At 32.3% G+C, this 1153433-nt stretch overlaps 1 long non-coding RNA gene, 1 other non-coding gene and 6 pseudogenes across 2 annotated transcripts; 4 read left to right on the top strand and 4 right to left on the bottom strand.

The window, feature by feature from the left end:
• Positions 1-92432: 92432 nt before the first annotated feature.
• LOC118609672 lies at positions 92433-92551 on the top strand (annotated as a pseudogene).
• Positions 92552-241725: 149174 nt separating this feature from the next.
• On the top strand, positions 241726-241844 carry LOC118609640 (annotated as a pseudogene).
• Positions 241845-313260: 71416 nt separating this feature from the next.
• Positions 313261-1000848, top strand: LOC107509434. Its single transcript, XR_001596541.2, has 5 exons — positions 313261-313352; positions 324025-324072; positions 391811-391929; positions 726701-726737; positions 1000035-1000848. It is a non-coding gene; the product is annotated as an uncharacterized LOC107509434 (long non-coding RNA).
• On the top strand, positions 421579-421698 carry LOC118609841 (annotated as a pseudogene).
• TRNAV-CAC lies at positions 474430-474503 on the bottom strand. Its single transcript has one exon. It is a non-coding gene; the product is annotated as a tRNA-Val (tRNA).
• Positions 674150-674268, bottom strand: LOC118609879 (annotated as a pseudogene).
• Positions 694354-694471, bottom strand: LOC118609503 (annotated as a pseudogene).
• A 128181-nt stretch (positions 1000849-1129029) lies between the features above and the next one.
• Positions 1129030-1129147, bottom strand: LOC118609869 (annotated as a pseudogene).
• Positions 1129148-1153433: the final 24286 nt, after the last annotated feature.

Genomic DNA, 1153433 nt, shown 5'->3' with positions numbered 1-1153433 from the left:
GTGAGGCCAATTTTCTCTATTACCGAAATGTTTATATGATATAACAATGCTCTTAGGAATTCTTATCAAACATGAATATGAACTAAGTATTATAACATAATAAGCTCCTACTCCCCTAAAAACCACAAGGACTGTCAATAATTATAGTGTAATTACATATGTGAAATGTATACACATTCACACACAAAACACATATGTGCATATATGTGTCAACAGTCATATGATGTCTTATTACAGTTATAAGAAAGCTTCATTATGTTATAGCTTTCTATAAAATAAGTATTATTACTTAAATTTTATTATTACCAGAAAATTACCTCTTACATTATAGCTCATATAGGAAAAAATAGCTTTTGAATTCACTAAAGTGCAAAAACATTTTTCAAAAGGCAATAACCTTCCTTGAATAATGAATCTTAGTAGAAGCAGTATAAGAAAACATCTGAAAGATGGCAAAATATATATTTTAGTATTATATGTATAAGTACAAGGTAAGGTGCTGATCTTAACTGTCAGTATAGATTTTTTGTTTCAATTTATAAAGACCAAATTCTCATTTTTGAAGTGAGTTATCATTGCATATCTTCATTTAAGGTCAAGTAAAATTTTGAACATGTTAATCAAAGAGAATACTTATTGTCATATCTCACTTCTGACATTTAAGAAAAACTCTTCATGCAAATTAAGTATGTGACTAAACTACCAAGAGAGTATATCAAATACTTAACACAGAATACAATGAACTCCTCTATATTGACTGAAGTCCTTCATGTGCCTCCTCTCAAGTGCAAATTAGACTTAGATTTCTCTTCTTTGAAGTAGTGTTACTCTTGTCCACATGCTGCTTAAAGCATACTGATGTCTATCATGAATCAAAATTAAAATATTTCCAGGCACAGGGTTTTTATTTTTTATAAAAAAATATATTTAATCCAGAAGGAATATTAAATTCATCAAGCTATTTTGTGTAACTTATAATTGGCTTTTTAAAAACTTGAAATATCAGTACATTTTTTCCCTAAGATCATCTTTCGCAAATACTTGACTTTGTTATTATCTCTGATTTTTAATGATTAACTACCTATTTTGCTCTAATTTACAGTCTATTTATTAGACAAATTGTACCTCATCAAATAGAAACCTTAATTGGATGTAATTGGGATGGAAGTATTCTCAGTCTTGTTTTATAAATCTTAAAGGCGGGAGATAATGCCAAATTAGCACTAAAACACATGCTGTTATGCACCTTTCTCTCCATAGCAGTGCCCTTGGCCAGGAGATTCTGGCAGTCAGATATTACAACTGCTTACTCTCACCAGTTTACATTGCTAGAGTGACCACTCCAAATCTAAGAGTCTTTAATTTGTTTAAGGGTCCATTAGCAATCATGTACAGCAGAAAACAGTACCTGTTTAATAAAAAAAAAAAAAGTGTTTTTCCAAACCCAAATAAATAAGTAAAATCAGATTCCTAGATAATGTTAGAATGTCAGAGAGAATAGGGCCTGCTTTTTTCTGGTTTAGCAAATATTTGTTTAGCTCTTACTAAGACCTATTATATCACTGTGTGGTTAACTCAAAAGTGCCCTTGGAAAACTCCTTCCGATTCTATTCCTTCCATGTCTAAGATTTATCTTTAATCATATTATTTTTTTCTCTTTTCAAATTTAATTGTCCTTTAATTCACTAGAGAGCTTCACATAATTTCCAAGAATAATATTGTTGCTTAGTTCTATGGAGTCATATCATTAAGTTGTTATTTAATTTCGATATAACAGTTATCTCCTAGTATGGTCCAATAAACAGAAGAAAAATGAAATGTTATCTCTTATTTTAAATATTACCTTAATTTCTACCAAGTGCTTTATTTGATAATTATTCTGGTATCAAAAAATAACTTGGTTGTTAATGTTTATCCAATATAAGCCCATGAAACACCTAGAAACCTTCAAAAAACACAATAATAAAAAATTTCTTAACATTTCTATAAAATGTCATACATACTGTTGCAGGTCAGGTTCTTTGGGAAAGAGACTCTGAGATGAAGATTTGTGTGCCTGCAGTTTATTAGGGAGTGCTCTTAGGATCAATACCTGGGTGGAAGAAGGAAAATCAAAATTGAGTAGGAAGAAGTTGAGCAGCTATACAGTCACAATAAAGGCCTCCATTGATTCCTTCAACAGTTTTGGAGCCAGGATGGCTTATAGTATTTTCCTTAAAGCACAGTGGCTGCTGGATCTTTATATTCCACAGCATCCAGTGATGGGACACAGAGGATCACAGAAAAGGGGATTTCATCTTAGACAAGGATATCTCTGCAGAAACGAGCAATCACCGGAAGAGACAACACCATGGCATGACTGTCAATGGTCCCAGCATCTGGAGATATGTATGTTTTGATTTTGAAAGGTGGAGGGCAGTGGTATCAGGGTAGAACATCATAACATCTGTATGTATCTGGATTGAACAGTATTCTTTTTACTTAGATTTTTGAAATTAAGAAGTCAGGACACATTTGCTTACTGAGCATCCAAATACTTCCTCTTTGACATCACAGAAATCTTGGTGCCCTAATAAGCACCAACATATAATTCATCTAAATAATACATTCTTTCTTTTCTTCCCTTTTTCCTCCTCCTATTCTTGATTTTTGTCCCTAATCTTATTTGTGCACTTTGTTTAAAGTAAAGTGAGTAGCAGCCAAAGAACTGCTAAGTTAGGCATATGTCTCTTGTTAAAGGAAGGAAAGTGTTTCTCCAAAGTCAGAGTGGGTATAATTAAGCAGATAGTGAGTAGCCACTGAAAAATGGACAGCAGTGTGAAGCAAGAGAACATGCTGGCTCCCTTTTCCAATAACATTGCAAATATAATTCCTTTTTTTTTTTTTTCAATTTAAATCTAACTATTCAGGTATATATAGTAGTTAAGATAGATCAATAAAAATTATTCTGGATAAATCAATTATTCATCATAAAATACACCAGTAGAAAAAAAAAGCAGAATAAATAAATGATTGGGTGTTGAAAATTTTTAAATTTGAAATATTGAAAAAGAGTTTGAGATAAAAGAATCACTCTGCATTAAATAATTATATTCTATGGAAATGCTCCTACTTAGCAGAGCATCACTGGGCACTTATCTTGAGGAAGGCTTTATCTCTGTGAAAAGAGGCAAGTTGGGGACTAGAACCCAGAGCCCTGAATATTGAATCAGGAGTATAGTATGTTTCATTGTCTCAACCAAAGTGTAAAGATTTAGAAATGGCCAGTAAAGGTCAAACCAAGAAATCAATATTTTTCTAGTCGCTCAGGTCGAATTAGTAAAGTTGGTGATCAAATATGGGGCAGAAAATCATAGACCATCAATAAATCTATCAAAAAAATAAACGGCGCTTTGGAATACAAGGGTATTAGCAGGGCTGTGAGAACACGATACGAATTCTGAAAACACCCTAGCACCTAAATATTCAAACACTGAGCTATGCCAACCTTTCAGGACTTGTCTTTAAATAACAAGGGATGTAGAGGAAAATGTAAGTTGGTTTTTTATAGTGCACTTAAAACTGGATATTTCCTAAACACTTTCCATAATCATATCCTTTCATTTTTATAAAAAATAAGTAAGTATAACTATCTTCATTTTGTATTTGAGGAAACCGACTTGGGAAGTTAAGTAACTTGTCTAAGTGGACATAGCCGGTGAGTAATAAAGCAGATTTCAAATCTTATATTTACAGACTCTAAGGATGTGATTAAGGAGGCCATGAACTAATTTTTTTCTCTCCATTTTTCCCCAAGTTCTTTTTAAAAATGAATTTAAAACATATAAATAATATCATAAATATTTTATTTCACTCCAAATCTATAGGATAAATTTTGACAGTGTTAACAATTGTCAGAATTGCAATCATTTTTGTCACAATATCTGTAATGTAAACATCCGCCTGGCAAAATTTGAAGAAGATGTACCAACCAGACTTTATGATTACAGGATGTCTTTATGTATATAGGACTCAGCATATATTGAAAAATATTGCAGAAAGAAAAACACTGGATACCATTTATATTTATTTCCATATTGAAATAAAAAGCTACGGTGCTACTATTTGGTTGGCCTGTGTGAAGCCAGCAAAGTTAAAGACAAATGTATACGTTTTCAAGAATAAAAAGGCCCCATTTGAAAAGGTTGAAATATTACTCAAAAGATTTTGTGTGAAGTAAACTTCAGAGTAGGTGTTACACAGTAAATTAAAAATTTGGAGGCCCATGACAAATTTATATATCCTGAAAATGACTTAACTGTTTCATAATTTAAGTAGAAGAAGGAAACAAAACTACTGTCTCTGCAAAATGATGTCATAACTTCTGAATCACTAGTCTTTCTTCAGTATTTTGAAGAAGGTCTTGGTAGATTTCTCAGCTATGCCACTTCCTCTCATCATGCACCTGCATAAATGCATCAGTACTTCTCAGCCTCCATCTAAGGACATGATGAGTATTAAAATAGAATTTCTACTTTGTGGTGCTTTTTTGCAAACAAGAAAGGCAGTTAATATCATCAAAGCTATAAATTATTTCTTTTCTAAGTAAATCTTAGAAAGAAAAGTGTTCATACTCCGAGCTCACATGGACAACATGTGGCACTGTGTATCACATCTAATTTTGCTGTATGTATAAAGGATGTGGTTCCAGATATCTTTGTGACTCATGGCTTTCTATGTGAATATTCTTTGTCATCAATGCCTTTGCTAATGAGATCGAATGCATTTTTCCTGTAGATATGAAATCTTAACTTCATAGTCATGGGTAGGAGAAATCTTCAATTAAGAAAATCCCTGAAAAAACTGCAGGACAACATATAATATTCTTGTCTCATACATAGATGATCGGTGGCTTTTTAAAAATAGGGCATGTCTTAAATTTTTTTTTTCATATAAATATTAGCCATTTTATGAAAAAGGATTACTTAATTTTAGAGTAATTCAAGATGAAAAAAATCTTTTAGTGCTTCGCTGTTTTAGGTAATTTTGACCACATCAATGAGATCCAGCTTTCTCTTTAAGACCCTGAGGCCACCATTATGGGTGCTGTTAAAGAATCATGTAGTCTTTGCCATGCCGCCACTCCGGAAGAGGAGATAGCTCAATTATGCAAACTTCACAAAGCTGGGAAAGTACTTCTGCAAGACGGAATTGATAACTACAAAGTCTTGTCAATTTCTTTGTGGACAGGAATCTCCAGATACCTGAAAAGAAAGAATATTTTAAAATATTTCCTTCAAATGACTTTAGAATTGAGACATGGATTCATAATATCTTCCTCGCTAATAGAGACAGCGTTTATAATGCAGCCCCTAACCTAGTTGACTTTAGCACTAAGGATATAGGAAACAGGAAACATTCTGATATTAATTCAAATAGTCATGAAGAATTCTGGCATTATTTGATACAATTCTACTTTTAGCTGAAAAAAAGTTAAGTATGAAAGTTCTGAGTGTACTTGAAGCTACACTCACTTGCGGGTTAGGTTTTGCATTTCCAAGATCATAAAATATGCAAAATATTATATTTGTTCTATATTTATTATTATAAGAAGAAGGAGGTACTTTCAGCAAAGTACCCAAGGAAATCATCACCCAAAAGTGCTTCACTGTTCAACATGATGATTCTTCTATAAAATATACATATATACAGTGTAATTATTAAAATAATATGCATATCATCTTATGATTAATAATAATAATCCTATGAGTTCTGACTTCCTCATTTTAAAAATAAGAAATAATTTACTCAGGGAAGTTACTTAATTTGCTTAGGGTAATACAATTGATAAGTAGCAGATTCAGGATTTGAACGCGTGTCTTGAGCTCCAAAGCATCACTGTGCTGTTCCCTTAAATTAGAGTTAAAGAAGGGTTCACATAGCACTGAGGTAAGGGCTAAATCTAACTGAAGCTTCAAGGGGGGTTAGTGTTTAAACTGTGACTTGAAATGAGAATGGAACTTAATTTAAAATGAAAAGTCATCCAATTAATAGTATGAAAATAAGCAGAGACTAAGAAGTGTGCTTATGACGACACACTGAGTCACCTGATGTAGCTTTTTATATGAGACTTTGAAAAATTATTATTATATCCATCTTATTTCAAAAAATGAGGAAAGGAAGAGCAGATAATATTGGGTTGGGGAATTTTCCACATTATGTTATAATTAACTTAGTTTGAATAAAAGGAAGTATTAGAAGGCATATGCTTAGGTTTTAGATATCTTTGGGTTATAATGTTCTAAAAATTAAAGAGAATTTTTGAAAATGGAAAATGTTAAAATTTTGAATACAATTAAAGTCTGTCAGTTTAAATACGATAGCTTTGAGTTGTTGATAATTAACCCCTATTTTTTTTCCTGCATTGAGTCACAGTCATTGCTGAGAGGCCTCCGACAGGCATTCAGTCCTTCTCCCATGCTGGCAGAACTTTATCTCATTCACTTGCTTTCCTCTCCCTAAGACTCAGAGGTTCATCCTTATTTGTATAAGTCAGTCATTTAGATCTCACAGCCTTTAACAGCTGGTTATTTACACATAGGTATTTATGTCAATTTTGACCAAAAAAAAAAAAAAGAACAAGAAGAAAACTGATACAACCAACTTGTTACCAGGGGAGAGATAAATCAACATGCTGCTGATGGAAAAACAGGAGAAATGAGAGAATCTGAGCTACTTGACAACACAGATGCAGTAAAGGAAAGTACTCCTAAGTAAACCTCACTGCTTGGTGGATCCTTACTTGGAATGCTAAGATATATTCCTTATTGTTTAAAGGGTTTGAGATAGAGTTTTCTGTGCCATGCAATGGAAAACACCATAGCAGATATATGACAGTAGTAAGACTAACTTCAATGAGACCAAGCTCTTTCTTCTACTATTAAAGCAGACTGTCATTTATTATCAAATTAGAGCAGAAAACTTGCAATACGATGCAAAACATTAAGTGAGTAATAAGGTATAACAACAAATTAAGAAGAAAAGCAGATATTTATGCTAAGAAGGTGGGCTCAGAATGGTAATTAAGGGTTTTCAATAATAGAATATTAGCCTTGTGTTTTAGAAAGACAATTCTGTTAGAATCTCTGTAGAAAAGCATGAAACTACAGAAATATATTTAAAAAAAATGTTAAATTAAAGACAACCATAGGTTCTTCATAGCCACAGAGAAGACCAGAAGACTAAAGATGGCTGCACGTTTGACTCTTCCCATCTTGTAAGGATGGGCTGCATTCCCCTCTCACTTGAATTTGAACTAGCTTATAACTACATTTGACCAACAGAATATGACAGATACTGTGAACATATGGCAGTTACTAGTCTTGCCTTCAAGTCCTGCCTTCAAGAAGACTGACAGCTTCCTCTTTGCATTTTTTTTAGGAAGCTTTGGTTTGCCATGTCAGAAGTCCACTGTCCTAGAAAGTTCGTATGTAGAGTCCTGACCTGAATGATCCAGATGAGCCCATTCTTCCAGCTGTCCCAAATGTCAGGGATATGTGTAAAGCAATCTTGGACTCTCTGCACCAACTCAATAACTAGTTCAATACTACCAAGTAATCCCAGATGAAACAATGTTGGTAGAATTGCTCAAAGGCCTAATCTTCAAAATGGTGAGGTAAACTGCTTGTTCGATGCCTCTAAATTTTGGTAATAGTTTTTCTTGTTTTGGGTTTTGTTTAGTTTTTTTCTTAACATATTAATAAATAACTGAAAATAATTATAGATATAGTTGCCTATATCTATACATTGTGTCGTAATTTAGACTCAAATTACCAATAACTAAAAATAAAAGAAAAATAAGCAAGATACTCAAGAGAAAGTGAAAATTGACAAAATTAATTGATAAATTAAATTTTGAGAGGTGATTCAGATGTCAGAGATGAGCACTGGATGCTAACCTACAAAGCAGGATACATTTTATCAATTGTCCTAACCAATATGTGGAACTGAATAGAAAGACTACATTTTTAAGAAAGAGCTGTAAAATATGTTTCACATTTTCCATACTGTTTGAGAATTCAATGGACTATCAATGGAGAATTTAGAGGTCAAAAGATAAAGAAAACTGGGGGTAACATTTGGAAGTCACAGGTAAGGCAAATTGTTCAAGCCATCGTAGTAGTTGGTTGCACTAGGGAGGGTAGACTGAGGAGAGAAGAGACGAGAGAAGTAGGTACAATTTTAAAGGATATTCAACTTCAAGAGACTGTAGGAGTTGTAAAGCTTATTACAGTCTTTTCTCCTTATTAAGATAAAGTTCCGCCTTTTCTTACCATGACCAACTCATAATTTATTCAAGGTCTACAAATTTCCTTATAGGGGTTATAATGGCCAGCATTTTTCTAAGGTCTAGCAGAGTCTTGCAGAAATCCTTAGACCTTGGAAAGTCCTGAAATGATTTAAATAACTTTGGGTCATTTCTAATTTTCCATTCTCTTTCCTAGTCTCATGAGCCAAATTTATTAGATTAATTCTTGAAGAGCTTGTTCAGATCACACATTCATATAACCATTTGAACTGTTTTATAATAAGAACAAATATAAATTTAAATAAGAACAAAGCAGACCATTACTCAACATCCCTTTCTTCTGTGTACAAAGATGTTACCAAGTTATTGAGACTCAACACATGGACATAATCATGTATTAAATTCTATTTTAATGCATGTGTAAAGGAATGGTTGAAGAACTGTTGCTGTAGTTTATTCAAGTAAAAGTATACATATTATGGAATTTTGTTCAAAATTATCAAAGATAAACTCTGTTTTCTTAGGTAAATTTTTATATACATAAAAAAGCTGGAAATTAGCTAGAAACAATGTGGAATTTTGTTATTTTCTGTGATTATTTATCTATAGAAAAATCACATACTTAATAAAATTAAAAAGTCAAGTATGTAACCTGAATTATTTCTCAATCGAACTACACTTTCATTAAAAACCTGCATATTTTATTTAGGCTGCTATTTAATCTCTATATAAATTTGTGTTAAATAGAATTATATATTTTATTTTATTCCATTTTTCCTAAATGTGAACTATTTCTACAGTATTTAACATTTCCCTGTAAAGTATTTCAATTTCAGTATAATTTAGATTAAAAAAATTGGCTAATCCATAGCTCACTCAAGAATTTTTTAATTACTTTTCTAAGAATAATTTTAGATAAAAGTTTGATTTTATGATGAACATTCTTCTGACAGAAATAAATGATACTGCCAAAGGTAAAGTACTCTCTTATTAAAGCAAATTACCACTTCAGGGTGTCTGAAGCCTCAGCAATTCGATGGCCATACATATAGCTGAATATGGAAGATTTTATACATATTTTTTGATGATTATGGTCAAATCAGTGTGAATGGTGACTAACAATCAGGACTGTAGACCTGGATGGGAAATAATATTGTCATTAGTGGCATCCTCTCATAGCACTAACATCATACTCTTGGCAAAAAAAAAAAAAAAAAATCTATATTGCATTTTGCAAATACAAAAATTAGGTGTTTCTTTTGTTTTTTTGTTTTTGTTTTTGTTTTTGTTTTTTTTTTTACTGTCCACTTATAAATGCCTCTCATTGCACTTAAAACTGAAAATTTCCATCCAGAAGTCTTTCAGCGTAAGATATCTGGTATTTTTTTCATTGTTTGTCTTCACACGCACATGCACACACACAGTCTAATGATGAAAAAATGACAGGACTTAATTCATAATACATGGTCATTAAAAAAAGATTTCCTACAACTCCAGAAACCTCCTCAGAGGGAAACGAGGACACATTTTGTGGCTTAACGCTTAGCCAGTGATAACTGCTCTCTGTCTGTTTTCACTTCTGAGTGTGATAACTCCCCACTGTTTCTAACAGCCTTTCCTGTTCAAAAGTTCAGTCGTGGGCATGCACAGCATCAATACCTCTAACAACCACCTCGGTATCTCCAGGTCTGGCTCCCTAAACTTGGAAGCTAGTCAGTCCAACTAGATAATGGCTTTACTATTATAGTGATTCCAATTTGCAGTGAACTCCCGAGATATCTGACTACAGTAGTCCCCTCCTTATCCTCAGTTTCACTTTCCAAGTTTTCAGTTACCTGTGATCAATGGCAGTCCAAATAGATTAAATGGAAAATCTCTGAAATGAACAATTTAAAAGTCTTAAATTGTGTGCATTTCTGAGTAGCATAATGAAATCAGAGCATTCAGCTACCTCTCAGCTGGATTGTGACTCATCCTTTTGTCCAGCGACTCCATGCTATAGATGCTCCTGGCTTATTTATCATTTAGTAGCCATCAGATTAAGCATCCTGGTATCAGAGTGTTTATGTTTATATAACCCTTATTTTACTTATTAATGGCCCCAAAGCACAAGAGTACTGATGCTCGCAATTCAGATATGCCAAAGAGAAACCGTAAAGTACTTCTTTTAAGTAAAAAGGTGAACATTCTTGACTTAATAAGATAAAATAATACTATCCTGAGAATGCTAAGATCTACAGTAAGAATAAATTTTCTATCCATAAAATTTTCTAATTTATAAATTAAACTTTATCATAGATATAGATGTATAGGAAAAGAACATAGTGTATACAGAATTTGGTACTATCTGTGGATTTAGGCATCCACTGGGAGTCTTAGAACTTATTCCTCATGGATAAGAAGAGGCTACTGTATTCCTTGCTTCTTCAGTGTGTCTCACTCTTAAATCTGTCTCAGACTTAATTCCTTTTTATATCCACAGTGTTCTTCCAGAAGAACCAGAGAGAAACAATAGAGAAGAAACCATATTTAAAATATTTCATAATTTTCCAGAAATAATCTTAAAAATAATCTGAAAAGTTGAGAAACATAATTTAAAAAGTCATAAGTAAAAAGAAATTACCAAGCTATATTGAAGTAAACCTACAAATAAAAGTCAAGGAGAATATTATAAAAGCAACCAGAGTGAAAAGACAAATTCCCTATAAAGGCATGCCAACCAGAATGAGAGCAGTCATCAAAACAGTAGCAACATAAACAGAGGATAGTGGGACTATATCTCTAGAATCCTGAGATGGTTAGCTATTAACCTGGAATATTAAAAATTGCTAATATATCATTTAAGAAAGAATGAAAAATGAAAACTGAGATATTAGTACCATCCTCAGAAAACAAACTTTATGAAAGACTGTGAAACCTGAATACACCTATATTCACTAAAAAGGTAGAATTAGGAGGCACATGCAGGTGTACTCAGGATAAGTCCTGTCAAAAATTCAAGAGAGAATAATCATAGTTTGACACAAACTATGCCAAAGAGAAGAGTATATTATTTTATAGTTCATTTTATATTGGTTATAACTCTACAAACCACACCTAAAAATTGTATGAGAAAGTAAACTAGCCAGGATAGGATATGCTGATACTGACAGGACTAAGGGTGAAAAATTGGGCCTAAATACAACAAATGTTATTTTCTCATTCAAACCCAGTCCACAGAAGATTTGGTTTGCCAGGGTATCTATCCTTCCAAGATGTGGCTCCCCAACTTTAACTTGAAGCAGGAAAAGGAAGGATACAAAGAACTCAGACCCTTTCTGTGATGTCTTGACCTGGAAGTGACATGCCTCAATTTTGTTTACAGGTTATTGGCCAGAATTTGTCACGCAGCCCCCATCTAATCCCAAACAGCCTGCAAAGTAACTAGAAAAGACTGGGAATATTTAGGGCATATTACTGCTTTCCCCACACCAAGAAAAGGTCAAACGTGATCATGAACTTAGATAAAATAATCCTGAGTTTCTCCCTCCAGGAATTATTAATAACCTTGATTAATAGTCTTAGGTAGGTATAAAGATTCTGCAGGGCCAGTGAAAGACATAATTCTTGTGAGCGTTTTTTAATTGTCAGTGTTTTACGTACATCATCCCATTCAACCCTCAGAGCAACCCTTTCAGGTAAGTACAATATAATTACTTACTATTACAGATAAGTAAATTCCATCTCAGAGATTCTAAGTTACTTGTCCCAAGTCACACGAAGCAGAGAGAGAACGTAAACGAAGATAGTCTTTTTCAAGAGACTGCATTTACAGCATTGGGATGAAAACCCTGGTTCCATTACTTTCACATAATCTTGGGCAAGTGATTTAACCTTACAGAACTTTAATTTCCTTCTCTGTAAAGGGAAACAAGCATACCAAAAAAAAAAAAAAAAGAAAAAAAAAGAAAAAGGGGTTTACATGAGTATTAAGTGTAGATAGTTTTGAGGATTAAAGGCATTAAACAAGGAGGATTAAATGTATATAAAATTTGTAACCCAGAGTCTAGCAATAGTGGACAATTATTCAATGTTATTTATTAATATCCTGTTAATGTGTGAACTTTTTATTATTGTGATTTACCCCATGCTGTAAATGTGAATTATTAAATATAAACTTATGGATGTAGATATACCCATATATCTATATCTACATAGACAGATTTTTCTTTTTTTTTTTTTTTTTACCAGAAGGTTTCAGACAACTGGCAATCTAATAATGATCCCTCACGTTTTCCTGGAAAGGCTGCAAACTAATTCTAAATTTCCTCCCAGTCAGCAAGTCCTGGGTTCTTTGTGATCATATTAACATAGTATAGATTATATTTACGGTCCCTTTTCAAAGTTTCCTATTTTAAGTAATTCCTTCTGTATGCATAAAATTTCAATTGCTGTTTTTTATAAGATAGCCACAGAGAACAGGAGCGCTTTTAAAGATATGGGCTGTGAAATTGCCATTATCCTGGGCTTGACCCTAGAATCATTATTCTTTCAACTAGATAAATTTTACATATGACCGTAGTGACTATGATGTGATTTTTTTTTATTCAGCATGTATGTGTATGAGATAATATGAAGAAACTAGGAACTCTAAGATGATATCTTACACATTAAATCCCAAACTTCATTGTTTCAGGTCCTATATTTGATTTCCTTGACTGAAGAATAAGCTAAGATCATAGAACATAACAGAGATAGAATAAAAATTGTTTTTAAGTATAATTTATGTAAATCATCTACATTTAGGAAAATATTTTATAATATTAAAAATATATACAGAATAAATGCAATTAATTTAGTTTTACAGATAATTAATGATAATTTCAGTATTTGTGGATTATTTTCAATATCTGAATGCATTTGATTTTATGTTCTTACCTCTGATAAATTTGTTCAGGTAAGATCTAGCTCAACTGCTTCACAGGACCTGATACTCTGGGCACATATCCTTGATCACCTTTTAAATGAAGAATATCTGTCAGAGAATAATATTTAAATTACACCAACATGCAGAATTAGGAGCTTTAAAGAAATAAATAGACATCAGCACAATCTTGTCTCATCTCATTCATATTTTGCTGCTGTTCATCATCCACCCTCTGCTGCCATGGTAATTATTTATGCTGTGAATTATTGTCATACAGTTAAATACAGCTTGGGAACTGACAAGACCAATCTATTTTATTTACCATTAACCAGTCATCCCTCTTAGAACCAATAACAGTAAATTATATTTCTGTTAAGCATTTATTGAAAACATTGCATATTATCACTCTCCTTCTTAGAAGAGAGGTACCAAAATAAATAAAACAGCTGGGGTTCCTTTTTCTCTAATATCTTATAAAATATGTATAAAATACCCTCAAACATATTCCATGCCACTACGATAAGAAACAAGAAGTGAAATTCTGATTTTCATCCCTATGGCAGCCTCTCCCTCAGATTTTCTCAAATCGGTTTCTCTTTACCTCACAACTAAGTCCTTCCTTCAAATGCATCTCATCTGTGGCCACTTCTCTCCATCGCCACTGCTGCTGCTCAGGTGTGAATCACTACTGCCTCTGCTCAGATTGTTGATATAAACTTGGAACTCATTCTCCAGCTACTGTTTCTGCCACTCTTCCATCCACTCTCAACTTGGCAAGCAGGGTGACACAATTAAAACAAAATCCTTCAGCTCGAAACCTGACAATGGCTTCTTTGCTCTCTCAGAGTAAATCTAACGTCAGCCTCAAAGTTTCCAGGTTAGAGGAGCTGTGCCCCTCTTCATATGCCTCATTCTGTAAGCTTCTCCCACTGGTTCCCTCTGCTTCAGCTACACTGCCCGCTTTCCTTCAGTGCTCTCCTACACTGTCCCTCAAAAATGCACTTGCTTTTACTTCAGTGGGTGTCTTTCCCTTCAGTATGTCAGTGTGGCTCCGTAACCTCTTTTACCTCCTTACTCATATGATTCCTTACACATATGATTCCTTCTTTTGAAGACTTCATACGTTTTTTCAAATTTCTTGTGCTCACACATACATACACATTCACTCTCCCACTTCCTCTAAATCCTTCATGCTTCATTTTCCTGTATAGTACTTATCATAAACTATCTTGCTGTAATCATACTTATTTATTTTTTATTAAGGTCTCTTTTTCCTATCTCCCAAAACTGAAGTGGAAGCCACTCCAAGGTAGGGATTGTTGTCTGTTCTATTCACTAATGAATTACCTACAGGAACTCATGCCTGTCACATATCATTACTCATTACTTGTTGAATGAATGAATGAATGAATGAATGTGCGGCTGAAAAATTGAAACCTCTTTCTACTATGAGAATGATAATGTCATTTTCCTCTATGAAGCTTACGAACTTGTCTTCGTGTGAACTCATCTTCCCTCTTTATGTCCTGTTATAATTTTTCTCTGTTCAAAAGCAAATTTGTCTACCCTTGCTGTACCCACGAGAATATACTTATCTAAATAGGAATGCTATGCTTTGACTTCTAAACATTTTCTCAGTTATTAGACATCTTTTCAGTTTTCTACTCCCCTTTATCCAGCTTGAATTACATTACCCAACTGTAACTAACCCTTTGCCAGTATCCTAACTTCCTTGCCACTCTGTGTTTTCATTATCTCCATTTACGAAATAATCTTAGATGACCCAACTCAACAATGGACATCCTCCAGGCTTGAATCTGGGCATTATTGGAGAATTCACAAACTCAGTCTTACTGGAAGTCCTACTAGATGATTCAGGTCAGTACTGACCAACTCTGTTCTTGATATTTTTATTTGCATGTCTCAAAACACTTAACATGTAAATGATAGTACAGCAAACATTTAGAGAATACTTAAGGTATTTCTAGTGAAGGCCCATAAAGGATTCAGAATAATTAAGAGTAACAATTGAAGAGAGTCCAAATCTACCATAAGATATCTATGATAATCAAATTCTAAGCTTTCTCCTACATGGATTCTTTTATACTTCTGTGAGACTTTAATTAGCTTCAGAACTAAAATTTCACAATTGATATTTTTTCATTATTAAAGCAAACAAGCAACATTGGTAAAAATCTCAAATGAATACACTTGCGATGTGGCTTATGAAACAATTTAATCAAAAATTAAAACTAATATTTAACTAGTTTATTATTGTCAAATCTGAAAAATCATACAATGTATGTTCATTACCTTTCTGGGAAATAACATATTTTAAATATTTATACAGCTGAAGCTGACTCTTCTTCCCCTGTAAGATCTTTTATGTTTAATAACTCACCAATCTTCTTCAGTTCCAGATCTTAGAGACTTAACCCTCAAACAAAGCAATCTCACAAAAATTAAAGGCCAAGAGCACATTGCACTCCAATTGTGTGTCACATCCCTCAGGTGCCTATGGGTTTATTTCTCTAACCTACTGCTTATTTTGCTTTTATTGTCACATTTTATATAATAAGGCAAAACATATCTAACCAATAAAATCAGTAAACTATTATTAATAAAATGAATCACTACTATGTAGCAAATGGAAATAAAAACAAATAACATTAAACACAAATTTAGAGTTGAATGAAATCTTATTAAATTGTATAAAGAAATTTGATTAACACAATTGGATTGATACCAAATATTAACTGATACAATAATTAATAGAATAAAAGTCTATGGGTTTGCTCAAAACTTAGTCCAATTGATGTTTCCAAGTCATTTCAAAATATCTTAGACTTCTGGAGCTCTCCTTACTAAATCGATGATTTCACCAAACCTATAGAGAAAGTTGACAGTGAACCCAAGCCTTCCACTGCCTCTGAATTTTTTTAAATTGTGTTTTTGAAACTTCCTAAGGTAAATGAAAAAATTCATTTTCATTAATAATTGTGTCTTCAAAAAAATAAAGTCAAATTCAAATTCATCCACATAAAGAACAAATTTATTTTTTTAGAGAAAATATTAGAAAATAACCCTTTCCTCAATCAAGAGTTTCCATTTTATCATACTTAAATAAAATTTTAAAAGATTCATGTTTATAGTAAACATATACCTATATGAATATAACAGGAAACATATCTTAATCATTTTACTCCTTTTATGGTAACACAATACTCATAATAATAATAAATATATAATATACAATGTTATTATTATTTATAGCTATTTCTCTTTACTCTGGCTCTAGGTCTTTATTTATAAAAGATAAGTTTATGGTATATGTAGTAAATTCTTATTTCTGATCTGACCAAGATAAGAAATTTATGGCTAGTTCATATCGTCACACAATTGTAATTCTACCTCAGTCTTCCTTTCCTATCGACTTCCTTTCCTCAAACTTTATCAGATGTCCTCTAATATTAAGGAAGATCTGAAGCCAACTATATATGTAAATATATCCATATATATATCCATATATATATATGGATATATATATAAACGATTCTGAAAATAAAAGAAAATTTTAAAAGATTATTTAATAATTATACCTTTAACTAGCATCTTTTATTTTTCCATACAGTCCGGATTAACTCAGTATTATGTAAAAAAGTATTAAAAGTTACCTTAGGCGCTTACTGACTTAATGCCCTCTGTTATATAAAAAGATGTATTTTATCTCAACAAAAACTTCTCTTTGGTCTTATTCAAAAATAACTGCTTTCAGAAAAGTTTTATTTGCACTAACTACTTTATGATTTAATATTCGACTTTACCACCTATAAAAATTTCCATAAGTTTGACAGTATATATCTTTCTATAGAATTATGCTACTCACATTAAATATAATTCTCATCAATGTAGTTAAGTGACATATTTATCAGAAGAAGCCCAAACCCAAAACAGAGGTTTAAAATATAATTATTTTTACTGTTCTCTCTCTATATATATTTTCTATAAGTTTCCTCGTGTTTCCTAGGGGTAAGCCCATGACATAATGCAGTGAATCCTTTATGTATATATTTGAGAAGTAAAAAATAACAGATTGAAGAGTAATCTCCTGCAAAGCATGAAAACTGGTCAAGTACTCGTCAAGTACTTAAAACTGGTCAAGTACTAGTCAAGTACTAGTCAAGTACTTAAAACCATCAATTGCAGCAGACTTCTGATGTGATGAATTAGGTCACCTGTCAAGCTACATGGGGCGACCATAAGCTTGGACACCATGGGAAGGGCTATGCTCTCCAAACCATGAGAATGCTGAGATAATAGGTCAGGTCACTGACCTGTCTCATCATATATCTATAATAGCAGGACTCTGACCACCACAAGAGATCATATGATGCTCCTCTTCCCATGAATGATAAACTGGCAACACTGGGCTACAGACAAATATTTGCTACGTTATGATGCTGTTGAATCCCAGGCCCTGGAATACCAGGAGCAGGGCTGGTGCTTCTTCAATATTATAGCTTAAATAGTCCCACCTCCCCTCCCATAGCTGATGCCTGTCCCTGTTGGATCCCTGTGTGTTGAGTAAGATGCATTCTTGTAGGAGACCTGCATACTCCCTGTGTTTCCTGCTTCCATGTGTTTCTCTCGTAAACATGCCAGCAGGCCAAATGTGTGTGTGGTCAAAGAACGTGTATTTCTAGTCATTAAGTGGCAAGACTATGAGGAGCCGATTTTAGGTTCAGTGGCGAAGTCTATGCATTACTCAGAGATCCTGGACTTGGAGATGTATCGAGTGACTGGATAGACTCTCAATTAGATCACTTGAAGTAGAAAGTGAAAAGGTACTAGGCATGAAAATGAGAGTGGACACAAATATTTGAAGGCAAGAGGAATGAACCATACTTGTCTGGTCCACTAAACTTCATTTTCACTTTTTATATAAACAGAATATGGCTGCCCATCTAAGCACTGCACATCTCATATTCTTTTGTAGTTAGGCATAGTCATGTGACTAATCTTTTCAAAGACATATGAGCAAAAGTAATGTATGCTTCTGCTAGGTCAGAGTGCCTGGCCAAACTTTATCCCACTTTACTAGTGGAAAGCATTCAATGCTGAGGTGTTCATAGATGATAGATTCATATAAATGAAGCCTGGGTCATCGAAAGATCATATGAAAAACAGTTCTCTTGGAACCGTTATGTAAGCAAGAAACAGATTTATGGTGTTGTGCCTTTAGGTACATGAGTATTTGTTGTTTCAATTTACCTCACCCTAACATACACAGTAGCTTCCTTTTTCAACATAGGTGTTGAATTCATTAATATCCTATACTCAAAAGTAAGTAAGCAAATCTAGATCAAGTTAATTGAAAGAAATTTGAATTGTCTTCTTAAAAAAACAGATTTTATACTATTTATTATACTTGTTGGGAGACCGGATGGCCCAGATTCAAAACTATGAGAAGAGCAAGTTTAATTTAGGTAAAGCAGGAAAACACATGGCATACCCTGAAAATGCAGAGCATAGAATTAAAAAATAAAAAGAGGGTTAGTATTAATGCAAAGAGGGAGGTAATTCTAGAAAGGTAGCTCCTATTAACTGACGCTCTGATTTTCCAAAACATTAGTTAGTAACAAAGTCTAATGATGAGATAATCTAGCTAATTTCAATATTAGGTGTACTTTAATATGTGTGCCATTATAAGTCACCAGCTCATTAGCTCTCACTAATATTTTAGACTTTAAAGTCTTCAATTAGAAGGCAGTCTAGGACAGCTTCTATGTCTGTTTCCTTCCTTCCTTCCTTCCTTCCTTCCTTCCTTCCTTCCTTCCTTCCTTCCTCCCTCTCTCTCTCTCTCTCTCTCTCTCTCTCTCTCTCTCTCTCTCTCTCTCTCTCTCTTTCTTTCTTTCATAATCCTTTCCCTGATTGGACTTTTAGATGGGTATGTATGTGTGTCACATTTGCAACAATTCACACTTCTAAATCTTGGAGCTCCCATCCACTTAAGTAGTTTGCTCTCCTAGGATTTTTCTCTATATTTAGTCACGCTACCAGTCTCCAGTCTCTTGTGGCTACATCATCATGTATCATCACCACTGGTCCTAGCTCTGCAGCCCCTCTACCTTACTGTCTTTTTGTTCCCTTGATGGCCAGCTCTCTCCATCCTCCTGAGGCACATGGGACATTGCCAATGTCCTCAGACTTCCCATATTCATATCTAATATAACCTTACCATTTTTTAATCTATTTTTTTTTTCCATCTGAGGACATTATCCTCCCGTAATGCCTTCTCCAGCCTGTATACTCTCCTCTATAAGAGATTTTTTCCCCCATAAATTTACATATGTAAATTTTTTCTTACTGGACAGACTGCTTAAACTTCCACCCTGTATCTCTTCCTATCTTTACAGCAGAATTCCTTAAAATAATTGTGTAGACTCAATGTCTCAGAATACTCTATTCTCCAATTCCCTCCAAAAATGTTTTTAACCCAGATTCTATATACTCACTCCAAATTTCTCTTGTTCTAGTCACCAATTGCTAAAACTTCATGCTGCTAAAGCAAATGGTAAATTCACATTCTTTATTTTTTATTTTAACCTAAGAAATGTACCTTCGACATTCTTGGAGAATTCTGTGCCAGAGCTGGCTCTCACTGCCTTGCAAGAGCCGATTAGACATATGTCTTCCCAGAGACAAAACTTTGTTCTCTAGGACACAACACATTTCTTTCTGTCTTGTGGATAGCTGCTTCTCCATTTCTTCTGCTACTGAAACAATTTTTATATAGTCATGTGCAGGGCTGTCCTTGAAATTCTTTTCTTTTTATACTCATTTACTTGAGCAGACTCATCTAGTTTCATGTCTTTAAATAACATCTATTTTATAATTATTTCAAAACATATATCTAAATCTTCTCTGAACCACACATTGTTGTACTCAGCTGTCAATTCCACATCTGTATGTAGACATTAAGTAAACTTAGCATGTCCAAAACTCAAATTCTTGCTCTTTCCCACAAACTTTCTCCTCACTCAGCAAATGTAAATTCCATCCTTCAGTTTTTCATGCTCAAAATCTTTGAGGACATCCATTGGTTATAACCATTTCTAGTAAACTCCATCTTCAGATCCTTTCATAACCCATCAACTTCTCTCTCATTTATAGGAATCATCTCCTGTATCCCTTATTGCCACTCTTGACCTTGGCTTTTCACAAAAGGCAAGCCTCAGCATCTTGAAAACTTAAAACAGATGCTCTAAATTTCTTTGCTCAAACTTTCTAATGGTTTCTTGTCTCAGAGTAAAGAGCACTTATAAAGAGATTAGATTCTTCATTATGCTCTTTTCCTAGATCTTGGAAGAACTGAGCTCTTGAGACTAAGTAACATAATAATTTTTGGACAAGTATGAAAAGTTGGAAGGTGATACTAGTATTTATGTTGTCAAGGGTCAGTGATGCTTAAATGTTTACTTAGAGAAGTAAATGATATACAATTATGTTTGAATCCTGTGTTTATGTCACTCTTTCTATATATTATAGTCCATTATACATGATATCTTGTCACATTTATTTCAGCAAATTTTTATTGAACATCTATTATGTATCAAACATGTTAACAATAATATATAATCTATAATATGTTTTATCAGCCATTTGTCATTGTCGAGTCCTGTTAACATGTTCAAGGGTAAGCTAACTTATTTCTGAAATGCTTCAAAATGTTTTTTTAAGGTCAAAATGACATCTCAATATATTGCCAATTTCTGCTCACTGTGTTATAGACACTTTAAAATATCCACTTATCTATGCTCTATTTAAATTATCTTAATAAGAACATTTGTTTATTAAATATGGTTTCACTCATTGTTATATTTATTGTATCCTTATATTAGATAGAGTGATTGTGCCCACATGACATCAAATCATTTGGATGAAAAAAAAATTCAAATTATCCAGATGTTGAGTTTAAATAATATCAAACATCTGGTGTTGCCAAATAAATTTTTCTTGATTCTGCAAAGCTTAAGTTTGAGAATAGAGACTTAAATGTCAGACTCAAAATATTTCTTAGTCTAAAATTAACATACAGGAATGTGTGATATGCTGGAAAGAATTCATTTCAAAAGGTGCACCAATGCAAAAATGCAAAACCTCATACTTGACAACCACACCTGAAAGAATCATTCTATTACCATACAAGCAAAAAGATTTTCATTTACACATTACTTTTTAAAATTTCTTGTCATTTATTTGACCTATGATCTTAACCATCTGCTTAGCTTCTCAGTGTTAATAACCGCCCAATTTTCAAATTACAGAATATCATTTAGTTAGAAGGGTCCAGACCTCAGTTTCCAACTTAATGATATCTCAGTGGTGGGTGGGTGTGTGTGTGTGTGTGTGTGTGCACGCGCGCACGCGCGTGTGTGTGTATCAAAAAGAGCACGGAGATTTGATTTGTAAAGGCATTTTAAACATAAAATTTGCAAAGTAACACTGGAGATAACATGTTAATTTTTCTAAAGTTTAAAAAGTTCAAATATCTTGGAAAATCAACTGTTTGATATTAATATATCTATCACAAATTTGATATACAATCTACTGACAATTGCTTTTATTTGATGCAAAGCTCAAAGTTTAAATTTGTCTCATATGTACATAGCACCATTTATTGCTGAGTACTATTCTTTTATACTGCTAGACAGAGAGATCTTTTTCATAAGGCTAACATTATATTTAATTGTGCCTTAAGTCTTATTCAATCCTACTGGATATTTGTCTACTTTTGTGCTATTACAATGCTGTGTTAATTACTTTACTTTTTAATAAGCCTAGCTGCATAACAAAGAAGAAACAGTGATCATTCTGGAAGGTAGAAATACTTTATCATGGATATAGATTAGAATCGCCAGTGCATCTTAATAATAAAAAGCAACCAACAACTGGTCACTTTTTAAATGTTTTTAAAAATCTGTGTAGACAATTTATCTTTTTTTGTCTGAACACGAATTGAATTTCTGTCCTTATACTCCTTCCCTCAATTCATTGTCTCTATTTAATTATTTTCTCTACTAGGGCATGTACCCCATAATCTATCTTCAGGGGTGTCTTGTCTAAATTTGGTAATTTTTAATTCCATGTAAATCTTATAATTAATTTAAAAATTCAAGGTAACAAGTTTACTGGGGGCCTTTTATATGTCACATAGCTGAAAACAGGCAGTGTAACTGGATAAACAAAAGCGATAATGACCAAGACAAAACAAATCTACTGTAATTTTTCACTAAGATTGCAATAAATTTATAGATTATTTCAAAACGGACAACTTTATCTTATTAAGTCATTCCAACTTTTTATGAAAAATATCTCTCTATACAATTTGCTCTCATTTATTTTCTCAATACCAATTCATATTTTCCTGCTTAAAGAGTTTGTATATTTTGCTACATTTATTTTTAAAGTATTTAATTTTTTGATGCTATTCTAAATGATATTCCTAGCAATCTCACTAAAATTATTACTTATAAAAATTATCTATAGAATCCTTTGGAATTTCTACCTAAGAAACTGTTCCACCTGAGAATAATTTTGAAATTAGATATAAATATGAAAACAAATCAATAAAACACCAAGAGAAATATAAAATGTTATTTTTATGATTTTGATGTTGGTGACCTTTTTAACAAAACACACAAAGCAAAAATCACAAGGGGAATAATTGATACAGTAAACTGTGAATTAGTTTTCTATACTGATGTATACCAAAATACCAAAAACTTAGTGGCTTAAGAAAACACTCATTTATTAGCTCATAGATCTGTAGGTCACACGTCCAGTTATAACAGATTAGGTTCTCTGCTTAGTGTCCCACAAAGTTAAAACAAGGTGTCAGCTGGACTGAATTTTGGTCAGGAGTTTAGGATCCGCTTCTGAGTGCATGTGGTTGTGTCAGATTTTAGGTCATTGTGGTTGTGGAACTGAGGTCCTATTTGCTTGCCGGTGGTGAGAAAAGGCCACTCTCCGCCTTTATATCCTCCAAGAGGCAGAAACTTTGGATCCATTTTAGAATTCTGCTCACCACCAACTATATCTAAATCGATTACATTCTTTCATTAACAGCCACTCCTAAGAAGATGAGAAATCAAGTGAAGATTTATGCAGTTTATATAACCACAAAGGGCTTATATTCCTAAGTTATAAGGAACCTCTAGAAATCAGTGGAAAAATATGGTGAATCTTATAGAAAATGATAGAGAATCTGATAGAGAGTTACGTAGGCTTTCTATAATAGAATTCATCCAAATGACCTTTAAAATATATACAATTCTTTGCAGCTATTAAACAGGATCAGATCATCAAAAGTACTCACAGGGTATATTTGCATAAACTTCACTAAAGTTAATAGATACAGTAAAGGAAGAAAGCACCAGCAGGTATCACAATCATCTGAAACTTTCAGGTGCCGCTCTCAGGGTCCGTTTTCAATCTCACAGGGTAAGCTTCGTCTTTAGATTGTTAACCACCAAGGTAACAAGTTTACCTAGGGGTCTTTTATATCAGTGGTCCTCAATCTTTTTGACACCAGGGACTGTTGCTCTTTTGAAAATCTAATGCCTGATGATCTGAGGTGGAGCTGAGGTGGTGATGCCAGCCCTGGGGAGCAGCTTCGCTCACGTGCCCGCTACTTGCCTCCTGCTGTGCAGCTCAGTTCCTAACAGGCCACAGACCAGTGTGTACCAGTCCACAGTCCAAGGGTTGGCGACCTCTGTTTTATATTGTCACATAGCTGCAAACAGGGAGTGTAACCAGATAAGCCAAATACAAAACATCCATCTACATATTTTTTCATGAATATTGCATCCATACTGGTGTGAAATGTCTTCAGGCTGGTTCTCACATTCAACTGCATGCTATAAATCACTAGCTAATATGTTTCATCCTGTTCTTGGCTAAAAATCATTACCATGATTCCAGAAATCATTGGAGAAAAGCCTAGAGTTTCTATGGACTAGCTGCAAGTTAATCCTCTTTTTATACTGTATTCAATTTCATTATTAGAGAAATATAAATTAAAACCTCAACTGGATGTCAATGTCCACCAAATAGGTTAAAATGATAAGACTGATATTAGCAAGTATTAGAAAGGATGGAGAATAATAGGCACTGTTATAACACAGCATCTGTGAATATAAATTGATAGGACCACTTTGCAAAGGAGAATTTTGCATGATATAAAAGTTGAAGGCAAGCATAGTTTATGAACAAAATTTCCGCTCCTACATATATGCCCCCCAAAATGTGTGCACATGAATTTCTTCTGATATGTAAATTATAATAGCTGATGATTACAAATAACCCAGATGTCCATCATCACGAAAATGTTTAAATAAATTATGATATATTCAAACAATTGAATACAATATAACAAAAATAAACCAACTAACTGTTCTAAGCACAATGTAGGAGAAACTTATGTGCATAACATTGGATCTAAGAAGTTAATGTAAAATAATAGATGAATCTGTTTATACAAAATTCAAAACAAGACAACACTAAAGTATAGTGATTAAAGATGAATGTATACTTGGTACATGATAAATGTAAGCAAGAAAAGAGTAAGATAAAAATTTGGGGAGGAGTAGGGTGTTGATGGTGATAGATAGTTGGATGCAAAAATGAGGAAGGCTTGGTGGTGGTTTTACAGATATTTACTTTAAAATAATTTGTTGAACTGTATGCCACAATTTTGAGCACCTTTCTGTTATGTGTTTATTACCTATAATTAAGAAAGTATAAATTATATAATTTATTTAAATTGTAGGAATTTGTATTAAATATGTAATGATTTTATGCCAATTTGACTTTATCTCTCAATAAACAAAATAACAATATTTAATGCCTAAATAAAGAGAGATGTAATCAAATGAAATTATATTACTTACCGATTCTAGCACCAGAAGTCTGAATTTGCAATATATATTTAAAAATGGTCACCCCTTAAAAATGGTCACCAGCTTTGGGCAGGGCCGACTGCTCATCTTTATGATTTGTTAAAATAACACTTGCAGAAATTAAAAGAAACTGCCTTGCAACATTGTATTTGCTTTGCTTTACTTTTTTCAAATTAAGTTTCAGCCTGAGTATCAGGAGTATCTCCTACTCAGAGGTAAATGACCCTTGTCCCACAAAGTCTATGATATTTGTCACAACATGAAATAGGTTTTGACAGACATTTTCCATTTGTCTGCTTTGAAATGCATCACTTCTCCTCACCATCCCAACAGATTTGACCAGACACCACGATTAGTCTTCTGGTGCCTGCAAAATCTCTTCATTACTGCACTCTCTACCCAAGGTAAATCATTAAGTACTTTTATGGTGCTGGTTTGAAAATCATTTTTAAAAAGTAGCATGGAAAACTTTGCTGCCTTAGATGCTTTTGTTGGATGTTACCTTCCTGTTAAATAACATGACATTTTTAGAGAATGTCATAGACCAAATGTTTCTGTCCCTCTACCCCAATTTCATATGTTGAAGCATAATCCCAAATGTGATGGTATTTGGAGGTGAGGTTTTATCCAAGTGATTAGGTCATGAAGGCAGAGCCTTTATGGATGGAATTAGTGCCCTTATAAAAGAAACTCCATAGAGCTCTCTCACCACCTCTGCGAGGTGAGGACACAGTAAAAAGGTAGCTATCTATGAACCAGGAAGTGGGTCCTCAGCAGACATCGAATCTGCAGGTGCCTTGATTTTGGACCTTCGGCCTGTGGAATGGTGAGCAATAAAGATCTGCTTTATTAGTGTGAGTGAAAAAGGGTCTATGAAATAAACTTGACAAATCTAGGGTGACCACATTGCAAGTCTTATATGCTCAGTGATGAAAAGTAACCACGCAGGATGGTCTGATCACAAATTCATAAATAGGCAGGTCATAGCGGGTAGACATATCCCAGTTTTATAGCTTCTTTTGTTAAGGTCAGTCGTTACCTGCCTATTGTTTTCATGGAACTAGAATAATATACCTTTAAAACGTCAGAGTAATTTTCTTTTCTGGACCCCTCAAAAGCACAACCGCAGGTACCTCAGCACAAGATCTCCAGAACATGAGACTACAGAAACCTTTATTAGTATTTTGTTCCCCACATATCATCTCTAGGTACATCTCTCTCTCTCTCTCTCTCTCTCTCTCTCTCTTTCTCTCTCTCTCTCTCTACCTCTCTCACACACACACACATAAATTTTTTATATGAGAACAATTTAGAATGTTAATGTTATAATTTTTATTCCTGATTCTAGATGCCTAAATAGAAAACATTTACTTTGATCTATTACCTCAGATTAGAATAGTAAAACCAAAATAGTAAGTTAAGCATTGTTTTATTTTTTTTGCCTGTTATATCATTGTCAACCAACAATTCAGAAACACTTAAACTGTGCTCTGGAGAGAACAAAGAAAGGCCAGGTTTACAAAGGGGAATGTAATTCTTTCATGCAAATGAAAGATTGCTGTCTCGGTTAACAGATGATTAGTTGGGATCTAAGGTGGCTTTCACATGGACATGTGTCTATGTCGCAGCTGAACCAGGATGCTTATGGCTCACCCTTGAGCCAAGCTGAGTAACAGGTTTAGCAACTTAGGTAGCTCTGAGAACTGAATCTCAACATGTGTACAGGTCCCACTTTCCGAACAGTCTTCTGTTTAAGTGACAGCTTAGTAATGTTTATTCCATTTTTTTCTATTACTGTTATTACAGAGATCTAATTTTGTGCAGAGGTGGGAATTGAAAGTCTAAAATGAAAGAAGGCTTTGGGTGATCCGTTAGTGCTAAGAAACAATTATTTTGCTTCAGCTGATAAAGCATGTGAGATGAGAGAAACAAAACAGTCTTTGTCAATTTAAGGACATTTAATTCTTTCAGGCCCTCTCTCCAATCTTGCAATAAAGAAAGAATCGAAGTTATTGTCTTTTCCCTAGTAACTTGTCTGACTAGCTATACCTTATTTAACTTTTATGTTCAAATATAATAACAGATTTAAACAGGCTGCACACGTCACTCTCCATCACTTCCAAGTGTTCATGTCCAAGGGTCATTTCTCTCTCATACTCTTAATGGACTGAGCACCACCCTCCCACTCCAGGCCCCCTCTTAAATAATCTTCCCTCCCATTCTAGGGTCAAAGATATTTCTAGTTTACCTCCACTCACTGGCCACTTCTCTAGAATTCCTTTGATAAATCATCCTACACTTGAACTTTAAATATTGGAGAACCTCTGGGTTCCAATCTTCTTTTCTGAAGATTCTCCCTAGCTGTTTCATGGAGTCCCACTGTTTTAAGCACAGTCTAAGAGCCAGTTCATTCTGTTTACATATCAAGCCCCAAATCTTCCTCAGTTCTAGGTTAATATATTCAAGTTCCTATATGACATGTCCGTTTGAATGTACAAAACAAACCTCAAACTTGACACGTTCAAAATTGAAGATTTGTTTCTTTCTCCGTGTCTCAAATATATTCTTCTGTGTTCTATTTGGCATTCAGGAACATAGTGATAGGTCCTAAATTGTCTTTTGTTAACCAGCGTGTAACAATTTTTTCTTCTCACTAAATAAAAATTAATTAATGGCAGTCATTCCTCAACAAAAATATGTTAAAAGATATATCACTTCTGTTCAAAATCTTTGCCTGTTTGTCTAAAGAAGTATGAACATAGATAATTAATTCAGGGATCTATTAAATCTGTATAACCAAATAGAATACTTTAAATTTATGCATTTTACAAATCCCTTTCTCTCTCTATGTTCTGTTCTGGGCACATTTCTGAAATTATCCTCCAGTTTCCTAATTTTCCTTTACTGTGTGAGTCTAGGGTTGTCTCTATCTAGGACATTTAACTCATTTTATAAAACATATTTTTGTTTCAAGAATTTCTAATTCATTAATTAGACATGTTTATTGTTTTAACATTAATGTTTATTTTGGCAGGATTTACTTTCTTAACAAATTTAAGAATGCAATGCAGTATTTATTATTTTTCATATCCATTTTTCTTTGCTTATTTTTTGTTTTTTGTTAAATATTTTTTACTTTTTATATATGCTATTTTTGTTTATATTTTGAAAATCTTGAGCTCATATGTTTTACAACCATTTTTAGAGTGATTTACTTATTCTTTCCTTTTATTTTATTGAATTTATTTTCTGCTTGTTGATTTTGTCAGCTAACTTTTGAAATTTTCTTCATACATTTTGGAATTTAGTTTACATGTTTGAATGGAGTAAATTTCCTCTCTCTAGTTTAGCAATTTTTTGTTTGTTTGTTTCTTTCTCTACATGACACCACAGGGTCCCCAATCCTGATTCATACTTGCACTACTTCTATTAACTGTGGCCATAGTGTGAATTCGGTAGCTAAGTCAGCTGCCTGGCACGGATGAAGTCTTTGGTTGGCATCCTCCTCCATTCCTAGGTAAACAGATTCATAGAAGCCCTAATAATAGGTAGGGCTCAGGAGCAGCACTTTACAGCATCCTTTCAAGGGAAGAGGGATTTTACAAGATGTCTTTACTTCAGACGGTGCATCGGCTCCAATTCCACATGTCGTATTGGTTAATTTAAGTTCCTGGGGAGATAAAACTCAGGTGACTTTCTCTTGCTTCTATTCCCAGAGCAAGCCTGCAGATCTAATTTTACTTGTTTGCTTTTTTCTGTTCTGTTTCTTGTCCTTGCAAGCTTTTATTTTTTGACTGCACATTTTATTCTATTCATCATTGCTATGTATTTGAAGCCGAGAAAAAACTCAAAGTGTGAACTTACAATACCATTTAAATTAAGAGTTTATTTAGCATAAAAATTTTATGCCAAAGGATGACAGTGCTAGTTTTGTCTTTGCTCTTTACATAGAAATCATAATAATTACTTAAATAGCTTTTGCAATGCTTTGGATCAGGTGCTTTCATTTTGAAGAGTCTCACCTTTTGTGAATAATGTACACTAGGTTGGTTTCTCACCCCTCATAATTTTTCCACTACCAAATAAGTGTTTTTATTTTTTATGCAAAAAGAGTGGGATAATAAAGGCTAGTTATCAGAGGATGACATTCAGAAAAAAAAATCCAATAGTTATTAATTTATTAACCTGTTCTGTTACACTTCTATTTAAAACATAAAATTTCTGCCCAAATTTTATATGTTCCATAACAAATGCTTACACTATTTTATACATCTTTCTTTAACCCAAAAACACTAAAAATGATCTTAAAGTGACTCTGTGCTGCCTGGCTTTGTTTATGTGAATAGCCTCAGGACCTGTGCACATTGGAGACTTGACAACTTTAATTATTCTACACATTTAATTGGTTAGAATTTAATTATTCTAGTGTTCCCAGAGGGCTGATGACAGGTGAGATATTAAAAAATAGTAAATAAATGGGTGTATGTCCAGTCTGTGACTCCGTCAGTTTGTAACTAGCAATATTTTAGAATTCATAGAATATATCTTATCGTCATTTAGCAATTCTTTAATTTTATTGTTTTCCAGATTAGTATCTGAAGATCAGTGAGTGCAATGTATAATACATAAATATATATTATTTTATGTGTATAATATATTATTATGTAACCTATAAATATATAATTAAAATTTTTCATTTTGAATTAATTCTGAATTTATAGAATATTCACAGGAAAGGTAGACTTTTCATGTACCCTTTTCTTCACTTATTTATATTCCTCTGCTGTATGTAGCATTTGAAAGTAAATTGCTGATGTGATGTTTCTTTATCTTTAAGTACTTCAACAAGAACTATTTAAAATAAAAACAATTTACTTACCCACGGTACAATTATCAAAATCAGAAAATTAATGTCAATTAAAATACTTTTATCTAATCTACTTTCTTTGTTTTAAAGAGTGCCATTTATTCTGGTAATATCTATTATACATAATATGAAAAATAATTTTTTTCCTGGTCTAGCATCCAGCTCACTTGTGACACATGGTTCGTTAATGTCATTTAATCTACAACAATTTCTCAGGTTTTTTTTTCTGTCTTTCATATCTTTGACTTCTTTTTAAAGCGAACAGGACTATTATTCTGTTGAATGTCCTTAATTTGGCTTTCATGATGTCTCCTCATTATTGCATTATGCATTTTTGGCAGGAATAAAACAAAGTTAACATCGTTAACTCTCGTCAACATATTATAGCCCTAGATTTGTGATGCCTCGTTTTTCCTTTATTATAAGGTTAACCAATTATTTGATTAAAGTGTTTTTTTTTTCACTTTAAAGTTTCTGTTTTCGCTTTATAATTAATACATATATTATGGAGAGATACATTGAGACCATGCAAATATCTTATTCCACATTGTAATTTCATCCACTGGACTAGCACCCAGAAATTTTTGCCTGAAACAATTATTACTATGATATCAGATGATGATTTTTCTAATTTTATCATGCCTTCTACATTCATTTGTTGGCATTCTACCATGAAGAAAACATTTCTCTATTTACCCAGTTAGTTATTTACTTAAGCTTTTATTTAATTATGTATGTATGGACTCATGGTTTATTTCATTCAATGAGTTATAATCCATTACTATCATTATTTATATTGATAATCAAATTGTTCCAGATTTGGCCTTTAAGCTGGCTCCTGTGTCCTTTGACATGTCACCATTATTCTTTGTGTAGTCTTCTATTTTCTGGTACAAAAATATGACCCAGGTTTATTTTACATATTTTTTCTAGTTATAGCCCAGAAATTAGTTATGTTTTCCAAGAAGCTCTGAAACTCTTTGTGGAAAATGTATATAGAAACCAAGTTATGAGCACTAGGTATGCTCACTACTGCTGGGGTATCATTGCCTCTAGGTCTTCTTTCAGCAACAGAGTTATCAAATATGCATACCTATAAGTAAGGCTCTTCATCCATTTCACAACTGCAAAGTGTTCTATTGCATGAATGTATCCAATCAATTCTGCATGTGGGCTTTTAAGATTTTCCCAACTCTTAGAAATTATAAACCATGTTATAATGAATATTCTTGTGTATTTTTGAAGTATATCTTTAAAGATAAATTTCTAGAAGTGAAAATATTAGTTAACAAGTAAAACATATGTAATTGTTACATGTTACCAAGAGCGTAATATAAATTTTCATTCTCACAAGCAATTATGAGGGTCCTTCTTTTCCTACAGCATCTCCAGCAGAATGTGTCCTTATGCTCTTTAAAGTTTTTGCCATTCACTTAGGTGATAAATGGTATGTCAGGCAGTCTTTATTTCCACTTCTCTAATTATAAGACTAAAGACATTTTCCTATATTAAAGACCCATTTTTATATCTTCGTTGTGAATTGTTGGTGATGCTTTTGCTCATTTTTCTATAGGAATGTTAACCTTTTTATATAACTTCAATTTTAGAGTGCTTTTATATGCTAGGAATATTAGCCCTTTATGTGTGATATACATTGGGATTTTTCTTCCAGTTTTCCAGTTGTCTTTTGACCGCGCTTATAGTGAATTTTATCCAAAACAGGTTTGTTTCTTATGATTAAATTCATTGATCTTTTATTTTCCTTTATTTTGCTTTTATTTTACCTGAATTTCAAGTCCTAGTTAGAAAAACGATTTTTGTTACATTCAAGTTATAGAGAATTACGTCACTGTTTTCTTATGGTTTTTGTAAGGTTTCTTTCTTTTTAAAATTTGTTTACATTTAAATCTCAGATTTATATGGAATTTATGTTTATATATATTGTGAGATTTGAAACTAAGAGTACACATTTTTCAAATGGTCAAACAATTGTCTCAGCACTATTTATGATAGTCTATCTTTAATCTGAGGATTTAGGTGCTGTCTTTATGAGATACTAAATTTCACATGTACCTAAGTCTATTTCTAAACAATCTATTTTGTTGGATTTGTGCAATTATCCACTTATGTAATCATACTACAATGTTTTCATGTAAAGGATTTATATATTAAAACATCATGCGGTACAAATTTCATCTCATAGTATTTTTCCCCATTATTTCTTAACTGTTTGTGTGTGTGTGTGTGTGTGTGTGTGTGTGTGTGTGTGTTCTACTTTGAACTTCATTCTCAACCTTTTCTGGTCCTTACAAGAGTTTCTTGATATTTTTATTTGGATTATATTACATTTATAACTTAATTTATGAAAGCTGACATCTTTGTGACATTGCTAAGTCATTTTATAGAAGAATAAAAATACGTTCCTTTTTTTAAAAAAATTCTCTTTTGATGTAAAATTTATTCAATGAAATACACAAAACTTCTATGGGCTCATTAGATTCTGAAAAAATATTTACACCTATGTATCTCATATCTTTCTCAAAATATAAAACAATACCATCACCTCAGATGGTTTTCTTCTGCCTCTTTCAAGTTAATATCCTCGCCCCACTCTGAAAATAAGCATCTGACTCTTTTCACAACATGAATTAGTGTTCAAAGTTGCTGCCTGTATCAATAGTTTTTTTGGTAATTATATATTTTAAATAAAAACAGTTGTTTAAATATGCTAGTTTTTTCACTGGTGGGTGCTAAGGTTGTTTGCAGTTTCGAACTATTATAAATAAAGCATCGTGAATATTCTTATACAGGTTCTTAGTGAACATATTTTTTATTTCTCTTGTCTGTCTAAAAATGGCATTACTAGGTAATGAAGCAAGTCAATCTTTAATTTATAGGAAATGTTGTAAATTGTTTCTCTAATGAGGGTACCATTTTAAATTTTCACCAACCATTTCTGAGAGTTCTGTCTGCTCCACATTCTTGCCAACATTGATTTGTCAGTCTATTTTATTTTTAGTCATTATTGTGATACGTTACGGTGTCTCATTGTGGTTTTAATTCACATTTACATAATGATAAAGTTTAAGTAATTTTCAACTGTTTAATGGTCATCTGTATATCTTCTTTTTTAAAGCATCTTTTTCTTTTATACTTAGTTATAGGAGATATGTGTACATCTTTTGTCAGATATATATTTTATGAATTTTTTAATGCTAATGCTTTCATATATATATTTTAAAGATGTCTTTTAATAAGATATTTTAAAATTTTAATGAGGTCTAGTTAATCACTTTTTCTTTTATGGTTATTACTTTCTGTGACTTAAGAAACTTTTCTTTTTCTTTAAGTTGCAAAGATATTTTCTTATATTTTTCTTTAAAGCTTTGTGGTTTTAACTTTCATATTTAGGAATATGCTTATCTCGAATTAATTATAGGGAACAAGATAGGAATGGAGATCATTATTTCTGCATGGATATATGTTATTCTATCACTATTCTTATACAAATCATTTGGTTTTTGTGCTTTTGTTGTAAATCTACTGACCTTATAAGAGTAGATTTGTTTCTGAATCATCTGTTATTTTCTATTGATCTATTTTTGATACTTATACAAATGGTACATTTTATCATTCTAGATTTATAATAAGTCATGAAATCAAATAGTTGCATTCTTATTTTTGTTTTCAACTTAAGATTATTTTATTTTATTAAGTGACTTGGCATTTCTAAATATGCTTTAAAAATCTTGTCAATTTCTTCTTTAAAAAGAGTTTCTGAGATTATAGTTAAGATAAATTCAAATATATTTATCAATATGGAAAGAATTAAAATCTTGATAAAATTTGAACCATCTAGTCTATGAATACTATATATCTCTCCACTTATGTAAAACTTTTTAAAATTTTTCTTAGGAATATAAGAATTTTTTCCCTAAAATATATAAGAATACTATAAAATATTTAGTTATGACTTTATCATAGAAATGTTATCTTTAGTTAGGAAAACAGGAAACTCTTAATATCAGTTTAAAATGTTGTGGAATGAGATGAAATTATATTTAACAAGCTTCTACACAGACAAAGGCTGTGCATAGCTAATACTTAAATTCAGGTTCCAGATTATTGTGATGATATACAACTTTGCAGCCTCTTGAAAGCCCTTCTGTAACTGATCTAGATTTAAGTTTGATTGTCTGATTATTGCTATACTTGTGTGTGACCTTGTGCTAGGTGACACAGGGCAAATCACTTTCTGTCTCTTTCCTCAACTCTAAAATAGTGAGATGGTGGTGTGGCTGTCAGAATTGAAAATATAATACAAGCAAAGGCTTGGAGTAATGTTTGAATACAATAAAGCATCGATAAAGACCAACTGATATCATTATTATTTTCTTTTTTTCCTTCAGCCTGCCAAATCTTTATCTGCTTTAGAGCCTTCCTGTTCTTCTTGCTTATTTACTCAGCTCCTCTCAGGGAGAATTTCTTTTCTTCCTTCATATGATAACTTCAATATTTCTTCCTTGGAAAAACCTCCCAATCATTTCATAGAAAGGAGAGCTCTCAGTTCTCTATCTCAATAATCTGTTTGTTACCACCAAAACAATTAACATTTTTTCAAAAAACATTTTTTAAAATGTTTTGTTTTACTCTGTATAATTGTTTTTGATGTCTCATGTTTTCATTAGACACTGGGCCTATATTTCTAAATACTATGGTATGTTGTCTGTCTTATATAGATATTCAGTTAATATTTATCAAACAAATGAATTTTCAATGAGAAATAAGATAGCTCTCATTTTAGAAATTTTGATAATGGTTCCCAAGTAAAAATTTCATATCTTAAAATTAAATTCTGAGTATTATATGTGAGTTCTTATTTTGAAATATCACCATAGACTGAGATAAGAAAAATAAAAATGTTATTTCTATTCTTTACGATAACCTATAACTGAGACATGACTCTAGAGATTTTAAAGATGTCCACTATTATCAATGACAGGGCCATTTTTTCTCCAGAATTAACTCTTGAAACACAATTCTTACAAAAATTATTATTTTTGTTTGTTTCAAATGCTGTTCAGAATAATTATTTATTCAACAAATACCTATTGACTTTGTTTTAGTGTACTAAGCACTCTTTTGAGAGCTAAGAAAACATAACCGAACAAAACAGAATTCACGTTATAGTGTTATAAAGACATAGATGTTTTTCAAAAGAATATTAAAAAGTATCTGAGTAAAGACTTGAAGGATGTGACCTCTTATCTTTTGAAATTAATTTTCTATTCCTTTTCTTTTAAGCCTCGCCATATGCTCTGGCCACATAGGATAACTCAAAGTTCTAATATAGTCTGCATTTTCCCACTTCTGTCTTCTTGATTTTACTTTTTTCCTCCATCCAGAATAGATTTTGCTTCTTTCCACTTCTCTGTCACAATCCTACAATATCCTCTCTCATCCTGTGTTCCTTTAGGCACTACCTACAGATCAGTCAGAACTATATTTATCACTGATCATGTCACTCACATAGTTATAATTCTTCAAAAGCTCATCTCAGTTCTGTTGATAAAAGACAAAATATTAACATAGCCTACATGTATATTACATAAAACATGGAGAAATAATGTAATATTTTTTATCAATTGCTTTACATACCACTATAATACTTTTCTCCCCTGCATTTTGTGTACTCTGATTGACACTTCTCATGACAATTTTGTATTGGTCTATAGATAGAAAAAAAAACTATATTTTCATCTCGCATTATGAATTAATTTTTTGAATTTTTGATAACTGGGACACATAAAACACATAATTTCACATTTAAATGTTCTGGCTTCTATCGACGTAGCCCTTTAAAGATAAATTCTGATAAATTGTATTCATAGAATATCCACTGAAGATTATGGTGCATTTATAATTATATATATTGCATTATCAAGTATATTTTTGACATGAGAATATTGTATCTTTGACTTTCTTTTTAATTTTACATGCTTGAAATTTGAAAGAATTTTCCACAGACCAACTTCTTGTATTGCATACTTCAAACCTAATTTCTCTTTGATCCTCAGACTTCTAGTTCTGGAAGTCGCAGTACATGATTGTATAGTAACATGACCTTGGTCTTGCAACTTCGTGTCATAAGGCTGGTGAGTTAGCAGAGTGGTAGTTGGAGCATTTAGTAAAATGCTTTTTATTTCTAGCTGTTACAGATAACAATAACTATACACAGAAGTGATCTTGAACCCCATAAATGGACTCCAATATGCCTGAATTAAATCTGTTCACTCAATTTCCTCTTAGCTAAATCCTTAAAATGGTCTTTATGCCACTCTTGGAGGAAGAAGGACAGAATGGAAAGAAACAAGACTTATAGTAGATAATGATCAAACAGCTTTCTTTTGAAACAATTGTAAGCACATGGCCATGTAAACACATTGTTAGAACCCCTTGCTGATTTTGGGAGAGGCCCACTTTGGAATTGAACTTTACTGAACTTTAAGAATCATTAGCTTTATAATAAACCTATCTCTTGTGAATTATTTTAGATGTATTTTCCTGCTATTTCACTCCAACATTAAGAAATTAAGCAAAGATTTTGTTACCTAAAATTTCCTTTTAGGATAGGTAGATTTTAGTACTTCAGTTGGTTTTTCCTATTTTCAGAGACCCAAATACAAGGGGAATATTAGTATTTATTATCTAAGTTGTTTTATTCATTTGCTTTTCTATAAGTCTTCCTTTAATCAAGATGAAAAAGATTGCCTATTTTCATGGGATTTTGCTGCCACCACAAGTTATAGACCATACAGTCTCCTGAATTAGGGAAAGGGGGTCCTCTACTTTTACATCGTGAGATGCAAAGCAAGTGATGTTTCTAAGAGAAGAACGTGCAGAAAACAATTGACAAATACAAGAAAACAACCTCAGGTAAAATATAACTGTTTTTATTAAGTGGATAAGCTTTTCGATGGCCTTCAGAAGGTGTAGCTGCTCTGCTGTCATATTCACAGTCTTTGAACTATACTTACTAAAGTTGCTATGTTATAGATAATGACAGTAACAAGGGAATTCTAAACACAGGATCCTAGTCAATCCTATCTCATAAACGCCAGTCTCATAGTAGGTTTCTTTCTTTATTTCCTTCTTTTTTCTTCTTCTTCTTTTTACATACGTTTACTGCATTATTTAGCATTTTACATCTATTTTCATGAGAGAAATCAACCTCACACTTCCTTTTCTTATACTGTCTTTGCCATGATTTTTATCAGGGTTTTGCTAGCCAGATTTAGCAAGTTAGGAAATATTCCATGATTGTCTACTTTGTGAAATATGAATGCTATAGACTAAGTGTTTGTGTCCTCTTCAAATTTATGTGTTAAATCTTAATGCTCTAATATGATTATATGTGGGGTTGGACCTTTGGGAGATAATTAGGTCATGAGGTAGAGTCTTCATGAATCAGAAAAGTGCTTTTATAGAAGAGGCTCCAGCGATATTCCTTCCACCAGGTAAGGACACATCAAAAAGATGGCCCTCTGTGAATCAGGAAGCAGGCCCTCAGCAGACAGTAAATCTGTCAGCACCTTGATCTTGGAATTCCCAGCCTCTAGAACTATGAGAATTTTTCTTGGTTAGAGGCCACCTAATTTGTGGTATTTTATTCTAGCAGCCTGAATAGACTAAAACAACAAGTTTTTAATTTAAAAAATAATATAATAGGAGCTCATTAGTTGATGACAGATTTGAATTATCACCTCAGTTTTCTTCAGTCATTTCATCCTCTCCAAATTCCTGCCTTTACATTAATGTCTTAATCTTATTTCTAATTTCACAGCTACTGTAACAGACTTCTATGAAGCAATTCTTTATTTTCCACGATGTAGCCTAAGTGAATGATATGGTTTGGCATTTTTTTCTATAGCCTTTTTGAATTTTATCAGAGAAAAAGGAGCAGTATTCTAATGTACAGTTTCAGAGATTATATTTAATCAGTGTGGAAGAACTTGTGTGTGTGTGTGTGTGGGGGGTGTTAGATAGTGGGTTTTTGATTCTACACTTTTCTGTTACCTACAAGGACGTTGGATAGTAAATTACACCATTTCTTCATAATCCTGGCCCCACATTTTGCCACAGACATAAACATTGGAAGTTTCCCAAATACGATCCAAAAGTGTAATGAAACCTGATACAGATGGGGTGTGAAAAGGAGTGACTTTTCTTATGGGACAAATAGCTTTTTTCCTTGACTCTCTCAGTCTTCCAGATTGTGAAGCCTATATTTACAGAAAATGTAAAAGGGAAATGCGTGATTTGCCTCCCACTACCCCAAGCACTCCATTATTAGTACCATCACAGATAAAGTCAGAACAGAGGTAACCAAGAGAAAAATTAATAAGGGTGTGAACAAATACAGAACTGATAACAAAAAGGGTGATTTTATAATTTCTTGTGTATATTTAGAAAAGAAAAACTTTCAAACAAATATATTATTTTTGTGTTAAGAAGAAGTTTTCTTTTTAAAGCATCATATAGTGTATATTGCCATGAATAACATGCATATAAGCAAAAGTAGGCAAACATTTGATTATGTAAGCACAGATAAATATTTGTCAAGCCTTGTATTTTTGGAAAATAATTTTTTCATCTTTCCTTGGGAGAGGTACTTTTGAGCACTTTTCATAAATACAGTTAAATGATAGGTTTATACTTTTCCTCAGATATCATTAATAAAATTCCATGTATTTAAAAATATATTGTAAAAAATTGAATTTATAACATTTGTAGTTCTTTGATTTTTTGTAATGATTCATTATATATATCTTACCCAGGATGTAAGTTCTGTGAACTCTTATAATTGTTTATTATTCATATGATGCTATCTATTTAAGCAAATATTAAGTAAATATTTGAAAACTTGAGTTGAATCAAATCAGGCAGATTTTTCCCTTGCAAAATATGGAGTTTTATTCTTAGTTACATATTATTTTGACAATGAGCTTGCTATCCACTAAAAATCAGCTCAACATTTAAAAAAATAGAAGACAAAACTTAGCCTTAATTTAAAATAAAGAATAAGGATTACAAATGTTTCTGGGTAAGACCAGATAATAAATAATTTAAGCTTACTCATGTAAGCTTATTCATGTTGTCACATGAAATCAGCTATACATGATATGTAAAACAATGTGTGTGATTGTGTTCCTACAGAACTTTATTAACAAAAACAGAAGACAGGCTACATTTGGCCACTTTTGGCCAACTTCTGGGCTACAATATGACACACTTGACTAAATAACTAAGAGGTTAAGCTCATCTAGTAGGGAACCTACTACACCTCCTTTTCTTTTCTGTTTTTTCCCCTCCATCAGGGTCAGGTTTTACTAATGTTTGACTGAATATCACATGTTGAATGTTTTAATTATGTGTAATGCAACCATGCACCAAGTTAGTCATGCTCTTCTTATTTTTATATATTCCACACAGGAAACTTATAGAAATGTAACATATTCTAATTACATTTAATTTATAATACATATAAGTTTCTTCTAAAAGTTTATTGCTACTTCATAATCTGTGAGATAAAACTTACTAGCAGCTCTCCATAGAGAATGAAAACAGCAAACGAGTTTGTTTTGTTTAAATTAATAATGAATAGTATCAATTAATTCAACATTAACTTGTCAGTTTTGTACATTTTCCCCTTTCAGTTCAGAGAGTCACATAATTTGTTTTAAAAGTTGTTCGCTTATTGTGTCTATTTCACTGGACTCTCATTTCCTAGATCCACTGTCATAGGGTACTATGTTTTAAAAATTTCATTTCAAAACACTACACATAAGTAAAAATATTTTTTTAAAAATATACAAAAGAGGAATTCAGAGATAGTCAATGATTCCTAGATACATATACAAGGCTCTTTCATTTGACCTTCTATGTGGATGAAATTTCTAAGAAAGAAAGACCCTGACCATTATTCCCACACACATGCACGCACTTTTATAAATATATCATCTTTTAAAAAAATATCTTTTGTTAAGAATTTTAATATTTTATTCAAATAAGGCCATTTTTCTTAGAGATCTGTGATAAAAATTTTTTGTCATTTTCATTCTTGATAATTTTATGTAGATTATATATTTGCTATTAAGCCTATCCTTATTTTGGGAAATACTACAATGAATCATAATAAGAATTACATTGTTATATTGTCAGACTTTTTTTCATCAATAGCACTAAATTTGAAAAATTTAAAATGGTCAAAATATGAAGTGTAAACACTAATCTATAAAGTACACTGTTTTGGAAAAATTAAACTATTTTTATATGAACTAATTACTAATTTTCTACCAAAGAAATAAGTTTTTTAATACATTTTTATTATACTATAATTATGCTTTATAGGGAAATTATTTATTTAATATGAGAAAAATGTTTAAAAGTACTGATTTGAACTGAGTAATTCATTAAGAATAAATTATTTTGAAAAAGAGGAGTGGCAACTGCAAGATGGCAAAATAACATATCTCTTATGTATATCCTTCTCAACAACAATACCTTAGTATCCATCTCAAAGGTGTCTTCATGGAAACTTTGGGATCCAGATAGAAGATTTAGAAACTTTAGGGCAGTCCAAGACCAAGGAGAGCCCTTTGGAGAAGGCAGGTGAGCACACGGGCAGCTGACTCAGTGACCATGGTCTTGGCTATAGAAACAGAAATGCTTCTATACCTCTGAGAACTTGTTTATAATCCTGTTTAGCCTTGCATCTTTCACCAGCACCATTGCACAAGGAGTCACACCCTCCTGCACATTGAGTGATAGACCACAGTACAGGCTATGGATTCTTAAGTGCTCCAAAATTGGCTCTAGTACCTCTCAGCCACAGTTAAGAAGCCCCTGGAGTTAAGTTAACTAAACTTAGTCAGACTGTACATTTTAAAAGAACCCTGAACTGGGCTCCAGCATGTCCCATCACAGTCTGAGAGCAGTTTTGCTGGTACAAGAACTCTACAGGAGGCATTCTCAACTGTGCCCTTGGAGATTCTGAAAGGATACTCCCAAATGCACCCCTAGTAATCCTCAAGGGTCCTGTATGCAGCTCCAATTCCATCACAGCTGCAATTCGGCTGAAGACCTGACAGCCCTGAGAGACAGTCCTGGCTGAGCTCTTAGTGATTCAAAAGGGCTTATACAAGGCTCCACCCCCTCTTAACCATGGTCCAGGGCCAGTCTTGCCCCCCTATAGACCCATCCAATGACCAAAAAGCATGTTTTCCAGGGGCCTGGCAAGAGCCACTCTTGCTTCACACCTGATAACAGGCGAACTGTCTGAGGGCTCAGCTGTGGACCCAGAAGCAGACGCCCGACACGGTGCCATCCTAATAAACAAGAGAATGGAGGGAGGCCCATCTATCCAATGATCAGATAGATTATACACCTGCTTGAGACCCTAGTAACCTGTCCACCAGCTGCAGACCGCCATCACTGACCCAGAGACAGCCTCATAACTGGCTCTGACCCAGCTCAAATACAATTCCAAAGATAATTCTATTTGTCCAGGGGATAGCAGGGGAAGGTCTTTACTTGCTAGAACCAGTCTCTGTAGACTGAAAGAGGTGTTTACTCTCTCAAATGCACAGATACCAAGGTAAGGCTACACTGATCCTAAAGAATCAGGCAAATATGACACCACCAAAGGAAACTAATAAAGCTCCAGTAACCAACCCTCCCAAAATGGAGATCTACAGTAGATATAGAAAATGCATCTGACAAAATTCAGCACACTTTCACGATAAATTTTCTGCCTAGAGTAGCTAGGCAGAAAAAGAAATAAAAGGCATCCAAATTGGAAAGGAAGAAGTAAAACTGTCATCATTTGCAGATGACATGATACTATATATAGAAAACCTTAACGACTCCACCAAAAACCATTAGAACTAATAAATGAATTCAGTAAAGTTGCAAAATACAAAATCAATATAAATTAATCTACTGCATTTCTGTACACTAATAATGTACTAAAAACTATAAGGCATGGATGAAAAAATTGAATAAGATGCAAATAAATGGTGAAATATCCCATGTTCATGGTTCAGAAGAATTAATATTGTTAAAATATTCATAGTACTCAGTCTTCAATATTCTACGCAATCCCTGTCAAAATTCCAATAGCATTTTTCAGAGAAATAGATAAAAAATTATATAATTCATGTAGAACCCCAAAAGACCTCAAATAGCCGAAGCAATATTGAGAAAGAAGAACAAAGCAGGAAACATTGCACAGCTTGATATCAAATATACTACAAAGCTATAGTAATTAAACAGCATGGTACTGGCAAAAAACATGCACATAGACTAATGGAATAGAATAGAGAGTCTAGAAATAAACTCCATCATTAGGCTCAATGAATATTTTATAAGGGAGAACAATTAGGTAAAAATAGTCTTTTCAATAAATGATTTTGGGACAATTGTATATTCACCTACAAAAAAATAAAATTTGAACCATCTTACACCACTTACAAAAGTTAACTAAATGAACCAAAGCCTTAAATGTAACACCTGAAATGATACAACTCCTAGGGGAAAAAAAAAAAAGAAAAAATCCACTTGACATTGGTATTGACAATGCATTTTTGGACATAAAACCAAAAATACAAGCTACAAAATAAAAATAAAGAAATAGGTCTATGTCAAAGTAAAAAGTTTCTTTACAGCAAAAGAAAATCAATGTATTGAGAGGATCTTGAGGGCATTAAGCAAAGTGAAATAAGTCAAGCAGAGAAAGACAAATACAGTACGATGTTACTTATATGTGGAATCTAAAAAAGAAGAACTCAAACTAATAGAAACAGAGATAGTGGCTGTCAGAGGTTGATGTTTGGGGAAAATGGGGAATTATTGATCAAAGGGTTCAAACATCCAGTTTAAGATGAGTAAGTTCTGGAGACCGAATGTGAAGATGTGGTGGCTATAGTTAACAATACTATATTATATACTTTGCTAAGGAAATACATCTCAAATACCCTCACCACAACAATAATTATAATTATTGATTTGATAGATGTATTAACTACCTTTATTATGGTAATCATTTTGCATTATATATGCAGATGAAAACATCACAATGTGTACTTTAAACTTACTCATTGTTAGATGTCAGTTATACGGCAATAAATCTTGGGAAAAAATAAATTATTTTAACTTTTACTTATAAAAACATATGTATTAGAGTATTAATCAAAAAATTAATAAAATGCTCACCTTTATTATAAAATTTGGAGGCTATAAAAATTTTAGCAAAAAATAAACAATGGGATTAAGAATATTTAACAAATATAATTCCAGCAGTAAAATGTAATTCACAGTTATAAAAATTCAGATTTGCTCATAATTCTGAATTTTGAAATGATGGAGAAATACTTTGTGTGCATAATTATCTAATGTTGTAAAGGCTATCTTTTTAGTGTATTGTGTTAATTTCTGAGTTACCCTGAATTGTAACACTTAAAATATAATTATATTTTAAATATAATTTTGAAGTATAAAACTGTTACTCATTGCCGTTGATAAGTCCTGATACTAAGACCTGTTCAAAACAGAGTTAAATAGAGATGCATTTGTAGATGTTCTAGGTTAAATAAAACAGAATCTGTGGTATAGACATGTAGGTTTTTCCCTTTATTTTTTCTTTCAAAATCTTTCTTTTATTGATTGGATACTTGCCTCCATGGAAATGTTATTTAATGCTTATATCATGTTATGTAATTTTTGCATCAAACTCAGTAAAATGTCAAAATTGTACAAATTATCTAAGCTTCTGATATAATATAAAAGACTGTATCACCTCAATCAACCTTAAGGGAATATGGTTAAATAAGACATAGAACATTTAAATAGATTTATTTTCATACGATAATAGCCTATTTCCACATAATTATTTAGATTATACATATAGATAGTCAAGCATTTCATTAAGACTAAACTCTTTCAAATGAGTAATATTAAAATATAGGAAAGTGATTTAGGCTAATAAAATATCCAAACTGCCCTCAAATATACTTTATACCTTTAGTTTGAGAAATTATATTTTTTCCTGAGCATAAGTTTCAACAAGAGATTTTATAATATATCTGCTGTAACTGAATGTTGTTGAAAATTTAGCAGATAAACACTGAATGAGTTTCAGAAGTATGGATGACAAATAAAAACAATGTAATCAAAATTATGTTCTTTAAAGCTATAAACATTGTTTCCAGTGAAAAAAGATTAAATAAGATTCAATTATGAGATGCAAAAATAAAGATGGCTACTCTAATAATATAGACTACTCTTATCATTTGGATGTATAATCATATTTTGAAGTATGATTATTTTGAAAATTTTATCAATTTTTGACATATTTACTATAGAAATACCTTAATTTATTAATTTAGGAGTTCTACATACAGAAATGATGTTTTCACTAAAGAAATATTTCTGTAGTATATTTTAAAATTTCTTTTTAAAGTAAATCATATCATTTTAAAAAATTTATACTACTTTTCTTTTTGCAAGACTTCAAGGCATTTAGCAAGCAATAACATTAACATTCTTTTAACATATTTACACTACATTCCTTCCATCCAAAGATATTTTTAAATTACCATGAAATCTAGTAATTATTTATATTTTATTTAATATTTAATTGTTTAATTATATTTGTGAATTTTCATTCCTATTTTATTATGGTCATTTTACTGTTAATATTAATTAGAATAATTATGATCTTTTCTAATATTAGCAATAAGAGCTCATTATTAAAATTTATCTAAGTGAATCCTTATGTCAAGAGTATTCTCAGTAAAAAATATATTGACATTTTAACCTTAAACACCTGGAATTTGATCTTATTTAGAAATAGGGTTGTTACTGATGTAATCAATTTAAGATGAGGTCATTCTCAATCAGTATGGGCCCTGTCAATGTCTGGTGTAAGAAAAGGAGGAGACAGAGTGACAGATTCACAAGGAGAACACCATGTGATAACGGAGGCAGAGAATGGAGTTTACAAAAGGTGGATAGAAAGAAAGACATTTTATAAAGTGAACAGAAACTAAGGTACTATGGGTGATATCAAACAGAATAAAATATGTGTAACTGAAGCCCTTATAAACAGAGGAAAGAAAGAAAGATGATGAGGTAAAAAATAATGTTTATAGAAATAATACAAAATTTTAAGTTGGTGAAGAAAAAAAAGGTGACAGATTAAAGAATTTCAGAAAATACCTAGCAGGATATAAAAGAACCCATGCGTAGGCAAAGCATAGCCAAGTAACTGAAAATCAAAGATACATTTTTAAAGCCCTGAAAGAAGTATGACATTTGAAATAAGACAAACAGTATAATAATCCACTAACAGCTCAACAAATTATGGAGGTAGTGTAATAACATCTATAAATTGCTGTGAGGAAAACAACAGAAACAAAAATAAAACCTGTGAACCAAGAATATCTTCAGTGAAAATATTGGTAAAGAGTATGGTAAAAAAAAAAAGACATTTTTAGATTTTAAAAATTATGAATATTAACTTGCAGAATTCATCACCAGCAGATCTGCACTACAAGAAATGCTAGAGTGCTCTGATTGAGAGGGAGGAGTAGGAAAATGCTATGCTTGCTTCCTCCCATGACCACATTAGAATTACAACTAAATTATAAAACAGTCAGCCTCAGGAATCATTTGAATACTGGCTGAAAAGGACTCCTATAACTAAGGATATAAAGAAGAGGCCACATATGGACTGATAAAAAGTCTGGAAACATGGAATAGACTGGCCCCTTGCCCCTCTCTGGCAGTTGAGCATCAGAAAGGGTTATCTCCTCTGCAGAGTCCTTTTTACAGTATTGAGGGGCCCCGGCCTCACACCAGCCTCCCCATCTCAGAGATTCAGTGCCAGAAAGAGGAGTCTCCATAAAATCTGGCTGTGAAAACTGGTAGGAATTCCAACTGTCTGGATGAGATGAAGGGCTGCTTAGAACACAGATGTCATCTTATAGGGCCCGCTCACAAACTCACCCATCACCAGGAAGTCATCCTGGATTCTGGTGGAGGGATGGCAACTTGGGAAGTGCTAGAGACATATAGGGAAAGACTGAGTTGTGTAGTTTCAGGAGAGGGCTAGAGGGACAGCTGCCATTATCCTTGTGTTGATATCTCTTCCCATACTGCCTCCAGGCACACGCCATGTTTCTTCTTTTGAGCCCTGTCCCCACAGGCCAAAGCTAATTTGCATTGGCCTGGTGAACTTGGTTCACTTCACTCCAGCCCCACCCAACTCAAGCACTTTCAGTTACTGAGCAACAAGCTCCACTCCTCACACTGCTGGAGGCTCCTTCCTCAGCAATCTGCAGATCTCTGCTCAAATGCTGCCCCAAACACTTTCAGTGGTGGGCAACCAGCCCCAATCTGAGCTAGAGTTTTTCTTGGATGAATTTTGGGGTCTGCCGTTCCCAGGCTGTGGGAGCAGATCTCAGTGTGATCTGAGGCATTAGAGAGTGGCCCAAGCTCAGCAATGGTACCAAGACCAAATCTGTATTAACCTAGTGAACACCAGTGACCCCACCCTGGTGACTCCCTGGGACCCAGCCTCACCCAACTTTTATACTGCCTGATGCTTTCAGTGGCCTAAGCCTTATGAGCAGCTGTCAGGCAGCCTCAGGCCTTGGGAAGCTTCAGGCCTTTTAGTGAGCTGCCACAAGCCTACCTGGTACTATTGGCAGCTGACGTTGGTTCACAGCGTGGCCTCTCTCAGATACCTTCAGGTCTAGCAAAGGCAAAGACCAACCACGGATAATTCTATAACTCCAATCAGTTAGGTCTGGCTCATCCACAGAGAGCAGCTGACCTTGGCCTTCATGAGAGCACCTATCAAGATGCCTCACAGACAACATATCTGGAGACTGGCTTCACACCATAACAGAGCCCACCCTGATTAACCTCACAAGCAGCACACCCAAAGAATGATCTCAAACAGACCGCAAGCCTGATGGGGCAAATCTCACTCAATGGGATCAGCCCCCACATGGCAGCTCATATGCTGTGGGAGTACCCAGTCCTCACAGCCAGTCAGCCTGAGAGTCAGTCTCACCCACTAACATAACAACAACAATCAAGGCTCAACTACAACAGGAGGGCACACAGAACATAAAAGGGGCACTCCTGGAGCACACAGTATAGGTGATCAAGAAGAGTGCACACTGGGAAACACAGGGCACTTATTATAAAAAGCCACCAGGCCAAGACTAGGAGATGGAGCAAATCCATCTAACATACAGAAATGTAAACAGAGAGAGAAACAAAAATAATAAAACACGTCCCAAATGAAAGAACAGGAGAACTCCAGAAAAAGAACTAAATGAAAGATAGGCAAGCAATCTATAAGATACAGAATTCAAAACACTGGTTATAAAGATGCTCATTGAACTTAGGGGAAAAAAAGAGATGATGAGAGGATCTTAAAAGCTGCAAGAGAAAGACAACTGGTTACTTATAAGGGAGCTCCAATAAAAATGTTAGCTGACTTCTCAACAGAAATTTTGAAGGCCAGGAGGAATTGTCAAAAAATATTCAAAGTGATGAAAAGTAAGAAAATACAACCAAGATTATTCTACCAGCAAGGCTATCATTTAAAATTAAAGGAGAAATAAAAAGCTTTCCACACAAGAAAAAGTTAAAAAAAAATTCATCATCACTAAGCTAGTATTATAAGAAATGTTAAAGGGACTTAACATAAAAAGAAGGGGGGAAATAAAAGAATATTAATATGAATGATAAAGTGGCAATAACTATCTTCCTATCAATGATCATTTTAAATGAAAATGCTCCAATGAAAAGACATAGAGTAGCTAAATGACCATGCATATGCTATTTGAAAGAGAACCAAATCAGATCAAATGACACACAGACTGTAAATAAAAGGGTAGAACAGATATTTCATGCAAATGGAAATGAAAAAAAAATAGCTGAAGTAGCCATATTTATATTAGACAAAATAACCTTTCAAATGAAAGCTATAATATAAAACAAAAGGATATTGCATAATGATAAAAAAATTAATTGAACAAGAGGATATAACCATAGTAAACATTAATGCACCCAATGTAGGAACACCTAAATATATAAAGCAAATATTGATCAACATAAAGGGAGAGAATGACAGCAATACACTCAAAGTAGGAGACTTTAACATCCCATTGATACCAATGTACAGATCTCCCAGACAGAAAATCAACAAGGAAACAGTGGCCTAAAATAACACACTAGACCAGATAAATTGAATTAATATTTTTAGAATGTTTCGCTCCAAAGCAACAGAAAATACATTCTCCTAAAGTGCACATGAAACATTTTCCAAGATAAACCACATATTAGTCCATAAAACAAGTCTTAGTATATTTAAGGAGATTGAAATCATATCAAGTGGCTTCTCTGACCACAATGCTATGAAACTAGAAATCAATTACAAGGAAAAAACTGAAACATACGCAATCAAATGGAGGCTAAATGACATACCACGAATGAGTTAACAATTAGATCAAGGAAGAAATCTAAGGATACTTTGAGACAAATGAAAATGAAAGTGCAATAACTCAAAATCTATGGAACACAGTAAAAGCAACCTTAAATGGGAAATTTATAGCAATACAGGCTCATATCAAGAAATAATTAAATTGTTTCTTAATTTAATATTAGGATTAATAAAATCAGATCCTAACTTAATATTATGCTGTCAAAATAAAACAATTTTAAAATCTCAAATTTAAAACTATTTAAAAATATCAAATAACAAAACTATTTTAAAATCTTAAATAAACAATCTAACCTTATACTTAAAAGAACTAGAAAACCAAAAAAAAAAATACAAAAAATCAATGAATCCTTTGAAAAAATAAACAAAATTGATAAAACAGACTCATCAAGAAATAAAAGTACCTAAATAAATAAAATCAGAAATGAGAGAGAAGTAATAAGTGATACCACAGAAATAAAAAAGTATTATAAGAAGATACTTAGGAGCATTTATATGTCAACAAACTGGGCAATCTGGAAGAAGTGGATATATTCCTAGAAATATACAATTTTCTGAGACAGAGTCAAGAAGAAACAGAAAATCTGAACTGACTGATTACTACCAAAAAAATCAGTAATCAAAAAACTCCAAACAAATAAAGGTCTTGGACTGGATGGCTTCAGAGGTGAATTTTACCAAACATTCAAGGAAGAATTAACATGTATTCTTCTCAAACAATTCCAAAATATTCTAGTGGTAGGAAGGCTCCCAAGCTCATTAAAAAAAAAAAAAAAAAAAAACTGAAATTGCCACATTTTAATAAAAATATGTAGAAGAAAACAAAATAGAAAACAATAATAGAGGAAATTATCAAAGATCAAAATTGGTCTTTTGAAGTAATCAAGAGACCCATGAAGGATTGTGTCTTTTAATTTAAGAATGAAGACACCAAGTTAGTCTAACCGATCAATAAAAATGAACCTAATATCAAAAAAAAAATAGATCCACACAAATATGGAAACAAAACATGAGGCCAGATTTAATATTTCAGATAAAACATTGGAAAAAATGGATTCAATAAGTAAATGGTGCTAATAATTTGGTTACCTATATGAGGAAAAATGAAATTGGATCCTAATTTAATATTATGCTGTCAAAAGAAAGCTATTTTAAATTTAGAAGAAATATAGGAGAATTCTTTTATGATTGAGAAGGATACTACAGAATTTCATAAACAAGAATTTTCATAAATCAACTTTTGGTAAGCATGATTGTACTTTGTCATCAAATATAACAGAAAAATGAAAACTCACAGTCTTTTCACAAATTAAAAGAATATATGTATAGCACTTTAAACTGAAACAATTAAAGTCCAGAAATATAAAATGATTTAATGCTTTGTTATAAACCAAGAAATTTGGGGGGAGGAAGCTTTAATGAGAGAGAATACAGAGTAAAAGACACATACAGATATTTTACACAGAAAAGAGAACATATTCCAAGAATGAACATTTGCACTAGAGCTCAACTTCTTTCGTAATTAGGAGAATACAGATTAAAACCATAACAGATCTTTTATCACACTGACCATACTGACAAAAATTAGGAACTCATAGACTTAGCGAAAATTTCCTAGAATTCTGGAGCAGAAATGTTCATTGGACTCTAAAATGCAGCATATGGAATACAGTCAATAATATTGTAATAAGTAGGTATGATGTCATAGAGGTACTAAACTTATTGAGATGATCACTATAAAGTATGTAAATGTGTGGTCATTCTGTTGTAAACCTGAAACATAATATTGTATGTCAACTGTAAATTAAACATTAGAAATTAAAAATAAATACATAAATAGAAATAAAATAAACTTTAAAAGAAACCTCTGTAAAATGTAATTAGTCAGATAATCATCATATGCAATGGAAGCCAGATAACAATAAAACAAAACCCACAAAACACTAAGAAAAACAGTTCAAAACTTAGACCTCTATGTCAATTAAAAGTGTCCATTAAGCTGTTGCTTATATCCTATTTCACTTTAAAAAAAAAATGTTTTGAGAAACTGCTTAAGCAAAATAAAAGTGACATCAAGAACATGAAAGATATTCTTTGCAATAATATTAGAACCGATCAAGGAGTGACACAATAGAAATTTTAGAATGAGAGCCGAGTTAGTGTTTTAGATATTAGTTGACATAAATTAGAAAATAACTTATTTAACCCAAGAAGGCTATCTTTAAAAAAGAGAAATAAAATAGTTTTTATTTATATTTAAAAGATGGGGTAAGCGAAAGCCTGAAGAATCTTAGTGATTTGGTAAAGAAGGCATAACAAAAATAAAAACAAAAACTGCATGATGAAATCATAATCCACAATAGAAAAAAAATGTGGCATTATTTAGCAAGCAGTCTTATAAGAAATGAGGGCAATGACCCTGATGACAGGAACAGAAGCCATGTCATTGTAACATTCTCCATCTAGTTATGATGTAGATCTCATGATATTGCTTGTGGGTGTGGGTCAAGGAGAGATTCTGTAGTAAGTAATGATTTGCGACATCCTTTGCTAATATTAAACTCTGCCACTATTTTGTCTTGGATATTTCCTTTGGGCTGCATAATAGAATATAAATCTTTGAAACTTGATAAGATAAATTAAAGTTTAAATTTTTAGATGATAGAATTTGAAAGGTGATTGGAGAAGTTGGGAAAAAGAAAGAAACCGCAAAATTCTTGTCTTACATGATGAGGAGTTTAAATATAGATAGATGATAGATAGATAGATAGATAGATAGATAGATAGATAGATAGATAGATAGATATAGATAGATGATAGAAAGATAGATGATAGATTTGATAGATAGATAGATAGATAGATAGATAGATAGATAGATAGATAGATAGATATAGATATATATAATGTATGTATGTTGTGGACTAAATATTTGTATTCCTCAAAAATTCATATGTTGAAGCCCTAGTTCCCAAATAGGATGATATTTGGAGATGGGGCTGTTAGAAGATAATTACTATTAGATGATAGCATAAGGATGTGGCTTTCATAATAAGATTAGTGTCTTATCGATAGAGGCACCAGAGAGTTTGCTCTTCTCCCTCCCTCACTCCCTCCCTCACTCACTCACTCCCTCCTTCTCTCTCTCTCTATCTCTCTCCTTTCTCTCTCCACACACACACTTGATCTTGGACTTCTCAGCCTCCAGAACTGTGAGAAATAAGTTTAAGTTACCCAGTCTATGTTATTTTGTTACAGCACCCATAGCATATTAAGACAATAATCTAAGTATTTTATTTAAAATTACAAAGGTGATGATTACAAAGAGTAAAATTGACAATAAAAACAGTTAAATAATAGAAGAGATAAGAAAAGTTGAATAAAGTTTTTAAAACCAAATGTTTCATTGCAGCCTGTACATGAATAATTTGTATAGCTGGTAAATCAAAACAGTATTATAACTATAATATTTGGATAAACAGTTAACCATTAGAATTAAAAATACAAATGCTAAAAACGATTGAATTTTAAACAGTTGCATGCATCACTTTGAATCAAAAAAGGAAAACAAAACATACAGAATTTAGCATTACCACCACTATGCGAGGGGGAAAAAAAAATTGTATAAACATGGATTACAAACCCCTGAAATTATAAGAGCTGCATTTTCTAATTCCCCTGCATCTCATCATAATACATAACAGTGTTTTGCACATGATGAGGATTAACAGATAATGTTGATTTATAAAGTTTATGTTGATAGAGGGATAGATGCTTCATGAATACCACACAAGAGTTGTGATCTTTGTGGTTTACTTGGTTCGAATGCTTAGGTAAGGGCAAAAAATTGATCAGTTTGGAGTCTAGCTCATTAAATTAATGATGAAAGCCAGGGATATGGGGACCATAGATTCTTCCATTTCCCTTTATAAACAAGAACAACAATAAAGTTGCCTAAGACTTTAGGGGGAATAAAAAATAAATATTAAAACCTAGATTTTTCTTGAGAAAGTTAACTCATATGCATATAGAGCAGAATCAATTTTTAAATTCTATTTCTTCTTAATTGACTTTAATTGCTAATTCTTGTCAACAAGGACAAACAGACCTTGCATTTTAAATGAAGTGATGCAAGCCATATTAAATGCTGCCTTGAAGTTTCCAAACCATTTCATGTGTGTAAAGCAATAACTATAATGGTCCTTGCTTCTATAGTGAAGCAAAAAGCTTCATACTATATTCTATATTTCAGATATTCTCAGAAAAAATATAAATGCTACTGAAAAGATTATATTCTATGAAAGTTACACTTTATATGAAATCGTGATCTTACATTACAAATTAATATGATTTTAGTATCTCAATATTATTTTTGCCTCTACTTATCATTATATTATGTCTTATGTCTTATATCTTAAGATAATAATCAACCATTTTTAAACCTGTTGAAACAAACTCTCTAAGCTGCTACCATAATATGAAGCCCATGAGGCTTAGCATACAAATGGGAGGCTTCGAATCCTTTATTTCATGTAAAATCTAATAAGAATATACTCCTGATTGCTATCACTGTATCTTTCAGACTTCAATAGTAATCTCATCTAATGCTTAGCAATCACAGTGATCAAAAAATTGTCAACAAAGAGAAATAGGAAGCTTTGAATATTTATTAATTAACTCTAATAAAAAGTCAATTAAGAATATGTGAATCACAATTAGGCTATAACATTAAGGCTTAATATCAGTTTCTTTCTATAAAGTTTCCATTCTTTAGCCAGAAAAGCACAAGAGAACAAGAAACCTGGTAAAACCAGGTAATTGTTCTTACTGTTCTATCTCAGGTCAACTAGTGCAAATTCAATTCCATGTGGCCTATCAGAAATTGACACTCCTGTCAGGTTTTGCCTTTTAAAGATTTATTAAATTATAGTTAAAATATCATCATGCTAGTTGAATAACATGTGGATAGAGCAAAATAGTTTTTGAGGATTTAATACATGAAATATATCAAATGCATAACAATGTATAGTGGAAAGGATGCTTCCTTTGTCAGAAAATTTCTAATATGGTTTTAGCTTTTGCATCATACATAATATTCCATTAATGTGGGTATATATTCTATCATCTATCCTCTATCTATCCATCCATCCATCCATCATCTATTATTTATCTATCATCTATCTATCTAGCTATCATCTATCATCTATATCTATCATTTACCTATTTGTCTCAGTGCTAAAGAGTATTTGACATTTTTCATACTTTAGATTTCTTTATCAAAAATCTTATACTTTCCTAATGTATATGTCCTTTATATTTTATTTGTAAAAGTCTGCCTTTGATCTTACTACTAATGATCATAGTTAGAGCTTCATGGGAATTGAAGTATAGATATTTTACAAGTAAAGAACAAAATTATATATACAAGGAAATACTGTTCTCTGTGTAAAGTTTAATCAACATCCCTGGTACGTTTTGCTCCTTAGTTGCTCCCATTTTTCACACATGATTATTAAAATAATTATTGTGACCTCATAAAAATATATGTTTTTATGATGGCAAATAAAACACAGTACAGATTTCATATTTTCTTTAGAGTTTTTAGTTGTATATAGGAATTATCCTCATTAAAAAGTAAGCTAAAAATGATTGGATTAATGTTAATGATACATACTTGCAGGCACTTAGTGAAAATATTAGCTATAAAAAGATGAACATTTTTTGAATGACTAAATATCCAGTCTATATACATGACACATTTGATGATTATATTAAGCAGAGAACTTTAAAAAAAAATGTGTTATTACATAGTATTAAGTTAAAAGAAGTGTAGATTACCAAAAAGAATGCTCAGGATAATTCAGATGTTAAAAAATGGTAATAATTTTTTAAGGGGTCAAATATTTGATGATGGAAAGAAATCTAACACTGGGTGATAAACACATAATACAATATATATACAACTTACTGTTGAATGATACACTTGAAACTTATTTGATTTTGTTAATCGATGTCACCTCAATAATTTTTAATAAAAAAAAAATTATGCCTTGAACACCCTTCACTGGGCAGAATAAGTCACTTAAAAAAAGGGAGGGTAATAATTTGATCAATTAAGTATAAATAACAACCAGAATTTTCACCAAAATGTTACTACAAATGTCTCTGGATAGTGAAATTTTGATAAACTTTATCTTTTTAACAACTCACATTCTTGTTTTTCCTTAAAAATATGTTAATGCAAAAATTATCAAAATGAAATATTTCTCTTTGACTTCTACAAGAATTACATGTTCAAGCCACCTTGAAATGTAATAGAGATTGAATTATTATTCCCCAAAACTGTATATCGCATTTAAAATACTCAAATAGATATCATAGTGGAATATCTTTATCTAAGGTAAGGAATTTTACCTTTTGAAAGGAAAACTATATTACTAACGAATTACTGATTTTACTTTCCACAGTGCAATTCTTTCTATGACCTCGGAAAAGGGCCCTCCAAAGCTGCTCCTGGGGAAAAGAAGCCATGTAAGTTCTGCTGCTGAAATTAAAGATGAATTTCTTTTATAAGGTCAGGATGAGTAATACGCAATTACGTCTTCAGGGTTGAGTTTAAAAGTACTTGGTGTTTATATGACCTTCCATGAGTAGTTTAGTATATTTATAAGTACTTGCCATTCATTTGCCTTTTGTCATTGACTAAGGATTGACCTATGTCACTTGTCACTGACACCTAACACCAAAATGAATTGAAATTCTGTCTTTAGAAATAGGTTTCCTTGATACTGTGACATTTATAAATGGGCCTTTAAAGACTACACTTTTTCTTTATACTTTGTTTCAATTTCCTGTCACTCTCAAGTGGAGATTTTTATAATACTAAATTTATCACATCTTTCCAAGATCATTTTTCGGCTCTAAGCTTGTGGTGTACACTTCATCTCTGCAGGAATCTATATTTACTTTCTCCCCCTTCAACTTACAATAAAATATATATAAAAGCACTCTCAGGATGGGATACGGCATTCCTTTATAATGAATCATTGGTTTTAACATCCAGGTTAATTAGAAGGCTTATCATGATGTAGGTTTTAAAGATAAGCCATTTTTGGAAAATGTCAACCTCCATCTCTTTCCTTTGTTTTGTGATATAGAAGTTTAGATAGAGGAAAATATTTAATTGGTTTTGTCATTATTTAAGGTACAGCTTACCTACAGTTCTTTTTTTCTACCCATCCTGTCTTGAATAGCTTTTATCTATCTTATTTCCTCTTTTCCCTTTTGTAAAGGAATTTATGGCAACTTTAAGCTTTTCTCTGCTATGTGAATTATGTCGCTTACTGCCATCATTTTTGCACTTTCTGCTTTTTCTTAACACCTTTGTAATTTTTTATAGTCTATTATTTTTCATGAAGACAGGCAACTCAGATTCTTTTGACACAGTTATACAAGTTCTAAGATTCTTCTGTCATGTCATAAATAATCCTATGATCACTGACTCTGTAACAAGTCAAATTAAAGTATTAAAAATTAAAAAAAAAAAAGAAAGAAAATCTCAATTTTGGAGATTGGTAATTATTTTCACAAACTTAATGCAAAATAATTAGCACTTTCCCTCATATATATTTCAATGTGTTGCTACTATTACTGAACAAAAATGTCAGTTTCCAAATTAACTCACCAATTTAATAGCATAGTTAATTCAGTGTTTAAATCATACATTTTTGTCTATACTTCAGTTTATTAGGTCCCTTTTAATATGTATAGTCCAGCACTATTGCCACAAGAAAATAACGTCTGGAACTTAAATGTCCATTGGGCACAACTATCAGCATTTTTCCTCTGCTGAGGTCATGAACCCAATTAATCCTCATTGCAGAAAGGATAAAGAAAATACCAGTGATCATACATACTAAATGTTATCCAAATCTAATCTAACAATCATTGCTGATTAAACTTGGTATACCCTAAAGCCTAAGAAAGTTTTAGTAGGCATATAGATTTCTCTATTTTAATAACATCTACTCTATATGCTTTTGAAAATCGGCAAAAATGAAACTGCAATGTTACAGATAGGATTAAATTTTAGTGCATAAGCCATATTGAGTGAATATATGATAGTATGTCATGGCTTTATAGGAGAATACACATTATCTTTACTTAAAATAAAATTTACCTGTTTTTCTCCAATATCTTGTATATAAAATTGATAACCATGGAATTAAATTTAGTAAGTTCATTAATAAAAATATGGAAAGGAAAATAGTAAACACCTACTAAGATGTAATATCTCTAACTCTAGACTTTCACATCATTCTTAAATTATGTTAGTCAATAAATTTTTGCTGAACTTTATATAATTATACGTAAATTTATGCATGTAGCTGTATAAGATTTTAGATAGCTGTAGTTGTAGTTTATATATAATTGTATGCCTATTACTTCATATATATATTCATATTATAATAAACCTTTCATAACCATACTCTCTAGTATGGTTCTCAAACCTATGTCTGTTTTCTTTTGGTTTTCTTAACCAGCAGTTCAACTATTGGAATATGTAGTAAAACATATTATACCTAGAATTAGATCATTCATGCTTAAAGCGTCAAATCTAAACTAAAGTCTTTTCTCATTAGAATTAGCTCATTCTATTCTATTTCTAGTCTTACTGCTGCAGAATCTGTCCAATTATCCAAATTAGAAATGAAAAAGTCATTTTATATGCATCCTTTTCGTTCCTTAGTCACACCTAATTATTTATCAAATATTCCCCATTCTTTATCACAAATATTACTCAAATCTTCTTGCCCTTTCTTGGATTATTGTACCACCCTTCTCAAAACTTTTCCCACTTCCAGCCTGAGCATTTCTCAGTTAGTCCTCTTCACAGTGGATTCAAATTGCTCTGTGAAGTATAAATAAGTAGTTCTTAATTCTTTATGGGATAAAAGTAGTTTCTTTTCTTTGAGAGGATAAAATTAAAAATTTTAAAACAGCCTATAAGGACCATCAAATCTGGCTCCTGTACCACTTTCTAGTCTATCAATAAAAATTCTCAAATCTTGAGTTTATTCATAACAACCTCATCATAGCAAGCTCCTTATTTCATGCTTTTTCTGTGATGGGAAATTCTGAAAGGTGTTAACATATCATACAAAGGTCTTCACTCTTAGACTATCCCTATTGGATCTCTCATCCCCAAATTTCCATTTCAATCTCCAGATATCTGACTTAAGATTCTTCATTAGTCTTTGGCTGATTCTTAAGCTATATTGTCTACAGAATGGGATTCTAGGAAGCATATCATAAAATAGCTCCTGGGAGACTAAAATCTGAACAGCCATTTCAAAATTTTTATTGTTGGAGAAATAATAGAATTCTGACGCAGCCAAAGTGAAAGACTTTTGAGAATATGTCAGGCATTCATTTGAAAGGTTTCATCATAGGAGTGAGGATCATGGCTTAAAAATAATTCTCTTCTTTAGGAGTAAGATCAAAATTGCATCTAACCATAGTCTAACAAAACCTATATCCAAGGCTTAAAATGATAAAATAAATCCACTGGCATTTCAACTAGTATCTGGTAGTAATTTGACTGTCAGCCAAAACAGAATATAACATGATCTAGAGGAAGTTAAATTTCAGAGAATCTGTTGAGTATCATGATATACAGTCCAAATAGAAAATTATTATGAAAAAAATATCAGTAGAAAATTGATCAGTAATCTAAAGGTTAACACATAAATCACAAATGTACAAGATGACCCAGATATTAAAATAAGTAGGCAAAGATTTTCGAACAACTATAACTAATATATTAAGTAAATTAAAAGAAAGAATAGACAATGTGGATGAAAAAAATTGTTAACAACAGAATAATAGAACCCAAATGAACCAATTCAACAAACCTTCTGGAAATGCAACATCCTACCTGAAATGAGGAACACATAAGGTGAGTTTAACAGCAAATGCACCTAGACAAAGATAGGATTAGAAACACTTGAAGGCGGTTAAAAAAACAAAAAAAAGAAAGTAAACTAAAGCAGAGAAAAACATGAAAATAATAGGGAAAAAGTCAAATATATACATTTTAGAGAATCAAATTGTCTAATACATTATAACTAAAGTTTTAGGAATTGAGGAGAGTGATAATAAGATAAAAACAATACTTGAAAAAAATTCTCAAAATCTGATAAAAGATATTTGCCTACTGATGGAAGAAACTCATCAAATCCCAAGCAGAATAAATACAAGTAAAACTTCATTCATTTATATTGTAGAAATGTGCTAAAAATAAAAGATTAGGGAGATAAAGAACAAGAAAGTCAGATGATTTCTCATCAGAAATTACAGAAAACAAAAGATAATGAAATGAAATAATTAAAAGAATGAAAAAAATAATGTCAATATATAATTCTATATCTAGTAATCATATCTTTAAAAATTAAAGCAAAATAAAGATGCTATCAGAAACAAAAAACTTACACTTCATTAACAACAGGACCAATGTATAGCAAATACTAAAGATAAGTCATTTGGAAGCATGGGAGCATAAGAAGAAATGAGCATCACTCAAAATTATAAATGTATGAATAAATATACGAGTATTGACTATTTAAAGTAATGAGAATAAATATAATAAGATTATTTTTATTGTTTTATAAATAGAAACAAAATATATGACAAAGACAAAAAGGCAGAAGGAGATTAAATATCTTCAAATATTATACTATTTTGTGCATTGCTTGAGATATGGAAAAGTATTGATTTCATATAGACTGAAATAAGATAAATACGTATTTTGTAATTTTTTTGTAAACAACTAATATAACAATATTAAAAACTATAACAAAAAGCTTATAGAGACAAGTAAACAAAATAATAAAAATATATGATTAATATACAATGAGATAGAAAAAGAGGCATAAAGGAACAAAGGCCATCTGAAACAAATAGAAACAACCAGCAAGATGTCAGATAGCAATGGAGAAGGTATTTATGGGTCCTTCTGGTCAGTTGTCAGCATTATATTTCTTAATATGGGTTAGTATTCACTACAGATTTCCCTTTGATATTTATTTGGGTTTGCAGTTTTAAAAAAAGTAAATAATAAACAGAAATTTTAATATCAGTGGATCTACATTCATGCACAGCCATAATCATCTACGGTTGAATAGAAAATACCCAAATTAAAGAAGGCATGGATTGCCAGGGTGGTTCATTCCTCAACAGGCCTGCTTCGTGTTAATTTATTGCCTGTCTTTTGTAATACATTTTCTGATCTCTTCCCTAAATTATTTTCTTTGTGAAAGACATAAGCTCTTGTTTTCTTCTAAACTTTTTCATGAAACAAATTGCTCATGGAATAGCACAAACCAGTTTTAAATTTGCCTGCTTCTTCATTCAATAGTTGACTTCATGGAATGCCTATAATATGAAACAACAATTCTATTACCTACTGGTAGTAATTGAGGAGGAAATGACTAGTTATTTCTTCCAAATATTTAAGTTTAAACAAATACTGCTCTTCTTCACACAAAGTAGTTGACAGAATGGCTGAATCATATATATAAGTCAATATAGTGGTGATGATGATGGCAATGTTTGTTGAATCCTTCACCTGCTCTAGGTCGGATATGGTTTGGATGTCTGATAGGTGTGGCGCCACTCCTCTGGTTCTTCCTGTAGTCCTCTGGGTGTACTGCTGTTGCCTCCATTTTATACGTGGGGAAACTAAAATCCAGAGAGGTGGAGTGACTTTCTTAGGGTTCATAGCAGGTAAGTGCCTTACTTCACTAAGTGATTCAAGTTACATCAGAGTAAAAGCTTAAAGTCTGTATCAGACAGATTTTAAATTGTACCTGTGCCATCTTAACAATATTAATAAAAGTCATGTACTTGTATAAGCAGTAATACTGAAAATATTTGTTATAATATGAAATGAAAAGAGTTTTATAAGGTTAAAAATTAAATAATATTGTAATATATGTTATTTTATACATCATATGTGTGATAAAAAGAGAATTATCATAGGAGAAAAAATATAAAAGCTTGGTGCCTATGCTCTTATTTATATAACATCATTTAACCAAATATGTTGTTTTTCTTTTTGGATATTGTATCTTTCTCTATACAAGAACTGTGGTCTTGAGATTCTGTGGCTTTTATAAAATAATTAGTGACTCTAAGTGGGAAATGGAATTTAGATAGAGAGATTTACAACTTAGACCATATGTTTTCCAAGTAGAATGTCAAAAGTATTTATTTTAATGATAAAATATCTCCTAGTAAAATATCCAAAAGTGAATCTGTTTTTAAAACTTCATTTTTTGAGTTATGTGGCCAAGATTTAAAACAAACTATTTGGAACATATATTGCTAATTATACATTTAATCATTTTAGACTTACCCATGTATTCTGAAAATGCTAAATAAAATGTTATTGAGAGAATATAGCTAAAGTAATAAATAACTGACATTTCTACTTTCAACATAGTTTAAATAAACTTGACCTACTTATATTGAGTAAAAGATAATATAAATTCATAGTTAGTTTTGCTAAGACTTCAAATTTTAAAGGAAGAAAAATTATACAGATACAGTGAAATGATGAAATTAGAGTATTTTTGGCTTCTGTTGTCTCTAAAATATGAAAAGTCAAGTTGAATGGGAACACGTGTATATGGGGAATGGGAGAACTGTAGACCTTCTTAAAATGTGAGATGTTATTAAATGAACAGTATTAAACAGTAAAAAAAAAAAAAAAAAGATATCAAGTTAGTTATTGAAGTATCATGTGTTCTGGCTACTAGAGCCTGAGAAGGGAACAGAGGGCAAAAGTGAATTCTCACTGGGAACTGTTGTGCTAAATACCCAGTCAGGTATTAGGACTCGTACAATCTGCATGTACACAGCTCAGATATAGTCAAGCTGATCTTTTGGTTAGGAAGTAGAGGAAATTCGTTCAGTTCTGGGGAAGCAGAAGTGGGCCTCTTCTTCGGGAGAAGAAAATAAATGAAAAATAAAGAAGGAAAAATACAAGCTTACATCGAAATTGCTCAAAATAAAGCACGTCAATAACCACAATCTAGTTTTAGAACATTGTCAACATTCCAAAAGGAAATCCCATACTCATTGGCATCTCCAGCCTCTAACTTCAAGCAACTTCTAATCTATTTTCTGTCCCTTCAGATTTGCCTGCTCTGGACATTTCATAGAAATGAAACTGTGGGGAATGTGATCTTTTGTAACTGGCTTCTTCTACTTCCTATACTGTTTTTAAGGTTTATCCATGTTGTAACATGTATCATTACTACACAACTGTGAATATACTAAAAAACATTGAATCGCGTACTTATAAACTCTTTGAATTGTGAATTATATCTCAATGAAGCTCTTAAAAAAATGGAGCTTCTCATAGGGAAGTGGCTAATGCTAGTTCAAAGACAGGCTTGAGGTGTTCTGGCTTCTTCTGGGAAGAAGTAGCTAGTAGCTTTTCCTGAGGTGGTAGAAAGCCAAGGAATTGGGGTAATTAGGAGGATTCAGGTTAGTAGTACTTTCTTATCTAAATGCAATTATCAGTTGAGTATGCAAAATGATAAACCCAAGTATTAGCAACTCAAAATAAATCATTAGGAGAAGTCAAGTTTCTAAGGATCTTATGAACAGAAATCATGTAGTCAATTAAAAATAAAACCAGATCCAAACAGGAAATTAAATGCTTGATCAGCTTGTTTGAAATTTTGTAAAACTACCACCTACATTTGGAAAGCTTATTACATTCCATTCACATATAACTCGAATGAATGACTTTGTTTTTCTTCTCTTCGGTGATACCACATTCAATATAGAATAAAAAAATGGCAATCAGAAAATGTAGGATGTGAGGTGAATAGTTTAATCCATATAAAAATTTGGATATTTGATCCAATATTTAGTATTGCTACTGAATCTCACTTGGCTTTACGTGAAATGCACAAATAAAATAAACTAAAAGACTGACAACACAAAGAAAAATATTTATAAATGCACTTTGAACATTCTAAAGGAAACAGAAAAATAAGTTTGCAACTAAAATGTGTAAATCAAAATGTAATTGTTGTGGTATGATCAAATCCAAAACCCACAGAGCCAATTGAGATGAATTGTGAGCCTTTGTTAGTCGGCCGGGGACTGACTCTCTACCATGCAAGGTTAGAAGAGATCAGCCCCAAGCTCCCAGAAGAGGCAGTTTATATAGCCACCAGCACATCCCTGAGTAGATCACCGCACCCTGGTTAACAGTTGGCCGTTAGCATATCCTTGATCAGATTACCCTGGTTAACAGCATCTCCTTGATCAGATTACCACACCCTGATTAACAGAATCCTTGATCAGATTACCACACCCTGGTTAACAGAATCAGAAGTAAATACTTAATGCTGGTTTACTGGAAAATTGTCCACTCATAACAGTAATAGCTTATTTTATAAATTGGTTCTTATAGCACTTAGACACTGCAGTAAAATTATGAACCTACCAATATTATTCCATTTAAGGATTTCAGTCAAAGTTAGAAATCTGTCATGATTCATGATATTAATTTGATTATACCTATCAATATTTAAATTAGGTTTTAATGGGATAATTTAATATCGAGGCATATATTTATTTATATACATAATAATTATATAAATATATATTATTTTTCATTTAAAGGCCTTTTGAAAATTGGACTAACCCTAGATATTGGTTATAAAATATAAATAATAATATTAGTATCCATAAAAATTGAGTTATATGAGATTGCTAACTAAACCTCAAAGGTCTGCGTCTTCTTATTCAATAGTTTTTTTTTTCCTCTGTGCTTTATTGATTACAATTTTCTATTACATGTATAGAATGTTATCTATACTATTAAGTACATTATGCTTTTTTTTTCTCTTTTTAATTCCCCGCCCCACCCCGCCCCACCCCGCCCCACCCCGCCCTTCTACCCCTGGCCTACAGATGTTTGTTTCCCTTTAAGAACTGGTATCCCTTTAAGGCTCGGTATCCCCTCCCACACACTCGCACTGTGCACCCGGGGCCTGGCACACCTGGGGTATGGCCCATGGCTCTAGCTGGGGCAAGAACCCAGGACCTTCTATGTGTAAAGCAGACGTGTTAACCACACTACACTATGGAGCCACTCCACGAGAAGCGTTTTTAAGTCTCTAGTTCCTCCCTTTGTGTCTTTTAAGATAATAATACAATGGGAACACACTAATTATTACATCATTTGAACCAATATGCTGATCATTTAATTTCAAACATTTTAATGAAAACCTAGTATAGGTCATTAGTAAAGAGAGTTTAAGCCAACGAGGGGCTTCAAGCATTTTTATCTTCTCCTCTAGTTAAAATCCTCTCCTCTGCGATAAAAATAAGCATTTATTTCCCAATTCTAACCCTTTGAGACTCAGCAAATTCAGAAGATTGGGACTCAAATCAGAAAGAAAGATTGTGGAGAAATCAATTTTTTTGGTTAGCATTTTGTTTTTCATTTTCTTGTTTTGGTTTGTTTTTCATTGAGATAACATATGGTAAGAACTAAGTTACTTATTGGCTCTCAGTTTATGCTTCCCTGTGTTTTCTTTGTACTTCATTCTATGTCTCAGATGAGCAGAATACAGATGATAAACCAGCCTAAGAATAAATTTCTTGTGCTAAATTTTAACAAATTGCTCATGCAACAACTTCAACCGGGGATTGAAAAAGTCCAACTTCCTAAATTCATTATTTAAAAAAAAAAAAAAAACCCTGGGGAATTCTACCCAATGGCATTGTAATGCGAACTGCAACTACAAACGCAATGTTATATATTTAGTAGTCACATAAAAAAGTTAAGAGAAACAAGTGAAAATAATTTAAATGTATTTAACCTAATATATAAAAAGTATTATCATTTAAAAATATTACTGATATAAAAATTATTGAAATATTTTAATTATTTTTTCATATTAAGTCTTCAAAATCATATTCGGACTAGCCACAATTCGAATGCTGATGTCAAGGTTAAAGTGAAGCCATTGATTGGGAAAGAATAAAATCCTATAAATCAGATTGAGGATATATGGAAAGACTCTGATGAAACTGGAGACATTAAGTCTCTAAATTTTAATGAGTCTTCATTGCCAATGAAAGTGCCCGCTCCATGCCCAGTGGTAGTTGCTTCTCCAACCCTCTCTGAGCAGATTAATCCTGCATTGCCTGAGAACTTTGTAATGGCCTCCCCTGAAGCATTTGCTCTGCAAGACAACCCTGACATTCCTCGGGTCAGGTACAATGTGTGACTCATGAGGAGGTGCACTACATTCCAAAAGAACTATTTGAATTTCTAATTCATATAGACATAAATCTGGGGAACATATGTAAGAATGGATAATGAGGGTATAGTATAATAGTAGAGAGAACATAAAGTTGGATCGGACCAACATTATTGATATGGGCTCACTAAGCAGATATTCTGCATTTAATGTTACAGCTTGGGAATTAGGAAGAACTCTAATTGGTTGGCTGAAACTTATTATTTCAAATGGTAAGTGACCTGCCTTGTTTTAATAAAGAGGAAGGGATTCAAATGCTTGGAGACACTGAATGTTATAATGAGTTTGTCTTTTAAGACATACTCACCCACACTGGGAATGTCCAGAAGACATACTTGTCACAAATACTATGAAAAATAAATTTGTGAGGGGAGTCTCAGAATCCTTGAAGAGCTCTGTTATCATTCTTCTCTCTAGGCCTTACCTTACCATAGGAACTGTAGTCACTGAATTAGGACACTTCAATGCAAATTGAGTAATGGATCACAAGGTGACAGGAGCCACATGGCAGTATTCAACCACCAAAGGCAAGGTGGGTGTGGTTACCATAATGAAGAGCAGAGTCAAACAGTAATCAGAATAGTCTGAGTTGCACAGACTATAGCACTGGCTAATTGCTCCTGGTTTTCCTAAAAGTGAAATAGATAAAAAGACTGCTAAATTCTTACTCTATCTGTATAATCAGAAAAACTCTAGGTCAAGTGAACAGAAGTCCAACCTGAACAGGAAAAAAACAGTGGGTCATGGCTGCTTAAATCAATTCCTAGCTTTGAGCTAGTTTATAGACCTAAAACCTCTTGAATGAAGGGAAAGCCAGGTCCCCTTGAGGAAGGACCCTGGTACACTGCCAAAAATGTATTCTCTTCTTTTTTCCCCCAGGCTTTTTCAAAGTGTCCTGCAGCCTTTTCCCAAACTAACTGTGCAATGGGGAAAAAGAAATTACCAGACCTTTTGGAGACTATAGGACTCTGGCTCTGAACTGGCACTAATTCCAGGAGACCCAAAATGGCACCTTAGTCCACCAGTCAGAGTAGGGACTTATGGAGATCCGGGGATCAATGGAGTGTAGCTCAGGTCCATTATATATTGGGCCTGAACCCAAATTGTGGTTATTTACTCAATTCTGAAATGCATAGTTAGAATAGATATATTCAACTGTTGGCAGAATCCTACATTGGTTCCCTAACTTGTGGATGAGGACTGATATGGTGGGAAAGTCTAAATAGAAGCCACTACAACTGCCTCTACTTAGGAAAATACTAAAGCCTTACTATGTCCTAGAAGGAATGCAAAGATTAGCGACACCATCAATCTTGAAGGATGTTAGGATGGTGATTCTCACCACATCCCAAAGCGTACCTACTTTGACTGTGCACAAGATAGATGTATCTTGGATAATGACAGTGGATTATCGTAAACTTAACCAGGTGGCGAGTCCAATTACAGCTGCTGTACCAGATGTGGTTTCGTTGCTTGAGTAAATTAACACATCCCCTGGAACATGATATACAGTTATTGATCTTGCAAATTCTTCTTTCTTGATATCTGTTAGTTGACTACCAGAAGCAGTTTTCTTTCAGCTGGCAAGGCCAATTCATACACCTGTACTGTCCTTCCTCAGGATTATGTTAACTCTCAAACCTTATGTCACCATTTAGTTTACAGGGATCTTGACCAGCTCTCCTTCCCATGAGGTATCACACTGATCCATTGCAGTGATGACATTACTCTGAATGGACCTATTGGGAAAGAAGTAGCATTGATGAAAAGCCAAATATCTATAACAAGTCTTTGTTAATTTTCCATCATCACAAGTACATGAACAAATTTGCCACATTTGGCCATCGGTATATTGTTGTTTTGTTGGGAATCATATTCTTAGAGCAGATATAGTTTTTTCAACAAGTGAGGATGGAGAATGAAATATCTTTGAATTACTTAGAAAGTCTTTTCCTTAATTTTTTTTGCAGTAGTAACATACTTTCCCTTTTTCTAGTTGTAATCCTGGATATGCAGTAAAAATGGACATTGTGATCCTACATTTTTTCCCCTGTGACTGATCCATTCCTCTTCTTGAGTTCATTGGTTAATAAAGTTATTTCATAATCTTACAATCATATTTAGGATTTTACTATCACCTATTATATGTTTGTTAATTTGATTGCATGAATTACAAAGGAAAGTTAGAGGATAGTGCATCCAGCCTCATTAACTTTTAACCATTATAACATAGAAAATCACTGAAATTTTATAATCAGCAAAAAAGCAGAACCAGTCACTGTGGTACTGAAAGGATGAGACACAGCATTACACTCTTTGTTAATATATTAATGAACAAATGGAGTCAAGGTCAAAAGGTGAATATGAAAAAAGAAAGAGGTTTGTTTTGCTTAGGGAATGGAAGAAGGAGAAGTAAATCTGCTGGAATGTCTGTCTGCTTCCCACAAAAATGTCATGGCTTTAAGAAGGTAAATGACCTCTGCTTTATTAGTTACGAGGAATCTGGAGTTAACTGGAGCTGATTACTTAGAATAGGATCTTCTAACTGAAGTACACCTATACTTAGAGGTACCCAGACTTTCAGAGCAATATCTTGGAATGAATAGTTCTAGGAAATTCTTCAACTTCCATTTACACAATTTTCTTAAATTGATCAGCTTTAGCTTCCACATTTTTTTTTAGCACTTTCTTTTTAAAATTGCCTTGTCACACTTTACAAAAGCAGCACAGACCTCTCAACTACTTTGAAGTATGATGCATTGCCCTGTGGTATACAAACTTTTTTGTATATAACAGGCAATTCAAAATATTTCTGATGGAATTAAAAAGTGAAAAACTTAACACCTGGGTTATACATTCTTTGCAAGCCAACTGGTTTCTATTTCCTTGCTTAAAAAAAAAAAATGAAGAAAAATTTGAGTTATTATCCAGCAGATGGTTAAAAATATTTTTTTATTACAAACTACCATGAGATTTTTTTGTATTTAACTTTGGAGAAATTCAAAGTTTTGTGTTATTATTATTTTAAAAAATTCAGATTTTCATCAATTTAAGTGAAAAATGCTTCTCAGCTTTTTTATATTTATATTTTTCATATTTATGGAACCATAAAAGACCCCAAGTAGCCAAAACAATCTGAGAAAAAAAGACAAAGCTAGAGGTATCACATTCACTGACTTCGAATTATATTACTAAGTAACAATAACCCAAACAACATGGTATTGGCAGAAAAATAGACACACAGACCAATGGAACAGAATCGAGGGCCCAGAGATAAACTCACATGCAGACAAGCAGATAATTTTGACAAAGGAGTCAAAAACATACAATGAAGAAAAGAAAGCCTCTTCTATAAATGATGCTGGGGAAATTGGAAAGCCACATGCAAAAGAATAAAACTAAGCTGTCAACATACACTAAAATTAACTCAAAATGAATCAAAGACCTAAATATAATACCTGAACCAAATTCCATAGAAGAAAATATAAGTACTAAACTCATGGAACTTGGTTTTAAAGAGGATTTTATGAATTTGACCTCGAAGGCAAGAAAAGTAAAAGCAAAAATAAATGAACAGAAATATATCAAACTAAAATGCTTCAGCAAAAGAAAACATCAACAACAACAAAAAAAGGCAACTGACTGAAGAGAAGATATTTGCGACAACTCTGATAAGTGGCTGATATACAAAATATATAAAAAACCCATTCAACTCAACAACAATAAAAAAACAAACTTATTAAAAAATAGAGGACCTGAATAGATACTTCTCTCATAAGGACATACAAATGGCCAACAGATATATGAAAAGAAGCCAAATTTCAGTAGCTATTAGAGAAATGCAAATTAAAAGCACAATGAAATACCACCTCACACCTGTTAGAGTGGCTACTATCAATGAAACAAGAAATATCAAGTATTGGGGAGGATATGGAATAAAAGGAACCATTGTTCACTGCCGGTGGGAATCTAAAATGGTATAATTTCTATGAAAAACAGTATGGAGATTCCTCAAATATTCAAAAGAGAGCTACCATATGATCCAGTAATCCTTCTTTCTGAGCATCTACTCAAAAAATTTGAAAACATTTATTTGAAAAGATGTAGGTACCCCTATGTTCATTGCAGCATAATTCACATTAGCCAAGACGTGGAAACAACCTAAGTGTCTTTTGACAGATGATTAGATAAAGTGGATGTAGTACATATAAAAAAAATGGAATCCTACTCAGCTCTAAAAAGAACTATATTTTGTCATTGTAAAACATGGATGGATCTGAGAGTATTATGCTAAATGAAATGTCACACAGAAAAAAATCAGGAACCATATGATTTCACTTATCTGTGGTATATAAAACTGAAAACAACAAATAAACAAGACAAGGAAACAAAAACTCATAGACACAGACAAGTTTAGTGGTTATCAGAGGGAAAAGAGGAAAGGAGAGCAGTAAATAAGGGTAAAGGGGGTCAAATATATGGTGACGGAAGAAGATATGACTTTGGGTGGTAAACACACAACGCTATATACAGATGCTGTATCATAGAATTATACACGTGAAACCTATATAATTTTATTAACCAGTGTCATCTCAATAAATTTATTAAAATAAAAATATAGAAAAATGAAGAGAATTGATGTTAAATAGTATTGCATTCAAACAATAACTTCTCTTCATTAGTATATATAAAAATTAATTTGAAAAGAAATAGCATAGCTATTTTCACCTGTTTAATAGATATATTTCAAATATTTTTTTTAAATATTAATTAAATTTAATAATATCTTAATATTTTGTTGAGATTAATAAAAATTATAATGATAAATTAATCTAGAACAGATATTTAAATTTTATTATCATGAGCATTTAAAAATACATATAATTCATGTACATCTTTTTTGTTTCAGAAAAGTATAATAATATAATCAATAACAAACTTGAGCTCAAAATTCTGAAGTAGAACTATGAAGAAAGAAAAACTAATATGAAATTTTAAGATTTTAAAGAAAATCTTACACATATATTTTTTGAATCGATGATAGTATCAAAAAGTGAGTATCTATTATATTTTGATTCTATTAGATACATTTAAAATAGTGATGTACAGTTTATATCAAAGTGCCAGTATTTGTAATTTGCCTAAAATTAGACAATTTGCAACTATTTGAATTATAACAAATTTTAGATGCCAATATAGAAGTATGTGAGGAGATACATAGGCTTTAAAAATATTTTAATTGGTCAACCACACAAGTAGTGGTGGCAAGTGCCTTACAATACTAAGGATACAAATCAAGAGTGTGCAGCTTGCAAATGAAAAAGAGTCATGGGCATGACCACACAAACAGCAAAGAAAAGATGAAAAATTTACTCTGAGAAAAGGTATTTTAATGTTAAAGGAAATGGAAGATGATTAAATGAGTAAATAAAACCTTCTTTCAACTCTTTGAAGTATAATTGGGTGAAAGTGAGGCAGAGGAAAATAAGCTTAAGATTCATAGTTAGAATTTCAGTGTTATTACATATTAACTGTTTAACTTTGGGTCAATCACAAAACTTATTTAAGTCTTAACATTCCCAAATATAAAGCTTATTAAAGACTGAATAGGGTAATACAATACACTCACCCCCATTACTCTTAATAAATATTTATTGACTTAATAACAACTCACACAATTATGAATACAGTATACTTTTCGTTGTTTTCTATTGGAGACATACATAGTTTTTGTCAGTGCCCCAATTAAAGGATCTTAATTAGGAATTGTTTGGATAAGCAATCACAACTCTATGTGGACATCCCCAAGCATCTGGTCATTGGAGTAATGCCAAGAAAAAGAGAGAATATTCATCATTTCATATACCTGAACATCTCTTGACAGAACGAGGAACGTATTGATAAATGCCAATCATGTGTTGAATACCTAAAGATATATTATTAGATGTGCTAAACTCTCAATGCTTAAAATACCTATTATTTTGCAACTATATGTAAAATATTTAAGGTGTATCAATCAGATGTTTGATTTGTCATAAGGGGACCTTACTCATTATTCTCTGCCCATCAGGAGTGCAAATTACCCAGTGACAAGGTAGCACACTATACCCATACTTTTGCCAGATTGAGAATAAATATCAAAGGAGATAGTATGTTTTCTTATGAGACCAAAGTACCAAATGTGAATGAAATATTTCCAAGTGTTGCTCAGCAACTGACAACATGTTCAATCAGAGTTGTGAGATGTACGAGTATATTACTTAAAAAATTATTCTACCTGTCATGTACTCCAGGTAATAGTAATTTGACTTGAGCAGCAAAATACTTTCATATCTGTTAGCAAATACCATTTAACAATAGTATTTTTTTTTTGCAATAAAATAACTTTGATACCCTGAAAATTGTTATTTCTTCTCCTAAATTTACAACAATAAAGCAAAGCATTCATTATCATTCTCTAATACTTGGTAACATAAAATTGTATTTATATAACCATTTCAAAATGCTTATTTTTTTTCTTCTTTTGCACTTTTCAGATGCTATTGTCCTAAACAGTGTTATTCTATACTGAAATTTAATAGACAAATGTGAAATTATTAACTGGACCTCAAATAGCAGTTTTCAGTTTTTTAATTACGAGACTTTGATATGAACCTAATGCTAACAAAGAAACTAAGTAATCTTTTTGTTTATGCAAGGTCATTATCTATATTAAACTCTGGAAACATGTAAAAGAAAAACTTGTCTTTGGCTGACAATTGAAAACTCTTCTGCATCCTTAAGTGAGAGTTAAAAAGAATGACAAAAGAACGTGTTAAATTAGCTAATCGGATAATCAAGACTTCTCTTTTTGTGTGATATTTTTATGAGAAAGTTTCAGTTCTTTCTATTGTACAAAGTAGGACAGTTCACCAACAATGATAAAAGTGTGGTTTACTCTAAATTATTTTTCATAAATGCTCTATGATTCAGCTTAAATCATTAAAAAATTAAAGATAATATATACATGATCAAAATGTTTATTTCATATTGTGAGAAGCAAAAATCAAAGCTTTGTTTATTCTTATATATTATTTATTTATTTATTTATTTATTTTCATTAAATTTATTGAAGTGACATCGGTTAATAAAATTATGTGGGTTTCAAGTATACAATTCAATAGTGCATCATCTGTATATTTCATTGTGCATTCACCACCCAAAGTCAAACCTCCTTCCATCACCATATTTTTAACGCCCTTAACCCTTATCCTTCTTTCCTCTGCCCTTTCCTTCTGATAAGTTTTAAATTGTTGTCTGTGTCTCTGAGTTTTCGTTTGTCTTGTTTGTTTGTTGCTTTCAGTTTTATATTCCACCTATGAGTGAAATCATATAGTTCTCACCTTTTTCCATCTGACTTATTTTGCTTAGCGTGATAATGTCAAGATCTACCCATGTTGTTACAAATGGCAGTGTTTCATCTTTTCTTATGGCTGCATAACATTCCATTGTCACAAACATAATACTTTAAAAAATAATTTTCATGGTGTTACACTAACTTTATTGGGTTTAAACATGAAATTAGAATTTCATAATAGCCTAATAGCTCCAAAAGCAACACCAGTACCTTTGTTAGTCTTTATTTTTTTTATAGCTACTTTTTACCATCTTTTCCCAGCAAAATATTCAAATGTTTCATTTTTTTCTCTAACAATTATCTTGTTTATTGACTTACACTCAGTAAGACTGCAACAGTTTTTAAAATCAAATATCCAAAGCAAACACTAAAAATTCATAGAAAGTGATATTAACAATTAATAGTGTCAAAGTTAAAATCTTTGGTGATATATATATATATATATGCACTAATAGTATCTTTTAGTACATGATAAACACTCACATATTAAGTAGCTATGCTAAACTATTGTGCAAACTATTAATAATGTATTGGTAGTTAAATATTATTTTTTAAAGATTAATTATTAGCACATGATATCATATTGTAATAGTAATACATTTCTATATAAGCAAACTCAATTGAATAACTTTCTCATAGATTCAAGCATCCATAAAACTGGATAAGCTAAGAAACTGGACAAGTAATGAAGTTCAAAATTACTTTTTCATATTGTAAAGTCAGTCCTAGGCAAACTGTTACTGGTTGAGTAACTCTTTTTAATGGTGGTGCAAGCTAGTTACAACAAAGAATGTTTAATGGAAACAGTTTTTTATGTTAGTAAGTGTCAGGAATCTCTTGTTACTGTCCTTTGAGACAGATAATTGACTTCTTGCAAAACCAGAAGTTTTTAACTGGCTTTGGTCTTTCTATTGGCTGTTCCCAGTTAAGAAACAATTTTGAAATAATTTTTCCTGATTAGCTTTTTCATTCTATGGGGGAAAGAAAAGGTTGCCGAAGTCACTATATTGCTTGGTAAATCACTTTAATCAGATCTATTAACTCTATTCCCCTTCTTTGCTTATCAATAAGTAATTTGTGTTAAGTAATTTCTTTAAAAACTCCACTTGAATGTTATTAGAGTTTAAGATAAACTCCTCTCTTCTGGGCCAGTATTTTATTTTTTTAATGTAATGGAAAATTTGAATTACAGAAATGTTGAAAAATTTTTAGAGTGAGCACCTATAAATGCTTAGATTCTATCTTTAAAGTATTTGATACACATTAGGTGATTTAGCACATATAAAATCCATCCATCTCGTTTTTGAAGCAATAAAAGTACATTGCAAAAATCTATACACTTACACCAAATATTTCAGTTTTCATAACGTTAATTGAATTAAGTATTGCTTAGATTTTTTTCTTTATGTAGAAAATTTTTGTAGTACAAAGAAATGCACAAATCTTGAGTGTTCATTTGCTAAGTTAGACAAATATGTGCATCTTTGTTATCAAGATATAAAGCACTATGCCTCCCTAAGAAAGTTCTATCCTGCTTTTTTCCAGCAGCTCACCACTGCAATGCACTCAATTTAAACCAGTTCTGGAAAGCTGACAAATTAAAAGTTAAAAAAGATACTTTTCACAATAAAAGACAATATAAGTAGGCATGATTTATTGAAGTTTATCAGCCTCACAATCTTTGGATTAATCAGGAGAATGTTCTCAATGAAAAACAACAATTCCAGAGATAGTTTTATCTGAATTACTAATATTTATTTTTCAATTTATTTATTTTATAACATTCAAAAAACATAACCTTGGAAAATCACTTTTAAATGGTAATATTATGCCATCTGCCTAAACAAAATGCTATAGTGTAGTCTGTAGACAAATCTTTACAATAGGGTTGAGAACAGATTTTATTGCTGTAGTGAATGGCTTCTGGACCAGAAAATGTGTACCTTGCTTTTAAATCTTTTATAATGTTCCCTTTCTTATTCCTACAGCTAGGGTTCCTCATTCTTTTCTTAAAGTGTTGTTCCCTTTATTGACTCAAAGATTACTATCAGATGTCACCTACACTACTTAACCATATATCATAATGCCCATTAAACTATGTGCCTATGAAAGTATGGAAATAATACTAAATAATGCTGGGCACAGAGGCTCAGTGCGCCCATGCATCAGGACAAGTAATAAAACGTTTTACTGACTAGAGATGTGGTACTTGAAGACAGGGTTACAAAAGTTCCCCAGTGCCCTCTTTAACAGAATATGTCAAATGATTTCATTGGATGTTGTTCTCATGTAAGCCAACAAAATGGGAGATATACCTAAACTATCCTTTCTTTTAGTAATTTGTTACTTTGAGAGAATCACTTGAGTTAAAGAATTTGCTGACCCTAATTGTGTTCTTTCGTCCTTTTCATGGAATGACACAGCTGGGTGCAGGACAGAACTGCAAATCTAGGGTGACTACTATAAACTGTGAGAGCATGACTATTTGATTTATGTATGGCAGGGGAACTTTTCAGCAGTCTATTATTACAGACTAGTACAGAGTGAAGTATCTCTAAAATCAACTAGGAGATGATGAATTTGCAATCCAAAAAGTTTGAGAGCTAAACACTAGTCAAGGTACTCTTCCAATTCTTATGTAGCATTACTTTAATAATCATAGTCAATGTTGCAAAACAGGCAAACATTTTTATAATTTAAAAAAATTATCTAAATTAATAGATTTTACTTACATTTGAATATTTGTTAGCCCCCATGATCACAAAAAACTTTTTAAAATGTGCTCTAAGTATTTTATTCTAATTTGAGGGATAAAATTGATAAAAATCACTCATAATTTTATTTATTCATACATTTTTTATCATTTCTTAGCCATAAATATTAACTGATGTTGGTAAATATAGGCAATACAAGATAAAATTAAGCCATTATCATTGAAATGGTTACTTTGGTCATCATTCAAGTTCTCCAAGTACATGGTAGAATTTTCTTTTTCTACCACTTTGAAGTTAAATATGACTATCTAACTTGCTTTAGTCAATGAACCATGAGCAGAGGCGATGTGTACCACCTCCAGACAGAGATTTCAAGGTTCAGAATGGGGTTTTCCAAAGTCTCTTTCCTCCTGCCCGGGTGCCTTGCAATGCTACAGATGTAATTATTCCATCATTCTGGGCCTTTGCAGGGAGAAGTGGGTTGTTGGAAACCCCAACCAAGCCAAGATGTGCGTACAGCAGAAGCAGGAAATAAGCCTATATTAGGTGTTGCTTGTTTCTACAATATAACCTAGACTATCTTATCTGATCTCACTAATTGGTGCTGCCATAATAAAACATAACAAATATGGCATTGTCTTCATGTTAATTGGAAATCAGGGAAGAAAAAGATATTGCTTGATAGATGCTGGTGATACATAATATATAGTAGAGAAAGATTTGGTAAAATGTTGCCTCTGTTAACTTGGCAAGAAGACCATACACCTAAAAAAAATTAGTGGCTCCAGGGGATGAAAAAGTAGAATGTTAATTTTGTATCCATTGATAGGGCTGCATTTGGAAAATGCAATATAAAATAGAGCCAATCTAAGAAAAAAGATTCTGAGTTAATAGTAAGAAAAAAAAAATAAAGTGCAGAAATTTCGGAACTTGCAGAGTTTGAGGTGGCAAATGTTCCTCAATCCCAAATGATAAATGATAAAGCTGAACAGGTATTTAAGAGTCAGGGCTGATTACAACTCATCCTTCTGGCAAATATCGAATCATTGTTATAGTCATCGGACCCATTGTTAAAACATCTAAATAAATTAAGATGCCTGAAAACAGAGACAGTAATAGTGTGGTATCCAGTATATCCTTTGAATTCAAGAACTGTCTTGGAGAAAGTCTCAATATGGGACTCTTAAATCTAAGTCTCTTAAAGTCAAGGTATCTACAATTAAGTTACAATAAAAGTCATGAGGAAAGAAAGCGATACATGTAGCAAATCTAAGAATTGTATAGAAATAGCTTTGGATTTAGCTTTTAGCTCATGGAGATAAATAGAATAAAGTAAGTAGTCAAGTAGTTTTAATAGAATTGTCCTATTAAATAAATAAATAAATAAAGGCATACATAACTCACAAGCCATAATTAAGACTGTGTAAGACTTCTAGTGTCCAAAATTCAATTTACTAAAAGCAGTCTGAGACAACCAATCACTTTAAGGAAAAAAAAAAATCTAATGTCCATAACCCACAGACAAGGAGAATAACTGGGTTCGAAGCATCTTCTAGTAGGTAGTGTTAAGGGACAGGGATAATTGATGGACTGGGGAGTCCCTTTTAGGAAAAAGAAAAATATTTGAGGCTTACTTAAGATATATTATCCACCAACAAGGTTATGGACCATACAAACAATACCTGGTGAGATATCAAAATTCCTGTGATCTCCCGTATCACATCTTGCCTGGTGGAAGTGTTTATTGTGGTGGCATCTGCCCCAGTTCCAGCATTTTGCATAGATGTGCGGGGCATCTTATTTTTCATACATTTAGTTCATACGTTTCTAGATGGAAGAAAAAAAATATTCCTTTTAAAAGTATTAACTTCATTTTGTACCTCTCAATTTTAATAAATTAGCACATACGCCAATGAACACAGGATAGTTAATATTTTGTGTTGATTATACTTAAAACACACATTGCAGCAATATAAACACCAACTTTAGAAAAGGAATCAAATACATGTTAAGATCATTATTTTTGTCCATTGTTTCACATAAAAATCAATGAGAATTCATTTGAAAGGAGTACAATGGTTATCTAAATATACTAAATTTGAAGTGAGCTGAAAAAAAGTAAAGCATTTTCTTTACAGAAAAAATGTTTAGTAATCAAACTTGGCATATAACCCTGAAATTTTCAAGTATTTTTAGTGCTTTTGCAAAATATGGTACAAAATCTTATTGTGTTGCTTTTAATATTTTCATTACAAGTAACCGAATAGCAACCACATTGAAAAATCCATAGGGAAGTATTTTCTCACCAAATACTTTATAGCATCACCACATTTTTTGAAAATTAGAAATGACCTTACAGGTCATAACACAGTCTACTTATTTTTATTTTATTTTTTTTTGCCTTCCCTACCTTTTACACTGGCCAATAACTAGCCTAAATTTACTAAATTTCCTGAGATTTAAAAAACTAGTGCAAAATGGGCTCAACTTTTCTAATGCCAACAGGTGGCTAATGAAAAATTGGTAGAAGCTGGCCCAGAAAATATTCAACGACAAAGTATAAAATGCTATTTTACTTTCCCCAATAATACAGGGTTGCTTAAAAACGTGCCTTTATTCCATTTAAAAATATATGCTCTAAACTTTTTTCCCCTTTAATCCACCATACAAGGCCACATGCAAACTACAAAAGAAAGCACCTTCTATATAGTATTAAGCAGGCACTTAGGAATGCAGTGAAAGATCACATGGTTTCCGAGCGGATGAAATCCTTAACTCCATTAGTGCCACAGGCTGATTAAATCAACCCACATTACATTTCAAAGGTGTTTCAGCCAATTAAGCCAGCTCAATTTATCTCTGCTTTCTGGGGTCATAAAGACTTTAGAAACAAATTTCAGTCTGGCCTGTTAGTGAAATGACTTGTAGAGTTGTTTTTAAATCAGGATGGCTAAATTAATATTAATAAAAAGTTTATAATGATCTGTATTTTTTAAAAAATTCAAATCTGCAATGATGTGGTCTTAATTACATTCAGAAAATGCAGTTTTCTTTCTTCCTCTGAGCAGACAGAAAGCAGTGAACTGAGCAAACCAACCAACTGGAACAGAGGAAGAAATAAGCTGAATTCATTTTCAGTCAGGTGACTTCATTGTGGAACTACTTTCTTGTAGCATTCAGTTCCCCTGAAGGATAATTCTACCTAGCAGCACACAGGAGAGGGTGGATTTGATTTCTGAAGTAACATATATCTAGTTAATGCAGTTTAGCCTATTAGGTTGTGCAATTTCTAGAACTATACATATATTGCCTCTGATATCCCTGCCCAAGTCATCAAGTTCACTACAAAGCACCATCTATCATCGAATCTTTGACCAAAATGAAAACAAAGAGCTAGCTGGGTATCTATAAAGATATATACACACACACACACACACACACACACACACACACACACAGAGCAGCCAGTGCCACATGAATAAATATCTATTTATTTCTATTTCATTATGATAAAAAGAACATGAATTTTTATTGTTCGTGATAGAGTTTATAAAAAATTTAAATATTTTATAAATTTTTATAAAGAAGGAGCTAAATTTTTACCGAAGTTTGATCAGTTAACCTTATCATAAAATCATAAAATATAATTTTCTACAATGAACTCACCATTAGAAATTTGAATAAAGTTAAGTCTCAGGTCACTCATTACAGCACCTCTCATTTATAAATAATCACTGGATTCAAGATTGGACCTCGATGGTCTTAAAATCGATTTGTTTACTAATTAATAAGAGTATAAGTCTGTCTCCTCAGAAGGAATATTCATATACATAGCAGCTTACACAAAATAAGATTTGTTGTTGTTGTTGTTGTTTAATTTCTTTATTTTTCATGTAACACTCCATGTATAGTAGATACAGGGCTGATACGATAGCTTTGTTTGAAAAATCCACCAAGGGACCAGCCATGTTCTATCTTACTGCTCCATTGTTCCTATGTCATTTTCCTCTAAGTCATTGTCCAAGTTTGTAAGCCTACCAGTTCTGCATTTCAGCCAGCAGAAAGGTAAAAAAGAAAAAAAAAAGAACACTTTTTACGTTTAAGAACACAATTCAGAAAATGTGTATTTCATTTGCATTTATATGTCTTTTAAATACATGTCACAGGAAAATATCTTGCTGCAAAGGTAGATGAAAAATGTTGCACTCCTTGGCCAGTCTTGTACTCAGACTCTTATTATCATAGGATAAAGGGAGAATATAAGAAGACTACTAGCAAACTCCCCTACAAACTGGAAATATGTAATCACCTTAAATAGGTAAATAAAAAGAAAAGATGCTCTAGTAATTCAAAGAAGGATGATTTTGTAGAGTATAATGTATGTGGGCTTTATTCCTATTGAGTCTCTAGTAATGAGGTGTTGCAAAGTGCATCTTCTGATAAAGCTGCAATCTGCAGTGCTCCATAGACTAACCACCAACAAATGCAAACTGACACTACTGAAATGAATTAGCGTGCATATCAACAATCTCCTAATGGCTTTCGTTCTTTCTATCACATTTGACCTTGTCTTTTCGAGGCATTTCATAAATGATTAATTATTCATTTTAGAACTTGATCCTTGAACAACTTAACTACTTCCCGGAAGCAAATATAGATGTGTATTAGAGCATCAGAATCAATCAATTATTCATTGATTGTGTGCCTTGTATTTGCCTAGTTTGTGCCCATCTCTAAGTTAGGCAGTCTGTGAGATATAAAAATAATGGAATATGTGGTCTCTGACCCCAAAGGACTTAGAACTAGAATAAAATAAATACTAAACAGGATGTTCAGGCTAGGGTTATTATGACCGACTGACTGTATTAGTGTCTGTCTTCATGGTCTTTCATTCAAGCTTGTGAGTCCAGGCCAAATAACAATCTATCTCCAGAATAGTTGGGGTGAAAACATGATTCAAAACAAACAAAAAATCTGATAATAAGCAGCAATGAAAAATTGGTAATAGTGAAGAAAAATCACAGATCCACATTTTAGATTAAGATTTTAATATACTATTGTGACTATACAACAAGAATTGAAGAAACAAATCCAAAACTCAGATATGAGTACCTCAATAGGTTACCGATGGAAAGAAAGAGAAATTAAATGAATAATCAATCACATGTCGGAAGTGGAAGATGAAGGAACAACAGAAAAGGAAAGGAAGACTGGAAGCAAAGAGTTATATCTCAGAGAGTAGAGTGTTGAGACCTGGGACATTTGGTCAGAGAGTCAGTTACAAATCAAAGGAATGAAGAGAAGAAAAATCTATGTTTAGGCTTTCTGAGTATGCTAAGTTTTGACTCATCGAAGGGTGCATTCTCAATACCTGAGGTCAGTAGGACTTCAATAGATTGGAGCCTATGAGGATCCTCGTATTCTTTTCCTTTAAAGTTACAAATGTTCTTTACACATTCTTACATGGAACAGTTATGCTCACATAGCTTGGTCTTGAGGAAATGCCACTAATTTTCTCTGTGGTCAAAGGGCCAACAACTGAATCTACCATGATATAGGAATGTCATCCAATGGAAAAAAGCAAAGGACGATTCTGTCAGGGAGTAGATTTAGTGGGGATTTTATCAGTTCCCCTTTGCAACTCCTCTTGAGTTGCTCCTTTTATGGATTGCTTTATTTGTAATATTTGGCACGATTCCTGATATAGCTAAGGCATCAGTGAGTTTAAAATAAAGGTTGTTAGACTACATACTGAGTGTTATTTGATGATTAAGGATTGAATGTTTGGAGGCAAATTTAACAACTCTCACAGAAATATGGTTGGTCATTTGAGAGAGAAGAGCATATGGTGGGGGAGATGAGGAAAACAGACATTAAACAAATTAAAGGGGGTGAAAAATCTCATTGCAAAATGAGTTCCACAATTTCTTGGTCTGTACCAAATCCCAGGGTTATTTGGCCTTTTTTTCTATGAAGCCCTTGGAAACTTGTTTTGGTCCTCAAAAAGTTTGAAAATGATGTTCCTGGATGGTAAGCTGACAGATGGATACAAAAACTTAAGAATTTTGCTTAGGTTTTAAGTTCATCCAGGCAATTATTTTTTATTTACAAATCGATCAAATTTTAATATTTTCTTTAAAAACCTTTTTAAAAAAAATTGGTCTCATTTTAAATGTTTAGTTAGATACCTTATCCATTTCTAAACTGCACTAACAATTTAGGCTTGTTTTAGTTTCAAGTATACAATACTTGAAACTATATAGACATCTATATAGTTTGTAAAACATCTCCCCTATTGCTCCTTCCCTCCCCTGTCTCTCCACCTAGCCAATGTTTATTGCTAAATGTATTCCCTATGCCTTGCTCCCCATCCCTGTGCCCACGCTTCGGCTACAAATTTGTACTTCTTTAACCCTTCACCCTATTCTTCCAGCCATCTAACTCCCTCTCCCCTCTATCACCAAATTATCCACTATTTTTATGAGTCTGTTTTTGATTGGTTTGTTCTTTTTATCCCTTAGATTCCACATATAAGTTTAATCATGTAGTGTTTATCTTTCTCTGTCTGATTTAAATACCTTCTAGGTCCATCAAAGCAATATGTTTTTCTATCTCCTTCCTTTTAGTCTGTGTGTGTCTTTTAATCTGAAGTGACAGCATGAAGGGGTCTTGTTTTCCTTTCCATTCATCCACTCTTTTAGTTGGAACACTTAATTCTTTTCCATTTGAGGTACTTATTGATAGGAATGTAGTTGTTACCATTTTTACTCCTGATTTTGATATGTATTTTTTTCTCTTTGAAGATGTCCCTCAAAAATTTCCTATAATACTGGCTTGGTGGTGATAAATTTCTTTAGCTTATTTTTGTCTGTGAAGCTCTTTATCTGTCCTTCAACTGTAAATAATAGCTTTGCTGGATAAATTATTCTTGGTTGTAGATCCTGGGTCTTCATCCTGTTGAATACTTTGTCCCAAGCCCTTCTATCCTGCACAGATTCTTTTAAGAATCAGCTGCCAGTCTTATGGGTTTTCCCTTTTAAGTAACTATTTTTCCCTTGCTACTTTTAATAGTCATTCTCTGTATTTAAACTTTCACACTTTAATCATGATGTGTCTTGGTGTGGGCCTCTTTGGCTCCATGATTTTTGGAATTCTCTGAGCTTACTGAGGTTTTATGTCCATTTCCTTCATCGGGTTAGAGAAGTTTTCTATCATTATTACTTTAAACAGCTGTTGAATATCCCAATTTTCTTCAATTATACCGATCTGACAGATATTTGGACTCTTAATAGTGTCCCATATGCTCCTTAAATTATTTTTATAGTCTTGGTATCTTATCTCTTGCCATTCTGATTGTGTGTCCTTAGCTTTCCAATCCTCTAAAATAGGGCAATTGATCCTTTTCTTTATTCGTTTTGTTTATTTTTTTGTTTATTTCATTTAATATACTTCTCATCTCAGATTATGTGTTCTTCATTTCAGACTGGTTCACTTTTATAATTTCCATTTCCATTTCTATTTTTATGTTTTTTATCTCTTTGTTGAAGTTCTCACTGAAAATACTTCCCAAAAGTTCATTGAGCATTTTATAACCAGTGTTCTGAACTCTGCATCTGTTAGATTACTTCACTCCATTATTTCTGGTTCTCTGTTCTGTTCTCTTATATGGTTTCTGCTTTTTTGTCTTCCGATTTTGGCTGCCTTTCCATATCTGTTTCTATGTGCTGAGCAAAGCTCCTAAGTTTCCCAGTCTTATCGGTGTGGATTTGTGAAGAAGGTGTCCAGTGGCACAGTCCTGAGAGGGGTTCAGCTGCAGGCCAAATTTAGCCCAAACCTCTACCCCTCTGGGGCCACCTGTTAAGATTCAGGAAGCAATCCCAAAATGTTGTGTTTCGAGTTGCCTCAAAAGGCCACACCAGAAATTGGGGTCAGCTGCATCCAGTGTGAGTGTAGGTGCTGCTCAGCAAAAAAGCACCTGACTCACTGAGGATATACTTGGATGTGGTTGAGTGGATCCACGAGTTGGGAGGGGTGCGGTTTCAGGGAATCCTCTGGGCTGAGCAACCTCTATTACCTAATTTGATGACCTCTTGGCTATGGCTGCACTTTGGGCACTGGTAATGGGGAGGGCTCAGCAGGGAATAATGGATACCTCTGGCACTTTTGTATAGAGCAAATCTCACCTTGGCCCTCATTCCGATACTGTCTCCCTGTAAGTCTCTGTTGCCCCCTGTGCGCAGCTGAATGGGCACTGGTGCTCAAAGTGAGCAAGTCCGTCACTGCGAAAATCCACTCGCAGACACGGCCCCTTTTAGAGGCATCTGCTGCTGCCATAGCCTCCGTCTCACTCAGCCTCTGCAGACCAGGTAGCCCTGTGGCCTCACCCCGTCCTATGTTCTGCCACTGCTTTCTTAGATTTCTCCCTAGTTGTATGGCTTTTTCATCAAGATCCCAAGCGATTTTTCCTTGCTGCTGCTCCTTGTTTCCTTCACAACTTTAATTTGGTCGCCACAGGGATGAACAGAGCCTCTATCATCTACGCCATTTTTTTTTCCTTCTAATTTAGGCTTTTATTTAAGGTATTGAACTACATTAAATCAGCATACAAAACATTCTTGGACAGTAATTATTTTTAAGTGAAACATGTTAAAGAAATGTTTAACTCATTAAAGATGGAAACAGCAGAATTATGAAGTTGGTTCAGAAAGTATAGGGGTCATACAAGAAGAAATAGATAATCTAAATAAGCCTATATTTATTTATTAAAGAACTTGAATCATTAATTAATAACCTTACGAAACAGAATATACCAGGACCAAATGTGTTTACTAGTGAATTCTATCAAACATTCAAGAAGAAATTTTACCAATTCTCTGAAATTGTTTTCAGAAGCTAGAAGCAGAGGGAATACTTCCTAAGTCATTTTATGAGGCTAGCATTACCCTAATGTGAAAACCAGACAAAGGCATTTAAAGAAAAATATAGATCAAAATCTCTCATGAGTATAATGCAAAGTTCTCAATAAAATTTTAGCAAATTTTTAGCAAGTCCAACAATGTATAAAAAGAATTACACACTACGACTAAGTGGGAATTACCGCAGGTATGCAAGGCTGGTTCGACATTCCTAAATCAATTAATGTAATCCCTTACATCAACAGGTTAAAGAAGAAAAATCACTTCATATCAATAGATGCAGAGAAGCAAGCTTTTGACAAAATCCAACATTCATGCATGACAAAAACTATCAATAAACTAGGAATAGAGGAGAATTTCCTCAGCTTGATAGAAAATATCTTAAACAAACCTACAGCTAATATCATACTTAATGGTAAGAAAATCAAAGCTTTTCAACTAAGATCACCAAGTGCTTTTAACACCATACCGGTAGCACCAACTAAGGCAACAACAACAAGAAAAGGAAATAAAAGTTATGCAGATAAGAAGAGGAGAAATAAAACTGTCTTCGTTCACAGATAATATGATAGTTTATGTTGAAAACCTAAAAGAAAATAAAAAACAAAAACAAAAACTTCTGAAACTCTTAGGCTATTATTGCAGTTGTTGTATAAAAATTTAATATACATAATCAATTTCTTTCCTATATACCAGCAATGAACAACTAAAAGTCAAATTTTACTTTAAAAATACAATACAAGTTACATGTTTTTGTATAAACCTAATAAAATACATATGACGCCTATATGAAAAAACTACAAAACTGATGAAAATATATCAAATAACTAACTAAATAAATATTACTTATTAATGGATAAGAAGACAATGTTGTTAAGGTGTCATATCTTCCCAAATTGATGGGTAGATTTAATGCAATCTCAATAAAAATCCCAGCAAGTTACTTTGTACATATTGATGAAATGATTGTAAAGTTTATATGAAGAGCCAAAAGATCCAGAACAGCCCATATGATAATAAAGAAAAAGAACAATGTTGGAGTACTGACACTGACTTCTCTTACTATGAAACAGTAATCAAGACTGTGTAGTGTTATTGAAAGACTAGACAAAAAGATCAATGATGCAGAATAGAAAGCTCAGTAATACACCCACAGAAATACAGTCAACTAATCTTTCACAAAGAAGCAAAGGAAACACAATGGACTATAATTTTAATAAATAGCGCTTAAATAACTATCCATATTATTACACACACACACACACACACACACTCTCCACCCTTCAAAAAAATTAACTCGAAATCTACCAGAGACCTAAATGTAAATGCAAAACAGAAAATCAGACAACCTTGGGTTTGGTGATGACATTTCAGATGTAACCACAAAGGAACAATTCATAAAAGAAAACTGAGTAACTAGACTCACCTAAAATTAAAATATAAAATTTCTGCTCTCTGAAAGACACTCTCAAGAAAATGAAATGACAGGTCACAGACTAGAAAAAATCTTTGCAAAAAAGATATGTGATAAAAAGTGAATTAAAAATATACAAATATCTCTTAAAATTCAACAATAAGAAAATAAACAACCTATGTTGTCACAAATGGTTAAGGTTTCATTCTTTTTTATGGCTGAGTAAGAATCCATTGTATATATGTAAACATAGAGGGTGTTATGCTAAGTGAAATAAGTCAGACAGAGAAGGACAAAAACCCCATGATTTCACTTATATGTGGAATCCAAAAAAGAAAAATGAACAAAGAGAAATAGGACTCACAGACCCAGAGAACAAACCAATGGTTGCCAGATGAGAGGGATCAGGGGGCTGGGTGAAAATGGTGAAGTGATTAAGAAGTACGAATTGGCAGTTACGAAATAGTCTTGGGGATAAGATATAGCATACATAATATAGTCTATAATATTGAAATAACTATGTAAAGTGACAGGTGGGTACTATATATATTTAGGGGATCTCTTCATAAATTATATAAATGCCTAACTACTATGCTGTACACATTTAACTAATATAATATTGAATGTCAACTATAATTGCAAAATAAAATTTAAAAAGAAAACAACAAAATTAAAAAGTAGGTCAAAGACCTTAACAGATAACTAACCAAAGAAGATATACAGCTATCCAATAAACATATGAAAAGATATTCCAAGTCATATGTCATCAGGGATTGCAAATTAAAACAAAGAGATATCATTACACATCTATTAGAATAGTGAAAATCCAGAACAATGACGTCACCAAACGCTAATGAGGATGTGTATCAACAGGAACTCTCATTTTTTGCTATCGGAAATGCAAAATGGTACAGCCACTTTAAAAGAAAGTTTGGTGATTCCTTAAAAACTAAACACATTCTTACTATATAATCCAGCAATTACATGACTTGATATTTACCCCAATGAAATGAAAACCGATGTCCACAGAAAAACCTGCACATTAATATTTATATTCATTATAGCAGCTTTATTCACAATTGTCAAAATTAGAAATGACAAAATGTCATCCATAGATGAATAAATAAATAAACTGTGGTACATTAGACAATGGAATATTTATTCAGTGTAAAAAAAAAGCTATCAAGCCATGAAAAGACATAGAGGAAAATTAAATGTATACGATTAAGTAAAATAAGTCAATCTGTAAATGTTTCATACCATGTGATTCCAACCATATGGCATTTTGGGGAAAAAAATATGGAGATAGCAAATTTATCAGTGGCTACCTATGGTAGAGGGGAAAAGGATGAATGAACAGAATACAGAGAATTCTTAGGGCAGCAGAACTACTATTTGATACTATAATGGTTGTTACATGTCATTATAAACCAATAGAATCTCCAAACCCATAGAATGTATAAAACCAGGAATGATCCCTAATATAAACTACAGACTGTGGATGATAATGATGTCATTGTAGGTTCATCAATTATACAAAAATGTTCCATATGGGGTCAGATGCAGATAGTGGGGGAGCCTACACAAATGTGGGGTAAGAAGTATATGGGAAATCTCTGTCTTCCTCTCAATTTTTCTGTGAATTTAAAACTGCTTTAAAACATAAAGTTTATTTTAAAAGAAGCATAGAAAATATAGTTGTATATATAGTCGCTAAAAGGAAGAAAACTAGAATAAGATTGTGAAACTACATAAAACACTGATTAATACACTATAGGGTAAAATAATTGTAGCTCTTTTCTGATCTTTTCTGTTACACAGAAACCATTTGCACGTTTATAGAACAAAATTCATTTATATTGTTCCCAGACAAGAATCTGCTACATTGCTATCTTTTTTTAACAAATTAATTTCTATATTTACTGAGTTGTACAATGTATTAATTAATTGTAAATAATAAGTAAAACAAAGATACATGCCTATAGAATGAGATAATATTTGTATTGAATTGTTAGGCAATGGCACAAAATGGCATAGTCATCTTCTGTCTATTTCCAAGTTTCAGGGTATTTTCCTTAACAGTGAACCAGTCCCAATGATTTCAAAAATATCTCCAAAGGTTTTCTTTTAAAATACCTGGTGGCACTGTTTTAAACTTTCTTTTTCTTTTCTTTTCTTTTCTTTCTTTCTTTCTTTCTTTTTTTTTTTTTAATACATGTGCAGCAGAAGGTGCTATTTGACATACTTTGTAGTGTGGTCAGTAAATCGAAGTCATACAATGTTGATTAACTACTAAGACCATAGAGGTAATTTCCATTTAAAGATTTTTGTTCTAAGAGATATTGGGTCCCTAGTGAGTTTCATAAAATCTTCTGCATCTGCATAAAAATACGTTCTGAAATTTCTAACTCAGTCCCCTAGCAAATTCTGACACTTGTCCATGTGACATGAGTTCAAGAGCCTGTACTATTAGTTTTTCCTGAAGTATCAATAATTAAGAGTGGTGGGCATAGTTTTATCTGTGAAGCTCTGAGATTGGTCATTTAGTGGTAGAATACATTGCTAATCTGTAGCTTTTAACAGTAACTTTCGGAAAGTGTGAGAGAAGAGCAGAAACCACCTACAGGTTACAGACCTGGATGGTTGTGTCAAATGTACTACACTAACCAAAAATATTAAGAATGAAGGATAATAAACTTTGTTAGGTACAATCAGTGATTGGTTCAAAAAGTTTTCATTAATATTTCCCTTGAAAGTCCATGAGACACATTTTAGGAACAGTGAGGGTACTCCTGAATTATCAGGGCCTCACCTTAAGTTACACAATCTCTGTAACATGCTTATATTAATGACGATTTACCCAAGTTCAAATAACCTAAGGAAGGATGAGATTTTCTTTGGATATGATTGCTCTTCAAGAAGTCAATGAATTGCTGAGCTAAGAAATATGAAACATACCAAAAAGGTATATTCTCCGCTTTCTATTTGTTTATAATGTAAAACGTTATCCATCTGGAAATCTTAAAGATTATTTATAAAATGTGAAAGACATCTTGACTTTTTTTTTTAATTTAGAGATTCATCCCAGAAAGACAAAATCATTAGTTATTAGAATATAGTAGTTAATATGATTAAAAAATAAAGTTCCTGAAAACAATGAAAAGTTGTAGTTTTCTACCTCAAATTTAGAATGACAGCGTATATTTAAAAATAAAAAATAAGAAAGCACAACAATCATAAGTAATTTAGTTCTTTCAGAAGCAAGAAATTTTCTATTTTATTGTTTATTTTAAATTATTGGAATATTAAATAGTCATCATAAAGCATAAAAAATTATTCTGGGGAGATACAAACTGGAAAGATTACAGACAGGGCAAAGACTGACTTACTATCTCATATTATGAACATACTGGGTATTCTAAGACAATTGATAATTTTAAAGAAAAGGTTTAATCTTAAATTATGATTTGCACCATTAGGTATGCATATGTGTTTGACATGAACAAACCTATCTAATTTGAGCAAATTTGCTAAAATCAACACAAGTTAAGTTTTCTATTTGCAAACCTTCTATGACCTTTTATATTCATTCAAATTTTAGTTTCACTATCTTCTTTCCATTTGTAAGACACTTCTCTTTGAACAAAACTATGCTTTTTCTCTATAAAACACACACGCACACACATTCTTTTAAAAAAATTAATTTATTTTCATTAGTTCAAGTATACAGTACATTGGTTAGACACCTTTATAATTTATAAAACGATCCCCCCAACTTCACCCTCCCTCTCCTGACCCTCCACCTAACCAACGTATTAATGTTAACCGCATCCCCTATGCTATGCTCCCCATTCCCATGACCATACATCAGCTATGAATTTGTACTTCTTTAACCCTTCACCCTATTCTCCCAGCCTCCCAACCCCTCCTCCCCTCTGTCTGTCACCAAATTGTTCACTATATTTGTGAGTCTGGAAAAACACATTCTTGACTCAGTATACATATTTCTATTTCTATGTAGCTCCTAATATAGTCTAAATCACTCATATTAATTTAACTTTTAACCAAAGTAACTGACTCTTATTTTATTAGGAGTTTGGTAATTGAGAACCATCTAATATGCAAGCATTTTAGAGACAGCAAAGCTCGGAAGCTCATGAGTACATAGGCAACAGCCTGCAGTCACATACCTTCCAGTCACAAATGCGAAAAGACAAAAGAAGAACAATATTACTTAAAATAATGTGGAAAATATAGTTTTTTATAACAATATGTAAGATATTATAATATGTAAAATTATAGATACAGATATGCATATATGTGTGTGTGTGTGTGTGTGTGTGTGTGTGTTGTGTGGGGTGAATGCGTGGGTGTTTGTGTGTGTATGTTGCCTAGTAACTGATATTTTAGTATTCTCTCTTAAAAATTATACCGGTATCTACAATTTATTCATTGTTTAATTCTACTAATATCATTGTGAATTAATACATTTACCTAAGGATCTTAGAAATTATATTTCAGTTGACTCATAAAGCATAATTACTCTTGATGGTGAAAAGGTTTTAAAAATCATAATTCTAATTTTATCAAAAAGCAATTTTACATCTTTCTTGGTTGTAAACATTATACATAAGTAAGATTAGCTTATCTAGTCAGTAAGTATGAGGAGTTTAAGAATTAGATTATTTAGTTTTGCCATGAAAAAAAGCAGAAGCAAATTTTATTTGAAAAACTACGAACTACATTCCTATGTTGTACAACATGGATAAAAACAAGATTTCCCCAGGGATTCATTTGATTCACATAAACATGGATTATTACATAAAAACCACTTTTGAGCTAACAGTTTTTGTGAGAATAGTTTTTCTTCTTTTCAATATATAACACATTTTAAGTATTAAACATTTAATTTTAAAAATGTTTTTCTCCTATATTTGATGCAGGTATAAACTATTAGCTTCTGCAAAGCAATAAGAACATTGCTTTTTTACTTAGAGACTTTATCGTCTAATTTACTAAAACATTCCAGAGAGGAAATATGTCCAATTCACAAAATGAGAGATGAAAGATTTTTTTTTCCAGTCATGGACACACAGACCATAGAGAACTTTGCATTTTGTTTTACAATTGTGGCCATGGTTAAAAGTGAACACGAATGCAAAAATTACACCAATCTAGGTCTTCAAGAACTGTATCTTTTCTAATGGGACATATACCATATAGACAAGAATGGCTGATTCTTTGTTTTCTCACATCTGACAGAGAATAGATCCCCATCTCTGCATTATGGAGATAGTTGATTCACTGAACAATAAAGCCAGTTTTTCAATCATCATAACCACTAAAAGAAAATTATATACTGGTCATGAGGAAGCTAGACTAAATCTAAACTTGTCGATATCAGAAGCAAAAGCACAAACAACAGAGACAGAAGAAATTTCCAAAGAGAAAGTGTCAGTGAAGGTGAAGTTTTTTGCCACTTGGTATTCATTCCAGGGACACACACAAAAAAGTGTTTGAGTCCAAGAATGCCATGTCTTAACCAATACAGTTTAAATGACTTTGCAGCTGAAGCGTCTTGGGTCTCTCAATGCGACCTCCATCGACTGTCAAAGATGATTTCCAAAAAGTTGAAAACATGATTCTCCCACCAATATAAACCAATCATCAGTCAAAAATTTACTTAACTCAATAATGAGAAAACCAACAATCTGGGAAAGCTCATTGCTTAATAATTTTTACAAACCTGAAAAATCTCATTCATAAAGATGCTGCATCTGAAGATGTTTTAGCTCTAAAATGAACAGCTTAGAAGGGTTTTATTTAAAATATCAATCAAATAAAATACTGAATTCTACTTTTTAAATGTGGTTACAAAACTAAGAACTGAAGTCACTTAGACATTATACATATAAAATCCCAAATACCAACATATTTAACATACCTCTTAACTGTGGAATTAAATGTAAACTAATTACTTTGTCTACTTACATACATTTGCTACTTCTATCCAGTTTAATTAATTAATAGAATTTTCATTTCTGTTGCGAATATATTAAATTGTCTTTTTAAAATTCTAACTAGAAATTTTTTAGTTGATGGGATATTAAAGCACACATATGTACCGTTCATCAAATTTTAAAGATTTTAGATGCTACCCAAACTTGCATGTTCCCATATTAACACTATGCAAAACTTAGAAATATTTCAAATGATATCCAATATACTTTTGGGTTATACTTTTAAACTAATGTTCCAATTTTGTCTACAATTTAAAATATTTAAGCATAGGTAACATTAAGCTAGAATTACACAGGTTAATTTAATTTAAGGCATAGGTGCAATTAGATGCTTTAATTGAGAATTCAAATCTGCGGAGGGATTATCTGTTTGAAAAAACGCCATACTCCAAAGGTGACAACCACAAAGCATGTCATTTCTCTTTATCTCTGATTAGCACCAGATGGTTTGGCTTAAATTAGAACTATTTGTAGTGATATAATATATTTGTATAATATATACGTCAGTATAATGAAGATTAGTTTATAACATTCTTAAGTAGGGAATGATGTCAGTTTAATGTAAACCTTTGTGTTAATTCGGATGAGAAATTTCCCATCTTGTTCATTTTTGGACCACTAAATTATAGCAGCTGGACATAAAGTACACTAAGACAGCTAAACACAGCAAACTTTAGAAAAACACAGTACTCATCATGATCCTACTCACCCTAAGTTCTTTCTCTTGGCTCTGTTGGGCCACGTGGTAGTTTCTGAAAATTCTTATTGTGTTCTTATCTTTGATCCTACCTAACATGGCTTAGTAGCCTCAACCCTTTTTTCATACATCCTTCATGAGCTAACTTCAACTTGTTTTTAATGGTAAATCTAAAATTTAGTATAGTATTAAGGTATTCAAATTTTAATACACCTTTTTTTACTTGCTCGCTTGGTTGATTATGTATATTTACATATACAGAAGAATTTGCTGTGAAACCTGTTTTCAGTATAACCTAGTAGCAAGTTTAAGGTAAAAATGTTCTTGCTAGTTTACGGCTATGCTACCCTGAACAAGCCCGATCCCTTCTGATCTCAGAAGCTAAACAGGGTCGGGCCTGGTTAGCACTTAGATGGGAGACCACCTAGGAAGACCAGGTGCTATAAGTGAAAAAAATAAAACAAAAAAATAAGGGATTGTAAGCTGACAAGGTCCTTACGATCTGTGAGGTTAACCAAGGATTTCTTTGCCTAAAAAAAAAAAAAAAAAAAAGTTCTTTCTTGCTAAATTCTTCCAATTAATTACTATCATTATACCCCCCCCCCCAAATAAGTCAATAATTGTGCCTGTTAAATTGGTATGCATCATTCTGAGTTTAAAAATCTGCGATTTTCTGTTAGGTATATTTTTAAGGAAGGAACATACTCTCTTAGATTTCTATGATTTCAAAGAAGATATGTCCAGTGTAGTCACTGGTGCTATTTGTCAAATGTTTCTGGCCTGTGCCTTCTGGCCCCCTGGTAGTTGTGTGGGCCATATGTCTAGTTCTGGCCAATGAACTGTGAGCAGAAATAATGTGCATCACTTCCAAAATAGAACACTTAATTGCTGAAGCAAGACCCACCTACAGAGCTCTCTTTAACCTTTGGCAAGGTGATTGACATTCTTCAAGACAGTTGCTGTTCTGCCAGCTTGAGGCCCTCAGTTGTGAGCAGCCTGGATCTTTGAGTTACTGCCATTAGCAATAGATGTGAAGCAAATATGAGAAATTAATCTTTGCTCAAGCCTCTGAGATTTTAGTTTTTCATTAACTGCAACAGCATAAGCTAGTTTATCTGAACAGATATAATGTAACACTATACTATATGTCAGAGACACTCTCTTAACTCACAGGCTAATATTAATTAGTCACTTTATATATTTAAGTACCTAGAATTCTTATTTTTAAATTAGAAAGTAGAATGGTACAGGTACAAAGTCAGTCTCCAAAACTAAAGTATAAATGTTAGAATAACAAATATATACCCAAATGCAGTGCAATTAAATAAATAAACCATTTTCAGAAAATGTTGTATTGCACATTTAGATTGTACCTATACTTTTTAATGACTTGATGATAAATTCAGATATTAAGATTATTTACATTTTACAAAAGCCCATATTAAATGAAATAGTTTTTATAAATACAGCACAAATCAATTTCAATACATTCGTGAAAATCGTATGTTTATAGTAATTAAGTTTTTAATTTTTTTTAGCACAGACATTTATATGCTTGGATGAAAACTAAATGTTCTGCAATCAACGTTTAAATGTTTCTATAGTAACTATACATAACATAATCAAAAACTTTCACAATGTAATATGCTTTAAAATTAAAAGAAAAATGTTAAACATTTTGTTTTTGTTATATAATATTTTAAACCAACTTCTGAAAGATTAAATTATTCCCAACGTAAAAGAATGCATGTTCAGAAAAAATGACAAATGACATGATAACTCATTTTTTAAATCAGAAATGGTTGACCTATCTCTTTTTTGGTGGGTTTTATTACTCAGCAATATTAAATTTCTTTCTTTGACCTCTTTTTTTTCCTCAGAGACCTTCACTTAGAATAATTAAGTTTCTTAACTATTTCTGGCCTATGGATTTTAATATAAATCTAACACTTGGATTTTTCTTTGGACAACTCATAGCAGTCTCTCGGAAGACAGCTTAAATCTTGGCTGTAGAACTGATTTGTGCCTCTAGGGCAGGTTACTTCAAACCCTCCATGAAAAGGCTTTACATTTACATTTAATTTTTTAATTAATAAAGAAAAATTTGGAACTATATATTTTTAAGTGTTTTCGATGATTTGTGTCTTCCATGGAATTTTCCCACTTTAAGTAAAATTTATAGAAAAGATGGTTTATATTTTCTTCTAATTTCTGTGCAATCTATAGTGAGCGATGCCCTCTCTTTAATTTGTTACTGATAATTGTGTCATTAAGTTTTTAAATCAGTTTAACTAGAAACAATAATTTTATTTCAAACAGATTTTAGATTTATTAATTTCTCTTTTTCTGTCCATATTTAGTCATTTACTTTGTGCTCTTTATTATTTACTTCTTCATGCTAATTTTGACTAATTTGTTCTATTTTTAGCTCAGTAAGGTTGAAGCTTAGATTATTGATTTCAAACTTTTATTCTTTTATAATATAAGCTCTTAAACCTAAAAAATTATGAGTAAGCACTGTTTTACATTCATACTACAAATTTATTATAATATTCTGACTTCAATTTCATTAAGTTAGAAATAGTTTCAAATTTCCTTGAACACATGATTTATATTAAAGTATTCTGTTTGATTTTCAAATCATTAATTTTAAATTAATTTTATTAAAGTCATAGAACAGCCTTTTTATTATCATATCAAATTTTTGAAATTTGTTTAGACTTGTTTTATAAACTGTTTTGTTGGATATTCCTTACCTACTGAGAGAAGAGTGTCAAAATCTTAAAATATAGTTATGGATTTGTCTATTTTTAGACTGTCAGCTTTTGCTTCTTTTTAAAATCTATTTTGTCAGTACATATGGATTCAGAATTGCTATATCTTGCTGACAAATTGCTCTATCTTGTGATAGAAAATGTTTCTCTTTCTATCAGTTCTTGTTCTGACATCTGGTTTGATATTATTCTAGCTATGCCAGCTTTCTTATGACTAGGATTACATGCAATAGCATTTTTTGTTACTGATTTTCTTTCTAATCTTGAAAAATTATCTACATGCTTGTAAGTTATCTTAAATCTATTTTTACCTCTTAACTAAACTGTTTTATTTTACAGAATATGCATTTATTTTAGACAACACATAATTAGAACTCATATTTTTATCCAGTTTGAAACTTTCTCACTTTTAATTGTGTAGACCATTTATACTTAAGGGAATTTTCCATGTGTTTGGGTTTAACTCTAGCATTTAAAAAAATCCTCATATGTTCTTTGTTCTTTTTTTCCTCTTCCTGAATATATTTTTAGGATGGCATTTTTATCTCTCTGGTTGGCATAATCACTATAACATTTGTCTCATTTTATGTTTTTTAGTGTTTATTTCAGGATTTAAGATATGCATCCTTGTATTATTATAACCTACTTCCATAAAATATAATCACAATTCACTTAAAAGAACTTCAACAATATAGGTGCAGTCCCCTCCTATTATTTGTTTTATTGTTATCACATGTTTTACTTGTATACATTATAATTCCCAAATTATTTGTTACATTTGTTTTAAATAATTATTATTCTAACAAAAATAAAATTAGAAAATTATATTTGTTTATTTACCTTTTTCAGTATTCCTCTCCTACTATATAGACCCCAATTTTCACCTGTCACTGTTTCCTTCAGCCTGAAGAAGTCCTTTTAAAAATTTTCTTGTGGTTGAAGTTTGCTGACAACAAGATCACTCATATTTCTTCATCTTAGTCTTTATTTGCTATCAATTTTTAATTTTCTGGCTTTATAATTGTGGGTTTACAGATTCTTATTTGATAGTTTAAAGCTTGCATAGTTTTTGACAAGAAAGTTATAGAAATTTGTATCATCGTCCTTCAGTTCATAATGATTGTGTGAACATGCGCATCCAGGTGCGTGTTTTCTTGGCTGCCTTAGAGCTTGTTTTCAACAAATTGATTATGATGTGACATGGCACATTCTTTATTATTTTTGTTGTTGTTGTCTGTAGTTTGCGATGCTTCTTGGATTCCTAAGTTTATGATTTTCATGATATGTGAAATATTTTCAGATATAATTCCTTAAATATATTTTAGGCCCCTGCCTTTTCTTAAGACTTCAATTACATGTTTGTTATTGTCCCACAAGTCACTCAGACTCTTTTCTTCTTTCATACTTTTTTAGCTATGGTTTTCATTTTGAGTATTTTCTATTAGTGTGTGTTCATTTCACCAGTCATTTTATGGAAAGGATCTATTCTGCCATTAATCCCCTTTAGGAAAATTTCATAGCATGAATTGCATTTTATATCTTTTAGAGACTTTGTCTGCTAATTCGATTATTCTTACCACTTAAATTTTTTTCATTGTCAGATTTCTCTCTAGTTATGGGTCACATTTTTTTTTTCTTTCTTGGATTATTTAGTAAGTTTTAAAATGCATTGTTAACAGTATTCACCGTAAGCTGCTACGTGCCAAATTCTGTTGTATCCTTTTTAAGTATGTTGGCCTTTATTCTGACAAATGGTTCAACTGTATCTAGATCAATTTAACCTTTACTGGGCTTGCTTTTAAGTTATTTATTAACTTATTTTTTGGTGGAGGACAGGAGCGTTTCATTATTTTAGAGTTGGGCCTGTTTTAACTTTTTTGTGAAAGTCTGACCCATCTTTGGTTTTCTCTCTGTGCCTCATGTATTCAGCGTATTCTTGCCATCCTGGCTATTCAAAACTCTAAAAATTCCTTTTAAGTCTGGAAATATGTTCTTTCTCCAACATTTTTTCTTTTTTGGCCTTATGGAGTTTAATTCTGCATATGTACAAACTGGTATTTATACAAAAACTCAGAGGTCTTGAATTTTTGAAATTGTTCCTCTGTGCAGCTCCTTCTTTCAGGTACACCGACTCACAAATTTTTGCTGCCTTCACTTTTTAAACACTAATTTTAGTTTCTTCAACTCAGAGAAACTGCTAAGTTTGGGTTTTCTCTCCCCACACTACAGTCTACAAACTGTCCCCAGGCTCATTGTAAGGATCATCTATCTGTTTCCTTTCATTCAGGGATCAGTTCAGCACTGCCTGTTATCCAATGACAGACAACTGTTGTTTTCTATAGTTTGTCTAAATTTCTAGTTATTTGTGTGAGTGCGTAAATCTCACGGGAGTTATTCCTTCATGTGCTAAAGGACAAATCTACAAAACACCACTTTAATTTAATATTTGTGTGGATTACTGAACTTCAGGTTCTTTTTGAAGGAAAATATATTTCTATGTCTAAACAAAATAATATAACATACTAAGAGGCTTTCTTATTTAAAGTCAAATGTAAGTATTTACTCAATATTTGTTGCTAAACTAGGATTCTTGATTTTATATGTAATTAATTCTTCTATGCTCTGACTTTTTCTAAGTTTGGGTTTATTCAAGGAAACTATTGCTTCAATTTTACCTTTTGATAAAATTTAAAGTATGAAAAGTTGAAGAATTGTTTTAGTTAAATGGGTTGTGTTGAGGACAAGTGTTACTTCAGTTAAAACTGATTTGATAGATTCTACCAGAGTACCAAACTTCTTTTGGCAAGTTGTCTAGAAGTTCATAACCTCTAACATGAGCCCATTTAAGGATCAGGAACTTTAATGATAGTGACAAGAAGGATAAATATTTAATTGAGGTAATCTGATTAAGGGGTTCCTTATGTTTTCAGAAAATCATATGTGGAAAAGCATATGTCCGTGTGAATAATTTTAAAGGAGGGTAGTTTTATTTGACACCAAGAGCAGAGAAGAAAAACCTAACAATAGAGCTCCTTTGGTTTTTATAAAGTTAAGGAAACCTAGGGAGAGTCTCAGTATCTAATTCTCAGGGTAATATGGAATGGGCAATTGTAAAGGCTCACCAGCCACTTGAAACCTTGTCATTCTGACTTGAGGTTTTCAGTATAGTGTCACAATATATAGTAGTTAATTTGTGGCAAGTTTCATCTTTATCTACACTATGATTTCATGTGGCCAGAAATAATTTTTTTTTCAGATTTTTCCATTAAAATATCAAGAAAAATATAAGCTGAATCCATGAAAATAAAACTCTAATTTGAGGTGATATTTGTTATTTCAAATGTGATGTTACAGACCAGGACTCATAATCAAATACCATATAATGAGTAGACTAGTTGTCTTCATTAACCCTAAGATAAGGAAAGATCCGCCTTTTTCCCCCTAATTCTTTCTTTCAGTAAGATGGGGTGACATAGACGCTTGACAGATTGACAGGCAGTCAAGCCCATGTTATGTTTCCCACCTGAAATAACATTGCATTTTAAAAAATATTTTTAATAATAATATTATTTTTATTTTTTTATTAAATTGATATATTTGCATGGCATTGGTTAATAAAATCATATGTTTCAAATGTACAATTAAATAATACATCATCTGTATATTGCTTTGGGTGTTCATCTCCCAAAGTCAAATCTTTTGTCACCTTATATTTGTCCCCCTTTACCCATATCTACTTCTCCTCCTCCCCCCTTTCCTTCTGGTAATCGCTCAAACATAGTCTGAGTCTATGAAATTTTGTCTGTCTTGTCCATTTGTTGCTTTTAGTTTTATAGCCCACTCATTAGTGAAATCATAAGATTCTCGACTTTTTCTGACTTATTTCACTTCATTATCTCTAGATCCATTCATGGTATTGCAAATGGCAATATTTCATCTTTTCTTATGGCCGAGTAATATTCCATTGTATGTATGTACCATATCATCTTTATCCAATCATCTATTGAAGGACATTTTTGTTGTTTTCATGTCTTGGTCATAATGAATAATCCTGCAAGGAATATTGGAGTGCATATATGTTTACGGATAAATATTTTCAAATGTTTAGGATAAATATTCAGAAGAAGAATTGCTGGGTACTGAGTCAGACATGGCACTCTGGCAACAGAAAAAATAAAATAAAAAAGGAGAAATTTAAAGTAAGAGAACTGTTCAGATGCAGTATTCTATGTCAAAGTAAGAGTCTATATTGTTTTTTACAGCCAAGATGATGCCCAGTTGTAGCAGTAAGGACCACAGACCCACATTTTAGATTAGCACTGTCATTTACTGAAATCTGCTTATAGGACAAAGAAATTAGTAGTATGAAATTATAAATTAATAGTATGAGATTACTAGTATGAAATTATAAATGCTTTTTAATATCGTTATAAGAAACACATATGTTTAAGGAGTTATAACTCATAGTTAATTGATCAGTCTTCCATGTTCCCCTTCTAAAAAATGTCTTTAGGCATTGGTCTTTTTTGATATATAACACATATCCAGAGGTTTATTTGTAACACAAGGGAACCCTGGGCACTTCTGGCAGAAGAGAAAGGGAAAACAGATAAAGAAAGACAGCTACCCCATAAGTATATATGGGTTCCTCAGTCCATTTTTGAAACTGGATGTTATAGATACCACCTGATCATATTTCCTCCCCAAATTACTTTCTAATTTCCCTGTTTCAACAACATAGAGTAATTCTCAAACCATGATTCCAGAACTATTTTACTAAAAATCAAAACCTCTGAAGAGTAGCAGAATATGTCACCGTAAATATGTCACTTTGGCATACTGATTATTCTGAACTGTATATACTTGAAAAATGGCAAATACAGAGAGAGGCTTCCTCTGAACTCTCCTTATCTGACTAAGGACAGAAGGAACTAATTATTATGAATCTCTTTTTGGGAGTTTCATCAACCAGGAAGGAATGACTCTTGTCATAGGAGAGGAGACTAACAGTTGACATTACACCCAGATACACTTCGCCCTAAACTATCGAACCTCCCATCTAATTTCTCAGCTAAGAACCTGGACATAAGGGAATTTTTTTCTCCTCCACATCACAAATAATTCCCTTGATATAGCATTACAGCGTGAGATCAGGCTACAGTGGCTCAAATCTTTAATACCATGTTTATTTTTTATGCTATATCTTATTCATATGAACAGACATTTATAGAACAATAACTACATGTGAGTTACTGTTCTAATTACATCACAATATTTAAATTCACTTAACATTCATAAGTAAGAAGTAAAATAATTCCCCTAAGTTTACACAGATAGTATATGATAAAACAAGAATGCCAACCCAGGCCATTAGACTCTACAATCCCTTACACGAATTTATAAGGTCACACATAATATTGTGAAAACAATATGATCTCAATAAGCATGTGTTGCATAATAATTCCTGATTTCAAATAGGCTGTTAATTACTATACATTATATACTTAAATGTTAAAATTAATATGTGTGTTACTGGGCACTATTTTTAGATTATTAAAGATGTTTTATTTACTTACAAACATAGAAATAATCTAATCATTGTATTAAGAAAAATATAATTTTATTTTAATATTAGTTAGACCTAGTAAGTTATGAGTAGATGAGTAGGACCACTAACTTAAAATTTTCTAAAATATCACATCTCATTTTAAGCAACTTTAACAATTTACAAAGGATTTAGGACTCCTTTTAGAATTCTATTATTGCACCACTCTTATGTTTTGGTAAAATCACTTAACCTTTTTCAGTTCCTACTTCTAAAAAAGAAAGATAAATAATTCTTAAATAGTTCAAGAGGCAATTCTCAGAGAAGTAAACAAGAGATTCCACACATTTAAAGAATTCTAGAGCTACACTTGACCTCAAGAGCTCATTTCTTCTCTTAGGAATCAAGTTTCTTGTAGATATATATTTTAAAATGTTTTTCTCTGTAACTTTCAATGTTACCGAAAAATAGCTATAAGGAATTAGACAAAAGGAAAATATGTACCTGAGACCATTTACATATCCTTTTTTTAAAAAACATCAATTCTGATTCAATATTTACCTAAGATTTATACTGACTTATTCTTACATTCTATTATCCAACATTTAATCTTTAGTTTTGTCCTTAACAGCTCAGTAATTTTTTTATTATTATCCCTTTTGGAGTTACTTTTCTGCCCATCATGAAAATTTTCCTAACAAACTCTTCATCAAGACAAAGTATATTTAGGTTTTCTCTTCTTGGTCTTAAGGTACTCTTTCAGTATCTTGCAACTTTACTTATTTTATCTTCTATTTGCTTTGCCCCATTCAAATGAGGCTCTTAATGCAGTCTTTAGTCTCTCCTTCTCTTGTTTCTAAGGCTTAACCTCTGTTTTTAATACTTATAATGATATCCCTTTCAGTATAAACCTCAATCTAAACCTTGAAAACCTATAAAGTTTTATCACATGTCTTGGATATATTAATGTACAGCTAATCGAGTCTTCAACTCCTTGAGCCTTTACTCTAAACCCTCTAAAGATAAGTAATTTATTCTAACCACCATATATCACTTTTCTTTGCACTCTTGAAATATTACAGTATATATATAAGAATGAGAGTATAAGATAAAAGAGACTATAATCTAAAAAAGAACTTGTAATGGCTATGATGAAATAAGAAATGTAGGATGTGAAGATAAAATGTTGAACCTTGATGACTAGACAACCGATTATACTAATAAAAAGACAGTTGAATTCTAGATGGGAACACACTTAGTGGGAAAAATTGTGGTTATGTTGAATCTGAGTTGCTGGCAATGAAATATGGCATAACAGTTTTATAAGTGTTAGAAATTTATGACTAGAATTTTGAGAATGACAAAAGGGTTGAGAGTATAGATCTATTTATTTCACAAAGAGATAAGAATTGAAGTTATAGAAATAAGTGGAATTTTAAAGGAAACTAATTTTTAAAAGTGAGTGAACCAAAGGTAGGATATTAAGAAATAGTGACATTTAGAAAAGAGTTAGAAAAAATTGTCACAGATAGAAAAAAGTAGAAGAATGCAATATTACAAAGCAAACAAACTCTTTAATCTGAAGTATATACTCAAAAAAATAAAGCTAAGGTGCCTACAACAAAAATAAAATTAAAGATAATTCAGGAAGTGATACCTGTCAACCAGTCTGTTTCCTTTAAATAGTATTTTAACTCTCCCTCCCTAATTATAAGGAGAGAAGTGATACCACTATCGATGAATGATTTTATTAAACTTGGGACATTTTAAGAGAGATATCTTGGAAACTGAGTGTTTTTAATAAGTCATAATGCATTTTAAAAAATCGTGCCCAGTTCCTGGCCTTTAAAGCATCTACGTGGTCCACAGTACCTGACTTTTTAACAAAGGCTGGTCTATGAACTTGTATTCATGACCTACAGAGCCAGGTCATTCCCAGATCAATACAGTGACTTCTGATCTGCCAATGGCACCCTGATGATAGGAATTTATCTACGTTCCAAACCAAGCTACAGAAATGGCTACATTTCATTAATGTTAGAGTTACATCCAGAAATCCTGGCTATCTAACTGCCTAGTTTTTATTTTTTGAACCTGAATTTGACCTTGCTATTATCAATTTGTTGTTTCTGTTTCAAAGTAACCCTTTTTGTCTCCTCTTTGGTGCGAATAGATACTGGTCCTTAAAATGTACTTAGTTTTTCAGCTGGTATTGAAGATTTCTCAGTAGCGAATGCTAAAGAAACATTGTGGGAAGAGCTCTGCTTCCCAATTATGGTGAATTTGCTTGATAGACTCCTGCACTGCCTGTAGCTTCCCCAGTTCACAGCTCCTGAAATGTGTGCAGTGTGGGTGGCTTCTCCAGTTTCAGGCACCACACTAGATAATGGTCAGCAGGCCCCATATGCCAGCAACCTTCCCCATCATCCCCTGGACAGTTTTGCATCAGAGCACCACCAGATATTCCAGGCCCTAGAAGATGAATAACTTTCCCAGGATCTAAAGGATGGACTTCCAGCAAGTTTCAACAGCATTCAACACAGCCAATTTTCTGCCAGCACAGGAGGCATGGTGGAGTTCCCTCCCATGAGGTCTGAATTTCAGCCTAGTATAGGAATGTATGTGGAGCTTTTCCTTGGGTGTTCAGGTGAACTTTAGGGCTAGTAACTTCTCTAAGTATCTGAAATTTCTGCACTCTTTAGAGTTCTCTTTACTTATTAGCTAATCCCTCATTATTCTAACCTCTTGTTATAGTTTATAACTCTTTATATTAATTTGTCCCTTTATATTAAATACTGCATAGTTTTTCTCTTGTGATTGAACTCATACTAGTACATTGACTAAATGACACCCTAGTATTGAATTTATGAAACTTTATTATATTCTATTGGAGATTGTGCTAGTTATCATAATTAAATAGCATGATCTCTTCAAATCTGTATCTGCCATGGATTGTACATCTAAATGTGAAAGTTAAAATAATATAGCTTTTGGAAGAAAATACCAGGGAATATATTTATGGCTTTAGAAAAAAAACACAAAGATTTCTTACACAGAACTATTACAGAAACCATTAATCATAAAATTTTAAAAATAATAAATTACGTTAAGTTCAAATAAGAACTTTCATTCATCATGAGACACCATTAAATGATGAAAAATACAAGCTGACTTGCATTCAGTATATAAAAACAACTCCTACAAATCACTACAAAAAGCCGACAGCACAATAGAAAAATGAGCAAAAAGACTTGACATTTTACAAAACATGATACATATCCAAATGGCCAATAATCATATGAAAATGTTTCAACTTCATTGGTCATTAGGGAAATATCAAAAAATTTAAAATGTGATATATATTACTACTACAACTAGCAGAATAGCTAAAATGAAAAAATAATAAAAAATATGGACAATACTAAGTACCAGCAAACGTGAGAAGCAACTGGCATACTCACAAATTGTTAGTGAGAGTGTAAATCGGTGCTTTTCCAAATTGTTTGCCAATATCTACTAAAATTAATATGTATAGTGTATCATTCAGCATACATTTTTACCAAAAGTATGTACTCAGATGTTTATAACAGCACTTTGTATAATATCCCAAGATTTGAAATAACCCTTCTGTCCATCAAAAACCAAATTGTAGTATACTTAAGCAATCAAATGCTATATAGAAATGGGAGCTACTAAACTATCCTATGTACAAGAGGCCAAAAAGAAAAAAAAAAAAACTGAGAACAAAAATGAACCTTTGTAGAAGTATTTGGAAATGGACAAGATGGGTTTTGTAGGTGCTGGTTATATTCTGGTTCTTTCTCTAGGTGGTAGAATGACAAGCGTGCTGATATTTTGAAATTTGCTGGATCCACTTATGATTTGTAGTTTTCTGAATATTTGTTATATTACCAGAAAAAATTAAACAATCCTAAGAATAAATTTATTCTTCCATAAAATGAGAAAGATCCTTGCACATGTAACATATGATATGCCTGTCTGGTTCTCTCAAGCTCTGCAACCCCCCAAGGTCATAATACTCAATGAATTATTATTAATTTCTAATTATCTTTATTGATGTTACTTTCTAAAAAGCCCTTTAATTGACATTAGTCACTTCTTTCTTTTATTCATTGGGCCTATATACAAGTAACCACTTAGTTATCTGCTGACAGTCTGAAACTTTCCATTTCTCACAGATTTATGTGACAAATAATAAAGTTATATTACTTTGAGAAAATTATATAATTTTTATCAAAAGCATCCAGAAAGAAGTCTTATATAACTTTTCATAGAATGTAATAACAACAGTTCTTGCCTTAGACAGACTATACTTAAATCAAGGTTTAAGTGCAAAAAAGTAAGCATGTGAATTAAAGCACAAGTAATAAAAAGAACTGATATATCAAGCATGTAAGAATTGTTTCGTTTTGCACTACGTAGGCTGTTTAGTTAGAATATCAGGACCAATAGAGAGTTTAAATTTTAGGGTCTCAATTCCATGATGAAGTGCATTTTATGATGAAGATGATGTGGTGCTCATTTGGTGGATTAATGTGTTGTGATGGTTGCTATGCTTGCAGTCTAAAGAATGACTCGCTACTAATCTATTTATTATTTATGGATTACATAGTGGGTCATCAGAGAGAGGGAAGAAGAGAACTTGCAAACTAAAATCAATACAAATAATAGCTTCTCACAAGAGAAACCCCAGGGGCTTAAGTAACTCTCTCCTCTCTTTCCTCTAGTCATCTTGTCCTCACTTTTTTCCATTTTCTTTTTGCTCTAAACTATATTCTCTATGGAGGAGTGTTTCACTGTTTTGCTCTATTATAATCTTCAAAAGTAATCATTAGTTTTTTGCCCTGCATTTTTCTAAATGATTCATTTTAAATTAAAAGGGTACCAAGCAGAATATCCTTTGATTACTTCTATACTTTGCTATAATTTGTAGAAAATAAATTTTGTGCACTATATACCTTCCAAACCAGGAAGATAGCCAAGTTAATAAATCATCGCATATGCTAGGATTTATATTTTATTCTCTCTAATAACTTTAAGAGATAGTTTACTCTGTTCCTACTAATTTTGTCAGACATTTAAAGAAAATAAATAAATCTAGAGAATGTCTATATTATATACTTACACTATTTTTTTGTGTGTCTCCATGTAAAATCTAAAGAGTTTTTATTTTCCTGAATAGGACTATACCGACTATGGTTTGACATCAATGTAAATAGTACCTCAGTATTAACATTTATTATTAATAGAGTGCTACAAAAGAAAATAAACTGAGCAAATACAAAATGTATTAGCTTGAACACTAAAAATAAGTTTTTAAAGCAGTTTTTTCAATATTTTACTTCCATTCACTAAGTTTGGGTAATAATTTAAGTAAGTGATGAGAAACAGGGTTTATAATTCCATTTGCTTGAGGGAAGTAAGTGCTGATCAAAATAAAAGAAGAAACCTCTGAGTTATACCTTTAATATAGTTTATTAGTGAAAATATCCATAATAATCTTCACAAAATATTACAAATATACTTTTCTTCAATATAGTAAAAAAGTATTGTGTATAATTATATTTGCTTGAATTTATTCACATCAAGCACTTTGGCATATGTATTTACCTATATTCTTTACTTAATCACATTTGTAACTGAATTATCTTCTTGATTTAGTTTATTTTATTGTTTTCTAGTTAAAAATGGGCACCTGAGTTGATACAGCAACAAAAGCTGGTGGAGTCAAGGTATGAAAAATAAGAAAGACATTGATTTTGATTCTGAGCAAGTTAGAAGCCATTAAATATATTATTTTCACTGAGGAAAAAGATATTTTACTTTTTAAGAATTCACTTTAGCTGCTCATTTGTCAATAGACTGAAGAGAATAGAGAAGCTGAGATAACAGGAAAAAAATGATGGCTAGAGTTGGTAGCAGCACAGATAATAAAAGTGTCTGGGTTCCTGATATCTATTTGAAGGGTTTACTGTATCCAATAGGATTTCCTGGTGACTTGAACATGTGTGGGAAAAAGGTGAGTTAAGAAAGACTAAGATGATTGACTTGAACTTTAGAAAGATGAAATTTCTGTTAACTCTGAGAGAAAAACAAGTTTTTTTTTTTTTTTTTTTTTTTTTTTTTTTTTTAACATATTGAGATGCCCATCAGATGCCTATTGGACATCCAAATAACAAACTTATAGGGTTCATTACAAGATTCCAGAGCAGGGAAGAAGAGTCAGTTAGAGGTATAGATTTCTCAAAGATATGTTAAGCATTATACTACATTATTGTTTAAATGTTACACTGAAAGGGTAATAAGGTTTTGGAAATTTTACTTAGCATCTTGGTTCTGTCAGCAAGTTAAGTGTATTCATATTTGAGAAGAATTAAATGAGTTTTACTATTAGTATTGTCTTAATATTCCCACGGTTTACAAATCTTTTAAAAAGTTAATAAGTCTTTAAAAATATGTGATGTGTATGAGATTACTTCACCTTTTGAAGAAGCTGTGTAAAAATAACAAGGTTGGAAAACTGTTAATCATATTTTTGATTTCCATAGCACTTTAAGGTTGTGTGAGAAATGCCTTTATCCCAAATAATTAAAACAGCTTTTTCATAGACATAGTGCAAAGTATTTATATTTTTCCTTACAAACTTGTAGTACATTATATATCCATATCATTTTCATGTAGAAAATTGATAATACAGTTTGTTATATATATAGCCTCTTCACACACTGAATTACAAATACCGAACCATTGCTCCTAGGGGAAATATGGGGCTTGTTCCTGTGACTCTCTGGTCACATTTTCATCAACTGATCAATATAAAAATTTGTTTTATATGTGTTTCTGTTCACAGACACCTTATTTAATATATGCTGTTGACTCATTTAGATTAAACTTATGGCCAACATTATCATAGCTAATGTCTGAAGGAAACTTATCTAAGGCATGTACTCATGCATTTTCTCCATAAGACACATTACAGCCTTCTCGTTCTCAGGACCACTAGAAAGCACTTCAGCATTACATTTGAAAGCCATTTTAAACACAAAGTTCCTAATAAAAAGCTCAGAATTGTGAAAAACGTGGCACTAAATAGACCATGAAAAGAACATATTTGTAGTTTGAAAGCTGAAACAAGAAGGCAGACTACCATATTGTTTGACCTTAGCTAGGACATATACATCATCAACTCATATTTTTAACTGCTCTGAGCATGTCAATAAATGACTGTGAAAGAACTGCAAGTATTGATTTTAGGGTTGCAAATAAATTTAAACGAGTAGGCAAATTCAAATAGAATTAGTTAATAATGAGAATTAATTATTCATATATGCATATATTCTTATAGTCACATCTAAATATCCATCTACCTATCTCTTCCTCCTCATAGACAATAAAGTATCAAATAATCTGTAAGAAAATGGAAAAACAATTAAAGGCATTAAAAAAAAAGGCCAGTATTATAAAATCAGTGCTATACTTAGTCAAGGAAAATGAGAATGAGTAAAATAATGTTGGTCTATAATCTTATGTGTCTTTTCAAACCAATATTCTTCATCATTCAATATAATTTTTTCTTATAAACATCACAGGTCTGTTGCCTCTGCTAATTGCATAATATTTATTTCACTCTAAAAATATGTTCCTACTATTATATATGCAATGGTAGAACATGGTATGTTGGTTGATTTTATATTAATCCCAGTTACCAAAATTATCATAACCTCCTTCACTCTCATATTTTATTTTAACAATCCCATACTGTCTTAAATTATTGTTCACAGTTTATCTGTACACAAAGAATAAGATCAACTTTGAATTTTTAGAATTTTATAAAATATATTTGGACACCTGAAAAGAAGGCGGCATAATTCTTGATAATTTGTCTTATATATATAAGGAAACCTGAATGATAAAATATGATAATCCACAAACATTTCAAATTAAGTAATATCTGATTATTAATGCAATAACATAAGCCATGTACAATGGTAATTTTTTTAGTTATTTCATAATTTAAAAATTTCCTGTGTAAACCTTTCATTCAAATTACTTTAGTTACCTTTGTTCAAATTTGGCAATTAATTATGTCTCAATTTGGACTGTTATTATTGGTGGCAATCTAAATACGTCATTGCTCCTGTGGTGTGGAGGGAAACTCAGTTCTTTCCACTGACATAGTAAAGAATTACAGATTAGTGAAATTTAGGGAAAGTAAAATTTATTGAAGTATATTTCAAGAGAGAAATGAGAGACAGCCAAGAGGGAGATGCAGCACCATATAATTCGGGAAGTAAACCTTATATTGCAGCTGTGATAAATGGTTATAGCGTGGTGCTAAATAATTGGCATACAAGGTCATTTTGGATGACATTTTACTGTTATGTAACTCCTTGTTTACTGAGCATCTGGTTACTTAGAATTCAGCCTGTTTTAATTAGATTCATGAAGTTCCAGGCATATATATGATAATATAATGATGGTATAATGAGGCTAAGGTCAAGGAAAGACAATGTACTCACTGCACAGGCATTTGTGGCTGACCTAAACCCATGGCTATTTCTGTGGTTTTTACTTCCTTGTATTTTAGGATGTAAGGATATTTTTAAGCACAAAATGGGTATTTCTCAGAGGTTTTAAGGGAGGTCTCTGGGTTGCGCCTTCATCCCCCCATCACTCGTGTGTATCTATCTCCCTAAGAGAATCATATCAGTATAATTATATGGACTATTTTATAAATAGAATTTAAGGATCATTGTATTAATAGAAATGATGTATAATTTTTCATTTGTTCCATCTGATATCTAAAGCTGATTTCTAAAGCTTTCTTTTCTACTAATTTTTACTCTCATTCTTTGCTCTACATTTATATTCTCAGACAGTTTTACTCTATCTAGTGTTTAAGATTTCAGGTAATCCTTATATTTGCATGCCTCTGTACCTACAACTACCAATTCAGACCAATTTAGATGGAGAGAGAAGAAAGACAATTTACATAACTAAATACTTTGAATCACAGAGTCTGTAGAGTAATTTAGTTTCATTACTTTAAATGATTTTTGGAAATTCAAAGTACCTACTAGATATCATACTTAAATTTGTAGTTAATTATCATATAAAAACACCAAACTAAGAATGTTCACTTCTACTTAAGTTAGAGTTATGTTTCTTGCACATCACTTAGTTATAGTGCTTGCAGTTTTTTAATTAACTATTCTTATGCTTTATTAATATTATTAATTAAGCATGTCAAATTTATATTTTATATCAAACAATATCTGATTACTATGCATTTGCTTCAAGAACTTCAATCAATGCTTATATAAATTATCAAAAATTCAAAAGTAAGAATTAATTATTAAGGATTTTCTAAAGTTTATTTTCTAAACTTTATTCTCTAGCACTATTTTTCTAACTATATATATATATATATATATAACTATACAACTACATATATACATATATATGAATGAATCCTTTGCTCTCTATTTTCCAAGAGTTATTACTTTCTTACTTATCCTTTGATGATGATTTTGCTTCTAACTCTCTTTTTGGGTGATCGTTTTGTCTTGATACCTATTGGCCCATTGGACAATTAGTGCCACATCAAAAAAAAAAAAAAAGTGTTCTCTACTGGATATTTACTGAAAAGACTTGAAAACTCATATCTGAAAATTATCTACATAAAGATATTCATAGCAGCATTATTCATGTTGGCCAGGACATAGAAGCAACTAAAATGTCCTATGATAAATGATTGGATAAAGAAGCTGTGGTACATATATACAATAGAATATTACTCATCATAAGAGGAGATGAAATACTGCCATTTGTGCTAACATGGATGGAACTTGAGATAATCATGCTAAGTGAAATAAGCCAGACAGAAAAAGTTAAAAACCACATGATATCACTTATATGTAGTATATAAACATAAAATCAGCAAATGAACAGGATAAACAGAGACTCATGGATGGACAATAGACTAGTGGTTACCAGAGGGTAGAGGGGACATGGGAGAGGGGGAGAGATGGGGTAAAAGGGGTCTAATATGTGATGACAGAAAGAAATCTAATTATGAGATGTGAACACACAATGTAAAATATATATATATATATGTCTTATTGTTCAAATGTACAGCTGAATCACCAATGTTACTATTTTTAAAAAGTGTCTCTATAAGAAGAAATTTCAGAAAAATGTACGGTGAAGAAATAGTATGGCAAAAAAAATTTTTTTAATTGTCACTGCAAGAATAAGTATGAAGAGAGGCTGTAGACTGAAAGTTCACAGAGAGAAAGTCAGACTGAGAGAGGTGTATGTAGATGGCTATTATTCTACATTATTTTCTTCCATTTATTAACCATTAAGTTCTCTGGGAAGAAAATGTGTATTTTGTTAATATAAATTATTTGATTCATACTGTCGATTTTGTCACCATTTGATGAATAGTATAATTAAAATATTAATCAGTGATTTTACTTTTCTTTAAATTTAAGACACATATCATTTGGAAAAAGTAATTATAGAAACTCTGTTCTTGATTATAAAACCTAGAAGTGTTTTGTTAAAACGATATCTTGATTAAGCCATATAAATCATAACTCAATATTTTTATCAATGGAATCAAGTATATTTTTACAAAGTCAAAATCAATAGCTGAAATAAATTAATGACGAAATAGCAAAGACCATATGGCAAATTCGATTAAATTAATTAAGAATTTAATTAGAAACAAACATGTGCTTGGCAGTCTGTTAAATATTGAGGAACATATGAAATAAGCACAGAACACATAACATGTTCTCCAGATACATAAAACAGCATTTTAAAAACACATAATACACACCTGAAATAATTATAAACTAAGATAACTTAGAACTTTGGAATTAGAGTGACTTGGTTATAAAACTTAGAACCACAACTTCTAATTCTGAAACTTTGGAGACATTACTTGGATTTCTTAATCCTCAGACCCTCATCTGTACAATGAGAGTAAAAAAAAACGCATCAATGGGTTACTTCAAAATAAGATGAGAAATGGCTATTTTGTCTAATAACTGGCATTGGTAGACATTTTTTTAAAAAGGTAAAAAATGAAAATATGATAGTTCATATCAATCCACAGTAATGGCTACAAAGTATCTAATCATATGGAGATGTATTGATGCAACTGTTAAGATGGAAGATTATAACTACAAGATTGTTATACATAGTGATATGAAAATTAGTCATAACTTTTCAGATTAGGTGAAATTATAAATGACATTTAGTTTATGGTTTATTTGGTCTTTAAGCTCTTCTGTATTTTCTGAATAGTTTTTATAACAACCATGGATTATTTTTTAATCAAAAAATTAAATAATAAATGAAATATATTGTATTTGTCATAGTTGTCCACAGAAACAGAACCAATGGGAGATAGATAAATGATAGATGGATAGACAGATAGATAGATGATTGATAAATAGATGATAGATAGGTAGGTAGGTAGGTAGGTAGGTAGATAGATGGATAGATAGATAGATAAATAGATGATAGGTAATTTTTTAAGAGCAATCAAATATGGAAAAGTTATCAGAGAATTTATCTTCTCTACTATTCTATCATTATAGAAAATATAGTGTACTCAGGGTAAAACCTGGAATTAACCCAGCACAGCGTATAATATTTATTTAATAAATATTTGTCGAGTTAAATAAATTGTCTGTTATGACTTTGAGCATATAAATTCACTCTGAAACTAAGAGGAGTAACAAAGGACTTACAAAATCCTTCTAGCCACAGCCTAGGAGTGTCACACACACTTCTGCAGCCCCTTAGTAGATATTGTTTAAATAAATGAGTAAATGAATTATAACGAACTTGATGGACTGTAGTGAGGATTAAAGAGATACCGCATTTATAGCACCCAGTCTAATACTGATGGATGATAACACTGACTAAATGGTCCCCATTCCTCACATCCTCCAATGAGCTCCATCTTTTCTCTCAATTTAAATTCAGTGAGATGACTTTTGGAAGACTGTGTGAGAAAGATTTAACTTAGCAGTCTTGGACATTCTCAAGAAAGATGTGTATTCAAGACATGAACTGCGATGATGGAGATGAAACTGTGGGCCCTTAAAACATTGTGTCTGATGAGTGTTTTGCATGCTTGAGGCTGGTGCTCAAGCCTCCATATCCATCCTATTTTACTTTCAGCAACATCAGGCATAGTGAATACTATCTCTTTCAAACATTTTGTATTAGTCTTCTCGAGCTTCCATAACAAAATATCACAGACTAGGTAGCTGAAATAACAGAAATTTATTTTATCACAGTTTTGGAGGTTAGAAGTCCAAGACCAAGGTTTCAACAGAGTTGGTTTCTTGTGAGATTCTAATCCTGCAAACAGGTGCCTTCTCATTGTGTGCTCACATGCTTTCCTTGTGCAAGCAAGGGGGGAAGGGAGGAGAGAGATGTGTCTCTGGTGTCACTTCCTCATTTTATAAAGATACCATTCATACCAAATTTGGTGGCCATTATTTATTTTTTGATTTCATTTAACCTTAAAGGTTCTATCTCCTTATATAGTCACATTGGAGGTAGAGTTTCCATGTGTGAATATTGGGGGGATGTAATTCAGACAATGACATTTTTATGTCCTTAAGCTTCTATAAGACACACTCTTTTTTGATGTTTCTTGTCCTTTCACAGGGCTGGCTTCATGGATGTACAAACTGTGCAGTTATACAGAATTTCTTACTTAAAAGAGTCCTGCGTTTGATTACATTTTCTGCTATTATTGTTCTAAAGTTACCAGTAAGTTTTTATTAATAAATTTTATTTCGTACAGAATTTTTAGGCTCACAGCAAAACAGAGCGGAAGGTACAGAAATTTCCTATATCCCTCCATCTCCATACACACACAGCCTCCTCCACTATCAGTATCCCACACTGGAGAGTAAATTTATTACAATCAGTTGACCCACAGTAACATATCATTATCACTCAAAGTCCATAGTTTACTTAAGGGTTTATTCTCACACATTCTGCGGATTTTGACAAAATTGTATAACGACATGATCTACCATTTTTGTATCATACATAATAATTTTGCTGCCCTAAATATCCTCTCTGGTTCCTGCCTATTTATCCCTTCCTTCACCCTAATCCACAGCAATCAGTGATCTTTATACTTTCTTTACATTTTTGCCTTTTCCAAAATGTCAGATAGTTGGAATCATAAGTATGAAGCCTTCTTAGGTTGGTTTCTTTCATTTAGTAAGTGCATTATATTTCCTCCCTGTTTTTTCATGGCTTGATAGTTCATTTCTTATTTGCACCGAATAATATTTTGCTATCTGAATGTAGCACAGTATATTTCTCCATTCATCGGTTGCACAACATCTTGGTTGCTTCCAAGTTTTGACAGTTATGAATAAAGCTGCTGTAAATATCCATGTGTATGTTTTTCTGTAGACATAACTTTTCAATCCTTTAGGTAGATACTGAAGAGTGCAATTCTGGAGCGAATGCTAAAAGTATATTTAGTTGTATAAGAGACTGCCAAACTGCATTTCAAAGCGGCTTACCATTTTGCATTCCCACCAGCAATGACTGAGAGTTCCTGTTGTTTCACATCCTTGCCAGCATTCGTTATTTAGGATTTTCACCATTCTAATATATGTGTAGTGGTATCTTGTTTTAAATTGCCATTGACATAAAATTTCACAATTTTCATAAGTTTACTCATCATCTGTATATCTTTCTGGGTGAAGTTTCAGTTTTTATGTTTTTTTTTTTAAATTTTCTTATTGTTGAGTTTTAACAGTTCTTCACATAGTTTGGATAACAGTCTCTTTTTGATATGTCTTACAAATATTTTCTCCTATTCTGTGGCTTGTTCTTTCATTCTCTAAAGATTTTCTTTCTAACAGTAGATGTTTTTATTTTAATGAAGTTTAGCTTATGGATTATTTCTTTTATGGATTATGCTTTTGACATTCTATGTAAGACACTGCCATACCCAAGGTTATCTAATATTTTTACTATGTTATTTTCTAAGCATTTTGTACTTACAGTTGACTATATTTATGTGGGTCTATTTCTGGACTCTCTATTTTGTTCTGGTTTAGATTTCTGTAGCTTTACAGTAAGTTAAACAATGTAAGTCCTCCAAATTTATTCTTCTCCTTAAATATTGCATTGGTTATTATGGGTCTCTCCATATAAACTGTAGACTCCATATGTAGATATCCACAAAATAACTTGTAAAGATTTTGATTCATACTGTATTGAATCTATAGATCCTGTTGGGAAGAACTGCCATGTTGACGATATTGCAACTTGCTTTGCATGACCATGGATTATCTCTCCATTTATTTTCTTTGATGTCTATCATCAGAATTTTGTAGTTTTCTTTATTTAGATATTATTCATATTTTGTTAGATTTATACCTACGTATTTTTTAATGGGGATACTAATGGTAAATGGTAACTTTTTAAAGTTTAAAATCCCACATGTTCATTACTAGAAAGTGATTTATTTTTGTATATTATTGTTGGACTTATTGTATATTTATTTTTGTGTATAAACCTTGTATTCTGCTATAATCACTTATTAATCCCAGTAATTTTTATTGATTCAGATTTTCTACATAGATAATCATGTGATCTGTGAAAAGACACTGTATTTTGAGATTTCTATTATATATCTTTAATGTTTGATTGAATTGACAAATATAAGAGAGAGCTATAATATGTTTTTTTTTGTATTTTTAAAGACACTTTCGTTTTTTCCTTCCCTATATATATATATACTTTTTATTTCCTGTTCTTGTCTTATTGCATTATCTAGGACTTTCAGTAGGCTGTCAAAAAGTAATGATGAGAGGGGACATCCTTGCTTTGTTCCTGATATTAGGCAGAAGTTTTGTTTCTCATCATCAAGTAAAATGTTAGTTATAGGTTTTCTGTAGATTTTTCTTTTTATTAAGTTGAGAGGAAATTCTGGTCCATTCTTAGTTTACTGATGATATTTATTATGAGTGTGTATTGAATGTTGTTAAGTGCATTTTCTGAATTTATTGATATCATTATGTTTCTTCTTTAGCCTTTTGATGTTATGGATTACATCAGTTCATTTTCAAATGTTAAACCAGTGTGCATGGCTGAGATTAATCCCTCTTGGTCATGGTGTACAATTCTTTTAATACAATACTGAATTCAATTTGCTAATATTATGTTGAGAATTTTTACATATACATTTATGAGAGATATTGGTTTTTAGTTTTCTTGTATTTCTTTGTCAGGTTTTGATATTAAACTAATGCTACCTCATAGAATAAGTTATAAAGCATAATTTTTGAAGAAGGAGCCCCCATTTTAATCTTACCCTGGGCCTGTCAAATTATGTATGCCAGACTGTTAGAGCACAGAGAGGCTCTGAGTTCTCTTTGAGTTCTGTGAGTTCTGAGTTCTCTCTTTCTCTCTCTCTCTCATATTCATTTTTCTATAGCTTCCTCTGTGATCTCATCCATGAAGACCTTTTAATCACTTATCCTATGATGACTCTTCCCAAATGTACTATGCCTAAATGCCTACTTTGTCTTCACTCTCAGATATAAAAAAAAGTCTGAAATATTATGAAAAAAAAACCAAATGCATCAATTTTTTGAAGATTTTTTATCATCATAATAAGATAAACATCCATCTAAATATGTATATCAAAAAGAAAATAAGCCTGAGAATAATTTCTTAAAAATTCTTTTATAAAATCATGTGCCACATCCAATTCAACAAAATGTCCTGTCAGCTGTACCTTTCAAACTAATCCCAAACCAGACCACTTTCATCATTTCTACTAATATTCTGATATAAACTACTGTCAGCTCACAGACCACATATAATACAAATTCATTTATATGAAATATCCACAAAAAGCAGATTCATAGAGACAGAAAGCAGAGGAGTGGTTGTCTAAAGCTGGGAGTGGGAATGGAAATTAACTGTAAGTGAGCATGAGGAATCTTTGGCAGATGGTGGAGGGTTGGGGAAGGTGAATTAAAACTGATTCATGACAATGGTTAAGCTGCTAGATAATTAATAAAAATCAATGAATTTTATACTTGAGATGGGTGAATTTCATGATATGTGAAATATGCTTTAATATGCTATTTAAAAAATAAAATCCTTAACTCGTTTATCTTTTTCTAAACTTCTACTTACAGAATGCCTTCTCTGCTCAACAGTTAGATTAAAAATGAGAAAAGTCACTTCATTTTCCAGTGACTTCTCATCACCTTGCTTAGATTACAGATTTCATATTCAGTACTTCTCCCGGCATACTCCACTTGCATGTTATTCGTTTTTATTTCTAAGACTAGTTAAGCTTATTCCTTTTTGGCTCTCATATTTGTTATTTCCTTGCCTCTTTGATTGGCACAGTCTTGTTTCTCAGGCCTTATGTCAAAGCTCGGAAGAGATCTCAGATTATTTAGGTACTATAGAGCCCCTACCCAAACTCCAAACACCCTCTATCACTTGTTTTAGCTAATTTTCTCCATACCATCTGTTATTTTCTGAAATTCTTATTTCTTTGTTTATTGCTCTAGATTTACTTCTTCCATTAGAATATGTTTCTTGAAGGCACTTATTCTGCTTATTTTGTTCACCACTAAATTCCTAAATTCCTAGTACTCAGAAAAACATCTGATATTTGTTAGGGGCTTAGTAAATACTTTTCGATTGACAGACTGAGATTAGAAATGACACACAAAAAAGTAAATTAAAAAGACATCTTTAATTAAAAGTAATGTAAGAAACCTAGCTGCACATTTCTTCATAAATATGTCATTTTTTATAAGGTCCACAATATAAATGGTTCTTTAAAATGTTACCCATGCCAATTTTTTGGTCTACATTCTTCATCATTTTAACTTTAATAATACTACTTCACAAGGATAGTATATTATATCCCTAAATTTCTTTATAAATGGTAATGAACATTAATTCATTAGTCATTATCAATTGATTTGTTGAATTAATTTAATTTCTAAAATTTCATTTTTTAAACATAATTAATATGTCCAAACAGATTCTCAAACCACATCTAATCATATCTCCTATGCATATTTTTTGTATATTTCTAAATTTATAAAGTTAAAAATATGTTCTGCTAACACCTAACTTATTCATAGTCTCTCACTTTTCCTTATAGATCTCAAAAATATTAAAAATGTTTTTATGATAATGTACTTTCTCATCGTTATTCAAAAAGCTTACGGGTTATCAGAATAAATGCATTATTTCGCTTCCTTTTTTTATATATCTTGATTTTAATTTTTATTAATAATATTGGGATAGCAAGTAGTTCTGTGTTTTATCACACTATACTTTATTGTCATATTTGGAATGTTTATAATTAACCAAAGAATATGTCTCAAGTTTAAGTTTTATATATTATGCTACTTGGAGAACTTCTAATCCTCATGCAACAAAATACCAACAAAGTGATGAAAGAACAGTAGTTATCTTTTTACTGTTATTTAAATGAATTTTATACTTTTGCTGTCTTCATTAGGAGATATAAGAGAAGATACTTTAAACACCATAAAGCCCCATTTAAATATTTGTTTTATATCTTTAAGAAGTATAACCTATAGAAAAATAATCACACTCCATGAATAGCAATTTTTAAATTCTCAGTATTTGTGTTTGCTATCTTATCTCTTTCAGTAACAGCAAAATGGAATCGAATTTGAATTCTTCTATAGAGATATCTAGTCAATATTCTCAAAATAACAAAATGTTAAAAAATGACAGCTTATCCAACAAAAAAGCCATATAAGTATTCTTAGTTTCATTCTTTAAAAATCTACCTTTAAATTTGAAGTTTTATTTTCATATATAGGTAATTATATTCACAGAACAGCCTTGTGTAATTTGATGTTTTTCCCTTGTAGTCTGCTTGTATAATCATATTCACTCAAATTCCAGCAAAACAAAACAAAAACAAAAACAAAATTATGGTTTCATGTGAGTACATTAGACATTATTTCTTGTCAAATGGAGGTTTGCTAAATACAGTTGTTTGATACTTGCTCAAAATAATTGAAAAAAAACTTAGATAAATGATTAAATAGATCTTTATTTTTACTTTGTTAGGACAGGAAAAAATTCCTATGGAAAAAATGTTATTGTTTTTTCTCTGAATATAACTTATAATATATATGAATACTACGTATCTTTTGTATTTGTTTCCTTTTCCTGTTTGGTCTACATTCAAATCAGTTATACTGGGTTTACAAGGTTAACCTGAAAATATCAAAATATAGTTTTGACTATATGGTAGTTTGTTTTAGTTGCAACGTAACTTTATACATTAAGAGAGTAACTGAGGTGGGAACTCATCATTTTTACAATAATAGCAACAACAAGTGTGTGTGTGTGTGTGTGTGTGTGTGTGTGTGTTCAAGGGCTTCTTTAACAAATTATCACAAACTGCAACATTTGAGACAACAAAAATTTATTCTTTTACAATTTTGAAATCAAGATGGAGGCAAGGTTGGTTCCATTTGGAGGCTCTAATGGAGAATCAGTTCCATGGCTCTCTCCTAGTTTCTGGTAATTACCAGCAATTCTTGATGTTCTTTGGCATGTAAATATATTAATCCAATCTGCATCAATCATCATATCTCATTCCTTGTTTGTTTTCATGTCTAAATTTCCTGCTTCTTATAAGGACATCAGTCATATTGGTTCAGAGCTCAAACAAAGCCTGTTTGATCAGATTGCATCTACAAAACCCTATTTTCAAATAATGTTAGATACTGAGGCTCTGGGTAGATGTAAATTAAGGGGGGTGCCTTTCAACCCAGTACAGTCCATTATCTTGTCCTTGAAATTCACATCCTTTCTATGTGTAAAATACATTTACCCAATTCCAACATCCCCAAAAGATTTAACCCATTGAAGCATTAACTCAAAATCCAAAATCTATCTAAATATCAGCTCAAAAATCTTGTCTTCTAAATTGGGTATAGGTGAGACTCTGCTTATTGTCAATCTTGAGACAAAATTTCTCTTTGGCCACTGGGGTGTATAACTAGAAAAGAATTTATCTGCTTCCAGAATACAATGTTGGTGCAGGCTTGGACTATATATTCTATTTCCAAAAGAGAAGGAAATGGAGGGCTTACTGGTCTAAAGCAAGTTTGTAATCCAGCAGGGAAAATTCTATTATGTATCTAGGCCTGTGAGTGATCTCATGAGGCTCGATGTCCCTTCTTTTGAGTTTTCTGAGGTAGTCCATCCTCTTAACCCTCTACGTCAAATGACTTGTCCTTTCTGGCTTGGACATCCTTGTCTCCGTCCTTGGAATCATCTTTCCTTCATTTTTTGTCCCATCGGTCTTGTTCGCAGTTCATGCTAGTAGTGTTTGCTGATATTAAATACTCAAAAGCCTTCTTGGTCTTCCATGGCTATTAAGGGGATCCACACCACTAGATATGACAGCCCTCCACACATCTCTCCTGGATAATCCCATCTCTATTCCTGACTTCTTTTGAGATTGTTATTGGATCCATAAATCACACAGATAATCTCTTTAACAGAGGCCCTATTTCCAAGGCATATTTTCTATATAGGCTAAGGATTTTCCAAATCATCAAGGGCTGATTCTTTAGTGCTTAGCAATTTCTTCTTTACCTTCTCTCTTTCCTTTCACAGTTTCAATAATCAGCAAAAACAATTAGGCCTCACCTTCAGCACATTGCTTGGAAATTTTCTCAGCTACATATCCATGTTTGTTACATACGAGTTCTACTTACCATCCAACAGAAGTTAATTCAGCCATGTCTCTGTCAATTTATAACAAGGATCATCTTCCAGTGTCCAATAACATGTTCTTAATTTTTGTATGAAATCTTAGCAGAGTACTTTAATATTCATATTTCTGGCAGCATTTTTTTTTCATGATGATACATGTTTTTCTCAGACAAGAGACATTTTCTCTACAGCTCTTCTATCTTCTTCTGTAACCTCACCAGAATTGCCTTTAATATCCCTTATTTCCACTAACAATCTCTTCAAGGCAATCTAGGTTTTTCTATTATAAGCATCACAATTCTTCTAGCTCTTGCTCCTTACCTAATTCCAAAGCCACTTCCACATTTTTCTATATTTGTTACAGTAGCACCCTACTGCCTAGTACCAAAATCTATATCAGTTTCCAAGAGCTGCCATAACAAAGCACCACAAACCAGGGGGTTTAAAACAATAGAAATTTATACTGTTAGAATTGGAATGCTAAAAGTATAAAATTAAGGTGTTGTCAGGGTTTATTCCGGCTGAAGACTCTGATGGAAAATCTGTCTTATGCGTTTTTCCATTCAAGGATGGTAGTTGTCAGCCATCCTTGGCAATTCTTGGACTGTAGACACATCACTCCAATCTCTGCCTTTGTTACCATATGGTGTTCACTCTGTGCGTCTCTATGTCCAAATTTACTTCTTGTTATAAGGAAAGCCATATCTTATAATTAAAAGAGGGCATTATTCAATCCAGAACAGTATATTTTAGAGAAATAAGTATATCTAATAATATGACATGTGACATGAATTTAAAGATAGCTGGGGAAAAATGACATACAATAATTTGGTGCCTTCACTTCTTATAAAATAAAACTATTATAATAAAAATATTTGACTATTTTACTAACAAAAATTACTATTGATTGCTGGTGATCAAACAATAAAGGTGAATTAAGTGAATTAACATTAAAATTTAATTGAAGAAATTGACTTGAATTGGGCAGTAACTCACATTTAAATATTTCAAGTGTTATGCTATTTACTCTGTCTCTCCCTCCCTAACCCACATAGGTTATTATTTAGTCCATTTTAACAAATAAAGAAGTGGAAGATAAGAAAACAACTCTTATTTACGTTATTTGTATGGGAATCAGAAGGCAGATCTAAGATATGTTTTAGCATGCTAAATAAACTTGCTTTGCTATGCTATTCTTCAATCATTTATTTTGCTCTTTGCTATTTCTTTTAGTTATTAAATCTTTCTTCTAGTCCTGGATATATTTTACTTCATAAATTTCTATATTCCTTTCTAACTTGAAGGTTGTCTTGTATAAGGTCTACTGAACAAAGACAGCATGATAATATTGATAGAATTAAAATTCAAGAAACAAAATATTAATGAAGATCATATATTGAAATGCTGATATAGAAATTTAGATCTATGGAGGCTTACAATTATGATTTTATCAAATAAATTATTTAAAAGTCAGTTGGTCTCATATTCACTGTGTATTAAAAAAAGAACCATGCTTTGGGCAAAGAAGAATATTCATCAAAATTGAAAGTAAGATTCATGCCATTATTAGTGTTTTCCTTGGGGCCATAGTGCTACTTACTGCAGTGTCTTCTATTAGCTCTTCATGGTGTTCTTGGAAAATGATGATAAGTGAGGGTGTGGGTCTGTGGTCGGGCTCTGCAGAAAGATAAAAATAGAATTTGTGGATTTATCTACCAGTCAGAGAGTTTCTGTAGTAACTTAAAACGACTTATGACCATGGTTATTACATTAATTTCCATGATACCCCAAGTGATATTATTTTTAAATATCATTTTTGTTATTTTGAGAGAGAAACCTAAGATTAATCAATTAAATAACTTGTGCACAGGACAAACACGTCCTGATATGGGAACGATATTCTAGAACAGGATTAATTCTCCTATTTTGTAAAAGTACATTAAAGGCGGAAATCTAGCTCTGAATGGGCCTCCTAAAGTCCCATGGGCTTCCACTGCAATTTGGTAAAGTAAACACTCTAGACTTAGTCTGAATATCTGGATAGAATCTAGTCTCTAGCTAGGTTATTTTTTATCCAGTTCATGATCTTATGCAAGTTGTTTAACTTCTCTGAGACTTAATTTCTACCTAAAAATTTTGTTACACTGTGTTCTGGTGATTGAATGCACCTTATGTACACAAAAATGCTGAGCTGAACATTTTGGCACATAACAAGCATTCCTGGAAACATCCAAATCAGTTCATACATCCATACATGCCTCCAGGAAATCAGATTGCAAGTCACAGTTAGAAGTCTATTTCTACCTTTAATGACCCTCAGGGTAAATCTCTGAAAAACACTTATTTAACAAGCCTATTGTTCTCAGCCTGTTGTGCTTGAAGTACATTAAAAAGCACCTGTTTGGCTGCTGTAGAAAATCAAGACTAAAGAACGACTAACCCAGTAAGTCGACCAGAGACAGGAAATGTTACTAGAGTCTCTTTCAAACTGGGATTTACGTATGCTCCATAAAGTGGACAAGCCATACATGTAAGTCTCAAATACAGTAATAGTCAACAGCATGCTAAGGGTAAAGAAAAGTGTAATGTGAACGTCAGAGCAATTCTGCCACAGAAGTTATACAGACCCACAAATGATAGGTTGAGTGGTTTTTCACTTTATCCAACTAAAGATTAAAAGAGTAATTATTAACCATTTGTGAATTTTCTTTATATAAGATTGATATAATTAATATGTATAAACATTTCATTGTAAAAATCTAAGTGCCTGCCTAGTAATCTTCAGACTTGAATGTAATTTTAAGATGATAAGGTTCAGGGGAAAATATTTTAGTATTATTTTCTCTATTAAGTATATTTTATTTATTAAGTATATTTTATCTACTAATCCTGTAAACTGTGCTTTTGATTCAGAATTATGAAATAGAGAAACATATATAATGTATAATTTTATATAATTCATTTTACAATAAAGTCATATCCTTTTTGGATTTTAGAATGCAAAGCTTCTCTTAAAAATGTTTTCCTACTTTAAAAGAATGTCGAATTCACATCTGCAAACCTTTCATATAAATTTTATTTTTATGTAAAGAGAAAAAACAACAAAATATAACTGTGTCTATTCTGAAATGTCGTTTTAAGATTAAACAGCAACAATAAAAAAAAAAAAAAACACTCCTCCTCCCCACTCCTCACCCCCACTGACCTCAGGAAAACAAAGAAAATAAAAAACAACTTTGTAGCCAAATTCAAAAGGAAACATTTTTAGGCAGGGTAGATAGGGAATATATTCTGTAAATTAAGATGAGTTAAAATGTTTTAGTTAAGAATAGAGGGACATTGGTTCACAGAGCACTCACCAAGAGCTGCCTCTTTAGTTTCCTGTCATGCTACACCTGATGATCTAGGGATGTTTCTCACCTCAAAGCTTATTTGCAATCTAAGTGCAATATATATTGATTTAAAAACAATTTCAGAGCTGAAATTTTTTTCCCAAGGAATTTTAGTTTGTAATTAGCCCCTTGTTTCTGGGACTCTGAGTTTGCATATTTTTAAAAAATCATGATAATTTTCACTAATAATTAAAACTGTTATTATTAAAAGTTCATGCTATTCCCAATGTTTTCATAGACCAAATAAATTACATGTGTCTTAAAAATAAGTACTTGATCATCATACTAAAAGCAAAAACTATGTTTGAAGAAAAACTTAAATTAGTTTCAGAGACAAAAAAATCAAAAAAATCAAAAGTTACTATCGTGTTATATTCAGTAGAACTTGAAAATTGCTTGCATTCTTTAATTATTTAGATGGGTGTAGATGACTTAAAATTACTGGAGGGAATAATGTCGACGATGACTATGGTAGATGTGAAGAATATGACATAAATTCTATGTTAAACCTCTTATATACTTAGAATAGTATAATTCTGACAAAGAAACTGAATGTTAAAATGAAAACAAATTGTTGTTATAAATAATGGTAACATAATAAATTCTTTACCTATGAATTTATTTAAATTTTATGAACCAATTTACATTTTCATTATACATTACCTTTTAACATAATAAACACCATTAGATTTACTAGCTGCTATGTAAATATGGAAAACCTTAGTTTTAGGAGATTAGCTCTCTAGAACATCTCAGAAAACATAATTATATCCTGCCATTAACATACATAGACACACAAACAGACACACACAGACACACACACCACACACACAGACACACACACACACACACACACACACACACATATACCCCATAAGTGGCTTTGGGGTCAGTAGGTCATATCAAGGATATAGAGCATAAGACAAATTGAAGGTGTGGTGGAGAGAGAGAGAAAGAGAGACAGAGAAATGAGGAAGATTTAATCCAAATATTAAAGAGTATAACTAATGCACTGTGGTTTGCTATTCTATCTCAGAGAAGAAAAATAAGTCTATTATGGGTTTACAAAGTCTATAAAAAAGGGAAAGAATTTTCACACAAAAGATAATAAAATAGAAGACGAAAGCAAAAAAAAAAACTGCCAAGAAAGGAAAATAAATATGGATAGAATTAAAAGGTGTAACAAGTATGGCAATATTAGACACTGATGGAAGAAATCTTGGAACATAGAAAAAGTGAGATGAAGCAATCTTGTTGGTTGTCCTGCTGCCCTGGGAGTTTGAGGTGATTTATGTCCGTGGGTGTACGCGGGGAGGTGTGTCCATTGAGGATGGGGAGAAAGGATGTCTGCACTGCAAGAGACATTGAACTGAGACTCTTTATAACGAGGCCGAATGCAGTTTGTTCCTAAAAGTTCTGGTTTTGCAGGAACCCAGAAACAAAACATCTATTGAGTGAGAATTTTATCATACTAGGGCACCCACACAAGTCTCATCTTTACCCATGTATATACTGTAATGTATAAACCAAGCAAGGATAGGCACAGTAGCTTTTGTTTGCACAACTGGCTTGTCCTTAATGAAAGATTGTTTCAGAACCGTGAGCATGCCTAAGAATAAAAAGGGATTCCTTTGTAGACAGCTATAATTTTTACCCTGAAAAAACAGGGTTATTATTGGGGAATATATTTGTTGTCTTCTTGTTTTCCAGTTACTTAATTGGTATAATTCGTGAATTAGATTTCTATTTGGAAGTTTATATACTACCTTAGGAAACGTCTTGAGAAAAACCAGTCTATTGTCCATGACTTCCAATCATTAAATTATCTTAAAGATTATGTTTTGAATTCAGCTTATGATAGCATTCTGTTCAAAGGAAAACATTAATGAAGATTTGGATATTTATTCTAAAACGTCTTCTGTCGCAGCCGTCATTCCTTCTTGGTGTCATTGCCACACTCAGACAGCAGCATTAAGGTGATTAATGGAAACTTAAGGTCTCCATCTCCAAGGTATCTGGGAGTTAGTCATTCTTTAAACCTTCCTCTCCATTGACACTTTGAACTTACCTATGATGATATAAATACTTATCACATTGTTTTATGTCTATTTTCTTGTCAGACAACCTCACTGAAAGGTGAGCTCCTTTAAGCAAATTCTGCATTTTTCATCTTTAAATTCCTTGTGACAAGCGCAAAACTTGATAGAGCATTCTGGATTTTGGTTTTCATTTTTCCTTCAAGTGGGTTCAAGTAGGATCAACTTTTTAAAAAATTAATATTATTGTTTTAAATATAAAAATAGATCAGCATATTTGAGAATACCAGAAGTGAATTTAACATGTTCAGACTTCAAATCTGTTTGCATTTTAAAAAAGAGAAATTTACATCAAATGTTTTTTATATATTGATGAGTGCTTAAACTCTTTACAAGTTCATACAACATCTTAAATTTTGAGAGTTGAAATACTCCTTGTTAAGCACAAAGCTTTTAAAGGAATTTAAATTTTTACTTTTTTGTGAATAAGCACAATTTCGTAAACTAATCTTTCAATTTCTCTTTCTACTAACCCTTTTATTAAATGTTAGGACAGAAAAATCTTGTTTTCTTAGTCTAGGACTTCCAAAATTAGTGTCAAACTAATCATCCACAAGGCAAACAAGTGATTTTTTTTCCCCAAATAGTCTTTGCTAAAATACTTGTGAACATTGATAGCTTAAACCAAGATGAACCAGTATTATTACAATAGGCAGTCATTTTCAGAAAGTTTAATAAGCAAAAATTTAATCTGTAGGGTCTACAATTTCAAAAAGAACCATTATAATTTATCAAAAACCTAACATTCCTGGAAACATTTATATTAACACACATTTCTGCTTTCCCTTACCTACATCCTAAACCAGAATCTGAACTAGAGCTTCTTATACTTGCTAAAGACCAGCTGTTTAGAGAGGGTTCATTTGATTTAAAGCAATTTAAATTTGCAAGAAGACAACAGAAAAAAAAATTAGAAGGATGAAGTTACCTCTCTTATTCACCTTAAAAAAGTGATTATGTTGATAGTTCTTCAGTTTCTTTGGGATTTCTTTTTTGTTTCTTTGTTTTCTATTAAGAGCATTTTCTAATTTTTTGTTGTTGTTTATATTTTAGTAAGTAAACTATAAACTAATTCTGATAGAAACTTTGGCTAAGAAGTCTAAATTGCACTGTTGTGTAGGGCCATAAACATTTTTCTGGACTTCAATTAGAAGATGGCCTAACCTTGTTAGAACATGGTCCAAAAGAAAATGTGTCAGATTATGAGAACTTGAAAAGGGCAATGAAAAAACATGGCATAGTTAAAGAACTACTGTGAACAATGATGCTGATTAAGCATGTAAAGTATACTAGGTTATCTTTTTGTGCTTCTTTGCAGCAACTGAAATAATGCCATTTAGTGTCATCATGATATTTCTGCTTATCCAGATGTCATATAAATTCAATTAATTTCAACAGTATCTAGGTCTTCAAGGACCATATGCTATCTCTAGGGGTTTCCTGTGCAATCTCCTTGCCAGATATGAAACCAGAGCTATGAACCAGGAATTTTCTGACTTACAATTAATTATGGTATATTTGGTCTGATATAATTATCCACAAGAAGAATGCAAACTTGCTTCACTCAATGTATGATATAAGGATGTAAGCAGTGCAGTAATTTGGATGATCTTACATTATGCTTACTTCATTGTGCCCTATCATCCTTAAGGTGCTCTGCTTTAATGTATTTTATGTGTGAAATTAGAAATATGTGTAGCAAAGTGAGTACATTCCTCCTTCAAATAGTTTATTGTGTTTCCATAACTGTTAATAACTTCTCCCTATGATGACTATCTCTTATTAGGGAATCCAAATATTTTTCTTGTTACAAATCCCCAATTCATAACTATGAGGGTTAATTTTATACATCAACTTGACCAGATTAAGGGATGTTCAGATAGCTGCTAAAGCATTATTTCTGGATATGTCTATTGAAGGTACTTCTGGAAAGGATTAGAATTTGATTGAGTAGATTGAGTAAAGAGACCTGCTCTCACCAATGTGGGCAGGCATCCTCCAGTCCATCAATGACCCTAGTGGAACAAAAAGGCGAAGGAAGGGTTGATTTCCCATCACTTCCATTTTCTTGTGAATTTCACTTTTTTCCTTTGTTTTCCTATTGACTATGTCATATCTAATGGAAAATTAAATTTTCACCTTTCATCATTTAAGAAAGACTACAATAGATGGACTTTAGTCTTTGACTCTGTAATTAAATGAAAATTGAGGAATAAGTCCCAAATATAAATACAGTAATTTTAAAGGTGCATTAAATCATGAAATATATTTCATAAAGATTTTTAAGCAAAAGAAAATTTGAAATTTCAAATAAAGATAGCATCTACCTGATTGACCCATGGATGGCATTGATGGTTTTCATTCTGTTTAGTGGTTCAGCTCACAGTCAGTGATAGTATTTAATGTAAGATGTGCTTTTACTACTTGTGGGTCTCTTATATTTTTTGTTTATATATATATGTATATATACATTTCTAATTCTAAAATTTTCTGTGGACTGATACAGTGGTATTCTTCTCATTGGTTTAATCCAGCTTGCTATTTTTATAAAATATAATTAGATAAGAAGAAAAGGTCACATAAGAAAAATACTTTATGAAAAGTAAAGATTTCAAATATAGAAGGGTAGTGAGCACGTCGAGCCCTTTTCAAGGAATATATCCTTTCTATTTAGCTGTCTCCAGATAAAATGGCTATAGTGAGACTTCAGTGAACCCTATGTTCTTCTGGAGTGAGTAGAAATGGCTGAAAGGAAATAGGTGCAGGGGAACTTGGAGAAGCAAATTGAAACTAAGACTTCGAATCTGTGCACATTACAATATTATTCTCTGGTTAATATTCTGCTTTATATTAGAATTAAATCTAAAGTGATTAGTAGCACTTAAATTAGAGACTCTTCCTGTGATGACACTGGTAGCTTGAGAGAAAATTATGTTAGGAAAAAGAAGTTTGGTTTGATGAAGAACAGTTACAATATTATATGTCAGTGTCTGTATCAGTTTATTACTTGGAAAATAACTGGGAGGAAGTAGTATCTTAGTATTTTCATTTAAGGTTTTCGTATTGGAAATATTAATTCATTTATAAAAACTAAAACCATAAAATTATTACATGTCTTGATTTCAGTTCAGTTTACCCTAAAATAGAAAATCTTCTAGTTTGCCTTTTTCTGATCCAAATGCAGAAAACCACAGTGCCATTTCTCAAAGGTAACAACCCCTCCATAGCTCTGCTGAAGACTTTATTAGATTTAATACTGAGAGCTCACAGTCAGCTACTGCCAGTGAATCCCTTGAAAGCTGGAAACTTGGATTATCTTTTGTCTACATTTCTATTACACAGACTGTTGTTAACCTTCCATTCCCAACCTGAACCTACTTAATGACATCGCCAACCAACTGCTGCGCTTCTGAGAGCCTCCAGCAAAATAAAAGCTGTATTTCACGTCTTAGGTGTAGTGTAGATTTCCAAGGAGAAAGGTAACCTGATCTCTTAACATTCTGTTTGTACTTGCAAAGTATAGCACATCTGCATTATGATATTCCTTCTGGGAGATCAGCATGTGGATTATTCTGCACATTTCGGAGGTAATTAAAATATTTTGAATTAGAGTCCGGAAATCAAGGAGTTCATGGTCAGGAGCATTATCACTTCAGAGAATAGAAAATGTGGTATACTAGTTACTAAATCAATAGAAATAATAGGATGAGTAAGTTAGGTGCTCTTTGTTGAATCTTCTGTTTTTCTGCTTTTCTTATATTTGCTTGCCGGTTATATAAAAGATAGCAAGTATGGCAAAAACTCAACTCTTTATCATTCAACTTGAATTTTCCTGGTTTTAGATACTGCAAACACAAACACACATCAAAATGCTCCAGGTTTACATAAGGATCATAATAATTTATTACCTATATCACATATTAAAAGTAAAACAGATGTTTATAAATTTTCCCTTTTAGATATATATAAGTTAAGAAAGGTTGTCTCAATATAACAGAAAATATGAATTTATCTGTTGATAAAAATGACCAGTCATTTAATGGAATAGCTCTTGTGTATCCTAGAGTTGCATGCTCTTATTAAACATGAACTATATCTATTTTTAATAATATTATGTTTAGTTATCACAAAAGATTATTGTATTTAAACAGAAATTCTCTGTATATAATTCAATATTCTTATTCCATATTTAGAGATTATGGTTGAGGAAGTATTCTTATCAGGATATATACTTAACATGAAGAAAACATAAATAGGAAAGCAACAAGAAACAATATTATTCAATTTCCCTGTAACTTCTGATCTTTTTCACAATGGCATTCCAAGTTACAAGTATCTTTCCAATAACAGGAGATTTCTCTCCTTTCACATCATATCATCCAAAACCAAAATACAAGAAAGGTTGTGCATTATTTACAAGACTGATCTGCCATTGTCCTAGACAAGAACTTCAGAAGCAAACTCAGTATGGACTTCAAGATTCACCCACCATAACACATAGAGAATTCATGGCATGATAACTAACATTTTATAAAATACAGAAACACAAACCATTCTTTGTAACCATGTTCATACTATAAACTGAAATAAATAGTTTACCTTGAATAAAAAATTATACTATTGGTATAGAAAACTAATATTATTCATAGATACATTCCCATTGGCTATATGATTACTCAAAAACTTTCTCCCATTTATGGCATAAATAATAAATCTTAAAATTATAGAGCAAAAAATCAGAAATTTAAAGGTAGGAGAAACCAAAATCAGTTTTTGGAACACTTATACTTTCTTCATAAAAAAAAATGCATATTGGGGAGTTCAAGTAACTTGCAAAGTTAAAAAAGAAACGTACCTAAACCCAGGTCTTCAGTTTTTATACCATAGTGAGTAATTTGTAATTTATTCTGTTACTAATATTCAGAGCATAGCATCAGTTTACTTATATTGAAATTATTTATCAGAGGATTTTTAATTTTATTTTTCTTAATATTAATGTTATAATATTCTGCATTAGTGGGTAATAAAGTATATATTGCTTTATTAGAACTTCAGCAAGGACAAGATGCACCTTCAATACCAATTAGGTAAGCCAAAGAAAAAGAAACATATTTTCCCCAGTTCCTCCTGATAAAGCGGTAAGTATATGTAAAGATGTTTTAAATATATAAGTGCTAATTTTCCCAAAGAAATTTTCCTGCAATATGAAGGTTTAAAGAACTATAAATATATTTAGTAAAATAATCATAATAGTTCAAATGTATTTATCCCTACTGTGTGTTACAAATTGTGTTACTTTGTGCCAGAAACTCTTTTATAATTCACAACAACCCCATGAGTTAGGAACTAATTTTATTCTCAGCTAATAGTTGAACTGGCTGAAGAACAGAGATGATAAATAATATGCATAAAGTTACTCAACTGTGAGGGTGGGAGCTGACAGAGTAATCCCAGCCATTAGACACTGGGCAACACTGCCTCTCATGATGAAATAAAGCTACATGTATTCTTTTAACAGAGGACAATTTTCAGTGGGGGATTTTTATTCTTCTCGATTGAAAATCTTTTACGTAGATCAATAGCTCTACAAAAGAGACATAATATTTATGATTGCATATATTTTAATGTTTAGATCAACAGTCTTTAGGATATATTCTCCACAACACTAGTTTCATGAAATGTTAAAATGTACTACTTGAGGAATGCTATCCATAATAAAGCAATCTGAGAAATTTGGGATTAAACAAAATTAAACAGGTTTCTGTACTGTGGCAATTTTAGAAACTTTAACATGTGAATATACATTATTATTCTTCAAGAGTAACAGAATATGTTTAATTTACCATTTGAATACATTTGATAAATGAATACTATTGTACTTATTTACATAATTAAGCAAATTTATTACTTCTGCAAAATATCTGATAGCGGTAAGGTGTGTTATAGTTCTACTACTGCTCTAATTAGGGGGAATTTGGTTTGGGAAAACATTGTTTACAACTCAAGATTTCTATTTGTAAGTGATTAGAGAAGCACATCACTTTTTTCTAGGTTAGAGATATTTAAAACAACCTCATATAATTATAACCCTTTGGATACTTATTTCATGCTGAAATGAAAGAATTTAGAAATATTTTTCAAACTTCATCACTCTTGATTTTCAAAATTTGCACATGCCTTAATGTAATTTAAAAAAAAAAATCAAAACCCTGAGATACAGTGTGGTACACATCATTCATCTTAAGATGTTAAAACTCAAAATCCAAACATCTACTTGAGAATATTACTACTCTGCTTCATTTATTAGCAGTGTGAAGTTTTATATTACCTATGAACATTTTCTACTCGAAGTACATTTATCTTATTTAAAAAATTAATTTAAACAGTGGTTCTCAAATTCAGAGTGTGTTGGAATCACCAGGGAAGCTTGTCAAAACATTGCTCGTTAGTAGGTCTGGGTTGGAGCCAGAGAACTAGCATTTCCAACAAGCTCCCAGATAATATCGATACTGGTGAAGCACACTATCAGAACCACTGTAAAGTTAATCCTCCACAAGAATGTATATAGCAAGACATATCTGTGATTATATTATTTTTAAGGATTATCATTCGAATGAGATATTCTAATTTTTTTTGTTTCTCAAATTAAATAACATTAGATATTCAATTGAATTCTGATACAGTACTTAATTGTAACACTTTAGATCAACTCACACATCCTATTACTTTTCAGACTAATGAATTGGTAAGATTTGAATTATTTGGAAAATATTGCACCAAAAATCAATTTTGTGTTTAGTGTGGGATACATTTTAAATAAATTATGAGCTGCATAGCATGAAACATGACTCTAGTCTCACTTGATTAGGTTATTGATGATAGAATAGCTAGAACTGTTGCTAGATGAGTCTGCCCACTCATCTCTCTACCACCATATTAATGTTCTGTAAAAGAAAAAAAAAAAAAGTCATTAACTTCAGAGACAAGCTTCCCAAATCAAACAGAATTTCTAAGCATATGGTCAGGAAGAGCTGATTATAGCAGAAAGGATGAGAATCTATTCCTCATTTTTTCATTATTATGTCTAGAGACAAATCATAAGCTCTCCATGCCTAAATATTCTACTTGTGAAAAGGTTTTTCTTGGATGAGTTCTAAAGTCTCCTGTATTTCTGAAATATGCTCACTCTTTGTTTATGCTCCTATAAATATTTTCCAACTCACTTGATCAAACACTGTGGTATTCTGACATTGGTCATGCTCAGTTTTACTTATTTAGTAAAATAAATTAATTATGTGCCCTCTAATTGTAGCAGCAATAACAAAAAATCAATTGGAAGTCATTATGAGATTGTAATTACATTTAGGCAGGCTCTACTATAATTCAAAATTCATGTTGCTTAAGTAAATGGGAACTTCTAATAAACTGTCTCTCATTAATTTTAGAAAGATTTAGCAATTATAACGATCATAGTTGTATCTATATATTTGCTACAAGAATATAGGGAAATAGCAAGCATAGTGATTAAATAGACAAGAGCAAAAGAAATAAATATGAATCTCAGAGTCTTTTCACTAAAGTCATGTATAGTTTATGAACATATAAAGGTATCTAACTTTTTAGATTACTTCACTTGGATGAAGCAATCATAGAAAGAAAATGTCCTCCCAAATGTCAGTTAATGTTTGATCAAGTGTAAAGTTGATCTATATGTGAGGAAGAGTCATTAGAGATCCAGAAAGAAATCAAATCATAAGCATATTCAGGTGACTGACCATGTAAGATGTTTTAGATTAGGGTCAGAACCTTAAGTCTAAGTTAAATACTTTCCTTAAAGGAATACTCATCAATTTACAGTTAGCTTGAGTGTAACCCACAATCCAGGAAAAAATAGCTGTTGATATGAGTATGGATCATAATTCAAAAATGACATTTACTAAAAGAGTAAAATGACAGAACAGAAAAAAAGCAAAATTATGGGAATTTTTAAAAACCCAAGTGCTTTGATTTAGAGCTATAATTTCGATACCACAACAATAACAACAACAACAAACAATTTATCAAACCGTATTTTGGCTAAAACTAGGTGGCTTGAAGAATATATTATTTTGATCAATTTTCCAGCCATTTGTTTTTTAGATATTCCAATAGTATAATATTAATTTTTTATCTTAAGTTTTTGGTAGTATATTACTATTTTATTACTAGGCATTTTAATTTACCTGGTTCTGTTGAGATTAGTGATTTTTTTATAATTAATAAAACTCAAATAACATTTAAAATAGCTACAATTATAAATTTTATCTGATTGAATAGTTCAGGATATCTCCATTGTGTTAACCACATAAAAAAAAATAGCTGGCAGTTTCAAAATATTAAAATGTGTAAGAACAAGAAGAAAAGTTCAACTATTATAACCTATTTTAAAAGAGAAATCTAATTAATATACATGTTAAATAAATAAAAATGTATACACTAAATGCATACAAACAACGTGTTGTTTTACTGACTAAAACAGATAATTAAACAATGAAAACAATACAATTTTAGAACAATAAGAATACAGAGCATGAAATACCCTGGGCATAGTCTTGTTGATGGAGAACTTTTAGAATCTACATTGATAATGAAAACGAATGGCACAGAAACTGAAATCGATAGAATTTGTGAAGCAAATCTGAAGACAGAAGATACTGGAGATAAATGACTGAAAAATAAATAAAAGTGAGCTCACATACTCTTCCCCACTCCTGTAAAGACACAATTCAGATACATGCATGGTTTCATATGACAATTGTTTTAAAAGATCCATAGTAATGAGTAAATAAAGGAGTGTCCTAGGGACTCAAAGAAATAAACAAACCCAGAATGTAAAATCTTGCCAGAAAATAAACTCAGTAATATATAAAATTATGGGATAAAAAAATAATTATTAGAGTATTAATGATAATAATGTATTTAAGATAGAGAATAATATTATTAATTTGGGCTTTTATAAAAGAAATGTAGCAATACATTCCCAGGCATTCATTGTTTATGTCATTAACCAATTTGAAAATGTTTTACCTGCACTCTGTGGGAATACCGAGTTGAACTTAGAGAAAAGCAAAAATCTAGTCAGCTTGTCATATAGAGGAAGGATCTTATATTTTCTAGAGGACAAAGGTGCACAAACATTGCTCTAAAATATTGATGAATAAATTAAATTCATTTTTTTTATTAATTAAAATAATTATTTAACTACCTTGAATCACAGGTAGTTGTTGAGATTCTGTAAATAAACTTAAAATTTTAAAACACAATAACATTTCTATACCTAGCAAATGATGGGTGTTATGTAGCTATCCAGTACAAAGTGATCTCACTCTCTGGGAAAGGTCTGTGACATCAGAGTCTTATCAGGCTATTTTTTCCTGTATAACCCTGTTACTCTATTGAAGGCTAAAATTTTGTATTCAGTATGTGTATGCAGTGAGACTGACACGAGCCAGACCAATAAGAAGTTCGATATTTTGGATTTTTCAAACTGGAACAGGAAAAAAAATTATTTCCTTTTCATAAGCAGGAACAGAACAATGTAAATACCTAGTCAATTAATAAGCTTATCTAATGATAGATTCTTTACATTGTGTAAGAGAAATAAAGTCAAGAAAGATAGAAGTAAATTACAGATTAAGAGAGAAAGAGAGAACTTTCCAAAGCTCCAGTGGTTTTACAAATATTGTATTAACTTAATTAATAAATACAATTTGGCTTATGCTAGCAGACTTGCAACAGCAAATCGTGTTGAATACACCATGGCGTATTGCATACCTTTTACCATATAATTATAACGTGGAAAAGTGCTATCAAAACTATCCCCAAAATTTTGCTTCTGACAATGAGTAGGAAATGTTCCACACATGTTTGGAAATTAAATGACACATTTTGATAATCTGTTGTCAAAGTAGAAGTCACAAAAAATTTGAAAAAAAAAACATTTTAACTAAATGATAATGAATATACAAACTTTCAGAATGCATGCACAGCTTAGAAAAAAGATTATAACTAAAAGTCTCTATTTGAAAGGAAATAAGAAAACTCAAAAAATCTATATTTTGGCCTCAGACACTACAAAACTGAGAGCCAATTAAGTCAAAATATGAAGGGAGGAAGTAATAAATAAAAGAGAAGAAAATATGAAATAAATAAACAAATGTTGGAGAAAATCTATAAAACTAAAGGCTGCATTTATTTTTAAAAGATGAATAAAATTGATAAATATCTAGCAATAATTGTTAAGAAGAAAGACAAATTTTTATTTAGACTGGAAAGTGGGGAAATAGTTCACATTATGTAGACATTAAAATAATAATAAAAACAATGTTATGAAAAGAAATATATTTGGATAAATACAAACTTCTAAAAAGGAATTTGAAATTAAAAATATTTCCACAAAGAATTCTCCAGTCCCAGATGGCTTTACTAGTAAATTTTTCAAACTCTATATGGAAAAGTATCAATTCTACTCAAACTCCAAGTGAATAAAGGAGATGAGACCATCATTATAAAACCATATTATGAGAACACCATTAAACTGATACCAAAAGTAGAAATGGATATTAAAAGAATACTATGCAGTAATACACCTCAGGGACATAGAAAAAATCCTTAACAGAATATTAGCAAACCTAATTCAGAAATATAGAAAAAGGACAAGCATTCAAAACCAAAGTGGGTTTATTGCAGGAATGCAAGTTTGTATTAACATAAAAAAAATTAAATCTTGTAATTCAGCATATTAACAGACTAAAAACATGATAAGAAATGATTATTTCAACAGGTTAAGAAAAATCATTTGATTAATTTAGCCCCTACTCATGATAAAATTTATTATCAAACTAGGTATAGAAGAAAATTTCTCAGCCTGATAAAGGGTATCCACAAAACACTTACAAGCTAAACATCTCATTTAGAAAAGTAGATAACATACTTTCTGTCTAGGAGAAGAATGTAACAATGATATCCACTCTCACCACCTTTTTGCAATGATACAATAAGACAAGTTTTGAAAGGCATATAAATTGGAAAAGATGATGTAAAGCTAAACTTGTTTGCAGATGACTTAGTTGTGCATTAGACCATTCTAATGAGTCATATATAAGCTAGTATAACTACGAATACATTTAACAAGTTCAAATAACATTAGCTGTATCTATATACTAACAATTTACATTTGAGGAATCAAAAATTGTATATTAATAAAATATTCGGGGATGTATTCAATATAATGTGTTCAAGGTATAAAGGTATAAAATATCACTTAAATAAATTGTTATTTATACCATGTTCATGGATTGTACAACTCTTTATATATAAAATGACATATCTCCCCCAAAGTGATTTATAAATTCAAAATAATTCTAATCAAATATGTTTCAAGGTTTCTTTTTTATTTTATGACAAGCTGGTTCTAAGACATTTTTAAAAAGCAAAGTTAAAACTTTCTTCTGAAAAAAATTAGAGGCTTACCTATCTGATTTCAAGTTGATACAAAAATTAAAGCAGTGTGATATTCATGAAAAGGTAGATGTATCTCTCTAGAAGAAAGACCCAAAGAATTCTCTGCTGAGTTTTTATAAAGATGACAAGGTAATTCTGAATAAATTCTTTGTGACATTGTGTTAAAAAATATTTATTAAACAAAACACAAAAATCAGAAACTTAAAAGAAAACAAATATTGATATAATGTCATTCATAATCTAAGACACTACATCCTTAAGGAGAATCTTTTCTACTCTTGGACAAGTGACAAATTCTTCCACCAATAGGTAGTCTAAAGCCCTGGATGCCCATGAGAGATGGTTCCTGTCTGTGCCTCGCTTGTGTTTTTACTCTTACACTCAGCATCAGGGAGAAGACTATTCCCTCAAAGAGATTTTCTATTAAGGCCTATCCATTGAGAACTGTCTAGTTCTTAATGGCTGCAATTTTGGATATTATAGCAAATCCAACTTTTTCACATATAGCTCTTTCCCTAAAACATTCACACATGACCAGAGGACCAGGGATATAATCAACACTCTTCTACAGTGATCTAAACTTTGGAAGTGAGTCTTGTTACCCATCCAAATGTCTCCTTTGTGTGCTGTCCTTTTCTGTTACTTCTGTAACCTGCTCTCCACCAGTTTTAATCTTTTCATCCCTATATATTATGATTACTTGAATTACAAAGAGAAGGGCTGACGATGCTGATATCATTTATTTATGGATTTAGTTCATATTTTGTAAAACGCAGCCATAAAAATTCATGAGAGAAACACACCACCATATTCTATTCAGTACAGAAAAGACCCAGATATCCATGATATGTGGAAATATCAATGATATGCTATTGCCTTGCTTTAAAAAATGTTATATCACATTTCAATCAGAGAAATTTAGACAAGGTCTAATTTAAAAGTTCTTATACAATAGCAACTACTTCTGCTGATGATAAAAATGAAATAGGGTCTATTATAACCATATTAGAGAGCAAATTTAGAAAATGACTAGAAGATTATAATTGCATTAAAATTTATAAATTAAAAGTCATAAAGTTTTCAAAAGATAAAAATTTATAAAATAAAAATGGTAAATTCAATAACCAGTTGGAAAATTTATTTGTAAAAAAGCTTTGGCATTTTTAGTGTCATGTTTATATTTCTTTGTACATTTATATTTTGGTGCAATGATGTTGCTAAAAAAGGGAGATTGTATTGCAAGTTAAAAGGTCATAGAGTTTATTATATAAATCAATCAACCAACCAATAAGTATTGAGTTCTAAGAGGAGAGAAAGAATGAACATAAAAGATGACCTTTTAGTAAATTTCTCAGTCATCCTTGTTACAATTTGATCAAATGACTATTTTTTTTTATGAACATGGAGCTTATTGCCTAAAGTATTCGAGTATAAATTTTAGTTGGAGTTATTCTGATTGACTTGAAAAATGACTCACAATTAACTAGATCTGAAAGGGAATGCTATGTGCACAAATAAGGTTGTATGAAAGAAAAAAATCTTAGGAAATAAGAAATAGAAGTGACCGCAATAGGGGACATAGGGAGGATATTGAAAGGAAATAAGAAATATGGATGACACATTATGCTCTGTGAGCAGATTTATTGACTGAGTTTATTAATATTTCTTTAAAGTGTCATAAGAATCATATTGGGGGATTCTTTAAAAAAGCAATTGTCACAAGGAGGGATTTTATGATCACTAAAGATAGAGAATCACTCTTTAAGTAGTGGAGAACTGGAGGGTTTTCAAACAGAAGAATGGCAGAGAAGTGGGGGAATAAATATGCAAGAAGGAACGAGAAATGCTTCCACACCCAAAGAAGTGTAGACTACATAGAATAAAATCCACTTCTGAATTAGAGGCTATAGATCATTACTGGAAACATACATGTCTTTAATCCCTTTTTTTTCTCTCAGACTTTGTTGCATAGGATAATCCTATAAAAATAAAGCCAGAAAAGCATGTTTGGACAAATCAAAGAATTACCATAACAAACACTTCCAAATAAACCACATAATTAAATGGAGTATTACATCACTATCCTTTCTCCTTTCAAATGGTTCTCTCAGGAGACATATTATCTTTCAATCAATTTTGATTTTATAAATTTCCTACTTGATTGAAATTAATTTATACTTTCACCAACCAGAGGATCTAGTTGTATCTCCAACATATTTTTTTGGTGGATGGGATCAAAAATGGAGAAGTAAGTTTTGATGATTCAGTAACTAATGCTCTGAATATACAAAACAAAATAAAATTTTTGAGCATTTTATCTTTTTATAATTCATTTTTTAAAATACTGGTAAGAACAAATATAAATCTCAGTGGGTTCCTAGCAGAACAAATAACCACTAAAAATACTCTTTTAATTGTCACAGAAAACATACACGACAAGCATTTGGCTCAGACAGAAGCCAAGTTAAAACTTCTAGAACTAAACAAAGAATTTCTGTATGCAAATCATCTTTCCACCAAATAATATTAGTTACTGAGCTTTAATAAATTTGGGACTAACTGGGTAGCTTTGTTATCTAGCTGTAAATACTTGTATTTAGTTCATATGGCATAAATTTTATTTCAGTTTGTCTTAAGTCTCTACCAGTTTCAAGTGATCTATAGATATGTCAAGATTACTTAAAAAAAAAAACTGTTTTACACACGAAAAAGTGTCATTAAAATCAAATATATAATATTTTCCAGTGAATTAAACTTAGTACATTTTTGCTTAAGAATGTTTAAAAATGACATAAGAAAGTCATTTCATACAAAAGGTTGATAAAATTTACTTCTTGAAATTTCTTGCTGTAAACGGTTTTATAAATTTTTTTCCCAGTTATGGTAGGCAGACTCTAACATACCTATCTTCAATCCATACCTTCATGTATTCACACCTTTATGTAATTCTCTCTCCTTGAGTATGGACTGGACTTGTTAATTTGGTTGATATGCCATAGAAGAAAGTATCTGAAGCTTTAGGAAGTGCATTGTTTTTCTTTACTGCTACTACAAATAGTACAAACTTAAAAATGAAAAAAATGTAAATGCATTATCTTAATAGTCTGGGTAAGTTTTAGCTGGTTCATGTGCTCAGAGTCTCACCAAACTGCAATCAAGGTGATGTCCATGACTGCACTTCTCAACTAGTACTCATTCAGATGGCTGGCAAAATTCAGTTCCTGCAGATTATGACAGAGGTCTCTATTTTCTTGATAGTGGTTGACAAGGGATTGTTCTCAGGTCCTAAAGTCTACCCCGCTCCACAGGTGGTTTACTAATATAGTTTTTGTTGCTTTAATTTTCTCAGTCTAGCAGAACACCCTCTACTTTTAAAGAGTCCATCAAGAATAACCCCGCCTTTGATTAATTCAAAGGTAACTGATTGGGAAACTAAATGATATCTGAACATTTTCTTTTGCCATATAAAGTGACATAATCATGAGAGTGATATCTCATCATTTTCACAGGTTCACATTTAATTAGAGGTGTCATTGGAAGGCTCATTTTAGAATTTGCCATATCCAAGAAAATGAAATTCTACAGTGGATTAACATAAGACCTGCTTCCACCATGTGGAGTCCACAGGATATGCCTTTCATCATGACAATAAGAAATAAATTTAGCAACAAAATGCTAGCATCATCTAAAAGTTCTGTAATGAATCTACTCTATCGCTCAAAAATTACAATGGGAATTGCTACTCTCAAAGTGAGGCTCCTAAACACAATGGGGTGATGAGATCAGAGGTGATAGTTGCCAAGTAGTAGCACATAACAGTAAGAACAAGGTACGTGTGGTTATCATAACAGGTACAGCCAAAGCAGTGATCAGAATAATCTGACCTACAGAGATCATTGGCATTGGATCGTTGATCCTAGTGTTTCTAGAACTGATATAGATGGACAACCTACAAAGTTTTTCTGTCAATACAGAAAAAACTTTAGATGTAGTAAACAGAATTCTACTTTGAGGTACCAAAATAAAGAGTCAAAAGCCCTCAATACATGTCCAGGTGAGTTGAATCCCTACAATGATGTAGAAGTAGAGATAACCTGAAGGACTTCGCTGTACTGTCAAATGTTTATACTGTTAATCTTCCGGCAAACTTTTCTTAATTAAATTTGCATCTATTCACTAGGGTGATTATACAGGGGAAGGGGAAATAATCAGACTTTTAAGGAATTACTGCTCACTGGCTCTAAACTGACCTCAGATTTAAGAGATATAAAACTTCATGGTAGTCTATCAATCACATTAGGGGACAGGGAAGTTGGAGATGAATGAAGTTTGGCTTTTTTTCCATCTCACATGAACCCAGTAAACCCCTAAACCTACTTTTTAGTTATGTCCTTAGTTTTAGAATACATAATTGGACATACTAATGATCATACTCATAAAATGGCAGAAATCTCATATTAGTCCCCTGGTCTATAAAAAATGAGAGTTATTATGTTAGGAAAGATGAAGTGGAAGCCACTAGAAGTGCCTCTACCTATGAAAATAAGTAAACATAAGAGAATACTACATTACTGGAAGAATTACAGAGATTAGCGTAACAGTAAAGAAATTTAAAAAAAAACGCAGGAGCAGTATTTCCTACCATAGCCCATTTCAACTTGCCCATTAAGACTATATGAAAAAAGACGGACCTTGGAAAATGACAGTGGATTATTATAAAGTTTATGCTGTAATGACTCCAATTATAGTTTGTGTGCCAGATGAGGTTTTGCCACTTGAGCAGATCAACACATTTCTTGGCACTTGGCATGTACCTAGTGATCCAGTGAATGTTTTTACTTTGTACATGTTAATAAAGATCTTCAGAACCAGTTTGGTTTTAGCAACACACCTTCATTATCTTATCTCAGAGACATATCATCTCTTTGTCATATTTTAGTCTGCAGGAACCTTGTTTGACTTTCCCTTCCAAAATACAATCCTTTGGTCCAATATATTGATGATTATTAGGTTGATCGGACCTGCTGAGTAGGAAGTAGCAACTACTCGAGACACATTGGTAGGACACTTACATGCCAGAGAGTGGGAGATAAAGAGCACAAAAACTCTTAGCCTGCCACCTCAGTGAAAATTTTGAAGTACCAGTGGTCCTAGAAATGTTGAAATACCCTTTTCAAAGTGAAGGTAAGTTGCTGCATCTGGTTATTTCTACTAGCATACTTGAATATGTGTATGTTGCCTCCAAAATCGAAAGAAGCTCACTAAACATTTTCCTCAGCCTTAAGTGTGCTATTCTTACCCATTTACCAAGTGACTCACAAATGCTGCCATTTTTGAGTAAGGTTCAGCATAAGAGAATTCTTTACAACAAATCTAGGCCACCAAGTGAGTAGTCTTCCCTAAGGTTGTGTGATCCAGCAGATTTGGTGGTGTTTGAAGCGTAAGTAGGGCATAAGGATCCTGTTTGGAGTTTTGGGGGAATTATAGCTCAGACTCTGGTTAGTGTGAGACACAGGAGATATTTTTATAAAGCTTTGGAGAATTTAAGTAAAGCAGTAGCCATTTTGTTGCTCTCATGCTTCTTTCTGATCTACTGACTTACCTCCTCGGCAGCACTTAAGGTCTGAAACTGCTCTACCTTTTCCTGGATGCCCCTATTCACGGGGCAGCTATGTACGCTTACTTCCATGACAAAGGTCTCAGCCTATTCTGGACCCTCATCCCATCACAGTCAGAGTCAACAGATAGTGATATGGGCTTCTGTCCATCCTCGTGGACTGCAGCTAATGGTTTGGTTTCCAGCTTGCTCTTGGTCTCCCTTACTCCTTACATCCATCTGCCCTTCCCAATTGCTTGCCTTTCAAGACCCAGTATCAGAGAAGAAAACAACAGCTTTATAAAAAGTGCATAAACAGTTCCTATAATTTCACAAAAATATATCCCTGCGAAACATAATTTTATATTATTATTTTGAACTGGTTGGACCCTGACCGGTACATACAATAACTCAGCAAGCTATAAAGCTAGAAATTTCAAAATTACTAATTTCATTCATTTTACTGCTTTTGATAATCTGCCACATAAATGTTTAGTCATCATGTATCAGAGCAAACCATTGTCCTACATACGTAAAGCTGAGTTTTGATAGACTCTTTCCTTGCCCAAATTCTAGTCAGGCTCCTCTGAGCTCTCTTTTTGAGTAGACCCCAATCTTGTCCTAAGAAAATTGCAGATTCTCAACACAAATGATTTTGTTCACCCCCTCCTTGCCTCCTCAACACACAACACACACACAACACACTAAGAAACTTGAACAAACACTAGCATGGTTTCTAACTGTTCAAGGCCACATCCCTAGGGTAATGATTTCAGCTCCCTTAAGTTCTTGCTTAATAAAGCTCAAAGCTGTCAGAAAAATAGACTGCTTCAGCCAAAACCTTTAAACTGCCTCCTAGAGCAGTTACTCTAGAAAGCTTGCATTATAAATTCTTTCTTCGGCCCTTTGATATATAAATCTTCTACCACTCATAACTGTTTCAAGGGAACTGATAGATAACTCTTTAAAATGCAAACATTCAGGGAGATAATTCTCGCTTTAACTTCTTATAAGAACATGAGGGCCTGGCTTAAGTTGGGCACCATGCTCCAGCTTGAACTGTTGCCTCCTGTAATGATGGTAGGAGAAGTTTGTTTCTTCTCTGAATGTGAGTTAATTAAGAAACCCAGATGGCCTGGTTGCATGAACAAAACCCCTTAACATAATTCAGTGTTTTTTCCTTAGCAAAGCCCAATCCTTTGTATTGGTGAAGTTGAGTTCAGTTCACATTGCATACTCTTCTCTCTTGCAATAGTTTTTACTGATTGTAATCTATCCTTACCCCTTTAACAAGTGTCTGGCTTTGTTTATCTTTGACAGTTTATTTCTTTCAAGATATGTATATTGAGCTACCATTTGAATCAGTGTGGGTTTAAGATACGCTATGGCCCAAACTTAAATTTAGAGATGTGCTTAAATCATAACTTTGTCACATTTTAGGGATAAATTAGAAAGCCTGGTTTGGTTCAAAGTCTTTTAGACATTTTCATAAAGTACAGAAAATTGAACCTAACCATTATTCCCAAGTTAAAAAGAATTCGATAAGCAACAAGAGTAAGACTAGTACTAGCTGGCTAAAATATATATATGTCAGAGGATACCACATTCCCTAAATGTGACAAAGGCTTAACAGAGAGAGGATCATAGGAATTCCAAAGTTATTTTTTTCATTTTTGGAACTTATAACATTTTCCAAAATATGAATATTATGAGTCTATAATTGTAAGTTTCTAAGTAGCTATTGTCTTAGTTAGACATAATTAAAAACATGCATATATTTACAAAGAAAAATGGAAAAAGCCTTTGGTTTTGCTGTATACAAGTTGTTAATTTTTAAAAAATACCAATTTAATTTAGATTACAATAAATTTAGGTAAATAGATTTTCTTTTTATTGCCCATTGACATAAAAGATTTTTACTTAGGAAAAACTACTTCTTGCTATATCCAGTAATATATATTTATGTTGATTTGTTATTTACTACAATGAAATTACAGATTTATATATAAATTGTGGGAAGAGGGTAAATGACTCCAGGTTGCACTATAGCCCCTATAAATAAAACCTTATAAATAAAAACTTTTCTGACTTATCACTAGTGTCCTTTTAGCCAACCACCTGGCAAACTAGAAGGATAAAATATCAGATAGGTAAATTTGAATAAAAAATCAGATATGTCGACTCCTTGACTAATGACTTCTTAAAAGTTCCTCTTGGATTTGATGCAATCAACATTAGTGGTCTTTTCATTTTCCTTTTCTACTGATTTTATGAATACTATTTTCTTTAAACTAAGAGGTCAGTGAGAAACAAATCGTGTCTAATGCTTAATAAATTAGTATATGAATGTCTGTGTGTATGTGGATATTGATCATACAGTGTCTAATATTTTAAACAATTACTGAACTGTTTTTTTATATTTTAATACATAATTTAGACACATTAAGACATTTCTCCCAGTCTTTGAATTGGTATTATTTCATCATAAGACTTTCAATTTAAATCCAGTGTCTCACAAGTCTAATATTGGGCTTTACTGTTGTCCAAGTACATTTCTACAAACTAGTGGGGGAAAAAAAGAATTAGACTCATTTAGGCCATCACTAGTACAGAATAGCTTATGTCTCTAATTTAGTAAAGAAAGAGAATTAATATGTTGTACCCAAGGCAGTTTCTGATTGAACACATGTGAGAACATCTTGATTTCTAGAGGGAACATTATCTTTAATGTAGAGTTCAATATTTCTAGCCTGGACTTCGAGATAATCATGCTAAGTGAAATAAATAAGACAGAAAAGTTGAAAATCAGATGATATCACTTATATGTGGGATATAAACCTAAAAGCATCAAATGAACAGGACAAACAAACAGATACTCATGGACATGGACTATAGACTAGTGATTACCAGAGAGTAGAGGCAGGGTGAGGAGCGGGGAGGTAGATACATTAAAGAGATCAAATATAGGGGGGTAGGGAGAAAGTGAAGTGGGTAAAGGGGATCAAATATATGGTAGCTGAAGGAAACTGGACTTTGGGTGGTAAACGCACAATAGAATATAAGATATCAAACTATAATGTATACCTAAAAATTATGTAATTATATTAACCAATATTGCCCCAATAAACAATACAAATTGATTTTAAAATATGATGCAACTTACTTTTATTTTGAGCATCTTTTCTGCAAAAAGCACAATGTTGGTTATTTCTATGTAAATAAAAATGTTTAGGGGGTCAATTCAATATAAAAATTTCCTTTCTTCCTTTTAGGCAAGATGACACCTAAGTTCTGGGTATCATTAACATAGTGGTCACCTCCATAAAACCTTAGTGGTATGGGATGGTTACTGTAAAGAACTGACTTTGCACTCTCTCTTGAGTTTACATTAGTTGTCATATGACAAAAATGTACCCAGACATTTTTATATGTCCCCAAAGAGAAAGTGCAAGTTAGCTGACATTTTGGCTAGTGAGTGTGCCCAATAGGGACATAGTCTGTGACTTAATGGTGTAAGAGTCAGCTGAGGCTAGGACTAGGGAGGAGGCATGGAGCCTTGGGGAAATCTGTAGCACCATCAAGGGCAGAGGTAAACTGAGAGAACAGAGGAATTCGCTGAACCCCAAATAAGGTGTGAGACAGAAGTATGCATGATTTACCTGTTCTCCATTACTCTCATTCCTATTTTCCATGCAAGGTAGAGGGATTTATGTCATTGCTGAGATTGGGAGGAGAATGTTTGCATAGGCCCATCCTAATAATGTGGCTTTGTAATGGGCTTGCACAGTTTGTGTTTTTTCTTTGCTCGATTTCCTTTATAAAATGAGCCAAGAGAAGAAGAAATCTGTGTTTCTCAGTTTTCCTGTTTGTGATTTGGGGAAATTTCAACTGAAGAGGTTTTGGAAATGAAAATATGGACAAGTCTCATTTCAAAAACCAATTTTCCACGATTTGTTTGATCCTTATTCTATTTGTTCAGAATGTTGGGAGAAGCAAAAAGTAATAATCAGCCTTAAACACCAAAACTTAGTAATGGATTAGTTTATTGAGTCATTCATTGATTCACTAAACATATTTTTATCAAGCACTTACTATGTGTTGAGATATGAGTTACATCCTGAAGACAAATAATAAACAAAAAACCTATGTGATTTCTATCTCATGATGTCTATGGCTTAGGAGAAAAGATTGATATTGGCAAAATTGCAACAAAAACACATGTAATTTCAAACTGAGATAATATATTGCAAGCACGTTACAAAAGAAATTGACCTTGATTGATTTTTGAGGGAAAGGAGTAGAATTTCAGGGAAGACTACCTTACAAAAATGATCCCTAAGGTGAAATTTGCAGTATGAGTAATAAACTAGGTACAAGTCTTGAGGGAAAGAATTACAGATAAAAGGATCAGCAATAGTTAGATGCCACAATCAAGTTCATTTGTATTGAACTAATGAGCCAGATGGCGTTCCCAGAAACTGGTGATCTTAAAGGAGGCCCCGCGCACAGATTTTAGGTAGTTTACTGAGAACTTTGAAAATAATTTTTTTCAACAGAGATCAAAATGTTCTGTGGCCCTGATGATGGCAGAAAAAAAAAAAAACACAGAATTTTCAAGCAACACAGAAATGTTGGTGTGGCTTAAGAGTAGAGACTGAACAGAAAAGTGGAAAAGAAGCAATTAGAGTTAGAAAGAACACAGACCTGGAAAACGATAATAAGAATTGTGTTTTTTATTATATAAACAATGCGAGGCAATGGAAGAGTTTTATGATCATATTTGTCTTTTGAAAATGCCACTCTTGTTGAAATGTGGGCAAGGAATTAGGAGGTGAAGAGTAATGGTACAATAGATACAAGGAGATTAGAGTGTTTCTGTTGCCAGATGATAGATAATAATAAACTAAGGTAACAACACATGTTTTAGAACTTATAAACTGTAAGTCAGGAAAGCAACTATATCATGATGAATAACTATGTTTCTGACTTGGGCAGTTTAACTCATGATTGTACTATTCTTGTATACAGTCATGGTTTAGGAAAAAGGATGTCAGTATGGTTTTGTATATACTTAGTTTCAATTGTATTATATATATGTAAGTCAGATCAAATTTTATATAGTTGAAGCTCATAGGAGAATTTAGGAGTCCATATATAAAATTAAGTTATCATGTAATAATGAAAATAAATATGAATATACATAAAAGTGTTCTTGTAAAAATAACTTGGACTAAGTCAAGATTTAAATTATAGTCAAATTTTAATGATCAGGTAGTAGACAATAGGTATGTAAATAAGAAAGGCAATGATCAATAGGAAACATATAGGAAGAAAGCAAGGAGTAGGTGAAAAGAGAGAGTACTTCAAAATAATTAAGTGGTCAACATATTTTAATGATTTAGATTTCAAATAAGAGAACTGAAAAACATTCATCGTGTGTACTGCCATGAGGGTCATAGAAAGCCTTAGCAAAATTATTTTTAGAGGAAGTCTCTAGGAGATAGAATACTGATATGGGTTAATGAGTGAGGAGTAAGTGAGAGGTAAACACTCACATACAGTGAGTACAGACAATTCTTTCAAAAAGGTTGGCTAAAAAATGATAGGCAAATGATGAAGTGATAGCTGGGGGCCAAGATGAAGAGAAATTGGAATAGTTGCTTTTATTATTATTGAAGATATCATATGGTTTAATTTTACAAAAAAGAGAACATTGAATTTAATTAAATTTAAAGAAAGATTGATTTTACAAGTTGTGGTTGACTACTGAGGTGAAGAGAGAAGGAATTACAATTCAAATCTCAGGTAGGGGGATGAGGCCACATAATTATTTTCTCAGACATTCAATAAGTTCCTACTTAATGAGCATAACTGAGAAATGAAAATATCAGGTTTTGGGGAACATTTCTATTGATTGTGAGCTTGACTGGGACCACAGTAAAGGAATAAATCATCAGAGAAGAAACTTTATAACCATTTTACATTCAACTTTTAGAAGTAACATGACTATTATTCTAAAGCTATTTACTAAAGTAGACTCACATTTTCATTTGTAATCAACTTCATTTCAAACATAAAACCATATATAATATTGTCATTGCTAAATAAAGTTTTTCATCAAAAGGCAGATGAAGTAAATATATAAACAGACACCTAATTGAACTGTAAAATTTTATTATTGCTATTGTGTTCGATATACTTTGTTGAATTTTAGTATTAGAAGGCTTTCAAAGCATAGCCACAGGAAAATATCCTGCATTACAAATGTATATTCAGAATTCCTTAAATGTAATTATTTACACCAAGTTCTCTAGAGAAATGTTTGACTTTTTTGTCTTCATAACTGTTTTTTATAGAAATTTACATAGTAGAGAATTAGAAATATTTACTTTGACCTCGAATTGTAACACAAGTATTTTGCTATATTACTGAAGGATTACAATGATACTGTTGCTTAATTTATTAACAGAAAAAAATTAAGTAACACTAAAATATATTTTTTTTAAAAAAATGGTAAGTCCACTTCAACTTATCTGTCAATAGAAAATCTAGTCTATATTCAGAGAAGCTGCTGCCTGTATATTACAAGGTATGATGAAAGAGTTTTGCTTTTAGCAAGTGCAAAGGGGAAAATTAAAATGCCGTAAAATGTATGAAACTTGAAAAATATGCATTCTAGCTTCATTGACAAGGGAAATTTGTCAAACTTTCAATTCTATTTATTAACCACATGGCTTTACAGTGCGAGGTTTTATCCTTCCTTTTAAGTTACCTTATAAACTTGGCATTCTATTTAACAAAATACCCTGATGATATAATTATATATTTTTCACTTACTAGTTAAGATTAACTTTCATCATTTAATTTTACATTATCCTTATTGTGTTAATGACTTACCAAAAACAGACATAGTTCCTAAGTTTACAGTTTGGTGCTATCTAAATACTCTGTTGTGGGCTGGGCATCATAACTGGGAAGTCTGGGAATGCTAACAGAAACAGGTGGTATTTTCAGATGGAAAACAACTACTATTGAGTTCATTTATATTAGGTAATTACACTTCCCATTACCTTTCCTGGTGGCCAGATTGGTTGTTACTGCACAGGGAATACATATGTAAAAATGTGTTTTCACAATTACCTAACACTTATTTGGTGGCAAAACTGAATCTAGAATGTGAAAATTGCAGATTGTGATCAGACAAGATTTTCTGGCATCTAAAAGTGTGCAAGAAAATTAAAAAATTCTCACTCAACATATATCAAGATATACTCCTTCTTCACCTATCAGCAGGGCCTTAAGCAATAAGAATATAATCTTTTATCATAAGTAATATAAAATATCAAATTCTAAAGAACCAAGCATGTTCTATCACAAATTATTTTTTGTTTCCTTAAAATTAAACATTGAATATTACCAGTGAACATTATGCTTTTTGATAGAGAGATCTATTGATCAATAGATTATAACCTCAACTAGCTAGTGATTCTGAGCTTTATTCTTAATTGACGATGGAATAAACATTTTCTTTTGCAAGGGCAGAGTAATAAAGATCCATCATATTGAGGGTGGATAGAGCTGCATGGAAGTAGTATGAGACTGGACTGTGCTTTAACTTAGAGATTTACGGGTCCATTATCAGTTAATGTATTATGCTCAGTATAAAAGCTATTGAATAAAGATAATTGTTATTCTTAAATTTCATTCCTATATTTTGATTTTATGTTAGATTTTTATGAGAAAACCTAGTATATTTAATTTGGAATACTATGGAAAAATAAGCAAGACAGGAGATAAATGAAGACATGTATATATTGACAAAAAAAATGTTTATTTAGTTCCCTCTCACATATAAATAACTCTTCCCTATTTCTAATCCCTTCCACCCCTCAAACTCTGCTAGATTAGCTCTGCGATTAATAGACCATTGCAGGAACTGTGATTTCTTTCTCCCTTAATTTTATTTTTTATAATCATGAGTTTCCTCGTATTGTTCACATCTTGACCTCAGGTATGCACACATTTCTTATAAGTTTCAGACATCTCACAAAATTAATGCTTTCAGTATTTAGGGAATTCTTTTTGTCCTGATATCCATCTGTTTTGACTATTTTACGTCAAAGGCAGCAGTTTGCATTCTATAAAGAATCATTTTGTCAGTAGTACTGTTCTTTATTGAAAGTAATGTGCATTCTCTCTTTAAACTTAATTATAACTATTTATCTACCTTTCACAGAAATTTTAAAAAATATATATTTCTGACTATGTGGCTTTTTCTTTCCACTTAACCAACTATTTTTCAAATGTTCTACCCCATAGGCACTTTCCTTCATTTCCCTTCCTTTCTTGCTTAAGTCACCTGTCGGTACATTTAAGATTTTCTGTTATCTCCTCAACAGAAGGGGCCTCAGGCTGTAACTTGACAATGGTACCCAAAGGTACTGACATCTCAAGTTGACTCCACCTGTCACCACCTTCCCAGTCTTCTTATTCTAAGCCGCGAATGATTGAAGTGTTTGGTCTAATGATGTTTTAACATTTATTTAGGGCTCATTTTGTGTCAGGTCTTTAACATTTAAAAGATACAGGTCCTCCCTCCAAGGAGCTTACATTCCAAGATATTAAGAAAAGACAGGTATGCAAAGGAGCTCTTTGTGAAATGTATTTTTCCCAAGTGCAAGAGAACATAAGTGGAAAGAAATACAGAAACATTAAAGGAGAATTTATGGCAGAAGTAGAAAAGACCACTGTCTCTCTATTGTCATTTTAACTTTAGAGACAGATAGTCTTAAACAATAGAAAATAATTTATGTAAAAGAATCAAACTTGTTTTAAAAAACTGTATTCAAGTGTTTATTGTTACGTTTCTATAATTCTCAGTGTAAATACTTATTTGGAGATAACATAAGATGACTTATTTCAGGATAAATCTACATAAAAACAATTTATTATTTGAAAAATTGGAAAGACTTCAATGTTATTATACTTAGGAATGAATCTTAAAATAAGATAAATACTGAAATCTAGTCTGAGAACCAGTGAAAGGATGGATTTAAACTTTTCCTTCAGTTGTATTCAGACTGCAGAAGAAAAGTTAGTATGACAGCATCGGCTAGGAAAACAGCATTGAAAAGCAACATTATATTTTTCGGTTCATGATTTATCATAAAAGAATTATAGGTATTATACAAGAATGTCTTTCTACAACAGGGAAGTATAGGTCGTCAGGAAACTACTATCTGAAAAAAGAGTTAAGAAAAAAATTTGAAATACAGGAAAAAACAATCCTAGATGAAATGATAAGAAAAGAGAGTATGAAAAACAACATGGTATGACACAGAAAACATAAATCTCAGGGAAACATGAAAATAGTTCCTATAACCCACAATGTCTAAAAAAAAAACAAACAAACTCTAAAGATAGAATTTTTATTAAGGGAAGCAAATATAATGAAATATTCTAGGATAAATATCAGGAAATTTTTTCACTATGTGGCTAAATAGTATATTTTACAGCTTTGTCAACCATATAGATCTCTTTAGCAAATACTCAATCTGCCTATATAGTGTGAAACAATTATATACAAAACATAGATAAATGAGTGTGGCTATACTTCAATAAATCTTTGTTTTCAAAAGCAAGTGGCTTGCCAGATTTGTTTTATGGGCTATAGTTCTCTAACCTCTATTCTAGAACCATTGAAGTTATTTGCAAAGTGGCTCCACATTGGTGATTTTGATCCTTCACTTGTATAGTTTAATTATACAGTATTTTATTTTAATTTTTTTAAAAGAGGTAGTTTTTCTAATTAATAAGTTAAATCATTAAAACCATTTATACTTCAAATATAAAAATTGCTATATATAATATTTTCTCAGTTAAAAATAAGGACTGTAATTATAAATAATGAATCCCTATAATTTTTTAAATGTGAACAATATTAGGCCAATTAATAAGTTTCAGGCCACCAGCAAGTTTGCAAAATAGAATACATTGAAATATCAAGTGATTTAGGCTATATATAAACACATATATTTATTATAAGATCTTAGTATCACCTCATGTATTTTTTCCCACAGGGCTCTCTATAAACAATCTTCCCACTGTACCTTAGATCCTTTTGGCTTGACTATGGACATCCATCATTTTCCAAGACAACTCCTTGCTATGTCATGGAATATTAGCCATACTCTGACTGAACTTGGGGTAATCACCTAAGGTAAGCATAGGAGAATGGTTGGCGAGCCTTTAATTGAACTGAGGTTTTCAGGTCACTGTAGGCCCATGAAAATGAATAATCTGAATAATCTTATAACTCAGCTGTCATTTTTTCAATCAGCAGATATCCAATGTGCATATTCATGCTGTAGCTATACCCATTTCTCTATAAGATATGTTTATTGAAACAGATTTGACACTTATAACAAATTAAGAAATAGTCACTGTAGTAAAGGCAGCCCTGTACCAAGCTGAATTTAATCCCTACTGTGAGAAGAGACTTGGCCTGGTTTCTCAAAGTCATGGACCAAATGCTTAAATGACAATCATGTACTTTAACCAATAATAGACATAGCACTTCGCACCTTAAATTCAGATTTAAGAGAGGAAAGTAGATCTCTGACATTTCAGAGACATATTTCTGTTAATAAACCTAATTTGAGTTAACAAATTCTGGTTATAAACCTTACAGTTTCCTCCAAGAATAATGAATCTACTGATTTTATACATATGCAACTAAGGAACCTTAATAAGTGATTTTTCCCAAACCAAAGGAAATTTGCCAAAGGTACACAAAATCTCTCTCTACCTCTAGATATATAGACTGTGGCAACTTTCAAATGCATGCAGTGTAGCTCCATAAAGATTAAGACTCAGTATTCACCAGGATTCCAGCTGCAATATAATTAGAATAAACAAGTATTGACAGCAAATTTCCTAATGTAATCTCTGAGGAGAAACTGAAGGCTTTGAAGGGAAGCTTGTGTCAAAGCATCTGGAAGTTATCACTTTAGTAATGTCTTTAAAAGATGAACACGCCTTACAGAAAACCAAATGGAACTAATAAATAGTTTAAACACCTATTCAAATAGAATATCACATATTTACCCCCTCTGTTTCCTCTGCTTGGAATTCCCTCCCATGCTTCTATGAAATCTGTGTGGTTCCCTCTCTCGCCTCCTCCAAGTCGTCACTCAAATGACTCCTTTGTGAGATCTTCTCAAGACACTCTCTCAGAGATCGAATCCTCCTCCCCCACTTTCTTTGATATGTCATTCCTCTATCTTGTTTTATTTTTCTCATTGCATTTATCATCACCAAATTTTATTTAACTTGTTTATTATATGTTCCCTCACCCCACAACTCTGGACTAGAATAAGTGCTGCAAGGAAGCTAGGCCTTAAGTCTTATACATAGTAGGTGTTCAATAATTATTTAGTAATTAATTATTTAAGTAAATAGGAAGCTCTCTTTCACACAAGAGCCTAAGGCATTCCATTTCTTTTCACCAAAATTTAATATAAAGTTAGGATTTGTGGGGGCATATGCAATTAAGAAATATGCATTCCTTCTATTTCAAGGCCATCGATTATTTTTTCTCTTTCCTAACTTAGAGTTTTCTTTAATATTTGATGTTTAATAATGATACAGCAGACAACCACTCAAATGTAGTAGCATTTTATCAGAAGTCCACATAAGTTCTGTAAAAATCAACTTTGTCTACTGGAATGGGGAGAATAATGAAAAATATTTAATTATCATAAGCCATTCTATCAATGTTTCCCTTAGCCTATCTTAGTCCTTGCAATGCCAGTAGTGTTAAGTATCTCATCTTACTGTATAGAGTGTTCTAGTGTATCTGCCTATATTAGATAATACATATAATTTAATCCCTTAACACAACCTAGAAATGTATAAGTAAAATATTTCAATAAAATGGTTTAAAATGAAAAAAAAAAAAACACTACAGAATAAGTTTAAAAATTGGAGCCATGTAAAAAAGCCCGGGAACTATATGAAAAAGGTACAAAAACTTATTGAAGGTCACAAAATATCTGAACAAATGAAAAAGTATTATGTGTTTTTTGATGGAAAGACTTAAAACAATAAAAATCTCAGTTGCCCTCAATTACTATAAAAAATATGATCCAAGTTCAATTAGAATCTCAATAGTTTTTTTCAATTGGATAAAATAACATAAAAATTTATTTGGAAACACGAACACCTAAAAGTGACAAGGAAATGTATGGATAAAGAACAGTGAGGAATAACTTTTTTTTTCTTTCTGATTTAATGTTGGAATATGAAGAAGAGATGCTTTTATATACTACTGTAAAAAATATGCAGGGCTATAGCCTCGGAAAGAAAAATGGAAATCTCTAGAATACAGACAATTCCTAGCTTATGATGGTCCAACTTACAATTTTTATACTTTATGATGGTTCAAAAACAATTCACTAGTAATTGCATTTTAAATTTTAAATTTTGATCTTTTCCCAGATAAGTAGTACATGGTAGATATTCTCTTGTGATGATAAATAGCAGAAGAGAAATGATTTTGCTCAATAGCGGGCTAATGTAAGTGTTTTGAGCATGAATAAGGTAGGCTAGTTTAAGCTATTATTTTCAGTAAGTTAAGTGTATTAAATGCATTTTCAATTTGTGATATTTTCACCTAAAGATGAGTTGATAGTGATGTAACCCCATTGTTGAGGGCCATCAGTAATAAAAACACATAAATACTTTGATTCAGTTATGCTATCCTGGAACCCAATCCATTGGAATAAATGCCTTAGTCCATAAGATATACATATAAGAATGATCATTATAGCACTGTTAAAAAGAAAAAAAAAATCAAAGGGAAAAAAAGGCTTTCTAATATCATGGATAAGGCAATCATTGGAAAAATTATGGTAATTCAAATCATGGATCATCATAAAGATATTTAAAATAATGAATTCTATATTAATTGACTTGGATAAATTTAAATTAGAAATTATTTAGTGAAGAATATGATATGCAGAAACACGTGTGTGATATGACAAAGCATTTGAGCTTGTATATAATCATATAAACATATGTATATATGTATACTTTTAGACGATTATACAAACAGATAATAAATATGAAAGCTTACATTCAATATGGGTAAAGTTGAGGTAGCCAAAACTAGGAAGAATGAGCAGATATAGGTATTAGGGCAAAGAGGGGGACAAGTGTAGCCACGTGAAAAAAAGGGAAAATGGAGATGGCATTAAAAATAAGGTATATATAATATTAACACAGTTATGCATTAATATAAAATTATATACACACTCATTAGCCATTAGGGGAATGCAAATCAAAACCAGAATGCAATAAACTTTTTACACATCAGGACAGCTATAATCAAAAAGGCTGATAACAACATGTATTGGCAAGGTTGTGGAGAGCTTGGAATCTCCACATATTTCTGATAGGAATAAGTGTAGCTGCTTTGGAAAACAGTCTGGCAGTTCCTCAAACTGTAAAACATAGAGTTACCATATGGTCCAGAAATTTCACTCATTGTGAAATAAAAACACATCTACATAAAAAAATGTACACAGATATTCGGAGCACATTACTCATAATAGCTGAAATTGGGAACAAAACAAATGTCCATCAGCTGATGAATGAATAAATAATTGTGGTATATGCATACAGTGGGATATTATTCAGCCATTAGAAATGAGTAAGTTACTGATATATGCTACAACATGGATGAACCTTGAAAACATGGTAAGTGAAAGAAGCCAGTCGTAAAGGGACTGCCTTGTATAATTTCACTGATATGAAAGGTTCAGAATAAGCATGTCAACAGAGATAAAAATTAGATAATTGGTTGCCCAGGGGAGATAGGGTGATTGGAAGTGATTGCTAAGGGGAGCAGGATTTGTTTGTTTGTTTGTTTTGGTATACAATGAAAACTATATAAAATTAATTATGGTGACATATACACAACTTTGTAACTATACTAAAACCCACGGAATTTCATACTTTAAATAAATGAATTGGATGGTATGTGAATTACATCTTAATAAAGCCGTTCAAATATTCATACATATAACATATAAATCAGTCTTTGTTAGAGGAACAGTACCCACAGATTATGTTAAACTACTACGACTAAATTTAAAATTTACTTATAAAAAAATAAAAGGCTATTTCAATCAATATTTCTCTTGCTATCATATTTTCAAAATTATTTTAGCTTTATTCAAAGAACTCCCAATTGAAAACTTTAAGATCTTAATCCATGAACAAACACAATATTGGTATCATTGACTATATGTTTAACATCTTGGTTTATTTTACAATTAATATAACTATTCAACTTCCTTGCTGTTCCACAGCTCCAGGCAATGGTGTACATGTCCTGTCTCCTGAAAGCCAATTGTGTGTCTTTTTTTCTAACTCTGCTTAATGACATCGCATTGATAGCTTGAAAGAGGATACAGTAGCACATATACATCACAAAAATTCACAAATACTAAAAGCTTTCCCCTACCACATAACATATTGATTTATCAGCATACCATTGGGTATAGGTAAAGAGGCCCAAGGTGGTGAAACAGAAAAGCATTGAGGGCCATACAAGAAAGAAGGCTTCTAGCTTGACATTAGTAGGTGGAACAGCAATCCCCTAAAAAGGCTTGTTAAACTGACCCATTTCTACAAATTACTGCGCTACTCCTTCTGTCCTGCTGTAGCTTTTTCTTTTAGAGCAGGGGAAAGAGGCTCACTCTTCCCTGAAACCAGTTAAAAGGAGTGCCAAAATAACCACTTGAATGTTTGACAAGCCCCTGCCAAAGTAAGAGATACAAATTTCATTCTACAACCGGGTGCAGAATTGCTGGATGTACATGCTCACCCTGGTGTCACCATCAGGGCACATTGTGCTCAAGGAGATCGTGGGTAAGTGTTCTGGGAAGCTCGGAGCATGATGCAGCTTTCTTTCAGACCATCTTCAAATATGGGAACGATGTGGAGAGTTTTCCTACAGGCTCCCAAAGCTCTGAGTAAATACTTGAATATAATGATGGAAGTCCATTTTGCTAGGTTTCTGAATGAAGGAAGCACTATGATATAAGTGCCAACAGAGCTTTAAGGCTCCAAGACTAAGTATGCCTGAAAAGAAGTAAGGACAATTCCTGTATCATGTCTATTTTCTGTAACCCATAAGGGTGTAGAAGACCTCAGAGTCATTTCTAAATTTGTGGGCTAAACTAATGGGCCTGCCCAGGCGGCTGCTGGGCAAATGATGGAATATCCAACTAATGGAAGTATTGAGGGCACATCTTTGCAAGTGAAAAGAGTAGTGGCTGGATCCCCAATAGTCAGGAAGATGGATAAAACTGAGTACCCCTCAAGAGGGCATGAATACAAACTTAATGGAGGCCTCCACATAAGCAAAATCCATCAACATCAAATAGAAGGATGAATGAACTAGTCTCAGACAAAGAATGTCTCCCTACCAGCAATATGATAATTATGTAAGAGGACATTTTTTTTTTTCCAACGAGAAGAAAGGGATGAAGGCACCCCACTGTGAGATCCTGCTCCCATACTACCTCTGTGCAATAGTAAGCCCACAGATGAAGCTTGGCTGGGAATTAGCCAAGAGCCAAAATTTGTCAAGTTTGTGGTTGAAGTTTTGGAAATAAACAGAATTAAGACTTAATAGTAATTGAAAGTGGTATGAAATTTATGGAATCTGAGGAAGCTGTCATTAAGTAACCCCAAATTCAGTGGGAAATCTAGATTTTACATAGTCTGGTAAAAGGCAGTGTCAGTGCAAAATAAAATTATTTCATGTTTACATCCCAATGAGTTATTCAATAACCTGGCCACATTATTAATTATTATTCTCCTTCCCAGCTCGATTCTGTCCATCAGCTTTTAAAGATAATTGGGGTTTTTTTTTTTTTTTTGACTAAAAACACAACAAAACAAATACTTTTTTCCCTCTTTTGTGTTAAAGTTTTATTCAGAGTTTATCTCTTCTTGCCATTTTCAGTAAGTATTTTTTTTTCTTTTTAATTCCTACTCAATATCTTTTTTCTCTCTCATCGCTGCGTTAAAGCAGATCTTTACCTCTCTGTGGTTAAACGCAAAAGACACTGTCCAATCATCACCGAACTCAGACTCTCAGTAATGCCTAATATCATTGAGCATTGCCATTACCTTATTTTATTTTGTAATGTTCTGAAATATTAGAACAATGTTGTAATACTGTATAATTAGTAATAATTTCTTAAAATCTTTTTTCTTTGTCCATTATCAAATTTCTACATTTGATCCTAAAATATTCTCTATTATTAAGCTTTTCTTCTATAAATACACTCTCCTCTAAGATTTCAAGAACAAGTCTCCCCTGATATTTCTACTATTTATCTGATAACTTCTTCCTTTTGTCCTTTCAGGCCATTAAATATTAGATTCCTTATAATATACTCCCTTAGAGCTTTTCTTCTCACTATAGTCTGTGATCTCACCCATGTCTGACTTTGATTATTACTCTATATTAAATAACACTTCAGTTTTCATCCCACAAACTACAATCCATTGAAATATATTTATTCTAAGCAGTTTTTTCCTTGTTTACTTTTGATATTTCTCTGACCACTGCATTAAGTATAAACAGTATTTCTTTTTGACCTCTGCTATGGAGTTTTCTCACTGCCATACAAGCAACTGGTTTTCTGGATTTTTCTTATTAATTATTTTTATATAAGATATTTCTAAATTATATTATTATTTGCACTTGGACAACATTTCCTTCCTTTGTTCGTGTGCATGAGAGATTTGTAGTTGAGAAATTATTTTGTAGTCAGAGCTATCTTTTTGAAAGTAAAATATTAGACCAATTCTTTACTTTAAAATTTTAAGCAGCTTTCCGTTTTTCTTATGCTGAAGCCCCAAAATCCCTAACATGAAAAACAACATTATATAACCCATATAAACCCTATACGTACCTGTTCAGTCTTATGTATCAATATTTTCCTCTAAGTTTTCCTCATTCTCTTCATCAGGTTTTTCTTTTAGTACCCACAACCAGGACTTTTTTTTTTAATTGTTACTTCTGCTTACAATATTCACAAGTCACCACCACCTTTAATCTTTACAGATATAACATATCGGTTCAAATATGCTGTTCTCAAGAAAGCCTCTATAGATTTCTGTTCCATCTTCTCAGGAAAACATTATTACAGTTGATAAATGTAACTGTATGATTATCCACTAGTCTGTGAAGAACACAGGGTCCAAAAAAATGTCTGATTTTACCTATGTTTTCACCCTCAACCCAACATAGCTCTTGTGTCAGAGGGATGCTCAGTAAAAATCCAATGAACACATAAAAAAAGGAGGAGAGGTCAATAAATGTTTTTTTTAATCATCCAAAGCCTAATATAATTTAGATTATGTAGATTTTCTACCTAGGGAAATAATATTGAATGACTATAATACAAAAATCATAGGCCTTATTTAATAAATATATCCTAATTCCAACAAACGCACATTTGTCAACTGGTCATGTAGTTTTTGGAAAAAGAATTTTTTAAACTAGACCACAGAGAAAACCTAAAAATGTAACAAAACTTTGTCATTTTTTTTGTGTGAAGTAATAAAACTACATTGTATAACAAAATAAGGAGCAAAGAAAAATGGGATTATTAAGAATTTTTTTAAGCTGATAACCAATTCTCAACTCAAAGATAAATCCCAAAAAGTACAGACTATTTTGCAATTATACTAGATTCTAAAACTTAAGGAAATATAATCAAAGTAATACACTGAGGGAAAAATTAGTGCCTTTTGACTCTGTAATGAGTACTCAATGGAACCTAAATTTTACATTTTTACCACAGTTACCATTCAAAAAATTTAATCTTCAAGAGGTTACTACTCAGTCAAGTGCTATTTAATAATAATCAGTGAATCATAACCTAGACAATTTAAATAGAAAGGATACAAGTTGTTAAAACACAGCTACAGCAACTAAAAATGAAGGATTAGTTTCTTTAATGTAAAGAGAGTTCAAATCAATAAATAAGAAAACTCTAAGGCCAAAAAGGTGAAAAAATAAAACACAGAAAAAGGCAACTACAAGGTGAATAGCAAGGTGATAGGAAAACAGGGAGCTTTAGAACTGAAGAATGATGGTAACCACTTTAATCCAAATTTTTTCAAATATCCTCCCCAGAGAACATAAATTTAATAGGGAGTACATATAAAACCATACACGACTCTCACCTTCAGGATTATTAGGAGACAGGAAACATCACAAAATCCAAATTATCTATGAGTAGTGAAATAAATTCTAAATCCCAATAGAGCTCTCTTTGCCATGGTAAACCTATAGGTGTGTAGAGCAAGGCAAGAGAGGTTTAAGAGAGGGCACCTGAAAGAGGAGAGGAAATAAATGTTATAGGCAAAACACTGAAAAAGTAAGTCTCCAAAAGTTCATAGCTAAGCATGAAAATTGTTGAGACAGGTCTGGGACATGCAGTACACAACCATGACGATGAGGAAGAGTGTTAAAAATGAGAGGGATTGAAGTGACAGCTTTGACTATGCAGAGCTTCTGAGGTAAAAGCAGATAAAGAGAGAAGAGTGTCCCTTGAATACATGGCAGTGAAAAAAAAAAAGGTCAAAAAGGAGAGAAATTTAAAAATCTGCAGAAATCAAAGAGAAATAAAATTCTCCAAAATGCCTCTTCTTCTTTTGCCCACCACTGTCAAGTTCATCTAGTAAGAAAACTGAACATTGCTACATCACAGAGAGGGCCTTCTCTCGATCATATATATATAAATAAAATAATTATTAAAGGTTACTAAATGAAATCATACTGCAAGGAAGAAAAAAACAGGAAATATAAGTTATAGCATTTTAACTGATAAAAAATAACTCTCTAGAGTACATAGACAAACTAAAAATAAAACAGAAGCATAAGAAATATATAATTCCACATTCCAAACTGAATTAGATATCTTTAAACAATCATATAGAGATAAACAAATACACACACAAATATAATCAGACATGCATAAACCAAGAACAGACATGTACCAAAAAGAAAAACAGCAGGAAAAAAAAAAAAAAACGAAAGTTGATCAAAGTCAGGAAAGAAATTAAAGATAAAGAAAAAATTATATTAGAATAAATTAAAATTGACCAGGAATGCCAATATAACTTATATCTTAGCAAAATTATCAAATTTAATGTCAAATATAATATTTTCAAGGGCTGCCGGCAAAAATTTAAATACTTACAAGGATAAGATAAGTAGGTTCCTCCACTACAGCCTGTTTTCTGCTTCTCTTTGTGCTGCTAGTGTCCTGATTTAATTGGAAATTGGTCGTTTCCAACCCGCAGCTGAGAAGACTCTAATGCTTGTCATGGCCAATGAAAAAACAAGAAAGGGTTCAAGACAAAGGATACAATCATATTAATTTGCAGGTGGCAGGGCTGAATGGTTATATGGTTTAGTTTAAGACCAAGAGGCATATACCAGTTAGTAAACTAATGAAAATCTACTGTGAATGACAGGATTCTAATGAGACAGATTAGATTTGCATTTGAGGGGAAGTAAATCAATGAAACAGAGACAACAACACAGTTGGAAATGGAGGGTGAAGAAATAATTAATATGTTATGGTAGCAGAAAATAGTGGATAATAAAAAAATAATATTTTACAATTTTGTTCCTGCAAACAATGTACATCCTTAATTAATAAATAATTTGATACCATGTTATCATGACTACTTTACTACAGTTTTCTTTCTCCATCCCAATTTGTTATTTTACACAGGTAACTGATGTACAGCCATGAGCATACTGATTTTTTTAATTTCTGTTTTTTACTAAATAACCAAGTGCATATTTTGATGGACATCACATAAAAATGGGATAAGAAGGAAATCCAATTCTACAAAAATGTGTCTTTCTCCTTTAGTGCCCTCATGACTCACAGCATCTATCAGACCTTGTTCTTCCTTCTCTATAGTAGATGCAGGAGGCAGCAATTTGACCTTTATCTTTGGCAGGTGTGCTCTGGCATACTCCTCACCACTGAAACTGAAACAACTTCACTAAAGTGCTATGTCTTGAATCTTTCTGAGATTTCCTTGCCATCCTCTGAGCCCATGTCTTACCAAGACTACAGCATTCAAGTCGCCTCCTGCTCATCTTTCCTGTTCAGCACAATGTTATCAACATGATAGATAAATATGAAATTCTATATGATGTCCAGATGGCCTGACTTCAGATTTTATAATAATAGAGTGCAGGAGTGTTGATATGGACCTGAAGAAAACCTCTGAATAAATAAGGTTGTCTATGGAATGTGAATGTCAACTTTTGAGTTCGGGAATAGAAAAGACCTAATCTTTTCTATTAGTTAATTGAAATAAAGCATGGAAATGTCTAATAATTTTATGGCAATATCAACTGTTGTTCCTAGGTTTATTATATTCAGAAAAATAAAGTTGCTTCTTCTGGGATTTTGAGATAGAGATCGTTCCTGAAGCTGATTTTCACTATGAAATTTATTTCAGTTTTTTATCTCTCAATTTGGTATAATTGTGGCATTTGAAGTAATTGTCAGAAAGTTGAATAGTGTCTCCAGCTGTCAGACATTTGTAGAGGAAAGGGTTTCTCTTCTCCACATCTAGATGCAGAGCTTCATACGCATCTCACTCATTTCCTGGGTTCCGCACCATAATAGAGTTTCAATTTGCCTCAATATATAATTTGTTATCTCTCTACTCTAACATTATATTAGGTGTCATGTGGAGATAAACTATAATTTTAAGGGTAAACAAATTATATTACACAGACAATATTGTTATAGTGCTAAAGAACCCAAAATATACTAATTATAATGCGTAAGATGATGCCCACATGAAATTCCATGTACGCTTACATTAAGAAATTATTAGCACTGCTCCTGCGGTTTCAGCCCTGATACCATCACTGAATTTCCACTCACAAGTGTCCACTGGCTCTTCTCCTACATAAGAAGAGTAATTTACCTTGTTTATCCTATTGGAAGGGATAGGGTCATGCTTATGTTCTAGAAGGACGCAGGAATGAGTGATAAAATAAAAAATTCACCACATTTAACCAAGCAGAACCCAGAATTTCTGGCAATGTTTCTTTTTTTCCTTTTTACACAAAGACAGATGACAGACAGACACACACTTTATTTTCACCCAATTTCCTTCTCAAAGTACCACACTTACTGAACAGATTTTCTGTATTGAATGTTTTGGCTGACTCATCCTCAACTCATTACTTAACATTTCCATCCTACTTCTTCACTAAGTCTGTTCTCACTGAAGTCTCTAACCACCATATCACTCAATCCAACGGACACTTCATCACTTATATACACCAGCAGTTGACCTATTTGTTCATGCTATTTTGTTTTATGATACCATTTTATATTTTCTTCCACAATACTCCATAATCCAAGTTTCCCCAAATTCTCATGCTCATTTTTTTTCAGACTTCTTTGCCAGTATCTACTCACCTAACTGATTCTTAAAGATTAATTCAAAAATTTATGTCTGTATCTAAGGGCTTTTTTTCATCTTACTTTCTTCTCTCTTCCTGTTTCTTTCTACTTTTTCATCCAAGGATAGCTATTCATTTTTTACTTATGGATTTCATGATGATCTGGACACAGACAACTCAAATCAAATATTTTAAACTCAGATCTCTCTGCTGAACTCTAGACCAGCATACCTAGCAATTAAGAAATCCACAACTTGCTGCACACACTTCAAATACAGTAACATTTCTAAACTAGTGTATCACCTTCTGAATTCCTTATAAGGTATATCATTAAATTGTACAACTGTCCTCAGTATATGTTGAAGCCGAAAACATGCAACATTTTTATTCTCATTCCCACAGCCTCATTAATATTACCTTTTAAATGTCACTCACTCCTTTTTACTGCCTACTCTAAGTCATAATTTAAAAACTATCTTTGGATATTTTACTAAATTCTATTACATATCTGCTTAAAATCTTACAGTAGTTTTCCATTGTCTTTAAGAGAAAGTCCAATATTTTTAACAGGGCTTGATAGAGTTTGTCTTTGTTCATCTATCTATAACCTTCTTCTACCACTCTCTTGTTTGTTCTCAATATTTATTCACACCCAACTCTTTCAATATCTTAGTCATTTCTGAGTCTGTTTTTAACTCCATGGTTTGGGACCATCTAAAACATGTACTTGAAACTTCCTTCCTTCCTTGTATTCTCAACTTAAATGACAGGACATTTTTTTCTATTTCTGGCAACTTTAAACTACTGTGATATGCATTCATATAACACCCTGCACTTATACCTTAGAAAGATGTTTCACTAGATTGTATTTCTACAGCACTAGATTGTTTAATCTTATTAGTAAAAATGACTTGAGGTAAGCAAGACACTACTACCTCTTTCTATGTAAAACCCTGAGAGTGGGTGGTCTAATGGATGCTAACTGCTTTATCTCTTTCGATACAAAAAAATACTGACTTATTCAAGACAGAGAGAGTGCACCAAATAAACCAATAATGACAACAAATAGACACACACTGATAATGCAGAGGAGGAAGTAATTATGTCTATGCAAGAGGAGATGTGTGGGCTCAATAAATGAGAACTTACAAATTGCATTAGTTTTTGAAGGATTAATAATGAACGATAGTCTAATCAGAAAACAAGGTAAAGAGAACCAAAAACAATAGGAAAAAAGACAAGAAAAAAGGCATGTAGTTATGGAATCACATATTAGATTTTAGGGAAAAAAATAATTGATATATATATATATATATATATATATATATATATCTCACTATATGGAAAGAATAAAGTGACAGGTGATAAATTCAGAAAAAGTTAAACATAGATCATGAAAGTCATTAAATGTCAGGTGAAGGTGTTCTGATAAGTTTTGAGCTATAATGAAAAATATAATGCTAGCAAAAATACAAACAAAATTTCTGCTTTATAAAAAGTCACTTCTTTTTAACTATGTGGGTGATGAATTAGAATGACAAATATGTGAATGATGCATACTAAAGGTAAATACGAAACACATTCAATGTTAATGTGAAATGTTAAGATTTTGAAACAGGACAGTGCTAACCTGGGTGGGAAGAAGGGAACCAAGTACAAATATATTTAACAAGACTTAAGTACCAATTGAATATAGGGAATAAGGGAGTTTTCTGAGTCTAGAAAGACAGAACATTTGTTACTATATGCAAAACAAAACAAAACAAAACAAAACAAAACAACAACAACAACAACAAAAACAGTACCAGTAATGAAGATACCCAGGTCAAGAAGAGAAACTAAATGTTTGTGGATAGATGAGTTGTAAAATCAGTTCAGTATTAAATCTCTGGACCTTAGATGCATATGAGATGTCACATACACTAATGAATATGCTAGTATGAACCTGAAGAGAGCATTTTGTTAGCTTTTTATTTAGCTATAACTAACAGAAAACCTTTCCTTAAACAAGTAGATGCATATTTTCAATAGATTAGGCTAAGTCTTAAAATTGGCAGTTCAAGGGGGATATGGCATTCTATATTGCTACTGAGAACCTAGGCTTTTTCAAATTCCCTTACTACTTATAGTCATAGGATGATTGCTGTAAATTCAGAGGTTATACTTGTTCCAGGAAAGCAGAAGGAAGTAGAATGAAGGACAAGATGTGAAGCACCTTTTCATGTGTGTGTGTGTGTGTGTGTGTGTGTGTGTGTGTGAAGAAACTCCTCCCCAAGAATTTCTATCTATACTTCTTTATCCAAAATTATGCTACTTGGTCCTTCTCTTGCTACAAGAGACTGAGATATTGAATATATTAGCTTTCTGTCCTCTGAAACAAATATTAGCCAAAAAACCTCATGTGACTTGGAATTGATGCTGAGTGAGTAAGCCATTAGTCTTTGCTACATAGAAGATACCTAGAAACATAAAGATACATAGGATTAAACAAACTGGTAGTATGTAAAATTTTGTGATTGTGAAATTTAAAAAAAGATAATTGAAAGACCATGAAAACAGTATTTTGGCCAATGGATAAGGAGTACACAAAGTAAAACAGGAGGTAATTATCAAAAAAGCTAGAAAAAGAGTCATGATATAGAGATGTCAAATAGGCAATAAAAGAAAGAGTTTTATAAAAGGAGCATCCAGGAATTTCAGCTTTGAAAAATATTGAAATATAAACATTAAATTTGTTAACTAGGAGATTAACTATTACTTTTGTCAAACAGTTTTGTGTAAATTTAATGTAATAGCAGTTTTGAGTGGTTAGTACAGTCACTGTGCTGGATGCTGAGAATAAAATAATAAAGAAGACACATATGGTTCCTGCCTGACATCATCAAAATGTGCATTAAAGGGGAAAAGACAGGTATATACATTAAATTTAATGAAAACAATGAATAAATGAAACAATGAAATAAGATAAAATGAATAGATTAAATCAGCAAAGAGCTAAGATAAAAAATCGAATTAAGTGGGGCTCTCATAAATGATCTCCCTGATGAGATGTAAAGAAATGGACCTAAGTATGTGAAATGTGGTGGAAAGAAAGAGATTCTCTTGCTAAGCAGGTGGTGGATAAAAATACCTCAAGGTGGGAAAGGCATGACGTGCTTGAGAACCTAAAGTCCACCATGGTTAGATCATAATGGAGACAAAAAGTGGAAAAGATAAGGTTGAAGACAGGCTTGAGCCAAATCATGCCAAACTTCTTAGGCCACGTAAAAGACTGAATTTTATTCCAAGTGAAATATAAAATTTTTTATTGGTTTTTAAGTGAAGGCAATCATATGGTATAATTTACAATAGAAGTATTTGAAAAGGGACAAGAGTGAACAAAAGGCCAGTCAAAAGGTTGCGTAGTACTCTAAGAAAGGCTGGTAGCTTGGATTAGGGTGATGGCATTGAATATGGCAAAAAGACGGTAATTTGAGATATGTATTAAATAAACAAGTAACTAAGATTAAGTTAAAGTGAAAATTATGAGCTATTTTCTAAGGTTAGTTTCCCTGAAGGAGACCCTGATATAAAGATCTGAATTTAGAAAGCTGGGGAGCACATCTAAGGGTGTAAAAGAAGCAGGTTTGGGCAGAGAGAGTAGTTGGCCTTTGATGCAATTGCTACAGAGGCCTCAGCCAATTTCATGGGTGCTCTGGAATTGGATAACACTTTGGAATTATCCAAATGAAGACAATGGACCTGACACTTGTATCTGATTGATTTATTTGTTTGATATAGTTGTTTGATACGTGTTGCCCTGTGGAGGAGACAGACCTGGATAAAGCAGCTTCCTTGATAGAAGTCAGTTCATAGAAAGAGAGATGCCTATAGCCATCAGTAACAAATAGTCCTAGAAATTGGGGAACAATGGATTTAAGAGGGTCTAGAAGAAAAGATTTGGATTGTACATCACAATATTCACTATAGTGCTACAACCTACAACCCACATCCCCCAAATATCTGTGGCTAATTCAACCGATTTATTTATTTATTTATTTATTTATTTATTTATTTATTTATTTATTTTCAGAAAAAGCCCTAAGTGAATGTTCTAGGAAATGCTTCTACATGGGTCTCCTCTGAGAGTTCGTCTTCATAGTAGATGCAGAAGAGTCCCTGAACATGTCCCAAATCTCCATACTTCTGGCTAACTCCTTTGATCTCTTTTTCATGAGCCTTATTTTCTACACTCTGGTATTTTCCTTCGTTTCTATTATCTTTCTTGGCTACACCTGAAATCGGTATTAGAGAATATGCACTCCTTAGTGACTATATAGCTTTCAGAAAACAGTTCCTGCTTGGACAAAGTAGAAGGGTGGGTGACAATGATTGTTTTTAGCCTTGGAAAGTTAAAAAATTTTTGAGTTCAGGACCATAGTTTGTTTGTTAATAAAATATTTCCAGAAATGGAGCAGGCATCTGATTTATTTCGTTTCAGAGAGTTCTATGTGCTATTAATCACCCATCTGTTTCTTTGCCCGACATTTTTCTCAAGCCTGCTTTACTTTGCTTTCTCAATCTCATAGCTCTCTTTCAAGTTAATGGTGACTATTCTAAGATTATGTGGAAGAGTAGGAAGAAAGACCTTATTCTGAACCTATTTTCACCTGAGTTGCTTTATTTCACCAAAATGCTGTTTCTGAGACCTAGTCACTACAATCCCTTTTAAAGCACAACATCTATTTTTTAGAATTTATCAACTGTCACCTTTTCTAGCCCTACAAGGCTCTAAATTTTTTAACCCACCTATATTTCTTTACATATTTGCTTGCAAATTGGCCAGGTCCTTTCTGAACTCATCTTTTTCTGTTCTAAAACCTTTAACAACCAGGCAATAAACACTTTTAAGTTCTGTCTTCTGATCTCTACTCTACAGATGCTAGCCAGCAGGCACATGTTCCAGAAGTGACAGTTATATCACACATTTTGCTACTATCTTTTCAGTCTTTGGTGTCAGTCTCTTTGCCAGCCGTCTTGCAGCTAAGCCAATGCCATATAATTTAGCTATGCTACCTTTACTTTATTAAAGTAGATACAGTAAAGTAAATTTTCTAGGGACTAACTTTTTTATTTGGGTAAACACTACCCACTATAATAAACAGCATTCACATCTTAGTGTCTCAGTACAGTAAAGATTTATGTCATATTGAGCAATGAATATGCATGTGCAGATAGGAATCCTGTGTGTGTGTGTGTGTGTGTGTGTGTGTGTGTGTGTGTTGGGGGGAGTCTTCTTTAAATTACAACTAAAAATTCTAAAGGTTCCATTTCAGGCCCTAACAACTCAAGAGCATTTCTCTTCTACCAAATATTAAGAATAAAATTTGAAGCATTGTAGAAGTCACACCTAGTAAAGGTATCATCCCTCTACTTATTTTCTATTGGCCAGAATTCAGTGTTAATGATCTTACATGAATGCAATGTAGTGAGTGTCTGGAAAACATAGACTTCCTGTCAATTCAGAGAAGAATGAATAAGTTTGAACATATACTATTATTTATGCCACCTAAGGTATTTTGAAGATAGAATTGATGTGGTCTTTTTGATGGATTGTATATGAACGGATCTATGTTGGTATGTTTTGCAATGTGGAAGACCTTGAGGCCAAAGAAGCATGAAATGAAATCAAAGGCTTCTTATGAATTATTATCATATTGGTGGATCAATGGCTTCAAAATCTCCATGGATTGGCATTGGGAATACTTGAATGGGTCACTTGAATGAATAATGGCAGTGGTAATAAAGCTACATTTTGAAATCCTAATTGAAAGTGAAAGCAAGTTCTGGAAATAAGCAAGAATATTAAGAAAAACTGGTTGCTAAGTATACAGTAATAATGACTACAGGTGAAGTGTTCAATGAAGTCTAACAGAGTAAGGAAGAATATTATCATGGTAGGTAGATGGGACAAAACCTAAGGTCCATGTTTCTCAACTTGTTTTTTTTGTATTCAAACTTTTTCTTCAATAGCCTCTTCAAGTGCGAGTCACTGTATATGTAAATATATATGTGTATATACACACATTATATAAAATACATATATCTACATGAATGTTATTATAACAATGTCAATCACACAGAACATTGAACTAGAAGGTCATATCATAAAACATACACTGAGGTACAACTAGATACACATCAGAATAGGAATATTGAAATATAAAGGAAAATTTAAACAAAATAAGTCTCATCTTATAAGAGATCATGATTAAAGTATAAAGCTAATTGAATAAGGTACTTATGGGATGTGTCCTTTGATAATGTGAATTATTTTAATGTTGAGCAAATGTTATATCATAATCAGTATTGTACTAGTAAACATATTTCAAGCTACCAACATGACTTCACTGAAGGCAGAGTTGGGAGGCCACGGACACAATTGGCTTTTGCGGGAGCCAACTCCCGTACACCACTGGTTGTAATTACAGTTAACTATTTTAGTGCTACTTTGAGTCTTCTGATATTTTAAAATTGTTAGCCAGATATTCTGGCATTCAGGATGTTACAAATGTGAATTGTTTCAAAGCCAGTGGTTCTTCATAAGTATTTTTTTTTAATGTAGAAAGTTTAGAAATAGAAGCACAATAAGTAGAAAATCTTGAAGAAATAAAAATGAGTTAAGGGAAATGATTAAGACTCATCCAGGAGAAAGAAAAGAAGTACAGATAGAGAATGACTTTGTCTCAAACACAGAAAGAGGGATGTTTTATCCTTTGAGGCCAGAAGTGAAATAATAATAATGGGTATGAATTTATATGTATGATGGGAAATAATAATGGGTATGAATTTATATGTATGATGGGGAAAAAAAAAGTTATTTTTTTTTTTTTTTTTTTTTTTTTTCTGTATCCATGAAACATAAAACAAGACCATCTGCTATCGAGGTTGGAGTTTACTATGGCTTATTTCTCCAATTTTACCAACCAACATTGTCCCAATTGTTCTTGTTCACCACATACTTGCTTTTATTTGCTAAAATCAATTGTAACTTCTCTGCTCGAAAAGCCTTCAAACATTCTATTCCTTAGTCAAGAATTACTGTCCCTTCCATCTCTGTTGGGCTAACTTCTGCTCAATGTTATGGTTCCAACTTAAATATTACCTCCTCAAAGAAGAATTCTGTGGCTTCCCTTCCAAATTAATTTATCCACTATATTATCTAGTATATTATAAAAATTTTATAGTACTTATTTATTTACTAATTTTTATTTATTTTTGCCTTCAATTTATTATTCTTTCTACATAAGTATTATCTTGCATATCACTTTCTCTTCAGTGTCTGAACTTAACTAATATTTATTGAATGAATAAGTGAGTAAATAAATGAATGAATAAATAACCAAAATAATGATCAAGACTACATGGTATAATTTAGAACATTAACTGAAGATATTAAAAAACAAAAGCTTATGAAGAGCAAGAAACAAAATCTCATTGGTAATTCTTACAAAGAAGTGTCACTATAAATAAGGTAGATGTGTTGATATGTTTGACAATTCAGTACTTTTACAATACTTATTCACACGCACTTTCAGACTTTTCTGGAATTTGCGACTATAAAAAGAGAGGAAGGAAATTTAACTTTGGGTGGTAAACACACAATGCAATGATGTATTATTGTACACTTGAAATCTATATGATTTTTTTAACAAAAAAATTAAATTAAAAAAAGGGAGGATTTATGGAACTTCTCAAAACCAACTCCCAAAGATATCTATGAAAGATAGGCAGTAGAGAGTCCATCTCAGGGCCTGCGATAGATTGGATCCTCTTAAAATCCAGACATAATAGAAGTACAGAGGAAAAATGGTAAATAGAACACATATAAACAGGAATCTCATAGTTTATCTCAAATAGTTTTTCTTACTTTTTGAAGCTCATTAGACAATGGCAAATACGATAAAAATGCAGAAAAGGAAGGCAATGGTGGGAAGAATAAAGAGGAAGACATGATTTGGATACTGTAACCAAGAAATTGAATGAACAGTCTATGCTCTATTCCAATTTTGTGTGTAACTATTTTTATAAATTCAAGAAAAACAATATGAATTAAAAATGATGATGATGATGGTGATGATGCTGATGGTGATGATGATGATAATGATGGCGATGGTGATGATGATGATAAAAGTTAACCCTATATAGTACTCACTGCTTGCTACGCACTGTTATAAATGCATTTCATTTTAGTAATCCATTTAAGTTTCACAATACTACGAATTATGTACTACTATTAGCCTGATTTAACAGTGGAAACTGGATTACTAATTTTGTGTAATTGTTAGAATTAGTTCATCTAGAGTAAAATAAATAAATAAATTTTTGACTAACCCAATCTTTGAATCTTGAGCATTTTTTAAATGGCCAAAATGTTAGTCAATTTAAATAAAAATAAGTCAAATATAATGAAATTGAAGTGCATTTCAATTTTCTTTACACAGAATGTCATGGAATCTTACTCTGTAAAGAGCATAAATGTTAAAACACCACACCTCTATGCTCTTAGAGAAAAAGTTATTTAACCTTTCGAATCAATACCAAAGCTTTCTGTAGTACTGGCCATTGACATGTGTTTCCTGTAAATTTTTATAAAATCAAAGAATCTTAGAACCTGAAATAATTCCACTTTATAAAGTTTTAAAGGTTAAAGCCATAGAATGACTTGAGTATTTATAAGAGTAAAAGAGTGTTTTCTAAAGCAAAGAAATCACTGTAAGTTATTCAAAGGTCTCCTCTTCCTCAAGCTAGCTTCTGTAATTGGATTCTGTAATTGGATTTGTGGGTATCGAAGTAACTGATGGGGGCAGAGAAGAACCAATGCCACTTTTTATATTTATCTTGAAATATGTGCTCCATTTTATTATGTCACTTAAAAATAAATTCCTTAACAGAATTAAATAGTAAATATGTAAACTAGGCTATCTCGCAGATTATGTATAACAATGTAAAAGAAACTACATAAACACCCTTATAAAGTAAACTGTATGAACTGAAGCAATATTTACCACTTAACCAGTGATTATTTATGATATTTTATTTATAATTATTCTATACTTTTAACACATGCTTTTATAGAATTGAGACTACCATTAGACAAGGCAAATACCATATTTTAAAAAAATATTAAATTCTTTTAAAAAATTCTGAATTTTTAAATATAAAATATCTTTACCTATATTACCTGCTAGCTAGTGAACGACACACTAGTTATCATGAGATATAAGAACTGGATAAACAATTATAAGCTGAAACATTTTTAGAATCAGATTGACTATCTTAGTGTTTTATCTATCAATATTAGCATAACAGGGGATATATCCAGATTTTTTATGGCAAAATATTGACTTTTACATCAAGGATATAATCTAGTGTAAAAGGTAGTTTAAATCAGTAGAAAGAGTACATTTATAGAGATTCTCCTTAATAAATTTAGTAAAATAATAGTTGGTGTTACTTCTTAAATGAAGAGAGATAGGTTAAATTGACAAAAACTGATATAAAAGTCAAAGGAAATAAATCTTTCAAACTACTGCTGATATTGCTTATTTTTAATTGCAAAAAGTCAAGAGGCTTGCAAAAGTCTTACAAAGCAGTGTTAATTCATATGCCCAGATGCCCATTAGAACCACCTTCTTAACCTCTGATGGAATGTTTTTGGGACTACTAGAATTTGAATTAGAGAATAGTGTGTTATCTAGTTGGTGATTTGAGTAGGTCTGGATACAATTGTTCATGTCATTGAGAAAATGTTGCTATGCAATGCACTTATATGTTGCTTGTTAGGAAGTAAATCAGAAAAAGAGTACATCCATAGCCTCCTCATACTGGGTCAAGTGGAGAATAAAATCTAAATAATAGACTGGTAAAATAACTCTATGTCCTTGTTACTCTGAAAATTCCAGAGAGGTCATGATTATTTACAGCAGTTTTCTTATAATACTGAACTTCACTAAAAATCTCTATGCCACGCAATCAATTATATGTCTTAAAGATTAAATTTTCACAGCCAGTTCATGATTTATTAAATAAATTTCTCTGGATTCAGAGTGTTAATTAGTAATTATAGTAGTATTACCAATTAGATAGACACATTTTTAAAAACCTTAAAATGTTAAATACTTGCTATTAATATTAAAAAGGAACAGATTGAAGACTGACTATAAGCTGAAGAACTATAGGAGAAGTTTTTTCAAAGATCGTTTGATATTTACAAGTGCTTACTATACAATAAACATTGTTTACTGTCTCATGTGTAAGAAAATTGTGAATGTGGCACAATATTATAAGGGCTAATATTTGTAATTTAAAATTTGCATAGAGTCAAGTCATTGACATTTAATATATTTTCAAAAGGTTTTGAAGTGAATTGAAGATCATTTCACATTTCCACACTAAAATGTTGTATTAAATGCACGGTTGATTTCCTTGATCACAAATGAAATAATGGAAAATTAAATAACGCCTAACTTGACCAAGGTAATTAGAACAAGCTGAATTATTTTACATTATGAAAGAAATACAATTTAAAGTTAAGTAACTATATGATGATCTAAAAAATATTAATTTTAAAAGATAATTAAAGAACATTAAAATTTAAAGGCATTAAATGTTAAACAGAGAATGTCTTAGGTTGTTATCAAACATACAAAGACAATAAAATAAATGTATTTTTTCCTCTCTTTAATTACACTCCTTTCACTTCCACCCCTGCCCTATGAATGTTGCCATTTCCCCTTAAGAACTAGACCTCTAAAGGCGGGGCGTCTCCTCCCACAAGCTTGTGGCATGCACCTGGGGCCTGGCACCCTCTGCTCACTCAGGAAGTCTGGAGCACCCAGGGCCTGGCACACGTGGGGGGCCTGGTGCATCCAAGGTATGGTCCGTGTCTCCACCTGGAGCATGAACCCAGGACCTTCTACATGTACAGTAGATGTGTTAATCACTACACTATGGAGCCACCCCCATAATGTATTTTCTTTAATAAGAGAAAAACTGAATAAATGACATGGTTTCTTTTCAGAGTGAGTACAAATACAAAATATGTTTTGGTGGGGGCTTTTTATGTTCCCACTTAAGACATTTAGCATATTAGATAATATCAAAAAGAACCAGGAGCTCCTATGGAATAAAAGCTAGCATTTAATAGTTGCTCATCCTATTCATGCGTTAAATCCCAAGAACTTTCCCAAGAGATAGAATCAGAAAATTGAGCTGACATAGATTGAAATTTGATACAGAAATTAAACTAGCAAATCCTTTTGGCATACCATAAGGAACATGAACTTTGTTCTTAACAGGGAAAAGTAAAAGTATTTGAGCATTAGCCAGGGAATAAGCTTAGTAGAGAAAGAAACTCTAAAGCTCAATGCTCTATAAGGTTCTTGTGCTCTTGTAAAAATTTGAGAGCTATAAACTTGAATTTCTTGAGATAAAGTACTATTAAAAAATACTTAAAATACAAGTCAAATATAATTGTAACCTTAGAGGTTCTGTAAAAAATTTTTTTTCTAAAGTCTACTTTGTTCAAGATTCCACCCATTAATTTAAAAATTTTAATAGTAGTTGGCCACAATGGTTAGAAGGAAATGATACCAAACTCGAGAGTACCAGTTTGAGTTTAAGCCAACCTCAAGAGGTTTGGGTAGGGATTTGTAAAATATTTAGAGAACTAGAATGCCTGCAACAGAATATATAAGCCAATTTAAGATCTGTGAGAGATTTTATAAAAAAAGGAGTAACATAGATTAGCAATTTGATGGAAGAAGTCAAGAATCAAAGAATATTGGGTTTTTTTTGAACATTGTATTTCCCATATTCAGATCTTGAATATATAAAAGTTACCAAAACATAAATTATGCAAAACACTTAATTAGAAATAAAACTATAACTTAAATATTCTAATTTCACATTTGTCCATAAAATATAAATAAATATAGGAATTATTATACATAGAGTTCTTTACTCAAAACGTGTCAATTCAGATACTTATAGGTATGCAGTTAAGAACTTTTTTTTTTTTTTTTTTTTTTAATTCTCTCACAGTTCTGGAGGCCAAAAGTCCCAAATCAAGGTGTCAGTAGGCTTTCTTGGTTGGCTCTGGGAGAAAATTCCATTCCTTGTCTTTTCTATCTTCTGGTGGCTAACATCATTCTTTGGTGTTCTTTAGCTTGTAGCCACATCTACTTTTGTCTTCCCATCAGCTTCTGCTCTGTGTGTGTTATTTCCCTAAACTTGTCTTTTATAAGGACACTCGTGATGGTTTTAGGGTCCATCTGGATAATACAAGGTAATTTCTTTTTCTTTTTTTTAAATTTTATTTATTTCTTTCTTTTATGGTGACATTGGTTAATGAAATCTAATAAGTTTCAGCTGTACACTTAAACAGTAAGGTATATATATATAGGAAATGTGTTCATCTCTCATAGTTAGATTTCTTTTTGTCACCACATATTTAACTCCCTTTACCCCATCTACCTCTTCCTCCCCAATACCCTCTGGTAACCACTAGTCTATTGTTCATGTCCATGAGACTCTGTTTGAAATAATGTATCTGTAAGAAAACATCACCAGAGCTTGCTCAAACACACACACAAAAAAAGGCTGAATAATTGCCTGCTGCTACATACCTATTGTTATGCGCTAAATTATGTCTCCTCCAATATTTATATGTTGAAACTCTAATCACCAGTACCTCAGAATGCTATATTTGGAGATAGGACCTTTATAGAAGTGATAAAATTGAAATGAGACCATTAAGGTGGATCCTTTTCTAGTCTGACTGGTGTTTTTATCAGAAGAAGACATTTGGACACACAAAAGATACCAGGTATGCATACACACAGAAGACATACCAGGTAAGAATATGACAAGAAGTAGCCATCTGTAAGTCAAGCGGATAGACCTCAGAAGAACCAAACTTGCTGTCATCAATGTTGAACTTTGGCCTTCCAAACTGTGAAAAAATAAATTTCTGTTGTTTAGCCACCCATTTTGTTATGGCAGCTCTAGTAAACTAATACACCAATGTGAGGTTAATTCTTGTTATTCACAGACAGTATGTTCTATAAAATTTCTGCAAACACTAAATTAGTGAACACTTAACCATTAGTCTTAAAAGAAATACAAAGCTTGGTTTCTGCAAGTCACTATAATTTTCATATAATAATTAATATATAACTTTTTAATGTATATTTTCGTTTAAATGAACTTAACAATATTATTGTTGATTCATTAACATTATGCTCATGACCCACAACACTATAACTCATCCCTGAACAAACCCTCTTTAACACGTGTATTATCTCCAAAAGGCACATCACGTCATCCTGCACTTAGGAACATTAGGCAGCAGTTCAGCACCATGCTTGGGGGCCATTTTAAACAGCGAAATCACACAAAAATATGCATATAATTATGAAAAAATGTAGCACTAAATAGACCATAAAAAGGACACTCACTAGTTTGTAGGATGATAGCTGAAACAAGAATGCACAGATTGACCTTTTATAATCTCTTCTCTGTTACCTTTTCTAATGAAAGCCGATAGAAATAGAGGGATCTGCTCAATAAATTTTAATCCAGTCTCCCGCTGATCATTGTTACTGACTTTTATTTTATCCAACTGTATCAGTGACTATTCTAAATATTTTCAAGAGATCAAAATAGGGCCAACTCTCTTTAAAAATTGAGAAATTGTTCGTCAATTATAAACACAATTTTAACATTTAAGAAAGAGAAAACATCCTAAGAAACTTGAGATTCTTTAAAAATTATCTAAATGAATACCTTGACAGTAACATATTTAGTTTCTTTTTGTATTAGTGGGAGAAATAAAATACAAAGATTTTATGTCTATATCTAAAAATGAAGATGTAAAAAATGTTTTTTGTCTCTGTTTAAAGTAAAATCTATGTAATGAATTTTAAAGTTTATATTTTACATTTGGTCTTGCTTTTTTTTTCAAGGATGGTTAACTATAGGAAGAGTTTCAACTTGGAAAATAAAAAAAATTGCAATAATGTTAAAAAAATGTATCTTTACCTCAAACACATAAGATAGAATTAAAAATATGTCCATGAATGGCATAATTATAGCAAAACGAGTAAATTTATATTTGATTAGTAGACCTGCAAATAGAAATCAACTTTTTAGAAAATATTTTCATAATATATTTCAAGACTTACAAATTGTCAATAACCTTTAAACAAGGAATTTATTAAGAAAAGGGTAACAAACATAATAAACAGCAAAATGCTGGAAATAGGTCAAAAGTCCAAAAGCAGAAGAAAGAGTTGTCAATTCCTAATAAATTTGCAAAATGAATCAGACAGTCATTAACACAATAAATATAAAGATATTATATCTGAGTGTAATTTTTTTAACTTTGTGGATATTGGGACTAGATTGAGCCTCAAATCAATAAAGCCAGGCATCCCTTCACAATTCTCATTTTATACTATGTATTAAACTTGTCTCTTTTGAATGTCACGTCTGCCTTCTTACTGCTACAGTTAGGCCATACATTTTGCCCCAACTTTTCTGGTAGCCAAATGGTGTTGATTCAGTGGATTAAAAGCTCAAAAGTAGCATTAACTTTCTAACATAGAGTCTTAGGTCCCAGAAATACTTGTCCCATACATCATTATAATGAAAGCTACTTTAATCATTGAATAGTGAATTATATGCTATGTAGCAATGTAATAACTCTAAATAATAACATTTGGGATCGTCTCCACCGCTCTTATCAGTACCTGGCTTTTTCAGGCCAAGTTGATACATTTCATTGCATTGGGGACAATTAGGTTTACTTTTGAGAGAGCATAGAGAAAAGAAAAGCTAGTGTTCCTTTTTTGTTTTATATGTATTCCAAATTGAATTTGTAACATCAAAAACAAAGTCCTAAGTTGTAGATTATAACAAAATATTGCATAACTACAGAAGAATGAAAATAACAGAGGATGTCAACCACTGAGGCTATAGTGTGGAGAAAGGTGGAGATCATGCTTGAAATTACAGCAGGTGGAGAATAGGAGGTGTGTCGTTTGTCTCTTTTTGTTTTTCACACATGCACATCAGTGGTTATAATAAAGGGAACTTCCAAGACTTGTCTTTGAGTAGAACTGGAAAGTGAAAAAACTCTCACTCTACTGTGAATGAAGGTATTTTAAAGTAAGAAATTTCACACCCCGAACAAGCCCAATTCTGTCTGATCTTGGAAGCTAAGCAGGGTCGGGCCTGGTTAGTACTTGGATGGGAGACCACCTAGGAAGACCAGGTGCTGTAGGCATAAAAAATAAAAAAGTAAGGGATTGTAAGCAGACAATTTCCTTGTAATCTGTGAGGTCAACCAAGGGTTGCCTCGCCTAAATCAATCAATCAATCAATCAATCAATCAATCGTCAGAAATTTCATAGATTTCTTACTATGTTCTCCACTGATGATTAATCACAGCAAAGTGCAATTACTTGGTGATGGGGAACAAGGCCGCCTTAATGTGGTGGAGACTATGCCCTAATGGATGAATTAGCTTAACTTAGAACATCATGAATGATCCTTAGAACATCTAAATGAATCATTCATTCTATATGCTTGTCTCTAGAAGTCTAAAAAAAAAATGCTATTTTTACTCATGATTTAATTTAAATAACTGTGCTGATTATGTTGCAGTATTAATATAAAAATTTAGAAATTATTATGGAACAAACAGAAAAAAGTGAGCCCAATTCCAAGGTCTATTTATACAACTATTTATTGCTGCCACCTAGGGGGCTGACCAAGTAATAGACCAAAAAAAGGGGAGGGAGAAGGATAAAGTCCACACTCCCCTAATAATGCAGCGCAAGGCCCCTTTGGAATTATAGTTGTGGGTTAAAGATTTATCTATAAAATGGATTTCAGAATGCCCGGATGTCACTTGGAAATAGGAATGGAGGCTGGTAGTTAAGCAGGTCATTCAAGGTTCACTCTTGCCAAACGAGGATAAATATGTAGATTTCTGCTCTCAATTGTTTATAAAAATGATTAATTAATTTGCTTCACCTTCAATTTTGTTATTTCAGATGTCTGTTGACTATTTTCTTCAAATATTTATCCTCACTACTGCTAAAAAATGATTTTAACAGATAATTTATGTAATAGAAAAAAATTTTATTTTGCCTAGTTTCCAAACAGCTTCCCTCCATTTATTCACACCCTCACCCCACCCCACCATAAGAATTACCAGGAGAATACTGAGTAGAACATTTAAATCTCAAAGGCACTGGGACAGAATGCAACTTCTTCCAAGAAGAATTTTTGTTTCCCAAATCTAAAATTTTTCAGTAAAATACCTACAAACCTTTTGAGATGAATAGGGGAAGATTAGAGATTGGTAGAAAGGATAGGTGAGCTTTTTAAGTGAAGACTCACTTTGTAAGACCAGTTGTACAAGTTGTCCTCAATTTGTAGGACAATTTTTTTTAAATTGATTCCTCAAATAATTGGGTTGCAACCTGAATGAGTTCAAGGTACTGCCCACCCATCCAACTACATTATCTTCAGTTTGTTACTTTATATCACGAAGAAGATCTTCAAAGAAGATAAAAATCAAGATTCCTGTGTTCCAGATTTAGAGTTGTGTGTCTCTGGAACATTTTTTCTTTCCCTCTAGGTACATGGTTTCATTTAATTTAGGAGAGAAGTCCAAAAATAAAAATTCTTAACAGAATCTGAATATCAGCTTCCAACTTAGCCAACCTCTAAGTACAAAGCTATTTAAACAAATGAACAAAAAAATCTTTCAATATCTCGTCAAGTTTTAGCAAAGAAAAATGGTAAATATTCCTGGTAGTTCTGAACAACCAACTGCACACAATAGACATCTTCAAAGATGGTGCAGAAGACACTACCCTCCCAAGTTCCAGAGCCTCTCCCAAAGATAGACAGAAGAAAGAAAGGCTCAGATGCTCGGAAAGCGGACAGCAATCAGTAGGACCTGAGCTGCAAATGCAGTACAGAGCTCAGTTACATTTGGAAATATTTTTGAAGCTCCCAATGTGATAATTGCCAAGCCCAGTTCTTAGCACACAAGAAAAAGACAAACAAGAAGGCAATAGTTGTCTCTGGGAAAGGATCAGTAATGAACAGATCTGAATTTCCCTCATGCCGCAGTGGTTTACTTTGAAGCTTTGTAAGTCTCCTCACAGCTGCCACTGGTTGTGGACTTTAAAATTCCTTTTATTTATTTATTTTTTTGAGTCACCTAATGGCTGCCACCCACTGCAAACCCCCAGCATAACTATCTAGGAACCTTTCTGGGACCCTAAAACCTTTCTGAAAACTTTAACAAACCCCAAAACTCTTCTGGTAATTTTAATTAACCCCATAACTTTTCTGGGGCCCCAAAACCTTTCAGAAAACTGTCTACCTATCTACCTATCTATCATCTATCTTTAAGTTTATTTGGGTTAGAGAGCTACATGCAAAAAGCAGAGCTCAAATTATAGAGTGATTTACCCACAGACCTTGGTAAAGATGAGTGGAAGAGTAAAATCAAAGAACTAATTTGACGCCTCACTTGTGCATCTTGCTCATTAGTCCATTATCAGTAGGCTTCAAATTCTATTTTTTTTTTTTTGTGGCCAAAAACTTTAAAAATTATTAAAGAGGGCAATTTAGGTGATATAATCAAACTTTATTGAACACTTCAGAGAGTAGACAGTTTCCTTTCAAGGAACTGTAAAATGGGGTAAAAGATAAGAGCCTTTTATAGGACAAAGTAAAAAATAAAGACTGGCCTCATAGAACATATCTAATTGGCTGGAGCCACAGAATCAGTATTGTTTTCAATCTTGTTTGGGGTGAGAAGACCCAGAGGTGTCTTGGCATTGGGGATCGGCTGACCAGATAGCCAGTATATCTGGTCAAGGGGAACATTTACAGGGATAGGAACATTATCTAACTTTTGGTTTGCTGATGTGGCACCTGAGGCAGGAGCAGCTTTATCTGGGTCCTAGAAATTTACTTCAACACCACTTATTATATTGGTCAATGTCACAAAAAATAAGAATGCTAAAATCAGGTGTGGTTCCTTGTTTAGATACTTATAAAATATGCTTCTAATAAACAAAATAGAAACATGTCCAGCCAAAATAAAGGTTTTCTATTAATGTGACATAGATATAAGTTCACCTGGCAGCTGTATAATCTTGGTCACACACAAGAGACAGGTTTAGATTGTTTCTTAGGATTTTAAAATTTGGAAAACTTTTCAATTTCCAAAGTTATTTTCACAAATGTTTCTCACAAATAAGATTTTGGAAATTGTTGAATAACACTGTGTTCAGGATTACACGGAATTGAGTATTAGTAATATGGTACTACATGTTGCCAGTTATGATTACAATAATGAGTCCTGGTGATTTGGATGATAGTATTTTATGAAAGTTTCAAAGCCTAATATACCTGTTTGCCTAAATAGAAGACCACTCATCCTTAACACCTATAACATATAAATGCCAGATAGGATATGCTGGTATACTCTGCATTTGTATGATCAATAGATTAGTTGACATTTCTTTGAATCCTCACACTGAAATATTGACATTAAACTCAATAGGTCCACAAACTAAGTCTTGACTTCTCTCCTTGGCTATCTCTTCAAATCCTACTTTATCAGTAAATAGTAGCACTATTCACTCTGCTGCTTAATCAGGAACCTAAGCAGTGTTAAGTCTTTTCCTCTCTTTTTACTTGCCACATTAACCAATAAGTTAGACTTTTTTCACATTCTCAGTATATCGCAAAATTATCAAGTTTGCTACACCTCATTACTAGCATCATGGTTACACTCATTGTTATTTCTTACCTGAACTATGGTAATGGCTTTATAATTTATTGCCCACATCTGCTCTCGGCCCCAGTCTAATTATTCTCCACATATATTAAAAGGAGTAGTTTTTTCCCAAAGATTATCACCATGCCGTGCATATGCAAGCTTGTGATTCATATCATTCTCCTTTTCTGTTGGTTCCTCATCATTTAGCTCTCAACTCAAGTGTCACCTCTTCTGAGATGCCTTCTTGATCTCTCTCAGCGGGTCATATCTCTCCATTAGCTCTTTTAGCACCAATCATCAATCTTTCTGAGAAATGCTAATATTACCATTTTATATTGACTGCATGATTACTTAATTGATATTTATCTTTCCCATTAGATCAAGCTCACAAGAGCAGGGCCATGCCAATTTTTCATATTTTACCTCAGTTCTAAGAGCATCTAGGTCTTAATGGATGTTCTAAAAATGTGTTAAATTAATAAGTATACACTAATTTCTCACTTAATGTAGTCAATAGGTTCTCGGAAACTGTGACTTTAAGCAAAATTACATTCAAGGAAACCAATTTTAACTAGATTAATTGATATAAACAAGAGTTAAATTCTTATGTTTCTAGTCACAAAAATATCACCAAATTTTTAAATAAAGATCCGAAACACTTTTAATGTTAAATATCGAAATAAATATGAGCTATACATACATTTAAGAGACATTAATAAAAACAAGCAAAATTATTCCTTTCCAAACAACTCATTCTAGTTCCGGGTCATGGGAGCTGGAGCCTCCACCAGCAGCTCAGGGAACAAGGAGGGACTACCTTGGACAGGACACCTTTCCTTGTTTTTGAAAGATCTGTTGTATATCACTTATATAAGACCCCAAAGATTTGGCAATTATCTAACCTTTGCTTATGTCTTCTTTTTATTTGTCCACTCTACATTACTGACACTGAGCTTCTTTCACCTGCTAGAACGTTTTTCCCATCTCAGAGTATTGCAAAGCCTGTAATTCTACCTAGAATGTTCTTCCTGTAGTTCTTGATAAGTGGCTTCTTCTCATCCTTCAGTGGAGATAATATTATCTCATATTTGAATAGGTAGGTCTAGGCACAATTAACATACTCTAAGTATAAATCATTTTAAAACAGGTTTTGGCCAATAATTCAGCCATGAGAAAAAGAGTACACCCATAGAACATCCAAATTAAGCAAGATAATTTCTGGTGAACTTCAGCATAAGTTGTAAGTGTGGGGAGAATGCAAGTTTATTTAACTAAATATGTTATGTTGCTGAATAGGGCTTTTTAGCTATAAACCAGCTCTTTATTTTGGGAAATGACATTTGGCCAAAACAGTTTATCTGAGGCCTTTCCTTTTGGCACAATTTATATGATGTTACCTGCTATTCCTTAAATCCATTTGGCATCAGTAGAATATTTCTTTTCAGAGCATGTGCTGTGGATTGAGACATACCTGGGTTCTAATCCCATTTCTGTACTAATAATAGTTGTGTAAGTTTGGACGATTTGTTCAACATTTCAGTTTAAAATGAAGAAAAAATATTTAACTCTTCTGAAAATTAGGTAACATTACTTATAGGATTTTTATCATCACATCCAATTTATAGCCATAAACTAGTGTCACCTGCATATAGAACTGATATTTTGCTTCTGTATGATAAGATCCAGAGGGAAAAGTACTAGACAGTGGATCAGCTGAGCAGGTTCCTGGAATGTTAATCTACAAGTAGAACTAGGATTTCTTTAGAATTCTAAATATTACTGAAAATATAGAAAATTGAATTTATCAGAACACATCTCAGGTCTGCTTTCTATGTGCCAGGCAAGGTTACAAGCTTTTCTTCTATATTCTATTGCTTAAATTCTTCTGCACAGTGAATACAAATGGGACACATGCTTTGGTTAGTCATCTGAGGCATACTGAAGAGCCTTTGAAATAAACTGTTCAGCAAAGTGCAAAGTTTTATTGGAGTTGAGTGAGATATGCAAGTTTAGGGCAAAAGGGGAATTTCTAGGGCCAACATATTAAGAGAGTGTTGATATCAGAGAGTGTTGAGGTTCTGCTCTGGCCTCTTCTGTGTTGCTTGGTCTCTTTCCAATGAAAAAAGAGTACACACATAGGATACCCAAATGTTGAATGAATATTTAAATAATTATGTTTAATGGGGGTACCATTATTTCTAATACACTTTCATTACTTGGTACACTTTTAAATGCAAGCATCTGACTAACTTGTAAAATTCTGTTAGTAAATTATTAAAAGCAAATCTTTAAAAGAAGTTTAATGGATTATATTCTTTTTTTAAAAAATAACTGAAAAGTATTAGAGAATTTATCAAATAAACATTTATACCAACCGTGACTGAGAGTAATAATAAAATGTAGGTCATTCATAAATACCAATAGAGGATTTTGGAATTAAGTTTATTAAACTTAGTTTGCAAATGATGCCTATCCATTGAGAATTCAACAAAAGTCAGAAACACTCTCATTTTAGAATTATCTGCCTAGGTTTGAACAATTAAACAATTATCAGAGTAGTGGCTAATCCACTCTACATAAAATACTGGCCTGCAAATCTTTAATTAACAATGTCGTCAAAAAGAAAATTAATAATAGTAGAGAGAACATATATTAAGAATACAGATTTATAATTTGGGAAAATCAAAAAATTGTATAACAATCTTATCCTAAAGTAAAAAAGTCTAAAAAGGTTTTTTATGTATAGAATAGTTTTTCAAAATGATTACAGGATATATTTAAATCTTATCAAAATTAAAAAATTATTAAACAGATAATTTTTTTTCAAAGTGAAGCATTTATCTGTGATAAATGATATTCATTTATTTTAAATTACTTGATTTAAAATTATTTACATTTATTTTAATGTGATAGTGGGAAAGAAGATTGATATAACTTTATATAATACCCTATTAGAAGAAAAAATTGGCTTTTCTAAATTTAAAGTTTATAATATCCCATAAATAAATAATGAGGAAATAGTGTTTTACTGCTTCAGACATAAAGCTTAGCAGTAAATTAAATAATAATACAATAATAATAATGCTATCAACATTTGTGGATCACCTCTACGTTAGCTCCTCCCTCACTAACCCCCTTTGGGGCCCTCTGGTCTCCCTGTCCTGCATCTTCAAGCTGAGAGGACTCCCCTTACCTACCTTACTCTCAGTCTCCCTTTGGCTGGAACGACTAGCTTCTTGGAGGAAGCCCTGAGCTGCACCACCCACATTGGGCTGTGTTATCATTGTCTTTTCACAGTAGTCTCTTATCTGCATTTCTATTACCTATGGTGAACTGCAGTCCAAAATATTAAATAGAAAATTTTAGAAATAAGCAATTCATGCTTTAAATTGCACACCATTCTCATTAGCTTGATGAAATCTCTAGAGTTCAACTTCGTTCTGCCCTGAACATGACTCTTCCCTTTGTCCAGCATGCCCATTCTGTAGATGTTTCCAGCCCATTAGTCACTGAGTAGTTGCTTCTATGAGGTCGATTGTCACAGTATCAGTGTTGGTGTTCAAGTGATCCTTATTTTACATCATAATGATCCCAAAGCACAAGAGGAGTGATGCTGGCCATTTGGATATGCCAAAGAGAAGCTTCTTTTAAATGAAAAGGTGAAAATTCTTGCTTCAATAAGGCATTTTGTCATCTCAAGAGAAAGGATGAGTACAGGACAATAATATATATTTAATCATAAGATAGAGTCAAAATTGTTATATTGTATTATTAGTTATTGTTGTTAACCTCTTACTGTGCTTAATGTATAAACTTTATCATAGATATGTATGTATAGTTAAATACATAGTATATATAGGATTCAGTACTATCTGTGATCTCAGGCATCCCATGAATGTCTGGGACTGTATTCTTGGTGAATAAGGGGGACTACTATATTCTGAAATGAGAGATTATTATTATTTCTTTTGGATTAAGGGGGATGGATTGTGTCCAATTCCCTCCCAGGTACCCCTGACCCCTTTCCTTTCAATTGCCACCTGGGTATGGCCCAGCCTGGCGCTGATGGGCTTTTTGTTCAGCTGTAATGGACACCTTAATCTCATAATCATTTTCTGATACCTTCATACTCTTGTCACTAGCAAAAAGAAAAAAAATCCCACAAGATTTAGAAGTAAATTAAATACTAATTATAATGATATCAACGTTTGTGGATTTCTTCTATGTTAGTCACTGTGATAAGAGTTTTTCTTCTACTCTATGTGTAAGTGAATCCGCACAAAAATAGAGAAAGGTATTTCTCATTGGTAAATTAGGAAGCTGAATGTTGTATACTTTGACTAACTTAACAACAGAAATATAACTGGTATGTGACTGAGATAAATTATTAACCATTGTTTTGCCTAGGGCTTATCTCCACATCAGTTTGCTATATCATAATGAAAATGTATTATGTAGAGATCATTCATTAGAATATTATAAAATGACAAATTCTTATAGAATATATTGTTTTCAATAGATATAATGTATAGTAAATAAATTTGTATATAGTAATGCATTGTATCAAAGAAATTCTCTTTAATATATGTATGTATATTATAGTATTATAGTATATAGTATTATAGTATTGCTAGTTCTTGTTTTCCTGGTTCACAGTATAAAAAGCAAGAAGATATTCCATAAACTCAGAAAATACGTTTTAAAAATATCTTCTTGACTAAACTTGTGAAATACTTTTTAGCAAATATAGTATAACATTATTAAACTATTTTTGGTTATTGTTACAAAGCTGTCTTAGCACATAAGTTTTGAGATAAAAATAGTCACCAAAGTCTTGCTACACGTACTTTCAGACCATTTGTTTATTTTTTGCTAGTTCTTGTTTGTTTTAATTTACAAGTAACCATCTAAGCAAACTAAAGCAGGTTTATAAGATATGCATTGTAAATTAAAGTCATCATTTGAATCTCCAATGTTTAGATCAAGGAAATATTGGTTCTTGACATATGCAGATAGAACAAAATTATCTTCTTCTCATTCTCAGCCCTGCTTTGCAAATAAGGGATGTATACAATTTAAACTGTATACAATTTTGACCTCAAATTACAAACCATTAACTTTAAGAGCTATAAATACAACCTCTTTATAAAACTCTTAAATAACCTCTTTAAAATGCTCAGAATTTCTGGACATTATCCAAAAAACCAATTAAAAATGTAATGAGGGGTTCTAGAGATAAAGTTGTGCTGCTAAAATTTTTGTCACAAGGAAGGAAGGTATTAGCTACAGTGAACAAACTTACATATCCTTAGCACGATTACCTCCTAAAGTCTTTCTCTTAAATACATAGTAAAGGAAACGCTCCATTTTCATTATATAGTTCATTTGTATTGATTCAGCACTGCATTACCATTGATACATTATATTGGATTCATAGAATTATAGAAATTAGAGTTGTAAAAAGCCAATCAGCCTGTCTTGCTCACCTCATCAGTGAAGGATTATTTGGTGTGACTTATTCTTTAGTTGTTTAGTCAAATTTTAAATGAGTTAAGCAATAGTGCTTTTGGGAAATGACCTCAATGATAAGAAAGCTTGGTGCATGCAGTTTTCATCATTATCACTAAAAAATTAGTGTTTAATCATATCTTAGTCATTGAGATTTCAAGAATATAAGTCATTGTCCCTAGTATTTGAACTTTCCCATTAAGAACGAAGCAATGCTGTAGCATATTTAGTACTAAATACTTCTGACAGAGTAAGAAATATTATCCAAGTGACCGAAGTAATATACATTTTAAAATTGTATTAATTTACTACTATGTAGAAGAGGTTCAATTTTTAAAATATAGAATATATTATCAAAAAACCTATTGTGTGGGAACTTAAATTCCCTTAGTTATGTTATGACTTTTCAAAAGTCTGACCTGCACAAGATTTTTCCATGACTTTTTCCTCATCCTCAGTTAGCTAAAATAATTCCTACAACTTCATCATTTCACTTATTCATTCTGACAATTCTTTGTTTCTATCTTTGGATATAAAAAAAAAATGGCCACGGAATCTTCAAAATATATCAGAGCAATCACTATAGGTTAATTTTCTACAAATGACATATTCAAGAATATTTTCTTTAGTAAGATGAAAGTTGAATAAATCCCCTGATCCCTCATCAGACTCTAAGTCAGTCTACGTTGATGAATATTTTGTTACAACGATTGTGTCTGTTTCCTAGATTTAGCATTGAGTCTGAAATGGGGAAAATGAGAATTGCTCTCAAATCCAGCTGCAATCAATCATCTTGGAATATACTCTGGTCCCTATGAGTGACACAACATAATAATTAAAATCCTCTTCTGTCAGAAATTGAATAGATTCAGAAACAATTTTGATAGAAATAGACTTCTTAACTTTTAATTTTCAATTGTTCCTAATGAATTTCCACAAGCACGATTTCACTCATTTAATTCTTTATTCTTTCTTACAGAAGTGAGACTCTTCAAGCATGGGAAATTATTATTTTTTTTTCCATTTTTATTTCCCTCTGCTCACACATTTCATTATATTTATATCGCATACTAGAGGTTTTGACAGAATCATGTGTTTGGGGACTCTCGGTGTCTCTCTATTACTCATATGCAACCACCTATTGTATATAAAGTAATCTTGATATAGTTTAAAACTTAATTAGAATGTGTTCATTTCAAAGTAAATTAATTTTCACAAACTTATTTTATCTAGTATCATCATTCTCATGGTAACTCTGTCTTAAAATTTAAAAATTGTCTCTGTCACTAACCCATTTCTCCCTTGCAATCAGGTGTCTCAACATTGTTATCCATTATTCAGTGATTCTATCTCAAAATTATTCAGGTCAGTAACATCTTTCCTTATCATATAATCTGATTTTTTCTTGTAATTTTTTCCCTTAAATCTACATTGAAGAAATTTAAAAAAAAAATTCTTACTTTGGTTCAAAATAAGTTCTCTTTCACATCTTAAATAACCATAAAACCATTAAATAATTAACTTAGCAGTAACCACATTATAGTGTCTGGTCACTTTCTCCTTTCAAATTTCTAAGCTTAGGTATTCCAGAGAACTTAATATTTCGATGAACTTTAGATAAAAATAGATTTTTGTAAAATGCAAAAAATCCATGTGAGCTGGAGTGGATGAGAAGTTTTAAGAGAGAGTTCTGAATGCATCTTTTACCCCACAGAGTGATCAAGGAGGCCCTGAGAAAAATGAAGCAAAGGAAAATGTTCTCCAAGAGAAAATAACTGAAAAACAGCTGCAAAGAAAAATGTCGTCTAATTGACACATGTGCCTAAGGATGCTCATTAGTATTCTTTAAATATTTCATTAAACTTGACTGAGTAGTTAGTAAATGTAAGAACTATATAGAGAGCCATTTCTTTCTTTAATATTGAGTGGAGTAGATAACATTTCTTCTGAGAGAGCCAATAGTTTTTATATAATAAATATTTTCTTCAAATTGTTTGCATATTTAAAGAACTAAACAATAACCACCAAGAACAAAATTGTATTCCAAGAGTTTAACAACAAGTTACCTCACGAAGTCGATTGTGATTCAGTCAGAGTGATTTATGTAGACACTATATCATTGATGATAGAAAGAGCACTAGACTAGCCACCTACGGAGATTCATATCCTGAGTGTCTCGTCTGAAAGCTCTTAGTAATATACGATACTGTGGTGGGAGTAAATGAGCTTAGCTATATAGTAAATAATAGCTTGCATTAGTAAAACTTGTATATATAATAAAGAATACCTTATAAAATGTTTAGAGTTACACAAAAGTTAGTGAAACTTGATTTATTTATTTTAACTTCAAAAGTATGTTGTTTTTTAGAGCAGTGATCCACACCAGGGAGAGTTTTATCCCTCAGAGAACATTTAGCAAAGTCTAGAAACAATTTTGGTCTTCAAAACTTGGAGTATGGAGAAGATACTGGTATGTAGTGGGTAGAAGTCAAGGATTTTGTGAAGTATCCTATAACACTCTGGATGGCTCCTTCCCCCCACATGAAATTACCTAGTCCCAGGGGCAATTCTGTCAAGGTTGAGAAAAGCTGGTTGAGAGCATTTAGGAAGTGATTCATGAGTGATTTTATATATATATATTTTATATATATAAGTATACTTTATATAATATATATGATTAGTATATAGATATATAAAGTATACTAATTATAAAGAGTGGATATGAATTGAATAGAGAGGAAGTATTCTTAGATACGGAGAATGAACGAGTGATAATGTGGTTCTAAAATGAACCTGTTTCTAAAAAATTGATTGTGGAGAAAATAATAAAATAATGAGATGAAGCAGGTTTGTTTATGCAAATGTGAGAGTGTCTGTAATATCAGGTTGTGATTGAGAAAATGACTATGTAGTTGATGTGGAGACATTTAAGACTAGCAAAATTTTGAGAAATTTATATGTATAAAGGCAAACAAATATTGAAGCAAAACAAACAAACAAAAGAAAAACTAGAAACAAGGAAAACAATTAGAAGACTATAATAATAGGTTTTTGTAATATTTGTGTTAAGGAAGACCTGGCAATGAAACTGAATAGAAGAGATAGTTGAAAAAATGAAGAAATTCCAAAGGATTATAAGAAGGATAGACCGAGGCCCGGGGGGGAGGGGGCGGGGGGGAATGTTACTAGTTTACCTAAGAAATGAATATTTACTACTTTATGCAATAGAGCAGTATAATCTCTACTGATTGCTAGACAAATTCCATATACCATGATGATTTTTCCGAGGAACCGAAACTCTACTTCTCAGAGCTTCACATTTTAATAAGGTAAATAATGCATAATATCTAGACTATAATATTCAAGATACCATGAGAGCTCAAAGGAGTAAGTACACCCATTTTCATTCATAGTTAAAGAAGTTTTGTGAGAGAGAACGAAAATAAAACTTAATCTTGAATTAGCAAGAAGTCATCATCTCTGAGATCTCCTATTGTTAACCATCTCTAAGTCTTTACATTGCTTCCCCAAGGAGTAAAACAATTTTGAATGTTCTTTCTTATTGTGAACTGCAGAATATTTAGGGTAGGTGCATTAATCTTTTTGTCCCTTGGCTCCTCAAACAGGCATACTATTCTTGCCTTACCTTCCAGGACACAGAAAAAACTGGAGGATAAGTACTCATATTGTCATATTATTCTGAAAATAATATTCTCTTGCCTGACCATAAAAAATCCTGCAGCCCTGCCCCCATGCTGCCTTCCTGAAACCATCTTGTTCTCTCTACACCCTATCCATCTCATCCATAGCTTGAAGGATTTCATCTTGGCAGTGAAAAAAAATTATGTGAGAGGCAAGAAGAAAACAGTTCTGTCACATAATATGTACTTTCAAATCTTCCTGTCTTTATCTCTTATAAGTTTTTGAAACGAAAGGCCAAAATAAGAAGGAGCATTTTCTCTCACTCTGCACCAGAATCTCTACACCTCCTAAGACAAAAAGAGACAGTCTTTTTTGGGAGGTGCCAGCAGGAATACTGTCTGCGAATATTTCACAAATTATCTCATCCAGATACCTATATCATCAATTTGAATGAGAACTGGCGTTACTGACTTGTTTTAGGAATGCTCTCATACAGGCTAGGGGAAAGGACATTTAAAGTGTTAAATGCTTTGTTATTCCTTAGCAGGTTCTGTCAAAGAGAGTCATTTAGTATGAGTTCAAAAGGTCTTTCTCAGTTTCTTTATATTACCATTTCTGTCAATCTCCTTGCCATTCTTTCAATCAGCTAAGCTAGGAATGTATCAGTCTTTCACAATTTTATTTTCTTGTTCTATTGTGTAATTTTCATGTTCTTCTGGTACTTTCCTTACAATGTATCTTTGTTATAATCCTTCCTTTAAAAAAAATCCTTTCTCAAGATAGCATTTTATACAACGGAATGTGTGTGTATGTCCTAAGTGCATTTTAATTTTTGGTCTCTCCTCCAATTCAACCTGTAAAATACCATCCATCCAACAGAGTAAATGTAACTTTAATTTTACTATATCTTAAAGTCAAAATGTTTAAAACAGTTGCTATACAATTGTGGTGTGGGTTTCTTTTTCATTCTCTTTGTTTTTTTTCTCATTGTATAAGTGCCAACTGAACTCAAACTATTCATATTAACACCTATTTTGTGAAATTAGATAGAACAATGTATGAAAATTTACTACAAGACTATTCACAAAAAATGTATTTCAAGTTTTAATTTAAGCTTTCTCATTATTCCCATTATTATTTTACTTTTTTGAATTATCCAGAATTTTTTAGATTCTAAAATATTAATAAACCTCTAGAGTTCATAATTATCAATTCCTTTTTATTAAAAAATTGGGTATTTATTATCATAAGGCTACACAAAACTTTTAAAGATTTATGTAAAATAGAATTATGAAACGATAAGCTTGCTAGAACATCTAAAAATTATAGTAATATCCTGAGCAATACAAATTATCAATCATCTGTTTATTTGGATATCTAATGAAAAATTATTTCTTCCTTACATCCACCAAAGACCAATAGGAAAAATCTCTTTGGCAAATGCCACCCTATTTTAACTCACAGTATTAAATTTCTAGATCTGCCACAACAAATTAATAAAAAATTAATGTATCCTGTAAAAACAGAAATTCTATTTTTGTTCTGGAGGCTAGAATGTTTGAAATCAAGGTGCTGGCAGAGCCAATGTTTCTAGGGACAAACCCTTGCCTCTTCCAGCTTTAGGCAGTTCCTGACATTCCTTGACTCATGGTGACATGACTCCAACCTTGGCCTCCATCCTCCCATGGCCTTCTCCCCCAATTACTGTCAAATCTTCCTCTCTTTTCTTGTAGAAGTATACCAGCCACTGGATTTTGAGACTTGACCTAAATTCAGCAAGATCTCATCCTGAGGTCCTTAACTTAATTACACCTGTAAAGACCCTATTTCTGAGTAAGTTTAGATACACAGGTAGGGGGTTTCGATGTAGACATATATTTCTGAGGCAAACAATTTAGCTCAGTACACCCATGGAGGATTAAATTTGAACTAATGGCTTTACTTTACTACTATCATCCCTCAGGTGGGATTATCCATAAGGAATATCATCGATCTCTTTTTACTATCTGTTTAGTATTTAATAATTTTTACTATTATATAAAGCCAATTGTAACATAGTTCTAAGTGCACATTAGTTGCGATACTTTCTGTTTTATGATGGTTCTAATTTTCTACATCATATATAGTATATAGGTGAATATAATTATATGTGTGTATCTATAAAATAGTTTATTTTTGTAAGAGTGAGAGCAATTAAATGAATGCGATTTTTAAAAATTTCTTTGGCCAAAAAGCTCTGATGAACTTTATTAAAATAAATTTGCTACCTTAGGAAACCATCTGTAATTCCCTTTAATGACATTCCACTTCAGAAATTCTTGTTATGTTTGGGAGAATTTTTCATATCACTATCACTGCCAGGGATAATAGATGCCAGATACTCACTTTCCCAGCCTGCCTTGAAGCGAGATGGTAGGCAAGTGACTTTATGCTTCACCAATGAGATCCCTCCAACACAGTCTTTGAGTTATAAACCAGGAATGGAGAGGCAGATACTTAGTTGGGGAGGTGGGGACATTTAATTTTCAGAGGCAACAGTGAGAGTGATTATAGCAGCAGAATTCCATGCCCAAATGAGCAGCAATAGAGACACAAACTATGGTGAATCTCACTGTGGTGACATTAGTATGAGCTTCGTAGCCCTGCAGTGTTTTCTGGAGTGTTATTCCTTGAGATATAGCCTTCAAGCCTGGTTATGGGCCTTCCAAAAGATTATGTGGGCTACCTGTAATTGTTTATTAGATTCTTTTTTTGTATTGCTGGAACAAAGAATGATCATGGACTCATCAATTTAGCTGACTTCGTTCACTGGCAAAAACAAATAATCCGGTGTATCAATAGGAAATGCACGGAGAATGGAGAGGGATCAAAATGTAATAGCTTCTTGTAACACAAAGAAGTGAGTAAATCCCTGATTTTTTAATCAAAAACTTCATTTATATAAAATACATTTTCATAATATGTGATCTGTTCTTCCTGACATCTAAAACTTGTCTTGATATAAAAGGAATATCTTTATTTTTATAGCTTGTCAATCTGCATAAAGAATAATAAATAAAACAGTTATAAATAAAGCAAAACAAAATGTTTTTTGGTGAAAATGATTATATGGCTTAGGCATAAGAGCTGATGTCATCACTGTTGTAACTTCTTTAACTTTTATAAACCGTAACATTTCCTGAAGGTTTCTCCCATCCTTCATAAGTATTCTATTCTTTTAAATCTTTTTCCTAATAATATAAAAAGTTAACATAAATAATTTAAAATTTTATTTAATTTCACTATATATTCTTTTATTTTGATTCCAGTATTATAAACAAAAATTAAGAATCTAATATCATGCAACATATATTAATAAACTGTGGAAAAGTAAACCAAAGAAACTAATTACAATTCTAAAAAACTTTTTGAAATCAATTGTTAGAGTATGTTCTGAGTTCCAAACTATCAAGATATATGTGAAGTTTTGTAGTATAACTGGAAACTGAAACTGGAACGTACTGGAAAACTGAATTTATTAATTAAACATCTTTTGTATAAGAATGTGAAGCAGAAATGATGACAAATTGTCATTGCCAAAGCTGAGAAATATATTTTACATAGTTGAAAGGGTGAATATTTAAGAATAGACTTTCAGATTGAAAACATAGCTTTATTTTTGTAATTTTTGAAAAACTATGTAAATTATTTTCACAGAAACATTAGAAATGAAATTAAAAATGACAATTCTTTCAATATTAAATGCTGGAAAATAAAATAAATACTTAATTAAAAATTTAAAGAAAATCATTTATGTGTTAAAATCAGCAATGAAAAGTAGTGCTTTGGAATCTATCCTTACACCTATACTGTCTGAACATATAAACAAGTCCACTCTGCAACTATCTGAATCAATGACTCATTAAGATCCTTTTAAGAAGAAATCAATGTATTTTAAATTTCTACTACATTGAAAATATATAGGCTGTTTCAACAAGCACTTAGAAAAATTTCTCCATAAACACTTTTATTAACATATTTGCCGGGTACTATATCTTTTGATATTTCAACCTTTTTCACTTTGCCAACCAATTCTTATTATTTGATGAAGAGAAAGATTCCACAGCTCCTGCATTTGGATTTAGTTTTCTTACATTTTTCTTTTTTTCATTTTGTGAACATTGATTTTTGAAGAGGGCTAGATTAAAAAGAGTGATTTGTATTCACAGTTGACATCAAACAATGCCTTCCTTAACCAAACATTTTCAAGCATAAATCTTGTCTTTTATAGATATAAAAAGAGAAAAATAATGCAGCTATAACAATAGATATAAATAAGGGCTTTTCAATAAGAAAATCTCTAAGTTTAAAGTATAACTTCTAAATTAAAAATTAATTTATATAGAAAAGTAATTTTGGGCAAGACCTTTCAATAATTTTTAAAATAAATTATAAAAAACACAAATTCTATCAATAAAAGTAATTAGCATTTATTTATTAATTGATATATAAGAATATTTTATGGACTTCAAAATTACTTAAGAAATAAGGATTGATTAATATTCTGTTTGCCCTTAAATAGTTGGGGAGAGGCAGACATGTAAAAACACAGTTACAGATAAAGTGGGCAATTTTATTAAAGAAATTTGTACAAGGTTGAGTCATAACCTGAAAGGAAATGATCAACAGTAACTGAATCTGAAAAAGCATGTTTCTTAATGAAATCTGGTAAATTAATTAGTAATTTAAGAATTAAAATTTTAGGAAATGAATTTTAAGTAGAAAGAACAGGATGTGTAAAAGACACAGAAGCGTGAAACAGTATGTGTGGAACTATGGATTCTTTACTTGTAATGTCTAAGACAAATATACTACCCTGTTTCTTTGTTAAATTTTTATTGAGATAAAATTCTCATATTGTAAAACTTAGTATTTTAATCATTTAAAAATGTTCAAATCAGTGGTTTTTAGTACATTCACAATCTTACGCAATTACCATTACTATCTAATTCTAGAACATTTCATTAACTTCTAAAAGAAACTCCTTCCTGTTAACAGTTAATCTTAATTCTTCCTTGATGATTGGCAACTAATAAACTACTTTCTGCCTCAGGCTTTACTTACTCTGGACATGTCATATACATGGAATAAGACAACATATGGCCATTTCTTTCTGGTTTCATTTACTTAGCATAGTATTTTAAATATCCATTCATACTATGTATCAGTACTTCTTTCCTTTTTTTTTTTTTTTTTTGCTAAAATAATGATCATGTATGGTTATATCACCTTTTTTATTCATTCATCAGATGATGGGCAATTGGGTTATTTCTAGTTTGGGGCTATTATGAAAAATGCTGTTATATACATTTCTGAACTAGTTTTCATCTGAACATATGTTTTTATTTCTCTTGGACATATACTTAGGAGTACAGTGTTGAGTTCACGATACCTTGATTTTAACATTTTGAAGAGCCGACAAACGTTTTTTGTGCAGAGACTGCACTACTTTACATTCCCACCAGCAATGTACAAAGGTTCTATGTTTTTCATGGTTTCTGACATTTGTTGTTTTATTATGATTATTATTTTTAAATTATAGTCAAACTAGTGAGCATGAGGTGGTATTTCATAGAAGTTTGGTTTACATTTCCCTAATAGCTTAAAAAGTTGAGCATCTTTTATGTACTTAGTGACCATTTCTATGTGCTTAAAAGAAAGGTCTATTCAAATTTTTTCCCATTTTTTAATTGGCTTGTTTATCTTTTTATTGTTGAGTTATAAGAATTCTTTCTATCTTGTGGATTTTAAACCCCTATTATATATATGCTTTGCAAATATCTTCTTCCATTTGGAATTGTCATTCACTTTCTTGATAGTGTCCTTTGGCACATAAGTTTTTACTTTTTATAATGTCTAATTTATCAAATTTTTGTTTGTGTATTTGATGTCATATTTAACAAACCATTATCCAAACTCACAAATATTTACACGTATTTTTGTTTCTAAGAATTTTATAGATTTAGCTCCTACATTTAGCTCTCTGACCCATTTTGATTTAATTTTTATATATGGTAGGGATTAAAATTCATTCTTTTGCAGGTGGATAGTGTTGGAGAGGAAATGTTTTATTCTACCTTTCAAAGTTCTTCTGGATGGACAAATAATCAAATTGACTTGAGACCAATTAGCAGGGGAAAAAAAATTAAAGTTTAATAATAAGTATACTTTCTGTATACTTTGGGGAGACACAAAATCATTAATTCTCCAATATGTCAGACACCATCACCTTAAATACCACCTTTAGCTAAAGACAAAAGATGTTGGGTGCGGAGAGTTAGTATAAGAGGTTATTAGGAAAAACACAGTAAATTAGGGTAAAATTGTTATGCAGATTTAAGTTCATACCTTCTTTAAGAGAGTGCAGGCCCCGGTACAGTGAAGAAAACATTCTTACTAGTGGAGATTACCCTTACAAATGTAAATATCCTTCTACAAAAGATAACTTCTGCTGATTTTCAGAGCTTCTCCCATGTCTGCTGTTTCTTAAAATTAAGGAGACTCATATAATCATTGTCTCAAAAGGGCATATTTTGGGGACGCATACTCTGTTCCCCTTCAATAGCTAGTTGTCTTAGCACCATTTGAAACAGTCTTGGCATACTTGTTGAAAATCAATATTTCGCACATGTATGGGCATATTATTGAACTTTCAATTATATACCATTAGTCCATCTGTTTATCCTTATGCCAGCATCACACTGTTTTAATTGCTATACTTTTGCAGTAAATTTTGAATTTGAGAACTGCGAGTTCTCCAAAGTTGTTCCTCTTTTGAAAGATTATTCTGGCTATTCAGGTCTTTTGCATTTCTATTTGAATTTTGAGATCAGCTTTTTTATTTTCTTCAAAATAGTTGGAATTTTGATAGAAATTGCATTTGATCTGTGGATCAACTTGGTAAATTTTAACACTATTGAATTTCAAATTATGAATACAAGGTGTCTTTCCATTTCTTTAGGTCTTTAATTTCAACAATATTGTTAGTGTAGAAGTCTTGCCTTTCTTTTAGTGTAGTATTAGTGTAGAAGTCTTGCATTTCTCTGTTTAAATTTATTTCTAAGTATTTTAATTTTTGAATCTCATGACATAAAGAATTCTATCCTGTCATTTTTCATATTGTTTATTGGTAGTGTATAGAAATAAAATTGATTTTTGTATATTCATCTTATGTCCTGAAATGTAATTCATTTATCAGCTCTACTCATGTGTACATAAGCAGGTGCGTATAGGGTTTTCTATGTATAAGATAATGTTCTCTGCTATTTTTGTTTCTTTTAGTTATTTCTTTTCAACTTGAATGTTTTTAATTTCTTTTTTCTTTCCCAATTGCCCCGGCTAAAATGAGCAATACAGCATAAAATAGAAGTGGGGAGAGAGGGCATCTTTGTCTTGTCTTCTGATTTTGAAGGAAGCTTTTGGGCTTTTGACATTAGGTATTAGGTCAGCTGCAGATTGTTCAGACATGCCTTTTATCAGATTGATCAGATTGACAAGTTTCTCTTTTTTCTCCTGTTCTATTGATTGGTTTTATCACACACAAAATTTTGGATTTTGTCAAATGTTTACCTGGATTTATTGCGAAGATCATTTTTTCCCCTTTTAATATAACGTGAAACATTTTTTGCTTTTCGTATATAATCAAAACCTTGCTTTCCTGGGGTAAATATTAATTGATCATTGTGTACAATTCATTTAACATGGTACTAGATTCTTTTTTAGATTATCATATGAGAATACTATATATTCATGAGAGATACAGTCTGTTTTATTTTCTCATGATATCCTAACCTGGCTTTGGTCTTTGGGTAATACTGGCATCATAGAATGGGTTAAGGAATATTTCTTTCTCTCCTATTTTTTAGAAGAGATTGACAAATATTAGTGTTAAATTTTCTGTGAATATTTTGTAGACTAAAGTCTCTGTTCCACTAGCTTAGCCATCAGCTCATCATTGGACAGTTTAAGGTCTTAAACTCCAGAAACTCACAAATTTCCCAGTTTTGTTGAGGGTCAGTGTATATGTTTGGACCTGACTGTAATACTTAGCAAGGCAGTTTACAACTTTACTTTAGTTTTCACTTTCATGTTGTGCAGAGCCTGAAGGTCAGCCAGAGGTGAGAGTTTAAGGCTTTCTCAGATTTTTCTTGAGCTTGTGTATAGCTTTGGGGATTCACATGACCCTCTTTTTGTTTCATTTTATTTAACTTTATTGTCATGATAAACTTTAACATGAGATCGATCATCTTAATAAATTTTTAAGTGTACATTATTTTTCACTCTAGGTATAATGTTCTATAGCAGATTTCTGGAGCTTATTCATCTTGCTTGACTGAAAATTTATGTCTCTTGATTGATAGCTCTTCATTTCCCTCACTCTCCAGCCCTGGCAACCACCACTGCACTCTGTGATTCTATTAATTTATCTATTTTATATACCTCGTGTAAGTGAAATGTTGTGATATTTGCCTTTTTGTAACTGGCTTATTTTACTTAGCATGATTTCTGAACTATATAAGGAACTTGTACAATTCAGTAGTAAAGAAAACTAATAACTTTATTAGAAAATAGGCGAAGGACTCGAATAGCCAATAAAGAAATACAAATAGCTAACAGATACATAAAAAAATGCTCAAGACCCCTAAATATCAGTGAAATAAAAGTTAAAACCACGGTGAAATATCACCTCACACCTGTCAGAATAGCTATCACCAGAAAACAAAAGGTTGCGAGTGCTGGCAAGGATGTGGAGAAATTGGACCCCTTATACACTGTTGGTGGGAATGTAAAGTGGTTTAACTGCAATGGAAAACAGTATGAAGGTGCCTCAAAAAATTACACATAGAACTGCCACATAATCCAGCAATCTACTTCTGGAAATTTATTCAAAAGAATTGAAGTCATGATCTTGCAGAGGTATTTGTATTCCTATGTTTATTGCAGCACTATTCATAATAGCCAAAACGTGGAAACAGATTAAATGTCCATTGCATGTGGAATAACATACCATTGTATGTGGTAAATGCATACAATGGTATGTTATTCCACATGTAAAAAGAAGAAAATATAGCAATATGTCATAACATGGGTGAACCTTAAAATCAGATGGCCTTCTCGATTCCCAGGTATATGTCAGAGTTTTTCAGAGACTTTATTTCCCAAAGTATCTTATTCTATAGCCTTTCCTCCCAAATGTTTTGGTTAGTCTATCGTTTTCCCCAACAGTTATTTGTTGCTTTAGGCAGCCAAGGCTAGAACATTTTCTGTAAATATTTTGGACAGCGTCACCACTCCTAGTCAAGTGAGTTAAAGATGTGCCCCCTTTGAGCTTTCTTCCAGGTAGTTTCCAGAAAAATTACACAAAAATATTTTGTGAATGACATCTGGCTGCTTCCTCAGGCAAAGGTACCAGGAATGTAAATATTCCACTGAACTGGGGAGCAAAGGATGGGAACAGGGTTAATTATTATACCATAAATTTTGTTCTTTCAGAAAACCAGTTTGGTATGAGGGGGTCGGTTTGTTTATTATTATTATTAATATTATATTTTTTGAGTGAATGCCAGCTTGCCACAGCCCTTGAGTTAAATTGCAGAATCATAAATATTATTTTTGATATTTTTTTTCCCTAGATTTGTCATTGCTTTTATAGAGGGGTAAAATTTTAGTGTTTCTTAGGCTGGCCTTTTCTCTGATATCACTCTACTACTTAGTTCCTTAAACCCTAATTATTATTTTGTAGTGGGCTAAAGCACCATCCCTCTATAATTACCACCAAACAAGCACAGTTACTGCTTCATAGGGAGAATCTGCATAGAGCAGCCAAGAAAGAGCATGTTTCCCATCCTTCAACCAAACACATACCAACTTCTGCTCTGCAGCACAGCGGGTCTGTCCAGGGGATCTGTAGGTCACCTTGACCTTGTCTAGGGATCTGACTATATTTGGATTAGTCTGTGCATCAATATATGCCCCAGAGGCTGTTGAAACCGATAGAGTAATCAAATAGCAATTAATGGAGACTCACAGCTGGTATGACACCAATAGGGACACACTGGAAGCTGTCAGAGGGTATCAGGGAAAGATAGTCAGAGAGTCTGGCTGAAACCACAGTCACCCCTGGTGGTCTGGAATATCATACAAATGCCTGAGGAAATTTCTGAGTTTCTAGTCTCTTGCTGAAGAGAGATTAAATTCATAAATTCCCTGAAAAGTGAATGTAGACTCCAAGCCACACTTTGATTCAACAGTAATTGGTGAAAATCTTTCTAGTTCAGGGAACTTAAGCACAACTTCTGACCTATCAGTGGCAGACAACTAAATGGCTATGATCCTGAGGTGATGCCTGGTAAGTCAGTTTCAAAGATAAAATGAAGGAAAAATATTTGGTTGCAGATATCATAGTCTACGTGCTGCAGGGAATGGTAGCAGTACGTTTTTTGTAGATGTCATTTCCAAATGAAGGAAAGTAACACATCGATGGCTACCTGAATGCATGCTGAAGTTTGTCAAATGATTTCTCTGAATTTTTGACAGGATCATGTGTTATTGTTGTTAACCTGGGGTGGGGGGGGGGTGGAAAGCCAAAAAGAGAAGCAATGAACAATTACTGGGGATCAAAAGGAATTGCCGAGAAAAGGAAGAGAAATAATTACATGGATAGAAGAAAAAAATTCCTATTGCTGCTAAAAACCTGAGTTACTCTTTAGTTATAGATGGCAGGTTACTGATTGTATCTTCAGAAAGAATTTCCATAATCATCAGTCCTTGTGGTCAGGATGTATGCCTTTCCTTACAAACAGTTGTGAAAAAAAATGTTGCTATGGCCCAGTCCTAAGATCATTTCATTCAGTTCAAGCATTCCAAATGTTCAAGGAGCAAGATGTACCATGTAGTTCCACTGGAATGTCTGCTCTGACTTTATTTTAAAATGACTGTGTTTATGTCATTTTCACACTGTTTCTCTTTTGTGTCTGTTATAATGGTAAATTACATTATATGATTTTCCATGTTGAACCAACCTCGCCTTTCTGGGATAAATCCATTAGGTTATGACATAATATATCACAATACACTACTCTTTGTATGTATTTATGTCTTGCTGAATTCAATGTGTTAATATTTTGATAATAAGTTTTTTATCTCTATTCATGAGGGATGTTGGTCTATAATTTTCTGATTTTTAAATGTCTGTTTTGCTAATGTAATGTTTACCTCAAGAACAGAGTTGGAAGTATTTACTCTTCTAGATTCTGGAAAATATTTTGTAAAATTGATATTTCTTCTAAAATGTTTGGTAGAATTCACCAGGAAACACATCTGGCATTTTTTTCTTTTTTCTTGTTTGTTTTTAGAAGAATTTTGATTATCAGTTCTTATTTCTTTAGTAGATATAGAACTTTTTACTTAAATCTTGTGTAACTTTGATGGTTTGTATCTTTTGCTGAATTGGTATTTTTCAACTAAATTCTTGAATTTATGTATTTAGAGTTAATTATAGATTTCTTTATTATTCAATTAATATCTTTGGGAGCTATACTGATTACCTTCTTTTTCACTTATGATGTTGGTAATTTGTCTCCAATTATTATTCTTGGTAAGTCTGACTAGAGGTTGGTCAAATTTATTGAAATTTTCGAAGAATCAATATTCAGTTTCAATTTTTTTCTATTCTTTTCTATTTTTATTGCATTGGTGTTTTTGAACTATCATCATTTCCTGCTTACTTCTCTTCTATTTTGTTATTTTTCTAGTTTTTTAAGATAAAAGCTTAAAATAGTGATTTAAGCCCTTTTTAAAAAAATGTTGGCACTTAATGCTAAAAAATTCCCTCTAAGCACTGCTTTACCTTTATCTTACAAATTTAACATGTTATATTTTCATTTTTATTTAGTGATAAATATATTAATATTTCTTTGATGTCATCTTTAACTCATGGGTTATTAGAATGTGTTAACCTATGGGATGCTTAGAATGTGTTATTTAATTCTAATTATTTTGGATTTTCCAAATATCTTTCCACTTTGGATTTCTAGTTTTTTCCTTTTTGATTCAATAACTTAGTTGATATTATTTACAAATTTTTTTAAAGTTTATTTTATAGTCTAGAACTTAGTCACACTAGGTGAATATTCCATCCACTTTAAAAACATGTATATTCTGCTGTTATTGGGTATCTTATGAATATCAATTAGGACAACTTTTTTAATTGTACTGTTTAGGTTTTCTAATAGCCATATTAATTTTTTGCCTACTCACTTTATCAATTATTAGAAAAAGAGTGTAACTTCTCTTGTAATTGTGGAATTGTCTATTTATCTTTTCAGTGCTGTACGTTTTTGTTACATATTTTGAAGCTTTGTTTTTAGATGCACACACATTTAAAAAGTTTATGTGTCTTGAAGAATTGACCTGTTTCTCATTATGCAATTCTTATTATGTCCATTGTTAATCTACAATAATATCCTTCTTTTGAGGTAAAGTTTATCTGATATTAAAATAGCTAAAATTTCTTTGGTTTTGTATTTGCATCATGCATTTTCCACTTTTTTTTTTATTTTTAACTAGTGTTTGTCTTTATATATAAAGTGAGTTTCTTATAAACAGCATATATTTGGGTCTTCCTTTTTTATCCTGATAGTCTTGTTTTAATTTGTGTTTAGATCATTCACATTTAATGTTTTTATTGAAATATTTGGGTTAAAATCTTTAATCTTTTAGCTATTTTCTAATTATTCCATAGGGTTTGTTGATTTTTCCTTGTTCTGTCTCTCCGCTTTTTGAATTCCTATAATGTGTGTTTTAGATAATTAGTTAATTTGTCCCACATGCTTAGTTGTTTTGATTTTTTCATTACTTTTTCTTTTTGGTGTCAATTAGGATAATTCCTACTGCCCTACATTCAAGATCGCTAATTCTTTCCTCCTTTATGTAATGTCTCCCAAAGAGTTTGTCTTTCTCTTACTCTGCATTCTTTATCTCTGTTACTAGTTTTCATTTTTAGTATTCCATTTAATTCTTACAATTTCCATCTCTCTTGAAATTTTACTCAGCTGATTTTGTGTGTTGTCCACCTTTTTCCTTTAGGGCCTTTATTTATTAATTATAGTATAAGTGTCCTATCATACAGTGCCAACATCTGTATCATATTCCATTGATTGTTTTCTCTTTTGGAGGTATGTTGCATTTACTCATCTTTTCTTGTGCTTCATGATATTTTCTCAATGCTGGATCTCTCCTGTAGGACGGTAGAGACTAAAAAACACAATTTTTATTCTTGGAAATTGGTATGCATTTCTTTCTTCTGGGCTTTCAATGTGGCCGTTTACATTAATCTTGTCAACAGTTGAACTTGGCTCAAGATTTGTTGTCACTAGGATTACCACCAGTGCATTACAAATTCAAATTCCTTTATTTAGACCATATATTTAGTTGAGGACCATTAAATTAGAATATTTTTTTTTCTCAATCTATGGAAAACAAACATTTAGGTTTTCCTTTTGCATTAAACCTCTGAAATAGTGAGCCCTTTACAACTATGACAGCAGTTTTCCACTGTTCTATTTTACTGAAAAGTTTGTTGGCTTGGTGGTGTAGGTTTGGGAGGTATTATTTATTGTTCTAATTAATGTTGATTGAGACAGGCACATTGCCCTAGGGCCTTAGGATAAGGCTTTCCCAAGTACTACCAACCTTCTAGGTGTAGCTCTGACTCCAGAATGAATATCTATCTGCCTTACCACTAGTAATAGACAATTTTATTTTTTTTCCACTTCTCTCAGCTGTCATGAGTTTCCACTGTACCCTAAAAGTGACAGTGTTTCTTATTCTTTCCCTCAAATAGGGCTTTTGCTTCATAGAGGAGTGTTATGGAATGAATTGTTTTATGTGCCTTCCCTCTCGCTCCCCACAGTTTAAGGCCCTAACCCTTATGGTGACTGTATTTGGAGTTAGGGACTTCAGAGATAAGGTTAGAAGAGGTCTTAAGGGTGGGAACCTAATCCTATAGGACTGGTGTTCTCTCGCTCTTGCTCTCGCTCTTTCTCCCTCTCCTCATTCTCAGAGGAAAGTTTATGTGAAGACAGAGAGAAGGTAACCATTTATAAATCAAGAAGAGAGGCCTCAAAATTAAAGATACTTTACAGACACCTTGATTTTGGATCTCTAACCTCCAGAACTGTGAGAAAATGTGTAAGCCTCCCAGCTCGTGATGTTTTGCTAGAGCAACCAAGGAACCTGAAACAGAGAGACAGAGGAGATGGACTGAATAGAGTTTCACAATGCTTCCACGGTGAATGCTCCGATCATGCCCAAGATTTGCACCACAAGCAAAGCTTTCTTAATACTCATTATTTATACACTTCCCTATGTGTGTCAGGTAAGACTTGTGGAGAAAAAATCTTCAGGGGTGTACTAAGCCTCCTCCTAACACCTGTGGTCTCAAAAGTTCCTGTTCTCTATTTTTTTCTCTCATGCACTAAACCTCTAACAACTGGTCAACTATTCTAGCTCAATTCTTGGGCTAGAATTGGGTGTGACTATGTCTCTGCTCAAGTAAAGCAAGTGCTCACATCTCATCTCTCCATAAGGTGCCTCTCTTTCCACAGATATTGGGTTATTTGGTAGTCTTGTGATCTTGTTTCTCTGTAGATTCATAACTGATTATAAATATGACTTTGTTTGGCTTTTGTCTGGTTATATCAACTCTAAATCTCTGAGCAGAAACAAGTCTCATTTGTTATATATTTGTCTTTTTGTGCTTGTCATGGATAATATGTTCAGATATATATTAAAGATCACTAATTTTTTAGCTATTTTTAAACTGCTATTTTAAGAAAGTATGAGATTTTTTCTTTTATTTGTAACATTTTTATTTCTTTTAGAATAATTTTATTATAGAATCTAATTTTATTTTTTTCTAAAATCTCTTACTCCTTATGATTTTGATTTTCCTTTATATTTTTTATAATTTTTTGCATACATAATTTAATATCTGAAACAATAATCCCAATATCTAATACTCATGGGTCTTATTTATTTCTTTTTTCTTTATCGTTTCTCACTCAGATCTCTTTATTTACTTGTTACATTTTTGTAATGATGGATTAAGCAGTTAATTCTATAAAGCTGAACTATCTATCTTCGAATGTCTAGAATAAAGCATTTTTGATTATTTTAATACCCTAATGTATTGGTTTTCTCAATATTGCATTTGAAATATCACTAATATTTCAAGAAATAAAATATAAATAGATATATAAAATGTAATTAAATATAAACTAGCTTGTTATAGTTTTATAACTATCATTTGCTTAGTTTTAATTTTCACTTTATTCTATGTTTCTAACAGCTTACTTTTCACAGGATTTATTGTTTTTATGAAAAGTGTTGTAATAGACCAATATGGACATCTAATTCTGCTAAGTTTCAGGTATACTTGTATAATCATTATTGGAATAGCTTTTCTAGTTGTTGATCTATTAATTTTTTTCTACCTTTCAATTGATAACTATGATAATTTGCATTTTAAGGAAAATCTTTTTTTAACTTAATTTTTGAATACATTGTTACATAACTGTTCATAATATGATCATAGCCTTTTAAAATTGCATCTACTATTTAGTTCCTTCATCTTTTGTTACATTGTTTGTGATGGTTATTATTTTTTAAAATTTAAAACATTTTAAAAATTAAATTTGGGAGAGAATTCTTTTAATCAGGTTTTAAAAAAGAACAGCTCTTTATTACTTTTCCAATTGTACATTTTATTTTCTGTTTTATTAACTGTTGGGAGATTAATTTTTATTAATTAATTTATTTTGTTGTTCTTTTCTAAGCTACTTGAATTTTTGATGGTATTAATGTCAATAGTCATATTTTAATTATTAAAATGAAATTTTATGTCATTAATATGGTAACAGTACCCACTTGACCAAAGATAATGAATGTATACATATAATGCATTAATTTAGAGAAATAATTTTTTTGTTTAGCCAAAATCTTTATTAAAGATGTATATTATCCATAATAAAATGGGAAGTACAATACCTACAAATATGAGTGGTATGATCTTGATCTCAGTTTCTTTTGATTTCAAAGACACTTCAGCTGAGCCTTGTAAGAGTCAATGGATAGCATCATTAAGGTGTTTTTGAAGAGTTTTAGTTTACAAGTAGGTAAACCACTTAGAAGGATTTTGATAAGTAAAAATAGGATAGGAGGAGACAAATTTCTTGCTTTAGGTGAAGTAGCGAAAATATTGAGAAAGGCCTAGCTATGAGAGTTTCTTTAAGTGGGAGAAAATGTTATTATGTGCAATTTTTTTTCTAAGAAAAATGGATAATATTTAGTATGATGTTTCAAACTCAATGGCAGAGCTCATTATGAGTGTTATTACAACAAAACTTAGTCAATTCCTAAGTCATTGCTGGATTTCAATTTCCTTCTTCTCTAGGTTAAACTTTGCTAGAAATGTTAAGACCAGAAAAAAGAATATGAAAACATTTAGGCAAAATACTTACATCTGTAATGTATCCCAATAAAAAAGTTTTTTTTCCAGAAATATTATTAAATACTTATACTAAGGTTTTTATGTTTATTTCCCACTTGCTCACATGCACTAAGAATGTGTTCTAAAAATAACATTATAGTAATATTATGCAAACTATTTATAGACGCTCTACAAAACTTCATAGACAATTAAGAAAACAGTAAATATCAGTTGAAAAAACAAGGATTCTGCTTTCAGGAGCTAATTTTTTATTCACATGAGATGAAAATGTTTTTGAGCTTCCGTTGTTAGTTTTAAAATCTATAAATATATCTATATATATCTATCTCAAATATTTTAAGAATAGAATATAAACTTTCTATTAAGTATATTTTTAAATTGTAGCTCATATTTAAATAATTATTTAGTGTTTATAAAATGTCTTTTTATATATTTTTAGATTCCAATTTTAATGGTTCAGGCAGAAAGGTAAGCTAGATGTTATCACCATTGCACAGCAAAGTAAGATGAGACTGAAGAAATGGACTCGGTTCTGATCTCGGTGTTCTGACTTCACTCCAATGCAGAAAAAAGAAGTGTATTTAGCTGATAGCATTAAAGTATATGAGAATTAAGTTTTCAGTGTCAGTGATAAATTTGTTTATACAAATAAATATTATTCATTTGAAAAGTAAGTACTGAATTAGTTGATGTTTACATAACAAAATATTGGAAGAGACTAGTTATATGTGATTATGAGTAATCTGCATGTTTTATTACAAGAACATTATTTGTTAAATTATTGAATTACATGTGTTATAAGTATGACCAGATACATTCTTGTATATAAAAAATATGCAAACTAAAAAGTATCATTACTAAAATATAAAAGGAAAAATATGCTAAAAGAAATTTCAGTATCTTTCATTCCGAAGTTGTCTTCTAGTAGACTTATCTCTATACTATCACAAAATTTACATAATCAACATAAAAATAATCATTCTTCATTAGACTCTATAAAATATGCCTAATTTGAAGCAAAAAGAAAAATTGCAATTTAGCCAGAATCCTTCACTCTCTATGTCTGATCACCTTTGATATCTGATCAGTTTTTTCATCCTCCACTATTTTCCAAGGGATGTCCAATCCCCCTGACCTGCCTTTAGCAAGAATCCTGTTAGATGGGCTTAGCCAGAATCTCTTCTTACTCCTAATGTTTCTTCTTGTACTTTACCATCCAGTGATAGTTTCTTCCTCATCCCAGCACTTTGGCTATAAATTCACACTTTCCTTGTGGTGCTTGAAGTTGAGCTCAATCTCTCTCCCCCACAGCCAAACTCCACTGCAGCAATCCTTATACATATCATGATAGTTTCTCTGAATAAAGTCTGCCTGACCATTATTTAACAAGTATCATGAATAAATTTTTCTTTAACACTACATTTCTGCAAATGTAGATACACTGGAGATTTCACATTATTAAAATTATTATATTTGTAGTGTAGGAAACACTATTGTTAATAAGAGCAGGAATACATAATCCAGTGTATCAAAGGAAGAACCAGTGAAGCACATGTCCTGTAATCTTACAGAAGAGCTATTTGATATGCTGAGAAAAATGTATTAACTTTAAGGTACAGATGTATCTATTTTGCACTATTGGATCAAAAATGAAAAACACTATGAAGTATAAAATTTGCAAAGAATAATAAATTTTATAGAGGACAAAGAACAATAAAACATTTATTTAACTGTCTAAATTTAATCAACATGAAAACCACCAGTATTTCCCATGTTTTCACATGTTTCTCATTAGTAAAACTGGCTTCTTATGGGCGTCTTGAGGTTGACGACTTCAGAAAAACAAAATAACAAATAAAATGTGTTAAGGTAGCATTAGTGCATTTGAGAATTATTTTCCACTTCCTTTTCCTTCTAAATACATAAGATTGTGCTTCTGGCTCCCCTAAGGTTAGGTAGAAATATGTGACTAAATCAAAGAGCTGTGAGCATATTTGAGATTTGTCACTTCCTGGCTAGTGCATTTAATGTTGTTCTAATACCCTCCCAAATTTCCTCTTTCTCTGACAGAGCTGCCAGCAACAATTGAAATATTGGCTGTTCTTTCAGCCTAAGTGTCTAGGTGGGCAGAACTCCTCTGCTAACCAGAGATGGACATGTAACTCACAAGAGTGGTTTAAGATACTGAGATTTTGAAATTATTTATAACAATAGAATAATATAACCTATATATATTGGCATTCATATCACCTCTGCTCATATGGAAATTACTGTTGTTTGAAAAATACATAAATAATAAAATACATGATATTGTGGTATAATAATTAGCTTGAATCTCTTTAAAAAACAGTAACAAGTGCTAATTTTGTAATATGTGGAATTGTGAGAAAGATTCACCATTTAGAATTTCTTTTGGAGTAAAACTGCTATGCTTCCTAAATACAAATTCAGTTGAATTATTCCACTGGATTTATCTAACAACTTTTATTTGAGTGATTTTTTTATTTAACAGTCCAAATGTAAGTCAACTGATTTTGAGAGGTAAAGTGTACTTAATGCTCTAACATTTTTTCTGGCCACACCAGTGCCTCTACCTCTCAAAGAAGGAGATTCTATTACTTTCTTATGAGCTCAGAATTTGAGCAATTTGAGAAATTTTGTTGCAGTAACTTTTTTTTCAGACTTTCTAGTATGCCATATTATTGAAATTAGAATAATGTTAATGAAATGTAGTAAATATAAATGTATCTGTATATTTATATCTGAATCTCTATCTTTATTAGCTATCTATCTATCTACCTATCATCTATCTATCATCTCTCCATCTCTCCAAATATTTTGTTTAGGAATAAGAATTTTGATAGTGTCATATATCCATCAACCGAGTAAAAAAAAAAATCAAAAAGTAATCCCCAAATTACTTTGTGTCTTATCTGTTTCAATTCAGGCAAGATTGATTATGATTACGATCTATCTATACTCAACGTCCACTGTGAAGGCTCAGGGATACACATCTTCACTGGCATCTAAATTGTTCATATGAAAATTTTGTGTGGTTGATTTGAGTTAACCCTGACTTTAAAATGGTGGGAACCGACACTAGAAGTTATATATTGGTTACAAAAGATTATAAACCAAATAAGTACTTGACTCATAATTAAAAGCAATTTTTGTGACTAGAAGATCTTTTCAGGAGAAAAGGAAAGGAAAGGAAAGAGTGTAACTGTCAGCTATGTTTCTGCCACCCAAATGAGCAAATGTGGGGTATTTGGATTTGATTGCCTGTTGCTCCTCCAGAGTCTCCTCCCAGCTCCCTATGTCCATCACTGGAGCCAGGTCTCAGCAGGCTATGGCATCATTCCTGATTACTGCTGGGCCTTTCTGTTCTGGTTCTGGTCTAGAGTGATTTAAAAAATAGCTTGGATAGGTTTTAAGTTTTAAAAAATTCATTTAAACTATCACAATGGTGTTGGGTTTTGGATGGGTAAAAAAAGAACAGTCCAACTGACTAGAAAGTTTTGCCTGTTGGTTCTTTTCCTATGTCATAAATATCATTTGTTTGGAAAACGTATCCATTTTACTCAATGTAACAACTAGAACAAGAGTCCATCTTCTTACTATGAATGTAAGAAAATCGTTATTTCCTAATTTACCACTAATACTAGGTATTGCTAACTTTAAAAATGTAGCCAGTCTTATATGGTGAAAATGGCACATTGTTTTCCTTTCTGTTGTTCTGAATATGGTGCGATTAATCAGCTATCATGACTTTACTGACCATTTGTACTCATACTTTTTCCTATTTATATTTTATTTGGGGATGATGACTTTTCTTTATTGAGGTTTAGGAATTCATTTTATATTATGGTTGTAAATCTATATCCTATTGCATAAATTGCTGATATGTTTTGCCTATATAGAACCTGAGCATTAATTCTAGATCTACTATTTCACTAACAGAAGTATAGGTGTTCACATCTGTGCACTTTCTCTTTCTTAACCTCTGGGATTCCTCGTTATGTAAGGCTCTTAAACATAGTGTCTGGCACTAAATATGCAATATAAAATTATTAGCAGTTATTCTCTTTTGCTTTCAGTGAAATCATCCTGAATTAGAGTGAAGACTTCATTATGGTAGCAGATCTTTCTAAAGGTAGATTCTCTGTAAACACAGGGAAGGAGAAACCTTCTAAATATATGTACTTTATAATTAATTGAATGAACAATTAGTTTCCCAGAATTATTTCTGATCATTTTAGTCTGTTGATAGCATGGTTAGAGTTTCTGTGTCTTTAGTGGGAAGAATGAATTTTAAAGATAAATTTAATTTTATAAGGTTTGAGTGAAAGATTCTCTACTTTGCATTGTTTTCGATCTCAACTAAAATTTCTCTTATTTGCAGTGCCATTAGATATAATTTAGGGTATTCTAGCATCTTTATGGATTTATTAATTTTCTTAATATTATATTCTCATATTTTTCTTATAATTATGTTCTAGTATTACATAGAAATTTAGGAAAAAATTTTGGTAGACATGCTTAAACACTATCTTGAATTGAATATTTAATTATTTGTCTTGGTAACCAAAATCTCACTTTAGTTTTTTTTTTAAATCATGAGAGGATGAATAAGGTACAACTATGTATTGTGATAGAAAACAAATTTCAAAAGGTACAGGAGATATATATATATATATATGTAATTTATAAAAAGATGAAAATACAATTAATTCATTGCAAATAATTTAAAAATTTTTGTAAAGGTCTATTTTCTAAAAAAATTAGTAACGACCTAATTAGATCAAAAGAATCAGAAAACCAATTGCATTAAAATTTTTTAAAAAGAAAAGTGATCTCAGCAAGACAAGGGAGTAGAAAATACCAGCCATTATCCTCCCACAAAAACAATTAGATAGTTATTCATGAATATAAATATCTCTAGAAATATCTCTAGGAGGGCTCAAAAGTCTAATTAAAAACAACAGTCACTCACCATATCAAATAAAAAAGAAAAATGACCTGAAAACAAAATAAACAGAAAAAAACCTTTGAAATGTACATGAGATATCAGTAGGATGTCCAAGAACAAATTAATATGGCTTTTATCTTTAATTACCAGATAGAATATATAACATAATATTCACAAATACATCATAAATATAACTACATGAAGGTAAGTTTGCAAGAAAAATGTTGAAGACAGACATGATGAACATCCTTCGACTTTTATAAAGAGTAGAAGAGAGCAGATAAATAAAGAAGGATGTGATTAGGCATAAGAAACTCATATTTCAAAAATACCATGTTGGTTTTATTGTGTTTGTCTCTTTAGAATCACCTCCTTCTTACCCCTTGCCTCATGAGCAAGTCCACGGTGGACTATATTCATAGGGCTTCCTTGCCCACTGACTTCCGGATGGGTTTGGCTAATGAGAATTGCTGGCAAGCAAGTGGTGGGAGAATGAGAGTCTTACTATTTATTGCTGTGGCCCTGCCTAGTTTATTTACCTCAAGTTGCAATGTTTTTTGTTTTTAATTTATTTAGCTTTTCGTGACATTGGTTAACGAAATCCAATGTTTTAGGTGTACAGTTTAACAGTAAAGAATATATATATTTTTTCCATTGTGTGTTCCCCTCCCATAGTTAAGATGTCTTTGTCATCACATAAGTTGCTATAAATTTTAACAGGATTTAGATGCATCTCTCAAAGCAATGAATCAACATGCCGCCCTCCCAATTCTAGGATATGCTCACTCCTCTCTTGTGGCCTGAGGGTGATAAATCCTTAGTACTGTTTCCCAGCACCCACTTCTCTATAAATATGACTAATTATGTAAAGATTCTTTAAAGTATCTTATTTTAAACATACCTTCTGCTTCTAATTGCAACCTTGACTGATTTAAAAATAATTCTCTAAAAATGAATTTATAATTTTATCAAAATTATAACCTCTTTATACTTGTTAAAAGAAATCTCCAGGTGAAAATATGGTACTTAAAAAAATTAGAATTGCATATGTAGACTTGCACTGTCACATATTAAATGTAAAAAACATAATAATTGAAACAATGTAGTAACAATTTAAAGAATAGAAAGATATGTGTGATGTGTGCGTGTGTGTGTGTGTGTGTGTGTGTGTGTGGGTGTGTGATAGAAGAAGAGAGAGAGAGATTGAATGTAGCGTTGTAATATTATCTACAGACTTTTCCCATATTAACATTGAATGTCTGCAGCTAATCTAGTGGTGAAATAGAAATAATAAAACAGAGAAACAAATTATAGTATAAATAGAGCTATATTTAAAATCATGAGAATTCCAAAGTCTGAGCCCTGGGAATTTATACCTTAGGAGGATGAGGAGATAAAAACAAATTTTGTATCGGAAGCAGTGTAAATATCTAACGATGGTAATCGTATACATAATGCTTGATATATTCAGTTGAGATCGTTGTAAATAGCTATTAAAAATAAGATTTATAAAATGATAAGAAAAATATTCATAAATATAATTTAAGTAAGTAAAACAGGTGACATCTTAAATATGCTATCATTTCTATTAATCTCTTTCTGTATATATTTTGATACATGTATATGCATTATACATAAATGTTATATTGTAAGGTGGATTTACTAGATTAGTATATGATTATATTTTCTATATTTTCAGACTTGTTTACAATAAATATTTACTGTTATTATAATTACACAATAAATGGAATAAAATACAAAATTAAAAATAAAATATGAAACCAATAGAATAAATATCAGTATTTGTTCAGAAAAAAGCTTTGTAGAACTATCTAGACCAGGTAAGATCAAAGAAACCTAGAATAACAAGCATTTTGGTGCCAACTGTTAGTTAACTAAGCAAATAAAAATCATAGGTTTTGTGTTATCAATGTTTTACAATAAAATTAAATTTGAATTTTCTTTGTAATTATTTTGCTTATCTGAAAAAGAGGACGCCCCTTCTTAGAATCTACATTATAAACATATTGTGAACAACCAGTCCTTCAATGGAAGTATACAACGCATTTTTAGGAAAAAAAAATTATTAAAGTAAAACAATTTTTATGAATCCTATGAAGTTTCAGCTTACTTGATTTTCACGAGGTGATCACAAGTATGTAACTACAATCTAATTGCAGAAAGAGAACTTTCCCCACACCACCGAGACCTCCTTCATGCCCTTTCTCAGACACAGATGCCTACAAGTAACTATAGTGTTCACTTCCATCATCGTTGATTAGATTTCTTTTCTTCTGGTTTTGAACTTTATGAAATGGAATCACTGATGTTTTGTGTTGCATTTCCTTCACTAAACATTAATTTGAAAATTTTCTAATTTGTTGTGTTTAATAGTAGTTTAATTTGCATTATTCTATAGCATTCTACTTATACGAATAATATATTAACACTCTTTTATCCATTCTTTTCTAGATGCATATTTGGTATGTTTCTAGTGTATAGCTTTTATAAATTATGCTGCTGTGAACCTCCTGGCATATGTCTTTTGGTACAGTTATTTACACATTTCTATTGAGTATATGCCTAGAAGTGCGAATGTTGTGCCATAGTAAATGCATTTTCAGCATTCGTAGATAGTGTAAACAGTTTTTCTAAAAAACTATGAAATTATACTCTTATCCACAGAGTGTTTTAATTCTTCTTTAATAGCACTACATGCTATTGTCTCTTAACTCTTCTGGTGAGTGAATAGTGGTATCACATTGTGTTGTAATTTTTGGTTATCCAGTGAGTTACGTGGTTAAGTAAATTTTCTTGTTTATTTACAATTTGTGTATCATCTTTTATAAAGAACTGGTTCAGGTCTCTGGGCCATTTATCTATCGGATTTTCTTTTGTTTACTTATTGATTCAAAGGTGTCTTGTGGATGTGAGGTTTCTGTGAGCTATATACATTTTTCTCTGAAAGAGGTTAGCTTGTTTGCTCTCTTGATGATATCTTTCGAGGCACAGGAGTTCTTCCTCTTAATAAAGTCCAATTCATCTTTTAGAAAAATATACAGTGCTTTTGGGTTTCTCTTTAATAACCTTTCCTTGCCCCACAATCATATGTGTATTGTTTTATGTTTTCTTCCAGGGCTTTATTAATTCACGTTTATAAATAATGCTTGGATATTAACTTTATTTATGATATGAAGATAAGAATGAAGATGTATTTTTTCCCATATGGGTATTCAATTATCTCAGCCATTTATTTAAAAAAAAAATCCATGTATAAGTGCGCCTGCACAGTTCAAACCCACATAGTTCAAGGGTCAACCGTGATCATTTTATACACCTACACAGATGTATATATGCATAGATCCTTATCTCAACCAACCTATCTCTCTATAAGGGTTTGTATATGTATACACACCTTTGTGTGTGTGTGTGCATGTATCTATAGATAAAATTCCGTACACATACACATTCTTATATATGTGTGTTATATACATGTAAACTACATGTGTACTTATACATATAGCTTGTTACTTTTTGATTGTAAATAATAAATTATTTTTCTTACTGCCATGAAATGCACATTGAGTTAAACATACTTAACACTGATGAACAAATTTAGTTACTAAAAGAGTGAGATAAACACAGCTCTGTTACCTTTTATAAATTTTGAGTTTTTTGAATATTGTAATCTTTGCAATTGCTATATAACATAGATAGGGCAGATGTACTGAATATGTTAAAGAGATGACTCTTCTACATTAGAAGTCCTGTGGCATCTAAGACAATACAGGAGAAAGGGTTTAATTTATTCATCAGATACTGATTCTACTGCTTCTAACCTCACTGATTTTAAAATTAAATGTTAAATTACTAATTCCATAATAACAATGAACAGTCTTCATAATTCACTCTGGATGGTAAAGTGAATACAAACACACATACCTAGTACCAGTATCATTTTCAAAGATGTTTGGATGACAGACTCTTGTTATCTTTACAGTTTTTGACTTTGAACAATAGTAGGCACAGCCAAGTCTAGGCAAGCAGTAATTAGTCTAGTGAAATATTAATAACAAAAGTTAATATTAGGATTTGCATCTTAATTGTTGAACTTAAATGACCTCTAATATCTTTTCAAGCTGAGAATATTTAAATAATGCTCTACTAAAAATATAAGCCTCAAAATTAAAGAATTAGTTAAATTATTGTAATGTTATTGAATATTACCATTACATAGAAAATGATAAAAAAAAATCAGTGTTCTTAAAACATTTATTCAGGATTATTAAATAAAATTATGCAAAACATTAATGACAATTTTTCTTAGAAAAATTAGACCTGAATTATTATTATTAACCTCACCAAATAATACTAGAAACAGTTCATAGTTTTTCTATTATTCTTATATTTCTCCAAACTTATTTTTTGGGAATGCAGACATTCACCAAGTAGCCAGGCAATTGCTTATACAGTCATCACAATGTGACTAGAGGGTGGATCAATGTAAATAAAGTTTTGGACTTGTAATTATTTGAATTTGGATCACAACAATGTTTCTTACATTTATATACAAATAACTATTCAAATTGGTACAAAAATCAAGGCCACAATAAAAGTCAATACCTTATACATCAACACTTAATTGCTTTTGACTGCAGTTTAATCTCATTTTAGTCTTATAATTACACTTTGATCAGAATGCACATTTCAAATCCATCTGGAGTTTTGTCTTGGATTTAAATCTCTCCTGCACAAGTCCTTTTTCTTTTTCTTTTTATAATAGACTTCATTTTAATTATAGAAGTAGCTATTGATGTGAACACACCTACTTATTTTGAAGATGATTTTCCTGACTGTATCAGAAAATAATGGACTATCATTCATAAATTGCATACCTTATTTTATTATCTCTCTCAATACCTTATGAGAAAATATCATCCTGACCATGCTCAATTTTCTTTCTAAAATGGAGATAAAAATATTACTGATATATTAGAATAAAATATAATAATTTATAGAGCAAAAAAGAGTTCCAGTAGGGCTAATGCCTAATGAATGAGGAGAGTGATAGAAGTGAAGTTAGAGAGCTGATGAGAAATGGTGGTGAGAAGCTATGGTACGAGACAAAATCATTTTGAAATTTTATTTCTAAAAAGGCACCATGAAAAGGAATAAATTGAAAGTCTAGTAATCAAAAAAAAAAACTATATTGAAATAAAAAAGAAAAACAGATTATACCATGCAACTATTAGTTAGTTAATATTTAATGGGATCTGGCTGATTAGATAATTAATGTGCTAAAACAAAGAACTAGAAAAATATCCCAAAATGTAATAATGAGAACTAAGACAAAGAAAAATATGAGATATAAAATATAAATTGAGAACCTGAAAGATTAGTCATATAAGAAATCCAGAAGGAAGAATAAATAGGGATCACTTGATGGTATTGGTAAACATAGTTGATCCCTTAAATGGAAACCAACAAAAATTAGAGATTAATAAGATTCTTATAAAATCCATGTGATTATTGTAGACTGTTCTCATTAAATAAATGGTTAAAAAATACCTTATTCTCATCTCAGAGAACTTCCTAAAACATAATAAAGAATTTTCCTGAGTTTATTTGGCTAGACTATGTAAAATTTAATTTAAAAGCCATGTTTTTATTCTCCTTGCTTCTCAAAAGCTACTTTTTAAAATTACTGTACCTGGAATCACATGCTACATCAAGACATTCCACAAAAGTCTGTGTCACATAACAAAACCTACATTAACCTGCATGAAATTGTGCCTCATTTGCTCACTTTACAGACTTGTTGCTATTTGTTATGTCTGCGCCTTCTTCTGCTTTCACTGCCACTGCTTGCAGACTGATTTCTGAGGGTGGTGGGGTGGCGGTGGTCCTTATTCATTTCACAGTAATTAATGCTGCTGTGAATCATAAGCATCTGACTCAAGTGCTGCACATTCCTCTCTCTGATCTATACATACTGCTGACCATAAAAAAAAAAAAAAAAAAAAGAGAACCTTATTCACAAATCTTTATTTTGAGTAAATCCTCCAACTAATAAATCAGCTAATAGCTTTCTAATTTTTTGGCACAACAGACTGTTTACTGCTTTTTGTTTAAATTGTTTTTCAGGTTGTCCATGGAGTCTCCAAATAGCAAAAATCATTTCCTAAAAGTGGCTAAACAATCATGAATTTTTTCTATTCAGATAAGAGAAGACTTTCTGCATTCTAGGTGTTTTATAGAGATCTTACAGATATATGAAGGCAAAATAAATAGCAAAAGCATTAACATATCTCCAGGGCCTTTAATTTCATCCATATAGTACATTATGATTGTTCCTGATTAGCCAAAGTATTTAACCTAGAAAAAAAATATAAAATATCAAATATTTCTGGAGAAAGTGATTTTATAGTTCACAATCATTGAAATATGTTTCTATTAATATGTTACACATTGTTAACACAAGAAAGATTGCATTTTTTATTTATCAGTTGTCTTAAGTATGGTAAAAGGGTTTTCACAATATTTTTGTATCAAATAAAATTTAGAACCCATTAAACAAATATAATTATTTTAGTACCCTTTTTAAAAATTATTATTAATTAAGTAGAACAGGAAACTTTTGTGATATTTTTTGGTCATTCTAAAAAACCAAAAGATGCTTTACTTAAAATAGATAATATGAGCTTTATTTTTCTGAACCTGGAGGTTGAATTTGGGAAAGACAGAGTGAAGATATTTTAAAGGAGACAAAGTAATGCACTTAAGATATAAATATCCAAAAAACAAAAAAGCAGTTAAAATGAACATTTTCACAATGTACAGCAATAAGAAGCAATTATTCATAAAGTTTACCTTTAAAAGTAAAAATTCAAGATCATGCCAAAAGTATACAAAGTTAAAATATTGGGATAAAAAAAAGGAAACTAGGCACAAAATAACTAGTCATTACAGAAAAAATAATTTTTTAAATTATCTCTTCTTTTATTGGATACTATCAAAGCTACAATTTCCAGTAAATGATTAATAAGCCACCAGTTCTGTTGTAATCATAATAACATAGACATTTAAATTTATCCACACACTCACATAGATCTGTAAATATGCATAAATAAACAAATAAATAATCAATTTAAATATTTCAATATTTTAACAGTTATCACTATTTAAAATATAGCTATATTATTTTATAATGTATTTACCATTAAAAAACATGAAAATTTTCTTAATAAAGAGATAAATCATTTTCTTGTACACACATTCATATATTTCTGTAAAATAGCTATTATTGTGGTTTTAACCCTTGTAGAATGTTTCAAATATTCATATTAATTAAAATCTTTAATCAAAGCAATTCACTTTGTTTTCTCCAAACACAAGAGAAAACTAAATGAGTGGAAAACATGTACTGTCTAATTACTTTTCCATGATCAAACATTTCATATCACTAAATTTTAAGGTTGCAAAAATAAACATAATTATAATAACATTCAAAGGACTTTGTAAAAGTGTTGTTATACCCTTCCTACAAATAAGAATAAATTACAATGAGGTTCAATGGTCACTGAATTGTATCTTATTTAGAAAGTGGAAAGATATCTTAAGATTATATTTTAATTAACTCATTTTAACATTTAGCTAAGGCTTGAAAGTCAAAAAAAGGACCTATATATACATTTTTCACCAACACTTTAATTTTTCATTATTTGTATTATTATGAGAATTTCACAAGCTTAAGCTCTTTCAAACTATCCTTTATTACAACTCCACATAGCTAAACCTAAATTTATATAATTTAAAAATAATTTTTAAAATTTATTTATGTATAGATTGTATATGATCTTTTATTGTGGTATATTAGTTTCAGGTGTACAATATAGTAATTTGACATTTTTATACCTTACAATGTGATCATCCCACTAATTCTTGTTATTATCTGTTACCATGGAAATTTATCGCTCATACCCCCCTATTCCATTTAAAAATCCTAAATATAAGAAAACAATGATAACATACGTGATTCATAAAATTATTATAATTTTAAAGGTGTTTATAAGTAATCGAACCCTATTCTAGTCATAAAATATTGTGAATACATTATTTTTATATAACAAAATTTGGGAAGAAAGATGGAGTTGTTTTTAAATCAATGTTATTCATTTTCTTTAATTTTGTGAATTGGATATCTATTATCTCAATTACATCCAATATTATTATAATATAATTTATAAACTTCAAAATTAATAATGAAATTTTCAGGACTCTTGGAATCATGCCAAAAATCTATGTCCTGTTCTTATTTTGAAACATAGTAACTGAGACTATAATTTAAAAAGTAAATCTCAGTTGAACTATTTTTCTCCTTTGAGTTAAAGTTTTTAGGAAGAAATTATTAAAAGATGAGGAAAGATGTATAAAGTATTATACATTTGATTTTATTTTTAGCAAGGATGTGATGATTAATTTTTTACTCTTTCCTTTACAATAGTGACAAATATCTATGTCAAAAAGTTGAGATTTTGTTTTTCTCCTTGCCAAATAGTTATTTTCAGCAAATTTTTTGTAGAGGTAAGAGAGAAGTAAAGGAAAAGTAACAAGGACATGTCTGAATTTTTTAATAAACTTTTTCCTTTCTGTCCTGGGATTTGAGAAATTCTTAACAATGGCACTGAGATCTGAATGTGACCCAGATTTAAGGTCTATATTTCAGTTACTATCTCCTTCAAACGGAGATTGAATTTTTAAGAAATACTGGCTATATTTATTGCTAGAACAAACAAAATAAGACCAATTCTATAATCTCAATGAAGTAATCAGAACCCAGGAAACTTACCTTGAGGTTATGGGAAGAGTGGCCTTCTCTTTGAACTAGTAGATTTGCAAGAGGTCTCAGATATATATACTATTTACTTTTTACCCAGTCAAGAGCTCTGGTTCATGACATGTCACGATTCATGAGGGTGAGGCTTTCAGACAAATCTTAGTGGAACTACGAGTTTGGTTAAAGTCCAGCAGTCAAAAAAAACCCAGGAACGTGCTTGTAGACAAAGAAAGATGAATTTGTTAACCTGCTGTAGAAAATAAGAATTTACCACAGAAACAATGAAGTATCTCAGTAAGAAGTAGTCATGCATATTATTATGACTTTTCATAGGTAGGTATTTTTTGGTAGAATTAAAAGAAAAGGAATTCTGTTCTGAACTGAGAACTGTCGGAAATTGTTGCAGTTAGGAGATTGGATATATTAATAATTTTTATCGAGAAGTAGAAAGAACAATGCAAGGCTAAGGTTTTTATCAGAAATGAAAGAGTAATCATACATGTTAGCAGGAACAGCAGTATGTTTGATTATTTATTGATGGTACAGTTTCCTTGATTCTGTGTTTAGACATGATTAAAGAGTTATCTCGCTTTTTTCTTGTTCTACCTACCATGGTCAAATGGGTCTGTCTGATTATTGTTGATATTCTTTAGAAACTATTTGAAGAAGAGAAATAATCGATCAAATGATCAAGAAGAAACATCATGGCCTAGCAACTTGTTGCCATGGGCCAGGTGTTGGCTATCAGAGATGTTGTTCTTGTTCTTTTTCATTTGCTTTTTTTTTTTTTTTTAATAATGCTATTCTCAGATTATGCAATGTGTTTGTGAGATAATAGAGAAGGTGGATTTCAGGATGCCTCTAAAATTTTTATGTATCTCACGATATAAATTCAACCCTTCACTATCATAAAAATTTTTATTTTAACTACAAGTCAAATGAAATAATTCTGCTAAAATCATGATAGCAGAACCAGACTGACCTAAAGTGGAGACCCAAATCATGTAATCTGTTCTGCCACATCTACTGTGTTTACTCCAGGATTTATTTTTCCTCTTTAGCTTTAAATCCTCTCAGAAAAATCTACCTCACTTTAGGGAACAATATCCAACTCATTCCTTTTATGGTGAGTAATATGTATACTCTCAATACTCTCTATGACCCACTAACCCAGTAAAGTACTACTGCCTTGGTAGACTTCTGCATCAAGTAGTTAAAATTAATTTGCTTAGTTGCTTTTGTAAATTTAGATAAGATAGATGACAGATGTTAGATAGATGATAGATATATGATAGATAGATAGATACATACATACATACATACATACATACATACGTACATAGGTACATAGATACATAGATACATAGATACATAGATACATAATCAGAAGGAATAGATTCAGGAATACCATTTAATTAAGTTGATGATAGAAAGAGAAAGAAAGAAAGAAAGAAAGAAAGAAAGAAAGAAAGAAAGAAAGAGAGAGAGAGAGAGAGAGAGAAAGAAAGAAAGAAAGAAAGAAAGAAAGAAAGAAAGAAAGAAAGAAAGAAAGAAAGAAAGAAAGAAAGAAAGAAAGAAAGAAAGAAAAGAAAGAAAGAAGAAAGCAAGCAAGCATAGTGAAACTGCTGTAAACCAAGGATGGAAAGTCTAAAATCAGCAATTGGAGGTGAAAGGAGATTGCCTACAAAGAAACTTCAATTAATCTAAGAGCTGAATTTTCAAGGGCAAAAAGGGAAGTGAAGGAAATTGTTATATCTTTAATGTGTTGAAAGAAAATGCATTTCAACCTTGGATGTTGTAATCAGTGAAACCATCTTTCAAGAACAAGAACAGAACAAGGACAGAACAAACAATAAAAAAATTCTCTGACAAACAAAAACAGACATTTTTCCACTTTAAATAGTCAATAAATATTAACAGGTACATTTACTTATGAAATAGTATAAAAATGAATTGAGAAAAAATAATGAACCTCACAACTAGACAAACTGAAAAAGAAGAAAAAACAGAAAGCATAATTAAGTTATTAGAAACAAATCAAAATGCTGAGTTTAAGACATGCAGAAAACATAACATAAAAATTTTAAAATAAATCCTGAATAATATCACACTAAGTATATATTAAATAAATGATAATGCATAATTATTAATATCAAACACATAGAAATTAATGCAAAAGTGTTAGCATTATATGGATCAAAACATAAGATAACTCAAAAAAGCTAGGAAGATACATGGATTCACAGGAACTCACATTCATTTGAAATAGAAAACATACTTCTAATTCCTGGATCAAAATATAATTATAATTCAAATTAAAAAGAATTTGTACTAAACAAGGTATATGCTACAAATCAAAACTTTATAAAACGTCAGTTTGTCAGTTTTTTTTTTTAAAGGACAATACCTAGTGATGGTAAGGATCTAGAACAATTTGATAAAATATGTAGGGATAGACGCCAGACAGAAGATAATGCATATAATTCCTTAGATATTAAGATCCAAAATAAGTAGTGGTGTCCTTCATGCTGTGTGGATTAACTGTGAGAGGACTGGAGGAGCCTGTTGGAGTAATGGGATATGTTATATCTTCATCTGTGCAGTGATTACACCACTGTATACTTTTCTAAATATTCATTAAGCTAGAAGCTCAACATTGTGCACTTTGCTTTATAAAATTATACCTTAGTTAAAGAATTAAATAAAAATACTTAAATGGCTGGAGTATAGTGGCTTAGACAAAATAAGTGAGAAAACTCTAAAGCAGAACATAGAGGAAAACAAAAAACATATAAGAAAAGAAAGGAATTTTTTAATCGTTATAAGCATACTATTTAAACAAAAAGGTAGAAAATAGAACAGTAGAGGAAAACTGTAGAAATCAAAAGAAGAAAATAATAATGACAAATCAAAATTAGTGAAAACAATTAGAATAAAAGTGCAGAATTATTTTTATAAAGACTAAAAAATTACTAAAAAATTCCTTCAGGTTTATAAAGATAATAGAAAATGTACAAAAAATGAATTTTCAATAATGTAGGAAGGTTTACTATAGATTTAAAGTTATTCAAGTCTTAAAAAGTATATTCGATGAGAATAAATTGAAAAACTAAAATGGAAAAAAAATATAACTCCCCCAGCTTGACTCAAATAAAACAGAAAAACTGAGCATTTTTGTAATTATTAAAAAATTGAACTTTTATTTAAAATCTTTTTACAGGAACTTAACAGACCAAAACAATTTCAAGGTCAAATTCTACCACTCCTTGAAGTAACAGATGATGCTAATTTTATACAATTTATTCTCCATATTAAAGAAGAAACATAACATATTATGAGGTTAGTATATCCTTGATGGTCAAACCAGAAAAGAACATTATAACAAAGAAAAAATATAAGCCATGTCATTCATGGATATAGAAGCAAAAATACTATAGTCAGTATTAGCATTTGAACAAAGTAACATGTAAAACAGATCTGACTTCTGATCAATTTAGAGTCAAACCAAGAATGCAATATTGGTTGAACATTTCAAAATAAAATGATGTAAACAGGCAGATTTGAAATTAAAAAGAAAGATGTAATTATCATAATAGATATCAAGAAAAGAATAATAAAATCTAACATCTAAAGAATAATAAAAATCTCCCAGCAAGCAAAGAATAAAGGTATTTATTTACAAAGTAAAGGCTGTATCACAAAATTTACTATAAACATTACACTCAGTAAAATTTTACTGTATTTTATGAAGATTAAGATCGAGATGCAGATGCAAACTATTTATACTTTTGCATATCTTTTGTTTTTTAGATCCTTAGCAGGATCTAAAAAAGGATGAAACAAAATTATAATTACTTGCTAGTGAAATTATTGTGTATATAGCACATGTGAGAAATTTATGGATGAATTACTTGGGTTATTTGGTTGCACAATTGATTAACAAAAAATCAATACATATCAACAATCATTTCTTTATATTCTAATATTTTCAAAGTATATTTTAATATCTTGTCAACATCAATATTCTTTACAACAGAAATAAAAATATCAAGTATCTAGTAGTAAATCTAGTAAATGATGTAAGAGGCCTGTAGGGACACAATTATAAAACTTTTTTGAACAATATGGAAGAAAATATGCGATTAACTATCATAAAGGACAATTTTCCCCAACTGAACCAAAAGATAAAGTTAAATATAATGTAGTATATTTACAAATTAGAATATCATATTGTTAAAAAGGAAAGAACTATAGATGATTTCATAAAAAATGTTAAATAGCAAAATATAATTTTGAAGAATAAAAGCAAGTCAGAGAATGATTAATATTGCAAGTGTGTTTGTAAGTGAAAAAATGGCACAATTTTAAAAATAAACATTTTATTTGCAATTATAGACCTATATTAGTTAGCTTACTTTTAACTTCACCCAATACCCTAAACTAATTATTTCAATATTCGTTTATTTTATATGTAATTGTCTGAAGCATGTGTTCCTCTTGGATGAGTATCTTTAATTTGCATAGCAACTCTTTCCATTTACATGGAAACACACCATTTTCTTAACCACCTTGGTCCAGAAATGGCACATCACTTTTACTCAGATTGCATTGAAGGAAGAACTTGTCACATTGCCCTACCTACATACAAGGGAACTGCCAGATACAGTCCTTAAGCAGGCAGGTGCTTCATAAAGAGGGCTTTACACTAAACAAGGGGCATGCAGTTTTTGGATACCTTGTAATAAGATACAAATGAAAAACTAAAAAGGAAAACAGGAATAATATAAATGTGAACTTAGCTCTTATCTTGAGACAAGGTTGGAAGCAATCACAATGGATACAGTAGTCTTTTCAGGCTACTTTATATATTTGGGGGAAGTACATAACCATCTATATTATTATTGAAGATGTGCATAATTTCTACAAATAGTGTATATATGTATAAGTACACATTTGTATGTATACACATACATATATTTAAGCAAGAGACAAAAGATAGAGGCAAATACAAAAATATAGTAATAAATAGCACGAATTGTAACAATTGTAATAAATTATAATAATACATAATATAATTATAAGAATATATAATACAATTATAATAAGTACAAATGTAATTATAGTAATAAATTGCACTTATTAGAGACTAGGAATTGTTCTAAGCACATTAAATGTTAGCTTTATTGATCATCATAATAAATGTATAATACTAGCAATATAATTCCCACCATATTAAAGATAAAGTGATTCAAGAAGGAGAAAAATTTGCCAAAGTAGCACAGCTCAAATGAACCAAAAGTTGCAAAGCTAGAAAGTGGCAAAGAAATAAACCATTAACTACCATAAATATGACAATTTTTCTGAAATACTTTAATGAGCAGACACATTTCCCTTCCAGATAAGACTTTTTCCAAATGTTCTTTGAATCCCATCCTTATGCCTTCTTCACGCTTTACTTCTCTGAGCACTTGCCTCATACCCTCTCTTCTTGATGATTTATCACACTGTCTTCATTTCAATATATCATATGGAATCCCTTACTTGCAACAAACACAAATTCTGTTTTTTGAACCCCTTTCTACTATGGTACAAAAGAGACATAACCCTCATTTAGAAAGAAGGAATATGTACAGAGATTTGTTAATTGACATTCAAAGGATCACAAAACCATTGTATTCTTTAGCCTGGACAGAAACACGAGTCAGATTTCTGGCCTATTCTATAGTTATATCCAGATAGTATTGTTCAATCAACAACATAAGCATGGAAGAATTGCTTAGGTTTAAATATTACCTACATATATTGAATTTCGTTAACCAATGTTACCATAAACAAACAAACAAACAAACAAACAAATAATTTTTATTTAGAAGTTAAACAAATAAATATACCTACACAAATACAGGTGCTGTTTGGGGAAAATCTATCATGGTTTCTCTGAACAACCCTTAACCTTTCTGAAAATCAACTCTTGTTATATCGTTATTGATGGCAAAATTAAGATAATATTCCCTAACTTTTGAAAAGCCAATATTATTTTCAATGCCTTTGTCTTTTTAGTCAACAAACTGAAATACATAAATTGCCTGAGCAGGAACAAGCCCTTAAACGTCTCCTATACAATAACAATTTAATCACTTTTGCTGATGGTAACTTTTGAGTGTCTTTTTTGTTCCATTGCTTTATTTTTGTTTTCCTTCAAGCCAAAATATCAAAAAAACACTATTGTTAATTATATTTTTGTCAGATCTTTCAGAAACAATTGTTAACTGTATATCTGTAAGATCTTTCAAACTTACAAAACTTTTTAAATTTAATTAGAACAATATCGCTAAATAAAGCCATCCATAGAACAAATTAGGCTTCAAAAGATTTCCATAAAATTTTGAATTTGTTTCTTGGTATTCTAATACTATTTTAAACATTATAATATGTGTACTCATTGTTCTTAATCTTCTCTTTTCTAATCTGTGTTTCCTAAACTATGCTCATGACTATGGATTGATATAGAAGGAAATCCTGGGCCCAGATTGAATAGTCTTATCATTGAAAAGTCTTCACGATTAAAGCAGTCTGGCGTAACTAAGCTTATATTATCAACTCAAAAAGTTAATTTTTAAATATAAAAGATATCACTTTATATATTTCCAGTCATCCATGAATGTCACTCTGATTACTTAACAAAAGAAAATTAGAGTTGAGAATTTTCACTAATGAATAATGTGTAAAAGATATTTTACCATTGATAACAGCTATTAAACATTTCCATAATGAGAGACAGCTCTGTGTGTGTGTGTGTGAAAACTTTTAGGGAAAAAAAATATAAACTGCTGAAGCAAGTATTTCTATCAAATTTTTAAAAAAGTTCTTTGAGTCTCTAAAACAATAAGCAAAAGTAAAGATAATTTCAAAAAACAAAATGTTGGAAAAATGAGAAAATGTCAGCTTGTTAAAATTTGAAGTTTTTTTCTATGATTAAAATTGTCCATTAAATATTAAGATTTTCTCAACTATTTGAAATGTATTTGGATTTCATGAGACAAGATAAATAACTTCTTTCTCTCATTTCTTGAAATATTTTTATAAATCAGTTTTAAATAGTTTAGCACAATAATAACATGGCCAAAAATCTGCAAATGGATTAATCACTTAACTTTAAAATATTTACTAATTTTTAATAATCTACTTATATAGTTCATAAAAATGTTTAAGATAAATGGTTGTTTTGGATGAGTCTGAAATATATCAAAAAAGGATGCTTCAGTTATGAAAAAATTCCAAGAAGTACTTATAAAATATTTGCTGCAAAAATATCTGAGTTCTTTATATAAAATGTCACATTTGTAATATTTAAAAATGTTTTATAACTATCGAGGATAGTTTTATGATATTATTAAATTTCAACAAATTATTATAGAGAAAAGAAAATTATGACCAGGTTATTCGTTTGATTATGTTTACACATGTTGAAAAGCCAAATTTCACATTGCATTGGTGAGAGTATAAATTATCTCCAACCAATATAAATATTTAATGAGTTAATAATATTAACTTCATTAGTGAAAGTGTCTCATCTAGATGGCATAGTACTTCTTAGATATTATATATTTTCTGTTTACATTCAGATAAGATATAGCAATAATTCATACATTCTTTTTTCATGATGACATTTGAAAAAACAAAGGCAAGTATGGAGATAACTCCTCTCAATACCCTTCAACCAGTTATAACAAATCTGATTATTTTCAATATTTCTTTAAGATTTTTTTAAAAGAAACAAAATGGCACAGATAAAATTAATCCCTTCTCCAGTGTACTCATCAATTCCATTGTCTCCATTTCCAAAAGAAATCTTTATTTTGTATGTAGTTTTTATATAGCTATATGTATACATATCTATAAACTCTCATACATTGCTTTGAAAAGTTATGCAAACAACACTGTACTAAACCTTTATTTTTTTGTATCTTTCTTTTTTGAGATTTAGTAATGATGTTTACAATTTTAATTTTACTACAATACTTTATTTTATTGTAATTTATCCATGGCATAACAATATCTCCATTTAACAATTTTCTTATGGATGGGTATTTTTACCATATTGTAGCTAATATTACAGTGACTATTATTTTTAATGCCTAACCATGCATATGTTTGAGTGCTGGAATTTCTAGAATTGGAAATGCTCGATTATAGGCTATGCAGCTTCCCTGACTCCTGCTTCTCTAGATAGATATTGCTGAATCACTTTTCAAAGTGATTGATCGACCAACTCATATTTCAACTAATGTGAGAATTCTTGTGTCTACATGTATTGGGATGAACAAACTTTTAAAATTATTGTATATGAGAGGGATTTCATCTTCTTAAATGTGCATTTTTTTCTGATCAGTAATGTGATTGTCTCATTTATGTCCTATGACCATTCAGGTTTCTTACTTTGGCAACTTCTTTGTATTATTTCCCCATGTTTCTTTGGATATGTTTACTTTACTTATAACCTTTCTTGGAATTCTTATATTCTGGTTTCTGTTTCTTTTTATGGTATCTAAATATTAAATGTTACCGTCTAGATTTCCATTTTTTCCTTCTTCTGAATATATTTACTTACCAATCTAAAAGTCTTTTTTTAATTTGAACAATTGGGAACACCAGTACCTGTGAACATTCCAGATTATAAATTTCAAGCATTATATTCTGAATACTACCTTCCATCCAGGTCCAATGCCAACTCCGTAGATCCATATCCCCACCGTGTGTTTGTTTTCACCTTCATTAATTTCCAAGGTCAAAGTTTACAGTGAGTCTCTTGTGTACACCCTTTTTTTCTTCCATTTCCTGTAAATTGCTTGGTAAAATGCAACCATAGTTAAGATTCAATTCTCTAGCTCAATGTGGCTAGAAAATAATAAAAAAATGTGCTAAATATTCTCTATTTAAATTTATGGCAAATGACCTCAAGTTGACTGTCATTCAGACTCATGTTGAATACTACATAATTTCTAAATATTGCTGATTTTCCAGCTATTTTTATGTTATGGATTTATAATTTAACTCGGTAGTCATCAGAGAATATATTTTGTAAGAATGTATTTTCTTAAAAATATCGACTTTATGTTCCAGAATACCATCTATCTTGGCAAATATTCTCTATTCACTTGAAAAAAATGTGTATCCTGTGAGTGTTCAGTGGAGTGTTCTGTAAAATGTCAATTGGATAGTATTAGTTGGTTATATTTTTCAAGTATTTTTTATCCTTACTAATAGTCTGTCAATGTGTTTTATTAATTATTTTGAGAGTGGTGTTATGAACTTCGTATTCATCCATTCAGTTTTATCAGCGTTTGCTTCATATATTTTGAATTTCTGTTACTTGGTACATGAAAGATTAGTATTGTTAATTTCTCCTGATGAATTGATCACATTTTCTTTCTCCTCTTTATCTCTATTATTATTGTTTGTTCTGAAATCTATTTTGTTATTAATAAAAATAATCTAAATTTTATGTTCATTAATTTTAGCATGGTATGTTTACATATTTTTACTTTTGACCTATTTGTGTCTTTATAGCTAAAGTCAACTTCTGGTAGGCAATATGAAGTTCGTTCCTATTTTTAATTTCAATATTACTTTCTCTGTCTTTCATTTGAGATGATTAAACAACATATATGTAATGTGATTATTGCTATGTTTGTATTTAAATCTATAATATTGTTATTTGTTTTATCTCTGTTGCATCTATTCTTTGTTTCACTTTCTCTTTCTCCTGCTTTCTTTTGAATTAATTAGTACTTTTTATGGCCTTATTTTATGTCCTGTTTTGATTTATTGCCTGTAACTCTCTTTTTCTACTGTTATTTTCTATAATGTTTATAAGATACATCTTAACTCTTCACAGTTTACTGTCAAGCGATAGATTGCCACTTAACATATAGTATATTCTTACAAGAAAATACTTCTATTTATCGTTTCTTAGACTTTTTGTTGCTACTCTCATACATTTTACATCCGCAGATATTGTGAACCCTACAATACTTTGGTTTGTATGTGTGTGTAGAAACAGTGAATAAAATTTTGATGATTTAAATAATAATAATAATAAATCTTTATATTTTCTCATGGATTTATGATTTTTAATGTTCTATGTTTCTTTATATAGATTCAAGTTTCCATGTGGTATCATTTTCTTTCTACTTGAAGGATTTCTTTTAATATTTCTTTCAAAGGAAGTTACCTTTTAATAGATTCTTTTGTGCCTAAATAAAGTATTTCACTTTCATTTTCTAAAATATATTTTCTCTTAGTAATTTTCCAATTTTTCCTAGTATTTTAGAGATGTTGTGCTACTTCATTCTACTTACATTGAAAACTTTGGGCCATTATATATTTAAGTATTTTCTGCCACCCATTTCCCAGCACTGTGGAAAGCCAGTTACCCCATACTTGACTGCTTGAAGTTGTTTCACACTTCACTGATATCTGTTGATATATTTTTTTCATTCAGTCTTTTTTCTCTCTGATTCACTTTTGGTTAGATTTATTTTCTATGCCTTCAAGTTTATTAATCTTTGCTTCCAAAGTATCTCATCTAACATTTATCACTATTAGTGTATTTTTCATTTCTCACATTGTAGTTTTCACAATTGAAAATTTAATTTGAGTCTTTGTTATTTGTTTTATATCTCTATTTAATACATTCAATCTCTGATCTAGCTTCTTAAAGTAATATATTATAAAGGTATAATCTATTTTTTAAGTTTGCGTCTAGTAATTTTATTATTTGTGCCATGTCTGAGTCAATTTCGATCTTTTTTTTTCTTGCCACAAGTTATAATTTCCTGTTCCTTTTATCTGATTCATAGATTTTGATTTGGTGACAGATAACATGATTTTTATATTGTGTTTTCTGGATATTTTTGCATTCCTGTATAGATTCTTGAGCTTTGCTTACTAATTTACTTGGAAACACTTTTGTCCTTTTGAGTTTTGTCTATGAGCATTCTTAGGTCAAACTAAAGCAGTATGTAGTGTTGTGTTTCCTCCCACTACTGAAGCAAGATCTTAGTGCTTTGCTCAGTGTCCCGTTAATCTGGGGGCTTTGCACTCTGGTTAAAAGGAATAGGTACTAGTCCAAGCTTATTTGAGTGTTAGGCACCAGGCTCTCCTAGTCCTTCTAGGTGGTTCACTTGCCAACCTCTGTCCATTTTTTCACATACTTGTACTCATTAGTACATAATTGTATACTTGAAGAGGACCTTCTGCAAATTCTGGAGTTCTTTCTTTCCACACCTTTCCTTCTCTGGTACTTGGGCCTGCTGACTGTATACACTTTAACTTGCCTACACACTCAGTTCTGTGTTAGGGAACTCATGGGTCTATCCTATGACCTTAAATATCTCTAGGCAGCTTACTGAACATAGAACAGCTGCATGAATCATCTTGTTTGTTTATTTACCATCTTTGAGAGATCACTATATTTTATTGCCTGTTATCTAATTTTTTGAGAGCCACTGGTTCATATAGAAAATCTGAATTTTTAGTTGTTCAAGGTTGGGGGTAGAAAAAATAATTCTGTCCCAGTTATTTCATTGTGGAAGGAATTGAAAACTTGCTGTATCTCTTGAATGGCTATTTGGTAAGATAATTGCTTCCACATTGAAATACATTTTTTCTCATCGTTTATATGTGTGTGTGTGTGTGTGTGTGTGTAGCTCCATTATCTTTTAGCATTAATTGCTGCAATAGAAATATTGTCGTTAAGCCTGATTATCATTACACTAGTTAATACATTTCTTTTTTCTGATATTTATTTAAAAATCCTTTCTATTCCTTGTGTTTAGTATCTTAACATGTGACTGCCTGTGTGGAATTTTTTTCCCTATAAATATACCAAGTGTTATCTCAATATAATGCCTTCCTAAGAAACATATTCATGTTGGAAATTTTGAGTTTTAACTTTGAATATCAATTCTTTGTTCTTCCCTCTATTCTCTATCCTCAACCTTCTCAGAAAAATATTAGCTTCTGAATTTATACCTTCCACTTACCTGTTTTTTTTTTACATTTTAAATATTTTTTTATTTTTTGATGCTTAATTCTGTGTGATTTTTCTCAATTTTACATCTCAATTTACTATTTTTTTTGTAATGACTGGAGACTATTCCTTCAATGTATTTTTCAATTTAAAGGCTGCACTTTTCATGTGAAATAAATTGAATTAGTTCACTTTCATATTCCAATTAACTTGCTTCATTTGATCATGTTATTATTTCATCATTTCTTATTTTTATGGATGTAATTTCTTCATCTAATTCTTTGAAAATAAATTTGAAATACTAGAATTTTCTTTATAATTCATGTCGGTGTTTTGTTATAATTTTATTGCTTTTATACAATCAGATATCAATTTTTACTTTCTTTTTTTGTATATTATTTTTAAATGGCAGGTATTTACATTTTTAGTTCACTTTTATTTTATTGTGTTTATGTGTCTTTTTGTACTTACCCTTTCTTTAAAGGGATTATAGGGCTGTGTTGCTTATGGACAATTATACTTTGCCAGCCTCATGCTGACAGTTATATGTTATAGACAGAATCTCTGTAACAGATGATAATTATTGTTTATCTTTGTATTATTTTTTTCTCTTTAGACTCAGAATTCAGTAGCTAGCTTACTGAGAACTGATGCGACCACAACGTGCTTCATGCCTTGAGACAATCTTTGGTACCAACTATAACATGAACCCCTTCTTGAATCAAAACTCTATAACATTTTCTTGCTTTATGACACAGTAGGCTGAATGCTCAGTTTCAATTACTACTTTGTCTATTCCTTTTTTCCCTAATATATGAAGATATTGTTTCTGAATCTAGATATATATAACACATATATATTATATATACATGTATATTATTTATACGAAATATGTATTATATATATTTATCTACTAAAATTGATATGGATATCAAAGTATAGACTTATTATATACCATTATTTCTATAAAATCTTTAACCAAATCGTCATAATGAAACTGATATGCCAATTAACAATTGTATGAACACACTTTTATTCATTCTAACATTTTTCAAAAAACATTGAGAAAAAAGCGCTGAGAGAAATTAATGACAAAGTTGACTTTCTAGCCTCTCCTGGCTTTTTAATGTGAATTCATTTTGTGAACCAGGAGACAGAAATTAATCATTTTTTATTGAAATAATATGATTTCTAAAAAACAGTTTTTTCAAAGTGAAAAATATAAAGGAGTTCAGCTATTTATAATGTGAAACACAGAAAATAGACTAAAATACCTTAGTTATCTAAAGATGTCTACTTCCAAAGAATTAGTTATAAAAGTATTTCTTCAAACTTCTAACATAGAAAGTGTGTATCCAATTAACCATTGCCTTGAAGGCTTTTATACTTACACCTCTTGAGGTAGAGGTCAAACAGAAGAGTTAATTGGAAATTTCAAAGTAGAATTTTAGGACAAATTAAAGTATAGCTCTCAGAAATCTGATCTGTTATAGATATCTTGTAATTTGCTTGAAGCTATATTCCACCAATGACTTCATGTAAAGTAATTTTATATTGACTAACAACACAATATACTGAAAGATATTTTAGTTAAATTATCTCATTGAATGTATGGTCTCAATATGGTAAGCTTGTTTAATGATGGCTCAAAAGTGGAAAAATACACAGTGTTAAGAAAACTGCCAAATTGTCATTTAACTTTACCAAAAGTATAATCAGCCCCAAGCACAAAGTTAAGTTCTGATAGGCAGCTCAGCTACAGGCTACTATTTAAAAAGATAACTTATGGATGCCTAAAACTACTGTTATCTTGAATAATTTATTACCACCAATTTCCTCTATCCCATCAAATTTCACAATAAAAATTGCTCTTTCCAAATAAGGCAGTGATATTAGCTTGTTTCCTATCATTTAGTCACTTTAAGAGTCTCTCAGGGATTACCACACAACCAGACAAAAAGCAGAAGTCGAATTAGCTTCTTAACTGTGTGCTTAGGTCAAAAAACATCCTGACTCTGTTTAATAGTTCCTTTGTCTTTGGCATAAACCCTCCTTTTAATTGAAAGAACTGGAAAACAATCCCTGAAGAGTCCCTTCTTCATTCTGCCACTTTTCTGTTATAATTATCTTTGTAGAGTATAGCTGCCCAGATGTGTGAGGATGTGTGCTCAAGCAGTATTGCCTTTAAACAAAGACAAGGAAATCCTAGACATCAAACTATCCAACATGTACACATACACACATATACAATGGATATCTCTGTCACTGGGGATTCAGTTGACTCAGTAATGGTTCGATGCAACTTGTAAACCTTCAGGTCCATGAAACGCTTCTCAAAATTTCTTGCCCTTTGTCCTCAAAACAATAGCTTACTATGTACGAATGCCATTTACTTGTGTTATTGCTTATGCTCCTATACCTCTTATAGATAGACTCTAAGTTGGTGTTTAGAGAGGGATTAAGTAGCTAAAAAGCTTTGGTAACATAATCTTTTTTCTCTGAAGGAATGAAATTGATCTTTCTTAATCAATTACTTTTTATTAGAATTGTTGAAAGTTTATTTTTTTATCCATATTTTTATCCAATTGGTGACCTTGGGTATTTCCACAAATCTGCACAATTGAAGTAGGTAGTTCAAAATTTTGTAACATTGAACAAACTTTTGTTTTATTTTTATATATATATAAATTATATTACTAAGAGGTATCCCTATTGCTTCATGCCATGTTACTTATTCACTTTACCATATAATCTTGCATTTTGACTGACTATATCACATTTTATTCATATACTCACTCGTCTTAGGTTTTTCCATGTTTTTGTTCTCTGAAGAGTACTGCTACACTCATTCTTGTATATTTCTCCTGTTTTATATGTGAAGGACTTCTCCAGGATAATTGAGAATCCCAGGATGATTGGGATTGCTACAGTAACATGTGAAATATGATACTAGTTTTTGATTCCCTCAATAAGATGAACATTGAGTGCTAAAATTGTGAGTAGCTTTATTTCTATAAACAAGTTAGTAAATTAAATTATATCTCAATATACATAATTAAATTTTGTTAAATTTTATAGCATGTTATAATGTAATAAATTTCAAAAAAGTACAGTCATACAGCAGAGAAAGAAGACTATGGCATGTTGCAGGTAGAGAGTTGGCACTAACAAAGAAATGGTTAGGGTAGGCCCTAGTAAGATGGTACTTGAACTTTACTTGAAGAAAGTGAGGGAGTGAGCATGAGAAATAAGCCATGAAGAACCTGGAGGAAGACGAAAGACCTTAAGGCAGGTTTATTTCTGCCTGAATTTTTGAGAAAGAGCAGAAATCATATAGGTGCAGTGGTATGAAGGAGGGAAAATAATAGGAAAAGAGATCTCACAAATAACAAGAGAGAGATCTGGGCAGCTCATATTAGAGACCATTGTGAAGACTTTGGCTTTTACTCTGTGTAAAAGAAGGAGTGATCCATTGATGTTAATCTGAAGAATTATATGATCTAACATGTTTTTAAAGGACCAGTCTGATATTACACTTGAGGAGTGAGCATGGAGAGCATGTGAATACAAAGCTAAAAATAAATCTCAGAATACACCTTTTTATATTTGTTGTAGTGTGTCTTTGGGAAAGAGGTGCACAAGTATATTATCACTGGACTTTCCACTTCTTCAGATGAAACAATATGTAGGCACATGTATTTGTAAAATAAATGATCCTAACTTCATTAATCATTGAACAGAATTACACACATGAAAAGATATCACTAAAAACTTGACTTAGTCATAAAATAATTTTTTGTACCTAAAAGATGACTGGTGAATTTTAAGGGTTAAAATAGTACTGCGATCTGACAATTGACAGACGATGTCATTGGTCATGCAAGAGTGAACATCAAACTGGGGAAATATTAGGTCTAATCTTCAAGGCATCTGAATTTATTATTGTAGTTAAAAGAATCTCTGTTCTGCTCTTGAATCTAGATGAGATATTTCTCCAAGGTCTGAAGAGAAAAGTTTTTCCTAGACTCTATTACTTTTCCTAAAGATTTATTTTATTTTATTTTTGCTGCAGACGTCATTAGAAAAGTTTTTGTCCTTGAAAGATTAGCCAAGTCAATAGATTTCTATTTGAAGTGCAAGTGCTCTCCAGCACTTCAGCTATAGGTGCTTATTTTTGCAGTGGTATGAGACATTGTTCTTGTAAAAATTTTAATCTGTATGATAGAAAAACAAAAATAAATATCATAGAGCTTATTACTTTCTGCCAAAAGTTATTCGGATACTGTCGAATGATGAGGTTAGTTCTTTGAACAGTTAAAGTCATTCTTAAGATTCTTTGTGATACAAGTAATAATTACAACGGATTAACTTTAAAAATCAGTTAATGAAGCTGAAACCTCTGAATGTATTATTTTGATGATTTCATGGAAAGTGAAAAACATGTACAAACTTTTAGGCAGTTTCATGAAACATTAGAATATTCGTATTTATGGAGAATTCATGGAGATGACTTTCTTTAGTATATATTGGGAAAGGCTAGAAAAATTAATATAATTCCAATATATATCATACAGTTTTGTGATATAAGATACTTGTTTCCTGAATGTATTTCTTTTTCATTTGTTTATTCCTTCCTTCCTTCCTTCCTTCCTTCCTTCCTTCCTTCCTTCCTTCCTTCCTTCCTTCCTTCCTTCCTTCTTCCCTTACTATCCCTCTTTTCCTTTCACCTATCTGTGTATCTATATATCTATGTATCTATCATCTATCTATCTATCTATCTATCTATCTATCTATTTATCTATCTAATCATCTATCTTCTATCAATCTAATTTCTCTTGTTCATATATAGAATATAAAACCTAGGGAAAAAGTGTAGAGTTAAGGTACTTTAGAACTAAAAAGTTATAGAAATAAGCAAGACTTCGAAACTCCAAAGGGGACCATTGGTCATTAACATATTGCCTATATTAAAAAAGTAAGAAACCAGATAATTTGTTAGAAGTACATCCTACTTGCTACCCCTTCCATTTTCCTCATGCATAGTTGCAGGACCGCCTAGACACTGAACACAATCCAGAAGTTCTGTCCAGACAGAAAAACTATCTTGACAACTGCTGTAACTAACAGAAAGGGATATGAATGTCAAACAACTTTCTTTCTTCCCTCCTTTTTTATTTGCTGTAATTAACTTAATTACAAAGTTGATGAAGGTGTGAAGTAATGACCCCAGGACCACTACAGTCATTCTCTTTGACCATGTAACCACCCAAAATTTAGTATTGTTAAATTTACTGCTCTGTGTGAAATTAATTAATTAATTGATTGATTGATTAATTAAAGATTTTTTTTTTTTAGCAGTGCATCATTTACTGACACATGAGCGCTATTTTGATTAGAAAAATCCACACTGTAACATTTGGTCAGCAGCAGGATTATAGAAATCTTCAAAACCAGACATGGTCTCTCAACTAGGGCACCAGCACATAGTGGAGACAGAACCAATAATGCTATTGACCACAATGATGAAGCCAGAAGATGGGGTACAGAGATGCACCTTACATTTCTTTTGGTAGATCTGTTGGAATTGAGGACAGGAGTGACAATGGTTAAAGTTCAGTAATGCAAGTGACAGTACCATCCCTATCACCCTTTTGGTGCTGCTGAGCTGCCAGCTTTCTGGTCCCTTGCTGCTTCTGATTCTAGTGAGATTTCAGAATCTTCTTCCACAGGTTTCTCATTCTTTGAGCCACTTTATGTATTTCTAAATTTATTTTCTTCATATGTGACCAGAGTCCGTTTCTAACACCAACAGCCAATAATGCTCACTGATGTAAGTGTTAAGAAATGTTTTCTAGATATTGATAACTTTTATTTACAATTTGCTGATTTTAAAAAGCTTTTAGATTTTTTTTTTAATTTAAAAAATCTGGTGCCGTGATAATTTATACAACATTTTTTTCTAAAAATTTGAGCAAGAATTGTGATTGCATTGCATGGGTAAAATGGATTTTATTGAATCATATTGTGCTCTATTTCAATTTGATGATTTTTGAGTGAGTCATCTTAAGTTGGCTTCTCACAGTTATTTGAGTGTTTTTGTTAACTGTTTAATAATATCATATAATTTCACTTATGTAACTTAGAAATACTTATTCCAGTTTTGAAACTTCACAAAGTAAAAATAATCTGCACTTCATTTTAAGATAAATTTATTTTTTAGAGGATAAAAACAAGAAAACTATTTTACAAGAAAGAAGTAATAGTTCCATCTTCTTTCTCTTCTGTGACTTTTAAACTCTTAAAGTGGAACCAAGTATCTACAAACACGAGGGAGACCTGACCTTTCTGTGACAAGTGTAGAGTAAGTAGATGAAACTTAGGGGGCAGATTTGAAATGAAATATCCTAAAGATAATTGAGTACATTTTTCAGACTAGGGGAAAATGCCTGTGTAGTGTATATTTTTAGCTGAAACTCATTTTTTAACCTAAAAATACAGAAGAATGGCTATTGTTGCAAGTTTTCAATAGAAATGCCTTAACAATCATTCTTTTTGAAGCATTTCCCTTAGTTGCACAGATAATTGGCAATAACAAAGTGATTATTATTACTGTATTCATTTTTTTCATATTTAACATATCCTGTAGGGGAATCAATACTAAACTAAGTACATTTACTTTTTATTTAAACTTGTACTTTCACCTTTGCTTAAACCAGAACATTTAAATTAATGGAATGGTCAAATCTGTATGAATAAAAGGAAAAATTGAAAACCAGGATGTCCTCGATTTCTTAGTTCAAATCTCATATGATCTCTTCTTATGTCATTGTATAAATTTGGCCTTCATATGACCAAGTATAAAACTGGTCCAGGACGTGGTTTCATAATGTAGCGGTTAGCACATCTGCTTTACACGCAGGTCTTAGATTTGTGTTCCAATGCAGCCACTGTCTGTGGTCTACTGCCATACTACCCTGAACAAGCCCATTCCCATCTGATCTTGGAAGCTAAGCAGGGTCAGGCCTGGTTAGTATTTGGATGGGATCCTTCCTGGGAAGACCAGGTGCTATAAGCATAAATAATAATAATAAATGAAAAAAAAAAGTCCAAATCATAGTAGGTTCCCTTTTTAAAAAACAGAATGCTAAGCTAAAGCTCATGAGCATATGAATTATAACAATGGCCTCATGACCAGGATGGAGACAGTGCCAAGTGATTTGGAATAGAAACAGTTACATATGATATGCTTTGTTCATCCTGTGCATAATTTGCTGGTGATGTTCAATGTCAAGATGCTCTTTACAGAATGTTGTTAAGTACAGCTGTAAATATGTGCTGTATCTTTTAAATCTTGAGTTTTATTGCCATTTTATATAGTAAAGTTGTGAGACTTTCACTAGGGATTTGTGTCAGGTTTAAAACATGTCCTTGAAAGAGTTTAGTAAAAAAAAAAAAAAAAAAATGGAGATATCCAAATCTATGATACTGGAAGGGTTTCATCAAAATCTAAATTGAATAAAAGTAGATTATAGCATAACCTATGATTCAGAAGTGCAATAAAAGAAGGTAACAGAGAAAAATGCAATTGAGGAGTTAGCTATCTAGAACTAAATCGTAAACTGGTATCTTATAAATGGAAATAGCTACATAAATTAGTTATTTGCATCAATAAAGCAGAAACTGTTTTTTATTTGAGTTAACAAAACATGTGTCCTAAGATTTCTTATTCACTTCCATAAATTAGTTTATTCAAATTATGTGTATTGAATTCCTATTATGTCCAATGTTCAATGATGGATTACAGAATTGAATTAAGCATGAGTAGTGATTCAAGGTGAAATTATCTTTTGGGTAATAAGCTGATGTGACATTGTAAATTGAAAGTCAATTTTACGTTTAATTATCCCTCTAGACTTAAGATAGCCAATCAAAATATTACTACTTTTAGTCAATAAATAATTATGATAACAAAACAAAATATATCTTTAGCTAGAAAAAATAAAGCTTGAAAGATACTGCACTATATAATAATAATTCACTACAAAATTAAAAATTCCAAATATAGAAATGTTTTGTTTGCTTTATGACACACGAATATCAGTAAACTTAAATTAACATACATATAGTTTAACATAAAAGTTTTAAAATTAAGGTTAATGCTGCACTAAATACAGGACCTTATCATCTTTTGAAAGAATTCTCATAGTTGAAGTTTAATATACAGAGCACATAATGAAGTTATCATACATAAACTTTATTTCAAGTTTCTTTTGTAGATTTTTATTTTCTTTAAATAATTTAAACATGTAAGGGAAAATCATAATGAGCAAAATATTTTTTATTTAATTAATGTATATTTTCCCTCTTCACTTCATAAGTATGTATTTCTTTTTCTCGCCATCCCTGTGAAGTAGGTAAGTATTATTATTTTCATAATTAAGATGATAAATAGAGAAGTCCAGAGGTTATGGCTGAGGCCACTGATATAATCAATGGCAGATTCACAATATGTGTAAGTCTTCATAAGCAACTTTGTTCAGAAGCCACAGGGTAAAAGTATGTGACTCTCTCTTTTCTTACTCATAAATTTTTCTATTGCTTCCTACTCCTTTTCAAAGTCTTAAAGGAGATTTATACAATTATGTTTCAAAATAGATTTCTAAAATTATCAGTATATAAAAGTATATAAAATTTGAAAACGTAAAAATTATAGAATACACTATACTGTACGAAGTAGTTAGAGAATCTTTATTACTTTGGATCAATTGAGATACATATTTGCAAGCACTCAAGTATAATTTTAGTTCATATCTAAGGGAAAAATGATTCAAACATAATGCTTTAAAATGATTTTTTTAATAGTCCAGAAAGAACTGTGATCAAGAAAAAATTCAATTTGTTTAAACTAGTAGTATTAAAACTGATGTATAAATGCCTACATACACACAGAGAGAGACACAAACATATGTTTCTGAATAACACAATGGAATGTACAATAAAATTCTGAAATCTCTATAATAAATGAAGATATGGAAAATTTATGGTGATTATGAATGTCTAATATTTCTAAGTGGGCTAAGAGAATGAAACACAATAATTTTCTTTTTGACAAAGAATAAATTAAATCACATCATTTTTCTATTTGACAAGTGATTATTTTTCATATAATGTATATTTTTCATATAACATTTTGTCAGATCTTACATCAGCTACTCAAAGCTCATTTTTTAATTAAAATTCCGATGAGCTACAAGCAAAATGAAAATTAGTGAGCTGGAAAATTGAGGTGAGAAACTCTCCCATAAATTTTTAAGAAAGCTTAGTTAGAAACAAAATATGAGAAAAATAATCCATATGAAGGGTAGAATTAGAAAGAACAATTTCCCTCTAAGAGGAGACTTTGTAAAGAGGAATAATAGGAAAGACAAGAAGAGTGTGCATTTATAGAAGTAATATCAAGTATAGTATTCCATAGGTCTAGAAAATATATAAATTTTATAGTTTTTGTTCCCCACAAAAAAGTACCTGAAACACAGGGGTGCAGGAGATCCCAGGAAGCAAAAATGAAGGAGTTAACAAAATGAGATAAAGAGAAATTGATTTGTAATCAAACTGAGGCTCATTCTTAATGACTCTGAGGAACTTCACAGGACATGTTTCAGACTTGGGGCTGAACTTCTGAAACTTGTGGATTGCCCTTGGTAAGCTGAACAAGCCATTTCTCTAAGGCAGAAAACCAGAGAGATGCGACGTGATCCTAGGGTGAGTTGCTGCAAGGCCATAAAGAGTCTGTCCACCACAGCTGCTTCTAAAATTTAGGAGATGACCTGCATGACTCAGAAAAGCATCTAATACCCTTACACTGAACAGCTGGTTTGTAAAACTCTAAAAATGAAAAGAAAGAAATATCTTGTACTGAACACATGCTAGGGAAATTTAAGAATATCAGTGACAACCTCAGAAAGAAAATAGGAATAGATTACATAAAAGAAAAGAATGTGGGGTCGACATCAGGTTTCTCAACTATATCTGAATAGAAGAATAAAATGAGGTAATATACTTAAATTGCTGTAAGTCAAACAATTTATGCTATAATTTAAATTCATGAGTGCTAAATAGACTCGAGGCATTCAAGTCCTTAGAAAACTTCCTGTACACAGAACATATCTAAAGGAAAAAAATTATTTTATAAACAAGCAATGACTTATAAATATAAATATAAGACATCAGTGTTTGGGAGCACTAGGAAAACATAAAAGATAGGTTAAGTTTTTAAACATAGTTGGAGAGTGAATATAGTGATTAGGTTTTAACATTGACAAGGAAAAAAATGGAAACACAGGTCAAAAACCATTAGAAGGAAAATATGACAGGCATATTTTTACCCTAAAATTTAAATATTGCTAGTATTGTGAAGTTTATCACGTTTTAAAAGAATGTATATTGCGTGCACACACAAACATACAGTCGAAGCACCAATAAATGAGCATCTCCAGTCTCAGATTAAGAAATAGAACAGTTGTTGGACTTTAGTGGCCCTTTAATCTTGATTTATCTGTTTTTTTTTTCCTCCCCTGGAGGTCATTATAACTATAAACTCAATAATTTTTACTTGATTTTTACGGTTCTACCAAATTATCTATCTTTCTATCTACTTATCTATCATCTATCTATAATTTTGCTGCTTTTTCAATAAAGGCAATTCTATATTTTACATCTTGTTTTTTTTTTTCAGATTTCTAGTACATTTTGAGAATCAATCATGTTTATTTATACGTCTTTATTTTTACATCTATGTAGCATTTTGGAATATGATTATACCATAATGTAATCTTTCATTCTACTATTCTACTAATCTGTTAATGACAATTTAGGAAGATACTTTTTTTTTTTTCTTTCTATTCTAATCAATGCAGCTATGGATAAAGGGCTTCTAGTACAAGGTGGGTTTTTTGTTTGTTTGTTTGTTTGTTTGTTTTGTTTTGTAGGAATTTTACTGTAGGGCAATGTTAAAGTAAAATATATAATGGAGATCAAATTTGAAAATTCCCTAAGCAGACAAAACCATTTAAACTACGTAAGCAAAACTAAATCCAGCTTATTTCATAAACATAAGGGAAACTTAACTTAGGTTATTTATTGTAAATGCTTCTGATAATCATTAAAGAAACTTAAATCATCTTGCTAAAGTGCTATAATATAACACTTTTAACCAATCCCCTGCCATCTGGAAACCCCATTGTAATAACCAATCATTGTGAAGGTTAAACCACTTCCTCATTTTCACTTTATAAGCCACCCTGTAATGTCCTGACTCAGTTTTGGATGTGAAGATGTTCAGCTCTTAATTTGTTATTCTATGCCCACTGAACTTTTACTAAATGCTATTTTATTGATCTGAGTTTCATTTTTCTGTTTCTGGATTTCTGACGTTACACATAGGTTCAACTTTTCTAAATATTTCTAAATTGTTTTACAATACAATTCTACTAGTTCATACTCCAAAACCAGTGGTCCATAGTAAGAGTATCCATTTTACCACACTCCAGACTTCCTGCATATGGTTATGTTTTATTATTGTTTTAATGAAAAGAAGTTATAAATTTTAATTCAGACAAAGTAATCAATATTTTAAATTACATTTTGTGTCATTTACATTTGATTTAAGAAATCTTTACCACTCATGGAGGAGAAAATACACTTCTATAACTTTTAAGGGTTTTGTGTAGTGCTTTCGCTTGCCACAATACCACATAGTTAGTAATTTATTCTTTATTTTTCAGGAAAGTCTTGGCTATTTCTTGCCCTTCATCCTTTCATAAATTTTATAATCAGGTTATGAGTTCTAAAAGAAATACCATTGAGGTTTTGATTATGATTACATTCATCTACAGATCAACATGGGAAGAAGCGACTTCACAGTATTGAGACTCGCAGTCAAAATCATAAATTTCTTCCATTATTTACACCTGATTTGATGTCTTTTAATAAAGTTCTATTCTCGATAAATAAATATTCTCCTATAACAGTCTGTGCATCTTAGATAATTTGTAAAATAGCTATGTGATTGCTATTTTTAGATATTAAAAATATCAGTGCTTGTGTATCACAATGCAATTAACTTGATATTGATAATCCAAAAAACTGCATATTTTTGTGTTTATTCTAAGTTTCTATGTGGTTTCTTTTAGGTTTTCATGATCCTAAAACAATGTTTTCATTTTTTCATTTTCAATTTTTCTTTTTTTGTCTTAATGTCGAGAGTGTATACTATAATATTGAATAGACATGGTGATAGTGTATCTGGTGTAAAAGTAACTGTTTTAATGCTTTACTATGAAATATTACCTTTGCTTTGTTATTTTGCAATGCTCTTATCAGGGCATTCTATTTTAAATTTCTAATAAGTTATTTTAATTACAAATGAATATTGATTTCTACCGAAAGTTTTTTTGTCTATTGAGATAATTACATAATTTTTATTATTCTCTTCTTTTATCTGTTAATGAGAATCAACTCACTGCATTAGGTTTACCTTTTCCTTTATTTTTAAATTCATGACAGGATTCATTTTGTTAATATAATACTGTATTTTAATGACTAAGATGGTAGGTAATTTTCTTTTCTTCTATTATTTTTCTCTTTAGGGTTTGAAATTAAGGTTTTGTTAGCTTCATAAGACAAGATGACAAATGCTCCTGTCTTCTCTATTCTCTATAAGAGTGTATGTAAGAGTGGAATTATTTGTTTTTTGAAAATTTGATAAAACTTCCTTCTAAGGCCTTGTGAATCTAGTGTTTCATTTGTATAAAGATTTTAAGGTATTTGCTGAATTCTTTAATTAGTATAGAATTATTGTAGTTTTCTAGTTAATCATGATTCAATCTTAGTAGGCCATTTCCAAATTTATTTTTATTTCATCAATTTATTAGCATGACAGTTGTTATATATTTTCATTCTATTTTAATCTCTGCAGCATCTGTATTATTTCTCCTTTTTCATTCAAATATATACATATATTATTTGTCTGTATGTGTACTTGTGTGTCTGTATGTGCATGTTTATGACTAGCCAAGTGTTTATGTATTTTATTATTTTCAAAGAACTAAAGGACAAACTGGCTTATGTTGCAAATATAATAAATCCCAAACTTTTAGTGGTTTAAATAGATTTAATTCCTTATAATTACAGTCCTACCAACAGTGCACAAGGTTTCCCTTTTCTCCACACCTTCACCAGCATTTCTTACATCTTGCCTTCTTGATGATAGCCATTCTACAAGGCAAGAGGCAATATACCATTGTCATTGTGATTTTCTTTTTCCTGATGATTACTAACGTTGAGTATCTTTTCATGTACCTGTTGGTCTTCCTTGAAAAAGTGTCAGCTTAGATTCTCTGCACAATTTTGTCTTTTTTTTTTTTTTTTTTTTGCTTTTGAGTTTTGTGAGTTCTTTATATATTTTGGTTATTAACTGCTTATCAGATATACAATTTGCAAATATTTTCTCCTGCCCTGTAAGTTGCCTTTTCATTTTATTGATAGTTTTCTTTACTGTACAGAAGCATTTTACCTTTTCTGAATAAAACTAGGTTTTAAAAACTTTAACTTAGAAGTCATTTCTCTGCATATATGCCATTTTTGTTCATGTTCATCAATCATTTTAACCTCACAATTAAACATTATCATTACTCTTTACACAGCCAATATTTGTTTGGGCTGATTCACCTAGTTGTCATTTTTTGGTTCTATGAATCTTTTCTTCACCCAGACCCTCTACTTGGGATCACTTTCCTTGTTACTGCAGTATATCTCTTTATTTTTTTTAATCAACCATTCATTTCAATAAAATTACTTTTTCTAAGGGAAAACTATATACTAACACTGAAAATTTTTAAAAAAGTTAAATGTACCTTAAAATACATCACTATTAAAATACATCACTCTAGTCGAGGGACTGGTCAAGAACTATACTTTATATTCAAAGTGTTATGGAAAATTGTGCAGCATATCCTTTACATTTATCCTAAATGAGGTTATATTAGTGATAAATGTTATTTTGTTTGCTTGAGTAATATCTATTTTTCTCTTCAACTTGAACAGTTGTTTTGTTTCATGCAGAATTTTAGATTGACAGCTATTTTTTTCTCAGCACATTCTTCATGGTATCCTACTGACTTATGGCTTCCAAATGATACTGTTAAGAGAGAGGGAGGGAGCAATTGGGAGATCATTTTATGAGCTATATAGATGTCTAACCAATGTACTGTATACTTGAAACTAATTAAAATAAATAATATATATATATTTTTTTTTAAAGAATCAACTCTCAGGTTAGTTTCATTCCTTGGCAATCAGCATTTTTCCTTGACTATTTTAAAGATGCTTTATTGTTTATATTTTGTAGTTTTGCAAAGATATGTTTATTTGTGGCTTTCTTTTAATTTGTCAAAATATTTTTAATGTATTAGCTTTATATGGGGCACTCTTTTGTACCTTTCACCCTGGGAAGACGATACTATCTTCCTTTGAATGAAGATATGACTTTCAAAATGAAAATTAAAGTATGGTTTAACAAACATCCTCCAAGTGAATACTTCGGAGTTTTCTTTCATCCCAAGGCAGAAGATATATTCAACAGGTAAAAACCACATGCCAAAATGATATAACAATTGAATGAACCATCGCTTTGACAATCTTTTCTAATCAACAACTTCAGCCTCTCAATGGCTAACAATAGCAAAAATTTATTTTTCTTATTGATGCACTTTGATAAAGCCTGGCTCTATTGAACTCAGCTAAAATCAGCTGAGCTTGGCTTCATGTTGTCATTGTGTACAGGTCTGCTCTCATGCATCTTCTTTATGGGACTAGTGACTATTCAAGGGATGTTCTTCTCATGAAGGAACTCAGAAGTACTAAAAACATATCAAGCACATTTAAACTTCCTTTCATAGCATGTTTACTAAAATTTATTTATCAAAACAATCTACATGACTAAACAAAGTCAATGTATAGGAATATATTTTCCACCTAGTCTCCTAGAATGACTTCGGTAGTTACTGGCAAGGCTGTGAATGTAAAACTCTGATGAGGAAGTAACAGATTAGAAAAGAATTCGTCTACCACAAGTATATTAAGCATACTTTGGAATGAACTTTCAATATATATAAATATATATATATGTTTATATAGATCATGTATATACTATATGTAAGACATAACATATATTATATATTTATATATAAGAATTTTATATTTCTGGTCACAGTATTCTTTAAGACACTAGTCTTCACAAGACAATAAATGGGACAACATCCTTTATATCACCCAGAAAAACTAAACCAAACAAATAGCCAAGCCCAATAGAAAAGAAATTTAAAGAAATGTAAGGACCCATGATTTATTGTTACACATTTCAGATTCAAATTACATAAAGATATATTTATGTTTCTTTTTTATTGCATATCAGGAATTACTGTTTAAAACTATAAAGAATAATAATAGCATATCTAGAGAAAACTTTTAAATATATATGACATATCATAAATACTTTAATAATTATATATGTGAAAAGTAATACATACAATCTTATATGGAAAGATTTAGAAATTTTGGAGAAAGATCTCAATTGTGTCAAAATTAAACTATAGCTGTATAGCAAGTGAATTACAACAGTCATGTTTTATTTTGCATTCATGTTTAAAGTTCATCTTAGATTAACTATGATCTTGTTATATATGTTTTTACTTTGGAGCCCAGGTGAATAGATAGCTACCCCTATCTAGGACACTTTTGTTCTTGTTGAAGAGGGAAACAAACAAACAAACATGGTGGAAACATGATAGCTCTTAAAACTTCTTTTCGGAAATGGCGCGACACTTCTGCTCATGATTCATTAACTTAAGCAAGTTACATTGGCAAGAATAATGTCGATGTGGTGGGAAGGTATCATTTCCTACAGGAAAGAGAACTGAAGGATTTTATTAGTTTCCTATTGATGTTGTAACAACGTACTACAAATTACTGTCTTACAGATTTATTATCTCATAAATTTATTATCTTACAGTTCCGTGATTGAAAAGTCTTAAAATCAAGGTATCAACAGACTACATTTTCTTTGGAGGAAGTAGCGAGGCATTCATTTCCTTGCCTAATTCATTTTTTCAGAATTATTTGGCTAGTGGCCCTTTCCTTTCTCTTCAAAACCAACAACATAACATCTTCAAATCTCTCTCTCTTTCTCTACCTCTCTCTCACACACCTTTCCTCTGTCACTACACATCTTCTTGTCTTACAGTGACCCCTCTTACTTCTCTCTGATAAGGACTTTGTGATTACTTTAGACCTACCTGTAGAATCTAAAATAATCTACCTAGATCAAAATCTATAAACTATCATATCTGCAAAGTTCCTTTTGCCATATAAATTAACATATTTACAGTTTCTAGGGATTAGGGCATAGCTATCTTTGGGAGACCATTATTTATTCTGAGGAACAGTGGAGAGGAGATAAATAATTTGAAAATTAAACAATTTACATAGCCTGTCCTCTTAGTCAAAAAAATTTACTTTTCTGCCATTTTCATGCAAATATGCTCAACTCAAGTAATATATTCAAGAGTTTTGTCTATAATCAGAATCAGTGTTTAGGATCATATATTTTCTATGTCAGATTTGCATGTGGTTTTCTTGATCCAGAGATCAAAGAATTAATAAGATATACTCAATAAGCACAGAATAACTTCAATAAACAGTTATTCAAAAGAGGGAAATGAAAGTTGCAGAACACACACAACTCTATAACAATTCTGAAATCTCACCCTGGTCCACTGCTTTTCATGGAACTTGCCTCAGCCTTCAAGATTTTTTTTTTTCAATATCTTACTTAGTTCTAGCCAAAGAAGGCATTAGAAAGAAGTCTTTCCTTGGGAGTTGAACTATTTTCCATAGGAATTTGTGGTTAAAAGTCATTCAGCAGTGGATTCCAATCAGCTTTGTGTTCTAGTAGCCATATCCAAAGTTTTGTTGCAAGTTTCTTTGTCAAGTCTCAATTACAGGTACTTTAAACTTAAAAGGAGAGCTATTCCTTAGGCTTTTTCTTCTGAACCACTTTCGACTAATTGGAAATATTCACTGGTATGAACTTAATTAGAGTTAGATTTAACAGAGGAAATAAACTTGACTTGGTTCTTACCACAGGGCTGATTTTCTATTTTGCTACATGATGGTCTTCTCAGATTTGTTTTTCACAGTTATAAGATGTTACATCTCTCCATTCCAAAAGTCCCAGAATATAGATGCACTGAATTTCTTTTAACCCTTTTTATAAAGATTTGCTTTTCTAAACTCATCTTGTAGCACCCTGTGTAATGTAGCCAGTAGTAATTAACATTCTGTTTCCTGACTCTCAACTGAAGCCGTAGACTCATTTAGTTCAGTCTTCTGAGTTGCTAAAGGAGGTGCTTATAGAATTTCTACCAACACAATACATGGGCTGAGAGTTTTCTAGTCTTCAAACAAAATTTTTTTGCTATTCATCATCTAGACAAGAGCCCATGCTTTTTTTTTAAATGTAGAACCACACTGCTAATAATATTTTCTATCAGTACATTTAGTCTAGGTATAAACACAACCAAATCTCAGTAACTTAAAACTACATATGTCTACTTCTAGCTTATTTTATGTATTCATGGGAGATCAATTTCTCTCGACATTCCTTCGTTGTGCACTCAAGTTACGGAACTCACTAAATTATAAATTATTTAATTACAAGAAACTTATTTGTTATCTAGCACAAGTTTTGGTACATAGTATGCCTTTGTCATCTACATTTATCTTATATGTGAGAGATTTTATAGTTATAAAATTTACAGAAATAAAAAAGAAACATTAAATAATACGAATATGTGACTATGTATGTGTGCGTGTACACACGTATATATACATATATATATGAGTTTAAACACAAAAGTTTGCATTGTCAAATCAGATTCACATGAACTATAGTCATTACCTGTGTGAAATATTTTCTAATAATTTTAAAGTAACATGTAATTATGCATAGTAAAAGCAAGAAGACTGAGACATCAAGAGCAAGTCCTCTGGTCTTTTTTCGCCCTGCCTTGGACCAGAGCTCTCTGGCCCAGAGTAATAGCTGAGAACTCTAACGAGATTTATCAGATGTCTCACACACAAATAGAATTTTGATTATACAGTTGCAGCTTATACACTTGTAGCTTACATGATATTTTCCAAGGAGAATGCCTTGTAAATATACAGATTCTAAGTTTGTTTTCCAATAAGCAAAACTTAACTGTAGGCTGTCTGCTAAAAGTATTCCATAGATAAAGACTTTCCTCATAGCAGTATAATTAGTCTATTTGCCAAGAGGTCCAATTATCAGCATGTTTTCAGGAAGATTAGCCTGGGTCACCTGCTTTCTTTCTCAGAATGTCCTACAGGGAAGGAGAGGAAAATGGGTCATGGTCCAGTTGCTTTAATTCCTTAAACTTCAGTAACTTCAAAACATCAGAAATAAAAGTCTAAGGACTAATTTATATGTGTAGAAAAAGTGTTATAACATAGTAAGTATATTTATGTAGTTTAATAAAATATTCTAGATTCTAGTAGATATGCAGGCAAAAGTTACAGATAACAATTATAATTTTAAAAACACAGCTAAAGAACAATAAAATTTGCTTACTACTGTCATATAAGCAAATATAACAAGAAAATATTGAGAAATTTGTATTTCTTTTTTACCTTATATCACTGTAAATTAATAAAATGGCTTTATAAGTCAATTTACCAGTATGCTAAAGAGATAGGAATTATGTGTACTTCTTGATTAAGAGATGTAATTATTGTTAATTTATCTTCTGGGATAAATATAAATATAGATAAAAACAATAAGGCATAAATATAAATATTACAATATCGATTATAATAGTGAAAAATTACACTAGCCAAAATAAATTTACAATATGAGATTAGGTAAGTATATTAACATGTAGCAACTACACATCAGCATGAAAAACTAATTATCATTGATACCCTGTGTGTAAATAAATTCCTAGTCTACATCTCCAACCTTATTTCTAGTTATCTATCTTTATTTTCTGTCCTTTATTGTAAGACATCATACAACTTTGATGAGTATTTTAAAATTGCTTATTGTGTATAATAAAAGTATATATTTATATTTAATTTTGGACAAGAGGTACTAAAATTATCTAGAAATAAATGAATAAAAAAATGAACTCAAATTTAATGCAAAGAAATATCCAAAGTTAAGGTTCCTCAGGGCTATAAGGATATGCTCATTCCAGCAACACTGATGTGGTCTTAAAAGTATGCAATATTTAGATCACAAATAATTTTATTTTGTTAAAATTTTCTTCTCTTTTATTTTGAGTTCAAAGTGAGTGATAAGTCAGTGTTAACAAACTTCAGTATTAGAAATGTATGTCATCTCCATAATTTGATTAAAGTATCATTGCTTTACAATAGCTTAAATTTATTTTATAATCTTGGAAAATTCTAAGCACAGAGTAGGCTGACTATAGACCTTTGCCATGTTTGATTGGCTTCAACAATATGGTCAAAGATAAATGATAGTGATTATAATAGACTTTTGATGATTCCAATGATTTTGTGACAATTTGAGTTGAATAGTGTTGGAATTTTCATTTAAGTGATATTAAATTGTACATTATTATTAAAATATACTTTATTCCAAAATTTGTAAAAAGTAACTTTACAAACTTTCCCTTTCTCCATGTTGATATAAATACATTCAAAAACAAAAAGTAGACATAAAAATAATGTTTTATTGCCGGTTTTTTTCATATTCATCTACACAAAGAAATTCCAAATGCAGAGCTTTTAAATTTCAAATGCAAATGTTTATAAACTAAAAATATGAGAGAATTTCAATTCAAGTAAAAGTTTTCAGAATATTTCAGTTCATACATAATTGCTATAAACCTCTGATATAATTCATTCTGCTTTTACTTTGCTATTCCCTATATGCTGAAAAGGTAGAAAACTATAAATTACATTCTAACTCTAGGAATAGAGTTACACTGACCTAAATAGTTATAGCACAATCAAAACTGTAAAATAACTGCAACCATTTTTTTTTAGAAAAAGAATAAAGCTTTCAGTGTATTGAGATACCTAATATAGAAACTATTTTAATACTACCCACTTAAATTGTTTTCTTTTCAGTGGAATTATTCAAAGGTTGCTCATAAAACTCTTTTGTTTGGGGCAGGCAGTAGAGAGATGATGACATAAATATTATCAGCAAAATATGTATAGTGGCAGAGCATAATTTTGTAGAACTGAAATTGATTAGATTTTCAAATTGTAACAGAGGCTGGCTTAACAAGTTAGAAAACAAAATATTATTATCATAAATCTATAGCTTATTTTTGCTATACAACACATTTCTTATCACCCCCTTGGTGGCATTTCCATAGCTTTTGTTTCAGCATTAAGGTTATTAAACTTGTCTTTTCTGTTCTCATTACTAGAATATTTTATAGGTAAATCCACTCAAGGAACCTATTGTGCTTTCTGATCAAAGTGGAAAGTGATGCCAGGCTATAATAAGCAATTTAATTTTTAATGAGCTTATTCATGCCCAAGGTCATAACAAAGGTAAAAAAAAAAAAAAGTTAAAATAAAACTACAGCAAAACACTAATGATAATGCCCTAAATATGACCAGGGCAAAATAATATTTGGCAGAGAATACTTTCAAAGTTTCCCGGGGCTAATTTTTAAAATTTTGCTTTAGAATAGTAACTTAGCTTAAGTAAGGTATAGCATAATAAATAATACAGACATAGATAAAAATGCATGAGACTTTCTTCCTAAAATAAGTAAGCTAAGCTGTTTCTGAAATTTAAATTTCTAAGCTACAAATAGTTAAATATATTTTACTAAAAGCTATATTGTTAGCTCAATGTTATTTCTTATTTAAAAAAGATAAAATGCGGCACATTGTTTTTCTTATAGCAGGCAAAATATAGGAATACTTTACTCAATTTGGTCTATTGTTTGTAAATAATTAGTAAATAGTTGAGATGTAACAGTAAAAATATTTTGAATAATAAATATTGACTAAGCTAGATATTTTTAAAATAATAACAACTATTTTAAACTGTAATATTTTTTGTTTGAACTTTGTTGTTATATTATTTTAATTTAAATTACATGCTAAAGAAAAATTTTAAAACTTGGTTAACTTATTTTCATAAAAATTAAGACCATTTTTTCTTAATAGATATGCTATGCCACATTTATATATTTGATTTCTTCAAAACCTATTTTAATTCTTTCATGTTAATAGGTGCTAGGCAATGGAAAAACTTTAAAAGTAACTATAGTCCAATAAAGATCTTTCATATATTGACCCTAGCATTCCACTGATAAATGATGAAAAACAACTATCAAATCTGGAGAAGAATAGGACAAAATTGAGGGAAAATTTTTTAGCTGGTATCTTGATTCCTTTACTCATTATTTTAAGATTCAGTAATTTTATATGTTGACATTACACACACACACACACACGCACACACACGTATATGTATAGTGGAAGAGCATAATTTTGCAGAACTAAAATTGATTAGATTTTCAAGTTGTCAGAGAGGTGTACTTAACAAGTTAGAAAACTGAATTTTAATATCATAAATCTATAGTTTATATATAAACTAATATATATATATAAATAATAATTTCAGTTGAAGCAAGGGATTGTTTTTGGTTTGCCCACCAAAAGGTAGGCATAGTTGTTTTTCTTCCCTGGTTTTATAGTCAATTTGTACTTTTATGAGTAAAAGAAGACAAAAATTAACCATAACCATAGTTCATTGACTTGAAGGAACTAGGTCACTGCAGGAAGCCAGAAAATGTTCAGGGAGTGATTTCATCAAATAAGATTAGAAATTTACTATTTCAATGTTAATTTTTTTTCATATCCTGATAGTTTAATGAAAAACAAAACAAAACAGAAACCCAACATATGAATATATCACCTTTGAAAGATTATAGTTTCTTTTAAATATGGAATAAATTTATTTAACAATCCCTAAATATTGGGATTCTACCTCTAAATGGAATTCTACTTCCAAATAGAGTTCAATTTTTTAAAATCTTCTGGTTGTCATCCTTGACTTCTCTTTTTCCCACAGTCCACATCTAATTCCTTAGCAAATCCTGATGGTTCTATTATCAAAAGTGTACTCAGAATTTGAACACTAACATTTCCATCATTGCCACAATGGTCCAAGCCACTATCTGTTTTTGCTTGTATCATTACAAAACCTCCTAACACATCTCACTTCAGCCTTTACCTGTCGCATTCCCTCAAGAGTCTTTTTAGCACTGCAGCTAGATAAAAACGAAAAACAGATCCAGTCAAAAACACCCAACAGCTTTCCATTTCACTCAGATCAAAAATTGAAGTCCTTAGTGGTTATCTTGGGCATTACAGTTAACACCTTAAACTTAAAACAACCTATGGAACCACTTAGAATAATTAAAAAAGAAATTTGAAAAAAAGATAGAAGGGAATAAAAATGGTATGCTACAAAAAAATCAACTAAATATAAAAACAGTCAGTAATGAAGAAATTGAGAATCAGAAAAACAAAGTATAAACAACAAATACCATCAAAGGACACTATCAAAAGAGTGAAAAGACAACCACAAAAAGGGCAAATATTTGCAAATCATGTATCTGATAGAGGTAAGTATCCAGAATACAGAAAGAACTACAATTCAACAACAGAAAGACAAATACTTCTGTTAAAAAATTTGCTTCCAGGATCATTAAGGTTGTTGGCAGTTTTCATTTCCCGGTGGCTATAGGACTAAAGTCCCTGTTTATTTGTTACTTGTTAGCTGAGGCCATTCTCAAAGCCTTGCAACATAGTCTCCTCTATCCTAAATGCCAGATGTGGAATATCTCTCCCTGGTCAAATCCCCCTCATGCTTCTTTTAATTTTTAACTTCTTCCTCCGTGACCAACTGGAGAGAAGTCTCTGCTTCTAAAGATCTCATCTGCATAGGTCAGGCATGCCTAGAAATCTCCCTTCTTAAATCAGTTGTGCCAAATCACATAACCTAATATGGTAGTAAAATTAATCATATTCAGTCTCAAGGGGTTATGTAGTTTTTGTATACCCAGGGGCAGGAAACTTAGGGGCCATTTTAGAATTATGTTTACTACAGGTTGTCTTTGGTTATTTCCCTACTGTTAATCATCTGAATCATAGAGAAGATAAATCCATTTTAGATATAATTAATTAAACAACTGCTAAATTATTGGATGCATACATGTGTATGTTTGCCTGTGTGTGTACACATGCCTGAGGGTGGTTCATGTTTTTTTGTTTGTTTGTTTGTTTGTTTTGTTTTTAGTATTTATGCTAAGGCCAAAAGAATCATAATATAATTAAGATACCAGAGAGGATGAGCTTACAGGATAAATTTTATGTGTTTTTTTTCACCAGTTACTTGAGATAACTAGCAGTTTACCCAAATATATACAGAAATTTATAATTATAACAGTCATATGTTCACTTTCAGAATCTTAATGTTATATAATATTTATGAAGTGCTATAAAATCTAAGAAAATTCACACTTGAAATAGTGCTTTTTAAATGTAAATCTATAACTTCAAATAATAATATTATATCTTATAATATGTTCATGTTTATATAAAATGGAATTCCCTGTTTGTGTGATTAAGTGTAACATTGCTGATAAATGCAGAGTAACAATTTGTTTTACAAAATGTGTAATGTATAATGTGTATATGAGAGAAGACTGACAATATTATTTAACTATGGGACATAACTAAATTTTATCATTTGTTATTTTTTTATGGCTTTATTTCTTGAAGTATGTATGTGTTGTGTGTATGTGTGTATAAAACAAGACAACATATAGATTTTTGAATTGAAAATGATTTTAAATATCTTCTTGTGCAACCTCATAATTTTAGCTAGTCTAATCATATGATTTCATAAATCGATGAGTACAATCTAGTCCAATCCAAAAATTTCATAAATAAAAAACCAGAAATAACCTTACAGAAATGGCATACACTAATTACTATATAAGACCCCAGATTCATAAATTTGAGGTTTCTCAGCTTTGGTATAGACCCCATAGTGATTTGGTACAGACCCCAAAAGGTTATGCCAATGGGGTCTGTACCGAATCACATTGCTCTGAAGAAGAAAACTGTAGCCTAGGAAACCTATACAGTTATTGATTTTTAAGTCTGCTTCTGACTCAGACACCTTCTGTTTGCATTCTAGACCAAATAAATATACTATTTAAAAAAATCACTTGATTTATACTTAATGGAACATTATTATGCCCTACTAATCAGCACTGTAGAGTAATAGTAAAGACAAGTGAATAAAGAAATGTTTAATACTTTGATAAATTTCATGAAGAGAATAAGCAAGGTTTCATAGGGAAAAACAGGAAGTGAGAAATGAGAAATGCACAGTTATTTTTGTGTTCTCATATAATATTAAACACAAATCTATTATATTTTTATAATTTATAATTATATTAATATACAATTATCTAAATATATAGTTATGTAGTTTATATTTTGTAATGATTGCATTACAAATTAGTTTTTTTTTACTTTCCTTATCTATTTGCTTATGAGCTTATTGAGGATAAGGAGTAGCCCTTGTCATTCGTTTATCCCCAGTGAGTGATATTCGGGGTTTAATAAATATTTCTAACAATAGTAAATTAATGGATAATGTCACTATCCTTATAAAAATCACTTATCTCAAGAAATTTTACATTTGAAGTTTTCTTTCCAACTCATCTAAATATATAGTCTCATAGAGTTGTTGAAAATTTGGGAAAAAAATTTACCGATTTCACAATTCGTGACCAACGATAATATAATGCTATTTATTTCAATTAGACTAGATGCATATTTAATTTCAAAGTGTCCAAGCAAAAATACCAAGAAGAGAATTACAATATTCAAATTAAGATAATGGTGTCTTCAATAGGAAATGAATCCCTTCTGTTTTAGAGGCCCTTAGGACACAGATATCATTCATAAAGAACATTTTTTTTATGGAATAAATATGGACAATATTAGTGGAGGGAATCTAAAAGAACTCTATGCCTTTGATCTTTTATTTTCTTCTTCAAGATTTATGCTAAAAATTAAAATTATGTAACTTACCTGTTCTTGTTATACATGTAGAAAATATGAGCAAATTTTAATACATAATTGTCAAAATAGTGTCATTGGTAACCACTTAGCTAATTTGACATGTTGAGTCTGTTATCTTTTTTGATTGAGTAATATTTTTTTTTCTCATTTTTATTGTCATTTATATACCGAAACCTACTTTTGGTGGAGTTATTTTCTTTCCATTTCATTTTCAGTTTCATAACCCTGATGCTACTTAAGGTGAGTTCTCAATATGTTGTAGTTTATGCTCTAGTGCCTTCCTTCTTGCAGAAGAGCTCGACTGGTTTTGCTCATGTGTATATTGCCTTTTAAGTCAAAGGCTCTAATACAGTGTTAGAATTGTTTTCTTACTCAAGTGCAAACTTTATTTTCTAGGTATATCATTTGAAGACATTTTTCTATGTTTCTGTTTTTACTTATGAAACAAGTAGTCATATCTGTGCCTATGCTGTATTATCTACTCTGAATTTACTTGTATACAGTGAACTGGAGAGAGCTATTTACACTTCTTAAGATGAATAACATCATTCCTGAAGCACTTAATTATTTTACTTCTTTCTGATTGTATTAACCTTTCTTCATATCAAAGAATAGACTCAGTAAAATTATAAAGTACATCACAAAAATCAAAAATATAAAAATTTTAGCTCCAAAATAAAAGGACTTTTCATGTTTTACAGTATCTTGAAGATCAAAGCAGAATAACTTAGATGATAGGGAGCAGATAGACATAACCAAATTATTCAAATGATATTTTCTTTCCACATTATAAGTAAGATGCTCTTGATATATGTACAGCTGAAATACACATTTTATATTGTTTTCCCCAAACATACAGGATTGCTTTGTGAGAGTCACATAATAATTACATATATACTGAGACTAATGGAAACAATAAATTAAAATATTTTATTAAATACTAATAATAAAGCAGCTAAAAGTGAAAACTAGCATTGGACTATTTATACTTGTGTTCCAATCAAGTCATTTATTAATTGTGTTATTTGGGGCAAATTAGCTAGTTTTTCTGTGCTTTGCAGAGATGCTGTAATACCTGCTCATAAGGCTAACAACAAAAAAAAGGAAACAATTCACTTATTCTGTAATTTTTATTCAAGTTGAATATAAAATTAAATAAAGAACCACCATTGATTTTACACCACTAGAAAAAAAGCAAATGGTTCCAATTTCAACATTAAGATCACCTTACAAAGGTAACATACAAGTCAATGAAGAAGAAATGATGATTCTTTTTGAAGACAATCCTTCACCAATAATGATGAAAATTACTGGTTATGGAAAGTACAAAATAAAGAGAGAATAGTAATACAAGCTAAATATCATTAAAAAGTAATTTTAATTTTTTTATGAAATTTACCAGACTTGAAATTACAAGTAGTAGAAAATATAACTATCTAAATATATTAAACTTTCTTTTTAGTTTTACAGGAGTCTCATATGCTATTTCAGGATAATAAATTTTAGTGAAATTCAGAAAATTTTAAATTTAAACTCATAGATTTGACACTTCTGAGGAAAGATCTGTAGAATCTGCTGCACAAGAAGGTAAATTAAGCTAAATCTGCTTTAAGTGATGTACATTTGACTGATAATCTCAATGTTTCTTTTAAGGAAGAAAAAAATAGCCATTACTTTATTTCAAAACCACAGTTTTCATTTTAGTTTTTATCTTACTGTAAACATTCCTCAACATACTACAATTCTGTTCACATGTCTTATACTTAAGTGAAAGTCATCTTTGTCTTTTCATTAGTAGCTCTTTAATGTCAAAAGAATTCCAATTTCCCCAGACTTTATTCACTGGATAGCCATTGAACATATAATTTGGGCCAAAACAACATTCCTAAAATGTATACGGAACCAGAAAAACTCCAAATAGCCAAAAAAAATTCTGAGAAAGCAGGACAAGTCAGGAGGCATCACATTTCTCTATTTCAAGCTATATTATAAAGCTATTATCATCAAAATAATACACTACTGGCATACAAACAGACAAATAGACAAATGCTACAGAATTGAGATCCCAGAAATAAACCCAAGCATATATGGTCAACTAATATCCAACAAGGGAGCCAAAAATACTCAGTGGACAAAAGGTGATATTTTCAATAAATAATGCTGGAATAATTGGATATTCACATGTAAAACTGGACACTTGTCTTACACCAGTTACAATTATTTTGAAGTGGATTAAAGACATAAATTTAAGACCTGAAACATTGAAACTCCTAGAAGAAAACATTGGAAAAATCTTCTTGACAAAGTTCTTAGCAATGTTTTTTTGAATATGACAGTAAAAGTGCAAGAAATAAAATAAAAAATAAACAGATGGTACTACATCAAATTAAAAAGCTTCTGCATAGCAAAAGAAACCATGGACAATGTGAAATTGCCTAGAGAATGTGAAAAAAATATTTGTAAACCATTTATCTGAGAAGGAGTTAATATCCAAATTCATACAACTCAATGCCAAAAAATTTTTTAAAAAATGAGCAAAGGACATGAATAAACATTTCTGTAAAGAAGATATATAAAAAGCCAACAGGTACATGAAAAGATGCTCAACATCACTAGTCATTAGAGAAATGCAAATTAAGCCGAAATGAGATAACACCTCACACCTGTTAAATGGCCATCATAAAAAAGGACAAGAGATAACAAATACTGGTGAGGATGTAGAGAAAAAGGAACTATTGTACACCTTAGATTATATTGTAAATAATACAACCGCTATGGAATATAGTGAAGGATCCTCAAAAAATTAAAAAAGAACTATCATATAATCCAGTAATTCCACTTATGGAACATATTAAAAGGAAATAAAAGTTAACTCAAAAAAAAAAAATCTGCACCTCCCATGTTCATAGCAGCATTATTTACAATAGGCAAGCATAGAAACGACCTAACTGTCTGTGGATGGATGAATGAATAATGAAGTGTTAGGATACAGATGTTTGCACTCATTAAAAAAAAAAAAAATCTGCTTTCAGTATCCTGAAGGAAAGATGACAAGCATGTAACCAAACAAAATGACTAATATTATTTCAAATATTAACAAAGGTTATGAGCTGATTTTAAAAAAAAGTCATATGATATATAGTGATTAAAAAGAGTTGGCAGTAGTATACATGTTGTCAAAGGAAAAATCTCCCTGTGGAGGTGGCAACATAGTCGATAATTGTTGAAAAGGTGAATGCAAACATAGAAAAGGAGATAGTGGGTGTAGGTTTGAGTTGGGCTTGTTTGAGATATAAAAGAAAGGCATATACTTGAGATGCAGGGAATAAAGGAAGAGATAAATTAGGGTCATACAGTTTTTTGGTTTCTGTTTGTTTGTTTTGTTGTTATTTTGTCTGCTCAGTATCTAAAACTTGCTTTCTACAAAAAAAAAAAAAAAAAAGGCAGGAATATATACTCCCTCCCTTCCCTGTATCCTAGTAGTAAATAGGGGCATTGTAAATCTATGCGTAGGCAATAAAATGTCTCTAGAAAGGGACTGTAACATTGGACAAATGATGAATAAATAAAAGGAGAATTATAGAGTGGCAGGAGCCCCAAGTCCTGGAGCGGGAGTAATGGAATCTAGAGGATGCTGCCAAGCAGATGTGGTCTGACCAAACTGTGTATGCTGAGTAACCTTGGCAGTAGTCCTACTCACCAGAATCTTAGTTTCGTCCTTTCCCCTCCACCCCCTGAGCTTTGTTCTTTAATTTCTGTGATTTACCTGAGAACCTTTCCAATTTCTTTAATTCTCTCTTTTTTCTTAACTTAAATAAGCAAGAATCAGTTTCTATTACTTGCAATCCAGAACTTTGACTGATAAATCATTTTAGAATGCCGTTCACTATGACTAGTGTATTAAAATTCATTCCTTTTCTGAACCTAAAATGATTATCTTTGCAATATTTATTATACTTCCCCAAATGCTATATAATCAGTTTTTCACCCTAATGTCTTTATGCATGATCCTTTCTTTGTCTACCTATGAGCAACTGCTCTTCCAAAACCTTTTCTTATTGCTACCAAAAATCAATGTTATTATCTGTTTTTTTCAATATTATGTTGGGAGGTTAGTCTAAGTTGTGCTACATTTAATAAACATCTCCAAAATCTCAAGGGCTTGGCTACTTTTATAAAGTCCTACGTGAGTTCTAATAATGGCCAAGAGCAATGATTCACCTTGTGGTACACTGGTAATCCAGGTAATCCAGACTTCTGTACTAACCACTACGGAGGAATAGAGAAACTTGAGAATCATAAAGGAGATTCTCACAGCTTTAACCCTGGAGTGGCCCACTTCTATCTGGCCACATTTAATGGGCCAGATTAATAGCCAAGGGGCCTTGGTTTACTGCCCGGGGTCTGGGGGGCGGGGCAGGGATGGGGGAGGATGATAGTTTTTATAATGTTCAGGGAGAAGTAATATGATGAGAAATGGTGAATAGATGACATTGTGTTTGACTCATGTGTGCTTGTTTCCTTAATTTTCTAGATATAGCATTGTATTATAACTGCAAGTAGGTTTGTGTCTTCACTACACATGGATTCTTCAGAGTAGGGATCATTACTTATACCCCTAAGGCCTCAATACTGACTGCAATGCTTGGCTCACAATGAATACCCTATAAATGCTTATTTAATTAACAGATTTATTGAATGAAAAGATGATAAATGAATGTTATTTTTCCATGGTAATTTTCTATATTATAATTCTATGATAAGAACCACCATTCACTGAATATAACAGAATCAAAGTGCTCTGTAGGGACTTCTGTTTCTACCAACATAGTGAGTTAAATTCTCTGAAGACCATTCACCAATTGCCAATATTCTATTTTCCAAATATACTTAAAATAACAGGTAGCCTAATACAGTTACTATCATTTTAAGTAGAGGTCATTTACTATATATAGAAACTATAATAAAAATAAAAAATCGAGTAATAAAAATAATACAGTGGAAATATAGAAAATAAATATATAAATGCATTATTATTAAAATATTTTTAAAACATATATTAAAAACCAAAGATTCTTTTATGTATTTTTTATTAAATCTTTAATGAGACAAGTCAAAGATGAATAAAAATTAACTCCTTAAGAACAAGAAATGGATCTAACATGTATTAAATATGGAATGATTTAAGAAATTTTAGTATTGCTCCTGAATTAGCTGTACCTATGTCTACCTACCTCGAAATATTCCACTGTAGTATAGTTATGTGATTAAAAACAGGGTGCAGAGTAATATATATGATGCAATTCCATTTTAGAGAGAAGAAGGAAGCAAACACTGTAACAAAAAGAAATCTTAAACTAATTTTTTTTTTGTGATGGTATGAGCATGGAATAAAGAAAAAATACCAAATAAAAAAATCCAAATAAAATAAAATCTGTTTTCAATTAGATATTTATGTTTAAAATTTTAAAATGTTTCTTTTAATAACTTAATTTTACCATTAAACCTAAGTATATTTTATTAAAAAGAGTCGATTATAAAAATTATTATTTAGAAACTATCATTCCAGTCTCTTACATAGATTTACACACACACACACACACACACACACACACACACATCATCTATCTTTTACTACCAGGCATTTCTCAGTCTCTGATTTATCCAGTTTTGTGGTTTATTTGAACCATGAGTCAGTTCTTCTCCGTAAATCCTGTGTTACATTTTTTCATAGACTCTGGAAGAATCCTGTAGAGCATAATCTAGTTTAGCATTTCCAGTGTGTACAATGTGCTTTACTTATGTCTATATGTCCAAGACATTCACTCTCAGGTTGACATATCTTTGAAATAGCATAATTTTTTTTTCCAGTCAGTTTCATATCATTTCAATTAGTCTCATTTCTTAGAAATCTGTGTCCTTGGAAGTTAAGGCAAAATAAAATTCCATTTCTAAAATATTTGTTTAATTTAATAAACACATAATGTTCTTTGATTATGTTTTCTGTCAGTATGCTCAAGATAGAAAGAAGAGATAATTTGAACTGTTACTTTCCTGCTGTATCTCTGGATTTCTAGTATCATTTCCAATTCATGCTAGTGGATTAAATTGGGCTTTGCTCCTGTACTGTTGTTCCAACCGACTGGCAATGTGAGTCAAACCTTGCTTTTGGCTTACCTCCACAGAGATAGTTAGTCCAAGATACATCTTTAGTTTAAAACTCTGGAACAGTTTTCCCCCTCCCCGCCCCCCCACAAACATGTATATTAAGGCCATGACTTGCCTATTTCAGTTCAATTTTTAGGGTTTCAATGAAGTTATAAATAAACATTAAGAATGACAATTCTACTTCTGGTTCTGGATAAGATGATGTAAGAATGTTCAACCCTACCTTTTCCATTGAATATAGCTGTAAAACCTAAACAGAATGCATGAAACAGCCATTACAGAGCTAAGCAGGAGGACTGGGAGAACAAGAGTTCAAAGTATTCCTCAGCCAGTGATGAGTTTATCATTGCTGTTTTTCTGAATCCCTGGCTTGAAGTCACAGGCACGCGTGAGTGAACACACTGGTGCAGGGAGAGCCCCAGGAGAAATCCTCCAGCACTGGCCCCAGGAATGAGGAAGGGCACAATCAATGCTCAGAGTCAGTACAGAAATATAGTAAAACCTTAACAGTATGCTTTATTTCAAGCAAATTTTAGAATAAAATAGTAATACAAAACAAAAAAATAGAAGGTATAACAAGATCATTTTTATCTAGCATCTATAAAATGATAACAGTCTAAACTTCAAAGCTCTGGAAGAAATCACAAAGAAAAAGAAAATTAGAATTAACCAAATAAAAAGTTAAAACCTTCACAGGAGGAAAAGATAAGTAACAAACAAGGAGAGACTTGGCAGTGATTTTGATTTAATTAAATAATATTTTAGTTTTATTTTAATTTTTCAGTATTAAGAAATTGAATTAAAAATCCAAGAATGTTTCTTGTCTTTTGCACTATTTTTTTTTCCAGTTGCTCACACTGAAGTCAAATAAATACAAAATTCTAAAGTAGCTTGTCTATGGCAAAAAACAAATACAAAAACACCTTTGAGTGTCTCATGTCTAAAATGACATAATTCAATCAGAATTCCATATAAATCATAACTTTAGACAATTTTTTTAAAAGAAAGGACAAAAATTGGAAACAAACGAATCAAGAACACTTTGAGGAACAAAAATGATACTTGATATTTACACGAAAAATGTTTCCAATGAAGTGGCATTCTATAATTCAGGGAGGAGGAATACTCTAAAACTTCAACTTTAAAATGATGAAATGTTGCAAGGTAAAAACGATTTTTTACTTCTTAATAAATGTAAAAACCAGTAAAATTCTGGTTTCCAGGGAATCAATAGGGAATGAAAATTTTAATGGGACTGTAAAGAACTATCCAAAAAAGTTCAGGATCTCTTCTTATACAAGAAAATTCCTGTCCATTTCTGTAAAATTAGTTTTGATGTTAAGACTCAATTTCAAAGGTGGAAGTACTTTGTTTTTCTGAATGAATCTTTTTAAATGAGATACCGATACCCATAGGTATGCACAGTAGTTGTTTTCCCTAAATAAATATGAATTTTCAATTAAATTTAGCCATGTATAATTACATCCTGAGCATTAATGCTGGAGAGACTGACCAAGGAAAACTTATGAAATAAAATTCTCCTCAGATTTCTCAGGAACAAAAGTTTTTTAGACTACCTTAGTTTGCACATAGGGTAGTAGTAGTGAGACAACGGAAGGAAGAATAATGGTGTACGTTTTCTCATGAACCCTTCGGAAACGGTCCAGTGATTGTATAAACTTTCTCAATGTATGCTCTCTTGAAGCACACTTCTTCCCTTGTAAAAAAGCCCACTACAGAAATGAACATTTTCTTTGCTTTCACTGTCTTTTTATTCTTTGTGACATATATTGACACAAAGCAATATAGATTTTTGTTTTGCACATATAATTGTGTGTGGTTATTTCTATATTTTAATCACCAATTCATTTAAAAACTAAACAATTCACTGTATCTGTGGCCTTCATGTAGACAATGTTATAACTATATCAAGGCCGATTGCACTCAAGTAAGTAAGGGAATTAATTAGTTACAAATATTATGTTAGGTGTTGCAACATGTTAGTATTGTTCAAGACAAATTATTCTAATGAAAAAAAGTCATTGCAGAAACAAGAAAAAAAATAAAGATGATAATGCTGTATGCAGTGCACCAGTCTCAGGCAAAATAATGGATTAAATAAAGATTATTCAAAAAGTCATCTAAATGGGTCTCCCTTTTTGTTTTTTAAAAAAAATCTTTCGGCTAGCTTCTGGCCTTATCTGCTTGCTAGCCCAGTGCTTACTGACACTTCGGTCACATCCCATTAGGGTTTGCCTCTAGACTTCACGTGTCCTCACTCACCCGCAATAACTACAGCTGTTTTTTCCCAGCCCTTCAAGGACTTACTCGGTGACTGGCTGGCTATTGCTGAGAAAACCACATTAAATTGTCAATAACACCTTCATCTCTTTCATCTTCTGGAAAGAATGGCTACAAATTAAGATCATTTCAGTTTCTCTAGTGCAAAGCTAAGCTTTTATTGTTTTTGCTGTTATTGTTGTTTTGTTCTTGTATGTAGGTTGGGAGGAGGACGATAAATTAAGGAGAAATATAAATATTTAATCCTATATTTTATATTCTGAGGCTTTAGAGTAGTTACAAAATACTAGATAAGTGTAAATATTTGGTTTTCCAGCACAGAATTTAAAATTTTGAAGTCGAATGTCATAGGTGAGGTATGGCTTTCATAGGCCACTACAGTCCTTACCTACTGTGCTGGCCTGTTTATACGACTGCCTGGCACCTAAATGTATGCACATGTGCAATGCCTGACACAAACCTAGTTATCTCATATGTAAAGGCTATACTTACCTTCTGTAATTTAAAAATTTACTGATTAAAAATTATTTTATTTTATCATTATTTTTTAATTTTTTTAGGTGAGGCAACCCTTGGTTCACCTCATAGATTGCAAGGACCTTGTCAGCTTACAAGCTCTTATTTTTTAATTTTTTTACGCCTACAGCACTTGGTCTTCTTAGGTGGTCCCGCATCCAAGTACTAACCAGGCCCGACCCTGCTTAGCTTCTGCGATCAGACAGGATTGGACTTGTTCAGGGTAGCATGGCCATAGAAAAATAAATAAACCAGATAATAAGTGTCGATAATTAAACCGTGTTAGATGAGTGCCATAGGTTTGGAATTATTTGTTTTCCGGTTTACTGTCTCTATGAATGAAGCTATCTGGAAAACAGACTCTAAAATAAATTTCCTTCTTTTGCCTTTGCAGGGTATCATTGCAAATAATATTTTTCCTGTGTTAATTTCTATCTCAGCCTGGTCAGCCTGGTTCTATTAAACGTACACAGTATATACATCCACTATGACACTGTAAATAGAGTCAGGAGTAGGGTAAGGTAAGCAAGGTATCTAGGGCTCAAAATTTAAGGAGGTACTTACACTCAGGTGTGGACTGTGCACTCTCAGAGCCTTAAGTGTGTCCTTAAAATTTGGGCTCTAGGCACCTCATTTTTGAGAAGGAAATGAGAGAAATCTTACTTCTAGAAGTCATTATAAATCTGTGGTCTAGCCATAATTAGCTTAGCTATATTTATAATGATTTAATAAAAAGTTCTCAATTACTATATCAACAATAAGTTCAGTTTTTTAGAAGAATAGAGATATAGTGGTCTGATACTTGTTTTTAAACCCATATCAAAAATTGCATCTCTGGGTACATTTTTTTTTTCTAATAAAGACTCAAGGACACACATATTAGTATTCACTCACTTTTCTTCTCCTTCTAGGCTTCCATTGCAGTCTAAGCCACCATCATCTATACTAAGACTTGTTCTGTAGCCTTTCCATTTGCATTCACTGTGGAGGAGAGCCCATTCTCCTCAATGCTTCATGGGACATTGTACAGTTCTCTTTCACTGTATACTAATAGATCCATTTGTCATTTTGGACTTCATTGTAGACAAGGACTCAGCATTCTCCTGTACAGTATTGACATTAGAAGCACAGGTGAGGAGCCATTGTCAAGTTGCGGACGAGGGTATAAAAAAAACTGGCTCCTAATTCTTAAGAATTATCAAAAACAACTAATACAGGCATTGCTAAGTGAATGAAGACTTGGATTCTGTAAGTGGAACACTATCTTAGTGAAATTTGAGTTATTAATATTACCATGACTTCATATGTGCCTATATGCTAGTAAGATCTGAGTTCATACGGGTTACATTTTAAAAATTAACCCTCAATAAAGTTCAACTCATTATTTATCTTTTTAAAATAGTGCTAAGTGCTTTGAATAATGTAGTTGCTTAATATGTTTTGTACAGTTAATTGCTGAAAAGTTTTAATATACGAAAAATGTGTTGGAAAAGCGAATGTTAAAAAATTCTACATTCTAGGTTCGTTTGCATAAAAACTAAAAAGAAATATCTATTTTTATGTCTTAAAAACCTAGGAAGCACTTATTGTTCCCCAATCCATTGAAAAAAATTGATAATTAAGTAAAAGTACTTTTAATAATAAAATAATTGACTGCCATAAAATATTCTACTGAACTTCCCTAACAATGAAAATGCATAATTTTCTCTTCTGTTTAAAAATATGTTTAAAGTTCTTACTATGAGGTAAAATATAATTATAAACCATTTTACCTTACTACTTAGAGTTATTTTAATATTTGTACAATATACTTGATATGTACAAAAATGTATATAAAATAAATGTACACTATAAAACATAATTATAAAATAGGCAACAATGATTACTCACTTAAACTAAGGTTTAGAAATTCACTGATGATAATTGTGTTTTCGTATGTTCTTGCCATTTCCTTTAAGAGAGTTATCACAACCCCTGAATTTTTTTATTATTCCTTTTAAACACTATTTTTAAATGAGCTTTTTCAAAAATGAACACCTAGAAATAGAATAGCTGAGTCATAATCTTTACATAAATTCTACTTTGCATGATAGTTCTAAATTGTTTTCTAAAAGGGTTGGATCAGTTTTTACTTTCATCAACAGCTCTAAGGGTTTGAATTGATTGATACAGTCAGCAATTCTTGGAATTATGAGATGTCTTACTTTTGCCAATTTAATGAGTGTAAAATTGTTTTTCATTATGGTTATAATTTCATTTTCCTGACCAAAAAAAATCTATATTTTGTCATAGATTAATTGGCTATTTTTTTGTTTTTTAAAAATGCCATTTCATATTTTTTTCCAATGTCATTCTATTTCTTTTTTGTTTTTTTTCTGTCTGGTTGGTAGGTGTTATACATTTTGGATATTAATGCTTTTTTGCTGGTATGTGCCTATATATCTTCTTGCAGTTTGAGTATCTCTTGTGATGCCTTGTGATAAATAAAATGGCTTAATTTTAGTGTAGTAAAATTTTAATATTACTGCCTATGTTATAAATATTTTTCTTTTAAATAAATACTGCACTAAACCAGATCCATCTAGTCTATTATATTTAAAATTATTTTTGAATTTTAAATGCTAAATTCATTAAGAATTTTTTATGTTTAAGATGTAATAAGAATTCAGTTATATTATTCCCCACCCTCCCAATTTGAATAATCCATATTTTCTCAGGATATACAGTGTCACCTTGTCATATACCAAGTGCCCCTACATATGTGGGTCTTTTCCCTACATTCTTATCAATTTTTCATCAGTTTAATTAGTCTATAATTTTACAATTTTATAATCTGGTAAGGTAATTATCCCCATCTTATACTTCTTCAGGAGTGGTTTATTTAGACCTTTACTTTTCCATGTAAATATAAAATCAACTTTCCAAGTTTCTTAAAAATTCCTGTTGTAATTTTGATCGTAACTGTCTATAGATCGATTGTGGGCATGAATGTTAGCTAAAATTGTTTCTTTAGTCATAAATACAATATGTATCTCCATTTATATTTGTCTTCTTTAATGTCTTTCAATTAAATTTTATCATGTTCTCTCAAACCACTTCCACAATTTTTGTTAGATTATACATACAGACAGACACATACACATTTCCTAGGTGTTTTGATATATTATATATAATTTTCATTAAGTTGAAAACATTTCTTAAATCCTTATGATTTCTGACCTGAATTATTTGAGATATATAAATTTCAAATTATATATGGGTTTCTTTTTATATTTTTGTTACTTATAACTACCATACCTTCACATGATCAGAAAACATAATATGTATGATTCTATTTGAAATTTGTTGTGGTTTGGTTTATAACCAAATACATGTTTAATTTTTATAATGGTGTTGTAATTGAATGAAAAAATTATGCATAAAGCATTGAGATGATTAATTTTATGTGTCATCTCGACTAGCCACAGGGTGCCCAGATTAAACGTTATTTCTGGGTCTGTCTGTGAGAATGCTTTCAGATGATATAAAATATATTGATTTCTCCAATGTGGGTGGGCATCTTCCAATCTCTTGAGGATCTGAATAAAACAAAAGGCAAAAAGGAGAAAGGAAAAGGAATTTGACTCTTGCTTTCTGACTGTCTGCTTGAGTTGGGATATTTCATATCTTCTCAAACCCTAGAACTAGGGGTCACAACATAGAATCTCTGGTTTTCAGGCCTTAAGAAACTGAATAAATTATGCTATGGTTTTTCCCAGGTATCCTACTTAAAGATGGCAAATTGTGGGCCTCCTCAACCTCCATAATGACATGAGCCAATTTCTCAAAAATCTGTCTGTCTATCAATGTATCTATGTATCTATATATATTATCTATCTATTTATCTATCTATCTATCTATCTATCTATCTTTCTAATCTATCATCTATTTATTTATCATCTGTCATATATACATTTGTATAATTATATATTTGTATAATTATATAAATTTGTATATTATAATCCTGCTACCTTGATATAATCACGTATTAATTCCAGGAGTGTTTTTTGTCAGTTCTCTTGTATTTTCTACATAGACTATCATGTCATGTGCAAACAAAGACAAATTTTTCCCAATCCGTATATCTTTTCTTTCCTTTGTGTTCTTATTGCATTTAGAACTTTCAGTAGGATCCTGAAAAAGAATAGTGAGAAGGGATATCCCTGCCTTGCACCTGATCTAAGTGGGAAAGCTTGGAGTTTCTCAACATTAAGTACAATGTTTAACATTTTGTTTAAAATGTATTTCTTGTAAACGTAGCTTGATTTTGTTCTCTTTACCAATTTGACATCTCCCTATTTTAACAGGCCATTTCATTTTTTTTATACATACTGTGATTACCCATGTATCTGGACTTACTACGATGATCTATTTAATCTGAGTTCATTTTTTTTCCTATCCTTACATTCTTCTCCATGTAATTTTAATTAATTTAATTTAACTTATCATAATACTTACTTGAATTAAAGACTTTATTTTAGTACTTATAAATTAAAAATTCATACACATTCCATTTAACAAATTGTACCATTAATCAATATATCTACATACATAATTCAAAATAAAAAAATTAGAATACTTTATCATTAATAGTACTCATCAAAATTTTACATGCTATTATTTTTTAATATTTAACTCCATCCATATGACTTATTTCCCAAATTAGAAATGAATAATATTGTTTTATGTAGTCAATATTTGTTTGGAATTACTCACATGTTTATTAATATATTTGCTAATTGTTCTTTTTTAATCTTCATTTACCTTGAAGATTAAGGCTTTTCTTTCTTGAAATTCATCCATCAACAGTTTATTTAGCAAATTTCTCTTTGTCTAATTTTTTTTCCATTCTAACCCTTTTTGATGTATATTTTCACTGCATATGTAATTCTAGACTAACAAATGCTTTCGCTTGGCAGTAAAAAATTATATATATATATATATATATATATATATATATAGTACTATCTCCTTGATTCCAAAATTGTTTTTGGAATTGAACTATCAGGGTAATTGTCTGTTTTCTGTAAGTTAATATATGTTTTCTTTTTTTGTTCTTTTGAAAACCATTCTTTAAATGTTCAATAATTTTTACTTTGATGTGTATAGGTGTGAGTATTTGTAATTTGTGCTATCTGGGATTCATTGTGCTTCTTAAATTTGAGTTTTTTATGTGCTCCTGCTTCTCAACTTGTGTGTTGTATTTTCAAAATTACCTCACCCTAATTTTTTTCTTATTTCTTGTAGATCTACCATTAGATGCATCTTATTCTGCTCATATTTTCCATCTTAATTGTTTCTTTTTAAAAAATTTCTTTTTTATATTTGTAAATTTGTTTGCGCAAAGAATCACTTTAAGTATTTTTTCAGCCTGGAGTTTCATAGAATGGCCAGTAAAAATGACCAGTTTATCCAAGCGAGGGAGGACCTGTATTTTCACAAGTTTATGGATCCCCAGACAAACACTAGCCTGAAAAAGACAGCTTTTTCGCTCATTAATTTTCTTTTACTAAAAGGGAGATTATTTTATTGTAGGCCTCCTTTTTATTTAAATTTGTAAGCCCTTGGTTTATTCAGGAATTTCATATTTATATTGGTCGAGACTAAATTTAGTGATCTGCAGTAGAAGCCCCAAATTTCTACCAAAGAAGTATCTTCTACCAAAATAATAATAACAATAATAATATTCTCTTAGGGTTAAAAAAATGTGAAAGCAATTACTTTAGGATAGATGTGATGATTCAAGAGTTGTTATGAAACCAATTTTCTTCTATATTTATGCTCGACCAGCTTTAAAATCAGGCATTAATAACCAAGGCTACCGAATTGCAAATGACAGATACATCCCTTTGTTCCCCATTGCTGGCAGAAAGAAGGGAAAGCAAGAGGAAAATATGCTAACAGCTGTCTCCTATACAGAGATTTAATAGGATACCCACCTAATAAATACACTGATAAATCATTGGACAGAGTTTATGCTTTTATCATTACTTTTCTCTGGGAGGATGGTTGGAAATTTAGTCTTTAGGTGTGCACATTGCCAATCAAATAAAATTGGAGTTCAATAGTTAAGATTAATGGGAATAATATATGAGATAGGCAACAAGCGTTCTCCGTTATGTGGAAGCGTTCTCCTGTTCACTGCAGTCATTGATCTTAAGACTACAAATCCAGGATACTGTCAAAGCAAACAAAAAACACCTTCCAAGAACCATTATACTGTCAACTTTACCTTAAAACTAGGAATGAAAGGTCCCATCATGTTTTGAAACCTTATTTACTTATAAGCTTGGCTGTATACTTAAAAAGTTGTTTGTAATATTTTATCAAGGGCTTTGTTGCAAGACTACTTCAGAATCCATTCATCTTCCACTGAATGTAAATTATGTGATTCTAAAAACCTAATATTCTGTGTGAATATTTAAGGGAAAAATACCTATTCCTCATCACTTTAAATGAGAAAAATTATAATGCATTGTACTTCAACCAAACCCCACAACTAGTTTCCTAAATCATTACTACATGCAAAAAAAATGCTTACTTATAAGTCACAAAATATCATGTTTGGATGTTAAAAATGCGTAAAACTTTGCTTCCTGACCATCAAACAATTAAATTGGTTGTTAAATTCATTTCGTATGCAGTAAAATGTAGAGTTTGCATGTAGCATCATAAACATTTTGTTTATGATATGGAAAGGCCAATAACACATAACAATACATAAATTTGTTAGAAAAACTGCATGTAAAAATTTATAGTAAAATGGTAATTTTCTGTAATAAACTATAATTCACCAGTTGAGTTGGAAATTTAAAACTTGGAGCAGGGAGGGTTGAAAAGTTATTTTCTCTGGTTACAGAAGTTTATGATACAGATGAGTTAGGTGAAGAGGCAGATAGCTTACTTGAGGTAAGCTATCAAACTCAGAAGCATCAATACAGCTTCTCTGCCATTCTGGTGCTGTGTAAAAACTTGTAAACAGAAACGTTTTAAGGGAGTTGGTTAAACATTTAGGATGAAAAAATTATAAATCAAATTTTGTTTCTTTGCACTGTCAATTATAACATCCAAACTTCTTTCTATACCACTATAAGACATTAATTTAAAGAAAGAATTCCTACCTTACTGCCATAACATTCAAAAAGAACATTTATTATTACATCTACATAACTCATCCACTATAATACCTCTCTAATTTCCAACATTGTCTGAGATTCGAGTCTTGTTTTGTCCATTAATGTGCTTTTAAAAATCTCTACATGTGATTCTGACATTCTACTAATTGTTTCTGAAATGTAATTCAAGATTTATTCCTCATATAACTTGTTTTCAATGTGTCATTGTGTTTTAAGGATGTAAATATATATGTTGTGTATATATATATAAATTATAATCAACAGACATTATGATAACAATAAATCAGATGTTGGTATTTTTTGACAAGACCTCAAAGAATTTGGTCAAAAAGTTGTACTAGGAGATATATGTATATATATGTACACTCTGATATTTGGCTAATATAAAAACAATAGTATCTCATCAAGATGGAGTCACATTCCTCCCAGGTCCTCTTTCTTACAATTAAAATCCCCAGGTCATAAGGAAACACAGGAGAATAGAAAGACTGAAATGTAAAAGAAAGGACTGCCTAGACCACTTGGGACCTGAGGAAGGATGACACAGCACTGAGTTCCCCGAGTCTTTTATAACAAAAGCCTTTACAATAAGGACCATGGAGGAAAGTGTACTTCCACCTTGTCTTTCTGAAAGAAAGAGGCATTAGTAAGAGCTCCATTTTTGTAGGATCCATAAGGAAACTGAACAAACACACTCAGTGGCCTTTGTTCTATACTTTAATAAGAGAACCTTCTACTAAAAACTACTTAAATTATATTCAGTCCCATAATACAAAATGTTAATAAGAGAACCTTCTACTAAAAACTACTTAAATTATATTCAGTCCCATAATACAAAATGTTGAAGATACAACTAAAAATCACTTGTAATAAAAGGTAGCAGGAAAATTACAATGTGAATGAGAAAAGACAATCATCAGACACTAGCACCAGATAAATCAGATGTTGGCATTTTTTTGATAAGACCTCAAAAAAGTTCGTATAAAAAGGCTTTTAAAAGTAATTATTAATTATATTGAAACAAATGAATAGAAAATTCCAGGAAATGAATATAAATGGTAAAAACGAGTAGAAATTATAAAACTAAAAAATAAAATAACTGAAATAAAAATCTCACTGGATGGGTTCACTAGTAGAGCAGAGATGATAGAGGATAGAATCAGCCAACTGAGGACAGACCAACAGAATTGACTTCATCTGAAATAAAAGAAAGAAAATAGAATGAAAAAAATCAAGTCTCATAAGACAATAATGAAGGAGCTAACATTTGTATTAGCAGAGTTCTAAACATATGTAAAAGAGAATGAGAATAAAAGTATTTGAAAAAAATATAGCTGAAACACTCTTAATTTTATGAAAAAATAACCTACAGATTGAAGATGCTGAGTGTTTTCCAAATAAAATAATACTAAGAAACTAAACCAAAATACATCATAATTATACTTCTGAATACTAAAACCAAAACAAAATAAATCTTTGAAAATAACCAGAGAGTAAGTAACAAAATGTTAGTCATGGGGGAATATCAATTGAATGAAAATGGTTTTTCATCTGAAACCATGGATGAAACTGCATACTGAAAGAAAAAAAAATTGTCAACCACATTCAGAAAAAACATATTTCCGGAATGTGAAGGGGAAATAAATACTTTCTCAGATGAATAACAACTAAGAGAATTTGTAATATGTAAGCATCCCTAGCAAGAATAGCTTTTAAAATTTTCTAAACAGAAAAGATATTATATCAGAACAATGCTTAAAATTTCAGAAAACAATGAACATCATAATGAATAGTACAATAGAGGTAAAAATATAATAGAGTATCATTTTTCTCATGAGCTTTCGAATCACATTTGATGGTTGAGGCAAAAATTAAAATTTAATGTGGTGCTCAATATAAGTAGAGAAAATAAATAACATAACTATATTTTTTTAAGTGGGTAGGTTAAAAGGACCATACAAAATTTATTCTCTGACCATAATGGAATCAAACTAGAAATCAATAACAGAAAAACAAGAGGAAAATTTCAAACACTTGGAAATTAAACAGCATACTTCTAAATAACCCTTGGGTTAAAGAGGAAGCCTCAAAGGAAATTTTTTTAAGTATGTGAAATTAAAGAAAAATGAAAATATAAGATGTTGAAAAATGTGTAATACAATATAATACTGGAAGTTATAGCCAGCAAAATCAGGCAAGAAAATGCATTAAAAAAAAAAAAAGTACAAGTAGAAAGAAAAAAATAAAAATACCCCAATTTTAGACAATATATTTTCTATGAAATCTCCTAAATTTAAAAGGTGAGTTCCACAAAGTTAAAAGATATAGGAACAACAAACAAATATCAATCACAATTATGGATACTAAAAATTAATATATAGACACAAATTTAAAACACAATACCACTGCTAATTATTCTAAAGAAGATTAAATATTCAGGTATAAATCTAGCAAAAACTTACACAGAATTTGGATCTGAAATTATAAAAACCTAATAAAAAGTCAACATGTACTGAAGAAATAGATAGAGATAACTTGTTTATGATTAGAAAAGTCAGCATAGAAAAGACGTCAGCTCTCTTGAAGTCAATATAAAGGTTTAATCTAGCTCTGCTCAAAAATCCTGCAAAGTATTTTTTTTTTTTACCAGATCCAGACAAGCTTATTCTAACACTTATATGAAAGGGCACAAGACACAATAGCTAAAAACATTTCGAAAAAAGAACAAAGTGGAGGAATCAGTCTACCTGATGTGAAGGCTTATTATATGTGTAGCAATCAAGTCAGTGTGGTATTGCTACAGGGATAGACATACAGATCAATGGGAAAAAATGTTAGAACCCAGATGGAGGCCCTCAAAAATATGCTCAACTGAATTTTAATAAAGGTGCAAAAGTAATTCAATGGAGGAAAGAAAGCCATATCAAAAAATTATGTTGGAACAGTTGGAAATACACAGACTTAAAAAAATAAAATTTAACCTAAACATCATGTTTCATATGAAAACTAACTAAATATCAATCACAAATTTAAATGTAATCTGTAAAATTATAAAACCTTTTCAAAAATAGAATATCTTAGAGGCCTAAAACAATCTGAAAATTTCTTAGAATTGTCTCTAAAAGCACAACTTTTGTAAAAGTACAAATTGACAAATTGGAGCTCATCAAAATTCATTTTCTGCCCTTAAAATATCCTGTGAAGAGGATGAAATTACAATCTATAAGCTAACAGAAAATATTTGTAAGCAATGTATCTGAAAAAGAATTTATATCTAGAATATGTAAAGAATTCAAACTCAACAAAAATAAAAATAAAATACCAAAAATAAAAATAAAATTAGAAACTAGGCAAAAGGAATTAAAAAACATTTAACCGAAGAAGATAGACAGATGTTTAATATCATTAGCCACTAGTGAAATGCAAATTAAAACCATAATGAGATATCACTATATCAATATATCAGAATGGCTAAAATAAAAATTCGACTTTTGGTGGTGAATGAAAAATGTATTTTTTGATATTCTGTTAGATTTTAAACTGAACTGAAATTATTTCAGGTTTAAAAAGACCCCAAGTGATAATCATTTTAAAATAATTCTGTTTTGGACAACTTACGAGAAGAAAAAAAAGTTCCGTGTGTTCAGGAAGGATATATTTTCAGCCCAAGCCTCAGAGCATTGTCACAGCTCAAGTTGCAGCAAACATAAGCTTACGATAAAAAAAATCACAAAATATGAGGAAATAAAACACTAAATGAGGGCTATTTGAAAAAAATAACAATAAATTCAGACTCTACAAATCTGTATAGATTAGATTTTTGGATACATAACCTTCTGATTGGTGGAGCAGGAAAATACTGCATGTAGCAGAAATTAGATTTAAAATGCACTTAGATAAGCAGCTTCAAGGCCATTCTACAGGGAATAATGGTACCTGGCCAAGGGTTGATACTCAGAGGTTGGCCTGTTTTTCCAGTAGGGAAGCGAAGTGAGTGCCTGTGGAGAACAGGGAGAATAAAAAAAAGAGTGGTACTAGCTAGCAGTAACACAAAAAGGCTACACCCTACGGGATTTAGGGTAAACATATTATTGCATAGTCTTAGACAAATACACACAGGACAGAATTTGTATTAAAAGTGGGAGGAGAGTCTAAAGAACATAGCTGAAAAGTATATAAATTTTCTAGATTTTCTTCTAAATACTTAAAAATTTAGAACAAGCTTGTATCATTGTTCTTTATGACCAATGTATCACACTATTGTTAACTCTCTCAAGATTTTTATACAGCAGACTGATTATGTGATCTCTACCTAATAATAGAGCAGTTCTTTAGTATATTTTTAAATGCATTGAAATGTGATAAGGCATAATATAGAAAATACATGTTTCTTATATAAAGACAATATTAGTAATGGGCTGGTAGTCTTAAATATTCTGCTAAGTGCGATGACCTCTTTTGAGTGATAAATTGTTGAGATTAGCTCTCTAATTCATTAAAGTCAATTCTTTTGAAAATGGTAATAGATATTTCAGTGAATTAGAGCATTAATCTAACAATCTGCCAAACAAGCTAACCTGATAGTTTGAAGCTTTCCTAAGTATAATGTAATTTTAAACTAAGAGAGATCATATCCCATGAACAACAAATTGAGATACTCTATGTAACTTAATTTTGAATGGTAATTATATTAATGAAATAAGATTTTTAAAGCATTTCAAGTCCATACATTCCTACAAAGAACTGTTTAATCAACCCCTAAAGCAGGAGCTAGTTTAATTTTCTAAATTTCATAAAATACTTGTCTTTCATAAATTCTTATCAGTGACAAAGTGATCAGTCCTTCCTAATCTACTTTTTCAAAGCTTCTTTTTATTTGTGCCATCTGGGCAGAAACCCACACACAGGTGTATATATCTTATTAGTGGAGCGTGTCTTATAAATAATCAGGAGAACTTGCTAAAGTTGATTTAGAGAATGCAAATGACTGAGAAAAGAGTCAAGTATCAAGGTTATATTTATTAAATTCAACGTGATATGATTTGGTTCTGTTTGGAACAAAGGCACCACACAGTTTCTGATTCAAAGAGGCAGATTCAGGTATTTCAGTAGGTTCTAAACATCATAGCTTTCAGCAAATAAAATAAAACACAGACATAAATGTAAGTGAGAAATGATTATGGATTGTAAATGTGAAGAAATATCTTTAAAAAAAAAAAAAGCTGGGAACATGAACCCTGTGAGTAAGTGTGTGTGTGTGTGTGTGTGTGCGCGCGCACTCACACACACACATGGTGGGGGTGGAGGCGTAGAACGTAAAGTAGAGGAAGATTAAAATTTTCTAATTTATGTGGTTTTCACATTATTCTAATAATTCTGCTAGAATTCTGTTAAGTGACTTTAGGCTATAACATTTGTTCAATATCCACACAAGTGGATCCAAAGACAAAATTCCACCTCATATTTGGGATCGGGCTTAGTGACTTCAACTTGTCTCTTTTAAGAATTTTCCCTGAGGTAGACAGAATTCACCTACCTATACAAGACAAGCACCCCCTGGTGGATGCTGTGTGTTTCCTTTGCTTAGAATAGTACTTGGCATATAGTTTCTGACTAGATCTGGTGTGTTCAGGGTGGCATGGCCGGTTTGTTTGTTTGTTTGTTTTATGTCTACATCACCCAGTCTTCCTTCCTAGGTGGTCTCCCCCATCCAAGTACTAACCAGGCCCAACCTAATTAATAATATTGTGCCCTCCTCCTTACTTCTTGCTTGGGTTTGCAAGATAATCCACAGATTACAGCTGAGGGGTGATTCTTGAGAACTGAATAAGAACCATCTTAGGAAATCCTATGTGGGAAGAGTTATAGGGAAAGGTTTACACTGTAGTCTAAACAAAAGATCCAAAATCACCTATGGAGAAACCAGATGTGAAAGTCAAGACATTAATAATATGTAAAATAACTAAAATATTTATCAAATACTTACTTTATTCTTGACAGTGTTTTTTTACTTTAACTCATTTAACCCCATAATAACTTTATTAAGAACCATTATTAATACCCCCCCCCCCACCAATTTTCACATGAGGAGGTACATATTATCAAAACACCTTGCTCAAGGATGTACAATTCATATGTCTCACCTCTGGGATTTATAGAGAGGCAGGCTGATTCTAGAGCTTGTCTAATGCAGCAGCATTACATATTTGGACACAGTGCTTTTTAAAGACACACTACTTTTTAAGAAAGCTAATTAATAAAATAACATGCATGAAAAAGTAGAGTAGAGGTACCTGGCAAGCTACAGAAAATTTTGGAATATTTTATTGTTTGATGGCTTGTATCTCTGGAACAAAAAAATCTTTAATGACTCTCACATATTTTCCAGGGCAGAAAGAGTGGAAAAATTGCTGAGTTGTGACACTACGCAGCACTGCAAAAATCATGCTGAAAGAGATACTTTATGAGCTCGATACATATTCAATTTGGCTAGCAACTAGAACCCTTGCCAGCCTGACTGGAGAATCAGGCTCAGCAATGGTTGAAGGCTGAACTTGACGGTTGTGCCTTGTAACCACTGGGCACATAATATCCAGGAAGTGGCTGCATGGTTGCCCAGATACTTCTCCATGTCTGCATATATCTACATGTCTCTTGGAACACCAATGTATAGGTGCAACCGTTTTACCTTGAGATATGCTCACTCTGTTGGCATCAATTGTGCCAACAAATTAACGTTGCTTTTTAATATCTTCCTCTTTCAAAATGGCCTGTTCCATTGTAATGAACAGGGCAGCATGTAATGAGCTATGTCTCCCACAAACAAAATACGTTCAGTAGTTTGGGGCCATTCATCCTCAGATGTCAATTCAAAAATGTCTCATGAATGGCATGATTCCCACAAAACACTGGCATTTAGATCCTTCTACTTTATCACAGAACCACTAGAGAGCTGGATTACACAACTCATCCATGCAAGTACGTCAAATATGAAATCAACATCAGCCAACAATTTCCTGAAGTATCCTCAAAGGGGGATGCAGAAAGGACTGTTCAGTTACCTGCTTCCCATACTTAGTATGAATGTGGAATGGTATGTATATGTGATTATAATTATCACATATAGAAATTTTCCTACAAATTGCCATGCTGAGCATTAACAACGAATTGCATCTAGATAAGGAAAACAAACCTTGATAGAATAGCTCTAAATTCTTTAAAACATGTGGCGTAGTGTTGGTATGAGAAACTTTTTGTAAACTGAAGGGGATGGCATCAATATGCTTAGACACCTCTTTCCCAAAAGACTGGGAGACATTTTCCCCATTAATATTGTGTTCACTGGAAACAGTGATTATGGAGTGAACGTTCATGTCATAACAAGAAGGTCTCTATTACCTGAGTGTCAAACAAAAATCTGGCAAATAGACCAATTCCAAAGAGAAAGTCAGAGCAGTTATATTACACAGGTTCAGAATCATCAATTAGGCAAAGAAATAAATGCAGAACAAGTATGGAAGCAATAGTGTGCTGAAAATCACCAAAGATGCTAGTATTTTGTTAGTTCACCTTTAGGGATTGCAAGTATATCAGATATATATTTTCATAACAGCTTCTTTGAGATATAATTTATATTTATATCTTTGGTGTATTTTTAAGTGTGCAACACAGAATGTTGCATTGACCACCACAATTTAATTTTAGAACATTTCATCACCCCAAAAGAAACCTCTATACCTACTGGTTGACATCCCACATTACCTTCTTTCTCTGGGTCTCAGCAACTACTAGTCTATTCACCACTATGGATTCACCTATTCTGGGTATTTGATATAAATGAAATCAGAAAATATGTGATACTTTGTGATGACTTTCTTCATCTAGAATGTTATTCAGGTTCATCCTATAACATATGTCAGTACTTTTTATTGCCAGGTAATATTTCACTGCATGGAAATTCCATTTTATTTTTTCCATTCATCAGTTGGTAGACATTTGGGTTGTTTCTATTTTTTTTTTAGCTATTATGCCTAGTATTGCTATGAACATTTTAAACATTTTTGTGTGGAAATACTTTTTTATTTTTCTTTAGTAAATATAAAGGAGTAGAATTATCAGGTCATATGGAAACTTTACAATTTGACATTTTGAGAACGTGCCAAACTATTGTCCACAATAGCTATTTCATTTTACAACCTCACCAGCAATATATGAGGGTTTCAACTATTTGGTATTCTTCCAATACCTATCATTATCTGTCTTTTTAATTTAGCTACTCTCCTAGGTGAAAAGTGGTGTATCATTGTGGTTTTGATTTCTATTTCCCAAGAATAAAGGTATTGAACAATTTTTCATGTGTTTATTGGTCATTTGCATATCTTCTTCTGACCATTTTTAAATTGCATTTGTGGTTTTTGTTGAATTTTAAGGGTTCTTTATGTAATCTGGATACAAGTTCCTTATTGGATATATGATGTGCAAATATTTACCCTATCTTGTGAATTGTCTTTTCACTTTCATGATGATGTCCTTTAAAGCATAAAATCTTCAAGTTTGATGATGTCCAATATATTTATTTTTTTGGATCTTACAATTCTGCATTATATCTGAGAAATAATTGCCTTGCCTAAGGTTATGAAGACTTACTCCTATGATTACTTTTTAAAATTGTTATAGCTTAATCTATTTTTTAGCTTAAATGTATTAGATTTATGACCAATTATATAAAGTGACGAGTAGATTTCTTCATGCCCTAGCTACAAAAAGAGAAAGAAAAGAGGTTGTACCTCAGGTGTACCAGCTGAGACTGCTGTCTCTCAGACTGACCATTCAGACTTGAAGGAGCCAAAACCAAGCACATATACTCTACTTAATTTTGTGTGATGTGACCATTGTTATCTGGCTAAAACTATAGAAATAATAATAATAATAATAATAATAATAATAATAATAATAATAAAAACAAGGACCTTTTCCCATTTGACTCAATTGAACTGAATCATAATTCTCTTTTCTTTCTCTATCAATTAATACTCAAATATAAACTACCTTGGAACAGATACAGTAGATTCACTCTTTTAGTATCCATTCTAACCTTACCTTTCTGTAGGTACCGAAATGCTGAAACAGACCAGTGAAGTGAGAATCTTGCATGTCTTATGTTCCACTGTGCAGATACCTCTGCAGTAGCCTAAAATGTGGCAGTGAGCATCCTAATGAACATGAGTGGCTTGATCTATAAGTGACTAGTGTCACAGATACATTCAGTTGTTCAAGGCAACCACGTTCCACTATTTTTAGCTTCCAATCACTAACATCAGAAGTTCTGAGCAGGGGCAATGACCCTAGTAGTGTCATTGGCAGTCTGATTCTCTTACCTGTGCTGTCCCTAGCACTGTGTTTCCTGGTTGTATGCGACCCAATTGTAATGCTCTGGTTCTTTAATAAATCCTTTTTGATTCAAGATAACTTAAGTGGGTTCTATTATTTGCAATTAACGACCATGATTAATATAGTCCTCATTACCACCACCCACCCATACTCATAGCCTGGGCTGGCAATCTGTTCTTTAGCAGTCTATCATTACATAATTCTTTTTAACTTCCTTGGTCCTGGCCTAACTTTCTAATCCTACCCTCTGCTTCTACCTTCTAAATCATTATGAATAAATGTTTCTATGCTATTAATGTCAGTATCCAAATGTTCTATTTCCTGAATAATTGTTTGACTATCATGTTCTCTGTTCTTCTAGTTCACTTGGTCAACTAATTGCATTTACTAGTTCAACCATCTTGATACTTTTATTTCCATTACTATTTTTTACTATATTTTATCTTCTGTCTTCACTACTTTCGATTTCTGAATTCAATTATAAGGTCTATTATTTAAATTTTTTTCTTATTCTCCTGACTCTTTTTCCCCTCTGGACAGCTGAACACAGCTATAGAAAATTATCTAGCTTAGCAAGTTGATACCACTCTGAATTCAAGATCATTCACCCTAAGTAGATTCTCCATATGGCATATCGTCCAACATTTATTTGGCCAAGTTGTACGATAGTATATCCAACTATGATTTCCTACGTTTCCCACTTACCAATATCGAACATTATCAGTAGGTGATCTCCAACTACGTATTCACTGAGAATGCAGAAACCTTCTAAAATCTACCAAAATATTTTCCCCTATAACTATAATTTTACTAGAATTTAATTTCATCTAATTATCTTCTCATTTATATACTCATAAAAATCTTTCATTCGTATCTTGAAGTGTTTTACTCAAATAATATTTCAGAAAGAAAGGAAAAAAGAAAATATGGAATAAAAATCCATAGGCACCTCTTTTTCATATGTTATAAGATGTTCCTAACAGCTCTCCAGGGTTCTCGATGTCCAGCTCAAGCAAAGAGCACACAGTAAATGATTCACTGTCTCTGGCAGAATTGGGGAACATATTAGTTTCTGCGTTTCCCCCCCTCCCAGGTATTTCACTAGGTAAAATATTTGGCCTTGAATAAGAGTGGCTATTTTTTGTTAAAGTTTACTAGGTGTTAGTGTTGGTTAGATTTTTGTGAGATAAGTCTAGCACTAGACTAAAGGGGTGGAAAAATACGTTGAATCATGTTTCGTCAACAGTCTTTCATATTTCAGAGATGGGCAGCACACATGATTGAACAGAAGTGCTTGCAAATAAAAAGGACTACTCTAAGTATTCTTAGCTATCTATGAGAGGAGAAATTCAAAGTGTAGGTGCTATGTCTCAGTTTAAACCTCCCTGTCCTATTTGCGATATATCAGAAACATCTCAATCCCTTGATAGAAGTGGAAATTTCTTGGTATGTATTTATTTTATGCCTGTTCAACTACTCTGGAGAATTTTGACCATGCCAGTATTTTTGAAGTATTCAGATCCTTTCTATAGACCAAGGCTTGGAAGATTCTGTCAGTTATTGATGTGGTATTATTTCAACAACATATTTCTAAAATAGCAAAAAATAATTCTATTTCTAACAGACACATCCTATAATAAGCTATCACACAGGAATTCCTGCCATAAAAGAACAGAAGATGGTTTACGTTGAACCTCTGCTGGTTTTATATTCAGTTCTCAGGAAGCAGATTCTCAAAAAAAAAAAAAAAAAAAAAAATCAGGTTACTAAAAATACCTCATTTATACAAATCTAGAAAAAAATATTTATAACATATTTTTAAAGAAAGCCGTCCGGAAAACTGAAAAGACAAATACCGTTTATTGAATGGCTTGACCTCATCTTGGACCTTTTGACATTTTAGGGCCATGAAACCGTCTTAGTCATGGTAGCCATACTGATAATACCTTATTAGATGCCTAACTAGGATGGCCAACTTGTCCTGGCTTGCTCAAAATTTCTCCAGTTTTAAAACTGAAAGTCATCTATTCTGAAAACACCTTAGTTTGGGATGAACCATGATGATTAGCTACTCTAAGCTGTACCCTCTTCATCTTTGAACACCTTGATTCTACTTGCCTATGTTATTTTTTTCCTGTTATACTGCCATGTAGTTTATTCAAAACAATCATTTCATTCTTAACATCCTTGGTTCATGTTAAATCCAGTAAGGTCCTAATTAAGGCACTTATATGCTCAATGAGTCTCTATATTACCAGCCACTTAGGACTGGTTATAAGAGACGTGTGTGAACAGTTGTTGGAAGAATAAATAAAGTGCTCAACTTCTATTCTGCTGAATTGCTGTCCACTCACCTAAGAAGAATTTTCCTGTAGAATATTTAACCAAGTTTCCATTTATGAGAAATATTACCATAGTAGCCTCTGTCTACTACCACCACTCACTCAAGAGATACTCAAGAGATAGTTTTATGAGAAGCTATTCATTACATGGCCAAAAATAGTCTAAATTACAACCTCTCTTCCTACCACTGGTTATATCAGTATCTTTAGAAACTGATCTAGAGCTAAGTTTTTAATCTCATCAAACTCACCTCAAGGATTTCTCCAACTATTCAACAGGTGTCCATCCAATAAAAAAGATTTAGTCCAGATGAAGGTTGGTGACTAAGAGAGTAAAGTCTAACTTGATAATATCTCTTAAATCCTGTAGAAATAAGTGTGCTGTCAAGTAAGGAAACACTTCATGGATCATGAAACTCACTCCTAAAATACCCAGAATAGGCTCATTCTTAGATTTTTCTTGACTTTTCACCTGTGATCCTCATTTACTTATTTATTTTGTTTCTGCAGTGACCCTACATCTTTTGAGGCCAACTGAATAATCATTCCCCGTCCAAATTTTGAATCCAGTCAAATTTTGCTTCTCCTTTCTAGCACATCATCTTTATGGTTCTGGAACTGGTAACAAGATAAAGGAATTTCCTTTACCTCTTCTGTATGGGCAGTCTTTACCAGACAAGTCTTGGCAACCATTAATCTGATTTCCACTTTCAGAGGTATCCATTATTCATTAGCAACATTGTTTCATTTATCTGTTAGTCACATTTTATATATCCCAATTTATATGGACACTTAACAATAGCCAAGAAAAGATTTTTCACAACAAAATGATTTTGAAATAATTTTATGGCAAACATAAATATGGTCATGGATTATGGTTTCCACACTCTTGCTCTGTCCCTGAATATATTTGATACTACAAGCAGAACTTATGTGCCATGCAAAAAAATTTAATACTATTCATTTAACAATACAGCACCTGTGAAAATTAGGCATGGAGCTAAAATTATCATTAAGAAGTAAAAAATTACTCTGAATGATAGCATGTCTTTAGCTTTACTATCCTCCATACAAATTGGAACTATAATAGAAAGAAAACACTTTTATTTATGAAAGTTACCCTCTAGTTATTAGTCTTAAAATGTATGTGTAGATGTGTGTGGATATATTTTTCCTACCAGAGATGAAAAATGTAAGAAACACATCTTAGTTGTCCATAGAAAGAAAAGCTCTGAACAACATGGCTTTCTTCCTGAATGCTAAAAGGGTATCCGCATTTTGGAGGTTGCCAGGAAATGATGAGAATAGTGCTTCTAATAGTGCCAGTAATGTTGCCAGACATTATTATCAGTGCTTTATATTAATTTGTTTCATCCTTTCAACAAAATATGCCATTATTATTTCTTATTTAAAATCCATATACCATATATTGTTATTATTCCTTATTTAAAAATGAGTACAGGTAGAGAGAAAAATGTTAAAATTTTGTTCAAGTACACAGAACAAGTAGTGAAGTAGTGAAGCCAGGGCTCAAACCCAGAGTGTCTGGCTCTAGGGTCCTCGTCCTGAACCATGGTACCATAGGAGGCATTGCTTCCTTATTGCTTAAAAAAGTGTATGCAATTTGTATTTTTAGTGTTTAAAAGAAGTAGCTGCCCAATGTTCAGGAGATGCACAGGAGAAATTGAATGACACTCTGATTTATGATAAGGCAAATGAGTAAGAAAGTCCTGACTCTGCATTTAAGTCTTGTTTGTCTCCTGGGGAGGTGGCAGAATAAGGCTGGAGAAAATGAAGAAAGGCCAGTTGGTGGTATTCGCTCCCAGATTTCCACCCAGCCCATCCAGTACTAATGGTAACTCTGGTGCTCTGCTTTGTAGCAACTGCAGGGAAAAAAAAAAAAAAAGCATTTATATTTCCCTGCTCCAAAGGTGAGCTGGGGCATCCATAGTTATGGGTTGTTTGTGTGTGTAAAATTTTTCCTGGTTCAGAGATGAAACTCTAATGGATTTTTTATTGGGTGCTTCTTATTAAATTAAGGAATTCCTTTTCATTTTCAATTTTCTGAGTTTTTTGTTTGTTTCTTAATTATATGGTTGTTTAAGCATATCAATGCTCTTTCTGAATCTATTAAAATGTCTTTATTTTTTCCTTTGTTAGTGATGAAATTTATTGATCTATTTTAAATAATAAATTACAATTTTAGAATAAGCTCCAACTGGACATGATGTGTTATCCTTTTTAGATATCACCGTATTTGAATTGTTAATATTATGTTTAAGATGTTTGCATATAATGTTATTGGAGAAACTGGGTCTCTAATTTTTATTTAATGTCCTTATTAATGTTATTTAATGGCCTTGATGGGAGTTTGGCATTGATTTTTTAATTTCTATCCTCTAAATACATTTGTGGAAGATTAATATTATCATTTAAATGTTAAGAATTCCCACTGAAACTATTGACATAAGAAATACATGTGTGTGAAAAAGTTTTAATGATAATTTAAATTTCTGAAAAAAATGTAGTCAATGTTGAATTTCTATATCTTCTTGTGTTTTTGCTTTTGTTTAGGCTCTTCAAGGACTTTGTCCATTTAATTTAACTTTTCAAATGGATTAGCCTAAGGTTATTATAATATCTTTCTTTCTTAACTTTTAATGACTGCAGTATTTATATTGATGTCCCTCCCCTATTAGTGATAGTGATAACTGGTGTATTGTTTCTTCATAGGGATTTTATCAATTTTGTAAACTTAAAAAAAATGTTAACACTTTTTGGTTTTCTCTATTTGAGATTATATATATATATCATAGAGTTTAAGACTTTATCGTTGGGAATAGCATTAGATTTAATAGAAAAATTGTATTTACAGAAGATAGGGCAGAGTTTCTCCCCGTTGCCTCTATTATTGACCTCTTTCATTAGTATGCTGCATTTGTTACAATTAATGAACCAATGTTGCTACCTATTATTAACCAAAATCCATAGTTTGTAAAAATTTCCTTAGTGTTACCTAATGTTCCTTATCTGTTTGAGGATCCAGTCCAGGATCCTACATTACATGTACTTTTCATGTCTCCTACTTTCTATATTTAATTTTATATTATTGATTTCTGCTTTTATCATTATTATTTCCTTATTTATACTTTGAGTTTTATTTTCTGTTTTTTTCTTTTTCAAGTTGTTGCTCATATCATCATTTTAATTTTTATCTATTAAGTGCATAAGAATTATAAATTTCTAAATACTGCTTTAACTGCTTTGCACAATTTTGATGTGCTGTATCTTCATTATCAATTTCAAAATATTTTCTAATAATTCATTTTGTATTTTCTTTTTGAAACATGTTTTATGAAATGTTTTGTTTAATTTATAAACATTGGGGTATTCTAGTTATCTGTTATTCATTTATAGTTTAGTTATGTTTGTTCTTAAATGCATACCTTATATGATTTTAACCAATTGAAATTTTGGAGAATTTTCTTCACGGCAAGATATTATTTATTTTGGTGACTATCTTATATATGCTTGTAAAAAACACAGATTCTGCAGCATTTGAAAATAATGTTCTTTGACTATCAATTAGATTAAATAGATAAGATGACTCATTCTTCAGAAGTGTGTCAGCCAGTTTCCTCAGCCACCCCAGGGTCATGTTCAAATTGGTCAGGATACAATGATGAAACCACATGGACTTCCCCCTGTCAAAATTATTCTAGCTCCCACTACTGATAAATACCTACTCTGCAAACAATGTATGATGATGCTGAGCTTCTTATAAAACCCTGCTCAGTGGAGGTGAGGGATCTAGAAAGTTACTTTCCTCTCTTTCCATCACTGAGGGGTGGGGAGCAGCAATTTATCTCATCAAATAGACACTCATTCTTTATATGTTCTTTAATTTTTTTTGTTGGAAATTTCTATGTTAACATTATCATATGTATACTGCCATAATGCCTTACATTCCTCAGACCCTATAAAATACTATTTTTGACCAGGAAACTCATTTTGTATAAATAATAATGTTATCCTCACAGAATCCACTAAATTTTTCTCATGCTTCATTTAAATGTAGCATTATAGAATTTTGGAGCGGCCTATAGAAGACAATATTATGGCCCCAGCCAGGAGACAACACTCTCTGATATAAAGCAGTTTTGCTAAATGTGGCTTATGTTCTGAACCAAAGTCCAAAGAACATGCAGTTTCTCTAAAACCAAGAACATATGTGTTAATAGATTAAAAGTGGGGATGACTCCTATGACTATTATTTCTTAGAATCTGCTAAAAAAAAATTTTGCTTCTCTCTCTACAGCATTGTGCTCTCCTAGTTCCAAAGGCAAGATGCATTTGCCTGTTGACACAACAGTGGTACTTTTTTATTAAAAGCTTGCCATCTGGCCATGAGCATTGTGGGTTGCTAATGCCATTGAAACACAGGAATAGAAGGCTATCTCTGTACTGGTTGGGGTGATGGATCCTGATTTACTAAGGAAAAGTATGGCTTCTATTACACAATCAGGGCAAGGAATATGATTATGAAACCCAAAGGAGTTTTTCAAATATTTCCAGTAGTAACAGTTAATGGAAAACTATAATGACCTATTGTAGCAGGACCCCCAACAGCACATTCCCTTCAGGAATGATTTTGGGTTCACCACACTGAGCAAACAACAACTTAATGAGCTTATATAATCAATCTGGGGAAACAACACTCTCACATATTAAAAATATAATTTCTTCTTAAGACATGTTATAAAATTATGAGGCAAAGTCTATTTGAACTCTTAATAGATGAGAAATGAAAAATTAAGATGGGCTATTCTGGAAGACAATTAGTTATTTTTACATTTATGAGTTTTCTATTAATCTATTTTATTAATAATAGAAATAACACTAAAATATATCTTTTTATTCTGTCAATTTTAAGTTGATACACTCAATAATGAAAGAGTATAAACTAAATGAATATTTTTAATAACATTTTCATTCTTCTGAGAGAATATTTTACTTGTGCAGGCTGCAAGCTTCCAGATACCCTTAAGATAGTTCATCAGGAATAATTATTTGACATTTATAATTTCTGATCTGGAAATAAAGCCAAAATAATTTATCATATGCAATATATATTTTAAAAAGTATCACTTATTTGTGTTTGATAATTACCATAAAGAAAAATCAAGCCTGTGTCAAGGAAATTCTGTGTAAATTTGAGCATTTTTCTATATAAAAGAGACTTTACTGAATAATCAGTCAATTACCTAATGAATGAATAATAGATAAGTTAAAATGGTCAATTTCTATTCTCAAATATTTTCACTAATGTACCACTCCCAGTCCTCATAGTAAGAAAATTAAAAAGGCATAGAAGTATAATTCAAAATTATACTTCCATTTAAAAGTAAATAAACTTACTTTGAACACTCATGTTTTATCTGAAATAATCATAAAACTTTACATCTTACTTCATAATGTAGTTGCATTTATTATAATAGGAAATATTTTAAATTACTTACTATACAGTAAAATAAACTCCCTAGAAATGTATGCCACATTTATTATATAACTTTGTGTATTTCTAGGAATATGGCCATCCACCAAACTAATACTTTTTTAAAGTTTTTAATTGTGCAAAGTAATAACATACATTTTTCTCCTGATATAAAGAATTTTATGACCAGGAAATAAAAATCTCGAAAGCATAATGTTCTAATGAACACATTGTAGGTAGGATACCAACATGCTATCAGTTTTATGCATTGAATTTGAAAAGGTGTAATATATGTAACACATTTAATATTAAATCAAAGGAAATAAGTTCTTCATAAAATACAGTACAGTAAATGTATAGTTACTTAATGAAATTATCACAATCTATATTGCTGAGTAAAACACAAAATCAAAAGAATTGCTGGAACTTTAAAAATATGTGTCAAAATTGAAAAGAAATTCTGTTGTGGTATCTTACCTCTCTGTTTTCATTTGAGCTATAGCTCACTCAGTTGAGCTATATGCCTCACTCAGTTACATGCTTGTCTTGGTACTTGATTTTCTTCCTTTGTTGGTAAACTTCTACTCATGCTTAAATCTTAGTTGGGAATAACACATCCTGAAAAAGGCCTTTTCTGAACCTCTATTTCTTTACCCTTTCTGACTGACACTCTATATCATCCCATAATTTTCAGTTTTTCCTGCCAGACTGTAAACTCCATGGAGAAGGAACTACATCTTTTGTTAACACTTGCATCTTCATTATTAAAGACAGCACTTGCCACTTGGTAGATGTTCAATAAACATTTTAAATGATTGAATAATCACTGAAGTACAATTCGAATCTCAGCAATACCAGAATTAATAATTATATTATAATAATATGATAGAAATTTAAGTGAAATTTTAACAGCATCTTTTTTCTTTTTCATTGACATCTTAAAATGAAATGAAAGTTATGTAACAGAAAGCGAAGCAGTGATTCTATACACTACTGTTATGGTTACATAAAAAGAAAATGAGAACCTCCATGTTGTCCATGGCAGTTATAATGAAATTTACAAAAATGTATTCAAATAAAGCCAAATGCTTGAGAGAGCAAAGAATTATGTAGATCTGGCTGTAATTTGAGAACTACATTCATTTTTAAATGCTTTGCTTAAATTGAGACAACCTAGTCTCTGATTTCTTTTTTTCTTGTTTAACATGTGTCTAGTATCCATTTATAATGCCCAATTTTGAGTAGAATATTAGCTACGCTGTATAGCATTGTTTCTCTCTGGCCTACTTGTCCTTATTCTTCTTTCTTGTCTTAACAGAAGTGAGATTTTGATGCTAGAATGCTTATTATATCCATTCAAAATGGATATTGAATGTCTACTATATGCTAAAAAATTTTTAAGAAGCCTCTTGATGTATTGATGGCTCATTCTCTTGCTATTTTTTTTACACTGTGGCTCATACATTATTACATAATGCTGATGTAATTGTTTTGTAGTGTAAATATGATGAAGTCGATGTGAAGCATTATACCATATAGAAGACCAGGTCCCAGGACTACTTCATAGCTTCTTGATGTGGTCCATAGCTTAAAGGTTTCTTAAAGACACACTGTGCGCCCTCCAGGAAGACATGCTGGCCTTCTTAATTCTATATTATTTGATGACATTTCCCTAGATATTGGGATCAATACAAAATGTTGTGTTTATTGTAGTATTTAATTTCAGTCTCTTATTAGTCATGTACATTATATTCAGAGAAGATACATACATGTGCAGTTTTCCTCCATTTTTTTATTATGGTATAGTTGACATACATAAATGCAGAAATTTAAAGTGTACTCTTTGATAAATGTGATGTGATTTTATGCGTAGACATCTATGAAAAGAACCATCAGTATAATCAAGACAGTGAATATATTTACCACCTCTAAAAGTTTTGTGATGCCCCGTTATAATCTACATCTCACAGTCGTCCCCTCTCTGCCCTGCCCAGGTAACCACTCATCTGCTTTCCGTTATTATAGAATAGTTCATCTTTTCCAGAATTTTATAAAATGGAATTATACAGTATGAACTATTTTAGGTCTTGTTTCTTTCATTCATCAATAATATCTTGAGGCTAGTTTATGTTTTCCATATATTTATGTTCATTTCTTTTTATTGTTCAGTTGTATTACATTGTACAAATGTGCAACAGATTATCCTTTCATTCGTTTATAGACATTCAGTTTGTGTCTAGTCTAAGACTACGATAAACAAATATCTTCTAGATATTTTTATTTTTATGTCCATGACCCATTTCGAGTTAATTTTTGGATGCAATGTGAGGTGTAGATCAACATTTATTTTTTTTGCAAATGGTTATCTAGTTGTTCCAGTACCATTTGTTGAAAGCCTCAACTTATTTGCCTTTTCACCTTTGTCAACACACACACACACACACACACATACACAAATACGAGTCTGTTTCTGCATTTTTGATTATGTTCTATTGACCAATTTGTTTATCTTAATATCAATATCACACTGCCTTGGTTACTGTAACTTTATAATAAATCTTGAAAATATGTAGAGTTACCCTCTATTAACTTTCTAGGACTGTCATAGCAAAACATCACAGACTGAGTGGCTTAAACTACAGAAATTTATTTTCTTACAATTCTGGGGGCTGGAGTTTTGAGATCAAGGAGTCGGTAGGGTTGATTTATCCTGAGGCCTCTTTCCTCAGGATAAACATATGGCTTCCTTCTTGCTGCCTCTTTAAATGACCTTTTCTCTGTGGATACTAATCCCAGGTATCTCTTCTTCTTCCGATGAGGACATCAGCCCTGTTAGATTAGTGTCTCCACTTATGAACCCGTTTAGCCTTAATTATTTTCTTAAAGGCCAGATCTCCTAAAACAGCTACCTTGGGGGTTAAGGCTTCAATATGAATTTTGAGAGGAGATAATTCAGAATTCAGTCCATAACACCTTCCATTTTTTTCTTTTCTTACTTACTTTTTGTTTTTCCAAAGTTCTGTTGACTCTTTCAGTCCTTGTCATTTTTATTTGAATCATTGGGTAGCTTACCAATTTCTACCAAAAAAAAAAAAAAAAAAAAAAAAAAAAAAAAAAAAGAAAGAAAGAAAAAAAGAAAGACAATTTAAATACCGAGACTTTCAACCCAATATTTGCTTTATATAACCTGATAATCTATATATTTTAATTATAGTGGTTAGGTCATTTACATATAACATGATTAGATCTAAATTTATCATCATATTGTTTTCTATTTCATCTGTGCATTGTTCTTTATCTTTTTCTGCCTTCTTTGGAGTACTTTTTATTATCCCATTTCATCTCCTTTGGTGGCTTTTTAAATTGATTTTTGAAAAAAATAATTTCAGTGGTTGCTTTGTTATTTTAGTTATTGCTTTGAGATTTATAGTATAAAGCTTCAACTTTTCACAGTCTACTTTCAAATGATAGTATACCAATGTATATATAAAAACTTTAAAATACTATTCTTTTATTTTCTTTCTTGGCCTTTATGTTATTATAATATATTTCATTTATATATGTTATAAACTCCACAATGCATTATTGATATTGTTTTAAAAGTCAATTGTCTTTTAAATAGTTTTAAATAAGAGGAAATACATTATATATTTTCCCATGCAATTATCATTTCTCCTGCTTTTTTATATAAGTCCTTATTTCCAATCTACCTGAAGAATATTCTTAGACATATAATTTCTTGCAAATCTCCTGGTGAAAATAATTTTTATATTTGTTAGTTTTATATGTGTCAAATTAGTCTTTTTAATGGCATTTTAGCTTTGCATAAAATTTTTGCTTGGTATAGACTTTTTTCTTTTTCTACTTAAAATATTGTTCCACTGTCTCGTTTACATGATTTTGTATAAAACATCTACTATCACTTTTATTTTTGTACTTCTGTGCCTAATGTGACCTTTTTCTCTGCCTGTTTCAAATTTGATTTTTCTCTTTACTATGAACTTTGAGCAACATGATCGTAATGTGCCTATATATCATTATATTAGCGTTTCTTATGCATATTGAATCTATAACTTTATAGTTTTCATCAAATTAAGAAAATTTTTGGCCACTATTTCTTCAAACGTTGTTTTCTGTCATATTATTTCCCTCCTGCCTTATGTAGATGCCAATTATGTGCATATTCCACATAAACTAGACCATCTGAAGTTGTCCCATAACTTTCTGATGCTATTTTCTTTTATTTTTTATTATTTGTACTTGCTGTATTTCATTTTGGATAGCTAACTTCATGAAACTTTTCTTCTGCAATATTTAATCAGCTGTTAATTCAATCCAGGCTATTTTTCATCTGACAGTATAGTGTTCACATTCAAAATTTCATTTTAGGTCTTTTTTATATCTTCCATGCCTTTACCCTTTAAACATTTTTGAATAAAATTAAAATAACTATTTCACATTCTTTTCTACTAATCCTGAAGTGGCCCGTGAACCATCCCCAGCTACTCTTGGCTACAGCCTGGGAGCTCCTCGAGGTAAGCCTGCCAAACTCAGTCAGAGCATAGGTCCTGAAAGGGCCCTGTTACTGGGTTGCCTGTCCTAACCACAGTCCATAAAAGTCTTGCTGACACAAGGACACTGTAGGAGACATTCCCCTCTGCTGAGACTGCCCTCCTCCCAAATCTCCAGAGATTCTAAAAATCTTTGTACAGGAATCCATATTCCTCACAGCCATAGGCTGCCAGTACTAAGACCTGTTTGCAACCCTGGAGATGATGAAAGGGCCCTATACATGACTCCAGAGCTCTTCTAGCCACGATTCACAAGCAGGTCCACTGGCACAGGGACCAAGCAAGAGACATGCAAATCTATGCCCTCAGAGATCCTGAAAAACCCTATACTTGGTGGAGCCCTCATAGCCACTGTTTTCCAGCAGTTCTGAGGGGTGAGAGGTACAGCAGAAGACGCTCCTATCTGCAACCCTTAATATCCTAAAGGGCCCTATACCTGGGCTCCAGCCCCTCATAAATATGGCCCATAAACAGTCTTGCTGCACAAGGATCCAGTAGAAGATATTCTTGGTTCCACCCTTATTGATCTTGAAGGGCCCTATACTGGGATCTAACCCCATCATAGCAAAAGTTTATCAGCAGACCAGTCAGCCCAGGGACCAGTAGGAGACACTTCTGTCTGTGCCCTTGGAGATCCTGAAACAGCTTGTACTCCATTCCAGGTCCTCCTAGATGCAGTCCATGAGCTTTCCTGCCACACGAGCACAAGATAGGAAACACCCACACCTGCACCAAGAGATTCTTAAGGGGTACTATACATGGTACCAGCCCTTCTAGCCATGGTTAGGGACCCATTTAGCTCACCCAGGTACCTGGAGGGAAATATGCCCAGCTGTGCCTCTAGAGCCACGTCTGTAGACCTCAAACTTCATTGCAAAACTTGAAACAGCCCTCAGGCTTGGTTTCAGCTCCAGTCTTTCCCAACAGGAAACCATTCAGTGAGTAGGTAGCAACCTTCCCAGGAATCTGATGGGAGCTAGACCCCCTATGTACCTGATAATAGGCCAGTTATTTGAGGACATAACTGTGAACCCTGAAGCATATGTTTGTCTCAGCCCCAACTTATTGAACAAATGAGGGACTGAAGGCAATCCCATCAACGCAGTGACTTGACAGGACTTATGTCCACCTAAGCCTCTGATAAAATACCCTCCAGCCATGGACCCCATGGCAGACCCAGAAGGAGCCTCATACAGAGCCTCACAGTACTGCTAAAGGAGCCAATAGTACTGTGATGTAACCCCATCAGCCCAGGGAACAGTCTGGAAGAGATGTTTGCTCCTTCAAATGCACAAATATCAATGTGAAGCTACACAGATTATGAAGAATCAGGCAAATTTGACACCACCAAGGGAAATGAATAAAGCTTCAGTAACTGACTTTAAGAAATGAAGATATATGTATTACTTGACAAAGAACTTAAAATAATGATGTTATAGAAACTCAGTGAAAGAGAATGCATATAAACAAAATCAGGAAGCAAAGCATAAACAATTAAAATTTTTTGCTGTTCTATAATTATTAAATATTTCATGTCATTTTACAGCTGTTAGACTTATTTTCAATCACATTATTGTACACAGAATTCACAGAATTCATTAACAAACTATGCTTTTACATCCAGAGTTTTCAGTAGCACAGCTAGATAAAAAAGAGGGCCACAAGGTACTGTGTGTGAAACCCAGGTCTGATTATTTAGATAGATGTCTAGAACATTACTGGTTTATTAGTCTTGTGTTGGAAAAATAATAAATTATTCTCAGGAAACTCCCTCTACCAGGTATTCATCATACTGCGACAGTCCTGAGTTCATACTTGAAAGATTTCTCCCAGGTTCTTCTTGCTGAAACAATTCTGGCAACATACCTTACACACACACACACACACACACACACACACACACACACACATACACACACACAAAATAATCATATGAGATTGTAATATTAATTAACCTTTTGTGATAATCATTGCTCAATATATAAATGTATAAAGTCATCACTTGGTAAACCTTAAACCTACATGATAAAATATATCAATTATATATCAATAAATTTGGACAATAAAAAATTTTTTTATAACAACAATAAATAGACAAATAATTTAATTAATAATAATGGAAAAGATTTGGAGGGGCATGTTTCTAAAGAAGAAATGCTAATTGCCAGTAAGCATATGACTAGATGATCAACATCATTAGTCATTACTGATTGCAAACCAAAACCACAATGAGATGTGACTTCATGCCCATTAGGGTGGCTAAAATAAATAAGATGGACAAGAACAAATGTTGATGAGAATTTGAAGAAATTATAATTCTCATATTTTGTTGGTGGGACTATAAAATGGTGCAGCTGCTTTGAAAACAATTGGCAGTTCCTCAAAATGTTAAGCATAGAGTTACCATATGAACTAGAAATTCTGCTCCGAGGTACATACCCCCCCCCAAATTTAAAACAGACATTCACACAAAAACCTGTACATGAGTGCTCATAGCAGTATTATTCAGCTAAATGATAGAAACAACCCAAATGTTCATCAACTGATGGATGGATAAACAAATGTGGTATGGCTGTACACTGGAATATATTCAGTCATAAAAAGGAATGAAGTACTGATACATGCTGCAACATGGATGAAACTTGAACACAAACAAATTGAAGAAGCCAGTCACGAAAGATAACGTTACACGTTTCTATTTATAGGAAATATCTAGAAGAGGCAAATTCAGAGACAAAAATTAGAATAGTGCTTACCACAGACTGGAGGGAGATGAGGAGGAATGAGTGACTCCAAGTAGGTCCGGGGTTTCTTTGGGAGAGATGAAATATTCTGAAATTAGATAGTGATGGTCGCACAATTGTGTGGAAAGATTTAAAACCACTCAATTTTACACTTCGGTAGGATAAATGTTAAGATGTGTGAACTATATCTCAATAAAGCTGTTGTTAAAAAAAAAAAAAGGAAATAGAAGGAAAACATGAGGCAAAGGTGGGAGTTTGAGCATGCTTTAGGAGAATATTCCAAGCAAAGATGAAGGTGGTAGGATGCTAAGAGTATAGAGTGATGAGACAGTCAGGAGGGAGTAGCAGTGAAGATATTCAATGGGACTGTGAGGCAGGTGTTTGACAATGTATATGTGTGTGTGTGTGCGTGTGTGCGTGTGTGCGTGTGTATGTGTGTGTGTGTGTGTGTGTTGGGCAGCAGATTATTATAAGTTAAGTTTTGAACATGGTACATGTAGGATATCTTTTAAACATCCAAGTGGAGTTATCAAGTAGGTAGTTGAACATATAAGTGTGTAGTTGAAGAAATTCTAAACTATAGAGACTACTTTGGGAGTCATTATCATGGAAATAGTATTTAAAGTTGTGCTACTACTTTATTTCTTTGAAGGAGTGATGTGGATAGAGAATAGAAGCCACCTAAGGTTGAAGACCTGGCCATCTCCAGTGATGAGATTGAGGCCAGTGAGCTAATTTCATTTATCACTTTCCTGACGTTTACTGGTTTGATACAGATACCAATAATTTCAATTTTTCCCTTATTAATTTAAAGTTCTGCTTTTCTATTTCACTGATTATCACTTTCTTTTCTTTGCTCATGTATCTAAGACCCATATGATTCAGTATATTTGAAAACAAGAAGCTATCTATTCTTTTCTCTAAGATTCTCTATTTTGTCGATACTTACAACTGTCTCAATAGAATCAAGCTTTTTGAACACCTTTTTTTTTTTTCTTCTCTGCACTTCTCCACACACCTCTCCCAGATGACAACTTTGAAAAACATTCATTCATCCCTCCACCCATCTCTCTCCTTCCCCAAACTCCTAGGTTTTGCTGGGTTGTGTGATACTTAGAATGCCATTAACAGTATGTCCCTTTATTAAGAAAGTTCTATTTTGTAATTGTATTACATATTCCTTGGCAGTCATTCATTATCCACTAGATTAATTATCAGTGCTAATGACAACATATGCCCATGACAACATAAAATGAGGTACTCTTCTCACATTTCTCTGCTTTCTTTTCCCCCTCATCTTAAAGTTTCTACTTCAGATCAATTCTTTACTAGTTAAGAGTCTTTTCTCAAATACTTTCCTCAGGTAGAGCATATAAATTATATACTCTGTGATTTCCTATATAGTCTCAAAATATTTCTTTCTCTCTGACACATGATTACCATCTTGACTGGGTATAGGATCCTCGGGTAGCACAGTTTTATGTGTTTGTCGATGCTATTTCATTGTTCTCTTCACTTCCAATGTTGCACAAGAGAACCCCAAACACAAGTAAGTGCTCCCATTGTAAGGAATCTGTACTTTCGCCTGTGCTGCTTATATTTTTTCTTTGTCCTCATCATTCAGGTTTACAAGATTTGCCAAGTGTGTTTCTTTTCTCATCAGAACAGTCTGGAACTCAGCGAGCCTGCTCAGTCTATTGGGCCAGGTCTTTTTTCATTACAGAAAAATTATCCCCTATTATTTAATTATTGCCTTTGTTCCATCTGTTCTGTTTCATCTTTCCAGAATGCCTATCAATTTTATTATGCATTTCCTGAATCTGTGCTACAGTCTCTTTCTTATTCTTCAGGATTTCCATCACCTTATATTTTTGCCCTTGATCTTCCAGGGCCTAAATTAATAGTTTCTTCCTCCAAATAGCCTATTAATGTTTTGTGTGCGCTCGTGTGTGTGCGTGTGTGTGTGTGTGTGTGCGCGCGCGTGTGCTTGAGCGTGCGCACATATGTATTGCTTCTGTGTTTCCTCAAGTACTTTCATTATTACTTTAAGTTTTCATCTCACTCCTCTAGGAGGTATATTTTGAACCTTGAGACTGATGTTCCTTTGTTGTCCTGCTATACTCTCCAAAGATATCCAAATTCCAGGAACCTGTGACTATGTTTTTGTAGATGACAAGAAGAACTTCGCATATGTGATTAAGTTAAAGTCTTGAGATGGGCAGATGATCCTGAATTAAGTGGCTGGGCCTGATCATTATAAGAGTGATCCAATGATCCTTATAAGAGTGAGAAGAGTTAAAGTTAGAGGAAGCTACATGACAACAGAAGGAGAGGGAGAGAGGTGATGTGAGGACAGAAGCCGAGGGGTAAGGGGTCAGATATTTCAAGATGCTACATGGCTGGCTTTGAAAATGGAGTAAAAAGCCATAAATCAAGGAGAGAGCAGGGAAATAAAACAGATTCTACCCTAGAGCTTCCAGAAGGAATGTAACTCTACTGACACCTTGATATTTGCCCTGTAGGACCCATTTCAGACTTCTTTCAGAACTATAAAATAATAAATTTATATTGTCTTAAGCTGCTACGTTTGTGATAATTTGTTACAGAAGCAATCGGAAACTAATACAGACCCTCTCAAACATGTGTCTATTTTTTTTTTTTGTTCAGGACATTGGGGCTCCGATGTGGATTTGAGTTTACTTGTAGGGTCAGCAGTCACCAAGTAATAGAAAGTGGTGTAGAAGTAGTCATAGCATAGCCCATGTTGGGGACAACCGAAGAAGCTTCTTGGCATCTGGCTTCCATATACACTCAGTCTCAAGCCAGTTTAGTAATCTGTCCATGGCTTCCTTCTATCTTGTTCTCTTCATAATAAGAGAAACTCAACATTCTAACATGGGGCCAATATTGATCTTTCTTATGGGGTTTTAAAAGTATCTGCTTTGTAAGCTCTTTTTCAAGAATCTGCTGCTTACCAGGCTTTGCCCTAGGTGTCTGATTTAGTTTTCATGTGTTTATTGAATCCTCGGGAAAATAAGCCCCACACCAGTTTTCTCTTGGAATCCAAAAAAATACCTTTTTTCCTCATTTCATTTAGCTATGAATTACTTCTAGAAAGTCAGGAGAAACAAAGAACTTGAAATTAGAATCGGAAGAGAAGTATTGTCTGTTTCAGGTGGTAAATTATAACATTTTATAATGACAAAAATAATAAAACTGTGGAATAATAGGATATCGCTAGAAATCCAGATCAACTGGGATCCAGAAAAAGGCATTTAAGTGACCTTCAAACTATCCAAAATATTCTAAGAATATTTTAGAACAAAATAAGTAATTTGTATCCATAATGACACTTCATATCATAAAAACTAAATATTTAAATGTAAAAAAAAAATGAATCTACAAAAGTCATCATAGAGAATTTGAGAGAATTATATACAATGCTGAAATAGAATTTTCCTAAGTGTGATACAATATTCAAAGGCCATAAATAAAAACAGTGAGTTTGACTATTTTTTTATAAAAAATTGTATGGCAAAGAAATCACCATAATCCACGTCTAATATATAAACAGCTTCCGCATACCAGTAAGAAAAAATGTAACAGCCCAACTAAAAATAGTTCACACTATAAACACTACAAATGGAAATTAAAAGAGGAAAATGACCAAAGATACTCTAATAAGTTAATATCAAATTATAATGAATAGCTTTTCTATCTTTTAGATCGTCAAAGCTTAAAAAGTTTAGTAACACCTATTTTAGCCAGTGTATGTTGCAGTCATTCTCAAAATTTCTCATGGATGTCTAAATATGAAATACCTATCAATAGGAAGGTAAGGTTTGTTTGTCTCTGTATTTCTAATGTTCAAAACATTCTATAACACAGGACAAACTCGATTTATATTAAAAAAAATACCTAAAAATCATGTTCTGAGAGTGTTTACTATAATTTATTTACTAAGAAAGGGACTATTCTAATGCATTTATAAAAAAAAATTGATAAATAATTGAAACAAGAGCTATGCCAATTAACTCCCAATCGAAAATGTAATTAATTATACACAGTTATTCTAGAACATTCTAACTAATCAAGACTTTACCATAACTAATCCTCTTGTCTTTGGGAAGATTCAGATCAGATCATCTCAATGCAAAATACATTTTTTGTATTTTCATTATTTTTACTAAAAGATATTTTTCCTTCGATGTAGAGATTTTCTTCTACTAGCAATGTGTTTTCAAAATTTTATGTAGAAGTCACAATTATCAGCAAGGTACAGTAATTAATAAGCTCACATAGCATACTATTTATTGACAACACTGATTATTAACTTACTCAGAGAAAAATCTTCTGTTTTTCATGATCATCATTGAAATTCCAGTAAACTGCATCAGTAAATTACACATAATATAAAATTTAAAAAAATATATTTCTAAATTCTTTATCTTCATGTGTCTGAGTAAAAGAATTTCAGCCTATATTATCACACATTAATATGTATAATTAAATCTCGTTGCAACATATTTGGAGATGAGTATATTAAAAATAATAAGTAAAAATTTAGATCCTTGACCCTACAAATAAAGTATTTGCGACATTATTTTTTTAATTGAACTTTCCAAATACTTTTCTCTGCTGTGGACATGATTCTTAATTAAAACTGAATATATATTAAAAAACACAATAAGTGTAGATTGTGAATTTCTATAATTTTAATATAGAAAATACCCTCTGATGTAAAGTCCAAACTAGATTTAATTATATATATATATTTATTTCTTTTTCAAAATTTTAAGATAATCCTGTACTTTCAGATAGAATTAAAATCAGTTTAAAATAATAAACTATTTTATTCCTTTCTCTTCTCCTTTTAATTCATTGAAAGTAAGAATAACCATAGTGACATGAATGTATATATTGTATGGTAGATATTATCTTAGTAACAAAAGAGAGTGAGAGAATATGTGGTATATTATGATCCCTTTCCAAATATATTAATAATAACAGAAAATGAATAAAGAAGTCTATTGTCTTAACACATATCTATTTGTTAGGCAAACACCTGCATTAAATGCAAAGCACTCTGTCATTGATATGCTTACCATTTTCTCCTAATGACCTTGAAGCTTAATGAAATTCACATGAAAGATTTTACTATGCCTGTTTAAAGAAAGCAGTTAAAAAGATGCAGATAGCTTTATAAAATTGAATTTCATTTTGTTAAAAATAAAAAGTCCTCTGTTCTCATCTATTGAGAAAGTAAACTGCTCCAACTCAAAGCAGTTTACAAGCAACTTTCATGGTCTTTGTTGTAATATGGCATTGTCTACTAGATTGACAAGTGGTGCAATGCTCTTTGAGGACTGATTTCTAAGGATGTTAAGAGCATGAACTTTATTCTCTTTAAATACCTTCTTAAATACAAGCTTCAAAACAAAGTCAACCATTGATCCAACTGTTTAAAAAAAGATCTCAGTGTTTGACAATGGAAAACACTACAAAGAAGAAAATGTACATTAATCTACTTTATTGTTTTCAGTTGACAGAAGTAGAGGTACAGAGCTGTAGAACAATGAGATATGTGTATGCTTTGCTCAGCAAGGTAAATCTACATATAGTCACTAGTGGTTAAGATAAAAGAAATCTTTAGAGTGCCATATGCTGACATTTGGAAAGAAATCTATTTAATCTATTAATATCTCAAACTTTCCATGAGCTTTCAGAACATTTAGAGACTTCTTGATTTGTGATTCCCCTATATAACATGAGAATATGATTTCTTTGGGTTAAGAAAAGCTTTCAGCACAAGATCAAAAACAAAATAGGTTTTTATGAACTTTGCCACCTGCTCCACTGGGACATCTCCTGCCATGGTAACTCCCCTGGGGCGCTGTTGCCAGTTGTGAATAAGATTCCTTTAATTTATAAGAATAATCATATTTGTACAAAGAGGAAAGAAAAAGTGCATGCATAGACCTGAATTTTATTGCTTATCTTCTCCTAAAATAGAGAAAATCCGAATAAGGAGAATCATAAACTTACATTAATCTAGTACTATTTATTTCACAGTGTAGAACTCCTCGTCTAGAATCCTTCCTATATGATGTGTCCACATGTGTTAATAGAGGTGTCTAAACCCAAAGGACTTCTTATGTTTCGCAGTGCATAGTGCAGAAAATACACAGAGCAATGTCATGTTGAGCCATATTGGGGCCTAAGACAAATAAAATATTGGTAATACTGACCAGTTTATATTTAACATTTGGACATTTTGTTCATAATGTTTTTAAATTAATTCTTATTTAAAAATTGCATTAAAATAAAAATAGATCAATTGGATTACATCAAACTTTTGTGCATCCAAGGATACTCTCAATAGAGTGAAATGGCAACCCATAGAATGGGAGAAAATATTTGCAAATCATATATTAGGTAAGGGGCTAAGATTCAAAATATATAAAGAACTCCTACAATTCACCAACAATAAGACAAACAACCCAATTTTAAAGTTGGTAATAAACTTGAATAGACATTTCTCCAAAGAATATATACAAATGGCAAAAAAAAAAAAAGCACATGAAAAGATGCTCAACATTGATAATCATTTGAGAAAAGCAAATTAAAATCACAAGATAGTACTTTACACCTATTTGGAGGGTTATTATTAAAAAAAAAAAAACAGGAAACAGAAAGAGAAAAAGAAAAAGGAAATACATTAACAAAAAATTAAAAAAAGAAGAGAGAGAAGGAAAAGAAGGAAGGAAGGAAGGAAGGAAGGAAGGAAGGAAGGAAGGAAGGAAGGAAGGAAGGAAGGAAGGAAGGGAGGAAGGGAGGAAGGGAGGGAGAGAGAAAGAGAAAGAACAGATGTTGCCATGTTGAGGGGAAATCATAACTCTTGTGCACTGGTGAGAATGAAAATGCTGCAGCAGCCATGGAAACAATATGGTGTTGCCTCAAAAAAAAAAAAAAAGCCACAGAATTACTTTATGAATTTCACCTCTGGATATATATATCCCGAAAAATTGAAAGTGGGAACTTGAACAAATATTTGTACATTTATATTCATAGCAGCATTATTCACAATAGCCAAAAGCTGGAGGTGATCCAAGTGTCCATCATAGGATGAATGAATAAACAAATTGTGATATATACGCACAATGAAATATTAGCCAACTTTTAAAAGGAAGAAAACTCTAGAACACATGCTACAACACAGGTGAACAATGAAGACATTATATTAAAAGAAATGAGTCAGTCATTAAATTTTCAAATATTGCATGATTCCACTTATATGAATTTTCTGGAGCAGGCAGATTCACAGAGGCAGAGTGGAAAGGTGGTTGGTTGCCCAGGGCAGGGGGGGGAAGGGTATGGGGAGGTCATTGTTTAATGGGTAGAGTTTCAGTTTTGAAAGATGAAAAAGTTCTGGAGATCGATGGTAGTGATGGTTGCACAATAATGGGAACGTACTTTATGCCATTAACACAAAATCATTTAAATGGTAAATTTTATGTTATGCATATTTTACCACTATTTAAAAAATATAGCATTTAAGTATTACTTCATTCATTTATTTGTGGTTCAATTCTCACTTCATTTAAAGTATATACTGAGGAGAATGCTTCATGCGCTAATCTTTGTCTTCATCCCAGATAGTTATTTCAGTGTTTGTTTTCTTATAGAGGATACAATAAAATTTTCTTATCTGCTTTCTTTTCGTTAAACATCTTTTGTGTTCTTTTTTATAAGTTAAAATAGACTTCAGGACATGTTTCCATAGTGTAGTGATTAGCATTTCTGCTTTACATGCAGATGGTCCTGGGTTCGCACCCCAGTGGAGTCATAGTCCATGGTCTATGGCCATGCCCCCTGAACAAGCCCAATGTCTTACCTTAGAAGCTAAGCAGGGTCTGGCCTGGTTAGTACTTGGATGAGAGACCACCTAGGAAAACTAGGTGCAGTAGGTATAAATAGTAGTAAAAAAAAGATAAAATACAACTTCAGTTGCTAATTGAAAAATCTATGTTGGGTTCTGGTAACAAGGATATCATTTGTGATATTCAATTCTTTCTTGAGTTTGATTTCTCTCCTCCTTTCTCATTCAAAGCTTTGAAAATTTTAGTCTTAAAACTTATTTTAGCAGAAATAAATATTAAAAGTAATATTTGAAAAAAGTTCTCCAAAAGCTTTGAGAAATTTTACCTCTTGAAAAGACATTGCTTGGCTCCTGGCATTATTAACATGCTTATTTTTTAATAACTAAAATTTTTATTAATTAACAATAATTAATGGTTAACGTTAATTAGCTTGTTGGATCCCTCTGTCAATTATGGAGAACATTTTGTGATTGGCTTTATTTATACATAAATATTATACACACATCATTCCATATAAGAGATAATGTTTATATTACACATTGATAAGTATTATATTTAAAATGCATTTCAGGGACCACTATTAAAAAGAAAAATGTTAAATAATCTTTTAAAATATATAGATCCCTTCATTTATGTTAAACTCTCATGAATTTATGTACTTGTAAATTGTATTTAAGAGCACAGGACTTTTTAGTTGTCCTCACTGAAAAAAAGTACCACTAACTCCCTGAATTGTAAAGTAAGAATACCATGTGTTTAAAACTTTAGATTTTCACCCTTGTTTAATGCCAAATTATTCCCACTACAGCATTCACGCAAAATCAGATTTTAAAATGCAGATGTTAAGGCCAAGTGGGAATTTAGAACGTAAAGTTTCTCTTCTTACTGGGATAATTTTTATAGAGCATTCAAATACCTTTGAAACTCAATCTTTTGCATCTTAAGTTCTACTAAGTGCCCATTCTTCTACTGACCTTTCTAAAAATTTCTCATCTTAAAAACTACTTTTCTTATTCTATCCCTTTCATGGAAACTTCTGAAATCAGAAGGCTCATATTAATTTTTCCCTTTTTGTAACTGCTTTCATAATATAATAACTATTTCTTAACAGCTAACAATAAGATATCTTATTTTTGAAGATAGCATATGACTTTTTAAAATAACAGGGGTTTCCATAATAATGGTGAAAACAGAATCAACTTAGGTAAAATAGAGTAGCTTGACTTTTTTACCCTGTCACGTCCCAGTTCTCTAGCATTCTATTTGCAAGGCTATCATCTTCCTGAATTGTATTGATTCTTCTTTCATATATTCATTTAATAAGTATGTACTTTTGGCAACTGCTGTGTGACAGGCACAGCACTAAGTGCTGAAGATACAATGAAAATCCCTCTCGTGGAATTTATAGTGCAGAGCTGAAAAAATATATCCATTACATAATTTTAGATGCATGAAATTATAAGTTGTGGTGTATACTCTGCTGGAGAAGCCACAAAAACAAATAAAGGAGTCCCAAAATCATTCAAAGAGTTACTTGTCATCCTTAGCAAATGACCTTGTGTGGGGCTTGAGTTAACCTAGGTGGAAGGCAGGAGGAAATGGCTGTGTCTAAAGCAAACAGGACATTTGCAAGGGTCCTAAGGAGGAAGGAAGAAACTCAATAACCAAAGAATCAAATGTAGTCAGTTTGAGGAAGGAAGGATTAGTGAATATGAGGCTAGAGATCTGGACACCTTGACTTTAAGGATGACTATATTCAAGAGCTTGTATCCAAGGATTAAGCACAATCACATTTGGCACACAGTTGGTAATTTGTCTTCACACGGATAAAGAGAAATGGCACTGTTCTCTCTGGCAAATTAACTTTCTCAGTGCCCAGAATTTCTATAACCTTAAGTTCACTATCAGTTAATCCACTGCCCTTCTTTTTTTCCCCTTTGGGGTGGAATTGAAGAATTTGTCCAAAGGCTTCCTGATCTTTGCCCGAACTTCATCCCGAATGTAGTGATTAAAGATGCCAGAGGTAGAGAAAACAGGCTGAGTTAAGGGATCTGGTGGAGGGTACATCCTTCTCTACTTTGACAGGTGAGGCAAGCATAGGAAATGTAAGCCTGGAGAGATGGATAGAAAATCATTGATTTATAATGTGTAAATATGAGTATAAAGTCAATGATGAGTATACCATATTAGGAATTTTTTAATAGGAACAATAATTATAAATGCTGAAAAAATTTAAAACCAATACATGGTATATATTAAGAATACATTTAAGTGATTTTCAGTAGCCATTTTGAAAAACGTAAATTTATATTAGCCCTAAGCATTCAAAATTTCAATGCTTATATGTATTTTTACTCCAGGGTTCAAAATAATCTTTGTTATATTCGAATTTTAGTTTCCACATCTGTAACGTAGATAATCACATACTATGGTGAATCAGGCTAGATGTTAATGTGTATGCATACACATGCATGTACACACACACACACACACACACGAAAATTGGCAGCTAATTATACGCAAGGCTTCTGGCAAAGTATGTGTGGTTTGCCAGTGTGCATTCACTATTTTTAAAAAATTGCACTATTTTTTTCACCAAATAAAATTATGACTAAAGTGTACATTATAGTTGGACATCATAGTTTCAACATGCTGAAAGAATGAGTATTTTTTCCCCCACATTTTCCCAATTCAGGATTTCACCTGTTCCTTGTTTGACCTCTGGGGGGCTTACTCCAGATGTCAATGAAAATGTAAGGTACGTAAAATATCAGCTCTCTAAGTAGTATTTTTGTATGCTTACCAGGGAAATTTCTGAGTAAAGATCTAAAACGTTAATGAATAAATATCTAATGGATACATTTCAGAAAAATAGGAAGATATTCTTGGACACAAAAGAAAGCAAAAACAAAAACAAAAAGTAAGTGTATACTGTAAGAAATAATGGTAAGCACTGTAGCGTCGCAGTGTTTCTATACCTGGAGCGCTAGTAGGAAATAACCCAAGACTGTTAGGACTTTGGAGGGCAAATCGCTGAGGAAAGGAACCTTGTTTCCAGGTCTAGGGCTGAGATTTGCATTCTAGCTTTTGGGCTGGTGCTTGAGAGAGATACAGGTTCTTTTTTAAAATCTAGCTCTATTCTAGAACGACTGTCTTTTGATTTCTTTCCGTTTTCATGACTGAATCATGAACGGTTAAAAAGCCACCAAAACAACACAACAAACAATAACAAATAAACAAATAAAATGGGTTTACCTAATGGAAAGCCTGGAAGGGGTTTGCGTTAGGGAAGCTTCTCCGAAGTAGGGTCGGGAAGAAGCAAGCGGAAGACCGATTTCATTGAATCAGAACTGGGCTCTTTCCAGATCAGCTTTCAGGATGAATGGATTGGGGGAGGGCGGCGGGATTTAAGGTCATCTTTCCCGCAGGTTTGGGAAGCAGGTAGACTCTCACTGAAAAACGGTGGCACCAGCGATCAATTGTTGTTTGAGAGCTCATTTGGGACCGAAGGGTAGCAGCAAAGCCATTGGCGCTCCGGAGCTTGTAGGTAGATGTACAGCGTGCCAAAGGCTTCCCAACCCGAGCCCGGAGGCTGTGGTCTGGAGACACCTCTTTCATTCCTACAAGAGTTAAGCCCACCCAGTAGCGGCGCAGGGTGCTGCACCAGCGTTGACAGCACCTTTCCTGGGGGTCCAGGAAGAGGGGTAGGGGAAGGAGTGGGGGAAGCCTAACCGCCTAGCACTTAAACCACCATTAAAAAAATGCAAACTCGCGTCTTCCGTGGTTAAACGGTAGCGGAGCGCATCTGAGCGTCCCCGAGGGGTTAGGACAGGCTGAGGGGAGAGCGGGAGAAGATGCGGGAGGGATGGTGGTGGTGGTTGGGGAGGGGGTTGGGGCGGGAGGGGTGCCTGAGTCTTCTAGCCTCTGGGGCGGAGGAGGCTGTTGGGTCCGATGCACAGAGGCCCGGGAGGGAGGTCGCCACTCAGGGTTCTCCCCGCTTCCCGCTCTGCAGCCTCAGGCGCGCAGCGCACAGTCCAGGGGCAGGGAGCGTCCTCCCCACAATCCCACTGGCTCTCGTTTCCCCACCACGGCCCGAAGTCCCTGTGTCCTCTCCCTCTCCCGGCCCTGCCCATGCTCCTGGGTGCCGGGGCTGTCGTCCCCGCGCCCCTGCCCGGCGCGCACACACCGGGCCAGCCGCAGCCTCCGCCAGTCGCGCGCAGCCCCGCCACGCTGGAGCTGGAGCGACACGCGGCTGGCCTCGCAGACGAGCGGGAGGAGGCGGAGGGGGCGGGAGGAAGGCGCGGGGAGGGGGACGGAGAGAGGAGGAGGAAATAAATAAATAAAACAATAACCTCCGCGCCAATAAGAGCGAGGGAGAGAGAAAGACGCTGCCAGAGAGCCACCAGCGCCTGTTCGCTCGCCTCTGAGAGGCTCTCCTTGCGCGCGCGCGCGCGTGTGTGTGCGTGTGTATTTGCTGGGACTGGACCTGGAAAGTTCAAACTAAACGTGTTGATCTCGCCGGTTGCCGAGGCCGCGGCGGAGGCTGCCCAACTTCTCTGGGCCAAGTGACTGGCCGTGTCAGCGTCCTTGGCGCAGCAGCGGCCACTCGGCCCTGCGCCCAGGCGCGGCGGCGGCGGCGGCGGCGGCGGCGGCGGCGGCTGCGGCTCCGCGCACCGGGAGGGAGCCGGCCGCCAGGGCTGGACTCTCGCCCCGCCACCTCCAGCGACGCGCTCTCCTCTGCCTCCGCGCCAGACCACCGCAGAAAGGTACGTGGCACTTTCATGCGCAGCTTTAACCCTAGCACACCCTGCGTGTATTTTTGGTTGCCTAGATTCTTCCCTTTCCAGGAGTGGTCACCATTTGTCAAACTTTACCTCCGCCTCGCACATGCCGGTGGCAGCCGCAGCCGCCCTCCCTGGCAACGTGGGCACCCTTTGCTGAAGGGAACCGAGTGGGGGGAGGGTCCACTCAAAGCGGTGTTTCCCGTCTGGATTAAGATCTGGTTCCCAAAGTCGCAGGTCTTACCTTCCCGGGGTGTCCTTTATTATGATGTTGCCTGTGATGCTTGTAATGGTTTTTCTTGGCCCTTCCGCACGGAAGGACGTGCAAGTTTGCAGAGAAAGGTACATGTAAAGCAGGGGAAGTTTGCAGCGACTTGACTCCAAGAGAGGAGTAACCCTTTCTTTGCAGCAGCAGCCATGGTTTTGAAGCAGCGGCGGCGGTGGCAGCAGGGACAGCGGCCTGGCCGATGGCGGCAGCTGCACTTTGTCCCGTCTGTGACTAGGAGAAGGAGGAAGAGTGCGGCTGCCTCGTCCAAGGGTGCGACACTGGAGTTGCCCGCGAAGATGCTGCGGAGGAAAAATCGAAGGGCTTCCTGACTGCTTAGTAAAATCATGTCTGGAGAGGCACTATTTTCTGCAGTATTTATGTACTTACTGATAGGCGTGCTTTAAAAATCTCTTATAAACTTTTATGCATATAGTTTTTATTTCTAAATTAGGTGAACGACTATGGGATCTCTAGGATAAATGTCCAAATCTGTAGAGTTGGAGCAGTGCACGAACCTGCAATGAATATCCTGGTTCCTTTGCGTTTGTGTGTTATCACCTACTGTGAAGTGTATCTTTCTTGTCTTGGTATTTTAGTGACAATTGTGGGTTCTTAATTATATTTTTTTTACTATGATCTAAGACCTCTGAGTGAAACAAAAATTTAAAAGTCACAGTAAGTTTCTCAAGCAACGTGCCTGAGCCTTTGAAGCCACCTGCTGAATTAGTTCACGTTACTTTTAGAGGTTAACACTTGGTGCAGGTGATGTCGGCATATCCAGCAGATGGAGCAATAGAAAACTGTTCTAGAACTTGCCTACCACTCATTTATCCCAATTCAATCAAGATGGTACCAAAAATGTATATGGAGTTCATTTAAGGATAGACAGTGGATTTTCTTTCCATATATATATATATATATATATATATATATATATATATATATATATATATATAATGCCTACTGAAATATCATTGGAGTATATCTGTAGAAACTTCAATTCTTTAAGCTTTTTTTTTTTCTTCCATAAAGCATTAAAATAATAGTTTCTTGTACAGAATCGAGTTTGGTATGAATTGGAACCTACATTCATATTTGTGGGTGATTCAAATGGTAAGCAATGCAGTCTGATTAAAAAAAAAAGTCTGTTGTGTCCTAATTTAAAAGACTGCATAAACTTTTATTTATAAGTAAGTAAATATCAGTTTGAATACTTTTCAATAGTTTGAATGCAACTGAGTTTGTTTTACAAAGTTAAAATAGGCAGATACAGTTATATATTGGAATAATTAACTCTACTGTAGCTCAAATTGAAGGGTAAAAGTTGATAAAACTTTTTAATCTTTCTGGTGAACAACTGGTTTTCCTTCCCTAAAAGTACATGAATTTTGAGACTGCTATGTGTTGAGCACATTCCATCATACACTCAGATAAAAAGGCAAAAATCTTCAAAAGCTACGTTTTTGTATATATCCATCAGAATCTCTCTTCCAACATAAATTTTAAAAGTTTATAGTCAGTCATGCATCTACCAATATAACTTTGAAGTTAACAGGAAAACAGGCTGCCCATTTCACAGACAAAGCAGAAAAGGCTTAAGAAAATTCAAGGCTTTGTTTCACTTTTTCAAGAAATAGCTGGTTCCTGAATCTAGTCTGTTTATCTCCAGCCTTTTGCTCCTTTCATTGTATTTTGCTGTCGATTTTAATGTGGCATACAACTATGCCTAACTAGTCTGGAAGAACCCAATGAGGTCTTATTTTTATTTCACTATTTAGCAATTTATAAGTTTCAACTGTGCATGAAACATTTTAAAGACCCTAGAGGCAGATGGATTGCTTTTGGAAAATGTACTACCAGTAATCATTAGAAACTTTTCATTGAATGCACATGTTTATGAAATATGCGTGATTGTTTTCCAAATCATCAAATAATGTCTTTAGAAAAATACTTAATTGTGCATTCTAAAACTGTATTTCCTTTACTTTCACATATTAGGGAACGCTCAAAACTCCTCATGTTGTAAAATAATAAAATTGCCTTTCTGAAGGAACTGATTTTATCCTGCCTGCTGCCAAACAGATCAAACGATTATAAATTTTTCTGAATTTGTAACATTCCATGCCTCTTCACATATGCAAAAGCAAAATATTTTCAGTGAAAGATGCTGAATGTGTTAGGCCATGCTTATATAGTTAACAATATGAGAAACAAATATTTGCTAATATCACTATTAAACATGTTAAATTTCTCAAATATGGTGACTCTTGCTGATAATTTAAAAGTCAGCTAGTAAGAGCAATGTTAATTTAGTAAAATAATTTAGAAGTGAGTATATTATGGTCATTGCTGATGTGATATACACTTTTTAAAGAAAACCAGGCGTGTTTATAGGGTTTTCCATACACTCAATCTCAAAGGAATGTTAATAAAGTTAATATAATTTGATACAATGTCGATGTATAGAGAGCTAAATTATATTTTGGAATTTAAAAAAATTACTCAATACTCGCTACATACAGTAGTAAGCTTCTTCAATTAGTTTATTTGATTGGCAGAATCAAGCAACACTCTACAAAAGCTGGGTTCAAGTTTAAGGGGGGGAAACCTTGAATAGATAGATAGATAATAGCATTAGAGCTCTTTTTAATAACAGTGGTAGTGTTTTATATTGATGAATTTTGGAAAATACATTAATCATTTACTTTTTAATCCTTATTTTTAAAACTATAGGATCACAAATGGGATCTTTAAAAGAATCTGTTAAATAATGTGTCTGTATTTAACGTAGGCCTCATAATAATAGTTGAAGTTTGACATTCACCAAGAGTTTGTACTTGTTATTATCATGATTTTAATACACTTTCTGCAATATATGTAACTTCATTCCATCTTGTCAGGACTTTGTTATGTTATACCTGTATTAGGTAGTTTTCTTCCAACAGCATAATATATAGTTAGTGGCTTTAGATTTAAATATGTTTAAACTGAATTAAGCTTTTAAAAAACATATAGAGGAATTGAGAGATTATGAAGAAGCTGTGAGTTTTGTTTCTTTCTCCGCTAAATTACTTCTAAGAGATAAAATAGGTTTATCAGTCAGTGAAGATCAAACAAAAGATGAAACCTTTTTATCCTTTAATTTCTATCTTGTTACCAGCCTGTTTGACTTTACAGTGTATAAAATATGATTGAATATGACTTTCACTTATAATTTCTAGAAAATGCATATATATTTGAAATTTGGATTTTATTGGGAGGTTGGGGTACCATTTGTTCTAAATTAGAAGAGTTTTAAGCAGTGTCTATAAATAAACAATTGTATTATAGGAAAATAAGAATTATTCTGGATGAGCACGGCAGTTAAAAATGTATTTTGGTATATAAGTCAGCAGAAATAATGAGAATCTCAAAATTTATTTCAAATGATATTTTTAATTTTTAGTATTACTCCAATTTAATCTTTACTTGTTAATGATATATTGGATGCTGATACCTTTGCATTTAAGAACTCTTCATTATAATCATCGCTTTATAAAACTCTAAAAAAGAATAAATATAGCTTAATTATATATATGTATACACACACACGTATACACATTTCTAACATAAGTACAGTTTTGCTCTTAAAGATGCATTTTATTTTATGGATTATACAAAATTCTTTTTGAAGTCCCAAGGACTTTAGATTATTTCCTCTAAATGATTGTTTTGGGCATTACTAGTTTTGCATATGACTTTAGAGATATTTGATCATAGAACTATGACTGGGCAAGCCACCCTACTATTCATCCAACTACCATAAAACTTGTAATTAATCCCTACATGTAGCAAATTGTATGGATCATTTATTTAAAGGTTAAAACCATTGGATAAGACAGATGAACACAGGTATTTCTTTGTAATGGTGGAAAAGGATCTTCCGTGTTTTTATAGAACCTGTTTTTAGAAGTTATTACTGAAAAAGGTGGATGAATCAAACATTTGCATCAAATTAGTGAAACATTAAGGATTTAGCAGAATCATTTATGAATTATTACAATAAGCTTATCTTTCCAGTCATTTTTTTTTTTTTCTAGAGGTAGGAGATTTGAAAGGGATGGAGAGAGGCTCAATTCAAAGATAAAAAGCATAATCATGAAAGAATTCACTACCCGATATTAGAAGAAGACAGTTCTCTAACTAGTATTTACATTATGCTAGGGATACATTTTATGATTTTTATTGTTTTACAACACCACCATGCACAAAATAATTATATTCTCTTTTCTAATATGAATATTTTAAAGATTGTGAAATGTTTGACCAATTCTCGGAATTTCATGCCTAAACCAAAGGCAGCAATAATACTGTTGGCAAATTGAAAGACTGAATAACAGTGTTTAAAAATAAGTTGAAATTGATATTACTTCATATATACCTCAAAAATCTGCATCATGACTACTAGTGATTTTATTAAGAATATAAATCATAATAGTGTCCTATTTATCTCTTAATATTTAGTGAAGTACGGTATGCTTAGGAATCAACTAGTCTTTTGCTGGACTTTGGTAATATATATTGATCATCACTGTATGACAGAGATCTTAGATGCTAACATCAGATTTAGAACATTATTGTGTAAAACAGATAACCGAAAAAAAGACTATGAGCCTATAGAATTCACTGAACTAGATTCTCAGGCAAGTAAGAACAGAAAACATCCATTCACCAGCCTGTTATGAGGGTAAAAACAAGGTAAATGAGAACACCTGCTTAGCCCATGGCTGTTTGCCCTCTAGTTTATAAAATGTTTGTTAAATAAACTTGATTTTAACATTCTTTTAAACGTAGATACATTTAATGAGAACTAATTATGGTTACAATATATCGATTTATTAGTGGATGCATTAATACTTAATATTTTTTTTATCTTATAGCTCAATTAGTTATCCATTAAGTGTTAACTGAAGCAGAAAAATTTATTCATATTACTTTTTTAAAATAAAAAGTATTACAGCAGTTATATGGTAATATCAGTATGGACTGGTTTGGGATAGTTACTAAAACTAAGAAGAATTGTTGATACAGTTTTCAGAAATTCTATCATTTTGAAGATAAATATTTCTACATTTAATCTGTGATTATATACAAAATCAACAATAGCGTAAGTAAACAAACCCATATTTCAACAAATTTGACAACTAAGAATGACAAAAATGGACTTTATTTTGTGTGCGTATTTTAAACTTTTGTGTTAGCTAGTATATACTCTCGGTACAATAGACTATCTGTTGAACACGGATTTAAAAATTAAGAGGTTATATTATTGAAATATAAATATATCAATATATTTTCCATTCCTAAGCTTTGTTACTGAAGAATGTGGTATTTACCTAAATTTAGAGTATCAATAGGCTCGATAAACATTATTCGAAGGAGAAAAATTAAATGCTCTGTAATATTAGGCTCCTTTTATTTTTGATTTACTCTTATATTTAAAAAACTTACATTGATATTTATCTTTTAAATTCAAATAGGTACAAGAAAATCCAAGAGGTGAAAAACTGGAGACCATTTGTTTTATCAGGGAATGTGTTCAAAGTTATTCTTTTCATCATGTTATAAAGTTATTTTATTTTAATTTAATGTGTTACATAAAGATTCCTTATGTAGAATAAATTTCTGTTATGATAAAATTAAATACAATAAAAATACTTTGTATTCTCCTTTATTCACACTTTCACAATAAAACAATATTTTGCTTATTTTCAAAGTACAGTTAATAATATTTTACTTATTGCTAATTTCATTTACCTTGATTCAAAAAAAATAAAATTATATAAAGTATTAACAACCTTAAAATATGTTTTTTCTGAAGTTATTTGTGTAAGTCAAATTTGTTATATTTCTTTAAAATTTTATTGGTCACTCGGACCAAAGCTAATTAAAAGGTTGCTAATTTTAATATAATTATGGGCCAGTGAGATTTCTTTTGTGTTTATTGTCTACATCTTTTAGAAATCTAGTAGTTGCATTTTAGTTAAATGATGTGTCTTATCAATAAGTTTGTAGGAGATATTATAATTTCTAAGATTTTACCTTAAACACAGTTAACAATAATTAATTTGAACAAAGATGAAAACGAAATTTAATGGGTGGCATATATGCTTGAAAATAAATTTCAGTTACATGAAAAATTTGTGTGACAACTTAATCCAAATTATATAAAATATAGAAATATAAATATTTGGCTTTATTAATTTTGAGGGAAAATAACTTTGAAATAATTGAGTGCAGAAAACAAGATTAGTAATAGTCTTGAGTTTTCAAATTATTGGTACTGATTTTGGTAAGATTTGTATCCAAAATGTGTTAATAACATTTACATAGAATTATTTATAACTTTTTCAAGAAAAATATACATTTCAATTAATATTGTTTTTAGCAATATTAGTAATTTCCAACTTTGTTTTAAAATTTCAATTTACAGTACTTAACAAGAATTCTCTTTTTTTGATAGATGTAAATAAAAGTGTGTGTGTACCAACAGTGCAAGTTAAACAAATTACCATAATGATCATTCTTCTAAGAGAAAAAAACGAAACAAAGAATTTGAGATTTCAAAATATTTTTGAAACAATTCACCCTCAAATCAATTTTGGTATTAATTGTATATAAATAAGATTATCTACTTAGTGCTCTATATAATAGTTAAATGTTGGACAAAATGATTTGTGAAAAATAAAGATTAAAAATGTAATTGCATGGTGATTAAATTATTTGCTTTTTCCAGTTTTTGCAGCTTGGTCATTACATTTTTGTTAATTTTATTTGATATCGCCTCGATTCAAATTATTAAATATTTGCAGCTTCTACCTCTCTAGCTCAGCTTTTCACAACTCCAGATAAATTATGAAAAGATAATTTTTAACTTATGTGACAAACACAAAGGTAATGACCTTAAGAGGCAATGGTTTTGCTAGTTGTATAATATCACTTAAGGAATTATAAAGGATATATACATTTAAAAGTCATTTCTGATGTTCTAGCCAATCGTATGTTGAAAGTCTTATTTAAAAAATATTTCCCATTGAATAATGTTAAATACTATTAGTATCGTTTAAAATATGAATAATGCTCAAAACCTTTTAGTAAATAACGTTGGTAATATACAACCAATATAAAAAAATAGACTTGTAAGCAAAAGAGAAAGACACCTCAAAAATCTCTAAGATTTCAAAATAATGGATCAGAAGACACAGCATAACATGATATCAACTGACAAAAAGAACTCTACCGAAAGGAATAGAATATATTTCTAAGGTAGCAGCTCTAATCTTATTGACAGTGTTAACAATAATCTGAGACAAATGTTTCTGATGTGTATGGAAAACACACAGTCAAACAATACCAGACTCCAAAGGGCTCAGTTTGATAATCCTCATGTGGATGCCCTCCAGGGAAGAAGTTGGTGCCAGCTTTCTGAATGCTTAATGCTTGGTCTGATGGCATTAACCTCATGTCATGTAAATAAAATAACATTCTAATTCAGCGCTCACCAAACAACCTTCAGATAATCTGTTTACCCCTGTGCATTTTCTTTAGGGAGAGAAGGTGTGTGGGCAGCTCTTTCAATATCAAGGCCAATAACTGTTGTATTTCTATTATAAATTAATAAATTGGCATATTGGATTATACACTTTATTCCCTTGTAAGTGTTGTCAGTATATCATCCTCATATCTAATTAGCTCTGCAACATTGATATGTAAAGTTAACCAAAACCTGTAAGTCTGAGTTAATCACAGTAGTGCCACCCCAGGAGGCATATCTATCAGTGAGAACTTTCTTTCAGACTACAGAGACAAAACATGGAGTACAAGAGTACCTCTGCTCCTTGTTTAATGAGTATGAATATAAGGAAAACAAATTATTTAGGGAACAAAATCAGAAAAGAGAAGCTGAGAGAACTAACAACATTACGGAATGAAAATACTTCCAGCGGAAATATTCGTATTGTGACGTTTATTGGGGCTTTTAGTTAGTTACACTCACAGAACCAATATTCAAGATTTATAATATAGTCTTAATGATACTTAATTCTTAATTGGAATTTAAAAAATCAGTTTCAAAGATAAATCACTTCTTAAAATTCATTGCTTACTCTATGCGCATTTTTACAACTTTCACTTTTGCTCACCTTTATATATTTTTTAATATTTTCTTTATATATTTTGAACCAATTCATTCATCATAACCACTATTTAGTCTTCCTTTATATGATTATGATTAAACCACAGTTTCAGTATTCCTTTTCTGACATCTGATATAGTTCGTAAAGTGTAATAGTGTACTAAAATACAAATACAAAAAGTTGTATGAGAAGATAAATAAAATTTACATTATGATGTGTGTATGTATTATATGTTTATTGTCATATATTTATCATAGCATCTTAATATACAATTTTTAAAATTATAAGTATCTATGCCATTAAGTGCATTGCTACTGCAACATCATTTTAGAAGGCACATATAATTTTTTATTTTGTGGATTTAACAGGTTATTTAAGAATTTCTTATAGTTGGATGTTTAGCTTCTTTTTACCATTTTTATAATAGAAAAATGCTAAGCAAACACTTTTATTCTTGTTTGTATCTTTGTTGACATCTAAAAACATTTATTTAACATAAATTCTCAAAAGTAAAATTATTACATGAGAGGGTATGCCTGGATGTTTTTGATTTTTAAAATAATTAATATAATGCAATAGCTTTCATAAAAACATGCTCTTAAGTAATTGGAACCACTGTATTATTGTAGTGGACTCTTAAGTAAATCATTGTTTGAAAAAAATTTAGATATTTTCTTTTATACACATAACACTAAATTCACCTGGAATCTACAATTTGTTTTTCAGTCACATCTGTGTGATATTGGGTGAGTTATGTATATCTCTTAGTCCAATTTCCTCAGCTATAAACCAAGGAGTTTGTAACAATGCTTAAGAGAACATTGTCAACACTGACATTTTGTTATTCTAACTCTACTTCTGTTTTTGGAAAAAAAGAATAATATGTAGTAATAAAAAGTCTATATATTTTCATGATTTATCAGCATTAATTCATGCCAGTCGCAAGGTTGCAAGGATTTTTTTGTCATTATATTTCAGTAATATTTAATAATAGAGCCAATTATTTGGACTGAAGCTCAAATTAGCCTTCAATTTAACATTATTTTAATCTCCTCAGGTAAATAGTTTCATAGCTGACCACATAATATTTTGGAATATAGGCACTTAGATAGTGGGCATATATCTGCAATTAATTCCCTATGATATTTCATCATATTTCTGCTGTGGAAATAATACGCATGTGTGTGTTTACACGTTTATTCTCACACACACTCACACAAATTCTAGTTGTCTATTACAAGCCAATAGTCAAATACACTTTTCATTTGTGTAAATAAGTTTAAAGATACTTAAATATTTAAATTAATTTTAAAATTTATTTTAATTTAATTTTTAAAATATTTTTTCTCAATCAGTTTAAATTTCCAGGAAAAAAAAAGTTTATGTTTAGATATTTCTCTAGGTTAAATAAAGTTTAGAAATACTTTTACATATCTATTAAACTAACTTATAAATTAAATTTGCCCTAGTTTGTTGCTTTAAATCCAATTACTTTGGCACCTTACCTGAACCTGATCATCTAGGACCATATTCTCAAAAATAATTTGTTTCTTCTTTCTGTGCCTCTTTTCCTCAGGATCTGTAAAAAAATGCTATCTTTCCAGAGGTTTTTACCTTTAAAAGATACATAGAAATATTTAAGCAATATAATTTCTAAATGTATATAAGGCTATATGTGGGGAATATTTTTTTATGATTGTAGAAGATATCAGGAAGGGTTCCTTAGGTTCTTCTTGTCTACCATTTGGACCTCTAAACCAAGGTAGGTTGTGTGTGTGTGTGTGTGTGTGTGTGTGTGTTTAGGAATGAATACAAGTGCACATAATAGACATTTACAGAAACCAATCACACAGTTATTATTAGTTACAATCCTTAGTCTCCTAACTTCAAGCACATGGAACAAACAGGAATCATAATCTCCACTCATTTAAAAGTTTGTTGATCCCTGCCATCGTGAGTTTAATCCTTTATAGCAGAGCTTCCAGGATATATTCTGTCACTTTACTTGTTTGTAAAATAGGTTAACAGGAAAGAAAAACTAGTATATTCCAATGAATTGCAATTAAAGGGCACATTAAAAAGCACATTCTTTACACTAGTCATATAAATACTTTCGATGTATGTAGATATAAAATTAGAAACCAATCTTAAGCTGCAGACAAATTTTCGATTCATCATGGTATAATAACACCGATTGTCTGGCCTTTTCTTACAGAGTCGGCAAGCAGTGACAGGTTTCCAAAGCATATGATAGAAGTCTCAGGTAAGAGAGTGTTGGAAATTATGGGGTATCCTAGGCATGTATATCATTCACTGTGAGCTTTTGGTCAGTTGTGCTGCCGCCTTTTGTTGTTAAAACTAGTTTTTTTTTTCTTTTCGATTTTTGTTCTCTCTTCTTTACCTTAATACATGGTTTTTCTAAACTAGAGAACCCTAGAGACTGTGGGATTGCATAAATTCCAGTTAGGCTCAAGTGATTAGAAGGACTTTTCCCTTCGTGTTTACTGCCTTTTACGAACCACGTCATTTAAAGATAAATAAGCGCAAATGATAACAGGTTAGTTCGTAAACTAAATGGCCAATACGTGATTGGTTTCTAACCATTTTCCTCTAAACAGCCTCAAATACTTTGTGTATGTCCTTCTCAGCAAAAGCTGAAGAAAACTGGTTCTTCAAAATTATATTTTTACTCCTTGCCTCCCTAAAATAAAGTCATATGGTACTATTACAGTTATTAATTTTCAAATGTATGTGAGTTTCAGGCAATGTGTTCTTCTCCCTATTAAAAAAGCTTTAAACCTTTTACTAAGGAGAAGTTTTGTCTCTGACACGTTAGCTCCATTGTTGCTAAAGCCCAACCTTGGCTTGACCCAAAACTTCTCTTCTGCCAGAAGACAGGTCATACACTGCCTTCCTATTCTTTTGATCACCCCGCCCTCTTTATCCTAGCCCTTAAATGTTGAGGTCACTCTGCTCAATCCCCTTTTTTGAGATTTCACTTCCCTCCTGGCATCTCATCCAGCGTTCTGTCCTTAGGGTAATCATCCACATGATCATTTTTAATAAGTAGCTAGGTGAGTATGACCTTGAGAATAATTCAAAAATACTTCTCAGCGCTAGATCTTCAGAGGAAACCAAATACAGTTCACCGAATTAGGGATTTGGGGCAAATTAAAAAGGTAGTGTTTGAGTTTACGAGCCTTCCTATATGGTTTAAAGAATGCAGTGGCTATTAAAAGTTTTTGCAGATGCTATAGAAATATAAGATTATCAATAGGAAAATGTAAATTTTTATATTTTTTTCTCATAATTCATTTGCATATCATTAAAAGTACGTCATATTAAATGAATTCTTTTACTTTCAGAAAAATAGATTTTTTCTTACTTCCATAAAAACATTGTTTGATCAACAATATACTTTTAAATATCTTGTCAGTAAGATTCCTTAGGCTTATATTGCCTCACAGACCATTCAAAACTTTAATACAGGAAGCAGTTTGCTCTAGATCCAGTGAGTCAACCAAATTTTAAGCAAAGTCTTGTTCCCATAACCTAACATTCATGTATTTTAACATTTTCCTTCAGGTATTCACCCAGATTTTGTTTCCTTGCTATAGTTGATTGGGAAGTCAATTGTAAGAAATTTTGATCACCTCTTTGGTAGATGTGGAAGGAACAGTAACTGCTTAGAAAGAGATCAAAGCACTGAAAAGAATTACTGAAAGGGATGGTGGCTTTATTAGTTTCCTAGGGCTGCCTTAACAAATTGTCACAAACTGGTTAATTAAAAGAACAGAAATTTATTTTGTCACAGTTCTGGAGACCAGATGTCTGAAATTAGGTTGTTGGCAGTGTTGAATACTCCTGGAGGCTCTGAAAAGGAATGGCTTCTATGCCTCTTTCCTTGATGTTTCTTGGTATGTAGATGAAACAATCCCTTTTCTACCTCCACCTTCATATGGCCTTCTCCTCTGGGTTTTCCCCTTTGTCTCTGTCAAATATCACTCTTCACACTTTTTAGGACACCAGTCATTGGATTTAGTGTTTACCCTAAATATAAGATGATCTCATCTTGAGATTCTTAACTGCATCTGCAAAACAAGCTTTCTTTTTCTAAATAAGGTCACACTAATAGGTACTGAGGGTTAGGAATTGAGCATATCTTTGGTGGGGCGGAGACATTGTTCAATCCATAACAGCAAAAAGAGGCAACCTTGGTAGGACTTAAAGGGTTAAGTTTAGACAGGCCATTTAGACTGGGTCACTGCAGAAATTGTCTCCATAGGCGATAAAACATAAAGTTAACAGGGTTGTGAAATCTTTACCAGAGATAAGAGATAATGTAAAAATCTAAACTCAAGATTAATTTAATTCAGGATCATACACACTAATATGAAACCTGAACACAATTTAGAGACTCTAGCATGAGACATGCAACCTAGCAAGGATAAGGATAAATATCCCTGGGATAATTTTTACCAATGGCATTTTTGGTGAGATTTTTGAATCTGTCATATGCTTGAGACAGGGGCTTCATTCAGTCATTTCTGATAAAGATTTCTTTCCTTTAATCAATTCTACATAGCAAAGAGAAAAATCAGAGGCTTAGCAATCAAATAGAACTGAGGTAAAGTTTGTCAGTTATTAATGCTCTAAGCTTAGATGTGCTATTTATTTACTTTGAACTTGAACTGTTGTATCTGAAAAGAGAAATGATAAGAATTATTTTTCATTATTCTTGGGAAGAAAAAGATCTGTCCCCAGTGCTGTCCTATAGAACTTTCTGTGATGATGGAAATGTTCTCTACCTGTGCTGTTCCAAACAGTAACTATTAATCACAAGATGAACACTGGGAATGTATTTCAATTTAATTAATTTAAATTTAAATAACTACTTATAGACTATCACATAGGACAGAAACTCTGGCACAACTTCTGGTGTCTGAGAAAGATTCTCTTTCTTTTCTCTCTCGGTCTCTCGATCTCTCTGTCTAATCTCATTCGCTCCCCATTATAGAGAGATGATAGATGATAATAGATGATAAATAGATAGATAGATAGATAGATAGATAGATAGTTAGATAGATAGATAGATAGATAGATAGATAGATAGATAGATAGATAGATGATAGATAAATGCAGTTATTTAAATTTGAGGGGACCAGAAACTAGTACATATATTTTGAGCTTAGTGAATTTTAAATACCCTCTAATTAATACAATAACTTTTTTTCTTTGCAGAACAATGAATATTGAAAAGTCCTATGACCTTTGAAACCATAGCACTATAAAAAGAGAAAATATAACATAAATTATTGCTTAGACTTCCCCTTTCATGGTTTAAGTAATAAAGTATGAGGACTTAATTTGATATACTTTGACTTGTTTATTACTCAATGATGTAGAATTTAAGGACATTATTATAGTAAATCATGAGTGTTAATTCAGAACACATCTTGTACTTCCCAATATGTGACTTATGATTTAAATATTCGTTGCTCTCTTTTCTAATTTTAATCATTTTATTTTAATTATTTCCATTGACTTGGGTTGTATGTAGCTGCAAAATACAAAATTTTATGTAATCCCTTACTTGAAAAGTAATTGGAGATGGAGAAAACTTTTTGATTATGCTCTGAAATCCTCCACTAAAACCATAAAGACATATCCACTTCCCTAATTGCATCCATTATAACTTAATTTATGACATAGAATTAAAATAAGTAGCATACAACTGCCAAATGCACAAGAAAAAAGTGAAACACAAAGAGCAGTTGAATTTAGCATGCTTTATTTAGTTTATGAAAGATTAATACACAAGAATTAAATTATAGAAAGAATGAGTTTACTGGTATAAATAAGATTACCCAATAGATAGATAACAAATTTCATACTACACAAAATTTATTGTCAAATAAGCTATATATCCTATTACCATACACTTAGCCACTCACATGCATGTACACATACACATGCCAACAAATAAGTCCTGTGTAAATTATGAAAAATTAGTAATAATAAACCATTCTCTGGTTTTAAAATAATGTAGCAAGTTTAGAAACAACTAAACAAAAAAGAAGAAACTAAAACTGTAATTGCAGACTGTGGAAAAGAATGCTACATATAAAATCTTTGGGTATAGAAGACAAAACTGTAATTAAAAGGAACTTGGTATCTTACATACTTAATTACTAAAGAAAAAGTAAATGAATTATTCAATTAAAAATCTAGAGAAAATAAAAAATGAAAATATAAGAAATAATTTAATAATCTAAAAAGGTAAATTAATGGATTAGTTTAGAAAAATTTGAAAATAATTTCAGAAACTTTTTATATCAATAAATGTGATACAAAACATTTGCTTGACCAAAAATATATGAGAATATATGAAAACATATCAAATCAGGAATGATTAAGAGAAACCTGCATCAAATTGATATCTTAGAGGCTACGAATTAGAAGAATTGTCTCAGTAAATGGTATAAAATATAAATTTACCACTAAGAAGACTGCTATTGAGCCATCCTCTAAAAGAACTACTACAGCTGGTATAATTATTGTTGAATTCTTTATGTAGTCAAGTATCCTGTGCTATTTTAACTACTGGAGAGTATAGATAACGGAGAAACTTTTTCTAATTTTTATAAATCAGGCTGATCTATGCCAGTAAATTGGAAAACTCATATAACCATTAAAAAACAAGCAAAAGTGAATTTAAATGTCTGTTTCTAATAAAACTACTGTTATATATCACTATATAATACTATTACATAATTTTTAGGCTAAAGAATCAGAAAATGGACTCTAGAAATATAAAAATTGGAAACAGTGAAGCTATGTTATTATTATTTAGGTGATAATAATTACTGAAAGCCTAAAGCAAATAAAATATAATTAAAAAAAAAGAATCTTCAATAAATTGGCCATTTGCAAAATGAAAGTTGATATATGTAATGCCAAAATATTTTTGAAAATGTACCAAGAAAATGTGAGAATTAAAAACTTCAGCTAAACAAAATGTGTAGCTATAAATTCAACTAGAAATATTCAGCATTCAGTTGAAGTAAAATGTAAGGCTATGAAAAACAATGAGACTTCAATGGAGGGACATACTTAAATTGTGGAGTTGTCAGTGTAAGGGCTTTGTTTTCCAAAGGCTTAGGTGGAATACTGGTTCCAGTGTTTACTGGTTGCTTTATTATTGATAAGTACTGAAATTTATTTGCTTTAATTTCCCCATCTACAGAATGACATTATGATAATATCCCATTGCAAAGTTGTGGTGTTGGATAAAAGATAGTATGATGTTAAGTGTTTAGGAAAATCATCGTATACATACTAAACACTTAATTACCTTTGCTATTTCTTCTACTATGTCTACTCATGCCTCTACTGCTACTACTAGAACATTTGGACATTAAAGATATGAATTCTCTAAAAAAATTAACCAGTGCAGTAAATGTAAAATCAAGCCATATCATACTAGGGTGTTTTTAAATTGTCAAGTGATTTTAAAGTACCTTTTAAAAAATATGTATAAAACAAATAAAGGACTATTAGGAAGTATTGGAAGAGGTTTTATGCCCTGATAGAGATTAAGATCCATTATAAAGTTATACAATTTAAAATAGTATGATAATGGAAAGAATAGAGCCCCAGACAAGTATATCTATGCATACATGAAATGTTAATATGTGATAACAAAGACATTTAACATCAGTGGAAAAATTGTCTTAATAGCCCAAGGTAAATATTTTTATAGGCAAATAGATTTGGACTTCAGAAAATGCATAAAATTGATCAATAAAAATACACTTAACTTCACTAGTAACTGAAGAAATGCAAATAAAACATACATCTTATATTTCTATTTTGATGTGCCTTTGAAAAATAGAGCACTGCAATCTCTGTACTTCCAATTATTAGGGAATGTGTGTTTTCCACAGTTAGGAACAAAGATGAGGAATGGATTTGGGGAAGGATACAGGTTGGAGATGGAAAGAGGGTGAAGGATGATGAAAGCAGCAGAGGCTTTTTTTGTAGTTATCACTTGTAATAAAGATTTATAAATCACTGATTTTACAGTTTGACACAGCAGTGTCAAAAGACCATGCTTTGCTTCTTGTCTATTGTTAAATACTAAAATATGATAAAAATGCTGTTTTGGCCAGGGTGTAGAGAAATAGGCATATATACACTCTTGATCAGAGTATAAGGTATGTAGTCTTTCTGCAGGACACTTTTGTAATACTGATCAAAAAAATGAATACACTTTACTATAGAAATTTTCTTTGTAAAATGTATTTCACTGAAATAATCTACTAATTGTGCAGAGGGAAATATATAAAATCTACTGGATTCATATGTTATTTTCTGCATTGTTTAGGAAAATAACCCAGATGTCTAGGAGCAAAGGATTATGTATACGAATATGAAACATATGACAATGAAATGCTCTGCAGACAATGGATGCCGTAGATTTCTATGTACTGAAATGGAAAACTGCACAGCATATTGCAATTGTAAACAATATTTATGTTCATATGTTTTTCGTATATGTGTATATGTTATGTCTTCAGAGGGAGCTTTCTTAAAGGACATCCAGAAAAATGCTAACAGTGAAAATCCCACCCTCTGTGGCATTTGGGTGATTTAATCATTTTTATATGCTTCTTTGTGAAGATTCTTCAAGGGCATGTATTGTAATTTTTTTAAATGAATGTTATCTTGCCTAATCATTTAACCAATTCTGTCAATCAATTAATGTGCTCAGAATCACATCACTGTGATGTGAGTAGCTCTCAGGCAATAGAAATTTTGATTAAGACCAAAGGAAAGAATTTTTTAAACTTAGGATGCCCAGTAGGAGGGAGGGTTTGTACAACCTGTTTGCACTGGAACTTTGGACTAAGAAACCAAGTGCAGGGGAGCTGGGAGAGGCTCTTGAAAAGGAGGTAAATTACGAGCAATAACAAAAACTGTGCAGTCTCCCCAAGATCTAGTAGCAAGCATTATCTATCCCAGGAAATCTCATGGACAGCTGTTCTTATATCCAAGCCTAATTTTATAGATCAGTGTCCCTTTGGAAGGTATTTAATTCTGACCTTTTGGTTTCGTCACACTTCTTCCACTGTGTCTGAACTTAACTCCCAAACCCCAGTCTGGCTACAGTCCAGTCTTTTCCATTTAAGTAGTGACAGCACATCTAAGTTCTGCCCCTCTTTGCCTGTGACAAAAAGCAAAAAAAAGGATATTTATTAATTAATACAACATTTATTAATGTGCCACGCTCAGTGCCAGATGCAGGAGACTCAGATCCTGGAAGTCTGGTCAGAAGGAAGGTGTTTAAATAGATAGTTAGAATGCAGTTGGTAGTGCTAAGCTGGAAGCAGGTGCAGCCGGCATTTACATGTAATGTCCAGAACTGGCACTGTAGAAAGCAGATTAGTGTTTGCCTAAGGTGGGGTGGAGCCGGGTTGAAGAATGTGGAGGGATTGTAAATGTTTATGGTGCTCCTTTCTGGGTGATGAACATTTTCTGAACTTTCATTGTGTGTCGCTTTAAATGGGTGAGTTTTATGGTAAATCATTTATATTTAAATAAAGATATCAACAAAAAAGTCACCTGAATAAGCATTTTACCCGACTGTGTGGTGAGTGTGGGGACAAGGTCTAGGCATTGCCAGGAAAGGAGGTGGTGGAGGGTGTCATCTGGGCTTTAGATTAATCAGGATTTAGGCTGGTGAAGGAATCAGGCAAGTGTGATCCAAGCACATGCCAGAGAAAGTACAGAGCACGCATTGTTTGACATCTTTGATCAGTGTTGAATTGAGGGCTGGGGAAAGCTATGGACAAAACGGACTGTATTACAAAGAACCTTGGTCCTATGGTAAGAAGTTTTAAACAAGTTTCCCTAGTGTGCGTTCATGAGGTTGCCATTCATTGGAATAATGATGTCTGTTGTCTTTTTTTTTTCCTAATGGATTATTTCAACCAAGTGTGTATAAGATTTGCCTAAGCAGCTTGTTTAAAATGCAGACATCTGAGATCCATGCTCAGAGATTTTGATGTGGAGGGGGAGTTAATTGGGGGCGATATATCAGCTTTTAAATAAGCATCCTTCATGATTATGATGCAGGTTGTCTGTGTATCAGATTTGGAGAAATACTATTTAGAAAAATCTCAAAAATATATATTTTTTATATTCCAAATGCTAAATGCTTTACATAATGTATAATCACAGTCATAAGCATTTAGGTGCTGAAGATATTAGATAGTGAGCCAGTTCTGTATTCTTTCCATTCAAATTAAATTGGAATTACATATTTTAAGGGAAAAAAAAATGTTCCTGCTATATACTGCCTGGAGATGTTATGGTCTGTTTTGTAATACATGGCATACAAATAAAGGTGGTTGTCATTTGTAAATGTGGAATGGAACAACGGCAATATTAACACACAAAATGCCACTTTTATAGTCTGTGACATGTAAAATTATTTGCAGATATAATTTATTTAATAATAGATATAAAAATCTTCATGGCTGGGGAGAATTTAGTATAGGATTCAAATTCTATGCTTTCTTTCCTACAGGAGAACTTATATAGACCTGCATTTAAAATGTTCATCAAGCGTAATACCATGAATATGTTTTGAAGCAACTTAACCTGCATTTCATTTAAGCCATGATCACATTCATTGTATTTCTTTTAAAAGGAAGACACATATCAAAACTGTATTGCAAAGCTTCCCCCTGCCATGCCCTCCTCCCCCGAGAATGTTTACTATAAACTATTGATCTGGAGTGATTGTGGGGAAAGGTATACCATTGTTCATAGGAAATTGAGTCATGATACCTAGTTTTAGAGTTACATATATATCCTTAAGGCTTTCCTCCCTTCAATTAGCTATATGTATATATTTTTTTTCTTCAATACTCTTCAAAACTCTGTCTTGGGGAAGTAATATCTCTTGATTGTGGCCTCAGCTAATTAATCTAACTCATTTTCATTAAATATTATTTTGCTATTATGGCCATCATTCTTAATTGATTTTACTTTCCCTTTTTGACTATGCTTTTCAAGAGGTATATATTACCAAGAAGATGTCTAATTACTGGGAAGATTTGTTAAACATGAGAACTCCAGATGACAGGGCTCTAATAAAGCCAGAATGTGAGACAACCACATTTACTCTTATGAGCAGGAAAAGTAAGGAATATGAAAGATTCAAAGAAACTTACCTTGTGAAAAAATTCTTTCACACATGTCAACATTTATTATTTAAAATTTCACCATTAGAAAGAGATTCACTCTGAAGCTTTATCTCTAGGTAGAAGAAAATATCTTTACAAAGGCAGTACTCATTCGGTTAAAAAATATTTATTTTTTATTCCTACTGTGGGTCAACCACAGAGACTTTGTATAGATTGTATCATCTTTTAACTATATCACACTGTCTTTTTTACTTTAACCTGCATCATTATCATTGTTTTAGATGGCAAAATTAAAGACATGAGAGTGTAAAGTTATCAAGAGGCCATAGTTAGTCAGCAGTCAGGACATAATTTAAACTAAGATGTTTAATTCTGAAATGAAAGCTGTTTCTATACCATGATATGTGCATCTTAGGAGAAAGAGTGCTAATGAACTTGAAGAAACAAACAGGCTCTGAGACTGGTTGGAAAGGTGATAAATGGTGGATAGTGGACATTGGTTTAAGTAATACCTGCAACTGGGAAGAGATGAATCAAAAGACTAAGTAATTATTCAAATTTTCTTGACTCTCCCTCTTTGTAAAATGTCAGAACTGGAAGGGACTGAGAAATTGTTTAGTCCAGCCTTTCTTATTTTTCTAAATGAGAACAGAGGTTCTCAATCTCCGAAGGTCAGAGGTGCCATTTATGGTTTCCATTCTCAGAGGCACCGAGGAGATTCAGGGAGGAGGGATATCCAAAATCCAAAATCTTTGGCAGTAAGTGAGGTCTCTGAGAGGAAAGGAGTCAGATTGTAAATCCTATTACAGAGAAAAGTCTTTTCAGTAGTGTCTGAGTGCCATTTAGCAAAGAAAATGTAACAGAGTCTGCTAATTTTATCTACTCTTAAAATTATAGCATAATTTTATTTAAGCTAGATTTTTCTCTGAAGAAGAAATCTTGAACTTATCAGTTTTATTGTCTTATAGAAATACTGCAGTAGTTACAATCTCAAATACAGTTTTAAATATTTAGAAAAACATCTTTAAAACTTGTATAGTGTGAAAAAATAGATCTTTTTCATTGATAATATATTTAATTGAGAATGCATTTCATCATTCTTTCAGGAAACTTTATTAACCTGCAATTTTTGATAGCATCATAGTAGTTTATATAAAAATTTAAATTTTTTCCTAATAATTCTATTTGACAGAACTCTGTATGTATATGTACATATACATATACTTATATTTTTATAATATAACCTCTTTCACTTTAAATTAATTTTTTTAAAAAAGCATTTCATATTTGTTTTTGGAAAAATGGAACAATTTTATTTGCTCACTGATGCTCTGTATGCTATGCTGTATACATACTATGCTCTCTCTCTGTATGCTCTCGGTACCTTTTTATTCCTCACTATTATTTAAAGAATCAAAACATGACCTCTCCCTGTAATTCTGGAGGCCTCTTATCCAAAGTATTTCTAGCGAATTGAAAGCTTCCCATAGTCAATAATCACTTCATCTATCTTATCTAGTAGTTCAATGATCACATTAAGGTGCTTTATTGTGGGACATTCTCTTTGATACTTTTCTTCTCTCTTGTTGAAATCCAACAGGCCATGAATCACTGCTTATTACTCACTTAAAAATAGACAGACTCAAGGTGGATAAGGCCAGTGACCTTAGAACTAATATTAGTTCACTTAGAGTATCAGGATTGATGTAAACCTTGATGTCTGTTATTGGATTTCTTTGATTTTTTTTTTTACAAGGTTATCTCAATTCCACAATTCTCCTTTTCATTTTATTTTATTTTATTTTTCGAATGTATTGTTTACATTTTATTTGTAGGAAAAAAATAAGTAAGGCTTATTATAGACTAGTACAAATATTTATAGCAAATACGGCAATAGAGTTTCTTTTATTACATAAATCCCTGAAATATTCATAAGCAATCATTAATAGCCTATAATTAAATAGATAAAGAGTATGATCAGATAATTTACACATCTTTTTTTTAAAAAATATGTTACTAATAAAAATAAAACATGTGATTGGTATCTCAGTATTGATTCGGTTTCGCCCCTTAAATGTTTAGAGGGAAGGACTCTAGCTCTTCCAATAACTAGAGGATATCTGTTTAGTTTTTAATTGTCTATAGGGGTACTGTAAGTGGAAATCGTGGCACATGTCAGTGTTTTTTAGTACTTATGTCTTTAAGTTATTGCTTTTAGGTGGAGATTTCTTTGGATTCTTTACTCCCTTTCTTGCTCTTTTTTTCTTTTGCACCTAATTTCAGGCCGACTATAGAGGATAATCCTACTATGGTTTATGTTTGCTAAGGATTATTGATCTGGGAGTACCACTATGGTTTATTTCTAGTAAGGATTATTTATCAGCAATAATAAATGTTTCATTACTTTAAAACAACTTTTGGGGAAGTGAAACATTAAGTGGAGCTGAAAGACCATGTAATAGGTATTATTTAAGAACTTTGGCATATGCTAAAGAGTTAATAAATGACTAAAGCATACAATTATGAAATTAAACTGAATCCATGAAATATGCAAGCTCATATCAATGTAAAAAATCCATGTAGAAGTTCATAGTTTAACCAAAGAGCTTTTGAAATGGCAGCACTCCCCTGAAGAAATGTTCACATATATTGCTCGACAAATTTATAAATGTACTTTTAAATATGCAACATATTTAACATTCACCCAGAAAACTACATTTTCCCTATAGTTTCTAAGTGCATCTTATCATTCAAAAGCATTTTGTCATTGCAATTTTTTCCTTGAGATGCTGTCCTACTGTAAAAATTTTCCAAATCATTCAGTTGTCTTCCATTCCCTTCTCACCAACATCTTCTAATATTTATCATTTTCAATGTAGTAGTTCCAGTGAAGATAGAGGAAAGTAAAGTCTTAAAAAGAATAATTTATAACTCTATCTTTATTAGCATGATTTATTTTGTATTTTTAAGATAAAAGTTCTGTACATGGAGATTTTTATACATATTAATCAAACAAGATAATATTTATAAAGATAAACAAAACATTTGGAAATGGACTGTTTTAACTCAAAGTCATAGTGTAATAAATTTTACTCTTTACTTATAAAAAGTAATATTTTGTTTGTGACTTATAATGTGTTACGTTCAAAAGACTTATAGGAATATAGAAAAAATAAAGGGTTTAAAATTGGGAGTTTAATGGAAATAACTACTGTAAATGTAGTAATGAGGATTAAGGTAGTATAAAATTTCTGATTTTATCTAGTTTCATTATTATCTCTGACTGCATTTTATTTGTATTTCTACGAAGATACAAAAATGACAACTTTGGATTTTATCTTTTTACAACTTTGGCTCACTCACCGATAAAGTTTTTAATTATAAGTGAAGTAGCTCAAAGTCAAACAGAAATTAAAAAAAATTAGAAGGACTGTGATCCTCAAAATAAAAATAAGTACCTCAAATCATTATAGTTTGCCTATAAATATACTCACATAAAGATCTCAATAAAGTAGAAGTTGACATTGGAAGCCCTTCTAATGATTTTCCTTTACCAGAAGGTATAATTCAATTTTAGAACAATTCAAATAAATCACAAATTATATTCTTTAACGTTTTTTAAAGTTGTCCTTTTAAATAAAGCATTTATCTAAAAAGTCAATATCACCTACAAAGTATTATTCATTTGTTCTTTAATTCTGTGACACAGTAAATGTTTTTTCGGTGTTTCCCCTGTGCCAGCACTTTTTTAGGCATGTAGCCTACCTTTCTTATCAATGTTACCTCTGGTTGTGGAAACCTGTACAACTAAGTAAAGAAGGAAGGTATCCGTAGTCACAGGCATGGCAGAGTCTTAAATTAGGGCAAAGTAATCAAGTGGCTAGATGGCTATTTTTCATTAGTTTATTAGAAAAGCACTTGCTAAGGGGATGATATTCAACAGTGACAGGAAAGATGAAAAGTTGCCACTTATGAAGATTATAAGAAAGAGATCCTGGAAGAGCTTTTAAAGGGCTCAGTGGTGGTATCAGAGATGGGGATGAATTATAAATTACTTTCAGTTTAGATCTGGCACTAATGAAGATAAAAATAGTCAGAAATAAGATAAGTGAATATGTAGACCTCAGTGGAAAATTCTTGAAACAGTTAACACCACTTCTTCCTCTATTATACCAAGGAAGACATTGCTAATCAACCATAAAACTATTTTCTTGTAAGTCTGACGTGCTTTCTGAATACTTCTCAACGACACAGCATCCAGAGAATCAGAACTGGCTGAGGAGATGAAGCAAATACTTTGTTCTTGTTCTTATAGCCTGGGTAAAATTGTGGTTCAAACTTTTTTTTTTTTTTTGTAAGCCCACTTTCCATACTATTTCATGAATCTCTAGGCTATAGATTTATTAGTCCTCTGATTTTTACTGAATAGTGTGGTTCATAATCATTGCTTTACAGGACTAGAATCACTTGGGATTTATTTCAAACAGCGTAAGTGTCCCAGCCAAAATGATTTTAATCCGAGTCTCTGGTTGCAGGGCTCAGGCATAGATATTCCCAAAGTTTCCCAGACAGGTAGCCAGGATGAGAACTAGTGCTATATTCCTGTGTCTCATATTGTTTTAATTAGTATATTATTAAAATAACACAAACAAAAAAACAAAGCAAAAACCTTTAAGGCTATAGGATAACCATACACCAAAGACTAATTATATCGTTTCTTTGATAGCATTCTACAGTGCATATCCTGTCAATATCTTTTTGTCTCTAAACTCTTATCAACATTTCAAATGCATATAGTCTCCAGCAGAAATATAATGTGAGCCGCATATGTAATTTTAGATTTTCTAGTAATCATATTAAAAAATTAAAAGATTAATTTCTTTAATAAACGCATCAAAAATATTACCATTTTAATATTTAATAAATGAGATATTTTACAAACCTTTTAAATACTATGTCTTCAAAACGTGATGTATATTTTACATTTTCAGTACTTGCTACATTTCAAGTGCTTGATAGCCGCATCTGGGTATTGGCCACTAGATTAGAGAGTACAATGTAGGCTATTAACCTTGTATTTCATATTTTAATCTTGATATCTGCTAATGTGCTACCGGGTTACATTAAAATATGTGCAATTCAAAGTTCACTCCCAAGCAACCTGTTTCTGCAATGGTAGGAATTTTGTCTCATTTGGAAATGTATTTTGTTCCGAGAGGGCTTTGAGCCACTACACAAAATCATACCATGTAGATCACCTTTTCCTACAACAAGCAGTTCTGTTAGTGTGGTAAAGTAGCGTGCGCGCGCGCGCGCGCGCACACACACACACACACACACACACAGACAAAATGTTTGTTAGTTGCAAATCAATACATTATCTAGATCTACAGATAGTGAAAACCAACTCATGCAAACCTCCGAGATCTCAATCAACGCAGTGTGTAATTCTCAAAGGACTGAAAATTGATTACCTCCTGATATTTCAAAGGCTCTAGCAAAACTAGATGTTCTCTGAAAATGTAGCACCTTATCACACCTCTGAAGACTTATTAAACTCTCTAAATATATTTTTGCTAAATTGGCAGAACTGCAATCCCTCAGGGCACTTTTAACTTCTGAGTCCCAAAACCTCATAGAGACTAGTTACAGTTAAATATAAAATAAGATAATAATCAATAAAATCCCTTTATCCTTTTACTTTACTGAGTATTTGAATGAAATAAGCAAAAAAAAGTGTTCAATTTTTTGTGGCATTTTCTATATTAGTCTTTTTAATTCTTGCATTCCTTCACATAGTATTAAAGTTGTGGCTTTTATACCTATCATATATTATTATATTATATATTATATAGTTATATATCTTATATATAATAATATAATACACAACATAATTTCAGATAGAACAGAGCTGTTCAGTCTGTTATAAATTAAAAGACAAATGGCTTATGAATACCTAAACTTAATTTGTTGATATTTTCAAATAATCATATAATTTGTTTCTCAATGCTTTATGTTCATTCTAAATATTTTATTTTAAAAATCATTCGAGTATATGTTTTACAGTTTAATAATGGGAAATATCAAGATGCATCTCAATTAAGTAGAAACGAAATGTTTGTATGCTGATTAGTCTATTTGGATTTGTTAAACTAGCTATTAGAAAACAATTCTATATCATTTAACCTAACAAATAATATACAGCCACTGATGGTAAGGTGCTGCCTTTGGAGGTAACAGGTCAATGTGGTAGTATGGTAGACTTTACTAAGTGAACTAGGTTTAGGGGAAAATATAATACAAAAGAAAAAAAAATCCTGATCATTCGGGATTCAAGATATATAATATCCCACTACATCCAGAAGAAAATAAAAGTGTTATGATCCATGAAAAAAATGTTTTCCTAGAAATAGTAGTGTGTCTGTCTATTATCTGTCTATCTATCATCTATTTATTTATCCATCTATCATCTATGTATTTATCTATCAATCTATCATCATCTATCATTTGGAAGAAAATAAACACGTTAGATTCACCAAGTAACTCTATTTCTAAACCAAGATATTTATTATCTTTGAAACTATAATGGTAAAATGATAGAAGACATTTAAAACAAATTAGTTTTATTGATTTTTTCTTCAATATTTTATCATAAAATTTGAAACATCACTGAAACAGCTTAAGAAATGCTTTTGTGGGGCTATACTTTTAACAGTAGGAAGAGAAAAGCTTTATTCCTTTTACCTGCATCTTTACAGAGGGATCATTGTTATACTGGTAATTCCTTAATAAGGCAAAAAGGAGCACATTATAAATGAGTAGTTACTTTTAAAAATTCTAAAAAAATGTAATTTGTTGAAGCAAACACAAAGAGTCAGCTAATACTAATTATTGGCCAGAAAAATTTATTTAATATTCAGTTTAATTTGTAATACACCAAACAATTGCAAATGGATTCTATCTTGTCTCTTTAGAATTTTAGAAGAAGACTGTGTCCTGCCTGCTTTTCAGAGCTTTGTTCTTCTGCCTTTGGGACTAAATCACAAAGTTCAACCAGTAAAGCTTTGCATCCCACAGGACACAGCAGGCATTGATAGTGCACTCTAGCTGTAATTCTATAGTGACACCGAGTTGGCAACTGACAGAAATCTCTTGGGCAAAAGTGACAAAGCTGTAATATTTTCACAATGGACTGACTTATGTCTTTGGAAGGTCTGTTTGATTTCAAAGGACATTTTATATTTTTCTGTTAAGATGAAAAAATATGAGGCTGTTGTGATGAAAACCATCTGACTGCATAATAAGCACTGCAATAAATAAAATTACAGAGTTTCTTTTCTGAGTTATTTATTGTTAGAAGCTGATTAAGACTATTTTGAAGTGTAGATCAAGCACTATTTATTTTTAGTACAGAGTGGATATGAGGTTATCTTTATTTCTTTCTGATTAATGGAGAATAAATTATTTAGAAAATAGAAGGTATTGCCTATTCCTGTGAAGATTGAAGAACGCATATATTTTCGTGAGATGATAAATTTATTATTTATTGTTAAAATAATAAATATTGAGTAGATTATTTCATAAAGTATTTTGTTTATATTCAGGTTTGAAACAAAGCATGTAACGTCATTTAATTTTTTTCTGCTTAGCTCTGTTAGTTTTACTTTTCAGTTAAGGGTATACTGAATTCTTAAAATGAGTAAACTAGGCAATGGTGGCAAGAACACTATTATTCCAATTAAAAGACTTTAAAAATTTTTGAAAATACAAAACTCCAAATATATAGTTTAACTTCTTTCTGTGGCACTTACCTTCAGTAAAATATGATGAGTAAGTTTTAAAATATTACATTCATAGTTGTTTATATGACATATATTTTAAGAAGAAAAAAATAATTTACATTTTCGCTTCATCATTCTTGGTTCAGTATTGTGAGTGGTTAACATTATGTTATTTCGAAACAGAGAGTTGCTTATTAGAGCTTACCTAAATTTGAAAAATATTACAAATAACATTAACATGGGTTCTTTTAAAATTTGAAATATATGTATATTATAGAGAGTTTAATTTTTTAAAATACTAGTTACAGCATTTTAAAACAGCAAATATCATTTCTTGCTTAACTACTTAGGGAACTAAAATGAATCTTTTATTTATTTATTTCTTATATGGAATCAACATTGTTTCAAAATTTATCTAATGATCAAGGTTATCATGCTGTATTCATATTTCTTTAGAGTCAGAAATATATTTCTCCTTCCTTTGGGCTTCCTTTGGACTTCCTCCTAGCAATGGCTTTTTAATGGCTGGCCTGATAAATGAGTTGGTGTTGTCCAGAAAGCTAGAAATAAAATTGCTTACCACACAGATTTCACTGTAAACAACATACTGTGAAATGGGTTTAACTCAGCAATTTTATTTATGGTGGGAAATAAGGCCTACAAATGCATCAAAGGTGTTTTTAAAGTTTTACCAAAAGATTTGAATTTCTACATTAAATCTAATTATGTTATCGCCCATTTGTATTACAGTTAACTGATCATTGATGTGTTGGTTCCCAGCTGGGACTGGTACTGCACTAGTCTAGACATTTGGAAATGTAGGAGGGTCCTTTCAGTCTTGTCGGTAATAAGGGAGCACCTCTGACATTAGCTGTTAAGGAGTTAGGAGGCCAATCACTAATCACAAGAGCCCTGCACCATGTCAGTTTCCTATGGCTGCTGTGACAAGTACTGCAAATTTAATAGTTTTAAACAGCCCAAGTTTGTTCTCTTATAGTTATATAAAAAACCAAAGGTGGTCTCACTTGTCTAAAATCGGTTTTGGCAGGGCGCCATTCCTTTCTAAAGACTCAAGGGTGGAATCAATTTTCCTTGCTTTTTCCATATTCTGGAAGACACCCACATTCCTTGGCTTGAGTACCCCTTTCTTCATTTTCAAAGCCAGTGATGTATGTCACTGCTCATTCTTCTGTCTTTATAGCTCACTGGGAAAGATCTTTCACTTTAAGAATCACTGTGATTAGAATTCCCCACTTGGATAATCCAGGTTTATTTTCCTACATCAAGTTCTTGACATAAATGCATTTGCAAAGTCTGTTTGGCCACATGAGGTAACATATTCACAGGTTCCAAGGAATAGGGCATTTTGGGCAGAGGGCAGGGTGGAGGGGCTTGGGTTATTCTGCCATTACACGCACCATGAAGAATTTTTAGAATCAGTAGCTTGTGCACTGAGGAACACTGCACTGGAGGACACTACATGGGACCACCAAGTAAGCCAATGACCTTCCGGTTTTTGTTGTTCCAATTTGATGTCACTTAGATAATGCTCAGGATCTGCTCCACTGTTTTCTTATGCTTATTTGGTAGCTTCTTCCTGAGAAGATAAAATGGAAACATTAAATGATGAATCGGGATAGCTCTAGCTAAGCAATAGATGTAGATATCTACATTTAGGGTTCTCTTAAATCCCTGAAGAGATCGCTATTGCCAGCCTGTCTTCCATAGATGCCTCTTTCTCCAGATCATGTTATATGGATTCTTGCTATTCACCTTTTAAATATATGTCAGGGGACACAGTAGGGAAATAATAGAAAAAGGGGGAGAAGACATATGAGACAGATATCCTTAACTATTTAATTTCTGGGTAAAGAATTTGAATTCAATCTGTGATAGTTATTTTTTAGAAGAATCACCTACATTTCAAGTTTAACTCTTCATGATTATCCTACAATTTTGAACATTTCTTTTTAATTAGAAATATTTACATATCATTAAATTAATTATGCCTTTTTGTCCTTTGAGAATTTTAAAAGACTTGAGGCTCCAAATAATATTATTTATTTTTTTCTAAATTTGCAGAATAAAAAAATTATTAATGAAAATGGCCATTAATATTTTGCTAGGGTACTGTTTTTAGAATACTAGAATTATATTATTTATTATAATTATAATATAAATTATATTATTACTATTAACCGCATATAATAAAATTTGGCAATTCACTATTTTCAAAGATATTTTAAATGAATCATCTACTGTAAGTCTTACAACCATAATACAACTATTAGTATTTCTGTTTTACAGGTAAGTGAACTGAAATTCATAATAATTTTATTCAATAGTGATACCTTTGCTCATGATGAAGCCAAGTTTGGGACTGTTTTGTGTCCTATTCTTTGTCTGTGTTAGAACAGTTGTAGAACTTTGTTTTTACAATTGTTGATTACTCATTAGATGATATTAGTGGTCCTTATTTACTAATAATCTGAACACATTTTTGAGATGCTAGCTGGTATAATTATACTTGTTTATAATGGTATGTTTGCTGTTTAAATATATCCTTAGACGGTCTGTAATTTTATTTGGTAAGTAATTCAGTGGGCTGAATCTTTAGGCTTAATATTTTTTACATATGAAAATATAATTGCTGTATAAAGCTAGTTCCAGGGTTATATTGCTGAGGAAAGTCAGAACTAGCTCAATTAATGCTGTGAGAATTACATTGCCTCGATTAGCAATTAGCCAATGACCATTAGGAGGAGGAGGAAGGAGATTCTTCTTAGAGATTTCCTTTGTCCTTGATATTCTCTCTTTTTCATATTTGGAATTTTAAACTAAAATCAATTTTCTTAATTTAATTTTTTAATTACAGTTGACATTCAATATTATTATATATTAATTTCAGGTATACAGAATAGCGGTTAGACTTTTTTATAATTGATGAAATGATCCCTGATTAGTCTAGTACCTACCTGGCACTTTACATAGTTATTATAATATTGTTGACTATATTCCCTCTGCTGTACTTCATATATCCTCATGACTACTTTTTATGTTTCAGGCACCTTATAAATTATTTTAATAAGCATGTTAATAGGGACTTCATATAAGTAAATTGGGATAAAAACTTTGAATTTTACTTGTACAGTAATTGATTATTCAGTATAACTAAAACGTTGTTATAATTGAAACTTTAAAACAATCAATAATTTCCAAATACAAACATTGTGAAATCAATTGATTCTCTTCTCTTTATATTCAGTGATTATTAACTCTTTTGCCCAGAATTATTTTTTTAACTTGTCACTATTGGTTGAAAAAATGCTGACTAGGAAAAATTAATCCAATGAAATCAAATGAAATTAAAACAATTGAATTTAAACTTGCTTGGTTTGGTGTCACTTATCTTTTTATTTTTACTTTTTTACTTATGACTTAGATGTTCTTTTAACAATCAACTTTTCCTTGTACCCTATTTTAGCATAAAACTACTAGAAATATTATGAGGCCATGATTAGTCACTAATACTTATTACATAAGAGAATAAAACAATTTTTCACATATGTATCAGATATTAATAAATAACACCTCTTTTCTGATATTTTTCTTATGCTTTGTTTCAAATGTTTATATGTATTTTTTGCTTTCTTTTGTTTAACGTGTCTGACAGCAAATCACCATGTATTTTCTATTTATTGGTAGAAATGAATATTATATAATGTTTTTAAAGAATCAAGAATATATTTTTTGTTTTATTTGATTTTTATTAGATCACCCCTCAAAAATATTTTTTTCTTAATTATATTTATATCAAACAATAGTACAGGAAATATTTCAATTTATTTAATATAGATCATTAAATTTAGAGATAACATTTAAGTCACAGTCATTAAATAAAAGGATAATTGATCAAAGTTAATGAAGAACTTCAGTTCACATGGCATCTCCTTTTAGACAATTCTCAGTTTATGATGCATTTAAAAATATAGCTTTATACAGTTCTTTTAATTCAATTAACATGTTAATATTATCCAGCCACTCTGTTCCAAAATGGTGATGATTAATAGGTCTTTGTGTCCTGAAACCTGAAATCTGTATGCTGTACCACTGGCCAAGAAGATGAGGAAGATGCATTTCAAATGAGTATAATTTTATTTTCCTTAATCAAAGGTTAATCCTTAGCAAACCAAATGTGTCTAACATGTTTGGTTGTTCATAAAAATTTGCTCTTTCATTACATTTCTTAAAATTTAAGACAATTACAATAAATAGTGATAGCACCTTTATGTACATTTTTCTCATAATTTTTAATATTAAAAAATCCAGCTGATTAATCATTTATATAACCAGTTTATGAATGTAAGTGGTAACTTGGAAGATGACATTTGGAAAAATAGACTGTTCTCCCAGACCCATGAGGCTCACTGAGCATGAAACGACCACTGGCACCATGGTGGCCTCGTATTATCAAGTAACTGGAGTGAAGTCGATATACCAGCAGTGGATGGAGTCGGGTTCTGGCTCATAAAATACACCTTTTCATTCTCTGGTACGTTCTGGTTCAGAAAAGCTACCATATGTAGAGAACTGTATGCATAAATCTTAGAATGTAATTTCTCGCAGTTTATCCTTTATGAAACCCAGATGGCAAAAATGAAGGCAATATTCTTAGTATTTACGAAAAGTTTATTTTCATTGAATTTTGTCACATGTAATCATTATTATTTTTAGCTTCAGTTGTTTATACACATCATTTCAACCTGTCATTCTTTTATGTCAAATATTCCATATTGTAAACCAAGATTAATACTCATATAGCACCTAAGACTGCTTTAAGAATATACATTAAATATACAGTACATTTGAATTTTGCGGAGACTTAGAACAAATAATAGACCTCGTTTTTTTTCTTGATATTGATTAGTCATCCAAAAAATATTTATTGAAAGGCAAACATGTAAAGCACACCATGGTATTAATTATTTTTTAATCCAACTTCCAGTTAGATTGAGCAGGTAAAAGCATGTTATGGTATGTAAACACTTAAACATTTACATCTGAAAGAGCTTTCTTTTAGGGACAATAGAAAGGAAGGAAAGTTTTTGAGAAAAATCAAAAGGAGTGTCGTATTTATCCTAAATCTCAACTTCTGAAAAGTTTCACTGTGTGGGACAAAGTTGCAAGAAAGCCATAGATAATTTCTATTTTTATTTCAGAATTCCACTTTTCACTGACTTACACTTTCCTCCACTGTGGGTCAACACCAGAGGTGCTTAGTGTGTGAAAGAAGTGAAATTATCTTTGATCGCAGGAGCTGTAGCCACATGGCCCTTAAAAATCTTCCTGAGTGTGCATCCTCATCTTTTGTCTTTCTGGGAATAAGGGCACTGAGTGAGGGTGGCACTGACTCTCAGGGAGTCTCTGAGTAGCTGTAGAATAGTCTTATTCAGAGACTTTGGGGAGTCTCATTCTTAGACTATCAGTATACACAATTGGTTTTAGAAAGTGAGATATAAGGATGAATTTGTCTTGATTAGTATTTGATGATAACTTTGAAAGCGAATTTTTTTAAGCCAGTGAAACACTTTTTTCTATCACTCTGACAATTAAATGTAAATCGTACTGAGAAAGTTAGTGTTAAATATGAAAATAGACATTGTCTTACTTTGGAAAGGGACTGAGAACAGGTTAACAAAAAGTTTCTTTGAGCTACATAATATTGTATGCTTCCTGTGACTGAAGTAATTTATTTTACCTTTGGGTCTAAAAAGTTTTTAACGTTTTCAAACTGATTTCATTAACCATTATTTGGAACCACCTGGACAGTACATATTTGTCATAATTTTATTCAGTTAATGGGTTAAGAAATTTTTTAAATGATAGGAATATTTGACTTCTTTTTGAAGTTTTTGAAAATAATATTTATAGTTCTCTTCGCTTACTAAAATATTTGACATATACTCTCTTGCTAAAAATTTTTACACATATTTATATATGTACTTGTTTTTAGTGTTGTTATTTTGACATTTATTTATATATATTTCCATAATTTTGTGAAGGAATTCCTTGACATATAGTGTACATTTTTTTCTGAGTATATAAGTAATAGATTTCTATTGAAAATACCTTGGAAAATTCAGAAAAATTATAAATAAAAGGAAATAAATCCTACGTGTAATTCTGTCACAAAGATGTAACAGTTAATTTTTTAATCAAGGTAAAACTTTTGTTCATTTACTTTGTTAGCATAGATGTATAACCCAGAAAAATTATACATTTCAATAAGTGTTAATTTAAATAAGGATATTCAATAAAGGTTATATTCACTACAACAAGTATTTTTTAAACATGTACTGTGTACTTTGCACTATGTTATGTACTCTAAACATAAAAGCAAGGTGTCAGATCAGACAGAGACTTCATACTCACAGACTTTATAATTTAGTTAAGAGAGATCAGACAAAAGAGATATAGGACATTGCAAAATTAAGCATTGATATAATTAGATTATATGAATGAAATAGAAACGTATATATAACTTCCAATTAAATTTATGTACTTTAAGATTATTTTAATAAACTTTATCAAAAGTACTTTAATTATGGTTACACTTAAGAATAATACTACATAGACAATCTGTATGTTCAGCTCCAGTTTCTTGTCAAAATAATATAGCTGTTATCAGTAAAATTTAAAGGGACATTTTCTAAGTTTGTAAGCTTGGGAGCTTAAGGAGAAGGAAGAGAAAGTGTCTTCATTAATTCCCTCTGGTACACTTAATCATAGTTACAGTAGTTTTGGAATCATAGAGTTAGAAGAAATATTCATAATTATTTCAAACTCTCGACTTTAGAAATGAGCTAGTAGGGGCCCAGAAATGTTACCCTATCGCATCTAATTCTTTCAGAAAGATGGTCCCATGATATAATTGTCATCTTTAAGATTGTAAAATCCATGTGCATAGGGATTCTTTTGGCTTATTCAGTGGCCAGAATAGTACCTGGAATGTGGTCAGTAAAGCAAATGAATATTATCATATCTCTGTAAAACTATATCATTGGTTTAATTTTATAATATTGTTCACATATTTATTAATGCACGATTTTATTTAGTATATGCTTTTAGAAGGCCTAGTCATTGGTAAATACCCTGTTGCATCTGCAATTGCTAGAGTAAAATATACATTCTTTGTTTTTGTATAACCTGGAGCCTAATGTCTACATCTAATGTGTAAGTAGTTTTTGTACAAACGTTGTCAAATTAAATGTATACAGCAAGGGTCTAAGTATTCTTTTTAACATCTTTCTTTGGGATATATTAATTTTCGGAGAATCTATTGCCATCAGCCTTATGCTATTTTTCCTCATTAAAATATCTGTTAAAAACTATTTCGGTTAGCACAATATTTATCATGGCGACATAGAAAGTATATAACATGGCAAGCCTCCCCTACTCTCACCGTTTCCAAAAGAGAAAATCCTTAATGTTAAGTTTTGTTTCACTTCCTCATGATAATTGGAAAGATGTCTTTTGACAATAAGGATGAGTAACAGAAAGAGGTAGATTCTCTTTTTTTTTGGCACTCAGGTCTTCACAGGATGTTTCGGCATTACAGTTGAACTTCTTTTGTGTTCCGGCTCCCTAGATAGATAACTCAGCAATCTATGAATCATTAAAATAATCTTGACAGTCTCCATTCAAGAGTATGGAAATTTTAGGTGTTCTTTTCTCAAAACCTGTAACTTTTATCTTTGTTCTCCCCACATATTAATTAATATATTTGATCCCTTTATTTTTTTTCACTTTTGAAAGTGACACTCTTGAGATTTTGGGAAAAAATTATACCTTATATTATGGCACCTCTTCAATTCTAATGATAGTATTTCTGTAGTTTGCTGATGATGCATATATATTAAAAGTCTTTCATTTGGTATGATCAAAATGCTATTATATATATACTTCATATTTATAGCTATATCTATGTCTATATCTCTATCTATCTATCTATCTATCTATCATCTATACACACATACATATAATGACTATATAATGGAGAAATTATTTTTCAGTATTAAAAAATAAGGTAAAACAGACACAAAATTCCCGTGATGGATGATTTAATTTGTGTGTATCACATCTCCAAAATAATTTCTGAAGAATTCATCTATTTTAGGACTTTGAAAAGAATGTAAACTTGCACCTTGTGATTTGATTTTGGGTGAACCATTGAATAAAAAAAAATAACTTGTCCCATGATCCTCAATGGGAGTCCATTGTTGGTTACTTCATGGGTAAAATGAGGCCTGTGCTGATATATTAGGAGGAGAGTAATAATCACCTACAACAACTGTAGCACCTGCTTACTCACAAAGCCATCCTAGAGTATCTAGAGTATCAAAATATTTTGACTACTTAGCATTTTTTTCTCTCCTCTCAGAGATGTTAAACCCTCCAAACAACTATAGGATTCTTGGAGAGTTGAACACAAGACTTGAAAAAACAAATTTGTGAGGGAAACTAATATTTTCAGAACTTAGCTCTGTGATATAATTTTCAGAAAACACTGATGCTGTGCCTTGTCTGTGGGTGACACATTCTTGCCTTATGCCTTTTTTACTCTCTTTTCTTTTTCGTCAGAGAACTATGCTCATAGCTGCCAGCCTGGAAAATGTATTCTGAATAAAGCTCACATTGAGATATAGGTGTCTGATTATGTATACTTCTATTAATATTTTCATTTAGCTAAATAATATGTAGGAAAATATTAGTAAAGTAGTTTACTAATATCAGGCATCAGACACTCATATGGTTGATTTGGAGGTAGAACTACTTTCCAATCGTTCCACCCCACATGGGGCGCATCAGGTCTTTAGAGCCCTTGTCTCATGCATTTAGTTAACTTCGATTTTGCATAAGTACAAAAAACATTTTCATCAAAATGCTTTGTTATCCGTGATTTTCCCCCAACATTATAAATAGGATATCTACTCCTTATTAGGACAGCTTTAATTTACCAGAGGCAATGGAATAGATGGTCAGTTTTGAAGTACAAAACAATTTAAAAGTCCAGTTTCTCTTTAATCTCTACTGTTTTACATAGATGATAAAATGAAATGTTTCCACACTATTGTTAGAGTCATATGTTTACTGACACTTTATTCTTATATTAGTTGACAGTAATCAATTATTTCAGAAAATATTTTAAAGGTTATATTAATTGACTTTTGCAGACGCCATGTCTTTGCAACTTTATATTTCTTATCCGACTTTAGAACTTAGTATATTAACACACAAAGGATCGCATCTACATCATATAAAGTCATGAGACATGCTTTGAAATCTCCACGACTTGGGTCAAGACTTTTGTGTCCTTTTTCTTCTCTTTGTCTTCCTCTCTATACATGTGGACTGAAAAGTGCAAGTGTCTGGTATCCTAGGTCCTATTGATTATGCAGATTGTATGGACTGGCCTTTTAATCATTTATACTTTTTAACAGCCTCAGCATCCAGAATAAAACAACAGCTGCAAGCATTAATATTTTGTTTTACCAGTTGCAAGAGGAATTTAGTAGAAATTATTTTAGTAGGTGTTTGTAACAGAAGTGAGTAAAGTTAATTCATTTTTAAAAATGATTCTCCAAATGTCAATATCTGCCCAGAAAAAAAGAGGAAATCTCCATAATGTTTGCATTATTTCTCAAAAACTATTTTAATTATTTTGATTCAATATACCTTTTCTCTGAAAAGGTATAATTTTATGCAGATACCATCTAAATCAAGACAAATGCTATTTATAACTGTAGCAAAGTTAGTGCTGTATGATTAATTACAAATACAACCGTCATATATTAGAACCTATAACCTTGCGAAACAGAGCAGAGAGCTATAGAAGTAAGCAATGAAATGACTGGATGCGTTAGTATCATTTAGATATTTCAGAAAGAAAATTGAAATGTGATGTGAAATTTCTACTCATAAACTTGTAGAAGTAAACGTGTCCTTGAAATTTAGTGGGTAGAAGAATGATCTGGTAGAACTTCACATGAATCTCCATGACATCTCTGCAAGATTTTGATTCATGAGTATAGAAAGGGCCCAACAATCGACTTTATTTATTTATTTATTTATTTATTTATTTATTTATTAAACTTAATTTTATTCTTAGTTGCAAGTATATACCATATTGGTTAGACATTTATATAGTTTAAATCTATTTTTTAAATAAATCATAATATAGAAACCATTTTGAAACATCAATATGTGAATAATTTCTCCCATTCATGGGCTTTTTTTGGATGTTTAAAATCAAACAAATGCTTATGTGTATGATATGATATTTATTTTAGAAACTGACCTCTATCAGTAATACCAAAGAAGGTTTTGTTGCTCTTGTTTTGCATTCAAATGGACCATTATAAACATTTGGAAATGATTACCAGTGTTTTGGAGAACAACATGTATTTCCTAAGTGACAGCTTTTTACTTGATACTTTGCTAACCTGTGGAAATCAAAAGCTTAACCTAAAATCTCTGACTTCTAGAGGTGTTTAATCTAGTTAGGAAATTAAAGCACCTAGCGAAAATTTTGAGACCAAAAGTTTATAAAATGATATGTTCTGAGATTCTCAAAACCGTATTGGTAAATTCAGAGAACAATAAATTAGGAATCTAAAAACATTAATTTCGTTACTCTCTGTACCTCTGAGTTCTTTATGTTCATCTTAACCTTTGCACTGATTCTACATTGTCTCTGTTAAAATCCATATGAAAATACTTTTCTGTTACATATCATTAGCTTATAGTGTTTGTAATAACTTATATAATTAAAATGTTATAAATAATTCAATAAATATATGGTGGTATGATTACTTAAAGTTTTAAGTGGTAACAGCTAATATATATTAAAAGGCTAAGGTAATAGGAGAATATATGGAAAATTATTGCAAAGGGAAGACTTCAACAAATGGAAGTGGTGAACACAGCTGGTCATATATCATACATGAAGGTATAACTCTAGAGAGCTGCCTTTGGGGAAATTCTAAAAATATTCTTAATTTTAAAATAGAAGGAGAAAGCTTTTCCACATGCTGTAATTTTAGATATTATTATAATGTTATTTTATTGTCAAGATTCTTTATATATTTATATATAAAACTTAACTGTCAATTAATAGCAATGGGGTATTATATGTGCATAAGAGAATGAATGATGATTACTGAGGGAAACAGTTAAAATTTCCTTGAATTATTACATGGAAATGTCAACTTTAACACTTTCTTCATGTAAAGTTTTATGTTAAATTTATACACATTAATTATATTGAAATAATTGTAGAGACCTTAATCTAGCCTTTATTTTTGCTAATATTTTTAGTAGTGAAAAATTTTATGCATCTAAAATTTAGTACATTAATTAGTAAGTGTTTTTTGAATAAGTCTACCTGTGAAGTACCACATTAAAAGCTTTATGCAGTGACATGAAAACACAAGCTGAAGTACTAATGATTAAGAAATTCACAATCTAGTTGTAGGGATAAGATAAACACAAGAATATTTATGTCAGTAGAACCACTATGTAATTAGTGTCAACGAAATTGACCAGATAAAAGTTATAGCCATGAAGAGATGAGCCCATTTTCTGTAGTCACTTTCAAATACTAGGGGATTCTTTTTCTTCCCATTTCTATGTCCTTTGATCCTGGCATTGATTGTCTAGTTCTCGCTTGTGTTCCTGTAATCAGCTACTGACTCTTCTTGTTTCTCCCCACCGACCTACCTACGTTTCTCATTAATTTCTACACAGTCCCTTTATCCACCTTATGTGCCTAAATTTCTAATTGCTGAGCTCTGATATGCATTGAAATTGTCCATGTCTTCCTTTCAGACACTTATTGTAAGACAGTTTGCCTGAGGCATGAGTACAAATTGACACACCCATTTGTTCACTAATTGATGAGATTATATAACACCAAATTACTATTTTCAGATAACGCACACAGACCACAGACTACGCATCTCTTTATTTGAGTAAAAAGTGCCACTTTTTGAAGATGATTCCTAAGGCACAACATCTCCTCCGACAATGAAGTGAACTGAAGGTACTTCGGGATGACTTTATAATTTAAAACTCAGAAATGGGTCAATGATAATACAGATGGAGAGAAAAAAAAGATATTGCAAGTAGGACTCCTTTGTTGGGAAGTAGGAAATGTGGATTGTGAGAATATGGCTTTGGTTTAAGATATATCTTACCTCATATTCTAGAGAGGATCAAAGTGGAAACCTTAAGAAGATATCTAGAAATAAACCTGGAGCTCAGAGAGGACTGCCTCAGGCACATGTGTAATTTAAGAATTGGCTACACCTGTACTGTTGGACAAACTATGATAGTGTGTGAAGTATCGAAACTCGATATGAAAAAATGGTATATCCTTGAACGTTTTCAGGAGCAATTATACGTAGTCTTAGATTTAAATCCAAGTTTTTATATTTGCTGTGTAATTTATGTATAGTACTCACTTTCCCCATTTAGGACCAAGACAAATCTAAGGCTGTTCTCATGTTTCAATGAAACATTGTATTCAATGAAGCCGTTTGTCCCAGGATCTGAGGTACTATTTATGTGGAGTCTTCTATCAAATACAAATGATTAAGATTCAGTGAGTACTTACCTTGTGCCGTGCATACCTCTGTTCCTATACATGTATTTACTCACTCAATCTGCACAAAAGTTCTTTGAGTTTTGTGTTTTAATCGGCTTCATTTTACAGATGAGCACACTAAAGCAGAGGAAAGTCAACACACATGCCAAGATCCTTACTGATGGTGGCGTGAGACCCCGGCCAACCAGACTTCCAGACTGAGCTCTGAACCATCACTGACTAATGATAAAATTGTGTTTAGAAAGTATATTTTAAGAAAATAGGAAAGCAGACTAACAATTAAAGAAAAATTGGTGACCTAAGCAATATGCTGTCTTGGAATAATAAAAAAAAATGTTCCTAATGATATGCTCCTGAGGGGAATGAGTCTGAATCCCAGCGAGAGCACTAGGCAAAAAAGAAGAATTACCAGAACCTAAGAGCAGTTTGAAACCTGGATATAAATGAAGCTGCCTAGGGAGAGAAAATTTGTTTTTCACAGAGTATCCTAACAGTTCCCACTGTTTTCATCCTTATACTTTGAGTCATGTTAATTGACTCATCTGCAGCATTTGACCCATTTGTTTTCTTCCTATCTTGCTGGTCACTTCTAGGTTTCCTTATCTGGTCTTTCTCTTCTCCTGACATCTGGATGTTGGAGTACCCTAGGGCTCAGTTCTCAGCTCTTTTCTCTGTCTTCATAGACAGTACTAGAAATCTAACTGGTCTTATGAAAGAAATATCTGAGCATTTTAAGAGAAATGTTGTGCTGGGTCTAGTTAAGGTTGAAAGGAGCATGTTTCTTGTAGGAACAAGTGCTTGACATCAAAGGGAAGTTTTGCCAAGAAGGAGTAGTGCACAGACTAAGTTGTTCAGGATTTGGAAGAGATTTAGCAAGAGAGCAATCTGGCCTATTGGCCTTATACTTCAGCCTTTATATAAATGTGAGCTATTAAAAAAGGGTAAGTGTAGACAGAAGGAAGCACCTGCTAACATAACTGCTCTTCTTAAGTTTTAAATTTTCAAATAAATCTTAATGTGGTTTCTAGGCTCATAAATTTGGCAGAGCCAAATTTTTATATGATTACATTTGTGTGAGCACGTGTGCAGGCACATACATGTGTGTGTGGGTGTGGGTGGGTGTATATGCAGAGAGAAAGAGAGATGTAGTCTGTGGTTATATTGAGGTAAATAGATTGACTAGCGCATAGTAAACATATGATAAATATTTGAATAGTTATTACATGATGAGTATTTGATGAATTGGCTTATTTGATCTACAGATTATTAATAATTCCAATCATTCTTAGAAGTTCTAAAATAAACTTTTCTAGAATGATCTCTCTAACTAACCTTAAAAAGCATTGGTAACTTGTGCTACAGCCAAATGCAAGAATTCTAGTATCCCTTTTAGCTACTTTAAATTTTAATTCTACTAACACTAATTCATGGTTTAATTAGCCCAGATATATAGTCTTTAAAACTTGACCAGTTTGAGCTTAATTTAATATGGCCGTATACAACTTCAGGAGAATGTAAAAAAAAAAATAATAATAAGAAAATGCAATGAAAAATTTATTTAACTAGAAAGAAAGTTCCTTTTTTAGGGAGGAGGAGTGGTAAATACTGTTCCTTATTGCTCTCTTCTTCTTCAGGGTACTTTACCAAAGTGTTAAATATATAGGATAATTTAGCTAGTTTCGTTTTCATTTAGTTATCTTTATGAAACTACAAATAAACACTTAACTCTTCCAAAAAGTACGTATGCGTGAAAATCCACCTGCTCCCAAAACTGGGGTGAGGACTCTGTGTCATAGCACTCGTCTCCTGTCCCTGTGTCTGTTATTTTCCAGAATAATCACATGAAGACCAAACAGCAATTATATCATTATTCCTTCTCTTTCCTCGTCTCTCATCTCTCTCTGTCTTTTAGTCTCTTTCTCTCTTTTTTCCTCCTACTCTATTTCCTCTCATTCCTCTCTAAAATCTTTCTGTCTTAACCTCCCTTATTTTCTCTCTCCCTCTATCCTTTTCTCTTCTCTCTCTCCAATCTGCTTCTCTTGTAATATTCTATCATGAGGCTGATTTTACATACTCAGAACCTCACCAAAAGAAAATGGAGGCTTCCCCACAGCTTCAGTTAAAAAAAGGACACCAGTCGACCTCCCGAAAGAATAGAAATACCGTAGCCTGAATACAGTGGCCAGGTACAGATGTGCCAGTTGAGCCAGCCTGGATAAGATGCCAACCCCAGCGGCCACCGTGTTGTGCATATGAGATCTCACCAGTCAGGGAACCAGGACATTGAGCAGAGGAGTATTTTTAGTAAACCTCATCAATCGAACTCTCTAGTCCCTTAGTTGCTTTGTTTTTCCCATTCTATAAGTCTCTTCAGAACTCTTCATTACCTGTGGAGCCTGGACCTCATATTTGATAAAACGATTTCACCCACATGGTATAGAACGATGTCCTACGTATCCATATCCAGTAACATGACATTGATAACAACATTCACTTACTGTATTCTTATACCTAGACATTAATCCATTTGGAAAAAGTCACAAAATTGTGCATTTGAGACCTATCATAAATTCATTGTAGTTTCGGCTAGATATTTGACAATGCTACTCAAGTCCTTTGTCAGCTCACACTCTCTTTCCATCTATAGGGATCTTGAACTTTTAATAGTCTTCTCAAAATTAGGTCTCCTGACCCCTTGACAGATGATGTTTTTTTCTATAATTTACTAAGAAAATTTCAAGCTTCCGCAATGGTCTTTTTATTTCACTTCTCCCCACCACATCCCCAATAATATTTACAAACCTATGTCCATCTATATCTTTTTAATCTATTTCCTTTTAGTTTTAGGAGACAAGAGCTGCTTCAAAGCAAACTAATTCACTCTTAACGCAAATGTCTCTTGCATCTCCCAAGGCCTTGCCCAATTCATCTGTTCTCTGTCTTGTGTCACCATTCACTTTGTCCTAAATTTTTCTCCTCTAAGCAATCTCAACTCTACAGTATTTAAAAGCAGACATAACCACCCTCCCCTGGCAAGCACGTGCCTGTGCACACACACAAACCTCCCACGTTCCCCTCTTTAGTGCTCTCCCTATTACTTTCATAGAATTTCTTGCAAGAGCATTTTTCAGTCGCTGCTTCTAAACTTTCAGTGCTGATCTCTGCCAACCTGCTGCTTTCTGCCCTCACATCCTAGCCCACACAATTATTTTAATGGGCTTCTAACAACCCCTTATTTGCTAAATCCACTGGGCATTTTCAGTTATCTGCCCAGACTTTCTTTTGACTTTTATCTCAGTTATACCTACTTTTCTTTTTCAAACTCTCTGTACCTGTGGCTTCTGTGACACCATACTGTCAAAATTAGACTGATACCTCTCCTGTTTTTCTTCTGTCTCCTTAGGACACATCATTTTTCATTGCTCCAAAATTTTATTGCTTCCCTTTTTGTGATTCCATTACTTTCACATTGATCTTCTCAACCATCGTATTCTCCCTGGGATCTGATTAATACTGTAATATCTTGGGCATTTCCATCCACATGGATGTGTTCCTCCATAATTATCTGGAATTTCCAAAATCAAACTCATCATATTTTTCCCCCTAAACTGATAGCTTCTTATATTTTTCCTTTCGTAGTTATAATAGCTAGCTACTATTTATTGAGTTCATAGCATGTGCCTGACACTGTGACAGGTATTTTATATGAATTATCTCAACTAATGTTACCAAGTCCTGTAAAGCTGATGGCACTTTATTTTCATTTTATAGTTTTGGAAACTAAGCTTACATGTGTTAAGTAATTTTTCCAGAAGTCACGTAGGAGGTGCGGCATTGGGTGCACACTGTGGACGACACATGTTGACCATAAAGCACTGCCCGTGAGCGGTTGTGAACTTCTCTAACCTTCTGTTCTAAACAGCACCGTATTTTATCATTTTACTTTCCCAGTATTTTTAAACTTATTATTCTCCCACATATCTCCATCCTATCAAAATACCCTTATTTATATGCTCATTATCACTAAACTAAAATAGTGCATCAATATTTTTACTTCCCTCAGAATTGTACTTTGCAAATACATTATTCCAGCAGCCTCCAGGGATTTAAAATGTATATTTTTAAAAAATACAAAAACATACACAAATCTGAGGATGTTCTTCCCTGCTCAAAGCATTTTGTTGGTTTTTGCTGCTATTGAGATAAATTCCAGACTCCCAAACGTAATTTGCAAAGTCCTGTTGATTAAGTCTCTGTGCACACACATCTTCAGCCTCAATTCCACTGCTTTTTTATTCCCAGCTTCTCCCTTTGCTTTAGTAATGTAAATAGCTCTGCTTCCTCCTACAACCCAGGCTGCCACTCAATTATTTGTCTTTGCTCTTGCTAACATCTCTTGAAAGACCTACTCCCAGCCTCTTCCCCTTGAACTCAAGTAACTCCCATTGTCCTCTGCCAATCATCTGTCTGATACCTGCTCTTTCTAACTGATATTTTCCTGTTTCCAGAAAGCTTACCTTGACTTCTAGAATAAAATAACAGAATATTTTTTTTTATTTCTATACTAGCTTTTGTATGTTTCCATTAATGAACTTGAAGTTTTGTTTTATAATTATCTATTTTTATCTAGACAGGTCTCCTCGAACTCAGGTCCTGCATTCTTTTTAATTCTTTGCCTAGCCTTAAACACCATATTTTCTTAGTTGTTATTTAATTTTTCCTCAAGTAACAGTATTACCTCATGAAGGACACAATCTTTAAGTTGGATCTTGAATAATAGGTTTAAAAATTGTGGAATAAAGGAAGGGAAGCACATTTTAACATATGCTTGACCAATGTTGAGATTAATTTGATGATATCTAGCCTTCACATTTATAATACTCCATGATTTTTCACACTGTGTATTCTACACTGTATTTTTTATGAACCATGCATATTTAGAAGTTAAAATAATGAATGGAGTATGGAGACAAAACTGTTTCCTAAAATCAGTTAATTTTGTGATTAATTATAAAGTGCTTTAAAAACAGCACTGGGTGAGATGGCATCTGTGGTTGGCAAGAGACATGCTGTGGATAATTTATTATTAAAGACCTTTAAAAATTTAAAAACCCAATTAACAAAAACCTTATAATTGAAGGGTAAGAAAAATGCTTCTTTAAAAAGTGGCAATAAGCTTAGCAACACTACACAACCTCCAGGCAAATGCTGCTCTCAAATAATAATAAATTATCTGCCTATTCTTTGTGCGAGTTAAGTACCATCAAAACAACTTCACTGATAACACCTCAGGCTATCATCATGTTAGATTTCTGTAGATAATAAAGGATGGGAGACTAATGTAGGGAAAATCTACAGAAAAGAAAAAAACTCCATTTTAATTGGTGGCAGTCTTTAGTTCTGTTTTTTGTTTTGTTTTGTTTTGTTTTGTTTTGTTTTGTTTTGTTTTGTTTTGTTTTGTTTTCCTTTCTGGTCTGAAACAATTACTCTGCTAATGGCACTATGGCAAGAATTAAGTAGTTTAAGTTCTTGCTACCCACTTAGGACCAATTGTCACCCTTTTCTAAACCTGCCCATTTATAAACCTACATCAGATACTAAATGAGGGAGCTTGCATCATATGTAGGTATTCACAAGACCATACATCCTCTGGCTTTTGCACATGAGCCATTTTTTGCGAATAATGATATAATGATAGTTCCAAAATATCATCTTGTTCATATCAGCTTTTAAATATAACAGTTAAGGATTGCTCTTTAATGTTAAGCAGGACCGATGGGTAAAAAAAATATATATATATATATATATATTCATATATAGTGTGTGTGTGTGGCAATGATAAGAAGATTGGGTCAAAAATGGTATTAAGGAAAGAGGAAAGAATGGGAAGCAGAGATCTGTAATATTATAGAAACTCATCACCCCTTAAAATGTGTTTTTATTTAAAAATTAAAAAGAGATTTTATATGAAAATTTTATTACCAAATTTATTAAATCCTGAAATATTACCCTACATTTTATTTTTTATAATTTTCTTATTGATATTTCTTATGACTTATTTAATAAAATATTTTAAAATTAGTTTGGCTCCGTAGACTCCCTTAGTTTGTCGATTTCTTGGAGAAATATTTTTATAACATATAATCATTAAAATTGCAAAAACCTTAAAATTAATAAAGTTAAATTGATTGGATTATTTTAAGTATGCATATATATGTCTAACAGTCCATTCAGTATTATTACTCAACCTTTTTATAGAGTTTTATTTTTTCTGATGTAGCTTGTAAGTAAAGGAATATGTTAAAGATAACACTTTAAAATGTTTTGACTGTTAAGATAAAATATGCTGATGAACTGGAAAATAAAATATTTCAGAGAACAACCAGATTGGAAGAGAACATGTTGTTACTTCCAGAAAAGTATAATTTCCCAAGAAACAAAACAAACGAACAAACACATATACAAACATCAAATTAGTAGAAAGTGACTTCGAGGCTTGGCGGCCATATTGGAAATGAAGTAATACTATGTTACATCGAACAGGCTCATTTGAAGATAGAAAACGTGACTCCCTCAAGCTTAATTCTCTGATTAAACAAAGGTTTATAGAGTCTTTATTCTTGTCACAGTACCTATTTTGAAAGTACTCAGAATCTTTAAAAGGAGACTTAATTTAAAAAAATTTTTTTTTTTTAAGGATACATGCCCCATCAAATGCCGTAAAAGTCTCTATTATTAATCATTTCTTTGTCTAACAGTAGGAAGCTTATTTTTGGTAGAAGTTGCTCAACATACATAGAGAAATAATTTCTGCTTTCCTCTAATTGTTAACTTTCAGTTTAAGTACAAGTAGAGGACAATAAGACATTTTGCTAAATTTCTTGTTGCCTAAATGGGTGTTATGGGGTGTGTGTGTGTGTGTGTGTGTGTGTGTGTGTGTGTGTGTCTGTGTGTGTGTCTGTGTGTGTGTATCTGTGTGTGTGTGTGTGAGAGAGAGAGAGAGGGGAGAGGAGAGAGAGGGAGAGAAAACCTTTGTATGATTTTATGGCACAAAATAGCATATTTTTTTTTATTACAAATACTACTGAGAACTGGAAAACAAATTTATAATGCTGTGGCAAAATTTAAGCATAACTTTAGTAATTCACATTATATTAACTTAATATTTGTAATAATTTGTTGATATTAAATGAAAGTTCACTATTACAAAAAATAAAAGTGTTTTGTAAACATTGTGGCTTAAGAATATAAAACATATTTTAGAAAAGATGGTTTGATATCACATTTGGAGCAGCAATTTGTAGGCAAAAAATATTTGTTAATTAAAATTTACTTATTCGAAAACTCACACCCTTTACTCAGCATCGTATCATACTTAATGTTGTTTTAAATAATACTTATATCTATTTAAAATATGTCTTATTTTTTCTACTTCAGAAAATCTCTACTAGTCAGTAGAGAATTGACTAATTTTTATCTATTTCTCATCCAAAATTTATGATATCTGAAAAAAGTGATACATTTATCATCTTTATTTTTACATCTTTGCTCTCCTTAGTTTTTGAGAGATAAATAAGCAAAAAGAAATAATCAAACACAACAAGACAGAGAGAAAATGGTGATTTGAAGTATTACTATAAAATCAATTCATGAATAATTAGGTTATGTTGCAGCTGATACAAAATTTTATTGTAATCGTGCTTGTTTCCATTATCTAGGAAGTGCCAGATTTCTGTAATAACTTGATTACTTTAAGAGAAATCCCATTTTCATCAACGTATCCCCTAATCCCATTATTTTGGTCCAGATGATTAAAGAATCAGTAAGAAATCTTGATATGTATTTCTTCATATCTTCTTCCTTGGAGATCCTGTGATTTATAAGGTTTCAACTTTTGTCATTTCTTTCTTATCCTTCCTTAGACCTTGTATTTGGTCATATACTGATGAGAAAAGCATGTTTAAACACAAATGCATAATTTTTCTGTACACTATTACTCCACCTCCCAATTTTGCTTTTGCCAGATCTGCATGTATATAGTGGGGTTGTGCTGAGAGCACAAATACAGTAGTGACATGACTGTGGGCCTTACTCTTGTATAGTTCTCAGCCACATCCCCTTCATGCTAACTCTGTATTCATCTATGAGCTCTTCCAGACCTAGGAAAGTTCCCAGGCATTTCCAACCTTAGTTGATGCACTGTCTCCTTTAATATAGGGTATGGTAATAATTAAATATTTATTCTGAAATTTTTTTTTATTTTTTAACATTTACCTTGACATAAAGCCTAAGAAAAAAGATATTCAAATTTTCAATATTAACTATTTAAAAATTTTTAAAAAGATACCTTATCTAGAGTATATATATATATATATATGTATATATATATCTATGTTATTTTTCATAGCAAGCGTCCCATAAAATAGTGTTTATATAGTCTTTATTTTAATTTGTGCTGTTTAGAAGTAGATGTATAAGTTCTGTGTTCAGTTCGTAATTCATATTTTAGTCCAGGTTGTACCCTCAGTTTGTCCTGTGCCCTCGGGAGAAGCTCTTCTATCTTGTTTTTTTTTTTTTTTGTTCTCCTCATTTGTAAAATATGGGCATTGGACTGGATGCTCTTTCAAATCTCTCACTCCTAGAGTGCATGATTAAATAAAAAATCTATGTATGAACTCAAACATCAGATAAAGTTGCAATTTAAAATTTCCCATGTTGAAATAAAGGCATTATAAAGTCATCCTTAAAACAACAACAACAACAACAAAAAAAAAACTAGTGGTTTTACCAAACCAAAATGCATTTATTTAACACATTTTGAGATATAAGGAGTTTCTAACTCTGCTATTTATAATCATACCATTTAGTTATTACAGGTAATGGAAAGATTAACATAAACTAGCCTGAGTGAAAAAAAATATATATGATTGGAAATGCCATGTTCCCATTTTTTAAGATGTGAGAATTTGAGCCAAGAAACAGAACTGATGTGTCCAAAGTATATTTCACATTAAAAGAAGAAGTTTATTGTGAAATGTGTTTGCTTATACCAGAGGAAGACATTTTACTCCTATAATAGTTTAGCAAAAATATGCTTGGAGTTTAAATACGTCTGAGCTTTCTCCTGCCCCTCACCGCTCCGTCTTGAGAATGTTCTGCCTTTACTCAAATTTTTATTAAACACATTTATTGGGTACATTCTATGTGCTGTGTTCAGTGCTGAGCTTTCATACTTCAACGGTGAGTTGGCAGATATGGCTTCTGACACAATGGCCTTGAAGGCCACATAGCCCCCCAGAAATATTCTATGTGCTTCCTTAGGGTATGCTCCAGGAAATGGTTGTGGCTAAAGTTTTCCCATATATTTGAAGCAATTCCTCAGTATTTAAGGAAGAACGCTTTCTTTACCCTTAGAATTACACTTAGAATACTTTATAGAAAGAATGATCTGGATTCCCAAAGTTTCAATTCTTTAAAAATAATCATATTTCCTCATGCTAGCAGACTGATTTAGAAGAGTTGAGTGAACAAATATTTTCACCTCTTAAGCTCATAGTTGTCCCCTACCCTCAGAGCCCTGCTCTGTACCATGACCGACCAATCATTGTCCCTAGTCTCTTCTATATACTAATGATTTGCTTTATTTTCTTGGCCTTATTGTTTTTACTTATTCTTACATATAGTTCCTACTAGTACTTGTTAAAAACACACTGCCTTAACAGTTTTCTCTAACATTGAATCTCAAGGAGAAACATAAGAATTTGGTCCTTTCTTCCTGGATGATGGGCTCATGGACTCTTTAAGCAGATTTTTCCATCTCCTCCCTAGCACTATTTAGCCTTTGGTACTTTCTGTTAACAATAACAATAAAAAAATATGCATAAAAGAGATCTTTACAAGTCAACTGGTTACATAGGGTTATGCTTTTTATTCAAATAATTTCTTCATTCCCCCTAAGTCTCTGAATTGAAGCTTTCTCCTTATTTAATGAGAGAAATATTGGTGGAGAAAATGGGAAACATTGCTTACATTAATTGTGTGACACTTTTTCTTATATTTTAAGAAAATGAAGGAAACAGAAGGGAGAAGAGTGGATGAAAACAGGGAAGAAATGGCAAGTTAGAGAAAAAATAAATAAAAGAAGGAGAATGTCCAAGATATTTAAATGGCAGGAAAGAGTACTGCAGATGTGTGGCTTTGACCAGAAGTAAAGGATAAAACAAAGTTGTGAGAAGCAGGAAGGCAACTGTCTGTGTTGTTCTTCCACCTCAAGTACTTACTAGGGCTTCCAGCAAAGAGCTGGCAGCATGCACGGTACTTTTACTCATGTCTGGAGACAGCTCAATAAAGCAGTTTTTCATTTTCCAGAAACGCACCAATACACTGATATTAAATGAGAGATGTGATAACTCCCACTCCTGTTCTGCCAACCACAGGCTTGACCCTGATGCCATTTCAATCATTTCTATAGCCACAGAGGGGCAAATTGTAACTCTGGCATGCTCTCTCATTGGTGCCATGACTTTAAGAGCTTCAAAATAAAAATTTAACAGAGGTAGTTAAAATTTAACTATGCATACTTCAGTCAATAGATCATAATTTTATAGGTACTTGACTTTCTTTTTGACTTTCTTTTTCAAGAAAATAAATATATCTTGTGCCAACCCATAGCTTGTATTTAGGGAAAGATTAAATCCAAAGGAGTAAAAGGAATTTAGTGTTTTGAAAGATCTCTGTCATACAAAAAAAAAAATGTTATTACTAAAATTAGTAGTTGTTGGAATAATTTGATGAAACTGTAACCACCAATCAAATTTTAATTGTTTGCAATCTTCTCAAAATATGATATCATGCCTGTGAGTAAATATTTTATTTTAACTCTAGCTGACTTGTCAAATGTACAGAAACCTTATTTGTGTTGTATGACAAATCTCAAAGTTAAATTAGTTCACATAACTTTTACAGAATATAATCTTTAAAACTTTAAGATACATACTTTTCTCTATTCTAATTTTAAGCATTTTTTCACCTTTTAATTTTTTTTTAAATTTTAAGTAATATAATCAATCAAAAGCTAGCCACACTTAAAGACAAATGTATTTCAAGTAACTGCTATGATATATATTTGTATATTTTGGTTTTAATGAGTAAACAAGCTTACATCAATCAAAGTATTTATGAGTAAAACTTTATTGATATTTCCACTGGAGGTACTATTTAGGTATATAGGTATGTAAAGATATAATAGCATTTAAAAATATTTTTAAAAAATGAAACCAAATCACGTATTTCCTGTTAGTACAAACTAGATTGTATCTAGTTCTTTAAATCCAAAAGCTCAATTTAAGATAATTTGAAAAATGTGTACGGGGGGAGGGAGGGCGGGGGGAGGAGAAATCTGTTTTTCCTAGACCCAATGAAATATTTTAGATTTAAAATCAGCATTTTTTCCTAAATATGTTCACCTACTCAAAAAAAATGTGGATTTATAATTTTTGTATCTTTTTCTACAAATAGTTAATGAGTGTCTAAGGGAACTACTTGCCTTCAGAGTAATTATTATCTTGTGCAAGTTTTGTAATATCCTGTATCTGTAGAATATGATAGAGAGTGAGACTTTTTAAAGAAAGTTACAAAAAATTGTTCTGGGAGTTCATAGGAGGTAGATTATTTAGTTTTAGCATCTGATACAATTTTAGAACCAGCTAGTCTCCCTTTATTTTAAAGATTGTGAAGCACAGGCCAAATGTTCCCTTTTTTTTTTTTTTTTTCAAAAAGTGCTTTAACTAAATTGAAACTTCACTTATTTGTTTTAATTAGAAGAAAGGATGACAGAAGTATCATGGGACAGTACTAACTCTGCAATGAGAAGACCAGGCTGAAACATCAATAGGATGTTGCATTGGGAATGCCAGTAAATTACTTCAATTGGCCTCAATTTCCACATCTGCAAAATGAGAGTTTGCATTACATTATTTATAATGTCTCTTCTAGCTTATAATTTTTATGATTACATAAAAGACTATTAGGAATAAATGAAATATCTGCTATGATTAAATGACAAGTATAATTTAAAAAGATATCCATGGGGTTTTTGTTTGTTTGTTTAAATTACTAAGCAGAACATACTTCAAAGTAGATGTACTCAACCTAATTGTATTTATAATTAGTATCATCAGATGGCATATAACAATTAATGTGCTTTTTCCGAGGGGTTTTACCATTCCTCCTGTTACATACTTTAAGCTACTCATTTGTTTATCATATTATTAAAGCTAGCCTTTGGGCCAGAACATGTTAAATGATCGCAAATCCCAAATTTAATGAAGTAGAAATTAGTGACATTTTATTTCATTTTTCTCATAACATCATACGATAAAAATCACAGTGCCATTTTATAGTATCTGGAGGATATGATAAAGTACAGCGGCCATTCAAATAAAATCCGTATACCATAGCTGAGGCTGGAAGGCTGACAGATTTATTAATGAGGACTCTTTATAATTGAATTACCTAGTGTTTTATTTAAGTAATATGTCGTCCAGTTAGTGACCATTTATTAAGTACATAATATTTTCCAGGAAACAAAGTAGGAAAATGGAGGAAGTGGAAATGTGAAGTAGATTATAAACATAGGACCTTGGAATGAAGATGAAAGTGAAATCTTAGTTATAGCAATGAGAACACATTGGGTGGTCATTATGAGGTGGATAGCCTTTAGAACGATGTGCCTGCACTAAAAGCAAATAACACTAGTAGCATGATTTACTTAGTCCTGAGCCTTTAGCATTTATCCTGGAGCAAGTAGATAAAAATGGAGAACTGGTAAGTGCTCAGTTCATCGTTGCTAATATCTATTGATAACCTTTTTTATGGCTTATACATCGTTCACCTATATAATTTTATTTGGTGCACAAAACAAATGCCTATTTGCATGTCATTTCTCGTTCATTTATCTGCACAAGGATTTCAGTTTAAGCCTATATTTGATTTATTTATGATTTAAGCCTATATTTGATTTATTTTTGATTTATTAATTACAGGATAAATCATCCTGCAGGAATAAAATTTCAGCATAAAGAGGATGGCCCAGAGAGGGAGTCTTAGTCTTCAGGGGGAGATAGAATTCTGAATGCAACATGGTGACTGATAATTATTTATATGACAAGCTGCCATTGGACCTGAGGTTCACAGAAAACAAGAGAACTGTAGGCAATAACTGAAATTATATTTTTATAAACCTTTTGAGGTATTAATATCATTTTGGTATGTCTCTAAAATAATACACTAAAAAGAGGACAGAACAGGTTTGTGTTAGTTAGGATTCTCCAGAGAAACAGAACCAATAGAATGAGTAGATGATAGACAGAAAGATGGACAGATAGACAGAGAGATGATAGATAAATAGGTAGATAGATAGATAGATAGATAGATAGATAGATAGATAGTTAGATAGATAGATAAGACATTTATTATGGCATTATCTTGCATAATTTTGGAAGCCAAGAAGGCTCACATTTTACCATATGTATATTTGAGAATCGGGAATGCCAGTAGTATAATTCAATTGTAATCCAAAGCCCTGAGAATTGGAGGTCTAAGAACCAGGAGCTCCAACGTCCGAGGGCAGAAGCTGGATATTCTAGATCAACAGAAGAGGGAGAAAGAGAATTCACCTTTTCTCTGCTGGGTGTGTTTGGAAGTATAAGCTGGGGCTTCCAGTTTCACTGTCCTAAGCTTTCCAGACATAGGAACATAGCAGGTTTGGGGACCATCAGAAGAACTAAAATGATTATGATGCACATCCCCCTATGGAAACCTAGGTCAGAACATGTAGTTTTCCTCTGCATTTGTTCAATCAGTTTGTTCTTCCCAAAAACATGTTCATGATTTGGCTTCTACCTCCAGTCTAATCCTGATTCAAACGTAACCTTCTCAGTGACGACTTCCCTGCTCAACCTATTTAAATTCCAGTATGTCACATATCATGGCTTTTAATGTCCTTCTAGAATTTGTCGCTCTCAAACATATCATTTTTTTCACTAATTTATTTGTTTTCTGTTTGTCACCCACCGCCACTACCCTACTAGAATGAACATCCCAGAAGATGACTTGTTTTTATCTGTTTTGTTTTCCGCTATGTCTAAGTACCTGACATAGTGCCTGTCACAGAATAGACATTCATTAAATATTGTTTGACAAATGTAGTAATGAATAGAAATTTTAGTACTCTGAAAAAATAGCAAATTGAATCCAATATGATGGTAAAAAGCTGTGCACTCACATCGAAGATGCTTTATCCCTATAAGATAGTTTTCTTCAACCACTGCAATAGCATCTTGAGTCATCTTTATGCTTCTACTCTCCTTTTACAGCACATATTTCACCAAGAAATATAATATTTGGTATCTACCCCAGATTCTCCTAGAGCTCCGATGACTCGTTGATAAAACCTGGAATCCTCCTCCAGCTCTAGACTCTGCCAGCCTCTCCACACACTCTCCCTGTGACTCAGCCTTCTCCTGCCTTGCTGGCTTTCTTCACAATCCAGGAATCTGCCTGGTTATTCTACCTCATGGTATCTGTGTTTGTTCTTTTCTGTCGAGAACAAACATTGGTATGGCTGGCTTTTGGGTATCAATTCTGTCTAAAAATTTGATATTTCAGAATTTAACATTTTAAAAATGAAGACGTATAAGGAACATGTTAGCATCTTGGATAATAGTAGATATGTACATTTACATATAAATATGTACCTATGAATATCTTTAACTTGAAAACATTTATGTCAAAACTTCATTTGTACATCAAAAAAATCATTAAGCACCTTTTATGCAATAGACCGGAGAATTCATAGGAGTAATAAATTTCAATCATTGTAGTGAGGGAAATATAAAACAACTCTCCAGTTTGTTAGAAGACTACAATAATATCTAGTATTTTTGGAGTATTTATACTATGTTAGGGACTATTTATAATAACAGTATCTTCCCAACAAAACTTGATGTAGGTATTAGTATAATCATTTTATAGATGTGAAAACTGGAAAGCTAATGGTTTTCAATTAATTCTTCAATATCTGACATATAGAAAATGTGTTCCTAGGGCAAGTGGGCATGGCTTCAAAGCTCATGCTGAGTCTACAAGGTAAAAGACTTCTCAGATGGGAAAGGAGCACAGTGGGAGGTAAGGGGTTAATCAGAGCACTCTGTGGTCAGAAAAAGCTTTCTACAGGAGATGACATTAAATTATATCTGGAAAGACCAGCGAGTGCGAAAACACAGATGGGGCTAAGAAAAATGATTCTTTCTCGAAAGTGCAGGTTCTTCAAAATAGAATATAAAGAGTCTGAAAGAGAGTGGACAAAAGTATAATTTCAGCAAAATTGTACATTGACCACAGTATAAGAACAATTGTAATGAAGCAGAAATCTTTAGGAAGCCTTGCACTATTCTAATAGAAAGATGATGAGGTTCCTGAAACAAGAAACAGGTACTACAGATGGAGAGAAATAAAGAGACTGGATACATATTCAGTAGGTAAATTTAATTGGAATTACAGATTGCTTAGATGTGGTAGAGGTTGGAGTTTAAAATAAAACCCAGGGTTCTGGTTAAGATGACTGAGGACTGTGTGCTGTTAAGGAATTGAATAAAAGGAAAAGGTTTTGAGCAAAACACATTTCCTATGTTATTTTCCAGTTTTAAGTGGAGGAATATTGACATATTCACTAAACCATTTGAATTACAAGTTTAGAGCCCAAAATATAGTTTAGCTGTGGCTCCGAAGACAATGACCTGGTTTAAATCCCAATCTGACCACTACTGTTTTGTTATTATTTGTTATCTTGGTTGTTACTGAAAGAGACTTAGGCAGATACACGGATTTATGAGTGTGTTAATATCTTAGTAGGTGAGAGTTGACGACCTGGGATGAATGAGATCAAATAGGAAGACTGAATAGCAGGAGAAAGAAAAACTAAGAATGAAGTCCTTGGGAACACCTGCTCTTTAAAAATAGATAGAAGCGAAATAGGAAAATATACTTTGGAATAATTAGTCGAAGTAGTGGAAGAAGACAAGGGAGTGAGCGTTGCTTAAGATGCTGCAGGAGTTGATTAAGTAGTGTGTGATTAACATGTTAAATAATGCAAAGTCATAAAGAAAAATGAGAGTAATTTGTCAATTTAAGGTAGCAGAAGGGTTTCAATAGAGTGACGGGGTCAGAAAAGGGTCAGAAACCACATTGCAGCAGTTCAGAAATTACTGGGAGGTCTGGAAGTAGAGACAATGAGAATATACTAATCATTTAAAAAATATAAAGGCAGTGCACATAATTGCTAGAAAAGGTCATGGAAGAGATAAGAGGAAAGAGAATCTAGGGGCAGGTAGATGAATCACATTTTACAACTTCCAAAATGTTATGATGACTTGGTTTATGTCTTGTTACAATCTTTGTAGTCAACAAGATGGTTGATTAAAAATGAGACTGAAAATACAAGTATCAATAGCTATATCTGTTTATCATGTGTAGTAATGTATAGAGAGGAAATATACAGTGTGTTCAAAGTCAGAAAACAATGTACTTATTTTTAGTTGTTTTAACAGCTTTATTGATATATAATTTACATACCATAAATTTCAACCATTTAAAATGTACAACTCAATGATTTTTAGGATTTAAAGAGTTGTCCAACCATTATCATAAACTAATTTCACTCCTATCTGCACTCTCCTCACCCCAGCCATAGGCAGACACTAGGCAATATGTGGTCTTTTGTGATGGACTTATTTCACATTGCATAATATTATGAGGTGTATCCACATGGTAGCATGAATCGGTACTGCATTATTTTTTTTGGCAAATAATATTTCATTGCATTGTATATGCCACACTTATGTATCCATCAGTCAATGGACATCTGGGTTGTTTCTGTTTTAGGGCTTTTTTGAACAATGCTGCTATGAGCGTTGGTGTACAAGTTTTTGTGTGGATGTAAGTTTTCATTTGCTTGGCTCTATAACTAGTTGTTGAATTTCTGGATCATGCAGTAACTCTATGTGTCACCATTTGTGGAACTGCCAGACTATTTACAAAGCAGCTGTATCATTTTACGTTTCTTCCAGCAGCGTATAAGGGTTCCAATTTTCCACATTATCTTTTCCCCAACCCTTATTATTTCATTTTTATTATAGAATGAACTTGATTTTATATAATAGGTAAATTGCATGTTATATAATATGTTCAGTATATTTTTCTTCAAGCTGTGCATATCTTTTCAGTAAAGTGACCCTAAATTTAAAGCCATCAATTCAAACATTAATCAAAAAAAGGTGCCATAAATTCTGTGCATTATTCTTTTTGAGATTCTTGATTGGGGGATGTTTTGTAGGTTACTTAGAATACACACACACACACATACACATATGTATATGTGTATGCATGTATATATAGACACGTGTGTGTGTGTGTGTGTGTGTGTGTGTGTGTGTGTGTATGACTGTGTGCTAGTGATAATGAGAGATTCACTTTGGCATTTGTGGAGGTGTTGATAGCGTAATCTAATTTGTAAGAACAGTATTAGCATCATTACCATTGTTGAGTGGTTTGCGGAGTCCTGGACAGCTGTTTCTGAATCAGAGTCCACTGTTATCAGATGGTGGTAGTAGTATCTTTGTTATACTTCTTCTATTAGATTTTTGCTAAGATCCTGGGGATGTTAACATTTTTGTTCCTGTGCTTTTTGGGAACCCAGTTCTTCTAACTGTTGATTCTGAGAGCTACTCTAAAATTGTTCAATATATTTCCTTTCTCTTTTAATCAGGGAAGATCAGTGTTTCTTGTTTGTAACTAAGAATTCTCAGTGATAAACCTATGGTCTTATTTATATCACTGATGAGAAAGGGCACAAAAACTGCATTTTTTTGTCTCCCTTGGAAAAAGTGATCTCAAAGGTTACATTAACTCAGCAAAGCCGAAGATCTCTGACAGCTATCCATTACAAAAATGCATTATCTCAGATAAATAAAACTGTTCACATAACAGTGTGTATATACATAAATATTCACAGCAACTATATTTGTATTAGCACAAATTGGAAATGAATGAATGTCCTTCAACAGGAGAATGGTTAAATAAACTGTGGTATATTCATAACCTAGAACACTACTCAACAATACAAAAGAAACAGGCTATTAAAATACAATAACTTGGGTGAATGTCCAGAGAATTGCGATGAAAAAAGCTCATTCTAAAAAGTCGCACTGTATGATTCTGTTGTATAACATTGTTGCATATAAAAAATTATTGTCACAGAGAATAGTGTTTGTCAGGTCTCAGGAATGAAGAGTGAGACATGTAAGGAGGTTTGTAATAAAAAGACAACATAAGGGATCCATATGACTAATATGTACTGTACCTTGACTGTATCAATGTCAATATCCAGATTGAGATATTGCATTGTAATTTTGCAAGATGTCACCACTGGGGGAAACTGGGTAAAGATACATAAGGTATCTGTATTATTTCTTATAACTCCATGTGAATTTTTAATTACCCCAAAGTACAAAAAGTTTAATTAATAAGTACATTGAAAGTTATGTGCTTTATTATGAGAAAAAGACCTGATCTACAACAACTATCACCTTATTGTTTTGATATGCAGATTTTCTAAAACAAAACACATATCACTATGTATCATACAGTGTTGCTTATTGCATTAACAATTTTTTTTTTAATCACAGGCAATTTGAGATACTTTAGTTTCTTGGTGCCCTGGAAAAAACTCAGCTCGCTGAACTTTGGGAGTCAGACAGATAAAGAAATTTTGAAAAAAAGCCTCCTTCACATTCATCTCAGATCAGTAACATTTCATCTAATATTTTGAATATCAAAGGAAATTAAAGCTGCACAATTTCTCTTTGACAAGTATATGAAAGAGCTAATAACATCTATCAGTTATGTGCATACTAACACCATTAACAAAGAATAATTTTGGGGAAGGCTCTTTTGAAAATTTTAGGGATAATTTATTTTCTTAAAAAATAGAAATGTCACCAATGAAAACACCAATTGAAAGAAAAGTCTCATATTGTTGTGTACAGTGGAAACTATTACAGGCTTGACATCATATCTGATTTTTGTTATTTGATAAAAGAGGAAGCTTAAGCTCTCCTTCATGATTTTTCATGAACTGCTTTGTCATCTGAGATTCTGACAAAAATTCTTGAAAGCATATTTGCTGCATTAACATTTGTCAACATATTTAATGTTAGAACCTTCTTAAGACTTTTGCTAAGAAATGAAATATAGTGGAATATCTAAGACTTTCAAGAAAACAACTTGGAGTACCTGGTTGAAATTCAAGCAAATTTTTTTTTTTTTTATGTTTTATTTTTTTTTTTTTTAGGAAAAAAGATGCAGCATAATTCTCAGGCTATTATAAGGAGAATGAATTGGTCTAATAATGCTTGGACTATTTGGCTAAACGATAAGATAAAATCACCTTTAAGGTTTTGTGGTCATTAGTATAGTGATACTGAAAACAAATATGAACTCTTTGCCACTGTTCAGGAAGAGATCAGGACAGACGTCAGTTCAGATCTACCCATGCTAGAAAAGTTAAGCTTCATGTAGGTCAGGATCAAAATCAGTAAAGACTTGCTGGTTTATCATCTGCAAACTCTGTACAGACACCTTAAACCTGTAAATCATTTAGAAGGTAAATTATTAGGTGACCTTATATATGAAATATAAATTCATAATACTTTCTTAACGACATAGGAACAGCAAGGAAGAACTTGCTGAAGATATTTTTTTTTTTTGAAACTTTCTATATAGGTCAGTATAATATTTTCAAAATTAATTTTAATTAGTTTTAAGTATACAGTACATTGGTTAGACATCTATATAATTCATAAAATGATCCCAATTGCTCCCTCCCTCTCCTGACCCTACACCTAGCCAACGTATTAATGCTAACTGCATTCTCTATGCCATGCTCTGATTTGTACTTCTTTAAACCTTCAGCCCATTCTCCCAGCTCCTCAAATCCCTCCCCTCTATACATCACCAAATTGTCCACTATATTTATGAGTCTGTTATTGATTAGTTTGTTGTTTTTATTCCTTAGATTTGCATATAAATAAAATTGCATAGTGTTTACCTTTCTGTCTGACTTAAATACCTTATAGGTCCATCAAAGCAATATTTTTTCCATCCCCTTCCTTTTAGTCTCTGTGTATTTTTTAATCTGAAGTAAATCTCTCGTAGGCAGAATATGTAAGGGTCTTTTTTACTTATCCTTCCAGTCACTCTATCTTTTGGTTGGAGCACTTAATTCTTTTCCATTTAAGGTACTTATTGATAGGAATGTAGTTGTTACCATTCTTTATTCCTGTTTTTGATACATTTTTGTTTCTTCTTAAGAAACATTTCCTGTAAAACTGGCTTAGTGGTGATACATTCTTTTAGCTTATTTTTGTCTGGGAAGCTCTTTATCATCTGTCCTTCAACTCTAAATGATAGCTTTGTTGGATAAAGTATTCTTGGTTATAGATCCTGGATCTTCATCCTGTCAAACATTTTTTGATAAGCCCTTCTGTCCTGCACTGTTTCTTTTGAGAAATCAGCTGCCAGTCTTATGGGTGTTCCCTTATAAGTAACTATCTGTCATTCTCTTGCTGCTTTTAATATTCTTTCTTTGTATTTAAACTTTGGCATTTTAATTATGATGTGTCTTGGTGCGGGCCTTTTTGGATCCTGATTTTCGGGACTCTTTGAGCATTGTGTGGTTTTACATCCATTTTCTTCACCAGATTAGGGAAGTTTTCCATCATTATATCTTCAAACAGCTGTTCAACATCTTGATTTTCTTCCATTATGCCGAACAGATGGATATTTGGACCCTTAATAGTGTCCTATATGCTCCCTTAAATTATTTTTATAGTCTGGGCATCTTATCTCTTGCCATTCTGATTGAGTGCCCTTGGCTTTCCCATCCTCTAGATAGGGCATTTGATCTTTTCTTTATTCACTTTATTTATTCCTTTGTTTATTCCATTTAATATACCTTTCATCTCAGATAATGTGTTCTTCATTTCAGACTGGTTCCCTTTTATAATTTCCATTTCAATTATTATGTTTTTCTTTTTTTATCTCTTTGTAGAAGTTTTCACTGAATTTATCTACACTTCCCAAAAGTTCATTGAGCATCTTTATAACCAGTGTTTTGAACTCTGCATCTGTTAGATTACTTGACTCCATTATATCTGGATCTTTGTTCTATTCTCTCATGTGGTTTCTGCTTCTTTGTCTTCCCATTTTGGCTGCCTTTTTGTGTCTGTACTAAGCAAAGCTCTTAAGTCTCCTGGTCTTATTAGTGTGGGTTTGTGAAGGTGTCCAGTGGCATAGTCCAGAGCAGGGTTCAGCTGCAGGCCAAATTTAGCCCAAGCCCCTACCCCTCTGGGGCCATCTGTTAAAGATTCAGCAAGCAATCCACAGATGCTGTGCTTATAGTTGCCTCAAAAGGGTACACCAGAGACTGAAGCCAGCTGGCTCCAGTACAAGTCTAGGTGCTGATCGGCAAGGAGTACCTGAGTCACTGAGGATAAACCTGGATGTGGTTTGAGTGGGGCTGTGAGTTGAGGGAGGTGGGGTTTCAGGGAAGCCTCTGGGCAGAGTGACCTCTGTTATCCAGTTTGGTAAAGTCACAGCTATGGTGATGCTGTGTCCGTGCACTGGGAGTAGGGAGGGCTCAACAGGGAACAATGGATACCACTGGCACTTCTGTACAGAGCAAGTCTCACCTCAGCCCTCACTCCAACAATGCCTCCCTATAAGTCCCTGGTGTCCCCTGTGTTCAGTGAAATCAGCACTGGTGCTCAGAGTGAGCAGGTGGGTCACTGTGGAAATCCACTTGTAGACACGGCCCCTTTAAGAGGTTTCTGGTGCTGCCACTGCTGCAGCTTCCATCTCACTCAGCCCCTTGAGACGGGCAGCCCCATGTCCTTGCCCTGTCCTACCTTCTGCCATTGCAGTGTGCTTTTTTAGATTTCTCCCTAGTTATATGGCTTGTTCATCTAGATTCCAGGTGATTTTTCCTTGCTGCTGCTCCTTGTTTCCATCACAACTTTGATTTGTTCGTCAGAAGGATGAACATAGTCTCTATCATCTATGCCAGTTTTTTCCCTCCCCACTCAAGATAGTCTTGATTTAAGGACAAAGAAAATAATGGAGCATGGCTTCCATTTACAGACATGTGGTCCTCTGACATGAGGCTCTAACCCTCCAGCAGGGTGTGCCATAGGAATGCCAGTCTTATGGGTTTTTAAAAATATATTTTTAAATTACATGGACTTTATAGTCAAGGTTTTTTAACTCATGTGAAAATAAAAAGTCAAAAACGATCACATGGTATTGTTGAAAGAAACCAATGACATTATAATACTATTGAAGAATATGATTCCAGTTTTATTTAAAAACACTAGCTATAATTATGTGTAAATAGACCCATGCAGGGTTTTTGGTTCTTAGGGACAAATTTTTCATGATACATCAAAATGTTAATAGTGGGTGTCCCTGGGGAGTGAGAGTGGAGGAAACTATTATATAGCTCCATTGCTTTTGTAATTAAAAGTATTACATGTATGAATACTACAGTTGGCATACGTGTTATCAAAACTAAGTCTAAAATTTGAATATTTCAGCTTATTTTTAAAGAAAATAAACTTGCAGAATCGCACAGAAATTTACTTTTGTGAATAAATAAAATTTGTAGATTTTTTTTTGTTTGTTTCACTTTAAAGTTTAGAATAATTTTATTTTTTAGAAAGAAGCAAATAATTGTATGAAAAATAAAAAGATAAAGACACAGTTACTTAAAAAGATTATATAATGAACTCTGTCCATGTGAAGAAATAAGCTTTCTAAATGACTTAAATAAGTAAAATGTCTAGGTTCAGCATTACTTTCATTTTAGGTCATGTACTCATGCTGCTTTGTAATAGTCTCAAAGAGAATCAAGGCCCCAACTGATTAAGAAACACTGATACACAGGATATCAAAGTGGAGTCTTCATCTTTATATTTCCATCTACTTTCAACTTCAAACTCTACTATTTCTAGTCATCAGGTTAACGGATTCCTTTTTAGTTCTATACTCAATGTTGTTCTTTTCCTTTTCTTTTTCTTTTTTCTTTCTTTTTTCTTTTTTAACATAGGAACATCCTCAATATGAGCACTAGTTAAGATTTTTATCATAACTATATGACCCATTATTTCATAAGGCAAATAAACCTTGGTGTTATTATTATACTTGGTGAAGTATTTTTATCTGAAGAGCTATCTCCAGTATTACATATGAATTGACTGGCTCAGCACTGTACACAAAATATAGAGGAGTTTAGAGATAGGCCTAGTTTATTACCTTCATTAGTAATTTGGGTTAAATATGTGCATATTTTGTATAATAATGGTTCTTTTATATTGATATAACAATGCTAACAATAAAAAATATCAAAGTGGTTGTTATAATCTGTTGTCAGGAATAAGAAAGTTCAGTAAAAGTCAGTTTTAAATAGAATACGTGTGAGAGAAAACTAAACATGCAAATCAATGTAGGAAATATCAGACTAACCCAGGAATCAGGGTTCCACTGAGTTGACTGAGATTCGCAGTTTTTATCTGGAATAAGTCTCTTGTTTTTGCTTTTTTCCAAAGTAAGATGCAGTAAAGGGAATCCATTTACTTAACACTAATCAGATGTTTGAATGTTATGACAGCAGGTTTTAAGCTTAGAAAATAAATGCCTCTTTTGTAGATGAAATATGTTAAATAGAAAAGAGGACAGTCAGTAGACCAGGACCAAAGTCAGTTTGGATAGGAAAACCCAGTGTGCCTCTGGGAGCGTCACAGGTGTTCTCTGTGCCCCAGCATTCTCACTCCATAAATCAAAGAAGAGGGAACAGTTAAAAGAATCTTACAATAATATTTTAAACCTAAAATTGTGTGATCCTTCTTAAAGCACATAATATATATCTATATGTTATTTTTTTTTTCTAAGGAAGAATGTGAACATTTAAAAATAGAAATTTCAGTGTAATCAAAATGAGTTTTAATGTAATCATTATAATAAAAAATGTGATTAGAAGTTAATAGAAAAGATGACATTAGCTTTCAGTTTTTATTATCAATTGTATTTTTAGAGAAGTAAAATTTTTAAAATAAGAATAAAAATTGTATGCAATTTACACAAAAATTTCCTCACTAAAGTAATATGAATTCAACCCTTTCTAATTCCACTAAAACAACAATTAAAATTTAGGTTTATCATGCAATTCAATTAGGTTTATTTAGATAAAAAGAAAATTTCAGAGATTTTGTTAAGTGCTTTATATTTTATAAAATGCTTTAAGATTTCACATCAGTCTTTTACTGTATTTGTTAATATTTGATAAGGGATTAGACAAGATTGTTCTTGTGAATATGTTTTTATATCGCTGAGTGAGCTATTGAGAGAGAATCCATTGGCTAATGTAGTCTAGTCCAAATTTGGATAAGGTCATTGAAACTACACTGGAAGATAGCCTTACAATTACAGTCCTGCCCGGGACTACCAGGATTTGACATTACCTTTATTCCAATCGGACAGAATCTAGCACAAAAGAAAACAGCAGGTTAAAAAGACATAAGAAACACAGTTATAAGGGAAGTTTTATGCTTAAAGGTAAAGAGAGTGGTTTGAATTTCTGAAAGATGAGAGAATAAGCCACTTAGATCTTTCAAAGTACTGAAATAGTCATTTTTTTTTTTTTTTTTTTTTTTTTTTTTTTTTTTTAAGTAAAAGCAATACTCAGAGCTTCAGATAGTTCAGAGAACTTCATCCTGGAGCTGCTCACACAGTCACACCAAGGATTACCAGATGTTGCAAGACACTCTGTCAGCTGTCAGGAGATAAGTCTATCAGATAGAATCAGTTTGAGTGGGAGCAAGTGCTGCAGTGTGTCACTCTGGGACATCTCAGCATCTCTGATGTACCCTGACTTATGTATATAAGCAAAAGAAAGGGAATGATCGATTGTGCTGTCGCTCTTGAAATGCATCTATATTGTTGCTAACTCACTGTTGTCCATGGCTGCAAAGAAAAAAAGGTATCGGAGTCTATTCCAGAAGTTCTTTCCTTTTCATTATGACCTCTCTTAAGGACTGTTGCTGGAACCACCACTCATTTCCTCTGTTAGTAGAAATCACAATGTACTTCTATTCGTGTTTTAAGGTAGTCCTGTCAATTGGTTGTCCTTTTTTTATGCTAGGTGCCTGTAGTCTCAGTACTTATCAGATAACTACTGTGGTACATACTTGCCAACAGATTTCACATGTTCCTAAACATGCAGCTGATCATTAGCATGAGTGTTGTGCCCTGTTTCATTCCCTGATATCTTAGGAATGATCATGTTTCATCTTCACATCATTTTTCCAACCCTACAGGTTCAAATTATATTTGATTTCTGTTAATATTAATGGGTAAAATGTAGATATCACTGTTTGATTGCTGTTGAAATTGTCTGTCATTTGTAACTTACTAAAAGATAGGCTTCAAGTAACATAAAGGCAGGGTATGATGAATTTTGTAACATATGATACTTGCAAATCTAACTAATATGCCAGGGTTAGCTTTGTAAGATGTTTAAGGACACCACAGAAAGACATGCATTGTGGACTTCAGATAGTTATGGGCACTTTTGGTTTCGCTATTGATAGAGAATACACTGAAGTCAGTTATGGAAAAGCATTATTTTATCAGGCTTTCAAATAGGATAGGAGAGGATACAGGATTTCTGAAACATTAATAAAAAAAGTAATGAGGGCTGACATATAGTTGAGGAAAATGTGTTATATGTAAAAGAATTATGTGGACCTAGTGTAAATATGAAAAATTTTATAGTTGAGCTTTTGTTTTTGCCTCCAAACTCAACAAATGTAATTTTAACATACCTACTCTCTAAAAAATGCTTAATATTAGTTATACATATACATATTTTGCTTTTCTTTACCCTGCCCAAGAAAATAAACACCTACAAAACAGAACTATGTCTTATGTAGCATTATAAGCAACTAGTCACCTAGAATATTGTTTGAATGTTGTATTTTCAATAAACATATGTTGATTGTTAAACTATTATTCCTCGGTATTTATTCTAATATTTGTCATGATTTTTATGCACAGATAATTTATTTTTGACCTTATAACATCTAGTTTCTCCCTGCCACTGCAGCCTTGCTTTGTTATTTTATTTTTATTTTTATAGTGCTTTTCCTGTACTAGTACCAATATTCTGAAAGAAAAGAATAATTTTTTTTTTCTAAATTTTAGTATGGCTTCCATTTTATCCAATTTAAGTCAGGAAGATTCTTATTATTTTCACTTTATAATCCTTGGATAGATGTATAAACTCTTTCAAAAAGTATGATATCTAGGTACTTTAAAAAATAAATGGAGTTTTTAATAGCTCCTTGGTTAAATAAATTTTTCTTCTCAAATCTTCCAGAAAATATCAGAACTTATGGAGGGAGGAAAACATAATCTATCATACTTGGTGTGGGAACAGAGAGTCTTGTGCTTTTATTTCCATCTCTGACATATCGTGTGTTTTCACTACTAAAGTATGGAGGTACGATAAAATATATTCACAACACAAGCCATTTTCAGTTACTCTTCATGAAGAAAGGAATGCAGTAATTTTTCCTAAACTCAAAGGTCGTGACTGTGACCTCACACAACTATTGTTTGGAATGCAGCGATGATTAGACCAAAAGATCCTGGTGAAAAGCAGGGTTTTGTTACATGCATTTCCACAAGAATTACGGTGAGAAGGAGACAAAGTACAAGGCTAGGTTACAGTACAGTCATCTGACCGCTGACTTGATGACACAGTCTTTTTGCTATAATGAAAATTTTAAAGTAATAGTGTGGGACAGGAAATTTCAAAGCAGTGCACTAAAACTCTTGCCATTAATTTTATGAGATTTTAAGTTAGTTTTGATTTTTTGAATTTTTAAATCTGTGGTATTGTATATAAAAACTGGCTAGCTGAGCAGATTTCCTGTCCACATGCTTCTAATGCACACAAAGAGATAAAGAAATAGATAACATATTGATAAGAACGAAAATCTACTTTTGATACAGTAAGCTTATAAATTAATTGTGATCCAATACAACTGGCCCATTCAAATTATTGGTAAGCCACATCAGTGTATTTAAAACAAGTCCTAAATGGTGATAAGTAGCAAAAGCATTCTAACTGAACAACCATTTTAATAATAAATATTTGATGAATAAGATTATAGCTATTTCGGTGAAGATTTTGTTGGTTTCTTTTTAAAAAGTGATAGATGGTAACATGTATTGACTCTACTATATATAGTTTCCCATATATTTTTCAATTACAGTTAAGATTCCCTTTCCTTAGGTTTTCCTTTTAATTCTAACACCTGACACATCACTATTGATACAATACTGTTTTTCTTTGTTCAATGGGTTTGATGATGAATGCGATATATTCAGCATTATAATTCATATTTAAGAGAATAAGCTAGCATGTTTTAATATTAAATCCAAATTTGAAAGTAAAAACAAGCAATATTACTAGCTTTTAATTTAAACAATTAAAATAATATTTAAACAATTAAATATAAGGCTCTAGAGTTGTCCATTTTACAGCAGTTGTTATGCAAAACTTGTTAATTCATATTTAGATAGTTTTCATTAAGATAACATTTGCTTTAGAAGAAAATTATTTTGATAACCTTTCCATAGTTGCAGCTCAGAAGAGAGGTAAGGCTTTAAAAAAAAATCTCCTAAGGAAAAGAAGTTATTCTAAACCTATATTGGAAATGTAATGTTTGAACTATCCTTAAAATGGACACATTCCAGAAAAATAAAATAATTAGTGGTAGTAGAGATAATATATTGCTTTGCACTATTGCTAGCATCAGCCATTATGAAAGCCACAGCTTACACACTATTTCCTCAATTCTAAGATGTCAATATCTGTAAAAGGTACCATCGATTTAACATCAGCTTTCCTGAGGAAAAACAGAAATAGCTGGCAAGTTTCTTTTAAAATCTATTGTAGGATGCATCCTAATTTAAGATATGTTAAAATGCGAAGAAATATCGGTATTAGAATTGAGAAAATGTGGGAACATATCTGTGTATTTATAATCTATGATATTCCAAATGAAACCCTCCATTTTGCTGCTGACAACTTTCATCCAGAATAAATGTTCTTATCTGAAACTATTACAGCTTTGCTGAGGTTGTTCTAACTATGTATATAATAATGAACAGGTATAGTCTAATATCAATTGATTGTATGATCACTTTTCCTTCTGTAGTCAAGTTGCTAAATGTATGAAATATATTCTCAAATACTTCACTGTATGGTAATATCTGTTTCTATGTCTGAAGAATATCTTTTAGGACATAGGAAGTTTAAAACTTACTTTGAAGAAATAAAAATCATGAGAAGAAATAAATCATTATTAAATGAACTATTACAATCAGAGTTTTTCTCCACAATAAAATTTGCTCATGAAAGTTTTTGGTGGAAAGTAGAATCTTATTTTATGAAATAATTTATATTTAAAGCTACATTCTTGATACTTAAATACAACATAAATTGAATCACTGAGACAAAAAAAAAAGTGACATTATTAATAAAATAAATCAAACATTTTCATTAGGACATGAAAGCTTATAGAAATAATAGAAATACCTTTTTTTTTTTAAAGATCTGTTATCTGTAGTACTTTTACCTTGGTTGTATGATTTATATAATGCATTTAAAATTTTGTTAATAATTCAAAGTTTATACATAATACCACATAACAATTTCCAAAAACACAGAACCTTGCATACTTTTTATGACACTTAAATTGAAATGCATAATCAAAAAGGAACCCACATACGCTGCTGGTGAGAATGTAAATTGGTGCAGCCACTATAGAAAACAGTATGGAGGCTCCACAAAAAAATTAAGAATAAAGTTACCACATGACCCAGGACTCCTTCTTCTGAGTATCTATCCACAAAATTTGAAAATATTTATCCATAAAGATGTCTGCCCCTTGATGTTCATAGCAGCATTGTTCATGGTGCCAAGACACGGAAACAACCAGTGTCCTTTGATAGATGATGGGATAAAGATGTGGTACATATATACAGTGGAATATTACTCAGCCATAAGAAAAGATGAAATACTGCCATTTGCAACAACATGGATAGATCCTGAGATTATCATGCTAAGACAGAGAAAGTTGAGAGCCATATGCTTTCACTCATATGTAGGATACAAAACCGAAAGCAACAAATGAACAAGACAAACAAACAGACTCATGAGCGCATGTGTGTAAGTAGTAGATTTAGAAGTGAAATAACAAGGTCACAGGAGCAAACACCTAAAAGCCAAAATCTTTTGGGTACTCATTTAAAAAAATAATTTTTCAAAACTTTTCTTATTGTATAAATAGCAATTTAATATTAAAGGAAACAATAAAAATGACAGAAAAATCCACTCATTTCCCATTGTTTTAGTAACATAATTATAATCTTATTTACATATCCCTTTATTCTTTGTTTACACATATTCTTTTTTTTATTTACATGTATTCTTCATGTGTTTTTACTTATAATAAGAATGCAATTTCGCATTCTACTTTTTAAAATAGCATTTTAAAATGTAGGACCTTACGAGATTTTCTTTTGCAATAGTTAAATCATATTCTTTTGAGATTGTTTTAAGTATTTTTAGACAAGTAGGGTAATAAAATATATTTAAATTTATTTCCATAGTATATAAGAACACAGCAATGGAACATTTTCATGTTTTAATTTTTATATATGGGTCATATTGTTAAACTGCGATTTACTCAAAAAAGAAATAGTAGGTCTCTGGAGATTAATAATTATAAAATTACTTAAAAGAATTGCACCTAAAAAGTATCAGAGATAAAAGAACATGTAATTTCAAGAGTCTTCCCTTAATCCAACATAGGATCATATTAACTTCAATATCTACATGCTGACCGAGAATTCCTATCCTGGAAAAGTAAACATCTAAGAACGATTAGGAAAAAAATGCAATTGGAAATAGGGAGACAAATTTGTAGGGAAAATGAAAACTAGAAAGCCAAGAAACTGGCTCTGGCATTGAGAGATTTAATTTAAATTCAAGAGATAATGACTACAAACCAACTCTATATTATTCACTGTGGGGAAGGAGGGAGGTAGTTAAATCTCCAACTTGCAATTTAATTGTAAAGAGCTTGAATGGTTAAATGTATGGTATGTTTATATTATTTACAAACAATCACATACGTATACATAGAGAAAAATGAGGTATCCAAAGAAAACACGTTAGTAATAACAAAATTTAGAAATCATAAAATTAAGGTAATGGATTTGACTATTAAAATATAAAACTTCTGAATGGAAAAAAAAGTAGTAAAGGTCCTAAATGCATTTGAAAGAAATGCTATATATGTGTGTGTGTTTATATATGCATATGTATACATATCTGTACATATATATATGTATGTTATGTATGTATATAATAAAATGTTATAGATCTACATGTACATACAGCTTGTGTAAAGCAATGAAAAAATGTACAACAACTCATTAAAAAAGTAGGCAAACGAATAGGGTATGGGGCAAGATGTTAAAAAAGACATCTAAAATATTGAACCTAAAGAACATTAAATAACTTATACAGTGATTAGCAATGATTTAAAAGGTAAAGTTGTATTTACTGTCTTCAAGTAGATTAGGAAGGTTGAATTTTGTAATACTTTATCCATATTGGAAATATGTATACCATTTGTCACATCAGTTCTGCTACTTGGATTTGAAATGGATAAAATATTGGGTCATGTCTGTCTGTCTGTCTGTCTATCTATTCATCTATCTATCTATCTATCTATCTATCTATCTATCTATCTAGATAAGTACACACAGAGAGAATGTTCATTGCAGTGCTATTTTTAATACTCCTAAATCAGAAACAAATGTGGTATCATTATATAATGGAATATACTTACAAAAAACAATTATGAGGTTAAAATATGTAGGTCAGTCTTTATTATCTTGAACAATAGCCAGACTGTATTTTGTAGTGTGAAAAGGCACGTCATAAAATAAAATGGTTGGTTTTTGTAAAGTAAGAATATTAATATGATTATTTTTGATATATGAGGGAAAATATCTGTAAAGTTATCAAAGTATAAATCAGATCAATGGGAGAAGGATTTTCTTTATTGAAAGTATAAATTAGGGTGAGAGAAAGATTATATTACATAATGTGATAAGGTCCCAGAGAGGAATATTTGAGCAGAGACTAAAGGAAAGCAAGGGAGTAAAGACATGAAGATAGAAGTAGGGAGAATTGTGAGAAGTGAGTCCTGGAAAAAGCAAGAAGCAAGTGTGAAGGTGCTAAGGCAGATATGTTTGTCCTTGTTTAGGTGCATTAAGAAGACATGTGAGTGAGAGGGAGACTAGGCCAGATAAAGGGAGGTCTACGAGGCCAATGCAAGGGAAGCTGGGAGCCATTGGATGAATTTAACAGAAGTATGTCATGTTCCAAGCTACCCTTAATGCGGCTTGAAAATGGAGTCACAGACAAGGACAGAAATATCTAATATCTTCAGGAGGCTATTGTAGTAATCTAGGCAAAAGATAATGGTGGCTTATACCAGGTTGATAGTTTGGGGAGTGTTGAAAAGTGACAGGATTCAAGATCTATTTTGAATGCAGATTCCAAATGGATTGCTGATTATTCCAGATGAAAGAAAGACAAAAATAAATAGTTTTGGACTTAGAGGCTATGTTTTTAATTTTTTTTAAATTTGAATTCATGTAAATTTGTATTTAAACAGCCACATGTGGCTACTATTACCATATTTAATCTAGCCTATGAGGATGAGAAGAGGACGGAAGAAGTCAAGAATGAGTTCTTGAGCACTTCAAGTTCAGGCCTTAGACCTAGAGATGTGGAGGAACCAGCAAAGGAGACCGCAAAGAGTGACAGAAATGAGGAACAAGGGCTGAGAGAGTGTGGGTCTGTTGGATAAGTGACGAAAACACTTCAGGAGAGATTCAGGAGGGAATGATCCATTGGGCCAAATGCTGGCTTCAAGTTATGTCAGATGATGACTCAGGATTGATCACTTGATTTAACAGTGAGATAAGACTTTTTGATCTTGACGAGTATTTCGTGATGGTTGTGTGAGAGAACAATGCCTGATTTGAGTTGGTTAATTGAAGAGACAAACTGCATTTTTTTCATGTGTGTTGGTCCCATCTTTTCCACAATTGGATTGCAATCTTTGAATGTATATTTCACTTCCTTTTAAAATTTGTGTAAATAATTGTCTGACACAACATTTTTTTTTATTTTAAAGTATTATAAACATAAATGTTTTCATCATAATTGTAATATTATTATTACAAATGTCCCATCATTTCAGAAAGATGAACTAGTTTTAAAGAATCAAAAAAGTGTTCAAAGCAAACAAAAATATCTAAAATATAAAATAGATGAAAATTATTTGGTTAGGAAGATTTGCAAATAATCCATATTTTAGAAAAAGGGTTGGTCAAACTCAGATTATAATTCTAGTGTTACCTGTACAATTAAAAATATTGATCATCCAGGAATGTCTAGTAACTTTTAAAACCAATGATTATTATAAAAAAAAAAAAAGGGCACAACTTTATCTAATTGTGCAGAAATGTTCGGTGAAAGGTATAATAATGCTTATGATCACTTAAATAAAAAACAATACTATCTAATTTTACATTATTATGCTTAAAAGATAAGATACCGAATATGAGTACTGCATTGTTCAATTAAAGAAAATGATCAAGATAAATATTTATCATTCTCCAATTTCACATTTTAATATGCAGAGGACACTTAAACTGTGATACATGAAAAACTGATAAAATTGCAAACAATGTTCCTGCTGTGATGTGTTTTTTTAGTATATGTGCTATCGAAGTGAGCACTATGATGTGCTTTTTAATTGTTTTTCAATATTTGTGGGAAGAATATTTTATTAAATGTAAAAGAAATACATAATCTGAGTGAAAATATAGTAACATTCTGTCATTGAATGAAAATGAAATCAGTATTTGTGTTTCATTCTGAAAGTAAATGATTGGAAACTCAAATAAAACTTTAATTAACAGCACTATATCCAAAGCTCATTATAGGATGTGCAAATTTTAGCTCTGTATGATCTAATGCTTAGAAACCTTCATTTTCAAACAACTCTTTTTGAAGCAATTACTTGAAGTCACAAAACTTCAATGAAAAATAGTAAAACATTATTCAGAAAACATATCTGGCATATTGGGCAGAAAATGAAATATAGATCATGTGAAACTCTAAAAATTGAAAAATATCCCAAATTCTCTTATGCAGTCCTAGCAACTGTACAAATGAAAAACAATAGAAAGGTTCACAATCATAAGCATGCTACACGAAAAGAATTGTATTTCTTCAGTGATCCTATAATTTTCAAGTAAGCACCACTGGATTTAATTCGTAAAACTACTAACGGAAAATAATTCATCTCCAGCCAATTCAACATTTTGACAACTTTATCATTTTGAGTCAATGTGCATTTGGCCTTTATCCCTCATTCTCAATCTTGTCAGTGCTGTATCTCTCCAGGCTGATCCTTGAAAAAAGATTTTTTTTGTGCTTATTCTGATTGTTAAATGTCAAGTCTCCCCCCCCTTTTTACAAAGGTTTTATCAATTACTGATCTAAAAAAAAGATTAGATAAAATCTTAGATATTAAAACTAATATCCAGCAGAGATCTTGAAAAAAAGAATTCACATGAATAAGTCAAGGTTAACTTTAAAATTTCTTAATGAGGAAGTGACATGCTTCTTGACATTACAATTTGTGCATTCTTCCAATTTCTTAGCCTATTGTTTGAACATGCCTGAAATAGGCATGTTCATATTTCTCTTGCTATAACATCTGAAGTTTGCCCACAACTCTCTACGTCATTGATTGACATACTGGATTTTGTGAGAGCCAGAATTTCTTTAGTCCTCGAAAGAAATATGAAATTATAAAGTAAACATACAAACAAACAAGAAACTATAGCAAGAAAAAGGTAACAAACTTTCCTCATGTGAAATTGTGATTAATGGTCATGTGAAATCTATATAAAATTTTAATCCGGAATAGTGATATGAAATGATACATATATTTTTAAGTTATTTAAATTATTCTGAATTCTGTGTACACCAGTCTAACCATTTTTTCCCCACATATAGACAGTATAAACCATTAACTTGGTTTACTTTGAAAGAATAAATCTGATATGCTACAAATATTTTCTGTCCATAATATGAATTTACTTGATGTGGATTAGTACAGTGCTAATTAGAAATTTATTTATATGTATTAACATGGATAATATATGGTTGGATAGAATCACCTTACTTAAGTATTGATTTAAACCGCTCAATATATAAACATTTTTTATGTATTTAAATTTTATTTTAAACCTTTCTTAACATTTACTCAGAAAATCAGGAGTTTTTAATACATACAAACGTGTGTGTTCCTTCGTTTTTAGAACCTTCAAAAATATACATTTTAAGTATATTATTTTCCTGAGAATCACATACTTAATTTTTATTTCTCATGTATATTCTATGATTTAACTCAGAAATCATCATTTTAGCATGTTGACATTCACATCCTTATTATTAAATGTAATGTGAATATGATACTTAAGAAGATCCAATTCTTATCCACTTTATTCAGTACTTTTTCTTACTATATAAAATATCCATCACATATCTGTCCATTACATTTTTAAAATTTGAAGTATTGTCTGTAATGTCTTATATATCATGAGATTCTTCACTCAGTTGGTTAAAAACTTCTCACTTTTGGTCAGAAATAGTTCAGTCACAAAATAGTAAAATTTAATGAAAAGAATATGGGGTTAACATTGTTATAATACTGGTTTGACTCTTACTAGCCAGCTACATGACTTCGAGAAAATCACTTAGCATTTCTTAGCCTTATTTTCCTAATAATCATTATGAAGATGATATTAGTACTTATTTCATACATGAATTAAAATGTTGACCTGATATGTTTGACCAATTTATAGAGGTTAGTTTCTGTTATTTTATTGTTATTGTTATTACTTTCATACAAACTTGAGTGCACATTTTTAGCTAAATGTTTAGTGACTCTTGTTTTGGATTTTAGTGTGTGAGAGTGAGATAGACACTTTTTAAGGTAGCAATGATGTCTCATGAGGCCTGAATAGGATGCTAGGGTGAAATGGACACTATTCTCTGCATACTGAATCCCAAATTGGAAGCCAGAATGCGGTGTTTATTTTTGACCATTATTTGTGTTTTTAGTGGTGGCATGGTTCCTAGACATGCTTACCAAAATATAATGAAGCCAGAACGTTGATGCTTTAGTTGAATATTCTGGGAATTTAAATACCATTGAGAACATTGTTACAAGCAGATGATATACTATGCCCAGATATCCGGCAGACAGCTTGCAAATATGTCCTGGAAATCTGACCTCTTTATTACATGGAAATTTCCTGTATTATAGTATAGAATCTTCTAATTTCAAAATTCTATAAAAATATCTATTTTTCCACAAATCACAGATTTATAAATAAACTGTGGATACTAACTTTAGAAAATTTAACACACACAAAAAAATTGCTGGGCCACATGAAGACTTACTTATACTTTTGGCTCAATAAATATATACAGAAATTAAATATCAGTTAATAAGTTAATACTGTTAGTCTATCAAATCATTTTTAAATAATTTGTTTGAATGAATCTAATAGTGAAGGATTGGCAATGTAGGCCTAGTGGCAAACAGTAACTAATCTCTTCTTTTAACCCTCTCAACCATTACTTGTTCAAAAAGCTTAATTTGAGCAATAGCTGCAGAAAGCATCAAAAAATCCATGAGAGAGTTTTGAGTTAGATGTTTGGTTTATAAATAATGTCATTTAGAGCCTGCTGTTTTTGGTTTTGTTTTGTTTTTTTGTTTGTTTGTTTGTTTGTTCATGGAAACGAATCTTCTAAATATGGTCTATATGAGAATTTTACATACTAGTAAGACCCTTATTCTTTCTCAGCATATGGAAGTTTAAGAGCCATTTTGGTTGTGGGTGGCATAGGATTTCAGGAGCCATTTGGATGCTGCAAGCCATCCCTGTGGGATAGCAACATATCCACCAAGATTAGAAGAGGATGCTGAGGATGAGACTCCTTGTTAAGTGCAAAATGCACCTCGAAAAGAGGTTATAATACAACAGAAGAAAATGAAGACTTTTCATTGATTGTTTCCTACAAGCTAAAAGAAAGGATCAGAGCACAAGTCATGGGTGAGAATGAGAGGATAAGATGGAAAGGACAAGAATACCGAATAGAGTAACCACTATCTCCCTGCCTCCACCTCTTTTTACCTTTGGTTCCAAGTTAGAAATGTTGTATTCTTCACCAGGTAACCAAGTAGGCTATAAAATTCTTATCTTGATTAGACATGTTGAACAAAGGCAGTATAGTAATTTTACATTTAGTTTTCTGTTGGGTCTTAGGAGTAAATATTGCTACCAGTATCCTACTGTAGGCTTACGAAACAATTGATAAGCACTTCATAGTAGGATCGAAATATTAGGATCAAAGTTATTTTAAAATTGGTCAGAGATTCATTGTAATTTTGCCAAATTTGGTGTAATGGTGTTCTTTTTATAACAACCCTCATGAACATTTCTAATAGCATTGTCAGTAGTTTCCAGTGATCCTGACAATAAATCCTTGAGAAGGATTTAATATCACTAAATTCATTCACCTAGAATTTGTATATTTGTCAACTAACATACAATGCCAGACTTAATGGAAACTGAAACATAAGACCCTGAAAACCAATGCATTCCTCCTCAGTCATCAAACAAAAAGAATTTCCATAAAGACTACCTTGTTAGTCTGTGATGGACTCTTTACTTCACAATTTTTGTGTAGAATTATTATGAATATCCTTCGAAGTTCGAGAACAACAAAGATTAACAATTATATAATCAGGAACAGAAAAAACAAAGTCATGCACAAGAAGCAAAAGTGATATAAAAAATCAGACTGGACAGACCAACAAATCAGTCAAAGCTCCTGCTGACTGACATTAGTTAGTGCTTATGTTCAGAGCTAAAAATTGATTTGAGACACAGGTCTTTTATCAAGTTATTTATACTTTAAGCTGCCTCTCCTCACAATGAGCAAAATTACATGGGTTACATGGGGTGACTTCTGCTGCAGTTATTTTCTGTGACAATCCTGAAGGTTCACATGAGATGAGTCCACCAAGTTCTGACTTTAGGAGGTCGGTGTTATAGCTTTTCTACTTAAAATAACTTTTGTTTATTTTCCATTTAAAGCAGCTGTACCTTGAAACTCTGTAGTTTTTATTACTAGATATTAAGTTTATTACAATTAAAACAGCTTAAAACAGGTTAATATTCTTCAAAGAGCCTTTCCTTTGAACATCAATTCCATTAATGGTAAGATTTCAATTGCTAGTTAAGCTATAAGCAACTTCCTCATACATAGATTTGTTCCTCTCCCTTTGCAGATTGGAGAACACTGAATCTGAAGATACTCCTACTTTTCTTGTTTATTTGTTTTGTCTAGAGGCAGCTCATTTAAAAAAAAATGTGATTTATTTTTATAATTTTCTTTAACGAATATCTTACAATAGTTGAATACATGTTATTTTTGTTAAACATAATATGAATATGTATAACCTAATTGGATATCAAAGGATAAAATTGACTTCTCTATGACTGTTTCAACACTAAAAGTTAGTTTATTAACGCATCAAAATATTTTTAGTTGGTTTTATGATAATCACTTAATTGGCAGAAACACAAAAGAATGTATCTACTATTACCTTCCCTAGTATCCTTAATATACTTAACTTTATAGAAATATATGTGATTAAGATTACTTTAGAGATTCATTTTTCACCTTACAGGGGAAGTAAAGGGTGTGATATTTAACATTGCTTAATCCACATTTTAATATAATTTTGGTGGGCCTAATGATTTTTGCATACTTTATAGATTGCATTTTTAAAATTCATCATGATAAATTCATTTAGTACTGTATTCAGAAATATGTTCAGAAAAATATGCTTGCGTTTTATTGTTTCATAAATTACATAGAAATTGAGCTATTGTATTTAATAGTAAGACATTTAAATTTTTATTTTTCAGGCTTGAATGCAGAGATCATGTAAATTAGAGAAAGGAGATAAAAATAACCCCTGGATGTTCTTCTTATGTGATATTTATTCTGGATGAAGCATTAAGATTCCTAATAGAGGTATATCACTGTAAGTATTTTCTAATGAAATTAGAATGCTTATTTTCTGGGGTTTCATAATATATGTAATAAACTTTAACAAAATTATCAATAACATATATAGAATAGTAACGCTAATAGGTAGAATACTACAAATTCCTGAAACACTAGCTGATAAGAGAATAGCAACTCAGAAAGAAAAACATTATATTGGTTATAGAAGCACTTAATTATAGAATAATACTTGATAAAAACAAAAGTTTAAGTGAGGGACATATATATGGTAATTGTTTACTATGTCATAGTGATCTTTGCCAGTATATATTTAGTAGTGTGACAATTTTCTGATGAGAAAGTAAAATAATTATGAAACTATGCTGGGAAGAATGATAGTCTTAGCATGAATAATCAATACATTATGAGTTATAGGATTAGAAAAATAATGGAATAAGAAACTTTTATGAAACAGTCTGCTTCAATTTTGGTGATATTTTTAACTCTATTGAAGTATCAGTGATAACAGCACTAAGTTTAATGATTAGAATGCTTAATCTATATCTAATTATCAAGTGCTCTTACAACATCTGAAAATTAATCATACAAAACTATCATATTCATAAGAATAAAAACAAACAAAAAACTTGTAAAAACCTTGTAAACTGACCCGAGGGCTTGATTTGGTCGTATAAGTAATCTATTTTCCACATAATATTCCACAGCACTCTATTGTAATTCATGGGATGTAATATGATTAGTAAAAATGTTGGAATGATAGTGACTTTGCTGGTATACTAAAAGTGATTGGTTATATATCTTAGTTTGCAATTTCTTTGATAGTCCTAATAATTACACAGAAAAAGTAACCTCTGAAGGAAATTTGGGGAGATTGTATTGAGTAGTAAAACTTCCAGTCAACTAGTGATTTTTAAGTTTGGAAACCATATGTAGATGTCTCAGCTGATACTCAGAGCTTACCATTGTGGCTGTCTGATTGGTCAGGCCTGTGTATTACGAATGGCTACATATTTTGAATGTTACCACAGGATACAGTCAAATATGTCTTATGCTTTGACTTGTGTTATTAACCAGAAAAATTGTTCAGGTAATAAAAGTTTTTTAAATATCTTATGATATATCACATTTTTTCTCAACACCAGACACATAGTTTGGGAATGTAATAAATTAATTCCTTGTGAGTGAAGCAATTTACATTTCATTATTTATTCATAATTCCAGAGGTATTTTATTTCATATAATGTAGTGATAACTTATATTTCCCACTTCAAAATTTGAAAAAAAGTAGTAATATTTGATCTACATTCAAGACTTGGGGCAATAAATCTAATCCATATTTTAAATGGGTAAGTAAAGGTTTTAGAATCAGTTCTAAAACTTGTTTTCTTTAGCTGAGTCATAATTTTTATTCTCTCATTATCTCATAAAATATGGATTCAAAATATGGCCAAATATTTAAACTATTTTAAAGCCAGATTACCTTTCAAGACAAAATAAAAGATATTGAATATGTTACCTGTCTTGCTAAAGAAGGAATTTAAAAATATTCATTTTAATATGTCTTCCATAATATAATTTTTCTAGGTTAGAGTCACAGAAAAATTTTCAAGAAAGTAAATATTTCTGTGAAATGTAGATACTACTTTGAATGAAGATAAATTATTTTAACTTGAATATTGTTGGTTATGTAACTGAAAGACATGTGTAAGTCACTTTAAAAGTAGTAATCTAAAATAATTCATATGGTTTATCAGAACCATATCATTAAATACAGATTTGCAGAAATAATTTTCAGTGTCCTTTAAGAGTGTGATATTTAAAACCATAGAGTTTATTTAACACACTTAAATTGCTTAACACACTGTTCAATCTCTAAAATTTTCTTTAATCATTTATGTTTCTTGCACCTATGTGTTTTTTTTTTAATACTCATGATTAGAAGTATGAATATATATACAAGTTCATTTATACTGAGAAGATAACCTGGTGTAAGAAATTCTTTTCATTAGTTAAATGTATCAATTTATATGATATTAATACATATGGTACAGTATTAATATATACAATATTTCATTGTCATTTTTGCTTAATAAAAGCAATTGTTTTTTTTTCTGTTAAGTATAAGTATTTAACATTCTCTTGATGTTAACTTTTTGCTAATTCTTATTTGCTCTGTTTGGCAGATAATGTGTGCTATACTTTGGGTGGTTTTTCTAAAGAAGAAAACTTTTCTTAGGATAAAAAAATTTTAAATGCCTAAAGTTAACATTGAAGAATTAAATAGCTCATTTTGAATATGTTAATTTTATCCTTGAATTTAATGTTAAAAGATGTAGTGTTTTATATACATTGAGGATGATAATTTTTAGTAAAAAAAAAAACATTTATGCACTTAGAAATAAATAAACAATACAATGAAGGATAAGCAATAACTCTTTCTTTGTAATTCTTACTTTTTATAAAATTTGGCTCTTAGAGAAGGCCTGTACTTAAGAGTGAGCTTTAGTTGGCAGATCTACAAAGTACATTTCAGTTATTAAGAAATAAGTTTTAACTTTATGCCCAGCAGTATGTGTATGTCTTTTTAAAAAAATTTAAGTATTAATATTTGACATATAGCTACAAAAAAAAAAAAGGAGGTAAACCGAACCATAGAAATAGAAACAATATGGAAAAGTCTAAGATAAAAAGATTAGACTCAGAGATAATCTATTCTCAAAGACGAATTTCTTGATTTCCTATCTTTTACTTCAACTTTATTTTAGATTTGATATTAGGCTTATTGAGTAACCACTAAATACACTGTGATAGAAAGTGCTATATTAGGTTTTGTAAGACCTATATCACTTCTCAGTTCATACAGTGTCCTTTAGAGTAAGATGAGAATTATTATAGTCCTGCCTTATATCAATTTCACCAGCACTTCTGAAGCTGATGACGATTCTTTTGAAAATGTATACATTATCACTGCACCTCAATGAGGAATTCATGCAATTGGTGAATGTATGGTTGATCTTTTTTGTCTCCCTATTTTGCCCCTCATTTGTAGACGTTTCCAATTAAAACTGATTTAAAACAAAATACTTAATCCTATTGGATGATCTGCTCTTTCATTCTCTAAATATAGATACTTTTGAACCTATATCGATAGAAGGATATATACTCTTAAATCTTTAGTCTTCACTCTGACATTATTTAGAAACTTGAAGAAACTAATGTTTTATACTTATGTGACTAAAACATATTTATTTACTTTTCTGCTCTCAGGTTTTCCTAATTTATTTTTCCAACCTCTTGAGTTTGGAGTGTCACAATGATGTATGATTTAGTGACATCACAGACTCTAACTCCAAAAAGGGAACAAATAAACAGAATATTTTGGAAATTGGTATATTTCCAACACTAAATAATATGTAGCTCTATGGAAGTTAGATTTTCAAACAGGGAGTTCATATAGTCTTGCTACTGCCCCTAAACATGCCCTAAGGTCACATAGACTTCCAGGTTCACAATCTATTCATGAATAAATTATATTATGAAATCTCTAAGTTGTCTTCTAATCTAAGAACACAGTGATTCTAAGTCATGGAACAATTAAAAAGATTATATCTTTGTCTAAAGTGGGGTTAGCAGAATGTAGTTTTCCAGGATGTTTTGGCTTTGCAATTTTTCTCCATCTTCTACCCTGTCCTTAGTTGTCCAAACCTGAGCTGAGCTGAGCTGGAGAGAACTATGCTGCCAGATGTCTGAGTAGTCAATTAAGACAATAAGCCAAAATGAAAATAAAAGTCAAGCCTTTAATGACTTGCTACAATAATATAAGCAAGAAAATAATTTGGAGAAAGCCTCAACTCTTCCCTGTTCCATTTTTTCTCATGGAATATATAGATTGGGGGAAGTGCAAAAAGATCAGCACAGGTGTGGGGGTCATTTCATTGTCCAGAGAGCTCTAAACAAAAGGTTCCATTAGTTTTAAGAAACTAGTTTTAAGGAGAGGAGGAGGAGTTAGGGATAGGAGTGGAAATGTGCTGAGTCAGAGTGGAGAAAGGTGAGATCAAAGTTCCATCACTCCCATATAAGTTCTCAGCAGAAGCACCTGAGGATAAAGAGGTCTCTGACTGAAGGCAGAGGATCCACGAAGGTTGATATGTGGAAGAATATGTGCAAGAAGAGCGATCTGAGACTCCCTCTAGAAATCGAATGAGTTAAGACATGATGAATGCTGTGGACTACATTAATTGTATGTTTCTGAAAATAAATTAAGCAGTTAGTTAGTAATAGAAAGAGGCTGAGAATATAGGGAAGGACTGGATACAAATAATAATTTAGGAGAGTGATTGTGAAGAGTAGTTGTTCTAATGTATATAAAAATGATTTAAAGTGAGAACTCATATAATGTTTGCTATTATTTATATTTAGAGTAAATCAACTGGCCTCAGAGATAGGATAGATGAGTACACCATCTAAGACTAGAGTAAAGGGGAGATGATAATTCCTTTAGGAAAATTTATAAATATGGTATTTAGGGAGATGCCTTAATATCTCAGTGACTTTAGCAGTTATCACTTTTCTTAAAATAAAATAAAATTAAAAGTAAAAACTGGGATCCATTTTAGCCTAAAATTATAAACAAACATCTGGTCAATTCAAAGACCTCCCTTTTATCCTAGAACTATAAACATCTGTTTTGTAATATTTTTATATATACATTGTGTGGTACATCTTATTTTCTGTAGGTGAGGTGGCAATTTAATATTATTCAAACATGTATTCTTTCTCTAGCACAGGAATTAATAATCTAATGTGGCCCTTTAAACCTGCCTACAACAGTGCTGACCTACACGGAGTAGGAAAACCATCATGTCACACAGTTACTAAAGAAAGCTATCAAAACTCTTTTTGTGAATGATGCTAAATTGATTTACATATATATATATATATTTGTAGAATTCTTCTATTTCAAAATACCCACAGACTTGGAATCACATTGCATTTTTTTCCCTCTGCTTTGGTTATTATCTTTTCTCTGTGGATGAGTCACATATTTAGATAAAAGAAAAGTAATTTATCGCAAGCCTGAAAGGGACTAATCAAGCTAGGGAATAAAATGGTAATATTAAAGTAATAGAACTGATTTTCTTGTATATATTTACAAATGGACATTTTCTTACAGAATATCTGTATATATACCAATATGTCTTTTATTAGGATTTTTATATGCAGTTCTATCACTTGTTCTACATAAGAGTGGTTTTGTGCTTACTTTCATTTAACTCGAACCACTCTTTTTCTGATAATTCTCGGTTAATTTAGCCTGGTTTTCTGTTCTTTTAGGAATTGAAAACTACAAATACTCTCAGATGTGTTGAATGGAAACTAAATGTAAAAGAAGCTAATGTCAAATCTAGAGTTGCCGGTTCTTAAATTTTGTTCTATTTCTGTATATCTTACTCAGACTGATTTATGAGCTTTTCTGAGATTCACAAGCTGTCTTAATTCTTGATTTTATATATATAGTATTCATTTTAGTATTATTTACTCTATATTCAAAGGCTTCCTACTTTTGTAAAAGCTATCACATGAACAATTTCTGCTTCTTTGGACTTTTGCCTGTTTGGGGCACAATGACATTCTTTTGGGAAATGGTTTTTAGTTAATAAACAGGACACTTCTCATCACCTCAGTAGTATAGCTTTCAAGAGAATAGGAAACAAGGCTGCTGACACCTTCTTGGGCCTGCTGCCTCAAGATGGGCCCATGACTAAGTGAAAGAAACAGTGAGCTCTTTCCAAGCTTATGTTCCCATTTCGGATTCATTTCTGGATTTTTTTTTTTTTTTAACTATGTTGCTTAATACAGCTCTCTTTGGTATCAAGGTTCTTAAGATTTACTTACAAAAAGGAAAAAAATGAATATTAGGGTTATAACCTTCACTCTAAAGAAGTCTTATCAAACTTACTGTGATATTGAAACTGATTGCTCAATATACAATCTTTCTTGGGGAAAAAGAGTGATAGATTTTAATTTGCTACTTTTTAGTGTCAGCACAGTTTTACTAAGCTTTAAGTATGCATATAAACTGCAGTGGTACTAAAACACGGTTAAGTCAAGTTTTGATCATTTCTTTTGTCAAAGAAGCATAATTTCAACTCATGAGTCACTGTTAAATATAAGTGTAATGTGGAGGAAAAATGAAAATACATTATGTGGGGTTTTTTTTTTGCCAATTTGTATAATTTTTCAGTTAAGCAGTCATAAATCAAGGAATATTGTATTTTTTGAGGCTCATTAAAGAGACATTATACATCAGAATAGTGAAGTCGTCAGCATAATGAAATGATGAATGCTTGTAACTATCTGTATGTAAATGATGTGAGACAGATTCAGGGTGTTACAAAGGAGAATAACCATCTCCCTGACAGTTCCCTGTAGGTGCAGTTGCTGGATGCTGGTGACAGATGTTAAATGCAAACCTCTTCAATACCAAACACTTACTAGCACTTAGTGGATACTGGCAATATAAAATAAGATAAATAGCAGATAATATCATTCTAAATAAATTTGTTTAGTAAGGTGTATTGTTGCATTGTAAAAGCCTTCTTTATCGACAATGACATATTCTAAATTAAAACATGCTAGAAAAGAAAATGTTTACTTTGAAAACTAGTATATAAAAAATGTGTGTGTGTATATGTATGTATATGTACGCACAAAATATATTTTGCAATGCTGACCCATTTTCTTAACATATATAGGGACTTTTCCATAAAGTAGATAATATGCCAAATTTAATTTAGGCTTATTTATCCTATCAATGAAACATATCTATCTCACCTGACTTTAGCAGATGGATTCTTAGGCACATATACTTTACATAGTGAGATTTGTAATATGCATACCATTTTGTCAAACATCATCTCTAGCATGGTTTATGAGTTCTGTCTAATCTTCAAATTTATTAAAGTCATATCTCCTTTGTTTCAGACTGCACAATTAATCTGTTGATTAGCCAGGGCCTTCAGTCCTGTATTTCAGGTGCTTTATTTCATTTACCAAAGAGGAGCTGGCAATAGATCTAGTAATTTTCTGGAGATTCTTATTAATCTGTGCATATCACAGCACCTGACACAGGTACCAAGTACATGAATGATTATTAAATGAAGAAGAAAAGGAGGGATAGAAGGAAGAAAATAGGGAAAGAAGAATGAAGAGAAAGTGGGAAGATTTTCAGCCCAACATGGGTTATTGATGAGGCTGTGGCATTGTTCAAGTCATTTAAACTCTCTCTCTGCATATATTCCCTTTTTATTTTATTTTATATTTTATATTATTTTATATTTTATTTTATTCAGCTTTATTGAGGAATTATGGGGAAATGAAATTTTAAGATATTTTAAGTGTGTAACATGATTTGATACGTTTACATTGTGAGAGAAGTCCCCCCTTGAGTTAAACACCTCCGTCATCTGATATACTTATCGTTTTTTGTGTGTGTGAGAATATTTAAATTCCACCTTTATTTTAAGTTAAGGTAGTGGTTCATATTCTACCTAAGCCACAGAGTTTGGAGAGGACTGCAATATACAGTATATGTAAAATCACTGTTTGGTTGATGATATAGAACCACAAGAGACCCTGAATAGACAAAAAAAAAATAAATGTATACACACACACACACACACACACACACATATACACATTTATATATATATGTGTGTATATATACACATTTATATATATACATATATATGTGTATATATAACATATTATATATATATAAAATTTATTCTCTTTTCACCAATCAACCCCACCTTTTTGCAACCATTCACTTGTTCTCTTTATCTGTAGGTCTGTTTTTGTTTTATCTTTTTTTTTTTTAATTCCACATGTAGGTGGAGTTATTCAGTTTTTGTCTTGTTCTATTTCACTTAGAATGATACTTTCTAGGTCTATCCATGTTGTTGCAAATGGCAAATTTCATTCTTTTTTATTACTGAGTAATATTTCATTATATTTATATCACATTTTCTTTATCCATTCATCTATTGATGGACACCTAGGTTGTTTCTATATCTTGGCTATTATAAATAATACTTCAATGAACATAGTGGTTAATGTATCTTTTTTAATTAATATTTTTTTTCCCTTTAGATAAATGCTAAGAAGTTGTATTGCTGGATGGTATGGCAACTATATTTTCAATTTTTTCAGTTATCTCCATATTGTTTTCCATATTGGCTGTACCACTTTACAATCCCACCAATAGTACATGAGTCTTACCTTTTCTCCACATCTTTGTCAGTACTTGTTATTTGTTGATTTTTTCATAACAGCCATTCTGAAGTGGTAACTCATTGTGGTTTTGATTTGCATTTCCCTGATGATAAGTCATGTTGAGCATCTTTTCATAAGTCTGCTGGATTGTTTGTTATTTTGGTATTAAGTTGTAAGAGTTTCTTATATATTTTAGTTATTAAACCCTTATTAGATATATCATTTGTGAATATCTTCTTCCATTCATTCTGTTATATTTTTGTTTTGTTGATGGTTTCCTTCACTGTGCAAACACTTTTTAATTTGATGTAGTCCCATTTGCTTGTTTTTGCTTTTGTTGCCCTTCCTCCAGGAGACATATCCAAAAAGATGTTGCTAAGGCCGATGTGTAAGTGTTTATAGCATGTGTTTTCTTTTAGAAGTTTTATGGCTTCAGGGGTTATATTCATTTGAGCTTATTTTTGTATATAGTTTAAGAAAGTGGTCTAGTTTCTTTTTTTTTTCTTTTCTTTTTCTTTCTTTTTTTTTTTTTTTTTTTTTTTTTTTTGCATATATCTGTCCAGTTTTACCAGCATCATTTATCAAAGAAACTATCTTTACACCATTGTATATATAGCCTTGGTATAAAGACAGTGAGGATTTCGTTTGGGGTTCTCTATTTTATTCTTTTGATCTATATATCTGTTTTTATGTTGGTACCATACTGTTTTAATTATTGTAGCCTAGTTTGAAATCAGGGTGCATGATACCTCTCACTTTGTTCTTTCTCAACATTTCTTTGGCTATTCAGGTTCTTTTGTGGTTGCAGCTGTTCTTGAGAAGAATGCCATTGGTATTTTAATAGGGATTACATTGAATATATATATCGCTTTAAGTGGTAAGGATATTTTAAATATTGACACTTCCAATTCATAAGCATGGTGTATCTCTCCATTTTTTTTTTATATCTTCTTTAATTTCTTCTTCAGTGTCTTGTAGCTTTCAGAGTACAGGTCTTTTACCTCTTCAGTTAAATTTATTCCTAGATGTTTTATGCTTTTCTGATGTAATTGTAAACAGGAATGTTTTCTTAATTTCCCCTCTGATCACTTGTTATTGATGTATAGAAACGCAGCAGATTTGTATTTATTGATTCTATATCCAAAAACTTCACTTAATTCATTGATTAGTTCAAATAGTATTTTGGTGGTATCTTTAGGGTTTTCTATATATAGTATTATGTCATCTGCAAATAATGATAGTTTTCCTTTTTCCTTTTCAATCTCAATGCCTTTTATTTCTTTTTCTTGACTGATTGCTATGACTAGGACTTTCAATACTGTGTTGATAGCAAATTATTTATATGAAGCATTAGTATTATTTTATAAAAGTGTAAATCTAAGAACTTTGGGAACAGAGAAAGCACTTTAGATTGTATAACCAAATGTATGTAGACAAAGTGATATTAATAAAAATGTTCATTTTCTGTGCACTTTAGGAACTAGGGTTATTAATTTTAATAAAGTTTCTCCATACCTTTACAATTGTATTTTGGCATTTTATTAGGTTTATGTGAATTGCTAGCAAGATAAATGATCTAATTTCTACATAAACATCAGTCAATGTAGGGATATAATTTATTTTCCCTGATGCATATACACCATGGGGCTTGAAATAGTATTTGACTAAAGAATTACTTTTTTTAAATTATCACCTATTTTACTTCTTTTTGCCTTAGGAATACAGTGGATTATAGGCATATTATTTTTTTAAGTAATAGTTAAATATTTATATTTTATTGTGATATGGAAGTTCATGAGAACATAGTTCAGATTTTCAGTAGTCTCAATTTTACATATTTTAAATTGTTACTGGTATCTTGAAAATGCTAGTGTATATAATAATATGTGTTATAGCAATTTCTTGCATATATTTTTTCAAAAATGTATACATTAAAAATTTGAAAAGTTATAGTAATAACATAAAAGTCCATAATCACACACAGTTATTATATGACTAAATTGGAACTGAGATATGTTTTAATGAAATATACTATATTATCTTACTATTCCTTTGTGTATTCATCACCTTCCATATATTCTGATCATTTTGCAAGTTTTCTCACCAATAGAAATACTCTTATTATTTATGTTATAATCATTCAACTCAATCCATACACAAACACACATAAAATCTTAGAACATGTATTCCATATAATAACAATTTTATAATATGACTCACTTTTCTCCAAAACTAAGTAAATGTATTTTTGTAATTTTCGTGATGTCCTGTTTTATAATTGACTGTCTAATTTGCCTTAAAGAAAAGAATGGAGTAATTTAAAATTCTGGCAAAGGCATGGAGAGAATAACCATAAAAATTTAATTTAAAACTCACATTTTTCTTTAAAGGAAAGGAATACTCTATTCTTATCATGAAAGTTATTATTTTTTAATAATTTATTTTAATGCCATATCTGTTGTTAAAGAGCCAACACACAAGTATTGGAAAGTGTCACATGAATCAATGTTGGTATTTTACAGCCAAATATCTTGTAAACTTACTGCTGCAATGGGTAATGAAATCTACTTATATTAAATTTTGTTTATATCTAGTTACTATTTAACATCTACAATAAAAATATAATAAACAGAGGAACTGACCAATTATGTATGTTTGTATGTGTGTGTGTGTGTGTGTGTGTGTAGTGTGTGTGTGTGTGTGTAGAGAGAGAGAGAGAGATTGAGAGAGAGAGAGAGACAGCGAACACATTTTTTGTGCTCTTTAACATCAATTTTCAACAATTATTATTCTAATTAAATCAGGCGGGTTTTTTTTTTGTAATAACAAACATGTGTACAACTTTTATATCTAAAAAAAAAATCACTTAAATCCAATACCTTATTTGATTACTGATTTCAATCATTGTCTTTTAATTCTAAGTTTGTTGCTCTTTCTACTCTGTCATAGGGTAGATCTTGATTAATCTCTTAAATTTAAATCTAACAAAATACACATTGTGATCCTTGATGCGCTTTGCCAAGCCTAAATTATAGGATGGAGATATATTTAATTGGATGTTTCGTCACTTACATCACATTTACTCACTTGTCTTAAAGATAGAGATAAATGAATGTTCAAGGCTGTGGATTGAGTTCAGGGTAGCATTTCCAGAGTAATGGCTTCAAAAAACATTTCTCAAAGCTGAAAGATAGCTTATCTTATGACATAATTCTTCTTTCTGTAATTATATATCATTTGCAAACATTGCTATGCTATCATTTACTACCAATTGAAATAAATGACTTAGGCATTATTAAAATTGTAAATCTTTAGCTTTCTTTCAAACTGTGTGTGTAGCTGGTATGTATATATTACAAACATACACACATACATATCTAGGTTATATGATAGAATATGTATGCATACATATGTATATACATTTTTAATAAACTTCAGTTTTATTAATCATAATTTAACCATCTCAGTCAGACTAAGAGACATTGAACTAGTAAGCACCAGAAAATACTTGTAAATAGCATTAAATTTATCTAGAAAGCTGGGAGCCTTAGAGCCACTATGAAAGTTAATATCAGGAATCGATTAATTGCTTTAGGGCATTTAGAAATGGTAACGACCTTAGAAATTGTCCAGTCTTAGGATAACAATACTTTAATAACTGAATGGTGTCTTAAACTGATTAGAACTTGCTGCCTAGACCACTGTGTAAATTCTGGACTGCATGAAGCATATCACAATCAATTAGCTTATCTGCTTCAACTGAGAAGTGGAGGGTGGCAACATACTTGCTGAGACTCAGAGAGTTTAACTCATGTGCCTAAAGTTGCACAGGTAGTTAACTCTGAATCCATGACTATAAACAGAGAATCTAACTCATAATACAGTGTTATTTGCTCTGCTCTACTAATAAAGTAGAAACATACCCGGTAGGCATTCTCAGAGTAAATCCACAGAGAAGCTAGAGAAACGAATTGAGAACGTGCAGGAGAGCCATGCAGGATATGATGGCTGTTCTGAATTGATGCCCATGTGGGTTAAACTTACCGAAACTCATTTATTAATTTCAATACATTATTTAAGATTATTCAGAAGCACCATAAGTAGGTATCTTCCTTTATTCATTATACTTACCATGTTTTATGCTTTGTCTTTTCTTAGAATTCCTAAGCAGATGGTGTCTATTCTTCTATAAGCTAAATAAATGGATTTCTGTAAATTAAATATACTAAAATACTAGTATTCTCTAACTATGCTCAAGGAAAAACCATTCAGATGGAACATAAAAACTAGATTAAAAGGCAAACATTTTTATTCCTGTATGTAATATATATCTAATGAAAATTTTGACATTAGATCTAAAAATTGATTAACTTAAAATGGAGAACTAAAAGTTTGCCAAAATACAGACTATCATCAATGCTGCCTTTATTTCATCCCTCCCTTATTTTATATAAAATCTTGTCTAGCTGATTAATATAACAGAGTACTTCAGCTTTGGTGAAATATACTTATTCAATTTCACTGAAGATTATAGGTTTCAAATAATAAAATTGAATTTTATTGAGGATTGAAGTGTGTAAATAGAACATTTGATTGAATTTAATAAAATGGTATCCTGCTGATGGAAGCAAGTCATTTCCTCTAGTCTTAACTTGATTACAAAGACAAGAAGTTTTATGAGCTATTTTGAATGGAAAATTTCATTCTATCTAGAGAAAAAGATTACATTAAAACTAAGAAAAGTATTACTATTTAATATTTTAATAAAATAGCTGTAAATGTATGATTACTTTTGAAATTTAATAGAACTATTTTCTGATGTGTATTTGTGGTTCTTTACTTGGTCAGTAGAGTTAAACGTGTTTGCTATAAAGAAGTACATTCAGTAGATAAGTTTGCTTTTCTGTCTTTGAATAGCTTGATCTTGGTGACCATCCTTCACTTGACATGTATTTCTATATTTAGTCAAATACAGTGAGATCAGAACATTACTCCTTTTGTCACAAATTGAATCACTACATAGTAACTACTACTATTTGAAGGTTTAATATTTTTTAGCTAAGTCTAAAGTATTATAAAAAGAAACACAAAGCAATTTTTTTTCTTTTCTGCTGCTTTCCCAGAATATGGTATATATGAAATTTGGGAGATTCGTAATACCTTTAGAAAATCAAAACCCCATACCAAATGCTAAGGCAACAAATACATTAAAAAAATCATATTTAGTTATGAGAAACACCATATTTTTTCTTATGGTAATATCAGTGATTAATTTTTGTATTAAAGTTTTAAGTAACTTATTTTCAAATGTTATATTTTCAATATAATAAAATATTATTTTACCAAAATCTAATATTTTCCTAATTAATGTCCATATTTTAATTGTTTTATTAGACTAAAGAGCCAACTGAAAACACTTATTTCCTCATTTAATCGCAGCAGAACTTTTAAAATGGTCGTTACGGTATTTTCAAAGAGATTATTTAGAAGTTAGAAGGTAGGGCAGATTTACAATTAGTTATCATTATAAATGTAGAATTGCCAGAATTGCAGACATTATGTTGACTGTTGACTGAAGATTGATAAATGATTCTAGAGCAAGATGAATTTTAATGTGACCTAAAAGAGTACTTTGGGTTGATTTAGAATATTATCTTTAAGCAGTTGATTGAAAATATCTGCAAGGGAAATGCACAGTATGCATGTAATAGATGTGTTCAATTATTCAGTGGTGCTTTTGAAGAAATAACAAGGTAAACAGTTGATGAAAGGGCATTCCATTAAAGGAAAAATATATCTCTTTATTTTGATAATGGTCATGTGTTGTTTATAATGCTTTAGAGACAGGTACATTATATAGGAAAAGAGAAGGGCGACTAGAAAGAGAGCTGGATGAGAAGACAAAAATAAGAATAATGGATAGATACAACTCCTAATTGTACAGAAAAGACAGTTTAGAAACAAGAGAAGAAAAGAAAGAAAGAAAGAGAGAGAGAGAGAGCAGGAAGGGGAGGAGGGAGGGAGGCAGGTAGGCAGGCAGGAAGGAAGGAAGGAAAGGAGGAAGGAAGGAAGCAAGAGAAGAAAATGAGAAAACACTATAAAGGAAAATGCCTGTGGTTCAGACCCTCTCCTATTTTATCATATTGGGAGCTGTTTGAGTGCAAAGATTAGAAATATTATTTGAAAACATAAAAATGTATAGCATCTGAAGAATGAAAGTTTCATTCTAGAACTGAGATGAGAAGAAGTAAAACCTATAATTAGAACAAAAGTAGTTATACCTTAAAAAGTTTTTTAGTATAGGAGACCACTTCATCAGACAAATCTAACAAATCAGTTTGAAAATGTGTTCTAACAAAACTAATAGGTGCATTATTAACAGGTGTCAATGTGGTGGTTTGAAAAGAACCACAAAGAAAGAAGAATGAGAAAGCACCTGAAAACACTTTATATAAAAATGTACTGAAATAGATGGGATATATATAGAAGAAACAAGATTATCATTGAGAATGGATGTCTAGAAAAGGCAAGATAAGTGAGTCAAAGTATTTAAATAGAAACATGTATGACAATAGTAGATGTGAGTATTGCACATGTAGCAGGACTTTTCTTTTGAAAGATAGCTCTAACAGGACCATGGGTGACATTTGTTAATTTTAAAATATGTAGGGAAAAAAAGCATCATAAAAGTGTTTGTGTTATTCTTTGAATGCTTAAAATTTCCTTTGTTTCATCTTTAACTATCCAGTAGTTATACATGGCTGTCACCCCATTTATGTGGTTACTGAAAAGTACCTCCCTGTAATTGTCTCATTTGATCATTAGAAAAAAAAAAAAACTACGATAACAAAAATATTACTTATACTAGGAGATTGTCAATATTCATCAGATCAACACACCATTCTATGGTATCTGTTCAGTTCTGAATTATTAAAAGAAAAAAAATTATTTTGTTAGAATAATTTTAACACAAACAATCCTCATTTTAGGCCTAATATAACTTTCCTTCAGTGTGAAAATAAAATGACCAAACATATGTAATAACATTCACATTGCCAGTTAGCATATTGATATTAAACTCAGAATTGACCTGTGGATCTCATTACCTGTAGGAAGATTAAAATAATCATTGAATGATAGGCAGAAAAAGCTGAATAAGGAAAATACAATAAATCAGTTTCAAAAAAAAAAGCGAAACCCAAGCCAGCCATTCTGACAGGTCTCATTTTCATCCTGACTACTGGGTTTTATAAATAAGAATCAAAAAAATCTTTATCCTCCTCTAAACATTGGTTCTTATTTATTCCCAAAGAAATATTATATAGGTAACAAAGGGCCTGTCACCTCTTCTAATATTTGTTTCAAAATCTAACAAACAGTAAGCCACCACCTTTCTCATTTGTTTTTTCAACCTGAAGTCAATGTCTGAGCATAAAGTATCAAATGAAAATTTATTCTCGTATTCTGTTCTAGAGCCTAACCACTGAAGGAAAATAATTTTGAAAATGAAACATAAACTATGTATATTGTAGTAATATTAGTAGTAGTAGCATCAATTTTAGACTCTAAGATATTTATATAAAAAGGGTAACTTAATAACAAATCAAAATTATTTACAAAAAGAAGTTTTAGAATTAAAATTTGATATGTTTACAAACTTCCAAACCTAAAATAGCCTTTAAGATAATAATTAATAATATTAAATTGAAATTTATTATTAAAACACGGATATAATTATCTTCTGAAATGTCTATTTCTATGTAAATTTCGTATAATTTAAGAATATATGTATTTTTTTCTTTTTCAGAATAGTGATTTATGAAGTTACAAAAGCAGTAAACAATTCAAATTACCGAACTTTAATCCGGGAGTATCATTGCAGGTTACTTAGTTGGTTTTGTATGTTAATGGTTAAGGAAATTGTGTGGTGCACTGATTCTGAGTGACTTGTACAAGGTCTGTTATAACTCAGAAGAGAATTATTCTCATTCCCAGTTTAGACACTCAACACTGCATAAACTCTCTTTTTTAATGACTTAATCTCAAGGTATCTATGAGCAACAGTGCTCTCTGTTTCAATCTAGGCAGTTATTTTTGTATAGCTAGTTACATATTATTGTCATTACTGTCATTACAATCAACTCTCAATTTAATTTAAGTGAAATCAAATTGTATCATATCATAATTTTAGTCAATCAAAATGATATAATGGGACATATAATAAAGGTTTCAATAACTGTTGTTTAACAAGGCTTCCAAGCATCATTTGTTGCTTTCTATGAATTGTATCGACAGTATGACACAGGTTAAGAGAGCTTAAGATGAACATTAGAAGGTAATAATTATGTCCTACCTTCTATGGTAGTACTAAGGAAAGAATGTGAGTTGTCAAAATTCTGAGTTTAGTGAGACACTATCGTTCAGAAAGAAGGAATTAAGGGATTGAGTAGGCAGCCTGTAGTGTGTCAAAGAAAAACTGAGGAATCTTAGTCCCTAAATATTTAGTCCCTAAATATTTCTACAACAGTGAGTTGTCCAGGGAAAAACCAGGAAGCACCAGCTAATTTGCCCTCTTTCAGACAGTTCCAGACTGGCTACATGCTGTGATTCCTGGTCAAGATAGAGGATAGGAAAGAGCAAAAGCCAGGTGTCCTAGCCAGAACTACATCCATAAGGAGATCTCATTCCATTCTCATACTTTCATGCTTTCGGTCTGCAGAAAATGTAAAGTACCATAACTTATTTATGGTAAAGGCAATCGGGAAAGGAGACAAAGACAATGAAGGTATGCTCTATCATAGCAATAAAAGGTCTAGGTAAAACTGCCCAAGTCAACCAGAAGATTAGCCAAAGCCAAAAACCAAATTAACACCAAAGGGAAAATCTTGAGCTAATTATAAAGAAGGTCAAACAAAGAAATCTCATAATTCATTCATCAGGAGAGAAGGTGACAGATATGGAAGAGTACTAAAAGAAAAATGACAAATGGCACAGGAAAAAATGTTCAGAGATAAATAGACTTTTCCTGGAGTAAATGAGGAATTATATTTATAGCTCCTGTGGCTGTATGGAGTACTAGAAACTAGATTGAAGTCATAAGATAAAAACAAAGGTTGAATGAAAGACTAAACAGGGAAAGGAGAAAAAAAAAGTATGGGCTGACATTTACAGGAAAGAAGAATGCGCAAGAGAGGAGCAAGAAACCTGGCCAGTTACCTTCAGGTCTCTGGTGAAATGGTGAAATAGGTTAGTGTAAAGGATTTTTAGTATATTTTACTGTGTGCCATGAAATAGAATCATTCCTTGGAGTCTCTAAAAGAACAAAAACCACTTCATTGCATTTCGATGTTTTATTTGGTTGGCACTGCTACTGACTGAACAACATGCTCTTTGAGGCCAGAAGCTGTTTCGGTTGTACTTTGGCGGCACCCTGGCGTTACCACGTGGATTTGGGACTTAATAAACAATTTAGACTGAATCGTTGCATAGAAATGATCCTTGAGCCACTTTTACAATGATCACTATTGGATGATTGTCAAGAAAGAGAGTAGAGAGTTACTAAACAAGCTATAATGAGTCTTGGGTTAGCTACTCCAAATAAAAGGGAAATTGTGAAATTATATTGAAACCATAATCTCTGTGCTAATGTAAGTTTCAGAACTGTGTTTCAAATGGAGAATAAATATAGGAAATATTTCATTACTTAAAAATTGAAAAAAGCCTAAGAAACTCTCATGACAGTATAAGCTATAAATTATTATTATTATTTTTTAGTTCAATGTTCACAAACACTTAGTGTTTTAATAAATTGGATCAGTTCAAAGCATTTACTCTGCTCAACGAGCTGGTACCAGAACCCCTGAGAATGGGGTTACTATTATGGTACAAGGGATCAAGCTGAATGTAGAACCTCAGATCAAGATTAAATGCTAGGGACAAAAATGTAATGAACATTTTTCCAGGGACAGAAGACCGAGATATCATTTATATAGAACACAGAAATGTGGAAAAAGGCTGAAAAAATATTGAAGATTAAGTGAGTCTGATGAATTCAGAATTACACAATTTTTGATCAAAGCTATAAAGACTTCTGTTTCCCTGGCAGACTGCCTGAGTGTCCCAGAGTGCAGAGTTACTTAGAATTTTCTGCTCAGCTTATTTACTCTGTCATCCCTCATCAAATCAATTATAGCAAAAAGATATAGCCATGGGGTCATGGGGGCATGGGCCACACAGGCAAGTAGAAAGCTTGTTTTTTATATAATGGTCACTGAGTTAGGTAGATAGACCAAATAAATAGACTATATTCTCATTTTTCACTAGAATGTTAAAAGTTATTTTTCATTCCTTGTATTAATTTTGAAAGAGCTAGAATCTGTGAAAACCATGAAAGTCTTAAAATCTATTACCCAAATGTGTTGCATGGGCATCCAAACCTTTGACAGATTTTGCATGTGGAGTAAATGTCTTTATGGCATTACAAAATGTAAATCTGAGCATAAAATTAAGAGCTCAACATACTCATAAATAAGGATATTTTTTTCCCTCTTAAGTATAAATGAAAGACATTAAACTATTATATATAGTATAACTTTTTGGCCACTTTCTTTCCAGAAGAGTCATCATATATGCCTTATGTATATACCTAAGCCCTTTTAAAGGTTAAAAATTATGAATTAAGGAATTAGAGTTATCCAGATATACAGTTAATTTTAATATAGTAGAATAATTCCAATTTATATTTTTCTTGTTAATGTATTTACATTTGATAAGTTAAAAATTAATAAAGCTGTAGAGTGTTTACCGGATTTTTGACAATTCACAGATAATATTTTTAAAATTTGTACTAAGTACCCCATACTGTATTTTAGTTAGTTTTAGCATGTTTTTTGACTTAAGTAAATTTTGTTATTATTGAAAATGTATGACTTGCTTGCTTTTCCCAAAAGTATCTAGAAACTGATTAGACTTTCCATAATCAGCAGAAGAATTTAATTGTTGAACAGAAATCTTAATGTTGACTCTTATGTCTCCTAGTAGTCTAAACCACAATCATCACCTTTTTTTTATTTCTGAAACTCACCAATCTTCATCTTCTTTATGTTCTGATTCATAAAATTTTGACCCTTATTAAATAACAGAAATTTTGTCTCTTGGTTGGCAATCAATGATTTTATGAAATCTGTCTTTACTCCATGTTCTCACTCTGGAATCTCTCCATTTGGCCTGAGTTTCCAGTGGAATTTTGATGGCAATAGGCATCATATTCTGAGGAATGAAGAAAGTTGATTCTCCTTCCTGAAGAGCACAATTATTACTACTATGAGTAGTAACCAGCCTTAAAGTTTCCTTCTGATTGGCTCCTAATGAACTCTACATAGATCAGAGATTGCAAAATCAAGATAACCAAAATCAATATATTTTGTCTGATTATTTTTTCTCTTCCTTTCCTCATTGTATTGACTAATAACATTCTAAGCCGCACTCATGGGCAAAGCACAATGAGGAAGACACAGCTTGTTCTACAGATGTTCTGCAGACCATTTCAGGAGTGAGAATAGGATACAGTCCCTAAGATCCAGACATCAGAATATAACATAGAGCCTTAAAGAACCAACAAAGCAAACAAACAAAATAAAGTAGAAATAGAAAGTACTAATTGAAAAAAAGCAATACATATACATTTATAAAAAGGAATTTCTAAATTACACAAAAATAAAATCATTCTTATAAAACAGTCCTTTTGGAGGCATACTTGGAGAGCTGTATTCTATCCTTTTTTGAGATATCATTACAGATGAGGACATTGTTATCCAAAGAGTTTTATTTTTTCTAAGTTGTTTTCTTGCCTTTTATGAGAAGATTCTGAGCTGTAATTCCAAGTTTTATACACTAGGCTGCAGAGCATTCCTTTAGAATGAAATGGGATGGGGGGGGGGGCGGGAAGTAATAAAAGAAAAATGTTAAATAAAAATAATATGCAGAGAAGGAAAAAACTCTGGGTTTTATTGAAAATGATAATAAAAAGCACAAAAGAACATTTACAAACAATGAGATAGCAAGAGAGGAAAAGTTAGGATATTGTTTTTGTCTGTCTTAATTTAAGAGACAGTCTTAACCTGAGGCAAACACTTCAGTGCAGAAAACACAACCAATTATCTTTTTTTACAAAAGTGATTTCCACCTGAAAGGTATGGAAATTAGAAAATGAAAAGATGAAAAAGAGACTACCTTGGGAATTTTGTGCCAAAATGCATGTATTTATCTCTCTAGTTTAGTAAATCTGACAGGGAGCCACCATCTGGTTAACTACAGTGATGGAAAATAATCCTATTTACTAAGAATAATGTGTGACCTTAAAAAAGAGCATTCATACTTTATCAAGATCCATGGATTTCAGTTACATAATAATTTTCATGTTGAGAGGGAAATGGTCTTGATTTAGAGGGACCCAGAAAATATTCCAAATATGATATTTTGTGATGATATGCAAGAATATTCAGAAGAAAACATGCTAATAACTTGAAGGTGTACTCCTAAAGATGATAATGTTATGCAACTAAGAATATGCATCAATAATAAAAAACAAGTATTTCTCGAAACTATATGAGTAGACACAAATACATGGTTTTTGTAATAATAATATGCATATATATACTCCTGAACTTCTTGTCCTCTTTTGAAAAAAATATCTATAAATAAAACCATAAAAAAAAATGGAAGAAAATTTTGCCTATAAATTCTCCAAACAAGATTCAGAACATACCAGGGCACTCAAGCTCTGAAATTTTGATAGAGCTGTTGAAAAAGTGTAAACTGTAATTGAGTACACTTCCTTTTTCTTTCAGCAGAACGCATTTTATACCACTTAAACTACTTTTTAGCCACCTTTAAGTAACTTATAAATAAGAAATTAAGCAAAGAAAAAACATTTATTCTTAAAATATGTAAGAACTGTGGAATATTAAATGTAAACATAATGAGAAGTTGACAGAGTATTAAGATATATATGTATCTATGATACAGATATGACAGTGATAATGAATGCTGGCTACAGTGTACAGTAGAAACTTCAAGTTCATAAAATTGAAAGCTGATAACTACTTAAAACTTCCTACCTCATCATCTCCAGAGAGGGATCTGAAAATCTTTATTCTGAAAGCATTTTATTAGTAATTGTAATGGTCAGTTGGTGTTAAAAATCATTGATAAGTGTAGTTCTTCATAATCATAGAAGTTTATAACTGGAAGGAACCTAAGGTTCATTTAATCTGCACATAATATCTAACACAAATACATTTTATTCTGGGTTCTGTTAGTGTATATAAAAAAATGCAAATGCAAATGGAATTTGATATATTGTTAAATATTTTGTTACCTCTTTTTCAAATCTATGTTATATGCCTAAAATCTCATTCTTTGAGGTAATATATTATGTTCAAAATTGTGTAATGATTTCTTAAGACGATTTGGAAATATTCAAAGTAACACATTTTTGAATTAAAATTTAAAGCATTATTTTTTAAATGTGGATATCATTTATTCTATTCACTGAAATTTGTAGCACTTTTTGAAAGTTTGTGTTTTGATACTTATTTTCCTCAATGTTTACTTTTATGCCTAGTTAGATAGTAGAGAAGAAGAGATTGTGATAATCTCATTGTATATTAAACTACTTAAATAGAAGCATAGAGCTGGAAATGAGTCATTAGGTCAGAATTCTTCAGTTTGGACAGATAAGAATATATTTTATTTTGAGATTTTGTTAGAAATTTACTGGATATTTTAAGCTGCTTTTCAAGACTGAGCAGTCATACTTTTCTAACATTTTGACTCTTTAAACTCACTAGAATCTTTCCCTCTTCTAAACATAAATAACTCCTTATTTGTACTTCTCTAGACCTTTTCTCTATAAATATCTTCATACACACTCATAGTAACACACACATATGTATATAGTTTTCTTAACATAGTGGAGTGTATAGTCTATTTTCTGAGGGTAGAATTCAGGTGTAGTCATTATTACATTTTGCATATCACCTAAATGAGGACCTTGCAGACATAATTATACCTTAGTGTGTATTTATCAATGTATATATTTAGGTCTTTCTCCCAAATCAAGAGTTTTCAAACTGCATCGTGATTTCTCTTTGCTGGGAAAGGTAGGAACAAGGGACAGAGTTCTTAGGCATTTCAGTCTGTCTTCTCCATTCACAATTTTAAACTGAGAACTACAAATAATGCATAAATTCTCTATCATATCCTAGAACATCTTTAGTTACTAATTTTGATAGTTAATAAACTTTAGTAAAACATTGTCATTAATTACATAGGACATGAATTTATAATTACAGGTGGGTTTTTTTTTTTTGTCTTTTATTCTATTTTAAGTGAAAAAAAACAGACACTTCCATTTGTATAACATGACGTTTGAGGCTTGTAACAAAGCAAATTTTAACTATAAGAAAGCATTCTTAGAAAAATTTCAGCTGCTGATACATGAAACATGAAGTTATAATATTTCAACATAAATCCGAGGTGTTCTCCCTGTCATTATATTGTATCTTTTGTGAACTTGAGAACATTTTATTTCCTTCTCCCCAAGCCTCCAGTGCCATTTCCCTGTCTTGAAAATGATGAGATTGTGATAGGTGATTCTTAGTCATCTTTCATCTCTGAAATTCTAATAGTATGTTCATTTTTAACTAACTATACATCAGATTCATGTTCAGATGATCATCTATAGAAACTTGTTTGCACCCGATCTCCATTTTGAATATAGTTTACAATTTTTCTCTTCAAATTTCTCAGTAACTTTTCCTCCTTTTTAAATTCCCTTTTCTAATTTCAGATGCATAAAATTGATTTGATTCAAGTCTTTGGTTCTTAGAATGTTATCAACATTGGATTTAGAACGTTAATGTGGCTTCTTTTTATTTAAGTCAATTAGAACCTGACCAATAACTTATGCCTACTAACTTCTACCGGCATGCAATTCACTAGTCTATCCTCCTGTGTCCCACAGCCCCATATATACCACCCTAAATGTTGTATTTGTCCATTTATTACTTTTTTGTAATGTGTTGTGAATATATGTTTACCTACAAAATATAGTTCTCATTTTTTTGAAATTTATTAAAAATATTATTCTGCATGCAATCTTTGGGGACTTTCTTTTTTCACTCACTATGTTGTTATTCAGGTTTATTCTTACTTTACATATAACTGTAGTTCATTTTTTCATTGTTCCATATTTCACTGTGACAATATAAAATAATCTATTTTCTTGTTGATGGCATATGATTTGTTTTTGACATTATAAACAGTGCTGTTTTAACATTTTTGTGTGTCTTCTAGTATATATGTGATGAACTCTATTGTCTTTGAAAATATTAAAAATTTTCTTTTATCTAGTTATTTTTTCTCACACATCAACTTAATTTTGACTTTGTTTGAAGTGATGAATTTCTTAGAAAAACTAGTTATAATTAAAAGGGAAGTCAATATATGATTTTTCTAGTTTTATTTGGTTATTTATAAATTTTTTTAACATTATAAAGATGTATTTCTTGAGTTTTGGTGTCTTATCCATCATTTTCATCCCTTGCTTTGTTAATATTTAAGTGAGATCTCTGTATTAGGAAAGCTTATTAAGTTCATTATAATATAATCATTTTAAGGTATTTCCAGAATCTTTACCAAGTTATCACTATTCTTTCATAACTCATTTGACAGTCCAGATTATATCATCTAATTTAAGTTAACAAAATTCATTTGCGACTATTAAGATATTTACATCTAAAAGGAAATCCTCCTGAAATCTTTGTTGAATTAAGCACTTTTTTTTTTACAAGATAGCACTAACTGAAGTTAAATAGAGTAATACCTAAAACCTAATAATGTGATACCACTATCTAATGGAATGATGCAGGAAATAATTTAAAATTTAAAATAAGGAGCAAAGAGAAAAAGACCAATTTAAAATAAAGAATTAAGACAAACATATTCATCAATTATCATTTGGACACAATAAAGAAACTTTCCTGAGGGTTATTCAATTTAAAATGTTCCATAGGTATATTGGATCCCTGAAGCAAAATATAATAAGGGGTTGGTGTCCCAATTAAAATATTGGAAGTGTCAGCAAGCTGAAGGGGATGGCTTCATATGGTTTGAGATATAAATATGCTGGTAAGGCAGTTTTGGCATGAATTATTTGGAATATTTCAAGAATAATCAGACTGTTTTCTTAATTTCTAACTTTTGCTTCCTCTTTATTTCCTTGAAGGGATTTACTTGTCCAGTGCCCAAAAGAACTTATTATGAATTGACAGTGGGCTAGACATGGTGAAATGATACAGAAACATAAATAACTCGAATCCAAAGGTAGATCTGGCTAGTGAACCCCCTAGCAATTTAAATCTGATTTCACTTTAAAGAGAGATAAAATCAGCATTGCTTCATGTTTTCAAATTCTTTCTGCTTCCTAAAAGAACATAATTTGATGAATTTTAACATATTTGGTATTCGAACTTATGGATAATTCTTCTATAATCAAATGAATGAAATACCAGTTTCTAAATGATAACTTTATGGAGAAGTTAATTACAATTAAACATGTAACATACACTATTTGTAATCAGTTCATTTTGAATTTATAAAATTTCATGTCCATGTGTAAGGGTTTAGAAGGCAAGATCTCTAGATTACTCACAGACATATTTCAGGCCAGTACACAGCAGTCCTGTCATCTTGAGAAAGGTCCTTATCTTTCTGTGCCTCAGTTCTCTTGTCTTATACATAGATAACAAATGCGCCCACTTCATGTAAATTTTATTAGGATTTAATGAGTTAACATATTTCAATAATTTAGAATACAACCTGGCACATGATACTCAAGAGTTATTGGTTATTATTTTATATATCATCATTACTAATATCATGTGAATTTGATAATAATTACAAACAGAACTATCATTTTACATCTTTTGTCATCCATTTCCAATTTAAAACTGTAAATATTAAAAATAAACATAATTAACATGGAGGGAGCAAGTAACTCAAAAATACATTTTGTCGTATTTCACAGTAAATTGAGAATAAAAATAATCTTTGTAAAGTAAAGTGAAAAGGGAAAGTGTCAATGCCCAGCTGATCAAGATTGAGAAGGGAAGGTTTTGGCTGTGAGATGCCCAGTTGAAAGGACGCACGAGGAGCCGATATGAGAATGAAATGGCAGGCACCAACTTTATTGCAGGGAGTGTGCTTTTATTGCAGGGAGCACACTTCTGCTCTGTTAGGGGACTGCATGGGCTCCACATATATCAGAGTACAATAGTGGCATTCGGCCACACATGTGTGATACAATAAGCGGAATTATCTTTACATGAGCTAGGTGCAAGCATCCTACTACACTAGTGTAACATTCTAAATTTGAAGTCCAATTCCTAGCCTGAACCTGGATCACAGCCAAACCTGAGACCAGCCAGGCCTGGGACCCACAGAAAGATACCTGCTATTACAACTTTTACTTTATTTCTTTCTGAAAATAGCAGATGAGAATGAGGCAGGCAAACTATAATAGGAGGTGAAGCAAATAGGAGATTAAATCATCTTTTTTGTCAGATAATATAAGTGGAGCCTGAAAAACAATAAAATTATCAAGCCAATTAATAAGATATTATTAATGCTAATACAAAATAAGTATAAAATTTACATTCCTCTTAAATGACAAAACTAAATATTCAGAAAACATAAAGCTAAATAATTTATTTACAATACAAATAAGACATATAAAACTTGAAAATGAACCTGAGGAACAACTTTACATTTATATCTGTATCTCTAGCTCTATCTGTGTGTATTATAGATGTGCATGATGTTCTCTATGTAAAAACTGTGAGGAAAACTTGAACAAATTGAAACCATGTGAAAATTTTTGATAAGAAAATTAAGTATTTTTTAAAAAGTGAATTATCCTAAAGAGAGACAGAGTATGTGTGTCCATGTGTATAAATAATAAAAAAAAAAATTTAAAGAATTATTTTTTGAAAATGTAGGAAGTGATCTTGCCACAAGTAATTGCAAGGATACATATGTGACGAACATTGAAAAGTATACATAAAAGTGTAATGAGAAGAAATTTCCACTACAGCATAATAAAGCATATAAATTAAACAATGTGTTGTTAGCTGCTAAGTGCTTACAATAAATATAATATAAAGTGGAAAATTATATATATATATATGAATTAACATTTCTTAAATATTAAAATGAGCTAGTTTAGGTCTGTGTTTAAGGATTGAGTTACTTTGGTCATACTTTGAGCAGTTCTTCGCAAACTCCAAACCCAAACAATGATAGATAAATTATAAAAAGTCACAGGCAAGGTATAGTATAGAAACTAGAGTAAAATGAGCCTGGCTGAAGCCCTCAGCTACTGTGTTCTATATGACTTGGAGTTCATACAATGTTTAAAATCATTCTTCAAAAGGTGGAGGAGTGAAATAAGGTTCAAACCCATGGTTTGGTGTAGTGATCTCCCACACATGACAGAAGGCATAAGAAAACTGTTATTTGGGGCTACAGCTTGTAGGGAGTGGGAGATACAGGCCTAAGCTTGCAATTAGATGCTGAACGAAATCTGGATAGGTGTTTGAATTGTCGATTTTCCAATGTTACCATAGTTTAGGAATATCAAACTACCAATATGAGATCTGGGTTTTCATTCGGACTTGAGTGGCCAGATGGAGTTCATTATATAACCACCAAGCAAAGAGAACACTGTATAAGTAGTATGCAAGGGTGGTAATACAATTAGAAAAAGAGTGAGTTAGGAGAGAAAACTACTTAAATTTTTTCTATAAGCTATAATGTTAAAACATGAAGACAGCTAATACCATGAAAGCCAAATACATTAATAATCAGAACATTAAATCAAAATAATTTGACACCCTGAAACGTGATTTTAAAAAATGTTCAAAATTCCAAAGTGATAAATGGACAAACATCTGTAATGAAAGATATTTATGGAACATAAGCAAATTACATAAAACTAGAATAGATCAATAGAAAAAAATAACCAGTTAGTAAAGAATATATTGTGACATTCGGTCTTAAGTAAAATAATAGAATTCTCTGAATAGAGAAATAAAACACATACAGAAGAAATACTATTTGAATTACTAGCTTAGGGTTGTGCTTTTTTTTTTTTTTTAAATCTAGATTTGAAGAAATAACTAAATCTTCATATTGAAACTACTGCAACCAGGTACATAAAATTTTGTATCCTGCTAACCATACTGTTGTGCAATACAGATTATCAAAAATTAAGAGATCTTCAAGGCTCTGAGAAAAGAAAGGTTACATATAAACAAACAAATATAGTATGTAACTTCAAAGAGCTACAGAAAAAATAACTACCCACATCAGATATCTTCTGTACTAAGATATCATTCAAGAGTTTAATCAAAATAAGAAATAAAATTCATAGAGAAATTTACACTGATTTATAGAACAATTAAAAATAGCATTGATTTATTTTTGAAAATCAAATTTAACAAGCATGATCTCAGAGATATAAGTGAAAAATCCAACAACTAGAGAACACACTTTCATGTCAAGTACACAAAGGGGTGTTTGAAGAAATATTAAGTACATTATCAGGCCACACAGGTAGTTTCATCAAATTTTAAACAACCGAATGAATAGAGATCACATACTCTGGCTGTTATACCATTAAATGCCAATTTAAAAATAAAGTTACTAAGAATAAATCCATTCATTAGAAACTGTGCATAAAGCTTAAATTGCCTCCTCTGCATTCACCATCCACCTTTTTTATCTTTCTATCTACCTGTTCTGAGCTCCAGGGGTTTCACCTCTTTGGATTTACAACTTATGAAACAACTTCACCTCTTTGCCCCCTCGGTACTCCTGTGACTAGCCACGTCATATAACATGATTCTTGTGGTTTTCCACCACCATTTTAAATAGTTCATTACTAACTTGCTCTCAAATTAGTCTAATTGATGTATGCCCTCTGGTTTTACATCTGGGACCCTAACTAACACTGACACTTTAACAAATACTCAAAATAAAGTCTCAGATAAAAATTATGAAATATCAAACCTTGCAGTGGTTGAAACTGGTAGCTAGAGATAAAATTTAGAGCGTTAACTGCATTAAGAAATAAATAATTAATAATAATGCAAATATTCAAGAAACCAGAAAAATAAATTATACTTAAAGAAATTAGAAATAAAGAAATAAACATAAAAACAAAAGAGAAATACAGAGGATCAGTTAAACCAAATACTAAGAACAACCAAAAAAATCATAACGAGTTCTCAGCATAATTAATAGAGACTTACACTAATCATTAAAATACCTAGAAAATAGACTGAACCCAAATGGTATAGATGATAGAGGCTCCGTTTATCCCTCTGGCAACCAAACCAAAGTTGTGATGGAAACAAGGAGCAGCAATAAGGAAAAATTGCCTGGGTTCTAGATAATCAAGTCATATGAGGGAGAAATCCAAGAAAGCACCCTGCAACAGCAAAAGGTAGGACAGGGCTGCCCAGTCTCAAGGGGCCGAGTGAGATGGAAGCTGCAGCAGTGGCAGCAGCAGAAGCCTCTTAAAGGGACTGGTCTGTGAGTGAATTTTAGCAGTGATGAACCTAGTCTCTGTGACCACCAGTGCTGATTTGGCTGCTCACAGGGGCCACCAGGAACTTACAGGGAGACATTGTTGGAGTGAGGGCTGGAGCAAGATTCGCACTGTACAGTTGTGCCAGCGGTATCCATTATTCCCTGTTGAACCCTCCCCCTCCCAGTGCGTAGACACAGTGCCACTCCTGTGACTTCATCAAACCAGATAATAGAGGTCACTCTGCCCAGAGGATTCCCTGAAACCCCACTTCCCTCAACTCACGATCCCACTCAAGCCACATCCAGGTTTATCCTCAGTGAGTCAGGTGCTCCTTGCTGAGCAATGCCTAGACTCACCCTGGGGGCAGCTGGCCTCAGTTTCTGATGTGGCCTTTTAAGGTAACTATAAGCACAGCATCTGTGGATTGCTTGCTGAATCTTAACAGGTGGCCCCTGTTAAGGGCTTAGGAGGGGAAGGGGCTGGGCTAAATTTGGCCTGCAGCTGAACCCCTCTCTAGACTATTGCCACTAGACACCTACTTCACAAATCTACACTAATAAGACCAGGAGACTTAGGAACTTTGCTTAGTACATAGAAACAGACAGGGAAAGGGAGCCAAAATAGGAAGACAAAGAAGCAGAAGCCATATGAGGGAACAGAACAGAGATTCAGAAATAATGAGTCAAGTAATAAAACAGATGTAGAGTTCAAAACACAGGTTATAAAGATGCTCGATGAGTTTATGGCCATGCTACCCTGAATAGGCCCGATCTCGTCTGATCTTGTGAAGCTAAGCACAGTCAGTCCTGGTTAGTACTTGGATGGGATACCACGTAGGAAGACCAGGTGCTGTAGGCATAAAAAACAAAATAAAAAAATAAGGGGTTTTAAGCTGACAAGGTCCTTGCAATCTGTGAGGTCAACCAAGGGTTACCTCGCCTAAAAAAAAAAAAAAAATGCTCAATGAACGTTTGGTTAAATTCAGTGAGATTTTTAACAGGGATAAAAAAAAAAAAAACCATAAAAATGGAAAAGTAAATTATAAAAGCAAAACAGTCAGAAATGAAGAGCACATTATCTGAGATGAGAAGTATATTAAATGGAATAAACAAAGGAATAAACAGAGTGAATAAAGTAAAGGATCAAATGCTCTATCTAGAGAATAGGAAAGCCAATCAGAATGGCAAGAGATAAGATGTCAAGACTACAAAAATAATTTAAGGAGCCTATGGGACACTATTAAGGGTCCAAATATCCATTTTATTGGTGTACCTGAAGAAAATCAAGATGTTGAACAGCTGTTTGAAGAAATAATGATGGGAACCTTCTCTAACTTGGTGAAGGAAATGGACATAAAACCTCAGGAAGCTCAAAGAATTCTAAAAATCAAGGATCCAAAGAGGTTCACACCAAGACACATAATTAAAATGCCAAAGTTTAAATTCAAAGGAAGAATATTAAAAGCAGCAAGAGAAAAACAGATAGTTACTTATAAGGGTAAACCTATAATACTGGCAGCTGATTTCTCAAAGAAACTATGCAGGACAGAAGGGCTTGGCAAAAAATATGCGACAGGATAAAGACCTAGAATCTACAAACAAGAATAATTTATCCAGCAAAGCTATTATTTAGAGTTGAAGGACAGATAAAGAACTTTCCAGACAAAAATAAGCTGAAAGAATTTGTCATCACCAAGCCAGTATTATAGGAAATATTGGAGGGACTTTTTCAAGAAGAAAAACATGTATCGAAAATAGGAATATAAATGGTAACAACTACATTCCTATCAATAAGTACTTCAAATGAAAAACAATTAGGTGCTCCAACTACAAGAGTGGGTGGATAGAAAGGAAAACAAGACCCCTACATGTTGCCTATAGGAGAGTCACTTTAGATTAAAAGACACACAAAGACTAAAAGGAAGGGGATGGAAAAACATATTGCTTTGATGGAACTAGAAAGTATTTAAGTCAGACAAAGAAAGATAAACACTATATGATTATACTTATATGTAGAATCTAAGGAATAAAAAGAACATACTAATCAAAAACAGTCTCACAAATAGAGTGGACAGTTTGGTGACAGACAGAGAGGAGGAAGGTTTTGAGGGCTGGGAGAATGGGGTGAAAGATTAGCCGATAGATGGTTACAGGGATGGGGAGCACAGCATGCGGAATGCAGTTAAAATGAATACATTGGCTAGGTAGGAAGGGAGGGAGCAATTGGTGGGGGAACTGTTTTGCGAACTATATAGATGTCTAATATATTGCATACATGAAACTAATTAAAAATAGAAAAAGAAAGTAAATAAATTTAAAACACCTAGTAAATAATATTATAAATTTTCATATGTAATTTAAGCTTCTTTTCACTTTCTATCACTCTTGTGCAAATATAAAAAATACATAATTATTACTTTGGATAATTCTCTTATAATTTTATCAATGGTAGAAGCCACATGCCTATGTTATTTCTTATAGTCTCAGAAATGGTTAAATATGTAATTTTTAATCTAACCACTTAAATTGATCTATAGATGAAATAAAAAATACAACTTACAAGAAATATTTATTTCTATTAGTAGAAACTTAATAATATGGAGTCAACTGATGAGTAAAGTGGACGTTTGAAAATTTGAAGCCTAAGAGTATCTCTCGTCTCAAATTTCTAAAAAAAATATGCCAAAAACAGTATAACTTTTTCTTAATTTGGTGGTGGTAGTAGAGTGAACTGATTTATATAGTATTACTAATTCAATTATAGTGTTAATAGTACCAAATATATGTATTTTGATTTACATGGTAATGTGCCTACAGACAAAATAATCTATATAGTCATAAAATTAATTTTTAACATAAACATTTCGAGATTATATTGACACTTTAGAAACATCATTACAAAGATTATAAATATGAAGTTCATAACTCTAAGAATGAAAGCCAAAAATATACATTACATTCGAACTGAGTACGCAGATGCCAACTTTGTTTAGTGTATGAAACTTGTGCTTTTAAAACAACTTTGTGGGAATAATAATGCCTTTTTTGTTACTTTTCTTGTAACACATTCTGGCAACTTTCTGTGTTTTAGCAAGGGATCCACTGAGATATTTTTTTTTCTTTGTCAAAAAGATAAACATATTGACATAGCCTGAAAGAAAGATTAAAATGAAATAAAACCGTCCAGAGGAGGTGTGAACACATTAGAAGAATAGGTTGATATTATGTAAAATAAACAAATGGTAAAAACAGAATCCATATAGCTGCAAGGAATGCTTTTGGACTCATCAGTCTATGCTTTCTAGAAGATGAAAGATCCAGTATTACTCCCCACTTTGTATTATCATTTCAATTTTAATATGAGCGACTTCTTGGAAGTCAGAATCAGAGTTTTATTTTAGAGGAAAGATCACTTCTATAAAATCTAGAACAGAAGTCTAAAAGAGCATATTCTATGTGCCCAAAACTTTTACAAGTATTAAAGTTATTTTGAGGGACCAAAAAACAAGTGTTGCTAGCACAAACGCATGGTGATAGAGTCAGAGTAAAAACTGACAATGATCACAGGAAGAATCGGTTTGGGCATGATGCAATATTAAAAAAAATTACCATAAAAATCAATGGAAATGACCAAAATGCTTCTGTCTCTTATACATTCTGTAATTTGGAAATATTACTTCTGTAGAAAATCATCTTTTTGATGGTATGCAACACTCTTTATTGAAACCGCACTGTAGATAAGAGCAAAATTGTCAAAAGGCACTTATGTATGAGACCGACAAATATCAAAACATTAGAAATGTTTAGCTTTTGATATTTAACTTAACCATTGCATCAATAGTCATTAATTTTACCTAATGATCCTATAGAATAGATTGAATGAATAAAGGAAAATTGGTAAATATCATGTTGCTTATTTTTAGGAACACTGGGAAGTTTGTACTGTACTTTAGTAATCTGTAATACCCTTATATTATAAATATTAACTTTCTTTTGCAGTTGCATAGTTATAACATTAACCAATATGTGTATTGAAATTTATACAATTATCCAATTTTTTGACAAAATACTGACCAATATTTAAGATAATTATACCTCCCTTACCAGTATTTTCTTTAAAATTGAAACATACTGAAATCTTATAGAACATTAAGAAATCATATAGAATTTTACTACAACATTTTTGTCATAAGTAATGTGTTGTCATGAAAGATTATTTAATAGACCTGCCATATGATAGGATACTGAAATTATACAGATTTGTATTGAAATTCTGCAAGAAAGTTATACATACACCTTAAAATATGATATCATTAACTATCCTAATGTATTCAAATCTACTGTACAGTTTTCTGATCCATCAGAATATATAAAAAATGTTTTATGGAAATGATAACTACATACGGCACAGGATTGGAAGGGACAAATAAATTTAAAGATGACAGATTTTCTAAACCATATGTGGTTTTATACTATTTGGCTTTATTTGTCGAAAAATTGATGACGTGAACCAAGATTTTATAAAAGAAGTAATAATAATATTTTTCCTAATCATGTAAGGCATATTAAAAACATTAGCCAATGAGTAAGCATTAATTAACAGAGCATTTACTTCCTTCCTGAACATTCCCAGAGCCAGGTGACTTTTGTTTCATACCTAGAATAATGAAGTCTAATTGTAAAATAATCCTTAGCACAATAAATTGGGTACGCCACCACTACACACATCTTCCATAAGAACATCACAGGTATCTTCAGTGATTCTAAGTTCATCCTACACACTGACATTGTAGCCCTCTAAGCCCTGACCCCAAAGTAGCTCCTCACCTTAAATCTCAACCATTCTCAAGAATAATAGTGTTTCCCTCTAGTTACAGAATATTCACTTTTCTTTGTATTATCATGGCACTTTCTGTGCTCAGTTGGTTGTTGGCTGTACTTAAGGCATTCTTTCTGTCTAAAAGGTTTTTGTATGCATATCTGCCAATCCAAATTATATTCCTCTTCTAAGGTGAAGCTGAAGCCACATCTGCGTGAAGTTCCCCTAATTTACCAAGAAGAGGCTTTTGCCTCCCTTTCTGCCCACTTTACATTTCCTACCACTCATAAGACATTTACTAGACAATACCTTAAAAAAAAAATATTTCTATGCCTAGCTTTCTCATAATGTGATCAAAACCTGTTAGGACAAAAACTATGCAGATTGTACCATATATCAGCTAGTGTTTCTGAAAGGAAGGCAGAATACAAAATTAGGCAATTAAATTATCACTTAAACATGCTTAAGAAGTGTTTATAACTGTCCATGGCACATAGCATCTGATAAATTTCAGCTATTTTTATAATATTGCAGCTAACAGCTATTTAGACACATTTTGAGAAACAGGCATCCTATGATTTGTTTCCTTATAAGTTTTTAATTCAAAAAGCTTTATGTCTGTAAGAGGAAAAATGAATTTTCAGATATTTATGCACATTAGCTAAATCACTACCTGGAACTGCAGGGGAAATACTGAAATGATGAAATGCCATATATTTTTTTTATTTCTCACACCACAATGATTGCGTAATTATTGTGATCACACAAGGTTATCACCAGTATGTGTATGATAGAAAACTTTACCCCATATTTGTGTTCAAGAGTTCTTATTTCTAAATAATTCTTAAAACATTGCCACACTTCTTACCTGCTCTTGAGTATCACGCATAAGGGGTTGGGGTTATATGGCCTTGGAAGAAAAGGTGCAAATGATTTTCCACACAGACATAGACTTAGATTCAATGGATGCTGTGCAAAAGAAGTGTCCGAGATTAATTCTCTGGAGGCAAATTTTATTGGTACTGTTGAATTTCCCTCACAGCACTAGAAATTTATTAACACTATTTTAATTTTTCTGAATTATGTCAACTATTTGCAAATGTAGAAGAAGGTATCGAGTATAATATATTTTAGTGTTTTAAAAGTAATAAATTTTCTAAGCCCTTGAGAAAAAAAAACCTCTAAAATATGTTATAAAATTGAATAAAAATCGCATTGAAGCATAAAAATTGATTTTTCTTGGTCAAAATAAAGCAAACTGGATATTATTTACAAGTGCTTCCTCAACCAAATTTAAATCTGTCTTATGACATTTACCCCACTTCATGAATGTGATACTTTTCTAAGTGGTTATTATACACTATGATTATTTGACACATATTTCTAGGATTATTGCAGACAACTACTGTGATTAAGTTATTGATAAAGTTCACATGAACCCATACCAGCATTGCATCACAAATATTAGGTTAGTTTCCAGCCCATTTATTACATTCAAGAATGTGCAACTTAACTCTCTGACTGTCTTTAATTGGTTTAGAGTGGTGCCCTTGGAGAGTCTTTATTAGAGATCACTCTGGAGATAAAACAAGCAAACAGGAAGGAGGTCTATTGGAAGCAACAATATGTGCAATAACAGGGAACCCCCTGTGTACTGTTCACAGGGTGCTTTGGGTAACAATTCCAAGAGGTGGCTGAAAGCCATTCCCTGAAGATGTTCTCAGATGAAACATCTTTATAGGCATGACTGTGCACAGAGAGTTGCGCCAGATGTAGAAATTTCACACCATCTGACTGAACATAGCCTTATCCCTCAGAGTGTAAATAAACTAACTCAAGATTACTATCCAGATGGCCCCGACAGACACTTAATTGATAAAACAAAGAAGCAACTATTATTTAGTGTATTTTAATTTTATTTTATGGCATCTTTTCAGATATATATTTGTGAAGGACGAGTTGATAAAAACGGTGGTGTAAGGAGAAAACGATCAGGTTCTTATTGTTTGTACGTTTGTTTTCAGTGTCCTCCTAGACCCTGAGGTAACACACTTGCATCTCATCCTTTTTAAGAGTGTTTCTTGATGCTTCTCTAATCCTGTTCTTTTTCTTTTTTCCCTTAGCCTCACTTTTTAAAGAAGTATCTAAGCCAGAGTAATACACCTTGTATCCCAAACTCTAGGGCTCTAAATCAAGTTTTTTGGGTGATTGACTCGATTAATTTGAAGAGGTTGGAAATAGGTTGGGGTGGGAGGATAGAGAACATTCTAACAATTCTTTCCAGAAAACAGTTACTGTTCTTTATTTATATATAAGATTTTGGTAGATGATGATCTAAAGGTTGAAGATCTCTTTGTGAGTCTTTGGTACAGGATCAAACATTTTTCTTAGTTATGTGAAGAATATCTTGGCTTTGGTTCTCAATTAAAACTGAGATAGTAGATGCAACTCTTGTAACGTCATGTCACATATATATTTCAATAGTGTGCTACCTACAAATGTAGTATTTGTTGTTTTTAGTTTGATATCATGTAATCATTTACACAGTAATTTAAACATTGAACTCAATTATTTCGTTGCTCCATATGAAATAAAATTAAGCACTTATTGAAACTGAGTTATTTTATAAAACAAATCTATATGTCCTGCTTATTAAGCAGAACCATAATCATATGCAGTCAATCCGGGCCCGTTCAGGAACACAAGATATAGTTATCTCATATTAATAAGAAATTTAAAAAACTAAATCAATGATCATAGCTATATACTGTAGCAAATTATACCATAAAAAAGGAAAGAAGAAAGTTTGTATGATTATCTATAGCAGCTGTCCCCTACTTTCTGGCACTAGGGTTGGTGGTCCTATGAAAATCTAATGCCTGAAGTGGTGACGTTAGTGCTGGGGAGTGGCTGCAAATACAGATGAAGCTTCTCTCACTTGCCTGCTACTCATCTTCTGCTGTGCTGCTGGGTTCCTAACAGGCTAAGGACCAGCCCGGGGATTGGAGACCTCTTATCTATAGGATGTTGTGAAATAGATCTATTTTTTTTTAGCCGGTACTATTCAAAATGAGTTGCGAAAAGTATCCACAGGGAAGGCTGGTAGATTTCAACTAATTCACAATTGTGAAGGGCGTTTTTACCTGAGGACAGGACTTTAAACAGAGAAACTGGAGAGCCAAGTACCAGAATTTAAATATCATAGTTCAGGTGTATGACTCAAATTAAGAAATATTAAAGCTATACCAAAACTAAGCAGATTATCAAATTCTGAGTGCAGAGAGAGGGCTGTTTACTCAAAGTATTTTGTATATACCAACTCTTTTATGGGTAAAAGCTGAATTCTGAAAAAGCTAATCTTTTCATAAAATCAATTTTCATATGTTAGCCTAATATGAAAGTATTCTAAATAATCATCTCTGTAGTATATGATCATAAATAAAAAAGGATTCTTTAAGGTTAAAATCATTTTATTCCATATTACATTGCATATATTTAGCTTTATACTTTTAATGAAACTATAATAATATTTAAAATTAACTAAAAACTCTATTAAAATTGATTTATATCATTTCAAGTCATTGTGACATATTATTCAATAACTTCATTTAATTCTAATCATACTGATTTATGATTAGAATGTGGCCATTGTCCTTTGAAAGGCAAAATGGTACCCTCACAATATATGATACAGTCTAATATATAATATATGAGACACTATATATAAATAATATTTACACGAAAATGTATATTAACACAAACACAGTACTTCCAGGAAATATTTGATAGAAAGTAGAAAAAATGGGAAAAAAACAGAACAGTTCAATAGTTTTAACATAGACGAATATGATTTTAAAATGACTTGACTAGTGAACAGAGTTTTTAAGAAAAGTTTAAATTGATATATTTTAAATGGAGAAAAAATAATAACTCAATCAGTATTTCAAAATTTACTTTTTAAGATAACATAAATTTTTGGATTTTTAAAAATAGTATTTTATTTATTCAGTAAAGATCTGTTGACTTTTTATGGTCCAGGCCCTGAGTGACTCAGAAATGTTCAAAGTCACTGACTTCGAAAGATATAATTGTTAAATAAAGAAAATAAGATATATGACATAATTATCTCACAAGATACTTATGACAGTCTAAAGTCAGAAAGTAGAAAATTCAACAAGAAATATGATGCCTTCATATTACTTTACTTTAACCTAACAGTTTTTACCATAGGACATGAATGGCAGAATAGCATACTTTAACGAGTGAGCATTCTATGACTTTTTAGCCTAGGAAAAGTTACATATAATTTTTGTTTTTCATTTTTTTCTTAATGTAAAATAGGTTTAATAATAGTTTCTAATGCGCATATTTGTTATGAGGATTAAACTATGTCTGCACTTTGAACAGTTCTAGTTATATAATAAACTCTCAGTTAATGTTAGTAAGATAATGTAAAAAATATTAGAGAATTGTATTATTGCTCCAACTTCAAATCTGAAATGCTGCCCAAACATAAGAAACTTGTAGTTGTCAGAATTTCTTGAGGACAACACGTTTCAATACTTGTTCCTTCATGGATTGCTGGCTAAGATTCTTTCATCTTGTTACATTGTTGTCCATTTCCTCCTTCATCACTTAATATTTGACATCTTCAATGTTTCTCTCTCACTCCAAAACACATACATAAAAATATCTAAAAGCTACATCCTCTTGCCAGGACCTAGGTGTCAGAATTCAGTTCAAATTCTGGTCCCTGTTGACAAAGCCTGCACATCTTTTTCTGTACTAAAAGGAGTCAAATTCAGAGAGGTGGATTATTTTGGGTTGGAGGTAAATGATAAGACTTTAAGATGGATACCAAAGTGTGATATGTTAGTTAGAGATTGCATTTATCTACATAGAAAATTTGCCTAAACATAGACAATTTATTTCTCACACATAAAATAACGTTCATAATTTGGTTCAGAAGCTCAAGGATGCTAGGATAAAAGTTCTCTTTTTTCTTCATTCTACCATATTGGTGTCGAAACTACAGCCATTGCAACATTATTTGGAAAGCAAGAGAAAAAAAGAAAAAGGTCAGCAGTTGTATTAGTAAGTCAAATTTTTAATATAATTAATAGTAACAGTAGTAACAGTCTTTTATAAATGCTTTCTTTTATAGAAAACAGAAGCTCACATAATTTAATAATGGAATTGAAGTGATGCAGTTAAGAAGGAACTAAATCACAGTTCTACTCAGGTGTGTCTGACCTCAAATTCCATGGGATTATAGGAGGAAGGACAAATTCTATTCTGAAGAGAGGAATTGTGTCAACAGATGACTTTATAACATTGGCCTGAGTTCAGGGTCAGGGTTTCAAATCTTTGAAAAGGAGTTTATCAAGAACAATGAATAGTCCTTGACCCAGATGGCAGGTTCGAGATAAGGCCCTGATTATCAAAGTGGGGTACAGGTAGGGAATGGGTTTCAGGAGTTAAAGGAGTCAATAGCTGCCTTGGGGTATTTCCTAACCTTCGTGTGATTCTCCTTAAATTCTTCCTGCCTAAATGCTAGATTTGTTCTGGAGACTTGAAGTATCTCATTTTGCAGATGAGCGTCAACTAAATTTTGCTCTTGGAAAGAATGACATGCAAACACTAAAGATTAGGTCAGGCTCTTAATCCCATAAATTGAATTCCTAAATCAAATGAAATAGAGTAATTCTTTAAATGTGTGTATAGTTCAGCTTGCAATGTAGTGAATCATTAATTCTTACACCTTAGAGTGTGGAATCATTAATTTTTCCTCGGAAAGGTAATTGTTATTAACTCTAAAAAATGAGCACTCATTATTAGAGATCAGATGCTGTTCCTACTCTTGCCTCGGGGAATTCTAATGACTTTGAAATGTTAATTATGTATTCATTTATTCCTTTATTTGACAAATATTTAGGAAAAATACTCTATAAAAGCCAATACCTTTAGAAATATAGAATGAGCTACATTCCTTTCAGGAAGATGGACTCTTCTAGAAAAAACAACTCATGTACTTCAGGATTAGGAATTATATATTATAGCATAAGATATAGATTACAAGAGTAATACATAGGCAGGATTCCCAGACCAAATAATTTGTATTATTTTCAACTGAACATAGATTTGTTTATGTAATATTTATCCTTATACAATAGAAAGGTTAAAAAAGGCAAACGAAACTTTTTGTATTGTAATTTTAAAGTTCCATACATTGTATGTAAATATGAATAACCAAGATGCTTTCAAAACAAATATTTTTAAAATGAAATGAAATGCATTCAAATGGGAAAATACTGTCTTCTCTGCGATACGTACTCAAATACACATACTCGTGTATTCTCACACCTATTGACTTTTACTATTTATTTTACTATACATGTGTGTCTCAAGAAATTTCAAACACTAAAATCCATCACTTTACCCAAGAGACAAATGAGTTAAGGCTAAGTACTTCATTAAAGAAAAATATTAAAGAATTACATTTAAAGCTGCAAACGGTAAATTTGTTAAATATGTTAGAATATATGTTATATATTCTGTATGTATTATATATAATATGAATATACACGTATAAATATTTCATGAATATACTTCTTAATTTATAAAATATTTATAGATTTATTTATTTATAAAATATTTATGCATCAACTTTTTATATAAATCCCTGAAATTTGGTTTACCAAATCAGAACCTTATAAATATAATTATTTGGTCACTTGCTCATCTGATCTGTTTTTAGGCCTGACTTTGACTATATTTTTCCAAAATTAACAAGCTATATAAAAAAATCAGATTTGAATATTTTGTTCTGATACCATGTAATGATTATGAGCTTAGATAATAAGAAAATTATCTATCATTAGCTTTCAGATATTTCAAATATTAAGCTCATTTTGTTAGTGAAGAATTAGGATTATGTTATTACTTTTATATATCATATATATTGATAGTAACCTTTAGCAAAACAGGGTCTTTTTTGTACTTTTCAAAATTTTACATATAATTTTTCTGAGTGAAATATAAAATGTGTACATTAAAAATAATTACTACTTAATGAAAGCTATGACCTTTTTATTATTACAATTTACTTGATAGAAAAACATTGGATCAGGAGCTTATTTTTGGTTTTAGTTATTATTTTTAATGATCACATCTTTATAAGCCCATGAAATTTTATATTGATTATTTAAAGTTTTTTTTTTTTTTTGCTTGCGATATTCCACAAATAATTTGGCCTAGATCATCAGAAACATCTGCCTGATAAAATTCGAATATTTCTGAATAAATTGTTATCGTAATGCTTTCTAATGCATTAATAGACAAGCTAGAAAGTAAAGGAACACACCAAAGATCAAATATATATATAAAAAAATAATAATAACAGGAAATCAAAAGTATAGTAGGAAGCTGTGGAGAGAAGCAAACTGAAAAAGAATTTTTCTTCTGCAGGCCAGTGGGAAGATCAATATAAACTTTTGGACTGGGAAAGTATTGGAATAAAACCTGAAAATTATCATTAAACCAGGATACCGGAAGGTGATTAAAATGCTTTTGGTGAATAGAACACCCTAAATCCCAAGAAAGGCAAACACAAATTCTCAGTGGAGGAAAACATTCACAAATAAAGTCTTCCGATTTCTGATTTTAAGTTAGGAAAAAGTATGAGGTGAGAAAAAATTATCAGAGCCAAAAACAAAAAACAAAACCTTAATTCATTAATAAAAAATAATACATGACAAAATTATAATTACTGTAAAAGTATGAAATAGAGATTAAAAAAATAGATGGAACAAAAAAATAAGCAAAAAATTAAACCTACCATAAATGTCCAGAAAATATGGAAAAAATAACAATTTTAAAGATGAAAAATAAAATTTTTGGAATTAAAATTCAATATATACTAAACACTCGGAAAGATACAACAAAAGAGATTGATGAAACAAAAGATAGAGTTCATGAAATTTCTAAGAATACAGCCCAGGAATAAAATATTGATTGAGATAAAATATTTTTTTTTCAATGATGAAGTGTGGAATATAGAATTCGAAGGTGTACCATATATAACTGGATATTCAAATAGAGAGAACTCAGGTGGATAGGAGAAACAATATTGGAACAGAAAAGTAGGATATGCTTCAAGTATTGATTTTAAAATTTCCTCATGCATAGAAAGCATAATGTATGGTAAATAGGTTAAATATATTTAAAAACTCTAATAATTGATGGAAGGAAATTTAACTTTGGGTGGTGAACACACAATGTAAAATACATGTGATGTATTATTGAATCGTACACTTGAAACCTATATAATTTTATTAACCAATATTATCCCAATAAATTTAATAAAAAATAAAAATTAAAAATTAAAATAAAAAGAGTTAGGAAAGAAAAGAAACCTGGTAAGACACAGCATACAAAAACTGAAGAAATTCAAAGACAAGTATAAACAGCCAGGTAGAAAATAGAGGTGATCTAAAAGCTATGATAATTAGACTTGCAGTACAGTTCTCAACACTGCTGAATGAACTTAACTTTACTTAGTAGGATGATATCTTTAAGTCCTTGAGCTAAAATAGCAGTAATCTAGAATTGTGTGTGAGCTGAGAAATCTTTTCAGAATGAGAGGGTTACAAGTCAAATTCAGGTTTAAAAAAAAAAGGGCAATTTATCTATTATTCGAGATTTGTTAAAATAGCTTCAAAAACTGATGAGACAAGATGTTTGTTATACATGTTTAACAAACATTTTTTATGAAATAATAAGAATGTAAAGTTACATATTTTTGTGAACTTAAGTAATGAACAATACATCCTATAAATCAGAGGAGTGATATCCATAATTAACGTGTGCTATCATCCCAATGTTTCTCTGAACAGTTAGAGATATTGACTAATTTAAGACTTTTTCAAATTGATTATGCATTGTTAAATTGCAATAACCAACAATAAAGCAAATATCGAGTTTTTAATTTTCAATTCAATAAAGAAAAAATATCATTAAACCTAATAATTGTAAATTGAGTAAATGTCTTAGTAAAGACAGAGATATGTGGAATAGATTTTTTAAAAAAATGTTTGGCTATGCACTTTTCATAAGAAATGTAACTAAAATTTAAGGACATGAAACTTAATAAAGCACATTTTTACAGTAACTGTTCAGCTTTGTTAAGAAGGCCTTAACAAAATTTTAAGGCAAGTAAATACAATAGATAATGATTAGGATGGAAGAAAACTAAATGTCAATATTTACAAATAGTAAGACTGTTTGGACAAAAAAAAATATAACAGAGTCTCCAGACCAAGTATAGAAAAAAATAGACTTTAAGTAGTTACCACATTTTTTTTTAAACTAGCACAACCAGTGACTATCATAACCATAATAACTTCACTATTCCCTTATTAAGTACCAGACACCGTTCTAAGCACATTATATGATAGGAATCATTCAAGCTTCACAGCAGCCCTATGAAGCAAGTGCCCTTAACATCTAATTTTAGACTCTTAACCCACTTTTATATGGAAAATTGGTATGTGACTGAATTAGCATTGCAATTTAGGGAAGCATAAAGGATATAGGGGCACCTAGTTAGCAATGTGAAGAAAAAAAAAAAAGTTGGATTCCTCCTTCACACCATACTCAAAAATATTTGCAAGGCTGACTCCAGTATCTCCTTTAAGTATTTGCTCAAATATCATCTTTGCGATGATGCCTTACCCCTACCAACTTTTTAAAAAGTGGAACCTGTCCTGCCTTGCATATTTGATTTCACTTATCTCACTCTAAATGTTTTCCTGCATAGAATTCATCACCTTCTTACATACTGTTTGATTTACTTGCAATTACTGCATGTGGTTCTTCTCTTCTCATGAAATGTAACTCTACGAGGACAGAGGTCTTTGTCTTTCTTTTACTGATAAATCTTAAACGTCAAAAGGAGTTTTAGATACTGATTAAATAAATATTTGTTGAATAACTTATAGGCGTAGGATTCTGACCCAAGATAAATTTACATCAGGATTTGTCAGTAGAATTGTGAGGTTAAGGAAGATTATACAATAATTACCATTCTGTTACACATAAACTGATTTATGTTACTAGAAGAAAAAAAATCACTCCTTTAGGAGCCTTGGTAAATGATAATTTATTCAGAATGAATGCAGACATTTTACTCATTGTGTAAGTATTAAATGAGCTACACCTAAATATAATTGAGAAACATATAAAATGTTTATTATGCATTTTATTAAGTGTATTGGATAAGTTAGATATAATTTTTCAATTAATTTTGCTATCATTGCTATATTTTTAAATAGTTTATTTTTAAGACATAAGAGAATCTTCACACCAAACACTAGAGTAGAAATAAGGAAATCTGGACATTAGACCTTGTATAAACGTATGTAATAAGCACATAATCTATATAAACATTAAATAAGCAACAGTTAGGTTTGTTTTATTCATTGTTAAGAACCAAGCTCTTAGAACAGAACTTAGAAAATAGTAGGCACTCAATGTGAATGAATTGTTATATTGATGGAGTAATTATTTATTTTCTACATTTTATTCTCATTAGAAAATGAAACTAATGCCATCTATTTAATGTTCATCTTATTAAGTTAAGTGGCAGCCATAAAACAACATAAATATCATTACCAGTATAAGGTCAATGTCTTGGCTATCCTTCAAATACTACTATTTTCCACATTTTATTTTATATTCTGCCATCTATGTATAGTAAAGGTTGGAAATGTTAACTTTTTAAAATGCTTTTTCTTCCAGAATTTTTATTACTACAGAATAGACTCACTTTATTATAGGTATTATCCTAGGATCTATCAGAATACAATGTTAACAATCTCATTTAATTAAAAAAAAGATTATTTAGATATACTTTTTAGAATTACAAATGACATAACCCAAATCATACCATTGTTAGATATTATTTAACTAAAGTGGTTATCGTTTTGTTTTCCTTTTTCTTTTTAATCTTCTGTGAAGCAAAGATAGAAGGGCTTCAGGTATCTGTGCCTTTCTATTATTATAATACTAGCTCCTTCAGGAAATTTTATCATAGGAGGAACATTGTTTTTTTTTCTGAAAATTTTCCACTTTTCACTTCTCTGAACTAAGTAGTTTGTTAAGAGATTTTTAATTATGCTTAAAAAGATAATGTGATTTCCTATTCAATAAATTGTCAGTCACAAAACTATATTTAAAGACTATAAATATTTTGAGCAAATATATCTTCTAATTCATTGGCTATTTATTCTCTTAATAAAGAACGTATTATATAGTCTAAAAATCAGTGTAGGTATTATAGAAAAAATAAAATGTGCTACTATATAGATGGCATCCTCATCAATTATCTCTTTAATTTTACTTTCATGAAAATTATGTTTTAATCTTAAACTTAATCCAGAAAAAAAAATAGGTTAATACTAAAAAAAAAAGATGTTTTGACTACATAAAATATCAATAAAAATGAATCTCCCTTACACTATTTCTTCATATTGACAACATAAACAAAATCTGTCAGTAAAGAAATTTAGAATATTTTAACAATTCCTCTCTCTCTCTCTCTCAATATTTTAATATCTCCTCAACCATTAGTTCCAAGCTATAAATCAGCTGTAAACAAATTTTTTCCTTCATTTTTGAATTTTTTTTTTCTATCTTGCAATCCTATCTTTTCCTCTTTCTCTCAGAGATTTGTTTTCTGTCAACTCACACAGGATATTATTACCACAAGTAGACTAATGATAACTTTGAAGGAGTATAACTGTTTTACCTCAGAAAATTAAATATGTAAATATGTGTGCATAGAAATATAGATAGAGCCCATAGGAGTGATGGAGGCCATGAGGGTCAACGGGGCTTCTCAAGAGAATGGGGCAGTTAATTGTTCCCCAAATTACCCGAAACTATGACCACTGAGATCTACAATCACTGTGTATATACAGAGTTGTGTCATTTCTGAAATGTATAAATCCATATTTTATAGAAACAAAAGCATATTAAAAATAATTAGTACTAATAAATTGTTTATCTTAATTGCATTTTATAGTATAATTATAGTATAAATACAAGAACAAAAACAATGTAAGGATAATAATTTTGCATGTTCCACATAAAGCTGTACAATTGAGGGATAATTTTCCTAAAGGGGAGAAAATTCTCAAAGGTTTTATGTAAGAGAATATAAAGCTAAGGATTAAATATTTCTTATATGGTCAAAGTTCAAAAGCTAAGAAGAGAACTAAATTCTATTCTTAACAACAATAGTAGTTAAAGAATTATAATTGTTTATATTCCTTAATCATTCCTTTAAAGTATTTAAACATTAAACTTATTTCTACACATTGAAATCTGCACTTCTATTACCAGCAACACTAAAAAGATTAAAATAATACTATTTAAAAAAATAATGGAATATAGTAATATTGACTTTGTATGTTATACACATTTAAGTATTCAGTGATATTGCAGAACATTTTATTTCATGGCAGTATTTCTTCTATAATAATATACTTAATGTGGATAATGACGTCCATGTTGATATTCAGAGAACCAGATATAAATAACTCAAGAAGGTGCCAAACTAGGGACTGAGAAATCAAAATAGGAGAAGATAAAGGAACTAAAAAGTACACCCGCTCATAGTCTAAAGACTGACTGCATATTTATAGTGTACGATGTTCGAAAAAAAATAATTCAAAATCACAAACTGTCTTATTTATTCTATGCAAATAGTACTTCATTATTTTTTTTTAAAAAAATCTTACCTAGGCATACATTAGTCATTGTATGAAAGTTGATGTTTTAAGACAAATTTTTGCCCAGTACCACATAGAGTTATCAAGTGACATGCTAGGTTGTGGCAAAGAAGTTATCAAAACATCATATATTCTTAAGAGAAAGGTTATGAAATTTCTTTGTTTTTAGAGTCGCTGCTATGGTGAGGTCTCCAAATCAGTCTCTGAGGATGAACCTGTTTTGAAATCCATTTGATATTAGGAACTGTATTAAATATCAGAAACATGCATGAAAATATGCAGATTTGTCTCTCAAAAATGTTAAATTTGGAGAGAAAATAGTGGAATAAAGCAGATGATTGCAATACTCTGCGATGAGTTCTTTGATACTGGGTGCTGTGAATACAGATATGTGTGTGTGTGGCGGGCAAGGAGCTCAACAAAGACTTCTTGATGCTGATGACTTCTGAGAAAACGATGGGAGGGAAGAGGAAGTGGGTCATAAGCAAAAGAAGCAGCATATGCAGATGTGTGAAAGTGAGGGAGAATACAACATGAGAATCGCACAAAGGGTTGGGAGAGAAGAAAGAAGTGAGAGATGAGACCAAAATATTACTAAGCTAAACAGTTGGAGTTTAATTCAAATACTGTGAGAATCATGGAATTATTTGAATTATTTTAAGTATGAAAGTAAGATGATTTTGGAGAAATTATTAAGGGTAAGAGAGGAGTCAAAACCTCCAAATTTTGATCTGGGTGCTTGGATGGTTAAGAGCAAACAAGAGAATGCACAGTTTCCATTTTCACCAAGATGATATAAAGCGTATGTCCTAAATCTGAGTGAAATTTCTAATAGAAAGTTATATGCCATGGAAGTGGAGGAAATACAATAGGAGGAAGAAAAAAGACAATAAAATATCATTAGGTACATAAAAAAAAAAGAATTATTAAAAGAGTAATGATCTCAAAAAGGATGAAAAATAGTTGAGATGAGATTACATAAAGGTGGTGTGTTTTTGTTTCAAAAGTAGGGCATTAAAGTTTACGATATCAGAAAGTGTAACCTTGGGTGATGATAATAGGTTCAAGGTGGTACATGGATAGGGAGCAGAGGATGAAGTATAGTGGAAGTTGAGTAGAAATGAAGAAAACTTATGATACTGTGAGTTTTTACATATGTGGTTTACCTTTGTGGACCTTAACCTTACCTGAAATGATTGTTTGTTATATTCCATTTTCACAGGTATTCTAAGACATTTTCTTCTGAATATTTATATTATATCCAGTTATTTATTCACCAAACATTATTAGATCCTTATGCCCAAAGTGCTTCAAAGAATATTCTGTAAAGAAATTCAATACATAAGAAAGTTGGTTTTAAGACTAAATATAGCAAAAGCTGCACTAGCATGGTTGGCCCAGGCAGCATGTGGATCTCAGACAGGATTAAAGTTCCATAATAGTTTGATCTCTATGTCTGCAAATATAGCTCAATTAACATCAAAAGTGTTGTTGAGGGAACTAATGTGTGATTAGAAAGCAGTTTTCAAACTGCATGTTTGAGAAGCAAATAGAAGACAGTCAGACTATTATGCTTAATTTTCTTATCTGAGGAGACTCCGAACCCCTCCAAGTCAAGCCAATTGCAAATTGGCATTTGAAAAAATGTCTTATTTACTACAAATAAAAGTGGAAATAGTGAATCACTTTTCTTACTACCAAATATGTATCATTGTGTGAAGAGAAGTAGTATGGAATAGGTAAACTGTCATAGTGACAGGGTTGGGGATAAAAAAGACAAAATTAGATTGGTCCCTAGCCTTGTCAGTAATTCAATTAGCAGTGCAAACACACTGTCACTCTATTCTGTAGCCCCCCAAAATCTCACCACCACAAGGTCTCTGACATTTGCAGTTTTATGTTGACCCAGATAAATATCACTATATGATCTCTAATTTTCTCATCAGTGAATGGAAGCCGAATGGCAGGTTACATGTGGTTTTAAAAATGCAACCTCCCAGTTGCAAATGTTCAAAATATTTTATTTGCTTCATTCTTATAAAATAATGATTGTCATTATCTTGCAGGTTAATCTTTTTAAATACTTGCTTCATTCTAAGTTAAAATTACCATATTTAAATTTAAGAGAAATAGGAAATGATGAAGTATTTATTTACTGGGAAAACATCAAGAATTTATTGGAGAAGTTATAATGGACACCAGTATATGTATGCATATTTGCATATATATATTCAATTAAATAAATGTTTATACCGACATTTATATATCAACCTATCTATACATGTATATATTTATAAAATTTCATAAACGTCTATCAAAATTTATTTAATTATATTGTTCTTTATATTAGGCCAGAAATCAAGTTGGGCCTAAAGTCTAAACTCTATAAGTAGTTCTGTTCTGTGCATATATAAAATATATTATTGAGATTTCCTATTAAACGTGAATTAAGCTTTGTGAATTCTCAGTTACTTGATTGGCTAAAACATTTATCTTAATGTATTTCAGTCACAAAAAAAATGCATGTTTAATACTTGCATAAGTACTAAAGTAGCTAGAGGGAAATTTGGTTTTAAGAGTCTAACATTGAAAAATATACTTTTTATTTTATTAGCATAAGTGGAATATTGACAACATCTCACAAATAAATAACATACTTGCATTTTCTTGGAGAGATGATACACAGGCATGTACTGCTACTCATTAACAAAACATAGTCTTCGTTTTGGGTCAGACCTCTGAGAACTTATGACTGTGAATACATTCCATTACATCAAAGCGAACTTGGACTTTCTACTATAATTTTTGTATACAAATTCTTAGTTAAATTTTAAGTGTTTATTACTCATTCGTGCGATTTGAGGGGATAACTAAAAACCAAATATATTCTATGTGAATGTCATTTTATGTCATTATTTAGCATTGATATGAAATATGTCTATATTTACAAAAATGTATATATAGATATAAACACATGGAAATATATATATGTACTTAGTATATTTGTTTTCTAACATGACATCTAATTGGAAAGCTTAACAGAATTCATTTATTTGAAAACTTCCTCAGCACAAAAAAAGGCTAGTTGCCAATCATTAAAATAGATATACATCAGAGACATGACAAATCATAAATTTAATGCTGATTGTTGAAAAACAAAACATGCTAATGATCGTGTATCACCTAGAGACATAATTACTTTATGACAATTAAAATGCACATTTAAGTTACAGAGAGTAAGCTGTGCTTTGTAAAGGACAGTTGTATTTTATTTTCTACTATATCATGAAATATTTATGTAATCCTCATTTATAATAATCAAAAACTTTATGACAATTAAAATGCACATTTAAGTTACAGAGAGTAAGCTGTGCTTTGTAAAGGACAGCTGCATTTTATTTTCTACTATATCATGAAATATTTATGTAATCCTCATTTATAATAATCAAAAACAATTTAAAATACTTTAATGGAATCAAATTTATTGTAAAACAAAGAGTAGTACTTTGTCTGACATTGATGCTTTCTAGCACTAGAAAATAATAATACTACCTTATTAGATCACTCTAATTTTTTTCGTATATAGGTATACTCAATACAACATAATATCCAAAAAGTATATTCAAACATTTCCATTAGTGATACTCTAGTAATAGCTGTCATGTATTGAATATTACTCTCACAATAGCCCAAGGATGTAATTACTGTTATTGCCTCTATTTAAGGAAAAAAAAAATGGCACAGATAGATTGAATAATTTAACTAGAATTTTAGCTGGAAGTACACACTAATAATATTTCACATATAATTTTTATATGTGATTAAGTGATCTTTATTCAGACAATTAATAAATTAAACAGAGTAAACAAGTTTGTTCATTTAGAGAAATGAGTAAGATAGAGCGATGAGCATATGTCTGCCTTATAGTATGGAGTTGAACATATAAATATTCTTCCGAAATTTTGTCCATGAAGGAAAATTAGACATCTAGAATGCTATTTTGCTATTAGACCTATAGAAAATAAATTAAAACTGTTACAAAATGCTGTTTCATTATATCTCTGCAGCAGATTAATTTTTCTAACAGGCCAATTCTGTGCCTCTGTAAAGTAGTAATTAACATTCTTAACCTTAGATGGAAGAATTTCCTATGCACAGACTTCATTATTTGAATTTTAGGTTTCTTTAGAAGAGGAAAGATTGATATGGCCTATGTAATGGTAAAGATACCTTTAGTTTTAAAAAACATCATTTCAAATTGGTAATTAAAAAAATACATTCCAACCAATTCATACCAGGGCAATGTTATGGTATTGGTCTGTGTATATGCTGTGCTCATAAAATAATCTGAAAAATAAAGCCAAGTCATTTAAAACTAACAGAACAGTTATGTGAGCAAATAATAATTATATATGGAAAGCATTACTTCGTATACTCATACAATATATCCACTGAAAAAAGACCAAGTAAAAATACCAAGATATGTGATAAGAAATAGAACATCCCAAATATATTTATATTTCATGTATGAAATGTATATATCAACAGAACATATCAACTATTTATATGTGTGTGTGTGTATACACATGAGTGTGTGCTTGCGTGTGTATTGTATTAATAAAGAATAAATTTTTCTTAATTAACATATTTAGTTTAGGGCCAGACAGATTATGAGAGAAAACCATTTCCTTATGTAATGTGATACCAAAGATCTTTGAAAAGTCCAGTGTTTCCACAAATCCTTGCACATTCATTGAATGACACAAGAAAGTTCATAGGTGCTATATCCTTTTATCTTAAGAATTTGAAGCCTCCTAAATGAAGAAAACTGATGTCAAAGGAATGTGTTCCCATTAGTGATTGGCTGTCATTTGGTATTAGTGATAATAATTAGGAAAACATACTTTTTCTCCTTCTTTGGAATATAAAGTAATGTATCCTAGGGTGCTGGAGAAGTGCTAAAATCTGATGATGCTCTGTATGCCCAAATAACAACATTGTCTGCATCATAAATTTAGCAATGGTTAACCATGACTAAGTTGAATTAACTGATAATTTAGTTGTCAGTTGATGTGATTAAGGACTCAAATTGTTTCAAATGTAGATTTTAGAGTAAAACCCTTTGTGATAGATATTTTTGGATGACAATATTCAAACAGTTAATTTTTATTAAATTTACTCGTTTGTAAATTCTATCACAGGTATTATGTTTTGTCTAAAACACATACATAAATATTTTAGTTGTGTTTTGTGCTGATTTGTATAATATTTCATTACACATGATTTTCAGAGGAAAAATGCAGATTATTTAGACTATAATTAATTGTTGAGCTAAGTGAAAGAAAATAAAGTCAGATAATTATGGGATTACTTCTTATATAATGATTATTAAGGAAATTAGAATATATTGCTAATTATAACAATCCATTAATATGTGTCATGTAAAATAAAACATGTTATTTTGGAGAAATATTTTTGTTAAAAAAAAGATTTTATTAGAATCATCTTAGTCACAAATCTGCCTTGTTTCCCAACTACGAATGTTTCATAGCAATAGAATAGCATTTCCCAAAGTGAGTTCTGTGGAGCTATGGCAGAGAGCTCTAGGAAAGAAAGGACGTGCAAAACCTGTGCGACGCTCCAGAAGGCCTGTGTGTCTCTGCCAGGGAAAAGGACCATTATGTCATATGTGCTCGATAAACATTGGCTACCCTTCCACTCTGGTTTGAAGACCCTCTGAGAGCTTGCAACTCTAAAATTTATTTCCCTTTGTTTAACCAGTGCTTCCCAAACTTATCTGACATTGGTAATTCTTTTCAATTAATATATATTAATGTTCATGAAATATATCTTGAAAAAAGCTATAATAGAATTAACTCTGCAATAGATAACCTAAATTAGCTTATGACACCAATAATTTTTTTTATCCTTTTTATAAGTGCTTCATTTTCTATTTCAACTTCATCTTTATAAGAGGCATTTATTTACTGAATTTGCTAGATCCTCAACAAAATGAGAAATGCTTCATTTCTGACCATCACCTGAACCTACAAAGAAGAGCGTGCTTTCTATAACATATCCTAGAGCTGGCTCTCAAATATTACTTAACCTTCCATATTGGCTCACACTTTCACTACACACTCATTACAAAAAAAATAGTGTTTATTTACTAGTATATGCCCATATTGCAGAATTTTCCCTGCCAGCCCTCATACAAAGCCTTCAAAGCAAGTTATTATTTTACTTTTGCCAAAGATAGGAAAACGAGCTTGAATTTTTAAATTTTTCCCATGATCACTGAGAGGCAGATTCAGGATGTGAACTTGGGTGTGTTTCACAGATCAGTGACGTGCTGGTTGCAAGCCCCATGCACACTACAGGCTGGACTCTCAGGGCCCTGGGACATAGACTGCGGTGCTAATCTGAACTCATGTTCTCATGCTTATCTTCTAGGCATGAACTCTTCAAGGTCAGGGGTGTTATTTATTGCGATGTTGCTATTGTTTATAGCAGCATTTTTTAGTTCTTAGGAGAGGCTTGATAAATGTTGAATTAAATCGACTACTCTGATTCTTGTGTATTTAGTGGAAAATTACAGTATTGTTTTAATGGGAGCGTGTGCTCAGATTCAACATATCCAATTTATAAGTATATAAGAACTAATTGTTCTCTATCATGCCAATTTATGTTTCTCACATGTGACTGTCATTTACAGACATTGATACTTGATATTGTGAGTAAGCTTGTAGGCTGAGCTGGTAGGCTGATAAATCTGGAAACCTCAAAAAACTGAGTCTGCTATCTGTAGAATAGGTTTCTTTGTTTAGCTAGTTGAACAGTAAAAGTTCATATTAAAAACAAAAATCTTAGGCTCTTTTAATAGAGATGAGGGACTCAAAATTTCAGTGAGTTTGGTTGCATGCATGTATGGGGTTTAAGATATATAGATAGTATTCTTTCTCTGGAATGCTTAGTTTAATAGGGTTAACTGTCTTTTTGTATAGTATTCCTGATAAGATTATAAATATTCTAAAAGGATTATGTTATCAGAGAGAACTAATGTTCTCATGGAGGTAGAATGAAATCTACACAGTAGTTTAATAACAATACAAAAATATGTAATCCTTCTCATATATTTGCCCTGAGGACTTACAAATAAGGAGGTTATTTGAATTGCAAATTGACTTCTTATAAATGCTATTCTAAAAGAAGGAAAGAGGGAGATAATTTCTGACAAAGGTGTTGCTGGCAAGGGGCCGGGTGAATGGGAACAAACTTTACAAAATGTAGCATAATGAATATAGAAAATATTTCCATTTGTAGATGTGTATGTATGTGTATTTATTGCCTCACGCAGTTCTGGAGCCCAAAAGTAGGACATCAAGTTATCGGCAAGATCGTGCTCGCTTTGAAACCTGTAGTCCTTCCTTACCTTTGTCTAGCTGAGATGGTTGCTAGCAGCTCTTGATATTCTTCTCTTATTTCTGCAGAACTCAAATCTCTGTCTCTGTTGTCACATGGCATTCTGCCCTTATGTGTCTCTGTCTCCACATGACATTTTCCTCTTCTTATATGACACCAGTCATATTGGATTAAAGCCTGCCCTAGTGACCTCATTTTAATGTGACAATATGTGCAAAGATCCTATTTTCAAATAAGGTAACACAGGTATGGGTGGTTAGGACTTCAACATATCTCTTTGGAGGATACTATTCTACCTATAACAGTGTATATCTACTCAAAAGTCATAAGCAAATAAAATATGATTTAAGAATGAAAAATGGTGTCTATATATTTTGTGAGGGGGTTGAAGGATTAATTCAGAAAGATTTTGTGTGCCTAATGCTTACAGAACAATACATTTTTTTCATGTGTGCAAAATGTATACTCTTTACTTTTAAAAGTAAAAATGAAAATACACAAATAAATAATACTTCTGAATAAAATGAAATTTTATCAAGCTGGATATTTTAAAATACAATAGTGCCACCACAACATATTCATAAATTTTCCAATTTCAATTAATGTAATTTGATAATATGCAGCAATTTTGAATAAATATCAGCAAACTAGATTATAGATAATTATTCCCTGAAAGTAGAATTTAAGATGTAAAAGTTTATTTTTTATGCTCTGATATCAAGCACATGCATACTTCATAAAACACACATTCTCAGATTTGATATAAAATTCATGTTTTGTTTTTTAAGAGAACATTTACAATTTTAGCCCTTGATGCATGGTAATGATGCATGGTAAATGTGGTATATTTGAACAAAGAAATCAGAACAGAGCATATGCCATGAAAATGTAATAAACAAAGCTATGGTTAGGTCATATTTCCACTATGCAGTATATTGCACAATGCAATTCAGATAACAATGTCTCGCAAATTAGTGAGGTTATTTCTGAGACCGATACATATGTTTTCCCAAAGATTCTTGATAGAAAAAAGAGTGAAGAGATGCAGAGGACTTCTAGTGAAATTATGGATGCAGATGAGTGTGTGGTAGCAAAGAGAAGCCAAGTTGGACCCACCTAAGGCAAATGTAATTTACTGGAAGGGTATTGTTACCAAATCACTTTCCACAATTCAGGTTCGTGTGCCCCATGTGCAGGTAAAACCAAAACATTGAGGCAGTGATGCTGGCAGATAGAGGACTTATTTGATTTGGCCAAAGTGAGAGGATAGGCGAGCAAGATATCTCGAATTCTTCTTTGCCATAAAAATAAAAGTAGGGAGTTTTTATTTCTCTAGGGAGTAGGGGAGGGGGAGCTCTAGGAAACTGAGAGAAGTCTGTTTTTCTTTAGTTATAAATGACACTTCTTCATATCAGACTCCTGGACATCAGCAGGTGGTCACAGCTACCTTGGAGACATTTTTTTTCCTTCTTTAAAACAAACTCATAAAGCTTCTTTGTGGCTCTGAATTATCTCCTGCTTGACGAATAGACAGCAGCAACACTAAATTATGTTGTGAGGACAAGGGGTGCTAGGTCGAAGAACCAAGATTCTTCAAAATATCTCATAATTGTGCATTGGTGACATTATCTTGAAAGCAAAAGGCAGAGACGAGACATCCTGTGACTATCACCATTGTTTAAGCTATAATTGTTTTGTACTTAACTGGCTATATTTTTCTATTATATCAAGCAAAGTGTACTTTTAAACATTTCTCCTATGACATGCTTTACAGGTAGTCCTTCAGACTAACAGGACTAACATACTTTCTTAAGCTTTGACAAACTGCGTGACAACCGAAGCAATTGAAACATTTAGTTAAATCCTATGCTTATCTATCTTAATTAAGAATTTAATTATTTCATTCTAGCTATCAAAAATACTAGGGACATAAAAATCACCAGGGGGATGGCTACAATATTGGTGGGCTTATAAAAAGGTCTAGGAATGGTAGAATCCCAAAGCAGAACAAATTTCTGGAAGTAGTAAAAAGAAGCATATCAATTTCTGGAAATCTGACTATCCCAGTTGGAGATTGCTCCTAATGCCTCTATAATCACAATTTGCTTTAGAATAAATATCCTTCTACTCTATCCTTTGTCTATGATTACTGCCTAAAATACAAAGCTCAAGATAAGAACATTCAGTTGCCAAGTTAAGGTGACATTCACATGCTGCATCAAAAGTAAAATCTGGCCCCCATGTCTTCAGTAGTGAAAAGAGTACCAGGAACAACTTTTTCATCCAGGATGAAAGTTCATAATTACACACAGGAAAGTTATTACCCCAAGCGACATTTGGGTTGCTATTAAGAAGGGAAACGGATCCTCCTCATTCACCATGTACTAAGAATAGTGATGCCAGAATGGATTAATAAATTGGGTAGTGAAATGATTTTATAAAAAGATAACCTTGTTAAAAATGTGAATCAAGTGTCTATAGAAATCATGTAAAGCAGAGCTTCTCTTATTTGCAACACCATGAGAAATATATTGTGATGAGAAGTATCTGTTTCTCTAATCTTCACTGGAGGTAAACAAGGTGTATTGTTGCCAAAATTCTTTGGCGCGCAAAGTCTTTTTTTCTTCTTTTTTTTTCTTAAAAAAGTTATGTTCTTTGTTCCATCTTTGTGTATGCTTCCATGCCATGGTTATTCTTACCCACATTCATCACATTTGCTTTTCTGTTGGCTGTATCTTCCTTTCTCTGAGAAATGAAGAAAGATAAGTAAACTACTATATGAGCTTGTGTTGTAATTTCATATTTTTCTGAAATCTATTTTACTAAATGCTACATGGGACATGAAACATATGCCTATTCTATTCCACAATCCTTTGTTACAAGAAACAAACAGCAACAACAAAAAACATAAAAAACTCAAGTAGAGGGGTCTTAATGTTAAGGAGACATTAGACAATAGTATCAGGGGATGCTACAGGCTATGCGCTTCCGGAAAGCCTCTTGAAAACTGAATGAGATGCTTGCAGGAACTATCTATTTCCATCCCTCAGGATCTGCTCCACGAAGTTTCTCATTTTCTTTGTTTCTCTCTGTCTCTTCTTTTATTCTACTTCTGCTACTTAGTCAGTCCTGAATCAAAGAACCTTTGAAGGTCCAGTGCGTACCAAAGATGAGCTACAGTCTCTCTTTGTCTTGTAGCAAATAAGAACTAATATAAGATGCAGGAGTACATCAATCTTTACCCCTTTTGTTCACATCTTAATTCTGTTACCTTTGGATTCTTAGACTCTGCCTACAAAAATACTTAGGATTTACCAACACTAAAATAATAAAATTTATAAATTTATAAATAACTTCTGTTGCTCCTCTAAAGATACCCTGTTTTCTTCTGTCAAGTCATAATTATAGAAAATGAAATTATCTAATTTCACACAAAACTAAGAGAACTTTATGAATTCTAAATGGAGGAATGATCCACTGATCAAAAGTCCAGCAATATCTCTTTTTTATATTAGTGGGAAAGAATTGTTCATTCATAGAAATTCTGAGGGAAAGGCATTTGCAATAATAAAATCTGAAAATACACCTCAAAGGCATTCCAGGGAAGGGATGGAGTGGATGTTGTAAAGGTGCCCATGAAACTATTTCAAGTCTACTTAATCGTGTTAACATTTTATGTTTAAATATGTTAAATAACCATGAATATGAAATTGGAAGGTCTAAAAAATAAAATGTATAAGGCACTCAGTTCTTTTCTTTTAAGATAAGTATGTGCTATCACTTTGGGAGGGCAAGACCATGAAAAGGGCAGAGTCCTGTATAACAAGGTACAACTGAAAATTCTAATAGACACAGCTGTAATAGAACGGTAATCTATGTTTCGAATTTTAATAGTTATTAATACAAAAGGAAATAAATGATTAATAATGACAGAGAAGTACTTTATTGATTATCCTAAATTTTAAACAGGCAGGGACACTTCTGATTGGAGAGGGAGTAGCACGGGATCACATATTTCATAATGGCTTTTATTTTTTATTGTAGTTCTATCTTTTCATTTCCGCAGTGAAAATAGATGGTAAAACTGGAGGCAAAAACAAACACTGAAACAAGGATATTCTTATTTCTTTTTTCTCCAGAGTTATTTGACAAGTAGCAAAATGAGGGAAATATTGAGATAGCAAAAGAGCCTGCAGCTGTGAAGAAAAACATTAGAATTTTAAAATACAAGAATTACTCATAGTCTGAGAGGTTATGCCACTGATACGCCTACATCTTTCTTTGTTCCATGTGTAAAGAGGACTATGATGAAGTATTAGAATTGTTAAGAATTAGTTAAAAGGAATTAAATTGTAGGAGATATGCACAGATATATATCTGTGTGTGTTTATCGGACAGTCATTCATATGGAAGCACGGACGTAAAATATTCGTGCTTTTCTATAAGGCCACAGCAGGTAGTTTTGCTCAATAACGATCAGGCAGAAAGCTTGCTGAACTATTAACTTTAGACCGAACTTTCTTGAGTTGCAAATACTATGTTTTATCAAAGCAATGCAAACTGTTCTGGTATTTTTTTTTTTTTCCACTTGCAGTAGCCCTGTATGGCACATTTATGTGTGATCTTCATCTCACAACACCATACTGCAGCATTAAGCCATATGTCAATACTATCGAAATGATTTAGTTCTATCTCCCAATTAGAAGCAGAATGATGGTCATTTTATAGCCTCCTGGGCATGAAGGGAAGGCACGCCATCTCAAAGATCTCCTCCCTCATCACTCCCTTTGAATGTCTCTCCAGCTTTCTCACACACTCCTCTTCTTCCCGCTGCAGTGATAATCCCCTCAGGAAAGCCTAGCAGGCTTTGGGGTTCTGTGGATGATTACAGGAATAATTTATTTTCAAATGGATGTTAATCTGATAGAAGTAGTCAAATTTTCCCTGAGCTCGGGAAGAAACAAACTTCTTTATGGCAAGTATACTGATTCCATCCACTATTATTGTGATGGGGAAGACAAATGATCCAATTACTAAACACACAGCTCTAGGCAATACAAAATAACATCCTGATTAACTGCATAGGAGAGATACTTCTATTTAGAACAAGTCCCCTAAAAAAACGATATTGGATTATGAATAAAGATGAGTCATATTTGTTTGGTAATACTTATGGATATTTGAATTCTGACTAAGGAGCCTACTTAAGGTGAGAAATATTTATTTAAATGTTCTTAACTTATAAGATAGTTATAATTATATTCGAGAGTAAAAGTATAAGTACATTTATAATGTCATTTGTGAGACAAAATACCAAAGATTTCGTTCTAGCTCCTTAATACTAATAAGAAACACATTTTACTTCTTTTGCCTCTCTACTGTATATTTTAAAATGAAATGTAATAGAGATGCAAGTAAATGCTGAGATTAATAAGTGGTCATTATCAACATGTATCATATTTTTTATCATGAAATTCAAATGACTCAGTTATTTCTCTGTACACAGCAAAAAGTAATAGAAATTTTGTTGGGGGGATACATATATAAATGCAATCAAACAAATTATTAAAGTAATACTTCAACTTTAATAATTGATTTAGGAAATTTTTGTCCATGTGGAAAATAAGGATAGTGGAAAAAGCTAAAAAATAAAATACACTCAGACCTGTAAGGGAACCAGACACACTCATTCCTACTAATAATCTAACTCTAGTCTTTTAACATCGTATTCTATAACCTTCTCCTGTTTAATTTGCCCCTCTCTTATATCCTCTGTGCTTGATTGGAGATGACATTCTCGACTAAGATATGTTGCAATTCTGAACATGGACTGGCAGCAAAGTTCATATTTCCTTAATTCTGATTTCATTTCCCTACTGTCATCTCACCTTATACCTTGAACTCAGTGTGTTTCCAGTCATAACCTGTATACCCAGCTCCAATTTCTGACTTGATTTTTTGCCTGATTATTAAGCATGAGATGCTTAACACAAATATACAAAGAATGAGTCCTGGACTACCTACCCTGAGAGTGACTAAAGTCATTTATGAAACAATCTTAAGTTTTTCAAAGATGAGAAGGGCATGGCATTTTAAGTAATCATATAAAAAATGGACTCAAAGATAGTAAAAACATGCCAGGGGAACCTGGAAAGGGGCTGTAACGAACCCTTCTCTCCAAGAAGTGAGCATTCTTAGAACAGTGTGCAGTTTCGAGAGGACTCAGTTGGAGCTGTGAGAGAACAGGGGCACACTCGTGAAGTCAGCCAAGTATTTCAGTCAATACAGACCAGTGGGATTGCAGATGTCAAATCCAGGTCACCTCATATCCAGGGGCTAGTGGCATTTATTTTATTTTTTTTTTTGAGTGTGTGGTGCATCAGTAATGTATAAATCTTAGTCAAAAGATGTCTGTTAATTACTCTTTTTATGTAATTCAATTTTAGAAAAATATATTTCCAATTTTCCTTCAAATATTGGCTCTTCCACTTTTTATTAATATGGCATTGATGATTCATTAAATTTGCCAAGTCCTAATTTCCTTAATGTAAAATGAGGAAAAAATTGCTCTCTATGTCACAAAGTTGATAATAACATTTATAGCTGAAGGGAGATCGCCCAGAATATTGCTTGATACAGAACATAATTAAAAATGTATTTTTAAACAGCAAAAATATTGAAGCATTCTAATTAATATGCTACCAAAACCTAGATAATATATTCATTTCCATGTAAAAAGGGACTTTTATTTGTTTTGTTTAGAGATATTTGGTTACAAGGAACAGAAATCAAACTGGACAGATAGAAAGAGAATCTGATGAAATAGCTTTTTATCTCTGTTTCTCTCCTACACCCTTTATGAGTCATGAAATTACTGCCTATATCACAGCTCTGATAACTAAAGGGAGACTTTAGTGATGCACCTAAAGTTAAAGAATTTGAATGGCTTTAGATGAAAACCTCTGGGAGATGCTAACAGGAAATTAATACTGACAATGGAGAATGTCTCATCATCTATAGGGAACCTGACAACATGGACCCCCAGTGAACTACACCCCTACTCCATTCTGCCCTTGTATAGTTGCTGACATATTGACTCTGGACTTGGCCATGTCACTTGCTTTGGCCAGTAGATATTAGCGAGAATGATGCAGGCAGAAGCTTGACAAGCCTTGCCCTTTGGGGCTTGCCTCTTGAAATTTTTCCTCATGGGACCAGTTATATGCTGTAGGAAATTTAGGCATTCCTATTGAAGACAAAAACTACATGGAGAGGTTCTGAAGGATAAAACCCCCCAGGGGGAAGATGGTCATATGGATGAGAACTGAGCCCAGTTTCCAGTTGAATGCAGCTGCACAAGTGACCTAGTAAGCATCATGATGTGCAACAGAAATGCCATCTAGTTAACACAGAACCTTACGAGAGATAAGAGATGGCTACTATTTTAAGCCATGAAGGTTTGGAGTGGTTCGATTCACAGTAATAGATAAACTGAAACTGAAACCTTATCTTTTAGATAATATGATGGGATACCATGGTCAGCACTTTTTTGACCTTTTTCCATCCTCAAGATGCACAGATTTATTTACCATAGCCATGACAAATTGAATAAGAGGCTAAGCTTATAAATAATTGGAACTCAGGAGGAAAAGGAAGACTAAATTAAACTGGATGGCATAGGTGAGAAAAAGAATGAGTGCCCGGGGGAAGCGTTTTCTGTAAAACTGGAGGGCAGGGCACACTGTATCACATACCGTACTCTGGATGGCACCACAGTACCCACCAGACAGTGTCACGGGGATTAATTGGCTCATGTAATCAAAAATTTCTGAGGTAGAGAAGTGAAATGAAACCTCCTCTTTTGTCTGTTTTCACTATTTTTGGTTCTGTGTTTATCTAACTGTCACTTCATCTTCTGGTGTCTTTCCATGGACAAAAATGGCTGCTAACAGCATAGTTCTTCCCTGACATGCAGAAAGAGAGAGAGAGACAGCCCCTTCCACAATGTCCATCACAGCTCCTTATCTTTCTTTGAACTGGTCTATCTCTGAATCATTGAGGGAAGAGGAAAGTCATGCATTCAGTGACTCTGAACTGTTTTAGATGCATCACCAAAAAATCACTGAAGGAAGGGGAATATCATTATCTTACTTGGATGAAAGTCACTAATGATTAATGTGTAACAAAGGTTATTAGATGCCACACAGGAATAAAGAGGTCCTCAGAGCCCTACATGCTCCCTTTTCTGCTCAACCAAGTCAACATGTTAAAGTCTGTTCTTTGCAACTGTATCTTCCTGGCTCTAATTTACTCTAATTGATAGAGTAAAATGCTTTTTAGCTGCAAGTAACAGAAATATCCAACTCAAACTGGCTTAGACTATAAAGAGGATTTATTTTTGAAATTGAAAAGTTCAGAGGTGGACTAGACTTAGGAACTGTTCAGTTAGGACTCACCTTCTCCCATTTATCTTTGGTTTTCTCAAGTTGCTTCTTCTCTGAGTAAGATTACTGCCTTCATCTTTCTCACACAAAGAAAATTGTGACAGTAGATTGGACAAGAGCATAGTCCTAGCTTTAGACTGCCTGGGTTCACAGTCCAGCTCAGCCATCGATTATACATGTTACTTGTATACCTCTGCGTACTTCAGCTCACTCATATGGATTATACTTCAGCTTACTCAGATGGATTATCTGAGTAAGCCCCAAATCTGATAGGAATATCCTGGAAATTAAGTAAGCCAGTTCATACAGTATACTTGTAATACTTGGTATCTGGCACATAGTAAGTGCACAATAAGTTTTAGCAATATTATTCACTGTCTAATTTGAGTGAGAGAGAAAATTCTCATAGTCATCAAGTAAAAATCATAAACTTGGCTGGCCTTGGGTCATCTCCTAATCAATAACCATGACAAGGATGGCCAGTCAAAGCCCATCCCCTTCAAAACACATTCACAACATGGAGGGCTGAAGTACTTCTTGGAAGACAGCCATGATGTCCACTAGATCCTCCAAGAAATAAGGAGAGTTCCCAGCCACTTCGGTGTTAAGCTTGGGGGAGATGAGCAAATTAAAGGAAGTTGAAAAACTTCCATCATCCTGTGTGCCTTGTTTGGTACAGAATACATACCTCAAACCAAAAATAAAGAATACCAACACATTTTATTGGGATTTTGTGTGTGCGTAAAAAGAAGACTTTTTGTTTCTAGGTTATATAACTGTTCCCTCCATAATAGTGGGGTTCATACTATGGTTACATTCGGGGAGAATGTCATCCAGGTTATTAAACTCTAAACGTGAAAGAAAGCATCAATTAACTGAGCAAAGAGTATTTTACCAATGTGTTTAACTGTTAACTTAATTGTTCTAAAGAGTCAAAGTGAACTCAGCAAGGGTGATTATATGTTCAAAATATGCTGTCAGGGAATAAGAGACGTAGACACTATGGTCTCAGTGCTATAGCTGATGGGTGAGTATAATTCTTGAAAATGAATGTTTCAATCAAAGTCAAGAAGATACTAGACTTTGCAAGTTTATTATTAGGTCCAGGCATTCACAAGATTTCTGAGATCAGATGAGAGTAAAGGGGAACAAGAAGTATGCTGATTGTTGAATATACAACAATCTCAGAACCTTTAAGAAAACAGAAAAGGTAAAATCAGATGCACAGGACTGGAACTCTACAGATAAGTGCTATTCTTTGCCACTGACTCTCAAAGCAAAGTCAGTGACACCGGGATGCCCTGTTTTCGATAAGCACTGCATCAGTGTTAATAAAGAAATGCAGTAGTGCTAACACGGTAAACTTGCATGTGGCAATAACTTTCTCTGACAATACAGAGAAATAATGCTGATTCCATGTGTCAGTTGTCAGTAAGCAGTGTTGGAAACCACATTAGTATTGAGTAAATGACTTCTGCGGTTTATACTACTACAAACTTTATCAATATTTTATGATTCATGACCTTGGAAACACATTTCACCTCTCTCTCTCTCTCATACATACATACACACATACATACATATATATATATATATTTAAGAAACTGGGATACTTATATCTTCTATGACACATTTTGAAGATTGTTTTTATGTGACTTTGAAACTGGACTAATGTGAACATTATTAGTTTATGGACATAATAAAACTCCAAACGATATTTAGGTCAAACAATTCAAGGCATGTATCATTCGTATAACATTGTCTCCACAATGACAAGTGAAGAAAATCAAACCATCCAACTCACCTCCTTTCCTAGAAATAAAAAAAAATTGGATACAGGAAGTTATTAATTATTTTTATAATAATAAACTTGCAAAACACTGAATTCTCGTTTATCTCTTAGAAATTCATAGTAAAATTAGTCTATATATGTTTCTGATAAATTCAACAGTACTTTATTAAATCCAGATGATTTCTAACTTTAGTGATAACAGGAAACCCACATTTGTAAAGCATGAGTTCATATCCGCCGGGGCCCTAGAATTCCATGGACAAATGTGTGAAACAATATTTGTTTTAAGAATGTGCATGTTGGATATGGGATGGTAAAGTTGTTGCAGCCACAGGAGAAAATGAGAATGAGTTTTGGAAGGAAGAAGATTCTTGTACTCACACAACACAGGGATGAGGGGCACTGCATGTCACACAGGGCCATAGGGGAAGACATCAGTGTTCACAGAGAAGCGGAAGGGCAAGGGGCAATGGAAGATATGGCTCAGAGCCTTTTTTGGGGTCTCCACAGAAAAGACAAGACAGAGCAAAGTAAACATTGTAGAATTGGCTAATTTGAATAATACTGGCCGGCTTTAAGCTATAGCAGTGGCCACTAGTTGCCTGGTATCTGGCGTTGAGATGATTTAGAGCGGGGGAAATATTGTCTTGGGGTGCAAGAGTCAGATAAGGAGGCATTTGGGGGTGTAAACTCGGGAAAGATGTGCTCTAGGCAAAGTCTATCACCTTTAGAAATTAGTTAGCCTTGAGAGGGGCAATCTCTCCCCAAGGAGATAGGTTTTTTTAAGATGTCAAACATAATATACAGAAAATTAAAAAAAGAATTTACAATGCAATGCTCTGGTTTATTCTTATTAATATGCAAATTATAACACTGCAGACATTAAAATAATAACTTAATATTGATACTAAAAAATAAAAACATTGCGGAAGGTCATATATAAAAATTAGAATTCAGAGAATGTTTTAGAAAAAGAGAAACCTTCTGGCAAATGTTTAATATTAAATTCTATATTTTCTTACCTTTGCTGACACTTGAAATTATATATAATTACATTATTATATAATATACTTATGTATTAATATATATAATTATATATGTAATTTTTTGTAAGCAGATTCAAGAAATTCTTATACTGTATATAGAAACAGACTGTTACACAAATATAACAAAAACAAATAGTCATTCTCAAAATGTAGCATCCGTATACATATTTGTCTCTTGCTGATGAAATCTGATATTTGCGGCTCTTTAAACTTAATCTCCCATCTGCGATGTCCCTCTACAGAGGATACAGAAACATGTTCTCCAAGCTTAGGAACCCTCCCCATACTTACTGTGTAGTTTCTCCATTCCTGACAGCTTTTAAAACATTGTTAGGTCATTATACGTTTCTCCAGGTCTTACAACAATGTATTACTCTTCCTTTGCTCAGGAAACACACAATTATATAGCCTGTGATTCTGCTGCATATTTACATAAATATTTTAAGAATTAAATCATTGTAAAGTTGTGGATTATTTTTTGCTGTGTAACAACTTCAGTACGTGATTTTATTTTGTTCCAGTTTTTTTTTTTAAGAGAAACTCTGTTTACTAAAGAGGAAAACATCATTTTTTATATTTGAACATGGATAGATTCAGTTCTCCCCCTCCTACACACACACACACACACTCTTCACTTGCTCCATTCTCCCATGTTGGGGTGGTCTTCATTCCTTGATGCTGGCAGAAATTTCAAATCAGACAGATCCTAGGTCATGCATGTGAACCACTTCCCTAGACTTACCTTCTAACATAGTGAAAGCCCAAGTCACCCATTTTCCTTCACTCTTGCCCTTTGGACTGGCTGGTGTCTTTTCTGCTCTTGAAAAGTCTCATGTCTGGATAATAAAGTTCCTTTCATTTCTCATTAGTGAGTGGCCAGTATCATTAGTCTATACATCTAAGTAAGTTTTGAATTTTGGGTGGGGTGTTATACTACCCTACACGTGACATCCATGGGACAGTATAGAACTCGATTTTAAATATATACCTATATGTCTGTTATGTATGATATTCACGTGTATATGTGTGCATGTACACCTTAGATGGGACATAACTATCTTTTGCCTCAGTGTACCTTATAATAGGACACGTGGCATCTATTATTTCTCTACACCATCTGTTTGGTCCCCGAAATAAGCTTCTATTTTGGCAGCTGAGACTATAATTGTAAGAATCACACATATAATCTAATGAGCTGAGAAATATCTCTCCCAGAGAATTAATTGTTTGACTGTGCTTAGATCAATAGTCTTACAACCTAATTCCATAAAAAAATTAAACATAACTTTGTAAAAAAAAAAAATAGTAGTGTCCATTAATTTATATAGAGTGAATTATATAAAGTAAAAATTGTCCAAAATGAATTTGCTTTAGTAATGTTACTGCCTTTTAGCATATAGTAGATACAAATGCTATATGGAGTTTACTTATTAAAATATACATATGAAATATATTATCAACAATGAAGTGATTGTAAAAGTTGTCCACCTACAATGCTGATAATGTTTCATTTAAAAATAACACTTAGCTTAATAAAAGAATGGGTGATTAATATTACAGTGCCCATTAGTTTAAAGGATTATGTTTAAAACATTCAAATAAGTTTTCATAAGAGGCTATTTATCTTTCTAATTAAATTTTTAGTAAAAACTCAGTTTAAGAACTGTCACGAAAAATGTCTTGTGACTTTGAAGAGGCAAGGTTTATCCTCATTTTGTCCTAAGTTAAGATGCGATTTAAAAGAGTATAAGTGAACCTTTCTCAAATCAAATAAATCCTATAGCAACCAATAAAATACACAGCTATCCTATATTCCTTTTCTATTTAAATAGCATATATTCAAAAACATATTTTTAAGCACTTACTATGTTCCAGGCTAACCAAGTACATTATACCTATTAACTCTTTTTATTCCTTACAAGAACCCCATGAGATGGGTCCTATCATACCATGTAATACCTTTGAAGATATGAGGTATACATATGTTAAATAACATCAGGTTCACACAGCCAGAAAGTGGTGGACCTGGAATTTAAATCTAGGAAATCTTGCTCCAGATAATATTTTTGATCATTATGCATTTATATTTATATTAGATATATTATATATAAATATCTATATATGTAATATATCCACATGTAGTTAAAAATGGGGCTTTGTTAATGTCGGGTCAAACCAATGATAAAAGTTGATTATTTTATACTATCTTTCTCTATTACTAGAAAATCAAATGCCATGAAACAAATAAACCATGTTTATCTGCATAGATTCCTACATTTTTGGAATTCCAGTAGTAGGGAAAGATAATTTTAGGTTTTTACCAGGCCTGAGCTATTTCCTGTTCGTAGGAGAAAGCAAGTGACATTTACAAGGAGTACTCAATGTCCCTGGGGAGAGAGAACCAAAAGGCAGGATTAAACATAGTATATACAGCATTCACCTGTTACACGCATCTGAATATACAATGAGTACCATGTCCCTGTATTTCCCATACCAACTAGGAGTATGAGTTGACTGCTAAAAATGAACCAGCCTTTTTTTATACTTTTATATCTATTCTTCTATCACTGTATCCCCAATTGCTCATCTGTTCATCCTAAAGACTTTGCATAATGTTCTTTATACCCAGGAAAGAGACAACCATGACAGTCTATCAAAGTGAAGACTTATTCAGAATTATAATAACAATCTAAATAGTGAAACATGTTAAAGATTTCTAACATCACAGCTCCATAGATCTCAAAGGGCTCTCTCAGGGAAGATATAAATAAATACCTGTGACTACACTTAAATTGACATCAATTAGTAAATTTTAGGTGGTAAGAGACTTAAATACAAATATATGTTTTAGATCCATTCCAAATAATCTTGATAATTTCTGGATTGAACGATCTAATTGAATCTCTTAAAATGTTCAAAAATATACAATCAGAATTTGAAAACATAATACTTCATATTATTTTTTCACCTTTCATGTTAAGTAGAATATATTAATGTAAACACAAATATGAATGTATTAGATGGATTAAATACATTTAACAGTACCAGTACGTTCCTATGCTTACTTGATCTCTGGACACTGTGTCTTCATTTTCACACTGTCAACACCAGATGGTGCACTCTCACACTAACTTTGCTGTGAAAATGCCATGCAAATATTGCATGCATAATTTGCATATGCCCTGTATGATGAAACAATTTACAGCTTTCATTTGGCTATGAGATAAAAATCCTATCTCTGTGGAAATAAAAATTTTAAAAAATGAAAGGAAAACAGTCTAATTTTAGGTTATAATTAAAACATTTTTTTCCTAATAGTAATTTATGATTTCTTTAAAAAAATCATTGTATGTATTAAGCATTACTAATAATTGATAGAACATGTTCTATATTTAAAATAAGTTTCATAATCTAATTTTTCCCCTTGATGTTAATTCTTCAGGTTACATTTTTTTATACATTTAACATAGATTATCTTTCTTGGCCCAAGGATCTTCTGATTAATCACGGATGAGGGAAAGTCAGGAGTTGATTATAATTTAGTTTTTTCTTCTCTTCATCACATTTTTTCTCTTTTGATAGCAAGTTGTTTAATTTAAATATAATATTCAAAAGAGAAAACATTTAAAAATATATCATTTAAGGTAAGCAATGTTTTGTCTCAAAATTTTTATTTAGCTTGAGATCTATCCTAATTAAAAAGCAAAATAAAAATGTAACAAAATAAACTTTAGACAATGATGCATGTAAAGAAATGTTCAGTGTAACCTGATTTATAACTAGCTAATGCTCAAAAGGCTTAAATGTCTAACAGTAAGAAATGGAGTGTTATGCTTTATCTCATGATATATAATTCTACACAACTTTATAAATTGTATTTTCAAAGGATATTTAAGACCACTGTAGATGATTGAAAAATGCTTGCCGTATAATATGATTCTTTTTCAAAGAGTGTAATATAGCAACTGGTATATATACACAGAATCCAGATTTTAAGAAACAGATATATTTATTTGAATTAAGTTATTTTATGGTCCTAGTTTTTCACTATATAATCCAGAGGTTAAGGCACATGACAATACAAGAACATATATTACAGATACATATTATATATCTCCACACACACAATAAAAAAGGGAAGGCATAGAAAAGTTGTTAAAGAACAAATTCTAAATTAGTTGTCTCAACTGAGTCCTGTGAAATAGCTTGCACGAAATAATTGTTATTTAGAGAATTAAGTTCTCATGAAGTAAATATAAGATGTAGCTTAAGCCTATGACATGAAGAATCAAAATAAGTGTCCTAGGACAGCAGGAAAAAATTAACACAGCCAAAATGTGTGCAATCCTGTTGCTGAAGAGTCAATGGATGTAAAAACAACATATAAAAATATGAGTATCAGAAAACTAAACGTTAATAGCAGAAAACATTACAAATAATTGTATCTAACTTGGACAAAATGATTCTACTTAACTTTCATCGTGAGATTCTTTAAAAGTAGTATTTTCTATTTTTATTGGAATGACTTCAATGTCCTGTTTTCCCCTACCTCAATCAATTTCTATATTCCTTCTCTACCTCAATACAAACATTCCTCCATTTGTACCACTACCAAGATAAATTTATTGCTCAGGGGAGAAGTTGTTAACATGCAGAGGAAAAAAAGTGTTTTAAATTTGAAAGCCATGACTAGGCATAAGCTATATGTGGAAGCAATGTCGATTGGGGTCTTTGAGAAGAGATTCTGTGCTCTTGGTTCTTGGGCAGAGTCTATTCAAGAAAAATGATAGGTAGCAGATTAAAGTGATGTCACGGTGTGTCTAGACACAGAAGGCATAAAACACTGTCTCGCTATCCAAGATTTGCATGGGAAAACATTTAAAATTTTCCATGTCTTTAAAGGATACACCAAATGGACTGACAGTAATAAATGTGTTTTAAGGTTAAGTCAAGGACAGGACACGTGGACATGTGGACATTTAGACAGTTCGTTGGGTTCCCACATAGGGGAGTGATCATTCCTGAGGACTAGATAAGACAATGTACATATATATCAGTGTGTGCTAGCATAAATTGGTAATATTGACTGGGCACCAAGTAGACACCATTAGTCTACTTAATGTTATAAATCTATACATCTATGTAAGTCCTCATAACTAGAGGTCATTTTAGGGTAAAAGAGGAAAAGCAGAAATCCCTTAAATTGATGAAACATAAACTTTAAATTGATCTAGTTTTCCTGAAATTATGATTACGATTTCCTCCATTCGAAAGAAGAACAAAATAAAATGATGCAGAGTGATTGAAACAACAGTAGTTTGTATATTTATATATTTACCCATCCCATATTCATGTAACAATGAAAATATTTAGTCTTTAATATGTCCTAGAAATTATGATGGATGCTGATAATACCAAACAAATTAGGTACAGTTCTGTTTCAATTATATTGGGGCACCCTGACAACCAAATGAATAAATATAAACACATAACAAATGGAAAGAAGAACCTATAATCCCAGCCATAGTTTAATGAAGATCTTGTAGAGTAAATAAGCCAAAAATTAAAGAAGACAAGGTAGCTCTCTAAGTGGAGTGGAGATGAATGAGTGAAGAAGAATAAAGGACATGAGCAGTGGCAAAGATCTTAGGAATAGCTTTCAGGTCCAACAAATGAAATGCAATTGCAGGTTGGAGGAGCATAAGTAAGATTTGTGACAGATGAAGTTAGGGCAGTGTCAAGAGCCATTAGTTAGACTGATTTGCAGATCATGTTAAAAACTTGGATTCAATAACATGTCATGAAATAATTAAGCAATATAAAAGATAGAAGAAACATGTGACTAATTTAGAAGTTAATATTGGTGGATGTTGACTATTAAGTGGATTTGGAGAGAGGAGGAGAAAGGAGATTTGGTGGGAAAGATGATGAATTAAGGATTGTATATGTTGAATTTTAGGGGCTCACCTGCTTTCCAATGAAAATTTCCAATATGTAGTTGAAGAATATACATCCTGGAGAAGAAAACTGTGCTGAATGTTTTGATTTGTAAGTTCTCAAGATGTAGATAGAATTAAATCCATGAACATATACAAGGTCAATTTAATGGAGGGTTTAAAGGCATAGGATCAGAGAGTTGAGTATGGAACTCTGGGAAGCATTTACTGCAGGGAGAAGATTAAAGGAGAGGAAATCACAACAGAAAGAGATTAAAAAAAAAAAGTAGTCAGAAAGGGTCATATTATTTGAGTATTTTGCATGCCACAATAATTGTTTCAAGAAACAATTCAATATTTTTCAAATAAAATATAGAATTCAATAAGATATGGGCCCCAAACCACCTATTGGATTGAGAAATTAAATTATTTGGAAATTAGGTTATTGTTACTGTAACAAGGAGAGAGAAATTGAATGAAATGCTACCGGATTGACAAATGAAATGGGATAAGAAGATTTACATTTTAATACTACTAATCGATGATTTTTTCTTAAAGAAGAGCATGAGAAGGAAAGATGGACTGATTAGTAGAATGGCCAGATGGATCCATAGGACTAAAAAAAAAAAACAGATTTTAGAAAACATTTATGATAAATGTCTAAAGAATCGCTTATTAATAAAATTAATAGTCTAATTAGCAACAGTATAACCTACATGGCTTCCAAATTGAAGAAAATATTGACATTTGTTGAATACATAAGTAAGTCACAATAGACCTGCCAGTTAGATTTATTATTACCTTTTGGTATATAAGAAAATTGAAGCTCAGAATATTTGGGTAATTTTAACAAGACCTCAAAGTTAGTTAAGGAGTAGTTAAAAGACATAAACCCATTTTCACCTATTTTGCAGTTATAAATTTTTGCACTTATACACATGTAATCATATACAATGATGTTTTTTAAACTTAAGACTTTATAACCGTGCCAAAAATGCCATAGAACCTAATTTTATAATTACACATTTAAAATATTAAAAATTGTATTTGAGATAACAACTGGCCCCATACAACTATGTTTGTGGATATTCAGCTTGAAAATATTGATTACAAATTTAATAAGTTAAATGAGGAATGACCACTGAAGTCACATAATCCTGCCAACTTCATTTTGAGGATGAAAATTGAAGCCCAGAGTTTTCAAGCCTAAATGCATAATATAAAGGCACTATGGAGCAAAGGGGAGGGAGGGGGCGGGGATGAGGTCCAGATTGTGATCCTTCAACACAAAATATCTTTCCTGTCAATTATAGACCTGTGTTTCCCACCTCCTTCTCTTTCCCCCTCCAGCTTCCCCCATAAAAAGTTATAAATCCAGAATAGTCATAATCTGTGTCTTGCTAAATATTAAAAACCTAAAATAATGTATATTCTTTACCCTTGTAATTCTACCTCTACATTTCTGTTCTAAAATTTTGTAGTTTTATTAACCTAGTTTATGTCTTTATTCCTCTGTTATTAACCACCTGTTCTCTCCTACTATCAGTTTAGCTCAGGTCTTTTGTTATATACATCATGACATATTAGTGATTTTGTATGTTTGAGAACCTGCTTCTTGAAAAGTCTTTCTTCCCACATCCTGGCTTCTTGTGTAATATTTGTCCATATAAAATTCTCTGAGAAAGGTTATCAGCACCAGCTTTCATGAAGACAAACTTGTGGCCAAGAAGTGAAGACTGACTTCAAGTATGGAAGAAGCTGCTAGAGACTCAAGGATAAGATAGTATACTACATTTCTATGAGTAGAAGAAACAGAGGCATATAACTGGTATACAAAGACAGGGGGACAGAAATTTGTGACTAACATTTCAGGTAGTGATCCAGACAGTGGAGAGGGCCAGAGATCAGTTTTCAACGCCCAGGAAACCAGAGAGCTATTCAGAAACTCAGAGAAACGATCTGTTAATTCATTGGTTAATTTAATCTCAGACCTATTTTGATTGATTTGTTTGATTTGTTTATTCATTCAACAGATTGCATTGTACTAGGCATTAGAGATATAAAAATTAATATGACATAATCTTTATGTCAATGAAATAACAGTCAAAACTTAAAACTCTATATTGTTAAACTAAAACATGAAAATCTAACAAAATCAACAACAACAAAAATAATAGAAACATAAATATGTGTCTATATTATGATTTCAGTCATAACAATTAGATATGGTATAAACAGAGGATCAAAGGAAAAGGATGCAGTTTGTTTTATTGAACTCACACATTTTGGCATCATATACATGACTTTAGTTTGTTTAGTGGGACATTATTAACACATTACAGTTATTAACTTAGAGTGATTGCTCAGAGAAAATTTTTGTTTTCCCTGGAAGACCAATTTAAAACCCACACTGAAAAGAACAATCCTGAAATAAGAATCGTGTATTTTGAAAAGACTTGCAAAATGATTAAAATTTATTTTGTGATGTGCCTTTCTAAAATTTATTTAATACATGGAAGAAATAGGTGGACATTAGTAAAATAGTAATCGTTCTATTTGAAATTGATTTTCTTTCACTAAATATCTGAAAACAATTTGCAAATGTGATATTAATCCACTCCTGGGTACCCATTTTTCAGAAGAAACTGAGCCACCAAAAATTTAAGTGAATGTGCCAAGAATGTACAGATTAATTTGCAGATTTAGGATTTGGATTTATATTCTGGCTCCAGAGTCTATTACATTAGTTTTTTAAAAACATGCAGAAAAGTGGAATGCAACATTGTCTCTGTAATGCAACAGAATCTGTACTGTGTGGCTATATTTAAACTTTCTTAGCGACACTATCCAGCTGAAATTATTGGGCTACTAACCATTGTGAATATCAGAATTAATTCAAGAAAAACACATGTATACCATTCAAAAAGATCCCTAAATTTAGTTAACTCTGTTTTGGTAGCATGACTCCATAAAAATATTGGAGATCATTTACAACATTTTAGGTTGCTACATATAATGTGTTTTCTAAAAAGTAATATAATCTATTTATAAAAGTGTAGTGCATTTTAGTTTCTATCATTATTCAGACAGAGTTTGATAGTTTAGCAGCTTTGTCTTGTATGTGTATGTGTTAGAGAGGACAGGTTTGCAATAGAAGCTGATTGTTTGCTGAAACACCATCTGGCCTACCCATTTATAATACGTCAAATGAGACTGCCCAAGGTGTGAGGGAAATCTTAATTTCACATTTATTCAGGTCATATTGGTTGAAGATCCTCTGGCCACAGCTCAAACTACACCATTAAAGTGTCTGTATTTTTACCATAGCCCACATGTCTTTTATATTTCTAAACGCTCCTGAATGCTTTCCTGATTTTCACTACTTTGACTTGAATTATTTTGGATACCTTATTATTAAAGGTTTTCACCCACAACATTAAGCATTTCACTACAATATATATACTATTATAAAGTTTAGTAAAACCATTTAAGTATTTTGAAAAGCAAATGTCCTCAATGGACCTCGCTTATGTTAAATTCTTACCAATCAGAACAAGTTTCAGTCTGCATAGGTAAATATATATATATATATATATATATATATATATATATATACACACATATATTTTTATTTATAGAGTGAGATATATAAATATATACAAATGTTTAAAAATGAATCATTGCCTCCTGTAAAGGAAAATATTTATGATTACTATTGACATTTTGAAAAAAATTAACCATCGATTAATAATTTATGCACAAACTTCAGATTTTAACAGAAAAGTTATAATGACTCAAGAATTTTTAAATACTGACCAAATATTTAAATAAAATTAAAAAATAAACATTTCACTTTGTATTAGGCATTCTGCCACAGCATATTTTATTAGAAAGAAAGTCTGAGAAAATTTTTATAAACTACTTTACATACTGTGAATTACCTTAATAGTTATACGTACAGTGATTTCTATTTTTTAATGGAAAGAATGATTGGTAGTAGTGTCCAGAAGAAATAGTACTTTATAAAAATACAGTACATTAATATTCTATAAAGAATACAAGTTTTATGTATATACTCATGAATTCAATGTCAAAATTATATAGAGAAAAATAAAGTATTTTTGTAGAAATTGATTAGAGTTTAGAAAATAGAAATAGAATATACTAATTTAAATTAATATAAAAAGCTTGTTATGAAACATGTTTTTTTCAGAATGTTATATTTTTTTGTAATCCCTTAGTTACTAATCAAATGAAAACTCCAGTAAAGATATTCCCAAAATTATCATGACGTTAAAGAATAAGACTTTTATTAACTCATTTAATATCGCAAATTATCTTTTTAAATGTAACAATTCATCAGGTAAAGTTATACTTTTAATTTAAAATTTGAATCTGAAAGAGAAAATTAGTATTGATTTGAAAATACATAGAAAATATAAATCTCATAATATACCTTATTGTATATATGTCTGTTTCTCAAATTGTATGCATTAAAACTCAGTGAAAGAATTTCATGTTAATGGTGTGTTTTCAAATCTCAGGACCACAGTATTGCAAATTATTAATAGGTTGGTGATGAAGAGCAGGGCAAGTTGTGGGTGGATACTAAGCTATTTTCATTAATGGTGGATAAAAGATACCAGAATGGCACCATTTCCCTGTTTTAACCTGCTATGTGAAATGTTAGAACTCTATAATTGATAAAATAGTTTGAATTATATAGTTCTATAAGAATTGTATATTTCATATAACTTAAAATTAGTTTAACATATATCATTTCTCAGTTAATAACGCTGACTATTTGAAAAGCTATTTTGGTGATATTACTATTATACGTACAAAAACCGTGTATTCTTTAGAATCCTAAAGTAAAGCAATCAAATTTTTTTCTAAATTAATTTAGAAATAGCAATATATTTAATGGCATAATTTATTTTTATTCCAAAAATAAAACAATTTAATTACTCATTTTGTTTTGAAACACTTCTTTCCCAAAACTACATAGAAATTATTCTTTAAAGATAAGTACATTAGTACATATGCACTATTTTAAGGAAAGTATAATTACATAGTAAGGATGAATGATAGTTGATTTTCTATCTCCATGTATCATGTAAAAATTTAGAAATTAGATAATATTGACCCTTTTAATTTTAATTACATAATTAAGATAGTTATAAAAGATTTTACAGAGGTGGTTATTTACTAAGTTCCCTAGTTTTATAATTACATATCCTATTGTTGTTGTACTAGAATTAATTTTATTGTCATGTTTGACATAGTCAATATATACTTTATGAAATGATACTTTATGAAAGATATATTGACATAAATATCAAAAAGAAAAGAAAAAATCTAATTTTTTCTTCTTCCATTAATAGCAGTAATTAGTTTGGGATTAAAATTTGTTATAAGAAGTCATGTTAATATCAACTTTAGCAAAATAGCATAAATAAACTTATTATAATAAAATATAATTAATTATTTATGTGATCTTTTTTATTTTGACATATTCAACATTTATGCTTGTTTGTCATTTTCTAGTACCTTTTTGATTTTTATATTGTATGCTTTTGGTAGTATGTCAAGTAATATTTTCCACCTGTGCAGCTATGCATTCTTTTGAAAAATGAAGAAAACATAAATTCTTCATAATAATGATGAATCTGATGTGCTTAAAAATGAAGCTTTCATAAATACTAATTTAAAACTTTAAAAAGATCCAATGGGAGTTCCAGTCAGGATGGTGGAGTAGAGAAATGCAATGCTTGCTTCCCATGACAGCATTAAAATTACAACTAAATTATAGAATAATCCACTTGGAGGAACATTAATAGACTAGCTGAACATGGTACTTATTATAACTAAGGATATAAAGAAGAGGCCACATGAGATTGGTAGGAGGGTTGGAGACACAAAATAGGATGGTCCTACATCCATGTGTAGTGTTTGATCATCGGGAGGGAGATCTCGGCTGTGGAGGTCCTCCTCGAAGATCTAGGGGTTGTCCAGCTCAAGTGTCCAGTGCTGGAAAGAAGAGCCCCCACAAAACCTGGCTGTGAAAATTAGTGAAGATTCTGGTGATCCGGGTGAAATGAAAGGCTGGAAACACAGGTGTCCCTTTAAAGGGCCCATGCACAGACTCATTTGCTCACAGGCACTCACCCTAAGCTCCAACGGAGGGACAGCATCTTGGGAGGCAACAGAGAAATACAGGGAAAGACTGAGTTGTGTGGCTTCAGGGAAAGCCCTAGAGGGATAGCTGCCTTTATCCCTGTGTTGAGCTCTCCTTCTGTACAACCTGTAGGTGGGCACCATCTTGCCTATGTCAAGCCCTAGGTCTCCCCAAGGCCTGAGGCATCTGGTAAGTAGCCTCAGGCCTCGGGGAGACCTGGGTCTTTGCTAAGCTACCCCAAGCCCAGTACTGGTACCAACAGGCCTGAGTTCACAGTGTAACTTATCTCGTGTATCTCTAGGTCCAGCTTAGGCAGTGACCAAATGCAGATAGCTTCATAGTTTCTATGAAGTAGCCTCAGGCCAGTCACAGGCAGCAGCTGAACTGGCCTGCATGGGAGCTCCTCCCAAAAGTCTCCAGAACCAACACACCCAGAGGCTGGCATCAGACCACAACAGAGCACCACTTGATTGGCCCCGCAAAAGGCATACCTAGAGTGGTCTCAACAGGCACATGAGCCCACTAGTATAAATCCCACTCTAAGGAGACTGCCCCCAGACAGTAGCTCGTGTGCTGTGGGCATAGACAGTTCTCATGCAAGTCAATCTAAGAGTAAGTCCCACCCACTGAGATGTCACTAGCAATCAAGGATCAACTACAATAGGAGGACACACAAGGGACACTCCTAGAGCACCTGGTACAAGTGTTCAGGGAGACTGGGCTTCTACTACAAATGGCTGAGACTAGAAGTCATAGCAGATCTACCTAATACATGGCAATGAACACAGAGAGCCAGCCAACATGATTAAACAAGGAAACCTGTCTCAAATGAAGAGCAAGAGAAAGGTCCAGAAAAAGAACTAAATAAAATGGAGTCAAGCAACCTACCAGATATGAATTTCAAAAGACTGATTATAAGGATCCTCGATGAACTCAGAGGAAGAATAGATGATTTCAGAGACAACTTCAACAAAGAGATAGATAGTAAGCATAAAAAAGGACATAGAATCCATGGAGGGGGAAAAAAACAATCAGAAATAAAGAACACAATAACCAAAACAAAGAATAGAAGGAATCAACAATAGATTAAATGAAGTTTAGAATCAAATCAGCTACTTCGAAAACAAGGCAGTGGAAATCATAGAATCAGAATAGAAAAAAAAAATTTTAAAAGAATGAGGATAATTTAAAGGACCTCTGGTCTAACATCAAACATAACAACATTCAGATCTTAGGGGTACCAGAAAAAGAAGAGAGAGATCAAGGGATTGAGAATGTTTTTGAAGAAGTAATAAATGAAAACTTCCCTTACCTGGTGAAAGAAATAGACATACAAGTCCAGGAAGCACAAATAATTTCAAAAAAGATGAACCCAAACAGGCAAACACCAAGACACATCCATCATAATTAAACTGGCAGAGTTTAAAGACTAAGAAAGAAACCTAAAAGCAGCAACAGAAAAGTAATTAGTCACCTACAAAGGAGCTCCCATAAGGTTGTGGGCTGATATCTCAACAGAAACTTTGCAGGCCAGAAGGGATTGGAATGAAGTCTTTAAAATGATGACAAGTTAGGATCTACATCCAAGACTACTCTACTCAGCAAGGCTATCAATTAAAATCGAATGTGAGATAAAGAGCTTTCCAGACAATAAAAAGCTAAAGGAATTTATTAACATCATTTTAGCACTACAAGAAATGTTAAATGGACTTCTTTAAGAAGAAGAAGGGGGGTAGAAAATAAAAATGAGTAATAAAATAGCAAGAACTCTGTACCTATCAATAATAACTTTTAATGTAAATGAATTAAATATTCCAAAAAAAAGATATAGGATAGCTGAATTGATAAGAAAACAAGACCCATACATATGCTATCTACAAGAGACATATTTCATATTGAAGAAAAACACACAGACTGAAAATAAAGAAAGAAAAAAAAGAAAAAAGAAAAAAACAGGGGTAGCAATACTAACCTCAGATAAAACAAAGGCTGTAAGAGACAAAGGCCATTTCAGAATGATAAAGGGATCAATCCACCAAGAGTATATAACCCTAGTAAATATTTATGCCCCCGACATAGGAGCACCTAAATATACAAAACAAATGTTGACAAACATAAAGGGAGTGATTGACAGTAATATAGCATAGTAGGGAAGTTTAACACCCCATTGACACAAATAGACAGATCTTTCTAACAGAAAATCAACGAAGAAACAGCAGCCTTAAATGACACACTAGACCAGATGGATTGAATTGATATTTTTCGAGTATTATACCCCAAGCCGTAGAAAATTCATTCTTATCAAGTGTGAATGGAACATTTTCTAAGATAGACCACATATTAGGCCACAAAACAGTCTCAATAAATTTAGGAAGACCGAAATCATATCAAACATCTTCTCTAACCACAATATTGTGAAACTAGAAATAAATTACAAGAAAAACACTCAAACAACTGAAGGTTAAATAATATGCCACTAAACAATTAATCCATTAAAAATTAGATCAAGGAAGAAATCAAAAAATACCTTGAAACAAATAAAAATGAAAACACGGTGACTCTGACTGAATATGGAACATAGTGCAAGCAGTTCTAAAAGGGAAATTCATAGCGATACAAAAAATAATAAAAAATAATAAACAAAACAAATATCAAATAAACAATCTATTCTTACACTTAAAGAAACTAGAGAAAGAACAGCAAACAAAGCCCACAGTAAGTAGAAGGAAGGAAATAATAAAGATCAGAGCAGAAATAAATGTAGTCTAAAAACAATACAAAAGATCAATGAAACCAAGAAGTCTTTCTTTGAAAAAATAAATAAAATTGATAAACCTTAAACCAGATTCATTGAGAAAAAAAGATAGAGGACCCAAATAAATAAAATCAGAAATGAAAGAACAGAAGTGACAAAAAATATATAAGAAAATACTACAAACAATTGTATGCATCACATTGGTCTATTTGGAAAAAAAATGGATACATTCTTAGAATGGATACATTCTAAGAAATATACAATCTTCTAAGGCTGAGTTAAGAATAAAAAGAAAATCTGAACTGACTGATTATTACTAACGACGCTGAGTCGTAATCAAAAAACTCTCAACAAACAAAAATTGTAGACCAGATGGTTTCACAGGTGAATTTTACAAAACAGCCAAAGAAGAATTAACACCTATGTTTCTCAAACTATTCCAAAAATTTTAAGAGGAGGAAAGGATCCTAAGCTCATTTACAAGGTAAACATTACCCTGATTTCAAAACTAGACAAAGGTATTACAGAAAAAGAAAATTATAGGCTGATATCTCTGATAAACATAAATGCAAAAACTCTCAACAAAACGTTAGCAGAGTGAATTCAGCAAGAAATTAAAAAGATCATATTACATGATCAAGTTGGACTTATTACTTGTATGCAAGGCTGGTTCAATATTTGTAAATCAATTAATGTAATAAACCACATTAATAAATCAAAAGATAAAAATCATATGACCATATCAATAGCTGCAGGAAAAAAAGTTTGACAAATTTCAGCATTTATTTATGATAAAAATTCTCAGCAAAATGAGAATAGAGGGAACATACCTCAACATAAGAACAACTGTATATGACAAACCCACAGCTAACATCATACTCAATGGGAGAAAACTAAAAGTGTTTTCCTTAAGATCAGAAACAAGATAAGGATGTCCACTTTTGCCACTTTTATTCAACATAATATTGGAAGTCCTGGACACAGCATTCCAACAAGATAAAAAATAAAAGGTATTCAGATTGGAAAGGAAGAAGTAAAACTATCATTATTTTCAGATGACATGATACTGTATGTATATCAAGAACCCTAAAGATTTTATAAAAAATCATTGTAACTGATAAATGAATTCAGTATACAAAATAAATATTCAGAAATTGATGGTGTTTTTATACACCAATAGCAAACTATCAGAAAGAGAAATTATGAGAATAATCTCATTTACAATTGTATCAAAAAAAAATACTTAGGAATAAAAAGGTAAAAGACCCGTACTTGGAAAATAATAAGACATTGAAGAAAGAAATTGAAGAAAATGCAAATAAGTGGAAACATATATCATGCTCATAGATAGGAAGAATTAACATCATTAAAATGTTTATACTACCCAAAACAGTCTATGGACTCAATGCAATCCTTATCAAAATACCCATGGCATTTGTCACAGAACTAGAACGAATAATCCTAAAATTTATATGGAATCGCAAAAGAACTCAAATAGCCATGACAGTCTTGAGAAAGAACAAAAGTGGCTATATTATGCTCCCTGTTATTTAACAATTCTACAAGACTATTGTAATCAAAACAGCAAGCTACTAGCATAAAAACAGACACATAGGTCAACAGAACAGAATACACACTTAGAAATAAATTTATTCCTATGTGGTCAATTAATGTATGACAAAGGAGGCAAGAAAATACAGTGTATTCAATAAATGGTATTTGGAAAACTGGATAGCTACATGCAAGAAAATGAAACTAGGCCATTTTGTTACACCATGCACAAGAATAAACTCAAAATGGATTAAAGACTTAAATGTAAGACCCCAAACCATAAAACTCCTAGAAGAAAACATAGGCAGGAAACTCTCTAACATTGTTCTTAGTAATACGTTTTTGATAAATTTTCTCAGGCAAAAGAAACAAACAAACAAACAAAAAATGGGAACACATCACATCAAACTAAAGGTTTTGCGCAACAAAGAAAACCATCAACAAAATGAAAAGAAAATCTACTAAATGGGAGAGAATATTTGTCAATGATACATTTGATATAGAGTTAATATCCAAAATTTATAAAGGATTCATACAACTCAATACAAAAAAAAAAAAAAAAAGCAGTCCAGTTAAAAAATGGGCAGAGGACTCTAAAGGGTATTTTTTCAAAGAGGACATACAGATGGCCAATCGACATATGAAAAGATGCTCAATGTCACTAATCATCAAAAAAATGCAAATTATTATTATTATTTTTAATTTTTTCCCCTCTTTAATTCCCTCCCTGCCACTTCCACCCCTGACCTATGGATGTTGCCATCTCCCCTTAAGAACTAGATCTCTGAAGGCAAGGCATTTCCTCCCACATGCTTGTGGCAGGCACCCAGGTCTGGCATCCCCGGGGTATGGTCTGTGGCTCCAGCTGGGGTGTGAACCCAGGACCTTCTGCATGTGAACCAGATGTGCTAACCACTGCACTATGGAGCCACCCCCAGAAAAATGCAAATTAAAATCATAATGACAACAGTTAAGAGGTTACCAGAGGGAAAGGGAGAAGGCAGAAGGCAGATGAGTATAAATGGGTGAAACATATGGTGGTGGAAGGAAATTTAACTTTGGGTAGTGGACACACAATGTTACATACATCTGGTGTATTATTAAATTGTATACTTGAAATCTACATAATCTGAATAACCAATGTCACCTAAATTTAATTAAAAAGCACAATGAGCACAATGAGATATTACCTCATACCTGTCATAATGTCTATCATCAATAAATAAAAAAACAAGTGTTGGCAAGGATGTGGACAAAAGGGAATCCTCATCCCAATTGCAAATTGGCACAGCCACTATGGAAAACAGTTTGGAGGTACCTCAAAAAATTAAAAATAGAACTTCCTTATGACCCAGCAAGTCCTCTTCTGGGTATTTATCTGAAGAAAACCAGAACGCTAATTTGAAAAGAGGTATGCACCCTTATGTCCACTGCAGTGCAATTTACAATAGGCAAGATATGGAAAACCGAAGTGACCATCAATAGATGATTAGATAAAAAAGATGTGGTACATATGTATATATTATGGAATATTACTCAGCCATAAAAAATACCTGAAATCTTACCATTTGCAATGACATGGATGGACCTAGAGGATATTATGCTAAGTGAAATAAGTCAGACATGGAAAAGAAATATCATATGATCTTACTAATAAGGGGGACTTAAAGAACAAAATAAATGAACAAACAAAACAGAAACAGACTCACAGATACAGAGAACAAGCTAGTAATTACTAGATGAGAGGGGGTTTCAGGGGTTGGGTGAAATAAGAAGTACAAATTAATAGTTACAAAATAGTCACAGGGATGTGAAGTACAGCATAGCGAATATAGTCAATAGTATTGTAATAACTATGTGTAGTGTCAGCTGAGTACTAGACTAATCACGGGGAATCACTTTGTGAATTACACAAATGTCCAACCACTATGCTTATTGCCTGAACCTAATATAAAATAATATTGAATGTCAACTCTAAATGAAAGGTAAAAAAATAAAAATGAAAGAGAAAGAAAGAAAGAAAGAAAGAAAGAAAGAAAGAAAGAAAGAAAAGAAAGAAAGAAAGAAAGAAAGAAAGAAAAAGAAAAAGAAAGAAAGAGACTGAGGATAAAGAGAGAGGAGAGAGAGAAAAAGAAAGAAAGAAAGAAAGAAAGAAAGAAAGAAAGAAAGAAAGAAAGAAAGAAAGAAAGAAAGAAAGAAAGAAAGAAAGAAAGAAGAAAGAAAGAAAGAAGAAAGAAGAAAGAGAGAGAGAGAGAAAGAAGAGAGAAGAAAGAAAGAAAGAAAGAAGAAAGAAAGAAAGAGAAAGAAGAAAGAAAGAGAAAGAAAGAAAGAGAAAGAAAGAAAGAGAAGAAAGAGAAAAAGAAAGAAAAGATAAAGAACCAATGTGTAATGGAAATCTAATTCTCCTTTCTTGATTTTGGAGTTTTTTTTTTTTTTTTTTCAGGGCGGGGACAATTTGTTTTGTCAATGGAAGCTTAAGTTCTTTTTCTTTAACCTATGGTTATGATAATTCAGTCTTTTATTACAGACATGCTTGTATAGTTTTAATATTGTTGAAATTTCACTGCAGGATCAAGATATGTAGGTGATTATATACGATGAAGTGGACAATTTCTTAAGTATACTTAACTTTAGTGTTCTTTAAACAGTAAAATAAAACCAAATACTAGAAATCTATGGAGTAATTTGTACATTATTGTGTTTGTAGGTTTTGCGTATTTGAGTCTTTCTTTTAAAATCTGTTTATTGAATAAATCTCTTTCACTTGATTTGCCATAAATACTATTTCAAAATGCAATGTTGATTTTTTTTAAAATCTGGAATTTCAGGTTGATTTTTTTTTCTACACAGTTAGATTGCAGTTTAGTGGAAGCATAATAATTAATCGAGAAATAAAGTAAAACAATACAGAACATCTAAGAAAATATTGTGATATGGTATATGATCACTGCTTTCTCATTTTCGGAGTACCTATAACTTTTATGGAACAGTCTTTTACATAATTTTATGATTCTTTGCCTGCAAAAGGCTCAAGAAAATTGATAGATTGAAAAAATTTTAAGTTATTGTTATAAATTTTTTCAATGAATTTCCTTCACTAACTGCTTGAGTTGCACTTGAGTGGTTCCTGTCATATCATCAGGAGAAACGTTTGACAAGCACTGCCATAGAGTCAGAGAAGGTTATCTGTAAGTACAAATAATAGAGGTATCTTATCAATGACAGCTATTTAAACAAAATATAAATGTACATATAATTAAACATAATATGACTATATTAACAATGGAGAGAAGCTTACTGGTAAACTAAGAATTTTTAAAATCAATGTCCTATGGTTTAAAATGTTTTCATTATTCTCACTGTATTCACCATTTTCAATATCACTAAATTGATTATTTTTCTCTTGATATTTTATCTCAGTTTATTCTTGCTAAAATCAAAATTGTATTTGTTTTCAGACAAAACAATTTTAGGTTATCCTTTGAGTATATGCATTGTGTATACTTTGCATTTTCAATTTTATGTTTTTGATAAAAAAATAAATGAAATTTTCAACATCAAAGAAAAAATATATGCACATAGATATATAGCTTACCTTATTGTCTTCACAAAATTATAAATGATCTCTTATAAGTTGCCACATTATAACATACAATAGGTTAAAATTGTGTTAAAAACCAAGTAAAGAATGCTATTGGAAATATTTGGAAAATATTTTAAATATAGTTTTTCAGGCAAAATGGAATAATCTCATTATAGATGTTTAAAAGTGCAATAAAATATATGCTTTTAAATTTATATAAATTCTGAAAGACATTTCCTGGAAGGTGGATTTCATTATAATATTTTGTAAAATTTGTACTTTGTCATGTAGAATCTCTGATAGAAAAATAATGTCTGTAAATAATGAGATAATTTCATCTACTTTCTTATTTCATAGACAATTAACATATTTCCAAATTATCGGGTAAGAAAAATAATTTATGGTTACTAATGTATACTATATCTGTTGCAAAATGGAAAAGAAATATATTACTGATCTCCAAAAATGATTGACACTACTCTACTTAAAATAGCATATTAATACCAAGAATGAAACATAATGACTTGTTAAATATTGTTATCGAAAGAAGGAATGATGTATTGATAAAAGTTTTATTAACATTATTATAAAGATATATTTTTATGTTTATTCAGTGTATCTAAATTGACTACACTAAATATTATGATTTTTTTCCTCTCTTGAATATATTTTAAGTTATGATCATATTACCATTATTTAAAATCTCTCATGACTCTTTCCTAGCATTAACATGTGCGCATTTGTAACTCCAGCTTTCTTTCTCAGCCATATAACTCTCTTCTGCTTACTCACATCTCTCATAAACCTGGAACACCTGATAATTATTGTTCTTCGAATATGTATAAGCATCATTGGTTCCATTGAGTTAGGAAGACTTGTGTTTAAGTTTGGGGTTCATTCCATATAAGATGCATAATTTTAGGCAAAATGTGTAACTTGTCCAAGTGTCACTTATTCATTGACAAAATGCTGTTTTCAATAAGATATACTTAGTCCATTCTTAGGCGTTAGGTTATACTTTATTTCTAACCCCTTGTCTTAGACCTTTAACAAATTACCAGTAAAGTAATCATTAACTATTTTGAATTATCATATTAATATTTTACTCTTAGAAACAAAATTGTAAAATACATTGTATAAAAATCTACTGCTCTTTAAAAAACTATTTCACTTGTTGCTGTGTTTTTAAATGAAGTAGATGGTTTTTATAAATATGAAAAGAGGTTCTAAGGAAACATCAGTCCTGTACATTTTTCTGTAGCTTTCTTATATCTTATGATGGTTTGTTGAATTTGATTGTAAATTGATTAAATTTAAAAATTAAAAATATTATATTAGTTTTGAATTATTTATTCTAAAAATTCTTCTTTATCTTTTTTTCTATTGCCAGATATTGATAATTTTGAAAGCTTCCTCTAATAAGGTCACTCAAATAACATTTTAGCATAATTTTAAATGATATTTTATATTATGAGTATTACCTAAATGGGAATATAGATACACCTAAAACAAGTTATTTAGACTAACATATATTAATGTACTTATCTGCTTCCCTATGCAATAATTCAATCTCCATCATCATCTCTCTTCTACCCCTGGCTTCTTATCTCTGCCTTTTACTGGCTCTGCTGTCTGGCAACAGTATTGACAACTATGATTTGAGATAAAAAAAAAAGATGATAGAAGAAAAGAGGGTGATTTTAAATTGTATAAATAGATATAGATAAGGATAAGCATGATGCTAATTAAATCGTTTTGGCTTCTTGAGCACTAATAGTGAAATACTTTGAGTGATTATATATTTGGCATCAAAGAACAATGATAGCCATAGACTTGCATACTTTGATTTGACATTTATAAAAAGTTTTATGCATGAGCCCTGGTACTAGAATACTCTGGGGATGCAAATGTGATTAAGACACAGTCCATTCTCAAAGAGATAGAGGACAATTAACATTCATTGCATGAGCACCTGTAGTCAGGCTTTGTTGCCTTACTTAAGGAGCTTAAAATCTACAGTATAGAAAAAAAAAGAAAAAGCTAATACTTCAAAAAAAAAAAAAAAAGCGAATAAGGATGGGCAAAAAGGAGTAAATGCTGCAAGTGAACTGAGTTTACTTTTGAATTGAATTGAAATTTTGATGTTAAAGTAAGAAAGAGGTCTTCAGTGCTGAAATTGAAACCACAACATTCTCTGGTAAAAGGAGAATGGAGTCCAGACTATATTAAACAAACCAACAGCAGCTCGAAAATGGCTATAGCCTGTTCCTTCTCAACAACCTTTCTGGTTTAGTGGCCCCTTCACTTTTAGATTGGCAGTTTCTATTAGCTATATTTCTACAAATAGAGGATTTTGAAGTGTGATAGACCATTCTCTGTATCCTGGCTCTGTCACTTCTTAGCACTGTGACTTCTGATAAAAAACCTTAGCTACTTATATCTTACCTTCCTCATCCTTAAAACGAGTTTACAAGCACCACTTTTTTATGGATGCTCTGAAGAGTAGACTTGTTGGTTATGTAAAGTGCTTAGCATGGTTTATGGTACCTGGTAACCTCTGAGAAAATATTAACAATTACTATTATTATACAATTTTTAAATTTTTTTTTTCTTCTTCACAGGTAACTTTGATTTTAGCTCTTCAAAAAAGAAAATGAAAAACATAATTAGCTAGACATATTTTTAAAATGATATAAACTTAATTATTTCAATTTGTAAAAGTACACTTACTCAGTTATTTTTGGTTACTCTTACCAGTTTCTAGGAGTTCTTTATTTTTTTAAATGAAATTCAGTCATATGGTTTAGTTGTCCAATGAACTATACTTATTGGTATTGATTTCTTTGTGAAAGGTATATTATTCTTCATTTTACCTTCTGCATATTTTATATTAAATTTTTTATTGGTGAATATCTATTGTTTTTCTACCATCTCTAAGTCCATCTTTAAGTCCCCTTAACTTAGAAAGAGCTCTATAATCAAATATATGAATGGTGTGATGATCTAAATTTGTCTCAAATGGTACAGCTAACACAGTGGTACCCAAATTGTGATCTGATGACTGACAGCATCAATGTCACCTGAAAGCTATTTTTTTTTCAGTTGGTCTTTATACACATACATGTACAACTTTTTTTAAATCGATTTATTTTAATTAGTTTCAAGTATGTAATATATTGGTTAGATATCCACATAGTTTATAAAACAATCCCCCTAATTGCCCCCTCCCTCCCCTGACCCTCCACCTAGCCAATGTATTAATGCTAACTGCATTCCCTATGTTGTGTTCTCCATTCGTGTGTCCATCCATCGGCTACTAATTTGTACTTCTTTAATCCTTCACCCTATTTTCCCAGGCCCCCAAACCCTTCTCCCCTCTATCTGTCACCAAATTGTCCACTATATTTGTGAGTCTGGTTTTGGTTAGTTTGTTCTTTCTATTCCTTAGCTTCCACATATAAGTGAAATCATATAGTGTTTATCTTTCTCTGTCTGACTTAAATACCTTCTAGGTCCATCAAAGAAATATCCTTTTCCATCCCTTTTCTTTTAGTCTTTGCATATCTTTTGATCTGAAGTGAGTTTTTGTAGGCAGCATATGTAGGGGTCTTGTTTTCTTATCCTTTTAGCCACTCTGTCCTTTGGTTGGAGCACTTAATTCTTTTCAGCTGAGGTACTTATTGATAGGAATATAGTTGTTATCATTCTTTATTCCTGTATTTAATACTCATATGTTTATTCTTAAAAAAGTCCCTCCAACATTTTCAGAAATATTGGCTTGGTGGTGATAAATTCTTTTAGCTTCTTTTTTTTCTGGGAAACTCTTTACCTGTCCTTCAATTCTAAAAGATAGTTTTGCTGGAGAAAGTACTCTTGATCATAGATCCTGGGTCTTTATCCTGTTGAATATATATATATTTTTTTGCCAAACCCTTCTGTCTTGCATACTTCTTGATATCAGCTGCTAGTCTTATGGGTTTTCCCTTTCAAATAATTAACTGTTTTTCTCTTGCTGCTTTTTAATATTCTTTCTCTGTATTTAACCTTTGGTATTATAATTATGATGCGTCTTGGTGCGGGCCTCTTTGAATCTCTGATTTTTGGAATTCTCTGAGGTTCCTGGGGTTTTATGTCCATGTCCTTCACCAGATTAGAGAAGTTTTCCATCATTATTTCTTCAAACAGCTGTTCAACACCTTGATTTTCTTCAGTTACACCAATCAGATGGATATTTGGACCTTTAATAGTGTCCTATATGCTCCTAAAGTTATTTTTATAGTCTTAGCATTTCATCTCTTGCCATTCTGATTGGATGTCCTTGGCTTTCCCATTCTCTAGATATGGCATTTGATCTTTTTATTTATTCACTTTGTTTATTCCTTTGTTTATTCCATTTAAAATACTTCTCATCTCAGATAATGTGTTCTTCATTTCAGACTGGTTCCCTTTTATAATTTACTTTTTCATTTTTATGTTTTATATGAAGTTCTCATTGAATTTATCTACACTTCCCAAAAATTCATTGAGCATCTTTATAACCAGTATTTTAAATTCTGCATCTGTTAGATTACTTGACTCCATTTTATCTGGATCTTTGTTCTATTCTCTCATGTGGTTTCTGCTTCTTTGTCTTCTCATTTTGGGTGCCTTTCCGTGTCTGTTACTATTTACTAAGCAAAGCTCCTAAGTCTCCCAGTCTTATTAGTGTGGATTTGTGTTGTAGGTGTCCAGTGACAGTCTTGCGAGAGATTCAGCTGCAGGTCAAATTTAGCCCAAGCCTGTGGCCCTCTGGGTCCACCTCTTAAGATTCAACAAGCAACCCACAAATGCTGTTCTTATAGTTGCCTCAAAAGGCCACACCAGAAACCAAAGCCAGCTGCTTCCAATAAGTATAGGTGCTGCTCAACAAGGAGCACTTGACTGGCTGAGGACACACCTGTATGTGGCTTGGATGGGGCCTGAGTTGGGGGAGGCAGGGTTTCAGGGAATCCTCTGGGTGGAGCGACCTCTGTTATCCAGTATGATGACCTCACGGCAATGGAAGCACTGAGTCTGTGCTCTGAGAGGAAGGTGGGCTCAACAGGGAACAATGGATACTGCTCGCACTTCTGTACAGAGCGAGTCTTACTTCGGTCCTTGCTCCATGACAATGTCTCCCTGTAAGCCCCTGGTGTCCCTTGTGCACAGCCAGATCAGCACTGGTGCTCAGAGTGAGCAGGTCGGACACAGAGAATATCTGCTTAAGGTCGCAGCCCCTTTAAGAAGCTTCTGCCGCTGTAGCAGCCCCCCTCTCACTCAGCCACTGGAGACTGGGCAGCCCCACGTCCTCGCCCCGTCCTACCGTCTGCCATTGCAGGGTGATTTCTTGGATTTCTCCCTAGTTGTATGGCTTGTTCATCTAGATCCAAGACGATTTTTTCCCTTGATGCTGCTTCTTGTTTCCATCACAACTTTGATTTGGTTGTCAGAGGGATGAACAGAGCCTCTATTATCTATGCCACTTTTTTCCTCCTCACCTGGAAGCTTTTCGACCGTGGAAATTCTTAGGTTACACCCTAGATCTACTGAACCAGCCTCTCTCATTTGGATTCAGGAATCTGTGCTTTTACAAGCTGTGCAGGTGATTCTCCTGCACAAGAAAGTGTGGAAAGGACAGATCTAACAGAAGCAACTAGTAAAATGCAAAGGATTCATTTTTATTTAAATGAATCCAAGCTCCTATAGAATAAGTATCTAATTCATTTATACTTAATTTGCAATATATCTCTGAAATATAACATTTTTGCTATTCAAAGCTACACTTAGCCATTTATCAACTCTATTTCTCAATGTATGATTGGGGGATCACCTGTGCATCAGAATTGACTGGAGAGATTGGTGAAAATATGATCCCTGGACTCAGCCCAGACTACAGGAACAGAATCTTTGTCAATAAGAAATCAGAATCTGCATTTTTAACTATCTTCAGTGGTTGTTTTTGGGAAAACAAATATATGAATAAAAGCTTACTATTTTTGGTGACCTAGTGATTTGATTAGTTTCCTTAAATTTATAGATAGTAATTCATATATAGGAAGTAATTTCTCAGCAGCTATGACCTGACCCATTAAAACACTCATTAAGATACAACTTGACCATTAGATATTTAATAGCTAGCCCATTCACAGGGTAATATATTTTTCGTGTTTTCTAGTTTTCTTGCATGTACATTTCTTATCAGCATCATGTGACAATAAGAACTAAGCCTCTGAAGTTAAGAACTCATAGGGGAGTCAGTTTTATCAGTAGTGTCTGTGTCTTATGAGAGAAAGTGCCTAAGCCTCAGTATTCTAATCTCTATGATGTGGTAAAAAGGCAATTACCCCATTGGATGGCTGTGATGACATATTTAGGTTACGAATATGAAGCATATGGTCTTCTGTCTCCTTCTCCACTGAGTTGTGAACAGTGCAACTAATAAACAGCTTATGATGGTAATTAAAATACAGTATAAGATTTGTGCCCCCTAAATATAAGTCATTTTGCATATGTTTTTATAGAGTTCCAGTTTAGATATACTTCTTCTTCTTACACAAATCTAGATATCAAAGCCTACTTGGGGTAGGGTTGCCAGATACAACAAATGGAAATACTGAAAACTCAGTTAAATTTGAATTTTGTTTAAACAGTGAACATCTTGTTTACACAAGTATATCATATACAATATTTGAGACATACTCGTCTTTAAATTCTTTCATTGTTTATCTCTGGTTCTGATTTTACCAGGTGTCCTCTAGTGTGTCAAGTGTCACTAAACTCAAGAGAAGGTTGTCTTCACCATGTAGACATTTACCCTGCCAGCCTTATAAAAATGGGAGTCTATTGTACTATTTGGCCATTTGCCGAACAAAGAAGCTGAGAGATAGCTCTTACAGTCTTAGATTCTGCTGGTCAGCTTTAAAATTAGGCCTTCTAAGAGAAAAGACCTTATAGTATTCAGGTTTAAAGTTTTGAGAGAAGCATAGAGAGAACACAGAAGACATGCTTTAGAAGTGATTCATCACATCTAATTAATGGAATAAGTGGCTCTTCCTCCTTTGGAAAGGACTGAATAAAGCACTAGACAAAGTGGATGTTGGAGCATCCTTTGCTTATTTACTTGCCTGAAAAGGCAGTCTCAGCAAATGTTCCCTTTAAGAAACCAATGGAGGAATATTAATTATTGCAAATCACAGTGGCGTTATAGCTGGTTTGAAAGCAGAAACTATCGTATACCCTTTTATTGCTACCATAATGAATGCAACATTAAATATCTTTTAGTATCTTGAATATTTTGCTATTTTATAGAAAAGGCCTTATAGTAACTATAATTGGAAGTTATGCTAAAAATATTTTAGATGAACTTTGTTGATTATATGCTTTGTATTGAGTTGGCTTTAATGACTAGAAAATAATTTAAAATTCCAGGGTTACCTTCATCTGGTCTATCCTTAACCTGGATTTGGGTTTCTAATATAGTTGATGAAAAAATGCTAAGTCATGCCTTCCATAAAAATGCAAAGTAAAAATAAATAGAATTATACTCATATATCTTTAAAGTGGGCCGTACTTCAAAGATTTAGATAAATATGAAACTGTACATACTTTTTTCTATAGAAGGTAAATGTAGAGAAAATAATTATAGGTGAGGAGATAAACTATATTGTAAATAAGTCGCAAGCAAGAAGTAAACTTTTCAGGCAAAGATATATTTTTTCTTCAAAAAATGCTAAATAATGCATTATTTTATAAAGTATGTTCTAATACATATCTTATTTTCTAAGAAGATATGTTTTAATTTTAATTATTTTCTTCATCTTTTAGAATTTAACATTAATATTGTCATCAATTTATTTTTTATAGTTTTTCTAAGGAGTTTCCATGAAGCTGTCAATTTCTTGCTCCACATAATGTTACTTTGTTCTAAGCTTGCCCTGTCTGCTAAAATGTATTGAGGAAAAAAAATCCTCTTCTTTCCTTCTCTTTGATTGAGTTATCCTTTGCTAGGCAGTGTTGTTAGTTTTTAGGCACTTTGCTTGGCTTCCAGCAGTTCTCCCCATAGATTGATGCTATTGCACTGCCAGGAGCCTGAGATCCCTACAAGGAGGAGATCAAACCTCCACAACAGGGGTTCTTCAAGGCAGGTCAAGTTCAAGAGTCTATTAGGAAAACACAGTCTGCATTGCACGATGTACATCTCACATCTACTCATTTGAAATTCTTTTTCTGTAGGTTGTCTCCACTCTTGTAGCTGACTGATAAGGACGAGTTCAAATTTTGCTATAAATTCTTGGTACTTGCTTCTCTCACACTCTATTCCTTGTTTGTTTTTTAGTGTTACATATACATACATCACATTAAGAAATAAATTCAACTTTCATTCTGGTCTCCATTAAAGAAGTTTAGCTCCATATTAGATAAAAATATATATTTTTTAAATTTTCAAGTTAGTGCATATTATAAATGTAATGTATTTGTGTTCTAGTGAATTTGAATACTATAGGAAGGGGTAGAGGGGAACATAAAAGTTATCGATGATCTCATCTGCCAAAAATAAGCAATTGTCATTTACACATATAAGACCTATTGTGTACTTTTAATTTAATATTGTATGATAATTATTTTCTCATATTATTAAATTAATTTTTAATAGCTAATAGTTTATCATAACATTTACTGTATGTTTTTACCTAGTTTAAAATTTAGTGGTTGTAAAAAGAAAAAAATCAGTAGTTATGGACATATGTATTAATTCCAATTTCCCAGATATAATGAACTATTAATATAAAACTTCTTCGAGAATAAAGCCTTGTCCATTTTGTATATCTTTAAGATATATTCATAATTTGAATTATTTTCATCACCCTATGAACTATTTGAATGCATTTGGTGTGTTGAGAAATTACATTAGAAAAATTTTGCGTTTCTATTTTAGCCAGTCTTCACATTGTCTATAATGGACCGTATTAAGATTGAGATTAATTTTAACCTCTGTTTAATATCGAGGTTGAACATTTTCCATGTGTTTATTCACCAGGTCTGTTTGTATACTTAAAATGAATACATGAGCAATGACATCAAGAATGAAATATCATCTATAATCATTGAAAAACTAAATGAAATATTTAAGTGTAAATCTAACAAAACATGTACAGAATATGTATACTGAAAACTGAACAGCACTGATGAAAAATCAAATAAGATACAATAAACAGAAAGATATGTTCTGTTCATGAATTGAAAGACCTGGTAAAAGACCAGTCCTTCCTAAATTGGTAATACAGGTTTAATACAATTTTATCAAAATCCAAGAAAGATTTTTTTTGTAGATATAGACAAGATTCTTCCAAAATTTATCTGCAAATGCACAGGCCATAGAATAGCTGTAATAAATAAAGTGAGTGGAATCAGAATATCCAGTGTCAAGATTTATTATACATTTATGTTCACCAAGACTTTTTGTCATCAGTGGAGACACAAAAACCAATGGAACAGAACACAGAATCTTGAAGTATACCTACACAAATACACTCAACTAATTGCTGAGAAAGGTGCAAAAGTATTTTAATAAATTAAACTAGAAGAATGGAATGTTTATTAGGAAAGAAAAATGAAACCTTGACTTAAAATTCACACCTTGTATAAAAATGAATTTAAAAAGATTACAGACTTAAATGTAAAAGGTAAAATCATGAAACTTTTAGAATAAAACATAAGAAAATTTTTGAGATCTAGGACTAAGCAAAATTTGTTAGTCTTGACTTCAAAATCATGATCAATTAAAGGAAAAACTGATAAGTTGAATTTGATCAAAATTAATTTTTTTTTGCTTTACAAAAGACTGAAAAAAAGCACATGAAAATATATTCAAAATTATTAGCTATTATAAAAATGCATATTAAAACCACAATGAGATACTGCATACCTATCACTATGACTAAAGTAATTTGGAGGTTTCAAAAAATTTTTTTTTTACTTATCCTATCACCTAGAAGTTTCACTCTTCAGCTTTTATAGCAAAGAAATATAAACTGTGCATGGATGCTTAAAACTTCATTCATAATATCCACAAACTGGAAACACCCCAGATGTCCTTCAACAGGCGATGGTTAAACAAAGTAGTACATACATACATACCATGGAATACAATTTGGAGATAAAAAGTAATGGATTACTGATACATGCAATAATCTGGATGAATCTTCAGAGAAGCCAATCCCCAAAAGTTACATACTGTGCGATTTCATATATATAGCATTTTCGAGATGACAAAATAATCAAATAGAGATCAGATTCGTGGTTTCCAGAGTTTTGGGAGGGGATGGAAGGACCTTTTTGTGGCTATAAAATGGCAATGCAAATATAGTGCTTGATCTAGTCATGAGATCAAGCCATGTCTTCCAACCTCTGTAATCTGTGAATGTGACTTTATTTGTAACAAAAGGTCCATGTGGATTTTATTAATGATCTTAAAATGAGATCATCCTAGATTATCTGGCTGGACCTAAAATCCAATGATAAATGTCTTTATAAGTAAGGAGACGATCCAGACACAGAAGAGGAGGCCATGTATAGATGGAGGCAGAGATTTGAGTGTTGCCGCCACAAACCAAGGAACACCTGGAGCCACCTGAAACTGGATGAGGAAGGAAGGACTCTCTTCTAGAGCCTTTAGACGACTACAGCTCTACTGACACCTTGATTTCAGACCTCCGGAAACCAACACTGCAAGAGAATACATTTCCATTGTTTTAAGCAACTCAATTTGTTGTTAGGGCAGTCCTAAGAAACTAATACATTTAGGGATCTTTATGGTTATGAAAATATTCTGTGTCTTGAGTATATCAATGTCAATGTACAGGTTGTAGTAATATACTATAGATTTGCAAGATATTCTCACTGGAGGAAACTAGCTAAAAGGTATATGACATCTTTTGTATTGTTTCATACAACTTCATGTGAATATACAATTATCTCAAAATAATTTTTATTTAAAAAAATAAATAGAAGTGCATTTTTACTCAATCTCTTGGTTGCACTATGAACATTTAATAGTATCCAAAGAACATCTACTTTGTAGTACACCTTAGTCCAAATATTTACTTCTAATGAACAATAAACTGACTTAGCATTTTTGAATTATTCTCTTGTTATTACCTGAAATTATCTTTTAGCATAATATTGTAAGAGCTGCATACACAAGCTATGCAGCATCTACTAATGACTAACTACAATTTATCATTTTGGATCTACTAGAAAAAACTAGACTTATGTAACTGTCTATATCCCATAATGAAAGAAATCTGCAGTAAAGTATATAATTAAAATAAGGTGTAAAATAAGTGAATAAATTAATAAAGAAATAAGGAGAGAAAAAATAAGAAGGAGACAAAGGTAAAATTAACACACAGACCGCGTTCCATGCACTTAGTAAAGTTGAGGTGCTAATTTTTCTCAGAGAATAAACATGTAAATATGTAAAAGTATCTAAGCTAGTATAAATTAGTCAATATTCTTATGTTGAAAAATGAAATCTTAAGTGGCTCAAATATGTCTAGGTTAGAAACAATTTAAAATATTTTATTTAAAATATATGCAGCACAATGTCAGAAGTACTTCAATTCAAAAAGGGAAAACTGCTAATATTTAGATGCCAAATACAACAGTGATAATTTCTGTTCATATTTTCAGACTTTTGTCCCAGAGAAAAGGAAAAATTTGCAAAACTTTAAAATGCAACATTTTATAGCAGCCTTAGTAGCAGGCAGTTGAAATCATAACTAAGAAAAAAAATGTATTTTAAAATTACCAAAAGAGAAAAGCCAGAATAAATTTATTTTTTAATTTTTATTATTTTTTATATTTTATTCATTTATTAGACTGACATTGGGATGACAAAATTATATAGGTTTCAAGTGTACAATTCTATAATATGTCATATGTATTTTTCATTGTGTGTACATCATCCAATGTTAAATTTTCATTGATCATATTATATTTAAGCCCTTTACCCTCATCTACTTCTCCCTTCCTCCCTTTCCCTCTGGTAGCCACTAAACCATTGTCCGTATATATCGGTTTTTGTTTGTTTTGTTTGTTGCTTTCAGTTTTATATCCCACATATGAGTGAAATCATATGGTTCTTAGCTTTTTCTGTTTGCCTTATTTTACCTAGCATGATAATCTCAAGATTCATCCATGTTGTAACAAAATGGCAATATTTTGTTTTTTGTTTCTTCCTATGGATGAGTAATATTCCCTTGTATATATTTACCTTATAGTCTTTAATCATTTATTGAAGGACACCTTGGTTGTTTTCACGACTTGGCCACCATAAATAATCAGGGTACATATATTCTACAGATGAATATTTTCGAATGGGGAGTAGACATCCAGAAGAGGGATTGCTGGGTCAATGGAACAGAATTGGGAGCCCAGAAAAAAACTCACATATATATATATGGGCAAGTAATTTTTGACAAAGAAGCCAGAAATATACAATGGGGAAAAGAGAGCCTCTTCAATAAAGGTGCTGTCAAAATTAGAAACCACTCTGGTATCTGTCACTATACACCAAAATAACTCAAAATGGATCAAATACCGAAATATAAGACCTGAAACAATAAATTAAATAGAAGAAAACATAGATACTAATCTTATGGACCATGAACTTAGGATTTTATGAATTTGACTTCAAAAGCAAGGGAAGTAAAAGTAAAAATAAATGAATGAGACTATATCAAACTAAAAAACAAAACAAAACAACAACAAAAAAAACAACGAAAAACAAAAACCTTTGCACAGCAAAAGAAACCATCAACAACACAAAGTGGATAAATTTAATTTAAAGTGCTTCATCTAAACAACCAAAATTTGAAATAAAGATGGTCCAATTTTTAAAAGATATTTAAAATAATATAAAAAATTTCTCATATAACTTGCAAATGTTATCATCACAGAAAGAAAAAGCTCAAATGTTTTATCTTTCAAAATGGAAAGTGATTTATTATATAATGGTCATCTCTAATGGTTTTCAGCATATTTTTTAAGTTTATAATTAATGAAAATATATGACACACCATTAAGATCATAGTAAAGCAAAACTAGTCAATATGGAATAAACATTTTTAAAAAGATGTATGTATTAGAACTACACTTACTTTTTATATAAGATTACATCTTTATGGCGTATAAAATATAGCAAAGATAAACATTTAAAAAATATGGTTACCCACATTTTTATTTTAAAAATAAAATAATATTTACCAAAAGAATTATTTTAGGGTTTTATTCTTGTTTTGACTAGTTAACATTATTTTGGGACTCTTGTTCTCAGTTTCTTCTCCTATAAAATTGAGATCATTCGTTTTTCAAGAGAATGTTTTGAAGTTTGAATAAAATGACAGACACAAACATAATATGAGATTATATTATTATAACATAGATAATTATTAATAGTATATTATAGTTTGAAAGGGACAAGCAATAATGTAAGAATAGCATGATAAAGAAAAAAAGGTTATCATTTCTATAACTATCAAGCGAGAGTTGCTGGTATTTGAAAATAAAAACAAATTCTAATAAATTTGGAGAAACCATTATAGGAAAACTTGCCTACCTGTTTACATACCTGATGTCCTTTACTTCTCTGTCACTAGACAGGTAAAGTACAATCCTTAGTCCCTTTCAAGTCTAATCTAGCCATGTGACTGAGATCTAGCTAATAGAGAGTATCAGTGGATGTAATATGTGTCATTTTCAGAACTTGCTTTTAAAGCCCTCACGCCTACCATCTTTCATTGCCTTTTCTCTATCCACTGTCTGATTGTACAGGCCCTCAGGAGATGTGTAAGTTTCAGATAGCAGAAGCCTCCTCCTCTGAGTGACAATATGTAAATGAGCACAGAATTATCTGCAGTTAACTATTGAAGTAAATGAGAAATAAACTTTAATCATGTTAAACTGACATAAACTTTAGGTTTTAGTTGTTTAGCAGCTATACTGCCCTAGCTAATTTACCAGCCTGAAATAGTAAGGACTATCATATTATTGATTATATGTAGTAAGAAATAATGCCAATATCAAAATTATGATATTTTTAACATTAAAAAAGTGAACAGAAGAAACAGATAAGCAACAACAGTAAAACTCGTTATACAATATATCTAATATGTCCAACACTAATGCCCAACTATGGTCAAATGTAAATATGAGGGTTGTTATTTAACTATAAAACACATATTGTAAAAAGTTCTTTGTGAATACCTGTCAACACAGTACTTTTCTTTAGACTGATTTTCTACTAGTCTTAGTCCTGGAGATGAATTATAACAAGTAGCATTTGTTTTCATTCTCTTTTCCTTAACATGAAATTTGCAGCAAAACTTAAAATTGCCTTCTCTATATTCCAATACTTGATGTTTTATGACTAACACATTTAACTGACATAATCTCAGTATTATTGGCATCAGTAATAATTATTTCTACTTATACTACATTATAACAGTTCGATCCTTTGTTTTCAAGGTTCTATGTATTCTGTAAAATCAACATCTCCTTATCTTTCTAAGAATCTTCAACTCTTAATTTCTACCCATTTCACCAGTGATTCTGAGTAATTGCATGCATTTCTCTTAATTTTTCCTTTCTCATAACAAAAACGAGGACAGAATTAACTGGGTGGATTCAATCATAAAAAGATATAAATAGAGATAGATTACTGTGTTAACTCTCTAAGAATAGGTTATACTTAACTGACATACAATTTCATCCAAATTAGAGAATTTTTAACTCACTTCAATTCAACCAACAGCCATTAGGAAAAGATTTTTCTTATGGTGGAATCACTGTAATCTGAAATAAGAATAGTAAATGCCATTTTTTTCCAGTGATTATTTCATATCACACCCCATTCTGCAGATTTCATATTCCTAACTTCTATGTTTCTATAAAGCATTATTTTCTAAATTTATAAGTGAGATAGCTTCACCTCAGTAAAATTAAATGATTTACTGAAGACTAAAATGGGGCAGTATAGGGCTTTGAGTTACTTCCTCTTTTCTTCAAAAAGAGGAAGTAATCTTTTTATTGTACTATGAAGCCATAAAGTATACTTTCCCCACTTCTTATTGCTCTTTCTTCTGTGGTATTGATTGTTCTGTTTATTTTCAATATTTAATGATGTATAATCAGATTAATTTAAGATCATTTAATAAAGAATTTGTAATATATGTAGCAGATACCAGATTAAGTGCTGAGACTGCGTAAATAAACTCTCAGTCTAGTTGTGGGAAAATTCACATAATGATGGATTACACTGTGGTGGGAAATGTGAATGGAGGTGAAATGGATAGAACAGGTGCCCTACAGAGACAGTAGTGATTAACTCAATATCTGGGTGTTTCAAGGAACATTTCCTGGTAAAGGCAGTGCCCAGGCTAGAATCAGAGGTTTATTGGGAACATAGTCAGCCAACAGAGGAGATGGGGGTATAAATGAGATGGGGAGAAGAAAACTGAAACAGAGAACAGTGGGTCTAAATTATCGTCACACTATGTGCTATGCGAAGAAAATTGAACTTTCACTCTGTACAGGAGAAGAAACAGTTAAATATTTTACTCAGAAAGATAACCTAAAAAGATTGTCGGTATAAGAAACCGCTGTCAGCATCAACAAATATGGGGCAGTAATGGAGAGACCAAATGGATCATTATAATAAATTAGAGATGATGACAATCAGATCAGTCGATGACTATCTGTGTACGTATCCATTTATCCCATCTATCAATTTACTATTCTATTTTATTTCAGAATTTCTAGACTAATACACAGTAGTTGAGACACAAGAAGAAGATAAGGTTTTGAGATATTTCTGGGGTAGACTTAATATATTTTAGAGACTTATGGAACATTCAGGTTGAGTTCTATGACAGGCAGATATTTAGATATCACATAAAACAGAAAGAAATAAATATGAGACCTGTAGATGCAGAAGTTGTTAAAAAAAATGGGCTCAGATTCTATCACCCTAGGGCAGAGTTAGGAGAGAAGACTAAAGGTAATCCTGAAAAGAGACACACGGACAAAGAAGCAGTGAGAAAGGTGAAGAACAGTCAGAAGGGAAGGAAGGAGACTGGGAGAGGGTCATGTAGAGAAGCAAGAAAGACATTTTCTCAAGACTGCAAATTGTTAAGAATATCAAAAAAACAATGTCAGAACAATATATGCTTGTCTCAAGAAACAGACTCATTTGAGGAAACACTGTCCAATGCAGTACTAATGAAAGAGGATATATTAAAGTGGATTGAGTAGTTAGTGGAAATTTAGAAAGTGAAAATATTAATACGAATTACTTTTCTCAGAAATTTGTATAATGGGAATGAACTTTAATTAATAGTGATTGAGGAAACCTGTGGTGGCTAGTAGGGAGCCCAGAGAAAAAAGGTAGTTTTCCTTCTGATCGCATTCTCTATGTAGGACCATTTATTGATTTGCCTGCTTCTTCATTTATTTTTATGGGAAGAGAAAATGAATACAGAGAGTTGGCAAAGAAAGGAAGTTGAAGATAGAATAAAGCCAAGTTAATTATGATTAAGATATTGCCTAAATGAGAAATGAAAAACAAATAGAATGACAACCTATTGAAAGACTGTTCTAGAGGAGGAGACCTCATATTCTGAGACCAGAATTAAGGATAAAAAAGGGGAATCAGAGGTTTTAGTGAATATGCATGGTCGATAAAGAGAGATAAATATACTTGTTCAAAATAAGTAGCAATCTGTCAGTTGATAATTAGGATAATGCTTGATAATTTGAAGAAATTGGTATAAAGTCCAAGCCAGTCTTTTTAATTTTTTAAAAAGAATTATTGAACTTTTTTTTTTTTTTAATTTATCAGGTAACATTACATTACCTTGACTATTGGCTGTACTAACAGCCTTTATGGATTTTTAAAAATCATGATTGCATCAAAATTATTTTCTAAAAAGATCAGGACTACTTTCAACCTATACCAAACAAAATATCACCACATTTTAAAATATGGATATTATAGAGAGTACTCATATTCATATTAATAATAATCATAAATAATTATATTATTAAAATGGTTTTAATTTTTGAGGAGATAACACTACATATGTTTTCATTTGAATTTTTTTCCAGGCATAATCTTATGTTACATATAACACATTTATATAATCTATCATGACTTTCACTAATTGTTAATAAACACTAAATAGTGTGTATTTAGAAAACTTCCTAGTCTGTGTGAGAAAAATCTCATTTGTTATTATTATAAGCACTGTTTTGTAGGCATATTACAAAGTGATGGTCACTGTTTCAATAACCAATTGCCAGTAAAACGATTATAGAGAATTTTCTTTGAAGTTTCTAATGATTTAATTGAAGTCGAAATGTGAGAATATGCTTTAGAGGAATGTAGTACTTTAATCATCTATGGGAAAAGATATTTATATACTTTTTTTGAGCATATTTCTCTATTCTGAGGCATTTTTGTGTATATATATATATATATATATACATATATATATATATCATCTTTAACCTAAAAATGTTTTTTTTTCTCTGTGTTTTATATTAAACATATATTACTATATAAGCCTTGGGGTTCTTTTTAATTTAGCATGAAGAAAACATCTTAATGAAACAGCAAATTAGACTGAAATTTTTTGACAAATGAATTTTGAAAAGTTCACACTTAACTTTTTTTTTTTAATATATACATCACTGGTTTAAGAATTATACATAAAACTTGTCACAAAGTAGGTAAGTGTGAGCATATCTATACAGGCTATCGAAATTTATTAAGTGCAGGTTTGTCAATTTTTAAAAAGTTTATTTAAAGCATTTATTGATTAGCGTAAACCTCTTAGAGACTGTCAATTTCTTGATAATTGCTCCCTCACTTAATATAGTGTACTCTTTTTAGTAAAAGAGAGAGTTCATGGTTTTTAAATATTCATGAGTCACAACAGTTTCACAACAAATCAAATTTAATTAAATGATGCATTTCCTCCACTTACAAAAGGTTTATTAAAGGTTTATTTGCTCATGCAAATTAAAGTGTTAGAGTAAAAATCCACATGAAACTTGGCACTAACAATTAAAAAAATATTGAAAGATTTCTCGCCTCACTGCAATACCTTGCTATGTTTAAACTGCTCAGCTTGTCATTTAGAATCTTTAATGAAACCGGGGAGGAGGCTATTTATTTGCATAATAGGACATAATTTGCTGTGGTGAGGTTTTAATTATTTATAGACTGTCTGAAATATTTAAAATGGCATCACTAAGGAGCATGAAGTGTTGGATAATGCCTTCATTTCAGGTTTCCTGCAGTTTCTTTTATGGGTCAAGCGATTTATTTCTAATTAGCATACCAGACAAGTGGCTTTAAAAACATAAGGAAAACAAATTGGTTTCAGTCTGTTTGCAGCCTGAGTAGTTGGTGATGGCCAAGGGTCAGTGACAGAAACTGAGTAGAGCTAGGAGATGGAGCAAGAAGTCAATCCAGCACATAGAAATCACTGACTCCACAAAGCCATACATTCAGCTGTGCACACCGTTTACTGTACGGCATGCTTTCTCGTTGGGAGGTAGCAACTAATGGATTTTATGTTAATTCTCCCTTAAAATATTTTCTAACAATAACATATTTCTTACTGGAAATGATGTTTGAGCAACAGAAAACATTTCTTTTCTTTAGATAAATACATAGTAATTATTCTGTGCATAGGGGAAAATGCAGCAGTTTCATGGTAAGATTAAATATTTAAATATATGCAGTCTTATTTATATATAGGAACAAGAGCCTATGATTAAAACATAATAGTGTTCACTTTTTAAAGTGAATGTTAGAAATTTTATGAAGAGTTCTGAATTAATAGAGTGCACTAAAATATGTTAAAATATCTAAATTATATTTTTGTGCATTGTTGATATTATAAATAAATAAAATGAATAAAGCCCAATTAGGTATAACCCATAAAGTATCTTATTTTATAACAAATAGACTTTCATGTTGCTTAATTTCTATTTCAAATATAATAATTTTCTTTGAAGCAGTTTAAGAATTGTCATGTTTTAAACATCATTGAATAGCCAGGAGAAATGTTTGTTGCAAGGGTTTATTATATTTCCATGATGTTCTCAATATTCCCATCATCATGCACATAGATTTAAAGTGGTTATTGTGCATCGTTGTCAAACATTGTCTCATCTGTCACCTTTTGGCCTCAAAACACGGATAGAGAGATTACTGCCAGATGTCAAGAAACAGCCTTTGGGCATTACGGAGAATGTTTCCATGGCCTCTTCCGTACTAGACAGATGCTCTATTCTGAGTGAGGAGTTGATGATTATCATTCATGTGGCCCAGGTGACTGGTCAAGGCTGTAAAGAAGTCTCCACTCTCCTGATAATATTTTTGTGTCATTTTATCTTGAAGTCAAGAAACAATGACAATGAATTCTGCTATGGTTCTTGAAGTTATAGCCAATTATCATTCAAAATATTTTTTAAATATTCTCTGGATGCCATTATTAGTAGTTAAGAAAATAATAGATAATGAAATATAAAGAAAGCATCATATCAGCAACAGAAAAGCTTAGAGTTTAGTGAGAAAGTGAAAACATGAGATTGAAATATACATATTCTTCAGTGTACATTACAATTCAATATATTCCTCTTATCTACAGAAAAACAATTCAAATAAAGGATCAGGATCAAGTGTGTAAAGGAATAAGAAATGGTTGGAGAAAATTTGAATCCAAGGAATGGTGAAAATGGATTTGAAAGTATTAACAGATACTTCAATTTGTCAGAACTAGTTTTTAAGTAATTTTTAAGTATATTTAACTATTAAGTTGCTCTTTTTGAAGGTCAAAAAAGTCAAAAGCAGTGATTTCATAGGATTCGATCTGAGTTATTAATTAAAAAACATGATCCTTAATACTGCAAGTATTAGCAAAGTCTAGAGTGGTCTTGGTTGTATGAGCCACCATATTTTAAAAAAAATCTATTGAAACGTAGTTCAAAAGTTACTATACATTTTTAAAAAGACTTTATTTCTTAGAGAAGTTTTCGAATCACAGCAAAATTGAGCAGGAAATACAGAGTTCCTATACATTCTCTTCCCCCACCCCATAGCCTTCCTCTTTTCAATATCCCGCACAAGTGTGGTACATTTGTTACAATAGGAAACCCTACAATGACACATCATAGTCGCTCAAATTCCAGAGTTCACCGTTGATGTTCTACATTCGATGGATTTTGACAAACGTATAATGGTGTGCATCTATAATTATAGTATCTTACAGAATGATTTCACTGCCCTAAAAATCCTCTGTGCTTTACCTATCATCCCTTTCTCTACCCTAACTTCTGGCAACCACTGATCTTGTTAATGTATCCATAGTTTTACCTTTTTCAGAATGTTGTATATAGTTGGGATCCATTCTGACTCCGTACACATCATAATATGCATTTAAGTTTTCTCCATATCTTTTCATGGCTTGATAGCTCATTCATTTTTACCACTGAATGATATTTAATCGTCTGCATGTAATACAGTTTATTTATTTGTTCACCTACTGAAGGATATCTTGGTTGCTTCCAAATTTTGGCAATCATGAATAAAGCTGCTATAAACATTAGTGCAGGTTTTTGTGTGGAACTGTTTTCAATTCATCTGGGTAAATAACAAGAAGAGTGTTCACTGGTAAGGGTATATTTAGTTTTCTAAGAAACCATCAAACTATTTGTCAAAGTGACTGCATAATTTTACATTGCCAGCATCAACAAATGAGAGTTCCTGTTGCTTCACATTCTCATCAGCATCTGGTGGTGGTGGTAGTGTTTTGGATTTTCATAATTCAAATTGGTGCATAGTGATATCATTGTTTTTTAAAAAAATTTCAACCCTCTAATGACATAAGATGTTCAGTGTTGTTTCACATGCTTATTTACCATCTGTATATCTTCTGTGGTGAGGTTTCTGTTCAGACTTTCTGACCATTTTTCAATGAAAACATTCATTTTCTTGTCATTGAGTTTTAAAAGTTCTTTGTATATTTTGGGTTTGTTTTTTTTTTCATTCTCTTGAGTTATTGTACTTTTGATAATATCTTTATAATGAAAGCCCAGGGCATTGTCCCAAAGAATGAATAATCTTCCAGAATATTTTCTATACAGCAAGGGAAACCCTGTCAGAGTGCTGAGACCCTGTATTTTTTTTAACGACTCAGTTCTATCACCACAACACTGAGACTTAGGCTAAAAGGTGTGGGACAAAGAGGGGAATAATCTCTGAATTATGTAGAGCCACATATAGCTACAATGTACCATTTTTTTTTACATTTAAGCCAAAAAGCAAATTTTTTTTGTGGGGTTTATTTTTAAAAGATAATTTTTATAGTGATGAATTAAAAGACAAAATTGGTATAACTGGGTTGATCCGAAGACTTGACTGTTAAAGTTCAGTATAACCAGCATTTGACAGACAAAATAATAGGCTTGGCAGAATGTCTAATGCATTCACCCAGTAGAGATGAATTCCAAGAACTGAGACAAAGTTACTGTGTCATCCAATATATGGCCATGGGAATAAGCCTTCATTTTCTCCTTAAAATAAAGTCAACTCACTCCAAATTTTTGAAAGACAAATAAGCTGTTTTCTATAATCCAATTATCTATGTGCTCCATGTAAACCTGAACTTGAGACTTCCATATTAAGAATACTCACAGTGAGAAAATACAAAAATGTGGTCCAGTGGGGTGTACACACATGTGTGTATGTGTATGTGTGTGTGTATGTAATACAGGAAATGTCAAGTGGTTGATATTTATAATAAAATGCCTTAGATATGACTTTGAAGAATTCAAAACTAGAGTGATATACATTAGAGTAAGTATAGATAGTTAATATTTTAAGCCATAAGACAAATTTACTAAATATTTCTATTACTCATATTTATCTACAGGAAAACCTGTCTCCAATCCGCAAGTCTCCCTTTCTTTTAATTTCCATTCTAATGTGTGGGATTTTTGAAGACTATGGATATTTTAATAAAAAACTATCTAAAATTTTACTCCAATGTATAGATGAGAAATAATTTGGAGTCAATTACAGTTATAACACAGAAAATAATTATTCCATTGTTTTATATGCAGAAATGTAAAGAACATATTTCTCAACTCTCAAACAAGAAAACAAACTAAATAGTGCTATGATACTGATGTGAAATTTCTAGGTAATTTTTCAGAGAGAATTGATAGAATTTAATAATAAAGTTGAATGAATAAATTCTTAGTTAAGTGATGTTAATTGGAAAAAAAGTGGCATAAAAGTGAGACAAATGATTAGACATCAGCTGTGATAATCAGAAAACTGACAAAAAAAAACCCTGAAGTACTAGCTCTTAATTTCCATTAATTAGAAGTAATTCTGATATTTAATTTTGCAGTTGGATTCTCTGTAATACTTTTTACTAAGGCATTGAGAAAAATTTCTTTGTAATTGTTACAAATTATTTCTACATGTGCATGCTTGCGTGTGTATGATTTTTAAATCTGGTCATTCTGAATGGAATTGTTGCAGCATGTGAAATGTTAGAATACTTTTTATAGAAGTTGAACTTTATCGATAGAATCAGTGAAAGTAAATAAAATACGATTTTATCCTCACTAAAAATCTTTCTTGCACTTCTGGCTCTTAAAACTCAAATTCCTCGCTTTTTAAATTTTCTTATTGTGGTTTAATTCTATCTTTAGACATTTTTAATTTATATTTCTGTTAGGCAATAAGGGGAAGTTATATTTCCCCAAGAAATATAGCCAACTTCTGCTACTACCATATTTTAAAATTGCATTATATACTCAAATAACTTTATGTAAAAGCACAAATATGGTCACCTGATACATAACACTTTGATCTTTCTTAGTGTAGATTGATGGTTTATTTTTTGTTTCTACCTTGCAGTACTCCTCCTCATTTTATAGCCACATTATTTCTTTATACCACCATGGGTTACCTATGTTGACAGATTGCTACATTATTCCTTCATGATTTTCTCTATGCTAGTCTCACCATGTATAAACTTGTATATGTTGGATGTATATAAAATTTTAAGATTAGTTTTATAAAACAATAGAATCGCAGTGTGTATGAGTTTGTATTTTGCTTTTCTATCTTAAGCATACTTTGTTGACCTATTTCCAACTAGTTTACTTGGATTTTAATAGCTGCATAATATTTCGCTTTATGAATGAACTATAAATTATTCAACCTTTCCTTTGTTCATGAACCTTTATATTATATAAAGCTTTTTTCTACTGGGAACAATGCTGAAATAAAAAATCTTGTTCAAATATTATTCCAGAATGGGGCTTTTATTTTCAAGCATATTTTCCCAGATGTAGAATTACTGAGTTAAAGAAAATATTTCCTTAAAGTATTCTTTTGAATTGATTTCCCCAAAGATAGTAAAATTTTTATCAACAAAGTCTGAGACCATCTTTTCTCATATCTTCACCAGCATAAAAGTTTTAGCTCTTCTTAATTTATTTTCTAGCTAATGATTGGAAACTGATATCCCATTTCACTTTAATTTGCTTTTATCTAACAGTTAATGTGTTTGAATATCTTTTTATATACTTGCTAATCATTTTTATGTGATATTTTATAAATTACTTATTCCTATCTTTTCTAATTTTTCTATTAAATTATTTCTACATTGATCAATTTGAAAAGGCTTGTTATATTACATACATATATACTCCTTATATATTTAAATATATATTTTTTCAATTTATTCTTTTCATGTTGCATTTCTTCATGAGATAATTTGCTGGATTTATATTTCTTTAGACAAATATATTTACTATAATTTTGGTGTTTCCATTATTGGTTAGAAAATTCTTCCTAACTCCTAGATTATAAATGTAGTCTTCTAAGTTTTTGTAAAATATGTAATATATATATATTAGATATATAAAATATATGTACTGTTTGAATATAAAGAACACATGTATATTCCCACAGATTAATTAGTATAACATTTTCTTCCCATGTTGTCTCATCATTATCCCCACTGCAGATAATCAACATCTTGCATTTTTGTGTTAATCATCCTTTAGCTTTTATTTATAGTTTTAAAATATATATGAATATTTGTGAACAATATATTGTTTAGTTCTCTATGGGGTTCTCACATTAATGGATCTGCCCAGAGTTTATTGCTCTGTAAATTTTATTCCATATTAAATCTGTGGAATGTGTTCAGTATTATGAATGTAGCTACAGATTATTTTTATTGTTATGAGGTATTTCATATTTTGAATATGCTATGGAATATATTTTTGAAGGGTTTTAATTATTTTATTTTTTATACTTCACTTTTAATCCAAATAGTATTTAATTTTATATATAGTAAAAAATAGAAATCTATTTAAATGTCTTTTCACATGAATAATCACTTCTGTAAGCAGTTTATTAAAGAATCCATATCTTTCCCACAGAATGGAAACATTAATTTTGTCATATACTAAATATATAGGGATCTCTTTACATATGCTCTTTCTGTTCAATTGATGTTTTTAGGTATCCCCATATCTATACGACATAACTTTAAAGTATGGCCTAGATCATTGTAAGGAAAGCTCGCATCTCCTACACACACACACACACACACACACACACCCACCCCCTAATAATTTTATAGCTAATTTTAACAGGTTTTTGTCCTGTACAAATTTTAAGAATATCTAACAAAACTTAAATGACTAAAGCAACAAAATCTGGTCTAACTTTAACTGGGATACATTAAATTCAAACTGAACTGGGCTAAATTCATTTCAAAATAAATAATGTATTATTGGTTTAATCCATTTTTAAATTAATTATTAAATTGGAATTTTTCCTTATATAATAAGTGAGAATGGTCTCAAATTTTTATTTTTTATTCAAAATTACAATAGATTATAAAATGAGAGAGAATTTTTTTCTAGACTCAAATAAATTATAAATAAAATGGAAATTATGGTTCCTATAAGGATTATATCAGTCTCATTTATGAATCTAGCTGCTCTTAATGCCTTTTTCAATGGCATTTATTTAATCTCCCAGTTTCTACTCTGGTAATAGAGCTATCCAATTGTTCTAATCTTTCTAGAGTTAGTATTAGAAAATGAAAGAAAAACCATTCATTTCTCTTAAGATTTCAAATTTGTTGCCATCAAAGTGTACAATATTTTCTTCAATTTATAATCTATCCCATATTTGTACTTATCTTTTTTCTATTCCTAATATGTCCGTTTAGTTCTCTTCCATTTAAAATTATTAATCAGGCTTGCAAAGTATTTTCTTAAAAACATATTTTGAGCTTTATATATCCTTTCTGCTATTTTTTTCTGTTTTGTTAATTTCAGATTTTAACTTTATTGTCTTCCATCTTGTTTATTTTGTTATATTCTGCAGTTCTCTTTATGGTGCTTCTGTTTGTACTATGTTCTATTTTTCTATCTTTCTTCTTTAATAGAGAAAGCATTTAAGTCCATACATTTTATTCTTAAAACAGCTTTCACTGTGTCTTATCAGCTTTGTTAGGAAGTGTTGGCTTTTTCATTATTTTCATACTAGTTAGTGATTTCTTTTAATCTAAGAGGCAATTTGATCTAGTTACTGTTGTTTTAATTTCCAAGTAAAGATGTTCACTTGTAAACCACTTTTTTGAAAACCTGTTAAGTTTTTGTTTGTGGCTAAACATGTAAAAGATTTATAAAATATTCTATAAATATAGAACATACACATGTCTTTCAAAGGCTGTAGAGTTCTGTATTTATATATTACATCATAAGTCTTGATTGTGCTCTGTATTTCTACTTATCCTTTACATTAGGTATACTGAATCTTTTCAATTCCAAAATTATTTTATTTTAACTTACAAAGAATTTTATTTTAGCCTATTTTACTTCTATTCTATCTTGGTATGTAAATGCTATGTTGATTGGTAAATATAAGCTTATAAGAAGTACATCATCTTTGCCACTTGAGCCTTCTGATTTTATTTCTTTATCAAAATATCTTGAAAGATGAGAACACAAATCTCTAGGTCATGCACAAGGAACCCAGTTTTTCCTCTCCCATTCCAATGTGCTTAATCAGCAGTGAAGAAAATGTAAGAACAAGAGTGAAAACAAGAAAATAGCTCAAATACCATGTAGTTTTACCTCACAAGGTAATATCACAGCAACAAGTGGAAATCAAGCAGGAACTTGTTTTCTGCAGGGTGATGGACAAATAAGAGATAGACACAGTACTGTCATTGGTGATGCCTGGATCAGAGGAAGCTCTCAAACATCAGCTATTGTTAACACTATTATAGCAGCTTCCGTTTATTGGATGTTTATTATATGCCAGGTGCTGTGTTAAGTGCTTCATATTTTTCCTCATTAAAATGTTATGAGGCAACTTGATATTTTATTTGCTACTTTTTACAGAAATGGCAAGATCATACAGTTTATGAGCAGTAAAACAAAAATCCAGAATTCAAATGTCGGCGTTTTTATCCCTGGCCCCTTTTCATAGCCAGTATGTTATGCTTTCTCCATTATTTTTAATATCATCATAAATGATGAAGGCTGTCTAGTGGGAAAGTTAGATATTATTCTATTCCTTTTAAATTGCCATGGACAATGCAATAAGATGCATTGAGGAAGAATACTTATACTGTATTAGTGGTAGATGAATGAAAACAGCTATACTTTCATGGTAGATGAATGAAAACAGGTACATTTTCCTGACTGTGAAAAGTTGATATGTGTATGACCACAGGCAGAAGGATAAAGTGTCAAGAGAATGACAAATAACAGATAATTACATTTCTCATTTGATTTAAATAAACTTTAAATTTTGAATGCAAATGAGAATCTTGCCAAGATAGGCTCCGAAGTTTTCCAAATTGGAACTTTAAATGACTTAGGTCAAAATACTAATATGTTTTACCCCACACTAAATTTTTTCCTTCAATTCCTCGAATTTAGATATATGTTCAAAGGCAAGTGTTTATATATTTAAGCATATATATGTATAAATACGTGCACACATAGGTTATTATGTATATAATATATATGTATAAAATAAATGGAAGAATGAATGTATGTGCACATCACTGGTTAATTAATAATTCCAAGTATATACTAAAGTTGTCATCGGTTTCCTAAAGAATTTTATGACTTTTTAATAGAGCTTTATTATATCCCACAATAGAAATCTGTGCTCTTTTAATAGTCTAGTACTTACTAGTTATGAATTACATCAGTGCTTAGAATGCTGAAGATAATGCATTTTTATTTTCAACCCAATTAACTTAATTGCTTTTATCTTAAGTATGGACACTTTTGAAAAATTATGATTGACAATTTTCCCATGCAATACTTTATTTCTGATGGTTGTTCTTCTGTTGCTTATATGGAAGATACTCTTAAAAACTGAAAAGAAATTTCTAAATAGTAATTTGGATTTTAGTCCAGATTATGCTCAGTGACTGATGTGACCTGTTTTTCATATACTTACCCTACCATCTTTGGCAGTTATGCCCATTCACCTGGTTTCAGCTATCACTTTTATATCAATTACAGCAGACCCTTATTTATAACTTCTGCATTTTTCTACCTTCTCCTAACTTTAGTTAAAAATATTCTGACATGGCTCAAAACTAAATGGGTTTTTGTTGCTTCTGTTGTTTTAGATTTTCCACTTTAAAAAGATGGATCCTATAATAGATTGGATGTTTATGTCCCCCCTGAAATTCATACTTTGAAACTTAATCCCTATGTGATGATATTTCAGGTGGGACCTTTGGGAGGTAATGGGTTTCAGGGCATGGGTTTAGTGCCCTTATAAAAGAGGTCTGAAGGAGCTCTCTTGTCCCTTTTGCCATATAAGGACACAGTGAAAAGAAGGCCATCTATACATCAGAAAGTGGTCTCTTACCAGACCCAAATCCATCAGAAACTTGAACTTCGACTTTTAACCTCTAGAAATATCTCTGACCATGGATCTTTTTCTTCACTAGGGAATATAAGTTCTAAACTCACTTCATCTGCCAGTATAAACAAATGTAGACTTCCTTCTTAAGTGTCTGGCTTCCCAAAAAAGGGGGACTTATTAGGTTCTTGCAGGAGCTATACCCTGTACTTTGTGTGAAGAAAGAAATTCATGGGCCATTGAATTTAAAGAAACCTTTAAGTCTTCCTAGCTCAATATTACTCTAAAAGGAAAATTATTTATTCACTATCACGTTTATAATTTTCTGAACAATAATTAAATCATTTATATTCTTCAGATTTAACAACCATTTAAACAGGTCATTCTTTTTAAATATCTTTACTAATTAATTATGATAACTAATAATCATTTTATAATTATTTTGGGTTAATTAATTGATCTCCTTTGTAATTTATACTCATAGAGCTTAGTTTTCCATTGTAGAAATGGCCAAATAAATCTACACTTCCAAGCGATAGCTCTTCAAATGGGTTTCCTTTCTCATCATTAAACCTTCTCCAATATCTCACTCATTCTCTGTATTACCCTGTAAATTTCCTTTGTTTTAGGAACACAGATACTAATCACTCTCTTCTAGACTCCTTTCAGTTTGTCATATCTTTTAACACAAATTGAGCTAAATTATTTTTATTAATACATGGAAGCAGATAAATCTAACATTTCCAACTAGCCAGGTGCTCTTTTCCCAGAAAACAAACCTCATGTCATTATTGTTAAATTAAATTGTATTCGGCTCATTACAGATTTTCAAATATATTTTATTTTCTGTCACATGGCTAAATTTGCCTTTTATATAAATGTTTTCTGGTGTAAGATGTTTGTGCAATGCACTTGCATCTGATTACAGAGATCTTAGTTTCTGTATAAATGAGGTACTATTGGAAAACAATATTCCTTTAAATATCAATTTTGATAATAATATATAACATCTAAAGTAATTTCTTCATAGTGTAATTCCAGATCATTTTGATGATCTAAGTTTAAACATTGTTAAAACTCATAGGAACAAAAGGATATATTTACAATAATTCACCAAGCTGATTACACGACATGTTTTTAGTATCTTGTGGTATATGCTGATTCTTTCAAAAACTACATTTTAGTGACTACAGATCTTTCTTAAATTGAATAATTCACAAACATAAAACTTAGTTCTAATCTCAACTTCACAAAGTTATCTCTTAAGGTAGATTAGTTGCCCCAACTTCTCTCCTGTGATGTAACAGATACACTGCACTGACATATTAACAGATATTCTGAATGACGGTAGTGTTTGTACATTGTATTATTATTCTGTTTGGGTGTCTTTCTCCCTCACCAGATTGGTGCATGACAGCAGGGATTTAAAGGACGAGTATAGTGTAAGTTCCAGTTTATGTTTGTTGAATAATTAAATGAGTTAATGAATAGTTAAATCAGTGATTATCAATGAAGAGGTAGATGGACAAAATTCATATAAACTTTAAGTTAATTTGAATAACATCAAAGGATATGAAGCACATATGTTCTTATATATGCTTTAAACTTTGCAATGAAGAATTTAAGACAAATATTCTTTATCCAGAAATATATTCATGAGTAATACAAGTGTTCTCAATTAAATCTTAGAAATTTAAATATTGCTAACTTGTTTATATTCACATGAAATATGGAATTAAAATTTGGTACAGAAATATGGTCATAATATATAGATTTGGTGAATTTATCAATAAGGAGCTGACCTATTCCTAAACATATGTTGTAGAAATAGAAATAACATATTTTAAAAAATAAGACAAACTTTTCACAAAAATCTGTTTGCTTTTTCTTATAGATATTTTTATTATAAAACATAAGTCATCCAGAAAATTTATAAAATATAAATGAACTGTTTAATGCATTATATTATTATGTACTCCTGTGTAACCATTGCTTCATGAAGACAGAAAATAATGCTATTATGTCAAAGGTGCCCTGTGGTCACCCTCTCAATCACAGTATTCTTTATCCTGCCTAAAAGTAACTTCTAATTTTTTAAATAATAATTTCTTTTCTTCATGTTTTCAAGCCCTGTGTTTTCAGCCCTACTTTACAACCTAAGAATATATAATTCCTCATTATATTTTTGTTTTAATGTTTAATGGTCTCTTAACTTGATGTAAATGGAATCATATAGTGTGTATATATATTTGGCCCATGTTGTATTTGTGAGATTTGTGCGTGTTGGGCATGTGTAGCTTTTTACATATTTATTACTTTATAATATTTCAACATATAAATACACCATATTTATTTTATCCATTTATCTGAGTCACTTCTAGTTTTTGGCTATTACACATAATTCTTCTAAGATCATTCTTTCACGTCTTCTGGAGTACACATGAATGCATTTTTGAAGGGTGTGTATCTGTGAGTAAGTTGTAAGGAGTCAGATCATCGCCTCTCATAAGGCCAATCTGTTTTCTAAAGTGTCTGTACCAGTTGTCACCTCTATCAGCAGTGCAAGAGAGTGCTTTTTGCTTCGCACCCTTGCTAACATGTGAGGTCGCCAGTCCTTTTAATTTTACCTGTTTGGGTTTGTGTGGTTTTATCTATTTCACTTTTTCAAGACATGTTAATAGCACCTGGTATATGTATTGAAATGTTATTAAATTTAGAAATACATCAATTTCTAGCTTTATTTCTTTCTGTAATGTTTAAATTAGATTAATGCTTAAAAATTATTTAATATTTAGCTCTCAATAATCAAGCATGATTATTTTTCTGAAGTACTTGTTCCTTAGTCTATTTTTATCTTTGCCAGATCAAATATTGTCTTTTAGAATGTAATGATAAATTATAACGTAACTTTTAACCTCCCTACGAGTTAATTTTATGTAGTTAGAATCTTTCTGCATATTATTAAGGTACTTTTTTTTTCCTATGCAAATAATACCACTAAGAGAAAGAGTTAAATACAAAGAAATTTGACATAGTTTTCTTATTTTTATTCGACATAAAATATATTGAAACTTTTTTAAAATGTGAAATTTCTTCTCAATTTATTTCCAGAAGTTGAAGTACAAAGTTTTATGAACATTTTGCTGCTGATAATTCTCTCGATGCCTAGTGATCCTTGGTTCCTTTTACATTTAGAATAAGATGATTTTAAACAACTGTGACCTGTATGTGCAATAAAATCATGTTATCACACAGACTTTGGGGGAGCCAGATAGCACTCTCTAGGAATGCAAAAATTGCAAAATGAGGAAAGCCTTGCCCCGTAATAATGTTTCCTGAGCCAGCCTCTCTGTGTCTCAGAACAGTTCCTTCAATGTATGTTTGCTGGTTTGTTTGTAAAAAATTGTGATTTTGCTCAACATAAACACACGACTATTGAGTATTCTGCAAACTAGAGTTAGAGAAGGATAGGTCAGGGACTGTTTTCAGTTCCCCAGAGCACTAGAAACTTCCACATATGTTGGCATTTTTCTCCAGATTTTAGCAAGCTGTACTGTTTCTTCATGTCCATGCCCCTACTCCTATTTTCTTTTTTTTTTATTAAGATTTTATTAAAATATAGCTAACATACAATATTGTATTAATTTCAGGTATATGCCTATATTGTCAGTATTTTTATTTATTTATCTTTCTTTCTTTCTTTTTTTCTTTTTTTCTTTTCTTTCTTTTATTATGGTGACATTGCTTAATGAAATCCAGTAAGTTTCAGGTGAACAATTCAACAGTAAGGCATATCTGTATCTATATCTATATCTATATCTATATCTATATCTATATCTATATCTATATCTATATCTATATCTATGTCTATGTCTATGTCTATGTCTATGTCTATGTCTATATCTATATCTATATCTATATCTATATCTATATCTATATCTATATCTATATCTATATCTATCTATATCTATATCTATCTATATCATCTATCTATATCACATCATGTATTCATTGCCCACAGTTAGATTCCTATTCCTGTTGTCTATGCTATGGTTTCCTCTGCTTAGCTTCTGGACTTGCAATGTATCCACTAATAAATCATCTTCCAGAGATGTCTTGCAATACGTTGCCCTTATATTTTATCCTGATTTTCTTTGTTGTATAAAACTTTATCTTTTTCCCCTTTACTGTCACTTTAATGGGTTTTACTAAAGAGAAGCAATAAACTAATGTTTTCAATATACCTTATTGGTTTCATAGAGAAATTTACTTATTTGTTTTAGCATTGATAGTAAGGGAGAATTACAGATTCAAGCAAATGCCATGCTTTCAACGAACATTTTGTTTTACTTATTAACAGGTTATAACATTTTTGGTAAAAAGGACTTTTATTACATTATTTTGGCATAGTATTGTAATATGCAATTGGATCATATTTTTTCACATTTTATATGTGACTTTGATAAGTATACCTGAGAAGGGAAAGTAATTTTTAAAGTACATTCTTTGTTGGCTTCTGATGCTAGTTATTTTTTTTGTTTTATAGAGTTACTTAAATATATTTTTCCCTATGCTAAATAATAAGCTTTTATAAAAACATAAAGATTAACCTAAGTTTAAACATTTGCTGTGGATCAGCTATAAAATGTTTTGGAACTAAAATTTATTTTTTTTCTTCTGTTAGGATTTTCCACAAGATATGTCCAATGTGGATCTTTTCACATTTATTTTGCCTTTTACATAATGAGATTTTTCAGTTTTCCAAGCACGATGTTTTTAAAGCCTGCTAAACTCATTTTTTTGTTATACCATCTATTATTGCTTCTTTTCTGTTTGTTCTATTTTCTCCTTTTATAAGACCTATAATTATGGAGTTTGAGTTCCATGAATTGTCCTACATAGCTAGTGCTGCTTTCACATTTTCATTTCTTTTTCCTTTTTCCTCTAAATTTAAAAGACTATTTCTTAAGTAAATCATCTTCTCTTCTGCTTTTTTTTTCTTTTTTCTTTTAAGTGTCTTTTCTACTCTAATCATCTGGTCAGTTAAAAGAAATCTTTCTTTTATTCAGACACACACACACATGCACATGCACACACAGCTCTCAATCAAACACATCCCACCTATAGGAAAAAAAAAATGACTGACAGTAATAAAATTGAAGCAACTTATTAATAGTAGCACATATATTTTGCTTTTATGCTCAAAAGCATTTCCTGTATAAAATCCACTTTGTGGTTTTGAGATGGGTCTGAGAATTAGTAATTAATTATTGAATATTCCAAGAGCAATTATTAAGCCACAGATTGTTGAATATTAGATGTTGCATATGTGTTTGGTGTTTTATATGGCCCATTTTATGTCATCTTTACAGCAATATTACCAAGTAAATTTCATATATGTGTGACTTCTCTAGAGTAACGAGAATGTTTTTGGACTCCAATGCCAAATGATTCTTTTCAGAGTTCCTTCATTTAAAGGCAAGTTTAAAATATAAAAATGCTCAAAAAAAATATAACTTGAAGAAGGATAAACAAAAACTTTAGCCAATTAAAGAACATTCTAATTATTTACTTCATATTTAAGGCTATAAAATGTTTTCAGCTTTCACTAACTTGTAAATACATAATTTAGATTGGAGTTATTATAAACTTTATAAAAAAATAATTAGCCAAGAAATGATACTTAGTCTGAAGACCTATGAATACTTATGTTTTTAATATCTAAACTTATTTAAAAGTTCACTAAAGAAGGATTATGTATAACTTTAGCATTGAACATTAAAATAAACTTTGTATAAAAGAAGAAGAGTTCTATAAAATATAGCAAAGAAAACTCTAGAGGCAATGGGAATGTTTTTAAAACTCAATAGAAGGAACTGTAACTACCTTACAAATTTTATTTTTAAAATCTTATTTATTATCTTACAAATTTTATTTTTAAAATCTTATTTATTATCTTATTTATTATTATTTATTATGAATACAAATAAAAACAACATATTTACAGAACTCATCCGATTTATTTACAATAAACTTATAAGATCATGGTAGAAACCTTCTTTGCTCTTATGAGAAAACAGATTCTGAAGGAATAAATGCCTTCAATCATAATTATTTAAATAATAGATGACAACTAAAACTCAAACCTAATGTTTTCCATCCCTTTCTACTAACCATCCCTCTTCCTTGAAATCCAAAATCTTAAATATTTGTTTACTAACTATTTTCACATAAAACAAAGAGAAAGAAATACTGCATAAAATTATAAAGAAGATTTATAAATGTTAACATCTATTGAGAGTGTATTTACCAATGTTACATTATACTTATTTACAGATAAGGAAATAGAAACAAAATGTAAATAATATTCTCAAGACCAAGCAGCTACCAGTAGAGAATGAATTCAAATCAGGCAGTCTGGCTCTTGATTCAACCCTCCAAACCACAACAAAATACTGTCTTTCCCATAATCAAAATACTCTCCCAAACACCTACCACCTCAAATATTGGCACATTTTCTTCCTCTATAATTACAGAAACAAAAGACTAGCAGTAAAATTGAGATTCCCAACCTCATCCATTCTTTCTTCAGGCAATAATTACTGTGAGCTTAATACATAGCCTGTCTGTTATTTTTAAATAAATGTGTGTGTATGTGTGTGTGTGTGTGTATGTTTGTGATATGCACAATATTTAATACTGCTCTATATGTGAGGTACATTGCTTTTCATATCATTCTAAAAGTTATTACTTTCATTTGATTCTCTTGAAATTCTACTGAGCACTGCCCTACAAAGTGCATGATGAGGAGATAACTTGAGCCAGACTGTAAATTAACACACTACTTAATTCATCAAAAAAGTTTTAAAAAAAAAATGTCAACTAAACAAAATCTTGAAACTACTGACATAGCGATAGATGATTTTATACTAGACATCTTATTTGGCACCAAAGCTCCTTACCTCACTGCATACTCATAACAAATGCCTTGCTGAGCGGCAGCTACACTGAGTAGCATAACTCTAGAGTGTATGTTAGGAAATGGAATGACAAAATCATAAGGAAAGCCTATTTCATTTTTACTATTCACTTCCAAATCACTCCTCATTGTGTTTATAGCAATTGCACTTCCCCTGGCAATTTATGATGTTTTCCTTCACCCCACATCATTGTGAGTATTTGATACTGTTGGTGACTTAAATTTCTGCCAATCTAGTAGATGAGAAATAGTGTCTCGTGTTAACTTGCATTTTCTTTATTACTAGCTTCTTTATATATGGTCATTATTAGCTTGTTTTCATATATTCATTTATCATTTGGGTGTTTTGTTGTTTTGTTAATTAACTAATAGTAGTTAATATTTTCCCAGATTTATGGACCTATAATTGACATACAATATTATGTGAGTTTAAAATTTAACTGTGATAATTTCATACATGTATACATTGCAAAATGATTACCACCACAAGGTTAGTTAACATCTTCACCTCACAGCATTTTTTGTAAGAGAATTTAAATTCTATTCTCTCAGAAACATTCAAGTATATAATACATTCTTGTTAACTATAGTCATGTTGTACATTATAGATCCAGAATGTTTTCATCTCTTAACTGAAAATTTATACCATTTGACTAACAGTTCCCCATTTCGCCACCTCCAGCCCCTATTGATTGACATCCTACTCTGTTTCTGGGAGTTTAAATTTTTTAGATTCCATATATAAGTGAGAACATATGGTGATTGTATCTCTGTTTGATCATCTCACTTAGCATACTGCCCTCAAGGTCCATCCACACTATTGTGAACAAGATTTTCTTCTTTTTTATAGCTAAGTAATATTCCACTGTGTGTGTAACATTGTGTGTGTGTGTGTTTTTTTAACTTAGTCATCCATTGTTGGACACATGTATCCATCTGAGGTGTCCTCTGAGTGCCCTGGCTGCTGTTCTCCCCATAACTCCCTGCCCTCTAGTCATGTGGCATGTCATAGTATTCTGGATGGGGCAAGAAAGAAGTGAGTCTCTTTGGCAGCCTCCCACACAGGAGAAATCAGGGGCCAAAAAATCTCTCTTGGTACTGATCTTTGCTGCCTAAATGGAAAAGTGACATGGATACAGTGAACCTGTTCCTCTTACCCTCTTCAGTGCCTTCAATCTCAGGTTCCCTCCATCACCCTAGCTTCAAACATGCAAACTTCTTCACTGGACTTTCAGACAAACTTCCAAAAGACATGGATGATTGTCTAAATTAATATTCTTTGGTGGGAAGATGGTAGAAAACTATTTTTTCATCATGATGATGACATCACTCTCCAGAAAGATCTTGTTTACTTTCTTCGCCTATTGTTCTACTGGATTATATGTCTCTCTAAATTAATTGGTTAATGTTCTTCTGCATTTTCTAATAAAATTGTTCTTGTTATATATATTTTAGATGTCTTCTTCCCAAATTTTTTTTAAGTTGTAATTGTTATATTTTTTATATTAATATAAAAAGCAAGTCTTTTGCTTTACAGATGGCAATTCTTTTGTACTGTTAAAAATATTATATTCAAGTTTAAAAACATATGGCTTTTTTTTCTAGGAATGTTATAGGTTTGTTTTATTTTTATTTGTTTACATTTAGATCTGTACGAGGCAGGAAATTATCTTTGTTTGTAGTCTGAGGTATCAATCAATTATATTAGTTTCCATCTATCAAATAGTTTATCTTCTCATAGTGACAAATAATGACACTTCTATCACATACAATGTATTTTTTTGGATTTCATTCTTGGTCTATTTTCTAATTAATTTCAAGTCAGTAGGTAATTTCTTAAATACTCTAGTTTATATTTTATTATATAAAACTTATATCTCTTTAGGCAAATACCCACACTTGATCTCTTTTAAGTTTGTATTGAATATTGGCTATCTATTCATCCAGACATTTTTAGTATCAGATATACAGTTTCATATTGAGATTTTAAATGGTAATAGATTTATTTCATAGAATAATTTGCAATAATTAACATCTTTATCATACTTAGACTATGAAAACCCATTTTGTATAGAACTTACTGTATTCCAGACACTTTTATTTATCCGTTTTATCCTCATAACAATGTTATGAAATAGGTATTTAATTATGTTCATATTATAGATTAGAAAATTAAGTCAAAGAGAGTTTCAGAACCTTGACTAGTTCATACAGCAGTGGTGAAGTTGGTATTCCAACCCAGTTTTTCTGGCTCCCACGTCAATGCTGTCCTATTGAGAGTAGGATTTTATGCTGTCTTTTACTTTCCTATCCTAATATCTAATTAAATGTACTCTTTCCCTCTTTAACTTAACCTGCATACATTAGAGTGCAAACTGTATAAGAGCAGAGGTGTTCTGTTTGTTTGTTTGTCTTCACTGCTGTATTTCCAGCTCCTAGAATGGTCCCTGGCAGGTATCAGATACCCAATAATCATTTCTTAAAATTAATGAATTTCAATTGTTGTAAATCTAAATGTGTAAAAAATCCAAACCTATGAACTGCGGAGACTCCTTTGAATTATTTATTTTTCTATTTATGCTATTTTTTCATCACATCAATAAGTAGTATATTATTTTATTTTTAAAAGCTATTCAGTCATCTATTTATTTATGCATTTTCAAAGTATTATAGATACTTTTTTTGCTTGCCTGTTTGAAGATAATACTGTCACATTCTACTATCTTTTATAAATAAAAGCCTGAAACAAAACAGTTTGCATGCCTCTCATCTGAGTTATAAAGAACTGAAAACTTGATATATTTATTCAAGACGAACACCCGAGGACCTAAGTATTCCTAATGTGTTAGACTTTATTATAAACCTATGCTGCATTCCATGCAAACCATAGAAACTCTGATACCAGATGCAATTTTTTTCATTCCAATCCCATATTTTGTCTTTTCCAGAACCGAATATGCCATGTCCCAGTCCAACAGCTCTTCTTCATTTTCCAGGAACAAAGTTTCTCCATCCTATTTAGAATATTGATTATTAGAAACTCAACCCAGAGGGCATCTTGAACAAGAGTGCCACTCTGACTGATTTATTTCTGGAGCTGTTCATTAATGTATTCATGGTTATACATGTAATTTATAACCAAGCTGAGTCCTTGAAGATTATAAAATAACAATTTTCTAGGTCTTTACATATCTCTTTCATAAGATTCTTAAAGTTCACACATTAGCTGGATTATTTTATTTTTTGTGAGTTTCTAATTTTTTCACCATTTAAACTCATCTGATGAGTTTATCTCTTTTCATCAGCCTCTCATATTTTTTATACGTTATTAAAGTTTTTTAAAGCTATATAAAAATAATTTTCCTGATTACAGTTTGGATAACACAGATATATACCTGGCTTTTATACAAGGATCAAAGCAAGTAGGAGGCACTACTGATGTCAGTGCTACAGATGCATAGAAGATAAATACTGTTCCCCGCCTTACCTAAAAGATCTCACAAATAGATGGATGAGAATCATAAAAAAGAAAAGGAATGATGTATTCTACTTATTGCCCTAGAGGACGATGTTGCAAACTTTGCCTGACCTCACAGAGTAGCAGATCTAAATTTGAAGATGGTAATGCATTTCCAGGTAAAAAGAAGATTTATGCAAGTAGATGATATAATATTTACAAGTATAATGAGGCAAGAAGAGGCTGCAGTATGAGGAAATGATGAAGCAGTGGACCTGAATGAAGATAAGGTAGGAAAAGATGAAGATAGGACCAGATTGTAATGGACCTTTCTCCTCATTAAACGTGTTCTCACTTAAGCATCAGATTTTTTTTTTAAAGTTTCCTGTGTTTGTGTATTCAAAAAAATAAGGCATTAACAATTTTTAAATATAGTATATGAAGTCTACATGTTAGTGTAAATAAGGTTTTGTGGGATATCCTAGGAATTTATTATAAATATTGTTTTGGTGGTAAAATTGTTTTTCAAGTTGAGACAACTCATTAACCAACTTGTAAGACAAAATCTATTTCTAATTTAAGAATTTCCTCTGATTATTAGTTAAAATTACTTTTATCTACTGCTTGAAATCTTATAGTCAAATTCTATTCTCTAACCCTTGATGGTGAGATTTTTCTTGTCTTTTGTTATTCGAGACATCTCTCATATTCGAGACCATTACTGGACCTTCCCTCTCTTGAAGTGCTGAACACTTGCCTGAGTCAACTCACAAAATCAAGAGGCCTAAGAGTTTTCCTCTGCCTCTGATGTTTGCTTTATTGCTCAAGGTCATCATTAATAGAATGACCTTGGTATTTGGGTGTAAGCTTTGAGCAATACATGCACTAAACACTTAAACCTCAAAAACCATTTTTTAGCATAATCACTTTATACTTTCTGATTCAGTGCAAAATAGTAGCAGCAATCATGCTTTATCATTATCAAGAATCATTTCAATTGGAAAATAAATGCTTACAATCACAGGTTCTTCATGATTACTGAATCTCATTTGACTAGATGAAGTGTGATTATTAGACAATTTCTCTGTGACAGTCCCTCACTCACCTACCTTGCACACTGACAATGGATGATTTACCAACACTTTTTATCCGCATGGTCTTGTATTACATATAACATCCATTACCTTATCTTTATCTCGTGATTTTTATCATAAATTAACGTTACTTGCATAGAAGAAGTCAGCATGATCTCATGGGTTAATGTAAACTTAATCTTGTTCTGTTTAGACTTTATTCCTACTTATGGTCTCACACTCCAGACCTCAACCCTATCTCTGCTCTTTATGGCAAATGGCTGCCATCTTAATTTCATAATAGTTTAAACTGGGGATTTTATATCTAATATTAATTTATACAGATAGGCATATGTAAATTGAATTTATTGAATTTACAAAAAAATAAATAAACAAAAAACTGATGGGAAAGTTTTTATTTGAAACACAAAGGAAATAACAGGATTTTCTCTGCTTGATACTTGATTCTTTAGAAGTAAAATAACTTATTTTGCAAAACTGTAATTAGAGATCAGTGATCTGCAAGAGTTAATTACCCACAATCAATGTTTATGGTATTCTGAAAGTTTGTTTTATATCATTCTCAAAGTGTGCATATCATGGGAGATTTGTTTTCTAGCACAAAAAACATAACCACTTTCATTAAATACAGTTTATAAAACTCAAATATTAGCCAGTAATGTCATAGTTGGCAAATTTATTTCAATTATAATTTTCCCACATGTTAAAGCTATTTTAACCTTTATCAGAATACGATTATTATAGAATAGATCACTTTTAATGATTCATTATGAATGAGGTCATTTGACAGTGCAATTAGCTTTGTGATGAAATTTCTACTCTTTTGATCATTCTGTACCTATAATGAATGAGGATAGTTTTACATCTAATTTCCTGAAATTAGAAGATTAAAGATAGAAACAGACTCTTGTATTTAAATGAGACACAAAATGACTAAATTGCATTAGCTCTTTAGATGTGCACCCTAGAATTGCAGAACTTTGACTGTGGTGTTACTGTTTTTTTCTCATTATTCATTCAGCAGATCCATTGGTACTGCCATGTCTGCTACAGTTATCACCCCCATTTTTAAAGTGTGCTTTTGACTCTGATCTGAAGATTAAAGAATAGGTCTTACAAGTTCCCAGGAATGACATATGTCAGTGTATTGTGTACAAGACTAAGAAACACAGCCCAAACAGCTACAATAGAATTTATGAAACCCTATGTAAATATTGCAATGCGCTGTAGAAACATTAGTTTGTTGTTATATATATTTTTTATTATTATTGGCTACATATTTACTATATTCAGTTAAGTCATATCGTTTTCTTATTTCCAAGCTTTTTGTTGCATACTAGTTAATCACTGAGGCATTATATTTTCCATTTAAAATAGACTTCAATCCCAAAGCAACTCTGATAGTCAATAAGACTTATATGGGCTTTTATTTTCCATCTAGTAAATACAAAAAGAGATTCAATTGATGTGAAAACAAGATAAAATGAGTTCTAGCTCTATTAAGATTTGGTTAAAGATGGAAACATAGCTGAGAGACATTATATATGTCTTTGTGATTTAAGATAATAGTCTCAAGTTACTTGCTGTTTTTGGCTCATCACAAGAAAAAGTAGTTTTATTTTGGACTGACTGAAGTTTAATCTTAAAATTTTAAAGATATATTTGTTTGTGGATTAAGTTTTATTGTTGATAGGCTGAATGTTTGCCGAAGTAAAAAGACATAAAAACAATGTCCAATGAAAAATATTTAATGATACCAAAGTTGATATCAAAGTTATATAAAAACAATTTTCACAAAGATGCTTGTGAAACTATTAAATAGGAATTTTTCATAAACACAAATATCATTTCTCAGTGCTTGATACTTCCTTTAAAGTGAAATCACTGACAGTACAAATATTTTTGAATTGGTAAATAGGATAAATAAGTAAAACCTTCTTCATTTAGTATAGTCAACTCCTCAATAAGAAGGTTTATAAAGGGAACTAGTATAGTGGATAATTCTAAACTCATTCATGTTAGATTTTGAAATATTTTCACTTATGATTTTTTTTTTACCTGACATACAAACTTCATCTGATATGTCAGAATTCTCAGTCTCACCCTGGGACGTTGGCTCATGGCCTGAATTTCCACACCTTCCTTAAGTTCTGAGACTTATGTAACCATAACTCTGTGTAGAGAAATATAGCAAGAGATTTTTGCACTCGGCAAAGAAGAATTTTTTTATATTTGGGTTTTAGAAGAGGAGATATTAATCTTTTGTGCTAACAGAAGCAGAACTCTAACATTTTAAATTACATGAGGAAATTATATTTATTCATATAAATGTAAATATATTGAAGAGTATTGATTGAAAGTTGTAATTAAGATCTTAACATTAAAAGCTAATTAATTTGAAATATAGAATAGTTTTGCCTGAAGAAAAATTAGAATTAATCATACAGTATTTTTTTTAACAGATACAAAAGTATAATCCATATGCTTATAACTAAAACGAACTAGGTGGGAGATGATGCTCTTACTCCAGATTGGTTTTGGTTCTGCATATAGTCAAAAGTGCAGAAACTTTCAATAATGCTTATCTTTGTTGACCTGTTAATTAAAATTTTACTTGTGTGGTAAAGAATTATTACAGAAAATCCACCTGTGTTTGTTTTCTAGGCTGCCATAACACAGTACAACAAACTAGGTAACTTAAAGTAACGCAAATTTATCCTCATAAGTATTGAAACTGGAAGTTTGAAATTAAGGCATTAGTAATACTGCAGTGCCCTCTGAAGGCTCCAGGACAGAATCCTTTGCCTCTTGCTAGCTTCTGATGGCTATGTGTGTGTCTCTGTGTGTCCCCTCATCTTCTTACAAGCATATCAGTCATTGGATCTAGGGCTCATTCCAATCCAGTTTGATCACAATTTAACTTGATTATATCTGCAAATACACTGTTTCTAAATAAGGGCACATTCAGAAGTCTAGGGTGTTAGGACATGCAAAGATCTTTTGGGCAGATACAATTCAATACTATTGGACCCCCTGAGCTCTTGTGGCTGTGTTGCTCTAATCCACTGTGAATTAGGGAGGGGAGATTTCTAGTCTCTGAGGCTCTTCTCTCTCCCAGCTTTGTTCACAGAGTCTCATTATTTTGACAACATCAGATCTTCTATGGCTCATTCTTTACATATGTCCTGCCTATTATTATTCCAATCAAGGTCGAACCTATAATTTCAGAATTGAGCCAGTTCTGTGAGAAGTAAGTATGAGCCTCTGGGTGTGTGTGTGTGTGTGTGTGTGTGTGTGTGTGTGTTTCATTTTCAAACTCTTGCAAGATAAACAGACTGATCATTCTCCAACATACATACACCAAGAGAAGTGCCAACACATTTATTTCCCACTGGAGACAATCAGGAATTAGCATGTGCTAAGATGAAAGACTGGTAATGTAAAATATCATTCAGAAAAAAATCAGATAGAAAAAAATCAATATTCGAAATGGAAAGTTTTGTTACATTTTCTGTCTGTAGTATTTACTCATGTTCCTGGTTTATAATATTAATCATCAAAACAATACAATATTGAGGAATGTTCCTGGCAAAAGGGATCTCTAGAAGATAGGTATGTATATATGATATTCACCCATTTGAGATAATCAATAACTATTTTGATTAGTAGATGAATATATAAATGAACCCTGTCAATTGAGGTGAGGTTTCATTTTTAAATAATTTTTTGTAAATGTCACTTTAGTTTTTTATAATTGAACAGAGCTTAATTTATAAAAATAGTATGACTTCCCATTGTTTAGCTCCGCTGAAACCTATTTCTTTCTAATATCTAATGCATAAATACCTCCTTCCTTTTGAAAATTTGTGTATACACAAACATACATGAGCAAGTACATGGCAGGACTGTTTTAATAATTAGACTTTTAAATTTCAGCCCACTCTTTAAGTAGTAACTACACACCTAGATATCACCTGTAATAATTAAAGTAACTATCTATTACTTCAAAAGTAAATTCTGTTACCTATAACAAAACCATTTCTTTAATCAAAACAGAGTATCAGCCACAAATAAATGTAGCATATAAAAATAGAATTCTGGGTGTTTATTTTTTTCTCTGTTTTTCTTTTCAATTTATGTTATTTTAATCTTTTGTGGCCTTTTTAAAAGAAGGATTGCTTCGACATTTGTGACATAAGAGATCAGTCAATTCTGAAATAATAATTTTTAAAAATCTACAGTAATCTTATTTTGTTTACTCAGTCATCTCTTTTTGAATCCTTTACCAAATGCTTATACAAAGTGTTTAAGTAGTTGAAATACTATGAAACTCCAAACACACATCATTTTTTGATGACCTGGGGAAAAGAACATGTGATAATTATTCTTTTGAGATTGCAGAGTTAATGAATTAATACTTTAAAATTCTAGTTAAAGTCTCCTAAATACTATTTTGTGTTATATTATTTGTTAGGCAGGCTATATTCTTATACAATATACAAATAAATATTTATATATTCATCATATGTATTAAATAAAAGGTGTACTTGTGTGTAGAAATGTAAGATGGAGACATTAAAAAAAAGATTGTGACATAAAAAGCACACTGAATAAAGTATTAAAATTGTCCTTTTTGAAGATTAAAAGCCATTAAAGTCTCAATAAAACTTAAAATACACATGATCCTTTACTCAACAATTAGAAAAAGGGTAATATTGTATTTCAACAACTACTAAGTGAAAGCTTATTTTGAAAAATAAAAATAATGATGATGTAATCTTCCAGTGAATCAATTTTCCAAAAGGAAATGTTTTTGCAACAAATAAGAAAAAGTAGCTAATCATGTGCTCATTACCCATGCCTCTGATGAAACAGGTAAATGACTTCAGTTTTTTTGTTTATGTTTTTGAGCAAATGTTCATTCTTGCTGATAGCTAGAACATTTTTTAGTTTCATTGAAGCAGGTCACAGATAGGGCTGAATACTGTATGCTGTTCCAGTAAAAACATTAATTAGTCATCTAACGCAATGTGGTTTTTTAGTTTACTTGGAAGCTTTCTGTTACAGTGATCTACGTATTCTGTCGCCCAAGATCTTGGCAGGGAGAGCACAGGAGCATATCTATTTCAATAGAAAGAGCATCGGACATGATATCAAAACTACTGACAGATCTCTTTGCTTGGAATGTTAGGCAGGGGCTGGCTCTTCAATTATGAAAGCTGTTAAGAGGATGCATTCTAAGTGGAATCCCCTGCTCCTAGTTGAAATTGCAGAAGTTCTGATAAAACACTGATGGTGTGCCCTTGGCCATCTTCACTGTTTGCCCCCAGATCCCAGCAGCCTGGGTACTTCCTGAGTGTTCGCTTTGAATATGGCTTTGTCTTTATAGTTCCTGTTTCCCTCTTATAGTTTGAATATTCCTGATTAGCACTGTGTCCTTTTGGTTTCTGTAGGAAATATGACTTGATATTTTTCCAGTGGGAAACCTTCTGACGATTCCAAAATTCCGTTAAAAAGGAAAGAGAGAGCAAGAGAGCTAGGTTACAGCATGCTTGTTCTTAAAGAGTTCATTTTGTTTCATGTGGAAAAGTATGCCACAGTCAAAAGAGTGTAACACAAAGCTGGACAAAGCAAGGAGAAAGTCTGAAAATAAAGGAATCACCTTACTCGATAGCTATTAATAGAGGTACCCTTTTCCTTGCTATTTATTAAGGAACACTTAGATCAGACAGGATGCAGAGATTCCAACCATAGTTGAACCATCATAATGTGGGCAGCCTCACCTGTGAGCATTGCTGGCATTGCTTAGGTCCCAATGACTCACTCAGACTTTGCATCCTGGTTTCTTGGGTAAAACCCTCTGTGTACACGTGATACTGAACTCCTAGGGAATAAAAGTCATATTATGCATATTTAACTGGTAATAAAAAAAGAAAGAGACAGAAGAAGAAGAAAGAAAGAAAGAAAGAAAGAAAGAAAGAAAGAAAGAAAGAAAGAAAGAAAGAAAGAAAGAAAGAAAGAAAAGAAAGAAAGAAAGAGAAAGAAGAGGAAAGAGAAAGAAAGAAAAAGAAGGAAGGAAGGAAGGAAGGAAGGAAGGAAGGAAGGAAGGAAGGAAGGAAGGAAGGAAGGAAGGAAAGAAGGAAGGGAGAAAGAAAGAAAGTAAGAAAGAAAGAGAAATAAATAAATATATGTGGGTTTGAGAAGGAAGAAATTCCATGAACTAGAAATTTGTTAATTTGCACATTGGCAAACTGCAAAAATAGACATCAAAATGAAAATGAGTCCTGTGGATTTTTACATATAAGTGCAAATTAGGGAAGCACTACTAGTTCTGTCATGTAGGAGGGAGAAATATATGGCATTCGGCTCCCCACTACATAAGTGATAAGAAATATTATTTTCTTCTAATATTAATTTATATATTATTTGCATTCTTTTACTTTTTGTAATACACAGGTGTTCAATTTGGAGATTGTTTTTTTCATTATTTTTAATATTTTTATAATAAAATTTTTTGAGAGTAGGTACATTTTAAAAATATCTCAGCATTTATTTGTTTTGGTAAATAAGGTACTTCTTTAAGAACTGACTTTTTTTTCTTTTTTACACAACATAGGGTATTTTTAACTTTTGCCAGTTAAGGGAGATATTTTCTATGTCTGACAAATGTGTTCTTTAGAAATGATATAGATATGATTTCAGCATTCTTGATGACTTCTATTTAATATTAAATGGAGAAAAAATATATGAGAAGGAATACTGCTGTTGTAAGAATCATTGCTTCTATAAAGAACTCTGTGCACTCTTTTTTTTCATTAATTAGTTCTTGTTATATGTATTTATTTAATTTTGTAATAAATATTTCTTGAGTGCCTACTACATGCAAACAGTACTAAACACTGAAGATATAGGAATGAACAAAGCATATCTGTTCCATTATGTTTTAAGAAACAGATGTTAAACACCTAATTGCCAATTAAATAATTATAATTAATTATTATAAAATAGAAATACAGAGTACTGTGAGAGAATGTGAAAGGAGTCAGAAAAGGCCTTCTTCAGGACTTTTGAACAGAGCACTTAAGGATACACAGGAATTATTTGAGCATGACTGGAAATGGAGGAGCGCAGGGCCTTACCTGCTGAGAGAAGAGCCTGTGCAAGACTCTCAGGCTAAAAGGAGCTGACACTTGTAAGAAATGAACAAAGGCTTGAACAGCCAGACAGCAGAACATAGACTAGGAATGGCCCACAAGACAGTGAGGGGCTTCATAAACCATGTCAGGAATTTTGGTCTTTTTTGTTTAGTATAATGAAAAGCCATTAAATGGTTTTAAATGTATTATAAGCAATAGATATAAAGCTAAAAAAATATCTTAGGTGTATATGGTACAATTTTACATCTTAAATAGCCAAGGCCCTAAAAAGGGAAGATTTTTTTTCCCAAGTTCCCAATGTAAGTTAGTGTTGAAAATGGAAATGTTTTTCTTAAGTCCCATGGAATGTTTTCATGAAGGCTTACAACTGTAAATTACGGGGCCCTGGCATTCTCTCCTATGTAGATAAATAGCACTGGGAAGAGCAGTGAAATTAGACAGTACTATATTTTGGGGGGAAGACTTGTAATAACTGATGGGAGAGTATTGGTTCAAAAGTGATGGCAACATCAAGAGATATTTTGTATTAAAATTTATACATGTTAGTATTTGAAATCCATCGGTAAAAATAATATATATTTGACGTGCTTCTTATTTCCCCACATCCATTAGCCCACTCGTTCTCAGACATTATTTAATTTTAATTATGTTATCCATGAGTAACAAATAATAACGCTGTAGTTGATTCATATGGGTTTGTGGATACCATGGTTTAAGACGTATTAAAATCTGGACTAAGAGGCAATGTTATGTCTTAGTTGAGAGTATTGGTCCTGACTCCCTAAGTTGAAAATATGGCTTTATATATCCTGCACTCCATTCCTTGACTAAATTGCTTAACTTTCATGTTTTATATATATGTACACATATATGTAGAGAGAGAGCCAGAGTCTTTTCTCAAGGATTAAGATAAATAAATTATAAAAATGTAGTAATTAATAAAATTATTTAATATATTTCCTGGTATATAGTAAACACATAATAAATATTAACCTAGTGTGTATGTATGTATGTGTATATATATATATATATATATTATTATCAGAAAAGACAAACTTTAAAGAATTAGTTGTGTAGACAGAGATCAACAGCTATGATGAAGCACAGCTGGTCCCACACATTCTTTGTCAACATTGAATCTACCCTTTTTCCTGGACAGTTAGGAATAGACTGAGTCTCTTATTGTAGATATGAGTTATTACATTATAGAAGACCGAATCTACCATCTTACCTGGACACAGGTGTAATTTTCTCCTTATTATAAAAGGAGAAAACTTCCTGTTAGCCAAAGTGATTGGGATTTATTCCAAGTAATTTAATTTATGAAACAAAGATGAAATGTCCATACCTTATTTCTATATTCACCCCACGACACTCACGTACACACACAAACATAGGGTTTTACAAAATAAAAATAACTAATCTTTATTTTGGCTGCTGCTTAATAAAATAATAACAAAATATCAGCTTGAGTAATAATAGCTGATGTCATACTGAACACAGCTAGAGAACTTTATTCTTTAAACCCGATTGATGAAAATATTGGAGAATATTGGAGAATAGAAAGACAAAGATTGTAGATAAAAATTCTCATACTTCTTGTGAAACTAAACTTTGATTGATATCATTATCAAGCCGGTTGAAATACTTAAGACAATCACAAAACCTGTTTCACAGGCTTGTGCACCTTTGATCCATGTGTCCCCTGAATGCACAGCTACTGAAATTGATGAATAAAATGAGCGTTTGCCAGATTAATACCAAAGACTTGTCCTCATTTGCTACAATTTCTATGACCTCAGTTTCTGAAATCAACCTGCAAAATCTAATAGAAAAATGTTACTTTTATGTTGCCTTTATAAGTCTAACAACTGTGACCCCAGGCCATGAAATGTTACTGCTTCAGCTAAACTTTCCTACTCTTATCTCAAAAACTCATGTGTATCTGAAACTTCAAAGTATCTGCTGCCCAAGGCATTTAGAGCTCATCCATATCTAAAATTTGCGCCTTGCCCTGCCCCTTCGTCTCTCGTTCAGTTCTCCATAGGTTACCTTCTATTGAAGACTTCCCCTAGTACCACCGCACAAATCATGTCTCCAGCCACTGAGTTCTTGAAGAAATGTCCCTCCATGCTTTTCTAATTTAAATTATTCTACTAAATTAGCATTTCATGGGTAAGGTGTGTTTCTTCCCTGAAAGTAGAACCTGATTACCTAGTGAGCCGGGATTGTGACTAAAACTTCTTTGTTCGTAGGGGTATCCAGCAGAAACTGATTTTGTTTTTAATATTATAGATTTAAAGATGACCGCTGTTTTATAAATATCTAATTAATTGATGGTCAAGTCACTTCTGCTCTATCTTTCTCACCTTAAAAATTATAGACAGTGACTGTTACTCTGAAACCTGGTAAATCCATAGGGTTTTCTATTGTTGTGTTTTATCATTCAGTACCTGTATATAACTTCCATATAGACTAGAAAGTGAAAAAAAAAAGTTTTTTATTTACACATTGCTCAGCCATGTGAAGAGAAAAACTATTCTTATAAATCCCCAAAAGAGAGTTTTTCACATTTTTCATATTTAAAGTGCGTAAAGTCAGTAAATTCACAAGTAAACACAGAGCTTGTTCTTTTGAGAGCAGCATCTCGAGGTTTAGTCTACCAAATCATACTACATATGCAAATGTTGTTTGAATGCAGTTTAGCTGCATACTAAGCAGTACAGAAATCTCAAGGGTCAAAGATTTGAAAATGTTTGTAGCATGAAAATCATAGAGGCAAATGTTTGCTGTACAGATGCATGTACCAAAATAGGTCATGGTTGGATAGATTCATTTATTTTATTCGATCCCTTATTTGGAAATGTTTACTAGCATTTTTTTTTTTTTTGGATGTGATTTTGGTTTCAGTTCTACAATGAATTCAAAATGATGTTTTAGAGTCAATATTAGCCCAAAATATAGCATATGTTTACTATGCGGATGGTAAGGGATTTATAGAAATCTCTAGGAATGCTAGAATAAACTTGATTTTGAAAAAGGTTTTTCTCTGTCTTTCTCTTTCTGATTAGGTATGTTTCTGAATCGTAGGGGCAGGCCCCTGTCTTAACTTTCTCTAGAATTATAATAGTTTTCATTCTCTAGTTGAGAAACTTAGTTCTGTTAACTTCCTCACAAATATGTTTTTGGATTATCATTAAATTGTAACTTGTGATATGTTTTTCACTAAAGAAATTTGTATTTGTAAAATGTAATCAACAACATAGTTCAGCAATATACCATTCATGTTAGGCATATATTATGAAATTTAATATTAAATACTAAAAAAATAATTAAAGAGAATACAATAGATATCTTAAATAAATTTATTCTAAAAAGACAAGTAGCCAGAAAGTCAGTAACATCAGAAATTTCCAATATTTTTAGCATTGAGGTTATTTATTTATTATTTTATTTATTTATTCGCAAGCCTTCCTTGATCCCTCCTGTGTCCTAAACATTATGGTAAGAACAGAGATATACTCATGAATGATATAAATTGGGACCTTGCTCTGGCAAATGTGCAGCCTAGAAATCTGAACTGAATTTTCAAAAATAGAACACAAAGGAAGTAAGAGTGATAAGTAAAGATATAAAGGGTATAATATGAAAGAATTACATATTTTAAAAACTTTTCATTTAATTTTACATTATAAACCTTTTTCCTAAGCCAACTTCTTAACAAGCATTTCCCTAGAAGTTCATCTTTACCGCAGCATTCAGAAAACTTAAAAGCTTTTCTATAATTCTAGAATCATCAAACATTATACGAGGCATTTTCCGGCCTCTTGGCCAATTGAACACTGGATTAGCAATATATTTGTGTGTATAATCTATATTTGCCCAGAAATCAGTTATGGAAATACCATTGAATATACTTAATTCAAAACATTTTAAAGCAACAAAAATACAATTTTAAGCAAACAAGCTGAATTACGGAATAATCTCATTCTTCTGAGGAGCTCAAATGTATGTAATATGTGTGATAGGTTATAATAAAACTTTGAATTAGTTTTGTTGATTGAAATTTTTATATTTAAATTGGATTATTTTAATTACCATAAATATGCATTTTTATTCTATAGAATTAATGTATTCTATCAGAATTTTTCACATTTGCATTAACTGTATTTTTATTCATTACATATATTCTGAATTTTCAGACTAAGTAAACTGACAGGTGATCACAATAAATATTTAGAAATATAAATCAGCCTAATCTAAATTTTGATTTTAGCCATATTCTCATAAAATTAGAAAAAAAATGTAAATCTTTTTTCTTTATGTAGATGTTGGTTGACATTTATATATACAATGATTAATTGGAGTCATTATACTTATATGATTGCTCATAAGTGCTATGAGAAAATATTCAGGTTAGAGGAATCTGTAGCCACAGGCAATTTAACATGCTTTATAATTTTTCTATGCATATAAAACATAAGTAATACTTCTAAGATGTATAAGCTGGTTTGTAGTTTATTACTTTAATTGTTTTATATGATTATTCTGTTAAGTTGGTTTTACTGAGATAAAATATACATGCAGTAAAATTCACACTTTTTAGTTTTACAATTCAATAAATTCTTACAAATAAATGCATAGTCAAAAAATGTCACCACAAATAGTTCAAAAAGTCCACCTGTCCCTTTTAGTCATTCCATAAACCCTAACAACATATATATGTTCTCTGTCCCTATCATTTTGTCTTTTTCAAAATTACAAGATTATTTTAAAAGAAATTTAAAATATTAGGTATAAAGTATATTATTGTTCATATTTATAAATTTTTACTTCAAAGTAAAAAGTATATACTGATAGAAAATTTACCTTATAATTTTATGCAGTATCGCTTCTATAGGCACTTAATAAAAGAGCTAACATCTTTCCTTCAACTTTTTTTTCTACCTCATTCAGCAATTGTTGATTATTTCATGTTTTAATTTTGTCTTCATTTGTTTTACAGAAATGTCCATTATCTGATTTCTACTTTCTTGTCATACGCCTACAATATCAGTATATGCACTTTTTTGTCTTGATATTAATGTACTGAAATGTGAATTTAAACCATCTCTAAACATGAGAAACAATGAAACAAAATCCAGGATCCAAAGCATTTAATGTTATGAATTTCATAAATTATGTCATGCAGGCAGGTTTATTGATTTTTTTTACACATACTTAGGCAAATTTTTGCAGAATCAGGCTTTCTGCACAAAATCTTTACCAGGCATTTAGAGCAATTGTTTCCAATCTTTTGACATTTGAGTCATTTTTCCACATATTCAAAATATCTGTATATTTTGACAGATTTAAATGAATTATTAAACACAAAAGATTATTACATAAATGAAACTACTTATAACTCAGTACTACTAAAGCATGAGGATATATGGTACATTTATTAAAATCATCAGCTGTTGTTGCACTAATGATTTTGGTAGCTTCTCAACTCTGAGTTATTGTTTGAAAGGAAAGTTTGCTTTTATAGCTAAAGGTAAAGCTCTTTCCTATCTCAGTAGCCTCACGGCCTGTTGCTAGTACTGCTTGTCAGCCCTTTTTCTTCTGCTCAGCTCCGTGTTCCATGATCACACAAACATTTTAAAAACAATATAATTACCAGTAGCATATAATGCCTTTTGCATAATTTTTACCGTTTGCCAGTTGTAACTTACCTGGTGCTTGGTAAAACCTTTCAAATTGTCATGACCGTGATTTAGACCTGGGTCTTCAAACATGTTTTAATTACTCAGGGTTCTCGAATATCTACAAACTATTTCAACAAGCAAAAATGGCCAATTTAAAAGAACACTTGGTTTAAGTTAATTTCCTCAAGATTTATTTATTCATTTAAATCAATTATTAATTGAGCACATACTAAGCACAGGAGTATAACAGTGAAAAAAGGCCATTATTTAGCTTGTATTTCAGTGAGGGAAATATAATAGAAAGTAAAATAAAATAATGAGTCAATAAATAAGATAGAGATCATGATTAATGTTATGAAGGAAAGAAAACATGCAGTGAGAGTAACTGGAAAGACACTTCCTCTAAGGAGGCAACATTTTACTGAAACATCAGAAATGGAAATATACAGGCAAAATTGAAAGGGAAGGCAATTAAGAGAGCACAGTCTCTCAATAACCAATTGAGTGTTTCCAGCAGGAGGAGGCAGTCCAATATGAGGAGTCATGCTTGAGAGGTTGAATAAGATAGTAGTAGAAAACTCTCATTGTAATTAGCAAAATGGAGTCCTAAGTATCATTGCCATTGATGTGTGAAGAGGAAGCAACTTCGGCAGAAAGAAAACCCAGGCAGCTATTCTTGAGAAGTTTTCTGGTAAGAATAATGAGGAACTGTGCAGGAGCCTATTTAAAGGGTGGATATATTGGAGCACACTTTTAGGCTGATGGGAATCATTCAGTAGAGTGTGTGAGTTTAGAGATGGAGGGAGAGACCATTAGCTGAAGGAGGAAAGTTCTCAAAAAGGCTAAAAGGGACTTCAATTTTATTTTTATAGGAGTAAAGTAAGATGACATTATCATAATCAATAAAATAATTTTGTTTTTAAAAATGTTTCTTAAATAGGAGAGTTTTATTTTAGTGTAGACGAAAGCCCAAGGATTTCGAAGGGAAGTGTATAGATTTGAATTCTAACTCTACCACCTATGTCTATGTAGGCTTGGCTTTCACTAAACTCTGTTTTATTAATTAGTGATAATGCATGTAAATTAAATGGCACTGAACAAATTGAATGTGTCCTCCGGTTAGCATTGGATTTGTAGTTACATAGCAGTATTTCCTGAGTTTAATACCTCTGTTCACACATTTTCTTAATTAATTTGCCTTGGCCATTTAGATACATTAATAGAAACTTTAAAAACACTGCAGAATGTATAGGTAAAATGATTTATGTAACATGTTTTAGTTTCTCTGACTGAAGCAAAGATTTCAATTTCCCTATTATCAAGTAAAATCTTAGGTTGGTGCCATCTGTCAAGTTTGTTAAGTGACAGTTTATAATATGCAGCAAGCTCTCATATTCTTTGTGCCTAAAAATTTATGAACATATCAATAGGCAGCTATGAAAAATCAGCAAAGCCATAGCACTTTGATTAAGCACTCCTTTAGTACAGCCACTGCTCTGTGAAGTAAGAAAATAGATAAATTGGACATGGTTATATTTAGAGTTTGCTTAGGATGCCAGGCAGCTCTTTCACTAAACCTAAGTAAATTGTATATTACTTTTAATAACTTTTGGGATTCTTAAAAACATCATTTTACTAACAGACTTTTTTAAAAGCACATTTATGATAAAATACCTAAAGGTTTAATATTATAATATTCTAAAAATCTAGTCAACACTTGATAATTCCTTTCTAATTGCCTCTGTACAATCTTACTTTTATTCGTGAATTATATTTATATATATATTTATTTATATCTGTGGCTACTTTGTTTACATTCCTATATTTTTTCTGTTTTGTCAAAAGAAACAAAGAATTTTCTCCTTTGTTCCAATTAAATATTACTTGAGCGAACTTGACATTTTTTGTGAAACAGGAAACTCAGAGTACTCAAAGTTTCAAATTACAGCAATGTATGTGAAGAAGCTGAACTAGGACTTCTCAGCTTTTTCGAACATATCTTAATGTTACATGATTACATTTGTGTGATATTTTTATTGTTACATAATGTCGATATCTAAACTATTAGGGACATTTATATTTTTATAAATAATTGCCAAATATCTATTTATCTGTCATCAATCATTTATCTATCATCTATCTATCTATCTATCTATCTATCTATCTATCTATCTATTATCATCTATCTATCTCTATCCACCTGCCTACCATATTTTGAATGAATGAAATCACTCATATTCACATTGATATGATTGTTTATTCATGGGCACAGAGCTGGAAGGTACTTTAGAAACCATATGTATACCTCTGTTCTTTTAAAAGGTAGAAACTGAGGTTCAAGGCAGTATAATTGGCCAGTGGCAATCTCAGGACTGGAGTCCTAATTCCCAGATTCCTGGTTAAAGTGCTCTTTCTCTAGCTTAACTGACTTTTAAATCTAACAAAACAAGAGGATCTTTTTTATTAATTTAAAGTTAATTAACAATTAAGTGGAAAGTTTATTTGTTTTTTTAGTCATGTGTCTAAGTTCACCACCAATCTTCATTCACAAAGAAAAGTTTTCATAACTAGATCTCATATTATAAAGACAGGAAGGATAACTTTGCTCCAAATATGAGTAATACAGAACACTTATGACGATGTAACTGATGAAGCTATTATGGAAATAATGTCTTTTACCACTGTGTGATTTTTAGAATGCTGAATAAAAAACAAACCATTAATAATAGATTTCTTCATGATTATATTTCAGATATTTTCTTTGGTAAGCATGTACCCAATATAAATGACCGAAAACCAGTTAACCATGGGAAAGTAGCTAAATCTTAGTTAATATATATTCTTAAAAAAAAAGATGTGCTAATAGAAACAAAATTATAGCCTAATGAGAGAGTTATATACATATGTATATGTACAGATTATGTAAAGATACATCAAGACCAGTAAAGTGATCACTAAACAAGTTTAGAGACTTTCAAATTAATCCGTAAATCACTAATACTCAGTCTTACACTGTACAAATTTTACACAGTACCTAATCTGAAAATGCAGATGCTCATGTTCTTTTCATCGAAATAACTAACTCTAAAATAAGTGCTCAGAGGAAAATATATCTAGTTTTTACACATACATGCTTTAAAAAGAGAAACTGAATGAATATAAAAATAATAATTCCAAATAAGTGCTAACAAAGAATACTAGAGAAAATTCTAATCCACTATAAACTTTGCTTAATTTTCATTCCATTTATTCAAAGGTACCTTATTTTGAACACAAAAGTGTTCTATGTTCAACTCGATTGATTATGGGGATCTATCATTGGGATGAGCAGGGGCAGAAAGAATTTGATCAACATTATTTACATATGATTCCCAAGTATGTATTTTTAATTCTTAAGAAAATAAATTGTTAAAAATCCTTTAAAAGTATTATTGATTTATATAAGTAAAAAACATTATACATCTGTTTTATAAAATGATATCTAAAAACTTCAATATATTAAACTTAATTTTAGTTTCGGTTCATAGAAAAAAATGAAAATCACTATACTGTATTTTAAATACTTCACAATCCATAATTTTTACTTACTTTGAGTAAACATGGATTTGACTGAAAATATCTTAAGATAATAGTAGATCCACATGTGGCTATGAGACGATACAGAAAGATCTGCATTTTTTGTCTGGTTTTCTCAAATGGTGACATTTTGAAAACTATATCACAATATCACAACCGGAACACTGACATTAAAACAATCCACCAAACTTATTTAGATTGTGTGCGTGTTTCTACACAATTTTATCTCGTGTAGGTTCAGATAGCCACCACTACAGTCAAGATTCTAAATAATGTCATCACCACAAAGACTCCTCATGTTTTCTTTTCATGTCCATATCCAACTCCCTTACAGACCTCATCCAAATTCTACCCTCACTCATCCTCAGCCCCCACCCCTAACAACTGCTATTGTATTCTTCATTTCTAAAATTCTGTTATTCAAATAATGTTCTAAAAATGATATAACACATTATATAATATTTTATGATTTTTTTTTTCACTCAGCATAATTTCCTGGAGATTCATTTAAATTTTGTATCAATATCGTGTTCTTTTCTTTTTTTATTGAGGAGCTGTAGTTCATAGTACGGATTCACCACAATTTGTATAACTAGGATCCTGTTGAAGGACATTTTGGCTGTTTCCAGTTTTGGGCTATTACAATTAAGATACTAAATACATTCTTGAGAAGGTTTTTAAGTTAAAATAAGATTTCATTTCTCTGGGATAAATGCCCAAGAGCAAAATTTCTGGATAGTAATGCAATTTTAATACCTGCCAACATGTTTTCTGGAGCAGCTATATCATTTTACATTATTCACCACAGTGTTTGAGTGATCCAGATTTTTATATCAATGTCAGCATTTGGTATTGTCAGTTTTCTATAGCCATTCTGACAGATATAGAACTCATTGTGGTTTTAACTTTCAGTTCCTTAGGTAATGATGTCTAGCATCCTTTCATTAGTTTGTTGTCTATATATCTTCTTCAGTGAATTGTCACTTCGTGTTTCTTTTTATTCTTTAAAAAATTTATTTAAAAAATTATTAATGTAAATTTCACATTTTAATGGACATAAACAATAGACTAGTGGTTACCAGAGGGTGGAGGGAGCAGGGAGAGGGGAGGTAGATGGGGTAAAATGGGTCAAATATGTGGTGACAGAAAGAGATCTGACTGTGGACAGTGAACACACAACACACCCTCTGGTAACCACTAGTCTATTGTTTATTTGTCTTTTTTTTAGTTGCTTTCAGTTTTATATCCCACATATAAGTGAAATCATATGGCAGCACTTAGTATCTTCACAATGTTGCGCAATCACCATCGCCATCTAGTTCAAAAACATTTCTATCTCTCCAAGCACAACTCTTTACCATTAAATAGTTTTCCCTTAGTTTTAACTGAGTTAAATTGGATTTTAATTTGCCATTTCTAATTGGAGTTTTTATTTTTTTGACTGTTGAGTTTGAAAATTATTTGTCAGATATGTGGTTGACAAGTATTTCAGTTTGTGGTTTATCTCTCCAACTATCCTCTTCACAGAGTCATTCATAAACCACAATTTTATTTGCATGAAGTCTAATTTATTGATTTCTCCTTTTACATATCCTGTTTTTGGTGTCAAGTCTAAGTGTATATTTCTCTGACTAAACCTCCCTGGCCCCATTTCATAGTCAAGGTCTTACATTAACAGCTTTAGTGCTGCAGTTGCTGCCTGGCATATGGAGTGGGGTATGTCCCCATGATTCATAGGAAATACAATAACCATGTTTGCTAAATTCTAAAAATATTTAGTATCTATTCCCATATTATAAGCAATAAAGCTTTATATTAAATTCAGGAAGTCTATAATATTTGGAAATAAAAAGTTCTCGTTTTGTTTTTTGCTGTGTGTTTCTTTTTGTTTTTAGTATGTGAAATTTAGAAATACAACACAAATTATCATTGATAGTCCATGTCATTGAAATAAACAACAAAAGTAGTTTACAGGGTGATTTCCATTGGCTTTTCTTTTCCATAACATGATCAAAGAACTATAGCAGTGTCTATAGAGTGAACCCAAAAGACTTAATTAATTTATTTATTATGATGGATTATCTTATTGTGTGTAAACTTGTCATCCATAACTATTTACCCTTTTAGTGAAGTCACACATAGTGAATATATCTAAATCAGTGCCTTAAATGAAGTACATGCATATATATTACATAAATTTCACTTCTCTTTTCTTAGAACATATATCAGTGACAATAATGTCAAAAAGCAGACCTGCCTTTGAGGAAGAGTCATGGTTTGTAGTTTTCTATCTTGAAGCTATAATACTGAGTATAACCAAGATTATGATACCAATTGGGTGACCTTAGCTCTCTTTAATCTTCCAGATTCAGTTTCTTCAATGTTAAAATGAAAAGGTTGGTGCACTTGATTTCTAAGTTTCCTTCCAACTCAGACTAGAAAACATCTAGCAGAGAATGAGATTTCTCAAACCAATTTAATTAGGTTATAAAATAACAATAAATTTTTCCATGACTAAAATATTGACTATGAACCAAATAATTTTATAACTGATTAATAGTACTAAAAAGTCTTAAATTCTTTACTGAGCACATAATTTTCATGTTAGCAAATATTTTATGAAATTATATTAGGTTATAAGAAAAAAGATTGATATTAACATCTGGTATTTAGAACTTAGCCTAAGAGACTAAATTTTTTTAATAGACTATTTTTAGAGCAGTTTTAGGTCAATAGGAAAATTAGGCAGAAAGTACAGCGATTTTCCATGTATTTCCTTCCCCACACATAACAAAGCCTTCTTCATTACCAATATCACTCACCAAAATGATAGATTTTTTACTAACAATGAACCTACATAGACACACCATAATCACTTAAAGTCTATAATTTACTGTAGAGTTCACTCTTGGTATTGTATATTCTGGGAGTTTGAGCAAAAGAGTACAGAGGATTTTTACTGTCCTAAAAATCCTCTGTACTCTTACTATTCATCTCTCTTCCATCTCCTACTCCTGACAACCACTGATCTTTTTATTGTCTTCATAGTTTTGCCTTTTCCAGAATGTCGTAAAGTTGGAACCATACAGTTTGTAGTTTTTTCACCTTGGCTTCTTTTACATAGTAAAATGTACTTAGTTTTCTTCATGTCTTTTTATGCCTTGTTCTCTCTCTCTCTTCTCTCTCTCTCTCTCTCTCTCTCTCTCTCCTGCTGAGCAAATATATTCCATTGGATGTACCAGAGTTCATTTATCCATTCACATACTGACAGATTTCTTTGTTTTTCCAAGTTTGGGCAATTATGAATAAAGCTACTATAAATGTCGTATGCAGGTTTTTGTGTGGGCATAAGTTTTCACATTCCTTTGTGTAAATACTAAGGAATAGAATTGATGGATCCTATGCTAACATTTTCCCTAGCTTTGTGAGAAACACCCAAAGTAGCTGGACCATGTTGCTTCATGTCCTCACCAATATTTGGTGATGTCACCGTTCAAGGTTTTAGCTATTCTAATAGGTATATAGTTGCATCTTATTATTGTTTTAATTTGTATTTCCTTGATGAAGAAATTTTTAAAATGCAGGAGCTCATAAGAAAAGAAATGAATTTGTAAAAATAAAAAAAAACGATAATACATTTATGCAACTTACTATAAATCCTGACTGAAAAGCAACACAGATGATAATTCATAAAATATTTAATTTAATAGAGATTTTTTTATTTCACGTTTATTATTTATAAATTCATGTGCGTGTGATTGAATAGTCAAATCTTTCTTGCCTGAAAACTGATTTTTTTTTTCTTTCCTCAAGCCAAATCAAAAGCTTATTTAGATATCGTCCACAACCACTTACTTATAGGTTGTCCTCTTGTTCATTGCTCTCTCGTAGCCATCATCTTCAATAAGTCCAGTTCCTGATCCAAAGAATTAGAAATAAACAGGAGGTTGTCTTAGGTGACTATCATAATCTTATTTAGTTCAAGTTAAACTTTCAACAATGTGGACATAACTATTATTTATGTGAAGATATTGTTTACTTTTTTAGTCCATACATAATGTAGCTTAATTTGTCTATAATTGTTCAAATAGAGCTGGCTTAGGTAAGGAGAGCATTTTATGGAAGGTAGATATATCTGGATTAAACGAGAGAAAGACAGAGAGAGAGAGAATTTACCAATAATAGAAAGGACTGACTACCCTCTGGGGTTCAAAATAATGAGGCGGAAAGATAGCAGGACGGTGAGACCTGGTTGACAAGGTGAGGATTAGGCAAAGTTTCTAAGTAATGGTTCATCTTCACACAATTAGCCTTGTATCTCCTGTGAACCAGACTCTGGCTAACTTTACTCTGTGTTAATAAAGCTAATAATTGCCAAATCTCTCTACTGGTGATTTGGGGCCCTGTAGGGCTATACCGCTTAGCTCCAGGCTACCTCCTAGCTTTCAACTGAGACTTAATTCAACAATATTGCCACTTTCCTTACATAGAGAATGGATTATTAGATGTAAAGCAGTGATTTTTGTTTGAGCAAAGAATTGTTTTATAGTAGAATATTATTTATTAATGATATTTTCAGCAATCTTTTAATTTTTAAGTTGTGTATATAAATTAACTCACAAAATATTATTTTTATGTTATTTGATGCCTTTAATACTTCTTAAAGTCCAAATAATGATTAGGTTATCTTTTTTGTTTGGAGATTGTATTAGTTTGATTGCTGCTATAATATTTTCCATAACTTTGGTTTCATAGAACAACGCATATTTATCATCTTATAGTTTTGAAGGTTAGCAAAATGAAATGAGTCTCACTGGGCTAAAATCAATTTTTCTGTGTTCCTTCTAGAGTCAAAGGGGTAGATTCATTTCTTTATCATTTCTAGTTTCTAGAATCATCCCCCATTCCTTGGCACCTGACCCCTTCCTGGAGATGGGAAATCCTCCATGCATTCCATATGGTTACCTTCCTCCCAGGCACCTTTTTCTTTACACTCCTATATTGGAAATATGTGAGCTCTATCAAATATGTTCACATTCTCCTCAGAAAGAAAAGGCAAGAGGAAAGGACTAATCGATATGCCTTTAAATGTTTTCTAGAAACCTTACTAAATGATTACTGCTTATAGATTATTAGCCATAGCCAGGTCACACAATGTGTCTCATGCTGCATAGTACCCAGGAAAGATTATTATTTTTATGTAGGTATATTGTCACCCAGAGCAAAAATCAGCCCTCTATTAGTGAGAAAGAAAGAAAGTATGTTGAGTAGGTAAGTAGGTGTATTTGCTTCTTCATTTATAGACACATGATAGAAAACCTCACTGAGAGCTTTGGGAAAACTTATCAATAATATAGTGTGCCTGCAAAATACCTTGAACTATAACACAAAGAAATACCAAGAAAATGTATTATTATTATACTTGGTATACTAAATATATTAAACGTAAAGTTTTTCCAAGTAGCCAATTGTTCTCTAAATATGTACTCTGTATTTTCTGCTCCAGTGATTCTAAAAATAATAGTGTGTGTGAAAATTACTTGGGAACTTAATTGAAATTTTAGATTGCCAATTTTTACCAAAGATTCAGATTTAAAAATTCTCAGAGGAGATCACATTTTAACAAACACCCAGGTACTTCTGATGCAGGTGATCTAAAAACTCTGATTTGATACTGGTTTAAAAAAAAATCCCCAGTGAGCACACTTGCATTCAATTTAAGAGGCATTTAGTGAGTACCTGCTATAGAATCTGTACCAGACATCATGAGGGATATAACAAAGCAGTAGACCTGATCCCTGTTCTTAAGCTTTCAGTTTCCAGTGAAACAACTGCCTGACCCATTTGCAGCTGCTATAATGTTAGAAGAACCATGAGAAGGAGAGCAAACAGCAGATTTCCTTGAATATAATAGTAAAAATTCTATATTTTTAGAGTTCTTATATAACTTCAAAAAAGTTTACTCCATTAATTAATTTCTCTAAATAAAAATCTTATAAACTCAGTAGAATAAATACTCTAATGGTCATATTTCAACTGCTATACTTGTCATTAAAGTATTATAACTACAGCTATTAAAATATACATACACACAAAAGCCAAAAATTCAGACACTGAAAATGGAAGAGTCAGTCTGTGGTGGAGTTTCTGTTTTTTATCAATGCACAGCCACATTTTTTATGTTTTTGAAATGTGTTATAGTAAAGTATTTATTAACAATGTATTAAGGGTCTTCTCAGATAATAAATAGTGTACAGTTATAAAATACCTGGAATCTTTGACTATTTTTGATGTAATGTAAGACAAAAAGTCAGCTTAATATAAACTTTTCTCATGTACTTTCTGAAAATTAGTAGTTGAGTTATAAAACAATAATATAAAAACTGTCTTCTATAACAATTTCCCTCTTCTCTATATCGTCTTTAACATAAAACACACATTAAAAAATTAGAATCAGCTTAAAGAATGATGAAAGTGATAAAGGAAAAAGACTTATGATCTAATAAACAAAATTAAGGATAATTTAACATGTATGGCTAAGAAATATGATGACAAATGAGGGAATAAGATAACTATGTATAAATACTTGCAATGATATTTTAGAAAAGAGAAGGGAGATTTATTTAAGCTGGTGAAGGTCTTAGAACAAGGAATAATGATCTGAAGTTTTAAAAAGATAAAAATTTAAGTATAATGAAAAATGTTTCTGTCGTTGAGAACAATTAGAAAGGAGAATATTCTTCCCTGTAGACATGAGCATGTAGAGATGATCAAAAGCAGACAAGATAAAACCTTTGGGAACCTAGTAGACAGAAAAGCCACTTTATAATGTCCTATTTCCTGGTCCGATTAGGACTTTCTTCTATAATATATCCTTAATCACTTGAAAAAGAAATTAATGATCCATGAAATGGGAATTCTTATTTCAATAGATAGGTTATTCCACAGACTTTGAAAAGATCTGTGGTTGTGACTAAAATTCCCATTACCTCCCTAGGTACTATATTTCACAGTTAACTGCTATTTCTTACCAAAATATCCTTTCTGTTCTATATTTTCTTTCATGTGAATGATTAATAAAGGACTTTTATGAAAACAAGTCTAAAAGTTTCCTTTATTTCACTTCATAGCATTTTTAATCTATCTATCTATCTATCTATCTATCTATCATCTATCTATCTATCTATCTATCTATCTATCTATCATCTATCTATCATCTATCATCTATCTATTTACCTACTCATGTACCTACCCATCCCTGTCTGTCACTAAACATTTCAGTTCTTCCCCAGGTTGAAGAAGGCTATCCTATGATGTACGATAGAATGTAGATACAAGTTCACATTGATTGCTTTCAAATTACTTGTTTTAAGATCTCCATAGAATATTATTATGGATAATATATTAACTGGTTTTGACCAAATGATTACCAAATTTTTGAGTTGATTTCTGTGTACACAAAAACACATACACATGCATACTTCTTATGTATCAACTATATATCAGATATGATATCTTTTACTTTCATTTTTTTCCCCCACAATATAGTGTATATTGTATATGGTGATCTGAGAGACAAAAAATAATATATATTATTTGTTTTGTAATGAAGAACAACATTTTATTCATATGTGTATGTGTGTGCTTAAAATGTGATTATTTTACATATATATGATAAAATAGAACTTTTATATGATATAAATATATATACATATATATTAGATCATAGATGTGCTACCATACTAAAATATATCTTAAACTTAAATTGCCTTGATGCTCCTAAAATTCTCTTGTTCTCTCTAGACAGCTAGATACTATCATTTTTTTTTAGGAACCCTGAATCTATCCTTCAATTTCAGAAATTTTGGAGGTTAAATTACTTTAGAAATACATGCTTCGAACAGCCCTTACAGATTCCAGTAGTAGAGAAAATAGATGGATGGCTTCATTCTATTTTAGAACTTAGGGTTCAACTCCAAAGATTTGTTTATTTGCTGTTTGACTATTGTAATAGTACAGTTCCCTTCAGGAATCTTTAGTATTTAATTAGACACTCTTCTCCATGTTTGCATGCCTTCTGCTCATCCTGGACTTCCAGAGAAAAATACTTGTGGTATATTCTTAGAAAGTTTTACCCATCTTCACCTGCCATCCTCCTTCTCTTTTACTGAAATTAAAACCAAAAGAAAAAAAATTGAGAGAGAGGAAAAGCAATAGAAATTCACCTCTTCTGTAGTAAATGTAAGCTTGGCCAAACTTTGTAATTGTTCTCTGCCTTTCACAAGGTCCGAAGTGTACCCACATTATTATCATGGTTGTGTAATTGGTAGCTGCCACTCTGTCATTTCTGTTTTGTTTAAAAGACCATCTTTATGTTATGGCATTTGTTTTATTAATTTTTATCTTTATACTAATTTTAACATAATCCTAACTTTTCAGATACATTAATTTCTTTTTCTTAAACATTTAAAATAAGTTATATATGTTTAACAATTAGAAATAACCCAAAATCTAACATATGCAACACACTAATAACCAAAGAAATAGATTTTTAATTCCAAGGTATAAATTGAAATAAGCACAAATATACTCTAGGGTGTCATGTTTGACAAATAAGTTAATACATGGTATATGAAAGATATCACAAGTTTTGACTTCTTTGAAGGTTAGCTTCCATTATGTTCTTCAAAACGTAATTTGTCTTTAATAAGCTGAATATGATGAATTTGCCATGAATTATTCAATGTTTTATATAACATTTAACATTTTGTGCTAAATAAAGAGATATGTATGCACACATACACAGAAACAGACTTCAATGCTTTCATGCAGTCTGACTAGTGGTTTCAATTCTAAAGCATTGTTACATATCTATGTCATCTGTAGTTAAGAAAAAAAAATTAAAGTTGTCACTCAAAGAGTTATCTTAATAAACCTTAGAAAATCTGATAAAAGCTAAATTTATGAACATTTTGTGATAAATACTTTTATGAAAGAATGTATTAAGAAATTAAAGATTTATATCAGATTCTGATAAAAAAGAAGCAAATGTCAGTCACCCAATATGTTTAATAAGAAGGCACAAATGTTATCTGTACAACAGTCATTGGTGAGACTTGTTTTTCTTAAAAGAAGATCCCACAATTTTTGCAAGTAGCAACTGTTTATATGGTTTTCAAGTATGTTTTTCGGTTAGCTATTGTAATAGCTTAGTCTTCAGGAAATTCTGAAAATAACTTGTAAGCTCAAAGGTAATTTATGAGAATCCATTATCTTTTTTGTCCTTTTATTAAAATTTGATTTGAAAAAGAAATATTAATAGGATAATAGCTTCATATATCCTTTTCCAAGGAGACCTTTTTTGGGGTGAAATGATCGAAGAAAATAGACATAGATATGGTCTTCTAATTATGGAGAGATAAAGTAAATGAAAAAATATTTAAAGCAATGTTTGCATGATCCTTTAAATATTTAGAATTTCAAAAAACCTATAAAAAGACATTTAGAATCTTAACCCTACCTACTATTATAAATCTTTAAAAACTGTAAGTGCAAGAAAATATCAAGGTAAAAATGTATCATTCTCTGTCAAGTAGAGAAAATTTAATATGTATGATGAGAAAACATTGGTTACATTTTTTCAAATCCTTAGGAAATCAGAATCCTAAAGGTAATTATAAAACAATTTTGGATAATGAAAATAATTTTATAAACTATTTGATATTACCTAAGGATGTGATAAAAATGAGGACTAGAGTGAGATAGTCCTAGATTCAAATCTTTCTCCGATATTTTAATCAAATGAATCTGTGTAAGTTACATATATACATATATATACACACACTCACGTGTGTGTGTATGTGTGTGTGTGTGTGTGTGTAATTTCTCCATTAGCAAAATCAGCAATACCATACCCAATTTTTTTAACTGGCACACATTCCAGTTAACAGATTAGGTGCTCAAAAATATGTTTCTCTATTCTTCTATAACAATAGCAAAAGTTATAATTTTTAGTACTTTGGATATTAGCCACTTTGTATCAAAAATCAAGGATTCACACCACATCTATTCTGTCAGGATTATATCTAAGTTCTCAAGAGTATGGGGCCAACCAATTGTAGGATAAAGGAACAGAGCCGGTCTTTGGTGTGACTCCTTTGCTGGACATAAAGGTAGAGGTCCAGAAAATTCCCAGGAGCTTAGAATAAAACTGTGTCTGAAAGACAATACACTCCCACCTTTAGAAGTTAAGTAGGAACTCAGAATTATAGTGCCTTAGCAAGATTTCCTCTCCTCCCTTCCAACATTATTCATAGCCCTATCACCTTTGTCTACCTTGGGGCTCTCAGAACTAAACTTATTTTACCCTATATCACTGAGTTTAGATTGGGTTCCCTGTAAACAGGCACAAGTGGTGAGTTGAGTGTAGAAGAGTAATTGCCCTTGAGGTGCTCTTAGGAGACAGACCTGTAAAGAAACGCAAAGGCAGATGGGCAGAGGGAGAAGCTGATTCGCAATGTGATTGCCATTGATCCTCTAGGGAACTCTGCATCTAGGATGGACTTTCAAAGTTGTACAAATTGGAACTGTGAGTCTGAGTATCCTTTCCTTGGCCAGGCATTAGTCAATGGCTGCCCTGTAGGAGGCGGTTTAGTACTGGGAGAGGCAATTATGTGCAGCTAGGGATTATGCCCAGTGAGAGCCACCATTGTACATCATTGTAGGCTGAAGTTTCTAGCAGCTGGAGATATAGATGCATTGAATATTTAGGGAGCACTCCACAGTATATACAATGGTACATTATTTTATCCGCTCTGATCCATTTGTTTCTTGGAGTAATTTGTCTCACCTAAGAAGAGCTTCTCCAGGATGCTGGTCATTCTTGCTCCTTAAGAAATTTATAATAAAAGAGTGAATGCAGAATTTTTGTTTGTTTTATCACTGTTATAACCTTACCATCTAGAGTGGTGCTTGCAACATGATATTTGATATGTATTTGTTGAGTGAATGAATGAATGAATACACAGGAGAATCTGTTGAGATATTCCTATTTCTATTGGTTCTGTGATGATCAGTTTAAAAAGGCCACTGTAGTAGCTTCTTTATTCCAAGCTGCACGATTCTCATCCTCTTGGCTGTTCTGGAATCATCTGCTGTTATTAAATTCCTCTGTCTCAGTCAAGCGTAGGATGTGGCTCTGAATATCCTCCTGACGAATCTGGATTGTCTGCTGCATCTGCATCCTGTCAGATGTGGGGATTTTTGGGAGCCAGATTTGTGGCTTCTCTTCAGGTAGGGATGTGCTTTCCCCTGAAGTCATTTATGTCCGTGTTCTAGATGGGTTACTTCTGCCTCTACTCCCTATTTATGGGTCTTTTATCAACTCTGGGATTTCTTTTTTATCTAGTGTCAAAACTTTAGCAGTACAAAAGCCTGAACTTTTCAATTTGATTTTTTTTTCTGTCATCTCTCCTTTTGTCGAGGCAATGAATGCTATTGAATAAAATGGGTAGAAGGTAACAGGGTGTAAAAAGATGCCAAAAGAGGACAGCCAGCATCATATCTCAAAATATTTCCTACTCTTCTTTTTATTGAATTGTTATTAGATTCATATAATATAATACGCTTAAGGTGCTGGGGTGTTTTTTTTTTTTTGGTAGTAGTAGTAATACTAGTAGTATTTAATTTCTTCTTTAAACTATGAAACCACATGAAAAATGCCACCATAATGACAAAAATAATGACAACATTTTGCCTTTTGGTTATGATACATGTTAAGTCAAAAACAGATTTATTAAAGCAATTCTTAGCAAAGAGGACATGAAGTAATTTTTAAGACATTGTACATTTAAGATTAATAAGTCAGTGAACAATTTCTAAAGTAAAAACCTCAAAATTCCAATAATAATTGAAGATTTAAATTAAAAGCATTTTAAATGTTCACTATATACCTAGAAAAGCAAAAAATGCCATATCAAGTATATGTACAAAGAAACACATGAGAAATACATGTAGATCTCAGTTGATTTAATTAATATTCTAGTGATGCACATTTTCTGATAATTCATCTCTGAATGGCTGCACATGAATTTTTTTCCAGAATTGTGATAAATTATATGTTAAAATATGAAAAATTATACAAATCACTGTATATGTCATTATTAATGTGGTGTTTCTCCAGCAGTCAAGCCAGGCTCATTTGTTGGAAAGGAATACTGCAGCTTAATGTATCTAATCATGTCTTCTAAAGGATGAAATTACTCACAAGGGAGAGAATAAGATCAATGAACTTATATTAGTGTAAATTATCACTGATTAATGAATGCAACATTGGGGATTGAAATTTACCTAGAATTTAAACTTATTGCCAGTTTTGCAAGTTTAAGTAGGTTAAGTATTCAAGTATTGAAAATATAAATTATAATAACAATATTTATACATGATAAGTTCCTGACAAATGGTTAAAATTTAGACACAAGAGTTAATAAATTATATACATATAATGCATAGATAAGAAATGTTAATTTAATATAGGTATGATTAGAAATAAATGTCTTTATAAAAGGATTTCTTATGTATATGTCTCAGCATATAATCCACTCCAAATAAATGTTAAAAATTTTTGCTTCGGAGTAGAAGCTAGTAGTGTGAAAGTAGTTAGTGTAGTTTGCAAATGTACATTAATTCTGTTGTGCCATTAATTCATTACAAAAATAATGAATCAATGTAAAATATTTATTTTGTTTTTATTTAATTAAAAGTTATTAAATGGAGAAATATATAAATAAAATGTACTACTCTCAAGCTTCTTAAACATGTAATAATAACCTAACCATTATAAATGGATTAGATGAAAATTTTATCCAAGTAAGAAGAAAACTCAAGGACAAAAAACAGGTTTGGTTTCTCTTGAAGAGGAACTTCAGTTCTGAACAGCTGATGCTTGCTCAATACCGAGAGCCAGAGGTAGGGTATTGATCCTTAGTATGGGAGGTAGGGAATTTATACTGCAAATATTAGAGTTCGGTGATGTTACAGGAGACAATTGTCTATTGTGTGAGGAGTAAAGTCCTGCTCTGTGACTTTTTGCACATGACATAGCTTTCAATGATTGAGAATTCCATACTCAATGCGCAGTTTCAAGGCAGTAATAATTGATCAGAAGAGTTTACGGTTAGGAAACTTGACGAACCTTAGAGATGCTACTGACACACTTCTTTTTGGTGATTATATTATTATTGCAAAATGTACAAATATTATGCTGGCTTACAAAAAGTAAGATAATTATTCCAATTAACAGAACAATGTCAATTCTAAGCTTTTTTTTCAGTTGTCAGATTATAAAGGACTATAACATGCAAAATGATGAGTCTAAGACAGTTATGTGAAATTCGTATTTTAAATAAAATCTATATCCCATTGAAAAGGATTGTGCCATCTTCCAAAAGAATAATTTAATCTGCAGAAATAATGTGGTATCCTTAATACTTAAAAGTGAAGTTAGACAATTATAGTAAGGTATAGTATGATAAATCATATCCAACTGCAAACTGAATTTTGACCCTTGTCTTTTGAAACTAAAAACAAAGCATTTGTCAGATCAACATGTTTATAATTATCACATGGTCCCTAATTCAGTGAATATTCTTGATTTAGTTACTTAGGGAAATTTTAGGGTCATTATATGGCTGGAAAAAAAAAGAGTAACAATAAATACTTAAAAGATTTATCAAGTAATAAATATTAGTTGGGAGGATATAGATACTTGTGAATTCAGACCTAGCAAACATTCATTGCATTTTTCGCTAATATTAAGGGTTTTGAAATAGTAAGATTTTCTAAAAATATATATTTTTTATTTTAAATAGATATAGCAAGTAAGCAGTACATCTTTTTATTAAATTAAATCATTTAAGCTCTTGAGTCTTGTGTATGTATATATATATATGTATGTATATATTAAAATGTTATAATAAATAAAAAGAAGGCAATGATGTGAATATATTTAGTAAAGTATTTACAATGCCATTTAGAAACGTTTCAAATAAAACATAGTTAAATCATCCTGATCTAACTGTATGTTGTTTAAAAAAGTAACAGAACAAAACAGAACACATGCCTAATTTAAATACATTTAAATTAACTTTTAAATTTTATGAAGTTTTAACTTAATATGAGCAATTAATATAACTGAAAATTTTAACGAATGTTATTCTAATTTCTAATCTTTTACCATTTTATCTTTTATGGCTTTAGAGAAATAAAATAAATTTTTTGCTTAGTTTAAATTACTTTTTGTGTACCTTGGTTTTAAGTAACTGAAGGGAATTTCCTTAAATTTTCTCAAACTTTATTAGATACTCACTTTGAAATGGGATTCTACATAGGCAAGATTCAATTTCTTAAACACTCATCTAAATAATGTGAAGCCACATATGTGTATGTAGAATACCAATTAAAAACAAATTTTTTATTATAATAAAATCATCATAAAAATAGTATTTTATGTACTAAGATCAACAAAACCCATAGAAATGTCATATCTACCTCATTTTGTTTACATGGTCTTAGCATACTCTTCTTTAAAAATTAAATATAGAATTTCTATCTCCCATTCTTGGAACCTAATGCGTCCAGGATTTTTAATCTAAAGAGAAGAATTTTCTCATTGCTTACTTTTCCCTGCATTATTATTCTCATACCTTTATATTTTCACCACTAGTGTATTTGAAATAAGTGCCAGGTCTTCAGCCCATACAGGACTCAAGTTCTCCATTTACCTTTTTTATTATTCTTTGCTTTTGCACTATACCACAGTAGCCTGGACAAACTATAAAAATAAAAAGCTTATAAGTTGTCTCTGTAGGTAATAATACATACTTAAAAATTCATTATCAACTGATTGTTTATCTCTAAAATGTAATCATATTCTAGCACTATATTAAGTTCAGATAAACAAATACCTGAGACTTCCACATAAAGACCCTAAGACTAGATAGAAAAACAATAAATAACCAGTATCTCCATTGAGTGGATCTTTATCTTAGAAGAATGTCTGGGTCTTAAAGAATGGAAAGAAGAAGCAGAAAGAGAGTGTAATTCTAAAAAATTGTGGAATTGTAATTTTTTTTATATGACTTAAATAAAGGGTACATTTCACCCTGTTTAGTCTCTGGCTCTCTAATTGATTGAATTCTCCAGAGATAATTCTTTAGATTTAAATCATTCTCATTTAACCTTACCTATTTTATTTTCCTCAAAACTTTCCTAATCCAATGATTTCATGCCTAAAATAAAGTAAGATATTATTAAAAAATTCTTTCTCAGTTGTATTTCATCTTAGATATCATGATAAAGTTTTCTTCCCACAGTCTCAGAAGATTATTCAAAGTACTTTGTTTGGGTGGTGAACACACGATGCAATATGTATGTGACATATTATTGAATTGTACACTTGAAACATATTTGATTAATCAATGTCACTCCAATAATTTTAATTAAAAGAAGAAACTAAAAAAAAAAAAAAAAACCTAAAAAAAAAAAGTCTAAGACTCCATATAGAAGTCTTTGAATGGCATTGCCAGACAGATAAAATTTCTTTCTATTTGCCAATGACCAAATAAAACAATCATTTGAGGGATATCTATTTCTCAAGCCTTTCATGCAAGAAAAAATGAATGGCTTAAAATTCTGGGTAACATTCACCCTTTTTATATTTGTTTTACTTAAGTCATATAAAAATAATATATTGCCCTGTTTCCTGACTACAATATGACCTTTACCACATTTGTGTCATTAAAGTTGTTATTCCTTTGCCCTAAAAGTCCTGACCCTTTTGTCTACGTGTGACTTGTGAATTCTAACTTCTCTTTAAATATCCAGATAACAAATAATTTCAACTTGTAATTCTCCTGTCCTTGCCTTTTTTAAATCTGTGTGTGTGCGCGTGCGAGACAGAGACAGAGAGAGATGAATTGACAGCCAGGAGAAGGAAATTTTCTGTGCTCCTTTTGTAATGCTTTATACATACCTCTTTTGGAGTTATATATATAACTCTATTCCCATGGTTTGTTTGCCAGTCTGGCACACTTCTGTCTCTCTCCTACTACATTGCGACCTTCTATGAAAGAATAGTCTTCAATTTATCTTTTTATTCTCAGACCCTGACATACTTTCTAACAAATGGGAGACACCTTAAAAATACAGAGAAGTAAATGAGTGGCCAAATTATTTTACATCTCATTCTTCTTCATTATGTTTTGTTAAAAATATGTCCTTTGTATCCTGTAACTTGTTCAAAAGATAGTATTTTTTAGAAAGCAGAGGATTTTTAAAACTAAACTTGCAAGTTATACATGATTGCTATCATAACAAGTCAACTTTAAGATAGTACCATAAAATCAACTAAGGCATTTACCTGAAAGAAATGGAAAAGCTTAGAACATTCTGGGAAAAAAATAAAGCAAATATCTTCTGATTGATGAAAAGAAGGTTCTGTGATTTTCATGATAAAAATCGCTTCTGTTTATCTGACCTTACCGTGTATTTAGTGGCAGTCATAGATGAATTTGAATGTGTGCTGTACACTGATGCTTAATTAAGGGCTCTGTTTTCATAATAGGAACAAAAAGAAAGAATAAAATTTAGAAAAAGTCCAGAGATAATGGTTCTTTTCTTTCTCTCCCTACAGTGTTTTTGTCAAATTAAAACAAAGAAAACAAAAATAAGACCCCGTGCTTTGGTTACTACTATAAAAATATTTTGTATATTTTTGAGATGAGTATAAGCAAATAATTTTTTAATATCATCCAAGGTTAAGTTTTAGAAACAAAAAATAATTACACATTATTTGAAAAAAATTTTGAATTCAAAATATCAAACATTATGATAAATTAAAACTAAATTTACTAGGGAATAGCTTGATTTAGTTGAATATATGCAGTTTATCATAGAGTTAATATTAATTTAATAAATATTTATTGAATATATACTATCATAAACTTCAGAGACTATTCTCACTACATTGTCAATCATATTCATTATCTCATATATTCCTAACAAAAACTCTCTGATGTCATTATTTCACATATTACCAAGGTAGAGGAAGCAAAGTGGACTCAATTGGCTGACTTGAGAGTTCAAGCCTCTTACCACTTTTCATGTGCAATTTAGAAAATTCATCATTGTCAGTGTCCTTGGTGCTATAAAGCAAAAGTAAATCACAAGACTGGAGTGAATAAATGGACAGACAAATAAACAAAATGAATGCAGATAAAGTAGAATTAAGTATGTAACAATACTCAGAGATTAATAGGAAGAAGAGGACTCAGAAAGTTTAAAAATTAGAGAAAGAAGAATTAAGTATTTCTTTTATAGAAAGAAGCAAAAAAAGGCAAAGTTTAACTGTTGTTTGATGTTGAAAGCTACAAAAAATAACCTGATGAGAGTGAGATGAGGAATTAATGTTACTATATCAGTCAGCAGGGAGCTCTCAGTTTGATGTAAAACTTGTACTTCTAATCACAACAAAAGATCATAAAGGGGAAGTGATAAAATCACAAATGCAACATCCATAGAATTACCATAAGACTAGAGTTTGTTTTTTTTTTTGTATCTAAATGAGATAATTGAGTTTAATCATAGATAGAATTTGAACATGCAATGTCAGTGAATAAAGAATTATTATTCTGATTAAAGTTTAAAAACCTGTCACCTTATTGTAGAGGTTCGCATTTAATGTATGGCCCCAGAAATAAAGAACAGGTGCAAATGATACAAAGAGCATAATTCTAGGACAGTATTGTCCTTTTAAAGCATTTATTCCACATAAAATTAGTCCCCTGAGATGTTCATTGCTATTAGATTAAAAAAAAAAAAAAGATTCTGTGATCAATAAAGTATGAAAAAACTACTAACTGAGTTAGACTGGGCAGACACCTAGTATTAAAAATAGAATTTTTCTTATGCTAATATGTTATTTCCCAAACTTATTTCTCTATGGCACCCTTTTCATTGAAAACCACCTCAGAGCAGACATTGGCGAATATTATTCTAAAGGATAATCAGGGTGAGAAGTAAGCTGGTGGCCTGTATACTAGTAATATGTGATCATACTGGATCAGCTGGAAAACCAAAATATTCAGGGGGCGGGGTCCTTAGAAGATTTTTCTTCTCAATTCATTTAATATTAAAAAAATAGTGTCCCCGAGAACTTCAGTTTTATTAAATTTATTGTGAATATGTTGATTTGTCCAAAAGAAATTGAAATAAAACTCAAGTGTAATAACGGCAGTTACACAATTCCACAAGAAATATTGAAAAGTTTTGGTTTATCTTTGTATTCTCCCAAGCTAACAAGACATATTCGAAATTTTTGTAAAGTTGTGGAATAACCTACAAAATTTATGCAGTTTCTCTGAAAATAATTTTTCATTTAGGAAGATAGAAAAGATATTGGATTCCATGACTATCTACAAATGAGAACAATGTTATTTTAATTACCCTTCATAACTAGAAATATTTTAAAATTTTTATTTAAATCATCACTGTAATAACACAACTTTCAAAGGTATCACTTTATATTAATTTTTACAATAATTACAAATATATTAAAAATTGAGTTTATTTTAGTGACTTCTTTAATTCCTATGCTAAGGTTATGTTAAAGAATATCCATGATTTTAAGGTATGTAAACAACATAGTACATTCACAGTGTTCTTGTAATCATTTTTATAAAAGTAAAATTAAAAAAAATATTTGTATTAAATGACAAATGTCATTATCAGGGTTACTAAAATAAACATGGTCTGAAATTTTCATCAATAGACTGTATTCTGTGGCTTTATCTCAAAATAAGAAAAACTTTATGATAGAGAAAAGGGGTTAAAGTAAAGGCGTTATTATATTCAACTCAGTTCTGTAAATTATAAAGCATTATTTACATGATGCTATCCTATTTAATGTGCAAGGATAAATAACTTCTTCCAAAAATTACAACCCGACAGGGCAACAAGCACATATAATAGGTAAACTACAATACAGTAAATAACAGAGGCAGGGAGACAATGACTCGGGAAGGTTATCTTAGAGGTGTGGCATTTGAATTAGGACTGCAAAAGTGAAAGAATATATTTACAGAACAGTGAAGAGAAAGTTACAATGTATGTTTTGTGCACACACACGCACACACACTCATACACATGCACACATAAATCAATAAATTAAATAATTAATTAATTAAATGGAAAATAATTCGATTGTGATGTAATTGCAAATTAATCATGTTCATAAATATCTACTTAAAACAAAATCTATAAAGTTCTTCTGAGTTTGTCAGTCAAGACAAAAGAAAGGAAAGAAGAAAGTAATGGAAGAAGGAAGAAAGAAAAGAAGAGAAAGAGGGAGAGAGGAATGGAGGGAGGTTCAAAGGAGGGAGGAAGTCAAAAAGCAGAAAGACAGAAAGAACTTTTTGTGGGAAAGGAGGTTGATTCCTATTTGCCTTGAATCCTTTGCATTATCTTTGTAACAATTTCTCTTTTGGCAATAACTTTACACTGTGTTAGCAGCAGGGACCGAATAGCGAAGAGGCTTTCTAATAGGCTTATGTCACAGTCAATAAAAAGCTCACAAGAATTTGGTTTCTTGATCTCATGTGTTTTTTTCTTTTTATTCAACTATAAAGGGAATTAAATGGACTGTCTGTCTCATATTCCCTCTAGGTATAGGTTGCTATAATATTTGTTTTTGATACAAGACTTTCTATCTTTCATAAAGAAATAGTATCTAATTTATCAAAGAATATATATGGTAACTCTCAGTTCAAACGTATATCAGAGAGTGAACAGGTTTGATACAAAAGAGAAAAGAGCAGAGTGATTCAGAGAGAAAAACACTAAAAAAAAAATTATTCCAGTTATATATAGTGCTAATCTATTTATTTCCTGATATAAGCATCGTTGGCACCCTGATTTTTCATCTTATCTCACATCCACAATAGATAATTCAGCTGAGGATAATATTTAATTTTCTTTTGCTACATATGGAATCAAACATTGACAATTTTCTGGTTACTATCTCTGTAAAAATGTATGATTATAGACCAGATCGTAGAAAATATATAATTATTGAATTCTAGAAGATAGATAAATAGATGATAGATAGATAGATAGATAGATAGATAGATAGATAGATAGATAGATAGATGATAGATAGATAAATATACATCTACTAACAAATGTAAAATCAATTTAGTTCAATAAATAAAAATTTTAAAAATAGTGAATTATTAACTTATTAATTGAACCTTTTTTATTTTATAAATTTGATCTTCGTGTAGTTTTTCAGTGAGCAAAACAATGAACATGAGAAAGGCCTTTAATTACGTAAAGAACATGTCAAGAAAGCATTGTAGTTTATTGACATGAATACATTTGAGAAACATGGATTGAGCTCCTACCTGTGCAAGATTCTATGTTTAGATGCTGAGAATATGGAGATGAATCTGGTAACATGTGAAAATCCAGTAGGCCTGCTGAGTCATGACCACAAATAATATGTGGCAGGAAAAGCATTAGTGCAAAGATACGATGATGGTGTTGAGGAGGAAGATTTGTATAGTGCTTTGCATTTGACAGGTATTGTCCAATCTGCTTTCTCTGCAATCATTTATTTAATTGCCAGAGCACTAGAAGATCAGTACTATTTCTTTATTTTTCAGAGGAGGAAATTGTGTCTTAGAGATATAATATCATTTCCTTAAGTTCACATTAGCACCTCGGGGCTGGAGCCAGGCATCAACCTTTGGTTTATCAGACTTCAATTATTATAATATATGCAGTTATACTATACATGTTCAGAGCGAGAGAGAGAGAGAGAGAGAGAGAGAGAGAGAGAGAGAGAGAGAGAGAGACCATGGTGTATAGAGCTTTACCAAGTAGGCTAAGGAAGACTCTAGTGGTAGACTAAGTTGCTTGGAGAGTTGGAAAAAGGGAAAAATTGTGATACCAATTATTTAATGAGGATAAAAGGATAGATAAATGGAAGATAGAATAATGACTCTACAGATTCAAGTTTGGAAAATTACATGCATAATGCTACTAATGGGAAAATGCCCACAAAAAAGAAGAGCAAGATTAGAACAGAAAGTGGCCTTTATTTTTAATGTAATAACTTTGAAGTTTAAGTGAAGTGGCCAGGAAATCAGAAAGGCTGCTGCTAAAGAAACCATTTATTAATAGAAATATCTAACACCAAATTATTCAATGAAATTTGAGAGAAATAGAAACATACAGTAAAATATGATAAAAGGGCCTCACTAAAAATTGCCTTTACTCTTTATTCTTTGAATAACTGGCTAGAAGGAAATATACTGTAAATATCTGCTATCTGTGCTTTTAGCCCGCCTACCTTAAAAATTAATATTGTTTCTAATGAATGCTTCAATGTCATTATTTCAGAAATGTAAATGTAAGAAATTATCATCAAAGCTAAAGTTATTGCCCTCTCTTAGGGCTTCATTAAGCAAATTTAAAATGAATATAATTTTCTGTGATTAACAATATCAAAATTTATGGAATTCAAGAAGACATTTATGTTTTTTTATTATTATTTATAGTGAAATAAGCAAAAATTGCTTCTAGCTGTGTTTCGTGGGTTGCAGTATTATATTTGGATGCAAACAAAAATAGGAGGGCTATATATTTAGTTTGTATAATATAATTTAGCTAAATAAGTAGTCATTAATATATTCAGCCATATTAGTTATTAACAGAAGAGAAAATATAATGTTGATTTTATATTTTGGGAGTGTGTCCTAGTTACCCAAATTGTCTTTTCTTCAATTATATAATTAGAATTGCAACAACCAATTAAACAAGTTATGTGCAATCTCACTTATTTTATATAATTTTGCATTGTGTCTTTTTTTCTGAAATGTTTCTATTATAACAATAACATGTCTAGAAACACCAGTTCCCTGAAGCTAAATTTTGAAAGTATCTTACTTACTTTTTTCTATTTATAAAACAAAGGCTTTCCCTGTCATTAGCTCATACTAGGCAATGTTACTTCACAGAAGAGGTAGCAAGAAGCAAGAGCCTGAGACAGGAGTCTAACACATTAACCCTGGAGATGTGTACAAAGCACAGCCTTATGAATACTGACCTTCCCGGGGTGACCGTTCCAAGCTGGTTTTTAGTTAACGTGAATATCGTAGGACCAATGTATGGAATTTGCATCTCTGATTATGAAGAAAATTTAACCTAGTTTAAGCTTTAGCTAATTTGGATATTATTGAAAAATAATAAAACCTTATAAGTCGTCGTTTGCTTAGCCACCCTTCTCTCCCAGTTAGCAGATTCTGACATGATGTCTCTTGGAACCCACTTGAGAACTCTCACTCATTTAAGGGCTACTATATGGTAGTATTACTTGACTTTTTTCATTTGATGATAAAAATATCAATCATCTGACTGGTGAGATTGTTCTCCAAAGTATAATGACAGAAAAAAAAAAAAGTATAATGATTGAACATATGACATCATAGTAAAGAGATTGGCATGCGCATGAAAATGACAAAACAAATAATTACCAAATAGTTTAAAAATGTATATGAAAATTAGAATGCACCAGGGTGCATCTCTTTAGAATATGTGCCCATTTTATGACTTCTGGCGAGCACCCTCTTCAGAGAGCAATCTCTTTTACCTACATCTACCATGCAGAGTTCATGCCTCATTTGCCTTTAGAACTAACTTCTGTGTGGATGATAGAGTAAGGAAAGACAACTTTCTTAGGTCAGACTGAAAAAAAAGTTTCAAATCTCTCTGTTTATAGAGTTGGCTTTGAGCATTTTTCCTCCTACAACTGGATAGCCTATCAGAACCCAAAAAATCAACAACAATACATTTTTCAAAGTATAAATTATTCAATATTGAATAGCTTTATCTATGAAGATGCAGCACATTAGGTCAGGGTGCCTGCTTTTCTTGTTTGGACCATTTCAGCTTCTACCACAGCATAAGGCGAAGGAGGGTCTCTTTGCATTTTAGTTGATATCCAATGTATAATCCTGGTCGATGGGCAAATTTCTGGGAAATGTATATACATGTACATATATTTATCTTCTGAAATATATATTTTATAACCAATAAATTTATATTTTTATTCTATATGTATGTCCGAACATTTCAGTTTTATAATTTTTTAAATTAATTTTATTGGAGTAACATAGGTTAATGCAATTATATAATTTTCAGGTGTACATTATAGTTTGACATCTATATATTCTATTGTATGTTTACCACCTGAAGTCAAATTGTCTGCAGCCACCAGCCACCATATATTTGATCTCCTTTACCCACTTCACCCTCCCCCTGTCCCCTATATTTGACTCCCTTTACCCAGTTTACCTCTCCCTTCCTCCACTACCCACTATCCTCTGGTAACCACTAGTCCATTGTCCATGTCCCTAAGTCTCTGTTTGTCCTGTTCATTTGTTGCTTTTAGGTTTATATCCTACATATAAGTGATGTCATGTGATTATCAACTTTTTCTGTCTGCTTAATTTCACTTAGTATGATTATCTCGAGTTCCTTCCATGTTGTAGCAAATGGCTATATTTCATCTCTTCTTATGGCTGAGTTAAGTAGCACAGCTTCTTTAGCCAATCATTTATTGTAGGACACTTCGATATTGTTGCTTGCATGTCCTGGCCACAGTGAATAATGCTGATATAAATATCAGTGTGCAAATATCTTTTTGGATATGAGTTTTCAGGTCTATGGGGTAAATATCCAATAGTGGGATTGCTGGATCATATGGTAGATCAATTCTTAGTTTTTGGAGAAACCTCCATACTGTTTTCCATAGTGGCTGTACCAGTTTGCATTCCCACCAGCAGTGTATGAGGGTTCCTTTTTCTCCGCATCTTCTCCAACATTTGTTATTACTTGTCCTGTTGATTATAGCTATTCTAACAGGTGTGAGATGGTATCTCATTGTGGTTTTGATTTGCATTTCCCTAACAGCTAGTGATGTTGAGCATCTTTTCATATATTTGTTGGCCATTTGTATGTCCTCTAGGGAGAAGTATCTGTTTAGTTCCTCTGCCCATTTTTTGATTGGAAAATTTGTTTTTTTGTTGTTATTGAATTGTATGAATTCTTTGTATATTTTGGACATTAGGCCCTTTTTGGAGGCATTGCCTGCAAATATATTTTCCCATTTGGATAGCTGGCTCTTTATCTTGTTGATGACATCTTTTGCTGAGCAGAAGCTTTTTAGTTTGATGTAATCCCACTCATTTATTTTTGCTTTTCCCCCCCTTGCCTTTGAGGTTAAATTCATAAAATCTTCTTTAAGTCCAAGGTCCTTGAGTTTAGTTCCTATGTTTTCTTATATACATTTTATTGTTTCAGGTATTATATTCAGGTCCTTATTCCATTTTGAGTTAATTTCAGTATGTGGTGATAGATAATAGTCTAGTTTCATTCTTTTGCAGGTGGTCTTCCAATTTTCCCAGCACCATTTATTGAAAGAGGCTTTCCTTTCTCCACTGTATGTTTTTGGCTTTTTTGTTGAAAATTATTTGCCCATATAAATATGGTTTTACTTTTGGATTCTGTTCCACTGGTCTGTATGTCTGTTTTGCTGCCAATACCATTCTGTTTTGACTACTGTCGCTTTGTAGTATAATTTGAAGTTGGGCAGAGTGATGCCTCCAGCCTCATTCTTTTTTCTCAGGATGACTTTAGCAATTTGGGGTCTTTTGTGCTTCCATAAAAATCTGATGTTTTTTTGTTCTATTTCTTTAAAAAATGCTGATAAGATTTTGATGAGGATTGCATTAAATCTGTATAATGCTTTAGACAATATGGTCATATTAACTATGTTGATTCTTCCAATCCAAGAACATGGAATATCCTTCCATTTGTTTGCAATCTTTTTCGATTTCTTTTAATAGGGCTTATAGTTTTTATTATATAGTTCCTTGACATGTTTCATTAAATTTATTCCTACTTTATTCTTTTTGTAGCCATTTCAAAAGGAATTATTTTTTTCACTTTTTATTCCCCTCATGCTTCATTATTAAAGTATAGGAATGCTATGGATTTTTGAACATTGATTTCTATCCATAGATTTTACTGTATTTGCTTATTATTTGTAGTAGTGTTCTTGTGGAGTCTTTAGGGATTTTATATATAGAATCATGTCATCCATAAAAAGTGACAGTTTGACTTCTTCATTTCCTATCTGTATGCTTTTTATATCTTTCTCTTGCCTGATTGCAATTGGCAGGACATCCAATGTTGTATTGAATAACAATGGCGATAGTGGACAGCCTTGCCTTGTTCCTGATCTTAGAAGGAAGGTTTTTAGTTTTTTACTATTAAGTATAACGTTGGCTGAGGTTTTGTCATATAATGACTTTATTATGTTAAGGCGCTTTTTTCTATAAATATTTTGTTAAGTGTTTTGATAATAAATGGATGCTGTATCTTGTCAAAGGTTTTTTCTACATCTATTGAAATGATCATATGATTCTTATTTTTTAATTTATGTGGTGTATCACATTAATTGATTTGTGTATGTTGAACCATCCCTGTGCCCCTGGGATGAAGCTCACCTGATTGTGGTGTATTATCTTTTTAATATGTTACTTTTTCAGTTCACTAGTATCTTGTTTAGGATTTTTGGATGTGTTCATGAGAGATATTGGTCTGTAGTTTTCTTTATTTGTTATCCTTATGAGATTTTGGTATCACAGTAATTCTGGCTTCATCAAATGAGTTGGGAAGTATTGCTTCCTCTTTGATTTTTAGGAAGAGATTGAGGAGAATAGGTATGAAATCTTCTTTGAATGTTTAGTAGAATTCACTGGTGAAGCCATCTGGTCCTGGACTTTTACCTTTTGGTAGGTTTTTGATGATTGTTTTAATTTCCATACTGCCGATCAGTTTTTTTTTTTTTTTAGATTTTCCAGATCTTCTTGATTCAGTCTTGGAAGGTTGTATTTTTCTAAGTACTGGTCCATTTCTTCTAGGTTATTAAATTTGGTGTTAGATACTTTTTCATAGTAGTTTTGCATGATCTGTATTTCTGCGATGTCAGTCATAATTTCCCCTCTTTTGCCCCCCCCCCCAATTTTGTTTATTTGTGTCTTTTCTCTTTTTTCTTTAGTGAGTCTAGTCAGGGGTTTGTCAATTTTATTAACTTTCTCAAAGAACCAGCTCTTGGTTGTATTTATTTTTCTATTGTTTTTTGTTTTTAGTTTCATTTATTTCTGCTCTAATTTTGATTATTTCTCTCCTTCTGATGACTTTAGGCCTCATTTGTTCTTCCCTTTCTAGTTTTTTAAGATGAAGTGTTAGGTTGTTTCTTTGTGTTTATTCTTGTTTTGGGAGATAGGCTTGTAATGATATGAACTGTCTTCTTATGACTGCTTTTGCTGTGTCCAAAAAGTTTTGATATGTAGTACTATCATTTTTATTTGTTTCTATGTATTTCTTGATGTCTCTGACCCAGTTATTCTTCAGTAGCATGTTGCTTAATCTCCATGTATTTGTGGTTCTTCCTGACTTTTTTTTTTGCAATTGATCTATAGTTTCAAAGCATTATGATCAGAGAATATGGTTGGTATGATTTCAATCTTCTTACATTTGTTGAGGCTATTTCTGTGTCCCAGTATGTGGTCAATTATTGAGAATGTTCCATGTGCACTAGAGAAGAATGTATAAGCAGCAGTTTTGGGTGGAAGGTTCTGTATATGTCAATTATGTCTAGTTTGTCCAATATGTCATTTAAGGATGTTATTTCCTTATTGACTTTCTGTTTGGATGATCTGTCCATATCCACTAATGAGGTATTTAGGCCCCCTACTACAATAGTGTTTTTGTCTATTTCTTCCTTTAGTTCTGTTAGTAATTGCTTTACATTTTTCAGGGCTCCCTAATTGGGAGCATAGATACTAGTAAGTGTTATGACTTCTTGATTCATGATTCTCTTTATCATTATGAAGTGTCCCTCCATATCTTTCTTTATCTTTTTTTTCTTGAAGTCCGTTTCATCCAATGTTAGTACTGCTACTCTTGCTTTTCTCTGAATGCCATTTGTTTAAAATATCATTTTCCACCCTTTCATTTTGAGTCTATATTCGTCTTTGGAGCTGAGATGTGTCTCCTGGAGGCAGTATATGGTTGGGATTTGTTTTTTGATCCATTCTGCAATTTTGTGCCTTTTTTATTGGTGAGTTCAGTCCATTTACATTTAGGGTGATTATTGAAATATGATGTCTTCTTATAGCCATTTTATCTTTTGCTTTCTGGTAGCTCGGTGTTTTCACTGCTTCCTTGTCCTTGTGTTTCTGTTTTCTTTATTTTGGTTGGCTTTTGTGAGTTTTGCCTCTGATTCTTCTTGTTTTATGTTATATACTTCAGTTCTGACTCTTGTGCATGGTTACCATTACAAATATGAAAAAAGAGATACACACACACACACACTCATACATACACACGCACACAGTCATCCATTTTCTTCTGTGCATGCCTTATCTCCTTTCCCCTTTGTGAATTTGGATCTTTGAATTCTCCCCTCTTCAGTCATTGTTACTTCAATTTGTTTCTATGTATGCTGAACGTTCATTACTATCTTACAATAGCAATTCTCTTTTTATTATTTAAGCTTATAATGCCCTGTTCTTAGAAAGGGTTGCACTCCTCTGCTTCCTAATTATGTATTTTGTTGTTGTTGTTATTTTGTTTTAAGTGAGCTGACCCCTTTCAGAATTTCCTATAGTGCAGGCCTCACAGTGGAGAATTCCCTCAATTTTTGTATGTCTTCTTCATATACAAAGGAGAGCTTAGCTGGATACATTATTCTGGTAGTTCCTTTCACTTAATAGTTTAAATATTTGATCCTATTCCTTTCTGGCTTGTAAGGTCTGTGCTGAGATGTCCAATGATAATCTAATGGGTTTTCCTTTATACGTTACTGTTTTCTTCTCTCTGGATGCCCTAAGAATTCTATCTTTTTCATCGATTTTTGATAACTTTCATACAGTGTGCCTTGGTGAAGGTCTTTTTGGATTGAGATAATTGGGTGTTCTGTTGACTTTTTGAATTCCAAGTTCCAGCTCATTCCTTAGATTTGGGAAATTCTCATTCACTATTTCTCTGAAAATGCTTTCTAGTCCCTGCTCCTTTTCTTCGTCTTCGGTAATGCCCAATATTCTTATGTTTCTTCTTCTGATGATATCAGCTAGTTCTTGTATTTCTCTTCCATTATTTTTTATTCTTCGGTTTCTCTCTTCTTCCTTTTGATTTATTCCTAGATTTCTGTCTTCAATATCACTGATCTTTTCTTCAATTTGGTCAACTTTATTTCTCAAATTTGCTATTTCATTTTCCAACTCTTGCAACTTGTCCTTTATCTCCATAAGTTCTATTTGTTTCTTTTTTGAGGGTTTCAATCTCCTTGCTCTGTTCATCTATCTGTTTTTGCAATTTCTGATGTTGTTTATTTAGTTGTTTCAGAACTCACTGAGTTTTTTCAGAAGTATCAACCTGAATTCTCTGTTATTTAAGTCGCGTATTTCTATGTCTGTAAGCTCATTTTCTGGAGATTTTTCTTTTTCTTTCTGAGATGCCTTGCCACCTTGGTTGTTAATGGTGTTTAATCAACCATTTCTCTGCTTGGGTATTAATGGAAGTGTATTCTGTAGTTTTTCCAGAAAGAAGATTTATTACATAAATCTCTCCCTTTAGCCTGCTGCAAAGAAGGCATTTTTCTTTTAGTTTCAGGTAGGTGGCATCTAAGCCTCTTGGATCCCTGCTTTACATAGAGCCTAACACCTTTTATTTTCTTATAGATTTTAATCACACTTGCTGCTCTCAGTTTCAGTCCCTGTCAGTGTTAGCAAAGTTTTGCTAGCAGTGTTTGCTCAGATTCCCTTGTGGCTCCGTGGTGATCTATGTTGGAGTGTATGGGGAGAAGGGCCCTCTGGGTTGCAACCAGGACTGGTAGAAATCAGCTGTTGTTTCTCTGCGGTCCCATCCCACTTCTCTGCTTTCTGCCCTGATGACTGAGCCCTGCTGTCAGCTGCATAGAGATGTCCCGGCACTTCCAGGCAGAGTTGTTCAGGAAAATCGTTGCACCTTCTTCTTTCCCCCTCCTCCTGCAGGGAGCTCCAGAGGCTGAAAGAGGTAGCTTTCATCTCCACAGCTTTTGCTCAGATTCCCCAGGGGCTCTGTGGTGATTGGTCTTGGAGGTATGGGGGGTAGGCCCTATGGGTTGGGGTTTAGGGGCTGCAGCTCAGCCTCGGTTTTGCAACCAGGACCAGTAAAACTCAACTGTTATTTCTATGTTGTCCAGTCCTGCTTCTCTGCTTTCTGCCCTGATGACTGAGCCCTGCTACCAGCTGCATAGAAAAGTCCTAGGACTTCCAGGCAGGGTTAACCAGGGAAGTCGCCGCACCTTCGCCCTTCCCCCTCCTCCTGCAAGGAGCTCTGGTGGCTATGAGAGGCAGGTTCTTTATCTGTCCCAGTCCACCGCCTGATATCCAAAGTTCTGACCTGTGGTAGCTCTTATGCACAGATCCCATGTTCAGACATGCTGGTGTGCAGTTTGGGTGTTTTTTGTTCAGTTTTAGATGTTCAGCTTATTATTGTTTCAAGGGGAGAGATTTGAGGACATCTCTCACTCCTCCATGTTTTTTCATAATGTTTTAAAGTAAGAACCTCATCTCTGTTTTCTCTTTGCATAACCAAAGAGTCCAAAGTAATTATATTTTAAAAAATTTTTGTTAAAGAAGAAATCAAGACTTTCCTAAGAAAAAGAAAAAAAAAGAAAAGAAAAAAGAATCTTTTCTCAACATCTCCTCGATTTCTGCCTTAACCCCTTGAATGTTTATTATCTTTATTAGTTATTTTGGAATCTAATTGTTAATTTCTTTATATTACTATTTAAACATTTCATGAATCAGTTTTGAATGGTAACAAAGTAAGAATTGGCATGTGGGTCATATGTACTTAATTTCAAATCCAAAAGCTGCTAATGATTATCTGGGAAATATTAGGCAAGAGATATATGTATTTTCATTTCTATAGTTCATCATTTATTAAGCTGGGTAAATAGCATCAACGCTGATGTGAATTAAAAGCAATGTACATAAATTACATAGCCCGATTCCTGGCAAAAAGTGGCATTTAGTAAATGACGACTATAGTAGTTACTGAGGTTGTTATTCTGATTACGATATTTCTCATTATGTGAATAAAGGCTCTTTAAGGACTAAGCCTGTCTTATATTTGGTTTATGTTCTCTACGACACTATAATATTACTTGCCAAATATAAGGAATGAATGAATACATGCATAATGTATTTTCAGAAACTCTTCATAAATTTAGCTTCGCAAATGAGTAACAGCAAGGTGAATATTTTATTTTACTTTGTGTTTTTTCAATACTATTCATTATTAGGGTCAGGTCACCTGAGGCCACTTGCTTTTGACTATGATCCCACCAGCTAACAGAGTTTTATCAAGTCTTTTTGATTCATGATATTTAGATATGTTCCTGGGAAATTTGATTAGCCAGAATTTTTAAAGAAATCATCAATCGTTTAGGTTGTTCTGTATCCAGTGTTGCTTATACAATACCTTGTAATGTGCTTAATATTTTTATGTACTCAGATAAGCAGTATATTCATTATGATTTTTGAGGGATAGCTTAATCAGAGCATTGAGAAACAATTGCTTTTACCCAGTTGCTGCACTATCAAAAATAATCATATTTCCCAACTTGTCTCCACATCTCCATAAAGTTTTCCTTTACCTTTTAATACAATGAAATTTGGCATCATAGCAATATAGTAATTATGCTATTCTTAACTGCCAGCATCTGGAAATAATTCAGATTTTACACCTTCCTGCCTGTAGTTTTGAAAATCTCTAGAAAGTTGTCTTGAAAAATGTTACAGTAGTTCATCCCACTTTCCATCACTCTACAAGTATTTGAATATCTGTGAAGTAGAGTGCAATTTTAAAGACCTGCAGTTTTATGTGAACATCAACAGGTGACAGGTGTTGCTGGTCAGGTTCCCTAGAAAGCAGGCTCTGAGATTAGCAGGCAGAAAGCCCAGTCAGTCAGCATCCGGTCTGTTGGGAAGGGGAGGCAACAAGCCTGGGCAGAGAAGCTGGGCTGTGATAAAATCAAACAAAATTTTAGCTGATCTCACAGGCATGCTAAGGTGGCCTCAAAAGTTGTCCTGAATTGGATATGACCAGACCAGGTCTTGATACTTCCTCAGTGACCAGTCACTGGATGTGAATTACTCTTCAAAAGAGCATGGGACCACAGCAAAGCAGCTCTCTTCAGGTGAAGGCAATTTAGAAGGCTGAGAGCATCCTACGCAGCAGCTGGGGTGTAAATTCTTTCATCTCCAAGAGGAAATCCACTCTGTACAGCACGGTGTTCATGGCAGTACTGCGTGGTAAGTAAGATTCCACAAGGGTTATGAGTAATGTGGTTATGCTTTAAATATCTTAATCAGTTTGTCTACTGTATGAAAAAAAGGATAAAGGTATTTTGAAGCTTTTCAATACTGTTTATTATCTAACCACTTAGCAATGTTCTTAGGCCTATTTTATAAAAGAACCTCCTACTTTCATAAATCATGTTCAGATTCTCTAGATATTATTACTTGGTTCCTAATTTTTTTTATGAAATTATTCAGGTTGTGGTCACTTTGGATAACATCTCAGTGTTTAAATAGAGTACTTTGCTGAATATTTAATGGATTCAATGTTGATTTTTGAGCTTTTTTTTTCTGGTACTTATGACGCTTATGTTTATGCTGCAAGGTAAGTTAGGTTTAAAAATTTCATAAGACAAACTTTGTCTAATATTTCAGTGGTGTCTTTCAATGAACAGTCTGTACTTCCCAGTTATCTCAAAATTAGGTTAACACATATCTATTGCCACAAAGCAAATAAGTATTGGTGAAATTTTTCATGAAATTTGCTAACTTTTAGACAAGTGGACTCTGATTCATCAATGTTAGTAGTCTTAGAAGATTTAGGAAGTTTTCGTATTTGTAATTGTTCAAGCTGTTGTATAGCTATAAATATCAAGGTGTTTGTAGGCCTCGCTGACTCTTTTGGGTCATGGTTATAGTACAAAGGAGCATTGTCTATTGCCTTTTGTGTCACAGCAAGTACATATAAATTACAATAATAACAGGAGGCAAGAGGATTTTTCACATTATATAAGTTGTTTTAAAGAAACTATTTGATTAAATAGTCTAATAAAATCCAATTTGTGGAAAATATACAAATGGAAGAAAAAATAGGTCTCTTGATTAGTCTTCAGTTATTTCAGGACTATTCTGTTTTAAATGAAAAAAAATATTGCTCTTTCATTGCAACATTAAAGTCTTTAAAATTATAAACAGTATTGCAGCTGACCGAACCATTATTCTAATGGGATACTTATCAAAAGTCTATGAATATTCACAAGAAGGGGTTTTAATAACTGAATTCCAATTGTTATATACAATGACAGTTTAAATGCTTGTTCTTTCCTCAAGAATTGGCTTGGAAATGTGGAAGTCTTACTTTGATTAAGGAGAGCGTTAGTATGGCTATGAAGAATTATTGGAGTAATCTAAGTATACTGTATGATAAGCTGGGTGTGATTCTGATTTAGGCTGGTACTTGGGATATTCTTATTTAGGTTCCCCTCTAAATAGAAATTAATCAAGTACATTTCTGATCTTTCTTCATTAATGTTTTTAATTTATAGACTAAGAGGAAGTAATCCAAGGATCAACTATATTTAGCATTTGAAATTTTTTTTTAAAGTATTTTCTTTATAAATACCTGAAGTCAACTGGTGTTAACACCGAGTCACATTTTCTGAAAGTTTCCTAATCCATTAGCTCAGTTACTGTCCTGAAATGTGTTACTGAGAATAAAATAAAAGCTTTTCTATGAAAACTACATTATAGACCTTTTGATTCTATCAACGGATAACTGTGTGAGCTAACACAAAGAATTAGATTAAGGATTTATTGTTAAATCAGACTCAGACAAATTATATATTACCCAAATAAAGCTTTTCTAGTAATTTCAAGAAAACAATTGATTAGTATCATAAGTAAGGAGAGGTCCTGTGCTGCTCATGTGAGCATTTTATTCTTAGATTCTATAGAAAAAAAAAAAAAGAAATTGTTGAAGTATAACTTATACCAATTAATTTTATTTTCATCCTTTTTAAAAATGTTTTTCAATTATAGTTGGCATAAAATATTATATTAATTTTAGGAGTATGACACAATGATTTAACATTTATAAAACTTACAAAGTGATCTCCCCAATAAATCCAGTACCCTGATACTATACATAGTTATTATAATAGCACTGACTATATTCCCCATACTACCTACATTCTACATCCCTGTGACTGTTTTGTAACTACGAATTTATACCTCTTAATCACCTCCCCACATTTATCCATTCTCTCAACCCACCCCAAATATGGCAAAACACTTTCTGTATTATGAGCTTGTTTCAGTTTTATTGGTTCACTGATCCTGTTTTCTAGATTCCACATATAAGAGAAATCATAATGCATTTACCTATTTCTGACTTACTCCACTTAGCACAGTACCATCTAGGTCCATCTATATTATTAAAGATGGCAAGATTTTATTTTCATTCTTATATATGACATTCTTTATATATATACGCACACACACACTATATATATACACACACAATATACACACACACACACATATACATACACCACCTCTTCTTTATCCAGTCATCTAATAATGGATACTCAAGTTGCCACCATATCTTGGCTGCTGTAAATAACACTGCAATGAACATATAGATGCACATATCCCTTCAAAGCAGTGTTTTTGGTTTCTTCAAGTAAATACACAAGAGTAGTATTACTGTGTTCTTTTTTGTCTCTTGTTATAGCTTTCATTTTAAAGTCTATTTTGTTTGATATAAGTATTGTTATCCCAACTTTTTCTTGTCCGTTTCGATTTTCATGAAATACCTTTTTCCTACCCTTTACTTTTAGTCTATTTGTCTTTCAATCTGAAGTGAGTCTTTCGTAAGTAACATTTTTAAGGTTTCGTTTTCCTGTCCATTCAGCCACCTATGCTTTTTGATAAAAGCACTTAATCTATTTACATTTAAAGTAATTATTGATAGATATGTAGTTATTAATATTTTATTCATATTATTATTATATTTTTTCTTAAAGAAGTTTCTTTAACATTTCTTGCAATACTTATTTGGTAGAGATGAACTCCTTTTTAACTTTTTTTGTCTGGGAAGCTCTTTAAATGATAGCTTTGCTGGGTAGAATAATCTTGATCATAGCTCCTTGCTTTTTAAAATTTATTTATTTCAATTAGTTTCAAGTATACAGTACATTTTCTGAATATTATATATTTCATAAAACAGTCCTCCTAATTGCTCCCTCCCTCCCCTGTCCCTCTACCTATCCAACATATTAATGCTAACTGCATTCCCTATGCTATGTTCCCCATCTCCATGACCATCTATCAACTACTAATTTGTACTTCTTTAACCCTTCACCCCATTTGGCCAGTCTCTCAAACTCTCTTCCCTCTGTCCATCACCAAATTGTACACTAAAGCTGCAAGTCTGTTTTTGATTAGTTTGTTCTTTTTGTTCCTTAGGTTCTGCATATAAATTAAATTGTATGGTTTATATATACAATGGAACGTTACTCAGCCATTAAAACAAATTAAATCCTCCCATTCGCAACAGGATGGATGGACCTAGAGGTTATTATTATGAAATAAGTCAGCCAGAGAAAGATAAATACCATAGGTCCTTCCTTTTTATCATTTTAAATATTTTCTGCCAGTTCCTTCTGGCCTGCAAAGTTTCTGTTGAAAAATCAGCTGACAGTCTTATGGGAGCTCTCTTGTAGATAACTAACTGCTTTCCTTTTTCTGCTTTTAAGATTCTCTCTTTAACTTTAAATATTGGTGTCTTAATTATGATGTGTCTTGGCGTGAGCCTCTTTTGGTCCATCTTGTTTGGGATGTGCTTTCTGGGGTTGTATGTCTGTTTCTTTGCCAGGTTAGGGATGTTTTCCATCATTGTATCTTCAAATAGGTTTTCAATTTCTCTCTCTCTCTCTTTTCCTTCTGGTACCCCAATGAAGCAAATGTTTGTATGCTGATGTTGTTTCAGAGACCCCTTAAAACATTCTCATTTTTTGGACTGTTTTTTTTTTTTCTTGTTGCTGTTATGATTGAGCGTTTTGTTATGTTATCTTCTAAATAGCTGTTTTGAACTTCTGCTTCATATAATCTACTGTTGATTCCTCTAATGTATTCTTTATTTTAGTTATTGTATTCTTCATTTATGACTGGATTTTTATGGTTTTCTATCTCCATTTTTGTTTCTTATCTTTTTGTTGAAGTTCTCTTTGAGATCATCAAGAGTTTTTATAACCAGTGTTTTAAACTCTGCATCTGGTAGGTTGCTTCTCTCCATTTTGTTTTATTCTTTTTCTGAAGCTTTTTTTTTTTTTTTTTTTTTTTTTCATTTGGGGCATGTTTCTTTGTCTCTGCATTTTGTCTGCCTCTCTGGGTTTGTTTCTATGTATTAGGTAGTACTGTTATGTCTCCTGGTCTTGGAAGAATGGTCTTATGTTGTAGGTGTCCTGTGGGGACACCTACAGGACACCCAACATAGCAGAATCTCTCTCACAACCTGAGTCAGATGCTACAGATGTGTCTGTTGTATGGGTTATGTTTGTCCTCTTGCTGGAGTTGAGCCTTGGTTTCTGTTTGCATGTCAATGGGAGGGATTGATCTTTAGGCTGACTCATTTTGAGGACTGATTGGTGACCACAATGGAGAAGCTGTGTGCAGGAGCTGACCCTACAAAGCAGGATTCACTTTAGCAGGGCTCTGGTTCCTGATCAGTGTTTGAGTGTGTCTTTTGTTGAGGTTGTTGGTAGTATTCTTGTGTTGTCTGAAGCCGGACACAAGTATGTTAGTTCTGGGGCCTCTTGGGAGTGGCCCCACTGCAGGCCAAGTTTAGCCACTGCCTATGCCCTGCCCAGGGTCATTGGGATAAGCTACAAAATGATCTACAGGTGGTTACAGGCTTGGAGGTGCCTGAGAGAGACTGAATGGAGAAACAAGGCTGGCTTCCACTAGTGACAGGCTTGAGGCTGCTCAGCAAGTGGTACAGAGCACATGGAGGCCAGATGCTGCTTGTTTGGGGTTTGCAAACTTTGGGGAAATTTTAGGAAAGTCTGCAGCATTACCCAAGACAGGCTGTTTGTATGGAAAAGGCACTGGAAGTGACTTGGATAGGTCTGCAAGTTATGTGGGGCAGGATCTCAGGAAATCACCAGGGCAGGATAGCCAGATTGATGGAAACTCAGATATGGCAGCTGTCTTTATCTGCACACAGGATGGGGAGGACACAACAAAGAAATAGTAGATTCTGCCAATACTTCTATCTCAGAGAAAGTTGCCCCTCTCGCCCTTGCCCTGAAGCCAGACAATTCAGTCCCTGCCCCTATGTCCCTGGCACCTTTCGTACTGCTGCCCCAGCTCTAGAGCTCAGAGCGAGTAAGTCCATACATGGGCCCTTTAAGAGGAACACCTGGTACTCCAGCCCTGGTCTCACTCAGCTACCATCTCTGCTGGTTTTCACAGTCAGAAGTTATGGGGACTTCTCTTCCAAGCACTGGAGCCCTGGGCTAGGGATCCCATACGGGACTGAGACCCCTGGCCTCTTAGGGGATATTCCTCAGGAGGGACCTCCATAGCTGAGATATCCCTCCTAATTTTCAATTGACACTGTGGCTATGGGAACCAGCCCATTCTGTCTCCGCCCCTCTACCAGTCTTAAGGTGGCTTTGTCTATATGTCCTTAGGTGTAGGACTTTTCAGATAGACTTCAGGCAATTCTCAATGGTCATTATTCTGTAGATTAGTTGTAATTTTGGGGTGATTTTGAGAGGTGGCAAGCGCAGTATTCATCTACTCTTATTTTGACCAGAGCTCTTTCATTATTTATCCTATCAGGCACAGGGTACAGTTTGATAAGACTTAATTTTTAGATAAAAATAAAATTTTATTTTACCTATACATTTCCATTTTTATTCTTTTACCCCATTTCTTTTACCCCATTATTGAGTGAATCTTAACTTTGCAGCATAGAACCTTAGTTATGTTAACTCATGGACCATCTCTTTTAATGTGAAAATAGAAATGTGACAATGATTTCTGTGTGCTAGATTTCTTTTAATATTAGATATTTAAAATCTTGCTTTAATATTTTTGGAATATTTTATTGCTAATATATCTTATGTAATATGTATTGTAATATTCAATAAAGGATCTCAGAGTTCCACAAATGTTCATGCTATAATTTTTAAATGCAAAAAGACTTGCTCTGATGAAGATTTAACAATTTTTAAGGGAAAAATATTTTTCTCTTAGAAATAAAGTGACAATGAAAGATGTCGCTTTCTTTAAAAAAAATTTCAAATGCTAATTTTTATGACTCTAACCATAAATCAATAGGTGACTCTATTTCATTTATCTCTATATGGTGTCAAGAAATAATTTATTCAATAGGGTAGACTTTTTTTTCAAATTTATAAAATAGTATTATTACTTGGTAATATTCATAACAATAAATTTAATTTATTGTAACCTTTATTTTACTTGTATAATGTTGCTATCAAACCATTGAATAAAATTTTAATATTTGGTGCAAAAAAGAATCCATACAGAAATGCATCTTTTTAGGACTACATTAGCTGAAGTTTCTCAGAGGGGGTTGTCAGGTTGAATAAGTAGCAATTTTTATTTGGTAGTTTTCTGAAAATTGTTATATGTTTTAATATCTCTAAAACAGAATATTAATCATATGGGAATTAAAATGAACAAATCTGAGACTTATGTATAAATATTTCACTTTTTTTTCCAGATTGAAATTATGGCAATTCATAGTGTGCCCACTGAAAACGCAGCACTTAGGACTCTAGATTTAGTCATAATCATATATTGAACCAGTCTGGGCCCAGACCTAGATATCTAGTCAAACAAACAAAACTGAACAAAGAAATTTACAAGGTAAAAAGATAAACACTGACATAATTGAAGATGTAATGAATTAACTGACAAGTCCTTTACCAATTTTGAAAAGATGTTCATAACCTGATCAAATGATGTTGAATAGCTGAGCAAAAACATGAATAGCTTGTGAAGATAAGACTAGATGATAGCAGGGATGCTCATGTTAACAGCTATGTGCACAGATACACACCTGTAGAGGAAGTGGTCACTGTTCTTGCTTGGTCCTAGATTTTTGGGTTAAAGGGCGAGCTCTATGACCAATCATGTTATAACACTTCTTTTGTTCCTTACGCACTGAGATCCCAAGTCCAATATCCATTTTACCTTTGTGATTTTAAGAATTTATAGTCTTCTAAATGGTTGAGTTTCCTTTTTCCTTCCATTAAGATGTATAAGCTTCTCTTTATGGATTATGAAAATAATGCAACCTATTTCAATCCTGGACATACTCTAGGCAACTGAGGCAGAAGTGAAAGTGTGTCCTTTACCTTTATACCATATATTTGAGTGCTAATGATTTAAAGATAGGCAGGTAATATTGATTAATATTGACTGAGTTAAATTTGGTTGATATCTATGTCAACATTAAGTAACACATTTGGGCAGCATCAAGAAGTGACCTTGACTGGTGAGCATAACCACGTGTGCAACACAGTTGGAATACAGACAGTATTTTATATCTTTACATATTTAAAGGTAAAACATTAGAAAAATGTATTGAAAGTGGCAACTACATTTCATGAAAGTGGAAATAAAAAGCATGGAGCTTTAGTTGCATCGTGATCTGTGTCAAGTATCAGATGTTTCTCTGAGACAAAGGAATATTAAATTCAGGCAGACATTTTTCAAAATAGTACAAGTGATTTCTTATCTCCAATTTCCACAGAACAAATAGGGAATTTCTAGTACTCATAAGCACACACGTAGCCGAATTTCCTCATTTTATAGCTGAGGTAACAAGTTTATCACTGTTAACTGTTTTTCCCCAAAACCCACAGTAGTTAGTACCATTTTACAGACTTAGAACCTAACTCTGGGATTCTAAATTAAGTAAATTTTGTGTTATTCTACATGGCAGGTGAATCCTTATTGACTGAATTCGAATTCTGGCTTTGTCGTTTCTAGCTAAATAATTTTAAGCAAGTTAATATTTCTGTCTTGGCTTTCTCATCTGTAAAATGTGGAAAATGTAATGCCTTCTGCATTAGATAATTGTGAAGATCAAATTAACCCATGCAAAACATATACTTTCCTACAATAAACTCTCAAAAATGTTGACTAATATTATAATTTCATAAAGTTATAACTGTCTCTATATGAATATACATACATAACTTCTTAGAAAACATAACTTCTCAGAAATACACTTTATTGGAGATCCAGAAATAAGGATTCTGTATAAAATAGTTTGATAATCCAGAGAGTACAATTAATCCAAGAATGGTTAGGTAATATCTCTTTTAATAGCATCAGCTATAGAAACCATCTCACTACAGCATCAGCTATAGAAACCATGACACTTGTAGAATCTGTATAACTACTCTTCCAAGGAAAGTGTTTAGTGCTGGATCATGGCCAACTGAACAGCATGCTTAGTTTCGTGTTTTCCCCTACAAAGCAAGTAGCCTGATGGTAATCGTAATTATTCTATCTTAACTGCGTAACATAAAAGAAAATATGTACCACTTCTAAGATCATATCACTGCTAAAAAAAATGAGATTTTTGTCTCATTTCATGATTTAATTTTAGAAGAATATTAGAACCCTAGTGTGCTGCTGCAATAAAAGTGCAATTGTAGGTTTTTGCAGAATACTGTGTATAAATGAGTAGATAAAAACAATTATCAGTTAAATGGGAAATTCTGTTATTTCAAAATTATAAGATATTATAAAGTAATGTAATTGCCCCATTCTTTAGCTAAATTGAGATATAATTGGCTGTTTATTAGCAACTCTTGGTTATAAGGTATTGGATTATTTTTTAACCATGCATGGTATGGGAAAAGAAAAATATTATGAGTCATTTGCAAAAAAAAAAAAAATGTTATTTAATTCTGATGTCTTTTCATTGTAGCAACAAGTGCTTATCCAAAATTTTTGAAAAGAGGCATATATTATTTATGATATAGCATTCTAATCCAGCTGGAATTTTGAGATACTATATCTTTTGGTCTAAGTCTCATTTATTTCTTTGCTTTTTTTAAAGACCTGTTTATAATTTAGCAAACTAGATGCAGTTGTCCTAGACATTGATTAAGGTTTTGTCATAATTTTTCTAATTGATTTTTGCAAATATTTTCAATCTGTTAAATTCGATTCTTATAGTTGTAATTGTGATTATCCATCATCCTTTAGGTTCTAAAATATTTGGCATGAATTATAGAGGTTTGTAAGCTATTTAATACATTAAAATGTAGATCAGTAGAACCACTGCTCAGTCTGAACAGCTCACCTGAGTTTGTATGAAAAATCATTTTTTTCAACTCAGATAAACTATATAGTTTAATACTCCATGAAATCACCAATTCCAAGGCATCAGATATTTAATATTGCACTGTGTATGTGCTTTTTAAATACATCCTCATGAATCTATGATTTATTAAGTGATCTCTTTAGTAAAAAATCTTTCTCAAGTTTTCCTTTTCCTGAAATTTTATCAGGGCATATTCATTGTCATTGGTATCCATAAGCTACTTAGATTCACTGACATGAGTTAATTTAGCTGAGTTAATCTAGCTCATAATTTGGAGATGACTCTGGGATTTGTCAGAGATGACTCTAGAATGTGGAAATTGGCAGCAAGAAGAGACAAGGAAGGTATGCAGGAGTACTAGAGAAATATACCAACAGTTCAGCTTAGCTCTTCAGCATTTTATCATAATTACACTTTAGCACATTAGTAAACACCAATAAAATATTTTATAAAAAGACTCAAATATATTAGAAACGATTAATCGTGCAATAGGGAAATTATAATTTTGATTCTCCCAATACCAGTTTTTCTCTGAAGTTCTACATGCGTATAATTCCAGATCTCTTACAGTCACTATAAGAGGGACAAACATCTTCCTCTCTCAAGACCCATGATGGCTCTGGTGTCACTTGCTGAAATACACTCTTCTCCTTTGCTCAGAGGCATTCTTGTGTGCCTCCTGATGTTTCCCATCTATCCACTGCCTTTCCAGTCACTTGAGGTAAGTATAGATCTTTCAGATTACAAGTCCTGAATTCTTTCATAGCACAACTGTAAATTCCATAGTTGTCACTTCCAGAGATTGAAGAGAAAATCTCATACACTTTTCCCTGCACCTTCTTTAACTAAGGTTTGACGCCTGAATAGCCACTATCCTCTACCCAAAACCAAATAACATCACTGGTTTCCAGAAATGTACTCATGGATACTCTGGAAGAGACAGGAGAAGGAAGGTCTTTGGTGGTCCAATTGTCCCACCTATAAGTTGTTCATCACACTAGACAAAGGGACACCTAAGTGAAAACACTGAACTCTGCAAGTAATAGATAAGAAATTATGGATTATTATTTAACTGTAATAAGATTAATATCCTCATATTTAGGATTCATTCTGGTGGAATGCTAGCAAAAGTTAGGGACTGGGCACAAATACAGTTTGTTGAGAAAGCCAAGTTGACTCATGTTACAGATTTTTCTGAATGCTCTAACTGCCTCCTATAAAGCTAGACCTGACAAAGGGCTTTGTGTTAAGTAGCTATTGCTTCAGGGTTTTTTTTTTTTTTTAATTTTAAATGTTGCTGGACTGTCCAAACCTGGGACAACATGGGAGGACACACCCAAAGGACATAGTTTTAGGGCAGCATGAAAAATTTGAGCTTTTATATAGTTAATCTCAAAGTTGCACTAGTGCAAGAAGCATTGAGAAGTAGAATAAGAAAGCGAGGCATGGAACTTTTTATAAGACATGGTCTAGGCAGAATATCTAAGGACAGGAATTTAGGTCAGCTCTAATCAAATTTTTCAGTGTCTAAAGCTGACAAAGAATAAATTATCTGTAGGTTTTATTAAAGTACTCTCCGAATGTTTTTAAAAAGTAGCCTTTAAAAATAGGTTTATTTTTAAAGTGTGGATCAATTTGGATAGTTCTGTATACTTTCCCAAACCATTATTTCCTGTCATTTCACAGTATTTTGTGCCAAAGAAAACCCTAAGAATTAGGTTTTCATGAAACCAAATAATCTCCTCAGATACAAGATTAAATTTTAAAAAAACAGCTTTTTTATCTTCTCTTAAACTACAATACTTTTTGTGAAAAAATAGAAGTGTGATATAAGGCTCAACTAGCTGACAAACATCGCCACCTGCCATTTTTGAAGCATAGTCCTCAATGTTATTTTGCTTAGAACAGTAAATAACAAAACTTGGTCAAATATTGTCCAGTAAAAGCAAAATAATGGCAGCTTTAAAAACATTTCAAATAAATCAAAAAAAGTTTTCTGTATTTAAAGTTAAATATGAAAATGTTAAAATGCTGAGTTCTTTTCAACAGTTAAATCCATAGAGAGATTAGTAAAAATGGCTAGATATTATCTTGTAAAATTTTAAAGGGTGATATATATCTTTTCTAAAAAATAACTTAAATTTACCACAATAGCACACAATATCTATTTTTTTAGTTATTTGTTTATCATGTTAGTTTATATTAATGTATAAGTGTAATAAGCAGTACTTGGTACATCTATTGTACGTTGTCATTTGTCATTGAAATTGATTTTTAAATAAATAGCTATAATGAAATATTTTAAGAACAGGCTAAAATACTTGCTAATTACATTTCAAATGAAACACATTTACAAGAGGAAAAGTGGAAGAGTGAAGAAATTAATTTAAAGGTGAATAAAGGCAGGAAATTAAAATTTGAAATAATGGGCAGTGATAAAATTCCTAAAACGGATGTGAGAGAGTGATTTTGAGAAAGAAATAAAACGTAGACAGAAATTATTGTAAAATCAAAATGAAAAACAGAGCTTTATAACACAAATATACTTTGCAAGCCTTTAATTTTGGAGAATAAGTCATAAAGAAGGTAGCTAAGACACTTGCTCCCTCTGAATTCTTTCCAGTTGAATGGGTTGTCTCTCACAATTTTAGTCAATCTGGGAATATTTGTGCCTGAAATCCTTTTCAGTAACCAGGTGCCATGGGACCTCTAAAGCAGAGTTGGCATCTCCTTTGTGCAGCCACGCTTTCTTTATCTCCTGTTGGTTGGTCTCACTTCTCTACCAACAGGGAGAATGCAAAGTGAGATGGCTCTCATAGTGTGTATGGAAAAAGGAGGGACGATTTTAAGAAAGAGGGAAGAAAAACATGAAAGAAGAAAAATAGTGGTATTTCAAAATGGGTTAAGATGGTCAAAAGGTAAAAACTTGCAGTTAGAAGGTAAATAATTTCTGGAGATTTAATGTACTCTGTAATGACTATAGTTAACACTGCTGTACTTTACACTTGGAAGATGCTAAGAAAAAGTTTTGAAAGTTCTCACTATACACTCAGAATTTATAACTGTGGGGTGATAGGTGTTTTAATTAACTTCACTGTATTTGTTTTGCAATATATACACCTATCAGATATTACACCATATACCTTAAACTTACATGAAGTTTATGCCTATCATATCTCAATAAAGCTAGAGAAGAAAAAAAAACAGTTGATGATTGCAGTAGACGTTGTTATCACTGTCATCAGATTCCACTTTTTCTGCTGTCACAATGGTGGTGAGATCTTTGGACAGATTCAAGGGCCTTCGATTTTACTTTTTTCTCTGCCACTAAATAGTTGTGAAATATTCAACAGTCCCGGAATGTTTTCTTGTTCCATAAATCGCTATAATTTAGCTTACAGCATCCCAGATAGCTGATTTCCTTGTTCGTTTTTTCATTTGTTTGTTTTTTGTCATGCGTCTAGGAGTATCATTTGCACATGCACACCTTAGCATTTGGCCGAAGATTGTCATAAGGGGGCTGTTCACAGAGTTCTGGAGGTTCTTTATTGCATAGCTCACTTCTCTAGTATTCTGCCCCATAAACTCCATCAGCCTCAGCCTCCCCTAATTCTGACAGCCTTATTCTCAGCTCAATGAGACTTTTATGCTCTTCTTAGAGTAACTTGCTGAAGTACATCCTGGAAATTGTCTACAGGCAGAAAACTTGGGGAATATTGAGGCTGATACTGTTGTTTCCCTTTCCTCAGTATGTCCTGTGCTGACTCTTCACCAACATTTGTACACATTTGCTTTATGTATTATGTCCAGTTTCAAAGTTTGTTTTGGTAGGAGTACTTGTCTTATACCAGTTAGGAGAAAACTGTGTTTAAATTCATATTATTCTAAGTATTTTTATGTTACCACATTCTGAAAGAATAAAAAAATAAGAGATCTTATTTTCTACTTTATTTTTCTATACATGGAAAGAAAATGTATTGCATTAATATCCTTTATTAATTGCAGATGGCATAATTATTCCTCCCAAATGTGAAGAAAATGTAATATCATTCATTTTTAAAAACATAAGTGTAATTTCATCACACAGTTTGTGTGGCAACCACTTTCCCCAGCATAGTCAGAGCTAACATGGAATAATAATTCAATTAGTGAAATATCCATATCTGTTTTCACTCTTTTCTTTAAATTTCTCAAAGGGCTCATTATAGAGGCATTATCACTGTCAGGGAGCTAATTATTTGCCTTCATATGCTAAGCAATTTACCTTTCATCTTTAATCCTGGCTTCCTTGAACTTCTGTATTCCCTTCAATTTTAGGTAACTTGTGTTAGGTCATGGCATTCCTCTGGTTTTTCATTTTCTGGGTTTCCTGTGCTTTTTCTTCTTTGCTTCCTTACAATTAATATTGATCACTTTTCACCTCTAGTATATTTATATCTCAAAAGTACATCTTATATTGAACATCTTTCTAATTAGCTCAAGTATTTTCGTTATGCCCTTCCTCATATTTGGGGGCATCTGGCTAAGAACCAACTTATTCTACACTTAAAATCAATTATACTTAGCATAATTAATATTCTGTATTTTGTTTTAAAAACCACACTACTGATTCACTTAGAATTATATTTTCAGTAAGTATACCTTTGTGTGTCAGGATATACAAATATACGTTATTATCTTACCCATGGGTCTTGAAACAGAGTACTTCATGTGCCAATTCTACACATCAATCTCATAAAATCCTAATATTTCTTTTTAATGTTGAATGCTGACTTAATTACAGCAAACAATAGGAAACCAAAGCCATTGACTGCATTTATTTAGTAACATAGACAGGTATCAGAATGGTTCCAACTTTGTTCTCACTTCAATGTCAGTTTCCCTCTGCTTTAAGTGTTCTTTTCCTCTTTCGAATCCCTTTATTTCCTCTTTCACTCCCTTTCCTCTTTCTTCATTCTACCCTCCTATTTTCACTTTTTTTCCTCTTTTATTCATCTTGTTTAAGACTTATAACTACTTCGTAAAGACACAGTCTACTTCTAATTTGTAGAAATTGAGATACAAATATATCATGAAATTTATATATTGAATAATTAAGAAAACCAAAATCAAACCCAATTCTATTTGTTTTCTGATTCCATGCTCTTAACCACCATCAGGTATTATCTGCAAACTGGAACTAACATATAATGACTTTTTAAATGGAATACAATCTGTCCAAGGTACTTTTTCACTGACTAGTACAACTGTTTCTAATTTTCAAATCAGTCTTACAGGTTAAAACAATATAAATACTAATGTTGCAGCTATACTAAAAACAAAACAAAACAAAACTAGGAATGCAGAAAATCTTATTTTATAATAGAATCAATGTAAAATGGAGGACCAGGTTCAACTTTCCCTTTTTCTCTTCCTCTCAACATTTAAAAATGGGAAAATCTAGTCAACAGAATCTGTGCTGTGACCACGAATACTTTTTATAACACTAAGGGAACAATGTCAACTATATGATAAAACAAGAAAATTAGTTTCATTTAAACATCCATTCATCTAGGCATCTGCTTATTCACTAATTTACATAATAAATATTTATTGATAAACCATTATTCACTATATATTTTGTTATACAGTGAGAAAGTAACAGGAAACCTAACAAAAGAATTTTCTGCTGATCTTTAATGAACTTTCAGTTATAGTAGAAAACTACAGAAGGGGAAAGTTTTGATCTACACAGAAGTGATAAAGTTACATCTCTATATCATTTGATTAAATTTTTAATATTCTCCATACTTAGTTTTCTTTTAATCAGAAAATCAAGTAAATATGTTTACAGACCACCCTGAATGTATCACATTTTGATTAGGAAACCTACTTATGGCATTCATCACTATTTCCAGTAAGAATAGCAAGAATGCTATTTTCAAATTTGTAAACTCTTAATTTTTTAAGAATGGTTATCCTTCTGGAGATGAATAGTATTGAGAAATACTATTTTGACTCTCTGAGACATTGGAATAGGAGTTAGCATAAAATAAATGGCCTTAGATTCTCTAAGGAATTTTGAAGGGCCTTTGATAAGAGTTTTCAAAATAAATATCATTTCCTAAGAAATATAAGGACAAAAAAATGTTCATATTTATTTGTACTTTCATATTCTATTTGTGAGCTTTATTAAAGAAAATGTATGTATGTAACCTTTTATTGAAAACGATGATAAATTAGAATTAGGTCCCTATAAGTTTTAAAAGCAAAATAATTTGTAAAAAGTAAGACAAACATCTTTCTACCATAAAGGAAAATGTTCTGACATTTCCAAAAAGCCTAGGTGTTTTAGCCAGATAGCAAAAACATTATTCAATGAAGAAACAGTAAGCACTATTTAAATTAATATGCTGATTATTTAATGATTTAAAAAAAATTGCAAAATGAGAGAAAAGTGAGAATTCCTGCCTTTTGTGGCCCCTTTAAAAGAGAGACTCACAAAAATATTAATATACAAATTAAAAAATTAATATTCAGTCAGTAGTGAGCAAACTTTTTCTCTAAAGGAGCTGATAACCTTTTAGGCTTTAGAGTACATGTTTTCTGCTATACTACTCAGCTCTGTTATTATATAGATGGGAAGCAGCCCTAGACAGATGTGAACAGATGAGAGTGTTGTAATGAAACTTACCTGAACAAAGTGATAAGGCATTTGGCTTTATCTAATTGCCCCTTAAACAGTGTAGGGTTAGGAGTGCCAGCCCTTTGCACAGTCAAAAATCCACCTAACTTTTGACTCCTGAAAATCTTGACTACTAATAGCCTACTATTGACTAGAAGCCATACTGATTATATTAACAGTCAATTAAACTATATTTTATGTTACACGTGTAATATACTGTAGTTTTATAATAAAATGAGCTAGAGAAAGGAAAATATTATTAAACTCATAAAAAGAAAATACATTTATAGTATTTATTTTAAAGAATACTATACTAAATACTAAAAGGGTCCATGTCTACATAGACCCTTGCAATTCAAACCCATGTTTTTTAGGGGTCAGCTGTAGTTTGATGGTACTTGGATTAGGTGGATAATGAGCATTTTAAATGTAGCCTAAATGATGGGAAAATTGTTTGGAGATATGGGCCTAACAATGTCATTGTTCACATAATTGATGTAAAGAAAAAAAAAAACTGCCAGAAATTAGCAAGTTCTCAGATAAAATAAATGAAAGGGTGATACATCAGAATAAAAAGGCAGACATTGTTTTAATATTCTTTTAGAAGTACTTTTTGTTACTGTTTGTTAATAAACTATAAACATTCTTTGTACATTATCAATACAGCCTTTTTCATTTTTTTGAAAAATATTTACATTATGTATTTTTATAATAGATAATGCAATTACTATATGGTCTTATTCAATAAAGTTTTAATATTTATATTGCAGAATTTTTACCTTCTGGGGAAAAGCTAGGTGATTTTTTAAATGAAATTTTTGAAAATAAAATTATTATAAAAAATTATAGAGAATACTAATGCTCACTTTTTAGATGAGCTTATATCAGCTTTAGGATATATACATCCTCAAATTACTGTGTATTTAATAATTTTTCAGTCAGAAAATGTATTTGCTTTTTATATTTATGTTTGTTTCTAATAGCATTCTATATGTGTAACACTTTCATTTTAAATATTAATTGAAAAACATTCATGTTCGACCTACATATTTTAACATATGCATGTCTCAATAGATTATCTAGTGTTTCAGTCAAATGAGTCATAAGTCACTTTCAATTCCTAACACTGTTTTTGGCTTCAGATCTTTGTTTTATAATGTCTCCTGTTTTCTTGTATTTTCCTCTCGAATTCCTTAATTCTTCTACCAATAATCCCTTTCCTGACTTTCCAATGTTTCTAATCTTTATACTAAGTTATTTCTCTGTTCTTTTACACTGCTTCTATCTTCTTGACTATTTGAGGATATTTTTCCTGGAATTTCCTTCCTTCACTGTCTGACCGTCTATATCAAATACCATCTACTCCAAGAATTCCTTCCCTGATTACTGTAAACTATTCGTATTCTATTTTACTCTAAGGCAAACCAAGACTAATCACTGCAGGCTGATGTTCCCAAGAGGGAGAGAGTGCTCTGCAGGGGCCAAGGTTCTGTCCCATAGTAATGTTGAACGATCTCACCTCAGAGGAGGGACTGGTGTCCCGTAATTATGAAACTAAATATCCCGCAAGAGCCAGTGGATCCCTCCACAGACTGTAACATCTTGCTCAGAGATCCCTAGATACCCCAATAAGTTCTGACTCTGAAGGCTCGTAGTGTTGTGTCTGTTCATTTGCTTTTCTTTACCAACATCCTCATAGTGCCGACAGCAAGTTTACAGACTGTAAATGCCCAGGGTACATTAGAAGAATTGGATAATAATTGTGATGATATGACAACACAGTAGAGATGTGAGTCTGACTCATCTCTCTTTGGAGTCATACCAATTGGCACTGGCTGTTGAACACTGATAATCAAAATCTCCTGGGAATGAGGTGAAGCAGGAGGAAATGCTGGTAAATAAGGGCCCTGGTTGGGCCTGAGTGGTATTCCAGAAGCCTCATTGGTTTTCCTGTCCACAGCCAGAGGTTTGGCCTCTTTTCTCTGTTGGGAGTTAAAGAAAGAAAAAAAAAAAAAAAAGAAAAGAAAGAAAGAAAAAGAAAAAAATTCAGTATCTGCCTCCTTAGTGGCACCTACCTCTCTAGGGAGAAGTGGGGAAATTTTAGGACCCTGCTGAGACTTGTCTCCACACCACAGGCTTTGATGAAAGTATAGGATAATTGACCAGTGGTAGACTTTTCAAATTACACACACACACACACAAATATAATACACATAATGTGTAATATATATATGGAATTATTTAACTACAAAAGATTCTCTAATGTAAATATTATCCAATATGAAATTATTTAACTTGCCTAAGGCAAATCTTCCTAGTAATTCCCAATACACATGTACATATGTCTTTAGGGTAGGAGTAAAAGGCCTCTGTCCTTAACTTCTAGAGCACAGGTCCCCAACCCTTGGGCCTCATACTGATTTCTGTCGGTGGTGTGTTAGGAACCGGGCCTCGCAGCAGGAGGTGAGCTGCAGGCCAGTGAGCTAAGCTCCATCTGTATTTGCAGCTGCTCCCCCTCATTAGCATCGCTGCCTCAGGTTCACCTCAGATCATTGGACATTAGATTCTCATAAGAGCACCAGTCCCTGATGCCAAAAATGTTGGGGATAGCTGTTCTAGAGGGTCATCACTGAAGACTGAGCTAGGAGCGAGAGCTCTCCTCAGGTTAAATCCCAGAGCTTCTGAACAGAGATTCCACCTGCGAATGTTCACAGAAGGAAGGACATATGCACCCCTGTTGCAAGATTAAGCATCATTAAGTTATGGAGCCCAGGGTTTTAAAGTCACTGAACCCGTAATTTATTGATCGCAGATGTGATTACCACATGCTTTCTGTTACCATACATATCCATTTGATTGTACATTTTGAATAAATGCAAAATAGGCAATCCTACAGTATTGATTTTTTACGTGATTAATCACATCTGGCTCTGATGCTCCATGCACTGGGCTATACTTACCCTATTATGCCGATCCTGGTAAGAAACAGTGTACTTCCCTAGCATTATGTGGTGCTTACTGAGATTGGTCATGTGTTAAGGCCAGGACAGGGACTCAATAGCCTATTTAACACATTCCTTGCACAAGACTTCAATATTATTAATTGACATGGAAAATGGAGTTTTACTAGTGGTTGATTTAAGCTTTATTCCCAGTTATCTCAGACCTCCATTTCTCTTCATCAACTCAATTTAGCAAGTGATGACTACAAATTTATGTGACTTACTTCTAACATTGAAGCTCCATACCTGAATACATCAAATTTAAAATAAACACATTTATTTAAAAATACAATGTAAAATACAGAAGATACCCCATTTCAAAAGTTTTATCATGGTGTTAGTTGAAGCAGATAATTTCACCCACTATTAAAGCCTGAAATGGATTTCAAGGACTCTATAAAAGACACCGAACTTATTAACTTTGCAGCTATACCTTACCTGTATTGTTATTATTGATGGTGTTATTGTTACTACATTCTATCATCTGTCATATTTTCAAAATTTACTTTTAAAATTCAAAGTTATCTTGATAAAAATATTTAAAGCATGATCAATGAGAGAATAAGTGTCAAGATAGACAGTAAAACAATTCAAAAATGAAATGAGCTGCTAAAGAAAATATTTAAACATCTAGAGTTTGAAACTAAAAATAGTTTGGAAATCTCAGGCAGATAGCACATTATCTGTGCATGAATATTGTTGGTAGTTAAGAAAGTCTGAAAGATAGGTGAGTAAGAGAAATTATGTAAGAACAAATAACAGAGCGTAACAAAGATAAATGTTAAAAAAAAAAAAAAAAGAAGTGACAGTTAACTCACTTGCATCTACCAGAGAGGACTCATATGATGAAAACATGAAGGCAGACATTGGACTTGGGTTTGTATAATTGAAGAGCTTGCAAGCAACTTAAGAGCAGCTGGCAGTTATAAACCCATTGCCATCTTTATTTGTAACTCTATTTCTATTTTGGTATCTTTATATTCATATTCTTGTTGAGGAAATTATATCGTTTTACTGTTCAAACAAGGTTTTATGTCCGGTTATCCAAAATAAGAGTGTTTGTTTTAAACATTTTTGTCAGGCAGAATGTCAGTTTGATAAACATTAAAATTGTCTAATAATTTGCATAAGGACAGAATCTGTGTTTATTATAATATGTGAAGATCTTTATTTTCTTAAGAGCAGAATGTTCCATGCCTCCCCCAGGAAGGACTGTTTCCTGTGGGTGATTCCTTAAGGTGCATGTTTAAAGAATAGCAGATGGTGTGGGACCATATTTACTTAACTATTTTTGCTGAGTGGTGTGTACTAACAAAAGGCAGATGCTGAATAGTCCTATGTAATGGAAATGATTTTTAGTGTTTCTTTAAGGAAGAGAGTGGAGCACTAATGTAACAAGCCAAGGAGAGGAAATTTATGAGGAAATATAGTGAGATCTTATGAGAAATTTGATTGAGTTTCTGCTATGTGAATAGGTGAGCCTTCCTCCCTTTCATCCCATGAAACCTTTGATAAAAATATCCATGATCTAATTACTGTTTGTGAAGGTGGTTTTGTGCTGAGTATGGCTTTTAAGTGGACACTGTAGAGAGGCCTACACTGCCACAACTGGGCTGTAGAGAAACAACTAGCTTTCCCATTGTGCGTGACAGACACGTAATGAGGCAATCTATAGACAGCTATAGAACGTAAGTGAGTTATATGGAAATAGTGCAAGAAAGGAGAACTTGCCAAAAGGGCACATTGTAAACTAGTCGTTATAGGAATGGGTGGCAACCGAAGTCAGACAAGCCCTTTGAGATTACAAGAAGTTCATGAAAGATAAATGCTTTTGTTTTCCCAATATTAATAACTGTCAATATTGTTATATTGTAAGAAAAAAATAGAGTTCAGACATATATTAGAACTGCGAGACTTATAAAGACTGCAGTACTGTAGTGCCCTAAAGACCAATAGTAAATTTCAAGGAAACTGAAACAACATGTTATATGGTAAGTAAATTACCCAAAATAGTTGATATCATTTTTCACTTATATTATTGCTATAGCCACTTAATGCCACAAGCTTTTTCCATCCTCCTTGCTGCAGCTAGAGTGATTTATTTAAAATTAATTTTATTGTGATTAATGGTTAAATCTTTCCTATGTTCTGCAGAACAGTCTCAAGTTTCTAAACTTTGCTTCTGCCTGGAACCCCTACCTATTCCTTAGTTAGCACCATTTCTCACCATCCAAAGAATTCATGTTTGCTCAGATAGTTTTTGTTTATTTGTTACTGCAATGCATGAACTATTCACTTTTCTACACATATGTTTTCTCAAGTTGCTCATTCATTCAAGACAAGTTTATCAGATTAGTTCTTGCCCCCTCCATGAAATAAATCCTAATGTTGCCATGTGAATTAGGTACTTTTCATCAATGCCTATAGAGTACCCCAGGTGTGATCTTGCCTAAGTACTTAACAGAACATATTAAAACAATCTGTTTATATGTCTGTCTCCATAAATAGAATATAAGTTTTCTGAGGTTAGGGATTTTCTGCTATTCATCTTCTGTGACTATAAAGATAAGTAGAGAGCCACACAGAGCAGGAAGTCAATATAAGTTGGTTGAAGTAAAGTTGAGTTATCAAAAAAAGTGAAGAGAATTTAAAACTAATCCTATTACCTATTATTTTGGGTCACTACTAACATGTTTAATTTCGTATGTGACATATACAGTTGTATTTGGCAATAAAGAATGCTTTAACTGGAGAATCATGATATATTTTATTCTAGTTTTGCTTTATGATAAAAGTCTCTTTCTAGAACATTTCATAGTCTTTATATTCTCATTTATTTTCCAATTCTGCCACTTCTACTCCAGAACTCTAAGCCCTAGTTAAGAATAAAATCACCATCAATATTTATTACTATAACTTTATCTTAGGTTTTATTTTAGGTTCTGGTTACAAAGCCATCTAATGGGTCTTTTTTATTATCTTCCCTGTCTTACTCATCATTCAAACTGTTGACAAAACTAATTTAAAAAGGTACAAATAATATATCCATTGCCTAGGGTGTTTGGAATTGTACCTTATCGAGGAATTCAGTGTTTTCTTAGGACCTGCTCCAGTCTACATGTCCACACATTTTTACCACAACAAAGCCATTGCTGCTACACATATGTTTCAGCCATAGCAATCTGCTCTTTTCTGAGCCTATTCTTCTTACATGCTTCCATCACCATTTCTTTGATCGTGTGTTTATTTATCATGAACTATTTTTATTCCACTTCCATTTTTAAAATCCCACCAATCTCTCACATCTCAGTTGACATTTTGTCTCTTCCAAAAACTCACTAGAAAGCTCTAATCAGAATTAACATTCATTTGATGAAATCCAGCATCCATTTATGATAAAAGATTCTCAGAAAAGTGGGAAAAAAGGGAGCACACCTTAACATAATAAAGGCTATAGATGACAAACCCAGAGCTAGCATCCTACTCGATGGAAAAGAGCTAAAAATATTTTTTCTTAAGACCAGGAACAAAAGAAGGATGTCCATTTTTACCACTTATTTAACAGAAGATTGGAAGGCTTAGCTGCAATAATGAGACAAGAACAAGAAATAAAATGCATCCAAATTGGAAAGGAAGAAGTAAAACTGTCATTACTTACAGATGACATGATAATATGTATAAAGAGAACTATAAAGATTTCACCAAAAATCTATTAGAACTGATAAATGAATTCAATAAAGTAGCAGGTACAAAATTAATATCCAGAAATAAGTTGCATTTTTATATACCAATAAACTCTCAGAAAGGGAAATTAAGAAGATAATCCTATTTATAATTACCTCAAAAATAGTAATATATCTAGGAATATATTTAATCAGGAAAGTAAAAGACCTGTACTTGGAAAATTATGAAGAAAGAAATATAAGATACAAATAAATGGAAGCATACATCGTGCTCATGGATAGGAAGAATTAGCATTGTTAAAGTGTCTATACTACCTAAAGGAATTTATAGACAATGCAATTCCTATCAAAATACCAATGACATTTTTCACAGAACTAGAAAAAATAATCTTAAAATTTATATGGAACTACAAAATACACCAAATAGCCTCAATAATTTTGATAAAGAACAAAGTCAGAGGTATCATGCTACCTGATAACAGACTATACTACAAGGCATGATACTGCATGGTACTGGCATAAAAACAGACATATAGGTAAATGGAATAGAATAGAAAGCCGAGAAATAACCTCATGCCTATATGGCCAGTTAATCTATGACAAGAAAGGAAAAAATATACAATGGAGTAAAGATAAGCTGTTCGATAAATGGTGTTGAGAAAACTGGACAGATATATGCAAAAAAAATTTAAACTACTTTCTTATACCACATACAAGAATAAACTCAAAATGAGTTAAACTTTAAGACCCCAAATCATAAAACTCTTAGGAGAAAACATAGGCAGTAAACTTTCTGGCATTGCTGTTAGTAATATTTTTTTCCTGATGTATCTCCTTGGGCAAGGAAAACTAAAAAAACAAATGGGACTATATCAAAATAAAAAGTTTTTGCACAGCAAAGGAAACAATCAACAAAATGAAAAGACTGCCTACTGGGAAAAAAATATTCACCAATAATACATACAATAAGGGGTTAATGTTCAAAACTCATAAAAACTCATACAACTTAACAACAAAATATCTAATTAAAAAATAGGTGGAGAACCCAAACAGACATTTCTCCAAAGAGGGCGTACATATGGCCAATATACATATACTATACATATGAAACATGTTCAAAGTAACTAATTATCAGAGAAATGTGAATTAAAACCACAATGAGCTATCACCTCACACCTATTAAAATTATTATCATCAATAAATCAATAAAAAACAAGTTTGGCTAGGATGTGGAGAAAATGAAATCCTTGTGTATTGTTAGTGCAATTATAAATTTGTGCAGCAAGTATGAAAAACAGTGAGGGTCCTCCAAAAATTAAATTTCACTTTCGAGTATCCAAAACCTTCAAAACATTACTTCAAAAAGATATATGCACCCTATGTTTATTGCAGCATTATTTACAATGGCCTAGATATGGTAGCCACCTAATTACCCATTAATAATAGATAATTGGATCTAGAATACGTGGTACATATACAAAATGGATTATTACTTGGTCATAAAAAAGAAAGACATTTTACCATTTGCAACAACATGGATGGATCTAGAAAATATTATGCTAAGTGACATATATCAGACAAATAAAGACAAATACTATATGATTTAACTTATATGTGGAGTCTAAAGAACAAAATAAAACAAACTCATAAATACAGAGAACAAAAAGGTGGTTTCCAGATGGGATAGAGGTAGGGGAATGGGCAAACAACAACAAAAAAAAGGTGAAGGGATTAAGAAATACAAATTGGTAGTTACAAAATAGTCACAGGGATGCAAAGTACCGCATAGGGAAAATAGTTAATAATATTGTAGTAACTGTATAGTGCTAGGTGGGTACTAGACATTGGGGAGTTCACTTTGTATATTATATAAATGTCTAACCAATATGATGTACATCTAAAACTAGTATAATATTGAATGTCAACTAAGTGAAAAGAGGGCAAAAAATTAATATTCATTTTATTACAATATCTGGGAAATTTTTTATATGGCAGCTACTTGTGTTTATTGAACTCACTAAATATTAGTTGTTTCCAAGCAGGAAGAAAATGCTTTGTAAACTTCTGAGTTCCATTATAATATTTAGTACAAGTAGTAAGAGAACTGAAAAGCTCAATGTTTAAAGTAAGAATATTGAATTGGAGGAATTGTATACCCTATATTTCTAACCTGAAGAACTACGACACAGAAAACTATATTTCTCAACATAATTGAAATTTGTAGAGTGAGCCTAGTAACTTGTCTGCCAATATATTTTTCTTTCCTTGATACCTTTTATATTCTTTCTGTATTGATTGATTGATCGGTTAATTGATCGAGCTTCTTGGGGTAACATTGATTAATGCAATTATATAATTTTCAGGTGTACATTATAATTTAACATCTATATATTCTATTGTGTATTTACCACCCAAAGTCAAATTGCCTTCAGCTACCACATATTTGATCCCCTTTACCCACTTCACCCTCCCCTTACCCCATATATTTGACCCCTTTTACCCTGTCTACCTCCCCCCTCCTCCACCACCCACTGATCTCTGGTAACCACTATTCCATTGTCCATGTCCATGAGTCTCTGTTTTTTTTTTTTTTGTCCTCTTTCTTTATTGGTTTTAGGTTTATATCCCACACAAAAATGATATCATATGATTTTCAACTTTTTCTGTCTGTCTTATTTCACTTAGCATGATTATCTCGAGGTCCATTCGTGTTGTCATAAATGGCTGCGTATTATTCCATTGCATATATATACCACAGCTTCTTTAGCCAATCATCTATCATAGGACACTTTGGTTTCTTCCATGTCCTGGCCACTGTGAATAATGGTGCTATGAACATCAGTGTACAGATATCTTTATGGATATGAGTTTTCAAGTCTTTGGGGAAAATATCAGTAGAGGGATTGCTGAATCAATGATAGATCAATTCTTAGTTTTTTGAGGAACCTCCATACTGTTTTCCATAGTGGCTGTACCAATCTGCAGTCCCACCAGCAGCATATGATGGTTCCTTTTTCTCCACACCCTCTCCTACATTTGTTATTACTTGTCCTGTTGATTTTAGCTATTCTAACAAATGTGAGGTGTGGTTTTGATTTGCATTTCCTTAATAGCTAGCAATGTTGAGCATCTTTTCATATACTTGTTGGTCATTTGTATGTCCTCTAGGGAAAAGTGTCTATTTAGGTCCTCTGTCTATTTTTTGATTGGATCGTTTGATTTTTGTTGCTGTTGTTATTGAGTCATATGAGTTCTTTGTATATTTTGGATATTAGGCCCTTATGGGAGGTGTTGCTTGCAAATATTTTTTTTTTCCCATTGGATGGTTATTTCTTTACCTTGGTAACAATTTCCTTTGCTGAGCAAAAGTTTTTTAGTTTGATGTTGTCTCATTCATTTATTTTTGCTTTTACTTCCCTTGCCTTTGACATTAAATTCATAAAATTCTCTTTAAGTCCAAGGTCCTTGAGTTTAGTTCCTATGTTTTCTTCTATACATTTTATTGTTTCAGGTCTTATATTCAGGTCTGTAATCCATGTTGATTTAATTTTGGTGTGTGGTTCATGATACCTTTTAATCAATGGATGACATAATAGCTTTTCCTAACAGAAATTGTAGACCAGCATGGCCCATTACAACTTTCTACAATCATGGAAATGTTCTATTTCTGCACAGTCCAATATTGAAGTCACTAGGTACATATGGTTCTTGAATACTTAAAGACTATCTACTGTGAAGAATTAAATTTTAGTTGAATTTAAATAGCCATATTGCTATTTTAAATAGCTCCCATATTGAACAGTGCAGTAGAAATATATGGTCACTTTCCAAAGAGCACATTTTCTCTTGAGAAAGGGAATATGCTAACACCAACAATTCTTTTGTTGAGAAGAAATGAATGCTATTGTTTTCTTTTGATTTTAAGGGACATTTTTCTCAGTATAGAAATGCCCACTTAACCAATAGAATATTGTTATTGAAAATTTCCCCCTGAAACAGAATAGAACAAGGGGTATGTGCACTTGTAGAAGATGATGTGCACTGAATAATTAAGGAGATAGCTTGATTCAGTCTATTGCAATTGGAATAATGTTCATTACTGAGTACTATCTTAAAGAAAGAGAATGAAGTCTGGGGTTTTATGGAGTCTAGTAGGTAGGGGAGTTGTGGGGAAAGATGTAGATGAGTCTTAATCTGAGTGTTTGAGAATGAATGGGGGTGGGAATGTTCAAAAGGAGAGTGATTCTTTGCCTAGTCATTTCTTTGAACACAAAAGATTGGGGGGATTTTGCAAACATTCTTGCTTTTCAGATTATATATATATATATATATATATACACACACACACACACACATATACACACACACAGATACATGCATACATACACACACATACACATATATGTGTGTATATATATGCATATGTATTTATATATACATATACACAATTTCAGGAAGAATTCAAATTTCACAAATTTCATCTATTTATATTTCCTCACTTGTACTGAAAGGTCTGAGGAGGCCAGTTATGTACTTCTGCTTTGTGGTTTCCTGCAGATTTCTATTAGGAATTGTTTTGTTTGTAGAGACATTGAATATTATATTTTCTAATTTTAATGAATTATCTAGTATTTAATCTCAAATTTTGAAACATTTATTGAGCATCAGGTATATACTGGATAAGCGGTATGTAACAACATATTTTATTTTATTTCTGTTGATTGCCTTTTCGAAAACATGGAAACTAAGGCTGATATTGTTTAAGAGAGTTGTACCACTTAGATCCGAACCTTATATTTCCATATGTATAGTTAGATATTAGCCATTTCAACATTATATAACTGAAATGTCATCCACAATCACTTCAGTACTGATTATAGATAGTAATTGAATTGAACTTTGGGATTGGTGGATAATGTAACACCCACTCTGAGATTTCTGTAAATGCCAGTGCACTTATTATCTGTGGTTACCTCAGATTTTGAGCTTTTCTTTCAGGTAGATTAATTTTATTTATGGAGCATTCCATCATACTTTTTTTTATATCTCTTTTTAAAGAAATTAAACTGAATTTGAATTTCAGGATCGAATTTGAACTTTTCCTAGAATTACACACACACACACACACACACACACACACACACAGAGACATACACACACATACATCAGTGTGTTCACATACTCTCATATGTGTATCGATATCTATGAATGTCTTTATGACTCAGATATTTCTCTATTTTCTCAAATTTTATATTGAGGAGGGATTGTTGTTAATGATACATTTAAATGACAAATTTTTCATTCTTTGTGATTCTCAAACATATTAATCTGAAATGTTATTATTTCTCAGAACTTATATATTCTAAGAGTGGGAAGAAAGTCATATATATATGATTTCTACACATACAAAAACAATTAATAATTGAGTTGTATATAGCTACATTGAAGCTGATGGAAAGACTTACTTGTAAAGAAATTATATTCTAAAAAGAACACATCAGGAAGGTAATTATAATATTTACTTTTGTATCTAGACTATTTTTTTCTCTTTCTAATTCTCAGCTCTTTCTGGTTTGATGGATTTTTAAGCACACCTTTCTGGCTTGCTCACATCCTAGATGATTAGCTGTAAAATGCTCAACTAGCACAGTGCACTGCAGAACATTATATATTTAGGCAAGGCACAAAATTTGCCATTTTTGTTTTCAGTCGCGCTCACAATAATGGTTTACAATGATTCTTTTTTTAAATATCTAATAATAATTTTAGAAAGAATTAGAATTCTATTGTTGAAGGAAATAACAGGGTATTTCAAAATAAATTCTAAATGTCAATGAGGTGATTTGTTCCTTGGATCAAAAACATCTAAGCTATGAGTTTTTATTTTTTTATCATTCCCAAAATATTTTCAAAAATGTTCTTTATAGAATTAATATAGTAAACATGACATTTAAATTTAGTAAAAAAGAATAGCTGGTTTTTTAAACATTAAATTCTGAAGATTTTTCAAATGATAATTTTAAGAAAATTTTCTAACATTTATCATAGTTGCTAAGAAAAAATAAATTTATTGGTTAGAAATAAAAATTGGATTCAAATAAAAACATATTTTTTAATAGGAGATCAGCCAACATCAATTTTGGTGATCTTGAACAAGTTACTTTATTTTTCTGACCTCATTTTCTTCAAGAAAACAAAATAACAATGATATCTAAGCTCTAAGATTCTAGTTAAGATAAGTGAGTTAATAATAAAAATCATTCAAAAATAGTTCCTAGTTTATAGAAACTACTCAAAAACATTAAGATTATTTAATTAAACTAGCTTCTTTCATAAAAGAAACAATGAATTTTATAAATGTTATAAAATTTGCCAGTATTTTCACAACTAGTAAATGAAACTCCAGTTCTCGTTTAAATAATTGCAACACTTTCTTAAATAAAAGCATGTACAGTGAGTAAACCACATAGAAAACTTACGTCTTTCTGAGAATGGTCCAGGGAAAGCTTCATGGAGGGGTTGCTTGAAGAAAAGGAAGGAAATTCCAGGTAGATGGAAAAGTGCTATAGGGCATGTCGGCTGGCCCTCCCAAACACTTATAAACTAAGGGTATGAATAGAGGCTCACATATTGTAGGCCTAAGTCTTGAAATTTATAATAAACAAACATAAACATATTTTATTATCAGTTTTTTACTCAACACATTTTTATAACAACTTAGAAGATCAAGATAAAATTAATAATTCTTAGACTCCTTGGAGTTCCATGCTATAGTGTGACAATATAAGGGGATTCCAGAGTGCTTGGATTATCCCCTTCCTACCCCAGTTCCAGTGAGCTCAGCCTAGCCCATTAGTCTACACTGTTCCTGTTCCCCAAACAGATGTCACTTGGCCACTTTGCAGGCCTATGAACATACCAGTAACCTGCTGTAAGGAGGAAGGACATGAGAAAGAGGTTCAAAGTAGGCCTTAAAAGTTGCCTAGATGATGCTGAGAAATCTGATCTTGTAACAAAGATGTAGTAGGCTCTGGATGGCCACATCCTGTTTGAGCCGTACATTTTTATACCATGCAGAGGGCATGGCTGGAGGGAGGAAAGAACAAGGCCCTCTAAAGGGCAGAGCCCAAGGTAGGAGCCCCTCTTGCTTATTTTAAGGTTGGTTTGAGATAATGTGGCATCTCTATGATATATAAATTATTCTGGAAGAACCGTGAAGGATAATTTTGGGGGGTATAATGACCAAGGAACTGTTGAAATAGTTCAATCTACTAGAATTAGAAGAGTGATAGAAAAGATAGAGAAGAAAGTGTGAACAGAGTCAAAAAACATTTAAGTGGTATGCTCGATTGATAAAGCTCAATGGCCAACTAAATCTTAGAGGGAGATGTTGGAAACTAAGATGAATCTGACCTCTCTTTGGATGGAGGCCTGTAAATGGAAACATAATTTTATTCTAGAATTTGTTCTACCTCACTATACAGTCTCTCAGGTTTGAAAGTAGTCTGCAGTGACAGTTTGGAATCATGGTTATAATTTTAGAGCTTGATCTTGGTCTAATAAAATGAAAGCTAATTACTATTATTGTATTATTATTACATTTTAAAGCACTATTTGCCTAAAGAATACATATTCTTTTAAGACACACCTGTTTATGCTTCTAGTTATGTATACCTAAATGACATAAATAATATAATTTATTGTGGCAGACAGTTTTAAATTCTATCAAAAGATAAGTGGAGATGCATATTCGAAGTACTATTAGTTATAAATAAGAAGATTAATTCCATTTTCTTTTGCCTTGTTCACTGAGTTTGTTGAATATTTTCCTGAACGAAACTTGACCCCTTAAAGTGTACATGAAATTCCTTCAAGCTGCAATATATCCAGTCTAATCAGGACTCTTATAAATAAAAATGAGTTGTGTTTAAAACAAGCCTATGATAACTACCAAATTGGAAATAAATTGTTTAATTATTTATGTAAATTTAATTATACTGGTTTAAGTAGAAGCTTGTTATAAATATTAGTCAAACAAAAGATAATTATTTGAATGGCATTACCTCTAATAAAGCAACATAAACAGACTAAACTAATTAGGAACTAAAATGCATATGCTGTGAACTTAATATGAAATTTTCAGTTAGGATATTGCATTGTGCAATTTGATAAATTGGAGTTTATTATTGCTGTGCTCATTAAAATAAACCCTCCTTATAGCACATATAATGTTGGACTCCTACAGATAACATTATAATGAGAGTATGATGCATTTTGATTGAGTTACCACATGGGAGAAATTTAATTTAATTAAACTGATCTTCATTAAAATATTGCATTCAAGTGAAGTAATTATATGGCACATACAATATGGAAGAAATCCTGCTGTTTAAAAGGGAGAACATTCACAACATATTGGCCATGATTTTATTAGAGTGCCTGTCTCAATAATTAACCTGTGACTTGAAAGTAATGATATAGTGAAGAGCCTAACATTCCTTTATGCTCTGGTTTTTAAAATGAATAACATGTACAAATGTGTTAATATAAAATTTATAGTTATAAATATATCGGCACAGACATTCAGATCTGTGTATATACAAAATATATGTAATACTGATAAATTTTGTCTTAATGTTTATACTCAAAGAATTAGCAAAACAATATATTAGCATATATGTATTTTATTACAAATGTGATTCTGAGAGATATTTTTGCTATATACCTGAGACAATTATTGAGTATGCCTATCATCCTTGAATAATAAGCTAACTTAATGTTAAAAGATTAAAAAACTGCAGGGGGCGGGGTGGGTAGGACAATTAAAATGTTAAATTGTAGAAAAATTATGAAAAAAGTATGCTATGGCCATTACAGTAGCCTACTGATATTTCTACCAGGTTAATAATATTTACTATATAGATTAGAAAACCTAAATTCGCATGTTAAAATTATGGATAATTACATTAGTTTACTTCTAATTCTTAAAATTAATAAAATAAGACCTATAAACAAGTATCATATTTCTAAATGAATCCATTAGTTAACAGGTTACTTAACAGGGTTTGCATATCAAAATAAGGAAAAAGTAAAATGTTAATTTTATCTCTTGGCTTGTCTATAAACACTTCCTTGTTTCTTCACTACCCTCTTGAACACTAATGAGTCTCTTTCCCTGGATTTTTCCCCCTTATTGAAAGGGCCCCATGTTGGTTCTTTGCCTGATCTGTCCGTGTTCAGTCATTGATATATTGGAGAAGTTAAGGGCTGAGGTTAAACCCTACCTGAGTGACATTGTACCAGTTTTGAAGTTTTACTGAAGAACAGTGTTTTCCCCCTGCTTCAAAATTGAGAGAATTGTGTTGACTTATTCTGCACCAGGCACAAGTTTCTATAACAAAATATTATACTTACCCCTTTTCCACTCACTGTTCTTTCTACTGTTGTCTATGAATGATTTTCAAATGTATTTTCTTTTAACCAAGATCCAGGTCATATTTCTATGAATCTTTTTAATAGCTCTATTCATGTGTCCAGTGGCCGTGTTAAAGTAAACACAACTTAAATCAAATCTATTACTTATCTTTTTTTTTCAAACATCACATTTCACTTCTGGAGTTCTTTCTCAGTTATTAACATTCTTAACCTGATAAACCAAACTACAACCTTAGTTATCTCTGTCTTCCCTCTTGTCTTAAGTTACAGAACAGAAGGCTATCAAATTGCATATAAAATCATACATCAAATGAGTATATCAACCCGGATGTACCTTCTATTTAAAGAATTACTCTGTTCTGTCTTCACGTTCCCACTCATGGTGCCTATTTTATTTGTGTGCTCTCCATTGTCAGTGTTACTGACAGCACCAGCTTCACGGGTGTGCAGCTAGTATATTTGCACCTGGCCTCATGCTTAGAAAGGCCCTGCACTTGGGTTTAATGCTCCAAGATTGCATCTTAAAATTCTTAATTCCGTCTTCGAGTTTGGGTTTTATAACTAAAGTCTAAAGAGATAATGGAGCATGGGCTAGGCAAATAAAAAACATTATGACTTGTTGAAAGGGAGGCTGATGAAAGAAAAGGTGTTGTATTTGAATCTTTTTTAATGACACTTTTACCCCCTGCTTTTTGCACAAAGAACCTTGCCTTTTCATTTGGCACTGATCCTTTTATATTGTCTGCCCTGACTGTTGAGGTTAGTTTCTAATTCCTTTCCTCCCTGTTCTCTAGTCTAGGAGTCTCCAACCACCAAGCCATGGACTACTAGAGTCTGTGGCCTGTTAGGAACCTGCCCACACAGCAGGAGGTGAGCAGCAGGCTAGAGAGTGATGGTTCACAGTATTTACGGCCATCCCCCAGAGCTAGCATCACTGCCTCAGCTCCACCTCAGATCATCAGGCATTAGATTTTCATAGGAGCACCAGTTCCTGGTACTAAAAAGGTTGGGGACCACTGCTTAGTCCATGCCCACATGTGAGCTGTCACATCATTCCTAACCTCACAGCACTGTGCACACCAGCCTCTTCCCATGTCCCCAGCCGTTTACCATCATTTCCCTGGTTATAACTGTTAATCGGTATTTTCTCAAATCATTTTCAATTTATCCTTTATCTTGTCCTTGTTTATCATCTTTTTAAGCCTAGATTTCTCCTCTATTTCCTAGAAGCTGCCCCTTTCTGACTATTGATATAAATCTTTAACCTCTGGCCTTTTGTTAAAATCACTATTTTCATCACTAGTGTGTCCAATGATTCTCACAAAACATTTCTTTCTTCTCTTATATTCCTTGACTTCTATAATGTTTATTTAAGTGCTTGTCACCCTTATGTATATAGTCCTCAAACCTGAAGTGCAGAATATTTATTATAATAATTCATGTGTGTCCAAGACCAAAATAATGCCTTAAATGCAGTGGGAGTTTAATGTAGGCTCTTTGGCCCTCAATTGTTTCTTCATTAACAGTTAAAGACATTTCATTGCCAAAGTCCAAAATTATTATATAGGTCTAGAAATGCATATAATTGTTAAAATGCTGAAAGGACACAGAAATAATTGGTTACTGGTTTTTAACTATAAAACCCTACTTTCATTTGATTAATTGCAGTAAAAATGATTATTTTGATTATTATATTTCATTTCATGATAGCCTAAAAACCTGCTATTAAATACATATTTGTTTTCAAGGGACATGTTTGAAGTTTTGCAGTCACAAAGTCATGTGTTTTTGTGTAATAATACAACTTATGTGGAAAAATTGGTTTTAATGTATTATCAATATTACATTAAAATGTAATTATTTTAGTAAGATTTTTTGAAAAAATTTAGATTAAATCATTATTTTTTTTTAATTTGAGAGATTTATTGGCAGAGATTTATTGCTAACATAACTACTGTAGCAGTTATTTAGGAAATAACCTTGATCCATAGGTGTTTGTAACATTTCATAAGTACATGACATAGTATATTTGAGTTTTCAAGCACACTTATATATATTTTCACCAAGCCCTGGCAGAAATGTCTACTTTATAGCTTGTGTTCTCTATCCATTAATTTTAACTTCTCAGTTATGGCATAAATGCATATTTAAGGAGTTTTGAAAATATGTCTTCTAAATTTTCTTGTTGTATATGTGTGGCCATTAGAGTCTGTAAGGTGAGCAGAGAGCATTGAGTGCCATGTTTTCTTCCTTTGTATGTATTCAAATAACCTTTTCTTTCAGCAGCATTCATTCCACTGGCTTAAAAGCTTTTATATTTTTGAAAATATTCACTGCTCAATTTATTAAAAGCTAGAAATAAAAATCAGAATAAAAGCTATTTTTGTTCACCACACAATGTTTTTGCTTCCTATGTTTTTGGCATACAGTAAAATAAGTATAATATAATGCCAACCTTTTAAATAAAAACTAAAAAGCAGGTTGCTTCTATAAATGTGTATATAGGATAATAGGGACTTTGATAGTAATTAATTTTTAAGTTTACATAAACATAGCAACTCATAGTTTTACAAGTTGCTTTAGTCAGCAGAATTCTCATTTGAAACTCTTAAAATCATTATAGTGGATACTTCAACGTTGTTAGACTTATTTTTCAGAGGAGGAAGTTGAGGTTTCAGAAGGTTTGTTCAAACTTAAAAAAAAAAAAAAGGAAAGCTTAGAATTGTAGTTCAGGTGTTTTGACATAGGGTCCAGCCCTTTTCCGTTGCTTCTCACAGCTAACAATTATTAGAGACATTTTCTTCCCCTCTCTTTGTTTTCTAATTTATCAGACTAACTTATTAGTCCTTCAAGAAATGAATAAAAGATGATGAGAATAAAATTTGAAAATATATACTTAACTTTAGCTTTTCACAAATATCACACTTTGCATATAACAAATGCAAATTTCTCCCTAGGATTTTCCCAGAAGCATATAAGATATTTTTCATACTACAATTTAATTTTAGTTGAGTATGAAAATAGCTTCTTATATCACCCATGTACAATGATAAAAATATTTAATTGTTTTTAACTTGCCAATATGAGCATCTGGTATATTCATTATATCTGCTCTTTAATTCTTGAATTCTTCCTAATTTATAAAATAGAAATTAATAATACCTACATTAAGGAATAAATACACTTATATGTATACATAAAATATTTGTTAAATAATGAATATTCAATACATTATATCTTAGAATGCATAATGACTATAGCAGGAAATTATATTGACTAGCATAAAAGTTCTAGAGAACAACTATGGTTGATTCAAAATAGGTGATTTTTAATCTTTGATGCACACTGTTTTGTACTTGACTTTTTATGTATTTTTTAAAATTCCATTAAAATTAACATAAATGTAAATTAAAAATCAGACTGCATATAAATTACACACAATTTATTTATAACTATGTGAACCAAAATATCCAAAAGCTTATACTCTTTGAGGATTAGTTTATTCTATGAGAACAGGATGCTCTTTCATACATTGTTAATACTTTATCAATTTACTTCTATAGGTGAAATCTTAAATATCAGTTAATAGTATTATTATGATATTAGAAAATAATTCAGCAAAATCAAGAATTCTATTTATTAGAATGTCCTATTAAAATTAACTTATTTAAATATTTGAAATGTTCATAGTATTTACCCACACTAAATAATTCATGTTAATAAAATGAATATCTTTGAGGAATTAAATGTTTCCAATCTAATTAATGATTCTACTACATTCTTTTTGAAAATATTTTATTCTCCTCTCTGACTCAAAATTTATTCCTGTCAAATTAACTTTGCCTAATTAACTTAGTGTCTTAATTCTTTTATCACAAAGTATATACAGTGTGAATTGAGAGAACTTGTTAAATTTTTGGTAAATATGTTAAAAAATATGTAGGCCCTTTTAAAAATGAATGATAAGTATCTTTCTGCACACTCTTTTTTATTTTATCAAAGAAGTGAAATTATACATATTCCTCTAATTATATATCTATTTTTAGTAGTGCTAATTGTAGTATGAATTTTCTGTTTACTGGTCAGAAAACACACTTTAAAACACTAAAGGATTAGTCTAAAAATTCAGCACTGAGAGTGAAATGTAGTGAAATCCTTCAACATAATTTGTGATTACTTCTCTTTCAAATACAGTCATTCAGAAATGAAGGTTAGCTTCTCAGCTAATTTTTGTAGTGGGAACCATATTATGGAATGATTTTTCCTGAAGTCTGATCTGGCATAACTTTTTAATGTCACCTGTGTCTCAAACATACAATGTCCAAGAACTAACTCTCCAGTGAAATGACTTGTAATACTAGCAAGTGTATTTCACAGAAAGCTTGTAGTGCAAGAATGACTTGCATATAAATTAGGCTACTTTCATGAACCTGTGAGGAGAAAACTTCACATTTCTTTTTATTCAACATAGTTGTCTTCCAAACACAATGTCTAAAGCTTCAGTGTCCATAATTTATTATTAATTGTGTGGACTGCCATATCGTTTTGATTATTTTTCTGAATCATAGTAGCTCAAAGTAATTTGTTGGATTTTTGGTTTGTGTTTTGTTTTTAATAAGAAATTAAATTTAAATATAACATTAAAATAAATATGTGATGGAAATTACTACATATCTTTTCATATAATTCAAGTGCATATTTTATACTGACTCTAACACGTGGTCATTTGTTTCTCTGGTTGTTTTCTAGCTGTTTAGTTACATTGTTAGCCCTCATGGATGGCCAAGAATTATTCAAGACTTGGCTTGGATTGATATTTCTTCATTCATTCCACTGTCTGCTTTCTTTTCATTCTTGATATTTCAGTTCGTACTTGCTGCAGTTCTCCATCTGTCTCCATGAGTCTGCTCGAACTTGCAGGCACTCAGCTTGTTGTTTCAATTAACTTTTCAATGGACCCCCTGGCAGCTTCCATTCTTTCCTGCTGGTGCTCCCCATGTCCCTGCTGCTCTGAATCAATGTGTTTACCACCCCCCCTCCATTCCCCACCCCTTATTTATCAGTAGTCAGCTGGTTGAACTATTGTTTGGAGCACTGTGGATTTCCTGCTGCTTTTATAGCTAATTTCCTACCGATCTTCTGTTAAACTTTTATGTCATTTTCTACCCAATTCTATATTCAGGATGCTGACATTATTTTGTAAGGCCCAATGCTAGGGCGGTTTTTTCCCAAAAATCCTTGACCTAGAATCCATGTAGTTACTTTCTCTACTAGAAATGACCAAGAGCAAAGTTTAGTTTCCACTATGTCTACTGCGAAAAATACAGTTACATTTGGCAGTGTTTATATAAATATAAACTATGTCTACTTACTGATGTTAGAGCTTCAATTCCAAAATATTTCCCTAGTGACTTGTTAAGCAACCAGTTCCTTTCACAGAGTTCACTGTGATATCCTGAAGGTGGATACCTTAAATAGAATTGGTGTTATTTACTATTTACATTTTCAGGAGGATGATCCTCACGTTTCTTTGATCTAGCAGTCATCTATAGTGTTGCCTTGAGTACTATGAAGTCCTATTCTCAAGAGTGGTATCCACAGTTGAGATCTAAGATAAATTCTTCTCATTCCTGAATTTAGTATTTTTCATGTTAGGTGTCACATAAGAATTGGAAGGAACTCCTCCAGGACTCATAACACCCTAGTGACCAATATTAAGTTTCGCATCAACTCTTCGTGTGATTTCCTTGTACTCACACAAACTGTCCAAAGCCTGAAAACTTTCTAAGGAAAAATAAAAACATTTTTTTTTTGTCTCCTAAGAAAATGCTTCTTTTAAACTTGAGTTAAAAATAATCTAAATGAAACTGAGAAATTGCAAATAGATGCATTATGTACAGCTTTTGGTTAGGAATTCTAATGAAAGTAATGTAGCCAATGCACAATAATGGAATGTAACTGTAGCAGTTTAAGCTTCATAGAATGTAAACATAATGGAAATAACATGAGCTTCCAAAAGAGGCATTTCCACGTTTAAATATAGGCTTTGACATGTTTTAGCAATATAATCTCAAGCAAGATTATAATAATTAACTGTGGTTTGAAGCAGATCAATGATTTCCAAAGATTTTTTGTTTGTCTGCTTGTTTGTTTTTTAATAACAAAACTTAAACACTTCATGCATAATCTCAATATACTTGTCTTACAGCAAGAATAGTCAGTGATCCTCTGGTCAGAGTAGAAGTTGGGGACACAGAGTTCTGAATGGATTTTCTTTAATTTCTTCCATAGGGTGGCTCTGAAAAACTGTTTTATTTCCCCATCCTTCTGTAGAATACAACTGGAAATCCTCTGGGCTAGATCATATTTCATTGCTTAAATTTTTAAATGCGGAAACCTCTCTGCTGTGTATACCCTTTGTCACTGTGTTTCAGATGTGCTTCTATCCCTAAGAATTAGGACCCATCATTTGAATACCAACTTTTCCCTGATCCCTCACTGAGAAGGAGAGAAGTAATGACCTGACCCAGGCTCAGGGCAACTCCTGCTTTAGTAGCACCCCTGCTCCTCCCTCTTCCCAAGCACTCTCTCTATCAGCACCACAATGAGCTTTAGTTATCCCACAGCAAACCCCACCATGTGTTTCGCACTGCCTTAATCAGTCACCAAAAAAGCCCTATACCACCCATGTCACTTCTCATCACCCTGACACTGATACTCATGGGGCTTTGCCTATCTCCTATTCTGTCTGACCTTTTATTCTCCTCAAATACCAAAGCATTCTAAGATCTCTAGAACTCTTATTTCAGTCAAGTCCCTTGCCTTTTTCTCTCTTCTTTGAATAACCATATAAAATTCTAAACCTAAAATTACAACTTCTGCCAATTCCAATGTAGAAGACAATTTTTTAAACTTTATAATTCTGACCTCTTGGTTTAAGTGACTCATACGTTGTCAGAACTTCTATAACCTATTATATATTTTTTTTCATTTTATTACTCTCCTAAATAAAATAAGTATTCCATACTTATTTTCTATATAAAAATTTCGAACATCTCTGTTACCATCATTATTATCAGCTGATAACCTCGGTTATCATAAATTGGAAAAGAACCTCTTTACATGTTCCCATCATCACATACCCTAACTTCCTCCATTTGTCTTTTACATTTTAGTTCTATAGATCAACACTCTGCCTTTCTATGTCCTTGAGATCTCATTTCTCTATTCAGTGATATCTCTAGCAATTACCTCTTTTGTATATCATACATCGATTCTTCCCTCAATGGTGGATCACTCCCACAAGCTTACAAAAAATGTGATAAAATCTCCCATCTTAAAAGAAAAATTCTCCCTTGGTTCTGTGTCCCTTTCTAGATATTTCTTCACTTCTCTGCTGCCACATTACACCAGAATTCCTTAAATGAGTTGTTAATACTCACTGTGCACCATTCCTTGAAATAGCTTTTGAAATAACTCCATCAAAATCAGTAGTATTAAGGTCAAGATGCCCTCAATTTAATTAAATGTCATGGTTAATTTTGTGTCATTGTCTTTTTTTCAACACTTTGCTCACCTTTTCTTTCTTGAAGCAACTTATTTGGCTCCTGGTGATCCATTGTCCCCTTTTTAACCTCTTCTCTCGCAGACCATTTATTTTAAGGTTCCTTTGCTAGTTTCTGCTCATCCTCTTAACTTCTTAACACTAAAGTGTCTCCCTTGGAACTCTTGTCCATTACTACCTAGGTAACCTGGCTGCAATCTCATCCAGCCTATGCTCTTATATAAGATCATCCAGATTTATATTTTTTGCCTGTATTTCCCATCCTTTGAATACTAAACTTGGGTGACTTCTCAAATGTAACATATCTACACCGAACTCTTGACTTCACCATTTCACAAAGCTTAAGCTACACCAATCCTTTGCTATCTTAATAAATGGCAACTTCATTCTTACGCCAAAACCTGGAGTCACCCTCAGCTCTTCGTTCTCTAGTATCTCACATCCAATCCATCCACGAACTGTTTACTTTCTCTTCAGAGCTTATGCAGAATCCTACTAGTTCTCCCCACACCCAACAAAAATTCTCTTGCCCTATCCACCACAAAAATTTTATCTGTCATTTTAATACTCTCCTTTAACTAGTCCCTGTGTTTCCCCTTGTGCACTGCAGCGTATGCTTAGTGAACCAGCCAGTGATTCTGTTAACATCTGAGTTAAGAGCCGATACATCTGTGATAAAAATCTTTCAATGGTCTCCCATTTCACTTACAGGAAAAGCTAAAATTATTTTAATGAGCTGTCATTAGGGTGACCATATAATTTACCATTTTAACGAAGGCACTCTTTATGGTAGAAGATGGCATTCTTAGTAAAATCACTCCCAGACAATATGCAAAAACAGACATAGTCCCAGACTAAGTGGAATTAGAATGAGATTTCCTCCTACCCTCCTACACATAAACCTCCACGCTATCTACCTTACCCTTTGTAAAGTACTTGATCTCAGTTCCTCCTCCTGCCTCTCTCACATACCTCTCTCTTGCATACTGTGTCCCTTGCAATTCCTAGAAACATTCTCTGCTGCATCAGAGTTATTTGATCTTTCAGATCTCTATTTGAAATACTTTTCTTTCACTTATCTGCAGAGATCACTTCTGAATTTTCTTATGTTTCTGCTCAAATATCACCTTATAAGAAAGATGTAGTATCTCCCATACACACACACTAGCACGTTCGTATTCCTTTATTTTCCTTTATGTTTTTTCCATACCATATATCACCATCTGATATATTTTTAATGTATTTATTTATTATTGACTGCCTTGCCTACTAGAATGAAAGTTAGGAAAGGAACCTTTTCTGATTTGGATTCTATTATGTTATTAACCTACAATTACTTCTGTAACAGAGAAGGTGCTCAATTAAAATTGGCAAATTAATGAATAAAAAATGTCTGCTTCATGCTATGTTGGTCCTGGTCCCCTAGCTTGTTGCATTGATCAGATCATAAAAAGTTAGCTCATACTGTACAAATTCACATAATTCTCATTCATGCACAGGAGACCAATATAATTTTATAATGTAGAAGATTTTCTTTCCTTTTATTGATTGATATGTGTTTATATACATGCACAGAAGTGCATATCTACACACACGCATATATTCTCTGAAATGTTCTTTATATTAGAGTTAGGTTTCTAAAGACTATGCTTACATTCCACATTAATTTCTATTTTCTATTGCACATTTAAAAACACACACACACACTAGCATGTTATTTCTCCTTCTCTTGCTCTATGATTTGTCAAATACACCTAGGTCCAAAAATATTCATTGATGAATTGATTGAATGAAAACATATTATACATTTACTTCCCAATTAGGAATATTAGTTTTAGTTCAGAAAGATTATTTCATGAATGTAGAATTACAGCAAGGAAACAGAACAGTTTCTACAAATGGAGGAAAAATATAGGTCTAACTTCAAATTTAGATAAAACCTATTTTACTTCATTTTATTGGTTTACTCTTCTAGCTTAAATAATTGACTTCCCATTTATGACATATTGTCCAGTTTTGTCCAATTTAAGTCCCACTTTGGTTAGCTCTTTACTATTTCATTTGTTGCTATAAATCCATTAATATTTAGCATTACCAAAAGCATAATCTTTCTGAATATATATTTTAATCCCATATTTTATTAACATTAAAAGTAGGTTATTAAGAAACTTCAGAACTTTAAATTATGTTTAGGACATAAAAATCAGTTTTTTAAAAATACTTGAATTTTCAATTGGTCAGTTTTGTTTATCTACTACTACTACTACTACTACTAATAAATACTATTGCATCCCTATAAGCTATTTAATTGCTGATAGATTTAATGTTTATTTTACCTGAGGTAGACTAGTTTGCCAGACATTGCACATTGCAGTATAGTATACTAACCAAACAGATAAACTAACCAAAAATATCAGCAAGAATTTTTAGAGAAAAAAACTGATCTAATATGACAATATGTTAAACTTATACCAATTATTTTTAATTCAATGTTTTAATTGATAAGAAAGTTTGCATATACTATAAAATAATCTAGATTTATTCATTAAATAAAAAACAAAATATTGAGGAACAGATAAAATGATAATATTGAGAAGTAAGGCAATGGTCAATTTTCATTTACTTTCCATATCTTTTAAATTGTGTTGTTTCAAAATGAGAATGTACTAATTTTATAATTAAATTTTTTTCTCTTTCCTCCCCTACCAAAACATAAACAAATAAAACAAACAAAGAAACAAATAAAATGTCAGTCACCACCACATCGCGGTAATTGATTCTACTTCCTAAACATCTATTCATGTATTTTAGTAGCTAGCATGCACAATAGACAGACAGGAACTATATACATTTTTTAAATGCTATAGTGCAATAATTCTCAGTTGTCTGGGTTTTCCTTTGTTTATTTGAGACAGTGTTCTCTGTTGTTCTGGATTGTCTGTGGTTATATATGCATTAGTTAAGATTACATCTACCTCATTCTGACTCTGGCTTGACTATTAAGGTAGAGATTTCATTTACAGATGTGAAGAGTCATAGCACTTTCCCCATAGTCTACTGTACCACCTAGAAAACTTTTCCTCCAAAACAATCAGATACAAAGTTTGGGAAAGAGTGAGCGGTGGGCCTACACTTTTTAGGAAGCCTGTAGTGCTTATATGCATGTTGGATTTTACAGGAAACAGTTCATGCAGTTTCAGTCATATTGGTGGCAGATTACTTCTGCTCAACTTGAGACACACTGAACTATATAATATACACTGACATGATACTGAGAAGCAAATTATATGTTGTTTTTGAAAGGTTGGTGATATCAAAACTGATAAACATAAGTCTGTCCTTATTACCAAAATGTCTAATATATTCTTTTAGAAGTGGTGAAATCCCAAGGGAAAGATAGTTTGACAAATATGAACCCCAAAAAGCATGCTCTAAGCCATAAAGCTAATACTGTCAATATCAAACATAGCAGATGTGTTAAAAAAAAAAAAAAAGCATATTGTTATTGTTATTGCTGAGACATCAGTCTTCTTTATGTTTGCATTAGGGACTTGTTAAGGTGCAGAATGTTTTGCCCACTAAATGTCTATATGAGACAAGATTGTCAACTCAGCAGTAAACAGAGGGCATTCTTCCTAGATAAATCTCTGAAATTGGCTTTATAAATGTAAACAGTAGAAAGGCTTCTCAATTCTTATTCTTACTTGATAATTGTTTAAGGGTTTGAAAGTATGTATAAGTATAAATGTAATTTTAAAAGTCTTGAAAGTCTTACCTTAATATTTCATTGTTTCCACTCCATTTTTATTAAAGATTGAATATATATCAGACAGCAGCCATAAAACCACCAGTAATCTCTTTTGCCCAACGAATTCACTATATATAAGCACACTTTGAGGATAATGCTGATTCATCAAATTTTTGGTGAATTTTCTGGGGTTAAAGAGAAGGTCTTATTCTATCGTTAGAATGAAAAGGTGTTTTCTAAACTTCTTATAATTTTTCCGCATGTAGAACTCAAATAAGGAGTCTTTGAAATTTTAATCAGAATGGTGAGAGGAAAAGAACTTTAATAATGATCTGCCTGTGGGCAGAGAGTAAACAAGGAAAAAGAGAGTCCATGTCACCCAATGTTGCATGTCAGCTTAGTACTCCCATCTTGGTCCCTAACACCATGGGCCCACCTTGGGTACTGATTGCCTGGGCCACAAAGCCCATCGAAAATGCTCTTTACATTTCAGTACCATTTAAACTCTGCAAAACAGCATAGCTAAACAGAATCAATGACTAACTATAAATGATATTTGTTAATTTGTCTTTAAATAACACTAGTGGTGGCGGGTGACGGAGGAAGGGAGAGGCGGGGAAGGTGACTATGATGCATTTCAACAACCGAAACATCAGGACCTGCACTATATTTCTTCTAGCTACAAAAAGGAAATGAAAGTGCAGTAGATCTACTCAAGAATAGTAGAAAACTATTCATTTGTTTTTTCATGAGTTTTAAGTCTTCCATGTTAAAAGTAGAATACAAGTTCTAGTTCAGATTAAAATGAAAATTTTAAAATGTTTTTTAAAAGCTACTTTGAAAACAAATAGCTCTCTGTTTTATACTCTTAACAGTTTATCTCACAGGAGAATAAAATAAGCTTTGGAAAATAGAAATTCAGATACAAATATCACATTATTTTAATGCTCTTAAATCTAATTTTACAATGTTTGTCTCTTAAGAATCATTTAGATGCCTGTATAAAACATCATGTCATTACATCTGATACTATTCATTAGAAAAAATATCCTTTTAGAAATGAAAAATGGAATAAACTTGTTACAGAAACAAACAAAAAAGTGTTCATTTTCCTAATTCCTTTTTTTTTGTATTGAGAATAGTTAGAGGTTTTTCAATACATATGCAAAGAGATTTAGCTCCTTTGAATTGTTATGTTGACAACAAGGCAACAAGTAATAGGTGGAAACAGAATGACTAGAGCAGCATCTTTAATGCCATCTAAAATTGCCTTCCCCATTTCTTCTATTAGCCCCAGTATCCTATGATCTAGGCTTTAAGAAAAAAATAGGGGTGGGCGGGGTGGAGTTATCATAATCCTAGACCAAAAACACCTCCTTCTCCCATTCCAAGTATAAAAGTATCAAGAGGGGTCTAAGAGAAGATTAATATACTTTCTCCCACGTGGGGTCACTTGAACTTCAGGTCAAAGCTCTGGTAACTATAGGGGATGATACAGAATTCATATTGAAGTTGAGACTAAATGTTTAAATTGGACTGGTTTTAATAATTAAAGTGATGGAAAAGTTATGGACCCTGCCCAGGGGCCTATGTTAAAACCGAATTAAGAATCCTCAACCTTTTACACTTTCATTTCTTAAATTTGAAGGTCTTCTAGAAAATTGAGTTTCTGTTAATGAAACAGAACTATCACCTATTTGAGCTGGAAAGAACTTTACCATCAACTATCCTAGAACTTAATTTTGTATATGAGGACATTGAGAAAGGGTAAGTAAATTTCCCAAATTTATTAGATTAAGTCAGAGCTAGTTTTAAAAGTCAGATGATCTGATTTACAGTTCAGTGTCGTTTGTCCTTAAGAGGCTTCTGTAATAGGGCTTGAGAAAGGTCATCATTATTAACTTGAAAAGAGAAAATAAGAAAGCAGTAAAAATAAACGTCAAAATTTGACCTAGTGTGTCAACTTTTCCTATAAGTGTTGCTTTACAACCCTTCTCAGCTCAGATGAGCTATTAAATGATAAAAGGTGAGTTTAAAGTAGGTAGTGTTTTATGTTAAAACACTTTGTGATGACTTTCAATAAAAGAGCCTTAATTCTTGATAATACATTTCAGGGTAAAAAGAGTAAACACATTTTTTAATTGTATGAGAACAGTTCAAAATATCAAAATCTTCATTTATAACCCAAGAAGAATATTTGAGTGATAATATAGTATTATCTATGCTTTTAATAATTACAACAAATTATAATACATTTAACTGGGCATGTCCCACCTGCTGCTGAATACTTGAAATGAATAATTGCAAACTATCTATGAAGCAGATAATGTTGAGATTACCACTTTACACATAAGAAAGATGATGCTTAGAAAGTTTAATTTGCTCAAAGTTACAAGAATACGTGAGCAGAATTCTAACCCAAGTCTATTTTCTAGATGCCACTCTTGGGTCAAATATTCCTTGAACTGTATGAAGGAGCTCTGTATTAAAGGGAATATTTAAAAAGATGTTTATCGATGATATAATAACCTTTAAAAAGTAAATTTTTGTATTTATTTTTAAGTACATTATTTCTTATGCCTATTTTTTTCCCCCTTGATCTTTCTCTATCTGAAGAGAAAATGTAGTTACTAGAATGCCCTTTTGAAATGGAGGGAGGCCATAAGAAAATCAATGCAAATTCTTATGTTAGGAACTTGAATTAAACATAAGAAAGAGCATGTAATGAAAATATTAAGGAACATTGCAGAAATAATTGGAGTATTAACAAATGGAAGGATTTTATGCAGGAGAAGACAGCGGTTGTCTTTGCAGTAGTTAAGGGGATGGCTCTGTCTTCACAGTTCCCCAGAGAACATAGTCTCTGCCTCTCACATGGCTTGTTCTTATTAAGTCATTGCAGGATATTTATTAGTAGGAACACAAGCAATATTTTGACTTGGAGCCATAATACAAACTAAAATTTGGCACAGTGTATTTCAACATGGCTTTAAACTTGGAAAAATTATGACTTTAATTAAAGATTCAGCATAAAGCCAGCATGATAATAAATCTAAAATTGATTCTTTGGTTTGGGTTACATTCTTTCGACCTAAATGGTCACATCATCCCTCCCAGAGCTGTTAATGCTGTCACATACTTTCCACCATTTCTCCCTCCTAACCCTTTACCATGAACGACTTTCTTCTTTTCCCTCTCTGGTCTCATATTATTAAAGACTTCACAGTCTTAGAATCAATGACACATATATCTAAGCTGTAAAAAATTGATCATTGAAACTGTATTAGGAAAATATATGTAGTGCTCAGATTAAAATGAAAGCAAAGACTGATTCACAATTAAACATAGTTTTATTTACTATAACATCTTCTAAAAATATTCAGTATAATCTAGAATTTTTTTTTTTGTTTCATAACCTTATTTTAACTCAAGTGAAGATTAATTAGAAACAGGAAAGGAAGAAATTTCAGCTTTGCAATTAAAACTGAATTGGAACTCCTCTCATTTTATAATAAAGGTTTTGAATTTCTACTTTGATATATGGCTCTTCTGTATGTTGCATTAACTAATGACTGATTCATCCACTAACAGCTTTTGGAATACCTATGCATAATTTTTTTCCCATTTTCCAATTTCTGGCTCTCTCCCTGTGACAGCAATGCCCTTTCTATTAACGCAAAAAGAAATAAGACTTAAAGATGTGAGTAAATGAACTTATGCATTTTGGGGAGAATGTGAATAGAAATCAGGTGGGCAGAAATAATGGATTCATTTTCCTGTGATAACATATATTGAAGTTGGAGGAAGTTAATAAAAAGGGAATGGAGCTAAAAAGTCTGAATTTAAAAAGAAATGTCTAGTGAGTTTATCTCTAAAGCTGAGGCTGTCATTTCTTAAAATATTGCAACTTAGTACAAGGGAGATCTCAGAACAGTGGGTGCTCTTACATTTACAATCCATGCCTCAGTACCTTGGCATGATAGGATAACTGGAGGATGGAGGCTGTCATATTCACTTCTGTTGAAAAGGAACCCCACCCCACCCAAGTGTCAATCTTAACTCTTTTTTTGAAAACTTATTCCTGTTCCCCAAATCATTTTTAAAGACAAAGTCAATCAATTTTAAACTAACCTCAAAAAATTAAACTAACATATCTCATGTGTACATTAAAAAAAAGAAAAAAGTTTATTTAGTTAGTATCTTGTTTGCCATATAATGGCCCTCTGAATTTTTTCTGCAGTAGCAAGTATGGACAATAAAGTCTAAATCACATCTGATGCAATACTGAATGTATTTATAAAATGGCCTCGGGAGACCAAAGGTAATTAGTACTGGAACATAAGAATTATTTGATACACACATTTAAAAGAAAAAATCATTAAGATATTCTAAACTTTGAAACAAATTGCCGAAGAATATGTCATTTTGTAGAACACACTCAGACATCTAAGTAAATACTAAGATTAAAGCAACTTAAAACACATTAATTGAAGACTATTTTCTTGCTAAAATAGTTTCCTGAAGTTGAAATACTGCAGCTTAATCCAACGATTTGTTTCTTTGACTTACATAAAGTGTAAACTCATGATACATTTTCTTTCCCTTCAAGTCACTCTGTCCTAAACAGCTCATCATTTCTATCATTTGCTGTATAGGAAATGTGCACATGGCAGCATTATGAGGAAAATAATGTATATAACTTGATTATAATTTACAATGAACTCTAAGACTTAGTGTTGAAGCTTGTTTGTGGCAATTTAACAATACATTTTAAAGGTTCCACCTTATCTGAAGGAAGTATTTTGTGTCTCTTCATATCCCCTCGAGGATATTAGATTGATGACTGGGCCACTAGGCTGCCACCACTACAGTCACGTTTCTGCTTTATACCTAAACAGCTCAAATCTCTCATGGAAAGGAACTCCATCAGTGCATTTAATAAAATGTTTCTGAAAAAAATGAATTTAAGTCCATTCGTTAATATATCTAGATATTTTTATGTTTTTTTTTTTCCCCCAGCCCCAGACAAACTAGATAGCTGATATTGTTCCATCACGGTCATTTTAATGCATTTAATATACTATATTGCATTTAAGATACTACATGAATACACATACTAAAGTTACATTTGCACATTAGGCTGTGAAGAGTCATTTTAAAGGAATGCAATATGATCATTTAATAACCAGTCTAAATCAGATGATTTTCATTATCCTGCTGTGTATATCAATGGGATTGGGGGGAGGGCAGGATATTAGAGTAGTTAATAAATAATTTTTTTAATATTCACTTCTTAAAAGCATTCTAATAAGTCCCTTTTTCATGAAGACTAGGCAGGAAATGTTTTCTCTAATTGCTAAAGGTAGTAGCATTAAAGAACTTATTTGAGTTTCCATAAGATACTGTCAAAGTATAATTGACAATAATATTTGTCATCATTTCTTAGAAGATATCCATTTGTCCTTTTGTGATCCAGTTGAATAAATTATCACTAATAATTTCATTCTTTCTTAAAGAAACTTATAATAGCAGCATGCATTATAATTAAAACATATTGAATAAAATAATGAATAAAAGCCTCAAACTGCTAAGAGATAAATTTCTTTATGTAATTACTGAACTGACAAGTATCTGACTGAAAACATAAAGATAAAATTTACCTCTCCTGATCAGGTGGGCACACATTTCATCATTCTGATATTCTGCCCATTTATAACACTAGAGTGTAATCATCTAATTAACAAGGTAGCTGACAGTTTCAGGTTCTATTCATGCACACCATGATACTGGCTTAGCCTTTTCACCCACTTCCTGCTGTCCTCAGCATGTTCTCTGCTGCTGCTGTTCTAGGTTTAAAATGTATCTTATGACATTTATACCATTCAGAAATACTTTTAGTTGCAAGTAACAGAAAAAAATAGTGTCCTAAAAATTAAAAACATTTTTTAACAGAATTTTGCAGGAATATAAATAGCATTGTTTCAGCTTCCTGGACTATGATATGACTCAAGTCTCTTACTATTAGCTATAATTAACTATTAGCTTTTCATTTTTATGTTTGTTGCTTTATGATCAAAATATGACTACAGCACTTCCTAATATTACTATCATATTCACAAGCAAAAAGCAATATTTAGAGAGCAGGGGCAGTTAGCAGGTGACAGGTTAAAAGAAAAATCCTCTAGTAGTGCCCCATCACAAGTCCTCTTATGCCTCGTTGAATAGAATTGGGTCAAATGGTACTGTAAATTGTGAGAAAGGCTGGGAAAAAAAGCTCCATTTTTGCTCAAGAGTAAAAGACAGACAAGAGATAGGTTTGCTGTGATTGGTTTATGAATTTGCCAATCAAGAGTATCTACCACTGCAGCCCAAATCAACCTTCCCATTGTTGCCTGAGCAGCTATGTCATCCTTTGTTGTTCTTTCTTGTATTTTGTTCGTGAAGCACACTGGGACATTCTGTGTTTCATGGAGCACATCGTTAGACTGTCTAGGCCATGGGTGGCCCTAGTGGCAGAAGCAGGCAGTATTAGTTCTTAGAGGTCTACCTACAAGTTATAGAAATCCATTGCTATGAGGTGGTTTTTAAAGCAGAATCCAAACCCAAACTCAGGAAGTGGGACAAATCTAGTTTAATGAGGTAAAGCTCCATACTTATTCAACTGCATAAGATAAAGACAGCTGTGATGATGCAGTAGTAACAATCGTTGTGCACTATCGAGCCCCCCTTCTATTGTGAGAACACTTACTTATATTAATAATTAATTCCACTGCAACACTAGTACTGGCTAATTTTTTCTATTGTCTCCAGTGGATACCATGCCTTTTGCAACTCTTCCAAAATCTTCAGTAGATCAAAGGGATAATCTTGCACTTTGACATTACTTACCTATGAAAATTCTCCTTCATTGTTCAGTCAAAATGGTTTAACAAAGTCTCCACTTTAAAAATTTATTTTTAAAAAACATTTTTATATGCTCAATTCTGTATATAAAACATTTTTATATACTCAATTCATTATTTGCCAACTTCAGAACACAATCTCATCTTTAAGAATTGCTGTTTCTTGCTCAGAGCTTTCTTGCCATCTCTACTAAACTTTAGTCACTCGCTGGATGACTCCCATATTTCCCCCCTTAAGAACATTCTTGCCATCTCTACTAAACTTCAGTCACTCGCTGGATGACTCCCATATTTCCCCCCTTAGCCTCGCTCTCTTCACAGCTGTTCCACCTCTAAGACCTTAAATTCAGAACCTCTGTGTCTCTGGCAAAATTTCTTTCTCTCTTATGTTTTTAGTCCACTGAATGCTAAAATTCTTTTTTTCTTTCCCTCTTCAGTACACTTCAAACTAATTGTTTCATTGTCACCTTCTATTTATTCTTCTTGACTCTCAAGACCCTTTGCTGGAACATGGTCATATTGCAGTAAGAAAATGAATTTGTACCTTTGGAATGTATACTTCACGGAACATACTGCAGGAACTTTGCGTATATTATTTCTGTCAATTCTCAGAATTGGAAATATTCCTTAAAGCTTTTTAAACTTCTCTAGTTGAATGTTCATGTGAGAGCTCAGGTATTTCACGCCTTCAGCATTCCCTTTTATGTAACCTGTAGCTGCAGTCATTCGTTAAGTTCTGACCTTTCTCAATCAAGATTAGGTTTCATGATTTAAAAGGTTAACTTCACAGTTTATCATATTCATATATATATGAAAATATATATATACACATATATATGTATACATGTGTGTGTGTGTGTGTGTGCGTATATATATATATGTATATCCCACCATGATCATCCTTGTCTAGGCTATTAATATGGCCATTTTATTAAGCTTTTCTCTTCCAGCTTTTTCCAGTCAAATCCCTCCTGCCTATTAATTTTTATTTCATTTTCCTAAAATAATTTGAATACACTCTTATTTACTTTAAATCCTTCCATCATGCCCACTTTCCTATTATACTATGCTGGCAGATAAGGCTTCCAACAATTACACCCAGATCTTTTCTCAACCTCATCTTCCTCACTCCTAGATATCCTCCATGTGTCCGCTTCTCTGAAGCGTTCCCTCTCCTTTGAATTCTCCGGACTATTTTCCTTTGTTCTTTCTTTTCTTCAATCTAAAATGATGAAAGTTTCAATATCCACTTGCTGAAATCTATTCTTTTTTTAGGGCGCAATTTATATACAACTGCTTTGTTTTCTTTCCATGCTAACATAATATGCTCTATTTTTCTGCCTTCTCCTACAATAATGGTTTATACCACTTATTTGGTACTTATCAAATACTTCCTTTGAAAGGACTACTTGAAAGTATTCTTTGTGTGTGTAGCATTTTATTATCTGTAAAGCCAGTTAACCAGAAAATTCTAATGTATATATTTTTTGAAATTGATGTATCTTCTGATCAAAAAATATTTTAGAATAAATTTTTAATGTTAACACATTTTTAATCAAAACTATCTTCATCTAGTTAAGTTAATCAAAAATACAAGCTCAAAGATAACATTATTAATTTAAGTTGGGTTACAAAATCATCAAAAATAAAATATGAACAGCCAGGTGAGATAAACATAAGAAATGAAAAGTACACGTCATATAGTAACATTGAACAAAAAAGGTAGAAATGTCGCACAGTCTTGTCTCTCAGTTATTAGATAGATCCTCTTAGATTTTCTACTCTTACAGTTAGTTATGCAGTTTTAGAAGTTAGCAAAGAAAGAAAATCTCCCTCTCCTTTGGAAAAATTCAAATGCTTGCTAATAACCAAATTGTTATATGTTGCAAAAGAGCATGGGCAGAATGGAGGCCAGAAATAAAATATATGCATTAATAGAAAATTGTACCTTACTAAATGAGATATGTTTCTGGATATATGATTTGTTATCAGGGTTTTAAAAGTGTGGTTCTAGGACTAGCAGCAATGTCACCTGAAAAAAGGGTTAGAATGCCACTTGACAAACTGAATCGAAACTCTGAGAATGAAACCCAGAATCCGGTGTTTTAATAATGCCTCCAGGTGATTTTGGTGCAAATCGGAGTTTTAAAACAACTGACTTATACAATAATATTTTAAAACTATATATAGTGTCAGGTGGATGCTAGAGTAATTAGGGGGATCGCTTTGTAAATTATATAAATCTTTAACCACTATGCTGTACACCTGAAACTAATATGAAATAATATTGAATGTCAACTCTCATTGAAAATTATTTTTAAAGTGTGTGGGGAAGGTGGAGGGAAATAAGAAGTTCGAATTTCCAATTATAAAACAAATAAATTATGGGGATGTAAGGTACAGCATAGGGCAGATAGTCAATAATATTGTGATAGTGTTATAGGGTGTTACATGGTTTCTGGACTTACCATGGTAATCACTTCTTTAGGTATATAAATGTTGAATAACTATGGTGTACGTTAGTATTATATTACTAATATAATATATGTTATCTCTATTTTAATCAAAATCTTTAAAAGCAAAAACCAAACCTCCTGACTATTGTAACTACTGCTGTATCCTTCTGTTTGTTTATAAATTCACCTCGAAATTATAGAGCATCGTATGTAGTCAGGAGATATTTAAGAATATTCGTTCATCTTCCCAAAGAAAATTTAAATTATCACTAAAGTAATGTTTTTCTAATAGCTGAATTGAATATAACAAAGAAATGTAATTTATTGAGCACCTCCCTCTGTCAGATTCTCTCTATATATTAGAGACCACATTTTCCTCCACTACACCCCCCGCCCACTAGTCTTATTAGTCAGTGAGCTTCTAGAGTGAAAGATTGTGTCTGTTACACTCATCACTGTGCACAGTAGGTATCTATGCACTTGAATTTTGCAGAATATATAGATTCTAAATATCAAATGTAAACAAGACAAATGTGTCTCCTGATTCCTGGAGCTTATATTCTGGAAAAGGAGACAGCATAAACAAATACCTAAATGAGTTTTAGATGTGTGGGCAGACAAGGTCTCTCCGAGGTGCTGACATTTAAGCTGAGGCATGGAACTTGATAAAGAGTTGGCTGAAGATCTGGAGGGAGAGCTTCCATGGTAGAATGTGAAAAAGGGGCAAAGGCTCTGAATTGTGAGTAGAGTTGGTGTTGCTATGGGAACTGTCAGTGTGTCTGCTTAATTAGTGAGAGGGAAATGAGCAGAAAATGAAATGGAAGAGTCAGTGAAGGGTTAGAGAGTCAGAGCCTTTTATGCTGGGACAAAGAGTTGACAGGAAAAACAACAACAACAACAATAAATGGAATCTCTGTCTTAACACCAAATGATTCTACAAGGTGATCGAAGGTAATTCACTCTTCTTCAAATTGAGATTGTTTTTAAAGAAAAAATAGTTAAAAGTGAAAGGGGGAATTTAATTAATAGGTGTTGAATTTTTGCCATGGACAAAAGCAATTTAATGTCAGTTTTCATGTAATAATACTTCAAGTGTCTAGTTATTGGTCAATAAATATCTGACGGAAAGCTCAGTTCTGCACAACCTCCTGGCTTTTCTTGTAACATCAGAAGAATTTCAGCATTTTGTGCATGGAAGTTCAAAATGTCAGGTTTTATCATCTGCTCCTCAAGACTGAGTATTGGACATTGTTGAGAATTAGGATAAAGCTTCTTGAAAAGTGACTAAAAAATTGTGAAGAAAAGAACACTGTTAGTTAAAGATACTATTTCCATTCCTCCCCCCAAACCTTGGAAAGGCTATGTGCCCCCAATATTAGAAGCTGGGCGTATGGTAATAGAAGTCAGGCAGAACCTAAACATAGAACATCTTTATCAGTGATTCCTTTAGCTTTTAATGAACTTACTACACATGATTCTAGATAATTAAATATTGTCTTGAACTTGAAAGGGAAGAAAAGGAGCAAAATTTTCCACCTGACTTATATAGTGACTTCTTAATGTTAATTTTAATTTAAAAGGCCCCAGTTGCTTTTCTTTGAAGTATTGAGCAAAAATTATTCTTTTGGGACACTCACATGTGGTTTACTTATGTATAAATAATGTTTTGTCCCTTCAGTCTTTTGTTTAAAATTTGTTTTGTAAGTTTGTAATTTTTACCATAGACAATTATAGGCAGCACAATGCCTGCTTTTGCTGTGTTAAATAAAGCATGGAACGTTTTCTTATATGTTTATATAATCATATATTTTTCTATATATTTATATAATGAAATGATATAAGTGACATTTAACATATTTGTATACTAGGTCCTTATTGCTAGCCTCTTGAAAAATCCTATATTTCTATATTTAAAAGTATGATCCTTTTTAGAGAGTACAACACATTCTCAATTATGCTCTTGTCAGATTTTGAATATAACTTTTTCTCCCCTTTTCAATAATATTATCAGGATTTTTGTTGTTCTTTGTTAAGGAAAAACAATAGTTGGATGTGTTAATTTCATACTCTGCAGAGCATCATTGTTATAATGCAACCCAGAGAATATTACCATTATCAGGTTAAACTTTAAGTGGTTAAATACTGCTTGAAAGTAAATATAGTTCAAGTTTAGTGAATTCTTCCTTTTTATCTTATTTTTTTTAGTGATATGAAATAATGGTATAAAATATATGTATTATTATAATACCATTATTTAGCATTTTCTTATCTGGTTTTTCATTTGGAAATTTCAAAGAAAGAATAGTAACATATTTGCTATTAAGGAAAGACAGACTATGTCACATGGCAATTTCATGACTTTCTGATAATGTTTTTGATATGCCTCATTAAAGAAATCAAAATGCTTAGTTTTGTCAGCAAAGTATAGCATGAATTAATCCATCTGAGTTAAATGGTATTGGATTAAAATAATAACTGTGATAAGGACTGATAATTTTTAAAGATTCTGTATTGTTTTAATGATAAAGGAATAGTAATACACTTCGATTTTACTATAGACATTTAATCCCTTCAGAAATGATAATTCAGATACTTTAAAGTTCAAAATGGTGATATTCATTATAATAATATAATATGCTATGCCTAACATATCAAGTGAGTAATCTGATTTTATTCAAGGCATGAGTTTGAAATATAAGTCAGCAACGTGAAAAGCAACAGGTCAGTCTTCACTGTCTTTTAATTAGTATTATATAGTTTGCTATTTTTTCTGAAGACCTTTAAATTATTAAATAATTATGAGAAGTCATGTACATTCTAAAAAAATAACATTATTCAAAATCAGGTTTAATAGTTATGGAGAATAAATTGTGTTTTCAGATATGATAGTTAATGCATCTATCATATGAACTACATCCTCTAGTAATAGTAACATACTACAGATACTCTAATAATGTGAGTAAAGAAGAAGTGGCCTGGCATGTATTCGAATACTGTATAAAAGCTCTTATGATGTGAAACTATATTAAAATATATTCCAAGTGACTAATGATAAGCTCTATACATGGTTTTCTTTAGTCATCTAATTATTTTCTCCAGTAATTTCATTTTCAGTTACATGGTTAATATTTAACAAGAGAAAATTAACATTAAAAGTTTTAAAAACTATGAAAATGGATTTGCTCCAAATTACACACGGTATTCACTCTTTTATTTATTTTAACCCCATACCAATTTTTTAAAATTATTTCATCTGCTTGAACTATATACTCACAACAAAATTAATAAATTAGATGGAGGAAACCAGTGGAAAACTGTAAATAGAATGAATGAAAGTTGGTTAATCCAAAATTAATATCTGAATGAAATAGGATTATTGCTCAGGATAACAACAGCTAAAATTATTTTTTAAACAAAATATAACTATTCTTTTATCTGGAACATTTTATATTAGCACAGCTTTCCCGACCTGTTCATTAACTACTGCTATTTTAAAATCACATTTAAGTTATATGCTTAGCATTGTATCGCAAAACTAAATATAGTATTTCATTTTTAATTTTTCTTTCAATTACTCCCTTTTTATCAATCAGGCAAAGAACTTCCAGTTTCTTAAATCCAGGATAATTTTGTTTGACGAAATGCTATGTATTTTCTATTATATGTCTTACCATGTTGAATTTTTTTATAGGAAGGATCTTGACTCATCTATCTCAAGTTCTGCAATATAATAAGATCAATATGAGAGAATGTAAGAGTTGGCCATTGAGCCAAGTCAATCTTCCCTTCCTATCTCTACACACATTACAGTCACCACACCCTTCATTCTATGATCTAATTCCTGCCTAAGGATTTCCTGAACAACGAATTTGCAATAATTAAGGTCTTCTTCCTAATACTAATTCTTTCCCCCAATACCTTATCTGTCAATCTTCAGCTCATCCAGGAAAAATGATCCAGTAGCCATCTGAATTATATGGCCATTCTCCTGGATTCATCCGAAATTATCTCAGTGACCAAACCTTTACCATCAGGAGTCACAAAAATCTCTCACCTTCTCCAAAAACCTTTTCTTGCTCTGAGGTACTTCCACATATACATTTTGCTGAACCTACCCCCAGACTATTTATATTTCCTCTTGTAACTTTCTTTAGTTCACTGGCTTTACCAAGAAGCTTTTCCCCATATCTTAGTCTGGAATTTGGGGTACTAACTAGACTATATAAAGTAGACAACAACATAATCACTTTTCAGTTTATTTAGATGATTAGTATTACCCAGAGGTGCTGAGACTTCTAAACTATGTTGTTATTCATCAGCATTGTATAAAATGAAATCTATACTTTGCCTTTACTTCAGTCTCCTAATTTTAAGCTAAAAAATATCAATGTACGAAATGAAATATATATTATTTTCTTTTATCCTTTTTTCTGGTTTTATCCTCTTTTAAATGGGAATGTTATACATGCCATTTATTGGGAAACTATGAGGCCCCAGGGACCGTGAAGTGATCTGTATGTTACTAATTTAATTCTCACAATATCCCTTTCAGTGAGAATTGCTATTTTCACTTTATAAGTGCATGAACAAGAGTTCAGAGAGGTTCAACCTGCCAAAGATAACCGTAACTGGTAAGTGGTGGAGATTGTATACATCCTGCTTTATCCCAAGAGCAAGCCCATGTCTATGGTGTGCACTTTACGCTGATTAAAAATAATTGCTTATGTCAAATACATAAGCACATGTACATTCTGAGTTTTTAAAGTCCCAGAACTGCTTTCTATTTACCCCTGAGAACTTCCCAAACTGCTATTTATGACCAAATACTTAGATATGTGAGTTTAGTTTGTTCATAATTGCTTTCTTTTTTTTTTTTCATCATGTAGGTCAAAATGTCTTATATAACCTTCTTATTATTTACAAATCGTGATGTTTTCTTCCAGCTGAAATATCAGTGCTAATTTCTCTAACAGAAAACTGAAAATATGGCATTCTGGCCTTTGTTAGTAAAAATATTAACGTGGGCTCTACTCACTTCTACTTCCACCTAAAACGTTAGGAAAACTCATCTGTAAAGGAGCAAAAAGTATTGAGCATGACATTCATTAGAATGCAACTGACATTTTTGCTGAAAATAAAACTCTCTGAAATGTATCTCAGCAGTTTTCTCATAAGAATACACATAAAGGCTTGAAGCATTTTTATTGTTAGTTTAAAATAAGGGAAATTATGTTATTTGTGACTGTTTAGGAAGTCCTGATCTAGATGGCCACATCAAAAAAAGCATTTTAATAGGATTAACATGTCCTTAAGGCTCTTAGAACCGGAAGAGGGACACTTACTGAGGAGGAACAAAGCTTCATTAGTATAATATCTGCCAACATCATTTAGACAGATAGTCTATTTTCCACAACTAGAGTTATAGTATACGATTTCTCTTGCATTATCCAATAAATAGAATTTTAAAAGGCATAATTATAGCACATCGCTGGATAGATTGAGCTAAAAAATACAAAATAGCACTTTGTTAATTTAAGATGCTTTACATCACTTCATTTACATGCTATAAATATTGTTTCATGAAAAGTGGTTTTAGAGCTGGCTGACTGACTTCCTCAGTTTTTATATCTTTTATAGTAGCCAACCCCATACATACACATTAACCTGTCTTAAGAATCAGCTTAAAATATCTTTCCTCATTTTAGCTAGTATAACACAGATCAAAATAGAGGCATTTAGAGCATTGACTTAATATTGAAATTTGCAAGAGTGCTTTCCAAGTCAGTAATTGCAACCTCTCCCTAAAGTATATGGTATTATATTGATCCCGGATTCATCACTCACAGCTAGTCAACCACTTGACTCTATTGACAGTGACAGTAGAATGTACAGCAGGTAGGAAGCACTTACGGTTTCCCTCTGGTTTCACACTTCGTGTTTTCTAATTTGATATTGTGAGTGGTTTTGCTGAAATCAGGAGTAAGAGAGAGAGCAGCTGGGAGGATAGTGATATGGTGTTTCCCACACTAGAACTTTTTTGAGAGAGTATGTTGAATAGCTATATTAAACTAAGTATCTCAAATTCTTTAATGTACACTTCCGCATGTTAGATGACTAAAGTTTTTCTTTTACTGGTTTATTTTGTTCCCATTTGGAGAAACAGTTGAGAAAAATCATAGTAAAGAAGCATTGGAATTAATTTAAATATAATTGTGTGTCGTCTCCTTGCACTTTTTTTCTCCCATTTCTGCCCTTTCTCTTTCTCAATATAGACAGTGGATAATCCCGTGCTTTCCTTTAACTGTATGCCCATAAATTGGCTAGATACCTTCGCAAAACTCTAAGTCAACTTTTGTGCTATAATTCCAAACCAGGGCCTCAGTCACAGACAAGCTTTACACACTGTTTTCTATGGTCTATCATCACAATAATCATTTCACTGTGAATTTTGTTAAGAATAACATATTTTTTAGCATCGATTTGTCAATTTGTTCAGTAAGTTCTAAATGTGTGTGTGTGTGTTTGCGTGCACATGTATGAATGCACATGCATGTTTGGTGTGTTTGTGGCCTCCATTGAAGGACATTCAGAGACAGAAAGAAAAATGACATAGATTTCCCACCCTCAAGGTACTTACAATCTAATGGGGTAGTGAGGGCAGTGTATACAAATAATGAGAGTGCAACATGACTGATCCTGGGAAAAATAAAGATCATATTAAATATTATTAGAGCATAAAGGATAAAGCTTTTTATCTAATAGTTGGAGAAAAGCTCCTCAGAAAACCATTATTTCATGGCCTTGAACCCCATTTCATTAATTTACTCAGAACTGTAGCTGGTGGTAGTAAATTTTCAAGTTGAAGAGCACCATGTAGCAGCAAAGTTTAAATATACCCTCAGAGTGGACTTTTCACAAAACACATTTCCATGAGGATGATATCTCTTTTTAAAATAAGCAGCAATAATTTACGAGATTTTTAGGTTACCCGATTGATTTTCCCTCTATCATAGCAAATTGGCAATCAAACATTCTCTTTATGCTGATATTAATAGTCTTTATTATGTTTCGCTACTGACTTTAAGATTCGACTAAAATTCTTGGCTAGTTTCTCTCAGAAAAGAAAGGGCTAAATATAAATCATGCCAAAACAGAAATTGTTATTTTTGGCGATGTATATCATCCAGATGGATAACAGTAAGTACCTCAACTGAACAGGTTAACTAATTTAGTTTTCTAGGAATACATTTTTCAGATAATTTATCCTGGCAAACCCACTGGGAAATAGTCTGCTCAAGATTTTATTTTCCACAGGAGTCATATTAAAGCACTCTAATGCTAGAAGCAGATAACTGACAACCTGACTTCAAACTCTTCCAGGAAATGACACTTTTTTTCTGTCTGTCTCTCTTTTCTTTTTTTCAGGACTATGGTTCAGAGTTCAGAGTTCAAGTTGTTTGAATAAATGCTCTCTTAGCCATGCCTGTGGGCCATCTCAGAACTCCCTCCATTAAAATTTTATGTGGCTTTGAAATTAAGTAGACTTAAGTACTAGACCAGGCTTTGACTCTTATTTTTTAAAATTCATTTTTACTGTCTTTTAAACTTCACTGAGACTGTTTCTTAATTTAAAAAAGAAAGACACTATTTTTTTTTTTTTTTTTTTTTTTTTTTTTTTTTTTTTTTTACCTCATAGGGCTTCTATGGAATTTAAATGATAACACTAAAATTGGCTTGCGCTATTTCTGGCCAATATGAGATTCTTGGTCGATTTTTTAATCTTTACCTTGATTTATAAAATTTGGTGCATCGTTTATTAGATAAGGAGAGCTATGTAACCTATCACATTTTCCTTTTCATTCTGACTGTCAGAAATTATAGTTTGCATTCGATTGATCTTATATTTTATGGGTTACAATTAACATTACAATTACCTATGCAATCACATTTCATTATTCAGCTATTAGTTTATGCCTCATATTTCATTATTTTTCTATTTCCTGCCTCTTAGAAGTATTAAAGAATTTAGATATAAAGAGTAAATAATGACTTTTGGGGGACTCAATTTTCACAAATATTTGTAACAAATGTTATATACCTTTCAAAAATCTGTGGCTTAGATTTAAAACATGCTAACTTATTTTTAGGGTGAGTATTATCATGTTTCAAATACTATAATGTGTATTCTCTCTGAAGGTGGCTGAAAAGTCATGTCGAATAAATAATTAGATTCCAAAATTATTTAATGCTTAGTCACTTCAAAGAGTTTGCCATATGGTTATGAGAGAAGCCATGTATAAATAAGAAAGTGGGCAGCATAATGTAAAGTTATAAAATGGTTGTACATAATCATGCTAAATGAATGTATTTTGAACTGAGTCATGAAGGATATATTTTATCTGAATCAAGAAGAGAGAGAGCAAAGACATTTTTTATATGAATATGATGGGAACAAAGGTATAGAAATGAAAATCCCTCAATGATACTCAAGGAATAGCTAATATATCAGTTTGGTATACAGTATTTTGGCAGAACTTCCCTTCCCAAACTGTGTTCCATAAAGAACTGTATTTCTGTGAGGTATGCACTCTTTGGGGAGAAAAAAAAAAAGAAACAAAACAAATAAATATTTCTGTGATTGCATAAGTTAGAGAAATATTTGGTAAAAATAAACACATTTGTTTATCTTGGGACTTTTCAGAGCCTTTAAACTATAAGAAATTCTTTCATGCTCAATGTGACCATGGAAACCATCTTTGAGGAGCCCTTACTAACGTCTCTTGAGACTGGCATGGTAATTTCTGATAGACTGATGGAAGAGAAGGTTACAAAAATAATTTTCAGACAGACCGTAGAGTGCTTTGAGTGCTGGATGAAGCATTCTGAGCATAAACTTGTGAGAAGTGGGTATCATGGGCCTTGACAATATGGGCTCCGGAGTAAGCCAGCAGGCTCCTCCCAGCTGCACCATTTTTTGGACAGGCTGATATCAAGAAAGTTAGTTAGCCAATCCCTGTTTTATAATCTACATGGATATTGTATTTAATAGCAATTTATTTGTAAAACTGTTGTGAAAATTAAATGAGCTGATATATTACATTGCTTAGATTAAAGCTTAGCACAGAGCAAGCCACCTAAAAGCCTTAAAGAACATTAATGGGAAGTGATTGAACAATTTAAAGCAAAGAAATCATGCTATAAAAGAAGTATTTTAGCAAAGGTGAAACCCTAGCTATAGTATTAGGAAGCAAAAGAAAGGACAGAATTTCATGCTGTGAAAATGCCATTCACATCATAATAAATGGGAATAGTTTCTTACAGGCTTGGGATTCAAATCTCTATTGAAAATGTTGGTGTGGAACTGCTTTTAAATGAGGGTATTTCATTTGATTAAATGGAAATGTGTAAATATTTCCCCCAAATATCTGTGTATGTTGTGTGAATGTGATTGTGTAGGAGGGGGGATTAATAAATCCCAGCAATTTATTAACTTTACTCCACTTTGAGGCTTTTATTTTGGAGATTCACTGTGTCATTTCTATGGCATTTGTAATACCTTTTGATTTAATTGGAAATTGGAACTGACTTTTTAATGAAAGAAGTTTTCCAATAAGAGGATATTTTTGAAAAGTTAATTTTTCTAATCTTTGGCATGTGAATGCTAATTTTTTCTCTTGGAATACACTGTAACAAACTGAAGTTCAGCAAGTATAATAAGATTTCAGTTTAGGAAAACGTAACCATTAACAGTTAGGAAAAACAACTAATCATTTTATTGTATTAGAGAAAAAACTCATAGTGTCAACACATTTATTTTCAGGCATGTTTTAATAAAAGGAATGTGAAGCAAAGATGTATTTCTAAATAATAGACTAAAATATGGAAAATAGGAAGTAGTGACAAAAATTATTAGGGTGATAGTAAATTGTAAACTATATATTTAAGTTGAATTGCATCAAAGATTGTATTAAAGATGACTTACTTCTATCTAAGGAACTATAGTATTTAATAAAATTGAAATAAATCTAAATTGATTCAGAATTTTATTTTAGGAATACTACTGAATGGTTACAAAAGTATTGTTTGAAAAAAGTATGAAATTGTCATTAGATTAGTGTATAGTAAATAGTAATGAATAAATTTATTATGTATATTTTATTGACATTTACATTACAAACATATGAATATAATTGTAATATAATTGCAACTAATCAAATTGCAAAGTAAGTGTTGCTGACTTAAGTTCACTATAAATTTGCTATGAATTCTATATTTCGAACAAATGTTTTAAAGTTAACATTTTGGTAATAGTTTTAAAGTTGTTACTCTGTTTCCTGAGTGAACTAGTAAGAACCAGTTCTGAACTATACTAAATTTAGACTAGAACTAAATCACTGGCCATAGAACTTTCAAGATGATGGCATCACTTAAATTGGTGTGAAATAGAATAGAATGGGGAAAACCTAGTTATTTCTCTTCAGCAATTGTTACTTTAATTAAACCATTTTAGCTTAAGTGAAGGCAGGTGAATAAAAGGGAAGAAAGCCTTTAGTGAACAAATGCTATTGACTAAAGTTAATAGTCATGTTCACTTAGCAGTTCCTTATGGTAAACACATAACATGAAAAAAATTAAGACACTAGTTTTTATAAATGATTCTATCAAGAGGAGTAGGGGACAACCCTTTTAATTTACAGTTCTCCCTGTGTAAAATATAATCTGCTTTATATCTTTGTCTTCATGACACATGTTCATGACAGAAATGTGTCTATATTAATTATGTTTTGGTGGCTCTCAAGTAGATAAATTATTTTGTATGCTTTGTTTTTTGTGACCTGCTTATTAGGCAGCAGTAACCTGGAATAATATGTCTGGTTTTTGATACAGAAATAGACAAATTGACTAACGAAATCTAGATTAGGCAAAATTTGTGTTTCAAACCGAATGCTGTGTTATGCAGCTGAAGACTTAGAAAGCAGCATGATTTGTTTGGATATCATTTACCTACTATCTCAAATTTAAGGCACTCATGGGAGTGATTAAGGACTTAATCAAGTAACTCTCTTTGCATTCTGATTTCAGCTGGAAAAGATTAGGGAGGACAGAAAAAAAAGAAAACATTAATGGAGAATCCAAAATGTTCAGGTACTTTTCCTTTTTCCCTCAGAGGATACCTCTTTTTCCATAGATGGCACTCCTTAACTATAAGCCCCTTTAATCATTCCTTGGAGTTAAGTTTGAGGCGATTGACCTAACTCTAATATTTTAGATCTGATTTTAATTCTAGCCCTTTTGCTGTCTCTAAATATCCAGTTGCATTACTTCTATCTCCTATGTTATTAACGAAGAGTATGCTGGACATGCACCTGAGCGTATTTGAGTTAATAAGTTTTCTGCTAGGTAGTGACCTGGAGTTTAGCATTCATGCAGACAAAGCATATTTGTTACACCTGGATTCTTCTGCCCTTGTGCTTAGAAAAATTACCTCATTATCACTTCGTTGGAGCACTAAAATAGTTATAAACTAGGAAACAAATGCAAAATCTTTCAGATATTCTGAATCTATTTAGTATTGGCATTTCTCCGGTGTATTCTTCACCTCAAATAATTGCCAGATAAATACATAGATGTTTAAAATTTTTGGGGTAACAATATGAAACAAAAAATTATACTACATTTTTTAGATTGCTTTGAGATTCAATTAGACACTTTGGTGAGTGATAACCTATCTGATTATTAATTATCACCCTATTGGGTCTATTACAGCTGAATTTTTTTATATAAAATCATAGCTTTAATTGAAAACTTTAACACAATATATTATAGCTAACAATAGTTACCTCACAGGTGACTCTGCCTTTTAGGATTATTAGAGCCACTATGGTCTCTTTTAGCACTCAGAAAATTTCTTCAGTTTTGCTCAGCTGAATGGTCAAGAGAGCCTTTTCCAACTAATCAGCCTGACAGGTTCTCCTTATGAGAAAAATCAGTCATCTTAGGTGTTGCCAGACTTGCCCTGTGTGCCCTATAAATATGTATGGCATGCATGAGCTTGGAGGGATTTAAAACTCATTATTGGGTTCTCTATTATTTTTTCAATCTCTTATTGATTCATTTTACTTCAGTGGCAATCAACTGGCCATTTCAGAGAGGTTTTAGATATACCTATAGAATTACCCCTGTGGCTTAATGTGGTTGGGCCTTTGGCCTGTGCTCAGGCTTGTAGGGCATGATGTGGCATTTCTTTTCTTGCTTCTAGCTGCTTCTAGTTGTAAAGCACAGTGCTTAAAGGTGTTGCTCTAGAGCAAGACCGCCTGGGTCCAGATCCTTCGACCATTCTCTGGTTGACTTTTGCAAGTCACTCATCTTCTCTATGTTTCAGTTTCATTATTTGTAAGATGATGTTAGAGGTGCTAAATGGGTCACTGAAAATGCAGTGTTTAAAATAATTCTTCACACACAGTAAGCTTAGATGAAGGTTAGTTCATTATGATTACTGCGGTGATTCAGTGGGTCATGTCTGGGCACACAGCACTAAGGCGGTGGTGCTTCTTGTTTCATTGGAAACACTACTATAAAACACATTCTCTCCTGGTTAATTGTAACAGCCATCTCTCCACAGAGACAAGGCCAGGATGGTAAAGGTCTCTGAAAAAGGCCCTATCAACAGCACCCATCTTCCCCATACATCTTCCAAACAATTTAAGAAAAAAAAAAAAAGTGGCAGATTGAGGCCAAAACATATCTGTTACTAACTGGTAAGGAAGAACTTGCCTCTGGTGGAGCACTGAATTCTTTCTCCCTCAGTAAGGTTGCTCTCAGGAAAAAGGAACTCGTACAGTCCATTCTGCCCAGATGCACCAATCTGACATCTCTTCTACCCCTACAGCTCTGGAGTAGTGGGGAAGAAGAAAGTGAGATTTGCGATAGTCAGCATACCTTGCACATAAGAGGAAAGACCCATCAGTAGGGGCGGGAAAGATGTTCGCTTTGAACATGGTGTATGTGATGGGAAAAAACACAGAATTTTCTGCCATCAAATACTTAGCCCAGCTACAGTATTCCCAGAGAGGCATTTGGTGAACACTGACAAAGACATTATCCACATTTTTGTCTGTATTAAACATAGCAGAACTGATGTTTAGTTCCCAAAAACATCTACACAGAAATATATATACCTCTCTCAACTATGATCCAAGATGAGTGATTTTAGGGTATTTTTCAAATATTTATCTGTCCTCTGTAAATTTGAAACACTCTTTTCAGGTTTTACTCATGTTAATTCATTATGTGAAAACAGGTGGCTGTCTAATATTGCATTATTATTCCTCTGTTCTTCAATCGCTTCAGAACTTTCACATTTGTACCTTCACCTTAGCTGCTCTGAAGAACACTTATGGCCTTTATCTCTTTGCAAGTGAAATATTGTTTCATCACCAGTATGAAGGATGTGTATCTTGGAGGTGAGCTACCTGACATGAACTTGTAGAGCAGACATGTAGTTTCAGGTGCTAAGTTTCAAGTAAAAAAGAAGTTGGCCAATGCTCTTTTAGTAGTAATCATCAGTCCCTCCCAAATCAATTTCAAGTCAATGCCCTTGAAAGGTTGGTTGGCATTTGTATTACTAACTTGAATGCTGTTATTTTTTTCTTTATAAATGAACCAATGTCTGCAAAGACTATGGATCTATTTCTGACCACCAAGCTCCAATTGATAATAAGGTTATTGATTTTGTAAGCCCTCCTATTACTCTAGAAATGAGGAATCAACATCCTCAGTGAGGGTATAAGAAAAGCATAGAAAACAAGAAATTTCTGTGAAGAAAGTGGAAATTCTTTGACAACATTTCAAAGTTATACAGGAGTCCCCAACCCGTGGGCCACAAGCCAGTACCAGTCCATGGCCTGTTAGGAATTTTGCTTTACAGTAGGAGGTGAGCAGTAGGCAAGGAGCAAAGCATCTTCTGTATTTGCAGCCGCTCGCCAGCGCTAGCATCACTACCTCAGCTCCACCTCAGGTTAAGCATTAAATTCTCGTAGAAGTACAAGCCTCTGGTACCAAAAAGATTGGGGACTGCTGCTATAGTTGACTATGCAAAATCTATAGGTGTACTATTACGCAAAGGTCAAGTAAGAAATAAGTTGAATTTTGTCCTTAGTTACAAATGTAACTGTACCATATAAGATAGCATTGAAAATTCAAGTTGTCGTTAGGCGTGGTGGGATGACTAATGGCAAATGCTGATAGTATAACTTTAACCAACTTCTTAGCATACTGGCTCTACCTCTAGACAATTTGTTTATTGATCACATGCACATTTGTGGTTGTGTTTGTGTAATAGAAATTCTGGAAATCAGACATATGTCTCATCCTATGATTTTCAGGTTTATATCTCAGTTGCCTGATAAATGGATGTGTATATTGATGATATCTTGAGGGAAGATTGAAAAATAACTATAGGGCATTATCATATTATGACAATGGCTAAAATGTAATGAATTATTATTTTCCAGTTTCTGGGCAAACATTATTTATTTAATCATTACAACTATGCTATACTACCCTAGGCATGAAGAATCTGATGTTCTGTAATTGAACAATGGAAAAGTAAATGAACATGCCATTATAAATATTAGAAATTTTGCCCATATTTTCTCTCTGCCTGGATTTTTTTTGCTCTAGATATCCTTTTGGCTGACTTATTTTGATCTCCAATCTCGGTGAGACTTGCCTCACTATCCTATTTAAAATTTCAACTGTTTTCTTATTCTATTTTTCTTCCAAATTTTAGTAATCTTTGTTATGTTTATAACCTTTTAATATTCTATACATTTAAATTATTTTATTTACTATTTTACTCTCTAAACTTAAATATAGTAGGGTTTTATTTATTTATTTATTTTTGGTAAAACACTTACATTCTTTGAATATTTTCTAGGAAATTGTAAGCACTAAACAAAAAATTGTTGAATGAATGAATCTAGCCTAAATGGGCTGAGTCACTTAAACCGTGGTGAAGTGTTAAAACTGTTTAACATGCTGTCTAATTAGTTGAACAATGAAATCTTGTGTATGGCTCCATCCAGTAAGATTCTGTATTTCCTGTTTTTTTATTTTTATTTTTATTGAATTACATATCATTTTTTTCACTGTAGACATGTCTATCAAACTGTTGAATTGCAGAACTACTGGAGAACATATTCAGACATAGTAGCGTATTCTTAAGAGAACAAAGAAACCCTCCAAGGCACAGAAAGTTTGTGGATTTTGTACTGACTTCTGAATAGTTGAAATAAATGTAGAGAAAGCCTGACTGAATCTAAGTTAACATATTTAAACTGCTTTGTATGCTGACTTCCAATGCAGACTGGTAACAAGTTAATGATTTGTGTTTCAAACACTGTAGGAAGTTGATTCTCACAACAGCTGCACAGGCTTATTGCCTTGGGGAAGTCATAAACTAAACCATGTTGGTAAATCCACATTATAAACAGTTTTAGAGGCTTTACTCCTTTCTGATAGTATCTTTTTTTTTTTTATTTTATGGATTTTTTTTCTTTTCCTATTTGTTACACACACGCACATCTACACACACGACAAGAGAGACAGAGTGGTAGATCATGTCATGGGAAAGCAACCTTTCAGTTTACCCCTTGAGCACAGCTTTAAATGACATTTTTCATGCTTTCGCCTAATGTGTATGTGACGATATAGAATCTGAAATAGTTTTTCTTTTAACTAGATAAAACATGTTCTCCTATAGTTGTCCATAGCTAGAATAAAAGCCATATAATATTAAGACTGTCAACATTCATTTTATTGAAATAAAACTTTCCTGAAGATTTGAATGCAGCATAAAAGTATACACAGTTACATCAGAGTGAAACAATAGAAATGCGTTATTTTCTCACACTGAACATAATTCTTCGGCAGATTTTCAACACAAGAAAATCTCATTCTAGTACATATTCAGAAATTGAGAAGTAAGTCCTATAGGGGCTTAAAAACGTTTTCAAAAATAATAAAATTACTACATATTATCAGTTTTACTGGCCAACATTTTAAAATTGAAAGGTTTAGTTTAAAATTTTTGGTCGTTTTTAACCATTGACTTATTTTTTTTTCTAATGAGTCTTTAGAAAATTGCTCTGAACTAAAGTGGTATTTAATTTACCTTGTGGTTTATAAAACTTCTGATTAATTAAAAAGTCTTTGGAAATAATTATTGGTTACTAACATTAAACACTTATTATAGAACTAAATTATTTCTAATTTTAACAATCCACAATTAAAAACTAATAGAATTAACAAATGAACCAGAAATACACAGATTTGAGCAATGTAGATAATGCTTAGAAACCATTATTTAATGCTTTGTCAATTTTTATACTTTTGTTTTATAATTTGATGGATTCACTTAGTCTAGGATACATGACATTTTTTTTTTAAGAGTAGCATAATAAATGTTTATAATGTATCTTACTTTGTGATTTATAACATGGAGACTGAAAGTGGGGTTTTTCTTTATTTGTTGCCCATTTTTTTCTGTTAAACTCTTATGTGTTTTCCAAGCTAAATACTTGATTATTAACTCCTTAGACCTTTAACATGCACATTCAGGAAAATTAACAACTAAATATATATGATATAATATTTCCAGTAATTACAATATATTTATAGGTTATTTTTTATTTGTAACTACAAACAACTTAATTATTGGAATAACCAAATACTGGCAGGAAGCATCAGTAAGCACAATGATTAGCAGATATTTTTAAAAACAAGTTAAAAAGTACTTAAATATCCCTCAAAATCTATATGTAGACAAGAATATCTTTAGTTTGGAGGAGGTTAATAGTAATGAGATTGTTGCTGAGTTAAATCTAAAACTTATCCTATTAAATAAAATGTCTGAACAGTAAGTCAGAAAATTAAGACAATAAAACCCAAACTGTACAGGGAAGGAGTGAGTCCCTTTAGGAAACTGAGTGCTCTGATATGAAAGGCAGCCTTTCAAAGTAAAGTGCAGACATTTATAAGAGAAGTCAGAGAATAAATACCTGAATCAGACTGGCCTCCTTGAGATTGAAGGCCTGCCGAAGTAATTCGTGTGCTAGAAAATTATTAAAAACAGGGGCAGATGGTCATCACTGACACAAATGGCTGAACATGGTAGATGTAGGCTGAGCACTGAAAAGAACAGTTTAAGCAGTCTCTCTGGGTATGGTCTCAGGGACACTTTTGCACTGAGGTTCAGGTAACTTCAGGGACAGCAGTTTTGACTTGCAGTCAAACAGCAGACTGAACAATGTTTTGTTTTGTCGTAGACCAAGTTAATTCACAGGAGAGTGTCGTGAGTGGTGGAGGAGCGGGGTGAATGGTTTGGGTTCATGACAAACAGGTCAGAGGAGCCTGCCTACCAGAAATGGAGGGACATAGTCAGTGGCTTCAAAATAAACTATACTAGTTCTTCAAATACAGGCTAATAAATTTAGAAATGTTAGATTGTGCAAGACAAACTAATCATTCCTGTTTGTAATCATATCGACACTATAGACAAATTGAGATAGGCACTGGAAGAGTCTCAGGCACGGTAACTTCTTCATTGAACATTTTTGCCTCTGATGAATACTGAGGTGGTGTGGGAGTGTGCCAGGTGAAAGTAAAGACAACTTAAATTGCCCTTTCACTGTGTCACTACTCTTCCCTTCCCATGTAACCATAATTACTTCACAATACTGGAAGATGTTCATTTTATCCAAAAAGCTGTCCTGTATGAATTGTACTTCATCGATTCGCTTACTCTCAGATGTGTCCATAGCCCTCAATATAAAATGCCTGTTTTCACATCTATGTTGTGCACCTAAACTGAGCCTTTTAACTTCCTGTCCCTCTCTCCCTCTGTCGTTTTTTTTTTCTTTTGGTCTTGCTCAAATTCTACTTCTTCTGTGAAATTTTACTAGTTCCAATGAGCTCTGATTGTCAATGCCAGTGTATGTATAATAAGTATTATGCTACTTCCAATTTATGCTATGTGCTACTGCAGATTTGTAGTTCTGAGGTAAAGGGTACAAGGCTCTGGGAAGCTAGAAGTAAATGCAGGGAGCCATAGGCAACTGCGATATAGTTCTTTATTCCAGCAAGGGCACGGCCCGCCTCACAGAGTGGCAGTGCCATCCAGCAAGTGCACAAAAGGCACAGCCTCACATGGCGGCTATGCCTTTTGTAAACTGGTTAAACAATAGTGGCACACTGCCAGGTGATGGAAGCCCGCACACGGGCCCCGGGCACATGGTTACATAAGGGGAGAAGTGCTGAGTCACTTCCACCGGAAGTTAGCTATAGGTGTGGAAGGGAGCTGACTATGGCTATCTTTCTTTCTCTGCACATGCTGTCTAGTATCTTTCTGTGATTCTTGTGTGAATTTGGTCTTCCTACCTAGAAGGCAAAACTTTGATGGAAGGGATTGTGTTTTAAAAAGCTTACTCTTCAATAGGCCTACCACATCATAGGCATAAAACATATATGTTGAACATAAAATTCAACTTCTTAGATTTTCCACATCTTGGTTTGGAACAAAAGAGAAAACACTAAGATAAATGGTTTATAGTCTGAGTTCTCTCTAGTTTTCTTGGATAGCTTAATATGCTTCATTCTTTTAAATAAGGAAAATACTAGGAGGCAGCTGTTCTTGTCTTGGCTCTCTGACCCTCAGGCAATCACTTAAACTCTCTGGAACTCAGTTCCCTCACCTGTAAAATGAAGAAACTGACCTCACCTTCTGTGATTCTATCACAGGAATTTATGCCTAATTAGATTCAAAAGAGAGCTGTGTCTTGCAAGTATGGTACAAAGACTTTTCTTCAATCATCTATTTAAACGTATTTATCAAATATCTCCTATATTCTATACCATGTGCTAGGCACTGGGGACAGTGATTTCCATTAAAAGAGGCCAGACCCAGCCTTCAGGAAGAGCACGCACAGGTAATAAGAGAGACTACATGCAGCTTCATGCACCACTGTGGTCCCAAAGTGTGGTTTCTGTACCAGCAGCATCAGCTTCACTGGGGAATTTGTTAGAAAGGCCCATTCCTCAGCCCACCCTAGACTTACTGAACCAGAAGGCTTGGGAGTGGATTCCAGCAGTCTGCTTTCAACAAGCCCTCTGTTCCGCAGTAGATTTGAGAACCACTGGTAGATGAGTGAAAACTAAATTTGATGTTAGACAAACTTCTTTTTTTTTATTTGGCATTTGACTTTAGATACTTAAATCCTCTGAGTCTCATTTTCCCTTTTTTGGGTAATAGGGATACTTAAAAGGTTTTTTGTTTGTTCGTTTGTTTGTTTCCCCCTGCCCCACCCCCATAGTCAAATTGAATAATTGCCAAGTATGTGACCCAATTCCTGGCAAATAGTGAATACAGGTGTTCATACAATTTATTGAAGAAGTTAAATAGTATAAACGAGAAAACTGATTTTATTACCTGTTAAGTGTCCAGATGTCAAAAGTTATTCTCTATTTTTTAATTTCAAATAAGATTGAAGTCTGGCACTATGAGACCAAGACTTTATTTCAAGGATGAACCTGGTTTATGGTTAAATATTTCTGTCTCTATATGAATGCATCTGATTATTATAAATAGGTTGATATTTATTTCACACAGTGCACACAATGTAAACAACACTATAGACTATATAGTCATATTTTATCTTTCCTCTGTGATTGCCCCAAGTCATTTTAAGTAAATATTTATTAAAGTACACTATGTGTGGTAATAAATTAATGTGAACTTTAAAGAATATCTACAAACTGAGTTTACCTGTGTAATTGGCATCTCAAAAAAAAAAAAAAAAATTAAAAAGAGCCTTTCTAGCATGCATTACATTCAGTGCCAAAATCCCCCACCCCAATTCTAACACCATGGATTAGGTTTGTCAGTTTTCAATTTGATATAAGTTGAATCTTACCGTTAGTACTTGTGTCTTACTTTTGTTCACTTACTATTATGTTTGTGAGATTCCCATGTGCTTTTTATATACAGCAATAGATAATGCATTCTAATAGCTATACACACCAAATGATTTCTAATGAATAACAAAAGGAACATTTATGGGGAATTTAGTCCAGCAATCATTCTACATAAGTGAAAACCAAAGAGGGATTTTAGAACACCTGTGGAAGTCTGGGTCTGGAACATATTTGAATTTCTAATTTCAGATTTTATTCTGGAGAGATGTTTGCTGGTAATCTGCCCGTTTGCTCAGTACTTTCCCTCCCACACAGGATAGCCTCTCTGCTCTATCTTAAAGAGTCTGTTCTTACTAAAAATAGTCTCAAACGACGAGAGCACTCTGCAAAAGTATGAGTCCCAGAGGTACACTAGAGATTTAACAAAGACCTCACAAAGTTACCAGCTCCCAAACTCACCCCTGCCTAGTAAATTGAGATCTTTAATTGAGATACTTGGACATGGTTTCATATTATTAGGAATAATTTCACCTTGGCAATAATCGTAAAACACTGGTTCTTCCCCTTATTTAACTGTGTCTTAAAATTTTGAAGCGCAATTAGATGTTAGAAACCAGGATGGGAGACAGGAAAGGAAAGCCCTTTTCAAGAAATTGGTTCCAAGACACAGACTTTAAATTTACACTTCTAACACCCACACAGTCACGTGTTCTCTCTCTTTGTGTTTCATTAAAGCCTTATAAATGATGATTACTGAAAAAGACATCTCGAGGCAAATGACACAGAACACTCAAATACACTTGTCTCCTGTAGAAACATCCTAAGTTTCAAATTTTAGTAACATCACGTAACTCTTGTGCTATCTGTAAGATAAATCTAGATTCTAGCAGTTCCTTTATGTTAACATTAGTAGATAATGTTACACTATAGCAATTTAGATTTAATTAGATGGCTTCAGTTTCAAATGTTTTTCATCTTGATGTTTCTGTTTTCATATTAAATGTTAGCTGATACTCCAGTCTTCTCACAGTTGCCAGGACAGAAATGTATACAAATCAGCATTATGGATGAGAATGATGTGTAACTCAATTTAGTGTGTATAATCGATGCATATTCTAAATGATGTTTTAATGTACTATAAAAATAGCATTCTTTATTTAAAGTATCTAGTACCTGGAGGAAAAGTACATTTTATACCTTATAATTAAATATAGGAAGTATCAGCAGTAAAAATTTTATTCAAACGTATTCAGTATGGTTTAAGTTATTTATAATTTTACATTATGCATCCCAATAGATTTGCAAAGTAATGTTTCTACATTTATATTATTGCCCTGTTGAAGAAAATCAAATTATTAATACGTATCTTAATTCATTGGACTATTTTAATTCTCCAGAATAAACAATAGGTCGTATCTCTGAAATCAGAAGAAATCTTAAAAAATCAATAAAACTAAAAAACAAATGTATGAAAAAAATAAGTTTGCTAAGTTGTCAAATGTAGATAATATATTCCATGACATCCAATGTATCATCACATTTGCCTTGACATATAGCTGCATCCTGAATTGAAAATAGTTACATTAAAATGGAACATTTTAATGAAGGGACTGCAGTTACATTAAAATTTCTCAAAATTATGATAAAGCTGAAACTACTAAATTCTGTTACTGAAAATTCAGAATATTTTTGATTCACAGAGGCTAACATATTGCAATTAAATATGTATACATTGAATATCTAATTATATGTAATTAGAATTTTCTTGAACATTTATCAATGTACATCTTCTTCATAATTGTTTTTAAGATGAACACTGTCATTTATTGTTTACACCTAATAAGTAGAAGAGTTTATATGTGATTTAATTTCATTTAAAAATATAAATACTTATGATCTGTGTTTCTTACACAATGTTTTAGAAATGTCTAAGAAATAAACAGATGAACAAATTAACAAAATAATTAAATCACCTCTCAGCTAATGATCAGAATATGTTTTTGAATTTACCTAGATCAACATCTTATAAATTTTAGTAATGTTGAATTTTTTCTCAATTTATGAATTTGATGACTACATTTCTAAATTCTTATTGCTAATCTTCTAGTAGCTATTTTTTTCACTGCTCTTAATTATACCTATAATATTTTATTGTCATCTTAGTATTAGATAAATAATATGAAGAAAATTTGGAAACGTAAGAAACAGAGCAGAGGGACTATTTTGGATTCTGTAAAACCTGCTGAATGTCTATGTTTTTATTTGTTAGAAGGGAACTATCTACTCTAATTTATTCTTACCAGATATTCATGCTCATGAGAATAATTTCAGTTATCCAAAATATGTCAGTATGCTTAATATTAATAATAACTAATATAAAATGTATATTAAGTTTTGGGCATTTTTTCTAAGAATGTTCTCTAGGTCACAAAGTTAGTAAATGAGAAAGTTAAGATTTAAACCCACCTTTCCCCAGTCTCTCTTTTGTTAAGAAGGATGGGAAGGATTATAATGCATCATTATGTCACTAACAACATCATCTGCCACAGAAAGATCTTATTCTATTTATGAGTTTTTTTATGATTAACGTGAGAGACGTTGCTACCACATGTCATCTAGAGAGACTTGAAACTTTGTTGTTTCTACATCTACCCCAGACCCTGCAACCCTGGAGACTAAAAGAGAAAATTTAAATGCTCTCCAATATAATGGTACTCTCTACTAGTTCACCTGGTGTCCTAGAATGTCTTTTGTATGGGGATTACAGAAGATCATATGAATTTATTATCAGGAAGACTATACTAACAGTTAAAATTAAATAGCCAGTTTCCCTCGCTGTGTGTGTGTGTGTGTGTGTGTGTGTGAGAGAGAGAGAGAGAGAGAGAGAGAGAGAGCGAGAGAGAGAGCGAGAGAGACAGACAGACAGACAGACAATGTTTAGAAGACTGAAGTATTCTGGAAGAGATTCTTGAATTCATGAAAGGCTCTACTAGAAAGTATGCATGGCCTTAACAATGTTAAAATTTCCAAAAGTATTTTGGGTCCTGTTAGACCTTGTAGTATAGAAAAATGCAATTTATGGGACAAAAACGTAGAACAAACTGAAATTTATGTAAATGATGTTGAATAGAATTATTACTATCAAAATAAAGAATGGCGTTCAGATCACTATAGGTCCTGGCTATTCAAAGTGGGTCCTTATACTTGTATCATCATCAGCATTTTGGATCTTGTTGAAATGCAGATTCTCAGACCCCATTCCACCCTTTGAATTTCAGTCTGCACTTAGAAATGTTCTCATGTGATTTGCATAGACATTAAAATCTGAGGAAGATTAGTCTATAGAACAGAAAAAATATGCATATATATATAATAGACTGATTTCATGACTTTTCTCATGATGTGCTCCACCGATAATGCAGGAAAGAATTGTTTAGCTTTTATTATAAACTCTACCCACATAATTTAATATAGGACTTCCAGATGGATGGTCATCTGATATCTCAAAGATAAAGGAAAAGAAAGAAAAAGGAACTTAAATTAAAAGTTTATTCTCAGAGGTCTTTTACATCAAGATGCCTGGGTAGCATGAAAAGGGTGGTGAATAGTCATGAAGGAAGGCAAAACTCAATGCTAAAAATAAATGGAAAACTTTTTGCTGGCGTATGGTGGTAAAACAGTCTGATACAGACAAAAGTGGGATTGGACAGGATGGTAAACATGAGATAAACTGGATTTTTATTTGAGAACAGTATTAAAGACAGGATTGGAGATGATTTAGATGTATGACAGCTGAGAAGGTGGTTTTACTATAATGTCTTTGAAAAGGATTTTATCAAATTAACATGACAGATTTGCAAAAATATAGAAAAAGGGCTAATTACAAATTGTACTTCTACATGTGAATACAGAAGTGAATATGAATGGATATAAATTTAGTCTAAATATAATTAATATTTGTGTATTGTTAGAGCACAAGTTGTCTTCTGTTTGCTCCTTAACTTCTGACACAGAGTATTCTTACAAGTAGGTGCTAAGTGGATGAATTCCTGAGCATAATTGTTTTTTACTACAGTGTTATCTTCAGGGTCAACATTACAGGAAAGACCTTTAGGGAAAAACAACATGTATTATTTGTTTTCTTTTTTTCTTTTGTTTTTAAGTGATTAAATGGCTTTGCTGGAGAGTCATTGCTAACTTGAAGTATGAAAACAAAGCACTGTATTTAGGATCTGGGTCATTACTGGCTCAAGTTATAGGGGTAGGTATGATGTGTCTATTCTGCTTACCATGAATCTGCTAATACAGTGTGTCATAAGTGGTTATCATTATTATTACTTTCTTTCCTTTAAAAACGCCAATAATAACAGTAAACACACTGAGAATTTCCTGGGATAAGTACCAGGTTAAGTGCTTTGTAAAGACTTGTCATTTAACCTTACCATACAATCTTTGAAGTAAATTCTGTGATCAACGCCGTTAAATAGATTAGGAAAGCAGGCCATCTATTTAAGGGCATTAATAGGTTTCAGTTTCAGGTTTCAGACATACAGAATTATGCTCGTAAACATGGCATGATGCTGCCTTGTTTATAAGAAGAAAAAAATTTAAAGGAATTAATCAAAAATAAGATAATGGTAAATGTAGGACATTTTGGCTCATAGGCCAAAATATTATTAGCAGTTGGACAGTTACATAAATGATATGAATATTGATAAGTGAACCATGATCTTTTATTCTACCATGAAGTAGTGACTTTTTAAAATTAGTCCTAGTTTTTTTAGAAAATAAAATATCCATTTTTTACCTTTCATCCAGTCCAATTTTCATAACCGTGACATGCAACAGAAGGTAGATCCATGGTCCGTAGGAAGAGGGGGAAAATTTTCCAACTTATAAGATCTTACAAAATAATTTGGTATATTCCTCAAAGGAAGAACTAAGCCCATTAAAACTAACTAATTTCTATAAGCTATGAAACTTTTTTTATTGAGATGGATTCTCACTATGTTCTGGCATTTCTTTTGTGCTGTGCAAATAGCAGAAGGCTTAGAAATTTATGCATATAATGAATGGAACAACTACAATAACAGGTCATTTACCTGCAAAGTTATAAAAAGTTATGGATATTCTGTAAGAAGATAAATTTAAAATGTTTTTCAAGTCAAATTTCTCTGGTGTTTTGTTCTCCAGTATAATGGAATTCATTTTTGCAGTCCTTTTAAAGGTACATGAGTGTAACTATAGCAACATGAGAGGGGATCATTTTGTTTCCTGAAGCACACGTGAGCCCTAGAGCTAGGCAAAGACATATTTTTCAAGATACGTGTGCTTGCGTCTGAATCGGGAACCTGTTTTCACTCTCAATTTCACTCTCCTCAAATTAGAGTATAGCTATCACATTTTAATATGGAAAATTTGTCAAATTACCATAGTGCTGTGAAAGGAACTTCTATATTTGGTGTCTTTTCCATTTTTTAATACTATGTGAGCATATACTTGTACCTGTAAATAACTGAGGATATAGTCACAGAACATATGACATGAATCCCAGATACTGAGAGCTGTTTCTTGTCATGTATAATGTACCCATCATTGCAGTACCATACAGAGTATTTTCACTGTCCCCAAATCTTCTGTGTTCTGCCTATTCATCACTTTCTTCCTCCATCACCCCTGGAAACCACTGATCTTTTAACTGTCTTCACAATTTTGCTTTTCCCTGTATTGGCTTCTTTCACTTAGTAATATGCATTTTTATCCTCTATGTCTTTTCTTAGCATGACAGTTCCTTTCTTTTAGCTTGGAATGATATTTCATTGTCTAAATGTACCAAAATTTATTCATCTATTCACTTATTGATGTCTTGGTTGCTTCCAAGTTTTATCAATTAATAAAATTGCTATAAACATTCATTTGCAGGTTTTTGTATCAACATAACTTTTCATCTCCCCGGGGTAAATACCAAGGAGTAAAATTACTGGATCTTATGTTTAGAGTATGTTTAGTTTTATAAGAAACTGCCAAACTCTCTTCCAATGTGGATGGACCATTTTGTGTTTTCACTAGCAATGTATGAGAGTTCCTGTTACTTCACATTCTCACCAGCATTTGGTGTTGTCAATATTCTAGATTTTGGTCAGAATGTGTGTACAGTAGTATGTCCTTGTTGTATTAATTTACACTTCCCTGATGATATACAATGTAGAATATTTTTCATATGCTTATTTATTTACCATCTGTGTATCTTCTTTGGTGAGGTGTCTATTCAGGATTTGGCCTATTTTTTTAATAGGATTGTTTTCTTGTTGTTGAGTTGTAAGAGTTCTTTGTATATTTTGAATAACAGTTCTTTATAAGATGTATCTTTTACAAATATTTTCTTCCACTATGTGGCTCGTCTGCTCATTCTCTTGTCATTGTCTTTGACAGAGTGAAAGGGTTTTTTGTAATGAATTCCTAATATCCCTTATTTCTCTTATGGATCATGACTTTAGTATTGTATCTAAAATGTCATCACTGTACCCAGGATCATTTAGGTTTTCAGCTATGTGACCTTTTAGGAATTTTATACCTTTGCATTTTCCATTTAAATATGATTCATTTTGAGCTGACTTTTGTGGGAGGTATACAGCCTGTGTCCAGGTTCATTTTTTTTTTCCCATGTGATATCCAGTTGTTCAAGCACCGTATGTTGAAGAAACTTTCTTTACTCTATTGTATTGCCTTTGCTACTTTGTCGAAGATTTGCAGACTATATTTATGGGGGTCTATTCATCCTCACTTATCTTTCACCCCACTCAAAAATTTTACTTGGGAAAGAACCAATTTGACACCAATGTCCCCAACTCTCAGCCCACGTTCTAACAGAGAGCACGAGTTTCTTTGGCTAGCAGGGAATTGTTGAAAAAAATACTTTAAAAGACAGTTTAGGGCATTTCTGTGATACTCAAGGTTTTCTGCTTGTCTCCATCCTCTCACCAGCTGCAATTTAAACTGCTTCTCCTCAACCTAAAGATGTATATAATTAAGAGAATACTCCAAAATTTATTTAATTAATATTATTATTAATTTTAAGAAACTATAAAGTAAATAATTGGAATCGGCTAGAATAGATTGTAATAAATAAATAAATATGTATGTACAAATTAAATACAAAAAAATTCTGACTCCTTGTTAATTGAACTTATTCAATTGAAATCTACACATAAGCTTCTTCAGAATTTTACAGGATTCCCTTCCAAAAAGTGATCTTCATGCTAAATATTATATAATTATATCTGTATTACTACAAGGTAATGCAAATTATCAGAGTTTATTATTGTAAGGTAGATATAAACCTGAGACTCAAATCCACTAAAGAGACTGGTTTGCATTGCATTTGTACCAAATCAGCTATAGAGACATTATTCATGGTTTAATGAACAGCTGGTCTTTTGCAACCAGAGACTAGATGTTGATAGTCTCTCCTTCACAGGGTGCAGGTGCACTGCATTTCCACCATTCCCACACCTCCCCTGTGTAGTCAGAACTTAACGTTTCCAGTAGCCTCATCTTAGTGAGAAGTTCTCAGCACTGTAAGAGGATGGGAGATCCGTGGTATGAAACTCCTATGTGTTTCTCCTCCCTAAGCCTTGCTTTTATTATCTACCTGGGATTTTATGCCTCAGGCTTCACTATTTATCCATAAAAGACAATATCAAGCAGAGACTGAGGCTTATGTAACTGAAACTTAAAATCATGCAGGTAACTAATGAAAATGTGTCAGCCCAAGAAGAAGATTTTGAACTTCAGAATTCCTGAATAATTTTGCTGCTGAAAGAAACAGGCTCTTGGCATTCAGAATTTAGCAAATACAGTTACAGTATCAATTTAATTCCACATTTGAATGCCTATTACGTGTAAAACCCTATGCTAGATTTTATAACGTATTCACAAGATGAATCTGTATTCATTATATAGTCATTACTTTAAGCTAATAAGTAACTTTTTTTCTAGATTTACTTTGTTTCAGGCATTGGACTTGTATTCAATATTTCATTTAATCTATCGTAATACTATTTTGTGACAGATTTTCATTTTTGACATTATAAGAATAAAAAGGAGACTAAAATATTTGAACAGTTTGCCAGGTTCCTTGGCTTATTTTATAGAGGTGTTCAGTAAGTATACATAGACATTAAGTCTGTGCTTTTAGCTATGATATTGGTCTGTTCCCCTCAAAGTCGACCATTGGATAGGAAAGGCAAGAATGAAGACAACAAACTAAAATAGAGACACAATTAATGTGATAAAATGAGAAAATAAATTACACCGGAAACATTGGTATGGGGCAGTTAATTTTTTGTAAAGTAGGAGAGGCTCTAGAGAAAGCAGTATTTCACGCCTGACTTTGAGCTATAATTAGAATTTTGCTAGCTAAAAAAAGTTGTACTTGGTAGTAATGTTGGTTGATAATAGCATGAACAAAGACTTAGAGGAATAAAAATTATACATGGCTCCTTCCAGAAATGGTAAGCAAGCTGTATGGACAGGAGAGGAAGATGAGCCATACAAATATTTCTTCGAATGCTTTTGGAGGGCTTGAATGCCAAGTTAAAGCACAAGTAAGACATTTTTGAAAGGCTTTTTTTGCCACTCAGTTGTGCGTATCTCATTGATCACAGTAAATATTACCAAATATAATATGTATCAATGTTCTTACTATTCAGAAACTACTTCTCCTTTATTTTAGGGAATTTCCTACTGTACAAAATACCTCATAGAAAAGTGAAAAAGTGAAAATGTTTATTAAGACATAGGGAGAAGCACCTGAAATGGATGGGGCATTTTTTATGCTTTAGAAATTAGGAACCTTGACAATTACGTATGGCATTATCAGTGAATACGTCATTTTCTATTTTGAATTTTAACACCAACATTTTAGAGAAATGATTATTTTATTCTCACAGATAGGCTTCTTCTACTTCCATTCTATTCTTTATAGCCAAAACTATGGCCCTATGTTTATAATTGAAAAAGAATACCCATCTTTTAAATCACTTTTTAGATTTAAACATATGGTGATTCTTTATTTTATATATTAATTTTGTTTGAATGAAATTTAAACCTAATGTAGAATGCAGATTAGTTCTGAACAATGAATACCTATTTAAAATCATCTGAAGCTAAACTTTGATAAATATTCACAGACATCTAGCTTTTTAGAATCTCAAAACATAGCCTCATTGCAGTTAATCGTATAACTATCTTTTGAGTTATCTTTATCATTTATTTTTAAAATCATTTTTATTGCTTTCATACGTACTGAAAGAGAATACAAGTCATATTGTTCAAAATAAGAAAGAAATTATTTATAGTACATTATTTGCTACATGTGATAATATTCAATCTAAATTTAATAATTAGGATTAAAATTTTGCATTAGATTTTTTTAGGTTTTAAGGTTGTGTCTCTATTAATAAGATTTAAAGTAAATATGCATGAACAATATACTAAAAATCTCTACTGGAAGTCTACAATTAGAAATATATATATATATTAATTATATTCTTTTATTTTGATCACTGAAAAATAGAATAAAACATAAGTTTATATATCATTTTATTTGTGAGTTTTTAAATACTCTTACAAGCGTATCATACTAGTCTTGAATCTCTTATTATATGTATGCTGGTGGTGATTTTTATTACTAAAAGACTTATTGAAAGAAGCATCATTAATATGTTAATACTTTTAGGTGTTTCTGCTATCATGTAGGCAGTAATTTTGACATCATGTTTTCCTTAAGAAAATATATTATGAATCTTTTAGTAAATTGAAATCACACAAAAAAATGGGAAGCTAATAGAGAAAAATAAACAGACTTGGATTTAGAAAATTTCTTGGATGTGTTCAGTGAGAGTAACTTCAAGAATTATTAAGTCTGGTCCCTGTTTAGCTTTCACTATCAAATCTCACTCCCTTACTCAATATTTATCCTACAGTCTTGTTGCATTACTTATGATTCCCTGAAAGACTTGACAGATAATTTTTCACTCTGTCATATGTTCTCCTCAGATCACTTATTGCACACTTCTGTTAGAATGTGTCTCCTTAATACTTGCTGTATTTAACTGGTTAAATTCTGTCTCTCCAATCTGTCTGTGAACCCTCCTGAGAGCAGGAGTGGTTTCATCCAGGTTATATGTATCTTTACCACCTTCCATAGTTTCTTACACATAGTATGCATTGTAGGCAAGTTTGCTTAAAAAGAAATTAAACTGAATATAGCATGAAATAGCTCACAGACTTTAATTGAGTTAATGTTAGACCAATGATACTGAGCATCCAAATGAACATATTGGAGAAACACAGAAAAATTCCAAGCAAAAGTTAGCAGAGAGAAACAATTTTGCATGTGTTTTAAATTTTGCCATGTAGATGCCTCTGTGTGTGTGTGTGTGTGTGTGTGTGTGTGTGTGTGTGTGTGTGTGTCTGTGTGAGAGAACACTGGAAGGTAACTATTGCTGAGATGTTACTTGATTTTACTTAAATCACCTGTCTGAGCAAGCAACTGGATAGGTACAGTTTGATGGATTGGTTTATTATGGTTAAATTGAGAATGGAACTATCTAAATTGATCACTAAAGAGACAAAATCCTGAACCATTCATGCTTTGGCTGTTTTAATTCAGTTCTATACCCACCTACAGACAAAATAGGAGAAAAAAATGTATAGATTTTCTAAACATTTCTGAATACATTCTCAACACATCTTTGTTAGAAAACAGTACATAAAGACATTTCTTTGACCAGATAAAAAACAAATGTGGTAACTGACAGCATACATTATCCTTTAAAACCTTTCAGACTGTATTACTTTTCCTTTCCATTTCATGTTTGTTATAAATCTGTAGTCAGAGGAAAATTTTAAGAGTTGTTTCCATTTTTATGTTAAGCATTTCTTGTGGTGTGGTATGCTCTAGCTCTATACCCTTACCACAGAAATTTTTCTTTTAGCCATAAATTTTCCTTATAAACTATGGCGATGTTATTTTCATTTTTGTTTTACAAGTCATACTTTCTTTCTAGGAGATACAGTTTGCTAAATGCAGCACAGCTTTCCTTGTTTGAACTAGACTAGTAGGACTAACTTATTTTCCTTTATATTTTTTAACTTATGCCAAATCAAATAGATAATATTTATCTATGTCTGAGGGCTCAATATTCTATGTATTAATGTGATTATTCAGATTATTCAGTTTTCTGAAAACCAGAGAGAATTCAAATTTGAAAACTATGTTTTATGATCTGCTGAGATCTTATATACATTAATAAGGACAGTTAGGAATCATATATACTTTCAAAAGTAAAGTAATTGAATTGCTTTATTGTATTATTGGAAGGCTGCAGTTTTAATTTTAGAACATAGGGAAAACATAACTTAAGAAACAAAATGAAATAACAAGCAATTGATACTCTACCTCAACACTCAGTTCTAAACCTCTGTTTACATTTTAATGAATATACCTACAGTATTCAATTCCTGTGTGAGTAAATATCTTTCTGTGGCTTCTTCTGGTAGTTGTTCTTTTACACAATTGGACTATTTGGTATTTTTAGTTGTAACTTTCTATTTTTGTTTAAACTATATTTAGACATTTTTTATATCAGTTATTCTTCTTCTTCCACCTGTTTATAATTAGCTATAAAATATTACTTTAAAATATGAAGATACTATAATTTATTTTAACCAGTTTTCTATTATTGAACTTTTAAATTGTTTCCAATTTTCAATATTGTCAACATTACTTTGATAATTAACATTCTCGTCACTAAATTTTGAACATTTTAATGAATATGTCTTATAGTTTATTATTTTTAAAACTGAAATTGCTCAGTATGAGTATTGTTTTTTCAGCACAACCAACTATAGTATCCATCTTTTCTTTCATTTACTACATTTTATAAGGTTGACAATAAGGAAATCATTTCTTAAGATCTTCTGAAAAGGAGACATTGCAACTTAATGGGTTGGTTTTACATGTTAGTAAATATATTTGAAAATATTGAGAGGACTATGTTCTAAGTATTCACATAACATCAGATAAATAAATGGACCATGGAAGATCCATATAAAAGAGAAGTTTCTTTTAATTTACTCTTTGGCAACAGCCATAAAATACTAATATAAATGTCACTTATTTATGTACTTATTAAGATTGACAGCCTCGGCATCAAGCTTACTGTGGTCTTTTGTCACAGGACATGTTTTATGCATATCTTCTGCATTTAGCAAACTATGAAAAACAGTTTTTTCTCTCCATCGCACAATAATGGAGAGAAGCCCAGTACCTTCCTGCTCTTCTGTTTCTTATAACATGGAATTGTTTTCATTCAGTGGCTGGAAAAATGAACAGTTCTTACCAGTATCCTAGTGTGTTGCACCCAAGAAAACTCAGTGATCCTGCTCTTAATATCTCTGAATAAGGTTATTTACAATTAGACAAATGATATACGAATGACCAAAATGAGCTAATTTTCTTACCGTTCTGAAATTAGGATAATATTTAAGCAATAATTATATTTGTTGTATAAATATGGTGATTCCAACAGTATTAAAACATACTAAAATTACAAAATGAAGTGTTCCTGAGAGAGTGCGGTCAACTGTTTCCTACTCTTGCTTGAAGCTATGATGGCCTGAAGGCCTAATTAACTCTGGCTTGCAGTAGCCGCATAGGCAGGATTTTATTAGAGGGGATAAACCTCGCTAAAGCAGCAGCCAAGACTCATTAGCTTTTAAACTGCTATTCAGGCCTATTTTCCATGGAATGAGGGCATATTTATGATAAAGAGTACAATTGTTTACCTTATGTTCATATTTAATTAGTCTAATGGCTTTTATATCAATATTGTTTAGTCCTTATATTTCTTAGGTAGAGAAGTAGCCATCAAGACTTACCATTTATTACCTTTAAATGTTTTCACTTATGATAAAACAAGTCCCTCTCCTGCAAATGCTCTCGGTGATTACATTTATTAAACAGTCATGGACAGGGAACTTAACGACTTAAAAGATATTCAAGTAAATTATAGCCTTTAAATCCTATTGATCTATTTACCTATGTATCGTCTTAAAAATGATTCCACTATATTTCCTGCAGCTCAATTATTATGATTCTGTTTTTCTTTAATATAATGTGTTTTTTTTTCCATTAAGTTATTTTTCATTAATGAAGTTACTAATAAACTCCACTACTTGGCATAGTTGATACATAAGAGGCAATGGTCCAATTTCTTACTAGCACAACATCCATTTTAACAATGAGAAGAATTTTCCACCTGCTCTTGGATACCAAAAGTTATTGCCAGTAGAGAATGCAGGGAGATCATGTAAATATAAAGATTGGAACTGAGCCTCCCACAGGGAGGGGTAGGAGGTGTGCACTAAGCTTAAGAAATTGAAATGCAATGCTTTGCAGCCCAAGCAAGCATATATTCCAGTTGAATCTCAGCCTCATTTGCCATTTGCAAGGCCTGTTGGTTCTTTCAAACTTCCAGATAGCCGTCAACTGGGCTTACTCATATATATCTCTATGATGTCTTCTCTTAACATGTCTCAGAACATCCTGAGCACTATCTACTGTCAGGTCCATCATTTCAAAATCTAACCGTGTGGTGATGAAAATCATCCTCATTTTTAATTTTTTTTTTTCTAAAAAATAAGCAAATATATTCTCTGAGCTATCTTTTTCTTAGCTTCAATATACTTTATCTATCACAAACTTCAAAATGATTTTCCCATGCTGTAATATAAAAAATTACATTTAAAAAATCCTTTCAATATTACACTTGAAGTTCATTTTAAGATCATGTTCTTTCTTTGTGTGCCTCTGAATTTTAGGATGATCCTATTAACTTTGCTGAGCTATAGATAGACTTGCTTTGATGGGTCCTTTTTTCACTCACATTTTTTTGTTTGTTTGTTTGTTTACTCTAGTAGTTGACCATGCAAAATATATATTAAATTCCCTATATATTTAATCAAATTTACCTCTATTTCTTAATTTTTACATAAGATAATTTTATGTTTCTACATGTCCTGTTTGTGTGCCCAACATCCACCTAATGAACATCTGCATTCCTTCATAATACTTCTATATTAATACACAGCAGATATTAATTTGTGAAGTAGAAATATCATAGATTCTGCTAGAAATGGTTTATTTTCAGCTTGAGTTTATATTGTTTTTACTATAGGTTTTAATATATGCCCATGTTTCTAAAAATACAAATCTTTATCCACACCACCACTCCACTCCCAGTTAAAAACCTGAAAATTTATTTTCATGAGTTTATAGTGAAATAAGTGCTTGTTTAGGAGAAAGAGAATAGGGAAGGGAAAATTCTGTGGGTGACATGGTTACTGTCCCTCAACTCAACCCAATTGTTCTTTACATTAGGAGAAAGGAACGACACATAGAATGAAACAAAACATACACAGAAAGGTCCATTTCATTGATATATTGTCTTAATCTGTTTGGGGTGTTATAACAAAAATACCAAAGACCAGGGCGGGAGAGTGGGGGATTTGACAACAAACATTCGTTACTCACAGTTCTCAGGGCTGGGAAGTCCAAGATCAATGCACTGGCAGATTCCGTGAGAGCCCATTTCCTGGTTCATTGACAGCTGTCTTCTGGTTGTGTCTTCTCATGGTAGAAGGGGTGAGAAAGCTCCCTGGAGTCTCTTTTATAAGGGCACTCATCCCCTTTCTGAAGGCTCTATCCACATGATTAACCATCTCCCAAAATGCCCTACCTCGTAATACTGTCCCGTGCACATGAGGGGTTAGGATTTCAGCATATCAATATTGATGAGTTACAAACATTCAGTTCACAACACATCGTAAGGCTTTTAAGGTACAAGAACCATCGTGTTGGTCCCATTTAATAGAGCATAAAGAAGAATAGGGAGACCACCATTTCCCCCATAGCATGTGGCACAACTTTCATTTATTGAGGACTCCAGATAATACAATTTGATGTATTAAATGGTAGTGCTACTTTGTTCTTGCAACTTTGATTGGGTGACAGGACTTATCCACAGGGGAAAACAACTGTGGCAGCTTTGGGAACCTCAGGTCAAATTGTCCTTGACAGTTGTCTTAATTTGGGGGGGGGCGGGGATACCATAACAAATTATTGCACACTTGGTAACTTAAAACAACAAAAATTTATTCTTTCACAATTCTTGAGGCCAGGTATCAACATTTAAGGTGTCATTAAAGTAGATTCCTTCTTGGGGGTTCAGAGGGAGAATCTCTTTTCACCTCTCTCTGAGCTCTGGAAGTTGCTAGCAACCTTTGGTGTTTCTTAGCTGGTAGAGACGGTGGTATTCCAATATCTGCCTCTATTGTCACATATTGTTCTCTTGTGCGCGTCTATGGTTTTGCCTCTGTTTTATTGTAGCACCACCAGTCATTGGGTTAAGGGCCACTGAAGTCCAATAAACTCAACTTGGTCACATCTACAAAGACCCTATTTTCAAATAAGATCACCTTCGTAGATACCATGACTTGGACTTCAAAATATGTGTTTTGGGGGGGACCAATTCTACCCACAACAGCAATGTTGGAGAGGTTTTTGTTTTAAGGTCAGTAGAGGCAACAGCGGTAAACACTGCTACGAGGGCAAATGGTACGAATTCCACGTAGTGCTACAAGAAAGCTTTCTTTGCTTTCTCTCTATTTTTAAATGTAGGTCTTTTGGAAAGATTCTGATTAATATTTGAGGGAGCTGATATATTATGTTGAGCCCTATGAAATTACTTGTTTTGTGAGGCAAAGAAGGTTTAATAATAGCAATTTCTCATGATTAAATCTATTATCAGGTAAACACAGAGTCAGAGAATCATTACATATTAAGAATGTTTCAGTCTTTATGATGCCAGATTAGAATTCTTGCCTTACAAAAAATAGAGGATTGAGCTACATAAACTACATAGAGTAAATGGTTGCCTTTTTAGCCTGAAACAAACAAACAAACAAACAAAAACAAAAACAAAAAAACAAAACTCCATGCTTAAACTTGCTCTAGTTACATAGTTTAAAGATTTATAAGCAAATTTAATTGTCATGTATATTCGATAGATGTTTCACAAAGTGACTCTATTAGACAATATAATTTTGGTAGTCTAAAGTTAGTCAAGCCTGATGTGAATAAATACAATTTTCATGCCATAATTTTATGTTATAGGAAGAAAGAGTAAAGCAAGATGAGTTGAAAAGATTCAAAGTCCTGAATAAGACTGGGAATTAACTTCAAATTCAAATCTTTTTAGTGATGAGCTAGATATCATTCTATTTATTTACTCTTAGGATTTGCATAATGATTTTTCTCCCCTCTTAACATTTATCAATGTGGAGCAGCATCAAATTTATTTCTGATCGCTTTCCTAAATTTTCACAGTAATTTATATTCTAACACTATTTTGTAGGAACTGGCTGGCCCAACAGCTGTCCCCCTAGATTTGCACTGATATTGTTTTGAAGTGTGTAATGTCATCTCATAGACTTCACTTGACTTGATTGAATTAATTTAATTTTAGATTTCACCACAATGCTGTTTCTAGCAGCTTAAAATGTTATCACCAAAAATATTTCCATATGCTAACTTATGTTTGTTTATGAGAATTCACTCAGGAAAAAGTCAATGTAGCTAAAACCTATTTTTGAAAAATACACCACTGACGTCATTACTTTGGTTTATCAGTTTAGTGAACAAATCCTCATGCAAAATTCACTAAAAAAATGATTGAAAAGATGGTAACTAAGAAGAGTTACTCTGATATTCACATTTGACTCTTGATTTTGATTGTGCATATTTTTGAGCTTTGTTTAAAATTTCTCAAGAAGACATGACTTAGGAAATAAAATTAAGCAAATGATGAAGAACTGGGAGAAGATAATCCTGATGAAAATTTTGCAACTATTAGAACACATCATCCTATATGTTAAACAAGCATAGAGTTCAAACATATTTTTAGTAAAACAAACAAAAAACAAACACTGTCTTAAGTTTTTATTTAAAATTAAGACAATAATCCATTGACATTTAGGTGCTTCTCCTGGGTGGGGAAGAGAATAACGTACTTGTTTAGGGTGTTTGGTGATAACTTGCTACTTACTTAGTGCATTGAATAAATTTATATTTTGTTTCTCCTTTAGTTGTAAATTCTGGCAGCTTTAAAATGTGTTACTAGGAGCAAGGAGTTTCATTAGGTAGTACCTGGAGGCACCATGGACTGACAGTCATAAATAAGAAAAGCTACGTAATTCTGACTTCATCAGACTACTCTGGACAAATGCATTTTTAGCCAGGGCTCTGGTGTCTCTTTATCTGATGCTAGTCTTTATGCATATTTTTAGAAAATTTTTTGAGCAAGGTAGAACTGTATTCCTAGTTGAAAAGTTAGACAATATCCAAAGTTGAATTTTATTTTAGCTAATGGACTACCTGTTTCTCTCTTCTGAAAAAAAAAAAAAAAAAGTTAGACAAGTAATGGACTTCTAGCTTTTTCCTCAGAGCTTTTACCCTCAGGTAAGATTGTGGAATAGATTATTATTTATCTGCTATGTCTTTATAGTGGTGCCTACAAAATTGTTAAAACATGCATATACAGTAGGCATTAATTTCCAGGCAAGAAATTCCAGAACATTAGGACTATTTAATCAGGTACTTGGTTTTGAAATAATGCCTGTTGCTATTCCGAGAGGAATTTCTATGAAAGATCTTTGCTGGCATTTTTAAAGTACCATATATTAAAGATAGAATTAAGAGGAAATATGGAGACCGAATAGTATATCTTTCACACTCTAGAGTAAAAAGTTTTTTTTAACATTTATCTATTTAGTAGCAATAAGAGGTAATATCTTTATAATATGAAAATGACCACATTAAAAATGTGGAAAAATAAATCGACTAATAAATTGTTATTCTATAGGAAATAGTCTGTTGGTCATCAGGACTGATGTTCTTCAGAGGGTTGCCTGGCATTTGAGACTGGATCAATGTGATGAAAAGCTAAGGATCAGTTAGAATGTAATGTTGTCATACCACAGGCAGTGGATTTTCATGAAAAGTTTTTGCACTGATCTTGTGAAGATGTTATCTACCATTATTATTCAAAAAAAAATGCAATACCGTATACATTACAGGTTTGAAAGGCATCTTTTTAGTATCTAAATAACATTGCTTTGACAATCTCTGTATACACAAACTCTTGTATTTATGATAAGCATTTGAATATTTTGCAACATTTTAATGTCCCATTTTTGCTCAAAACTGTAGAATTAAATAATGCTTTACCAATAGTAATCTAAAACAAATGTTTTGGGAGGATGGTTTTAATACAGAAAACTCTCTCTCTCTCTCTCTCTCTCTCTCTCTCTCTCTCTCTCTCTCTCTCTCTCTCTCATTCTGCAGTTTAAGCAGAATTACTATAGCATACTTGTTAGGTAGATAGGTACTTATCTTGAGTTCGAATTTTAGAACTACCCTTTACCAGTTGAGTAATCTTAGGCAATCCATTTAACTTCTCTGAGGTCTAATTTTACTCCTCTATAAAATGAGGATATTAATGATAAACTTTTTCAAAGAGCTGTCATGAGGCTTCAATGAGAATGGAGGTAATGCATTTAGCCTAACATACAATAGACATTCAAAAAGTTGTAGACTGTTTATGCTATCATAAGGCAAGCTATTAGTCACAATGTCTGGCAATCAGCCTTGTAACTAGATTGTCAAAATCCTGAAGATAATTTGCTCTGTTTCTATTTTACAATTAATACTTAACTACTAATCAGAAATATGAAGATGGCTCACTGGAAATTAATTCATCCTCTCACGTCGCTAAATCCTCTTCCATCATTTGCTTATATACATTTGAGCAGCTAATTAAATCATGTAAAGAACAACAGGGTGTTTTACTGTGAACTTGGAAATTTTAATATTTTGTATAAAATTTTCAACAGCATTTCGACTAATCATAAAGACTAATTAATTGTATAAAGGAAGAATTTGGTAGAAATCAGTACTTTCTCTGTGTTTGTTATCAAAATAACTTATTAACAAAACGTATGGAAAATCTTTTCTGCTTTTACAGTTTGCCTCCAAAGTCCAAACTGTATTTCATGTGTTTACCTTTTACATTCCACTTTAACACTTTCCCAACTTCTTCTCCATATAAAATTTTAAGATGACTTCTCCAATGATTACCAAATATTTGTGTCCTCTAATTTATGTTCTAAGTATTTTTCTTCCTCTCCTTTTCTCAACCCCATTTTTCATGACATTATTCAAATTCCAACTCCCTTCTCTATTTCAGCAGTGTTTAATAGCTATACTATGTATTTACCTAATGTTTACATACATCTTTTTACCACTCATAGTGCCTGACATATTTCTATCCATCTAGTAAGAAGGTAGCATACAAGATATTTTCTTCTTAGTAGATAATGGGCTAAATATACTACTGATAAATCTAGGATATTAAAGGTATATGCAATAAAGAAAAGTGAGAATGAAAAAAAGTTAAATTATTTTTTTTCTCAGTGGCAATCATTGATTCCACATTTACAAAAGGGAATTATAGAGGAAATATATCTTTTGTTTCATTTTCATAAGCAATTCAGAATTATATTAGCAATGATCCTTGATTAACATGATATAAATATTGACTTCTTTTTAGGTACCAGGAATATGTTTCCTATGGACATGCATTTATTGAGGAGGATAAAAAGAAGATGAATTTTTTCTCATGTTTACATGTATAATTTTACTTTCAAAGGCAGAGATATTTTTGACTAGTTTCATTATACCTATTTGAAAAAGATAGTTGCATTGCCATCTGGCTTGGAGAACTGAGAACAATTCATTTAAGCTGTTGATTTTAGAAGTGAAGAATATCAGTGTCACCTCTTGAAAATAGAAGTTTGAATTATATATATAATCACTAAAAATGTAATAGTAGAGTAACAGTCAGGGAATCTGAGATTTTTTGGCCTAGATTTTATGATTTTATCTTTGAAATATACAATTCCCAAGGGAAGACTATTGATTTGTTAAATCTGTGATTGGAATAGAAGGTTTGGTCTTAGCCCTATGCAAATGTCCAAATCCATAGCATACACTTCACTGTTGACACTGCAACAAAAAATAATCTGCTTTTTTCTGTTAATTTTCTACTCCTTTTAAAATTTTATCTTGTTGAACTAAATAGATGTCTTTAAAGCAGTTAAAGCCCTTTTGGAAAGTGTGAAGCATAAATAAATATACAGAATGATAGAGAAATAAATAACAGAATGTTTGTGCATGTCTGCGGCAGTTTATAAGATTTATTAGACAAATTTATTGAGGAGTCAGTGTTTACTATTATAGTTATGATACTTGCAACCATTGATACATCTACTATTTTTATTTTTTTCAGCTCCCATATCATTATTCAAGTACCTTTAAAATATTAATGGCAACAGCAAAGAAGCAATCCTTAAGTTATATACTCTGTTACAAAAGTGTCCTAGATACTAAATTTGAATAGTATCAATAATATTAGGACACCAAAGAAGCTGTTCTATGGCCTTTTAAATCCAACTTTGGTAGGAACTATCACTCCTATAATGTATCCAGGTACTGTGTTCTAATTTTTGTTTGTCAGCTCTTGTTCACTATGAATATATATTAAGGAAGATAGTCTCTGATAACTATTCAAAGAAGTCTAGAATATACTTATTATGGAATAGAGGTTTATTTTTTGTCAAAAACATAAAAGCTGTCTGAAATACTATTATATTTCAAAGAGCTAAAGTAATTATTAAATTAATAAGACATAAAGATATGTCAAATTAAGGTTTAATATTTTTAATTTCTCATCTTTATAATCTCAACAATAAAATTACATATATTTTGAAATGTTGAAATAATGAATAATATAGGCTTGTCCTAGAAATTTAGATAGATAGATCTATAGATACATACATACAGACAGAAAGACAGACAAACAAATAGACATATAAACACATACATATTGATGTTTTCAAACATAAAAAATATGTAGTTTCAAATGTATATTTTATCATCCTTATTTCCTTATTTTATTCATTATAAAAAATATAGGTTTTACTTTGAAATGGTAGCTACTTTTAAATATTTCCTTTAATAAAATAGAAACAAAATATTGTTAATAAGTCAAAATAATGAAATGAGTATAAGTGATTACAGAAATGATGAAGAGTATATTTAAGAATAAAAGAAGACTAGTAGGTTTGTTTTATTTATGTTTATATTTTAACAGACATTAATAGTAACAGGGAAGCTATAACTGGTCTCAATTACTGGTAGCTATTATCATGCTTTTACTACATAGTGTTGCCAACAAGGTAGCTGGTTGAACGGATATTAGATGGAACTAAATTATGCAGCAGAAATTGTAATGACTACAGATCACTGCTTTCTTAGCTGGAATAATTTCTATTCCCTTTGCCACACTGCTAGGGTGCAAACCTAATTGTTCTAATAGCCTTCTTAAAAATGCTTAATTGCTCTTGGTTGCCCATAGGGAAACTTGAAATTTCTTAATATGCCTCACATGCCCATGAAGATTTAGTTGTTGCTGACATCTGAGTTATGTTTCCTGAATATCCTCCGTCCACTGTGTAATCCAGCTGGGCTAATATGCTTTTATTTTCACCCAATAATGTGACAAGTTATCTCTTGCCTCTAGTTATTTGCATATGTCTTTTCCTCTTCTGGGAGTCATTTTCATTTCCACTCGCATGTCTTTTCTTCAACTGGCTGTTACTTGCTCATCATTTAGATATCTGTTTACTCTTCCTTTCCTCCAAAAATCCTCATTGTCTAGAAAGCTTTAGTTCTTTCATTCTGGACTCAGTAATGAAGGAATCACATGTCTTCTGGTCTCAATTTCCTATAAGCTTCCAAATAAATGAGTGTATCTAACTTTCAGTCCCTAGAAGATGGTCTTAAACACAGTACATGCATGGTAAATATTTTTTGAATAAATGAAAGCCACCCTATCCTCTGGAAAGAAGCAAAACTATATAATTATGCAACTAGACAAATTTAGGTAGCTATTAATTCAATTTATTGACCAACCACTGGTTATTTTAATAAGTATTTCCTGAATACATTTTACTTTTTCTGGTACATAGTTTGTCATCTGTAAAGATTTGATCGACTGGCTCTTCAATTAATAGCAACATCTTAGAAGTTTTAGGCTCCTTAGAGGGATTATAAAAGTTATAAATTCTATGTAATATAAATTAACTTAATTCATGCTGAAGTTATGATTACAAAGCCTATAAATAAGTAAATACCATTAAATATTACATGTCTGAGTGCAAAAGCCAGAACAATATTCATGGCTATATAGCATTTTATCAGATATACAACTTAAAAATGCTATTTTAATTCTTTGTTATTTTCCACAGCCCAAATGCAATAATCTCGTCACCAACTGCTCTCCAAAGGTTAATATATTTGTATTTATGAAGGCAAAAAGAATCACATTCATGGTTGCTATCAAATTGAATCTTTTAGTTAATGTTCAAAATCCTCAAATGCAGAATGGATTATTTGTGTTCAATTTATGGAATTTGAAATCTCAAGAAAATGTACGGGCTCTAAAGCATTCAGTTGCTCTAACTGCTGTAAGAGAGCTTTGCCTTAGTTTAATAGTCCAATTTTAGAAACTCATGGAAATGCTCCATAAAAAGCAAAGAAGCAACAGGGGAAAAAAAACAAAGCTTAATAGGAATAAGCTATGACTAGAATTGAGGTTTTTGGAATAATACATTAGATTTGTAATCAATTATAGATGTCAGGTCCATATTTTTCCACATCATCTTCTGGCATTGCATTCCTCATGCCAAAATTAATTATGAAAGTAGCACCTCTACTGTCATAACTGTCTGGACCAAGAAGAGTATGATACCTGCAGAACAGCAATTAGCATCAGAAATCAATCACTGGAGGCTGTGTTTTCTAAGTTCATCTAGACAAAAATAAGCACCTGTATGATTCTGTATTATGTGTGTGTGCACGGGCACACATGTGTGCACAGGCACGCGTGTGTGCACATATTGATCTTTACTTGTGATCTGTTGAATTGGAAACCTGAAATTTTCTGCTTGTTTCTGAGAGAAGGACAAATCAGTATAGTTATACCCCTGTAAATAGGAAGGTGGCATATCAGTGACGCAGAGGGAAACATTTGGGTTTAAAGTATTTTTTTTTAAGGTTAATCCATATTAACATAATGATGTATTAGTTGATTGCTTAGTGCATGCCTACTGTGGTTGTTTTCATTGCTGGTCTTTAAACATCATGCAGTTATTTATACATTCAAAGTTTACTTCAAATTTTATTTTATGCTTAAAGAATAAATATATTTTGGTTAAAAAAATAAAAATGAAAAAATAAATCTTTCCAGAACTTATTTTATATATCAAGTTTTTTGAGACTACTAAAGCTAATATTTACATTAATATTTACATTAATCTTTATTCCTCAAAATAAAGATATTTAGAGGAATATTCCTAAAATACAATTTTGATTTATAAAGTAATAATGTTAACATAATTTCATTGTTTATAGATGACTTAGAAAGATATATGTACTTGAACATTTGACACACATGGTTTGTGCAATTATACATAATTTGCAGATACCTAATTCATGAAAAAAACAAATTTATTCTTCGCTGATTTTTAGATATACACAAAAAAAGTAACAAAGTTCAAAGAAACTTTTTTGTCACGGCTTTACTATATCATTATTTTGCAATCATTCTTTATTGTGACAAGACCTAGATGCATTTGTTAGTTTACAATGATAATATAAATTATGAAAATAGGCATTGGAGATATTTACCCTGGCAATATCTAACCCTGAATGCATTTGCAGCTTCTTAATCTGCAGAATATGTAACATTCAGATGGCAAAATTTCTGCTCTCTAAGAATCTACAATCTGGAGGAGGGCAGATAAGAGACAGCACAACCGAAGTTGTCAGTGTATGCTGGGAGTCACACAAGCGTACTGTAACCAAACTTCCAAAGCAGGGCAGGTACCTTCTGGTTAGGTATCAGAGGAAAGTTCACAAAAATTAGTTGTCCCTCTTATGCTATGCTTTTTAATATAATGGCTTCTATAATTTCTGCATGCTGCCTATAGCATAAACATTCCCTGGAATAACTCCAACAATTGCTGCTTCTAATAGATGCTCTGCTTCATTGTCCAAGGGCTTCCCTACAACCATGCAAACACCCAGGAGTAAAAAAAAAAAAAAAAAAAAAAAAAAACGAGGATCATGTTTTGCTGATCTTTGTGTCCAGTACAGGGCCTGGCATATCGACGTGCAAGGGATATTTGTTTTATTTAACTACATTTTTAACAATACATTCTTTGTTAAATTATCTTTGCTGACACAAGATTTATCTCTTTTGTCAGTGCTACCTGTACTTCAACATAATTAAGGCAGTGACTGAGTCTAATAGCACTTAAAAATTGGTAATTCATATATTTTATTTGAAAACATACTTTTCACCAAGCAGTCGTCGAGAAAAAAATTCAAAACATACTAGTTTTCTAAAGCCAATGAAGAAAAAATAATCAAAAAGCATTATAACTACTTTTTTCTAAATTTAAAGGAGACTTTAAAGAAGGCCCTGTTTCCCAGATGTGTTCATGATGAGTTATGCTAAAGTGTCTTTTAAGCTTCAGTGGCTATAATCACTGATGTAATTAGTGGCCACTTGTTAATCATGTAATAAAAATAACATTTACAATTTACCTATTAGCCCTTGGTTCTCTTTAATGAAATAGACAATCATGCAGGAATGTTTTGGGCATCGGTTAAATGTGAAAATGGGACTGAAGAACCAGGATCCAAATTCTTCGGTTTTAGTTTTATTCGACAGAATTGATATATTAGTTTCTTATTGCTGTGGTAACATAGTACTACGAAAAATGGCCTAAAACAACACAGACGTATTATGTAATAGTTCTGGAGGTCAGAAATCTAAAGTGGATCTGGAGGCTTGAGGGGAGAATCCATTTCCTTATCTTTTTCAAGAGGCTGCACTTTTTTTCCTGGCCTTGTAGCCCACGGCACTTCTACCTCCACTTCCATGGTCAAATCTCCTTTTCTGACTTTTACCCTCCTTGCCTTTCTCTCTTGCAAGGACCCTTGTGATTATGTTGTTTCTACCTGGGTAATCCTGAGCAATCTTCTCATCTCAAGATCCTCAGTTTAATCACATCTGCAGAATACCTGTTCCAATGTAAGGAATCATACTATCAAGTTCCATGGATTAGGATGTGGACATTTTTAAGGCTCTGCTTTTCAGCATATCACAGTTGATTACCTTTTAGTTTTAGATTTATTTAGAAAAAGTATTTCTCCCAGGTGAAGGCAACCTAGATATTTATACTTCGTCTCTGAAGTCTTCTTAGGGAAGGCAGGATATCATCAATAAAGAGATAGGAATGGGACCAGAACTGACAATCTGGAAAATTCGTAGCCGTAAGGAGTGCTTATTTTTATTTGGAGTAGAAGGATAAAATCCACTCCAGTTAGATCTTTATATAGTTATATTTCTCACACTATAAACTCCTTGTGAAACAAATAACCAAATTAGCTTAGAGTTTTTGTTTGCTTATCTGTTTTATTACAGGTCAGACCAAAAGAAGTGAGCTGTCAATTCTAGTTGGCTACTTCTTTTCTGAGGTTGTAAGAAGTTGTCATGATGACGTGAACATAAATGAGTATTTCCTATGATCAAGAGAATGCATAGACTATTATACTATTAGCAAAAATTCTTATAAAACTAAATGCTTATTTTGCTTATAATATTTTTTACTTCACCAATGTCAGTTGCTATTTATTTTTGATATGTTTTAATGAACTGTATATATATTTAAATTCAAGTTGTTTATAGATATTAGTTTCTCTTGTTTTCTGTGTATCCTTATTTTTTTAGGTGAGAACTTTCAGTAGGGTTGGGAATCATTAAGTCTCTGTAATGTACTATAGTAAAAAGGTCTCCATTTATAAGAATTTTATCTTATTAGTTTCAAGTATACAGTACATTGGTTAAACATTTATATAGTTTATAAAATGATCCCCCTAATTGCTCTTTCTCTCCTCCGACTCTCCACCTAGCGAATACATTAATGCTAACTGTATGCCATATGCCATGCTCCCCATGCTTGTGACCATCTCTCAACTACTAATATGTACTTCTTTAACCCTTCACCCCATTCTACCAGCCCCCCAACGCTTGTCCCAAATATCCATCACCAGATTATCTTCTATATTTGTGAGTCTGTTTTTGATTAGTTTTCTCTTTTTGTTCCTTAGATTGTACATATAAGTGAAATTATATGGTATTTATCTTTCTCTATCTGACTTATTTCACACAGCATAATAACCTCTAGGTGCATCCATATAATTACAAATGGTAAAATTTCATTTTAATAATGGTTGAGTAATATTCTATTATATATATTAAGCACAACTTTTTTATCCAATTGTCTACTGATGGACATTTTTGTTGCTTTCATATCTTGGCTATTGTAAATTGTGCTGCCATGAATATTGGGGTGCATAGATCTTTACAAATTATTGTTTTGCTTTTCTTTGACTAAATACCCAGAGTGCAATTGTTGGGTCAAAAGGTATATCCATTTTTAACTTTTTAAGAAACCTCCAGACTTTTTGTCATAGAGGCTGTACTAATTTGCAATCCCACTAACAACGTATGAGGGTTTCCTTTTCTCCACATCCTTGCCAACAATTTGTTTTTTGATTTATTATTGATAGCCATTCTGACAGGTGTCAGATGATTTCTCACTGTGGTTTTAATTTGCATTTCTCTGATGATTAGTGACATTGAGCATTTTTTCATATTTCTGTTAGTCATCTGTATGTCCTCCTTTGGAGAAGTATCTGTTCAGGTCTTCTGCCCATTTTCTAATTGGACTGTTTGTTTTTTTGTTGTTGAGTTATATATGTTCTTTATATATTTTGGTTATTATCTCTTATCAGGTGTATCATTAGCGAATATCTTCTCCTAAAGACTGTTGTCTTTTTGTTTTGATGATGGTTTCCTTTGCTGTGCAAACTTTTTAGTTTGATGTAGTTTTATTCGTTTATTCCTTCTTCTGTTTCCTTTGCCCGAGGAGATATATCTGAAAAGAAATGACTGTTAGTAACATCAGAGAGTTTATTGCCTATGTTTACTTACAAAAATTTTATGGTTTCAAATCTTACATTTAAGTCTTTAATCCATTTGAGTCTATTCTTGTAGACGGTGTAAGAAGGTGGTCCAGTTTCATTATTTTTAATGTATGTCCAGTTTTCCAAACAACATTTATTGAATGGAATGCCTTTGCTCCATTATATATTCTGGCCTCCTTTGTCATAGATTAACTAACCGTATAGGCATGGTTTCATTTCTGGGCTCTCTATTCTGTTCCATTGATCAATGTATCTGTCTTTATGCCAATGTTATGCTGTTTTGATTATTGTAGCTTTGTAGTATAGTTAGATATCAGGTAGTGAGATACCTCCAACTTTCTTCTTCTTTTTCAAGATTGCCATGGTTTTTTGGGGTCTTTGTGGTTCCATATAAATATTAAGATTATTTGTTATAGCTCTCTGAATAATGCCATTGGTATTTTGATAGGGATTGTATTGAATCTCTAGATTGCCATGGGTAGTATGGCCATTTTAACGATGTTGGTTCTTCCTGCCCATGAGCACAATATATTCTTCTATTTATTTGTATCAACTTCAATTTCTTTTTTCAATGCCTTATAATTTGCTGAGAACATGTCTTTTACCTTCTTGGTTAATTCGATTACTGGCTATTTTACTGTTTTTGATGCAATTATAAATGGATTTTTTTTCTTAATTTCTCTTTCCAAAAGTTCATCATTTGTGTAGAAAAATACCACTGACACTTCTGAATATTAATTTTCTATCCTGCTATTTTACTGAATTCATTAATCAATTCTAACAGTTTTTTGATGGAATCTTTAGGTCTGTCTATATATACTATCATGTTATCTGCAAATAACATGAGTTTACTTCTCCTTTTCTATTTGGATGCCTTTTATTTATCTTTCTTGTCTTATTGCTGTGGCTCAGACTTCCAATACAATGTTGAAGAGGATTGGTGGAAGTGGCCATCCTGGTCTTTTTCCCAAACTTAAAGAGACATTTTCATCTGTTTCCTATTTAGTGCTATGTTAGCTATAGTTTTGTCATGTATAGCTTTTATTATTTTGAGGTATGTTTTCTCTATTCCCATTTTACTGAGAGTTTTATCGTAAATGAATGTTGGATTTCGTTGAATGCTTTTTCTGCATCTATTGATATGATCATATGGTTTTGGTCTTTCGATTGGTTCATGTGGTATATCACATTAATTGAGTTGCGTACATTGTACCAACCTTGCATCCCAGGAATAAATCCAACTTGATCAGGGTTTATGATATTTTTAACATATTGCTGAATTCGGTTTGCTAATATTTTGTTGAGGATTTTTACATCAACATTCCCAAGAAATGTTGGCCTATAGTTTTCTTTTTTGTAATGTCTTAGCCTGGTTTTTGAATCAAGGTAATGATGGCATCATAAAAGAAGTTAGGGAACTTTCCTTTTTCTTGAATTTTTTTGGAATAGTTTGAGAAGAATAGGTGTTAATTCTTCTTTGAATATTTGGTAAAATTTGCCTATGAAGCCATCTAGTCCAGGACTTTTGTTTTGTTTTGTTTTGTTTTTCAGATATTTTTGACTACCAATTCTATTTTATTGGCGATAATTGGTTAGTTCATATTTTCAATTTCTTCTTGACTCAGTCGTGGGAGATTGTATGCTTCTAGAAATGTGTCCATTTCTTACAGATTGTCCAATTTGTTGGAGTTTAATTGCTTGTAGTATTTTCTTACAATTCTTTGTATTTCTGTGGAGTTCATAGTTATTTCTCTTTTGTTTCTGATTTTATATATGAGCTCTCTCTCTTTTTTCCTTGATGAGTCTGGTTAAGGGTTTGTCAATCTTGTTTATCCATTCAAAGAACTAGCCCTTGGTTTCATTAATCTTTTGTATTGTTTTTCTAGATCATTTTGTTTCTTTCTGCTTTGATCTTTATTATTTTCTTACTTCTACTTACTTTGGGCTTTGTAAGGTAAGATTGTTTATTTGAGCTTTTTCTTGTTTCTTGAGGTAGGGCTGTATTGCTATGAATTTCCCTCTTAGGACTGCTTTTGCTGCGTCCTATCGTCCTTTTGAGTCATTGTGTTTTTTTATTTTCATTTGTCTTTAGATATCTTTTGTTTTCTTCCTTGATCTCATTGTTAACCCATTCATTGTTTAATAGCATGTTATTTAGTCTTCATGTGTTTGCATATTTCCCAGATTTTTTTTTTTTTTTTTTGTAGTTGATATCTTGTTTCATACCATTGTGATCTGAGAAGACTGCTAATATGATTTCAATCTTCTTAAATTTACTGAGGCTTGTTTTGTGTCCTAACATGTCCTAACATGTGGTCTATTCTTGGAAAATGTTCCATGTGCTCTTGAGAAAATGTATACTTTACTTCTCTGAAAATATCAATTAAATTCATCTGGCTAGTGTATGTTTTAGGCCCATTGTTTCCTTGTTGACTTTTTGTCTGGATGATTTGCCCATTATTTTCAATGAGGTGTTAAATTATCCTACTATGAGTGTATTACTGTTGATCTCTCCTTTTATGTCATTCAATAATTGCTTTATATATGTAGATGCTCCTGTGTTAGATATGTATATTTTTACTAGGGTTATGTCCTCTTAATTTATTGATTCCTTTATTATTATATAATGCCCTTCTTTGTTTTAAAGCCTATTTTGTCTGATAGAAGTTTTGCTGCCCAGGCTTTTTTTCTTTTCTTTTTTCTTTTTTTTTTTTTTTTTTTTTTTTTCATTTGCATTTGCGTGAAATATCTTTTTCCGTCCCTTTACTTTCCATCTATGAATGTCATTTGATCTGCAGCGGATCTCTTGTAGACAGTATATGTATGCATAGGTCTTGTTTTCTTATCTATTCCACCACTTTATGTCTTTTGATTGGAGCTTTTAATCCATTTACAGTTAAAGTGATTATTGATAGGTACATGGCTACTGCTATTTTATTATTTGTACTTCTTTTTTTCTTTTTTACCTCTTCTTTTCTTTACAGAAGTCCTTTTAATGTTTCTTGAAATACTGGCTTGTTGGTGTTGAATTCCTTAAGCTTTTCTCTGTCTGGGAAGCTCTTTACCTCACCTTCCATTTTAATCAAAAGCTTTGCTGGGTAGAGTATTCGTGGTTGTAGATCCTTGTTTTTCATAACTTTGAATATTTCTTGCTAGTCCCTTCTGGCCTGAATTTTCCATTGAAAAGTCAACATATATTCTTAAGGGGGTACCCCTGTAAGTAAATAGCTGCCTTTCTCTTGCTACTTTTAAGATTCTCTTTGTCTTTGACCTTTGGCATTTTAATTATGATGTGTCTTAGTGTGGGTCTGTTTGAATTCCTGTTGATTGGGACAATTTGTGCTTACTGAAGTTGTATGTCTAATTCTTTTGCCAGGTTATGTAAGCTTTCTGTTATTATTTCTTCAAATAGATTCTCAATCCCTTGCTCTCTCTCTTCCTCTTAGGTTATTTCTATGATCTGGATATTGATATGCTTCATGTTGTTCCAGAAGTCTCTTAAACTATCCTCATTTTTTAAAAAATTCTTTTCTTCTTTTGTTGTTCTGAATGTGTGTAGTCTGCTACCTTGTATTCTAGTTCACTGATTCTGTCTTCTGAAAATCCAATCTACTTTCGAATTCTAGTGTATTCTTCATTTCAGTCATTGTATCCTTTACTTCTTTCTAGTTCTTTTTTTTTTTTATCATTTCTATGTCCTTTTTTTATGTTTACTGTCTCTCTGTTGAGGTTCTCATTGTTTTCATCCATTCTTCCCCTAAGTTTGTTGAGCATCCTTATAACCATTATTTTGAACTCTGTCTTTGGTAAGTTGCTTGCCTCTATTTCGTTTAACTTATTTTCTGGAATTTTCTCTTGTTGTTTCATTTGTGGCAATTTTCTTTGTTTTCTCATTTTATTAGTCTCTGTGTGTTAGTTTCTATGTGTCAGGAATATTTGTTTTGTCTCTAAGCCTCAGCTAGATGGCCTAATGTGGAAGGTGTCCTGTGTGGCCCAGTGGCTCACTCTCTCTCTGATCCCCTATGCCGGAGACTCTGGACATGATCTTTAAGTGTGTTGTGTGTAATCTTCTGTTGTCACCAACCCTTCTTGTTGTTAGTACATCAGTGGATGGAATTAATACTCAAACTGACAAACTGTGGGAATTGGCTGCACACACAGGGTAAGAGTTGCTGTGTGGGGGCTGACCTCATTGAGTGGTATTTTCCCTAGCAGGCTTGTGTACTTGTTGCAATCACCCTGTGTGTGTACCAGTAATGAGGCTACTCAAGATTTGCTCTGTTGTAGTCTAGTGCCAGCCTGCAGATGTGTTGGTTTTGTGGCCCCTTGGGAGGGGCTCCTCAGTAGGCTAAGGTCAGCTACTGCTTTTGATTGCTTAGGGATACCTGGAGGGAGCTACAAAGTGGTCCACAGATGGTTGTTGCCTATGCTGGATCTATAGGTAAGTGGAAGAGACAATGCTGTAGGCACCAGTCTGGTTATCCCCTGTCCTGACCTAGGGCAGTTTAGCAGAGGGACCAGTGGTCCTCAAGGCCCAACACTGCCTGTCAGTTGCCTGTAAGTCTCTGAAACTGGAAGAGCCTCTGGATGATATATGTGTTGGATGGGGCAGGAACCCCAGGGGTCTCCTGGATCTATTGAACAAATATCCTCCTGCCACTACAGTGTCAGTTTACATGGCAGCACTGTCTCTGTAGCTCCCTATACAAGTTTTAAATCGTAGCAAGGTCAGGTGCTGCCCACCTCGGCCCTGAATGGCCACCCCAGGTCAGGGCAGCTGCCTATTAATGTGCAGAAGGCACTTTGTGTATTAGATGGGCAGGAGCTCAGGGAATCAAGGTCAGTCAGGCAAATTGCCTCATTTTTCTGCAATTTCTGTGTCTTTACCTTCCCACAGTAGTCACAGATCACATGGAGACAAGCTGCTGTCTGGGGCGGTCTCACAGACCCCTGTGCTTCCCAGATGCAACATTGGCACTCTTTTAGGCAGCAGAGGTCTGCCTGCAACTCGTTTTCCTGCAGTGCCCACTGTGTACTAGCCAAAGTTTGTTGTCTGTGTAGATTGGAGACCCAGGGGGGAGGGGCAGAGTGGTAGCTGTTCACTGTCAATGGGCCACCTAGGGCAATTTGTGTGTTAGATGCAGCAGAGTTTCAGGGAGACAATGGCCATCAAATCAATACAGCCTCAGTCTTGCCGCAACTTAGGCAACCATTCACGTGTTCCCACAAAAGTCCCAGATCACAGCAAGACCAGCTGCTGCTATCTGGGACTGGCCCACAGATTCCTGAGATCTGCCCAAGTTCATGTCGGCATTAGTGATCTGCTTGAAATTGTCAAGTTGATAGCATTGGCTATCAAATGTCTGGCCCTAGATAGGTACAGGGCACGGCAGCCACCCAGCAACAAAAGCCCCCATCAATCTGCAGGTTGGGTGGGACAAGCTGATCTCTTCCGGATAGGACTTCCTGATGTCTCTGTGGAAGGGGTCTGCACAGTTAAGCTGGCATGGTCAGTAGATTGCCTGGATAGTGGGCCTGTCTAAGGCACAGTGGTGGCTGCCCTTCCAGGCCTTGTTCTGGTGACAGGTAATTCAGACTTACTCAATATGAATCTCATGTGAGCCTCTGACCCATCACTAGTGTCCCGGGTGAGTGTCCACAGGTCAGAAAGCTTGTGCATGGGTTCTTCAAAGGGCACCTAGGGTTTTAGTCTCCTTCTGTCTCACCCAGATGGCTATAATCCTCTCTGAATTTTACAGTCAGAGTTATTGGAATCTCCTTTACCCTGGGCTGGAGCCCAGGGCTGGGGAGCCCCCACTTGAGACCAGGATCCCCCTGTCCTTCAGGAGAGCCTCTAAAGTCCTGCTCTCCCTCTGGGTGATCCCCCACCACCCCCAGGGGTGTGAGTCCATCCCTATTTGTGACTTTGCCCCTCCCACCAGCTCCAGTGTTTATAGATAACTATGTGAATATTTTAATATTTTAAAGTAACATAACTTCATTCCACAAACATTTACTTTTCTTGATAGACAAGCTATTTTCCAGGGTGTTTTATGATATGTAGTAAAAATTTTTCAGGGAAAAATTCTCCACATGTTCCCGAATTGAGGTTACATTAATATTATATATGTTGAAAGTACATATTCTATTTAATGACTGGTATCATTAAATGTTCAACATTTCCCTCAAAACTTAAAATTGTCAAAGACACTTTTGGGAGTAGTCCTGTGATGTGATTGTCTTACATTAGAAATACAGAAATACCATATTCAAAGTAAATAGATGAGTTTTGTGAAATAGCTTGTATTTCCCTTAATCAAAATGTGAAATATGCTACACTTGATCCTTTTAAATTGTTTCTATGACATTTGCCACAGTGGTCATTAAATTAGAAAGTAATAGTTCAATGTGTATTTGGCTCCTTTCCGTTCTTCAGAAATAAAGAAATTGTGTTGGCTACTTGTTTGCTTTATAGCCTCTGTAGGAACAAATGTGCTCATAAAATGCATATTAAGAGTTCTTCAATTATGTTCCTATTTCCTTCAGCACCTTGGCCTCTTAATAAACGTTTTCAGGTGTTTCTTGTCTATATTCTTTTAGTTTCTTCAGCATTTCTCATAAGCTTGCCTCATGATTTAAATGAAATCCTGTTACAAGGTATAGTAGAATTACAACCAAGTACATTTGGCAACTCTAATTCCTTTCAAGAACTTTGACCACATTGGAAGAAAAATTATTTTGCATTTAATATCTTAACTTTTTCACTTTTTAAGAAAACAATCAATTGAAGATACATGCATACATTCATATACATAGACATACATACAAACATGTACAAACACATATTTTAATTATGAAGTAATAGGTTCCCAAGATGATCTTGTCCAACACTTTTGCTTTATATATTACTCAAGTTAGATAGATATTCATGTAGCTTAAGTGAGACAATGGCATGTGTAGTGCTAGAATTCTGATTTCTTTGTTCCAGGTTACATAGTTTTTCCAGTAAACTATGCTGCCTTTTTGACGATGTGTGCAATGAACAATATAAAAGTTACAGCTTGATAGCACATAATGCACCTGGGCCAAAGGCCCTATTAACAATTTTTTTTTTTTTTTGTGCAGAAGTTGACACTTTATCAAGTTCTTGACAAGGTCAAGAATTGTCATTATAGCCTGTCACTTGCCTGACACATTGGCAGTATGCAATTCATACAGTGTGAGTCCAGGCAGAATGTGATTTTTTAATTATATAATTATTTGTCATTGCTAAATAATGCACAAGTGATGGACACAATGATAAAAGTATATCAAATTGATTATGATTATATTCCCATTTCTTGCATTCTTTGTTAATTTTTTCACTGCTTGCTCATTTCTATGTTTTAAAGATATGATCATTTCAAGATCTGAATTTTAATTCTTGAGTCTATCTCTACCAACCTTAATGGTTTTACACAAATTTCTTTTTACTTTTTGCCTTCTTGAAAGCTTTTATTCCTTAAGTTCTTTTGGAATTTTTGTCTTGCTTCAGTTTTATAGTAATCTTTCTTTTTAGTCCCTAGTTTCATCTTACGTGTATGAAGTAAGGTGGCATTTCAATATTATAGATTTCTAGCACTGAAAAAACACCCTTACTTTTTAAATTAATTCATATTAAATAATTTATTAGTAGCAGAATCAGGACTAATAAAATAGCGGAAGGTTGATGGTATAGTGTAATCTTGGAAATCAGGCAGAGGTTGGGTTTAAATCTCAAGTCTGTCACATATTTCTGGCTATGTGGTGTTTAGAAAGTGATATAGCTGTCTGTAGTTTAAATTTTCTTCTCCATGTAATGAAGACAGTAACACCTGTCTTACAAGGATAATGTAGGAATTAATGAGACAATCCTTAACAAAGATTCTGAAATGTATGATATTCTCATTATGGAGTGGCTATTATTTTTATTTATTCGTTTTGAAAAAATAATACATTCTATAGTATGAAGGAGGTCTTCATATACTGCTCAACATGCTTAAAAGACCAAGCTGACAGTTCAAAATTTTAACTCCTTCTTGTCCAAAAACCTTCAAAATCATTCATTTTCAGAAAACTTCAACATTTTCTCAAAGGAATAAATTATCCATCTAATTTCCATATTTCTTGCTAGTTCTCAGAGATTCTTCTCCACAGATTATGGAGAGATGCTAAAGGTGTATTTGTAAAGTTGTGAGAACTTTTTAAAAAATAACCACCAACCATGCAAGGACTTTCTACCTCTTGTATCCTGATTTTAAGTATCTCAATGCATTACTACCTGCATGTGTTATTTATTTACTTATGAATCTGTTTAGTATCCCTTTTCCCTCCTAATGGGAGTTGCATGAAGAGAGGAATGTCGTAGGTTTTATCTTCAGTGCCTAGGAGAATGGCTAACATTATAGAAGTTCAATTGGAATATATGTATGAATGGGTTTTGAGTATTCACTTAGCTTCTATGGACGTGTTAAAGACTGGTTTTCTGGAAGAATATTAGTAAAAAAGATTTTTTTAAATCTAAAACAATTCTTGAGATTTTGTTTTTAACACATTATTGGTCATTTGTTTGCATCTCTTTCTGGAATAAAAATTATTATGTTTGTTAAATATAAGTAAATAATTTAGTCCAAATTTATTACACTCAATCAATGTTAGCTATTATTAGTCCTTGATTTGTTTGTTTATAAACATGCTTAAAATCATTTCTTCAAACCTTGAAATAAATTTTTAAAAATTAGTTCAAATTCTATTACAAAAAGATTTGAGAGAGAAAATAGTTTGTCTTTTATTAGAAGATAAACAGCTAAGAAGTTGGATCAAATTCCATGTATTGTCTAATTCTTAAAACCATAGACAATTTTACTTTTAAAATGTAGTGGAAGATATTTCCACTCTATGAGTACTAATAAGTTCATATGTCACATTTCATTTAGAAGTTACAGCATTATTACAGAATTTTTATAAAAACACTCATCAATAATGATGAATTTAGATATATCCCAAATGAGTTAATTAAAATGACAGCAGAATTTCACTTATGATTTTGATATAAATGAACTGCAAATATACACTCTGAGCTTGAACATGTTACCTTTAAAGTTCCCAATGTACAACACAACCAAAATTAAACTGATGTAATTAATACTTAGAAAATGTCGAAAGGAGTAACTGCCATCTGTTCTCATCAGGGGTGTTAATGTACACAAAATGCAGCTTATTATAAAATAGAAACAGCTGGTAATACAGTAGTATTTTATTTAACTGTACTTTCTAAAACAAGATTAACTGAGCACAATGATTTGTAATAGTGATTGGAGTTAAAATTGGACAACTGATAAATGTATTAGAAATAATAAATTTTTAATTTTATTTGAAATCATGTTACAGTTTTCATGTATATGATGATTTAGTCGATGGCTTTAAATCAAATGTTAAATAAACCTGAAATTTTATATATATATATATATATATATATATATACACACACATACATACACACACACACACATACATACATACATACATACATTCATTCATACATACATATATATATATATATATATTTTAGGCAAGGCAACCCTTGGTTGACCTCACAGATTGCAAGGACCTTGTCAGTTTACAATCCCTTATTTTTTATTTTTTATGCCTATAGCACCTGGTCCTCCTAGGTAGTCTCTCATCCAAGTACTAACCAGGCCTGACCTTGCTTAGCTTTTGAGATCAGACAGGATCAGGCTTGTTCAGTGTAGCATGGCCGTAGATGTGAGATATTTTTAAAACAAAAAATTCTTAAATCAGTAATCTTCAGTGGAGTGAGTGTACATATGAGCTACAAATAATGCTGTGCACATTTCAAATATTCTCAGTAGCATTTGAAGATAAAACTAGCAATTTCTAGATTAACCAAAGATATTTTTGTTGGGGTTTATGTTTTCATAATGCATAATTAATGGATTTTTATGGAAGAATGTGAGAGCGCCATTAAAAATGTATTTCCTACATTAAGGTGAAATAAATTTTCCCACCTTTATGTGCTATGGGGTTATTTTACAATTTAATATTAGCTATGATAGAGTATAAGGTTCTTCAGTGACCTTGTAAAAATTAACTAAAATTTGAACATTACTTTAAAATGAAAACATCACTTAATCACTTGAAATACTACATCTGCTGACATATGTATAACTATTTTCATTGAGAAAGAGATTTATTATTCCTTTTATGTCATTCTCATTAACTTGTAGAAGACATGCTTATATAATAACTAAAATGTAACAAGATTCTCAGCTTTCACAAATGTAATTTACGGAAGAGCAAAAGATAAGCCAATACTCAATATCGTACTGAAATGAATCATCATTGATAACTGCACTTCTTCCTCCCTCTGCTTTGCTTTTTATCTTTTCCTAATGTACTTGTGGATGAGGAGTAATTTGAAATGAATTTCGTTCTAACAATTATACAAGCTGCTTCAATCCCATCTTTCTTACAAACTAGGTTCAGACTGAAGGGAGGGAAAAAAAAATGCAGTAAAACTTCCTTCTCAGGAGGAGTACCGATGTTTGGAGTGAGACTATTTGCTGCTGTTAGAAGGACAGTGATTTGGGAAGACAGGGAAGTGGAGAATAAAGGGCCTGCTGCATAGTGTTCCAGCATGTACATTCAGTACAGATCTCTCATTCTCATTGCAAAAGCTGGGAAAGAAGGTAAAATGTATGCAATGCTTAGCAGAGTAGCAGACAATAAATGGTAACTGTTATTGTTATTTCACTAATACAGCAATATTTTACTTTTCTTAATATTAAACCTGTCTTAACTACGAAAACTACCTTGATTCTCCCCTGGCGAACTATGCCCGTGGTCTTTTGCCAGATGAAGATACTGAGACTAAAAAGTTTACAGAGTGGCACCTATTGTAATAATGGATATTGCTATCAGACTCATCTCTCTTGCTACTTTGCTTGCATGATTTTATTTATCCATTCACTAAGTTTTTATTGACAAACACTGTTCTAGCTGATATGGATACCAATATAAATAGGAAAAGATCCTTGTGTGAAATAAGTTTTGAATCTACCATAGACAGTATTTATTGCAGCCTTATGATAAGTATGTCATGGCAGTATAGGAACTTAGAGAAAGAAGTGCTTTATTGCCTGGAGAGATTGGTCAATTCCATTTGGACGCTCTTGACTGTGGAGTAGAGGTTCTGTATTTGCATGTAGAGATGAGACATTTCTAGCTGAGTAAGCAGTCTGGGTAAAGACAAGAGGAGCTAAAATGTGGCATATTCAAGGATACTAGTGACTTCAGAGTCAATGATAAAGCAAATATATTTTCCTTTTTCTTTCCCTTTTTAATATTTTTCAATTTTTTTTTTATTTTTTATTTTCTACCTGTGCAATTGTCCTGTCACCAAGCCTGATGGTATTGCTCAGACAAGTATTGTTGCATGCTGACAAACTGGACTGTCTGATATTGAATGGTGGTTTTATTTTGATGAGAGTCTTAGGTCTTCTTTCCTAGTTTTCCACCATTGAAAGACTATAATGCTAACTTGCTCTCAGGGTTACATTAGTAAAAAGATATACAAAATGTTGAGGGGAAATATTTATAAATGATTAAAATTTGGAAGAATTACCTCTTCAGACTGCTTTTATAAGTGACCTTCACTACTTAATTTATTCATAGATTTCCTTGTTGCAGAGTTTATTGAGGTAAGCTGTAAATTTCTAAAGATGTGATTTATTTAGTAATGGCAAAGATAAAAATGATAATCCTGTCACTGATTCAGAGAGAAAAATGGATACCCTGAGACCAGGTAATTGTGTAATTCTCATGCTTGCAAAGAAAAATATTGCCATAATACATGGCAGCAGAGAGTTTAATTTCTAACTTATTTTCTAGATCTTGACTTTTTTACTGTGTGTACAGTAACTATGTGATTGTTTGGAGTCATTGTGGGCTTGATTGTCTTCTGGTTTTGTATCCCATAGGTATAATCCAAAGATGTTTTGAAGGCAGTTAGAGATCCATGTGCAGATGACGTGTTTCTTGCATTGTTCACAATGCAGAATTGATTTTTTTTATCTTAGAAAAAAAAAACACTCAAAAGATGCAAGCAGAGAAGTAAGATTTGTTGACTTATTGAGGAGCTTAGACAAAGAACTTCAAAATATATAGGATGATAGGATACTTCCAAAAAATAGAAACGCGTAAATATTTAGAGAAAAAAGATTGATTATACTCTGTAATAGAAACATATATTTTAGTGATGCTTAATATGTTTTTTTTTTGTCTTGTATTTTAATAGAAAATTAGACTAAAAAATTTTTGATGGAAAAGGTGAACAGTTCAAACTTTCAAATGCTCTGCTTTAGAGAAGAGGTTCATAAACTCTGGCCTATAGGACAAATGTGGGCTCTGGTTGTTGTATGACCTATAAACTAAGAATAGTTTTTACATTTGTAAATGGTTGGGAAAATAATATTTTGCGACCTGTGAAAATGAAAGGAAATTTACATTTTAGTGTACTTAGCTAAAGTTTTATTGAAACAGAGTCATATTCATTTATTATGGTCAGTGGCTGAGTCCATGCTACTACGGCAAAGATGTGACAAAGACAATCTAGGCTGGAATTCCTAAAATATTTACTATGAGACATTTTATAAAAAAAGTTTTACAATTTCTGCTTTAGAGTAAAGAAACTATATTAATGATATTTAAAATGGCTCAAGAGAATTAACCTGAAAAACTTCAATGGAACTTCATCAGATAAATTTCAGTTAAAAAGTAGAGAATAAAGGTATCCGAAAGAAAGTAAGAAGAAAAAGATCATTTTCTTTTGATTTTTCATTATCAAAAAATGAGTAATTTTTTGAGCCTGAAAGTCATTAGGTTACACTTTAGAGAAACAAGGGCATGTGAGTAGGCAAGGCCAGCATTTGTATTTACCAAAGGATAAGCTGTAGGAATTCAGCACAAGGAGAAATAAGCCACAGCTAGCAGACAGTGAGCATTACCAACAATAAGAATAGATGAGTAGAGCTGGATACATCCTCTTTTCCCCACTATAATTTTCCAAAAAGTCCAGTATTGTATTTTAGAAGTCAGTATTGCAATTCATGCCTCTGAAGTAGATGTTATATTCTGTATAAACAGATAATAAAAATAAAGCGGCTTAACATTTGGGTAACAGAACTAAATCTTAGGATAATAGATCCACTTTATTCTAAACTGAATTACACTGTGGTTGCCACAGTTGGGGAAAATGCAGTAATTCTCAACACTGAATACAGAGCTAAAAACAAAAACCACAAAGAAAACCTTTGGGCACTGTACAACCTCACTTCAGGGTCTGCTGAATAAGTAATCTCAAACGGCTGAGAGTACATATGTTACCGCTGGGGACATGGGAGTTCAGTGTTGCCCTAACAGTAGGGTGAGGGAGAGGGTAACAGTGTCACAGACGTATACTTAGCATTTTCCCTCGGTCTTTCCTCATTGACACAGTGAAAAATCACAGGTCAGTGAGATTTAGAAAAGATTTATTAAAAGAATGTTTTAGAAAGACAAAGCATGCCCTAAGGAACCAAATGGTTTTAGTGCTGTAACCAACATAAAGGAGCCAAAAGGGCCATGAAGGGGCAAAAAAGCCACAAAAGACCACCAAAATTAAGACCCAGAAGTAGAAATGTCTGCCTTATATCTGGACCATGATAGATGGTTCCAAAGGTGTTCCTAGGTGATTGGCAAGTGAGGCCATTTTGATAGACACCTATCTGCTATATAACTCTTTGCCTAATGGGCATGCACTTACCCAGAATTCAGTCTGTTATAATTAGATTCACAAACTTCCAGGCATAAACATAGTATTATAATGAAGCTTAAATTGTAGGCAAATTAGAGCAATACTTTCTGCACAAGTGTCTGTAATCAGATTAGGCCAGCTAAGGCTATGACCCTCCTGTCCTTTGTCTTTGGGGATGTAGGAGGGATTCTCTAATTACCAATAGGGTGTTCCTTAGATGATCTCTCAGCCAGGCTCCTATTCCTTTGTTCCTCTGTTACTCATGTCTGACTAGCTACCTAACACATACAAGCAAATAAGAATGGTATTCTTATTGACTCTATTTATTGTATTCAGAATAATACATTTATTATTTAGATGAGATGGTTAGGGAAAAAACTGTATCATATTTAATTTCTGTAGTAGAAACTTCTGTTTTCTGAAAAAAACAAATTAATTTTTTTCCTAAGGTTTTCTTCCATGCTAAATATATATAGAAAGCTTACTCTTTCATAGAGAGTTCATAAACTTTCATTCTCTGAAAAGTTTTTCCTTTGATAGAGTATCATTATGAGTTCTATTTTATTTTTGACAAGGCCCCTACTCCCCTCAAAAGAAGTCAGGGGAGTTTTGACATGAAAGATCCTCTCAACTTACTTTTAACTTAACAGTTCTTCCTGGCAAGTATTACCCTATCTTTTTTTTTTTTTTTTTTTTAACGATCTCTCCTTTTTCACTTTTCACATTCAGGAGCTACTTGGAAATATAATTTTCAGATTGCTGAGGATCCAGTATAGTTTTTAGTGTTCCAGAAGATCCCTCTTTTCACACCCATGCTCTTCTAAGCACAATAATGTATTTTATTGAAGTGTGTAAGGGAATCGTTATTTACTACCACTGCCGTGGAAAATACCCTGGAGAGAGACTTTTCATGCTTTTATCTCTAGTCCTGGGAATCTAGTGACTTCTTGAACATGACCTGGGTTTCCCCACTCAACCAACCACCTTCTTCATCTTACTTAAAGCCACATCAGTTTTTTTTTTTTTTTTTTCTTAACTGAGGGAATATTGATTTATAATATTATATGTTTCAGGTATACACTATAGTGTGCTCACCACCAAGATTATATTTTCCATTTGTCACCATGCACTCGACAACCTTTACCCACTTCACCTCCTCCCATGTCCCTTCCCTTCTGGTAATCACCAGTTTTCTGTATCTATAAGTTTCATTTTGTTTGTTTGTTGCTTGATAGTCCACATATGAGTAAAACCATATTTTTTGTCCCTTTCTGTGTGGCATATTTTATTTAACATAATGTTCTCAAGATCCTTTTGTGTAGTTGCAAATTGCAATGTATCATCCTTTTATGGCTTAGTAGCATTTGATTAATATATACATACATGATATATTTTTATCCATTCATCTATTGATGGACATTTAGGTTGTTTCCATATCTTGTGTATTACAAATAATGCTGAAATGAACACTGGGGTACAAATATCTTTTTCTGTGTTTTCATATTCTTCAGATAAATAACCAGAAGTGGAATTGCTGGGCCATGTAACAGTTTTTAATTTTTGGAGAAACCTCCATACTGTTTTCTATAGTGGCTGCACCAATTTAAAATGCCACCAATATTGTATGAGGGTTCCCTTTTCTCCACATCCTCACCAATACTTGTTATCTCTTATCTTTTTGACAATAGTTATTCTAACAAATATGAGGTTATATCTCATTATAGTTTTGATATGCATTTTTCTAATAATTAGTGATGTCGAACATCTTTTAATGTGCCTATTGGCCATCTGTATGTCTTCCTTGGGAAATGTCTGTTTAGAGCCTCTGCCTATTTTTTAATTTGGTTGTTTTTATTGTTGTTGAGTTCTGTTAGTTTTTTATATATACATTAGGTATTAGCGCCTTATCAGAAATATCATTTGCAAATTTCTTCTCCCATTTGGATAGTTATCTTTTTGTTTTGTTGATTGTTTACTTTACTATTCAGGAGATTTTTAGTTTGATGTAGTCCCATTTGTTAATTTATGTTTTAGTTTCCCTTGACATTGGAGTCTGTTTTTCTGTCAGGGCTTTACCACTTTGATTACTATAGCTGTGTAGTATAGTTTGAAATCAAGGAGTGTGATACTTCCGGATTTATTCTTTTTTTCTCAATATTACCTTGACTATTTGGAGCCTTGTGATTTCATACAAATTTTAGAATTTTTTTGTCCTATTTCTGTGAAAAATACTATTGGGATTTTGACAGGGATTGTGATAAATTTGTAGATTGCTTTCGGTGATATGGACATTTTAACAATGTTAAATCTTCTGATCCATGAACATGGACTACCTTTTCATTTCTTTGTTCTGAGAGTGGTCAACAACGAAAACAAAGCAAGTAAATACGAAAATGTAAAAAGGTCACATTTTGACTATGCCTCTTTAGGTAAGTAGTATTAAATTGTTATCAAATTGAATACCAAATTAATATTATTTTACCTAGCACATTTCTATTTTTTCTCTATTGTCCCAGCTCTACATGTTGTGCATTTTTGTTCTTCCCAAGACAGACTCAAAGGTATCGGAATGCAGTGACATTTCCACCATTTCTGGGGCGGGGTGGGGAGAAGTGCATGCTATTGGAAGCACTGTGAGTGTGTGTAAGGAGAGGTAAGAAGAGCAATTCATGAGGACACATGATGCTTTTATTTTTACTTTTACATTTAAAAAAAATATTTACTCTTTTGACTGAAGTACCTTAGTGCTGACTTCAGAGTGGGGGTGTGGAGCAGTTGAATGCACTATTCTTGATATGATACATATAGATCAAGGCCACAGGACTTTTTTTTTTTTTTTTTTAGAATTTATTTTATTTTGGGGTGAGTTGGGTAGGAAGTGATGGTGAACACTCTGGGAGGGGGTGCTGAATGTTATTTTGAACCTTTACATATTGCTCCTTTCAGCATGCATTGGTTGAAAAAGTTATTTTGTTGAAGCAATTTTGAAAGCAAGATATATCAGTCATAGAGTTATATATCACTTAATTTGTTCCTAAGACACAATTATGTATTTATATTTGGGAATTTAGATCTATGCTGTTATGTTCTATTATTGTTTGCAATTCTTAAATATGTCTTCCAGGTCAAAGGTGGTAATTTACATGTCACAGTCTTACGTGGACAAGCAGAGTAAAATAACTATGCCAATAGTGACATTATGTTGTTATTTGTTGTTTATTTCTTACCTGTCTGATATTGGTGTTCTGCCTCTTTGCTCAGACCTCTCCTATGCAATCTTCAGACTTATAATCTTATAAAAGTCATATACCAGACATAATATGAAGCATCAAATTATAAAATTATAGATAACAACAACAAATATGCATGTATTCATTCTGCTGCTTAAGAAAGAGCGTATTTTCTGTATCTTTGAGACTCCTGTGTTCTCTCAGATTCTATCCTACTAAGTCCACTAAGAGATCTTGTAAATTTTGTGATAATTACTTGTGTAATTTCATTTGACTTTTTAATATGTAACTACAATAAAATTATAAAATAAGCATAAAATATAATTATATAATGTAAAATTATATAATCATCTAATTTATGATTAAATATTATAATTATATTTAAAAGATAAAAATTATACTTGCTTTTGTTCAACATATTTATGTGATCATTCATGTTGATATGTATAACTAAATTAGGTAATTTCCATTGTGCCATTGTATGTTTATAACAGATTTTTATCCATTCACCTATCTAAAAATTTTTTTTTGTAGCGCATTTTACTGCAGCTGTGAATTGATGTATATGTGCAAGAATTTCTTTAAGATATAAAGAAAGGAATGAATTTCTGGGTCACATACTATGTGTGCTTTCACCTTTGCTAAATAATTTTGGATTGTTATCCCATGTGCCATTTTGCAACTTTTTAATGTAATTTACTTCTTAAATGTTATAAGACAATTTGATTTTGTATTGCTCCTTGAGTCAGTTTTAGTAAATTTATTTTGTATGGATTCATCCACGATGCCTTTTTACATTGCCATGTAGTTATTTATAAAAGGTATTCTTGCTTTATCTTTTTTTAAATTTCTATATCTATCAGTGTAAGTGTATTCCCTTTTCATTTTTTCCTCCCTCGAGTTGTGATAACCCAAGAACATCACTAGGCATTGCCATCATTCTTGGTAGGGTATGGAGAAGGTTGCCCTCCATGGAGAATCATTGATCAAACCAAAATAAACATGTTTTCTCCCTGGCTTTTTTTACAGGGTATGCACATATGTGTGCGTTATTTTTTTTTCTAATTTTTAACTTACCTTTTTACTTGTCTTTCTTTTTTTGCATATTGCTAAAAAGAGAAGTATATATTCGTGTGTATCCTAAAAATCATTTAGATGTAAGCTAACAATATTTTAAAAGACTTTTCAATTATTTGCTTTATAGAACCACAAATATTTAAATGAGAAAAATCAATGTTAATACAATGAAATATTTTAGTAAATCATTGCAGTTTGAAAAAGTATTTATGGCGTAGCTATTATTTAGCTGGCAATTAATATACTTAGACAATTTTTAAAAAATTATTAAACATGCTGGTATTAATACTATTTATAAATAGAGTCAATTATACTGTCACTACACTAATAGTAAAAACTTAAATCTTTATAACCAGATATATGTATAATATGGATGTAAATAAATAAGAAATCAAATTAGCTATACATTTGAATATACTGATCATCTATTATATGTCTAGTCTTGCCAGATATACAGAAGAAAATAAAGGTCTTGCCTTCATGTAACTTACATTCTAGAGAGAAGATTCAATCAATACTTTAATATGTTGTATGTCAGATGATTAAATGTGTCTTGGAAAAGAATTAAATTGTTTTAGGGAAATGAGCTGTAGGAATTGGTACTTTTTCACAGAGGGTCTTGAAGGCTTGTCAGTGGGTAACATCTGAGCAGGGAACTGAAGACACTGAGGAAGCAAACCATGAGGATAGCTGAGGAAAGGATCTTCCACCGTTGCTACTCCTACTTCCTCTCCTAGGATTTAAAAACAAAATGTCATTAAAAGTAAAGTCTTGAAATGATAAATTGTTTGACAGTCTCCCCTAAACAGAAAAAGATGAAAATAATTATACAAAACCACAAACACATACATGCAATAGAAAATAGTTACCCCATAGTAGCTTAGGTCAACTATAGAATTTCTGCATATACCAGTCAAGCCACAAAGTTAGTAAATACAATTTGTAAAGCTTTTTCTTTTCTATTTCAGAACTCGTTTGGACCCAAAGATTTCTTTGGAGGCTAGTTGGGACAAGGCCTAGATTTGTTACTAATGACATTAATTGCATACGAAGGATAATAAAACTTGAAATTACTCATCTTTTTGTCTCTCCTGTAGCAAACATTCGCTGATGTTTGCTTTACAGATTTAATTTCCTATCATTCTAGGCAATGCTACCACCAATCTGAGTAACTGTGCCCTCCTGGCTGTGGCCCTTACCAATATACGTATGTGCTTAAGAGAAACTGATTGCCCTCAGATCCAGGGGTGGGGCCTAGAGGTGAGACCTCCTCAATTAACCGATTAACCCAGGAGTGATTATGTCACCTCACTTGGCCCAATCAGAGGAAAGCTTAGAAATTCTTCATGATGTTGGTGGAAGAGAAAACAATGAGAGACACTTTATGACTGTGAGAAGAGAACATTCCATGAATTCAGGCAACACCAAGTTATTAAGTCAAACTCGAAATCTCTGAAGCTTAATGTAATAGAAATTTTTCACTCACATAAATTGCATTTAATAGGGTTGGTGATAGTGGTGTGTTGCTCCATGAATATAGGTTGTGAAGATTTCATATTCAGCATCTGTATTCTAAGTTTGACAGCTTAAGGTCGGGGTATAAATAGATAGGAAAATAGTCTTTGAGGGATTTTAATGGACCTGCTTGCAAGTTGCACAAACCACCTCCACTCACATTTTATTAGCCAGAACCCACTTGATCGCCATATTAAGTGCAGGGGAGATCGTGTAATATAATCTAGTTGTGTTGTGTGCTCAGTCTGTGTCACATAAAGGATGCAAAACTGAAAGCCATATACTGGCACTATCAGTTGAGGCCTGGACCAAGTCATGCCTAAAGCTAAAATGATCCTAAATTATCCAGTTACTTATTCTAATTATCTTTTTCAGTTTTAGTCAGTCTGAGTTGACTTCAGTAAATTTCAGTCACTTACAACATAAAAATCCTTACCTGATATATATAGCAACATAGTATTAGATAAAAATAATAGTCTGTTAATAAATAATGGTAATACTAAAGAATATATGTATTCCTTTACCACTCACATACCCAATCATATTTACCTGGAATGTTAAATTAACTATATTAACTCATTGCATTTTTAACTGCCAAAATCACTACGATTTTTGAAGATGAAAAGGCAAACATTCTGTCAAAACTCTAACTGGATATGGTAATTTCTTTCCATTAATTTTTAATCAATTCATAATACTTATAAAAAAGAGGGGATATTATATGACCAGACAAAAAATGAGAATATATTCTCCAAGTGTAGCCTCCCAGGAAACAAATCCTTGGTGTTGAGCCTAGTTTGAGACATTACATAAGTTATTCTACATATGCACTTCTAAAACAGGAAGCAAAAATTGCAGTCTGAAGATATTTTAGTTGGAATCTGGAAAGATAAATTTTGAATCTCTGCATTGAAATATTGAATGAGTATATTAAATCTGAATGAGAATTGAGGATTATACTTTGAAATAGATGTCACTAACTAGAAGCATAGATATCAATGGGAAATGGGTCAAGATATATATTGAGCCTGGCAAGTCAAGTAGCCCATAAGCAGAAGGAAGTGTTATGGCCTTTATTTTGTGTTGCGAGGGTACATATGGCTGCTTACAAGCAAACTCCACATTAGGCTAGGAACAATTAAAAGCTTGGGTAGTCACTGAGAGTTTGTGTGCTAAAGAAAATAAAGTGTAGTGTCTTGATGTTCCAGATGTTGCTTTGGGGATACAGTGATTTATAATTGAGTCTGTGACTTACAACTTGCAGAGATAATTAGGTGGTGGTATTCTGGTTAACTTGTCAAGTCTTGCAATTCATGGTTAAACTTCTCTGGCTTCTGTTAGCAGTAGGAGTTTAGGTCTTGTTTACATTATGCTGCCCAAGTGCTCAGAAACAAAAGCCAATCAGCCCTTAGCTTCTTATCTAGACACTGTAAGGACTGATGAGGGTCCCTTATTTCAGTTGTATTGAAGTGCAGAAGATGGCCTTTCAGTCGTATATACTTTGCTCTTTGTACTGCCAGATATAAAGGATAAATACAATTACATATAACTGCCCTTTTTCTTTTTCTCCTTTCTCAGTTGAAGAGAAAAATCGCATTGAAGGGTTTTGTCAAATAGTCAGCAAAATTACTTAAAATTTGTACCTTGTCTTGTATGATTCTTTTTCAAGGTACTAAAAATTGAAAAGACTTTTTTTCTTTTATTGCTAAGGACTGTCGATTACTCCTCTGTATTCAGCAATTCTACTCGAACGTTATTGATAAGGAATTCTTAATATTAATTCTCCAATATAAGAAAAACATAAAAAGCAATTTGAGAATTAGAAAGAGAAGATAATTCCATGATCCCATTTTAAAGGATAAAAATTCTAAAGAATGAATAATGGAAATAAAATTTTACTTACTTTAACATTAGAAGTAAAATAATTAGGAAAATAACTACAGAGATAAGTGAAATAATAACGCCCCCTTTCTACCTCCAGCTTTTCTTTCAAATTTCAAGTACCCATCTTTTCAAACTAACGATTTCAATAGCCTGTCAAGTTACACCAGAACTATAAATTTCTCAATATGCCTACTATACCTAAGATAATTTTGTCCTTATCCTTTAAATTAACATTTCAATTACAATGCAAATGTACACATGCATGCAATTTTATTTAAATTCATTACATTTCTTTGCCTATTGCATTGTCATGGTGCCATTCTCTTCTATTTGCATTCTGCTGCATTTAGAGACCAATATTTGGAATTACAGTGGTTGAGAAATTGTGACTTGGCCATAGAAGCTGGCTTCTTTTAATATTCTTTTTCTGCTGTTAAACCCTGAATGATGTCATTATTTCTGTTTCTAGCATTTAAATTTTTTTCATTACCTGTAAGCACTTCCAAATGTGATATACTTTTTATATTAAAGAGACTCCTTGGTTCTTTCATAGTTATACATATCAAATTTTCACACTTCTGATTTTTACATTCCCTATCATTTGAAGAAGGCGAATATTTTCTGCAAAATTTATATTTTATACTGTAGGAGCAGAAGAATTTTCTCTTCTCCCCTTTTAGTTTCTTTGGCTGTTCTAATAATGAAATTGATGTAAGACTAATTAACAGGAGAAAACAAGTTTAATTACAAATGTATGAGAGCCCAATAAAGATATGAGATCCAAAAGGCAGCCAGGTAATTGAAGCTTATATAAAATCCTGAGCTAAGGAAAAGGGTAGAGTCCTGGGACACAAAGGGGAGGAGGGCATTTCATAGGCAGGAGATATTTGGAAAACAAAGTTTGCTCTATTGTGTGGGTAAGTTTCTTAGGTAATAAGGTATCTCTGCTAATGGTTCTGTTCTTGGTACAAGCCTCTTTCCAAAGGATATTTAGGCAGCTGAGCGGCTAGTAAAAAGCTTTTCCTGAATCTGCTGGATTTTGATTGCCTTTAATGCAAAATAATTCTTATGCCATGGAGACATATTTTGAGGTAGCAAAATCTGCTCCCTTCAATTAAATAATTTTTTCAGGCTGTCTAGTTCCAATCTCCCTCTTCCCTTCTGAAAAATGCTATGTACCATCTTTAAAATCACAATTTGGCATTGAAGGGAGAGGAAATTTTAATAGCTTCATTTCCTCCATAGATTTTGACATTTAGAAGAATGTATAAATTCTCTTTTGTGAAAATTGTTTTCTTTCCTGATTTATATGACTTTTACTTTTAACTGAAAATTTAGGAAACAAGCAGGGTACGGATGTTTAATGGTTATAATCTCCCTGAAATGGTGATCTAAGATGCCATAATAAATCAGCAGCCAAGCCAGGGGCTGAGAGAAAACTCACACTGTGGTTCTGAGCAAGACTTGTTTCTTTTTCCTCTCAACCAGATACATATTTCAAGTTTCTACATCTGAGTATTTAAACAACAAAATAAAGTTGTATATTATCTTTGTTACCAGAGAAGGTAACAATGCTTTATATTTAATTGCATATAAGAGCCTGTGGTATGGGTACCATTGTGTTCTTTTATTATTTAGCATATTTATAGAAAATTCTTAACATAGAGAGCAGTGCATGGGGGTGTTACTGGGAAAATAGAAGATTCTTGCCACCAGAACTCCTATATTTAATATATTTTCATTATTCTTAGACAGTATATGTATATTTTCTGTTATGTCTAACCTTGGCTGCAGAATGTTTAAAGGCCAGTCACTGAATTTGAGAGAATAAAATGTATTTGAATGTTGTTTAACATAAACCCTAATTTTTGATTTTTGCTGTAATGATCAAATCATTTAATATCCTCTTGTATCTCTCTATTGATCATGTGAAAATAACAGCCTTTGTCACCTGTCTAATGTAGGCAATTCTAAATTATTAATATTTATTGAGTATTTCAAACTACTGCCCTAAAACATGTACGCTAACAGATAATGGTATGTGAGAAAAAAAAAAAATGCTTCGAGGGTGACCTCACCTGTTTTACAATGTTGACTTCTGTGCAAACTTAGATAATGGCTGATGGCTTTTTCCACAAAACCATAGTTAAGATATGTTTCTCCAACCCACTGCTTCTAATAATCTTTTCTTCTCTTTTTTTTTTTTTTCTCTTTTTCAAGGAAACCCATCAATATGCTTTAGAGGTATTTCATCATTATCTCTTTTACTCGTTGTGAATAGTCTGTAGAAATGTATTTCAGGGCTTCTACAACTATATCCATTTCCTACTTTCCTCTTAAATTGTCTCTTGCAGTTAAATAGAAGGAAATAAGCTAGCTAAGTGCTTGGTTTGCATGTACTCAGTCAAAAATGAAATTTTACCTAACTTTATTATTCAGGTTAAGTAGGTGAAAATTCAGAGGCATGATAGCCAGAGTTAAAGATTATTTTAAAATGTAATTATAAATTATGTATACAATGTGACTTTTTAATGGATATTATCCATACATTATATTAATACAAAACTTTAAAATAAAATTTTCTATTTAGTTAATTCCTTATGTAACAGAATGCAAAGACTACATCAGAAAAAATACAGATAAATACAGTATATAAGAATACTGTATATAAAAATGCAAGAAATATTGTATCAGTATTTAGAGTGAGGTGCTTTTAGATGACCACCACAACATAGAGATATTCACTTAAAAACCCAAACATTATGCTTTAGCTGTGCGGAGGTATGAATGTGTGCACACCTAACCAATCAATAGTACACTTGAATTCATTCAATATTTATTGAATGCTCACCATGGACTAATCATGATGTTCAGAATTGGGTGTACAAAGATCAATAGAAAGCAATTCTTGCTTTCAAGGGGTGACCAACATATCAATAATATGCTAGAATGAAGTACTAAGTGGTATAAGAGCTATTGAAGCACATAGGCCTCAGGAAAGGAATCATACAAATGATGACACATGAGATGGATCTCAAAGAATGGGTAGGTTCTATTTATAATAGAAGATATGGTATGCTCCAGATATAGCAAGATATTCTATTTAATTTGAGAGGAAAGATATTAGAGAAATAGATTATAGTAACTAATAAAGCTAGAAAAGGTAAAATGGTGTAAAATTTCAAGAAACCTAAATGTCATAAGAAATTTTTAGGAAATGAGGAGACCTCTAAGGATCGTAAGCTATAATACAGATCAATGATTCTCAAGAGGGAATCGGGAGGGTAGGAACAATTTTGCTTCTCAGTAGTCATTTGATAATACCTAGGGACATTTCTAGTTGGCACAACTGGAGAGTCATAATTGACATCTAATGAGCAAAGGACAGGGATGTCGTTAAGCATCCTACAATACACAGGACAACCTCTGCAACAAAGAATTCTCTGGTCCAAAATATTAATAGTGCTTCTGTTGAGAAACCCTGATGTGGCCTATGAGCAGTTGGAAAGGGGAGTCTACAATAGACTTCCCATTTAGGAGACTGTTGGTATATTGCAGTCAGAAAATGATGAAAATGACAACTAAAAGACTACAAGTACATTAGAGGACATATAATAATAATAATAATAATAATAATAATAATAATAATAAAACTTAATAAGAATAACTTATGCAACTTGATGGCTTATTGAATAAAGAGTTTGAGACAAAAAGAACAGCCAAAAATGACTCTGAAGTTTTAAAACTTGGTGACTCTGGAGATGACTGTGGATCTAATCAAGTTGGGAAGTTATATGAGTTTAATTTATAATATGTTGAGCTTTGAATTTCTGTAGTCCATCAAATAGAGTTATATCATAGTCAATTATAGACTTCAGACTCAGGAAAACAGTTTATTTATTTAGTCAAGCATCAAATATTTATTGAGTACTTTAGGCCAGACATATGAAATCATAGAACAATAAATAAGACATAAGAGGTGCCCTCATTGAACTCAGAGCACTCTTTAGTCATAAGGATGGATCAATAAAGTATATAGGTGGTATTGGCCATTTTGTCATAGAAAATCGGTAACAAGTTTTTAAAAATAATATTACTGTGAGATGACAATGGTGCAGTGAAATAGATACTCTCACAGACTTCCGATGGGAGTATTACCTAGTTTAACATTTTTAAATGATAATATTTAATGTATTTAGGATTCTCATATCTTTTGGCCAAGTGATTCAAGTTCTAGTAAATAATCAGAAGAATTAAAACTCTTATGTAAAAAGATATTTATCACAACATTATTTATAATAGTGAATAGTTACAAAGAATATATATGACCCTAAATTGATATATTGTGAAATTATACATCATAATTTTAAGGAAGTTAACCCTAACCAGACTTTAGACATTAGATTCTGTGTAGAAGAATGGTCAATGGCATGAGAAAATATTCATGATTTAAGGCTAGATTCAGTTATTGATTAATGGCTTATAGAGATACATATACATTTAAATGAGAAAAAAAATTTTGAAGCGATTATCTTAAGACTATATGATTCAAAAATGATGCACATAGTATCGTTGTTCTCTTGTATAAAGGGTGAAAGAGACTATCATTGGGGGACATAAAAGCCCTCAATGAAAAAGTGTGGTGTTTGAGGTACATCATGAAGACAGCCAGAAACCATGGAAAGATTGTAAATGGAAGAATAATATCTCTCTCACACACGCACATACACTCTGTCTCCCACTTACTTTAGTTTTAGAGCTAAATCCAATACATACGGTTTTGTGTGTTCATAATACTAATGCAGAATTTTATTTAAAACACGAAGAGAATTGGGTTCCTATTTGTGTGATTTATTGTCAAATAGTTAGTATTGGGAGCTCACTTGTAGTATGTCTTCTGGGTAGCAGCTGTGGCTGTGGTTTGCAGGGGCAACTGCCCTTCATATTTCTGTCTTTTCGCCTTAGAAGCTGCACTCTATTTTTGTTGCCATTGAATGATGGCCCTTTCAATTACTGCATGCTACATGATGCTGCTATCTCCTAACAGTAAATAGCACATGCTGTCTTATTTAAAGTTGTATTTCAACATTTTATTCCTCCTCTACAATTCAGATGAACTTACTTTTGCTTCTAACATTACAACCCTTGAATTATAAGAGTTTTAGAAGTATAATAATTTTATGATGATGATGATAAGAATTTAGTGATGTTGATGCTCATGATTCTGACAGTAATAAATGAAGATTGCCCTAGTTTCTCTGCCTATACTAGACCACGGATATGATGCTATCTAGATAACTTTAATTAGCACCTGATTAATTGATCAAAGAAAGAGCTAAATTCCTCTTTTTTTTTTTTTTCCTTTAAGAATATATTTTAAAGGGGGAACAGAACACATCTGGCTCTCAAATTCTGGCTTTTCTTTAGGCCCTAGCCCCATTTCTAAGGTGCTTAGTTATTAAAAGTTTTCACTTGCTTTCCAATGGACCATACTATAAAAAATGCATGTTTATATAAAGAGCCCTTTTTTGTGTGTGTGTGCACTAATAGTGAATTAACTAAATGTTTTACACAATGGCTAGAATTGTCAGTATTGTGTTAAATGCTTGTTCAACAATTATATCCAATATTTTTAATTCTTAATTTATACATGTTGAGTTTTCAAAATGGAAAATATATATTTTAACATTTTCTCATCTGTAGTAGTTACACAAATGTGCTAACCTTATTTTGTACTTAAATAAAATTTTATTATTGCCTACTATGATTTAAAAAGCTCATATTTCTCAAAAAAAATATAATCCTTACCTAGCTCAAAATTGTAAGGTAAACAAAAATAATCACATAGAAGTTATTTTGTTTGATTTTTGTTGAGTGTCAATTGTCATTGTATCTTTAGTGTATTATTCATGTCCAGTAGCATTTTCTATTTCATTCCATGAGAGAAGTAGAGGTGATGACAATTATTGAATTAATTTTATTTCCGTGACATATAATATAATTTAACTTATCGTTTAACACATAAGGGTCCTACAAAGTATTTTAGTACAAATTTTTTTGTGTAGACATATTATATACAGATTACACTTTTATAAAACTGTGAATGACACTTTGGCAATTACTTCAAAATTGTGAGTTTCATTTGCGTATCCACCTTTACCATTTGTGAATATGTAATTATTCTCTTAATATTTTAATTAATAGTTTCTTCTGAGGCATTTGTGTAACTTAAAATTTTGAATCCTCTAACAAAATAAAGATAAAGTAATAATATATCACAGATATCATCATAGGAGTATTTCATGTTTAAAGAGCTCTCTTTAAAATGTATAGATGTGTAGCTAAGTTTGAAAAATGATGAAATGAGTTCCTGAAGATCACATAACTTATTAGCAAGGGGCCAAGAGTGGGAACTGCAATATCCTGTAGTATAAAGTCATACAACATTTAAGTTAGGCAAGAATTTCAGGAATCTACCATCTTGATCTAAAGGATTAAGTGATTTTCGTAATCTAAATTTCTTACTTTTACTTCCTAGAATGAAGATTAGTGAAGTGCAATAAAAAAGAACATAGATATTGAATCAGATAAATCTCAGTTTGAATGTCAGCCCTGACACCACATATGTTTTTGAAGAAGTTTTCAAATATATCATCTCGGGGTTTTTATTTCTTCATTAATAAAACAAATTTTGTGTCTCAGAGATGATTTAAAAAAAATAAAAAAACCCTGAAGTCATTGTCCAGAATCTAGAGCTTTTTCAATAAATGCTAAACTTCCTTTTTTTCCCAATATGGTGTTTCCAGTTAGATAGTCTTGCCTTTCCAAATGAGGACTTTAGCAACAATCAGATGTAGGTGGAAGACAAGGTGAAAAGAAGTTGGGCTACAGTAAAGGTATGACTCGTTTTTTCCCCAAATATGTGCTAAGAAAATAAGGAGGGAGTTTTCCAATGTCACAAAAACTCAGAAGAAGTAGTGAATTTTATAAATGAATAACAACAACAAAGTTAGTTAGAAAGATGAGGGGATGAAAAGGGGTCAGTTGGAGCAGAGTAAATTACTAGTTCATAATCCCATTTTCTTACCTAATGACATTCTAAAATTTGTAGTTCTTATATAAAAAGCATTTTGATTGGTAACGTAATTTTTTTTGAAAGAAAGGTGTTTTGTCTACATAACAAAAATAGTTATTTATAAGCAGTTAAAGAGAAAAATAGCATCTCAAGATTTTATATATCTTAATATACATTTTCCCAACTTTGAAGTTATACTACATTGTATTCTGAGAAATAAGAGAATACAACATTTATTATACTGGTAGAATAGAATATTTTGTAATTTCTTTTATTACATTTGAGGCCATTCCACTGTGTATTTTGAAGTATCCACAAAATAATGGTTTCTGAAATATTCTTTTAACACCAGTAACACAGCATGCCATAAAGTTCAATCCTGAACATTGCCTGAAATGGATGTGTGGCTGAGAGTGCCTGAGCTCTATTCAAGAGTAAATGGAAATGTGGTCCTGGAACTGCACTTATCTGAAGGCTTTTTACAATGAACATCAATGTTAAAATAACGGACAAATATAAGGTTCATTGTTGAACAGAGATTAAAAAGATTACTCTAGAAATCGACATTAAACAGTAAAAATTGTATCCAAAAATCTATGATCTTAATTTTACTACTATTTCAAAAATCATATTATGCCAGGATATCTCATCTATATATAGATAGCCTCAGATAATCAATTATTCTGCATCAACCTCTTGACAATTTCTTTCAAACAAAAAAGAGAAAAACATTTTTTGGCACTTGAGGATTCTAGGACTGGAAGCATCGGTCTTTTTAAGAAAAATCTCTTCCAGAAAAGTTTTATTTTTTCTATTTTTTTCAAAATGCCACTAGACAAACTATTAAATATTTAGGCTACCCACAAAGTACTAGTCATCTCAAAGAGAGCTAAATAAATTTAATCAATTTGGACAACTGTTAGGATGTTTTATCTATGCGGTGAATCCAAATTTCTGTTCATATGAACATATGAATGTTATTAAAATATCTGAAGGATCAACTGAATTTTTATAATTTTATAGCAATATATTTTACTATTTGGCACAGGCTTACATTGTCACATTTGTCTAGCCCTTGATTAATGAATTAATTACTTTGTTATTATTTCATACTTCTTTGGCTTAAAATTTGAACATTTTTCCTAATTTATAACTCTGTTTTTTTTAGGAGAGGTGACTCCTAGTTGACCTCACAGATTGCAAGGACCTTGTCATCTTACAATCCCTTATTATTATTATTTTCTATTTAGTTTTTACACCTACAGCACCTGGTCTTCCTAGATGGTTTCCCATCCAAGTACTAACCAGGCCCAACCCTGCTTAGCTTCTGAGATCAGATGGAATCGGGCACATTCAGGTGGCATGGCTGTAGACCATAACTCATTTAAATAAACTATTGATTTAAGTAGAGTTATTTTAACTAGGTTGTTGATATATTCAGTTGGTAAAGTCACATCAGATTAGCTTTAGTATATAAACTAGTAAAATAAAACCTAATTGATGTAATCAAGAAGTATTTAGATTACATGCTATTGGCATAACATACTAGAGCATGTGTGTTGTATAACACTACTACAGAGTAACTAACTCCCTTCTTGAAACTCCTGCCTTAGGTGGAATGCACGTTTGCCCTTATATAATCTAATGCTCTGAGGACTATTTTTAAAATTTTGCACAGATGATAGAAATTTTGATAAAGTACCAATAAATCTCCTTCCAATAGCCATGGGCTCTGTTATGTGTTATGTATCAGTTAGGTCTAACTGTAATATGTTTCAATATTTTACTGAATAATTACTTTGAAAATAAATAAGACAACAGAGGGAATATGTCAGGTCCCACGGTTTGTTTAGATTGAGAGTTAATACTGAGGTAGATCCCCAAACAAATGGAAAGCTCTAGCTTAAATTTTCAGTTTTTTTCATTCTTTTTGGAGGGATATCAGGAGTGACTGGCATCTGGCCCTCACCACAGACCTAGTAAATATATTGGGCAGACAAGACGATCATTAATCAAGAGCAACACATGCCTCAGTGTTAGGGATGGAGAATTTCCATTTATACTTGGAGAGATCCTTGGCCATATGTTCTTTGGAAAAAGTTTTCTCCTCTTGACTTACTCCTCACATCAAGGCAGCAATATTATTTCAAAATAATAGATTATTCCATGCTAGTTAGTAGATTCTTATCATAAGGTAACTAGTTCTCCCGCTTTGCCTAGAATTGAACAGTTTCTTGGGTTGCAGATATTTCGATATTTCAGTGCTAAGCCTTGGAAATCTCCAGGCTAGTAAGAATACATTGGTCATTCTAAGCCTAGAATATGTACACTTCCTGAAGTTTTTCAGTTAGTAGATTTAAAATATATTTTTTTTTGTTATTTTTCCTTATCCTACCAAGATCTATGGCCATGCTCTATGATTTTTTAAAATACATTTTTTAATTAGTAAAATCCAACACCGACCAATACCTTACCTAGAAGTTTCCATTAAGAAAGAAAGAAATAAAGAAAAAGAAAGAAAGAAAGAAAGAAAGAAAGAAAGAAAGAAAGAAAGAAAGAAAGAAAGAAAGAAAGAAAGAAAGAAAGCTTTTCCTTGAAAAAAAAAAAATCCCTTTGTTTTTGAGAAGTAAGCCTGGTTTTGATACCATGGTTTAAGTCCCTGACAGTTATGCTCTCTATTTAAGCATAAAAGGTTTCCCAATATTTTCTCTGGAAAAATAAAAGATCCCCTTTCTTTCTACATAAGCAACCTTCTAATCCTTCATCCTAGACAACTTGAACAAATTAGAGGAGGAATTCAGAATCCTTGGTAGGAGCTGCAACCTAGGTGAACACTTTGACTTTATTACATCTTGTCTAGAATGAATGGGAATACCTTTGCTCTGTCATCTTTTGGTGCTTACCAAGTTGGCAATGAAATTTCATTCACATCTCCTACAGTGGACAGCATTGCTAGTACAAAAAAAGGGTTGTGGATGAAAGTCACTGACACATGCCTGTAATTTTCAGGCCTAATTAACTTATCCTCGATTTCTTATTGGTTACATTGTTTAAAAAAATCTCTGTTTCAAACTAGTCTCTCCAACCTCTCACATAAATATTAGGAGCAAAATTAAAAATAGGTTCTCCTCAAGATTATATTGGTCTTTTAAAAATAAATTTAACACCTGGAGCTTTTACCCAAGCTAAATCAACTCAAATTTTATTTTCATTTCCATACGTTTAGGATATGTGGGTGTAGTAATCTAATTCTATTTTCAATTCATACCTTACTGGCAAGCTCACTACCTATTGGTTTGTTGTCAAGGCCATTCCATCATGGATGAAATGAGTGCCAAGAATCAAGCCTTTTCTGTTTTCATTTTTCTTAAACTCTTGATATGTTTTATTTTGTTTCAAATTTGGATGAGGTAGAATAAGGTCGAAAGTCTATTTTGCCTCTTTTGATTCTTTTAAGATAGAACTCTGAAAGTGACGAGGTTTTATTTTTTTTATTATACTTCATCTATAGACCCTATCCTTCTTGAATATAAAATATTCTAAAATATGAAAATCTTTTATAATTATCATTGTCATTAGACATTATCATCAATATTATCAAAGAACATTTCCCGTGACAGGGTGGAGGAGATGGAGTCACTGTGGAAAAAGTGGTGAATATAAAGGAATAAAATGAAGAACCGAAACCTGTTAAGTATTTACTCTTTTTAAAGAAGGTACGGATATGCATAAAACAAGGAATTAACATGAAAATTAATATACGATAGCTGCCAAATGAGTGAGAGTGAGTGGCAATGTAGTTCAAGATGTTGAACATTCATTGAAAAATATGATGCTTGGAGAAGAGTTTGAGATGAACAATGGTGAGTTAGCCTGGCCTCTTGGACCTTTCTCTAGATGCAATCTAAGAGATGCCAAAACAGAAAAAATAAAGTTGAATATAGTGACAAAGGTAGAAAAAGTATGAGGTGGGATTTTAGAAAATTTAGAGACTTTCCATAATCTGTACTTTGCAATATAATACCAACATGGGCAGAGGATAAGAAAATTATTTTTTGGTGTGTGTGATCAGAGGGAAATAAAAGCACAAAATGATTACTATCTGGCTCAGCATTTAAGATTTTTGTTTTGATAAGATATTTATATTTATAGGGGAAATTTGAAAATTGTGTAGATTTCAATCATTTACATGTAAAATAAATTAAGATGCCATTGTTGAGCCAACCAAAGATAATTTAATCTATCCAATTAAAATGAAGAATATTTAATAATTATAAAACAAAATAACAGAAATAAGTCAAATATGTCAACAAAGGCAGCAATATAATTTAAATTAAAAATTTAAAACAGTATTTTTTGGGTATAATTTACATAGCATAAGATTCACCTACTTTAGATTTGAAGTTCATGGGTTATATAGTAAATTTGTGCAAAATTCAATTTTAGAATGATCACTACTAAAAATCCCCTATCTACTTGCTAATAGTTGTCAAACCCACTTTGTGCATTGAGGAACCAATGATTTGCTTTCATCATTATAATTTTTCTTTTTATAACAATTTAAGTAAATGAAATCATATAACATGAATTTCAGTGGCAAGCAAGGAGTATTATTGGTCATGCCTCTGTAAGTTGACTCTATCTTATGAGTATGTATTCTAAGATTAGAGGAGCAGCAACTTCTGTGATTCTAGAAGCATAAGAAAGTAAGCACTACCATGTAAAACACTTTGGCCTTTGTGCTTTCTTAAAAAGCCAGAAGTTTAATAAATGTTAAATTTTAATCTAACTTCTCAGTGGTCTAGTAATTTGAATGTGTCAAATTTTATTTTGTTGTGATTCATAAATTTCATGTTATATATGAGAAATGAGAATTGTATGCATGTCTTATAATATGGCCTTCTTACAGCTATGTCCATGGGACACCATAATGTCTCGATTAAATTAAAATGTTAAATAATTTTTCGGCATTACATATGTTATTTTTTTGTAATAGATATGTGTTATTTGATCCAGACAGAAGTTGATTAATTTTAAAAAGTTGAGTGCAAACTAGTTTCCAAAATTATAGAATATAGTAGAGAAAATTAGTTCAATTAATCCTTGATAAATGATTAAATTAATAAACTCTTTTTTTTTTTTTTTTTGTATGTGAGCTTCCACAGATTTTCATGGATTTTAAGACACATTTTAAATTGTCTGTCAGAAACACATATAGTGATGTATGGGAGTGTGTCTCATACCTCCTTCAAACCTACAGTTAAAAAAAAATTCTTTTAGAAAAAGCCAATTTTCTAAAAAGTTGTAACTTGTTTTTTTTACTTTTAATTTATTTGATAATTTATTTGATATTAAAGTCAAACTCTTAGCCTTTTATTTCTTCATTTGCTTATTATCTTTTCATGTTGGGTTGTTAGAAAGTGTTTATTATTTCTAAGTATTTGTATATAGAAGACATTGTAACTCAGCATATTTGTTGCAAACATTTTCTCAGAATATCATGTCTTTCATTTCATAATTATTAGTTACAGAATATTTTAATTATATTTCAAAAGTATTGATTTTTATTCTTAGTGATTTGTTTCTATTGCTTTTCTGTTTAGAGAAAGATGGGAGCATATTTCTTAATCAAATCTTAAGTTCACTGGTGAGGAAATACAAGGAGTAAATTTGTTTAAATTTGTTTCCACTTTCATTTTTACTCTTATGGTTCTAATACAAGGGTATAGCTTGTTCAGTACCCATCAAGTTTTGAAGGATTGTCTAGATAGGTAAAAAATAAAAAGTATTTACTAAATACAAATGGTATTGCACATATTTTGTGACATCAATACTGAATTATTTGGTTTATGTGAGAATATGTGCACTATAAAGTATTTTATTCATCTGTTTTCAAAAAAAGAAAGAAAAGCTAAAGCTTTACATCATAAAATACTACTAACCTGGCACTTCTAACCAAATAGACCAGTTTAGTCTTCTTTTCCCCCTCTCTCTCTTTCAGAAGTGGCAATCAAAATATCTTTACCCTTCTTTCATGCCAAACAGATTTAACAACATGCTCAAAAGCAGATGGAAGCGAATACTTGGAGTGAAATCAAGATTAAAATTTTTTCCTTAACTGAGAAATTCAAGTTAGTCATCAAAAATATAAATGCATGCAGACAGTCTGCTTCCCATATCATGTATGTTAAAGCTAGGGCCATTTATCTTCTCCCTGTTGCTTTAGTTTTATTTCACACTTTGATCCTGGTCTTGTTTTAAGGAAGAGAAGACAACACAAACAATAAAACTGACAATAATGAGAATAATGTGAATGTGAATAATAATATTACAAGTCATTTATAATTGTTTACCTATATACAAGGTACTTTATTAGACACAATATATATTTTCTGATGAGAATCCTCAATAATATACAAATTGGTATTATAATACTTTGCAAGTGAAGAATCAGAGGTAAAAATTTGCCAAAAGTCACACGGTAGCATTTATTTTTAGTTATGTATAGTTAATATACACCATTATACTTGTTTCAGTTGTATAATTCAATATTTGTATATATTGCAAAATGATCATCACAGTAAGTCTAGTTAACATGTTACATATTTTTTTCTTGTGCTGAGAACTTTTAACATCTACTCTTATAACAACTTTCAAATATGAAAGACATCATTATTAACTCTTGTCTCCATGCTGTATGTTAAATCCCCAGGACTGATTTATTTTGTAACTGGAGGTTTGTACCTTTTGACCCCCCATCACCTATTTTGCCACCTCCTACGCTCACCTCTATAAACTTGTGTGTGTGTGTGTGTTTTAATATTCCACATGTAATAGAGATTATATGGTATTTGTCTTTTTCTGTCTGATTATTTTACTTAGCATAATGAATTCAAGGCCCATTTGTATTGCCAAAAATGACAAAATTTCATTGTTTATGCCTGAATAATATTCTATTGTGTGTGTATGTGTGCATACCACATTTTTTTAGCCACTCAGTTATCAATGGGCGCTTAGTTTCTGTGTCCACGGGGCATTGAAAATAATCCTGTAATGAATATGGGTTCATATAGCTATTTGAGTTAGTGTTTTCTTTCTCTTCCAATATAGTCCCAGAAGCAGAATTCCTACATTGTACGGTAGTCTGGTTTTTAATTTCATGAGGAACTGGTTTCTATATTAAATGCACCAATTTATATTCCCACGACAGTGGCCATATGTTTCCTTTTCTCTATAGCTCCACCATCATTTTTTAGCACTTATCATTTTGAGAATAGCCATTGTAACAGGTATGAGGTTTTGATTTGCATTTCCCAAATAATTAGTGATGCTGAGAAAATTTTCATGTAACTGTTGTCTGTCTATCTGTATATCTTCTTTGGAAAAATGTCTATTCAGATCTTCTGGCTTGTTAATCAAATTGTTTTTTGTATTTTTGTTTATTGCTGTTGAGTTATATGAATTCTTCATATATTTTGGATATTGTTATTAAACATGTGACTTGTAAATATTGTCTTCTATTCAATAGGTTTTATTTTCATTTTGTTGACTGTTCCTGTGCTGTGTAGAAGTTTTTGGTTTGATGTGTTCATACTGGTTTATTTTTGCTTTGATTGCCTTCACTTTTTGTGTCCAATTTTACGAGCTTATTGCCTATTTTTCTTCTAAGTTTTATGGTTTCAGGTCTTACATTAAAGCCTTTAATCCATTTTGAGTTAATTTTGGTGAGTTGTGTGGGATAGTGCTTCATTTTCATTTAGTATTTAGGTTAATGTTATATACCTGACTCCATGAATCCCTAGATTGTACCAGAGTTAGTCTATAATGAAATATTTCTCCCAATATTTCTGTCCTGACCATTGTCTAGATTTCCCAGGCCTCATCTAGATTTCTTTGTGACTGAGTTCTCAATGTTCATTATCAGGCATCCCTATTATAAATACTCTATTTGTAAAATTAGCTTCCATTGCTAAACAGTTATTTGGATGGTAACCTGTGCCCCTTCATGTCCCCACCCCCACTGCCTTATCCACTCCAGCTCCACCTGGAATGCTAAAACTGTACAAAATTTTAAGCAGTACTTAGAGAATAGTTTTTCAAACTCTCCTTTAAGAAAGCTCAAGCTTGTCTCTATACACATCCCTTTTTTCTTTTATTTTCTTTTAATTTTATATTTATGAGAGGTACAGAAAGGAAGAATTGTGCTCTTAGTTATTAGGGTTAGAAATTCAGCATTTAAAGTACTAGTTATGTAAAGCTTTAGCTGATCCATGTGTAAATATATATGTAATTTAGTCCAATATAATAGTGGTTAGTCAGAGATCCTGGTTTTAAAAATAAATACATAAAAATCTTTAATTTTTTTAACCAATTTCTTCCTCTTCAGGTAATCTAATACTGTTCCACAGTTTCTTTTTTAGCATACATATTAAATAATTAAATCATTTTAAAAGATTAACTTTGGTAGTCGTCTTGCTTTTCTTTATTATTTTCACTTTTCTCTCTCTCTCTCTCTCTTTCTTTCTTTCTCATTCTAAAGAGATTAAATATTTTCTTCTCTAATAAGTTGGTATAAATAATGGATAGCTTATTGAAACCCCATTGAATATAGAGGATCAATTTTTTAAAATTTTCACATGCAAATGAACATGTACTCTAGGTTTTTCAAAATATAGGAGAAGACTCTAACTATTTTTAGAGATAATCATTTATATAGAGAATAAGAAATAAAGTGAATGACAATTTTCCAGTTGTAAAAAAGTTGTAACTTCCATTACTTTTATTTTAGTGAAGCATAAAAAAATGACTGAGACAATTTGTCAGCTCCCTTATCTAGCTGTTCAAAACTGAATTACTTATAATTTATCTCTATTTTTATATTGATAAATAACTGTTGGAAACTCAGGTAAATTCATTTAAAAAAAGTCTATGAAATCTCAAATTAATTCTTAACTGTTGTCAGATTTTTATAGGACTCTTGTCATGAAATATAAACTAATTTTAGTTACATGTAATATAGATGAAATGAACTTGTGTCTCTCTTTTTTAAATTGTTGAAAATATGTAGTTGTTATAATTGATCCTGCCTAATTGAATCCTCCATTGAGTGTAGACCTTGTAATCTAATTTAGATTATAAGCACGGTCAGTATTTAGAGATATTATAGACCTCATTACATTTTTCACACATTTCATTCCTTTCATTTCTTCTCTAGAGACACCTAGTTGATGCTCCAAAAAAAAAAAAAAATTGACATTGGGTATCAGATTCACCTAGTTTTTCATATATGCTACACAGCTGCAGTGAGTTATCTGCAAATAAGTTTCTATCTTGCCTATTTTAGTTCATGATTTATCTCATTTTCATCATGCCTCATCCCTTCCAATATCTTGAATGGAGTCTTGGGGATAGGGTCACTTACAAATCCATTTGAGACTGGTTTCCCCTACTCTTATTAAATGCTGAAGATAATTACTCGAGAATATTACCTTTAACCTCTTCCTCTTACTGAAATATGAAAAATAAATTGTGATAAGATTTTTTATTATTAAAATGGCTTCATATATTGTGGTTATCCAGTTGACATTCATATTTATTTTGTTTAATGTCTAAAATCTAATGTATATATCAGAATTTGACATTCTATTTTAGGATGGGTTTGATTGTAGTCATTGTATTAGTAATTGAATCATTCATCTTTCTTTGGCAAATTCTCTGTCATTCTTCACATACATGGCAACATTGGACATAAAATCTGGTTTTTATGAAATTTACAATAAAGTAGCATTGATAAAAGAATCGCACAAATAGTTTAATAGAAGGAGAAATGTGATATGGACAGTAAGAGACATGTGAAGAGTTATGGAGAAACAAAGTAGCTTCCCTCTGTCTTTTAGTTCTTGTCTTTGGCTCAGTTATTGGGAATCACAAGTCACATGTGACTCCAATTGTAATGCGCCTGCCTGGCAGTCCTCATCATTATCCCATTCTGGATTTTATCCAGACTATTTGCATGCCTTTATCCACAAAACACATCAACTCATTCTTTGTGCAAGCATTGCTAACCATATGCTCCTACATGAGTATTAAGTAGTGAACTCATCTCTGAAAGTCTTAGAGTAATTTAGGCAGGAGCAGTTATTGTTAATCAAGAGTTTCCCATCTTGAGAAAGACAATGACTTGTGACCTTATGGAATCATAAACTGTTTTTTATTCAGCACCAGCAGTGTCTTTTCTTTGAATCCCCTATGAGTTTCATGCTGACTTTGGAAATTTGGACAACAGGAGGTAGGGTTTATGAAACAGGCCAGCTGGTTTTGAAGAGCCAGATGCTGTAAATACTTCCATGCCTCTTAAGACATGGCTGATGATGCTACAGCTCAGGAGTGCAGCCAGGCACATGTAGGTTATGAATAAAATAGAACTCGGTGGGATATGTTCCAAGGGATTGTCAGTTTTAAATATAATATTAAAGTTGTAATAAAAATGATAAGATACACAAATGGAATCATTTATAGAGCCTTCCTATGTCTGGCAATGTATTTAGTTCTATTCATGCTTTATATTATATCAGTCTACCAACAACCTATGAGGTAAAGACTATGGTCAACCCAATTTTATAGCTGGGGAAAAAAAAAGGAGGGGTTAAATGGGGTTAAATAATTTTTCCCAAACTTGCACAGTTAGGAAGTCACAGAGGACTAAAATTTAAATCCATTCAAGGCTAACTTTGGAACAGTGATCTGAGCACTGTGTCATACTACACAGACAAGTTGAATTTTTCCATGAACCCTCTAACCATTGCAGCCAGATTTTGAAATATAGCAATAAATGCTGTTTCAAGCATTTTTAAACTGTGGCAAACTTTTTTTTATTTTGAGATTAATTTATGAACTAATTATTTAAGAATTATAGCAAGAGAGCAGAGATTACTACATTTTAAAAATAAGCAAATCTAATAATTTTATCAGCAATGAGACCTACTTTATTATTTTTCAGCTTCTTATAGTTGAGCTAGAGTTAAAAGTAATAGTTTTAATTTATCCAATATTAAACTTATAACTTGATTTTTATTCAGATAGTTATTATTTATACCTCTTTAAGAATTCAAAGTTAGTCACTAATTAAAATAATAAAACCTTATTAGCTAGGCAAAATAAAGGTTTATTTTTTTAAAATATAGCAAACAGAAAGGAAAGCAATGTTAATATAACTTTATTTATAATTTTTACTTTCATTACACATATAATTATTGAGCGTTGACTATATGTCAGGTGCTATACTAGTCACTGAAGATACAAAGATGAGTTTGTTAGCATCTCTTTCATTAAATGGAGAAAACAGATAAATAAACAAAGAAATAAGCCCTATGTCAAAGCTCACACTGTCTGTCATGGGGATATATGCCACCAGATGCCAGCCTAGAGGAAGAACAGAGGCAGTGGAATAGAAAGGTTAGAGAAAGCATCTGACAGGAGACATGTTATAAAAAGTGAGTAGAAACGAGGTGAAGAAGCTGGATGGCAAAAATCCCCGGCTTACAAAACGATGGTGTGTGGAATATACATTGTATTTTCTAAAGCTTCAGAATGTCAGAAGAAGAGTTTAAAAGTTTCAGAGGGATAGAGGAAGGTAGTCAAAATGGAAAAGAGAAAGGTAACCTGGAGCGGATGGCATTTGACATTCTTTCTCATGCTGAATAGTTTTAATTTTATTCTTTAAAAATGGAACGTCACTAAAAATTTTAAATGGTGGGACATGATTAGATTTATAATTTGAAAAGATCATCTTGGTGATAGTCTCAGCCATGAAAAAGTGTTGGCTGGAAGCCAGAACAAGAGGAGGATACCAACTAAGAGGATGCTTGAGTAGTAGGAGGGACAATAATGGGATTTGAGCTATGACTCGGCAGAAGGGATGGAGTAAAGATGATATATTTAAAGCTGTTTAAAAGATAGAATTGAAGACTTGGCACCTAACGATTGGGAGAAGAGGTGGTAGAAACACATTTCGGAAGACTCCTAAGTTTCTGGCAAGACCGTATCTTGAAGTTGGCACTATTCTTAGAGACTGGCATAGAGGAGGAGGAAGTTGGTGAACAAAATGATTAATTCCACTGTGGAAATGTAAAAAAAAAAGGTAAAAAAAAATCATGCTGTCAGTGGGAAATTCAAGTGGAACTGTCTAGTAAACGATAAAGACACATTTTGTTGAAAATTCAGTGATTTCAAAACTCTTTGAATGGGAACAGGAATAGGTAATCCTGTTGAATTACTAATCGACTAAATTAGAAATACCCATGCAATCAAGACAATCTTTGGTTATAACCTGTTCTTTGGTTCCATCCTGTTACTGAGCAATGGACAGCAATGAGAGGAAAGTTTAGATAAATTTACTATGAAATTATGTGTAAAGTTGTATCATAAACATGTGACTACTTAGTGGGGCTAGAAATATAGTATTATTTCCTGGCTCTAGCCACTGATTACACTGGCTTTAGAATTTTATTTTTGTATTTTCTTGTTGGCCAATTTTAATTATTATTCTGCTACTGAATTAACTGTTTTCTTATGTAAATTATACCAAGAAAACAAGGCTACATTAAAATTTTAAGTAAAATGGCATAAACTTAATGCCCTCATTTATGTATTCACTTTCCTGAGTTTGGCAATACACTCTGGTAGTAGAGACCAGTTCTCAAGACAGAGGCTGCCAGGGATCAAACTCTGATTCCAAACATATGGTCACTGTAACTTTGAACAAATTACTTAACTACTCTGTGCTTTGATTAATGTGTCTGTATAATGAGTTTAGTAACATCTACCACAAAGTGTTGTTGTGAGGAACAAATTGGTAAATGTATATAATGCGTGTGGCACAGTGTCTGGCACAGTATAATCACGAAATAATATCAATAGTTGCTACTGTGCTAAATCCTGTTTTAGGAGCTTTGAACACAAAAATAAATGACACAATTTTATTAGGCAGTGAAACTTTTTTTTTAACACGTCAGATTTGTTCAACACCAAAGAGCTCATATGTTCCTTTCCTTGTAAATTAAAAAAAAAAAAGAGGACATTTTTTCTATATTTAGAGTTTTAAAAATTAAGGAATTAGTTTCTTATTTCACAGAGAATCATGGGACTCTAATTTGGTGGAAAAGAATGTTGAAAAGTAAACAAATTCATCCCAATTTTGGTATATAAGGTATCAAAATGCTTTCCTGTTCTTTTAAAATGTAATTAAAAAACAATCTCCTGGAAATATTTATTTTGATTAAGATATTTTTATTCTATTTTACTTTATATCATCAGTGTTTAAGTCTAAAGTTTTCAAAAATGCTTTTAGCCAAATATCTAAACAATGTACCATATAAAAGGTCAGTCCTTCCTTTTTTTCCTTCCTTCCTTCCTTCCTTCCTTCCTTCCTTCCTTCCTTCCTTCCTTCCTTCCCTCCTTCCTTCCTTCCCTCCTTCCCTCCTTCCCTCCTTCCCTCCTTCCCTCCTTCCCTCTTTCCTTCCCTTTTCCCTCCCTCTTTCCCTTTCTTCCTTCCTTTTTTTCTTCACATTAATTGTGACTACGAATCTCCTAAGCGTTTTTCCTGTAAAACTAGGTAAATTTAAACCTGATTTTCTTCCATTTGGGTTTAAACTCTGTGCTTTCAAACCTGGTTTTGTGCACATCAATGAGTAAAGAGGTGCAAAGGTAACTTTCCAGAATGTCAGTAGGTAATTTTCCTACTTAGAGGAAAAGGTTGGTTACCTTAGAATTTTCTTACTCTAACGGGTGGAAAACTACATCTTTCTTTGAAAAGGTAGACAATATTACATCCCAAAACCTTGGAGAATTCAAAATTGGATACATATCATAACTTGGTAGTAGCCAATGATGTTTAAAATCATGAGATTTATTCAACTTATACAATTTTACTTCATAGAATCAACTCACTTTTAGAAACGTTTTTATAAACTATTACTTCCTGATGTGTGGTCTGGAGAACCCCAGGTTTCCTCAGTCTCCTTTCTGGGATTACTTAATCTCAAAAGTACACCAAGTAATGCTAAAACACAATTCGCTTTTGTCATTCACTAGTGTACAGAGAGTTCTCCAGAGACTGTACAATGAGTGATATCACAAAGCTGAAGGTGACTTGAAAACATAAAATGAAATAATGGCATATTGTCCTCACTATTTTTGTTTTAAACAAGTAGTTATTTTTCATAAACATTTATCTCAACATGTATGGGTTATTAATATTATTAGATTAATAAATATGTTTAAATGTTCTCAGTTTTAATTTATAATAAAGTAGATATAACCCATAGATATAGATAATAATGACCCTTTTGGTTGTCAATAATTTTAAGAATTTAAAGATCAAGATGACCTATATGAGATCAAAATATTTGAAAACAGTCACTTATATAAGTAATGATAATACATAACATTTTTAGTGTTAACAATATGTCAGGCACTGACCTAAGTGCTTTTTTATTTATTAATTGATTTAATTATCATATGAAACCTATGTAAACATTTTACTATTTCCAATCCTTTTTATACATGAAGAAACTGAGGCACAGTGTGATTTCAGTAATTGTTCCAGTGTCATACAGGCTACACTTTAGTCTGCACTTTACCCACTGCCTCTCTGAGAGGAAAATGATCACCTCCCTTGGGAATGTAATTCCAGGTATTCTGTGAAGCAACTCATTTGAAATATATTTTATAAAATATTTAAAACATACTATATGTAACCTATGGTGTATTATGTCCTTGCCTATAAGAACAGGTATTTTGTATTCTAAATCAGAAAGTATAGTTCATTCAGTTCAACAATATTTGGCTGTTTGCTATGTAGGTCTTAGATTGTGTTGTTGAAACTGAAGATTAGTAGGCAAAATTTCTTTGTCAAGAAGTTCACATCTGTCAAGGGAATAGGACAGCATATATGTGGTTTTCTATAACTGAGTATAGAAAATGATATACTGCTGGTAGCAATGGATGACAGTATTACATGGATATTATATTCATGGTCTTTGAAGTCAGAGAAGATTCTATCCAAATTCTTACTTGGAAATTTACTCACATGTCTTTTAGCAAGTTACTTAACTTATTTAAGCCATATATATTTTTTAAATCTATTAAAGCTTACCTGGTTATGGTGAATCTTAAATGAGACACTATAGATAAATCACAGAGCACACTATCTGCACAAAATTGCATGTTCAATGAAGGTATATCAGTATCACTATATGGATAAGATAAGGCATCCCTAGAAGATAGAGGCCATTATTGATTCAGAAAAATGTTAATGGGAGATGCTTATATCACATATGCATTTATATTCTGCTTATAAATAAAATTATTGGCTGAACTGAGTCCCTGATTTGGACCTTGTTTACAATGTTGATTGAAAATAAAGCATTAAAGTTAAAAGCAAATCAATATTTATATCCTATTTAAAAAGGAATTAAGAGCAAGAGAGAGAATAAATGGATAAAATATTTTATACCATTCACACAAATATTTCTCCCTTAAATAAAATGAGGAGGATTTTCTGTGTCTGACAATCATTTCCAAGTGGCATAATATATTAGGTAGATCTACTAGGTGGAAGAAATTATAACTGAGAAAACAACTTTAGCCAGAACAGTCGACAGGTACAAGAAGCCTACAAATTCTTTAGGAAATGTCTATTAACATTTTTTTCTCTTTGACCCCAAATAGAATGTTAATCAAAAATTGTAATTAATAGCATATTTAGCATCATAGATTTACATAGGTCTCTCCTCCTGGGTAAGACCTTCATGAGTGCCAGTGAAAGATAGGCAGGGTCTTGGGCAACTATGTTAGGTTCTTGAGAAGGGAACTTGTGATATTGTAACATTCTCAGAAGATTCATTGTTTGGCAGCAAACAGGATGGACGGAAAGGGAGAAACTAGAGGCTGGAAAAACAGCTAGAAAGCTCTCGCAGTTGTTTGGGGTAAAGAATTCCTCTATTAAAATGGAAAGGAAAGAAGAAGCAAATCAAAGAGAATCACCAAAAGGGAGACTCATAAAAGAGTGCTCTGGACTTAGTCATGATAAAATGAGCAGAATCACAAGAGCGTCAAAGTTTCTACACATCATTAGTAAGTCCAGTGGCTAATGGACTGTGAGGAGAAAGAAGCAGTTCCTAGGCAACAATAATAAATTTAATAGCAGACAGAAGTTTGAGATAAAAGCAGTACCAATATGTTAAATGTTTTCTATTAAATTTTAAATGAAGAACTTAGGTGAAAAATAAATATTGGAGACTTACATGTAGTTTCCTGTAGTGAAGAAGCAATGATTGAAGTCAGTTGAATGAGTGACTGCTCTTGAGTTGAATGACTGAATTAGAGAGGTGAGAGTGGACTCCTATCACATACCCATTTTACTGTAAATCAGATTGTATCAGCTTCTCTAGCAATTTCAATGCACTCCTATGCTGCAGAGCTGTGTGCTAGAATCTAGCAGGAGCCGATGTGAACTGTCATGTAGGGCAAAAATGAGTGTAGGTTTATTAAACATTTAAGACTATAATCTCAGGAAATAAACATGTATTTGAAATGAACCTAAACTTGATTGTTCACATCTTGATCTTCTTGTATTGAATCTACTTCACTGTAATTACAGCATGTTATGGCTTATAAAAAGAAGCTCCGTCCCCTTGCAGAAATAACTAGCATATTCTCCTATTTGAATAGGAATAAGAATGAGGATGAGAACAATAAATAATAGGCTCCAATGTTTATTTGTCGAGATTGTCTAAGAAGAAGGAGTGACAAGTAGACCTATAACACACTTAGCTTCAACAGCTGAATACTAGCATTCACCTTATGTGGACAATGTTTAATAAACATATGCATTTATAAGACATTTTAACCTTGGTCATTTTTAACTGTGAAATGCCTAGACCATATTATATATAAAAATATTGACTAGGAATCAAATTTATTGAGAGAAATATCACCCTTTGTGGTGAAAAATTGACCACTACTAGAATATAATTTCTGAAAATGCAGCCTGAAGGCAATTCACTAGAGGGTAATTTTTCAGTGCAGTAGGCAAGTTTTCACAGATTCTGACAGTCTCTCTCTTTTGCTCTCTCTCGCTCTCTCTCGCTCTCCCCCCACCCTTCCTCTCCTTCTAAAGCATAATTTTGTAAAAATATGTTTCAACACTATTACTCCTTAAAATATCTTCTTTAATTCAGAGAGTTACATGACATATGAAACATAATTAATGCCTAATATCACAATCTGCAAAATGAGGCACTATTTTTAAATGAGTAATTTTTAAAACAATATAAATATCAAATCTAATTCTGGTCAATAATATTAGACACATGTACAATTTTGTGCACAATTTAATAGGCTTCCCAAATATTTTCCTAGTTCCTAGATTTTCTTTTTCCTGAAAGATCCAAGCTCTGCTGTCAGACTTTTCTTTCTAATACATGACATTGGCCATTGTCACCCAGCTCAAAAACCTTCAGTGTTTTCTTACTGTTTTAGAATAAAGTAGAAAATTCTTAGACTGGCATTCAAGGACACTCTAATCCAATCTCAATACATGTATCCTAATTATTTCCCTTAATAATTAACTCATTTCTTCCTCTGTGTAATTACTCATTTTGATGAATTTAACATTGTATGATATGATATAACAGTAGCCAAAGGTGAAATTTAACAAAAATATCCCTTAGAAGTTATAATATTAAGTATATGCACAAATTTTTCAATATTTCAGAAATTCTTTCTAGATACATTTACAGTACACATGTTGTTATGGGAAAAGAAAGTAGGAGAGAGAGTAAAAGAGAAAGAGAGGTAAAGGGATGGAAGGAAAGAGAGAGAGAAATCTACCCTTTTATTTACTTGTGAAGTAATTATGCTGCAAATCCAATCAACTGAGAGGCTTTCAGGCAGTGTTATTTTGGATATAAATTTTGTTCCTCACTCATACTTTCCATTTTTTTCTATGAGACATTTTGGAATAATAACAATTAGATGTTAAGTATGAATGGTTTCATATATTAATGACATCCTTTTCTATATTAAATTATTAAATCTATTACATTAATGTTGAAAGTCCATATCTTATGAGATGAAATATCATAGTAACAATGAATACCTCAGACTAAACAAACAAAAAAACTGTTTCAACAAGGTACTGATCAGCATTCTATATTACCTCATACATTTTGGTCCCTTTATTATGATCGATGGAGATTAATGTAATAGCTTTTTTATGTTTGTTTGTGTCTAGAATTAGCCAATGTGGTGCATTTTTTTGTAATTTCCACATTTTGATCAAGTTATTAGTATTAAGATGTCTTTTGTTCATCCATTGATATTTTATTTGAACCTTCTTAACCTTACCTTATTTTGTTGTGATATATTCTCAGTGTTGTCCTTAATAGAGATATTAATTGGGATAGTTTATGAACTTCTTTGTGTCGCAATTCCTTCATCGGTAAAATGGTAATAATAATGTCACTCAACTCAGAGATTTTGTGAGGAATAAACGTTTTGTGATTTCTGCTGTTACTTTACATTTATCTGGTAAAACATTTGCCCCGATGGACTTTAATTTTACTGTATCTATGCTGAAATTTAGTTCTTCTAAGTTTGATTCTCAAAAGTAATAGTGCAAATAAGATATTAAGCAATATGATTTTCAATTTCATAATTTCAAAATAATTCTATTTGAAAAAGATAATATGCAACAAATCAATGTCTAGAGATAGTCTAGCAAATTTTACTGTGATATTTCATAAACCTTTCTATCACTTAGATAGTAGTTTCAAATAATCTAATAGTGATCTATCTCTGAGAGATCCTGGTTTTGAACTCCAATATTGATAGAGTATATATATCACGAGCATATACATATACCTTTACACATGTGTATGTTTAGGAATTAAAATTCAATTTAAATATTCAATTCCTGGTGTTTCTTTTTGAAAGTCTTCCCTCCCCATCTACTGGCTTGGGTCTCCCTTCTACATGATCTCAGAGTACTGAGTTCATTCTAGATTGAAGCAAATCTTACCTGTCTTGTCTGCTGGACAATCTTACTTATCTTACCTGTCTTACCGATAACAGGTCTGAGCCTTTCATCTTTAGGCCCCACTACAAGAACAATGTCAGTGCTCACCACATATTACCTAATAAATTTTCTGTAAATCTTGGTAGTCTTGTATTACTTAATAAACATTTATGTATGGAATGAATATAGACAACCACTATGGAGTGAATACAGACAATGCCATATATTTATATAAAAACAATATGAAAATCAACATGCCATACTGATTTCTGTTGAGCCTACAGTGGGCTTTCAATTGAGTCTACAGACTTCTATCTACTCTCACCCCAGGAAGCTTCTGTTTCCTAAAGCCATCTCTCCCTTGCAACCAATGATTTCTTCTTAGGCTTAAAACAAACTTAGGTCATTCTTCCTGCTCTCAAATATATTTTTCCTTTCCCCATCAACATGCAATCAAATTTATCTCCTTCTCATAGGACACTAATTCAACTATTATCTCTATCTTGTAATTTTTCATTAATTTCTCAATGTACTCCTACCTGACTATTAAATGCTCATTTGAAACTATTTTTCACTCTTAATTCAGAAACCTAGCATGCATTCTAAAGTCTTTATCTTCTTGGTCTCTCACTACATTTATCTCTAGTTTTGATTTCTAGAATGCTCCTTTCTAATGGTTCTTCTACCATCTAGGTGAGATACATTGATTGAATTTTATTTCTCTGCTTGTTCATTAAATGCTATTTTCCACCATTATTTTTTAGCATATTTCCTTGGGTAACTTTTTCATCTGCATCTATATTTTCTTGTCTGTGTAATAAGGATCATAACAGTACTTACTTTAATGAGATTATGCATGTACAGAACTTGGTATGTGCTTAGAATATGATAAATACCCAATAATAACAATAAACTCATGCTGTCAGACACACATAGAGCTTGTGTGGGTAAATGTTTAATTGAGCATCTTACTGTGGGGATCACACAGTCCTTGTCTCAGCTCCGGATGCCATATTGGCTGAGAAAAAGAGATGCAATTAGATAGTGAACAAGTCTTTCTTTATAGAATTGCTGTGAATAAGTTGCCTTACATTTTAGAATTCAACTATTTTTAAAACTGCTTTTGAAACTTTGTTTTTTATGTGGTAATGGGTCCTTTTTCCCATTGAAGGCTACTCTAAAAAGAGAAAATAAATTTAAAGTATATTGAGTAATTTCTTTCCAAAAATTTCAATCTTAGGTTATATAATTAAGCACAAGGTAGTTTATTTAATTTTTTAATTTATTGCTGAGCTTGGATATTTTGTAAAATATTTTGATTAGGCCTCATTTTTTAAATGGTTTTAATTTTTTATTTATTTATTAATTAATTCCACAAATACTTAATTAACATGTATTATGTATTTGGCACTGTGCTAAGTGTTTAGAATGCAATGGTAAACAACCAGGGTTCTTTCTCTGAGAGACCTTATTATCTCTAAATAACTTCTCAATATAGCTTGCCATAAAAAGTGATATGGAATATTTCTTAAAAAACAATTAGGAAAATATCTAGGTTAAAATTCATTTTTTTTTCTGTACTGTATAATTTTCAGAAATACTACTGTTGCTGAAAGTGTGAAAATATATCCAAATAATGTCAATAAGCTATAAATTAGAGAAAACATTATCTTTTTTTAATGTACAAATTTGATTTCGAATAATATATTTAGATTTATAGTTTGTCATAAAATGCCTTTAATTTTCTCATCATTCTGGTAAACATACTCTAATGTTCATCTGTATTATGTTATGTCTAATAATAGCCTATTGCAGATTTGACCGAGGAAGACTGAAGTATGAATTCTGAACCTAAACAAGCTCACATGAACTACATTGCCAGTCAGGTTTGGCAGGAATCAGAATGTATGAATGGAATACACATAACTGTATATGTGCAACCAGCAAAATCAGCCTTATATAATTTGTGATTCTATTATTCCTGAATGCTGTAGTGCAAGACTGAGAAGTGGTTTATATGAATATATAGCCGATCCTTCTAAGATGCAAGTTCTGTTCCAATGAAGTAACAACAGCCCTTAATCTATGGAGCGAGTGTGCATTAAAAATATGTTTTTAACTATTATGATTAAAAAAAGAAGAAAAAGGTTGTATTTTACTTCATATATTTGTTTATAAAGCTGGATTGGAGAAGGAATTTTTTAAAGTATTCATAATGCTGATATATTTTCTCAGTTTTAGTCCAATATGTGTTGAATACAATTAAAAGCGTTTTCCAAGGCTGAAGTTTATGCGTTCCAAACATACATCTCTCAAATCTACTTAAGGTGCTACTATGCAACCCAGTTTTATTTTTTCATCCATTTGCATTTTAAGATGTGTTTCTCTCCCGCTCGGATTATTAGTTGGCGGCTGCATAGTATAGATAGTGAGCCCCGCCGTATGTACATGTCTTCATGGAAATCACCTGGGGCTGAGAGTTCTGCTTTTCTCACCTTATCATATCTGGAACACAGTTTTGTTCTGCTCGTCATATTTTGGCACCTGTGAATCACCATCATGTTGTCATATTTGCAGTTACAAAGTAGTCTATGGGAAAGGAGCCAACTACTTGAGGCATTTGCAGTGAAAAAAAAAAAAAAAAAAAAAAAAGCCCGATTTCAGCATTATTCATTGGAAACGCCTTTGTGAAAGGATTTACTCAGTTTCTGAGATGCTGGCAATAACTTTACTAGGCAACACATAATTGGGCTGAAGAGTGAAGGAACAAGTAATTACTGAAAGCTACAGGTAAAATGGCAAGTTTAGGAACTCAAAAGTGAATAATTATCCATGATTACTTAATTTTATCAATAGTATCTGCTAGTCAAATGAACAGTGAACAAATCATGTCAAAATAGATGATTTATAATAATTCAGCCATATTTGCTTCTTATAATTTTACCTCATCTCTTCATAAGTGTGAATTTAAATGGGCAAAAAAAAACCATTAAATTTTATAATTATATTAAAAACTTAAATGAATTCAGGGTAGATCCTAAAATATAACAAATCAATTTGTAAAAATAAAAGGCTCATAATAAAATTTAAATCAAAGAAAAATCCATCAGAAATATAAGCAAAGTAATATTAAAATATTTTAAAACATTATAATTATATTATGTTTTAGTTCTACCTATTTAGGCTTCTAAGTAAATTAAGTTCTTGTCTTGGTATACATATCACTTCATATAATCTTTGAGTTAAAAGAGTGACCCCCTTTTATAACCTTCATGGAGATATGGTGCGCGCATGCACACACATACGCACACACACACACACAAATATTTCCAACTGCATTTAGGTTTTTCTAACTCAACTAAACTTTGGGTTGAGTTTATTGTTTTCAAATTTTACACTAGTACTTTTATATTTACTATTGTCTCTGAATGATTTGCGATGACAAGATGACAGTGCTAAGACAAATATACAAGAAATGTCATCCATTTGAAAGGGAGCATGTAGATATTTCCTTAAGTCAGAATTAAAAAAAAAACTTTTATTTCATAAATACTAGCTTTCCAGGTATACTTTGAGAAAAATCTCAAATGGCTGTAATCCAATAATTTGGGGAATTCTGCACATCCAAGTTTTAGAGTTTCATAATGAACATTAACATCTAAGAATGCCTGTGAAATCCTTCAATGAAAGCATTTTATACAAAAGCATTTCCAAATATATTTGGCTACAGAGTCTATTTTCCCTTTAACATTTAACACACAGTAGCACCCCAGAGAATACATTTTGTTTGGGAAATCTACCTTAAACAAAGAAACTCATTATGACAGTTTAGAAAGAGTCAAGTGTCTTTCAAAGCACAGGAATGGTGAATCAGATCTTTATCCTAAAGCAACCAGCTTGCTACTGTTTTGTTGTTGTTCTTGCTGTTTTTGTTTTTTGCCAATGCTGTTCTAAAAAATTGATCATCATAATAACCTATATCTTCACAATTTACCTGCTATGTTAATAAGAATGTCAGTCTTTTTTTAGGGGCTGCATTCCCAAATTTTTACACGGAAGGTGTCAAAATTTTCGGTCTTTAGAATGTGCTATCAAGCACACATCATTTTTGGGGACATGTACTTTCGAAAATACGCCCATATTAAATAAAATTATCTTTTAAAATATGACAAAGGTTAATGTCTCTAATAGAAAAAGAATTTCTACAAATGAATACAAAATAGACCAATAATCTATCAGAAAAATAAGCAAATAGAGTGAAAAGGCAATTTCCAGGATAGAAGATAAAATAATTGTCTATACATGAAAAGAAGTTTGCTTTCAATAGTGTACATGAGATACAAATTAGAGGAAAAGTGAGATAGCATGTATTTTTTACCCATTGGATTACCAAATATTAAAGAATTTTCACATCTAGAACTTGTGAAAATATAAGGTAATCGGCACTACTAATTCATTAGTAGAGTTATTAATTATTACAATTAAAAATATAAACTGTCAATAGCTATTAAAATTATAAGTCTATATATTCCTTAACCAAGAACAGTTAGATAAGTCACAATGGAGCTGAAAATCTAGATCGGCACTACTTTTGGTGGGCTTGGAGTTCTGAATTTGTTGCCAATGCTGCTGGCTAAGTTACAAGTGCCACCAACCCTAGTCGCAGTCTCCAAGTATTTCCTACTCCCACTGTCCTTATGCTATCTCTGTATTTAGATTATTGTGATTTTGGGGAAATGTGGCAAGGCTCTTGCCAACCCTTCCCAAACCCTGACACTGCAGCTTTTTGGAATTATACTTATAATTATAATTATAGCTTTCCCAAAATATACTCTTATAGCACCTCCTTACCATATGAACTCAAGGTCAAAGTGGCAAACAGGAAAGTTACCAGTATCAGAATCTAGGGTATCACCCATCTCTGACTCTTTGTCCTTAGAGTAGAGACCTGTTTACTGGTCTAGACTCTTTTCATAACTTTCTGCTATGGAATACTTTGCCCTTTTCTGCAATCTGACCTTGGTCAGCAGCAGTACAGACCTCGGGCCTATTTCTATAGCACCGTAATTCAATGATAACGCAGAAGGTAGGTGGGAGCTCTGAGTACAATGGAGGTGTCACTGTTGGTGTGATGTGAAATCCAGTGTTGCTCCAGAGGCATTGGGCAGGAGGAGGAGGATGGTGGTGTTGTGTATTGACCCTTCATTCTTTCCTGTCAACACAGCAAAGAATTACAGGTTGGCAAGATTTAGAAAATGTAAGATTTATTGAAAGTATGTTTTAGAAGGAGGCAGGCCATGCTAGGGAAGGCTACAGCCCTGTAGAATCTAGGAGATGAAGAGATAAGATAGTACACCCCAAAGGAAGGAGCAGTTTTTCAACAAGAAGAGTATAACAATGAAGAAATGGGAAGGTCTGTTTATATTGGGGCCATGATGGGAGGTCCTAGGTGTACTGTATGTTAGGTCACTTTGACTGACAGTTGGCTGCTACATAACGCTTTGCCTAGTGCATATGTGCTTACCCAGAATTCATTCTGTTATAATTAGATTCATGAACTTACAGGCATAGTCCTGATATTATAATGATGGTATAATGAGGGTGAAATTATGGGCAGTACCTTCTGCACATGCGTTCGTAGTTGCTTTAGCCAGCAGCATTTATGGTCTTTGTGCTCTAGGATTCGGGATAATTTATAAGCCTAAAAGGGAGGTGTTTCCGGGAGGTCCTTAAGGAAGTTCTTCAAGGGAGGTTCCTATGGTTACAGAACTGGGCCTTTGCTCCTGTTGCTGATGCCTGACTACCTAACAGAGGTACACTCACCTCTGGTGCAAATTAATAGGAAAAGTGTTAGCTCCCAACCTCACTTCCCTCTGACCCTTTGAGTACCATACCTTAAACACAACTAATTATATTGAGGAAAGGCTGATAACCAACCATCTTCCATTTATTGACAGACTATAGCCCAAGTAAAATGTCTTGTTAAAATAACAAGATTATAGGAATTTTCCCATTTAGGCTGCCTCATGACTTTTATAGGCCGGTTCTCTTTAGACATAGATCTGGGACTGATTATTTTTCTATCCTTCTCACCTAATCAAGCTCATTTCCATGAGCCACATATGCTTGCCATTTCCAGCTGAGAAAAGCTTTTTCTCCAAGATTTCAACTCACTATACTCATCAGGGTAAGTCCTGCTTAATTATCTTCTTTGCTGTATCTTCTTTTGCTTAATTTCTAATTTTCATGTTCCTTGAGGTGAGCCCTCAAATATTTTGTTTCTTTCCTATTTCTGTAATAAGATCAACCATATAGCTGGGGTCACATTCATTTAAATCTTTGTCTCTAGCCCAGTGATTCTCAACCCAAAGCAATTTTTCACCTACTCCACATTCAGCAGTGTCTGAGGACACTTATTACAACTGGATAAAAAGATGCTGTCATTCAGTAGACAGAGGCAAGAGATGTTGTGAACCATCGTGCAAAGCACACATGCAAAGAACAGCCCCATGACAAAGATTCAGTCCAAAAGTGAATGGTGTTGAGGTTGAAAAATCCTGTAGCTCAAACATATTTCATTCTAGTATCATTTATAAATACATTACCACTGAAGTGTCAATGTAGTCTGCATACTTAATATGGCATATATATATTTTTTGTTTTTGCCCAATTATATATTTTTCTCTCTCAATCTCATCTTAGTAAATGGCAGCAGTATCTATTTTGCCTCCTTGAAACCTAAGAAATGTAATTAATTTCTGTCTTTTTCTCACATCCAATCCATCAGCAAATCCTGTGAGTTCTACAACAAACTTTTTTCTGGCATCATTCATTTCTCTTCATCTTCACTGCAGCAGCCATGCCCAAGAAACCTCCAATCACCTCTTGCTTCATCTACTGCAATAGACCCTTAACTATTCTCCCAGCCTTTACTCTTGATCTTGGCTATCCACTCACACAGTAGCTAAAGGAATCTTTTAAAAACAAATTGGATTATGTCACTCCTCTCAAATCTCATGTTTTTCTTGAGCACTTAGAAAATGGCTCTTAAATAAAAATCTTGCCCCATGCCCATCTCTCAGACCTTATTCACAAGGCTTCTTACTCTAGGAGGACTACTCCTTACTGACTGCAACCTTTTTATTTCTCTTTGGGGATCCCTCTTGTGCTTTCTTCTTCCTTGAAGAATCTGACATTAGACCCTCCCAGACTGGCAGTTCTTGTCATTAATTCCTATTGTAGATCAAGTGGAATGTTCCTGAATGCACTTCCATGGCCATGCAAAATAAAATGGCCTCTGCCACTTGCTGGCACTGTATGTTACCCTGTACTTGGGACTGCTGTGTTAATTTTTAATATCATTTTTATTAGATATAATGGAATACAACATTATATTAGTTTCTTATATACAACATAGTGATTTGATATATGTATATACTTTGAAATGATTACCAGAATAAGTTGGGTTAATATCTATCAACACACATTGTTACAATTTTTTTCTTGTGATAAAAAATTTTAAGATCTTCTCTTTTAGACGCTTTCAAATGTACAGTGTAGTATTATTAACTATAGTCACCATGCTCTATATTACATTCCTATGACTAATTTGGGCATTTGTTTCTTCTTTGGAAAAATGTTTATTCACATTCACAGTCCATTTCTAATCAGATTGATTGCTTTTTTTTTGCTATTGAGTTGTATGAGTTCTTTATATTTTGGATTTTAATACTTTATCAGATATATCACTTACAAATATCTTCTCTCATTCAGTAGGTTGCTTTTTCATGTTGTCAATAATTTCCGTTGGTATCCAGAAGCATTTTAGTCTGGTATATTCCTGCTTGTTCATTTTTACTTTTGTTGCCTTTTCTTTTGGCGTCAAATCCGCCCCCCCCCAAAAAAAACCTCTAAGACTGATATCAAGGAGTTTACCACCTATGTTTTCATCTAGAAATTTTATGATTTCAGGTTTTATATTCAAGCCTTGATTCATTTAGAGGTATTTTTTATCTATGGTGTAAGGTAGAAGTCCAATTTCATTCTTTTACATGTAGCTTTCCATTTTTTCCAACACTATTTATTGAAGAGATTTTCTTTTCCTTATTGCATATTCTTGGCTCATTTTTTGTAAATTAATTTGCATGTATACATGGGATTATTTCTGGGCACTCTATTCTGTTTCATTAATCTATATGTCTGTTTTTATGCCAATACTATACTGTTTTGATTCCCATAGCATTATTATATAGTTTGAAATTAGGGAGCATGATGCCTCCAGCCTTGTTCTTCTTTCTTAAGATTGCTTTGGCTATTCTGGATATGTTATGGTTTGTTCATTTTTTTATCATTTCGGGGTACTCAAATAAAGGTTCCATGATGGCATCTTCCCAAGCTTCACCTTAGTTGATATTCAATAAATGTTGGTTGCCTTAATGGTGATTTTCAGCAATCCAAAAAAATTAGAAATGAGGAATTAACCATTAAAAAGCCTGATACTAAAGCTTAATAGAGAGGCAATAGCTCATAATTCTGTAATTGAATACAAAGATTGCCAAACAACAGGGCGAGTCTTCATAAGATGAAACAGCATCAAAGTTCTTTCCAGAAATTTGCCTTTCTGCCAAAAATAACATGATTTCTTCCATCCCTCTCCTCTTACAATCTTCTCATAAAAATAATCCTATACTATTTGTGGTTCTATAGTGTAGTGGTTAGCAGAATGTCCTGGGTTCACTCCCAAGTAGAGCCATAATCCATGGTCTATGGCCATGCCACCCTAAACAAGCTCAGTGTCTGATCTTGGAAGCTAAGCAGGGGGGTGCCTGCTTAGTACTTGGTTGGGAGACCACCTAAGAAGATTATGTGCTGTAGGCATAAATAATAATAAAATAATAAAAAAAAGAGAAATGATTCTATATTATACAATTTTGTATTTATTCCTATTTATTTTCTAACTAGATTATAAATCACTTAAAAGTAAAGATTCTTGTTTATCTCTGTATCGCTTTTAGCATAATGCCAGACGTAAAACAAGCTGAGCTTTTCTGCATAGCCAACGTACTTTAGATTTTGTGTGTTAGATTAGTGTTATATAGGAATATATATATACATACATACACACACACACACACATACACATACATACATATATTTGATACTCATATTCATCTGCTTTTCTGCTGAGTTCAGAATAATTGAGGCATTATAGTAAAAAGCCTAAGCTTATATAATAAATATCACCTGGTAATTACTCTGCTAAAGAGTAGAACAATAGATTTGCTCAAATCATTATAACAGCTAACATATATTGAAAGCTAATTAAGTGACAACCTATATTCTGAATGCTTTGCATATACTAACTTATGTAATATTCACAATAACCCTATGAGATAATGATTATTTTCCTTTTTTTTTTTATTAAAAGAAATAGTAGCAGAGAGAGATAGTTAACTTGGAGAAGGTCACGCTGTGATATGTATTGAGGTGTCCTTTCAACCCAGCAGTGTGACTCCCAGGTTAATACCCTAACCTCTATTCGCTTTTGGTAAGTGCTATGTAATTAACTTTTAGAAGAGTTTTATACCTTTAAAGTAACAAAATTCTTTCTAATTGCAACTTTTCAAAATTCTACAAGTGGATTAACTAATTGCCTTATAAACTACACAATTAAACATGTCTCAACCCTTCACTAACTTCACTGATAAATAATATTTCTGCTTTATTGTGTGCATGACAAATTCGTTTTTATCCTCTATGAAAATGCAAGACTTTCAATGAAAACACTAACATATCCCTGCATAGTAGAATGGAGGAGGTTAAAAACCATTGTATCTTGGCAGTGTAATGGTCCATTTCTAGCAAAGAGCAAAATAAACATTACATGGCATGCTCTTATTTGAGATAATCTTTTATGTCTAGTGATAATTAGCAATCCAAATAAATAAACATGAATAAAGTTTAAGAATAAAAAGATAACCCAAACCCTTTAATTGTCCTTTATATCAAAAAGAGTGCATTTGTTACTTATAACCACAAAGAACTGCACTAATTTTTCACAAAAAGCTTAGGCTTTAATATATTTAGCAGCAACAGATTTGCATAACAACCATGAAATGCACAAATAAAAATCTACATCAGAAGAATATTAGAGGCCAGCCTGTAGGGGAGAGAAATAAAAAAAAAGATTCAGAGTCAGTGTCTTACTAGGTAGTCAATTCAATGTTAAGAGTCTTCTAGTCTCTTTTTGTGCTCCATATCCACTGTCCTTGCCAAAGTAGACAGGGACATAGCTTTTGGTCCCTTCATTAAGTGGACTCAGTGTAGAATAATAGAGCAGATTGTACAATCATTTACCTTTTTTATTTTTATTTTTTTTAAACAAGGAGGTTGGACAAGTTACGAAAATATCTTGCACCAAGAGAACTAAAATGTTCACTTGAGATATTTCTGCTTCTCTTTACTAAATCTAAATCTCACTATATCTATCTCAGGTAATCAAAATGATAGATACCATCATTGCATTACAGACAAAGAAATTTTTGGATTTAGACATATATTTACAAAGCCAAACCGCCAGTTCTATAATAGAAATGAAATCATTGAAATAAAATTCTTCCTCTACTGCATAGGGGCTCTGTGGCCTTGAGATAGCAAATATAATATCTCTTAGTTTTAATTTTCTTAATTGTAAAACAAGAGTAATGTATATCAAAGTGTTGAGCCCAGTCTGCTGAGTTTTTTGGTAAACTTCAAAAATCTGAAACTAGAAATCTGAAAACAAAATCATCTTCTGTCATTTTCCACCCTTCTTATTTATCTTATGATCATTGATTTGGTAACTGGTGGCTTAGTCACCCATGTAAAGAATTTGGAAAGATATTTAATAAATCTCTGCTCCCAGATGGTCAAAACTTTATATCAATTATACCTCTTAAATACTTCGGTTATCTCTTCCTTTTCTTACTTTTCCATTGCCTGTGTCTCAGGTAAGTCCGTATTACTACAAAAGTCTCTACCCTGCCTGTTTCACCCACTATAACCATTCACCATACTGCTAGCATGATTGTCAAATCAAAAATATGTTATCAGCGTTCTTTTTAAAATTTCCTAAATACTTTCAATTATAGAAGATAGAAACATCCTACCACAGCCTAATAATTGGACCCTTCAGCATTATTTCCTGTCTTCCTCCAACAGCTTCCTCTAATTTAGCCAATGTAATATACTTAGTTATTCTCTAGGGCAGGGGTCCCCAACCCCTAGTATCAGTCATGGCCTGTTAGGAACTGGGCTGCACAGCAGTTGGTGAATGGCTGGCGAGAGAGTAAAGCTTCATCTGTATTTGCAGCCTCTCCCCAGCACTAGGATCACCGCCTCAGCTCCACCTCAGATCATCAGCCATTAGATTCTCATAGTAGCACCAGTCCCTGGTGCTAGAAAGGTTGGGGACCACTAATCTAGGGTGTCAGGATCCCCAGGTCTTTGGCTTTTATCTATTTGTTTGCTACTGTCTGACTAAATTCCACTCATTCTTCAGATTCACATTTACACTTCAATCTCCAAAGAAGGAAAAAATAATTTACCTTGTTCATCTAGAAGTACATGAGCAAAACACAAAAGGAGATGAATTTAACCAGAGTACTAAACATATTTTAAAAAGGTGGCCTCTATCAAGGACACCGATGCTAATATAATTATTTCTTCTTTACTCACTTCTATGGAGAGTTCATTTGAAAGCAGGTTATCTGAAGGAAACTCTACTTCTCTTTCTCGCACTAAAATGGGCTTGTGTCTCAATCTAAAATGCTCTCAAAGAGGACTTTTTGTCCACTTGTTTACACAGAAGACAGAAAGCTCTTAGAAGTACCAAACATCTACCTCTCTTCTACCATCCTCATATCCAGCCCATTATCTGTGCATTAGAGTGGAGGTGTAAATATCAACTCTTGCAGGCCTTGGTTGGAAATTGTGATGAATGCGAATGTGTTGATGAAGAGAGAGAAGCTTATAAAGAGGCTTAAAAATGGCAGCTCCCGGCTTGCCCAGAAATTAGTCTAGATAGCATTTAATTGGTGGATATGATTTGAGCTATGACCCAGCTGTTGAAACCCTTTATTAGTTCATTGTTTACTATTTTTTATTTTACTTTAAAATGTTTAGGATTTTTTTCTCCAGTTCACTATTACAGGAAAAGAACACTGAGAATAATTCATACTTTAACTTTTTTTGTGTAACGTGTTATGTGAGTAAGCATCAGCTTTTAGAGCTCACCAACTGTTTACATGCTGTCCTCTCAGTTAAAGTTGGGCAGCCTTAAACTTGGTAGTGTCCACATGAATGCTAACTTTTCCACAGTATGTTTGACCACATGCCTAAATTTAGTCCTAGATCACATGTAGTGTCCTGGCATCTGTTTAACACCTTCTTACAATCTCAAAAGTCTCCCAGTTCAGACAATAAGTGTTATATTCCCTCTGTCCATAGGGGAACTAAGCAGAGTTCAAAACTTCTCTCTGTGTTGCTTGAAAAGGAAAAACTGAGCAAAACACAATTATTAGATTGCAAAAGGGAACCAGGTGAGGATTCATGGGCAGACTCTTTGAGGAGGGAATGTTTGAGATCTGTAAATTAGGTCAAGAGTTATATAGATAAAGGAGCTTTCTCAACTCATATTTGCTAAGGTGCCAAAACTACAACTAGAAGGAGAGAGGCTAATTTGAAGAGCAGGAATGAAAGAGAGAGAGAGAGAGAGAGAGAGCGCGCGCACACTAATGTTTGCAGTACAATGAGAAAGAAGGGTGTTGTGAGAGATTAGATTACAGAAGTTAGCATAGTTCAAAATAACAAGCTTTGGAAGCCATGTTGAGGATTTTCAAATTTATTCTATGAGCAATAACAAGAAAAATATTGCAATATTTAAGTAGAGTTGAAATTTGATTATATCCACTTCATGAAAAAAATAATACCCTGACATCTTTGTGGACAATGGATTAGGGTTGGGTTTAGGTGCATGGACAGCAGTGCGATTGTGGAGATGCCTTTGCAAGCTAAAGTGATAGCTACCATGAGAGACTGCGGAACTGAACTATAGTGGTGGTCATTGGAGAAAGCATATGGTTTCTTCTCAAAAATTAACCAGGCTAAAACCTGAGGGGGGAAAAAAAAAACCGTTTTGTCCTGAATGCTTTTATTATATCAAATCAAAGACATATCTAGAAATCATCTCTGTGGACAGGTGAATATTTACATTAATTGTTTAATTTACTCTTCATTGGTTTTGCCCTTAATTACTGAGAGAAAGGGAATCTGGCCAGATGTTTGCATAGGGCAGGCCACAGACACATGAGGAAGCAGGGCACCAGGACTGAACTATCCTCTCAGGAGCACAGCACATGCTCAGGAGCCAGGGTCCTGACCACACTGGAACTCCATCGATCTCTGAACACTCCCTCTTCCTTTCTAAAACTTATCAGAGAGTCGATCTGGGATGAGAGTGAAGAGCAGTTGTGCTGCCATGACAATTTAACACTCAAATGAACTCAGATGAATTTACAACAGGAGCTACTTGTGTTTATAAATTAGTATCTAAATGTTATCAATTTTGCAAACCTTTGGATCTTACTGATTTTGAGGATACAATAAAACTCAGTTAAAATAAATGTCTCTATACCTTGAAGCACCAGAATGTCAGCATTGATGACATATATAGACAATTAAGGGAAAAAAATGTGTCTATATGCAAACAAGCAGAACTCCTAAGGACATTATTCTTAATACTTCTGGTTTTCACTTCTGAGAAAACTAATTCAGATCCTATGGGAAAGAAAATATGATCAAAATAGTTTCTTCTACTGCTTCTATTTCTCCTGCTATGTCCCAGCATATTACACCTTTGTCTCTGATTAGGATTAAATATTATATTGATTCGAGCCAGCTCGTTTCAAGTATACTCTTTGCTGCATATTGTGTGGAGCCATAACTTTATCTCATCTCAGTGATATTTGTGAGGTATTGTAAATAAAAATCTCTCAGACTTTAATGAAGTTCAGTGAAAAGTATATAAGAAAATCAAATAACTAATGTAATACTTGAAAAGAGTATATCTCATATTAATAACTTCTACCTGGTGGTATTTCATTGTTATTTAGTAGAAATGAAATTCTGTATGACACCTAACTCTTCAAACTTCTGGTACAGACATTAATTCACAGGCTTCTCATTATTGTCCATGAGTGGAATATGCTGAAATCTACACCCATGACCTGGATAATGTGCCCTGTAATTTCTGTCTTTGCTCTCAGACATGAAACTCATTAGCTTTTGTGGTTTCAGTGCACATGCATTTCCACAGAAAGGCATTTAATTATTACAGCCAAGGAGGTGATTTTAATTTTAGTAAAAAAATAAACTAAATGCGATCAGGAAAAGTTTTTAAACTTTGCCTGTAATTATGCTAAGTATAACAATGCATCATCCTTTATAATATTTACTGGATACCAATAAATTATGTTTTATTTTAACAGGCAGTTTGTGACCAGAAGTGTGTTTCTCTTCCAAAAGGTAAGTGCCTTTTAAGAAATGGTATATAAAATTATCATGGTTTCTGATTTATAGCTTTGAAGACCCTATTAATTTTAAAGCCCTGTGGCTGACAGCTGTGTTGTTCAAAGGCAAGGATATATAGTATTAATTACCTTAAGCTCCAGATTATTGTTCATGGTGCAGACATTACGTATAAAGGATAGACTGGCACATTTTCTATTTTAGTAAGAATAATAATTAAACTATTGATTTTAAAAGAAATATTTGTTGAAGTAAAATACAAAGGACATAGTTCGGTTTGATGACTTTTGTTTCAGTTCTGGATAGTTTTCAACAATTTTCATGGAAATTACCAGCCACTTGAGGTTTTTGTTACTGGTCTTTCTTTGTTATTTGTTTGTTTCATTAATATTAAAGAATGTCTTAGCCATTTTGAAAGTTAAAAATTGATGTATCTTTATAAAAAAGCATTTGCAAATAAGACTATATATGTGTGTATATATATTCTTTACTTGAATACATGTATATTATAAAATTTAATAATATATCGGGTTTAACCATGAGTTAAGTTTTATTGCTGGCTCAACCTAGTATTTAAATTTTCAGGACTCCTGTGAGGTTTAAAAGTAAATGAAATGTTTAAATATAGTATATTTTATACCCTGTTAGTAAACAAGAAATGACAAGATCATGGGTTTATTTCACAGTTTGCCTTTTGCTAAGCTCTCAGTCAGGCAGTTAAAACATGATAGGGTTATTATTTACTGTGTACTTGGCATAGAGTCTTTGTTTATCTAAAAAAGGCATGGTATATATCTTCACAAGATGCCCTTCAGCAGCTTCCATGGTGAACATCCATCTCTATTACTGCTCTTGGTTCCAGGTCTCACTTGTTTCTATTTGTTGGTGGACTACCATCTTTTTGTTACTATTATATTTGTGTTTGATGCAGCCAGAGGAACTCATTGTCTTTAGGGCTTGTGAACCCTGCTGTGGGTTGTAACAACAGAGTAATTGTATGAGTTGTTATGTTATCAGAAAATTCATAAACTATTATTCTTCGCCTAATAATAGTCTGTATTTTTATGATCAGGTGATGTCAGCGTATTAGCTTGATTTATAGCATATTAACTATTATGTCAAGTTATTTATTTAGAAAAGAAATGCACTTTGAAAAAATACAGTCTGGTTACTTTTAAAAACTCTGCACTATTGTGGTAAGAGCCCATAAAACTATTAAATAAGTGACTAAAAATTATTTTTAAAAGTACAATTCAGAAGTTTTTCCATGTGATAGTGGGCAGTAGTTTTGATAAAATGACAAGCTATAAGTTTAACCTTAACTATGTAAACCAATGATAGACAAGTTGTCAGTTTTTAAACTATAATTCACAAAAGCATTTGAGTGAAGTAAAATTTCCAAACATTTCCCACTCCCTCTGCCGCCCCCCATACAAGTGCTGTGGCAAAAAGAACACAGAATTTAGGGCCAATTAAAATTTACTTATAAACCTAGTTCTAGTCTTATTCACTGTGTAACCACAGGCAAGCTACTTAACCTCTCTGCACTGTTAGCAATTTTTCACACTGGGTTTAATAATATTATGGTTACCCCTTATTCCACTGGAGATGTGCTCTAAGACCCCCCAATGGATGGATGCATGAAACCACAGATAGTACCAAAGCCTAGATGTACTATGTTTTGTCTTATATGAATGTATCTATGATAAAGTTTAATTTATAAATTAGCACAGTAAGAGATTAGTAGTAACTAATAATAAAAATAGAATTATAACAATATACTATAATAAAAGTATCTGAATATTGTCTCTCTTAAAAACTATCCTTTTTGTGATGCGAGATGATACAATGCTTATGTGACCTGACAGAGGGAAGTGAATGACGGATGTAGGCATTGTGACAGAGTGTTAAGTTATTATTAGGGTCACTTAAACAAAATCACCACAATAGGAAAGAGTCATCTGATAACCAAGACTACTAATGGGCAGGGAGCATCTACAACACAGAAACCCTGGACAGAAAGATGATTCACATCCTGGGCAGGGTAACGCAGGAATGTACGAGATTTCATCATGCTATTCAGAAAGGCATACAGTTTGAAACATGAATAATTTATATCTGGAATTTTCCATTTAGTTTTTTGGACCACAGTTGACTTCCAGTAACTAAAACCGTGGGAAAGAGAAACCATGAACAAGGGGGTTCTATTGTATTTATAGCAAGACTACTGTAAGCCTGTTGAAAGTGATTTGTCAGGTCCCTGCTCTCTGCTGAGAGTAAATCTCTTCTTATGTACACATGGGTTCAAACTCCTAATTACTCTCTCTGATGAAACTATAATATTATGGTGTACTTTCTCCTTTTTTATGTAAAGTTTGCCTTGGGTGCAGGTACACCAAACTGGTAGGATATTGACATTTGAAAATAAAAAGACAAAAGAAAAAAGAAAAAAGAAAAAAAAAGAAACAGGCATAGTATCTTGCTAATTTCTGTATAAAGGTGTTATAGTCTGTCAGTGGTGTCCATGCGTGTGTGTGTGTGTGTGTGTGTGTGTGTGTGTGTGTGTGTGTATACACACATATCCAGGGGATTACCCTACAGGGATTTGTGAACAAATAACTGTCATTTGAGTAGCTCTTTATTTATTTTAAGTACTTCATTCTTTTCTCATCTTTTCTTCAGTGTTCCTGTTTTGGCTATATCCAGAGACCTACTCCTCTTTTCTCTAAGGTGAAGCTTGGAACAAGGGCCCTGTTCTTGCTTCTTTTATTCCTTTATCTAGGAAAACATCTTTTGTGATGCTTTGTCTTAACACACCACTGGGTAATTGGATAGTTAAATAGCTGAAAATGGTTCAATAGCCTTCCTAGGTAATATTTACATTTTAATGAGCTTTTGTAATGGTTTACCCTAAATGCAAGGTACTATGAAGGACTCTGGCATGGGCAATAATTTGAGGCCAAAAGTCTTTTCTTTAAGGGTAAAGTAGCCCTTTACACTTTAAAAAGTAGGATTTTTTCCTCTTCATACTTACTATAGAACTTATACATACATATGCATACAGAACTTCTCATTTATATTCTCTTTCTCTCTTCTCCCATTCTCTCACTGCCAAAAACAAAACAAAACAAACAAAAACTTTGAACAGACATAAATTGAGATCCAGGCCTCTTCTGAAAAAATTAAACACGTTTTCTTCTACATCTATTTTAAATTTCTTCTATGCTGTTCTCTGACCTCTTATATTTTATTAGTTTATTTCAGAAATTTTAAGGATAATTTACATTTTAAATAATGTTTTATTTGTCAAAAATTTTTATACACATTAGCCAAACAATTCTGTTAAAGTTGGATGGTATTATTACATTTGTATTTCTGATCAAGACACTGAGGAAGAGGTGACTTGTCAGAGTCAGAACAGCAAAGATGGTTTATTACTAGGACTTCTAACACAGTCTAGGTATGCAGCTGTTGTTCTATTATGCAAAAGCAATTTAGGTGCTACTTTTCTTCTATGGATTTATTCATACAGGTGGAAATAAGAGAAAGAAGAAAACCAAAAAAAGTGTATTTCATGCAGTAATGTGATTCAGCAATTCAACAAGCCAGATTCTCACAGGATGGCTTGCCAGGATAAACTCAGTGCTGACAAGGAGCTTGATGTAAAAGGAAAGGAAACACACACACACACACACACACACACACACACACTCACACACACACATACACGGCATAAGCCAAAAATAAAAATGGTTTACAAATAATAAACGAAATATTCATTTTTAAATAGAATTTTGTTGTCAAGTAGTGGAATATATATAGGGCATTGCTATAGTTCTTGAGAAAATAGTAAAAGACTCTGCATGCTACCTTTTGCTGCACACAGATCAGGAATTCTGGTAAGGGAAAAAGAAACAGTTGATTCCCTTAAGGAAATTTTGATTGACCTATAAATGTCATTTTAAGAATTGAAAATCATTGATATTTATTGATTTTACCTCAAATTTTTACATTACTTTATTCTTTTATTGTTACTGAAAAGTAACTAGCGAGTTCTAGTGCTTCCAGAAAATTTCCTCTCAGTCCTTTCACCTACATGAGTGTAAAGGTCCAGGGGTTTGCTTCACTCTTGTGCCAAAACTTATGCATTATGATTATATCTATCATAAGATAACTTTCCTTCAGCCAGACAAGTGGATGTTTGTTTTTTATTTGCTTCTGAATTGTTGTTAACAGTAATTCTATATTAATTTTGATAAATATAGATAGTGAGACTAAATGATTGTGAGATTGTGCTCATCCTCAAAGTAAGTATCCATGTGATGAGTTTATCTGGGGTTGTAGGTTAGAAGCTGGATATAAGTGTCTGTTTATTATGAGGATGGTAACTGTATGAGAAATACTCAAATCTAAAGTTAACCTTTCTGAATAAATTTCATTTTTTCATCATCAAATTTTCCTGGAAGCCTGAAAGATCCAGAAATTTATTTTCTTGACATCTAGAATGTCTTTCCTTGCACACATTATTTAAAATGTATATATTCATTTAAATGTGTTTAAAATGTATATAATATACATTGCATACTATCAATTTCTTCACCGTATTCAAAGATATATCACCTTTTTATTTTGTAATCATTACACACTATCATTTTCAGCAATCATGAAATGTCTGAAAAACATTGCACCAAGTTCTCTTGAGCTGATACTTCTCCTTCATTTCTGAACCAAGCTGTATCCTTCTTTATACCTTCCAACTTTTGATGTATTTTCACCAGTAATATGGCCATTAGCATATTTATGAGGTTTTAGTTTATATCACTGTTTCAGGTAAATATTTAAAGCACAAAAAGAAAGATACGTTTTTTTTTCAGTGAATTTCATTCTATGTAGATTAAAACTCCTACTTTCATTTTTTTTCCTACACATTGTCATTTGCTTTTATACATTTACCTTGCACTAAATATAAATTTGTCTCCCTCAATTTTAGAGAGAGATTTAGGGGATTGCGTGTGTTACCTTTCTTCAAAATTTCCAAGGATTTTATTTTTATTTAAACATAACCAGTATAAAACCTTCATATTGAAGATAAGTATAGATATTAGAACTTGAACTATATAATAAAATGAAAATAGGTAAGCTTCCTTTTTCAAAATGCAATGTTCATTATAGGAACAGTACCAAGTACAGCTAGTGGATTATGTTGAATTTAAAGAAGAAAATAATTAAGCATGATTCAATCACATCACTTCTTAAGATAACTACCACTGACATTTCAGTGTGTTCTCCTAGACTTTTTTAATGAATTAATTTATATATGAAAATTTAATTGCACCTATGAAGGTATGTATTAATCCCCTTTCTTAGCCATATGCTTTCCCATTCTGCTTTTGGTCCTAACAGGCACCAAGGCCTGCCTTGCCCTCTGGTTTCTTTTGCTTCATTGTATAAGGAAGCTTCAAAGAAGATCAGGAGAGAAGAGTGTGAGACAGATGTTTATGTCTCCGGCTCCCTCCTTCTAAGGTTGTCTCAAGCAACCTTAACCATGGCTCATTTTCTTTCAATGTACACTTCCTTAGGGGCTGCTCCTTCCCTTCTCTCTGCCAGAGTAGGGATGGTAAGAGTGCTTTTTTGGAACCCTTTGGGTTTTATGGGCACCCCACCAATATCTTTGTAAATGATTTCTTTTTTGACCATCTGAGAATTATCTTAATTTGAGTGTGCCATCTTTTTTTTAGATGGAATATTCACTTGCATAGTTTTATTGCCTGTTTTTATTATGAAACACCTCTTGAACTGGCATATTTTTTGGTATTTTTTTTACCACATTCTAATAGCTTCATGCTATACATATACCACAATTGAACATTTACCTTGTTTTCTGTTTTTCATTATCAGTGGTAGAGCCATAATGAGCACCTCTGTAGACATGTACATCCTCTATTATTTCCTTAGGATGAATTACCAGAAGTGAGCTAATAGAAGTAATTTCCAAATGGTATTTTATTATTAGTGCTGTAGATTTATTATCAAAGAAATGCTATTGATCATTCTTTGTCTGTACCATCTCTATATTGCCTCAAGCAGTTCAGCAGTGACATTTAAGTCCTACTCCTTATAAATATGAGATGCTGGATCTCCAGGCTCTAGGATTTCCTCAGTTTACATTCTAAGTTTTGTTTACTCATAAGGTCATCAAGCCACTATTTTTAATTAGCAATAGGAGCTTCTTTAAGCCTAGAAACCAAGCCATAGAAGCCTCCACCACACCCCCCATTCCAAACGCACACACACACTGATACCAGAGGGCAGCTTAACTCCTCAACGCTTAACGGTGAAAAGGAGTCTGCTGGAAACCTCTCAATTTGCATCTGGCCACACTTCAGTCATTCCACATACCTGTTCTTGCCTATTCAGGAATGAGGTTGTGTCTCTTGATGCTTAGCAGAGGAACTGTAAAAATCTGACATATCAAAAAACACTCAGGAACAAAACTATGAACTATATATAAATACTCGCAGAATTAATAAGTAGTTTCCTTTAGCAACTTCTCATTCATTTAAGTGCTGAGTGTTTCCCTTCAGCCGTTTTTTTCTCACCTATACTTAGTAATATAAGACTAACCATTGTGGCTTCCATAATCTAAATACTAACTTATATTCTCAAATAACTGAAGCAATTGTCATACCACTAAGTTGTAATACCAATAAAACAGAAATTCAGACTTTCGATTTTCTTTTTCTTAGAGTTATAAATTTTATATCAACCAAATACTCGATTTGTAACTATAATAGTGACCTGCATGATACAAAAGTTGTCACCAGAGTTATCAACATGTTTTTACATTTGGCTAAAAGCCCAGAAAAAAATCTGGAATGTTTTATAAATATTATAAATACTGTTCTCACTGAGGAAAATGTGTATTGGAGGCAGCAACTCTTATCAGGGAAATGTAAAATTTTAATACACATCATTTTCTTGAAAATATTCTTCCGTTGTTTCTACCTTTGATCAACAGGGGAAAAAAAGCAATCAATGTAGAAAATGAATTAAAACAATTAAAGTATCTCTTCTCCTAATGATCTGCAATATTTTATATGTGTTTTATGTCTGATTTTCAAACTTATTTTCTTCAGAAGCAGGATATCTTCAGACCAATTTTCAGGTGTCCAAAAGTTTTCTATGAGATTTATATGGATAAATGTTGCATCATAAGCTTTCATTCTATAATAATCTTTAAAAATATTAATATACTAATATTAACGAGAGCCTAATTAACCACCTTATATGAGGGGCCATGTAATTTTAACTTGGGGTTTTATAGTTGATAAGAAATCATAGGAAAGGAGAGAGGAATATCATTTGAATAATGTGTTGACGTTAAGTTCCAGCCATTTGAAGCCCAGAAAGCTTTCTAACCAAAGTTTTACTGTAGATCAAATAAAGAATATTGTTGGGAGAATAAAGTCATCACATGACAAATAATAGCACAGCCATGTGGAATTTGTAAAAATCTCGACTAAATTTGTAAAATCAGTAACATAGTCACATTACAAATGGTAATTTAGTTTCAATTAAACATCATCAGTGATGATACTTTAATACTGTTATTTTGAATTGTATAGGCTTTACCATTTATAAATTTTGCTTTTTTTAGTCCTATAAGTGCTAATTTTATGTTTATACACACATAAATAGTATTAAAATAAAAGCAATTTTAATCAAAATTTGGTATTTGTGAAAAAATTTGCTTGATAAGTGGTATATTTGTTATTAAATTTTGAGAAACAATATTGGCTATTCTGTTATGATTCAGGATCAGAATTATGTTTATTTTCAAACCATGCCTTTTTTCCCACTACTACTGCTCTTATATGTTCAGGTATCCATTAAGTATGGAGGTCAATTGTAGTCTACTCCCCAAAAGTACCTCAGGAATTTCTGTGGAAAATGAAATATTGGTTATGGTATATACTAATATACTAATATTTCTTAATAAAACATCAATCTTGACTACAGTGTCTAGAAGCCCAGAAGTAACTTTACAGAGAGCATAAGAAACCAAATGAACAAGTAGCTCAGTTCACTGTGAATCGTGAAGGATTTTGGATGATGATTAAATGCCTAAGCAAACTGAGACAACAGTTTATCAATGTGTGATTCTTTACCTGCAGTATAATATATTTATAACCATTTTGTTTGCAATCTCCAACCTACTCCACATCATCTTTCTTGCTACTGCTAAAATAATCTTGCCAAACATGTTTTCCACTCGCTCAGCAATTTTCTATTACTTTTATGTCCAAATGTTTTATATTATCATTCAGTTCTCCTGAAAAATTAGTGTATCACTAATTTTTTATTAATTATATTTTATGATATTTGAAAATAATGTTTCCCACATTTCTCTAGTTAAATAACAAATTTATTTGGGGTGCAGTTTAATTTCATGCAGTACCTAGAATGGTTTTTGACCTGTCATAACAATCAATAACTTTTGCTGAATTACTGTCTTAATTTTGATTTTATATGTATTATAATAAACTACGAACTGATTAGACTGTTGCATTATTTATATGCCCTGTAATAATATTCTGGAATAAAACCATAGATTCTGTGGGAAAAAAATAAACCAATCACAACAAAATGTTGGGAAGAAGTAAGGAGGCTGGAGTTCTAAATTAGATCCATGAAATTAGAATATGGATATTCTTTATATGTAAGAACTTATTTAAGAACTGAGAACTACTAGTTCTATACCTAATTCACCAGATCCTCAGTGTAAAACTAAATATGAAATGCACAAACATAGAAAAGATATTTTGAAAAACTAAAAACACCTGACCACAACTAACTTTTTGAGTACTATTTATCTTATTATAAATCAAGACTTTATACTTATTATATAAAACACATGTCAAAATCATGACTCAATATACTATTCTCTTCATCTGAGGAAATATCTTTTACAGCTACCTGAAATTTATTCAGGCCTCACCTTTGTGTATTATTTGAGAATTGAGGAAATATCAGGCAGATTCAGAACATCTGTGTGAATATTGTCTTTGACAGTAGTGCAAAAGGCAATTTTATAGCAGAGGATGTTTGTCCACTATGATGTCAGCCTTCAAAACTCAGAAAAGTTGTTTCCTCTATCTATCTAATCCACTGAAATCTCAGCTGCAGAGCATTACAGATTCGCCTAGTTTTGGAGAAGAACAAGGCAGATGATGTAATACTGTATATATTCTTGATACGCTTTATTTCTATGAGTCTGCAGTTATAGTTCTTCTTATGATTAAAACACCCATGCAAGCAGGTACCACAGAGTTTTAACTACTAAATGATAGCCTAACTGAATGACAATGATTTTGGTCAGAAAATAGGCGAGAGCGAAAATAAAATTTCTATTCAATTAGTTAGTTCAGCATCTTTGAAAGAATGACAGTTTGAAATATTTTTTCAGATACAGATTTTTAAGAAAGCTCTTATGAATTAATTTTAGGATATTATTTTAAACACATCATTTACATAGATATGAAAACACACTCAAAGGGATGGTGGCTTTTATAATTAGATTTAGCCCTAGAAAATCTAGAGCATCAACAGTCTTACAATTCAACCTTAGACTAATTAACATATATTTATTTGTTTTGACACGTTGGGGACCCTTCCGATTCATTTAGGCAGCAAAATGCACATTCTTAATTTCTCTCTCACTTCTTCAGGAAAATCCAAAGATAAAAGTGCTATTTCATTAGGCTCTGACCTTTATAATGCCGCCTCTAAACAACATTCTTATTAGTAAAATATGATGAAAGTGCCTTCAGGGTAGAAACGATGAATATTTATTTAAGAATTGGCTTTTGGCCAAGTCTTCTGTATCCTAAAGGCATAAATATTACATACTAGAGCATTTCAATTCCCATACATCTGTGCGTTTTCTCTCCGCACGTTGGTGAGAGGCACTAGTGCCTGCACAAAGCTTTCGAGAGCTCATTTGTCAAAGGCTCACTCGTGGTTGGGAGCAGTAATAGGCATTTCTATTCAATCATTAAATGTTAAAGAGGTATAAGCTCTGATTAACTCCTTTAATTTAAATAGTTAAAATATAGAGGAGAGCGTACTAATTATCTTAGACTCCTAAGTTTTGAATAAGTGACTTTTTAAAAATAGAGATTGAGGGGCGCTCTCCCTGAACTCAGTCTTTGGGACAGAGTGTTGAAAGCTGGCAAGTAATTTTTTTTAAAAACGTTCCATCTGTTATCATGACGTTTTCCTGTGGAGAGTGTGTTTGCCACACCTGTCAGCAGAATCACTATAATTGAATAAACAGGTGAGTTGAATTATGAATGTTGACGTCATATCTTGCTAAAGGGAACCAAAGGAATTATTTCAAAGTTCTAACATCTTGCACAAAATGCTAGGGCTGCTTCAGCACAATACAATTTTCCCACATTACTCATTTTTTCATGTTGACTACACTGGGATTTCTGTAGCATTCATATCACTAAATCACTTTAAGTAATGAGGGGCAGCTCCAGAAATATTAAATTTTCATCACCTTCACTTTTCTGCTACTACTTTTAATATTTAATTTGTATTTGTGTTTAATGCTCATCCTTCCTTATGCCCTAAATATCTTTTATTAAAACATTATATGCTCATAAAACACTGCTGATTTTTTTGTTTTTCATTAATTTAATTTTTAATAAGTATTGCATGTAAGTAGAAACTTAATCATTTTGATTGCTATTGAACTTGTCAGCATTAACTAAATGTACTCTTTCTTTGAACTTGAAAACAAAATGTCTTTTTTGACATTTCATTCAATCAACTTGGAATTATAGTTTTTTGGGTATAACATTTTCTATGATATAATTGCCAACTGCCTAAGCTCTGCATCAACCAGCTTGGTGGTCTTGTTAGATATACAAATAAATTTTTGTTGAATGAATAAGTAATTATTTCCAAATAGAATTCACTACCAATATAAACCATGGACTTACATACTCTGTAATAAATTTTAAATTAGCAATACCTCAGCAATGTAGATAATAAATGTTTTTATAAAAGCTGGATATGTGGTTGTAAATAAACTATGTGAAGTAAATACAGATATTGGTGAGAAAAAAACAATTCCCTGTTTTAAAAAATGGAAACTACAAATGGGTAGCTGGAGGGATAAAGAAAAAAGAGTTGAAAAAAATCTGTGTGTGGTATCAGGAGCCATCTCATTTACGTAGAATGTTCTACAAGAAAAAGAGTAGCCCATGCAAGCCCAGGGCTTGCCTGACAGGAAGGAAGTCAGATTTAAAGAATGTGAAGCAAACCTTCAGCAAGTATAGATTGCCTGTCTGCTCTGTGTAAGGCATAGTGCTCAGTAGAAAAGAGACACATTTTTTAAGATTAGAGAAGATAGTCATAATCTTAGGAATGTAAAATCCACGGAGAAAAGCAAGATATAGGAAAACTCAACAATATTAGTGAAAAGTACAGTGCTTGAAATACCCTGCTGTGAGATTTGGATAATCGAAATCCCAGGAAGCCAGAGGCTTGTGGGCAACACATTGGATGAGATAATGGATATGAAAATGCTGTGTAAACTGCCAGATAATGTACAAATGTGAAATATAACCATTATGTGGCTCACTAGAAAGAAGCCTACCGTTTTCTGGCTAGCCCTTTTGAAATGATGTACGAGTTAGCCCTAGAGATAAATCTAACCACCAACTAGATAATTGTGGGTTAAGTTGATCTGGGATAACAAAGGGGGCAAGAGTCAGGATTATTACCAAGAATTTACATTTTCTTTTTATTAGGTCTTTAAACAAAGTTTCCAATATTCACATTGCTAATAACATGAGTTCACATTGAAGTCATAATTCTAATGATTTATTTATACAGAATGTTCCCACAATCACTGTAATAAATGTTAGCTTTCTCAGCCTGTCCACAGAGCTAGTTAACATTGTACATAAACCATAGTATCTGTATATATGTAAAAACTAGTCACTAAGTTTTCTCGGAACTCTGTTAGTGAAAATATTTTAAGAATGCATGCCCAATATATGCATATGTATTTATTTATAAGTCCCTTGAATGTATTTTATACTAATATATTGTGTGCCTTATGAAACATTCATAAAAATAGAAGTCAACAAAGATGAAACTAAAAAATAAACATAAATTGAAATTCTACTTTTCTTCCTGTACTCCATGGATCACCTCGCATACCCAGAATTCTATTTACACCTCACTTTGATGACTATTGATTTACATTGCACCACAGTACAAAACCATCATTTGTAGTAAAAAAAAAAACAAACAAAAAAAGAATTGCCATGAGAAAATCATATTAACATTTTTCTGCCTGGTAAAACCAACTTTTTTGCAGCTTTATTGAGGTTTAACTGACATATAAAATTATAAAATATTTAAAATGTACATTGTGGCGATTTGATACATGTATATGTTGTGAAAGTATGAAATTATCTAGATGTCCTTCATCTAGATAATTAACACATCTATCAAGTCACATATGATTTCTTTTTGTTTCTAGCGAGAGCATTTAAGTTCTATTTTCTTGGCAAATTTCAATTATACGTAGTCTCAACTACTCTCACCATGTTTTATGTTGGATCCTCAGACCTTATTTATCTTATCCTCAGTTCATAGCAATCACTTGTCTACTCTTCGTTTCTCTGAGTCCGACTGTGTGTGTGTGTGTGTGTGTGTGTGTGTGTGTGTGTGTGCGCGCCTAAAAGAAGTCTTGACTGAGATTCTTAAAAAATGTCTTCCTGCAGCATTCTTGAGAAGCAGACGCTACTTCCTGTAGACATTCCTATCAACTAAGTGAGGATGTGGAGACTACTCTAAATTTTAGTCAACGTTGTAGTTTCAGGCAAGCCTGCCAGTAAGATGGGGGTAAGGGATGAACAAATGAAGAATGAGTGGAGGTCAGTGAAATTTTGATGTATCAACAGGAGCTACTAGACCCTGTAAGACACCCTCAGTTTCTGTATGCAAATGCCACATGTAGCTGTTTATTAAAGGGCTTACCTCACCGGGACAAGGCCTCAGCACAATATTTGAACATGTTCCTGTTTAATTTTGCACTTTAGTAGCTTAGACCCTTAATTCCTTCATTATTGCCCTTTATGGAAGGAGCTTATGAGAGCTCTCCTACTGCCACCTGTACTACCTCCCAGGATATTTATGATTGACACTGCATTTTTGGTGTCTGATTCACTTCATCTTGAGTAGTCCTAGCCTGTATATATAATTGAAATACATTATTGTTGTCGATACGGTAATGATTCACAGCATGTGCCTAAATGGCATATTCCTGACTGATTATATGTATTTTCTTCTCATTAGGTCTTCAAGCAGAGATTCTAATATTCACATTGACTAATAACAGAATTCATATTTGTCATAATTCTAATGATTTATTTACACAGAATATTCCCCCAATCACTGTTATAAATGGTAGTTAGATTCCTCAGCCTGTCCACAGGACTGGTTTTATATATATATATTTCATTCAAGCACTGAAGATACAGAATATTCTTTCTTTCTAGGTGCCTATCAAGGAGTATAATTTAAAAGTGAATAATATCCGAGGATCTAATGCAAAACACAGTGACTATAGTTGATAACACCATATTGTTTAATTGAATTTTGCTGAGTGGAATTTAAATATTTGGTGACAAGTATGTTACTTAACTAGATGGAAGCAATTCTTTGATAAGATACACATATATCAAATTACTCCAGTGTACACTTTAGATATCTTAAAGTTTTATATATCAATTATACCTCAATAAAACTGAAATTTTAAAAAATAATCTAAAATTAAAATTAGGACTGTCTTCAGGGTTGGAAAAATCAGAGAATGGAGATACCCAGGGATAAGTAAACCTTTGCACATGGAGCATGAGCCAGAGTAAGTAACAATAGTTCACACTATAAGAGAGGCCATTAAATTAATTGCTCGAACTATCTGACAGACCGTGGTGGAGGTATTGAGCCTATGGGATAGGAACCTGAGCAGACGTAGGGGGACTATTCATTCCAGGCAACTGTTTCGGGGCAAAAACAACAACAACAACAAAAAATCTCTCTCTCTCTCTCATAGCACTGTTAGCTATAGTCATCATGTTATCATGCTGTACATTACACCCCTCAGTACTTATTTCTATTATAACTGGAGGTTTGTACCTTTTGATCACCTTCATCCAGTCCTCCAGCCCTACTTCTGATAACCACAAATCTGATCTCTTTTTCCTTGAACATCAATTGACATTCCCATCAGCAGTGCACCAGGGTTCCCTTTTCTCCACATCCTTGCCAGCATTTGTCACCTGCCGTCTTTTTGATGATAGCCTTGCTAACAGGCTTAAGGCAATATCCCATTGTGGTTTTGATTTGCATTTCCCTAATGGTTAGTGATATTGAGCACCTTTTCATGTATCTGCTGGCAATTTGTATATCTTCTTTGGAAAAATGTCTGTTCAGGTATTTTGCCTTTGGATTAATTAATTGATTTTTTTTTTTTTTTTTGCTTTTGGGTTTTATGAGTTTAATATTTTGGATATTAAACCTGCATCAGATATATGGATTGTAAATATTTTTCTCCTTTTAGACTTTCCCAATGGCCTTTTCATTTTGTTCACTGTTTCTTTTGCTATGCAAAAGTCATCCATTTCTTTGTGCTGCAAATTATATTCCTGAGGAGATACTGGGCAGTGAGACAAAATATAACTGCAGGGTCCTGCTGTGGTGAAGAGAGGATTCAATTACTGTAAATTTCTGGGAGTCGTTCGTATATTGTAGATAATGATCATCCCAAAACTTTGAATTATCAGCAGGATTAAAACTGCTCTGGACTAGGAATCCCATATTTTTAGAGAGTAAGTAATTCCCAAGGGAGCTGGCAGTATCCTCTGCTGGAACAGAGACACGCAGCTCGGAGAAAAGAACCGTGTATACACAGCGGATCCTCCTGCCCAGGCCGGCGGGCGGCATCACTCCCACGCCGTTTTGCTTCTCTCAAGTTGAACCTATGGCAGATTGCTTTGGCATCACTTGTTTTTTACTTTTTTCCCAGTGCTTTGTGACTTGAAACACACACACACACACACACACACACACACACACACACACACATTTTAAAAGAGTCTCCTAGAAGGTTGTTCATGAACTACGTCAGGAAATTACTTCACCAGATTTCTCTGCCCTCACATTCTGTGGAACAGACCCCAGCAGTTCCGTCTCAGGCAACAACTTCACATATGGTCCCTTCAAAGCACAGTCTACTGACCTGTTTTATTGTTCCTATGTTTCTTTGAATGTCCTTCTGCTTGAAGTTTAAATGTAACTCAAAAACTATAATTTTTAGACCTTAACTCTATCAATCTCATGACTGTACTGATAGAACCAAATGCATCAATAGTAACCTTCAAACCATCCCATGCATCAAACAAGTAACCCTAGTAAACACGAAATATAACAGGAATAAATGACCGGCAATACTTGTTTTATAGGCCATCATTTAATGCCTAAACTGCAGTTATATAAAGATATTACTTTAAAGATATTAACTGTGCTCATTTAAAGATATTACTGCATCCTGGCAAACAATAAAAGCAACTGAGTATTTATTTAATTGTTGCCAAATGTCAGGATCCCATCAGGGTGATTGAAGGAGACAAAAATAGTAGTCTGTCAGTAGCAGAGTTTATTTTTTACACACTTGAGAGAAGTGGTCAATATTGTTGTAGTGAAAGCATAATTGCATATGACTAAGTAGCTGGGAAAATAAAAGCAAATAGAGAGGGAGTAACCAAATAATCCTGCAAGGGAAAAATGGTGATTTGGAGCACATCGAATTAATTGATTCAGAAGCTAAGCATGAGCTCTACAGCAACGATTTATAAATAAAGAAAAGGTTTTCCTGTTTTTTTTTATATATAAAAAATAATTATATGTTTACTAATTATATTTGTTTTGTTATATATTCATATTTACATAAATATTCAAAGCAAAGAATACCCAGGAGATATTTTGTCTACATAAATCATAGACAAATTGTTGCTAAATTGTGCCCTGAACTGTCACTAGAATAATCTCTTTGTGTGCGTCAGGAAAATAGGATGTTATGGTCAAGGTTGGAGATCTGAAAGTTTTTCTAGCATCTAACATCCTCATTAACAGAAAGAAGATATCATCCCTGGCTGTGGCTAATGGGGGTAGCAGACAATGCCTTATGAACTGCTGCTTCCTCACCTCACCCACAGAGAGGACAGATTCTTCGTTCAATTATTTATCTCTTCAGGTATCCATTTCTCCATTGATTCAACAAATACAGGCTGAACCCATTCTATGTGCCAAGTACATTGTTAAGACACAGTTTCCTGCATTCAGGGAATTTATGTGCAATTCTCTCTACAGCTCTGGGGTTCTTGTTTGCACCAGGCGACTGCTTTCCTAAGCCCTGAGGGTTTGCTACCATCCCCACCTAGTCCTGACACCCTGTTTCTCCTTTCTTTTTGTATAAAGCAATCTTTGAGGATGGAAACTGAAAATGCCCTGTAACAAAGTCTATATTCTAACACCTATAAATAATTATCAATTTACAGAGTATTGATTTGAGTTTTGGTAGAATTCGAGTTTTAGAAAAGATTTTCTGTCTTTGGAGTTTTCTTTTACTTATAGAAAAACTAATTCATGTTAAGTACTACAAACTACTCTGAGCCTTGTAAGTAAAACAATAAAATTAACTTGTCCCCTTAGGTACAAGAATGTTGTATGTTGTTTGGCCAGCATAACTAATTAATGTTCTTTTTTCTAATGACACCGATATGTTACCAAAGCAATGCAGAGATTAAACCAACTTGGCCTCCTCATGGCACCTTGAATGTGTCTCTATGGTAACAGATCTTTTCATGTGCCACTGCAAGATGAAGCCAATTAGGATAAATAATGGGAGATCAGAGCACAGATCAGTCGGAGCATAAACTTTTGAGGAAATTATTGGTATCATTGGATTGCAAATAAGTTACTTGAAAGTGTTTGCGAAAAGTCTGAAACTTGGAAGGCTTTTAAATACACACCTATTTGACTTATTTAAAGCATCAGGATTCCACTGCGAATAGCATTCTACTGAAACCTACATTTTAGAAATTGTGTGTCCTTGGCAAGGAGTTTTTCATCTTTATTTGCATTTTTTAAATGGTTTCCTAATTTTCACAAAAACTATCTACTATTACAGAAAGGGATTTTTTTCTAGATTATAAAAAATATTTTAAAAGCATTCTGTTATTAGGAAATTATAATGTAAGTTTATTCTATTTCTGCTTAAAGATTTTAGGGTAAACATTCATCTAAAATCTACTTTTGTTATTTTTACTAAATATGTGTCAGGTTATGTTAGAAATTTGAGGGAAAATTTTATATTTCCAATTTACTTTCAAAGATCACCTAATTTTAAGTAATTATATTAAATTAACACATACGACAATCGATTTTTATAATAATGCTCAATAAAAAAAAATCATTCTTTCAGGGAGATTTATATGATCTGTCTTACATGTCGATATCAATTATCTATTTGATATGTTTGTAATTTTTGAACAATTTATGCTTCCCTAATACATTCATAGATTCCAGACTCCCCCATAGCTTATTAAAGAATTGGTTAAAACACCTCCATTAGAAATTGATCCCATGTAGAAATCTACTTAAGTATCTGTCTTTTGAGCCAACCAAAGAACACCGACAGGTAACTTTTGGGGAAAATAAAATTGTGATTTTATCTGAAAAGGGATATACTAAATAACATTACATTAATCATTCCTTAGATGAATCAGATTGAGAGATGGGCTTTTAAAATATCAGTAATAATTTTAGTAGTTAACAATTAGATTCCAATACAGTAAATTTAGTTTCAAACTTGGATAATTACACATAAAATCAGAGAAAACTTTGTGTGCATATTAAAGAAGAAAGTTATATTAATTAGGTGCCTCTTGAGGTTTCGCCTGTTGTATGCTCTCTAGGACACACACACACACACACACACACACACACACACACAATCTCAATGTGGCTAGCCTTTCACTTGCACTGAAATCTCGAGATATCCATGGCTATGTCCCTCTTATGACCATAATGTAATTAGCTGAGCAATCTTTTCTGTTTTGCATAGACTCAACTGGAGAATCCTTCACAACATATTCTTCCAGTCAGTCTCACCAAGTTACTTGAATTGGTACTGAAGCCAGAAACTAAGTGCCACTCCTGCTTCCCATCTTGCCTGTTATTTTAAGTTAGCCTGACATGTGCAGACTTTCAACTTCATTTTGCTTTCCATTGTCATAACCTAACCCTATATGTCATGTATAATGGAACTACACTCCTATCGTCCTGTTCTATTGTGAGACTGCCAATATCACCCTCAGTCTTTCTAGGTCAGGGGCCCCCAACCCTGACCTGGGGACTGGTTACAGGTCTGTGGCCTCTTCAGAAGTGGGTTGCACAGCAGGAGGTGAGCAGTGGGCAAGTGAGTGAAGCTTCATTTGTATTTGCAGCCGCTCCCTAGCACTGGCATCACCGCCTCAGCTCCACCTTGGATCATCAGGCATTAGATTTTCAAAGGAGCATTGGTCCCTGGTGCCAAAAAGGTTGGGGACCGCTGCTTAGGTGGAATTCAACATTGGTTGAGTACTTTTAGGTGAAGTACTAAACTAAATGTTTTAAGTCATTTTATTCAGTTCTCATAGAGGGTATGAGGTAAGAACCACTATTATCCCCACTTAACATATAAGAAAACTGGTATTCAGCAAGATGCATAACTTGCTAAAAGTTACATGAAAGTTGCAGAACCAGAATTTTAACCAAGACTACTTGTAACTAAAGTCTGGGTTTTTTGCCAGGATAGTAAAAACTGCCTCTGCAAAAAGAAAACTCCATTGTACATGGTTTTATGTGTTTCAATCATAAGAATGAATTTTGAGTGGTGGAAAAATTCCACTATTAGAGCTAATATTTTAATCTTAATTTCTCTATAAAATGAAACCCCACTAACAGATTCTCCAAGATCCTTTCTTCTCTGACAAATTCCGTGTTAGGTCTCTTGAACTATGAATCAATAAACTTGTTAGATATCTCAACAGAAGGGAAACTTAGTATTTGAAAGTGGGCAAAGTATTACAAACATCTCAAGGAGAGAGAAAGAAAGGAAAAACTCACAAAAGAAAAAAGTTATTCAGGTGTCATGAACCTAAATAGGCTGAGCAGAGCATCGGCTAAGAGCCCTAAAGGAACAGAGCAAAATATTAATAGTGTAACCATGAAAATAACTTCAACATTGGTTCTCAAAATTTAAGATGAATTAGAATCACCTGGAGAGCTTGTTAAAACACATCTGTTTCCCTCCAAACTCACAGTTTGGTCTTGGAGAGGCCTGAGAATTTGCCTTTCTTACAAGTTTCTGGGTGATGCTATTGTTACTGGTCTGAGAAAAAATTTTGGGAACCACTGCTTTAAAATTTATCTCAAATAAGAGTTGTAATAATTACTGAATCATATATAGAAATATTACAATAACCCAAGCCACATAAATAATATTTCCTACTATACTGCTAGAGTTAGAGACTGTTATGTTATTATAACCCAGTAGAATGTGTAAATTTTTCAAAGTGTTAAATTCATTATTGCATCATTGCACAGTTCACTTTTCTGTGTTCAGTGTGTCTTGAGGAATAAATTCTATTTTTACTTCATTCTTATCCATTATATGGCTTTTTGAGGCATTAATTATTCATTATGTCATTCAAGGAAAATAATACATCCTTAAAGACCAAAGGTAGAATAGGTAACATTTTTCATGATCCTGTTTAGAAAATTATAAAGTGGAAACATTTCAAAAATTGTCACTAATGATGCAGTCTAGGTTAATAGTAACTAATTTAATTCTATTTCTGAAGCATGTCTCTTCAGTTTCTCATTCTTTTATCTCTAGCCTCATTAACAATGTTAAGTCCTTTTAAATTAGCCAAATTAAATACTTATTTGTTCTGAAGGAAGGCCAAAAAGATTAATAAACCTTCTGATTTGTCGCTGTCTTTAAAACTAACATTTAAATGTATGAAACATTACACAGGAGTTTACATTTTGACCAGAATCTTTCTAATACTTTTAACAAGTAAAAATGTTTGCCTCCATTATACAGCGGACACTACAGATTAGCTGCTCAGGATTCAGAGATGAATAAATAAGTGATCATGCTTTGGAGGAACACAGCGGGGGCTGATGGGGAGAACAGATCAGTGTAATACGAAATGAAGAGTGCAGTCTTATAAAGATGAACAGAGGACTGTGACTACTAGACGAGGGCAGCGATGCTCCACATGTGGAAATAACGGAAGGCTTCAACAAGAGGCGATATTTGAGCTGGCTTTTAAAAGTGAATAGGTATATTCTGGGCCAAGAAGGAGACAGGATCCTCCAGATAGAGAGAAAACTAGGCACAATCTCATTTAGTGACTGAAAATATATATCATTATAACTATCAACCTAATTTTCGGGAATAGACTTATATGCCTAAAAGCATATGCATTAATAGTAATATACAGCTATTTTTATTGGTGTTATTACATTTTATAAAGAATGAATCTGAAAGAAATGTACATCAGTATTAAATATCTTGGTAAAGGTCTTGGTACATACTTGGCGAAAGATTCAAAGCAAGAGGAAATTTTTCTTAGATTGAAATAAATCAGAGTAAGTTTCATAGAGGATGTGAGTCTTCATTCAGTTCTTGGAGAATAGTCAAGACTTGAGTGCAGTCTCAAATCTGACAGTGGAGAGACCAGGGTGAGTAGAAACATACCCACATTTGCAAGAAATCAACATAAAGGTCATGAATATTTTCTGATCCTGAATGTCCTTATGATATCTCTGCCAAAGTATAATTACATACATATGTATAATTACATACATATATATGTATATATATTTTTCTGTACATGAGTTGAAATAATGGATTATTTGTTTTGGATTTTTTTGGTTTATAAAGGGCCACCCTCACTATAAACCTTTAACATTTATATTTTCACATGATGTAACATTTATGATTTTGGCAATGTAGAATGATTTGCATTCCAACTGCTGTTAGTATTTTTTAACTCAAACAAACAAACAAAAACCCCTAACATGTCTCTTTCTCATAATCCAAAATAAGGTTTAAAAAAAAAAAAACAGGCTGTCATAAAAAATAAACAAGACATCCTGAATAATTGTAAGGAAAATTTTTGTGTACTAAAATGTTTTTAAATGATTTTCATCTTGGCTAACATGCTTTACTTACTCTAATTAGTGAATGTAAATCAGCTGGTCATAAGGCTTGGCTGGATGGAAGGGGGAACTCAGCTGTAGGGCTGGCCAATAAGCTAAGGGTGATTCCTAAGGTAAGGCTGATGATCTCTAAACAAAAAGATGCACTTTTTTGCTGATCCTTTTGTTTTGTTCAGACCACATCTCCAGCATTCACACATAATTAGAAGTTGATTATACTTTCTATTTGTTCCGCAAGTCCCTGTCTGTTAAAATGAGGGCTATTCTTAAGTGAAAGAAAATAATTACCAAATTGGAATTTATTTTTGACTGTTTCACTCTGCTAGTCAAAAAGAATTTTACAATCTTCCAATCTGCTTTGAAGATTGTAATAACATCGGCAAGTTACATTCTTTTCCTGAATTACTTTCTAATTAATTTTGTATTTTAGATTTACTACCCGACCCTCCTTCTCTCAAACAGTTGAAAGACCACTCCTTATATCTGCTTCTCATAGAAGCCAATAGGAGTCAGGAAGCCAGTGATATTATCAACTATGAAAAGAAACAATACCAATTAGGATGAAGTAGTGTTTGTGCCTTGAAGAAAGTTATGTCTAAAGCTGAGGGATAGTTAGTTAGGAAGCTCACTTCAGAGCCCTTACTTACATGGGGAAAAGAGATCTATAGTGAGTGATTATATTTCAAAGAGTTCAGAGTCAGAATAACTGTCAGCGAAATTATTTAATTCTACTCTATGTTTTCTTAGATTAACAGGGTCAGCATGAATGCTTACTTGTTTGTATTTTTAAGGAATATATACACATTTTATGTGGACAAAGAGTTAATGGCTTTGGGAATGAAAGGAGTGATGGAATTTTTGAGAAGGAAGAAATCTTCAATATTTTTTTACCTACCCTGCAACTCTGCAAGATTGTGGTCCAAACAAACAAACAAAACAAAACAAAAAAACAAAACAAACAAACAAAAACCAAAGAAGGTGTTGTGTTGGCTCTCATGACATCATGAAACTAGGAAATTTGTGTTAACCTTGGCAATTGGGTCAGACTCTAGAACCATCTAATAAGTCCCTTTACTATCTTTCAACCCTCCTCATACTCTCTGAAATAGAACACACTTTAGTTTAAGGCTGATGAGTAGGAATAGAGGGTAATCTTTCAATGGTGCCCCTCTGATATGACTCAAAAAGCAGAAGACTTAATCATAATTAGCTTGGCTCTCTTGACCTACCTAGGAAATCCTAGTTTAGCGAATATCGAGATCCAAACATTCTTATTATTTGATATTCATTGTTTACTCAGTATTTAGTATTAATTTATTTGAGAGATATTTAGTGAATTTCTGATCTGTATCAGGTGCTACAGCCAAATGCTATATACACAATGATCACTAAACTCACGTGGCTCCTCTCGTCATGGTGATTATGGTCTGTCTAGTGGATGATTGTTGAGAGTAATCTACTATTAATGTACTGTATTGTAAGACAAACATTCAGTATGATATGTCTTTTTCTCAAAGGAAGGTACAAAGAACATTCTGGAAAAAAGAATTATCCATATAAGGGCTAGCACATAGTAGAGCTTTCTCATCTCTTTTGAGGGTGGAGGGTGGAAAGAGGAGGAGTTAAAGACAGCTACAACTTCACAAATCTTCTCTTTATGTTGAAACATCTTTGTCAGTTACAGAGCCATACTTATTTCTGTGCTAATTTGTAGAGGACATCCTGAGGAGGACTACTTACTGAAAACAACTGCATTTAATGTAGAGTGTGTCCTTCAAACCCTTCAACAAATATTTACTGAGTAACTATTATATGCCAGACACTAGCCCAGGTGCTAATGATAACAGATTTTAAGAATATTTTTTAATAATGTATTTGAAAATATAAAGGGTCTCTGGCAACAATTAATTTGATTAGAAAACCCAAATTATTAAAATGGTCCATTCTCAAAGCAGTCTGTGAATAATCAGGTTTCTCTCAATGTTTGCTTCTAGCCTTTTTAAATGGGCCATGATCCATAGCTGTACTTATGAACCTATTCATAATTTATTGAATACAGTTCAGTTGCATTTTAAGAGAAATTAATTTAAATTATAGCATTATATGTAGATCAGGATATTTTTCTAAATAAATAATCATTAATATTTTTAACAAAAAATATTACTCTGAAATCCCGACAAAAGATAAATTCCAAAGTCTTGCAGAGGTACACTCACCTTATAAACTCACCTCACATACTCTCAGGATTACAAATATTTGTTTTTAAGGCATGGGATGCATTTAAAACCTTTTTTCAATCCTTAGAAAACTTTAAACATACTATTTTGGCTTAATTACAGGAAATTCATAAATATTTTTGAAATAAATTTAATTGACTCTACTTCTCTTGAGTCTAGTAGCCAAGGTAATATTTCAGAGGATTTAAGAGTTTTTGGGCCATCCAAGTTTTTACACATTGATTGAAGCCATAGTTTAGGACTTAGTATACTAACGAGTATGTTTCTATCACTTATGAATTTGAAATGTAAAAGACTTCATTTTGAAGGCACTGAGGCATATTTTTTTAAAAATGGAAATTTTATGCTTCAGATATAGCCAAAGAGATTTGCTCAATGTCATTTTGAATTCTCCCCAAGTCTAAAGAGGGAATCCCTCAGGTGACTTTTGAAGCATTTTGAGCACTTGTATTTCTAAAAGATGCACTTACTCAAACAACACAAAAATGGTTTTAGCAAAAAAAAAAAAAAAAAAAAAAAAGTGCATGTGTGTGTATCTGGTTATTCAAGAAGAAAATCTAAGTCTATTATAAAATACAATATTGAGTCACTTTTAATTCTTAAGGCAATCACAAAATTATTTTTTTCTGAAACAAGTTAGAGAAAGAGCTGAGAACAATTATTTAAAGCATCATGATTCTCTAACCCCACAGTAAATAAACGTGATTCAAATATGCTATGAAAGCTTAAAGCAATTGATATCTTTATTTGGTTCCATACATTTATTAACAACAACAATAACAATTATATATATATATATATATATATATATATATATATATATATATATAATGTGTCCTGGGTACTAAATTGTTTGTTAGCATTCAGAGCTAAATATAGACCATTTTTACTTTTGTTAAAAATTTTAATCTAATATCATCTTTCTCAGAACAGAGGTCAGGATGGATAGCAGAAGGTATAGGGAAGATGTAACATTTGATTATCAGAAAAGGCCTAAGCATCTATTTTGGTGCATCTGACAGCAGTAAATGGAGATTTCCATATAAATAAACAAGCTACATGGAAAGACATCTGAGCACAAGTGCCATGATTCCCATTAGTGAGAATAACAATGGGGGAAAAAAACATTCTCTCATGATTTAGCTGTGTAAAACAAATCTTAATAAACCCATTTAAAAAAATAGAAAAAATAATGACATCTATATTTGTAATGGTGTTCTAGGATTTCAAGTTACAGCAGACAATTTTTATCTATATTTAGAGAAAAAAGGAAGTGATTTTTTTCTTTCAGTTAACTCTGAAGTGTGGATTTCTAGGCATGTTTATTTTTTATATATCCATGGCATGGACAATGTTCAATAAAAAAGAGGACGTAAAATGTAAATTGCTCAATGTTTTCACAAGATTCTCTTGTATTCTGCTCTAATTAGTCTCTGTAACCTCATTTCTTACTATTGTCTTCTTGACCTGGGACTAAGCACATTGTTTTGATTCAATTCCTTCAAAAATCTACTCTTTCCTGTATCAAGATTTGCACATTATATATATATATATATATATATATATATATATATATATATATGATTTACTTAAGTTGTGCACTGAGATCTTTCCTTGAGTTCAGGTTCAGGTTCTCATGACACTGGGAAATGTCCTTGTCCTCTCTATCCAGCACCAACTCTTCCAGTTTCTCTCTCGTCTAGCCTAGGATGAGTCTCCATTATTCACAGCTTACACGACCATTTGAAAGGACATGATCATCTCATGTCCTCCCCCAACCCTTTATGGGTCTATTGCCTGTCTTGCCCACCTTCTGAGGAGGCTCTGTGAGAACTCCGCTCTTGTCTGCCTAGTGTGACCACTGTACTTCTGTTGCCTAGGACAGTGTTGTTCCTTGTTCCAAATAAAATACCAAAACATATTCTTGAATTAATTAAGTTTGTCAGTTTGTTTGATTCAAGTAATATACTAACATCAGATAGCTTAAGGGGGGAGAAAGAGTAGCTGGCACCAATGCTGTGCACTGATAGACCTTCGTTTTTCCCAGAAACGACTCCAGGGAAAAAAATTACTTTTTTTTAATGGAAAATCGGGGCTGCCATTATCTCTTCCTACAGTTTTTACTCCCACAGCTGTGTGTCTTGAAATGCAAGTCATCATAGTAAGCAATTCTGGGGGTGAAAGTCTTAATGTTTACAAAATGGCTCACTGTGCACATGAAACAATGAAGAGTGGATCCAAGTCAGAGCACCTCGCTCTGGCCCCATTTTAATGTACTTTGATGGGAATCTGTGTCTGCAAGGAACAAAAAGTAGGTGTGCTGTGGACAGCTACTTCTGTGCATTGAGCAATGAAATAGTGGGACTGGCAAATGTGGGCAGAAGTGATGAAAACATTTCGGTCTGAACAGCTTGCTTGTGATTCTAATGATTTTCAGCATTACTTCGTTGACTTCTGAGAAGTCTACAGCCATCCATCTCAAGTCAAAAACTACATTTAGAGGGATCAATGATGTGTAATAGACATGCAGCTTGGCACTGGGTGAATTCTCACTCTCAAAACTCTACAGCCTTAAAAGTCATCATGGAACATTTAAAAGCTTTCAAAAGTGCACTCTTCTTTCTGCAATATAAGGTTAAGCCTGCTCAGAGATGTATTGTGCTGAAGCCATGTAACAATGCACATGTTTAAAAAAGTGTTTCCATTTTCATGCAAGTGAATGTTTTTAGTCCTTTAACAAAGACCTTTGAAAGTCTATTTTATAGCATGTGCCTTATCTAAACATTTTACACAGAGATAAAATCCTTTCCTAAGCCAGATCATAATAGTTTTTAAGATGCAAAAAGAAAATGTACCTCCCTTGCTCCTGATTTCTTTATCTCTTTAACTACCTCTTCTCCTCATGTCTTCCCTTGTACACTGAGGGAAGCAACTTTGCTTTAGTGTCAATGGTAGTTATTAAAATGTACTTGAAGCAGCAGAGGTGGGGGAGGGGAGATGCAGTTCCTACTCTAGCATCCATGCCAGTGTACTCACAAAGGTGCCAATACATAGTTTACTTCTTGTAGTAGCAGGCTCAGAGGCAGAGAGCAGACATTCCTTCAAAGGGTGATGTGCCTATATGCTCAGCAAGGAGGCACTAAATTTCAACTGTAAGTGATCTCAGACAGTATCCTGAAGCTAGTTTGTAGACTTGTGTAACTGATGTGAAGAATAGGAATCAATTAGGAAGATTTTTATAAAATTAAGTCATTTTATAAAAGGACCTTTATTTTGTGATTATTTATTTTCTATCTTTTCTGTTGTAAAGTTTGCACTTTTGTAACAGCGGTGTTAATAATCATAGAAGTGTAAGTTGTTTTTTAAATTTCTTAATTGACTCCCCCTAATCCCACAAATGGGCAATGTCCATTACTCTGTAAGTGATATTTTAATTTCTATTGATCCATCAAGTTCTAAAACATGGAGACTGCTGACTTAGAATGCACTTTTGAAGCTTGTAAAATATATGTTTTGTTTCATTTTAAATATAATTTTTACAGCCTCCTTCTCAATACTTGTTGTTAACTTTACCTTATACCATTTTATAAAGAAACTCAGGCCATCTATTTTTACTTCTCCAACATAAAAGCTACTTCTTATGCATGGCTCATGAATATACACATTGCCTTTTTTAGGAGTGATCATGCATTCTTTAATTTCATTAGGTTTTTATGATGCAGTTTCAATTGTAGCTGCCAGAAAGACTCTGGCATATTGAAGTTCTGTTCCATGAGACATTCCAAGTGCAACAAAAATGTAGTATATTTTTTGATGAATTTGTTAGGTCTTCATATTTTGTCCCCAAATTAATCTCTTGGTAACTACAGAGTCATAGATAACATTTGAGAGTCAATTTTATCTCCATTTCCAAGCCTAAAATGAGATGATACCAAATACTTACCTATTATGGCCTACCTTTCACAATCAGTCATCAATACAGACAGGTCACCTGATGCATTGATTGCCTTTTGTGTGAAGCTGAGATAACCACACATGAATCTTTATCCCCACTAACTCCAGATCATAAACATATTCTTACATTTGAAGTGCAAATGTTTTGCTTTGTGATTTTGACCTTGGACTCTGTGACATGTGAATTTTTTGAGGGCAGGAGACATGTCTTCTTACTTTGTTACCCCTAGTAGTTAGCATAGACCCTGGCATGAAACACACTGTTGTCTGAGACAATTAATGCACAGCTAAGTGATTATAAATTCTAGACTATTGTGTCCTAGCCACCTAGTCAATTCTCTAGTCAACTCTTCCAAGTCTTTCTGGGGCTCTAGGGAGCTGAGTGTTTCAGGGTCAGATGCACTCTTTATGAAAACAGCTTGCTTACAATGATGTTGTTAAGAAAATGAAGACTGTTATTTCTTTCACATCTAAACACAGAATGCTTTACAAAAAAATATTGAATTTCAGTTGATATAGCATCTCAAAGATAATACAGCATCTCAAAGTTAATACATAAAAAAAAGTGGACTTTACCATTGAAATTATGAGTCATTTAAGCACAATTAAAAACCCCAGTTAAGGAATAAAGTAGTGTTTTTCTTAGATGACTTGGTAGATCTGATTTGAAGGAAATTTATACATTGCACTACTCAAGATCAAAATGAAATAATTTTTAGTTTTGGTATTTTCCATTATCTATTGAAGTGTTTCCTTTCAAAGAATATCTATCTTTTATGTACTGTTCCTAAATTCTATCTTTTTAGAAGGCATGCTATCAGCAAGTGCATTTTATTTTCACAAAGCGTAGCCCTTTATGGACTTTGAATGAAGAAAGATAATACACTTATAAAAGCAATGCATAGTACTTGGGGATACAGATTTTGTTTTTGAATGTTAAGCTGCAAGACAGATATTCGTAATTAGGAACAATGATTCATGGTTAAATGTGGCATAAAGAGAGGTAAAGGGGATCATTATATAACTAAAATTAAGAATGCAAGCTTAGTAGAATCAAAGTTATTATTTTTTAATCTCAGACCATAAAAAATTAAAACAGGAAAGGATAAAGGGGAAATTCTGTGTATTGAATAACTACTATATGCCATACTTAGTATTTGTACATATTTATCTTCTAAACTTTATTATTCTTCCACATAGGTAACTTTCATCAAAGAAAGCTGAAACTCAAAGAGTTCAAATAACTTGTCCAAGATTATAGGTAGTAAGTGGCAGAACCAATACTTTGGGATGCTCTGAACAATGAATATGATAAGTGTTGCCACCATCTGAGAAAGAAAAAAGTTTTTATTTTTTTATTTTTTTTATTTAAATAGCCTTTTAGAAAGGAACAAGCTTTTAGAAAGGAACAAGATTCTTTGTCAGAAGTAGCAAGTATAAATTAGAATCAATAATAACTGTGAAACAAGAAAGTTATTTATATGGAAACTATAGCAAAATAATCAAATGCTTCAGACAAACTGTCATCTGGCAATAAGCCAGTGAAGTTGACCAATTGCAGATCCCTGGTTTTCAAGAAAGGAGTTCTGGTATAGGGTTTGTCATGCACTAAATAATATGGTATAAGAATGAGGAGATGCTATACTTAAGTTCTAATTACATACCAGACACCTCTAAGATCTTGAATCTCATGATCTCATGAATTCTTTTAGCTTTGATTTATCAGGACCATTTCAGAGATGAGGATATAAACTCAGAGAGGTAAAGAAATTACCTAAAGGCATTCAGCAAGTATCAGAACTGAAATGAACTTACAGTTTCCCTAAATCCAAATTGTTTTTAGCAATATCACTTTTGCCTTCCTAAGGAATCTTTCAATAATAAGACACACAAGATCTAAGAGAGAGGAGACCTAAATGATGGGAAGAGGTATGAGTGTGTTAAAATACAGAGGGGTTGCTTCATTTTCTGAGAATTCAGGAATGGAGTAGAGAGTAGCTAATGTCCAGTGCAGGACAAAAGCTGCCCATAGAGAAAGAAAAAGAGTTATCTGTTTGGCCCACATCTTCTTCTTCTTCTCCCCTTACTGTCAAGGCAAGTCCTTTCCTTCTGCCATGTTTTAATTTTCTGACCCTGTCATTGCTACTCCCCTGTTAACCACTCTGCCTAGTTAACATTAGGTTTCAGTTGTGACTGATATTTCTATATACTCTTCCCCTGACCGTGGAAAGATGTTGGCTGATTTATAAAAAGTGAGTAAAATGCACAGGGTGTGTGTGTGGGGGTTGGGGGGGCGGATCATTAAGTGAGAGCCTTTTCTTTTCTTGTGTCATCATGAATAAAGGAGAATTTTCTCACCAAAGAGATATGAGTTTAAATGTCTAAATTGTTCAGCTGGCTGGCAAATTCACTAACCCAGGGATAGACATGCATTGACCTGAGAAGAAGGGGAGGGACACAACTTTGCCGCAGTGAATCCCATACTATGTTGTCAAGTGTCATTCTGAGGCAAATTGATGGCGCTGGGCATTCTACTGCAGAAATTCTGGATATATTAGAATAGAAGTAACTCTGTAGGCCAGTGCTTCTCAAAATTTAATGTAAATCACTCAGAAATCTTACAAAAAACTAGATTCTGATTAAGGGTGGGAGAAATGCCTAAGATTTTTGCATTTATAGCAAATTTCTAGATGAACGTGTCTTAGTTCGTTCAAGCTGCTATAAAAAATATACTGCATTCTAGGTGGCTTAAAAAGCAAGCATTTCTTTCTCTCAGTTCTGAGGGCTGGTGATTCAAAGATTAAGGCACTGGCTGAGTCCATGTCCGGTGAGAGCATGCTTCCTGGTTCATAGGTGGCTGTCTTCTCTCTGTGTCCTCACATGATGGAATGAGCCAGAAAGCTCTCTGGGGTTTATTTTATAAGGACACTCACCCCATCCATGAGGACCCCATTCTCATGACCTGAAATCACTTTTGGTTATAATCTCAATACACAAATGGGGAGGAACACAAACATTCAGTCCATAATAAGGCCAAAGGTGCTGATTTTCAGAGGACGCTTTGATTTGTAAGGCTGTGGAGAACCTTGCTCTGCTGCATTTACCTTAATTGTCCACTTGTGATGCAGATCCCCTGGGCAGCAGCCTTCACAGGCTCTTCCAATGCCATCTGTGTGGCCTCTCCCTTTTGGATGCAAGATAATCTTCCAGAGCTGATTATGCATACCTCTTCCCAACTCCACACTCTGACATTATGTTGGTAGCTTGATTGCAGCTGTGGTGGGAATATTTGCCCCATAGAAATCAGCAAATGCCACCCATAGAAAATTTTTATTATCTTACTCTCTGTTACTATTTTATACCTATTGCAAACCAAATCATGTTAATTTAAAGGATTTTCTTCCAATGTATTTAATTACTGCAACGTATTAATGAGGATTTGTAGGAAAAAAAGCTCCAGGCTGCCCAATAGGTTATATTTTCTAAGGTGTCTATTCTTCGGCATAAACTGAGTGAAGTTCCACGCCCACGTCGTATAACATTGGTTAATCACGGTGTGGCAATCCTGACGAAAATACTACAATAAATGACTAGTAGTGGGGCAGAATTTCGAAACTCATGTTCAGGAGGCCTTAACGTGCACAAGCCTCTGTTTCTTAATGTATGCAATAAGGATATTTGCCACTTTGGATCTATTAACTTTGAAGAGGCAACCACATAGCCACAATTTAAATGTTATTTCAATGGGAAAATGGCTACTAAGCTAAAAATAGCCAACTTAAAACACATATAGAAAGCTGATTGATTTAGTAAGTTGTAGAGAGTTATATGACCTGGCCCAAGTGTTCTCATTATTTTGAGGTTAAGGTTTGTGCCAATATTTATACAGTTTACAGTCAAATGAATACATACATATGTATTTTTTTTTTAACAGAGAAAAAGAAAGATAGAAGAAAGAGAGAAAGGAATAAGATGGGATGGCAAGCAGAGTAAGGTGATCACTTGCTAGAGAAAAAAGCTATGTAACAAAACTTGCTGAAAATAACTTAAAACTAAGTAGCTGGTATTGAGGGACTGAGAGGCTCAGCAATCACAGATGGACTGCAAAGCAGCATAAGTCCCAAGAGATCTTGTAGGACTTGCTTTGGAATGGAAAAATAGACTTTACTGAATGTTTCTTTTTCTCTCCCCTCTCTATCTTCTCTAATAAATGTGCTTAGGTATAGCAAAATTATTCCAAGATAAGCAACAGAGTATATAGGGATGAAAAATGAAGAGGGCCATTGTTAATTAATAAATGGGTAATAACTCTGAAGGTTGGCTATGCATTTAAGATGCATATGGGAGAGAAATGGCAAGACCCTTGTAAAATCTCAAAGTGCTAATGTCTTTTCTGAAAAATGACTTCATTATCATGATTATTTCATTATTATTCACCTTTAGCAAAAAAGCAAAATAAAATTCAATTTGAACACTATTAATAGGAGATTGAGCAGGCATTTGAAGTGTTTTATCATTTAGCTAAACTATTTGAACACATATTGAGCTTATAAACATTTTGTCTATAAGTAAATATTCACAAAGCTAATTTTTGTATGTTCCAACAGAGATGGATATAAACGTCATGGAAAATGTCTTAAATGCCTATAGCATGATTAACAAATATCACGGAAATGGGATTTGCTCGCAAAGATTTACTTACTTTTCCTTTAGCAGTCATTATAGTAATATGTATGGTTTTCACTGCATTATGGCAAGCAGCAAACTACAATAAAATGAAAAGCGAACTGAGTCAGAAGGCTTGGCAATGTTTAATCTGGGTTCTAACACTAACTTGTCATGAGAGACATTACGAGTCAATTAAATTACCAGGGCCTCTGTCTTTACATATAAAATAAGGGTAGCTCTATTAGAAGGCCTCTAAGATACTAAAATTATCTGATGCCATCATTATTCTCAGATCTGGAAATGGAAAAACCTTTTATAACCAATGTGTCTTCATTTTGAGGCTCTCTAAAAAGAGGAATGGTATATAATCTAACCTTATTTAACTGAACTTTTTTTTTTTTAAATTTTTATTATGGTGACATGGGTTAATGAAATCCATTGAGTTTCAGGTATACAATTCAACAGTAAGGCATATATATATATATTGCATTGTGTGTTCACTGCCCATAGTTAGATTTTCTGTCACCATGTATTTGACCCCTTTTTTACCCTCCCCCTTCCCTCTGGTAACCACTAATCTATCACCTATATCCATGAGTCTCTGTCCTGTTGGTCATTGCTTTTAGGTTTATATACCACATATAAAGGATATCATGTAGTTTTTCACTTTTTCTCTCCAGCTTATTTCACTTAGCATGATTATCTCAAGGACCATATTGTCACAAATGGCAGTATTTCATCTCTTCTTATATCATTTTATATATGTACCACATCTTCTCTATCCAGTAGGTCGCTTCAGTTGCTTCCATGTCCCAGCCACCATGAATAATGCTACTATGAACATCAGTGTGCAAATATCTTTGCAGATATATATTTTTAAGACTTTGGGGTAAGTACCCAGTAGAAGGATTGCTAGATCACATAGTAGATCAATTCTTAGTTTTTTGAGGAAACTCCATACTGTTTTCCATAGTGATTGTACCAATTTGCAGTCCCAGCAGCAGTGTATGAGGGTTCCTTTTTCTCCACATCCTCTCCAACACTCATTATTAATTGTCCAGTTGATAACAGCTATTCTAACAGGGGTGAGATGGTATCTCATTGTGGTTTTGATTTACATTTCCCTAATAGCTAGTGATGTTGAGCATCTTTTCATATGCTTGTTGGCTATTTGTATGTCTTCTTGGGAGACATGTCCATTCAGGTCCTCTGCCCATTTATTAATTGGATAGTTTGTTTGTTTGTTTGTTTGTTTGTTATTGAGTTGTATGGATTCTTTGCATATTTTGAATATTAGGTCCTTATCAGAGGCATTGCTTGCAAATGTATTTTCTCATTCAATGGTTGTCTTTTTACCTCCTTGATGTTTTTTGTTTTTTGTTTGTTTGTTTGTTTGCTTGTTTGTTTTGCTGTGCAGAAGCTTTTTTAATTTGATGTAGCCCCATTCATTTATTTTCGCTTTTACTTCCCCTGCTTTTGAGGTCAAATTCATAAAATCCTCTTTAAGGCCAAGGTCTGTGAGTTTAATTTCAATGTTCTCTTCTTTGCACTTTATTGTTTCAGTCTTATATTCAGGTCCTTAATCCATTTTAAGTTAATTTTCGTGAATGGTGATAAACAACAGTCTAGTTTCATTTTTTTTTTTTTTTTTTTTTTTTTTTGCAAGTGGCTTTCCAGTTTTTCCAGCACCATTTATTGAATAGGCTTTCTTTTTTCACTGTATGTTTTTGGCTCTTTTGTCAAAAATTATTTGCCCATGTAAACATGAGTTTACTCTGGACTCTCAATTCTGTTTCACTGCTCTGTATGTCTGTTTTTCTGCCAATGCCATGACATTTTGATTATTGTCACTTTTAATTCCACATCACAGACAGGGAAACTGATGAGGAACTGAAACATCACACAGGACGTGACAGTGAAATGACACATAGTTTTTGGGCCCCTGGTTCAATTTTTTTCCTTGTAGTTTCTCGAAATGTGATCAGAAGAGCAGGAGATTGGAACCAGCTCCAATGATCTAAAAGCAGGAGAAAAACAAAACAGGTTCTCTGTTCATTTCCCCCACATCCCAACACTACTTAACTGGGGAATCAGAATCTTGCCAAGGAAAGGAAACCAAGTATGTGCATTTTCGAAAGTCCCCATGTGATCATAATGCACACAAACATTAGGGCAACACTACACTTTACCAGACTGGTCACTTCCTGTGCACTAAGAATTTTTCAAGATACTGAAAAGCAGCAGCAATGTAAATATACAGTGGGTCTTAATTATGACCAGTGGTCCCACAGAAGAGCTCAAAACATGAAATTATCAAACACTGGAAGTCATACAGCATCACCATTTAAAATATTAGCACGGTTTGCAAATAAAGGCTGGGTATTAGGTCTGCATCCCCTCGACATGCTCAACTTCAAGCAGATATCAAAGGAGGAGCTATTTGGTCAACTAGCATAAAATTCTAATCTTGTCGGTCATGGATTTCCTCACTCTTTGGTTCATTTAACTTTGGCTAGACAAAAATTATAGTCAGCCACTCTGTAATTGCCTCTGTAACAATGTGTCTAAAAACTGCCATCTGCCTTTGCCGCAGAGAAGGCTCTGAAAGAAAGGTATGCTTTCTTTCCACCATTCTTCCCATCCCATGGAATATCTAAATAAGGCCAGGCCAAGGCCACCTAGAATTGGAAGGGAGTTATGTAATTTTACCTTTCACTCTACATTTAGAGAAACATTTCTGAAACTATTAGCTCTGCTTTGACTGAGTTGAATACATGGAACTCCTACCCATAGAGTTTATATTATGCAAGTCTGAATGTATAGTTGAGAGGCTTAAAGAAAACTATCAGAGAGAAATCTATTTATAATGGTCAATTGTAAGAAGATTTAATTTATAACAGTGATCTTTAATTTTACTCTCCGATCCTTCAATTAAACTAAAATATTATGCCTTCCTGAAATATTGGTTGTAAGCTAAAAATTGTGACTCAAACAAATGAAAGCGATGGGTGAAAGTATTGCTTTGTTCACACATTGCTACGTGTACCTTGTAGCCTCTTCCCAGAAACACTGATGAACTACTTACCTTAAGAATGATGGAGTTAGAGACATGTGGAGGGTAAGAATATTATGTGCCATACTGAGTGAAGTGTGGTGGGCAGTCAGTGTACTATTCTTGTAATCTCCTGTGTGTTTGCAGATTTCCCCCGCTAAGTAGAAAGTGTACTGAAAGCAAATTGGGTAGTGATATTTGCTGATGGCATGAACCCCATAACACAAGAGGAAATTTACTTTCCTGGAAGGCTTGTTGTTCTGTATTTACAGACTCTAGGATATTCAAGTTTTCCAAGAATGCTGATAACAATGCATGTATAATAAGGAAAACGTGAAACTTGAGTGGGAGAGAAATTCAGATGGTCCGATCACCTAATAATTACCCCAAGTTTGTATCCAAGGAAACGTTGAGAATTCTTTCATTTAATTTCATATCAGAAAGAGAAAAAGAATTATTTTTAGTTACACAAATACCTAGTTACATAGATTGCCTGAATTTCATTACAGAATAAAATAAAACTCATAAATGTGTGTCAGTACAAAGTCTAGTAATAAAACATAGATATGTCAAACAGTATTTAAAGCAAAATTACATTCATGTTCATTTTAATTTTAAAATGACCTTTGAAGTTTATTTAAAAAATAGATAAAGTCCAAATAAAACTATAAACTTACCCTTTGTGGCCAAGAGTATCTCTTATCTGTAAGGATTCTTTTGAACCCTGGTTGCACAGGAGAGTCAGCTGGGGAGCTTCTTCAGAACACTCCTGCCTTTAGTAGTTCCCCCTAAGATTTTGACATCATTGGTCTGAGGTGTATCTTGGGCATGGGTTTTTACACATTTTAGTAAATGTGCAACTAGAATTGACAGTCACAGGAAGACAGAAACTATTATAACTAGATATTTTACAGTATCATGAAGCTGTTAATGGAATCGTTATTTTTGTTTGTTTGTTTTTGTTTTTGTTTTTTTTGCTCTGTTTAATGATCTTCTGCCAGCCATTCAGGAAAAAGAAAAAAAAAAAAAAAGGTCTCTGCTTCAATATGTGTCATCTGTATAGACTAACCTTGAAAAACATTATCTCTTAATTAGATTTTAACTTTCTGTTCTTCTCTTTCCCAGTGCAAAAAGCAATAAATAAAGGACAAGGGAGAAAGAAGTCATTTGGGTGACTAAAGATTCAAGGGTTAAAAACACATAAATCTTTACCTGAGGGTCAATATTTTAATAAGTGGTAAACAGCCTTAATGAAGGATTTACAAATAAAGATTGTTTGAAGTATTTGTTAATACTTTTTCTAGAATATGGCCTAAGTGTATTTTAAGCCATTTTAAGCCCTCTGTGCAGGGAGGGATACTTGAGATGTGTGTTTCATGATCCTAGGATGAAGCACATTTTAAATTCAAATACATACAGAATAGAAAACTCCTATTTTCTCTGATCATCAATACACTATAAGCAACTTGGGAAATCCAGTGGACAAAGCAGTCATAAAAAACCTCTAAAGATTTTGTGCGGGACCAACAGTTCACATAACTTAAAAATCTTTCATGAGTGTGTGTGTCGTGTGCATGCATGTGACTACACGCTTGATTTATAAGTCACATCACTGCCCCCCCCCATTATTTACATTACAAACATATTGGTTTACTGTTTACTATCATATTGCTTATTTTTACTACTCTAATGAGAATAATTTTGGGAGGCCTAAAGAGAATAATATGGATGTAAAGAACCCAACTTTAAAAGTGTCAGTGGTGTTTGCGTGACAGGTAATGAGGCAATTTGGCAGAACATCAGAAACTAATTGAGCTCAGCTCACATCAATGAGGCTTGCTCAGCTGAGGCTGTGCCTCCTAAAAAGAACAGAGGAAGGAAATGAGACAATGTGACATGTACAATTTTAATTGGAAGCTCTAATTTAAAATATTTAAAAGCATATTTAAAATAATTTGTGAATTCATACAGATGCTTCCATCTCCAACTAATTAAGAATATTCAGCGGGTCATATAATGTCTGGATGTCAAAAACATGAATTATTGAAGTCTCTGCACATATAAGTATATTTGTACCTTTAGGCAAGAATGAATTTAGTTTAACAGAAGGAAATGGGATAGAAACAATCCTCAAGACTGCAGAAGGGTAGGTGCTTTTTAAGGGGATATTTTAAAAAATTAAAAATATATTGCAGAGATTGAAAAAATGAAATTAGATTTAAGTATATTTTGAAATAAGTCAGTTGAATAAAACTTGTAATGCAGAGATGTAGTGATACAATGCTATTTTCATATAATTTTTGATGCCATTTCTCTACTTTTTGTTTCAAGTTGTTTGTTTCCAGGTCTACATTGTAAGCAATGGTTCTAACAAGAACATTTTAAGAACCCTAAAATTCTTAGAGTCTGATATTGCTTAAAATCCATGACCAGTGATCATTTAGAATCCTTTATCATATTGTTTAAAAAGGAAAAAAAAAAAGAATTTAAAGGAGAAAAAGAAAAAAAATTAAAATTTACTGCTGACATATTTATAATTCAGTAATAAACCACTTGCAAAAAAGAAACTTGTAAAATCTGATACCTGCTAACAGAAAATGTAATCACAGTATACTAATGGCTTAGAATGACGTAAAAATGACTTTTCTAAAACTATGGCAATGTGTCTACAACTTATTTCAATAGCCATAATGTGATTTCTTAAAGAGAATATTAAATTGAAATGTTTAGTCAAAATCATTATTCCCCATTTTATTATGATCACAATTTTCTAAAAGGTAACTTATGTAGCACCTAAAATTTGAAGAGTCTTCAGAAAAGAAGAAATATTTAATGAGATAAGTGGATAAATCTCAGAACAATAGGTAAAAAAGAGAAAGGCAATACGAGAAAGAATTAGGGTGGATGAGAAAAGATGATGTAAGAAAAGGCAAAGACGAGTTATTTTATTTTAACTGGGGTCAGAAAAAGTGAATTAAGGGAACTAAAACATGCTAGAGGAAAAAGCAGCACCAAATGATATTAAAAACTTGACAACTTGAAGTGAAAAATTTGTCTCAAAGCTAGCATCTCTTTGGTCTAAGAACGGCAATGTCTTACATTATTTTGTACATTATATATATTCAGGGTCTTTCATTTGTCTTGCAGAGTGACAGAAAGAATGCAAACGTGAGGGAAACTGCTGTCCTCAAACAAAGAAAAATAAGACAAATCTTATTAACTGTATACATATATACAGCATGCACAATACATACACCAGACAGGCCCACATGCATCACAAACATACTTTATGTGTTCACCCATACATCAGACATGCACACATGCATACTGCATACAGGTACACATGCATACAAACATATCATGTATACATGATGTCTTAATACATCAGACATGGCCAAACATCCTGAAGACAAGTACGCTGACTCCAACTTTTCTAACTCATGTTCTGGTTCTAAATGGTAACAACAAATGTCACTCCACTGATTTAGTCTTTGTTCTTGAGATAAGTGTGGGGCTATTTTTAGGTATAACCTTTCTTATTCTTCTTTGAACAGAATTGAAAAACTGACCAATTTTATGTCTCCATGAAATACAGCCTAATTTACTCCCATCCTCAATAGTAAGTGATTAATCTCTGTCTAGGTTTTATGAGTAGACGGCATTGTTACCTGGGTTTTTTTTATATTAACTGTTTGTTTGAATTAGTCAAGAACCATGCAATCAGGTAACAGGAACTCAGAAGACCCTTCCCTAGATTTAAGTACTTAATATATATTTTATAGCTCAAATAGTTTTATAAAAATAAGAATTTCCTCAAAATTTCATGTAATAAAATTATTATATTTGTTAATCACCTACATTGTTGACTATTGGAAAAACAAATTTAAAGATAGCTATTTCATGTTTTGAGGTAGCTTCTAGTGTCCTTTAGTAATACTTCATAAATGATTATTACTGCATTTACCAGTGCTCATTTAAAAATAATTTATATGAAATTAGTTTGCATTAATCCAAGGATTTACATGATATAAATAAATGGTGGAAGTGAACCCCCCCCCCCCCCCACACACACACATATGGACCAGGTGGCCCTTTAAGCTACAATTCCTTAGGAGAAATATATAGTCTCCTAAGACAAAGAAATCAAATTACTGTTCTATTACAAGTTCTTAGATAGTGTATGACAATCAAACCAATAATACCTTTGTTTATATACATTTACATTGTTTTTTATGTGTAAAAATATAATGTTTACTTTTAAGGTATTACAGTACTTCAGAATACCAACAATTTGGTTTTAGTGGATCAAAGTAATTCAAGGAAGAAAAATAAAATGTGGTATATTATGTTCTTAATAATCCTATTTCACTGTACATACTTCAATATTTTAAAATATGTTTATCTGTAAAATGTGATTTAAAGACAGATAATCATAATTCTCCTATATTTTAAAGGTAAATTTAGGTATGGGGAAGGAAAAATAAATGTCATAAATGGAATGTTCTCACAGATTGTTTCCTTCTGTATTTGTACAGAATAACCCTATTTTCTTTAGAAAATTCAGGCAAATTCTATTAAAGTAGTGTCTGTTTCTCTTAATCATAATTATTTAATCACTTATGTTTCATTCTTCTTAATGACTGAGGGAAATTAGTGTTTACATTTCATAAAGTAGAAATACCTGTAGCAAAATCTCTCATGGGGTTTGACCCTCCTCAAAATATAGTTTACTTTATACTTCTTTTTAGACTCAACATTACCAACTAAATGATGACAACACCATACATGACTTTTTAAATGGGCTTTCCTACAGATGTGTAGATAGTCAATCAATGATTCATATCTGTTTGTTAAAATATTCATGAAAGCAGATTAGTAAAAACCAAATACTAAATTTTTATGCAAAATATATTTTTCTATTCAGTTAGAATAATTTTATGATGCAGGTAGATTTTGTCACAACCTCTTATAACCCAACCAGATATACTGTTTCTTTATTTTTGCATTTAAACTACTAGTTTGACTTTTCCAAATTGAAGACAAGTCTAGAATTCTAAATGAACAAATGAACCTAAATTAGACTGCAGCCAAAAATCCTCAGGAACCCATAGTAAACAAGATTAGCTGACAGTAAGGTATGCTGGTTAAAGATGACATGATTTAGTAATATAATTAAGATCTTTTAAATACATCAGCCCTGTTTTATCAGACTCTCAAAAACTTTTGGTAGCTAGCTGCAGATTTATGACAGCATATAAAGTAACTCAGCTTGGCAAACACTAGCTTTTCCAGAGAAAGTCATCTTGTGTTACAGACCGTATAGTATGTCCGGTGAAAGATGACTTGTGTCAGCTAAAACTGTAGCCTGGAGCTACACTTGCTGTGTTATTACTTTAATCTAGTTATTGCAGCCTTGAAGTGTGTGTTGGTAAGCTGAGAGAGGAAGTGTCAAGAGTGCAACTTAGTCTGATCATTAAGAATTTCTAGGAATGAAAAAACAATGTTTCATAAATTCCTCCTTTGACTGTTTATTTTGGAACATGTTGACTTTTTATTTGAGTAGTGCATTTTCTAATGTAAGATAATATTTAGAGTTTACCATAATATAATATTGTCTTCCGTGATCGAACTTTCGAGATTTTACCTAAAGATATGCCAATAAATTGATAATTACACAAATTAAAATTTTAAAATCAAATATAGCCATTAAAGATACAATGAGAAAAAATATAGAACTGTTCTTATGAGCCGTATTGTGGATTGTGAACTAAAAAATGCTTTAGTTTACATAAATGTATGTGTGTAATTGTGGATAATTTTAAGAAAAAATATCATTATAAAATGCATTACTAAAAAAATAGAAATATCAGAAATGAGTACTTAATCATCATATTTGAATAAAAACAAATTATAAGACAATATTTAATTTTTTATCAATAAAGTATATTTACCATTTTTTATTTTTTTGCTGCTGGAAGGAGGAAACTTCAAAAGTTTGAGCATTTTATGTCATCATAACATAAAAATTCATTAATTGAGATAATAAAAATGGATAGGAAAACCTTTTTTATTTGAGTTATAAATGGCAGAGTAAATTTTTTATTTGTGCTCTAATTGTGCTCAAAATGTGATTGAATTACTTTGTTTCCTTTGATAAAATTAATTATAATAATTAAGTTGTTTTAAAATACTATAGTTGAATTTCTAAATTTGGAAAATAATTTATTTTGAAAAAAAGTTATCAAAATTACAAAAAAGATAAACTTAGTTTGCATATACAAATACATTATAGTAATATTAGTATATTTATTATATTTATATACATAGATCTAATATTTTATATTATTTTATATTATAAGATAAATTGCATAAGAAACTAGGAATTAAACACACTGCAGGGTAGGGTTAAAATAAAGTTCAAAGGCAAATTAATTGACTCTAGTAAGCATTATATCAACTACAGTGATTAATTGTATCAAGTCTTAAGTTTCAGCCTGAGGGTCATTATAGTCATACATTTATATACATCAGTTCTTATGGAAACATGAGTGTATAAATATATTAACACAGACAGTGTCATGTAAATATTAAATATTTAATAATTAGTTATATGAAAAACTTAAACCATAACAAATAAGATGAACAAGAAAATGTAGTCACTGATATCTGAAAATATTTTTTCCCTTTCTTTAAAAAACAAGACAATTACTTATATTTTAGATTTATAAAGTGACTTAACCATTCTAATAAATGTTTTGATTCAAATGAGTGCCTCTCTTCTGCTCAGTCATACATATTTTCAGAATAAGCAATTAAACAACATAAATAATACATAATGATATATTCATATATGTGTAATTTGCTTAAATTTATATATAAATTTCATATACGTACTATGTGCTTAAACTAATCAAACCACATGCACAGCTGACATATTTGAAACACATTAGAATCAGGGTATAAAATACTTTAAAAGTATTTGTTTAAAATTGAAGAAACTAGAAATTCTCCTATTTGACTTAAATCTTTCCAAACTCTAAATACAAAAATTATTCAATATATGAAAATATTTTAGTGGCAAGGATTTCTTGCTTCTAAATGCTACAGACTATTGAATGATTTTGGATTTTATTTTTTAACTTCAGTTTCAGAATATTACATCAGAATATGACCTTATGTTATTTAATTTTATTTTTTAATTTTATTTTGTTATTAGTTTTAAGTAGACAGTATATTGGTTAGACATTTACATAGTCTATGGAACAACCCTCTTGACTGTTCTTTCTCTCCTCTGGCTCTACACATAGCATTATATTAATGCTAACTGCATTCCCTATGCTGTGCTCCTATCCTCTTGACCATCTATCAACTATTCATTTGTACTTCTTTAACCCTTCACCCCTTTCTCCTGGACACCTAACCTCCCTCCCATCTGGCTGTCACCAGATTGTCCTCTACATTTGAGTCTGTTTTTGATGAGTTTATTCATTTTGTTCCTTAGATTCCACATATAAGTGAAATCATAGGGCATTTATCTTTCTCTGTCTGACTTATTTCATTCAGCATAATAACCTCTGTGTCTATCCTTATGTTATTTTAAAAGCAATGGACTATGTTTAAAAGATAATTCAAATATTTACTTAGTCATATTGCTTATATTAATCGTTATGTGCATATTCATAAGAAAGTAAAAGTAAAATAGTATGTCTATTTGAAATATCACACATGGTACTTTTTAGCTTTACTGTTATATTTAGCATGGTGAATGAATAACATTTTCAGCTAGATTAAGAAACTTTGCAGTAATTAATAAATATATTTGAGAGCAATACAAAGACAGAATAATCTTGTACATCACTGTCTAAATGTTTTTTAGTTAATTTATCCTTATACCTTCCATTATAGTTATCAAAAATAATTTTAAAACTCTACTTGTCAACCTCTCCATGAAGGGTTGGTATTCTATCGTTCCATATTTTATTCGTAGAAGGAGTCTAGGAAGTCCTGTAACCTGAAGTGAGATATCTGGTGGGTTTAATTAGATTGCCTGACAACAGTAGTCTAGGTAACTTTAATTTTTGTATTGAGACAGTCCACGAGAAAAGATTCCCGACCTTGAGAAGACAATGAATAACCCATGGAATGGTTTCAGGTACAGAGATGTCCAGGCACTGAATTAAGTACCTTAACCAATATTTTCCAACCAAAGGGGTTCTGTCATGTTTAAAGTCTATGGAAAGCAAGACCTACTCTACTAGCAAACACTTTGACAATACTTTTGTGAGGTTAAGTATTAACTGAGTGGCTGGGGAGCTCCAATGGGGTGGCAAACATTTGGAAAAAGACTATTTTTTAATTGTGCTTTGTTCAATTCTGGCCACTTGAAAAATACCAAGTTCAAGTCAGAATTTAAAGATATTTTATTCGCTTAGTGGTATCCCCACCTTAGTTTCATTAGATGTGTTATTACTGCACTTCATAGTGTTATAAATGGACACAAAGGCAGTAACTTTAATGTATAGGTTTGCAGCCCTTTGGTATCAGAAGCTGCATTATATATACATTCTGTAAAGTCAGCTGTGACTCAGAGCATTTGGAGGCAGTTCAGAATAGATTAAATGCAGAACATTTGGTTTTGTTTTTAATATTTGTAAATGAGATCATTTTACTCACATCTTGAACAATTATAAAATTCTGAAATGTCTCTTTCACCTCTCCCTTCATTCTTACCTTTCGCTAACTCATAATTAATATTCAGGTATGAGACTGTTGTTCAAACAAATGAATCCGTTGCCATGAGCATGGTTATTTAGTTTTGTTGTGGTTATTATTATTATTTTGTTTTTAAACAGACATCTGTTATATATTTTTGGGTGAAATGCTGTTGTACCAAATAAGAAAGCATCACCATAGATGCATGCACACACACACACACGCACACACACACACAAACTGAGGTGTTCTGTATTATGCTGTACACATGTGAATAATTTCTAACGCTGATAACATTTATATAAAATTGCTTTTCCTACAAATGCCATTGTAATTCCCCCTAAAAATCTCATTTACAGATAACTCGAATCTTACCTAATCAAATCCTTGATTATAGACCAGTCATATAGTTTAGATTACCACTCGATTTGTTTGCATTTTAGTTTATTTCATAAAAAGTTAGAAGAAATTTTGCTGAAGGAAGGTTCACTTAATAAACAGAGTCATCATTGATGCAAAACATAAGGCAAAGCACTCTATATCAGTGCGGTGTAATAAACTTTCTGTGATAATGGAAATGTTCTTCTGTGTCAGCCAGTATGGTAGTCACTTGCCGCATGTGGCTATTGAGCACACAGAAGCTAGCTGGTGCGATTAAAAAACTGAATTTTTAATTTAATTAGATGTTGATGTTTTTATTTGAATTTAAATAGACACATGTATCTGGTGGCTACCATATATACTGGCACGGACCTGATCCTTGACCTGTAGACTGGTGTAGGCACTTTGTGCAGCAAATGGTTTCATGTCTGTATATCTTATTTCCTTATTTATTTTAATTCTAAGCTCCTTAAAAAGAGGAGCAAGTCCTTGCCATTTTGGGGTATTCAATGAATACTTTAGAAGTTGCATTTAAGAAATTGGATACAAAAAAAGATTTTAGAATGAAAATATATTGCTTGGATGATAATATGCATAGAGAAAAGAAAATGAGGGAAATGGAATGTAATTGAGAACAGTAAGGAGTTTTGAAGGCCAGTGGTTTTTTAGTTATTTCTTTATTATATAATATGAGAATTTATGTTTCTCTGCATCTTTGTAACAAAAGGAAGAGAGAGGACTTTCTCAGTGAGAAGTTTGAATTTTGGATCTGTTCAGCCACAGGGGCCACAGGAAGCAGAGCAAAAGGACTCTCTGAACACAGAGCTGTCCCTGCAGCTCTTTTCCCCTTTGGCCAGAAGACAGGGCAGACTCCACTCACCTTAAAGGCTTGGCTTGCTCCTCTGGTTTTAGAAATATTGCCAGTTCGTCTTGCAAGGAAAGGATTAACTCTCTGTACCTGCCGATCACTATGCTTAGTGTTTTTAAAGAACACATGAGAACCCAATATCTAGATACTTCTATTTTTATCATGTGGTAAATGAGAATACTTGGCTTACAAGCTGCAAGCACATAAAGTGCCCTCATGCAGTAAGTCTCGACTCCAATCTGTGGGTACAACAACCATTCTATTCTGTTTCTCAAAAGAAGAGGACTTGACTCAGATTGGCAACACAGAGAGCAAAGTTGTGGTTTTCATTTGACTGTATGTAGGGACACAGTAATAATGTTAACCTGAGAAATAAACTAAAGGCAACTATTTTCCAAACTGTCATTTCCTTAAAAAATATTTTGGGTATAGGAACCCAAGCTAGATCATATGGCTTGAACCTGTCAGTTTTCTTTTCAAATAGCTTTTTTTTTTTCAAATCACAGATTTGACATATTCACAGAATCTGCTGAATTTGCACTTACATTCAAAGAGGTAAGTTTGCCATTCAACTCTAGCTAACTGTCATTATTTCTCAAATATAGTGTGGGGGGAAAAAAAGCTTTTCATCTTCTTCATTGTTACATTTGGAAAACATATTAATATGCTTTCCAAGCTTTATTTTAAAATAAAGCTTGACTTGTTTCAAGAAAGGCATTTGAAATAAATTTTTTGAAATAAATTATAAATTGGGTATGCCCCACTTCTGTTCAATCATGCTCTATCCAGGCTATATGATCATCACCTCAGAAACTAGTGCACATTGAAAAAGTAGAGAGTATAAGATTGTGGGACAACTTAGAGGGTTAATGCACCACCCAGTTCAGGTTCTGACTTTCCACTACCAGAGAAAAGCTCATTATCCAACTATACAAACTGCTCCCAAGGTTGGATTTTTGCCCAATTTTCTCATCTATGTCAAACTTGTTGGTTAAATATTGATGCGAAACAATTTATTAGATAGTATAGTTATGTGGCTAAGGAAAGGAAGATTCCTTTCAGATCTCTTTGTTCAGTTTTCTCATTTTACAGATGGTCAAAAAAGTGAAGTGACTTGTTCAAGATCATAAAGCTTAGAAGCAAATGCCAGAATTAGGTACCCCCGGCTGACTCCCCTGATGAGCTTGTTGTATATTGGTTTTTCCACTGGAATACTTGCTCTTCCCTGAAGGTCTCCCAAACTACTCTCTCTCTTCTGTTGGATCCTCTCTTCTTGGATATGTTTAGAATTTTAAAAATATTATTCCCTTATCTATTTCCTCCTCTCTCCCTTTGCTCCTGGTAAGCACTAAACTGTTGTCTGTGTCTGTGAGTTTTATTGTTTGTAAAGTAAAGGGGGTCAAATATATGGTGACAAGAAAATTTGACTTTGGGTGGTGAATACACAATGCAATACACACACACACACACACATATATATGTGTATGTGATGTTTATTGAATTGTACACTTCTAACCTATATAATTTTATTAGCCAATGTTATCCCAATGAATTTTAAAAAGACAAATAACATTTAAAAACCATGAAAATATTATTCTCAAGAATTCTAACTAAATTATTTCCAAACCATGTAGTTGTAATTAATCAGATTCTAATATTTAATATTGAAATGTATTTTCCTTTTTAAAAACTATTGCAAAATTTAATGATAATAATATTAATATTTTGTGATTTTTTTCACAAAATTTCACTTGAAAATAAGGTGGACAGATCCTTTAATTTGAAGCATTTTTAAAGTTTGCTCATTTCGATGATTGAAAATATATAATTATATTTGACATAAACACATAAACTACTTGAACTTTTTGATATATTACTTTACACAGAGCTTTTGATGTTTCTCATGTAATGTATGTTCAGTTTCCTTAAGAGTAAGTGGATAACTTTTTTTATTGTTCTTAAAGTAATTAGGATAGCACTCATCTCACAATAGGAATTTAACACAAAGAAACATTGTAAACCATAAAAATATGATTTATAGAAGAGATTCTTTGCAAATCAATAACATTTGCTGCCATTTATTTTCTTCCAGGACAGCCCTGTGACCTACTGAAAGACAGCAGTCTCAATTTTTAACTCATATGGCCATGATGAGGATTATTACATATATTCATTATATATGAAGTCAGTGCTGGGACTGGCACAAAATAAGTACTCATTTACTGGGACTTATTGTATCAAGATGAAAATTTCAATCATATTTAAGAGTTTTCATTTATTCACACTTCCCTGAATGATCTTTTCCTGTTAGAGAGCTCAGTCAGTAGTCTCCAGAATTAGGACAGATGAACTGCAAAGAAAAAATAAAAATCTCTGTCTGCTTTTGTCTTCCATGATAAGTTTTGCTGTCCATTACCAAAATAGTGTTTTTGAAAGTCAGACTTTCTATCGTAAGAGCTAATCACTTCAGGCACATATTCTAAAAGCTTTTCTTCATGCTGAGGACCAGAAATTGGAGGGAAAGACCTAGGGTTTTATTATCAGTAATAGAATGGAAAATCTGTACCATATGATGTAGCAATGTCTACTTAGCAGGAAACAATGGGAAATTTCACTCCTGAAAGAAGGGAAAATCTGGAGAGAAAGAGAGTGAGGTGTTTGAAATGATCTGTGAGTAAGGTTTTAGTTGACCCCTCAAGGCTATATTATAAAGGCATAGGGAGATGAAAGAACCACAGATAAGGCAAGCATCTGAGCTCCATGTTTCCCTTTGCTTTGTCTTTGGGGCATAAAAAAAGAAGGCTACTCTATTTTCAAATTCTAAAAATGAAACAAAACAAAAAAACCCATTGATATTCTCTCAGAGTAGGCTTCTAGATTGGGCAAAATAGTCTTTAGGCAGTCAGATGGGACTGAAAAACTTAATATGTATGCTTTTAAAATGACATTAAAAGAAACAGACTAAAACATAAAAGTTATACAGGTGACCATTCACTAATTCTCTTCATGCATTATGTCATGGCTCCACCACTGGTTCATTTCAGGTATAATATTAATTTGGAAGTGAATTGTGATTAAGTACAACTTTACTTAATAATAGCAGAATATATGTTGACGCAGATAAAAAGTATAACAGATTACTTTTTTAATAATTAAACCAATACAGATTTTTCAGCATTCAGTATGTAAGATACAGTAGGATATATTTCCTGCCCACAGGAAACTCACTCTCTGGCGAGGGATAAATATAATATATATGCACAATTGCAATACAACAAGTAATATGAATCATAACAGATTTAAGTGCAAAATGCTGCATGAGTAGAGAAAGACAATTATTTCCTCTACCTGAGCAAAGATAGAGTCATCCCAAGGGAAGTGATTTTTTTTTTTTTAACAAAGTTTGAAATATGTTGTGAGCATATCACAGGTCAGCAATTTGAAATGCAATTTCAAAGAAGACATGAAGGGGGTTGAACAGAATGAAGAGGACAGTTACATCTCAGTTTTTACCACATCAGTTTTATAGGCTCTCTTTAAACATGAGTATCCCTCAAGAACTCCCCTTGCCCTTAATTTTCAGGAATTGTTTTGGGACCCACAGAAAAGGGAGGCTTTGAATTTGTGGGTAAATGCATTTCAAAATCTGACACGTGTTTGAAAAGCAATTCAAGAATACATTGTGACTACTGGGGAAGTAACACTAAAATCATAAAATATGGATCTGTAAGGAGATTAAATTATGTGACTTAAAATCAAGGGAGTTCATAGAAAATAACATTTACATCAAGTATACCGATTTAAGTATACCGAGGGAGTAAATTTTAAAGATTTTTTTATTGTCAGTTGGAGTTTTCAACTTTTACAATGTGTGACACACTGTTTTGGTGGTGGAGGAGATGGATTTCTTCAGCAAAGGTCAATAAATTGCCCCCAAGTTAAAAGTAGAGAAAGAGTATCTCAAAACAATGACAGCATATGCCTATAGATGACACTGGGGAAAAGTATGACATTAAGTACATATAATTCCAAGATATATGTTTTGCTCATATATAATATACAATAAAGGAAAAAAACAAAGTGCTGATAATAACATTGCCATTTAGGCTTTCACCGAATGTATATTAATATCCATATTTATGTAACATTAGGCTAATAATATATAGAAACCCACTGAAAATATGAAAAACTTATTAGAAGAAAATTGTATTGCATAATCACATAAAATCATTTTCTAAGTATCATATAGCAGAATGTATATATGAAGTTTCTGTCTTGAAGAAATTATCAATTGTTTCACTCCAATATTAATTATAGCAAAATTTAAAGTACTACTTTTTTCCTAGGGTGGGATAGAAAGAGACATGGCCAAGTATGGATGAGGGAGCGGCTGATTAAATGTTCTTTGTGAATGGGGCCACTTGTACATAACAATAGCTCAAAGGATGTGGACAAAGTTATGTTCAGCCCAAGTATGTGGCTGCCATGAGTTATCTGCAAACCAGTCTGTCTCCTCTGCTCCAGTGGTTCAGTAGAAGTGAAGAAAAACTGATACATGAGGAAATGTGTCTGTTTCTAACAGATGTGTGAAAACTGTTTATCTCATTAGTGTCTGGGCTGCCTTGAACTCCAAAAGCTGCAGGGTTTCTGACAACTTTGCAACCAGGACTAGTTGGGTCCCCTTTATTCCTCTATAAATGACTAACTTTTTTCCATTGCCTGTGGCACAATTAAAATACTTCCAGACAGATTTCACCTGGCTAAAGTAGCACATACAAAATAGAGCTACATTTGCTCCATTAAATGATTTCTCTCTCTCTCTCTCTCTCTCTCTCTCTCTCTCTCTCTCTCTCTCTCTCTCTCTCTCTCTCTCTCTCTCTTCCTTAGGGAAATATTTAAGCTGGAAACTTGACCTTGAATAAGTTGATTTTGGCATCGTAGCTAGAATGATGCAGGTTTAGATATTTAAGATTTCAGTTGAATAAACTACTCTAACTTCACCCAAAATCTATCAAAACATAGTCTAACGTTTGTTCTACAATGCATTAAGGGAAATATTTAAGTATCATGCAGACATTGTCATGTAGACTTTTTTAAATCTCCATACTAGATCAGTTGTCAAAATAGTGGGCTTTGTTTAGCATATTGAAGATTAATTTGACATTAGATTATAACAGAAATTCTCTATTTTCCTCTTCATTGGAAGTTCCTGCAGATTACATTTTAATTCAGTAGTTTCTGTATAGGGTATCTGGCAGAGTTTTTAAAAAGGTTAGAAGGCCAAAGGCTACTAATTGATTCTTCTGCTTACCATGACTAATTCTGAATTTTTACTGTCAATTGAAAACTGATAAAATCTTCCTGGATTCTAAAGAACAATGCCCTCATCTACCCAGAGGACTTTTACCAGCAATATCCAGTAACTGACCTGTTTAGCTACAGTTTCCTCAGATGGAATCTTCATTTTCTTTTTCGTTACACACAATCACTATGGGGAGTTGCATAGAGCTTCATCTTTTGTAAGTCTTCTCTAAAGTAACTTTCTAATAACTACACAGACAGAACATATTTTAACTAAAAATGTGAGGTGTAGTACAGAAATAAAAAAGAGGTACAACTTGTAAGAATATGATTTTTTTTTATACAAAGAACTCATACATCTCAATAATAACAACAACAAAAAAAACAACCTAATCAAAAAATGGGCAGAGGATCTGAACAGACACTTCTCAGAGGACATACAAATGGCCAACAAACATATGAAAATATGTTCAGCATCGCTAGCTATTAGAGAAATGCACATCAAAACCACAAGATACCATCTCACACCTGTTAGAATGGCTATAATCAACAGGATATGTAATAACAAATGTTGGAGAGGATGTGGAGAAAAAGGAACCCTCATACACTGTTGGTGGGACCACAAATTGGTACAGTCTCTATGGAAAACAGTATGGAGATTCCTCAAAAATTAGGAATTGATCTACCATATAATCCAGCAATCCCTCTACTGGGTATTTATCCAAAAGACTTAAAAAATCATATCCAAAAAGATATTTGCACACCAATGTTCATAGCAGCATTATTCATAGTGGCCAGGACATGGAAGCAATAATATTGATGTGTCCTATGATAGATGATTGGCTAAAGAAGCTCTGGTATGTATATACAATGGAATATTACTCAGTCATAAGAAGAGATGAAATACAGCCATTTGTGACAACATGGAAGGAACTTGAGATAATTATGCTAAGTGAAATAAACTAGACATAAAAGTTGAAAATCATGTGATATCACTTATATGTGGGGTATAAACCTAAAAGCGACAAAGGAACAGGACAAACAGAGACTCATGGACATGGACTATAGACTAGTGGTTATCAGAGGGTAGAGTGGAGGAGGAGGGAAGAGGTTGATGAGGTAAAGGGGATCACATATAGAGAGATAGGGGGAGGGTGAAGTGGATAAAGGGAATCAAATATATGGTAGCTGAAGGAAATTGGACTTTGGGTGGTAAACACACAATAGAATATACAGATGTTAAATTATAATGTACACCTGAAAATTGTATAATTGTATCAACCAATGTTTTCCCCAATAAACTTAATTAAAAAAAAATCTGATTTTTTTAATGATAATGGACGAGGGTCACTGACTTTGAAGAAAAACTAATGAAATAATTATCCTTAGAGAAATTTTAAAATTTTGTTCAAAATGCATTCTGAAAATTATTTTTGTTTATCATTTTAATGTAATATGATTTTTAAAAAATATGTCATTTTTAGAGAATTTTTAGGTTTACCACAAAATTGAGAGGATGGTACAGAGATTTCTCATATACTTCCCACCCCTACACAAGCATGAATAGCTTTCCCCATTATCAACATCACTCATCAGAATGGTACGTTTTTCAATAAGGATAAACCTACACTTCAAAATTACCCAAAGCTCATTGTTTACCTTAGGATTCACTCTTGTCATGTACTCTGGGTTTGACAAATGTATAATGATGTATATCTATCATTATACAGTCATGCATGCATAATGATGTTTTGGACAATAGCAGAATGCATGTACCATGGTGGTCTCAGAAGATTGTAATAGAGCTGGAACATTCCTGTCACCTAGTGACATCATAGCAGTCTTTATGTCTTTATAGTGCAATGCATTACTCATGCATTTGTGGCAGAACTGCTGTAAACTAACCTACTGCACTTCCAGTTGTATAGCACACAATTACAGTACTAGAGTATACCATCCAATCTATGCTACGTCTGCAGGACAACAAAATCACCTGCTGACGCATTTCTCGCAATGTATCTCTGTTGTTAAGTCATGCATAATTTAATGTTATGCAGAGTATCTTCACTACTCTAAAAACCTCTATTCTCTGACTATTCTCTACTCCAACTCCCACTCCTGGCAACCACTAATCTATTTATTGTATGTATAGCTTTGCCTTTTCCAGAGTGTCATACAGTTGGAATCATAAATTATGCAGGCTTTTCTGATTGACTTCTTTTGCTTTGTAATGAGCATTTAAATTTCCTTCATGTTTTTGCATGGCTTGTTAGCTCATTTCTTTTTAGTAGCGAATGATATTCCATTGTCCAAATGTACCACAGTTTATCCATTCACCTACTGGATATTTCAATTGCTTCCAAGTTTTGACAATTGTGTATAACACTATTATAAACATTGGCATACAGGTTTTTCTGGAAACACATTTTTAACTCCTTTGGGTAGCAAGGAGAGGGATTGGTGGATACTATGGTAAGAGTATGTTTAGTTTTGTAAAAAACAACAAATTATCTTTCAAAGTGGCCGGACAATTTTGCATTCCCACTAGCAATGTATGAGAGTTCCTGTTGCTCCACAACCTTATCAGTATTTGGTATTGTCACTGTTCCAGATTTTGATCATTCTAATAGGCATGCATAATATCTCATTGTTGTTTTAATTTGCATTTCTCTGATGACATGATGTGGAGGCTTCTTTAATATGCTTGTTTGCCATCTGTATGTCTTTGATCAGATGTTTAAGATCTTTAGCCCATTTCCAATAGGGTTGTTTGTCTTTTTATTGCTGAATTTAAGAGTCAATTGTATTTCTTGGATAGTCCTTTATCTTTTGTATGTATTATTTCCCAGTCTCTTGCTTGTCTTTTTATTCTCTTGACGTTGTCTTTCACAGAGCAGACATTTTTAATTTTAACAAAGTACAGCTTAGCAATTATTTCTTTCATAGATCATAACTTTGGTGTTGTACTACCTAAAAAGGCATCACCATATTCAAGGTCACCTAGTTCTTCTCCTGTGTTAAATTCTAGGAATTTAATAGTTTTGCATTTTAAATTTGGAATTATGATACATTTTCAGTTAATTTTTAAAGGATATAAAGTGTATGTGAGAATTCATTATTTTCTTGTGATGTCCAGTTTTTCTGGTATCATTTGTTAAAGAGACTATCTTTGCTCCATTGTATTGCCTTTGTTCCTTTGTCACATTTAGTGACTACACTTATAGTGGTCTACATTTGGGCTCTATTTTTTCTATTGATTGATTTATCTATTCCTTCAAAAATACTACACAGTCTTAACTACTGTAGCTTTATATTAAATCTTACCATTGGGTAGTTTTGGTCCCCCAGCTTTGTTCTTCTCCTTCAATATTATGTTCAGTATTCTTGATCATTTGCTCCTCCACATAAATTAGAATCAGTTGATATCTATAAAATAATTTGTTGGAATTTTGACTGGAATTGCATTGAACCTAAAGATCATGTTGGGAAGACCTGACATCTGGACAACATTAAGTCTCCTTACTCATTAACAGAACATCTCTCCATTTATTTAATTTTTAAAAAAAAATTATCGATCAGTTTTCCTTATATTAATCTTATACATATTTTTATTAGATTTTTACTTAAGTATATAATTTTGGATGGCCAAATATAAATGATTTTGTGTTTTTAATTTCAAATTCCATTTGTTCAAAGTTGTATCTTCAATTTTGCTATAATCACTTATCAGTAGTTGTTTTTTTTTGTCAATTTTTTTTTTGGGGGGTGGAGTGCAGGATTTTCTTTGTAGAAGACCATGCAATTTGCAAATGACAATTGTATGTCTTTCTTCCTAATCTGTATACCTTTTCTTTTATTTTTCTTGCCTAATTTCATTAGCAAGGACTCACAGTACAAGGTTGAGATGAAATGGTGAATACGGATATCTTTATCTTGTTCCTGATCTTAGTGGGAAAGCTTCAAGTTTCTCGTCATAAAATATGATGTTAGTTGTAGGTGTTTGTAGGTAGTCTTTATCAATTTGAAAAAGTTCCCCTCCATTCCTATTCTTTACTGAGAGTCTTATCACAAATGGGTGATGAATTTTATCAAATGCTTTTTCTGCTTCTTTTGATATGATCACCTGATGTATGGATTCTATTATTAATTGATTTACAAATGTTGAACTGGCCCTTACATACCTATAATAAATTTCACTTGGTAGCGGAATATAATTTTTTATACATTTTTAGATTCAATTTGCTAATATTTTTTTGAGGATTTTGCATCTATATTTATGAGGGATAATTGCCTCTTGTTTTCTTTTCTTGTACTGTCTTTGTCTGATTTTAGTATGAGGGTAATAATACTGACCTCATAGAATGGGTTAGCGAGTATTCCCTCTGCTTCTATCCTCTGAAATGATTGTAGAGAATTGAATAATTTCCTCACTAAATGTTTGCTAGAATTCACTAGTGAACCCACTTGGGCCTGGTGTTTTTTGTTTTAGAAGGTTATTAATTATTGTTTCAATTTTTTAAATATATATATAGGCCTGTTCAGATCTGCTTCTTTTCATATGAGTTTTGGTAGGTAGTATCTTTCAAGGATGAGTTCATTTCATCTAGGTTATTAAATTTGTGATCATGGACTTGTTCATCATATCCTTTTATTATCCTTTTAATTTCCATAGCATCTGTAGTGATGTTTCCTCTTTTATTACTGGTATTAGCAATTGGCATCCTCTCTCCTTTTACCTAAGTTAGCCTGCTAGAGGCTAATCAATGTTATTGCTATTTTTTAAGAACCAGATTATGGTTTAGTTGACTTTATTGATTTCCCTGTTTTTAATTTCATTGATTTCTGCTCTAATTCTTATTTCTTTTCTTCTGCTTAATTTGGATTTAATTTGCTCTAGTTTTATTAGTTTCCTAAGGTGGAAATTTAGATGATTGATTAGATCTGATTTCTTTTCTAATATATGTATTAAGCACTATACATTTCCCTGTAAATTCTACTTTCACTGCATACACAAATTTTGATAAGTCTTCATTTAGTTGAATATATTTTAATATTTTTGTTTTGATTTATTTTTTGACTAGTGTTATTTAGAAGCATACTGTTTGATCTCCATGCATTTTGGTGTTTTCCAGTTGTCTTTCTGTTATTGATTTCTAGTTTAATGTTATTGTGAGCTGAAAGCAGACTCTGTATGAGTTCTATTCTATACTGAGATTTTCAAAAATGTCATTAAATAAATATTACTCTGTGTTTTCATGAATATAATTCTGTGCTTGCCTTCACATGGAATTGCATTCTGACAATGTGTAGGAAAATTTCCTAAGACCCCAAAAACAAATGAATTCAAACTTATCTTTTAAGTTATCTATAGTCTATACTTTGATGGACATATGTAGTATTGTCTTGCATTTTATAGGGTATTTAAAGGTGGAGTATTTAGCTACTTTCCTTTACTGGCATCATGTCAATCAGTATTGGGGCTCAAAGAAATTTTTAAATGTGAAAGGAAAAGACTTAGAGATCAAGTCAGACCTCCAACATCATGAGAATGATTAAAACAGAGCTCCAATGATATATATATGGTTTTCTAAGGATCCAGGACCACGTCTTGGGTGTCCAGGCTCACTGTCCTTTGTTCTATAAACTATAGTAGATTTTTCCTATCTTTAAAATATTGGACTACTTTCACAAAATTATATGCTCACATACATTAAAGTTCTTAAACTATAAATTTAATTTATTCTTGTCAAATATCTTTTATCAGTTTCTGCCCATCACTCCATTTGCCAAGATCTTTTAAAATCCTAATAATGACATCTAATGCATTAATTGTCTTAGTGCTTAGAGATATTTTAGCTGCTATATTTATCTTACTTTTATAGGTAAAATTGTTGTTACTTTCCTAGATATGTTGGTTATAACAACAGCAACAACAAAAAGTAGAGGTGAATTTTTGTTTTCTCACTTTCTACTTTCTGAACATTACCGTTATTTACTAAGTCACCTGCCTGATGGTTCACTTAACCTCTTCACCCTATTAACATAGATATATCAAGTTAGAACATTTTCTGTGAAATACCTCTTTATTTGAGAAAAATTAAAGCATGTTAACATTGACCTTCAATGTTATTCAGATAACATGTTGACCCAGAATTACAGTTTATCAGAAATGTTATATAAAGCATAAAGGAAAACAGAAATAGATTATTTTTAAGGTTTATTTTTTCCAAACTAGCCATGCAAAAATATACAGAGTTTCAAAAGGTAATAGTATGTTGCTTTTGAATTTATGGCTTAAAAACTGTACAAATTATCTCAAGTTCTTATTGATTCCAAGTCAAAAAGAAATGATTGTGCTTTCAGAGAAAATACAACTCTACAGTGACCGTATTTCAATATCAAAATGATCTGAAGAATGCCCTCTAATCTGTACCTCCAATGCATAGGTAAAGTAAAAGTATAAATATTTGTCAGTGAGTTTGGTAAGTGTTTTAGTTAATAACCAGAAACTCATAGTGATGACAAATAGCTTCCTCATCTAATGTTAACATGTATCAATGGCTAGTGGTTATCAGGAGTGCTCTATTGAGAAGGAATTTGTGGCTATACTTTAGTTCAAGGAAAGGGTGCCATAATTGTTACTAATGACTGACAAATAGAGGGGAGTGGTGAGATGTGATGTCTAATAGGTGTGTGAAACTCCACATAGGCAAATCTGAACTCTTGCTTGTCTCTGATCCCCTCACACCTAAACTGTTCTCCTATAGGTTTTCCTACTATCCATTAGGGAGTTATATTGGCTGTAAGTCAAAAAACATATCCAGAACCTGGGTACTTACCACCTGTGCTACCTTAGACTGAGCCATTATCATCTCTCACCAGAAATAACACAATAGTGTCCTGAGTTGTCTCCATGGCTTCCTGTTTTCTCGTTCTCCTGAAGCCCATTATCAATACAGCAGCAGGATTGATCTCTATAAAAATGATTACGTGTTGGCATTATCGAACCATGTCATTCTTGTACTCAAGCTCTCCTGATGTCTCCAATCTTCTTTTGTAGAAGACACAATTCTTATGATGGCAGATGAGACTCCTAAAAATTTCAGCCCCGCCCCAGTTCCTCTTACTTATTTTGCTCTAAGTATGCTGGTATTAAAGCCTTTGTTCTGGATTTTCATTCTGCCTGCCTTTCTGCTTTCTTTAATTCATATAATTAACACCTCACTTTCTTCTAAGTCATTAATCAAATGGCTCTTTCTTCACCAACTCCACCTTGGCAGTTGTATCTAAAGTTAAAATTTGCTCCGTTTCTTTTTCCCTATGTTATTAATTCTTCTTACCTGGTTCTAGTTTTTTATACACTTAATGCTTTCTAATGTACTATATGATTTATTATTTATTGTGTTTATTAAATTTTATCTCCCTCAGTGAGACTGTGAGCCACATAAGAGTGATTTCTAATATATCCCAAAGGTTCTAAGTCAGTACAACCTAAGGTGCAACCTAGACATTCATTAACAATCTTGGTAAGAGTTTGTCATTACTGGTAGAAACTTTATGAGAGCAGTCCATATCCTCTTAATAATTAAGTATTAAAATTTCAATGAGTTTTTCAGGTACTAAGTTAAATATAAACTAACTATAACACCATGTCAACCTTTGGAAAATTAGAAATGTATGAAATATATTCATGGAATCATCTGTCCTATACCTGACCGGACTCAGCAGAGTCAGTAAATAATAAGACTTTTCATCACTGAACACTATTACCCTATATGGAGCCCTTTCTTTTTTCTAGAGACATTGGGAGTGCAATGGATTGAATGCAGGGGTGAAGTTAGATAGCCTTACATTAAATTCCTGACTCATTTACCAATTATATGATCTTCATCAAGTTGATTCATCTACCATGAGTCTCATTTCTTATTTGTAAAATGAAATTGATCATGTAATTTTTATTTTATAATGAAAATAAAATGAGAAAAAAATTGAAGCACATATAGTACAATGCCTGGATATAATAGATACTTAATACACAAGAGCAATTCATTATAAGAAATTAAGAGTTTTAGATAAGATTCACAGTTTAAAAGACAGTTTAAAATATATTATCTCATTTGATCATCTCAGTATTACTGTGGAGTGAGTTTTGGCTAAATCTGTTGACTTTAACAGCCTTTGTGCCTCCAAGTAAATTTCTTGAGGTAACTAAAAATACATTGAATTAATTGTGCAAAAAGAAATGGTACCTAAATTCATATCAAAGGAGGAGATTTCAAACATAATAACCACAAAGACTAAATATTTATATTATATTGCATTTTTTCATTTAGAGCCCACTTTCTTGGAATCTGAAACAAATGGACTACATGATCATTTATCAATTATTTAAAAAGATATGCCAATTCTTTTTGTTATAGAACTTGCTGCACCAAACTAAATTATAAAGATTTTCATTGCACTGGATTTATGTAATAAATATGAGACAACATTAAAAAAAAAAAGTATTCAAACATCACATTCCAGAAATAGCAGAAGGAATGCACATTAGAAGGTAACTCAACATAAATATATTTTAAAGAAGACTAAGATAAGGAGGTATTATTAGTTGACGAGATAGGATTTAGACCAAATCAAGAAGCAGGTAGAGACCATAACCTTTAGACTATCAAGATTGTATGCTATTTCTCTTAACTATGGAGGTTAAGCCTTGTGGTTTAGTTATTGATGTAAAAAGTAGCAAATGAGACAATTTATTATAAAAGATGATGAACCAGAGCTGTAGTCTCACCCAAGAAGTCAAGCTTCTCTTACCCAGGGGAAATGCTGGAAATAAACATGTTCTGGCTCAGCATTTCTCATAGCCAAGTCTATTGTTCTTCCTCTGCTCAAATACATTCATCAAAGAAGAAATGTTTGTGGAATGCCATAGCACTCAGTGAAAAAAACCTTACTGGTTATTGATCACACTTGTTTCTCAAAATGCTAATACAATTTTTTTTTTGTTTTAGTATCAAGAATAGTGACAAAAACAGGAATAAGAATATAACACAGATGCATATTAATAAAAACAAAATGAGGCATAGTATTATTGTAAGGTAAAACATGATGTTTAACATTAAATCATTGTTATTTTTTCATTTATCAAATTATAAAATTAGGATCCTCTAATCTTTGTGCTAAGCTCTAGAACAAATAATGTGATTTTTAAAAACGGCTCTCATAAAAGTTGAAATATATGTTAAATTCTGCTTCATTGTTTCGGGGAATCAGTTTTTAAATATATAGGATCTTAAAAGTTTCTTACTAGCATCAGAATATTTAAAATTAAAACTCTAGGTAAACTTTAATACTACATTTTTACGAGGATATTATTATCAGAAGAGTATGTTTTAAATATAGAATCAGAGGGAGAAAAGCAAGGGACCTGCACTTTACCTTTTGACAATGGCAGAGATACAATGATTTTTTAGTATGTGTATTTCTCAAAGTCTTGTCAAATGTTTGCTCCATCATTAACATTGAACAGAAAGTAGGATGGCTCATTTATATGACTATTGGTTTCCTTATATGTTAGTAGAATAAAATTGTTCTATTTACCATTATTTCATGCAAATAGAAGAAACCATGTTGCTCCTGAAAAAAATATATAGATCAAATTTGTATTTAAGCATTTTAATTTATTAATCATAGTGTTTTATTAATCATATGTATCAGAAAATTTAAAAATATATTAATATAAGTTAATATTTTCTATTTCTCCTCTTAGTCATTTGCTTTTAAATTCATTCATTCCAGACATCAGGCATTGTTCTAGGCACTGGGGATACTGTACAAAAAAAAAAAAAAAAAGAAGAAGAAGAAGAAGAAAAGAAAAGAAAAGCTCTGATTTTGTGAAACTTTCATTCCAGTGGGAAAAACAGACAGTAAATGAGTAAACAATAAAACCCGTTGAGTTGTTAGTGATACAAAATAAAATAATGTAGGTTAAAGAGAATATTGATGATATATTTTGGATAGGACAATCAAAGAAGTCCTCTCTGAGAAATTATCTGAATAATGTGAAAAGACTAGCTAAATAAAACTCTGGAAGAAAGACCCTCAGAATAATGGAGATCAGCATTTTTGAAAGAGAAAGCAGTGAGAACAGAAGAAGCTAAGAATCTTTTGGACAGGTTATATTGGAAATGCCTATTAATTATCTGAGCAGATATATTAGATATATTCAAGACAGATAATAAGTGGAAATACAGAAATCAATTGGGAAAAAAGAAACAATAATATGTTTATAAACAGAAAAATATAATAATTTGCCTTATGGCTTAATGAATAGGTATATGAATAGACCTACTATTACCTACTTTCAAACATTTTTCTATTTATGCTATTTGGTTCACTTTTTATACTAAAATTTAATGCTGTTGATGTTGCATTATTTTTTCTATAAAGATCTGTCATTTTAGTAAATATAGATAGATTAGATAGACAGATGATAGATAGATAGATAGATAGATAGATAGATAGATAGATAGATAGAAACAGATACAGATGATTTGCTTGTAGAACTACCAGGAAATTAATCCCTGAATAATGCATAAATAAAAATAATTCCTAAGTACTAGGGATTATTAGGTGGTAATGGGTTATAGGTAAAAATGTTTTTATTTGATTCCTTCTAATCCATTTCATTAGTATATTTGATTATATTCCCTTCTTCCTCAGCTCTCCAGTCATTTTTCATTGTTTCAGTAATGAGCTTTCTATGGAAATTTAATGTGAGAATTTTGCCCTCAGTTTATTAAAACAAACACAATGAATGAAGATACAGAGGATTCTAATGAAAAGAATGAATGTTTATTTAGAGTAAGTATTGCCAATATATGTTAGTAGCTCTCAAAATGTATTTTTCTATATGTATTGCTTCATTATTAAAAATAGCTATGTCAGATACATCTGGAACTCAGGAATAGGGAAGAGATATTCCTGAGTATTCTTTCTGAACAATGCCAAGCTTACCTTCTTTATAAGAACTATTTTGCAGCTCTATAGAGGCAGAAGTTAATTTGAAATTTTTTGACTAGTAGAAAACAGGTTATAGTTTATGGCCCTATTGGTCATAAACAAATTTGATATCTAACCCAAAATATCTATCCTAATATTTCCTACGAATACTTCATTTTTCAAGTGCTCTTTTGGCCATTTTTAACATCTTACTAGTTACATCGCCAATCAAGTAGAATAGAAATTTCATACTTTTTCCTCTAAAAATCATATGAGAGTTATTATTATGTCTTTTTTGAAAGATTTTATGTTAACCAAATATACCACAGGAAGATATTCCTCCTGCCAAAATATTTTAACATGTAGTACCAAATATCATATATTTGCAAAGCATAGAAGAAAATAGCCACCTCCACATTTTGAGTATTTACTTTAAAGTACTCTTTAGTGTATAAAATATTTAGTATGTCGATATAACATTGATAGAAAAGCTAGACCATTTTAAGATGATGCTTTCAACATTGTACAAAAAATACAAATATGTGTTAAGTTTATATGCTTCATTTTAAAGGTAAAACTGTACATATTTAAAATTGTACAAACATTTTATTTTCAAAATTACTTAAAAACATGAATGGAAGCATACATAATAAACCATGTATGTGGCAAACTTTTGTAGTTAAAGTGTGTAGAAATCATTTTGTGAAGAACATATCCTGAGGTCTGAGGAAGTACAGAGGTGTTCTGACAAAATTACATTGTTAGGAAGTATAACATATCTCTATATTCATTCATAGAAAACATATTTAATGAGGGTCAAGTACAGCAAAGACCTTTGTTAAACCCTGTCAAAAATAATGGAATAGGAGGGCATAAATTCTTTCCACAATAAATTTTTACTTATAGTATTCATTATTATTATAGCTAGTCTTTATTGTGTACCTGCAATATGCCACATACTCCACAAGGTACTTAACATGATTTATCATATTTAATTTTATGGATGAGAAAATGAAGACTCAGAAAGGTTAAGTAACTCATACAAGCTATTATAGTTTGTAAGTGGCAGATCCATCTTATTCCATAACTTTGCTTCTTCCACTATGCTATCATGCCCTTTTTCCATCTAATGAAGAGAGGTCTGTGTGTGTGTGTGTGTGTGTGTGTGTGTGTGTGTGTGTGAGAGAGAGAGAGAGAGAGAGAGAGAGAGAAACTATATTCCATGGCAGAATATTCTAAATTTGAAAGTTACGCAAAAGTCTCTGGGAATTCATAGAAGAAAGTATATGTTTAGGTATAAGAATTAGCAAATATTACTTAACAATTGGAATTTGACCTAAACATTGATGACATATAGGAGTTTAATTTTTTGAGCTAAGAACAAGAGAATTTAGGAAGAAGAAAAACACTGTTAGCCAAAAGACCTGTTTTGGAAATGCTATGTAGCCCAATTTAACTTTGAATGTTGGTGTCTGTTAAAGAGAAATACAAAATATGTTGGTGCTAATCATGACAAGTTCTTAATGTATATTAAGAAACCAGAGGCAGAAGGGCGAGTTGAGGAGTGGTGATTATTAGAGTATTACAGGAGGGGATGCACTTGAGTGGCATAGAAATATAAAATAAGAGGCCTATTTAAACTGGATCCAAAAGTAGAAAGAATCGTAAATTGGAGGAACAAAGAATACATCTAAAGCTTTGAATCTGGAAGACTGGTAAATGGTAATACAATTAGAAAACCTGAGATTACTGGAAATAACTACTCTGTTTCCCTATGGATCTTTGCTCCACTGCACCACCTGTCACATCACATTATTTGTTTCTCAACTATCAATTGTGCAAGGACAAAGGCTCTGTCCTATTCATCCTTGTATCCCAGATGGCAAGCTCAGTGTCCCTATTGAGGCAGATCACTGCTTATGGAATGAATGAACAAGGATGATGAAGCCAACCTGGGGCCATGGAATTAAACTGCCTATCTGACATTTACATGGATATCTCACTGGAATTCAAAATCTAATACTAATGCTTGGAAGAAAAATACAACCGTAGGTATATAGTTGGAAGTCAATTGCATAGGGATTATAGTTGAAATGCTGAAAGTGCTTGATGACCAGTAAGGAGAAGAAAGCAGAAAGAGAAAAGAGATAAAGATAGAACATAAAAATCTTTGAGCATTTCTATCATTTATGGTTGAGGTAAATGTTGGGGATGGAGGAAGAAACACTGCCTTCATTTGGGCTGCTGTATGTAATAGAATATTATAGACTGGGGGATTTAAACAACAAACATTTTTATTTATCACAGTCTGGTACCAGCAGAGTTGATGTCTGGTGAAGGTCTGCTTCCTGATTTGCGGATGGCTGTGCTGTATCTTCATAAGGTAGAGAACAGAGAGAGGGAGCTGTCGTGTCTTTTATAAGAGCACTAATCTCATTTATGAAGGCTCTACCCTCATAACCTACTTATTTCCCAAAAGCTCCTATTCTAATGCTATCACCTTCAGGGTAAAAATTTCAACACATGAATTTTGGGGAGACATAAACCTTCACTCCACAATGAACACCACAGAAGATTTTAAAGAAACTGTCAATCAGGTGGAAAGAGAATAAGAAGAAAGTAGTCTCACAGATACCACAGTAGGAGAGTTTCAAATACTATAGCTATTATGATTATAGACTTTAAAAACATATTTGAGTTTGAAAACTAGAAGCTCATTACTGACTACTGAGTCTTCAAAAAATCAAAATGCAAAGAGTTAATGAGTAAGTCAAGCTGATAAAGAAACATACTTAATCTTACTTTCAGTGGTAAAAATCAGACACATTAGAATGGTGGTACCATGTGTATGGTTGGTATGAAAATGAGAAATTACAGGGTTCAATGATAGACTGATTTTTACCTTATTCATTTGGTGAGGGAAACTTTTACTTCATTGATTTTTCAATGCTAAACAAGTCGAGTTTGCCTGTTCATTAGAGCTTGCTTCATTTCTTTTCAATTCACTTTTTCATCAATTTGGCACTTCTGTATGTTAGGGCTCTGCTTCATAGTGAGTGCAATTCCCACCTATTGATGAATGTGGCATACCCACTCTGAGATATGAAAGAGTATAAAATGCAATATCATGGGAACACAGATGCAAATTTACTTGCTTAGACTGAATGGTTGTTTAGTTTCACTGTATTTATCAAAGCCCTCGTAGAATCGTTCTTATGTCAAGATATGAAATAACAATAAATATTAAGGACATAAAGATCTATACTTCAAGTATTTATTTGTATACAATAAAAGAATAAGTACAGGTCCCTTAGCTGACTCTTAACAAATTTTATTGGGCATGTATATTATATCATAACCATAAAAGAGCTCAAGAAAAATTAAATGAGCTAATTCTGCACTATTTACGAAGGGAAATTTCCCAACGAATTTATTGGAAATTTTGCCTGAGAAAAAAACTTAAATAATCAGGTGTTTTTTTCTCTCAGAATATCCCCGTGGTAGTATAAAAAGTAGTTTTTTAATACTTAAGTACTAATGTATTTCTGTATGAAAAGTCACTTCTTTTCAAAGAGTGTAGATGGTGCCTTAATCATAGCACACCAATATGAATTATGGCTTCAGCCTACTGCTATTAACTCTACTTGAGGGATCAGTGTTATGATAAACTAGCTTTATTATTATTATTATTATCCTAAGAATTGTAGTCAGTACATAATTTTGGCAGAAATATGCCATCAGAGACAAACTGGTATATCAAATGTACTCCTGGGCACAAATAAATTTCTTACCCTAATCTAAGAGAAACATTGTGTATCCTAATTTAAGGATGCAATCCGGGACATGTTAAGAAAGCTTTATGCCAATGTCTGGGCCTTTCCTCAATTCACTGGCATGCAAGGATTTGGAGCATACTGAACACTGGCATTAGGACATAGCAGGAGAATGTTAACAATCAATAGAAGAAAATAAATCAAGATTATATTTTTGCTAAATTTGAGGAGATTGTTTATTTTCTTAGAACTTTTAGAGTTATAGTTGTGAGAAACTTTTTAAAAAATATCAATTTCACACTATTCAAGGATTAAATTCTCTTACTTGTTTAATCAGTAACAGATATATGCCCAAAATAAACCATGCTGTGCTATTATCAGTAACCAACCTGAAAGTATTTTTTTTTAATTTACCATCTATATCTATGCAGGAACCATTAAAGATAAAAATGCAGATGGAAAACCCCCAGTCTTTCACTACCCTTAAAATAAGGATTTAAAACATGCATCTTTTTGACCTAGAAGCAGGAAATCAAACCTTATATTTAAAGTACAGTATATTGTCATATTTCATTGTTTATTATACTTCAAAATAAAACATGGAGTTTGCTCAACATATTAGTGCATGCACACACAAAATCTGAACTTGAGAGTGATAAAGTTCAGAAACATCTTGCCAGGCAAATGATTTGATGTTATTAATTGATTATTCAAAAAAATATTAATACAAGTTGTGATCCTCTCAATTGTCTTTTCTAATTTCATGGGTATTATTTTTCTTTCTTTATAGTCCTGCTTTGATCAATCTGAAAAGTCATTACCGAAACATGCTATTTACCAGAAAAGAAGATCAATAACACCCTTTGAATGAAATTCGAATCATATTTTGTGTCGTGCGAGTTAAGTCTTTGGGATATGGAGATGACTTTTTCCAAAACAAATTTTGAGACGTCATTCTTCTGAAACTGAGGGAAAATACATGAATAATTGTCCATGTATTATATGCAAAGGAGTTACATTTATGGCTGATATGCTATGCAAGTATATTGTGACAATTTATTGGTCCGGGGAATCTCTCAATCTTGTATAAGTATAGATACTCTTCCCTGTGGTTGACAGTCACTTATGTGAGGGTGCACTTTCATTTTCTCCCAATCTATTTTACTCATCAATCATTTATTAAAAACTACAATGAGTCAGTTAGTAGCCTTAGTGTGAAGATTCTAGTAAGAATAAATCCTGGTCCTGCCTTCTAGGGCTCATAGCCGAGGTGTCACACGCTCATAAACAAGTAAATAGAGCACTGTGTTACATTGATAGGAAGAGAGACTTAACCCTGGATCTCCAGAGCCTGGAAATGCCAGAGGCTTTTCAGGGGCGGTAGTATGTGGTTCCTGAAAACTGAGTGGGAATTTTCTAGGTGGGAATGGGTATAAGGACAGAGAAATGGAATAATAGGCAATGGGAACAACTCGTAAAAATACACAAAAAGTTGGAAAAGTTATTCTCATTAAGAAAGCTGTTAAATAGTTGTTGGAGTGGGAGTTTGTATGAGATGTGGAATAATTGAGATGGAAGCAGAATCATAAAGTTTCTTCCATGTCATGCTTTGGTTTTTGTTTGCTTGTTTTAAGAACTCTGTTCTTAACACTGGAGACTCTCTGAGAGATTTTTAAGCAAGGGAGAGTGGCATGATGAGAGTGTTTTAGAAAGAGCATCAAGAAAGCATGATTCCAGCAATGAATAGATCAGTAATGCTAATGACGGGCCAGGAATCAGGAAAGAAAATTCGATCAAGTTCTGACGTGAAACTTTTTTTTCTTTGTACCTTGGAACAAGGAGACTAAGTTGCCAAGCAAGGAATTCTGGAGAGAATATTGTGAGAAAGATTAGAGTTTTTCATACTATTTTAATTTTATTTATTATTCTGCAATACATTTAATGCATTAATCACATTCATGATTACTTTCTGATAATCCCCTATTTTAGTTTATTTATAGTTTATTTTATATATATTTATGTTTGTATTTAGTTTGTTTTCTTTGACCAAAAAATAACAAACAGCAACAACAAAACTCTATTCGTTGATTAACATTGGTCCTCGAGTTCAAAATAATTCATATAAGTCAAGGTCTTTATTTTCTTTCTAGAATTTAATAGAAATTAAGAAAGGAAAGAAAAATAAATACTATTTTTTTTGTTTTATCATAATATGAATTTTGTTGAAATGATTCATATATAATAATTTCTCTTTTAAATTTTAAACACTTCTTCATGAATATTTATAGAGATTTGTTCAAGCAAATAATTTTAGAAAGAGAAATCACTGGTCAAAAATACTATTTTTCATGATTACTGGAATTTCTTTCATATTACTGTCTAGTTTTATATTTTCTTTTTTAAACACTGAAAATAAAGTCCCAGCTGCCCCTGACAGATAAATCCAATGTGCAGTTTTTTGCCAATTCATTTCTCCTTTTTGTATTAATTATGGCTGTTTTGCATGCTGAATTTGACATGGCCCTTATTAACCTGATATCGCCCTCTTTTTGCATAGTTCTTGGATTTATTAGAATATTTTGTTTATATGTGCCTTGGGGGGAAGACAATTGAATGAATGGCAAAAATGCATACAGTTCATTGCCAGCAGCTAAAACATACATCAAGCCCGAATGAAATCTAAGAATTCTGCATCCCTAGCTCTGCAAATCTTTTGGCCGGCCATCAGCAGTGTTCAATAGAAGCAGGTGGAAGTCCTTCTGGAGTTGTCAAATACACAAAACTTTTCACTTACTGATTACTATATTTGTTGAGAAGAAAAAAATTACATTCCAAAAAATATATTGACTGTGAGCAATGCAAATGAATATTTTAATAAATAATATAGTTTAATGATATGATTGATTTATACATTAACTATGAGTATCCATAGCAATTAATTTCAGGCAAAAAAGACATAGAAAAATAAGATAGGCATGCTTCCACAGTTCGATTTGTAGGCACAGTACCTTGCATATTGAAAGGTCTTTAAGTTTTGTATGAAATTTCAATCAATATTTTAAATTGTTACAGGATCTATATTATATATGGAAAGACAAAATGCAATTTTGGTAGAATATTTGTAGCACACAGTTTGGTAGAAAATGTCCCAGTGTCCTTGTAAACAAGTTTGTTATAATTTATTAAAAATGTTGTTGAATCCAGTAAAACTAAATAATGAGATCTCAATTTCCTGATTTAAATACAGTAAATTGGTGACAGCCTTAAATATTTCATTTTATTTAACAGTGACTTTTAAAAAATGTATTTTGGGGTAATTTCAGGAATTGTAAATTATAGACCACAGTTTGTGATAATAGAGATCAGGACTTTAGGGTAATAAAGACTTGGATTTAAATCCTGATTCAATCACTTAAATCCTGATTCAGTCACTTCTTTAGTGGGTCATTTTTGTTAATTAAGTTAATTTCTCTAAACTTCATGTCCCTCATCTGTGGAAAGGGACAATAATATTTAATCCATAGGGTCGTTAGAAAGGTTGAATGAGTAAGTGTCTATATGGCTAACTACAATAGCAAAACTCAATAAATGACTATTATCATCATGATCATCATCAAAGATTTGCTGAAAAGACCAGCCTCTGATTTTTTTAAATTTTGGGGGGGAAATAGTTTAAATGAATTACTTAATGTTGAATCAAAGTAAAAAGAACCAGCAAACTTAAACAGTATAGGAATAATATCAAGATATGTCCTGTAAATTATCATGGTTATAAATCTCTTTGATGTACTTAACTTAGTAAGTGCCATAACAGTACAGTCAGTTAAAAAAAAAATTCTGATTTTTGAAAAATTCCAGTGGCTATTATAATGGTCAATCCAAACATGCCTGTATATAAAAAAAAAAAAAAAAAATCATTTTCACGGCAATGTATTTTAATTGCTATTGGAACAGTCTCTTGAAAACATAACTATTCCTGAATCGAGTTGTCTTATTTGCCTTTAAATATTTTTTCCCTACACATGTAGCAAAATATATGTGGAGAAAACATCCAAAACAAACAAAAAAAATAACTGTGCTAGTATTTAGACCATTAATATTGAAAGAAAATTCTTTCTCTTCCACTCTGAATGTTCCCTGTATTCAAAAACAAACAAATAAATGAATGAATTCAACAGTTTCCTAGAAAAGCTGCTTTCAGTGGATATAAACAAATAATTTGAGAAACAACCAATTTTCACATTTAGAAACTAAAGCTATTTGCAATTGCATAACGTACCAATTTTTCTTTTCTTAAAATTAAACTTTCAGTTCTGCATAATTTTAAAGAAAAGCAGAGAAAACAAAGTAGATGTGTGTATATGTATATGTAACTTCTTGGATTAAATTGCCAATTAAGGAATTAAAGAATGAAAAAAAATAGTAAGAAAAATCTCTTTTTCCCCCCATAGCCAAGTTGAATAGAAATACATCTTAAATTTGAGGGAAGAGGTTGTGATTGGTAGCTGAAGCAATCTTTCTTAAGCTGGGAAATAATGATAGTCTGGATTCCAGATTCATCCTAGTCCTCACTTCCCTCCTCCATATCCCATCATAATAACTAACGGCAGGGCAATTTAAATCAGTGCAGAATTACCTGGAGGACCCTGCTAAACATCCCTGAGCTCCATCTTGCTGCAGGTAGGGGAAATGGCCTTACTTTGGAAGAAGCTGCCTCTGGTCCAGTGAACAGAGAAGAGCTGAGTGAGGAAGAAAAAAGCTCTGGAGTCAGACTGCCTGTGTTTGCATTTTTGTTCTGCCATTAGCTAGGTGGATGAGCATGATCTTCTCAGGAAACTTTTCTGCCCCGATTTTCTCATCTGTAAAATTAGGTAAGAGTAGTACTTTTTATCATGGAATTGCTATAAAATTAAAAGAAGTAATCACATATATATGCTTTAAATACTTACTACCCGGCACATAGTGAGTATTCAATATATGTTAGTTCTGATGGTTGGGTATACAAGGAGATCTGATCTTGGGGGAGCCAACTAAAGTCTTAAAGCTAGATATTTATTTATTCCCAGGTCAGGAATTATCCAAATAAATAGGGTGCTCTAGACCTAAATGTCATATGAATGCATTTACTCATCCATGGCTGGGTATAGAGAAAAATAGATAGCTAACTAGTGTGTTAAAAGTACTGAGATTATAATAATCTGCTATCTCAAATAGGTACAAGATGAAGGAAATGATGCCTATATATCCTAAAGAGTTAATGTAGGGTTAAAGTTCACTTTTACTTCTTCAAACTTGGCAAGTCAGCATACAGAAATGGGGGAAACACTCAGTCAAAAGGTTTTCTACAATATTTGTTAGATCTGCCTGTTGTCCCATCCCCATTTATATTTCTTTTGAGTTTTTAAAATTTGATTTTTATTTTCACTAGTATATTACACAGGAAACATCCTTTTACTCTTCCAATTATCCCTTTTATTTTATTTTTGAAAATGTATTATGTTACTCTCTCTTCTGAGATTGAGAACTAATGTTATTAAATATCATTTAAAAAAGAACCTTTTTCTGTCTTCGGGCACATTATCACAACAGAAAAGAAGGAAATGATAAAGCAGAGTTTTTCTAGGGCACAATGAGATGGCATTAAAATGGCATACACTTCAAATTGGAAATGCAAAATGACTGAAAAGAACTGAGATGTAAGGCATAAAAGATGTTTCTAATCCATTTGGGTTGCTGATTGATATTTCCCCATGTAAATGTAATCCTTTTTTTGAAAACTCAGTCCTCCAGTAGAGAAAACAAGGGCCAACTGTTCCAATAATCTTGGCAGATGTGGACAATCTCACTTCTAAAAGAATATTTCCAACCAGCCCTCTAGCCTGAAGGAAGATAACATTTCACTGGTTGCCTGCCCTTTATTTGGGAACCAGTTTATGCAAATCCTGTAGAGTGACCCCATGTGACAGTTTGAAATGCAAAACATTTAGAAAGAGAGAAAGAGACACTACATTTTGTACTTTGATATAGCATAGAATTTCACCAGGAAAGAAGTTGGAGGGGAATTGAAAATGAATTCTGGACTTTTATAATGAGGTTTCTATTTTTCTTTTTAAAATTTACACTATTCTCTTTACATAGCTCATTAACATTAGTCCCCAGCCCCCTCAAGAATTTAACAACAACAACAACAGCAACAACAACAACAATAATTTTGCCTATCCAATGTTTTATTTTGTCATACTATAAAACATTCTTTTAAATAGATTGAAACTTTACAACCAGTGACATCAGATATCATTGGAGGAAGAAGCCTCAGCCTCTGTTTCCCCACAAATAACAATAATTAGACAGCAATCTATGAACAAAAATCATACTGGGAGAGCTCCGGAATCCACAGAGGAGCAAACAAACAAACAAACAAACAAACAAAAACACTGAAATTAACTGCACAGAAAGAGTAGGGAAACAATTTTATTTTGCCTCATCCCATCCCCTAGGCTGGAAGTGCTCAGCACCAAGAGGGAAGTCCTCAACATGAGAGAGTGCCCCTCACAAAGAGAAGGAGAGCAGAGTAAGTGACCAGATTGCCCAGACTTTCAGAACACTGCATGAAGTTCACTGCATGAACTTCAGTTTCACAACACTCAGAGATGACGTAGTCGAGACATTTGGAGACACTAGGAATAAGAAACAAGGCAAGGCTACCAATATCAGCTCTGCAGGAGAAGCCTTTGCCAATGAGGGCTTCAACCACCTTTGCAGACACTGAATTCCCTGTAGCTTTCATCACTGGAGACCCCACTGTGGATGCCAGCAGAGTACTCCATGGAGGGCCCCAGTGGCATTTAGCACAGAGGAAAGCAATGACCAGTACATCTGCCTCAGGCCTCCCCACTGAAGACCCCTGCGAATTACAAAGAAAGATAGTGAAACAGGAAGAAAGGATCTACAAAATATCCAGAAAACAATTAACAAATTGCAATAGTAAGTTCTTATCTGTCAATAATTAAATGTAAATGGATTAAATTTAAATTCTATCAAAAGATATAGAATTGCCGAATAGATTAAAAAAGAAAATAACTTTATGCTGCCTACAAGACACTGATGTCAACTTTAAAGGCACTCATTGGCCTAAAGTAAAGGGATTAAAAAACATATCCTTTGTAAATGGAAACTAAAAGAGAGTAGAGGCAGCTAAACATATCAGACAAAGTAGAATTTAAGTCAAAAACTTTAATAAGAGACATATTACTGATTGTATAATGATTAAAAGGTCAATTAATCAAGACAAAATGATAGTAGGACATATATGTGCACCCAGCATCAGAGTACCTAAATATATAAAACAAATCAAATTTTAATGTATCTAAATGGAGAAATACAATACAATAATAGTAGGGACTTCAATATCCCATTTTCAACAGTGGATAGATCGTCTAGACAGAAAATCAATAAGGAAACATGGGACCTGAACTATATTTTAGACAAAATGGGCCTAATACACAGCAGCAGGAAACATTCTTCTCAACCACTTACAAAACATTCTCCTGGATCATGTTAGGTCACAAAACAAGACTGAACAAAAATTAATTCAAAAAGTATTGAAGACGCGAATGTAAGGCCTGAAACCATATAACTCAGAAGAAAACAGGAGGTAAGCTCTTTGACATTAGTCTTGGCAATTATTTTTGGATTTGACATCAAAAGAAAAATCACCAAAAACAAAAATAAAAAAATGTGTGACTAGATTAACCTAAAAAGTTCATGTACAACAAACTAAATGATCAATAAAATAAAAAATCAACCTAAAGATCCAGAGAAAATGGTTGCAAACCTTATATCTAATGAGCTAATATACAAAATATATAAGAAACTCTTATACCTCAATTGTAAAAAATAAATAACTCAATTCATAAATAGGCAAAGGACCTGAATAAACTTTTTCTAAAATATACATATAGATAGCCAACAGGTTTATGAAAATGTGCTCGACATCACCAATCATTAGGAAAATGCAAATTAAAGCCAAAATGAGACACTACCTCACATTTATTACAGTGCCTGTTATTAAAAGGACAAGCGATAACAAGTTTTAGCAAGGACATGAAGAAAAAGAAAAGCTTGTACACTGTTGGTGGGAATCTAAATTGGTATTACCATTAGGAAAATATCATACACTTACATACACATTCTAAATGTGTGATAATTTCCATTATTTAATTAGTTACATAAAATAATCATTTGAATGTGTTTTCTTCACTTATATTTCACTTTACTTACTTCACAAGTAAAATCACTAAGCAGGAGTTTACTCAATGTTTTAGAAAGTTACTGAATTTAATTAGTTTTGTTCTTACACTTGTACTGTTTAATTCATATGCACAACAGACCATTGGATAACAATAAGAAAAAAAGAGGACAATTTAAAAGAAAATATAAAAATAAAAATGATAATTTAGCATGTAGTTAAATTCAATGTTTCTAAAATCAACACTCTTGGGAATTATGTTAAAAATCATGCTTTTTTTTTTCTACCCTCAGGAGATTGATAGAAAAACTATTAAGCAATATGCTTTATTTATTATATAAGCAAAATCAAGTTTAGTATTATATACAAAGATTTTAAATATAATTTAAGTATTTATTTAAAATTAAATGTTTAATATAATTTTATAATATATTAATCTGATATACTTTTATATTATCAGTTATTTATCTTCTACCTTACAAAATTGATGATTACTTTTAAATTCTAACAGGAGCACAAGAGTATATATTACTATAAAGTGGAGTCAAAAGCCTTAAAAAAATGGAAACTTTCGAGTTGGAAGGAGTCCTTGGGATCTACATTCTAATTAGGATTTAGTCACTTTAAAAATCATGGCCATTATTATATTTCTTAAATTTGAATCAATTCCCTGAACTGTAAAATGAGTATACTATATAGTATCTCAATAAATAACATACTGTATGTAGAAATACATAGAATAATAACAGGCCCTTGGTGAAAGTTTCTTGCCTACTTCCCCTGCCCTATACATTTAGTTTGGCCACTTCTGCTGGAAGCAATTTTCAGTGCAAGCAAGACCTCATGGACCACCATATCCATGTTGAGCAAGTCTAATTCTTTTTCCTCTGCTGATATGACTACCTCAGTTAAACAGTAACTGGAACAGTGTCTGTTCCCCCAAACTTTCTGTAAATAAGTTTTTTGCCCTATTATCTTCTTTAGTAAAGGATTCCTAGTATGTCCCCCTGTGAGGGATTTTTATAAAAAGATCCCCCACTGATGCTTCAGTACCAGGATTATTATCTCTACATTTTCATCTGAGTATGTATAGTTAAGACCACTGTAAACAACTCTCTATTCTCTGGGATGTCCAATAATCATCTATACTCTTAACATCTCAACTAGCCTACCCACTTCTTTTCCATAGATATTAGATTTGTAATCAAATTGATCTGGGGCTAATAATGTTTCTATCAAATCTTTACTGTTTTCCTTTGGAAATTTGTTTTTAGTCCTACCATCAATTTCATGTCTCTCTGTGCGTGTATACGCACACACAGACTTTATGTGGCTTTCTATATCTATGGCTTTATATATATATATATATATATATATATATATATATATATATATATATATCTGACTTTATATATAGCTTTATTTTTCCATGTTTAAATTTTAGTCTTTTTTTATGTTTAAATTTGAGTCTTAGGTCTTAGTCCCTCTCAGGTCAGATATTCTCTGACCTGGTTTATCCTTGGTAAAAATATAATAGTATGATGAATATATCTGTTCATTAATTTATTCCTCATTTTTTTTCTGAACATGCTATGTGCATCATACTGTATGTAGTAAGGACTTCAGGAGATAATGGACAGACACACATTTGAATATTAAGGTAAATGACATAGCTAAAATGCAAAAGCTACCACTAATTGGTCAAAAAGAAGAAAAAATTGTGTTTACAGTAGGAAGTATAACTTAGTAACTCTAAATTCAAGAAAGACATTTTGATATGAGAAGGCATAAAACTGGATTTTGAAAAGTGATTACATCTCAAGAAGCCATGAAAATACAATTAAGACATCCAGAAAAAGGGAGTGATATTTTCAGAGATTTGGAAAGTAAAATAATCATGGCTTCTCCATCCTTGTATATGTGAGATGTCATTTTAGAAGCATGTATAGTAGAGGATTAGGGACAGCATACAAAAGAAAATGAGCTTTATAGTTTGTATGATGTCATTACAAGTTTTTCAGATGAATGAAGCTGAAAGTATTTATCACTGCCACTTGTATAATGTATAGTCTAAGCCATCTATACTCAGCTGTAAACTCCTTCAAGATTAAGACATATTTCATTTATCTTTGATTTCACTGCGCTGTTAAATGAATGTTAGCTTAATGAATAGAAAAAAGAAAACAACAACAGTAGTGCTTACTTGGATATATTTATAGACAGGGTAGACTAGGAGATGGGATATAAATCAAGAAGACATCACAGCTCACTACAGAGGACTACATCAGAGGAAGAGGCAGGTGCCCTGAAAAATTGCTTGGTCTTTAAGGATTTGAGTAGACCACGTTCAAAACTGAACCTTGTAGGAGACTAGGATGTCTCCCAGGTAATGTAAGACTCCAAAGTGAAAGGATGAAGTATGAATAAGAAATCTGATATCTTTACAAGATGCATGGGTTTATCTAGCATTTACTTATCAATATTTTTAACATTAACACAAATTATGTAAATGTTTGTTAGTAGTCCAGAATTTATCCATTCCTTTTTTTACAATAAATATTAAGTAATGCTGATTGAAAAACTGAATTTACTTAAGAAGCCAAGGTAAACAGCTCATAAGTATGTTGTCTTCCTTTACAACTATGTTGAACACCAACTCAACAAAGATAAACATCACATACAACTATTTTGACTACATGCCTATGAAAAATTTTCTGAACAAACTTTACCTTAGCAGTGATAACGCTGTGTATGTGTGTGTGCGTGTGTGTGTGTGTGTGTGTGCATGCGCGTGTGTGAAATAATTCAAATTTTACCTAAAATATTGCTAATATGCCCTGATTTATCCCTTCCCCAAAACAGGTTTGCCATTGTTGACACTAGAGTAATGAACTCTGTATAATTATCTGCAAATGCCCTTCCTCAATCCCCACATTGAAAAAATTTGGGACAAAATATATTATTTTCCTTAAATTTAAAACATAAGCTTTTACCATTGTCTGTTGAGATTTAATGTCTTTGGGTTAAATTCACACTTGCCCTCTATATTACAAAAGCATTTCCAAAGAGACTGTGGAAGCAACTGTTATTTTCCCATTGTCACACTGTCTCTTTAATAGTGATAGTTTAAAATTAATGCTTCTCCAGCTTGACTGGGGACATTAGTCAAACCAAGTGAAAATGACATTTCCCCAAGATGCTGAATCTGCCTTCATCTCTGCTTTCCTATACTTACACCCCAATTATTCTTGAAAATAAAATTAAATTTACAAGAAAACAAACTTCGTATTTCAACACTTCACTTTTCGGTAATGTGACCTTCAGACTCTCACCTTTATAATCACTTTTCTTTGGAAATCTGTTTCTCCTCGATTATTTTCTTATTGACAGTATTTTATTGTTTTAGATGAAAAAACATAAAAGACCTTCTGAATTTGAAGTACATATATATAATTTGCTTTCAGAACTGCAAGAAGACTTATGTTGTAGAAGAAGTGGTCATAACAATCCAGCTTCCTTCCTTCTCAGGGCATTCTTCCAGGGATAAGGCAAATATCCATCCCCCCAGGTGGCAAAACACTCTTGTGAGGCCCCCTCTCCTGTCTCATGAAGCTGTACACATCCTATATGCATAGCTGTAAGCTCTAGTATTCTAAATAAGAACATTTCTTCATTGGCAATATTCTCAAAAAAAACATGGTTCAAGGGACATCTCATGGGTCAAAAGAGCATAAATAATGGTTTTATAGTCTTTGCAGTGTGTAAGAGAATAAGATCCTAGTTCCCCTACTCTAAATGTTCAACACCCTCAGTGCCTTTAGAGTCATCATCTTGAAATATGTCTATTTTTTACAATCTGTGGATAACTCATATCTGTTGTCATAGGAAAATGTAAATTTTAAAGCATCAAGGCTATAAAACCAAAAATTAGGCACAGTGTGTTTATAAGAAGCTTTCTAATGCCCAGTTAAATTATTACTTTGTGTTTTGTACATCGTCCTTTACTTTATGAATTTCATTTTCATTCCTATTGTATTTTTTATCATTCTGATTTTAAATATGCATGCTTGTATTTGCATTATTAATCCAAATTTATTTTATAGTCTTATGAACTTATTCTTTTTCTTTTGCATTAGACATAAATAAAATCTGTTTTTATATCTATAATATTTTTCTCCTCCTAATTGATAGCTTGTTTCCTAAAATCAAAGAAGGGGTCCTATTTATTTCTCTTTATGTCATTCTTTCATTGTGGAACACTCAGAATTTAACCATAGTCATCTCTAACCACCTCCATCCAGAGATGTGCCAAGATCCAGGCCTCACCCAGCTAACAGCACCTTCGGTGGAACTAATCATTCCCTCTGGGTTCTGATAGATATTTGTCTTAATCAGGTTGAGCTACTATAAGAAAATATGAAACACTAGGCAGTTTAAGCAACAGACATTTATTTCTCACGGTTCTGGAGGCTAGGCATTCCAAGACCAAGGTGCATGATAATTTGTTTTCTGGTGAATCCCTCTTTCTGGCTTGTAGAGAGCTATCTTCTTGCTTTGTCCTCACATGGCTGAGTGAGAGATATCTCTTTGTGTCCCTTCTTATAAGGGCACTAATCTTATGAGGAAGGTTCTAGGATCATGATCTAATTACCTTCTATAGACTACTTCACTACTTACCATCTCCAGACACCATCACTTTAGGGGTTAGAGCTTCAATGTATAAATATTGGAGGGACACAATTCAATTCATAGCAATATCAATTTCTCTAAAATTAGTACATGCCATATAAGTAATTAGTAAATGATATAGAGCTGCTGGGAACATTCTTTCTTGATCACTTGTTCATTCATACATCAATTCATTTACTTAATTAGATTAAAATTCTAATACTTATTGATGTTTTGGGTGTTACCACCATCAGCTCTCCTTTACCATCAGATCTCATATAACTTGTGCCTTCAATGCCTTAACACAAAGAATGATTAACGTAGGCAATCCAATGATGACATCAAAGGTGGGAGATAGACATGTCAGAGAATTAAACCATATCCTCCTCCAAAAATAAAATCTACACATGTCGCTGGCATTTCATGTGCCTGGAATATTTATATTTTTTATCATTAAACATGTGGCTTTTCTATTTGTTTATCTATATGACAAATGTATTTTAATGTATTTTGTAGTAAATATGTTAAATATGTACTTACATTTTAAACATATTTTAGTATTATATTGTGAATTGTGTTGGGTACTGAGAATAATAATAATAAATAAGACAATCCTTTTTTTTCAATGGAGTCATCGTCTCTTAGAAGATAAATTCATAGAAAAATAATTAAAAAGCATAAATTTCAATATTCATATTTACAAGTAAATTTTACCAACAACTTTTACTAATCAATATATTTTATATTTTTTTAACATTTCATTTATTTTATTTTGTGCTTTGATTTTTAAGTTTTAAGTCTTTGTGTAACAATGGGTGGCCAAAAGAAAATAATGTTAGCGTATTATTATTAGGTGGTAGAGACCCCATGTATTGTATATTTCTCACCCTGGAGAAATAAAATTGGTTCTAGTGTAGCATGATAATGCTTTCAAAGATATGTAAGGAAAATCCTTCTTACTTATATTAAAAAACACTTGGAGAATATTATACTTAAATAAGGACTCTTGATATTTCACTATTTTAGAAAACTATAAGAACCCAAATCACAGGACCTATTTTGTAATGTCTGAGGCATAGGGAATAAACCCAACAAAACAGTTCAACTGTTTCAGGAACTAGACTATCTCAAACAACCTCAAGATTACAAATATTTTGACTTCAAAACTTTATCTTTCTTTGATGCTTCTGCTGCCTCTCCATCATTGCCATATAAGATGGGCTGACAAGACCAAGAAATGTATCTATGCTGTTCTAAACTTCATGTTGGTTTTCTGAAATCTATGCTGGCCTCTGAAGAAAGTCTCTTCTCATAGGTGTTTTTATTTTCCATTTATTTCATATATTCATTGGTAAGACAATGTACCATCACAGTTTGCCAGAAATAGACAAATAAATAAGTAAATACACCAACAAGCCAAGTGTATGACAGTGAGAGTAGTATGGATTTTAATGACAATATCAATAAGAAAAAACATAGAAGGCAATAAGGTAAGACAACTTAAAGTGGGAAGATTATGTAAATAAATTGTTCAAGATTTTACAAATAGTAAAAAATTGAGCAGAACACAAATCATTGTTTCTCTGACACCAAACAGAAGAAGATAAGGTGAGGAGGGGATGGAAATAGGGAAGACAAGAGATATGGGGATCACAGTGCCTGAATGGATCAGATTTTCCTTGGAATCTCGCCTTGTTTTCCTTATCTCCCCTCATGTTTACTATCCACAGCGGGTTATCTATAACACCTAATCTCACAAGTAATAATAAGGAAGTTTTTCATATTTATAACTCTACGGACCCACAAATACTTTTTATAACCCCTTAAAAATTCAGAATATGGAAAACCTTTGTGGCAATAAATGGAGCAGGAAAAACATTTTATTTCAAATGACAGGAAGGTCTTTATATCTGTTGATGTGCCCTGCAAAGCATTGTGAAAATGACTAGGTTGTCACACACACATAAACACACACACACACACAATTATGAATATGAATATATAGGTAGTATACACATGTGTATTCCAGTAATTTAGATTGATTTGGATTGATTTAATTGCTGGATAGTTTAATGTATCTGTGAGAGGGCTTTACTAACATTGAAATAAAATATATTTTAAGTTATTAGATTGAGACAGAAAGATGTTTAGAATAAACTAATACAGTTTATAATTTATCTTCACATGCTCATTGCCTAGTGCAGTGCCTGGCAAATATTAAGACTTTCAATAAGTATTTGCTGAACGGAGTTACTTTAAGGTGCTAAACCAACATTTCTTACTTTAGTTAACAAAATAGGAATCAAGTGCTCTTTACTGTTTAAAATGTATGTCCTAATAGTCCATTTCTATTGAATGATTTCTATTTTTAACTGTGAAACTAATTGATGCTGTGAAGTTACAAAAGGATTCTATATCCCTTAGTTTTAGGATTATTTGTTTATATATGTTTTATTCTCTTTTTCTTTAAGAAAAAATGTGAGGGAGAATTTCAACAAACAGGTCAGGTACCTTTCAGTAGTAACCTAAGGATATATACGATCTAATATGAATGTTGAATTCATTTCAAATTAGAGTACCGTCAGTGCATCATATTTCCAAGTGGCAGCGAATGATTTACATTGATCATACTGGTATTTTATAGAGTTAAAGTGATCATTTGGCGTTAACATATGAAATCAAGCATCTTTTTCTGCTCCCAATTTGTAAGTACAGTTTCTGGAAACAATGTTATGCTGACCTAATGTGCCTTGCAGTTCTTTCCACATCTCCTTGATGCTTATCACTACTGCAGCCAAAGTTTCAGGACCCATAACCATTTGTGACTCTGTCTGGGAGATTTCCACCCCAATTGTGAGAGCAGTCGGCTGACTGCCATGGTTGATTGCTAGCACTTTATAGCTCTGCCATGTCATATTTGAATTTGTGCTTTATAGCCTTTCTGGTGCCTACTCTGTTTATAGTCATCCTTCAGCTCACCCTAGAATGCTTGCTTAGGTATTACACTGTCCTCTCTAGTTCAAATACATCCACTGCAAAACTTTTATGTCACAGCACGTAATACTTATGTGCTGGAAGAGTATATTCATTGTGAACAGGAGTTGATCATGTTGGCTTGTCATTTGATGTTGAATTTGCTTTAGGTATAATTCTGGTTTAAAAAAAACAAACAAACAAACAAAAAAAACCTCCAGCGATCAAATAGGACTTTTGCAAGTCCTGCATTAAGAGTTATTGTCATAACAACAGACCTACGATATATTCTCAAGTATGGAAATAAAAATCAATAAGATATTGTGCATATTATTCAATGTTAGGAGAAAATTATAAATAGGAGGGTCTCCCTGAGGATGAAAGAATCAGGTTTTGTATGTGTGAGTGGCTAGAAAGTTTTAAGGAATAAGTTTAGTATATTGTTTCTATATCAGAGAATACCTTTTATTTCAGCTTCCAAATTAAGATATTTTTAGGACCTTTGCAGCCTTTACCAGCCTTTTTCCTTCGTTTTCTTTCTCTCATCATAGAATGATTGAGATGAAAAAAACATTTAAATTTACTTTGTTAAATTTAGACAATACTCTTAACATTCAGGATTTCAGTTTGATCTAAACAGTGGTATCTCACTGACATTAAAGTATGGCCAACTCACCAGTGGAGGCAATATCTCTTGTTCTAATTGGTGATGTTTTATCAAACAGTACCTAATTTTGTTTCTATAATTGAGGTTAAGTGATTTGACATATCAGAATATTAAATTATTCCTAAGAAAAAATGTTTATAGGGTCATATGTATAAATAATGTATAATTACAGAAGATATAGCAAATAAGAAACAAATTATTATTATTAATTTTATTATAAAATAAACATATTGATATTAAAAGTAACATTTATTTAACTACAATGTTTTGTTATTGATACAGAATATCTTGTAATTTAAAATTCAAAACAGTGACTCATTTCCCATTGCTGGAGGATGAAGGGTCCACAGTCTTTTTAAAGCTGATAGCTACTTATTTGGTATTGAATCATGACTAGTGAAATCTCTGCCTGTACTAAAGAACTATAATTTGTTTATGTACTAGATTGAATTACTTTTATACTGTGTAGTGTTCAGCATAGCTTTGCATGCAGAGTCATAACATTTGCTGTCTTAATTTATTCCGGCAAAATTAGTAATAAATCAGACACAATTGTATTTGAAACATTAAATGAAGCATTTTTGTCATTAAAATGCATTGCATTTCTAATTAAGAATACATTACAAGTGGTTAACTTTGCAAATAGTCAGTGTCTTTAGTTGCACTGCAGAATTCTTTATGTACTACATATATATATATATATATATATATATATATATATATATATATATATTATTGGTGAATAATAGTGGACAACATGTAAATTTTTTAGATATAAAGAGGAAGAAAATTCTTTCAAATTGTGCCTTTATAAATGTGTCCATAGTATATTTCAAGATTATACATGCAAATAGGTTTTTAAAAAACTAATAAAATATGGCTAAATAAAGTTATTAAATGAATTTACACTTTTAAGTTATATATATTTTTAAAACCCATAAAATTAACTGCCTTATGTCCCAGAATTGATGGACATTGTTTAAAAGGTATATCAGATATGCGACTGGGACTTACCAGGATACAAAGAATTAGAGTCACCTTACAATCCTCAATGTAATGTTCTTACCAAGAAAGAGTCTAGTCCAAAGGTGTGTCAGGAGTTCTAGTTCAGTAATTGGAGTAATATAAAAATAAACAAAGAAAGTTGTTTAAAATGTTAATATATATATTATTGTTAAATGTTAATATATCTATTATATATTATATATTATATAAAATATATATATATATATCAATTAAGAATCAGAAAAAGCTGCTCTAGCAAAGGCCTCAAAATAAAAGTGGCTTTAAACAAAATGGAAATTTCTTTCTTTCTGTGATATGAGAAAGTGACCTGCAGCGTTGAAGACCCAGGCTCCTTGCATTTTGTTCTTTATTCTCAGCATACAGTTTTAACCTAGTGTGTCTAAGATAGCTGCTCTAGTTACAACCATCCATCTGCATTCCAGATAGTATTAAAGAGAGAAAAAGAATAGGAGTCATGCCCCTTCCCTTTGAAGCCCTGACCTGGAAATTACGCAATTCACTTATGCTCATATACCACTGGTTATGACTCAGTCATATATCCTTGACTGGTTGCAAGGAAGACTGGGAAATGTAGTCTTTAGCTGGTCAAAGTGCCTAGCTAAAATTCTGGGATTCTATTTTTAAAGAAAGAAGGGGAAGAATGGACATTGAGGGAACAATAGAACTTTCTACCAAATAAGCCAGATATAAGTATTAATAATTATCATAATTTATTGTACTTTTGTGTAGCCTTGAGAAACAGTGTCGGGTTTCTCTTCTATTTCTATGCTTAGACATCTGTCTAGAATGTTTTTAATTAGTTCCACCTTACCTGGCTAATTTCTGCTCAGTTTTGGTACTTATCCAAGGCAATATTTCTCTAGGAAACTTTCATTGGTGCAGGTAATCATCCACTGTACTGGCTTAGATAATCATCCACTGCACTTCCTTATTAGCCTGTACATTGCATTTGTTTGTAGTTATAATGCATTTTAATTATTTCTTTCCTTATCTCTGTTCTTCTATATTCTAAGAATCTTCAGGCAAGAACTGTTTTAATTTTTACATTTCTAGACCAATGTTTTGTATATAACATGTACTTAGGCACTTTTTAAATGAATAAACTAATGGATAAATAAATGAGGTTGTTCTTACTTGAATATTCTTACTAGAATATAGTGGGATCTCCACTACACTTACCTGACAAAGACTGCACCTGACGAAGCCTTTCAGCTTTGGAGCCACGGCTGGTATTATCTCTTTAGTGAGCATACTTTGTTCTTGATATGTAGTACAGGGTGTGCTATAATCTTTGGACATGTTCAAAAAATAAAATCAAAGGAAAAAAAATAACATACTTTCAATGACTGGTCACAGAGGCGTGTACCTGTGCAAGTTTTGCATTGCACACCTTTAGGAGGTGACATTCACAGGGACTATAAAGCTGTACAGTGACAGCTTTCAGAAATACAGTGGCCCTGATCAAATAAACAGTTTTAACTTTCTTACACAAAAATAAATTTTTAAAGAAGGATATTAAAAAATAACAGAATTTTTCATAAAAATGTAATGTATTCTTAATAATTGAACATATTTGATTAGATTTTTTAAATAATATAAAGCATTAAATATAAGTCTGTGTTAATGAGAATTTGTCTTTTATAATTTTGCCTCAACAAACTGTTTAATGTGTTGTTTATTTTTTCTATGGTAAGTAGTGCAAAAAAGACATAGAGATATATAAAAGAAAAAGAATATTTAAGGCGACAATCCTCAAGTACAGAAAGACTAGGTCTAGGTAAAATTTTGTAAAAACACAAGTTGAAGTACAGTAGAAAACAATCTAATCACACACACACACACACACACACACAATTTATCCCTAGAAGGTATTTTAATCACTTCATCTCATTCTACTATTAATCCAATCTAGTTTTCTTTCTAATTGTTGTTTGTGAAATTTTTATTAGCATTTGAATTAAAAATATATAGAAGGATAAGAGAATATAATCTGTTTATGGTTGATTAGATTTCCATCCTTATTTGATATTAAAAATTCAATTTTAAAATAAATTTTGTTAAAGTTTTATTGAAGGAAAGTATGTGTAGTTCTCAAAATAGGGTCTTTTGTTAATATTGATTTTTAAATAGACAAATTTGTCAAATTAACTTTGGTTTTATATTAATACAATCACCAGGTATAGTGTTTGACTTATAGGTCCTTAATAAATATAACTTTGTTTTTCAGTGTTATATTTCTCAGATTATGTATGTTAAAATTCATATGTTAGAAAAAACAAAATAATGTTATAGGAGTAAATGTTAATTACTAGTTTTATGCAAAATGGCATGCCAAATTAATTACTGGTGAGCACTTTTCATGGAAAACTGCCAGGATTCAGATTGTTTTGGGCAGAATGGCCGGGTAATATATATTATAACCAAATTAGGTTATAAGTGCTGTCTTGTAGAGCTTTGTGTGACAGTAGAAATGTTCCATAAATCTGAACTGTCCTGTACGTGTGGCTATTGACCACTTAAATGTACTAGTATAACTGAATAATTAAAATTTTAATTTAATTCAATTAATTTATATTTAAAATCAAATAGTCATAGATGGCTGGTAGCTGTCATTGAATAATGCAGTTCTAAATGATTCTATATAAGCTATTTTTATGTTATTTCTTTTAATTCAGCATAAATATTAAACATTTTGTATGCATCCTTAAAAGCATTATTGGAATTAGCTAGAAGTTATATTTGGAAAAAGATTAAGTGGTTTAATTTTTTAATCCATGGTATTTTGTATATAAAAAAAAATCATTCTAATGTTCTGCTCGGTCTTAAAAGCTACTCTAATTTAGGAATTCCCCTTAAAATGTTCACCCAAAACTGACATAAAGTAATACTATTATGTGCAGATGTTAATTTTGAATAATTAATATATTATACTGATATATGATGATGTATACTAGCATTCATAATATATCAAGCTCATATTATTTTGAAATTCCAGGTTTTGAAGTGGAATAAAAATGTACTTTAGGATAAGACTTCATGAAAACAACTGAGTTATTGGTTTACAAAATACTGTACTTAATGAAACAACTGTTAATGGGGGGAAATGTTAGCATAGTAACCCTGCTTTTAAATTAGATTTGAAGTGATCTTTCACTATAGAAATATTTTTTAAAAAAATAAGGAGTTAGAAACATCAGGGAGATGAAGTCAAAATCTAAATCATTAAATGATTAGCAGAGAGCAGCTGGCAAAAAACACAATTACTACATCTTAATGCTTTCTGTGATAGAGGTACAATCAGATGAGAAGCAAATGGGAAAATGTACATTTAGTACTTGTTTTATTAAAGGAAAAAAAAAAACTATCTGCAATCAGTTACAGCTGACTGCAACAAAAATTAGTTTCCAGGGATCAAAGGATATGAACAGCTGACCAGGCAATCAGAATATCCTACAGTGTGTTAAAATATTTATTACCTGGCCATTCTGCCCAAAACAATCTGTAACCTGGCATTTTTCCATGAAAATAGCTCACCAGTAATTAATTTGGTGTGTCATTTTGCATAAAACTAGTAATTAATGTTTAGTCTATGTCCATTATATTGAACTTTTTACACCGTAGGATTCAGTCTCCCTCCCTTCAAAAACATAATAAAACAGGTGTTTTTTATTTTCTTTCTCATTCAGGCCATATATTAAAAAGAAAGAGAAAAAGGAAAACACATTGCAATCTTCATGAAGGAGACATCGAAGTTTATAGATTCGATTTATTTGAGGTTTTTCAAGGTCATTGCATTTTTCTCCCCTTCTGCTACTTGATATTATGAGTTCTCTAATATAGATAGATCTCTAGATCAGCCCCAGTGCTTTAATGAACTATTAAGGCTGGTTCATGATGTTTTCTTGTCTATTAAATGGGTGTCTTTCAAAATTTCACAGGTTATCAATGGAATCTCTGCAAAAAGCATCATTTTGCATGGACCATTGTCCTGATCTTTGAAATTAATCTCTTCTCTCAATAAGAACAATATTATAAGCAAAGAGAAAATGGTTGCACTAGGTGATCCTGCAGTCATAAATACCGCATCTCGTCTTGCACTTCATAAGTTTCAGCAAAATCACTACAACGTCATATGCTTTATAAACTTTAGTTTCAAAACATGAATTGTTTTATTTAATTCAATATTTGATGTTAAGTTATTGTTTGCTTAATTCTTTATCCCCATCTCTTGGCAACATTTCCTTTCAAATCTATCTTTGGAGACTACTTTAGCAAAGGGTGATTTAAACAAATCACCCTTTTATTTATTTAATTTAATTTATTCGAGAGACATTGTTTAATACAATCATATAAGTTTCAAGTGTACATTTCAATAATATGTCATGTATATTGATTGCATTGCATATTCGCCACCTTCTGTCACCATGTATTTAACCCCTTTATCCCTACCTACCTCCCCCTCTTCCCTCTGATAACCACTAAACTGTTGTCTGTGTCTATGTTTTGTTTGTATGTCTTATTCTTTTGTTGCTTTCAGTTTTATATCTGACATATGAATAGAATCATATGGTTTTCAATTTTTTCTGACTTATTTGCTTACTATAATAATCTCAAAATTCATCCACGTTGTTACAAATGGAAGTATTTCATATTTTCTTATGGCTGAGTAATATTCCATTATATATATTTACCACATCATCTTTAGCTAGTCATCTATCAGAGAATACTCGGTTATTTCCATGTCTTGGCCATCATGAATAATGTTGCAGTGAACATTGGAGAATACATATCTTTACGCATAAATGTTTTTTTGGGTAGATACTCACAAGAGGGATTGTTGGTTCAAATGGTAATTCTATTCTTAATTTTTCAGGAAACTCCATACAGTTTTCTATAGTGGCTGTATCAATTTACATTCCCACCGGCAGTGTATGAGGGTTCCTTTTCCCCTGCAACCTCTCCAACACTTGTTATTTCTTGTCCTGTTGATGACAGCCATTCTAACAGGTGTGAGGTGGTATCTCATTGCCATTTTGATTTGTATTTCCCTAATAGCTAGCGATGTTGAGCATCTTTTCAAATATTTGTTGGCCATTTTAGGTCTTCTAGGGAGAAGTGTTTGTTTAGGTCCAATTGGATTGTTTTTATTTTGTTTTGTTCGTGTTTTTGTTTTTATTGTTGAGTTGTGTGAATTATTTTATACTTTGGATATTAGCCCCATATTGGAAATGTCGTTTGCAAATATCTTCTCCCATTCAGATGGTTGCCTCTTTGTTTTGTTGATTGTTTCTTTTGCTATGCAGAAGCTTTTTTAGTTTGATATAGTCCCATTCATTTATATCTGCTTTTAATTCCCTTGCCTTCAAGGTCAAATTCATAAAATTCTCTCTAAATCCAAGCTTCAAGCTTTATGTTTTCTACCACGCTATTTATTGTTTCAAGTCGTATATTTAGGTCTTTGATCCACTTTGAATTAATTTTGGTGTGTGGTGACAGATAGCAGTCTAGTTTCATTCTTTTGCATGTGCCTTTCTAATTTTCCCAACAACATTTATTGAAGAGGCTTTTCTTTCTCCATTGTATGTTTTTGGCTCCTTTGCCGAAGATTATTTGCCCATATATATGGAGGTTTATTTTTGGACTCTTAATTCTGTTCCATTGCTTGGTCTATGTGTCTGTTTTTCTGCCAATACCATGCTGTTTTAATTATTGTCAATCTCTCATGTAATTTTTTTAATGTTTAATTCACTTTTATAGGTATTGTGTCAACATAAACATGAATGAAGCATGGTATTTTTCTCACAAGTTCATACATTCTTCTAGAATATTGATAAATAATATTGAAAAAGAAAATCCATCTTTGGAAAATATCTTGAAAACAGATATTCCAAAATATTTATATTAGTTTGTTTCATAAAGCTCTGAATTAATACACATTTTAAAGTTCCTGTCCAGACACTGATGGTGAGTCAGAGACTTGCATGGAATCCATTCTGAGAAAGTCTGCATTACCTGGTACCAGATCAAGGGCTGGAATGGCAACCACCATTGTGCCTTAGTCCAGACCCCCTCTTTTTGCATTATAATTTAAAGTCAGGCAGAGTGATACCTCTGGCCTTGTTCTTTTCTCTCTGAATTGCTTTGGCTATTCAGGGTCTTTTGTGCTTTCATATAAATCTAATGATTTTTGTTCTACTTCTTTAACCTATTCCCCATTTAGAAAAAAAAGTACAGTTCACTGCCACCATTAATTTAATTTTATGTAAACATACTCTGAAGTTGAAGAAAATTTGACTGGTTTTCAATGTGAAAATACAATAGAAAAACTGTTCTTGGAGTTATTTCTAAACAGAACTTGTCTCTAATTCTAAGGTAACAGAAATGTATACATAAATCAGATTCATCAAATGAATTTTTGGCTAACAACTGTTTGAGAATGATGTTATCATCACGTGTAGGAATGCTGTTTTCTAGGATTTGATATTTTCAGAGATAGAGAATTACTATATATTGTAAATGGAAATGCCACTATTAAAAACAAAATGCTATAAATAGAATGATGTCATTTGTTTCCCAAGATTTTCAATATACTATGATGATGTGAAAATAATAATAAAAATGAAATATTTTGTGGCAAACTTTGGACTGAGGTTAGGATTGTAACCCATAATTTATCTTGGCATAAATGCTGCAGCCACAAGTGCCAATGGCAAGTATTCTCAAGATAAGTGGGAAATGGGTTAAAAAATGTCCTTGGAATTTTGATGGGGATTATATAAATCTGTGTATTGATTTGGGTAATAAGGTCATGTTAATAATGTTGATTCTTCCAGTCTGTGAACATGGAATATCTTACTATTACTTTGCGTCTTTTTCAATTTCTTTTAATAATGTCTTATAGTTTTCAGTATATAGGTTTTTTACATACTTTGTTAGGTTTACTACTAGGTATTTTTCTTTGCAATTGCAAAAGAGATTTTTTTTTCATTTTTATTTCTGAAAATTCATTGTTAGTTTATAGGAATGCTGTGAATTTTTATACACTTATTTTGCATCCTACAACTTTACTGTATTCATTTATTGTTTCTAATAGATTTTGGGGGGAATTTTCAGGGTTTTCTATATAGAGAATCATGCTATCTATAAGAAGTGACAATTTGACTTCTTCATTCCAAATTTGGATATCTTTTATTTCTTTCTTTGCCTTGTTGCTCTAGCTTAGACTTCCACTACTATATTGAATAGTAGAGGCAATAGGGGACAGTCTTGTCTTGTTCCTGATCTTAGGGGGAAGGTTTTCATTTTTCACCATTCAATATGTTAGCTGAGAGTTTGTCATTATATCCCTTATCATATTGAGATGCTTTCCTTCTACACCCATTTTATTATGTGTTTTACATTATATCTTTATACATTATATAAATTTATACATTATATAAAATGACATATCTTGTCAAATGCTTTTTTAGTATCTATTGATATAATCATATAATTTTGATCCTCTATTTTGTTTATGTGATGTATCCCATTAATCGATTTGGGTATATCGAGCCTTGAGCCTCTGGAATGAATCCCACTTGACCACGATGTGTAATTTTTTTTTCACGTATTGTTGTATTCAATTTGCTTGTATTTTGTTTGGGATTTTAGCATCTATATGCATCGGATATTGGTCTATAGTTTTCTTTTTTGTGCTATCCTTACCAGGTTTTGGTATCAGGATAATTTTGGCACCATAAAAATAAGTTAGGAAATATTGTCTCTTCAATTTTTTTGGAAAGCTTGAGAAGAACAAATGTTAAATTATCTTTGAATGTTTGGTAGAATTCACTACTGAAGCCATCTGGTTCTGGACTTTTACTTTTTAGGAAGATTTTGATGATTATTTCAACTTCCTTACTTTTGATTGGTCTTTTTAGATTTTCCAGTTCTTTGTGATTCAGTCTAGTAAGTTTGCATATTTCTAAGAACTTGTTCTTTTTTTCTAGGTTATTGAACTTGGTGGCATATAATTTTTCACCATATTCTTATTAAGATGCTTTATATTTGAATGGTTTCTATCATAATGTCTTCTCTTTCATTTCCAATTGCATTTATTTGTGTTTTTTCTCTTTTTTTTCCTTAGTGAGTATAACCTGAGTTTTGTCAATATTATTAATCTTTTCAAAGAACCAGTTCTTCATTGCATTAATTTTTTCTATTATCTTTTTGTTCTCAATTTCATTTAATTCTACTCTAATTTTTATTATCTTCTTCCTTCTGCTGACTTTGGCTGATCTATCCTTGAGAATGTTTCAAGTGCACTAGGGAAGAATGTATAATCTGGTATTTTAGATAAAAGGTTCTGTAATTGTCAGTTATGCCCAATTGTCTAATGTGTCATTTAATGTTGATAATTCCTTATTGGTTATCTATTTGAATGATTTATTCATAGTCGATAATGAGATATTTAGGTTCATTACTTTAATTGTGTTTTTGTCAGATTCTCCATTTAATTCTCTAAGCAAATGGCATCCAGATAAAAGTGGTAAAGCTGTAGTTTCTTTATATATTTTGGCAATCCCTGATTGGGAACATAAATATTGATGTGTTTTATGTTCTTGGTGTATTGTACCCTTTATCATTATGAAGTATCCATCACAGTTTATTGTTACCTTCTTTATCTTGAAGTCCGACTCATCATATATAAGCATGGCTACACCACTTTTCTCTGGATGCCATTTGCTTAGAGTATCATTTTCTGCCCTTTCACTTTGAGTAAGTATTTGTCCTTGCAACTGAGATGTGTCTCTCGAAGGTAGCATATTGATGGGTTTTGTTTTTTGATCCAGTCTGCTACTCTGTGCCTTTATTATTAGTGAGTTCTGTCCATTTACATTTAGGGCAATTACTGAAATATGAGGTTTTCCTATAACCATTTTATCTTTTTTTTCCCTGGTAGTTCGGTGCATCCATTCCTTGTGATTCTGTTACCTTAATTTGGTTAGGTATTTCATGGTTTTTCCCCTGTTCCCTCTTGTGTCTCAGTTCTGGATTTTGTGTGTGTGGTTACTATTAATTACTACATATGCAGTAGTTCTTTTTCTTCTGTTTTCATCATATTCCATTACCCTTTGAAAATTCATATCTTTGCTCCCACCCATTACCCATTTTTGTTGTATCGAATTATTCTTATTTATGCTGTGAGTTCATTTTCAGATTATAGTAATTGTGGTCTTCTCTTTTTAAAGCCTTTTTGACCTTTAACCATTACATAATATTTAAGTATCTAATACTCTAATCTTAATAAGGGTTACAGTTTCCTGTTTCTGTCTGTTTCTCAATCATCTTACTCATTGCCTTGTATTTTTTGTCCTTTTTTTCATTTAAGGTAGAATGACCCCCTTCAGTATTTCTGGTAATGCAGGCTTTGTGATGGAAAATTCTCTCAGTTTCTGTATATCTGAAAAGGTCCTTATTTCTCCTTTATATCTAAAAGAGGACTTTGTTTGATATATTATTCTTGGCTTCTAATTTCTCTCTTTCAATAGTTTGAATGTTTTGTTCCATTCCCCTCTAGCTTGTAAAGTCCTGCTGAAAAGTCTGATGATAATATAATGAGTTTTCATTATAGGTTACCGTCTCCTTTTTTCTGGATGTTTTGATAATTCTTTCTTTGTCATTAATTTTGGGCAATTTCAATATAATGTGTCTTGGAGGAGGTGTTTTTTGGATTGAGATAATTAAGTGTTCTGTTTGCTCCTTGGATTTAAGGATCCAGTTCTTTCCATAGGTTTAGGAAATCCTCATCAACTATTTGAATATACTGTCTGTTTCCTTTTCTCTCTATTATCCTTCTGGTACATCCATTTTCTTATGTTGCTTTTTCCCGATGGTGTCAGATAGTTCTGTAGAGACTATCAAGTCTCTCTCTTCTTCCTTCTTCATTATTTCCTTATTTCTATCTTCAATATCATTAATTCTTTCCTACATCTGGCCAGCTCTAGTTCCTAAGCTTACTATTTCATTGTTTATATCTTTTAATGAGTTCTTCAGCTCCAGAAGTTCTATTTAATTCTTTTTAGAGTTTCAGTCTCCTTGTAAAGTATTCCTGTTGCTCATTTTGCCCTTGTGTCTAAGTTCATTGAACTACCAATCGGAATTTTCTTGTATCTTGTTGTGTTTTTTTAGAAGTTCAATTTTGAATTCTATGTCATTTGAATTGCATATTTCTACATCGTTACGCTTATTTTCTGGAGATTTTTATTTTCTTTCTCAGCTGCCTTGTCACCTTGGTTGTTCATGATGTTTGATGGATTATTTCTTCACCTTGGCATTAATGGGAATGTACTCTGTGTATATGTATAGACATAAATAAAAAAGTGTTTTTTTTTTTTTTTTTTAATTACTGATAGGTGGCGCTCAAGCCTCCTGCACTGCCAGAGGTTCCTGGATCTCTGCTGTATGGTTAAAAATGTCCTTTATTCCCTGGAGAGATGTGTGTCTTTTCTGTGGCCAGGTCTTCTTGGTGCCAGGGCTCCACCCGCCCCCGTGGGGGATTGTGAAGGGTGACGGGAATCTGAGCCTCTGAAGAGCCCCTGAAGTCCCAGTGCCGTCCCAACAATCACATGCAATACTGCACTGCTTCCTTGAGAATCAGCCTGAATGGGTCGGAAGGGGTGAGTTGGAACAGGCCAGTGGTATATCTGTGGCTCTTTTCTTCCCAGTAATTCTGGGACTAGCAGCAGTGTGTGTCTCAGTTCTTGCTGCTGCAGTTCCCTCTGCAGCCCTCTGCTAGCTCTGGGAAAGTTTGGGAGGTACACTCTGGGAGGCTGGGGGAAGCCAGCCAGGCTGTGACTCAGCTTTCTAGCTGGCAATGGTGGCTGCTAAAACACAGCTATCACTCCTTCACAATCGGTCTCTGCTCTGCTCTCTGCCCTGATTACTGGGCTCCGCTGCATGGGATATGTAGATCATTTGAGGCAGGATTGCTAGATACTTCAAAGAGTGAAAACTGCCATCTAAGTCCTCCTCCCACATCTTGCGGGAAGCTCCAGGCTGCACCTGCAGCACAGATCTTCGCACGGGTCCCTGCTCCCCTCCTTTGCCTTTCCTCCTGATCGCTGGATTCACCCACCTTCAGAATCTCCAATGCACAAATCTCTCAGACGTGCCTGTGTACTAGGCTGAGTATTATCTGTTGGATTGTAGGTGTTCAGTTTTGCTCTAATTTCAAGGGGAGAGAGATCAGGAGAGATCTCTCACGTAGCCATACTTCTGATGTCACTCAAACAAAGTTTATTTCTGTAGTTTCTTTTCCGTCTGCACTTTCTTCTAAACCTATTTTATGGGGAATTCTGTTTTTAAAAGTACCTTTATATAGTCTTATGTAGTCTTTTACTTTTTTTCTCTAAAGGCATGAAGTTAAGCACCAACTAAATGATAATACCCATATAATTGCCCTGTCCCCATTATTCCTTCTAAGCTGATGTCCCAGGTCTCATCTTTCTTCTTAGAATACCTGGCCACTATTTGTACCATCCCTCTCCTTGCACCCTTCTTGCATCCCTTTCTTCTTAGGTGGCACCAAGCAGGGAGAAGCTGGCTAGAGGTACTGAGGATTGCTACAGCTACACCTCTACTTTTAAAAGTGTTGCTGCTGTATGAGGGCTATATGTCTTTTAGTTCCTGTCTGGACTGGTCACTGAACTAAGCACTTAGCTTGTTTTCACTTCATTTAAGTCCAACAGCAACCTTGTGCAATATCTGTTATTATCTCCATTTTTCAGTTGTGAAAGCTGGGACTCAGGGGAAGTCACTTGCTGACGGCTATACAGCGATTAAGGAGGTAGAACTGAAAATCAAGTCTATTTAATTCTATATAAGTGTATGTATTTATGAACATTTCTATATTGTTTATAACTACATACTATTGTATAGGTGAAATTAGTAAAGGGATCAAAAGATATAACCACTCAATTATAAAATAAATGTCACGGGGATATAATGTACTGACTAGTTAATAATACTGTATTGCAAATTTGAGAGTTGCTAAGAGAATAGATCTTAAGAGTTATCACAAGAAAAAAATGTAACTATATATGATAACAGATGTTAATTATACTTATTGTGAAGATCGTTTCTCAGTGTATATAAATATCAAATAATGTTATAGTCCTGAAAATTATATAATGTTAGATATCAATTATATCTCAATATACATGAAAATCATACATAATAAATATAATTAATATAATATAAATATTTAATATATAGCTATTATAAAATATTAGTAAAATCCTTATATATTATATATAAATACAATATATTGTTTATACTCTATACAAATGTTTGCTAATATTTATAAACATATACACACATGTAGACTTATATTAATAACCTAGTCTCTTTTCATTCTGTATATAATGCAGTGCTGATTTATTCCCTAATAACTCCCCTAATAAAAAAAAAAATCATGTAATTTAAAAATATTTGGTGACTTACAATTATTATTTTTTTTGTCATTTTTCTCCCTGAAAACCAACAGTAAAAACGTCTGCCCACATGCCCAGGAAATTCTTTCTAATTGTATCCCAGCCAAGTACTGGCCGCTCCTCCCAATGCCAGTCTTATTCCAGCCGTGTAGGCCGTCCAGTCGGGAAGTGCCTACACCAGCCCGATTTCCCCAGGACTGCATGCTGCCGAATCTCTGCCAGAGTCCTGCACTTCTTCCTCCTCCTTCCTCTTGCTTTCTCTGTCCCCTAATTGGATCATGCTGTGTTTAACTTCTACCCTTTTAGAACTCTCTGTTCCAAGAAGTTAGCTAACTTGATCAAATATCTATAATGGATAGCATACTAGCATCCTCCACATATTAGAAAACAGCAGGAGCTAAATAAGTTGATAATTAAAGCATAAATAGTAAGCCAGCAGAGGGTCAGAGACCACATAATTTCTCCCATTTAAACACACACACACACACACACACACACACAATCTTTTTAAATCTCTGGATATTTGATACTATTAATAACAATTAATTGCTAATGTTTTCATGGTAATGTATTTATTTTTCTTAAAGAGCCTTTCATTTAGAAATACATACTAAAAGTAATCTAATAGAAAGGATTACTGTTGAAGCTGAGTGATGGAGCATGGTGTTCATTGCTGTTCTTTCTGCCTTTGTATATGGTTGAACTCTTTGTTAATAATTCACAAATTCCTTTAAAAGCACGTGCATACTATGTCCCCTTTGAGCCAACCTTTATTTAGCAGAATCTGTTGTGACGCTATGCCCCAGCTTTTTCTTAAGACCATCTTAAATGAATAATTTTTTCTTGATAGTAGGATGGTAAGAGATTTTGTCATATCACTTTACGAAGGTCCAAAAATCATGTCAGTAAAACCCCGTAGGAATACTCTTGACCTTCTTTTTAATACTTTTGGAACCAGGAAATGTTTACTACCCTTCAAGGTCATTTACTGGAAAAGTTCTGTAATTTTCATTTTTACTTCCTTTGCTAAGTTAAAATGACAATGGTGGTGATGAGAATGATAATACTTACAGAACTGTTACAACATGCCAGGAGTTCTTCCATGTTACTTGTAAATTTTGACGTACTTTATGCAATAGCTCTTTGAAACAGGTACTATTATCTCCATTTTACAGGTTAAAAAACTGTAGCATGGAGAGGTAATTTGCCTTGGGCATACAGCTCACAAGGAACAGAACTGGGATTCAAATCCAGGCGGTTAGCATGAGCCAAATACCTTCTACTCAATATTTCCTCAAAAATACTGGGTCCTTTATTAACTTGCCAACCTATTTTTATCTTACCAAATTCCTATTTAAACAACAAAGCAGATACAACATCTCACACTTTTGTTTTGTCACTTCCCAAGTATCTATCTTTTTTAACTGGCTGCACCGCCACACACCCTGCTGGAGACTGTGCCTTTCCCACAATGTAAGATGCTATTCATTGATCTTGCAGGGCCTGTGATCTCCTCCTTCTGCAGGAGGCAGGTGGGCAGAACAAAACTCAAAAATGCACTCACTGATCTTCCACATACCAGCAGACTCATTTGAATGGCTTTCTGCTCCTGGCTCGACCCACATGTTTCGAGATCAGTCCAGAGATCAGAGGCACTACAGGAAGAGCCTGATAATGCAGGACCCCATGAGCCGGGATTCTTCTCTGAGAAGTTAGAGTATTATCCCCGAAGATTCTGTAACTTGTAAGGGCAGCTTTTATAACGTTACTGGACTTCTCATGCCTAACTCTACTGCACCTGAAATTTAATCAGTATGACATGAGAAGTTAGTTTAGTTAATTTGTTGAACACCTAGCAGTCTTTTTTTTTTTTTAACTTTTAACTAAGTTAATGCACAAGGAACGTCTTTACTTTTCAACATATTGATTAATTTATTAAGTACTATGCCTGATATCAGCTCATTAGGTTACAAGTTGCTTTTTACCAGGAACATAAATGATATGCTGAGCAGTAAGCCATGTGCTGAGAAATTAAAGTAAAGTGGGAAGAGTTTGTAGTTTAGAACACTACTTAGAGAACATATTCTTGGAAGTATATGTGGTCTAAAGACCTTCTAACAATGGAAGCTTTTAGAAATAAGGTATAAAGAATTAAGAGACAGATTTCAGTCTACGAACAATGACAACTAAATGAAATTTGCTTTTCATCACAGAGAAGTCAATTTTTGCTCTTTTGATGAAACATAATCAGGGGTATTCATTTTTTTTTTTTCAACAAGAAAATGATACCTAGTACAGAAAAAGACCCATGCTGGTGGTTATAGACATTCTCCTCAAGAACTTTATAATGTAAAGGAAAAGGTGAAAATGATTATTGTATACAGTAATACTATAAGGATATGGTAAAATATTTAGGAGTAATGTCTGCGAGAGTTAAGACAAATCCGATAGCCTGGGGGTGGACCACATTCACACTTAGCCCCTATGATTTCTTTGTATTCCAGTAAAGGAAATCAAGACACTAGTGATGTGGAAGGAATTGTTAGGATTTGGAGAGGTAAAATGAGTTAATGCCCATGCAATACTAAGGCTTTAAAGTATTAATCAAATCTTAGATATGATAATTACAAATCCTTATCCTGAAAAATGCTGTGTTGCAGATTTTACTTTTTTTACTGTAGTGGTTCTATCTGTTCTTGGAGTCTACTCTTCCCCAGAAGATTAGAAGGACTGTTGGAAAACAGATTAAAGTTCTATTTGTGTGTGTGTGTGTGTGTGTGTGTGTGTGTGTGTGTGTGTGTGTGACATTAGGGCATGTATTTTTTTTTTATCAAGCAACCATTGGGGAAAAAAAAATAATCCATCAGTTGAATAATTTGGCTTCCTAATATCTGGTACAACTCTTTCATTCCTACTCTTACTCCCTCCCCTACATTGATTGACTGATTGTTTTGCTTTTATATAAAAGCTCATATGAGTCAGATTTTCCCCTGTGAATTTCATTTACTGGTAATGTCAAGTACAAATTCCTATTAGACCACAGTGATGCACTATGTAAACCTCTTTAATCACCTAATTGTTTTGCTGGGGAGAAACTGCTCTAGTAGGAAGAATAAAATTCTTTTCCTGATTATAACTGTATCCTCTACCCTTCTAGATTAAGAAGCATCAGAAAAACAAAGACTAAAGTCATTCAGAGGACCAATTTATTATTGGCTCTTAACTCTTTTATTTTATTTTCCTTGTTTTGCAAAAGAATCTTTATCTTTTTGAACTGTGTGTGGTTAATTATAATGTAATGCATTAAGATAGGACTTTTTTCCAGAGTAAGCTATGTTTCACTGAGGCATTGTGATATATAGATAAGTTTATCTTAACATAGGGAATGGCTTAGAAACAGAGACAGCAGAGCTGCTCAGGAAAATACTCTCCATGGCTTCAGAATGAGTTTACCAAAATTTGTCAAGAAACAAAACTAAGGCTATCTTCAAACTCCATTTTCTTTTGCCATTTTCAAGCTGTATTAAAAAAGGATTTTATTTTTTTAGGCTTTGGTGTAATTATTCTGGATTTTAATATTTTACGTACTTTCCTAATACATAGGTCACAAAGTGCTCTGTCAGTGAGGGAGATGTAGGCAGTATTTTAATTGCCTAAAAGTTGCTCCATGATGAATGTAAAAAAAGCAGTGATTCTAGCTCTATTTAATTAATTTACTAATGATATAGAGAAATAAATCAGGCATATGACATTTCTCTGGGGATAGTTTAAATCAAGTAGAAGAAAAAATATATTCCAACATCTAGGGTAGTTAACACAATGAACTAGAGACCAATTTTTATCTTGAAAAAGGCAAAATTCCAGAACTGAAGGAAGTAATGAAAAATATAGTGGTTGCAAGATCCTGAATACGCCAATGATACAAATGAATTAGATAATGGCAAGTTGCTATTATGGTAGGAAACAGGATATGATGAATATACATGTTGATCCAGCAATTCTTGGTGCTAGGCTCGTAGGCTGTGTATCACGTGAAGAGATAGATACACCTTGCCCAGGAAGCCTGTAATGGACTGTTTGTGTCCTTCCAAAATTCATATATTGAAATCCTGCCCCTAGATATGATGGTATTTGGAAGTGGGGCCATTGATTCGGTTTATGAGGGTAGAGCCCGTAGGAATGAGATTAGTGTACGTATAAAAATAGTGATCCCAGAGAGTTCTCTACCTCTCTCTGCCATGTGAGGAAACCATGAGGAAGTGTTTATCTGCAACCCAGAAAAGAGTTCTCCTCAGAACTCCTCATTATGCTGGCACTCTATCTAGGACTTTCGGTCTCCAAAATATATGAATTTCTGTTATTTACAAGCTATGATGTCCATGGTATTCTGTTATAGCAATCTGAACAGACTAACAGAGCCCTATTTGAACTCAGTGTTCTCAATGTTGTTCCTTCTGCTGGATCCTTCCCTATGCTGCCACCCCGCTTGCCTCCACCCCCTACTTTCCCCATCACCCACCCTCATGCATTTTAATCCACTGGAGCTTTATTCAAGAGCACTTCCATTGTGTGAAGTCTTGTGCTCTTCCTGTCACCCCTTATCAACTCGTTACTAAAGGGTTCTCTGAATTTGTAAGGCAAGGCTGCCATTGGCTATTGAAATTATACATCACAGCTGCTTTAAATCCACTCAAAGTGTGGAAAGAACTGCTGATCCCACTAAGACTTTTTGTTAATATCAGGGTATATGTGGAATGATTACCTTTAGCACCGTCTCCTCATAATACCAAGGCCAAAAAAGGAAAAAGAAAAAAAAGAAAGAAGGACAGATTGCTTTAGTAAGGGTGATTGGATGTGGTGAGAGTCAAGATGCTGAGAAAGCTGTGAAGACAGATAGTAGCCCTCAGAAGAAGCACCATCAACCTGGTACTGTATGAAAACTCTTCACAGTTTCAGAATCATTCCCTCTGGTGGGCATTGTGTTCTATTGTTCCCTCCTCAATGCACTGATTTCATATGAGAAAAATAATTTAAATTTCCTAATCACTTCTGCAAATCCCCGGGCATAAGGGTAAAACATTTGACTAGAAATTCACCCAGGTAAAAAAAAAAAAAAAATTGACAATTGTTTCCTATGCTGGTTATTTGAATATATTGTAGGTAATTAAGAGTGATGGCAGAGTAGACATTTTAGGATAAAGTATGATTAGACTTTCTTATTAGTATTAGACACATATTAATTCTCGAAAAACAAATGTCACCTAGTGAAGACTTTCTCAAGGCTAAATTGTCACCTAAATTAAGGTTTGAGGGTTCTTGATATTCTGTAAGAATTGATGGTATTTTAAAAATATTGTCGATGACTTCCTATCAATCATTGGTACAGGCTGGTACAATCACAGACACAGCCTCATCTTCTAACACAGATCTTGCTTGGCCTAAGGAAAGAGGAAGAAAAGAAACCCTTAACCCTCCTGCTTCTGCAAGTTAGAAGTCTAATTACTTCACACTTATGTAACTAAGGGACCACTCCAATGGTTCTTTGCTAAACAAATAAAGTTTGCTCCAAAGTGACTTTCAGCTTCAAACAGCTCTTTAGTGATGCTAGAAGATAGACACTCAGTATTCTGGGGAGGGAAGAGGGGACTACCATCTTCACAACAGTTTGTGAAGTAGTTGCTTACAGCACCCTCTCATAAATGAGAATATTAAAGCCAACAGTTTAGGTAACTTGCCCATGGATAAATCTAGGGTCTAAAACCTATTATTACCTCTAGCTCGTGCTTCATTATTTACATATTAAAAATGATTTCTGGAGATTTTAGTCACTACCTTGAGGAATGGATCTCATGTAAGTTTATCCAAAATTATTACTTTTAAAAAAATCAGATGAAGGAAATTTAAAAAATGGAAGCTGAAGTAGGCAAAGTAGGAATCAAGGATTCACTCACCCTTTAGCAATCATTTTGTTTCTCTTGGTTATAAGGGATCAGGAAAGAAGGGAAACTTCAAGCTCATTACTTTCTGGGCTAGATATTAGGGCATGTTCTGCCCCTCACTCTGCTAACATGAACCAGCAGAGAACTTTTGAGGAGTAGCAACAGAGGGGGTAAAAAATTAGGTTGTTATTTCAAGACAAATAACCACAATGTTCATATTAAATATAAATATTTATAGTACCTTGTTAAATTAAGTAAAGATAAACTATTGCAATTTATTTGCAACCGCCATATTGAAACATATTAGCCCTTTGACATACATTTGTTTATATAAAAGTACATTTTGCTTCATTTAAAAAATGTATGTGGCATAGGAAGGACAAGTGTAATGATAATGCTTGAATGTATTGAAGTCTTTGACCTTAGGTGAATAAGTTTTTGAAGATTCAGTTTCTTTTTCAGTTAAATAGAGTGCACAATCCTGGTTCTGGGGTGAATCTTGTAATATGAAAATGCACAGAACATGAACTCAAAATATGAGAAAGTACTGTAACCAACATAAACATATTAATACAGTGACTATGAGAAACTATTAAACTACATAATTTAATATCTAACTTAGCCAAATGTGAAAGAGCAAAAGTAAACTGGGAGAAATGTATATAATCTCATGTGTAAGAAACATCACATTCCCAGGATGACTCTGAAAACTTCTCAAAAGGCAGAGTAGGTACCATGGTTCTGGTCACAGGTAAAAGCTGACTTTCCATGTGAAGCCCAAGTTAGATATGTCCTTTTATTTTATTCTTCTGTAGATTCCTACACTTACCAAAATTAACATTAAGGGTTCAGTCTGTCCTTCTCTAGATCCATGCAGCAGTGGCTGAGTCTGTCTTGTTTACAGTTTTATCCCCAAATGCCTGACGTATTATAAGTTGTCAATAAATATCTGACAAATCAAGGAATATTGAGTAGATTATGAGATGCATTAGGTATCACTGCAATGCACAAAATAGTAATTTTTAAAAATTACTCTGCAAAAAATAATGTCATGTTCTTTCTGATACTGAACAGATACTGTTACACAAAATTCAAAATTTGTTATAAAATTCAAATAAAGATAACAACTAGACAGTCATTGATAATTAAAGTAAAATAAAATTTGATGTTGAAATCTTTAGAGAAATTCAAATTTCTGTATTCATTTCAATACTTCTTTTATCTTTGAGTTTATAAACACATGGGGATATTATAACACCCACACAAGCAGCTAAATCAAGTCATAATGGGGATGAAATTCAAAGTCTCAGTCTAAAGAAAACATGGCACATGTGCCACCATTTGGTAAAAAACTAGAAGAATGCTAAAGTTAAGTTTTGATACATGATTTAAGGTAAAATTTATTTCTCTAAACTATTTAAAACTGACAAAAGTAGTTGCCGAAAAAATCTAATGTGTAAGATATAATTCAATTCTCCTGGATCAATCAATTCAAATGTGTTATAATGATGAAATAAGTAAGTTTCCAACTTAAAAAAGAAACATCAGAATAGTGCTGAACAACAAATGGATTCCTGGGAATTGTACCCTATCTATGAAAGACCATTTGAATGGACTTTTGGGAGCCATCATATGTAATTAGCAAGGTCTCCATCAAAATAATTTGACCTACATAGAAAAAAAATAACTCTGCTGTGACTGAATTAAGTTCTTCAGTTTTTGGAAAAGATATCTTAATTTTAGCTGCAGAATTCAAAATAACCTGACATATGCCACTCAGTTAACAGTAAAATTAAATTGCCATATAGGTCAGGAAGAATAATCTATTCTCTTGTTATTACTTGGCAGCCATACCATCTCTTCAGGCCATAGAGATAAGTGTTTGATGAAGACAAATTCCAAGTATCTTTTGTGGTAAGATAAGTACATTATGTATTAATACAAATTTAGGGTAGACATGCAATTAATGTAATACATTCTATTTGAGATTTATTGTTTCTCGAGAACACATGAAGCATGTCTTAGATTATGTGATTTCTGGAACCTAAAACAATAGTCTGTGATTACTTTGAAAAATAAAATGGCAGTTGTAGTGTTCTGTTTGATCTCTATACCTTTTTGCTATTTAAAACATTAGTTAATGTTGCTAAATAATTGGTAAGAAGAATTCAAAAGTTAAAATGATAGAGCTATTTTTGTTTTCACTTGTATATGCTGTCTGCAAAAGCGCAGCTAGATATAGTTAGTGTTTTGTACCCAGATTGATGGGAACTTTATAAGCCAACTGCACTGTCTGATTCCATGGGACTGGTAAGACAGATCCTCTGAGGAATTCATCTTTAGAGAAAGGTGGCACATACTTTCTTTGTTGAGTATTATTTTTTGGCATGAAAATGCTCTGGTATATATTGGCTTACCATACATATCATTATTATAATATGCCATTACTGACTAAATATCTGAATTTTTGTCTGGGTGCAAATACTTAGTCAGTAATGGCATAGTATAGCCATGAAGAAAGTAAAATTGGAAAGAAAAATACCTTCATAGATAGAAATAATAGAATAAAAGTTAAATAACAATAAAATTAAGACTAGATTTTGAATTCCTTCTAAGGCCTAGGAATTTTTATTAAAAACAAGATTTTCTTTTGAATTTTAACCCAATCAAACACAAATATTATTTTAGATACTCTTTATCAACTCTCTTGACTTTGATATAAAACTACAGTTTTAACCTATGTTAAACTTTTAAATTATCAGTTAAACAATAATTATCACAAAGTCTTATTTCAAAAAATCAATAAAAGGACTCTGAATATAAGTGAAACATATACTATGAAATGAGATATCTAGGCACTGTCCTCAGATCTCAGAAACACATGCAATACTGCTTATCTTAAATTATTTTTCAACTTTATTTTGCAACTTTTCCTTGCATCAGTATGTATTAGTAGCGCATACACACAAAAGTTCTCTCTCTTTTATTTTTATTTTTTGGCTGACTTTGCTCCTTTTGAAAGTAGGCACCTAAATTAATGAATCACCCAAAAGTATTCTTTTTTGCATTCCCTGTTGTTTTTCTTACAAAGAAATTCAAAGAATTAGCAAAAATTGTTGTCACCATTTGTTTTAGAGTGGATAGCTATGAATGGTTCCTTTTCTTGTAGAGTCTACCATAAATTAATGACACTTGAGAATTTATTAGCTAAGTGTAATAATGGTTTGTTTTTCATCAAAAGTCAATTGAGACTATGGGGGTAGGAGTTGCTATGCATAAGATTTTTTTAGCCCTTAAGTGCTAAAGTGCTAAAAACACTTTACACATGTTAAATTTTGGGGGTATTTTTGTTTGTTTGTTTGTTTTATATATCATCTTATCCTGATTTTTCTAATAGTGTGAGAGAGGAATGGAAAAGAAGGTATGGCATGGATAATCTACATTTTATAAGGCTGAAAATGGCACTTCAAAGTTGTTGTACTAATATGGATTTAAATTGTTTCCAGGTAATGCTGTGCCAAAAAAAGCACCTGGATTTATTTTTTTCTCATTTCTTTTGGATTATGTTTCAATATTATAGCCACAAGGTATGCAAAACTTTGATGTGCGCCTACTTTATCCACTGCCACTGGCCCCTTCAGAAACAAGTACTAATCAATGACAAATCCCAAATCATTTGACTAGAACCTTGAAAATACATTTCTGTTTTATTTCCTCTTATCATTATCCAAGGAGAAAATCATAGAGCCTGTGGAGCAGGCAGTCTTGCAAGGAACCATTGACAAGCCAAATAGTGTTTGCTTCATGCCATGGATTATCTGCTTGTTCTTTCTATGTACCCAAGACGTAAAAACATTCAACTGTGGGACTTCTCATGCACATTCATAACTGGGCAGAGAAAAGAGAGTAACTCAGGCTATAACTAGTATAGGAAAAAGCAGGTTTGAAAAGCTGGTTTACAAATAGATTTCATGTCCTTTCTCCTTTTTTTCCTTTGCTGGCTAACAGCTCCCTCAAAGCACCTGTTTTTGTGTCCTTTGATTTCACACTATACCATAAAGTACACTGAAAGTTAACAGCTAATAGTATCACTGAATTATTGTATTTGGCCAACTGTCCAAATACATTACTGTGGTTATAACATTGACCCCATAGCCAAACAGCACAAGAAAGTATAGAGAAAGTACCTTTCAGGTGTATTTTATAATATAGCGTACTATTTTTTTTTTTAGCGATCATTAGTAACTGCTCAGATTATACAACCATGGTCGCATCTTCATGGGTGTAGTGAAAACTTAAGAAAGCTATTACAATAATTCCATCCCAAAGCACAATTCCATGTTACTTATTTGGGTATTCTACAATGGTCAGATAACTTACATTATACATATAATAATGTAATACATATTTTAATATATTACATTATAATACATCTTATAGCATATGGTATCCAGAGATCGTTTTAAAGCTTACATGAGTTTTTGTCTCAAATTAAGTATGTACAAATCAGATGAAGTATATATTAGAATGTTATAACATTCAAAAGTTTTAGACTCTTACATATTTGCCAGAAACAACTAGAAAATTAAAGTAAAAATATTTTTGCTTGACTTCTCTCAACATGCCCAGTCTCTTGCAGAGTCAGTTAAATACATAAAATTTACCTGCGTTTAACATGTATCCAAAACAATTATTTACCTTATGTTCTTTCCTAAATATCTCCTTCATTTCAATGATAATATTATTTATTTTTCAAAATAAATAAGTTTTGGAAGAAAAAGAAAAAATATTGTAGTGGCTGATCTTTTTATGACTTACTTAATATCCATTTGAGGATAAATATTGTTTTAAAAATGAAACAATTGCTATTAATTAGCAGTACATGTAAACTAAGGGACATCAACAAGCTGCACATTCACAAGTTTAACAAAACTGAGGCTTTGTTTTCCATGGAATTGAAATAAAAAATATATGTAAGACACACGGACACAATTTTCTTGACTACTTGACACTAGAGAATGTTTCCTCATTTTAGTGCTTTGAAGTATTTTTCCCCCCCAAGGCTGTATTTTGGCTGGCATAGAATCAAAGTTACTTAGGAAGAATAAAGAATATACATCAAATATCAGAATTACCGCTCAGAAAATATCATCTGCCACAATGTGTAGTCAAGCTTTTCATGTTTGTTTTCTGGTCAAGATATGCTGCATATTGTTCAGACTTCATGCTGATAAGTGCAGACATGTGATTAGAGCAAATTTGCCTTTAATCAGCTGTGGGTATTTTGATACATCTTACAGTGTTCAGTCATCCAATAGAGTGTGTACATTTTATTACTTTAGAAAGCTTAGAAAATGGAACCAGAGTGTGCGTTGAGTGTGGGGTTGGGGCTGGGGGTGGAACAATCAGTTCTCTGCCATGGGGCAGTTCCACATCTTTATTTTCATTTATCATTTATTGGTTTTAAATATGAATCACAAGAATCATCGACTCTCCACTTTAAAACCCTTTATTCAGTGTGAAGCTAGATTTTAATAAAATCTAACAACATGCTTCCAGTTTAGATTTTGTTTGATATCACCTATACAATCCCAAATATTTGTTATAATACTGTCTCTTTTTATTTTTGTAAAATATCTTGAATAAGAAGTACTACTTATGTGTTAGCTTTTTCAATTATAGTCATGCACTAAATAAAAAATGATACACAAATATTGAACATTGCTTTTAATCTTTTTATAATTTTTTTTTCCATTTTAAAATAGAATCTTTTGTAAGTGTAACCTTCCCATAGGTCTGTGATATTTAGGAGAGGAATTTTTGATTAAGTCTTTGATTATTGAAGGAAAGAATGCTATCTTTAACCTGTGAGTGAGAAATATCCCAAATAACTACAGTGAAAGTGTTTTGAGTTTTAAGACTACTGTTGAGAAAGCCACCATGAAGAGTTTACGAAAAATTTCTCTTTTCATCTTTAATTGCATTATTTAAGTTGAATGTTGCTTCTGCTAAATAAAGCACATGTAATAAATTGTTTTCATTTATTATGTAAAGTCTTCTTCAAACAAATTAAAGGAACTGAGGGAGGAGTTAGAAATTCTTTATGAATTAAATAAAGAATGAAGGATCAAGACTAATTTGTGAACACAAGAAAAGTTTAATTTAGTTGAGACTAAAACAAGTTTATGTAGAAAAAAAGAAAAAGGCGGATAGTGTTTTTATAATTTTTTTTTTTTTTTTTTTTTACTGTTTACATGACGCTTTTGTACAATTAGAACAATCAGACTAATAATTTCTGGAAAAAATGTCAAGAAATATAAAATTACTTCCTGGGAGTAAATGTATATAATCAGTTACTTTAATCCTTTCAAAAATAGTAAATGTTACTCTATTTTAACACCTTTTTTTAAGTACAGCATATTATTGTTTCTCAAAATTATTAATAAATTGAATAAACTATTTTGAATAGCAATCATTATAGAATGCAATTACTATTTTGAGAGCTAAATTAGTTTTAATATAATAAGAATTAGTCAAGATGGGCTTAATTAGAACCATTTAAATAATTTAGCTTTACTTGGGCCTTGCATTTTATTTAATATACATTGATGAGTACTATTTAAATGTTAGAATATCATGTCATGTTTGAAGGAGTTCCACTCATAAGTGAAATCTGTTGATACTTTTCCCAGATATATTTCTAATTTTCCAGGAAATCTTAGAGAAGAAAGCAAACATGAAAGTAGCATATTCCCAAATTAATATGGCTATTTTAAAATGTCACATCTTTGTTTAAAAGAAGGAAAGTAAAATTTTCATAGATTCTACAGGTTTCCCATCAATAAAATATTCTTAAAATATTGGCTGGTGTTATTTAAATTATAATCAATTTCAAATGTTAAACATAGTATTTGTACCAGAATACTTGGATTTTTTTTAAAGTTTCTTCCTTCAGTAACCATGCTGTAATGCAGATATAACAAGTGAAAACATAAGGAATAACACAGAATAGATGACAGATGTGTCAATGAAATAGTTTCTAAGACAATATTTGGCGTAATTTTTAAGATTTAAACAATAAAGAAAGCCTAGGATTTTGCTAAATGTTGTACTATCTGAGTAAAGACCACCGCTTTTGTCATCATTACATACATACAATTTGAAAATCATGTATGCATTTTTCTTTTTTTAAACACTTTCTAGTATTTGCAATTCAATTAATTCTATAAGAATTCACAAATGCCTCAGAATTAAATTAGGAATTATTCTTAGACCAAGAAATAGGGGACATAGATTTTTTTTTAAACATAAAAAAAGCTGTGAATAAAATTTATTACGTGAAAATTCCAGCTGTCATTTTAATTCCAATATTTTGTTAAAATTAAAAATAAACATATTACAGTTAGGGTAACATGAATGATTAGTACGGTTTATTAAAGGCCTCCAATTCCACCTTTTTACATAAATGTTTTTAAGTAAATATTTTTGTTTGTTTGTTGTTTAGTATTTTCACAGTAAATACAAAATCATTTTTGAGGTAAAGTGTTTTATAACAATATAATTTAAACAGCAATAATGATGAACAACAAAATTGTCCCTGTTTGGCAAAATATTACACAAAAAAATCTATTTTCCTAACTTAAATTGTTTCTGTTCTTTAGAATTAAAGTAATAAACATTGACTAAACCAGCAGAAATCACAGACTGAAACAAAGGCTTTCTAAATATTTTAGAATGAAGAAAATATTTATTCTGTAAACAGTCAAACCAAATAAAGGTAAATATTCAAATGAGAGCTGTGTTGCTGCCAATAATTGTCAACACAATACCAAAAAGTGTGTAACAGGCATTACTGAACAGTCCACAGGACAGGAGCTCTAATGTCCTTGAGTATTGGTTTTCATTTCCTATCACAGTGTCTGCCTTTTCCTCTCAGTCTCTCTTCCTCTCTGGGTTTGACAGTGCCTATATCTCTGTGAGCCCTGTAATCCATCTTCCTCCCATGTGTCAGCCGCCCTCCGCAGAAAACAAATTCTCGACTTTGGGCTCAGAGTAAATCATAGAAACGAATTTGTGCGTGTCCAAATGGGATTTTGACACCAACTGTATCACCACAAAATTGAGACATCTGCAATGTCACTGGCCTGTTGAGTTTAACCAAATCCAGGCACAACTCGAGGGCAGATAAAGGTTCCCCTTCTGAGTCATTTTTTATTCTGTGAAAGCCACCTCTTTCAGGCACTGAAGCACTCTTCTGGTACAGGGAGAGTCCTTTCTACAGCATCAGAGAGTGAGGTTATAAGTTAATTACTACTGAGCAGCAAATAATACAGACCTCTGCAACAAATTTTTGGACTTAAATTCCAAAGAATACACAAGAAGAAAGAGCTTCCTTAATGCAAAGAGCTGTATTTATAAAAGTGATTTCTCCTGGAAAAGAGAATTATTTTAATTTTGGTTTGGGTTTTAATGTGGGGTGCATACATTTTCCCCATGTCTTTTAAATTATAGCACATCAACTTTTTTTTTTTTTAAATCAATACCTGCTCACATGACTGGCTCTATAATTTATACCCTGAAACTACTTATTGAGCAATGGAGCTTGATCATGAATTCAATTTGACTGTAAATATGTAATTAGATATCTTTTCTAAAAGAGGACAAAGTAGATTTTGTGAGGAAAAAAAAAACTTGGTTAGGCAGCGTGACTGTATTGCTTCTCTTACAGTAGTCCTTAGGAAAAAAGGCAAAACAACTGCAACTATTCTGGAGTAATGGAGAGTGACTCAAGGAACTATTTTTCTTTTATTAAATAAAGATTGTTATTATTATTGGTCGCAATTATTTATGACTGGAAACTATCATACATCTGAGTAGACATTCTGTTTTGGACAGAAGGAGATGTGTTTCAATTTCTACTTACAAATGTGAAGTCAGGTGATTATCACTGGTAGAACACCAACCTAGTATAGTAGGAGCATGAGGAGGAGGGTTACATAACTGATTAAGAAGCCCTCTTATTTTATGAAGCTTATATTCTAATGGGGGTCATATTACACCCCATGATAAACAAAGCACAATCTATTGGATTAAAACTTCTCCTGCTGGTTGAAACAGTATGTGTGTATATTTGGTAGCCTACTGAAAAGAAGCTTCATGACAGAGACAGGATTTGGCATTCTCCTTGAAGCTGTGAAGATTTGGAGAAAGAGAAAGAAGGTGAGAAATAATCCAGAATAAGGGAAAACATAAGGAATAAAGTTAAAACTCAAGAATAGAGAATATGAGCCTGGGTTAAAAAGGGATATGCAATGAATTAGGCAAAACTCATAACCACTGGGGACAGTTCCTAGAAGATGGCCTTCCCTTCAGACAATAACCTCAAATTCGAGACTTTTCAGGACCACCCTTGCTTCAGACCAGCTAGCAAAACATGCAGGGGTCGTCACCTGCATATTCAATAACTCATTAGAAAAACTCACAGAGCTCATTGGAAGTCATTATATGAATGGTCACAATTATTACAGGGAAAGGATACAAATTACCACCAGCCAAAGAAAAAGATGCATAAGGCAAAGTCCAAGAGGGATGATAACACAGAACTTCCAGTGATCCTGTCTTCGTAGATGGCATTACCTCTGCTGAATCACAGTGTGTGACAATGCACAAAGAAGATTGCCAGCCAAGGAAGCTTACCCCAAACCCTCAGTGTCTAGAGTTTTTATTGAGCTCTATCACATACTACCCACATGGCTGAATTTTGATCTTTGGCCTTTCCTGGAGATTGAAGCTAAAATCTTTACTATAGAGGTTGGAAACTATTGGGTTATCCAAAAGTCTCCAACAAAAGTCACACTGTTAGACTGTCCCATTGCCAAAGCCCCCGACCAAACAAAGACATTCCTGACAGGCAGAACATTCTAGGGGCTCAATAAAGACCAGGAAATGAGTGAGAGCAAAAGTCAGATGCCTCTCTACCAAAATTTATTCACAGTACAGGGTGGGATAACAGTTTCAAGTTGAAGCGGTTGGTTCTATTGAAGCACTGCAATTTATTGAAATTGAGACTACCATGCAGATGCAATTTTATAGAAGGCTGATTCTATTATTAGTATGTTGAGTGAACAAAAGAAAGTAAAATCTTTTGCAGTAATATAGTTTTGATGAAATAAGGACCTAAAGAGGGGCAGTGTAATGGATCTGTAATGCTTTAGTTCATCTTCCCATTGTAGCTATAGCACCTAACACAATGCCTGGCATATGACCAATAAATATATTGGCAAAAGAATACATCGCTTGGCCAGAAAGGATGAGCTACGCTGAAGAAGCAAATGTGACTTCACTTTTGGATCCAGAACTATAAAAATAATGACATCATGGAAAATCTACAATGGAGTTTGGAAATGAAGTTGATAGGATGGGGGATAGTTTCAGATGTGTTGAATTTGTGATAGTGAGCAATTCACCTGGAAATGTTCTGCAGAATTCAAATATAGCTAAAAGATCAAGATATTCTTATATTACTTGAGTGATCACTATGTAGCTGTGGTACTGAGAGTCTTGAGTGCATATGGTTCTTTAAAGATGTGGGCGTTCAAGAATAACAGTACATTACATTTAAGCAATAGCTCATTTTCTTTAAACCATATATTTATTTATTTTTTCATTCTCATAAGAAAGTTCTTATCTCTTTTATATGACATAAATTCTAGTTATTTGCAAACAAACAGGAATTTGTAGAATTTAAACTACATAGTTGCCATTGATGTATTGTCTAGTATAGATAGACAGACATGAGCTCTGAAGTAAGACAATAGAAATTAAAATTTCTTTATATTACTATATGAGATCTATCAGTTGGTTTACTCAGTCTTCATTATCCATCTCCTTTTCCTCAGTACCTTCCAGAGGTGATCACATGACTCAGTCTGTAAATAAGATGGACAGACGTCTACCGTATAGTTCTGGGCAGGCTTTTGTTTTCCTGATGCAGCTATTACTCCCCTTTCTTACTCTTCCACCTTCTCATTGCTGGAAGTTAGCCATCCTATATCCATGAAAAATTTTTTTTCTGAGACATTGGTGTTGGCATCACTAACTGGTGAACCATCACTGGCTACTGCCTAACTTTGGACTACTCATTGTGTAAAAGATAAATCTCTGTACACTCAAGAGATTTTATTTGTATTTACTGATATAGCCATATTCTGAATTCATAATCTTGCTAATTCATAATTCTTCATTAGTAAAATGTAAATGATCTTAATAACAGCTACCTACTACTGTGGCTGCGAGGAGTGAATTATGTTTATGAAAACTGCTTTGGAAATTGTAAAATGCTGTACAAATGTTAGTTGTTACAGGATGATGAAATCACGTGTGCCCTTTCTCCACATCCAATTATAAAGCTCGATGAAAATGGTTCAAGTGGTGAATAAGTTTGCTGAAAGAGACAGGAATAGTTCTTAATGAATTATTAACAGCAATTATGTTCTGTGACCACACTTTTAAAGCATATATCTGTCCGCTGTGCTGCTGTGCTATTGGGTTCAGCTCAAGAGAACCTTAGAGGAATTTATATGTATAATATGATTCCTCCCACATTAATATACTCTGTCACAGAATTGCTGCTGGAATTTTCATGAGAGGAGAATAACACTGTATTGATTATGTGACTAAATAAAGTGTTTTTAAAAGAAGTAGGCAAAAGGTGAAGTCCTATTTTTTTTTTTTTAATTTTTTTGGCAGGGGGAACAAGAAAGGATGCCACAGCAAAATCCATAAATCTAGCTTTACCAAGCCAAACAAGAGCACAAATATTTTTACATTAGGGTTTATTTAAAGACAGAAAAATACTTATAAAAAGATGGCAAAGCCCATAGGTTATATGCTAACATGAGGCTATAATTTAATAAAGCAGAGTACATCCGCAGGGTATTGCCACCACAGAGAAAATGTTAAGCATTCACTTTCTTCCAAAATAGATGTGTAAAGCTGAAGCTGAAAATTGTATTTTCATTTAATCTTCATGTATTTCCAAGTGCACGTAAATTTATTCTGAGTGAGTCTCCTTACACCAGCCTTTTGTTTCTTATTATAAACACCAAGCAAGTACAATGTTGGTAGTAGCTGATTGCATTGTGTATCATGCATGGCCTTGGACTCTGAAAGGAGCTCCTTACTGTACGCTGACCTTGGATACTGCTGAAGGCCTATCTCCTAGAAGATAGGAGCTCTTTATATAAAGCACAACATCGTGCTTTATAATCTGCTGCTCACCAACTTCGGGAGTTATGGCACAGGGGAGAAATTGGTGTTAGGCAACTGAAGTGCCAAATTTAAGGACACACCAAAAGATAAAGCCATACACCAGTTACCATGTCAACATTTAATGCAATAGCTTAAGAAATCAAAACATATATAAAACATCTATGATGGAAAAAGTAGCAAAATTTTTTGCATTCACTTTAAATTTTTTTTTAAATTTTGCATTAAAATATAATTTATCCTGATTTCAAAGGGTGTGTGTGTGCATGAGCACACATTTTGTGTCCAAGGCAAGTGCTTTGCTCGTCTTACCCTAATGCCAGTCCTACTAGGGGGAGGGGGAAAAAACTAATTCATAGAGGAAAAAAACCCCGAATTATCCATATTGCTCTACCAAATGACTGAATGTTTACCCATGGAGTTAATTTCCCTATAGTCAGTGAAATGAGCAGTTTGGCTTTTTTATTCTCACTTGACTTCTTGTAACATTAGTTCTCTACCCCTAGATCTTAACCATGAAGGGTTCAGGCATGGTGTAGGGTCTAGTGGTGTAGTATGAATATCATACAACATATGCTGCTCACCCTCCTGAATGCTTCCTGTTAATCAATGTCATGTGCCAGCTTTTAAAACATTCTCCCAACTATCTCAGAGCTCTTTTCTAACAACTGAGGCAGGGAGGAGGGCCCACACATACTTTGCCGATTCTTCCTTTATTGAACATACATCTACTCATATATTCATTCGTTGGCTCTTATCTATTCAATATCTTTTTTGTACAAGTACTTTTCAAAGTATGGGGCATAAACAATTAAATAAGCTCTTGATATAATTATTTCTAGTGTGGTGATAGTTGAAATGAACAAATATTAAATACTATGAAGAAATGTAAAATATAGTAAGAGAATAGAGTAATAAAGTAAAAGAGTTTCTTTTAAATCAATCATTTCATCTCTATTCCCAATGTCATTATATTCTTGATATTTGAACAGAATTGCTGGCCCCTTTACAAAGTTTCAAATTATGATTGGAATACAGATGGTGGTTGTTGTATTGACTGATTTTGCTCCATAATTGTGTCATCTTCTCTAACATATTAGGCTGAACTAACCCTAATTCTTAGTTCTACTAGAATTTAGCTACACATTGTGTCATTAATACAATCAACAGCAATCTCCATTGCACATTAATATTGCCGTGAATATTAGAAGTCAACAAGCAACTGTGAAACCTGCCAGTGTTAGCTTATCATGTACCATAATATTGTCATGTAATACCAATGTTGCCACATATTCTCAATATTATCAATTATTGCAATATCATCATATCTTGTTAATATCCCAGAGAACTAGTTACATAAGCAATCCTGCCAGTCCATGGATTTCAGGCTTCAGTGCTTAGTATTTTTGTGGTGGTTTGTTCTCTCTGGTGAGGAATTAAACATGGGATGGATGTTACTTTAAAATGTTATTTTAGTGTTGTGACATATGATATTAATAATTTTTGTCCATTTAGAAACCATTTATTAAGCACTTTCTCTGGACCAGGAATTTGCTAACCATGAGGGATGTAGGCATAGCAACACAGACTTGGGATCTTCTTCACTGGAGTTTGTAAGGAAGGAGAGAATAGATTTGAATGAATACAAACATTATGAGGGCAATGAAGATGTATACGCTGGCTTTTTCTGAGTGATTGGGGAAACCTATCTAGAGTTTTTTGGTCAAAGAAGCCTTCTCCAAGGCAAGCAATGTTTAACTTTACTAGAGAAGTGATGAAACAGAAGTCAGTGTTTGGAAATAGGAAATGAGAATGAGCAATATGAACTAAATCCATGAGCTAGGGATATGTCTGTGATGGTTCAGAAAATAAAGATAAGATCAGTGAGCTTGAAGTGTTGAAATGAGAGCAGAAAATTGGTTTAGATGCTGTAAAAATACAGACAGGGATAAAATCCAGCAAGGTCTGGCAGAGCAGGTAATATAGTTTGGAGTTATTTCCTGAGGGGCAAAAGGAAGTTATCTTAGGAGTTAAATGCTAATGAGAAAATTTGTATTTTAAATAAATCATTCTGACTGTAAAGATAAGATTAGAGATGATTCAAGACAACTAGTTAGGAGACTGGTATAAAAGTCAATGCAAGGCATGATGTAGACGACTAAGGCATTGGTAGTTGACATAATGCCAATTGGACAGTGTCTAGAGATAGCAAAGTAAAACAGTTTATGAAATTTAGCAATTGACTGGATGAGGTTCACAAAAGAAGGGCTGTGGATGAGGCCCAGATTTCTGAGCAACAGAAAAGAGAGTGATGATCTTTACGAGATTGCTACTCAAGTGCCCAGATGACTACAGGTCTCCATGGAGGACTGCTAGCATTTTCTGCACACACTTGGACATTGGTCCTTGCTTTCACTGTATGAGTAGTTTTCTCAGGATTATTCAGAAGGTAATTTAAATCAGAGGACTAAATAAAGTACTGACCAAATTGCAATTACTTAGAGATTTCTCATGTGGAGAATTCAATAGTTCAGAAATTCCAGCCCCAAATTTGGGTGACCTAATGAGGGGAGCTTTTTTTGAGTTCATTCTGATTGATTTGAAAGTTGAACACAGGATAGAAGCAGTGCTCGGAAGGAAGATGCAGCTCTTGTCAAATTGTAGCCCACAGCCCTTGAATTCTTAGCTTCTAGAATTTTCAGTGAACACCAGGTTCAACATCAATTAAAGACTTGAAACCCTTCAAATTTGCCTTCTCTCTCCTTCCTTTATGATACATCTTCTTTTCCTATCCTGTTCAAAGGTGATCCACTCTATATATTCCAAATATATTCCTCTATCCTCACAAGACATTTTCCACTTCCTGATTCTGTATATTTTATAAGGATTTCAGTGCTCAGGTTTTCAATATTTTTTCCATTATTTAATGTGCTGTATTTCGCTTTTCACCAAATAAAAAATAAATGTTGTTGGTGATCTTTCTCCCATCCTTTTACTGAGGATCTAAAGATGTTCCCCCCATAGAAATGCCACTAGTTATTCTCTTTCCTTCTCGTGCATGGACATGAATCCCCTATATACATCTCTGCCTGTTCTGTTTTTATTTTATGGCTTCCTTTTGCTTGTTGTAAGATTATACACCTCAAGTGTATTTTCTGTCTATCCAACTGATGTATATTAAAGAATAGCCTAAAGACGTATATAGATTCTAAATAGAAATAATAACTATTAGCATGTAATTGTTTATAATATGCAATAATTAGACTAATAATAGAAAATACATATTAATCAGTATTTCATTCAAAATATGTATACATATTTGTCATCACCTATCAAGAATATTGGTGTTTTTATATTCTGTTCTCCATTCCGAAGACTCTAATAATTAGTCCATGTTTATATTTTTAAAAAATTCACACAGTATAGATTAGATGAGTCCTCTCAAATCCATTTTATTAATATTAATCTGACTAACCTAGAGAACTAGAGAGAATTCAGAAATTGCTTTAGAAATCTGACGTCTCGACTTTCTTTCACAAGTTTAAAATCAACCCAGATGAAGCATTTATGCCACACTTTGAGACCATGGGGTAAACCTAGACATCTCTGAATTTCTGTAGAAGTGTTATTATATGTGTTTTCCATGCCTCTATATCCTCATTTATAAATAATATTATTAAACAGACCCAAAGGCTGCTTTTAGGACTAATATTATATTTTATATGCTATTACTAAATTCACATATATAAAAAGACAAAAAGGAAAAATGAATTCAGTGCAACATTTCCATAGATATTCCAAAATTTTCTTAACATGGGTTCTCACTTTTAAAACTTCGGTTTGTTCTTTATAATAGAAAAACACATACAACCAACTGCTATGTAAGTGTTTCTCACTGTTCAAGTTAAATTTTGCTTGGCAGCCATGCTCTCTTAATACTTGGGAATACTGTTAGTAAGACCTACTCAGAAGGATTCACTTAACAGGCTGTACCAATAAGATAGCATGTATCATGCAAAGAAGTACTATCGAAGACTAATTGATGCTAGTGTAATAAAAAAAAAAAGTGGTTTTATATTAATCATAGCATACTAAAATCTGTATTACCTAAATCTTACTTTGACTCATTTCTAGATTGGTTTCTGTCACAGGCAGTAAATTTACCATATAGATGTGTTATTTTATGTATTCATGTGCATAGGGGCTATTTCATTGTCTGGTAGGTAGAGCTTGGATTATTGATTTGGTCATTTATTTTTAATAAAATATATTTTTTCGATAAGAGGAAATTGAATATTTGAATTTTTATATTTTTCTCAAGCTTTCTCTGACCATTTTTTAATGTTCTATGAATGTTCAATATACATAATATAGTATCTGAGTATTTTAACTGGAGACAATAGAACGTATTGAAATACCAATTCTCATTTTGGCTATGGGAAATTTAGAGATCTGTTTTAAAAAAGAAACAACAACAACAATAAAAACCCCTCATTCTAGTGCCACCAAGGCATTCTGACAATAATGTCCCCAAAGCTGTGTGTCATCTAGTGAGAAAACAGCTAATAAATATGAACTATTCTCAACCATTGCTTTGTGTTCAGATCCCAGTACGTAATGAAGGAAACAATACTATTATTACTAGCTCATGAAGTGTCCTCTTTTGATTTCTCTTGTAATTCATCTTCAATTGAACTGATATTGATTTCGTTGGAAAAATTGCATAATCTCCAAGGAGATTTTTAAAGGGCTAATCTTCATTTGTGCTCTATTTTTTTCCACTGGTTTATTTTTCCCAGTGATTTATCTACCTAATAACATTATAGATAAAACCTGGTCTTTCAATTTATTTCTTCAAGAGCTGTTCACGTTTGAGCATGCTTTGTCATTAATTGCCTAGGGATTTTAGATAGCCCTATCTTTAGTGGTCTGAAACAAGCTGCAATATAAGTAATTAAGGCACTAAGCAACAGAAGTCTACAACTTGCTATTTTGCTTCCATGTGTGATATTTAACTAATTGCTCATTGCTGTGAAAACCTTTAACTTCATAGATGTCATGACTTTAAAGTGAATAAACATTTCTTTAATATTTATTAAAGTGTGTTGAGTAAGAGCAAAAAAAGCTTCCAAGTACTTTGAAACACCATCCCTTCTATGTGCTGCGCAGTTTGATTTCAGACTGTTGAGATTATCATCATGCCTGAGATAACTGTCAACTGCGTTAGACTTTTACAGAGGAACTGTGAGATGTGTGAGAACTGGGTTACCCGGGAATGAGAGAATGAGACCCTAGCCCAGTCCTACCTTTTCTTCTGTAGTCTTCTGTTGCCACATCAGTAAAGTTAGGAATTACGTTAAATGACTATACATGAACTTTTCAATATCGTGTCTTCATGGGAGAATAAAGAGGATCAATATGGACTAAAAGATATTATCCAAATGTTATAATCTAAATATGTATAGTGTCATTTAGTAAAAAAAATTGAAAAATTATTTTTTAAGTAGGCATTTCATTTGCCCTTAAATATTGAAAAGCTAGTAAATCCTTTTCCTGATCTTTAATATTAAAATTGTATTCTTGACCAGTTTGACATATGCTGTAGTAAGGAAGAATTTTATTTGCTGCAGAAGGAAGAATGGCCTTTGTTTCTCCTTAAAACATATTCAGGAGGTGGGATGTTCTTATGCTCACAACAGGCATTGTAAACTCTGCGCCCGCTATTTATTTTTTATTGTGGTTATTTCCCTTGAAATTTTGTTTGAGGTTTTTTTCTTCCCTATGGTTTGGTGCCTGCTGTAATAATGATGCCCGGCCAAAAAACAAATCCACAATGAGTAAATAGCAATAGTTCTTTTAACACTCTCTCTAAGAAGAATGCGATGCTAGAAAGGCAGTTCCTTCTTCCCCGGGCCTTTAAAATGACTTTAATCTGCAGGCACGATCTGGCATCATTGCTGCCTGTAACAGAGATGTCAATATCAGAAGGCACACCTTTCATCAGCTTGCACCGTGGATTGATCACCAATTGGATGATTTCATTCCTAGAAGGTTAGTAGTTGAGGGCAAGGAAGAAATACTTGCAACATTTTTGTTTGTTTTATTGTTTTGGTTTTCATCTAGAAAAAAAGGAGGATTTAAATCTGAAGCAGACTTTATAAAAGAGAACCTGCTTTAAAGCAATAAGCAATAAGATATAACAATATTGTTATTCAAAGACACTTGAAGCTGAGTTTGCAGAGTTTTTCTGCAGACATCTGAGGTTTTTATCATTGAGAATCATAAAGCGTTGGCAAATGAATATTTAAGAGAAGGAAAATAACAGCTCTTACTAGGCCTTTTCAGCTTTCTGGTGTAAAATTCTTTTTTACTTTTACAAACAAAACATTCCTTTATGAAATTTCCACTGACCTGGAAGTCATCCATCTCAATTAGAAGGCTGGTTATTTTCACCACTAGGTGGCAGTGCAGTCACATTCTTATGGTTATTCATGCGCCGTCTCCTTAAACTAAGGGCTCCTCTTTCCAGTGTCAGGTTTGTAAGCATCCTAATATTCATGCCTCCTTTACTCAAAGGACAAACATACCTGTACCAAATGATTGACTCTGTACATCAAACTCTGAAATTTCCATTGTGGTGCTTTTATTTTCTGTATTTCTATATTTATTCAAGAAAACACTTGAATATTTTTTAACACTGTAGTGCAAGTTACCATACAGCTGTTCAAATAATATATTTTTTTTAATTTAAAATGCTCAATATCAAAATGTTTTTGTAAGGATTTAAAAAATAAAGAACTGGAGGATGTCATGTTTAAAAGATGTATCTGAAATTCACCTAAAAGAAAAGGTTAAATCTGTCTCAAAAATTTTTTGAAAAGCATAAATGAGCTTATATAATTCAAATCTTAGAGTATTATCAAGGGCTTCAGTGCATAAAGTATTTAATGTATTTATTTAAAATATTTTCTCCATCAGACTTTCCAGAAATAATTATGTTTAGAAGAATATATTTTTATACTGTTATAATTTTAGTATGGTTTGGGGTAACTAATGTAGATTTTTATAGTCTTTTCTAGAAATATTCTTGTTTCTTAACCACCAGTGTAGTCTCTTGGATTCTTAGGTAGAGAACCTTGTAGTATTCCATTTCATATATTTTTGCCAGACTTCCATGTTCCAGGCTGCCTTTATCACCTTCTGTGACACACAAAGTGCAAATCTGCAAGTCAGAGGGAAAAATAATCTATAAAATTATTTCCTTCTTTTCATTACTTTCATCGTACTAAAATAAAAGAAAATAAAATTCAGGCCCAATAGATAAACATTTTACTAAAGTTTTTGCACATGTCAAATCTAAACTTTCTTGTTAATTTGGCTGCCTACTTATTCTTGTTCTGATACTTTCTAGAAAATCGATCTAGAGAAAATCTTCTTAGAAAACCTCATTGTTCCTTCACTCATAAGCCAGAAAAACAACGAAATGTTAGCAGGTTATTAATGAGGAATAACCCCACATTTACTACACTTTCCTCACCTCCATGCTTCCTCACCAAGGAATTCTCCTTCGCCTAGGTCTCACCACACACAACGTCTTGTTCTTGGAGGTTGGGGAAAGTGCTCTGCTCTGTTCCTTAAGACAGGACCCACCTCAAGGGAGAAAGCAAGACAGTGGGCAAAAGCCAGAATGCCATTAATTTGGGGACTGACTATACGAGTCAACAGTAGTAGGTTACTGGAATTTCATCATACAGTGATAAAAAAAGTACGTAACAAAATGTTAAATCTAAAAAAATAAAGCTTTTCTTTGATTGGCCCTGTTTAAAGAGAAGTGTTGGTGCGTGAATTTCTAACCACTTTTCCCTAAGTTTCTAAAGAGCCAATGATTTCTTGCCACGCTCAGGTATAAAGACTCACCTGTTTTAATCGTTTTTATCTGATTAATTTTGAGATGGGTCTTATCAGAACATCTTTTGTATTTTGTGTATGTGTATGTGTGTTTATAAATTTCTTAAACTCATATATCAGTCATTATGCCAAGCAGAGAGTCTTAACACGCAGAGAGTTTTATTGTTCAAGACACTGACCCAGCTATCAGCTGGGCAGTCTAGAGAGTGAGTAAGTTTGCTACTACAGCTCTTCCTTCTTTATGATGTTCTTACTGGGCTTGTGAGAATGTGACAGAGATAATGTACCAACTAGAATATATAAATTTCCCCTACAGAGCAATTTAAGTCCTAGGGAAACCTGGCATGTGACACAGAGGAACAAATAGATTTTCTTTCATCTCCATATTTCATTACTTTAGTCATGTCAATTTAATGCCTAAACAACTGACTTTTCAGTATTCAAATTTCCCAAATTGAATGACATGACCACCCTTCTCACTTGTCACATTTTGGCTTTTTCTAAAGACTTTCATTATTTATCTACATTGATTGGATGACCTTTGCCATCTATTTGCTATCCTTTAAATGATTTAAGTCTTCCATAAGTATAATCTGGCTGCATTCTTGCCCAAATTAATTAGTATTATTGGTCTCCTGTCACGGATTTATGAATTGTGCTTCCTTTACTCTTGCACCTGCCCTGATTCATTTTAAGGCTGTGTTATCCTTCTAAGATACAAGATTAGGCTTTATTGTATAACATAATGAAAAATGTACCAATTTTATAGAACTAAAATGTAATACCTTTCTATCAAGGTATGCTTGCTTTTATAATGTTGAGAATATTATAAATATCAATTACTACGTATCAAACATACATAGAAAAATGTGTAAAGACAATGTAATGTAAAGTTGATTAAAATGAAATCTTTCTATATTTATTCTAGCTCTGAGAGAAAGAAATACTATAACATAGCTTTGAATAGCTTTGATTTTCTCAGTTCACTTCAGGATTTCACAGCACTAACGTTATCTTTTGAACTAGCTTAAATTTTTCAGACTTTACAAGGAAGGATAATAAAGGTATATTCATTGTGAAATAAGGTAAATACAGTTAGAATGCTGAAAGCTTACCACAGTCCTTTCATCTAAGAAATTGGGAATTTTTGAGTGCAATAAGTCTAAGGAGGTTTGGAAGGATGTTTGAAAGAAGTGTTGGTATGTGAATTTCTAACCACTTTTCACTAAGTTTCTAAAGAGCCAATGATTTCTTGCCATGCTCAGGTATAAAGACTCACCTGGAGTAAAGGTGAAACTTGGAGTCGAGTTCACTTTATATCCATATGTCTGCAGTACCACGTCTTCATCTTCAAGAACGTGGTACCACAATTGAGTAAAATGAGAATGGGAATCACTATTAACAAGGCTATTCTTTTATTTTTAATGCAATTATTATATTCAATTTTAACTTGTGTATAACCAGTTGTATTCTCTTTTAGAATTACAAAATCAGAATATTTATTTTGTTATTTTACCCATGACACTGTTCAATCATTGTTGCTGCAGCAATGCTACTCTCTACCAGCTTACGACTTAGTCAACGTTAATTGTAGACCCAATGAGTTAGATATCACATCAAACACATAATAACCAGCTCTTTGAAATGTAAATAACATGTACATTTTGCTGAGTTCTAATTAATCATAAACTGCAAATACTAGGCTTTAAAGAGAGTTTAGTTTATCAAGTTCCCCATGTCTTTTAATTTTTTTCCCCTTGATAAAGCTTTGCCTCTTAATGCTCTGTCAAAGAGTTAATATGAACAAAGCAGGATTGTCTTGTTTCATTTCTTTATTAATTTAGTTCATTTCAATGGGACTTAGAGGAGAGTTCAACTTCAAGGGCCAAGTGAGCCAGCCTGGGCAGAACTAAGTGGGAGCACATGGGAGGAGGCTTCTGCACCCCTCAAATGGAGAGACCTGAGTCCTCAGAGGTTTAGGTGACATTACTGATAATAGCAGAGGGAAAGAATCCTGTTTAAGACAATCTTCACCTACATTAAAATGTCACCACTGGCTAGAATAAGTGAGAAGGCACCACACAATAGTTTCCAGGTCTGATATCCCCAAAAATATACACTCTGGGTGAACAACCCAAAGGTATTTACTCATGTCCCAACTTCTCCTTCTCCTTCAATGTCGAGTGCGAGTTTTTGGTCTCCTCCCACTTCCCTCCTCCTAGTCCAAAATTTTCCAAATTTACCTTAATTTATACTTATTTATGGTCACTTTCAAAGAATGGTAAAGGGAAAGTCAATCATGTATGTCGAAGACCATGCGGTTCATCTGTTTGGACCTATGTTTATTTAGTACGGTTTTATAGGAAGTGCAGATTTAACTGAAGAGGCCAACATCACGTGCCAAGAACCACAGCTTCTTGTGACCCTACACATAATTGTTTTCAAAGCATAAGGTGGCCTCTCAAGAGAAGACTGTGACTCATTTATCATTTATCAATCTGGATTAACTGCACTGAGAACTCACTGGCTCTCAGAATGCTACATTTCATACCGAACACTGCGTAAATGTGACTCTGGTGAATACAGTGTACAAGGTATGAATTGCCAAACTGACAGAGCACATACTGTACATATTGGGGAAATACACATATGAATACTTGCTGCATTTTTACGTGATATTAATTTATTCATCATTTATTCAGCATGCAGTGATGATACTATAAGGTGGTTTTATTGTATATGTGTGAAGAAAAGGAGTGATAGACTTTAGTACTTCCTCAACTCCTTGAGCCCCACTCAAGATTTCAAAACAAAACAAAACAAAACAAAACAAACATGAAGTTTAGGTAAAATCAAGTAAAAACTAAGAAGCGGGACCACTATGTTAGTATCTTAAAGGATACTTTATGATCTTCATCCTGTAAGCAAAGAACAATTTAACTTTTATGTAGTTAAATTTGGGAAAAGTTATAAACTTTGCAGGCAGTTTTAGGTTATTTTATTGCAAAATGAGCATTGTTTAGTCTCCAGGTTAGCTGATGGCTTTTTATAGTCTCCGTGTAAGTTTCCCTAGTCACTTTTGCTCCAAAAATTTTTGTATCATTCTACCTATTCTTCCCACAACTTCTCAGGTGAAGACAATAATGTAGCAACAATGAGAAGGTAAAGTATATTATTTACAGAAATAAATCAATAACAACTAAAAAACAAATTTTAAAATTTCCAGAGAAATTATACTTTTTGAAAGGCATGAAAATAAGTGCTTCCCCTTAAAATGAAACTTGAATCAGATAATGAATCATTTTGGCTCTGATACAAACAATCTAAGTTTCTAAAGTCTTTATTTACGGCATTGGCTGGTTTGTATTGTGTTTCTGGGTAGTACAGAGACTTTTCCTAACTCTGAATCTCTGGATGGCTTTCTGGGAATCTATACAGTAGGAGTCAAACACGTAGCATTTGTCTAAAGTTGCTTCAAGTGATCAGAGTCCATGAAAGTCATCCTAGAACTCAACTATTTTAACTCCAATTCTGATGACTCTTGTATTTTTGTTTGAAAGATTGGTGGCCATATTTCTCTAGTCTCACCTTCTAACATAGCACAGTAACTTACATCTAAGTATGTGTGATAGTTTTTCATATGGCCATTATGATACCCTATAGTCAAAAAGAAGAAATACTGATTCAGTTCCCCCAAATAACTTTACAATTTCAGGTAATGTCCTAAAAGTGCATTGCCTCTTTTATGTACTAGTAATGCTCATATGGCTTGGGAGATTTAACATGCGTCATTATCCCATTTAGTGCAATGGATATTTTCTCCTGTGTGGGTATGTGGCATATGTAGCAAATAAGCAAAGCTGAAAGATACAGTGCATTAAACTATCGCTATTGCCCAATTCAGCATTACTTAGCGATCAGAAAGGATACAGTTAGTTCCCAAAGCATCTGCCAATTAATAGAATTTTCATCTTGGAGAAATCTGATTCAATGAAATTTATATTAAATGCATCAGCCTTATCAAGTGATAACTTAAATATTTTATTTTTCCATAAGAAATATCATTTCCTCACTCCTGCCTATGGCTTTCACTGATATACACATAGTTAGCCTAAGAGGGGGATTTCAAGGGTGACAAAGTGTCATTTACGTAATAAGTGTTACTCTCATATTCAGTTTCAAGGATTTCTTATCAATAATTTAGAAAGAATTAATAATATATTTTAACACATGCTGGAAGTAGAATAAAATTATTTATAAATGCTTAATAAATGTTTGATAACGCTTTTGCCATCCATGTTATAAATGATAACTCCGTGACTATAGATACCTTGTTAAAAATTAATGCCCAGTGGTTATGGTTATGCTATAATGGCTTGGAAAAAAGTTATTGAAAGAGTGAATTAACATCGTACACACATTCTATAAACTAATTATGGAAAAATATGTAAGCTTTGAGGTAGTTTGTTGGAATTGTTGGGTTATTATAGCTGATGATATTTACTCAGGGCTAGTCATTTTCTGTACATACTACCAAACACATTAAGATACAGTTTCTCTTAGACCTAAATTTCAATTCAATAGTTGCAAAACTTTGATTTGTTACATCTTGAAAGATGACTATTTTAAAAGAAATTATATTTAAATCCTTTACACTGAAAGACAAACTCCGAACTTCATTTTCCTATGAGGAGGAAGTGAAGGCTGTAACATGAGGCCACAACTTCCTAAGGTTTTTAATTTGGAATTATCACCCATTATGTTGAATTCTTATAAAGAAAATTGTGGATTTATAAGTAAGACAAGGGGGCTCTGACAGATTGTCTGAACCAACTCTGGGCAATCATTGGGATCACAGGTATGTCATCTAGTTCTCTATTGCATCATAGTAAAAGGAGGAGCTAAACTGCAATTCTAGTCTATATAATGTATGTACCCACCTCAAAACTGTCCATATTATTTATATATATAACGTATGCATGTAACACTTTATAAAACTCATCCAGCGTTTATGTTAATACCATCCAATTTCCTTATCTCAATTTGTATCTAATAAAACATACTTCTCCTCAGCTTTTCTCAGTGGCTGCTTGTTGTTTTCTGAATGATATTCACATAAATTTCCATTTTCTTATAGCTAGAGGGCCAGGATACAAGTATGAAAGTTTCAGTTTAGGCACCAAGGGCATAACAGATACTGAAGAGATCCGAGACAGGTCAACATGCAGATTTATTTGCAGAGAGGTATAGCTGTTACGTGAGCCAACCTGCTCAACAAACAAGGAAGAGGGTGTTGCCACCCCTCAACTCATGTCTTCTGTGAGGAACGGATAGAGACCACTCTTCGAACTTAACATATGTCCACTGATAATTCTGAAGATGAGAGACTATGGCTAGTGGCCTAATGCAGATGGCACAGTGAGGAAAAGTTGCTTCCTTTGTCATCAGGTCAAAGGTAAAGGAATTCCTGGGGACAAAATGTGATACTCTCAATAGGAATTTTGATTCGGGTTATTCTAAAAGGACCCTGTTCAAGAAATATTTTGCCAAAGGTCACACGCCCATCAACATAAAGAGATTGTGGGGGCGGCAGGAATAACCAAGTAGGACTGGTGGAGGAAGCTTTCTGGCAAAAGCCAGCTTTAAATCACTGCAGATGCACATTCACCCTATCGAGTCAGGATGCAGGCACCAGTGATACTGGCTGTGTGCTGAATGGGGAGAGGAAACGAATACACCAGGGGCTGTGGGAAACGGTGAATAAAGGCTCCTCGGTCCACACAGCTGCACTGACTTAATGCACCAAGAAAGACACACCAACCCAGCCCCAGCCCACTTATTTTTATTAGCTTAATAAAATAATTCAAACGTTTAACAGGGGTGTATAAATAAACATGAGTATGGATAGTGGCAATAAAATAAAACATGTGATGTTACTGGAGTGAATTTAAAGAATTGTAACCAGTTAAGAAAGAGTAAACATCTCCATAGTCAAGGAGAAGCCAATGACAGGTATTGATTGAGGAGGTGAAGGATTAGCCTGGAAAAGTAGACATAGTACTCAAGGAAGGATGTATTATATGCGACGTGTACTATCCTAAGATGGAAGAGAATGAGTTATATGTGGAAAGGAAATGTAAAGTAAGTTCTTGTATTGGAGCAAAAATTTTTGAGTTGAAAGACTAAGAAACATAAGAAATTCAAGATTCAACTAAAAATTAAGCAATGACCCACTCTCCTCTGAAATGGTATGCCACGTATTACCTAAGCAATTTACTTCATACTTACCAAGAACTGCCTTTCCTCACTAATAATATTTGACTTTTTGTCTCCTCAATTAAATTATAAGCTTTTAGAGAGAAGAAACCGATTGCTATTCTTTACCTGCTCCCAAGGCACCAAGCCCAGTACTGGGTACCTAATAGGCACTCAATAATCGTTTGTAGATTTGAGGATAAGTCACGACATCATGCAGAGACAGTCACTCGTTTGTGCTTCTTTCCTTCACTATATCGGATGCAGTTGTAGTAGTTAATTCAGTCTGGCAGACCATGAAAAAGGAAAATTAAGAGACTGACTTGAGAAATACGAAGAAAAACATCCGTACAATTTAGTGACAGCCTGGATAGACGATGACAGCAACTCAGGTGCCATTTTGGAAAATGCCAAAAGCATTGTTGAGGGCAAAATCACCTAAGCAGGTGCCTTTATGCAATCAGGCAGTGCCATGAAAGATCTAGTTATCACAGGAGGCTTTCTCTCCATCTCCTTCCTGGCTTGCAAATACTGTCAAGCTACATTAGCACCAAAAAAGAGTTAGATTGCAGTGACCTTTCCTAATCCACTGCATTTATGTTTGTACTTTTCTTGCAATAAATGTAGCATTACAATTATTAATGTCAGCGTTTTCTTTGGAAACAGTGGCGAACTCATTAAGAACACTGCCAGGTGTTGCCAACCCCAGGTGCAAACCTAGTGGTTAGTGAGATGTAAATAACTCTTTATGGAAAATTTGCAGTCTAACGAATTAGCAGCCTCACACAAAGCCAAACTAGTTTCCTGTGATTAGCTTCATTACACCACTAGCTGCTTTAGTGCAGGTCAAATATAAAAGAAGCATATGCCCCTCCTTTTAGGATATAAATCACATTAGTATCTACCTCATTTCCCATTTTTTCCAAAGAGAGATGTCAACCTTTCCACAAAAATGTGAAAATATCCTTGCTGAAGAGTATGTCAGGACACATGGTATTGTTTTGCTCCCTTTCTCTGAGATGCATGCCCTGTTAGCAGTGATGTGTTTTGCCCAACTACTTAGATATTTGTTAGACCTTCTGCCGCTCCCATATTACTTGCTATTTAAAGGAATGGTGTCTGCTGGTGGGGGCAGAGAACAATAATTCAGACCCTTGTTCAACAGCTGCTCAGTGGCTGGCAGCTGCTTTGGGAGTCCTTCCCTGGTTCGCATGCTGTTTTTAATTTCTCTTTCTATAATCTTTGAAACAAATGCCAACGCGATTATGATATGAAAAAAGCGAGTATTTGGGGATCTTAAAGTCCAGATGAGCAAATCTGCAAGGTTCCTCTGACTGCTCCTTTTCATTACTTGATGCAGTCTTTACATATGTCCAGACACTTGGCAGGATTGCATATTCCCATGAATGTCATGATAATACTACCGACAAAGTAAACAAGCTTTGTGTGCCATGACAGCTGTACTAATATGTAGCCCGCAGGAAATGCATTTGATTAATGCAGTTTACACTTGATAAGTTGAAAAACGGCTATTTTTATCTTTTTCTTTAACCCAAGGAGACTGCATATTTTTACTTCATTGACACTGTTTTAAGTAGTATAGGTATTAAATGTGATGATTTCAATGAAATACGGTTGTATTGTAGAAGTCAGCCACTAGCTAGAATGTCTTCAGCAAGTTACTTAACCTCACAAGGAAAATAGGAGTAATAACTCCAACCTCATAAGGTTGTGGTGAGTAATGAATGAGATATTTTGTAATTAACTATCAATTAATATTGAATATGATGTGTTCATAAATGTTTGCATCCTCCCGTTTCAGTAAAATAGCAATCAATGTAATACAGTGCATATTTTAGTTCTTCAGTAAATACACATTGATTAAAGATAAATCATGTTGTTGTTGCTGTTCATTTGTTCACATCAATCATCTCAAGTGCCTTCCTTGCCCAGTATCCCTCACCTGCATCAATACCACTCATGGGAAACACTCACCGTTAAGAAAGACTGACTGCGAAGTATACATGTGTGCCCTGCAGTCTGCACATCTGGACTTATCTCAACCCATGTGAAGGTGAAGAGTGCAAGAGGAATGCACTTCAACCGGAATATGTGTCTACCGTGCTGGCCCCAGTAGACTCAATAATGCATTTGTTCATTTCCCATATAATGTAACTTTGGAGCTTTGCTGACCAAGCTCCAAAGTTACATTATAAATGTTACATTATAAGAAAAGTAGAAGGTATTTTCTTTAATCCTGAGGAATAGGCTATCTGGTTGCACAAATAAGACAAATTATGTAGTAGTGTAGTGGTAGAGTCTTGCATTAGAAGTGAAAGAAACTGGATTTCAGTCTTCACCCAAAATTTCTAGATAAATTTGTAAAGTTAAGCAAAATCACTATTTTTTAAGATTCAGTTTCATTCCCTGTGTAATATAAATATAACAATAAGAAGAATATTTTTGATTTTATGATATCACAAAAATCAATTTAGTAAGTATAAGAGGAAATGCTCTAAAAACTGAAGGAGCCATTTATTAGCCATGTAAGAGACAGGACTGTGTCTTTTATTTTATTTTATTTCAAGTCATTTTATACCCATCTCCTAGGCCAGTGCATTCAGTAGACTTTCGACAAACTATCATTAAGTGAACAGTTAGATGAAAGAGCTAGAATCACTTTAGGGACAATTATTAAGTTAAACTTAACTAAGAGGTCTCATGGATAAGAAATGTATAAGATTCTGCCTGATAGATTGTGATCATAATTTCAGAAGAAATCAAAAATAGTGGGTTAAGATTAGTCTTAAAAGAACTGACTTAGTTATCTTAAGCTGGATTTAGAAGGAAGCACAGTAATTTTTTTTTTTAATTCACAAAATTGTTCTATTAAGTTGGTTATGTGCCATTGTTAGTTTATCTTATTCTCATAATGATCCTATAAGGAACATACTATGACTTTTGCCATCACATGTAAAAGGAAATAAAGGCATAGAAAGGTTAACCACCTTGCCTTCAGTCACACAGGTAGTTACTCACAGTGGTTTGGCTCCAGAGCCCATGCTTATAACATTATGCCTTCCTGCCTGTCTTTGCATGATGGATTGGCCTAAATGGTAGGCATGTTGGGGAGAGGCAGAATAGATGGAAGGATGCAAATAATATTGTATTTTTTAAAACCTTTGTCGAAGAAGGCATTGGAAATGGTAGTGCAATTGAGAGAAAACAGGAATTGGAGATTTACTGTAGTGAATAATCTTTTTGGCACAAAAGTTCTTTATAATCTCGTCTTTGTCTACTTTTGTAAAATCAGGCATATACACAAGTCCACATCTTCATTATGTGTATACCTCTCCTCCACACATTCTTATGATCATTCATAGCTGAGAGTATTTTCTAAGAGGCACTATGCTCTCTGTCAGCTTCTTTTCTCTATTCTTACTTCCTTCTGCAGCCACCGCACTTCCATCCTCACTCTCACACACTTTTTCCTAAGACCAAGCTCAAACACTCTCTCCTCTGGGAAGACCTGCCACACAGTTGGGTAGTTTCTTCTCCATGTTCTGTTGCATTTTTTGAAAACTTGATTATAATGATCATACTGTGTTACCTAACAATCACACTTATCTCTGAAAGCTTCGTATGGTGGAAAAAGTAATTAGTCTTAAAAAAAAAATAAGAAAGAAAAAGAAAGGTGATATGTTCTCTGCAGTGGGCAAAGATAGTCTGTCTTGCAATTTAGCTTTTGATATTTTTCACATTAAGATTAATAATATTATACATTATTCAGTCATTTGCTATTCTATGCTCTCTCCAGTTACATTTATAAATAAGGAAATCTAGACTCCGAAAGAAAACAAAAACCTCAGTTCTCAAAGTTATAGAACTTGTAAGTCATAAGATTAGTTCTCCAGATATACTTTAATGAAATATTTTTAGTAATAAAGAGTGAATACTTATTGATCATGATGTACTAAGCAGATGCTAAGCACTTTTCATGGAAAATCATATTCAATCACAATATTATCTTTAAAACTGCTCTAAGAAGTCAAGTAACTTGTCGAAAATCATATAGTTACCAAAATATGGCACAAGAACTCAATCTCAGTCTGAACCCAGAACTTAATTAAGCTCTTAATCATTTTACTATAGAACTTCTTTAAGATGAGTGGGAAAAAAAAATCCTTAGTGTGAAATTCTGATTAGCATCAGCACCCAATAAACGATCTGTGTTTAAGTTTGTAGGTTGTTTGTTTTTAGAGTGGGTACAGGCAGAGCATAGCTGGTACTGTGGATGGGAAGGCATGCAAAGGAGAGTGCCGGAGACAGTAGTAGAATAGCTTACCAAGGAGGGAATACGTGGGTAGAAGGAACAGAGGGACCCCTCCAATCTTGCTATGCGAAACTCCGGAAATACTACTAGAGTACAAATCTAATTTCTATTATACACAAGGAAGAGAGAGAAATAAATGAGTGGCTTATGGGAGGTCAATAAATACTTGCTTTAAGCATTATATATATATGTTTATATATATGTTTGTATATATATGTGTTTATATATACACACACACATATACATATTACATATGTATATATGTATATATTTATATGTATGTATATATATGTATAAATATACATATATCATATTAAGAGATGATCTAAGGGCATTGTTTGCAACAAATTTTCAGGTTGTTAAACATCACAAACAAAGCACTTCTATAAACTGGAGTTTCCTTTCTACAATCCAACAAATAAGGGTCACCAGAAGCAACACTATTAGCCGAAGAGTTTACCAGTATCTCAGCCCTTTGCTCTTCTAATCCCTGGGTGGAAAAGTCATTAATAAATTCTCAGAACCTTTTTTTTTTTTTTTCCTTCTATCATTCTTGGATCAAAGGTAACACCGAACTGTGGGCCTATTTTGCTTGGTAATTGCACAGCTAGGGGATGGAGGTAGGAAATCAGTTTGGATACTGTGACAGCTTATTTATGGTATAGGAACAGGTTAATCTGTGAGACTAAGATGCAAGTATTTAATTAAGAGCATATAGAGGTTTCTTTTCACATGAATATGTAGTAAGACAGGGAAATTTCTGTTTTAAGGGACAGCTTATGTAGTAAGACAGGGAAATTTCTGTTTTAAGGGACAGTTTGCCAAAGTTCCATACTTCTGAAGCCATAAAAATCAGAGATACACTCTGAATTCCTTCTCAGGAATGATGTCTGTGTTTTCATGGTTTATCTACCTCAACTTGTGTATAAGTGACAACTATGGCTTTACATAAATCAATTATTTTGAATGTCATTTTCTTTAAACTATTTTAGAAATGTCCTCATAAATCTTTCCCTTTCCTTCTTAGTAGAAAGGAACATTGCAGTAAGAAAAAATACTTCTGCTAGTTCAAGTAGCAGGGTCAGCAAATGCCACATTATAATGGATTTTTTTTTTCACATTTTTATGATGCTGCCCATTGCTTATCCTGTGCTTCGCTAGTTGAGAAATCTGGCAATTATTAGCCTAACAGACAGGATCCCAGGGCTCTAAATGCACAGGGGCTGTAATTTTCCAAGCATTAGAGCCCATATCCTGTTGTCCTCACTACTTAGAGGTCACCAGCACTTTACTCCAGTATTTACATATCATTTTTTGTGACAAATGAACATGATGCTTTTAATGGATTCCATAATGCCCATTTGGTACTTAGCTTTGTTCCCTACTTGCCTCTCACAAGGTTCACCCACACGGAGTAAAATTGTCTATTTGGGGGTCAAGGCTGGGGGGTGGGACACAGGATGAAGACTGATTTTGATTCAGTGGAAAAATAGTGCTTTTAGAGATGAGATGTATATTCATCCTCTAATCAGAAGTCATGAAAACTGAGGAAATGTTATTTATAGAGGTCATGCATTTTATGTTTATTATCGAAGAAAACTTTTATTATTTCCTTGATGAAGCTAGACTAATCATATAACTTTTACTTTTTAAATAATCATAAAGAGCAGTCTATCAAAATAAACAATTGGATCAGATTTCACTTATTTATAAGATAATCCTATTAAAACACTAATTTATATCATCTTGAAATATTCATGCAGAATAATAATTACTCTACTATCTACCCAATTGATATTACAAATTATTTTATTAGAAATAAAATAGAACATCAATAAGAAACAAGTAAATAATGCTTCATGTCTGGCCAAGCAATTATTTAGTCTTTTTAAAGCAAATTGTATTAAGCCTCCCAAAAAGTGTTCTGCTTCTATCTAAGAAAGATAATCTATAAAAGCTAAGATGTTTGCTCAGAACATTGTCTTTGTTCCTTCAGTCCCTAGGATATTCTTTAGGGCATAATTGCTGCAATGAATAATTTTTCATAAATAGTATATGATGTATTCTATAGCACAGAAATGGAATTTGTGTTTAAATATGCAGAGAGCTAGACTAGTATGTAATGTTTGTTTCCAATTTGTTCTTTTTTAGCACAGCAGGACACTAATAATAGGGCAGGGGAAGGGTACAATGACTTCTCAAAGTAGCTTCAACTCCTGTTTGCTACTTACTGTAATATGTGGCAGGTCAATTGAAATACAAAGGAATCATTTTGAAACAAAAATACTGCATCTGTTCCAAATATCTCTATATTTAAAATTGACATTTTTTTATGACCTATTCTGTCTTTCGGCAAATCATTAATACACTTGAGATAATTCTTCTACAGAAGTCTTTAGGATGACAACAGACCATGAGGGGCTGCTGGATAACCCTTAGTTGTCCTCAAGCTAATTGTGCATGAAAGTCATGGTGCAAGTGTGTGCCAGCCTGAAGTCCCCACAGTTGTTTCTTCCAATTATTATTTTGAGATTAGTCCATCGTCTGACCTTAGACAAGATATGGACCTTCCTTAGCTACATGCAATCATTTATTATAGCTTGGGACTATTTTAAGGACATAGTGGCCTCAAAGATCTTATATTCTGGTCAGAGAAATGGAGAATAAATAAGTATATAAATATTTAAATAAGATCATTACAAGTTGCCACTGGCGCCCTGAAGGAGGAAATAAACTTGCTGCTCTGAGGGAGAATAAAAAGGGTAGATCTATTTTAGACTTGTGTTTCGGGAAGATAGCAGTTGGAAGCATAAGTATAGGGAACAGCCAAGACCATGATATGTCAAAATATCTGATCAATGTCACTTTCCAGCTTGTTGTAAGATCTGAAGTCATAGTTATGAAAGGGCATTAAAAATTTGAAAATGAAATATAAATGTTCAGTGTTGTGAATATTTAAGAGGATATAGAAAGTTGGTTTTCCTTCCTCATCTATTGAGAGGACTATATGCACATGACCAACCTTAGTCCACTGCTAGGGTAGGAAAAGGGATGGGACAGGATTCAAGAAGTGACTACGAATCCAAAGCTTTGTTTGATAGTGCCTTTTGGAACTATGTGATGTCACCTAAAGCTTAGCTATATTGTTCCAATTTTTAAAATCATTTGGTTTAATGTTACTTTTTAATATAATAACATCCATTATAATATAAACACATGCAGTTTTTCACATTCCTGAATTTTAGTATAGGGTTATTTAAGTTTTAAAGATTTAATAAACTGTAATATAAAAAGCCAGGCAGAAGCACAGAAACATTTTTCTCTAACAGCAGGTCCCATTTAATTTAATCTTGGAATATATGATTTATTAAGAAGAGATACTATTAGAAAAAAAATGAAAAACATTGTTTTTGGCCATATGTTATGGGAAAACAGCATATCTGAACATTTCAAAGACACTAAATTTGGTTCAAAATGAAGTAGGCTTTTTTTAAAAAAAAATTGTTGACAGTATAAAGCATATGCTGGGAACATGAGCCATAATTAAGCAGTAAGACACAACAGGGTGTGTGTATGTTATGTTGGGAATGTGCCATGTACTTGGTGTGTAAAACGTGAGGCCAAAAAGAGAGAAGCCCAGAGCCACCACGGTGATGGCAAAATTCCAACCCAACATATGAGCGTATGCTTACGGCATGCTTTTGCCGTATTAGCATACCCTTATTATGAGTCATGTCACTTTGTAGTATCATTGCTGGTCAGGAATGACAGCGGGTAAAATAGAGTACATATACTTTGTAATAAAAGTAGATCTAGTCTAGGTTGCATAATACTTTTAGTAAATTTATTGGGATGACATTGGTTAATAAAATTATAGGTTTCAAATATACAATTCTATATTACATCATCTAATATTGGATTGTGTGTTTAACACCCACAGTCAAATCTCTTTTTGTTACCATATATTTGAACTCCTTTTCTTCTTTTCAGAATATTTTTATTATGTATGTCCTTTCAATTGTGAATGACTAGCATTAAATTACACAATATTTGTGGCCATGTACAATAGTCAAAATGCCAGTATTCCTTGAAATAAGATGAAAAGTAACTCTGATAAGAGAATGTTAAAGAATTATGAGGTTCTTGTGGAACTTGTTGAATCTGAGAAACTGGTTATAAAATGAGAAAAGAAACAGAGAAAAATATCAAACTATGTCCCAAATTTATATTCCAGTATTTAGTTTTCCAGAATATTTTTTTAATAAGAAAGCTCTTAAAATACTTTCATACTTAAAAAAAATATTAAGATGTAATTTGAATTAAAAAAATAAATAATGCTTTTGATCTATTTGCAACAGATAAAATTGACACAGATTACATAAGGAACGATTCAATGGTCTTCTGGTAGCATCCACATCACAGCTGTCCCAAATAACAGCCAATTAACAAGGTAAAAATGCTGCTAGAGAAATTGTTTTAGGTTAGAGCCTTTGTTACCACACTCTCGACCTTCTCTCTGATGGCCAGTGGTGTTAGTTACCTTATTTCCCAAAGGGGACTTCAGTCTGGGGAAAACACATGTACATGACCAGGAATATAAGACTCACTTCCCTTTCTTTGTAGTATAAAATTCCAGGTGAACACAGGAGGAGCTGTATATCTTTTATAGGCAAAAGGGCCATGAAAATAAGCAAATAAATTTAAAAAATGAACTAAGGTGAAAATAAGCTGTCATGCATAAGCTGAGAAAAGGAGGGAGAGATTTTTTTGTAAAATATTTACTTTTAGTGGGGCAAGTAGGAAGCAGGTCTATTGTCATTGAAATGTTGTTTCTATACCACACTTGCTTTTCTGCTAGTAATATAGACTGGAAAATAAACTTCCCTCTGGAAAATAGGAGAAAATTGTTTATTCTTTATTCACCATAATTGAGCCTGAAAATTTCAAGTAACGTGGCTCAGATGGAAAATGCCACAATAAACACAATGCTGGTCCAGTTCAAGTAGCAGATGTGAAGCATTTGCTAAGGCAAAATACACCTTTCAAAGATAGTTTAAAATATAAACAGTGAGATAGGAATAGTTTGTCACATTATTCTATTTTTTATATAACTTCAGATTCATCTAAGTTTAGCAAAAGCATTTGAGGCCTATCACCTCGACTCAAAAATAAATTTACTTGAAGGTGATTTAAAATAATGTATTTTATAACTGCCAAGATTTAGGGGCAGTTTATGATCACAAAGGTAATTCCACAAAATCCTCTGTTAACACTACACCTCAAGTTATGCAAGTACAAATGGAGGAAAACTTGAAGAGAACCTGGCTTAGACAGTAAAAGGTATGTTCAGACAATATACTAATAAAGTATTAGTATATAATATGATTATAATAGAAACACAATAGTCAATGTTTATTAGTGCTTACTAGGTGCCTGGCATTCTACTGATGCTTTGCATGAATCATTCAACTATGCATAGCCTCAAAGTTAAGTTTTTATTTTTACTTGCTAAATCTGGCAATTCTCATGTTAGAAATAAGAAAATTGAAGTTTAACGAACTCTCTCTAAGTCACAGTCAGTAAGAAGTAAAGTAGGACTGGACCAGAATCTTTTTTCGCTCCAGAGCCTATCTATATTTCAACTTAGATGGTCTACTTTAGTGTGCTCTAATGAAACATTGCAAAAGTTCAATATGCGTAAAGACTTAATGACAAAAATAATATGTAGAATTTGTCTCATCAACAATGACTTTTTAATACTATAAGAATAAAGAAAAGTGTAGTTCAGTTTTCTTTGAATTTAGATTCAGTGTATTTACTATGTCTTTGTAGATGAATTGGTTTCCCTTTAACTTGATTTGAATAAGCACAGCTGTTTTAATTTGGGCACAAACAGAAATGTATGCCGAGTTTCGAAAGAGAATGAATAGATAGAAACTCATTCGAGAGAAACAGATCACTAGGAATGAAATTCTACAAATATTGAAAAGAAACACATTTTTACCATAAACCTCACCAGACTGAATATCTTATATGTAAGAAATAAATTAATAGTCAATTAATTATTCATTGTACCCACAATATGACCAGTAATGCACCATCAATTGTGAAGTTATAAGTATGACTATTGCCCACATAAAACTCAAGAGACACATATATTCAAGATAACATAGGGCATTAGATAGCTGGGGGGATAAAATGATTAGCCCAAGAGCCAGACTATCTGGGTTTAATTTCCTGCTCTGTCACTTACTAGCCATATGTCACTATGATCAATTTTCTCATCTGTAAAATGAGGATACTAATAAATACTAGCTTCTGTTGGGAAATACAATTGAAAAAAAAAATCTGTCAATGAGAAAAACCTATTCAAAAAGGTGGAAGAGAAAAAAAAACAGTTTTATCATTGGATAAACATTAAACCAAGATGCACATCTCAGGCAAACCACTGAAGAAATTCAAAGACAGAAAGAAATTGCACCATTTATATAGCCAAGCACATACAACTCATGACATAGTCATTCTCAAGATTGTCAATAACTAATCCTCAAGTAAGGGTACTTGACAGCACTCAGTCTGGAGTTGGTTCTCCATAAAGGTTGTTAGACTGAACTATGCAGTTTGACTAGTGGTGTAAAAGTAGAAGAGAGTTAACTTTCTGAGAATTGTTGCTCCAGTAGGAATTCAAGGGAGCAAAGGTGGTTTGGGAGAGTTTCCCAAGCAACACTAAGAGCAAAATGAATATATAATGCTTTAGAACTCTATGGTTATTAATATTTCTACAAAAGAGTTTAGCAGACTAAGAGTATTATCAAAGAAATTTGAAAGTGGAGTTAATAATTAGGATTCATATGGACTACTCAATAAAATGTCAAAAGGTGGAGGAAGTTTATTTTGAAAAATTATATTATCCTTGCCTCATTCAACTATACTTGTTGTTTAAAAGAATTTCTCCAGTCACTCTATCCAACAAGAATTGTAGGTTCTACATTAAGCTGCTTCTTAATTGTGTTGCGTTAATATTTTATAAGGCAATTTTGTTGATGTAATCTTCATATTGAGATTGATTAATGAGAAGAGAAGGATCTGTTCATTTCAGATTTTTGTACTATTTGTTGATGTTGTGTAAAGGAACTTTCCTTTCCTCTACAGAATTGTATTTTATTATCCTAAGGACATTCATTCTTTATTCAGAATTTTCTGCCTATTTATTGGCAAATTCAGTACCAGTTCCTAACAATAAAGTCTCAGAGGAACACCTCTGTTTTATGTTGTCAAAATGTTTTTTTTTCTTTTCATCATAGGAAAAAAGAATGTCATAATGCCAAAGTGTCAGGCTTTGGCAAAACATTTATCATGTACAAAAAAGTTCAAACTCTAAATTTTTTATAAGTATTTGTCCTCCTTGCTAAGATAAGAGTCTTTGACAAGAGCTGTATGGTCAATATTCAAGATGACTTGTCTTTTCCAATTCTTAATAATCTTGTGCAGCCCTTTAATTATTTCCCTTTGTTTAGACTTAGTAATGTAATTTAATATCTAAAAAACAAAAAGAAAACACATGAAGACAAAGAGAGAGAGAAAGAGAGAGAGAGAGAGAGAACAACTGTGTTATCTGTCATTATTGAGGAATTAAATAAGAAAAGAAAAACTTTTCAAAAAATAATGATTTTGAATTATCTCAGTATTAAGTAAAATTCTTCAATTGCTAATCATAGACCTTGTCTGATATCCTGTATAAGCACTTAAATTATGTAATTTTTCTTTATCTTATTAAGAAATATTTTCTTTAAGAGTCAAATTGTTGATTTTGTTGTTCTGTGATTTATAATGATTTTAAGTTTTTGGTGAACAATTAGTCTTCATCATTTTTGAGACTGCTTTCTCAAAAGCACATACTTCAATATATGCATCACTTCATGTACACTACAGAAACCCCACTGTTAATACTTTAGTAGAAAACCTGAGGGAACACCCCCACTCGGGCATAAGTGAGTTTGACTGCTTATTAGTGTGACATGTTGTGTTTAAGTGCCTATTAAACCTTAAAGAAAATGTTACAGTTGTATATATGATTTGACATTTCCTAACACTAACAGAAAAATGAGAGACAGTGTATTTAGAGTTTTCAAAAGTAATGATACATTCTGAATATATAGGAATAAATAAAAAATATTATGTTTACATAAATACTGAGAAATATATTAAGTTAAAACTATATGATTAGAAACCTTAGAAACCTGACTGATAGCCATATAGTGTAGATTATCAACTAACTTTTGCACTTATGTGAGTTTCAGTAGAAAGGTCTTTATGACTTGAAGATCTATTAATTTTGCTTAGGTTTTATTTACTTTATTATATCCAAAGCTTTATGGTAAAGAACACTAGAAAATAGGATTTTGCATGCAGTAAAAACCCATTCTCTGATAAACCAGTGCATTCCAGATTTAACCACGGGTCTAATCCCATCCCCCAATGTTAAGGTAAATTTTGCAAACCATTATATAGAAAATTATCTGCATCATCTTTATCTTTTATTCATTTTATTGTCCTAATCCACAACTTGCTCTACTATATTGGAGTTAATATCAAATTTTTCATCTCAACATTTATGAGAAATCAATAGCAGGAACTCAGATAGACAGAATTTAAATTGATGTCCAGAGAAATCTCTCAATGCCCTCCTCTCTCACTTCTGGAAGAGGCCAGAGTTGTCACTCCAGAGTATCTCTCATTTACAAACTGATTTTCAATGAAGTAATTCTAGTCATAAATCTTAATGGGGAAATGCTGTCTTTGAACACTGTAGGTGTTGCATTAATTAAGAGGAATGTTGGGTCTGGGGTGATAGTCTACTTACCTGACGACCTTCTTGCTACCCTGTGTTTGGGTGCACTCAGCTATAAAATTATACTGATTTAACTCTGCCTATTGCAACGAGGATTTCCAAATGCTAAGTGCTCATACAGAATTTTTAAAGTATGTTACTTTCTAGTTCCTTTGGGGCATCAAAGCTTTTGTCTCTAAGATAGAAACATCAAGGTTGCTTGAAGGTCAAATTGAGGATGAACCTCTGTGGGGAGGGCTATGCTCCATAAGCATGGCTGTTGCTCAACTACTACTTATAGGCCCTGATAACTGTTCCTTTAGAGACAAAACAAACAAACAAACAAACAAACAAACAAACAAAAAATAGGTAGTTGCTTGATTTTCCTTGATTCAATGGTTCTTAAAAATTAAAACATTACAGCTCAGGATCAATAGTGAGGATAAAGAAAATTTTAATAGTTTGTAGTTATTTTAACATGTCTATGAAGTCCTAAATAATCCAATGTACTACATAAATTTTCAGAAATTAATTTTATATTAATAATTTCAGTTGACCAATTACATTATATAAAATAGACATAGCAAAGTAAAATGCTATATAGTTTTGATATAATTTTTCATTTTTTATAAGGTCATATGATTTTCTTTATGGTAATTCATTATTTGATGTTGCACAAACAAAAATATATATATATATAGGAACTAAACATGTCACTTTGAGTCAAAATTGAAGAAGTCTTTTTTTTTCCTCCCAGTAATAAATTAGTCAGTGAGAATAAATGATAAGGAATACCTGAAGCTTCCCTTGACATGTAATTCTTTTCGAATTGCATCATTCCAATATGTTTATATGCCTTCCTGTCACATTATGAGATATAATACAGCTCTAGAAAGATTGGCAATTAAGAAATCTTAAATACCAGAAATTTATTTCCTCAATGGTTCCTGAAAAATTTTATTAGCCTAGAGGGTTAATTTTATAGTTTTAGCACAATCATTATTTATCACCTCTTGGTTTACGAGAAAGAATTAGAGTTATTAGCTATTAAATTATCCATGAAAATTTGACACTCCTCTAGACCAAACAAACCCTGGGGCTTGCTGATTTTCCCAGTGTGAAACATCTGTGGCTTCAACTAGGAAGAACTTACATTGTCTAATTAGAATTCTAAGAATTATAAGGTGAAAATACTCTGTTATTAGAAACCTGAGAATTAGCACAAAAGTTTAAATTCTCACTTATTAATGTTTATTTAAAACATTCTTAAGAATTATATGTATTTTTTTACCTAGGAGATTGACTTGTAATTTACTCAAATCAACAACGAAATACCTATGATCAAGAGATTGATCTTAGATAACATACCTGATTAAATATGTACAAAATCATTCTAAAATTTTTTGAAAACAATTTGGACAATGATTAGAAAGTACTGAAGAAATTTTTAAATATAAAATTTTCTCCAAACCAGTGAATTAAAGACACATGGATTTGCTAAAGATATTGATGAATCTCTACTTCTTGATTATCTCAGAAATAGAAGACAAACAATATCAACTTAAAAATTATTAGTTTTACAAACGTCCTACATCTGTTTTCTCTTTGTACCTTTACCACAGTGAATGCTCAGAAGAAATTCAAGTCTAGGATAGGGGATCGACATTATTCTGTTAATTTTATACTCTCCTTGGCATATTTTCCCCAAAACATCAACAAATTGTCTCTCTGATCTTTCCATAGAGAAGATACTAGGATTGAAATGTCCTTTTATTTTGCAACCAAGAGAACAAATTTAAATAGGGAGAGCTGAGGTGTCCACTCCTGTTCCAGGATGTAAACAATTTAGCAGAGTATTTTCTGCCCACTGTGTTGCTACCTACCATCTTAACCCTGCATTTTTAAGAATTTATCTCATCTAGGTTGGCTCCAGGGGTTATGTAGACAACAAAACCCTTCTGCCACTATATATGAGGGGTCTCTAAATAACTAGAACTAGACATATTCCCAAATAGAATATATGGATTTCACCTCAGGAGTAGAACATGTTTATTCTTCCTGTCTAGCAAAAAAGCATTATGTCTTATGTTAGTGAATTTCAAGTATTTAATTAATTCAACATTTGACTCACAAACTGTCTCAGTTATTTAAAATAAGTGAAAAATAAATTTAAGTAGAATTAGTCTAGCAAATATAAAACAATCTACATTTATGTCATATATAAATAAATAACCAATAATATATAATATATATGATATATCATAATATATGTCATTATTATAATATAAATACATTACATTAGTTTTAAAAGGAAGGTAATTTTTATTGGTATTAATTTTTAAATACTACCTAAAATATTTTTTATTTATAGTAATCTTAGTTTAACTGACAAATATAAAGATAAATCAAAAATTAGAGAATCTATAATATTTCAACACAATCCTAAAGACATGAATTTAGTGAAAGCATTTTTAAAAACTCATTTTCTAGAAAACAATATAGATATATAAAGAGTGGGTATGGATAACAAAAGAAGCTTTGAAGTATAGAAGAGAAATATTGTATTTTATCAAGTAGGATAAATAGGTAAAGTGCAAAATTAACCAACCAATACATTTTAGTAAGCCATAGTCTACAGTAAGAAATGTATGAGCATTGATAACTACACTGTAGTAAATTCCAGTTTAGTCAAAAGGGCTGACAAAAACAAAGAAAACTGTATCACAACATTAGTGTCATAAGAGGCAAAAACAATAACTGCTACAAGAATTTTTAAGTAGAAATAATCAGTTTACATGAAGAATAAATACATGGAGGAAGCAAGAACTTAAAATATGTACAGGATTTAATGGACTAAAGGAGCCAGGTAAGTTCTCCCCTGGTAGGGTAAGAACATCACACGTGGGGAAGAAAGACAGGTCCGAACATGAAGAGCCAAAGATGATGAAGGTGGTTGGTTCATCAGTGTAGCTTGTGTGGAGTTCAGTTTTACAACCCCCACATTCCCTCTCCTACTCTCAATATGAGGATATGTTGCCTATAACTGCGAAGATTAAATCACGACTATCTGTATTAATCTTTTCCAGCTGTCATAACAGAATACCACAGACTGTTTAGCTTAAACAGCAGAAATTTATTGTCTCACAGATTGGAAGGCTGGAAGTCCAAGATCAAGGTGCCAGTAGGGTTGGTCTCTGGTGAGACCTCACTTCCGGGCGTGCAGATGGCTGCCTTCTCACTGTGTCTTCATGTGATCTTTCTTCTAATGCATGCACATCCCTGATATTTCTTAATCTTCTTATATGGATACAAGACCTATTGGATCAGGACTCTATACTATGACCTCATTTAACCTTAATTACCCCCTTTAAAAGCCCTGTCTCCAAGCGTAGTAGTCACATTGTGGCTTAAGGCTTCCACATACAAAATTAGCAGTGAGGAGGAGTGGACAGATGCAATTCAGTCCATAACGCTGCCTTTGAAACTCTAGCTTCAATTTCCCAAGATTGAACTGGGATGTGACCTTAGAAGGAGAAGAATTTTACAACCTTCACATCTAAACTCTTTCACTTGTTTCCCATGGTCATGGTGAGACTTAGAACAATAAATCTGAGGAACAGGATAGCTAATTTGTGGGCCACTACATTAATTAATTAAAGGATAAATCTTTGGAAATGTGGCCTTCAAAAGAAAAAAAGATGGTGAAAATAAAGTAACTCTCCAGTAAAAACTGACATGTAAAGATAATTAAAATTAGATTTTAGAAATATGAACTGTAATTATGCAGTCTCACTCTAGGTTAGTATTTCTAGCAACCTCCACTGACTTGAATAAGAGAACCTACCATGTATGAGAGTTGTAACTTTATTTACTCTGTCATTTAATTTTTAATGTTCTTGTTTCTATTTAATTCCATTAGAAGAAAATGGAGTAGCACATATCCTGTTTAAAAACTTCAACAAACAGGGAAAGAAGTGTGTACTAATGTCTTTTGAAAAATCTCTGGGCCCCTTTAACTTCAACAGCAATACAATATGACAGTTCTGTATTCTCCAACATGGGGAGGAATACCCAGAAAGTAGGACCCAACATATAAAGCTGTTTTGGGTCTGAAAATGTTTACTCAAGTTTCCCTCTGTTGTAAAAAGCCAAAAAACTTTTGAAAAAAAAATTAAATGTAATGAATTTTAGAATTTACCAAAGCAATCTCTAATAGCAAACAAAGTGATTTGCAAATCTTTTCTGAGCGTAACAAGAAGTATAGTACAATCCTAGATATTAAAATCAGTTTTCACATGTACAACTGCAAAGATTGTATCTATTTCAAATATAATGTGTAAAAAAGAAATCTGTCATACAATCATCTTATTCTTTTAAAGATGTGAACTTTTTTTAAGATTCCAAATACATTGAAATTAATCGAGACTATTCTTTGGATTTGAAACTAATTCCTCATCATACAATAGGAGTACTTATTTCTTTGTCATCTGGAGTTGATGAGGCTGTAAGATGCTAATTTAAGGGTGTCACTAGCAACCATTTTGAGAGTAAAGATTGATTTGAATAACAGTGGGTTTTCCTTGTGGTAAAGTAGAAAGGTAAAGTAGAAATACAATTAGAAAAGGAAGCTCATAATTTATCTCAGCTTTGTGTAAAAATATTATCAAAAAGGGTAAGAGCAATTAACAAATGCTAAAATGTGCCAAGAATATTAAATCTTTTGTCAAGTCTCTTTATTTTAGCTTGTTTTATGAATGTTGGTGAAAATACTAGTATAAGTAAATTTAGGGTTAGAATCTAACATACCTAGAAGATATTGCTGATTCAGTTTCAGACCATTGCAATAATTGTATTATTGCAATAAAGTGAGTCACATGATTTTTTCCTATGCATATGAAACTTATGCTTATACTATATTATAGTCTATTAACTGTGTAATAGCATTATGTCTAAATAAAATAATGTACATACATTAACGAAAAATACTTTATTCCTAAAAAATGTTAACCATTTTCTGCGCCTTTTAGAAAAAAGACACTGATAGATTTGCCAAACTGTTGTGAGCAAGAAAAACAGTTACCAAAGTAACACTCTTGAACACGTTTGTGTCCTTCCACAATGCCAGGTTAATTGAATGGGACCTTCTCAGATCAACCAGTCAAATACCTATGCAGGTTAATACACAACACACAGAGAGGAGAACTACAGAGTCTTAGGCGAAGAAGTGAAGGGATGAAAGTTCTTACTGTCACCAAAGCAAGCTCTGATGACTGGTGGCCTGGAGAGCTGCACTGTCAGTTTGTAAGCCAGTGGCTATGATGGGTCAGAGGTCAGAATCTTTGGCTCTAGTGCACTGTCCATGATGCTATCTGGTTAGGCTGGAGCATTGTCTGTCTAAGGTGTTTGGCTTATATGATGGACCTTACAAGGGTGGGGGATCCTCCTGATTATCAGCTCCTGTAGATGGGACTGATGGCTCTGGGTTTTGGGTGTTCTGGATATACCCTAAGGACGTTCCTATTTAATAAGTGTTGACATTACAGTCATGACTCCCATGGAATCCATTTTGTAAAGTCCAACAAGTCCTTATTTCTTTATTCTTGATGCAGCCACAAACCTTAAGTTTGAAAAAAAAATGTATCTCTGAAATGCAATAAAGAAAAGCACAGTAAAATGAGGTATTCCTTTATTTCATCTAGAGTTGGTTTAATTGGATCTGAGGACATGTTTTGTAATGTTACTGAAGCATGAGGTTATTCAGAATTTAGATCATTTAAGAAATGTCACAATTTTCCAGAAACATTAATATTGCCAATATTGCCAATATCTATCTGATAAAAAATTTAGACAGCTAATAATAGCTATTCTTCAAGAAAACTCAGGACTTTGAAAAATTACACAAAAATATTTCTTTGCCTTGCAGTGTAATTCTAGAAGGAGATATTTCAACATTTGGATAGAATATGAAATAAGAAGTTGTTCTTTAAAAGACACCAATTTAGAGCAGAATATTTAGCAACAAAGTCTTTGTTTTATGCTTTATAAGGGAACCTTTTTGTGGTTTAACTAGATTTGAGGATTTAAGGATTATAATGATTCTGTATGTAGAATTTTTCTTCTAAACCACAGCCCATATAGTAAAAGCCTCAGATAGTTTATTTTGAGTAATTTGTCCATTGATCCACTTTCATATTTTAATAATATTATTTTTATAAATCTATCATGGGGATTTTTTTATATGTATTTCTATAACATGTAAGGGAGAAAGAACTTCCCCTCTTCCTCTTACATTCTGTTTCTTGGACCTGTGTATTAACTAACAAGAGAGATGAACTAGAGAAAAAGTCTACACATTATATATATATATATATATATATATATATGCATATATATATATATTAATTTTACCTTCATGAAGACTTCACGAAAAAGAAGTAAACCCCCCAAAAAGCAATTAGACCCTGGGACTTATATCCCATTTTACAAAAAAGTAATAAATTATGAAAAGTAACTAAATAAAGGACTAGATAATTTTCTTCTAGGGATAATAAATTATGAGACAATGACTAGAAAATATATAAGGGCAACTAATTGTAGGTAAGAATTATTTAGTAAGGTTTGTTTACACAGACTCACCTCTATGCCATCTCTCCAATGATAAGGGTTATTTTTTTCTGGTATGGAAGAGGGGTTACAACTTTGCAGGGGAAGTTTATACCCTGCCTTTCAGGCACACGGCGGGAAGAGCAGAGAGCTCCTCCTGCATCTGCTTTTTTATCCATTGCCTTCAGCTCTAAGAAATCCTTACATCAACAGTGGTATATGTTAGATTGTCTTATTCTGATCCCATTCAAATGCATTCTATGTATTAGAAGGAATAATATGTAAGCTTTTTACTTGTTTATAATTGCTCCATTACTAAAAGGTATAAATATAAACATTTATATATTTTCACCTTTGAGAGATCGAAGCAATATATGCTTTCTTTATAACTAAAAGTTTCTTAATTTAAAAAATGTTATTTATTGTTTTTACATCTGTGTAATGTATTTTGCTTTATTTTTAGTTTTCTTTAAGTATACTAAATATTAATTGTTTAGTTAAAAAAATACCTATGGGAGTGGGTAGAATGCAGGCACAGAATTTCCAACCTTAGGCAAAAGTATCTGAGCATCAGTAGTATTGGCTATAAAACAGGGATATTTTTCAGTAAAGCTCGTAGCAGTAACAACAGTAGTAAAAAATGCAAAAGTTTCCATTAGTATTTCAAGTATTCTTTTAGCTGAATAGTTAAGTTTGATGGAGTAAACGATTGCTTTAGTATCTTTTTACCATTACTATAACTCAATAAATTACATTTCATTTAAATGATCATAAACTATTCATATACATTCACACAGGCATAATAAAAATCTATACAGTACACTTTTTAAATATTTTCTGTGAGCCTAAAATATTATTTTCCTTCGATATCCTAGTGTCAAAAAGTTTCAAATCATCTATATGATCGTATTTCTAAGTTAAATTATTTTGATTATTTAAAATTTTCATTTTGATTATCATCTAACCTGAGTTCTACTAACATACAGACCCCTACTAAGAAAGTATTAAATTGTGTGTATTTTAATTTCGGAGAGAACTGGCAATACATAAGAAGGCAGGAACCATGAGGCAAGTTAAAGTAATACATGAAAACTGCAGTAGAATATTGAACTAATTCTCAGTCAAGATAACAGAGTAAGAAAATGCTATCCTGGCCTCCACTCATGACAACAACTAAGCTGGGGTTGCTATACTTATACCAGGCAAAATAGACTTTAAAACAAAGGCTATATATATATATATATATATAACAAGAGACGAAAGAGGACTCAATTATCCCACTTCTGGGTACTTATTTGAAGAAACTCAAAACACTAGTTCGAAGGGACATGCTCATCCATATATCCACTGCAGCATTATTTACAATAGCCAAGATATGGAGACAGCCTTGGTGTCCATCAATGGATAAATCAATAAAGAAGAGTTGATAACGTATACAATGGGATATTACTTGGCCATATAAAAGAATGAAGTGTTGCCATATGTAACAACATGGATGGACCTAGAAGATATTGTACTGAGTGGAGTAAGTCAGACAAAGAGAGCTAAATGCCATATGATTTTATTTACATGTTGAATCTAAAAAACAAAATTAACAAATAAAAAAATTGAAACAAACTCATAGATACAGAAAACTTTTTGATGATTGCCAGATAAGAGGGAGTTAGGGGCGGCTGAAAAAGAGAAAGAGATTAAAAAGTACAAATTGATTTAGTGACAAAATAGTCATAGGGATATAAAGTACAGCATAAGGTATTAAGTCAATAATATTTAAAAAATTGTTCTTCAAAAGATACAGTAAAAAGAATTAAAAGATATAGTAATTTAAAAGATACAGTAAAGAGAGTTAACACAGACTAGAATAAAGTATATGCAAAATAAATATTCAATAAAGAAATATATACAGAATATATAAAAAATATGAAGAAATCTTGCTATTAAATAATGCAAATAAATTAAAAATGGAGGGTACAAAAGAGTTGTACATACAGATGACAAAAGAAAAATTGTTTAACATCATTTGTTATTAGAAAAATGCAAATTAAAACCACAATGAGATACCAAAAAAAATTGAACTAATATAAGTTTCATCTTTACTCTTCTTATCATATTTAAGTAGGGTGCTGAGACTATATAAGTATTATGGAAATAAATAGTAAATTAATTTTTTCTAACTATCTAGCCATAGAAATATAATGTAGTTTGCTATGAAGCAGGTCACTTTCTTAGAATAGGAAGATTAATCTTTTCTTTCTTACTAAATGTGCTTATAAGGGATGGGAAATCATTTTATATTTATAAAATATGCTTGGGTAACAACACATTCCAAATGTGCATTTTTATGAATTTATTGGATGTTAGCATCAATCCAAATAAATTAATGTACTGGTCATGTGAATCATGTACATATTTTTCTTAAAATGTTAATGTTCCATTGAAATGCTATATTGCTTTAAGAAGGTATTAATTAATATTGAAAGAGCTCATTTTTATTTTCCTAAATGGTTCTTTACAAAATTGACTATTGAATATTTTGTTTTAGATAGTAAGTAATCAAAATCATTGTGTAAAATTAGACTTTTTATTTACTTTCCTACATATTATCATGGATCAAAAGGAAGAGCTACCTGTCATCTCAATAACTCTTCCTTTGTAGACAATTATAGCATAATAAATATTCTGCTTATTATCTGCTGTGAGTCCCAGTTCTGACTGTGATTCAGGCTCATGGCTAGGAATAGGACCTTGGATTTAGAATGTTGCATTAGTGTAGTAGGGCACCTGCACCTAACATATGTAAACATAATTCAACTTATTGTATCACACTTGTGTGGCTGAATGCCACTATTGTACTCTGATATATGTGGAGCCCATGTGGTCCCCTGGGGAGCAGAAGAAGACCAGAAGCAAAAACATGCCCTCTTGTGATTTCTAATAGTTGGTTTAGTTCATCTATTTTGGTACTTTACATAATGAAATTCTTAGTATGGACTATTTTGTGTCTACATTTCATCATTCACTTTTTTTTTTTTTGGAAGATTTATTTATATATATATGTTTTACTATTGAAGTACCTTTGGGTAGTTTTCAAAATGAGGCTATTATAAGAAATGCTGCTATAAACATCCTAGTACATAACTTTTGGTGAATGTAAATACATACTTCTGTTTTTTTTTTTTTTAATTAAGTATAGGACAAAAATTAATTAAGTGTAGAATTTCTGGGTTATGGACTATGCATATGCTCAGCTTTAGTAGATCCTGGATAGTTTTCCAAAACAGTTTTACCAATTTACAACTACAACAGCAGGTTATCATTTATTTTCCATTGTTTATTAGTGCTTGTTTTGTATCCAGCCTAAGAAATCTTTGATTATGCTGAAATCAGTTGCAAATATATTCTCACATACTTTGTATAAAAAGCTTTACTATTGTGCCTATAATGTTTACATGTGTAATTCTTCCGAAATCGATTTTTGATTTGATTTTTGTGTCAGTTTCTTAATATTATTTATTGAAAGACCATACTTTCTTTACTATACTAAATGGTAACTTTATCATAAGTCAGATAATTGTTTATATGTTTAAATGTTTTTAGAATCTCAAATTTGTTCCATGGTTAGCATAATTTCTTATCTAATATTACAGTTTTATAAAAACACTACCTTTTTTACTACCCCGTACTATTAGAACCTTACAAATTTTAAAGTCTATTAATCCTTTTGGTACATTTGCATTTTTGTTTTCATTTATATAGGTATATTTTTATATAAAATTTAAATTTTATTAAACATACAATTATTGCTTTGTACAGTTAATATTAATTTATATTTATTTAGATATTTGCTTTCACTCATATTCTTCAGTCCTTTTGTTTGTTTGTTCTAATGTTTCCATTTGGTATTACTGTTCTATCTAAAGAAATCTTTTTAGTTTTTTCTCTAGTGCAATACTAAAAGAAATAAATTTCTTTAGTGTTGTTTTGTCTAAAACTAATCATTTTCATTTCACCTTTAGCTTTAAAGAATACTTCACCTGGGTATAGAGCTCTACTTCCCCATTTCCTCTCATCACCTTAAAGATGCTCTTTCATTGTATTTTTTGCTTCCATTATTTATATTGAGAAATCAGCTGTTAGTCTTACTGTTATTCCTTTAATGAAAATGTGTCTTTTCTCAGGCAGCTTTTAAAATTGTTTTTTTTTTTCTTTGTCTTGGTTAACAGCATATATTCTGTGTAGGTTTTGTGTGTAGTATGTGTGTTTATACTACTTAGGATTCATTGGACTTATGAATCTACGGATTAATATCTTTTATCAATTTTGAAAAATTCTCATTCATTTAGCCTTTGAATATTTGATTCTGCCCCATTATATTTTCTCCCTCTGTGAATTGATATGAGAACTTTAGATATTTTGGGTTTTTTTCTCTCTGTATTTCTTTTACAAATTTTGTGCCTTCATTCTTCCCCAATCTATTTACTTTAGTTTGTGCATTTTCTATTTACCTAGCTTTGGGATCACTCATTCTGTTTTTTGTTGTTTGTTTGGTTTGGTTTTTGTTTGTTTGTTTGTTTGCTTTTTTCTCTTTTGAGTCTGAGATTAAACTCATGCAACGGATTTTAACATCAGATATCAGACTTCCACTGAATTCCCTTTCTAAATTAGAATTCTCTGTTGAAATTCTCTATTTTTCAATCTGTTTAAACAATCCTATCCTCTATTTTCTTTAACATATTACCAAGCTTTGATTGAGAGCCTGACAGTCATTTTTCTTACTCTTAAAAATTGTAGGAGATGTAGCTCTGGCCTTCAGATTTTCCAGGCTTTAACCTCATTGTCTCATTACATATAGATTTAAAACTTTCATATACTTGAAGAGGTGGCAGTCTCTATGCTGGAAAGAGGCTCTCTGCTGGGAAAGTCTTTGTTTCCTATGCATCACAAGAATAAGGGAGATTTTCTTTCTGTATTTTTGAAGCTTTCAATCTAGCTCCAAAATCTGCATAGAACATCAGATTTTAGCAAATTTGAGCATACATTTGAGTCTCCTTAAGTTTTCAAATTGTCTCATTGGCCCTTTACTACTAGTAAGAGCTTTGCTGTTTTCTCTTTACCCTAGTTTCTTTTTAGCAGCCCAGTCCAGTCTGTACTTAGAATTTGCATATGCACCCATAGAGAAATAAAATCACTGAATTTTCATCTCATTCCAGAAATATTTCTCTCCCTGGAATTTTAGTTTATTTCATGTTCATTGCTTCCGCAAATCCCTAATACATTTAAAAATATTTTTATTTATCCATATAGCTTTTTATAGAAGTATTATTATTCTTTAATGACCTAAAATATTATACCTGGAAGTGTACAAGATATTTAAATGTATATTTGTAAGATTATGATGGGGAAAATGCACTTAAATATGTTGCTGTGTATAAACTAAATGTTGAGGTTTATTTGGTTAAGTTTAGCCATATATTCTTTGGTAAATATTCTTGCATGGATATTTCTATAATTGCTTTATAATTTAAAAAGAAGCAAAGAAGTTTGGGCCCCACATATCTAGAGAAAAGACTTTGTAATCTGTGGTAGGCATCCTCCAAGAAAGTCCCTAATGATTTTCACCCCTTTATAGTTACAACTTGTATAAGTCTTTGCTGAATGTGGGCTGGGATTAGAGATTTGCTTTCATATAAATATATATGACAAGTAAGATGAGGTATTACTTTTGAGAATACGTTACAGAAAGACTGCAGCATCTTTCCTATGTATCCCTGTTACCCTCTAGCATTCTTTCTCTGAGTAAAACAAGATGCCATGTTGCGGAAGTCCCGTGTGGCAAGAAAGTGATGCCCGTGGCAAACAGTAATGTCAATATTAACAGCCTGTTAACAGCCATGTGAGTAAGCTGAAAAGCGGACTCAGCCTTGAAATGACTGTGGCCCTAGCCAACAACTTTAATTTCAGCATTTTGAGAGACACTAAGCCAGAGCCACCTGGCTAATTCTTGCTCAGACTCCTTAACTGACAAAAAGTGAGATAAATATTTGTTATTTTAAACTGCTCAGTTTTTGAGTAATTTGCTACTCAGCAATATTAAAGCACATCATTTCTTACACCTAATTTAAGGATGTCTCATCCCTTTCAAACACTTTTCTATCCTCTTCGATTTATTTTACTATTTATAATTACTGTATCCATTGATTCATCTGAAGTCCTAGTCTTCCTTCTAACTAATCCAGATCTTGATCACATTATTCCTCCAAAATTATTTACACTAATCTCAATAATGAGTACTTCCTCTGTTTCCTAATACTGTAATTTGATTTTTCCTATTGGTTTCAACACTGCTTTCTCATCCTTTGATCTTGAACAATGTTAAAGACATTTTCTTTTGTCATCAATGCATCTGGAGACTTGGCAATTTAAAGTTGAGAAGGGTGTTTGTTATTTCACTGAAAGAAATAACACCTTGACGAGAACTTGAATGCCTTGAAGGTTTGTGCTGAAGGGAGAATGAGACAGTATATTATAAAGAATCTGAGGATTTAGAGAAAATGGTAGACTCAATGGATAAATTAAGCTATGTTGAAATGGCTGGAATTCCCATTCCTATAAAATCTATAAAAGCAAAATCAGTAATAGAACTGAGGAAAACCCAGAATGTGCTGTTGAAAATAGAGATTCCGTTTAGAGGAGCTTAATGAGATACTATACGTGCCTACAGCATAGAGGAGGCTAGTCAGGGAAATTCTGAGCACAGAAAGTAAGAAATCGAGTGTGGGTTGAAATTCTGGCAGCTCCAGAGAATTCACCCTAAAGGCTAAATAGTTATGGTTGAATCCCTGGGAGAGAATATTCCTCTAAGAAATCCAGAGAATATAAATAGATAGTTTCCCTGAAGATAGATGCAAGGAAAAACTAGTAGAAAGAACCCCGAGGCTTGGAGGATAAACCTGTAAATAAAAAAAAAAAGTGAAACTGACCTGTCCCAGGATAAATAGGATAAATGTTTAAAAATATGTTAAAATATCTAAGCAATATGATATCTTATCTACAGAGTAGCTTCCTTGAATGCAGTTTTCTAGAGTCATAATTTCAAAGGCACTTCTGCACTGCTCCCTGTTGTAACTTATGTAGATACAAGAATGTCTTCACACTGTCTCCAAGAGCCTGTATTACTGTGCATAGCCCTTGGAAATATAAATATTCACAAGGGTGCCTCTTCTATTGCCAAATGACTCAAATTGTTTAAAAAGTTTACATTCTTTTGGTCTCCTATTTGCTTTTTAATAATTATTTCCTGTAGCCTTGGTTCCACCTTATAAGAAAACACAAACCACATTTTTATGTTAGCCTTCCAAATATATGAGTTTATTCTTTATGGCTATTCTCTTTGGCAGTAAAAATATCTGTTTTCATTAACTATTTATGTGACATGGTTTTTGGAATCCTCATCATTTTAATTGCCTTCCTCCTGGAAGCCATCAGCTGTCAGTTTCCTTAAAATGCTTCAGGTGGGTTTTTTTTTTTTAACAGCATTTCACCTTGCATATGAAAAATACTTACCATATTATTAAATGAACAAGAAAGGAGTGAATGAAGAGGAAACAATGCCACAAATTTGGTCTCATCAGTGAAAAATATGAACAGTCAACTTACATCTGTAACTAAAATACTGCATTTCTACTTACTGCAACTAAAGCTAAATTTAGCTTTTGTTTATGGTTATTTATTTTTATATTCACCTTGAAGCAGTTTTGTATCATAATTAGCCTTGTTTGCGTGTTAAAATGCATTTAGATCTTTTTCACATGAACCACTGCAATCTCAGTACTTCTTTGCTTATGTTTGTTTAATTGATTTTTAAACCTAAATTTAGAACTTAGTAATGACTCCATTTAAATTTCATTTTGTTAGCGTTAGTTTAGTGTGCTGTGGAAATAATTTGGAATCCTGATATTTTAGTGTGGCTTTTATATTTGTAAAACAAATTTTCTGTGCCTTCTGCTAAGTCATTGATTTAAAATGTTGCCTAGGGTAGCCATGTTATATCATTGGAAATATCCGTACAAGATGACATCAATTTATTAATCACTAGTTGTGTTTAATTGTTTAATGAACAGTAAATCTTATATAATTGTACAATTATCTAATTCATACCTTCGCTTTCCCCCAACCCCAGAGTATTTCTTAGCCTAAGGCCCAGATGAAAGCAAGGTTATCTATTGTGTTCCTTTGAGAAACCAATTAGTCAGTCATAACCTTAGAAGAATCGATGTTAGTCAGGTAGCTCTTACTGGCTTGTAGGGGATGTCATTTTTATTTTATATGTTCCAAGTATTTGCTTTTCAACTTTTTTCTTACTGTCCTATGGTTTCTTAAATATTTTTCAAGTTATTTTGTGTGTAAATAAGAAAAAGATATATGAGTTCTATGAGGGAAAATTATTTACCCATTTCTAATCTTTCACTTCTCTAATAATTTTATTTTGTGAATATTTCTAGTTGGAACTGTGGGATCACAGCATTTGCTTTTTATACATTTTTGGGGGGTTATTTTATTAAGGAATAAAATCTCAAGCTAATTTGTAAATTTTAGAGCAAATGTAGAATTAATTCAGGCCATATACTACCTTTTGATTGCAGGGGCTATTTCCTTGCTAGAGTAAGAAAAAAAGATAAACATAAAATAGATTTATCTTTACACAAATTGTCTTGAACAATTCTATCTTCTGACTATGGCTGGGAGGGATATTGTTAGAGAAAAAGGGAGACAAAAATATATAATTCCCTAAGTTTTTAAAGCGAGAATCATTTATTCTTGATGGCTAAAGAAATAAGACTCAGCAGGGGTACACTTTGTTTTGAGAATCAGCCATTTCTTCATGCTTTTCTCTAAGTAATGTTTTTCTTTTACTTCAAAAGTTCAAGTATTGCTGAATAAATGAAATTTTTCTAAAATACTGTCACGGAGCAATCGTAACTTCAGCAGACTTGCTAAAATTCATGCACATCAACAAACAGTGAATTTTGTGTTTATTAGTTAAACTTAATGTTTCTTTCATTGGCTTTAACACAATGGCACACAATCTTAATTAGCCTTGACAAAGGAAAGAGAGCATGGAATCCAAATATTTTGCTAAATGAAAAAAAAAAACAACAAATTTTAGATATCTTAAAACATTAGGGAAAAAAGGCAATTAATATTTAGAGTTTTATTTTCCTTAGGATAATATATTAGAGCCTTACTATTGGTTAACATACCTTAGAGAAGAACCAAGTATGAAGCAGTTCTGAGCACAATTCTAAATACAATTGTACAGTTTACATTTATTATTTTCCTGCTGTGATTAGATAATTAGTAAGACACTTTGTGTTTAGGTGAATTTTCATTAGAAAAGCTATAGAATTAAATTAAAAGGGCAGAAGTGCCACTTATTTTTTCTCTTCTTTAATGTGTTGATTTCTTCATGCCAGTCTTCAAGGATGAACTCAGCGTGTATTCTCACACAATTTAACCTTTATTCTTTATAATTAAATCTAAACACATATAGAAACCAGGCTACCTAGCTATTTTAAGGATATATCTAACAATTACAAATGAACATGATCAATTTTAATAAAATAAAAGGATACACATTGTCATTTATTAATCCAGTATACAATAATAAGATTGTAAACCTTTAGAAGGGCAAATTTGCTTCTTATTCAGAGGTAACACTTGATTTCCGTGGCACAAACATGCCTTTTCATTGAAATTAATTATGCCAATAAAAGGCTAGTTTATAATTTTTTTTTTATTTTATGCAAAATGGAAGATGGGAAAGAAGTGTTTTTCTTTTGAATTCCTGTTTCAAAGAAACTCACAATTGAATTGGGGAGACATTCATAAAAAAATAAAGAATGAAAGAAAGAAAAGAGGGATAAATCTGATGTATAAATAACGCATGTTAATAGTATTAAGGGAAGGGAGTAGCAAAGCTTTGGGTTGGTACAGAAACGGAGCTTAATAAATTTATGTGAACAATTGAATGAATGAATGAGTTCTATAAAAGAGTATCAGAAAATAACTATCGAATAAGAACTGCTGAAAACAGAATACTAAAATGTTTGGCAAATGAAGGTATGGATGGTGTTTTGAAGAGTGTAACTAGTGTATCAGATTTGGAAGAGAATCAAGAAAAATGTTCAGGGGCAGGATGAAGCACAGACAAAAAAAACAGAACCTGCCAGTAAGTTCTGACCTGGGTCCCAGAGGGAGAATTAGTTACATTACTTAAATTAGTATGCCACAGTGAGATTGTCTTTTCATTTTTTGAATGAAACAGAATTCTGCTAATGTTATTTCTAGTTAGCTTTTGTATTTGAACATAACGTAGTCTAGGTCAGACTGAAGGTGAAAGAACATACTGTTGTTTTTAATTTTTTTCCCTCCATTATCTCTTTAAACTATTCCTGCTTTGACACACTAATGAGATAAAAGTATGTGAAAACACCAGACTACCATTATAGTGCATTTTAAATGAACATGATGAATACAGATTTTTTATAATTTTCTAGTTACTAGAAAAAATATAGTCATGTTATAAATTATACATATTTTAAAGCTTTTTCATCCATATTTTCTGATATTCTTAATAACACATTTTACAATTAGAAAATATTTATGTAATTTCACAATATTTATATTACAATCCTTTATTGTCACATTATTGTAGAAACTGGACATTTTCTAGTTTAATGTTTACCCGTAAATTCCCAGATAAAGCAATTTTTCGAAACACATCAATCTTCCCAAAAATGTAGTGATATAAACTTAAAAATATAAATGATTCATTTATCTTTGTAAAAGATTCTATATATTTATCTAGAAAATTAATAAAATAAATTCTCCACCAAAATACACACCATAAAATATTTTAGTATATTTTTACTGTTGTAACATGAAAACAAAACAGGGTATTGGCAAATTTTTGTCTTTCAAACCACTTCACCAGAGGCATTGTGTACATAATAATTTAAAAAAAAATAATTAAGGTACTATTGGTTCATTTGTCAACAAATCCGTATTGGCTGCCTATTCAAGTAGGAGGCACTAGAATTTGATACAAGCTCACTTTTTAGCTAAGTGACTCATCACACAGGCACCAGCCTTATTGTTCAAAATTATCTCAGTAAGATTTTTTAAAAAGTTACACACAGTACTTTAATGTTGTATATGACACTCCTGTTAAATCTGCAAATAGATTAAATAAATATATTTCACAATTAAACACAGTTGTGTTCTTCCTGTTAAAGAACAGAATTCAAATAAGTACATTTTAAAGATATTTTTGGCTTTATTCAGCAATTTATGAATGGGCCACATCCAATTTAACAGACAGAAAGGAGCTACAAAGAGTTGTATAATTAGAGAGTGTTTTGTAGACCAAAGTGAGTGAGAACTAGGAAGTTATACTGGGCCTGGGCTGGTTGATTAAAGCAGGTTTACTTCTCTGATATGGAGTCGGGTCCGGTAACTTAATGATGATCAGGCGAGCATTCTTTGGTCAACCAAGGCCTTCTTTTTCTGGAATTGCCAAGCACAGAAACTTAGGTTTTGGTTTGCTGACATGGAGCTTAGCATAAGCAACTCCATCTTGGGCCTAATCTGGTTACTTTAACACTTCAAATAGGCAAAGAAATAAATGAATACTGGGTTTATATTCTAGGAGGTTAAAAATAATATGAGTTACCATCTTTTTTTATTAAGTTGTATATGTACAGTTAGAAAACAAGTGATTGATGGCAAAAGATTAACCCTTTACTCAGAGTCTTGTCTGACCATCTAAGACAACTGTTAATCATCTGCTTGAAAAATCTTCATTTGCTCCCTGTTTGGGGTCAGATATGATAGGTAGCATAGTAATGTATTTTAAAAGGTAAACTATGGAAGCAGAATACCTAGGTACAAATTTCTGTCTCTATGGTAGAAATGTTGCTTAATTTTTCTGTGCCTTACTTTACTCAATTCTAAAATGAAGATAAAAATTTTTCCCCACTACCTCATTGAGGGTTATATTAAGACCTAAATGAAATGATGTCTGTAAAACACTTTGAATAATACCGGGTACTCAGAATATATCAGCATTTTTTTGCTGTGTTTTGCAAAAGTAAGTTGCTCATCACAAGTTCGTTAATAACGCAACTACTTTCTTCTTACTCATGGAAAGGTAGGCTTTCCATTTCTGTTTTACCTGCTATATTAACTGACGTTATCCAGATGCGAGTCAACCTGATATGTTTTAAGATGCAAATAAATAAACAAAAAGTCAACTCAGTGAAGATCCCGTCATCCTAAATCAGCTTCACTGGCAAATGAGGAGTAAGTGCCAGTAAGGAACCCATTTTGTATGATCTAGTAAATTATGTTAACAACCTGCTCCTACAGCTTGGTGGGGCACCATGCCAAGAGAGCAAACTGCTTTGTCTCCCAGTCCAAGGACCAATTAATGAAGCAATATCTTTAAATGCAGAGATAGAGAAGACAGAACAAAGAGATTTGCAGACTTGTGGAATTAGCAATAATCGGTGATTGCGTCACTGTAAATACAACTATTCCATAGCACCCTAAACATTTCCACCCACATGTTTGATTTTACATATTTATATACATCTTTTCTTTATTCTACCTTATGAATCTTGTATCTTTTTACCTAACATGTCACTATGGGCTATTTGTGCCACCAGGAAGGATTGGGGTTGCCATAGTGAAAGTTGAATAAAGATGCTCAGGTAATGGAATTAAATAATGCTATAGAATTAGGTAAGTGTACAAACACAAAGAGTCTTATAGTCTAAGAATTCATTTTTTTTTTATTTTAATAACATAGAAAAGCTATGGAGAAGTCTAAACAGAAAATAAACATGGTATGATTCCAAGTGAGAAGGAAGAGATTGAATTGCAAATATAGTCTTTATTAAAAGCATTATGAGAAAAATAGAGGGATTCAATATAATAAAAAAAGGAATTTCTTATCTACTACTTTGGGGAAGACAGTCAAAGAGTCAGTACTAGTTAGATCGACCATAGGGTGCATCAAGTTAGGGAGTGATTACGTGATCTTAACCTTATCAAAGAAGATGAGATTGTCAAGTCTGTTAGATAAAGGTATGTTATTCTTCAGGCAAACTAAGTATACTAGTTTGAAGCATTTAATGCATATTAGCACTTTTATTTATAAAGACTTTGAAAGAAGAGTTGTCATGAAGTAAGAGATGAAAATAAGTCATTCTAGATAGTGGTAGAAATAAATTTAGAATAAACTAACATCACAGCAAGGGGAAGAGTGTTTCAGAATTGCAGGCTGGGAACTTGCAGGAAATTCTTATTAAATTGTTTCCTATTGCTTTAGGACAGCAAAAGTTCACAATGCATTTATATTTAAGCTCAATACTGTCACTATGTATTAAGAAATCTGCAAGCGAGGGTGCATATTTGCAAGGAAGATCTAGTTCTTGCACTTTACTGTCTCATTAAGGTAATATTGTGAAAGTGGCCAACCCGCAATTAAAACTGTATTTTTCATTAGACTGAGCTGTGGACTGTGACTTTTGGTATTCTATCATGTGTCACAGGGGGCACTGTGCTATAAAGGTCATGCCAATAACAGTGTGAACAAAACCAATAAGACAACTCTCTACTAAGGTTAATGCTATTTAAAACTGAAAGGCTTTATTTATCTTAGAGAATTAAAAGAGAGTAAAATCATGGCATCCTACAATGTTAGAGCTGGGAGATACCTTAAAGGCGATCAAGTTCAATCGTATAACAGATGAAAAATATTTAAGCACAAAGAGGATAAGTGACTTGTACAGATCACAAAGATACTTTGTAGCAGGATTGGGTTTATAACCCATGCTTTCTAGTTCTCCATTCTGAACTTGTACCACTTTGCCAAGGTGTGTCTCAGGTAAAATGTCAAAGCTTCTCATTTACAAAGTCATGTGAAAAATCAAAGAAAAAAAAATGTTACCTTTATATTTCCTGTTCCAAGTGTGTCAGTGAACTAAATTAGTAGCCATATGGGGAGGAGTTTCAGGACATGGCGACACCAGCACATTTAATAAGTAATTTGATAGTCTGATAGATGTTAAGGCCATATGCTTTGAATTTACAGAGAATCCTTAAATTGTTATATAGTTCCTGCCTTTGCTTGCTCTCTGTCTAGTAAGGAAAATTATTCCTTTACACAAGCACCTCTCAGACACCTTTTCATAAATAACTAAAAGCTAGAAAATGATGAATGACATAAAGAAGTTACTGACACGTGCTGCAGTCATTCAAAAGCGAAAGAGTGTGTCTGATCAAAAGAATGCAGAAGGCTAACAGGCAAAGTGTCATCTGTTATGCTCATAAAGGAAAGGAAGAATTCAGCAATATGATGAAAAGGTTGATGACAAACTTTGGGCAGAGGCAGACTGAAAAAGAACATGGTGGAAGTAGTGAGAGTCAGGTTTAGCTTGTGATTGGGAAGTTATGGACTGGACACTACTCCTTAGTGTTGTGCCGCCTTAAGCTGTGGACTTTCTTTCTCAGCAGCAACAGCTAATATTTCCTAGCTCTTTCTGTGTACACTGTGACACACATTATCCCTTTTTCCTCTTACAATAACTCTATGTAATAGGTATCTGCTACTATATGCATACACAGAAAATGAAGCTGAGGTTATATTGGGTCAAGTTCACACAGGCAGAATGTGGTATTTTACCACAGCTAGATTCTAGCCACAGGTAGAATATGGCTTCAAACCCAGGATAGATCACGCCGAACCTATCTCTTTACCCTTTGCGCTATTTATCTTCTCCTTTTGATATGATTAGTTATGACTGTGGTTATGTATGTGATGTTACGTGGCAAAGTTAATGCACACGACAACTGGAAGTGAAAAGAAAGTTCTAGCTTATTTAAAGGAGAAAGGATAAGTGAAAATGTCAAGGCTCAGAATAAGACTACCCGGGTTTGAATTTCAGCTTTACTTCCCCCACCCCTTCGCTAGTTGTGCTATTTTGAGCATAATTTTATACAGCCTCTCACACCAATGAAAGGTCCAGATTTGATCCCAGAATCCTCTAGTTCCTTTTTTTGTTCTCAGTATAATTCTCTTTTAATGAGAACAATGTATATAAATGACAGAATGCCACCACCATGTGCAGATGGTGGTCACAAAACATCCATCAAATTCATTCTGCCCAAGGAAGAGAGAGAGGGAGGATGCAGGGGGCTGGTGATCCTGCCTATGATGGAGTCGTCGACTGTCACCTGCACATATCTTTTGAACTAAAGTAAGCAGAGGTGGAAAGCACAATCTCAATAACACTGGGCAAGTCCTTGCTTGTGTATAACATATGAATTAATTCATTGAAAGTATCACAAATATACCCTGCGAACCAATATATTATTTACACCTGTCTTTCCTTACCATTGCTGCAGCAATTATATGTGAAAAATAAACAGTTCACCTCCTTAGCAGCTGTCCACCCCAGGCTGCACTGGGCCCTTTCCCCGTCCAGCTGGCCTGAGGTGACGTCCAGCAGTCTAGTTGCCTGGGGCAGCCTCTACTTCCATTGTCTCTAGGGTTCATGCTCCTGTCCACCAGGGTGATGCCTGATCTATTAGCTTTGGCAGTTGAAGTCAGAGGCTGCTTCATCAGCTACCTTAGTATCCTCCTGCCGGCTCAGCCTCATCCTGTTCCCACATGAGTGTTCAGAGCTCAACCAGGACAAATCTTTCCAAGGCTGGTGGTAGCCTCAGCAGCGGGTCTGTTCTACCACTCTCGATTTTCTAGAGCCATCCTTTTCACTTTCTTCTGTTTCTCCTCAAAGCCTCATTGAGATGAGGGTGGAGCCTCAGAAAAACTAGAGCTCTGTAACACCCAGGGGCTTTTTTTGCCCAATGTTGTGGCCACCTCTGTGTTGATAGTGGTGACAATTTCAAACAAAGTATGAGGTAGGCAGGAGGATAATCAAGAGGGCTTCTCCACTTCTAGGATTTTCCAGCTAACATTATTTCACTGTCTCCTGTGTCTGATCACTCTGTCTGATCACTCCTGTGCTCTTTCTCCGTCTCTGTCTTCCTCCTCATCTCCCACAATTTCTTGAGCCAGAAAAGGGTAGTTGTTTATTTTTTTTAATGCTTTTAATATCCTTTAACAATTACAGAGTAGACCTATAAGCTAGATGCTTTAGATTTGGTTCTTAATATAATAATTTGTGCGTGGGGGGGGGGGGGGTGAGGATAGGGCTGCATGCCATTCCTTTTGCATCGGCAGCTGAATATTACTTTATTCTTTCTCTCTCAATGCTTCTATAACATATCTGTCTTCCCAGGTAAATGAATGCTGTGGTGAACTAAGGATTGTATCTAGACTTGAGAAAATGCACTTTTCCAAAATATTTACCTTGGTATAATTATTACTATTACTATCTGATACACGAAGTCATCTTTCCTCCCAGCAAGACCTGCCTTTATCATATAAATAAGAATTAATGTTAACCTTATGTATGTTTTCATTTGGAAAATATTAAATAAATATCTACTGTGTGCCAAGTTCTCTGCTGAATGTGGTGTACAGTGATAAAATGTCCAAACCTTGCCCTTAGGGAGTTTACACTCTGTAGGGGTAAGCTAAGAAAGAAAGTTTACTCTATTACTCTGAATAATAAATAATAAAGAAAGAAGGCAGCTTATAGTCATGAAATATGCTGTGAGGGCCATACCAGGATAGCATGATAAAATGAAATGGTTTGGTAGGGATGCAGCTACTAAGTTATCTACCCACATCTTCTGCATCCTCAGTGGCTATGAAGCACAAAACTTGTGCAAAGTGAGCTGATCCTCAAATTTATAGCATAATATCTTTCTGTCAGTGGTAGATTCTACATGGAATATCTTTCAATATATTGTATTAACTTAACCATTCGTATAAGTGTGTGTTTATAAATTGTAAATTAGTCCAGGCTACATATAAGTATGAACATGTGTATATAGGTATGTTAGTAGGTTGCTCTATGATTACTTTATTGTTCTCTCCAATTAAATGAAGAGTTTCTTGAACATTAAGAGTTATATCTTCTGTTATTTTTCTTTCTGAGGAAACACAGTAGAAATTCAAAGAGCACTTAGCAGCTCATTGAATTAATAGAGAATTCTCCCAATTTTTTAAGTTTGTTTTTTTTCCCCAGTGTTCTGATGTTTAGGAATATAATTCAGTTCCAAAATTCTCATCAAGACTTTCTCTAAAATTATTGAACAGAAACGGTGAAAACTGCACAGTGCACCAAGTCAAAGAGTTTTTTTTTTTTCTCTCTTAAGTCAAATATGAATGCTAATTAACAATTTATTTGTGAATGGTGTCTTAGGGCTCTACTTTCTTTTGCAAGATAAATGGAGAGGCATTTTAAAGTCAGCCAGATTTTTAAAACTTAAACATTTAATTGTGTTTCTCAGAATTTTAGTTTCTTATAATGGACTTGAACATTTATTAAGCATGCTGAAAAACAGTATTAACAACAACAAAATCAAGCTCTGCTGTAGAGGCATTGAATCCATTTGGCCATTATCTGTATCATAAAAACAGTCTACGGCAGGAATGTGGATATTTGATATGGGGATATAATTCTAAATGCGTGGTAGTACTGGGTTTATGTCGGTACATTCATTAGTATGCATGTTGGATATTGGTAGTATTTCTGACTGTTAAATTTAGTGGCCACATATGTCAACGTCTTTTTGATGTTTAATCTTTTGACTAGTAATCATATTTTACTACACTAAAACTACTATGGAATTAGTAAGAGTATTTAAGAAAACCTCGTGTTTAAGTTTCTAAAGAGAAATACAAAAATAGTTTTTATTTTCTTATCTGTAGAAGCAAATTGCAAAGCATTTATTAAACACATGAATTTAAGATATTGATTGGGACCTTAAATCAGTTGGCAATTAAACTTATATTAGTTGGCAATTAAATTTTGAAAACTATAGAAAACATTCATAAAGCCAGTTTTTAATAAGTGGCACTCGACTGGCTTGGGTTATGCTGATTTCAACTGATTTATGAAAAGAAAACCAGTTCAAAGGGATATGTTTAAAAAATGGATGTCATGAGAGAAGTGGCCAATCAACCACTCCATAACTTAACTAGTTCCTCAGGATGTATTACTAAGTCTTCTGTTTTTAGGTGAGTATCTAGTCAATGATAGATCGAGATGTCACAGGATGGGATATTACACTCACATCATGGATAGTGTTATATCATCCCAAGTTCAAAGAATCTGTAAAAGGGGGCTCCATGATTTGCACCCATATATTTTGGCAACAGTCCATGTTATTTACTGTTCCTGTCTACCTTCCTATAAGATACATTAAGTACAATATTGTACAGTTGATTTTCCCGAAGATGGTATATAGTAAATAACTATTCTTAGTTGTTTCTGAATATGATGCACCATATCATTCATGGACACAGTCATTCAAAAATATTCATTGCATGCCCAGTATTTGCCAGGTACTGGTAGGTTCTGAGGATGCATCAAAGAAATAAATATGGAGTTTACACTCTTGCTTTGCAGTGTTTTATTATATTTACTCAACTTAGAGTATTTTTTTATAAAAGTATATTCTTTTACAAATCTTCATGACTTTCATATAAACAACTGATTTGAAATAGTGAAGCTCACAAAAACACCACTTAATAACCTCTCAGGAAAGTAGAATTTATTCTAAATTTTAAAATATCAAAGATATAAAGAAAAGATTCTCTCACTAAGAGAAAAGCAATATATTCCAGTTTTAAGTCTTGTAGATTTGAGCACTTGATCAGGTCACTTCTCTTACCAAGAAAAAGAGGTGAGGGTAAGGTTTTCTCTAAGGATTTTCCTTTTCTACTCTACATAGAGTGGCTTTGAGGCTAGAAAGTTGGATATAAATGAAAGATGGAAAGTAGTTGATGAAATAAGGAGAGGGGTTTAAAAATGGAATGTTCCTGGGTCGCACAAGCACTCCCCTTTTTAACTTACAAACTTCTACAACTGAGAACAGCTGAATGAATGTATGAACCTGCCTACCTTCTGATCAGGTCATCTTTTTTCTTTTTCTCAGTAAGCACACTGCAACCTCTCTAATACTCTTGCCTTCACACTCTCAAAAGTACTCTCAGTCCTATATGTGTATGTTGGAGAAGTGGCAGTGGGGGGGATTCAATCAAACGACTTCTGTAGTTCAGTGTAAATGTTATATAGCAGTATGTACAAATGCGTGAATCAGTTAACTCTGTATTTGGCATTAAGCAGAGAGATAGGGAGTGGATGAGCCAATTAGATAACTTCCATAAAATAAAAAATATTCAATTCGAGCCCTGAAAGGATGTTTAAAATTATCAAAAGGTAAAATGGAGAAGGATGTTCCGAGCAAACAGTCAGCCGCAGATATATGGAAGGGTGACAATGAAAGTTTCGAAAAATGGTGAAAATCTTATGTGAATGTTGCATGTTATAGGCAGTGGAGGCAGAGAAATTGGAGACTGCCTTCATAGAAGGCAGTACACTTATCTTATAGTAAGAATGCCTTGTTTTGAGAATTTTTTTTTTTAAAGTTAGCAATAGTAGAATGTCACAAATAAGATCATATAGAAAATAACAATTTCAAGCATCATTACAATTTTCGAAATGTCTATAATTTTCTTCGGGTGGTGTATAGCGCTCCACCGTGACCTCTCTTCAGAAGTCTAGCTATTCTCTTCTAAACTCCTAGTTTCTTTAACCAGAGCCTCAGATTATGTTTGCTTCAAATTTTTCCAAGCTTCTGCCACTACGTTTTTGCATTCTCTGATGTTTCTGTAAGTGAGTCCCAGGAGAGCTATTTCCCACCACATATTCATGAAGTCTGGTTGTAAAATGTGTATTTTACTGACTAACATATACATGCACGCATATTAAAAAGATCAACTCAATCAGTATAACACAATTAACACTTCCTACTTAGAGAACATTTTTAAGTGGTTTTCTAGTCTTGAAGCTAATATTATAACTGTTTAAGTTTGGTATGTTTAAAACATATATTCAGCTACAAGTTTATTATGGTCTTCAGTTTAATGTGCAATGTATGAGATTAAAAGAGAAAATTTAAAATCTGTTTTGTTAGGGCAAGTTTCACATCTGTTACCTTTTAAATATATTTTTACACACTTAAGCATATAAGAATATAAGACAAAATAATAACTAGAGAACATGTGATATGTTTTATTCATAATAATCATATAATTTTGTTGAGAAAATTTTTTATTTTATTTTTTATTTTTTATTCTATATAAAAGTGTGATTCTTTTAAAATAATTTAAAATTAAGGAAGATTTTGAATGTTTTATACCATGCTTTTACTAAATATTAGAGCTTCACCTTGTAATCTGTCTTACAACCTTGGGATGAATTAGGGAGGAAAAATAAAGTCTCATGATGTTCAGGCCAGCATGAAACTAGAATATGTATTCCAAGAACACTGTGAAGTGTGTTCAGTCTTACTAGTAGAATATTTTTTCCAAAGTAATTATTTGAATTTCCTTCTCTCATCTCATATGGTAACTGTTTTCATTCCATAATAAGCAGTGAGATGGGGGAGGGGAGTTAATGTTTATATTGTCAAATTCTTATTTTCTTTCTAACATTTATAGTCTACAATATTCATGTTTAAATCATTATCTCCAACCATCTCAGAAATCCTTGAACCCTGAGTAATTTATTTTTAGGATTGATTGCATGTAACAAAATGAAAAACAGTAGACTCAACTAACATATATTTATTTTCCCATGCAAAAGAAGTCCAGAGATTGAGGTCTAATGTTGTTATGAACTCCAGGAATCAATCAGGCCCCAGGCACCTTGTATCTTTGTTTCATTGTCCTGGATGCCAGCAATTCAGCCATGGACCTTGAGTTCCGGGTAGTGAAAACTAGAAAAGGTATATGGGAAAGGTCTATACATATCTCTCAGATTCTCTTTTAGGAGTCTTCCATGAAATCCTTCCCTACAATATTCACTTCTATATGATTGATCAGAATGTAGTGATATAACTATACCTCGTCACCTGGGATGCCAGGGAAGTTTACATTTAGCTGGATATATTACTATCCTCCAGTAATATAGGATTTCTATTAATGATAAAGAAGGAAAGAGCAGATTTTAGGCAGGTCCTAACCACCCATTTTTATAATTTAAGTTCACCTTTACACTTGAAGATACTAGGTTATCTAACTTTAGGGTCCAGGTATAGAAAGCACACACTCTTCCATGTTTCTGAATCTGTTCTTCTAACTCCACTTTTATTTTTTTATAATTAACTTATAAATAAATCCTTCATATATACATTTTGAGGTATATATTTTTTTCTTAATCATTTTTTTCTGTATTTGTATCATTTATTAAATAGTCCACCATTGTAGCAAGATTTAAAAAGCCAATTCTGTTTATGTATTTGTTTCTTTCTAAGCTCTCTGTTGTATTTCTTTATTTCACTGTTAGGATTAAACTATTTTAATCATAAGAACTTTATAGTTTCGGTGAATCATGTTTCTGCTCATTATACATTTTATGCAAATATTTCTTAGGCATTATTTATTTACTCATCTATGTGAGCTTCAGAATTAATTAATTTGGTTACAAATAATAGTAAAGACATCAAATTTGTAGGTTAATTTGAGTATAGTTTATATCTTCCAAAGATTGTGCCCTCCCTTTCAGAAACATAATGTACTTTGTTATTTAGTTTCTTTGATGTGTATGCCCTTTATTAAAACATTATGTGATACTAATGTAGGTTAAATTCCTTCTTTTAAGCTTAAGTATGTTGTATTTTTTGCTGATATGTTGAACAGGGTCTTTTTTAGCCACGACTTTTAAAAACTGGCTGTTCGGCATGTAAGAAAGCTTTGGATTCTTGTGCACTTAGCTTGCCTCTATCACATTATAAAATACATATTTGTTCTCAGAATTTTTCAGTCTACCCAGATTTTATGAGAAAACAATGTTATGTACAAATTCTAATATTCATTTAGATTTTTTTCTTAAATCATTGAATCAAGGACAATTTTCAGTGCAATATTGAAAATAGTCTAATAATAAACATCTTTGCCTTAGTTCCATTTTAGTGTTAATTGTTAAGAATATGGTTCAGATAAATTTCTTATCAGGTTATGGGCATATTCTCTTATTTTTAACTTGCTAAGCATTTCAAAAAATTAATTAGTAATGGTTGTTGAATTCGATCAAATGATTTTTCATTAACCATTATGAAAATCATATGTTTTTTTCTTTTTTAATCTATGAAAGCACTGTTATATTAAATCTGCTAATATTGAATAATCCTTTCATTTCTTGGATGAAGTCTCCTAGCTCATGATGTATCTTTCTTTTAATACTCAGCTAAATCCTATTTATTAATATTTTATTCATCTATTTTGCACAAAATTGAGTTTAATCCATGCTCTTTTTACATCTTCTATTCTTGTGGTTTGTTAGCAGAATTTTGGTGGTGAAGTTTTCATTTTTCAAGTACTCCGTAATGATTTAAGTAATATAAAAATTATATATTTTTAAAATAGGTACCTGGTATTAATTGAATAAAGTGGGGTTTTTTTTTTTAGATTATTAATATATTTATCTGACATTTTCAGGGAGTTTAACAATTTGTATTTTCTAGATCTAGGTCCATTACATTAGCATTTACTTAGCTATTCAAATATAAATGAGCTTTTCTTTTACAATGTTTTACATTACCTCCCCAACTTGGTATGAAAAACTTTTTATTATTAATATGATTTATATTTTTCCTGCCTTTTTCAACCCTTTGTCAACCCAGCAAGGTATATTTTATAAATTATTTTATTTTATTTTCTTAATTAAATTTATCGGGGTGACGGTTAATAAAATATTATAGGTTTCAAGTATACAATTCTATTATATATTGTCTATATATTGTATTGTGTGTTCACCACCCAAAGTCAAATCTTCTCTGTCATCATATATTTGACCCCCTTTACCCTTAAAAAAAGTAGTTTATTTTATCAATGAAGTCACATTTTTGTAGTTTTAAAATTATTAATTTCTATTTTTTTAAATATTATTGATCTTTATCTCTCAAAGAATGCTTATGTCAATTTTATATGTTTTGTTTCCTTTACACAAACATTCTGGTTATACATTTTCTTATGTACTATGCACACATATTCTGTGCATGGTGTTTTACATGTTGTTCATTTGTAAATATATAATAATTCCAAAGTTTATTTTTTGAATATCCCAAATATCATACTGAGAATGAATTATTCTATTTACAGAGCTCGTTTGCCAATGATATTAGACTTTCATTTATAATTTCTAGTTTAATTGCATTTATGTTAGAGAATATAGCCTTTATGGTTTATTTTTTGGATTTGTTTCAGATTTTCTTTCTAGTCTGATTGATTTCTTATAAAATGTTCATAAAGTATTAGAAATAACATGTTTTCTTTTTTGATTCAGGGAAGTTTTCTCTACCTACACGTGGCTTCCTACACGTGTTGTTTTTATTCACTCTACATACTGGCTTATTTTTGTGTATTTGATCTAACATTTTCTAAAAGTTGTGTACTATATATAGTACAGTCACTCTTTATATGCCTCTCAGTTTTCTCTTTATATATCTCAATACTCTTCTGTTGTTTGATGTAGAAATGTCAACAGCTGTTATATCTTCTTGGAAAACTATGCAGTATAAAAGGAATAACAGAATTTTCTTTTTTGTCCAATTCTCAGTGCTAATACTACTTCATTAAGCCATTTCTTGTAAGTAACCATTAATTAAATGCTGTTATTATCTTATGGTATTTTTCAGTTAAAGTTCAGATATGCACATGTGCAGTATAAGTTAAAATGCCTTGTCATGTAGCAATATTAAGAATTTTAAGTTTCAATAAAAGAAAGCGGTTATATATGATAAAGTATTTATATTTTGAGTATCAATAGTGATTCTTTATTTAAGGTTCATACACAAACAGATCAAATTAGATTGCACTAAAGAAATTATTATTATTATTAAAATGTCTCTATTAACAAGATTCATTCAAGTTGTGACAGCCTTGACAAATGATAAGTTCATGATGCTTTTGCTGGACCACCAATAATAAATTCTGATGATTCAAATATATACCTACCCAGCTCAGTATACTAAAAAAATTGAATAAAAGTAAGTCTCTGAGTTTTAACTAAACCGTTAAAATTACCTCTGAGAATCAAACAGTTCTTGGAAAATTCAGAGTGATAATGCATTAACATGACTACCGAAAAATCAATGAAAGTATTATTTTTAGTCTAAATATATAAATTTCATTTGTCATCCAAGAACTTTAGTAGAAGGATATATAAAGCTATGAAAAAAGTAATTTTATTTGTGAGAATATTATTAGTAGCACTTGCTGATGAACTTTAAAAACCTGACTTTGCCCAGTATTTGAACTAAATATATACTTGCATTGGACTTAAAATTTTGATAAATTTAAAATCCTACTTTTTTTTGTAATTTATTCCTGAAAAATAAATACTATGAATTTCACTGGGTATTGTGTTCTGCAAAGAAATATACAAATGTGCTTTAATTCTGACTTTTTAAAAATATTTTAATACAAAAAGTATTATGAGGGGAGAGGGAAGGGAAAAAATAAAAAAATAAAATGTTAAAAACTTTTTAAAAATTTCTAAACCATGTACAGGTACTAAAATAAATATTAAATTCATGTATAATATTTTTTAAAAGTACTGTGATTAAGGACTGTGCGTATGTGACACGTAAGCTTTCTACGTCGTCAGTGTTTTCATTGGTAAGAGCAACTACCTCATAGGGTAGTTGTAATGATTCTTTTTAAATCATTTAGGTTTAGTAAGTAATTTTAAAGTGGACTATTACTGTTGTTAACTGTCGTCATCATTATTATTTAGCACTATTGAGGAGGATACAAATAAAACTATTGGACAAAACCCATGGGATTGTTCTTCTTTCCAAACATATCATACTTACAGAAAAGAAATGTCTCTATTAAGTTGTCATAAGAAACAAATGAGATTAAGTTACTTCATAGCCCAATTCCCATCATGTAGTCATCAATCAATGAATGGTACCTGTCATTATTATCACCTTATACCAGATTCTGTGCAAGACAACAAAGTAGAGGGGAAAAAGCATAGGATTTTTTATGAGAATTTTTTTAATCAACAAATATTTATATTGCACTTATGTCTCAGAAGTATTCTAAACACATTACAAACTCATTTAATCTTTTACGTGATCCTCTGAGGTGGGTGCTCTTGTTATCAAGCCCATTTTGGAGAAGAATAAACTGCAGTATTGAGAAGGTGGGTGACTTGTCTAAAATCACACAGTTTGAAGTGGCAGAGGAGATTTAAACCCGAGCAAGCTGGCTCCCAGTTTGTTTTCTAATCTCTGGATGAGGCTGCCTCATAGTTTAAGTAATAGGCTCTATCTTCTGCTAGTTAGATGATCGACCTAGTTAACTTGGTTTCTGCGTCTTATGCTTTCAAAGATAAATGAGGAAATGTAAGACAAAAACAAGAACGGCTGAGGTGGATGGTTGCCTTGAGGGTCCCATGAAACGTGTATCAGGCATTTAGTGCTGTATCTAGTCGTGTTAGGTGCCCAACAAATATAAAATATTTATTTCAGAAAATTTCAAATATTTAGAAGCAATGTATAAGTCAACTTTCCTGTTGATGTTATGGAGGACAAAGTATAAGTCCAAAGCTATTTATCTACTAACTACTTTAATGCTACATCGTATCAATATGCACTGGAAACCAAATTTATCAAAAAACAATCATTGACTTAATCAGTGCTGGTTACCACTGGGAATTAAAACCCAAGAAGTAGTATGTACAGGATGTTTATAATCTGTGAGAGATATAAATTTCTAGAACTAAATGTACATTACTTAGAAAAAAAGAAAATTGTTAATATTTTATTAGTTAAATGATCTTGGTTTTACATAAGAGAAAACTAGAATAACTCAAGCAGATACTAAGCAACATTAAAAGTAGCAGCCTATTGCTCATCCCTAAGCACAGAAGTAAACCTGGGCTTTTTGAAAAAATAAATAATACATTAAAAACTGTCAGAAGCTAAGACTGCTTCTTTCTCAGTTTTTCAGTGTCTTTCTTGTTTTCCCCCTCCACTATCCTCCAACTTTGTCTCCCATCTCTCCTTTTCTCTGCAGAATGACTTGCCCTGCTGTTCTCACATAAAGATGCTGACTGTACAGCTCCTGAATTTTTATGTGCTCGGTTGCAGCCGCCAGCACTAGGATTTCTTAGTTCCATCTCTAGAGAGCATCCAAGAAAGGAGAGAATCCAATTTTCACCCAGTTCCGGTTAGGTGTCTGTTTATTCGTACCTGCCTTTGGGGATTGCACAAACACAGTAAGTTAATTATGAAGTTTGTTAGACATGCAATGGGAAATATAAATAGAAAAGCAGAGTAAAGGGGAGTGAAGGAGGGAAGGGGAGAGGTTCACTATTAAATAAGGTGATTAAGGTATTCTTCACTGAGAAAGTGACATTTGAGGAAGGACTTAAAAGTGAGGGAGTTAGCCAAACACATAACTAAGGGAGTGTTCTATGACCTTGGAGGCTAGGATTGCAGAATATTTCATTTTGGATCAGACATACAATATACATCATAAAAAATAGCATGGGCATATGATATATATCATAAAAATTGCCTGCTGGTAGAATAATGCAGCCTTCAAAGCAGAGGAAGCAAAGGGAACAAAAAATGAATGCAGGATGGTTTGGGGACTGTCTTGGAAGCAAAAAGCTGTCTGGTTAGCATTTGCTGTGTGAGGACTGAAGTAGGGGAGAAAGTAGATTGGACTGAGTTGAAGAGAGACTTAAATGCCATGTCAATGACAAATTCTTCCAAAATGAAGACAAGATGCTAATATATCAATTATTCCATGATTCTCTCTAGAAGAACTAGTTAAAAAAATATTTTTTGGAATCATAACTTCCCTTTTCTGTTTCTTCTATAAATTCAGATCAGTATGTTTTAAATAAATATTATACATTCGTATGGTTGCCAATTAAAAAGAGCATACACAGAAATCACAGTGAACTTTAGCTCCGCCAATCAATAACTATAAGCTCATAGACAAACTATATAAGTTTATTATGGCTTTTTTACTTTAGATTTAAAATTTTGGATAATAATATTTAACTATCCACTGCTAAGGTAAATTAAATGAGATGTACAAACCTGTTGAAAATAGGCACTCAATAAATGTTTGTTCACTCACCCTCTATTTTTATGCTTTCGTTATATTCTATATCAATTTTATTTTTGCCATTTTGTATTCTGGCTTCAACATGGCAAAGATTCTACCAATGACAAAAAAAAATAAGTTGTAGAAAAGCATATATAAGCAGAAATTATTTGATATATGAAGAGCTCATCTATCAGGACACAAATTTATCAATGTATTCATTTGACAAACTTTGCTTGTACTCACCTTATGCAATACAGCTTGGAATTGGAAGATTAATAAAACAAAGAACTTGGCATATTGGTTCTATAGTCAATGAAGTTTATATTGGTAGGCGAATCGATAAACCAAAATAATTTCTGTTTGTAGTGTTCTTTTTTCTCCTAGGCGACATAACTAAAATGCAGTTGTTGTTTTTTTTTATTGAAATTATTTTAGCTATAAGGATACCAACTTTTTATCCCTAAATAACCAATGCACTAAGAATATATTTAAGATCATTACTATATTTAAATATAAAAAAGTGAGGCTACAGATATGTTTCCATAGTATGCTTAAAGTGCTTTAAATCTGGAATATGAGAGAAACAAGAGAGTGAAGCTTCTAAAAATATTCAAATACAATTTCAATTCTATTTTTCCAAGTTTATATAGGGCAGCAAATTTGTTTTATATGGTATTTAGAACTTCCTATCGTATCAAGTCCATTAATATTTCACCAAAACAGATTAAGATAAAATCAGCTATCGACATACATCTTAATTTTACGAGGTATTTTTGAACTTAATATTTAACTCTGGTCATTTGTAGTTAGGATCTATATATGCACTACCTGTGCTAGGGATTTGCACGTGAATGATTCTAGGACATAAAGCAGCCATTCTTTTTCCCTGCCTGTTTGCACTACCCCACTCACCCCTGAAAAAAGGCAACCTTCTTTCGCCTTTCACATTGAGTTCCATTATTAGGGTTTTTCTATGTGTCTTAAAGAATTTTCTATTAATAAGGAAATAGTAAACTGAAAACATTTCTATGCAATATAGCACCTTTCTTGACAGCTATTGACTCATGTTTGGAATGATTAATTTCAAACCATGATAGAGACCTGAAAATTATCCTCTTTTGAAATGTGACATAAAATATAGATATCTGTATATAATAAAAGTCATTATGAATATACAAAAGTCATTATGGTGGTCAGATTTGAGGAACTTTTAAGGGGAATGACTCTTGAAAGGAGAAAGTAAGCATAATAAAAAGCTTTGATATCACAGAAGTATGACTATGATTTATTTCATATTTTAGAATTATTGGATAATGAAGTTACATAGAAACAAAATAAATATAGCTATGATTTTAATATTCATACAAAAGGCATCTGGTAGGACCATTTCTAGAAAATAAACTTTCATGAACTTAAGACCCACCCCCTGCTTCCCAGCATACAATCACTTAGTTTTATTCCAAATACTTCTTCAAAAATAATAAGCAAATCTGTTTTCTTCTTCATATTATGCTTAAGGACGTAAAGATTTAGATTTACTTTGATGCCAATTGTTCTAGGCAACAAAAGATACTTTTTTTTTTAGGATAGAATGTCTTCCATAGAGCTACAGAACTGCATCTAATAAAGACAAATTTCTAGAGTAAAGAAAATATCTGTTGACTTGAAATGCTTTTGAGTATTACTTTTAAATTTTATTAGCTGTCTGCTGTCCTATCTTTTTCATGACCTCAGAGAAATAAAGAGGCCTTTAAATGAGAAAATACACATCTCGTTTTGTGTGTTGTTTTTAACAAACTATGTGATGGTATGTGTCACACAGGATTGAAAAATGTATCATCTACATCTTCTCTGGTAGAAGACTATCTTTCAAGCTTAGTAATGTAGAGCGGGATATTGGATATAATGTACTACGTTCACTTTCCCTTAAAGTACTCAACACTTTCACAGCTAGTAGAGAGGAATACTTAGATAACTTACTTTTCAGGTAAGGTAGGCCATTCAGTTTTTTGTATTTTCTAAAGCTTTTTGAAGATTTATTCTCTTTATCACACAAGGCATAACACCTCTTTCTTGAGACTTTTGGAACCCCAGTGAATTAATGAGCAAATACAGATAAGATCTTTATGATGAAAGACAGCTGGTGGTACCATTACCGTTTTAATATATACAGATATTAGAGCTTAGAATTATTTTCGCATGGTTCATAGGTATGTTTTAATTGTAAATAATTATTACAATAAAAGTTCTAATTGATATTATAATTTGCTGCTGTATATATTCTTGGATGGGTGCATCATTTTCTGGAATTCATTCTTCCTTACTTTCTGTAACCACTGCTCTTTCCCACCAATCATGAGTTTGCAGGACCAAATGGCATGAGGTAGATCATTTTTCTTTTCTGCCCCCTATAGGAAAGACAAGAGTTAGAGAAGTTATAAACTGTTGAACTCAAGGTCTGATCTGGCCAATTGGACTCAGAGATAGAAGAAAGAAAAGCAGAGGTGGGTGCTGGGACATAGATGAAGGGGCAGCGCATGCAAATGAGTGCGAAGAAAACACACTGAACAGGTAGAAGAAGGAAGTGGTGAAAGCGACTGCGTATTTACTGGACTGTTTTTAGTTTGGTTGTTACAAAGCTGTTTGACTTAACTCAGTGGGTAAGACCAGGGCCTCTAACCTCTGTGTTGTTAAGGTCATCCCTAATATTTTTACTGGTCAAGCCCTCGTTCGATAGACCATTTTTCTTGGTCATGATAGAGGCACAGGGACCTCTGGTGAGGCAGAGAACCTAAGGTCCATTTAACCAGGTGCAGTGTGCTCCCAGAGTCCCTGAGGTCTCCCCAGTCTCTGAAGACTGTAAGATAGGATGTTTCCATATCCTAAGACCACTCAGGCCTCTGAACCCTCAGCCTCTGTGTGTGTGTGTGTGTGTGTGTGTGTGTGTGTGTGTGTGTGTGTGTGAGTGTGAGTGAAATCTTATGGTCTATAAGAAAAGTCCCCCTTTCTCCCCTTGTTGCTTTCGAAGGCACTTAGGACAACCTTCAAAGAGCAGACTGTAGGAAATAAGCCAGGAGGGAAGAGTCTTTCAGGCAACTTTTACTTTAGGGTTTAATAAAACGGGCTTCTTCTGAGGAGAGGTGCTCAAAGATGGCTTGTGATGACTCTGGGTGTGCGAAGATGAAATTCAGTGAGAAATAAAACAGTGTATAAACCAATAAATTATTCTGACAGTCCTCAGCACATCCTTCCACATACCTTTATAACTTTTTTCATGAAATTTCTGCACTAAGTAGGATAATATCGTGCTGTAACAGGACTGTCATGATTACACCTCAGAATGTGTGTGCTGTCTAATGCTGCGGGATCTCACTGCTGTACCAGGTTGGATGCTTTTGGTATTAAATATCATTCAGTTGTGCTTTTAAACTATGCTAAGCTGCGCCCATAATAGTGTTTTCTCTTCTCCTAGGAGATGAGAAATTGCTGCTAGAATAATCCAGAGTTTCTCGGTATTTGTTCTTTTACTTTGTTTAACAATGAGAAGAGCTTCATTTATTTTATAAATGGTTGTTTAAAAATTGAAAGGCATAAAACTAAAAGAAAATTATGAAATTGCATTATCCTAATTGAAACACATGTAACTATGTGATGGCCATTTTTCATGCTTATATAATCACATACAGTTTTTATATGTATATAGATGAGTGTGGTATCTATATATGTATATACAATCGGTTCTGCTATAATGTTACACACATTCCCTCAAATCACTGTACTATGCATAATTTAGCAATAAAAACACATAGTTTATGAAAAATGATTTTGGAATAGAATATTCATCATTTTTATCAGTGACATATTAAACTTAAGGAAAAAAGACAGTAACCTAACAAAAACAGCATAGTTTTACACACCATAAATGATTTTAAAAAGCATAATTACTATAATAAATATGACACTTTACCTAAAAAAAAAATAACACTAGAGTTTTTGAGGTCATCTGTGGAAGTGAGTGTTGCAGAACTGGAGCTTCTCAGGGAAAGAGAGACGATGATCTAAAATAGGAAGAGAGGATGGTTGTAAAACCAGGTGTGGATATGTGCAGGTCATGGTATGAGGGACTAAAGTTCACAGTTAAGCCGTCTCGCACAGCCTTAAATCTTGGTACAGATTTTTCTGTTTTTGATTTATAAGTCCTTAAAGGCATGTGTTAATAATAGTTATTTTATCTTATCAAGATTTTATCAGGACTGAATATTTGATCCAATGTTATAGCCTTCTTTTTTTAACTTCTGCATTACTGTAGAAAATATCATCAAGGCTTTCTCTCCCAAACCTGTGATTTTGCTCGACAACTGAAGACTGAAAATTGTAGGGATGTTTGCAACCACTAAAGCACCCACTACAAGCACCAAGAGGAGCCACTTCTGCAGGATTTGGCTGTCCCTGTAAGGTCTTTATCTGTAGGTAGCACTTTACTAGCTACATGCAATCCTTGGCATTTTGAACCAGAATGCTGCAGCACATTTGAGATGTTGAATGAAATTTCTTTCTTTCTTTTTTTTTTTTTTGTCATACATATAGAGTAGTTTACAAATAATAATATAAGAACAAAACCTTGTAGGATAATACATCCGATTGACTGAGATAGCTGGAAAATGGTGGTTGTATATACATGTGGGTGTTTTGTCTATTTACCACCTCGGATCAACTGAATACAGTATTCTGCTTTCACCTGGTGTTTTTATAGAGGAAATAGCATAAAACTCTCTCAAAATTCCTATTATGATCCAAATTTTTTCAAATATGTCAATCACATTGGAACAAATTTGTGTTTCAAAACAAACATTGTAGCTGAGTAGCTAAAGTGGTTGTGTGTGTGTGTATAAATGTGTCATATACATTTTATGTATTTGTGTATGTATTTGTTGAAATTTTACTGTTATTTTTCTTTATCCTGTAGTGAACAAAGGAAAAACAACCTATATTTCCCTATGTTTTTACTATTACAAAAAAAATATATACTGCAATAGAAATTTTATGCAGAGAGTCACATACATATGCACATTCAATACACCTATTTGTTTGTTTGTTTGTGGTAGAGCACTAGAATAGCATTTTTGGTTGCAGGAATATCTATATCTATATCTATATCTATATCTATATCTATATATATAATATATACAAATTAAGTTTATTGGGGTAACTGGTTAATACAATTATATAATTTTCAGGTGTACATTATAATTTGATATCTGTATATTTTATGTTTACAACCCAAAGCCCAGTTTTCTTCAACTACCATATATTCCATTCCCTTTACCCACTTCACTCTACCCCTATTCCCCTATACTAGACCCCCTTTACCCCATCTACCATCCTCCTCCTCTCCCACCCTCTACCCTCTGGTAACCACTAGTCTATAGTCCATGGCCTTGAATCTCTGTTTGTTTGTCCTATTCATTTGTTGCTTTTAGGTTTATACCCCACATGTAAGGGAACTCATGTGATTTTCAACTTTTTCTTTCTGGCTTATTACACTTAGCATGATTATCTTGAGTTCCCTCCATGTTGTCGTAAACAGCTGTATTTCATCTCTTCTTATGGCTGAATAATATTCCATTGTATATATGTACCACAGCTTCTTTAGCCAATCATCTATCATAGGATATTTTTTTCATGTCCTGGCCACTTTGAATAATGCTGCTATGAACATCGATGTGCAAATATCTTTTCGGATATGGGTTTTCAAGTCTTTGGGGTAAATATCCAGTAGAGGGATTGCTGGATCATATGGTAGATCAACTCTTAGTTTTTTGAGGAAATTCCCTACTGTTTTTCATAGTGGTTGTACCAATTTTCAGTCCCACCAACAGTATATGAGAGTTCTTTTTTCTCCACATCCTCTCCAACATTTGTTATTACTTATCTGTTGATTATAGCTATTCTAACAGCTGTGAGATGATATCTCGTGCTTTTGATTTGCATTTCCCTAATAGCTAGCGATGTTGAGCATCTTTTCAAATATTTGTTGGCCATTTGTATGTCCACTAGGGAGAAGTGTCTGTTCAGGTACTCTGTCAATTTTTCGATTGGATCATTTGTTTTTTTGTTGTTATTGAGTTGTATGAGTTCTTTGTATATTTTGGATATTAGCCCCTTATCAGAGGTGTTCTTTGCAAATATATTTTCTCATTCAGATAGTTGTCTCTACCTTGTTGATGATTAATTTTGCGGAGCAGAAGCTTTTTAGTTTAATGTAGTACCAGTCATTCATTTTTGCTTTTACTTCCCTTGGTTTTGAGGTCAAATTCACAAAATCTTCTTTAAGTCCAAGGTCCTTGAGTTTAGTTCCTATGTTTTCTTCTATGCATTTTATTATTTCAGGTGTTATATTCATGTTCTTAGTCTATTTTGATTTAATTTTGGTGTGTGGTGATAGACAACAGTCTAGTTTCATTCATCTGCAGGTGGTTTTCCAATTTTCCTAGCACCATTTATTGAAGAGGCTTTGCTTTCTCCGCTATATGTTTTTGCATTTTTTGTCAAAAATTATTTGACCAGATAAATACTGGTTTCCTTCTGGACTCTCGGTTCTGTTCCATTGGTCCATGTGTTTGTTTTGCTGTCAATATCATGCCATTTTTTTACTGTCACTTTGTAGTATAATTTGAATTCTGGCAGAGTGATGCCTCCTGCATCATTCTTTTTTCTCGGGATGCCTTTGGCAATCCAGGATCTTTTGTGCTTTCATAGAAATCTGATTATTTTTTGTTCTATTTCTTTAAAAATGCCAATGGGATTTTGATAGGGATTACATTAAATCTGTATAATGCTTTAGATAATATGCTCATTTTAACTATGTTGATTCCTCTAATTGAAGAACACGGAATATCTTGCCATTTCTTTGTATCTTTTTCGATTTCTTTTCATAGAGTTTTGCAATTTTCATGTCTTTCACATTTCATTAAATTTATTCCTAGGTAATTTATTCTTTTTTTGCAATAGCGAAAGGAATTATTTTTTCCACTTCTTTTTTTGACACTTCATTGTTAGAGTATAGGAACAGTATGGATTTTTGAACGTTGATTTTGTATTCAAACACTACTGTATTTGTTTATTGTTTCTAGTAGTGTTCTTGTGGAGTCTTTAGGGTTTTATATAGAGAGAATCATGTCATCCACAAATAGTGGCAGTTCAATTTCTTCATTTCCTATTTGGATGCCTTTTATATCTTTCTCTTGTCTGATTGCACTTGTTAGGACCTACAATGTTATACTGAATAACAGTTGGTGATAGTGGACAGCCTTGCCTTGTTCCTGATCTTAAAGGGAAGGTTTTTAGTTTTTCACCATACATATAATGTTAGCTGAGGGTTTTTCATATATAGCCTTTATTATGTTAAGGTACTTTCCTTCTATACCTATTTTGTTAAGTGCTTTGATAAAAAATAGATGCTGTATCTTGTCGAAGGCTTTTTCTGTATCTGTTGATATAATCATATGATTCTTTTTAAAATTTGTTAATGTGGTGTATCACATTAATCGATTTGCATATGTCGAACCATCCCTGTGCCCCTGGGATGAAGCTCACTTGATTGTAGTGTATAATCTTTTTAATACATTGCTGTATTCTGTTCGCTAGTATCTTATATAGGATTTTCACCTCTGTATTTATGAGAGATATTGGTCTGTAGTTTTCTTTTTTGTGTGTTATCCTTACCATGTTTTGGTATCAAAGTAATATTGGCCTCATAAAATGAGCCAGGAAATATTATCTCCTCTTCAGTTTTTTGGAAGAGTTTGAGAAGAATAGGTATTAAATCTTCTTTGAATGTTTGGTAGAATTCACTGGTGAAGCCATCTGGTCCTGGACTTTTACTTTTTGGTAGGTTTTTGATGATTGTTTTAATTTCCATACTGCTGATTAGTCAATTTAGATTTTCCTGTTCTTGAGTCAGTTTAGGAAGGTTGTATTTTTCTAAGTACTAGTCTATTTCTTCTAGGTTATTAAATTTGATGTTATATATGTTTTCCTAGTATTCTTGTATGATCCTTTGTATTTCTGTGATATCAGTCATAATTTCCCCTCTTTCACCCCTGATTTTATTTGTGTTCTTTCTCTTTTTCCTTGAGTGAGTCTAGTAAGGGGTTTGTCAATTTTATTAACCTTCTCAAAGAACCAGCTCTTTTTGTTGCATTTATTTTTTCTATTGTTTTGTTTTGAATTTCATTTCTTTCTGCTCTAATTTCGATGATTTCTTTCCTTCTGCTGACTTTAGGCTTCATTTGTTCTTCCTTTTCTAGTTTTTAAAGATGAAGCATTAGCTTGTTGATTTGGACTCATTCTTGTTTTTGGAGATAGGCCTGTAATGATACGAACTCTGCTGTTATTACTGCTTTTGCTGTGTCCCAAAAGTCTTGTTATGTTGTGCTATCATTATCATTTGTTTCTAGGTATCTCTTGATCTCTCTTTTTATTTCTTCTCTGACCTGGTAATTCTTCAGTAGCATATTGTTTAATTCCATGTATTTGTGGTTTTTCCTGATTTCTTTTTGCAGTTAATCTCTACTTTCAAAGCATTATGATCAGAGCATATGGTTGGTATGATTTCAACCCTCTCATATTTGTTGAGGCTATCTCTATGTCCCAGTACGTGATCGATTTTTGAGAATGTTCCATGTGCACTAGAGAAGAATGTATAAGCAGCTATTTTGGGATGGAAGGCTCTGTAAATGTCAATTACGTCCAGTTGGTCTAATGTGTTATTAAAGGATGCTATTTCCTTATTGATTTTCTGTTTGAATGATCTGTCCATATACAACAGTAGGGTATTTAGGTCCTCTACTACGATAGTGTTTTAGTCTGTTTCTCTCTTTAGTTCTGTTAGTAATTCCTTTACATATTTTGGAGCTCCTTGATTGGGAGGATAGATATTAATAAGTGTTATGCCTTCTTGGTGCATGACTCCCTTTATCATTATGAAACATCCCTCAGTATCTTTCTTTGACTTTTTTTATTTTGAAGTCTATTTCATCTGATATTAGTACCACTGCTTCCACTTTTCTCTGAATGTCATTTGCTTAAAATATCATTTTCCACCCTTTCACTTTGAGTCTATATTTGTCTTTGGAGCTGAGATGTGTCTCCTGGAGACACCATATGGTTGGCTTTTATTTGTTGATCCATTCTGCAACTCCGTGCATTTTTATCGGTGAGTTCAGTCCATTTACATTTAGGGTGATTATTGAAATATGAAATCTTCTTATAGTCATTTTGTCTTTTGCTTTCTGGTAGCTTGGTGTTTCCATTGCTTTCTTGTCCTTGTGTTTCTGTTTTCTTTATTTTGGTTGGCTTTTGTGTTTTTTTTTCCTCTAGTTCTTCTTGTTTTATGTTATATACTTCAATTTTGAATCTTCTGTGTGTAGTTACCATTACGAATATGTAAAGGATAGTTATATATATATATATACAGTTGTCCATTTTCTTCTGTGCTTGCCTTATCTCCATTCCCCTTTGCGAATTTGGATCTTTGTATCCTCCCCTTTTCAGTCATTGTTATTTCAGTTTGTTTCTATGGAAGCTGAATGTTCATTACTATCTTGCTATAGGAGTTTTCTTATTATGTAAGCTTATAATGCCCTCTTCTTAGTAAGGAGTGCACTCCTCTGCTTCTATTTGCCTGATAATACTTTACTCCTTTACAACTTTTTGTTGTTGTTCTTATTTTGTTTTAGGTGAGCTGACCCCTTCCAATATTTCCTGTAGTGAGGGCCTTATAAGTGGAAAATTTCCTCAATTTTTGTATCTCTGGAAAGGCCTTAATTTCTCATTCATATCTAAAGGAGAGCTTAGTTGGATACATTATTCTAGGCTGGTAGTTCCTTTCACTTAATAGTTTAAAATATTTGATTTCATTCCTTTCTGAGTTGTAAGGTTTGCACTGAGAAGTCCAAGGATAATCTAATGGGTTTTCCTTTATAGGTTACCATTTTCTTCTCTTTGGCTGCCCTGAATATTCTGTCTTTGTCATTGGTTTTTGATAATTTTAATTCATTGTGTCTTGGTGAAGGCCTTTTTGGATTGAGATATTGGATGTTCTGTTTACTTCTTGAATTCCAAGCTCCTGCTTATTCCTTAGATTTGAGAAAATCTCATCCACTATTTGCCTGAAAATGCTTTCTTGTCCTTGCTCCTTTTCCTTGCCTTCAGTAATGCCCATTATTCTTATGTTTCCTCTCCTGATAGTATCAGCTAGTTTTTGTATTTCTCTTTCATTATTTTTTATTCTTTGGTTTCTCTCTTCTTTCTTCTGATTTATTTCTAGATTTCTGTCTTCGGTATCACTGATCCTTTCTTTCATCTGGTCGACTCTATTTCTCAACCTTGTTATTTCATTTTTCAACTCTTGAGGTGTGTTCTTCATCTCCAGAAGTTCTATTTAGTTCTTTTTTAGGGTTACAATTGCCTCGCTCTGCTTATCTAGTTGTTTTTACAATTCCTAAAATTGTTGATATGACTCATTTCAGAATTCACTGAGTTTTTTTAGAAGTACCATCCTGATTTCTCTGTCATTTAAGTGACATATTTCTATGTCTGTAAGCTTATTTTCTTGAGATTTTTCTCTTTCTGAGATGCCTTGTCACTTTGGTTGTTCATAGTGTTTAATGGACTATTTCTCTGCCTGGGCATTAATCAAAATGTATTTTGCTTTTTCTCCAGAAAGAAAATTTATTATATAAACATCTCTCTTTAGCATGCTGCAAAGAAGGCACTTTTATTTTGTTCCAATAGGATGCATCTAAGCCTCTTGAATAAAGCCTTAAAAATGCCTTTTTACTTTCATATATATATTTAATCACACACGCTACCCTCAGTTTCAGTCCCTGTCAGTATTATCAACAGTTTTGGTAGCATTTGCTTAGATTCCCCTGGGGCTCCATGGTGTTGGGTTTCAAAGGGTATGGGGGGAGGGGCCTTTGGGTGAGGGTTAGGGGTTGCAGGTCAGCCTCAGTTTGGCACCGCAGCTAGTAAAAATCCACTTGTTTTTCTGCTGTCCCTCTTCTCTGCCTTCCTCCCTGAAGACTGGCAACTGCCGTTGGCCATGGGAGCTCACAGCTTTCCCAGGCAAGGATGTTCAAGGAACTCACCACTGCTTCTCCCTTCCCCCTGCCCCTACAGGGAACTCTAGAAGCTGCAAGAGGCAGCTTCTTTATTTCTCTCATTCCACCACCTGACATCTGGGGTTCTGACTTGTGGTATCTCTTATGCACAGATCTCACGCTCAGACGTACTAGTGTGCAGTTTGGGTGTTTTTTGTTGAGTTTTGGATGTTTGGCTTATCGTTGTTTCAAGGGGAGAGATCTGGAGACATCTCTTACTCTGCCGTGTTCCAAAGATCTCCTCAGGAATATCTATATTTTTAATTTAAATAAATACTGCCAGATTACATTTTATAAAAGGCTGCAACTAATCACATTTTGTGCCAAAAATATTTGAGAATATTTTCCCCTCGAATCTTCACCAGTAGTAAATATTATCATTTTTAAAAATCTTTTAAGGTCTAATAGGTTATTAATATCTTACTATTATATTAATTTATATTTATCTTAACAATAAAGAGGATGAAACATTTTTGTACATTTTCTCTGCCACTGTATTCTCTGCTTTATGATTTTAATAATCTCCTTTTGCTAATTTTTTTCTGTTCAGCTGTCTCTTTTTGTTATTAATTTATAAGAAATTTATTATAAGTAATTGATGTATACATATAATTAATCTTTCATTAGTCATGTGTCTTACAAATATTTCCCCAGTTTTTAGTTGTAAGCTGGTTTTTTTTATATCCTTTGCAAATATATTAATATTTATAAAGTCAACTATGCCTATCTTTTTCTGATATGATTCAATTGTTTTTTATTGGATTTGTCTCTTATATTGTTCTTGAGATCAAGTATGTAGTTGCTGTAATCACCATTGTGTATTTGCAAATGTTTGCAAATTATTCTATTACCCTGACACATAAATAATATCCTTTCTGATATAGGATACTTGTATCAATTTTTTCCTCAATAGTTGATAAGTATCATTTCACCAGTTTACAGTTTCTAGTGGTATAGCTAATAGTGCATTAGATGAATTACTTTTCTTGTGTCAGTCACTTCTGTTTCTGACAGAAAGTTTATAATTTTATGTTACTTTATTATTCGTTTGTCTATTGATTGGCTGATTGATTGATTGGGCCTTGGAATTTGGTAGATAACTTTTCTTAATTAGTCCTGCCTGGAACTAAGTGAGCTATGCCTCATTAAGGCACTAAATATTCATATTTGTCAATTCCATTTATTCCTCTTTTTCTTTCTGAAATTGATATCATTCAGATGTTAAACTGAGTTTAACTGAAACTTAACTAAATGTTAACTGATTCTTTCAGTTTTCTTCTAATCTTGTACTTCCCCTGCCATAGCCAGTATTCCAAGAAACTCTATATCTTTTAATGGAAAATGGTATTTAGAAGACTTGCTATAAGTTCTAGGTGTGCTCATTGTTTGTGTGTGTGTGTGTGTGTGTGTGTGTGTGTGTGCATGCGTGCAAAAGCGTGTAAGCATACATGTGTGTATGTGTGATAGACTGGGAGATGTGTTTGCTGGGAGTACACTCAGCAGGTAGATTTCAGCTCTCTAGCGCTTTGGGTTCTCCTCAACTGCAGAGAGTGCCCATGTCTATCAGGAAGAAACCCATAACCAATGACTAATCATCTCAGGGGTATAAAACCTTGCGGATTTCAGTCCAGTGAAGGATAAGTGTTAAAGGTGATATAAGCTTCAAACTTTCCCTTGATTCTGACCAAGGCTTTGGAAAAGTTTGACTTTCCTTTTTGCCCACCTCTCCCTCCACCACCTTCTACAAGTGTCGATCCCTTTTAAGCATTTTGCATATCAAACTGTGGCTTAGCATCTGCTTCCAAAGAATCCATATACATTCAGATAGATAGATAGATAGATAGATAGATAGATAGATAGATAGATAGAGATACATGATAGACAGACAGAGAATAGATGACAGATATAGATAATTTTTATATTTATCTATATACTATATATGTTGAAAACCATGAGTTCACAATGATACCTACATTTTAAAATATTTTTAGCTCCTTTTATCCTTAGTATATTTACTTATTTAATCAGTATCCTTGTATGTAACCAGTCTGTCAATCTCACATCCATCCTCCTTCCATCTGGGTAGACATTCACTTCCCCCTACCTATACTCCAGCTCTATTCAACCCTATACAGCTACTGGGGCTCCAACAACCTAAACTGTTCTGCTTACTGTTGAGGATGATCTCCTTACCACACTTGAGCTCTGACACCCTGTGCTGAGCTGCCACTCACATCCCCATTCCTATAGAGAAGCTAAACTCCATATACTTGAGTTCAGACACAGTGTCAAGGAGCCCTTCTATGCAAACACCCGCATTATCCTGCTTGGACTCTGCAGCCCACCTCAGGTCACTAAAGCTCCCTTTCCTTCGCTCTAATGCAGACAGACACCTACTCTGTTTGGCCCTGCCTAGTGATGTTAGGACTCAATTGTTTAAGAAGGGAAGAAGAAGAGAAAGAACAGTGCAATTTTTTTCATGTTTATTCATGTTTTTTCCCCCTATTAACTAAGCAGTACTCTGCTGTATGATGACACCACAATTTGCTTATCCATTTTCCTATTGATGGATACAGATTTATACTTATTAGCAATTATGAATAAAGCTTTTCTGAACATTTTTGTATGTCTTTTATGGACATATGTTCTTATTTCTCTAAGATAAATATCTGGGAATAGAATTTCTTTGTAAGAAACTATCAAACTAATTTCCAAAATGGTTTTACCATTTTACTCTCTAGCCAAATAGTACCAGGGTTCCATTTGTTTCACAACCTCACCTCAGTTTGGGTTCCCAGTCTTGGCCATTCTCGTAGGTAAAGTGGTCGTATCTCGTTGTATTTTCAATTTACATAACCCTAATAACTAGTGAGGTAGGACATTTTTCCATATGCTTATTGGCCACTTATACGTCTTGACTATAACATATCTGTTCAATTTTTGCACATTTTTTAAATTGGCATAATAATTTTTAATTACATTATATTTTTATGTTGCACAAGCTCTTTCGACATTCTGCATACAAATAATTCATCAGATAAACAATGAAAATATTTTCTTCTAGTCATCGGATTGCAAGTTCATTTTCTCAAAATGTCTTTGAGCAGAAGTTTTAATTTTGATAAAATCTTATTTATTAATTTTCAAAGTTAAGTGCTTGCTATTTTTCTGTATTGGAGAAATCTTTGATTACTCCAATATTTAAAACTCCTCTGCCATATTTTCTTCTAGAAGTTTTATAATTTTGGTTTTTATGTGTAATATATCTATTAATTTTTATGTACAGTCTGAGGTGAAGGTCAATTTTTGTTTAATTTTTTTAGTTATTCCAAAAGTACTTGGCAAAAAAATATCCTTTTCCTCCATCAAATTCCATTATAAAATTTATTGAAAATCAATTGGCAAGATAGTATGTGTAATTGAGAATTATTCAAGTATCCTATTTTTACTAACTTCTCATTCAATTCCATATGCATAGAGAACATATATGATGTTATTACTTATAACTTTATTGATGCTTATTAATAGCTCAGCATATGGTATCAATTTGTGAAATTCAGTACATGTAAAAAGAACAAATATTCTGTATTTATTGAGTATGGAGTTTTATAAAGTTAAGTTAGGTTGATAGTGTTGTTCAATCTTATGTATCCTACTGTTTTTTTTTTTTTTTTTTTCCTACTGGTTCTATCAGGTGTTGAAAAGACATTAAAATCTCCAATTGTAGTGTGGATGAATTTATTTTTCTCTTTGGTATTCCAGTTTTTCTTCATGTATTTGGAGGATCTTTTATCAGGTGAATACATATTTTTGAACTTTTTATCATTTCTAAATGCCACATTTTATTTATACTGTTATTATTTGTGTTCACGTCTATTTTGCCTGATATGAAAATAGGCACTCTAGCTTCAATTAGTATTGCATGGTATTTTTAAATCATTCTTTTACTTTCGACTTAATTTTTCTTTATATTTGAAGTGTATCTTTTGCATGAAGCACAGTTGGGTATTTAACCAGTTTGATATTTTCTACCTTTTATTTGAAATGCTTAGCTTATTTAAAGTTGTTATTATTGACAGGGTTGTATTTAAATCTACCATTTTTCTGTGTGCTTTCTATTGCATTATAGTATGGTATTTAATAATATAATGACCTAAACATGTTTTTTTGAAAAACAATTACAACCACACCAAATTATAAACTACTTTTAAAAATTCCCATGAATAACTTTTATATTATATCTTACATATTATTGTGAAAATGCTGCACAGGTAAATGAGGTTTAGAAAGCTCTGTTCTGGATCCTATGCTGATAACAGCCTTCCTTTAGGAATGTCAACCTCATTGATTGATTATATCAATTTTAAATATGAGAATATAAGCCTGTACTTAAACAGATATTCTAATTTTTTCTTACCAAAAACTCTTCCAGCTATCTGTTTATATATTGAGATTATGTAACATTTCTCAGAGCATAAACTGTATGACTTTTGTGGTTTTCTTTACACATTACTGTCTAGTAAAAAGTCACCAGAGACTGGAGGTCTTCTCTTGGGAGAAGAGTGAAAATATAAAACAGTTATTACTGAAATAAGGCCATTATTAAGGTAAAGCATAGTAGATTTCAAGATATTAAATTAGACAATCATGGCATACCAGAAATTGAAACTTCAAATGTCTCTCTTTCTCATAAAAGCATCACATGTAACTGAAGTGACACATACATTGTGTCAGTGATTCCTTTGTATCAGCATCTTCTACTCAGATTTCTTTTCACTAAATAGATCAGGGTTTAAATTTCATGTATTTTCTTTATTTTTAAGCACAGAGCAATGTCTGAAGGATAATCTGTAGATTAAAACTATTGGACTTGTCTAAAGAATATTCTTTGCTTATGTACATATATGTTTGTGTTTATGTATGAACACGCACACATATTTCTGTAATACCAAAGTTCTCTCCTGCTGAGAACTATCTAAATAAAAATTACCAAGAAATGTCACAAAAGCCATCAAGCTTTTAAAGAAACAGCAACCTAAACCCATCAGCTTTAGGGAAAGGTAAAGAGAGAAAAAAGAAAAGAATAAATGTGTGAAAAATGAAAATGAATCAAACATAGATGTAGTTGTATTATCTAGATTATTTATCCTTGAATTCATTTTACCATTGTTTAATAAAGATCTGTAGGGCGGCAATTCACATTTTTATTATACTAGCAATACCACCCTACTGATGATATATTCATTGTAATATAAGACTATCATAGCAATTTTATGGACCATTAAAATTTTTATCATCCTATATTATGGACCTACTGATTGATAAAAATCATCTAAATTCTGAATATTAATTTATATATTCATGTGAATATTTATTTAAAATAAATTTGATCTTCATAAGGAAAGAAATTATGAATATTTTATATTTATTTTTTTAAAAAGAAGTATTTTGTCTAGAAATCACTATTACTACATTTTCTTGCATGACTCGAGATGATCTACAACTAATAGTAAGTTACGGGTTTCAGATACCCTGCATCTTAAGAATAATCATTTAATGAGTAGAATAAGTTTTATGCAGTAAAATGATATGCTATAAACCCTCAAACATCCTGTCTTGCCATTATGCCTTCTCAATTTTATTAGACATCTGAAGATATAAAGTGCATCAAAGATGCTGCAGGGTACTCAATCTTGATTTTCCATGCCCGGCACTAAATATATAGCTTTAATTTTTAAATAACCCATGCAAGTTTCTTTAACTTTAGGAAAGATGGGAAAGCAAGAGTTCAAACTGTTAGAATTTAGATTTAATATTAGCAATTGCTTTATGTTTGTGCATTTTACATAATATTTTAACACATTATTAATTCTCTCACAGAGAAAATTCTTATCTTTTAGTCTGTTTCCAGCCTCTGTTTTCCTATATCCCCATTTTATATATCTTTGAAGCATATAAAAGGAAGTCCTTGATAGTCATTTCTTGCCTGGAGTGAGGCAGCAATATATTATTGGTGTTCTATATGGATTTCACAATTTTATTAGGTTTCACAGAAAGGCTGAAGTGAACACATATTTTACATATCAAACCATACATACCAAACATATTTGTGTCCTTGAAAATTATATGTTGGTGAGAATCAGAGAAATCATTAATGGCAATGTGTTTTCTTCTTTGAAAGATACCCAAAACCAAATTCCAATTCATTTCTGTTTGGTTTTTGATATTACTCTATTTAATGTTATTTGTATTTTTGCAAAACTAAAACAAAGGAAAACGTATGCTGTCTCAGAATTTTAACCAATGCTTGATAAAGACAAAAGCTCAGAAATGCTTTAAAAGACAAGATGATGAAGAGTCATATTTCACCTTTAATTTGAACATTGTTGAATATATATATGTATTTATATATATATTTATATATATTTGAAGGATTTTTAAATGACATTTATAGTTATTCATATTTATTTTAAAATACCATCTGAGAGTAGTAATAAGCTGTCTCTAATATGACTGCTCATTCTAGAATGATACAGACACATTGCTCAAAGTTCACCTACAAAGCTATATTTTTGCTTTCAGTAGCATCATTCAGAGGCACCGACTTGCCACTTTTTTTGTCATCAATAGAGGCAAAGAGTGTACAAAGGACATTATGCTTGACAGAAGGTTTCTTTTTTTTATGACTTTTTTTTTTCTAGTGAGATATCTTACTTTCACCCCTACATATCGACATTATTTAACACAGGATATTTGAAATCACTCCATGTGTGATATTTATGTTAAATTTTGCAACCAAGAAAACACACTAACACACACACACACATGAGAGAGAGAAAGAGAGAGAGAGAGAGAAGAAAAAGACAGTGTAGCTCACTGAAAATGTGGCTTTCACTCAATAATAATATTATTTTAATGTTAATTTCAAAATTATTAACATTGATTCATCCACAGGGTAACATTTCAAGTGAACAAATTTTCTGAATATTTACTGAGTATTTTTAAGAAGTGATGGAAGTGATATTGAAATCTGTCAAATCTAGCATTGTCTCATGAGGAAGAAGACCAAACTTTACAGAACTGGAATGAGAGTGACACATGACAAAATCAGAATTTAAAATAGGTAATATATTAATCATTTCTAAGGTATAAACCACTATTACATTTTAAAAACCGGGGCAAGGAATGCTAGGAGTACATAATTGAATTAGAATAAGAGACCTAAAGATACTCTCCTCTTTTTAACAATGTTATCAACCCAACCCTTTTAAAGCATTGAATATGTTAGATCGCAGTTATTTCTATTTATAAGAAAATAAGACTCCACTTAATTTGATTTCCTCAACAATCTAATAGTAGAAAGAAATTACTATTGCTGTTTTAGGAATAAGGAAATTGGGTTCAGCTCGAGGTTAAAAGGGTTGCCCAAGAAGAGACACTGCTGGTGAATGCCAAAGACAACTTAGAAAACAGATCGATCGTGGGATATAAACCAAAAGCAACAAATGAACAGGACAAACAAGCAGAGACTCATGGACATGGACAATAGACTAGCGGTTACCACAGGGTAGAGGGGGTTTGAAGGAGGTAGATAAGGTAGAAGGGGTCAAATATGTGATGACAGAAAAAAAATCTAACTATCAGAGGTGAACACACAATGTAAATATATATATACTTTACTGTTAAAATGTCAAAAAAAAAGAATTTCAATTTTTTTAATCAAAATAGCTATAGAGATCTTATAATAAGTAAACACGATCAATATGAAAATCTAAAATAAATTTAACTTTAATAAAAAAAAAAATCTTGTACCGTAGGCTAACAGCCCTTTCTTTTCCTCTTCCCTGCAAAGCCTCATATTTCTGATGCTGTCTTTAACATAACAGTTCAGAACCACTGAAGCAAAGTTCCCAAAGACTACATACTTCACAAATATCCTCTAATAAGTTGCTTAGGGACTGAAAGTAGACATTAGGTGAAGAACTGAGAATATAATATATTTTTAATTTATTTATACTTTGCTTTTTTTTTCTGAAACAAATTATCTTAGGTTATCATCTGGGAATGTTGAGCCAAGTTTGGAGGACAATTAAAATATTGCCTTTGAATAAATGACATAATGTGATACCAGCTTTTCTCCCTGTTCATTGAGGTAATATTTTCAGATAAAGATAAATGCAGAAAGAAAGCTTAGGTTAGATTTATTTATATGAATCTGTGTAACATCTATCATGTTCTTGGGTAGTGTATTGATTAGAATTTCTATCAATTTAATCATTCCACTTGTCTTTGAAATCACCTCAGGAAGATCCAAAATAATTAGAACTCAGATCACTGCTCTTTCTGACTCATCTAATAGTTCAGATTTTAATTATTTTAAAAAGCTTCATAACTACCCTTTTTGAAAGTTTAAGAAGCTTTAGCTCCCGTGTGGGTAAAAATCTAATAATTTAGTGACTCTCCAAATGTGGTCCCTGGACCAGCAGCAGCAGCAGCAGCAGCAGCAGCAGCAGCAGCAGCAGCAATACTTACAAAGGGACTTAGAAATGCAAATTCTTGGCACCTCCTCAGGTTTACTGAATCAGAAACTCTGGATGTGGGGCTCAACAATTTGCATTTTAACGAGCCATCTAGGTGATTCTGATGCCTGCTAAAGTCTGAGAATAAAGCAAAAATTATATGGGCAGGAGCATCCTTTAGTCTTTTTGAGAAGGCGGTGAGAGAGTAAGTGCATTCATCTTGATTATTGAACACTGAACATCAGAAGAAATCAAGAAACTAGAATTTTTTTTTTTCACCACATCTATTTTTATAACTTCACAATAGCCAGTTGATGGGACAAATGCTTTTGTTTCTGCCAATACTGTCTACTCAGCTTGGAAAGTCCACTTTAGAAGTAAAGAATCAGTCACATGGTCTCTATATAAAGGAACAAGCTCTCCGTCCCTTTTCTGTCATAGTCCACATATGCAAATAAGTATATTTTCTAAAAGTCAACTTTTCTTGAATTTGAAGAATAAACATTATTAATAATGAAAAGATTTTCCAGGAAAATTAAATTTGGTCTTTTGCTACATAAGACCAAAAAATAACCATCAGAAAAATTTGCTTTGTGTGTTTATATTTACATTTCTGTTTGAAACATGTTTTAAATAAAACATTTTTAAGTTCCTGAAAATGATAAAATATATAATATGTTTAAACATGTTCATTTGTGACATATAGTAGCATATGTATACCTATATGACAAAGTATGCAAGATATAATTAGTTACCTTTTGTGCTAAACTCTAAATATTATGCATAGGGTTTAGGTATTGTGGCTTCAAATGTGTATACTTAAACACACGGATATATTTCGGCAGGTAATATTTGTTAACAGAGTTAAAAATATGTATCTAACATAGAAGTATTTTTAAAGTGCTATATGACTTTTAAAAACAATAACTATTTGTGTTGTTCATTTCAAAAAATATTTAAGTGGTAGAGAAACCCATGAACATCTATAAGCCTGTCTACTAGACATTTTATCTGTAAAGATGAAAATGGTAAGTGCACTTAAAAGTTACCTTTGGTATTTTCAAAGACAGCAGAGGATTTTACTTTGCATATAGCGTATCTTTGCTTCTCATATGCTTCAAAGGATTAAACACCAAAGTCTTCGAATAAAGGCAGCTATTTTCTATGATTTTGATATTGGACTCAATATTTTTGGTAGAAATTCTGATCAGGGTGACACCAGGAGCCACAAAAATAAATGAGTTTTCTGTGGTCCCCCCACAACATAGTTTTTAAAAGGGACGTGTATAATTTGTTTATCTTGTGTTATAGAAAATGCAAGTATAAGAGATGTATCTTAAGGAATATTTTTTTATTACTGATTTTTTTTTCTATTCTGCCACTTTCTTATTTGAAAAATAAAAGGATTATAATAGCTAAATCTAAAAGTGACTTATTCATCTACAAAATAAAAAAGGCATTCTGATTAGAGGGGTACAAATGGAATTGGAAATACATTTCTGTTACTAGGTTGTGTCTTTTTTTTTTAATTCTGGGTGGGCACGGATTTCTGCTTTCATAACATGTTGAATGGAGGTGAACTGACAGCTACAGCTGGTTGCGAGCCCTGACCGATACTGCTATAAACTAAGGGCAAAGCAGGGGAGCACAACTGAATTGAAGAAAATGAGCAAAATATCCCTTTAGTTCAGGTTTCTTTCAAATATGTTAAAATGTTCTCCTGCCCTTAATTCTAACAAGATATTTCTCCAATCAAAAGACTTGTTATGTAACAGATTATCTAACTGTGATAAATATGAGGGCTCATTCTCCTTACAATCTTCTAATTATCAAATTTTAAATATTTGATCTCCTGCTTCATATCTCTTATACTTTCCATTCAATATATTTTTATCGAACAGATAGATTTTTAATTTTGATTGATTAAATATTTTATATGCAAGAACCATAAATCTGTGAGATGAATTACATAGTGAAGAAAAAAAAAGTAGACATTTTCTTTCATTTAATATCTCCCCTCCCATCAGATGAATATTATTAATTTGAGAGTGGGAGACCCAAAATTAGTGAAGATTGAGTAAATATAATAGCCTAAGATAAAATGAACACTTAACATTATAAACATATAATATCGTAAACATATACATACACCCACGTGCATGTGCACACACACACATGTCCTTAAAAGAAAGAAATGTTAGTATCAGAGTGCCAGAAAAAAAAATGAAATTCAACAAAAAGGGATGGACAATCTAGGGGTTTAACTCCATGGATTTAAGCCTCAGCAGTTAGGAGGTTTAATTTTAATATATCTGAAGGATATGCATACAGGTCTCAGAACTGCTGGAAATGAGGCTTCTTCCAGAGAGCCAAGAGCCTCAGAGTGCTAATTCATTCATAAAACAAGGATGAAAGTTTTGTTGTCCAACCTGGGAAAGAAGCACACAAATTTGCAGTCCGGTCTCTGCTCAAGTGTGGATCAAACTTACATTTCCCCTTGTTTTAAGACCTCACACCAAGATATGAGGAAAAATTATGTGAGAAGAATGAAATCAAGATAGCCCTGGCAGAGGCAAATATTAAATAATTCTATCCGAATGTATTATGAGGAATATTCAATAATCACAATAAATAGGGCAATTAACACTAGAAATTTATATAATGAGATAATAATCTGAAAAGGGTTATAGTATCTTTATAGTGTTTAAATATATAAAATAAACTCCATCAGCTATAAAACAAGAACAGTATACAATGAAAAAATGATTACATTTATAAAAGGACCAAAAAATTTTTATAAATAAAATAATAGGTATTGAAATAAAAATCTTCCGGGGTGGATTAAAAAGTAAAGTAGACATAGCTAAAGAGAGAATCAGTACATTGAAAGATTTATAGAAATCAATTTAGAAAACACTAAAATCAATGGATGGAGAATATAAAGAAGTAGCTAGAATGAAAGATATGTGAAGTTCGGGTACACATTTACAAGAAGTTCTAAAGAACAACATTTCAAGAATAAGGGAGTGGAATTTTCCGTTAGATAATATTAGATTATTTTCTAGAATTTAAAAAATAAAAAATGAGTTCTCAGATTAAAATAGCTCCTTGACTCCTAAACAAGGTAAAGAAAAGGCAATCCGCACTTAATATATCATAACGTCAAAACACTCAATGGAAAATGGAAAGTCATAAATTTGTAAAAAAAAAAAAAAAAAAAAAAAAAAAATGAGAAACTACCTAAAAGAAACAGGAGGTACTCTGCTAAGATACTTTCCATAATTTATAAAATTCTGAAGGCAATGGAATGATAGCTTCAAATTATCAAGGGAGACCAATGATCAACCTAAAACTCTATACATAGATAGATAAACAATTATTACAAGAGCAAGAACAAAATAAAATTCTTTCTAACAAAGACTAAGAGTTTTCTGGTTGTGGAGACTGTCTCTTGAATTCCTATTACTTCTTCCCTCACAGAATACATAAGCAGTTTCCCCATGGTGAGGTAGTCTATTGCCCCACACCATTGATCAGGGCTGGCTTGTGACTGCTTGAAAAATAGAGTATATAGAGGAGACACTATGCCAGTACTGAGCTAAGCATTTAGGAGAATTTGAAGCTTCTGATACATTTTTATAAGGCCTTGAGTCTCAATGTAAGAAGTCTGACAATCAAGCTGGAAAGAATGCATGGACAGATTTTGAGGTAGCATGGAAAGGGGAGGTCCCTCCACTGGACTCAGCCATCTAGCCTTCCATGGCAAAGTACCAGCCTTCTGAGGCTGTCTTGAAACTTTCGGGCTAGTTCAACTACAAGCTGAATAGTATCAGTAATCCAACAAACACTATGTGGAATAGCAGGATCAGCTAGCCAAGCCCTGCCAGAAATTCTTAACCGTAAAACATGAGATAGAACGAAATGGTGATTGTTTTAAGCCACTAAGTTTTGGATTAGTTAGTCATGGCAGTAGATAACCACATGCTAGTTAGAGATAGTGGCCGAAAGAAATAATAAAGGATATACTTCAATAAGAGGGAAATTGAAGCCAGGAGGCAGGAAGGGATTGATGACTTAATAACATGTAAAGGGGTTGTTTAAATGTGTTGTTAAACCTAAATAATCATTTACTATTAACAACAGCAAATCAGAAAAAAAAAAATGAAACCACAGGGAGTTAAAAAGCTGAAAGTAAAATAATAGTAATATAATGAAAATTAAGTTAAAAGATGAGAGTTAAAATTTCAAAAGGTTTTTTAAAAAATCAGAAGATATTAGTATTGATTAAATTTAGATATTATTAAATCAATAATGTATATGAAAAAGGTTTAAAGAAGAAAAATCTAATTGATAAATTTGAAATAAATAGAAGAGAATAAGGACTAAAAAACCTTGAATCAATTCATTAATAAAATGTAAAGAAGAAAAAGGTAAGCTAATTTTATGGCAAGATGAAAACATAAAATAAGATGGTAGAAAAATTCAAAATAAAACGGTAATCACATTAATGTAAATAGTCCAAACTTTCTCATTAAAAGAGATTTATTTTTAAATTAAATATTAATATAAGTGCTATTTAAAAGTTACTCCCCAAAATATATATCATTCAGTAAATTTCTGGGCAAAATGCCAACAATTTGCTAAAATAAAGATATCTGGCTTAGTCATTTTAATATTAAATGTTGCATTTAAGGCTAATTAAAGAAAATAGATCTATATTCAATTATAAAATCATCAACTAGAAAAAATATAACACTTATGTTTGTATCTTATATCAGATGTAAATACATTTATTTAAAGGAAAACAGACAGAACTAAGAAGAGAAATCGATACATCTACAATCACAGCGGGAGATTTTGTCATCTCTCTTTCAGAAATTGATGTATCTGCAGATAAAGGAAAATAAACTTTTTCAAAAAGAAGTTTTAAATGCTACAAATGACTAGCTAATTTTGCATGACATATCTAGAACTCTCCACTCATGTTCCCCAGATTAGACAAACACAGTGTTTCCAATCATATAGCCATCCCTTGGTATCCTTGGGGAATTGGTTCCAGGACCCCCTTACGATACCAATATCTATGAAAATGCTCAAGTCCTATATAGAAAGTGACATTGTATTTGCATATAACCTACACACATCCTATGCATATTTTAAATTATCTCTTGATTATTTATAATACCTAATAAATGTAAATGCTACATAAATAGTTGTTATATTCTATTACTTAAACAATAATCATGGGGGAAAAAGTCTGTTAAATGTTAAGTACAGAAGCAACCATCTCAAGTCTAACTACCTAGTACACATCAGCAACAACAAAACATTTTTAAATCCTTGGTTGGTTGAATTTGCAGATGCAGAACCCATGGAAGTGATTGGCTGACTGCATGTGGATACAAAGAAAATTGAACACTGGCTAGGCCGTAGGAAGTAAATAACATGCTGACCATATTTTCACACTATAATTTAATAGAATTAGAAATTGTTGTAAAAAATAAAACATATATTTAGGAACCCACAAATAAACTTTTCAATAAGAAAAATCATAATGGAAATTGTGAAATATTTTTAAATGAAAGACTGTTGTATATTTAGAATACTGCACACTACTAAAACTGTACCAAGCAGGGTTGAGAATTAAAATATTGAACTCAAGAAGTTAGATACAATAAACTGAACCTGACTCAATAAAAGTAAAAAAGAATAAAAATAAGAGCATATGTTAATAGACTAATTTTAAAAATCTGGTTCTTTGAAAATAAGAACAAAATAGACACTCCTAGCAACTCTGGACAAGAGGAGAAAAATAAATAAAAAGCTCCAATAAACAAAGAAATGGATGAAGTAGTTTTCTTTAAAAAAAGAAAAAATACCAATAACTACATTATGTCAGTATATTTGAGTCTTCATTGAAATTGTTTTAGAAAAAATATGAATTGCCATTATTGATTCACAAGTAAATCAAAAATCTGAATAGATCGATAATTATTAAAGTAATTGAATCTTTATTGAAAATAACTATCCTCATGGTGTCGAAAAGGCTCTAAACAGTTTTACAAGCAAGTTCTCTGATATTCAAAGCCTTACACAATATTTTTCCCCCAGTTTTATTGAAATATAGTGGGCAATTAATTGACTATATTTACATTGTACAATTCAATGATTTTTTTCAATTATAGTTAGCATACAATAATCTATTCGTTTTAATTGTACAGCATAGTGATTACAGTTCAAGTGATTACCCCACTAAGTTTAGCACCCCTCTTCTCCCTTACATATTTATTACAACATCGTTGACTATTTTCCTTATGCTACATTTTATATCTCCATGACTATTTTGTAACTATCCACTTGTATTTCTTAATCCTTTTCTTTTTTCACCCATTCCTCTCAACCTCCCTCCCATCTAATAGCCCTCAAAATATTCTCTGTATCTATGCGTTTGTTTTCATTTTTTGTCATCGTTGTTGTTTATTTTATTTTTTAGATTCTGCATGTATGTAAAATCATGTGGTATTTGTCTTTCTCTATATGACTGACTTCATTAAAATTAGTGCCAAGAACAGAGAAAGAAGTTCCTTAATTAGCATAATCACTCTATTATCACCACTACTGCTGCCTGCAGAAAAAGGGGGAGCCTTAGGAGAAAGTTAGAATACTCAAAATGTCAGTATATATTTAATAATATAGCTTCAACTTTGTAGAATAAAGCAGAGTGTTTTTATCCTATATACCAGATTAGTTTTACTCCAATATGCAGTTTTCATGAATAATATCATTTTGGAAGTGTCAGAACTCTTGCGCTAGATTGTAAGAGCATTGTTTCTTTTGATTATCTGCAAACCGTGCTGAAATAGATAGAAATGGAGCCTTAAAAGTAGGAAACATCAGTCATAGAAATCTGATTTTTATATCATCAGAGTGTATGCTATAGACCGAACATTGTGTCCTCTCCAAATCCACCTTTCAAAGCCCTAATCCCTATTGGGATGGTATTTGGATGTGGGGCCTTTGGGAGATATTAGGTCACAAGGGTAGAGCCCTCATAATGAGATTAGTGACCTTAGAAGTACAAGAGAGATGATCTCTCTCCCTCGTGTGAAGATATGGAAAGAAAGGGGCCATCTTCAAACCAGGAGGAGGGTTCTCACAAGACACTGAATCTGCCTGCATCTTGATCTTGGACTTTTCAGCCTCCAAAATTGTGAGAAACACATTTTTGTTGTTTAAGCCACCCAGTCTATGTTATTTAACAAAATAGCACCCACCCAGAACACATTGAGACAGTGAACCATCCACTGCAGTAAGGGCGGAGGAGGTCTTTAGGGACTCTGGGTGTCTTCCTTCTACTGAATTGTGACAGACAAAGCAAAACAGGTGCACATTTAAATTAATAAGAACCTTGTATTATGTTAACGTTAAATAATTTTGAATAAGGAAAATTAAAGGAATGGAGAGTACCTCAAGAGTTAACACATTAACATAATCCACTTTTGCTCAAAAATATAAAATATAAAAATATAAAATAATATAAAAAATATTATTATATTATAGCCATATTGTGACTACTGAACCCCTGATTCTAGGATAAGTAGTGGGTTAAGTTCCTGAGAGCCTCTGGTCATACCATTTTCATCCATTTTTCAATATATAACCTTGTTTTACGTGTGCTTCTTTTCAAAGAGACTTTTGCTCAAAAACAGAAAATTCGCTAGCTTTTGAAAGAAGATAGATATTCACAGTAATCATTTTAATTTACAATGATGTAACCACTGAAATGGAACATCTGAGCACATTTGCATATGTTGCTACAAAATTTTGAAGTTCTAATAAAAATCTAAACTAAATACAAAAAATTTAAATCTATACAGTAAACTATCCTAAAATATTACAGTAAATTAAATTTATATCCATATAGCTTTTATTTATCGTATCACTTGTTTTGTTTATTTGTTTTGTTTTTACTTTTAGCTTCATGAATGTATGGCTTTTTCCATGCAGGAAGGATTCTAATTGTTAACACATTATTCTAAGTGGTTTACATATACTAATTAAATCCAGTAAGTGAGGTGGTGTTATTTTCTCCGTTTAAAAAACAAGCAAACTGAAACCCAAAGAGGTTGGGTCACTTGCTTAAGATCATACAACTAATAACATCAAGGTGATATCACACAAGTAGTGAGTTAAGAGCACGTAAGACTTTAAAAAGCTGTGTATTTATAACGCTACACATTACTGCTGTTACAACAGTAATGTGTAATGAGCAAATGCAGTCAGATGCTTCAAGTTAAAGTTTATGTTCTGGTACTAAAAGTAAATGCTGAAGATCACCTTGTCTCTTACCCGAGGAAGATTCACAGAAAGAATCAACAATCAGTCTCTTAAATTGGTATGAAATATACCTGCTAGATTGGAAAGGGAAGGACAGCTTGTCATTTACTTGAATTTAAACTACTTTGTGAAATGCCCATATTTTATTTATCTATTAATTCTATGATCCTATTATAATAAACAGTGTATCAGTCGTAATTGGTTTATGTGTTTATTTATTATTTATTTATGATTATTTTATATTTAGATATTTATTTTACTTACATTTATTTATAATTTATTCATTATTCATAATAATTGGTCCAGGTATTCATTCATATTTGTATTAAACAAATATTCATTGATCTATTATTTCTCAAAACTGAGGACACAGTAATGAATGAGACAAAAAATGTCCCTGCCCTGATGCATTCTTCTGGTAATAGGCAGGCAATAAATGATAAACAAATAAAAATTCAGTTGATTCTTATTATTTGTGGTAGTTATGTTCTCTGAAATGCTGTGAATATTACATTGTGACTACTGAACCTTTGATTCTAGGATAAGTAGTGGGTTAAGTTCCTGAGAGCCTCTGGTCATACCATTTTCATCCATTTTTCAATATATAACCTTGTTTTACGTGTGCTTCTTTTCAAAGAGACTTTATTTTTTATATATCATTAGTTCACTAACACTGAATTCATGGCCAACAGCGCTATAACTCACGCCGAAAAGAAGCTTATCTAAAGCATTTATTTTCTCCATAAGGCATATTGTAACCTTCTTGCTCTTAGGAACACTAGACAGTCCTCAGCACTATGGTTGGAGGTCATTTTAACTCTATTCCCACTTAGAAAAAAAAAAAAGCTCAGTTCACTGCCAGTGTTAATTTAACATCACACGTAGGAATGCTAGGTTTTCTAGGATTTGACATTTTCAGCGATTGAGAATTACTGTATTTTATAAATGGAAATACCACTACTAAAAACAGAATGCTATAAATTAAGAGATGTCATTTGTTTCCAAAGACTAGCAATATACTAGAATGATGCAAAAATAATAATAAAAACAATCTATTTTGTGGTAAGCTTTGTAGGTAAGGTTAGAACTGTAATCTGCGAGTTAACTCAGAGCAAACTATGCAGCCGCATGTGCCCCAGGAGAGTATTCTCGGTGCAAATGGGAAATGAGTTGAACAGCAAAATCAACAACAAAAGGCACAAAAAATGTGAAAAACCTGGCAGTCTATAAACCAGAAAATACTTTCTTGTTTACAGTATGAGAGCTGAAACAAGAAGGCAGTGCCATCTTGTTTACCATCCGCTGGGAATGTGAACCTCCGAGAAAGCCTCTCTGAAGTGGAGGCATCTGTACAAAATCCTGAAAGAGGTGGCAGAGTCACTCAGATAGCAAAGGGGAATGCATTCTGAACAGAAAGGATGATGGCCATGATGCCACAGAGTGTCTGAAATGTTTGAAGAACTGTAGCCAGTGTGGCTAGAGTGGGTGAGTGAGGGCAGAGCCTGGGGGAAGGAGCTTGGAGAGTAAGTGGAGAGTCAGATCATGGGCAAACCTGTGGGCAATGGTATGAACTTCAACTTTAATTCTGAGTAAAATGAGAAGTCACTAGAGTTTGGGCCATCCACATGAAAGAATCTGTCCTTTTCTGACAACTGGGTTGAGAATAGACTGTAGAGGAACCTTTTATTACAGAAGAAGCAGAGAAATGGTATTAAAATAAAAACACACACACTGGAATAAAAAAAGTGAGAAGAGATGGTGTCTTAGATCAGAACTGTGGTGTTGAAGTTTATGTGACATGAAGAATGTAGTTTGGAAGAATAACTAAAAAGATTTCTTGACTGATTGGTTGTGGTATATAAGAGACTTGACGAAGAAGCCAATTGTTTCACCTGAAGAGCTGGAAGGGTGGAATTTTCATTTATTGAGATGGGAGTCTGCAGGGGTAGCTGGGCTTTGGGAGATGGGGCAGTAGGTGATGAGTTTTGGTCAAATTCCAGAACTTACTAGATATCTGAGTGGAGGTCTTGATTAAGCACTGTGATATACTAGTCATGAGTTCCATGCCCAAACTATAAATATGTATTGATGAATTAATGTATTCATTAAAGCATAAACCCAATGTATAACTTTGATTTTAGCTAGGTCATTGCTTTAAACATGGTAAATATTTTAATATCAATTCACATGCTGCAGAAAGATGTAGAGTATAAAAGGCACTAGCTTCCAATCAGATAAATCAAATTCGATTTCTGGTTTTTCCCCTAGTAATCTAAAATGTTATGGACATTAACTATGTCAAAAGTTGTTCTCCCTTGTATAAAATGGACAAAATGATACTCTCTTAATTGGATTAATTGAAGATTGGATTAAATTGTATATAAATGAAAATCTGCATACAGTAGATACTAAATAAATATAAATTACTTTCTGCCATGCCCTGTAATTTCAAATAAAGCCTGAGGAATGTATTATTTTTTACTACTTCCAAAATTAATAAATTAATAAATGCAGTCATGAGCTACAGAAGCTAAGTTATATAAAAGGCCCATGTGAGTTTGGGATAATAAGATTTGGTTAATGTACTGAAAACATTGTAATAAGAATTTCATTCTCATATTTTATTAACTAAAAATGACAAATCATGAAATTTATGCTAACATTCTTTCTCCTGTACCCATTAAGTGTTCATTATATTCTTTTATATTAACCTGCAGAATTTTTCTTAACTTGCTAATTTTCTAAGTCAATTACCAAGAATCGGTGAGATACCTATTTGAGTTAAAAATCTTATAGCCAATAGAGGTTACTCAACAGTACAAAATGGAGCAATTAATTATGTTAATAGTTCAAAATAAAAATATATTGAAGTAAACTTAAGAAGTTTTTATATATAAGGTTTACTTCAACTGTTTACTTCAACTGTTAAACTCTATTCACAAAGCCGTATCTCTTCAGCCATTTGAATGCTTAATTCTTAGGAACCTGAAACTAATAAAACATGGGATCATTTATTTGTGATAAGATTTTGAATTCATGGGTTTGGCTGAATAATAGACAAAATCATATATTGAATTTGAAATTTGAAATTTAAAAATATTCAGGCTAGCAAAGAACATAGTGAGGTAATGTTACTCATTGATAAGAATTTTTAAAAAAAGTGTAATTTACTGAGTACACACTATGATATACAGTATGAAACATTTTATATGTACAACTTTAATGAATCTTTTTGACTAAATCTATACTATTTTAAAGACAACAGGATTTAGGCATAAAGGAAATTAAGTTCATAAAGGTAGAAAGTGATTAATCTGGGTTTTGACCACATCCTTCTTTTACCCCAAAGCTGATACTCTCTAACAATGTCACACTGTTCAGGAAAACTGAGCTGAATCCAACAATTAGCTGGTTGACCTTAATTCAGTCATTTCACTAATTAATTCTATGGCTAAATTGTTTTATCTATAAGACTAATACAATGCAATAGATGCTTATATCAAGATTAACTATAAGTTCACAGACCTTTTGTTAGAAATTTCTATCCACTCATATCATGTGAAATTGAGCCTCAATTTTTAGGCATAATCATCATAACAACAGTAACAACAATAATAGTAACAATATAATAATTAACATTTATTGCTTTTCTGTGAGTCAGGGAAAATGTGAGCAGTTCTCACTGGATACACGCATGGAACAATCAAGTTGAAAGGTAAAAGAAATAGAGCACAGAGACACACGATAAGAGTCCATAAGTGAGACATTTCTGAAAATATTTGTGCCCCCAAAACAATATCAATTATAGACTTTAGCATACTCATGCCTAATAATGTTTTATTTCTTTAAATGGATTTATTTTATCGTTTATGATGTTTCCTGTTGTGGGAATAAATTTGCCATTTTAAAATAGATATTAGTAGAAAAATAGAATTCCTGATATAAAACATCACATTACTGTCAATCTTTCTGAAACAAATCTCACAGTTGAAAAGAGAAATGTATATTTTTTTATGACTTACTATTTATTTGATGTTGACATTTCTCTTCAAACAATCTGTATTTCTAGCTCTTAGACCACAGCCATGAGTAGTCCTTGGTCTTCTGTGTGCTTTGTCTCTCTACAATAAAGCTAAACACATCAATATAACTGCCTATTTACAAGACAGTCTTTTGTAATGAGCTCTTAGCTCTTACAGAGTGAGGACTGCGTTGTATCTATTGTTTAATTCTCTATATAGAGCACAGCGACTGGCATAAAATTAATCAGTGTTTATAGAAAGGAGAAGAGAAAGGAGGAAAAAAGTTGGTAGTTGACCTCCAAATACCATAATAGACTGTTGTCAATTCAAATTTCTGTACAACCCCAACACATTAAGTATTTTGATCATGGACCATATAAACTATTTGTACTTCAATGGAAATGATCTTCGTCAACAGATGTTCAAGGTCAGTGAAACCAGTGTTTCCTATAGGCAAGTAGTCCTCAGCAGGGAAATGACTGCTCCCTAAACAAGCATAAGGTATGTGTTTGTAGTGAAGTGAGTAATGATGCATAACTTATGTTAGAGTGTCAACATTTCACATATTCCGAGACATTAGTTTCTCCAGGAACATAATTAGTATACCTGTTTCATTTGTTCAGAATGAGCAGAAATTTTGGCTCATCAAGGGTTACTTCCCAGGATAGGCAAGGGCTCCCACATGTTGTCGACTGTGTTAACAGAGAGAAAACAGGAGGAACACATTACCTAGACATGTATTTAAATATATAACTTGATTATAATTCAATCAAATTATGGGTGATGCCTATTATCTTTATAAATAGATATAAAAAACACATATATGGGAAAGAAGTATTGATGTGGAAGATGCGACAATAACAAATTTTATTATGAGAAAGAATTTTGAAATAACTTGCCAGAAGGGTATTGACCTCAATTAAATTTTATGTGAAATAATAATTGGCGATTTTAATAAAGAAACTCTATTGCAAATTGCATTTTTGATAATATAATATTTTGGTATTTCTTATTTCCCTCTGGCTTGAATTTATATTGAATAAAAATCTTTGAGATAATCACATAAGATTTATAATGTAAAGTGCTTTTTCTTTTAACATACTCAAATAGATTTTATATAGTTTTAAATTCAAAAGGAGGAAAAGAATAACGTTTAAAATCTTCTTGGAGACTGTCAAAATGTACAATGAATATCAAAGTGACACAAGCCTAAGAGGAGAAAAATTAAAAGCTACAGTACTTAGAGACATTTCAGTGGATTAATATGTTTGGTGAGAATCATCTGGCAAATACTAAATTGAGATAATACTTTCTATATAAACGTAATCTAATTTCATGTTTAGATGTGATTATGCTTATAGGTTTCTTAAATAAAACTATTACGTTATGATAGTTACACATTTTTTTTTGTTTGTTTACTTCACATAAAGTATTACAGAGTTTCAAGTTTAGATAACTTCACCATTTAACTAGGAAAGGCTTTTGTCTCCAAACAAAAATAAATTTCCCTGTAAAACAATGAAGAAATGTATAATACTAGAGGGCTGCTATATACACTTAAATGTTATATTTAAATTAAATTTAGAACTAGCAAAATCTACATGATGATGTTCATTTTTCTGTAGCCTTCTATTGCATTACATCAATTTTATCCCAGTTCAGGATGAAAAATGTAAGCTCAGCAGGCAGGGCTCTTTTCTGATGTCTGTATGGCCTAGTCGTTGTTCTCAGTTGGTATTCAGTTTGGTTAGCAGCAATAACAATGAGGTGAGCTTGGAGTTAAATGAGCAAAAATCAGTAGCAAGCATGTTTGTGGGGTTGCAAAATACATGTTAATAATCCGTTTTAAATACATAGAGCATGCTCACACCACCCACATATAAAATATCATCAGAGTGACTGACATTCACCAACTGTATTTACACTGTGCACAACCCTGCCTCATTTTGCACAAACTATCTTTTTTTATGGTTGGGATTTTACCAACTATATTTGGAGGAACCATATGACGATATTCCTAGCAATAATGAGTTCCCTATCTATGTTGTGGAATAGAGTTTTCCAGGTTATTAGTATGTCAGTATTAACAAGTAAAACAGGATGAGCAGAATGTACGCTTTCTAGGACACTCACCATTCCAGTGGTTCTCTGGACACACTCTAATCTGTCAAATTTCTTCTGAAAAACATATCATCAGAAGCAACTATTTTTTTCTAGATATGCATTGACAAATGTAGAAATTTGTAGAAAATCTTTTTTTTTGTCTTTTTTGTATTCTGTATATGATAACGCTATTAAGGTTGCATAAAGCTCTAACCTATTTAGTAATTATATCTTGCTATTGGTATATGGAATATGTGGTCATTTCCTAGGAGTTTAGTACACTCTCCTGGGAATTTAATAATCAACCTCAGTGCCGGATGCATCTATCAGAGTTACCATGGCTGTGACCACGGGAACCGCCAGTAGAGCTGGAAGTGTCAGAAGGTCAGTAAGAGCAATTCAGATTTCTCTCCTGGGAATTTTCTAGGACATGCACTGCTTAGTTGGAGTAACATTAACAGAAATATCAGAAAACCACACCATTATATACCATTCCAATAAAGAAAATCTCCGGGCTCAGAGAATCTGCTTTAAGAACATGAACACTGAATAGGCAACCAAGTAATTTCTACTCACATGAAATTTTAGAAACAATTTCTAAATGTGTTTATAGTAACAAGTCATGCATTGTTTTAATTTCCAGAAAATAATACCTTCGATTGTTTAAAGAGAGAAAATCAAATATAAATCAGAAGATTTTTTTTAATGTGATTCGTTCAGTTATAAATAAGCTTATCTGATGGAGAGGAGCTAAAATAGCATTGGAACAGGTTCTTTATAAGACCCAGTGGTGATTTTCCACTATCCTCATGTTCTCTGATGCCTGTACACACACACACACATACACAACTACATCTCATAGAATTTTTAGAGTAAACTGGGTCCAGTGTACACTGTGGTAGTGAGACTATTTTAGCATTTTTCAAGATGAATTAAACCAAGGGTTCTCAATTGAGGATTATTTTGTCTTCCAGGGGACATTTGACAAAGTCTGAAGACATTTTTGCTTTTCATAACTGGAGGAATGCTACTGTCCTCAAGTTGGTAGAGACCTGGGTTGCCACTAAACATCCCACAATCCCCAGGAAAATCCCCCACAACAAAGAATTATCTGGCCTGAAATTTCAATAGTGCCGAGGTTCAGAAACTCTGAATGAGACTCTGAATAAGCCCCTCGGCTGGCGTATTGGATTGGCTCACACCAGAGTCGATTCAAAGGGCACCAGCTGACTATGATGCTCTTAGAACAGATCCTGTTGTGAGTCAGACTGTGTTCTTTCAGTAGCTGTAAGATCGATGAATAAGGCTTCATTAATTAACAAGACACATTTGTTCCTGAATCACTTTCTTATTTGGGTGGTTTACTGTTATTTAATTAGTAGTCACAGTTTTGTGTTTTTCTCCTAGATCATCATGAGTTATGTTATTTATGCTTCACATTACTGGCAAGATTCCCCAAGTTTAGCTCAAAAATTTTTATTTAAGTAGTGTGATAACTCCTAACTCTTCCCTCTGCCTCCTGTACCCCTCTCACATAACACCAGCCCAGTAGTTCACCTTTTTACAGCTCTCAAAATAATATGTCTAAAATATAGGTTTCACCTTGTTCTCTTGCTAGCAAAACTCAAATGCTTCTCATTGCCATCGTGATAAAGAGCAAGCTATCCCCTTTAGCATAAGAGAGCTAACTCTGTGTCACTTGACCCTTGCATCCTTCCCCAGACTAATCTCTTGTTTTTTTCAGTCAGACATTACTACTCTATCAATACTGGATTTCTGGAATTCTGTGTGTAAGCCATGCTGTCTCTATGTTTAGAAGCCAACCTGCTTCTATGTTTACAGGTTTATGCTTCATCTTGTCATCTCACTAATTCCCACCCAGCTTGTTTACCAATTCTTCTAGGACATTTCTGTCACCTTCCCAGTTAGGGTCACTCCTGTAAAGGTCTGTCTATATTTCTATCATCACGCTTCTCAGGTTGTTTTAAAAGCAGCCTATTGAGTTTGCCTCTGGATTCTATGAAGTTGTGGCCCAAGTCCCATTTATCCTGTGTCCCTATCTTCCTAGCCAAGAGCCCAGAAAATATTTGTCTCTTAATCGATGTCAGTGACCAAGTATCTGGATTTGTTATTTCACTGTTGCAAGTGAACAATTAAATTGGTCTAAATTAAATAATGTGCCCTAATTTATTTGTTGAGTAATTTTAGAATTATCTATAATTTCTGAATAGTCATGAAATGAAGTTTATTTTTTTCTCTTTACTAATATTTGTTTATGTGGGTTCAGATTATGGAATGGAAATGTTAAAAGATATAATCTATTTTTAAGTACTAGTATCCTATGAATTCTTAATTTACCTCTAAGTACTGGTCTCTTGTGTATTCTTAATTAAAGACATGGATTCGTGTAGAGGAAACAAATAATAATATTGGTAATAGCATCTAACAGGTATTGAGCAACTAGGATAAGTCAGGTGCTATGCTAAGAAAGAGATATCATTTTTTCATCTAACCTATGAAGTAGAACTATCATTATTGCCAGGTTAAACATTTATACATATTCAGGAGGAAACTGCGGCACAGAGAAGCTAAATTACATTTCCGAGAATTGCCCGGATAGTACATGAAAGAGCAGGCATTTAATCTGCCCAAGAGCTTCAGTTTTGACCGGTATTTTCTGCACACCTACATACTAAACCTCTAATTTTATACTCAAAGATTATTTCTAGCTAATTACTCCTCAGTGATGATTGCGTTAATCTGCATAAAGCACATAGTAAGCGCACAGTGAAGGTTAGCTACTAGAACTGTTATTGAGCTCTGAGGCAAAAATAAGTATTCTAGATTAGTTTCCCGCTGTAAATTTTGGAAGGTAAGTTTCCTCTCTCTAACTTAAAGGATTTTAATAAGGATAAAAATAACAAAGGATTTGAATGAGGATAAAATATGCAATCAATAAGTATAAACTATCATCCTTGGGCAATGGCATTATCATAGCACATGGACTTACCTAAAATGTAAAATATAATGTATATCATTCATCTAAATTAAAGGAAGAATAACAATGAGAATCAGAGACTGATTATTTTAAGGCTTGGGAAAGTAAATGCATGTAGGCTGAGGAATGTGCTTGACTGCGGTGTTCAATTATTTTTATAGAAGATATTGTGGCAGGATGAGTCTGTTATGAAAGGCGGACCTAGTAGATAGTGCCAGTTCCCAGGATGTATGATGAATTTCAAGACTGGGAGATAACAGAGGCTCCACTTTGAAAACTGAAAATTCAAAATTTTCCATTTTTTTTTTATTGGCCCCTAGACAGGCATTTTAATTACCTTGTGAAGAGGATTGTATCTGGTACACTTCTGTTCTTAAGCCATACCTCCTTTAAACACTTCAGATACCTTTTCTAAATTGATAAACTAGAAAAAAAAAAAAAAGGGTATCTGAATTTTATGTGCTGCCCTACCACATAATAAAAACCACACTTAAGAACCCAGCATTTACTTTAAAGAATACTTTTCTACAGTCACTACAGTGAGAAGTGAGAAAATGGCCAGTCTGTCCTTTTAGAGGGAGGATTTTGCAGGTGACCTAAGAGGACATGTTAATTCAACAGCTTTGTGTAGGTGCAGTTAACTATGCACCCATCAGAGCTCACCAACTCTCTCTGTAAATACATAAGTATTTACACTCTTAGGGGCCTGCAACAGCGACCCTTAGCAGACTTTGACTGGAAAAGTGTTTCTGTGAGAGACCTCTCATGGGAAAGCAGTTTCTAATCTGCATTTAATGCTAAAGTTATTACTCTGCCTTTAAGTGCAATTGTTGTTGACCCTAATGACTGTCTAATTGATGATAAAGTGATTCAGTAAAGCTGACCTCTTCTTACCTGCAAAGAGAGACTCTGGGAGAATTGATTGAGTGGAACCTTTCACAGCTGCATCAGGCAGTGGTTTCCTTAACTGCTGCAGGCTTAAGTTTCGGGAGAGAGCACGGGGCTCTGAATGAGAGACATCCAGTAATGAAGTCAGATCACTCCTGCAATAGGTCAGTAACATGTTTGCTGTTCTCTCCCTTTTTCGCTTTCAATTTCCAGTTTGACTTTTAAATAATTGAATCTAAAACTGTCTCAGGAGGAAGACCACTTGGTTTATGGTTTGAATTTTTTGGATTAAAACATTATTGTGTTTAAGAGAGAGAGAGGAAAAAAAACAGTTTTCCCTAAAAATGTCCTTTAAAAAAAATTTTAACAAAATTAAATTATATCAAAATATCTATGTAATAATAATTGAACTTAATTCTTCTCAGCGTGGTCTTAAAAATGACTCATATTAAGGAACATCTTAGAAATGTATATTTGATGTATTTTTTAAAAGGCACACATGCTTTTTATGTTATGTTAACACAGGTTAACATAACATTGATTTTACTTTTAAGCTAAATTACGGTAATTATTTATACTCAGATGTCAATTACAAAATGGTAGAGGTCAGATAGACAGACTTGAGTTGGAGTTCCACCTCTGCCTATTGCCAGCTTAAGCAAATTACTTAAATTTTGTTAGCCTCAGTGTTCTCATCTCTAAAATGGTACTAGTAGTATCTACCTACTGAGAGCAAAGATTAATTAAAATAATGAATAAAAATGCTTAATTTAATATTTGGTATATAATAAAGTCTAAAATATCATAGATATTATAATTATTATAATGTTCTTTTTCTCAATCTTGAATGAATAGACACTTAATAATGTGACACCTCTTAGGCTAACCACGGGTTAGGAAACAGCTTGATAAAAAAATGTCTACAGTTTGTTCTTAAATTTCTAGCTGCTCACAGCTTCCTCTATCATTCACAGCAAGGCTATGTCTTCCTCTGATACCTTTTATAGCTAGTAAACTCTACACCACGTCTCTCCTTCCTCCGCTGCTGTCTTTGAATTTGGCCACAGCAGAAGGACAAATCTGTTACATTTCTGGTTTTCCACGCTGCGTGCAAGCTTTCACCAAATCCGGAGACTACAGTGAAAAATAATCTGTACTATAGCTGAGATTTCTCCCTGCGAGGCTGTCAGCGATTGAAACAAGCTTCTCTCCTCACGACTATCTTATTTGTGCATGTCTTTGTTTTAATATATCTTTCTCACTCCAAGTGGTCCCTCCAATTTCACCATATTGTTTTACAAATTCATTCAATAGCATTCCAATTTAATTCTCCACATTGAAATGTACCGAGATCTTGAGTTTATATTGGGCACCATTAAATGAAGTTTTAATATGAAAAACTTCAAAACTGTACACAAGAAAGAGAATAACGAAGCCTACTGCTAGACCCAATAATTAAGATGTTGCCACCCTTGCTTCTTATGAACTCCTTCCCCCAACTCTTTTCTTCTTATATATATATTTTTTGTGTGTGAAAGCCTTCTAAAGAAAATTCTAGGATTCTTGTCAATTTACTCTAGTATATTTTAGTGCAAGTTCTAATGAATAGAGATATTTTCTTAAATAACCACATTTAACTAAATTTATAACATCCTTAGTATTTTATCATATAAAGCTCATATTCATTTTCCCTAGTTGTCTTAAGAATATATTTTTACAGTTCATCTATTGACATCATAATCCCAGTAAGGTCTGTACATTACATTTGATTGTTATGTTTCTTAAGTCCTTTTTAATATAAAGAAGTGTTCTCTCTCTTTTTTTTTCTCATACCATTGACTTGTTGAAAAAAACCAGATCAGTTTTTTTTGTGTGTAAAATTTCACACAATTTGAATTTGTGTTTGTTTCCTGGTAGTGTTATTTAACTTATTTTGCTCTTATTTTTTATAAACTGGAAAATAGCTCTGCAGTCTAGATTGAACCTAAGGTTGATTTTTTTGTCAATAATAACTTTACATTTTGAAAATTGAATAATGTTTTATTCAGGGATAGTATCTGTCATCTTCGAATCAAATTCATAAATTCCAACCAGTAATAAAGAAACGTGTTTATGGTCACATGTACCTATGGCAATATAACTTACAATAATAAGAAATGAAAAAAAAGTATGTATGTGTACATGTGTGTGTCTGTAAATGTAAATAAAATATTCCTCTTTCCATCTTCAGAAAAGTAACTTGGTTATTCACTTAATCAAGGCCTATATTTGACAAGAAAGAGAAATCAAAAAGTTCCTTTCACATAATTCATGTATTCATTTAACATCAAGTATTGAGTTTTATTTTGTGTTAGGAACTGTGCTTAACACTACACATAAAAAGAAAAATAAGACTTCTCCCTTATAAGGAAACTGCAATCATAAGATAATGAAGCTCATTATTGTAGAACATTTCCGAGGGGCCTAGAACAGTAGGATTACATACCAACTCTAGTCTTCGAAACAGTGTAAAATTATAATAATATTGTATTGTTTCACAGGGACCTAGAGCAGTATGATTATCTGTAAAACAAGGACATTTTGACATAATTTATTATATTTTTAACAGTGTACTTATTATCGTAAGCATAATGGTAAAAAAAATCAATTAAAAAAGCGAGAAATTAATTTAATTAGACAACAATCTGGTCTGTTTTCCATGAAAAACATCTCTAGTGTCTCTCCTGGTTTCTAGAATAGTGTATTAGTAAATATTTGTTGGATATATTATTGAATAAATTAAATTTATTTATTTAATTGTATTGTACATAGATGTAATCTAAGAAAATTGAAGGTAGAAATATAATCTAAAATATCTCAATTACTTAACTTTGATTTACACGAAGTTAACCTAACTCAGATGATTTAATACAGGAAGTACACATCAATTATGATAAGTAGTATCAAGATAGGCATTATGAGAGTTTAAGTAGTAAGATAGAAAATCCTTATCTTCAATGAATTTTGAATTGAGTAGTTCAAAATTAGCCAAGTGTATCAAAAATATGTAGCATTTTGTAATTTCCAAAATCTCACATAATCTAAAATATAGAAAATGTGTGTTAAATATTGTAACCTATCTGAAGTATAAACTAAATTTTATTGCAGTACAAGCAGGAAGAAGTAACAATCATTTCGAATAAGAAAAGCTTCCTGAAAAAGTAGAAGGTATAGATTCTCTGAAGAATAGAAGTAATATCAATGAAATAAATATTCTAGTATAGTCAAATGTTCATGGTTACTCAGGAAATACCAGGTGTCTTAATTGTACTAGAATGTAGGATCATGTAGGTAAGTCCTGAATAATGAGATTTTAATTGTTATTTGGGAACCTTTTTGAAGGACCCTAAATGCTCTAGGGAAGTAGATTATATGGGACCGTTTAAGATTTTCTAATATGAAGAAAGTGTGTCTGAACCAATAATTTTGATGAACTCCTCAGAAGGCTAAAAAAGAAAAAAAATTATGAAAGAAACTGAGTAGAGGGTGGTTGTAATGTGTTACATCACTCCTGGTTGTTCTTCAGAGTAATTCAGTGCAGAATTTGCAAATTAATGCTTACAGGATCCCAGTGGCTCACTAATAGCACTTGCTGATGCCTCACGATCAGCACCTTCAGGATGCCTGTCAGCATTAGCCATCTCTATAGCTTTGCCCTGAGTCTATGATTTTGTGCTCAGTGTCTTTATTTAGGTTCACCATGTATGATGGTCAGCTGACTTACAACACAGTTCTTTCATCCAAGGAAGTAAGTGGGAACTGAAATGTAGCTCATAGTCCACTCACCTGTACCTTGACTGCTGACACAGGTTCATGACCATCTGTTAGCAGGGAAGAAGTCTGTGAATCATACACGTTGCCTTATGGACTAGCTGTGTAATTGCCTGTACTCCAAGGCTGCTCTATTTCTCCAGTACTGAAGTCCTTTCCAATTTTATTTATTTGTTAATAGCATATAGGGTCAACATCATAAGGGCTAAATGTTAAACAAGCAAACTGAAAACATGTTTTCTGTTCTGTTACAAACCATGGGCTGTCAGTTTTGACCCCTGATTTAAATATTTCAACCTAGGAAATACTGTATGAGGAACAGGAAAAAATGACATTTGTTGAAGAGCTGCTCGGAAGTCTGTTTTTAAGTATATTGATTAAAAAGTCAAACGGAAATGGCAAATTGTCCATTGGAAATGCATTCAAACCACTTGGAAAAAGATAAATACCTAAAGAAATATAATTAAGTAACATAAGTATGGAGATTAGACTTGAAACTATACATAGGAGGATAAAAAAAAAGGGAGAAAGTATATACAGAGAATGTAAATTGTAGTGCATTGGCTGTTTACTAATAAGTAGTTCAGGACAAACATGTCAAAAATGGTCAGTTCAAAATTAATGCATGAAAAATTCCAAAAATAAACAATTCATAAGGTTTAAATTGTGCACCATTCTGAGTAGCGTAATGAAATCTCCAGAGTCCTGCTCCATCCCACTCCAGACGTGACTCATCCCTTTGTTCAGCATTTCCATGCTGTAGAAGCTCCGCCCATTAGTCACTGAGCAGCCATCTCAGTGATCAGCTTAATGGTCAAGGTAGCACAATGCTTGTGTTCAAGTAGCCTTTATTTTACTTAATAATGACCCGAAAGTGGAAGAGTAGTGATGATGGTAGTATGGTTATGCCAAAGAGAAGCCATAAAGTGCTACCCTTAAGTGAAAAGGTGATTACAGTGCAATAAAATGTTGTATGAGAGAGAGATAGAGATTGAGAGAGATTGAGAGAGATAGAGAGAGAGAAAGAGACCACATTCACATAACTTTTATTAAAATATATTGCTATAATCGTTCTATTTTATTATTGTCATTAATCTCTTACTGTGACTAATTTATAAATTAAACTATCATAGGTATATATTACAGCAAGTCCTCAAATAATGTCATTTCTTTATAAATTTGATGAGGAAAAAAATGAATTTAGGGCTGGGACCACTGCATGAAGTTTGCACATTCTCCCCATGTCTGGGTGGGTTTTCTACGGGTACTCTGCGTTCCTCCCACATCCCAAGGATGTGCACATGAGGTGAATTGCCATGAATTGAACTATTGCAGTCTGAGTATGGGTGAGTGTTGAGTGGCCCTGTGACAGAAGAGTGTCTTGTCCAGGTTGGGTCCTACTTGGCGCTCTGAGCTGCTAGGAGAGGCTTGAGCCACCCTTGACCCTGAACTGGAATAATTAAGTTGAGAAAAAAATGATATTACTTGTTTTTATTAATCTTTCTTAAATGTATATATAGCTAACATTTATTCCAATATTTAATATTAGAAATATTTCGTGTCTTTATTTGGTAATGTTTTTGTGACCAGATAGTTGCCATAGGAACTTAACTCTGGTTTACATCAATTAGCTTAGGGTAAAATTGGTTTCCTTCCACATCAATTCACTTAAAGTCACAGTTTCCAAGAGCCTATTGAGTACATTAAATGAGGACTAACTATATAAGGAAGAAATATAATATATATAGAATTTGGTTCAATCCTCAGTTTCAGGCGTCTACTGGGAGTCTTGGAATGCACTGCCTTCTATTAAGAATAAGAGAGTTGGGGGGGGCGGTACTAATAGCTATTAAATATTAATCACCATTTTTTGCATACAGTGATTTAAATTTCCCCAAATGTGATTGTACTAAATAAAAGCAACAAGGTATTGAGAAGGAATACAAAATCATAATAAGGTTTTACATTTTTACTCATTTTCAAATCTACACACTGAGAATCTTATTTGACTGTGGAATATAGAATATTTTTTAATCAAAGCTTTTGCTCAAATTGTTTTAAAAAGCTGAAAGTTTTTTCATGACTCGTCTTTTTCTCTCTAAAGAAAACATTTAATATTATTTAAAGATTAATTTTATTAACATATGAACATAATTTAAACTTGAAATATATTTTTATAAAATTGGAATCTGATTAAAACCACTTAAATAGAGATTCCAGGAAAATTGTTAAATTCTTATTTAATATTTTCTTCAGGTTTTTTAATAGTTCACACAGATCAACCAACCAATAAAGTGTTTAAGGGAAAAAAAAATAACCTTCTTTCTTCTATATTCTGCTTTTGAACACTTGTGAAAAAAAAGGGTTTTGAAGAGAAATAAGCATTTTTGCTTCAAGAAACTAACACTTTCTCCTTGTTTGTCCTCTTTCTCTTTATTCTACCCTTTTATCCACTGGAATTTAGGAAAAAAAATATTTACTGATAATGATTTTAAAGACTACCAGGATTTCCAGATATACCCACAAATTAAAACAAAACCTGTATTTGGATATTCCAATTACTCGTGATTAGGGAAGACAAGAGAAAGGCCTGTAGTGCCGAAATGTAAATCAGTTTAAAATGCAGCATCGACATTTTGGGTTTAGTTACTACTACTACTTGCTACATTTCTTGTTATCACTAGAAATGGTGGCAGGTGGGTAAGACTGCTGAAGAAAAAGGGAAATTTAGTTAACTATTTACTTTTGCTGTGATATCCCAGTATTTTTTTCCTTTTTTAAAGCTTTACTTCTCAGAGGAGTTTTAGTATCACCACAAAATTGAGAGAAAGGTATACATATTTTCCATATATCCCCCGCCCCCACATGTGCATAGCCTCCCCACTGTCCCAATTATCAAGACTCTCTGCCAGAGTGATACATGTATGACAATTGATGAACCTATACTGACACATCATTATCACTCAGAGTCCACAGTTTGAGTTAGAGTTAACTCTTCGTGTTTTACATTCTACTTGTTTGGGCAAATGAAAAGCGACACGTCTTCATTGTTAAAGTAATGTACAGAATAGTTTCACTGCCCTAAAAATCTTTTCTACTCTGCCTATTTATCCCTGCACCTTCTCCCAACCCCTACCAAACACTGATTTTTTTACTGTCTCCATAGTTTTGCCTTTCTCAGAATGTCACACAGTTGAAATCATATAGTGTGCAGTCTTTTCAGATTGGCTTCTTTCACTTTGCCACATTCTCTTAAGGTTCCAATATCCACATATTTTCATGGCTTGAAAGTTCATGTTTTTTTTTTTAAAAAAAAAATTTATCACTGATTAAAATTCCATTGTCTGAATGTATCATAATTTATTTATTCGTTCACCTACTGAAGGACATTTTAGTTGCTTCCAAGTTTTGGAAATTACGAGTAAAGCTGCTATAAATATCTGTGTGTAGGTTCTTGTGTGGATGTAATTTTTCAGCTCCTTTGAGTAAATTCCAAGGAGTGTCATTTGGTAGACCATATGGTAAGAGTATGTTTAGTTTTGTGAGAAGCCACCAAACTGTCTTCCAAAGTGCCTGTACCATTTTGCATTTTTGCCAGCAATGCTTGAGAGTTTCTTTTACTCCATGTCAGCAATTGATGATGTTAGTATTTTGGAGTTTGGCCATTTTAATAGGTGTGTAGTGGTTTCTCATTGTTTTATTTTTCATTTCCTTGATGATATATATTGTCTTACTATTCTCTTGAGATCAATTTTGCAGAGTTTTTAATTTTAATGAAATCGAACTAATTGATTATTTATTTTGTGGATTCCATCTTTGGTGTTATATCTAAAAAAGCCATTGTTATATCTAAGGTCACCTAGGTTTTCTCCTGTCTTATTTTCCAGGAATTTTATAGCTTTGCATTTTATATTTAGATCTGTAATCCATTTTGAGTTCATTTTTGAGAAAGATTAAGGTCTGTGTCTTGATTCATTTTTTTGCATGTGAATGTTTAGTTGTTCCAGCACTATTTATTGAAAAGATTATCCTTGTTCCTTTATCAAAAATCATTTGACTATATTTATGTGAGTATATTTCTGATCTCTCTATTGTGTTCCATTTAAATATTTGTTATAAAACTAGTCCTTAATTTCCTGCTGTTAAATATTTGTCATTGCATTTTGCTACTTAAGAGGATAAATAGGATTCAACACAAGAACTACACATAAATTATGGAAAGTATTGTTAAGGAAGGCATTACAGAAGTAAGTAGTAAAAAATGTAATTTGATTTATGAGGTGGTAAGTCAAGTGAGTTTTGATAAATTAAGTAATACTGAAAGTGGATTTTGAATGGTAAATAAAAATTGACATTTATTTCATTCATTCATCAAAAATTTGCTGAATCCTTTGAAATACCAAGTGTTGGTTGAATTAATAGGAATGCCACTGACAGTTAAACAGGCATGGTCCCTGTTTTTATAAAGCTTTGCTCTTGAGCAAGACAGAGAATAAATAAGTTATTTATAATACAATGTTCAGCATTCATAGGAACTATGAAGAGAACAATACCTACTACTCACATAAAAATGATGGACAAAATGGTATTTTAGATAAGAAAGAGGAAGTCATAGAAATGGGGAATGTGCATCCTGGGCAGATAAAACTACAAAGGTAAAGACCATGGGACAGGAACGTGCTTGATACTTTTGAAGAACATTAGGAAGGTCAGTAAACTATGGTGCAATGAATAAGGGAGGAAATGGTAGGAAATGTAGTCAGAAATGTAACAAGACTCTAGCCATGTAGAGCCTTGTTAGAGAAAACTAGTGGTGAAGGATGCTTTAAGCAGAAAGGCTAACATGTAAGAAGATTCCTAAGCTGGAATAAGAATGGTATATTCCTAAAATTTCTAGGAATTCACTATAATTGTGTCACATTTTATAAATGGGAAAGGATTAAGAAGTAGTAATCTGCAGATTTTAGACAGCTTTAAAGGAGGAACCATGAGAAGATTTTGAGTTGGAGTATGAAGTGCCACATTTGAATTTTATTAGGATCACCGTTAGCAGAGTGGAGAACCAGTTGGAGAAGGGCAAGACTGGAGGCCAGGAAACCAGCTAGTAAAATAAGTGATCAGGATTGGAACAGAAAGGTGCCATTAAACAGTGTTAAACAGTGTATTCTTTTGATCAGTGAAACCATATTGTAATGTCCTAAAAGGCAAAAAACATGAATCACTTTATCAGTGACTTCAATAACAGTGCCTCACAAATAGGTAAAAAATCTGGTTTAATTTGAAATTTGTATTACATAAAAATAAAGATGGAGAAACCCTTATATAATCATAAATAAACATTATTATAGTAGGAAAAATAAAATTTCTGATAAAATATATAAATATTAATAGATAAAAAAATATTCTAAAACATTGAGAAAAAGTATATTAAGTGACAGTTCTGCCCAAATTGGTTCAAATGGACAATAAATGGATATAATGATATTTTTATTGTCATGAAGCAGAAGCATCATGACAGTGATCAGGGTTGTTCAAGGGGAAATAAAGTTTCGGTTAGTTGGATCAACCATAGTGATAATTAAGATGTTGGAAGAAGCCCTCATGGTCATTATAATTCATCAAATATTTCTATATAACTTGATGATTTTATACAAGACCTTTTCCATCCCCTCAGGCAGAGTAAAAACCATTTGGAAACATTTCATGGAAGAGTAACACAAACAATTAAGGTGTAATATGGCTAAATGACAGTTTAAAAACACTTAAAAGTCTTAATTGAAATGAGAACACTTCTAGGACTGGCTTGAGGTGGTAGAAGAATTAGATTAATGTGAATAAAATGAAAGATAATGGCATGAAATTAAGTAAATCATGCTGACCCTAGAGTTTGTGGATCATCAAACATACAAATGACAGTATTAAAACCACTATTTCTTTGGAGAATTTAAGTATAGAAATATACTACTGAATATTTCAGGGGAAAATCCTTTAGAATATAAAATAATGGAATATTTTATTTTTATTTAGTTTTATTTTTCAATTACAGTTGACATAATATTCAAATTTTTAAATGATCCCTCCAGGTAAATGTAATACAGAAAAATTCTATTATAATAAGGAATGTTTTCCTTTAGTAGTTCATCAGCAAGACAAGTTAAATTATTGGGATAAGAATTTAAAATGCTCAGGAAATCAAGTTTTGCTATAAACATAGGGTTTAAGTATGGCTCAAATCATTCTTTTCATAAGAAAGAAATCAAAGCAAAGCAAGTTACTGAACAGATGGAAAAATAATGAAATGGACATTTGAATTTGGAGTTTCTGATGTTTCTCATTAACTTTGTCCAGTCTCTCATTTCATTTAGAGATTGGTATGCGGGTGACTAGATGAATAGATGTCAGAAAAGAAAAGATTAGTCTGAAGTACTTGGTTCTCTGTAGAAGAAAATTAGAAGCACTATGATATGGGGTCATGGGCTAGTTTTTCATATATCATGCCATATAATTATAGTGTAAATATTGTATTAATTATAATCATGCTAATAACATTTGAGCATAAACAAACATGTGATATGTATGTACACATATGTAACTTGCATTACTCTCCAATCCTCTTTTAAAAGGCCCAGGAGCCAAATTTTTACCATTTAGGGGAAGAAGAAAAAAGCAAAAAAAAATTTTCTAGACTAAGTTTTGAAAACTAGGCCAGCAGGAGCATTAATGCCCCAGAGCATAGCTCAGTACATTCGGCAATCAGGCTTCTGATCTTTTTACAGTAGCTATAGCAAAGTATCTAAGTGCTCTGTTTTCCTTTCTCAAATGCTTACCAGTATCAAACCCCTAATATATATAGTGAGATTCCAACTTCTCTTCTATTATTCTTGTTCTTAAATATAAACAGATATATAAAAAACAGACATTTGAAGAAAGTATGAAGTATAACAGTAGATGGAAAGATAATGGTTAACCATACTCACAAAAATAATAATAATAATAATAACTACAGAGAAAGGAGAAATAATAAAAGGAGCAGAAAATAGAGGAAAATACATGTGTCAAGAACTGTGAAGTGTCTGAGATTTTACCCTACTTGACTTGACTAGCCAGTCTGCGATAGTTTTATGTTGCTAAGACTTGAGGCTTCTGGCCAGAGATAAAAGACTCTTTATTACAACAGTAACTGTGGACAGAATATCAGCATTGGTTCGCCAATTTCTCAAGCTGTTCTTCCCTGAGATTGATGCGAAGAGGGACAAGTGACACCTGTCCATACAACAGGTTGAGTTGCAGAAGAGAAACTCTGATCTTAGGAAATCTTTATAATGGCAATAAGCCTGCCAGATATTTGCATCAGCATGAGTTAACGTTAACTATATTAAAAGAGACAGTAAATAAGCCTGCTCTGATTTTTCCAAAAGGAGACTCTATATCTCCGAAAGCTTTTTTTTTTTTTCTATAAAAACATCTTCAAAAAGATAATCTGGACTAAAGAAAGTCCATGGCTTTACTTACAAGATGTGTAGAATCGTAAGACCCTTTGAAAAATGTTCCTAAGCACTATGTGACCTAAGAAAAAATTGAAAAATTGATGCATGCACGTGACTAAAAGGGATTCTATGAAAAGTGGACAGTCAGAAAAGAAGAAATGTTTTATAACTAAAAAAAAAAAATTGATTTTAAAAGAAATATAGAAATAGTAGAAAATAAAATTAGGAGAGTTTTCCAGAATTTAGAATCCTTTAAAAAAACATGAGCTAAATATGAAACTATAAGAAATAGGAGGATCGGTCTAGTAAATTCAACATTCAACTAATACTGGTTCCAGAAAGAAACTACAGTGATAACAAAGGTACAAATAATATCAGAGAAATATTAGTTATACAAGAAATATTATTTATACAAGAAAGCTTTTCCAGAGCTAAAGAAAGATGTATGTCTTTAAATCCTCCTGCCAAATAGAATAAAACTTCCCGCCTGACATGAGTGATAGTGTAATTTCAGAACATAAAGAAAAGCATAGAGTGTAAGAATAAAACAAAGAACTTGAAAATTTCAGGAAGAAGGAAATCTATTCAAATATGCTCAAATGAAATAAATCAGATAAAATTAGGAAAAGAAATCACTCAGTTTAAAGTAATATAATGAAATGGATATCAAACAGAATGAATGAGAATCCAAAATATAGTAATATGATATTTTTTATACCAACAAGAAAAACGAGAATTTTTACACTTTTAAAAATAATATATATGTAATAAGTACATAAATTATAAAACCATGCCAGTAATTCATGGTCGAAGCATGATGGATAAGCATTCATTTTGAGTAATTTACAGAGAAGAAAGCAGAATCCGTCTGAACCTTCTCCTTGGCATGGCAGAAAGGTTAAGATTATTTTACCATAGAGAAGAACCTGTTACCTTACGCCTTGACCTGCCTTTGTAGTTAATGATATTCTCCCAGTCAAATAATATAAATGCTGCAAACAAGATTTTCAATATTTTGTATCAATTTTTAAACAAATAGTGTGACTGTAATGGTACAAAACCATGCAAATGGTGTCAACCATTATAACAGAAAATGTAAAATTAAGTGTGGCTGGCACAAGTGGAGAGAAAACGAGGAAAGAAAAGCTAGACACCTGATTTCATTATCTTACAAAACATAAGCTTGATTACCTAAAACAAAGTTTTAAATATATTATTAAAAGCCCAACAGTAAACAGCAAAGGAATTAAAATAGCAACATAAAAATGAGTAGGCAGCCAGACTGTAATCAGCTAATCCACATCATATGTGTGTGTGTGTGCATATAACTAATATTAATGAATTAAGAAATTACCTAGAGATATGGAAGTACCAAAGGAATTAAAACAAAAATAGTTAAAAGTGGTTGCCTCTGGGAAGTAGCGCTAGATATGGGTAAGAATACAGCAGAGACCATTATTTTTCATTATACTTCTTTACTATTGTTAAAGTTCTTATGTGTAGCAATATATTAGCTTTGCAAAATTATTCAGTCAATCTTAAGTATAGTATTTCCCTTATGTGTTGGAATGAGATCATGCTTTAAAAATCAGAATCATAACTCAGACATTTTAAAAAACTATTTATATTTTAATTTGAATATCATTTTACTTTTCTTAAGAAATGCTTTAATATATTTAAAAGAGTCAATGTGTAGTTTTTAGTATGTGAACTGTATACTTGGAGTAGTCTAATACATTTCTTTAGATAGTCATAATTTAGAATTTACTTTCTAAAATGAACTTTTGATTCAAGTTCTTTCCTACAATAGTAATAAAATGTTATTACTTAACCTATTAATAGATATAATTTTATAAGAATTTACAGAGAACATAAGCCCAATTTTACATTTCTGCATTGCCTTCCAAGAATGCATTCTTATCATTTTTTTTGAAACTTTTATTTCTACCTAATAGTTTTATCTACTTTTATAATGGGGATGTTTAGACTAATCGAAAGGGCAATTTCCACTTAACCTTTTTTAACGGAATTCCCCAAGCAGGATGTCTCAGCAGCTCATTTACAATTCTTACTACAGACAACAGACTACAGCTTGTCTCGAAGATGGGCTTTATGAATTGTAACCACAGGAGTAGACAGTAAAGGTTTTGCATTCATTGCATTTTGGCAAAAGGATTATAACTGGAGCAGCTTTCCCTGGAGTCCAGTCAAATAGAATCAGGGGTGAAGAAATTACTGACCTTTTTCTACTGAGCTGCCTGCCGTGAACTTTCTGCAAAGGGGACCTTTGCTGAGGAAGGGCAAGAAATGACTTGAGTGTTTTATTCCTCATCTGTAAAGAAGTCTCTCTCTTTCTTTTAATTTTTTGCTCTCTCAGATGGTAAATATACATTGGTGGACACCATAAGGTATTTTTTGAAAAACCCTTGTCTGATAGAACTGTTGGGGCATTATCCTATAAGTAATCCCTTAATATGCATTTCTATAACACCACCCAAATTTTATCTTGGGAGCAATGTTGCTTATTTCTCAAAGGACTTGCTACATGGACTCAAAAAGAACTAGGGAAAGCAAATAAATCTATAAGATCTCGGGGTAATTACAGGCACATAGTAAATATTTAATGTCAAAGGGATAAATACATCTGGGCATTGTCCATGGAACCACAGTAAAACACAAGTTAATAAAATACGATACTTTGAGGCATTAGGCCATTAATTCTTATGGATGACTAATGGAGAATTTTTTTAAATGTCAACATTGAAATTTGATATTAATTTATAGCATGTTCAGAAATAGAAAATCTACAACTTATTTATCTTATTCTTTAAACTGTGAACATTTAATATTCTAAAATTCCATAACATAATAATACTCAAGTAAGACAGTAATCTCAAATACCATATAGAAAGTTCATCTGTTCATTTCTTTTTTTCTTTTTTTATTTTTTAATGCCATACTCTACAACCCTGTGACTGTTTTGTAACTACTAATTTGGGGATTGAAGGACTGGATGAGAAAGGTGAAGGGATGGAGAAGTAAAAATCATATTAGCTTTTTGCAGAAAATTTTAAACTTTTTCTAAATTACTTATTTCTCAAATTCCAGGATATTTGAAACAGGACAACAATTTTTAAATAAAAATACCATAGAAAAAGCTAATGTATGTAAATATGTGTCACAGAGTCATTGTAACACCGAGTAGGTACTCACTGAACATATTATTTTCAGTTTTAGTTTAGAAGAATTTCCCCGTCAGTACTCAGTATAGAACTAAGAAGATGATTTGTGCAGGTTTAGGTGTATTTCTTACAGTAGATGGATGAATATTAACCTTTTCAAGGCATGGGTACTCTCTCCATTGGGGCCAGTGTGAGTTCGGTGTCACCCCAAGAGTGGGGGGAGGGAAAGGGATAACAGCCGTGCAGACGTGTAGTCAGCATGTTCCCTTGGTTCTTCCTCAGATGACGGTACTGAAGAATCACAGGTCACTGAGATTTAATAGTTTTATTAAAAGTATATTTTAAAAAGACAAAATATGCATCAAGGAGGCACACGGTCCCAGCGATGAGAGCTGCAACAGAGCACTGTAATAACAACCACAACGACAATAAGCGGATTAAAAAAGGGCCCTGAAGTAGGAATATCTGCATTATATTTGGTTCATGATGGGCGTTTCCAAAGGCTTTCCGAGGTAATTGGCAAGTGAGGTCATTTTGATTGATGCCTGGCTGCTATATAACTCTTTCTCTAATGTGCTTGTGCTTACCCATAATTCTACTACCATTGGGGTGTTCTTTGGGTGGTCCCTAGGCTGCACTCCTATTCCTTTGTTCCCCCCCATTCCACATGTCTGACTAGCTATCTAAAAGTACTAATAATGTATGAAAGAAGGCATGGAGAAATAAAATTTTCTCAGAAAAACATATTATATGTTCTTCCATCCCTATTAAAATTATGTCATTTTGGTGGTATAAATGGCTAATTGTGTATCTCTCCTTGTCATTTATTAAGCTTTCCCTCATTTACACATCTTTTCTTTCCCCAGTGTGTCTTGTCTAACCCAACTGTTCTCTCTTTTTACATATATATTTTAAAATAACTGAAACAATGTTTTACTTGATAGTTGAATAAAGCTTTTCTCTTGGCAACTCAAATTCCATATGTAAATTATTTCAAACTTCTAGATGTTTGAATGCTGTACAGTAGATGCTTTCAAATATTTCACATTGACACAGTCAAACTTAAGTGGTCTTGCTATGTAAAAAATGACATTTTGAGGTTATCATATGCTTGGAGAGGTTGGTCCCTCTAATGTGACAAACAACAAGAATTTCCTCTTCTGTGGGCTGAGAGAGTTAAGTAGAGAGAGAGAGAGAGAGAGAGAGAGAGAGAGAGAGAGAGAGAGAGAGGGAGAAACGGGACTTTCTCTTTACCTGACGTCCTGCTCCGGGCATCTAAATGATACAGCAGGCACTTAAAATGATTACAGTTTGGCAAAGCCCCTGCAGGGTTGGCATAGAGAAAGTACTCAAACCTCCATTCTCTATTTCACATTTCCAGTGAAAATTAGTGAAAGTCCTCATCTGCCCCATTCTGTGGAGGTGTTGCTAACCTTCAAGTACAAAAATTAGTGACTGTGTAATAGCTATTTCCCTGTAACTTTTATAAAGATAATTACTTTTGTATATTAGACATTCAAAGCAATTTCTGAAGTGACTTAGGAAGTAAAGAATTGCAAATTCAGCTGTTAAAATTATACATGAGTAAAAGATATAAAATATTATAAGTTAATTTTAAGTCCACAAAATAATTTTTGGAGTGATCTCACTTAGCAATTGATAGCTCCCATATATGAAGGGGTGTAAAGACCATTCACGTATATTATCTCAACAGTAATAGAAATAGCATACAGTAATCTGCTAATGGCGTGAGTAAATTTCTTTTCCTGCTATCAACTAAAAAGAAAAAAAAAAGAAAGGAAGAAAATCGCACTCAGATTAGAAAGAAAGATTTTCATCTAACCTGCTATGAAAGGATAACAAAGTCAATAGTGGGTCAAAGTTCCCAGAGAATTTTATGCCAGCCAGCTTCTCGTTTTAAAAATAATTATGATGTAACACCAGTTCCTGTTTTCTACAGAGTATCTGATAATACATGCCTTAGTTTACCCAAATGGATACCATAGCCCTTCATTGATATCAGGATCTATTCTATATATCCGTTTAATACTAACAGATGGAGAATATTTCATCAAGTTCTTTTTGAAGTATCAGAGTAAGAAAACTATCCTCAGGAAATTAAGAAAGCCACATTGCATAATTTATACTTTGAAGAAAAGCTTCAGAAGAGTGAGTAGGAAAGCAGAATTAGCTGAAACAAGCCCTCAGAAACTTTTATCAGATGTTTACTCCACATAAATATACTTTGAAACCCATTACCACATCCTTTTCACCTTTCTAGAAGACACATTCCACAGTCTAATTGCCCCTTCTAACAGAAACTCTCTTTAAAGTCACTTGTAAATAATGATCGCATCTGTTCTTAGTTCTGATCAGCTGAATTTGAACACTATATTATTTTCTGCCTCTTCATAAAACTAAACCATCTATTATGCCTTCTTGCGCCCCAAAGCTATTAGAAATAATACCAGATGAAATGAATTTACCAAATTTATTAAAGCATCTAATTTTACATAGGAAAAATTATATTCATTCTCTATCTGTAATAATCAGGGTCAAAAGGATGGCATGATTCAGCTCCTCATTACTGGGCAGTGGTCCAGGTGTGAGCATTGGCTGAAGTCTTTTTAAAAAATCCTCTTTTAAATTTGATTTTAATGGAACATACTGCTAGAGATGTGCCAAGAAAATTGTTCCTTAACATTTGCCTGCAGGGTCATGACCTCTAATGTCTTTACCAGGCTGATAACTTCTGGGCAGCAGAATAAGCCTGCATGCATGAAATCTTCCAGCAGATGCACTGCTGGAGGGGAGGGACAATGGTGTCTTTTGAGAACTGCCACTGGTGAACGCTTAGCTTGTGAATTATTGCAAATACATTAAGAGAAACTAATGTCACCTCTGTTAGCTAATGTGTTTCTCATACAAAGGTAACCACTGTATTCTAAATAGATTTGGGCAGAAATGGGGCGGAGGGAAGCTGTTATGATCCCCTGTACAACTTGGTTAACTTTCTCTCAGGGAAATTCGTCAGTGTACATGACCGTACCTTACTTGTTTACTTTTTTTCCCCCTCATTAAGCCAAGAGATTTCATACTCTGGCTCCCTCCATGTTTCTTCTTATAAACAAGTATGTTTATACTTGAGTAAGGTACAGACACCTTTATAAAATGAAAAGTATGTTGTAGGAAGTGGGGTGGAGGTGGGGGGGTTGTTACTGAAGTAATAAACCTTTTAAAACATTTATTATTGTGATGAAAAAAGAATTCTTCCATTTTCCCTTCAAGGTGTTTTAGCACTTTGTACTTGAATGTTTTCAGGCTTCAGGCTGAATAATACGAGTCTTACACATTTGCATATTAAAGTTTCAGCTGTTTAAAAGTGTCAGTATTGGGGTCTTTTCCCTAATTTCATATTGAGCTCATGAGTTAAATTGTTTTCTGTAAGATCTATGTTAAGAGAAAGAAATGTATGTGAATAGAGGTAATCCAGTAAAAATCTGGCCATTGCACTGGGGGTCATAACATTTTTTTGCCATGTTTGTCTCATAAGGTAACTTTTTGGGATTTCCAGTACCACCAACCATCTGAGAATCTCTTGGGTAGTTTTATATCTAAGTACAGAGGCAGAGAGATAGTGCACTTCAGAATACTATGGGTATCTCTTTTATTCTATTGTCTTTGAATTATGTTGCTATTATGCTTTGCCGACTTAATTAACCAAACATCTTAAATTCAACCCTTTCCCCATCAGTAATTTGGTGAGCATGTTCCTCTTTTCCGAGAGACTATTCCAACACAATGCAACATTAGCTTTTTGTTTCTCGAAATCTGCTCCCTACTTCTTGTCATATGGATGCTATGACTCCATCTGTTTCACCAGCCCTTTCCGGGATTTTTTTTTTTTTTTTAATTTAAATGATTGACTTCTGGCTCCTGAATCATCTGCAAAAGAATTGACAGATACCTTGGGATCTATCCCTTTTTGCCCTGTTACTCTCAGTCGTAATTACTGAGGTCCACGGTGGATTGACGCCATTGCAGACACACATCGACTATCAGGCAGAAAGTGGGAGACCTTGCACAGCTCTTCTATTTATATGTTGCTATAGTACAAAAGAACTTGCTCAACTTCTCTGCTCCTTACTCTGGAGAAGATGAAAACTGGAGGGGTTGATTATTTCCTACCCTAGGTTCGGGTTTAGGAAGATGAGGCATTATTCATTTCGAGCAAGAGGCACACATTTTCAACTTGTCATGTTCTCCTGTCAGCTACGCACACACAGAATGTGCAGTCAGCAGTGGGAGATAACAGGGATTCTGGGAATAAGAGCAATCTGCCTCATCTGGCCTTGAGTAGTGGAAGCACCGTGGTGTCTCATTAAAAGGTCTTCTCTTTCCCTTCGGGTTTTTTTCCAATAGAGCAGAGGCAGATTGGCTATATTAGCATTGCTCTTCTGCTTGTGGCTGGTGTAAACAGATCTTAACTTGATATACATGTGCGCAGTTTCTCTGATAGTTGCCATTTTCAGAGTGGTTGCAGCTGTTGCCAATACTGCTACAAAATACCTTTTAACCAAGAATACTGTTGCTTCCCTGCTGTAAGCAACTGTGGATGGGTATGTGATTCATCAGCTGTACTCTGACACAAGAAATGCAGAGTAAAAAGTGAATGTTTCTTTTCCTTCGATTCTATTATAGGATGCTGCACCAACTCACAGCTGGAAACAAATTAAAATCGCTTTTCTGAAAGTGGTCTCCGAGTAAAGAACCCTATTCAAATTATTCACAATGTTTCCCATTCTAGGAGTATGTGTCTTTACTTGCTAAATTGGATTGGTTTGCATTTAAATGTTGACAAAAAAGAGAGTTCTTGTATTATGCAGGCTCCAGCAAGGTGATTTGTTTGGGCAGTTATATGTGTACACCAAACTGGTAGATCACTCTTCATGTATTTATTGGTTCCTCCATCAGTCTTTTTTTTGCCTTGAATTCCAGGAACTTTAAAAAATTATAATAATAATAATCCACTTATTTTAATAATTATTCTTTACTTAGATTTAAGTTTAAATTAGTCTCTTTTTATGAGATGTCCTTATGCCTCTATGCATTTCTCTTTTCTAAAATACAACTTTCCTTCTCTGCTATGTCAGATTTCTATTTCTATTTGAAAATTATTGGTGATTCTCTTACCATATATTTTTGAAATACAATCAGATAAGTCAAATATGTCTTACTCCTGAGAGTATAGTTTTATCTGTTTGTTTGTTTTACTTAGAAGGAAATTCTAACACCAGCACCACAAGACCAGTATTGCCTTTGGTTTCTTCTACTGCTTTAAATCTTTTATTGGCATTTGATAACACAAAACACAATGTGAACCTTACATGTCATTTCAATCTATTATGCATATGCTCTTTTTGCTAATGGCTTTAATGTTTGCTCTTCCAGAAAACTTTGCTAACATAGAGAGTACAGAGGTTATTGAGAAAGTAGTTTGCCTCAATAACTGTATCCATAAAAATGAACTGGTTGAAGAAGCACCTTACATACAAATCTGTGCACTGGTTCCACCCCACCTCCACTTCTCATTGGTGTGGTATTGAATGCTATTAGCCTGACCTTAGAAGTTTCTTAATGGGACATGTGTGGCTGTTGATGTGCATGGAAAGCACATAGTAGGTACTTTAGTTCATCCATAGACACTCATTACAAGTAATTTGATGGGTGTTTATGGGCTTCTCATGTACTCTTTATCTCATTTCTATAGTTCTCTGCCAAAAACTTTGGTCCCTCATCCCATCTCAGCCCCATAGGGATGCACTTCTTCGAAATCATGGTATTAGGTTAAGAGGTTGAAATATATCCCATGATCATATATTTGGGTCCCAAATATCTCACACTTATAACTTTACTTCCTATGAAGAGAAAAAGGGCTACATTGCCATTGTTGCTATGATTTCTAATAGCTAAATTTAAAATATTAAGTATTTATAATAAGTAATTATTATTGAAGTATTAATAATTTATCATTATACAATTATTGAATTTTTATTAAGAAATCATTTGTAAAACATAATTTTTATGTTGTCTTTACTTTTCGAATTAGATATATTTCATAAAGCTAGTAATAACCATATTTTATATGCCATCTAATACCCTAGGAAAATGATAGGTGGCCAGCACTGGAGTTCACATCTCATTATTCTTAGGCTCCAAGTTCAAACAGAGTATGTCCAAGACTCTCACATGATAGCTGATCAGTGACCCAATAAAATGAGCTATTGAAAACATAATTCCTGTTCATAGGAGCTGTGTGTATAATTCATGATGTGAATTATCAGGAATAGTATCCTTGCTGGCAGTGTCAGACAGGAGGCCAACAGTTAATGGTCCATGGATATTTAACTACCCATATTCCCAAAGGTGCTAGTTGTAGGGCAAACATGAGACCCAGTAATGGAAAACAGGAACTTGTATCTCCATTGCCTCTCTGACTATTGTGGGAGCAAATAGATTTGTATCATGAACCTTAGCACCGTATTTATTTGCAGTTTTTTTTTTTTTCCTCTCAATGCTGGGAAAGTATAAGTGTGCTTATAAAATAGTGACTTAAACCCTTTTCTTTACACTGAGTGATAATATGCTTACACATCTCCATATGTATAAATGGTGAGGTGTTATTAGTAGTTATAATGTCTACCATTCATATATTACTTAATATGCACTGTTTACTTTATAATTGCTTTTAAGTATGGTTTCAAGTATTTGATATAATTTTTAAGCATCTCACAACAATTTTATTTGGTTGGTATTAGAATATTCTATATAAGAGAAAACTATGACAATTGGAATCAATAAAAACTTCAGCAAGTCTGGATGAATAAATTGAAACTAAGAAATTAAACTTTAGAGTGTATAAAAGTGATGGTCCTACTTAGAACACTCTACTGTTAGCTTTTTAAAAGTCAGCTACAACAGTACAGGATTTTGAAATGAATACATTGTATACGAAGCTTCCTCACTCTTACCTACATTTTCAGTGTCCAGCGGTGACAGGTATTTATTGCCTACTATGTTTGGTTTAAGGTCTGAAACAGTAAACAAGTTAGATACTGTCTCTGCCTTCAAGAATGTAACACACTAATGGAAGGAAACACAAATTAAATTTGTATGCAAATATGTAAAACAATTTAAGATAAGTGCTATGAATAAAATATAGTTGGGTCAAGTGCTAGATGGGCTGGGAAATGGGGATAATTGGCCTCTTCATCTAGGATAGTCCAAGAAGTTTTCTCTGAGAGGTGCTATTTGAGCTAAGATCTGAATGGTGAGAAGATCTGAGGAAAATCTGTTAGAAAAGTATTAGAAGGAGCAAGAGCAATAAGTGCAACAGCCCTAAGAAAGGAACAAGTTTGAGCTATTTGCAGAAAGGAAAGAAGGTGGCTGAAAAAGACCGAGCAAGGGGAAGAATGAATGACATGAGATAGAGGAAATAGACAGGGACCAGCTCAGGTAGGCATCAAATAGGATAAATGGTGGAATAGATCGTGGCTGTCTGATTGCTACATGGGTTCTTAATGCTCCCATATACCAGAGTTGGTTAATGTAAAGGAAACTGCATAAGTCTGGGAGTTGTTAGAAGTCTTTAGCAGTTAGATATACAACCCTAGTGCTACCACTGTATTTGCTAGGACAATCATTTGCTATTTTGAGGTTGTAACTGTAATATTAAATAAATAGACAATTTCTAAGGCTCATTAAGTTTAAAAAATCTATTTTATTTTATGAATTTCCAGAACTATCACAAAGTTTTGAGAGACAGATTATGGGACCAGAAGATTTTTCAATGTTGTTTCTTAAACTATGACAGTTAAGCAAAACTTCATTTTATGGGTCTTTCAGAGAGAATGGTAAGCCCTAGTTTTATTCATATTTCTTAATATATCAAAGGAACTGATACACAAGTGAACCCCAGGTATCCAATAACCTTCTCAAAGAAATGTATATGTGTATATATTCCACTATTGAATAATAACTTTTCCTGACCTCTGAGCCAAGTTTTATAATAGACACATCTATATGTAATTATCACAAAATAAAATCAACTTATAAAACTATATAAAAGCAAATATTTATTTTAGAAGTTTCTTACAACAAACCATAAAATTATGAAAACTAGAGAATTCTATGCATATTGAGTCTTACTTAATTGCTATAAAACTATACATATGTGTGTGTACAATTTGCTAAGCAAAGTACAGTTATCAGAATATCAGAATTTTATTTTTATTAACATCTCTGTTTCTAATCAATAATTCATTAGTATATTGAGATAATTTGCAAAGTCTAATATGAAGCAATTGATTTGCTTTGCTAGACATAATGACATTTATTCTGGATGTTCTTCAATGTTATGTCCTTTATCACAAGTCTCCAATCTGCCACGTTTCGTAGGATATTAAAGTAATGTCAAGTGAGATTGAAGCAGAGGAAGTTACCTGAGGGCATTTTTGTTTTGTACTTAAATTTTATTTTGTCATCTATTCCTAAAAGCAATCATTAAATAATTTTAAAATTATAAGCTCCATTAACATTTTAATGAGTCTAGTGGCCATTGCTAAGTGTAATTAAATTAGTTTTATTGTATGATATTTTGAAGCTGTGATTAAATTAAGTTTTACTGTGCTTAGAAGAATAAACCTATGGAGAGATTGCTGTTCACCAAACATCTTATTAACTTATGAAATAGTGATAAAATAGACATTAATGGAGACAGGAGAAAAATATAATTCCCTGTTGAGTCTATTCACAAGATAAAACTTTAATCATTTCAGTTTAGAATCAATCTAGTCATGACAGCATAATTTTATTTAAATTTTTTTTTTTTTTTTTTTTTGGATAGAGTTGGAAAAGGGGGAAGAAGAGTGGATTCTCTGGGTATTTTTCTGCTCGCCCACTAGTTTCTGCAGGTGTAATCTATAGAGTCAGATTGGATGAAGTGTGACAAGTTAATGACTTGGAGTAGATACTACATGTAAATTGATGTTGATTATTTGGTATCAACATATTGATATTATTTAATCAACTGAATAAAATCTCATATATTTATTAATTAACTTAAAAAGTTATTGTAGAAAATGTAAAGTCATTTTAGTTTATTAACAATTGTTTACATAAACACATTTTAAAGGCATTAAAAATACATGCCAATGGTAATTTTCATGTTACTTCTCAGAATTCTATATTGGAATCACTGTTTGAAAACCTGTCTTTCTTACTATAACTTAAATTCCTTAGAAGCTGTTTGATTATATATGAATTGGAAGGTGATCATGCATTACACATTCCTTGTGCCAGTCTTTGGTCTTGCATGAATTTGGAGATTTGATTTTTTATTGCTACTGGTGTTAGATAAATGCTAAAATGATCTCAGATGTAAAATGAGATAGTCTTATTTTCTAATGAATTTCCTTACATAGAATGCAATTAAGCATTTTACAAGATAGTAATTAGTATAGCATGTACAGCACATATTTACTTATGGGAATTATGTGGGTTTGCTGTATTTATCAGAGGCTATTGATTGTATTCCATTATGTTAATCTTTCCAAAATAAGCACATCGAGCAGGTTTGTTTTGTTTTGTTTTTGCCATGCAATAGTTCAAAAGCCTCAAGGATATTTTCTTCAACATACTTTGAATGCTACAGAAACATTTTATCAATAAATTTATACTTTCCATTTTATTCCTCTTTTTGAGATCAAAATGGTATGTGGATATACAATGTAAATTGTTTAAAATAAAGAACTAGATGTTAAGAAATACTAATAATAGATTATCATCATATATACTATATACCACTGATTAAAAATAAAAAAAAAACTCTCTTTTTTTAATGTTCAGTGAAAAACTTACTTCTTTTTAAAGTGTACTGACACACTTTGAGAACTACTGTACCAGAATTCTAGTAAATTTATGGACAACCAATATAAAACCAATTTTTTTTTTTACATTTCTGAAAAAAAGCAAAACAAAAATTATTTTTGCATAAAGACCATCAAGAGACTTTTATGTTAGTGATGCTCTTTCTATTATATATTTTAAATTTTCAGTTCGAGAATTCAGTAAATATATTTCAGATGAGAGAAGAGTCCACTTTGACCTTTAATATCACTAAATTTATTCTCATTATAACCCATTTGTTATTCTTTATCTCTGTTCTCTCCCTGGAAAAGGTCAGCCATTCCAATGGTTTTAAATTCTTCTTGAAAAAAAGAAAAGTTAATAACTTCTACACTGAGTCTAAGTTTTTATACTTATCAACTTGCCAGCTCCACTTGGGTATCTGTCTCATGGACATTTCAAATTTCACCTGTTTTGACTTTGACCCCTTCTTCCTCAGTTAAATGAGAGCATCATCTGGACACTTTTTCAAACCAGAAATTTTGGTGTTGTATTAATTCTTTCCTTCCCTCTACCCCTGTAACAAGACTATCATTGTGTTTCTCAAATCTATGTTGAATGTTTGTTTCAAATCTATACTCTATTTGCATTTCAGTGCTACTATCTGAGTACAAGCCATGCTAATCTCTAATATGGCTTATGGCCGTGGCCTCCATATTCATTCCTCTACTCCAAGTCGTCCCTGAATGCAGCCCATTATCTATTCGACAACCGAAGATATCATCCATATTTTAAAAACATATATCTGGTTATGTTTCCTCTCTAATTAAACCTCTCTTAGTGTTTTCCTATTGCATATAGAATAACCTACTAGTTTAAAAGTTAATGTCTCTTTTCCTTCCTGTCCAGGTTATAAGCTCCAAGAGAGCAGGACCTTTATTCGTAGGTTACCAACGAATCCTTAGTACTTACAATAGTACCTGGTAAGCACTAATTGTGAATCCATGAGTCTCTCCTTCTCTGCTATAGGACCAACTTAGTCTCATTCTTAAAAATCTGAATTTTTACATAGGTTTTCTCTATTAATCCCATTTAGAATAACCTCCCTTTCATAAACTATGGAAACCTCTCACAGTACCATGTTTAATTTCATCATTACAGGTTATGCGTACAATTTTTCCTTGTCTCCTTTCCCTACTAGACTAAATACTCCTTGAAGGATATATCAGTTTTGCTCATCCTGGTCTGACAAATAGTAGTTAAATAACATATGCTGTTAAATGAATGACCAGAACTCACATGTAGCAGGGTCTTTTTTTATTGGTTCTTTTTTATTTAATGTGTAGGCCTTTCAACTCATATGATATGGAGTTGGGTTTCTATTATGAGTTTTTTATGTAAAAATTAAATTTTTCCCACCAAAGAGTAATGATAATGATCTTTTTATATTTTCAAAGGCTAGTGTCTAAATTTCATCTATTGATATATTCCCTAAAAATCCTCATCTTTTAAATTTCTGAGACACTGCATTTCTAATAGTAATAGTACTTATTTGTTGGGTCTTATTATGTGCCAAGCATTGTTATGTGATGTTTTTTAACTTCTAATCTTCAAAAATACGTTAAGATATTTAACATTACTATCTTCTTTATTAAATAAATGGTCAAAGGAAAAGTACCATTTGCTAAATACATTTCCTAGGTGTATCTTGCCAGAAATTGGCAGACTTGGTACTCAAACTCAAATACGGGCTCTCAAGCCTGTGTTCATATTTACTAATTATGCTTCCTAAAGAAATATTGCCCTAAAAGACAATTTCTTAAAAATTATAGACTATTTGATTTTCATATACTTAGAGCAAAAACATCTGATGCACTTATTTGATTAATTACATTGTTTCATTACTCTTTAAATTCCTTCTTTCAAAAAAAGTTCAGTAATTTAATGTAATGTATACAAGGGTTACTTATAAATAAAGTCAGAATGCAAGCATCTTAAATATTAAGATCAACTACGTGTTTAAGATATGCTTTGTCATGTTTTCCTCTTTAGCCAGGACAGTTTATTTTCTGATATAAATTAGGCAAGGTCAAGTAGAGCAGTAAAAATTATACATGTCTATTTGTTGATTTATAGTCAAGTTAACTTAGAGTAATTATTTATGGCTGAAAGAGATACAAATAAAAATTTTGCCAGGCGGTCTCAGCAGTCTTTGTCACAGCTTCTCTGAAACGCATTCGGTTCATTGCTCATAGCTCTGTTTCTTGGCACTTGTGCTTGGTCACACTGTAGAGCTTAAGGTTAATGCCCAGTGGACAGGTCCAAATGTACATTCAATACCATCGTTATCAGCACTCTTATATACAAGACATAGAACAGATGAAAGTTCCACCCTGTCTTTGCCCAAGAGCCCATAGGAAGATGGGAAAAGATCAGTCTCTTGCTTGCAAAAATGTGTGACATTAATCATTTGACATCGTGAACCACTAGACAGGTGTCATTTGTTTTTTAAAGTTATGCTGTGTTTGTGAAGGTGCATAAATCTTCAGGTTCTTTTAAAATAGTCTCCGCCAGTACAGCGAATGGGAAGTGGATCTGTCATTCTTGAAAATGTTAAAGATCAGCAAGTGCAGAGTTGCTGTAGAGCTGACCTGCCTCCCTCATTACTGACTGCCAGACTGTAAGTGGAGAAAAGATTGCGGACCTAGAGATAATAGAGAGAACTTCATATCGTGTCTGGAAAGGGTCACACTTATAAACTACAGCCTTTATTTAGGGAGTTTTCCAGCAGTGTGTTCCAGAGGACCAAATAATGAAGTTTTCCTGATCTTCTGTATAAAGACATATACTGAGATATCACTTTCTGAGTAATTTGTTACACAGTAATGTTTTGGTGGTGGAGAAATGCACCTGTAACAAATGAGAAGAGAATAAGTTCCAGAGAAGAAAAGCTGACTTAGTTGTTCATTATTTGTTTTAATTACCCCATGATTTCAAGTGTGCTCTCAAACAGGCTTGGTTCAAGTCCAAAACACACGGTTGTCATTTGGACACCGAGTGTTACAAATGTTGTTATGGTGATAGGGTTTCAACTATTTGTATATCATATTAAATTTGAAAAAAAAATATTAAGTTAATAGGAAAAGGAATGGAAGGAGGGATTCTTAGAAAGAATAATATCCTTAAAGGATATCTAAATTACACTGACCCTGTGAAGAGCACGTAAGTGGGTCTTACTAGTGTATATTTGTACAGCCTTCTGGCTACACCTACCTCCTTCTGTATATTGGTAAAGTACTTAAATGAAAACTAGAACTCAATTATATCATTACAAGATGAAAATAGCCAAATCTATATTTTCATAGACATCAAGAGTCTGGTGACCCATTCTTTATCATATAGTTGTGAGTGGCAGCTAAGATCATCATTCCCGAAAAAATATCTAATGTATTTCTTTTAATTTTCATCATGTGCACTTTAAGCTATGTTAATCACACTTTTATATATCTTATGGTACATACAAAATGTCACGATAGCCTATCACCTGTTTAGATTAGCGGTCCAAGGAATTCTGAGTTGTTTTGAGAGCCCAGTTATCAGTTAATATGCTTTGACTACAAGTTACAAATATTCCAATGCCAACTGATGCAAGTAATAAAGAGATTTATTTCATACCTATCAGGAAACCCAAATGTAATGCAGGTCTTATTATTATTATTATTATTATTATTATTATTCAGCTACACAATTATGTCATTCATGTTATTTCCTTCTTTCACTTGGTACTTCCTGTTATGTGTAGATTTCACCCAATCTAGTAGCAAGATGGCATCAGTGAATACAAACGTCTCTTCCAAACACTCCACATCTTTAAGAAGAAGAAAAACCATTTATTCTCATATAATTATTCTGGAAGGGAGGAACATATTCCTAGAATCCCACAGAAGGCAACTTTTCACATCTTATTGGCCAGAGTTCTATCGCATGACCATTTTGAACAAGTAACTGACAAGAAGCATAATATTAACCTTAGATAAATAAGAAGCTGGATTGGAGTAGAACTTGTGGTCAGTTACTCAGATGACTCTGTGGGGAAAGAGAGAAGGTTTAGATAAAATCTAAGGTTCTGTTTAAAAGGATGAAGAAGGGATTGGATAGGTAGGCAGGCAATAGTGTCTGTTTTATATGAGGTTAATTTTATTTGGGCATCTTAAAGAATATACAAAATAGAAGTCAATATAATCACCTGTCTTTGAAATACATTGCCAGACATTTTGGGGACAGGTAATTTATCACACTAATTATGTGTATTTGTGTTAGTAATATAATAAGTTTATTGTAGACTGTATTAAATAAACCTACTTAAAAGTAGATACTGTCAAAATGTCAGTCTTCGATTAAATTTAGATTAGGGCTTATCCACAACATAAAACCTGTCTATAATAGCAAGTTGGTGTTAACATGTATAAAATCTATGGTGATAGATATTTAAGCATATGGTATATAATCAAAGTGTCTCTTACGGTGTTTTGGTGAAAATAATGTGTCCCATTACTCCTCAGAATGAAATGTACTTAAAATTCGCATGCCAGTCACATCAAGAAGACTGTCTTCCTTCAAATTCCTGACCCCAACCCTACTAAATTTACTAAGCTGAACTTAGTCAAACAGTTCTGGATGTAGAATCTAAGGAACATTCCAGAGTCTGGAACAGCCAAGGCTTCTGAATATCAGGAACTGGATCCAGTGGCAGATGCTTCAGGGAAGGGGGAGTTTTCTTCCAGTTGTACACAATGAAGAGGGGAGGGCTCTCTGTCAGACTAACTGGTCCTCCATTTTCATCACTTCCAACTCCTTCACAGGATCATTTCCATGGGGCAATGGGGCGGAAAAAAGAAAGAGTTCTTATATCAGGCACTCCACAGATGTGAGGTGCAAATCAAGACTACCTGGACTAGTGCCACTAATACTGAAGTACTTGCTGAAGGGACTAAAAGGGACAATAATACTGCTGCATTTGCAAAAGGGAAGAAGAAAATGGCCCAAATTGGAAAACTGTTTCCAGAGATTAAACGTGCATTGCGATAGGGAAGGCTAAACACAGGGTGAATGATTCTATCAGTTTCATGCTTACTCGAGAGGATTTTGCCTTCAAAGGACCAAGCTCCAAGTGCTTTCAAGTGTGTAGATACTCTTTCAAAGTATATGGTGACCTGAGCACCAATCTTTAGCTACCTCTTATATTAAAAATTGTTTATTTTAATAAGGGGCTTTTCAACCAATAGTATGAATACAAATGATGGATTATGTATATATGCTAATGTCTCCTGGATTCACCTCCAGAGAATCTGATTTAGTTGATTTGGAGTGAAGGGAATCAGGAGAAGAAATAGTGATTTTGATGTACACAAAGTATTGAGACTACTATTTTGGCCATTTGTGCTAAGGGATCTAAAAAAAACAATAATATTTGTCTCAAATAATAGAACAGAAATTTAAGTGCTTTTGCCTAACTATAAAATTAAATTTGGTACTTTCGAAATGTATCTGTCTTATTTATCATGGTGAGCTAAACAACACTGTTAGCTGTTTTCTCTTTCTAAACTATTTTGTAAATGATTGTGGACCTTTTATTCATTGTGAGTGACTTTAGGTATTGGCTGGGGTGACATTTTGAAATTTTACAACGTGTGTTTCTTACAAAATTTCATTTAAAGTACACTTCATAATACTTAAGATAAATTGCAACTGGGTTAGCTAAAACTTTTGGCAGTTGCAAACTTAGATAAACGGTTTGATAGTCACACTGCTCTCTTGTCACCTATCTCTTCTCTGTGCTTCATTGCATGTGAAGTCAGTTGGTACTTTGCCCAGAAGATGTGCTTTCGTGGAGATAAGAAAGCCTCCAGGATGGATCTAAGAGAGACTTACACTTATGGATATCTGTGATTCAGATTTCACAGTCTTCCTCACAGCCCTTACATACAAATGAAAATGCAAATTCAAAGGAGCTATCTTACTGCATATGGTGTCAATGAAAATTTGATAAAGGAATGAAGTCTAACACCAATCATGTTATGGTTTATGGGATTACGAGTTGATTTTCATTGTATGAATAAAATAGAGAAACATAAACAAGTTTTAACTACTTTGCTAGAAATTACATGTTAAATTTTTCCCTGTGAAGATATAAATACAAATATTCACTCATAAAATATTTTAATTCTCTAGTAAGTAGTGATAACTTAACCAATTAATTCTTTATAATTCATTTGGAAACAACTTATTTATGAAAAAATATCATTAGAATTTATCTATTCATCTGAATATTTAATAGATTCATACCATTTTGTATAAGGTTTATTTAAAATATTAGTTTATAGGGCAATGATGTTGCATTTAAAATTTCCAATAATTATAGATGCACAAAGCCTAAAATAAGGTATTTCAGATTTCCCAAACCCAATTGAGTTAACAGTACAATTATCTTTGAATTTTTTATTTGAAAATCAACAATCTTCATTTAAACTACTGCCAGTATTTTTTTCCACTGTATATTTGGGGGAGAATTTTAATAGGGGAAAATGCACATTGAAATTTCTTTCTCATATATATAAAGTACAAATAAAGATAGCATTAAACTCTTTTAGAAAAATAATAATGGTCAACAGATTAACTTTTTTTGAGATTGGATATAAAACTATTAGATGGTTTCCTGGCATAAATTAAAAACAAACAGAATAGAAATAAATAGTCTGTGTAGCTCGAGAAAATGAGTAAACTGAGTAAAGGAAACCTAGCAAGTGAAAAGCATCAAGAGATGGTATGTAGTGATTGTGTGACTTGATTTTATAGTTATTTACTGTGATTTTATCAGAATGACTGCTTGTATAAAAGTGGGTAAAATGTAGAGATTATTGGATGTATTTTACTCAGGATGACTGTGGCTTTGAAATGTCTTCAGTTTTTCTCACATCTTTTTATTTACAGTCATGCTTAGAGGATATATATTTTACCCAAACATTCACACTCGTGAGGAAAAAAGTAGTACAGACCCAGCCTGAAAATTTGCTCCTGCCCACTGCTTTATGTCATTATCTAACCAATTAATGTCTCAACAAAATGACCATCTATTATCTTACCCGGACTTTCAAGTCGGTGCATAATTGTTGAAGCTTGTTATAAAGTAAACTGTATATATTAAAATGTTAAGGATGAACAACTGTATAATTAAGATAACTGGTAAATCAACAAAGAAGATTAAAAAAAAAAAGCCAGTTATCCTTAAAATACTTCGTATTTTCTCTCTGCATCTTGGCAACAAGAATATTTACCTACAGATGCCAAGCATTTGATCATTTATTTAAATTTTTTTTGTTATGATCTGCCAACATAATTTTTCTAGGTCTGTAAAATTTTGGAATTAAAGGGATACCATAGCAGTAGAGGGGATTGTTGATAACTAATACCCAGAATCATAGCCTTGGCCAAGTTCTAGATCTACTAAGCATGTTTATGGCAGACAGCACCATTCTATCTCCGTCCTGGTCAGAACATATCACAAGCTCTATTTCACCCAGCTTAGGAAGTCTCCAGCTCTCAGACTGACATTTTCTTGAATCAGAAAAAGTAGATAAATGAATAAAATGATCCATAATAAGGAAGAAATTTTACACAGTAAATAAGCACAAATAAATAAATGGTCATGTAGCTAAGACAGAAACAAGTTTGTTAACCCCTATTGTAATTGTGCCTAGGATCACTAGGGTCGCTGCTCTCCCAGACCTGGGGATGGATGAATTTCCATTCTTGAAGCATGGCCAGACTCAGGCACAGAAGCCGGAAGGTGATGAAATACTTTCCGTGTGCTCTGCCTGCAAATCTTTCCTTCAAGAATTTCATTGAGCAGAGAATGGAATACGTTCTACTGTATGGAAACTTCATTCTGGCTAATATCTTTTAACCATCTTTCTCCCCATTACCATTTTTAGGCACCTATTGGGAAGCTACAACTTACAATTGTGCAAAATAAACAGGCAAAGAGGTGGTAAAGACTTGTTTTACCCTGAAGTGTGAAGTTAGTCACCGGAGGGAGCAAAAATTGGAAGAACCAAGAGAGCCAGGCTCTCTGAGGAATTGTAGAGCTTCATGTTGCCTTTCTGACAAGAAATGAATGGCTGGTTTTAACTCAGCAATAAATTCCACTCAGCTTGATGACCTGAAAGAGAGCAAGAACAAGAGATTCCTCCTTTGTTAGCAGAGCCAAACCAGATAAATGATTGATGGAGGCTGGGCATTTGGTCATGCATATAAACTGTCCGCCCTCTAGGTTAATGCTTGAAAAGAGGATTCTAACAGTTACAGAAGGGCTGTTAAGAATGGAACCCGCCCAAAGCATTTGTGGATAAATAATGTGCCTGGCTAGAACTTTATTCAAAGATGGCAAAGGTGAGAACACAAAATATAACAACTCCAAAAATTCTGTACATAAAATAAACAGAACATCGGGCATAGTATATATAGGAAACGATGTTTTATGGAAACGATTTATTGAAGAGCATAAGGTGAAGAAGCATTTGCAATTTCTGTTTTTTAGCTTAATTTAAAAAATCAAAGTAACATGATCACATATGGACAAATACTATAGTACAGAAAAATTTATGAAAAGCAAAGGCAAATTCTGTTAAGTTTAAGTACAAAAATTATTCTTAAGCCTCTGTTTTCTGATTTCAACTTCAGACAATTCTCAGTTACAACAAATGAAGATTCAGTTTATCTTCATTACCTACCCCCACAACATTTTATATTTAAAATATTGCCCTTATTAGTTACTATTACAATTTTAAATAATAATAATATATCTAAAACTTTACTTCTTTTTTTGCCATTTGCTTTCAACAGTATCTCTTGATAATCATATTACCATCCTTGTTCTTTTCACCATCATTTTTTTTCTTCCTAATGTATCACTTTCTGTTATTTTTACAAGTTCAAGGTCATTCAGTATACATTCTGTCTGGCAATGCATTATACATATTCAATGTGCATTCTGTATATACATATATTTGTATGTGTGTTTATAATTATATATATATTTATGCATCTGTAGAGCCTCTAAGTCAATATTATTTTATATTATTAAGAATATATTAACAGTATTTACTATCAGGCCATGTTAAGATTACATTTTCTTTCTGGTCTAATATCATGATGTCTTTTATACTTTATCAGTGCTTCAACTCATGCAACATTTTCTTCTGTTCCGTATTTGGATTATGATACTCTTGTGCCATATTTTTTTCTTTTAAACTCTCAAAATGCAAGTAACACAATATACAAAAACAATAAATTCAGAGAGTGATTTCTATTAAGAAAATAAAACACAGTTATATAAAAATCAGTGGCTGGTAGAGGCGCTCCTTTAAAATGGGTTACCAGGGAAGGTCTCCCTAAGCAAGTTGCAGACTGGTTAAGACGTGAGAAGTCAGAAGAAACCATCTATGTCAAGATCTAGAGGAATGCTTTTCCAGGAGAGGAAATAGTGAAACAGACGTGGATTGCTGCAAAACAGATCTCTTGTCTAATTGAGGGTCCATCAGGTGAAAGACAGGAGGTCAATTGTGTTAGAATGAATTTAAAGGTTTTTTTTTTTTTTTTTTTTTAATATTTAAGGACTGTGAACTAATATATATTCAGGAGTTTAGAATATTTATTTCATTCTGGTCATTATGCTTCTCTGATTTCCAGACCATTTTTCCAAATGTGTAGGTTGTATCTTCACAAAGCATGTAAGTTAGGAATTTTGAAATAGCTTCAGTTAGAATATGTATTGATGGGGAAATGAGAACTTAATTTTATCTGTTGTCTATAAACATTGAATAACTAATTTAGAAAAACCCATAAGTTGAGTAAAACAGTAAATAAAACATCATAGTTGCAGCTGATTCCATTTGCCGAAATTTTTACACTCTCACTGATAAAGAAGCAATTTAAGTAATTTTAGCATTTTGCTTTGATTCCGAAGGTAAAACAAAAATACAAATGTGAAGAATATCACGTAGAGAGAATTGTCTTACTGCTGTTGACTTGCTCTATTTTCTTATCAATAGATTGTCATTTTGTGGAAAAATTCATATGTGTTTAAAACGGAATGACAGAATGTTCAACGGGGATTTTAAGAGCAGTCAATTCGAATGTATTCCATTAGTGCTGTTCTTTATAGAAACATACATTACAATGTCGAATTTCCCAGTGGTTTTATTTTGTCATCTTATCATTTCTGTTTTGTCAAAGTCTACTATTTTCTTGATTCTTTTCAAAGACTACTCAATAAGCCCATCTTCAATAATGTCTACATCATTAGATGTCAAAGTTATAAACTCAGATGACTATAGTTTTCAACTGTATTTCAAATTTGAATTAATGTTTTATTAGTGAAGTTTGTTTTTCAAAATGAGACCCCCTCAAAGAATTATCTCAGCAAACTTGTTCCCAGTCTGATAATAGTGCTAATCCTGATTAAATAGATGAGAAATAAACATTTCTTTTTCTTATACACTTAGATATCTCTAATCTCAAAGTTCAGTGTTGTCTTGATTTTTTATTTTTGTTTTCAAGCATTTTCATTGTTTTTTTAAAGCCAACATGCCTTCCAAATTAACTCCAAAGCACATGTGATCCCTGAAAACAAAAACCACTCTTTATGAGATGTCTGAATTTTTTAAATATTTTTATGAGGGTTAGCTGTAGGAATTTATGTTACCTAAGAAACTCAGTGGCATTCTTTCGGGCTTTTATTTTAGAACAATCGGTTACTCATGATCATCTTATTTTGACATTGTCTGTTTGATTAGTCTTAAAATCTTGTATGCCAAAAAACTTGTTAAGAGGGTAGATCTTACGTTAAGTGTTTATAGCACAATGAAATAAAATCATTAAAGTAAAAACCAAACAAACTGTCGAGGATAGCAAATGGGTAGCCCACAGTCATATTCAACTGTGTAAATGTTTCTGTTAGACATAAAATGCCTTTTAAAAATTTGATTCAACATTACATAAAAATCTAAATTTTTCTGTCTTCTTCAAAAAATAGTAAAGGAGCTAGCAATATCACATTCGCATGGCAAAAATCTATAAAAGCTGAATATTGGCAGCCACCTCTTATGCTACAGTCAGACACAGTCTCCATGGTTCTTAAAATATATGCAGTACTTCCCTCACCTGTGCTATCAACCTGGCCTCTCCGGACATTTATATTTGCCATCCTCATAAGTGATCCTTGTTGTTCAGTGACTTATGAACAACAAAGGCAGGTTATTAGTCCCTCTTCAACATACACTATACAAAGACGAGGCAAGAATAAGATAACTGCAAAAAACACATTCCCCTACAGAAAATGAAAGAAAGGAAGACACACAACCATCACTGGTCCAAGGCAAAGATAAAATCTTTCTGAGTAGTTATGGAGTGGTATTTCCAACGCGATGGTAGAGAAAGTTCTTTGATTAGACTCCAATTAAGCATCTTCAGAGGAATTACCTTATATGTCTCTATAACCACTGGGACTTTCTTCCCTGTTTTTATTCTCCATAAACATATCTGTTGAGCACTATGCCCTCTTCTCAAGTTTAGAGGGCCTGAAGATGGGATTAAAATTCAGAGTCAAAGGTTATTTTACCCCAAGTTTGTGGTTTCTCTGTTTAATGCAATTACCTTACAAACCTAGTGGACTTTTTATTTATTTACATTAAGTTCTATGTATCAGTAATAAACCCCAAATAAATCCCAAATTCGTTCTCAGACATAATTCTCATGATTGATTCTCTCTCTCTCTCTTTCTCTCTCTTGTTCTCTCTCTCTCTCAATTTCTTTCTCTCTCTCTCTCTCTCTCTCTCTCTCTCTCTCTCTCTCTCTCTCTCTCTCTCTCTCTCTCTCTCTCTCCCCCTATACACACACACCTCCTCATTTAGTAGCCAATCTGAAGCCAACACAGATAATAGACTCCATGAGGGTCCTCACCCTTAAGGTGATACATGTCTCTGTCAGGGTCTTAATTGGCTTTGTCTTTCAAAAGCTCTTTCATCCTTACCTCTTACTATTTGCAGTCTCAATAATTGTTTTTTTCCATTTCTTAAAGATCTCATATTTCTACCTTCTAACATCCTTTATCTTTTTTGCTTAGAATCTATGGCTTATATCATCTTCTTATAATACTTTGCTAAAAACTGAAAATAATGCCAATATATACTACCATTTTGACTTTTCTCTTTCATTTCACATACAGATACTTTTAATTTTCCTTCCAAGTTTCTGTAGGCCACAGATTTATCACATGTTTGCCACTCTATAACATGGCTCAGTATCTCTCCGACCTTCTTGCAGCTCAGCCGTACTCAACATTTGACTTTCAAGATCTGCTGTTACATTGAGTAGGTAGTGAGGAGGAACGCAGATTTTTTTTTAATGGGTCAGATTTTAAGATTTTGTACATTACTTATACCCAATCTATTACTTATACCTTCAAAGGAGAAAGGAAAATATAGTTTAGGATGCATGTTAAGGAAGAAGAACAGTTTTGATGATCAGTTAGCAGCCTTTGCAACAGACACAGAATCCCAAACCCTCAAACACTGTACAAGGGCAAAAATAATGGCCAGAAGATTTCAGTAATATTATTACATGAATTTCTTTTTATTTACATATCTCACTCGATTAGTACTCTATATATGTTGCAGTTATGTGTTCAAATAGCTAGTTTATATGAACTTGTTGGATGAGATCAAAGGCTCCATAGCAGGTCTGTATGTTTAAGTGGGTTCTCTATTTCTAATCTTTAGTTGCATTGGATTTTAGATCATCCTTTGTAAGGGCCCAGTAATACTAAATGTAGCTATTCCGGTTGAGTCATGTGACAGGCTCCATCTTTCGTTTGTAGTGTTGAATCTAAAGCCCATAGATATGGAAAATTTGTAAGTAGATTGACAAGTTAAACTCAAAATATACTTTAAATTTACATAAAATATGTAAATATTATGTTAAAAAGTGGACAGGTTTTAGTTGCTTGCGGATATGTGTTCTTAGCCTTTTGTTGTTTTAAGGAAAACACTCATATTCCTTAGAAGCTTAAGATGTTTTCTATTTTTAAGTTACTTTTAAACCACCAACATACTATTTGATTAAGAATAGTGATTTTTAAAGTTTTATCCTTGATTTAAAGTAGTCTTCATAATTTTTACTTTTTCTAAGTATTTAATCTGCATTTTCTGGTAAAGAAGGGGATCTTTGAAAGGCTCAGAAATGTCTTTATTTTTAGTAAGCAAATGGGCTCCATAGAAAATTTTTAAAAAGAAAAGAAGAAAGGAAATAAGAAAGGAAAGAAACTTAGTCTGAATGGAATTGTGCTTTACAAAAGAGAAGAAAGAGCTGGCTGAGAGCAGCATCTTGGGGTTACTTCCTTCCTCCCCACCTCTTGTCATGTGGCTATTAGCCACAGTCAGTGGAATACTGATTTACAATAGACGTATGGAATGGTAAGAGGTCATCTAACCCAATTCCCACATTTTTATAGAGGCCTAAGATTATATGTACATTTTCAGGTCAAGCATATTCTTACTTTGTGCCAAATTGCATATTGAATATAAAAAAGTAGTGAGCATTTGTTTTTAAAGCAAAAGATGAAAAGACCAGCTAATATTTAGAGAAATAATGGTTTCGTTTTTGTTTTGTATTGGGGTATAGTGTGTGTGTGTGTGTGTGTGTGTGTGTGTGTGTGTGTGTGTGTATACAGATGTATATGTATACACACACACCCATGCCACACATACACTGAATAGTTTTGATTTTGGTAAAACTTCTGAAAAGAAACTACACAATCGCCTGTGTGCAAAATCTCGCATTTTTAAAGAAACGTTGCATGAGAGAACATTCCTGCTGCTGAGGAAGGAGCACTAAAATTTAACTCCAGCCCAGACAGACAGCGTAATCACTGTGAGGCAGGAAGGAAACAGGAGGAACAAAACTCCTACTTGGACTTTCCAAATATGTTCTCCTGTTGCGATAATCTGGGCATGGTAACAGCACAGCACTGGGTCTCAGGGATGCAAAATACTATGTGACAGACTCTCTCTCCTCTGTGATATGGAGATGCACTAACTCGCTCTTTCTGGAGAGAAGAGGGGAACATCCTGCCTTCTCTGAATTGATGTTTCTCTAACTCTTTGCTTCCTACTGTCCGTAAAGTATTTTGTGTGTCTTATTCCAACAGTCATTCGCATAGCACCATTGGCCAGTGCCACAGCCCACAGGAGCAATAAGTTTCCAACCCATTTGGCAGAGGAAAGAAGGTTGTCAACAAATGTCCACCTAGATAGGATTCTGCTAGCATGAGCATATGGGAGTGGACAGCATTATGATTCATCAGTCCTATTGTTTTTAGTTTCTTTATGCTAAAATCTCATGAGGACACAATAAGAACACAGATGCAGACTTAGCTTTGCCTATATAGTTCCCACTCCTCTCGCAACTTATCTAATCAACACTGGAGCTCTTTATTGAGCTTGACTATGTGCAGGGCCTCCCTCACCTCTGAGTTCTTACACCCTGGCTCCAGCTTGCTGCAGAGGACTCCCAGGCCTATCTCCTCAGGTGTTCACTGTCTCCGGTCTAGACATGACAGGACTAGAGGTCTTCTGACTCACAGAATTAACTCATGTCAAATGTATGTTGCAGGTATTCCACCTCTGGGTCTCTAGCCCTACCTGCAGACATTACTTAGGCTGAGTAAAAAATATCGACCCTTAACTGTGTTTGTACTTGTTACAAAGTAAAACGGTTACTTCTTCAGCAACGTGTAATATAATGCCTTTGGTCACCTGTGGGATATTCCTATATGTTGTCTTAATTTTAATAGAAAGCATATGCTCTACTTTGTGAAGCTTGAAATTCTGGAACATGCAGTAATATACAACTAATATGTTAATGTGGCAGATGTGTTAAATAATTCAGATACAGGAAAAATTAAAGAAAATTATTTAAAGTTAGCATGTGCAGTTTGTTAACTCTTGTATAAATAAGGCAAACATGAGGAATATTTACCTAAACTGAACCTTAAATTTATCACTTACATCACTGCCGAAGATGAATATTTGTTAAAATAATATAAAGGTGATGTTAACAGTAAGAGAAATTAAAATTTTATATTTCTACTTATCATAGCAGCATATTCCCTCTAAGAATAAATAAATAGCACATTGTATTTGGACAACTAGGTGGCACTGGTGCATTATCCTTTAAATCCTAGAAAAGTGAATTTAAAATCATCTTATATATTCCAGTTCAGTGGTCTAACATACATACGATACTCAGATCCACATTTCAGCAATAATTTAGGAAAGACTTGTGAGTGAATGTTGGAAGCACCGTCAGTCTCCAGAGAACTCTAACTCCAGCCACCCACTGTCATGACATAAATACGGACCTTGAATTCCTTATTTTATTTTTTAACTTTCTAAAAAAGCTAACATTCTAATAGAAGGAAAGATTTTTATTTCTAAAGAAAAGTTTTTCTTGTATATGTGGATGCTTACAGACACCAGAATATTAAACAGAGTTAATTCAAAGCAATTTTGTTGCTGCCAGAGGAATAAAAGTGAAATTTCACAGCCACAGCCAAAGAGAAACATTTAACTGTTTAGAGACTACATAAAGACAATATTTAGGTTTCAAATATAAACATGAAAAATTAACTAATAAGATCAGATGCGTGTGTAGGTCTTATGGTATCAGGCACTGATCTGTGTATTAACACTCTTACTCCCCTCAACAACCTCTGAAGAGTAGGCAAAATGGCTCACCCCCTTTTTATGGATGAGGTTACTGGGGCACAGGGAGGAGAGCAGTAACTTGTCTAAGCTATGCAGCTGCACTGGTAGAACAGAATTTTAAATACAAGGAGAATTTTTGCTTAATCACTATTATAAATTGCCTCTAAAGGGTCTTCTTCAACACTGCTTTAAATGATTTGACTATGATACAATGTTTAAAAAACAAAATTAAAATAATGTAAAAGGGAAATTAAAAGAATTGGGCATTTGTTTGATATCAACATGATAGCTATAAGATCAATAACTTTACATCATAGAAGTATGGAATTTAAACTTTACTTGCATATAATTTAAATATATTGGAGAACGTGAGACACATCAAGAAGCATATCAAGTTACCTTTGAACTGGCTGATTTAAAATCTAAATATGCAGAGGAAACCAGCAGTAGTTTCCCCAGGTAATGATTTAGAAATACATTACTTTGAATTTTATTCTCCTTCATTTTCATCAGTAGGATCCTTGGCAAACAATCTTTTATATCTTAAACACCTTTGTTTAAAAGATAAGTACGAATATTTAAGAAGTATTTTAACATTTCAATGATAGACATTTGTTGAGCACTTATGACAAGCCAAGAATAACACAAGGAAAAGCATCAAAACTGAAAAGAACATGGCTGTATTAGTTTTCTGTTGCTGCACAACAAATTATCAAACATTTAATGACTTAAAAAGAGTATCTCTTCATTAACTCACAATTCTATAGGTCATAAATTTAGAAGACCTGGGACCTCTAAATAAGGTCTAATGAGCTGAAATCAGAATTTTGACTAGCCTGGGCTCTTCTCTGGAAGTATGGGGAGGAATCATTCAATCAGCTGCTGGCAGAATCTACTTCTGATTGTAGAACTGAGGACATTTTTAGCTGGCTCTTGGCCAGGAGTGACTATCAGCTTCTAGATGCTGCCCACATCCTTGTCTTATGGCCCACACTATCTTTAAGTTTGTCTCCATCTTCAAAGCCAACAATGGCATATGGTATCCTACTCATTATTTGAGTCTCCCTGAATTCTCATTGTGCCTTCTCCTTCTGCCTTTTAAAGGACATGTATGATTAAATCAGTTTCACTATGGTTAATCTCTACATTTTAAGGTCAACTGACTGAAGACTTTAATTACAACTGCAAAATCCCTGCAGCACCTAGATTAGAGTTTGTCGACTAACCAGGAGACAGGAATCTCAGGGAGTCATCTTTAGAATTTTATTTACCAGATGGGTTATACAATCAAGGAGCACTTTCTTAGTATCACATGATTCCTTGTCAATGGACACACTGTTCCTAATGTGAAAATAAGTATTAACATGTGTAATAAATTTAGAGGTTAGACAAACCAACATGTAATAATAACCAGCATCAATTAAGTGCATTCAATATGCCTGACACCTCAAGTACATTTATTTTCTCCTTGGATACTTGTATAGCCCTCCAAGCAGGAAGCTGAGTTTCATAGACTTTTAGTCACTTGCTAACATCAGACAACCAGTAAACGAGGGAGCCAGACATGAAGACAAGAACTGCATGAATATAGTGTCTGTGATTTTTGTAGCTCAGCATGAAGGGAAAAGGATCTAAGAGTCATGTCCTTGAGAGGAAAGTTATGCTTCAAGCAGAAAAATAAATATTATTTGTTATGCAACATCAATATTATTAATGATTCATTACAGATAGCATAAAATATTTTTATATGTGTCTATGATACTGTGTCCATTTTTATCAAAATAATTAAGGAAGCTATATATATATGTATATGTGGGTACATATATATAGGTAGTATGTGTGTGTGTGTGTATATATATAGTGAATTCAGAGATGATAAATGCTGTTATATAATAATCATTGAGATGAGACTTTATCAAGAATGGAGAAACTTGAGGAGGATATAAATATTTAACTTGTGGATATGATGACTTTGTATTTGTTTATCTTCAAACACCAGTTTAAAAGCACTATGTAAAATTGAGGCATCATATTTAGAGCACATTTTTTAAGAAAAGCAGCATCTGGGACAATTGCTAATAAATTTTTGGAGCAACACCCCTAACTTGATGGATAAAAATATCTTATCAAATTTATCAATTACAGAATCACACATGACAAAAGACTTTAGACTGGTACCAATAAATTTTACCCAATAAGATGTGTTTTTTAAAACTGTTGATGTTGAAAAAATCCTAAAAGGGATGGAACTTGGAGAAATCCAATGAGGAATTTAGGTTCTAGGAAAAATAGTCCTTACTCTTGCTATTACTGATACTGTCACTTATTAAGTACATACATTGGGTAGTCTAATGAGTTAGATGATATTTCCCAAAAATTATGGGAAAAATGATACCATCTCCATTGTAGAAGTGAGGAAACATTGGATCAAGGAACTGTCACTTGAGAAAGCTTCATAGTAACTAAGAGGCAAGGCTGGGATTTGGGCCCTGGCAGGGTAATTGCATCTTTCACGTGTTGCTCTTTCTTTTATACCATTGGGTGTCCTGATAGTTCATCTATGTCCAGGAACATCTGGCAACCTGTAGGTGTTCTGTGCTTTATGTATGATTCACCTAGGACATGCACAATGCCTTGTCTTATTCTTCTACTATTGTGCATTTTAACGTAACCCAACCAGACGTCCTATGCAGCCATGAATTGATGACATCAGTGAACAGTGATTACTTGTGATATAAAATAGTTTTTGTTTGTGTATGCTAAGTAATCAAATGGGTGATTTTTGTCCTTATGAATACAAGGCCATATGATTAGATACTCCAAAGTGGTTGAAAATCAATTGTCACACTTTCAACTAGAACAAGTGTGGTGAAATTATCGCCTTTTTCTTAATGATTCCAAATTCATATCTGAGATTTGAATCAAATCTTGTTTAGAAAATTGTATTTAAGGTGAGAAGAAAAATTTCCATTAGGGACATAGCAACTGTGGCAAACTAGCAACCCAAAATTTCCAGGTAAGTAACACAAAGAGATATTACTACTAAATGAAAGAACTGTACCTACTGGTTAGAAAGAATCTAAAATGACTATAAATTGTTGCAGAACAACCAATTCTAGGGTTTAATAAGCTTATGGTCTTTATAACTAAATTTTTATACTTTTATTATCCGAAACAATGATTACCATCAGAAATAAGAAATTAAAAAAATAACTAAATGTGGTTTAAACTCTTTAAAGCATTTAAAGAGGAAAAAATTAAAGTAGTGAAATGCTGATTAACAGGAAGAGTGTTTGAAATAAGTTCTGCCGCCATCTCTGTACATGGCCTCTGGGAATCTGGTCATAAACAGTAAACTTTCTGATACTGTCGCTACTGATACTATCACTTATTAAGTACATACATTGGGTAGTCTAATGAGTTAGATGAATTTTTGTTAATGCAGTAAATTCAGGAGGGGTATCTTGAGGAGATCTGGGGCCTCAGGGGAAAATGGGTCTCTGCCAGAGATACTGTTTGCTTCTGTGTTAGAGGTATGGAGGAAATATTTAATTGGCAGGAGTGTAGGAGAGGGTACCAGTTAAGGTTAGAGAAAGGCCACCATCACTATTGTAAACATCACTGTCATCTGTACTTTGTTCTGTGAATGTTATTTCATGGATTTTTATTATATACTAATAATACCTCTTACTCTATTTGCAATAACTCTGACACTACCTACCCGGAGTTAGCACAGGCACCAGAGGTTAAAGACTCAGCCCCACAAAACTGCCCCCACTTCAGACACCAATAACGAGTTTTGGCCTCCCGTACTTCTGACCAACCAAGTATAAATTGGGGCTTCCCATGACATCCTCCTCAGGTTCTATGATTTGTTAGAATGGTTCAGAGAATTCAGGAAAGTGCTCAACTTACTACTATTGGTTTATTATAAATGATACAACACAGGAACAGTCAAATGGAAGAGGTGCATAGGACAAGTATGGGGAATGGGAGATGCAGAGCTTCTATACCCTTTCCAGGCAGGCCACCCTACTAGTACCTTCATGTTCTCACCAACCCAGAAGGCCTCTGAACTCCATTGTTTGGTAGGTTTTATGGAGTTTCCACATAAGCACAATTGATTAGATCATTGGCTGCCGGTGGTTAATTCAATCCAGGGCTTCTCTCCACTCTAGAGGTGGCAGGGCTGAAATTTCCAACCCCATAATCAGGTAGTTGTTCACCGTCCTCCAACAGTCACCTCTTTAGTATAAATTCAGATATGGTTAAAAGAGGCTTGTTATGAATAACAAAACAAGAGATGCTCCCTCACACCCATATCACCCAGGAAGTTATAAGGGTTTGAGAAGTTCTATGCCAGAAACTGGAAGCAGAGGCCAAATATATATCTTTTAATTATGTCACATATGCATTAATTTGAATATTATATTTTAAAAAGTTAATAGACTATTTCTTAGAGCAGTTTTTAGTTTACAGATCAAAGTTAAACAAGAAGGTCAGAGTTTTTATATATTTCTGCTTTTCATCACAGTTTCTTCTATTAATATCTTATGTTGACATATCTTTATTATAACTGAGGAACCAGTTTGATAAATGATTATTTTCAAAAGTCTATAGTTTGCATTAGGGTTTACTATTTGTGTTGTATATTGGTATGGGTTTTGCCAAATGCATAATGTCATACCTATCATTATAGTACCATGCAGAATCATTTCACTGCCCTAAAAATTCCCAGTGCTCTACCATTTCACTGAATAATATTTCATTGTCTGATGTTCCACAGTTTATCTCACCTACCTTGGTAGATATCTTAGTTGCTTCTAATTTTTGACAATTATGAATAACACTGCTATAAACACGTATGTACAAGTTTCTATGTGGACAATAGTTTTCAACTCATTTGGGTAAATACTTAGGTGCTCAGTCACTGGATCGTATTATACCACTATCTAAAACTTTGTAAGAAACTGTCAGACTGTCTTCCGAAGTAGCTGTACCATTTCGCTTTCCCACTAGCAACGGATTAGAGTTCCTGTTGCTCCATCATGGATCATTTCTAACGATGACAAATAAGAGCTGACTTTGCAACTTGGAAGCTTTAATAGGCCCATTGGCATGAGCAGTGAAGAAATATTTTTGTAAATACTCATCATTTTATACTTTGTTACACTACCTGTGATATTTCATCTCTAAAAATTATAGTAACACAGATGGTTTTATTTTCCTTGTCCAGAGACTTTTATTTTAGAATAAGCTGACAACTGAATTATCATCACCATCATCATCATTATCATTGTATTTAGATATCTAATAGTTACACATATATGTCATTTTAAACATTTAGCTTATATAAAACAAAATTCAACAAATAAATACGGCATTGAGTATAATATATACAAATGAGTATATAGTCTCTTAATTAATTCAAGTTAACTAATTTGAGTTAATATTTCTATCCTAGTGACAAAGAAAATAGACTTTAAAAATTTATGACTTGAATAAATTACTTAAAGTTTAGTTATATCATCTATAAAATAGTTATAGTAATACACTCTGCTGAAGCATGAAAAAAGTCTGCAAATTGGGAAAGAACAGGATATATTTTGTAAAGAATAATAAGTTTGTTTGCGCTAGAAGGTATTTTTAAAGGGCAATACTGTGGGAGTCCTGAATGTCAGTCTAAAGAGTTCAGGTTTTATTTTTTAGTTTATAGAAATCTACTGAAGAGTTTTTGAATGGTGGCTCATGGATGGTGACCTAATTAGAGTAGCAATTTTGAAATATAAAATCAATATGGCTTGGTAACTCTTTAGAGTTGCACTATTGTTAGTCTGTCATTCCTTTTTGAGAATTAGAAAGAGGGCTTCTTCCCTCAAGCAATTTCATCAGCATCTTCTGGAGAACTTATGATGACTAAATTATGGCTGGTACCCACAACAGTGCAACTGTACACAGAAGTCCTCTCTTTAAAAAATTTTGTTATTTCCTCCATAGTTTAATAAAACAGGCCTATCAAGGTGTTTTTTTTTTTTTTTTTGGTCTATAATTTCTCTTTTGAGTAAATTCTTTTTCGACTCCCTTTGCTTTTAAATATTACCAAATGCAGACATATCCAAACTCTTTAGCTCTGATCCTGACATTCTGCCTTGGAGCTTTATTCAGCATACTGGACTTGCCTATCTGATATTCTGTTACTTTTCAAACTTAAGTTATCCAAACCTGAAGTCATTATCTCTCAATCTTTAAACAGCTCTTCCTAACTGCTCCATTCCTGTTAATAGTAACACTTTTCTTCCTAGTCACTAAGGTTTCAGACAAGGTTTCAACTGCTCTCTTGGTCTTCCTCATTCAGCATCACAGTTCACATTTGTTGAGGTTGAGCATTGTCCAAATTTAAGGGGTTACATTGTGGGCATTTAAGGTTTATATAACTATCATGACAATTTTCCGGCAGGTGACAGTACATGTTTTTATGGAGAACATCAGTTTTCACTGACGTAAATGCTTTCTAGGCTAGTGACAGTATTGTAAGTAGAAAGTGAGTAGATCTCAAGAAGTCTAGGCATCAAGTGTACGTTCATGCCTCAAATGTTTGGAAGTTAATAAGTCAGATCTATGGCTATAAAAGATTGTATATTTTAAGTGTGGTAAAACTTTTTCTAATTGGAGCACATACACAAGCAGAGAGAATAAAGTTTTTAAACATGTCAGGGTCAGGGATAGTGGTAATAAATGATTTAACAATGTGAATTTATTATATATGCATTAATCACATTTATATAATGCAAAAAACAGTATGACAATATGCATTGAATTTAATCTGATATTCTGCCAAGCCTTTCTACTCAAAATATTCTGATAGATAGTCTCAAGGAAAAAATAGTACTTAGAGCCCAGGACTAAGGGTCATTGATGATAGATGATCATGCCCCTCCTTTCAGATTTGCTTGACAACATGAATTTTTCAGAACATCTGCCAGAGGACAAATGTGGGAGAGATATTTCTACTACCATGTTTCGAATCAAAATTGTAAATGATTGGCGTTGATTGACAACTATCATCCTATCAGCACACAGCCTGAAAATAATATCACTACTGCTCAGGAGACACACAGTGCTTCTCTGTACATACCATTAGGTTCTCTCCATGCTATTCACAGGGGGAAATTTTATGCTGATTTAGTCCTTTGAGCGGTAGGTGCTGGCAGTTGCTGCTGCCTCACATTAGTACAGATTGTTTCACGTTGCAGAAGCAGGCATCGCCTCTTTAATGAGTGTAAAGACCAGTCCCTTCGTATGTCTGAAAACATAATTATGTAGCTAAGAGCTGAGGATATGAGCTGAAGAGAACTAGGTCCTGGGAGTTTCAAATATATTAAAAATAGTAGTTATTTTTTGCATTGATCAACAATATTTACTATACCTCTATGTTTAGGCTTCTATCATAATAGTTCTTATTTACTTATTACTTTATATTTGTTAAAGCATACAAAAGCAGCTCACCTTTCATTTTAGAACACCACCACGTGGACAGGGCAACTTGTGTTATCCCCATTTTACAAAAGAGACAACTGACACACAGTGAGAGATAATTGTGGAAGCAAAATGAGCACACTTAGAAATGAGTGTGGATTTTTGCCCATCCTTAAATCTCTTCAACTATGATCCACTATCTCTTAAAGGTAGCTATTTACATTATCTGTACAATAAGGTGGAGAACAACTTTTGGCACATGGGTCTAAACCTCACAGTGTCATGCCCATGTGAATTTGCTTTGTCAGGATAGTGGATTCTGATGTAATAAGCCACTTCCAATCCCTCTCCTACTTTGCTATCACTACCCTCTGCTCTTGGATATAAGCATAAAATTTTTTACCCAAGAGCCATAGACATATAGATTTTTACATTATTAAAGTCAACACTTTGCAAAATATGAAGAAAAACCTTCTCTACTGGGGTCTATATGAGAAACTGCAGTTCAAATCAGTATCTTCCAGGTACCCATCTTCCCCTGGGAAGGCCAGAGACAGTAAGAGAAATAGATACTGTTCTTAGAAGTACGCTGGAATCCTATTTTAAAACTACCTTGTAGATAAAACCATATAAGTAATTCCCCACAATAGTCTTTTCATTCTTTGTAATTGAATGTCTTTGAATGGAGTCCAAGGTACACTCTTTCCTTCCCTCAGTTTCTCCCAGAATTTTGTCTTAATGTGAATCATTTAACAGTAAGGTTTTAGTATACGTCTCATCTGACATGAAATATGCACACTATGAAAGATTTTCAATTAAGTTCTAATCTCAATTAACCAGACTCCAGTAGGTATTTAATACAAAGCAATTGCATAAAAGCTTAATGTATTCATGTTTCTATTTGGATTTAGGTTAGATTCATATTTACAAATGGGACTAGACACAGCCAATCTATTTTGTGATTCCATTAAATGTCGTTTATTATGAGATTCTCAAAATATGTCCTGGTTCTGTTTATTTACATATATATATGGATAATCTATAATGCATTGTAACGATAAATTTTTTACTTTGAGCTAATATATAACAGTACACATATAAATATAGCCTGACGTTTTAAAAAGGAAAATAAAAAATTTTTCATTTGCCAATCACCTTATTTGATATAAATTAGCTGTAATTCTTTTGTTGTTGATATGGTTTATGAACCCTGAGGAAACAAACCATAGATTTACTTACCTATCTCTTTTATGTAGTGTCTGAATAACTATCATTTTTTAAAATAAAGAGATAGTTAGCTATGATATAGTATTGTTTAAACTAGATTGAGAAATAAAAACATAAATTTGGTAGGTATGGTTAGAATATATACTAAGGCATATTTAATGTTCAGCTCACAAATCTATAATTCATTATCCAATGGAAATACATCTAGGCTATTGATTTCCATAAGATGAAGATTTTTGGTTTCTCTAATCATGTCCATTCATTTCCTTCAGACAGATTAATAATTTTTCACAATTGCTAATGACAATACTAGGCATTTAATTTTGCTCCTATCCTCATGTCATTGCTACTTCGCAGCATATTTATACAGTAGATAAAAAATAATCCTAAGGCAACAAAACCACCTCTATTTGTTATAGTACTTTATTTACAAAAGCATCATTATAAATACTTCAAAGTAAAGAATATTTTTACCTATCATTTTTTTTTTAATTAGAAGTTTATGTTCAACTTTAAGACAGTTGTGTTACCTAAGGGACTAAAAATTTATTTTAAAAATGAAGGACCCAGAGAAGATGAACTTCTTTATTTTTCTTTTCCTCATAAATCTAAACAATGTAAATCTGAACAGCGCTTCCTATGGAGAAAAATTGCAATTGTTTTTGAATCCATGTATAAAAAATGTTATAGATTTATGCAATAGATTTTATTTTTTGCCATCTCCTTCTGTATAATTTAGAGTGGTTGCTGAACCCGATATAAATTCATTTTTTGGGAAAATCTTAAAACATTGCTATACAATTATTTTAAATTGAGTAGGCCCACCCTCGATCTTGACATTTAGTTCCTGAAGGATTGATTGATTATATTAGAGAAGTTTTTGCTGTGATAGCGACCTCTGGATAGATTTCTATAGAGAAAGAGGATCTAAACATCCTCAACACTCACAGTAAAAGTATCAATTGCAAAATGATTTTCAAATCCAAATGTAAGCTCTGATTTAAATGATACCTTTCTAACTACATTCAATTTTTAATGTACAGAAGTATTAAAAACATTAGGCATTTTTAAAAATAAGATGTAATTGAAATATAACATTATATTAGTTTTAGGTGTACAACATAATGATTGAATGTTTATATATATTGTGAAATTATTACCAAAAGTTGAATTAACATCCTTTCCATATATAGATACAAAAACTTTCTTTCTTGTGATGAGAACTTGTATAATTTACTCTTTTAGTAACTTTAAAATGTGCTAGACAGTACATTTTAACTATAGTCACCATGCTGTACATTACATCCCCATGACTTATTTATTTTATAAATGGAACTTCATACCTTTTGGCTTTCTTCCTGATGGGAAAAAAGTATGAGTTGTGAAGTGAAGGCTATATAAAAATTTCAAAAATAAAAAAATTCTGAGAATTTAAGGAGACCAAATTAGTTTGACCATTTTTCTGTTTCGTCTCAACCTTGTGTTTATTTTCTAGGTAATTATTTCAAAATATTTCTAGTTAATAAGTATCTCAAAAAATTATAGTAGTAAGAATTAATGTGTATGTGTGTGGAAAGACTTGGTAGTAAGGATAATAAATTTGATGGTTAGAATAATATCTACTAATTAAAGACATAAAAAAGTTAAATGAATACCACTTTATGGGTTTGGAACCAATAAACATTTTGAGAAACAGAATGATATATCGAACAAAGTATTTAAAGTAGAGAATTTAGTCTAGAAAGAGGGACCAGTTTAGAGTCTGTGGTAGGAAACCACATTTGTGTGATGAAGACCTGAAAGAGAAAAAAGGCAACACAAAGCAGAGGACAGAAAATAAAGGACCCTCAGGGTTTTCACAGGATGAATAAAAAGGAAATAATTCTTAAGCTCCAAGCACCACTAATTGAGGCAGGTAATAGCATGGGCAAATTTAAAGGTTGTGAGAGAGAAAGACACAATAGAGGGGAAAATATCAGTGTTAGTTTTGTTTCCTAGCTTGTTTAGATAGAATTGTATTTATGCTTTTCAGATAATGTTATGGAAGAAAAGTTGGAGACTTTTTTTTTAACCTTTCTCTCTGAATTGTACAAGGATACTTATAATCAAAATTTTACATTTTAGTTATATGTCATGGTTAGCATCATCACAAGACAGGAAGGTGGTTGCAAGTATGCATTTGGCCAATGAGGGGCCTGAGAGTCAGAAGTGTTAAGGGGCCTTTCCAAGGCCTCACAGTTGTGAAGAGGCCAAGCCTGGATTGCATCCCATGACTTTTTGTCTTTCCCTGTACTGCACTGCCTGCCTTAATTAATTAAAGACATTATTGTCTTATACACAGTCACATAGTCATTCAGCTATTATGACTTCACAGTGACAAGGGGTTTTAAATTAAAGAGACATTAATTAAATAATAAATATGAACAGGTTTGTAACTAAAAGTACCTTTCTCGTAGTTTACTATGAAAATTTGTATAATATTTCCTTGTTTTTAAAGCAATAGCCCTTTATTTTGGACTATTTTAGAATGATCTTGACAAGAGAAAAGAGAATTGAATATACTCATAATATTTCTTCCCCTCCGTCATCTCTGTGTCACCTTCCATGATTAGAAATGATGTTAGAGAGATTCAGATTTGAATTACTTGGTAAAGATTATCAAGATCCAAGCTGAAGAATTTGGATTTAGTTTAATCAGAAATAAATAATGCTATAGATTCAAAGGAATAACCGTGCTAGAGTCAAAAGAACTGGAATCCTCTATTATGCAATAATGGTACTGCCTTGCATTCCCGAAGCAATCTCTTAATATTTCTTATATTATAATCTACTAAGATACTCCCAGCAATGTTTTGCGTCATGATATTTACATCGAAGCTGTATTTCTCTATCACAGTAAGTATGTTATTGGACCCAGGAGTAGTATCCTTCTCTAACAGTTTTATTGGCTTTGAAAACTATATTCCCTTTTTGAGGTCACAATTTGGAATATCCTTAACAATATATCAGTAGCTATTGGCAATGAGAGATAAGAAAGAGAACTCAGAACTTTCTCTTGCCTATAGTCAAAACAATCCCAGTGGAAGTTTAGGTGGCACTCTCTTGGCATGTTAGAGCTATACAGGCTCAGGTACTCCGAGCATGGAATCCAGAGGTTATTGAATGCTGACATATACAGAGTCTTTTATTCTTACATGATCTGGTTACTTTATTTTAATTTTTAAAAATAATTTTATAAGATATTAGAAGTTCCACAAGTAATTCTATGTTTTCCACAAAGTGATTCACATTTTCTTGAATTTTATACAGTATCAAATTTTTTGTTTTAAATCAGATCTCTTTGGGTTGGGAGAATTATTCACTTAATTTTGATCATCATAACTCATTTGGTTATACTCCAAATCAGAGTGCCTATGACTATCTTTAAAAGCATTCTTATTCTAAAATGTTTTTTTCTGTCTTTTTTGTTATGGTATATCTTTTAAACAAGTGTATATGCCATGCACACACACACACACATACACACACAAACCCCCACTAAGTTAGCCTTCTTTAACTTTTTAAATCATTTATAAAAATTGTACACTTGATTTCATTGGGGAAATGTAATTAAAAAATAAAACAAAACATAATTTCAAGCCTGAAAAATATTTTAGGGTTCTCTGACTCTAGTTCCAACTAGTTTCTAGTTGGTTCACTGTGGCAAAATACTTAATATTTTTAAGTCTTAGTTATGTACCCAGTATTCTGCCCAGCCTGTAGTGATACCAATAGTAACTTCTATCATTTTTAAAATTATTTTTCTTTCTAGTAGGCAACTCCATCTCTGAGAGTTTATTATGAAATCAAAGAAGTATGAAACTGCTTATGCCCCAGGGTCTTTCAATCCTGTAAAGCATTTAGTCCAACCTCCTTAAATTGGAAATACTGCTTTTGAGTTCCAGGATGAATAGAGCTGAATTTGCCAATGCCCTGTTCTTGTTAGGTGCTGTGCCATAAGGGACAGTGAGCTTATCTGTGGCATTGCTGGTGAACATGTGGTGCCAACCATTACATTTTGTTTTTAATGGAACATTTTGGTGATTTAAAAAAATATGTTGTTAAAAATACTAAGGGCGTTCAGTAAATACTGGATCTGTGAAGGTGCCTCTTCTAAGTGTTTTACTTATACTTTCTAATTTAATTCCCACAACAATCATGAGTAGGGAACAGTTTTATGTCTATAATATGATAAGAAGGGAATGAGGGGACTAGAAATGATCTCGCCCAAGTTTGTAAAAATAGGAAGTAACATAAGAGTTCAAACCCTGAGCCTAATTCCGTAGTCCATGTAATTAGAATCTGACTATCTGACCAACTTGGTGAATAATGATGATTGTCATCAAATAACATTGGCCATCAACACCTCATTTGTTTTAATTTTATACATTCTAAAATTATCTCATTAACATAGTGTCATTAACAGATATTGAGCCTTACCGATAATTTCGAGTAAAAGATTGAGAGATTGCTTTCCTTTTTCCTAATACTAACCAAGAAAATATTTACTATCAATGGTATTTTATATTATTTTATATATTTATATTTTACTTAAATGTGCTACTTAATATTCCATCTATATTTTCTCATATTGATATTTTGTGACTATTTTGATGTCACGAGAATACAAACCACTGTTACCTTAAGTTTTTAATACTTTAAAAATTATATTGATGTCTCTAAATGTAAAATAATCTCATTATTTGAAAATGTACTACAAATTAATATGAAGTACCCCATTCTTGATATTCTTTGGTGACTAACCTCTACATTTATTTCATTAGAGAAAAGTGGCATCTATACTACTATGGAATAGATATTCCAAAATTCTTATTGTTTTCCATTGTAGTATAGTTTTAATTTGAATTTGAATAATCAATATTAGATACATATTCTCAAACATTTTTTATGCTGTTAAATCCATGTAATTTTTCTTTTCTGATATCCACGTAGGTAAAAGAAACATTTTTAAAAACTGCCAAAATTATATTAATATAACAGTTATCCTACTATTATTTTACAGCAGTTACAATTCATTTTAGTGGTCTATTATGATTATTCATATTGATTCCAATGAATCAGTAAAACTGTATATCATTATTGGTATTTATTTTGTAAAATATTATTATTAAAATTATTGACTCTTTAAATTGTAACTTTATGGAAAAGCAAAAGAAACAGATAATTATTTCTACTTTATATGGGAGAAATATTGTGTAGTTATTAGAACAAGATTTGAAGTAATGAGAAGCATTGTTGATTGTGTTTATATGCACTAGAAGACATTAAACCTTTATTTGAAATATTTTTCTAAATTTAAGACAAGATAGTATGTTTCCAGTTAAAGCAATCAAGAGTAGGAGTAGTATTTATTTAAATAAAAGAACTTTCTAACATTTTCTTGATGTCTTTGTTCTTCTCCTTGGCTGGACACTTGTCCATGTGACTTCACATAAAATTGAGGTGAAAGCTGGACATCTCACCCAGATGTATATTCAACTCCTTCAGACTGAACAAAGTCACTCTCAGCTGACCACTCTTTTACTTAAGTTGCAAGATGCTTGTTACAAATATCATTTTTATCATGCTTTTTGATATCATTTATAAACAATGTATAATGTAAAACTCTGAACTTTTGAATCCAGAGTTCTCCTCAAATACTAATTGTCATCTTCCAATTAAATATATTACCTGAGAATTAATATTGGACAAATAAAAATAATCAAAAAATACAACTATGTAAAACACAAAGACATTTATCAATCATAAACAAATTCTTATAGAAAAAATGTTTTTAAGTACATTTGACAAATTTAATTGCTGTACTGTCTCAGTTAATGTACTACGTTCTGTTCATTTCTGCTTTCACTGTTGTTTGGATATGGATCATGCCTTTGTTTTTGTTTCGTGTTTTAGCAACATAGAACAGGTCAGGTAATCAATAAATGTGATACGGATTAGGAGAGAAGGTAAGAAGAAAGAAAAAGAGAGGAAATGTGAAGGAAAAGAGAAAGACATGAGAGACAGTGATGTTAACTGAACAATGACTGCTACATATTCTAGTGAAACTATTACTTTATATACGTAATTTTTAGCAGAAGAGAGACCCTATTTTCTAAGATTTCAACTCAACATCTAAGGCATGTTTATGTCCTTTTTGTTTTGCTGTTGGAAGAAAACATATCCTTTAATAGAAAGCTAACTCATTCAGTCAAGAACATCTTACTTCTTCTAAATGGAAATCTACTACAGAAGCAACATTTTTTTTTTCTGAAACGAATATATATTGTAGAAACAGCCACAGGATATTATTATACATTAAACCAATGTCTTTATTATGCTGCAATTGTGTCCTTTATGCAAAATTATTTGACTAAAACAAAGAACCAACTAAACAAAATTTATGTGCGTGTGTATGTGTGTGTGTATACATATATGTATACATGAATTGTAAGAATTCAAACAAAGAAGTCCAGAAAAAAATGGTAAACTAATGTAGTAGTGTACCAAAATGTTAAGAAATATTATAAAAGATAGTATAAGAAAAATAGCAAATTAAAGAGGAAATGTGTTGAGAGTGACTGGATAAAAAAAGCACATGGAACCATGGAGTCTTTACCTTTATCGACTGCCAGCTAGACCAGTCATCTGCTTATATCTACGTTTGTGGCTTGTTCCTTGGAAGAGGCACATAGACACCCCCATGCAAAACACGATGGTGGTGTTTGGATTCCCTTTTCTCTACTGGAGAAAAGCAAGGGGTTTACCTCTCTTGAGATCCTAAGACCATGCCCTCCTCAAAGACTAAAGCAAATTCTCTTGGCAGATTTATTTCACCCTCTTTGCCCTACAAATCAGATTAATTGAACTATAGACAAATAAGAATTTTACTCTCCCTATTTTTTCAGACTTTCCCTAAACTAGAGTGTCTCAACCACATTACTGACATTTTGGACCAGATAATTCTTTATGTGTATAGCTAGTTGAGAGAAAACCTGTCCTGTGTATTATAGGACATTTGGCAGCATCTCTGACCTCTACCCACTTGTAGCACCCCCTAGCTAAGATAACAAAAAATGTGACTAGACATTGCCAAATGTCCCATGTGGGGCAAAATTGCCCAGTATTGGGAATCACCGTCTGGACTAAAAATTATGCCTATTTCCTCTCTTCATCCAAACTTTGCTTTGATTTATTTTCAAGATACTAGACTTGCCCTGATTCTCAATCTAGTAGCGTTTACACAGATATAAGGAGAAATGTAAGAGTAGTTTAGCACTTTGTTCTGGAATCACCAGTCCTGAAGGAGATTAGCCAATTACTTTGATTTCATTAGCAAAAAACAGATTTCAGAGGATTTTTATGCTGATACTGTTGCACACCTCAAAAAGAAAAAAAGGCTAAAAAATAATCCAATAGTTAAAAACAGAACAAGTGGTCAAAATGTAATTTCGTGGAATTAAAAATATAGCTGAAAATAACAGAAGATATATTAATGTTTTTACTAAAATCATGTGAGGAAATATTGGCTATGACATCAACACTTTTTGCTTTTACCATATCAACCACAAAGTTATTTCCAGCAAACCTGACCTTTGACCATTACTATACAAAAAAGTTGTTAGAATATGGAAGACATTTTTTTCCGTAATGGGATACTGTAGAGAATGAGCATTAAGGATTACATTCCTAATCCATTCCACAACCCCAATGGTGCAAGATGGAACTGCATAATGTATCCACTTACATGCAGTCTAATTTAAGCACCCAAGTTAGATGATAAAGAAGTTAATGTAGCTTCCAGTAGTGCCTAACTTATCCTCAGGGAGTAGCTCATGCTGGGAGAACCTGGCTCATTACAGATTATTTTGCAGCATCAGTCATGCTATGAGATGGCAAGGCTTTATAAGACAAATATTATGGCTCAATCTTCAGAGGCCAGCACTACATGCAGCCAAAAATCCTCATTGGCAGAACAAAACTGAAAGCCCTTAATGAATTCTGTTACCGTGGCAGCATACTGTCAAATTATGCACTAATAGCAAAAGAGCTAGAAAACCACACCAAGAAAGCAGCATGTCTTTTGGCAAGCTGGAGACCAGGGTCTGGTGCCCAGCTTTCAAACAGTCTAAAGGATAGAATTAACATCAGAGTAAGCCAAAATCCTGTGCATACTCTCCAAGCTTTCCAATGTGAATCCTAGAACAGCTACTTGAACATGAGGATTATTTTTCTTGTTCCCTTGTGTTCTCTCTCTCTCTCTCTCTCTCTCTCTCTCTCTCTCTCTCTCTCTCTCTCTCTCTCTCCCTCCCTCCCTCCCTCCCTCCCTTCCTTCCTCTTGCTCTCTCATCTTCCAAATATAATTAGATGTTAGTTGATTTACCAGTAAAGAGCATACCAAAAGGGTAATGTATGTATCTGGGACCATAGTCACATTTTACAGAACAGAGTTCTACTTTATGAGTCAATGCCTATACTGTATCAGCCTCTGTAATTTAAGATGTGGCAGAATTTTAAGGCAATTAGCATAGTATAAGGGTGACCAGATGTCCTTGATTGCTTAGGAATGAGCCTGTATTTTATATTTTTGTCTTTGGAAGATTGCCACATTAAAAATCTTGTCAGATTTAAATCATGTAAATTAACTGGATCATGTAAATTAACTGAAATATCAGAAAATCAGAGATTTAAATTAGGTAGATAGATGATAACTGGATATGTTGATGATAGATGATAGATAGATAGATAGATAGATAGATAGATAGATAGATAGATAGATATACATAGATACATAGATAGATGATGGATGGATGAGAGAGGAGGGAGGGAGGAAGGGAGGGATGGAGGGAGGGAGGAAGAGAGAGAGAGAGCAAGAGAGAGAGAGAGAGAGAGAGAGAGCGAGCTAGTAAGCGAGTGCACAAGCAAGTGCATTTGGGAGAATGAAGACATTCGCGTAGTCTGTAAAGTTTCATCTATTTGTAGTATGTCTTGTCTTTTAAGTAGCTTTGTTTCCAAACCAGTTTCTTAAAACTTTGGCACATACATTGCAAACTTACCTGAAACACTGTTCCCTATTCTCTTTATTTTTACTCAAATCCTGTACATTGTTTCGTATTTTGTATTTCCTTTTTCTGCCTCAGAAATGGTTTATCTTCCCATGTCTCTCATCCTGCTGTTTTTGAAGTGAAAGGAGGGAATATGAAAATGGAGAAGTGGATTTTGAATGGGGCCCCCATTCTGACTTTTAGGGCAGCAATTTCCAAATAATATTGCATTTAAAGAATGATTTTCACAACACAAATATCTCAGTAATGATAGAACCTACATAACCATCAGATAGAGTATACCTTGGTTGGAGATGTTGAAAAAGTTCACTATGGGTGTTTTATCTCATCATTAATCTTTCTTCAACCACTGTAAGCGCAACTTAAATTCAAAAATCAGAAACTATTCATTCTCTCCCATTTAATAGTAGCTTCTACTCTCCAAATATATCTCAAGCAAGATTTAAGAACCTCTGCCTTCTCAACAGGAGCAAAGCGTGAGGTGGTCCTAGAGTATTTCCATTGTGTAAGGCAATTAAGTAAAATACTAACTGCATAGTGAAACAAGGGAACAAAGAATTAGTTCAAATTATGTCTCTATTATTGTCGCAAAGAAAAATTATATATCTCAATAATTTCTATGGTTAGAAAATTAATTTTATAGAAAGAAATGCTATTCAATTGAAAAGATACTTTGACTTGATATGTAGATTTATTCTTATATAAAATAGAATTATACTTTGTATGTATTATAAGATGCAAAATTAATTTCAAAATTAAAAAATAAATGTATACCATATATATTAAAGATTAATAAAAATAGATTAATAAAAATAAGGTGTGGGATTTATAGGATGTAATGTCAAAATGTTAACACTTCTGAGCAAAAACATTAAAGAGCAGGAGGTCATGGATGATTAATATTTTTATTCAAGTTCTCCAAGTTTAACCTCTAATTAACTGCTTTTAAATAGCTTTCTGAACAAGAGGTTTGATAGTAGATAATTTATTATTTATCTTGGTATCTTTTTTGAGGCAATAACTCTCATTACTCTAAAATACTTTTTTTTTTTCTTTTGTTGGCCTATATAATGAAAGATTATTTCTTGGGCTATTGTAGAGAATTTAATACATTTGTTTTTCTTTTAAAAATTATTATTTTCTCCAAATCCAATGGCTACAATTTTTTAAAAAATCTTAATAGAGACATATGTAAAAAGATAATTTAGGTTACACTATGTCAGCAGATTCCGATTACTTGACAAAAAAAAAAAGCTTCTTAAACAAAATTGCAAGTTTCCAATTTTGTATTAAATGTTATCTCTTCTATATAAAGCAGGAAATATTTTGGCAGGGTATAGCTTTTAAAATAATCATTGAGTATATTGCTGGAAAAAGACTTTGAAAGTTGCCTCATACTCTTAACAGTGGCTGGAAAAGGAAACAAAATTAAAATGGACAGATAAAATGGAAATAAATGCATAATTGCAATGTAATGATACTTGAGTCCAAATGAAGTTTCAACCTAATTAGAGTACATTTATAAATACTTTCAGAAAAATAAAAATGTCTCTTTTAAGATTAAAAAAATGATAAATATATGTTCAGGTATTTTTATTTGTGATAATTCAAACTATGTTATGTTTCTTTGTGTGTTTGGTAACATCTTATCATAAAAAGTACAATTAGTATTTAAGAAATATTTCAAAGAAAAAATTCCTCCAATAATATTTGCCCCAATGAGCTGGGTAATTCTTGTAAATTGGTCTTCTGGCATGAGTGATTTAGATAATTACTTAAGTTCTCTAATTTGGGTTAATTGTTTGGATACTACTCAGTATTAAGCTTATGATAAATGATTTGTTTTTATTTTCTTCAGTAAATGTATCAAATATTGAGTGATATGTTATACTTGACTATAACTTGCCATCATACTATTTCTATCTGTTCAGAAGTATTGTCTTTCTAATTCGATTAGATCTTTTTCTATTGTTATTTTCAAATTTGTTCGATGGAGTAAGAAAATTTTGATAAATCAAACTAAATTTCAGATAAACACTAAAAAATATCTCTCTAATCAGTATGTAACTCAAACTATTATTTATTTATTCAATATAAACCAATGATCAGATTATCTATAAACATTATGAGGATGGATGGGAATTAATACATTCTTTATTCCTACTAGAACATTTTTGTTTTTCTGTAATTGAATTTTTCTTTTCTTTTTCCAGTACTATTATTAATATTTGGTATGTACTGTGAAATAATTTTCACTTACCTATTGTCATTTTTAATTCATGAAAATAAACTAAAACCAGGAGATTATAGTTATAATATTTCTTACTTATGAACATAAAAGAATCTTATTAGCTATTGCAATTTAGATTTTATTGTATTTTAAATTAACATATTCATGTTTTTGTGACTTTTTAACAGGCAATTACTTCAAGCTCTTGTGGTGGATATAGATTTTTGCTGCAAGGAAGTAATAGTAAGTTCTTATGTATATGCAATAACTTTTTAAAAACTACCACATCTCAGTATTTGGAGCTTCATTATACTTAAAAGCATGAAAAAAGTTAATATTATTATTTAAATTTAGCCTACCATTTTATAATTTTGATAAAATTTATTCATTCTAATTATGTTTCCCAGAGAATTTTAATAGATTAATGCCAGGTCATTTTAATAATGAGGAAAAATAGACCTATGACCAAGTCTTTCCATTTTGTACAGTGTGTTTATATCAGTCACTATGTAAATTTTACTTATGCATTTATGACATTGATGATGTCTTTGATTAGCTGTTTTGCAGAGGGTCTGTTCTCTATGGGCAATTGTTTGATGATTGGTTTTCAGATTTGGGATTGTGGGACATTTATTTTGCATGAATAATTTCTTTTAGAGCAACTCAAATTCATTTTTTGATAATGTATTTTAAATACGTCTCATGAAGATATGAGTTAGTAACTATTGTATTAACCTCAAAAAAGGTGAGGGTGAGGCATATTTTTCCCAACTGGAGTTAAATAGTAAAATGAGATGGAACAACTTCTCAGTTTTTCTGCAATGTATTTCCATAATGGTTTAAATCTGTATGTTTATTTCAAATGCGAACATAAATAACTTTAGTTTTACCTGTGATTCTGGATTATCTTGTGCCTTCCTTTATATTAATGTAATTACTTGGGAATTATCTCTATTCTAAATTGAATAGAGAAATATCAGCATGCTGCAGGCTCTGTGCTCATCTAGGAATTAAAGTAATTCAAGATATACAATTTTAAATGAAACTCTGTTTCTAAGGAGAGGATGTGATTCACCTCCAGAAGTATCTGTCTCACTGATATATCAATAGAGACAACAATGCTCTCCAAATTCTTGATTTTCTAAATAGTTCAGGTCCTGATATCTTAGCTACTCAGATTTCTAGTGTGTTGTGCAACTTGAGCTGTGTCCCGGCTTCTGTTTCTTACTGATGCCATTTCCTGGGTGTCTACCTGCCTCGACAGTTGAGCTGTTCAGCAATATTTCTGTCCAGTGATCTTCAGTGTGACATAGCCTCTTCAACATGACAAAGGCAATTACCATATATCTCTTGAGTACAATAAATTAAATGTTATTTTATGTAATAAACAATGATTATACTTATAAAATGGCTGCAAGACTCATTCGGAGATATGAAAAGTATGTTCAATTATAAAATAGAAAGTATAAAAATTATTAAAAATTGCTTTCTATTTTGGGCATTTTGATTAATTTGTTAATTAATATAGTTGTAGATAAAGGCTTCAGTGAATAAACTGTATTGATGTTTAGAAAGTATTAACTGGTGCTAGCTTTTTCATAGCCTAAATATTATATAAAATTTTGGTGAATTAATTCAAATTACATCTTACTGTGGATGAGGAGGAGGAGAAGGGCAAGGAAAATGCCTTCATAAACCAGAGGTGTGAAGTTGTTCATTTCCTTATAACAAAATGGGGGTCAGCAGCGGTGGTACCACATATTTTCTCAATAATATTATAATCTCTTTAGTTCAAACTCTTTTTTCTTAGATGTTTCTAATATTTTTTTAAATTTTTGAGTCATGTTTATATACTTACCAGAAACAATGAAATATAAATATGTAGATATAAGTAAATGTACATATTTATGCAAATACATATACACATATCAACAGAATCATATTTTCTTAGAGCCCTCAAATGGGAAACTTTGAATACACTTACAAGATTTTTATCTTCTGACTGTCTTAATTTTTAGTTTATCTCTACATCTGCAATCTTAATCTACTATTGTTCTGTCATTTATTCATATATTTAACAACTTTTGGATAGCTAAGGGCATGTTCTAGACATGGAGGGAGAAAAGATCAAGTTCCTATCTTCTGCTTGCTCACAGGCTCCTGGAGAAAATGTAATAATTTCACAACAATTTCAATTCATTATTATGGGAGTTGTGATAGAGCTCAGTATATAAGGATTGAGAAGTAGAGAGATGAGTACCTAGGTCATTCTAGAAGGCTAAAGCAATGTTTCCTAGAGAAAGTATTTCTTGAATCATAGTAGGTGTGTGTATATGAAATGATGGTAGTATTGGTAGTGGTGGTGTTGGTGTGTGCGTAATTTCCAAAGTGAGGGCAGCACTGAGGAGTGAGGATTAGGAAGAAGAGTTTGTAGGAATCATTCTGGACTCTATAGGAAAGGAAGCATATCTCCGCAGTATGTAGCAAGATCAAGATGACAGGACAATGTTACATGCTGAGGGAGCGTAAAATTAAATTGCAAAGTGTCATGAAATGAGAGAATTTGAGCTTAAAATTACATCTGCACCTGTGCTGAGGAGTTTACATTCTTTTTCATTTTCTCCAGAAAAAGAAAAAAGGGGGGGGGGACCCTAGTGGATTTGACAGCAGTAAGAAACATTGGAGTTGCATTCTGGAAATACCAAGAGAGCACCAGTTTTGAAGAAGGATTAAGGTAGATGTAGGAGCAGCAGAAATAGACATAGAAAACCCAGTCAGGAAAATACATTAGTGGTTCCAAGAAATACATGGGGACAGATTTACAAAGGAAGTGACTTTGCGGGTAGAGCCAAAACCTTGAAAAACTAGCTCTGAATAATGGGGAGCAGATTATTTACATGATCTGTCTTATTTGAAGAAGGGAGCCTATGGAATGATTATTAACAGTAATCATGAAAATGGGGAATGGAATGAGGGAGAAGAAAAGCTAATTTTAAAATAAAAAGTTGTAAGAGCAGAAAAAATTAGTTCAATTTAGGGTTCTGAATTCTTCCTCTTATTCCCTAGAAGATACCTGGAGTGATTACGGAGCCTAGTTCAGAATCACAGCAGAACAAGTTGGCCATAACGGCTGTAGCCATTTGTTCTATCTTTCATACTACGCAATATGGTAGCCACTAACATCATATGACTATTAAAATTAATCAAAATGAAATAAAATTATAAATTTAGTTCCTCAGTTGCATGTTTCAAGTGGTCAGCAGCCAAATGTGGTGAGCAGCTATGCTATTGGACAGCACATATATTTCCAAAAGTCATATTGGACAACACGGTTCAATATTTTCAGAGTACTCATAAAATAATACAATTTTAAACCACTAATGTAAAGATAAAACTAAATATATTTTAACATTTATATCTTCCTAAAACTTTCAGAAGTAGGGAGACTTAATTATATTCTTATTTCATAATCAGTAAGGCTGATGAATAATACCTGAATTTTAATAGAATTAGAAAATATTAAATCCTCAAATTTATAATTCAAGGATTTTTCTTTTCTATCAGTGAGAGGCATAACTAAAAGCTACCCTGCCTCTTATAGAACTGACAAAAAGCCCATGGTAATAAATCAAAGGGGCCACTGTAGAACAAGACAATTTTCTCAAAATAGCTTATTTTCTTAATGTTTTTCAGCATCTCAATTTTCAGCTTTAAATTCATTAATAAAGCTCACTGATGTCAGTTCTCACTAAAAGATGATGACATTTGAAATAACAGATTCTTATCAGTGTGCAATTTCCAGTGCTCAATATGTAAAATATAGTTCACTATCTCTGACCTCTTAAAATGTATGAGATAGAAAAAAATCTAAAATATCAGCTTTTAATAATAGTGTTGCCAAGTGATGGGATACCTTATTTCTAAGGGAAATGTACTTTTATCTTACAAGGAAAAGTAAAGTTGCTCTCCATTTTGATTGCACACAACTTGAGTTCGTTACATGTGGTCTCAAGTTAAAGGATATTTTGCACCTGGTGGCATGTTCATTATAAACAGAGTATTTAATCTTCCTTTACCATTATTTGCAGATGAGATTTTCCAGGGTAAAAATTACTTGAAAACAATGTAGGAAAGGAAGAAGTGGATAGCTGAGTTAATTTATAACTCTAGCTCTGGCCTATTTTTCACAGAATCCTTCTCATGATATCATTTATTGGCTATAAGCTATTTGCATTTGGTTATTTGTCCAACACTATAATATACATACATATATGTGTGTATACATGTATGTGTATGTGATATATATGTATGTGATATATAAATATATCTTCCTTTAGAGCAAACAAGTCCATACTTCACTCTCTCTCCTAATTGAAGAAAAGTTTATAGTTTTTGTCTAATTAAACTTTGACACTTTAATGAATTTCAGTGACCCTCTGTCAAATACAACTTCATGGTTGATTTCCTTGACTACACACTTTTCTTCTTCCTAGGCAAATTAATCTAAGACATTGTCTTTGTTATATCACCTTTTTTTTTTTTAACTTATGATACTTTTTTTTCAGGTACATTGAACCTGAAAACTAAAGTTTTGTATTTAGTCTAGCATTCAAAGCCTCTGCAATCTGTCCCAGTCTACAATAGCTTACCCCACCCAGTCACTTAAATTAAGTGACTGGGTACTGTAGCTATTTCGTTACTGTTCCAATTCTCTTCCACTTGGTAAAGGTATTTGACCTCCACCGTCTGCCCTCAGACTTCCCTTTTTTCTTTACCCCAAAGCCCTTCATCCTTCAGGTACCCTTTTCCAGGTAGCCTTAGTGTCCAATGGTCTCAATTTAACCCAATATTGCTCACTTTTTATGAAGTTTATTTATTTGATAGATCTATCTTGTGACCACTCTTGAAATTAAATTAATTTAATAATAAAGATTTCTTACTTAAGTCTATTAGTCATATCCTCTAAGCTTGCTTGAGGGCAATTGTCATGTAAAAAACATGTGAGATTATATCATCAAAGTACATTCAAAGTATTTGCTGAGAAATCAAAGAACAGCAACCTTAAACTGCATGCCTTAATCAACTTGCTGACTCATACCAACTTTAGACGCAAAATGGATAGAATTAACAAAATATCATTTTCCGTTTTATTATGCTCAAGAATTCTGGAACAGAGGATTTTCTTCTTTGAATCTCTAAAGGGCTCTATTGTCCATAAATATTGATATTCTTTATGTCTAAAGATCAGTCAGTTTTTAAAAGTAACAATGTCTTCATTCACTTACCTTTGAGGAGAATATGAATTTTGAGTTACCTGCCTATAAATATTACATTATCTGAAAGACTAATATGATCATTTCTTTGTTATAAACGTATAACAAACAAACATTCAGAAAAATTGAAAAATATATTTTATTAATATTATTTTAAAATTGCTTTTTCAATAAAAGATGACTAGAGAAACTTCACAGCTAATGGAGGTATTTTGAGGAGGTCATCTTTTATGTTTTTTAAAAAATCTTAAGTAATATGAGAGTTATTTAGAAACCTTTCTAACCAAAACATATCTTTTTTAGCTACATAGGAAGAGACACAAATGTTTGAAATTCATAATGATCAGTTTAGTGTCTTCGGAAAGTATACCTAGCAGATGCAATAAATTACCTAAATTAGCTATCTCACCCAAATAACTTAGTTTTGCGACTTTATCTCCCATTGTCATTTCATGATTAAATGATCTTCATGTAATGGAACCAAAGGTAGCCAAGTTGTTATGGAAGAATAACAGAAAATATTTGCAGCAGGAGGAGACATTAGCCAGGGAACAAAAGAAGGATGAGGAGTGCCTACTATTAGCTATTGAAATAACTGAAGGATTTTTAAAATATGAAGAGGAAGAGTTGGAAAAATAGATTTTGATAAGATGCAGTTATCTGGAATTTGACCCAGGATACAAATTAGAAAACTAAAATATACTGTAATGTATATATGCAAAGTTGTGTTGCTTATATTTGTCAATCTTATTTATAACATGTTATCTGTGTTTTTTCTTCAAAATGACAACTTAAGGGGTGGATATTAACTTGACTCAGTGTGGAAGGATTGTACAAGTTCAGTACTCATTAATTCAAAGTATCATTTTGAAGTGAAACCAGTATCTTCCCTAGTCCCTGCCTAGCCTGCCCCACCCTGAATTTACTGGCTCAGTTTAAATGGTTTATTTGAAACTTTATTAGTTTTCTTCTCTCTCTCTCTCTCTCTCTCTCTCTCTCTCTCTCTCTCTCTCTCTCTCTCTCTCTCTCTCTCTCTCTCTCTCTCTCTCTCTCTTTGCAGTGGAACATAAAATAAGTTCACTTATTTGAATTAGGGAATTTTCTACTATTATTCACTTAGTGGATCACATCCATATAGATAATAGAAGCAGACAGAATTATTAGCTAAGATAAGCAGAACTTTTCTTTTATTAGGGCTGGACTAGAAAAATGTCTGGCAAGAAGGTGATAAAGTGAAAAATCAAGATTAAAGCTAGCCTGGAGCTTGGTCATTGGAGTGGAAATAGACAATTCGAAGTAGGGCAGGCAGGAGGAAAGAAGGACTCTGCTGGTGGAATGGCCTGGAAACCAAAGTAGGTGGGGCAGCTGCAGTGGGACGGGGTTGAGCACTTCAGGGCACTTTCTGGCTACCCTGCCTTGGAAAGGTCGGCTTTGTCTTCAGACAGTACCCTTGATGATTTTCTCAGTTTTCACTGTTGGCTTTGATAAACTAACTGTCCAGGCAAATGGCTCTGATTTTAACTGACAGCACATAATAACTGTAGTCCATACATTTTTTTTTTAGGAAATTTATCTTTTAATCGATATCACCTGTTTGAAGAAGAAAAAAAAGTAAAGAAAACCACCACCACAAAACAAAACAACTATATTTACAGGAATCTATTCCTTTAGATTAAAAATGAGCAAAAGAAAATAAAAAGATCAATAGATGTTTCTAGACAGTCATAAAACTGTATCTCATTCTTTTGTCTCCTCTTCTGTCCACTGTCCCAACACTCTTTGTGAATTGTATTTTTGTGTAAAGTGGTCATTCCATATGTATTTATAAGAAATAATTTAATACAATTGAATTAAATATTTGTTATGTAGTTACTTTTAAGAACAGAAGCTGGAATCAGACCTTATGGTTTTTAATCTCATCTTTGCTGATTTCTAAAATTGGTAAAGTAAAACCTTTGATTCTCATATTACTTTTTTGCTAATAATAATTATGTAATTATAAGTAATAACAAGGATCAAAATAAGGTTATGTGTATCAGGAGCAGGTCAATAAACGCCATGTCATCAACAAAATACAGATGCAGGTATTACTGCAGTATTCAGGGACATTGAGAGAAACTAGCTGTGGCAGTAGCTCCTCTTGAGTCTCATTTCCAGGACAGGGAACCTACCTGTCCATCCAGGTTGCTTTTATTTTTGTTGCTACTTCAACTTTAGCAACTTTCCACGATTTCCTCTTCTCTAGGCACCTATGAAGCATTCATCCAAAATTTTACATCTCAAAGCAAGAGCCGAGGGCTTTAGGGCATGCAGTTTTAGATACTGGACTCATACCTGTTTGCTCTTATTTTTCCTATCTAATTTTCTTTTATGATTATATTATGTTTATGTCTACTTATTTATATATCATCTTATATTTATATTATATTGTTATATTTTCTAATTTTATATTTAAATTAATTATTTTGATTAATATTTTGATGTTTTTAAGTCTTTTTTAAAGGCCAATGAGTTTGGGGTACATATAAGTAAGTTATTTCCTATCTAAAAGTGAAGAATATTGATTAAAAAAAAACATGTAAGCATTATTTTCTGTAACTAGTTGGAAATATGAATTACAAAATAGTTTGTCAATTCACTAGTCAACTAAGGACTCATTTATTCTTGGATTAGCTGTCTTGATGTCTCATTGTTATTTCTGAGAGAGAGAGAATCGATTAATGGATATATATGCGTATATTTATATATAAAACCTCTAAAGTATTTTATTCAATTTTAAGAGAGATTTCCTTCATTAAAATTTATACAGCTTTTGTCTGGTTTGTATTCTTTTATAACATTAATTATGGATTTATCAATAGTCTCTACCAGTCTGAACTTTCTATCATGAATAATACAGTCTAAGCATAATTAAGTTATGATGTATCAGCATGACTTTTTTCTTGTTAATAACATTGTAATGACATGATTATTACAATGAATTGATGCCAACTCATTGTAATAATCATATTGGAGCATATTAATATGGATATCAGTAATCAATCTAGTCTAGGGCTTTCTAAAACTTTAATTTCTAGATATTAGAAAAAAATTTATACTTTATATTGTCCACATTTGTAAATATGAGAAAATTGAATAATATTGATGTCATTTGAGTATATTTTCCTACTTTTTATTAGATAGTTTCTAATATATTGCATAAAAAATTAAAGATTTATAATTTTATTATATTTCAGGTATAATTAGAAAACTATCATTCAAAGAATGCTTCAGACTATGATTTGTAAAATACATACAAGAATTTCAAATGTTCTTTTTAAATTTTGCTTCATTAATGTTTGTATTGGTCATGCAGAATTCTGTAACTCAGGGCATCCTGGTGTTATAATATATATATTGGGATATTATAATTTAAATTATAAATTTAGTTTTTAAAAGAGGAAAATAAAAAATATGTGAAGGCATTCTGGCAAGAATAATTCCATATTTGTTGTTTGGAAGTCAAATTACTTCTAGTCCTAAAAATCAAAATCTTTATGAACTCTTTCTCTCCAGTAACCAACCAGGTCAGTATTTGGCTCCTTTTTGGAAAAGTTATGCTGGAGAGTTTAGTTTACTAGATCTTTCTTGTTTCTGTTTTTTCATTTTGTTTTGTTTTTAAGTCCAATATATAATTCAGTCTTTATATATTTTTTTCATTTCCAGTAGCTTAAAATTTCTTAAAATTCATAAGTCATTGTACATTGAGTACCAATATATGGTGAAATAATTTTAAATCAGTAAATCCCCAAGTATTAGATTTTAGGCAAGAATTACTACTTTTGTGGTAGGATGTCAGATTGCCAGAAAGACACCTTGCTACAAAGTAGGTACCATCTTCTCCATCCCTACCTAGCTATCTGTAATTCCTTCATTACCCAGATCCACAGCCATGTACCCTAGCTATATCATTCTTTCCTATTAGCTTACTCATAAACTATTTAGTTATGACTCTTTTTGTTTTTGTTATATCTCATTCGGATATTCTTTCCATTGACTCTTTTTTAATTCCATTTCATAAGCTATGGTCTTTACTTATGTTCCTTCCTTTATAAGGTACAGTCTACTACTCAGTATTTCAAGAGATACTGCCAATTCCCTAAACTTGCTTACAAATTCACCCTATCCTTTCTGATTGCCTCATTTTGCACCCAGATCTCCTACTGTGCTTCCATCATACGCTCTCCATACTTTCAAGAAATTTCTAGTTCAATTATTCTTTTTCTCTTGACATGCAACCTCTACTCCTTTAGTATTCTTCCCACTATATTAGATGCATAAAACAACAAAAGCAACAATCTTTGTTCAATCTCTGGTCACCCTTTGACTTACTCCAACTATGTTTATATCTCTCTAGAGATATATGATATACCATATATTGGAGATATATAATATATATGTACCTCATACTCTACTAGAAGTATGATATCCTATATATTAGAGAGTATTATGTTTTAATGCAAAATTTTGCATGCTATAACAAAAATATAAAGTTACTTTAAGTAAAATGTAAATAACAGAAAGAAGCACTGGAATGCCATGTAATTAAAAACTTATTTTTCTCCTTTAAACTTTATTTTATTTTGCTGACATAACTTAATTGTCTTTTGAATTGATAAAAACAAATTATCAAGTTCTGTGACTAGCCTCTGAGTCTAGTTTCTTTACCTATAAAAATGAGGGATTGCCTTTGGAATATTCAATCTCTGTTATGCAAGTATGGTGAAACTTAAACCTTGGTTTCCCTTAACCAGGCAAAATATGTTTATGCTTTAATACTTTTACTACATACATATTTTTTAAAGACATAGAAAATTTTCCTCCAAGGTATATGCTTCTGAAAGACATTTAAAAACTTAAATATATAATTAGTTCATACTTAACTACCTTCACATGAACAAAAGTGTCAGGCATACTGTATTACAGTATAAAAGACATATCAAAGAATATTATTTGCTTATTCTTTTGTGTAATGCTTCTTCTAAAATTGCATTTGAAACAGTGTTAATATAAATATTTGTTGAATGTTTGTTTTATTTGTTGAAAATATACAAATAAATTGCTGTATTTCAAAATTCAGGAAAAATTTAGATTTATTTCTAAACTAAATATTTCATTACTTTCCAATTTACAAAAGATAATTTATTCTAAACTTAGGCAGGAATTTTGGGCACTCGTTCTAATGATAAATATAATAAGAATGAAATGTACTAATAAAACAGAAAGTACAGATCTGAATTTCTCTAAATGGATGTGTGCTTATAAATGAAAGTTTTCATTCAAAAGAAAGTGTGAAAAAGAAGTTTATTGATGATCTAAGTATTTGGAATAAAATTGTTAACCCTTTTCCCATTTAGAATAAAAAAGTGCAGCTCACTGCCATCATTCATTTAACATCACTCCTAGGAGTGCAATATTTTCTAGGATTTGACATTTTTAACGATCAAACTACTGAAAACAGAATGCTATGACTAGAATGATGTCATTTGTTTCCAAAGACTATCAATATACTAGAGCAATGCGAAAGTAATGATAAAAGAGAGATATTTCATGGCAAACTTTGGGAGTAAGGTTAGGACTGTGATGTGGAAGTTATCTTGGGGTAAACGCTGCAGCTGCAAGCGTCACCGGCGAGTATTCCCAAGGCCAATGGGAAAGCGTTAAGCCTTTACTAGTCATGAACTTTGGTTTTTCCAAGAGTCTATCAGTATAAGCTCTGTCAGAAAAGAGCTGGAGAAAGTCATAATCAATCTGTAATTTTGTATCAGCCAAGAAAGATGACAGATCTGAAATAACTTTCCTTATACAGGGCTTAAGTTACAGACGGAGGTACACATCACTTTGGTGACAATGAAAACTGACTTTATGACCTCAAGTAATCTTTCAAGGATATGTATATGAAAGGCTGGCTAAGAAATTGCAACATTATGTGAATGCGTTAAATTTGCCACATTTATTTTATTCATTTAAAGAATGAATTCAATTATGCTTTCAATTACACGTTCTTATTTAACTTTTTACATTCAAATGAGATCCTGGCATTGAAATGTTACATATCCTATGTGAATTTAGCCATCTCCTCTATCAATTTGACCTTCTGCTATTCTACGTATTTACTGGATGGACATTTCACCTGTTCCTCTTAGTTTTGTAAACTATAAATAGAAAGAAGAAATGAAAGGTTAGCCAATCAAAATGCAGATTATCGATAAAGGTCAGGGTAGTAGGGAATATGATTCCCAATATATATCAGACAATAAAAATTTAACAGCTCATTCTTGTGGCAAAAAAAATAATAATGGAATTGAGAACACTGCAAATTATTTTTCATACAGGAGTTGCAGAGTTTAAATAGAGTACTAGTATTTGTCTATTTTCATTATACTTTTAGAATTATACTCTGATGCTTATGAAAAAGGAGCAATATATATAAAATAGAAACATAACAAATATACATTTGAAAGTTCCATATTTTTACAAATTTCCTCTTTACACATTAATGAATTATAGTCTGAATTATATATTGGCAAAATAAAGCATAGGTAAGATAAATCAGAGACAGAAATCCAAAATGTGAAATAAATTAAACTGTGACAAAACTGCTGATGACTTAAATTAATATTTCTTTTCACTTAAGTTACAACATTTTCAGATAGTTCTTGGCATTTGTGTAAAAGGTTGGGGGGGGAGATTAGAGTCTGAATAATAGCTTTCCAAAACTATCTACATCCTGATACCTATAATCTATGACTATTATCTTATATGGTACAATAATAATAATGATAACAACAACAACAACAATAATAATAATGACTTTGTAGGTCTAATTAAGTTAAGGGGGTTGAGATTAAAAGTTTATCCTGGTGGACTATAAATGAAATCACATGTGTCCTTATGAAAGAAAGGCAGAAGGAGATTCTATAAATATAGAGGAAAAGGCAGTGTGACCTTAGAGGCAGAGATCATAATAAAGTGGCCGAAAGCCAAGGGAAACCAGGAGCCACCAGAAGCTGGGAGAGGCAAAAAATGGATTTTCTTCTGGAGGAAATATAGTCCTGCCAACATCTTGGTCTCAACCCAGTGAAACTAACTTCAGATTTCTGGACTCCTAAATTATGAGAATAAATATATTTTATTTTAAACCACTAAGTTTGTGATGACAGCAACCATAGAAAACTAATATAGAGGATATTTGTGGTAAAGGAGCTGAGTTTTTGAAACATTTTTGCTGAAAGCAATATCCCTTTCAAGTATTTAAAAACAGGAGTGTATCGATAGAATCATAACTAATCTAATCATTTACTCAAATTCAAACATTCTGCTAATCTTAATATGTATGGATATATTACATAAGTTATTCCTTACCTAAGATACAGGAGCTTCAGGCTCACTCATCCTAACATAGAGGAATAACAACTGATTTGGGAATAAAGAGGCTGGAGATGTGTCCTAGTTGGCGGATAGAATGAACCTCCCTGCTCCTATTTTCCTGAGTGGTTAAAGTAGAAGAATGCTATTTGAAAAAATCTCTATTAGAAATTCAGGATATTCATTCTTAAGAAGAGATGATATTGAAAAATATAAAAATCTGAGTATGATTAAGGAAGATAAGCCTGGTGGTGTACCTTGGTTGGGTTAATTAATAATACGAATCTCTGGGCAACTGGAAAGTTTAGTATAGTAATTATGGAAGATAAGGACAAAATGAGGTGGAAGACTATTCAAAATATAATTTTATAACATTTTAAAGAGCATGTCCTATTGCTCTCCCTGCCATATTCCTTAGATGTTGTTTAAAATCTAAAAATAAATGAGATATCTGAGTGTAGATAGAAAAGAGAAAGTACACACAAAAGGAACATTGGAGGATTTCAACTTTTGAGAATGGAGAGGTGAGTAGAAACAGTAAAGGAGCACAAGATAGAGACCAGAGAAGTGGGAAGAAAACCAGAAAAGTATGGTATCTTGAAAACACAATCAAGTAACTGTTTCCAGGAGGAGGGAAAGATCAACCATCAAAAGCTAATAGATCAAGTAAAATAAGGGCTGAAAATTCACCATGGTAAGGCGAGGCATCACTGGTGACCCTCACTAAAACTAGTTTTAATGGAGTCACCTGATTAGTGAGCTACTTTATCATGAAACAAATCTTTTCTGAAGTATTTGTACAAACTGGTTCTATGAGATTGATAAGTAAATACTCTATGAAATTAAATAAAATTCATTGATTGCTTTAAGGTATATCTCTTTCTTAAAGACCTTTATTCCTAAGATCAACACTTAAGAGGGAGAATAAGAAGTGATAAATCATAAACTATAGGCCAGACAACTTTTTTTAAAGAAGTTGCGTCATAAAGGGAAGGAAAAAAAATGCGGCAACGGCTGGAGGGAAAAGTGAGTTTTTTTTTTTTTTTTTTTAATATATTAAGTACTAACAGCCTATGTATATGGTAATGAGACTGGTTTTATTAAAAAGAGGAAAAAATAATGGAACTATTGATGCTGAAGAGGTGATGGGGAGCACATCAGCCCTTTAGATATAACAAAGACTGAGAGTTATGGAAAGAGTGGTGTTAGAGTTACAGTGATGCTGGAAGCTAAACAATAAGGGAGAGTGACCTAAATGTTCACCGGAAGAGTTTCTAGAGTTAGAGAGCAGTAGGAAATGGGATTCACTAAAGAGGAAACCAGGTGACTAGAGCTTTCTTTGCTGACAGACCTAATGGGTAGCAGAGGGCAGAGTGATGTAGAGAGCAGAGTTAGTGACCTTATAAAGAGGAGACAGAGTTCTGGACCTCCCACCTGATTGTTGCTGGGCCTCTGAAGAAGTTCCTTAGCTCTGAGCTCATAGGACTCCTAAGATCCCTATTATGTACAGCTGATGTAGGAATGAAACCAAGCAAAACATGTATGTGCCTCAAATTTTAGAGGTTCCTGCTTATAAAAGGAGTGGGGTGACAGGTCATTTAAATACAAGGTCATTAACATGCATACCTATCTACTCTATACCAGGATCATGAAACTGCTACAAGTAATCATGACAACACTTGATTCATAGACTAGATATGATTTTCAAAGGTATATCCTAGCTCAGCAGGACTATAGCAAAACCAGACCAGCAGTTATATTTTCTTGTGTACCAACCATGAATTATCTTCCTAATGACTAAGATTTCTCAAGAATAGACTAGCAATGCATAGCAATGAAACCTTGTCAGAAGCAGCAGATGTCAAGTTTTACTTAAATGTTTATATCTAATCTAATTACCAAGTGTTCAAGCTATGCTTTCTCAAACTACTCCACTCCAGTAAATTTTGGAATATGAGACACATTATCCATTTATTTTATAACCCAACACTTCTATTGAGAAAGTTATTTTTAAAGCTAAATGTTATTTCTACTATTTCACTTAGAAGGATTCTGTCATTATGAGAGATCAACCATATTCACTGAAGTTTTCTTTGGCATTTCACAGACAAGCACACACAGTAGCAGCAGAGAAACACACACAAAAAATGATAACAGTAGAATATTTGTCAACATTTTAGCTCAATCTATATGCTACTTTTTACCAACTTGAGTAGATGAGTGAAAATTTCTCCATAATCAATATGTGGGATAATCAGAGTATTCGGGGACAGTTGTATGCATACTTAAATACTGTACCAGGTTCATCATAAAAATTTGAAATGTTATATTTTTAAATATTCTTTAGATTACAATGCAAAAAGCAATTTAGGATGAGAAAGTTTACCAAAGTAAACTCTTAATGGTCAGAAAGAATTATTCCTGGATGCAGTGACTATCGCTGCACCAGATCAACGTAGCTCGATAGTCCTTGTTCATTGTAACATCTACAACACAGAGGTATCCTGGAATAGGAAATAAGATTTCCAGCAATGCTTTTCAGATGAAATTATCCTGGAAACATACTGAACATTAACTGAACATTACATTTTTATATCTATTGTTAAAACGTGGGCTTGCAAAGTAGCAGGATTCCTCTTTATTGTGTCTAATTTTGTAGAAATCATTTAATTGTTTTAACTGAACTATTTAAAGACTGAATACAAATATGCTGCTAATTTTGACTAGGGTTGTAGAGTTTGAATTTACAAGAATTTGGCACGCTTCCTGTCTAGTTAGTTCTGTAGATAAAAGAAAAACTGAAAAGCAAATTAGCAAAACAAAAATTATAAATTGTAAATCCTCAGTTTTGAAAAGTTAATTGAAAAGTAAATAAGGAGAACTGGAAGTCTTTCCAAAAACCAGTAGTTGAAAAGCCAGATAATATCAAATATTGATGAATAATGAGTAAAGTGCCTTTGCTATGTCACAAAATGTTGATAATTCAGAAAGTCAGAAAATAGTCCTGATAAAGGAAAGATATTGTTTTATTATATATTCCAATGCCCCTTCAAGCAATAATAGGCAGAAGAATAAGAAAGAGGAAGAGACAATATCCTGATGTTGCTCGTTGTAATGATCACTAAGACAATTAATAAAAAGTCCATTCCGAAATTATGGAAACTCATAGTGATATAAGTGTTGAGCTATAGAGACATTTAACGCATTAAATGTGCAAATAATGTTTCAGAATATGCCTTAAATATACTTTTAATATTGACATATTTCAATATAAAAAGCACTGTTATATTTAAACATTGCAATCATATTTTCATATAATTGGCTCAAATATTTTTTTAAGTAGGCAGGGTATAAATAAATAATTCAAGCTATATTTAATTAATATATTTACAATGTTGTAATCAAGGGATTTATGTGATAATATACAGCAATGTGCTTATTCTTGTGCCTATTTAATCCCAAATGCAAAAAAAATATATTTTATCATATCATAGCCTTGTAGATTTCCACATCCATTATTCCTTCTATTTTATTTTCTGTGCAACTGTTAGATGGATATAAAAAATAAAGTTTATTTTGTTTGGTAAATATTTCGGAAGAGTTCCAGATCTTACAGTTTTAAATTAAATACCTGCTACTTGTAATTCCATGTGTAGAATTTGCTAAAATACAAATATTAAAGCTATATCTTTAAAGGAGGAATGACTTTTAAGAAGAAATGACTCATAAGTAGGAAAAAGAAAATACATTTTTCTAATTATGCACGTTGTATTGCCCCAAGATTAAATTTAACTTACAAACTGGAATTAAAAGAGCTAAGAAAGCCTGAGTATTCTGTAGATTTGAGGCAGAAGGGGATAAATAGGTTGTAAGAAAAACATCAGTTTTAAGAGTGTAAGAGAAGCCACTTTGCATAAACATGGTCAAAAACAGATCAAGCCCTAATTCAGTTCCAGCTGATGTGTTTCACTGGAGCCATTTCTTGTCCAGTTGGGGACAGACATCCAAAGATACCAAGCAGAGTTGAGAATCTAAAATAATAATCGTTAATAAGAAAACGGAATCAGCTTTCATGCCTATTGATTTACATGATTCTTGAAGAAAGAGAATATAAAGATATCACAGACATTTTCTAAAAGGTTACTAGAAAACACAGAGACTTTATTCAAATGGACAGTTTGCAAACCAGGGAGATGCAAGCTCCAGTAGGAACTGAATGTGCTCCATGGAGACAGAGGAGAGGCCTCCGTTTATAGAGTTTTAGCCCATAGTTTCTATTTTAGGCCATTTTATGCAAATGAGGCTTCCAATTTGTGCAGTTCTGATTGGTTGGGGCAGGTCATAGTGTATTGGCTGGATGGTAGCATGGCGACAACAAGAAACTTCTTTGCAAGTGGTGGACTCAGATGGGAGCAGGCAGGCAGGATGACGCAAAAGATTAGAAGTTCAGTTTGTGGTTCTTCCAGGGGTACAAGGTTCATGAGAATTCCCTATCAGAAAATTGTGTTCAGCTCTAGTTTAAATTTAGGTCTCTTTAACCATAGGGAGTCCTTGTTGGCAGGTAAATTCCTTCTAGGGCTTCATACAGGAAAGCACTGTCCAGCTAGCATTATTTACCTCTGGACATTTCCTCACACCTTAGAGAGAAAATATCTCTCCATGCTTCTATGAAGCTAGGAATTTCCTTGAACATTTTGTTTAGAGCTTTGCACTTATTTTCATGATTTTTCAACATCATAGTCTCTAATGCCAAAGCAGTGTGTCAGACATTAAGAGGACGAATAGTTTTGCTGCTGTTATGCTAATGACTCTTTCTTTCAATTACTATCAAGTAGACAAGCAATTTAACTGCAGAGAAAAAAAAATTACATTACTCAAGTCCCAGTATCTGGACACACTGTCACATATCTTTGCTTTCTCTCCTTGAGTAATATTCGCTTTTTGAAAATAGTACATCTCCTCGTATGATAGAAATGAAGGGGTGAAGCAAGTCTGAAATGGAGGATATACTTTGCTGGGAAAATGTTAATCACAAAATAAATACACTAACTCTAAAAAGTCTGATTTGTGTTATTGAATCAGCCAGAAGACATGTATACTTTTATTGGTGTTGAAAAGCTTTTAAATGATGTTAGGGAGTATAGAACAAGAACTTAGATGTTCAAACATCATATCAAGACTATGACTTAAATTTATCTCTGGAGAATTTTATTTTCAATTTGCAGCATAAGCTTGGAATAGATAGATTGTCTGTCAATATTCTTTTATAGACAAAGGAAAGACTAAATAGAAACAAATATGTAATTGGCAATACAATATAAAGAAAGCAAGAAGGAACTGAAATTTATTTTGGATCATTGTGATTTACATTTATTAAAATCACTCAGCTTGATAAGCTAGCCTTTTCAAATACCAAGGACAAATTGTCAAATAATTGTCATTATACTCTTGCCTAGTTAGATAATCAGTTCTTACTGTGGGAATAGAAATAGCATTCTGGATTTGATTATCTGACTTTGAGGCTTGAAGCACATAGCAATGATGAAAGACTTCAAGGGTTAATTCTTGAATGGTCTCACATATTCACAGACTTGTGTGGATCATAATCTAAACCTAGTCTTGGTAAAAGTATATTTTATGGAAAGTCAGGCAAAAGAATATGAAAAATTATGGGTAAAACCCATTTTGACTGAAGTGGAGCAGCCTGGATATCTGTACATAAGGTAGGCTCAGCATTTGCCAATTGAATTATCTTGTTCAATATGACTTTAGATATAGCAAACAAAACCTTTATTATGGAGCTATCATTCCTTCTTTATCAGTCATTATATGCTTTGGTTCAACATGAAACATCCCTATAAAAGTAAAAGATAGAATTGGAAACTACATATATTTTTCAACTATAGATGTTCATTGTTGAAACTTTTCTATTGAGCTTTGTTTTCAGTTAATGGTTTTACAACTAATATGATGAGGCATTACCTTGTGTTTCTGAGATAAGAGATCTACCTTGAGACTCCTCAGCCAGAACACAAAAGAGCCACAAGGAATGACTTCTTGCTTAGCATTACATTTTTTTTTCCTATGTACTCTCCTATTTTCTTTTGAAAAGAGCCTACTAACTTTTGTGACTTAATCAATAAAAATTTCCAAAATATACACAGGACAGTAAAGCCTATATGAGCAACGTGGAGTACTTTTAGCTCATTCATTCATTTATTTACTCATTCATTCACTCATCATCTTAGAGACATATATTGGAAGCTTACTATGTGTTAGACATTTACTGTTTGCTGGTGATTAAAGATACGTATAGCCTAAAATTACTTTCAAAGAGGATCAGTTTTTTAAAAAACATAAATATTTGTAATCCAGCAAACATTTTCATAGATGAAATGTATTGAGCACAGAGCAACATATATGTCAGGTTCAGGGAGATACTAAAGGCCAAAGCATTTGGGAAAATAGTGAGTTAGCATTTAACGGCCATTTATTGGCACCTACTTTGTTTTGGTCAAGGTGATCAATCAATTCTAATGCTAAAAAAAATGTTTAAAAAAATCAACTTGAAAATTTTGTATTGTTTATATATTCTACATCTCTGGAAGTTATTTTAAGTAGAAAATAGGTTACACATAGTATCCCTAAGGGTAATTCTGTAAAGTTTCTATGTCTCAAATAATAAGTGTGAAAATACTATTAAATATAGTCTAACTGAGAAATTATGGTCCTGCCCTCAATTACTGGCTACCCTTTCTCTATTCACAAGTTTCCGGAAATACTTGCAAATAGAAAATTACAAATTCAGCATTCTGTCCTCTGCCTGTTTGTCCTTCTCTCTCTCTCTCTCTCTCTCTCTCTCTCTCTCTCTCTCTCTCTCTCTCATCTATCTGTCTGTGTGTCTGTCTATCTATCTATCTATCTATCTATCTATCTATCTATCTATCTATCATCTATCATTTCCCTGCTCTTTATGATTATTTCTGGGCAAAAGCTTCAATTAAATGGTGATGTTTTGGTAGTCTTTAACACATCTTAACAAAGTGCTAACAGTAGCAGTTTTCACAGGTAGGGCAAAGGAGCTGGAGCTGGACCAAACGAAAGAACTCAAATTCAGTCAGAAAATGTATGCAAATTCAGGAAAGGCAGGCAGTGGAGTGGGTTCCCATAAACTTGTTATAATTTTACTCTTGTACTTTACATACTTTCAATCTCTGAGTGCACATAATTTTATTTATTTCTAATACCAACTACTGAACTCATAGGTTGTTTCAAACTCCAAGATTTTCATAATTTTATTTTGCTCTGCCTTTTCAGTTCCAAACTTACATCCAAAAGTACTGTACTAATTTTTGATCAGATCTTAATTTGAAGTCCAATTCTTTAGCATTTTTCCTAAAAATACTAATATTAAATTATAAAACTTAGAATAAAAACCCTAGGATCCAAATTAGAATGGCACAAGGAGGATACTTCATATGTACAGTGTAAAACAATAGAATATACACATAGGGTCACCAGATTTTGCAAATAAGTACTGTGTAGGACATAGTTATACTAAAAAATTATTTGTTTATATGTAACTCAAATTTAATTGGACATCCTGTATTTTATCTGGCAACCCTAAGTATAGACCTAAATCAAATTAAAAATTTGAATAAGTAGACAATGCATTTACCCCCGACTATACACAAAACTACCAAAAGAGAAATTACCCAGTCATTAGTAAGTTTATTCTTATGTATTAAATTAAATGTCCAACTTAGGGTTATAATACATCAAAAACCTACATACCGAATAGTTACAGCATTAACTACTTTTAAATTGCTTTCAGTTGACAAAAAGAAGAGCAGGGCTTATTCACAGGAAGCTTTCCATATTAAACTGAAAAAGCATATCACTTGCATTTTTTAAAAGTATATAATATTTGACCTAAATTTTATAATTCCCATTATTAGAAAAATAACTTATTATAAAATAAGCTAGAATGGTAATCAGAGGAGGGAAAGATGGTCAATTTTTATTTTATTTTATTTTTTGTTTACCCTTTATTTTCTAATTTCTCTACTTCTAAAAATATTTCTAAAAATCAAAACTATAATGAAAAAGATGAAGTAACGAGAGAAGTTATATGCTGTGTTATTTATAAACATATACATTTTGTTCTAACAGCAATAATACTTATTAATGTGTATAAGGTGAGATTCATTTGTTTTTGCTTTTGTTTTTGTTTTTAATTCATTGAGCTAGGGGTTGCTTGATTAAAAAATTTGCTAAGTTGCTGCTTGACCACTTTGGAAACCAAACCAGGAAGAAGTTGTGGTAATGAGAAAGTCCTAGAAAGAGTAATAGGAATAAAAACTATCATTTCAAAAGTTGTCGTTTTTTTTTAAATTAAATTTAATTTTTTTTTTTTTTTATTTTTTAGGTGAGGCAACCCTTGGTTGACCTCACAGATTTCAAGGGCCTTGTCAGCTTACAATCCCTTATTTTTTTTATTTTTTATGCCTCTAGTGCACCTGGTCTTCCTGGGTAGATCAAAAGTCGTTTTTAAAAGATTCTTAGTAAGTGCCGCATAGGTATTTAACTGCCAGTAGCCACTTCCCATTACTGGTAGACTTGAAATACAAATAACAAACCATTTTATCTTGGGTACTATAACAAAATACCATAGACTGGGTGACTTAAACAACAGACGTTTGCTTCTCAGCATTATGGAGACTGGAAAGTCCAAGATCTAAGTGGCAGCAGATTGGGTCCTTGATGAAGGCCTTCTTCCTGGCTTGCAGGTAGCTGTTGCCTTGCTGTATCCTCACATGCAGGAGACAGGAAGCTCTGGTGTCCCTTCCTTTTCTCTTCACCAATACCGCATAAGGGTTGCATCCTGTTGACTTCATCTAAACCTAATTACCTCCTAAACCTAATTACCTGCTAACACCATGTTATTGAAGGTAGGGCTTCAACATACAAATTTTTGTGGGACATAAACATTCAGTCACTAACACAAACCAATGACATTTTGACTGAATATATTCATATTAAATATCCTTGCACATATAGAACTTGATGAGAATGCTATCCTCCAATAGATTACAAAATATTAAAGAACCCCTTGCCTTTCACAAAATCTATGTTTTGTTTATTTAGAATCAGCTTTAACCTCAAGTGTTTTTGTTGTTGTTATTGTTGCCCTGTTTTTTCCTACCTGCCCACTCCTTAATTATTTTCTTCTTAAAATTAAAAGTGAAAAGGAAGAATAATTTGCAGAAAGTGATTGAGAGCAGCAGTTGTGTATTGTAACTAGATTTGGTCCACTGTTGCATTCCTTCCTATTATCACGTCAATATTGCCTTGAAAGGATAGCATGTGGCAAAGAGAAAAATGACTCAGAGTTGATATGTAATCCAGCAGTGTGCATATGATTTGTCTTTATTTGGAGTTCAAATCAATTCCTGATCAGATTTAAACTTTATAGAGAAATATATTTACCTGTGTCCCATATGCATATAATATCTAATTTTTATCTGAACACATATAATTTTTGGTAGTTATAGGAATTTAATAAGTAGATGGAAGAAATTAGTTTAATTTAGATTGAAAATAAATTGATAAGATTAATTATTAGATTCCTCACTTGAATGGTAATCTAACAAAATATAACTCATAATTAGAGTCACATGAAAATAAAATCTTCATTATCCTTTTGTAATTGATTTAAGCGATATAATCATAGATGACCAGTTTCAAATAGATGAACCCACTTGTGTTAACAGCATGATTTTTTAAGATATTAAAATTATATATTATTTCATTTTAAAGTAAAAGATTCTTTTTTATAAATAATAGTTTCTGAGTGATCTCTATAAAAGAATCTGTAAAAAGTTCATGAGTATATTTTTATAGAATTATTTGTAACAATTTCATGAGTATATTTTTATAGAATTATGTAATTGAACCTTAAACTTAAAATGTATTTGTGTTTAGTGAATTTCAATGTGTAACAGAATAAAAAATTTTTTTGTTTAGTTTTGTAGAAAACTGCTTTTTTCTGATTTGATATGCTATGTTTATTGGAGATATCATTTAATGTAAAATATTGAAAAACTGAAAGAATACTGAATTAGGAGTAAATATTCAACTGGAATGTATTTAGACTGAATTTTCCCCTTCATTAAGCATATGAACAAATTAGATGTGCATTTTCATTTCAATAGTTTATTATAGAGAAAACATATAAATATAATTATAAGCATTTTCATTAATTTATCCTTGATTTCCTGCCATTCTGCATAGATGTCCAATTTCACATCTACTCAGGCCATTATCTTGAATTGAATTTCTGCTTTAGGGGATTTAATCATTATTATATTGGGAAGTCTTTCTGTCACGTACAGGCAAATATTCATCAAAGTAACATCGATGTTTAGTTACCAAAATCTTGAAAATAAAGGATGGTAATGAAGTAAGTGACTATGTAGGAATCCTTTTTGAATTACTGATTAAAAGTTGTAATTTATCATTATGAATTATTTTTTATTTTGTTTACTTTTTCCAATTAAATTTATTGAGGTGACATTGGTTAATAAAATTATATATATTTGTATACAATTCTATAATAAATCATCTGTATATTGTGTTGAATGTCACCACCAAAGTCAAATCTCCTTCCTCCTTCACCCTTCTCTACATCTCCCCCACTCCTTTTCCCTCTAGTAACCACTAAACTGTTGTCTGTGTCTATGAATTTTTGTTTGTTTCTCTTATTCATTTGTTGCATTAAGCACATTATGTAGGTTGCCTTATTAAAAGTTCTGGGTTACAACCAATTCCATAGATAAAAACAATATATTACTTTTTAAAGTAAAGTCTGCCAAATATGTTGCTTTCGAAGAAGAATATCTAAATGCTTTTGGAAATTGCTATTTACTTGAGGGCAGAGAATATGTCTTTTACTTTGGCCTTGGTGTAACTTAATAAAATGTCAGGGCACAAGATAGGCTCTTATTGAAAGAAAAATGCCACAGACTTAAAAAAAAACAATCATTATTTTTCTAAACACTGCTATTAAGCTCATTTTATCTGAGTGTGAGTTCAATAATCTGTGTCTTATTGATCTAAGAATGCCTTTTAGTCCAAATACTTTCAACAAGTAGTAATTGATGAGAAAATATTGTCAGTCTGAAAAAAATTTATAATCTAGTCACATCAATCAAGTAAGTACTTAAAGAAGCATATGATTACAAAATGTTGTAAGTTCTTTGAAAGAAAATGACAAGTTCTATAAGAAGGTTATAAAGGATAAGTCATCTTGGTACTACCTATGTAAAACTTTCAAAAATAAACCACAAAAATAATATCTTTATTCATCAATCCTCCATATGTAAGAGAAAAAAATTAAAAATGTCTCGTAATGATTTGAAACAAAACAAAACAAAACAGAGCTTGACAGTAAAGTGGTAAAACAGATTTTATTCAGGAACTATCACTACAGAGAAAATGAGACAAGTGCAAATGGGAATTTATACAAGTACAAGTAGAAATTTATAGCCAAGAAGCAGAGTGGGGTCAATGGATAAAAATCACTAAGAGGAAACATCAAGGGGATTCTGATTAAACTGACTTGACAGGATTCTTGTTGAAGGCAGGTGGTGGTGATTGGACTTCACCTGAGAGATAGTGAGGGGTGAGAAGTTTGATCAGATAACGAGGATGACCTATATCAAGAGTAGGGATTCTGACTAAACTAGTTTGGCAGGACTTTTGCTATAATTGGGCTGTGCAAAGCCGGACACCCAAGACCACAGTTTGAAGCCTCATTGAGAAGAGATTTCAGAGGAACTTGCCTAACATTTGGTCAAGGGAAGAATCTTTGTCATACAAACTAGCATTGGGAAGAAGAAAAGGGGAAGGGATGCAAAATTTAACCTTATTTATGTTTGCAAATTTATTTTAAAAAAGAAAAGTGAAGCAGATATCACAAAATTAACTTTTATTAAGGGTAGGTAGTAGGTATCAGTCTTATTATGTAGTGATTAGAAATAGTTTGCAACATACAAGTTCTCTTTTTAAAAAAGAAATGTTATTCGAGCTGAAATATGAGAAATGGCTAGAAATGGCAGATGAAGAAGAGCTCATGGTGGGAGTAGAGTCGAGAGAAAGCATTTCAGGGAGCTTTACTCAATGCTGAGAAACAGGAGACAAGCTATTAGAAATAAGGTATCACTTAGGTGTCTTTAGAAGCATAAATACGTATGTGTTTGCATTTATATTTTACATATAATGTATGTGCTCATTACTTCTATTATAAAGTTTTTTGATGCACTTCTCAGCTTAAATTATCAAAAAAAAATGCTCTCTAAAAATGTTTACTGGCATAATAAATCTATATCATTAATTATATGCAACCTAGATTATGAATTAATCATGTTAAGAGCTTGACTTTAATAAGAACAAAGATTGAATTAATGAGAAAAAATACCATCTCTGAACTTTTAAAAACTGAAGTATGAAAATCAAAGTATTACTGAAATTATTCTTTGTAGTTTATAATATCTTCATGTTATTCGAATTTTCTTTGTTCTATAATTTTTCACTCAGATGTGGAATTAATTTATTGAGGCAATGGAGTCAATTATTGTCATTCAAATTTTTACTCTTGATGTGGAATATTTCTCATCTGGAATGGAGTATTTGTCATTGCTCAAAGTCCAAGTTTCTACAATCTAAATCTAGCTTTTAAAATTTTTGATTAATTTGTCTATAATTGGAAGTAGACTATGTCTACTACAGAAGTAGGGGAATAGGCTTTAAATCATATTTAAGAGTATGCATTCTTATATATTCTATAATATTTTCTTAAAGACATTGTTTAATCCCCATTGCAAGTAATCTATAGATGTCATCCAGATTCAAAGTGAATTTATCTTGGAAAAATACTTTATTAAAGTACTTATAAACTTTAATGCATAAATTTAAAAGGGTACTTAGTTGACATGTTACCAAAATACTGTTAATGAGACTTGAAGAAAAAAAATATCACTTTCCTGCCCTATTAACTGCTAATTAGTTAAATATACTTACAGATCTGAGCCCTACTTATCTGGCTAGTCACTTGCGATGCCAAATAAAACTGCTAAAATATATATCTTTAAACCCAATAAATGACTTGTAATTTATAAGAAAAATAAACACATAAATGCCTAGTAATATAAGGTGGTTTCTCTTCAGGGCACCATTGTAAAAGCAGCCAGCTATCGGAGTAAATACAGACCTGGGTCTCATCAATCAGGTGCCCCTGTTTATCCTTATTGGGCAGTTGTTCTGTACCTTGTAAAGCAGCCGTTGAGTGATGACAGCTGTGCTGTTTACCGCATGGCTGGGCCAACCACTAGCCTCTTCAAGCCCCTTTTCCACACCTGTAAAATAGGGACCTCCCTGTATCACTGTGCTGTTGGAAAGATCAATGAGAAGACGTGTATAAATCTGCTTGTTTATTCCGGTGTCTGACGGAAAGTAGGTGCTCAGTCAGTGTCATTTCACTTCCCCTCTCCTGCTTTCCATTCTATCTTTGAAACAATGCTTCCCATAGGTTTTCCTTCAGTATACTATTGTAGTTTTCAATTTTATGAAGTTGACAAAAAGAAATAGTTTAGGAAGAATGTACACTGTCATCCATGTCACAGACATTAAAAAATATAAAATGATGTTATGGTAATTTAAAGATATCTTGTGAAAAAATGGCCATTGCATCTTTAACACATGTTACCTATCAGCTGAATGAAACGTTTCTCTTCCTTCTATCTACCAATTTCCAATGTGTCTACATTGTTTGTAAGGGAACTGATGAATGTATTAGTTCTTTTGGGAATGGTTCCTAATTCTTTCAGTCTAAAATAATGACCCAGACTAAAAAAAAAAAAAAAAAAAACCGCACTAAAACAAAAGAAGGCATAGAAGGAGGAAAATGTTATGGTATAAACATTGTACTTTGTATTTACTTCATGACAAATATCACCTTAGTGAATTTAGTAGTATAATTAAAAATATTAGAATGAAACTTGACGCATAGAAAGCACTACCAGTATAATGGTTATTTTTTTATTATAAAAAGTTGAAGAACAGTCTAAATGTTATTAGTGCTGAGAAGTAAAGCAGAGGCTTTATTGCTAAAGATGACTGGGGATAGTTCACAAGTCGTTCAGAAAAAAAAGGAAAAAAATACAGGAAAGTTTTAAAACTTAAATAGGATTTCCATATAGTCCACCAATTCTACTTTTAAGTACCTACAAAAATTCGAGAAGGGACTGGAACAGATACTTATACACCAATGTTCGTAGCAGTTTTATTACCAATAGTAAGAAGATGGAAACAAACTAAATGTCCATTGACAGATGAATGGATAAACAAAGTGTTATATATATACATACAATGAGATATATATCTATTCTAAAAGGAATAAAATTCTGTTACATGCTATACCATTGATGAGTCTTAAAAACGTTATGCCAAGTAAAATAAGACCAACAAAAAAAAAGACAAATATTGTATGATTCCATGTATATGAGGTACCTGGAATAGGAAAATTCATAGAGAAAGAAGTAGAATAAAGGTTATAGGGGCTGGAAGCAGGGAAAAACAGGAAGTTATGGTTAAATGGGAACAGAGTTTCTGTTTGGAATAATTGCACAACACTGAGGGTACTTAATATCACTAAATGATACACCTAAAGGTTGTTAAATTGTTTTAAAGATTAGAAACAATTAGGCGGATGACACCTTTGAGACTAATGTAACTTAAGACTTTAGGCACTGGGAAATGGAGGTGTGGAGTGTGAGAGGGTATCAAATTATGTTCTTTCTGATATTTCCACATGCTAACAAAATCATAATTATTTAAATAGGTAATACATTTTATTATTTTAATTCATTAGCTTCAAAATAGTGTCTGCACCAGACAGACCAGGGGTCAATTCCCAGCTATGTTACTCATATGCTTCATGACCTTGGGCAAGTTTTTTTAAGTTTTCTAACTCCAGTTTTCTCACCTGTATAATAGGGATAAAAACAGGACTTGTATTAAGGTCATTGTAAAGATAAAATGAAAGAACGCTTGTAAGGTGGTTAATAAGTTAATGTTGCCTTGCAAAGATCTGAGTTCCAAGTCTCTTAACAGGGGTGAATACTAAAACCACACAGCAACAGTTTCATTGAGAATGTCTATTAAAATTAAGTTAAATAATTGCATACATGTTCAGTCAGACGTTTATCTGAAAAGAAGATCCAGAGTCATTGAAATACTTCTGCTGCAGAAAAATCAGACCAGTGAGAAACCAGGAACCACTCAGAGAGTTGGAGATCTCAAGTTTATTATGCCAGCAGTCCCAGAAGAGCCAACGCTCTGAAGATCTGGGCTATGAGCTCAGGGGTTACCTTACTTTTATAGAGCTTAACAAGCAAAGGTAATAAATCTATTATCTAGAACAAGCAAAAGGAATACATCCGTTATCTAGACAGAACAAGCAAAGGGGTCTTGAGTTGATCTAGAGGTCACCCTGCCTTTTGGCCTATGCAGCAAGTATGTCTACAGAAGTGGAACAAAGAGCTGATTACAAAGTTAGCCATTTTAGTGGAAAATTCACTTAAAATAGTTGAGAACATTAAAAGTTTGGAAATCATGCCATAGATAGAAGTACATTTAATGACATTGCCTTATCAATTAGAGTAACTCTACTTATTGTATAGTATTACTGAATTTATTAATTTTCAAAATAACTGAAAATATAACAAAATGATTTAACAGGCAGGCAATAAATGGTATTATTTGAAATATTTTCTATTTCCTAAACATCTTTCTTCTCCGTAATATAAGGCACACTAATATTCATTTTCATCTTGTTACTCAGTATCAAGCTCTGTAAACTTAATGAGAACCCATCAAACATTTGACCAGCTTATATAAATTAAACATCTTCCAGCAAGCTCTGGGAGAAGTAGAGAGCAGTATTCTAAACCCAGAGATGATTATAAGGAGGCTTATGCAGGTGTTGAAGGGTAAATTTCACTGTGGCTAAGAGTTCCATGTTTTCTCTGAGTCCCTCTCCTGGGGTTTGTAATGCACCCAGTATTCTGTGCATTTAATAGCTTGCACATTATGAATAAGGTTATAGGTAGAAGTCACTGGAATAAGATTTTAACTTCTGATCCAATATTTTTGTTAAGTAATGAATACATTACAATTTACAAAACTATTCAATGCTACAGGACACTGAATTTAATGTTAATTGTTTTGAGATGGAGAAAAAGTTCTTCCACTACCCAGACGTGTGACTTTGGGCATATTATTCATCTTCTTTAGGCTTCATCTATAAAAGGAATTGGAACAAACCACTGTTTAAAAAAAATTATCACCCATAAAACTCAAACCAAGGAAAAGCTTACAGGGAAGACTAATACGTAAAACAGAACTATATTCTTTCTGCTTGTGCCTTGCTTTCTTCTTTTCTTACATCCCACTACCCACCCTAGCCTTATGGGGCATTTTCCATGAAACATGTTTTAGAAAATCTTTGGAGTAAAACTTCAAAGTAAACATTCGTCTCTAAAATTCTATACAAATTAATTTTTGGTTGCTCAAAGTGATGAATGGGATGGAATGACATTTTGAACAAGAATTAGAATAAACATAAGATCTATAGTATTTCGTGATACAAATGTATATTTAGATCTCTATGCGAAAACATTCTCTACCAAATTCAGGGTTCAACGTACACTCAAACATTCTTGTTTGAAGTCATGCCAGATCGCAAGCAAGTTCTGTGACACTGCGTAGCATTAGATTATACATAAAAGCCAGCTGTGTTAAAAGATCAGGTTCCTTCTTTCAGTAACATATACTAGGACAGATAATTTTAGAGGAGACTAAGGAGTTATATAATTATAATAAAATATCCTAGGCACTTTAATAAAAAAGAAAGCCCTCCCTTGCCTAAGTGGGCCAAGAGGAGATAAGTGGCTCAGAGCTAAATAAGAACGTGTTTAACACAGAATGTGGATACTTAAACTGCTTTCTCAGTTATTCTCACTGAAGCATCTAATAAAATTATTCTGAACATAGACTAGGTATTTGTTTTTATACTTATCAGAAAGAGCAAAGACATAATAATTGTGTAATACTCTACACATCACCCTGTTCCCCCACTAAGCCCTCAGGTAAGCTTATTGCTTACAAATGCTTAAATCTGTTTGAAAAATATATGAATAGTTATATAAAACACATCTTCACTATGAGTGCAGATATATGTATAATTTTCTTCTTGTTAATACGAAGAGAATTTGTCAAATGTGAAAATATTATGAATATGAACATGGCAACATAGTCATTTAACCGAAGGAACTAAAGTAATCTTAACATCAACAGAAATAAAGTGTTGGAAAGAAGAGGAACTAAGCCACTCCATCTCAGGCTTTTAATTTATGCAGTAATTTGTATACACACAATGATGCCAAATTGAGTTATTAGCCTAATATCTGTGCAGGAATGCTTCAAAAGCAACGTGTTATAATCAAACCTGTTGTTATTTTAAATATATGAATCAAACAATACTGTACCAGAGTTATGAACTTGATGTAGATTTCTTGCTGAGAAGTATTCATATAACAAATGTTCAGCTTTAGCTTTATTTGGTCTATTTTTCTAACAGTTTGAACACTTATAACAATCTTCCTTTATTAAATTCCCTGTGTTCCCTTGTAATTTGCCATTCTTTAAAAAAAAGACAGATGTTTTATTTTGAGTCTTGTTTCACATACCTGGTGTATTTAAACAGTGGTATGTTTAAATAAATTTTAAAAACAGTTGAATACTTTTAAAAAACAATATTTTATTAAATGCATTGTATTTATTTAATTTGATACAAAATAATAATTTATGCATTTAGAGAAGAGACCCTTTGACAAACTGATAAAACCTTTGAATGGACCCCCTATAAGATGTACAAATGTATGAAAACCCTAAATTTTTGCATATAATTTTAGGATATTCATGGATCCAAAATTAAAAATCAATTACAGTCCATTTAATTTTTGTTATAATATTTTGTACATTTCATTTATTTGTTATTGCCCATTTGTATGGTTTAGCTATTAAAGAGGATGTTACAGCCTGAAACTATACTTTAAATAATTTTATTTCTTATGGAATAAATTTACAGACATAGACTAATTATAATCATATCTACATAATGTACCTTTTGACCTTGTCTCCCACTTGTCTTAAATTGTTTCAGAAGATTAAGTAGATTGTCTATATCTGTAAGTATTTATTTAACATTGTATGGTATAAATTAACCATAAATAATTTAACTTTTATTATGTATGAATATTTATGACATTGTGATATAAAATAACTACTTTTCTGATGCTGCATCAGACCACTTGGAGAGACCTAACATATCTATCTGTCTTGGAAAACATGTTGCTTCTACAGTGCATTTTGTGATCATCAGTATCCATTGCAGGGCTAAAAGAAAGGGCTGTATAGCTAATTATTTACAGATGAAATTAACTACATGGAAGTACACTATAGTTATTCTCATTACGAGCTGAGTTTCTAAACAATTTAAACAAGTATGAAACAAGAGCAGATGGTACCTTCATTTTTTAAAGTAATAAACATAAAGGAAAGTACTCCTGAGGGATGTAGTCCTCTGGAAAGCAATCAAGTACATTGTCAGCATTGCAAAGAAGTCCAGTTTCCAATACTTTTTAAAGTATAAGATTGCTATGAATTGAACCATACTGGCACCTTTAATCTATTTGTAATAAATAACTGTAATGCATTTGTCATTAACAACCTGAGGGAAAGTACAGACAGAGAAAATTACACCAACCCCATTCATTCCTTGGCTAACTAAATTTTTGTAAGAATAATCTACCTAAATGGATTTAGATATAAAAAGGGAGATACTATGAAGGTGTTGGGCACTTTAATATCCTTTAGAACATACTGAGACTATATAAATTAATCAGGCAGTCTTTTTCATTTTCCAGACTTTGATTCCTGATTAGTCTTGTTTTCAGCAGGAATGAATGATAGTCCTTGTGTTTTATTACTCTTTTAACCTCAAATATCAGGCCCCATGGCAAAATCTAATGCAGAAATAAACTGAGAGTTACTGTTTCATTCCTCGCTACCCACTTTTAATTGTATATTGAAATAAATGTCTAAGAATATTTCAGCATAGCAAAATTAACCAAATAAGCATATCCCCTCATTAGTGGGAAGATAATCATTTGTATCATTTTGAGGAAGCTTGAATTTGAATTTTTTCAGGTTACTATAATTGAAAAGAATAAGAAGGACAGAATTTATTTCCTTTGACCAATCTGGACTCAGATTAATACTAGGTAAACCTTAGGGAAAGGGACTCCCCCCCCCCCCATTTGTTGCCCCTTTCTCTTTTTATGCTATTATTTACATTCTTTAATAATAACTTTGCTATTTCTATAATTATTTAAGCCGCAAAACTAATTTACTTGAATAAAATGGCCATAGGATTGTTACATGAATGAACTGTACACCACCTAAAACAGTAATCAACACAGAGTAACACTCAATTTGTACCCATTATCTTTTTTTCCTCCTCTCCTTCCTTTGGCCATATGTGCTATTTAATGCTGTACACATCTACTTGTAATTCTATTTCAGATTAGATCTGGCCTTATATTGCTGTTAGAAAGGATGGGAATCTCAATCACTCTTTAATATTCAAGGACCTCTCTGGGTATACCTGATTCTCCTCACCACCTGAATTTATTCTTCTGTCATTGGGCTGGCTGGTTTTGAACTCTATGGGATCTCCCCTCCCCTCTTCCTTTGGGGCTAAATCTGGTATCTGGTACACATATAGAAGAGATAAAAATGACTCTGGGGGATACTATTCACCTTGTAGTCTACATGGGTGGCACACATGGCATTGTAGTCTGGAGATGTATAAACTGTGCACAAACTGCACAGCTGCCCTCTTTAGCCCTGAAATGCACTTTGTCAAAAGGGAGAGAGAGAGACCAAGTCTTACTGTTGAAATTTCTGATTAAATGTGTATTGAGCACCTGTGCACTGGTAGTGCTCATATATAACATGAACCAGAAGGGTATCAGATAGTGGCTGTAAATATAAAAATCCATTATTCTAATGAGAAGTCTCCTAAGAAAACCTCCATATTTTAAGAAAGGAAGTTGTAAATGTTGCCATTGCAATAGGTTTATGTCTTTTAAAGTTTAAATTCCAGTTTCTGTGAACAAGAATAGTATGGAAACAAGCATGTTAAATTGTTATTTCTTCTTCATAGCTAAAGACTTTGCAAGAGCACAAGACAGGCTTATGCATGCAATTTCTGAAATCACGAAGTAGCAAATGGAAAAAGTCTTCAAAAAGCTTGGAAATTGGATTGACTATATCATAAAATATGGCAGTTGTGTAGAAGCTTAAAATTTTTTAAATGCACTGTTTTTAAACTTTGCTAATTATGCTCTTATATGCTCATAATTTGTTTTCGACATGTGTGTACCCAGAGTTATTAAAATTTAAATTTGTTCAGTGCACATTTACAAATGTGTGTTTTGAGAGATTATTACCAGGCAGAGCTGGGCTAGGTTGAGCAAAGGGGGAAATAACTCTTCACAGGAAGTTACTTTGGATTTTTCAGTCTGGAGTTGTGATCGTGCTGTAAAATATGCAAACATTCATGAAAGAAAAAAATGCTAACTGTCAAAGTCTTTTATGTGGCTAATGAACAAATGTATTTCTAAAGAATGGCTTTTTGGAGAGAAATCTCTACTTCCTAACACAAACCGAAGCATCTTATTGAACTTCTGAATATCCAAATACACCCAGAAAAAGCCTTAGATAAATCTGACTGCAAAGCCATTATGTCCCAAAGTTCTGTTCAGATAATAAATACATTAGAAAATTAAAAGATGTGCAGTTTTCCTATGTTAAAATTGTCAATAATAATGTCCTTTTCACTGAGGAGTCATCACCGATGTGGTGACTGATACAAGTTCTGGGATAGACTAAAGCAAGTCAAACCTATTGCCTTGTCTTCATATAGAATCAGGGCTATTATTTATTCCACTCAGACAATTTCTCTTCCGTGTATAACCCTTGGGGAAGAAGATTCCAGAATTCTGCAATAATTCATTAAAGCAACATTTTCAATCACATTAGAAAAAATAATATAAACTAATTGCAGAAAACATTGAAAATACATACAAACTAAAATACAGGAAATTAAATATGGAGTATTCATCAATCTATAAGAGATAAATATTGTTAAAATATTTTACATAAAGTCTTAAACTCAATAGTTTTTGTATCTGTCTTTCTTCTGCTTAGCAATATACTTCTATGACTCTAAAAATTCTTCTGTTATGTTAATGTGTTGACGGGGCAGTAAATATACCCTTTTCCTGTTCCCATACTTACTATTTAAAGTCTGTTATTTCTCCATGGTAAGAAGTTGTGAGGAGATGAAAAGAAGCCAGGGGTGTCAGCCAATTAAATTTCCTGGAAAGAGACATCAGGACTGAGAATGAAAATGCCCCCACCTACCTCCATCAAAATATAGCATTACTTTTCATGGCCGTGTAGTATTTTGTTATGCAAATATATCATCAGTGTCTAAAGTAATCATTTCTTGTGGGATATTGTAGTTGTTTCCAAATGTTCATTATTTCTTCATTATTATTTAAGATTAACTGCTAGAAGTTAAATTGTTAAATGTATATTCTTAAACTTCCTACCACAAAGGCATCCAACACGGAGATGCTTATAAGCAGTGTTTGAAATGATCACATTTATAAGAAATTTGTGGATTCCTAGTATATTTTCTTTAAATAGCTAATATGCTATATTTATTTCATAGAATTTTAATTATATAATAAAATGTATGTTAAATGGTTTTGCAAGATTTGAAACACTAATGATTCCAATACAAATTCTAATTTACATTAATCGTTATATATTAGAATGCAATACGTTCAACTTTTATCCTGTGTGCTGAATCAGGTGCTTATTTTTAACTGTCACCTCTAAAATTCTCAAACTAAGTTGTTTTTTTCCCAAAATAGATTTGGAATTCATAACAAACTGAACTTGTCAATAATATTAGTTTTAGGAACAGCCATGTTCATTTTTAGCTGATAAATTAAAATTTATGGAGATGTGCTCCATTTAGGGGTTTTGCCCCTCTATAACTATTTTTAATAGATCTAATATCAATGTCTAGATTATTTTATCTCATAATTTTGCCCAAGAACTAAGGCCTTTTTCATCATATGAAGCTCGTGCAATGTATTCCACAGCCGTCACAAAATATCGCGATCTCTTCACCTGGTCCTTGAACTTCGAGATGATACGGCTTGTGAGAAGAGTATTTTTGCTTTCTAATCCTTTGTGGGAAAATCTTATTTATGGCTTCCATCAACCAGAATGCTCTAGTTTTATTTCCTTTTCACATCAAAAATAAATATCTCTCAAAATATTGCCCATCATAGAGTTGAGTCTCCTTTAGCTACGGTGGAAAATAATGCTGCTGTAACTATAATACGTGATCTGGCATGACCTTGCTGCATTAATGCGCGACCTCATTACAAACACTAAGCATTTTGTTTCCTCTTTAATTCTCAGTGGGGCACAAATATATTAACCTGTGACATTTTTCCTAATAGAGATGAGAGAAAGAAAGTAATGCGTTGAACCTTACATTAGCATTCAATGTGCTATTTTGCTTCAAACGGCAAGTAATTATTTTGCAATAGTTTGTTGTTGTTGTTGTTGTTTGAAAGTTGTCTCTAGACAATAAAAATATCCAAACAAACAAACAAACAAAAACAAACCTAAGTCCGGTACAATTGCTATTTGTGCAAAATGACCACTGATGGTCCAGTTTCACAGGAGCCTGTGAGTAGTGGGTGGGGGTCATGGAGACAGCTTTGCTCTTGGAAGCACTGGGAATGTAGTTATGCTGAGTGAGGGCACCCAGAAACATATAGGAAGCAAGCACACCTTTGGTGAGTGAGATTACGAATAAGGCAGAAAATATATAGAATAGCATACAGAACTGCTTGGATATTAAATGATTTAGGAGTACAGAAACACAGTATCTACTATCACATTTATAGGTCTTGGCTTTGAAATGTTGTCTAGTTTCTTTTTTCTTCTCAGTCACTAGCTGAGCTACCAGGAGGAAAGTAATACTTATCTTTGTGAGGCCTTTGGGCTTATTCATTCTTTTAAAAGTAGGAGCTTTGGGGAAAAACCATTTGTCATTGCCTGGATACTAAAGAGAGGAAATGTCATCCACTAAACAATGTCTATTTTGCGGTTTGCAATGAACCATTCAACTGTTTTTTGTTGTTGTTGTTGTTTCTTTGAATTGAATGAGGTTTTTCATCACTCTATCTCACCCACCCAGGGCTAGTTATTTTGAAAGCTTACTAAAAAAAAAAAAAAAAAAAAAAAAAAAGGGAAAGAAAAGAAAAAATGAAGGGGAAGGGGGAGTGTAGTATTTTCACTAGCCTCCCAATTATATTGATTTGTGAGTTACTAAGCAAAAGTAGTATCAAACATATGCCACACGAATTAATATATTAGTTTAGCAATATATCGAATTCTATGTAGAAGCACTTTGGTCTTATAAGTGGTGACTATGCTCCAATGGTTTTCCAATCAACTTAAAATTACCATCACTCATATGGCTATAGAGCTGGCCCCTCACCTCATGTCTCAGCATTCCACCCACACAACCTTTTTATCTCCCCACCCCTAGAAATTTGCATGTGTGGATTCATATTGTCACTCAGATCAAAATCCATTCTTTCACTGGGGAGGAAAAGCCTTCTTTGACTATTTTATGTAAAAAGACTCCCCTCCTAGATTTTCTCTATCACCACATCCTCTTTTAGTTTCTTTATAGCAACTAGTGCTCTCAGAAATGATCATGCTTGTTTATATTATACTTGTTTATTGTTTCCTTAAATACTGTTTTAACACAGAGAGCAGGCACCTCATCTATCTCATTCACCTCTAACACCTAGAAGAGTGCTTGGTCCTCAGTACAGAATTTAAGAATGAACTAATGATTGTACAGTCTGTACAACTACACAATTTTATTATCCAGACTCTAGCAACTATTTCAGACTGCTGCTGAGAAATTAAAGACTCCAGACAAATAAACCCTATTTTTGTAACTATGCCAAAATTTCCAATCCAAGATTAAGGTAAAATCCTGAGATTCAGGATTGAATTTGTTCCTCTTCAACAGTTTATGTAAATTGACTATTTACTTTTGCTAGACTCTAGAGCCCCATTAATGAACAACGCAAACATGATCTTTGACTTCAGAGTACTTACAGTCCCAAATTAGTAGTGAAGACATAATTAAACAGAAAAATATAATACAATATGATAAGTTTAACATAAAAGTAAATACGGTCTATTTTAGATAAGTCTCTAGATAGAATACCTAATGCAGTTCAGGGCGATTGGTGAAGACTTCTTGGAGAAAGTGTCTCTAATCAGATGTTTTGAATGGACAAAGAAGTCAGGGAAAGGTGAGGCTGAAAAAAAATAAATCAGAAGCACTTGTGTTTTGATTTTATCTGAGGAAAATGAGAAGTGATGCCAAATTTCGAGCAAAGAGGGGGATGGCCAGAGTTGTATTTTAGAGACATCACTTAGCTGCATCATTGAAAATAGATGTACTGAAGCTGAATCTAAAGAAGGGAGTTAGAAGCTGTTACTGCCAGTTAGAAGTTGTCGCATTAATCTAAGCAGGAGGTGATGGGTCTTTGATCTAGGAAGTGGCAGTAGAGAGAGGTAGAGTACTCTTTAGAGGTACAGTCAGTGGGGCTTTGTTATTGATTAGATGTGGGCATTTAAAGATAAGATAGAGTGCAAAATATACTCAGGTTTCTGACCTGGAGAATTTTGTGGTGACACTTTCATCCTTTCACTCAATAAAGGTACTAAACCCTGACTATGAAGTAGCATGTGTGTAAACATTGGGGATTTGACCATTAATTAATGAACAAAATCTTAAAGTAAGGAATTAAAAAATTAAATATATAATATGTCAGATAACAATGTGTGCTCTGGAAGGAAATAAAACAAGATAGGCTGGATGAGAGTGTTGGAGTGGTCATGGAGGACATCACTGATAAATGGTATTTGGAATGAAACATGAAGAAAAGGAGAGAGCAAAGCACTCAGAGGGGGGAATAGAGGAAGAGCAAGTGCAAAGGCCTTGAGGCTTGGTGCATTTGAGGAACAGCAATATCGCTGGCATATCAGAGGAAACTGAGGTGGCTGGGAGACCAGGAAAAGATAACATCAGAGAATAGAAAGAAACCTGGTCAGTTCATTCAGTCTAGCATTTCACCAACTGTCAAGGCTTTCAAATGAATTCTGGATGAAAACTTGGTGGAGCTGTTACAGAAGTCATCTGAATATGGTACAAATTCCTGGAATCAACAACCTTTAAAATCCTTCTACAAACTCTGAGATTCTATAAAACTATTACTCTAAATCAAGTCCAACCTTCATTACCCCCTATATTGTAAGCCAAATTTTGGGTAATACTAAATTTTGTTTGCTGTTTTCAAATGGGAATAGTTTTCTCTATATAGACCCAGCCAGCCATCTGAGTACAATATTGTTGTGTCCTATAATAACTTGATTTTATTTATTTTTAGTTATTTGCTATATTTAGTTATTTGTCAGGTCCTCAGATTCCATCATAATTGTTTTAAATATAGTGTTAGTATTTCTTAATAATAACAGTGTGAACTTTCTTGTGTAAATAAAAAAGTAAAAAGTATGTGAGCAGACTGATGTGGCAAAAAATCAGAGTTAGCTAGGCTTAAACAAAATTGAGAGGTGGGAAGAGATTTTCTTGAACATTTTTCTTTCCTTTTGGTACACTTTCTTTTTTTCCCCCCCACAATTGAAATACTTTCCATTGTTTTCTGTTCGAAGTACCCAACACAGTGCTGAAGGCTCTTTCTTTATATCTATCATCACGACCTAACTCTGCCTGTTCCATTCCCTCATGATATTAATTTTTACTTGCCAATGTAAAAGCTAGATAATCTGATAAATTCATCTGTATCATTTTGCCAGTGGAAAAGTCTAGCTCACCATCTTCTTTCCTTTCCTATGTAATATATGCCATTCACAGTTGATTATTTCAGACAGTTTCTCCTGTGTTCAACAGTTTTGGCGGACATTTGACAATTCATGGGCTGAGTATCACCAGCAGAGGAGATATTTAGTGTAGATGGGGCCTTATGAAGTCTTAAGTAAAAAGTAAAGAGGTTTCTATTTTTACTGTTTACTGACAGACTTGTCCATTTTTGTAGATGCTACATATTTTCAGCCTGATAATCAAATGCACAGAGAACTCGGTCAGATAGTGAGAGAAGAGAAAAAATACTAGTGAGCTAAGAACACTGCTAAATGTTCAGGCTCTGTCTTCTGTGTAAAAGTCCAAAAGACTTTTCTGTATACCAAAAAAGCTCCATAATAGCTTTTCTGTTGGATCTTCACAGTCACTTTATTACTTGAATAAATTAAAGTTCTTACTCAGCCTTTATCAACAACAACAAAAAAAATTAAAAATCAAAACGCAATTAAATCCTTATATTCATCTCAATAGACACCAGTTAGTGAGCAAGCTATGATAATTAAATTGTGTATACATAAAATAAGAATATATCTTTTTGGTGTAGCATTGTTTCAAACTGTTATTTCTTTTAATGAGAAGTTGGACTATTGATATAGTTAATTTAATTCATGTTTTTTGTGTTTTTATGGGATTCCTAAGACCTTCAGGCAATGAGCGCATTTTTTAATAAATTGAATTTGAAATAAATAAATAATAATAGTTTATTACACTGGGACTGAACTTTTTTGTGGTAGGGTTAAAATGGATTAATATTTAATACTATATTTTAAGTCATTTGAACAGGAAATATGTGTTTTTTTCCTGAAAACAGTAAATGATGAAATATTCTTTTAAGAGTAATTTTAAAACATTCAATTGAGAATAACATTTAAATAGAAAAATTTTCTGAAAGCACATGTTTTTCAAAGTATTTAAACCATGAAAATCTAGCACTGTTTATATTTGTGTTCATTGTAGGGTTTTAATTCAAAAACTCCAGTTTTCTGTTTTGTGGGGGAAAAAATCAAATGTAACTAAAATTTTTGAATTCATTATATAATATACATTACAAGGTACTGTAATTTTAATCAAATTAAAGATAAATACCCAAATTACTAAAGATGGAAAAACTAGCCTTCATTTTTATAGAACTTCTCTTGTGCCTCAACAAAGTTTTTTATTCTATTTCAAGACAACATTTATGCCTCTTATTTTTTTCACTCCAGAGAAAGAAGTTTGGCATAATTCCTAGAATAAGAGTGAAGTAGATATAATGTATGTTCTAAAACATTAAAACAGACATATCTTCAGCAAACGGATTCAGTGTCTGAATGCTTTAATTGCTTATAAACAACATTTTAAACTGTCTAATGAATGTACATTTTGAAGATATTCTTAAAATTATTTTTCATTAACAAGAAAAAATGCTATAACTGTCCACTTAAGGTCATTAAAAACTATTAAATGTAAATTTTTGAATAAACGTATTTTGGAATAGACCTACTTATCATTATTAAATACATATTATTATGTATGTACATACTACATAGAGTATAATATATCTACATATATTATACAGATAATTGCTATATAATGTTTAATATTAAATATGAGCACAATTATAAATGAGTTTCTTTTCTATTCAAGAAAATATTAAATCTGATATTGTGGACATATGTGCCTGTGCAGTGTTAATTTGCAATGTCTTTATGGTACATCTAAGAAAAAGTATATTTCTCATTATAGGAAGTACTGGAAATTTATTGTCAGGCCTTTGGAGTTAAGCCTTGTTATAAAATTTTTGAATTCAGTATCAACACGTTTTACCAATACTCAACGGTTTTCAAATTTAAGTTTATAAAAGCAAACTCTCTAGAGTTAGCATTCTTGAAGGATTTCTGGGAAGAGCTATCTTTTCTTTCTCTGGAATTTATTCCAAACAGATCAATGCAAGTTGGATGAAAACTATAACACTTATTAAAGAGTCATTGATATACATAGATTCACCCCTGCATGCAGAAATATACGTATAGATTCTGAGTCCCAAGGCTGTTCTCTGACTTCCAGGAACTTCTTTATATGGTGAGTCTGGACATCGTATTCAAATTATGTTCATTATATAAGTACATTAAAATCTATTCTGAGCTTTATAGAATGGGAGGCAGGGGGACAGAGCAAAAAGGTGAAGAGATCAAAGGCTGTGGAATCAGATAGCCCTAGTGTAAATCCTGGTCATGACCACTTTCTGTCGTGAAAACTGAATAGGTTATTTTGTTTCACTGTGCCTCAGTTTCCTCTTACATAAAATGAGGATATTGGCATGTATTTCATGGGGTGGTTGTGAGTATTGAATAATTCAATACATGTAATAGGCATTGAGTAACTAATAATTTCATCCTTAATGCTCTCAAATGCTAGGGTGATGAATATAAATATTTATAAAAATAGTTGAATAAATTGAGAAAATCTTTTTAAAGTAATTGAACTAAACAGACATGTAAGGTAAGATTGCATGATTCTTAGATTCACAGGAAGGTTAAAGTTAGAAAGTATAAAAAGCTGAGCCACTGATTTTTTAAAAAAGGTTTTAATGTGCTTACCAAAGGCATGACCCAAGTCTCGTTGATTAAGCTACTAGCCCTAGGATAGTCTGTGGTGTCCACATAGTTGTCTCATAAGGAACATTCTGAGCCCTATGGACCCCCCACCCATGTCCACAGAGGACAGTATCATAGCCAAGGAAAATCAGTCTCAATGGGGATAAGAATAGTTGTTGAAAGAATTAAATGAAATCATGCAAAAATGTCACTTAGTGCTATAACAGACATTAGGTAAATAATGCATGTTAATTGTTGTTGTTATTATTTAACTTACAAATTATAGTAGAAATTAGAACATAAAGACATGTAAGAAAGACAGATACCTCTCAGAATTTTTGGAGGATGAGGAGTAATATCAAGTAAGAAAAGATAAGAACTTAGTTGAATATGCTAAAGCTAGTAAAAGTCAAATAAATAAAATGCAGAAACATATTGTGAGCCCAGAAGCAAGCTCACTCACCCACTTCCCCGAGATTTTGTGATCTGCCGATTTCTACAATGCCTTACCCAATGTAGGAGCTCAGCAAATGTTCTTGAGTAAATGAGTACCTGAATGGATCAATATATTTCCTGGAATGGAGAAGAAGGTTGGACATAGCGCCCTCAACCTTTTTTAGAGCTAGTTGAATTTCAGGAGCTACATCTCTTGTGAGGAAGGAAGACTGCCTCTGCAGTACAACTTGTTTCTGGCCCAGACATTTTGATTACCCTGCATACAAGCTGCTTATTATAAAAAGGTTGGTCAGTTTGTCATTGCTGGGGAGATGTGAAATCCAGCGTCACCACGGCGGCATGGAGGAGGAGGTAGAGGTGGAGGATAGTGGATAGTGGAGTACGATGGATGGTGGTGTTGTGTGTTGTTCCTCAGTTCTTCCCCGCTGACATAGCAAAGAATTACAGGTTGGCAAGATTGAGAAAAAGTAAGATTTATTGAAAGTACATTTTAAAAGGAGATGGGCCGTGTTAAGGTAGGCTGCAGTCATATAGAATTTAGGAGGTGAAGAGAGAAGATAGTAGTGTACCCCGAAGGGAGGGGTAGGTTTCCAGCCAGGAAAGCTGTAGCATGCAGAGATGGGCAGGTCTGTTTATATTTGGGCAGTGATGGGAGGGCCTAGATGATCTGTATGTGAGGTCACCTTGACTGGCAGTTGGCTGCTATATAATTTTGGCTAATGCACATGTGGTTACCTAGAATTCAGTCCTCTATTAGATTTATGAACTTCCAGGCATAGTCATGATATTATAATGATGATATAATGAGGCTGAAGTTATGTCAGTACTTTCTGCACATGCGTTTGTAGCTGGTTTAGCCAGCAGCTTTTATGGCCTTTGTGCTCTAGAATTTTGAGTAATTCACAACCCTAAAAGGGAGGTATTTCTTGGAGGTCCTTAAGGAAGGTCTTCAAGGGAGGTTTCTATGGTTACAGAGCTGGGCAATGGCTCCTGTCCCTCATGCCTGACTAACTACCTAACAAGGCAAGCAGCCATCTTACCCTGCAGTCCAGTAAAGCAGCACTGACTGCATGGTGGTTATCATATATTAATTAGTGTCTATAAAGACATATAACTTTTAAAGATGGGAAACCACACATGGCCTTGGAAAGTCCATTTTATTATATTGGATTTTTTTGGAAGAGTGATTCTGACATTAGTATTATTATGAGTCATTTTAATATCGACATTTCCCTTTTTGAATTTAGTGAGATATGAGTGTCTCCTTATATATCATTTATTCTAAATTTTGTAATATCATAATGGACTCTTGCTGAAACAGAGAAACTGCCTCTGGCAGTATTCCAGTCATCTGATTTTTTTCTCAGCCGCCGGACTGTCTATCGATCTGGTCACCTAAGGTGAGGGGAAAAAACAAGCTCAACAAAAATTGTATTCAAAGCTCCTGTGATCATTTTTTTCCCTCTTTTTTTGGCAGTAAAAGGGCAATGGGGGAGGGGATATTTCTCCCTCTCACTAGGGAAAATGAGAAAATCACAGCCACTCACATTTATGTAGGTCACACTACTACTAAAGGAGAGTGAGTTTATGTTCATTTCCTATAAAAAGAAAGCAAAACTGACCCACTCCAAAATTTAGTCTTTTGTCTATTTCAAAAAAAAAAAAAAAACTTAATGTAACTGAAAATCAAGCTGTTTCTATAATGTCATATTGAATAATAGTATTTGCAAAAACGAAGCCCTTTATAAAATAGACAAGCATTTTACTATTTTTTTGGAAAATATTTTAGCAGATGAGGAAGTTACTGGCATGGATTGCCATTAATTTTGAATAAATCAAAGTTATGAACTGATGAGGAAAATAAAATCATTAATTACTTAACGCTATAATTACTTCATTATTTTGAAATTAAATTTTATTTTAACCTGTACAATTTTAGTTTGTATTAATAAATTCTTTAGCATTTATCTATTTATATGTATATATATATGTATATATATATACATATCTATATAATATTTACCAAGTGCTACATAATGTATTCATGACAAAAATTTAAAAAGTTATTCTCCCGGCATTTTTGGCTGCATTTGTTAGAATCAGCCTCCCTTTTTTTCTTTCTGTGGTAAGCTATTTTGGATAAAATGATTTTCATCCTCTTCAAATGGAATCTTTAGCTTTCTCTCAGACAATGGGTTGAAGGTCATGACAGAAGACAGTGTAGAAATATGGATGTGAGCAGAAAGCACCAGAGGGAAAGCAAGAGAGACAAAGGGCAGGAAATTAGGGTAATCAGAAGACACTAAAGCAGACAGAGAAGGGCAGGGGATTAAAACTGATAGCACCAAAGTGGCCCTACAGCATAATTGTTAGACAGGGTGGGCCAAAGAGCATCTGGAGGGTTAAGGGCATTACACTGACACTCCAATTTAGAACTGGAGAAAGGATTACAAGTAGAAGCAGAAAAGGGAATTTTTCTTACAAACTCATGCTTAGCACCCACTTGCCCATCACTCTAACCAAATGACTGCTCTCTTCTACTTTTATAGGAAAAATAAAGACTCCCCTGAGTAAACATTATCTTCTTAATCCACAACTTTCTCTCAGACCCTAAACACAACTACTCACCAATTTCTTCTCTTCTGCAGTGATTTCTCCATCTGCACCATTAATTTCATTAGTTCCTGTCATGGAGATTTAATTCCATTGATCTTAATGTCTCTTCTCTAATTTCTACTTGTCCCTCCCTAACACATTCCTCCAGCATAAAAACGTGCTCAAATTTCACAATACAATAAGAAAAAGAATAAAAGGCAAAAGCATAACATTATAAAGCTGCTTGTGGAGCGACCTCTCTTCCATTGCATGGGTTACAGTGGGCACGCTTGGTTATCTACCCCACATATGGCTCCACTTTTTCTTGATAGAATCAACTGTGCATTTGGCCCATCTTCCGAGGTGAATTCTGTTTAACAGAACCTTCATTTTCCCTGGTTATTGTTAACGGTATAGAGGTAGACATGTTTCATAAGTTTGCCTAAAGCAAGTAGGCATCTATCTACCTTTTTCTGGAATGTAAAATGAAGAAATCTGTACCTATGATCTGTCTTCAAGATGTGAGAGAACCAGTCTTAGAATGAGGCCTGCTGGAGACAGCAAGGATCAAAGAGAAATGCCCTGATTACATTGAAATGCTGAATTAAATAATTCCGAAGCCTGCCTCTCAATTCCTATTGTGTAATATTATAAGTCAGCGCATACAAAAACTACTTGGTGTTGGATTTCTGTTGCTTTCATCACAAAGAATCCTAATTTGTACATAGCTCTAGTGGACCACATTTTTCTTTCTTATTCAATCCTCTGCCTGTGCCCCACTCCATAATTCCCAAAGAAACAGCTCTGGCTAAGACTACCAGTTAATTTTTACTAAGTCCTAGATAGGCTACCATTTTCTTCCGTAAATCGATTCCTCATTAATATGCTTTGCTTCTTGAAATACTACTTTCTATTGGAATTTTTTGGTAATATGTTTTCTGGTTCTTTTCTTAACCTCAAAATTATTGTTTTTCCTAAGTAATTTTGTAGCACAGCACTTCGACCAGAGTTCAAATCTGTAAATCCATTTTTTCATTCGGTATCTCTCCTTAGAAGGTTCTCAATATCTTTAAGTTGTCATGTTAAGGTTGAGTTTGTCATGCTTCTCTTCCTTACTCTGGATCTCAAATTTTATACTTCTGCATTAATCTCTCCTAGTTAATTATTTGATTGGCCACTCAATTACACATGACGGAATGTGTCATTCTAGTTTATTTCCTTCCTACCATCAGTTCCCAGAGTCCGTTAGGTACCTAGCTTTATTAAATGCTTCTCAAGACAATCCATTCCTCTTTATCCTTACTATTTCTGTCTAAGAGCAAGCTCTGTATATGTCTTCCCTAGACTCTTATAATAACCTCTAACTAGATCCCAGCTTCTGTTCTTAGATTTCTTAAAACTCTTTCATCATCTTTCCAGCTAGAATAAATTTTATAAATTAAAACGTGATTGTGTTTAGCCCCTCTGCCTCAAAAAATTTCCATTTACATGCCATTTTCTATAATATAGAGTAAATATTTCCCCAATAGCATATAAGTCTTACCATTGCTTTTGACTAGGCTTCATTTCTTTCTTCACATACTTTGTCACCTCCATACTAGCCACATCGAATTGTCTACCTTGAAGTTTTACTCTAATGCATTTTCTATGTTTGCAATACTCTTCCTTTAGTCTAGCTGATAACATCTTTCTCATAGCTAATTTTACTTCTGTGAAGTCTTCGAAGCATATTTTATCTATCCCTTTTTTAATGCATCTCCAGTAGCCATTTATCTGTTAATTACAAATATCTACAGCATACCATTTAACACACTATAGCACATGTAATTATTTACTTCTCTTGTACTTGACTCAGGAGAGCAGTGGTCTTATTTATCAATGAAACTTCTCCATATTTTTTATAAGCACATGGTAAAAGAGTTCAGTTTTTTTTACAACCATACCATTAAACTGAGTAATTCTCAAGTACTAATCTGCAGTATATTCAAAAGGAAAGAAAAAGTTCTTTTATTTCACAGACCAATTCTAATCAATGTAGTATAAAAGCTGCATGGAACCCTTTACTGAGAAGGATCTCTGAAGCTCCATTCAAGTGCAGCTGGAGGGCATCATGGTCAATTAATATGAGCCTGGGAAATCTCTTTTGGTCTAAAAGTAATTGAAATTCAATATCAGTTTGGAAACTGGTGTCTCTTATCTACCAATGCAACCAGAATGGAGTTGCCTCGTAGACAGTTTATAGCAGGTGATCATAATTAACACGGAAAGATTTACCAAAGTGGAAAAAATGCCAAGTTAACCATCAGCAAGTGGACTTGACTTAATGAGCAGTGAAAAATCTCTGAGGCAAAAATGGTCCATTTCCTCATCATTGATTTTCACTGTCCATTGAACCATGGTTTTAAATTTATTTTCTATTGTGTTTTCCTGGTGTGGGTGGGTTCCCTCATCCAGCAGATTCCATGTTGACCTCAATTACTCCAAAATTCTGGAAAACTACTGAAGAATACTCTTAGATTCTATAAATTATAAATAAAATCTACACATGAACTCCAGCTAACTCTGGCCAAGAACTCTCCTTGGAAAAAGTTCCAGAGGTCATATAGACGTAATGAGGAATATTTCAAAAGAAAATGTGTTTTTTATTATCTGAAGTTGGCATATTTTAGCATTTTTTCTCATGATTTTTCTATGTTCGTGTTGCTATTTTTTTTTTTTTTTTTTTTTTTATCAATAAGACATGTAGTACCTCAGGTAACCCTAAACACTGCTGACCACTTGATCATCAAACATAAGAGCTAATGCATTTCCTATAACTAGGGAAGAGAGGAAAGGAAAATTCATAACATTTCCTTTCATTACATGGAATTAAATTGGAAATGAGTAGTAAAGGGCAAGAGACAAAAGAGGAAGGGGCTGCTATCCTAAGGAAACCTTATTGCTGATCTTAAATTCAAAGACTTTTATGGTGACATCATAATGACTATTTGCACTACTAGTCTATAAGTCTGTACAAAAATATTTTTTCTATATTTTTAATGGTGATCACCAGTACCAAGAACAATGTTTAGAACATAGCTGCTTCTCAGTTAATACTAAGGAAAAACATGAATAAAATTATTAATCTATGCATGTATGATTGGACTAGAGGCAAATTTGAAATGTAAAACCCATTTAAAATATTTGTAAGGAATGAAAAAAAAACAACAAAAAGGGAAGGTCATCTGAATTTTTGGTGTTGCAATATACAAATTACGCCAATCAATAAGGATTTATTTAATGCCTTTTTTTTTGTTTTCTTTTAAGCCCAGAAGTCTAAGGAACTCTGAGGAACACATACAAATCCATTCATGGAAATATACATGCACACTCATGCACACATGCAAAACAGTGTTTTTGTTTTCCACAACAACTTAGCTTTTGATTTTGTAGCTTTTTACCATGTTCTTTTTTCTTAAATTCTCTCATCACGAGAATTCTCCTTATGTGCTTAACATTTCTTGATTTCACAAAACAGATGAAGTCCTACTCAAAATATGTACAGCCTAGGGAATATAATCAATAATGTTGTAATAACTTTGTACAGTGACAGATGGTAACTAGACTTATCATGGGAATCATTTCATAATGTATAACAAATATTGAATCATTATTATGTATACCTGAAACCCATAGCCTATCGTATATCAATTATATACCAATAAAAAAATCATTCAGTAAACATATCAGAAGACCACTACAATTTAGATCTGATAATGCTTAAACCATTTTGTTCTTTATAGGTTTGCACCTTAAACTAATAGTGCCCTGCTCACAATAGAGGTATTATGAATGGTGTTGCTAAACATCATCTATACTAATCACTTTCATATTTTAAATGGTGAAATTTATTCAATTTTATTTTTTCAGTGTCCCTGAAAAAGAAATGTGAATGGAATCTCATAATAAACAGTATAGATTGGAGGATTCACTTGGTTCTAGTGAATTAAAAAAGGAGAGCAGGATGAATTTAGTTATCTTACATTGATCTAAATGTTAGATACAGCTGCTAAAGTAATTATATTGCGCTATGATGAAATTAGTGTTCAGATAGAGGGAAGAGTCCCTTTGCATATTCTGTTAATAAAGTTTACATATAGAATTATCTATGCTTAATGCACACAGGATTAATAGTCTGGAACTATGGTTCTTACCAGAAGACCTTGGTAATGTCTAATGGATGCTATGGGCATCTAGTAAGTAAAGAGCAGAGATGCTGCTAAACATATTGCAGTACATAGGACAGTTTTCCACAATAACAAATTATCCAGCCCAAAATGTTAATTGTGCTGAAGATGAAAACATTGGTCTATAAATAGGTTGCATAACTACAGCCGATGGGTGAAATCTGGCTCACATCCTCTTTTGATAAGACCCATGAGCTAACAATGGTATTATCCTTCTTAAATAGTTGGAAAAAATTAAATAATATTTGTGACGCATGAAAAATATGTAAATACAAATTTCAATTTCTACAAATGAATTTGTATTTTAACATACCACATAGATTGTCTATGGCTGCTTTTTGCCACAACTGCAGAGTTGAAAAGTTTTGACAGGAAATTTTTGGTCTACAAAGCCTAAAATATTTACTATCTGGCCCTTTACAGAATAAATTTGTCAGTTCCTCTTCTAGAAAGTGCAAAAAAAAAAAAAAAAAAAAAAAGAGAGAAAGAAAGGAAAAAGGAGAAAGAAATTAAGAAATTATTCATAGTAAAGTGACCAGAATATTTAGGAGTATGGAAACTATGAGAGAGTGAGATGTTCTATTGCTTTGACTTTATTCTTATTTTCATCGATAAAGTAAAAATGAAATTTATTATTTTTACATCGATACCTTCTTTAGTTCTTTAGTCTTAGCTTTACATACACATGAAACTGTGGCTCACAACCAGTCTCGAAGTGAAAGTCTTGAGTTTATGAATGATTGGATCTTTTAAACATGGTTTATTGGTGTTATGTTTCTTTGTTTTGTTTATTTCATTTTTTATGTTTGAGAAAACCTAATTGCTGTTCGTGCTAACATTAGTTAGCTAAAATATGATCACATTACACTTTCCAACTGAAATGTTATGCTGAACTCTGATGTTACTCTGCTTCTTCCCCACCCCCAAACATACCCTTCATGAATGACTCATTTTCTCTGGAGGAATGCCTAATATTTATTTACTAATTAATCCTTAATGTTGAGTAATTAATTTCATAGGCTCCTTGATGCTGATTTTTCTGTATAAAGTTTTCCTGGTATAATGTATAATTTTGATCTTCAGTTTTATTTATTTCTTCATTTTATAAAAGTGTTCATTTATTATACTTTTGATCACTGTTTTCTTACCTCTTAGAGTATCTTCCTGAGGAACACAAGTTATCTTTATTTTAGAGCCTCTTTCTTCTCTGTTTCTATTGTATACTTTATGGTTGTTAGAATTTATAAATTTTAAGCTCTTCTTTCTATTATTTGAGTTTCCATATGTGTCTGTCATATTTTTGGTTTTTCTAATTCTTGTAGTTCTCAATCCTGGCTGTGTATTAGAATCACCTGTAAAGATTTTTAAAATCTCAGGGTCCAGGATGTATCCCAGAACTATAAACCAATAAATACTGAGGTAACCCAGACCTCGGTATTTTTAAAGCTTCTGAGGCTGTGTCAGTGAGATCCACCATTTTAATATATTTTGATACATAAATGTTTTGGTTTGATTTTTATCTGGGCTAAGCAATTTCCCTTCACTTCTATTGTTTTGTCTTCATATCCTTAAATACTGTCTTATATTAATTTATATTCCTATTAAACTCTGCCAGAGCTTGAGGCTCATCTGGATAAGTTGTTTCTCTTATTCGGAATGCTTTTAATTCCTATTTAGGAATTTTTGTTCTTGTTGTTATATTTGTCTCTTTCTCTCACCTTCCTTATTTTATTTATTCCAACCCCATCACTTCCTCTTTTATTTGCACATCTTGCCAGTTCTCGTTTATACTTACAAGGGCGACTTTATCCAGAGTTTTTATTTGACATAATCTATAGTAGGTATATTTTTCATTGAGACTTATTTTTGAAGAAAAAAATTTTTTCTTACTAATTTCTCTTTGAAATCTGTGTATTATTTTTATATTTTTGTTTGTTCGTTTTTAACCCATTTTTCTGACCTGTAGCCTTGTAAATTTGGTGAAGAAGATCTGCACTGGGGCTGAGTATTGCCTTTGCTGGTAGAGACCTGGATTCCATTCTGTCTTCTAGACAATATCTTTGACTTCATTCAGGGGTGTGTCCGACTGTAGTTAATTTTGGCTTATCTCTCTCCTGCAATCAGATACACACAGTGAAATGTAGCATAATATCTTGGGAAATTTTGGTAGTTTTTCTCATCTGTGCTGAAGTCCTCGGGGGGGGGGGGGGTACCTAGAATTTCCTTACTCAGATTTTTTTTCTTGACTTTTCCAAGGCTGCATACTTAGTTATTTGTCCACATCTCTCCAAATTCAAGAGAGCATATTGAATGAAAGTTCTCAAGATTTTATGAATTCATTTGTGTTCTCCTACACTGTGTTCTGTTCTGGGATTGGAGACAGGGATAGGGGAACTAGCTGGGAGTTGTAGTATAACAGATGGAATCAGAATATTCTGTTCATTTACTTGTCCTCTTTTTGTCTTCTTCATTTCAGCATCTTTGCCCGAACTATTTAGTTTAAATTCTGAGACAACTTTTTCATCGTAACTTCGCAGATCCTTCAAAATAGAAATGTTCTTTTATATGCTCATTTTGAAAAAGGTGCCAATTAGGTTGGCAAGACAATGACTTTGAAAGTTCAAGCAATATCATTGTGTTGCATCAATCAATAAGTGTGTACTTAAGAGTCTTTGTATTAGTGGCTGTTAAGACTTAATGTTCTCTTGGAATCACTTGAGGTTGTGATTAGGAATTCTAAATCCTTTAATTCAAGTGATCTAGAATGAGGCTTAGTAACCTAAACATTGAACAGTACATTAGATGGTTCTGATGTGGGTGATTTTTGAATCACACTTTGAGAAAAAATGCTTATGTGCATAGCATTCTACTTGGTATTATGAAGGACTTAAAATAAGTAGATGGTTTGGTTTCAGCCCTTAGAATACTTACAAACTTATTTATCATAACACTTGTTAGAGATACGAAGCAATTCTAGAATGTAAAATATGCTATTAAAAAAGGGATTAAATATAGATAAAATTATTAAAAATCCTCGATAAAAGTTGTATGGCTATCAAAATCTAAAATTCAAATTGAAACACATTGCTTAATTAGACTATGTAAAAGTCTATTTTTAAAATGTAATACCAGACTTGATGTGACTTTAGAAAATTTTCAAACTTCACAAAAATTGTACCTGCTCCATGAAATCTTCTGTGTGTTCTTTTCTACTCTCACAACATACACACCATGCTAAGAAATTCTAATATCCTTTTATGTCCTTTTCAGCAATCATTTTTCTACTGTGCTTCTACCAATTTATGTTCCAGTTTTGTATTTCACAAGAGAACACATAGGACATATTCCTTGAGGATAATTTCTGGATATTATGTATTATTATTTTTTTAATTCTACAGGAAAACACTGCTTTTTGCAAATGGTAGATTCTCAATTGAAGTTTCTAATAGTAAAGATAAAAGAGCCTAACAAATAAACCTGTGCACATTGCAGAAAGGATAGACATACAATTGCACATGTTCTTTGTGAAGAGATGCAAATTTCTCATGACCAATAAACTTGACATCTTTCAGGACTCTGTATTATCTAGTTTTCTGCTATATCTAAGAACGGAGGTAGAAATATAGTTTATTTTTCATAAAGAATATAGCGAACATGTAGAATGCATTGAATAGGTATTTGTTAAAAGAAATAAAGCATATCTCTGTCTTAAATTTTTTGCAGTTTTGTTGCTAGGGGATAAGTTGAGATTAAAGAAAAGAAAAGTATGAAATATATTATAATATTGAACACAGAACAAATAATATATTCAGTTTATCAAGGAAAACTACATTTTTCCTTGTAATCAGCATTTAAGAAAAAGAATTGACATATACTAGTGGTAAAGAAACACAAAATTCCTCTCAGGTGATGGAAAAACTATGATAAAAACTTTGATAAAAATGATCATTCTTGTCGAACTAGTTGTGTAACAGTCATACTTGGAAATTGTGGGAAACTTACTGGTCTACCAACCTGTGGGTATTGAGCACCTACTATGAGAAAGTCTTTCTCCTAGCACCCAGTAGTATATGGAAGTTTAGATTATAGTTTGTACTTTGTAGGAAGTCTATTTAAATAATAGTCTGTACTTCTTATTTGTTACGAAAGATATTTAAAACAGATAGAAATATATTAACGAGAACTCTAGCAACACTTTCTAGAAAAAGAAATTTAATGGGCCATTGAAGGATATTTTTTAAAGAGGAAAACATTATTTTCTACATAAGAAACTTTTAGAAGTTTATCTTGGATAGCCATGGTGAAACAAGATGCTATGACAAGTCCGTGGACTCACATTGTCTATACTTGTGTATATAAAGTATACACATAATCTCAGCATGTGGCCTTCTGCTGTACATGGTAATGTCAATTTTGACCTATATAATAGCTGTGGGGTTTAAATGAGGTCTAGTATCTAAAATTTTGGTAGGGAATTCAGCATACATTACAAAAACAATGAACATTGATCAGGATGATGAAAATAAAAATGATGATGATGACGACTTCAGCGAGGAAGAAGACAGAGAAGAAGCAGCAGGAAATGAAGAAAGATAGAAAGGAAGAGATAAAGAAAATTAAAAGTTATATTTTTGTAAAGTCTTTAAGCCCTTTAGCATGTATTAAATGAAGAAGAGAATACAGGAGGGAAAGAAATAGAAGTTTGTGTTACTTAGGAACAAATCAAAGCAATGGTGGAAAAACTGGGGAGAAAAGGATGGATGGATCAGTTTTCAAAGGAATGTTTGATAGCTTGTTCATAAAACTTGGATGACAGCATAATGAAGTGATCAGAAGAAATAGAGAAGTTGGAGTAAAGGCCTTTAGGAGACAGTAAAAAATAGGTGGGTGCAGTTTCAAAAATATTAGGAAATGATAGCAGAAAATATCAATATAGAAGTAACTTGCAAACACTTGGAAATAGAGTTGAAGCTTATATCAGATCAGTTGGCACAGATTTGAGGCTCATCAGTCTTGCTATAATTTACAGCTCAAAAATTAGATTAATTTATAAAAGCTTTTCTCCAGTAGTCAGGACATTTTCATCTGAACCTCCTACTCTAACTTTTGGTACTCTCAGCCACTCTAGGACTTAGAAATACCAGCCTTGTACATAAAGTAATTAATTTACACATGTGTGTGTGCACGTACTCATACACATATATATTCACACACAAATGTTTATTTCTAAAGATAGGCCTGCTTTATTGTGACATATAGTGGGAAAAAGTGAGTTCATAGGCTTTTCTCACCCACACACTGTCTTACAAAAGTCAGCAAGATGCTTATTGTCTGTCTATTTATGTGTCTGGAAAATCATATCTATCACACCTAGTAGTAAGAAATGGTTAATAGAAAGTGTTTTTCCAACTGTAAAGGCATAAATATAAGATGGTTGTGGTGAGCCTTATAGAGTAACAACAGATATCAGTCAACCTGTTTTTCACTATAGGTGTTCCTTTGCTTCTTTCATTCTGTACAAATAACAGTAGATTTAAATATTTTTTTTTTCCTGGCAGTTCATTTCTCTTTGGTTCTACCAAGTACATATAGGGCAAAGATCTAAAAACATAAACAGGAGACATCTAGATTTATAAATCAGAAATCCAGGCTTCCTCTAAATGAGTAATGCATAAAGTATATTATGTTTATGAAAAAAAAAACGATTGTAAAGAATACTTATAATCTTTTATAAGGTATAGTAAAACCATATTTATTTTATGGCTAGCATATCAAGAGCAACATGTGTGCATTTATTGGATAAAGCTTCAAACTGATTAAACATTTCTATTTGTAGAGCATTTTACATACTATTTCCTATTATGAGTTTATTTTCCATTAGCTTCTTGCTCTTACCTAGAAATTCTCTTAACTAACATTGATTGAGTGACATCTATGATGGGCAACTGCCAGGGTAAATATTCTGGGGAAACAAAGAAAAAATCATTATTTCTACCCTTAGAAAAATTATATTTTGTTAACTGACTTCATTTACATATTTGAATTATTTTTATCTATTTAGGACCTAGGCTTTTCTCATTATATTTTTAAAAACACTAAATATTAATATAAACCTTCAAATACATAAGAATTTTTAAAATCAGCATTTCCATTAACCGTGTTTTAAGTTTTACCAATAAATCAATCAGATAAATGTATTGAATTATTTAAAGTTCAGGCATTATATTTTATCATGTTTTTTCTCCAGGATAGTGCAGTGGCAGATGAGATTTCAGTATTTTCTAATTAAGATCACATAAGATTTTTTTAAGGTTCGGTATTGTGTATAAGAAAACAAGACATTATTTTTAATCTTTAGTGAGTAAGAAAGCAACACTATTTCTGAAGACCTGAAGCCCTATACATTATAAATTTAGTAATTTAACATACTGTAAATGAACCCTGGGATGGTAAAGAGTATAAACATTTATTTTAATAGATTCATGAATCTTTGCAGGGATCTTTGGGAGTAGAGAAAATAAGTATTTTATTTGAATCCTTATCTTGGCTTTCATGCTTTTACTTAAATTATTAAACATACGATTTAACATAAACCAGAATGATGCTTAAAATTACATAGGCATGCTAATCATGGAAAAATATATTTCAAGACTGAGACAATAAACACAATATTTGATCACTACTTTTTAAATTTTTATGATACATTTCTCATAACAAGTGTTGTAATAGAGTTTTTATTGCTAAAACTTAATACGAAATTAGGGCACTCATAAATTTGTTACAATTAATGTTTGAAGACAAAAATAAAGATCTGTCATTCTTTTAATAAATACCCAAAGTATAAAATACTTCTGTTATAATTCTGTTCTTAATCAGGAGATCTTTAATAAATCTATGAACTATTTCAATAGCATTTCAGATTTTTACCTGAAAGATATATATATTTAGGTTTTATAATTTTTCCATAAAATCTCAGATAACTGAAGTAAAATTTGATATTTGTATTTACTCAGCATTTAAGTGCAATAAGAAGTTCAATTAAAAAACTACTGGACTATGAAACACTGAATAACACAAACTATTCCTGTTTTTCTCATTAGCAGAATACCAGAGATATTAGGTACTGTACTAATTAGTGAATGAATGAATGAGTGAAAGAATGAATGAATAAAAAGACATGCATCTATTGTGTACAAATGAAAAAGAATATTGGTTTAGTTTTAGGACATGAGTTTATTTTTTCAACCAATCTTCAAGTATATGTGTGTGTGTGTATATACTTATTTATACACACATATAAAATTGAAAAGATTATACACTGGAACATTTTCATACTAGTCTGATGAACTAACTGCAATTTGCAGTTGTGTGGTAAAATTTACCTTGAATCAGCAGAAGAAACTCACCTAAAATACAGCACTATACCATTTTTAAAGGCTTTTCCAACTCAGATTTTTGATATCTGTACAAATGTAATTTCACTATCTAGATCAGCAGAGTCAATAACTTTCTCTTCATGAATCAAATTTTGCAGTATTAGTATATTTTATACATCATATTTCATTTTGTCAAAGTTCTGATTTGAACCATAACATTGCCAGGTTTTTATGTTCCCAATACCTGTAATTAGAAGGCCATGTGAGAAAAACATTCTGTGGTATCATCAATAAATATGATAAGAGCCAACTTTGGGCTTTAGTTGGATAAAAAACATGTTAGGTTGTGAGAAATTTTATGGACTGTAAATTTAAAGAAGACTCACTAGACCAAGAAGAGATTTTTTTTTTTTAATTCAAGTGCCAACATTTTAAACAGAAAGAACCGAAAATACTTATCTGAAATACATCATAAGCAAAAGATACTGTCTTGGTTTATTTTGTTTTGTTTTGTTTTGTTTTCCTTGAGGCAGAGGGACAGAACTCTGAGATAACAATTTTTGTAGTTTATTTGTGATTCCAGGAATTAATGGTGTAGGAGTGACGAAGAAAGACAGGGAATTGAAGAGAGCAAAAGCTGTGTTATCAAGCAAGTTGTCACTGTGGGCAACTGGAGTCTGTCTGGATGGGGAATTCTGGGAGGTAGAAATCCCCTCAGATTTATCCCAAATAAGTCAAAACCACTGGAATATGTACCCACTGATGCCTCATCCATCTTTGGTTTAGGGCTATGTTTTAGTAGCCAGAAAAAAAAAAAAGGACTTGGGGCAGCATCCCTGATGTTCACAGTAGAGGTCTTCGTTGTGTACCCGTGATTTCTGAGGCGCATGGGCCAGGTGCTGACGATACTGGCTACACATATCTTGAAAACCTCTGGCTGATTGCAATGCCAATCTAACAGTGTTTTTTCTTCTGCCTGAGACACAAAGTGTAGAACAAAAATGTTATCACAACCTTTCTTATGTGAGTTACTTCTGTATTATGTCTCTCACTGTTCTTTCTACCTTTTTAGTCATTTATTTATCTTTTAGCAGGATCAATTACAGAATATTTGACTGTGGAATTGAATGGCTTTATGGTTTTTGAAGGAATAATTTAGATTACTTATCTTATTCTGAAACCTTAGAAGGATCTACCAGTTTACCATATTTTATATAAGGTAACTGAAACAAATCTGTCAGATTTAATTTATCATGTTGGGATTCCCCCCTTTTTAAATATGAGAGTGACCTCTTTCATTCAGAAAATATTTCATTGACTGTTAGATAGCTTGGGCAGGGGGAGTATATGATTAATTCCTGCTCTCAATAAATCTAAAATTCAGTTAAATTCATGTATATTCAACTAAAATGCCACATAGTGTGTAGTAGGAACATAAAAGTGATGAAAATATTCTGTAAAAATTTAAAAGCAATAATTTATTAGTACAAAATCAAGGCATGCTTAATTGAGATGAGAATCTTTGACCTTAATCTCAATGTATAGGAAGAAATGGAATAGGTATGAAAAGGAAAACTTTCAAGGTGGAGATGAATGAATAAACAAAATCATGATGATTCACTTAAAGAATTGTTCACAGATATCCCTGGTGAACATTATTTTGAGGTCCTCCTTTCAAATTCACTGTAACGAAGTTTTGTTGTTGTTGCTATTGTTTGCTTTTGTTTTGTTTGCTTGTTTTAAGATTTTTTTGCTTACCAAAGGTTTCCTTATGAAAGTGATTTAGGGTTAAACAGAAATAAGTAAAGAAATCAAATAAAATCTCTCCAGAAATAAATATAGAAATTAAAACTACACATAGAGTTATTATGATATACTCAAAGGATGCGGCACTTGTCGGTAGACCTAAATTCCAGTCCTTACTCTCCCACTAATTAGCTCAACCCTCTGGGTCTCAGCTTCCTTGTGCGGAAAATTAGAGTGTTTGACTGTATATCATGAAAGGTTACTTAATCTAAAAATTGCTACCAAATTAGATGATATTTGCAATGTGTATAAAAGAAAAAAATATAGAGGCATTTCTATTTACTATGAAGAAAATGTTTGATCAAAATGTTTGTCTTAATGGCAAGAACTAACAGATTCAAAATTGACAGAATAAAGAAAATTTGAAGGTGTTAACATGTGTACAAGTAAATAAGCAATAAATATTTAAGACCTGGAAGAAATTGTGAATGATATTTGTATCAATGTATCTTTTCTGGTTCACATGCCATTCTTTTTTTTAGTAAAAATTACTTTTTTAAATTTTGTTTTTAACGTAACTTTTTTTGTTGTTGGGAAAAAAATCATATATGTCCAAATTTCTGTCATTATAATTTTAGTAATGATAGAAAGATAATATGAAGAGAAATCTGCTTTATCGTCTAATTTACCTATACCCCACTTATAAAATCACTATTTAAAAAATTATTATATACAGCACAATATCACATATTGTTCATACAGATCAAATAATATTATAAATAGATAATTAATACTTTACTAAGTAGACCTGATTGTTAAAAAAAAATGGGGGGGGGGTGTTTATATTTTGAAACAGTAGAAAACACAGACTATGAGGATGTGAAGCTGTTACTCAAACACGTTTATTACAAGAATTTCATGTTTGATATTTTGCAACTTAAAGATATGTAATATTACATTCAGAGTTTTAAAAAATGCCAAAGGATCCTAAAAATAAAATTTAGTAAGGAGAAATGTAAGAAATATGGTGCAGTGAAGGATAAAACTAAAAAGAACATTGACTTAGGAGGAGAGTTCCAGCTTATGCACTGTCATTAACCAAAAAAGTGACCTTGCAAACTGAGCCTAGCTACTCTAATTCTCAGGAGTCTCAAATGCAAAAGAAGAAATTTGGATGACATCTAATATTCCATTCAGCTGAAACATGTTAAGACACCATTTCAATATATCTAATAGTTTTGTCCTTACCTGTAACATATGCCAAATTCAAAATTGTTTTAAAAATGGTGAGTCTGAATCTTGTTCCATTATACATAGAGATAAATATCTAGCCAGCATTTGCAGTATCTGCAAAGATTGATATCTGATGCAATGTCACTCAAAATCCTCTTGCTCACAAGGCACCATTCCACAAAAATTTCAAAATTTTATGTTTTGATAAAGAGAAACCCAGCTATCTTCTTGGCATAAATATGGCACATTTCTGCCCAATTACAGCAACATTATAATTCACCCCCAATTTCTTTAACTGAGCATTTATTGAGGCTTCCTTTTGAGCCAGAACTGTGTTCAGTTTTGTGCAAACATTATCACATTTCCCCCCCACAACAATACTGTAAGTACTCCATTTTATACACAAGAAATGGAAGCCGAGAGATGTAATATAAATGGCATGTAGTCACAGAACTCAGTTCTGTGTGTTTCCCAAAGCTCATAATTTTAAGGAAAGAACTAAAAGATGACTCTGATTTTAAGCCTGAGCAATTAGAAAGATGATCATATAATTAATAATTATAGAGAATGGTAGATTTGAAATGGAACATTTTGGTTTCTGTTATATATGTTGAAATAGAGCTGCTGATGGAATGTTCATGAAAGAACTCTTATAGTAAACTGGAAATAAATAATTCAATTATGACTGGAGAAGCAATCAGTTTTCAATCCATCCTTATCTCCAGATTTAAAAAATCTGGATATGATTGGTAGATTTTATTGTCTCCATTCATAAACTTACATACATGCATACATATATATACACATACATAAAATAAATAGCAATAAATTACAGAGCTATACTTGGTAAATGGTTGTTGGTTGATTGCCAATATAGATAAAAGTTTATTTTACCAAAGAATCTGTTTCTCAGTTTTAGAGGCTGAAACTCTTGATTATATCTACATGATGAGGTAGGTCCCATCACTCAAAGTTGGATTCTTGTTATATAAAGATTATAAGCGATTGATATATAAACCAACATAACAAATTATTGATTTTAATTCACCACTGTCATATATATCAGTATGTCATATATACAAGTATTTTTCTATTTGAAAAATACAGGCCAAATGACATGGAAGAACTTTTTTTTTTTTTTTTTTTTTTTTTAACTCAGGTAATTGCTTATTCAGCATAGTGTTGAGGCAAGAAAAGTTAACTGATAATGCAAATAGGTAATAACCCTATTTTCATTTCCATAATGCAATATACTTGTCACAGTGTCCTAAGTACTCCAATCCATTTACTAGGACAGACCTATCCCCAGACAGTTCTTAGATGGACATGATGAAAGTATTTTTCACACTCTTGCATTCACTCTTGAATATTTGGAGGTTCCAGAAGCAGTTCTATGTTTCTTCATATTCTCTTAAGCGGATAACTCCTCTTTTACTGAAAAATTCCTACTTTTTAACCAATAATTTAATTTCTTGGAGGAATAATTTAGGCTAGACTTTGTCATATAGTGGGTGATAAATACCATAGCCAGAGAACTTTGTAGACAGCCACTTTGATTCTTGCTATTTCTGTGTTATGAAGACAAATGTGCCCATCACATTCCTGATTGTTATTGTTATCATTGTCAGGAGGAAAAGTTTTCCTTCTGTCCTTCTAGGTCCTTAGACTGGTCTATAATCAAATTATCATAAGACAGTTTAACAGGAGAAAAATGAAATTCTTATGTATGGGGGGTTCCTATAAGAATATGAGACCTACGGACAGTCAGGCATTTGAGGCTTATATGCCATCCTGAGCTAAAGAGAATCAGTTAAGGTCTGGGACTTCAAAGACGAGGAAGAGAGTTTACAGGGAGATGAGAAGAGCAGATGTTTGATAAGCAAATGTTTGCCTGGCCATGTCATACAGACACTGAGACATAGAGGGGACTTTGATCTCCAGGTCTTACCAGCTCACTGTAGCCACCATGCCTAAGCCATATTCTTTGTAGTTACCTCTGGCAATGGCTCTCTTCTTGGACCAGGGCCTCTATCTAAAATTTTGTAGGCAGTTAAAGGGAAAGGAATAGTTTTTCTTCAGTCTGCTGGGTCTCGATTGCCTTTAGCTCAAAATCATTCCAAAGTGGCCCATTTTGGAGAGGCTTGTTTGAACCCTTTCATCATCATTAGTATTAGTAGGGATTTTCTTAGTCTCAATTCTTACTCTTTCCTGTGAATCATTCTATCTTTAAGTATATTTTGCAAGTGTATATATAGTCCAGCCATTGTGAGTGTATGTGTGTGGGGGGGGGGAGGCGTGGGGGGAGACGTAAGGGGTGTGATTTGATTCCATGTCTGAAGGAGAACTGTCTCATAATCACGTCCCTCTCTTAACCTCAAACAGTCCAAGTACTAAGAAAAGCTAAGTGCTGATATCAAGTCTTGAGTACATGTAAAAAAAAAAAAAAAAATCACTGATCTTTTGGAGTATTTATTCATTCTTATAAAATGAAATGTTTGCCTAAATTTTAATAAGAAAATTATCAGATTTGTTTAGACATGGTTTTATATCTTATTTATGGAAAAATTGTTTTAAAATATGTTATACATCTACTATCCTATCTGCCAGCATTGGAGAAATCGTGGGGTAAAAATAAGAAAAAATAGATATACCTAAATAGTATTTAGGGAGTTCCTGTGTGTAAAGAACAAATGTGAACAGAACAAAAGGCAGTACAATGTGGACTATTATTGTGTACATAAATAATTCCAGAGATAGATAGTTTAATGGATCAAAAAGGAGAAAGAGCACCTTACCCCAGTATTGTCAGGGAGGAACAAATGAATAAAGAGGAGAAATATTTTTCTTGCTATTTGAATTCTACTGAATTGAGGCAATTGAAAATTGTAATGCATAGTGTTCTATCACTGTTCTCTGTGTGTAATTGTGTGTGTATTTAATGATTTATAAGAGCATGGTGGTTGTTTCTGTATATAAAATTAAATGCAGGCAATGTTAAAATAGTTTATGTAAAGAAATGCATTTCATGATGACGTTTTATAATTTTCATAGTATAGAAAAGTAAAATCGATTGTACTTTTATCACTATTCATCATTCTCCAATAATTATAAACATTGTAAAATGAATTTAAAGGAATAGAATTGAACTTAAATATAAAATACTGATTTTAATATGTGAAATAAGGATGTGGCCAAAAAAAAAAATATGAATGTGACCACATAGACTACCATAATTTTCTTTGTTGCTAAATAAGAGTATTCTTTCCAACCTGTTATTCATTTTTGTCTTCCACCCCTTAAACTTACAAGTTATCATATAAAAAGTATCAAGAAGAAAATGTATAGCTAGTTTTAGGGGACTCTAAGGATTTTGGTAATAAACACTTTCTACATAAAATTATTGTGCGGGTGAGAAAAAAGAATTTATTTCTATCTATTACTGCATCATTTAAAAAACTTACTATGCAGGTTGTAGAAATAAGCTATAAATTTTTACACTTTTGCAATTGTTAAAATGTTTTATTAGGACACCTATTTGGCATGCTGCCCCTATTTCACTTTAGTGACTGATAATGTTGCTTAAAAGAACATCCTGTTTCTCTAACTGTGAGTAGTTTCCAGTCATTTCTTAAATAGTAATGGAGGGACATTGCCCCCAGCAGGGAAAAAAGAGAATAGAAATAGAGATCTATTCTAGCAATTCGCCTAAAAAGTAATAAATATAAGTATGAGAAAAAGCACACATCAACAAGAAGTAATCTTACAAATAAATATGTACTATCACAAGCTATTGAGTTACTGCTGTTTTGATTATCTACATTTTTAAGACAAAAAAGAAATTTTAGAGGAAAATAATTTTAGGTAGGCAATATTAAAAATTTAAGTTAATGTAAAATAGCTCATAGCTAAATTACATACAAACATCATTGATATTTTACAATAATTAAAAATAATTTTTTTCTAGTTTTGTTACATATCAAAATGGATATAAACTCATAGATCCTAAAATAATATTTTTTTGGTCTCTAAACTATGAAATCAGAAGTAAATGTGTTTATTTGAACATTTTAGGAATATTCTCACTTCTAAAATATTGACAGAATGCTTTAATTTAAGTTTGTGGTATCCTTTTCCTTTCAACACAAAGAAATTATATCATAAACACAGGAAAGAAGTGGTATTTGATGTTTCCTCTATGACATTGTTCTGAAACATTGTGCCACAATTATAATAGGCAATTCAAAATTTATGATGCATTAAATAATTTATTGCCACATTTCAGGGTTTTTTTCCCCCTAACTTACAGAGGGGATGAACATTTGAAGGAATTTCATATACAAGCTTTTAAAGTTATATTCTCTCTCTCTCTCTCTCTCTCTCTCTCTCTCTCTCTCTCTCTCTCTCTCTCTCTCTCTCTCTCTACTGATTTTTCTTACCCTCTGTCTAAAATTGAGAACTGTGGAACATCTTAGTGTCTGTGACGAGATTGAATTTATGTATGGTTGACATTTAAAATAAAATGTTATTGCAGAAAATGTCAGAAAGTGTAGAAGTTAAGTCATCTGTCAGAGCACTTAATATATTTTATAACCTTGTAATTTTTATTATATGTAAAAGATTCATTCTGTTATAAATAAATGATGTTATCCATAAACTTGAAATTTCTCTTGGGGTAAATAATATTTATTGAAAAAAATAAATTGAGTGATAAAGAATTTAAATACTCTGTTTAAATACTCTAGGATAAATACCCTAGGATAAATAATGAGTATACTACTTTTGTTTGAAAAATTTTGAAAGCTTCACTATAGGGCAGTATATAATTGCATTTAGAATAATCGAATCATTCATATCTTCTAAACATAAAAAAATCTCTGATGGATTGAAAAATATGTGCTTTCACTGGAAAGCTATTTACGTTTTTTCATGGTTGAGTTTCTGCATCAGAAAGGGACACTTTTCAATTACTATGCTAACATTCAAAACGAAGGAACTTGTTACTTCCATCACCCTGTCTGTCCTTGGCTCATGGGATATATAAAAGAACACACATCCTCATTCTCAATTATCTCAAAATCTGATTGTGATGATTAAGCATACACATGAAAAAATTGCTCAAGATTCACAGCAAATCAAAAGTAAAATACTATAGCACCAATGTCTAGATACAAAAGAAATATTCAATAAACAAGTAGGGTAAGTTTATAAGGATTGCCAACAATATCTCTATTTTTTCTTACTTGATACTATAAATTTTTTAAAAGAGGTCTTTGCATATTTCATTTGTTGACTCTTGACTATCTGCGTGGTATTTAAAATAAACCTTTTTATTTTATTTTACATGTCCATAAGCAATTCTGAAATGATTTTTGATTAAAGTGACCATCACATTATTTAAATATTTATTAAATATTCAAATGGCATTTGTTACTGCTTAATTTTTTTTTTTTTTTAGTGGGGGAACTAGAAATTAAGAATTCGAGTTTCCTTTAAGTAAGTTTATATTTACTAGAAAGCTACATGAACATGTCCATCTATTTACATTTTATTCCATGAAAGACAAGTAAAATTACTGCTTCTACACAAGACAAATAATGTTGGGTCAGTCCATACTTTATGCTGATACACTTTTCCTAATGATACTCAGATTCTGCCAAACAGCTGAGCTGGATGTCAGGTATTTCTGGTCTTACTGACCTGGGAGGTTTGAGATTTAGAGAAAATATTGCTTTCAGTGTCTTTATTTCCTCAGGTGTTGGACTAAAGTTGCTAACGTTTATTCTAAATAATAAGAAATATCATGATTTTCTCAATGGACAGAAAGAGTTTTGACATTCTCCCAGCTAAAGTGAAAAGAATTGATTTAAAACAATGGCAGGTCAACAGACAAATGTCCTAAATATGTTTTTAAGAGCATAGAAAAGGCTCTTCCTCAGACATTGCCCAGTTGGTTTAGTAGGGATCATGCAGTCAGCTTTATTCCCTTCATCCACTTTAGTCATTTACAACTATCTGGTTCACAGTGTGGAATCTTCTACTTGTGAGGAAAATTTGGTTTCCTATGGATGCACGACTCTGGGAGGAAAGTGATTTATCTGGGGTATTGAGAAGGAGGAAACAAGGATGAGCTATTTAACAAAACTGATTTAACTTGAAATGATCCAAGATATAGAGAGGAAACTAAAATAAAATTGAGTTCTGAGAGAACCTTAGTACTGTCAACTGAACCCCAGGCTTCCTGTCTCCCTGCCCCAAGTTTAATCGTTAGCCAAAGAAGACATTTATACACACAGTCTCCTCTTTTTTCTCACAAATAATTTCACTTTATACATAACCAAAAGTATTAAATTCTTACACCTCCAATTTGGCCGTGTGTTAAGAAGAGAAAAAGAAGAGCGAAAATAAGTTTTGTGAGTCATCATTCAATGATACAGTGCACTTAATTAAAGGAGAAATTTCCCTGGGCAGTGACACATTTGTGGGGAAGGGAACTTTGCCCCCTCTAGAAGGAAGAATGTTTGAATTAGGACACCACAGCAACAGTCTGTGAAATCTTAACATGTCCAAATAAATTTCTAATTATAGAAAGATTCTCATTAAATAGTGAACATGTATAATTACAGAAAGGTTTTCATTTAATTAGAATCTCATCAGAGCTTCCATCTGCATTGAGATTTTGATAATAGAGGTCAGGACCTTTCAGGGTTATTGGGGGAAAAGTAGGTCAAAATATGAGCGAGTTATAGATCCATCATGAAGTTTTTGGCATAAATAATTTTTATGGAGTTTTGGAAAAATCAGACAGAGAATAAATGTGGTCATAAAATGTAAGGAATGGGTGCCAGCTGACTCACACTAAGGATACCTGCTAAGCAATTACGCTCTTAGCATTACAAATTAAGTATGACCTAGAAGACACACTGTTGAATTGTACATATTTCAGGTCATAGGAATTGCAGTACTGAAAGAGGACAAAAATGTCGAACTCTGAGGCTGCAAATTTGTTGTTTAATGCAAGATTCCATGGAATCATAGTTATCCTCCTGATATACTTTAGACATCAATTCCCCAAGAAACTATAAAACTATTTAATTTGAGAAGAAAGTTCAAATTGAACACTATAAGTTTATGTTACATGTTAACTATGGTAGTACATGGGAATCTACTTACAATAACATGGACAGTAGATAGAAAACTTTATTGGATGCTAGATTGTTTCTGCGTATAATGACAAAATTATTATTTTAAATATCATCCCTTTTACTTTGATAATGTTTTAAATGAAGGATTGTTATTTTGATAATTTAAGTTTAAGGTGATATTTCATCAAAGGTAATTACTTAAACATCAATACTTCCAGAGGAATAAAAACCTGAGTACAAGGCATGCATCTAGGCAATAGGAATATAAAAATACATAAGCTATAGTTTTTACCTTGAGGAGTTCAGGGACACATACCCAGATAATTTTAACATAGTATTATAAACCACATAAAAATGTGTAAGATAATTTGAAACAGAGTAAGAAGGAACAAAAACTCATCTTTGCCAACTACACGAAAATGAAGAATGCAATCCTTCATTCAAAATGTTTTTTGTTGTGACTGTATTATTTATCAAGCCCAATGCCTTCCTACCATCAATTCATGATAAGTACCCTTTCTTTTGTTGTCAGGACTTCAAGTTAATTTTAAGTAATAGCTACCTCATTTGACAACCCAATATGTGAAGTCATCTGATAAAACTAGGGGCAAAGAGCTAAAACTACACATGTTACATGTCATAGACTTGTGAAGATAAAATTCCATTTCTCATAAATAGTAAAGAACCCTACCAAGGCCTTTTTTCAATTAGTTCTCTTTCTAAATGTACTGTAAAAATTGTATTAATTCAAATCAGTATATACTTATTCAGCAAGCAGTTTGTTGAAAGCATTGCACTACTCTCTGAAGAAAAACACAACTTGAAGATGTAGCTCTTGCCCTTAAGGAATATAAGGTTGAATTGGAAAAATAAGCATATAAGTACTGAATCATAACACAAAACAATAGTACTAAGTGCTACATCAAGGTACGAGTAATTGGTTGTGGTAGAACAAAATGCACGCCAGTTTTGCTTCATGTCCTCGAAAACTGGCTTAGTTTCGGTACCTTTTTCACTAGTATAGATCAATGCAGCAGACTTCCAACTGGCCTCTCTTGCCTCTTTGAGCTTAATTCTCCTCCAGGATAATTTACTCTTAATATGACCACATAATTTACTGTCCAAACCAGGACATTTTTGAGAATGAAGGGGGCAATTAATAACTACACCAATACAACAGGCATGAACCAGGACTGTTCCTGGCAAATCAATATGAAAGATTACCTTATTCATACTTCATTCTAATGCCAACATGAACATTACAATACAACCTAGTTATGTTGTGCTCTTACTTAAAATCATTTGATAATTCTTGTCACTTCACGATAAACTCTAACCTTTCTTTTGGGCATGAAGTTGTCTTCATGGCCTGCTATCTCCTTCCTGTTTCAGCAGAAGCTCTCCTTATCACCTCTCACCTCCTCAGTCAATGGCTCGAATATCTTCTTCTTTCTTTTGATTTTCTCATTTATAATTATTTGGAATGTATTTGGAAGCCCCTTTCAGAGGTCTGTCAATTGTTAATGAACTTATTTGTAATTATCCCTAGACTATAAGTTTTTTAAGGGCAGAGCTATATTGTAGACATTTTTTTTTAAATCCTCAGAAATGAACATAGCATCTGACACATTATTAAGTATTTAATATTTGTGGACAGAAAAATCTAGTGAATATATGTATATTTTATGATGTGGGTTGAGAGAGAAAGATGATACTCATTGACAAAGTGGTATTTGCATTGAGCTTTAAAAAAGAGAAAACTTTATGTGGCAAAAATGAATAAGAGGATATTTCAGAAAGCAGAATGAAAGCACAGACTTATAAGAAAGATATATTTACTTATGGAGAAAAAAATTTCAAATCGAAGTAAGTTTTGAATACATTTGTAAAAGGTATAGCTAGGATTAGAGTTTTTCAATAAGAGTCCCTAAAAAATGATGGGATCTCTGAATATAGTAGAAGTTGCATTTATCTCCATTACAGTACATATATAGGTACAGTTTGAGAAATGGTCTAAAAGAATTTTGTAGTGACTTTTCTTTTGAGTCTAAAGGGTAATGATGCTATTATTTTGTAAGCCTGTGCACAATGCAACGTAAATAGCTAAAGTCAGCCAGTGGTATCCCCAAATGCTGAGACCTCCCAAGGAGAATGTGGTCCCTGAAAGCATATCCAGAAGGAGGTAAATGAGGAACTTTTCACTTTTCTCTGGTTATCTCATTCTTCCTATGTATTAATGATGACTTTTTTTAAAAAAAGAAGAAAGTTCAGAAAATCTCCTTGAAACTTACTCAAACCAAATGGAATTTCTACCCATATAACTGAAAAAGACATGTCTTAGGCATGTCTTAGGCATCAGAGACAAAAAAAAAAAAAAAAAAATACCAGGAAGTTCCAGTTTCTCTCTATTTCTCAGTTTTTCTCTCTTCCATGATGGCCTCTCTTGCAAGGAGACTTTTCCAACATGATAGAACCTACTACCTCCAGATCTGCATTTTTCCAGATTCAAGTCTAGCAGAGTAATGATTCATTCTTAAGAGTTTTAGCCAAAGTCTTGATATTAATTCACATCGATCTAAATTGGGCCACACATTTTTCCCCTACCAATAACTGTAGCCAGATTCATGCAGTTCTCAAACTGGCCATCTCTATATCACAGAACCCTTCTGGAACAGGAAAAAGCATATGTTCTACTAAAAGGACTCGTTCGGAGACTGTAGAAGACACTGGCTCTGAGGATACTGATGGTAGAAAGAGGGTTGAGTTTCGAAAACTACTAATAGCCACATCTTGTCACCTTTCTCTGTCCTTGGCCCAGTGAAAAAAACAAAGTTCTCCCCCTTAAATGTTATAGTCTCTCACCAATCTTGCCTCCCCAAAGCAGTGAGACATTATGCAAAAACTATTTCAATGGTTTTCTTCTCTGTCTTCTCTCTGTGACCCAATGGCAGCTAGGTACTAGAAAAGAAATAATTTTGAATTCAATTTAAAATGTGATTATCAATTACTGATAAAAACCTAAACCACGAAAGGCCCACTCATGCTCTGTGAATAACCATCACAAGGTGATACTAGTGAGCCTTATAAATGGATTTCCTTTTCCCTGAGTTCCTCTGTGACCATTTTGCCAGGGTATCTCAAGCAATATTACAATTGTATTCTGAATTCTCTAATACCTACATATAGATCGAAAACTATGAAATTGCCATTTTTGTAGGTCAAATGGTCAAATATGAGCAATTTCACAGGATTTGGCATAATACATAATCTGACTCCAAGGTCTCAATTGAACTTCCTTATCTGGTAATCTCATAAGTATTTCAAGTTATAAATGTTGAAAAGTACACATACTATCTTTTTTCTAAATTAGTTCTTCCTACTTTATTTGGTATACAGGAGAATGATATCCAAACTTTTGCCATGTAAGCAATTCTAGAGACAATATCTCAACACTTTCCTTATATTTACATACATTATGTTATTTGCTGGTAGTGCATTAGGGAAAATAGGAATGTATGCAAAAACTTATGTTGACATCTGCTGTGGCCCTAACTTCCTGTGATACAACTTGTTTAGATCTGGGGAAATAAATATATATTGATTTAATATAAAAAGTAACATTGAGATAGTTTACAGGACCAGCTGTATTTACACATACTGCATTAACAGATATTTTTAAAATAAAAATATTCTAAATCTGCCTTTGTGTATGATATAATCAATAATGTATGCAGGCCCATACATAGTTATATACAAAAATAGGTTTACATCTTTCATGCATTTAGTATTCCTATATGACCTTATACCAGTGTTTCGATCTGTGTTGATACCAACAAGTAGAATAACTCCCTTTAAGAAAATTATTTTTGTGACAGCAATAATTATTCAATGTATAAAAGTGAGACCTAGATAGATTTATTATTATATGGTTGTTAGTGAAATTCAAGTTCATGAAGAGGAAGACAAAGGCAGTTCTATTTTCTAAATCGGACTACTCTCTAGAGAACTAAAATCTACAATGTGGTTTTGTGATTGTAGAAGGAAAATGTATACAAGAAATACAATATGTACTTTGTCTGGTACAAAGATTCTTTTCAAACAAAATTATTCTTTCAAAGAACAGCAGCATAGTTTGGATAACTTTTGGTTGTCACTTTAAATATCCTGAGCATATTTATCCCCACTCTTCTCTCCCCCAAATATTCACTTTTTACAGTATATTGTATGTTAGTTAAATCACTTAAACTAACTACTACAGGAACAAATATACCATAGCAAACCTGAAAAATGCCTTAGGAAATTAGCTGTTTTTTATACTCATATCAGAAAAGTTCAATCTAAAACAGGATACAGTGATTGTTCATTTATTTAAAAAACCAGTCAAAGTTAAGAATCTAAAACTTATTATTATTTTCTTTTGATCACTTGTATGCCTTCTCAGCAAACTATGTTAAGAAGATGGTTGTGGAGCTGCTCGGATTGAATTTGAATGTCATCTGCAATACTTTTTAGTTATGTAACCATGAGCAAGTTGCTTAACTTGTTTCAGCTACCCGATGTATAAAATGGAGTTATGATTCTTACCATATAGGATTGTAGAGTTCACTCACACATTATAACACTAGACACTCAATAATGGAGCCAAACTTATTCTTTAAGAAAATGTTTTTGCAGATTTTGTGATAATGATCTGTAGAAACTCTTACAGAAAATTACCAGGTTTTGTTTCAGATTTTTATGTAATAAAATTTTCTATGGAAATATTTCCACCCTATTCTTTATCTTATTTTTTCTTGTCTCGCTATTAAAAGCCATTTTATGTTCAATGTAGTTTAATTATTTCATATTTGCTTTTTCCTATTGATCAAACCTAATAGTTTAGTAACAGTTTATTTTTCATTCATTCATTCATTGATTTGTTGATTTATTGATCAACTGATTCATTCATTCAGTGAAACCTCTCTAGACTCACTGCTCCTGATTTACATCAATGCATAATACTTATTCTTGTATCTCTTTAGTTAAATTATCCCAAAGGCACTTGCATTTAATATGTATTTATTTTCATATTTATTGACTACCAATTTACCAAAATTTTTTTGCAAATTATGTTTATGGTTGTGTTGACTTTCTTCAGAGAAACATAATGAGGGGTGTGTGTTTGTGTGTGTGTGTGTGTGTGTGTGTGTGGGTGTGTATGTGTGTGTGTAAAGAGAGACAGAGAGACAGAGAGAGACAGAGAAATAAAGAGACAGAGAAATAAAGAACTGGCTGATGAGATTGCAGAGGCTTGGTAAATCTGAAATATGCAGGAGAATCTGTAGGCTGAAGGCCTAGAGGAAAGCTGCAGTTTAAGTCCAAAGGCAGTTTGCTGTCTGAATTCCTTCTTACTGAGGGAGGTCAAACTTTGTTCTATTAACGCTGACTATTAATTAAATGGAGTTAATCCACATTATGATAATCTGCTTTACTCAACGTCCACTGATTTGGTCGGTTGATCTCAACCAAAAACATCTTCACAGAAACAGCCAGAATAACATTTGTTCAAATATCTGGGCACAATTGCTTAGCCAAGCTGACACATAAAATTAACCACTGCAATGGCCTTTAAAAAAGATAATAAATAAATTTCATATGTTTCTTACTGAACATATTCTAGTTTTACAATTATAGAAAAGTTCTTCCCATGTTTATTTATAGAGATACATGAACTTTTTTATCAAATAATATTTTATAAAAGTAAAAATAATTTTTATTTAATAAATTTTTGTACCAGAAAAAATTTTCCTTCATTACCAATTTTTATTCCAATTCACATATAAATTGAGGCAAGTATGCATCAAATAAATCAAATATTGTCTATATTCTTCAACACTTTCTCTATGTGATAATTCTACCTCTCATTAAATCATTCATTCTGTTGTGGAAAAATTTTTTAAAGAGACTTTTAGCCTTCTCAGCTCAGTTGTATTCTAAGGTCTCTCTTTAGTCATGGAAACTTTTGGATAACACATTTTTGAAGGGGAAGTTTGGTTATGTCCCTGGCTAAAGGATCTATTAAGTCATGCGGATCTTGACTTTTGGCTAGCAGCCAAAAGAAGTATAATTCAGGTACTTTCATTCACTGTAATTTTGAGTTAAGAGAAATAGTTTTTAGAGATTTTTCTTCATGAGCATGTAGTTCATATACTCAAAAATATAAAAATTTACTTCTTAAACAACTTAGGGAGCTGAGTAACAGAACGAAGTTTACTGCATCTTCCCATATACTTATAGTCACTTTGGATCTTTCAGTATGTTTGAGCAGTGTATACGAAAAACATGTAATCATTATGGAGTCTAATATAAGAATAATACCATGGTTTTAATCAACCAGATTGAACAGTGGGAAAAATTTCAGTGTAGTCTCAAGACCAGAAATACTTTTGGTGCTTTTCTGGAGTGAATGTTGCTTTTACTATATGAATTTTTAAAAAATGTTTGACTAAACTAGATTTATCCCTTGTGTTGACTGTTTGAGAGCCCAGAGCCAAATGTGGGTTTCACATTTACTAATGGTAATAAAATTATTAATATTTATAACTAAAAAATCTATTAATGTCATCAATGTCACATTAAGCATCTATCAAATACTAGGTATTGTACAAGGTTTGTGACATAATTTTATTCAATTCTCCCTAAAACCTTTTGAAATAATGCCGATTATGATGAAATTATACGTAGTGTTCATTATTTGTGGACCCTTGTTAAATTCATTTTTTCTTTTGTATCATTTTTAATTAATACTGTTTCATTATAGTTTATATAATTATGTACTGCTACAATCCTTTTGTGAACTCAGCTCCCACTAAAATGTAAACCCAAATGAAGACAAGTATTTTGTCTCATTCACCATCGTATTCTTAGTATTTAACTCAGGTGCTCAACAATTATTTACTGTATGACTAAGTATAAAAATACAGGTATAAATGAATATATACATTTACCTTTATACATGCCCAACTGAAAAATAAAGACTGAATTCTATAATTTTCCTATAAGGATATTGAGATAATAGACCTATCTAGCAGTGTTCCAAGAGTTACATATGATAAGAGGATGACACATAGCAGGTGCTCAGTAAAGTATAATTATTATATTCTGACAATAATATAGACTAGATATTTTACATATTAACTTTATCTTCACTATAAAAACATGCTGCAATATATAACTAAATGGAAAATGAAAATGTAGGGCACAAAGGAAAATAGTTCTGAATTAAATTATAAAAACATTGATAGCAATATTAGGAATACAAGAAAATAAAACAGTAATCCTCAAGTAGCAAACACAGAAAGAGATATAATAAATTAAGGAGAGCATAATTGATGTAGTGAAGAATATATTTTCCTGATTTTTAAAATAGACTGAATTTAATTATTGTCACTATCAAGAAATGAGTTTAAAAATCTTTTAGTACTGCAATAATAATAGCTAAATTGTAGTAAGCATCTTATAGCTTACCAGATAATCACTGCAAAATGCTTTTACAATGATTACCTACATTTTGCAATTAAGTCAAACTGTATGAATTTACTGATATTTGACTTTTTTAAATTAGTAAACCAAAAATATAATAAAAAGTAATTTAATACCAATCTTAAGATTCTCAAAGCTTCTATAAAGTTCATAACTTTTGTCACATTTTATTTTTAGTGTAAGCTAAAATCTCGTGTCCAAGACTCTCTTGTTTACCACTGTCTTTAGTATACTATATATTCAGTATTTATTGAAAAAATAATCTCATTTGAATTTTTCAATTACTATAATCAAAATAATGCAGATATTATTCCTCCTAATTTCCATAGCTCAGTTTTGCTTAATATGTTGTTACACTGATAACTCTGCGTCTCATGTTGCCTGGCTCTAGATTTAAACATTACTACTCCGTTAATGATACATTTACAGTTGGTAACCTATTGATATTGCTTTATTGGAAAATCATGTAAAGCTGACTAAAGAACTGCAACCACTTTCTAATATATGTATTCTATGCATATTTTTTTCTGCACGTAATATCTTCAAAATCATAGCTGCAAGGCAGGATTACTCTGCATTTTAGGAAGAATGTGTCTTGGAAAGAATTACATTGGATTAACTGTGATCTTAGTCACCCAGGCATGAGACGAACACACCTCTCCGGCAGTCTCATAAGTTAAAAGACTTTTTAAGCAGATAACTGGCGTATTAATAGATATATTCTGCAAGAGGAAAGTAAATCAGTCAGATGGAAGGTAATTTTTCTAAGAGAAATGAAATTAAGATAGTGAAATTCAACCAGAATCATAAAAACAAAATTTTACAACAAATGCTACATTTGAGAGATGGGAGTTGATCTCAAGTTTATGAGCATTTGGTTTAATCCATTGCCAGCAGAATGGGGATTAGTGAGTGAACAGTGCCCTCTGTGTGTTCAGTCTCTAATGTGACAGCATCAGGCCCTTTCGGAAAACAGTGATATGGACAAGAGGAAATTCAAACAAATTAGTTTATATTTGCTAAGCATTTTTATGGATGAAAAATAAATCTACCAATAAAAGACACACTGTAATTAGGCTCTCTAATGGAAAAGTAGGGGCTGATTAAGAATCTTTTGCTAATGCACTCTCGAGTTAGTTATAACCAAATTACTGAAAATGTTCAAAAAGCCCTTCTATTATTACTTGACTTGCTTTGTCTCATTTGTCAAAGGGCTTCTGCAACCTTTCGTGCTGAGCAAATGTCCTTTTCGCAGCCTTGCATTTCTGTGCAGGCCTGAATTCCTCAGCCGGATGTGCCCGATCACCCAGCAGGCACAATTAAGGGAGTGCATTAGTTCTTCAGGAGATAATAGAAGCTCTTAAGGAGCTTTCTATAAGAGTCTGCATGGCATATTTCTATATTTTTAAGTCAGCTGGATTCACTGTTTAATAACCTGAACAGCTTGAATAAGTTGAAATCACAGAAATACAACAAAAATTTAAAAAAGGAAAAAGAAATTGGAGAATATATTTTTTATTCAGTTCCTTCTGCACAATTATCCTTTCTGTATATCTGAAATAAATGGGAATATTATATCCAAACGTACAAAATATGTACATGCATATTTACATAATGTGAATGTGAACTGGCTAACAATGGTTCTCTTTACATGCACAGTTTAATTTCGTCACTGAAATAACTGCGTTGGTACCCAAGAGGATGAATAAGGTACAGAAGCAGTATAGCAATACTGGAAAAAATTGCTGATTTTTTTTTATGTGTTAGAAAACAACATCTAACTGTAATAATGAGTGTAGTTTGAAGAAATGACTTTTAAAAGTATAACGCAATAGTAAATCTTCTTTTATCTAACATCTAGGTACTTGGAGGGAGATAATTTAATTGCAGGAATATGGGATACCACAGAAAACATGATAAAATCTCTCTGTGTGTTTTGTTTTTCTATGATGGCTCTACCACAAACTGACTGCATCATAATCTTTGTATTAGATGGGGAAATTTTTCATTTTAGAAAGAACCGTAAATGATGCTCATTTTCTGTGATAAAATTTGGAACAAGAAACTATTGATCTGCATGCTATCTGCTTACTTGGCTAAATGTAGTTGTAAGTGAGGACATGTGTTAACATGCCAAAGGGATTTGGAATTTGGAGTTTCCGGATACAAATCTATTTTACAAAATAAGCAGATACTCAAATGAACTAGTCAAACTTTTTGCAGTTTCCCTCCTTTTTTAAAATTTTTCAGTATATATTCTTTGAGTCCTAATTACTGTGTGAAGCCTCGGAGATACATAGACAAATGACACTTGGGAACCTAAATTCTAGTGTCAAAGGCAAGGGAGTTAACAGAATCTTATGATTTTGTGGTATGGTGAGAATCAGCACTGACAGCTAAGGGAAAAAATAGCTAATAGATCTTCTAGAAATGCAGTACTGCTGAATTATATGGTACATCGACGGGAGGGAGGATAAGGGAAGAAAGCTGTGTCCAGCAGAGCAGATAAGAGTAAAATTATGAAGAGCCTGGTATTCTGTGCTAATGATTGTAGATTTTATCCAATGGGTGATAGAGCAGCCCTGGAATTTTTTTAAAAAAGGAGAGTGACATACTTAGATCTGCATTTTAGAAAGATCATTCAAATGATTGTACAGAATATAGGTTGGAGTGCAAACAAATGGAAGCAGTGCCTGTATTTCCTCACTTATCTAGATAATTAGTACATATCAGAGTGAATAAAATCATTTTAAGAGATTATATGTCTTTAACATAAATTTTTCAAATAAAGGCCATTGGAATATTTTTAAATATGTTATCTGAAATAATTAATGTGACTTGAGCTTAAATATTCTTAATGATGAATCTGAAAAACAGTATATAGAATATTTGGTCTAAAATGTCCTGTATTGTACTTATGTTCATAACATTTTTCAAGGAAAGTCAAGAAATCAACAATTCATTAAGGTTCTATACTATATTCTTGGGTTTTGTTTTTTTTTTTGTTTGCTGTGATATAGATAAGGCAACATAGAATGACATAAAATAAGACTAAAATCAGCTACACAGCCCATATTTCAAATAGGTACCTATATAATTTCTTTGAAATAAGTAAAATAATACTTTTAGGTCAAGAGGTAAAAAAAAAAATGTAGAAATTGAAAAACTGTCAATCAAGGGACTTTAGTTTTAGAACATATGTGGATAATAAAAAGCTGCATAAATTTGAACAGTTCCTAAATCTACCTGAGTTTTAGTTACTTCAGCTCTAAAAATTACTCTTGGAAATGATAATATCAAAGTTACATCTAATTATTTAATGATAATGGGATCTCAGCAATTAAACACGCTTACAAATACCATATGCAGGTTTAGAGTTTAGTTATCTCAGAATCAGAAATAGAAAAGTATGACATTGACCAAGATTTTAAGTTATACATTTCTCTCAATTTTAAGTTAAATGTTAGGGATAAAAATGCTAGCAATGTCTTTTATGAATCTTTGGGTTCATGTGCAGGTTATAAGGTACTTATTTATCTTTGGCAGGAATTATCTTGTGTGGAAGTTTTCAGAGCCATGTGAAACTCCGGTTGAAAATGTAGAACAATAAATCTTCATGTAATTGTTTTTTCTCAGTATGAAAACGTGATTCATATCTTCCCCTGAAAGTCCACATTTTCTTGCTCAAATCATCTTAATGTTTAACTTCCTTATTAAAATAAGAAAAGTATATGTGGTTTGCATGAAAGTATGTGAATGAATGTTTGACTACTGTTCCATATCTAATGACGACTGATTAGTAGAGACTCTTTGAGCAAGGAAATAGCTATGTTCTGGCATAAAATATTTCAAAATTATAACTACTGAAATAACCTGGAAATATCCCATTAATTTTTAAAATTTAATTCTGACAGTTCAAAATTCTTTGATTCAAGCAATGATTAAAAATAAAAATTAATATCTTTACTAGATTATACTGGAAAGCTCTTTTGAAAGTATCTTCAGGTAATACCATGGTATGGCTAACAATTTTTGTATCTATCAAGTTGTATATATAAATAATACAAAAAGGAGATTACTTATCATTTGATTTGTCTTCAGAATGCTAATTCAATCTTTGTAGAACCACTTGAAGTGACAAATCTGAATGTTGTATGCAGGAGGAAAAATAAGAAATCAATAAAAATTATATACACACACATGCATTCACACACAGACATATCAGTTTAACCATTCTCTAAATGTTATATTTTGTGTGACTACTATAGAAATTTTGGAAATAATAGGTAAATTCTAAAAAAAGAAGAAAATTATTTATAATCCCACATAGCACATATACTGCAGTTATATATATATATATATATATATATATATATATATACACACACATACACATACATATGTGTGTGTATATAGTTTTATGCTCATTTTTGTTTATCAAACATACACACATTTTTAAAAAGCAAGCATAGGCCCTATGCTTGCTTTTTTACATTATTGATAACCTGCTTCTATTTATTTATTAATGTGTTTCTAAATCAGTACATATTCTGGTGCTACAACATGCTAAATAGCTTCACAGATTCCAATTATATGGTTTCACTATAATTAAGCAATAATCCATTATTATGCATTCACTTTACTTCTGAATACTTTTACTACATGTTGCCATGAACATATTTGTAGTTAGATCTTTGAAAATGATTGAAGTTTTCTTAGAATAAAATCCTAAGGGGAAAACACATCATAGAATACATCATAGAACAGAGTAATTGTCTTACTAATTTACATGCTCATCAGTAGCCAGTGAACATGTATACCCCACCCCTCCAGAAAGCTACTCTGGTGAAAAAAAAATGGGTATTATCTTCAACAGCCTATCGCAAATCATATTTTGAAGAAACCTAAAATATAACGGACATTAGTAAGTGTTCTCATATAAAACAGTGAAATGGCTGATAAAGTACGGAAACTACTACATACTGAATCTCTTTTGGAGGGAGACATGTTACACATTAAAATATTGGAGGCTATGAGAAGTACTAACATCATAGAACATTTTAAGTTTTGTTAACCCAGGATTTCCTGAACCATGATGATCATAGCATCCTTTATTGATGGAACATCTATTAAGGTACTATAAGACATTATTGTTGCTTAGAAAGCAGTTTGTAAAACACCAGTTGTCTATTTTGAGGTCATATAACTGGCAATTATGGAACACACTTTGAATTGACTACATAATATCCATTCCCCTTCTTCCTTACCACAAATTATTAGTGGAACAATGTGCTCAGCTAAAACACTTTATCGTAACCACCAACACAAAGTAAATACAGAATAGTTCTGACACCCAAGGAATTATCTTACACTAAACTTTTGTCCTTGGAACCTCTCTCCACTCTTAACCCCTCATTTTTGAAGAATTTAGCTACTGATTTATTATCATTATACCTCCCCTTAGTCGTAATTCTTGGTAATTTTAATAACACTGTACATGATCTTTCCAATCCCCTGAAACTTTCAGTAACTTAACTTCATCTCAGTCACGCATTCAAACCTTGACCTTGTTGGTTCTCAAGTCAATAACACTCAGTCTTCTCAATGTCAAGTATGCCATATATCAAACATTGTCTATTTTATATCAATAATGCTTTAACCCTACAGTAACCTACAATCGTTAATGCCAGCATCTTTTTACTCTTCCTCTTCACCTTACCCAACCTGCGTTCTCTCTTTTCTCCTTGGCCAGTCATTAAAATCACTCTAATATTTGCACTATCAACTCTCTCACCCCTTTCACACTTCTGGAACCTGTTAAGCTAAACCTAAATGTTAAATTAACTCTCCCTATGCCTGCCCCTATGCAACCAATACAAAGCAATGCTAATTGGATTTTCTAAATTCAAGGTCATTACATCAAGTAGGCTCTCAATACTCTGCAGAAATCATATTATATACTCCTGTTACCAACTTCCCCTGTTCTTAGGCGACAATATAATATCACAATTTAGATAACAATTTTCCATATTCTTAGATGACTGTATGATTCCTTAACACCAAGCTTCTTTCTTTCCAAATCTCCAGCACCATCTTGCCAATTTTTATTCTCAGCTGGTAACATTGTGTCCTGATTTATTGGAAAAGTTGGAGCAATTAAAAGCAACTCTCACTACAAAGTCATCTACGTACAATATATATAGTTTACTTTAATCCTTCTACCACTGACAAACTCCTTGTATTCCTAGCAAAGGCCAAATAAACCCTTGTACACTAAATCCTATCCCTTTTTGCTAACTAAAGGACATGACTCTAAAATTTTTCTCCTCTCTAAATGGTATAATGAATTTCAGCACTCAGATGGAGCTTTCCATCAGATTATAAATATATTGTTTTTATTTTCTATTTAAAAAAATTGAAAAATGATAGAATTTCTATTACCCCTAATTCTTCAAGTCAAAGTCTTCAAGAGTTGCCTATGACAGGGGTTTTCATTTTATCGTCTTTCTTTCTCTCTTGAATTCACACCAATCAAGTTTTTACCCCCACCATTTTGCTTAAGTTATTTATTGAGCTCATCACTGATATCCACATTTTTCAATCATTTTAATTTGAGACTAAGCAGTTTTGACAGAACTGATCACCCCCTGCTTCTTGAGACACTCTTATTTGGCTTCCAGGATACAACACTCTTCTGTTTTCCTTCTACTACTCTAGGTGATCCTTTTCAGAATCCTTTGCTGGTTTCTTTCAACTTCCTGTCTTGTAAATATCAATGTGTTCAGGCTCTATATTGAGACCACTACTCTTTCCTATTGCATTCATTCTAGTTTCTTCATTTTAAATTTTATCAAATGCTTACACTTCCAAATATATATCTCAAACCCAGGCTTCTCATCTTAATTTTATACCTTTGGATCCTAATAAAAACTCACCGTTATATGTTTAAAACTGAATTTGTGATCATAACTTGCACCTGAAGTCTTCCTTATCTCAATAAGTTATAACTCCATTCTTCCATTGCTCAGGCCAACAGTCTTAGAGTCAACCTCTGTTTCTCTCTCTTTTTCACTCTCTCTATATGATCCATTGAAATATCTTAAAACTCCTCATTCAAGATTTGCCCAGAATCTCACTAATACTTACCATACCCACTGCTATAGCCCAGGTTTTAAGCCACTACCAACTCTATCGTAGATTATTACACAGTCTTATAACTGTTTTCCTTGCTTCTGTCTCTGCCTATTGATTGTATTCATTCTTGAAAAGTAGATACATTATTTGTAGGGACAGCATCCAAGTCAAAGCCATGAAGACAAAACTTCATGCTAAGGAAGACAGAAGTACTAACTGTGGCAGCTTTAGACCAAGTGATAGAAAAAAATGAATTATTTTGTAATAAATTAAATTACATATTCATTCACTGAACAAATATTTGAATAATTTTATCCACTTGTCTGCATCCATAAACAAAAGAGACAAAATGTTTACCCTCACAGAGTTTATACTCTAGTAGAGGATGAGAAAACCAAAAAAATATAAAAATAGGTGGCAGGATAAATGGTGATAAGTACTACACAGACACAGGAAGCAGAAAAATGGGATTGAGAGCATTTGATTAAATCGTGGAAGAAAATGAGGGACTGAGCCACATGTCTATGGGAAGAGTTTTTCAGGTAGAAGTGACAGCTGTGGTGAGACCAGTGTGGTTAGGGTCCATGTAACGGGGGCCAGACCATGTAGGGTCTGAGTGAGATCAGGAGCCATGGGAGAGTTTTAAAAGGGGGAGTAAATTGGCCTAATTACATTTGACCAGAAATTACATTGGCTCTAACATTAAAAATAGATAGAAATGGGGTAACCACAGATCCCAGCATTTTTAGAATCTCACATCAAAGAACCCTCTTCTGCTGCCACACTGGAGATGGCTGATAAAGGGAAATGTTTATCATTCTCTATTCATATGAGTAAAGATTAATCTGGAAATATCACTTTCACTGAGGGCTAGTTTCAGTTTTTGTTTGCTTTGTCTGGAGTGTATATTAAATATGACATTAATCATAATTTACCTCGGTCTATGGAAGAAGTGTTTCTGTTGCCAAATCTAGTTCATGTGTGAAACCAAAAACAAGCTCACTAAAATTTGGGGAATATCCATTTCTGAAAATACCATGTGCATCTGTCATTTTCTCACAGTATATAGCATATAGTCTGGTATAGAGGACATATTCAAAAATCTATAGTCTCCTCACCCTGAGTAAGTAAAAATTAGGGAGACCCAAGCAGAAGTGGCCTTTATTGTATGGTTAATACCCTAAAGTGAGGCATAAGCTCAGCCAGAGGCCCTGCTTTGGTAGTTAACACTAGAAGGGCCAATGGGGCAGAAATGTTAACATGGCTTTTTGGTGATGAGTGATAGACTGCGACTCTCAAGTACACACACTCCAGGGTTTCTATCCTTGAAGAAACTCAGAGAAGTTTTAGTTAAGAAAAGAAGAAAGCGTAAATTATAACTTATAGTCAGCATACTAACTAGAGATTTGTTCAGGTTGAGAAATTATTGCAAAAATTTTAGGCTTATCTGAATTATTTGTCCTCTTGGTATAAGATGCATGACTACAATTATTAACAAAGCATTTATAACGGCAGAAGTTATGACGTATTTGTCAAACTCTTTCCTTAAAAGCACTGAATAATTTGTACTTGTGTTGTTGTCCACTAGCAAGGCAATAACAAACTTTCTTAGAAATTAGTAGGAACTGCAGACATATGAGCCCTGGATCCTGAGAAGAATTTAAACTGGCAGGTATTGGATTTATTCTGCTCCTAATCATATATCACCCTTTGTTTTGATAGCCAACAAATCCATTAACCTATCTGAATTGAGGCAGTTAAATTATAATTACATTCTTTATTAGATTTCTTTGTCTAGATTCAAATAAGAATGACTGTAAGGGGACTGTCTGACTAAAATGTAATTTCTGGAGGTTCTCTATCCAAGACTTTAACAGAGTTGTTGGCTTATTAAAGGTATCCAGTAATATTGAAATTGTATATTATGATATAAATATATTGTTGAAGTAGTGCTTTAAAGTTTTTTGGCATGACGTCCTAACCAGTGAATTGGTTACTACTATGTTATGATGGACTAACTCGGTTTTGTGAATAGCACTGTTTTAAATAATAAGTTGATTACATAAGCTTCAAAAAATCTTTAATTTGTAGAGTTTTCTTCAATAGGAACATAGCACATATATTTTATCTGAGAAACCTAGTAAGGAAGTGAATGAACACATTTGAAATCTTTGATGTTACGATTCAGAATAAAGAATTGTTACTTGAATCTCATATAATGGAACAATTTTTTTTCCCAATAATGTTGGCTGAATTAAGGTTTTTATGAATTTAATTTTAGGTATAACACACCTTATAGTATCAGTCTCGGCAGACAGTACTTTTAGAAAAGAAATTGGCTTATTAAAAGCTAAGAATTTATTTTTTCTCAAATGTCCACAAAGAAATGTAGGTACTGAAAAAAAAAACTATTTATTAATAGCAGTATTAGAAGTACATTGAATTTCTTTTCTAATGTAAATATTTGTAAGGTGATGTGCTTCATATTTTGATTATCTTTATTTTACTAACTGAACAAACTTTTATGTATTCTATTTTATTTTATCACAAATGAAGACAAGGTTTTGTTTTCTTTTTTTTTATTTTTGGAGTAACCTTAATAAGATAATTATCTTTAGAGAGTTGTAGAGTGACTTTACAGACACATTAAACTACCATTTATTTCAATATAAATGCTGACAAAAATTAAGTTTATGGTAATAAGGTATTGCTATATTGTATAAAGATGCATCAAGCAAATATATTCCTTTATAGGGTTTTAAAAAGAGAAAGTCTTTTTTACAGGTAATATGAGAGAGTATTATTCTAGATAAATTTAATCAGAAGCCTCATTATATTTGTATAGAATTTAAAAGAAAATGAAAGGGTAACATAGTAGTTGCATATATTATTTACAGCAAATCCCAGATTAGTTTAGAAAAAACCTCATTCTCAATAAACCCTCTAGCTAGTCTTTGCTCCCAGGTAGCAAAATTTATTGGAGAAGAACATGATTTTCTTAAAACTTTTTCAATTAATTTCTTTGTGTTAAACTATGCTGTGTAATTTAAATCCTTCAATTAATATATTCCCAACTATTTGATTCCTTGGAGGTTCTGTATAAAAAAAAAAAAAAAAGGTTTTAAAGTTGGTGAGATAACCTGAATTATTTAGTTTAGAACTAAAAAATTTCTTAGAAGCTCAGAATAGTTTATCCTTTCAAAAATATTTCTGGTGGTAAATCATAATCTGTGTATATTCATAGCTTTTAAAACATTCACTTTTTTTGAATAGATATATAATTTCTAGGTCATGCCAAAATATTGTAAAGTGGTTAAAAGTCCAGGCTTTGGAGTTAACTGACTGCATTCCTATCCGGGCTCTTCCACCAAGATAAATTTATCAACTTCTCTATGTTGATATCTGCCTCATAATGTTATTGAGGAAATTAAATGAATGCAGTAAGATGCTTAGAACTACACCTGGTACGGAATGAGAAATCAATGTGTTGGCCACTATTTTGATAGACTTGCAACTGTTAAGTGATGTAGAAGATACAAAAGTAAGTGTATCATAAATTTACAATCTAGTCAGAGCTGAATGGAATCTTTTTTTTCTTCTTCTTCTTCTTTTATTGATTCATTCAGCAAATGATTAGGTAATATCTATTTCTACAGGTGTGAAAAATAAAATCCTGCTACTCATAGGTGAGATAATATATGAATAATGACAATCCAACAAAATAACATCTAAACCTGATAATGGGCAAGGTAGAATGGGAACACAGTGGAGAAGAAGTAATTCTGCCATCTCAAGAAAATGTCAGAAAGGGACACACATGGGATGAATCTTAGAAAAATTACTAGTAATTTGTAGGGTGGACAAGGAATTGCTAAGTGAAAAAAGAACAGGTGTGAAAAAGCTGTAGTCTAAAAGAAGAGCTGGCTTTCAGCAATCTATTAGCAATTTAATGGTCCCCAGGGTACTAGGAGAATAAGATGCTGGGAAAAGAGTCATGGAGAATCACAGGTTGGAATCTGAAGAGCTCAGCATAATCTATTAGGCACTATGAAGTTAAACAAAATATCCTATAAGCAAGTGATAATAAAATTTGTGTTTAGAAATTTGACTAGCCAGAATATAAAGAGTGGATTTAAAGGGGTGGGGTGGGGGATGGGGTGTAGATAGAGCCAAAGAAGCCAATATTAGGAAGCCACTTTTTTAGTTTAGACAGTAATTTATAAAAGCCTGTTCTAAGTGGGAGGAAAATATATTTACCGATTACTTACTAAGCTCTGAACACTATTTCAGGTCTCTTCTAAACAGTATCTCACTTAACCTCCACCAGAATCCTATACTTTTTGTGTCGTTATGTTCAATTATAGTGATTAGAAAAAACTGAGGCTCAAAGAAGAGAAGTACCTGGATTAAGGTCATATACCAGAATAGGCCAGATTTTGAATCATAGTCAGTCTACTTCCCATAGTAATGATAGCAGAGATGAATAATGAAAAATGAACATGTAAGATATTAGAAGTTTAATTTTACAAGACACAGTAGAAATGTCTCATGTGTTATTAGATATATGGATTGGAATTGTAAAACAGGTCTGTAATGTTAATTTAAAGATAAATTAAAACCATGGGGATGTGTAAAATTTCAAAGAGAATAAGCAAGAAAGATATTGAAAGTATTAATATTTAAAGATAGGAAGAAAGATAGTCTAGTAAAAAATACCAAAAGTGAAAAACAGATAGAAAACCAAGAACCAGGTATTACAAAAAGAAAGTTGTAATCAAGTCATGTAACGTATACAGAGATTCACTATGATAAAAAATAGAAAATGTCCATAAAATGTGAACAACTGAGACATGACTGAGCTCTTCACTGAACAGTTTCAGGAGGGTGGCTATAAGGGATGCCAGACTCCGTTGGCTGTGTTGTGAATAAGAAGTAAAGACATGCAGGCTGATTCTATTTCAAGAGGAATAAATCAAAACTTACAGGAGAGTTGTTTTTTGTTCACTTGTTATTCCTCTTATTTTTTATATATTTTTAAAATTTTTTCAATCACAATCGACATACATTTTTATATTAGTATCAGGTGTAAATAGTGATCAGACATTTACATAACTTACAAAATGATCAACCCAATAATCTAGTATCCATCTGACACCATATGTAGTCATTACAATATTATTGGCTATATTTTCTATGCTGTACTGTACATCCCTGTGGCAATCTGTACTTCTTAACCCCTTCTTTCTTGCCACCCATCTCCCAGTGCTCTCCGATTTGGTACCCATCAATTTGTTCTTTGTATCTATGAGTTTGTGTTTATTTTGTTTGCTTTTTATTTATTTGTTTTGTTTAAAAGTAAGGTTTAAGAGCAGAAGTAAAGGAAGTAATAGAACAGTTTTCTATGACAGGAAAAGAAAGAGAAGGCAATAAGCTCCCTTAGTTGGAGGGGAGGGTGGTGAGAATTTGAGAAAATTTTTTATCTAATAGCCTCTATTTTCTCTGGAACATTGAATGAGCATAGATTATGTATTGAGACTAAGGGTTTAGAGGAGAGTTTAAGGGGCACTATGGTCTAAGCGCTCATGTCTTCCCTAGACTCATATGCTAACCTCCTAATGCCCAACATGACAGTATTAAGAGATGGGGCCATTGGGAGGTGATTAAGTCACAAGGGTGGAGCCCTTATAAAAGAGACCCCACAGAACTCTCAGGCCTCTTCTGCTATGTGAGGACAGAATAAGAAGTCTATGAGCCATGAAAGTGTCCTTACCTGACCATGCTGGCAGCCTGATCTTAGGCTTCTAGCCTTCAGAACTGTGAGAAACAAATATCTGTTCTTCATAAGCAACTCAATCTGTGGTTTTTTGCTACAGCAGCCTCAACTAAGAGAGGAGACTTGAGCAAAGAGGTGATTTTAAAATAGCTTATCTAGAAAATAGTGCAATAGTAGTAGTAGCTAACACAAAATGTCTGTTCTGTGCCAAATGCTGTTCTAACTGCCATATATGTGTTAACACTTACAGCAACTGTATTAGGTAAGCTGTAGTGTAACCTCATTTTACAGAGCACAAAACTAAGAAATGGACCTCAAGTACTTGTTACTTGTCCTGGATCACACAGTTTATGAAGAAGGAGATTATTTCTGAGCCTACTTCATAATCTAAATACTGTAAGAGAACACAGAACTCCAGAAACCAGTTTCTAGTCCAGTGAGGGAGCTATTATAGCGAAGTAAAGTACTGCTACACAAGAAATTCCAGTACAAATTAAAATAGGTTAACTAACAAAAATATTTGAAAAATGATCTTGGGTTTCAAAGAGTAACAAAGAAGTATCTGGAGCCACTTGCTAATACTATAGTTAAAAGTATAGAAATACTACTAGGATGTAATAAATAAACATATAAATACAAATATTGCGTATTGGATTGCACATTATATACAATTCTGATTAAAACTGTAATAGAGTAATTATTCTATCTTGGACTTCAGATTAAGAAAGAAATATGGTAGATCTGGAAAAGATCCAGAAGAAAGCTACAAATGAATATAAATTTAAATCTATAAAAATATTTTACACAGGTATGACCATTTGTTATATATAAATATAGCAAGTATGTAAACATACTAAGAGAAAATACATTTAAATGTGTACTTGAGAGACTTAAGTTTGACATATAAGGAAATACTTTATCAGTTTGTTGATTATAACATACTTTTTTTAAAGAAAACTCTAGAAAAACTCTAAATTTCTTTTAGAAGGTATGATAACGGTACTTAAGAATTGTTCTACTGTTTGCTAGCTCTTTAGCTATTTAAATTATTCACATTTTCTGTGCCTTCATCTCCTCATCTGAAAAAGGGGATATGAGAGTCTGTATTTAATGCTCTAGGACTAAATTAGTTAAACCATTTAATGGGCTCAATATAGTGGTCGACAGAGAGCATTTAACATATGTTAGCTCTTCTCCTCTCCTTTATTACTGTTATTATATTCCAGAATATTTATTTTTAAAAAATCTTTCTTTATGCCCCTAATGGATATTTCATTAGTAACCAGAGAAAATAAATACACCTATTTTAAGATAAGAACTTTACTCTCATAGGTATGTTCTCTAGCAGGGATGACTTGACCGATGAACAAGTTAGTCTCTAAGTAAAGAAGGCTTGAACTCAAGTGTGGGAAAACAGTATGCATTCACTGAAATCAAATGGACCATTTTTCAAATGCTGGAACTGACTCTAATTATTTGCACTTATTGAGATCACTGCATTGTATTTTACGATTTCCATTATCATTTTATTACCATGCGACCACTGCTATGGTGGAAAAATGTATTTTATATGATTCACAAGGAATGGTTGGGGAAAACTGCCCCTCATTTGTAAATCTCTGTTGATACTTCACATCAGTTACCAAAATAAAGCTGAAGCATCAGAATGATGTACAAAGATCATGCAAACTGTATACCATAATGCCTGTGCTTTGTTTTAACTACCAGTGGGGGAAAAATTCATTGTAATTTAAGAATCATGATGAGATTGGGGATCAGGGACTACACCATTACACAGTTCTGGCACCTGTATTTATGAATAGAATGCAAATTATTTAGAAAATTACACATGGTAAAAAAAAAAAAAAAACGCGAATTCTCCATCAATGAATGATCCAGCACTTTAGACATTCCTTCTATGTGCTTAGCACCAGCCAATCCTCATATTTTACAAAAGAGCTAGAGGTCACATGAGTGCAGGTTAAAGAAAACAAATGTGGTACAGAAATTAAGATCATTGAACTTCCCAAGGTATAGTCTCTGAGATCTTACAGAATTCCCATATCTATAAATATTACAATGGTAATTTTAGCCATCTCTTCTTGAAATATAGTCAAGTATAACCAGAAACTTTCTGGCAACCCATGTGGAATTTTAGACAGTGACTTAAAGAGGACAGCTAAACTCAGCTGAAATATTCAAGGCAGAGGGTAAGCCCAACCTTAAGATATGTAAAGGTTCCTGCACACCAGCCTTATAACACTAATTGAATTCATATAAAATTAAAAACTATGTCATATTATTGATCTTCAAGGTCAGTTGCAACCAGTTGAAACTGTTGTTAAAGCCAAGATTCAAAAGATGTTTTCTTTATATTCATATTATATTATATTGTATTGTATTATATTATATTATATTATATATTATTTATATATCACATATAAATATGTGGTATAAAAGAAAATGAGTCAGAAAAAAAATGTGAGCTCTATAGACTCACCTTTGAGAAACGGCTACAGAAAACATGGGATGAGCTCTAGTGCTCAATGCAAAGGCCATCGAATTATGAATTCTATACCTTTGACATATTAGTCACACTGTGTTATTGCAAGATTAAAAGTAGTGATTTCCTTCTTTTTTAAATAAACATAAGAAAATGGGTAGAATTTCTCTAGCTTAATTATTTTTTTATACAATTTTCTTAAACCTTTGGCACTTGCTCCCACTTGCCTGCTAGCAAAAGCTAGCAGATGATAAAATGAATGAACAAATAGCAAGTGAATATTAACAGAAAACTCAGAAACAGTCAAACAGCTTGTTTGGTGTATGTGGATATGTGTGCTAATGGTTGTGATTCTATATTAGATATATATAATAAAATCATATTTATCTGCCCCTGTTTTATGACAGAATTAAATATATCAATATGTCAATGTGTCCCACAAAGGGAAAGGTCTTTTGCAAAAAAGGTTCAGTACTACCTGAAGATGTCCAGGAACAGGGATTCAAGGAAGGGAGCAGTGAGAGAGGGACACATCAGGACACAGAACTGAAGCTTTAATCGAGGCACCCTGAAGATGGACATGGGCGTGGTATGTGTGGGGGAAGCGATGCTCTTCATTGGGGAGGAGTGAGACATGAGAAAATAATTGTCAATGCAAAATATAGTCATTCTGCTTCGTTACAGACGCATTTTTTCTTGTAATGTCTATAGAAAATTAATTTCAGACAATACATTGGTCTATTTCTATGTTCTGATTTTTAATGTCTCCAGTTGTAAAAGATATTCCTTATCATTCTCTTTTTTATAAATTTAATTTACATCTATCCAGGTGCTTAAATAAATTGATTGAATATTGTTTACTTTTCCTTTTGTTGTTGTTATTCGACTGTTCTGTGTCAGGGGAAATCATGCTGTTCTTCAAAAGCCTAGGGTACAAACTTGTCACTCTACCTCTTTGTATATTACTTTTTGCCCCTTAGGATAACCTTAAAACCAGATGTTACATACCGGATTGGTGCAATCATTTTCCTTTGATAAAGGAGTTACACAGGATAAATTCTGAAGAGGAATAAGAAGGAAATATTATCTTTTTATTGACTTTTCTCACCGTTCCTTCCTGTCAGGCCATTACATTTCTGGTAAATTCTCTGTCTTTTATTTTGAAAAAAAATGAGGTATATTTTCTAAAATAAATGTTTTCTCTTTTATTATTGAATGTCTCTCATGTTATCTCTCTTTTCCCTTCTACCTGCCATTACCCTCATTGATTTAATGTTCTTAATTTTTCCATGTAAGTTTTCTTCAATTGGATAGCAATCTGTAAACCTTTTAAACTCAGATATTGTACTCTGTTATTTGTTCTCATTGCCCCAGTATGAGGCACATAGTAGACAGGGAATAAATGATTGCTGAGTAAACGTATAAATTAATGAATTAATGATTCCAAATAGTTTTATAAAGATGTTACAGCAGATTATTTTCTTATGAATATTCTTGCTGAAGTCTTATACATGCCAATGGCACATCCATGATTTTGAAACAAAAGCAGTTTTATTGCACAATGAATAGACCTGCAGCTGCCAAATAAGACCAAAAAAGATATATTTTATTAATGGAGTTTGGAAGAGTTTCTAGTTTAAATGTGTTCTTATGATAATATTTGGATTATTGCAATAGCTAATTCTTTCATTTCCAGAAGCTACCTGTCTTATCCATTCTATGCTCCATCATGAGATTAACCTTCATAAGACATTATTTCATTGTCATTTCCCTGCTCAGAAGTCTTCTATTATGCCAGCTGTCCTATTGTACTTAATTCATTATCTTTCATTTGTCTCTCCAATCCATTTTACAATTTTTGAGGAAAGTAAGTATAATAATCTATCTCATCTCTATTTCTACTTAACTCTATACATATCTATGCACATTTTACATATATATTACATGTACATATATATAACACATATAATAGCAAATGATATGCAATCAGTGAATGCTTGTTGAATGTTCAGGTGTTTGTATATGTACTTTATTATTAAATAATGCTAATAGGAAGGAAGAGGGAGCAATGGACCTAGAACAAGGTATTGGTGTTTGAGTTCTAGCTCTGCCACCGACATTCACTGAACACTATGGGTAGACCACTTTCCCTCTAGGCCTCAATTTTGTCATTAGAAAAATTGAGACAATGGAGGAATACTAAAGACTGCACCCTCTCTCAAGCCCTTCAAGATCTAACATGTATTGCCCTATTCATCATTACCAAGTGCAGAGGCAATATAAGTTTAGCCATTTGGATGATAAAGTTTTTTTTTTTTTTTAAACAAACAAAATTAGGTACTCAACAAGGCAAGGAAGGCACAAAAATTCTCCTAATACATTTCTGAGTTTGTAGACCCATGAAAAATACCTGTGTCTATGTAGGTGTGCTAAGGGGACCATCTTGAGCTGTGGTCTACAGAAAAGCAGTCAGCAGAATGGGAAGATGAGGATGGGTTTTGCATTAATTAGGTTTATGTTTGAGTCTAGATTTTTTTTATCTAATTGTCTGAGTTTGAGTCACATAATTTTTCCTATGTGTGCTTCTGTTTAGTCACTGTAAAGTGGAACTAAATACTTACTTTCAGTATTATTTTTTAAATGTATAAATTATATATATATATATATATATATATATATATATATATATATATAGTCCTTGATGATGAATTGCAAGCACTCAATGAGTCATAGTCATTACTATTATGGAACTGAAATTTGTGCTGCTAAGGCAATAAATCTGTCTTAATATTATCACCTATCACTAAAAGTACAGGATGAGAAGGAAGAAAGAAATGATTAACCTTGTTAACCACTCAAGAAATAAAGAGTTCTATCTCCAAACCTCTGAAAAAAGGCTGATTTTCAGGCTTTTGGTGTTCAAAGATATTGCTCTCATCCCAGTTACAAACCCAGTTCAAAATAATGATTATACAGTGAATATGCCTAATGATCCTGCACATGTAGAAGTAAAAATTTAGGGGTCCATGGACTTACATTAAATAAACAAATAAAAATATATCAGTCTGCCCAACTATAGACACGCAGCGTGAGTTTAACATCATTCCCCGTCCTATTAAAATACACATGGAGTGGCTGAAGAGTCTCTCTAATGGATATTTACTATGTATCACAGTGCAAAACATCCTGATCTGCAAAAATGTGAGATATGTTTTCCAGAATAATATTGCTAATAATTTTTGATTGCTAAAATGAGTCACCATAAAAAGAACTTAGCACATTAAGATATTCGTGGTGTAATTGAAAAAGATGATCGTGCCCTGCTCTATTTTATAGTTCTAAGCGTAACTTGTACTCATAATATTTACTCATATTCTAAAACCATCGTAAATTAGTCTATATGCTCTTTCCCCTCCCCCAGCATGGACTCATATTTGAAATTTATATTGTAGAGCAATATATGGAAATAAACACAAGTAGCTCATTTTTCCCATAATTTTAATTATTTCTTTTTCATTCTGTAGCAACTGAATGTTTTCATAAGGAGATACATTTTTAGGCACTTATGAGCAAGTAACTTTCTTCCTGTTTTAACTTTTTTAGGATTAAAATCATGAAAGAATTCTGAAAAAATTATTAATTTGTGAATATGTTCCACAAATTATTTCTCAGAAGACTATTTCCCTTGGGTAGATATCTGTAAAATAAAAACAAACAAACAAAACAAGACTTAAAAACATTCATTTTATGTCACGTGGTATTCCTCCTTCCTAAAAATAGTTCTAATGAATAAAAACACATCCTTTTTGCTATTTCACTGCCTGCAGTTTTGAATCTTTCTATGAATGCTTCTCATGTTTAAATACCAAGATTCCATTGCTCATCCTTTATGGGATTCTAACTTCATTCCCTCTGACTTTGTGGTCATCCCTAATTAGTCCCCTATGCTAGTCTTTCCTTGTACCATTTCTTCCTCTACATTGCTGTAAATATACCTAGCAATGTTAATTCCTAGACAAAAACTCCACGGTCTACACTTAGAAAATCCAAACTTCCATCTTAGCACATTAATGTTCTTCCCAAGGACCCTGTATTCATTTTCTAACTCACCTCTTCCCTCTCTACTTCATGACTATGGAAATCTATTCACATCCAACCACTCTCCATTTTAAAAGCATGTCGTTTTCTTTAACAGCGTCATAATTTTTTATCAGTTCTCCTTTTTTAGTATCCTCCCACTGTAGACCTTTCTCTATGTGGAGAGATCTTTTTCACCCATCAAGACTAAACTAAAGTGTCACCTCCTCTGTGAAGCCCTCAATACTCTAGTAGACCTGGTTTGCGACTCCTTCGGCCACTCGTAGAGTTTGTGCTCACCTCTCATTTCTCTTACCATAACACATTGTTATAACATCATATCATATTGTGGTCTATCTTTAAATGTATTTCTACGCTATGAATTCCTCAGAAACAGAATATTTTTTAAACATATCAATATCCAATGCCTACACTAGTATCTAACATTGCAGACCTTCCACATTGAATAAATGAGCAAGTAAAAACTTAATGGAGTAGCTGACTCATTGACAGATATTATACCAATGTTAAGAGAGAAAAAAATTATCCTGGTGTTTTTTTTTTTTAAATATAAGTTTACTTAATTTAATTACTGCTAGTTAAAATACACAATTTATGTAAAGCTCATAGTGAGATTTATAAACATTTGCTCTACAGTTTACACAGTTATTTTATAACTATTACACAAATTATGAATAAGGATGAAGAAGGTAGGAAGTAAGGGAGGAATGGCAACAATGGAGGGCAAAGTCTTTCTGGTGTTGTAAATGCTGATGTAGTCTACAGCATGATTCCCAACTATCCTTGGCTCTTTTTACTTAATTTTCATTGTACTGGACTCTTGGTTGCTAGGGCAGCGTAGTCATTCTTTTATCATCCTGCCTCCACTTCTACTTTTATTTACAGAATTATTATTTTTGTTGCCACATAATAATTTAGTATCTCTGTCTTCCAGTCTATGAGATTTGTGTAAGCGTGTAGGTCTTTGTGTGTGCCTGTTTGTGTGTTTGTGTCTGACGCGTATGGCATAAGAATGTCTCAGTTGCTCAGGCTGCCATAACAAAGTATCAGTGGTCTAAAAAACAGAAATTTACTAACTCATAATTCTGGAGATTGAAAGTTCAAAATCGAGGAGCTAGCAGGCTTGGTGTCTTGTGAGAGCTCTCCCTTTGGTTTGCACAGAGCTCCCTTTACTCGCATGGTCTCTTCTTTTCATGGAGAGAGAGAGAGAGAGTGCGCAAGAGCGAGAGCGCTCATGCTTTCTGGTGTCTCTTCTTATAAGGACACTAATGTTATTGTATTAGGTCCCACCCTTATGACATCATTTAACCTGAATTACTTCCCTACTCAAAATACTGCCTCCTAGGGGAGATTAGGGCCTCAACAGAGGAATTTAGGGTGAAACATAAATTCTATCCATAAACACACATTATTATAAGAATTACAGATTAAAAGTTTTGGTACTATTAAATCTCAAATTATGAGGATACAAGGATTAAGATGGACATACTTTCTGCAAGCAGAGTTTTCAAGAAAGTTGTGAATGTAGAAGCATACCAAGTTTTCTAAGCATAACTTTCTTTCTTCATTAAGGTGACTGTAAGTTTTCTTTTCTTCTAAAATTGGAATTAGCTCCTCTTTGCACAATTCATCTTTGTCAGATTTTTACTTCTGTTCAAATGCTTTGTAGCCACGTTGATTAATTCTGGGGCTTGATGTTCAAGATCTCACTTTGATAAAACATAAAATCATTATGTATAAAGCATGCAGGGATTTATTTTATTTATTATGGCAACAAGCTTTAAAATTTCCTTTTCCGTCTGTCATTTGAGATATCTATGCAAGGAATGGTCTTATTTGTAGTAGAATATCCCACTGTCATTTTTTATGTCACCTGATGATTAAATAAAATATAAATCTGCTTTCTTTCCAGATTTCATAAATGAAAATTTCTCTCATTAGTCATGGGTTTCAAGATTTTTCATATTGTGTAAAGCGATATGGATAGATTATTTCAAAAGGTTTTTTTTTAGTGATTCTTTCAAGGTGAGAAGCAGCAGCACAATTCTGATTAGTAGCTCAGCGTCATCAAACTAGTCCAGACTTTTTTGTGAAAAAGAAAAAATGTTGAATTTGGTATTACTTGAATTATAATTAATGCAAGAACATATATTGTAAAAATCATCTGAACAATATCCTATACTTTCTTTGATTAAGGTTGATATAAATCTATTTTTCCTTGATAATAGAATTATGGCTTATATAATGGATCCTGAACTTGTCAAAGTATTGTAATCTGGTAAAAAGGCAAAACTCAGCCTCTGTCAGCCAACTTTTACAGTTTTATAGTATTTAATGTGGACCAGGATCTTAGAGCTCTGCTCCTAGAACTTACTAACAGTAACTGAGCTTTAATGATGCAGAACAATTATACGTAGCAATCACAAAATTGACTTGCAATATTGAATATATGTCTTTTATATTTTGCCAGATGTGTACCTTTAGTCCACTTTAAATAAAAGTTTCATTTATATGATTTAAAAAGAAAGGGTAAAGGAGAATATAAATATCTAGTCAAAGAAAATCATTTCAAATGTTGAAATATGTTTCATTATTACCATTAATTGGTTATATATATTCTTCATTTTAGAAATGTTTGTCCTTGTCAATTTATATAATAGTTTCTAATTTGATAAACCCTCAGGCACAAGATCAGTAGCAAATTGCACATTAAATGAAGAGAAAGTGTAATTTCATTTTGTTCTTTTTAGCACCAAAAGGATTTTTTGAATTTATGTGGACTTTATAGATTAGGTTTTCAAAAAGTTACCATTGCTTTAAAAATACTTTGTATATGTAGCCTTCCATAAAAAAAAAAAAAAATGAGTTGCTACAGATTGGATGAAAAATATTATGTAATATTTTTAAAATAATCTGACCTATCATTAGCATATACATCTACTAAGGTAAGTGATATTAATTATTTTCATAAACCAGGATAGAAACTAAATCCTGAGTAAGCAATTAATTTGAAATAGACACATTTTACTATATATTGCATAAGCAAAATAATTATAGTAGCGATGTTTTAATAACATGTTTTTATATTGCACCTTATTGCTGTGCACATATTTTTTAAACCTGTGTGCCCTATGTGAATGAGGATGTATTTGCCAGGTTTGGTACCATGACTTGAGTCTCAGAAAATAAGATAACCAGTTTTTAAAGATTATTATTCTCTTTTTTAACTCAATTACCAAAAAGAAAAAAAGAAAGAATGAAAGAAAAAGGGAAGAAAGGAAGGAGAAAGAAAGGAAAGGAAAAAAAGAAAGACAAGAAGAGATAGAAAGGAGAAATATTTGCTTTCTTGTTCTAAATATATTCTCAGTATTTCTTCGTACCTTTGGTAATTAACGAGCAAGATTAGAAGCACATTCTAAATAGAAATGTTGAGGAAACATCCTCTCACATGAGAACAGATGGGTGAAGCAATGGATTATGGAGTGCGTTGGGAGCAGGCTGGAATGAAATAGGCTTGGGAAAATGTGTTGTTCCAGAAAATATTAGTGCACTGGGTTAATGTAGACGAGTCTCTAGAGTCTGGGAGAGGGTGATTTGCCTACATACGACAATCAAAAGGGCAGCTTTTCATTTACCTTCGCTGTACAATTACAGAAGTGAGTTGTTTTTTTCACATATTTCTGTATGTTCCTGAGATACTTCTCTGATTGTAGATCATTTAAGTACTTGTTGCATGGATCCTTGGTTCTCTGTCCTCTTACAGTTTTGTTTCAAGGACCTGCGGTTTCTTTCTGTCCCTCTTATCTTTGCTAAAGAAAAAGTCTTATAATGTTTTTTTGGCTACCTTTTTAGTTCAAAAGCAAAAACCCCTGTCTCAAATTGCCTTATCAATCAAGGCCATTTTGAGAAGACATAAAGGCTGACATAAATGGCCTTTTACACTATCAAACTTGTGGAAAAAACCAAGAGATTTTTATTTCTAAATTCTAACCTTCCATTTTCCTCACTCAATCCTACATAAAATGTACTCCAGCTACAATTTGTGATTAAATAAAAATCCTGACTTATTGTTACCCAGAGTAAAAAATTCTATAATGTTAGAGACATTTCAAAAGTTGAAGTGATCAGTAGTGATAATATATATACACATTAATATGTTTATTATACATATTTCATACTTGTGTATAATACTATACTAAAACCTAACACTTGTATATAAAGTATAGTTATATATTTATGTTTCTATATATAACTTAATATTCATATTAAGAAATTTTCTTACATCTGTTCATTGCCTTCACTTTTTTAGGTGCTGGTATTTTTAGAAATGTAAACATAAACTTGATGTCTGAAAAAATGTGTATTCTTCCAAAAACATAAAGACTACTCTTATTCTGACTCCTTATACCTAAATTGGAAATGGGTGTAAGACTCATGCAAACAAAGGAAAGATCAAAAATACAAAGTACAAAGATTATTTTCTTCAATATATCCTGTATTTGGAGACAATCTCTTTAATTATGATGAATATCGAATATTTTAAGTGAAGTATTTCTTGACTACCATGGATATTATAGAATAATCATCCTTCAAATAGAAACTGTAGAGGTGTTAGAGATCTTCAAGACACTATTGAGGATCTATGAAATTAAATCTACTTGTATAATAATACTAAGATGACATTTACCTTTTTACACTCTCATTCTCTCATGAGCGTATAGAGAGGGATATTCCAAAGAAATTATGATGTGTGATGATGATGATGATGATGATGATGATGATGTCACTTTGATGGTTTTCTGGCATGTGTATTTGTGTATTCTTGTATCTTTTAGAATGTTCTTGGATACTAGGTATATTTATATGCATTTTTCAGAGATTAATTTTATTTGTTTGTAATACTTTTATTTCATTCTTCCTAAGTGGAACCTTACATTTGCCTAACACAAAGTTCGGCAAACTTTTTCTCCAAATGACCAAATGGTAAATATTTCTGACTTCGTAGGCTATATGATCTGTTACAAGTATTCAACTATGCCATTATAGCCAGAAAGCAGCCATAAATAATAGGTAAGCAGTACATGGTTCTGTTCAAATAAAAATTTTTGGCATTGGACATTATTTTGTAAAATTTTATGTTATGAAATACTCTACTTTTTATTTTTTCCCAACCACTTAAAAATGCAAAAATCATTCTCCACTCTTGGGCACTTCTAAAACAGGCCATAGTTTGACAACTTCCATCTAATAAAACTTTATTTTGGAAGTTTTTGTTACAAATACATGAAAAAGCAAGTCATAACACTTTGCAGTTTTCATTCTCTAAAATTTTTCTAAATTTTAAAATTTTATCTAAAACATAGTTTTAGAACTCAGTGTTTTATTTTAAATGAAAGAAAATTCATTTAAAATAAAATTTGTTTATTTTTAAGAATAATATGCACAAAAACAAAAGTTCTTAGAGTCTTTAATAATTTTTAAGACTGTAGAGTTTCTCTTGACACCAAAAAATTAGAGAAAAACTACTCTAGATGCTGCTGCAGGACATCCCCTTATCATACACCCGGAATGTGACACTTACTTCCCTAGGTGCCATATTGTTCAGGCTATCACAGATGAGACCTTACAAGAATCGCCATTAGACAAAAACAGTGCATTAGTTTTCTACTGCTGCCACAACCAACTGCTATAAATTCTGTGGCCTAAAACACCAGAAATGTATTGCCTTATTATTTCACCATTCTGGGGGATTGGAAATCAAAAATCAAGGTTTTGGCAGAGCCATGCTTTCTAATGTCTCTAGGGGAGGATCTTTGCTTTCGGTGGTTGCCAGCAATCCTTGACATTCTTTAACTTGTAGATGCATCAATCCAATCTCTGCCTTCAGCTGCACTTGGCATTCTTCCTGTGTGTCTGTATTCAAATTTTACTCATTTATTAAGATAGCAATTATTGAAGTAGAGCCCACCCTAATCTAGTATGACCTCATCTTAACATGATGACATCTTCGAAAATCTGTTTTAAAATAATTTTACATTCTCAAGTATAAGTGTTTAGGAAGTCGACTTTTTTTTTTTTTTTTTTTTTTTTTGGTGGTGGGGGGTGGGGTGGTGGTGCACAAGTCAATCCATAAGGAGCCACCTCATTCGAGGCCACACTCTTTCACAGAGCAGATTACGTCTAAGGACTGGCATATTCGGGAATCTCTAGGCCCCTGCCTTATCTCAAGTTGAGACATTTCCAGAGGGCTGTCCCAGTTCCAGAGACCCCTAGAGAATTAACCAATGTCTCTCTTGCTATGGTATTGAAGTTCAATTCTCCTTCTGCCCAAGCCTGCTTCCCTTTGGAAGCACTCTTCAGTAAAAGTCCTGCTTTTAAATTTCAGGAAACTCAATCTATATCATATACAACTTCCTAGTTTCTTAATCTACATTTTATGTTGGGCTTTTCACCATAAAGATTTCATTTTTACTTTATATCTTCAATGTAATATTTGAAGTATTAAGACAACTTAAATGGTGTCTGAAGGGACAGGAATGTCAAAATATTTCAGTTTTGTGATCTTCACTTCTGACACACCATCTCATATCACAATTAGGAGTTTATAGCAATTAATTTCATTATTTATTTTGAATAAATATTCAATAGTTTAATTTTGTTGATGTTTAATATTGATGGTTTATTTTTATGAGAGATCAAAAAATAGCAAGAATAATCTCAGATGTCATTCATTCAAACTGCATTCAGTTTTTGAAGAAGGGGAAAGTACAAGTTTCAAAATATATCATGGGAAACATGACTCTTGGAAAGTGTTGGAAGATATATAGTGAAAAATTTTTCAGAAGATAAGAAGGAGAGGATATATGACCAAAGGGATAAAAAAGGGAAATAACACTTTATCATTAGAACTACAAGTAATTTCTTAGAACCATAGGGAAAATCGTTTGATATTTGGTAAGAAATAAAGATTATTTTAGACCACTTTAAGAGATTTAGACTTTAACTTTTAGATAATGTGGAATCATTGAAGGGCTTTTTAAAAAGAAGAACATTATCAGGGTTTATTTTAGAAGTAACTGTGTGTGTAGGTGATGCATCAGATACAGGAAAATCAGAAATAACTGGAAAGATGATCTGAATTAAGGTAAGACGTCAATCTGTAAACAGAGGAGGAAACATATACAAGAAGGATTCATGCAAAGAAGTATCATGAACTGATGATTAAGTAATGTGTTGGAAGTATGTGAAGGATGCCAGGGTCTTGATGATTATAAGAGAGACAATGATATTCATTGAGAGGAAAGTCATGGAAATAGGAAAATGTTTGGAGGGGGAAATCATCAGTTTACCTTTGGACATGGTGACTATCCTGTTTATATGACATCAATATAGACACATCACATATATATATATATATATATATATACACGATGTATGTATGTATATGTGCATATATATATGATCACACATCATATATATATGATGTATATATATGTGCATATGTGTATATGATGTATATATGATGTATGTGTGTGTGTGTGTATATAGATGGCACCTCAGAACTTTTTAGGTAAACAGTAAATCTTTAAGAAAAAAGTTATTACACAAATTTTAAAAAAAAATTTTGACCATAGAACCTCCATTTTTTTCAAAGCGCCTATCAAACCATTCCAAGATGTAGAATTTGTGCTTTAAATCTCCAATATAGTAGACATGTGACTGTTAAAATTTAAATTAAGTTAAATTAAAAATTTAGTTTCTCAGTGACACTAGCCACATTCTTAGGCTCGATAGCCTCCTGTAGCTGGCAGCTATGGTACTGAATGACACAGGTATAGAATATTTCCATTACTGCAGAAAATTATTTTGGGTGTTATTGCTTTAGACAATGAATCATCATCATTGTCATCATTATTATTATTTTTATTATTGTTTATTTAATTAAGGTATTGAATTAAGAAATCTCAATATGTGGATTTTGTACAGAAAAGACTTCCAGGTAGAGAAAATACTTATGACAGAGTATTACAATCCAGATATAAATTCTAATAAGGAAATTGAAAACACTTTTTAGGTCATAATTTATATATATATATTTCAATTAAAAGTATGCAAATGATGCGAAGATGGATATGTTACAAGCCCTATCCTCTAAGAAAAAAGGGCGGCTTACATAGTAAATATAAGATATGCTAGTAAAAACTGAATGCTGAAACGGAAACTATTCTAAGGGCTTCAAGGAAGGCTTTACTTGAAAAGTGAGTGCCATGATAGCTGATAAGTGGGACAGTAAATTTGACAACTAGAGACTGGTAAGAAAGGGTTGAAATACAGATATTTAAGAACTAGAGGACAGTTGAGAGCTTCTTTCTACTTTCTGTTTATGTTATATTTTATGATCATCTCTATCTTGTTAATATCATTACTCAGTCCATTTAATTATGAGGTTTAAAGACTTTACAAACTACTCCTTGTTTATTTTTAAAGAGTTTTATTTTTCTCAAGTTCCCACTAAGTTATTTACTTTCAATTTGTGAGTGGTAAATTAGAAATGTGTGCCGAACTGTTAAACTGATGAGTGAATATTAAATTAAGGTAAGAAGCTTTAAATTTAATACTTAGAAAATGTAATATTTAGACCATTGAATGGATGTTATGGTAGACTCATTTATCCAACTATAACTGTGATACTTTATGAAGTCTCTAAAAAATATTAAGGATAATATTAAGTAGACGAATCTGTAATGTTTTAAAGTAAACATCCATTTAGAAAACATTTTCTTTGTTAAATAATAAAGATTAATTTTCATTTAAAATTTAAAAATATAGAAAAAATTATTGTAAAGCTTTAGTTTACTGTGATTGATTGGATTATTATATTTTTAGATATTAAATAGTTAATAAATTGATCTTCAAAACAAATATGATAAGCTGGACATCTTTTAAAAACTTTCTTCAAGTACAAATTGTGAAAAATGCCAACTAGATAATAAGAACTTCATTAAATTCTAAATCTTCAATATTATTATTAAGTGTATAATTGAAAGAGGCATTTTCATTGGGCCCTTTAGCAAACAGGCTAAAATAGTCAGATTTTATTGACCCCCTAGGAGTTTTACTCTAAATCAGAGATGAGTTTCACACAGTGTGTTTGTGTATGTGTGTGTGTGTTGAAAGATGTGTGTATTATAATCAGAGTAGGTTAAAGAGGTGTGAAATTTGACAAAGTGTGCTTAGTATTATAACAGTTACTGTAATAAAATCTAGAAAGTAAAACTCAAAACCTTGTCAAAGAGAAAAAAGTGATTCTCAACAGAGTAACGAATGGGAATGGGGGAATAAGGTTAGCTCCCACCTTGGCAGGTGTGTTGTCCTCAAAAGTATGCATTAGAAATGGCTGAGAAACATCAACAGAAGGCAACTCATATCACTGCAGACAATGTATAAACTCAGCAGCAGTTGATAAAACAGCAAATATATTTACAACCTGGAGTCTATGCCATAATGACCTAATAGAAGTAAGTTGGAATTAATTCTTGCCTAAATAACAAGTTCAGATTTCTATCTCAGCTTTTTCACTAACTCAGACACTTCACTTAACTTCCTAAAATTTCCTAAATTTCCTCATTCGAAAAAAGGATGAGATGGATTAAATCTTTAAATCGCTTCTAGCTTCTAACATTCCACAATTCTAAGTAAGTAATGCCGATCCTTGTCTCTGGGTCTAAAATAATACCACTTTAAAATTATTAGGAGAAAGATTAGTATCATTTCAAAAGTAAACCTAATGGGAACAATTAGGGGGAACTGAAGTACACATACTGATTGCTCTCCTAATTGTAACAGTTTGCTACCTAAATGATATGTTGTTTTAAGCAATGTAAAAATTCTTTCCACATAGAATTAATTACATAGAACATAGCGTTTACTTGTTTTCCATCTGGGAAAGTTGAGTGAAACTGAGTAAGGAGGGTAAGGGAGTGATGTACTTTGAACATTCAGATATTCCCAATGGGTCAAACGTTTTTACACTGGCACTGGGCCCATGGAGCACTTAGCAAAAAGTGATATTGAAGGCACTATGGTGATATTAGTTGACATTGAATCTGAGGCAATTGATAGCAGCAGTTACTGAAAAAGTATACATGAAATCGACGAGCTTTAGCAATAAAAGTTTATTAGAATATTTGATGGTGTGGGAAATACAGGCATTGATTTCAATAAAATATAACTGAATAAAATTAAAAAATGAAATAGAACACAGCTTTGCTGTCCGCTTCCAGTAGTATAAAAGATAATGCCAAAATCTTTGTTCTCTATTTCTACACTCTCATTTTTTGCCATCCAATTGTATACAATGACAAAATAATTAGAAATGAAGATAAAAAATATTATTTCTACATCACAGAGAGGAATTTCTGCATATTCTTCTTATATTTATAGACATCTACCAGCTAGCAACCTTTATACCCATATCTTCACTCTTCTCACAATGGATTGAAGGAACATTATCCTTTCTACTTTGGATCATATCCATTCCTACTTTCTCAGTTAATTCACCTAGCAATAATCACCTCTCTTTAAAATATGTAAATTCCTTTCAAATGAATCGTTCCTATCTGCCTAAAAACATAGCTCAACATTTTAAGATGCCTTCCATTCTCACCATTCTAGCTCTTGTCAAGGTTACTCCATACATCTCAGAATTTATTAGCTACCTATCCGCCACTGAACACAACATGTGTTTGAAGCTTTTTATTCCCCTAAATTTGACATTTTGGCTTTTACTGACACCATGTTACCTGGTTCTACTTATCTATTTTAATTCCTTCCTTCTTTCCCACACCTCCTCCTCTTTCTGTTCTTCTTCTTTCTCCTCCTCCCCTCCTCCCCCTCTTCCTCTTCCTCCTTTTCCTTTTTTCTTTCTTTCTTTTTTTCTTTCTTTCTTTCTTTCTTTCTTCTTCTTTTTTTTTTTTTCCTATTCTTGTGCTCTAAATATTGAAGGACACTTGAGCTGGGACCCTTGGTTTTCTCTTCATATCTATACTCTCTCCCTAGGTGATCTCATCCAGGTTCTGACTGGAACTATCTCAATGAAAATAACTCCAAAAATTCAACCTAGACCTATCTATTAAACTTCAAATTCTATAATCAACTCTATTTCCAAAGTAATGTATATTAGGCATGTCAAACATAAGTAAAAAAGATTCCCCAATTCAATCTTATTCCCCAAACCCACATCTTCTGCAATCAATCACATCTCTGAAATGGAATTATCATTCATTCATTCTTCAAACCAAAACCTAAGAATTGTTTTGTATTTCTCCAATATATTTGACCATACTTCCTTCTAATTATTAGCCAATCTCTGTTTTAAGTCCAAACACATCCTGAAATCATTCTTATAAATACCTCCCCAAATCAAATTCCCATCATCTCCCTTTCTGTACTATGGTCTCAACAGCCTAAATGAACTCCTTGCTTCCAGGTTCAGCTACCTACAACCCACTCCCAACAAAACAGAACACAGTTTTGTTAGGTATGTAATACTAATTTATATGAAATATTTTGACAAGTAGAAATGTATAGAACATAACAAAATCCTTATATCCACCTTATAGTATTAATGGATGTTGATGTTTTGTTTTAATTTCCTCTTATTTTTACTTTTCTGAAAATACAATAGTATAAAAAAGTTGAAATTTTCTTATTATTTCTTGCTGTTCTCCCTGCTCATCTTTTCTCACCTCATCCGAGGTAACTGTCTTGATCTTCATACGTTCACTTTCTATTTACCTTATTATGTGTTAACATACAAATGTGCACATTAACGATCCATAGTATCGCTTTGTCAACTTTATTAAAGACATGTATTTTCTTCTAACTTTGTGGATTGTCATTTAATATTGTGTGTGTTCTCTTGAATAAAAAAATTTTAATTGTAATATAGTAGAATTTAGCAATATTATCCTTTATGATGTTTAATGCATTGATCTTATTTTTTTATTACTTCAAGGTAATGAAGGTATTTTTCTAGATTTCCTTCCAAAGCATTAATATTTTAATTTTGAAATTGATATTCTTAACACATTTTATTTTTTTTTTAAATATACAATATGAGGTAGACATTTTATTTTACTTTTCTCCTTGCGAATGGCTAATTATCGCAATACCATTTGGCTGACATGCAATGCTACATATCATATATGAATTTTTCATACTATATAGGTCTACTTTAATTTTCTTGTGTCCATTGATCAATCAGATATACTACCACACTCTAATTGCTTTAACTGTATTGTAAACCTTGAAATATTGAAGATAAAACCTAATTTTAAATAATTTATTTTTTTCTTCCCATTCTCTTGACTATTCCTGGCCTATTTCTCTGTCTGAAAGATATCATGAATTGGCTACAGATATCTATTCACAATTACTACTTTTTCTTGAATTCATCATTTATTGATCACCTACATTATTTTAGGCACTCAGACTACATCTTTAAAAAAAAAATCCTTGGCCTCACAAAGCTTATATTTTATTGAATTTATCATAGAAAACTAGAAACTGAAAATATTTATCTTCTCAGAATTTCTTGCACTTGGAATGGCATTTATCAGAGTTTTGGATGAAGTGTAAGACTGAAGATTTTTTCCTTCTGCCTTACTTTTTGCCTTTCTCACTTCTTCCTTCATATAATGCAAACACAGTGCCTGGAGTCACAGCAGCCACTCTTAAACATGATGCTGAAAGCCACACACTAAAGGTGATGGAGCAGGGAGATAGGAGGAGCCCAGTTCCTAATGAGCTTCCTTAGCAGCTATACTGGGCTTAGACTGCCTGCCTCTGCTTTGCTTGCTTTACACTATTCTTGGTCTCGTTTTCTCTTACTCCAAGCCATATATATTTCTATCAGAATTATATTTTATATATTTTAAAATTTAAAAAAAAGTGTTCAGAATATAAGAACAAAAAACCTATATAGGGATAGTAATTGTCTTCATTTTGTAGATTAATTTCTAGAAAATGGATATTTTACTCTCTTGAATCTTTTGATTCATAATCATCTATTTTCCCATTTACTTAGGTCTCTTTTTATATCTTTCAATACAATTTTATAGTATTATTTATATAAACACTGCATCATTTTTTAGATTCCTTAGCAATTATGTAATAGGTGTATGTTAATTTGATTAGGTTTAGTAAAATAACATTTTACAATTTAGTAATATTACTATATAGGAATGCTATTGATTTTTTAAACTAATTTGGTATCCAGAATACTTATTTCTCTTTTAAATAGGAATACTTGTTTCTTTTTTGTCTAGCTTGTTTATAGATTCTTTTATTTCTACATAATCACATTATCACTAAATGATATTTTACGATTTCTTTTTTTTTTGCCTTTTTACCCATATCCTTTTATCTAGTTTTATTAAGTTGAGTAATCCTTCATTGTAATGTTGATTATAAAGAGGTGATAGAGCAATCTGAATTATTGAGAATACTTATAGTGTTTTATCATCAAAATGATGTTTTATAGAATTTTAGTGAAAAGTCATTACTAAGTTAATAAAATTATACTCAAATCCTAGTATGCTTTATGATTTTATAAAAAAATATATGTGAATGGATGTTGAATTTAATTAAATGCTTTACTACATATTTTGAGATGATTAAAATTTTTCCCCACTTAATATCTCAATGTGTTAGATCACAGTAAAAGAGACAAAACAAAACAAAAACATATCTTAGAAAGAGAAACCAAAGGGATGGTTACTAGAAGGGAGGGGTTGGGGGACGAATGAATGAGGGAAAAGGACTATATAGTCAATAATACTATGATAAGTTTGCATGGTGACAGATGATTACTAGATTTAGTGAGATGATCACATCGTAGCGTATTAAAATGTGAAATCATTATACTGAACACTTGAAATTAATACAACCAATATAAGATTGTATACTAATTGCAGTTAAAGAAAAAGAAATTTTAAAAAGAGTCTCTAATATTAACTCATCCTTGCATTTCCAATATAAACCTAACTTGATTACTTTGTAATTTTTACACTGTGTTAGAATCAGTTGTTATTTCTCTCTCCTTTCCATTATTAACATTTAGAATTTTTGCATGTATATACATGCACACGTTTTCATCTATATAATGTTTATTTATAAAGTTTTGCCATAAAGATAAACTCACCTCATAAAAAGACATTCTCCGTGTACATTTCTACAACAAAAGAGTTATTGGTCCCTTGAAGATTTGATAAAATCTGCAAAACATTTCTAAAAGTTTTTCTATTATCTAAGTTTTCAAATTTATTGACATAAAGTTCTTTGGTGTGTTCTTTTATGATTTGTTTGTCTCTTTTTTTTGTATATCCTTTCCATTATTAACATTTTTATTAGCATTCTCTTATCAGTCTTGCTAGAGGTTTTTCCATTTTATTAGCTTTTTAAAAATTCAATTTTGGTTTTTCGATCTTTTATAATATCTTTTATGTTTTACATTTTTACTTCTATCTTAATTTTTCATTATTTTACTTCTATTGTTTTTTCTCTTTGGTATTTCTCTAACCTCTTAAGTTGAATGCTTTGTTTGTAAACATCCAGTCTTTCTTTTTCTTTGTATTTAATATGATATGTTTTCATAAATTTAATTTCATAAATTTATCTCTAATTCCATTATATATATATATACATTACAAATTTTGTGGGTCATGCTAAATATTTAATTACTTCTGTTTTATATGATCTATGCATTATTATTCTGCTTTATAGTTTAAAACTTACAAGATATATTAACTATCTCCCAATGTTTGTTTTGTCATAATTTATAGCCTATGTGCTATTATTTATTGCTTTTTGTCAGAGTCATTTTCTGTAAACATTTATACATTTTTTATTTGAAATATGTATTTACTTTTGACATAAATTCTAGTAATTACATCTTACATCAAGTTCAGAGATTGTTTTCAAATCTTTTATCATCTTACTAATTGAGTTCTGATTAGTATTTCAGTTCATGAAGAAGGTTTTGGTTTCTTTGACCTACTCCAGATTTCTTTACTTCCTTGTGCCAGTGGGTAGAAGTTTTTAAGTTTCTATAGAAGTAAAAGTATTTCAAGACTTTGAGCTCTGGTAGGAGACTCAGTTTTAGCTTCTTTACCTTATTTTACTTCCCTGTTTAGAGTTAGCATTCTACAAAAGTTTCCAATCTGGTATGTTGTCAGCTTCTGATTACAATTAAGGCCTTTATTTCTCTCTCACCTCTGATTTTCAGGGAGTTTCCTTTGTGCTTGGCCATATTTTTAAACATGGTTGGTAGTTGTTACTTCTCCTTTCTAAGTATTTATAACAGGAGTGAATCCCTTGGCAATAGTTCAGTGCTTCATTTTGTTGTATGAAGATAATCTTTATATTATCTATATCAATCATGTACCTCCTCTGTGTTAAACTTTCAATAGCTGCCCAATATAAACAGGAGAAAAACATTTTAAGGCCTACATGCTCTGGCTTCAGCCCACCACTCTGGCCTTATTTTGGACAACTTTCTTTGTATTACAGAGACATCGGCCTCATTTTTTTTTTTTTCATTGAACACAATTAGCTTATCCCCATCTCCAATCATTTGCACGGATATTTCCTTTTATGAAAAATGGACTTCCTCCTATCTTGTTAAAACTGACATTTTTTGTCACGAAGATATCACCTCCAATGTCATTCTCAGAGCAGAGCCACCTACAAATTTGTGAAGCTAGTGCAAAATGAAAATATGGTGCCCTTTTTTCAAAAGGCAAGAAAAGAATGTAATTGAACATACTAAAATATAACACTTTTTGTTTTTTCCATAGTCTCTCTCTATTTCAAATGGTATTTTTTAAATTATCTGTTTAATATCATTCTGAGTAAAAAGATTAAAATTTAAATTGCTAGCATAAATTTTAACATTTATCTTCGTATTGTACATGGCAGTTTTGAATGCTAATATAAGAACCTTTAACTCATAGCAGCAACAAATTTACACAATTCAAAATTTGCAGCTCACACATACGTATGAATTTTGTCCTTACCACAGTAGTGGAAATGCTGCAGAAAACTAACTCTTCTGCTTTTTTTTGACTTCTGGAAATGTGCTCGAACTACCGATACATTCCAACTTGGCTTACTGATGAGTGACAAAAGATTGAAAGGAAAAGGAACAATCTTTGCCTTTCTGTCTACATCATCAATTTCAGTGTTATTGGCTGGCTAATGCAGGGAAGTACCATGAGTAAGAAAATATGTGATAGGATTCTTAGGTCATGTGTATTTAGTTGAACACCACTGCCTTGAAATGAGGCTGTCAGCATCCTTTTCTACTTAGTCCTAGACATGGCATGCTTACCTTGTACTTCCTTTGAGTCTTGCTGAACTCCTATATACTGTAGATTCAACAGAATTATGAGCCAATGAGCCATGACATTACAGGTGATTGAGGGTGCAAGGAAGAATGGACACTCACGTTAAATATATCTCCTCTGATTATGTGCATGTTACATTGTCCCATTGGGCTTCATTTATGAAACGCAAGTTCAAAGATAAAATTGGTAATAATTTCAATGCAGTGACAGGGAAGCATTAAGCCAAGTGGAAAAATCTGAATTTGGACCCCTTTGTAACTGCACAGGCAACAAGCCCATGAAGTCGGTCTGCTTCAAAGAGGTTTTTTCTTAAATGTGTAACCTAAATTGAATGTACCTACATCATATTCTTTCAAAATATTCCATTTTGTTTTTCTTTACTTTTTTTCAGCATCTGAATTTTTTTGGTTTATTCATTTGTTTACTTTTCTATTGCCTGCCTTGTCTCTGTTCTTTATTCTTCTTAAATGAACACTCCAGAAGAGCGGGAGCTTTATCTTACTTGTTTACTCTTATATCCACAATATTTGATGCATAAGGCACACAATGAACACCTATTATATCAGTAGTTCAGTTAATGAATATGCCGAGCACTTAGAGTGTCGAGAGAAAGACAAACATTATGGTTTAAAGTGTTAATTTAAAATACTCGATCTCATATTGTCCTTCACAAAAAAATTTATAGAATCTCTTATGGAATTCTTATGAGCATTTTTAAGAATTAATAACATTATGGAACCTAGACTTTTCAGTAGCCTTGTAGACTCTCACGTTTCTTATATTATTAGTAATGCACTTCAGCTTAACAAACGTTAAAAACCTCCTGTACATGAGGCATTCAGCAGAGGCATAGAAAAGAACAAAGAAATGAAACAATAAAACTAGACTTCATTCATTTTATATATCCTAGGACCTGGATTTAATAAAAAAACAACAACAACATTAAACTTCTGGCTATTCCAGTTAAAAAAAAAAAAGAAAATAAACTAATTTCCACAACATAAACATTATATAATCTTGTGACAGTGACTACTGGGACACAGATAAAGTTTTCCCATCTTCCTGCATGGTTAGGTGTGCCAAAGAGGGAGTTCTAGACAAAAGCTTGATAGTACAAGTGGTGTGATCCAGTTCCACACCTAGACTATTAAAAATTTTCATGCATGATCGTCCATATTCTTTTCTTTGGGAGCCACATGTTCAAGATTGTAAACCCATTTATTGGAAGGATTTGGAGTTTCTGATCACCCTAGAAGAGAAGTACCCACTAATCTGGCTCATCCAGTTTAGATTTAGTAAAATTCTGTAGGGTTGAACCACTGAAATTTGAAAGTTTTTTCGTCCTGTTGCTGCAGCTAACATTGCTTAATACTGATTTAATTTCACAAATTAGAAATATAGCTTATTTTCTTGCATCAGTAAAAAAATTCAGATCTAAACTTAGACCTGAATGCTTTGTAGTCTAGATCAATTGGGAATATCATATGAATTTTCTGAGTTGTGGTTGCTTTTCTTATAAATTTGTTGGATTAACTGTAGTCTGTTTTCAAAATGCTTTTTGATGTATAACTAAATACAAAATTGGAAGGCACATCCTAGTTAATAGCACTTCTACCAATTTTAAATCCTATATTTTGGTTTAGATTTGTTGTTATCGAGGTAAAACACTCTTACCAAATGGCTCACCATTTCCTTCTTAAAAATTAATGATTTTAAATGATACCAAGTAAAAGGACAGATCTTCTAAGTAAAGAGCCTTGATTTGGAATTTCTCATTTGGTCCTCTTACTTAATGAGATATGAAATGACAGTAGCTTGGTCCAAACTGGTCATTTCCAGTCCTCCTGTTTTACCTTGTACCTAACATTATGTCCTATAAAGCATCAAGATAATTTGATTTTGTGACCTACACATGTGCAAAAAAATCAGCTGGGAATATTAGGTCAAAACATACTTGTCAGTTCATGGAGCCAGATTGAAACTGGAGCCAAGATGTATTTGAATTGGTGAAATTGAAAAGGTAAGAGTGAAAAGTGATGAAGAAGGCAAAGGAAATGATGTTAAAGAAATTCTGTAGATCAAGAAATGATAACTTGTAGACATTTTTATGTAGTCCTAGGATGAGCTTAAATGATTTGGATTGCTTTACTTGCAGGTGTTAGAAAGGAGAAATGTGGTTAGTTGTGTGAGTTCACTGCGATCAAGGAGAGGATTATAGGAAATCTCAAACTTACTGCTTCACTTATACCTAGAAGAAAATATATCCTGAGAAATAAATGAATTGTAATATGAATCTGTCATAGTTCTTCCTCAGTGGCTATCCTAATAATCTGTAACAACTGGATCATGTTTTTAGGCTTTTTAAGCCTCGAAATTATTCCCCTGTGAATTGTCAAGGAATAAATGAAAGTTGCATCAGTAATATTAAAATGACTACTTGCCAATCTCATTGATTCTTGAAAGTCTTCTGAGTGACTTACTGCTTGTGAAAAAAAAAATTCATTTTTCTTTCTTTGTGGCTTTCTGATAAAATTATATATTCAAAACAATATCATTTATTTTAAGCACTGGAAAAGTATTCTGCCATGCACCTCAATAAATATTTATTCTTCATGGTGATACTTTCAATTTATAAAAATTCAGAGGAAAATCTAACAAACATACACCCATTCAGGTTGACACAGTTTTACAATGTAATATTTTAATATACTATGACAAACAGTGGATTTAAAGTGAAGGTGGTCAGTGTTAAAATATTTTAAGTCACTGATAAGAATGGTTTTTCAGAGTGAAAGTTGTATGCTCCATGATGTATGCCTAGCCAAACTGAAGAAGGAAAGATAATGCATATCATGCCCTATGCTGTCCACCTCCTTCATTAACTCCCACACTTTTCACCAACTTTCATTTCTCATTCTTTAGGTTTTGTTTCCCTTTCTATCCTAATAATTTTAGATCTTCCACATTAAAAATAAAAATTCTTCATTTTATTCTACAACTCTTTCTCTACCTTTCACTTTCTACCATTCTCACAAGAGTGAACTACAACCTTAGCTATGATGCCTTGCGACCCAGTGTCCTTAATTTGTAACCTTGTTTTTGTCTCTAACCATTACTTTGAATTCTACCCACAAAAGTCACCCATGACATCTGTATTTCCAAGTTCTTTGGTTATATCCAGTAGTGATTGTCCTTGTCCTTGCTAGTATTTGACTCTTCGATAAACCTTCCTGCTAAAGCTTATTCTTTGTTAGCCTTAACGAGGATCCTACATTTTCTAGTTCTCCTACTTTTATTGACAACTATTTCTCTCTTTCTATACGTATAATTCTTCTTCTTACCTACCCCATGTGAAATATCCCTAAAATTTAAACTTAAACTCCTCTCTTCTATCCTCTTATATTTCTCACCTTCTCCTATGGTTCCCTTATTTGTATTGTATATCTGCTTCCAAACTTTCATATCTGGCTACCATCACTCTCCAGACCTCTAGTTCTGCATTTTCAAAGGTTTAGATTCTTTTTTCAAAATATCTTCTACTACTACCCTTTTTTTTTTCTGTTATGATTCTAATATAAGTTTCTGTCACCTCGTCAGATTAAATATCAGTCTCACCAATTCAAGTTCTTTGTAATTTTCTCATACTCTAATTTATTCTGTGCACCATAACCCTATTATTGCTCCTAAAACTATTTAACTTATGTCAATCCGATACTTGGAAATGTTCAATGGCTCCATATAACTTAAAATTATAAAATCCTCAAACATATTCAAAGCTTGTAGTCTGACCCACATTTATCTTATCACCTTATATACAGGTCCTCACCTTCACAGATAATTTTTTTTGATGTTTCCAGAACACTTCCAGTACTCTACAAATTTTGGCATGCCGTGTCAATATCTGCAGTGGATTAAATGCAAATGTAATAACTTCCTCAAAATGAATTATTGTTATACGAGTTGTTCCCTGCAAACAGTAAATCCATGAGCTGTAAAATAGACATCTATTGTACTTTTGATAACATTAACCTTTGCCCTATTAGCTGTCAGATTGTTCAACCACAAATTTAAGGCCTTTCTGTTTCACACTTTTATAGTTGTGTACTTATTTATGATTTATTTAAAAAATGTTATACTTGTGTAAAATGACTGAGCTCTTATTTTATAAACAAATTGAGAATTTTAGAAGTCATTAAACTTGGCCTGAGAACTTCTATTTTCTCTGCTGGAATGTAGAAGAGCCAAAATTATTCGCAGACATTAAATGATGAAACAAAAATTTCTCAGGAAGCACAAGAAGTGTCTATTTTTTTTTTTTTGTAGTTTGTCTGCAGAAGCCAGCTAGTAAAAATGGTATATTTAGAAGTCTAAAGCCAATCTCTATTATAAAAAAATTACCACGCAATTAGTGTATTGTGATTGTGTGTTACCTTGTCAAACTTTTTAAAAAAGAATTGTTATGTTTTAAACCTTTCTACTCCAATTGCGATATGGTAATAAAGGTAAATAGTGAAATAGTAAGACTTTTTATTTACAAAATTCAATTTGGAATGACAAATCTTCCATTCTCAGAAAATAACTCTAAAACTAAATGTGTACGAGCTGAAAAATGTATACTCACCTGAAAGCAGCAGTAGCTGTTTGCTTGAAAATACAAAAAGCATGTACCTCGTATGCAGTAAGACATTTATGAGGTAGATGAAAGTATTGTTCTGAATTTTGCTCAATGCACCAATTAAATAAGGGAGGTAGAAAACTTGACAATGTAAAAAATGTATACTAGGAATATCAGTATCATAATTCAATGTGTTCTATAAATGTTGGAGACCTAATGAATTTGATTAAAACAGTTTAATTAAAGTATAGTCTGCTGTGTTGCAACCCCCTTCCAGACAAAATAACTCAGCGAACAGGTAGTACGTCCCCAGTGAACTGTGAATATCAAAGTCAGGGAAAATTCTTCATTTTAATGAGCTGCAGTTTCTGAGCCCAGACCTCTCCCCTGACAGGGTGGCTGCAGGAGGCAAAAATGAAAGTGGTTGTTTTCCTTTGAGACATTCAAATGCTAAATGCTGTGAATGCCAGAAATTAAAATAGTGGCGCTGAGATTGTTTGTGTCTGTTCAGTCTTGCACTTGCCCTTGGGTGAGAAACTACTCTGAAAGGAAAAGCCCAACAGTTAAAGGCATTGTTTTCACATTTAGAAAATTATTATTCCTCTTCTGAATATTAAGGCATTCTACATATCATAACTCATTTCTTTATAAAAATTATAGTCTAATTTATAAGCAACCTTATATAAGTACAAATATTTAAATCACATATAATGTTCTCCTGTTAATTAATGGGTAGATTTGCAAAGTGAATACTCTTTGCTACCTCAGAACAAAATTTCCACTTATTTCACTTTTTAAAAAATTTGCAGGATGCAAGGGATTATTTTGAGAATAGATACTATCAAATATAGTCAGAAGAGACTACATTCAATATTATTTTATAGAATTTTTCACTTTCTTTAAATAAGTTAGAATGTGGTAGTAAGAAATAAAGTGTGTCTTTTTACGATATTATTCTAAGTGTTAATAAATATGGAAACTAAACGTTTAATCTTGTGATAACTGCTAATCCTCAATTCTTTGAACAGTCATTATCTAGATGCAAATATTACTGCAAAACACCACCAAGTAATTGCTGGCTGTCAAGGAAAGGAAACCTTATGCAACTATACTTGACTTCAGTAAACGTAATGAAAGTCGGAAAGAAAATTAAACCCATTTTCAAAGAAATACATTTCAAAAGAAATAAGCATAATTACCTCAGTTCGTTACAGGCTTATCTCGTTCTTCTGGATTTGCTTCAAGGTACATTGAACTATCCAGACCCAGGACAGCAGTCCGTTGCAATCATTATAAAAATCAGTTCTCCAAAAACAAAAACAAAAACCAACCCACAATAATTTATAGCTTCTGACATTAAAAAAGTACTGAGGTTTATTGCAATTTCTTCAGAATTCTTGAACCAATTTTCTATATAGAAGATTGTCTTGTTTAAAATCTGGATGATCTTAATTGTATTCTACTTTAGCATAAAATTTTCCTAACATTCTCTCTACATAAATATCTTAAATAACTACTGTGCAAAAGTACTGTGTGCTACTGTGAATTTGTACTAAGTGTGTTCAAGTCTACTTGAAGAATATTCGTTCTCTTTTTCCTTCTGTAATTTTATATCCTAATAACATGCCTTTCTGTTCCTTTTTCTTGTTTCTTAAAATCAAATGTCTGGACAAGTAATTATAGATTCATAGGCTATCTACTAATCTAGGCTACCAGAGTTTTACTGTCACACAGATAATAGTTCATGCTGTTAGAAAAGTGCTGCCACTTTAAGGAGTCATTTTTTACCTTCCACTATTGGCAGTGTCTTCAAGTAACTCAGGAATCACCAGCATTTGATTGGATATGAACGGGATAACCATGAAGGTAAAAGGAAGACATATTCTTACCACAAAATGTCAAACATACCCCTTTGAAAAACTCATTTACTATAAATTCAGCCATATATAATTTGCACATGGAGGGGTTAATTTGCTTGTTGGCAGTTCAATTAGTAATATCTTCTTTATGGTATCAGAATATCTATGGCTTTTTAGATAATGTTATGTGTAGAAATGTTTTCCTGAAAGATCGATCTTAAATATGAAATTCTAGTTTGATGATCATTGCAGTGAGAAAATACCCATAATTTTTTGCAGATACTCTTATTTCTAATCAAGACATATATGTCTATTCTGTTATGTGTTAGATATCAAATGATCAATTTAATAAAATGAATCATTTTTTGTTCATTAGTACTTTAAAGGAAAAAAAGTCCAGCATTAGCAGTTCCCGAGAAGCATACAGGATTAAATTAATTGCTGTGATAAATAACATCAGGGCACTCAACTGTAGCAACTCAAGAGTTTTTTTCAGGGTTGGATGGTAAATGGTGGTTGTAGGGATTTGTACTCAAGTACATGAAGTTTATCTTCTTTTTTCTTTTTCTTTGTAATTTCAAGATGCATTTTACCAAAATGTGTAGGAATTTTTACAGAATAATTATACGGTACATTCTGTACATTGCTTCATGGAAAATAGATATTCAATGCACATATTTAAATACATGCATAATTGCCTTGATTAATGAATACATTTTGTTAGGTGTTTCTTAGACATTAGAAACAAACCTCGAAAGTTAAAGATTTTATTTATCTTCATTGACACATTCCAAAATATTTAATAAATTTAGTTTTTCAATATGAACTCCAAAATAATATACTTGCAATCTTCATTTTAACTCTGATTTCTTAAGGAAGTCTTGTGCCTTATAATTAATTCTTATTAACCTACTTAAATCTGTTTTTGTGCTTCTTGAAAATATAACTCTTTTAAGTATTTGCCAGTTTCTGTGTGTGCCTGTGTTTCTTTTTCTATTTTTATTTCTCTTCATGCCCTTTCTATATAACAAATATTTATCATGTTTTCACCATTTAAAAAAACTGAACAGATGGTAGTTCCTTAGGGAATCAAAACAAGGTATTACCTGATGATCTTGCAAGATATTACCCTATTACTTTCCTGTAGGTTAATTACATTCTGTACAGATTGTAGTTGCACAAATAATACATACTGATTTGAACCAACAAACAATAGTCATATTAATTTCAGAAGCCAAAATTCAAATTCAAAAGTGTTTTTCTTTCAATAACATAATTTTTGCATCAAAACTGCCTACTAGGAAGAGTTATGCTTTTGAAAATCTATGTATCTTCTCTGGAAAAAGTAATAATATGCAAGCACAGAAACAAAACAACAAAAAATAAATTAATAAATGAACAAACAAAACACCTTTGGGCCATATTATGGAAAATATTTCCGATATTGAGAAAGCTTTGCAAGAACACATTTTACACATGGTGGCAAAAAAGAAGTATCTGTATTGCAATGCAGTTTTGATGGTTAAGAGTAACCAGATTCCCTGAGTTTGAATTCCAACCTACCAGTTATTTGTGATATGACACTAGTCAAATTGATACTATTTATTATTTTCATTTTTATCTGTAAAATGTGAATAATAAAAGTACCTACTTCATAGAGCCATTGTATGGAATAAATAAAGTAGGGCACATAAAATACTCAGCATGTTGCCTGGCTTCTTATTAGCATTTAATTAGTATGAGCTATATTATATTTATTGAGTTATATGTAATTGAGTTTTATATATGTAACTTTTAATATGTATTTAATGGAAAATAGTTGGAATTGTGTGCCAAACTAAAAAATCCTAAAACTATTAGTCCCTAATACTCAAAAAATCATGTTTTTTAGCCCTTATACAGATGAAGGAAAATTATGTAGTTAGATTTAGTAATTATTTTGAAATAGAATTTTGACTCAACTCTTTGTTAATTTGCCAGAATGTGTATAAAATCAATTACTCCGTTATTCTTTTCATTTATTTCTCACACACACACACGAACAATATGTATAATTCAGTAATTTAAAATCATCGCACAGGGTAGAGTAGAATTGTGCAAATCTTCAGTGGAGTCAAGGACCTAGAATTCTGGTCATATCCAAAGGACTAGAATTTAGACATTCATTTTCACTGATTTTCCTGAGGAGTTTTGTCTAGTTACTTGGTTTCTCTGTTTTCAAACTTTTAATTATGGAATATAGAGTAACAGTGTATTCTTTGCTAACCTTACAAAAATGTTGCATGAATTAAAAGAAAATTTCTTGATTCCTGAGTCCATTCTAGATTAATTTGAACCCCAGGGATTAAAGAAAATGAACTAAATTGAAATTCTAGGCTATAGATACACAAAATAGCCTCTACATGAATATTACTCCTTTTGTTCACATAAGAACGTCTGGAAACGTGGTGAGAAGAATCCACTGGACTGAGAACTTTGCCTGACAAAGAAGATAATATAGGCAGTCAAGTCAGTGGACCAAGAATTATGGAGTGTGGTGCGGGATAATATGCAAGACAGAGGAACTGTCAGAACAACAGAATAAATACAAATGCAGACATAACAGACTCGACATTTGTTTTCCTTTCTGTTGTTCTGATTTGTCGACCAAAAATTTGGAAGAATTTATTTAAAAGAAAATGAAAAAATGTCTATATATTAGAAAGATCAAGAAAGGGAAAAACAGAGAAGAGATGAAAAAGTAATTTGGTTTGTCTACTTTTTTAAGGTTGTATAAAGACATGAAGAACACCTAGAATTATTTTGAAAGATCTTTCTTCATGTGTGAAATGAGTGAAAAATGGAGGAAATTCAACTAGATAATCTATAGACGGGTATACTGCTTTAATATGCTTATTTTAAGGATATATCAAGATATTTAAACTTAAAAAGTGCTTGTGTGTACATGTGTGGGGGGGGGGGAGAAAGAGAGAGAGAGAGAGAGAGAGAGAGAGAGAGAGAATTCCTCCCTCCTCCAGAAAGGATGAACAAAGCTTTGCAACCAGAAAATCTATGGAAGAGACCCTGGTCATTAATTCAATTAGAATGGCCTACAAGGACATGCTGTCTTTCATTCAAATCCCATAAAACAAAGAATAGAGTTGCTTTGTAGCTTCAAAGCAATAGAAAGATGGGGATGACTTTAGAGGCAACACCAAGAGAAAAGGAAATACAATTATAAAGACAACTGTGCTATTCTATTTAGCAAGTCAAGAATAAAGATATGCATTTATTTTCCTCAGCATATCAGCGTATGTGGAAAATTTAGTGACCTCGTTTGTAATGTTTTTCTCCCCCAATTTTAACACTTTCATTTAAAATTAGAAAGTGAGTTAAGAATTTTAAATAGTATAACATAAAATTAAAATAAAACTGGTAGAGTCAGAATGAGGTTAGCCACTTAGATTCAAAGAAGAAATTTGGCTGGCATAAGAATCCTCCACGCTATATGTATGATTCCACAAACCATATAAATATAATGAGCATGTAGTAAGGAACATTGTTTTGGTTATGGAGAACAAAGGCATGCAGTGCACCCTGTAAAAAAGAGAATCATACCTAAACTTTGTGAGAAAAAAGGCCATTCCTACGCAAACTAGTTAAGCACATATCATAACAAAAGCACATATCATAACAGCTGGGATAGATTCAAAGGTTCAAAATAAAAGGGGGAAGAGAAATAAGAAAGTAGTACCATCTGCCACAAGGAAGGCAGGGGAAGTCTTCCAGGGGATGTAGAGAAAGGGAGGCACTTAGAAGTGGCTTCAGAGAGAGAAGGCGAATAAAGATGATGGATGACAAGTAAGAACAGTGAACAAAAGAAGGAAGCCACCATGAAGTTTGTGGGGAATGGGATTTTAGTAAGAAAACAGCATGGAAAAATTGTATAAGCCCTTGAAATAAAAATCAAAAAGAACCAGGAAACACTTCAGAAGAAGTAGTTTTATATGAAACCCATAGATGATGAAAGGGAGGTGGAGGGGAGAATGTTTAGAAATTAATTGAGACAATTAAAGAGGATAAAAATAATAGGCTCAATGTGGCTGGAACCAAAGTCTGAGGGGAAAAAAAAATAAAAGAAAGAGGAAGTAACACAGAATTTGAGATTAGGGGAAGAGTTAGAATATAAAGACCCAAACTGGGGGAAAACGAAGAGTTTAAAAATTTCTTAAAAGGATAAATAAATAAGAAGACAGAACTTAAAGTAGCAACAAAATGCCAGTGGCCTGACAAGGAGGATATGTGGGCTAAAGCAAGGACTCCGATTAAAGAATGAAGAAGCAAATGATTAAATCGCCAGAAACAGCCTCTAAGAAGTACCCGGTGAATGTTTTTTTCTGTTATTGTCATTGCTGTTGTTTTGAAGAACAGGAAGATCGGACCATTAGTAGCTAAAAAGACTTTTGAGATTTGCCTGAGGGTTATTGTTTAAAAGGAATATGTGGAAATAAATGTTGTTCTGCAAACACAGTGAAAAGGATTGACAATGGTATTTTTAAAGAACTAGGGGGTGCTCGACAGTAGAGGCAACCGAACACAGATTATAAGATTTTTGTTCAGGAATCATCTATCAAAGCCTTTTAGGGTGCCATTAACACAGATATCTCTAACTGGCTGGACACTTAAGAGAAATCACAGAACTTGCTTCGGGGGGCGGGGGTGTCAGCATGTATGGTTTTCACATGTGGAAAAAGAATCTTCTTAGGATGAGGCAGAGAAGCAATGTGCCAGAAAAAAAATTTGAGCAGCCATTTATTTATTCCTGGCCACATTCAATAAGCACATGAGACAAGGTAGATGTGATGTTAATGGTGATATGTAAATTGCTTACTGCCTTTCATTTTAGACCCCTTAAACTTTGTCGTCACATCAGTTGAAACATGTGAAAATCGGAATGGGAAAAAGAGAGTAGTCTAAAACATTAAGATACAAATTCCATAACAATCCTTTCCTTACGTTCAGGGGTGTCTCCTTCCTATTTGTGACATAATGAAAATGCTTAGGCTTTCAACAAAACAAAGCCCAGAATGACTACTGCTCAGATGTCTGATCTTCAACAAGTTATTCTGTCTCTCTTGAGTTTCTTAATCTGTAAAGTGAGTGAAAACACATATCATTGCCAGATTCTTGTGAAGACTTACAAGTTATATATATAGCATACATTTTCTAGTAAACAAGTGGCTTTCTATAAATATTATGACATGCTCAAAATACGTAGTTTTATTATGTACATTTAAAAATATATTGAATGCTACCATGCCCCAGGCTTCTCTCTCTCTCTCTCTCTCTCTCTCTCTCTCTCTCTCTCTCTCTCTCTCTCTCTCTCTCTCTCTCTCTCTCGCCTCTCGCTAGCGCGCGCATGCGTATGTGTGTGTGTGTGTGTGTGTGTGTGTGTGGGAAGGAGGAGTTTATAAATATGAACGAGTAATTGTCATTGCTATGAAATTGAGACTGGAAATCTCATTTGGTATATTTCTATCTGGGCCCTTGTTATTTCCTCAGGAAGGTCTAGTCATTATATCGGGATGAACAATCTGAAGTGCTCCTATCATCTTTGGGAATTAAATTACTATAACTTTCTAAAGTTGCTAATTCAATGCTAGGAAGGATTCAAATGTGGACTCTATGCTTTTCTGGGGATAAAAGAAATCTTTGACAGGCAGAAATACCAAATCAAAGCCTCAACTTCCATAGTTAATAGTTTTTTTTAGTAGTGAGACAAATCATTCCACTCACAGGTTTTGTTCTATAGAACCTCATACACTGCAGAGTGAATTTATCCTCATTGATTCTGAGATCTTTCAACTGTCATACAGTTTGACTAGCTAAAATCTAATTCTCTGAATGAAAACCTGTGTGTATGTCCATATAGGTTTTTTTTTTTTTTTTTAGCCTCATAGAAATAATAGAACAGGAAGTATATCCTGTTAGAGAAAAATAGGGTCTGCTTTGCTCGCTGTTTTATCCCCAACACATAATAGCATACTGTGTTATTTCCTAACACAGGATAGATGTTCCATAAATATGGATTGAATGAGCTAGTAATACAGGAGGAACATGCCTTATTCTTCATTATAATGAATAAATAGAAAGAAACATTGCATATTTAGTATTGGTTGCATTGAAGAACCTAAGTAGGGTGTCAGACACTCTGTATGGATGTATTTCTTTACACTCTAATGATTTAACACAAATAAAATCCAAAAGCAATAATGCCAGTCTTAAAGCTATAATTCTCAAATTTTATATGCATAAAAATCACAGGACAACAAGTGAAAAAAATATAGACTACTCAAAAGATTGATCTAGTAGTTCTGAGGTAAAGCCCAGAAATCTATAAATCTATATTCATTAAACAACAACAACAACGACAACAACAACAACAACAACAGTTTTCAGAGAATAGAATTAATTTCCCACCATGCTACATAAATGATACTTAGGTTTTCAGAATTGTTATAGAGATTTGTCATATATATAGAGCAACATAGCAAATTTCCTTTGCCCCTCCTCTATCCAAACAAGTAACACCTAAGCACACATTCCTTTGTGTTTGATAAATTAATACTTGTGTGAGTTATTTTTTTTTCCCGACTAGAATTGTTTAAAACTTTCTTTTTTCAGCTTGAGTGGGTTTTCATTGTCTGTTTACTGATTTTGTGCATAATCTATCTTCAAAAGTATTCTTTATCACAAGTTAGATACTTGTCAGGGGATATGTAATGCCTGTGTATGAAACTTGTTTAGTAACTCATAGTCTCATGTCTTGAACTAAAGGTCTGTATGTAATTGTGATATTATTTAATAGCTCAGGATACCATTCTTCCATCTCATGCTTGTCCACATGGAGTAAATGAAAACACAGTAGTCATTATTCTTTGCCTTGAGTGAGGGGTTGTGACTCTTCAGATGTATAATTCTTGGTTATGTAAAGTTAAAATACAATAACATTTTGAAATAGTTGGCAATTTTATTTACCTAGGAGGATAGATGTCACCAATGAAGAAAGTCTTTGGGCTGTCAGTACTAATGCCATTCATCACCTCTGGAGACCAGATGCTTTGCCTATTCCATATGCCATTCCATTTATTCCTCTTACCCATACTGCTCCACCCTCGCCCCACCACCCACAAATTACAAAGGAAATGACTTGCCCAAGTTGAGCTCTGTTGTAGAGAGATGCTGTGTCTGAGGATTATCTCCCTCCTCTCAACTGATTCAAAAAGAAAGGTGAATAAATACAAGAATGAAGGACAACTTTGTAGCTTGATAGCAAATAGAAGAGTGAAAATCAAAAGTAGGAATTCAGTCACGTGGGCACAATAAAGCAAGAATTCTCAGACACTTTGGAGGGGAGGAGTGGCAAACGGCTCCACCCTGTACAGCCCACTGGGTTCTGAATTAGTCCCTGGACTGTATGAAGGTGGAAAATTTGCTCCTAAATAACGAAAATTCTAGGGTACCAAAAGTAATAAGATTGTTATTGTACTCTGTTTAAGAAAACAAGAGTGTACATTTTGACATCAACATTTTTTAAATGATTATTAAAATCAGGATATTTTACAGGTTAAATTCGTCCATTTAATACAGCCACTTTTCCTAAAACTTAAAGTATAAATATCACAAATGCCACTTGATACATAAAAAAATTAAATATTTTATAAATTATGTAAGAAAGCTACTTTATGAAGAGTAAAACAGAAAGATTTTGTATAAGCACATTCCCTTTATCTCCATGGATTTAAAGACCAAATTATGAAACTTCCTGATAGATAGAAAGGAAAACATATGACCATATGACCATACTGTTGTCTGTAATGCAATATCTCCATAGTATAATACTAACTAGAGACTGCACCAGACATTCAATTATGAAATATAATCTTCATTCTGAATTCAGATCCAATGGTAATGTATAATATCTAAATTAATTATTTTGCATTTCATGGACCACTAGGCAAAGCACCAAATTCTGAATTATAAAATATTCATTTTAGCAATTTTACTTGCTTTAGACAATCATGATCACTTTTTTCTCTTCATTTTTCAAATGAGCATTAGATAGCTTGTCCAAGACATACTTATAATGTGAGGTATGAATATGGAATAAACAAAATGAAAATGTAAATCCTGAATTTAATTTTGAGAGGAATAATTATTGTAAATATGGTCAGTCTTAGGACAAAATTTTTTAAATAAAATACCATTCTTCTCATTATATACTTCTCTCTTCATTATACAATGCCTTTACTTAGTTGTCCTACCACCAAGTGTCAGATAAGTTTACGGAACCCTCACTTTCTAAGGGATTCTATAAACTTCACACCACTAAAGATAAAACTGTTTATAGGAGAATTCTAACATTGTGTTAAACCTTAGGAACAAGGGGGTGCTTTGGCATCTCTCTACCTTTCTCTACAATATAATAACAATAACATGCAACATAATGAAGAAAAAAAAATTTTTCCAAACCTCTATGTTTGATGCTATTCTGAACACTTTTACAGAATTTATCTCATTTACTCCTTCTAGAAATATTACAAAATTAATGTTTAAAATTTGTTATTTGTAGACACATTCACTGAGATTTAAAGAGATCTCAAAGCAGGGTTGGAATTTGAATCTGAAACTTTTGGACACTAAAATCTGTACTTCATCCTTTCATGATGATTAGAAAAGTGTCCATGGCCCATTGGAACATTCTGTTAATAGAGCCAATCCTGTCCATGGACTTAAGTGTTGGAACCATCTTTTACTTTTTTCCTTCTCACAATCATTGGACCATGTGAATGGTTATGCCATTTTTTAATTTTCTATTTATCAATGCTAATGGCTGAATTGTGTTCTCTAGAAATTAATATGTCAAATTTCTAACTCCCAGTAACTCAGAATATGATGGTATATGGACATAGGTAATTAAGTTAAAATAAGGTCCTTAGGGGAGACCTTAATTCAATATAACAGCTGTCCTCATAAGTATAAATTTGGACACAAATTTGGTACAGAGGGAAGACCATATGAAGACACAAGAGCAAGATGGCCACCTACAAGCGAAGTAGAGAGACCTCAGAAGAAGCTACCTGCTAGCACGTCGATCATGGAATTCTAGCTTCCAGAAGGGTAAAAAATAAATTTCAACAGTTTAAGCCATCCAGGCTATGGTACTTCATTGTGGCAGCCTTAGACGACTAATACAATCATTACTTGTCAAGTCCACATCCTATAATTATCACTAGAGCTTTTAATTTATTCATTCTTCTTTTAGTGAATACACAGTACTCAGTACATGCCAGTCTCAAATCTAAGAACTTTTCTTATACTACTCATTTAATTCTCACCATAGGAAGTCCAGTTCCAGAATCTGTCCCCAGCTCTGAATTGTGCTGGTTCAGTGACCTTAGTTATGGTCCCCATCTCTAAAACAGTGTCCTTGTCCAGCAGTCCTTTCTGGCTCTCTGATTAATTTTCTTAAAGTACTTATTTGGACTAGTCTCCTACATTAAGCCCAAGCTGTAACGAAACTAAATTATCAGTAATTTTTCAAATGTTTTGTGTTTCTCATTTTTCTGCCTTTGACCTATCAAGCTATCTTTTATTGTCACTTATCAAAATTCGATTTGTTAAAACTCAGCTCATTTGCTTCCTCCTCCATGAACTTGATTTTCCCAACCAGATATTTCCTCTTCCTTCCAGCGAGCTTATTTAGTTCTTCTTTTTTTTATTTTTTATTTTTTTTTTACCATACATACACTCTTGCATTATAATTTTCACATATATCTTATGTACAAGGTTACAAGCTCTTTTAGGTTATAAGTTGTATGTTTGCATATTGGTGCTCTTCACTCTAATGGTTTGATCATTATTAGAAATTTTAGGTCACAGAAATTTATTCTCTCAGTTCTGGAGGATAGAAGTCCAAGATCAAGGTGTTGACTGGTTTGGTTTTCCTTGAGGCCTTTCCCTTTGACTTGCAGATAGCCGCTTTCCTGCTGTGTCTTCACATAGCCTTTCCTTTGTGCACACACGTCTTTTTTTGTCTCTCCCTCTTCTTATAAGGACACTAGTTATTTTGCATTTAGGCCCTATAGCCACAGCCTCATTTAACCCTAATTACCTTCTTAAAAGCCTTTCCTCCAAATACAGTCATATTGGGGGTGAGGGCTCCAACACGTGAATTGTAGGAGGACACAATTCAGTAGCAAAAACATTTAAGAATATTTCTTGAATTTAATGCTGATTAGTTGTAACAAATGGTGCTTTGGTAAATGTGTAACAAACAGCTCTGAGCTAGCTTTGATTTGTAGTGTTTTGAGGTTTCTCTTTTGCAAGTACCTCCACCTCATCAGAATTTAGGGTATTGATATGTCAACAAGCTTGCAATTTTAACAATCAACTCAGGTGAAGCCAGTATGAATGGACTCCAGTATACCACTGGCTTACGCCACAGTCTTTCAAGGCTGATGGTAATAAAAATAAATAAATAAATAGATAAATAAATAAATAAATAAAATAATAATGATAAATAATAATAAAAGACATGAGATACGCTATGTTTATTTATTTTTTACTTCTTTCTTTATCCCTTCTCCCCCCCTCCAAAAAAAAATAAAGCCTCAAATGCAGAAATCAACCACGTTAGGAGAAAAAAGCAATATTACTTACAAATCTAAATCTATAGGCAAAAATTTATACTTGCTTCAGTAGCTGTTTTTCAGATGATGCTTATCTTTTTTTTGGTGACTTAGTAAGTTGATAACAGGATAAAGAAAAACTTTTCAAGGTGACATTTTAATGGAGGGCACATTAAATTAAGTCATTAAAAATTGAATCCCCAATAGGCAGCTTAATCATTATAATTAAACCAAGTAGTTTAAGTAAAACCTAACCCAATCAGTAATGCTGCTTTCAAATGCTTTCTGTGTTTTGATAAGTCGTTCATTAGGAAAAATTCCTATTTAGCACCAGTAAGTAGAATAAATGCGCACCTCACAGAAGTATATTTTATTAGTTTCTAAACACTGTCCTCGCTAGTGTGTAATCTATATTCTGACGTTACCGAGAATAAGGATGTGATATTATGCATAAGGTTTGTAGTCATTGATCCAGAAATAAACTCTGTAATGGTTTGGTGTGTTTTGAATGCCTTGAACAATGTAAAGGTGGTATAAAGGGTATCCATTATTGCAGGCCTCACTGAAAACGTGCATATGGGACATAATGTTTTATGTAGGCATCATTGACCCAGAAAGTCTCACTGTAATAGTTTATCTTCTGAATGGTTTAATCAATAAAATACAGAATGTAAATGTTATCAGTTATGCTGAGGATATACTTGTTTTCAGAGATATGTATAAAAACATTGTATATAGATAACATAGTAATAGATATTAATGATAAAGATAAAGATATAGATGATTAGATATAGATGTAGATAGGTGTAGATATAGATAGGTATAGATACAGATAGATACAGATAAAGATGTAGATAATATAGATATAGATGATATAGATTATAGATATATACATACATATACATATATACTGTGTTTCATTTGTAGTAGCAGCTCCAAAACCAGACTCCAGCTGCTTTCTTTCAATCGGTTGAATTTCACAGCTCTCTAGAATGCTTTTGCTTGCAGGAATATACTGACCCCTGTAGTAGAACCTCTTCAATTACAAAGAATAGTTATTTGAGCTGTTCAAATGTCTAAGTATAAAGGTTAAAATAATCTAATCATTTATGTCCTTCACTTACAGTGCTTTTTACATATTGAAACTGTATATTAGTATAAACACTGGCATTATATTAAGCCATTAAATATTGTTAATATATTTTTAAATTGTATTATATATACATATTTTTATAGTCTATATATCTGTATCGTAATTAAGATATGGTGTTTTGAAACAAGTATTTATATACTAAAAAGGAGTTTGAAATGTCAACATATGAATAATTTTGACCACGTAACTGCCAAAATATTCTTATACCTAAAATTTTTGAAATATAGTAAAATAACTTGAAAACATGTCAATTAGAGTTAGAATTATTCTAGATGGGAGTCAGTCAATATTTCATGGTTTTGTGAGTCTTCTGGCCTCAACTTTTCTCTACATGTCTCTATTAGAGAAGCATTACCTTACAAGTAGTGTCTGATTAAAATAGAAACCTCTCTCCCCTCACTGTTTGAAGACATGGGCAGTTGTATAAGTCCTTTTGTATAGTTAAATTTATCAGATTCTTTCTAGGTGAGATATGATGGTATCTGAAAGGAGGTTTGATTGAATTAAGGAAGTAAGATAAAAGTAACTAAAGAAAAAACACTGATAGGGGAAATTGTGTAATGGGTTCTCAACAGCCAAACAGTATTACTGGGTTATCACTGTAAGACCGGCATGGTCACTTTACAGTATTTAAATTCTCTGTTATGTAGCCCTAGTCATTGACTTACACACACACACACACACACACATACATATACATAAACATATGACAATCAACATTTGTGTTTTTCAAAGCTAGAAAGGAAAATAAATACATGTCGTGAACATTCAAGTTATCTGTCATATTTCCAAATTTTAAATAAAAATTTAAATATGTCCGTCATGGAAACACTCTAGCTTTTTTTTCTCTCAAATCAATGTCATCAAAGAATCATGTTTCTGGAATTTATGATTGAAAGAATGAGTATTTTTAAATATAGTGAAGTTTTAAAAAGTGTTTAGTTTAATTATCACTTTAATTCACTATTTTCTCCCTCAGTTTGTCCTTCTCTCTCTCTCTCTGTCTTTTTGTTTTTTCTCTCTCTTTCTCTCCCTCTGTCCATCTGTCTGTCTCTCATATTCTGTGTCTAAGTAGTATTCACCCTCCCATGCTCTTTTTCATTCAGTGTGCTAGGGTAGATGCCCTCTAATTCTCTTGCTCTTTACTTCTGATATAATGTCTACTTTTATTTTTGTTAACACCTACAGCACCTGGTATTCCTAGATGGTCTCCCATTCAAGTACTAACTAGGCCTGACCTTGCTTAGCTTCTGAGATCAGATGAGATCAGGCATGTTAGGGTTTCATGGCCATAGATTAACATCTATTGTTTTAACCTTCCTCACGCCATTCATTTTCTACAGCTAGGAAACCGTTTTACAAATTAAGGTTGTGGCACTGAACTATGGAAACAGTTGATCACTCCTTGAAGCTTAGAGTTTAACTGAATTTAATTTAGAAGATGAAAGTTTTCAACCCTTTGTCCTCTTTAGGATTAATAAACTAAAAGGAAGTACAGTAAATCATGATAACATTACATTTTTTTTAATTATATGCTATAACTATATAAACCAAGCATTAATTGATATGCTAACATATTCTGTGATGTGGAGGGCTGCCCTGGCCTCAAAACCTGGCTCATTTGCATAGCGTAAGTTGCCTCATTAGTGATGGAAGCAGTACTATGGTGGTTGATATTTTTAATAACTGTTCTACTTTAAATGATTCGTTTAAGCATATCATGGCAAGTCCATTCTTTCTACTGGTCATTGCCTGGTAGTTGTATTTATAATTGAATTCTATAATGGTAGTTGTATTTATAATTGAATTCTTCTCTCCTGAGAAAGACTCTCAAAGGAAAAATAGCTCTATTTCTTTATCTGTTCTCTGCTGTATCTAGGTGTCATGGGCAGTACTGCAGCTGTTTAGGACCAGGTAGGAGCTATATCAGATTCCTAAAATTGCTATAATGAAGTACCACAAACTGGATAGCTTAAAATGAAAGAAATATATTCTTTCACAGTAAGGGGTCTTATTAGAAGACCCCTTATACTCAGCATTCAATCAAGTGTTGGCAGGGCCATACTCCCTTTAATGCCTCTCAGGTCAGGTCCTTTCTTGTTTCTTTCGGTTTCCAGAAGCCTGAGTCCCTTGGTCTGTAGCTGGATAACTTCACTTTCTGCCTCTGTCTGTCTTCACATGTCTGTCTTCTCCCTGTGTTCACATGGCATTTTCCTCTTGTATGTCTCTGCTTTCTCTTATAAGGACACCAGTCATGTTGCATCAAGGAACACACTAATGATCTTGTCTCAAATTTATTTCATCTGGAAAGACCCTATTTCCAAATTAAGATCACATTCATAGGTATGGCTGTTTAGGACTATCTTTTTGAGGAACACAATTCAGCTATAGGAGGAGCTAATTTGAGTATAGTTCCATCTGAGATCAAAGCCCCTCTCTCCAGTCCAACTCTTACCTCCACCCCTAGTAGGATGGCAGGTAGGGAGATGGAAAGAACTGAGTCCTTGATTACATTATTGAGTCAACTATAAAACTACCTACCTCTGGAATTCTTGCAAGACAATAATTTCCCTTATTGGAATAATAGTTTGAGTTGGCATTTCTGCTAATCCTAGCTAAGTATCCCAACTGATGAAAAGAGAGCTGACTCATGCTGTTGTGGCAAAAATTAAATGAACTAGTGCCAGTCTGAAACTTATCATAGTGTCTGGAATAATGCTAGTCATTATTATTATCATTAATGTAGTTATTATTTGATGAGAAATTAAAACGATATATTTTACATTTTTGTCTTTTACTTAAGCTAACAAGACTTAGCGACAAATGTCTAGATCTTGATTCACAGATTTTGTTTTGGGATAACTTGAAAATAAAATCCACTTCGTTAGCTATTGATAAATTTGTAACTATAATTAGTGGGATCAGTCTTTAGTAAGAGCTAACCCAATAAAAAACAAATATTAAATGAATAAATACAATAATATGGCCAACTCATTCCAATTTATCAACTTCTGACTTCTTAAAGATTTAATTTGTGTTTTAAAAAATTGCTCAAAATATTATAGTGAAGCAGCAAATATCAGTGTCAAAGTGGTCATGCACTGATTGCTATGGTAATCTATGGTATAAAGATATTGACTTTATTTAATATGAATCTAGTCATATTTCCAGGTGAGATTACATATTTTCTCTACAAGAAAATAATTACATTGAGTTTCTGGTACTATGTGAACTCAAAACCTTGTCATTAGAAATTTCCTTTCTTCATTCTTTGTAAGATTCAGATTATAATCAAAATCCTCACCAGGACTTCCCTAGTAATTTTTCATTAAAATATAATGATTAATTTTGGTGAACTATGTTAAAAAACTATTCTTTAATTTAGTTTTAAAATTATTAATGTTATATCTTCTCTTTATCATAAGAGGTAGAATTTATTTACTTTGAGAATGCTGTATTAGAAGACCCCTTATACTCAGCATTCAATACCTAAATGCTCAATATTTATATATCTTTCTTGTTTCCTCTTCCATTGCCTATGGCTAAACAAATCCATTATGATAACACCTTCAATCACACTTCTATAGTCTATGTTCACATTTAAAATCAGTTTTCACTATTCTCTGTATATAAATTCTATTATCTTTCTTTGCAAAGAACAATCAGCACTTTTTGTTCCATATACTTTCATTATATTATTTAAAAAAATACCTTTTGCCAGGATAACAAAACATTCCTTAGTGTGCTATAAGAGAATACACATTATCGGTACATTGCAATGAATTTTCATCTTGTTCTATACCCCACAGAGCCCCCACTGACATCTGAGGATATTCAGCCTTCACACATGCTACGTATTCTGCCTCATTTTTCTCTTAGATATAGGTCAACTCTATTTCATAGTTCTCACAGCAATTGAGTGTTTGAAGTTATTTGATTTATGTAGTATTTCTTGTGGAATCTTTGTATATGTAGGTATGTACCAAGAAATAGAATTCTCTTCTTTCTTTCACCATGACCAAAAGGGGTCCAGCTAAGAAAATACTTGGCTTTGGCTCATATAAGTGTGATGAGAATTAGGAGCTTTTCTTGCTGGTTTGCTAGGTAATGGATACTTTAACTACCAGTTCTATTGACCTGTCTTAGGTTTTAAATGTGGATTATTAAATCTGTAATATACAACATGACGCCAAGTACACAAAGCCTTCACCCTTTATTCTCAGTCTCAGATCACAAATTTAGGGGAAAGCCATTCTTAAAAGGAAAAATGTGTAGGGAAGCAGGAATCCTTACAAAACAAAAAACAAAAAAATTATTTTTTATTAAGGTGTTAAAAAGGCCCATATAATAATGGATATTTTGGTCATATGATGATTCTTAGAATATTCTAAGAAGATTCATTGAGTACATATATGAGAAACACATGCATAAATACTCTCAAACAGCATAAGAAATAAACAACTTAGTTCTTTGTTAAGTACAAGAATAAACGAATGGCCAAAATAAACTATGATTAGGTCAGCACTTCAAATACTTTTCACAAAAAGAAATTTTGATATCGAAGTATGTAGGTTCAAATCCCTTCTCTGGTACTTCCTAGTTGTTTAACCTTAACCAAATTACTTAACTATGTCTCAATTCCCTCAGTAATGAATAGGCATAAAGAAAACACCTGCTTAAGAAGGCTTTTTTAGGGCTAAATGTTATAAAATTTTAACTTAATGTCTAGCTCTATATGAGTAGCTCAACAAATATTAAATGTGAATGTTGGGGTAGGGACAGATAAATTCCATGATAAGTAATTGTTAAACTCTAGACTGAATCGTCACAGAAGGAGTTTCACATGTTCTAGCTGACAGCTTTTTGTGTCTCACAACTAATGAAATACAAATTCAATAAAGTCTTACCTAGATTTCTTCAGTAGAGTTTTAGTTAACATAAATGCTTTTTATTATTCATCTACTGTCTGAGTGTTTTAGCTTGTTGCAGCATTGCCATTTGAGTTAATCATGCTTTCAGTCTTAAAATTATCTTCAAAGTGTGCCCATTTTTAGTTGATCATAGGAAATATCATCATTCTGATTTTATGAACTTGCCTTATTTCCTCAAAAAGAAGAATGCAGATGGATATTCTGTTATTCTCAGTCAAATAAAATGTGCTGCCTCAGAATCTCATTCTTTTGGTCAGGTAACCAGATAGAGAACTGACATTTTTCTAATGCACTGGAACGATGTAATGTTTAAATAGTGAAGTCCATCAGGCTGACACAGGATTGGATAAGGCCTGATTATTTGAACAGTTGATAGATGACCATGATAAACTTTGCTTCAGTGATTGTGCCTCTGTATCTAATGCACTAGGGAGAGATGAGATCATCAAGGTATTCTGGAGCCCATTTCAATCTGACCCTTGTGATTGGTTCTTTAACCCTTTTCACACACAGCATTAGATGTGCATATTACAGCATACCAAACATCCTTGTCAAAATAGCACTGATTTTTAATTTTTTATAGAGTGATAAATATTTTAAAAGCTAAGATTCTTTCTTCTTCAGAGCATTTGTTTCTCATGCTTTGTAATATTTTTAATAACAGTGTAAAAGACTGTGTAGTGGTTGTAACCTGCATACATTTTTACATGATAATGATATTAGCATGGCCTCTTTTCTAATAACTGTGTTTCATTACTGTAGAAACACAAATTGAATAATTATCATAGAGCAGAATGAGGGGAGAGAACTGGGGGAGGGGGGAGGGGGCGGTGCCCTAGAGTTCCTTTATAGTTCAATTACGGTTAATGTGTTAAAAAATGAAAAGGGGAGAACAGTGCTTATCTAACTGTTGGGTATAGTAGTCAATTTTCTCTCTTTTTAGTTTGTTCTATATCTATTGCTTGACAGAGAAAATAAAGGGGACGGGGAGCCTATAAGGATTTAGGCAGTGAATGCTCTTGCCTAAACATCCTGCCTATCTCTCCAACATGGGAAACAGGAAATCAATAATAAATTTGGGAGACTGACATGTTTTATTACTTTTGAATTGCTAGACATCTAGGATGGATTATGCTACCTCCCATTTTTAAAGTTTGAAATATATCTTTGTTTATTCAATAATTTTTATTATGAATTTATAATGTATAAGACTCCAGTGGCTATAAAATTTGTAGCCTTTTTTGAAAATAGAAAGTATGATATTCAAATTAATTTAAAATAATAATAATATAATCAAGTAGAACACATTAGTCAATGGATGGTTAACATAAAGTTTCACACTTATATGTCTAAGACATGACATGAGACCAGAGGTAGCTTTTGAGCCAGCCGATAGTAGCATCCATGAAAGCATAAAATGGGAAAGTACACATAAATTATAAATGTTAAAAATTAATTATTATTTTTAATGAGAATACTGTAGTTATATAAAGTACATGTTAAACCAGTCTGCATACCTCCTTATTGAATAATTTTTATTTTATGCAATGATGGTGACATATTTATTCCCATCTTTGTTATACCTATACCCTTATACATGCTCAGTGAATTCTAAGGGGGAGATGTTATCTCCATTTAAAATTTAAAAGGCTGACACAAGATAACGAGTTATTTGAAATTTAAATGTTCATATTTACTTTGAGGCCAGTGCATACAAGATGATATACCACCAATCACTTAGGCTCTGGTGGATTTTTATGTTTGGTGATAATTTATTGTCCCCAATTCTCTGAACCAGGCACAACAATCTGCCCAACAATAAAAAGAAATGAAGAGATTTGTGGGGGAAATGATTAAGAGTCCAGCTACTACACAGATTATTTATTGGAAAAGTGACATTGAATTGCTAGGATAATACAAGCTTGATCTAATACTTTGCTCATCTTGGAGAAGCCTATAGTGCGGGAAGCAGGGTAATTACTGAAGATGACATCTTATTTTTTATATCAATTACTCCTTATAAGCAAAATCAAACCTGTTCATGGTAAGAGCATATAGTATGCATTTTAACATAATGAATGGCATTCCCTGTCATAGAATATTTCTTATTTCTTTCTCTATTTGCCATCAAAAATGTGTTGAGCTACTATTTTGCCTTAGGTAATTTTTTCTAGACCTCAAGATCATGTAACATATCTGAGTTCTTAAGGTTTCTCCGACTAACGTCGTCCTGAAGTCCATCTGTCTATTAATGTTCAAATCAAAATATCTGAGCAACTGTTTCACATGGAGTGGAGAACCCAGTACCTTCGCTTTTTCTTTATGTCTTACTTCACTCAACCTTGGACACTGCCTCTGTTCCTTTTTTCAGACATTATTAACAAAAGATTTTTATGGATGCTTTGGTATTGTGGAAAGATATTGCACCAAATCAAAATATAAGTAACTACTTTTAATTAAATTTGATGTCAGCATTCTCTAATTGATAATACTCTCCAATCAGTCAACCCCTCATGGTGATTCCTTCTTGAATATAACCCTAAATCTTTCTTAGCTTTCTACCTCAACCTCTTCCTGAGTCAATAATCCCTCTCTCAAAAGCTGCATTTAGACACTCAACATTCTTATACTTCATTTTGCAGAACCAGTTTGTTCTCTTACCTATCTAGGCTATACCTGGGAGAGTCCCTTTGCTAAAACAAATGGCTCTTAAACATTAATGTATTAATTTTCCTTAAAAACATGTCAGATTCAATAGTATATGTGAGCAAGTGAGTGGGTAAACCAATATATTTGCCCCTCTCCCCCCACCAAATAATTTTATTTAGTTTTCATGGGTTGTTCTCCAGCTAAAAATATAATATCTGCTTTCTGATACAAGTCCTATACTTATTCTTTGTTTTTTTCTGTTTTGTTTTGTTTTAATATTTTTTTGTTTTTCAATGATAGTTTACATATAATATTATATAAGTTTCAGATGTACAACACAGTGACTAGACATTTATATAACTTAAGAAGTGATTACCCCAATAAATTTAGTATCCATGTGACACCATACATAGTTATTACAATATTATTGATTTTATTCCCTATTTTATACTTCACATCTCCATAATTTTTTGTAACTATCAATTCGTACTTCTTAATTCCTCTGTTTTTCACCCACCTTCCCAATTCCCCTCCCATCTATTAACAATTAAAATGTTCTCTGTGTATGTGTTTGTTTCTGTTTTGTTTGCTTGTTTGTTTTGTTTTTTAAGACCCCACATGTAAGTGAAATCATATGGCATTTGTCTCTCTGCCTGACTTACTCCACTCAGCACAATACCTTCTAGGTCTATTCATGTTGTTGCAGATGGCAAGATTTTATTCTTTTGTACGACTGAGTAATATTCCATTGCATATATGTACCACCTCTTTTTTATCCATTTATTGATGGACATGGAGGTTGCATCCATATCTTGGCTATTGTAAATAATGCTGCAATATTACTTTCTTTTCCTTTTTTTTTCCTGCTCTTAAGGCATCTGGCAGTTTATTTCTCCTCTTGTGTGGTACTGCCACCTACTGACCGGCTGCAGAATAAGTCAGAGCCTTTTACATCTTCAGAGGACTAAGAAGTAGATCCTTTCCTTTGCAAATTTCTTTTAGTCCCGCTGACAGTAGGAAAATAGAAAGGGACTAACAAATATAACAAATAAGAAGAAATTACTAATGGCAACTACTCATTCTTTGAAAAAAATTCAAAAATATTCTGTCAAGCAAAGCTTAGTTTATTTCCCATTGCAGTAAAAGCTATCATCACTTAGACAAAGTCTTAGTAAATGCCTCAGAATGGGGGGTGGTGGTGTACAAAGGTAGATACATATAGGATGTTGAGATCTGGTTTATGTCAAGACTTTTAATGCTGAAACTTGATTGAGATTGGCCAATGTTTGTGATATAATAAAGGCTAATGGCCTCAGGAAGAGAAAAGGATTCGAAATGTCTTGTTAGAAATGTCTTACAAACTATACTATTTGTTATTTTATCTTCTTGGGTGGGAATTTTCTGGAATACTGAAGTCATGTTAGCGTAGGCAGTCTTGGTTCTTGATCAAGAACCAAGTAGTTATAGGCAAGTTATTCACACTAACAGGAAACTGTCCTGAATATGTGTTCTTTTCTGGAACTCATGGCAAAGACCATTCAACTCTGTATTTACAGAACCTGGAACCTACTCAGAGAAACTTCCCTGACTGTGAAAGATTCTACCTCATCCCTTCAGAAGAGATTCAATAGTATGAGTGAGCTAGTGAGTGAACCAATGAATATACACACTATTGAATTAGATATTTAGAGAATGAAGATATTTTTTTAACTTTTATATAATCAAAATCCATTGTAAACAGTAACTCTCATATTATTCTGAAGACCCATTCACATTACTAGTCCTGATGGGAAAAGTAAAGATGTCCCAGGTCTAATTGCATCTTAATGTATATCTCTGAGAAACTCTAGGCAGGCAGTACTCTGAACACTTTTCATGAGTAGAATAATACTTCTTCTTGAGGAAATTTTCTATGACCTCTATCCCTATATATATCTAAACTTCATCCCACCTAAGTAGAACATAACACTCACCTCATTCCTGCATTACTTTTAGTAGGATAAGGTGAAGAAGGCAGAGGTTCAGGAAAAAAGATGAGCAGCCAAATAAGGGTGGAATAGCTGCTCTTTTAATCACTATTACAAGGGAACCATCTCTGGATTAAATAAAATCTTTGTGTTTTCCAGATCATAATATTCTCTCTCTCTTTCTCCCCATCATCCCTCTCCAACCTCTCTCCTTCTCTCTCTCTCTTTGCTTGCAAATATCAGTATATTTTCCCTGTGCTACTGGATAGTTTGAATGATATCCATTAAAAAGGCTGTCAACTTTCAAAACAGCATCTTTTTAAAAATCTACGTTTACTCTACATGTAAAAAGGATAAATAGAAATTTTTTAAATAAGTTTTCAAAACATCTATTCCATGAAAACTTTTGTAAGAGGTATAAGGTTTTTTTTTGTACTACTTATAAAATATATATATATATATACTTTAAACACATATGATAAATGTCCTCTATGTCTAAGAAAATTGCCATTTCCATTAAAAGCATTTATTGTTTAAAATACTTTAACAGTGGAGGCTAATGAAAAATCTATTCACAAATCACTTAATAGACTGTATTTAGAGACATTTCTTTCTTCATTATATAGCCATGGAATCTTATTATCATGGTTTCTTCATTCAAAAATAGTCTATGAAAGCAGAGGTACAAACATATTTTCTTCACTAAGGTTAACATTTAATGCAGCCATGAATTGTTGCTCATAAAATAGGTATTAAGATGTGAAATACAATGCACCAGATAATAAAGGAGATAGTTTTATTTGGGCTATTATTGTAGGGAGAACACTTATTAATGAGAAAGATCTCAAAAAGAAGAAAAACGGGTTGGAGGTAGGTCTTATCTGAGGCATTGAGAAAGAGTGGAGTAGATCTTATCCTGGAAGATGTGAAGGCATGGTTGTCCTTTGTACTTAACCATTTCTTGGAACAAAGGAGAGTGGAGATTTTGGAGAAAAATAAAGTGGAAGAATTTACTAACTAAAGATACTTTCTGAGTCTATAGTGGTGCTACTTTGAATAAGCCCAACTCCGGCTGATCTCAGAAGCTAAGCAGGGTCTGGCCTGGTTACTACTTGGATGGGAGACCACCTATGAAGACCAGGTGCTGTAGGCATAAAAAATAAAAAATAAAAATAAGGGATTGTAAACTTGACAAGGTCCTTGCAATCTGTGAGGTCAACCAAGGGTTGCCTCGCTATTTTCTGGTAACATAGAACTGGGATAAAATCTCACATTCTTTGTGGAAATTGGATCAAAATAACTAATGAGAACTCCTTTTCATTTCTGTTTGCTTTGTATGTTAAAATGAGAGTAGATATGAGAATCATAATTTACTAGGCTTTTGTATCGTTCTCCTAATTTCTTGTAAATTAACTATTTTTCTTCATGGATGTTTTTGAGATAAGATTTAATTAAGCTTTTTTTAAAAAAAAATCATAAACTCATGTTACAGAATTTTTCAGTAATAACTAGGGTTCATGTAGAGTATGTTGTTCTTTTAGTAGATCCTCAACCCTGTGTTACGAAGCTCCTGTTGTGTTATCTCCTTATTATCTACCCTCCGGTGGCTAAATTCTCTCTTTCCCCTTTCACTGTCATTTTATTGAAGCAGTGATATATGTGTGGAATAGGTAGCATTATTTAGAGTCTGATCTAGAAGGACTTTTGTTTTTATTTTTTGCTTTTTTCTTGAGTACATTCTTATGGAGAGATTCTCTGGTTGCTTTTTACAGCCCCATTCCTCCCATACTTTCACAGCATGGTCAGGTATATCTTGACTCTAATGAATTAATTCTTATGGTTTATGTCTGGGCACTAACCCACCGATATAGTTAAGGTACTTCCATAAATAACACTTTGTAAGTAATAGTTTCTTAGCATTAAGTCATTGTTGCCTAGTGCAAGGTATCACTGTCTCTTAGATATTATTCCTAGAGATTCATACATCATATCTTCTCATACTTTCTTATTTATCAGAGGAGAGCAAATCTTCCTTTCTCCTTTGCAATGAAATTTCTAGTGTTAATAGCCATATATATTTATTTAATCAATAGACTTCAGTTATTGAGTCCTATCATTATGAAGTCCTACCATTCAAGGAGATTTGTTCTCCATAAAGGTAATTGACATTGTGTTAGCATTATATTTATCAACTTTAAAAATATTATTAATGATGACAATGGCAGTCTTACTTTGTTCTCATCTATGTCCCCAGTGTAACATCTCAATCCCTGAAAAAAAAGAGATAAACTCATTTTACATGTGTTTTGAAAAATTACAAGTAATTAAAATTTTTATTTAAAAATGACATTAATAGAAAATATATACATTTAGGTTTTGAAAGGTCTAGTGCTAGGTAGAAAAACTATATAGCCCTATGTAAGTCTACTAACCTTTATCTGAATGTGATACATTTTAAATTAATTCTAGGAAGTAAGACCTGGTCACAATTTTATTTGAAGATAAAAAATAAAAGTTATTTCACAAGATATACAGCTACATGGTCTCTATTTAGTAAATAACAATTTGACACTCTATCTTTATTCAGATTAATTTTATAAATATCTTAATTAAACAAATAATAGTTTATTTTGAGATTTTAAAAATTTATTATTACTCTAAAAAAAAACATTTACTCTGCCTCAAAACTGATATTCTCCATTTTAGGACACATGCGATGATTTTCATTGAGTTTCAAAATCTCTAAAATTCATAAGTTCATATCAGCTAAAAGAAAATCATACTCTTAAAATTTAATGGAGATACTTATTATGGAAAAATGGGACAGGCTATTTCACTTATATACTAATGACTCATTTTCAGAAAGTGACAAATTATTTTGAGAAGTTCACCTCCAAAAACTAAATGAATTCTAAAGCACTACTTTATTGAAATGTTTGTGGAAATAACTAAAGAAGGAAAAAGGAATACCCTCTGTGTCCACTAGTGAGACCTCTAACACAATGAAAGTGAAGCTTCTCATTGGTAGAGACTTGAAGAAATCCCCAAAGCCACGGACAGAGCCTAATTGTTGGTACTTGACCATTTTAGTTGAAATAAAATAACTATGGACAGCCATAACTCTATAGATTCTCTGTTCTTCTAAATCTCTAGTTTCATCTTTGCCCCCGATCATATCTTTTATATGACTATGAAAAACATGTGGCTTTTTTTTTGTATACAAATAAATACCAAAGACAACAGACAAAATAGCATAATCATTGTTCAAGTTTTTTAAAATGCTGGGACTGGAATGGTTTGTTATCTTGCAAAAACTGTTTATTCTGTATTTCAAATATTCTCAATTACCTTCATAATATCTTAACAATAATATTTAGAAATAGTTATTTTATAATTGATTTTTATATTATTATGTAAGAGAATATTCTCAAAATTAATAGATGCCCTTTACACAAAATTCGCAACTTTTAACTATGTCTGTAAGTAGACATTTTAGTTTAGCTGACTTTTTTTTTTAATAGTAGAAATATCTATATAAATAAAGCAATATGTTAATTAACATTCTGGTACAAATTCTTAAGCTGAGTATCTGATATTGTAGCTGCACCATCAGAACATAACTTCTACATAACACATAGAGTCCAAATCACATTCCCACATTAATGCTCTTGGATGTCAAACAGTGTCAAATTGTTATAAAACTTCCCATGTGCTTATTACTAGTTTCTGAACCTGTTTTGTCCTGAACTGTTACCAGGCATTCATGAATCAATCTGGTTTGCAAACCACAATTTTAATAGTACTGACCTCCAAAATGGCCTTTTTTCTTAAACGTTCCCATGTGCATATTCCAATTATTGGGTGCAGATTTTTATATTTATCAGTTTGATAAAACTGATTATTATTCAACTCTTCCCTACCTTTGTTAATATCTGGTTTTTTGATTTATAGGTTTTTTCAAATATTAAAATCCTTTGTTATGGTGGTAGATGTGTCCATTTTTTCTGTAGTTCTGCCAATTTTTTTCTTTATATGTTTTAAAGCTGTCATTTATTTTTTATATTAGTACACTACAATGATTAAGAATATAGGTTCTGTAATTAAACTACTCATACCAGCTACATGATGTTAAACAAGTTTCTTAACATAGAAACTTAAATTTTCTTCTAAAAACTGGAGATAATAATCACATCCACCTCATAGAGTAGTTGCTGAAGAGTTAATAAGATAATGTATGTAGAAGTCTTGAGAGATGGGTTTATAGTAAGCTCTTCATAAATATTAACTAATACAATCATTCTTATCTCCTAAAGCTGTATATCCAACATATATCTTTTCATTAAACACTTGAGTAAATATTAAATAAATTTCAAGAGTTAAATTAATATAAGTTGTTTCAGATTACATGCGGAAATATCACAGAGAAACAGCTCAGAAAAATCAGCTACAGATTTGAATTCCAGCTCCAAAACTTCTAGCTCTGTGTCTTTGTACCACTTTGTTGCTAAAATCACTAAGTTTCAAGGTCTATATTTGTAGAATAAAGGCTAATAAATACTCAGTTTTTTAATTGTACATCTTTTAAAAATATACACCAGTGTCCTTAAGGACTTAACTCATAAAAACTTTAGGATTTTGTCAGGACCAAGGGAGATCATAATTTTGGATGGGAGCCAGTGTGGGAAATGTGATGCCTCTCACAAGACACTAGTTAGATGACTATCATCCTCACCAATTACACTGGCCTTGACAACCAACATTAGAATCCAAAGAGAAAGCTACATGCAAATAACAAATAGCATCTTCGCTGCTCAATTTTAACCTTTAAAATGTTATATTTAATATGATGGCATCCTTAGTATCTATGAAACCTACAAACCAAAATCATTTTTGAATTCCAAAGCTCTCTATGTAAATTTTAAGGGCGCTAATAAAATGGTAATAGGAGACTTGAGTGTGAGTAGAAGTGTCCATAGTGAATGCAACACTTGGAAACAACTAGAGACAATTATGGCACTTAACACTCCCAGCACTGTTTGGAAGCCACCTTTATTGCAGGGCATATGATTCAACTTTCTGAACAGTTTGAAAAGAAATATATTTCATTATAATTTTATTAGATGCTTCCTTGGTGTATTAGTGTGCTCTAGGGGAATGGTGATTACAGAGGGTCTCCTTCACACCAATATAGCAGTGTTCATAATGGCAGTTGAAATATTGGAGCACAGAATATTGATGGCATTTCTTTCAAATTATATGTCAAATGGCACATTCCTACAAAAACATGATATCTAGTATTTAATGAACTATTGAATAATGAATTGTTTTCTTCAGCTTGCACACGCCATATTGTAAATTGTTTAGAGAGTAAAAATTACATTTCTGTGGTATTACTCATCACTGATATTATGTGTGTATGTATTTCTTTATGCTACCTTTTCTAGAATTTATTTACTTTTGCAATCTTATGATACTAGTATTGCCATATATTTATCTGGGAAAATAGATATTATTTTAACAGAGAAAGGAAAGGCATATTTCTAAAATAGTGCATTCAATGAAAATATGGTAGATATAGTTGCAAAAAATTGGACTCAGTTTTCTTAGCTCCAAAAGATAATGAAATTTTTAGTTTCTGAAAGCCAAAAAACACAAATTACCACAATGGACCAGTACCCCAGTATAAATTTTTTTGCAGTTTCCTTCTGATGATAAATATATGATTGTTGTTGAGTATTTGGAAAAGTATTAATTTGAAAATTAAAATTACTCATGATTATCCATACTTACTTAAAAATTAAAATTAGAACTAATATTTTATATATTTCCTTCTAGTCTTTTGTCAATTTATTTGAGTTAAGATTGTATGTGTATTTAATTTATATGTTTATAGAAACAAGTACATGAATTAAATGAATGACCAAAACAGTTCCCTAATAATTATGGAGAGTGCTCATGCACTTCATGGTGCTAAAATTTAACTATCCTTTAATTCTTTGCAACCTTACAATTTCTTACCATCTATATTGATTTTTAAACAAATAAGCACACTCATGACCACAATTCACATTTTATTCTATAAACTGTTATTCCTTTTCCAGACCATTTTTACTATTCCCACTAGAGACTGGGGGCAAAGTTGCTGTTTTATTGACAAGATTCTAGTTTCGGACCCTGCAATGATTCACTTGGGTATGGAATTATTTCTCTTGAAAAGCAACGAGGGAGTGCTAAGATGGTAAAGTAATAATTACTTCCTTTGGCAGCAATAGTTTAGGGAAAAGCTCAAAGACATATGGGCTGAATATTTAGCAGACAGTGATAATGGTGAGGTCACAGATATGACTCTGTGGGATGCTAGCAAAGCAGTATTGCAGGGAAAATTGATTGAAATCTTTGCCCAAAAGAAAAGGGAAAGGCAACTACAAATACTAGAGTTAGGGACTAAAATTAGGAGCCTCCAAAAGGAGCATATTAAGAAGGGTAAGGCTAAAACTAATTGATTTAGAAAATGCCAAGGGGAAACTTAATAGGATTCTAAATGAGAGAATGGAGTATCTAATAAAGCTCAATAAGAGCAAGTTTTCCTCCCATGACAATAAAGCAGATACTATCTTGGCCTGCTAACTTAGAGCGAGAACACAATTGAGACTAATTAGGGAAATTACAGGACAAAAAGTGCCCCATTCTAACCCCAATGAAACAAGAACCAGCATTGTTCTTTATTTTTTTTCACAGACACATATAGCATTAACATTTGTGTGTTATTTTAAAGTTTCTAGACTCAGTTGATTACAATAAAATGTGACCTACTTCGTTCAGTGTGCTGTTTATGTCTGTTCATTTATATCCTTTCAATACTTTCTCTGTTAACATAACATAGATTTTAAAACATGACGTGAATGTATATTTACAATATATACTGTGAAAAGGCCACTAGACAAGGAATCAGAAGACCTTGTGTTTAGTCTTAACACCACTCATAATTTGTTAAATAATTTTCCTAAGTTCCTAGATACAAAAATCAACACTCTTAATTCTTCTCCCATTTGAGTTTAACAAAAATAGCTATTATGTTATACTTCCAAAATTATTGAAATTTAGAAAGTAAAGCAATAAATATTGTGACAAAACTCAAAAATACTCTTAATGCCAAAAAAAAGAGATAAGAAAAAATAAAAGAAAAAAATAATGAAATTACTACATCTAATCACATAAGATGATTTGCTAAGTGTCAAATGGTCACAAATTAGCTAAAATTGGTGGAGAGCTTATCACAGCGGGCGTTCTGTTATTTAAGAGCAGTACCTTCTTTTTGTCAAATGTCTCAGGGCCAAATTATGAACTAACAGACATAGAAGAGATAACAATACTGAGCAACATATAATTTTAACATTTATTATCTGTGTATATTCCAATATATTCACATTTCCTTAGTTTCCACACCTGAAAAGTGAGGATAATATTGACAGTGAAGTGTTGCCCTCATAATTAAATAGGAAAAGATTTCTAAAGTCCTTAATAAATGTTAAATAAATGATATACTTTTATGGTAGTTGTTATCAGTTAGTTTTCTTAATAGCATTTATCCACTATTTTTTTAAATGTTCAAGTTATTTTTTAACCCTCCTTCCTAAATGTTCAAATTATTTGCATGCAAGAATTTAAATTAATTCCTCTTTCATTCATTTGTGTGATAATGATCCATAATATACTTACTGGTAGTCTAGAAGTCATGTCTCTAGGACTTGCAATATTTTAAAAATAGATATGAGTTAGTAGTACAGATTTTTAAAAATATAATTTTCACATTCGAACCTAAAGTACTGTGTGAAGTGGGCAGGTCTGTGAGGGAGGGGAATTCTAGAGCACAGGAGATACAGAATGACAAAAATATAAAAGAAATTTTTTTTACATTAAAATATTACCACTACTTAGCTTGATATGTCACCATTACTTAGATTGGATATGATCGTGTGTGCATTGTTAATTATCAAAATATATGAACACTTTAGACAGCATCACTACAATTCATCCAGTAAACATTTATTGGACAACCAAAATGTGCTAGATTCAAAGACAAGTTCTTGGAGGTCTTCTTGTGGAGAAGAGATGAGAAAGAAAGATACCTCTGAAACCAATTAGGAGACAGTGTGGGAAGTTTTATAACAAATATCATGAGAGACAGATATAGGTACCCAGTAAAACCTCCAGAGCCACCTGATCTGACAGTAAGTTATTTTTGTGTCTGAAACCTTCTGATACAAACTGTGCACTACATTTAAACTTGATCAACATGAGCATTTGGACAAACTATAGGATTCTCTATTTCGCTAACTCTCTGATGCTAAAATTCTTTAAGGGATAATGTTTAGAGGAAATCTGGGTCTACCTACCATTGCCTTTTCTTCCACTTTTCCCACTATTTCTATTTCTAATTTGCTTGAGTAGGGAGCTATTTATTCGTTTTGAAAGAAAGTTGAATCTAATAATAAATACAACATAGTTGCTAAAATATCATGGTCAGACTAGCTATAGGTATGGAAAAACTAGTCAACCACATATATGTTGTAATTTGCTGGGGATCTTCATAAAAATATCCTGTTACCCCAATTTATTGTGGTACAGCTGGTTTTCATGCATTTACCCTGTCTCTGTGCTATAACTTAAAACATATGCTATTGTTTTGTTTAAGTCTGAATTATATCCATTTTGCATACTTAAATTGATATAGCATTTACATTTCCACATATTGGTGGAAATTTCTTAGGAAAGCTGATTTAAATTTATCTAGATGGTCTTATTTTTAACTTGTATTCTTTTCCTTGGGTAAAGAATCTCAAATGCCTACTCCATGGAAGAAATACATTATTTTGTTATTTATCAAAAATATATTTACATTTTTTGTATTTTCAAATTAAAAGCATTACTTTGAGCAATTTGAACACTTTAAACATTTAAACTTTTTCCCAATAGATGAAAAATTCTTAGTATTTGGTAGGTTTTTAAAATACAATTTTACTTATTTTAGTTTGTAAAAAGAGGGAAAAACTTTAAAGAGAGAAAAATTTTAAAGATTTAAAGAAAGCAATAAAATCTAGGCCTAAATTTTAAAAAGGGTTTTAATTCATATACATAATACACAATATATATGATTTTATAATCTCAGAACAGTGTAATTTCATATATTTTCAAAAATAAGTCCAAGCAAAAATGTTTATAGAGAATGCTCATTTTAGAATTTAGGAACTTGAATGAAGCTTACCATCAGCAGATTTGGGCTGTGCAATATTTAATGCTATTCATTCAACACTGAATGCTTAGTATGAGCAAGGCACTTTGCTAATTGTAAAATATCTAAAATCCTGAAAATGTTATAGGTTCTCATTATAATATGAAATTGAAGAGAATCCCTCTTTCTAACAGAATTTTTTAGTGTCAACCAAGACTCTTGAAAATACACAATCTAAATAGATTCTAAGGCATGAAACTGTCCCTTTACTTGGGTAATGCTTTTTTTCACCATTGAACAAATAGCTTTAAATGATCTATTGATTTTCTTTTTTTTTTTTTTTTCTCAGAGATCTCCTGTCTCTTATCTCTAGCATAAGCAGGTTTATCACCTATCACAGTAAAAAAAAAAAAAAATAGAGATGAACTGTAAAGGGTGTAGAATGCATGTGGATATCTTCTTTGATTGTTTGTGGCCATATCATTAAAAAAAAAGAGGGGATTTTGTTTCCTGGGACACTGTACATTGTGCTAGGCTACCAGGTGAGCCATAGAGATCCACTTTCTCCTGTTACGAGCATATAATTTCAAACAGGAAAACCAATAGAGAAGCTCACTATATATTCACATTATAAAAGCGCAATATTACCTAAAATATAAAAGGATGATAAAAAAAATTTAGATGCCTGCACAAACACAGGCAAATGAGATTAGGGCCGTGGTTCTTAATAAGGAGTGCATAGTAAAGAAAAGAAACTGGTGGCTTTCCTGTGGGCTGTCTGGAAGGGCTTTCTGATAAAGATGGAAGTTTGCCTATTTAAGTGATTGGAAATACATAGATAGCCCAGGACTTATGATGGTTTGGCTTATAATTTTTCAACTTTACGGTGCTATGAAAGCTTAGAATGTCGAATGCTGTTCTTTTCCCAGACTAGCAATATGCCATTCTCTCCTGATGCTGAGCAGCAGCAGAGAGCTGAAGCAAACATTCAGCCACACAGTCACAAGGGTAAACAGCTGATACTACACAGTGTATTCTGTTGCCAGTTTTTCGTGATCCTGCATTATGACCACTTTTAAGGGATGCTAGGCAGAGCTCTGATGTTCTGTCGGATAGGTGTATTAAATGCATTTTCAACTTAATAATGAGTTTATCAGGAAATAACCTCACCTAAGTTGAGGAGCATCTCTCTATGTGTGTAGTCTTGGGAAAAGAAAATTTTATATGAAAGCATTACATGGACAAAATAAAACTTGACAACATGAGCAGTAAAGTTATCTGTATGAACAGTAATTTTATGCAAAATGTAGTATGATCTGTAAAATCTTATTGACAGAATCATTAACTTGTACATTTTTAGTTGCTTAAGCATCTATGTTGAGTAGCAATACTGTCCCATAATCTTCTTTAGAAACTTAATTTTAATTTAAAAAATAATAATGTGCTGCTGATATAAGAAAGAAACAGAAAAAAACAGAAATTTAAAAACTTTAGATACATTTATGTCGGAATATTTTATAACTCAGCAAATTCTCAAATATTCAACACTTTTTCAATGTAATATTTGATTTTCCAAGCAGAAATTGTATAATTCTGATAAATTGCTGTCATGTTTATTTTATACCTTTGTACATTTTTCTTCATTGAATTTTTTCATCCACTAACTATATTGATTTAAAGTAAGAAACATCACCAGACCAACAATAATAGTAAGTTTTGGAATTTTGTATCTAGTTAGATCATCTCTATATCAATCACATAATAAAAAATGACAAATAAAATCTTCACTATGTTAACAGATGGAATTTGAGAATTCAAAAAAATTAATGATGTCTATTATTAAATTTTGACAAAACAAGTTTTTTCTTTAATGCTTTAATGTGGGAAACATAAAATCCAATTTATATCAAACCTTTAGATAATAGCATGTATATTAATACATGATTCTGACAAAGATTTCTGTGTCCTTTCTACAAAAAAGCACAACCACATATCAAAGAACCATCAACCACTGAGACAGCTCTTTGTTTTAACTGATGTCGACAAAGGCTCACAAATTCTTTGGGCAAAAAAGCAGGTGAAGATCAAAGAGCTTAGAAGGGAGCTTTCAATATACAGGAATGATCTCCACATTCTATTTCAATAATTCTTTGAGTAATAGATTATAAGATAGAACATATTTGGCAAAATAAAGAAGGTGTGAAATACAGATTAAATTTCATCAACAATAACATTATAATTTTATTAATATCTATGCTTATTTTTCTTTAGTAGTATGTAATTTGGGTTAAATAGTGTTTAACCAAGAATAGATTTTTTATTCTTTCATTGATTTAACTAAGATTTGTCTCACACCTAGTATATGTGTTCTAGTCCCAACTTTGCTCTATATTTTCCAACTTTCAGGCTGAGATGAGAACAATCTTTAGGAGTAGAACTTGTAATTATAGAGCTTACCACATCTTCCCACTTTCTTCAGATTTTATCTTCAGATGCAGGGAAGGCTTGGAGCAACACGCATTTTAATGGAAAAGATGGATATTTTGGCAGGATAATGGGAAGCTCTCTACTTTAAAGACTTTGAGGAAAAGAGTGACAGACTCAAAAGTGGCAGACACTATTTGACCAAACATCTTCCTCTCCAAACCTTCCATATCTCCTGCTTACCACACCTCAGTGAAAGGACCCACAATTCATTCACCCAAATGCCCTAGGCAGAAACCTGAGCACCATCTTCATTCTCACCATACTTCTTATATAATAAATCACCATCGACAATTTATATCTCTCATGTCATACACTTTTCTTCAACTCCCTCCCTTATTTTAGAACATGGTATCATCATCTGCTCCCGGGGTCTGTTACAACATCAAATCTATCTGCTCTGACTCCAGTTTCACAAGCTCTAATCTATTTCTCCCCTGAAGGCTCTTTGATTCTATCATAGGAAAAACTATTTGAAATCCATAAACATATATGTTTTCTCTTACATCCGAGCCTTTTGATGCCTAGAGAAGCTTTTCTCTCCTAATCTACATATTGAAAAGAGACGGAAAATCTTGCTAAACTCATCCTGTTAACTAAAATCTTTATTAACTTCTAATAAATCCTCAAAACAAAAGTAGTTGCCCCTCCCATAGACTCTTTACAACTCTAATTTCCTCTGTCGTAGAAGCACGTTAGTTAATTAGTTAATTAGGGTTTCTTTTTTGCCTGTGTTTGTTCTCTCTCTCTCTCTCTCTCTCTCTCTCTCTCTCTCTCTCTCTCTCTCCTCTCTCTCGTTCTTCTCCCTCCATATGTGTGTCTCTGTCGCTGTCTCCTGTAAACTCTTTGAAAGAAGGTGTTGTTAATTTACCATATCTTCAGTATACAAACTGTTTTCAAAGTACAGAATCAACTTTGTTAAGGTAGCATTTAGTGCAAAGAAGGGGAGGGCATTGAAAAGAAGTAAAGGAAGTTAAACAAGGGCATCTTGGCGGTAATACAGGAGGGAGAGGATAAAGCTCTTGAATAGCCTTGGTAGAAACAGACTAGAACTATGAACTGTGTGGAAAAAATTCTGCATGACTTGGTAAATTATACAATTAAAGGCACCAAAGAAGGGGTAATTGATACACAACTTTGTTTCCTTTCTTGGAACATTGTAAGAATAATGATTTAGCTCAACATTATGGGAAATTTTGAAAAGCCGGAAAGTTATGTACGAATTAATTTACACAATCCTCAAACAAGCACAGTATATTAACAATTCACATTTCTTAATTAATGATGAAATTGATGTATAAAATAGTTTTAATTTGTAGGTAATTTGAATACTAATTAAGCCTTGAAGATAATATCCACATTTCTTCTCCATGTACTTTTTAAGACAATTCAGTGGACATGTTTTGTTCACCCATTATAACAGTGGGAACACACAGAACAATAAAGCAGGCAAAAATATATCTATTAGACAAAGTCCTCTGTTTTTTACCTGACCCCTTTAAGGCCAGAGTTCCCAACTTAATATTGTAATCAGCAAAAACGCACTTATTCCTTTTACGTATTTTGTGTGAGCAAAGAATAAGCAATTCCAGCAAACCTGTCATCTGCATGACATATCTAGGGTAGACCCATCTAGTTCTAACCTATAGGTAATGATGGCACAGTTTATAGTGTCCATTTAAAACAGAAGTATTCAATCTGTCCCTGAGGCAAATACACTCACTACTCTATCAGCTAACAAGGTGACTTTCTTTCATGCATTGGGTCCTTTTGAAGCTCCATCCCTCACCATTGCCTACCCTCTCTGTACCTTTGAATGAAGCAGAAATTGACTCTGATTTTTAAGTCTTGTGTGTGCTTCTCTCAGGATTCCTTTTAAACACAAGGCAGTTTAGTCACAAGAGGATTAGGAGGCATTTTTTTTTTTTAATAAGAAAAGTATATAATGAAAAATGAAAAGACACGCTTAAAATGGGATTCAACCAGTCTCTATGTTTTTCTGCTTTTTTATTAAATGCAGTGTAATGCTGATCTTACAAGTTTATATCCCTCCCTCAAAAAATCATAATATCTAAGAAAAAGGGATTTGTATTATATTAATGTTTCAGACAGAATTTTTTCTAACATTTGATAATGTGATATATTGTATAGTACTTAATATCTAAAATAACATGATAATATAATTTAATCTTTAAATTCATGAGGCATTTTTTAAAAATATTATTTTCTCAAAGCTTTTCCAGTTTGAGTTCATAGTTAGAACGGAATCAAATGACTATATCAATGATAACATTTAAATTAAACCATAATAATAGTTAAGTTACTTTAAGTTACTTCTGTTTCATATATACATATATATTATATATATATATTTATATATATATATATAATGATAAACACTCAAAAAATCTTTGTATCATAGCATCTATAAACATGATAGCAGAAGACTACCCAAAGCTAAGTGGGACATTTATAATAAGCTATAATTTAGGACAAAACAATGATTAAATTTTTAATACCCTAATAACTTTATCATGTAAGAGTCACATTCATCAAGTGCTTAATTATGCATAGTACCATGTACATTTTATTCCAAAAAAAAAAAAAAGAGAGAGAGAGAGAGAGAAATCTATCTTGATGTTAATAAAAGAATCACACAGAACCTAGAAAATAATCTTACATTCTGATTGTATAAAGTTATAGGAGGAAAAAGAAATCAGGAAGCAAAATAAAATAACCTTAGTTGAGAGGACCGTATCCATAAACTACAGATGCAAGCAATGAATTTCTCTATATCTCTAAGAGATTTATTCGTACTTTGCTTCATTAGGGCCATATCTATCAATCCTTTGAATTTCTAATTGGCCACATGATACCTTTTGACACTTCTATGTGTCTATCAGGGTTTGAAAAATAAAATATCGAGACAACCTCGAAAATTTTTAAAAACATTTTGATGTTTTAAAATGTATTATTCTAATAATTTCAGGAAAAAAATGAAGTTTTATTTCTTTTGAATTGGTTCTCAGGATTTGGAGAGTGGGTAGCAAAACTTTGTTCTGGTTACAAATTAGATTCTTTTCAGATTGCAACAAATTACAGCCACTTATTATGTAATTTTACTTCACAGTTCAGACTTGGCATTTATACACAGAAGGACATTTTGGAAAGAATTTCTAAATGTAACTTTAAAGAGTATTTCCAGCTCTCTAGTGAGCATTCTGCTATGTAAATGGACTGTGTTAATGTGTTTGACTAAGAGTTATGGTTGGAATTGTTTTTAGATCTATTCTGCTACTGTGCAAATAGATAGAGCCTTAGGTGTCTTCATGCTCCACTAAATATTGCTAGTAAAATTCCTTGTGTTATTAACCTATCATAAAATAATATTTGCTTTCAAGTCCACCATATTCAAGAAACATAAAAACTGCACTACTTCAGATTTAATTGACCACAGGGTTAGCCCGCATTGATAAAATCTGAATTATAGAAGAGTTTAAAAGAAATACTGCTTTTTTCACTTGTGCAGGCTCCAAATAGATTATTAAAGGAAATGGATATGAATGGTTTGTTATGAGCCTTACTATAGTAATGTCCTTGAGTCTATGCCATGGAACTACCTTATAAGTAAGGTCGTCTTAGAACAAGTTTTATATGGTGGCTCAGTAATTAAATGCGCCAAATGGTGTCCAGGACAAAGGTAATTCATCTTTATCTCTAGTTAATAGAATTACATCGTTTCCCTAGTACTTGACATCTGAAATTTCTCTTTCTTTTATATAATTCTTAAAGGCTTTCCCTCATAGTCTGTAAACACATGACATGCCAGGAAGAAAGGTCTCAAATGCCCTGGATCATGACAGTTTTCCAATTTCTTTTATACATTTAGAATTAAGGTGGGAATTTAAGGAAAATTATGTGAATGTGAGAGAAAGCAAAAGATAGGATAGTTAACAAGATTATGTATTCCTTTGAGGGTAGTTATCATTCCGGGGGACTGAAGAAAAGAGACATTTCAAAGGTGTATTAACCTATATGAATGAAAACAATGGACAAGGCTTGCTTAAGGGAGAGACAAAGCTTTTATAGACCTGAGGCATGACTACGCACTATGACCCAACCAATTAGGAATTTTATGATCAGATCACCCTGTGAGGTTACTTTCAATCAGATTTACTACAGAGCCCCCTTTTCATCCACAGGTATATTATTTATTCAAACACCAAGAATCAAAACAAAGCAAACCCAACTACAGCATCAGCATCCTTTTAGAGCGTGAGGTTCGAAATCTCCCCAGCTCCCCAGTCAGACTTGGAGCTC

Source organism: Rousettus aegyptiacus, unplaced genomic scaffold (genome assembly GCF_014176215.1).
Source record: "Rousettus aegyptiacus isolate mRouAeg1 unplaced genomic scaffold, mRouAeg1.p scaffold_m13_p_11, whole genome shotgun sequence".
NCBI lineage: Eukaryota > Metazoa > Chordata > Mammalia > Chiroptera > Pteropodidae > Rousettus > Rousettus aegyptiacus.
The sequence above is the reverse complement of the archived record's forward strand: the minus strand, read 5'-3'. Positions and strand labels throughout refer to the sequence as shown.